We start from the raw sequence: 1,153,433 nt of genomic DNA on the forward strand, positions 1-1,153,433 counted from the left end.
CCAACTCTGTCCACATATCTACTCAAGGGACACCATCATAGGACCTAATCACATCAGCCACACCATAAGAGGCTCGGTCACCTGCACATCTACCAATGTGATATATGCCATCATATGCCAACAATGCCCCTCTGCCATGTACATTGGTCAAACTGGCCAATCTCTATGCAAAAGAATAAATGGACACAAATCAGACATCAAGAATTATAACATTCAAAAACCAGTCAGAGAACACTTCAACCTCCCTGGTCACTCAATTTCAGACCTGAAAGTCGCAGTTCTCCCACAAAAAAACTTCAAAAACAGACTCCAAGGAGAAACTGCAGAATTGGAATTAATTTTCAAACTGGACACCATTAAATTAGGCTTGAATAAAGACTGGGAGTGGATGGGTCATTACGCAAAGTAAAAACTATTTCTCCATGCTAATTTTTCCCCTACTGTTACTCACACCTTCTTGTCAACTGTTTGAAATGGGCCATCCTGATTACCATTACAAAAGGGTTTTTTTCTCCTGCTGATAATAGCGCTTAATTAATTGGTCTCATTACAGTTGGTATGGGAACACCCATTTTTTCATGTTCTCTGTGTATATATATCGTCCTACTGTATTTTCCACTCCATGCATCCGATGAAGTGGGTTTTAGGCCACGAAAGCTTATGCCCAAATGAATTTGTTAGTTTCTAAGGTGCCACAAGTCCTCCTCATTTCATTTTTTTTTTTTTTTGCTGATACAAGACTAACACGGCTGCTACTCTAGAACCTTTATTTTTCTTGGCATGCGAGCACTATTCAGTCTTTGAAGAAATATTGCATTTTTATTAGTTTTGGAATGAAGCTTCTTTTTGGGGGAGCTGTTGTAGTCAGCAGGAGAATTTGCTCCTTAATCTTTCTATCTAGAGTTTATTCCAGTATTGTCAACCCCAACTGTTTAAAAATCATGAGTCAAGCCCCACAAAATCAGGAGATTTAAAAAATAAAATATTGGGGGTTCTTTTTATTTTTCATCTAGCTTTGGAGCCTTTAGGGTACAGTCAGTTCAGGCTCTTCTCCATGTCAAGAAGGCTAGAAGTTTACTTTAATAAGTGAAAGCTGAAATTCTTACATAATCTCTGGCCTCTAGAAGCTTTAATTAAATCACCAAAAATCATTAGACTCACCATAAAAATCACAGGAACTGACAACACTGCAATTCTTGAGGTGGTGTTGCTGTTTGGGAGATTCCTGAATTAGGGGAATACCCATGTGCTATTTGACCACCTCTGTTCAAAGACCAGCACATATAATGTAAATAAAACAAGCTGCAATAAGAATAAGACTCTGGGCTACATTCACAAAGTGACTTAAATGCCTAACTGCCCTTTGGCCCTTACATTTCTACCTTTGGGCACACGTACTGCTGCCTCCTTCTAGCCCTCTGAACATCTATCTCCCTTCTAAACTCCAGAGCAAGCCAAAAAGCAGGGTAAAACAGATGGAGAAGCACCTATCTTGCCTGTGAGGCCCAACCTGGTAAATGTGCTCAGAGAATGTCTAACACCCAATACACGTCCTCCTCCAATGTGGGAGGGCTAGATGCAGGCCACAGTTGGGTGGAGGGGCATTTGAGTAGCCACAAGAAAATGCAGCCAGTGCCACAGGTCAGCATAAGAAGAGCATGTGTATGTGTGTGAGAGAGAGAAAGAAAAAACCTGTTGGGAACCAGGATTTGGTGTGGAGAAAGTCAGAACTAGTGGCGGGAGCTGAGGAGCCAGGAAATAAAGACAGGGGTCAGAGCCAGTGTCAGGATCAAGAGCCAAAAGAGTTAAGCTGAGGGTTAAACCGGGCTGAGAATCAGGAGTCAAGATGAGGGTTAGAGAGAGACAGAGTCAGGAATCAGGCCTAGGGTCAATATCAGATATCAGGGTCCGTGTTGCGGTTCTGGGGGCTGATTGGCAGAAAGAATCCAAATCAGAACCAAGATCAATACCAAGAGTTCAGATGCAGGACAGTCATGGTTGCTAGCCAGGAATCCACATTGTTGCCTGGACACTTCTAGGTACACCCCATGGGCTTATCTAGGATCAAGGAGCCAATCAGGGATAACTAAGCCCACTGTCAGCCAGATCACTCAAGGTGGAACTTTCTGTGGTGTTCAGTCTCTGCAGATTGAGTCACAGGGAGCAGCCAGGATATAGCTGCTGCTGGGTGGCAGCATGGAGATGTTGGTTGCTTGGGAGCCCTCCAGGCCTGGGTTGAATTCCCATCAATCCTTACAGGTAGCTGATCAGGAATGAGGGACGGGTTATCTGTGCAGGGGGTTAGGTAGTAGGTCAAATTCAGGGGTGAAGGTGAGGAATATCTGGGGTAGCCAGATGGGGTGGGGCAGGGAAGGGGAACCTCAGTTCTGGAGAGAGAGAGAGTCTGGAGAGAGAGAGAGAGAGCTGGGACAGGTCTAGGGAGTGGGCTTGGATGCCTGGGGACAGAAGGGGGAAGGGATCATGTGCTGGGAAGGCTGGAGAGTTGGATGTACTAATAATGATCAATAGCAGTGTAGTGCTGCAGCACAGGCCAGATCTCACCATCTGCAAGGAAATATCTGCATCATCTGACCTCCCTGCAGTTTTATAGGGGTCTCAGACTGGGCCTGCATAGGGCACGACAACTTCAACCCAGACACTACGTACCACCTGTGTGACATCCTTCAGGAGGACCTAGCCACTGCTACCCACAGGAGTCACGCAGTCCCAGTCCCATAAAGGTAAGCACTGCTGTTGCCTTAGTGGGGACTGGGTCACTGCTCAGACCACCGGAATCAGTGACTCAAGCACTTCAAGGGTACCTGATCACTTTCTGGTCACTTTCCTACAGTCAGCCATGCAGGTTAATACAATACACTCAGTTCCCTGCAGAGCCACCCGCCTGGAGGAGAACCATGACAGAATTCTACCAAAACACATACTTCCCTTCAGTTCAGAGCGGTCAATGACACATACGTGAACCTCAGGAAGCCACAACAGGGTGCCCAGATGTGTATGAACAGACACAGGGATTATGCAATGAACATGATGGCAGCATGCAATGTCAGAATGGAATTTCTAGATGTCATAGCCAAATACCTTGCATGCTGTTCATTTGGTCTCAGGCACCAAGGAGAGTTTCCCTATGGGTGTCTGTTAGGTCTATGACACTGTCGCTCTTTACAGAGCACGGTGTGTATGCCTTCGAGTTATCTGATGACTGCGGAGTCTGATGCATGTGTGACAGTTCCATCTACCCACACCCTAGCAATGCCCTGAATCCCAGCCATAGATTCTTTCCTCCTCTGACGCCGGTCACCACAAAGCTTGAGCCAGTTGGCCTCGCAACGCCTCGCTCCATCGACAAGCTGACCCTGCCAACCATCCACAGAGATTCCAAAGGATATTAAGTCATCCTTGCAGGAATTCCAAAATCTGTACTGTGGACTGTCTCTCTTTTTAGACCCTTTGTGAGCTTCAGAGTACCGCGCACTCTTCACTATCTTGTAATCCAGCATCCGCTTGACACGTCCAAGCCAACTGAGACTTTTCTTACTAATCAATATTCCCATGAATGACATACCAGCACAATTTAAAACACTTCCATATTTGTCATTCTGTCATTTGTCATTCAAAATTATTTGAATAAGATGGCAAGATAATCTTATTCAAATAATTTTACGCAAGCATCTGATTTAAAATCTGTTTAGTCTTTTGGTATGTTAGCCATAAGTTGTCCATGTTTCTGAGCCATATAGAAGAGTGGATAAAACACATATAATAAATATGTTTTTTTCACTTTAGTTAACAATTTGTTATTGTTCCAAGCTCTGTCTTGCACAAGACCAGAGTTCCTGGCTGCTTGGCCAATTCTACAGTCAAGTTAAGCATCAAGATCTACGTTGCTGGTAACAGTAGAGCCAAGGTAGCAAAAGTGGTCAACAACATCCAGACAAATGCCATCAAAGGTGATATCTTGAGCTGGTTCTGAAGAGCCTTGGTGCATGATAACAGTCCTCTTCAAGCTTATTGCTAGCCCAAAGATTTTGTATGAGTCAGATAACTTGGTCATAAGATGTTGTAAAGTGTTAACATTGTGAGCCACAAGGAGTGCATCATCTGTAAACAATAGGTCCCGTATGATGATCTCCTTCACCTTCACCTTAACTCTGAACCTTGCAATATCTTTAAACAAACCTCCATCATGTCTAGTGCTAAGACACATCCTCTCAAACATCGTGGAACACATGTTGAAGCAGGAATGAGAAATAAATATTAAACAATGTAGGAGCCAGTATCCAACCCTGCTTTACTCAATTGTTGATGTTAAATGAGTCAGACCCTTGGTTTTCCTATATTACAGTTGCCTTCATGCCATTTTGTAAGGATTTCACAAGGTTTAGCAATATAGGTGGACAACCAGGCTTCTTCAAAACAACATAAAGTCCTGATGACTAACTCTATCAAAGGCTTTTATTAAATCTATAAAAGCCATGTACAGTGGAATACACTTCTCTCTGCACTTTTCTTGCAATCGTCTTACAGAGAAGACCCTGTCTATGGTGGACCTTCCTTAGAGAAAGCCACACTGGTAAGGTAAGACATGGGGAACTCACCTCCCCCACGCATCACCAATCACGCCACATGCATCAACCACACAAGCCCAATCCACAGCATGTTCTGGCTGCAATACTGGACTGCGCTACTGGACACTACCACCTTAACACACTGCCACCCTACCATGGGGACAGATGCCTTAATCCTAATGTATATGTGCCCCTGTTAGGAGGGCAGTGTGGCCCAATGACCAGAGTCAATACATTAGCCCCAGTTAGCAGGGAAGTAAGACCCAGCAGCCAAAGTCACTAGATTTACGTGATTCAGCAGGGCAGTAAGGCCTAACGGCCAAAGTCCATAGATTCGCCTCTGTTAGCGGGGTAGTAAGGCATAGTGGCCAATACATCCACATCTGTTAGCAGGGCAGTAAGGCATAGTGGCCTCAGTTGGGGAAGGGGGCCGCCATGCACAAAATGGGGGTGGTGGCATCCCGGGGAAGCTCCAGCCCCTGATAGTGGCAAGAACGCATGCCACTGAGTCAGCGGGGAGGAGGGGTTTGACCAAAACACACTGACTCAAAGTTCCGGTTCACTAGCTGGGCTACGATCTAATTCCCTTGTGCTGTTTCCTACCATGGTTCACGCTGCTGCGGTCTGGGCATCTTCTCTGTCTCTGGGTTCCCTGGTCTGCACTGTCCCCAGCAACTCTGGACTCTGCAGGGCCTCTGTGGGTAACCTGGCATCTGCATGGGTTGCGGCATCTCTGGTTCCCACGGCCTGATCCTTGGCTGGAGCCTGTGGCGTCCATCCTTCCTCTCCAGCGGTCAGCCCCCCCACTAAGCTAAGCTGCTCCCTTTTATACTAGTGCATTTGAAGTATTCCCAGTAGAGTTGAGGGGGTGTGGCTGTCTCAGCCCACAATATAGGGTTAACCCTTCCCCATCCAATGCGGGGTGAGTGGGCCCCATCACAGACCCTTAGAGGTGACAGAGGATCCTCCTTCCAGCCCTGGCGCCTCACTCATAGGAAACCCAACAACTGAGGTTTAAGAGCGATACAGTTGTGTCCACAAACACACTCAGTTAGTGATAGAGAGAACCTTTGGCATCTTGAAGATGCAGTGGAGGGATTTCCCTCTGTCCAGTGTGGGGCCACTAAAGTACAGCCCCATGAAGGTCATTAGGCTACTCCTAGTATGTTGTATCCTGCATGAAATAACCACTTTACCTGAGGGACTAGACATAGCTGGAAGGGGTGAGGAGGAGATAAGGCTGAAGAGAAGGAAGCAGAGGAGGAGAGACGGTTGAAGAGACAGGAACTTCCAGGCGTCCATCCACTGTTGCACGGGGAAGGAGAATCCACAAATGACTTTGAGCAGGGGGTTGGACTAGACAACCTACTGAGATCCCCTCCAACCCTGATATTCTATGATTCTAGGACTTCTTCAAAGGCATTCTAAAGCACAGCAGGTACCTGCTTACGTCAAGGGTGGTTAATGATGAAGGAAAATAGATTCCAAAGTATGTGCATATTACGATGTGTCAGAGGTAGGAAGAAAAAGAAAAGGTGCTCAAAATCAGTGCTGCCATAACATAATGGTTTGGCAAAAATAGAAAGTCAATGTATCAATTTGGAACTATTCTGTGGATTTTACGGTATTCCTGGCCCTGCTGCTGCTACACAGAGGAATTAGGTGGCTAACTGCCACTTTTGGTGCCTAAATTCAAATAGAGATTCTCAAAGCACCCATTCAGCTGCCACTTATCCCTGTGGGCACCCAAATTTCCTAGGCACCTAAGTGTGTTATGATAAAGTGACCTATGTGCCTACATGTCTTCTGCTTGGCATGGTCTGATTGATTGGGTATGGACTGGAAAGCAGACCCGAGCTCTGCCACTGGCTCTGTGTAACACACAATGAGACTGGAGGAAGTCACCTGATCTGCTTACTCACTTTGTTCCCACATGCAAGTCTATGAATGAAAAATGCTTGCTAAATGTTATGATAAACTTCCTTGTGCTTTGGTAGCTATTGAAAATTTAACAGGCTGCACTGACAGTAATTCTCTTGAATATTACTAGGATGCAGCCAGTTCTGTTCTTTCCCAGGCCATGCCTCCAAATTATCTGCTTTATTAGCTTCTCCTCAGTCCCTTCCACCAACAGAATTTAGTTCAATAAAAGATAGTACCGCTCATATCAGGTCTCTTACATATCCTGGGGCCAGCATGGCTACTACAACACAGCACCTTATAAACATCATGACAGATTAAAGCCATAAGGTTTTCCGTTCCCTTATACTTTGCCATTTCTGGATGCATTTATCTCGAAGCAGGTCTGGAAACTGCAGTTTGCAAAAATTTTCTGTAAAAAACATCTGAACAATTCATGTGGCTTGGAAAAGGAATTCTGTATTCCACACACTTCTTGCTGATTTATTCTTTTTATATGTCATAATTCATATGATCTTGATTCTCCTTTGTAGCAAATAATTTGTGTTCAATTCCCATTTCGAGCAGGACTTAAAATCTTTGTGTATTAACAGTGTATTTTGTCACTTTCTGATGTGGAGTGAGAATTGTGGATGTTATTACAGATTTAACTTTTTAGGATTAGCAGCCAATGTTTTTTCAAAATCCTCTGTGAATCCAGAAAATCCTCAGTTTAATTAATTTGTTCATGTTCTCGTAATGAATTTGATCATGGGATTCATTAAATCATGCTGCCACTACTTCTTTATTTCCAAACAGACTCAAGAGCTGAAAAATCAGAAATAATTTTAATAATTTATTATAATAGTTTTATAAATTGTAAGAATAGTTAATAGAGGCTTGCTATGGGGGTAGCACAATAGTCCAGGAACAGGGTACCAGAAGGGGAGTCATTTCTCTCTTTTTCTATTGGAGTTGGCCAGAATCCCATTGGAAGGTGGGGAGGGAATATTGTCTCTGTGTGTTCCTAGTGCTGTCATGGGTGATAGATCCCTAGTAGTGGATAGTACAGCACTAGGGCATGTCTCCATCTCATCTTTATACCAGAGTTAGCCAGGTGTGGAGGAGGCAATATGCTGCACGTGCTTCCAGGGTGCTGCTAGAATCACACTGATGTGTGCTGTCTGGGAGATGCCAGGAGGAATACAGGCAAGGCATCGAGATTCCTCTTGGGGAATGCGGGTGCTAATCTGTCTGAGGGACCCTAGGGCAAAGCAAGCCCTATATAACACTGAAAATGTGGGAAAATGGCGGAATTGCAAACACCTTGGGAGGGGGTGCCCATGTAGGGTTCGGAATGGTAGCTTCACTAGGTAGGTGTTGGGTACAGCATCACAGCTGGGCTAAATTCAACCCTACTGTAAGCCCACTAAAGTCAATGTGGAGGATGAATTAAGGCCGGCAAAATTCCTATGTGTATAGATTTATGCATTCAATGGGGAAAAAAAAGCCAAAGTGGATATTTTAAATATTTATTAGTCAGACTGGGGTAACAGCCTTTATACAGCACAATTTGCATAAGTTCTCAAGATACATCCTGTATACAACCACAAAACCATAACATGGATTTATACATAAAGTGGAAACCGAGACAGATTTACAAGCATTTTCTGTATACAGTTCTCATACTGCTTTTGTCTCAATTTATACAATTTTTAGAACAAGTTTGTTTTGTTTTGCTGAGAGAATTCAGAAGCAAAATAAATAAAACAAAACAAAACAAAATTAACAAACCACCATCAATGCATGCAACATTCATTGAAGAAACATTACATTTCTCCAAGGACTACTCTTCTTGTTGTTTGGGTTTTTTTAAGGTATTTTTGTAGATTTTTTTTAAACATTGGATACGCTGTACACATAGTCTGCTAGCATGACAGCACACACGCTAGTCAGCTATCGCTGAGCACCTGAGCACGTCACTGAACATCTATACAAGATACAGTCAAATAATACTCACATTCACATGCTTGGACACCAGATGGAATTCATAATTCAAACTTGATTTGTTATACAAAAATGTATACTTATTTACAGGGTAACAAATTAAGAAAACTGCTTTCTCTCAAATCACGTAGTCTGAGTTATGGAGATATATATATATATATATATATAATATATATTATAATTTTGAGCTCATCAGTATATCTATTAATCTTCTTTTAAAAAAGGATAAACCAGAAAACGTCAAAATGCATCTTATGATTTAAAAAGAGAGTATCCAGATTTTGCTTATTCTTTCTACTTTCTTACCAAAGGCAACTAGCAATTCAAAAAGAAGGCCCAATCCTTCAGCCCGGGTGCAACCAGGAATGCAGGATTGGGCCCCAAATGTGATGTAGGTGGATACTTACACTGAACTACCTCTCTGTTCCATTATTACTTCAAGTTTCAGTTACACAGATGCAATTTTTCTCTTATACATATATGTATGTACATATCTAGATAGATACTTAGTGGAATCTGGGATACAGACACTGTAGCAATGAAAATAAAGTACTTAAAAATATTGTCAGTTATGATTCAAATAATAAGATTAAAAAAATACTATTAACATCTTTATGATATTTCCATGAAACTAAATACTAATTAAATCATTTCTATAGGGTACACTAGCTTCTTCTTCCCCAGCAGTCCTCCTCCTCCTCATTCCTAGAGTCAGAATCAATATCAGCTGGTTACCAGCTACAGTATCCCCCACAATCTAACCATTGGAACACCTATGTATCCAGAAAATTAACTCTATCAATTCCTAGGTCTTGATCCAAAACCACACTGAAGTGAATGGAAAGATTACCATTGACTTCGATAGGCGTTGGATCAGGCCCTTATTACTTCCGCTGAGATATGATGTAAAAAACGTGGGTAATAATAAAGCAGCAGCACTCATATTTCCCCTGGATACTATCCCTTTAAAGTGTAATGATAATGTACTAGCTTAACAGTCATCATAGAAACTCTCATGTTCAGTGTGAACTAGGAAAAAAGAAAATGGTTTGTTGCTCATTGTATGCATAATAGTAATGACCACATTAGAAATCCCTGTTATTTGTAAACACATACACTGTGCTTTTTCTTGTAATTCAGCTTGTTTCCACTGTACAAGGCCTTGAACAAAGAAGCAACTTCAATCTCTGTTGACTCAGCAGACGTATGAATAAAACAAATTAAAATGCTTCTGCCATTGCCTAGCCACAATATGCATCTTCAAAGAAACGTGTGAATTCACTAATAATCAATCATTTAGAGAGGATAAGATCTGCTGCCACATCTAAGGACTTTCAGCTAATACTTTCATACTAATAGTCCTTGTTTGGTGGGTTGTTGTTTTTTTTTTAAATGTCACAAGAAGGATTTTTTTTCCTGACTTCATTCACCCAAAAAAGAAAAATGCATTCAAACACGAAACAGTGTTGCATAGAATGATTCCAGTACAACCTAGAGATCTGATCAAAAAAGGAACTTGGCACACTTTGGAAGCATCTTGCGAACTCTGAATTGATGGTAATCTCACAAAAGGGAAAGTGTATGGACCCAGCTCTGTCACTATCTCTTTGCACAGGAGAACAACTATGAAATTAAAAGAGTCCTCTCACTACTGCTGTTGGTCACGCCATTGCTAATAGTGACCAGTTTTCCTGACAGCCACTACCCTTTGTATTTCTCTGTGGGATTCCAACAGACAAGTCACACTTGAATTTCAATATATAAAGATGCATGAATTAAACCCATTTCAGAGAGCTAATTCCAAAGTAACTGTGGCTTTCCTGGACAACCCCAGCCACACCAAACAAGCAATCCCGTTTCATAAAAATACCAGAAACATTTGTGAATGCATGTAAAAGCAAAGTATGCCAGCCCACTTTCATCAATTAAGAATAATGATTATAGGCTTCCTAGTAAGCCATCCAGTCAGTGCTAGCACCTGCTGGAAATCTCCATAGCAACCATCAGCATGACTCGCGGTCTTCATAATAAATCTGAGCAAGAACAAAATTACCAGCAGTTTGCACAAAATTGCACATCTCACTGCTTTTACTTCATGCAGTAATTGAAATTGGACATTTCAGAAAAGAAAGGACTTACTGTAGACATCAGGCATTTAAAATAACTCAACAAAGGAGCAATACTTACATGAAAGATTTTTTTTTTAAAAAAATCCCACTTAGGGATTTTTGGTTTGGTTGGGGATTTTGGTTTTTAAGAATCTTACTCTCCATATAAATCACAATATTTAGGATATTTTATATGATCACCAACAGACTGTGATTACATAAGATCGAAGTTGGGTAAAACACTGACAAAAGCACAACACTAAAAGTCAAAGCACACGCCATGCTGCCACTGACAGTGCTGTTGTGTCTTTATGATAACTTATGGCATTTTGGTAGGAATGCATTGTGTTGCAAGTAAAATGTGGTACACCAAAGCCTTAACTTGGACTTACTTGTCTTTCTTTGGTTTGTGTATCCCTAACATTTTCCCGTTGCTCTATATTGCACTCATTTCCCATGGTGTTATTTTTAATTTTGAATAAATAAATGGAAAAAAATATGTAGAAAAGTGTCATCAAGTTAAACAACTGCAATAGCTCTTTCAGAGTCAATCTGGTTTCTCATCTATCCCTATTTTATTTAAAGCATATAATTCTTATCCCAAGGAATAATTTGAATTGACCATGTAAGTCATGTTTTTACCCTAGTAAAAAAAAACAACATGGGTACTTAAAATGGTGTATGAAAAGTTCCTGTTGGGTAAACACAGTAAACACTTGCCAGCATTTTACATTTGGTCACTTTCTTTTTAAATACAAAAAAGCAATGGTCTTTCAGGGTAATCCCCTGCCAAATCGCTTCAAAATATGAAGGTATAAAATATGAAGCCATTTTTGAACGGTAAGGGAATTAATCCCATGCCAATTTATTTTAAATATTTCTACAATTTTAAGAATGATGAAAGTACTTTCCTTTTTCTTTTAATCTGAGTTAGAAGAAAATTATCACACCCAGTTTAAGATCCCCTATGCAAAGTTTCAGTCAAAAGGAAATTGTTACCGCTGAGTTATAAACACCTGAAAATAGAACTTTTATTGTGGAATCTCCGACACAACCTTAAGCTATAGTGTTGCCAGTGACCTTCATTTAATTACATATTTCATAACTGTCAAGCCACATTTGAATGGACTAGTTTCAGTCATTCACCTGAGATTCTCAAAGGAAATTCTTGACACGCATTAATGTTTCAATCCCCAGATGGTAAACATTTTGTTATTCCTTCTCGTTAGCTGTCAAGAAGGAGTGTGTGTGTTGCTGAGGTTGTTGTTGATCCAGAGCTCCACAAACAGCAGGGTAGCATTAGCACAATGGGTCTAATGTTTCAGAGTACATACTATATATTTTAAACTTTTACTGCCTTTAAACAGTCTAAGGGTAAGGCTGATGGTTGGAGACAAAAAGGGAATAGTTGAAATTATAGCATTGATCTCAATGCTTAAACTGTAAAGAGACAAACCCATTTTTGTAAACCGCTGACCCAAAGGGAAGGATGAATTGCAGTTTCATTCGCACAGAAAACATTCTCTCCCACCCCCATCCTTATTTAGTGCAATTTCCATTTGATCCTTTCTCTTTCCAACCACCCTCCAAAAACAAAAAATAGCCACGGGTGTGCTTTTATTCTTTACATTCCAGGACCGAGACCTACACCCATTGTTAATGCATGGAAACAAAAATGAAATAATTTTGATCTGATTCTCTATATAGTGTAACTTCTTTACATAAAGGGAAAAAAAACCCATGTAAAATAATGTTCCCACCACTACAAACAGCCTGCAGTTTGTGTCCTGTGGCATAATCTCACAACAACAAATTATCAGAGATTTTAAGGTGCAGAGGAACAAGTTTTACACTTCTGATAAGTGAGATTTGAAAAACCAGTCATCCTAGGTGCTTTTGCATAAAATGATCTCCTTCTGGTTGCACAGAAAAGCAGATTGCTCTCTCAGACACATTACTTCCAGCCGCAGCCAAACTCTGCATTAACAGCTGCCTTCAAGCCTTCATTATTTCTTTCTGAGTTACTCTCCTGACAGCCACAAAGAGTCCAACGTCAAGGAGCCCTCATATTCATCTTCTTTTCAAACTTCCTCGCTTTTAGTTCTGGGCTCACTTTTTTTCTTTGCTATCTTTTACAGCAAAACAAGTTGACTAGCCCTCATTTAAGTGTGCTATGTAGCCCAGAGCTCACTCTTCCCTACTTGGTATTCTGAAAGCCTAGCTAAACACAATATTAAACTATAGTCTTGGAGTAATGCCATTTACAGCAGACGCTGCAAGGTTTAGTGCCCTAAGCAGACTTGTCTGCTCAATGTGTTTGTGTAGAGCTGACCATCAGTTTGTGCCAGTTTACTATTCTTTTCCTTAGATCCACTTTGTCAAGCCAGATATAAGCTTCACCAATCAGTGTCTTTTTCATAAACTTCCCTCCATTGGAGACAAGCAGAATCTGGGAAGAAAAAAAAACATGGTTAAAATTGTCTTATTTGCTTAATTACACATACCACTTGCTGGTGTACAATAAAGATTCAGAAATGTTGACATCTAGGTTTGCACCTGTAGAACAGTAAGGAAACATCAACGCACAGCCTACTACACAAGGATATTACCCCATTTGAGAGGAAATGCAGTGAACGCAGAGCTTCTCCCCTATTCCACTTCCTTGTTCTGTGATCTACTGGCTAGAGCAGATGAATGGAATTCAGCAGTCCTGGAGTCTATCCTCAGTTCAAACGCAAAATGTGGCCAATTTTTTGACAATGGCCTATAATTTTGGGAGCCCAGTTTTAGACATCTAGGTGTGTGCATTTGGGACTTAATCTCTATGTACCTTTGTGATGTTGCACCCCCATAATGCTTTATGGAAATATGCTTATGAATGTAAATATAACATAACTGGAATATGTTTTATGCTACATATGCCATATAACATATCTCCGGAAAGGTTATGATCTACTGAATATATTCATCCCATTTGTAGGCATGTATCATTTTTGTACTCGAAGTTATGAATATTGGCTGTGTACTTGCTTGATTTTAAATAGCCTTAGTGAAGCATTTGGTTAGCTTCTTGAGAAAGGAATGTGCAAATTAAGTGCCCAGTCAAGAAACACTTAATGAACAATGGATCTTGGAAGACTCCAATCCACATAAGAAGTCTTCCTGGAAACATTCAAGATAGAATGTGGTCAATGGCTGCTGCCTGTAAAAACTGAGTCATGCATGGACATGTGACTTGCCCATGTGACTCCAAAACTCCATCTTGGAGTTGGACTTTGCATAGGAGAGAGGAGGCAGTCTCCACCCACGAGAGAAAGTCTATTTAAGCCCCTGGGAGACCCCTCCATTTTGTCTTCGGCTGGCTCAAGAGGTAGCCTCTCCACCCCTGAAGGTTACCTAAAAGAGACTGGAACAAAGGACAGTAGCCACAAGGATGGGAGTGATTGCTGGACCCAGACTAGAAGGAGGTTAGTCTGTAAAAAAAGCTTACTGGAACACCTCTAAGGGTGAGGTTTCATCTGTAATCACTTTCTTACTGTATTAGGCATAGGCTTGCATGTTTTATTTTATTTTTCTTGGTAATTCACTTTGTTCTGTCTGGTATTACTTGGAACCACTTAAATCCTACTTCCTGTATTTAATAAAATCAATTTTTACTTATTAATTAACCTAGAGTATGTATTAATACCTGGGGTGGGGGGGCAAGCAGCTGTGCATATCTCTCTATCAGTGTTATAGAGGGAAAAAAATTTATGAGTTTACCCTGTATAAGCTTCATAGAGGGTAAAACGGATTTATTTGGGGTTTGGACCCCATTGGGAGTTGGGCATCTGAGTGTTAAAGACAGGAACACTTCTTAGGCTGCTTTCAGTTAAGCCTGCAGTTTGTGGGATGTGCTTCAGACCTAGGTCTGTGTTTGTAACCAGGAAGCGTGTCTGGCACAACCAGGCAGGGTTCCAGAGTCCCAAGCTGGCAGGGAAAGCAGGGGCAGAAGTAGTCTTGGCACATCAGCTGGCAGTCCCAAGGGGGTTTCTGTGATCCAACCCATCACAACCTTATTTTCCTCATGTGTAAAATGGGTACAATAATACTTCATAAAGGTGTTGAGAGGCTGTCTTCATGAGTGTCAGTCATGCATTTTTAAAGTCTCAGGTGAAAGGCACTATATAAATATTATACACAGGAAAACTATGTCAAAACAACACGATGAACGTTGCAAAATCAAGCACTCAAAAGTTAAGAAATGCCAGAATTAAGGTTGCTTGTCCCAGTCACCTCCTCACCCCAACTCCCAGGCTCCTTCTCCCCACCTCCTAGCCTCTGGTCCCAGTCTATTCCTTCAAGCTCCTTGCCTTCGTCTACTGCCCCATCCGTGAAGATTCAGCTCTTATCCCCTCTGCAGCTTCAGACAGCTTCTACCTCCACATTGCCTGGGTCCAGCAGGAGGGGCATTTAGAGCACAGGAATGACTGTTCTCAGTTCCAGTATGCTCAGTCTCAAACCCAGGCCCAGACCCCAGCATTGCCCACAGAAGCCCTGAGCTGCAATTGCAAGAGAAGTGCTGCTCAGCCTTGAGCTGGAGCATGCCCAGAGTAGATAGAATGTTTTGAGATTTTAGCTGCTCAAAATTGAAAAAAAACCAAACAACCTTTTGAGCATGTGTGAGCTGCAATTTTTCAAAGGCAAGATTTGAGCAGATTTTCATAGGTGTGATAGCATGTCCCTTTAAAGGTTTGAACAGTCCCCCCCACTCCCTAATGCAAAGCCTCTCTTTCATGTTGGTTTCTGATTTGCAGCTAGGACAAAAAAGCCACCACACAGCAGAGGGCTGTGTTTCTATTAGCTCCCTCTGTGCCTATTTACTTCTCTGCTGGGTCCAAACAGAACAATGGGGATGGCAAAAAATACATCCTGAAACAAAAACAATATCCCCTGCCAAATTTCAAGTCCCTGCTGCAAAGCACAGGGGCACTAGATCTTTTCAAAGGAAAGGTCATCGGAAATTTTTAACATGGGCAAAACAATAAATTTTCTGTAGCCTCTTTCTTTGAAAGAGCTCAGCTGTGTGGGCCGACATTTTTCAAACCAATTCAGCCTGAAGCAGACACCCTGTATGGAAAATTGTAGCCCAAAATGGTTAAAGTTTGGCCGTTATAAGTAACTATATGTTGGGCAACCATAATAATAGTAGGTGGTACCATCAGTCCTGCCTATAATAAAGAGACATTGTTATGTTTAAATGAAGTGAGCTGTAGGTCACGAAAGCTTATGCTCAAATAAATGTGTTAGTCTCTAAGGTGCCACAAGTACTCCTGTTCTTTTTATTAGGGTTAACAGGTAATGAAAATTAAGAAGAGACGTAGGCTGTCGCCTACCTTTGCACCAACCCAAGCAGCCAGCTGGACACACCGAGGAAAGCAGGGTGCACCAGTGAGAGCTGGGGCAATGTGCACAGCCCACTGACAGGCTGAACAGCAGGAAGAGGGATTTTGCCTCCTGGTGCAGCTCCACTCAAGCTTTGATGTGTGCCAGATTGTAAATTAAACAAGCTGGCTCCAGTGCGCTATGCTTCACATCTATCTCTTTGAGCTTCAGTAAATTATTTCTAATAAATGATAACAACACCTGGCTGTTAAGTAGCATTTTGCATCTGAAGATCTCAAAGTTCTCCGCAGAGCTGAGTAAATATCATTATCCCCTTTTAGCGATGGGGAAATAGAGACTATGCAACTTGCAGAATCTGTGTTCATGAGTCAGAGGCATAGCTGTGACTAGTACCCAAATCTTCTGACTCTTAGGGCATGGCCACACTTGTAGTTGTAGAGCGCTGGGAGTTAAAGCAGCCTTCGAAGACCACAGCAGGGAAAACGCTGCCGAGTGTTTACACTCTCAGCTGGAAGCGCACTGGCGTGCAGTGCATTGTGATAGCTATCCCAGCATGCAACTGGCTGCAACGTGCTTTTCAAATGCAGGGGGGTGGGGTGTGACAGGGAGTGCGTTGTGTGTATGTGGAGGGAGAGAGAGTGGGTTTTGGGGGGCTGAGAGCGTGTCAGCATGCTGTCTTGTAAGTTCAGACAGCAGCAGACCTCCCTCTCCCCCTGCCTGCCTCTCTCTCACTCACTCAAAGCAAGCAGCATTCCTCAGTAATGGTTCCTTTGTCCCGGAGCAGATAAGCAGCCAGCTGTCAGAAACAGAGCTTTGAAAGGGCATATCCGCATTCCTACAGTGAGTTCAAAACAATGACAAGAGTGGCCACTTGACCTAAGAGGATTATGGGACATTTCCGGAGGTCAATCAGAGAGCAGTAATGCAACACCTCATGCACAGTGGCGCAGCAGTGCTCCAGCGGGGGCACAGCAAACGTTATTCCACTCGCCGAGGTGGAGTACCAGCAGTGTTATAGCCACGGAGTCAGAGCGCTCTACGTGCCAGTGTGGATGGGTAGTGAGCTAGTGCGTATGGGGCTCCTTTATTATGCTGTAAGTCACAAGTGTAGCCAAGCCCTTAGTCTTGTGATTAATTCACCTACAAGACCATCCTTCCCCTAAAGACATGACATTAGGTACACTGCATTCAACCTACTAAAAGAAAGCAAGAGAGTGGAGATAACGGTGCTATTTCCTTTGCAATCTTATTTTTTAAGTAACCTGTTAGGCAAGTCACTGGGAATGGGAGTTTGATCTCTAATTCCCAAAGCACAGCATGGAAGACATATAAAATTATGTTGTAATAAGATGCAGAATTACCTGAAGAGAATGCCCAGCAGGACTCAAACTAAATCTAAACGTCTCGTTAAATGAAGGCTCTCGGTCGTGCCTGCACACTCTGGTTTTCTTCTTAATTACTCTCTTCTGGGTAGAGATATTGACAACATACAGCTTCACATACAGATCTGTGGAAGAAAGATTCAACCTATGATACAGGCGCTCTTAAGGTGTCATTGTCACTACAGATTTCAATGGATGAGAAGTACGGAGACAAAATACACCTCTGTATACCGTGGAGCCATATCCTGCTGTCATTTACACCGGAGTGAAACTAGAGTCACTCCACTGAAGCCAAGGAAGTTACTCTGGATTTGCACTGGTGTCACTGACAGCAAAACCAGTCTTGATGTCTTTATGGCTCTGTCAAAATATTACTGCTGGTAGGAAATTTTCATCTGAAATATTTTTTCAATGAAAAGTACCTTTTTTTGACAAAACAGAAATTTTCACCAGAAATGTCTATTTTTTGTGAAAACACAAAACTGACAAATGTTCATTTTTAATGCAACAATAAATTGAAACATTTTGAATTTGACATAAATGCAAAAAACATTTCAAGAAAAATTTCAAAAAACACATTTTCATCAAAAATGTTCACAGGAACAAAAAAAAACATACGTCATTTTGCTTAACAAACAAAATGATTTTTCTATGGCAATAATATCATTAAATGTGTGAGTCAGTGTCCTGCTTGTTACTCATTACTGTATCATAAAGCTGTTTCTGACTGGTACCTGGTAAGTGATCTGGAGATTTAAACTTGTAGGTGATATTTCTGCACTGAAGGATTTCAACTATTAGCTGTTCTCCATCAGTCTTCATTTCCTTCTTCAATGCAATCTTGATTTCACCTATCACCTGGGTTTTACCTGGAAAGCAGAAAAACAAAACCCATTATAGTGAAGGGAAATGGAGGGGGGCTCTAAGTACTGTATTTAGGAAGGAGATTGTGTTATACTTTTCTCATTTGTTACAATGAGAGGTGCTGTATAAAAACAATGACTAGATAAAAGCAAACAGGGTAGACATATGCAGTCAACAGTAGCACATACAGTCACAGACATCAGAACTTATTTAATTCAAGAAGCAAATAAGGGAATATTTTCTAAAGTGAGTTAGGAGCCTAATCCCATTTTCCAAAGCGACAGTTATTTTGGGCCAGATTTTCAAATGTGTTGAAGTAGCTAATACTGCAGATAGGCGCCTAATGGGCCTTCCAAAAGCACATAGGTACCTAATTCACATGAGCGTTACGCTTCTAGGAGTTTTAAAGATTCTGTTGGGTGCCTATCTGCATTTTAGGCATCTAAATACTTTTGAAAATCGGGCCCGATCTGTCTAAGTATCACTGAAAGTAAATGGGTTTAAGTTCCTAAGCCACTGAGATGCTATTGAAAGTTTTAGGTCAGGACTCTGAAATTACTCCATTCAAAAAGAATAAGGGATATTATTCAATGTACAATAAAGATTTATAAAAATCAAATTCATCCAATAAACATGTAAGTGCAATTATTTTGAACGGTCATGAATTCCCTAATAGCTCTCTGGACAGGACTACTCTATGTCAAACCATTACATTTGTATGTGAAGCTATGCAATTATATTCCCTTTAGACGATATACGATATTTTCCCCAGCCATTATGTGCATGTACAGTGCAGGGAAGGGGGCAGAAGAAAAGAGCCTTCCTCCACCTTTGTGCAGCCTGCACATGGACTAGGCAGAGTGGCAGGCCCACAGCCCAGGCATTGCTCTTGGCTAGATGCCCAGAGTGGAGGGTGATATGCTGCATTGTTTAAATGGGCAGAGATGTATGAGCACTCCCCGGTGCTCCTGGCAGAACATGTCCTGGCTCTGCAATAACCCCAAAGAGGGGCTGTGCCTAGATTACCTCTACCTGCCACTTTGCTGGTGTAACGTAATGTTTCACCTTCTTCTTCACTTGGGGCCTGATCCAAAGCCCAGTGAAGTCTGTGAGAGTCTTTGGTGTCTAACTCTTTGGTGCCAGCAGTCTGGAGTTTAATGCATTACCAGGAAATCCTTGCAGATGGTGCCAAGGAGTTATCATAAAAAGTGATCTTGATGAACGGAAACAATTAAACATGTGCCTTTCAAATTGCTACAAAATCTTGCTTTTCTTAAAGCATCAAAACTCCCAAAGTGACTTTTAGATGCTACTTCCATGTCCCATGAATATATTACAGCACTTGAATAGTTCCCATTACACAGCACCAGCTGCTGGAGCACAGATTTCCATGAGAAAATCCTCACACACTATATTGTTTTCTCCATTTAAATAAATTTGTATTGAGTCATGGAAAGCAGTCATGGAAAGCTCATTACAGAATGACCACAAACTGGAACCTGGTAGCATCAGAGGATGAAATCCTCACTCAGCTGAAGTCTTCCCATTGACTTTAGTGGAGTCAGGATTTCACCCCTAGAGGGACAGAAGGGGCTCTTATGTGGGCAGGTGAAATTACTGTCAAGCCTGGCAATCAGAAAACCTTCCCTTGAGGGTCTGCTCCTGCTCTTAATCCATTCATGAGAGTTTTGCTTTGACTTACATTCCATCAATCAGAGCACTCATTTTTTTTGCCAGACCCACTAACACAATGGATAGAGCTTGACTCTCTTCTCATGCAAAATAGGTCTAACCCCCTGAGTGTAATTACACCAATGTAAAGCACATATGTGTGAAAGGGCAATGACACCCATGGTGTTAGGATCTGTGACTGTGGCAGAAATGGTTTACCAATAGCCAAGACTGGTGAAGAGGATGGTCAGATACGTTATTACCATTACCCATAAATCGGTTCTATCTGATGTGCCTCAGTGAGATTGTTAAGATGGCAATGGTATTAACCTGCAAAGTGCTGAGCAACCAATAGAAACTGACAGTATTCAGCACATTGAGGGCTTGGACCCCAAGTACTGAAAGACTCAGAAATAGAGACGGGGGTAGAGCTGTGTTTTGCTCTGTAGACAGACTAGCAAAGGTGTTTATGAAGGCAGCACACATTTCAAAGCTACAGTGGCAAATATACCACTTGCTGTTGCTAGTGCTTTGGTCAGTGTTGTTTTTGCATTGAATCCCATAATAATTAACTACGTGAAGCCAGTATAAACAGTTGTAGCAGAAACGTGTGATTAGTTTCAGGCAATCTTCACTTAACCACCAGCCTTTCCTAGAACAGCTGCCAAGCTTTTTATTTTATTGTCTCTTCCATCCCCACCCCTTTTACATTCATTTGCAACATTTGTTGAGGCAACAGCTTTCCTGGCAGAGTCTGCTTCCTTTTTTATTTTTTCTTCCCTTCACTTACATGTCTTTCCAAAATAACACAAAATCAGTCAGCATGGAGAAATGTTACATGGGATTCAGTGGACTAGAGAGAGAGAGAGAGAGAGATATGCTTACAATATCTTACAGTGTGCCTGAAAATGTCAGTCCCATTTTATGATGCAGCACTTCAGTGTCTCAATATCTAGCATTTTACTGTAGATCAGTGTGTATCTCCACAGATACTTTTCTGCTATAACAGCTACACAGGGAAAACATATTTCCTTGGGGAGGATACTTGAAACCTGATAGCACTCCTGTATCTCCTAACTCATTTTCACTTCTCCCATTGTGTGAGATTGAAGATGTTCAACCTGACTCTTTGAGCCCTTGCACCAGCCTCATGAAACAGGGGACTGAATCACATTGTTGATTTAAAGAACCAAAACTGTTTTAAAGACTCAGAATTTACCTCACTTCCTTCCAACTCTTTGGCTTCCTCTTTCCATTCTCTCCTTTCACCCACCCTGGCATAATCACTCTGAATGGGATATAAGACGTATCCCATATCCGCATTGGTTTGGGGTTTTGGTTCGCAGCATACAAACACATTTAAAGAAGGGCTACATTGATGGGGTAGTCACTATATAACTGTCTAGAACTGTTCATGAGGGTTCACGGTCAGTGAAGACTGAGCATTTCTTTAAAAATGGGCTTGGCTTTACCTATTTTGAGATAGTTTAAAATTTATTCTCCTGCATCTTTGTGGCTAATCTTGGAGTTCAAGGTGCTCAATACCTTATAGGATTGGACCTTCATTGCACAGTTGATGATACATTGATGGTTTATCCAGAAAAAATCCAAACCTTGTGCACTCACCCTCTCCTGAAATAAGACAGTTTTTGTACATTATTAAAATCTTACCTCGTTGTCAAAAACATATTTACTCAAGTGCAGGGTAACGGGCACGTCTAGCTGAATTAAAACCACCTTAGAACTGTGTTAGCAAGAACTATGTAATTAGAGTCTTTAAAAAAATATAGCTATGATTAAGTATTTAATGAGTTTCTGCAAGACAGGATAATTATTGCTTATTATTAGGCCATCAGATTTATTAAGCATCCGTTAGCAATTAAGAACTAATTGATTCAATAATTTGCTGAAAACTATTTTGTTAAATGGTAACCTTAAGAAGTTGAGGGGTGTTATAAACTTAATTTGCTCTAGTGCCCATGATATAAACCCTTATTCATATATAACTATGAGCCTCCATATTGCTAGGACATTGGATGACTAGAGAATTTATTAATTAATTCATTTATCTGCAGTTATTGTACCAATTTACTGCATTTATAAATCATGGGGCTTTGTTTCAGCTCTGCAAAGTTGGAAGTATTTGTAATGTCATTTTGCAGTGTTGTTTAAGTTAATTATTAGTACCAGAACCTCCAGCTACCCTCTTTTGAAAGTTATGTCTATTCATAAGGCATGGATTTCACCCTTTATCTTAATTTATTTTTAATCAGATACCTGCTATCAGCCAGAGCTTGTCCTAGGAAGGAATGAACAGTGATGTTACCCTTTGGTTGAAGCACCATTTGAGTAGTGAAACCATTGACTATGGGATCAGTGACAAAGTCTTTGGAGCAAAACTGGATGAATAGTTTATTCACTGAAAATGCTGTTTCAGTCGACCTGAAAATATTTGGAGGAGATGGTGGGGTGATGCTGCTTGCCCCACCCTCTGACCTATATCCCAGTACTTCGGGCACTCCTCTGGGATGTGGGAGACCTAGGTTTGAATTCCCAATCTGGAACAGACCTGAAATGGACTTTTTCAATTCACAGAAAATGCTAACAATTTTTAGTTAGTTTTGACCAAAATATCTTTATTTTTTTTGTAACTACCACTGAACGAAACAGTCAGTTATTAGCTCAGCTCTGGTCATTCTTCTTCTTCTTCCAGCCCAGTTCAGCAAAACTGTTGAGAATGCACAGAATTTGTAGTCTCGTTAGGGCAGAGCCCATTTTTTTGTTCTGTGTTTGTACAGCACCGAGCACAATGGTCCATGCCTGGGGCTCCTAGGTGCTGCTACAATGCAAATAAATAAATAAAACAAACAAACGAGAGATAGAAGACTCCTGCTAGAAAAGAAGCAAAATGACAACCCCTCCCCAGTGTTTCTATATTAGCTTGTAAGACAGACACTACTTCCAGTGTACACAGGAAATACACAGCTCACAGGGGCTATGTTCCTCAACATGAGAGAGGTAGAACCACAGACTATCTCCCTTCTGCCCACTTCCCAAATGGACCAGCCTCTTGAATTGGTGCTTTCTGCCACATTATACTTTATAGCCCAAATCCTCTACCTAACATCCAAACCAAGTAACTCATCTGGGTGCTGGAAAATTAGGCAGAATGAATGAGGGGCCCTTGCCAGGCACATGGTGGCAACAGAATTTCTCTCTGACTGCAGTGCTCCCTACTCTACTGTATGTGTTGGTGGGGAGGAGCCATGTAGCAGTGAATTATTTAAACCACACCCCCCCGTTTCTCCCACTGAGCATGTGCAGGGAGATGGCACCTGCACTGCACAAAGAATATATATACCCCCTTGAATCCTGCCAACAAATTGCATTGTTCCAATACAATGAAGCCTTCCAAACTTACAGAGGAATGGGCAGGATTTATCTCCTTAATGAACATTCTGAATGCCAAACCCAAGATCAGATTATCCTACATGGAAGTAGATATACATAAGGGAAGAGACAGCTGGCTAAATAACGAGGAAGCCTTTCAGATTTTACTTTAGATGGTGTGCAAGGCTTCTGGTATACATGTTCTGTTTTGGAAGAATATTCTGCATTAAGTTTAAGTTAATTCCTTATCTTCTAATTGGTCCTAAAAGCTATTTTTAAGTATGCTCTGAAGACTTGCTATTTTTGACTGTAAATGTTACATCGCTCATCCTAAAATAATAAATGACACTTCATACAATTTCCATAATCTTGCAATGTACAGCATAAGATGAAGAGATGTGGGGTAATCAGAGTGTCATTACAGGCATAAGAACTGAAATAAAGACTTCCTTTGTTGGAATCTAATTCCATTTCTTTAGTTCTTTATGTTTTAATACCCAAAAGGAATTGAATTAATGAGCTGTGGGAACCGCACAATATTCATTGATGGAATATTGGCATTTCTTTTTTGATATTTCCTTTACTTTTGTCACACGGATATCTAGTCATGTGGACATGGAACAGTTATAATGATTTCTAGCATGGTATAATGAGACAGGATGTATTCTGCGATTAAGCATTGTGCGTGCAGTTAGGCATTTGTATCACTTAACCTAGCATGCTCTTTGGTTCAGCTAAATTAGAAGAATAAAAATCCAACTTTCTCCCTCCACAGTACTTAGAAAAAAAGCTAGAATTGGTAGCATTATGGTATTACAGCATTAACATTGCAAAAGGGTATTAAAGTCTGGGTGCATGAATGAGTACCTAGAACTCCTGAAGTCTGTCCCCAGATCCCAGCCCCAAATTGACTTTGTGGCCTTGGAAAAGCCAGTTTAGCTCTCTACCTCACCTCTAATATAGGGATAATACTTACCTACCTAACCATGAATCCTATCCTTTTGGATTCATTATATAGCACCAGATACACAGCAAAGAAAGGTACTTCTCTCCCCCTTCTGTATTCCATGGGAGGAACAGCAGAATTGCAGCCTTTGTGCCCTCTTGGGAATGCATGATAACCTAAAGAGGGTGGAGAGAGGAGCTAGTGCCATGCCTGTGTCCTCCTCCACCATGCACTGACCAGTGGAGCTAGCTGGCCACACATGGGGCTATAAGCTTCTCTCCACCAAAGGATGCAGTAGCAGTTGTGTAGCCTCTGCTGAATGCCTTCTGTGTCTCTGGAGCACTGTGGTTTCATCCTGCCTTCTTGCCCCAAAAGACAGGGGTATCACAATGGTCCATCATGGTAAATCAGTCTGAAAATAAATAGTGCTGTAAATGCTAACTATTATTTAAATTCCAGCTGACTGATATTACCTCATCCATCATGATATTAACTGGCATTTTGAAAATCATACCAGCCTATAATTCCAATCATATGAGAAAAACCCTGCAGCCCTTACTCGGGCAAAACTACCAGTCAATGGGGAGCGTTCCCTGCATACAAACAGCAGAAGTTAGCTCAACAATTTACGCTTTTTATTAAAAAAAATCATTCCATTTATTTGCAATGGTCTCAGTTCATGTCATAATGCATTTCATCCTGTCATGGTGACATGAGCCAGCAGCAGAGCTATTCTGAAGTAATGATGGATGAACATTATAAGGAATGTCTCAAATCCTTCATATGCCAGAGGTTTTCTATTCTATTCTCACCGCTTTGAGATCTTCCCCTTCCCCTCTGTTCTTTGGGTCCTATCTATCTCCCAAATGAGTCACATCTTTCTCCTTTAGCCTCATAAGTACATTCCCTGAAAACTCCTACAGTCAGTTTGCAGCCTGGTTCCATCCCTTCACTCTCCCTTTCTGAAAGTAACCAGTTGTTTGATCGACCCACCTACCACATCCTTGATGTCACTAACATTTTCCACCACCACTCTCCAAATCCAAATTAGTGGAAGGCCTATGTAGCTCTCAGCTCTGCCCTCCCTCCTCCATTGGCTGATATTCCAGGTAGTCCAGCAGACCACAGCAGGTCTGGTGGTCTCTGCTTCTTTAGCTGCTGCCTTCAAATCTTGCATGATCCCTAAGGTCAGAGGTAGAATCAGAAAAATGCAGGCTGGAAGGGACCTCGACAGGTCATCTAGTCCAACCCCCTGCACTGAAGTAGGGCCAAGTAAATCTATATCACCCCGGACAGCTGTTTGTTTAACCTGTTCTTAAAAACCTACAAAAACGGGGACTCCAGAGTCTCCCTCGGAAGCTTATTTCAGTGTTTAACTGTCTTTAGAAGGAGATAGTTTTCCCTCATACCTAACCTAAATCTCCCTTGCTACAAATAAACCCCATTACTTCTTGTAATACCTTCAGTGGACATGTAAATAATCGATCACTGTCCTCTTTATACAGTTCTTAACTTCAACATCCAACCACTGGATCATGTTGTACCTTTCTCTACTATACTGAAGAGCCCATTATATATTTGTTCCACATGTAGGTACTTACACACCATAACTAAACAACACCTTGCTCTTCTCTCTGTTAAACTAACTAGATTGAACTCATTGAGTGTCACTGTAAGGCATGTTTTCTGGTCCTTTTTCCATGGCTCTTCTCTGAATTTGCTCCAATTTATCAACATTCTTCTTGAATTATGGACACCAGAATTGGTTACAGTATTCCAGTAGCAGCACCAGTGCCAAATACAGACATAATGTAACCTTTCTGCTCCTACTTGAGAGCCCCCTGTTTATGCATCTGAGGATTGCATTAGCCCTTTTGGCCACAGCATCACACTGGGAGTTCATGTTCAACTGATTATCCACCATGACACAGCTCCTTTTCAAAAAGAAAAGGAGTACTTGTGGCACCTTAGAGATTAAAATTTATTTGAGCAAAAGCTTTCGTGAGCTACAGCTCTAAGATGCCACAAGTCCTCCTTTTCTTTTTGTGGATACAGACTAACACGGCTTACTCTGAAGCCTACTGTACAGTTCATTCAAATTTCAAGCTTAGGTTTAGAGTCTCAATGAATTTCTTAAAATAGCATTATAACTCTCCATATCTTTAATCACAGCAAGATAAATGGCGATGAATATTCCACTGTGATATTCTGATTAAGCTTGGTTCAACCTTATATAAAGGGTGATATCAGAGTCTCCAGATACAGACCCATTGTCTGCATCAGCACAGCTAAAATGAATTCTGATTATGGAAGGCACACATAGCCCTTGTTTTTGTACGGGCAGTAGCTCAAATAAGGAGAAGGAAACAATTTATGTCACATATACACTGCTACCCAAACCCTGATTAATATAATACACATTAAGCCTTAGGAGGATCCCATTCTATTAGAGTTTTGCTAAAGCTATGAACACACTACAGATTACGTCAGTATAAGTTATGTCGCTCGGGGTGTGAATAAGGCTATGGCTACAATTCAGAGCTTACATCTGCTAGTGCAGATGCTCTAAGCTAACGGGAGAGAGCTCTCCTCTCGGCTTAAATACTCCAGCCCCATGAGCGGTGGTAGCTAGGTCAGTGGGAGAAGCTCTCCTGCCAACATAGTGCTGTCTATACTGGCACCCAGGTTGGTGTAACTTAGGTCGCTCAGGGGTGTGGCTTATTCAGTATGGGTGTAGCTCTGCCGCTGTAAGCTCTGTAGTATAGCCGTAGCCTAAGAAAACACGTTTTTGCTAGAGAAAGAGTAAATCTGCAAGCTCCCATTAAAAACCTGCATTTAATATAACCTCACTACAAGAGGACAATCATCTTGGTCTAATATACTATAAGTGTTCTGTGAAAGTAGGACAAGTGAATCTGCAAGCTTTTTTCCATTCTGTTATATAATACACAAAGTGTTTCTTACTTATACAATAGGAAGACGACAGCTAGAGAGAAACTGCTTAGGTTCTTGCTCAGTTTATGATAATTTCAAAATCTGTTTTCCTCCCTTCTCCAACCAAGCAAATTTATCATTCCTTTTCATCTTGATTGCAAGGTTTATCCATAACTGTAACGGCAGTTCTGACTGTCAACCCCTTCCTGAGTCAGATTTTGCTGTCTTGGCCAAAATAATGCCAGATACTTACATACTCTGATCTCAGTGGACAAGGAAAGGCAAGAACAAAGATTTTAATTTCTTGAGCACTGTCACCGAGTGCAGACTCACCGGCAGTGCCTCCTACTGGTCGTCTCAGGGAATTAGCTCACCAGCCTCCGGAGCTCCCTCCTCAGGCCGGTGTCTCGCTTTGCTGCTGGCCACCATGTCTCTCCCAGGACCCCTGTACCCCTTTCCTCTGGGTGCTGTCCCCTGGCAGTACCCAACAATTCTGGGTCTCCCCCTCCCAGGGGAACCCCCCACGCACTATCCCTACCTCATCTCAGTCGTAGGCTCCTGCCAGTCACCAGCTAGTCCCTGTGCCCTGGGGCAGACTGCAGTATGAGCCACACATCACAGGCAAAGTTGGGTTTGGACCTGCTGCCTCTGTCTAACCTTGGGCTGTCCCCTGCAACCCCAGTACCTGCTGGGCCTAATGGTAGGCCGCAGCCTGGGGCTTTCCTGGCTGGAGCCCCGCAGCTCCTCCGGTCCTCCCCCGGCCCTGCTCCAATCTAGGTACTCTGCTTTGGTCCCTCTCTCTCAGAAGCTAGAGAGTCTCCCTGGGCCTCTGGCTCACAGCCTTTATAGACCCAGCTGAGCCCTGATTGGGGCATGGCCCCCAGCTGAGGCTGCTTCCCCAGTCATCCCCACTGCCTTCCTTCTACAAGAGCCCTCTCTCAGGGCTGTTCTAAACCCCTCTGGGCCTGAGCGGGTGTCCACCCCGCTACACCCCACCCCCCTCAAAACCCCCACACCTGGGGGAAGAGGGGCCTCTCAGCCAGGGCTCCCTGGGACTAGCCCTCCAGGCTTGCACACGTCTTCTCCCCGGCCTCCCAGGGTCGGGACATCTCCTGGACCTGGGTCTCCGCCCTCCGGTCGGCCCGTTCTGCGGCCTCCAGCCACGCCCGTATGTCTGGGTTTTCCAGACCCTCTTCCCCCAGGTCTGCATTCCCACTGTTACGTGGGCTCCCCGAACCTGAGTCCTGGCCTCCCGCTGGGCCCACATGGTCTGGGTCTCATCCTCAGCAACTAGCCCTTTGATGGTCTGGGTTCCCACCTCCTGCAGGGTTCCCTCCATTCGGGAGGTTGCCTCCTTCAGGTTTGGTCCTTCTGGGCCCACAGGCACCTCCTCCTGCCAGTTCCCCTCCTCCTTATGGCCCAGTGCCCGGCAGCCCCAACAAGCCCTCCACCTCCTCCCTGACCTGGACCTTTCTGTGTCCCTCTGTCCTGGGCATGCCCACCACAAGTGGCCCTTCTGCCCGCAGGACCAACAGGTTGGCAGCCACCCGGGTTCCCTCACCTGGTGGACTGTCTGCAGGAATTGTCCCCGTCTCTCCTCCAGGCGAGGTGCCCTGCCCCGGTCCCAGTAGGGACAATCCCTTTTTAAATGTCCCTGCCTTCTGCAGGCATAACATGTCCGCTGTTCGGCCACTCTCCACTGTTTCCTCCGCAACTCCTCCCAGAGGATCTTTGTCAGAGCCCACTGCTCCTCTACCAGCTGGCCTATGCTCTTATGGAGGGCCCATTGCGTCTCCCATATGGCCCGTTGGGCCCCTCGGATCCCCTGCAGGTGGTCAGCCCCTTCCTCTAGGGCGCTGACCCTGTGGTCCAACCAGGGACTGCATCCAGGGCCTCCCCATAGAAGACCCCCATGTACCCAGGATCTATCATCCCCTGGGTCACTCCTGTTGGGTAATAGTCCTGCTGTCCATGCCCTTACCCCTTGTATCAGGGGCAGACCACCTATGCCTACATTTGCCACCACTTGTCACAGGGCACAGACTCACTGGCAGCACCTCTTGCTGGTCATCTCAGGGAATTAATTCACCAGCCCCCAGAGCACCATCCTCAAACCGCTGTCTTGCCCTACTGCTGGCTCCCGTGTCCCTCCCAGGACCCCTGCGCCCCTTTCCTCTGGGTGCTGCCCCCACAGTTCTGGGTCTCCCCCTCCCAGGGGAACCCCCCCACCCACTATCCCTACCTCACCTCAGTCATAGGCTCCTGCCAGTTACCAGCTAGCCCCCACAGCCTGGGGCAGACTGCAGTATGAGCAACTCATCACAGGCAAGGTTGGGTTTGGACCTGCTGCCTCTGTCTAACCTTGGGCTGTCCCCTGCAACCCCAGAACCTATTGGGTCTAATGCTAGGCTGCAGCCTGGGGCTTTCCTGACTGGAGCTCCCCAGCTCCTCCAGCCCTGCTCCAATCTAGGTACTCTGCTTAGGTCCCTCCCTCTCAGAAGCTAGAGAGAGTCTCTCTGGGCCTCTGGCTCACAACCTTTATAGAGCCAGCTGGGCCCTGATTGGGGCATGGCCCCCAGCTGAGGCTGCTTCCCCAATCAGCCCCGCTGCCTTCCTTCTACAACAGCCATCTCTCAGGGCTGTTCTAAACCCCTCTGGGCCTGAGTGGGTGTCCTCCCCGCTACAAGCATCCTATAGCAAATTTGGTTACCCTCTTTGCTCATATCAACTACTGAAGTCCCAGGAATTTACACATTCTGGTTTAACTGCTGGAAAGCTGAACAAATGAATTAATATCAATCTGGATTACATTATAGGACAATGAGAGCATAATGGACCTGAACCTAAGATGACTGAAGTCAATGCAAAGACTTTTATTAAATTCAGTGAGCTTTGGATCAGGGCCAATATTACCACTTTAGTCTAAGGTAGAAAATAGATAGTAGACATTGGGATAATCTGCCAAGGAAACTGGTAGAAAGCCCATTGCTTCAGACACTTAAGACTAGAGTAGAAAAAGCACTAGATAATAAGTTGTAGGAAAGTGATCTGGCAAATCGGGTTTATCCATCCCACAACTCTGTGGATCCAAATAGAATATTAGAATATAATTCATTGGATAGAATATTCTGTAGCTGACACAGCTGGGAGCCTGGACACCTAAATTCATGTAATGTGGAATGCACTGTTACATGATGAGAGCAACATAAGTGTTATAGTCTAAAACATGGGGGGGAATGAAAGATACCAAGCAAATTTCCTTAACATTAGATTGAAAACTCAATTCCTGTGATCACTACTGCCATTAGAAATTCCGGTTTAGGAAATTTCACACTTTATCCACTTGGGGGAGCAACATGAGAAAAAGACAAAATGTCTGCCTGTCCACAAAAACAAAAGCAGGTGTAACATACTGACATTCACAAAGAGCTCCCCCCAACCCCTTTTCTTCAGCATAGAGATGATTTTAAAGTGACATCAGCATTGTGTGCTCAAATTTCATTTGTCTCCAATCATGTGTAGGTATGAACTGAAGAAAATACCTAGGCCATAGATCTTAAAAAGTGAATGCTTAAAGTTAGACATCTAAATCCTTATTTAATTTATTAAATAAGTTATTTAGGTAACTAGATAAATGGCCTGATTTTCAAAAGTGGTGACTTCAGTGGGAGCTGCTGGAAGCGCAGCACTTTTGAAAGTCAGGCTTCTTATTTCGCCTCCTAAATATGGACTTAAGTGTCCAACTTTAAGCATCCACTTTTGAAAATCTTTACAAATAAAACTATGTTAGAAAAACACTGAGGTTTTCTGGCTTAGCCGTTTGAAGGCAAGGGAAGTCAGTATTTTTGACGCTCTCCCTCTGTCCTAGAATGCCCCATACTGGGCCTGAGCATTTCAGGGATTTGCCTAAAGTGTATGCAAATTTGTATATGTGCGATCTGGGATAGGATTTCATTTCAGTTAAGCTGAATAATGCCAGACTGTGCATGTACTGCACAGAGAACACAGCACAGCATTGCTTGTATTCTGTATGCAGTGGAACAGGTTGTTTCCTTTCACATGTTATTCACAGCTTGAGTTGCTACAGTCATTTAAAAAAACCCATAAAAATGCACCTTACACACATTTACATACAGAGCTGTTTACAGCTTTTTGTTGTGAGAGGGTGAGGGGAAGAGAAAAGGATGTATCTATAGGCATACACAAGCTAATGCAGTACTTTAGTATTGTTAAATGACACGCACTAGGCACAGTTTCATTTCTTGTTAACCCCTGGGGGCCATAAGTTAAAGTTTTAAGAAGGAGACCATAATTTCCCAGCCTACTCTCAACTCCAAGAGGCTCATCATCTAAGGGCATAAAGTGGCCCTCAGATCTCTATAGGAGTTGCCAGCCTATTCAATCAAATGGAGGTGCTCTCTTGAAGTTGTGCCGATGCACCTCCGGACTCCCTTTTGGAATACATACGACAAAGTGTAGGGCACCGGAGCAGTTGCTGCCGCATGGATCCTTCAAGTGAAAAGCAGATTATGCTGTTAGAGTAACAGCTGTGTATAGCACTTTTTGAGTAGTCCCACTGACTTCAGTGTGACTTTCGGTGTTTGTACAGTACCTAGCACAAGGATCCTAGACTAGGGCTCCTAGGCACTACTGTAATACAAACAAGTAAATAAATATTAGTCGGTGTAAGTAAGATCATGGAATCTGGTCCACAGAATAGCCAGTTTAATGTATTGGTAAGAGCAGTAATAGCTATGCATGAGTCTAGCAAAACTCTTTGTATTAGAATAACGTAATAGACTTCAAGAAATCTAAGTCTACCTTCCAGTGTTGTCGGTGTCATATTGGGGCTGGCTGTGGGACTTGTGGCAACATTCTGCCCTAGGGTGACCAGATGAAATGGACAAAATATCGGGACACATGGGGGAAGCAAAAAAAAAAAAAAAAAAAAAGCGGCCAGAGTTGCGGAAGTAAAAAAAGAACAAAAAAAAACTCTCTGGGGCAGCCAAAGCCGCAATATTTGGAACATGGCATCGGTTGGGACGCGGGACAAAGAACTAAAGATCAGGACAGTCCCAATTTTATCGGGATGTCTGGTCACCCTATTCTGCCCTCAGATGCACACATGCAATTACTAATAAGGTGCGCTTACATAAGAGCATAATTTGGGCTGTAGTACAGGGAAGGAGGATCATGTTCCATTCATCACAATGAATGTGGAACCAACTCATCCCAAACTGTAATTCTGTTACTTCAAATTCTTCTTGGAAGGGATGAGACTGAATAGAGTCAGTGGAGAATAGTCAATTTCTAGCAGAATACAGTAATGTCCACACTTTGTGATGATACACAGGAGAGGTTATTCAAAGTTGTTGTGGTTGTTTCCATCTCTGCCCTGTTAATTCTTCATTTTCTATATAGCTCTTTGTAAAAACTATTGAAGTTAGTTACCCTTCTGTCTGAAGTCTTCATGTTTTTAAATCTGTGCTTTTGATCAACACATAATTTACATTTTGGCTCTCATTCGGCACTTACCAGCACCGTTATTTTTCATCTATGCACCATTGGTGCCATGTAGCTGCTATAATAGGTGCATTCTAAATCTCTGATTTCATTGCACTTTTGAATTCATTTATACGTATAAAGTCTACAGGGATATACTTGAACAAAAACATCTTGCATAACAATTTAGACCATCAAGAAATAATAAGGGGTCGGGGAATAAAGAAAAAAACAAAAAACCCCAACAACAACGCTCCATCTTACCTGTGCTGAAGACCTATGTATGAAAGAAAAATCTGAAGGGAAAAAAAACAGTGGGTCTACATCTGATCTCACTTACACTGGTATAAATCTGGAGGGACTCCACTGAAGCGAAACGAGTTATATCAGTGGACACATGTGTGATATCAGAATCAGGCCTAATATTGCAGATTGTAACATTTTGGTAGGTAGATAAAAAGAACCATACACCTCATTTCTACATCTCTAAAATTTCTATAAGCAAGATCACTTGATGCTGCAGAGAAACTGTAGGAGGGGAGCACAGAAGCAGAAACATTCCTCAAGGATGACAGATTTGTAAATCATGGATTTTAGTGGGGCACAGGACTCCCGATTATTTGGATCCAGATCCAATAGGCTGGGATCTCTCAGAGCCATGGTGGTAAAGACCTTCTGTAAGGACAGCTCTAGCTTCTGCAACTGATCTAAAAGTCCCTCATTGCCCCTTGGCAGCATAGGCCTAGTAGATGCCATGATGAATGCATCCGACGAAGTGAGCTGTAGCTCATGAAAGCTTATGCTCAAATAAATTGGTTAGTCTCTAAGGTGCCACAAGTACTCCTTTTCTTTTTGCGAATACAGACTAACACGGCTGTTACTCTGAAACCTGTCATGATATTATTGACTGTGTTGGGAGGAAAGTCATATTTAGGCCTGCAGAAGCTCATGAGTAATTGATCACTACTCTGAGTGTTTTGCCTTAATAAATATTTGTTAGACCCATCTGCTGAGTAAGTGAACCTCAATCCAGTAGACTGGGTCCCCATGCAGCTGCTCAGTAGTAACCGCAAAATGACTTAGGCTATGTCTACACTACCGCGGTAAGTCGACCTACACTACCCAACTCCAGCTACGTGAATAACGTAGCTGGAATTGACATACCTTAGGTCGAGGTACTGCGGGGTCTACACCGGGGGGGGAGGGGCAGTCGATGGGAGAAACTCTCCCATCAACTTACCTTACTCTTCTCATCGGGGGTAGAGCACTAGGGTTGACTGGAGAGAGATCTGCTATCGATTTGGTGGATCTTCACTAGACCCGCTAAATTAATCGCCGGTGGATTGATCTCAGACCATTGATCCCGGCTGCAATGTAGACATAGCCTTAGAAAGAGTTAGGCTGTATCAACCTCAGCAAATCTATCTGCTGGGAATAGTGCTGGTTGGAGGAGTGAATTCATTGTCACAACATCACAAGACTTCTCCAAGGTCTTGGAATCCAAATTTCAGTGTTGCCAACTTTTGTGATTTATTCATGAGTCTGTGATATTTGCTGTTTTACTTAAAGCCCCAGTCCTGGAGGCATGAGAATCTCAGCTTTCATTCAAAAAAGTAAGTTTTTAGTTGTGAAAAGCATGAAAATGTGAACTAAGTGTACCCTAAAACCCTCAGAAACCAGACAAAAATAAAAGTTCTATCTCATGATTTTTAAGCCAGTCTCATGATTCTTGAACATTTGGGGCTCGAATATTGGTTTTCTTTCTTTCTTTCTTTCTTTCTTTCTTTCTTTCTTTCTTTCTTTCTTTCTTTCTTTCTTTCTTTCTTTCTTTCTTTCTTCTGTTTAATGAAAGTTATTAATAAGCTACCGTACTTTACACCACAAAAAATCCCAAAGTATTGATGAAATGTGACAAACTGTTATAGGGATCACTATCATTCCCCAGTATGGTTCAGCCATAGCTGTGGTTGATGTAACCATTGTTTAACAGTGTCCAGCTACGAAGGGCAGGAAGTGAGAGAGAAGACTGTTTACAGAAAAATGCAGAGGAAATTTAGGGAGGCCAAATTAATTGCCTGATTTGGAATTTGGCCAGGATAGAGATTATGCCTTCTGAAATGGGGCATGAAACCTCTAATGACCACAAGTATCAGGACCTCTGTTCTATATCTCCAGCTTCACCAGAACAATCACAAAGACTCCTAAAGGGCCTGTCATTGGGTACTCTGCTTACCAGCGGGAAACCTCCTTGCAGTTGCCTCTGGGGAATAGCTCCTTCCAATCTCATGCCTGCCTCTTCTATTGCTCGTGCTGTGTCCCCTTTTACCCTTCAGGAGCCGAGTGCTTCCTCTGTATGAATCAGGATGCTCCCTCTTCATGGCTTGGCTCTCTGGCCAGGATACTATAGTTTTCCAGGGGTTCAAAGTCCCACTGGACGATCTGTCTCAGACAGTCTTCTGTTCTATTGACCAGACTGTGCCACTTCCCCAGTGGCTGGTAGGGGGATGTGGGCCCAGGAACCCTACAATCAGCAGCCAACATCTGCTCCATCCCAAAACTTGCTGCTATTTCCCTTGGCTGCTTCCTTCCCTGTGTCTGTCAGGCTTCCTTATCCATCACTTTTCTGCGTAAACCCTTTCCTCAGAACCAGGATCCCAGGGCTTCTGCTTTCCTCTTTTCCCTCTCTAAGCCCAAAGACTGACTGCAGACTTCCACACTGCAGCCTCCTTCTGGCCTCACTGCCTGACTTTATGCCCCATTTTCAGAAGGTGCTGAGAGCCTGTTTTCTGTGCACTTTAATGTTGGTATTCAAAATTATTACAACTTCTAAACGATACTCTCGGGGCGACACACACACACAAGCCTAAGGATCTGGGAGGGAGTTTGGGTGTGGAAGGGGTGCAGTCTCTGGGAGGGAGTTTGGGTGCGGACTGGGGCAGGGGGGTGGAGTGCAGGAGGAGGTGTGGCGGGCAGGCTCTGGGAGGGAGTTTGGGTGCATGGTGTAAGCTCTGGGCTGGGGCAAGGGGTTGGGGTGTGGGAGAGGGTGGAGGGTGTGGCTCTTACCTTGGGTGGCTCCCAAAAGCGACCCACACATCCCTCTGGCAGCGGCTCCTATGCGGGATGTCTGGGGGGGGGTCTCTGCACGCTGTTGCCCGCAAGCACCGCCCCCACAGCTCCCATTGTCTGCAGTTCTCGGCCAATGGGAGCTGTGGAATCAGTGCTCAGGGCAGGGGCACCATGCAGAGACACCCCGCTGCCTGGGGCTGCAGGAATGTGCCGGCCGCTTCTGGGAGCGGTGCAGAGCGAGGGCGGAAGCTGTCTTAGCCCCACTGTGCTGCCAGTGGTGGCGGTGGCGGCCAGGGGCCCTCGGGTCCTTTTAAATTGTCCGGGGGCGGCAGGCGGGGCCGGGAGATACTCTGGGGGAGGCATGCGGGGGCAGCAGGCAGGGCCAGGGGAGAGACCCGGCCCGAACATTGGTGGAGTAGGACCCCCAGGCCCTGAATATTCCTGAAGCACAGGCACCATGGGCCATATAACTCACCACCTGTGGATACTCTGTAATATAAGTAATTTACTGTTAGTCAGGGCAAGCTAGACTCTAATTCCAAAGAAACGGAAGATTTGCGCTAGATGCTTCTGTTGAATTTAGAATCATAGAACCATAGAATCATAGAAGATTAGGGTTAGAAGAGACCTCAAAAGGTCATCTAGTCCAACCCTCTGCTCAAAGTAGGACCAACACCAACTAAATCATCCCAGCCAGGGCTTTGTCAAGCCGGGGCCTTAAAAACCTCTAAGAATGGAGATTCCACCACCTCCCTAGGGAACCCGTTCCAGTGCTTCACCACCTTCCTAGTGAAACAGTTTTTCCTAATATCCAACCTAGACCTCCCACTTGAGACCGTTGCTCCTTGTTCTGTCATCTGCCACCACTGAAAACAGCCTAGCTCCATCCTCTTTGGAACCCATCTTCAGGTAGTTGAAGGCTGCTATCAAATCCCTCCTCACTCTTCTCTTCTGCAGACTAAATAAGCCCAGTTCCTTCAGCCTCTCCTCATAAGTCATGTGCCCCAGCCCCCTAATCATTTTTGTTGCCCTCCGCTGGACTCTCTCCAATTTGTCCACATCCTTTTTGTAGTGGGGGGCCCAAAACTGGACGCAGTATTCCAGGCGTGGCCTCACCAGTGGCGAATAGAGGGGAATAATCACTTCCCTCGATCTGCTGGCAATGCTCCTACTAATGCAGCCCAATATGCTGTTAACCTTCTTGGCAACAAGGGCACATTGTTGACTTACACCCAGCTTCTCGTCCACTATAATCCCCAGGTCCTTTTCTGCAGAACTGCTGTTCAGTCAGTCTGTCCCAAGCCTGTAGCAGTGCATGGGATTCTTCCATCTTAAGTGCAGGACTGTGCACTTGACCTTGTTGACCCATGGACTTGTGCATGTCCAGTTTTTCTAAATAGTCCTTAACCTGTTGTTTCACCACTGAGGGCTGCTCACCTCCTCCCCATACTATGCTGACCACTGCTGCAGGGGAGCTGACCTTGTCTGTGAAGACCAGGGCAAAAAAAGTATTGAGTACTTTTAGCTTTTTCCACATAATCTGTTACTAGGCTGCCTCCTGCATTCAGTGCTAACATACCTGTAGAAACCCTTCTTGTTACCCTTCACATCCCTTGCTAACTGCAACTCCAATTTCGGCCTTCCTGATTACACCCCTACATGCTCGAGCAATATTTTTATACTCCTCCCTAGTCATCTGTCCAAGTTTCCACTTCTTGTAAACTTCCTTTTTGTGTTTAAGCCCACTGAAGATTTCTCTCTTAAGCCAAGCTGGTCGCCTGCCATATTTACTATTCTTTCCACACATTGGAATGGTTATTTTTCCTGTGCCCTCAATAAGGCTTCTTTAAAATGCAGCCAGCTCTCCTGGACTTCTTTCTCCCTCATATTAACCTCCCAGGGGATCCTGGCCATCAGTTCCTTACTTCACAGGGCCACCTTTATGGCTAACTATGAAAATAAAACAGATGAAAACTATCTGAAGAACGTCAAACAATGATATCAAGTTTAGATCAATCAGTTATAGTTTGACCTAAATTTAGACTTTTCCACCCTATCAGCACACAGGAAGTGCACAAAAAACATTCAGATAAGAATAAATGCTTAAAGAAATAAAAATGCGATATTCGATGAGATGAAATGGTATTTTATTCCAAATGTATTTCACAATCCCTGTACTTTACGATAGCCTCAACCATTTCAATTCTTTTTGTTACAAGATAGTTACTCTGAGAATGACTTTCAAAATGTATTTCTAACATAAATTTTCAGTATTGTTTTATGTCTATCATATCACATGCAAAACAAAAACATTCAATTGTCTCTATGCAATTATGACTTCAGCTAAAGCAGATTTCTTTTCTAGTAGTGTTGACTGCCTGTGACAGTATCATGACATGTATGTTAGTCATGTGGAATAACATGTTAAAAATGCATAGACAAAAGGCACTGTCCATCCAACATGACCTGTCCTCAGATCTTTTCTGTAATATTTTGGTTTAAAACATAAGTGAAGGTGGTCTTTCAAATGGCATGAATTCTCCAAAAGATACCTGAGCTAAGTACTCTCATTTGTCCACTTCTAATCTCATCTGAATCTGATCAGTTTGTAATAATACATAATGAGGAGATTCAACTGTGGAGTGAACAGCCAGGAGAAGAGTGTAAATTACAGTCTGACCTCTTTCAGGACATGTTGCAAGACCATCCTCTTTGACAAATAATTCCCCACTGTAACTGGCACAATGAAAATAGAATCATATCCAAGCAGAAACTTCTCATCCAAAAATGGGAGACAAGAGCAGAAAATTCCCCCACCTGGAAGCTCTTAGGTCCATTTTAAAGGTATTTAGATGCCTAAGAATGCACAGACAGGTGAGTATCTGTACCTTTAGGCAACTAAATATCTTTAATAATCTGGTCCTTAGATACTATGGTCATAGGTGCTGTAGAAAGCCGCAAAATAGGTTGTTTCACGTGTGTGCAATCAAGAGTCCACGTAGAAATGCCACTTCAAGCCTGGCTCAGCTTATGAGACTCATTACTGTTAGGAGTAGACATGAACCATCTGGGCAGTAATTTATGTTGCTGTGGCAGCTCAGCAAATGCTGTAAACCTGTGACCTTCATCTCCAGCCTATGGGCCCAATCCTGTGAGCTGGTGTCTGCCTGCTGCAAGATGCTGAACATTTAACTTGCCCATTTTAGTCACTAGAAGTGATATACATACAGCATCTTGTACAGGAGATGCTTAGCAACATGCCAAAGTAAAGGCACAGTACTTGAACCCCATGCCCTATCAGAGCATTTATCTGCTGAAATCAAAGAGCAGATTGAAACAGGAGTGCCTGAGAGGACCAAAGTCTTTGAATTAGTCCTCTTAATTTTCATCAGGGCCACACATAGCCAGCAATCACAATTTTCAGTTAATATTGAACGAAAGTGTCAGAGACACTTCTGATCATTATAAAATTGGTTTCTGACCAGCAAACACACACTTGACCTTAGAAAGTAGTGCCGGCATTTATCCGTCATATAAATTATAGTAGAGGCATCAGTATGCATTTCAGCTCCTTCCCCAGCATCCCTGGTTAATTCTTCATTTCATATACTGCCCTTTGTAAAAATTATTCAACAGTTGTTAACCTTCTGTCTGAAGCCTTCACTTTTTAATCTGCGCTTTTGATTGAGAATGCATCATTTACACTCTGTCACCCATTTGCCACTTAGCAAGGTCATTATTTTTCATCTGTGGAATACAGTACCCCATTAATGCTCTAATAGCTACTCTGAACATCTAATTCATTTCACAGTGGACGTAAATAAATTGTTTCTAGCTTAGTCAGAAGTTCACTTGAAAGTCTTTGTAATAGTACTGGGATCCTTGAAAGGTTTACATCCACCCTGCTGGCACCCAGGTTATCTAGGAATGGCTATATCTTGCTTTAAACGTAAGGATGAGCAAAGTGGTTTGGGAAAAGGTGGACACTCCCCCAAGTCCACTCCCATCTTTATTTAGTACAAATGAGAATCTGCCCCCTGATCATTTTGCTTTTTATGCAAACTTGCATGGAGATGGAGAGCTAAGAAGGGTAGATGAATGAAGAGACCAATTGGGTTTTTGTTTTTACATCATTAAATTTTTACTAGCTAAGGGCTCCGACCTGTTTCAAGATGCAGCACATGAGCTGGAATTTCCCCAGTTGGCTGCAACAGATAAACAATGTTACAGCTAGAGCTGGATGGAACTATTTTGTGAATTCAGGTTAAACTCGTGAATGGTTTCAGATTGACCAAAATTGCATTTTTTTCCCGCAAATAAACTATTTGTCCCAATATTTTTGCCCATCTCTAACTGTAACATTGTGTAGCTTCACTGTGTGAAGCCAGTAGGATGTGTTCTATATCTAGATAATCTTTTACACATCTTTCAACTAAGGAAGAATCCAAATACAGAAGCTGGCAGTCAAGGACATCACCTAGATCTGCGAGACTATGGCCTTGATCTTGAAACTGCTTGCAGAGTTGCAGTGAAATATTGTGCAACTTATTTGGCACTTTAAGTCTTGGGGGAAGTAAGATTAAGCAATGGTGCAATCCTCTGCATTGAGCAGAGATAAGTCTCAAGTGCCCTGTATGCTGATGCCCCAACCTTCAAGAGGACAGGATCAAATAGGAGTGGGATGTGGAATAGGAATTCTGTGTCCAAGGAGCTAATGATCAGCATCACATCCCCTTAGGCTTAACTCCACCTAGTGAGCAGGAGCAACTGGGTACATCTCCAACAGCTGTCATTACAGGCTGGATCCTGCAAGGTGCTGAGTGTTCTGGGCCTGATCTAGCAAAGGCACTTAACTGTAAGGATGTGAAATCAATGGGATGACTCATGCTTAGAGTTAGTCATATGCTCAGGTGCTTTGCTGGACTGGGGTCAGAGTGTTCAGTGCCTGTAGGATCAAGATTGAATGCAGGAGCATGGACATCTTTACTCCCAATACTGCCCAACACACCTGATCTAGGAATCTAGAAATCAACTGAAGGATTTCACTGGTAATCCATAACTTGAGTTCTTCTGCAACATGTAACATTAATTATGCTAAAAACTCCTCTGTCCTAAATTAGGAAATGCCAGCATTAAGATTGCCTGTGCAACCTTAATTTGCCTCCCTTGGGGATATTCATTATAATTAATTACATGATCACATCCTATTTTTTCCACAAAGCTATAAGCAGCTGTAAACAGGGTCTTATAAAAGAAAGTATCAGGCAACCTCAACGATGGACAAGGCTACCAGCTCGATCTATGGCAACAGAGTCCATTTTTCTTAACTATTTCAGAACACCAGACAGACAGAACACACTATGGGTAGGTCTAATCTGAAATAAAAAACCCTGTGGCTGGCCCATGCCAGCTGACTTGGGCTTGTGGGTTGACTTGGGCTTAATTGCAGTGTAGATGTTCGGGCTTGAGGTGGAGCCTGGGCTGTAGCACCCTGCGCGGTGGGGAGGTCCCAGAGCTTGGGCTGCAACTCGAGCCTGAATGTCTACACTGCAATTAAGGGTATGTCTACACAGTAATTAGACACTGACCTAGGGCTTGCGGGGCGTGGGCTAATGGGCTGTTCAATTGCAATGTAGATGTTCTGGCTCAGGCTGTAGCCTGAGTTCTGGGAACTTCCCACCAGGCAGGGTCCTAGAATCAGGGCTCCAGTCTAGAGCCCGGACATCTACACGGCAATTAAACAGCCTTGCAGCCCAAGCCCTGACAGCCTGAGTCATCTGGTATGGGCCAACTGCAGGTTTTTAAATGCAGTGCAGACATACCGTATGAGGCTTCTCAGCTGTGCGTGAAATACCTTTCATTTCACTAAAGGACAGTTCACATGCTGCAAAATTCTGTGTCTCTTCTTGATAATGCTGCCAGACACAGTAAACAAGTACATTGAATTGCTGGGCATGTGTGTACTATTAGATGTAAACACCATGTATTGGGATACAAAATCTGGGCACATTAACAGTAGAGCTTCCACAAGACCATCCTCCTTCTTTTCTAGCAAAGAGCAGGATCTAGTAAATTGTCTCTGCTTTTATAGCACATTGACATTTTCTACAATACCTCATTTATAAAGCCTGTGATGAGACTGACCATATCTGTATAAGTGCTGTGTGCTGTAGACAGACACAGCAAAAAGAGAAGAAAAAAATACTAGTATATTTGAAACTGCTGTGGGGAATTTTAGGTAGCAGAATGTAATTATTTGAGTGGGAATCTGGCCAAGACACAATAATTATGAAAAGTTCTATGAGATGTTGAATAACCAGCAGTGGGCAGGACCTCGCTTTAAATCTTACCTTCAAGATGGCACCTCCAGCAAAAGAGCTGGAGTTAGGCCTTCCCTAACACCATCCTGGGCATCAGTCTGACTATGAGGGATATCTATGGCCTATTAAATCACCTCTTGGGATGTGCTAGTGCTTGTGATGCTCCTAGGTTTGACCTTGTTAACTAGTGATATCTCCCAAGATCATAGCCCAAGATGATGCTGCCTGAAGACACTATATTGAAATCATTACAGAGGTGTCCATCTGGGAGAAAGCAGAGTGGAGAGGACACAAAATAGGCCTTACTGGTTAGTTCTAAAGTCCTAAACAAACTCTGTTTAGAATGATTGAATAAGCACCACATAGTCTGAGATGAACTCCGATAAAATGTGATTACTTGCGGGGAAAAGTGCATTGTCTCCAACTGACAGAACCAGCACTTTCAGAATATTTTTCTGTTACTGCTTTAGGCTTTGATTGTACATTTTTAGCTCCAATCTTCTAGAGAGGTTGAAAGGATATTAAATCTCCTTTGCAGTCCTTGCATTATCCCCCAATTGTTTGCAGCCAAACACTGGCACAAAAGGCTCCTTTCAGAGACCATCCATTTTATTGTCAACAATAGAGAAAGGCTGCCTTAGGGAAAGAGCTTTAAATACAACAGTGGTGCAATCAACAAGTTAGCACTACTGCAGGAAAGCAAGCCCTGTTTGTTCACTGGTGAGTTTTGCTGCAGGGGGGCAGAGGAAAGCAGATTACTATATCTTTATAGAGAATGGTTAGTCATGTTTGTGTATTTCTTAGATAACCATTAGCTTTGGTCTTGATTCCCAGAGGGCTTCTAATATTGTGTTAGGGTGAGTAGGATGGGATGATATGTTAACCCTGATGAGCTTATGCAAAAATGATAATGGCAATACTGTGCCACACAGCTAAGACAAGCACATGTTCTGCTTCACTGTTTTTAGCCTTGTAACAGAAAAGCAAAATAAGCTTCTTCTTCTCTTGCCTCTTCTCATGGACCATGGACCATAGCAACTAGTGACTAGAAATCGGCCTGTGCCATAGATTTTGGGCACAAATTCAGAGGTATTTGTATTCAGCGTTCCACTTTGGGGCTATTCTACAGTAAGGCAGAGGTTCCCATGTTGGGGAAGGAGTCCCTGAGTCTATCCGACAGATATGGTTAAGTAGGGAAGTTTAGATTTTCCTCAAAATTAAAGAAGGGATCAACCCTGGTATTCATTCATACTACTGACACTAGCAAATCTACATTCCTTTTCAGAAGGCCATTACACTATGGCAGACTATCAGAGAAGAAAAGATGGTCTTGTGGTCAGGCCACTAGTCTAGGACTTGGGTTCTCCACAGATGTCTTGTGTGACTTTGACCAAGCTCCTTTATGTATCAGTTGCCCATCTGTAAAATGGGGTTAACAGCACTTCCCTATCTCACAGAGGTGTTGTGAGGATAAATACATTGATGACTGAGATACTACAGTAATGAGGGCCATATAAGTACCATAGACAGATAATGCCTGTTGACATAATCCTGTAGATACTGTAATAACACAAGGGGCCTTTTCCACAGTAAACGTGCACAGTAATGGAGATTTCACTCCACTGTGCCATGGTAACTATAGCAGAGCATCTCATTTTATCAGCCTTAATGATATATGCTTTTATATGTCTTGAAAAAACAGCTGTTTTCATGAGACGTGAGCACAATATAGTGGGAATCCGAGGAGAACAGTTGATCTTCTAAGATTAATATAAACTTCACCCCACATATCATAATTCTTGTGAGTTCATCTGTTCCCTTAAACTTTCTGCAATTTGAGACCAATATCTCACCTGAATAGTGTGTCCAAAAAATATCCTACGAAACATAGGACTTTGCCATGGCAAATCAAACCAATCATCCATTTTGTCCAGTAAACTGGCAAGTGGCCAATAATAGAAACAAACCTTGTATAGATGCTGCAGACGAAGGTTCAAGAAGCCCTTTATTGGGCAACTATAGAATAACTTGTTCTTATGGGTGTTTAGTATTTGGTTTATGCCATTCTCCAAGGGGAGCTGCATTGGTGCTAAGCAGCTCTGAACATGACACTGTAAATAGTTAAGTTAAGCAAGACACAATTAGGGCTAAATTAGCCCATCTCCTTGAGTTCATAAATCTGTACAAAAGTGTTCAGACCAATCCCAACTGAGACAGGCAACACATGGGGCGCATGTAGGGTCAAATGCCCCACCCAATTTCTGCTTGGCCTGTTGCACTCTCCCCACTCGACCAGAGTTACCTATGGTGGGGAGAGGGCTCTGTATTTCTCCTGCTGCGCTTGCCCCCCAGTGCACTCGGCCCTTGTCCCTGGCAGCTGGGCCCAGGCAGGGAGTGGAAGGGGCCAGACCAGCCACTTCTCATGCTGGCTGCTCCAGTCGCTGTTCTGTGCAGCGCAGTAGCTGCTTGAGAGAGAGCCCGGCTGTCTCCTCTCCCCCGCAGCATGTGTCTGGCTCACTCAGCACCTGTCCCTGGCACTGACAGCCAGGCCCAGGCGGTGTGAGAAGTGGCTCCCTCCCACTCCCCATCCAGACCCGCTTGCCACTCCTGCCAAGCAACAGCAGGAAAGTCACTGGTAGCAAACTGGAACAACTGTCCCAAGTCAGACCTATCTTCCCTGAGGGAGGCTCTGGCAGGCATAGTCTCTAATCAATTCCTGACCCAGCCAGGCTTCTCTCACAGCATAAGAGGTGGAAGTCTCCACTCCCTCCCAGCCAGCTCCCAACTGAGCTGGGCTCTCCTCTCCCCTTTTAACTCCTTTCCCGAAGCCTGACACCTATTGCACATGTGATCATAGGCGCAGACTCGTGGGACACCAGCAGTCCGCCATAAGCTCCCCCATTGCCCCCCAGTGTTTGCCACCCACCGGTGGCCCTGCTGATGAGCACCTCCCCCTCCCTCTCCGTGCCTCCTGCCTGCCGCAAACAGCTGTTTCGCGGCATGCAGGAGGCTTTGGGAGGGAGCGGGAAGAGCGAGGGCGCGGCACGCTGGGGGCAGAATGGGGTGGGAAGAAGTGGAACGAGGATGGAGTGGGGGCGGGAAGAGGTGGGGCAGGGCCTTGGAGGAAGGGGTGGAGTGGGACCTGGTGGAGAGCTGGGGGTCGAGCACCGACCCCAGCACATTGGAAAGTCAGCGCCTGTGCATGTGATAGAGCCCAGAGCAGTTCGTTGACTCTCTCCTGGCCGGTGTGGGATGTCTGTGCTCCACCACATCCATATTCAAGCCCGTTCCCCTCAAAAACTTTGGAGGTTTAGATAAACTCCCGCTAGATTTGCCATTATACCCCTGTAACTGTCCTTTTAACTTCAGCTATTGGAAATGAAAGGCAAGATCTTGAGTTATATCATGTAAGGCAATCAGGCTATACAAGTGTAATGGAAGTAGAATTTGGACTAGTATTCGTACCGTATTCTCAAGCTCCTAATATGAAACATAAATTGGTGAGTCTCCAAGGTGCCACAAGTCCTCCTTTTCTTTTTGCGAATACAGACTCACACGGCTGCTACTCTGAAACCTGTCATATGAAATTGATCCTAACATTGAGTTTTGATCCTTAAACTGTGTTTGTGACCAACTATAATTTTCATCACTGATGAGATAAAACTTGCTCTCTGCTACACAGTTGCACCCATATTGACTTCAATAGAGCTGTACTGTATGTAACGGAGAGTAAAGTGTTGACCTCAAATTCCTCCCAAAGTACATTTTTCACGAAATATTCATTCTGGCCTGTCCAGTTTATGCTTTTCCTAACAAAAAATATATTGACACTATCTTGTGGTTCTTATTAGTACAAAATAATTTCAGAATTTAACACCTCAATTGGCAATTGCACTGGCTGTTGAGCACAGCAGTTGTTTTAGTACTGCACACTGAATCAGATTAGCATTTTTTGTCAACTAAAGGAAATGTGCTTAAAAGTTACTTTCTGCCAAATTTATATTAACTTTCTATAATGTCTATCATGTAAACAAAGCTTTTTGAGATAGAAACTGTCTTTATTTCAGTGTCTTGTGCAGCACTGAGTGTATTGTCACAGCTAATGAAATAACACATACAAATATTAATTAATAATATGGTGAGGACGAGACAGAGCATGAAACCAGCTGTTGGATTGTTAAATGCTTTTCCATGTGACTCTGTGAATACATAAGGCCTGATTCTGATCTCAGACTGAATACACACCTATCTATGCATCTTTAGGCATCTAAATACACTGAAATTCACATAATTCAACAATGGAACTCATTGCCACAGGATGTTCTTGAGTTCAAGAACTTTGAAGGGTTCAAAGGGCTAGTAGAAAATTATACACATTATAAGAATTATAACTGGAAATACTCAAAAAAGGGTTTTTTGGGGGGGGGGGAATATAAATGCTCATGCTTCAGGATTTATACTGATCTCTAAATATTGTGTCCAGTTCTCGGCACCACACTTCAGGAAAGGTGTGGACAAAGTGGAGAAAATCCAGAGGAGAGGAACAAAAATGATGAAAGGTCTAGAAAACATGACCTATGAAGGAAGATTGAAAAAAAAAAAACCCTGGTATGGATAAGAGAAGACTGACGGGGGACAAGATAACAGTGTTCTAGTAGTAGAAGGCTGTTATAGAGAAGGGTGATACATTGTTCTCCTTAACAACTAAGGACAGGAGAAGAAGTAATTGGCTTAAATTGCAGTAAGAGAAATTTAGGTTAGACATTAAGAAAAACTTCCTAACTGTAAGGGTAGTTAAGCACTATAACAAATTACCCAGGGAGGTTGTGGATTCTCTGTCATGGAGGCTTTTAAGAACAGGTTAGACAAACATCTGTTAGGGATGTTCAAGATAATACTTAGTCCTGCCTCAATGCATGGGACTAAACTAGGTGACTTACTGAGGTCCCTTCCTACATTTCAATGATTCTATCATTCTACTATGGGGTACAAGAAGACTTCCCAGTGGCAGATTACCCCATAACTGACTACTCCAGTTTTTCCTTGCGGCTTCTTCTTCTACGGGCTACCATTGGAGGCAAGATACTGGACTAGATGGACCATGAGTTTGATCTGGTATAGCATTCTCAATGCTTTAAAATTAATGGATTGACACTGGCATAAAACCAGTGTAAGATCCTTATTATGCAGAGGGATTATTAGAGTGGATGAGCAAATTAGATTTACAAACTCTGAAAGAATGAATGGCCAAATCCTTCACTTCCTACACAGGCAAAACTCCCAGTGAAATCACTAACCACTACAACCTACCGCCTTACAACTCTTCCCCATTGTACATATACAGATACTCTGGAGCAGCTATTGTGGATTAGCACAAATGAAAAGTCACTGGGATTTCTGATGGAGAACTAAGGGATTTGCTCCCTCCTACATGCGAGACCAGCAATGACACATAAGTTCCAGGGGTGAGACCAAATTTGGCTGAAGAGCTCTGGAATCCACTGCCCAGCAGTCACAAGACTGAAATTTACTCTGCAGACTACAAAAGCTCATGGAACTAAAATGTGCTCTTGATGAATGGAGAATCCCACACACACAGCTGGGGCCAGTTCAGTTTAACCATGTTTAAACTTGTTTAAAACAAGTTTTTATTTTTTTAACTGTTACCCACAACACCAGAGAACTGTTTATAGCACTGGGAATGCCCGATATAAATAGATCTCTTGGAGCCAATCTAATTCCAGGAGCCTGAACATTCCGAACATGACATAACTCAGCACAAAGGATTGGCCTGTGAAGTTAGCTAATCAAGGTTGACTTCTTAACTCAAATCTAAGTTTCTGAGGTTACAGCTACCTAAATTAAATTTGAATTGTTGCCTTTGCTTCTGCTGCTAACTTGCTGCTCTATACAAATTCTCAGTTCAAATTGTTAATAAATCTTGGCCTTTATTTCGCTCTCACTAGAATTCTAAGAGAACTAGTGATGGCAGAATTGAAATCAGCCCAGGGGCGAGAAATTACACAGTAAATGGTATATCTCAGAGAACTCTGTCGGACAAGATGGGTGATCAGAATTCCAATGGTAATGTGCTGCAGAGGATGACAGAACGAGGAGTAATGGTCTCAAGTTGCAGTGGGGGAGGTTTAGGCTGGATATTAGGAAAAATTTTTCACTAGGAGGGTGGTGAAGCAACTGGAATGCATTACCTAGGGAGGTGGTGGAATCTCCTTCCTTAGAAGTTTTTAAGGTCAGGCTTGACAAAGCCCTGGCTGGGATGATTTAGTTGAAGATTGGTACTGCTTTGAGCAGGGGGTTGGACTAGATGACCTCCTGAGGTTCCTTCCAACCCTGATATTCTATAATCTATGATTCTATGTTTTCTTGCATTTGTATAAACAACTGTCAAGAGCTAAAGGAAACTTGCTTATTTAAGTGAAGTACACTGAAGCTCTGAAAACCACAAATCAATGAGAACCTGGGGAATGAGAGATCACAGGGAAGGCAAGACAAAAATGCTGTTTCATGAAATAAAACAGTTACTGTAAATGCTATGGAGTCTGATCTCCTGGTTGTTCAATAACCCAGATCTTCCACCTTGCAGCATTATTTGTAGCCACTTAGTTGCTCAACTGGCCAACTGTTTTTAACTTAATTTTCCTGGTTTCTCCAATGTTACTTTATGTGTATAGTTCTGTGTTGGTCACAATATCTGAGAGCGTCTCTTTTGGTGATCACTTCAGGCCTGATTTTCCTCTCATGACAGTTTTAGGCTGATGTAACTCCACTGACTGAGGTGGAGTTAATTCTGATTTACACTGGGATGAGGGGAGAAGCTAGCCCACTGTCCATTTCTCTTTTACTGTGCATATTGTGGAAAGGTGGTACTGCCCCAACAAAACGCAAAAAAGCACATGATAATAAATAACATCATTCATAGATTACTGAGAATTCTCAGAACCCTTTGGGTGAAATTTGTGACCTACTGAAACTCTGAAAAATCCCCTTGATTTCAGTGAGGTCAGGATTTCACCCTTCATAAACACTAGTTATGTTTAGACAACTGTTTGAAGAAGTAGGTGTAATTTCAGTTACATAAAGGGGTAGACTGACACACTGACATACCACAGCATCTATTGAAATCGAAGTTGGACCTAAAGCTAATTAAGTTTGTTAATAAAAAATGTATAGATTTGATATATCAGAAGAAAGAAAGAAAGAAAGAAAGAAAGAAAGAAAGAAAGAAAGAAAGAAAGAAAGAAAGAAAGAAAGAAAGAAAGAAAATCTGGTATTTCAAATTAAAGGGAAAAAGGTCTTGCAAAAAGTAGTTTTGTTGGTAACTTTAAAAATCTGTTTACTGATATCTTATCTTTAAAAGAGGAAAAAGGAATACTGGTTCTCTTTATACAGATATTATTTCCATTTTCTGCTAGAGACAGCAATTTTCCCCCAAAAAACCCTAGATTTGATTTACAGAGCTGTATTTTATTTAATCAATCATTTAGTATAACTTACCAAATGTAAGAAAACTTTAACCAAAGGAAAGATAGCACAAGCTGCTGTAAGATCATCATACCTCCATTGAGTTGAATTTACAGCAGCTGGCCCCAAGTAGACAAAGGATCTGGCCCACTGACAACGCTTTCATATTTTGCACTTTTTCAGTCCACACATGGAATGCATGTTTTTTGCATGGAAACTCACGCAACCTCAGCATATGATTTTACTTTATATTTAATCTTAACTGAATTTTCTTTTGGAATAATGGGCAAACATTAACTGGCAACACTTCATATTAACCTTGCCATTTCTAACTACTTTATTGCTTATTAAACTTTATGATACTCTACAGCACACTTGATCATCTAAATTAATGCCTTGTCATGACACTAAGCAGTTAGCCTACTCTGATCATGGTAATTTCTTATAGGAAAGAAAGTGAGCTATTAGAATATATAGGAATAGTAATGTAACCCTTCTGGTCATGTGCTATTGGCAGTAACAAGGGCTGGGTTCAAACAGCTGGGTGCCAAAACTAACAAACACCCCCAGCTCGAGCCCCCTCCCAGAATTTCTGGGATCACTAAATACCTTCCATGGGCACCCTTAATAGGCACTACTTCCCCACTTGCAGATATTCAGTTTGTGTATGAAATAAGGAAAACTTTATTAGGGGGAAAGGGAACACACAATCACCTTGAGAAAACACAGCGATAATATATTTATATGAATGATAAATAAAACACTCCCTCACAGTAACTTTGGCAATAGTCTGTTAACTCAGATCCACATCTGTCCAATAGGCAAATTTCCCTTTATCATGTCATTTCCAGCTTCCCCATGCTCTAAACTACACTCAGTTTGATGTCAGTGAGGAGCATAGTCCCAGAGTTAAACTAATCTACCTTTTACTCAAAATGTGTAACTCCTTCAAATAGACTTTGAGCAAAATGGGCTTTAGGGATAGTTGAGCATTTTACTCTCTGGGTCACACTGGGCAACATTTACAAGTGTTGATGAACACTTACTAACACAAGTAGCTCAGTTGATTTACTGTGAGTAAGTACCAACCATTACGAAAAAGGGTTGCACAACTGGGGCCCACAGAAAGTAGCTACAAGGACTTCTTTCTCCAGGTACTTTGGCCTGTCCTCTATATCTCTTTCCAACATAGTTCAGATTCCTCTCTCCTTATAGTCTCTGCCCTCAGGTCCAAATTCACCCTTAGTGTAAATTCCATTTGTTACTATAAATAGCTTCACAATAGAAGAAAATGCAGTATGATGAAGTCTAGACTCTTAGAGAACTCTACATTCAGGAAGTTCCTGATGAGGGAGCAGAGTGTATATGGAGGATGGAATAAAGGTTGAATGTTACACTGTAGTGTCTCTTTCCCTTTTAATGCTTGACTATTAAACATGGTGACAGAAGTGAGGCAGCGGCAGCAGGTACATGAAATCAGAAACTAAGACTATTGCATAAGAAAAAAACCCAACAAACTATACAGGACAAGATTTACAAGTGCTGGCATCTGTCATTCCGTCAGGATGGCCAGACACCAAGGGAGAAGCCCCACCTGCCTCCCAAGCATACTGAAACTATCAAGATGAGCTGAGAGTCCAATATAGCAGCCTACATAAAGGCGGTAGAATCATAATAACTGGATCACTGAGAGTAGAAACTCAGGAATACACCAGAGAGATCCTGTAAATAACAAACACTGAATACTAGCCAAACATGACCCAGGGTATCAGACACCTGATGAGCATGGGGGGCAATGCAGGTCAAGCAGCAAAAAGACAATTAAAATATACAGTGTTCTCAAGAGACCTTGAAGCAAAGTAGGAATGGATTTTTTCATTGCAAACCACACAAACTACCTCATTGTGGAAGATTATTATTCAGACTTCTAGGAACTACACGAACTGTCAGACACTACTTCAATAATAATCACAAAGAAAGCAATTAAACATTTCAGCATGAATGGTATCCACGAATCTTTGGTTTCAGACAATGAACCCCAATTTACTTGCTGTGAATTTTGGAATTTATCTCAGAATTTGAATATTACATCAGCACTGTAACATAGCCAATCAAATTAATCATACCACATCATAATCATACCATAGCCGATCAAATGGCAAAGCCAAATCAGCAGTTAAAATTGCTAAGACTCTATTAACAAAGGCTGCAGAAAAAAAGAAGAAATATATAGCAAGCCATTCGTGAACAGAGAAAGACATCCATAGAATGCATTAGTAGTAGCCCAGTACATCTTTGTCTCTCACAGTTCACCATGGCCTCCTCTCTTGGAGTCATGCATCATGGATGTCCCAAGCCATGGTGCATCATGGGAGATGTAGTCCAACTGGAGAGCCAGGCCAATAGAGCAGAATGGGAACATGAGGCAACTGAACTGCAACTCCCATGAGGCACTGTGGCAGCATATCCAAATCAAAGTATTTTGATTTTTGACTGAATATTTCAGGCATTCTTTTTTTGATTAATTAAAAAAACATTTTTCCATGGAAAGCAGAAATGAACGTTTTTATTTAGTTGAAAACCCAAGTTTTCACTGACAAACAATTTTTATTGCAAATATGTGGTCATCGTTAGTGGATAAGGAACTGGCTCAAGTCCACATAGCCGTAAAATGACATTCAGCAGTGCCTCTTAGACTTCCTAGATCCTAGTCCTGTACACTAATAACATTTCCTCTTAATCACCCATTATTTAAAAATATATCTGATTCCTTTAACTTGTGTAATGAAAAGCAGAATTTCAGAGAGCAAAGGAGGAGCGCTACATCAGTCAACACAAGGTAGACAAATTGCAGACAAACACTTTCTTTCCCTGCTTATTTTCCATTCCTCTGTGCCAATTTCTCCCAGCACTGAAGCAATTTTTCAGTGCCAGAGATCATCCTTGCTGATATTTTCTCCTTTAAATATTTCTGGCATTGATTAATCTTATGCTGTGGGGAGCCCTAGATGGTAGATGTGAGTTAGGACTTGATGGCACAAAGCACGATAGGGATTTTATATCAAAAGGCAGTTGAGAAAAAAACACGTAAGGCTGAAAAATTCTCAGCATACCAGCAGCTTTTTTTTTAAAGCTTTTAATGCAGAAAACAGGAAGTGCCTCATTTCATATAGCTCTCTTGCTCATTCAGCACCAAATTCTGGCATCTTTACTCACTCTGAGTAGTGTTTTATTCCACAAATAATCCCATTGACTCAGTGTAAGTAAGGACGGCACAATAAGCCCACAAAGCCCGTAGCCTACTACTATTAAAAAGAACACTGTCTCTTGACTCATCGGGCTCTTGAAGCAAGATCTTAAAAGGGTTTGGCAATTTTCTCTTGCACGGCACTCCTGGAGATGAATTTAAAAACTAAAAATATCTATTCAATCACAGCTAGATAGTATCGATAACACTTCAGGTTGGCTCGTTTTCTCTGTAACGTCTTGAATCAATATCCATTATGGTCAAATCAATTGTCATATGGACAGTAACTATAAACTTCTATTGATTAAAGAAAAATACTTGCAAGACCAGACCATGATTTTAAAAAAAAAAAGGCATGAGCAATGGTTTGACATACCTGTGATTCTTGAAACATTTTGGAAGGCAGCAAATAATGCAGGTATTATATCACCATCAGACAAGCTCACAATAGCTGCTGCTAATAGCATAGATAGTTGTGAATACTAGTCTAAAATTGCCATGGAGAAGTTAGACAGAACTTCAGTGCTTATGTACAAAACCATTCCAGCCATAGCTTAAGTTCTCTGCCACTGGACCTTCTTCTGAAAGTGCTTTATATATTGAAACTCTCATTACCGTCAAAAGGAGTTCCATACAGGCTGGGTATTACAGAGTCAATTTATAAGAGGTACATTTTAGAAACTGCTGGAATCAGCTGTCACAGCATAATCGGCCAGTGAGCTTTCTGAACTAATACTTCTCTTTTGGTGTTTCACTGGCTGAGTGTGTTGCCAGGCAATGTGCTACTAAAGAGATATGGAGATGGCATTAAGTTGTAGCAAACAATAGATAAAGTTCTGTTAAACTAAAATAAACACAACCTTAATTCAGGACACATGGGATCATTGGGGATCATTCTTGCTAGTAAGGGGGGTTATGCATTCTCCTTCTCTCATCTCCTTATATATACCGAACAATTCAGTATTTACACAATGAATCTGGCTATTTCCAAACTCCCAGTGGAGATAAAACTTTTCAGAATCACAGGAACCCACTGGCATGGATATGAAACTCTTGTCTTGCCTCTATAGATAAATACCAAGCAAGAGAAAAGCTGAAAGGAGAGTGGAATTTTCCAGCCTCAGACATAATAAATAGGTTTGCTCAAGACAAAAAAATTAGGTGGAGCAAGATGACATGCATGGCTAATGCTGAAGAAAAGTGTAACATCCTGAAGAAAATGTGGGCCAAAAACATGTTTGTAAAATATTACCACTTAAAGGGCTACCAAGATCTTTGCCTGCATGGACTGTTCGTTCCAGACATGCCAGTCACACACAGGCAAAGTGTCTGTAGCTGCCCAATTGAACCCGACAGTTTAATCATTATCAAATCTTTGATTAATGGTAACAAAACACCTTCAGCTCTAATGTAAGCTCACTCCTTTTCACACTATCAGTTGATGTCTGAAGTCTGCTTCCTCAACCGCTCTCTAATGAATTAGTGGTCTCTTTTGCGGAGATTATCTACACATTTGTTTCAATTTACCCTGACAAATAAAAGCAGCTGCTTAGGTCACTATAAATGAGTGGCAAAGGGCCAACAGAGAATGCTCCCAGTGCAGGATCGGCTTAGTGCCAACTTAAACTCCTCTACACTACCTCTTCTCACAAGTCCGGCCATAATGGATGTGGTCATAGTACCCTGTGCTACAAGGATTCTGAAATGCCGCAGAGCCTATAGACAACTCAGGACAGACTGCCATGAGTTACAGCAGCTCCCAGGCCTGCCCTAACTTTTGCCAGGAACTGTTTTGTTCTCTATGGCAGCCTAGAAATCAAGTGGTGCAAAGGTGGATAAAGCTATCTTTGGCTCCTCCTCTTATCTTCGGGTTATGTCACTCAGGAGGCGTAGCACAGCATCTAGTCCCCTGAGACTGCTACAGTGGCATCAGTGTATTCTTGCTGCCTATTTAATTTAGGGGAATTCACAAATGTGTCAGAGAAAAAACCTATTCAATGTGTTGCTCCTATTCAAAAAAAACCTATTCAATGTGCAGCTTTTTTATATCCTGCTCCTTAAGCTACAGTTGTTCCTCTTTAAAAGTCTAGATGTATCAAATATCAAATTGCATTCTATGCAGACAGTAGTAAAAATTTAAGCAAGTGCACTATCATCTAGTACTGTTTATTTGTATATGCACATACATTAAAATATACATCACCCATTATGTAAGACATCCATAGATAATTTTCTATTAAAGTCCTGTGTTTCCTTCCTAATATTTTTATTGGATGAAATTTAAATAGAGAGAGAGCAAGCAAGATGAACATAGACATTATGAATGACAACTTAGTCTATTTTAAATGTTTGTTTCCTTCTGAGCAGTGTTTAATTTGTAATGAAAGAGGTGCCAGGGCTCAAGCAATTATTTTTACTTTCATAATTACTGGTAAATACTGCTTCTGAGCATTGGTATTATTGGATATTAGAAACAGATCTAAATCACAAAATTTGGATCAAAATCTGGATCTAGATTTCAAACATTCTAAAGGTAGAGGATGTAAAGACCTGAGCGTTTTTTTCAAGGCATCTGTTACTGTATATAAACATAGAATGTGAATTCAATGTGAAGGAGGAAATATCTCAGGTGAGCCCAAATGTATATAGCTTTACTATTTATTTGATTCCTGTCCTATACTATACTTTGGCTCACTGAGCTCACTCAAAGGCATCATTAATTCCATGAAGGTAAAATAAATCAAACTCGCCTTAAGTATAATTCAGGGAATCATATTTCTTAGAATTATACTTATAACCCTACTCCTGCAATGGACATTAAGGATCACATTTTAATCTTAAAGTTTCTTCTCTTCTTTTTTTTCTCTTTTGTCTGCAAAATTAGAGGTGCAGATAACTGCACAATTTCTCCTGTGCAGTGATATACACACCTTTAATTTTGGTCATTTAGACATCTAAGTACAGATCTGTAAATAATCTGTAAATACTTGCACATCTTAATGACCTACAAAGAATGTGCAAAATTTGAGAGGAGCCTTGCAAAACCTATTCCTCTCTTCTCTGTATTTTTTTAAATACCCTGCCTCCCATCTGTGACTTTAAACTTATGGGGGGTGGGAGGGCGGGAGGAGGGATTTCCTGGCCTTCTTGTCCAAACATGAGACCTCTTTTCTCAGTTTAAATCCCTATATTCATTTAAAGATATTTAAATGTGAAATGCCGATTTTGATACAGCTGCCTTTGGAACTGTTGAACCAAACTGCTGAACTACTCTGAGTACTAGTAGATGGAACTCATCAGTTTGGCTCCAGCCCCATCTAAGGGCCTGATTCTTCTCTCACACCAGTATAACTCTTTTGGCTTCAATGGAGTTACTCCATACTGAGGCGTTGTCTACACTAGCAGTTTTGTCAGCAAAACTTTTGTTGGTCAAGGATGACGTAAGTTTCACAAACAAAAGCACCAGTGTGGACAGAGACTCCCTCCCGCCAACAAAGCTACCGCCACTCATTTTATTATGCCAGTGGGAGAGCTCTCTTCCATCAGCACAGAGTGGCTACACGGGAAACCTTACAACGGTGCAGCTGCAGCAGTACAGCCGTGCTGCGGTAAGGTCCGTAGTGTAGACACAGCCTTAGTCTAGTGTAAGTGAAAGGAGACTCAAATTCTGAGTTTTAATCACCACGTAGAGTGAAACAGTGCACAGGATGACTAAAAACCAACAATGCAGGAATTAAAAAATGGAAAACTTCAATGTCTAAAGGGCAAACATCTTTTGCGTGGGAATCTCTTGACAGAATAGCCTAGCAGGCTGTGTAGCACCAGTTACAATCATAGTAATATAATCACTTCTAAAAATATTGTTTAGAGAATAAAAAATATGCATAACACACTGAAACATTACTTTCCAGATTTTGGTGTTTATCCTAGGTGGCACCTGGGATCAGGGTACTAATCTTTCAGGCCCAGATTCAAGTAGGGACTTAATACTCACAAGTGAAAATGAGTTTCATGGACTCACTTTAGTTAGGGCTGGTCAAAAATTTTCCACTGAAACTGTCTTACAATGAAAAATTGGGGCTTTGACTTAAATTTTTTTCACAAAAACTTTCTTCACCCATTCTCCTACACAGGCCATGCTCCCCAGGTAGATGTCATGTCCCATGATGCACTATGACTGCCATGATGGGTGCAACTCCTCTTCTCACCCAGAAGGGAGATGTTTATGCATCATGTAGTCTGCCCAGGGTGCCTGGCCTAGAGGGGAGAATGGGAGCACGATACAACCAAACTACAATTCCTATAAGGCACTGCAGAAGTATTTCAAAACTGCAATATATGTTTTTAGAGGAAATATTTGTGATTTTCATTTTTCACCAGAAACATGATTTTTCCACAGAAAAAAGCCTCATCTTCCAACCAGCTCTAATTCTAATCACCCCCTTTTATGGACCTTGGCTTTATCTTGCTAATTCCCACTAATACTGTTCTTTGATAGTTCATTCTGTTGGTGTACCCATGACCCATTTTAGATATTACTGTCGGTATCTGCTGAAGAGATGCCCATGCAGGATTAGCAGGGGTGTTATATTTGTGGTCTGAGCAACTTTGGGACAGCTGTGCGGGAAACCTCACAGGCCACAGATAGACACATTGTCCTCACTGTCATGGACACTAACTTTCCTCATAGATTTAAATAAAAAGATCCAAGATCTTCCCCATCAAACGAATATTCTGAAGGAGCTTCATCTGGGTACAAGACCAGCAGTCAGGCTGCAGGTTAAGATAGCCTCTTTATTTTAAAAGCGGCAAAGATCCTGTGGCACCTTATAGACTAACAGACGTATTGGAGCATAAGCTTTCGTGGGTGAATACCCACTTCGTCAGATGCATGTAGTGGAAATTTCCAGAGGCAGGTATATACATGCAAGCAAGAATCAGGCTAGGGATAACGAGGTTATTTTAACTTAATGTTGGATAGAGCCTCCTCATATTACATTTCATATAATAAGTGGGTAGCCTGAAATGTACTAAGAAGAGCCTGATTCAGTGTCCACTGAAGTCTTTCTATTGAATTCTGTGGGGGCATGGAATCAGTTCTATAGACTATATTAAGCATTTGTTTTCACTCCAGTAGCATGAAAGGCAATGAGAACTGCTGGGTGGGAATTCTTATTCATTGCAATGTGGCTCCTGAATGACCTTAAATTAACAGGTACAGTCTGATTCTCATTTACACTAAAGCCCCTTGACACTACTAGGGTGTAGCAAGGGCCCTCAGAGTCAGGCCTTAAGACTGTAATACAAAAACAGATTTAGCTAATACTTCATAACGTGAAAAGTTGAAAGAATAATTACTCTTTTGTATAAACTGTCAGGCACCACTGTGTAATGTTGTTTGTATTTCATTTTACCTTCTGCATCAGTTAATCCCACTCCTGACTGCTTTACTGATTCTTGTCCATTCTGGCCCATCTTCCCTCTGTCGAAAAAAGCAGTTTTGTAACTGTCAATGAAGTCTTGAACAGAAGATACCAAAGCACAAAAGGAATCCTCAAACAGAAAGAGTATTGGTACAGTCCAAAAAAAGAAGAAACAATCACTTCCTGACATCCTTCAAGGGTGCCAAATATTTTTCATAAATAACAGAAAAGGCAATAACTTTTCAGAGATTCTGATTGGACATGCAGAAATTCTTGTGTCTGTAAACAGCAAGTCTCCCATTGTCAACTGGAAGAGACTTCAGAGAAGCTACATTCTTTTTGCAGAAGCTTGTAATCACATAATCGGAAACCTTGTTACTTGATCAAATTCTACTCTCCCCACAGTCTATTATGGTTAAGGGGAAAGGTGAAATAAATAACACGGGTCCAGAAACTGATCTCAGTTACACAAGCATTATCCCATGTACATTCTAGTACACCAGACCGTCGCTAGAATGTGGGATTTGAGATGTGGTACTGCATTAACACGGGGACCGCGTTATAGCGGGGACTGTGTTAAAATGAATTGCAATTAAAGTAATTAAATTTGGGATCCATGGCCGTGACTGCGTTATATGCGAATTCGCACTATATAAACACGCGTTCTAGCGAGGGTCCAGTGTATATCACAGCTTTTGGCCATATGCAGTGTTGTTGCAGTCATGTTGCTTGCAGGATATCAGGGAAACAAGGTGGGTGAGGTAATATCTTTTATTGGACCAACTTCTGTTGCAGAGAGACAGAAGCTTGCAAGTTTACACAGAGCTCTTCTTCGGGTCTGGGAAATGTACTGAGTGTCACAGCTAAATACAGGGTGGAACAGATTGTTTAGCATAATTAGTTAACATGTATTTCAAGGGACCATTCAAGGTGAAGTAGCCCCTTAACACCTCTCCAGTCAGAGGGAAGAAAGGAGGGGAAAAATGCCCCAATAACAACTATGAAGGTGAAACCAGTCAATCACTACGCTTTCCAATGAACGCACACAGAAAAATATAAAAGACAAAAACACAGTATCAGCCATGAGTGAACACTTTTCACAAAATAATCACTTCACATCTGACCTCTATTTATGGTTTATTACAATAATCTATAACACACAACCCCCCTCTTCCCCAGCTTCCCCCCCGCCCCTTTCCCCCACTATGACTGGCGAGGTGTTAGCAGGCCTCTGCACCTTGCATGAGATATATTAACTACTTATGCTAAACAATCTGTTTCACCTTGTATTTAGCTATATTTCCCAGATCTGCAGTAGAGCTCTGTGTAAGCTTGAAAACTTGTTTCTCTCACTAACAGAAGTGGGTCCAGTAAAAAATATTACCTCACCCACCTTGTTTCTTTAAGTTTTTGGTCCCATCATTCATGTGTCAGTGCTCTTATACCATAAGAGGTCTCCTCAGCAAGATATTTAAATTAGATTACTATGATTTGTACAGTAAGATAAATTTTTGCTCAATCACAGTATTTCTTTAATAACTGTTGTGACACTATAGTTCAGGCTCGGAAGGGAAGGTTCTTTCATACTCATTGAGCATGATAAACAACTCATCATTGGGACACTGTAACCCTGATCTCATCAATTAGGTCTGATCTTGACAGCTAACCAGTGTGATAAAATTCCTTTGATTTAGAAGAAGAGTTATTTCTACTATTCACTTGGTTAATATGGGCAGGTTTTTATCTGTGTTACATAGATGTAACAGAGATCAGTATCTGGTCCTGTTTTGTTTATTTCAATTTACTCCTTATCTATTCTAGCAAGGTGCAACTAGCTTTGAGGCATGATTACAATCCTCCAGAAAATAAACTTTGCAATTTTGAATGGACTCTTCCCATTTACAATGGGTAACCTTACAATATACCGTGAGAGAGAGATATGGTGCCAGATCCTCAACTGGTGCAAATCGGCATTGTTCCATTGTAGTCAAATGGAGCAGTGTTGAGCTACACCAGCTGAGGCTCAGGCTCTTAAATTTCACATTACAGTAGGAAGTTGTCCTTCTCTGTGATAAAATAAAAAAAAATGAAGGGAAAAAGTAAATACAAAAAAGATTTTTGAGTTCAGTTTAATTGCCTAGCAAAGTATTTCTTTTTTTCATACTTTATGAAGTATGGCAAATATGCTGTAGAGAATTATTAGTGCCCAGGGTCAGATTCCCTGCAAATTGTGTAGTCATTTATCATTCTAGTTTAGTAGCATTTCACACCTGCCACTTTGCACTGGTGTAAAAGTCTACACAATGGACTGGGCAATGAAGAATCTGGCCCCTATTCTCCAGCAGGGTTTGGTATGAGTGACATTGGTAATTTTCAGAAGTTTCATACAAGCTCTGGCATTTTGATAATGAGAGATGCAAAAAATGACCCACCAAATGTGGTGATTTTATAAAATGCTTTCTTCTATTGTTATATAATTATTAATTTCCCTTGACGTTTGTAACAATGTCTAACATCTGCAATGACATGCTTCTAATTACCTACCTCATCAAATAATCCCCATAGTATCACTGTTAATTTTTTTTTCTTAGCTAGATATTCAAATGGGCACCACCACTAGGCCCAAAATAAGAGTGGTTTAAAACTCAGGCTTCCCTAACACGCCATGAACTTATATTTTATCTTTAGGAATCATTATAAACTAATTATGCATCTAGATTGTAAAATACAATTAAAAATAATTTTTGTTCCTCTGAAGTACAATTTGTTTTAATCTACAGCAAGGGTGAGTGAAAGATTCAATAAAAAATTAATCAGATGGAACTTTACAGCCTGAGCTCATTTCTCCCCTCCCCTAAGTTGCTGAAGGGGAAACTTAAAAGTAAGATTGATAGCTCTTTTCCTTTTTAGCATCTAATAAGTTACAGTCATTTGCTATTCCACTACATTTCAACAAGGGATAAGCACTTTGGAATGTCACAAACTCGAGAGAATAAATTGGTTTTGTTTCATTTATAAATTCAAGAACCTTTAAAAAAGTTGCTTTCATCTCCTGTGCATCAGATTTCAGGACTGCAGAGCAAGAACTGATAATAGTGTGCTCAGAAAAGGCACAGGAAAGGAAGATTTACTTGAAAAAGTTCATTAAACATTAGTGTGGTTCCGGGCCAGTATTGGGCTGATAGCCCTGGCACTGGCAAAATGTGGGTCTGGTTTAGAAATATGGGGTCAGAGTCACAGCTGGAGGAAATCAGAGTTTCTCTACTGAAGAGAGGTGCTCAGCGTCCACACACCTCTCTAGCAATGGCGATCATGTTGCTGTTAGGTCTCAGACAGCCCATGTTTTATACTCCCCTCTGCAGAGGGCCAAAGGATGCTAAGCCATAGACAGTACTCTTCCTAGCAGCATTAACTGACTCTTAGTACCACACAGTGGTGGAATTGGGTGCTGCAGGGAATAGGGTAAATATGCATAGCCAGCAAGGGTGTGACCAGCTAGCTCTTCAAAGACCATTGGCAAATGTTTCATGGACCAGACAGAGTCTGAAAACAATTGATCTATTTCCTTCTGAAGAGTGTTAACATCAGAAGGGGAGAGGAATTATCTAGCATGATACAAGGGGTATAATTAGAAGTAATGGATAAGGTTAACAATAATAAAGCTTAGTGTTGTAAAATAAGGATAAACTTGCTGATGGTGAAACTTGTTAAACTGTGGAGAATACCCCTATATTGGCAAGAGAAGGGATATGATGAAGAAGTCTTCCTCAAACTACTACGATAATGCAGACATGGGGCTGCACCAAAAATCTCCATTCAAATTCCTAAATTTTGGGGAGTTTGGATCCAGATCTGGATCTGAATTTTGCTGTTAGCACCTGTGTCTAGAATGGGGCCAAACTAAAAACCCAAATTGAACATCCCCAAATTTAGCAGAAGTTCTGCTCTCCATCAGCGCTTTGTGACTCAAGCCCATCTCTACAAATGTGCACAAAAAGGGATGAGGATGAGGTTGCTCCTGGATTATTGCAATTAGTTTTTTCTGTAGAATCATGGGTGTAGTGGGCTTGAACGTTTCTAATTGTGCAACATTGGAAAATGCAATTACGGACTCTGACAAGAGTCCTATCCAGTTAAATGCTATTAGCTGTTAGATTGTATAACAAGTCTTGGGAAGAAATGACATATGAGGAAGCCTGAGGCCTCCAAGTGATGTACATAGTACTGTCAGGACAATACAGTGTATTAAAGATAAAGCCTTACATCCTTGGAATAGGAAACAGATTGTTCTCCCCTGTGGTGCTGCTGCTTCCTTCGCTATCCATGCTATATCCACTGCCAAAACTACTGGCTGACGAGCCAGTGGAGACAGAACTTTCTGTAGGTCGGTGGTTGGTAGACCTTGCTGTACAGAGCAGGAATAATGGGTTACAAAAAACCTTGTAAGGTATAAATGTAATCAATGTTAAGAATGAGCTATTCATCACAATTAAATGCTGCAAACACCTTTACGCTCTACTTTACTTCATATTCATTTGACAAAGTGAGTAGGATAGTCCTACAATGAGAATCCCAATGTACCTTCCTGTTATTCTTTATGAAACATTCCTTCATTGAATTTGATGACTTTTGATATAGTACAGGGAATCCAAAGGAAGTACCATCGATACACCATCTAGTCCCACACAAATTGTGTACGGAAACATCCTCCTCTTCAGACATCATATCATTACATTTCTCAACTGCTCATGAATATCTTTGGTATGCCTTGAGTTTTTAAGCACAGCACTTAGCAATTTAGTAAACTGGTGCTAAACCTCTATTTCTTAGGCTAATTTCATGTGGTGACTGTATGTCAACTCTAAAGAAATTATTTTTGCTTTAGATGCTTTATTCTGGTTTACTATTTTTGATACTCCAAACTAATTAATTGTCCTGCATTTGGCCCTCGGCAAGTTGAGAAATATACACAGATGACACACTGTGACATTACACTTAATAAAAGAACAATGAACAATATCTGTTCACACATTGAATAACACAATTGCCCAGGAAAATAAATATAGGGGTTTTTTTCTTGAAAAGATAGCTATGGATGGCACTTTTCACTTATTTTAGTAGAATGGATATAATGCTGAGGATAGAAATATTTGTACTAGAAGCTCTCACTTTAGTAAAGTTTTGCTGTCATCTTGGTCAGCCTTAAAACTTGAAGACAAAGAATTCAAAGGGATTACATTTATACATGAAATGTGTCAAAAATCTAAAAACAAATAATTTCAAATACAGCCCAGAACCCATATAAGTTAATGATATTTATGTTTGACTTCGTGTGTGTTCTTTCCGGTGCAGGCTTCTGCAAACTGCCTTGCAATGTGACCCAAAGTTAAATAAGACACCCTAAATATATTTTGAAAATGGATTAATAATTAACATTGGAAAATAGGAATAAAAGAAAACAGTGCACCATGAATCATTGGTCTGTCCTAACCCTGAGTTCATATTCCCACAATGATTCTTCCCTTGTAAATTCAGTAACTCTTTAAAACACTATTACCATCATCTGCTTTCATTCACTCAGTCCATCTATTTGAATACTACTAGGTTCCTTTAAGACCCCACTGGTTTTCAGCTGTATTTCATGACCCTTTGCACTTAAATTATAATCACTCTTAAGAGACGATTAGCAGGTAACTTTCAAAATCAAGCCTGGCTCAGTGAGATACCCACCAAAGCCTCTGTTTTTCCAGAGAAGACAGATACAGCACTATAACATACTCTGCCAAAGAAGACCCCATCGGATAGGTGAAATTACACTAGGAACTCTGCCATTTGTGGTACTTCTGATAACTCATGTGAGTAGGGAGCTGGATTGTGTAGGGAGTAGAAGGCCTGCCAAAAGCATATATTTCCAGAGATTCGTGGGGCAACTGAAGAAATCTCAGGCCAAGCCCCCCACTGTACACCATGGCCTCCTACTTCTGGCAATCTGGATTCCTCCTTGCTCACGTCTGAACCAGAGCCACCCTTAATCTAATTTCTGAGACTGTTTGCAGGATCAACACTAATCCCAGTGGTTGTTTCGGCATAGGTGTGCCATAGGATGATGTCACATAAACTGGCTCCCTCCTCACACCATCACATCTGAGCAGCCGTACCCCCACAAAACCCATAAAAACCCAAAATGGTGACTGTGCAGAGGGATGGTGTTGATGCTTCTTCATTACGGAGTTACTTGCCAGTTAGGGTCATTAGTCCACATCTCAGCTTGTCCATTGTTAAATCAGAGGGGAATGATATGGCCCAGTTTCCTTGTTTAGTCTGTAAAGACTAGTTCCTGGAGTCCCCAAGTCATGAAATTTGTCCTCCAGTGGACCTCCTCTTCCTCTATATCCTTATGGGTAGTAGTAGGAATACAGAATTCAGCACAGCATTCCAAACAAGACCTCACCTAACTTTAGACCTAACCTCACCTAACCTTAGAATCATAGAAATATAGGGCTGGAAGAGACCTTAAGAGGTCATCTAGTCCATACCTTGTGCTGAGGCAGGACCAAGAACATATAGACCATTCTGATAGGTGTTTGTCTAATCTATTCTTCTTCCAGTGAGGGGGATTCCACAACCTCCCTTGGAAGCCTATTCCAGTGCTTAACTATCCTTATAGTTAGAAAGTTTTTCCCAATGTCTAGCCTAAATCTCCCTTGCTGCAGATTGACCCCATTACTTTGCATCCTACCTTCAGTGGACATGAAGAACAATTGCTCACCATCCTCTTTAAAACAGTCTTAATGTACATGAATACTATCAGTTCCCTCCCTCCTCAGTCTTTTTTTCTCAAGTCTGAATATGCCCAGGTTTTTTAACCTTTCTTCACAGGTCAGGTTTTCTTTTGTGATTTGTGTAGCTTTCTTCTAAACTCTCTCCAACTTGTCCACATCTTTCCTAAAGGCTGGCACCCAAAACTTGGCATAATACTCCAGCTGAGGCCTTACCAATGCCAAGTAGAGTGGGCCAATTAATTCCTCTGTCTTATATACAACATTCCTGTTAATACATCTTGGAATGATATTAGGCTTTTTTGCAACTGCATCACATTGTTAGCTCACATTCAATTTATGATCCATTATAAGCCTCCAGAATCTTTTCAGCATGATTACCACCTAGACAGTTATTCCCCATTTTGTAGTTGTGCTTTGATTTTTCCTTTATGAAGTACTTAAATGCTGTCATAAGACTATTTGTACTCAATAGCTGAATTTATCTCCTGGATTTTACTTACATTTTGAAGGTGTTAGAGTTTTATTCTCTGGGAACACCAAACTTCTTTCCTGGTGCTCGTTTGAAATAAAATGTCCTTTGAGGGTGTATTTTGCATTCAGTATTTTTAGTTTCTATTCTTTACTCTACCCTACTTTACATTTTTCCACACTGATTTCCTTTCCCATCAACTCTGTTACTGGAATTGAATATTAGATGTGGTGAGCCCAAGTTTAGGTTTATATCTGGATTTTGTGTCTGATCCACAAAGGGAATAAGTCTGCCACTGTTGCCAGCATGGTGACCTAGTGCTGTAGAGTAGATCTGTTTTTTCCCCACAAAAAGTTTTGACTTTTAATTGAAAAACCAAAAACCAGAAAGTTTGCAGCCATAATGTTTTCAGTTTTTGGCCGAAAACATTTAGTTATTCAACAAAATCTTGAATCTTTCCACAGAAAGCAGACACTTTTTTGTGAACATTTTCATTTCATCAAAAACCCATGGAAAAACAGTTTTGATGGAAAACTTTCAATCTGCTCTACTGGCTGTGCTCATGTGTTAACTCTAGAGATCTTGGGTTCAACTCCTGGTGACAACAATGTCAAGATTATATGATGGGGTTGCCTGCAATAGCAGGATAGTGGACTTCATGACCCAAAATATCCCTTCCATTTCTGTGTCCTTTGACATTCTAAACTCCTGTGAGGCAACGTGTGAGAAAATGGTACTTAGACTGGAGCACTGGGTAGAAACAGTAGTCTAAGAAGTGCAACCAAGACACTGCCAACAGCCATAAGGGGCACTGGAAAAATTGTCCAACTGCATGGGGTGATCGAAGTAGGGGCTGAGGATTAGAGGATGTAATATTAGTCTCCTCCTTGGTAGTGGTTTGGATTTCTGCTATTGGCCATTCGTTTTGGGGTCCATTCCGATCAGATGGTTGATAAACTTCTACTGTTAACTTATCATCTTGTTCTTTATCTAATTTTGAGCTGCAGTGGCTAATGGTGTCTCAGTATATATTTAATTGCCAACAATACGATGATTCGTTAACACTAGCATCATGGGTCTAATGGTACCAGTGACTGATATTCGTCATGAGATTAATGGCACCAGAACTGCTACCAGTTTGCTCTTTTTCATTTGAGTTTATATAAAGAAAATGTCCAGATTTTATTTTTAATAGAAAGGCTTCTATTGAATTGTGCATGAATGGGATTGGAATAACTATTGATTGCCTTCTAGGCTGAAATGTTATTCTTTCCTCTGCATCTGCTTCTGTCCATGCTGTACCCAAAAAAATCCTAAGACTAAGAAAGTGGAAAGTAATCGAGTATTTAGGCATGTGAACCTTCGCATCCATCACACGCTTTTTAAAAAATCTTTCTAGTCCTCCATGAAAAAGGATTAGACATATACAGGTGCCACCAATATGTCTTCTGCATTCAGTGCCATTAATGGATCCCAGTGAAGACTTTCCTGCCAACAGCAAATTATTCATGCAGCTATCTCTATATACCTACCTTAGAAAACAATGGCAGGATAAAGAAAATTGAATATTCCTCACTTCTCCAAAATAAAAAAAAACAACTTAACACAATACTAGTTGTCTCCACATAGGATAGGGTGGGGTGGGGTGGGGTTAAACTTGTATTTATGGAGCCAGTTAGAGAATCAGACTCCATAACTGGAGAAACATGAGTTCCAGGCCTCAAACGTACTAAAGGATAATGTAATTTTAAAATCAATGAGAAGGGGAAAAAAGAAGCCAAATACTACTACTAAATCTCCCAGTGAAGGGGGCTTGAGACTACAGAAAAGAAATGTGCATGTGTTTTTTTTTAAAGCTAAGTATAAGGGAGATAATTCACACAGTACCTACAGCCCTGTGCTGTCAAATCAATCAACAGTGAAATGGAAACTACTAAGCACCACCAGACTTCCCAGCCATTCATCTAGACTGGATAAGCAGTTTGTTTCAAGAGGGGAACTTGAGATTAAATGTGGGGCCAACTGATTCAGAAAAAATAATAGCTATCTCAAAAAGAACCTTCTTCTGAGTTCTAAACTGCAGAAAGTATCTTTTCCTCCATCCCAACTGTTATTCCTTTTTACAGGACTGGCAGGACCAGAAGCTGAAGTGCCAAAATGCCACCAGAAAGCCTGTACAAGTTGCAACCCAAATAGTAAGCACCAGAAACCTCATGAGAGAATCCATTCTTGCTAGATTTTTCAGCCCAGTTTGGCAGAATAAAGACAGAAGTATGGGCAGCTTCTATAATTATTTAGGATTTTCAGGGTGTGTGGGCGTGGGAGGACGGAATATCAAAGAAGTCACCACAATAGTATTTAACGTCAGAGATGGGAACTACACAAAAATGAGGAAGCTAATTAAACATAAATTAAAAGATATAGTCACAAAAGTGAAATGCCTGCAAGCTGCATGGAAACATTTTTAAAATACCACAGCAGAGGCTCCAATTAAATGTATACCCCAAATAAAAAAAAAAAAAGTAAGAGGACCAAAAAAGTACCACCATGGCTAAACAAGAAGTAAAAGAAATAATTAGATGCAAAAAGGGATCCTTTAAAAATTGGAAGCTAAATCCTACTGAGGAAAATAGAAAGAAGCATAAACTTTGGCATCTCAAGTATAAAAGTATAATTAGGCAGGCCAAAAAAGAATTGAAAGAGTAACTAGCCAAAAACTCAAAAACTAACAATATTTTTTTAAGTACATCAGAAGTATGAAGCCTGCCAAACAACCAGTGGGGCCACTGGACGATCAAGGTGCTAAAGGAGCACTTAAGGAAGGCCACTGTAGTGAAGCTACATGAATTCTTTGCATTGGTCTTCACTGTAGAAGATGTGAAGGAAGTTCCCACACCTGAGCCATTCTTTTTAGGTGACCAATCTGAGGAACTGTCCCAGATTGAGGTGTCAGTTAGAGGAGGTTTTTGTACAAATTGATAAATTAAACAGTAATAAGTCACCAGGACCAGATGGTATTCATCCAAGAGTTCTGAAGAAACTCAAATATGAAATTACAGAACTACTCTCTGGGGCATGTAAAACATAATTTAAATCAGATGTTAAATCATTTACTAGATGACTGGAGGATAGCTAATGTGATGCCAATTTTTAAAAAAGGCTACAGAGGCAATAATGGCAAGTACAGGCTGGTAAGCCTAACTTCAGTACCAGGTAAATTGGCTGAAACCATAGTAAAGAACAGAATTATCAGATAAAGAGATGAACATGATTTGTTGGAGAAGAGTCAACATGGAATTTGTAATGGGAAATCATGGCTCACCAATCCGCTAGAATACTTTGAGGGGGGTCAACAAACATCTGGACAAGGGAGATCCAGTGGATAGAGTGTACTTGGACTTTTAGAAAGCCTTTGACAATGTCCCTCATGAAAGGCTCTTAAGCTGTCATGGTATAAGAGGGAAGGTCCTCTAATGGACTGGTAACTGGTTAAGAGACAGAAAACAAAGGTAGGAATAAATGGTCAGTTTTCACAATGGAGGGAGGTAAATAGTGGTGTGCAGGGGTCTGTACTGGGACCAGTGCTGTTCAACATATTCATAAATGAGCTGGATAAATAGTGAGGTGGGAAAATTTGTAAACAATACAACATTACTCAAGATAATTAAGTCCAGAGCGGACTATGACGAGTTACAAAGGGATCAAACAAAACTGGGTGACTGGACAGCAAAATGGCAGATGAAATTCAGTGTTGATAAATGCAAAGTAATGCACATTGGAATACATAATTCCAACTGTACATAAAATGATGGGATCTAAATTAGATGTTACCAAGAAAGATTTTTGAGTCATTGTGGATAGTTTTCTGAAAACAACCACTCAAAGTGCAGTGGCAGTCAAAAGAGCTAACAGAACATTAGGAATCATTAGGAAAGGGATCGATAATAAGACAGAAAATATGATAGTGCCTCTATATAAATCTGTGGTACACCCACACTTTAAATACTGTTTACTGTTCTGGGTACCCCATCTAATATATATATAATTTTGATGCCCTTCTCTGCACCTTTTCAAATTCTTTATATTATATAGAATATATATATATATATATATATATAAGAATTCTTTATAATATATATTATATTATATTTGTTTTAAACCTGCTGCCTATTAACTTCATTGGTCTTGTGTTATTAGAAGGAGTGAATAACACTTCCTTATTCACTTTCTCTACACCATTTCATGATTTTATAGACCTATTTTATATCCCCCTTAGTCATCTCTTTTCCAAGCTGGATAGTCCCAGTTTTATTAATCTCTCCTCATATGGAAACTATTCCAGATCCTTAATAATTTTTGATGCCCTTCTCTGTACCTTTTCAAATAGAATTTGAAATAGAAAAGACTTCAGGCACATAAATAATTGATTCCATAGTCCTGCTTACCTCCCCTCTCCACCAAGTTTGGATTCAACCAATTGCCTTTGACAAGAGACAATCCAACTGAATGGTAAAGACACATTCCAAAGAATTTCGGTAATAAAACCTAGCCTCTTAAAAAGGAGTACAATGTGTCCAAATCAGGAGTGCATCACAAGATTTGGAGCTTTGGAGGACCTGGTGGTTCTATCAACTTGCTCCTTCAGCAAGCAACCAAAGAAAGAGCAGGTAGGAATTAAGTGGAGCCACATTTCTGCCTCCCATCCTAAATGTGCCAACTAGGTGATCAAGCTGGTGGAATGTGTTACTTCCTCCAATGTAACCAGAGAGCTTTAGGAGAAAGAATGCCAGCTGGTTGTCCTTCTGCAGCAATGCATCACCAAGTATCCTCAACCCAGAGCTGTGGCAAAATTACATAATCTTGGCCAACACCAAAGACAGAACCAGGGCCTGCCAGAGCAAAAAGCATGAATTACTACAAGCTCTGTATCTGTAACTCTCACATTCTTTGTGAACTGAGTATGGGGGTGGGTGGGTACAACAAACACTGATCAGTGGGATATACCATAATTTAGCCCTAAGAGTTCCATTCTGCCATCCTTCCTCACTCTGGATAATACTTTACTCCATGAGTACTCCCACATATCTGCCCTTTTATATTGATTTTTACATTATGTGTTGATTTGACCATATGTTTTATATGTATAATTTTGTGAAATTTTAGTGGGACTTCCCACAATGTGAGTAATGGTGGCAGGATAGCGTCCTACTAAAAGTGCTGCAATGTTGTTTCTTTACTCAACAAAGCAATCTTAACAATCTAGTTCTAGCACAGATGCTCCCTGGGGCTCAGGCCACTGTCTAACAGACTTTTGAAATAGGAGTTATTGGACAAAGACTCTGAGCAATTTCCTGAAATTACATGTCATTTTAAAATGGTGGAAGAAAAAAGAGCAAGACTAGCAACAGCAAAAGGTGCCAGTACTCAGGCTGGAACCAAAGACAGCCTAAGATTATTGCTGTCTGCACAGAACAGGGACAAACTGTTCTTGTTTTGACAATGACAGAAGGAGTCTGGAAAACTAGTTGTTTGTCACAATAAGAAAGCTTATTTAATTTACCCTGATATTAGGAGCCCAGAGAAGCTTGGCATAAAGCAGCTTTATTGGGCAGTAAATTATTTAAAGTGTGAAGGAGTTATCCCAAACTATGGCAAGAAATGAAAACCTGTTATTGCCTGTTAGAAACATTCAATGCTTCTGTATATGAAGGACCCTTAAGCTGGTATTTAAATTGCTACACAATTCTATCCAGTCCAAGCAATATGAAGTACCCAGAAAATCAGTTGCATTTCCATTCCAAATTAGTCAAAGCCAGTAAAATAAAAGCTACTGAGAGGAACTGCAGAATATTGCATTTCTTCTGGTAAATGGCTCAAAATTACACTGTGCTGACTAACTTATATCTAACCAAGTTTACAATGCAGTAGCATATATATCTGCTTAGTACACAACACTTCTACCTTGTTTTATATCCCTAAACTACTTACGTTTTTTTTTTCCACAGCAGTTTCTTATTTGTGTCAGGTAAAAGAAATTGAGCATAAGCAAGAAGGCAAACTCAATTAAAACCAGTCTTATCTCACTTCATGTCCATATTGCCCTTTTGACACTAAACTCCACTAGTATGCCATTCTCTCATAAGAACAAGTACACTAATGTACCATTCTCTCATGGGATACACAGTAGTGTCTCCTTGGAAGCACATAGACAATACGCAGCTGGCTATTATGAAGTTTATAGCTTGAATCCTCTACTCAGCTTCTGCAACTTTTACTTTCAATGCAGGCACCTTTGAAAGATATAAAAGAGTCTTCCTGAGCCTACAAAACGTCCTCCTCTGCGTCTTTAACACCGATCAGTCAGCTAACTGTGCAACATTTTTATGCAATGACAGAATCAAGATGAAGCCTGTTGCATTTCAGGGCAAAGCCAATCACCTTCTCTGCAGTTGCCCAAAACCATTGGCAGCAGAATTGTTGTGTAAAGAAGTGAGCTACATGCAGAGAGGCCACTGTTCTGCTTGAGCTCCCTGTACAACAGCATGTGAACTGAGAAGTGACCAACTATCTTGTATCACCTATGAAGTTAGGTAACCGCTATGAGTTTATTTTCTGGGTTCTGTACTTCTAACTTCATAGGAGTCTGCTGTCTGTATGAGCTGCTGCCATTTTTGTGTGGCAGAACTGATACGGCATCTCACATGTAAAGCTCATACTGTGTTCTTCCATCGTGTCATGCAGACTTTGCTGTTGTTCTTCCTTACTTTGTTGTTTCCGTTAATCTAAAGTAAAAGTCATTGAGACTGAAAGTGCATGGGTTGCTCTTTGGACCAAGAAAAACATATTCTATACTTTGAAAAGGCTATTTATATCAAGTCAACAGAGTAATTTATTTTGTGCATATCTCTATAACTTCATTTTATTTTTGCTATATAAGTCATTCACATTCCAGAGCTTGGTAAAAGGTCAATCAAAACAGCTTGAAGATCAAATATTCAAAATTATCTGCCATGAATGAGTTGCAGAAGAGTGACTGGCAAATAATTTTGATCAAACAAATTTGAGGACAGGGAATGATCTGGAGAACACGACAATGATGCAAAAATTTGTTGAATAAATTATACAGTTAATGCTAATTCTGAATAAAAAAACAGTTAGAACTCATGAGTTCCTGCATCCTAGCTCAGTTCACACATCTCTTAGGAAGTGCTAGACCTATCAAGAGAGAATATATTCTGATGAGATTTCCCAATCAAGGAAGGTTGGCTAAATATTGAAGCTGTTCAGAAAATCTTCAATGGGACCATTTTCCATGAGAAATTGTAGTTCCATCAAAAACCAAAAGACTTAATAAAATTATGTTGATTTTGCCAAAATTGTGTTTTAGACGGGAAAAAGTTGAGCTGATGCTTAAAGCATCTTGTCTCAACATTTTAGAAACAAAAGGTTTTGATTTTTCATATTAAAATGCCTTTTCATTTCAATTTCTTTCAGTAGAATATATAATATAATATAAAAATTTAAAAAGTCCAAACAACCCCAAACAAAATGTTTTTGGGACTTTTCCTTTGCAGAGAATTTTGAAATTTTCAGGTTTTATTCCAAATTGGAATGAAAATAAATTTCTAAATCCCAAAAGCCTCCACAAAATGGAATCTCCATTCTCTGGATAGTGCTACTAAATATGTTCTTATGCCCCATATAAACATTCCATTTGGTTGACGAACCTTCATATGTTTTGGGTTTTGCTTGCTATTAGTATTAATAATAATAATTGTTCAATAGTCTCTTTCCATTCTAGGGAGCCATGGAAAATTTGAGATAAAAACAGAAGGGTAATAAATGGGGGACTAGAAACAAAATAAGAGTTTTTGGTTTTGTTATCTTTTGCACTGGGGTAAAATAATAAAGCTGTCCTACCCATCTACTTTCGCTCAGACACCACATAGTTTAAGACTCAAGCAGTATAATCTGGACCAATTCCACAGCAGATGTAAACCAGAGAAGTGCTCCAAAAGACAATGGATTTAGCTGATTTGCATCAGATGAAGTTCTGGTTAGGAAGCAGTGGTAGATAGGTGGATGATGGCACACCTAACATGTAGGTTTGGTAGCACAATTGCCCACAACAGAGAGGAACATATTTCTACTTTAGATATTGCTAGGATACTATTCCTTTATTCCTTTCCTTTCCACTGGTATTTGCAAAACTCTGCATTTGAAGTAATGCATTGGCACTTACAACAACATGGGGTCGGGGGAGGAGAATGGCTCTGTGTCCTAGCTGGAATTCCAGCAGCAGAAGTGTGCAATTAGTATTTTATCATAACACAAGAATTGTTAAAGCATGCTTAAGCAGACCTGGTTAAAGGCATGCATTGTATTAGGCAGTGTGAACACAGTTAATCCATTTTTCAACAGAAGAGCAGGTCCCCCAGTGGCATGGAAGTGCACAAATCACGGTTCTATCATGTTATTTAGCACATTGTTTTGTTAGGAACTTACACAATTATGGTAAGATCAAGTAAAGATCTTAATTTGCTTTGACATTTACAGCAGTTTACAGAGGGTAAATAAATAATTAAACTCTGCAATGAATCAGTAGACATGGCAAGAAGGATTTTGGCTTCGGTTGGTTTCTTGGCCATGTCTTTCTGCTCACCTCCTTCGGGCTTGACTGGTCCATCAGACATCACTTTTCTGAGGGCTAGTTGGCTTTGGTCTTTGTTGTCATTGGCTGGTGGAGGCAGATTGTCAGACTGAGTTCTTTGAATTGGGAGGACTCCTGCTATGCTGTGTCTGTGCTGCTTCCTGGCATGATTAGACTGACCGCTTTTATGTGCTGCTGTGGCAGTGTGGGTGAAATGGAAACCCAGAGTATGTATCCTCAGATGGAACCAGCTTAAATGTTATTCATGCAGACAGAAGTGTTTTGTTCTGTACTTAAATAAGTAGGGTTTTCAAACACCAAAGAGACACCACATGCACAGCATTAAAGGGTGTTAAAACTGGCTGTTTCTTTATTAATAATGGTGGGACAAAGAAAATAGTTTTTCCCCCCTTTGTGTTTTATACCACAATGAGTTTATGGCACACCAACAAACTCTGAAGACAAACACCGGGAGTCCACAGTTGGAAGGTTTTAATTTGCAGAAACTAAATCCTCAACCAGTAATAACGTGCAGGTCTGAACTGTACTCTGTAGTCCTAGAATTCTGAATGGAAGGTTTGTCATTTGTGAATCTATTTCCAGCTACCAGATAAATCCTGTTCTAGCCCTAAATCAATCTGTGCATAAAGCAGCTAATGAAATTGAATCCACTACTACAGCAATTGGCTTAGAAAAGCCCAAGGAGAGTGGAATGATAAGATTATTAATTCTATTCAGTACCTAAGTTCCTTGTTAATAGTCTGGTGTATTTATTGTCGTCCCACTGTTCACGAATACGAATTTATCTGAAACGTTGTACGGAGCAGGTTGCCTTTAATAAGCCTTTCAAAAGAGTGGAATGTTAGAGACTTATAAGCAGCCATGCTTCAAATATAGGAAATTGAGTCACGTTGTTAAGTAACAACTGTTTTTTCAACCTGAAATCCTCCCCACCATTGTCCTCCAGTGTAGATGCACTGATTGTTTTCTGATGTTAATATCATGCTGTTAATGTGCTCTCAATGCATATTGGATGTGATTCTTTGAAAGCTGGAAGCCACCTATCTGAGGGTTTGATTATTTCTGTGGTTGAGATATTTAGCAACACCAAAACAACAACACACAGTGGAAGATTCCATGAGTCATGCACAGCTCTGGAATGTCATGGGCCACGAATGGAGGGAGTGATGGTGAAACAGCCAGTTTTACTGCAATCTATATAAATTTAAAAAAAAAAGACTTCTAAACAGGAGGAGTATATTGTACGTATATGTGTTCACACACACACACACACACACACACACACAAAGAAATACATTGAACAGAGTGAGCAGAGTGTTCCAAGAACGGAAACAAACAAAAAGCAAACCGGGAAGGACAGCAGGGGAAAAAGGCAACAGATGAACATTAAGCTGCCATGCTGAGGAATTTATTTGCGTCTTTTACTTGGTTGAAGGCGAAGCTGTTGGACAGCTGCTTCAGCAGCAGCGATGGCTGCCCCAGCGTCTTCAAGGTGGGTTTGAGTGACGCTGGTTTTGCTTTGGCTGCGAGATGGTCCATGAGAGCGCAGATGTCCTTCTGAAGAAGATTTAGAGCTCCCTGGACTGCTGTGAGATTTCTCAATGGTGGGCATCTGCATGTCTGATGGGGAAAAGGATAAATGGGAGTGTTACTTCTATTAAATAAATAATCTCTCTCTCTCACAAAATTGTGTTTCCAGGCACAGTTCTGAAGTGCATCACTCCAGCAGTAGCCCTAGCATGCACTGAGGCACAATTCCCTCCCTGCTTTCCTGTTGCTCTGTGGTCCAAGGTATAGTTTGCTGCTGACCTATACAAGCAGCAAATTTGGACACCTCCCATGCTGACCCAGCTTTGCTCGCTGGTGAGCTGGTGGGTGGAGCCAAAGCTTATCACATTTCCAGTTCTTCCTTACCCACCTGTGCTACAAGAAGGAAGCAGGCAAGCAGCACCATTTACCCCTGAGTGTCCAGACTCAAGTCCAAGGTAGGCCGAGCAAGTTTAGGATCTCCCTGTAGTGGTGTGCAGTTCAAGTCACAATCTAGCCCTTATATAATTATATCCACAGCCATCTCTGATTTAGACAAGAGAGGATATTGTCGTTGCAAGTACACGGTGCTTTACAGAATTGTCATCAAAGCAAACTTACACCAAAAAGAAATAAGACAGACCGTGTGTTATTACCAGAACACTATCCTCTTAGTTCGCTGCTGTCATCTGGCCTCCATTTGTACTGGTTTATCAGATGGACATTGCTCTGGTACTACATGTGTTGCAGATACACAATGTTTGCCAGCTGAGATATTGGGAAGCTGCTATATTTAGTTTGAAAAAAATATTCTGAAGAATTATACACATTGACGGTCGGTTTTGGAGACATTGAGCCTGATTCTTCACTCACTCACAGTAGTGTAACTCCACTGAATTCCACTACCTCTACTGATTTCAATGGAGTTACTCCCGATTTACACCAGTGTAAACCAGATTCTACTCAGGCCCATAATGAAGGTGAAATGAACTTACACTCATTATGATTCTTTACAAACATGTCAGTTTGACAATGTCAGACGACAACAGTTTAAATATTAGCACACATGCTCAAAACACAGTGCCATAAAATACAAAATGAAATGAAAAATAAAGCCTAATCCAAAGCAGTATATGTTTTGAATTTTGGCCAAAGACATAGGCAAATGAAAAGTACCATAAGATCTCTAATACCTATGCAGAACACATAGGATCTCACTTTATAATATACTGTTTGAAAGACGAGGAGTACTTGTGGCACCTTAGAGACTAACCAATTTATTTGAGCATGAGCTTTCGTGAGCTACAGCTCACTTCGTCGGATGCATGCCGTGGAAACTGCAGCAGACTTTATATACACAGAAAATATGAAAAAATACCTCCTCCCACCCCACTGTCCTGCTGGTAATAGCTTATCTAAAGTGATTATCAGGTGGGCCATTTCCAGCACAAATCCAGGTTTTCTCACCCTCCACCCCCCCACACAAATTCACTCTCCTGCTGGTGATAGCCCATCCAAAGTGACAACTCTTTACACAATGTGCATGATAATAAAGTTGGGCCATTTCCTGCACAAATCCAGGTTCTCTCACCCCCTCACCCCCCTCTCTCTTGTGTGGATCTCTTGTGTGATCTCTTGTGTGGACTGGACCAGGCTGAGGTTGGTGGTGGGATGGAAATTGTTGAAATCATGGTGGAATTCCTCAAGGGCTTCTTTTCCATGGGTCCAGATGATGAAGATGTCATCAATATAGCGCAAGTAGAGTAGGGGCTTTAGGGGACGAGAGCTGAGGAAGCGTTGTTCTAAATCAGCCATAAAAATGTTGGCATACTGTGGGGCCATGCGGGTACGCATAGCAGTGCCGCTGATCTCAGCCTGGTCCAGTCCACACAAGAGATCCACTTCCTGGACACTACAGTGCTAATAAACAATGGTCACATAAACACCACCCTATACCGGAAACCTACTGACCACTATTCCTACCTGCATGCCTCCAGCTTTCACCCTGACCACACCACACGATCCATCGTCTACAGCCAAGCTCTGCGATACAACCGCATCTGCTCCAACCCCTCAGACAGAGACAAACACCTACAAGATCTCTGTCAAGCTTTCTTACAACTACAATACCCACCTGCAGAAGTAAAGAAACAGATTGATAGAGCCAGAAGAGTTCCCAGAAGTTACCTACTACAGGACAGGCCTAACAAAGAAAATAACAGAACGCCACTAGCCGTCACCTTCAGCCCCCAACTAAAACCCCTCCAACGCATTATTAAGGATCTACAACCTATCCTAAAGGATGACCCAACACTCTCACAAATCTTGGGAGACAGGCCAGTCCTTGCCTACAGACAGCCCCGCAACCTGAAGCAAATACTCACCAACAACCACATACCACACAGCAGAACCACTAACCCAGGAACTTATCCTTGCAACAAAGCCCATTGCCAATTGTGCCCACATATCTATTCAGGGGACACCATCACAGGGCCTAATAACATCAGCCACACTATCAGAGGCTCGTATACCTGCACATCCACCAATGTGATATATGCCATCATGTGCCAGCAATGCCCCTCTGCCATGTACATTGGTCAAACTGGACAGTCTCTACGTAAAAGAATAAATGGACACAAATCAGATGTCAAGAATTATAACATTCATAAACCAGTCGGAGAACACTTCAATCTCTCTGGTCACGCAATCACAGACATGAAGGTCGCTATCTTAAAACAAAAAAACTTCAAATCCAGACTCCAGCGAGAAACTGCTGAATTGGAATTCATTTGCAAATTGGATACTATTAATTTAGGCTTAAATAGAGACTGGGAGTGGCTAAGTCATTATGCAAGGTAGCCTATTTCCTCTTGTTTTTTCCTACCCCCCCCCCCCAATGTTCTGGTTTAACTTGGATTTAAACTTAGAGAGTGGTCAGTTTGGATGAGCTATTACCAGCAGGAGAGTGAGTTTGTGTGTGTATGGGGGTGGGGAGGGATGTGAGAAAACCTGGATTTGTGCTGGAAATGGCCCACCTTAATTATGCACATTGTAGGGAGAATGGTCACTTTGGATGAGCTATTACCAGCAGGAGAGTGAGTTTGTGTGTGTGGTTTTTGGGAGGGGGGTGAGGGGGTGAGAGAACCTAGATTTGTGCAGAAAATGGCCCAACTTTATTATCATGCACATTGTGTAAAGAGTTGTCACTTTGGATGGGCTATCACCAGCAGGAGAGTGAATTTGTGTGGGGGGGTGGAGGGTGAGAAAACCTGGATTTGTGCTGGAAATGGCCCACCTGATAATCACTTTAGATAAGCTATTACCAGCAGGACAGTGGGGTGGGAGGAGGTATTTTTTCATATTTTCGGTGTATATAAAGTCTGCTGCAGTTTCCACGGCATGCATCCGATGAAGTGAGCTGTTGCTCACGAAAGCTCATGCTCAAATAAATTGGTTAGTCTCTAAGGTGCCACAAGTACTCCTTTTCTTTTTGCGAATACAGACTAACATGGCTGTTACTCTGAAACCTGTTTGAAAGACGCAATTTCTTAATAAAGTGGTACTGAAAAGGCCAAATTCAGCTTTGGTGTAAGCAGTTTAACTCTACTGAAATCACTGTGAGGCTGGATTTAGCTTTTAATAAAAGTATGTAGAAAATATATGCGAGTCACTCTGTTTTTCCATGGGACCCTGAAAATCACAAAAGGTTCTGTTACATCATAGATTTCTGATGACTTGTTAGGGAAATTTTTCATAGCTTTTACCCTTGGATGGGTCAGGGAAGATTCCATGACTTCTGCTCTTGATGACAGATGGCTTTGGTGATTGCTGGCTGCTCTGCCCAGAATGAGATTTTCCATGGTCAATACTTTCAGTCTGCTCCTTCAGAGGATACCACCTTGGGGTGTTGTCAAGCTGAGAGGTGCTGGATAGCTCAATCAATATCTGCACAATGACATATGATATATCTGATTAAGATATAACATGAGACACAAAGTGGACTGAATCTAATCTCAATGATGCTGGTGTAAGTCAAAAGTACCTCACAAAAATTAATAGAATCATACCAATGTAAAACCTATAAGGGGAAGATGAGATGTTAATGAATATTTGTTACTAAAGAGATCTTATATAATGTAAGAATGATGGTGAAAGGTTCTTTAAGTATTTATATGTGCTTAGTGATTATATTCAAATGTTAATATCTATTATTTTTTACCCCACAAAGGAAAGAGATAGCTATAACTTTAAATATTAAGGGAACAATTATTTTCTATTGCTTAAAAATACTGTACTCAATAATGCCTTTTAGGAATCAGAGCTGCATTGGGGAGGGGAAGACAATGCCTTGAGAGCATTGCCATGAGAGGAACAACTGTGCAGACCTTTAAATGATGTAGCCTGTGCTCCTCTGACTTTACTTTGCTGAGACCCACTGCTCTGGGCAACTAGTGCTGCTGGCAGGAGTCTTGGATGCCTTTCGAAAGATCTGTCCAGAAAGGGGAGGTTCTCTTTAGGACTCAGTCAGTGCAAAGGAGGTAGAATAGGCAATTGATTACAAACATCTTCTGACCTTAGGAAGCAGAGCTCTTTGGGGAGAGATTGAGTTCATAAAGGGGAGCAGGGAGCACAGAATAAGTTGAAGACAACTTCCAGTGACCAAAGCAAGAGTTGCCGAGGGGATGAACAATCCTCTAGACCCACTCTTTAAGGCATGAAAGAACAGCTGAGTGCTCCACCATAAACAAACAAACAAACAAACAAACAAACAAACACCTTATATATTTGGAACAGAAAAGAGGCTGTGGGGGTAAAACTTTGGGCCATATTGTAGTCTAGAAGCATCTTAAAGGAGCAGCTACTTAAGGATTCAGAGATTCTAAGGCCAGAAGGGACCACTGTGATCATTTAGTCTGACTTTCTGTGCAGCACAGGCCCTAGAACTCCCTCCAGATAATTTCTAGAGCATTACATTTGAAAAACATTCAAGCTTGATTTAAAAATTGTCAGTGATGGAGAACATTTGTTCCCCATGTAGGTACTTATAGAATTTCATGTTTTTTTTTCATGTCACTGATAAAAATATTAAATAGAATAGGGCAAAGAACAGATCCCTGCAGGATCCCACTGGAAACACGCCAGCTCAATTATGATCCCCCATTTACAGTTACATTTTGAGACCTATCAGTCAGCCAGTTTTTCATTTATTTATTATGTGCCATGTTAATTTTCTATCATTCTAGTTTCTTAATCAAAATGTTGTGTGGTATCAAGTCAAAGGCTTTATAGAAGCCTAAGTATATTACCAAAAAAAAGAGATACCAAGTTAGTTTGACAGATCTAGTTTCCATAAAACCCATGGTGATTGGCATTAATCACATTACCCTCTTTTAATTCACTATTAATTGAGTCTCTTATAAGCTGCTCCACTATCTTTCCCAGGATCAATGTCAGGCTGACAGGCCTATAATGATCTGCGGTCATCCTATTTACCCTTTTTAAAAATTGGCACATTCGCTCTCTTCCACTTTTCTAGAACTTCTCCAGTGCTCCGGAGAAGGCCTCTAATTATTGCGGAGACTAAGGGTACGTCTACACTACCCACCAGATTGGTGAGCAGCCATCGATCCAGTGGTGGTCGATCTATCATGTCTAGTCTAGGTATGATAAATTGATCCCCACGTGCTCTCCCATCGACTCTTGTACTCCACCGCCGTGAGAGGCGCAGGCAGAGTCGACGAGGGAGTGGCAGCAGTCGACTCACCGCAGCGAAGACACCGTGGTGAGTAGATCTAAGAATGTCAACTTCAGCTACATTATTCACGTAGCTGAAGTTGCGTAACTTAGATCGATCCCTCCCAGTGTAGACCAGGGCTAAAGGAGAACAGTTCCCAGCCTAAATAGCAGACAGGTATACATCAGGCCCACTGTCTGAAGCTACCAAAGGTTAACTAAGGACTGGAGGAACTCTCTCCAAGGGATACAGCTTGGAGAGTTGTCATTGATAGCTGTCCCATAAGCAGGCTACCACAGACTCACCAAAGAGGCTGGTCAGGGTGAGGCAAAGGCAAAGAGACCACTCATAGATGGAGCAGTAAGTAGAGATGAATAGTTTAGGGTGTTTAAAAAGGAATTTAGCAAAGAGTAGTGTCATGGAAATTAGGCTGAATAATGGCAGAAAATATTTCCTGATGCTGAGTTCTTGGCAAGTTGTCCTTTGGAAATGGTAGGAGCACCAAAGCACAAGAATGTTAGAATTAGACTGATCTACATACAGACCAATATTCTGTGTGGAACAGCTCTTGGTACCTGACCCCAGGATGAGGTCACTGTGTGACTGTCCTGTAGACCAAATGCTTGGATACTTAGCAGCAAGCCAGCTGGACAACAGGCAGAAGCTGTAGATAATTAAAACAGAAGCCCCTACAGGTTGTAACCCTTGCAGGCTCCCAATAAACTCATACATGTAATAGTAAGGGAATCTTCTCTAGTGCTGGCAGAAGGAAAGGGTGCAAATACTTTAGGAACCAAGCCTTTGTCATCTGATTAGAAAAAAAAATACAGACTGATTCAGCAGTCCAATGAATTTATGAAAGACTCCTCAGCTCTACCTGGGAAGTCTCCTCAAGTCTGTCTCTTTCCAGGGGGGCAGAAAAGACATTTGTCTTTAGCTCTCATATGCTGGGCAAGACCCAAGCTCTGGCTTGGTTTCTTTGGGGGGCTTTTAGTTGCTTCATCAGTGGTGCCCTTAGAGACAACAGTCATTGACAAGTTATATTTTTGGATGCACCCCACATCCACTGTCACTTGTTAGGTTTCCTTCTGATTTAATCCTTGACAGCCCCTAAATAATGGGCCTGAAATATACTTGTTTGCGCTCTCTCTCACTCTCTCACTTTCCCAACGAGGAACTGCATTCACATTTAAATAAAAATGAAGTTATAAATTAGATTAAATACTTGCAGATGGTGCTCATATTTCAAGTCAAAAGTTTTAATCATGCCAGAGAAGCAGTCATTAAAACACCAATTTAATCTACAGGTCATAAATAATAATGATGTAGATACTCGCTAAAGTCATGCATTTTGGGGTATGATAAGTATGCTGAAGACAGCAACAATGTGATGTGGTAGGTAGGATGTAAGTAATCATGTAATTGCTTTTTAAACTCATCCTTACATTTGTTCTAGAGATTATATAAGTGCTGACATAACTTGCCTGGTACTATGGTCACAATAAAGCATATCTGGTGCTAAACTGAATAACATTTCATTGCATATGCTGTATAATACACCTTAAATGGAGGGTAAGCAATTTTTTTCACATTAGTATCACTTGATCCAAATGGTAATTTTAGTAATTGATTTTTCTGGGTAATTGTTTCTAATTGTTATCCTCTGTGGTAATAACAATTTTAATTACTGATTTGACATGGTTATTGCTGGTAATTCATATTACATATGCTTTAAAACAAAAAGGGAAAGCAGGTTGTATCCAAGCTTTTCATCATTGCTGACCTGGAGCAGTGTTATTGAGACATTAGGAATAAACTATGCAAGACTGTGCTTTCAGTTACAGCTGCGTCATGCAACTGACTTCTTTGCAATTGCGTGTGCTTAAGTGCCTTGCAAAACCCTGGCCTCCAGGCAGAATTTGGTCCTTTTCTCATTGGCACGGCCGCTCTTCTCCCCACACTATAGAAAACTCGTCAGTCCTGAGACAAAGACAGACTCTATTTGTCAGAGCTGAAATCCCTCGTCAAGTTACTTTTGAAACACTGAGCTAAATTAGTGCAACTATTCAGCAGAATCACTTAATCCTAAATGCACAAAATTAGCCCTACTACGATATAACAAGAGACAGAAAAGTTTGGTGCCCTTTGTGGGTGAATGAAGGAAATCTCACACATTTCTTATGAAGTCAGGCAGTAGTATAGTTATGGCCTAGCAGCTAAGCCTAAAGAAAAATGTTTCTATGAGTCCCACAACCACCAAACAAACAATCTCTTATTATCAATGTGCATTTAATCAAGTGTCTCCCAAGAGGTGGGGAGGGAGTTTGCAGGAAGAGAGGAAATTAGATACTCACTTCACCCAGAAAGTCATTGGAGGAGAATCTATCATAATCCCAGACAGTCACTTCCAGTGTTTTCTTCTTCAGCTACAGTTTAAATCAAAAGATGATTAATCCCAATTGCCATCATAAACCTCATGTCGCATCCATACAATAGCTTCTATTTTTATTAATTGCCTGCATTGTTTTTCAATGTGATAGCCAGACAATTTTTTATCCCCACATCAACCTTGATCTCAGAAAATTAATTTTGGGCAAAGCTGGAGTTTGTTGTCAAGACGGATGGGCTTGTACAAGGCACTGCTGAGACTCTGAGAAGTTGCTTTTGAAAGCCCGACAGTGTGTCCAGCACAAGGCCCATACTGTGACTTTTTAAACGTTGATAGTGACTACACATCTGTACAAACAATGGGTGTTACCATACACACTGTAACAAGAGTGATAAGGTAAGGTGAGCTATTACCAGCAGGAGAATGGGGATGGGGAAAAACCTTTTTGTAGTGATAACCAAGGTGGGCCATTTCCAGCAGTTGACAAGAACGTCTGAGGAACAGCGGGGGGGGGGGGGGGGAGGGAAATAGTTTTACTTTGTGTAATGACCCATCCACTCCCAGTCTTTATTCAAGCCTAAGTTAATTGTATCCAGTTTCCAAATTAAATCCAATTCAGCAGTCTCTCCTTGGAGTCTGTTTTTGAAGTTTTTTTGTTGAAGAATTGCCACTTTTAGGTCTGTAATCGAGTGACCAAAGAGATTGAAGTGTTCTCCGACTGGTTTTTGAATGTTACAATTCTTGACGTCTGATTTGTGTCCATTTATTCTTTTGCATAGACACTGTCCAGTTTGGCCAATGTACATGGCAGAGGGCACTGCTGGCACATAATGGCATATATCACATAGGTAGATGTGCAGGTGAATGAGCCTCTGATAGTGTGGCTGATGTGATTAGGCCCTATGATGGTGTCCCCTGAATAGATATGTGGACACAGTTGGCAACGGGCTTTGTTGCAAGGCTGTCTCCCAAGATCTGTGAGAGTGATGGGTCGTCCTTCAGGATAGGTTGTAGATCCTTGATGATGCGTTGGAGAGGTTTTAGTTGGGGGCTGAAGGTGATGGCTAGTGGCGTTCTGTTATTTTCTTTGTTGGGCCTGTCCTGTAGTAGGTAACTTCTGGGTACTCTTCTGGCTCTGTCAATCTGTTTCTTCACTTCAGCAGGTGGGTATTGTAGTTGTAAGAATGTTTGATAGAGATCTTGTAGGTGTTTGTCCCTGTCTGAGGGGTTGGAGCAAATGCGGTGGTATCGTAGAGCTTGGCTGTAGACATGGATCGTGTGGTGTGGTCTGGATGAAAGCTGGAGGCATGTAGTTACGTATAGCGGTCAGTAGGTTTCTGGTATAGGGTGGTGTTTATGTGACCATCACTTATTTGCACCGTAGTGTCCAGGAAGTGATCTCTTGTGTGGACTGGTCCAGGCTGAGGTTGATGGTGGGATGGAAATTGTGGAAATCATGGTGGAATTCCTCAAGGGCTTCTTTTCCATGGGTCCAGATGATGAAGATGTCATCAATGTAGCGCAATGTATACCTTCAAATCAGCGGCACAGCTATGGGTACCCGCATGGCCCCACAGTATGCCAACATTTTTATGGCTGACTTAGAACAAAGCTTCCTCAGCTCTCATCACCTAAAGCCCCTACTCTACTTACTCTATTCAGGGGACACCATCATAGGGCCTAAGCACATCAACCCCCCTCCGCTGTTCGCCAGATGTTCTTGTCAACTGCTGGAAATGGCCCACCTTGATTATCACTACAAAAGTCCTCTCTGCTCCTTCTGGTAATAGCTCACCTTAAGTGATCACTCTCGCTACAGTGTGTATGGTAACACCCATTGTTTCATGTTCTCTGTGTATATAAATCTCCCCACTGTATTTTCCATTGAATGCATCCAATGAAGTGAGCTGCAGCTCACAAAAGCTTATGCTCAAATAAATTTGTTAGTCTCTAAGGTGCCACAACTACTCCTTTTCTTTTTGTGGACACAGACTAACAGGGCTGCTACTCTGAAACCAGTTTAATACAGATATTCTTAATGATGTAGAAGACCTTCACAATAAAAAGTGGATTTATAGTAATTGTTGTTACAAAATATCTTCTGGTCTCACTTAGTCTTAGTAAAACGAACAGTTATGCAGTGCCAGTTTCTTTGAAAATTATGTTAAAATAAGTATATCCTACCCCCCCCCCCCAAGGAGATTTTTAAATATTTTTTGGGGGAATACATAATGCACTTGCTAATAGGGCAACAATAAAAATATGGTTTGAAAGCAAAGATTTAAAAAGTGCTCTTAACTAAGTGAAATTCTGTTCTCTCTCTTTTTTTATATCCTATCCACTCGGGCAACATAGAACACGTTTTTATTGGAAATATCCTGTGAAAAATTAAACAGAAGTTTGAACAAGAGACTATATAAAGTGGCAAGATAGCAGGGAAAGCTTAGCATATCATTTGTGAATGCCCTTTACAAATTATAGGCAAAGATATTTAAACATTTAGAGAGATGTTCTAAAGAGTGCCTCTTCTCTACAAGTTATGAATGTGCTGGACTGGCACAGAAGGAATTATAGAATCATAGAATATCAGAGTTGGAAGGGACCTCAGGAGGTCATCTAGTCCAAGCCCCTGCTCAAAGCAGGACCAATCCCCAATTAAATCATCCCAGCCAGGGCTTTGTCAAGCCTGACCTTAAAAACTTCTAAGGAAGGAGATTCTACCACCTCCCTAGGTAACGCATTCCAGTGTTTCACCACACTCCTAGTGAAAAAGTTTTTCCTAATATCCAACCTAAACATCCCCCACTGCAACTTGAGACCATTACTCCTTGTCCTGTCCTCTTCTACCACTGAGAATAGTCTAGAACCATCCTCTCTGGAACCACCTCTCAGGTAGTTGAAAGCAGCTATCAAATCCCCCCTCATTCTTCTCTTCTGCAGACTAAACAATCCCAGTTCCCGCAGCCTCTCCTCATAAGTCATGTGTTCCAGACCCCTAATCATTTTTGTTGCCCTTCGCTGGACTCTCTCCAATTTATCCACATCCTTCTTGTAGTGTGGGGCCCAAAACTGGACACAGTACTCCAGATGAGGCCTCACCAATGTCAAATAGAGGATAGATGGATCTAGGAGGGGAAAAAGTATGGATCTGATTGAATTTTTGTGTGGGAACTGATACATATTTTATTGTGTGGGAAGAGTATTTGACACAGACAGCACTGCCGAGTGAGGCAGAATGTTTTTGAGGGAGCCATTTATTAAAATGTCGCCAGCACATTTGTCTCTCTCTTCTTCACTCTCTTATCATTTCTCTTAAGTCTAAATCTGAAAAAAAAGTTTCATTGTGTATTTAACCTGCATAATTTATGTTTGCGCCACTGAACAAGAATCACACCCCTCTTCAGATGGAGCTATCTTATCCAGCAGACCAGGATTTCAAGCAACTGGCCCTATGCTGGAACTGCATTTTTGTATTAGCAAGATAATAAAACAGAGCTGGAAATTTATAGTACTCCACATTTTTTGTAGTGTCTGTTTTAATCCTCTTAACTTAATAAAGCTTTTATAAAATACCAGGATAATGGACAATCATCAGAGGAACTCTGCTAAGCAGGGTGCATGAGATAAGTTTCAAATATGAGTTGAGGGGAAGTATTTGTCTGAAGACATATGTACCACAATTAAGGAATCAAGAGCATTTTGTGATTAGAGATTTTACAAGTAGCCCTTGTGTGTGACTCTATCTGAGCAAAGTGAGGTGCTGTTTTACATAATCCAATTTTAGCTGCTGAAGCCAGTGATTTAAGGTCCCCTCAGGAAGTTAACGGGTGATGTGATTGCAAGTAATTTTTCTAAACCTGGGCAGGTGTGTCTGTGTAGGTGGGAGTGCAGTCATCGGGAAAAGAACAAGTGTTCCCAGGCGAAGGACAGCTAGATGGCCATGATCACGCTTTGATCAGGAAGCAACTTTGGCTAGGCGCCAGTCATGGTGAGACAAAGGCATTGCTGAGCCTGAATCAGTTAGTGGGTGTTTCTTGTGTGGGAAGTTGCTAGATAAAAGTGAGCATTGTGACACATCATGTGGCAATTTGGATGAAATTCTGGGCCCACTCAAGCTAATAATGGCAATTTTACCATTGACTTCAGTGGGACCAGGATTTCATCCTTACGGTCCTTAGAGATGATAGTCTCTGCATAAACCAGGTGTTTTCTAGTTCTAGTTCTGTCAGTCCATCCATTCAGTACCCATCATCATGATTTCTTTTAGTGCCTATTAAGGCAAGTCACCTAACATTGACTGCTCAGAGAGGAGTGATGCTAGGTAGAAAAGAAAGGAACGGTTTGTTGTGTCTGAATCATAAACCAATTTTTTTATGAGGGTACTTTAAACTAAGCAGTCATTTGACTACAGGTTTCATTTTGTCTCATGTCTGTTAGTTTTGCAATATAGAATGTAAAAGCACATAACATGTTAAGGTTACTGCACTGTATCAAATATAATACATTTATAATATATTGAAAAGGGGAATAGAGAGGAAAAAATTATGACAAAAATAGATACAGGATCTTTACTATATACAGGCCACCACTTAGTGCAGTTTAACTTTAGAGGAATGTTTTTTTTATTTCTGATGTATAGCAGAGCACAAGCTTCTTTTGAGCTAGACAAAACACTTTTAATTGACTCGCTCAAAATAAATCTGGGTATAAATTATAGGGCAAAAAAGTTTTACCACCACAAACTTAGTTTAGTGAGAATTCCAAGCTATCCTCTCCAGACCCCCTAAAAGCATGTCAAGTTTACAAAATCTAAAACCCTGCAAGGTTTGCCCATTCCTAGTATTCATAAAATTGAGTGCTGTGTACAGGACTTTGTGACACTAACGTAAATTTACTGAAATGTATTGAGTAATATGTGTATGTATAACACAGCCTACATGGTGGAATGTTCGTCTTGCTCAGATTATGATTATGTTGCCTTTTGTTGGTATCTGGATGAAATTCACTGTAATACTGTTACAACTAATAACAATTCTCCTTTAGCTCAAGTGTTAGGAACATGTATTACTGGAGCGGAAGATACTGAAATGTAGCCCTGCTGATGACAGGTGACAGTTGCCTAGTGATTGGCACTAGACTCCACATAAAGTATCTATGTCACCAGAGATAGAGTGATAAATGTTGCCATGTTCTTGGATCTGAACTCCTGTGAACCTCAGATTCCAGAGAACAGCCTGGGGGGACATGCGGAGTAACAGCTAATGTCTGCCATTTCCCCATATACTGCCTAGAATGTCAGACCCTTCTCCCCTGCTTATGTGATTAATGTCTCCTCTAGTAACTGGCTCAGACACAACTAACAGCTAACTACTATATTAATAGTTCACATGGCAGAGGTCTCCATTTGAAGGTCTGGAGATCACTGCCTGCGTGATATTGCTGATGACTATGATATTTGTGTTCGTGTAGCTATGGTACATACCATTGGGAATATTTTCTATATTCTCCCCTGGGAAAATTCACACAACTCACTGAATGGAGCAAGCAGAATATTTTTATGCAGGCCCTGACTCCTACGCCAGATGTAGAGCCTTCTCTTATTCCTTTTCTTCAAAGCCGCTTTGGAAGAGCATAGTACTAATTTATGCCAAGACGCATGGTGCAGAATAATTAATACTGAATAATAATTTTATAATTATTTGTACTTATTTAGTTTTATATTAATATTCTATGAGGTTTTTAAATGCATTGCCTTTTACATTGTTATAAAGGACTCGGTACACAGGGGCAGAAAGGGAATGTGGATATAATTTTCAAAAGAGCCTAAATGATTTAGGAACCTACACTGCATTTTCAAAAGTGACTATGGCATTCAGGAACCTAAGTGACTTTCAATGAGACTTAGGCTCCAACGTGCCTGAGTCACTTTTGAAAATTATCTCAGGTTCCTAAGTCACTTAAATGCCTTTGAAAACTATATCCTTTCTAAATAAATCTATTATATATTAATTTCATTCAAGGAAGTGTAAATGTTTTACAAACATTAAAGAACTGAGCCTCACAATACTCCTGTAATGTATTGCTACCCACTTTAGACTGATCAGAAAACTGTGGCAGACTTTTTTTTTTTTAATTTGTCCAATGTCATGTACGGTGTCAATGGCAAAGGTAGGAATAAAACTCAGTACTTTTAATGCCAAATCATCTGCTCTCATCACTCCATCTTACACCTATCCAAAGAAAGGGGACTTGCACTGAGTATACATACCAATGTTTGTAATATATGTCTAGAACCCCTCCCTAAATTAAAATATCTCCATCATTCTCCCCTTCCAAAAAAATTAATTATGAAATAAATACTCAGTTTTACTTATTTTTTCCATTTAACTGTCTAACTGGAACTTGCTACATTGCAAAATTAATCATTATGGTCTTGAAAAAGTCTGTTTCATTCAAAAGTCTTTCTCATAATTATTTTCAGTTTAATTTCTGCTATGTTATGAAAGAGAAAACGAAAATGAAAAATTGTATAACCAGCCAATGTCTAGACAGTGACGTTAAAAAGACTATTATTAACAAACATTTAATAATACTTATTTGCTGTCAGCAGGCGAGCATGCCTTTGATCATAGAATCAAACGGCCTTGAGAGGTCATCAAGTCCAGTGCCCTGTGCTGAGGAAGGACCAAATAAACCTAGACCATCCATCACAGGTGTTTGTACATCCTGCTTTTAAAACCCTCCAGTGATGGGAATTCCACTATCTCCCATGGAAGCCCATTCCAGAATCTAACTACCCTTATAATTAGAAAGCTTTTCCTAATGTCTAAGTCTCCCTTGCCATAGATTAAGCACATTACTTCTTGTCCTACCTTCAGTGGATATGGAGAACAATTGATTATTGTCCTTTTTATAACAGCCCTCAAAATATTTGAAGACTGTTATCGGTTCCCCGTATCAGTCTTTTTTTCTCAAGACTAAATCTGCCCAGTTTTTTGTTAACCTTTCCTCAGAGTTCAGGTTTCTAAACTTTTATCATTTTTGTTGCTCTCCTCTGGACTCATTCCAATTTTATCTTTCCTAATGTGTCCTGCCCAGAACTGGACAAATTACTCCAGCTGAGGCCCCATCAGTGTTGGGTAGATCAGGACAATTACCTCCTGTTAATACGCTCCAGAATGATATTAGCCTTATTTGCAATTGTATCACATTATTGACTCAGTTCAATTTGTGATCCAGTATGACCCTCTGAAACTTTTCAGCAGTAACCTCACCAATTATTCCCCATTTTGTAAGTTGTGCATTTGATTTTTTCTTCCTAAGTGCAAGACTTTGTTCTTATCTTTAATTAATTTCATCTTATGGATTTCAGACCAACTCTCCAAACTGATGGAGGAGTGGAAAATGCTTCTCTGAAAGAATAGTTGTATCAAGTTTTTGAGCCAACACTAGCAAGGAAATGATTGCTGACAGTATATGGCTAATTCACAATCCGATGTAGCTTAAGTAGTTTGCTGATCAGAACATCTGTTCTGCAACCAGCATTGTTATTCTCTTAAACTCCTATTTATAGTCATTATCAAACTGTTGTGAAATATCAATCCATGTTGGCTATGCGTCCAGACACTATGAACAGCTTGACATGGAGACAATTCTCCAAGCTGTAGTATATGTTTATTTATATGTGCATTTGCAGCCATCATATACTCTAGGAACAACTGGAATCACAAAAATCAGGAAATATCCAATGCTGGGAGGGACTATGGTGCTATTTGCTATCTTGGCAAGGTATTTAACCTTGCTGCTCTGTGGAACTCTTGCTAATTCATGGAATAGCACTGAATTTTCCTAAGAGAAGAATCATCCACCTACACAACCATCTCATTCTCTCTAGCCAACAGATACATGCCAGGAGAGGTGTGAAAAGAAAAGTCCCTACCAAAAAAAGACACTATGTTGCACACAGTTCTCCCCTGGCGGAGACGACGAAAGAACAAACAACATGTGACAGATGTTAGTCACATCTCTTAATATACTTCTCTTTGATGTATTACTGGAAGGCACTCAGATACCAACGTGATGAGTGCTGTATTAACATAGAGCAAGGTGAATAACTGATTTTTTGGTTGGGTGACGTGGTCTTTCTGAAAAATTAAAAACAAAATGCAGTTTGGATCAAACAGAATCTGATTTTTTTTGGAATTTTTGTTGAATCAAGAAAGTCCAGTGCCTGAACCACTGGGCTAAAGGTTGTAAATGGGAAGGATACCAGCATCAACACCATTTCTTTCTCCAACCATTCTGAAACTATTTGTCAAATTTGCTGAAAGTTCGAATAAAACTGCATTTTTCCTTGAATAAACTATTCATTCTGAAAATTTTGCCCAGAACCTCCATGGAAGAGAACAGAATACGATTGTAGTGACAGTAGAAGCAAAGGTTAAAAAAATTTAAAATTCTTTTTTGTCACATTTTAAATTCTTTGATCCTAGCTCAGTGAGCAGGTGTCAGTATTTCAGCCACTCTTAGCACAGGCCCTAGCTGGCATCCTGAACGGCAAACTTTTGACTGTTACTTTGCTAATTAGGGCCTGTGGTAAGAGTGGCTGAGATACAGACAACTTTCTACTAAGCTCTGGCTGAGAACATCAGCTCATTTAAGGTCACCAAATAAATTTTTGATGTTCAGTCCCTGCTAACTAGACCTGTGACATGTTCACAGCAGACCCTGAAACCAAACCATTTTAAACTTGAAAATCAGCCTGGATTATTTGGAAAGTTTGCTAAGATTTACAAACCTCTTTAGTGAACCTGGGAGGTTTAGGGGCTGCATTGCAGTCATACCATTTTCATTTCGCATACCTTCACTGTGAAAACAGGCAGGGATTTGGCTGAATTTCACTTTGAACTTTTGGATTAGTTTGAAATGCTATGTATGCAAACCCCCAAGGTGTGATACCAAAATACAAGTTTACACAAACCCTGGAAGCCATAACTGAGCTGGATTTCAGCCCATGACCTTAGCAGTAAAAGACTCCATAGCCCATTATTAAGGCTACGATTTAGTCATGAGTATTTTTAGTAAAAGTCATAGACAGGTCACAAAAATTCATGGCCATGATCTGTCCATGACTTATACTAAAAATACCTGTGACTAAAACTTGGGCGGGGGAGTGTGGGGAGGGATATTTTGTGGGGGACGCTGCTGGGGTGGTCATTGCTGGGGGCAGAGGTGGCTCCTGAGGCTGGAGGCACCCGGGGCCAGCGGCTCCTGCTGCCAGGGGCCGTGGACTGGGGCTGCTCCTGCCAGCTGCCTGGGGACCACTGTCTGGGGCCAGAGACCACAGCTGCTCTGGCCGGCCACCCAGGGAATGCTGCCTGGACCACAGACTGCAGCTGCTCCGGCTGCCCTGGAACGGCTGGTGTGGCTGTCCCCAGGGCTTGGCTGTCCCTGGGGCCACCTGAGCAGCTGGCCCGGGAGCCAGCTGTTTGGGCGGCCCTGAGGTCATCCACACTGACTGCTGCAGAAGTCATGGACACTGTGGAAAGTCACGGAATCTGTGACTTCTGTGACCTCCATGACTGACATGCAGCCCTACCCATTATCAATCCTGTGAACCACATTAGTCCCCTCTCCAGCCTTCTTAGTGTTGCTTCATGCAAAAATGAATTCACTAATCCACACTGTCATCACTGAAAGAGAAGAATAAATAATCAAGTTTGAAATTGGGAGGCTAATTTTAAGGGCTGTGTGTCAGGATGAAGCATCAGATCAAGGCAGCTGAAAAAATCTGGACATTCTGCAGTAGCAAGCTTGGCATGCTGAAGTCATTTATAAAGTACTGAGAGATTGGATGGCTGTGAAAAATCAAATCTGAAAGTGTCAAGAACTTAAATGCTAAGAAATACAGGAACATTCGGGAAATGCAACTGGATCTAGGTGCTGGAAACAAATAATCTGTCTAGGTCCATTACTCCATAATTTTTGGATTTAAACCAGGAGGGAGACCCTCGTTTTGTCAGAATTTTTTAAAAAGGACAAAACTTCTCTTTCTCACACTCAGAGCACTGCCATGCTAAAGGCTACCACAGCTGATTTCGGAACTCAAGATTAGATTTAGAAAACTAACAATAGTAAGCAGGAGAAAGCTTTTGAGAACATGAAGGACTCCCCTCCTCAACTGTGACTGAAGCTGGTCTACTCTTGGAAAATAAAAACCCTAAAATGTTCCTCTCAGGGGACTAAGCCCATCCTTAAGCCCCTCACTATTATGTGTGAAAACAGCAACATTCCATATGTATTTTATTTAAATATAGAAAACAACAGAACCCCTAATATAAGTGAATCTGGATGACTGTAAGGAGCAAGACTTCTTGTTTCTCCGTCTTAGACATGCCCTATGTCTTGACTCACTCTCTCTAGTTAATTCAGCATCACATTCAGAGTTGCCATGCCTGTAGCTGTGGCATTGCTGAAAGTGTGGGATCCTGGAGGCAGCCTCACAGACCTGGAAAACACATAGAGCCTGAGTCTCTAGTTACAATCCTGAGACTCAGCAGGTGCATCTTAAACATGCTAGATGCCAGGAAGGAAGATCTCTGATGGTCATCAGCTAACTAGGCTGTCTCAAAAGAAGATGGTGACATCACCAGACCAAATGCAAACGAATGCCAAAGCCTTTAGGCCTCACTGAACACTGACAAATGCATAACAGTAAACCAGTCAGTATTACCTCTGGAGTATTATTAAGATAGGTACTGAATTTATATCTATATGTCTAGTGTTTAGACTTTATGAAATGCCTGTAAATTGCTGCATGCATAATCTCACTTAAAACCATGCTATAAGGTAATACTGAAGTGTATGTTCTATAACTGTAAAATGTTTGCTTTGAAACTATGTAGCTCACCAAACAATAAAGAAGACTTCACCTAATGCAAAATGCTGGATTCCTACAGATTCCTGCCCATGAGGAAAGACTATTGAATCCAAATGGGCCATCATGGAACAAAGACTTTGTTGATTTTGTCTCCCACAGCCCTGAAGAGATTACGTGCCCAACCCCTCATTTTATCACTGGGATGTTGGGGGAAGGGAATAAAAATGCCTGTTAAGGAGAATTTATTATTCTTTTGCTGCTTGAACTCTGAGGGTGAGGCTTTCTAAGCATGTTTTGCCTGGGTTAGCCCTAAAGGATACATAGAGTCTGCTTACTACAGAAGTTTCTATTACTTTTTGAAAGCTGACTGTAACTCATGTGTGTGTGTGTGTGTGTGTGTTTACCTGCTTTACTCTTGTAAAGAACTCTTATTTCTTTTTCCTAGTTACTAAACCTGTGGCTGGTTTGTTACAGGATTAGCTACAAGTACTGTCTTTGGTTTCAGATCTGAGTACAACTGGCCTGAAGTAAGTGACTGGTCCTTCAGGACTGGGACTAACCTGAATATTGTTGTGATTTTTGGTGTAAAGCAACCATCTGTTATAATGTCCATCTTGCCCGGGTGGCAGTGGGACTCTCTGTGACTCCATGGTAAGACTGGTATAGTGCTTTAGGAGATCACACTTGTTACTAGGTTGGTGAAATCTCATTATAGAACATACAACCAGGTTGGAGTTTTTCCCCTGCTTCTTGACAGTCTGCCCCAAGGTTGGCACTCAGGGTCGTGAGCCACTCCAGACAGTGAGACAAAGACAACAACACTTGGCATAGGCGCTAACTCTGTGGATGCTCCAGAGCTAGAGCAACCACGGGGAAAATTGGTGGGTGCTCTGCACCCACCAGCAGCCAAGCTCCGCTCCCCTCCCTGCTCTGCCCCCCCCGCCCCACCGCACCTCCGACTCCTCTTCTGAGCGCGCCATTTCCCGCTTCTCCTCCCAGCACTTGCCGCCGCAATACAGCTGTTTCATGGCGTAACAAGCTCTGGAGGGATGGGGAGGAGTGGCACTGTGGCGTGCTCAGGGGAGGAGGTGGGGAAGAGGCAGGGCCGGGGCCAGGATTTGGGGAAGGGATTGGAATAGGGGCAGGGAGGGGGCAGAGTTGGGGCAGGGACTTTGGGGAAGGGGTTGGAATGGGGGCAGGGCAGGGGCAGAAAGGGGTCAGGATGGGGTAAAGTCAGGGAGGGGCCGGGGCAGAGGGGGATCGAGCACCGACCAGTGCCAGCAGAAGTTGACGCCTATGCCACTTGGTGAACAAATCTATGTTAAATGTGCTTGAACTTACTTATCCCTGGAAAATACACTAAGTATATTGATAGTCCAGCATAGTAATGTTGACCTGGTGTGACTTTAAATGATGTGTATGTGCGTATAGAACTAATAGAGGGATCAAGGGTATTTGCCTCCAAACGCTTTTTTAAATAACTGATAGTAGGTGCAATACGGTGAATTCCAAAGTAAAAAAACCAAAACTATTGGGAAGTATTTTTACGAGTTGAAGGGGCAACTAAATCTCTGGCAGAGATGCTCAAACTGTATCTGTAGAGAGAGTGAACTCTATCAGAGGCAAGGAAATCATTCAAGCTTCCCTTCAATTTGATAGCAGGATTTCTCAGGGGGATGAACTCCCTCCAATATCACCCCTGATTCCACAATGACAGTTACTGGCCATACAAATAATAGAACAGAAAATCACAGTGGATAGTGCTAATAGTCATGTACCTGCTCCATGGAGATACTTTTATAAATGACCGTCTGATTCCACTCGGGATTCAAGCTTTTCTGCACGTATTTAGTCCTCCGCTTGTACTCAGCACTGAATTTGAACAAAGGAAGGGAACATTACATTAGTCCTCTTTTGTTTCCTTCTGTTCTTGTACAGAATATATTTTATGGAAATAGAAAAAAACCTGCAACAACTCAGGGCTATAAGAATACAATGAGCGCCTACCTTCTTTATCTGCATTGCCCAAGCTGCTGTACCATGGTTTCATGATGCTATCTTTAAAAAGCTGACGTTATGAGCCTTCTGAAAACTCAGCCTGCCTACAAGAAAACTGTTCAACCTCCAGCATCAGGAAACACAAGCCTTTTTTTTTTTTTTTTTTTACTGTAGTTATACATACCTCCTGCCTCTTTAGTGCAGGGCTTTAATTACAACTGTAAATGATAATGTGTTTCTTTCCCAAAGAACATCTTTCTGTTATCACATTTAGGTAGGCTTAATCCATTTTATTTTTATTTTGTATTCTTTAATCACAGGAGTCTCATCTTATAGGAACATTAAATGAAAGCAATGGTACACTGATATACTGTTAATGAAAGAAACAGTAATTTCATACTGATCCTGTTCTCTGGCTTCGCCTCTGACTGTAGTGAGACCAAGCATAAAAGTGCATCAAGCTCGTTTTTATCAATAGGCAAGTATAAGAAGTTTGGCTGAATTAGCTGCATTAAAAATGAGCTGAAATATACTCTGCATTTCCTGGGTGAAGAGCAAGTAATGCACTCACCTTTCATACATTATGGATTCCTTGGGCACTATAAGCCCTTTTGCTAGATCCACTTGTATACCAATTTTAATTTAATATAAAATGTTAATGGAAAAGATGTCATAGGGTTACCTAAGAAAATACCAAGAACTTCTAGGATTCTGAGCACCCAAATAGATTTAAAGTGCAGAACCATTTTGATAAATTAAAGTTAACTGCTCTTTTATTTACATTTAAACATGGCCCTAATGTAAAGGAACAATCAAAGACTTGAAGATTGGTTTATTTTATTTTTGATTATTCTTCCTTGTTTTAAGACCACTCTGAAAGCGTATAAGTAATATTTCCCAGCTTGATTTGTCCCTGTTCTTTTGGCAAATATGATTTCCTCCCTCTGCTATGGTTCTAATGGAGTAAACACCAGTACAGATTGCCTCATTTTGAGTACTTGCATAATTACAGCTTTGGACACAGTGGTCGTAGTCGATACTCTTACTCATGTCAAACAGTACATTATACTATACAAGTGGCTCCACTGAAATAAATTGTGCAAACAGTTGTGAAAAGTTCTTTCCAATTTTTTTCCACAGAAAATACTTACCATTTTCTGACAGGCTCTACTCTATTGTCTCATATCTGTTTTTCTATCTATACACATATTTTTCAGAAAGGCCCAAAGGCCCACATTCTCCTCTCTCTCACACTATATTACATCACAGGCCCTGAGGAACATACAGCACATCTGAGGTCTGCTCCGTAATAACGAGGCATTTGTGAGCACAGTGACATGAAATCCCTCTCCTGCCTCTTTTCCTCAGACATTCAGTTCTGAGTGACACTCTGTAAAGACAAAAAGAAAAGGAGGACTTGTAGCACCTTAGAGACGAACAAATTTATTTGAGCATAAGCTTTTGTGAGCTACAGCTCAAATAAATGTGTTAGTCTCTAAGGTGCCACAAGTACTCCTTTTCTTTTTGCGAATACAGACTAACACGGCTGCTACTCTGAAATCTGTAAAGACAGTGACTTGCAGCTCTTCTGCATCCCACACCTAGCCCATTTCACACAGCCCCATTCATTTTCTTTCAAAACATGATGTACTACTGTCCTCCAATTTACTAAAAAATGTGTAGGGCACTGTGGTTTGTAAAGCAGAGTATCTTCCCATGTCCACTTAAGAGAGGAAAGCAGAACATGTCCATAATGCAATTGGGTCTGACAACCTCAGAGTGTAATGATATCTGTTAAAAAAGGAGCTCTTTTTCTTTTTCTTTTTTATCATGCATCAGTAAGAAAGATGGATGGGATTTCAGGGGGAATGAATGCATGTTAAAAAGAAATTCACCCTATAATCTTATTACTCTGCATTCTTTGCAAAGAAGGCAAAAACAACCACCCCACTACCACCAACACCACCAAACCGTAAACCTCTCTGGGAAGCAGAAAGACTATGATGACTAATCCTATTTCATGGTCCACTTAAATATTTATGCCTATTAAGAAAACCAGACAAACTCAGTGGCATGTTCCCCCCATTCTCCTGCTCCCAAGCCCCTCCTTAGGCCTTTCTGAAGCTGTCTCTGCACATCTGGAGATGGGGTAAGCTGAGAAGGGCAGGACTGGGGTGAGCATCTCTCTGTCCTCACACTACTTTTCTGATCAGCTAATGCCGACTTGTAAAGATTAACTCACCCAGACTCCCCTTGCACAAGTTGGAATCCATTTCCCTCCTACCCAGGGGCAGGAGAAAGGGGGCAGGGACAGTGGGGAACATAGGAGCTTGAAGACAGTTCAGAGGCACTGGAACTTGGTCTGGATGATTCTGGTACTCAAGGGATATACTGGTTTCAGGGGAGGAGATCTTGGGTTTTGAAAGTGGGTAGGGGATTGGACCCCCCTGCTGGTCTCCTTGATACCACTGTAAATCTTGAGTAATTCCCATGAACTCCGGGCAGTTACTCCTGGGTTAGCCTTAGGGGTGGGCAACATGGGTGACTGTCCAAGGTGCCATGGTCGGGGTCGTGGGGGGGCACCACCTGAGTGTTGCAAGCTGGTGGGCCTGGGCTGCCAGAGGGGGTGGGGGTTGTGTGGGCAAGTCTGGGGCTGGAGCCACTGGCAAGCCAGGCAGGGGGGAAGGTGATGGCACCTGGAGCTGCCAGCTGGCGGGGAGACACAGGCAACAGTCTCGCCCCTGCGGAGCCAGTGGGCCAACTCCTGGTATCCCCTTCCCACGGGCGCAGTGGTCAGGAGGTATACGGCTGGGGAAGGCCCTGGGCTCAGAAACTCCCTCTCTGTGTAGCCCGGCCTAGACGGCCAGTCACTCATGGCAGTGGCTCTGCCTTCAGAGCTGGGCACCTGGCCATCCACTACTGCTCTCCGGCCATCCAGACCAGGCTGCACAGAGAGGGAATTTCTGAGCCACCCAACCAGTGCTTAATTTGTGCCAAGGGTTACTGGGCCTGAGCTCTGGCAGGTCTCTCATTATAAATTAAGCACTGTGGGGAGGAAGTGGGGCTTGGGCGCAATGAGGGTGGGGAGCCTGGAGAGCCTGCGGGGGTCAGGGGCAATAGTGGGGAGACTGTGGGGGCCAGGGGTCATGGGCGGGTGCCTCTGCCAGGGGTGCCAAAATATAAGTTCATCCAGGGCATCCTTTTCCCTAAGGCTAACCCTGAGTTACTCCAGTTTTATATCTGTGAGAGCAGAATTTGGCCTGAAATGCTATTGCAAAAGGGACTGAGTCTGTTGCACAGCAAGAAATTAAAAAACAACAACACTGACTAAATCTAGAAAAGCCCACACAAAGCAGAATGCCACTTGAAGGACTGTGCAATTTTAAGAAGAAAGACCTGGCAAATACATTGGCTCTGTCCCACTAGATTACCACTTTTCCCTTTGCCTGTGATTAACAGATGGTGATGCTTTGATACAACACCTTCATTAAAACTAGTCAACTCCCAATGGAGTTCATACTTGAAACTCATAAGACATGCCATATGTGGAAAGAACACAAACAGAGGCTCTTCCTTTTCTTTATCATTTCTCTGGGTTTCCCTTTTTATACCCTGTTGCTATATGCATTAACACAATACATTACTTATAGAATAAAGAAAGTATTAGACTACTCTTACATGGAAAAATTAACGTTTGAATACATGAATTATATAATTATATTAATTATGAAATAACCGTGATTTGAGGCAGAGCAGAATTTGTTTATTAAAAAAGCCACCTATTAGCCTGCTTAAATTTTCCTTTTTAAATAAATGTGAGATTAGAGCGCTGAATTGTATCTGGTATTACTCTGGGTTGGAGCTGGTCAGAAATTTTTAGTCAAAACAAGTTTTTTTTGACAAATAGGCCATTTTCCTCTGAATTGACAGGTTTTGTAAAATGTGTCAATTTCAATAAAATTTTCTTTAGGACCCTCTTCCACCCTTCTCACCCTCGCGCCCCCCACTCCTTACCCCTCCCATCAAAATCTCAGACAAAGTGCTTTGACATTTTTTGAAGGGAACATTCCAATTTTTCATTTACAAATGACTTTTCAGAACAAAATTAATTGTTTTTCCACAAAAACATAGTGGAAAATGTTTTTAACTTCAAAATTGCAATGAAATGTTTATATTTTATCCAAATGAAATATTTTGATTGACCTGAAATGAATTTTGTTTTGGTATTTGGTTTCATAGGAAAATTTCATTTTTGTTTAGTTTTGTTTTCATTCTGTTTTGGAATAGAAAAAAAATCAAAATCATGGAATTTCCAACAAAACAGAAAATCTGGTTCTGTACCCACTCTGCTGTGGGTTGACACTGGTGTATTTAAGAGCAGAATTTTGTCATTTAATCTGTTTTATGCCTGTACTCCAAAACCCAGCACAGGTAAATCTAACTAATATTTCAGTTCTGCTTACTTCAGACTGCCATTTATATGTGGACTTTTGCTAGAAAGCTATAAATCCATCTAGTACAATAATCTATAATATAATTCTAGGCAAAGGTTTTGTATAAGGTGTACAATAGTTCTCTAAAGAAAGGTAGAATTGGGTCACTTCCAAATAATGTCAGCATCTCTGATTGTCTCTCAGCAGTAACCTCTGCTGAAAATTATGTGACAAGTTCACAGTTAATCACAAGCATCAAAGAGTAAGGACCAATTTACGCAGTATTTGATTGAACAAAATTCCCATTCACTTCAGTGGAAGTTTTAAATAATTAAGAACTACAGAGTTTGATCCTAAAACGTTACTGCATCAGGAACCACAACAATTCCCCCCCTCCTCTACCAATTTCTTTCCCTTCTGGAAATCAGATTAATTAGACAGTGAACAGCAAAGCCAGTCTTGGTTCCTGGATTTATAGGTCACCAGAACTCAATGAAAATCTACAGGTACATGCATAAGGTAATCACAGCTTGATGCATGCATGCTTCAAAGAATAAAATTGAAAGATAAGTCACTCTACCTTGCATTCTGGACAACCATGACTTGTCTGCATGGACCCAGTGAGGAGACAGTGTAATAAATGGAGATAGGAAAGTGGAGGAAGCAGCATGAGAGAAAATGGGAATAGACAGAAACGAAAGAGAGAACATGTGAATAATAAATGAGCAGTTTCTAGTTTCAGAATCACAGGAAACAGACATTAACAAGAATACATATTTTGATGTGGATTGAACTACATCAAAAAGAAAGATATGTATTAGCAATCAGTGAATGCATTTGTATTCAGATAAAAGTAATGAAATTACTGAGCATCTCTCCACTTTAATTGTCAGTGGTATGTACAAAGAATCCCCAAAGCAATATGTCCCATTGTGAATGATAACATTAATCATAGTTTGAACTAGAAATGGGCCCAAACCACAATGGAAATTTAAATGCCCCAGAACTTTGTCCCCGTTTGGAGCTGGATTTGAATTCAGGTCAGAACTTTGTAGCTTGGACCTATCTCTAACTTAAAGTCTTATTTCTACAAAATCAGGGCAATAACTCCCCTCCCCCTCCCTCCAACTTCTCATATGACAATCGGCACAAGTAATTAAAACTCAGTTTTTACATAAAATGGAACTGTAGATGTCACAATACGTAAGGATTTACTATGTATCCATCATAAATGGTCTTTTTTAGCCATTTTGGACCTACTGATTTCAATGGGAATTTCATGACCAATTTCTCTAGGAGCAAGACTGAGCCCTTTATAGCCTGAATCAACCATGTTTTCAATGGGACAATTCATGTGCTTTTAGCTATATGTGTGGTTAAGTACCTTGCTGAATTGGGACCATAGTTCAGAAATTCATCCTAAGCTGAACATTTGGGTAATAAGTGTCAAATTTTCAAGAGAGCCTCATTAGCTACACTTACCAAAATTGCAGGCAAATCCATTTGCAGGTGTAAAACAAATAGTTGTGTGTGCAATTCAGCATATCTGCACATATTTACACAGTTTGCTTATATGATGCAACTATGGAGTTTAGTATATTATTTATTTATATATATATATATAAATTATAGGAGGCCAAAACCAAAAGGAAACTACTAATTTCAGAAGCATCATGCTACTATGGCATAGCTCAAAAATAGGTTCACTTTTAAAGTGCAGGCCAATATTCCATTATATGGACTAATGATGATGGGTATTGTGCAAAGAAAAAATATATTTTTAAATATATATAAATAAATTTAATGGTTATGTGAGTTACTTGTTCATCTGTATAAATGTTTGCAAGATTGAGTAATTGAAATGAATGGGACTGCTTATGGGAATAACTTACATGTGTGAAGCTGAATCTGTCCATATGTTCTTGCAGAGTTGGAGCCTATTAAAGTCCATATGCATTATTTTAACATAGGTAAGTAAGAGTTTGCAGAATTGGGCCACCAATCCATACCTACGGATTGCTTGAGACAGCAGATTGATAGCCTGAATGACTGTCACAGATCCTCTGGAGCGATTGCCATCAATTATGTCCAAGAGAATTTAAGTTCTTGAAGTAATGTATTATGTGGTGGCCAAATATGTGCAGTAAGTCATATTCTAAGACTCTTAAGGAACTACTGTTTTAAAATACTAGTGTACACACTCAAGAGCTGACTGTTGTGCTGCATTGTTGGAAAAAGTCATTTATATAAAATAGTTAATTTTAAAATTTAATTTACAAGCAGCTGAAAGGCATGAACCCACTTGATGGGACAATAGCTGATAAAGGTTTGATTCAAAAAATAAATCTAGCTATACTAGAGGGGCATAATGCCTCTGAAACAAATATTCTCCAACAGCTTTCACCTCTCCTAAGTACAAAGGTCAGACATACATTTTTAACTAATGTGGTCGAGGCCTAAGACTCTGTTAGGGCTAATGGGATTATTCACATGCATGAACATTTACAGGATTGTATGAAGGATTACAGGCCTCAAACCCGGGCCTGTGGGTTGCGAGACATTGGCAGCTCACCTGAACCAGTTGAGAAAGGGGTTAGTAAAGATATAGTTCACCTAGGACCCCGTCCACAAAATTCCTGTTTGGGGGAAATGTCCAGCCTTACTGATTGGCTGGGATGCACTATACAAACCAGAAAGAGGCAGAGGAAGGTGTCTGAGCAGCTAGTTGAATCTTTGGTTGGCTGTTACTATGGACCCTGCCTGCTTGCGTAACTCCTGAGCCCTCCCTTCTCATTTGTTCATGCTCTCCTTAACTCAGACCCCCATCCATTCCCAGTTCCTGTTTTCCTGCTTCGCTCTAGGTCTGTGATCTTGCGCCCTAACCCGATGCTGACTACAGCTTTGATGCCTGCCTTGACTCCTGACTCTGACCACTGGCTTGGCACCAGACTCAGGCACTGACTTTTGGCTTGGAACCAGACTCTGGCTCTGGGCTTGGCCTCACTTACATTTTATAGTGCTCTAACCAGCCGGCTCAGGGGTGTGAAAAATCAGCCCCTGTGCACAGCAAGTCAGAGCGCTTTAAAGCGCTACTGTAAACAGGGAGCCGTGCTCCCAGCGCTCAGAGCTAATCCCCTCATGGAGGTGGATTACCAGTAGTGCTTCAAAGTGCTGCCATGGGAGCGCTCTTGCGACCGCGCTTTGAAGTTTCCAGAGTAGCCATGCTCTCTGATCTTTGACTCAGATTCTGACTCTGGCTTTGGTTCCAGGCTCCTGACACTAACCATTAGATTGATTGCCCAAACCCAGGTCCCTGCAGATTGTGCCACTGCAAAATAAGGCGCTGGTCCTGCAAGTTATTATGCATGTTACATAAACTGAATAAACCTACATAAAGTTAAATGTAGTTCCACTATTTAAGTCAGTGGGACTGTTTGTTCTGCACATGTGTAACTGCTTGCAAGATCAGGACCTAAAACCAAAGTTATTACAGTTTATCAGACAGCAGTATGCATTAGAAAGGAGCACTGATTATAGATTTGCTATTATACTAATGGTTCAAAGGAGTCATTATGATCTGTGAAAAAAATTATAAAACACTACACAAACACTTCAGTGGGGAACCCCACATAACAACCTATCAAATATTTTAACTCTCATATGCTCCCTGAAAGGGATGTTTTCTAATAGCTCTCCTTTTTAAATTTACACTGTACCTTTAAAACCAATCATAGAGAGATTACTGAACATGGAATTAACATGGCAAATCTTGGTCTTAAATTCACAAAAACTAGAAAAAAAGATGAGCCAAAGATGAAATTCCACCCTAGTCTCACCTTGCAGTGTCCTTCATTACAGTCTCCCAAAAACATAAGAACCAGAAAAAACAGGCAGAGCAGAGTAAAAGACAGATTCCTAAGGAAAACTCTGAACTCCATGGATCTGGTGGGTTTCACCAGACCACAATGTTATTTTAACATAATTTGTGCATGTGTGTGACTTTTATTCTGTAAAAATTCAAAATAAAGATGAAATCTACAGGCCTGCTTCAGATCCCACTGAAATCAATGACAAAACTCACATGGATTTCACAGGAAATAGGATTGGGCCCTTTATTTGCACTGTCTTGTTAAAAAAAAGAACAAAGAGATGTTCAGTGCTGCTTGATACTAACCAGATTTTCTGAAGTTTTAATCTAAGTTCTGTTTTTCAGGACTGGCATCAAAGACAAATGAAAAGCAACAGAGTTCAATCTGAAATTTCCCCTCTACTTACCCTCTCCCTGGAAGTAGATAGACTTTAACGAAAGGGTCAGAATAGCCATTGTTGTCTCGTGGAGCTAGGTTTCTTGCTTGAAGAATGTGGATGATGAGGTTGCCAAGGTGCTTGTCATAGTTGATTTGAAGCTAGAGTGGGCATTAAAATACTTGAGAATTATTTTTTCCTTTGCTTACTTAAGAATTCAGTTTTCCCCTGAAACCCTTTGCATAAATGTTTATTAAATGCAGCAACACCTATTCACATCTATTTGACAAGTGACTCATTTCAGCAGATGATTTAATCTTTCAGTGACCTGGGAGCACAGAAACAGATTCTGCTTCCTGCTAAAATGATTGTTCGCACCTCCACAAAAAAAGAGAATGACCTGGTCAACAGCCTTAGCTCTTACACTAGAGATCTCAGGTAGAGATTCTAAAACCAGCATGGTAGTGTGCGCTCCATCAGTCAGTCTTATGCACTCACAACCATAAGCCATCTCAGTCTATCCCATTGACAGTACAGGATTGTTCCCAGTCAGGGGAGTAGCCAATATTCACTCACACAGCTTCAAAGTGCACCCTCCCCATAATTTGAAATGGGCTTTTTCCCACACACCCTAAATGACCATCCTAACTTGTATCATCTTCTCTTGACTCTCAAGACTCTCTTGGCTCCTTTCTTCATTTCCCCATGTCTCTGGTGGTACTGTCCTTTTCTTCACTCTGCACCTATGGTATAGCTGTCCCATATCCCACAAACCATCAGTGTCTCTGCTCCTTATACCATATCTGCTAAAAGTTAACAAAAGAGGCTGCCAGAACCAGTTATTCCCTTAGGCTGTCTTGCTTTAAACCATGGACACTTGGCTCTCTGAGCCACTATTGAAAGTGGACTAAGGGGACAGATGTAGACAGAGGAGGAAAGGTGCTACCAGCTGCTTTCCCCAGCTCCCTAGCAGCAGCAGAAAGGGCTTCCAGCCAGGAGGTTGGGAGCTTACCCACTCTGTGGGGGCCCACCTGCACTTTGAAGTCAGTGGGACTCCCTTTTGAGTAAGGTGACCCTGAAATGGGAGCTCACATGGAATTGGGAGGCAATCCCAGCAGCAGCAGTTTCTATGCCCACCAAATTTTCATTTGCAGAGGTTAGTGAACTTTTTATTTTTAAACCACCACTGAGGTCAATTCAATTCAGATATATTCAGCTACTCAGCACTGCATGGAAAAAATGTAACTGCTTCTTGGAAAATCCACAACTTTGCTTGCATATATGTTCAGTGAATCACAGCGAGTGTCCAAGGATTGCAGATTGGAATCAAGTTCAATTTATTTTTTAGACCTTTTGAGAGCAGTAGGAATTCCCATGCCACTGTTGAATTGATCTTGTATTCCACACACTGATAATAAAGTCAGAGGTCCAAATCCGGCACTGCTTAAACCCCATGTCATCCCAATGGCTTTAGTGACATTTCAAGGGTCCAAATTACCTCAGAATCAGCCCAAATCACACAGCACAGGTTCCCTTCTGAAAACTCATTCTAAACCTAAACACGTTCAGCTGCAATAAATTCTGTATGTATTTACCTGAATTTCTCCAGTGATTGGATGGGATGTGGACTTTGTGGCTTCAGTGGGCTACCGGATGAAAAAATATAGCGAGACACATAGGTTAAACATAACAGTCTTTCAATGGTAACATTTTTACAAAGCTCGGTTTACACTGCTCTACCTACCACTTACCTTAGAAAGCCACTTTTCTGCTGACTTAATCGATTACTAATTAATTATTATTATAGTATTTTCATTGGCACCTAGTGACCTCACCTGAAATCTTTAGGGTAGGTATTGTACAAACACTGAGAAAGAAACAGTTTCAGTCCCAAATTGTTTACAGTCTAAATCAGGGATCGGCAACCTTTGGCACGCAGCCTGTCAGGGAAATCTGCTGGTGGGCCGGGACGGTTTGTTTACCTACAGCATCTGCAGGTTCGGCCGATCGCAGCTCCCACTGGCCGCGGTTCACCATTCCAGGCCAATGGGGGCTGCGGGAAGCGGTGCCGGCCAAGGGATGTGCTGACCGCCACTTCCTGCAGCCCCCATTGGCCTGGAATGGTGAACCGCGGCCAGTGAGAGCTGCGATCGCCCGAACCTGCAGATGCTGCAGGTAAACAAACCGGCCCAGCCCACCAGCGGATTTCCCTGACAAGCCGCATGCCAAAGGCTGCCGATCCTGGGTCTAAACAGATAAGACAGACAACATCCGGGAGGAAAAGAAGTAGCATCATTCTCATTTGACAGAGAGGGAACTGGAGCACAGAGATTAAGGGTAAGTCTACACTACAGCAGCAGAGCTACAGCGCTGCAGCTGTGCCACTGTAGTGTAGATGCTTCTGACATTGGCAGAAGAGGCAGAGGTAGAGGCAGTTAATTCCCCTCTCCGAAAGATGGTAGCTACAGTAGGGGGTGGATTGACCTAACTATCTCACACAGGGTGTGACATTTTTCATAGCTCTGAGTGAGGTAGTTGTGTCAATCTAATTTTTAGGTGTAGACCAGACCTAATTGACTTTCCAGAGATGGCACAGCTGGATTTCGGTAGAGATGCATGGATTAAACTACTTTAGGTCAAGGCCAATTATTTTCCCATCAACCTCTTGGATGATCACAGAGAAGAGGATGAAAGTGAGTGAATTTTCAAGTGGACGTGACAATTCCAAATCAGTTTCTGTTGATAGTCATTCATTGATTCTTAAGTATCATCTTCCATGCCCATCAATTTGTTCATGTCACTGCACTCTTTGAATCTTTCCACTGGCTCCCCATCTACTATGATATCAAATTTAAGCTTCTGGTCCCCTTCTTCAAATCTCTGTATATCCCTGCCTCTTCCTATTTATTCTCCTTTATTGAGGTCCATGAATTGCTGACAAGGACAAAAGCATTCCTAGATAATTATGTTTCTTCAATTTAAGACAAATTTCACCATTTGTTTGATATCCTCTTTCATTATATGATGGTGTCCTTGAGCCAGCCTGGAGCTGCTTCCATTCTTCCAATGACTGGTCATGCAACCTGGGTCTATCAGGTTCTACAGCAAAGGTTTCAATACTTTTATATTCTCTCCATACCTGATTCCTTGGTTGATGCAGCAGACAATGAGAGTTCTAAACAAAGACAAACTCACTATTCTTACAGCCAGTAAACAAATGCTCAGAAGACTGACCTCCTTCTAACTTGCAGATGTGAATTGCAACCTGCCAGGCATTCTAGGTCCATACGACACCTCTCGCTGTGCTAAGGTCATGCTGTAAAATATGTGTCACAGCTACTGCCGTCCTCAAGAGGTCAAAGAGAATGTGTCAATGCATTGAAAAGCAACAGTTCAAGATGAGACAGGGGCTCATCTTGAGCAGGGGCTGGAGCCCTCTGGGTTGTGCATATGTTGAACCATGACTAAGGGCAGTGCAGTGTCCTTTCCTGCCTGGGTGCATGAAATGGGAGCAGTTCCCTAGTCTCCTTGTGTGTAGGAATTAGCGCTGGTTTGAAAAATTCAGATGCAATACAGTTTTGTTGGAATTTGCAATTTGTCAAAATCAAAAGGTTGTGCAGAAAGTACGGTTCAATTTCAGTGGAAACTCCACTGGCAACCAGACAGGATTCTGACTAAACCCTGCCATGTTTCCTGCCAGCTCTCACACTCAGATCCTCAGCAGCACTTCTGTCAGGGAGCCAAGATCCTGGAAGGCCCAGCTCCCAAGCTCAAGGCTCCTTGGTAGCCTGGGCTCCTAAGATCCCTGGTATCCAGTCAGCCCACCAGGCAGACTGCCTCCCAGTCAGGGACCCCTGGCTTCTGGAGTCCATAGCTTTAGGGCAACCAGGCAGGCAGACTGCCCTGGAGCCAGGGCTTTGCTCCCTTTTGCAGAAAATCTTGAATCGGAATGAAACCAAATTTTGAAATATCAAAATCCTCCAAAAAACGGAACTACATTTCCCCCCCAGCTCTAGTAAGGACTGCAATTGCTGCTGGACCTCGCTCAGGGTGACTCACATAGGGAGGGGGATGAAGGAAATCCTCTTTGTGTTCTTCCCCCACCTCTGCGCAAGAGATAGGCACAAACTGGCCCAATGTATTCTATCGAATAAATATCGTAAAATTCTGCAGGAACTGGAAATGAACCTAACCCCTATATTCAAATGTTGTAGTTAAAGGCAATCTCTAATAGGAACATAGAAATTCTTTTTTGACACTGGCTTCTACACAGTGTTTGGAGGAATACCCCACCCTCTCCTGCCACATTAATGTCACATGAATAAGTGCCATGGGGAAACACATGTTCCTGCCCCCAGATGGTTGTGCGTTAGGAGAGTACTGAGAATTGGTGACCCTGGTAATTTTTCTCCTACGGCTAGTGCAGCAGCAGAGACTACTGTCACGCATCTGGTCTGTGTCTGATCTTTTTTAGAATCTTACAAAGCAATTGGACTCATTACCCTGGAGGACAATTATAAAATTAATGCTACGTTACATAACAAATTCCTGTTATGTTTAAGTTTATTGTCTACACATTTCATCGAGTTTCTCCTTGTTATTTTATTAGGAGACTAGTTAAATAAGACTGTTAAATATGACTCTAGAGACCTGAGTTCTGGCCTCAGCTCTCTCACTGGAATACTGGATGACCTTGGGCAACTTACTTCACCTGCTTGTGCCACAGTTTCCCCCTATGTAAAATGCCTCCTTTGTAAAGGGCTCTGAGATCTGGAAAGGTATTTTTTATGATAATAAATGGGCTTCTCAACTTTTTTTTAATGATATACTTGTATAATATCTTCTCTTACTCGTCTTCTTTACATGCTAAACAGTCCAAGGGCCAAATTTGCTGATGACATAAGTGGGCCTAACTCCACTGATTTCTGTAGGGTTACACCTGCTTATACTGCCAGTTAAATGAATCCTAATCTGTTCTGAAGAATCTCTTTGTCTCTAGTTGCTTGGCCTTTTTTATTTCTGCGGTGCTCTTTTTGAGATGAGGTTACCAAAAGTAAATGAAATATTCAGGCTAAGGACAAACCATCAATTTATATAAAGACATAATCATATTTTCTACATTGTTCTCTGTGTTCTTAATGCAACCTAATCTCTTACTTGATCTGTGGACTGCCAGTGCATATTAAGCTGTCTTCTTTGTTATACTATCTATCTTGACTCCTAGATCTTTATCTTTAAATGTTGCAGCTGTTTCAGAATCCATGAGTGAGTACAAACTATTATGAAGTTTTCTTTCACTGTGCCTCGGCCTTGAATTTGCTTACATTGAATTTAATCCATGGCCATAGTGCCTCATTATGCAGAACTCTGCTCCCCTGTGCTGCATGGTGATGATGGAAACAAAGGGGCTAGAAGATGGGTAGGAAGCAGACATGACATGAAGAAGTAGGAGAGTAATGCATACATGTCACAATCCATATGGATGGCAGAGAATGGGAGCTTATGCTCTTTGAGGCATGGTCCCCACAGAAAAAAACCAACAGTAGATTCCTAGCAGAAATGTGCGTGGGAGTTACTGACGAAGTGGGTATTCACCCACGAAAGCTTATGCTCCAATACGTCTGTTAGTCTATAAGGTGCCACAGGACTCTTTGGTGCTCCTTGTTGCACTAACTTCTCAGAGAAGTGATTAAAGGGCAATGGAAGAGCTAAAGGCATCACAGCTTCTGAGTAAGACCTAATACCTGGTAGAGATTGACCCAAGAAGCAGACTTGGAGGACTAGCTCGCTGTGTGGATACACCCGAGATACATAGGGATGAATCCATTTTTAAATGGACCATGTCATTTCTATGGCAATTTGCTCTGTCTCCTCCAGAAGGCCACAAAACCCTCCTCCCCAACCAGGAGAATTGGTAAGTTCCCATTATCCTACCTATCTGTGCTCAACAGAGGTGTGTACAGGCTTTCCTTACCAGACTCCTGGCCCAACTGTCAAAAATCTGCTTTTCTTACCAGACTCCTCCTAACATCCCCCCACATCCACTACATCTCCCATGATGCACTGCAGTGATGGGACTCCCACAATGCCCCACACAACACAGTCAGAGGGAGGGAGGAGTGCATCATGGGAAGTGTAGTCCAGCCAAGAAGCCTAGTCCATAGGAGAGAACAGGACATGAAGCACCTGAACTACAATTCCCAGGGGGCACCACAGCCCCATGGGCAGATGCAGTTTAACAACTCCTAAAATTAGCCACTTAACCTTTGAAAAAAACATTCAAAGACACTATTGACTAAAATTTACTTCTTAATTCATAGCCTATGCATCATTTAAATCCTATTTAAGCTCTCACAACAGGGCTTAAATGGTTCATAAGAATGTAAGAACAGCCATACTGAGCAGACTAATGGTCCATCTAGCCAAGTATCCTGTCTCCAACTGTGTCCAGTGCTAGATGCTTCAGAGGGAATGAGCAGAAAGAGGCAATTATTGAGAGATCCATCCCCTGTCATTCAATCCCAGCTTCTGTCAGTTCACAGGCCTTGTCCTGGCCCCCAGCAAAGGAATGAATGTTACTTGTTGATAGCTCAGGGCAGATTTTCATTAGGTGAGCTTAAAAATGCTGAAGTCTGTCTACACTATAGCTGACAAGACTGGTATCATTGGTTAACTGGACTACAGATACAAGCTATTCTAGGGTGGATGCAGCCTTATTTTTCAAAACTTAGAAACTCACAAATGCTACAGCTGATTCATCACAAATATTGGGTAAAAAAAAAATCTTCTGCCAGGAAACACCATCTGATAAACTTTAGTCTGAAAGCAGGGGTTGTGTGGTTTTCCAAACTGAACTTATAATGCAAAGCTATTTACACCTTTTAACTAAGATGTCACTGGGGCTCCATAGTGTGTATCTGCAAAAACACACATACACTATATAGAACATTGTAAATTCCTCTGTTAAGCTTTAACAACTTTACAGCCTTTTAAAATGATCCTTATTCATTCTTTATGCTCCAATTCAGCAAAACACTTAAGCACACACTTCAATTTAAATATTCAAGTAGAGTTTTTTTAAGTCAGTTGATTGAAATGTCACTCTGTGGGACTGACCACATGCTTAAAGTGAGGCACATGATTAAGTATCTTGCTGAATCAGGGCATTATTAAAGATTAATTTGGCAGAAGGAAAAGCAACTCACTGCTGTTTCAGAAAGGACTTAGAAAGGCAGCCTATTCTTCTTTAAGAGGCAAAGAAAATTGTTCCTGATGGACATTTTATAGCCAGATGCCTAGTATCCAGCATGTAATCTGAACTGCAACACGATTGTGCATCAGTTTAGAAAAAGAAATAGACTTGTACAAGACATAACCCATTCATGGCTCAAAATGTTAACTCCCTTCTCTGCCTCATCATTCAATTTCTTTTGTTACATTTCTTTTTCCATAGAAGAACTGGTGCTTTGTAATGCTGTGAAACTTCCTAGGGAAGGCTGTCATTATTGTGATGGGGAGCTCTTGTAATGCCAGGCTCTGATGTTATGCTCTATCACTCTCTATGGTAATGGGACAAATTATTAAATATGATGGAATCTGCATTACAGGATATCAAAGAGACTCCTACATCATTTTTGAAGTACATCAAATGTGCTATACAAAAACCTTTAAGCAGAAGATTTTATTGACTACCAAAAGGAAGACCTAGACACTTTGAAACATTTAGGCCATCATGAAACTTTTGCAAATGTGATGGATCAAGGTTGTATTCTGACTGCCAATGTCGTAAATCAAAAGTAGAAGGGAGCTCCAAATTGAATAAGTTATAATACTGCGATCTAATAGATCTCAGTAGAGTTATGAACTTGTTGTGTAGATCAAGAAACAGAATCATAGAATCATAGAATATCAGGGTTGGAAGGGACGTCAGGATGTCATCTAGTCCAACCCCCTGCTCAAAGCAGGACCAATCCCCAACTAAATCATCCCAGCCAGGGCTTTGTCAAGCCTGACCTTAAAAACTTCTAAGGAAGGAGATTCCACCACCTCCCTAGGTAACACATTCCAGTGTTTCACCACCCTCCTAGTGAAAAAGTTTTTCCTAATATCCAACCTAAATCTCCCCCACTGCAACTTGAGACCATTACTCCTTGTTCTGTCATCTGCTACCACTGAGAACAGTCTAGAGCTATCCTCTTTGGAACCCCCTTTCAGGTAGCTGAAAGCAGCTATCAAATCCCCCCTCATTCTTCTCTTCCGTAGACTAAACATCCCCAGTTCCCTCAGCCTCTCCTCATAACTCATGTGTTCCAGTCCCCTAATCATTTTTGTTGCCCTCCGCTGGACTCTTTCCAATTTTTCCACATCCTTCTTGTAGTGAGGGGCCCAAAACTGGACACAGTCCTCCAGATGAGGCCTCCCCAGTGTCGAATAGAGGGGAACGATTACGTCCCTCGATCTGCTGGCAATGCCTCTACTTATACATCCCAAAATGCCATTGCCTTCTTCGCAACAAGGGCACACTGTTGACTCGTATCCAGCTTCTCGTCCACTGTAACCCCTAGGTCCTTTTCTGCAGAACTGCTGCCAAGCCATTTGGTCCCTAGTCTGTAGCGGTGTATGGGATTCTTCCATCCTAAGTGCAGGACTCTGCACTTGTCCTTGTTGAACCTCATCAGATTTCTTTTGGCCCAATCCTCCAATTTGTCTAGGTCCCTCTGTATCCTATCCCTACCCTCCAGCGTATCTACCTTTCCTCCCAGTTTAGTGTCATCTGCAAACTTGCTGAGGGTGCAATCCACACCATCCTCCAGATCATTTATGAAGATATTGAACAAAACCGGCCCCAGGACCGACCCTTGGGGAACTCTACTTGATACCGGCTGCCAACTAGACATGGAGCCATTGATCACTACCCGTTGAGCCCGACAATCTAGCCAGCTTTCTATCCATCTTATAGTCCAGAAGCCATGATATGTCAGTGATAGGAATGATTATTATATAGGGAATATATACTTTTGATATGATTTATAGAAAAAAGAGTTTTTAATTACTTAATCTTCTTAATGTGAATGCCAAGACCCATTTTACTTCATTTTTAAGAAGTACATTTATAAAACAAGAATGCATATTGGATTGCTTTTCCTCTGTGAAACATTATGGGTTTAATATGTACCTTTCTGGCATGAAGTAGCTTGTGTTTAACCCATCTATGGGATTTCTGTCCAGTCCCCTCAGTAAAAGTTTGCCCTCCTGCTATATTTATTCCTCTTCCCTTAAGGACAATAATTTACCCTCAAACTAAAGTGGCCAACAAACAGAGGAAGGCTCTTATCTAAAAGGCACACAGTTTTCTCAGGATCTGGACCAAGACTGCGGAACTCATGTAAAGGATCATCATTAAAAGCATAACCTATCTCACTGATGCAGCTTTCCCACAGCAACTCTCTAAAAAACTCCTGATTATAAGTCTGAGCTTGTTCCTGCTGGGTCAGCAGAAGGAGATACAGAGAGATTCTTGTGTTTACCTCTCACAGAAGGTACTTAGATCCACAATTTACTTAAATTGTAAGCTCTTTGGGGAAGGGACCATCTTTTTTCTGTGTTTGTACGGCACCTAGCACAATGGGGTCCTGGCTCATGCCTGGTGTTCCTAGGTGCTACCACAGTACAAATAAATAAATAAAGAATGACAAAAATAATGTGAGACCTTATAAAATCCTATACAGAGCTCTAAATATAGATAATTAAGTAGCTAGGAAGTGCATTACTTTCACATTTGGAACTATTCTTAATGTTCAGCTTTTCACTTGTCCTAATAGCTTCCTTTAGAAAAGATTTCAGCACTCTTCCTTACAAATTGCACAAGGAGTGCAATCCTTCCAACGTTGATTTCTACTGCAGGCAACAAGTCTTTTGATGAAAATGTAGCAAAGTCATGCATAACTTTATAGCCCTTTTTCCCCCAACTTCCCATATGAAAAATATTGCTAATGCCTTTTGAATGTGTGTTTGGTATCTCAGGCATAAAGCAGTTCAGCTGAGAAATGAACAATATTTGTCAAAGAAGATCTGAGGGTACAATTAATAACTAACTCATACTGTTGTTTAGTGAGAAAGGCAGAGCTTGATGTTAACGTTGTTGTTAACTCTCTTCCTGGTACTCAAAGCAATTATTATCAGTACTGCAACTATGATTATTTATCCTTTATAACACTTCAGTATTTGGCTCAGCACTGTGCACGTCATAGATAGTCTCCCCCTGTGTTTTTCTGGGTGAAGTCCTGGCCCCAATGAATACGTCTACACTGCAGTTAGATACCTGTTGCTGGCCCCTGCCAGATGACTCAGGCTTGTAGGGCTCAGGCCAAGGGGCAGTTCACCTGCAGTGTAGACATTCAGGCTTGGGCTGCACCTCACCCATCTTGCAGGGTCTTCGAACCTGGGCCCCAGCCCAAGCCTGAACATCTACACTGAAGTTAAACAGCCTTTAGACCAGCCACGGGTTTTTAATTGCAGTGTAGACCAGATGTGGTCAATGGAGTTCTGGCTTCACTAAAGCTGGTATTTCACCACAGAGTAGACAGGATGCACATGAAAGACCAGAGAAAGGATGAGCAGGACAATCTTTTTGCTAAAGCACTCAAATTGGACTAAAGATATCTTGGTTCAATTCCTGGCTGTCACACACTTCCTCTGTGATCTTGGGTAAGTCACATCATCTTTGTACCTCAGTTCCCCACCTATAAAATAGGAACAATAATATTCTTCTCTGTCAGGAGGGTGTGGTGAGGGTAAATTAATTTACATGTGTGAGTCACTCTGTTGCTACAGTGGAGAGGTCATGTAGGTAGATAATTACTCACTTCTTGTGACCACGTTTTACTCACTGGACAACTGAGAAGCGTATCAAAAGTGGAAGCATCTTACCTTGCTGCTGTGTCGTTTTTTGCTCACTGAGGGTGAACCAGGCTGGCCGGGACTGGGAACAGCACTGGAGGAGGCAGAGGGAGTGCCAGAATGGACATGAGATCCCTTCTCCACTGCTGAGGAAGCAACCAAAGGGGACTGCTGTAGGGAAACCTTTTGGAGCTCCGCAGCCAGCTGCTTAGGATCGACCCCTGGGGACTTCGCCTTGTCTACTGGATTGAGGTAAAAGAGCTTTACATTGATAATTGCTAAACCATTCAGTCCTCCGGCTATTCCAGCAGTGGGTCAACACACTAAATAAATAAACAACGTTGTCAGATTGCCTGCTTTTATTTCCACTAATTGAAGATCTGACTCCACATTTCAGTGCAAAAAGAACTTGAAAACAACAGGTCCCCTTCTCCACCCACTCAACACCAAGTCATCAAACCCCAGCTATCACATAAACCGTTTAGGAGAAATCTTCCTTAGGCAGCAAGGGAAGTTTGCCTTTGTTACAGTAAGATTAGAGATGATTGGCCAGATCCTCGGCTGATAATTAGCCAGAGCCTCAGCTGCTGATTTACACCAGCTGAAGACCTGGCCCCATGCCTATAGCTTCTAGAACTCTTCCAGTTTTGTTAAGAACCCGTACTTTGGTATGACAACAGTTCATCCAAAATCTTTTGTTTAAATAACTGAGTAATAAAGTCAAGTCACTGCTGAGCAAATTCATGCAAAAAGAAAAGGACTAAGAAAGGATCTGAGCACGAAAGAGACTCTGAAGTCTGGAATGGAAGACTTCATAAGCTAATCAGAGCAGAGAACATTTATTTTAAAGAAATTTAGGAAATAAAGTCACATACCAGACATTTCATGAGTTTCTGCTATGTGCTTAAAGTGCAAACAAAACTTTGTCTATACCATTCACAATTTTCAGCTGTGGTGCTTATGGCCATCCAGTACATACATTTGAAAGCAATCTGCTTTCACCTACCAGCCTTTACTGGGTCATGCAGTTCCAAATGCTGGGGATTCTCAGAATCTGAGAGCATGTTGAGGTCCCTAAAGAAAGCAATGAGAAGCCTGAGACAAAAGAAACTCTTTCCTTATACCCTCATTATTTTATTAAGTCGATAAATGAGACGTGATTAATGACAGAAAGCAGCTCCCAAGCATGGCCCCTTCTTAGCTGATACAGATTTGCAATGCTGTTAAAGTCAAATGTGCTGAGAAAAATTATTCTTTTAAGGTGAAATCTTTAATGGATTGAATGTAAGATTATATTGAAATACATACATGTCTCATGGTGTTTAGATGAGTTACAGCTTCCATCCTAATATAACATGTTTCAAAAGAAGTCATGGGAGGACTAAATTCTTATCTGCTTACACTGGCCAACCCCACTGAATTCAATGGGATTGTACCTGTGCAATGAGAGGAGAATTTGTCCTAGAGAGGGAGACATCATTCTGGATAAAAACATAATTAGCTAAAATCTCTTTTAACTCATCCCTTTGTTGTATTTTAATTATTTATTATGGAACAAATAAACCTCCAAAAGTCACACTGAACCCTTTTTCTAGTTATTTATAAATGTACAAATCCTCAAGGCTAGCAAAGGTTCCACCTTAACAATTGTAAATCAAAAAAAGCAATGAAAAGCCAAAAAAAATGGAAACAGAAAGATGGGGAAAAACTCACAGTCTTACACATATTTCTGCTTCCCCACTTTGTTGACTAATGATACTCTGGACTTCTTCGTAAGTTCTTGCAGTCAAGGGGATGCCATTCCATTCCAACACCTGCATTCCTAGGACAGCAGAATAGCAAAGAGTGAAATACTGTTGCTATGTGACCCAGCCGTTAACTTAAAGTGCATGATTTGATGTGACATTCAGAAAATCTGTTGTACATGGTCTTTGGTACATTACATTACCAAACAACTTTCACTGCACACTGATAAGATTAATGAATGTTATGATGCCATCAGCTTACCTATATGACTCAGTTGGCAGCTGAACATCCTTCTGGCTGTTCATGCACATTGCATAAAATGCTTTGTCTGGGTTGCATGATAGTGAAAGATTTTTAGAACATCAAAATACAGGCACACTGGCCAATGTATTAAAGAAATCACCATTCTATGAATCAGACATTTCCTAACGAACTAACATCTGTGAATTAGGCTAAGCTGACATTCCCAGCTTGCTGGCAAACAGCTGCTGAGTGTCTGTGGTAAGAAATGCAACAGCAATGGCCTAACTTTGTGGGAGAGGTGTGTAAATGCTGGGCCATTGTTTGTATTCTGACATTAAAAAATAAAATAAGAGAGGACCATATCAATGAAGTTAGGCCAATTTACACCAAGTGAAGACATTTCAAAATGTCTGAAATCAGCCTTGATAAATTGTCTTGGAAATGTACAAGCTCGGGCATGGATTCTGCTTACCCACCTTTCACCAGGAGGGGAGTGATGATGCGTGTGCATTGGGTGAAGATAAGTAACTTACTATCGGGGTGGAGGAAATCTGAGTCTGGGGTGAACGGAATTGCATAGGGCTCTTCTAAATGTATGCATTATTATATGTGTCTGTTCTAATTGTCCTAAGGCCTGATCCTGCAAAGACTTACTATAGAACGTAATGCCATGAGCTGGCCCATTCAATTTACAGTAGTAAGCACTATGCAGGATTAAGCCCCCCCCCAATTAATTATTTGGAGACCATAACCTAATCAGATGAGAAATCTTATTTGGTTACAATGAGCTCTTTCAGGTCAGAATGTTTACACTGAACATACCATTGAGTTAAACAGGGGAGCTCAGAGCACAGAGCAGTAGCCAGCTCACCAATTAGGGCCAGATTATGAACTCAGCATTTACACTGATGAGCAGTCACTCACATGAGTAACTCCAATTAGGTCAACTTCTCACCAGTGTACGGGTTTCAAAATCCAGCCCTTGAACTATGGAAGGAAAAGGTTCTTAACAGATCAAGTTCCAGAATACTTAATATCACACGTAAAATCAATAAGTTAAAATCTTAAAACCACATCATTTTCACAGCAAGAAAACCACAATTGTTTGGCTTGTTGCCACTTACACAGATAAAATTGAGTCATCACATGGGTCTTATGTTATTTGGAGAATCCTGTGCTGTTGTATACAACAAATGGGAAAAATAATAAAGTAAAACACAGCGACAAACTCATAAACAAAGGAAAAGATTAAGTAAAATATAATGTTAATTGCTTTTGGAGGAGAAGGAATGAATTTATACAGTGCTGAAAGAGTGAGAAAAGATATAGGCTATCATACTACATTGTGCCACATTTCCCCAGGATACTGCTAGAATATGAAATACTCATGCATTTGTCAGCAAGAATTTTTAGTGTAATTTAGTGTCACAGCATTGAAAATACAAACAATGTGAGGAATGAATATGAAGTGATGCTCAGAAGGGAGTGAAGCACATTTTGTAATAGATTTACCAAAATAGATTCACCTTTCTTTAAAATTAAACCCCCTTTCATTTACAAATCATTGTTCAAGAGGACGATCTAGCTTTTGAAGAATCGCAAATAATTGTTTTGCTGTTTAGGATGTAGATTTGTAGAGTCTGATTCTAATCTCACTTACCCTGAAGTATATCAGGAGTAATTCTGATTGGAGTGATTGTAGCAACTCCTGATTTACTGCAGTGTAAGTGCACAGTAGCAAACACAGTGGTTTATTGGGGTTTCTGGAGGGGTAGGGGCTAGAGTTATTTCCATTTACATGCCAACCTCTGGCTATATGCCATTTTTTAAAGGAAGAACACAGAGGAAAATTGGGTGCCCTGCTGTGATAGTACATTGTTTAATTAAATACAGTACAAAGAGCTAAAACCAGCACTTCCATACAGCAGCAAAGAGATAAAAGGGAAGAGGAAGGTGTTGGATGGTTGGGAAGAGGGGTGGCATCCTGTTATGATGCATGACATTTTACTAACAAATGACATCTGCCTTGCATGCTGGAGAAAACACCATGTATCTGGTTCAGCACCAAGTGCTACTCACCAGAAAATGAGACAGCAAGTTGCTCCAGCTTAGAGGATCAGCAAGAGGATCACCTGCAGCCTAACACGATCAATTCTACCTTATTATGGCAGATGTATCCTGTGCTGGGCATGTGTCTGTCGGTATATCAGTATCCCAACTGGGCCACCTACTGCCTTTAGGTGTGGCAAACCTGGTCTAATTTTAGTCAATGAGAATTTTGCCATTGATTTTAATGAGACCAAGATATGGCACAATGACTTAGAAGAATGTTTTTTAGCTAGGAAAATGTTTATCTGACAAGTTTCTACTCTCTAAATTATTTTCTAACTATTGTCCTTTTCCCTTGAGAAACCGGTACTATCCAATATCCTTCAAGCTAATGCAGCCTCCTCAATGCAAAAAAAAAAAAAAAAGAGATTGATGAGGATTAAATGACTCCTCAGCCATAGTCGGTATCCAGCCACAGTTTCTGCCCATGTCATCTTTGGTTCCCAAAACCCCTAAAAAGTGTGAACATCAAACATGGTTCACAGGCTCCGGATACAAGAAAATACATCATGCAGTAGCTTGTATTGCCAGTGTCCTCCACACTATGGCCTCGATCCAAAGCCTGCTGAAATCTTTGAGGGTCTTCAGATCAAGACATATATCTATTTTCTTAATAACCATAGTCTTCTCTCTTCAGGGCTAGGACTCCAGTACTAAATTCATGACAACAAAGACCTGGCTTTGACAACTTATTTTTAAAAAAATAACAAAACCTCAGCAGACCACCTTGAAACAGCTTTGATCTAGATCTAAGCTAAACAACCTCCGCTCCTTTTTTCTACAAAGGTGTTTGAAACATTAACTGCTGCCAGATATATCTTTTTTTTATTTAGATGAGGTTTTGATATCAAATGTCTAATCTGCTTCAGGTACAATCATTATACAACAAACTTAATTATATTTTAAAATTCACAGAGAGTAGATATGAAAATATCATTTAATTCTGTGCATTTGAAACCCTCAGAAGAAAACTCAGCAAGGACTTTCCTCTCAGCAGTTCATATTTTCAGTACTATGTGAGCACAAAGTGCATCCTTTTCTTCCATTCAAAGGACAGCAGAAGAGTTCAAATCTTTGGGCCCCAGAGTGAACAGAGTGAAGCCAACCTGCTCTACAGTGTGTCTCAGATGGGCACTGGGATATATGTAACTAGCTCTTATATAGCACTTTTCATCCATAGATCTCAAAGAACTTTTCAAAGGAGGTCAGCACTATCATCCCCATTACATAGATGGGAAAACTGAGGCACAGAAAGGTGAAGTGACTTGCCCAAGTTCACCCAGCAATCTAGCAACAGAGATTTCATAGATTCATAAATTCTAAGATCAGAAGGGACCATTATGATAATCTAAACCGACCTCCTGTATAACACAAGACATACAGCATCCCCAAAATAATTCCTAGAGCAGATATTTAGAAAAACATCCAATCTTGATTTTAAAATAGTCAGGGATGGAGAATCCACCATAACCCTTGGTAAATTGTTCCAGTGGTTAATTGCTCTCACTGTTAAAAATGTACATCTTATTTTCAGTCTGAATTTGTCCAGCTCAACTTCAAGACATGTTACATGTTTCTGTGCTAGACTGAAGTGTCCATTATTACATATTTGTTTCCCACATAGGTAATTATAAACGGTCATCAAAGACACCCCTTAACCTTCTCTTTGTTAAGGTAAATAAATTGAGCTCCATGAGTCTATCGCAGGAAGGAATATTTTCTAATCCTTTAATCATTCCCGTGGCTCTTCTATGAACCCTCTCCAATTTATCAACATCCTTCTTGAATTGTGGGCACCAGAACTGGGCACAGTATTCCAGCAGATTCACATCAGTGAAAAAAATACAGAGGTGAAATAACCTCTCTACTCCTATGCAACAAGATTCCCCTGTTTATGCATCCCAGGATCACATTAGCTCTTTTGGCCAGAGAGTCACATTGGGAGCTCATGTTTCACTGATTATTCACCACAACCCCCAAGTCTTTTTCAGAGCCACTGCTTCCAAGGATAGAGTCCCTATCCTGTAAGTACAGCCTACATTCTTTGTTCCCAGATATATGCATTTACTTTTAGACATATTAAAATGCCTATTGTTTGCTTGTGCCCAGTTTACCAATCAATCCAGATCACTCTGAATCAGTGACCTTTCCTCTTCATTATTTACCACTCCTCCAATTTTTGTATCCTCTGCAAACCTTTATCAGGGAAGATCTAAAGTTTTTCTACATTGACAAAAATGTTAAATAGCATGGGGTCAAAAACAAAACTCTGTGGTACACCAATAAAAATGGACTTGCCCAATGATGATTCCCTATTTACAGTTACACTTTGAGACCTATCAGTTATCCAGTTGTTAATCCATTTAATGTGTGCTATATTAATTTAATTTTGTTCTAGTTTTTTAAACAAAATGTTGTACAGTACCAAGTCAAATACCTTACAAAAGTCTAAGTATAATGGTCCCAGTGGGTCTATCCATTAGGCTGTGCTACCGCCATACACCTTACCTCCATCACTAAATTGTGACTTTGCCACAAACCCTAAGCAAGGGGCAATGTGTAGTGGTGCAGCCCAAGGAGCAGACGAGGAACCAGATCGTAATACTCAGTGCCATAATGTGTGTCCTGATTTCCTCATCCTTCCGGGGGAGGTAATCTGTGCCAGCCAGATATCTAGTGAAGATATCCCTGGCATGCTGACTCAGCTGTGCTGGCCAGTGCATTGTCCTAACTCACCTCTGCCACCATACACCTCTGGTATGCTGAGGCATAAGGAACCCCTATGGATCTACACTTCACATCACACCGGGGTGCATATCCCCTACACCTCTGCCATCACCCCTTGAGATTTACTATAAAGACTGAGCAGCTCTAAGTCATGGCCAGAGTTTCAGGATAGCTGTACTGATGGAGGTTGAACTAACAAATACCATGGTCATCCAGGCCATACCTCCTTCCCTGCTAGCATCACTCACTTTTTGACTGGCATTGGTGGATCCTCCACTGGTGAGGAGATTGCACTTTCTTTTCCATCACCACAACTTCCCCATCTGGCAAAGGCTCCAATACAGTGCCTGTGCAGACACTAGACTGAATCCTAGCTCCAAATATGGGGCGATGGTGTAACCAATCCTGCTTGGGTTTTCAGCAGAAGTGGAACATGGGATCTTCAGCACTAAGAACATGATCTGCTACTTCTTGAGCAAAATGACTATGTCCCCAATCATCAGCTATTGAAAACTCATACGCCTTGTACACAGACCAGACATCGGGGGAAAGGACCCATGTTGTAACAGCATGGAGTACACTGGCACTGCCAGCCTATTCAATCATGTGCCATCTCCTACAAGCCAATATTTTCTCTGCTTTAACACTGCCAAAAAGGTCAAAGCGTGACTCACCACTGATGTTCAATGTGTATATGTGGACAGACACTAATTGGAAATGGTTCCATTTGTTATACATTTCTTTTGAATTAATCCACAAAAATGTTGTAAAACTATGTGTACTGTAACATATGAAATTTCCGATTCTGGACTGTGTTGATATTTTATAGCTCTACCATAGCTCTACCTCTCAAGAGCCTAGAGCAAGGCTACCATAAAAGTGTCTGAATAGTAATGCAATATTCTTCAAGAGCTTGGAGGTGCTATTCTATGAATCATTTAAATTGGTCTATTTTGACACGAATATGTACTTGTGACTGATTCATTTGAGCTCATCTGTGTGTATGCCCTCAACTTGCTTTCTAGTGCTTCTAGAAGTAAGAGGAGAAATATTTGCACTGATAAAAAAAATGCAAATCTTCTAGGGGTTGAGTTTTCCAAAGCTATCTAAAATTAGCCAATACTGTTTTTAATGGAACTTGGGTGTCTAAATCCCTTAGCCAGCTTTGAAAATATCTATCTAGCTTTTTGTCCTCCAGTCACCTTAAAAACATAGCGTTAACTGAACATTTGTTGTGTCCCGAATCATGACACACACACAATGGACTAAAATTTAACTGGTCCTGCTATAGGCTGCTATTGGCCCTGGACACAAGCTCCATCAACCTTCTGGGCCTGGGCCTTATTTCTCCACTGTCCTACACCTTGTGCCATCATTGACACCTGCATATGTATTAGCATTGTGACCTGGCCTCTTTTGGACAGGTGTCAATCACTACATAAGTCAGTGGATAATCAGCCTCTCTGTGACAGAGGTTGCTGATCAATAAAATGGGGACAGTAATATTTACCTACCTCATGGGGATGCTATAAGGATTAACCTTTGTAAAAGGTACTTTGAGAAGTTCAGAAAGTGCTATATAAGTTAAAGGTAATCTTATATTATGGCATGCACTCTGAATGATGAAAAATGGAATTAGCTGCCAAAGTTTGACATTCACCACTAAATTATTTTATGGTCTATTTTCTCTAGTTATTTTTCTTTAATTCTAAAAGTTCCTGATGGTTAAAAATAGGCTGACGAAAGTCAATGTGCTAATTTGCTTCTCTCTACTGCTGGGCATGAATCACACAAAAACTCATTATTTGTAGTAGACACCTTCACTTCCTCGCCCATTCATCACTCATGCCCAGGTTGAATGTTTTGCATTATTATAATAATTAATATAACGACAGCGCTCATGGTTGCTAAAAATGGACAATCTGTTCTGCATGGTAGAATGACAGTGCTAGATCCAGCCCTGCAACATGACCACTTTGTGCTGCCTCACCAATGTGAAGCCGCCCTAGAGATGGCCTAGTTAGCCAAGGGAGGGTCAACCTAATATAAGCGGAATCCTCTGATGGTTCAGAATTGTAGGAGCTCCTGCAGCACTGACAGTTACCAGCACAGTGGGCACAGCTGAAGAAAGGGGGTATGGCTGGGACTTCCTTCAGCTCTGGTCACTTGGGGCTTTTGGCAGCTGTTGTGGCTCAGACCAGACTTAAGACTGTTAGGCTTTTCTAAATTAGGCCAGGGGTGTGGTGTGGCACAAAGCTGGCCCAGGATTGGTGGATTGTAAAGGCCAACCTTACCTCCTCCCTCCTGGGCCATGCTGTGGGTTGACTGGTCACAGTTGAGGGTAGGCTGGGCCTAATCTTCCTTCTGACTATTTTGCAGCATAATAGAAGCAGATTTTAAATTTGGGGGTCATCTTAGTTATCTGGATGACGATTAAAATTTCTCCTTGTGAAAATGATCGTATCAATATAAGTAGTTTGTATTTCTTTCCTCACCAGCCCTCCTCAACAAATAATATATTGGATAAGAAAATACTGCAGAAAGAATGATCATTTATGCCATGTTGACTGTGACAAACTGTAATTTATGCCATTCACTGTCTCAGTGCTCCCATTTTGATGTGTTAAAAACAAAAAAAATGGCATACTGTTCACAAAAAGAGAAATTTGGAGAGTATTTGCTCAGTTTCTTGGAATGTCGTTTGAAAAAAACAGATATACGTTATAGAAACCTCTGGAGGAATAATCTCCCTGTTGAGTGCTCTAATTTAATTGAAAATCCAAACATTAAAAAATTAGGATGTTCTCATAGACAAAATCCCCATTGGAAACTAGTACATCGTCTTTGTGCCAGCAGTAAAAGATTTCTCATTTACTAGTATGTGCGTGGTGGACTGGCAGAATCTTCTGAGCTCAAGGTCACCATCTCCAGAGATGTGCAAAAAAAAATCAAGAGTGGCAATTTGCCTCCATTATACTGTGTCCCCTTAATGAGATACAGATACATAATACTCAACTTATCTCTGGCATAGCACCATTGGCTTCAGGGGCAGATGGTACTGCAAAGATGAATTTGAGTTGGTTATATAAATTTTTACACTCTGTGGCTATCAATATCAATGCTTTCAGAGTTCAAGTTTTAATTTTGTTTTCCATTTCCATTCTTAAGGCCAAAATGTGGTTTCATTTACATAGATGCAATTCTCATTGATTTCAACTTCCATTAATTGCAACTGAGACCAGAATTTGCTCCCATGACATTTGTAAAAGGTTTTTTTAAGCACCAGAAGGGACATGCTAACAGAGGCATACAGCTTTTGTGAAAGTTTATGTATGTTTCTGATAGAATGATCTGGCCCTCAGTTATTTAGCTGGTATCCTACCTGAGAATATAAATTACTAAATAAAATATGCTATACAAGGCCTGTGTAAAACATCATGTTACTGTTAATATAAATAGGACTATAAGCTGATCTCTTTGCATTCAAATTAAAATGCACTGGCTTAAAGAGAAAGCTATGAACAAAATGTCTCTGTTAATGATATTCCTACAACTCATGAATTTACTAGTCTGTTACCACTTCTATATAAAAACCATTAGAATTACATACAGTTCATTTGCAGGCAGGTCCAGAGGCCTACTGTTCATACTGACTAGTCTGGTGGTTGAGACACTGAAGGCCTCATTCTCTCTTGTGCCGAGATTTACTCACTGCAGGAGACAGAGGAGCCACAGTAGCTCTGCACCCTGTTTAAGGCCCCTAACAGACCACATTCCAGCTGAAAATTTGTATATACTGCATCTCATAGATTCATAGATTCCAAGGCCAGAAGGGACCATTGTGATCATCGAGTCTGACCTTGTGTATAATACAAGCCACAGCATTTCCCTAAAATTATTCTTAGAGCGTATCTTTTAGAAAACATCCAACTTTGATTTAAAAATGGCCAGAGAGGAAGAATCCACCATGGTTTCGGTAAATGGTTCCCATGGTTAATTACCCTCACAACTACAAATATACACCCTCTCCATTCTGAATTTGTGGAGCTTCAGCTTCTAGACATTAGATCATGTTATGCCTTTCTGTGCTAGATTGAAGAGCCCAATGTCAAATATTTGTTCTCAATGTAGGTACCCGTAGACTGTAACCAAGTTACCACTTACCCTTCTCTTTATAAAACTAAACAGTGAGCTTGTTTTCTACTCCTGATTCTTCTCTGAATCCCTTCTAATTTATCAACCTCCTTCTTGAATTGTGCGCACCAGAATTGGACACAGCACTCTAGCAGCAGTCACACCAATGCCAAATACAGAGGGGAAATTACCTCACTGCTCCTACTCAAGATTACTTGGTTTATGCATCCACGGATTGCATTAGCCCTTCCGTCCACAGCATCACCCTGGGAGCTTACCAGCCTTTTACTCAGCAAACTCAGAAGCAACTGTGTTTTCTAGTATTGCTTCTAACAAACGTGCAATGACTAACAATCGGTAAGGATACAATTTAGTCACAGAGGTCACTTTACTGTTTATCATGACTTTACTGGACCTCCATGACTTCTTTGGCTTCAGCAGTCAGTGGCTGTGGCCCGGCCTGGAGCTGGGGCTGTACATCCATGCCCTATGGGTGGGGCTGTGCTCCCCACCATGGCTGCAGCCAAGGCTGGAGTTGGGGCTGTGCCTCCTCCCCGACTCCGCGATGGTGCCCCCCTCGTGCGGTGGGGCTCGGACTGTCAGTTCCCCCCCCCCATGGGGCTCCAGCTGTCATTCCTCCCTCCTCTGAGCCCCCCACCCCGGTTATTTTTAGTAAAAGTCACAGACAGGTCACAGGCTTCCATGAATTTTTGTTTATTGCCTGCAACCTGTCCATTACTTTTACTAAAAATAACCATGACAAAATATTTAACCTTAACACTTGGGAATAATGTGACTTGCGGAGAGATACACACATTCCCATGGATTTCCAATATTTGAGAACCCAAGAGATGTTGGTAACAGCAGCCTTTTAGAGTTATTTGATTTCAATGAACATTTTCTCACATAGCTCCAATGGGTTCAGCTGTAGAGGTTGAACCTGCTGAGTTTACACAGTGCTGCTGCACAAAATGTCCTGGATTAGCATGGAGGAGCATGGGGTGGCCAGGGCAGATCAATTTGGTTAACAGCCTAGTCCTCCTAATAAAAAATATTGATCTACATCCCAGGTTTGTTGACATTTTGAAGACTTTTCTCACCAAAATTTGAAATTTTGACCCCAGAAAAAAGAGGAAGGGAGTGTATGGGGGTGGGTGGGTAGAGAGGGAACTTACATGAAAAAATTGCTCCCATTTTTCAACCAGCTCTAATGGCTCAAGTTAGAAGAGAGTAAATCCCAAGAGATTTTGCCCCCATGTTAGTGTCTATGAATGGGAAAGCAGAAATTTCCTGTAACGGGTAATGCACTAACAACAGCACCTTGTCTACAATGCAGATAGGGGGCTAAGAGCACTTCCCTAACTTCAGTGAGGAGAGGTGCATTGGTCAGTGGCTGTAAAGTATCTCATGTGGTGGCTGAGTGTTAGCATTTTAGCCCCAGGGCCCTCTGTGGGTTAGTGCACCTACCTGATCTGTATGTGTACTCCATCACCAAAGGCTATAAGTGAGAGAGGCTCAGGCTCTAAGTGCTCTAAGGCCTGGCCTATACTACAGAGTTAGGTCGATGCAAGGTGGCTTACATCATCCTAATTATGTCATTGTCTACACTAGAATGCTGCTTCTGCCAAAGTAAATCCCCCACTACGCCAACATAATAATTCCACCTCCACTAGAGGCATAGTGCTTATGTCAATGTAGTCAGGGCAATGCAGTGTCCATGTAGACCTTGCCATTACTTACATCATCTGTTGGCTGTCAGTCTCATGCAGGGCTGACAGATGGGGCTCTACCCCGCATCCCAATATTTGATAGCGAAGTGGTCAGCCGGTGCGGGCTCACAGTTGGGGTCCCCCCTCCACCACTGCACTGACAACTCGGGCTGTCAGCACTGGGATGGGAAGGGCACCCAGCTCTGAGCCCAAGCCCCGCTGACTGATTGGGCTGTCAGTGTTGGGCTGTCTGTCAGCAGTGAGGAGGGAAGGGCAAGCTGTGAACCCCATGTGGGGTTGACAGCTGAGACTATCAGCCCCAGGGCTCCTGGGCTTCAGCTGTTGGTGTCCCACAATGCCCCACTTCAATGGGTGGAAATGCTCCTGGTGAGGACGTGCACCGCCAATGGAAGGAGCAAGTGGGGACGTGAACCACCACTTTAAGTACTGCGGTGGCTGTGCATTGACTTAACTTAAGAGGACTTAATTTTGTAGTGTAGACAAGCCCTAAGCCTACAGAGGTGCCTGGTGCTGGCCAAATGTCTTCTGGAGGGATGTGTGAGTCTAAGTTTCTAAGAGCCTAGTGTGGAACTGAGCAGGATCAGTGAGGAAAACTGTTAAGAATGCCCCATTCCAGAACCAAACCCTTATGTGGAGCACAGGAAGTACCTCCATAGTAATTGAACTTCATGAACTAATGCCCAAGTGAATCTGGTAGCTTCCTACTAATGATTTATTTAGTTTAATATGAGGGCTAACAGGTGCTGGGGATCATTAGTTGTCATACAAATTGCAGAGTATATTTCAACATGAGTAAAAACAAAAAAAGAGGGGTCTGAGTGATAGTTCTGTAATGCATATGGCTAATCGATCTAACCGTCTAACAGATTTTACCATCTGAAATTTTTCACGATATTTGGCCTAAGTTTTCTTTTTCAAAATTTCATTCTTTTACTTGGTGTTCTGCTTGCATGTACCTTAAATGTAATGCACCTTAAAAATGTAACCCCCCCCACTCTGATATTTACACCTCTCATATATACTTTTGTACACATCACATGCTATTTTAGTCAAAATTTTATCAAACAAGATTTATATGAATCTGATGCTACAATCCTTGCTCAAGCAAGGAGTACATTTTCTTGAAAACAGTTCAATTTAAAATTATGTAGCTATCTGCATAGGTAAGAAATAATCATGTGAGTAAATATTGCAGGATTAGGTCCATGATTAGTTCATTCTCTGACGAAACATACAATCCTAATTTGGATGTGCAATTACTGCAGCTGTACTTACCAATCAGGCACATACAAGTGACTGTAACTATCCAGGGTGCGTGCACCTACCTGATTTGCATGTGTACTCTCAGTAACTGCAATTTAAAAATCATGGTCTATTATTATTTATGTTATGATAGCACTTAGGAACCTCAGTCAAGAATCAGGGCCCCATTAAGCTAGGCACTGTATAAACAACTAGCTAAGAAGACTAGCCTTGCTTCAGAGAGTTTATGATCTTCATGTCAGACACAATGTGACAGGTAGACAAAACAGACAAATGGGATGGGGATGGGTGAAAGGTTCAACTACCAAAATGGTAACTTCAGTGTTTTCCCCTCTGACTATCCTATGCTGGTCACCCTTTTTTAATCTCTTTGTGTCAAATTTCAATTCAAATGTTTGGGTCCCACTATTCCCAAGAGACCAGAGAGTCACCTTTTTGGCATAAGCATGAACATCCTCAGGGCAGCACCGTAATAATCATTTTAACAGCAAATCATTTGCAGCTGCTGGTACTCGGAGGATAATTTACAAGATAAATGTAATGTTGCTTTGCTTTTTTTAAAACAGAATAAGAAACATTAGACAGTACATTGGAACTGCAGATAAACATGTCAGAATGATCAATCACACTTAATTTATTCTGTTTACTTACTGTCTTTGGCAAGCCACGTTATTTTATTTTTCTTAATGCATAAAGATAAGGGTGAATTCATGTTAGCTTTGGCATACATATTAATCAGCAGCAACTTCAATTTCTTCTTATTATCTTCACCAAAACAAATAATCTCTTATCAGCAAGTCCCCATGTTTCTATATGATGCCTTACAACAACATATTGTATTGACTGTATGTACACCAGGAAGGAGGCAGACATAAAACAAGTGTCTAGCGGCATCTGCACACTGTCTATCTGATACTTGTAGCTCGGGAAGAATAATTCATAACAGCCTAAGCTGTAGAGTAGAAGGTTCCCTAGAAAAAGCTTGCAGTTACACTGAGAATGACAAGACCCTACAAGAGTGCCCCAGTTCTTTTGTAAATCATAAAATCATAGAATATTAGGGTTGAAAGAGACCTCCGGAGGTCATCTAGTCCAACCCTGCTCAAAGCAGGATAAACACCAACTAAATCATTCCAGCTATGGCTTTGTCTAGCCGGCCCTTAAGAACCTCTATGGATGGAGATTCCACCGCCTCCCTAGGTAACCCATTCCAGTGTGTCACCACCCTCCTAGTGAAATAGTGTTTCCTAATATCCAACCTACACCTCCCCCACTGAAACTTGAGACCATTGCTTCTTGTTCTGTCATCTGCCACCACTGAGAACAGCCGAGCTCCATCCTCTTTGGAACCCCCCTTCGGGTAGTTGAAGGCTGCTATCAAATCCCCCCTCACTCTTCTCTTCTGCAGACTAAATAAATTCAGTTCCCTCAGCCTCTCCTCATAAGTCATGTGCCCCAGCCCCCTAATCATTTTTGTTGCCCTCCGCTGGACTCTCTCCAATTTGTCCACATCCCTTCCGTAGTGGGGGGACCAAAACTGGACACAATACTCTAGGTGTGGCCTCACCAGTGCTGAATAGGGGGGAATAATCACTTATCTCAATCTGCTGGCAATGCTCCTACTAATACAGCCCAATATGCCGTTGGCCTTCTTGGCAACAAGGGCACGACTGCTGACTCATATCCAGCTTCTCATCCACTGTAATCCCCAGGTCCTCTTCTGCAGAACTGCTGCTTAGCCAGTCGGTCCCCAGCCTGTAGCGATGCCTGGGATTCTTCCTTCCTAAGTGCAGGACTCTGCACTTGTCCTTGTTGAACCTCATCAGATTTCTTTTGGCCCAATCCTCCATATTGTCTAGGTCACTCTGGACCCTATCCCTACCCTCCAGCATATCTACCTCTCTTCCCAGCTTAGTGTCATCTATGAACTTGCTGAGGGTGTAACTCATCCCATCACCCAGATCATTAATAAAGATGTTGAACAAAAATGCAGCCCTGGAAAACGAGGAACGAGCCTGAGTTAATGGCCTGCTCCAGTGCCTGCTGAATCCAACTGAAGCCTTGCCATTGACATAATGGACAACAGATCAGGTCCAAACACAACTCCTATGTTTTCAAACAAGGGTGCTTATCACTAGACACTAAATCCACAGATAGTCACCTAAACTGTGGCCTGAGTTTCAGGGGATCTGCCGCTCCCATTGATTTCACTGGGTGTTACACCTACTTAGCACCTCTGAAAATCAGTCCATTTGCTTATGTGCCTCAGTATGGATTTTGGTGGTTAACATTTAAACTCCCAAATTTGAAAGCATTGGACCAATATTTCACCTTTGTAGATTCAAGCTCAAACGTGAATTTTGGGTCACAAGGGGAAACCAGACTGATTCTCTCTCAACCGAAGCTTCAGGGGTATTTGACCACATGTCAGAGCTTCTGTATGATTTAGCACAGTTCAGAGTCTCTACTCAGGAGAGATGAAAGTCAGGGTCTGTAAGAAAGTGAAATAATCAGGCCTAAGTCACTCCTTACATAAAACCACTAACCTATTCCTTTTTCATTCAAAAGTAGCTGAGGTATCAAATTGTACTGAACTAAAATGAAAATTTTACATTTTCTAACCTCTAGAGAAAATTTAAGCAATAAAAACATTAATAACACAGGACTGAACAGAATCTCAATGGTGCTATGAATCATTAATAAAATAAATTAATAAAGGGTGGGGGGGTAGGACATAGAACAGCAGGAAAAAAATGCCAATAGAGACGGTAAACTTCCAAAAACATATTGAAGATAATAAAGGAATAATATTGCAAATAATATTTATCTAAAGAGAAAATGAGTTTTGGTAATTCCTAGAAATTGCTAAATTGTCTAACATTTATCATCAAAATAATTATCTCTAAAAATAAAGTGCCAGATATATTTGGATTTTTACTAACTATAATAATCGATGCGCTGGGTGCCCTTGACAATGTTTTTTAAAAACACACTAATTGAACAGACCAGTCAATTCTCCCAGTTAATTCAAATAACTCAGCGACAACATGACAAGAACTGAAATTAACCAACCCCGCCACACACAATCTCCAGAGTTCCAGAGCACCACTACCAAGTTCTACCCAAAACTCATCTCCTCATGTGCAAAGGAAGAAAGCTGGGTCTACAGTGCATCTTGAAGAATTATAAACTCAGGTTGTAATGGATTCTGTCTTCATTTACACTCATACAATTTCACAAAAGCCAGTAGTTTGCACGTGTTTCTTTACAGACTAACAGTCATCATCAAGGGCTTGATCCAGCTCACATTGAATTCAGCGCCAGTTTTACAGATAGGGAGTATGTGCTGACCCTATTTTAGGTTGTGGCTTGAGTACCTGTCCTGTTGAGTGCAGTATCTAGTGCTTTGTGTATGGCCAGGTCTATTCTAGGAACTTTTGCCACTATAATAATTAGGGTTAGGGGTGTAATTCTTTACAACATTTTAATACCAGCAAAAAAACCCAGTGTAGATGCAGTTATACTGGCAAAAATGTCCTTTTGCTGGTATAGCTAATGTCATTCAGAGAACTGGTACAAGCCAGGCTGGCACAAGCATGCTTTCACTGATAAAAGCTGTGTCTCCACTAGGAATCTTTGCCGCTACAGTTATACCAAGATTGCTTCACCACTAAGCCCTTTCTTGAGTAGACTGGACCTGTCTCACTTTGAAACAGCATCTGGTTAAGCATAATTTGCAAACACTTCACAGCAGTCGGGCCCGATTATTCTGTTAGTTACGTCTGATCGGAACTGTTACATTGAAACCAGCATGTTCATAGACAATTTCATCCTTTCCCAGTTTTGCTAACATCTGACCTCCATTCTTTCTTAATGCTGGAGGGGACTACTTAAGTCAGTAGTAAATCTTCCTGAAATATAACTGATAACTACTACCCTTTACAATATAATTAAATATAACCATTTAGAAATGCTTAATTTAAAATACTTGAAACAAACACAGATAACGTGCCATTGGCTTCCTTAAACAAGTACAGTAAGACCCCGTTTATCCGATCCTCCATTATCCAGCTCTCTGTATTAACCGAGTAACCAGCGCACACAGATTCAGAAGCGGGTGATCTCTTCTGTCGCCGCTAGGTGGTGCGGCAGCCTCGTACTTTCCCATTCTCCAGATTATCTGAATTTTAGATTATCCGATTTAGCCCCAGTCCAATTAGATCAGACAAACGGGGTTCTGCTGTATATACATATTGAATTTAATATGCACTTTTGTCTATTATTTATCTCCACTAGGTGGCACCAAAATTTTCTACATGTGCTAAAATACAAATGTTTTTCTGTCTGTTTGTTGTATCCATTGTTTCTTTCCATCATATCTGTCCATCTACTGTATCTGTTCATTTGTCTGCATTTTTACACAGCACCCATTGCTGTAGCAGCTGAGTGTTTCCATGGTTCTTCCTTTAGAGACCTGTCTCCCCCTAAGATTACTGTGAAGTATTTTCTTTGCTTTTCTATTCTATTCTATTCTATTCTATTCTATTCTATTCTATATAGGCATTTACACCACGTTCATCATCGTAGTATCTGAGCACCTTCTAATAGTGCATTAAGGAACATAATTACACATCTGTAACATGTTGGTTGCTCTCTCATCCTCTTCCCAGAGAGAAAAGCACGTGGAGTGGAGGGTCTTGTTACAGTAGGGTGGTGTTGGGTTATTTTTTGTTTTGTTTGTTGTTGTTGTTGTTGTTAAATATACCTGTTGCTGTATGTTTATATTAGAGAAGTGAAGCTCAAAGAAATGTGCCTTGCACTTGGAGTAGAAAGTAGTGAGGTTTGTTATAGTCCTTGACCACCCCAGAGCAGGTTCTGTCTCCCAACCTTTACTCTTACTGTTCAGAGTTCAATTATGCCAAAGGACCAAAGTTGTTGACCACAGTCTTCATCCTCGAGCTTTAAGTAGTGTTTGAGGTATCCTGGGCCCAGGCCATGGAGTGCTTTGAAGATAAGGACCAAAATCATAAACTTGATTAGAAATTCAGGGGGAAGCCAGTATAGAGAGCAGAGGACACCTGTGATGTGCTCATGGCAGTCTGCATTGCTGAGGAGACATGGTGCCCTGTTTTGTACTAGTTGGGAGTTTTCTAGATGCTGAAGGTTTCATCCCCAGGTATATCTCATTGCGGTAGAGCAGCTGAGAGTGAAGAAAGTATGAATAACTGAGGCTAGTTCTTCATGTACCAGGATGGGATGGAGTCTCCTAGCCAGCTGGAGATAGTAGAAAGCATTATGTACAGCCACTGACAGGAGAACTCAGCATCAGTGAGGAATTCAAGACCACTCCAAGACTACAGACAGAATTGACCAATTGTGCCTTCAGTTAAAGGAGATAGCACTGTGGCTGCAAACTCCTCAACGTTCTTCCGTCTGCCCACCAGCATCACCTCTGTGTTGCTCTGGTGCAGCTTCAGACAGCTGTTCTTCATCCATGAGCTAATCACACCCAAGCTCAGGGCCATCTTGATGGTAGTGGTGTGGTTGTATGTGGTGAAGGACAGGTAGAGCTGTGTCTCATCTGAATATCGTTGACATTTGAGTTCGTGGTGTCTGATCAGTTCATCTAGTGGTTGCAGGTAGATGTGGAAAACGATCAGAGAAACAATTGAGCCTTGGGGATCCCCACAAGCAAGGGGTCTAATGGTGGAGGAGTAATCTTAGGTATGATTTTAATATTTGTAATATTACAAAAGAGATGCAGTTTCCCATCACTATGCTTTGGGTGTGTCCCTTCAGAAAGGGCTCAAACCATTTTAGTGCATTTCCCTGGACTTCTGTTACTTCTCTCAGGTGAGAGAGCAGTATCTCATGGTCAACAGTGTCAAACGCTAAGGAGAGGTCCAGGAGGATGAGAATAAATGTCTGTCCTCTACCCACTGACAGGTGGAGATCATCCATCAGTGCCACCAAAGCTGTTTCCGTTCCATGTCGTGGCCTAAATCCAGATTGTGCTGGTTCTAGAATGTTGGCTTCAGCTAGACGAGCTTGTGGTTGACCTTTGGCTAGCTTGTCTGTGTGTTTGCTCAGAAATGACAGGTTTGACACCTGGCGAAGTTGACAAGGGCTGAATTATCCAGGGGGGTTTCTTCAGTGTAGATCAGACTATTGCATGTTTGAAGGAAGAAAGGAAGAGTCTCTCTGAATGAAATGTTGGTTATTTTGGTCAGGCATGGCACCAGTTGTTCATGATGCTCTTTCACAAGCCAGGAAGGGCACATGTCGATTCACAAGTCTGGGGTCAAAGTGTCCGGAATGTCTTACTGAGTACTAAATTCTGGAAATGCAGGTGGGCTGTTGATTGGTTGGTTGCTGGGTGCAGGTGGAGCAGAGTTGATCCATGCTGTTTGAGAAGGTTTCCCAAATGTGCATGATCTTTTTGGTGAAGTAGGATGATAGTTCTTCACATCATTTGGTGTTCAGCTCAGAGGCAGGTCATAAGCACTCAGGATTAGAGAAACAATTTAGCTCCCTGGATAGCTCATTGGGGTGGGATTTGGCAGCCCCAATGAAGCTAAGTACTTTCAGCTATTTCTATTATAATTAGAGGGGTCCCCTGCTTTGTAACTGATCACACAGCCTCTACAGTACCAAAGCTAGAGCCATCATTTCAGTAGAGCTAGCAGGCTGCTTGCAAGAATTGGAGATTAAATGAAAGGGGAGAAAAAGCCTCTTTCCTTCCTTTTATATTGTCTAAGAATAAAACGGATCCACCTGAACAACTGTCCTATTAGCATCAATCATGAAAGTGCCTCCCTGAGAGGTTTTCTGAGTCCATGGAGCCTTTTCATTCTTGCAATTTGTCTTTTCACAGCCATCCCAGTCTATCTGCTACTGCCAATCAGCCCCCACAGCTCCAGATTCAGACAATATCACCAGTAAGCTTGACATGGACTTTTCCTATAGTTAGACCCAAACCAATCCTTACTTCCACTTAACAATATGATCAGCAAATATATGAAGGATATGAAGCCATTGGACTGACTCATTTCACCCACTCTATGACATGACTAATTTAGCAAGCTAGATGCTGATGTACTGATTAATATTGCCTTCAATGACTCATTTCCTTTCACTGTGTATTTTTAAAGGTTAATTTCATGCCTTTCTGTTCAGCATATTATGTAGTAATGAAGAAATAAACACACTTGCTACACACTTAGATGATTGGTCAATGTTGCTAAATATAACTGTCACTGCACTTGGGATGATAAATACTACACCTCTAATTCTCCAGTGCAAGTAGATTCCAGCACACAGCAGAGACACTCTCTACATGTGGATATTATTGCTTTCCACCACCTTTCCGGGGCCAATTTGCTCCCACCACTAGTCTCCCATCAGCCTCCCAGCTGTTCCAATTTTTGCCTGCTGTGGTCAATTCCACCAGCCCAAGTTCAGGACAGTGGAGTATGTTCCAGTCACACTCCTTCCTGCCCCTGATATGCTCTAGGAATACCAGGGAGTGCAAGAACAGAGTAAGTAAGATAAATTTGGCACAAAAAGCAGCAAGGTCAAGGATCTCACCCTTTGGTTTTTATCATCAAACTAGGCATATTATGCAGGTCACCCTACACACATATTATCTCACCCTACACACTACTCTTGCTGACCTTTTAAAGTTAGATAAGACTTTTTTTGTGAGTGAAATGTATGAAAAGCTGCTTTAAGTTCTGGTAAATTATGTACACAGGATTCTTCCATCCATTCTTTATATTATTTCCTCAATAAAGCATTGTTAGACATGGCCAGCCTTTGGTGAATCTACATTATCTTTAAATAAACTCTCTGCCACTTTCAGTACTCTTGTGTCCTTTTAATGATGAGGGTTCCCAGAATGTTTCCCAAGCAATGGTGATACATTCATATTTACTGACATTTTAGATCAAGATGTTACAAGAATTTGGAAGAGATTCAAGAGATTACAATCCTCGGGCTATCCATGTACAAAGGGACTATTGTTTTCTATGCCTCCTAGAAGACTCACTACTTTATTTCTTGCTGAACATGCCTTTTTCATGTCCCTTTACACTCCTTTGAAAATAAAAATAACAAATATAATGAGAGAGACAAGGTACACAGGGTAATATCTTTTATTGGACCAACTTATTGGTCCTTAGACCTGAAGAAGAACTCTGTATAGTTTTAAAATGTGTACCTTCCACCAACAGAAGCTGTTTCAATAAAAGATATTACCTCACCTACTTTGTTACAACACTGCAAACAAAAATAAACATAATGCTCATGAAAGCTCCCAGATTGACCACTCTAGAGAGGAAAGTCCTTTGTGTACCCACACATTAGAGTAGTAGGTTTCAGAGTAACAGCCATGTTAGTCTGTCTTCGCAAAAAGAAAAGGAGTACTTGTGGCACCTTAGAGACTAACCAATTTATTTGAGTATGAGCTTTCGTGAGCTACAGCTCACTTCATCGGATGAGTAGTAGTAGTTCTGGAAGATCACCCAACCCTCCCCTCTATTGTTCATCCAGCTCTGGCAGAATCACTTTAAGGACTACATAAGAACATAAGAATGGCCATACTGGGTCAGACCAAAGATCCATCTAGCCCAGTATCTTGCCTTCTGACAGTGGCCAATGCCAGGTTCCCCAGGGGGAATGAACAGAACATCAAATAATCATCAAACCAACCCCTGTTGCCCATTCCCAACTTCTGGAAAACAGAGGCTAGGGACACAGAGGCAGTAAATACGTGCCATTTCAAGACTCAGTACTTAGTCGGATATTGGTATCTCCATTTGTATTGCCAACAAGAATGCTCTCTATTGCAAACTGCAAAGGTGGTTTCCATAAGATGGATGCAAGTCCACCAGGGTGGCTTCTGTGAGGTGGATACCAGTCCACCAGGGACTGGATGATAGATAGATAGATAGATAGAATTAGATATATTATTAATTATTAATAAAATAATATGTATTTTAATCAGTGTTTTCTTGGTATTAGATACAAACTATATATTAGATTACTGAATTGCAGATTCACAGCACAATGATATGTGTGTTTGATTAGCGGACTACATTACCAACAAAAAAGAAGGATTTTTTTGGGGGGTGTATAAGGTTAGAAACTTTTTTTTCTCCACACCCACTCATCTCTTATCTAACTGTTATTTAAACTAGAATAGTCAGAAATCAAATGTTACACTCATTTTGCATTCTTGTTTCTTTGCTGACATCACCCTCATCCACAGCTGATTCCCACTGATTAAAACATATTATAATCAAATGTGAATAGTCAAACTCCTTACATTTCAAATATCTGCCATAGAGCAGCAATTTAAGAATTGACACTAGCGTGAAATACACAAAATGGTAAATATAGATTAATATGCTGTATTAATCAACATAGAAAATGTGCATTTGAAGTTAGGTGGTCCAAATTGAAAAGCTCTAAGGACAAATGTTCAAAATTGGTTTCCTAAATTCACCTAATTCCATATTTAGACACTTAAATAAATAGCCATACATTTTGACCAAAATGCACATCTAAAAACTCTTGCACCTGACCTAGCACAACAACTGACTATGTTGTACGATTTTTTTCCAGATTCTAAGATTGCTCAATCTTTAGTGCAGCCTCACAGATTACAGCAGGTTTGTTCACATTACAACTTCAATAGCATTTGAATGGCCACATTGCAATTTACCCAGTGCTATATTTGTCACACAACTTTCATTTAAAGAAAACAAACTGAATTAGCATTGCTGCCCCAGTGTGACTAATGTCTTCCACTTTAACTGGAAACAACTTTTTAAATTACAGCTTCATAATCAGCATTTGTGGCAATAATAGATGAAGATGGTGGATTTACATTAGTATAAGCAAGGGCAGAACTTGGCCTTTAGATAAAAAGAAACCAATACACATGGAGGGGCCCAAACATGAAAAGTGCTGAGAACCCTCAATTGCCACTCACTTCTATTTGGCATTGAAAATGCTCAGTGTGGCATTACACCCCATATTCTTCATAGAGATAGTGTTATGATATGATTGTGCCATAACTATGATGTATTTTGTGCAAGATGGGTCATGTGAGATATAGTTGGAAAGGTTATGATTTACTGAATATGTTTATCCTAGTTGTATGCATGTTTCATTTTTGTATCTAAAGTTAGGAATATTGGCTATGCATTTATTACAAATGTGTTTACACATGGGGAATGCCCACTAGGCAGAATGTAATCAGTCTAGATGTCTTGCTGGGAAGAGCCATTAGGGAAAACAACACGTCTTTGAAGATGCTAATCACCCACTGAGAAGTGTTCCTGGGGACACTACAAACAGCCTCTGAGTTATGACTGCAGGGTCAGGTGCCCAAGTCACCTGATACTGGACTCCATGATAATACTAGTATTTTTCCACTGACTGGGGTAGGAATCACACTGGGAGACAAAGGATTCCCACCATACGCAAAAACTATTTATGGCAGGGGAGTGACATCATTGTAGTTTGTTCTTCAATTTGTTCTTTAACTCCCCGCCTAAGAAAGAAGGCTTCTGGAAACACCTGAGAAACAAAGAGACTGAACTGTAGGAGAAGGGCTGAGCCGAGGCTAGAGGGTGTCTGGCCTTGGCTGGTGAAAGGAATATCTGGAGTTTTAAGCTGCAAGCAAGTCTCTGCAATCTGCCTAAAACATCATGTAGGGTGAGAATTTGCTACTTATAACCAATTTCTTTAGTATACAAATCTTAGATTGTGTTTTATTTGCTGGGTAATCTGCTTTGATCTGTTTGCTATCCCTTATAATCACTTAAAATCGATCATTTTTAGTTAATAAACTTGTTTTTGTTTTGTCTAAAACCCAGTGTGTGAAATTCATAACTGGAGGGCAAAAACATGTTGCATAACTCTCTCCACATTGAGGGAAGGGGTGAATTTCATGACTTACCCTGTACAATTTTCTGTGCAGCACAGGATAGTATAATTTTGGGTCTACCCTCTAGCGTGGGGGCATGCACTTGAGTACTGGAAATTCCTTAGCTGAGCCTTCCCGTACAGAGCTGATCGCTACCTGTATGTGTGCTGGTGAAGTGCAGTCTGAAGCCTGAGGGGGGGTTGGCTGGCTTGCCTCCACAATACCACGTAAAGGGAGTCCAGGCTGGTGGGTCAGGTGAGCTCAGTGGTACCCCAGTCCCAGGTGGCACCACGAAGAAGGGGGCAGAATCCATCACAATCATAGAATCATAGAATATTAGGGTTGAAATAGACCTCAGGAGGTCATCTAGTCCAATCCCCTGCTCAAACCAACACCAATTAAATCATCCCAGCCAGGGCTTTGTCAAGCTGGGCCTTAAAAACCTCTAAGAATGGAGATTCCACCACCTCCCTAGGTATCCCATTCCAGTGCTTCACCACCCTCCTAGTGAAATAGTGTTTCCTAATATCCAACCTAGACCTCTTCCACTGCAACTTGAGACCATTGTTTTTGTTCTGTCATCTGCCACCACTGAGAACAGCCGAGCTCCATCCTCTTTGGAACCCCCCTTCAGGTAGCTGAAGGTTGCTATCAAATCCCCCCCTCACTCTTCTCTTCTGCAGATTAAATAAGCCCAGTTCCCTCAGCCTCTCCTCATCAGTCATGTGCCCCAGCCCCCTGATCATTTTCGTTTCCCGCTGCTGGACTCTCTCGAATTGTCCACATCTCTTCTGTAGCGGGGGGACCAAATCTTGATGCAATACTCTAGGTGCAGCCTCACCAGTGCCAAATAGAGGGGAATAATCACTTCCCTTGATCTGCTGGCAATGCTCCTACTAATACAGCCCAATATGCCGTTGGCCTTCTTGGCAATGAGGGCACACTGCTGACTCATATCCAGCTTCTCATCGACTGTAATCCCCAGGTCCTTTTCTGCTGCTTAGCCAGTCGGTCCCCAGCCTGGAGCAGTGCATGGGATTCTTGGCACAGTGAGCAGGGTCATGTGCACAGCTTGTTGCTCTGAGATACTGGTGGTGATTTTAAGTGGGTTTTAAGTGTGTTGTCTAGAGAACAGTCAAAGTGATTACCAGTTTGTTATTTTCTGTTTGATTATTTTGGGCAAGGGGAGTAGGGACAGAACCCATCACATTCAGCAACTTCAGGTGTTACGCAGCATATTGCAGGTCAACCCCAAAGGGTCATACGTGAAGTGTTTCCTGTGACAACTGTGTTTTAAGAACAGTCTGGGCTTCAGTTATTGCACAGCAGGAGAGACACTATGCAAAGCATAAAGGGATGCACAGAAGAAGGTGGATGGAAGACTGCAAAGATGATCAAGATTCTGTATCCCTGTAGCAGGATCTAATTCCAAAATAGAGATGGAACTAAGTCATAATGATCATCTCTGGCCTTTCTCAAAGTTCTCTTTAATGTTGGTTTGGCCTATTACAGAGATAGGGACCAGAGGCCGAATTCCAATATGGTTCAGAATTTCCATAAAGTTCAGATGTAGGGTTCCTAGTTCAAGCTGTGATGGGACATTGGCCACTGACTGGCCTCTAAGGGGTTAACAGAGCCCTTGAGAAGCTGTGCAAGTGGCAACCAATAGGAGAAGGGCTATGAGGGACAGCCAGTAAGGATCTGGCAGGCCCATATAAGAAGAGCTGCAGGGCAGAGCCAGGCCAGTTACTCCCTGGAGCTGAAGGAGAGAGGACTGGCTGCCTGCCAAGAAGAACAAAGCTAGCACCCTGGACAGAGCATTGACAATAGCAAGGAGAGCTAGAGACAGCATCCGGCCAGCTACTGGGATTTGCAGGTTGAGGCCCTGAAGCAAGGAAGAAGAGGGTGCTGGTGCTGTGGAGAAGTGGCTGGACCATTGGCTGCAGTAGCCACTGGGAAAGTGGTGGGTCAGTTGGACTGCAGCACTTGCCCCCGGAAGACGGGAAGCACAGATCATGACATGGCCAGAGGGCTGTGTCATGAAAAGAATGAGGTGGTCCTTGGAGTGATGTGGCTCCAGGAGCAGAAGTGACAGCAGAGGCAAGGCACCATCCAGAGAGGGCATATCGACCTGCGGAGCTAATCCCCAGGACAGCCAGCAGGATGCCCCGTTACAAAGCCGATCTCTATACCCAGCAATATATAGTGGACAGTTTCAGAGTAGGAGTCGTGTTAGTCTGTATTCGCAAAAAGAAAAGGAGGATTTGTGGCACCTTAGAGACTAACTAATTTATTTGAGCATAAGCTTTCGTGAGCTACAGCTCACTTCATAAAATGCTCTATGTTTTTCAGCTATAGTTGTGCATTTCTTCAACATGTTGCTAACAAACAGGCCTATAGAGACTGTCCTTGTACTGCAGAAGCAGCATTATTTCAGTTTCATGCTCGTACTGCTATCAGTCTTGCTTTTGTCTGGGCGCATATTAACTGACTGTGTTGCTCTAGAGGCAATTGGTAAGCAGAGCAATGCCATTTAGGCACCAGTCCTTTCCAGGGAAATATATCATGAAAAGCCAGGCATGTTTCTCTGAGCTAACAAACAGGATCATCTACACATTGGCCTCCAAATGCCAACTCCCTTTTGCCCAGCACTCTTGGCTCTTGTAAACCTCAAGCAGATCTTGTTGTCTGGTCAACAGGAATTTGCTTTCCCAACACTTCTATGTGATCTCACAGTTAGGGGTTTTGTCCCTCGCTTCTCTTGGCAGTTGGAAGTCTTGTCCTAAACTATTCCCACTGTATCTGACAGACCAACAGACCAGGATTACCCAATGATTTGGAAATGTATTAACACAAAATATTTTTTCAACACAATGACCTATTAGCCTATGGAACCTATTCCCACAAGAAGTCATGGAGGCCAAGAATGTAGCAGGATTCAAAAAGGGATTATGCATTGATAACAAGAATAGCAGAGTTATAATAGTCATTATAAATAATTAAACAAGAATTTTGGAAGGGATATAAACCTGCAAGTTGGGGGATTAAGCCAACCTCTAAATGAGGGGTGGGCAAACTACGGCCAGCAGGCCACATCTGGCCCTCCAGCTGATTTAATCTGGCCTTCGAGCTCCTGCTGGGGAGCAAGGTCTGGGCCTTGCCCCGCTCCAGCTGGGGAGCGGGGTCGGGGTCCACTCCGTGCATGCGTGCTGCAGCTCCCAGAAACAGCGGAATGTCCCCCCTCCGGTTCCTATGTTTAGGGGCAGCCAGGGGGCTCTGCATGCTGCCCCCACTCCAAGCGCCACCCGCACAACTCCCATTGGCTGGGAACTGCAGAAAATGGGAGCTGTGGGGGTGGCACCTGCGGACGGGGGAGCTGCCTGACCATGCCTCTGCATAGAAGCCGGAGGGGAGACATGCTGCTGCTTCCGGGAACTGCTTGAGGTAAGCCGCCTGGAGCCTGCACCCCTGAGCCCCAACCCCCTGCCCCAACCCTGATCCCCATCCCACTCTCCGAATCCCTCGATCCCAGTCCAGAGCACCCTCCTTCATCCCAAACCCCTCATCCCCAGCCCCACCCCAGAGCCTACACCCCCAGCTGGAACCCTCACCCCGCCCCCCCCCCCGCACCTCAACCCCCTATCCCAGCCTGGAGCCCCCAGCCAGAGGCCTCATTTCTGGTCTACCCCAGATCCTGCACCCCCAGCCAGAGCCCTCACTCCCTTCTGCACCCCAACCCCAATTTTGTGAGCATTCATGGCCCGCCATACAATTTCATACCCAGATGTGGCCCTCAGGCCAAAAACTTTGCCCACTCCTGCGCTAAATAAACTCATCCTATGAAGCTGGTGGTATCTATCACTAGGGTGACCAGATAGCAAGTGTGAAAAATTGGGTCAGGGTGGAGGGTAATAGGCAGCTGTATAAAAAGCCCTGAATATTGGGTCTGTCCCTATAAAATCAGGACATCTGGTCACCCTACCTATCACTGCCAGAGATGGGATACTACACTAGATGGACGTCTGGTCTGACCTAGTCAGGAAATGCTATGTTTCAAAATTCATAATCATAATCATTACATTAAAAGCGGAGAGGCAATTTAGGTGTTGTAAAAAAAAATAAAGTATCTGCTCATAGGCAATGGTACTTTTAGAACCCAAGGAATATTTTTCACACTTCTCTTTGATATTTACTGGGACTTCTATCAATTATACCCACACAAATTACACCAGAATTTTCCCCTTGCATTATTAACATGTTGAAAATAAGAACATAAGAATGGCTATATTGGTCCATCTTGCCCAGTACAATAGAACCTCAGAATTACGAACACCAGAGTTATGAACTGACCAGTCAACCACACATCTCACTTGGAACTGGAAGTATACAATCAGGCAGCAGCGGGGACACACACACACACACAGAGCAAATACAATACAGTACTGTGTTAAATGTAAACTACTAAAAAATTAAAGGGAATTTTTTTTAAATTTGACAAGGTAAAGAAATTGTTTCTGTGCTCGTTCCATTAAGATGGTAAAAAGCAGCATTTTTCTTCTGCACAATAAAATTTCAAAGCTGTATTAAGTCAATGTTCAGTTGTAAACTTTTGAAAGAACAACCATGACGTTTTGTTCAGAATTACAAACATTTCAGAGTTATGAACAAACTCCATTCCTGAGGTGTTCATAACTCTGAAGTTTTACTGTATCCTGTTTGCCAACAGTGGCCAGTGCCAAATGTTTCAGAGGGAATGAACGGAACAGGACAATTATCGAGTGATCCATCCCTTCTCATCCAGTTCCAGCTTCTGGTACTCAGAGCATGGTGTTGCGTCCCTGACCATCTTGACTAATAGCCCTTGATGGACCTATCCTCTGTGAACTTATCTAATTCTTTTTTGAACCCTGTTATACTTTTGGCCTTCCCAGCATTCCCTGGCAACGAGTTCCAAACCATTCATGATTTTATATACATCTATCTAACTCCCCTTACTCATCTGTTTTTGAAGATGAACTGTCCCAGTCTTTAATTTTGATTTTTGCCTCCTTTGATTTTTGGTAAACAGGTAAAAGCAAATATTTCAACTGCTTCTTTTTCATAAACAATTTTTTTTAAAAAACTGGTTTAATAAAAATGATGGTGTCAACCATGGAAAGAGGTTTTCTACTATACAAATACTGGAGGGGGGTGGTTAGCTATATTTTTTATTAGTCAATGACAAATTATTATTAAAAACAAAATTAGGTTAATAAAACAAATTGTCAGAGTAAATATGAGCCAAGTTCTTTATTTACCTTGAGCAAATTAAATACTCCAGATTTGATGTCCTCTGTATTGTGCTTTAGGAATAGAAATTTCTAAATTTCACACCATAGTATACATTTTGCAAATTGTTTCTCCAGATAAATAAATACTGCATTCCAGGAAGCAAGTTGCCTTTGCCCATCATGGACAAGATTCTGATCTCAGTTAGGCTGCTGTAAATCCAGGGTGACTTCATTTACTTTAGTGGACGGTTTCAGAGTAGCAGTCATGTTAGTCTGTATTCGCAAAAAGAAAAGACGTACTAGTGGCACCTTAGAGACTAACCAATTTATTTGAGCATAAGCTTTCGTGAGCTACAGCTCGCTTCATCGGATTTAGAGACTAACCAATTTATCTGAGCATAAGCTTTCATGAGCTTTCATCGGATGCATCCAATAAAGTGAGCTGTATCTCACGAAAGCTTATGCTCAAATAAATTGGTTAGTCTCTAAAGTGCCACTAGTACTCCTTTTCTTTTTACTTTAGTGGAGTTATTCTGGATTTACACTCGTATAATTACCATCAAAATCTGGCCATTATACAGCAATGGAGGTGGAGTACATGTCTTGCAGCAATTTGCTGCATCAATAACTCTCATAGTAGGAGTAAGTGTAAGAAGCCTACATCCTAGTAGCTGGTGGTGTGAAACATGTTGGCAAAAAAGAAAACTATAGGAATGACAAAATATCATCCTCCAAGGGACAGTTACAGGGGAAGAGAAGAAGAGGTAAATAAAGAAGAGGATACAATAAATATCTCCATAGAAAACAGATGTGCTGTTTTACACTGGAACACCATAACTCCAGACTTCTCTGTGGATCTTTCAAGAACTATTGAATAAAGTGGCTACATGCTGTTTGTTGGCCAGAAAACCATAAAATTGTCTACAGTTATAAATCTTAGGGATACTGTGCCTTTGAGAAGCCTAGAGTAATAACTAAAATGAAATGAACAACTATTCACTCTAGGCCACCCTTTCAATCAGCACTTTAATGCATTATCCCCCTCATTTTAAAGTTTAAATGTCTTCTACCATGTATGATATGCTATCTCAGATGAATTATTAATCTCATCCAGAAACTGCCTGGGGTTCCATACATATTACAATTAGTTTGCAATAAAATATGATAATCCAGCTCTGAGGTGGCATTTGGCATTCTTATCCTGGCATTTTTTTAAAATCCAAAGCAGTTATTTGTTCAGTAAAGGTAAAGATGTTGTGGGCATTCCTTGGAAATAGTAGAAGGCCCACACATTGCTGCTCTTGTCTTTAAACACTAGTTGATCACTTCAATTGTTTTCTATCTTCCCTTCTTATGTGTCATGATAATTGAAAGGAATGTGCTTAATTGTTGTGGCTGTCCATATGTTCATGTAAACTTTCTGGGCAAGAATTTGTGTATGAACAACTTTACTAGTTTTTCTGAATCATTTCCTGGGATGATTAAATTTTTAATAAACTTTGAAGCAGTAAAATTGCTTCTAACATTTCAAATTATACTAGCTGCCTTATTAGGCTAGAAATTATTAAAGAAAGCATTTGGGTATTAGCAAATGTTGAAGCTAATATTGTATCAGGATTTAATATAGTTGGATGCTAAATTCTGCTCTTGCATACATACATGTGGCTCCCATGGACTATCATGGGATTTACCTAAGAGTCTATGGGGTCAGAATTTGGCATCATAACCATATATCACTCAATGTAGTATAACAGAGAGCTTTTTACTAACACTGGAATATATTGTCTGATTGCAAGCTGACAGCTCAGACAGTAAAAGATCACCATACATTACTTTGTATTAATGGGATCAGAGTGAGTACTGGAGTTCTCTTTTTCATATTATTATAAAGTGTTCAGGAAGAGCATCAGTCCAAAGACTTCTCTGCATGGAAAGTTGGTGTGTGGCAGGTTGGGCTGTAAAATCTACAGTGCTCTTGCCTGCTACACACCAACTGTTTTGTGGACCCTGCGACTGCTCACTAAAAGTGCTGTAGTGCGCTTTGATGTACTGCTGTTTCAACAAGCTGTTTCAAGCAGCAGTAGATCAGAGCACACTTTGAAACTTGTAGTGAGCAGCAGTCAGTTAGTGTGAGGCAGGTTAGCACGCTATAGGTTTACATCTCACTTTGCTGCACACTAGCTCTCTATGTAGATAAGCGTTAACACAGCTTGATGTCTCAGTACATCAATTTGTTGCTCGTTTGAGACCTCTATTTCCCCCCTGCTGGGTATTATTTACTTTATTAAACACTCACTATTCATGGCTTCATAAGCAAAAGATGGAGCTCCTGCCTGGAAGAGTCAGATCCTGCAACCAATATGCATGGATGGATACACCATCCATCCAGAGTCATATTAAAGTCACCTATGTACATACAAGTGAATGGGCCTCTGTAGAGATATATACATGGAGTCAATTGCAGGACCGGGGCCTAAACTAAGATATTCCTAGTGATTATTGCAAACTATAGTTTAATAAGTCCCTGAAATGCAATGAAAATAAGAACTGGGCTCAAAGGGAAATGGAAGTTCTCAGAACCTACCAGGATTTGGCCCTTACACTTTTTTATACTCTTCTTGTATTCTCTTCTTTTGATTTAAATATAATTATATTATCCTATACCACTGGTCTATAGAGTTCCTGTCTCTTACCCTCCACCCACACCTCGTGTAAACTTTATAAAGGATATAACACATGCAGAGTTAAAGCATGCATCACATCATGTATCCATTAGAAAGTGTGCACCCTGATATCAATTGATAAGGCCAAATTTTTCAAATGAGTTTGTTAATGTATCTTATACTCTAGTCTTTATTTATCTGTCAGGAAGGAATTACATTTTACAATCACACTGTTTTTAGCCTCCCACCGAAAACCAGGCTATGAGTACAATTTCAAAAGAGTATCAATGTTAAGCATTGATAATTTGAAGCAGTTTGAAGCTTATGCTCAAATAAATTTGTTAGTCTCTAAGGCGCCACAAGTACTCCATATCTTCTTTAAGTATAGCCAATACACTACACCAGTAGTCAAAATGATCTAACTATGTGTAAGCGGACTGTTGCCCCCTTACTAACATTCAGTGGGGGTGTTTTAGTTGCTAGCTCCCAGTACTAAAAAGGGGGAAGGGTTGATGGGGAATCAGGACCCTGAGACTGACGGTCCCCAGGAACAATGGGGAGAGGCCAATGCTCCAGGTCAGCCTGAATGACAGGGCAGGCAGGCTAATCAGGGAGTCAGGAAGCCAGGGAGGTACTGTCCTCCATGTCAGACAAAGTGGGGCCGAGCTAAGGAGAAAGCAGGGGCCCAAGCTGAGCTGGGGAGCAGAGCTGTGCCAGTTCCAGAGGGATCAGAAAAGCAGCCCAGAGAGAGCAGACCCTGTCCTGGGAGCAGAGCTGCAGCCCCAAAGCTAGAGGCACAGTCCAGAGAGAACAGACTTGACCTGGGAGCAGAGCTGCAGCAACCAGAGCCAGAGGGGCCAGAAAAGCAGCCGAGGAAGCAGGTCAATGCTGGGAGCAGAGTCACAGAAGCAGCCTGCAGAGCAGACCTGTCCTGGGAGCAGAGCTGTAGCAACCAGAGGCAGTGGGGCCAAAAAAGTAGCCCAGGGAGCTGGAGGCAGAGCAGCAGCAGCAGCAGCCGTGCAGAGACAGAGTGGTGGACCTGGGGCTGGAGCAGTCCGGAGCTGGCTGCGGTGAGCAGCTGTGGAGAGCGAGGGGGAGCCTGGGCAGTGGGCCCAGCAGAGGGAGATGCTTCAGCCAAGAGGCTCTGCAGGCCAGGCGTGGATTGTAACCCTGACAGGGTGGGGGCGACACTGGAAAGAAGGGTCCTACCACTTAGAGCCTGAGAGTGTGTGGCTACCACCAGAGCAAGTGTCCAACCCACAGCATCCCTACAGCACAGCCAGGGCCGGAGAAGGAGGCCTGGGACTTACAAGGAACAGACTGTGAACTGCCCTGACATTCCAGAGATGCTGTTTGTGATGTTCCCTGCCACAGAGCAGGGTGATGTGTTTCCTTTAACCTTTCCCATTTTGCCTTATTCTTTTAAAAATTAATTGTTGATTAAATAACTTGCATTTGCTTTAACTTGTATGTAATGGTCAGTGGGTCAGAGAAGTGCCCAGGGCAGAGAGAGTACCCCAGAGTGGGGACACCCTAGCCCCTGTCCTAGGTGACCACAGCAGGGTTGGGGGTTGAGCCCCCCAGGAATCCTGGGCCTAGACTTGTTGGGGTTATGAGGACTCTGGAAGACAGGAGAGTGGAAGGGGAGGCCACTGGGTAAAAGAAGTGGGAGCAAGGACTCAGATCCTTTCGCTAGCCCACTTCACCAGGGTAGTGCAGAAGCCAGGAAAGTTCCCCACAATAGCAGGACTATTCCCCTGCTTACATAAGCAGAAAGTTTGAAGTGGCAGTATCTATCCAGTTTTAAGATACCAGGCTTTAAAGTTAGACACTAATCAGAATGACGAGTCAGGGTAATGTGGTGACTTTTAACTTAAAAACAGTTTGTACATTTTTTCATCTAACTGTTTAGAAATATTCTCTTTTGCCTTCAAATAAACCTAGTGATTTTCATGCCAAAACCAACCTTCCTAGCCAAAATTGCAAGGGTGATAAATGTAGGCCTGATCATAGAACATGCTTGAAGCAATTTAAAGGAAATTCCTAATGCGGTTTTCTGAAAGTATTTATATGACTTTTCCCCTTTAATCTGTCTTTTAAGACATTCATTTTATATATTAATTTACATAATTTTACATAATTTTATAATATACTGTAACAACTGATAATGGAACTGGAAATATGAAAAAGTAATTTTATAATTACAGCAACATAAAATTAAGAAAAGAGGAATTGTCATGCCAGATCAGACCATTGTTTCATGTAGTTCAGCATCTTCTCTTGGTCAGTGGCATGTAGCAGATGTTTCAGAAGAAGGTGCAAGAAACCCTGAAATGGGCAATTATGGAATAACTAGCTCATGGAAGAAGTTTCTTCCTAAGTCCTCTCAGTGAGTGATTGCCTTAAGTTGAGCCATTTTAGAAATGTCTTTGTTTTTCTCCACTTCCTATCTCTCTGATCTTGAGATACATAGGAAACATAAAAAGAACAGGAGTACTTGTGGCACCTTAGAGACAAACAAATTAATTACACATATTGAATCTATTTCCTTACGTTAAGTATCCTCACACCTTCTTGTCAACTGTCTAAATGGGCCATCTTGATTATCACTACAAATATTTTTTTCTCCTGCTGATAATAGCTCATCTTTACTAATTAGCTTCTCACAGTTTGTATGGTAACTTCCAACTTATCTGTATGTGTGTATATATATATCTTACTATATGTTCCATTCTCTGCATCCGATGAAGTGAGCTGTAGCTCACGAAAGCTTATGCTCTAATACATTTGTTAGTCGCTAAGGTGCCACAAGTACTCCTGTTCTTTTTCGGATACAGACTAACACGGCTGCTACTCTGAAACCTGTCATAGGAAACATATTTGACCTGGACTCCAAATTAGTCTTTGGGAAAGATGGATCTCAGCAAAATTGTTCTATAAATTGCACAAATACATGGCTTGCTGCTTCTCAGCCTATTAATAGCAGCAGTTTGTATTACCTTCTATCACAGGGCGTGCTACAGAAAGCAAAACAATGGCACTTCAGTTTCATAGTTAAACTCACTCTGTAAAAGCTTTTGGAAAAAATGACTGTGTCCATAACCCAGAAAGATGCTTTTTTAAAAAAAAGATGCTTTTTTGCCCTGCATTTTATAATTAAGAATACACCAGGGTGATTTTAATGTAGATTTTCCTCTTTAAAAAAAAAAAAAACTTTGTTGTACAGTGACTCTGGAATGATCCTGCTCTCAATTCACTCAAGTAAGGCTATTCAGAGGTAGTAACTGATTGTGTATTCCTCGTTTTCTGGGTGCCTGACCTGAGACCATGGCATATGATTTGCAGAAGCTTTGAGCACTCACAGCTGCCACTGAAGTCAATGAGAACTATTCTTTGAAAATATGAAGTGCTATAAAATGCTAAGGACTCTGAAAAATTCCTAAGTGTCTCAAATTGGACACCCAAAATTAGAAAACACTACTGATGTAAATATGTGTGCCTCAGTTCCCCATCTGTAAAATGGGGACAATACCACCCTATGAAGAACAGGGTATTCTCAATATAAATTAATTAATGTTTGTGAAGCACTCAGACACTAGAGTGATAAGCACCACAGAAAAGACCAGGAGGACATTAATAATTCTATCTCCATAGCAGGGTTTGAACTGTTTACAGTAAACAAAGCCTAAGGTCACACCTTGCACAATAAGGATAAAACAAAATATTGAATTAATTAACTGAGCACTGTCTATTATGTGCATGGAATGAAACTGGGGTCCTGTGGAAAAAATATTATGGGATCATGTAATTAAAGACTGTATCACAATACATATGCATGAGAGATGCTCAGGCAATCTTTGTTGGGCATTTCCTAATTTTTGAATGTTTGACTTTGCAATTTTAATAATTTTTGTGTTTGTAATATAGATATACATACATATAAATTGTAATTCTTTTTGTAAATCTTGTGACTGATCACTTTTCTCTCTTTCTTTTTTTATAATTAATACATTCAATAAGTATTATATGCACCCCTCAAAACAATAACAGGTGGAAGATTACTGAACTGTCTCTATCAACATGAAAGTGAGTTCAGACATGTGTCTATCAAACTGTGACAGTAGCCGCACTTGAAGGTTCAGTGGAATCAGCTTTCCACTTCCAGTTTCTGTGACACCAATGAATGATGAATCAGAGCTATTTTTGAACTCCTGGAGCAATTCAAGATGAGAGAACCCAGAAAGACTGGCGTTTCCTAATCACTACTGCAGATACACCTAATAACATTAACAGATTCAAAAAGAACATACAAGCAAGATGCATTGTAATATACTGACTTGTGCATATATTCATCACTTTCTTCCACTGGAGGGAATTTCAGACCTGTTCCAGTACTTTCAGGTTCCTGCACCACAAGAGCTTATGGAAATATTGCTCTTTTGTAATGAGTGGAGGCCACATTCCTGGAAAGGCTGGTGAGTCATGATTTCTGTTCCTGATGACATTTGTGTATGCTTAATTGATGACTATGGAGTATGTACAATAATAGGCAGCCACGAATCATTACAGCACCAAAGTGAATCATGATTGCTATACAAATAGATTGCTGATCAAAGAGCATTAACATTTGCAAATAACCATATGCGTAAGATGTGCACCTCCCTTCTCATATGTGATGAGACAGAGAGACTGAAAAACATACAAGGCTAAGTTCTACTCTCAGGCACCAGTACCAGTAACTTTGTTGGACTAATTCTGGATCCACACTGTTCTACCAGCAAGCAGACGGTGACCCACAGACCTTACTACAAATCAAATACATATTAGCAGATTTAGAAGTTCAGAAAACAAAATCAGCATTAGCCACATGTACACCTGACCAAGAAATGCAATCGTAGCAGAGCCAGATAGTCTCTGCAGATGAACAATAACCTTTTAAAACAACATAAAAAGTCACTTGGCAGTAATTGTAAGATGGAGCAAGATATATTTTCAGCAAGTTACGATGAATGGGAGGTGTATCGAGTGGGTGGGCATACCCTACTAGAATGCTCATTTTGACCCTGATAGGGAATAGATTACTCAGTAGCAGTGAAACTATATTTCCGTGCTGTTCCAAGGGCTGCATTCTGTTCTCAGCAATAGTGACACAAATGCAGTGTAACTCCATTGATTCTGAGGGAGTTATGTCTGAGTTATGCTGCTATAACTGAGTCCAGAACTGAGCTATTAAGGTCAATTTAAAATATGGCTGTTCCGATGATGCAGAGGGAAAGGGAAAAGAGGAGATAACTATTTCATTAATCTGTTCATCTAGCCATGGCAATGACACACAGTGGTAATGACAGGAGAATTCAGATGAACAGTCACTTGGTTGGACACTGTCTGCTGGACATAGTAAATTCAAACTTCTCCCTAACACAGCTGAAAACATCAATTAATGATATGTCAGGAGCTATTTTAGAACTCTATTCCAATAGCTGTTCACAGCAAAAGAGCCCAGAAGGCTAGTTTTCTGCTCAGCACAGTGAGTGGATTTTCACTCATTAAGTGCCTCTCCTGATTCCCAAAACACTCCATATTGTGGGCAATATTGCATTGTTGCTTCCTAATCATCCTCTGGATTTCCAAAACCCATTTAGTTAAGGAAATAGGCACTTCAGTCATATCTATGAAAGACCATTTTTTATGGGTGGAAGGTGTAAATATTTGTGGGGAAACATGAACAAAGGTAGGGCCAGATACTTTAACATATATTCAGACTCAGGACTTGTCTACACAGCTGTACAGTTTGGACTACAGGGATCTGAGTAGCAGCACACATCAAAGTATTGCACTGTAACTCCGCATGCGGATGCTGTGGACATGAACTAAGAGGTTCCTAGTTCATATTAATGTAATCCTCTTCAACCAGTAGTCCGATCTGTAGACATGTACCTTATTCCATGACTAAGCCATTGAATGCAATGGAACCACATGCTGAATCAGGCACTAATTCAATATATCAATGGCAGAATCAGGCCCTTAGTAAAAACAAAGAGAACATTTTTTTGTCACTGAGCAATTCCCTCATTAATCTTTAAATTTACTTTGAAAATAGAACCTTTGCCTTATTTACGGCCTACAAAGTATTATTGACAAAGAAAATAACAAGCATTTTAAAACCAAAAGGTACAACAACAAATTTGGGTTAAATTCTATTCTTGGTTATTCCCAGAGCGTATTGAGATGATTCTTTTTGTAAATACATTCTCTGCTCAGTTTACATGTTTGCAAAATGATTGTGAATCAATCCTGATTCCTGCAAATATATTTGTTGTTCATGTACCAAAAAGTTTATGTGAACAAATTTCAATCTGTTGGGAAAGGAGGGTGTCGAGAAGGGCTCACTTTGACTATTCAGTCTTCTTTATTTGTGGTCCTTTTTCTGCTCTGGATGACTGATTTTATTTTAAACAGAACAACAACAAATGATGATGAATTCAGAGAAGGGAACTCTTGTCCAAACATGAACATTGTTTGCAGATGAATTCAGGTACTCATATGAAGAACAGCCATTCCTCAATTGTTTGTAAGAAGAAACGCCCATTTATGGGAATGTTCAAAGAGAGTGTAATAAGCGGTAAGAACATTGTCAAACTAAACACAGAATTCAAACAAATATTTGCAAGTACTGTTTTGAACTCCTGAAACTATATCAGTATATTATGTACAGGATGTACTGGCAGTGGCGGGGGTGTCAAAATCAAGGCCAAATCTTTCTCCATTCTGTCGTATACATTCTCCACTGGTGTAGGGGACATTAAAGGATCTTCCACCAGGATCTGATCATTGAACAGTCCAAATGCTGCTTTAAGTCTCATTGGAGAGGGGTTTGGGCCTAGAACTGGGGAGCTGTAATTGACTCCCTGATGCCTTCCACCCTGCCTTTGCACTGAATGCTGCCCTGGAGAAAGAATGAATGTAGCCCACAAATCATGCAATAGAACATTCCTTGGGTGCCAGTTTTTGATGAGACCTTTATCTTACCTTCCATCAGCTTCCCTGTCTGCTCTGCATTGCCCCCGGGAAGGATCTTGGCAATGTAGGCTCCAATTTCTCCATTGTTCCCTGGAATTTCTTTCCCACCTACAACTCGGATTCCCAGTCCATTGCCTGCAATCAAAAGAAAGAAACAACTGGGTATGGGCAGAGACAGAAATATTGGATATTTGTCTGAAGAGAAGTGAGGACAGAAGACACATCACAAGCTACGTAAAGGAAAACAAACACCTACAGCAGCTTCTGAACTTGAGCATGGAGATTAATTTTACTATCAAAACCACACTGCCCTTGCCAATAGAGAATTCCTCTAGTGGAAAGGGAACATGGGCCTGCTGAATTCACAAAAGGAGAGGCTCCCAACTCCCAAGGTGTTGGAGATACAGAGAAGGGCATCTCTAGCTCTGCGGAAATGGAAGCCATCTGCATGGGTGTCTCCTGTCTCCCTGGTGGATTCCCTCCCCATAACAGTATGGTTCAGTCACTTTGTAACTTAGGAAAAATGTTAGAGCATTATGGAAAAGTTCCCCAAGTTCCCCAGATGTAATTGCTGTATCACTGAAGCCACAGACCCAACCTCTCTCATAACACTAAAAATATACTCTAAAACCTACTCTGTGTACTTCTAATAACCACAACGTACTGCAAAATTGTTAATTAGGATGGCAGATATACGTACAACAATCCTTAATTTGAGACAGCAAATGCACTTAGTTTTATTACATATCTAAAAAAAATACATATAATTTAGATGAACACATGATAGCGGATCTTGCAAGAGTTTGTAAAGAGTGAGTGTGAGAGAACTGTGAACTGCAAATATACTGTCTTTGGAAGGTACTCTCACTTTTCTTACACATTTGCTTTTACATCAAAGAATATTATCAGAATATAAGAAATCTACAGTCATATGGTGTTGACTTTGGTGGTGATGTTAAGTAGAGTTGGGTGGGAAGTGGTTTTCCTGCCAAGTGACAGTTTTTAAGATTTCAAATATTTTTCTAGTCCTGAATCAGGATGGAAAGGTCAGGAAGGTCAAATTCTCAAAAATTTTGGCTAACTGATTGCCTGAAAGAAAAAAATAACCAGATTGGGTCAATCAAAACATTCTGATTATTTCAAAATGTTTCATTTCAATTTTGACCTTTTTAAATAAAATTAAATTTGTTTGAATTTTGAAACAAAAAGGCATTTCAACCTGGAACATGAAACTTTTTGTTTCCAAAATATCGAAACCTGATATTTTGACTATTTCTTCTTCTTCTTTTTCTTCCTTCTTCCTTTTTTTTTTTTTTCCAAATCGGGATGTTCTGACCTTTTCCCACAAACAGTTTCAGTTCTGATGAATCTACATATTCTAACTAAACAAGCATTTCAACCCTTGGTAATTAATTCAGATAAAAATAGGATATTGTAGTAGATTGATGAATCTCTGCATCTAATGTTAAAATAATACTTGCTAACGTCTTAAAAGTTATTAAGTTGAACATAGTGGAATAGAATTTGATTATTTTCAGTAAGCAATAAACAAATCACAAAATCATCATTTTCAGAAAGTTGATAATACTCTGTAAAAACATTTAGGAGTTTGATGGAATTTAGCACCATTCTGGATTAGGTAGTATATTATTATTTTCTTTCTTTATATGAATGTATAGTAAAATAAAATGCATCAATCCCGTGCTCCTCTGTGAGTTTTACAGAAATTAAAGATTCAATCCTTAAAACAGATGAGTACTTCACATCAGGCAGGTTATGGGAACCATCTGTAACTTAATCAAGTGAAAATACACCACCCTTAAAGTCCACAGAAGCAAACAGATGGGCTTTGCAATGTGCCCTGAAGGGTCAATAGAGATGATCCCTTTCAGACCCTAACTGGGAGTAACTTCCAAAGCTGAAGGCCCTTACAGAGAACATCATGCCGGCAGCTCCCTCTCTTAAATCAAAGCTGTGGCAGCATAGCACAGGGAGAGAGGTCCTATCTCAAATAAACAGGCCTCAATCCATTTAAGCCATCTCAAATAAACAGGCCTCAAGCCATGTTATTTATTGCCCAGTGAATTCATGAGGGGTCACTCCACTGATGTCTATCAGCACTGGATCAGGACCATAGAGTTTTATGCATCAAAATCAACACCTTACATTTCACCCAGAAACATGCAGCCAGTGAAGATCCTCAAGTGCTGTTGTAAGGTGCTAGGGGTGGGACATCCACACTTAACCAGGGTTGTGAGGAAACTGGAATTTCCTTCCCGTGGAAAATTTTGGAATTCTGAAAATATTTTCATTCTGAACTGGAAAAAAAATTGGAAATGTGAAATTTTCTGCAGGAAGGAAATGTTTGAAAAATTCTTGGCTGGCCATGTAGCAAGCCAGTCTAGGTAGACTGGGAGCTGGGCACCCTGACAGGCAATTCCAAAAACTGATCAACTGGAAATTTTTCTACCAGCTTTACACTTTACACAGGCTGCCCCATACCATACCAGATGCATTTTCTGAACAGATTTAAGGTGGGATTTTCAAGAACACCCACCACTGGCCTAACATTGTCCCCCCGGGAGTCAGTGATAAAATCGCATTGCTAAGCACTGTTGAAAACCTCACCCTGTAAATCCAAGTAGAGTTAAGTGCAGTGGTCTAGTCTAAAGGTGACAGAGATTTGGATCATGATAACAAAGTCCACTACCAAGAGAAACTGTTGTAACCTTAAAAGCTAGATATAGCTAGCAATCATCATCTTGGTCACAGCTGCTACCCAAGCAGACTCCCAGATTGCACAGTCAAAAAATTTATTATTAATCAGTATGATAGCCAATGGTTGTATATAATAATTGAGTTCAGTGCGAGTAGTGTGGCGAAATCCCCTAGTCAACTTTGAAAATTAGCACCTATACATACAGTGTAGAATTTTGCTTTTATATTCTACTTTGCTGGAATCAGAACTATGAGTCATATTACAGAATAAGCAGAAATACACTGATGGCCACCCATATGAATTTACAATTAAATGCCTGTTTCAATCAAAGATACATGTTTCTTGCCCCCTCCCAAAGTAAGCATCTTACTGAATGCACCCCTTTGTTTGAGAAAAGTGCATTTTATTTTTTATAATTGTACTGTGAAAATATTTCTAAAAGAAATATCTGAGAAAAGATCAGCATGTGGGTTAAACTAATTGAACTAACTTGGAAAATTCTGATTTGTTGGGTTTAAATCATCATAACAGGAGTTAAATTTTCACTCTTTGGGTTTTGTGAAAACAGACTTTCAAACCTGTTTTGTATACTGTGCCTATTGAAGATACTGATCTCATTACTTTTGTCTGCAATGGCATTGCCCAAATTATCACTCCAAATGTGGGTAGCTTAAAAAATATCATCCATAATATAAAGAAAAGGAGTACTTGTGGCACCTTAGAGACTAACCAATTTATTAGAGCATAAGCTTTCGTGAGCTACAGCTCACTTCATCAGATGCATATCGTGGAAACTGCAGCAGACTTTATATATACACAGAGAATATGAACCAATACCTCCTCCCACCCCACTGTCCTGCTGGTAACCATAATATAGTTTCTCAGATCTCTTTTTTCCTCTTGGTCTTTTATTTCTTCTTTTAAATCTTTAAGTCTTAATTTCCATCTTTCAAACCATTTTGATATTCATCTTTCAACTTTTGGTTTTCTGATTTATGACCTCCAAGTTTCTTTTTTCTAAAACAGAGGTCCAGTTAGCCATCAAAAATTGAATCGCTGTGTTTTGAATGAGAGAGGGCACCTTGTTTACCTTTGGCTATGGATTTTCAACTGTCAACTGTGTTTGAGAAAACATCTTTTCAAAGGGAATGTTATACATTTAGATGCAATCCTTTTAAGATACTTGAAAGCTAGAAGCACTCCTAATTAATTGCAACTGTTTTTTACTGATCTCCCGAGTCTGTGAAACTCTCTTGCTATCTAACCTAAACTCAAGCTTTAAGATTTATCACCCTCAGCAAAACATTCACAGAAGGACAGAAATTGATGCTCAACTCTAAAGAAATGTATCACGTGAAAATGAATTTGTAGCATGGTTCAATACACAGCCAGCTACCAGTTTGGCTTATGAGCAACTACTTATTTCTGAGGAGTACTTGTGGCACCTTAGAGATTTACAAATTTATTTGAGCATAAGCTTTCGTGGGCTAAAGCCTACTTCATCAGATGCATGCAAAGGAAAAATGCCTTGCAACAAAGCCCGTTGCCAACTCTGTCCACATATTTATTCAAGGGACACCATCATAGGACCTAATCACATCAGCCACACTATCAGAGGCTTGTTCACCTGCACATCTACCAATGTGATATATGCCATCTTGTGCCAACAATGCCCCTCTGCCATGTACATTGGCCAAACCAGACAGTCTCTACAGAAAAGAATAAATGGACAGAAATCAGAAGTCAAGAATTATAACATTCAAAAACCAGTCGGAGACCACTTCAACCTCCCTGGACACACAGCTACAGACCTAAAAGTGGCAATTCTTCAACAAAAAAACTTCAAAAACAGACTCCAACGAGAAACTGCAGAACTGGAATTAATTTGCAAACTGGACACCATTCAATTAGGCTTGAATAAAGACTGGGAGTGAATGAGTCATTACACAAACTAAAAACTATTTCGCCATGCTAATTTTCCCCCATTGTTGCTCACACCTTCTTGTCAACTGTTTGAAATGGGCCATCCTGATTATCACTACAAAAGTTTTTTTTCCTCCTACTGATAATAGCCCACCTTAATTGACTGGTCTCATTAACAATTGGTATGGCAACCCTCATTTTTTAATGTTCTCCATATATATATATATCTTCCTACTGTATTTTCCACTGCATGCATCTGATGAAGTGGGCTTTAGCCCACAAAAGCTTATGCTCAAATAAATTTGTTAGGCTCTAAGGTGGCACAAGTCCTCCTCATTCTTTTTGCTGATACAGACTAACACGGCTACCACTCTGATACTTATTTCTGAAAACAGATACTCACAAAAGTCTGAGAAAAGATTTCAAAAGTCTAATAAACGAAAGGACTTTTATTTTAGCATGAATTCAAAGCTATGGAAAAAATACAAAAAATGTTGGATTGAGTCACCAGTAGTTAGGATCAAACTGCACAATTGGTTCTGTAAAGTAACTAGATGCCCACAATTTCGGTATGGCACCAAGGAACTCATGTCACTGGTGTCATGATGAGCACTAGCACCTCAATGTGAAAATAAATTGCCGCTCTCCTTTTTCCTCATTTACACTACCGGTGAAACAGACTACGGACCAGATCTTCAAATGTATTTAGGCTCCTAATCTCCACTGATTTCAAAGATTTCACTGGAAGTTAGGAGCCTAACTACTTTTTTGAGGATCTGGGCCTATTTGCCAAACGCTGCTCTCAGTTACACTATACTCCTGGAGTAATTCCACTTTCAGTCAATAGATTTACAACAGTGTAAATGAGACCAGAATTTGGCTCACCATTTTAAAGATTGCCTGTAGCTGGCGATATGTAGCAAATTTCAAGCATTCTTGCCTCAAAGGATGTAGTAATTGACTGTCCACTTCTTTGAAGACTCCACAGAATCTCTGATTTCAATTAGAAGAGCCAACCCCTCTCTTGAAACAGGGTTTGATACACTAGACTGCAGCAGCATTGACAGTCCCAAAGCAAGAACATAAAAAGACTGCAAAATGGTAAAATCAATGGCGTTTTCACACTGCTGATCAATGGCATTTTCCTATTTTCCAGTTCTTGGAGTCTTGTATTACTTTCTAAAACATACACTTTAGTTCAACCACAAATTATTGGGCTAGATGCAGGAATCATTGGGTGATTGTATAAACTATGTTATGTAGGTCAGATAAGATGGTCATAATGGCCCCTTCTGCATTAAAATGTATTAGTTTATCCTCATCAAGAGCCAGATTCTCCCACACTCAGACACATTGAGAAGACACAATTCAAGGAATTGTTTTCATGTTGGCCCTATGCTCTGAGTTGTTCAAGCTCCTCTCTTAATTTCTCATTGACTTCATGGTATGATCAGAACCTTTACACCTTGCCATTGGGTGGCTCGACCTTTAAGAGAGGTCCAGGCCCAGCTCTCACCTGTGTCTGGTTTATTCCCAGATCATATGACTGTAGGCTACAGCAAGGCCAGCTGGGGAGGAAGAACCAGGATATAAAAGGGAGGTCCAGTCACCCAGTGTGAAGAGAGAGAGAAGGAATCTTTCTACTGGGAGACTTGAAGGGAAGGAGTAGAGGATGTTTGGTCTCTCCAGGCAAGGGCTCAAAGGTAAAGACTACACAGAATGCCTCTACCAAGAGGTGAACCCCTGTAATCTAGGAAAAAGACTTGTGAATGATGATACAAGGGGAGAAGCTTGCCACAGTCCTAGTGAGAGGGCTGTAGAGGCTGAAGGAGATGCTTCATAGAATTTGGAAAAGATGGATGAATCAAGCCTGGGTAGAAGAGGTTTCCTGCATGCTTATAATGTCTGTGTTAATGTGATTTTTATCAAACCAGACCCCAAGAGGGGAGATTTTCTTCCAGAGCTTTAATCGTTTTTGTGTGATTAAATCAAACCTAGAAGAGAAATTGGAGTGACCATGCCTGGTAACCCGAGTACACACACTTTATTAAATCTGCTATATTCCACAATAATGATCCAAAGCAGCAGGGCATGCAGCAACAGTTCAATGTTTGTAGCAATTACTGAAGAATCTTGCAACGGTTTATTCTTGCTCTGTACCACCGATAGTTGCAGTCCAGGCCCAATACTGATCAGCAGAAGCTGAAGCAGTTGTACTGCTGCTAAAATCAACCAAGAGATTACTTTTCTTTTTCCCTTTAAAAAAATCCTGTGCAATGAAAAATTTATAGATGTTTTTTCTCTCTCTTCCGCAATCTAACATTAGCTTTGTTTGACTCTAGAAGTCTCATTACAAGGAACAGGAAAAGCTTACAATATCATTTTATGGGACTCCTTGTGCCTATCAGAAATAAAAATAAGATCTTTGCCAGTCAATGTTGCACTGTCTGTAGGGAGGTTCATGAAATCATATAATCTCTTTAGCATTTAGTAGAGAAACACACAGCTCCAGAATATCCATTAGAAAATAAGCAACCCAGAGTTATGGGAAGAATTTCAATGAATAAATGGCGAGGATACTTGTTCTTCCAAATACATATCAATAACCCATTACATAAATTAAAGCTGGATGCATTACAGCAGAGAAATACTTACTACTTTAATCCAGTGTGTGTGTGTGTGTGAGACAGAGAGACAGAGACAGAGAGAGAGAGAGACAGAGAGTTTTCCTACATCTAGACATGACTTAGGATAAAGTTTGCAGGGATTTTTCTCTTAGAAGCAACAAACATTACAGGGCTGCAAACATCCTTGTGTGACTGGTGTGAACACTATCTGATGGGTGGGTGGGGAAAAGGAAAGCCCTATATTTTAGCTATGACTTGTTTACTAACTCATGAATGACAGGTTCTTGATGCAGAAGCTGTGTGCAAATATTGGTCAACTGCTAAACCAAGCAAATCTTTTCTCTGGGCTAAATTTTACAAAAATAAAACCATTTGTCTGTCTAATTAGGTGTGCAAAGGCAGGCAAGAAGCAATTAATACGGACAATTGATTTTCAGTGAACACACAGTGGGTGTAGGCAAAACATTGGCGGAAAGGGGTATATACGTGGAGAGCAGTAATCTACACTGTGTCAGTAGTAGGTAGATATCTATAGATATCTATGGGATCTGTTTTCCCTGACTTCAGGATGTTTGATCCTTAGGTCAAGATTTTCAAATGCAATTAGTGATCTTGGGCACACAGCTTGAGAAAGGACCTGATTTTCATAAGTGGGTGGACTGCTCAGCAGGTTAGGCAGGATCCTGGTAACCCTTTACATGCTGAAGCAATTTTACATCATGACACAGGGCACCTTTCTGAATTAAACTAAGTGATCAGCCACAGAAAACATTACAACTTCTCTGCTACGAAGTGTTCAGACTAGTTTTCCTTGCAAAGAATCTTTCTAGATTTCTGCATTTGATAACACAATAGCGATAAAACAACATGACAGTGACATGATGAGTATTTCTGGATAACAGGTCAGGATAAAGTGAAGACAGCTCGCACAAGGAAAAAAAAATAAATCAGTACCAGTGCTGCAAATGTAATATAAACAAGCGATGTGCAATTTTTTTTTAACGTACAGTCTGTGGTATGCTCTAGGTAATGTGACTTTTAAAACCAATGCTGGATTGCAAGGATTGGTAAAAATGTTTTCAGGTTTGTGCTCAGGAGAATTAGTTTGAAGCTTTTTATAAACTAAATTAGCTACATGAAGATCTTTCCTCAAAACCAGATTAAATCTATTCAGTTCTCCCATTGTTCTGGCCACAGGCAATTAAACCATAAGATCAGGGTTATATCCTCAGCTGGTGTATATCATAATAAGGTCCATTGACTTCAATGAAGCAACATCAATTTACACGAGCTGTGGCTATGGCCCATGCTCTTTTGATTAGTACTTGGAAGGATCACAGAGTACTTCTACATGGGGCTACACATTAGAAACTATTAAAAAACTGTCACAGTTTAAAATTTAGCAGCCTGCTTATTAAGCTTTTTTTTTTCTTTTTTGAAGCACATTACACCTGACTTGAAGAATTTCATTGGCTGATAACCAATTTTCAAGTAAAGTTTAATGTTTTGGCTTTGACCTGTGGAATCCCTAAAAGGTTTGGATTCTGTCTATTTAAGAGACATTGAGATAGCCCATGTGACTTTTAAAACCCCCACATATCGGGAGTTATATTATTGCCTTGTTTAACACAGCCATACTGAGGAGAAGGGAGTTAGAAACATGCCCCTCTCCATTTCATACAGAATCCTGAGTCACAACCATGATGTTTGGGGAAGTGCCAGGGCAATGCCGAAGATGCCTCCCCCTTGGTGAAACTGGACAGAGAATTGGGGGGGAGAGGTAGAGGGTAGATGGAGCCATGGCTCAGTCCAACCATATGCCAGTGCTGGCTGGCTGTATAGAGTAGGGTGTGGCTGCACTGGAGGAAGACATGCCATGAATTACTCTACTATCTCAGTGCAAACACAGTGACACAGTGCCTCCTAGTGTTCCCATTTTAGCAGTGCACCTTTGCTCCACCCCTTACTATTGTCTGCATGATACAACCCAAACTAGCCTTTTGTTAGCACCTAGAGATTGTTAATAGGTTCAGTAAATATCTATAGACAACAAGTATTTTTGTTGTTTGTATGCCTAAAGGTAGGCTCTTATATTCATATCTATGTAAAGCACTCTTAGCCCCTGCTCCAATCAAGAATATTTGGTCCTCTGTGTTGCCTTTAGTGCAACCTGCAGCAATTAATCTTTATCCTTCTCCATTCATGTTCACTTTTCTCTGCTTGTTCTGTTCTCTCCTCTTCCCCTTCCCTTTCTTTGTTAAGGGGAATATCTAACCCTAATATGTTACAGCCCAATATCTAACCACATTTAAAATATACTCTGTCTCCAGCTTCTAAAACAGTTTAGTCACAAGTCACAAAAATATCTTTAGATTTACACTTTTCAGCAGAGTGGAGTTTAGGTTCCATCAAATGAGGTAATAAAATCACATCTCCATTTGTTCAGTGCCCTCTGTCTATATTGCAAAACTCCTTTGCAACCTAATATGGGAACCATCTCAGCTCACTCCAAGACCAAAATATTAATCAAGCACCATAGAACATTCAGGATTCTTAGGTAAGATAAATCTGCTATTAAAGACAGACATTAATCTGCTCAACCAAAACATCAGCCACATTCATGGCATCACTATAAAATTCAATCTTTATGACACATTTAATGCTATAGCAGTTACTTTAACTCAAGCTTTTTTACAAATGTACTTCCCATAGGGGGGAAAACGTAGAATATTTTTTATTGGTGTTTTCTGTGAGTCATGGATGAAAATCATGATTACAAGAAAGATTTATATAACTGACAGCATTTTGGCCTATCAAGGCATATCCAGTGTATTCTATCAATACCTGCATGTTTATATCAGGCATATTTTGTGATGCTCCAGTACAGTGCATCTTAATCATAGAATCATAGAATATCAGGGTTGGAAGGGACCCCAGAAGGTCATCTAGTCCAACCCCCTGCTCGAAGCAGGACCAATTCCCAGTTAAATCATCCCAGCCAGGGCTTTGTCAAGCCTGACCTTAAAAACCTCTAAGGAAGGAGATTCTACCACCTCCCTAGGTAACGCATTCCAGTGTTTCACCACCCTCATAGTGAAAAAGTTTTTCCTAATATTCAATCTAACCCCCCCCCCCACTGCAACTTGAGACCATTACTCCTCGTTCTGTCATCTGCTACCATTGAGAACAGTCTAGAGCCATCCTCTTTGGAACCCCCTTTCAGGTAGTTGAAAGCAGCTATCAAATCCCCCCTCATTCTTCTCTTCTGCAGACTAAACAATCCCAGCTCCCTCAGCCTCTCCTCATAAGTCATGTGTTCTAGACCCCTAATCATTTTTGTTGCCCTTTGCTGGACTCTCTCCAATTTATCCACATCCTTCTTGTAGTGTGGGGCCCAAAACTGGACACAGTACTCCAGATGAGACCTCACCAATGTCGAATAGAGGGGAACGATCACGTCCCTCGATCTGCTCGCTATGCCCCTACTTATACATCCCAAAATGCCATTGGACTTCTTGGCAACAAGGGCACACTGCTGACTCATATCCAGCTTCTCGTCCACTGTCACCCCTAGGTCCTTTTCCGCAGAACTGCTGCCTAGCCATTCGGTCCCTAGTCTGTAGCTGTGCATTGGATTCTTCCGTCCTAAGTGCAGGACCCTGCACTTATCCTTATTGAACCTCATCAGATTTCTTTTGGCCCAATCCTCCAATTTGTCTAGGTCCTTCTGTATCCTATCCCTCCCCTCCAGCATATCTACCACTCCTCCCAGTTTAGTATCATCCGCAAATTTGCTGAGAGTGCAATCTACACCATCCTCCAGATCATTTATGAAGATATTGAACAAAACCGGCCCCAGGACCGACCCCTGGGGCACTCCACTTGACACCAGCTGCCAACTAGACATGGAGCCATTGATCACTACCCGTTGAGCCCGACAATCTAGCCAGCTTTCTACCCACCTTATAGTGCATTCATCCAGCCCATACTTCCTTAACTTGCTGACAAGAATACTGTGGGAGACCGTGTCAAAAGCTTTGCTAAAGTCAAGAAACAATACATCCACTGCTTTCCCTTCATCCACAGAACCAGTAATCTCATCATAAAAGGCGATTAGATTAGTCAGGCATGACCTTCCCTTGGTGAATCCATGCTGGCTGTTCCTGATCACTTTTCTCTCATGCAAGTGCTTCAGGATTGATTCTTTGAGGACCTGCTCCATGATTTTTCCAGGGACCGAGGTGAGGCTGACTGGCCTGTAGTTCCCAGGATCCTCCTTCTTCCCTTTTTTAAAGATTGGCACTACATTAGCCTTTTTCCAGTCATCCGGGACTTCCCCCGTTCGCCATTACATTCTAATGTAAGGGGACTGTTGCCCCCTTACTAACATTCAGTGGGGGTGTTTTAGTTGCTAGCGCCCAATACTAAAAAGGGGAAGGGTCGATGGGGAATCAGGACCCTGAGACTGACAGCCCCCAGGAACAATGGGGAGAGGCCAATGCTCCAGGTCAGCCTGAATGACAGGGCGGGTAGGCTAATCAGGGAGTCAGGAGGCCAGGGATGTCCCATTCTCCGTGTAAGCTGGAATTACCTGGGTCAGTCAGAGTGGGGCCGAGCTAAGGAGAAAGCAGGGTCCTAGCTGAGCTGGGGAGCAGAGCTGTGCCAGATCCAGAGGGACCAGAAAAGCAGCCCAGAGAGAGCAGACCCTGTCCTGGGAGCAGAGCTGCAGCTCCAAAGCCAGAGGCACAGCCCAGAGAGAGCAGACTTGCCCTGGGAGGAGAGCTGCAGCAACCAGAGCCAGAGGGACCAGAGAAGCAGCCCACGAAGCAGGTCAGTGCTGGGAGCAGCGTCACAGAAGCAGCCTGCAGAGCAGACCCTGTCCTGGGAGCAGAGCTGTAGCAACCAGAGCCAGAGGGGCCAGAGAAGCAGCCCAGAGAGCTGGAGGCAGAGCAGCAGCCGTGCTGAGGCAGAGTGGGGCTGGAGCTGAGGCAGAGTGGAGCTGGAACTGGGTCTGGAGCAGTCTGGAACCGGGTGTCGCGAGCAGCTGGGGAGAGCGAGGGGGACCCTGGGCAGTGGGCCCAGCACAGGGAGACACCTCAGCCAGGAGGCTCTGCGGGCCAGACACGGAGGGGGATTGGTAACCCCGACAGGGCGGGGGCAACGCTGGGAAGAAGGGCCTTGCCACCTAGAGCCTGAGAGCGTGTGGCCACCACCAGATCAAGTGTCCAACCCACAGCATCCCTGCAGCACAGCCAGGGCTGGAGAAGGAGGCCTTGGACCTACAAGGAACAGACTGTGAACTGCCCTGACATTCCAGAGACACTGTTTGTGATGTTCCCTGCCACAGAGCGGGTTGATGTGTTTCCCATTTTTTCTTATTCTTTTTAAAATTAATTGTTGATTAAATAACTTGCATTTGCTTTAACTTGTATGTAATGGTCAGTGGGTCAGAGAAGTGCCCAGGGCAGAGAGAGTACCCCAGAGTGGGGACACCCTAGCCCCTGTCCTAGGTGACCACAGCAGGGTTGGGGGTCGAGCCCCCCAGGAATAGTGGGCCCAGCCTTGTTGGGTTATGAGGACTCTGTCAGACAGAAGGGGAGTCCTCAAGGGCAGGGAGGCCACTGGGTAAAGGAAGTGAGAGCGAGAACTCAGATCCTTTCGCTAGCCCACTTCACCAGGGTAGTGCAGAAGCCAGGAAAGTTCCCCACAATAGCGGGACTGTTCCCCCACTTACACTAAGCTGTGCTGAATGGTAAAGAACCACCATGTAATTTACAAAATCTTGCTGCATATTGGACCAAATCCTGAGATCTTCCCTCAGTTTTTATTCAGTTATTTCTCAGGCAAAACTTTGACTTGTGAACTCAGTGGGATTTTGCCTGAGAAAGTACTGAGTACAGACTTGAAATTTTGGCCCATGGTGCAATATAGCCCTTTTAACTAAGGCCATGTCAACTCTAGCACTTATATTGGCAAATAATTTGCCACTCAGGGGTATAAAAATCCCACCCCCCTGAGCAACGTAAGTTTTGCTGGCATAAGCATTCGTGTGCACAGACTCTCTCCCGCCACTTGTTAACCTGACTCCTGCAGAAGAAAAACATAATATAAATTACATGCATGCTAATTTGCTATTGGGTTTGCTGTTTGGCAAAATGAGCCCCCAATGTACAATTTTTTCTGACAAGGAAGAAAGTCAATTATTTTCCCCACACAATTTGGTTCATTTAAACATGGTACCCTTTGCTAGCCAAATAACTGTCATAGTATTGTTCTTCTACACAGAGAAAAATTGACAAAAATGCCAGTCCTTTCTCTAAAGATGACTTATATTAAACCTACTTCTAATTGCCTCCCCAGCCATCACCCAGCTGGACTTCTAGTAAGTAGCAAAATAAGAACTTTTAGGAAGAGCAAAAGAGCCCAACATGCCAGTCATTGTTCTGTTTTGCTTATCTTAATCTCCTGGCTTTTTCACTAGACTTCTCAATCCATACCACCTCTAGGAAAATTATTTATGCATCTTCCAAACTTTGTATAATACTAATACCTAGCTATTGTACATGGCTTTTCAACTGTACATTTCAAAGCACCTTACAAAGGTGATCAGTATCATTATCCCAACTTTACAGATAGGGGAACTGAGGCACAGAGTGGGATTAAAATGATTTGCCAAAGGTCACACAACTGGCCATCAGCAGAGCTATGAACAGAGCCCAGTTCCAGTCCAGGGCTCTATCTACTAGACCACATTTTACCCATGCAGCTTTAGAGAAGAGGAAGACAAGTTCTTTGAAACAGGGACAGTCCTTTTGTTCTGTGCTTGTACAGCCCCTAGCACAATGGGGTCCCGGTCCATGAATGGGGCTGCTAGGTGCTACTACATACAAATAATCAATAACAGTTCTTTTCAGAAGTGGCCACTGATTTGGGGCATCTCAGTTTTTGCATGTCCAGTCTGAGCCCTCAGGCTTGATTTTCCCCACTTTGAACTTCATTTGGGTGATCCATGTTCCAGGGAGAGCTGATGGTAGAAGAACATGAGGCAAAACAAGAAAATCTTGGATGGATGATGTGGTATCCTGGGTGGATGAAGAGGACTATTCCTTCACAATGAGATTAGCAGAGGATCATACAGAATGGGCTACCATGGCTGCAAATCTCCAGGAATGGAGATGCCACATAAAAAGAACTTCCTAAAGTCAGCTTGACCTCCCTTCTTGTGGATCTCTTAACGTTTGCAGTAAAATAAATTGTCTCCAGCAGATCATACAACTGTATTTTTTGAAGGCTAAGGAAATTTCCACAGAAAAACCTTAGCTGAAGTGCCATTAAGGTGACAAGAGTGCATGGGTGAGTTGAGTGCATATTACCTGTCAAGAATATTAGAGTTTAAAAACACAGGAGCTCAGGAAAGGCAGAATTGGCACTGCACATGTCAAATGAGGCACCCAAGCTACCGCGACTACCTTATCCATCCACAGACAAACACTAAAGGCAACTGTTCTTAAATCATTATAAAGGGCTCAATCCTGGAAGGTTCACCCAGTAGTAATAGGTGTTCAGCACCTCAAAGTAAAGAGCTCTGTGATCTCATGTGACAGCCAGTTCTTTAAATATCATTTGACTGTGCTAGCATGTCTGCATACATACATTTCAGACCCCCAGCACATGCTCTTAGAGCACTTCCATGAATTATACTTAGATTCATAGATTCATAGATATTTAGGTCAGAAGGGACCATTATGATCATCTAGTCTGACCTCCTGCACAATGCAGGCCACAGAATTTCACCCACCACTCCTAAAAAAGACCTCACACCTATATCTGTGCTATTGAAGTCCTCAAATTGTAGTTTGAAGACCTCAAGGAGCAGAGAATCCTCCAGCAAGTGACCCGTGCCCCATGCTACAGAGGAAGGCGAAAAACCTCCAGGGCCTTCCAATCTGCCCTGGAGGAAAATTCCTTCCCGACCCCAAATATGGCGATCAGCTAAACCCTGAGCATATGGGCAAGATTCATCAGCCAGATACTACAGAAAATTCTTTCCCGGGTAACTTAGTAACTGGAGACATGAATGGATGAGACAAATTAAACAAATGCTGCATGCTGTACATTTTTGATAGTCTCTGTATAAGGAAGGGAAGATGGCATGCTGCCGCAACTTGGGGTAGTTATGATAGTTTGAGTGTTTATCTGAGAAGTGCAACCTTACCTCAGTGTTTCCTGGATTTCTAATTTTCCCTAATGTTCTTGACAAGCTTTATGTACTCATATCACTCATATGTGCCTAAAATTTTAACTTCACTTTCTTCTCTGTGGGAATCTGCATTCTACCCTCCTGCTTTATTTTTCCAATGTCTTCTCCCATCCAGTCTGTAAGATACCAGGCATAAACCTTCCAGGGTAAAGGGTATATTCTCTTCTCAAAAAATCCCCACACACTATGACACACACTCAATAGAGTATCATGTTCTAAAAGAGGAAAGTACACAGGCTATTAAGCTGCTGAATGTCAGTGGAACTTATTTTTTAAAACACTTTTTAGGGCATTCAGAATAAAGAGCTATTTAGAGGGGCAATCACAGACATGGAATAAAAGCCTATAAAATATTTCTAGGTAAACACATACATGCATAAACATGTTGCTTGTTTACCCAGAAAGGTGACATCGAGATATAGGTATATAGTCCCCCGGCCCCTCCAATTCAGCCCTCAATTACACCTATGCAATTTAATTTAACTCACTGAGGTTGCATGGGCATAAATGAGGGCTGTCTTTGTCCTAGTGTCCTTAACAATTCAGGACTAGTTTTAGGACTGGGAATCTATTTTTCTTTTACTTGTGCCTAAGGATTTCACAGTAAGTATTGATCTGTGATCTGTTGCACAAGAACCCCACTCACTGGCTATTCCTCAACTGCTATTCACCAGTGCTAAAAATACAGTGTCATGCTAATGGAGTGTTAGAAACAGCTACATTTGGGGTTCTCCCCACTAGCCTTTAGTGAATCTTGAAAAAAAACCCTACAGTTATTCCAGATTGGCCTGATTTTCATAAGTGCCGAGCAGTGAGCACAACTCAGCCTGACTGCCACAGGAATTGTGGACCCTCAGCTTATTTAATCAAATAAGCTTCATGCTCATTCATTTACAAATAAATTTAGAAGCCCAGTAAACAGCTAGATACATTTCATATGCTCTAGTTCAAACAGGAATCAACTCAAAAAAAGATCTATGGCCTGTATTATACAGGGGATCAGACTAGATGGTCACAGTAGTCCCTTATGGCTTGGCATCTATGATGCAGGACAATCATATTTTCTTGATGGACAACACAGTTTGAAGACTTAGCTGCGTGGACTTGTAATCAGATTTGTTTTCTGTTCTATTCTATTCTATATAGTTCTTATGCTGCCCTATCACTATAGTATATGAGCACTTTCTAGCAGTGCATTAAGTAATATAACAAACATCTACTTACGTTCATTAAGTGACCTAGCCCCACCTTCCCTCACCACTTGCAATGGTGAATCCCACAGGATGATCCCGGCCACGTAAATCTGTATTCCTTTCCATTCCCCTCATGTTTACTTGCTTTTCATTTTGCTCAGAAGGGGAAGAGGTCCATGAGCTGGGATCATCATTGTTTAGGGGTAAACCCTTCCCCTCACCTGTGTGTGTCTTTGTGCATGATCAGGGAGAGCTTGTGTGCTGGTCTCTGGGGAAGGGTAGGATCATCTCCGGTCCGCAGGGTATTGGGCCCATGGAAGCAGGGGCACCCCACATACACTCCAGATGGAGGCAGCTGTCCCTATGTGAAGGGTGAACTCAAAGCCAGCACTAGGCATCAGCAGACTCAGCAATTGCTTAGGGCTTCGAGCAGCTCAAGTGGGCCCCCATTCACTTTTTTAGTATGGGGGGGGAGAAAAATATTCCTGCTTAGGGCCCCCAATAGGCTAGCACCAGCTCTAGGTGAAGCATCGGGAACAAGTTATATCCCATTCCCTTATCTTCATGGCCACCACCCCAGCTAAACCTGGACTGTACCTGTGTTCCATGCACTCGTTATCTGCCTGGTAATAATTCCTTATGTTCACTGCACATCTGCATTTTAATCTATGGTTTTGTTGTCAGAATGGACTTGAAGCTGAAATAACCCAAAATATATACACTAGGAAGAAAGTCCAGCAATGTAGGCTTGATATATGAAAATTGTGTTAAATCCACCCCCATCTCCCTGAATAAATACCCAGTAAATTTGCTCTGCTTAGGGTATTAGATCTGATTTTTATGGCGGGAGAGGGAAAGGAGCGAGAAACTAACCCCTCAAACTATAAGTAGGGTTCAAAGCACCTCTGAAGCCTCTTTGCAGCCATGTCCAGCCCAGTCCCTCCTGCATGTGGTTTCTTGAACAGTAGATCTGCAGAAGTCACGATCCAGAGGCCTACCCTCTGCCCAGAACTAATTAGCATATTCAGTGCAGACTCCTCCCTGTACCGCTGCTCTGCCTGCACACAAAGGGGCATCAGGGAGAGTGTCCTGCAGCACAGACAGCCTTGCAACTAACAGGTGCTTTTTGCCCTGCAGGGACAGAACTGGAAAGATGACAGCTTGACATCATACATTTGGGAAAGGAGCATTGCCTCTGGCACTGTAATTCAGTCCCACATGATGATATGCTGCAGCCATGGGCTACCCCATACTTGGGTGTAGCCAGACGTGCAGAGCTATTGAGATTTCCTGCCATGCTGAGCCTTCACCCTACATGAGAAAGGGTCTTGTGACCAGGAGGAGGAAGACAATGTGTGTGTGTCGCTCTTGCAATGTTTGCAGCAGCTACTGTCAGCGCCCTTATTGTCTCATGCAGCCACCTCTTCCCTCTTTTATTCCAGCTGTAACCACTCCACTTTAAACACCAGAAGGGAAAATGCGACCATGCTAAAATGAACTCTCTTGCTGGCTGTGGCCAAGGACCCATAAGAGACAGGTAGACTTTGAGTGAAAACAAGCAGTGTGTTTCTGGATCATTAAATGCTCCTACATTATCATTCTCTGATCACTGCCATCATTGCTTTGGCATCTGAGCTGCACAACGATGCCAATTCCTTCCAAATGTATTGAAAACTATTAATGAATCTTTGGAGACAAAACCCTTCGGCAATTTATTCAGGCCTAGCAGTAAAAGGCCGGTAGCATTTACATTTGGCAAATGTGTTGAGGACATTTTGTACTATAAACCTTCCTGCAGTACAGAGAAGAGCTGAGAGCTCTAGGGGACGGTGAGTGATGCAGAAAAAGAGGGGCAGTTAGGAAAGATCCATTCAGTTTTCCCACAGAGCAGTCGCACTTGGATCTTAGTAGCCTCTCACAGGACTGAAAACTAATTGATCGTTAGGGGTCCAGTCTTTCATTCCATCAGCCAATAGCAAGCTGGGCCAGTTTTAGTAAGGCATGCAACAACTCCCATGTATGTTTTAGGCAGTCCAAAATGGCATCCTCTGTGCAGGAGTAGCTTGCACATATGGCGGGTACAGGATCACGCTCTGTGGAGGATGCCACTGCCACAGGAATTGTGGACCGTTGGCTTAATTCATCAAAAAAAGCTTCATGCTCAGTCATTTACAAATAAATTTAGAAGCCCAGTAAACGGCTAGATACATTCCATATGCTCTAGTTCAAACAGGAATCAACTCAGAAAAGATCTATGGCCTGTGTTATACAGGGGACCAGACTAGATGGTCCCAATAGTCCCTTATGGCTTGGAATCTATGATGCAGGATAGTCATATTTTCTTGATGGACAACACAATTTGAAGACTTAGCTGCATGGACTTGTAATAAGATTTGCATTCTATTCCATTCCATATAGTTCTCATGCTGCCCTATCACTGTAGTATCTGAGCACTTTTTTGAAGGCCAGACGGAACCATCCTGGGAGCTGGATCCCAGTCCACAGCCCTCCAGTTGGACAGCACATAACCGATCAGGCACAGAGTCCATGAAGTTCATGCCTTGCATACAGAGATGGCATGCCCCTGCCTTTAGCACCTCACTCTCCTGGCGAAATCTGTGGGAAACTTTTGTGCATCGAGACAGCCTAAGGCATAGGCTCGACAGGCCCTCAACTCTGGAAGTAATGTGAGTGTTGTATTTTCTGCTTTCATTTTAAAAAAGACTCTGTGCTAGGTATGCAGCATCACTTCAGACTGTTTGAAATGGATTTAAACGATCTGAGACTATTAATATTTAACATTTATAGCCTCTATTTATTAGCTTCAACTGAGTCACTGCTCCGTTGTGCTAGGCACTGTACAAATGTACAATAACTGAACATCTCTGCCCCAAATAGCTTACAAATTTAGCTGATCGCATCATCTGACTGGCTGAATATTCTGACACCTCTGCTTTTTTTTGTTTTTAAATGAGGAGATGCCATGTTATATAGAGGATCATCCAATTATCTTGCTGCTGCGCCACCTCTGCTGTGGTGGGGCTGGTGGGCTTTCTAAGATATGTATTAATCAATTATTACACTTTTAAATGACCTGGAACTGTATAAAAGATTTCTAAGGTCTCCTCTGCCTCTGGTATTATAAAAACAGTTTCATTCACTGTTTGGATGATAACTAGAACTGGTCACCAGTTTGTTGGTACTGGTTGGTCAAACGATTTATTTTTATAATAGCAAATACAAGCAGGGCAATGTGGCTTCTGGGAGAGACCACCCAAGATCATAAAACCCCAGCAGAAAACTCTGCATGTTTAAATTTGCAGCATATCTACCAGTTTTCCTCCTCAGAAGAGCAGGGCGAGGCAAGGCTGGCATGCAAAGGAGGCCCAAAATTCCATTCACCTCAAAGATATGTGAGGAATGAAATATGCAAATCCCAAGCCTTCAACTGTTTTCCTGCCTACCTCCTCCCGGACAGCAGCGGTCCTGCCTTTGACTAACCACCATCCTCCTCCATTTGCAACCTACCTGATGTGCAAGAGAGACAGAAGTCACCGGGAGTGGGAGGGAGGGGAATATCTTCTGCTCCAAGCAGCAATAAGTAAATTTCCACTGTGAAGCCCACCATTTAACAAGTCAGCAGGCTCCCTGCCTCCATGCCATCCTGTCCTAAACACTGTGGAGTGGCAGTGCCCCAGACATCTCTGGGGGTAGGAGGGAATCTAATCAAGAGTCACTCCTCTCCCCTTTTCTCTGTTTGGGAACTTAGCCTTTCTACCACATTATGCTCTGTTTCCCAGTAGATGTAACTCAGGGACAGCAATCCTTCATAGGGCTGGATTCTCAAGGGGGCTCAGGAGCCAGCTGCTCCCAGCGTAACACCGATGGACAGATGTTCAAAGGGCATGAAGCGTTCACCTAACATACTGAACTGTTCTGAAAATCTGGTCGCAGTTTTGGTGGCTAGGTCTCTGTGTGACACATCTACAGACAATAGCTTCTCCCAGAGGGGAAGGGCCCCATGTCAGGAAGTGACTGGGGGGGAACTTTAGGGTGTGTTCTTCCAACCTGAGGGAGAAAGTGAAGCTCTCATGTACCAGTAGACACCATCAGCACCAGGAGATGTACCTCTGAATTCTCTTCCAGTAATACATTCTTATGTCGCTCTGTTGTTTACTGAGCTCATGCCTGTATCACCATTCTGGGGACTCTGTCTGCTTGTGCTAACCCACCAATAAGGGGCCATGAGACCTTGTACAATACGCACAAATATTTTTAAATACTGATTCCCATAGGCAAGTTGTACCATTCTTAATGGTGATTTCTCTTGTGACTGGCAAGTGCACACTATTTGGCACATTATCACAGTGGCTGAAGGGGAGCCTGAGAAAAATAACCCTATACACTGAGAGTATCAGAAGGTGAAGAGGAATTAAATATACAGGGCTTGATTTTCCATCACTTCTCATCCTGCATGGTGATTTACATTTGTGCAGAGTGGATGTGAAATGCTGCCATTGGTGTGAGCCAGTGGAGGACTCAGGTTAGGCAGCAGTTTACACTCTGTAAATAACAGCACACAACAGTGGTGAGAGAATCAGGTCCTCTTCAAAACAAAACCATGAGGTAACTAGTTTCATGCGGCTATAATTCCACCTGTTCTTCAGAAAGAGAACAGCTTGGATCTCAGCATTATTCATTTCCCTGCAGGGCAAGAAATCCCGAGGAGGATTACAAGTAACTCCAATTGACTTCAGGAGCCCAGGGCTGTACAAAGGGTATGAACTGTCTTTTTAAACTCTACAGTCTGGGATAGTGGGAGAGCTAGTATTTTAAATTAATTAGTGGGTGCGATATCTGTTTTGTAGAAATTAATGCCAAGGGAGTACATAGAGAGAAAACTGCTTGAATGCCTTGTGAGAGAGCAAAGGGAGGGAAAGAGCTGCTTGAAGGAGACTTGAACTTACTAAATGACTCAACCAGAAATACCTGGACCAGGGAGGGAACTTCGAGCAGCTGGTTCCTTATAAAAGCCCTGAAGCAGTTCTCGAAGCGGGAGCTGATTCTGGGACGTCTGTAAGAGAGTCAGCTCTGAGCAAGGCAGAGGCAAGCCAAACCCCAGAATGGGGCACCTTCTAAGAACTGATAAAAGGACCCTGTGAACACCAGGCTCTGAGGTAAAAGCTGTGCCCTGGGATGGACTTTGGGGACTTTGAGTGATTGGATAAGCAAATGTGTAGGAGTCTGTTTAAAAGAGCCTGGAAGAGGGAGGATAAAAATCAGGGCACTACAGAGGCACCCCAGCCAGAAGGGGGCACATGAGAGTGCCCCTCTTGTTTACATGCCTGAAAGACAGGGGGAGGATGTGAGAAAATAATTGAGATTTTCAGCAAAAAATGCTGGGAAAGCAATATATAGAAATGCAACGAAACATGATGCTACTTCCCATTAAATGCTGGAGGGAAACCAGTGGTTGGCAACAAGTAATTACTTCCAGACAGAAGTGGATTTTGACATATGCTATTTGAATTTTCAATAGTAGTTAAAAGAAAGTCTGATTGTTGTGCAAGAAAACCACAAAAGGCTAAATTACACACCACTGGCAGAATATAAATAGCATGTATCTCCACAGAAAAACACTTACTTCCTAATCAATACACTCTCTTATTAAAAAAACGTACAATTCTGAAAAACAACAAACAGACCTAGCACCTATTAGCTCTTGATATAGAAGGTGTTTTACACTCTGACATAGAAGAATTGTACTGCAGCACTGGTCCTGATTCACCCGCTGTAGCCCGTGTAATAGGATACAAAATAACACATATCCACTCTCAGCCGATCTCTTTCACTCTCTATACACACACACACACACATTATGAAGGGATGACGAGGGAGAAAAGTTTCTGTAGAATATAACAGAAAGCAATAACTTTCCTATAGGTTTTTTAACAATCTGATATAATTTAAACTCTACAGAAAGGGCAGAATTCTTCATAAACTTCTGCAAGTTTTGAATTTTTACATAAGCCTATTCAATTTCTTTAGATCTTTAGTGGCTTCATCCCTATTAAATTCTATATGAGATTGTCATATGAAGAGGACAGACATATAGAGAGTGACAGACATACAGCCTCCTGATATATCTCACTAATACAGCCAACTTGCTATGTGTTTTCAGTATCAAATTGTTTACAGTAATTTGTCTATTTTTAACAAAGTCTCATGACCACTTCTGTAGGTCACTGTTTTCTGTTATCACTAAAAACATGTAAGATGAGCAGTACATTTCCTGCCACACAGGACTGAGCAACCATCATTAGCATTGCAAACCATGTGCATGCTACTTAATAAGCATTCTAATAAAACCAGGTGTACATTTTGTTTGGGTTTTATTATTTTTACCTGATACAGTGTGATCCTTTGGGTCTCTCAGTAGTTTGAGTCTTGCATGCGGGAAAATGTACTGAAGAGGCTTCCCATTTATCTGAGGAACATAAAACATGCATGTCATAAAAAAATGTAAAGCATGTCCATTTTAATAACTTAAAAAAAGCCAGTCATACAAACAACGCTCCTACGAAACATATATCTGGTTGGGGGATATTTGACAATCATATCTCATCCTTGTTCAATCATTCCCCAGAGTTTTAACCCACAAATTGGGACATTTGTTAACAGGCACATGAGTGTTTGTGCATTACTTCCATATTACTAGAGTAATTTTAAGGCCAGCTTTAGTTTTTGTTTAATTTCCTAGGGACTTGAAATTGTCTACTTTGTTCTATCGCATCCACTAATGGAAGCCATAAAGCAGCGTGACCGTTGATCCTTTGACCATGGGATTTGTGTAATGCATAAGGAGAGAGTTAGAATGCAAACAGGCCTAAGATGAAGGTGTGGATATATGTATAAAGCTCCATGAAGTATTGCTTTGGTCTCACCAAAAATACACATTCTGAATGAATCTCTCCCCATCTTAGGCATTGCTAACATACCCCTCACCATAGCACAATAAACAAAGCACAAGTTATATACTCAGATAGGGGCTCTTACTCTTTTTCAATCTCATCTATAAGCACATATTTTATTTCCTCTCTTGCCTGAACCTCAGACTTCTTTTTTAATTCCATTCGTTAATCCTTTAAGGTTGGTGTTTTCAAAGAAAGATGCCCAACTCCCATTGACTGTCAAGATTTAAAGTTCCTTTGAAAATCCCAGCCTAAAACTTTTAGGAATATCATTTATATGAAGATGTGTGACAGCCGCCATTTTGGCAGACAGCATGGATCTCTGGAGCTGAAAGCATGAGTCTCTACAACTTGTGCTACAGTGCTATACAGCCCCTCTGGACAAGGCATTGGGAGGGACATGAAACATACGCTGACCAGAGGGTTACAGATGCTTTCTGTCTGTCCCTGCAGAAAGGGCCTATGTGGAAAGACTGATGCACAACTATGCCTATGAAACTTTCACCCCAATTTGTCCCCCACTTTCATCTTTCAGTGTTAGAACAGAATCCACAATCTCCCTGCCTTTTATTTTCTATGATCACCAATTGCACATGTGGAGTTTAAGACACTTCCTTGTGAGCTTAGGTATAAAAGATAGAGTTAGGAAACTATTTTGCAGCTGTCTCTCAAAATGACAAATCTGTTTGCAATGAATTTCCTGCCGGCCTCACATATTCTTCTGTTAGACAAGACTTTTAAAAAGAAGATGATCCTATCACAATGGGTCAGCATACAAGCAGTAATGCAGTTTTCAGTAGTTTATTTAATAACAATAAACTATTGGTGCCTTCTCCACGGGACCTCACTGCCTCTGATTTAATTTGCTGGTCAAGTCACAACAATCCTCTTTTGTCTTGCTTCAGTTAGTGATTATGATCAAACTGAAATTATGTGCAATGGGAGTTCATCTTGATTTCTTTTGAAGATTTCTGAGGTAAATTGCTATTCTATTTTCATATTTACTCATTTATTATATCCATCTACAGCGGTCACCCTTCAGAAGTGTCTTCTGCCTTGAGGATATTATTGGTTCTGTTAGTATACCTCATATTAAGTATAAAGAATCTCTCTCAAATTAGTAGAATCATTTAAACTAGAAGACATTTTAAATGTGAGCCTTGTTCGTACAAATTGGAAAGAGCAAGTTTTATAACCTACACAAATGAGTACTAGAAAGGTCCTTGATTGAAGTAGCATGTAGAGGCTTCAACAGCCATTGTATTAGATACTTTACCAACGCAGTCCCTGCCCCAAAGAGTTTATAATATAAATACACAACACACACAAGGTGGGGGGCGAAACAGAGAGGTGATGTTACATGCCTAAATTCACACAGGTCAGTAGCAGAGGTAAGAAGGAAAACTAGATCATACCTCCTATCCTAGTTTAGACTATGCTAGCTCTACAGAATTGAACTACTGTCCCCATTGAAGTCAGTAACCAAATTACCTGTGATTTCAGTGGGTACAGTCTTGCACAAGTTACTTTATCCTGTTTTGCCTCATGAAATCAGCTGTGAAACTGCAGTTTTAAATAAAAGCTAATTAAGGGGTATCCCATGAGTTTAACAATGCACATGAGCACTACAGAACAAGTCAAAACTGACTGCAGGGACTGTATGCAGAATCTACTTACTTAAATTGTCTACTGTTGTTCAAAGTAGTATGGGATTTTAATGAACACAAGTGATCCGAATCTTGGTTCTAATTAACATTATTAGCAAAATATAGCAAGTAACATTATTATTAAAATAATCTATTTGAAATCTTACAGAAGTTGGTTAACTGCAATTATATTGTCTGAATGCTACACTGAATCATTTTTATAGGTATATATCTACTGGAGTATTAAAAAAAATTAAGGTAAAATAATTGTCAAAGAAGTTCTATAAGCACATTGCGCCAGATCTTTAGATGGGATAAATCAACATAGCTCCATTTTTATCAACAGAAGTGAGCTGTAGCTCACGAAAGCTCATGATCAAATAAATTGGTTAGTCTCTAAGGTGCCACAAGTACTCCTTTTCTTTTTGCGAATACAGACTAACACAGCTGTTACTCTGAAACAGAGTTATGTCAATTTATCACAGGTGAAGTTCTGGCCTATAAATTGCAAATTCCAATGTATTATTTTTTATCTTCATTTTTTGGATATATAATAATCCCAAAAATATACACCACCGTATTTCATGTTTCACTGACTGGCATATCAGAGAAAATAGATCGGCACTCGCTTTAGTCTGTTGTTCTCTCATTACTTCCATTTCCAGACTTTTATGATCAGTGTAAAGCTTGGTAATAAATACGCTTATGAATAAAAGTATCAGAGTTTATTGGCATCCACGTCTTCATAGTCTCCTTTATTGTTGGTGGGAAAGAGTGCTTAAACTGAAGATTATATTAGGCTGTTAGCTGCAGAACAGTGTGTCAGAGCTGAGAGGAAAGAGGCAGAAAAATGAATGGCAAAAGATGCTGCTGAAAATAAGTAATGCTAGTGGGAATGGTTATGTCATCTCTGATCATTGGGGGTGTTTTTACATCAATCAGTCGTTCATGTGCATTTCTATAAAGTATATTCATCTATTACAAACAGACAATGTAGAACGCAAGCATGGTAAGATTGCCATTTGTTCACACATTCTGTTCCTGGTAATTCATTTAGGGTGAACTCCATTCCACCTGCATAAAGCCTGAATATTGGGGCTTCAGATCTGATTTGCCTCTCAGTTACTCTGGCATAAACAAGGCATGACTCCACATGCCAGTGTAAATCTGGCCAATGTGAGAGGAGAAGCTGGATGTTTATACGAACGGAGTGCATGTGTGGAGAAAATCTGCATCCTCCAAACCTAGAACTAGGTCACAGGGCTGAACCTGCAGCCCCCCTGTGCCAGCCAGATGGGGTATTGTTACCAATGGATCAACACAACAGCTACAAAGACCCTTTTCACAGCATTCAAGGAGGTGCAGTCCACTCCACTCAAAATCCTCCCAGTTCACAGCTGACACTGCAGTGGCCTCCACAGTTTAATTTCACCCTTACAGTGTGCACTCCAATGCACAACCCTCATATTTTAAGCAGACATTGAACTCGGGTCACATTTTTCAGCAGATTACTCAGCAGGCCCCCATGGTTTGTAACCCAGTGAGTTAAATACAAAACTAAGTGAGAGTGATGTGTTCCCTCCAGACCCCGTGGCACTGGTCACACATTTCATGTTATTAGTCAGCTGAAGTCTCTCTGAAGAGTGAATCATCTTTATGTTGTTAAACAGCTGGGAATGGTGGATAAATTTGCTGGGGCTCTTTTGAATTGTGACATGGGAAATCATTTTAGTTATGACCTCTTTTTTTTCCACAGTGACATATTATGCCCAGGCACTTCTCTGTATGAAAATTAGGTTTAGTGGGAGACACAAGAATCCTGAGATTCTATAGTGCAGAGGACAGGACAGTCAACTGGAGTTTCTCTCCTTAGTGCTGCATATCCAGTAATTCTGCCCTGGGGGCCTCATCTAAAGTCTTTGAGAGTCTTTCCATTGAAATCAATGGGCTTTAGATCAGTCCTGTAAAGCTTCGGTGAGCTCACTTTTTAATGACATCACACCTCTTCCCTAACCTGAAAGTTAGGGCCAGATCCTGCTGCCATGATTCCCAAAGCCTGACAGTGATACATAAGCCAATGGTCTTCTTTGATGCAGTGCAGAGGTAGGAGCTCACAGTAGGAATGCTGCCATTGCAACCGTCTTTGAAAGGGCACAAGTGCCATTCTCTGCAGAGCCATCTCCATTGGATAATGCAGAATGGGACCAGGATCATGGCCCCTATTTTGCTCCATCCACTTCAGGAAGGCCAGCAGCTCTAAGCTTGCATAGTCTTTGTGCTCAGTGAGTATAATTGTGATTAGTTCTGTTGACCCCCTCCTCTATTAAGAACCATTGCCTTCAACAGAAGTTCTGTCTGAGTCACGTGTACAGGATCAGGCCAACGGCAAACTAAAGGTCACATCAGCTTCATCTCACCGGTCAGATGTGGGAGAAGTAGCTCAGGCAGCATGCCATTTCTAGAACACCTCTTACTCCTAAGTAGAACACTAGAACATTCGGGAATGGAGATTGTTCGTAACTCTGAAGTGTTCGTATCTCTGAACAAAACATTATGGTTGTTCTTTCAAAAGTTTACAACTGAACATTGACTTAGTATAACCTTTAAACTTTTCTATGCAGAAGGAGAATGAGTCTTGTAGCCATCTTACTTTAAATGAAACAAGCACAAAAACAGTTTCTTTACCTTGTCAAATATTTTTTTAAACTTTGTCTTTATTTTTTTTGGTAGTTTATGTTTAACACAGTTCTGTATTTTATTTGCTTTTTTTTTTTTTTGTCTCCGCTGTGCCTGATTGTGTACTTCCGGTTCCAAATGAGGTGTGTGTTTGACCAATCATTCGTAATTCTGGTGTTGTAACCCTGAGGTTTTACTGTACCTTAGGGTTTTGTCTAACCCTGCAAAAGCATCTGTCTGGGACTTTAACAGGTAAGTTAACTCTGGCCCTATCTACATTATTTTACTCTCTTTTCCCCCTCTGTGATGTGAAACCTCTGAGTGGGGATTCAGGGGCTTTATATGGCAGAAGCCACAATATCAAGAGACTACAGAAGACCAGTCATAGGTTTTCCATGCAAACAGCCATGTGCCTCCTTTGACTTCAATAGATTTCAGAAAAGGCCTTAAACTGCTATTGTCACTTTACGAGGACCTGCCTGATGTGAAAGTTTTACAAAGGCAGAATTGGAAAGAACTCCAAGAATACAAGCTCACAAAGTCTCCTGTCCCATTCATGAGAGCAGCCCAGGTAAGGGTAAAAATATCACTAAGTAGTCATCAGTGAGGAAATGTCAACATGTTATTATTCTCCATCCTTTCAGCATATACAATAGAGCTGGGTGATGGAAAAGATCAGTAATTGTTTGCCAAATAACGTAAAGGAAATATCTTGACCTGTAATGAAGTGGTTGCTGATGATTCATCTAATGGTGGGTTGATGATGAGATTTTAAAATTTATTGTGGTAAATTTGTCATCAGATTTCCAGGCAATTTTAAAAGAAAGAAATTCAAGGGCAATTTACCTCCAAAAAGGTGACATTTCTTGAGTCTAAATTAAGGAGTAGCTATCACTGTGGAACAAGCATTGCCTATTTTGTGTGTCTCATGGAGCCTGCTATCACCAATATCATAATCCCTTCACACTTGAGGGCCCATGTCAGAGCCACCATTCTTTCAGGTGAAGAAGGCTGGACATCTCTGAGCCCAGCAATTCTGCTCCAAAAGCATTTGATCCAACAGTCATTTAAATCAAGATGTTTATTTCATTGTCTTCTAAGGGAGCTTGAGTAGCCCATGGAGCAACATACAACAGATATTCCCCAGGGGGCTGAACTAATGGTCTTTGAAGTGCTGGTATCACATGGGAAGTGGGAGGTCAACATTTGAAATGTCTTTTGCATAGTACTACAGAGCACTGCCTCCCTTCTAATGTGACTTTGAGTGCTTAGATAACTGATTTCTCATTACTTTCTCAGATGCATTTAACATATTTATCATTTTAAGGGATTTCAATAAATAGATGTACTAGAAATGGGGGATCAGCTCAAACAAAATAATTTACCTGAAACATCACTCTAACCTTTAACTGAACTCCAACACCACAGCCATTCTGCATTTTACATACAACTAAGCACAAAATGTTGGGGTCTAAATTAGCTGTTACCAATCAAAGAAATCTTGGAGTAATCATGTATGGCTCTCTGGAAACATCTGCTCAATATTCACCACTATCAGGAATCATTAGAAAAGGGATAGACAAAAAATATCACAATGCCACTGTATAAATCCATGGCATGCCACACTTTGAATACTGCATGCCGTTCAGGTGGCCCCATCTCAAAAAACTATATTAGAATCGGAAAAGGTACAGAGAAGGGCAACAAAAATGATTAGGGACATGGAACAGCTTCCACATAAGAAGAGATTAAACACTGGGACTGGCCAGTTTAGAAAAGAGATGACTAAGGGGAGATATGACGGAGGTCTATAAAATCATGAAGGATGAGGAGTAAGTGAATAAGGAAATGTTATTTACCCTTCATGTAACACAAGAACCAGGGTTCACATAATGAAATTAAGAGGCAGCAGCTTAAAAATAAACATAATGAAGCACTTCTTCACACAACGCACAATCTACTTGTGGAACTTGTTGACAGGGGGATGTTGTGAAGGCCCAAACTATAACTTCATTCAAAAAAAAAAAAGAGAGAGAATTTCATAGATGATAGGTCCAACAATGGCTATTAATCAAGACAGTCAGGGATGCAATCCTATGCTCTGTGTGTCCCTAAACCTCTGACTGCCGGAAGGTGGGACTGGATGAGAGGTGATGGATCACTTGACACTTGCTCTGTTCTGTTCCTTCCCTCTGAAACATCTTGTACTGGCCACTGTTGGAAGACAGGATACTGGGCTAAAAGGACCATTGGTCTGATACAGTATGGCCATGCTTATGTTTTTATTCCAGCATGAGTGAAATGCCAAAATGCAGTGAGGAAAACCATCCTCATCTTTCTGACCTGACCAGAAAGTATATGAGGAGAAAAGCCTATCCCCAAGTGATTATCACGGCAATTTTGGAGACTGGAACTTTTTATTACCGTTTGACTATCACTGATATATTAGGAGTGGGGCGGGTGGAATGTGTTTGCACATGTTTATGTTTTTATGTGTGTGCAAAATGAAAATCTGACTGCATCATTCTTTTCCTGTATCAGCCTTCGTAGCTGTGGAAAGACTTGCTGACAGAAACCATGATGGCACAAACTTTTGCTGTTGTTTCATTGTTGTTTTGGGCTTCATTTTGGGTTTACAAAGACCAGATCTGGAATGGGAAAGTTCTATTCTCAAATTCTCCATCCTTTACCTACTTTTCTTGCCTTAACCCATCCTTTTTCGTCTTCTCCAGTCATTATTCTGTGGCTTTTTACAGGCTGCCTACTCTTTTACTCCCCTCTCTCTCCTCCCTGCCCCCACACTCTTTAGCTGGTCCTCCCTCTCCCAGAGTACAAAGTAACCTCCCCCTTCAAATTGCTTCTTCAAAACTCATTGCATTTGCCTTGCTGTGCACCCATAAGCAACGCTGGTGCTATTAGTGCCAGCTTTGGCAACCTAATAATTAAAACAGAGAGAGAGAGAGAGAGAACTAACAACAAATACAGGAAACAATAGGACTTTCTCCAGGACAACAGTTCTTTCCATTGCTGTGGCTGTATTCCCTTCCCATATTTTCCTATTGTTTCTACCTCCTCCTTTTCCTATCTTCTCAACCTTCATGATCTGTTCTCTTGCCTATGTGCTTTTCTAAATTATCTATGTGCTAAACTCCATGATGTATCCAAAGCCCATTGAAGTTAATGGGAGGATTTCTTTTGAATTCAACAGGCTTTGGATCAGGAATTAACCTGCTATCATCACTTTAAGAGCAGCTGCCTGCTAGGGGCTTGTCTTCTTACACCTAGCACACTTTTTGGAGCTATATAAATAATGCATGATAAACAATAGTAAGAGGAGCTTGGACCTTGTGTTTGGCTGAAGTTTCTAGTCCACTGGCAGAGACTCAGCAGGCTGCTGCTGCAGAGAGTGGGACTGGAGGGATCAATGAGAGAAATCAAGGTGATGCTGTCGGTCAAATACTCAGTGGATTTAAATAGTACATTTGCCATCGTCAGGTAAGCAGCCCAGATTTCTGTACTGGGAGACACTAGCTGTTATGATCCTAAGCTGCACTGTAATTTCATTATGTTTAAGAATGTTAAGTAACACCAGGAATGTTGCTGTGGAAACTGATGTACTGTAATATTACTAGAATAGTATCAGATTAATCCACTGTGCCATATCATAACAAATCCATGGCAACTGATGACTTTTAGGATGACACTAGACTGCACAAAATTCCTGCTCCAAAAGCACCGGGCCGTGCTAAAGGGGAATCTCTGTTAGCTGTTAGTTATGTGATTCCATGTAGTAAAAGTCACACATAGACACAAAGCAGGACACTTACAGTATTTTAGTATGGTAGGTGGGATTGTAAAATATTTGCATTTTTTTTAAGATAGAAAGAAGAGAATGAGGATTTGTACTGGATGAGTGAAGCCAGAAGTTTCTCACTCATTGACTTGGGTACAAGCAGGCTACCACAGCTTTTGCAAACATCCATACTGCCAGTTTGAGATCAGTGCGAAATCTTTAAAGGGCCTGATTTTCAGAGGGTGGGTGTTCAGCTCTTTGTGAAAATCAGACTCTTAAAAATGTCAAGTTAGGCAGCTGAAGTCACTAGCCATTTTTTGAAAATCTTGGCCTGAATTTAAATTGATAAAAGAGAGAAATGGTAACCAAATGTAACCAAAGCAAACAAATAATCTACCTAGCACTTATTGTAAAAAAGAGAGTTCCACAAACATTCACACCAATTTAAAACTGAATTCTCTTCAGCTGTGGTTGCACTTTTCTTCCTTTTCTCTTCCCATGAATATTTGTCCAATGAGATTCTATTTGTGTGACTGCTTGCAGAAGGCATCTGAGACCGAAGATCTCTGAGAAACACTTCACCTGCTACAGGATGCAGAGTTGTAGAGGCAACAGGTGATCCCCTCCTGCATCAGTACTGAAACAATGTCCCAGCAGGGGATAATGGGTAAAGGAGATTGAAACAGGAGGAGGAGGTCTCTCCACACACCAGCCTAGATGGAGAGAGGGTCAGGGGTGATGGAACCAGGGGCCAGGTGTGAGGGGGGAAGGACTAGTGTCCATGCAATACATATATTGTGGGGGCTCTGCCCCCAAGTAAACTTGCACATGCTCAGGGTGGGCAGTGGGGTGGCAGAGGTGAGAGTGGGACCCAGAGGAGCTGGAGTGCACTGTGGGGGTAGGGATGTGGCTGGGGAGCAGGATCCCCAAATGGCTGGAATAGACTGGAGGGGAGGAGATAGGAACCCCTGGCTCCTTTTTTCCCAGACTGGAGCCAGCGGCTTCCCTACCAGCCAAGTCTCAGTGCCTCCACTCACGCCCCACATCCTATCCCTCTGCTCCCCACATTTGCAGGGAGCTTTCACTCCCTCTGTAGAGAGCTGTGGGAGTGCTTTCCTCCTGTAAATCAGTGAGAGGAGGGGGTACTCTCCTTGTGCTTTAGCTCCCTATTGCATCATAGAATCATAGAAGTATAGCACTGGAAGGGACCTCAATTGGTCACCTAGTCCAGTCCTGTGCATTTAAGGCAGGATGATGTAATAACTAGACCATTTATGACAGGTGTTTGTCTAATCTGTTCTTAAAAATCTCCAATGATGGAGATTCCACAACCTCCCTAGGCAATTTGTTATGGTTCTTAATTAGCCTGACAGGAAGTTTTTCCTAATGTCCAACCTAAACCACCCTTTATTTAAGACCATTGCTTCTTGTCCTATCCTCAGAGATTAAGTAGGACAAAGGTTTCACACTCCCCTTGTAACAGCCTTTTATGTACTTGAAAACTGTTATGTCCCCCCTCTGTCTTCTCTTCTTCAGACTAAACAAACCCAATTTTTTCAATCTTCCCTCACAGATCCTGTGTTCTAGACCTTTCATCATTTTTGTGGCTCTCCTCTGGATTGTCTCCACATTTATCCACATCTTTCCTAAAATGTGGCACCCAGAACTGGATCCAGTACTCAAACTGAGGACTTATCAGTGCAGAGTAGAGTGGAAGAATTACTACTCATTTCTTGCTTACAACACTCTCGCATACAACCCAGAATGATGTTTGCTTTTGTGTGTGTGTGTGGCAACAGTGTCACACTGTTGACTCATATTTAGCTTGTGATCCACTATAACTTCAAGATCCCTTTTTGCAGTACTCCTTCCTAGGCAGTCATTTTCATTTTTCTATGTATGAAAGTGATTGATCCTTCCTAAGTGGGCTACTTTGCATTTGTCCTTATTGAATTTTATCCTGTTTACTTCAGACCATTTCTCCAGGTTGCCCAGATCATTTTGAATTTTAATCCTATCCTCCAAAGCACTTGCAACCCCTCCCAGTTTGGTATCACCCGCAAAGTTTAAAAGTGTACTTTCTATGCCATTATCTAGATCATTGATGAAGATGTTGAACAGAACCAGATCCAGGACCAATCCCTGCAGAATCTGACTTGATAATTATCCTTCCTTTAATCTCTGGTTAAGGGACAGCATGTTGATGAAGGTGCCTTGTAGAGCTGGTCAGAATTTTGGGGGGAAGAAGAGGTACATAGCTCTACAGAAAATTATGACAGAAACTAAAATCTCATTTTCATCTAAATTTTTAGCAGAAAATTTCAATTTTCCATTATAAACTGAAAACACAAATATTTTTCAGAGTAGCAGCCATGTTAGTCTGTATTCGTAAAAAGAAAAGGAGTACTTGTGGCACCTTAGAGACTAACAAATTTATTTGAGCATAAGCTTTCGTGAGCTACAGCTCAAAAGTGAGCTGTAGCTCACGAAAGCTTATGCTCAAATAAATTTGTTAGTCTCTAAGGTGCCACAAGTACTCCTTTTCTTTTTACGAATATTTTTGGCCATTTTTTTTTCTTTTTACTTTTTTTTAAAGGCATTTTCCACCAAAAAATTCCAAAATAAAATTTTGACAATTTTTGGACCAGCTCTAGTATCCTGTATCTTATATGAGATGAAAAACCAAGGATAAGATTATGGAGGGGGTGGTATGATGAGATTGCTTACAATGGGATATGGCCCATCCACAACTCCTATTAGCTAATATTTCCAACAACTGGAGATGGGACACTAGATCGGAGGACTTAGAGTTATTTCAGATAATTGTTTCCCAAGTGTCTGGCTGTGGCTCTCACCCACCTGCTCAGGGTCTAACTGATCACCATTTTGGAGATTGGGACAGAATTTTCCCCCAGGTCAGACTGGCAGAGACCCTGGGTTTTTTTCATCCTCCTCAGCAGTGTAGAGAGTGGATCACTTGCTGGTTTGAACTACAGTAAACAGTGGATTCTCTGTAATTAAAGTCTTTTAAATCAAGATTTGAAAACTTCAGTAACTCAGCCAGAGGTTATGGGTCTATTACAGGAGTCGGTGGGTGAGATTCTGTGGCCTGTGATGTGCAGGAGGTCAGACTAGATGATCATAGAATCATAGAATCATAAAATATCAGGGTTGGAAGGGACCCCAGAAGGTCATCTAGTCCAACCCCCTGCTCGAAGCAGGACCAAATCCCAGTTAAATCATCCCAGCCAGAGCTTTGTCAAGCCTGACCTTAAAAACCTCTAAGGAAGGAGATTCTACCACCTCCCTAGGTAACGCATTCCAGTATTTCACCACCCTCTTAGTGAAAAAGTTTTTCCTAATATCCAATCTAAACCTCCCCCACTGCAACTTGAGACCATTACTCCTTGTTCTGTCATCTGCTACCATTGAGAACAGTCTAGAGCCATCCTCTTTGGAACCCCCTTTCAGGTAGTTGAAAGCAGCTATCAAATCCCCCCTCATTCTTCTCTTCTGCAGGCTAAACAATCCCAGCTCCCTCAGCCTCTCCTCATAACTCATGTGTTCCAGTCCCCTAATCATTTTTGTTGCCCTTCGCTGGACTCTCTCCAATTTATCCACATCCTTCTTGAAGTGTGGGGCCCCAAACTCGACACAGTACTCCAGATGAGGCCTCACCAATGTCGAATAGAGGGGAACGATCACGTCCCTCGATCTGCTCGCTATGCCCCTACTTATACATCCCAAAATGCCATTGGACTTCTTGGCAACAAGGGCACACTGCTGACTCATATCCAGCTTCTCGTCCACTGTCACCCCTAGGTCCTTTTCCGCAGAACTGCTGCCTAGCCATTCGGTCCCTAGTCTGTAGCTGTGCATTGGATTCTTCCATCCTAAGTGCAGGACCCTGCACTTATCCTTATTGAACCTCATCAGATTTCTTTTGGCCCAATCCTCCAATTTGTCTAGGTCCTTCTGTATCCTATCCCTCCCCTCCAGCGTATCTACCACTCCTCCCAATTTAGTATCATCCGCAAATTTGCTGAGAGTGCAATCCACACCATCCTCCAGATCATCTATGAAGATATTGAACAAAACCGGCCCCAGGACCGACCCCTGGTGCACTCCACTTGACACCGGCTGCCAACTAGACATGGAGCCATTGATCACTACCCGTTGAGCCCGACAATCTAGCCAGCTTTCTACCCACCTTATAGTGCATTCAGCCAGCCCATACTTCCTTAACTTGCTGACAAGAATACTGTGGGAGACCGTGTCAAAAGCTTTGCTAAAGTCAAGAAACAATACATCCACTGCTTTCCCTTCATCCACAGAACCAGTAATCTCATCATAAAAGGCGATTAGATTAGTCAGGCATGACCTTCCCTTGGTGAATCCATGCTGGCTGTTCCTGATCACTTTCCTCTCATGCAAGTGCTTCAGGATTGATTCTTTGAGGACCTGCTCCATGATTTTTCCAGGGACTGAGGTGATGGTCCCATCTGGCTTTAGACTTTATGAGACCTGGCCACTGTTGCGATTAACAACCCTATGGGTCTTCTGAAAAGTATAAACGCTATAGGATTTTAAACATTAGGCATATCTTCCGCCCTTGCCTATGAAGGAGAGTCCAAAATAATGTTAACTCTTGTCCTGGACAGAAACAATTCTACAAATGTGTGTGTGTGTGTGCGTGACAGAGGAAATCTAAATTGACATTGGGATGCTGCAATCGCCAAACACAGTCATATATATTCCAAAATAACCCATGTTTCTCAATGGGATTATAGGAGATAGGTATATATTTTGGTCAATGCTATTTACAGATCTGGAGCCTCTAAAATTCCAATTGTCCTGCAGCAGATCTGGCCTGCAGAGTGAATTCTACTGAATAACATTAATGTCCTATAAAAAAAAGACCCTTTCTTCCAGCAGAACAGGTGAAATTTTAAGGCTTCAGCAAAATGTAGTCTGGACTGGGCAAACTCTGGGCTGGAGAATAGGCAAAAGAGAAAAACATATGTAGTGTCCTTTATTTATATGAAGTGATTGAATTAATACCTAAATTTACTCATGAAGAGCCATTCTGCCATCAAACTGCATCTAAAACTCTCACTGACCTAGACAGGAGTTCTGTAAGTGGGAGGATAGCAGAACATGCCCTTTAAATATTATCTAACGAATTAACAGTGGCATATTAACTCATGTGTTAATTTGTATGTGGCTAGTTTGTTTGTAATTCTGCCTTCATCTGCACCCATGTCACACCACTGGAGCCAGGATAGAATCTGAATAAGTGTGTATGATAGTCAAAGTAGCAAGTGAAACATATAGGGATCTACTGATGACATGTTTAAACCTCAGTGATGCTAATGGGATATATGAAGGCGAACTAGACCGCAAAGTGAGCAAGTTTAAAACACTTTGATCAATGTGTTTTTCTTATATAATAATGAACAGGCCAAATTCTTACTTGTTACCTGTGTGCAATCCCATTGATTTGTTCAGTGATTCATCATTGATCTACAGGGATTACACACATGTAACATAACAGAATTCAGTTCCATTCATAACAACACCTCAAAGTAAATCCAGCCCTGTTCCTAAGAACATTAAAAAGCAGACTCTTAAATCAGGTTGGATTAATGTCAATGTCCAAAGTAAAACTGGACTAGACTGAATCATTCTGTGTGGGTGTATCCGCTGCCTATGTAATTCCAGGTGAGCAGGTTAATTCTACCCAAAAACTGTTTAAGGACAAAACTAATCCTAAAGAATAGGGATCATAAATAATACTGATGGTCTCCTAAGCTGCTTAAAATGTTGCTGGATTTTGATAAATCTAGTGGTCCACATGTTACAGGATAGTATGATTTAACAAGCTTTCTACAGAATATCCACAAAACTATAGACACATCTTACTTGATCTTGATGTTGACTTGGTGGTCTGGAGTGGGACAACTTCTCTTGCAGTTTTCTGTCAAAGCCATGTCCATTCTCCAGACGAGACTCCCTGGGCTTGTCAAACCAATCTGTCTCTTCACGGCGGAGGTGATAGGCTTTGAAAACCAAGGACATGTCAAATGTTCTGACTCAGAGCGGAGAGAAGGGCAACAGTTTGGCACACACAGCAAACATGCACAGTGGTTATTAATTGGCCATGCAGCTCAAGCGAATTTACAGGCAAAGCTGAAGACAGACTAACTCAAGTAAAATTAAGTAGTAAGTGGCAGAAGAGACAAGAATGAGATCCCATCTGTGTTATAACTGACTATGGATATTTACTATCAAGAAAAAAACAAACAGGTATTGAGTGCCATAACCATTTCCTCTCTCTGGGTGCTTAGAAATATACTGCAGATTTCACACATTTCTGAGGGTTTGTCAACACTTAAAATGCTACAAAGGCACAACTGCGCTGTTGCAGCTGCCCCACTGTAGTGCTTCAGTGTAGACACTACCTACGCTGAAAGGAGGGGTTCTCCCATTGGAGTAGATAATCCATTTCCCTGAGAGGCGGTAGCTAGGTCGAAAGAAGAATTGCTCTGTCAATTTAGCGCTGTCTACACAGGGATTTTACATAGTTAAACCAATCTAATTTTCTAATGTATATCAGGCCTGAGATGTAGCTGAACTTTTATGAATCAGTAGTTATAGCAGTGACTCCTTAACAGACTCCGCGTCAAAGGACATCTGTATGTTCAAGTTTCTTCGGAGAGCCTCTGCAAACTGTTCTATGAAAATGAAGTCTGCTTAACTAAAGCATTGTTCATCCCAAAACACAGACTGAAGAAGAAGAAAAGCTCACTTTATAACATGGTGGAGAAATGCTGCAGGAATTCTCCTTTTAAATCCCATTGACAGGGTCTTGCTGTACATCTTCGTTTATACATTATGAACGTTTCTTGTACACAGAATTCCAATCAGGTTTTATAGTGTGCAAGGAAAGCAGATGGAACCCTACTGGCCTGATTCTCCTCCCATTTAAACCAGTTTTACACTGGTGTAAACCCATTAGGCAAGAATCTCAGCCAGTGTAAATGAGCATTGCCTCACTGAAGTCAAATGAGCTATGATGACTGATTTCGCCAGTTCCTTCTGATTTGCACCAGTGTGAGATCACAAGCTATAAAGTTAAATACTATTTTTATTATACAACATACAGATTTTCTTCTGAATGCACATATATCAATACAAAACAAGATAAACTGTAGCTAAGTAGAATCCCATGGAACATCTGAATTTCATGTTATAATAATCATTATAAATTTAGCATTGGAAAAAGACATTATTATTTTAGCAAAATCACCAGGAAATTACAAAACTAAAATAAGGTCAGCTGTCGCTATAGTAACAAGAGTAAATGCAGTTGTTCAATCCCACAAAAAGAAATTAAAAATGCAAAACACTAGTGTGTTTTTTTCTGTTTCTAATTCTTTAGTAAATATGACCTGAATGGCTCACGGAAGTTTGAAAAAAAACAAAAAAAAATGCAACATTTTAGTATAACAGAAAGTTATAAAGGTGTGTTATTTTCCAAACACAAAAGCGAAAGGCTAGCTATATAGAAATGGCTCTTTTAAGGCACATTATATATGAAGTTAAAAACAATATAAACACATTTTGAAATACTTTTGCCATTAAGGTCTTTAGGACAAATGTATTTTGGGACAAATATTACGAGGTCAATTTTTATCCTGTATGTGCACAGATCCCTATTGTTAAACAGTTTGACAACATTATTTATCCAGTAGACCAGCATGGATACAATAAAATGAGATATCAAATGTTGATGTTTGTCCAGATAGTGATTAACTGCTTCTAATAAGCCATTGTCATCTATTATGTAAATATTCCATAGTTTGCAGATTTGCTGCAAATGACTGATTGACTGCATTTACCAGGCTGCCCTATAACTCAGCTCATAATGAAACTCCCAATCAAATTTTCTGCTTAAAAACCAAAGGCCCTGTTCTGATCCAAGATATTCTGAATACCACCATCTGTTTCATCATCTAATCAGGAGAAACCCTGAAACAGAGTCTCTCTCACACAGTTAAAATAATCTTTGCTGGCCTTTTCCCTTCAGAGAGTTAGTGTGCTTGTGGAAATTCCCTATGAAGGCTTATGGATCAAGCTGTGTTTCTGTCAAAGGTGTCATGAATTCTATGATTTTTTTCAAGTTTAAAGGAAACTATTGTGAATTTTTTGTTTGATTATTGGGTATTTTGCATGCGGTTGGGTGGGTTGACTGGAGTTGGGAATTTCACTGACAATCTTGAGAGCAGCCATTTTAAACCCTCGGCTGCATAAGAAGTTATGGCCCTGATCCTGTGACAGAGAGCACGTAGGCGGACTACTGCACCTGTACAGAGTCCAATTGAAGTCAATGGGGCCCTATGCTGGTAAAGCAGCCCCTCTCCCACACTGCTAATTGCACGATCAGACCTTATATAAGAGTGACCTCAGTAAAACCAACGTGGCATCAAAAATATTAGAACACCTAATGGTTAGTAACTACTTAACTTCTGCAGTTTCTTCCTCTCCCAGGATATTTTCTGTTAGTGGCTTGAAAAAATAAAAAAATTGAGATTCATGATGGGCTTATAAAAAACAGCAGTGGCAGCATGGCGGTGTCTACAGAGAGAAGGCGTTTTATGGCCTATGTGTAACAAAGCATGTCAGCTTGCGTCCACCTACACAAACCCAGAACCTTCAGGACCACAAGCCTCCTGTATTTGTAGCCGCTAAGCAGAAGACCTTTATCCTCAGTGGGGAAAATGAGTAGGAAGAGACAAGATGATATGCTTTAAACCAGGGGGCATGGTAAAGACTCAGTGTTCATCTCAGACTTCTGGAATTTCCTCATATCTGAGTGGTAGGTCTTCCAAATTTACCATAGGATTAACACTAATAGCCTCACATTTAAATGGGGGGAAATCTCGCTGAGAAGGGAACCATTGGGATTTAAATTCTCAGAGGTAACCAATAGGGACTATTCATGTTAATAAAATTAAACAATGTTTGCAGGATTGGGGCCTTAATATTTTCATACATATTTAATAATCAATGGGATATAATCAATGTCTGGCAGCTTTGGGCCAAAAAAGATAAAATCTAAGGTTTTACAGAGGTCAGGACAATGACTTTATGTTTTATGGAGGTCAGGATGTAACATTTCTTGGCTACTCATTGTAAATTAACTTTACCTGATCAAAACATTTGCAATTATACTACAAATTAGGAAACTTCCATGAGCTCTTTAACAAGAACACAAATGCTCTATGACACAAGCATATATAGATGGTCTGTTTAGATGTAACATAGTTAGTTCATGGTCTACAAAGCAGTGTAGGAATTATTCATAATTTAAAAATTTATAAAGAAGGGAGTTTCCAACACATTATGGGGTATGTGAGAGGAAATAATTTGATCACAATAATGCAGTTTTAGCTAACTTAGGGCCAAGATTTGAAAAAAAAAAGTTTAAAATTAGACTTCTAAATTCATAGCTAGGCACCTGAAGAAGTAACCTGATTTTTGGAAGTTCTAAGCACCCACTGATTTCAATGCCAGCTGTTGGGTGCTTTGCACTTTTGAAAACTATTATACTTATTTAGCTGCCTAAGTATGAAGTCTGGAGTTCCACTTTATGTGCCCAATTATTTTTTTTAAATATTGACCTTGTGGTTTATGATTTATTTCAATGTGTAAAAATAGCATAACTTTTGAATATGTTTGCATATATTACTCATACAAATGGTCTGGGCTCAGAAATTGCATTTCTACTCCTATCTGCTACTTGCTATTGTACAGGCATTCCAGAAGACTAACAGAACCTCAAACAGACCTCTCTCTTTTTATTTTAAAATCCATATTCCATATTACTTGTACTGAAAAATTGCCTCTAGCAGAAGAAATGGCAGCTTTCTTTGACTAAAAAAAAAAAAAGTCATTTTTACAACTCTGATTAGGACTGACTGACGAATTGAAATCACATCCATGCAAAGAGACAGATTTAAAAAAAATACAAAGTGAGTTCTTTTATATTGGAACTGGTTTCCCTCAGAAGATATGTTGTAATACTCCGAAGTAACTGTCCAAAACACCACACTCTGGGCTTGTTTAGATGAACACTTCGGGTATGCCTACACAACCCTGAGCCAAATAGGTAGGTAGACCTATATTTTAGGTGTAGACAAGGGTTAAGTGAGCAGCAACCTGGGTGTAAATCTACAGTGCATTAACATGCTGCACACTAGCTGGCAGTGTGGACTCTGCTACCGCACACTAAAAGTTCCACACTGAAAGTTCCCTCATACACATTGACCAGCTTTCATTTCAAAGTGAAGTAGATCAAAGCGCACTAGCAAACTGTTAGTGAATAACAGAAGGGTCCACGTGGACAGTTAGTGTGCGGCGTACTCATTGCATTGTTGATTTACAGCAGAGCTTGCTACACAATAACTCTTCTCTGACAACCCTTCTGACTGCACCACAGAGTGTGCTTGTATGGGGTTTTAGACATTCCTATACAACAGTGTTTCCCAAACTTGGGATGCTGCTTGTTCAGGGAAAGCCCCTGGTGGGCCGGGCCGGTTTGTTTACCTGCCGCGTCCGCAGGTTCGGCCCATCGTGGCTCCCACTGGCCGCAGTTCACTGTGCCCGGCCAATATGTCCCCTCGGCCCGTGCCGCTTCCCGCAGCCCCCATTGGCCAGGCACAGCGAACTGTGGCCCGTGGGAGCCGCAATCGGCCGAACCTGCGGACACGGCAGGTAAACAAACTGGCCTGGCCCACCAAGGGCTTACCCTGAACAAGGGGCGACCCAAGTTTGGGAAACACTGCTATACAACACTGCATCACTGTTCAAAGGAAAGAGTCTCCTTCCACTCTTTACTTTATGTCCAAGTTGTATGGATTTCCCCACGTCCACCAAGTCATTTGGTTCTCGTTGGTACCCCATATGTCCCATTCATATTTTCACCTAATATCACACGCAGGCTTATTCCTATATTTTCCACATCCAATCAGAGCATCTGCCCGTTTCTTCACTAGCTTCCTCTCAAGTCCCATATAAAGTTTGTGCTTCACCACCACTGTGGCCCTCAGACAACTCTGTCATTACCAGCATCTTTGTCCTCACCTCCTCCTATTACTCTTCGTGGTGCCTAGGCTGTACCTTCCCTCAATGCCCTCTGTGTCCTTCTGAAATTCTCTTCTTTATGTATTCTCTCCTCGGTGTCCCTTAGACTCAGAACTCCCATCTCCTCCTCCAACACCAGCTTCCAACACATTTCTTCCACAGAGAGGACAATCCACCAAAGAGAAGAACTTTGCCACTGACTTTGAGGGGTGTGGGATTGGGTTGGTCCATCTGCTTTGGAACTCCTTCAAGCCATGTGCAACACCAAGCACTCAAAAATAAAATCATCATTAATACTCCTGCCTGTGAATGTGTTCCCTTACTGTGCAGGAATAATACATAAGCTGCACAGGAAGTCTGATGGCTACACATGATTCCAGAGGGCAACAGATCCAGGAGTGTCAAGCACCAGTAAGCTAGAAAGTGTCTTCAATAAAAAGAATGGTAGAGAGCCACCTGTTTAACAAGACTTATTTTTTGATTGCCTCCAGAGTGGGGTAACCACATCTTGAATGTGAAAAGCCAAGGCACCTCTCATGGGGGAGAAAATGGTTGTACAGGGGATGGGTTTGGTGAGAATTAAATAGAAGCCCACTACTTCCTTTCCTCTGCCAGAACACTGCTCCTGTTCCTTCCCAGCCACCTTATGGTTTTGACTCTTTGGGCCAAGAAGGCTGGGTCAAGGACTTGAGTGACAGGGCTACTGGACAGCTTTAGGAATAGGAGAAGAGGAGCAGCTGGGTATCATCATGTGGCAGGCTGGTTGGGGGTGGGGTGGTCCTGGTGGTGCACATGCACTTGAGCCAGCCGGCTTTCTATTTAATAATAATTTCTCCAGCTCCATTGTCTGACAGCTCCTAGTGCTGGCCAATCTGCAAGGCTTTATGAGAATTGGGACAAAGCAAAGTTATTTGTAAAAATGACACAGCCACTGGGATAAGCTCAGAAAAAAGGGGCAGCAATTGTTCCCAGGGACATGTGGTCAACCTAATAATGAACAAGTTGTGAACTGAGTTAGAATAGATCTAAAAATATATATCAGATTCAGAATCAGATCAAAACCAGCCCTTACATCCTAAGTATTTGTCACAAATAAATAATGTAACTGTAGAGCAGTATTATAAACTACTGTGGTTTTATCCATGATCAGTTTATGTATTACATAACAATAGAGGGAAGGCCAACTTTTTATATGGATTTGGGGCCCAATCCCACTCACTTTAGCTCCAGTGCAACTTCAATTAACTTCAATGGAAGATGCTGAGGTCCCATACAGCCTTGTCCTCCATTATGCAGCACTCATCCTTTGCTGGGCTGAGTGCCTTCAATTCCCATCTTCCTTCATCGGGAATTGATAGCACGGAGAACAGTACAGAGATACTCAGCACCTTGCAGAATCAGACCCTTAATAATGAAAAACCTACCTGCTGTGAAATAAAGCTTCAGGGTCAGACCCCAAAATGCACAGAAACTTACAGAACAATGACTTGCAGCTTATCAGTTTACAATAGTGTGAGATCAAATTCAGGGAAAGCAAACGTTATTCATCTTCTAAACCAAGATTTCCCCTTTGAATTCAAAATGATATAGTTTATGAACCAAGGGAAGCAATGCTTTTTCAAAATAGTAAATGTGGGTTATGTATAAGTACAGGAAGCAACCATCTCTACTTCACAATCATGCAAATTATTCTTTTGCAGTAATTATTGTCACTTACAAACAATATAGTGCATGCAAAATTTTGGGGGTTTTTTATTGTGCAGTAAATATACACAAGAAAAGTTAATGGAGCACATACAATGAAAAGCAGATGATAACTTAAACATGTGCGTTTCATTCTCTTTCAGAGTGACTATGATTTTTAAACAGTTTTAAAATGTATTAAATTTGACTAGAGTCAAACCAAGTGGATGCATAATTTGCAGTTATTTAGTACTTAACACCAGCTTAACATTCTGCTGTATTTATTTAAATTAAACACTTTTTAATTACACCATTTATAATACATCAGAGAGGTTCCTTCTCATGAACTTAAGTGAGATAAGCTCTTGTGCTTATCTGGCAGAAGTATTGAATGGGGTCTGCATAAAACCAGTTAAGCTGGATAATCCATCAATGGAAGTGAAATATTTTAAGCAAGTTTATTGATGAATGAGGTTACCTTGTGCCATCTAAACAATAAATTTTCTTACATCATCACAATTCTGAATGCACAGAAGTCCACATGACAAGATATATTTTAACAAACCAGATTTAGAATGTTCATTTGCTCTCACATTAAACTCTCTACGGTTCTAATACACAGTACCGACTTTTAGCACATAATATGCTCATAAGGTGTAATTATAATTCTGTGTGCCTCAGGAAGTTGAATTACTGATTCTTGAAACCCATAATGAAACTTTATGCATCCAGTTTTTCTTACGAGATTCAACTGTTTTTAAAGATTTGGGGGTTTTCAAGAGAAACTGTGTAAAAAAAATTCAACGATTGAATTTCAAAGGATGAAGCCCCATGTAAGGACTGAAGAAAAGAGTAAATGGGGCACACTTTATATACATATTATTCTATTTATATAATGCAGTTAGAAAAGTAGACACCGACAAATAAAAAGGAAAATGCACAAGCAAACCAAAAGGAAACCAAAACAGCAACAAATGACTTGAGCATACTATTGTATCTAAGCACCATCCAGAATTTGCTTTTGCAGTAAAACTAAAACAAAATTAGAAAAGAGAGATACACAAAAGATGCACAAAGGAACAAAAAGAAGAACAAGTCCTTGTAGGATGAAAAAATCAGATGCATGCATAGAAATGAGGATTTGTGTTGTGAGAGTAACATAGCAGTCTGAGGCCTAGTTTACCTTCACTGTCTGACATGGCATGCTGGAAGTCATCCATGATGAAGGCTATATCCCGGTCATACCCACGAGTCCGTGATTCTTCCCTCATATGTTGCTGGACCTCAGGTAGTGAATGGCTTGATCCAAACTGCTCCCGGGTATCTGCAGATATTGGTGGCAAGGGTCCAGCTGCAGCTCTTGCCATTCCCATTGGCTGACCAACAGGACTTAAAGGGCTCTCTTCCTCTGAGTTCTGTGCTACTATTGGGATTCTTCCCCTGCTTTGGCTAATAGGTAGACTTGTAGGTTTAGTTCTTCCAGAGGGAGCTGCATGACTAAAAGAAATATCTAATGGTTCAGACTCCTGGGCTTTCAGCCTTAAAGAAGAGCTAGAGGAATCTCTTTTTAATGATAAATCAAGACCATAGACTGAAGAAGGTCTAGATGAAGGCCTTGATCTACTGCCACTACTATAGGACTTGTCAGCTTCATCTTGTAATGTGGATCTCATTGTTGTGCCTAGTGTGGTCCCAAGGCTGGCTCCAAGGGATGATGTCAGTGTTGGCCCCATAAATTTCTGTTGGTCCGTGATATTTTTTCTTAGGCCAAAAGTGATATCATCCTGAAGAAGCCTTGCCCTGGAGGAGATGCCCCCAAGCGATAAAGTACTGGAAGTCATATAGTTTGAATAATCAGGCTCGAGGTCTCGACTTTCCTGGATAGGTGAAAATTTTGACAGTTTGGGGTCTATCAAAGCTTTCTTGTGCTTTGACTGCTTTTGGTAGAGGAGGGCTGCTGGGAGCTGCTTGGCTGCTTGTTTCTCAAGTGTGAGCCTGCTTATGCTGTATTTCTCAGATTTGGGGAAATGCCTGTAGCTGGTATCTGCATGGTAATACTGAGAAAGGCCAGCAAGGTGATCGAGGCTTTCTGCACCCCTGCGGAACTCCTGCTTGATCTGATGTTTCAGAAGCTTTAGCTCATAAGGATCTTCCATTGGATCTTCATCTGCTTTCACGTAAGTATGCAATCTAGAAGAAGTTTGCAGTGGTGCTAGGAAGTCCGACACTTCCTGTGCTCTCCGGGCCTCGGTGGTTCGAAGAAGCCGATCGGTTTTTGTCAGATCCTTCTCGTGGAGGCTAAAAGCAGAGCTCAGTGCTGCTGTTCCCTTTGTAAGCTCTCCTATATCATCCAGCAGCACATAATTTCGGGGTGTGTGATGATGGTCTATGTCTGCATAGAATGAATCTGCAGATATACTTGATATGGGGCTGCTCGCCATGTTGCTTCTCTCGTCCAGCCCTATCCTTAAATCCAAGGTATTGTATTTGCTGCCAAGATGGGAAACAGCATAAGTAGTATCACTGGAAACAGGTGCTATCATGAGAGGCTGATTACGAATCACATCATAGTCTGATGTTATCTTAGGCTCCAAATATAATGTAGTTTGCCTTGGCTTTTGCTGTATCACCATCATTTGTGACGGGAGTTGGTATGATGACTGTTGGGTTGGTGGAGGCTGAGCTTGGGGAGTAAAGGATATGGTTGCCACAGGCTGGAAGGCTGATTGGGTTTGATAGGGTGAAACCTGTTGATGATATAAAGTCTGCTGCTGTTGGTAATGTGACTGTTGTGTATACTGAGTTGGTGCTTGAGTAGGGAGAGCAGGAGAAGAATATTGATATTGTGTATAAGGGCTTGTAGGGGGAGCAAACTGAGTTTCTGGCTGGGTCTGTGGTGGCATGAATTGATTAAATTCTGTCTGTGGTGCAGTTCGTGGTCTTTCCAAGCCATGCTGGGCTTCCATTCTAGTAGGCCTGGTATTATTAACTTCACTGTCTGACATGTAATCACGTTCTTCTGCTACTCCTTGGAGGTAGGCACGCTCTCTCTTTTCTCTTTCCTTTAACAAGGCTTCTTTCCGCCTATTGATGCCCATTTCCAAGTATCGCAGTTTGGCATCTATTTCTTTTTCTTCCTCATCTAGCTCTGCTTGCTTCTTCCTAAGCTTGGCTGACTCTCGTTCTACCAGATCCAATTCCCTGTCTATATCCTGGAGAATTTTAGCTCTGGCCATGGTGTTGGTTCTACAGATCCTTCTGCGTGAAACTGACCCCACAGTAGTGAATGCTGACTGGGTCCCTGTGGTCGCATCTTCTGGAGGTGGGTTGGGTAGAGTCCTCTTTACTTTCTTCTGGGTGCCCGATGTTATACCTGTAGAACCTTTAGCCTACAATAAAAGAAACAAAACTGAGTCACTATTATAGAAACTTAAATTCTAATACACTGCAGGCTGGTAATAAAACTTTTAAGCATTGTTTCATATCTTAAACATATGCTATACCCGCTGTAGTGGAGTCTGTGACATCTGAAAATACGCAACAGAAAAAGGCATACAAGGGTGCATTCAGAGCCTGTTTAGATAAGTCATCTAATTCAAAACAGGGCAGGCACCAAAGAATTGCCACTGATACCTTAAACAGTATACCAGCCTAGGACTTTTTCTTTATTAGTCTAAGGTTCAGAATTGTTCTGTCAATTCTACTGCAGTTCTACTGGAGTTTTTGATTTGCCATTTTATTCTTAAATCTGAATAGTTATATACTCTGACACACAGTTAGTACCTACATACACACATACATATAAACACACTCCCTCCATACAATATTCTCATGATGACTCTGGGCCAGCTCCTGAGCACATGCTAAGCATCCACAACTCTTACTGAAAGTCAGTGGCTGAAGCAGCTCTTTATGTTGCCAACACACCCCGTTGTCTGGTGGAGAACTGGAGAAGCTGTGACTGATCCTCTGGACAGTGGCTGATACTCGGTCCCCATCACTATTGCCTGCCTTATCCCCACTGCCATGAAGGAGTCCCTGCAGGCCAGAGCTCTGTTCTGCACAAGAGGTGAGCAACCTCTTCTTGGCTCCCCTCAAATGTGGCTGTCTTTGCAGAAGGGAACTATATTAGTTCCAAAACTAGGGAACTCTCCATGGCATTAGTGGCAGGGGCAGGATGTGATACCAAGAGAGGTCACAGAAGGACTTATATAAATAGAAGTTGTGAACTTTAGGTAATTTTTTCAAAAGCTCCCAAGTCACATTCAAGTGAAGCAGGCATTTTTTGCAAATAAGTCTACTAAGTTACATAGATCCACTGGAAATTTTACTCTGTCTCCCTAGCATCTCTGCGTAAGCTTTGCCTTAGTAAAGACCAGAGCTCATGGCCTTAAGTATACATGTAGAACAATCACTTCAGTCCCCACAGAAATGGAGTCACCATGATGGTAGAACATGAAAGCTAGTAACAGCCTATGTAAACATTACAAAGCAGATTAAGACAGGAACTGAAGAATTTTATATGCCAACTAGATACCTGCTTCTACCTCTGCATGTGCAAGAGAAGTGTAGCACTCTAGCAATTGTTGTCAATTTAAAATGTACTTTTTGCTGACGTAAATGTTACTTCAACGAGATAAGAAGTCAACAAATTCATTTTAATTACTATAGGAGGTATTTATTTCCAAGCTACAATGTGTTATCAACTAATAGTTGAAAAGGTTTGAAAAAAAGAAGAAGTACTAACAACCTTCTATGCCGGCCACCTGTTAACCTTAACCTTACCAATTCAAAATAATCAACCCAATGTCATTTGTCATGGGTCTTTAAACAAACTTTCACCATCTTATGAAGTGCCATTTAAAGCTTTTTTCTTCCTCATCATCTAACTTCCATCAATTTTTGCATGCTTTGCATTTCAAGAAATGTAATTTAGTTTTGGTTTCAACTTCCTGTGGCCATTTCCCAAACCCATATTCTGCCAACAAATCAAAGAAGCTAATTTTCTCTCACTCGGTGTGCAGTTATAATCAAAGACAAATTAATCATCTACAGTAGGTCTAGTTGACTGTTAATTTATATTGTAAATTCAGCCTCTATCTATGCTTCCCCCACTCCCTCTCAATCTGAAATAGCAATCACAGAAGGTGACTGATATTGGGGAAGAGCCATTAACCGCAAACTCATTAAAGGCATATGATACTTTGAAGAATGATTATGCTGTGATGATGGCAATGCTAGTGAGTAAACCTGTACATCAGTTTATACCACATTTTATTAACATAATGTGTCTTATTTTCAGTTAAAACACCGAAAAGTCAAAACGGATAGATTGCTCATGAAGAAAAAGAACAAATTAAGAGCCTGATCCTGTGAGGTATAGAGTACTTCTAAAGAAACATCTATACTGCACACTTCTTATGAAGGTGTATAGCCCCAAAACCATGAGTCTAAATAACAGTGTAGATGGTAAGGCATAGCTTAAACAAGTAAAGACATGCCTGAAACCCATAGACATGTACCCATGTATGTATCCACAAGGTTCTCAACTTGCACCAGCAGTGTCTCCCTATCAGGGTAGTATCCTCTTGCCACCCCACTGCTGGAGCCTTTCCCCACGGAAAGAAAAGATTCTGGCAGTGGGGACAGGCTCTGGCAGGGAAACACTTTGGTAGTAGGGAGTCAGCAGGGAAAGGTTCTGCCAGCTCGCCACTCTAAAGCTTCTGCTGGCACAGGGAGAGACTCTGGAAGTGGGGAAAGACTATGGTTGGGGGAGATAGAGGGGAAAGGCTTCAGCAGCTGGGAGCTGCACCACCACCAGAGCTTTTCACTGACACATGTAGCTACACACTGCCATGTGAACACAGCTTTCTTTTCTCTGCAGCATGTAGCTACATGCCACTGTCACTAATGTACAGTACAGATGTATCCTTAAAAGAACTGAACACCTCCAATTCCTATTTGATGTTCTCAAATGATTTAGTTGGGGATTGGTCCTGCTTTGATCAGGGGGTTGGACTAGATGACCTCCTGAGGTCCCTTCCAACCCTGATATTCTATGAACACCTCATGGGATAGGACCCCAAATGTCCCAGTATGTGTAAATTAATATTTTTTTTATTTTTAGCTTTACATATTATTTCCTAGCTGGACAGGGCAGGCACAGTGAGCTTGGTTATTTTCCTGTTCAGTTTACATTTGGATGGGGGGAAAGATACTTTGCTGCAGTGTAGTGCTGCAATATTCAAAACATCTGCTGGTTTTTCTAGTTCTTTATTTTGGGTAACATCATCATCAATGATGTTAGCAACATTATACGAAGTTCTCGTAATGGCGCTGGTAGTTTCTAGCTATGATCAAGAGAAATTCAAACACAGTGACTGGTTGTATAACACAAAAGGGTGACAAATACTTTTTTGTATTTTTTTAAATTTGTGCACAACCAAGGAAACAGATATACACCCAGAAGCTGTTCCTCACCAAACTGCAATCTTGGTATCATAGAACCATAGAAATTAGAAATGGAAAGGACCTATTAGGGCATCTATAGTCCACCTCCCTGCCAAGGCAGTTTTGTTCCCTATAGTACCTGATCTAGAGGTATGTCCAGTCTAGTTTTAATATGTGCCGGGGGAAGGGGCTTCCACTACTTCTCTTGGAAATCTGTTCCACAGCCAGGAATCACTGGCTAAAGGTTATGTTGGAGCCAAACTAGATGATCATAATGGTCCCTTCTGGCCTTAAAGACTGACGTCATTCTTTATATTTCACCTAATTTTCCATGTTCTTAATTTCATCCTCCCACTCCTTTGTTCCACCCTAAATGCCTTTTGACCTAAGGTCCAAACTGTGGTATTTAAACACCAGTCCAAGTAGAGGATAGTTTAGACTACATAAGACCCCAGGAAGGGACTGTGTCTCAAGGAGTAGTAATAGTTTGCTCTGTTTCTTGTTTCAGCATCATAACATGAAGAATTCACCATTTTTGCTATAGTCCCTTGTGGATTGGAGTCAAGTTCAAGGTCTGCCTTGAAAATGATGATTAATTCAACGGCGTGGGCCCAGGATATCTAAAAGAACCTAAAGCCCGGGAATGAAGAACGAGATGGACAACTGTGGCACAATGGAGCTTTCTACCATAAGGATAAAGCCTGTGTGTGCGGGAGAAACTAACCCCACTGCCTTCCATACTAAATGCAAAGTGCATTTCTTTGATTTCCCTTGTCTAATATAAATACAGAGCAATATGTACATAACCCCCCAAAACAAACAAACAAAAAGAAACCTACCAGAACAAAACACTGCACTGAACACACAATTCTCCCCCTGGGAAGAGGATGAGAGAACAAACATGTGACAGATGTTAGTCATGTTGTTGCTTAATATTCTACTGGAAAGTGCTCAGATACTACAGTGATGAGAGCAGTATAAGAACCTGAACATAATACAACAGAATAGAATAGATCATGGTGGTTAGCAAATAGAGTAATAGAATTTAAGGCTAGTAGGCCCACCAAATCATCTAGTCTGATGTCCTGTATATCATGGGCCACCAACGTCACACTAAAACCCAATAACCAATTGTAGACCAAAGTAAATGAGACCCATGGGAGACGAGACTAATATGTGTAGGATGACCAGACAGCAAATGTGAAAAATTGGGACAGGAGGGTGGGGGTGTAATAGGAGCCTATATAAGAAAAAGACCCAAAAATCGGGACTGTCCCTATAAAATTGGGACATCTGGTCACCCTAAATATGTGTCACAGGCATAGAACAGGAGGGATCAATGTGCCTCTGTTTGGGGCCCCTGCAATAGAAGAGAAATGATGACTTGAGATATACCCAGATAATCCTTGCAAGTAACCACACACACACGCTGCGAAGAAGGGGGGGGGGGGAAGATCCCCAAGGCCATTGCCATTCTGACCCAGGAAAATATTCCTTCCCAAGACCACCTATGGCCATCAGTTAAACCCTGAGCATGTGAGCAAGAACCAGCCAGCAAACACCCAAAAAAGAGAATGTTCAGCACCAACTCAGAGCCCTGGCCCACCCCGCCCAATGTCCCATCTCCAGCGGTGGCCATCCCTGATGCTTCAGAGGAAGAAGAAGATTAAAGAAAAAAAACCTTGCAGAATGGGGGAAAAATACCTTTCTGACCCCTGCAGGTTGCCAGCTGTTGAGCCCTGCCCCCCGCCATCACAACCAACCCTGTCATATACATAAATTATTTCCATTAGCATTTTTATTATTACTTTTATTAGTGTCATAATTAACAATTGTCCATTTATTCCCTATATATCACTGTAACATTTATTGTCCTCCCTTTTTAGTGTATATACAACCCTGCATTTTTGCTCTGCTTTCTTACTGTGTTGGTCCCTTCTGTCCTACCCCGATGTTCGCTTCATCTCATTCTTCCACTCTCATCCCCCTGCCCAACCCTTTGCATGGAAAGCTCACCGCATCTTGAACTGCCAAATCACCAATCTTCTGTTTCAAGTTTCCACCGAAGGCTCATATTTTTCAGTCCACAATAAGAGAAATGAATCAAGCAATTACACACAAACCGACCCCCATCCCCCCAAAATGAACCTTCAAGTTACTCTTTCCTTGAACTTCCCAAATAATAAACAAACAAATAATGATAAATAATCCTGGGAAGCAGTGACTCTGAAAAGAGATTTGGGGGTTATGCTGGATAATTGGGTGAACATGCGCTTGCAATGCAATGCTGTGGCCAAAAGAGTTAACATGATATTTGGATTCATAAACAGGGTAATCTCGAGTAGGAACAGGAAGTCATATTACCTCTGTATTTGGCACTGATGCAACCACTGCTGGAATACTGTGTCCAGTTCTGGTGCCACGAGAATGATTAAGGGATAGGAAAACATGCCTTATAGTGAAAGACTCAAGGAGTTCAATTCATTTATCTTAACAAAGCAAAGATTAGTGGATGACTTGATCACAGTCTATAAGTATCTATATAGGGAACAAATATTTGATAATGGGCTCTTCAGTCAAGCAGATAATCCATTATCCCTGGGCTGGAAGTTGCAGCTAGACAAGTTCCAAATGGAAATGAGGCATAGATTTTTGATAGTGGGGATGATTAACCATTGGAACAATTTACTAAGGGCTGTGGTGAATTCTCCATTACTAGCAGTTTTTAAAACCTAGCCTGGACATTTTTCTGAAAGATCTGCTCTAGTTCAAAGAGGAATTGTTTAAGGGAAGTTCTATGGCCTGTGTTATACAAGAGCTGCTGAAGAGATGCTTACAAGTGGTCCCTTCTGATCTTGGCATCTATGAACCTATACATCATTTACTCAAACAGCTAATTTATAAACATTAATTATGCCTCATAACAGCCCTGTGAGTTACTAAAATATTGGATACTCTAAGACTGGAACTCTACCTGAAGGATATACTCTAGGTGCAAGAATCATGAATACAATTCTATGGTGTGCACAGGGATATCTTAGTGCCAACTGGCATACAGGTTACAGGGATCCTTGGCTCTGGTATCTACATACTAGTTTGCCAAAGGGTATCATGTAAAGTCTTTACTGAAAGCTTGTGTCACACTGATCATCAATCATTGCAAAACGTATGGATGGATAATATGTAAGGGGTTATGTACAGATAATGTGAAAGGAGTTATGTATAGATACTGAAAATTATGCTCTTAAGGTCTGTGAGTTGGGGCTGGTCACCTGAAGATGAAAAACAGGTTTCTTCCAGGCAGGAGACACTTATCGACACCTGTCTGCTTATATGTAGATTGAGAACTGTATGCTTCACAATGAACACCTATTTACAGTCTAAGCACAATACTAATCAAGTGATTGCAAGGCCTCCAGGGGAGATTCAAGAAAGGAAAAAAAACAAGCGGTGGGGGAGTTTCCCTGTTTACAAGTGAAGAAAATGGGTCGCTGGAATTATATGTGGGATACAGAGGTGTAACGGGGTCGGCACCCACCTCTCGTGATCGCTCCCTGTGGTTGGGTGTGTCTGTGGTCTGTAAACCAGTCCCAGTCCTGCCATCGGGCCGTACTCCCAGGGCTTCCTCCCTGGAGGCAATGGTTTTGCCCTCTTAGTCTGTGTTGGCCCCAGTCTTCAGCTGAGCCTTCTGACAGTTCAGTCCCTTTCGGGGGGGCGGGGGGGATTCACTGATGTCCAATTGTAGACCCTTCCCCAGGGGCCTATGGGAAGGTGGGGGGAGGACCCAGGCCCACCCACTACTTTGGGCCCAGTCTTCACCGATGCCTTACCCTTAGCTCAGGGCTCTTCTAAGCTCAGGCCCAGTAGCTGGCCAGGAGCTCTTCCTTGCTCCCCTTGTGCCTACTAGCACTGGGCTGTCCATTGTTCTGCAGTTCCCTCAACCAGCTGCAACATCCATGCTCCTCCAGCTCTAATGAGGAACTGCCCAGTCTCTGGCTCTGTAGCTCCCTTTTATAGGGCCCTCCTGAGCCCTGATTTGATGCTTCTCCTACAACCACTCTAATCTGCTTGGAAGATCTCTCCACTGCTCCTTACTTGGGACAAGTGTGGCAGGACCCTGAGGCCTCCATCAGGAGGCTTTTCGGCCTAGTCCACCCCATCACAAGAGGTTCACCCAGTTATCCTTCACCGAGGGAACAAGCTGCCAGCTGGTTTGTTTTATGAATGGAGGATTACAGCCAGTCTGGCAGTTTGAAGCTGGGAAAGAACCATTGGCTGAGCTAACCTTTGTGAGGCAAGGGAATGTTTTGAGAGTTTTTATCTTAGGCTCTAGAAAGTGTGTTATGATTTTACTTTATATGTAACCATTTGTTTCCATTAATTCTACTTGCTTCTTCTCTAATCTCAGTTCTTTGTTAAATAATTTTCTTGTTTTAGTGGGTTACAGACAACAGTGGGTCATTACAACAATCTGTAATCCACTAGTCCCTGATTGCAGAGGTGTTAATGGGCCGCTCTTCCTTGAATGGAGTACTTGTGGCACCAAATTTATTTGAGCATAAGCTTTCGTGAGCTACAGCTCACTTCATCGGATGCATGCAGTGGAAAATACAGCGGCGAGATTTTATATGCACAGAGAACATGAAACAATGGGTGTTACCATATACATTGTGTAAAGAGTTGTCACTTTGGATGGGCTATCACCAGCAGGAGAGTGAATTTGTGTGGGGGGGGTGGAGGGTGAGAAAACCTGGATTTGTGCTGGAAATGGCCCAACCTGATGCTCACTTTAGATAAGCTATTACCAGCAGGACAGTGGGGTGGGAGGAGGTATTGTTTCATATTCTCTGTGTGTATATAAAGTCTGCTGCAGTTTCCACTGTATGCATCCGATGAAGTGAGCTGTAGCTCACGAAAGCTCATGCTCAAATAAATTGGTTAGTCTCTAAGGTGCCAAAAGTACTCCTTTTCTTCTTACTGTAACAAGAGTGATCAGGTAACGTGAGCTATTCACTTCAATCTCTTCGGTCACTTGATTACAGACCTAAAAGTGGCGATTCTTCAACAAAAAAATTTCAAAAACAGACTCCAACGAGAGACTGCTGAAATGGAATTAATTTGCAAAGTGGATACAATTAACTTAGGCTTGAATAAAGACTGGGAGTGAATGTGTCATTACACAAAGTAAAACTATTTCCCCTTGTTTATTCCCCCCACACACACACACTGCTCCTCACAAGTTCTTGTCAACTACCGGAAATGGCCCACCTTGATTATCACTATAAAAGGTTCCCCCCTTTCCTCACCCCCCCCCCCCCGCTGGTAATAGCTCACCTTACCACCTGATCACTCTTCTTACAGTGTGTATGGTAACACCCATTGTTTCATGTTCTCTGTGTATATAAAATTTCCCCACTGTATTTTCCACTGCATGCATCCGATGAAGTGAGCTGTAGCTCATGAAAGCTCATGCTCAAATAAATTTGTTAGTCTCTAAGGTGCCACAAGTCCTCCTGTTCTTTTTACTAATGCTAAACAATCTGTTCCACCTTGCATTTAGCTGCTGTGCTCAGAGTACCTTCCCCAGACCTGAAGAAAAGCTCTGTGTGCCTGGAAAACTTCTCTCTTTCACCAACAGAAGTTGGGCCAGTAAAAGATATTACTTCACCCGCCTTGTCTCTCTACTATCCAGTGATGCTACAACTATAGTGCTTACAACTGTGTAAAGGTTGTCAGTCCTATTATATTTTTTGCTGGCTTTCGTATATGGATTTTTCCTTTGAGATCAGCATCTCTCTCTCTCGCTCTTGTTTTAAGAGAGAGAAAGAGTCTTTAAAAGTAGAATATTTTCTAATGATTTGTGTCTTCTCCAATTCGATAGCACTGTTGATGAGGGCAGTAGAAATCTGCCCCATTACAGGAACCAGCCATGCACTAGGAAATGCTCCATTGCTTCTCATTTGTGTAAAAGCAACACTTTATTTTGTGGGATTGACTGGTTTAGAATAATTGCTAATTGCTAATAGGATTTAACCTCTGCAGTTGTTTGTTGGATTCTAGACCACTCTTTCACCATCTCTTCTTGATGCTCTACCTCTTCTTCCTTCCCACATTGTGGCTCTTGGTCCCCTCCTCTGCTCCCTATACTTTCCCCCATCATTGGGTGACCTCATTTGTTCACAAGAACTCAGCTATCATCTTTATATTTATGACTCTGAAATGTACATTTCATACTCCGACCTCTTTCTTTTAAATTCAATTTCCAATCCCTCACTGTCTTTGCCATATCCCAACTTTGAGAGCTCACTGTCATCTCAAGATCAACAAAAGCCAGCTCAATCTTTCCACCCAAAGCTCCCTCTCTTTTCTCCTTTATAGGTGACAAAACTAACATCCTCCCTAGCACCCATGCCAAGAACCTATCATCTTTGCTTTAATCAGGGACAAATCAGCATGTACAAGCATGTACATTGATGACATCTTCATCATAAGGACCCACGGGAAGGAGGCCCTTGAAGAATTCCACAGGGATTTCAACAATTTCCACCCCACCATCAACCACAGCCTGAACTAGTCCACACAAGATATCCACTTCCAGGACACTACAGTACAAATAAGTGATGGCCACATTAACACCACCCTATACTGGAAACCAACTGACCACAATACTTACCTACATGCCTCCAGCTTCCATCCAGGAAACATCACATGATCCACTGTCTACAGCCAAGCCCTAAGATACAACCAAATTTGCTCCAATCCCTCAGACAAACACCTACAAGATCTTTATCAAGCATCCTTAAAACTACAATACCCACCTGGGGAAGCAAGGAAACAGATTGACAGAGCGAGATGGGTACCCAGAAGTCGCCTACTACAGGACAGGCCCAACAAAGAAAATAACAGAACACCACTGGCCATCATATACAGCCCCCAGCTAAAATCTCTTCAGCACATCATCAGCGATCTACAACCTAACCTGGAAAATGATCCCTCACACTCACAGATCTTGGGAGACAGGCCAGTCCTTGCTTACAGACAGCTCCTCAACCTGAAGAAAATACTCACCAGCAACTACACACCACACCATAAAAACAGTAACCCAGGAACCAATCCCTGTAACAAACCCTGTTGCCTACTCTGTCCCCATATCTACTCTAGCAACACCATCAGAGGACTCAACAACATGAGCCACACTATCAGGGGCTCATTCACCTGCACATCTGCTACTGTGATATATGCTATCATGTGCCAGCAATACCCTTCTGCCATGTACACTGGCCAAAACGATAGTCTCTACGTAAAAGAATCATAGAATATCAGGGTTGGAAGGGACTTTAGGGTTGTGTCCAACCCCCTGCTCAAAGCAGGACCAATCCCCAATTTCTGCCCCAGATCCGTAAATGGCCCCCTCAGGGATTGAACTCACAACCCTGGGTTTAGCAGGCCAATGAGCTATCCCTCCCCCTAAATAAACGGACACAAATCAGACATCAGGAATGGTAACAAACAAAAGCCAATAGGAGAACACATCAATCTCCCTGGACATTCTATAACAGATTTAAAAGTAGCCACATTTCAACAAAAAAACTTCAAAAACAGACTTCAAAGAGAAATTGCAGAGGTACAATTCATTTGAAAATTTAACACCATTAATTTGGGCTTGAATAGGGACTGGGAGTGGCTGGCTCACTACAAAAGCAATTTTCCCTCTCTTGGTATCACCTCCTCATCAATTATTGTGAGTGGACCACATCCACCCTAATTGAATTGGCCCTGACAACACTGGCTCTCCACTTTTAAGATAACTCCCTTCTCTTCATGTGTCAGTATATTTATGCCTGCATCTGCAATTTTCACTCCATGCATCTGAAGAAGTGGGTTTTTTACCCACGAAAGCTTATACCCAAATAAATCTGTTAGTTTTTAAGGTGCCACCAGACTCCTCGTTGTTTTTGTGGATACAGACTAACACGGCTACCCCTCTGATACTTGAAGCCAGGATCTGTGCATGCATATCAAGCACAATTGCAGTTTCACCTTCCTTATTTGTGTATGCAAATGTTGTACTGCATGTTCAGTTTCAGGGCTTTGCCTATATAATGGGTGCTGATGCAGGGGAAGGTTGTAAAATAGGGCCAAGTCAGTGCCACCCCTCCTCCCAGCACCCCTGGATCCAGAACAGTGCATGAGAGATCCTGCCCCCCACATACACTGAGACAACAGGACCCAGGTGATGCCCCCTCACCCACCCACCATGTGGTCTTGGCGAGGAGCAGCTAAAGTAGGGACTGCTACACTGAGGGCGGGGAGGGAATAAAATGGGGTATAGCCATGGTCACTTGTTCCTCAGCAGACCCTTCCTGGACCCAGAAGTGTGCAGGGGAGACCCCAGCTCTCTGGGAAAATTAAATACCAGATGGTGTCTCACCTTCCCTCCACTACGTGCCTTGGGGGAAAACTACAGAAAGAAACCAGCCAGAAACTCCAGCCAGTAGGGGCAGCTGCAGAAACAGCCAAAGCAGGGAGATTCAGAGGCCTTTCTGCAGTTTGGACTGGACTTTCTCTGCTCTGTGCTGACTGGCTGTTTGTTCCAATCCTCTCCTTCCCCCTTCCTCATAGTGTCTTCATCTGAGCTTCACCCCGCACTTGCCTGCTTACCCTCTTCTCCCGTCTCACCCCCACTTCACTTGTCTTGCCATTTAGCAGATCCTCTCCTCGCTAAACCCACTCCCCCAGAATTGTGGAACATCATGTTTGCTGCCATCACATTGGTCACTCTGCTTGTCTGTTCTATCCCTTTCCCCCATCCTGTCTATCGATCTAGTTAGATTGTTAACTCTTTGAGGCAGGGGCCATCTACCATCCTGTGTCATACAGCGCCTTGCACAATGGGGCCCCCATTCTTGGTTGGTCCTTGGGCATTACTGTAATAAACAGGGTTAATAATAATTTAACCACCACAGAAGTTTGGGCTCCTTGCTCTGAAGCCAATAGAGGGAGGTGTATAAGATGAAGTGTACAAGGGAGGAACAGATATTAAAACTGGGATTTTGAAAAAAAGCCAACCTCACAGTCAATATGGAGAGCAGAATACTAAACACTGTGCACACATGCAAACCATAGGCCACATTCTGCTCCCCTTACTCATGTGCCATTGACATCAATGGGAATATCTGCATGAGTTAGATGAGCTGAATTTGGCCTTTGATGTTGAAGGAAACTCACTATTTCACTTGTGGTATCTCAGATCTTTTCTTTAATGCATGTCTTGTCTGTTTCTTCTCTGCGAGTAGTTTGCTCAGGGGTCTGAGCAGTCAGGCAAAAAACTAGTTTCTACATCACTAGACAGCAGCATTGAGATGCCAGTCACTCTGATTCCTCCCATAGTTCTTCATTCTCTGGGAAGCCCTGCAGAGATTAATTTCTCTTTGGTACTAAAATCTGTGTGAAGTTTTTTTGTTTGTTTTTAGTAAATAGTCCCCCAGAACCTGAAAAATAATAAGCATCTTTCATGCTGTTTTTATTTTATTTTTTGCTTTCATTCATGTCAATCAGATAGTTAGTCTTCTTCAGTTGAACAGTTCTGTACTTTCCATTCCATTAATCTTTTCATTTCCTCTGTGAAATTGCTCAAAATTGCCAGTTTCACTTCAAATGCAAAGGGGACAGTACAGTGCACTTCCTAACTGTTGAAGTGACACAAGGCATTGGCTTCCTTCTGAGTTAAATACCTTAAGGGCCACATACTTCCTTTGATATTTCGGGGGGGGGGGGGGGGAGAAGCAAATGCTGTCGACATTCAATATGGGAACTAGAGAAGTATGTGGCCCTTATATGTGGCTTTTTAAAGGAGGCCTCCACCTGCCTTTCTTTTATGCATGTACAACTTTGTGTGTGTAATAATTTACAGGTAGTTTTTGTGCACTATCCCTTGTGCATGAAACCAAAAGATTTCCATGTGAAGCAAACCCATTTGAGAGCCAATTGAAAATGGGGTTTACAACACAGTGCATGTGCACAAATAGAGGCCAGGGGCTTGATTTTCCTCTCCCTTACACCTGTGTAAATCAGGAGTAACTCAATTTAAGTTTCAGAGTAACAGCCGTGTTAGTCTGTATTCGCAAAAAGAAAAGGAGTACTTGTGGCACCTTAGAGACTAACCAATTTATTTGAGCATAAGCTTTCGTGAGCTACAGCTCACTTCATCGGATGCCACAGTATGCGTCCGATGAAGTGAGCTGTAGCTCACGAAAGCTTATGCTCAAATAAATTGGTTAGTCTCTAAGGTGCCACAAGTACTCCTTTTCTTTTTTTCAATTTAAGTTAGTTGTTACACTGGTGTAAAACCAGGATGAGAGAAGAATCAAACCCAATGTTCTGAAAAACTCTGACTCCCAATATTTTGCCTTGGAAAAAGCCTCATGTCCATACGTTTACCTGGAGTTAGAGATTGGTATAGGAAATATTTACAATGGAACGTTCTTTACTAAAATATTCCTCATTCCAAAGAACTATCAGGCTCTTTCTTCCCAGAGATGTACATCCATATTTATTCATTTCCTCTGCTCCCTGTGTACATCTAGCATTAGCCTCCTCTCTATCCATTCCCACTATTTGTACACTGTTTTGTGAAAGCTTTCTCTTCTGAAGCTTTAATCTTGAATCCTACTTGGGCAGCTTTACTTTCTTTCTCTCATCCACTGTCCAGCTCTCCCCAGCTCTGATTTGCAAACGTGTATTTTCTCCTTTATTCTTCATTTCTCTCTTCCTCTGCTATTATTTATTATTTAACTTGGCAATTACATTATATAGCACTTTGAAGTGGTCTGAGATACAGTTTGAATGAGAGATGCTCTATTCCATCATGTTGTATTGTAAATGTACTGTGTTTACTGTACAATGGGGAAAGAATCCTCCTGCAGACTGATTCAGACAGCACATTAAACGTCTGCCAAGCCAAAAGAAAGGGTCAGACAGTCAGAGGTGAGGACTGTCACCATCAGAAACTTTGTATCAAAAGGGTAAGGTAATCTTTTTGTTACATTCAATCATTCCAAAAAAAGCATAGTCCAGCTGGAAAAATCTCAAGTCCCCAAAATAGAGTAAATCATGATCAGAATCTCTGCTCCTAATAACCGAGTGACAGATTTGAAAACTTGATGTAAAAAGGCTTTGACTTCTGCTATATTGTATGGCATGCCTGGTATGGCAAGGACAGATCCCACATTCTATTCAAATAGCCTCAAAACTTTCCATTCCTCCTACAAAACACAAACACACACAGAATATTAGATGTGGACAGTGGGGTTCAGCATGCACTTAAATACATTTTATGTTTTAATTTACTGGGAAGAAGGCATTATTGTCTGACGAAAGACAGGAAATACTATGAGGATGTGAGCAAGCAAGCAAGAAACCTACTGAGCATATTATGTAAATAAACAAACATCTATAACACATAAATAAGGCTGCAAGTCTGGCACATGACTTGCCGGGACCTCCATGATTTCTGCAGCAGCTGGTATGACTGACCCCAGGGCCGCCTGAGCAGCTAGGACGGCCTGGGGCCAGCCGCATCGGCCACTGCTTGGGTGGCCCTGGGGCCAGCTCCATTAGCCGCTGATCGGGCAGCTCTGGGCAGCTGGTCCCAGGGGCTGCCGGAGCAGCAGCAGTCCTGGGCACAGCTCCAGAGCAGTGGTCCCAGAGAAACAGCAGCACCTCAGAGCACCTGTGGCACCCAGTAAGGCTCCCCCCAGAGCAGCTGTGGCACCTCGGAGGGCTCCCCCCAGAGCAGCAGCAGTGCCCTAGGGCCTCCCAGAGCAGCAGCAGTGCCCCGGGGCCCCCCAGACCAGCAGCAGTGCCCCAGGGCCCCCAGCACACCTAAGATTTAGTCATGGGTATTTTAGTACAAGTCATGGACAGGTCAAGGGCAATAAACAAAAATTCACGGCCCGTTACCTGTCCATGACTTGTACTAAAAGTACCCATGACTAAATCATAGTCTTACACATAAACTTCATAGTAAAGACCTAGAAGAGGTCTGCAGGTAGCAGCAGAGCTGAAGGGGCTGACCATCTTACAGAACTGGTCTCCTGACCTTCTTCAGGTTTCAGAGGAACAGCCGTGTTAGTCTGTATTCGCAAAAAGAAAAGGAGTACTTGTGGCACCTTAGAGACTAACCAATTTATTTGAGCATGAGCTTTCGTGAGCTACAGCTCACTTCATCAGATGTTTACCGTGGAAACTGCAGCAGACTTTATATACACACAGAAATCATGAAACAATACCTCCTCCCACCCCACTGTCCAACCGGGGTGGGAGGAGGTATTGTTTCATGATTTCTGTGTGTATATAAAGTCTGCTGCAGTTTCCACGGTAAACATCTGATGAAGTGAGCTGTAGCTCACGAAAGCTCATGCTCAAATAAATTGGTTAGTCTCTAAGGTGCCACAAGTACTCCTTTTCTTTTGACCTTCTTCAGTGATTTTTTGAAGTTAAATATCCTGAAGCATTTTATTTTATTTATCAATAGCTAGATATTTATTAACTACCAAGAAACCTTCATGTAAAGCCACAGAAAGACTACTCTTCCATTGCTGAAGTATTCCCTCCAGATGATGAAGGTGGGAAAACAAGTCACTAAATAAATACATCTATGTATGGATTTAGCTCCTTTTCCCATTTGCAAATTATTGATGAATGGGTTGTGAAATTTACAAAGGCTCTTTGTGGCTAGTTGAATTTTTGTGTGGATAATGTCTGACCAATGGATTGTTCACAAACAGTTCAGTGTGAGGATTCACATGAATGGATTCGTGACACCGTCGACCTTGCTCGTGAAGGTGAAGAAAGACTATTCTACCAAAGGAGTACAACAGATTCTGAGATACAAGAGGCGATGGAGGACAACACAGGGGGAAGGCAGCGTCAACCATCTACGAGTGAATCAGAGACCAGAAATGATCTGGACAATCCAACCTCGAGAGAGAGACTAATGGTACAACTAGACCTAGCTTGCCTTAGCTACTGCCTTAGCTGCTACAATGCAGAGACATAGGCTCCAAAATTACATGGACTTTGCACTAGAAGATATTAATTTAAATAGTGTTCTTTAAATACTTTACATTGTTTTACTGTTATTCATTCAAATTCAAAGAGACATTTTAACTGGGGAAGAATCTATCTTGGAGGTGGTGCCAGGAAGTTTTGAGAAGCAGCCTGGGCAGTTGGTGTCTGTGCTGGGTCAGGGTGTCTGTGCCCTGAGAGCTATGGCCATCTTTGTCTCCAGTACAGTATCTCTTCTGTTTAATTAACAATGACTGTGACTCATACTTCTGTAGCAGATTTTATATTAGGTAATGCTCATGCAGAGTCTATGCGGTGCTGACACTGGGAGGTTCAAAAGCAGACATTCCAGAAATAGTAGCATTTCCCTCAAATTCCCTCACATTATGCAGCACTTAAAGAATTAACAGTTATGCTGTGGCTAAGAGGGGCCTGTAGCTACTTGCAACATTAGACAAGGGCATCAGCCTTGTTCCGCACCATCATTCCTGGAGAACAGTCCTTCCTTTTGCAAATAACGCAAGAGCTTCAGGATGGATTCTTGTGCTGTCATAATAACTAGCACTTATACAGCACTTCTTATCGGCTAAGCCAAACTTCATCATGTGACATTCCTCTGGATTAGAATAATGAACATTAATTACAATCGAGCTTTCATCAGTGGTACATTTTGCTGGATCTTAAATAGAAATTTTTAACAGGTGAGAGCACACTGAGTGCTCACTCTTTTGCAAACAACTTCCAGAATCCGGACTAGCACCACTGAAGGCAGGTCAGAAAAGCCTCTATCTGTGGATAGAATGACCCAGAATTTACACAGTCCTTTTTACTGATGCATATCAAAGCACTTTGCAGACTTCACCTAAATCACAAAATAACCCTATGTGGAAGATAAAGTAAGTTCTTAACTCTATTTTACAGAAGAAAAACCAGGTACAAAATATTCTTATCGACTTGGCTCCTCTTCTCCCCTCTCCTTGGCCACTTGCCACAAAATTGCCTAGCTTTGACTTCTTCCCCTGGCATCATGTGTAGGGTTACCATATGTCCATATTTTCCTGGACATGACCGGTTTTTTGGTTCTTAAATTGCCATCCGGGAGGAACCTTTAAATATCTAAAAACGTCCGGGATTTTGACATTTTTATTTTTCCCCAAAGAAGAGTTGATCATTCAAGACTGAATGTTGACCACTCGAGAAAGAAAGTGAATGTTGATCATTCGAGAGAGTGCCCGCTTTCCCCCCCTAGCTCCCAGTGCTTGGGCCGCAAAACAGCTGCTTCGCATGGCTGGGAGGGAGGGGGGAAGAGGGGGAACGTGGCGCACTCAGGGGAGGAGGTGAGGCCAGGGCGGAGATTTGGGGAAGGGATCCAATGGGGCGGGGGGGCGGAGTTGGGGTGGGCACTTTGGGGAAGAGGTTGGAATCAGGGCGGGGAAGGGGTGGAGTTGGGGCAGGGCCGGGGGGGCACGAGCACCCACTGGCGCCAGGGAAAGTTGGCGCCTAGCCCTATGCTTCCAGACAGGTATGATCATTTTTCCATTGTAGCGATAGTGCAACATCGACAAATTCAGTGTCTTTTCTGAGTTCGTACCATGCACGGTAGTGTTTCCTCAAGAGCTCTTTATTTTATGTTTTATTTTACTACCCCCAAACACAATGCCAAAACGAAAGTGTAAATTCACTTCAGAACTAAAGACGAAATTCCCGTGTTTTCGAAGTGGAAGAGAAGAATGGGAAGCTGAGTGCTTGGTATGTAGACCTCGTACTTACGTCTCTGTGAAAAATAAAGGTGCTAATGATTTACAAACTCATGTAGACTCAGGCAAGCACAAAAAAGCGGTTCGAGGAGTGAGCTCATCAACAAAATTGACAGATTATTTTGTAAAACCAGGCAGCGAATAAGAGGATGCTGTTACTGCAGCAGAGGCTGCTTTTGAAATTCACACCATTAAGCATCATAATAGCTTTAAGTCAATGGATTGCACATCTGTCTTGTTGAAGAAGACATTCCCTGATTCTGAAGGAGCATGGAAATTTTCAAGTGCCAGAACCAAGACAGAAGCAATTGTTATCTCTGTGTTTGCACCACATTCTGCTGATGTTGTTCTGAAAACATTTGAAGAAAATGACATAGCTTACTGTGGAGTTGCTACAGATGGAAGCAATCACGGTTCAGTGAAAATATTTCCAGTAATTATTCAGTATTTCGACTGGAAGAATGGCGGTTTGCAGTGAAAATTCATTGAGGTTCAGAACACACCTAATGAGACTGCTGACACGATTGCTCATTACGTAAAAGAAACACGTGAAAAAAATTGTTTTTTCGAGAAGTGTATTGCATTTACAGGTGACAACTGCAATATAATGTTTGGAGGACTCTGGTATGATGAAGATGGAAAGAATGTGTTTGCAAACTTAAAGAAGTTGTTGCAGAAGAGAACATGAATTGGTGTGGGTTGCCCAGCACACGTTGAACAACTGTGTTCACCATGCAGAAGAAAGAATGAACGTTGACATTGAGAACATTATTTTTAAAATTTACCAGTACTTTCATATCTACACTGTCTGAACTGAGGGGCTGAAGGAGTACTGTGCATTTGTTGATGTTGAATACAGAAAGCTGCTTTCTCATAGCAAGACACGATGGCTGTCATTATTTCCAGGCATTACAAGGCTGATACAGATGTTTCCAGCCTTGAAGTCATTCTTTCTGTCACAGGACAAACCACAGTGCTTAAGATTTTTTTGAGTATGAATTAAGTGAGATTTACCTCTGGCACATGCATTCAATCATGAGTGTATTCCAAACTTACATCCAAGAAATCAAAAGGGAAAGCAATTCTGTCGTGGAAGTGCTGAAAAGTTTGAACTCAGTTCACACTATACTTCTTGAATGCAAGACTCACAACTTTATGTCCCTGAAAGTTAAGGGACTACTGGCACAAAAGCGCATGGAAGGAATTGATGAAGAGTGTGACAAATTCTGTGCTGAAGCAGATAATATGTACAGCAGATGCTTAGAATATCTGGAGAAGTGGCTTAGACCCCTGGAAGAAGACTCCTCTTGTTTCAGGTGGATTACCCTGAGTGAGATACTGAATTGGAGTGATGTGGAACCTTGTATCAAGTACCTGATCGATAAGGGGGTGCAAATTGATGACGTGAAGTGTTTTGATCAGGTCAGCAACCTGAAGTTGTTTATGGAAAGTTGCAATAGTGATGAAGAGTTCAGTAATTATTTGCTAGCACACCAGAAGTGGACCAGATATTTTGAGAAATCCAAAAACACTGAGTGTCATTCAGAACTGTTAAAGACTGCACAGTTCTTCTTTGCTATTCCTTCTCACAATACAAATATAGAGTGATTTTTTTCACTGATGCAAAGGAGTGGACAAAGGAAAGGAACAACTTGAATGCTGAGTCGCTGAAAGGAATTCTACTTGTACAGTACAACTTCAGACAAACTTCTTGTAAAGACTTTCATGCCTTCTTAAAGAGCAATCAACCACGGCTGAGAAAAATGCAATCTACAGAGAAGTATGTGTGGGCACATGAGGAGAAAGAAAACTGAAGAACTGGTGAAAGGAAAGGACTCACTACATATAAAGAAGTATACTAAACTTTAAATAAACTTCACTTTTGAGGCCGTATCACTTTTTCTTATATATACTCAATATAGACAACATGTAGCGCACAGCATATATAACAGCATAACAACACATTAATACAACCCGAGTTGGTAGATACTGGTGCAAATACCTCCCCACCCCGTGAAGTGTCCTCTTTTTTGAATGTTGAAATATGGTAACCCTAGTCATGTGGTGCTCCAACAACAGCCTTGATTTGCGTGCTAGTAACTGCAGCCATTTCTATTCCTGGCTCCTCACACAGCAATTCTTCCAGGGCCCTTTCTGAGGTGATGGCAGCAGAGTATGTTTTCCCCCCCTCAATTCCATTCAGGGCCACAAATTCTCGCATCTCTCCATTCCCAGCATGCAGGGAGGGAACACCTATCTCTTTCCCACAACTAAGGAGAGAATTTCTCTGAGGTCAGCCCAACCTGACAGCTCAGGCTGCTGGATCATGACCAGGAGAGACATCATCTGCAGTCTGCCTCCCTCATATAAGATTAATGTGTATTTTATTCTTGAAAGAGTATTCTCTTCACTACATGGTATTATGACTCAATATAGAAAAGAGATGTACCTGTAGTATTACCCAGTCACAAATATATATTAATGTTTTGACTAGTACAATAAGAATGTGTTTTAAAAAACAAACCTCCTAATTCATTATTTCATATCCAGATGTTTCCTGTACATCTGCAGTTGTCTCAGAATTCATGAGCTACGGTATCTTAGCAACCTCTCGTCTGTTGGTTTCAGGATTTTCTTTTCACTCATGTTTACCACCCAACCTGGAGCAAGACCAAAGAAACTCTATCTAAGGTCCTTGCATGTGCTTAGCATTTGGAAAAGTTCATCTTTACTTCTGGCAAAACATAACCATATTTCTTGGCGAGTTCAAGCCTGGCTTCTGGAATCTTTGATGAATCTGCTAGATATAAGATTAAAGCAGGCAGGCAGAGTATGCTGAGCACAGTGTAGACACTTTCCCTAGATCAGGGCTGGAGATCTAAGGGAGAGTGGCCAGCTGATCAGTAAAAAACAGATTGGACAAACTCACTGAGCAGGCAAATTCCTGGCTTCAGTCCTGGGCTGCATGTAAGCGACACCTCTAACTGCTCCCATTGTTATCTTTGCTTGTCTTAAATTCGTTCACATCACTCCAAACATGTGAAACAGCCTCCTAATTAGCCTGCATAAAAGTTCCCTCACTTTCCTTCCAAAAGCACCTTAAAATTCTGCCTCATGTGCAATTCATTCTATTGAAAACAATCACCTCCTGCTCCATCTTTGTACCCTATTCTACCATCCTGTTGCGCTCTCCATCTGTATCTAAACCAAGAGCCCTCTGAGGCAGGGCTACAGTGGCAGGAAATCAGACCCAGATGTCTTAAGAGGGCATAATTTATTATCATGATATTATGGGCATCATTTGCCTCTCACTGACCCCACTTGTTTGTCAGAATAATTCCGATGAAGTCATTGAAGTTAGTAGTGTTTTACCTCAGTGTAAGTGAAAACAGGAGCAGGTCCCATGATTCTAAGTTTAACTTACTTTATATGTAGTAAAATAAATGAATATAAATGATAGCTAGCTCAGAAAGAACAGTTTTATAAATTGACAGCATGTCTGAAGTCAATGGAGACAGGCCCACAGTGACATGTACTGAAAATGTAGTGCGTACATACTTTCCATTAAGCTTGTCTGCATGGATAAGTTCACGTTATATCAATATATAAGTGGCAGGTTTCAGAGTAGCAGCTGTGTTAGTCTGTATTCGCAAAACGAAAAGGAGTACTTGTGGCACCTTAGAGACTAACAAATTTATTTGACCATAAACTTTCGTGAGCTACAGCTCTCTTCATCAGATGCATTCAGTGGGTGCATCCGATGAAGTGAGCTGTAGCTCATGAAAGCTTATGCTCAAATAAATTTGTTAGTCTCTAAGGTGCCACAAGTACTCCTTTCCTAATATATAAGTAGGATATATAAGAATCCATTCTGTATATATAAGTATCCATTCTGTAGAAGAGTGGAATTTTTCAGTTTAGCTTAAATGACTTCCCAAGCTACAAACACACACATATATGAAATGGAGTACTTGTGGCACCTTAGAGACTAACAAATTTGTTAGTCTCTAAGGTGCCACAAGTACTCCTTTTCTTTTTATGAATACAGACTAACACGGCTCCTACTCTGAAACAACACATATATGAGGTACTCATGAGTAAAAGTGTCTACATAAGGGATTATACCACTCTAATTATAACTGTTCAGATTCAAACCTTCACTTATACCAAAAACGGAAAGCAAAAAACACTCTGATGCAGCCAAGGTCTCAGATGTGCAGCTAGCCTTTTCCTGTTTTGTTTGTGTGTGGATGGGTATGCTGTCACCAGCCGGTATCAGTATGGCACTCCATTTTGCAGACGTTCAGCAAAGAGCAACACAGGTGGTTAGCAAAAAGAAAAGGAGGACTTGTGGCACCTTAGAGACTAACCAATTTATTAGAGCATAAGCTCTAATAAATTGGTTAGTCTCTAAGGTGCCACAAGTCCTCCTTTTCTTTTTGCGAATACAGACTAACACGGCTGTTACTCTGAAACAGGTGGTTAGGAGACTTGGAGAGACTGACTTACTAGGAATGGTTAAAAGTGTGAAACATGTATAGCATGGCTAAGAGAGAACTGAGAGGACACATAATAGCAGCCCATATATATTTAAAGGTGTATAAACACCAGGAAGGGGAGAGGAATTGGTTAGCATATAAAAGAGGTAACATATAGGAATTGGTTAGCATATAAAAGAGGTAAGGAGTAATGGGATGAAATTAGGAAGGGGTAAACTTGCTTTGTCAAAGTCACTAGCACATTTTTGGGTATTGTAAAAATAAATAACCATAATAATGGCTTCCTGACAGGGTGATACATTAGGCTGTGGAAAAGTCTTCCAAGGGAAGTGGTGGAAACCCCAACATCTGATTAGTTAAAGCTAGACTGGATGAAACACTAGTCAATGTACTCTTGCAGTTGCAGGAAAGCAGACCAGAGGGCATTTTTCATCATCATGATATTATGGGCCCAGTTCTCCTCTCACTCATCCCACTTGTTCATCAGAGTAACTCCAATGGTCCTGATTTACACCAGCGTAAGTGAAATCAGGAGCAGGTCCAATGATTCTAAGTTTAACTTCCTTATTTTGTTTCAAAATAAAAGAATATAATTGTGTATCTGCTTGTTTTCACCATTTTTGAGTTAGTTCCTGAATTATATGACTGACAAAATCAAAATTAATTTTCATATGAGTAAGCATTACGTCTATGCCCATATTCCATCGGACTATGTCCCTACTGTCAATGTAATATTTAGTCAAACTGTGTAGGGTTGGAGAAGGAGAAATCAGTAACCTTAAACAGTAAGATCATCTCCAATTTTAATACCAATAAGTTAGAGCCAGGATTTTCTACTTCTGCTTGCTGTGAGAAGCATAACATGAAGGTAGAAGTACAGCAAGCTCATTTTTACACATCAGTGAAACAGAAAAGTACAGAAAAGGCAGTGGAAAAAGAGAGAGCAATGTGGAAGAAGTGCCATTTGCAATCTCCATACTTACTTTTATAAGAGTAACTAGTTCTAGCACTTAAAAACAATTGTGGCTCATATTAGAGCAGCATCAAGAGAGTGCTGACCTTGCATCCAGGATGCCGTTTCACTGGTGAGGGAGAAGGCAGGAACCTTCCATCTTACTGTCATGGCCCTTTTCCTCCCCCTTTTAGCCACTCTCTTTACCCACAATCTCCAAGGTCCAGTCAAATGGTCACACCATCCTTTCACTCAAGGAGGACTGGACAAGACTGTCTTTGGAAATTGAGCCTGGCCATTCCACTTTGAGCACATTGTCACTCTATAGAGAGATCAGGTTAGGCAACAGAAGACAATATCAGGTAAGCTGTCAACTGTGTATTTACAGAGATCTAAGTGAGAAATCTGTGTAATTGGCCAGGTCTACATAGACAGCCCCATTCAGCATAAAATATGTGGCACAAAATGGAGTTTATTCCATCACCATATGAAATTAACAGCAAAGCATGTCCTGACCTAATCCCCTTCTGTCATATAGTTACACTTCTTTTAACCTGGGGGAAAAAAGAAAAGGAAGCTATTTAGTTTTACAGCTGGCTTTTGTTGGTTGTTAAATGTTTTAGATCAGCTATCCAGTAAGGTTTGTTTGTGGCACATATGTCTGGGTAACTCTCTGCTTTTCTTTGTCTATTTTTTGTATATTTATGCAGACAAGCCAACTCTTGTGAACTGATCATGAGAATCATGATTTCTGAATAAAATTAAGCCTCACTCATTTGAGAATTCTCAAATGTCAGGACTTTTTTTCCAGCTGCAGCACAAATTATGTGTTTCCAGTCAAACAGGAGTTACCCTACCCTAAACAAAGGAATTTGGCTTTTCCAACCAGCAGTTAATTCCAAAGAACTTTAAAAGGCAATGAAAATTAATTTACATATCAAATAAACAAAACTACCACGATAACAAGAGACAGCAGGCTACACCCCAGCTTGGAAGACAAACTTCGTCTGAGGGTATGTCTACACTGGCAGAGTTACAGCGCTGGCAGTTACAGCGCCGCTCAGAGAGCGCTGAAGGGAAACCGATGTTGTGTGTTCACACTGTCAGCTGCCTGCGCAATAGTGTGTTCATACTTGTGGCACTTGCAGCGGTATTTGGAGCGGTGCACTCTGGGCAGCCATCCCACAGAGAATCTCTTCCTCTTCTGCTGCTAAGTGTTGTGGGAAAGCGGAGGGGGTTGCGGGGACATCCTGGGTCCTGTCCCAATGCCCCATGATGCATTGCTTCGCACCCCAGCAATCCCTGTGCTTCCGTCTGCATTTGGCACCATCTTTCAGTGGTTTATGTACTGCATGCTCTGCCTCTTCAGTCTGCAGGAATGGATCCTGCACTGTTGACCAATACGCTGCTCGCTCTGACTAACACATTACGAGTGGCAGTGGAGTTATTCCTTAAACTACAAAGGCAAGAGGAGTGTGGCATGGATTTTGCCACGCATAGTAGCTATGACACGAGATTGCTTGTGGCATTCACAGAGGTGCTGACCACAGACGAACGTTGCTTTTGGGCTCAGGAAACAAGCACTGAGTGGTGGGATCACATCATGATGCACATCTGGGATGACAAGCAGAGGCTGCAGAATTTTCGGATGAGGAAAGCCACATTCATGAGCTCACCCCAGTCCTGTGGCACAAGGACATGAGAATAAGAGCTGCCTTGTCGTTGGAGAAGCACGTAGCGATTGCACTGTGGAAGTTGGCTACTCCAGACTGCTACTCATCAGTCGCTAACCAGTTTGGAATGGGAAATTCGACCGTTGGACTTGTGTTGATGGAAGTGTGCAGGGCCATTAATCGCATTCTGCTTCAAAAGACCGTGACTTTGGGCAACGTGCGTGACATTGTGGATGGCTTTGCACAAATGGGCTTCCCTAACTGTGGAGGGGCGATAGATGGCACGCATATTCCAATTCTGGCACAAGATCACCTAGTCAGTGAGTACATTAATCAGAAGGGGTATTTCTCAATGGTTCTCCAGGTGCTTGTGGATCACTGTGGGCGTTTCATGGACATTAACACAGGTTGGTCTGGACATTAACACAGGTTGGTCTGCATGATGCACGCATCTTTTGGAACACCGGCCTGTTCAGGAAGCTGCAAGCAGGGACTTCCCAGACCAGAAGAGCACCGTAGGTGAAGCTGAAATGCCCATTGTGATCCTGGGAGACCCCTTAATGCCGTGGCTTATGAAGTCATACACAGGGCATCTTGACAGCAGCAAGGAGAAGGTCAACAACAGGACGAGCAAGTGCAGAATGGCTTTTGAGTGTGCTTTTGGCCATTTAAAGGCCCGCTGGCACTGCCTATATGGGAGGGTGGACCTGGCAGGTGACAATATTCCTATGCTTATAGCCGCATGCTGTACGCTCCATCATATTTGTGAAGGGAAGGGTGAAAGCGTAACTCAGGGCTGGATTGCTGAGGCTCAGCGCCTCGAGGCTGAATTTGAACAGCCAGAGACCAGGGCTATTAGAGGGGCGCAGTGCAGGTCCTATAATTGACTAGGGTGTCTAGACTGGCACCATGGCGCTGCAGCCCCGGCACAGAAAGCTGTACACCTCTCGTCAGGGTGGCTTTTTTACAGCACTGCAACAGCGCAGTTTCTGCGCACTAAGCATCAACTGAAAAAGGGAGCCTGAATTTTCCTTAGAAATCCTGTCAGCCGCCCCAGGCGCAGCCGTGGATCCAGCTGTCAGCCCCAGGCAGCTGCTCCCCTGCCAGCCTGGGAAGTGGGAGAAGGGACCTCACTGCATCTCCCCAAGCCTAAGGAGAAGAGGTGAGGCTGGGGGGAGGGCTGCAGGGGGGCTGAAGTAAGGATGGTGAGAGCTGAGGGGGTGGGGGGCTGTACTGATGGTGGGTTCTGAGCAGATGGGGTGAGTGCTGAGAGGGTGAACTAAGGGTGGTGGGGGGCAGGGGGGCTGAACTGATAGGGTGGTGATGATGGGGGCTGGGGGACTGAATGGAGGGGAGTTGGGTGGGGACGGAATTGATGGGGGATTAGAGGACAAGATTAATTGCTGGGCAGCAGATGGGCAGATGTGGGTGTGAACGCTCCTGCAGCAGGGGCCAAAAATCCCCTTATCCAGTGGGAGAGTGGGCAGCACTAATTGTCACATGCACACACCCTGGGGATGGGAGGGGGAGTTCAAAAATCAAGAGACTGACCTAAAAACACAATATAATATTTTTTTAAATGTCATGATTTTTGGGCTAATCTTATTACTTTGGGCGGGCCGACTCACAAGGGCAATACTGCTTATGTTTCACGGCTTAAAGACAAGGGGCAGTCCTTACCCTGACCACACTTCCTCTGGAGCTAATGGGCCAGATCTCTTTTAATTTACAACAGAGTAAAGCCAGATTAACTGTTAAAACAATGAAACAAACCCCCACCCACAACCTCAGTGGGTGTCAAAGCTGCTTGGCTTAATGAGAATATTGCCAGAGTAAAGACCGTAGGGTTTATGCCAATTTGAAGAGAACTAATGAAAATACTGGAGTTACGGCTTCACATACTGTAGTCATTTGCATTCATACTGGACGGAACTGCAAATGTCCAGAAGCATTCATACAAATCCAAAAGATCAGTAAAGAGCTTTAAATATTTCCTATACTGGATATGCCCCACAGTAGCCCAGTGTATGGTATTGTTGTACATTTCCTCGCACATTTCTTTCCTGGCTAAAACTCAACTTTTTAAAGCAGCTAATTAGCATCAGCAAGATCTAAGTGATGATCTGTATATTATTACTTTAACTATTGTAAAATTGTTGTTAACAAAAAGAAGCGTGCTTTGTACTCATGCAAGGTTCAAGAATGATAGTACAAGATTCCCTAACACTGCCTTGCCAAAGTGGTTTGACCCTAACCTGGAGATAAAGCTGTCAGAGGTTCAGTCTCAATAACTGTTCATTACTTTGACTCATCTGAAATTGCCAAACGATTGACATTTAGTATCAGTTATGATTGTGGTTTTAGAGATATGGACACAGAATTGACAAGGATCTTGCCTCTATAATCTCTGCACTGTATCCCATGCTGCTCTTCCCATGCAGGGGAAAATCTCCCTGTCAAATTTCAGAAAGCCTTATCCTCTATTAAATCCCTCCTTAAAACCTACCTCATGATACCTACAAATGGCTCCCAGCTGGCATGGGTTAGGCAAGTAGTGTGTTAAACTGCATTTGCTTTACAACTATCACATCCTCCCAAGTTATCCGCACGCAGTTTGCCTGCAACTTGCGCCTGTTGCACCTTGTCTGACATGTGGATTGTGATCACACTGGGGTAGGGACCATCTTCTTTGTTACATGTCTGTGCAGGGCCTAGCACAATGGGGCCCTGATCCTTGATTGGGGTTCCTAGGCGCTACTCTGTAATACAAATTATAAAAAAGATTTCATACAGGGCAGGGTGTTTCTTGGTAGTAGTCATAATAAATTCAGTAATGTATGGAAAGGGGAAATGCATATCAGATGCAGAAGAAAAACATGCTTGCACTGAATATATTCAATCTTTGTTCAAGTAGGGTTAATCCAAGTGAAAAATATGACCTCTACATTTGCTGACAAAGTCAGAAGGACCTTTGCAGTTCTGCTAAACAGTTGTTGGTCAGCAAGTTAAAACTGTTGTGGAGACGCATTAACTTGTGGATCTAATTTTTACAAGATTTAAAAGTATGTTGGAGGAGAATATGTTCAGTGTGACGAGAGTGATCGTCTAGTGACAGAATTCACTTTCATGGGTCAGTAAATTGTCCTCTGTATTGTTTGCTGCCTCTAGAACTTGTACAGTTCTTCTGCCTCACGTCAACACTTGGCAAGTGTCCTGACAGAACGGTGCAAAACTGTTCCTTACTTTGTCAGTACAGCTTTAAATTACTCGGGTGAAGGGGTTTTACCACCTTCTAGGATCCCAGAGCGAACAGGGTGAGGCAGCAGTGGGGCAGGAATGAGGCATACAAGGGTCCCCCTGCCCTCCCATTCTTAGACCTGAAGAGCAGGCCTCTGAAAGCAAGCTATCTTCTATGGCATGAGGCCCTGAGAACCACCCCCTTTCCTCTCCCTGCCCCGGCCAAAGCCATAGGAGTGCAGAGAAGGAAGAGCTGAAACAGCTGGATGCAGCCAGCAGATAGGAGCAAAGAGAATTCCCTGGCAAAAGCTCAGAGCAACAGCAGTGGTGAGAGGGGGAGAGGGAGAGAGAAATGAGCCGAGCCAGGTCCTGTCTGCTCCTCAAGCCCTAACTTGAACAGGGGGACCCAATGAACCAACCAACCAAAAGTGGAGCCAACATGGCAAAAATGACATCTTGTCTCATAACCTCCTCAGGGCAGAGACTGTATTTTGCGTGTGTTAGTAGCACCTGGCACAGCAGGGCCCAATCCTGGTTGGGGCCTTTGGGCTTTATAGCAATAATAAATAACAGGGGTGATAATAATACTAATTAATGAAAAACAAGACTCAGTGAATCCCCAGTCATGAGTTACAATCTACGTAAATGTAATAATAATAATAGGACAAGACTGTTTCACAATCTAACAGATCTCAATTAAAAAAAAAAATGCTGACAAACTGAAGGGAGTGGGGAAAAAAATCAGAGAATTGGAGGGATTGACTTAGGAGCATGATTTTATGAGTCCAAAATGTATTGTTTGGCTTAACAACGACTAAGTCCTGGACAGAACAACATCCTACAACTATTGAGGGCTGTAAGCAACAAATAGTGAAACAGCAAGTTTGGGCCTGGATTAAAACTTGCCTTCAATTTGGGAGAGTTTGGATTCAGGTTTTTGGTTTAGGCCTATGTCCTGAGAAAACACCATGGAGACAGAGAGCAGAGCTGTTCAGAAAAAGGGGGTATCATTAGAACAGTACAAATTAAGAAAGACAAAAATAAGGCTCAGTATTGGTAAAATTACCTGTTAGAAAGATCTCTTAGGCTGTACAATAGCCTCCTAGGGGAGAGAGGTGCATTTTTAAAACGAGACTAGACAAAACCCTAATAAATGTAGAACAACAAACAATGTTGCATTGATCAGGGGGATCAAACCGTTGACAAGGTCTTGTCCCTCTGTCTACACTGCAGCAGGGAGGTCTGAGCTCTGGGGTGCATTGTCAGACTTGTGCTAGCACTGTTGCAGCTAGTGTGCTAATGATAACAATGTGGACATTGCGGCATGGGCAACAGCGTGGACTAGCCACTCGAGTCCAAGCCTGCGCAAATCCCTGGGTCCGAGCTCAGGTGAATAAACCGCGCCACCTCGCAGTCTCCACGCTGCTATTTTTAGCATGCTAGCTAGAGCAAAGTTAGCAAGAGTCTGTTTACCCAGGTGGGGAATCACACCTCCCATCTGCTGCTTACACATACGCTAAAGTCTATGATTGAGGATGTTTCCTTGATACTGTATTTTTCATTTTATTTAAATTTCTCCCATTAATTCCTAGCTATACCCCCATGGGCTATCCTATATAAAAATGTCCTCCTTCCTTGACATTTACAAAACTCCAAGACTCTTCAAAGATTCTCATAGCTTTCTCGTTCACCACTTTGGTTGCTGACACTAGGCCAGGCTACAGATTATTATTAAAAAGTCTTTCTTCATTAAATTAATTAATCACTCCGCACCCGTAATCATTCAAAACCTAGAGAACAATTATCTGTTTCATACACAGAGCTTCAAGAGGGAGCCAAGTAACACCTTTCACTCAGATCTAAAACACGTGGCATACAGATAGGAAAAAGAAAGATTTTTACTTTAACTCACTGGGACAAGGGAGTTCGTTTTTTTGTGTTTTGTTTCCCTTCAGCAGATTAATCGAAAATATGTAGTTTCTGGTTTTTCTTCTTCAGTACTTTTTGCAACAGTTCTTCCAGGTTATAGGAAGGTTATGCAGCTCAGACTGTGCCTTTAAGATGACTCCTGCCATGTTTCTAATTTAATTCCCCCACCTCCAAGATAATTACTACTGGTAACTTAATGAACTGGAGCATTCATTGACAAGCAACATGAGATACACTTTCCTGCAACTCCTCATGCTTCAGCCACCAAATTCAGAGCTGACATCAGCCCAAGCAAAGAGACACAGGGTATGAAAACCATGTTCCCTACAGTGCAGATACATGCAAAGCAGGACATTAAGTGATTGGGCCAGCCCATTAATCTTTCGACCACCAATTGTTCCACATTTAATTAAATGCAGTCAATAGGGAAGTTAAGAATAAAGTTAGTCATGTGCAAGTACATAAAAATCCTGCTTGAGTAAATTCATTAGGGTTTATTAATAATGACATTTGGCTTCTCAAACCATGTATATATTATATTTTCAAACAAAATGGCATGGACCATGACACTGGCTTTCAGGTTTTCTTTAAGGAGATGGCCTTAGACACACTAAAGTGCATTTTCAAACTACAGATGGAGAACCTATTTAAAGTACATAGAACGGATCACAGCTTAGCTGTCATTGTCATTCTGCCAAGACTTAAATGTAGGGCACAGCATGAGATACAGACACAGAACGAGGGAGAAAAGATAAAATAGTAAGGTTACCTTTAAATGATGTATAATTGATCAACTGAACACATGTAACACTTTCCAGGACTTTAATCATGAAATAGGCCATATTTTATACTAAATTACACTCTGCAGCCACATTTGACTTTATGCTTGTTTGAGACAGAAGCAAGTTCACAGTCAATCTGCATTCTCCCTACCATCTCTCATTCAACATTGAGCTGTTGATGTTTGCCTCCTGTCGGCCCAATTTGCCAGCCTCCACTGCCCACTTGTTCAATTTTCAAACAAACAAGATTGTGCTTTCTCTCATGCTGCTCCCTGCAAATAAAGAATCATAAAAGGGGCTGGAAGGGACCTCAAGAAGTCATCAAGTCCATCCCTCTGCAGGGAGGCAGGGTCTAGTAAACCTAGATCCTCTCTGACAGGTGTTTGTACACGCTGTTCTTAAAAACCTCAAATGATGGGGATTCAACAAATTGCTATCTGCAAAGCTACCTTATAATCCACCTTTAGGTACCTCCTCAAGATGCTCTTTTGCTTTGATACCCATAAAATCTTGACAATAATGAAACTTGACAATAATGAAACTTGACAATAATTGTGTTGAGACCACAACCCATCATGCTGAACAATACTGTCTCATTGTCTAGGTGTACTCCCCCCTCTTCCTATATCTCTTGACTACATCTGTCTCTTCTCTTGAATCTCTATAGATAGAAATCAATGCTTGAATAAAAAGAGTATAGCAGTGGGAATATACTACCGACCATCTGAGCAGGATGGTGATGGTGACTGTGAAATGCTCAGGGAGATTACAGAGACTCTAAAAATAGAAAACTCAATAATAATGGAGGATTTGAACTATCCCCACATTGACTGGGTACATGTCACCTCAGAACGGGATGCAGAGATAAAGTTTCTGGACACCACTAATGACTGCTTCTTGGAGCACCTAGTCCTGGAACCCACAAGGGGGGGACACAATTATTGGTTTAATACTAAGTGGAGCACAGGGTCTGGTCCAAGAGGTGAGTATAGAGGAACCGCTCAGTAATAATGACCATAATATCATTACATTTAACATTCTTGGGAGGGGGGATTTCAAAGAAACCCACCCCAGTAGTTTTTAACTTTAGAAAGGGGAACTATACAAAATTAGGAAGCTAGGTAAATGGAAATTAAAAGAAACAGTCACAAGAGTGAAATGCCTGCATGGGGTCTTTTAAAAAGCACTACAACAGAGACTCAAGTTAAATGTATATTCCAAATTTTAAAACTGTAAGAGGACCAAAAAAAAATACCATCATGGTTAGCCAGCACAGTAAAAGAGATGGTTAGAAGCAAAAAGGCATCCTTTAAAAATTGAAAATCAAATCCTACTGAGTAAACAGAAAGGAGCATAAGCTCTGACAAGTCAAGTGTAAAAGTATAATTAGGTAGGCCAAAAACATTTGAAGAGCAATTTAGCAAAAGACAGAAAAACTAACAGCAAAACAAGTTCAGCAGCAGCACGAAGCCTGCCAAACAGTCAGTAGGGCCACTGGAAGATTTAGGTACTAAAGGGGCACTCAAGGAAGACAAGGCCACTGCCAAGAAGCTAAATGAATTATTTGCATTGGTCTTCACTTGCAGAGGATGTAAAGGAGGATCCCACACTTAAGACCTTCTTTTTTCGTGACAGATCTGAAGAACTGTCCCAGACTGAGGTGGAGGAGCTTTTGGAACAAACTGATAAATTAAACAGTAATAAGTCACCAGGACCAGATGGTATTCACCCAAGAGTTCGAAACAAACTCAAAAGTGAAACTGCAGAACTAGTCAACATTATTTTTGTACAGGGAAATCATGCCTCGCCAATCTACTACAATTCTTTGAGAGAATCAACAAACATGTAGGCAAGGGTGTTCCAGTGGATATAGCATACCTGGACTTTCAGATAGCCTTTGACAAGGTCCCTCACCAAAGGCTCTTAAGCAAACTAAACAGTCATGGGATAAGAGGGAAGGTCCTCTCATGGATCAGTAACTGGTTAAAAGACAGGTAGCAAAGGGTAGGAATAAATGGTCAGTTTTCAAAATTGTAAATAGGCTGACCCCTAGGCATCTGTTGGGACCAGGGCTGTTGAACATATTCATAAATGATCTGGTAAAAGGGGTAAACAGTGAGATGGCAAAGTCTGCAGATGATAGAAAGGGTATGTCTATACTAGAAAAGTAAGTCGACTTATATTAGGTTGACGTACAGCCACCGCAGTGCATGTCTACCGCAGTGCTACCCTTCTTGCATTGGTGGTGTGCGGCGCCCTCACCAGGAGCGATCCCACCATCCTAAGACTGGCAGTGTGGGGAGCTGAGAGTCCGGTCTCTCAGCTCTGCTGGCAGCTTCCTGCTGGGATCCCCCCCTGCTCCCCGTTCCCTGCCCCTGCTCTGCTGCCCATTCCCTGCAGGGAGTGGGGTCCAGCTGTCCCAGCTTCTCACCCCCCCCACCCCCACAAGCTGTGAAATTGAGAAGACAGCCAATGTTAACAGCTGGGAGCAGGGTGGGAGGGAAGCCACCCAGGCTTCTCACCCTGGCTCCCAGCTGGGAGTAGGGTCCAACTGCCCAGATCTCCAGGGGAGATGGGGGCAGCGGGGCTCTAGCTGCCCAGCTTTCTTTTCAATTTCACAGCTCCTGCCATGAAATTGAGAAGACAGCCAACAGTGGATGTAAATAACACAGTGTCTACACAGACACTGTGTAGCCCTAACTACACTGACATAAGTCCTATGCCTCTTGTGGAGGTGGAGTTATTATGTCCATGTAGTAGGGCACTTACATCAGCAGTGGCAAGGCTGTAGTGTAGAGACTGACCTAATTAGGTTGGTGTAAGTTGCCTTACTTCAATTTAACTGTGTAGTGTAGACCAGCCCCAAATTACTCAAGATAGTTAAATCCAAAGCAGACTGTAAAGAGTTATAAAGGGATCTCACAAAACTGGGTGACTGGGCAACCCAATGGCAGATGAAATTCAGTGTTGCAAAGTATCACTTATTGGAAAACATAATCACAACTGTACATACAAAATGATGGGGTCTAAATTAGCTGTTTCCATTCAAGAAAGAGATCTTGGAGTCACTGTGGATAGTTTTCTGAAAACATCAACTTGAAGTGCAACAGCAGTCAAAAAAGCTAACAGAATGTTAGGAACTATTAGGAAAGGGATAGTTAATAAGACAGAAAATGTTGTAATGTCACTATATAAATCCCTGGTGTGTCCACACCTTGAATACTGCATGCACTTCTGGTTGCCCCATTTCAAAAAACATATATTAGAATTGGAAAAGGTACATAGAAGAGTAACAGAAATGATTAAAGGTATGGAACAGCCCATATTTGAGAAGAGATTAAACAAACTGGGACTGTTCAGCTTGGAAAAAGAGATGATGAAGGGGAGATATGATAGGTTTATAAAATCATGAATGCTGTGGAGAAAGTGAATAAGAAAGTGTCATTTACTCCTTCACATAACACAAGAATCAGGGGTCACCCAATGAAATTAATAGGTGGCAGGTTTAAAACAAACATAAGGAAGTACTTCACGCAACATACAGTCAACCTATGAAACTCATTGCCAGGGGATGTTGTGATGGCCAAAACTGTAACACGGTTCAAAAAAGATTTAGATAAATTCATGGGGGAGAGGTCCATCAATGGTTATTAGCCAAGATGGTCAGAGATGCAACCCTAGGCTCTGAGTGTCCCTAAGCCTCTGACTGCCCGTTGGTGGGACTAAATGACATGGGATAGATCACTTGACAAGTGACCTGTTTTGATCATTTCCTTTGAAGTACCTACTACTGATTGCTGTCAGAAGACAGGATACTGGGCTAGATGGACCATTGGTCTGACAGAGTATGGCCATTCTTATGTTCTTATGTCATATGCATAGATTATAAGACCACTGGGGAAGGGAGTCTCTTTTTGTTCTGTGTTTATATAGAACCTAGTATAATGGGGTCCTGGTCCATGACTAGGGATTTTAGATGTTGTGGTAATACAAATAAATCATCATCATCATCATCAAACATAACAAGGAAGTCTCATGTAATGAGGGAAAACTGAGAGTAGAGCTGGTTGAAAATTTGCTGAATTTGAAATTTTGATTAAATTTTTCATCAAGATTTTGAATTTTGAGGAAAAAATTGGTATTTTAACCTGTTTTCCAACCAGCTTTAGTTCAGAGGTGTGGAAATAATGCATAAGTATCCATTTCCAGTGGACTCCCCATTAGGAGTGAGTGAACTTGTTCAGATAAAACAAGAACCTGTTCTAAACCTTTGCCTAAAATGCAAACCAAAACCAGATCTTTTCTGAGATTCAAACAAAAAAACAAACACCTTTTACATTTTTCTTTTTTTTTTAGTCTCAAAAAGAAATTGGACATATATATGAATAACAAAAATATCCAGAGTTTGAACAGTTAGTAGTAACAAAATTTTTGGAATTAATATTACACCAAAAGCTTCAAGTCTTAAGCCAGTCTCTGCCTATTAATGACCAGAATGACACCTAATGTGTGTATATATATATATATATATATATATATATATATATATATATATATATGTGTGTGTGTGTGTGTATGCGAAGTGTGACTATCTCACATTTGCCTAGAGTGTGGTTCTTACACCTTCTTCTTAAGCCACTGTTGGAGATAGAATACTGGACTAGATAGACCTTTTGTCTGTTCTAGTCTGGCAATTCCTATATTCATGTAGCTGCACTTCACGGCTTTCCTGACCAAATCTGAAAATAAAAATGAATTGCTCTTCAGGCTATTCTTGCTGTATTTCGTAATCAAGGTAAACTAGGAAGAACTGAAAATCTCCCAAGAAAGTCAGTTCTTGCTCACTTCTCCACCTGATTTCCAAAGCAACCTCAACCCCTGAACATTTGAATGTCATACACAACTAGTTCCATTATATTCCCTTCAAAATACTGTGCAGTATTTAGCAGTAATTATTTAAGTAGCTTGTCACCCCTGATATTGTACATTTCAGTGGAAACCTCCCAAATGGTGCCTAAAGCTTTTCGGTGGAGAATCAGACATACCCCTGTATTTTAAAGTGTCCAAACACATCCCCCCCCATTAAATAATTACCAGTTGTCGAGCATAGTGAATTCAGTGCATGCTTTCTTTCAAAATGCTATACTTTGTGAACAAGAGATCCTTTTTGTTCCATTCTGTGCCTCATAATTTATTGTTCTCTGAGTAACATTACACATCAGTATGGATAAGATCGTTGTTTAAAATAAGTCCCTGGAGACCAATAGAAACAGAATCATGAGGATAGGCCTAAAAGCTTATGGAGCCTCATGAAGTCTGAACTGAAGCTATTCTATTACCATCTCTACACTTTGGTATGAAACATTCAGATGCATTCCACATACTGGGCCAAATTCCCTTCTGAGGTGTAAATGGGCTAAACACCATCAAAGTTAATGGCACTGACAATGACTGACTGTCAGCTGATCCATTATTTGTGTTACTGCTTTTACTGACATTATTTGTGTGCAAAAATTGTCCTTTTAAATAGATAAATCATATTCTGGCACATGCATTGTACTTTTTTGTGTCAATTCTACTTATTGTTAAATGAATAACAATTAAAAAGCTCCATTATGAATATTAACCAGATAGTCATTTGCAACTAAAGCTCTAATTGTTACCAAGGGATTATGATCGCTGAACACTCTTCCTTTCAAAAAAATATTTCCCTTATTTTAAAAATGATGCAATAATGGAAACAGCTCTTATGGCTGAGTTCAGAACAAACTTTATACACAAGAAATTCCCTTCCAGATTGGTGGAACGTATAGTCTTTGATAGTGGATCTTGTCTTTTATAGTGGCCAGAACACAATGCTTCAGAGAAAGGGCAAAAAACCTCTATGGTGGACAATTGTGGAATAACCAGCTCAGAGGGGACAGTTCTTTCTAACTTCCTTTGTTAGTGCCTAATCCAAAACCCATTGAAATCAATGGAAAGACATTCATGAGTTTTGATGAGGTACCTAGAGGTTGGGCTCTGGCTTTAAGCATCATTCCCTACAGAGTATTTGCTAGCTAGCTTGAAGTGCATCAAGTTGATGGTTATTCCACCAGTTCTTTGGAATAAATTAGATAAGAAGTTTCACAGATCTATACATTTTAAAATACTTAGCAGCCAGTGTTGGCAACCATCCTAACTCATGCAGCCCATCCACAGGCAGCATGCCGTTTCTCTAGCTCTTGTTATGCAAAATAAGGACACTAAAATGTTCAAGGCTCATTTCCTTTTGCCTCTTTCAATATTAAGTTTTCACCATGTTTAACATTATCTTTCTGGAGCTGCTGAGGTTAATTTAATACTCCCCCTGAACTGCTGACTTGGCCCCCTCACTTGTCTACCCTGATTGGAAAGGCTGCAGCTTGGCACAGCTGGTGTAGGAGTCCTGAAGAACACCAGCATGAGTGCTAATGAAATAACAGTTATTTAAAACTAGTGAAAATATTTAAAAGCGATAAGGACAGGAGGAAGAGAAGAGACTGGATGAGCACAGATAAAAGAAAATTGGGAGCGAAAAAGATAATGAGAAAATACATGGAAGAGAGAGGGACAAAAGAGAGAGAGCACAAAGAAAAGAGGCAAAGGTTGGTGGGGAATGTAAAATAGTGAAAGGACGTGAAGGGCAGAACATCTAATAAGAATCTAATGAAAATGACTGTGGAAGTAACAAGAGCTGTAATGAAATGGAGACAGAAGAGAAGTGTTAATTTTCGTCTTTCTATTTACCTTGCAACCTATCATTTCTTCTCCTGTATTTGCTTCTTTTTCACCTCCATCATCACTTACCATCTACTTCTAAGTCAACATCAGATCTTCTCAAATGGGACACCTTCCTACTACCATTTCAACAGATGCATCAATCTCTTAATTTCACTGTTTTACAAGAGGTCAAAGGAAGAAGACAATTTTTGCACTGCTTATTAATTACTCAAACAAGCTTACCCACGGTAATGGATATACGTAAGTGTGGGGTTCATCTGCTCAGCTGGGGGATTCAGTGATAACTGATCATGAAAACCATCTGAAAATTTACAACAGCATCTGTACCTCTAAAAATCAAGAATCCCATACATGAAAATATTCAAATCAAATATTCAAATGAATGTACAATCAGCTGATTAAATTAATCAGGACTGGAACACATGCTTGATGTCAATGGAATGTAAGCACATTTAAGTGCTTTGCTGAATTGGGGTTTTAATGCTTCACCTAACTATCCCTTCTAACCTATACCTTTGCTCTCCATGTAGATATAAGTTGTAATACTGTGTCACTGCACATGGGGTATTAAGTAAGCTTATTGGCTGCTCTCTCACTCGCTCGCTTGTCGGCCGCTCACTTGCTCGCTGCTCGTTGGCCACTCGCTCATTGGATGGAATTTCTGGTCAAAACCAGAGAGTGAGAGAGACCCACCACAGAACAGCCCAGTGGGTAGGGTACTCACTTGGGATCTGGGACACCCAAAGTCCTTGCACTGCCTGATTCAGAGCAGGGATTTGAATGAAAACAAAGATCAAAACTGCAAAATATTTTGTAAAACAGAATTCTTGTTCTCCAGCCATTCCTAATTGGGATGAGTTTGGAATAGTAGTTGTCACAGACATTGCGAACACATGCAGTAACTTTGGGGACCTTATTGTATTTTACCCTGAAAACCTCAAAAAGCCATTACATTGAGATGGGTCCGATATAGAATATCAAAAGCCCTTCGTATCCATGCAAGTGATGTGCATTTGTGTATTCCTAATTCTCCAGGGACCGGGGGGAAAGAGCGGGGTTTCTGACAATCTGAAATCACTAGGGAATGATTAGTGCAAAATCCCAAGGCTGGTTATGCGATGCCCAGCCTTTGAAGCTTGCCCTTGCCTGGCAGGTTTAAAACACTGATCAGATACAGGTACCTGCCCAGATACGGGTGATGGCTGGAGGCCTGAGACCTCATTGGATACTCCTAGAGCAGACAATGAATAGGGGATATAAAGTGTAGTTACCCTGAAATTGTGACAATAGTTCTGAAGTGGTAGATAGTGATTTATGTAGGTTATGCCAGTAAAACATTATTCTTACACCCACCATCTTTGAATTGGAGTCCTTTTTTACTTTTGTTATCAATCCAGGGGAATAACAATGCTATTTATGTCACATTTTAAGGAGAGAGTTTTCAAAAATGTTATTGCAACTGTTTTTTGTATCCCTCTGCCAGTAAAGTCATATATAACTATCCACATACTGGGAAAGACAGACATTTTCTCTCATGCATCAGTTATAATCTCTATAGTGGATTTAAAATAGCTTTTCTGTCCATATTCACATCAAAATTTTAAGGTTCAGTATTTCATGTTCTAAGCAGGCCTATAAAGAAGTACTATGTCCCACTGGAAAGATAGGTTCCCACCACTCCAGTGGTATAAACAGAGGCTGTCTATTTTGGAGATCTAGAATGGGAAGGAGAAGTTGTCATTAAACACACTGCTCCCCTTTTCCCAAACTAAACCTATATAAACTATTCACTAGAACGGAGAGTTTTATCATTTTATTGGCTTCATTTTATAGGTTACAATCTCACTCCTCATCTCCATCCACCCATGTGCAGAGAGCTCTTGATTTTGGGGAATAACCCCGATCATTTCATAGAATCATAGAATATCAGGGTTGGAAGGGACCTCAGGAGGTCATCTAGTCCAACCCCCTGCTCAAAGCAGGACCAATCCCCAATTTTTGCCCCAGATCCCTAAATAGCTCCCTCAAGGATTCAACTCATAACCCTGGGTTTAGCAGGCCAATGCTCAAACCAGTGAGCTATCCCTCCCGCAACTGTAGGAGGCAGGGCCACCGAAGCTGTCACGGTTGCTTTAAGGTTTCCCCCAGATGGCTGAATCAGCTCCTCTGTTCAACAGCCAATGAAGCCTTCTGAATACAAGTAGCAGTTCTACAGCATAAAAAGTAGCATGGTCTACGGGACACAGCATGAGACCAAGAACGGACGATGTCCTAATCCAGTTTTGGCACTGTGGGTTTGGTCAAGTTACTCAACATTTCTGTCTGAGTTTCCCCATTTGTAAAAGTGGCCATACTACTACTAATCAATCTCACTGTAGGCTGAGAAGATTAATTAATTAATGTTTGAAAAGCACAATACATGTGCTAAAATTCACCAGATCATGCACAACCTCCCCCCCACCCCCCGCCCCAGTGGCAGGTGTGCAATATGATACTGCAGGAGGGACTCCCGTGGGACTCCAGTGTTTATTTTCATATCATATTGGTTTCATCGAAGCAACAGTGTTATAGATCGTGCTAGGCAGAGAGTGGGGAGAAAATCCCACCAGTCATGGCTCTGAAGGACACCCTGGAGATTATTCATTTGGGTCTTGTTTAGAATAGAAAAAAGATGAAGTTATTGTGGCTAATGAATGAGGATCTGGTAACCAGTTCCATACTTCATACTATAGCAATTATTTGTATAATTGTATAACTATATACTATTTCTTCAGCAAGGTAGCAGTCTATTTCTTTGCACTAAGAAGATCAGGGAGATGGAAATAACAGTGAGACCTCCACCTGAGCTACATTTCTCTCATCTAAAATATGTTCACAGAGGCTGCAGGAACAGAAGGAATCAATGACACAGCACAACCTCCACAATCACTGACAAATCAAGTGTTTTCATTGCCTAAACACATACCTTCAGGCATTACTGACTCTTTTCCACAGCCAAAAACTTCTCTTTGCACAAATATACCACAAAACAAACAACAAACATCTCCCTTCCTAGAAATCCATGATGTTTTCACTCTGCTTGCAATAATATCAGAGGGATATAACTGATAAACTCAGAAAATACCAGTATCTTATCCACTGAACAGCATTTGGCTGTTTCTTTTTGGTTAGATCTGTCAGTGGGGCGGCGATTTGGCTGTAGTGTGGTACAAATCGTCTGTAATAACCGGGTGTCCCTCCTTATTTCAGACCCAAATTTAACTCTGTCTATTACAAGACAATTTCCACTTCTTACGCTGTTACTACTTCATTTAAATGCATCAGAAATGCTGAATTATAAAAACCGGTGATAGAAAACGTGGTTAAGGAAGATAGTGAACCAAGTTTTACCTACCTGCATATGTTAATTTTTTTCTAAGACATCTGCAACCATGGTACTTAAATGTCATACAACAACTCAAGATACCACTCAGTGACTTTCATTTACACTTCAGAACCTAAGTGCCTAAATCCCTTTTGAAAATGGGACTTAGGCTTTGAATTCTTTCCTGGGTATCTGGCTGGTGAATCTTGCCCATATACTCAGGGTTCAGCTGATCGCCATATTTGGGGTCGGGAAGGAATTTTCTTCCAGGGCAGATTAGAAGAGGCCCTGGGGGTTTTTCGCCTTCCTCTGTAGCATGGGGCACAGGTCACTTGCTGGAAGATTCTCTGCTCCTTGAAGTCTTTAAACCATGATTTGAGGACTTCAATAGCTCAGACATAGGTGAGAGGTTTCTTGCAGGAGTGGGTGGGTGAGATTCTGTTGCCTGCTGATCTAGGAGGTCAGACTAGATGATCATAATCGTCCCTTCTGACCGTAATATCTATGAATCTGTAAAAGTCACTTAAGTATTTCTGAAAATGTTACATGGGGTCTGTTCAAGTTGTCAAGTGACTACCAGTGCCACCAAAATTGGCATTAGTTGAAATGATTTTGACAACCTGTGCAGAGGTGACAAAGATTAAATGGGTTTGGACTTAATAGTGCTCTCTCCACGTCAGGCTACATTGACAGGTCACTCTGGGAAAGTCTGAATTGGTGTTACCTGTGCTTTTCTTGTTCTGTAAATAGAAGGTTTGCCTGTACTGTGCTATCCATCTACCAGCAATCTATTCACTTTACAAAAACACTGTTGAGAGAAACTGGAGCCCCAATGCTTTTTGCACTATTTTTTTCTTGTGTCCTTTCAATAAAATTGGTGAAAAATCAAGGCACTTGCTGAAGCACCAACTTGGAACTTAAAGGCCTCATTTTTGGTACCCAATTTTGTTGTGCTAAGTTTATTAAAGCATAAAAATGTGTCTGCAGTGAATCTGCTACACAGAATCAAATTGACAAAAAGAATGATTGTCCAGTCATTAAGGAATGAGTGATTGGACGATCAAGTTTCTGCTCCATCGCAAACTTCCTGTGTGACCTCGAGCAGGTCAGTTAGAGTATGTCTACACTGAAATTGGAGATATGCCGGAGGCTTTAATCTAGCGAGTGTGCATACCAGCCACCTACGTAAATACCCAGGGGCTTGTACAGCCTGCATTGAAGCCCATAATGCCATGACTTTACTGCTACTGGTATTCTCCCTATCTGGATAAAAAACTAGCTTGGGTATGTCTACACATACTGCAATCACATCTCCAATTGCCAGGTAGTTTAAGTTTCTGTGTGCCTCAGTTCCAAATCTGTAAAATGGGAATGGGAATGATAATAGTGAGGTCAAATTAGATGATCATAAAGGTCTGGCATGAAAATCTATGATTATTTGTGAACAAAATAGCAATTGTTCTGCTTTAAACAAAACAAACAAACAAACAAGCAAAACACAGCTAGAAGCATGAATGATATTTTTTTCTTAACTGTAAACTTTTGACTTTCTAAGCAGAACCTATTACACATATGCAAAAGTTGCACATATTTACTTTAGCACGTTCCTATTGGAAGATGGAAGTCCCATTGATGTTTTGAAAAGAAAAAAGATCAATGTCAAGTAAAACATAAAAAGATAACTGAGAAAAATATTGGTTTAGCAAGAAAAGATGTACAGTAGGCTTATGCAACACTTTTAAAGAGAAGAACTGCACTACAACAGAAATTTTTGTCAATGTTATGTAACACTTACACTGGGCTACTCATTTTAAACATACACATGTATACTTCAAATCCCAGCTTGGTTCACAAATGAAAATGTGTGTTTGTCTCATTAAATTCAATTAAACACACCGGACCAAATCATAAAAGCCAAGATACAGTTCCGCAAAAGAGAATCCAAGGACTAAATGGAGGCGTGTGGTAGGAGTCCAGATTGTGGTAGGCTATTGGGCATTTCCATGCCTCATAAAAAGTAACTCTGTCATTTCAGAGGACACTGTGAGGTACTGCTTGCCTACAGCATAAACTGAAACAGCTGTGCAAAGAGAGAATCTGGCACAAAGCGCACCCTTTGGACAGGAAGTAGAACTTTCAGAGCCCCAGAGGATGACTTACGAAGCTAATAACTGAATGAAGGTTATTAATAACACAGATCCAGCCCAAGGATTCAAGATTAATTGCCCCCCTCCCTTATTCTCTCTTTTTTGGGGAGTGGGGTGGAGGGTTTCTCTGAATTTGCAGATACCCTTGTTATGAGAAAAGCTACAGTGGATGAAAAATTCCACTCTCTCATACACTAAGCCTCTACTTAACTGGACAACGCTGCTGAGAAATACAGTAGCAAGCAGGAAGATGGGTGTGTGTCACATGGACACACTACCAAATGCACCTTGGTTATAAGTGTGCACATGTTGGCTTCAATATAGTTGCACCCACTTCAGCCTATGGTAAATGTGGCCCGAAAATAAAGGTCTCATCAATAACATACTCCAAGCAATTTAAAAAAATGAAGACTGATCTGCTTTAAAGGAACCCTATGGGAATCTATCAGTCTTATTATAGGGAGGCAAGATTTACACAGAAGATCTTGTCACTGTATTTCTTTCATATTTTAGTCATGTAGGAATATAAACTGTGGAAACACTTAGATCTTTCTTGTGACCTCCATACGGGATTAATAAGGTATCAGATTTTTTTTCCAATCTTAAATTATTTTCAAGTAATATTACATTTTGATCATCGAGCAAATGTATGAGGAACTCTGTTAAATGTTTGGGTTTTCAATAGGTTGACCACGGGTCCCGTTTTGGCCAGGAGAGTCCCTTTTTAAGCCCCGTCCCAGCTGTCCCAACTTTTTTGGCAAAAGTGGGCATTTGTCCTGTTTGCTGTTGCCAACTGATCAAGTTGGCAAGAGCAAATTGGTTAGTCTCTAAGGTGCCACAAGTCCTCCTTTTCTTTTTGTCAAGAATAGAACTGAATGGAACATTTTTGACAAAAATTGTCATCAAAATATGTTATTTTGTGAAGGTCGAAACATGTCACAGAGACTTTCTTTTTGATAAAGTTTTTGATAGGGAAGTCTTTGAGGTACTGAGAGGACTTTTCTGACAAGAGAGAGACCTGAATCAAAAACATGATCTTTTTAAGTGGAAAACAGCTATTTGAACACAATTTGTTTTGTACCAATGCAGAACAAACACAGATTTTGAAACCTCGAAAATTTTTGCAAAATAGAATTTTCATTCTCTGGCCATCTCTAGTCAAGAACAGAGTTTGCATAAAGAGTTTGAGGGCTAATAACTGATCAAATGGTGGGGAAAATGGTAAATAACATGTTCACTAAACCCACCTTGTTACTCATTTTGACCACAGGAATGAGCTTTTCTTCATATAGCTACTTGGGTGTCAAAGTATTGATGACAGGTTTCAGAGTAACAGCCGTGTTAGTCTGTATTCGCAAAAAGAAAAGGAGTACTTGTGGCACCTTAGAGACTAACCAATTTATTTGAGCATAAGCTTTCATGAGCTACAGCTCACTTCATCAGATATTGAATCTATTTCCCCATGTTAAGTATCCTCACACCTTCTTGTCAACTGTCTAAATGGGCCATCTTGATCATCACTACAAAAGTTTTTTTCTCCTGCTGATAATAGCTTATCTTAATTAATTAGCCTCTTACAGTTTATATGGCAACTTCCACCTTCTCTGTATGTATATATATATATATATATATCTTCTTACTATATGTTCCATTCTATGCATCCAATGAAGTGGGCTGCAGCCTACGAAAGCTTATGCTCTAATAAATTTGTTAAGTCTCTAAGGTGCCACAAGTACTCCTGTTCTTTTTGCGGATACAGACTAACACAGCTGCTACTCTGAAACCATCAAAAGCTAGTTTCAATTGAAAATTTTTGACCAGCTTAAATATATACTTACAGCCTCTCTCTTTCCCCGTGTGTGTCTATATAGATACACACGCAAACCCATAATCATTGGTTGAAAAGCAGCTTAGAGTATGTTGATATAAGGGTGGTTGTGCCAAACTTTAATTGTCTTTGATCTTTTCATGTTCTTTAAAGAAGACCTGAAATGGCCTTGTTGGCTAAAATAGGTGAGAAAGGAATACTGAAGTTGGGAGCATAAAAAGGCCATAAGCATTTTTGGTGGACTTAGTCTGGAATGTTTTATTTTGCATTTTGTGTTGTGGGTTTGGACACATAAAATTCCATGGAAAGTGCTTCTAGTAGTTGCAATGAGAATTTTAAGCTACAGGAGCCTGTGTACAGGGACTGCAATTAAACAAATGAAACATGGAGCAAAGTGAGTGAAGTCGCAAACTGGGTGATAGAAAAGGAAGGTTTGAGACATTATAATGGGTTTTGACTTTTGTCTCTCTCCTTTTTAGACTTCTCCATATTGGGGTGTGGGCACTGCCTCAATCCAACAGGACTGGTGCTTCATCTCCCTTCAGCCCAGCTGTCTCAGTGTGCAATCCATGCCCCGCTGTGTCCTCCAAATATCTGGTATATGATACAAATATGTCTTGATATACTTTTGAGGGAGCATGTATGGATGGAAATGTATGGATCTACAATGCAATGCATATAGATATTGTGGGTCTAGGGACATGGTTTAATGAATATACTGGTCTTGTGAATAAAATGGTTCCAAAATGACTGTGTGGGAGGGAAGTGTAAAGAGATGTCACTGAAACAAATGTATGTATATGCAATGGATACAGAAGTGCTCTGACAAAAATACATAGATGTCTGTAATTTATATATAAATGCAATAGGTATGCAATGCCATGTCAGGTTTGTGTCACTTTCTCTTTGCTATTTTGTCAATAATAATCCACAGTCTACCAAATCAGTGTTTTCCCCCACCTCAGTTAAATAGATTTTACCCAGAGATAACAGTAAGGAGGATTTTGCAAGTGACAGCCTTCTGCTGCACCGTCCCGCTGCAAAACATGCTAATGCAGTTTTGTTTTCCTGCATTTTTTTTCACAGATGCTCATAAACTAGCTTAGCCAGTAGAGTGCATTGGGCCAAATTCACTATCAGTGTAATCAAAAGAGTCTCTCTGGACTTCAGTTGGTCCAGAAACTATGGGTGCCGAGGATGTACACAGTATGTACACAGATACACCAATAGTAAAGATGGCTTAAGGATCATCATTTTTTCTGACCTCCCTCTCCCATTTCCCTACACAAGAATGTTCTAAAGGCTTCCAGTAAGCAAACATAACACAAGTGTTGAAGTAACAGACATTACTCCTTGCTGGTTGGTGGGTACTCACTCCTTCCATCCTTCCCTGCACACACATCAAGCTCAGCTTGATGCTTGAAGGTGTCACTATAAGATACTGTGGTAGGTGCCACCATAGAATCTTGAAGGGGCTCTTCCACTAAAGAATGTTTGAGTGAGTGGAGTCTGGCTGTGCTGCAGTGCAGGTAGGATGGAGGTGGAATGATACGGGGGGTCAGAGCAGAAACGGATTAGCAGTAAAAAGGAGTGTGCAGGGGGTGAGCTACTGTCATCCTCTAGGCAATGTGTGTTATGTGTCCTCTTCTGTGCCTGATCTACACAGGATGTGAGTCTGTCTCAACTTGGAGACTGGCTCTTAAGCTAAAGTTTCTAGTGGTCCTGGTTTAAATCCATACTGCCAGTCATAACACTCCTCTTATGCTCCCTGGCTCCTGCTTGGTTCTAGTACACATAGTAATGCTGCATTTCTTTGTTTCTCAGTCCATGGATTAGCCAGTCCCCAAGTTAGCCAGTCCCCAACTTAGTGCTCAAATAACGCTGAGACGGAATTGTGTGTGTTGTTACGCATGTGTGTTGGATCTGAGCAGGGAGGGACTCCTTATACCTTCTTCCCTGTCTATCCCACATGCAGAGCAGAGTGTGGAATTTTGGCCTGAATGTGAGATGGCCATTGCAGAACATGTGAGCAGGAAAGGGGAGAAAAAAAACAGACCTTTTGTTAACCCCATGCCAGGTGACCATGCTTTTTGAAAGACTGAGAAGGACCCACTTTGAAAAGCAAAAGACATCATTAGGCTAATTTCCCCTAATGGTGATGTGTCTGTTCATTGAACAGGGAATAGGTGTGAAATGAAATGTAAAAGTAATAGGCACTACACACTGACCCAGTTAAATACCCTGTATAAAATCCCATTTATGTGACATGCTTATCAAATGTTGGATACCCCTTCTCTTTGGAAGATCTGACTGATGGAAATAGGATGCCTCATTTGAGTCACAAAGAGATTATTCCGGGAGTTCGATAATGCAGGGTTTCTAATGCATCAGAGGAAGAAAGGGTTCTAAATGTTAGTGAATCTAAATGTTAACCAGCTTCTAAAAGTTAACCCTTTTGTTTGAAAAATCTTTACACTCTCTAAAAATATATAATTTATAGATGAGATGGCTCTTTCTGTGTTGTTTTTATAACTTATTTACCTAGGAAAGCTCAGCTCAGAGCCAGTCTCTAGTTTTCAGTGGGTTTTCAAGCCAGTTTCATAGCTGGGCTTGACTAAAACAAAAACAAATCAAGGAATTTGCTCAAGGTCTCCCAAGAAATCAGTAATTTTTGGATCTTGATCCTTTGCTCTAAGGATAAGGGGAAGATCCTCTCATGGATCAGTAACGGGTTAAAAGACAGGACACAAAGGGTAGCAATAAATGGTCAGTTTTCAGAATGGAAGGAGATGAATAGTGGTGTTCCCCAGAGATCTGTACTCGGACCAGTACTGTTCAACATATTCATAAATTATCTGAAAAAAAGAGGTGAACAGTGAGGTGGTGAAATTTGCAAACAATACAAAATTACTCAAGATAGTTAAGTCTAAAGCAGGCTGTGAAGGGTTACAAAGGCATCTGACAAAACTGGATGACTGGGCAACAAAATGGCAGATTAAATTCAATACTGATAAATGTGAAGTAATGCACATTGGAAAACATAATCCCAACTATACAAATAAAATGATGGGGTCTGTGACAAAGTTCCTCTTCTACCTTGGTGGGTCTTGCACTTATTGGTGGATTTGCTTGCCTTGGAGCTTCACGGCAGCCCTCAGTTTGGCTGTTTTCGTGAACCCACAGTCCAGGTCAACTCCTCCTGTGGATGACCAGGAGTTGGGAGGTTTGGGGGGAACCTGGGCCCGCCCTCTACTCCAGGTTCCAGCCCAGGGCCCTGTGGAATGCAGCTGTCTAGAGTGCCACCTGGAACAGCTGTGCGACAGCTACAACTCCCTGGGCTACTTCCCCATGTCCTCCTCCTCCCAACACCTTCTTTATCCTCACCATAGGACCTTCCTCCTGGTGTCTGATAATACTTGTACTCCTCAGTCCTCCAACAGTCCACGTTCTCACTCTCCCAGCTCCTAGCACCTCTTGCTCCCAGCTCCTTACATGCACACTACAAACTGAAGTGAGCTCCTTTTTAAACAAACCCAGGTGCCCTGATTAGCCAGCCTTAATTGATTCTAGCAGCTTCTTGATTTGAACACCTGCAGCCAATCAGCCTGTCTGTCTTAATTGTCTCCAGAAGGTTCCTGATTGTTCTGGAACCTTCCGTGTTACCTTACCCAGGGAAAAGGGACCTACTTAACCTGGGGCTAATATATCTGCCTTCTATTACTCTCCTGTAGCCATCTGGCCCGACCCTGTCACAGGTCTAAATTAGCTGTTAGCACTCAAGAAAGAGATCTTGAAGTCATTGTGGATAGTTCTCTGAAAACATCCACCAATGTGCAGTGGCAGTCAAAAATAATACTGGGAATCATTAGGAAAGGGATAAATAATAAGACAGAAAATATTGTAATGCCTTTATATAAATCCATGGTATGCCCACATCTTGAATACTGCCTGCAGATGTGGCCACCCCATCTCAGAAAAGATATATTGGAATTGAAAAAAGCTACAGAAAAGGCAACACAATGATTAGGGGTATGGAACAGGTTCCATATGAGGAGAGATTAAAAAGACTGAGACTTTTCAGCTTGGAAAAGAGATGACTAAGGGGGGAAAATGATAGAGGTCTATAAAATCATGAATAGTGTGGAAAAATTGAATAAGAAAACATTATTTAGTCCTTCACATAACACAAGAACTACAGGTTACCCAATTAAATTAAGAGGCAACAGATTTAAAACAAACAAAAGAAAGTATTTCTTCACAGTCAACCTGTGGAACTCTTTGCCAGGGGATGTTGTGAAGGCCAAAACTATAACAGGGTTCCAATAAGAACTAGATGAGTTCATGGAGGTTAGGGCAATCAATGGCTATTAGCCAGAGTGAGTAGGGATCCAACACCATGGTCTGCGTGTCCCTAGCCTCTGTTTGCCAGAGGCTTGGTGTGGGTGAGAGGGGATGAATCACTTGATGATTGTCTGTTCTGTTCATTCCCTCTGAAGCACCTGGTATTGGCCACTGTTGAAAGACAGGATACTGGGCTAGATGGACCATTGGTGTTACCCAGGATGGCCATTCTGATGTTCTTATATAGACCCAGATGTATTTCCCCCTACTGTAACCCAGTAGACCCCATTCCCCTCCCAGAGCTGAGATAGAAGACAGGAGCCCTGATGGGGGTCTCTCTCTCCCCAGACCTAGTAACAAAGTAAGAATATACATTAAAATTTTGAACCTAATCAGTGTCCCTTAAGTGACCTACCACAAGATGTCAGAACATGTTAGTATTAGAGCTGAGTGGGTCTAATTTATTTAATTTTCTTTCTTTTATATAAGAATTAGAAACAGTGCTCTTGTCAGCTAATTGCTAAGTTATCTGTCAAAAAACTAGAGTTTTCAAGTGCCTAAGTAGCCCCTGGAATCACGGTTAAAGTTGCCCCCCCTCCAACCTGAAATGGCACCCAAGGGTGTAAAGCAACAGTACACTCGTGTGTTGTGCACTAACTATCTAAGTGCACCCTGCTATCACATACTAAAATTTCCCTGGACTGCTTTGATCTACTATGCTTTGAAACAAAAGTAGGTCAATGTGCACTAGGGAAAAACTTAGTGCATGGTAGTAGGGTACACACAGGCAGTATGCATCATACTGTTGACTCCAGCTTGCCACACAGTAAATGTTTGTGTGTAGACAAACCCTTTGTCCCATTTTGAAAAGTGACATGCTCTTAGGACCCCAACTCCCATAGAAAGGCAATGAGACTTAGAGTGCTAAGCACCTAAGTCACATTTGAAAATGGTACCTTGGCTCCTAAGGGTTATACACTTTTGAAAATGTTACCCTTAGACTAAATGTTCATGCAAAGAATTGAGGGAGAGTAAAAACTCTCCTTATGCCCCTGTAGGGTTACTTGAATCTCTGCTGGAACTTGCATGCCTGTTTAATCCAACTAGAGCAGGTAGGAAAGGTGCACGTTGCAGGCAGGACCTTTGATCTATCTCCCTACTCTCTGGCCTACACAGGTGAGCCAACACAAAGGGTATAGGCTAACAGCAAATTACCAGCCTCTATCCCATCTTGAGCAAGGAGGAAGAAGAGGGAAAATGGTGTTTTAGGGGATATTTTGAGGTATGTCACCAGGGGCTACTTCTGTTGTAGCTTACACACCATCCGTTGATCAGGATTGTGCCTAAAATTTGAATCTTGCAATTTACTAATTGCAAAGTACACAGGAGTATCACTTTGTTCACCACTGCAGCTCAGCCATCTGCCTTGGATAAAAGAAATGGCTTAACAGCATACAGCAATGCCACACAGCTGTTCCCTTACACAACAGTCTAAAATCCAATTGAGGTTGTTGTTAAAATTCCCCAGATGCAAAGAGCAAAACTTGCTGTTTCAATTTAGATTACTTTTATTCTAGATTAAGGAAAATAACAAAGAAAGAACAAATATAAAATCCCACTTTCATCTAAAGTGAAACACAAAATGGCAGCTGCCTCTGCAGCAAGTAGGCCCTTTCATCTATGCTTAATGGTGAATTACACAGAACACAGAATACTATCTTCCTTTCAACTATGTACAATACTGTTGTCTGGACTAGTCCATTTAGAACTGGACAGAGAACCCCAACTGAATTTATAAAGGACACCAAATAGCATTATTCTTTTGGTTATTACTGACCTGAAATAAATCTGAACCAAAGATTAAGAACTAGGGGGCTGTAGATGGCCCTATGCTTGGGTTGGCCAAGTTTTCATACATATTTTATCGATAGATAAATACAGATATAGTAGAATGGTTTCCTGAAAAATACGAGTGCCGGACCCTGTAGTCTCAATCAGTTCCCGCTGATTTTAGTGGGCTTTTTCTTAATGGAGGATTAAAGGCCTGAATTGCTGTGTGCCCTCAACTCACATTGACTTCACTGAGAATGGAGAGACCTCTGCTCACATTTTGAAGGGCTGGTTCCAAAGAAAGGACTGGAGGATTTGGTCTAATTAAAGTTTTTCCAAGCATTTCCATAAACCTCTGATTCATCAGAAATGTTAGAAATTATTGTGCTAGCTGTTCTTTTCCTATCTAAAGAAATACTTGTTTGTTTTTTTTAAATATCAGCTCATTCTTATTAGTCAGGCATCTCTGTTTGAAAGCCCTCAGCACAACTTAACTCCTGCAAAAGCTCTCACTTTCCTATGAGAGTGCTCACCCTGTGCTAACCCTGCCTGAGAGATCACATCACCAATACTCAGATTTCAGCATACAGGGCCCAGTTTTACAGAGTGTTATATGACTCCTGATAAGTGCCAAAAATTTGCACTGACTTCTATAGGAATTGAGGGTGCTTAGCACCTCTCAGGAGGCAATGCACATGTTTCAAAATCAGGCCCAAAATGTGGTTGTACTTTGATAAGTGATGGTATTAAAACAGCATCTCCTTACTCAACAGATCTGTCCTTTTGTGCATCCTCAAAAATGATATGTGTCTACTTTAACAACAGAATAAATTGTACTGTTTTTCTACTCCTGGCCATGCTGCAGAGTTAACACAGCAAAGAGAATGACCTGGATTCTATTCCTTCTTGTGCATGCCTCAATAGAATTGTTTATTAAAATGCAATCAGTTACACATGTGAAGGCAATGTGCTTACATGTGTATAACTGAAGTTGTAATTTAGCCTATAGAACCTTTATTATTGATAGTGATGTGTGAAAAATAAAGAACCGAGCTTGACCCTCAGATCCGAGGTTGAGCTTGATGGGCTGCTAGTTCGGGGGGGGGGGGGGGGGGAGAAAAATCACATAACTTCAGTTTACAAGTAAAAAGTATCTTACCAAGAAATCATTGAGAAACAATAAAAGAGTGAATCTCACAGATGCACTTTCACAAAGTCACTTTTCCGAGTAGAACTACTACCCAGTCTCCATTAAGCTTTAATCATGATTGCAGAGTATAAAAAAAAAATAAAAATTAAGTATAGAAAAGACCTGTACAACCAGCTAGCCTTTGCTCTACTAGTTTAGGAGTCTTTATTAACATTTCCTACTGCTTAGTCATGTTCCAACTAAAGAGGCTTCCACCATTTCCTCTGGGAAAATACTCCACAATTAGGTGGGTGTTGCAGTTTCTTTTACAACACTGCAGGAGAATGTGTCGGTCTTTGTTGTACTCTTGCCCTTTCATTAACTGAGAACCTCCTTATCGGAAAACACAGACTTGGAATGATTTGTTTTACACCAATGATAGTTATGTAAATTATGACATTTAATATGTCAGGAAACATACCATGAACTAAATCTATCCCTGGTATAATTCTATTGGAGTCAGCAGGTCAGATCATATTTATGTAAATAGGAGAAACTCCACTGAACTCAATGGATTTGTGCCTGTTACGTGTACAGACATTTGGCCCAGATTCTGTCTACAGAAACCACACATACACAAAAGGCATGTTCATATATATATATGTCATAATATTTACATATTATTGTCTAATACACTAGGAAAGCTATATTTCTGGGAATGTAATCCGAGCATCCGCTGTTAAGCCTTTATCTATCCCTAAGAGTACAGACATTCATATAGCTGGGAATAACAACTAGAGTTTAGGTCTCAGTTGAAATTGGTAAAAATGTGTCTACAAAAATCCACAAAAGGACCCCCATTTCCCAGTAATTTAGCACAGGTTTTGAATATTCAGATTAGAAATATAAATAATATATAGATATAGGCAATGTTGTATAGGTGGTCACTTGATACTGAAAATGCAGATTTTTAAATCATAAAAATCCTATGGATATTTTGGAGTTACTAAGGGAAGATGGTTGCCTCACTCAAGGTTACACTAAATCTAAATTTTGGCTTCTATTTACTTTTTCGTTGATTCGTTGATTTCCAAAAAAATATTTCCAATTTTATGATTTGCAACCAATTCAGATTTCAGAGTCTTATTTAGACACATATACATAAAATCCGAAAAAACTATGTTGAAAGTACATTAAGCTGGAAAAGTCAAGCACTCAGAAGTTAGAAAATACCCAAGGTAAGGTTGCCTGTGCAGCTTTAGTTTGCCCCATTCTTGTTCTACCTTTAATTACATGATCACCTACTGTATTTTCCACAGCACTGTATTTTCCACAGCACCTCTACATCATTCAGTACACAGGATGAATGGTGGTCAGAGAATGGTGGACACAGCTATTCAATATTTCTTTTTATCCTCATCATTCAATGTGTGGTCCCATGCATTATTTGTTCCACACCACCCACACAACCACCTTGTACTGCACACAGAATTATTAATGTCCTCCTGGGCTTTTCTATTGCACTCACCTCAAACTAGCATCATTCTTTATGAACATTAATGAATTTATCTTCACAATACCCCTGAGAGGTGAGATGGTATTATTATTCATTTTACTCATGGGGAATGAAGGCACAACATTTAAAGACAAAATTGTTAAAAAATGTCAACTAATTTTGGGTGTCCAATATGAGAAACCAAGCCCCTGATTTCCCAGAGAGTCTAGCATTTGGTAGCACTTTATTTGTTCAATGCTCAGCTCCCATTGGCCTCATTTGCAGTTGTGAGGGCTCAGCACATCTGCAAATCAAACCCCAAATGTCTCAGTTTGGGTACTCAGAAAAAAGATACATGAAATTAGTGGCAACCAGTGAAATCTTTAACTTATGTGACTTGCCCAGCATCACACAGGAACTTTGTGGCAGTAGAAGGGATAAAATCCAATTATCCAGAGCAGCCTTCAGCATCCTTGAGGGTGAGACTATCCTGTTTCTTCCAGTAGTGCCAGCTTCATTCAGCACATACCTTCCAACTTCTGCCACAGATGAAGCAAGGGTCCTGAAGATTCCAGCCTCATTCACTGCACAACCCTATTCATCCCCAGAGCACAGTCCATCCTGTGCACTGAGGCAGAAGTCCTATGTAAAAATAGTATGTAATCATTTAACACTATATCATAATGCATATATGCAAGGTGTTGAATTAAGGTAGGGATTTTTAGTATAATTTCCTATTTTTTTTAAAAAAAGAAACTTTACATTTGAAAAAACAAAACAAAACAAAAAAACCTCAAATATCTCAACAGGTGGAACCATATTGACCACCTACATGGATTATCAGTAGGATTGGGATCATCCACCAGGCAGGCTCTTCCACTTGAACTAATAAGCAATTGAATGTGGATGTGCCTAGTGGGGGGATGGAGACACAAATGTTGCCAGTGTGTTTCTCAGCTATTTTTTAGAAAACAAAGGACTTTGAAGACCCAGGAATAATGGGTTAAATTCCAGGTTCTCTAATGGTTACAGCATGTAAAGGGGTGGTTTCCCTGTGGGCCGGACAGCTGCGGGCTAAGCCAACCCTGATTACATGAGGAGTCCCACCTGACATGATCCCAGAGTAAAAGGTAGCAGGCAGCTGCAGGAAGCTGCAGAATATGTCAAGGGTAAGTGGGTGGTTGAGTGTAACTGAGACTGTCAGGCTTCCTGCCTCTAACAGGAAGCAGGAGAAAGCTCTCCACAGAGGGAGGCCTGGGAGAGACCCTACCCAAGAAGCAGGAGGGAGACTGACAGACAGAACCTCAGGGAGGAGGGGGCTGTGCACAGATGAAACTGGGTTGAAGACTGTATAAGTCTGTGTTTTACTTTGAAGGACTTTGTGTTGGATTACTGGGAGAGGGACACTGAACTAGGGGTGTACACCTGAGGACTAATTAAATGGAAGGCTTTCTGGGGATTGTCTGAAGTACTTTGAACTATGACTTCTTAAAAGGGCCCCTGATGAGACGGGACGGCCACAGAAACAAGATGCCATAAAGCGAAACTCTGTCATCAAGGGATGCTCGAGAGGCCATATGCAGCCACACCCCTACTCAGAGTCTTCTGGTCCTGTGTCCTTAACCTGAGGCAGACACCCAAAATGGAAAATATCAGACCAAACGGTTATGTTTAGCAAGTTACAAGAAACTGAAAACGGTATTATAGTGGGAAGTGTCGGGCAACCTTATTTATAGGCAGCACTACCTCTGCTGCCTATAATATATATAAGAATATATTTCACAATATAAGCTCTTGTGAATGTTACCTAGGGTTGACATTTACCCAATCCATAAACAAGAATGCTATTACTGCAAATGGGAAAGAATTATGTTATATAATTACAGTAACAAAGGTCAAGAGGAAATTTCAAAATATGGAACAAGGAAAAAAATCCTATAAACCAATAGAGCAAATTCCCTCCACATGAATTTAGAGTCAGGATGTCAGTTGACTAAAATTTACAACCTTTGCAATATTTTGTAATTTACTTAGCTGTCAGTAGATATTTGAGATGTAAGCCAACATTTTCAAAGATAGATGCCGAGAGTTAAGCACCTAAAACTTATTTTAGACACTTTTGAAATATCAGGGCACTTATTTAGGTTTCAAAATGTAAATTTAGGAGCCTAACTGGGCGCTCGAGTATGAAAATAAATATAAAAAATAATGATTTGGGATTCACCAACTTGCGTTCTTTTTAAGAGCATAGACAGCTTAGAAAAATCATGATTTCCAATCTTATTGCAACTGCAAGCAAACTCCTGTGACTTTTACCTGTTTTAGGACAGAGAAAGGCTATTATCTGTTTTGCTGCAGTATACAGATTGAAATAAAATTCCCACTATAAATGCAGTGATGTCACATTTTTGTATCAGACGGAAAATTGCAATAAAGCTTCCATTAATTCTCCTAAAACATAGACTGATAGAATTTGTTTAGAATGTTGAAGTTTAAATACGCATGTGCTAAAGCTGGCAAGTTGATCCTAGCTGCTTTTCCTAACTGTATTTCAAAACCCACCAATTTACTACGCCTCCAATTCCTGGGTTCAAAAAATGACTAAACTTTTACTTAATCAGAGTAAACATAACAAACAGAACGGTAGCTTTCAGTATCCCTTCTACTTCTTACTCTGCTAGGGAAAGCCTAGTCTCATAAGTGCCCACCAGTGCATTCCTTCCTGATCACAGTGTAGTTCTCTGATTCCCTCTGACCCTGCTCCCTCTCCCCTCAGGAGCCAGCTGATGACCCTTCAAATTCAACACCCCCAACCCTCCAAATGACAGGTTTCAGAGTAGCAGCTGTGTTAGTCTGTATCTGCAAAAAGAAAAGGGGTACTTGTGGCACCTTCTCGAAGGTGCCACAAGTAACCCTCCAAATGAGCAGTCCAGGTGGAGGTAACATCCAGCAGTCCAAGCCTCTGTGTACCCTGCAGCATGTGTTCTTTTGGGCTTCAGCCAACATTATACCCTATCATACAACTTCACTAAACACACTTATTCTAGAACGACTCATATCACAGCATTTCAAGTTAACATAGTCACTTCTCCTTAGGGCCAAATGTATTATTTCAAAGGAGTTAAGGGGCCACAATCAATTTTTTGGGGGCAGATACTCTGTTCTATTCTGCATTGCAAAGGGAACAGTTATGGAAATGATGTAGGAATCACTTGCTAATTTCTGTGGCTTCTGTTATGCAAGAGGTCAAATTAATGACAATAATGGTCCCTTCTGACCTTAAAATCTGTACTTAGGCAATGTAGACACAAGAACAAATGGATATAAATTGGCCATCAACAAGTTTAGGCTTGAACTTAGATGAAAGTTTCTAATCATCAGAGGAGTGAAGTTCTGGAACAGTCTTCCAAGGGGAGCAGTGGTGTCAAAAAACCTAACTGGTTTCAAGACTGAGCTTGATAAGTTTATCAAGTTATGATGAGATTGCCTACAATGGCATGTAGCCGATATGCAACTGCTAGCAGCAAATATTTCCAACAGCTGGTAATGGGACACCAGATGCGGAGGCCTCTGAGTTATTACTGAGAATTCTTTCCTGGATGTCTGGCTGGTGGGTCTTGCCCACAGGTCAGATTGGCAGAGACCAATGCAATGAGAGAGGTGGCCAGCAAAGGTGCTGCTGAGCCTATGCAGCAGGGAAATGACAACAGATGTCCAGCGTGTCTCCATTTTACATCTGGGACTCCTGGGGAAACGAGGAGGCAGTCAGAGATGCTGTGTGATTCAAACACTACAATTTAAATATTGCTCAGGAATCATGTTTTATTTATAATGAAATACAGATTTCCTTCTTCAGCCTTGAGGGCCAAATTTTAGAGCTTCAAGGACCACACGTGGCTCTTGGATCACAGGTTTGACAGCACTGCCTTACTTTAACATATTTTTTTCCAGCAGGTGAAAAAAAATATTTGCAAAAACAAGATCATATTCTATTAGGAAACATGTTCTGATAAAGCTAAATGTGAGGAAGTAAACTGCTGCAAAACCTAAATGGTGGAGAGACTCATTTTTGCTTGCTTCAGATTGGGTGTAAAAGCCTTTTGCATGGGATAGTCTGTTCCCACTACTGATCACATCTCAGTCTGAAACACACATCATGTGGCCTACAGAGAGACAGCTCTGGCAAAACAGACTTTAAAGAGAGCATGCATATAAACCTGGTCAATGACTAGACACAGGGTATGTCTACACTACAAAAAACCCTGTGGCAGTGACTCTCTGACTCAGGCTCATGCTATGGGCCTAAAAATAGCAGTGTGAATGTTCCTGATCAGGCTGAAGCTGGAGCTCTGAGACCCACCCCCCTCACCAGGTCTCAGAACTCGAGCTCCAGTCTGAGTGGAACATCTACACTGCTGTTTTGAGCCATGTAACATAAGCCCGAGTCAGTGGATCCAGACTCTGAGACTCACTGCCAAGGGGTTTTTTTTGCAGTGGACAGACATGCACGTACACACATGTAGCTTGCAGAATGCAATGAAAGATCACTTCTAATTTACCGTCTCCTGATTTTGCTTTTAGCTCTGCCATTTTCCCTGCTGCACATCAGGACTTGGACCGAGTTTTGTTGTGCATATAAATTCTTTGAACTAAGATGTTTTGAGAGATGACTCTGACTCCCTTCTCCTGTACCCTGTTTTAAATAAGAGCATTCTCTGAGTGCCCCTCACATAACACAATCCTTTGTGTATTTATTATTTATTACTATTATTGGACAGGGACCCCATTGTGCTAGGTGCTGTACAAACACAGAACAAAAAGATAGCCCGGGTTCCAAAAAAGCTTCTGCTACAAGCAAAATAAGTCAGCGTGCATGTTTAAATTAGAATAAAATTGAAGTGTGGCAGTACTTAAATCCAAGTGCAGAGGGGTCCATGATATGTTGGCATAACATAACACAAACCTGCAGCTAAGGAAGGAATGCCAACACCACTTACCCCTCATTAATTGTGGCAATATGTGTATGCTAACTTGCAGGAGGGCCCTTTGAGTATGAAAGATAACTAGTTTTTACACCAATGAAAGAAGAATTGGAAAAACAATAATTCCTCCCTGTGCTTCCGAGATGTTAGAGCCCTAGGGCTAGATCCTCAGCTGGTATCAATCAGCTTAGCTCCTCTGGAGTTTGTATTTGTCTAGACCTTCTTGAACCAAATTCTGCCTAGTGTATCACTTATATCATAGGTTTCAGAGTAACAGCCGTGTTAGTCTGTATTTGCAAAAAGAAAAGGAGTACTTGTGGCACCTTAGAGACTAACCAATTTATTTGAGCATGAGCTTTCGTGAGCTCATGAAAGCTCATGCTCAAATAAATTGGTTAGTCTCTAAGGTGCCACAAGTACTCCTTTTCTTTTTACTTATATCATAAACAGCCAGGGCCACTCCTCCTCCCCAGCACCCCCTGGATCCAAAACTGTGCAAGGAAGATGCCCTCTCTGGGGTACCAGCACCTAAACCCCTACTTCCCACCACATGGGCTTGGGAAAACAAACTGCCGGGAGGAGCCAGCCAAAGACCGAAGCTGAAAGAGTAGCTGCAGGAGCTGCTTAAGCAGGACATTCAGATGCTGATGCTGTCAGGTCACTTTCTGTAGTTTTCACTCCGGACATTCTCTCCCCTCTGATTGATTGGCTGCTGCTCCAACTCTGTTACCCCATCCATCTAGTTAATCTCCACCTAACATAACCCCACCAAAGGAATTTAAGTAACAAAATAAAATAAAAAAACATTATGGAACCATCATCACATTGTTCACTCAGCTGGTGTGTTCTACCCTTCTCTCACCCTGTGTATGCCGGCTCTGTTTAGACTGTAAAGCTCTTTGGGGCAGGGACTGTCTACTATTATATGGCTGCCTATGTATATTGCCTAGCACAATGGGGCTCCATTCTCAGTTGGCCTCTCAGCACTAGAGTAATAGATATGGTAAATACTAATTAAAAATAACATACTCTATATCCTTTAATTCGCACTGTATATTTTCAAACTCTAATATTTAAGATCTCTTTAGAGACAAACTGCATTATTCAGGTTGCACACAACTTTTTATGAAGTGTATAAGATGCACATTCCTCTTTATACAAATTGGTAAATCAATGCCAATTGTACCTATTTATAGAAATAAGTGTGCCTAGTTCCACATACTCAAAAATAGTTCCCTGTATTCCCTATGAGCTTAATCTAATCATTCCCATTGAGGACGCTATCCAAAGCCCGCTGTGATTAGATATGCAACATTCTGCTGTGAAGCCTCTGTTAATAATACAATGTTAGTTCTACAGCTTCCCACTCTGTGGAGGTGCTTGGAGAGCTGCACAACAGCAACATTCATGCCAACTTCAGGAGATGATGTGGGGGTGGGGGGTTGGGTAGGTGGATGAAAGGGGAGGCAGTGCCATGAGCACACCGCTTTTCTTCCCCCTTTTAAGAGTCCTTCAGGGAGTGCACAGGTCCTTCAGGGAGTGCACATTTTTTATTGTGCATGGCCTCTGCACACCTGCATGGAAACATGGTTAAGTGACCACCCTGGCTTACCCAGGAGACCTTCAATGACCTGAAATTCAAAAAAACAGCCATACAAAAGGAGAAATTAGGTCAAATTATGAAGGACGAATATATAAAAACAACAACAACAAAAGCACATAGGGACAAAATTAGGAAGGCCAAGGCAAGAAATGAGATTAAACTGGCTAGGGACATAAAGGGGAACACGGAAACATTTTACAAATACAGAAGCAAGAGGAAGACCAAGGACATGGTAGGCCCATTACTCAGTGGGGATGGCAAGACAATAACAGAAAATGTAGCAACGGCCGAAGTGTTAAATGCCTTCTTTGTTTCAGGTTTCACCAAAAAAGTTAGCAGTGATTGTACAACTAACATAGTGAACATCTGTGTAAATGGGGTAGGTTCCAAGGCTAAAATAGGGAAAAGAACAAGTTAGGAATTACACCCAAGTTCAATTATTCAAGTGGGTAGGATGTGGTGAAATATATCCTAGAATACTTAAGGAACTGGCAGAAGAGTTCTCTGAGACATTAGTGGTTATCTCTGAGAATCCGTGGAGGACAAGAAAGATCCAAGAGGACTGGAAAAGTGATAATATAGTACCTATCCATAAAAAAGGGGAATGAGGACAACCCAAGGAATTATAGACCGGTCAGCTTAACCTTGGCACCTGGAAACATAACAGAACAAATCATTGGACAATCCATTTGTAAGTATCTAGAAGAAAATAAGGTGGTAAATAAAAGTCAACATGGATGTGATTTAAGTAGATGTGATATATCTCAACTTCAGTAAGGCTTTTGATACTGTCTCACATGACCGTCTCATAACAAACTAGAGAAATATAGCCTAGAGGAGCCTATAAGGTGGGTGCACAACTGGTTAGAAAAGCAAACTTAGACAGTTATCAGTGATTCACAGTCAAGATGGAAAGGTATATTGAGCTGGATCCCATAGGATCTATCCTGGTTGCAGTTCTATTCAATATCTTCATGAATGATTTGGATAATGGCACAGAGCAGGGGTCTCAAACACGCAGCCTGCAGGGTTATTTCCTGCAGCCTGCCAAGCTCCCCGCACCCCCTCCCCGGAGTTATTTCCTGCGAGCCGCCAAGCTCCCCTTCCCCCCATTCCCCCTCCCCTCAGCGTGCTGCATCCCCGCTCCTGTGCCTACCTCCAGGCGCTTCCCACTGCCAAACAGCTGTTTGGCGGTCCTTAGCGCTTTCCAGGAGGGAGGGCGGAGGGGTGGGGAGCCGTGCGCTCAAGGGAAGAGGTGGAGAAGATGCGGGGCCGGGGTGGGGATTTGGGAAAGGGGGTGAAATGGGTCAGGGAGGGTGCGGAGTTGGGGTGGGGACTTTGGAGAAGGGGTTGGAATGTGGGTGGGAAGGGGTGGGAAGAGGCAGGGCAGTGGCGGGGCCTCAAGGAAGGGGTGGAGTGAGGGTGGGGCCAGGGGCAGCGGGGGTGTGTGTATCAGTGATGCATCCCTCGGGCGAATACACTAGTCCTCATGTGGCCCTCGTGGTGATTCGAGTTTGAGATCCTTGGCGTACAGAGTACACTTATAAAGTTTGCGGATGATACCAAGATGGGAGCGGTTGCAAGTGCTTTGGAGGATAGGATTAGAATTCAAACTGATCTGGACAAACTGGGGAAATGGTCTGAAATAAATAGGATGAAATTCACTCAGGACAAATGCAAAGTACTACACTTAGAAAGGAATAATCAACTGCACAAATACAAAATGGGAAATGACTGCCTAGAAAGCAGTACTACAGAAAAGGATCTGGGGATTATAGTGGATCACAAACTAAATATGAGTCAACAATGTAATATTGGGCAAAGGGCAAACTTCTTTCTGGGATGAATTAGCGCAAGTGTGGTAAGCAATACATGATAAGTAATTCTTCCACTCTACTCAGCACTGATAAAGCCTCAACTGGAGTAAGGTGTCCAGTTCTGGGTACCACACTTCGGGAAAGATGTTGACAAATTGGAGGTAGTCCAGAGGAGAGCAACAAAAATGTTTAAAGGTCTAGAAAATAGGACCTATAAGGAAAGATTGAAAAAGAAATGGATTTGTTTAGTCTGGAGAAGGAGGGACATGATAACAGTCTTCAAGTATGTGAAAGGGTGATAAATTGTCCTCCTTAATCACAGAGGACAGGACAAGAAGTAATGGGCTTAAATTGCAGCAATGGAGAGTTAGGTTAGACATTAGGCAAAACTTCCTAACTGTAAGGGTAGTTAAGCACTGGAACAAATTACTTAGGGAGGTTTGGATTTGCTGTCATTGGAGGTTTTTAAGAACAGGTTAGACGAACACCTGTCAGGGATGATCTAGATTATACTCAGTCCTGCCTCAGTGCAGGGGACTGGACTAGATGCCCCGTCAAAGTCCCTTCCAGTCCTACATTTCTATGATTCTGTGTTGGTGCAGGAGTCACATACAATCTGGACCCTTGAGGGTGGGAATAGCTAGCCTGAAACTGGAAAACATGACACACATGCAAACATAGAGGCAAGACAGAAACACTCATTATTCCACCCCATGCCATATCCTGGAACCAAACATAGCTAAATGTCCAAACACAGCTAAACACAGAAGAAAACACAAAAAATTAATAGAGAAACCAGAGTGAGGACTCCCACTGGCCTTTTATAACTAAACAACAGCACATTCAAATGAACAAAGGTAACACACACACAAATGGAACAATTGTAATATACTAAATAATGAATATCTCCTCCTTGATTCTCAGCCAGTGGCAGGTTTCATTTCCCAGGTAATGCTTCACAAATTATACACTGATTTCCTGAGGTGGGAATGTCTCTTGTTATTTCAAATTCACCCCCCTGGCCAATAAGAAGCAGCACTGAACACACAGGTGACTCCCACCTACTTCTCCTTATCCAGAAAGATGATAGCTGTGATATGAGACTTCCAGGAATGGGGAGTGGTCAAACAAGTACAAATTGAGAGAACAAGGAGAATCCTTACTTAATTGAGAACTGTAGGGAGAAATTCTCCTTCCCTTTTCCAATGGGGACAAAAAGGATAGTTCAACCAGCCAGAAGCAAGTCTGGGATTACTGGTACCTTGAAAGGCACATGCATTCAGCACCTTAGTGTATCTACATTCCACACTATAGCATAGGAACTTGGTGGGGGAAAAATTCCTTGTTAGAATGAATGTGAATGTAGTTCACTGAAAAAAATGTTGGTGGTAACCTTAGCATCCAAAATTGTAAGTACTCTGCTAGTTTTAGATGATACCATGGTGTGTCTTTTAATCCCCCATTGAGAAAATAATTTGAGGCTCTCTTCATTTTCCAAAACAAGCAACGAAACAAATAATCACTGCAACAAGCTTCTGACATATCACGGTATTTTTTCAGCATGGTGTATAAACAATTTTTGGGAACAGATCCTGTTAATGAGTGCAACATCCCTCATGCTGCATAAAAAGTCAACCTCACAGTTTTGATGTTAAAGAAAGAAAAAACAAACAATTCTTACCACAAATCCCTCAGCGTACTGAAACGGAGGTCTGGAAGTGTCTTCTGCTGTTGGACTCAAGGGCTTAGGATCCGACATAGAGCGCTGCATCGTCTTTGCAGATTTTGGGCTCGGTGGAGGACCCTTGGCAATATCAGCATGCAGCATCTTCTGAGGGCTGATGTCATCAGTGATGGATTTTTCATAGGGTATAAAGGCAGACTCTATAACTTTGCTTGGTGAAACAGGTGAAATGGGTGAATATAGAACTTTGGGAGATTTAGGAGGGGAAGGGACTACCTGTAATGTGGCATCTGCACGGAGATGGGATGAATAGCCTATTTCTAATGGTGTTGGACGCTTTTTATCTTTCTGTGGAGACGTGGCTGTCAAGTACTGGGGACTCTGATCTGAGTCTGTTTCTGTTTGACATCCCAAACTTTCTCCTTTGTATGTCTTCTCTGGAGCTGAAATATGTTTAATGATTTCAACCTTAGCATCCAGCCTGGCCCTTATTGAAGGTGTTCGTATCGTCCCTACAGGTTCTGTCTGTACAGAGATCTCTGCCACTGTCTGAACTGCAATGCTAGACACTTTGGAAAATGGCTTAGCTTTGTCTACCTCAGTGGTACCCTCGTTATATTTCCCAACACGAGACTTTCTTCTTGATCTGTTAGAAAGATCCCATTCATCTTGATCTTCATCATCCGTCTGAACACTTGTGTCAACGCTTTTCTTAGTTCTCCTTCTCCTGTTTGCGTAACTTCTGTCTGCACCATCTTCATCATCAGTTTGTACTCCACTGTCCACTATTTTTTTAATACAACTGGGCTCTTCTTCCAGAGTCTCATCAAGCTTGTCATACTGACCACGCAATTTTGGCATGGAGCTCCTCTTTTTCAGTTGTTTCTCTTCTCTCACATCAATGTCCTTAAGAGACATTTCTGAAACAGAGCTTAGCATACCAGGCCTAGATATATATTGGGTAATGCCATCTGACTGAACTGTGTACCATGTTTGGCTTTGTGGAATTTCAATGCCCAACACAGTGGAAGCTGTGGTGTTTGGGTCATCGCTAGTCCAAAATGGGCCATTTTCTGTAGCAGCATACTGCCCTTCCAGAAGGGCTTGGTCTGTGCTTGTTTGTGGAGAGACAGTTCCAGAAGGGTCATAATTATACTGATATATCTGGCGAATTTTTTGCTCTTCCAGCTGCTGATGAAGCTGCTGTTGAAGTTGTTGAAATTGTTCAAGCTGTAACTGCTGCTGGGCTAAGGTTTCCTGCCTCATCATGAATTGAGCTTGTCGCTCCTCTTCTTGCTGAAATAAGAGATGGTGCTTCATGGATTGCAACTCCTCAAGTTTTTTTTGGACCATTAACTTTTCTTGTTCTCTAAACCTTTGGATTTCCTGACGTTCCCACTCTAGTTCCTCTGCAAAGCGCTGCTGCTTAAGTTTCTCAAGCTCAAGCAGTTCACGCTGCAAGTCAAGCTGCTGCTGTTTGTCTTCTTCAGGGGCAACGAGAAGTGCAACTTCATCTTCAATTATATCTGCAAAAGCTTCAGAAGCTGTAGTTAAAGCAGGCATCAAGTTAGTTGGCTCAGTGGTAATAGTTTCTATAGTGCCAGGTTGCAACCCTGTGTCAATATCAATGCCAGTAATTGCATTGTCTTTTTCAGCTGCCACTGTTGTCAAGAAACTGTATGATCTTGGAAGAGGCTGATTCTGTTGCAAGGTTGACAATGAGGACACCGAATCAATCGTTTGGACAGCAGATAAATCTCTGACAGTTGTACTGAAAATAGAACCAGGCTGTGTGGTTATGGCAAATGTGGCTGGGATTGGAGTTGCAACTGAGGAATAAACAACACCATTAGAGGATCGTAACACACTTCCAACACCATACTGGGATCCCAGAGACGGTACTATTCTTGCTTGGGAATACTGTGGTGCACTAATCCCGATGCCTGAAATCACTTGCCGAGTCTCTGGATAAGGACCAGTGGTCTTGCTTGAGTAATCCATTACCTCACCTGAAATTACAGGGCAGAGTTATAGTCCAGTCCCCCAAAAGAAGGCTGCTTTGTGGATTCTGAAAGCCATCCCATCTTGATGAATTAAACAGGGGTGGGGAACTGCATGCAAATCTTCAGGTTAATGATTTACTTTAGACGTGAAGAAAAAAGCATTGCTGAACATGCAGGCACATGCAGGACCTCTGTGCAAAACACATATGTAAAATGAAGAAATAAAATACATGTATAATCCAGAATAATGTGTCACACTGTCCAACAGAAAACATAATTACAGTAGGAAAAATTTGAAAAAAAAATTATCCTGATATGAGATGAGGAACACCACAATTATATTTCAAAGAAAGATCTGCTGCTGTTTCATACTGACCTGAAGTGACTCTTCCAGAAGTTAGATCTACTGCTGCATCTGTTGCCCCAACTCGATAATCAAAGCTATTCTTGCTTTTGTATACAAAAAGACCAGCTTCTGATAAATTAGTGTCAGACATGGATGGTTTCATACCTCCAAATCCTCTGTACCCATATGGCCCTGAGCGATCATACTGATAATGGTCATCTCTGTAACCAAACCGATCTTCAGGCAGTGTGGTTGGAGGCTGCTGTGCTGTACAGCTACTGCCAAATGGCAATTTATAAACCACATCACAACAAACAGCTCTTCTCCCTGCAGTCAGATCAACGGGCTTTTCATCTTCTTCTATTACACTGGTGACAACTCCTGAGGTAACTTCATCCACTGTCACCACTGTTCTGTGGGATTTTGTGGTGCTAAGGTCAACTGCTCCACTCTCCATTAGCTCCTGGGATGTGGAGACATCAGTCCACCCATTTGTCATACCAACAGGAGGTACAGTAACAGGTATTGCATTAGCCCATGATACTGCATGTGTTGAGGTACCCAGGGATAAGTTTATTGGCACTTCATCTCTACCTGTAGAGAATGCCTGGCTGCCTGTTACTCTGTATGCAGGCTCAAAATGTTTTGACGTTGTCAGCTGCAGTGGTGTTGTCATTGCATGCCCCAGATCTACAAGGCTCTCTGTACTTGATGTGTAACTTACAGCAGCTGTGCAGGTCATTATCGTTACCGTTTCTGAGACTAGTGCTAGAGAGGGTTCTGCAGCTGACACAGTGCTAAGATTTATGATAGCTGGTTGGACTGCACTTACTGGCCGCCCACATATATCACTTGACATAGTTTGTCTTCTCACATCCATGGGAGCAGCAGACAGATCCATACAGCTGTCTGTCATTTCAATATCCATTTTAGTTAAAGTACGAAGGTCAATAACATCACCAAAGAGATGGAATCTTCCATTCTCTCTACACCTAGGAGGCTCACCTATATGTGTTGGCTCTGGAGGTATAGTAATGGAGACACTACCTAAACCAACAGTGGGAACTGAGCTTTTAACCACAGACACTGTGGTTTTGGTCACCTCTGTTGTTATTAACTGTGTTACCGAACTGGGGACTGTTTCAAAAGTTGATTGTGCTGTGACAGGAACAGTGGAAAGTGTCTGCAAAGAACCTGAAACATACATGCTGTGATCTGCCATACTTTGAATCTCCATAGCTTTCATAGATGGAGTAAACAGAGGCTGCATATTTTGGGGGAGCTGTTCCTTAGAGGATGATCCAAAAGGCCAACTGGTAATAGCTTGACTAGTTATAGACTCTGTGGGAGTTCCAGGTTCAGATGGCAATGTGATAACAACATAGGTTTCCTGCGAGGGTTTGGTCAGCCTTGGTGAAGATTTGCTAGAGTGTGGAGACAAAGGGGACGTAGGGGATGTGAACTTGCACTCTGCTGAAGAGACCAAATTCAAAGTCATACTTGTCAATGACAAACCTGTTGGTTTTGGCTGTTTCTCTGCTGGCTGATGAGCAGCTGTTGGGAGCTGAGGAACTGCTGGCTTAGGAGCAATGGGAGGCTTAGTTACCTCAAGGGGCCTGTGACTGAACACAAGCCCTGCTGGAATTAAGGATGGCTTGGGTGGCACAGGAGGTGGTGTCGGGGTGTATATTTTTGGGGCAGATGTCACGTTGTTCTTTAACACCTCTGTGGCCTCTCTGGCTATACTAGTAACTGAAGGTGGCACTGCAGGAGCTGTTGTCACTGGAACCTTAACCTGTGGCTTCTTTTTGGGATAAATAGCTGGCTTTGGTGGAGGAGGCGGAGGTAATGGTAGGGGAGGCGGAGGTGGTGGAGGAGGAGGAGGGGGTGGAGGTGGTGGAGATGGTTGGGCTGAAGAATCCAAAGAAGAGCTTCTAAAAAATGAGAATACTTTGGATGTTACAGTAGGAACTGAAGAAGCAATAGATGGTAATGCAGATACTGTGTTGGTCTTAGTTGTAGCATGGGTAGCAGATACAGAGGATGTGACTGGGGCTTGCTCTGAAGTTATACACACAGGAGGTTGGTCAGATGCTGCCTCAGCCAAGTTAATCCTTGTCATGTCAAACACAGCTCCTTTGTGTACATCCTCAGAAAGTACTTTATCAATACCAGCATCAGCTGTACCTTTAATTTTTCTGGCTGTGTCTTTTTCTGGTTTGAGTGAATCAAAGGTAGTGGTGTCAGAAGCATATTGCTTGGGTTTTATAGCCATAGTTGTGATGACAGAAGGTGCATCTTCAGGCAAAGAAATTACACCATGATCCACACTTGCCATATCTGTGGATACAACTGTCTTTTTAGGAGGCACGGTAACAGGTTCATAAGGTGTGCTTATTTCAGAATATTCTTTTGTGAAACTTAAGGGAACTTGAGCTATTGCACTGATACCTTCAGAATGTACTAATTTACCTACAACATCTGCTATGTCTACATAACCTGCAGTTGTGCTATCTATTCCAGTAATAGGTGATGAGCTCTCAGTGGTACAAACTGAAGATGTAGATGATGTTAGAGAAGGTGTATCATAAGGTAAAACTGATGTCGCACTTTCTGATGCCTCAGAGTATGTCAACATTGACGTTTCGTGTGAAATGATTTCCTGAACTTCTCTGGCATAATCTGTTAGGTATTCATCTTCTATTTTTTCTGTAGTAAAGTGCTGAGTTATTTTAACATCTGGAATAGAAAGCACTGTGCTGCTGACTGAAGCTGTATCTGAAACTGTCATAGGAGCACTTGACGCTAAAGATTCACCATCCACTATATCTCTAACTATAAATACGGTTGTATCTGGTGCAGGAATTAAATCAGATGTCGGCTGAGTTGGACTGGAGCCTGGCGTTAGCTGCATTCTTTGTCGTTTCATAAGCTCCTCATAAGCAGCATCTGCATCTAACAACTGCTTTTCCTCAGTGGTGGAAATTACTACACTGTCAAGTACAACTATCTCATGACTTTCTGGTATAATGTAAGAACTAGACACAATGTCTTCTTGAGGCACAATTGAATGCAAAGGCTCTACACTGTAATAGTCTCTCTGTCGATCTACAATTTTCTGCATCGTTTCTTCATAAATCTGATCTGGAGGTTTTATTTTTTTTTCTCTCCCTCTCTGCTGAATAAATTCACTACTTTCATCTTGTCTCATTACAAGATTAGCATCAATAGTTCCATTATATGTGTCCTCTACTAAAGATTCATAAATATAATCCTCTATTAACATGCCACCATATAAAGAGTCTTTTTCAAACACTTCTTTTTCATTTGTACTTTGAAATAGTTTGGATTTATGGGATTTGTGCATCATTTCCTCATATACCTCTTCAGCACTTTTTAATGTTTTTTGGCTACTTTCTTCTTTTAGGACCCCAATAGGTTGATCATCTGTTGGAGAATATAAAGAGACAGCTGTAGGCAACTTATAAACCTTTTGCACTTCTATTATTTTTTCTGGGCTGATTTCAAATCCTTCAGGATCTGACTCAATACTTGGTGAATATTCAGAACAAGAAGATCGGTGCAGCTCCTCCATTTCTGCTGCCTGTCGTAACTCTTCTGTTGGAGATGCATCTTCAATAGGAGAAAGATTACTTGGTGGGGTCTTTGGACGTTCCCGTCTTCTCTGTGCTCTTAGTTCATCTTTGTCTTTCTTAGATTTTTTGCTAGAACTCTTTCTTTGCTGCTGTTCTAATTCACGTTGTTTCTCTTGTTCCTTTAGCAGCTCTTCTTCCTCCCTTAGCTCCTCTTCTTCTGAAGAGTCTTCAATGGTAGGAAGAAGAGGACCATGTGACCGGTGTCTGGCTTTGCGCTGCTGTTTGCTTTCTCCTCCCATTTTTTTGTGACTAGGACTGCTGTCACTATCTTCATCAAGAGATGACACAGATGTGGGAGATGTACCTGGAGTAAAACTGGAGGCGTGCAAACTAGAAGACCCTTCTCCCCTGGATCTGTCTTCTGGTGAATCTGTAAGACTCTCCATCTCTAGCTCTGGCTCTTCATCAAAATATAAGCTACCCTTCTGTGGTTCAGATTCCTCAGAATATGTATTTGTTATTGTGCTGTTGAGTTCTATTGTTTTGAAACGTCTAAGGCCTCCACCTCCTCCGGTTACAGTGAGTTCTTCACTGTCTTGACTTTTGGTTTCCCTATATTTTGGTTCAGGGCTTTCATCAAAAGTTTCATCATCATCGTCATCATCATCATCATGCCACGAGTGACGCCTTCCAGCATCCTCATCATAGGTTGTGCTACTTTTTCGCATCATCCTTCTATGTTTTCCAGCTGTCCCTTTAGCTTTGACTTTCACTTCTTCCTTCTTTTGGCTTTCAGTTACACTGATTTCTTTAAGCTGGTTCCTAATGAATTCATCATCTTCAGAACCTGAGGCATCTTCATCAGCACTCATTTCTATAATCTGTTTTCTAATGAAGTCTTCATCATCACCTGATCCTAGACTGTCTTCTCGTTTGTACTCATCACTACTTGAAGAGCCAACACTAGTTCGTCTTTTTCTCCTTGGGACAGGTGAGTTTTCACTCTCACTGCTGTCTTCTACAGAATCATAGCGTTGCCTTCTTGTTGATATATCATCTACTGCATCCGTCTTTTCCTTATAGTCTTTCTGAGTTGGAACACTTTGTTTTCCATCTTCTTCAAGACCTTCTTCATCTTCTTCTTGAATGTCTTCCAGATCCTCCTCATCTGAACTGTAAGGTTCTGGAGTCATTGGCAAAGGCTTTGTTCTATGAGGATCCTTTGTTTGTTCACCATATATACCGTAAAGGTCTTTGGTCTTCCCAGACTCTTCCTCAGCAAGTGTACTTGCCTGAGCTTCCAAAATTGATAGAACTGTACTTTCCAACTTGGCAAGATCTGAGGGGCTTGAAGGACTGCCTTCTTGCGAAAAAGTATCTTTTTTAGAAAGTTCCTTGAGTAAATCTTTTTCATCACTGGGGATAAGACTTGGAATTTCACCAAGTGAACTCGATATCCCATCAGAAGAATACCCAGTGTCACTCAGACCTTGTGGACTTCTCTGTTGCTGAGAGATTGATGTGTCTGATTTGTCAACCTCCTGCTCCTAGAAAATAAATATGTATATATATATATCAATTCTTAATGTTGCCAGGCAATTACATAAAAAGCTTTTTCTCAAAGAAGAGTTAATGTCCCCATTATGATAAGAAGTATTTTAAACCAGAAGAAGAATAAACCATAAATTAATGAAACACTAATTTTGGTACGCAAAGCCTTAAAACATTTTAAAAAAATCCTCAAATTATGAGGTTTTTTTTCAATTTAATCTAATTATGCTTTGCATGACAGTTCACACAGGCAACTGATTTAATCATGTTAGGTGCTTAAGGATGATCTTTTATTTTTAAACATAAATAAATACTGTAGTCCTCTATCTTTCAGAACACTTTCTAATTATAGTCTGTTGCATAGTAGTAGATGATCATTGCAAGGTTTTGATGTGTGTTTTTTATCACATTTAGTTTAAATGTGGTTTTTTATCACCTAGGATACAAAGCTGACTAAGTAGTTGTAGATATAGTAGAACAGGGATTCCTATATCTCAGCCTGCAGCATTTCTGGCATGTATCACCTTCTTTCCCGATGTAATCTCCCATTCCCAAGAATAACCTCACCTGCCAGGACGATGGGCCTTTGGTTTCTGCCTCACACTGCTGAACTCTCTAGCATGAAGCAGAATGCATGAGATATTGAAGTGAGTGAATGGGATCTGGAACACCACAGAATCTACTGCCTGGCAGAGTGCACAAAAATTCCACTGGTAGGAATTTTCCCAGTACAGAAGCCGATGTGCTCTAGGTTCCTTTGTAATGTAGGTAGGTGCTGCTGCTAAAAGAGTCATAAGGAGAAAAACAGGAAGGCCAGCCAGTGATCTGAAGAGAAGAGAAAAAAGCCTACGGGGCAGACACACCTAACTCAAAACCAAAAACAACCCAATCTTCCCAGTTGTAATAGCTTTCCTTATCGCTAGTTAAAAGTCCCTGACTACCATCCTAACTTCCAGAACTTTCCATACATGACCAAGTGCTTCTAGCCCCCTTTCAAGGTGACAAAACCACCCATCTATCCCTTGTGGCAATATCTTCACCCCAAGGATCCCCCTGTTTCTGAATGAGACTTATCCCCCAAACTCTCTCCCCAAACATTCCTACACCTCTTAGTGACAAGGGCCCCCAAGCCACCTCTCCATCCAGCCCTAAATGACAGGCACCCATCCTGCCTCCTAGCTGACAACATATCCCACTTTTCACTGACAAGTGTCCCTGCCTCCACTGGCATCTTGAAAGCCACTGTCCAAAAGCCTCCTGCCCCCCATGCCAAGACAAGTTCATTACGCAGGTTTATGCCTTCAGTAAATAACTAAGCAATATTCGTCGCCTGTGCTGACCAATATTGGCCATCCCTGGACTACAGCAAATGACTGATTTGAAGGTTTGTTTTGTCTACTTATTTTTTCAGAAAAAAGTTGTTTTTAATTGAAACTTATTGTGAAGCAAATCTGTTATTGAAATGGGGTAAATGGTTACTTTTACTATTACACTTACATTTACCTTCAGATCTTTTTAATTATACAGAGTTTATTTGCAATTCCATTAAAAAACCGCTTGTAGAAAAATAATTCTTATTGCCAATTATTACAGTTTTGATTATTAATCAGGGTGAGATTTTTAAAATTATTATGATTTATATTCAAGGCACGTTATCACTGTGCTGGATGTGTTGTGTGTGTATAGATACTCTGTGCTAAAACAACTACACTATTCATCCTGTATATTAATTAATGTTATATTAATACATTGATATCAGTCTCAGCTACATTGGAATGCTTTATTGTACACTTTGCAAAGTTAGGTATTAACCTTTAAATTAATCTCTTTTTACCAATAGCGTGTGCCCAAATATCTGATATCAGGACCGATGCCATTGTATTTTCTAAGGTATGTGCCACAAGAAGTACTCACTTCTTTTGGTTTCAGAGTAGCAGCCATGTTAGTCTGTATCCGCAAAAAGAAAAGGAGTACTTGTGGCACCTCAGAGACCAACAAATTTATTTGAGCATAAGCTTTTGTGAGCTACAGCTCACTTCATCGGATGCATTCCACTTCTTTTGACAATTCTGGTGATAACCCTGACACTAAAATGCTATTGAGAATTTATCTATTGGACTCCAAACATTTTTTGTTCAGTAACAATTGGGAAATCAGTATGACCCAGGACACCATTTATCTCTCCTTACTCAGGGAAAACTACCCTGGAAATCAACAGGCCCTTAATGACAGCATCACATCTAATCTTCGTATAAGGTCCACACTAAAGTATAACTTTTAAAAAAAAAACAGGTTTGCCTGTTTTCTTTCCTTTTTCCAACAAAGCAAGCATTTATGGGAAATTTTTCAGAGCATGTCTCTGTCCTATTTTAGCCACCTGAACTTTTCCATGAGGTTCTCACACCTAAGGTATATCTGCACTTGGAGATCGGGGTGTGAGTCCCACCTCAAGGAGACACACTCGTCAGGGCGCTGATTGAGCATCCATGCTAAAAATAGAGTGTAGCTGCAGCAGTATGAGCTGCAGGATGGGCCAGCCACCCTCAGTACGTGCTTAGGGTCTCCCATGGGCTTGTACTCGGGGCAGCTATGCCTCCTGCCACTCGCACTACTGCAGCTAGATTCTGTTTTTAGCTCTCTAATGCAATGAGAACTAGCATGACTATACCTCCTTGACACCCCCAGCTCAAAGTGTAGACATACCCCTGAAACTTTATACCTCCTCATTCAAAATCTACCTGTAATGATTTATTTATTTTAGCTTTTATAAGATAGAGGCTTACATGGATAAATTTTATGAGATATTAAATTAACACATTGATCATGATCAAACAGACTCCTAGGGCTTGACTGCCTCACTGGGTCTCATTGGTGAAAGCCAGTGGAACCTGGGCTGTAGGTTCCTGGCTGTGGAAAGTCCTCCCAGAAGGGACAGTCGCCTCTGTTTTGCTGTGATCTGGAGCCAGTAGGCATAGACCAGAAAGGATGAGTGGTCAGGGCAGCCAGGAGATGGATTGATTCAAGCCCATCCCCTTGTAGCTGCTGTTGTCAGGGCTATCTATGGAGTCCAAACTGTAATTTTGGACTCCATAGATAGCCCTGACAGCAGCAGCTATCCCCTGACAGAGCAAGCTAAGAGAGCTAGAGGTATTTTTACTGCCTGTCATTCCAGGGTTGAACACCGCCAGTCCAAGCTCTGCTGTGCCCTTTGGTCCCTTGCCTAGAAACAGCCTCTCTTATAATCACTGTATAACAAATGAGATGACAGCTTATAAACATTTAGTCTCTAATCCGCAATAAGCGTTCTTACTGCATTCTCTGCACAGAGCTCACCTTGCTACCAGTGGGAGCTCTGCTCATGGAATTGTGCAGTCTGTAATATGGTCCTGCATTGTGCAGAGGAGTTCCACATTGCACAACCAGGGAGCAGAATTTGCGCTAAAATATTAAGGTGCTTCTATTAGTGATAAGACTATATGTAATGAGATTTTTAAAAATCTACTATGGGAGGAGCACAATTTACAAGAATTTATTTTATGCCTTACGCCCATGTGTATAGTTGCGTGTCTGGTGATACACATCATGCAAATATAATAAGACACATCATAGAGTTTTGAGGCAACATACATCTAATTCACCTGTGATGTATCATTGCATGCCTCATATCACTTCTTACATTCAAGGACATTATAATTGTAGAACAACTGTTTTAGATGAATGATGATATTTGAAGGAAAATACCGTGCGCGCGAGGGCTATGTAGGTGCGATGGTGAAATTACTGTTACCACTGTCAGAGAACAACATTAGGTGCCTGAAGTTGATGGCAAACGTATAACTGCTTCACTGTCACAACTAGGAGGGACTCAGGTTCATACAATCAAGCTCAGCAGGCCTTCCGGAATGGTGTACAAAGCTACAGGGCCTTCTTTCCGTAAGCTTGCCAATTTAAACCCTGCTTAAATTGCCAATTTAAACCATAACTCAATGGTAACGTCTTTCTATTGGCATAGGACAAGATTATTTTTCCATGGAATTGGAGGCTACATTTTCAGTTTTCATTTTCATTCTTATGAAAATTAAAGATGTGTAGGAGGTACCTATATTACAGCAACGAAACCCTCTGTTTACAACTCTAAACCACTACAGCCTCAGAGGCAGGTATGGCCGAACAGCTGGAGCAGTTAACTGAGACTCAGGAGACTTGGGTTCTCTCCTTGGTTCTGCCACTCACCTGCTGGACAGTCTTGAGGAAGTCACTTTACCTGTGTGTTAACTAGAAGTGGTGTGTCTGTTACCCAGTCTGTTAAAGGGGGATGGTGATACTGCCGTCCTTTGACAAGCACTGTATAAGAGCTAGGTATTATTAACTATTTCCTGCGAGTTTTTCATTTTCAAAATCCCCCTTATTCTTACATATTTATCCATCACTCAGATTCTGACAATGTTGTTCAAGGTAACTCTTTATAATATTCCCTGGTATGGTAGGAATGATATTTCTAAGTAGAGAGGGTAATATTTAAATGTTTTGTGGCTAAATTGCTTACAGATGTCAAATTATTTAGATTGAATTAGAATATTGTTCAAAAGAAAATGAATGTTTAAAAAGGTATGCTATATAAATTTTCTAAGACTGAGTCATTCTTACAAGGATTAAGAACAGACCTGTGGAGAGAATGGAAACTCTATTTTGTTAAAGAGTTGGAGATTTAAAAATCTATTTTCGTTCTGATTAGGAATTAAACCCGAAAATTTTGATATTCTCTGAGAAATAATTTTTTTAGAAGTAGTAGTTTTGGATTGGTAAAAACCTTTTTTTTTTAAAATAAAATATAATATAGTACAAATAAAAAATAAATCATAACAAAAAGACATTTTGAAAGGAAAAAATTGTGACATTTCGTTATAACTTCAAAACAGGATGTTTCAATATTGTTGGAACTTTTATTCAATTAAATGAAATTCTGGCAAAATTGATGCAATTTTTAAATTGTTTAAATGTCAATAGAACTGAATTCTCCAATGGAAAATGTTCTGGTCAAACTTTTTCTGAATCAGGTCTAATTAAGAAACAATGAATTACTAGCAAAACCAGTGGTTGTGTAAGATTTTAACCAATGAGAAGAACATACACATTTTGGCACCTGTATATTTGTTAAAAGAAAAGGAGTACTTGTGGCACTTTAGAGACTAACTCACGAAAGCTTATGCTCAAATAAATTTGTTAGTCTCTAAGGTGCCACAAGTACTCCAGTTCTTATTACTGACTCAGTGGCTTTGGGCAAGTCCTTCAGAATCTGATCCAAAGCCCAGGGAAGCATTGCCATTGATGTTACTGGGCTGTGGATGAGGACCTCTGTATGGGTATGTATATGTTGCAGTTGGAGGGGTGGTGACAGCACGTGTAAACACACCCAATATAGCTTTAATCTAGCTCGTGCAAGTACCAACCGCAGTGAAGCTGTAGCACACAGGTGTCAGCATGGGCTAGCCACCCGTGTAAGTACCCAGGGTTCCAGCTGGGCTTGTACAGACTGTGCTGAAGCCTGCTGTTGTGACTTCACTAATGGTACTCATGCTAGCTTGATTAAAGCTAACTCTGATCACGTGCTGAAACCACGCACCTCGGCTGCAATGTGTGTTTTAGTTTCACTCTCTGTTAAATGGGAATACTAATATTGATCTATCTCATGGGAATACTGTGAGAATTAATTAATGTTTGCATAGAGATAGCAAACTGCATATAGCAACTGTAAGTGCTAAAATTTATTACCTTTTCACTCAAATCCCTAGTTTAAAAATACCTCTTACAGAAATCCTTTAAACTATTCCTCTCCAAAATTCATTTTAAAAAATATTCTGCACTGCCTGGAGATTGACCTGCACCAAATCAAGAGGTGTAAATGTGCAATCTACTCAAATTGTTATATTCTGTTTTACTTAGATTACAAGAGCCCTGGGGCAAGATTGTATCTCCTGCCGTTTGTTGTACTTCAGAGAAAACATTAATGGTGTTCAATAAATAACAATAAATTATCATAATTGCTTTTAGGAAACAAAATAACAGATGTACAATTTATTTCCTCATTGGTAGAAACTAAGAAGGATTTCCCCGGTGACCAAAGAAAGAAGGAAAGGAAAAAAATAATGTAATCCTTGCTTTTAAAAATTGGTATTCTTTATAAAAATGTGTGCTGTTTCAAAGAGTTCTGGTTTTAATAAATAAAATTATAATAATAAATATTATATATATATATATATATATATATATATATATATATATATATATATATATATATATATATATATATATATAAGTAGCTCCTATCATGTGTGCAACTCCAAATGCTTTATAAATATTACCTAAGTAAAGGCCAAAGCTTAACTCTGGTAATGTAGAGTACATATTTATCATCATATTCATTTTATAGATCAGTAAAGTGAGGTACAGAAGGCTAAATCACATTCATCATATTCATTCCAGTAGTCTCCTTGATTGTAATAAGTATTCAATGGTATTATCACAAGAATAAAGTGAGCAAGTTTACTATATAGAAATCAGGTGAAACACCATGATTACAGTATGAGTGTGAGAACTAGAAACCCTGGAATCTCAGACCTATGCCCTAAACACTAGGCAACATTTTTTAGCGTTTGCATACAAAATACAAAATGAAATTATAGAAATTGAAGAATCAGGCTGGTTGAAAATTATCCATCAAAAATGTTGTTTGACAGAAAATTAGATTTTTTATAAAACAAAATATTTTGTGAAAAAGCATCTCTTGTCCATGGAAAATTCAGATTTTGTTGAAAAATCAAATGCCCCCAAAATGAAATCTTTCAGCCAAAAATTAAAATTTGTTGTTTTGGATATGCTGCCACTGTGCCTCATGAGAGTTGTAGTCCCATTTCCTTACAGCCCCAACCTTCTCTGTAGACTGACTGGGCTCCCATTTTTAAAATGCATCTTCTCATCTCCCATGATGCATCATGGCTAGGACTCCCATGGTTCAATTACATCTCCTCACCACAAGGGGAGACCATGGTGTATCATGTTAGCTGTAGTCCAGCCAGGGAGTCTGTATGACAGAAGAGAATGGGAGTATGAGGCACCCAAATTGCAACTCCCACTACAACTACATTTCCAAATCAAGCTCTCTCAGTTTTCAGCCAAAATATTTTGGTAGGTTTTGTTGTTGAAAAATAGACCAGCTCTATTTGGAAGCTTTATAGCATACTTGGAAGACATGAAAGAATTTCCTTTCACCCACCCCAATACTTTTGCAATGAATGATCATTCACTAGTTCAAGGTTAATTAAAAAGAGCACAATTTTTCATCTCCCACAAAATATGTATAAATCATTTCTTTAGCCACATTTAGTTGATGAATGGCTTAACAATTACTGTACATACAGCAAATGTATCTGTACAGTGCAGCCAGGTATATCAGTTCGTACATGCTAACATTCATTGATTTATGTGAATGGACAGTCCATATATAACTTGTACTTGAAGACATGTAATTTTCCACAAGAGAAGGAAATAAGTTATACAATGTGGCTGAGTTATATATTATGTATGTAAATTTACTACAAAACATAGCAATAATCCTGTACTGGGATCTAGTATTGCAGACTCCTGTATTATGCAAATCCCATTTGCCTTTGGTGGGCCAATGCAATCCTGCATGGACATAAAATCTGTATTAGCAGATCCCAAAGTAGGATGAAGGCCCATGAAATCAGCACGTTTGCCCACCATTTCTGGACTAAGAAATATAGCTATTTTATAATTTATACTGGTCACTTCCTCCAAATCAAAATCTCTATAGCAAAAAATAATCAAGAGAGATGAGTGAAAACAGTCATTAACAGAGTGAAACATTGTTGCAGCTTGGTTCCTCCAGGGATTGAGATCTATGAAAAGTGTGTATCAGCTTCAATGATTAAAACTGAACAAAAGCCTAAAGGAATTTATAACCGCCATTAAAAAAAGACAAAGGTTTGAATCTGACTTCAAAAAAGCAATTTTGGTTTAGTGTTTGTTCTGAACTGTAGAGATTGAAAATTATGCAAACTCAAATGAAAAACCACACACAAGGGCACTATGCACCTGTTGCGCAAATCCTTACTGACAGGAGTCTTCACCCTTACCAGTGAGAGTCATCCCATGTCATTGCAATGGCTTTGAGAATAAGGACCACTCACATAAGTAAGGGTTTGCAGTAGCAGGTCCTTTATTGCCTTCTGTAGCAAATGGAAAAGAAAAAAAATCTTACCGTTTTTTCTTTCACTGTTTCCACACGATCAGGTCTTGGCAAAGGTGCCACTTGAGCTAGGGTTTCTTCTTTCTGAATTTTTTCATGTTTGGATGCCATTTGTGGAATCCCAGTGGTCAAATCTTCCTTCTTAATCTCCTCTTGTTTTTTAACCTGCAATTCCTCAGGAGGTACTTTGGTTTCTAACTTCAGTTTGATATCTTGTCCTTTAGTCTCAACTCTGAAGTCTTCTTTTTTGTCCTCTGGGAGGGATGGTTTCTCTTCTGGGAGTACACCTTTTTTGTCTTCTTCCAATTTGCTTATAAGTTGCTTTGCATCTGAACTTATCTCCAGAGGAATTTTATCCACTGACGATGTCTTTGCCAGTTTCCCCTGTTGTTGTTTTGGATCCTCCTTCTGTATTCCCTGGTGAATTTTATCAACTGAGGGTTTCCTTGCCAGTTTACCCTGCTGAAGTTTTGGACCTTCCTTCTGAATTGCTTGCTGGATTTTATCAGCTGATGGTATCTTAACCAGTTTCCCCAGCTGGAATTTTGGATCTTCCTTCTGAATCCCCTGCTGGATTTTATCAGCTGAAAGCGTCTTTGCCAATTTCCCCTGTTGAAGTTTTGGATCTTCCTTCTGAATCCCCTGCTGGATTTTATCAGCTGAAAGCGTCTTTGCCAATTTCCCCTGTTGAAGTTTTGGATCTTCCTTCTGAATCCCCTGCTGGATTTTATCAGATGAAAGCGTCTTTGCCAATTTCCCCAGCGGAAGCTTTGGAACTTTTTTCTGAATTCCTGGTTCTTCTTTTGATTTTTCAACTATTTGGGTAGGCAGTGCTGCAGTTTTCTGAGGGTGATCTGACTTGGTTGGCGTAGGCTGGCTCTGAGGGACAACAGATGGTTTGGATGTCAACTGTGAAGGGGCAGCCATTGGAGGTGGCATTTTGCCCATATCCCCAAGTTGTCCCGATATTGCTCTTTGTCTCTGGCAGTTTAAGCACAGCCATTCTTGTACCTATAACATAACAAACAACATTAAATAAAATAAATATTTTTGAAAGTAAAATCATATTGTGCTTTTGGCTGTTACTGTTGTCACTACAGTACGTGTAATCCAAATCCTATGCACATCATACACAATTATTTTCCTGGTTCCCTTGCTGGAAGACTCACACCATTCATCTAAACCACACAGAATGCAACAATTTAATGTATCCAAAGTAACAGGAGGGTATAAATACACTTGCAAATTTTATCTTTCATCCAAAATATTGCTGTCCTTTTCTAGAAAGCTTGCCCATATATGCCCAACATCTAAAACCTATCAAAGCCTCTTATACAAATTGAGACAATGCCTTCCTCTGTGGTTGTTCATCATTGTAATAGGATGGTCTGTCTGTTTAATGGACTGCTTTGGACTTTTGTTTATCTGTTTTTCCCATAGAGATTAGTTCTTTTTCTCTATTCTGGATTTTCTAGTTTTGGGTGGTAAAAGTGTGTGTGTGTGTGTGTGTGAGACAATGGGATATGAATGAAAGATAGGTCATCCTTCTTTTGTTTTCTTCTTCCTTTGGTAAATCGTTGCTGCATTCTGTCTCTCTTTCTACCTACCTTTCTCAGAAAACTAGGAAAAGGACAAATGGCAAATGGGCACCCGTGTATAAACTCATGTTGATGGTTGCCTGGTTACAGAAGAGTCAGACTGCTTTCAGCAGCACTTGGCTATAGTTGCAGCAGGTTTGAAATGGGAACCTGAGACATAGTAAACAGTATAAAAAAAACCCCAGAAACCTCTGGAGAAGGGGTTAGCCTTGAAGCTTTAATTCAGAGCCAGCTAATGAGCCCCATTATTGGACCAAGATCCTGACGCTGTAAATTACAGAAACCTTTGTTGTGTGTTTCTTTTTGTTCTTTTCAGCAAGATGGGGGAAGGCCTAATAGATTCAATTTCTTTTACCACATTTGGACTGGAGCTCCTATTTTCTTCATAGTGCCAACCCAGCGGCTTCATGTCTGTTCAAACACCTATCACTTGGACAGTGTTTTTTGGAAACATATAATATAATAAACAGAGAAATAACAGTGATAGTAATAATATATTAGAAAACTGTGGCTGAAGAAAACTATCAGTGGCTGAAGAACAGAGACCCCTTAAATTTCTACATCAAAGATATGCTTCAGATAATTTTAGAATGGAAGGATTCTTGTAAAAAAAAGGGGGGGGTCTTTAAAAGCTAATCATACAGTCACAGAGGTAGAGCTGGAAGGGATTATGTTACTGACCTGTGAAGAAAAAAGAAAAAGGTGCATCCAATTCTGAAAGGTGTCCAGGGTCAGATTTACAAAGGTATTGAGGCACCCAAAGATCTAGATTGGTGCCTAATGGCTAGGAGTCTAACTGTCACTGACAGCCAATGAGACATAGGTGTCTATTTCACTCTGGTACTTTTGTAAATACCACTAAGTGCCTATCTGCATGTTTTGGCACCTAAATCCCTTTGTAAATCTGGGTCTCAGCTACCAAGCACCTCACATGAGGTGCTCAACCTTGTATTCTTCTTCTCGTCCCACAATACAGTTTATATTTTGCTCTATCATACTCAAGAATGGTCGCAACTGAACATCAAACAGATTAAAATTAGCAATTGCCATGTCATTTTGTTTCTGTTCTTACAGGCCGTTTATGAAGTCTTACAAGGCTCAGAATAATAACTGGAATTCTGTTAAGCATTCCACCAATATCTTGCTGGCTCTAGGCCAAAACAGAGTTAGAAAATATGTGAAATAATAAGAATTGTAAATTATTTATTAGAATTGCATATGAAAAGAGTGTTACGTGTGAATCACACGCTCTTATAAAAGCTAAACTGCAAGCACAATTACAAGGTATGAAGAAGTGATTGTTTAATATTTAAAATAGAAGTAGCTTTCTTTGTCAGCAAATAGATCATTATGTTCCTAGCACTCAACATGAGGGAATAATATATCTGCACTTCAGCAGGGTTCACATATTTTGTCTAAAAATTGCATTTACCTACCTATTCTTTTACTTTTCATTACAATGCCCCATACACATGAGTATTAGTAATTGTCACTGACACAGAAGCACATAAAGCATTTGAAATAATTGGTAATTTTTCCCCAATAAAGACTGAAATATCTAACGCTTTACTGAGTCATCTGTAGCTTCTTATATTGATTTCTATAAGGAGCTAAAAAGGACACTCACATAAAAGCCTGATCCAACTCCCACTGAAAGTAAAAGAAAGGCTCCCATTGACTTCAGTGGACACAGGATCAGGCCCTTAGCTCAAAATGAGAGAATGTGTGTACACGTGCATGTGAGAGTTTATGGTCGGGTCTCCACTACAGACTTATATCGGTATAGCTACTTTGCTCTGGGGTGTGTATCGTCGTCATACCAACCTAACCCCCTCTGTAGACAGCAATATGTCAGCGGGAGAGCTTCTCCCATCAACACAGCTATTGCCTTTCGGAGAGGTGGATTAATTATGCTCTCCCGTTAGCATAGGAGCATCTTCACTAAAGCGCTTCAGCAACATTTTAAGTGTAGACCTGCCCTCACTATAAAAAAAAATTTGGCCCAGTGCCAATGCAGACTCCAACACTTTCTCCTTAAATAAAAAACAACCAGAGAATGCTCTCCACTAACCCCTCAGGCAACAAGCTGTACAAATAGGTTATTTTGCCTGAATGAACTTGGGTCAATGGCCCCCACCACTTCAGCCTCCTCCATTTTAAATGCTAACCCAAGCCCATCAACAGCCATGGTCTTACACAATAAGAAAAACCATCTCCAAAGTAATGCGGGCTACCTAGAGTCATAAAGTTATAGAGTTTAAGGTAAGAAGGGACCACAAGATCATTCAGTCTGACCTCCTATACATCACAGGCTATCAGTGCCACCCAGCACCCACCACAAACCCAACAACTGAAATTAGACTAAAGTACTAGAGCCCTCAGAAAACTAAACTATTGTATGTCACAGGCAGAGAATAGGAGGCACTGCGGTGCACCAATGCCCGAGGCCCCCATACAGCAGGGGATTGTTTACATGAGATATACCGAGATGATCCTGGCAAATGATCTAACTATCAGGTTAGCGGAACAAACCTTAGTCTCTAATGCCATCTTTCAAGATTTTAATCCAGAGATTTGCAATAATTCGTGTTTTTCTTAAAGACTCAGATTCTACAGTCATGTGAATATGTGAGACTCTCAGATGTATTTTTATTTTTAAGGTACATTTTTAGCTTGCATGGTTGGGGAGAAAAGCATGATAATGTGACCCCAGTGTAGCATAAGGGGGCTCAAAACCAGAATACAAATAAAAGGAACCAAAATGTATTTTTGTAATTGGTCTCATGATTCAGAAGCCAATCTAATGATTTTTAGGGCCTGTAGTGAGGCAGGGTGGCCTCCCTCTGAGCTAGAGGGGGACAACCCACCCTCCCTGCCCACGTGGATAGAGACAGGACTCCCTTACCCCTCCCACCGGAAGTACGACACCAGAACAGGAAATATAAAGGGTGGGGCCTCCTGCTCAGCTGAGGCTGAGACACCAGGGGAGACAGACATTCCTGGCTGCTGAGCTCAATGATGCCCTGCCATGGGACACCTACCCAGAAGAGGCAGAGGACGCCCCGCTAATCCAGGTATACCTCGAGGGGAGGGGAGGAAGTGGCCCAGGGGCAGCCAACCTTAGTCTGGCTGCAGCTTTGCCTCAGGCACAGCCACTGTGTTGTGGTTGGGATCCCTGCTGACCCAGTGGCAGACCACTCCGACACTGTTAGGGCTCTGGGTCAGGGTCCGGTGGAATAGGGTTGGTCCAGACCTCTCCTGCCACCACCAGGGCCTGGGTTTGTTGGTTGTCCACCGAAGCTAGGAAGTCTGATCCGTGGGCTTGCCCTGTCTCTGAACCATGAGGCCAGGCTAATTGACTCCTGGGTTTGCTCTGGCTCTCCAACAAGAGCACAGAGCTCATTGACTCCTGGGCTTGCCCTGTCTCTGAATCAAGAGACCAGGGCTAACTGGCTACTGGGTTTTTCCCCAACTCTGCTGCAAGAGTCCAGAGCAAGTCAACTGATGGTTTCCTCTGGCTCTGCTGCAAGAGCCCAGAGCTGAGTGATTACTGGGTGTGCCCTGCCTCTGCAGCAAGAGACTAGGGCCAGTTGGCTATGGCATTTGCCCAGTCCCTGCTTAAAGAGCTCTAGGGCTACAGCCTATTGACTGTCCAGCCCAGCCTCGGGGTGAGGTGTGCTGGCTCCAGAGAGAACCTGCTCCTGCATAATCGGCCAAAGCTAGGTGCCTATTTGGGAACTCAACCTCATTAGGCCCATCGGGACACTAATGCCAGACTGCTAGGTCCCCAAAACTAGGCCGAGATTCCAATGATGGAGTGAGGCAGGGTGGCCTCACTCTGACCCAGAGGGGGAGGACTGACCACCACTGACTACACTGCCAGACTCATGAGTTTGGAACATTTGGGGCTGGAGGTCCTAAATGAGCTATATCCTCTGCTTGTGTAAATCAGTGTTGTTCCACTGAAGTCAATAGACCTATGTGATTTATACCAGCTGAGAATTTGGCCTCACATTATGCTTGATGTGTACTAAATTTATTTTATGCTCAGACTCCTTATGAATGAGTTTACTGTATTCCACCTCAAGGTAGCAAGCTGTTGTTGCTAATATCCCATATGATTAACATATGAGTTGTTTTTATATATGGAGTATAATCCAATATGTTGCTGATGTAGTATAAAAGTTTTTAATGATTATTGCTCTGTGGAGATAATTCCATTTGCTGAAATTTGCTTTCATTCCAATTTGGTTTTGAAATCTACCTGGTTTCCTGCCAGCTCATCTGGAGCATGGACCCTGGAAGGCCTAAGGTCCTTGACTCTGGGATACTCTGCCTGGCAGGCTGCCCTAGAGACAGGCAGGATAGCTGGCAGGAAACTATCAGACCCTTATGTGGTTTCTGGAGGAACTCTGTCAAAATCTAACCATCTCTGCAAAACATTTTGCTTTCAGTGAATCGGCAAATTCTAAAGCTCTATTAATAATCCATTGGCACTTTTTGTTGCATATGCCTGAGCTTAGTGCAGTCCTAGTTTTTACAGAATTTATATCTTCAGCATCTCACACCATAATGTTGGGTATGATTCTGAAACACCTATGCTCATTGAGCAGTCATTGACTTCAGGGGTTGTGCCATGTGCGGACGGCGTTGCAGGACTGAGCCTTGAGAAAGACTGTCAAGTTTGTTCATTCTATGTGGAGATGCAGAACTATTCTGCTGACTCACACAAGAAACCAGCTCAGTGGGATTACTCTAGGTTAGCAATGGTGTAAGTGAGAGCAGAATCTGGTCCTGAGCATCTCTCTGAGGTAGGCTGAACAGTTAAAAACCCTGGGAACAGCCAAGTCATGAGGAAAATGGCTGATGAACTGCTTGTAAGTACAGTCCTGATCAAAGATAATAAAGAGCCTGATCCAAAGTCCATTCAAAATTATGGAAAGACTCTTACAGACTACAGTGGGCATTGAACCATGCTCATCAGCTCTTTTTTAATCAATTCTTTTTCCGGTCCAAGGCCACTGCTGCTCAGCACTCAAAGCACATTAACTACCCTCCTTTCTCCCCCCAATAATTTGTTCTGAAAGAAATTTGATCTTTCAATAAATGGCCAAATTATATTACAATTTTCTTTTTTATCTTGGATTCATGCTGGCATTTTTAAACCTTAATCAATTATCCTAGATTTCAATTTTAAACCTTAATCAATTATCTAGATTTACAACTCGGAAAAAGTAGATTCCTAGATTCCAAGATCAGAAGGGACCTTTCTGATCATATAGTCAGACCTCCTGTATAACACAGGCCAGAGAACTTCCCCCAAAATAATTCCTAGTGCATAGCTTTTAGAAAAACATCGACTCTATAGCTTCAACTTCCAGCCATTGGATAATGTTATAGCTTTCTCTGCTAGATTAAATAGCCTGGTCCTGGTTCTCTCTTTGGAAGGTATTAGTTACAAAGAATGAAGAACACAAATAAGATAGAACCAAGTTTTCCTGAAAATATTTTCACTATTGGTTTCATAAAGTCTCTGTCCAGTCTAGTTATTTCATGTTGCCAAAATTATGTGAGTAACATTAGAAACACTAAAAAACTGTGCACTGATTTTTATAATCCCAGATGAAAGTAGCACAGCCAGAAACAAATTTGGGCATAAAACCGATGCAAAAATAATCATTTGACCATTAATACCATTATGGTTTTACAAGTAACTAAATATAACACATCCTGCTAAAGTATGACTCAGATACAGCAAATGGAGAACAGTCTCCCATAATATCATTGATGCTTGCTCTTTCTAATGAGTTTTGTAAAGGTTCTCTCTTCCAAAATAACTTGATCAAATGTAATAGATTTTAATTTAAAACTGCTAAATGGCAACACTGGAGAAATACAGGTCAGATTTTAATATCTTTAGTCACAATGAGTTGCATTCATTCCACAAGTAATTCAGTTGTTTCACTGGGACTGGTCATGATGTATGGTGCGACTGAAACATGAGTAAGGCTATCACAATCTAACCTTAACTGTATACTAAGAATACTAAGAATCTATTTGGCCTATTTTTGCAGGGTGACCCAGTAGAAAATACTGGGAGTTGCAAATGTCTATCTGAAAATATGCACAATGGTCACACACTTATATTTTGGATTAAACTGAAGAGACTCAACGTAAAAACAAAACACTTGACCAGTTGCACTCCATACCCTCCTAATTGCTTCTGATGTTTTCCCTCTTACTAACCAAAGATACCCCTATGTCCTCAACCCTCCACAATTCCAATCCCATCTATATCTCTGTGTTAATATCTTATCATGTCACTTCCCCTCCTTGCTTTGCCAATTATGCCAGTCCCTCTTATCTGCTTCCTCTCCAACCGTCATCATGCTGCCCCTATGTCTTCCCAATTCTGAGTCATCAACCCACTATCCTCTCTCCACTTCAATCCTTCATCAAGACACTTCTTGTGCAGTGCCTACATGAAATGAGTCAGGAATTTCAATAATGTTACTGATATATTCAAAATCAGAATACAAAACAACCCAGTCACTCCCTCCTCTGGGCTTCCCTGTGCATACTGTCTATTCTGTGTCTGTTTTGCTTACATTATAAACTCTCGAAGGCAGGGACTGTCTGCATTTTTTGCCTCATTTTGTCAAGCCCATAAGAAGAAAAAAAATAAGCTGATGAGATAAACTGCTGATTTTTTTAACTGTCTGTCTTTAGGATAAAAAGGTAAATTCGTGACACATGTAATTCCACTAGAGCAAATTGAACTGCTCATGTGAGTATGGATTAAAGACTCCTCATCTTTCTCCTCGCAGTCTCTGGTTATGTTTGCACCAAGTATCAGTTCTCAGATTTTGGGTTTATCTAATGAACAAGCAGGGTAACATTCTTTTTCTAAATTGTGCAATTTTTAATAGCCTCTGAAATGCAAACTGCATTTTCAGAACCATGTGTATATCTCATCACAATAAAGTTTATAAATCCTTTTATGTCAGATCTTGATTCCCTGTCAGAACCTGTAAAATCACATTCTGTACCATAAAGTCATATGCCTGAATTTTAGCCTTGTCTTTTCCTCAGTTAACCTCATGCCATGAATACAAGCTTTTCCCCAGGGCTATATTTTCAGTTTGACTGTCAACCCACATTTATTATGACTTGGGAAATGGACATCATCTTCCTTCAGCAGTCTTCACTGGATAATTCCTCTTGCTTCCTTTCGAATCCTTAAAGACTTTACACCGTTTTATCACCGAGTTGGGTATACTAGTTATCAGTATTATAAACAACGCTAGTGTGCCTCAAAGTTCCGACTCCACAGCTCTTTCCTGTTTTATTGGGAATTCAACCCCGTCCTGCTGGACATAGTAAAAGCAGCTGTTATACCTATTCAGCTTTCTTATATACAAATACCACCATGAAAAGGGCACACATCTAGCCATTCAATACTAATGTATTTTCTCTGTTTTTCAAGTCACGCAAGAGTTTAGGTACTGCAGTTCCTAGGCTCATATATTCACATATCACAGTGTCAGAAAAGTTAAAGTTGAAAATGTTGATCAGGTCAACTAATCCATCTCCCTGCCAGTGTAGGATTTTTATTAGAGTCTATACAGTGATCCTTTATCCAGTCTAGTTTTAAATGCCTGGGATACAACTATACTAAAGTTTTTACATGGAGTTAACTGATTGTCAGTTCGTTCTGGTCTACAAATATCTGTAGTTTAACCTAGAGATCATCCTAGAAAGTTTCCTTGGAATGTCTGAAACAAATGTTTATTCCTCCTGCTAGAAAAAAAAAGTATTACCATGAAGAGGAGCAAAATAGAGAAATCATAGCAGCACCACTGAAAAATCACTGCTCCAAATCACTGACTTTAAAACATAAGATACAATGAACGCATTTGCGGAGACAAGCTACTTCTTATATAACCAAGCAACACACATTTATTGCAGGAAGACAAAAAATATCCATAATACATGAAAAGTGAGGAAAAAAATTAGCCCTTTATTTTAGTTAATAAAAGAAGAATGAGGTCTCAGATGCTCTGCAAAATATTTTCATTGCTATCAAAATATGCTTGCTTTTCTTTTGCGTTTGTAGCATACAGATTCTGAAGATTGTTTTTTTTTAGAAAGTACAGGTAACAAGTCAATTGCATTTAAAAATATAACATTAATATTGCACAGTCATATGATTCAAAGCGACATTAACCAGTGCACTTTTTTGGAGGTAGTTTTTCTACTGTTTTAACGTGATTAATAATACTGAAGAAATTCACATCTTTGAATTGTACTGACTACCAAGCCCCCCTGTTTCCGCTTCCAAATAAACACACTTACTGGTTTGACTACACTTGAAAGTTTGTATTAAAATAGGGTTGGAGGAGTTTAAAGTGCAATAGATTTCAAACAAGGTATTCTTATTCCAAAATAAGAGTGTTCACACATGGGGTTAATCGGGAACAATACCATGTCTAAATAAGCCCTTCGTTTTAAAATGAAACATTTTTTTTCTATTTAAAGTTGCTGTTAAGCTGTGGTTTTACTCTGAAAAATGACTATGAAAAATTCCATCTTCCTTTACAGCTTTGTTCCCTATGAATATTCAGTCATATCTACTGCCTTTAGTAATAAAAATATCTTGTCATACTTTTTACTCCTCTTACCATTGCAAACAGCTAAAATAGAGTGAGGTGGATTCTCTTTTTTCTTGGGTATCAGCAGAATTGTTTGCTATACCCTGACCAGATGCACACTCCCTGAGGACAATGGGTTGGCATAGTTGTTAAGCCTCCAGTTCAGCTAAGGGCTTATCAATACATTTAAGTCTCGTTGGCTTCAGTCAATGCAGTAAACATATCTGCTGAAGCCCAAGAAAAACCAGAATCCAGCTCACTCTCTTTTGGCTGTGTTGGCTCTACAGTGGTTTTAAACAGAAGTAAACAGCAATGAAAAGTTTCAGTGTTACCTGAGTAATACAAAACCGTTTGCCTAGTTAAGTCTACTGTCCCTAACAATGATGCTATTTGAACAGAAATGTAATGTTACCACAACATGCAGTCTGCTTGATTTTGCTATTCAGTGTATAAACTGTCTTTCCGCACTGTGCTGTAATGGGATTTACCATCCAATGGGATAGTAAATTGGATTTCTTGCCATCCAATAAGCAGTAATAAAAGTAGAAGCTATTGTACGATATGGCTAGCATCCAGACTCCCGTCTTAGATTATGAGAATGCTATTCAATCTGTGTTTTGCTGAAGGAAAGGCAGCCTTCCAACCCCCCCCCCCCCGATTTTTGTTAATGTATTAAGGCTTTGTTTAGCTTGACATTTTTAGAGACGCTTTTTCTTGATTTACTTTATTTGCCTTCAGTTTCTCTAGGTATTTTGGATTACTCTTTCTCTCATTAAAAAAATCATTTTAATTAATAAAGTGCGTCTATAATCCTGTAGGTTAAGTGCAGACTAGCTAGAATTACTTTACTATTACTCGATGGGATAAAATTGAACAAATCTATTTAGACGGCTTTGTATTATTTGTAACTGGGTGTTGCTCACAAGCCCCAGTCCAGGCTCCAATGGCCAAGGCACTACACAAACAGGTAAGGAAAAATGGTCTCTTTCACCAAAGAATTTACTATTGAATTTGAAAGAAGATTAAACAAGTGTGTAGCAAACAACAGGAGGAAAGGGAATGAAAATAATGACCAAATGATTGCAGTTACATAGAGCACACAACTTGATTGTTCCAGATCATTTAAAATAATTATTTTTTAAAAATATAAACATCAGCTAATCTAACTGCAGCTCAATCTAGCCAACATTAGTTGATCAATATGTTATAGGTGTGACAGGAGGAATGCATCTTGAGGAGGAATTTGAAGTGGAAATTAGCAGATTAGTTCAGGGATTAATTAGTTCCAAGTATAAAGGTCAGTTTGGAATTTTGTACAGAGATTTTCCACCACACCCAATCTAACTGCTATGTACAATCCTCCTGATCAGGACCCACCTTTTTTTTCTAAATTCTTAATGGTTATTATAAAGTTTTCATCCAAATTTGTACATAGCACACATTTTTCAGCCTTTTAGCTTGCTACTTGGATACCACAGTAGTGGGCATAGTATAAGAACCTGGACAGATGAACAAGTAATACCATTATGTTTCCAAAGAATATGAAATGGCCCAGTAAGACTTTGTTCTACTACTTAGTACTGCCTTAAAAGGACCTTGCTAAAGGATAATGCCATGGCTCCACGAACCAAAGCCTTTTATCCAGCGAGAACACTCCAAGGACTTACTATTAAGATTTAAACGCTTAAATAGTATGCCACCATTTTATAGAGTGCCAGGGCAGCCAAGAAGTTGGTTATAGTTTCTTGACTCTTTACCCAGCTCTGGCTCCAACAGAGGTTAGAGCAGTCTGGGGGCTGCTCTAGTCGGTGCCAGCTGCTTATGGTCCCCTTGGAAAGTCTCTGTTCTCCACCCCGAGCCAGGGGCTGTAGGTAAAGAGGTATAGGTGCCTGCAGGTGACTCCCCTACCACAAGACATGCCTAAGAAGGGCAGAGGGAGCAGACTGGGGCAAAAAGAATCTGCCCCTGTATGACGGATTGTCTGCTACTTTAACCCATCACAACAGTTTTAAGATTGACAAGGTTAGAATTGCTGACAATCCCACAGGATCATATAATGAGTGGGCTACAGAATAAAGCAAGATGACAGCAAGGCAGGCCTACCCCACTGAGGGACCTCAACTCTGGAATGTCATTTCCCGCCATGTATTCCAAAGGTACATCGGTGACACCTTCAGAGCAAAGCTCAAATCTTGTTTCACGTCTGCAGTAGTTATGTGGTCTGTGGGGTTTATGGTGTTACAATTTAGTTTGCTGGTTCTTGGACATTTTTACAGGCATCATGTCTGCATATACTGTAATTTGTTTTGTAGTTATTTCAATTAAGGATCCCAGAGGCCTTCAGATGTGGAGGTTATATGCTGAAAATATATTATTAATGTTGTTCTCAACCACATCATGAATAAACTAAAGGAAGTATTTTTTCACACAATGCACACTCAACCTGTGGAACTCCTTGCCAGAGGATGTTGTGAAGGCCAAGATTATAATAAAAAAGAAGTAGATAAATTCATGGAGGATATGTACATCATTGGCTATTAGCCAGGAAGGGCAGGGTTGCTGTCCCTAGCCTCTGTTTGCCCAGAAGCTGGGAATGGGCGACAGGACATGGATCACTTGCTGATTACCTGTTCTGTTCATTCCCTCTGGGGCACCTGGCATTGGCCACTGTCGGAAGACAGGATACTGGGCTAGATGGACCTTATGTTATAATGTTATCAACTGCATCATGAACAACAGTTGAAACTAAACTGTGCAGAAATAAGTTGTTGCTTTTTCCCCCTCCTGTATGGAACATTATAAGAAACTTGCCGTTATCCCTGCCCTAACTGCAGTGCTCTTTGTTTAAATGGTCCATCCTGAAACACAGGCTTTTCATTTTCAAATTATTTCAACTGGAAATGATAGGTTCAGTACTTTAGCATACATTGTTTTAACAGGTGAACACTGCTGCAGTTTGATATGGGCAGGGCTGGCTTTAGGGGTCCTGCTGTCTTAGATAAAGCAGCAGATTGCTTCCCCCATCAGCTCGCATTCACTCACACAAATGGTTATTGAATGTTTTGTTGCTTCATGTGACTATCTATTTGCTACTGTGGTAGAACACACCATGGGGAAGGGACAGGCCCAGCTGGGTATAATGTGTTAAGGGCCTGATCCAAAGCCCAGTGAGAAGGCTCCTACTGATTTCAGTGGGTTTTGGATCAAACCCTATACGCAGTCCTGGAAATTCTGAATGTAAAAATGTCTATAGGTCATTACCTTAAAATGTAACTGAGATATGTCATTGAAATGATCACTTAATCACATGACTCCAGCAGGTGGAATTTTAAGACACACACAAAAAGAAGCACATCTTTGCTATCAGTGTGAGGATTCTTAGACTACAAACTCCTTAAGGCAGGGAACATGTCTCGGTATGTATTTGTGGTGCCAGGCCTTGACTTTGGCCTCTGGTTGCTATTGCAGTGTACAATTATTATTATTAATAATACTGAACTCCAAACACCTACATTCAGATTACGTATTAGACAGTACATTCTATGGGCTGTAAGTTCTGAATGAAATAAAAATAAATCATTTTGTAGCACATTAGAGGGGAGCCTTTCAACAGACAACCTTCTAGTGAGGATATGGTTAAAACAATATATTCACATATTTAAACAAATCTCTCTAATTTCCCAACCACTGCAAAGGTTAATGGAATAAGTACATGTTTTATTTGATAGCCCACTCATTTCATGAAAATCATGGCAACAGGAGAGGATTTTGGGACCTTACTTTAACATATACGAAGTGTAAATAAATAGCCTTTACATACAAATGTTAAAGCTTCTGTATGATGACATATTATTGACAAAGGTTACAGTATTTGTCTAGCTGTTTATTTTAATGATTCCACTGTTTTTTTAGTGTTTCCAGTTATGAGGGTTTGAATGAGAGATATTTGAGCTTTTGATCAAGTGCATTCCTCTTGGTTGTTGTCAAACTGCTCTTTGCAGCTAAATCCGGTCCCTCAAGCCAACCATCAATAAGGAATCCTCCAATACCTGAGAATCTGCAGTCACTCCTTCAGCCCCGAAGCTAGGGCAGATTCTGTGACCTACTACAGAAAACACAGTGGCCTAGGGAACCACAGGGATAATGGATCCATCTCCACTCATCCCAGTGTCTCCCACTCTGCCACTATTAACACAACCAGTATTGCCAACCTCAGACAGTCAAAATTCATGAAATTGACATAAAAATCATGAACTTTTTAAAAATAAACCATTTGAGCCCCTTTTTATTTGCCTGTGGTTTTTGGAGTCTTTCAATCTTTTCTTTGCAACAAGGAGGGCTAGACACTTTTTTTTTTTTTAAACAAAAGCTGAGATAATCACTCAATCACATGACTGGAGGAGCTGGATCATTACACAAAAAATATCAGGAGACGCGTGATAACATTGAAAAGTTGGCAACACTGTTCTCCCTGAATGTGACGATGCAGAGGGGGCAGAGTTTGCCACATAATACACAAAAAGATTATACAGTAGTATACTGTATGCCTGAAAATCAGATGTTCAGGTTTTAATGTTCTTGCACTTCATCAGACAGGTATCCTGAATGCCAAGCTATGTCTTTCAGCCCATAAGGTTTTTCCCAGTACACTCTGTCAAAATTGTCTTGTTACATCAGTTGCCCGGCTCAGTAAAAAAGGTCCATCATTCAGTATTTGCTTCCAGACTAAGCAGATATTAAACCTGGTAAAAATCATATTTATGCACATATCTGACAGCCACATGGTCACATGACCAGCAGTTGCTATGGTATTACCCTTCCCAGGTTCCTTCAAACAGTTTCCCAATTAGCTGACTGAAACAATTAGCGTTTGCATTTCTTCCATCTGTGACAAATGAACATGCCACACTAGGTTAATTAAATGGCAGTATATGACCTCCAATTGCATTATCTTTTACTTGCTTTGGTAGGATTTTTCTGATTAATTGTATCATAGGTTGTGTTCATTTTCTAGGTCATAATTGTATAGTGAATTATTTCCAACTGGAAAAACTACACTAAGTCCAAGACAAAGTCAGTTGCCTTCATCTTTTTTCAACTAGTCACTTGCTATTTTGTAGACATTTCATAGCCACACACCTTCCATGTTTACTCTTCATTACAACAAAAAGATTTAAAAGAATCGTTTTTGTGGCAGCGATAGTGGAAACCCCAGCACCCAGTAACAACTGGCCAGAGCAGTGCTTTGATAGTAACAGTCCTAGGCATCATTACTATTTATTATTTGTTTTGAGCTGACACAGTATCCAGTGACTTTATAATAATGACATAAAAATACCAAAGACAGTTGCCCTGCTCTGAAGAGCTCACAATCTGCATAACATTTTGGTTCAGTGCTTGACCACTTATGGGGAGTCTAAAAGAACCTTTCTTATTCACTCGTCTCCTCTAACCTCTCCACCTGCCCCATTGACCCCATCCTATCCCATCTCCTGATCTCCCTTGAGACCAATCTCATCCTTTCCCTCACTCTTCCCCTTAACTTCTCACTGGTCGTTAGCTCTTTCCCCTCAAAATACAATCATGCTTTACTCTCTTCCATCTTAAAAAAAAATCCACCCTACTTGCCTCTTACCTACTGCCACCTTTCCTTTTCATCTCTAAGCTCATTGAATGTGCTAGCTACAATTGGTATCTAGTGTTCCTCCCCTCCAATTCCATACTAGACCCTCTGCAATCTGGCTTCCACCCCTTGCACTCTGCTGAAAGTACTCTCGTCAAAGTCCTCTTCCTAGAAAAAGCTTAGAACCAGGTCTCCATCCTTATCCTCCTTTTTGACCTGTCAGCCACCTTCAACACACTGACCATGCTTCTGTTCTTGAAATCTTGTCCTCTATTGGTTTCTGTGATTCCTTCCTCTCCTGGTTCTCTTCCTACCTCTCTAATCAGTCCTTCAGCATCTCTTCTGGAGGATCCTCTTCATTACATCCTCCAACTTTCGACAGTTCTTGGTCATTGGTCCACCTTCTCTTCCATCTCTACACCTTATCTCTGACAATCTCATCTGCAAACACAAAATCACCTACCGTCTCTATGCTGATGATTTACAGAGATACCTCTGTACTCCACACCTGCCTCCCTCTGTCCAAATTAAAACCTCAGCCTGTCTCTCTGACATCTTCTTGACCACAGTTGGGCTACTTTAGTGCTGAGACCACTGCCTATCATGATGACCATTATTTACATGTACTCCATCATCACTTATCTGTATCCATCTGCTATCTCTTGTAACCTCTTTGGGGCAAGGACCACTTTTTGTTCTGTGTTTGTACAGCACCTAGCACAATGAAATCCTGATTCATAAGTAGGGCTTCTTGGCATTATAGTAATACAAATACATTAGTAGATAATACTAATAATTAATAAAGTTCTCAAACTGGAGTGCAATTGTAGAGCTGTCCCTTTTAATAATCCAGGGACCACAACAATTAACGGATAATTGTCACATCTCAGAATCTGAAATTTAAGGACAGATCACAACCAGATCTTTTTATCTGAAACTTGGTAGATCAGATTAATGGGAACCTGGATCTGAACCATCGTTAGAAAGCCCAAACCTGGTTTCCTTGGGAAATCCCTACTCAAATTACAGAGATCACTACTACATATCACTACTCCACAAAGTCACTGTTTTTGTACCAATTAAATATTCCAACTGATTGTCCTCAAATTGACAAATAGAGTTAATTTCAATCATATGTTTTGCATAAATTAGAACCAATGCTAAAACTGCTTCAGGGCCCATTTTTGTGGCACTTGCTCATGCTGAGTAGTACCTTACTGCATGAGTAATCCTTCTGAATCCACAAGGATTTACTTGGGCAGTAAGATACTACTTCATGTAAGTGAGGGTGCCAAACCCAGACCCAAAATGAGTTGTTATAATGGAGGACTGAAATATCTGTTAAATAACTTATTTGTTCTGCATCACAAGTAACTGGTTTAAGGCCCAACTGAATGTTTAAAGCATGACCCTGCATTGGGAATGGTGTGGAGTCCCACCTTACCAGAAGACATTTTACATCTCCCCCGCCCTCCTCTTTTCCCACCCACTTTGAAACTCTGTATCTGCTCTGGGCAGTTGGGAGGGAGCTCTTTTTGCCCCAAAATAGTGCTAGATGAGGGTTGTGCATCTTGTTCATGGTGTCTATGGGTCGTATGGACTCAAGACCAAAGACAAGATTTTTAAAAATGAGGGTCTGAAGTTAAGTCTTAATCCCATAGTTTGACACCTAAATAAGTGGTCTAATTTTCAAAAGCATGGAGCTCATCCACTGACTTCAGTTTCCCAATTCAAGTTCTTTAATTTGGGACTCATGCTAATCAGGGTCACTGTAGATTATCCCGTTTTGTACTTGGGTTACCAACGAAATGTCAGACACTTAGTATTATTTTGTATTTCATTTTTGTTCTTGTTTTACATGATTGGTATCTGATCTGGAATTTCCCAGGAGATAAGTTTTTATAAGGAAAGGGATGGGATCAGGGATTAGCAGTGTAAAGGGTAGTTTTTTTTCCCAGCAGACATACCTCATTATCTAGTAACCAGGTGAAAATGGAGGAAAATCACTTAGGAGCTCTGGAAAAAGTTACTTATTAACTAGAATTATAATAAGACTTGTCACAGGTCACCACTTCCTGATGTGCTTGCAGCTGCCATGGCAATAGACAGGTTATAAAATTAATAAAGTAAATAAATACAGTGCTGTTACTCCAGGCTGGAGTGAGCCAGACTTTGTACACAATACACTTTCCCGCCTGCCTCCCCTCCAGTAGTTCTGGATGACGCCATCCTTCCTTCAGCTGCTGCAGTGAGAAAGAGGTATGTTCACTTCTTTAGGCTACAGCTTTTGGGCCTTGAAGGGGGTGGGGGAGGGAGACAGTGGTTGCAGTTGACAGGGGTAGAATAATGGCTGCCACCCACTTTCTCAGCTCAGGGCTAGTCTCACCCAAACAATGGCTGGTTTTGAGAAATGCAGGCCCAGAGTCAGAGTTAAGCACTAGGCACCTTGCTACACATTTTGCAAGGACTTGGTGGATCAATACATACGTGTTAGTAATAGTTGGACACACATTTACACCGAATACCTGTGCTTTATACTGGAATGTCTATCTTTTCCTCAAATTAAAACAATGGGAGCTGCTAATATGAATCCAGAAACAGAATCTGGCTATATGGCTGCATTTTTATCTCAGTGTTCCTATGACAGGAACAAACTAAGATGTGTGAGAGGGTCAGGCCAGATGGCTACAGGAGAGTAATAGACAGCAGATATATTAGCCCCAGGTTAAGTAGGTCCCTTTTCCCTGGGTAAGGTAACACGGAAGTTCCAGAACAATCAGGAACCTTCTGGAGACAATTAAGACAGACAGGCTGATTGGCTACAGGTGTTCTAATCAAGAAGCTGCTAGAATCAATTAAGGCTGGCTAATCAGGGCACCTGGGTTTGTTTAAAAAGGAGCTCACTTCAGTTTGTGATGTGTGTGTAAGGAGCTGGGAGCAAGAGGCGCCAGGAGCTGAGAGTGAGAACGAGAACGTGGACTGTTGGAGGACTGAGGAGTACAAGTATTATCAGACACCAGGAGGAAGGTCCTATGGTGAGGATAAAGAAGATGTTGGGAGGAGGCCATGGGGAAGTAGCCCAGGGAGTAGTAGTTGTTGCACAGCTGTTCCAGGAGGCACTCTAGACAGCTGCATTCCACAGGGCCCTGGGCTGGAACCTGGAGTAGAGGGTGGGCCTGGGTTCCCCCCAAACCTCCCAACTCCTGGTCATCCACAGGAGGAGCTGACTTGGACTGTGGGTTCATGAAAACGGACAAACTGAGGGCTGCTGTGAAGCTCCAAGGTGAGCAAATCCGCCAATAAGTGCAAGACCCACCAAGGTAGAGGAGGAATTTTGTCACAGATGCTATTACTGGATGCTGCTATAATTTAGCAATTTATATGACTGAACCATTTACGTGAACAGATTAAAATGAAACTTTTTCTTGTGAAAACTTCAAGCCAGCAATCATTGAAATTCCCTTCCAGTTTCTCTTGTTGAAATGTGTTTGTAATCTGTTTAAAGGCAGACCATACTGTAATGCTACAGCTTGGTGAAAAGCAGATGTTTTCTTGATGTCTAATGTGAAAATAAATCTTATAGACTCTGACAATCATCTGCAATAAACTACGAGTTGATTTTCAGCAGGTATCATGAGTATAACCATGCACACACTGAAGTAATTGCCTAGACTATTGGAGTGCACATGAAACAAATATACCTTTGTCATAAATATAAAGGGAAGGGTAAACACCTTTAAATCCCTCCTGGACAGAGGAAAAACCCTTTCACCTGTAAAGGGTTAAGAAGCTAAGACAACCTCGCTGGCACCTGACCAAAATGACCAATGAGGAGAAAAGATACTTTCAAAGCTGGAGTGGGGGGGATGGACAAAGGGTTCTCTCTGTCTGTGTGTTGCTTCTGCTGGGACCAGAGCAGGAATGCAGGTCAGAACTCCTGTAAAAAGTCAGTAAGCAAGCTAGTTAGATATGCGTTCGATTCTGTTTTGTTTAAATGGCTGATAAAATGAGTTGTGCTGAATGGAATGTACATTCCTGTTTTTGTGTCTTTTTGTAACTTAAGCTTTAGCCTAAAGGGATTCTCTATGTTTTCAATCTGATTACGCTGTAAGGTATTTACCATCCTGATTTTACAGAGGTGATTCTTTAACTTTTTCTTTAATTCAAATTCTTCTTTTAAGAACCTGATTGCTTTTTCCTTGTTCTTAAGATCCAAGGGTTTGGGTCTGTGTTCACCTATGCAAATTGGTGAGGATTTTTATCAAGCCTTCCCCAGGAAAGGGGGTGTAGGGTTTGGGGAGATTTTGGGGGGAAAGACTTTCAAGCGGGCTCTTTCCCTGTTTTATTTGTTAGACACTTGGCAGAAATAAAGTCCAGGGGCAAAAGGTAAAATAGTTTGTACCTTGGGGAAGTTTTAACCTAAGCTGGTAAAAATAAGCTTAGGGGGGTTTTCATGCAGGTCCTCACATCTGTACCCTAGCGTTCAGAGTGGGGAAGGAACCTTGACAACCTTCAACTAGGAATATTAAGGTCAAATCTATAAATGAATGGCCTGATTCAGATCTCACTTATTTGACTTCTCAGTCAAATCACTCCCAATTTCTTGGAATTTGTGCATGTCTAATATTCTGGCCAAATCTTACTTTTAGATCATATTAATTTTTTAAAAGTATTTTTAGTTTTTATAAAATTCACCCTCCTACATGACTTAAAGCACCTGTACAGTGTTGACTTTACCAAATATAATCTTCCTATTTTCAAAGGTAGAAAATAATAATCCCCCCAGAAATAATCAGTCTCTTCTCATTTTCCTACAACACTTCTGTGACACTCTGTACCTCAAAGTAAGCACCCTGGAATCCCAATATTCACCACTGCTATATTATTATGATATGTTTTGTACAAACTATACCTTGTCAGATATAATTTTAAAAGTCTTGATCTGCTGTACAATAACCTGTACAATAACCTGTTGGATTGTATGTGTTGTCATTAGGTGTGAAGTTATGAAGCATTGCTATCTATGTGTGTTACTGAAATATGTTGTGAGGTTGGGAAACACCCACAACCAACCTTTCAGTTACAATGAGAGATCAGCCAGACATGTGCTGATGGTCCATTAAAGGGAATCCGCTCTCCCAGTGGCCATCCCAGAGACTTCTCAGAGAGAGAACATATGCAATGGACACTGCTTGACCAATAGGGACTGCCTGATCCCCACAACACAGCAAGGAACTTTCTAGCAAAGTTGGAAAAAAGTATAAAGAGAGAGACAGTGACATCACCACTTAGCCTCTCTTTCCCTCCATCTCAACATCCCAGCCAGGGCTTTGTCAAGCCTGACCATATTTCTAGTCTGAATTTGTCTAGCTTTAGTTGCAATCCATTGGATCTTGTTATGCCTCTCTCTGCTGGGTTAAAGAGCTGCCAACTATCAGAATCTTCCTTCTTTGTAGTTACTTACAGACTTTTATTAAGTTACTATTTAGCTTTCTTTGTTAAACTATGTAGATTGAACTTCTTTAGTCTCTGACTGTAAGACAAGTTCCAAATCACAAATCATTCTTGTAACTCTTATCTGAACCTTTTCCAATTGCCAATACCTTTTTAATTGTGGGCATCAGACTGTATTTTTGGGGTAGATCCTCAGCTGATATAAATCGACTTAGCTCTAGCAAAGTCAATGGAGCTAAGCTGATTAACATTAGCTGAGGTTCTGGTCCCTTGTTTCTTGCCACATCTATTGGTCTATGCCTACACACCCAATCAACTTTTCAAAAATGAAATCCTCTGTAACTTTATTTTTATGGCCTGTCTTCTGGTCTTCAATTTTAAAGGCCAACATCACCATTTTCTCAATTCAAGCTGTGTTAATTTCTTCTTAGGTTATTTACAGTAGAACTGGACAGAACACCAGAAAATAATAAAATGGTGAACTTTTCCACAAAGATGCAGAATGGACTAGACAACCTAACAGGACTCCTCCAACTCTCGTTCCAATGATTTTTGTTAATCATTGAGAATCAAGGGGAAATGATTTAAAAAGATAAACAGAAGAGTTTCTACAAATAAATCAAAATGAGGCTGGCTTTGTAGTCAAAGCACTGAATGAGACACCGGAGAATGGGTTCAATTCCTGTTTCTTCCTTGACTTCCTGTGTGACGTTGGGTATTCTCTGTCTCAGATCCCTATCCATGAAATAGGGATAAGAATATTTCCTTTTTTCTGACTTCTTAAATTTAGAATGGAAAGTCTTCAGGGTAGGTACATTCCTACTGGAATGATACCAGCTGGGGTCTCTAGATACTATCAGAATACAAACAGTAAACATGTTCAAATTCACCTCCTAGGTAATTTAAAATAAAAATAAATTATTTTTGTCTTTATAATTATTTGATTCTGAAAAAAGCATCGACTTGGGTAAGAATTCAATAAATATATCAACCAACAGCTGCTAAAAATGATAAATCAATAACCACAGACTGCAGATGACTTGGTAAATGACTTTTTTTTTTTTTAGAGTGGCAGACATAGATACTTCAAAACAGAATACTATGAAGATCATAATTGCAGATATGAGGAAGAGAGGATTAAAAGTTAATTCCAAAACATAACAAGAATCATCATATCCACACCGAAGTTTGTATAACCAATTCCCAAACTTTCAACACTAAGATAATATACATGCCTATAAATGAACCATTTATGTGGCTGTCTTGGAAAGCACATTTCTAGGCAATGGAGTGGAAAGTTCACATCTGTGTTCAAGGGCAGAATTGGAAGCAGTTTCCATGGTAGGCAAGTAAATGTTTGTACATTAAAGCAGTTTGCATTATGTTTCAGAAGAATCTGTATTTGAAAGAATCTGGATGCACGGCTACTGTTACGCTAACTTGTACTGAAGGACAGTGCTCTGCTGCAGTCATTCCCTAACAATATCTAAAAGGACAAATGAAGAGGCACAGACTGGATTTTTACTGCACTGTTTTCAGATTATTTGCAGGATGAATATACCATCTCTACTTCAAATGCAATTGAAATACCTCGGAAATAATCACTCAAGGGCTTGAACCTACAATCCTCCACATAGGAAGTAATCAGTGTTTTGTACCTCTCAAAATTGAGGTCTTAGAGCAGTATTTCCAGAACCCAGGTACCCAAATCGTGTCTACACATAGAAAAAGGTAATTCCATCCATCCCATTGCCCATATGTGGGTGGGGTGCACAGAAATAAGTGGGACTACACATCCTCTTACCTTCTCCCAAGAGCACATGGGCATGGAAGAGTGAGCATTTGGCAGGAAGGAGCACGGAATGGCCAGATCACTGGATCTGTCTTCCCTATTCATTGGCCAGCATAGCTGAGCCAGTGCAGGGAGTGTCACAGTTTGGTGCTGTTATGGGCCGACAGCAAATTACTACAATTTTCCTCTCCCTTCAGTATAAAGAGGTGTTTCATATATTGCATGTTGGGTAATATCATGAGAAGACTCCATGCTTGTAAAACTGGCTCTTTATTAAGAAATCTATTTACAGAAGTGCTGCAACTGCACTTAGCATTCATGCCACATGCAGGCAGACTAACCTCCTGGTACTTCCTCTAAACTCTTCCCTCCTTCAACCTGTGCTCCTTTCTCCAAGTACCATGCAGATTGCTACAGGGGGAGCAGAGAGGGAACTGTGATTCAGAGGGCTGCCTCTCTCTCATTCACAGTACTGTTTGGGGGTACCCTGGGGTGGTGCAGACTATGCACCACCCATTGCTCAAAGCTATACCTGAAGTCAAAATGTAGCCCAAAATGGTAATTGGATTCACAAACGGCACTGTTACTTTCACTAGTCTCTTTAGAAATGTGTAGAAACTTGTTGTTCAGGGGAGGACCCTTAAGTAAAAATCAGAAGAATAAAAAAATGTAAACATGAAATAAAAATCATAGTAATCCCCTCTCTCTTGGTATTCCAAGTGCATCCTGTCTATTCTACATCTGTGTTGTTTAGACAGTACACTCTTCAGGGAACAGACTGCTTGCATTGTGAGCTTTGGATATCCCTGATTATAATGCTGTAGCTTAACAATGAATAAAGAGCTATAAAGTCAAATGGAATTTTAGGAGTGTGCACAATTGTACTTTATCAAATTGAAGTGCACCTAAACTACCTGCAACCCATTTTACTACATTTCTTCAGTGCCCATTTCAAGGCATGGAAAACAATAATAAATATGGAGCAAAAGAACCTAATTCATAGCCAGTGTATTTAAATAAGTTAAATTATGTAAAAGAAGAGAGGGGAAAAAAGGAAAGTTTTGTTAAATCTTGTTAGGCAACGCACTGAAGAAATACTGACCTAAAGTGAAATAGTGTTATAGGAACAGTGGGTTCATCATCATTAAGACTTTATACTAGATGCATATGTACAGCTAACATGATGTGATCATACACCAAAACCTGTGCATGTTGAGTGTGAGCATGAGAGAGAGAGGAACTGACTCCAGCCCTGAGATCTGCAGCCCGGAAAGTTTCAAACTTCATGTGAATTTAGGAACTCAGCATTTTGTTATTACAAATCTTTAAAGTACATCTGTAAAGGTTCCTTAATGAGATGAACTAGACAATGTAGAAGATATCCACTACTCCAGTATGTATGTCTTATTAGCAATGTTTGAGTCATACTTTAAAAAAATGCACATCTACAATACTCTGTGTTACACCTAGACGGCAGATAGCCCATAAATGGATGTATATGTCACATGGGGTATTTTCCTGATCATTCTGCATCATGCACGGCATCTTGTACTGCCGATGTACTTTTGTTTAGGTTTATAAATAACTACTAAGTGTAATTTTAACAAATCATTGCTCAGAAGTTATCTTAACAGTACACTATTGCTATCAGTTTTCATAACTGTTTAAAGATGAGAATTGTCTTAGTGTGTAAGACCCAGGGTGAGATAATTAATCTAAGCCCTACCAGAATGAGGGCAATCCTCCAGTGCTCAAAGCCAGACACTAATGGGCATAACAGGAAATAGAACTGCCTAAAAATTGATCATGGCAAAACCTAACCGACCACTAAAATACTCAACTGACAGATCTCCAGTCTAAAAAAAGGCAGCCTTTTAAAATCAGTGGTGAACTTGCTGAGAGAAATGCTGAGATTTTTTCTTTAAATGATACTGCTGCTCTGCCAGGCCTTTATGCATCAATAAGCAATTTATTTTATATAACATGTCAGCAGTAACTATGGCAATAATACAGTTTAAGAAAAACACACATCTGTGCGACTGGCTAATCTGCTTTGAGAGTTTCCCCTTTGAAACCTGATGAAAGCCTTAGAAGTTGCATGTTTGCTTGACAGATCTGATAAGCATGCCATTGTGAATATATTATAAAACCTGAATGTCTGACAAAACAAGGAGCTGAGAATTGATGTTTTAAAATAAATATTTAAGATCTTCATCTGAAAGTGAATCAGTATTAATCACTGTGTTAGAACAGTGAGTCCACTACACCCAAAGTGTGCATTTAGTCCAGTTTTCTTTCTTCTAATCCATCAGCAAATAAACTCAAATTTATACTCAGAATTACTGGAGTAGAAACACTGACATATTGGCCTAGGTATTTTAAAATTGTATCAGAGACTTGATGGATGGTCTTGAAAGTACTCCCAGCACTACTAAATATCAGATATTTACTATAGATCGAGGCTTACTTTGTCATCTTTAAATGCTACACAGAAGTTTGCAGATAGTTCAGTATGTCAGCTACAGTCACCCAGAACCCTGTCCCCAAGCTGATACAGTATATTGCAGAGTGCTTCCATTTTCAGGGGTAGTCAATTATTTTTTGTCAAGGTCCAAATTTCTTGGTCAAGGTATAGTCAAGGTTCAAGACTTCAGAGAAAATAATAAAAAAAATAATAACATGATCATAATAAGTAAATAAAAAGATTTCCCAGTATGTTCAAAAGCCTCTGGTGGTCTGGATCTGTCCTGTGGTTTCCTATCAACTACCCCAGTATATAGTCTCTATAATTAGTTTGGATGCCTTGTCGTGCATTTTTCTACAATGGATTGTATAAAATATTTGTCAAAAATATGCTTTCTTGTGAAAAAATAATCAAATTACATTATTAAAAAGTGGGCATATGTGTAATGAGGCACAAGAGGATGGTTGAGTGGAGTTGCAGGAATTCACTGTACTGTGTTAAAAGATGCAATCTAGAGAACCTGGAAAACAGCATCTGAGGATAACAGCGAGATTGCATTTTAGAAAGCTCACAGAATTTATGCGGTCTTCTGTTCTCATTACTGTCTTACAATTGTCACTGTAGTGAATAAAATTTGTGCCATTTTCTATTCTCATTACAATCTGTGACAAGAATGCATTATAATTTTGCCATTTTCATTCCTATAACAATCATTGCCATAAGAATGAGTTACTCCTGCATTTCTTGCCTGATTGATTATCATTCCATGCACACCAGGAAGAGAGAGAGAGAGATACAATATCTGATTTAGTAGCTGACTTTAATTTTGCATGTGCCTTTTTAACGAGTGACGAGTCAAGCTTTCAAGTGGCATATGTAGAAAATTAGTCCTTTATGGGTACAGGTCATAAGAACATAAAAATGGCCTGTCAAGGTTCCTTCCCCACTCTGAACTCTAGGGTACAGATGTGAGGACCTGCATGAAAAACCCCCTAAGCTTATTTTTAGCAGCTTAGGTTAAAACTTCCCCAAGGTACAAACTATTTTACCTTTTGCCCCTGGACTTTATTGCTGCCACCACCAAGCGTCTAACAAAATATAACCGGGAAAGAGCCTGCTTCCCCACAAAATCCTCCCAAGCCCTACACCCCCTTTCCTGGGGAAGGCTTGATAAAAATCCTCACCAATTTGCATAGGTGAACACAGACCCAAACCCTTGGATCTTAAGAACAAGAAAAAAGCAATCAGGTTCTTAAAAGAAGAATTTTAACTGAAGAAAAAGTAAAAGAATCATCTCTGTAAAATCAGGATGGTAAATACCTTACAGGGTAATCAGATTTAAAACATAGAGAATCCCTCTAGGCAAAACCTTAAATTACAAAAAGACACAAAAACAGGAATATACATTCCATTCAGCACAACTTATTTTATCAGCCATTTAAACAAAACAGAATCTAACGCATATCTAGCTAGATTGCTTATTAAGTTCTAAGACTCCATTCCTTTTTCTGTTCCCGGCAAAAGCATCACACAGAAAGAGAGAACCTTTGTTTCCCCCCCCCTCCAGCTTTGAAAGTATCTTGTCACCTCATTGGTCATTTTGGTCAGGTGCCAGCGAGGTTATCCTAGCTTCTTAACCCTTTACAGGTGAAAGGGTTTTTCCTCTGGCCAGGAGGGATTTAAAGGTGTTTACTCTTCCCTTTATATTTATGACATGGCCATACTGGATCATACCAAAGATCCATTGAACCCAGTATCCTGTTTTCCAACAGCGGCCAATGTCAGGTGCCCCAGCGGAATGAACAGAACAGGCAATCACTAAGTGATCCATCCCCTGCTGCCCACTCCCAGACCCTGGCAAACAGAGGCTAGAGACACCATCCTTGCCCATCTTGGCTAATAGATCCATGGAAGATAGGTCCATCAATGGCTATCAACTTCTTTTTTGAACCCTGTTATAGTCTTGGCCTTACCAACATCTTCCGGCAAAGAGCTCCACAGGTTGACTATGTGTTGTGTAAAGTGAAGAAATACTTTCTTTTGTTTGTTTTAAACCTGCTGCCATTAATTTCATTTGGTGACCCTTAGTTCTTGTGTTATGAGAAAGAGTCAGTAACCCTTCTTTATTTACGTTCTCCACACCAGTCGTGATTTTATAGACCTCTATCGTATCCCTTGGGGTAGAAGAGATGGGGCAGGGGAGGCTCCAGCACTCCTGCTGGAGTGTCTGGTTTTTAAAGATTACGAAGTTGGCAACCCTATCCAGTTGCTTTTGGAAGAATAATTTAAGGCAACATTATGCTTGCAAATAAATCTCTAGATGTAAACAAATCTTGAATTTTGAATGAGGAACTTTTATTTGGTAAAGGGTGGTGACTTTCTCTGACCGAATACCTACACCATTCATCTCAAGCACAGACAACACAGTGATGGGTGTAGTTGCTGGGTCAGAGAAGAGAAGTGTTTCTCTTCATATCAGCAATTATGGAATAAGTGGAAAGAGTGTAATTTGTATTGTATGATAGGCATCATGAGATTGTCTGTCTCCCATAAAAAAGCATCTGACTTGTTATTCAGTGAATCATTGTGATCTGAAATTTGTCTGTTCAAGACCATTCTTAACAGGCCACATGCAATTAAAATTCACTGAGGATACTACAAAGTAATGAAGCAGATCCCTATGCAGAATTTATGATCTCTTAGATTATTTAAATTGCAGAAAGGTCAATAACTGTCACTTGGTTAGAAGAGTTAACAGTGAAAATCAATTCGATTTGTTGAGTCCCCAAAGGTTGATAATAATAGAACAACACTTGAAATGGTTGCTAGCTTGGTGTGAGCAAGTGATTATTAGCAAGTGATTGCAGGGTTCAGCCAAATGAATGGCGAGAAGAACAAAATATAATACATGATAAAATACTTTATTTGTGTATTTTGAAAACTGTAGTTAAATTTTATTAGATATGCTGTAATTCAGGATGTACTACTTAATGCATGGCATTCCAGTAGTTAAAAATAACAAAGCTTTAGTTCTATGAGACCTCACTAGACTAACCTACTATTAAATGTCTTGCATAGAGGTAGTGCAGGCAGGATATTTTTTCTGCAGATTACAAAACAAATAAAACATAACAAATGTATATACACATTGTATGTGACGCATTGACTTCCACTCCCTTCCTTTTTATATTGCTTATTGCCATAGACAATAGGCTCATTGGAGCAGTGTCTCTGTCTATTAAAGCTCGGCAGGAAATGGTTTTCCGGTCATGGGAAATTTTTCTCAAAACAGGACGAAAGTCAAAACCTCAAAAATACTTGCAAAAAAAAAGATTTTTGTTTTCATTTTAGGTTTCATATCAATATTTCTAAGGTGTTTCAATCTTTTTCTTTTTTTTCCCTGTCTCGTTAGCTTAAATTTCACAACAGAAAGTCAATTCAAACCAGAAACTGGACATTTTTTTTGAAATGTTTAAATTAAATATTTCAACCATTTCAGAACTATGTCAACTTTTTTTTTTTTTTTTGAGTCAGGAAACCTCGAACATGAACTTGTTTCTGGAACAGTTTCAGTTTTAACAGAGTGGAATTTTTCATGAAAAATTGCCTCCCAGCTCCACTGTCTACTTTTTTGAATGTACCATGTAGCATGACAGGGCCATAATCCTGATTGGGGATGTTTGTGAACTGCTGTCATAAAAATATCAAATCATTAATGTGTATATTAGCAAAATGGAAACTAGCCATATTCTGCTCTTCCTCATTGTCTTTACTACAAACTCAGAGACATACCATGATCACTGGGATACTGCTTTATGCATTCCATATACAAAATATCCACATACACAGAGCCACATTCTGAACACAGTTATACCAGTATAAATCTAGTTTATATCCATTAACTGTAGCTGAAGTTTCTCCAAATTAGGAAGAGAATATGGCTCACAGATTATAATAAATCTGTAGAATTTTCCCTTTTAGGCCACCATCAAATCAAAAGAGCCATAATCAAATTTTAAAAGTGTATGGATTTTAAAAGGTCTGTATAATTTCATAACCTATAAAACCTGAAAATACAAATGCTAAATTAAAGGTAATTATATTTCATTTATAAATATAAATGGGTATAAAATAACTGAAGGAGTCAATGATCCCAATCTTAACATCTACTATACAGTTGTATATAATATATAATTTGCTAACAGATTTACAGATTCTGTTATACTCTGGAGAAACCTCCTCACCTGTATGTTAGTTAATATTAGAGCTGGTTAGGAATTTTTTGTTTAAAAATTATTTATTTATTTATTTATTTTTACATACAATGCAGTTTTGACAAAATCAAAATTTCTCACTGTATAATTTTGATTTTGCTGATTTTTTCTTTGATTCTCTGTTGGGACAATCAAAAAGAAATATTTTGGTTTGGGTGGAGTTGACCAGAGTCAAAATACATCAGTTTTTCTGAACTTAAATGTTTCATTTTGGGTCACTTACACGTGAAATCTGTATCCTCACAAATCACCAGGGGTTGTAATTCAGGTGCCCCATGCTCCCATTTTCCTCTATAGCTGGACTCCCTGGATGCACTATGTCTCTCATGATGCACCATAATTTGCCTTCTGGTTGAACCATCACCGTGCATCCTGGATGTCAAATGATCACATTGCATCAAAGAAGATGCAGTCTGGCCAGGAAGCCCTGCCCATAGGATCAGATAACTTGAACTACAACTTCCTTTAGCAACCACAGCAGCTCAGGCAAACCTAGTTTTATGTCAAACTGACCCAAAACAAAATGTTTCAATTCATTTTAATAACCAGAACAAAGAGTATTTCTGAATCTAAACTATTCTGTTTTATGGAAAATCTCAGTATTTTTACTTTTTGTCCTGTATGAGGACAAAAGCAAATTTCAAAACATTTACATTTCAGTTTACTGCTGCACCATCAAACAATGCTTGGTAGAGAAAAGGTGAGATAAACAGCCAATTCAAGTTCTCAGACTACTCTGGGATGCTCTGCACTACTGCATTTGGAGTTTCTGGTGGCTGGTAAGCTAGAACTGTAGCTTGCTCGTTAAACACAGTTTGCAAATTGCATAGAATAGAAATCTAATAATGGAGAAAAGTTACAGGATCTATATAAGCATAGAAATAAAGAAGATTTCCTCACCACTCTACCTAGATTTGCTTTGAAAAAGCAGTTCCTAATTAATGACACAAAATCTTTTATCACTTTACTAAGTAAACTAACTAATGAGTCCCTGTGGAAAAGTTTATATATAGATATAAAATGGCATTCTTTGCTGATACTCTCAACAGAGAGCCCAAGTGGATCCAAGGCCAGAGCCCCAGTTGGCATGAACAGATTAACTCCCTTGACTTCAGAGGAGTCACCACTGATTTATACCAGCAGAGAATCTGGCCAGAGAGTGAACTACCCTTTTATCTGTAAACACAGCTCCTCAAGAACAGTGTGGAGAGATACTGGTGAGGAAGAACAGTGAAGACTGCGCTATGGATGCCCATGCTATACCAATTTTCTGGCTATAAAGAACACTTTATTCCACGGGGGTTCAATTCAGCAACGTTCAGGAGCATTATAGTCCATTTCACAGAATTTTCTAAAAAGATACATGGATAGAAAGAAAAGAAGCAAATAGGCTCACATCTACATTGGGAAGAATATGTGAACTTTATCTATTGATTGGTTGACTGACAGACAGATGTACTGCCTTACCTTTTTTTGTAATTGTTCCACCAATGCTCCCAGAGTTTTGGTACAAAGTAGCATGAGAAATGGTTTTCTGTAAAAGGTATTTTATGCTATTTAAAAGGAGGACAGAAATAGCAATGAATTTCCACAGCTCTAGACAACTTCAGTGAACAAGTTTCAAAGTATCATTGTATGTGTTCTATGGAACTCAGTGTTTATGCAGAAAGTTTTAATTCCTCTGTGGAAGACAATTTCTGCCTATTAGGATACCAAATAACCAACAGTATCCTTTCCCAAGTCTTGCATTTTCACATTACTAATTCATGCCAACCAGTCTTGTACAGGCTCTTATTTCATTATATGCAGGTTCCAGCTGCTATCAATATATTCTGGATTTGTGAAGAACGGTTTACGTCAAGATTCTGCAATGCTTTCAAAGAAAAACTTCATCAACAGTCTGCAGTTCCATCAGTGAGCTACCTCACTTAAAATCATAAGTTTACTTTGCATGTGCACCTACTTTCCCTCCCCATCCCCACCCCCCAAGTAAAAGTGATTCAGATTTTTAGGATGCTGACTAGGGCCTATCCAGAGGCGCGCTGAGCTCCTTCAAAGGTGCCCTGACTATCATCCACTTCCACTGAAAACATCTGACAAAAAGTCCACCCTCCAGATGTTCTCAGCATTGGACTGAATCAAGGCCTATTGTATACTGGAGCTGTGTTCATGCATTGTTTTTTTTTTTTCAGTCTCTTGCCAAAAGTCATTGAACAAGCATCAAATAGAAATACACGTAAGAACTTCTGAAAACAGTAATGTGTTGGTGCACCTCTGCTCCCTTTGTGGTCTGTCAGAGTGCACCCCCTCAGGTGTCAGGCCTCATGCCTTTGCCTATTCTTGGATGGAATTCAACAATTCCCCAACTCTTATACTGGGGTCCTTTAGCTACAATACCATGTATATCCACCATTCTTACCCTGCGGGTCCAACTGAGTTTGCACCCCTGTGGTTCTTCCCTTCCAGAGTCTGTGATCAGAGGTGAATGTAGTGATCAGACAATCTGTTTAAAATACTGTTTATTTTAGCAATAGGAACAAAGCATTAGAGAAGGATTTTTAATCAATACTCTACACTCATGTCTATCTTACCTAAAGTACTACTATCCTGCGATGTAACCTAACCAGGCCTAGCTTCTCTAGACATCGCAACAGGATTGTGTCTCACCCTGGTTCCTCTGAATAATTACTACCTCTCTCTTGAGAGAGGGTCCCTTTTAATCCTGTCAGAGTTCTTTAGTTCTTCTGTGTTTTCAGGACTTTTCCAGTTTGGGTTCAAACGAGATTTGTAGGTAGTCTGGTGATGGAGATAAATAAGTACCACTATAGTTTTGGGATTGTCTTTTACCAGTCTAAAGGCTTGCTGAGAGGTGGTTATATTAAGCCATTATTTTCCTTCCTGCCAGCGTGCTCTGGCAAAGTACTATTGAACTAAAATGAATATAGTAAATATTCATACAGTAAATATCCCAAATATCCAAAATTTCATACAGTAAAAATCCCAATAACCAGGCCAACACAGAGTATTCATAAGTTATTACAGAGCAGCTCCGTATCCATCATACCTGTATTATGTGTAATGATATGCAAGAAGGAAGGAAACCAGGCTGATCTGACAGTTAGAAAAAACAACCTTTTACATGTGAACTGATGGGCATTGATACAAATGTCCGTTTGATAAGGAAGTTATTGAGAAACAAACAGCGAACTCATGAAGCCTTTTTCACAGTCACTTTTCACAGTGCTGTAGATCTGTCCTTTTTATTTTGTACCTTAGCAACAGATGTTAACAGAATAAACACTCAGGTAATCAATACATAAACCAATTTGGCTAAAAGAAAAATCTCTTGCCCCTCCTTGAACTTTCCCTAAACTTTAAAGTAATCCCAAGCATTTCAGAATACCTTAATTCTCACCATAATTCTAAACAGTTTTTTTAAATACGATTACTATTGAATGGGAATTCTGCATGCACAGGCCAGGGCAGAAGTTGGCATTATTCCAGTGTTTTCAAATGTTTGTATAGAATTTAGAAACAGGGATTAGCATACCAAAATCCAATATCTTGTCTCCAACAGTAGCCAGAACCATAGGCTTCAGAGGAAGATGCAATAAACCTCCTAATCCCTACTAGTTAGAGATCAGTTTAACCCCTAAGCATGAGGTTTAATATCTCATCTATTATTTTTATCATTAACTAAAACACCTCTAAAAAAATTGGACATTTATATGGATAAATAGAATATTAATTCTTGCTACAACTTTGGCCTCATCAACATCCTGTGACTACGAGTTCCTGATCATATGTTGTGTGAAAAAACATTTCCTTTTATTGATTTTGAATTTTCCACCTTTTAATATATTATAGTTTTTTCAAAACTCTCTACATCGTTGTTGCACCTGGAATGTTGATGTGGGAATCTTGATTAAGAGGTCCAATATTTTGAATAATGAATTGCACTGAACTAGATCAGAATTTCGTAATTGGGCCTTATCTTTGTAACAGGCTGAAGCAAATCCTTGGATATAAGTACAACTCAACTTTTCAGTGTTTCACATCTGGATTTTGATTTTATGGCTTTAATCCATCCTTAAAATTCACACTTCCTACTAAAAAGTAGACCCATTATATATAACAAAATGTATATACCATATTCTGAGCTAGCTGTCTGAATGAAAAATGCAATACATAAGGAATGCCATCAGTGATGTGTACACAAACTGGAAATCCCAGATCAATTATCCCTACTAAAACAATTAATAAACCAAGTGCCTAAATGCTTTACAGTGACAAACACAGTCTATCAGATTTGAAAAAGTCCTAAACTGAAAAAGAATTAAGACCTGAACCAGTAGATACAAGAGAAAAACATCTGGATATTGTGCAATATCTTAAATCATGGATTCCTACTAAACAGATATTATGATCTCAAATTATTTTATAAAGATTAAGGGTAAACAAATTTTAAGTGCCTAAGTTCCATTTTCAAAAGAGACCTAGGCACTTAGCCCACAGCCCACATTACCACCTTGGTGCTAAAATCACAGGCGCTCCATCACCGGGGGTTAGGGCTAGGAAACGCCTCTGTTGGTGATGACAGCAAAGTATCTGTTCCCTGGACCGCATGCCCAGTAACTTCTCTAATTTGCCTCTGTTGATAAGAGGGGTAAGGTCTCTGCATTGGACTCCTAATGGGGCCCACCACCATCCACCTACTGTGGATGACTGTGTCTTTCCACTGAACCCCAGTCCCAGTGCAAGTGTGATGGTTCTGCTAAGCAAGGACTATGTTTCCCATCAGCCCCCCATTGGCCAGGTAAGGTGAAGAGTTCTGAACCAGGAAGTATTCGGGCTCCTTTAGTGAATCAGTGGCTGGCCACAGCTAGCCAGGAGCTGCAGAGAAGCTGTATGCAGAGAGGAAAAATCCCAGGAACTGTTTGCAAAACCATGTGTGGAATAGGCTGGACGTTTCAGCTGAATGCAGGTCTGTATGGTAGAGTTGCAGCTGGGCAGGGAGCCAGTGAAGAGGAGCCCCAAGGAGACACACTAACTGAGCATGGCCTGGAAACCTGCTCCTATTTGCCTGGATAGAGACTGAACTGAAGAGAGCTACCCAGGTACTAGGCCCAAGGACCCTGACTCTCAATTTGACTGCCCCAGGGGCTCAAACAGGAAATGCTATTGCTCACTTTGAACTGTAACTGTTTAAGCCTCTGCCCCTAGGGTATTTGCAACCTTTTCCTTTCCTGCTAGCCCTAGTAAAATTCCCTTTTCACTTAGCCCTGTGTCTGAGTGGCTAATGGGACCCACTAGGGCTAGCACCTAAAAGGCCAAGCTGCTGAAGCACTTCAGTACTTGCCTCTGATTCATGGTACATCTGGCATGCTGCTGGCACCTTAGGTATACTCTAGCACTGAGCAACCCCAATAATCACACTGGCAACGGTGGCTTAAATTTAAAGAAAGAACAGATTTCACACAAGTGAGGGCATAATTGTGGGCCTTTTTCATATGAAACTTTGAATTACTAACACCAGCTGGAAGTTATATAGCACCTTTCACCCAAAGATATGATTGGCTTTAGGAAACTGTGAGTATTATCATTTAACAAGTGGGGAAAATTGAGACCCAGGTTTTAAGATTGGGATTTTCAAAGGAGCCTAAGTGCCCAAATCCTGTGAGTTTCAATGCTTGGGTGTCTAATGCCTCTACACAGATTTGAAGATCTTAGCCTAAATGTTTTGCTCAAGACCACATAGCAAATCAGTGGCACAGTCAGAGTCAGAATGATAGGTTTTTGCTCCCAGTTTTATGCTCAGTCAATTAGATCAGGAAGGTTTGTCAAATGACTGTAGGCTCACATAAGTGTGATTATGTTCAGAAGAACAACTTGATGAAAAACTTCCACTATCAAAATTACCTCTGATTTAGGGTGAGAATCAAATCAGGATTTGTCAAACAGTTGGCACTCAAGGTATAATCAAATATCAATATTAAATTGCATTCTATCTGCTTACTACATGATCCGCAACCACAACCAAATGTAAACCTCCAGAACTTAGCTCAGAAATATGTTAACAAACTATGCCAAATAGAATCCACTTTTCTATAGTAGCCCGCTCCCTTCTATTTATATAAAAATTTCAAATGTGGCAAATTTTTTTTTCTGTATAAAATAATGCACACAAAATCAATCGGACACATACTTTTTTTTCACCATCTCTTGTGCATGTGCAAACAACAATGTGCATGTGCAAACCCCGTTTACAACCAGGCCTAAATTAGTCATGCACATGTATATTTATATAACACAAAAACTGTACACACAGGTAACCTATATAAACAAGCCTGCACAGGCACCAATTGAGACTGGACTGAGGCCCCTTTGAAAATATGGTCATTGAGTCCAAACTGTATAGCATCTCTCTGATGGAGTGTATTGGAATTCTCTATGCCAGTGGTTTTCATACTTTTTAAACTGCGTACCCCGTTTCAAATAATTTGAGATAGGGTTATAATATACCTTTGAAAACAGAAAAAAAAAAAAGGTCTGTAAGGGATAACACGATGCATTTGTCTGCCATTACAGGATTTTTCACATGTACCCTGATGAGAGCTCATCTACCCTTAGGGGTATGTATACCCCAGTTTGAAAACCACGGCTTTCTGCAAAAAAAAGGATGCAAAACACAATTTACAAGTAATTAATGAGAACAGAACACTTTGCTTCAATAAGCAATGCTCCAAAGAATCAAATAAATTCACAGGAGATATTAATGTTTATCACCTCCCTTGTAATCTTTCAGACAGCTGCAAAGTCCTTGCCTTTTCTTAGCCTTATGGGATGTAACTGACAAACTGTTTCAGTGTCTATTTCAGCCACATGCATGTTTTTAATCATGGGCGTAGTTTGTGTGTGGGTGGGTGGGAGGGGAGGGTTGCCCCACCTAAACTGCAAGCCTCGGGCAGAGGAAGATTGCCCCCCAACCCCCCCGGCCCATGCAGCCACACTGGCCTGACAAGAGCTGCCACCTCAAGTCAAGCTACGCCTATGTTTTTAATGAAGACAGAGTAATTCACACTTTTTTCTTCCTACTGAGCTAAGGTCAGAGAAGACAACTTTGGATTTAATGGAGAACATTTTCACTACTCAATCTCCCATGACCTTCACTGGACATGGCTAATTTTTCTTTATGATAGGTAAGAATTGGAACCACTGCCATTTCTAAAGGGATGCTCACTGAGGGCTTGTCTACACAGGGACATTGAGGAACGTTAAGACAAATCAAATACAGTTGTGAAGTCAAAATCCATTAATTAAGAAAGTTTAATCCCCCTGAGGAAACATTCATTCAGGACTAACATGGCCTTAGTTTCTCTGTAGTTTAATCCTCCTTGGATTAGATTACGTTGGAGGAGGCTTAAGCTACAGTGCACCAAGGACACTTATTCCTTAATGAGAATATCCACATGGGAGTTTGATTTTCTTCAATTTCTGCACATTAACTTCATGCTTTTAGTTGATTCATCTTCACTTTCCAGACTGTTCTCATGTAGACGAGCCTTGAGTCATTTTACTGGTGCACTATCACTTGAGATGCTTAAAAACTACATCATAAACCAACTGAGAATATACACTGTAACAGGGCTTTTTCTCTGCCTCAGAGGGTAACTTCCTTCTAGCGGTGGGTCAGGATAGCGTCTCGTCTCTCCTCTCAGAATTTCCCCCCTCTATTTATATTGGGTGGGGAAATTCTGTTTCCAAGCAGCCTTTCCATTTCTGGGCCTGCTAGGCCCTCACTGCTTCACTGGGGCTTCTGGCCTCCTTGGTGGACATCCAGTGAGAGGAAAATGGGGTGGGGGTGGCTGGTCCCACCCTCTACTCCAGGCCCCAACCATGTATGTAGGGGCACTGTATGTACGTAGGGGCACTGCCAGCAGATTGAGGGACGTGATCATTCCCCTCTATTCGACACTGGTGAGGCCTCATCTGGAGTACTGTGTCCAGTTTTGGCCCCATACTACAAGAAGGATGTGGAAAAATTGGAAAGAGTCCAGCGGATGGCAACAAAAATGATTAGGGGACTGGAACACATGACTTATGAGGAGAGGCTGAGGGAACTGGGATTGTTTAGTCTGTGGAAGAGAAGAATGAGGGGGGATTTGATAGCTGCTTTCAACTACCTGAAAGGGGGTTCCAAAGAGGATGGATCTAGATTGTTCTCAGTGGTAGCAGATGACAGAACGAGGAGTAATGGTCTCAGGCTGCAGTGGGGGAGTTTTCGGTTGGATATTAGGAAAAACTTTTTCACTAGGAGAGTAGTGAAGCACTGGAATGCGTTACCTAGGGAGGTGGTGGAATCTCCTTCCTTAGAAGTTTTTACGGTCAGGCTTGATAAAGCCCTGGCTGGGATGATTTAGTTGGGGATTGGTCCTGCTTTGAGCAGGGGGTTGGACTAGATGACCTCCTGAGGTCCCTTCCAACCCTGATATTCTATGATTCTATGACACTACAAGTAGCAGCTTCACACTGCCAGTTCCCAGGAAAGCTGCTAGCTTCCCTGGGTTACTTCCCCACGGCCCTTGGCTTATTGTCCCCACTTTGCTTGGGCAGGGTTCCTCCTGATCCTCCTGAACAGGGAGGGAGCATCCCTAGTCTCTGGTAGCCCTTCCAGGCATGGCAGCACCACACCAAATGCATGGCTCAGTCTCTCCCCTCTGGCAGGGTCCTTTTCTTCAGATCTTTACACCTGGAAGGGTCCTTAACTCCTGTTTAGGGTAGGGTTTCTCCCCAGTCTCTATACCTGCGGGGTTCTCCCCGGACCTTGTCAGCTTCCACACCGCTCAGCTCTCCAACAGCTCGCCTCTACTTTCACAGCACCAACCACCCACCCTGACTGGCTGGGGAGAAGTTTTTGAACCCCTTCTGGCAAGTTCTTAATTGGCTCCAGGTGTCTTAATTAACCTGGAGTAACCCCTGCTCATGTTACCAGGGGAAGAGGGACCTGGTTATCCTGAGGCTAATATACCTTCCATCCTGCACTCTCCTGTAGCTGTCTGGCCTGACCCTGTCACAACACGGAATGTGAACTGGGAAAAGGAGAGGGGCTGCATGGAATTAGCATATATTTATCCAGGCTTAATTTTTAGGATTCAAAGGAGAGATACTCAAATGGGTAATACAGTTTCCACCCACAAGTTCTAAACAGCAGTGCTCACTGCAACCTGGAGAGGGAAACTATGCATTGAAATCACGTCAGCGGGTTATGAAGATGTATTATGATTATTATTTCTCTGTATTGTAGTAGCACTTTGGGGCCTCAGTCTTAGACCAGAACCCTATCGTGCTAGGTGCTGTACAAACAAAGAGAAAAAAAGATTGTCCCACCCCCAAAGAGTTCACAATCCAGCTTCCAAGACAGTATTTTGGTGAACGACCCTATCTGAAAAGTTAGGATCCCCCCATGTTCAAAGGCGATTGAGAAGAAGAGAAGATCTCACCAGCTGTGGCTTTCACATATTGCGGTGTTGGGAGGTATCAGACTTTCTCTAAAATTTGTAGTCACCTCTTTAGTCAGAATGATTTGTTCCTATGGAATAGTTATTATAATTATTACCAAGACAATCTTACTTTCCTGTTCAGCCATTAACTCACTTCCACTAAGCGAACTTATCTGATGTTTATTTAAGCAGATAATTTAATTCGGTAACATTTCCATTCAAAATAAAGTCCTGAGACATTCCCTCACTCACACACACAGAGAAAGCGAGTGAGTGAGTGAGAGAGAGAGACAGACGTGAGAGCAAGACATAAGTACACTAAGAATTTCCAGTTCTAGATGATGGTTATGAAACGACACACATTAATCTCACGTGTCTGCAGTGACAGTCAATGTGCAAAGGCATGACTGCATAACACTGACTGAAACTGTCACCCAACTGGATAGGCAGAGAAATGTGGCATTTGGAAAGCTAAGCAGGCAAAATGCTGCAGCGTGGATGGAAAATTTGTCTGATCATGTATAATAATTCAGTTCCATCTATGTGTATCATTCTGTCTGAGTAAAAATTCCTCTGTAGTAAATAATAATATTAATAAATTTTTGAGTGTCAAGACTGGGCATAACACCATGAGACTAATATTTTAAATGATACTTTGCATTTCTAGCTTATTTCATCCAGCAACACCATGTTTTTAATGTTTTAATGTTTTTAAAAACATTAAGCGAACCACACAATACTCCAAATATTAGATAGGTATTAATCTACTCGTTTTACAAAAGGGTAAACAGAAACATGGCGACTAAAAGGGGTTTACAAATGATGAAACAAAAAATAAGTGCTAGATCTAAAAACATGGCAGGTCACATCCCAATCACATCCCACTTTCTGCTCTAAGCATTAGATGCAATTCCTCTTTCATTTCTACCAGCTTAAGATGAGAAAGATGAACAGTAGAAAAAAATCTGTTAGAAATATCACAAATGATAGGAGGAAATAAACACTCCCACATACATATATATTCCAAAATAAGTGAATCTTTTTTCAAATGAACAATTTTAAAGAAAGAAGACTGATTTAGGTTTTTTTAAATAAAACACTAAGTGCACCAACAGATAAAATTATGTTGACAGCATTATTTTGTGATAAATTTATAACCAAATGGTGGCACATCTGTCTTTTGTAATCAACAAAAGATTCCTTCATAGATTTAACTATAAAGCCCCAAAGGCATCTGTAGCTCAACTGTAATGGAGTCAAAGTGATTGAGTAACAACAGATATTTTTGCATCAATGGAGCTTGAATTACAGATATTGATAATGTCTATTAGAACCAGTGTAGTGCCTGAAATCCTGTCACCATACAGGAGAAGGTTCCCTAATGATGAATGACAGCATTCCTGCAACACATTCGCTGTTGTAGGAGCACATACGTGTATATTGCATAGATACATACAAACATGCATGTACATGGAATTTGCATTGTAGCAATCACTGCATGAACATTGCTTGAGACTAGTTGTTTTCCAAAATGAGTGTTTTTTAAAGCACAGAGTATATTCAGATACACATATTTACACTGTATTTTGCCAAGAACTACATGCAGTGTGCTAAATTACTGTGGTACATCAAGCTCTAATAGTTCTAGCCAAGTGCTGATAGTGATAAGGAGTGAGATTACCTATCTTTTGTGCTTTAATCTTCACTTATACCATGTAGATACTGGAATGATTCAGGAATTTTAAAAAATTGATTTTTTAAAAATTTTAATAGGGTTTTTTATTTTATTATTTAAATTATAAGAAGTTTCTCTTTTTAATAAATAAACCTGTTTAAAATGAAATCTGAATTTAATACAAAATATGTTAAGGCCTAAACTTCTTATAATCTCTTAAAACATTGGAACAAAAAAAAATAATCTGCTGAATTCATTACTGACCCTCAATCACACACTTTGAGTAAAAGGCTGCTTTTCTGTACAAGAAAGAATCTTGAGGGAAACATTTAACTTTTTAGATCAAGCTTTAGAAATATGGCATAACAGGTTGTGTACTGTATTAAGGGCTTGATCTACTGGGTACTAGAGACTGGCAAAGTCAACACAGGTTGGAACTAGAGTTGCCAGTTCTGGCTGGATGTATTTTTGGAGGTTTCATCACATGACATAATATTTAATTGAATATAGATCTTTAGGATAATCCTGAAGAGTTGGCAACGCTAGTGGGAACTAGGCTCTGACTCCAGGAGACACCATAATGGAGCTCATCAGGATCATCCATTGAGCCCACCTGAGTGGTCTCATATTGCTATTTTATAACTTCCCTAGCTGAGCTCTGATTAGCTCAGTTCTCAAATTATGAATATTTATGATTCCACCTACTATGGAAACTTACTCTCCAGCTCATGGAAAACCACTAATCTGCTCAGTAACTACAAGCCCTTGCTTCTAGATGGTTCTGAACATGTCAATTAAATGGTCTTGCTCTGTCTCCTTGCATGTGTACATAGACAGAGAGATAAGCAGAAATCCATTAATTTCTCAACTGTCTCCTCTCTCTCTAAAGAAATAAAATACTGCAGTGCAACAGGCAGGTTGCAACTGGTTACATGAGCAGAAGTCTTGGATTGTTGTTAGCTCTTTTGTTTTCCTGTGGGAAGGGGTGGGGTGGGGAGTTACATCCTGAGGGAGAAGGAGCAGACTGTATAAGCATAAAGGAGCAACACTGGGATCAAAGCAGGACACCTTGGGAAGACGGGACAACATTCTTCAGAGTACAGCCTCTAATGGTGATTTCAACACCTAGGAATGGGAGAAAATAAAAAACTACCATGTCTGTAGATCATAAAAGACTCTATTTGAGAATATTTTCAAGAACTTTCTGTAGCTCTGGGTAAAAAAGGAACACATGCCAAACGTAAAACAGTGCAACAAAGAGCGGAGACAACCAGAGGTGCAAGGCTGTTGTCCGAATGAAGCAACATTATGAAAAATGCTCCTTAGAAGGCAATGGTTTTCAAGTTGAGGTGGACGTATCTGAACAATTGGGATCAACTGGTTTGTAAACTTATTTTTGCACCATTCTTGTGCACTACCGAGTATGGCTTATTATGCTAGTAAATAACTTTTATTGTGATTATAAATTTGTGTTTTGGATGGGTTACTTAACTTATGAATTTCAAAATGTTTGAGATCACAATATAATTGGTATGTTAGTTTGTTGTGCGAATGTTTTATCAATTACCGTTCTAGCTGGACATCCAAAATGATGTTTTTTGCTCAATATAACCACACATCTTAGGAGAAAATTTCCTGTCCAGTCAAGTTTTATTAGACATTTATGAATTTTAACATCTAAAACTATTTTTCATGTTATTTGGTATGTTGCTACACATAAAAGTTATAATAGATTTAGATAATCTGTACAATTTATTTATTATTTCCTCTATAAAAGTGCATTTAGAGTAAACTGTATAATTTAAGCAGTGGTACAAACAGTTGCAGACGGAGGAATCTTTCATTAACAATCTCAATTTTAAAAGTAGTGCACTGAGTAATACCCAGTGAATGAAAATGACTTTTTTTGTCATTTTGTTTCATGGTCCAGCTTAGACATGATGGGTATGAACATCCATCATCTGCAATGGCTACCAGCAGCAGTGCTGCAACTAAACATATGTCAGACAGTAAATTACCTTGTATTATATATATGTATATATGACTTTTCCTCATCATTCAGTAAAATCAGGGATGAGTTTGTAGTCAGGAACAGCTGATTCCTGCAAGATTCCACAGATGGAAAGATTGCTCGGTTCATTTATGTAACAAATTCTCCATTTATGCAACAAATTCCGTCTCATTCACAACAAATATTTCATTCACGTGGTTCAATTGTTATGATTAGGCTACATTCCACCTGGCAGATCAGAAGTTGCTGTAAGGTTAATGGATACAGTTTATGAGAAAGAAACTGAATGGTGTGCAATAAACATTGATGGGAAATTCATTAATTTGAGTCTTGATGTGTGAAGCAATGTACACACAGTAATCCACAATAATATGTGCTTGTGCGACAACTGAAGATGGGGTTGGTTGTCACAGAACCACAGAACCATACCGTAGAATACTTTAAAAAAGTAGCAGGGAAAGCTATAACAAACTGAACAAAAATTCAAGTTTCAATGCACAGCTTGGTCACAGACAATGCTGCAAATGTAGCAAAGATTAAAAGAAATCTAGAAGCAGATATGGAAACTGTAATTTATAACATATATGTGCAGTGCTCATTTGATGCTTCTTTTCACCAAAGACTTAAGTACAACCCCAGGAATAAAGGAAAATGTTGCTCAAATTGCAAAATACTCCCAAAACAACCACTTTGTTTCAGCTTCACCAAAGACAGCAGTAGGATCCAAACTAATTCTTCCCCAACGTCTACAATGGAATTCAATCACTGACTCTTTTGAACTATTTATTAAGAACTGGCCTATTCTGATGACAATTTGTGAAGAAAATCATGACAAAACATATGGAACTATCACAGCCAAAGTAGTCAACATGGGACTAAAGAGAAATGTAAAAGATATGCTGACTATATTAAAACCTATTTCCATAGCTTTGGACAAACTTCAGAAAGATTGCTGCTGTATTGCTAATATTTTTGAAATTTGGAAAGAACTTCCAAAGAACTTGGAAGAGAGGCTGAAGAAAGAAATACCTAACAACAAAGTTAAACTGCAGGCAATAAAGAAAAAGATGGATCAAACACTTACTCCATCTCATTTTCTTGCCAATATTCTCAATCCAAAGTACCTGGGTAGATGCTTAACTGCTGAAGAAGATGCTGTCATGGCATGGGCTGCAGGCGAACCATTCAGGCAGGATGTTTTAAAGAAAGTCACATGACTGAGCTGGTGGAAACCACTAGCTAAGTACCTGAAACCAGTGTTTGTTGAAGTGATAAACCAGCTTTTGACAGCAGTAGCCTCTTCTGCAGGCACTGAAAGAATATTTTCTTCACTTGACTAATTCACTCAAAGTTCAGAAATCAATTGGGAGCTGAAAAAGCACAGACATTTTGTCTTTCTTTTTGTCTGTGAATAAAAACAAGAAGGGTGGGGATGAGATCTACTAGTTTTAAAAGTTTGAAAGAGAGCCTAACTAACTAAAGAGAATGCTGTCTAATTTTCAAGAGACTTAGACAAGTAGGAATTTAAGTTCCAGTCACTTTCACTTAGGCATATTTGAAAATTTTCCAAGGCTAACCTGAAATAATCAGTTCAATTCCCTGACTATAGTTAATCCTTCTGCTCCTTTAATAAATCACGTAGCTGAAAATGTGAACCATGTTTTGCTAAAGAGAAATTTATGTAGCCAAAACATTAAGGTTGTTTTCTTTAATAAAAATAAATTTTATATGCTGTTTTGTGTGTTTAATTAAATTCCAGTTTCCATCCTTATGCAGCTGGACACAAATCATGAGCAAAAAAATAGTTATCTAGTAAATAAGCAATCTATCATTCACCATTGTCTAAAATACTAAAATGTATAATTAATAAGAATGTGAAAATATTAAGCTATATAATTGCTTAAATAAATGTACATAGGTATAGTTTACCCTGCTATATATATAAAAAACATGTACCAAATCTAATGTAAAGGCTGTATTTAATTGTAAATAAATGTTTTAATGGTTATATCAATCCATGAGAATGGACGATAACTGAAGTACAAATGGAGAAGTTGATTAAAATCGATTTAAATTCTTGCCTTTCCATTTGGTGATTTACATCAATCCACTCAGGAATGATTCCACTCAGCCGTTACCCAATAATCTATTAAACTGCCTCATATTGTGTTCTTCACTTATCAAGAAGAGCAAAATTCACCAAAAGTAAGGACACAGCTTTTGAACTGAGCTGTGAGTGATTGGTTTGGCACTGATGATGTTCCCTGGTGCCGTTCTCTGCAATAAAACTGGTTTAAAAACAGTAACAAAAATAATGTGAAAATAATATGTTCCTATGCAATTTCAGCGTAGAGATAAGACAGCGCTGCTTGTGTTGTCAGCATGCATGAGCAGTAGCTGACTCCATCTTTAACATGCACAGGTATTTTGTTGGCACATTTGCATGAACAGATGTCATCAAGTAAGAAACATGTGGCACCAATGTGGCCCTGCTGTTTCAGAGCAGAGACTTCCTGCAGAAGAGATTGCATTTGGCTTTTGGAGCTGTCCATCTAAACCCACATTCACTTGGCACCAATGTGTGAGATGGTCTGACCAACTTGTAAGTGGGAACAACGCCATTGGACCAGATGGGTAAAAGCATAGACAACAAAGGGAGCATGTACTAGCATCCAGTGTATTTGCTATGAATTGAGAAACCTCGCCAGGGACGATCCAGGTGGCTGCCTACCCTGAATGTACAAGCTCATAGCCAAAACAATATGCCAATGTTAATTCAGCTGTTGCCTCAATTAGCATTTGAGAGTACATATTAAAATATAGCTTCTGCTGCTGCTAGGTAAGGAATGTATGGGTTGGAATCGTGCTGTGTAAGAAGTGGAGGAAATCAATATGGAGTCTCTACTCACTTTAAATTCTCAGCTTACGAGTGCACAGGCACTGCCAACTTTCTGCTGACTGGGCCAGCAGGATCTGGAACTATTTCTATGGCTATATGCATATGAAACTGCAACAGGCTTGTGGGTCTTTGTTTTAAATACTCCTTCAGGGAAATTGTGTGGTTCAATCAGGACTCAGTTATCAGCACAATTGCAGACTGCAACCATAGGGCTACAGAGTAGGAAGACAGGTTACTATTTTCAGCATGCAGCTTTGTGTAAAGATTCTGCAGCCTAGCAGGATGTAGCCTGTGACAGCTCTGATGAACCATGGCTGGATGGGGCATCAATGTGCTAAAGGATTTTGAATTGGGCTTTCCATAACCTTCTGATATTAAAATGACATAAAAGGGCTCCCTGGTTCTTGCATCCGAGGTGTCAACCTTAAATCAGACAGGACAACGTTCATTCAATTAATTTAAGAGGATTTTTTTTAACAGGTTTTCCTCTTCTTCATGTGTGGTCCAGTCTAGGCCAGACTGAGAGCACATTCCTCGTATAGTTTGCTTTGGGATTCAGAAATTCACTGCAACTGCACCCAACCATATTTTCCCTATGGCTGGGCTTCTCAGCAATGCCTGCACTGAGTGCAAGCGGGTGTGATGTTTGCTCTGCACAGGGACTGTGTGCGAGCCTTCTCCCCACCAAATGCAGAAAGTGGGTTTATATATGGCACCTATAAGGGAGTCAGGAATCTGGAACACCAGACTTTCAGCCAGGGTGCATCCATTTAAATCAGCCATTTAAACATGATTTAAATCACCAAGTGGAAAGCTGCAATTTAAATCACCAATTTTAAACAACTTTTCCATTTGCATTTCCATTACTTTCTGCAAACTTGAATTTTTGTTCACAGTTTGTTACAGCTTTTACAGTTACTTCTTTTTAGTGTTCTGCTGTGTGGGCATTTCCTGATATATCACTTGTTGCTGTAAGATAGACAACCCCTTCTTCTGTTGTCACGCAAGCACACATTAAGGGATCATTGAGTACATTGTTCCACCAATATTGAGTCAGAGTAACAAATCTTCTGTTAATGTTTTTTGCCCACTGTTCAATTTCCTTCTCATACACTGTGTCCAGCAACCTTTCCACAACTTCTGCTCTGCTGGCTGGAGCGTAGCCTGGTCCTATGGTTGAACATGTCAATTAAATGTTTGTTCTAAACAAGAGAAAGGAAGAATTTGTTGCATAAATGAAATGAGCAATCTTTTCATCTATGGAGTCATGCTGGAATTGGCTTGTCCTAATTACAAACTCATCCCCGGTTTGACTCGATGATGAAGAAAGTGTTTTTTTTATTTTATACAGGTAAGTTACTGTCTCTCATATGTGTGGTTGCAGCATTACTGGGGGTATCAGCAGATGACTCTGAAGTTATAGACATTGCAGAGGATGGATGTTCATACCCCTTATATGTTTAAGCTGGAATATGAAACAAAATGATGAAAAAGTCACGCTCACTCACTGAGTATTACTCAATGCACTGCTTTAAAAAATTGATATTGTTAATGAAAGGTTCCTCCAGTAATACTGCAGCTGCTTTACCACTGGTTAAATGATATAATTTATTCTAAATCCAGTTTTATAGGGGAAATAATAAATAAATCAATAAATAAGAATTATCTAAATCTCTTTAAGTGTTTAGGTCTAGCAACATACCAAATAACATGAAAAAATGTTTTAAATGTTAAATGTTCATAAATGCATAATAAAACTTGACTTGTAGAAGGAAATTTTCACCTAAGATGTTTGGTTATATTGAGCAAAAAATCATCATTTTGGATGTCCAGCAGGAACGGTAAAAATATAATTGATAAATGCTGCAAAAACAAACTTAACATACCAATTACATTTTGATCTCAAACATTTTGAAATTCGTAAGTAACCCACCCAAAGCACAAATATATGACAATAATCTAAATTATCACTTACTAGCATAGCAAAACATTGCAGGTGGTGCCCAAGAATGGTGCAAAAAATCAGTTAATGAACCCATTGATCCAGATTGTTCACACATGTCCACATCACCATTTTCAAACTCACTGCCTTCCGAAGAGAATTTTTCATAATGTTTCATTCTGACTGTTTTATTCTTGCATCTCTGTTGCAATGTTTACATAGGCATGTGTTCCTTTTTTACTCAAAGGTACAGGAATTTCTTGAAAATATTCCCAAATAGTCTTTTTTATGATTTGCAGTTCTTTTTTCTCCCATTGCTAACTATTGAAATCAACATTAGAGGCTGTACTCTGAAGAATGTTGTCCCGCCTTCACACAGTGTCCTGCTGTGATACCAGGGTTGTTCCTTTCTGGTTGACACTCTGCTCCTTCTCTCCTGTTATGTAACTCCCCACCCCACCCCTACCCCCAGAAAAAACAAAAAAGCTAACAACAATCCAAGACTTCTGCCCATACACATACCTGTTGCACTGAAGTGTTTTATTTGTTTAGAGACAGAGAGGGAGGAAGTTGAGAAATTAATGGATATATAGGAAAGTAGCCTTTAACTCAAAGGTTTTGATAAAGGCTCAGTCATGAATAAAGTATACTGATTTTTTATTTCAATGTTTTAAGAGATTATAATAAATTTAGGCCTTAACTTATTTTGTACTAAATTTAGATTTCATTTTAAACAGGTTTATTTTTAAGAAAAAAATATTATAATTTAAATAACAAAATAAAAACATCCAATTTCAATTAAAACGATTTTTTAATTTTTTTTTAAATATTGATTTTTATCAGCCATGCTCTCAGCTGTCTGACTAGAGACAGGGATGAACTCTGCTCTGGAAGAGTGGGCTTGCAGCAGGTAAGCTCTGTACGTGTGAAGCTAAAGGTACAAAGCAGTAGGAAACAAGGTGGCAGCCTACCAGAATGAGCGCACTGGAACACAGTGTTGCAATGAATACAACATTAGAAGTGCTGTTAATGTGTCCCACAGGGTAGTGTTCCCAAGAAGCACACAGTGCAATTTACTAAACAAGCTGCCACTCTGGAGACCCTCTAATCTGGAGCATAACAAACGCAAGAAAGATATGACCGAATGCCAAATATTTTATGTGTGTCACATCTTAAAAATGCCCTGCTTGGAATTAGAAAAAAGCTCCTCAGCTCTAGTAGCATACAGAAAGCTCTTTATAAAACCACCACTAGGGACCAGTACCTAGACTGTTACAAAGAAATGCTTTACCTTTACTGAGCTGGTATGTACATTTTTATCCCTTTTGGCCCAAGCGGCTAGCCAGAAATTTGGGGTCTTGTAGGTTTTTCTAGTTAAAAGAAGAAACTGATGTTGAAGTCAGGCCACTTGATGCAATCTTTTCTATTTACAAAGAATGTGTAAATTCCTGCTTCCCTGAGCACAGCAGGAACCAAACCACAGGAGATAGTTTCCTTGCTCATAGCCCCAAATCTCTTTTAGCCAGCACCTGACCCAGAAGCTCTCTCCTTCAGCTTTTCCAGGACCACACACTCAGTGCTTGTTCAGGCAGTCGCTGGTGCTTTCTTATTGCCTTTTCTCTCAGTTTCTCTGGTATTTTTCTATGCCCCCCTCTGCTCTTCCCTTCCCCCCTCACAACACTCTGGCCCAAAACAATATCCAGCTATGCCACTTCGCCCCACCTTTCTAATTCCTGAGCAGCCTGGGAATGGGATGAGCCTTTCTTTTGGGTGGTGACATGTACTTTTTTTTTGGTTTGGAAACTGCTATTCTTTCATATACAAGCTCAACCGTTTCTACTCTTAAATGAAGGGTGACAGTGATACCCACCAGCATCAACTGATAATACTCCAATAAATGGTTTCAGAGTAGCAGCCATGTTAGTCTGTATTCGCAAAAAGAAAAGGAGTACTTGTGGCACCTTAGAGACTAACCAATTTATCTGAGCATGAGCTTTCGTGAGCTACAGCTCACTTCATCGGATGCATACCATGGAAACTGCAGAAGACATTATATACACACAGAGACCATGAAACAATACCTCCTCCCACCCCACTGTCCTGCTGGTAATAGCTTATCTAAAGTGATCATCAAGTTGGGCCATTTCCAGCACAAATCCAGGTTTTCTCACCCTCTGCCCCCCCCCCCCCACACACAAATTCACTCTCCTGCTGGTAATAGCCCATCCAAAGTGACCACTCTCTTCACAATGTGTATGATAATCAAGTTGGGCCATTTCCTGCACAAATCCAGGTTCTCTCACCCCCTCACCCCCCTCCAAAAACCACACACACAAACTCACTCTCCTGCTGGTAATAGCTCATCCAAAGTGACCACACTCCCTACAATGTGCATGGTAATCAAGGTGGGCCATTTCCAGCACAAATCCAGGCTTTCTCATCCCTCCCCCACCCCGCCCCCGGGAACACACACACACACACAAACTCACTCTCCTGCTGGCAATAGCTCATCCAAACTGACCACTCTCCAAGTTTAAATCGAAGTTTAACCAGAACGTCTGGGGGGGGGGGGTAGGAAAAAACAAGGGGAAATAGGCTACCTTGCATAATGACTTAGCCACTCCCAGTCTCTATTTAAGCCTAAATTAATAGTATCCAATTTGCAAATGAATTCCAATTCAGCAGTTTCTCGCTGGAGTCTGGATTTGAAGTTTTTTTGTTGTAAGATAGCGACCTTCATGTCTGTGATTGCGTGACCAGAGAGATTGAAGTGTTCTCCGACTGGTTTATGAATGTTATAATTCTTGACATCTGGATTTATGCAGGAAATGGCCCACCTTGATTATCATACACATTGTGAAGAGCGTGGTCACTTTGGATGGGCTATTACCAGCAGGAGAGTGAGTTTGTGGGGGGGGTGGGGCGGAGGGTGAGAAAACCTAGATTTGTGCTGGAAATGGCCCAACTTGATGATCACTTTAGATAAGCTATTACCAGCAGGACAGTGGGGTGGGAGGAGGTATTGTTTCATGGTCTCTGTGGGTATATAATGTCTCTGCAGTTTCCACGGTATGCATCCGATGAAGTAAGCTGTAGCTCACGAAAGCTCATGCTCAAATAAATTGGTTAGTCTCTAAGGTGCCACAAGTACTCCTTTTCTTTTTACTCTAATAAATATAATATTTGCATAGCTTTTATCAGTTGTACAGGCTGAGGAGAAAACTGTGCATAAATAACATCATGCTCATCCCTTGGGTGATGTACAAACTAATTGGCTGATTTTGGTGCAGTATTAATGAGGTGGAGTCAATGGTGATTATTTCCCATTTCAAACAATTTGCTGCATTATTCTTGGTAGAAAGGTTCAATAAGATTCTAATGTTTTATTGAACAGTATTTAGACTGTAAAAGGTTAGAATAGGCTTGGCTGCCTTCTTATGAATGAGTATTGTGCACAAAAGCAAACAACCTAGCCAGGGCGTACAGAAAAGTCAGCAGAGGAAAAAGCACTAGCCCTTAAATTTGATGGGAAAGGTCTGGCTGTTCGGAACTTTTGAATCAGTGATAAAGGTTTACATTTAAGTGAGGAAGGTTATATTGGCTACCTTTTCATGTTTATCTCCATTCATTTGCAAACAAATTGGGAGTTAAAAGAATAATGTAAACCAGACCTTTCTTCTTGGTATTTAATGCTGACGCTTTCATCAACGTGTTCCAGATTATTTTGTGAGACCAGAAGGCTTATTTTACTGAGACCAGAAGGATTATTTTGTGAGACCAGTTTTTCAGTTTTAACCTGCTAATCACTTCATGAACTGGGATGACTGAGCACCTTAAATGGAAATTATTTTGCTGCTAGTAACCATCTGCTATCAAATATGAGGTTGTTATTGGCTGCAACACGTTTCAAACTGTGGACTATGAACACTTACATTCTTCACTCCTTGTTTCCTTGTAGCTTTCTGTCTCCCATCACTGAGAATATGACAAATCCTGAGCGGTCCCTCTCACTGTGTAAAGTTTTCTACTTGGCAAGCAACTGAGTGAATGTGTGAAGCCCTGATTTCAGCCATCCTTAATGAGGCCTCTCTGTCCAGCTACTGTTAACTGGCTTTGTCACTTTGATCTAAGTATAACAGCCAAACTACACATGAACACATACTATTAACATCATAAGCTCAGTACTTTTCTATACAGTAATTGGGCAGATGTTAAATGTTCACTGCCTGCAGTGTGGTCCAGGAAATGGACAGACACCCCAAATACAATTTATGTAGTAGTTCTAAGGGGGAGAAAGAGTATTTAGTTTGGAGAGGAGAATAGTAGGAGGAAATAGGATAGAGGTAAATAAAACAGATACTATGACGATGAGCATGGTGTAAGAACTTGACTAGACTAGAATGACCATCAGAGTACAGACCAGTTGGGTCCCTCTTTGTTACTGTCAAGAGGATACTAAATGAAATTTTAAAAAGATATAATTACAATAAAATTCACTGGTAGAGAGTCAGTTGAATAGCTAACAGATTCAAGACAAGATTAGATAATTATATTAATAAATAACAGTATCTGCGGTTACACTAGCTATGATACCTCTCACTAGGGCTATTAATCCTCCTCAGGCATCAAGACAAAAAAATACAATGTTAATCGATCAGGAAGAAATGTCCTCCAGTTATAGAACACTGCAGGTTGTTTTTGGTACTGTCCTGCAAAGCAGGTAGATTGGGCCACTGGTATGCCAGATGGATACGACTGTTCAGTTGCTGTGGCATTGATTTGTTTTAAAATAGCAGTTTCTGTGTATATCAGAAGGGCATGCAGCGCTCTCCACAAGGCCAAAGTAGTCTAAAATATATACAGCCCCGAATCTTCCCTGTCCTCACTTGCTTTTCTAGTAGACAAAATGATTACAACACATTCCCCAATAGGCAGATGCGTGCAAAACACTCTTGCTGGGGCAGCATAACATTTTCTTCTCTAGAGCTATTGCTTCAATTTAACTGGCTATAAAGGTTGCAGGCATTATAGCACATGTATTAAGACTGAGCTAAATGCTGTGCTCTCTCCATGAATCCCTAAACACAGAAGAAATATGTCACTTCAGCATCATATGGGGGAGAACGAAATTTCCTTGTGCCCTCCCCAGACACCTAAGTAAGAGCCAGGCAATATGTCTACCTCTGGGCCCAGTTCTGTTCTCACATCAATTTTACACCAGCGTAACTCCATTTACTTTAATCAACTTTTACTCCTATTTAACACAGTGCAAGGGAGAGCAGAATCAGGCTGTCTCTGATCACTCCTGTCAAGGTTCCTTCCCCACTCTGAACTCTAGGGTACAGATGTGGGGACCTGCATGAAAAACCCCCTAAGCTTATTTTTACCAGCTTAGGTTAAAACTTCCCCAAGGTACAAACTATTTTACGTTTTGTCCCTGGACTTTATTGGTGCCACCACCAAGCGTCTAACAAAATCTAACTGGGAAAGAGCCCGCTTGGAAACGTATTCCAGACCAAAATTAATAACTATCCTTATAGGATAGTCTATCTAAATTATAGCCACATCCTCTCAGAATCTGCAGATCTATCACCAGGTTAATCATTATAGATATTTACTTAGCAAGAAAAGCCAGCTCTACTGCAACAACAAATAAATAAATATACATTTTTGTTGGATCAAGCCAGCTATATTATTACTCACTATTTTACATAGTAACAAGATGCTTTCAAGCACAGCTTGTGACCCCATTAAAATACAGGTACTCAAGACACCCAATTCTCAGTCTCAGGCAGATCCACACACCAGTTCAGCTTTTTTAAACAACTGCATAAATCCATTCCAATTTTCTTTTTATTTCTGTAGTAACATAAGGCATCAAGGGAGCTATGAGCACACAAATCAGATGGGTTTATATCGCAGTTTAAATCAAAATAATTACTTACTTTGCAAGATAATTTCTCACACACTTTTGAACGTGAGAGTTGGGGGCATTATTTTTCTATCAAATAATCTGCGGTCAAATATATCAATGGGGATTAAACATGTGACTTCTGTGCACCTGTCCTACACATTAATAGCTCTATCAGCTAAAAAGTGTTTGAACATCTGCTGTGTTGTTTGCAGCATTTTTTGGATGTGATAGCGATGGCCTTCTATAGAAAGAGAGGTTTTGCTTAGAATCTGTGCTAGCTGGGTGTGCAGTGGATGTACTTACATGCCGCTATACGTGGAGGAGTACCCGAAGTGTGGAGAATGGCGGGGGGGGGGGGGGGGGGGGGTTATGTCATAAGCCTACAGCATGGACACATGTATAGTCACTAGTGTAGACATATTTTAGACTAACTTAAAATCCCTTGCAACCTCAACTACTTACAGATATGCAATTTATATAGGTTATGCATCACTACAAAGTGTACCCTACTGAGTCTAATGGCATATATGGGTGTAATTCACACACTTAGAAATTGAAAGAAAAGAGTGTAACAAGAAAATGAACTAATAGGAGTATAGGGGTATGTCTACACTACGAAATCAGGTCGAATTTATAGAAGTCGGTTTTTTAGAAATCGGTTTTATATATTCGAGTGTGTGTGTCCCCACAGAAAATGCTCTAAGTGCATTAAGTGCATTAACTCGGCGGAGTGCTTCCACATTACCGAGGCTAGAGTCGACTTCCGGAGTGTTGCACTGTGGGTAGCTATCCCACAGTTCCCGCAGTCTCCGCTGCCCATTGGAATTCTGGGTTGAGATCCCAATGCCTGATGGGGCTAAAACATTGTCGCGGGTGGTTCTGGGTACATATCATCAGGCCCCTGTTCCCTCCCTCTCTCCGTGAAAGCAAGGGCAGACAATCGTTTCGCGCCTTTTTTCCTGAGTTACCTGTGCAGACGTCATACCACGGCAAGCATGGAGCCTGCTCAGGTAACCGTCACCCTGTGTCTCCTGGGTGCTGGCAGACGTGGTATTGCATTGCTACACAGTAGCAGCAACCCATTGCCTTGTGGCAGCAGACGGTACAGTACGACTGGTAGCCGTCCTAGTCATGTCCGAGGTGCTCCTGGCCATGTCGGCCAGGAACGCCTGGGCAGACATGGGCGCAGGGACTAAATTTGGAGTGACTCGACCAGGTCATTCTCTTTAGTCCTGCAGTCAGTCCTATTGAACCGTCTTATGGTGAGCAGGCAGGCGATATGGATTGCTAGCAGTCCTATTGCATCATCTTCTGCCGGGCAGCCATGAGATGTGGATAGCATGCAGTCCTTCTGCACCGTCTGCTGCCAGCCAAAGATGTAAAAGATAGATGGAGTGGATCAAAACAAGAAATAAACCAGATTTGTTTTGTACTCATTTGCTTCCCCCCTCCCCCGTCTAGGGGACTCATTCCTCTAGGTCACACTGCAGTCACTCACAGAGAAGGTTCAGCAAGATAAATCTAGCCATGTATCAATCAGAGGCCAGACTAACCTCATTGTTCCAATAAGAACAATAACTTAGGTGCACCATTTCTTATTGGAACCCTCCATGAAGTCCTGCCTGAAATACTCCTTGATGTAAAGCCACCCCCTTTGTTGATTTTAGCTCCCTGAAGCCAACCCTGTAAGCCGTGTGGTCAGTCGCCCCTCCCTCCATCAGAGCAACGGCAGACAATCGTTCCACGCCTTTTTTATGTGCGGATGCCATACCAAGGCAAGCATGGAGGCTGCTCAGCTCACTTTGGCAATTAGGAGCACATTAAACACCACATGCATTATCCAGCAGTATATGCAGCACGAGAACCTGGCAAAGCAATACCGGGCGAGGAGGCGACGTCAGCGCGGTCACGTGAGTGATCAGGACATGGACACATATTTCTCTGAAAGCATGGGCCCTGCCAATGCATGCATCATGGTGCTAATGGGGCAGGTTCATGCTGTGGAACGCCGATTCTGGGCTCGGGAAACAAGCACAGACTGGTGGGACCACATAGTGTTGCAGGTCTGGGACGATTCCCAGTGGCTGCGAAACTTTCGCATGCGTAAGGGCACTTTCATGGAACTTTGTGACTTGCTTTCCCCTGCCCTGAGGCGCATGAATACCAAGATGAGAGCAGCCCTCACAGTTGAGAAGCGAGTGGCGATAGCCCTGTGGAAGCTTGCAACGCCAGACAGCTACCGGTCAGTTGGGAATCAATTTGGAGTGGGCAAAACTACTGTGGGGGCTGCTGTGATGCAAGTAGCCCACGCAATCAAAGATCTGCTGATATCAAGGGTAGTGACCCTGGGAAATGTGCAGGTCATAGTGGATGGCTTTGCTGCAATGGGATTCCCTAAGTGTGGTGGGGCCATAGACGGAACCCATATCCCTATCTTGACACCGGAGCACCAAGCCGGCAAGTACATAAACCGCAAGGGGTACTTTTCAAGAGTGCTGCAAGCTCTGGTGGATCACAAGGGACGTTTCACCAACATCAACGTGGGATGGCCGGGAAAGGTACATGACGCTCGCATCTTCAGGAACTCTGGTCTGTTTCAAAAGCTGCAGGAAGGGACTTTATTCCCAGACCAGAAAATAACTGTTGGGGACGTTGAAATGCCTATATGTATCCTTGGGGACCCAGCCTACCCCTTAAAGCCATGGCTCATGAAGCCGTACACAGGCAGCCTGGGCAGTAGTCAGGAGCTGTTCAACTACAGGCTGAGCAAGTGCAGAATGGTGGTAGAATGTGCATTTGGACATTTAAAGGCGCGCTGGCGCAGTTTACTGACTCGCTTAGACCTCAGCGAAACCAATATTCCCACTGTTATTACTGCTTGCTGTGTGCTCCACAATATCTGTGAGAGTAAGGGGGAGACGTTTATGTCGGGGTGGGAGGTTGAGGCAAATCACCTGGCTGCTGGTTACGCGCAGCCAGACACCAGGGCGGTTAGAAGAGCACAGGAGGGCGCGGTACGCATCAGAGAAGCTTTGAAACCAGTTTCATGACTGGCCAGGCTACGGTGTGAAAGTTCTCTTTGTTTCTCCTCAATGAAACCCCCCGCCCCTTGGTTCACTCTACTTCCCTGCAAGCTAACCACCCTCCCCTCCTCCCTTTAATCATTGCTTGCAGAGGCAATAAAGTCATTGTTGCTTCACATTCATGCATTCTTTATTCATTCATCACACAAATAGGGGGATGACTACTAAGGTAGCCCAGGAGGGGTGGTGGAGGAGGAAAGGAAAATGCCACACAGCACTTTAAAAGTTTACAACTTTAAAATTTATTGAATGCCAGCCTTCTTTTTGTGGGGCAATCCTCTGTGGCGGAGTGGCTGGTTGGCCGGTGGCCCCCCCACCGCGTTCTTGGGCGTCTGGGTGTGGAGGCTATGGAACTTGGGGAGGAGGGCGGTTGGTTACACAGGGGCTATAGTGGCAGTCTGTGCTCCAGCTGCCTTTGCTGCAGCTCAACCATACACTGGAGCATACTGGTTTGGTCCTCCAGCAGCCTCAGCATTGAATCCTGCCTCCTCTCATCACGCTGCCGCCACATTTGAGCTTCAGCCCTGTCTTCAGCCCACCACTTACTCTCTTCAGCCCGCCACTTCTCCTCCCGGTCATTTTGTGCTTTCCTGCACTCTAACATTATTTGCCTCCACGCATTCGTCTGTGCTCTGTCAGTGTGGGAGGACAGCATGAGCTCAGAGAACATTTCATCACGAGTGTGTTTTTTTTTCTTTCTAAGCTTCACTAGCCTCTGGGAAGGAGAAGAGCCTGTGATAATTGAAACACATGCAGCTGGTGGAGAAAAAAAAAGGGACAGCGGTATTTAAAAAGACACATTTTATAAAACAGTGGCTACACTCTTTCAGGGTAAACCTTGCTGTTAACATTACATACATAGCACATGTGCTTTCGTTACAAGGTCACATTTTGCCTCCCCCTACCGCGTGGCTACCCCATCAACCCTCCCCCCTCCCCGTGACTAACAGCAAGGAACATTTCTGTTCAGCCACAGGTAAACAGCCCAGCAGGAACGGGCTCCTCTGAGTGTCCCCTGAAGAAAAGCACCCTATTTCAACCAGGTGACCATGAATGATATCTCACTCTTCTGAGGATAACACAGAGAGATAAAGAACAGATGTTGTTTGAACGCCAGCAAACATACACTGCAATGCTTTGTTGTACAATGATTCCCGAGTACGTGTTACTGGCCTGGAGTGGTAAAGTGTCCTACCATGGAGGACGCAATAAGGCTGCCCTCCCCAGAAACCTTTTGCAAAGGCTTTGGGAGTACATCCAGGAGAGCCGCTAATGCCAGGGCAAAGTAATCCTTTCACATGCTTGCTTTTAAACCATGTATAGTATTTTAAAATGTACACTCACCGGAGGTCCGTTCTCCGCCTGCCGGGTCCAGGAAGCAGCCTTGGGTAGGTTCGGGGGGTACTGGCTCTTTGAGATGGTTGTTTCACTTATTTATGTCTGTATTCAGTTATTAACCTTGTTTTACCTGAAGAATTTTGCCGTTTATATGATCAATTTGTGACAAACTACTGTACATCAATGTAAGACATTTAATATTGTTGCACTCTAAGCATTCAGTAAATTATACTATACCTCAATAGCCTTTCAAATAATGCAACTCAGAAACTTATGAGAATAAAAAACAAATGCCAAGTTAGTTAACTTTTATGGCAATGGTTTTCAAAGTTGTATTTACTGCTATATACCTATAGATCTTGCTTTGTCTATAGAACTCCCTTTATCTCTTCAGAACCATATTTGAGGGGAGGAGAGGTGTGGGCAGGAAGCGAGAGATGAAAACAGGATTGTTGTTAGTTCAGCCCTTTATTTTTTAGCACAGGTATAGGAGTAAATTTTGCAACCATCATTCCTATACAGCCTTTAAAAAGTCAAGCATAGTGACAAGTAGAGCTGGTTGTGAATTTTCCATCAAATTGATTTTGATGAGATTTCCTGAAAGTTGAAATTTTATAGAGGAAATCTTTGATTTTGCCAATTTCTGTTTATTTTTCACTGGGAAAATCCAAATTAAGTATTTTGCTTCAGGTCTGATCGACCCAAATCAAAATGTCTTGTTTTCAAGTCACTTTGGTATTAATCTGTGACCATGTGAGTTATCCATGATGACTCATGGAAGCTGTAATTACAATTTTCAGCCAGCTCTGATGGCAAGCTGTGTATGAAATGAGACCAGAGAACAATTTCAGCCCCATTTTTGGAACATTGAAAATAAGACTGGTGAAGCACTAAGCATTTAGGGATATGGACTAGATGACTCAATAGATTTTTTCCATCTCCTATTTCTTCAATTCTATTTTAGGTGTGTGAGTTTCTCTTTGTTTCTATTCTATAATACACTTATTCTTTGCTCTAAATAACACTGGTATCAGTTTCTCCCGTACTTAGGCGCACTTTATTATGGGAAACCCGAGGTCCCCTGAGAATTCCAGTTAGCAGGTAGCATAAATAGCCCAGCACATAAAATAGCTTTTTAGCATATGTTCTCAGAGTCATTCTTGTACCATATATTTGAATTATTTGCACCTAATATAAACCCTTTGTTATGTTCAGTAATTCATGACTTTTATTACATTGCCCATCTGTTTCAGTATAATGCACAATATGAAGGAGATTGGAGCTTACTAAATGATACATGTATATGCAGGCTGATTAATGTCCAGTTTTACAACTGCCTGTTATTCTTCTATTAAGTATTTAAAGTCCAAACAAACATTCAGTGAAAAAAATTCTCATGGTTCCTCAGTACATTCTCAAGCTCCTACTGCAATAAAAAAGAAGCTTCCAAAAATGATAAACAAAAAGGCTTGGTTGTGTCTGTTCTTTTTCACCTATCAGTCAATTTTTATGTAGCAAGCACCTTGGATACCAAGATGGAACAGTCATAACTGGGTTTAAAAATGACTTTTAATGCTGTGTGACATTGTTTAGTAATTATCAGGCATCACTAACTATTTGTGGCAGGAGCAACCTAGTCAACATTTGCATCTTTCTACTGCCATCCTGTTATTCAGTTAAAAAAAAAAGTGTTGAATACTTCATTGTATAGACTCTATAGCAGTCATTCCCAACCATTCGCATGGGGCAGCAACCTGAGGCTACCCACAATTTATTTCAGGCTCAGTCATGCCTTTACGCACAGCACCACATTAGGTTTGGTGCAGAGCTGCATCAGGCCAAGGGGAGTTTTCCCATTGTGTAGCAAGCTACTGTACGGGCAAGTGCCTTGAACGGTCAGGCTATGGCTCTACCTCCTCTTGTCACCCACTTTGAGGTCGAGAAGGTGCGTGAAGGTGCTTCAGGGAAAGCAGGGACTACAATGACAGGTTTCAGAGTAACAGCCATGTTAGTCTGTATTCGCAAAAAGAAAAGGAGTACTTGTGGCACCTTAGAGACTAGCCAATTTATTTGAGCATAAGCTTTCGTGAGCTACAGCTCACTTCATCGGATGCATACCGTGGAAACTGCAGCAGACTTTATATATACACAGAGAATATGAAACAATACCTCCTCCCACCCCACTGTCCTGCTGGTAATAGCTTATCTAAAGTGATCATCAGGTGGGCCATTTCCAGCACAAATCCAGGTTTTCTCACCCTCCCCCCCCCACACAAATTCACTCTCCTGCTGGTGATAGCCCATCCAAAGTGACAACTCTTTACACAATGTGCATGACAATCAAGTTGGGCTCCTTGTGTCCCCTCCCACTCTTACACACTTCTGGAGCAGCCCGGCAAAAACAAGGCCTTAACAACAAGTCCCTATGAGACAATGACAACTCACATTCCATTATGTTGTGCACTCTCTAATCTACAGTGGAGTGAAAGCTACTCCCAAACCCTAATTGTGCAACTGAGAGAGTGCACAGATTTCATAGGAGGCAGTGGACACTCGTTGGTACAGTTGAGAAAACAAACTGGTAAAAAGACACTGATGGCCAAAAAGGTTGGGAATCATTGTCATACAGCAACTAGACAAATTCACTTGGGTCACTTTTTGGATACCCCATATTTCTCGAAACTATGAAAGCCACTGGAATACCGGGCTGTTTAAATGCCAACACAATTTAATCATCTGCAACTTCAGGAACTGTTAACATTCTGCCATAACAAGGTGCAATTTTAAGCAATGCTAAGCAGTGCCATCAGCTTTCAAGCCAACAGAAGAGCTTAATGGTATTCTAACTAAGCTAAGACAGAAAATCAGCTGTTGAAAGAAAGAGTTCCTCCCCCTTTTAATCACAGGATAATTTTGAGAATGTTTTTACATGTATCAAATTTAAATCTCTGTCCTCAAACAAATGAGCTATGGAGGAGAGGCTTTACAGATGTCCAATATAAATATGGAACATTATTTTTCCTCCAGTGCTAGTAAATGAAGAAGAAAGCAGAAAAAGAAGGACGCTTTGTAATTGTGGCATCAGACAGGAAACTGAATCACAGATTGAAGTAGAAATACTGTGAAGTATGACATGAATAGACAACTGGGTAGACATGAATAGATAACGTACAGCACTTACAAGCTGGAAAGTACTGCAATCCAGTTGATCTCCTGCCTCTCTACATACTACAAAGCCTACTGTTTTGCACCTCTCAGAATTTAACTTGTTTGACTTGTTCGCAGTAACAAGTTCTATGAACAGCAGGCTGCTCTCTGTAAATGTTAGGTGAGAATATATGACAATGCAATGTATAAATACAAGGAAAATGAGTATCATAACATAAACATTTCATTAACTATGATAAATAAATATCCTAACAAAAGATACATAGGTAATTTTGCAATTCCCTGGCAAGACACCATTGAGAATATTCGTTACTTTATAAAAAAAAAAATCTCTCCCTCTCATTTGAAATGATACAGTGAAAGTGAAGATACTGAATGAAAGGCTCACAAGGCTAAGAGATGTGATCTGTGATGATACATTAAAGAAATAAATATTTATTAGCTAAAAAAATATCAGATGATGAATTGCTCAAATGTCAATATTAAAATACCAAATATTATAAACAAAGTCCAGCTGAGTTACTACACTGTATCTGGCTCATGAGACAAACATGAAGGCCAAGGATAAAACTTTCAAGAGCACCTAAGTGACTTAGGAGCCTAGTCCCATTTTCAGTCATTTAGGCAGTTCGGCCCAGATCCTCAAAAGTGTTTAGGCTCCTAATTCTTAGATTCATAGATACTAAGGTCAGAAGGGAGCATTATGATCATCTAGTCTGACCTCCTGCACAACACAGGCCACAGAATTTCACCCACCCACTCCTGCGAAAAACCTCTCACCTATGTCTGAGCTACTGAAGTCCTCAAATTGTGGTTTAAAGACTTCAAGGAGCAGAGAATCCTCTAGCAAGTGACCTGTGCCCCATGCTACAGAGGAAGGCAAAAAACCTCCAGGGCCTCTTCCAATCTGCCCTGGAGGAAAATTCCTTCCCGACCCCAAAGGATCAGCTAAGGGTGATCAGCTAAACCCTGAGCATATGCGCAATATTCACCAGCCAGATACTACAGAAAATTCTTTCCTGGGTAACTCAGATCCCACCCCATCTAACATCCCATCACAGGCCATTAGGCCTATTTACCATGAATATTTAATTACCAAAACCATGTTATCCCATCATACCATCTCCTCCATAAACTTATCGAGTTTAATCTTAAAGCCAGATAGATCTTTTGCACCCACTGCTTCCCTTGGAAGGCTATTCCAAAACTTCACTCCTCTGATGGTTAGAAACCTTCATCTAATTTCAAGTCTAAATTTCCCGGTGGCCAGTTTATATCCATTTGTTCTTGTGTCCACATTGGTACTGAGCTTAAATAATTCCTCTCCCTCTCCAGTATTTATCCCTCTGATATATTTATAGAGAGCAATCATATCTCCCCATAACCTTCTTTTAGTTAGGCTAAGCAAGCCAAGCTCTTTGAGTCTCCTTTCATAAGACAAGTTTTCCATTCCTCGGATCATCCTATTAGCCCTTCTCTGTACCTGTTCCAGTTTGAATTCACCCTTCTTAAACGTGGGAGACCAGAACTGCACACAGTATTCCAGGTGAGGTCTCACCAGTGCCTTGTATAATGGTACTAAAACCTCCTTATCCCTACTGGAAATAACTGTCCTGATGCATCCCAACACCGCATTAGCTTTTTTCACAACCATATCACATTGGCGGCTCATAGTCACCCTATGATCAACCAATACTCCAAGGTCCTTCTCCTCCTCCGTTACTTCTAATTGATGCGTCCCCAGCTTATAACTAAAATTATTGTTATTAATCCCTAAATGCATTACCTTACACTTCTCACTTTTAAATTTCATCCCATTACTATTCCTCCAGTTTACAAGGTCATCCAGATCCTCCTGTATGATATCCCTGTCCTTCTCTAAATTGGCAATACCTCCCAGCTTTGTATCATCCACAAATTTTATTAGCACACTCCCACTTTTCGTGCCGAGGTCAGTAATAAAAAGATTAAATAAGATTGGTCCCAAAACCGATCCTTGAGGACCTCCACTGGTAACCTCCCTCCAGCCTGACAGTTCACCTTTCAGTAGGTCCCGCTGTAATCTCCCCGTTAACCAATTCCTTATCCACCTTTCAATTTTCATATTGATGCCCATCTTTTCCAATTTAGCTAATAATTCCTCATGTGGCACGGTATCAAACGCCTTATTGAAATCTAGGTAAATTACATCCACTGAGTTTCCTTTGTCTAAAAAATCTGTTACTTTCTCAAAGAAGGAGATCAGGTTGGTTTGGCACGATCTACCTTTTGTAAAACCATGCTGTATTTTGTCCCATTTACCATTGACTTCAATGTCCTTAACTACCTTCTCCTTCAAAAATTTTCCAAGACCTTGCATACTACAGATGTCAAACTAACAGGCCTATAATTAACCGGATCACTTTTTTTTCCTTTCTTAAAAATAGGAACTATGTTAGCAATTCTCCAGTCATACAGTACAATCCCTGAGTTTACAGATTCATTAAAAATTCTTGCTAATGGGCTTGCAATTTCACATGCCAGTTCCTTTAATATTCTTGGATGAAGATTATCTGGGTCCCCCGATTTAGTCCCATTAAGCTGTTTGAGTTTCGCTTCTACCTCAGATATGGTAATATCTACCTCCATATCCTCATTCTCATTTGTCATGTTACCATTATCCCTAAGAGCCTCATTGGCCTCATTAAAGACTGAAGCAAAGTATTAATTTAGATATTGGGCCGTGCCTAGATTATCCTTAACCTCCACTCCATCCTCAGTGTTTAGCAGTCCTACTTCTTCTTTGTTTGTTTTCTTCTTATTTATATGACAAAAGAACCTTTTACTATTGGTTTTCATTCCCTTTTCAAGATCCAACTCTACTTGACTTTTAGCCTGTCTCACTTTATCCCTACATGGTCTGACCTCAATAAGGTAGCTTTCATTGCTGATCCCTCCCATCTTCCACTCTCTGTATGCTTTCTGCTTTTTCTTAATCACCTCTCTGAGATGCTTGCTCATCCAGCTTGGTCTACAACTCCTGCCTATGAATTTTTCCCCTTTCTTGGGATGCAGTCTTCCTATAGCTTCTGCAGCTTTGATTTAAAATAATCCCAGGCCTCCTCTACCTTTAGATCCATAAATTCTTCAGTCCAATCCACTTCCCTAACTAATTTCCTTAATTTTTGAAAGTCAGCCCTTTTGAAATCAAAAACCCTAGTCGCAGATTTTTGTTTATCCTTCCATTTAGTTTGAACTGAATTAGCTCATGATCACTTGAACCAAGATTATCCCCTACAACCATTTCTTCTATGAGGTCCTTACTACTCACCAAAACCAAATCTAAAATGGCATCTACTCTAGTCGGTTCAGCAACTACTTGATGAAGGAATCCATCAGCTATCGCATCTAGGAAAATCTGAGCCCTATTATTATTACTCAGTGGGAATTAGGCACCTCAATACCTTTGAGATCTGGGCCTTAAGAACCTATGCCTCAATGAAACTTAGGCTCTGAAGGACCTGAGTAACTTTTGAAAATGGGTCTTAAGTGTCTTTGAAAATTACACCCCAAATCTTGAGCTCATTGAAATCAATGGGAATTAGCTAAGACCTCAAGAGGTATCTAGATTTGGTCCTAAACACAGTCAAAACTGGGAACAGAAAAGAGATATTTCATGGAAGAAGCACTAGAAAAATGTGACAACAACAAAAATGTGACAACAACAATCTATCCAGCCATTTTTTTAAAGTATGCACACTACTTGAGAACAATAACGTTACATGTCTTCACAAAGAAAATGATTGAGGAAAGCAAATCGGAATGGAAAAAATGCTTAATTAATCTATTTACACTTTGTGTTTGCCTTTTTAATGAGAACAGCAACAATTGGCAGGCAGAACATCACAATCAAACAAAATACAGTGTAATCCTCTTTTGTAAACTGCGGTCAGTGCAAACAGCATTTGTACAGACACAAAGTTACTACCACCCTCCTATCTTTAGGATTTACCCTAAGAAAAGATTTCCTAGTTGCTGACATTTGATGGAGCTCTTGGAGTGAGACTCAAAAGTCAAGACTCCTATTCCCATGAGTGAACCAGCTGAGGAAATTTGGCTTTTTAGAGACGGGGCATGAATTCCCCAAAGCACAAGAATGGAGTAGATTTCTTATATATATTTAAACACTCCATAATGAAAAATAAGGAACACATTGCTGACAGCTGTGAAGACAGATAGCTGCATGCGCCGGCTGGCAGAAAAGGTGGCAAACTACAGCCCTAGGAGAAAAGAGCACTAATTGCTTGAACAAGGTAAGAGGCAAAACAGTAAATAATATGGGGTCTTCTATGAAGAAGATAATATATAATTTCCCAAATATTTATTGTAGAAAAGTGGTTATAAATGCATTAACAAACACTAATGCAAAAACACAAGAAAAAACATTCTTACACGACTGAAAGGATATGAAAGATCAAATTCATAAAATCAACAAAAGTTTAAAATAGCATTCGATAAACAGGATGTTGTAAGACACAGTTGTCCCTGTGCTTTATTAGCTACTATTCTGTGAGTTACTGAAATAGATACTTCAAGATAAATGTAAAAATTACGAGACAGAAGAGGGAAAAAAAAAAGACAATTCCACCTGTTTGATGTTTTGTTTTTATGTTGTGTGTTAACTGAAGTCACCAATGGGATTTAGTTTTTCTCTGAATCTGAGTAGTTGTTCACTCTCCGCCAGCCTGTTCTGATTCCTGATGAACAGAGATAGCAAAGGCAGGTCCCGGCCTCTTGCCAGCCCTCTTTAGAACACGCTCACTCTCAAGGATGAAGGGATGAAGTCACCCTGCATCAGGGGTGAAAGTAACTTAAAGGACTTACCGGTATGCCGGAGTCCTGAGTGGGGGTGTGGCCTCAACCAGAAGAGGCAGGGCCTCAACCAGAAGAGGTGGGGCCTTTAAATCAAGATTTAAAGGCCTCAGGGCTCCGGCTGCAGCTGGGAGCCCCAGGGCCTTTAAATCACCCCCGGAGCTCCCTGCTGCAGAGGTGGCTCCAGGGGTCAGGAGCAATTTAAAGGGCCTGGGGCTTCAGCCGCTGCTACCACAGCAGAGCTCCGGGCCCTTTAACTCACCGCTGAAGCCCTGCCGCCGCTACCCCGGGGCTCCAGCAACCCAGCTCAGGCAGCAATTTAAAGGACCCGGGTCTCCCTCTACTGCGGGGTGCCCTGGGCCCTTTAAATTGCCAGCCTGCGGAAGCTGGTCCAGTCCAGCACGGCGTATCGGCTTTTGCCGGTACGCCATACCAGACCAGACCGACTTACTTTCACCTCTGCCCTGCATTCTCCAGAGCACAGAGGAGCTGTGATTCTGCTTTACCCCTCTGTGAGCCACAGGAGAGGTAAGGGGAAGGTATTTCCACCATGTTACCCCACTGCCCAAACTGCATACCAATATAAGGCCTAGGTGGAATCCTGAGAGTAGACCTTAGGATTTGGCCTGTACAGTCTGCTTGTTCATTTTCCATTCCCTAATAATTTTGCTTGCTGCCTTTTTGTAAAACGGACAGTGTTGATATCACAAATGACCTGTGTTATGAATCACAGATGTGTATATCAGCACTCTATCTTTCCCCTCTGTGCCTGTCTTTTCCATTTTGTGAATAGAAAGTGTAATGAAATTTACAAGAATCCCATTCCTCTGTAGAATAAAGGGCATAATAGGGGAAAGTGATGTGTGCATGGGCTCATCCTAGGAGGTTTATTATTACTGGGTTGCAGCCAGTTTATCATACACTTGGCTTTACATCTCCCTTTTGATATATAAATATTATATATATATATATATATATATATATATATATATATATATATATATATATATAAACTAACAAAACCCTAATCTTATCAGCAAGACACATGGAACAACTAATACAGTTTTTAAGGTGTCACTTGTTTGACCTATTGACTTTATCATTGTTTCTTGAAAACCTTTGTATGTATGGGGTGTACCTGTATACACGTGGAGACAGAGAAGTGTATTGCTTCAGTTTTCCATGCAAAACTCTCAAATATCTAATACATTATTGTGAAGGACCTGGAAGATGCCACTAATATTTTATTAATATTCTATGTTCGGTCTCTCTGCCCGATTGTTATTTGTTGTTTTCTACAGAATTTACAAGGGGTTAATTCCAATGGGAAAGAAGACAAACATTTCCCGTAGCACTCCAATTAAAAGGATAATTCTCATGTCAATTCCTTTGAAGTTTACTCTTGACCCTGCAGAGGTTAATCTGTCCAGTTTGCCCTACTGGGGAAAGGTCCAGATTTCCATGAGATTGTGATGGGGTGTGCTCCCCACACTAGCCCTGCAAGAGCTGAATTAGGTCAAATGGGCCCAATCAGCTAATTAGTCTGCAAACAGGGGAGCTTTAAGCAGCTAGAGAGACACTCACCCGTGAGGGACAGTCAAGGCTTCTACAAAAGACAGGAAATTGGAAGTTGGGAGGGCTGCAGGGAAGGAACCAGCAGTCACTCCCTGGGAAAAGGAAGGTGTGTCTAAGGGGCTGCAGAGATTATTTGCATTACTGAAAAGTCTGGCAAACCCAGAGAAGTGGGGAAGGCCAGCAGGTATGGAAGTGGCTCAGGGAAAGGCAACAAGGTCCAGGGAATGGACCTTGGCCGTTGTGTAGAGGGTCCCTAAGCTGGAACCCAGAGTAGAGGGAGGGCCCAAGTTCCCCTGCCAGCCAACCACTGTGGGAGTGGCACTGTGAGGCACTGAAATGGAAGACTGCTTGATACACCTCTTCCCCCGCCCCCTCAGAAGGGGAAACCACAATAGTGACCTGGCTGGAGGGCTGAGTCACAAAGAGGATATTGTGGTTCCTGGAGCCAGAGAAGGGCTGCAGAGGAGAAATTGATGGGGTATAACCACTAGAAGTGGTGTCAGCCTGACCAAGCTAATCCCCAGAGTTGCCAGGAGGTGGTGCCATCCAGCGGTGAGTTGAGCAACCCGTCACAGGGATCGTCAAGCGAGGAAACTTAAAGAGCTTAGAAACAGTTTAAAAACCTGAGCCCCTGAGCTTGGGAAGGTACATGGAAACAGACTGAATCCCAGTTCTAGAAGTGAGGGTGGTCTGGATAAGCTAAGCCTACCTAAATTGTGGATAGACTGTTTGTCATGTTAAAAGGCCCTTTCTTGTTATTCTGCATTCCTTCTGATGAGGTTAAACAACTTTGTTCTATAAAGGTTGTTTTATGTTACTATGTCACAGCTCCCCAAGGGAAGTCTTGCAGGCCAACTGAATTTAGTTGGGCCTCCTGAGCAATCACAGCTAGTAAGATGACTCCTCCATGGCCAAGGACCCAATCTAAAGAGGAAGGGAATCACAGGATTCCATCCTAGAGAAGTAAAGGCTCAGGGTCTGTCACCTGGAGACGCTGCCCTCAGAGGGGGCAAAGGAGCAGAGAGTCTTACACTGTGATGATTACATCCCCAGTCTAAGGGCTAGTTTACACTAGAATCACTACAGTGGCACACCTGTACCAGAGTAGCTAGGCCAGTTTAGCGCTGCTTGTGCAGATGCTGTATGCTGACAGGAGAGAGCTCTCCTGTTGGCATAATTACTCCACCTCTCCGAGCAGTGGTAGCTATGTTGGCGGGAGAGCTTCTCCCAAGGACATAGCGCTGTCCATACCAGCAGTGTGCTTTTTCACACCCCTGAGCGACTTAAGTGATGCCGATGTAAGCACTAGTGTGTACAAAGCCATAAGGCTTCCATTCTTGTGCAGTGATAAGCACTAACTCATACTTACACAGTAAAAGATCTCACCAGTCATCTCTGGGATAGATTTATGTCCCCTGGATTTTTTCCTACCAGTCTCCCTTCTCTCCTACAGCATTAGTGGTTACTATTTGAAAGCCACATTTTACAATGTACTCCTAATTTATTATCCCAGAAAGGGTAACTAATCTGAACCAGGCAGTCTCCCCACAATGCCCTCACGCACTGGAAAAGATTTGCACTTCATCCTGGCCTAAGGTCTGAGGATGTACTTTGGTATGTACAGTAGTTTGAAAATAGTAGCTACTGTACCATGCTTGCAGATACTAGTGTGGTAATTGATTTTACAAGACATGTAAAATGAATGCCAAGATAGCTGAGGCCAGGATGGATTCCACTATTTGTTCATTTTAAGTCCCAAGGAAAGTGATTTACTTCCAGGGTTTGGAACTTGTCACATTTTACAGAAAGACAGGTAAATATTCAAAAGTGGCCATTCATTTTCAGTGCCCAACTTTAATCACTCAGCTTGATGAGTAGGAGCCTAAATGCCAATTTAGGAGCAAACCTTATGGACCCAGTTTGAAAAATGTTGGCCACTGTCTCATACCCTTCATTAATATTATTATTTGCAGTGTGGCTGGAGAGAATAATAAAAAAATCAGAAAAAACGCTTGCTTGTCATCATAAATACTAAGACCTTATAAAGCACTTTTAATCCATAGATCTCTAAGCCACGTCATTATCCCCACTGTACAGATGGGCAAGCTGAGGCACAGAAAGGTAAAGTGACTTACCCAAGGCCATGCAGCAGGTCAGTGCTAGACCTGGGAACAGAACTCTTGTAGCGCAACTCACCAGCCAGTTCCCTATCCAACAGACCATTCTGCTTCCTTGAACAAACTCCACTGACACTAAAACCCATTCAACCTGAAGGTGATGAATGTGTAATTAACTTTTACAAAATTATTGAGCAAGAAGAATGGGCACTAGCTGAAAATGGACGATGCCATTTCTCACCATTGCTGCTAAATGTATGTCTAGGAGCAGGATCCTTGCAACTGAGAACCATCCTTGATTTTTCAGCTGGAAGATGCCCTCAGCAGAGGGAGAAGGTCATAATTCCATCCAGCTTCACAACAGATTTCCTTCTCCTGCCAACATCAATTCAGTCCCACTAAGGAATCCAAAGTATGTTCAAAGCTATTAGGAAAGTTACAGGAGCCAGTGGAATTCACAATATTTTTACTTGAACCCAAGAGACATTTCCATCTGTCCATAAAAATAGCATGTTAACAGTGCTAAAATTAGAAAGTCATTATAATTGTAACAAAAAGTCCTCTAAAGTGGGAATAAAACAGTAAAATTTTGCACAATATATGTATAACAATTATACTCAGAAGCACTTAAACAGCACTTCTCATCCTCAAAGTGCTTTACAAATAGTAACTAATTAATCAACGACAGAGAACATAATTTTACTTGGCTGTCAGGAAGTGAGATGAAAATAAGACAAAAGGAAATTAATCATCATTCTCGGCAGTCATAACATATAAACAGTGAGTAGGTAATTTTAACCACCAGTGCTGCCCCGTGGTTCTAAATCAGAGTGTTCCACTGAGCAGGCATCTTTCTCAAGAGAAAAATGGAGTAATTTCAATTATTTGGGATGGGGCGGAGGGCCGCCTTTGCAGATCCAGCACACCCTTTCCCTCTTAAATTTTCATTTGTTCCTTTCCCCACTTCTTTAGCAACAATTAGTCACAGTTTGGAATTATCATGTAATCAGGTTGTTGCTGATTTTCAGCTTCTGGGAGGCAGCAACTCTTTTGCAGATGGCTGTAGGGGCATTTCAAATGATATAAAATCAAAGGTATTTAGAGATAGCACAGATCAAAACTGGGAGCTTCCAAAAATGGTGAGGTGAAAACATATTTTAAGGAAGATTATACTCCAGTGTATCTTGGCCTTAAGACATGCAGCATGTGTCCAACAAATGGAGAGCTATGGCTTATGGGTATAATCTTATATCTCTCCTCTCTGCCAAGGGGTAGCTAATGGAAACTGTTGTTCACAGATACAGTCCTGAATGATAGGTTGTGGCATGGCAGAGACTAACACATATATTTGAAACAATTTTTAAATGAAATATTGTAGTAATCTTTTTAAAAGGTTCTTGTACCAATTTATTTTTCCTATCATGTCTCTGTCAAAACCCTGTGTGATCAACTTACTTTTCCTAGGTCAAACCTTTTTACCAAGCTCCAGATCCCACATTAGCCACCTTCAATCACCAGACTTCCTTGATTATCTGAAAGGATAGTTACTGACAGACAACAAAGAGTTTTCACGGTCTCTGTCAGCTCTGAGGGAAACCAGGACTGGTTATTGAAACCAAGTCCTCCATCTAGCATTGACAAAGAATGTGAGGATATTGAACTGGTGCTATCTAAATAATTTTGAAGTTGGTACCGCTGGCTTGAGTTTGGAAACCCCATCCTTCAAGGCATCCATAAAGGGTGTATTTCTACATCACCTTCTGCTCCACTTCATACAAGACACTTCTGAATTCCCTGCAGGCCTGCTGACTTCTGCCTGAGCATATTGTTCTCTCATTTTAAACACCAACTTTAGACCACAAACCAAAATTACTTATAAGAGTGGTGGAACCCATGACCCAGATTTGGGTCAGAGCTTCATGACTTAGCCCTATCTCCAGCTGCACTGAGCTGAGTCTAAATCCAAAAATGTTCATTTCCATTTCCCACAAGAAGAGCTGGGCAAAAAAATTTTTGGACAAAGAGTTTATTAGGTGAAAACTGCAATTTCTGGTGACTCAAAACTATTTGTAAATTTGACACAAATTCATCAAATAGTTTTATCCAAAATTATTTTTTTAGGCTAGAGTCACAAAGGAACTTTGGTGCCATTCACAAAATGGCTGGAGGAGGAGTTCCCCTGTATAACCTTTAGCCCACCTGTTAAAGCATTCACCCCCTCACTGCCCGATGTGAAGCAGTCATTTGAACATTCAGTCTCCTATCTCTCAAGAGAGTGCCTAACCATTGGCCTTTGGGGTATTCTGTGGCAGATCTTTCTCAGCCTATCCTATTGAAGGTGTTCCACTTTGTGTAAAATACTTGGACAGTCACAGGCCAGAAAGAGAGAGATCCAAGTGCAAGTCCTGGATCCTGAATTTGTATTTATACAATGTGGAAGAGCTTCAATAGCCGAGACTGAGAGAGCCATAGCCCAGTGGCTAGAACACTCCTTGTGAGAAGCAGGAGATCCAAATTTTGATCCCTGCTCCACATGAAACAGAGGAAGAAGCAGAACATGGGTCTCCCACATCCTGGGCAAGTGCTCTAACCTCTGGGCTAAAAGTTATTGGGGGGCTTACCCCCTCCCTGTTTTATAAATCTAACCCTTTAAAATCCCGAAAAACCAAATATTTTTGATTGAAGAAACAGTTTTGTTAGATACAAAACAGACTTTTTTGATTTGCTGAACATTCCAATAAATTTCAGATTCTTTTCAGGTTGAACCAATTTTTTTAAAAAAATTTCAGAGCTGCTAGTGAACCAAAAAATCAGTTATGCACCACCTCTACTCCTGGTTTGTCACTTTGGCTATGTCTCCCACCATCTTTAAGTTCTTCCATTGGTTCCCCCTTTTCACCACAAACACAAATTTCTTGTCCTCACTTTCAAACTTCATGTCCTCAGTAAGTAAAATAAAATCTTAAGTTCTAAAATGACACAAAAACTATCATGATTTTTCAATCAGTTTGGTAAAGGAAAAAAAAATTGTACACTGCAATTGATTTCCCTTTAGAGAGCAGCCTGCAAGCTAGAACCCTCTGGAGCGGATGTAGGATAACAGAGATTATGAAATTTATGGTACTTCACTTCAGTACATTACTGTAGGGTCAAAAGAGGAAAGCAGCACATGGAGTTGATATATTATTAATTACTTTAGCACAGGTATAGCACAGCTACAACACACCTTGGTATAGTTTATGGTAGCTGTGCAGCATCTGAATTAGAAATTATAGCAGATATATGTTAACACCTTGACTGATCATACTCCCATCAAAATCCATGGTAAACCTTGCAACGACTTCAGTGGTGTAGGATCACGCTCTACTGCATAGTTCCACATGGCCCAATCCCAGACGGTTCTGCCCATTCTCAACTCCTAATGATTTATTTGTTACTCCTGTGAAATCAGACCCCAGAGTTGTACTAGATGCATGATTGTAGCATATTTGTAGTATCAGACACAATAATGAAAAACTTGGAAGTATATTTTGTTCTTGTGACGTTACATTAGAAGCTAAGTTTCAGAGTAGCAGCCGTGTTAGTCTGTATCCGCAAAATGAAAAGGAGGACTTGTGGCACCTTAGAGACTAACAAATTTATTTGAGCATAAGCTTTCGTGAGCTGAGCTGTAGCTCACAAAAGCTTATGCTCAAATAAATTTGTTAGTCTCTAAGGTGACACAAGTCTTTCTTTTATTAGAAGCTAAACAACTGATAAGATCAAGAAAACAATGGTATATATTACAGGTGATTATTTGTTTCACTACACAAGTTATAGGAAAAAAAGCAATGCCAATGCTGAGTCAGTCTCAAAACACAGAATATATTAGTTTGATATTACTTGCCGCATATAATTCCCATTACATAACTGCTTGTCATCAGCTGGCAGGATTGCCCCTTAAAATACAAACTGCAAAACTAAAGTAGCTGCCCCAGAAACCTCAAACTTACAGTCTTCTAGTTTTCAAAAGGAAACCACAAAAATACTGGATTTAATCCACAAAAGCCAGACTCAGCCCAGGATTCAGCTCAATATCTATTTAAAGCTGCATTTCTGCACAGCTCATGTAACAAGAATCTGCAGCAGCAAATGGAAACAGAACACACGTGCATTTCACCAGTAATTTTATTTACAAAAGGGGGCCAGTGCCTTCATTTTATAATTTCCCTGCATTTATAACAGCTCTAAAATAATCAGTATGAAAGGCATATTATACAGCGAGCAGGACAATGCAGTGAAATTATTGTAGCATTAGCATTATTAGAAGGAAAGAGGAGAGACCACAGTGTGAAAAAAAATCCAGCCAATTTTCATGCAGTTAGAGCACTCAGACAGCAACACTTACCACCCCTAAAGCTGGCAACAGGCAGCTTCACTTCCTGAAAGAATGCTTTGTTATCTTGTTAAAATATGGTATTAGCTATTCTAGACATACATAAAATACAGTATTCTATACCTATTTCTGCTCCTCATCCATACCTAATGTTATAGCCATACATAATTCATTATATTACTGTCGTGCATGCATGATTCTGAGCAAGAAAGAGATGCCAAATCTTGCTGATTTGGGCTTTTTTTCTGGATGATCTTACATTTATTATATTAAATTTTAGTTAAAATAATAAAAATACATATAATGATCCTTTAATATGGGGGGGGATCTGAAAATTTATTTTTGTTCACTAAGGGGCACATAGACTGAAAATACAATTATTTGGATATTTCAAAAAAACGTTATTTGTATATTACAAATATAAACATGTGCTGCCATTCAGCAGGTCTGCTAATTGCAAAGAACATTCAAGAATATTCTGCTAAAAGGAAATACAGGAAAATCCAGCAATTAATGGAAAACACTGGAAAGGCTACGCAGTCCCTGTGGTTTTGGTGATACCATCGGGGATGGAATCCTGGACTCATTTTAATCAGTGAGAGCTTTGACTTCAATGGGGCCAGGATTTCAACCTGTGAAACCCCCTTTGGGACTGCCACCTGATGTGCTTTGACTATCTCTGAATCTGTTTTCCCTGCCAGCTTAGGACTTGAGTGCCCTGCCTGGTTTGAGCCAGACACACTCGCCTGCTACAAATGCAGACCCAGGTCTGAAACACGTCCCCAGCAGCTGCAGGCTTAACTGAAAACAACTTAAGAAGTGTTCCTGTCTCCAACACCCAGATACCCAGTTCCCAATGGGATCCAAACCCCAAATAAATCAGTTTTACCCTGTATAAAGCATATACAGGGTAAACTCATAAATTGTTCACCCTCTATAACACTGATAGAGAGGTATGCACAGCTGTTTGCCCCGCAGAGCATTAAATGTACTAATGTATTAATACATACTCTGGGTCAATTAATAAGTAAAAAGTGATTTTATTAAATACAAAAAGTAGGATTTAAGTGGTTCCAAGTAATAACAGACAGAAAGTGAATTACCAAGCAAAATAAAATAAAACACGCAAGTCTAAGTCTAGTACAGTAAGAAAACTGAATACAGATAAAACCTTACCTTCAGATGTTTCAATAAGCCTTCTATCACACACTGGATGCCTTCCTAGTCTGGGCACAATCCTTTCCCCTGGTACAGCCCTTGTTCCAGCTCAGGTGGTAGCTAGGGGATTTCTCATGATTGCAGCCCCCTTTGATCTGTTCCACCCCTTTATATATCTTTTGCAGAAGGCGGGAATCCTTTGTCCCTCTCTGGGTTCCCACCCCTCCTTCTAAATGGAAAAGCACCAGGTTTAAGATGGATTCCAGTACCAGGTAACATGATAACATGTCCTGTGAGACTCCAAGCCCTCATTCCTCCCAGCCTGACTCACAGGAAGGCCTTCAAGCAAAGAGATCTATCCACAGTCAATTGTCGTGGTTGATGGGAACCATCAAGATTCCAAACCACCATTAATGGTTTGTATAATTACAATAGGCCCTCAAAGTTATATTTCTTATTTCTAGTTTCAGATACAAGAATGATACATACATACAAATAGGATGACCACACTCAGTAGATTATAAGCTTTGTAATGATACCTTACAAGAGACCTTTTCATGAAGCATATTACAGTTAAGTCATTAGCATATTTTCATAAAAATCACATAGAGTGCAACATCACACTACAGTAGAGTCAAATTAAATTGCAATGAAAGTGTTGCAGCCATTTAGTGTATAGGTACAATTACTAACTCAGAGCTGTCTGGATATTTGTAGAACTGATCCAACTATTCCTTCTGAATGGTAAATAGTTATTAAAAATGTAGACTTTTTTGTTACTGGAACCTGGTCCATGACTAGGGTTCCTAGGCACTACAGTAACACAAATAATAATAATTAAGTGTATGATTATGTCACGGAGGTCACGGAATCCATGACGTCCATTGACCTTTGTGACATTTTCTGCCCAGGGGCTGGAGCTTCCAGCCAGCCCTGCCCCTGCAGCTTCCAGCCCCCGCCCTGGTGGGGGGACCTCGTAGCTGCCCAGATGCAGCAGGTGGCTGGCAGACCCTGCAGCTGTCCAGCTGCTGCGGGCGGAAGTGGGTGGGGGAGACTCCCTGCAGCTACCCAGCCACGGCAGATGGTGGGGGACTACATTCTCACAATGCACCACAGACTCTGCTCCTGGTTAGGGGAGATGGTGCATAAGGGAGGTGAACTCCATTTTTTGATTGAAATAAATCAAAATTTTTTCACAAGAAAAAATTTATTCAGTTGATTATTTCTTGGGGGGCAAGGAGTTGGGGAGATCAGGCAAAACTGGAACTCCTAATCAAAAACTTCCTGCCGCTGCCAATTTTGTTTGGGTGTGTTTGTGCGTGTGCATTTGAAGCCCCAATCCCAACTGGATTCTATTGTTCTGGCTCCAGTTTTGTTTCCTAAACTTGTTTTCTGGTTTGGACATGGCTGAATTCCCTAGAGACAAGAGCTATTCTTCAATGGCCGTGGCTCATGACAGTGAAATTTCCTGAGAACTGTCACCCTGTGAAACTCCCACCGGCCAAAATGGTGACAATCCCACCAGATAAGCCACCTGACCCTGTGAGAACCACGTATGAGACTACAGGCTGATAGATTCAAACTTCCATCTGTCACAGAACCTAAACCTTAGCCCTAAACTATTTCAGATCTCAACTCTGCCTCCTTGGACCATATCTCATTTAAAGCTCTTGGTGTTTCCCTCTACTCACCCCCTTAAACCTTCAAAAACAATCATTTATTTTCAGCTGAAATGTACAGCTCCAAGGCACTGCCAACTGGTTTAGAGAGGAAAAAGCACTGTGTTTTTAGCATTTCAGCTGGAATGAGCCTCTGAGCAATGTTTCACATGCACCCTGGCTCACCTCCCTCTTCTCTCTTTTCAGCAGAATTGTTAAATCATAGGCAGTTTTAAATACAACTTTATGAAAAAGTTATGGCGTTGGGAGCTTTAAAATAATGTAATGTGGGGGAATCAAATTACTAGCAAATAAATAACACCGCCCTGTTGGCGGTTCCTGGTAAGTCAGTAAAAGTAATCCTAGGTTAATAAACACTGTGGCCTTCAGCTTCAGATTTTATATAGCCAGTATATGGTTATTACGTCGTAAACAAGAAGCACCGTCAAGTTATCTCCTATATAATCCAACATTTATGACTTCACAAACTGCTGTCAACAAAGGGATTGAACATCCCAATTTCAGGATTAATGACTCCACCAGAGAAGAGCTGATAGGCAGCAGGACAGAAAACTCTTGTTTATCCAACAAATGGCTTTAATAATGCAGCAAAAGTGATGTTAGAATATTAAAAACAAAGGAAGTCCTCTCTTACTTAAGCAGCAGCCTATGTGAGACTGGTGTCCAGGCTACAAAATAAGAATTCATTCTGGCAAACTTTTACACATTTGGGTCATTTTTCATCTGTGAGTAGCTGCACTGAGTTCAAAGAGAGAACTCATAATTGTAAACTCCTTCATTAGTGTTTGCTGACTCCCGGCCTTCACCTAGCACAGGGATCGGCAACTCTGGCCCACAGCCCGCCAGGGTAAGCCCACTGCTGGGCTAGACCGGTTTGTTTACCTGCCGCGTCTGCAGGTTCAGCCAATCACAGCTCTCACTGGCCGCAGTTCACCGTTCCAGGCCAATGGGGGCTGCAGGAAGCGGTGGCCAGCACATCTCTCGGCCCGCGCTGCTTCCCGCAGCCCACATTGGCCTGGAGCAACAAACCACGGCCAGTGGGACCTGCGATCGACCGAACCTGTGGACGCAGCAGGTAAACAAACCAGTCCAGCCTGCCAGAGGGCTTACCCTGGCGGCCCGCGTGCCAAAGGTTGCCAATCCCTGACCTAGCACTTGTAAGGATGCATGGGATAGCAAAAGTTTATTGACTACATCAGTAAGGCTTAAAACCAAGAATTTCTCTTAATATGACATTAAGGTTCCAAAAGTTGAACAAACTCAATGAATAACTATTACTACACGTGATATTCTCCTGTAGTTTTCAACAGTATTAGTTGGGACTAACTCCACTAAAGGCAGTAAGTTACACCACTGTAAAATCAGCTTACCTCTGAGTGCTTTTCTGCAATGAGCAAACTGACTACCTGTTTCCCAGTCTGATAAACAGAAGTGCCAACCTCTCCCCAGAACCACCAACTGCTGGCTGATCCTGCTAACTCCTATCAACAGGAACTCTGGAAGAATGGTCACTCTGCTTATCTGTAACTCCCCTTTCTGCTCTTTGTCCATCTTTATTAGTGTAGAGGGTATGAGCTGCATGTACCTAAATGTTAATGTACACCAAGAGCATAGGACATTTTTGGTATTCAAATGTAATATATAATAATTCAGCTTCTAGTGCAGGTGTTCATACCTGAGTGGGTGGGGATGGAATGGAACATACTATATACAGAAGTGAGGCATTTTGAAGATGAAAGCTGATGCTAAATGTGTTAGGCCAGTGAGCACAGAGAAATACCACTAGTACAAGAGATCAGAACCCCTCTCTGATACAAAAAAGTCATGAGGAGGTCAAAAGTCCAAACATTAAAAGAAATGAGGATAATTTTAAGAAAATATGGGAAGATAAAATGATTCTTGTTCCTCTTTGGCAATACCCCCTCCTCATATTGTGAGTTAGGAATGTGACAGTGTGAAAACATCTTTATTGTAGTCTGTGATGCTCTGGCCCACATCTCAAAAATCAGCAGCCTGGTAAGACCCAGGTAGCTAAAATATCACACTCCCCAAAAAACCATGGGTTGGCAAAACACACTATAGCTGATATTTTTATTGTAAACCTTGCAGATAACTGGACTGGATACAGTAATACCACTAACCTTCATTCATTCCCATTACCTAAGACCAACTCAAGGTTTCCATTGAGGCAATAGCATTAGATTTGATTTCCTGGTGGGAAAAATAAAAATAAAAAAAGATTGTCCTCCTCTATCTATGATAAAGAGTTGAAAGGGTGCTTATTGTGTTTACAATCTCAAAACAAAATACAAAATCAATGCCATGAAAACAATTTTTTACAAACACATTTTCTCCAGCTATGTCTCTAATCCGGCAAGCAATTTGCATATATACTACAAGTTATTTATCTGTCTAATACTAAGTCATGGCAGGATTCAGACAGCCTCATGACATGAATAAGAATGATGGACACTTTGTTCAATAAGGCCTCCTCTACCACCAGTTTGCTAGGGGGGATGATCTGGACAAGATTAAAGCAACAAAAATCAGATTTCGTAAAACACCTGACTGAGAAAAAAAAGAGAATTTAGCTGTAAAACCTATACAAGGTATTAACTGTTTCTGTACAGATTTCAGTTCAGTTCACAGTTGCTTTAACATAGAGGAGTCTAATATATAAGGGTTAGTGGTGGCTGACGGACAGTAGAAAGCTTGGAGCTATGTTGGATTAGAATTGGATATAGTATAAGACAGCAGTGCTTGCTGTCCCTATGGTATTTTTTTCTATGTGGCTGTCATTTGAGATCTCCAAACATCTGGATTCTCTATCAGCTCTAGGTAGTAAGAGAGATCTGAATTATACAGAGCGTATAATTTCTTGTGAATCAGACTGTGGTACATCAGCAAGAGAACATCAAATTGGGTACCCATAACTGAGAGAATGCATGTACCAACAGGTAAATTGTCTCTTGTTCTCTCTTACAATAAACAAACCCAAACCTTCAGGAAGAACCTGTCACAAATTTGTGCCAATTCAGTTTCTGTTTTAGATTATGTCATTGACCCAAAGGCTATCATCAATTAGCTTTAGCAAATACAGCAATTTGGAACAACAAGCCCTATAGTTTGATTTTCAAGAGTCTTGCTGACATCAGTGGATGCAGGATTGTACACTAAAGTGTACAAGTCACATGTGAAACATCTTACTTGTTCCTAGCACTCGACGTGCAGGTAAGACACAGGAGCATGATGAACAGCCATCTACTGCAAAAACATAAAATATCTTGAGGGAACTGACTGGTTCCATGCCAAGAATCTGTAATTTAATAAAAAAACCTTCCACTTCCCTGTAATTAATGCTCAAAGGGGAATACAGTACTGTAATCTAAACACATTTTTCAGATAACCAACATATCTCTCTGCCAAGCACGTTTTTCTCTTCAGCTCAACATTTTCTTTTTCTTGAGAACATCAAGAGGAGAGCACAAAGCATTTGCAGGTGTCTATCTAAATCACAACAGTAGTGAGTAAGGAAAAATCACTTTTGATTGAAGCAAATGGCCTAGTTTACAACAGTAACACTGACTTGTAAAGTTTGTGACACGCTCCAATTGAGATTCAAAATTGACATCAGTGGGAACCGCATGTACGCTATGAACATCCATAAATTCAAGAGACAGTTCTTTCCTTTTTTTACTGCTGCAAAGCTAAACAACCCTCTTCACTCCAAATCTTTCAGCAAGATTGACTACAAAAAAAATTTATGATTTGGATAATAAACTCTTTGGGGGCAGAGACTGTCTTTTTGTTCAATGTTTGTACAGCTCCTAGCACAGTGTGATCCTGAGTCATGACTGTGCTCCTAGGCATGACTGCAAATCAAATACATAATAATCAAATACAAATGTAATGTTATTAATGGAACAGTGAATTCATATGTACAGATTTTTTTAAATCAAACAAGAAATGTGATCTTGTGATTAAGACACTGGACCTGAAACCAAGAGATCTGGATTCTACAGTTTTGGCACAGATTTCCTGTGTAACCTCAAGTAAGTGACCAAGATCTCACCGGGCCTATTAGGATGAAATCCTGGCTGCACTGAAGTCAATGAGAGCTTGAGTCATTGACTTCAATAGGGCCAATGGTCTCGCTCCCTTCCCCCCACTCAGCCACATTTAAGTCTATACAGGATCGGATCTTAACCTCTCTGTACTCCAGTTTCCCAATCTATAAGAAAGATGATAATCCTTCTGAACTTCATTGATGAACTGTGATTCTAAATTCGAAACGTTTGCAAGACTCTCGGATACCATACCACAGAAAAGTCTAGACATACGTAAGAGTAATAAATAAACAGCTCTCCAATATGGTAGAATTCAGCTACTTAGGACTAAAGTCTGTGAAACCTGTTGTGAATGACTAAATTTTGCAAATTAGAGAGTAATAAACTCACTAAAAAAGGACTATATCACAAAACGTACTTTATTCATTAATTTTGTCAGTAGTAGCTGCTTAACCTAGTAGACATGCTATAGTATAGTTTGTGAAATACATCGAGTCTTAATAATATAAAACCTCACTACATCCCCTGTTATTAATTTCCACTAAAGTTTGTGGAGAGACAAATTTTGTTTTTTTCCTCCTTCACCCACTTTTTTTTTTGTTGGCAGATTATAAAGTATGTAGTTTAATGAAGTGCAGATTATCATGGTTCTACTAAACATGAGTGTGACACAATATTTACACATGATTAATTCATCTCTGAAGATCCTGGCTGAAAAGCAGCTTGGGAAAAATGGGAAAAAAAGAGAACTATAGTTACTAATGCCAGTTGCTGGGGCAAAGAGGAGACAACATGGCACCATAGGGAGCAGCCGTGAAGCCAGGGGCAGTTCCTGCCAGTAGTCAGAGCGGGCAGAACTGGGCAACAGATCAGTACAATTACACAAGAGGAAGAAATCAGCTAGTAAGGAAGCAACACAAACGCTAAGGATTCACACAGCCAGGTCTGTGCCTAGGACAACTGCCCCAGTTGTCAAGCTCCCCAGTTTTCCAAGGTGTTCAAAGTAATGGAATGCTAAACTGTATTATACTGTTCAGACACTATGTGGCATCATGTGTAACATATCTTACTTAAGCTCGCAACCAGCCATTTCTGGCAGTGCATTAAAGGATCTTATAGTGAACACATCTGGTGTATCTCCAGACATGCCAACTCTTGCGAATTTATCACAAGAGATGCACTTTCTAAGTGAAATTAAACCTCACTCATGATCTTGTGAGAGAACTATGTATTTTCAGGATTTTTTTCAGCCCCAGGAGGTGGGGCTCTCACAGTCATCCTGGGAAGTGGGAGATGGGACCCCACTGCAGTCCCCCCCCAGGCCTGGAGAGGGTGAAGAACCCTCAGAGGACAGAGGTGAGGCTGGAAGGGATAAACTCTGGCCTGAGGACTGCAGGAGGGGCTGAAGTAAGCTGAGGACTGCAGAGGGGCTGTATTGATGGTGGGTTCTGAGCAGATAGGGTGAGTGCTGGGAGGGTGAACTGAGGGTGGCAGGGGTCGATGGAGTTGTGATAATGGAGACTGGGGGACTGAGTTGAGGGGGCACTGGAGGACAGGATTAATGCAGCAGGGGCCAAAATCTCTAGAACATGCAGAAGAGTGGGCAACGCTAATTGCCACATGCCCACCCCCGGGAATGGGCACGGGGAATTAAAAAATCAAGAGACTGACCTAAAAAACACAATATAACCTTTTTTAAAATGTCATGATTTTGGGGAGTCCAACTCAAGATTTTTGATATCTTGAGGTTGGAAATACTATATCTCTCTGCAAAGGAAGCTCTATGGCCAGTCCATATCTGATAAAGAACCCTGACGTGCTTATAGCAGCCCTGCCACCTACTGTGTAGAAAGAGGGAGTCTGCAGCATGGGCCTGGTGCAAGACCTGAGGCCTGAACCAAAGTCAGCAAAAGTTATGCTATGAGGAAAACTCAGGCCATGACAAAAGGCTCTCTTTCAACTACACCTACTATGTATAAGGAGTACAAGACATGGTGTAAGAAGCAAAGGCAGTAAACTAGTGCCAGAGGAGAACAAAAACAAATGGAAAACAGCAACAAAGGTTACAGACAGAAAAAAAGGTAACAAAGGTGGCACAATCTCATCAATGTGACACTCTTCAATGCACTGGAGAATTTCAGTTTTGATAGACCTTCAGTATGGACAGACTGGAAGCAGTATTTTGAAAGATTTCATATTGCTTCAAAACTCCAGAATGAAGATATTCAGGTATCATCTTTAATTTATATGATGGGAAAGCAGGCAGAAGATTTATATCTTTCAGTCCTTTGACTTTACTAAAGACAGTCAGAAATATGGCTATGAAAGGGTTCTGGCTATGACTGATGCATACCTTTATACCTTAGAGAAATGTGGTTTATGAAAGAGCATATTTTCACATGAAAGTATCAGAGAAATGCTGGTTATTGGGATAACAGACAAAAGTTTCTCTTAGCAACTACAATTCAAAACAGATTTAAATCTACGCACAGCTATGCAGACAGCAAAGAAATATGAACTAGTCAAAGAACAGAACAAAAGGCAGGAGCAACTAGAAAAACCTGAAGCTAGCTAAGAAGCTGAAAACAATGTTAAAAGTCATTACCATGAAAGACCTGAGGCTACGAGGGAGTCCCAGGTTAACTACAAAATCTTTTGGACCAAATGTATAAGATCTGGAAAATGTCACAGCTCAAGAGATGTGTGTCCAGCTAAAGGTGAAATATGTAATAAATGCATAAAATATGGACATTTTGCTTTTTGCAGTACTAAGCAGTCAGAGTGCTGACTCTGATTACAGACTATCAAGAGTCATTGTCTCTGGGATCTGCACATATGATGACAGAGCCTACCTGGAAAGTGAAACTGAATATTCATGGAATGATAGTGACTTTAAAATTGACTCAGGAGCTGAAATCACCTAACACAGCCTTGACTATCCCTGGAGGCATTCTGAACTGCATGGGCCAGTTGGCCATAGAAACAACTAACAAAGACAAACACTATGCATTCAGAGTGCATGCAATCAAAGGATTAAAGACTAAAAACCTTCTCTATTGCAGTGTGGTGCCATGATGGGCCTAGTGGGAAAGGTGCAAGAACTCAATTTAGGATTTGACGATATTGGAATTTTGAAAGGAGATCCAGTACAAATCAACTGAAGTGACAATGATGACCAACACAGTGTGCAAACACCTCTACCAGAAGAGGTGGAAGAGACTAGTTGTAGATTTATGTGAATTTCAGAGGACCTCATTACCTGATCGTAGTGGACTTTGTTTTCATATATATAAAAATGTACTTAAAAAACATAACATGTTGCAGTGTTATCAAGAAACTGAAGTGTACTTTTGCTCATTTTGGTTTTCCTGAATAACTAGTGACAGACAATGGACCACAATTCACTGCAGTGGAATATAAGTCTGTCATAAATATAAAGAGAAGGGTAATCACCTTTCTGTCCACAGTGCTTTAAAATCCCTCCTGGCCAGAGGCAAAACCCTTTCACCTGTAAAGGGTTAAGAAGCTAAGATAACCTCTCTGGCACCTGACCAAAATGACCAATGAGGAGACAAGATACTTTCAAAGCTGGAGGGGGTGGGGCGGAACAAAGGGTCTGTCTGTTTGTGTGATGCTTTTACCGGGAACAGATCAGGAATGCAGCTCAGAACTCCTGTAAAAAGTTAGTAAGTAATCTAGCTAGAAATGCGTTAGATTTTCTTTTGTTCAATGGCTGGTAAAATAGGCTGTGCTGAATGGAATGTATATTCCTGTTTTTAGAGTAACAGCCGTGTTAGTCTGTATTCGCAAAAAGAAAAGGAGTACTTGTGGCACCTTAGAGACTAACCAATTTATTTGAGCATGAGCTTTTGTGAGCTACAGCTCACTTCATCGGATGCATACTGTGGAAACTGCAGAAGACATTATATACACAGAGACCATGAAACAATACCTCCTCCCACCCCACTCTCCTGCTGGTAATAGCTTATCTAAAGTGATCATCAAGTTGGGCCATTTCCAGCACAAATCCAGGTTTTCTCACCCTCCGCCCCCCCACCACACACAAACTCACTCTCCTGCTGGTAATAGTCCATCCAAAGTGACCACTCTCTTTAAAATGTGTATGATAATCAAGGTGGGCCATTTCCAGCACAAATCTAGGTTTTCTCACCCCTCCACGCCCCTCCAAAAACCACACACACAAACTCACTCTCCTGCTGGTAATAGCTTATCCAAAGTGACCACTCTCCTCACAATGTGTATGAAAATCAAGGTGGGCCATTTCCAGCACAAATACAGGTTTTCTCACCCCCCCACCCCCTTTTTTTTAAAAAAAACCTGTCTTTTTGTAACTTAAGGTTTTGCCAAGAGGGATTCTCTCTGGGTTGAATCTGATTACCCTGTAAGTATTTACCATCCTGACTTTACAGAGGTGATTCTTTTACCTTTTCTTTAATTAAAATTATTTTTTTAAGAACCTGATTGATTTTTCATTGTTCTTAAGATCCAAGGGTTTGGGTCTGTATTCACCTATGCAAATTGGTGAGGATTTTTATCAAGCCTTCCCCAGGAAAGAGGGTGTAGGGCTTGGGGGGATATTTTGGGGGGAAGACGTCTTTCCCTGTTCTTTGTTTAACACGCTTGGTGGTGGCAGCATAGGGTTCAAGGACAAGGCAAAGTTTGTACCTTGGGGAAGTTTTTAACCTGGTAAGAATAAGCTTAAGGGGTCTTTCATGCAGGTCCCCACATCTGTACCCTAGAGTTCAGAGTGGGGAAGGAACCTTGACAAAGTCACTCCAAGCTAAATATGATTTTGATCATATTGTTAGCCACCCGTATTACCCACCAGTGAATGGAGAGGCCATGAGTGCTATACAGACAGCCAAGAAAACTCTACAACAAGAACTTCCTATCTGGCTCTTCTGAGTTACAGATTGACACCAATATCAGCTACTGGATATAGTACAGCATACTCCTGATAGGAGGACAACTCAGAACTACTGTTCCAACTATGGAAAAGAACCTATCTCCAAAGAAGCCAGACATGAAAAGTGTAACCTAATTGGATAAAAAGTCAAAGAGAGCTTACAAACACAAAGAGAACTGCTGGGTGACCATGTTTATGTCAAACTGGTGAGAGAAAAAAGACAGACAACTCCAGCTGTTGCAAAGAAAAAGAATTCATCACCATCATATGTGCTCAAGACCGACAGTGAAGATGTTCAACAGAAACCAGTGACCTCTACAGTTTATTCCTCAGAAAGAACAATCAACAGAATAGATTCTACATATGGAAGATGCAAAACAAAAAGAAGACAACTCAAAGATTCCAAACCAACCACAGCCAGTCATTGCAACTAATGGACAGCCAGATGGCCAAGTTATTACAAGTTTGGGTCATGTAATTAGAAAACCAGTATGATTCAGAGACATTTAACAGACTGATCCGTACTTAACTTTAAAGATAGCATGATCATTTAAATTTTGTAAATAGTAGAAATGTAAAAATTAAAAGGGGAGAGGTAATGGATGCTAAACTGTATTATACTTTTCAGCCACTAGGTGGCGCCATGGATAACATATCTAACTTAGAAGCGGCAAAGAGTCCTGTGGCACCTTATAGACTAACAGAGGTATTGGAGCATAAGCTTTCACTCACGAAAGCTAATGCTCCAATACGTCTGCTAGTCTATAAGGTGCCACAGGACTCAGATCCACACAGATCCAGACTATCATGGCTACCCCTCTGATACTTGATATCTATCTCAGGTTTCAGAGTGGTAGCCGTGTTAGTCTGTATCAGCAAAAAGAATGAGGAGTACTTGTGGCACCTTAGAGACTAACAAATTTATTTGGGCATAAGCTTTCGTGGGCTAGAACCCACTTCATCAGATGCATGGAGTGAAAATACAGGAGCAGATATAAATACATGAAAGGATGGGGGGGGGGTGCTTTACCAAGTGTGAAGTCAGTCTAACGAGATAAATCAATTAACAGCAGGATACCAAGGGAGGAAAAATAACTTTTGAAGTGGTAAAAGAGTGGCCCATTACAGACAGTTGACAAGAAGGGAGAAATTAGTATTGGGGAAGTTAAGTTTAGGTTTTGTAATGACCTAACCACTCCCAGACGCTGTTCAGGCCTACCCTGATTTGCAAATTAATTCCAGTTCTGCAGCTTCACGTTGGAGTCTGTTTTTGAAGTTTTTTGTTGTTGAAGAATTGTCACTTTTAGGTCTGTTATTGAGTGACCAGAGAGATTGAAGTGTTCTCCTACTGGTTTTTGAATGTTAAGATTCCTGATGTCAGATTTCTATCTTAAGCTCACAATAGCCATTCCTGGCAGTTCATTAAAGGATCTTATAGTGAACACGTCTGGTGTATCTCTCTGAGAAGGAAGCTCTGTAGCCAGTAGGTATCTGGTACAGAAGCCTGACCTGTTACTAGCAGCCCTGCAGCCGAACATGTAAAAGGGGTATATGACAGTCACAGGATGAACAACTAATTAAAGTCTCATAAATAGATATTGTATGACACCAGTGTCCCACATGAAGCAATTCTTCTGCAGAAAGCCTCCATCAGCTGTTGAGGCGTGGCAAGTTTTGTATATTCACAGATAAACTATCTTCACATGTATTTCAGAGATTATGTATGTTCAGATGTAGTTCTCACCATGTAAAATCTTTAGATTGTTCTGCTGATAATGACTGGAAGAAGTTCTATTTCAAGCCACATAAAATGAAAGGTCAGCACATCCAGAATAAGCAGAATACTTCACAGAGACCACAGTACAAAGGGAAGGTAGAGAGGGAAGGATGGGGAAAAATTTTGAACACAACTCTCCTCCCTTAATAATATCAATAAAATACTGTGGGCTATACGCTGGAAGGATTCGGAGCTCTATCTGTATCCCTGAATTCTGAAAGCATAAGCAGTAAGAAAAAAAAGTCAGCATTTTTATACATACAAACTAATTTTGTCAGCATTTTTTCAGCTTTCAAAACCCACTTTGTTCCATGTTGTTTCCTTGATTTATGCAGAAACCTAAATATAATAATATATGGATTCCCTTAATTGTAATTAAAAGGAGAGGTTATGATTCATAAGGGTATAATTACAGAATTCTTTCAGCAGCACACACTCCAGGATAATTTAGAACAAAAAGGAAAAAGAAACAGAGAGCGCTATAACAGACAAAACTAAATGGAAAGAGAGACAGAATATTTTTTATAAAGCTGAAAATGAGCATGCTAATTATAAATCAATCAGTTGCACAGGGAAGGATCAGCAAAGTCCAGTTAAGGGTCAGATTAATTAAAGATGTTTTACTGAACAGCACAAAAGTAAACTGCAATGAACTTTTCTTAAAGGATTAAAGCTGCTAAAACAATGAAAACACTTAGAGCATAACAGCAAACTGCCAAAGGCACACACTGTTCCAGAGCAAGGCAGAAAATAGAGAAACATGTCAAAGACACTTATTTTTGAATTCCTTGTAAACAAGCCAAACTGGAATGTAGGATGCTTCCAGTAATCACAATGCATGCTGTCCATAAATCTTCTCTTCCTTCAATAAGCTAAACTCATCAGTATGGCATTGGAGTGCATCAGATTAGTAAACTACAAAGCCATAGCATTGGTGTTAAAATATCAAAGTAGCTAACACACACTATGGCCCTGAGTCAGTTTTAAATCAGGAATAAATCCAGTGAGGTCAGTGCAGTTACTCCTGTGGGTATTGATAGTGTGGACTGATAAAGAATCAGGCCCAAAGGGGAGAAGTAAGTCTTGTGATGGTGTTGAGCCCAGTCCAGGGAATGAGAGAGGAAGCAATACATCTCTCTGTGGCTACTGGGGGTGAAAGTGGCCCCAGGCAGAGGTTAGAGGAGCCTCATGCACTGTCTTAACTTGTGTCCTGGCCACAAAGGCTCCTAGGGGCCATTCTGGCAGCTGGGATGTAATAATGAGTTGACCAGACTCGGGGGGGGGGGGGGGGCAGAAGCTCCCTCCAAATGGGGGAGTAGAGAGATAAGAGGGGAATGATGGGAGGTACTGAGACTTGGTGGGGGACCAGGAAAAGGGGTGGGAAGTTGGCTCCAGGCTATGAACGAGGGGGTTTCTACCTGCTCCTGGGCCCATTCCAGTCCCTCTAGGTCTCACTCCCTGCTCCCTGGCCTTGTTATGCTTAAACAGTGCACACAAGATCTTTTTTTAGGGGAAAAGGCAACACGTCACATTTATTGAGAATACAGCAATTAGTGTATGCTTTTTAGTCACTCACTCACACACACACACACATATCCCATGCACACAGTCGATGTTTATAGTTACCAATGCAGAGTCTGGATCAACCTAGTGGCCAGCCAGATTGGTCACAAAGGGGAGCCGGGCTCTGTTGGTCACGATCCGATGCTTCTGGAGTAGTGGCAAGACAAACCCAAACTCCCATGGCAAACCACCCTGTTCTTACAGTCTTTTTTTGTTGTTGAAGTCTGTGGATTTTGCTGTGTCAGTTTGTGACCAGTTACTCCTTAATTGGTGTTATTTTTTGATGGCCCAAAACATTCTGTCTGGTTTTGATTTAATTAATTATTTTGTGTTTTAAGGGTGCCAGCCTTCACCTCAGGGTCGTTAGTCTGCCCCTCCTCAACCATGGATGCACGTTGATGGTTCTTTGGTGTTTCTGAGTCTCTTCAGTCTTTTTATTTTTTTTTACTTTTCCTCCCTTGGCCATCTGGCTTCAAAAATGGCCTTCACACTGTATTTTTCCCTGATGCATACATTCCTCATTTACACAAACAGTTCTTTGCAAAGACCTTCAAAAGGTAACAAATAGCAGTGTTTTATGTTGAACAAGAAAGGCATCATAAATTAGACCATACTAAATTTTGTAACTGTTCTTTCCCACATTGGGGTCTGGGCCTCTGAAATTTCTGTAATGTAATTAACATAGACACAGACAAAATACTGTCTGTTACTTACAAGGCATAAAATAAAAGGGCTATTACTAGTATCTACTATTTATTTAATACCTTAATTTTTACTATAAAACATACACTGTATATAGCCAAAACATAACCAATTATATAGCACAGTACCCATGATACAACAGCTCGGCACTGTGGTGGCTGCACCAGGCCCCAATCTGTGTTCCCTGTGTATAAATATACACATTTATAAAGGGGTGGAGCCCCCTCCCCACAATATTTCTACTGTGTGCATGGCTAGTCTCCTCCATCATCCCCAAGTGGTTTTGTTTCCCCTGGACCAGACCATACTCCTCTTTTACCTGGTCCATCCAGGGCAAGTGTCCCACACCAACGGTGCCATTGAACCAGATAGGCCTGCATTCTGTGTGCCAAGAAGGCCCTCTACATTGAGAGTAATCCCCAGAGAAATCTTACAGCTGCTTTGTAGCCTCATGGCTCCAGGGTAGCTGCTACAAAGTGACCATCATACAGAGATGAATTCCTGTGTTAGAACAAGAAGGATTTAAATGGCAGTTTTAATGGCTTTTAGAGTGGTTTTTGTTTGTTTTTAGAAACATAATTCCTACACATAAACATAATTCATTCCCTTATAGTTAATTTGACCCATAATAAAGATGAAAATCCAAACACAGGAATTTCCCATAACTTGAGAGATCCTCATTTTTTAAATCTTATTTATTTACCTTCTGGCCTAAAAGCTGCTTGGAGCTGTGACACTATTGCTCTATGCTAATGATGGAGGTCAGTCCTGGGCCAGGCTGCATCAGGCTTATCTCACCTGATGTTATTCTATTTTATTCTACATAGATGCTTATACTGCTCTCATCACCCTAGTATCTGAGAACTTCCCAATAGTACATTAAGCATAGCTGTGTATCTGACATGTCTGTTCTCTCATCCTCTCCCTGTTAGGAAAAGCATGTGCAGAGAAGTGCTTTATTTTGGAATTCACACAAAGACACTATGTTTATGTTAGACAAGGCAAAGTCAGAGAAATGCATCTTGCACTTGGAGCAGGAAGTGGTGAGGTTTGTGATGGTCCTTAGTTCCTCTGGAAGTCTGCTCCCCAGTCTTGGGCTGCCCCTCAAGAAAAGTGTCTCCTGCACACATGGGCTTTACCCTTTCTGTAGAAAGTCCTGTTGTGCCAGAATAGCAAAGTTGTCAACCTAAGGGTCTTTAAACAATTTCCAGATTCAAATGTAAAACAAGCTCTTTTTAAAAAACAAACACAAAATCTCTACTCGTTATAGGACTGGTGACCCATCATGTTCTATGAAACCCTTGGGAGTCTGATTTCACAGGGTTTCTAAGGATTTTCCAGCATGACGTTAGTAGTGTTTCTGACAAGGGCAACAAAGCACGCAGAGGTTCGGTGTGTCCCAACTTCAACATAATGTACCCTGACTTGTACCAGCACTGATTCAGGGAAATCATTTCCACTTCACTGGCATTTTACATTTGGTTGTAAGTCAACTCTGACATACATGGTGTGTGTGGCTTTTTCCATATGTTAAATCGATGTTATTACTAGTCAAAATATATTGTTTAAAGTAGTTCCTCTGCATTTTGGCTTATAATTGATTGGAGACAACTTAAAAGGAAACTACTGCTCCACATGCAGCATTTCTAACTATTTGCATCTTATTATTATTTACATTAGCAGTGCCTAGTGGCCTGAGTCATAGCGAGGACCCCCCTGTGCAAGGTACTGTACAAACATAGAACAAAAAGACTGTCCATGTCCCAAGGAGCTTATCAATCTATGTTTTTGTTTGCAAGCTATTGACTTTTGACTTGTAACTATTTTAAATTCACCAGTAACTTATAACTATTAGAGCTGGGAAGTGAAATATCGACAGTTTTTCTAGGCACTCTAATTTAAAGTTACTGATGTCATTAGAGGCCAAATATTGCTCTCAGTTACTCTGCTGCAAACCCAGAGTCTCAACACACGGTGGGTCAAGTTCTGTTTTCGGACATATGGTTGTAAATCTGGAGGAACTGCACTGACAACAAATTGACAGTGGTGTAATGGAGAACAGAACTGGTTCTCTAGGAGATGAGACTGGGGGTTGGCAGCAGCATAACAGAATAGAATTTGGCTCTCTGTACTTACATGTTCAGAAAAATGAGTGAACTATATTATTAAAAAACAAAACAAAACACCCTACACCAATCCCCCTCACTCCCCTCTTTGTCACACAGAAATGCACTCAAAAATACTTCCCCCATGTTGGCTGCCACCATCAGTAAAAGGAAACACAAGCCCATCTAATTTTTCCCTGTTTTCTTCATCTTGGGAAAAATCCAAATAATTTCTGTCTATAAGCCACATGTTCCAGAATGCAGTTCTCTCCACAATAATGAAAACCCAGGAAGTATTTGGAAAATTATCTTAATTTTAAAATGTCACACTAAATCTTAGTGATTAAAGCTATTAACTTCTAGGAGTTAACATAGGTGCTGGAGGATTTTCAGCTGTTTGCAAAATTGAGGGCAAATGGGGGAGATGACAAATTCTCCCCACTGACAGTTAGCCAGATGGCTGATTACTGCCATACTCCATCAACTGGCATTAACATACATCAAAGAGGCTAAGAAATCTCTCCTTGCTCAGCAGAGGCATTTGGGAAAGGACTTTCCAAAGGTTACAAGAAGAGAACCCCATGATCTCAGAGATCTCCAATAAATGGTTCATACTTTGTTAATATTCTAGCATATCAGTTAACTTCAGTGTTCAACAAAGTCAAAGGAACTAGCCCAGGTTCTCTCTTCTTTTTAACAGATGGATATGAGAAAATATTACACATATTGGATTTTATAATGATTTTACAATAGATTCATCCATAGAATCTTAGCATTTAACACAATAGGCATTGTTGGCTTTGTTAGCAGGCTAAAAGGGTAGACAAATACTGATATTCTATTCTAATACTAATTAGAATGTTCCAAGATAGGGACTCAATCCCACTGTGTTTATTCAAATGAGTAAAGGGTTACAAGAATCAAGCACTAGAGCTGTACAACATTTTCTCAACAAAATGGAAAACCCTAATAAACTGAGTCCTTTCACATTTTGTTGTGATTTCAAACACTGATACAGTTTTGGATTTTTTAAAAAAATCATGAACATTTAATTCAATTTTCACTCCAAAAAGGACTTTTTTGAGCAGAAAAATCGCAAAACTTTACTAAAAATGGACAAAACTTCTATTATGCTGATCTCCATATGTTTTCACTGCAAAACAAATTTGCAAAACTTGTGCATGCCTAACTATACATAATTTCATTGATTTCAAAGTTAAGCACACTCATAAATCATTGCAGGAGCCAAGCCTAAGGTTACAATCCTGCTAACACTTACTACCAGGGAGTGTGTTTAATACCTGGACTAGTCTGTGAGAAGCAAGCAATAGCGCATCTGACACATTTTGTATTAGTATGAAGATCTTCATGGGAAAATATTAGGGAGTTTCGACATTCATCTTTGCTGTTTGCTGCTTTAAATTTAACAATGACCTCTATCTTTCTGTTTTGCTTTTCTGTGGTCACTGCTTGGGTATCCTTGAGAGGCACTGTCCACACATGCTGCAAGGCTGACGTTGGAGGAAAAAAAACCCCACTAAGAGGGGACGTATTCTCTGAACTGCTTCGGAACTCCAAGTCTGGTTCCTGCGACTCTGGTGATTGGACAGAACGCATGCTTGAGGAGACACAGAAAGACCTAGATGGGCATAAGGAAGTGCACCACGACATGCTGCAGCTCCTCAGACAACAAACTCAGATGCTATAAAGGCTATACTCCAAAGATCTACACTCCAGCAGCTCTTGTACTGCATTGGCAATTCCTTCTTACTTACCTCCCTCACACACACACATTCTCCCCAAAGTGCCAACATATCCTGCCACTATATCCTTTCCACTCCACCCCAATAAGAAGAACTGCTACGATTACATCTATACCCATCTGGTTGGCACCTTGCACTTTGCATTTAGTAGTTTTAAAATTGTTTTTAGAAGACTATTTGTTGTTTATTGCACAATAACTAACAACAGCTTTGTGAAAACCATTATTTGTTTACTTTATGTTCCAACCAGATGTGAAACCCCCAGATCAATAGTCCCTGACCAGAGTAATAAAAATTGTCAACAACTCATGGTAAAATTCACATGCAGGCCAAGCACTGTTTATTTGTGATCCAGTACACAATTACACAAAGCAAGACACACTTGGGCCTGCACAATGTCAAAGTGTGCTTTTAAGGCCTCCCTCAGCCATACAGCACATTTATGTACCCTGGTAACTGCCCTGGTCTCAGGCTGTTCAAAATCACCAGTCTTCCCACTGACTCCTTGGCTTCGCAAGTACCATGTGAAACACAACATGCAACAATAACAACAGGAATATTTTTTGTCTCACTGAGTTTTCTGACAACAACAATGTGTCTTTAATCTGCCAAATGCACACATCATAGTCATCCTGCATAAACTCAGGCAACAGGTAAATGCAGTGATGAGCTGCCAAAATCTTAACAACCGGTTCCCTCCTCACCCCACGAGGGAGTCGTGGCCCGCCCCGCCCCCTGGGACTCCTGCCCCATCCAACCCCCTGTGTTCCTTGACACCCCTCCCCTGACCCCTGACTGCCCCCAGAACCGGGCAGGAGGGTCTCATGGGCCACTGTAGAGGGTGCCCACCCCACCATGCCCCCTAAGAACCAGAGGGACCTGCCAGGGGGTGAGGTGGGGAGTCACCTGGGCGGCTCCCAGGAAGCATCCAGCAGGTCCCTCTGGCTCCTAGGGGCGGGGTAGCTAGCGGGGGAGCAGGGGGAGCGGCCGCTTCCCCCACTGATCACATCAAAACTGGTGCCTTAGGCACCGACTCCATGGGAGCTCCGGGGCTGGAGCCCCCATGAGGAGAATTTGGTGGGTGCAGACTCTGCAGAGCACCCACCGGCAGCTCCCCACGCCAGGCCCAGCCCCAGCTCACCTCCGCTCCACCTCCTCCCCTGAATGCACCGCCCCGCTCTGCTTCTCCACTCCCGCCCCTCCCCGCAAATCAGCTGTTCATGCAGGAAGCCTGGGAGGGCAAAGAAGCAAGCAGCAGCTTCGCGCTCAGGCCCAAGGAGGCGGAGGCGGAGGGGAGCTGGGGCAGGGGGGTGCGAGAAGGGACGCCCGTGCCACAGCAGGTAACCGGGGAGGGCGCAGGGGAACCACTCCCCGCCCCAGCTTGCCTCCGCCTCCCTGGGCCTGAGCGCGAAGCCGCTGCCTGCTTCTCAGCCCTCCCAGGCTTCCCATGCGAACAGCTGATTCACGGGAAGCCAGGGGGTGGGGGCCAGAAAAGCAGAGCGGGGAGCTGCTGGTTTGGGGCTCTGCAACCACCAAATTTTCCCCGTGGGTGCTCCAGCCCCGGAGCACCAGCCCCGGAGCACCCACAGAGTCGGCGCCTAAGGCGCCACTTTTGGCCAGTTGTTAGATTTAGAAGCCCTTTTAGAACCGGTTGTCCCACAAGGGCTTCTAAATTTAACAACCGGTTCCAGCGAACCGGTGCAAACCAGCTCCAGCTCACCACTGGGTAAATGTTTCCCTGTTGCTGACCACGTGCTTTAGTTTATGGCAAAGGGAAGGCGAGGCCCCCAGGAACACTCAGGACCCAATATCCAGGGATGTTTCCTTCCCAGACAGCCTAACTTTCCTGATGCTTTTCCACAGCTTCATCTCAGGAAAGGATCCCAAGGCTTACTTTCTTCCTGGGCCTCCTTTTCTCTAGCCAGAAGCCCTACTTTTACAGTAGCCACCCAGTTCCTGTCCAGCTGGGTTACATCCCAAATTGGGCATGGTCCCTCCACCAAGTGCAACTGGATTCTTACTTATTGAGCTCTCCAGTTCCTCTTAGCTCCTTAAGTGCTGGTGTGGGGTTTACATCCCATCACAGTACCCTTTTCTGTTTACGTACTGAGAAGCAAGGGGCGTGAAGAGGGGCTGGAATCAGGCTATGCATCTCTATTATCACCACACCACAGTTTAGGAAACCTATTGTCCTGAATCCCTCTATTATTTCCTGCACATTCACCAAAGTCACAATCCTGTGCAGCAGGACACAATGGCCCTGCGCACATGGATGATGACAGCCCCCACCACAGACTTTCCAACACCAAACTGATGTCTGCCAAACAATAGCAATCTGGGGCTGCAAGTTTCCACAGCTTAATTGCCTTATGTTTTTTCATTGTCCAACAGCTCTCATTTTGCTGTCTTTGAGCAGAAGGGCTGGGGTGGTTCTGAGACAAAGCTCCAGGAATCTGACCTTCCATGTCTGAAAGTTGTGCAGCCACTAATGATTGTCCCAGATTTCCATCATGATCCAATCCCTCCATTCCGCTCTTGTTTCATGGGCCCAGTGCCTGTTTGCAGCCCCTGCTAACTTTCATTTACTGTCTGCATCACTCGCTCCTCCCCAGTTTTCTCATTTTCGCTGCTACATGAGTGTCCGCCATCGTAATCATTGAAAATTTGACAAACACAGAAAAATCAGTCACCCTTTTCTCTAAACCAGGCACAAACTCCATTGACCTGTTCAGCATCCATGGTTCTGTCAGCAAGAGGGAAGAGAGATTGAAAGCCAGAGTGAGGAAGGATTATGGGCTATAGGGGAAGAACTATGGGAATTCAGAGAAACAGCAAAAAAGAAAATTATGGGCTGGAGCACAGAGCATTGTGTGGGAACTTGACCCCAAGCTCCCACAATTCCCTGAGAGGAGTGCTGGTATCCCACAATGTATGGGAAACTTTTCCCACCCGGTAGCACATCGAATGTTGGCACAAAGACACGGGGATACCTACCCACACTGCAGCACGTCTTTTGCCAATAACAATCCCCCTCTGCGAGAATGTGCTGCACCAGCAAAAACTTGCAACATGGGCAGACGTATGTTGGCACAAATACCACCTGGAAAACTTTCTAGTGTAGACGTGGCCAAACAAGTGAATCTTTAGGAGTGAACAGAATGGAGGAAGGATAATAACCTGGTCAGAGGGTAGATGGAGGGTGCCCTATGAATAAGGGAAGGCAATGAAAAAGATATACAGGCAGGAGTGGGAAAATGAGCTGATCAGGCACAGTATCTCGTACACTTCATCTTACTGTACTGTACTGTATCAGCACGTCAAAAAATGGCTAGAACACAGGAAAGAGGCCCTAACAATGATATTCATGGATAGTTAGGATTTAGTATAGTTTTCACAGAGCTGTTTTGTTTGTTTGTTTTCTCTAATATTTTACTGCCTGCAGTGGGGATGTGAATGGTCCAAATGGTACGTACAATATGGATCTTCATAATTTCTTATGTGCTATGTGAATATATAACAGGTGCTGAAGAAGTCTGTGTAAGCACAACACCAGGGTCTCTACTAATATAAACTGGCACAGCTCCATTAACACCAGCAGAGAAATTGGCTCTCAATCTCCACAGCACAATAAACACATCCTTACACTGTAGTGTAAGGATTGAACTTGATGTTATTGTTAACTGAAGTTTTATTTCCATTGCTCTAAGGGGGAATAGATTTTCTTTTCAGCCCTGAAGTCAAAATAATAAACCCTTTTCAACGTAACATGGAAAATTACACAACTAAAGTCAAACCATGAAACCAATTTTGGACACCCCCCCCGATATTAGATTTAAAAAAAATAAATAACAGTTGCAAACTCTACTGACAAGCACTTCATTTAATATAACACATCATATACTGCAAATATCATTATCTTTTAAAATAAATACTATTGCCTTTCTTTGGACTCCCTTAAAGAGATCCATGCTAGGAAGTCTTTAGAAATTTTTTCCTGCTAATTATAATATTTGTAAGACCTGATAAATACACAAGTTAAATTCACTAAAACCCACCAAAAATTGACAGAGCATGCCATCAGATTACAGTAAACATATCTTGTAACGTGTTGTGACTTTTTCTCCTCCCTTTGTCTTTTTGTCCCAATCTTGCAAATATGCACGTGTACCTTAATCCAGTGGTTCTCAAATTTATCTGATTGTGCCTCCCTTCTTTGTGTCTGTAGTAGTTCACATCTTCTTGGCACACAAATACACACACCAATAAAAAATAATCAACATGCAACTCTCACTAAATATTAAAAACAGCAAGGCATTGTTTCAAACAGAGCCAATGATCCATTGTGACCAGAGCAAAAGCAAAACTGTGATTGTGGTTGATGATTACATTTAAATGGCACACTGCATGTTAGCAAACAGATTAACATACAGATGGCAACGACTTTGTAGAATGCTTTTGCAAGCTTAACAGAAATCCCTCGAAATCCAGAGCAGCATCTAGAATCAAATCCACACCATCTGAGGACCTGATATGTCTGGAGGAATCAGCTTTGCTAATTGTTCATTGCTGAAGGTAAAACGTGTGCAGTAAGTTATTTTTCTGCTAAAGCTTCTCACATTCCGAGAATACATTTCACATCCCTACGGGGAAAGCATCCCCCCAGTTTGAGAACCTCCGCCTTTACCCATGTTAAGTAGTCCTATTGACGTCAATGACACTAGTTATGTGAGTAAAGTTAATACACTGTATATACACGTTTGCAGGATCAGATCTTATACTTCAAATTTTTTTGGTGAGGCAGATGCCTCATCATGGTTTATGTCTGTAAAGTGCTTAAAACACATTCTGGGGTGTTTTGGGCCTAGACCTATACAAATTTAAGGTCCCTATCCAAAGCACACTGAAGACTCTCACTGATTTTAACAGGCTATGGGTCTGGCCTTAAATCAATGGTAAAACTCTCACTGACTTCAATGAGCGCATGACTGAGGCCTATATAAGTAATGAGTGAGAGTGTGCCTGATTTGGTGAGGCACTGAAGCTTTCTTCAACTCTTCTTTGAAAAGCTTTCAGCTCCTTTTGAAAGTTGTCATTACGTTTGCTACAAACTGCCTGTGAAACCCTACATCTGACCTGAGAAATGCGAGCAAACACAAAAATGATCTATGAGAATTGTCTGGATTTGACAGGTTTGCCTAGAAATTTCTTCCCAGGCATCAGAAGTTGTGGCAGAGAATTATAAAACATCTCAAGAAGGAAAACTAGAATTTACCCGTAAAATGATGTGTCAACTTGGCACATTCATTTTCTCAATGATTCAGCAGTGTAATCACTCGGAGGAGGCAAGACATCTAACAGGGCTTAATATGAGCTTGCTGACCTGACCTGAAAAAACAACCTAAATTCAAATATGAAACTTTACAAAATGGCTTAGTGTCAGGGAATGTGTGTTATGTATTGTGTGTATTTAGACCATTTTCAGGTGGCTTTTTCCCCTCTCTCACCATTCCAGTTTGCTAGTAGAAATATTAGGCTTTCATGGTGTCATTCTGAGTGGTGCTGAGAACCTACAACTCCCATGGCTACCAAAGAGCTGTAGCTGTCCATTGCCACAAAATGCATGGAGAGGACTAAAAACAGAGCCATCCATTGGTCGTCCCTTGTCATTCCCTGTGATCTCCATCTGCTACATTTCTCCCTCTTACTGTGATCTCGCTCATTTTTCTCATTCTCTTTATCTATGGTAAGTCTGTTCCTGCACCCTTCTCCATTCTTATCAACCTTTGGCACCTTTTTAAAATGAGTGTGCATTTTCTCTTTGGCCTGCATAACATTTTGTTTCTCTATTTTAGTTCCATGGAGTCATTTCCTGTCTGTCTCCCTCCCTGCGCAGCTATTTCTGTTGAACATAAGATACTGAAGCCTGGTTCTCTTCCTCTTTACACCTTTTATACAGGTTTAACTCCTCTAACTTCAGTGGAGATACTCTTCATTCACACCAGCATTAGTGAGAGCAGAATCAGGCCCCAGATTGAGATGAAAACCTTTGAGGTGAAATGAAAATAATTTGTTAGTAGAACTCTCCTGCTTTACACACAGAGCAGTAAATACTTCCCTATTTCCACTCTACACTAAAGAGGAAAACAATATATAAAAACTCACCCTTACAGACTTGTATAACTATATCCAGTACTACACAGGAAAGCACACTGGAAAGATTAGAAATAGAACAGTTCATTTCTCAGCTATCAGTCAGCAAATTGTCTCAGGCGATCAGTTAAATGTATTTTATAACCGTTCTGCCATCTGAAACAAAATCAGAAAGAGCCATCCAAAATGATCATGGGGCTTTTCCAGGCCCAGTCTTGCTCTCTTTCATCACATGAGGAGTCCCACTGAAGTCAATGCTAGTCTGTAGGTAAGATGAGCAGGATTTGATTCTCCAAGGTAGGTGCTAATTTTGTGTTTGTATCAAAACTTGGTTGCAAAAGTAACAATAAATAAATAAAAACAAAATAAAAGGCACATTGCTGGATAAAGCCCTAAATACTTAAGAAAAGTGGGACAATATATCCTCTCTTCCTCCCTCTAAAAAAAAATCACTAATCGCAGATAGGCAAATTCATCTAATTTTGATTAATTTTGAAAACAGCCAAACTTGTTGAGTTTGGAAGTGCATCTTGAATGCTAATATTATTGCTTTTATATTGCACTTCGGAAAAATGGGGGGGGGAATCGAGCACAGGGAAAAAAAGAGGAGGAAATGGAACAGCTCAAAAACAACTAGAAAAAAAGGAGCAGAGAGGGAAGTGAGGAAAAAATGCAATGATAATACAGTACTGTACATCTATTGTACACAGGCCACCAATATGCACAACCTACGCCATCTTGCAGAAGGGGTCCACATGAGGAGAACTTTAGGTCTTAGTCTTGTCCCACTGAAGTATCTGAGTCTCCACCAGGAATCTGAATCCCTTTGCAGGTTGAGGACTGTAGGGTAGTGGTTGGGTTAGAGGTTGTTAAATTACTATTCCATAACACATTTCCTTTAGCATGAATGTTTATTTTGTCTCAATTGACTAACCATTGGTGGAAAGGAATTCCAAGAAAAAATTCCAAAACTCAAACTGGATGTTTAACAGCATGAACAGTTTGAGAGTTTTGCAAAACTTATGAGCTTCAACCAAATGCCCATACTAAGTAAATGTTAATGTAAAGCATGCACTGAGGGTGAAAAGAGCTTTCCACGTATCCAGGTATTCTCTATACAACTATAACTCATCAGGTGACCTGGATCAAATTTTTATTTTCACATGCATTAAAACCTGATTTATATGAATAATATCAAGACAAACTGAAATGACAGGACATCGGGTATGTTACAGTATATTGCTCTCAAGTCCTTTTAAGATGCTGTGGATAAGGTGCTAACCACAGGCCGTTCATTATTACTGGCACAAAGCAGCAGCTCTTATCCCGTGCTGCATTAAACAGCAGCAGCTTCCCCATTCTGACATTAGGCTATTATTGCTTCAATACTGATTTCTTTTTTAGTAAGTGTTCTTTCTGGATTATAGCCATTTCATACACTACAGGCAGGTGTCTGTTGCAATGAGCTTTTCAGAATGGCCAAGAGCCAAAGTGAAACACAGCTATGTCACAGATTTTGCTTCTTAGCAGTTTCAGTTCTTACTAAAATTGTGTGTGATCTTGTATCTTATGTATAAGCATGTTTCCCGTAACTCAAAGCTCTGGATGAGTACCTAACTCATGAACCATCAGATAACATGGTGGGGGAAGCTATTCTCCCCTTCTGTACAAGTGATAAGGCAGTCCAATAAGATAAACAAGAGTTATACACACCAAATGTGTGTGGGGGGATTAGCTCCATTGTTTTGTTCTTGTTTGTTTTTGTCAGTGGTTAATTTGCAATCAAAGAAGTGCCGGGGCTCAAACATTTTTTTTTTACTTTCATAACTCATGCAGGAAGTCCAGAGGTCCCTGGGCTATGAACTACCAAGCACAGAGGTGCCAGGGCTCAGCCCTGGCAAGCTCTGGAACAAATTAAGCGCTGTTTTTTTGTTAAAATGGGTCTGAATGGGTCAATGACTGAAAGGAGTAAGTGACCTGGTTTCCCTTTTCTCACTAAGACCAAGGGAGGGAAAAAAAAACCAAATTATTGGGCAGGACAGATGTTTACAGAAGGACACAAACCACTAGGAATATATTGATTAACTATGAATACTAAAGACTGTGGAGTGCAAACTGAGGTTGTTTGTGCAAACATCTACTCCTAGGCACAGTGCTTATTACAGTGATTCAGTGGGACTACTCCTGGTGCAAGGACTATGTAACTGGAGAAAGAAAACACCCTAATGACTAGGGCTCTACCAAATTCTCGGCCATGAAAAACGCATCACGAACCATGACATCTGCTCTCCTCCCGTGAAATCTGTTCTTTTGTGTGCTTTTACCGATACTACACAGATTTCACGGTGGGAGACCAGCATTTCTCAAATTGGGGATCCTGACCCAAAAGGGAGTTGCACGGGGGGTGACACAAGGTTATTTTACTTGGATGGGGGTATTGCCAGCCTTCTGTGCTGCCCTCAGAGTTGGGCGGCCGAGAGTGGCGGTTGTTGGCCAGGCACCCAGCTCTGAAGGCAGCGCCCCATCAGCTGCAGTAGAGAAGTAAGGGTGGCAATACCACACCATGTCATCCTTACTTCTGCGCTGCTGGTGGTGGCGGCTCTGCCTTCAGAGCTGGGATCCCAGTCAGCAGCCGCCGTTCTCCAGCTGCCCAGCTCTGAAAGCAGCACCATCACCAGCAGCAGTGCAGAAGTAAGGGTAGCAGTACCGCAACCCCCTCTACAGTAACCTTGAGACACACGCCCCCACCCCTGCACAACTCCTTTTTGTGTCAGGACCCCTACAATTACACCACCATGAAATTTCAGATTTAAAGAGCTGAAAGCATGAAATTCATTACTTTTATAATTTTATGATTGTGAAATTGACCAAAATGAACCATGAATTTGGTAGGGCCCTACTAATGATCAACACAATACAGTAATCCTAGGGAGGCTTTGGCTTCATAATGGATTGGGAAAAATGTGAAAAATAAAGATGATGATGACAAAAAATGAACCTACAAGACTTGTATGTAACAACATGAAAGAAATGTTGATACAACTGAGCCAAATAGTAATACAATTAGCCACAATACAGTCTGGTACAGTTACTTTGTTTCACAGTAAAAGCTAGTATAGATTCTGGGGAGTTTTTCATGAAAACTCCACATTTAAGACACTAACTATAGGTAACACATCCAAGCAAGAAGTCCTGTTAGCAAGATAATGCCAGTTGCTCAGAGAATCCTGCAGTCCCTGCCATTCTCTAAAGACACTCACCATCTGCACATACACCACCATTGGATTCCAATCCTTATAATAAATGTTCACAGGCAAACTCCTCAGAGTAAGTACTGTTGAAACAACTCAGCTACAAAAAGATTCAGCAACCTGATTCTTATTAGCATTAGGCCCAGTAGACCTTTCAGATGCTTAATGTGGAATAGCAAAAGTAGTATGTCACTTTGGAAGAGGAAAATAATCAATACTACTGCAATTTCCTTTTAAAATACAATTTTCTGTGAAAAGCCAGCAAAGCCTCATGGTACAATATAACATCCCTACCTATATAGTTGAGTATCTGCCAGATTTTCCATTATAAATACATCTTATCAGGGATTCACACATTCATTTCAGGGATTAAAATTTGCAGAAGAAAAGTGTTTCAATGGGACAAGAAACACACCTACAGATCTTCCCATGTGGATCTCTTCGCAAGATGGAGGTCACTGTTTGGTGTGGCATGTGTATAGAAATGTAGAGTACTGCATCTAGTTTATCCTTACATTTTTCCTCAATTTCCCAATCCCCATAATAAAATATCTTAAAATATGCTTCGCTGTTTCTCAACTATGAGAGAATAATAAAATACTATTTTTAGATGTTGTTTTACCCTCCAGCAAACTCAAAACACCTCAGTTAAAACAGTCACAGCCTACTTTCCCTCTTATATCGAGTCATTATTTTGGCAGGTAAAACAAAATGACCATGCACTTGATCCTAAGAGGTGCCTAGTCCTATAACTCTCACTACATACAACTAGAGATGAATGTGTTCACCATCTCTTGGGATCAGACCCAATGATATTTAACTTCAAGAATAAATTATTGTATACCACTTGCGTGCTTTATGATATTTTTTCCATGGAGTCTCAGCACAATAACTTCAAATATGATGATTCCTCACTTACCAGATGTATCATTCCAGGTTTGTTGTGACCACTGGGATCTGCAGAGCCAATGATGCACACAATTTTAAAGTGTAAGTAGAATACACTATTAAATAAATTAAATATTGTTAGAAAAGGCCTTTACAGTGGGAGTAGTAGGGGCACTACCTTGTCTCTTCCCCACAAGTTTTGAGGCTCTCCATACTCTACAGGTAGCGTTGCCAGGTGTCCGGTTTTCAACACAACACCTGGTCGAAAAGGGATCCTGGCAGTTCCGGCCAGCACTGCTGACCGAGCCATGAAAACTCAAGTTGGCATGGGGTTGGCAGGCTCCCTGCCCTGCTCTGTGTGGCTCCCAGAAGCGGGTGGTATCTCCCTCCAGCTCCTAGGTGCAGGAGCAGCCAGCGGGTCTTAGAGCACTGCCCCCACCCTGAGCACCAGCTCCACAGCTCCCATTGGCTGGGAACCATGGTGCCTACAGGTTGAGGCAGCATGCAGAGACGCCTCTGCCTGGGAGGCAAGAAACATGTTGCCTGAGGTCAGCGTAACCCGTAGCCCACACCCCCAGCCCTGAGCCCCCTCCCACACCCAAATTTCCTCCCGGAGCCCACACCCCTCATGCACCCCAACCCCCAGCCACCTCCTGCACCCAAACTCCCTCCTGGAGCCAACACACCATACCCCCTCTCACACCCCAACCCTCTGCGCCATCCTTCAGCCCCTTTCCCAACCCAAACTCCCTCCTGGAACCCACACCCCGAACCCCCTGCCCCATCTCGGAACCTCCTCCCACACTCTGAACCCCTCAGCTCTATCCCGGAGCTGCCTCTTACACCCCAAATCCCTCATCCCCGGCCCCACCGCAGAACTTGCACCCCCAGCCGGAGTCCTCACCCACACACACATGCCAAACGCCTCAGCCCCAGCCCAGAGCCTTCTCACAAACGCAGAACCACTCATTTTTGTCCCCACTCCAGAGCCTGTGCCCCCAGCCCACAGCCCGTACCCCCTCCCATGCCCCAACAGCCTGCCTCAGCCTGGAGCCCTCTCCCACATTCCAAACCTCTCGGCCCCAACCCACGACCCAGATCCCCCTCCTGCACCCCAAATCCTTCATCCCCACCCCATCCCAGAGTCTGCACACCCCTGCTGGAGCCCTCACCCCATTCCACACCCCAACTCCCTGCCCCAGCCCGGTAAAAATGAGTGAGTGAGGGTGGGGAAAAGTGAGCAACAGAGGGAGGAGGGATGGAGTGAGCACGGGGTGGGGCCTTGGAGAAGGGGAGGGGCAAGTGGTGGGAAAAGAGTGTTTGGTTTTGTGCGATTAGAAAGTTGGCAACCCTATCTACAGGGCACATGGAAGAACTTTAACTCCGCCCTCTACTGAGTGACACGGAGAAATATATACATGCTAGTGCTTGTGGTCCGAAGTCAGATCAAAAGCGATTTTTTAAGACACATATAAAATCAGTTTAATCTATGATCACAAGTACTACCATGCATGGCATCACTACAGGGAAAAGTTACATTGTTTGGGTGCCTTAATGGAGAATTTCCTGGCTTCGGGGATATTACAATGTACCTGTAATGTATTGTATTTAAATTACTTATATGTATTCTCACCCTTAATTCTATTGTAACTTAGTTTTTTGTGTCTGGAAATTTAGAGAGCTCTAACTGTACATAGCACTTTACAAGCAGTAAAACAAACAGCTAAAACGAAGTCCCTGCCCTGGAGAGCTTACAGTATAAAGCTGTAATACTTTAGTTAGTAACTGTAAAAGTTATATTGTTTTTCTTTACGCCCTCTCCCTGAAGCATTTTTATTATTTTATATTTATGCTTTGAAATCAACCTGAAGACTTTGTGAGGAGAAAAAAAGCAAGAACTATTTCACTTTGTGCAGTGTTCTGGTCCCTATAGTCCCTCCTAGCTGGGTTTATTTTGGGTAGCTCAACAAAGCCTCCCACAGAAATCAAAGACTTGCCGATAGAACAAAAGTCTCTGCATTGGGCTTTAGCTCTAGAAATCGCAGGACAAGTCAGTGTATTTAATTTTTTATTCTTACAGCTCATCACATAAAGTAAATGACCTAAATCCTCTGCCAGGCATTCATTTTCTTTTATCAATATTGAAAATATAGGAAGTGGCTACTTTCTTTTTCTTTTTAAGACTCTGCTGCTTCACATGATCCATTACAGAGAAATCATTCAATGTAAAATTCACTCAGGTTGTGGTTATCTTGATAAATGCCATTCCACTAGTGGATGGAACAGCAATGCAGGAGAAGCCAATGTTTTCTTTTATGTGCATGGAACAGCAGACTCATAATTGCCACTGGAAGGACACTATTATGAGGAAACAGAAGGAATTTTAATTCAATCATTTTATCATTTGGGTTTTACTGATGCTGAAATATATTATCCTTTACTACAGACAAATGTTAGTTATCGACACTAATCGATAACAGCTGTGATTTTAAAAAGTCCATCAAAGCAGTAGTAATTCAAGATATAAGAAAGAAAACCCATTAGAGCATTTGATATTTAAAGAAAATCCTTTACAAATGGCTAAGCTGAAATTAGTTACATAATAAACATCTATTTATCTCATAGGCCTTTTTAATATTTCCGTATCATTGGGCATAATTCTGCACTCCATGGACCAAACATTATATTAACTTCATTCATAAAGTTCTATAACTTTGCCACCTGTACTTATATGCTAATATTTTCCAAAGCAGTCATTGATTTTGGGTGTCTCCATTTTAAGTGCCAAACTTGTGTTCCTAAAGGATCTTAAGAATTGCCACAGCAGATCAGATCAATGGAACTCTGCCCTGGTATCCTGTCTATGGCAGTGAACAGTATCAAATACTTTAGAGCCGTGGTCTCTAAACGTTTTGGCTCACGCACCCTCAGGGTGAAGACCAGAAGACCTGCCACAGACGTGCCGCTGACGGAAGAAGACCGGAAGACCAGCTGCAGGCACGCCGCCAACAGAAGAAGACTGGAAGACCTACCGCAGACGTGCTTCCGATGGAAGAAGAACAGAAGACTTACCACAGGCGGGCCCCCAGAGGGGAACACCAGCCGTGGACGTGCAGAGCTGCCACTGAAGAAAAAAAACGGCAGAGTGCTGTCTGGCGGCGCTCCTGGTGCCGCGCACCCCCTGGGATCATCTCGCGCACCCCAGTTTGGAGACCACTGCTTTAGAGGAAGGTGCAAGAAAAGCAGTAGTGGGGATTATGGAACAACCACCCATATGAGAAGTTTCTTCCTAATGCTATCAGTACTGTAGTACTTACACTGAACCATGTAGGTTTATAACCCTTCTTATGTGTGTACGTACAAGCAAATTGTAGATGTTTTCATTATCAATAACAGTAAATAAATGTTCAATCACACTAAGATTTTGCCCTCAGTGACATAGTGTTTCAATGAGATTCACAGGCTAATATGTTCTGTAAAACATATTTCCTAGTATCAATTTTAATTTTTGTCTTTCAATTTCATTTAATTTTCCCCTATTCTTGTATGATGGGAAAGGATAAATATAGGTGCATTCAATTTTCTCTCTTCTCTAGGTTAAGCCATCCCAACTTTTCAATCTTTCTTCTAATGGAAGTCTTTATATGCTTCTAATTATTTTCATCACCATCTCTGAAGAGCCTTCTATTTTCTTAATAACTCTGTTGAGATACGGCAACTGGAACCCACCACAGCCCTCCAGGTGATGGCATGTCATTGATTTATATAATGGCATTACAATAGTCATAGTATTCTTTTCAGTTCCATTCCTTATACATCCCTCCTTTTGTTTGCACAGTGAGCAGATGTTTTCATTGAGCTTTCCACAATGACAGCTAGGTCTTTTGCTTGAGTTACAGTTCATTTAGAATCCAGCAATATATATGAGTATTTCTTATTACTCCCACCAATGTGCATTACCCTTTCATTTGTCAACATCAAATTTTATCTGCTATATGTTTTTTCACAAACCTATCTCAGTCACTTAGCCCATGAAAATATCCAAATCAATTTCAATTGATGTTGAGAACAAGAGTTGCTGAGACTCTATCCAACTACTTTACAAAAATCCAATTAGCTGGTGTCTACTGTGCTTCTTTCATCTACTATTTTAGATAGGTTTCAGAGGAACAGCCGTGTTAGTCTGTATTCGCAAAAAGAAAAGGAGTACTTGTGGCACCTTAGAGACTAACCAATTTATTTGAGCATGAGCTTTCGTGAGCTACAGCTCACTTCATCCAAACTTTCTTTCCATTAATGGATTCCACAGAAAAACTATATGAAATCCAAAACTCATATGCAGTTTATTTAAGAAATAATGTGGACAAGAGTAAATCAAAGGATCCAAGAAATTAGAGATGGAAAGAACCTAGCTGGTTACCTAATATATACCTCACCTCTCTTCTTATATTGCTATCTTGGTGCATGGTAAGCTACACATATAAATAAATCTCTTTCCACAGAGATGAGACTATCCCACTAAATTGCAAATCTGGGTTAATGAAATTTTACAGTTTGTGAGCATCTACTCAGAACTGATGATTCAGGCAAAGAAGTAGGATTTGGTCCTGTCCCAAACTGTCTGAACATGTAATACTGATGAGCTCTTGGATGAATGCAAATCAGCTTCAACAAGCTGGTTTAATGCAGAAACACCACGTGCATGTAGTTTCATCCTGCATCTGTTTTATAAAAGTCAGCATTCATTATGCAGCAAATTATACACAATTGGTCTATGCCATTGCGCAGCCCCAGATTACTGAGAAAAAACAGCATCTTCAAAAGCAAATTCTTCATCCTTCATGTTATATAAAAAACCTCTGTGGACAAAAGTGAGTTATGAGTTTATTTCACATATTATAGAGCGCTCAAATGAGTCATTTATCCTGGAAGCACCTGGGAGCTATTGTAGGACTCTTGTATAAGTAAGAGAAATGCTCCATAATTCTTTCCAGGGCATGTAATATTCCACAACTTGGCAACAAGGATCTGCAGCTAAAACATTTTCTTGATCTACACATCTAAGCAACAGGCAAAGATTCCTGTATAGCAGTGGAAAAGTAGCACAGTAGAGGCTTTTGTAAGGGAAGAGTGTCACATATAACACAAATCTCAAAAATGCAGTGGCAATCCCCACAATGCAATTTACAATCCTGCCATTTGAATAGATGCAGATACTCTCTCTACTGTATCTTGGAGGGGTCCTACAGTTGAATAGCACAGGAAATTGAGAGTGTGGATTAAAGGGTTCTATTCCTAGCTCTGCAACTGATTCACTGTCCGACATATTTGCAACTGAAGTTGAAAAAGTCATGTAATCTTGCTTTGCCTCAATGTATCCATCTGTAAACTGAGTAAAATCTGCAAGATTATAAGTGTACTATTGTGGGGGTTTTCCATACACAACTCATATATGAGGAACAACACACCAAAAGAGAACAAAAGCCAAGTCACCACGAGGGAGCACAGTATTTCTGCTTGCTACCCGTCTGCACCACTCTGCTTCATCAAACAGCACCTCTCTTCTGCAGACTCCTAGAAACCTAATGGCACGCTACACAGAATTGAATCAGAATGGTTACGGAACTACATATAATACATGCCATCAAAAGATTTGCAGCCCAGTATAAAATAAACAAAAGGGGATAGGGTGGGTGAGTGCTTGTTTTGAACTTCCAATACCATTAACCAAAAAATTAAACACCAAAATTATGTTACTACAATGTTTATGGTCAATGGGTCAAATTCTTTCTAGTGTAAATCCACTCATGTCAGTTGAGTTACACTGCAGCTGAATCTGAGCCAGTGCCAAGTGCTGAATGCATGATTAACTCTGAGTTGAATCCCATTCCATACTTCCATTCATTCCTGCTGTGACATTTACTGCCCTTGTGAGAGACCCAGGCATTTACCCAGGTACAATGTGTTGAGTTTTACCTTTGAATTGTCTGTTTTTTTCAGTTTAAGTCAGACCTTAATATCATTCTAGTGCAAGTTTTCCACTTCATACTCTATTAGGCTTAGATCCTGGAAGAACTTCCTGAAGAAAAGGGTCTTCAGACAACCAAGCTCCTCACACAGATAGTTTTCATACAGTTTCTCCTTGAGCACACTGGCAGCTACCATGTATTCACTTTTTCTCTAGCCGGGGGAACCCAAGACCCAGAGTTCTTTGAACCAGCAATCAGTGCAGCTCCATTACTCATCTGGGAGAGGGTGTAAGGAACTATGTGATGGACACAAACATCAGTGTCTCGCTCCAAATTATATCTACTTTTCTCTTGTTTCCTTAGACACTTACCACAGGAATTTAAAAATGTTCATTCACTTACTTTTCCAATACAGTAGCATGCATTTTGTTAGTAGTAATGTCATTGTTACTTTTTGGGATAAGTTAATCACATCTGCAAATTAGACTGTATTTGCCTTGAATTATGTACCTGTACAGCAAATATGTAATTGCCTAGATTGGCAGACTGGGAGGAATGAATTGCAAATTATTTATATTGTACCTTAATTTAGCATCTAACCTACTTAAAAGCAAAGTTTGCTTTCCAAGCAATCTAAATTCTGGGAATGAGCAAGTGTATCAAGTTTTCATCAAACAGGACTGGATATCTGAAAAGTGTTCGTTCACAGAAAGTAATTGTGGGATATCAAAGCCTGCAATCCAAACAGTGCCTGGGGTGTTCCAACTTGGACTACCAGGAGCATTTACATTTTCCAAATTCCCTCTTGATTCGCCTACCTATACCATTATTAAGGGAAGACCTAGAATACAAAGAACAATCACTCCCATTCATCCACACATGGACACCTATCAGTAGCGTATCAATTAGAGTATTCAGCTGCTCTACTGATAGCAACAGGAGTGCGGTGCATGTAGCCACATAAAACAAGAGATGCTAAAATGAAACAAATGGTTTTAAACTTTTAAAATTATTCATTTAAAGTCTTTGCTGAAAACGCTAAAGACACTGTGGTAATATTAAAAAACAAACAACCAGCTTTTTCTGTTCCATTTTTTCCCTGCACATTTCTCAAATCCATAACAACACCTTCATAAAGCATACCAGAGCAAATTGTTCATCTTGCTAAGCTAACATATAGAGTCACACAGGTGAAAGACCCTTTACCAGCAAACATACTGTTAGTGTTCTCTCAGAAGGCCAACCTCCCAAGGTGTGATGGGACTGAATTTGTTGGGCAGGCCAAGAAAGAGAAGTTATCTAATAAACTGAATAACTATATATGCAGAAGTAAATAACTGAATATCTACACATGTTGACAACCTTTATATTAATGTTCTCATTAACGCAGTGAGAAAAAAAAATCCAGCTACAGTTGTGTTGCAAAGTTAAACCAAAGTACTCAACTCAATGGTTATGCACAAGACAGAACAGAAGCTTAACGAGAGGCTTTAAATTTTCTCCTAGAGTGAGACTTCTCCAGCAAAGTCTATTTCCATGTTCACTTGCAATTGCACCCCCTTGTGCTATAACAACAAAGACATTGTATCGTTCTCTATCAAAGCTCCCTCTCCTACCCAGCTTTGCAGGTTTTCCCTGCACTTCCTTAATTTAAAGTAGCAACTTTATGGCGTCTTAATGGCACCTACTCTAAGTCCATTTTATTCCAGAGGAGTTCAGCCTGCTCACCCTTGTGTGTTTGCTAAAATGTGCAGGCAAGCTAGAAGTTCAGGTCTCTGTCTCAAAAAGTGTAACATTTCTTTCTTTGAAAGAGACCAAGTTTGAGGCATCTCTAGCCTAAGGGGCAAGGCAAGGAAAGGAACACTTCTGCAGCTTCTAGTATTGCTAGGGTTGCCAACCCTCTGGGATTGGCCTGGAGTCTCCCGGAGTTGGCATTGATCTCCCGGTGACTACTGAAAGCAATCTGGGAGAGTTTAACAGGATATTTTAAGAAAATGACATTACATCATGTTGGGGAAAAAAATCTCCCAAAATAGCTTCAGTCAGAGCTGGCAACCATAAGTATTGCTTACCATTTTTTTAGTATGTTCTTTTTCAGCATTAGATGTAAGGCAAGAATAACCAGCAGAGATACTCAAAGTTTTCCTTATGCAAGCCAAGCCCACGGGAAACTTGCCTTGTTTTGGGTTTCACTGAAAACTTTACACTCAGTTCCAGTTTCCACAAATGGTTTGTGAAAATTGCTGAGCTACCTTGGGCCCATTTTCGAGCAATCGCAGATTGATTTATGGTTTTGAGTCAAAATCATGCAACACTGGAGGATTCAATGCAAAATATTGTGAAGCCCAGTGGTGTGGCATTTAGAGTTCATTCAAACTCAGAGGGTAACTCAGGTGGGATGGATTCTGCAAGGTCTTTGCATGCAGAACTCCCATAAAATCAGTAGGAATTCTGCCCATAGAGAATGATTTGTGGGATCAGGCTACTGAACTTTCATGTTCAAACCTTAAGGGAAAAGGTCTGTGTGAACCCTCTGAAGCAAAGTAACAGGATTTCTCAGAGCTGTACTAGTGGGGGAAAAAACCCTTTCTTCAGAGACTAAGGAAAATCAGTCTTTTTCAGGAGTCAAACAACCCCACTCTTAGATCCTATTCAATGCAAAAAAAATGACTGTACAGATGCTGTGAGCCATTATTTGGTGGATTAGCATCTTCCTTCTCTCAGCAATTGCATTTCTGTGGAATAAATTTCACTAGGCTAATCTGATTGCTGTGATCTTGAAAGTGTTTGCATCAACACCAATACCCAACCCAACATGGAATGCGTCTCGTGAGCAGTGGTCCAAGTAGGGCGATATGGTCCAGTACGCTGTATCAGGAAGCTATTTATACCAGAAAGACACAGGAGGAGCAGAATGTGGAGCCGCCGGGTGACCCCACGCTGGCAGCTCCCCCCAGCCCTTCCACGCAGCTGCCTGCCTGCGTCTCCTGTCTGGAGTCTGTACAACTGCCCCGCCGGAGGACAGGGCTGGGGACAGTACAGCTGCACCGGAAGAGCTGCCGGTGTGGGGTGGCCCGGCAGTCCCACGTTCTGCTCCTTTCACCACCGGGCTTCCCGGGAGAGCCCTGCAGTTCAGGGCTCTCTCAGGAACCCGCAGCAGTGAAAGGAGCAGAACTCCATGCCGGCAGCTCCACTTGCATGGCTGTACCACTCCAGCCTCGCCCCCTCAGCCCCATCCGCCGGCAGGGCTTCTGTACAGACCCCGGACAGGACTCAGGAGACGCAGCTGGGTGGAAGGGCCGGGGGCAGGGCTTGGGGCAGTGCAGCTGCGCCAGAGGAGCTTCCGCCGTGGGGCTCGGTTGCCAGCACACCTGAAAAAAATATTCTCTGTTGTCAGAGGGTTGAAGCTCTTCTGCTGGCAATTCCCAAAGCAGGTGTGACTCTGTGAGCCAGCTACTGTTCCAGAGAAAAGAAAAGGAGTACTTGTGGCACCTTAGAGACTAACCAATTTATTTGAGCATGAGCTTTCGTGAGCTACAGCTCACTTCATCGGATGCATACCAGAGAGCAAGCCCTCCTCTTCTCTTAGCAGCCCACACAACAGCTGTGCCGTTTCCACCCACTGGGAGTGCTCCCCTCCAGGTAATGTGGGACAGATCATAGGGAGGGGAAGGGGAGAGCGCCCCAGACTGGGACGGGGTCATGTGAGGAAGTCACATGCCTCCCCCACCCCTTTAGCTGGTACAGCGTACCAGTAAGAAATGAATTCTACTTGCACCACTGCTTGTGAGCTGTAATTGAGGAACTCCTGCCACTGCTGTAAGTTGTGTTAACCCTGTAATTCTTCATATTGCAAGGATAAGGATACAGAGATCAGTGGTTCAGCCTGAGCAACAGGCTCACTAGTTCAAATGGACAGCAAGTCTCTCTGATGAAAGGAAAAGGGATTTGCAAAGTTTCAATATCATCTTGGGTACTTGAAGCTTGTTTCCCCATTTCTTCTAGGAATCTAGTTCTCATGCTGAATTGGTGACCTTGAGATCTTGTCACAACTTAGAGGTAAAATTTTCTCTAACTTATACCCCCACCAGTAACCCTGTAACACAAGATGTAAATTCAGGCAGAATTTGATCCATAACTGTAAAACAAAGCATTACAAGCATGAGAGGTTATTGTGAAGGCACATTTTACCCTATACTGCAATTTTAGCATCTTGAAAATGCCATCTAAGCAAAGAGGGGAAAAAAGATGCATAACTAAATACATTTTCCAACATCATGTTGAAAATTCTCCCAATGCTGTCAGAAGAAAACAGAGGCAGAAATCAGAGAAAAAAATGTTATGGTATATACACAATGTTGTCCCTTTGGTCTGAGGGTTAGTCAATATTCAGGGCCTTGCCAGGTAATTTCCATTAGGAGGAGAGACTGGTGATACAAGTCAGGGATTTCTTTGGTGTAGTCCTGATTATTCAGAAAGAAAGTACTCCAAGTCCTGTTTCCCTGAATACAGAAGCTGCAAATAATTAGTAGGCCGTTTCCTTGCTCAGAAATCCAAGTCTGCCTTTCAGCAAGTACTGTGACCAAAATAATCTGTTTCTCAGTTTCCTCTGAGGGCCACATTCATTTCTTCTTCTCTTACTTCCTGATGCATTTTTATTGCTTTCTGCCTCTCACACATATGGATAAACACTGCTGCAACCAATCAACATCAGAGACCTTGTCCCAAGGAAACCCCTTCACCCACATAGTTTAGGTTCTGGTTGGCCTTGCCATATGTCCCACTGTCTTGGGCAGTGGCTTTTATTCTCCCAACTATCATAACATAAAAAGGCATTTAACTGCTTCTTCCATTTACCTCAAAAAGAGTGCTTAGCACACCCTTCAGCTTTAATCAGGTCTGTGATTGTCTGTAGGTCAAAGACACAGTTGATGACCATTATCAACAGCTTGCAGTAATATACTCTTCTTCACTGTGGACTCTATTGTGCTGTTAAGGCACAGTCCCACACTAAGAGTTCTTCAGAGGCACACCACATCAATAGGAGCTCATTGAGGCTTTTACCTGAGGCAAGCACATCACCTGGAGCTCCAGGGAGTGCTGTCACTGTGCAACTCTTAAAGAGACGGCAACATTTGCCAGTAGTACTGAAAGAGGCATTGCCCTATAGTCCTTGCATTCAGAGGAAAGTACAGATTGCATAAAGCCTGGCACTTGTGCTAGGCACAGGAAGGGAAAGGCCCTTTGACCACCAAGAAGGGTGGGACATAATCTTGTCCTTAATATCTGTTAAACAAACTTGCTCTCTGATCAGACTAAAACAGGAGGAGGGCAGCCTAGCAACCTAATGCACCAATATTGACAGAGACTTGATTTTCAAATAGGTATGACAGACAATTAGCCGCTTTATACTAGGCCTGGTGCCCACTTGGCTGTTACTGCTCAAGAAGTTAGTATTTTAAAGTCAAAAAGAGTGCCTAGATAATTTACTACTCTGGGAGACCTAACTGATGATTCTGAGCCAGAGGCCTTGTATTAAAGGGCCTGTAATCTAGATCTGAGCAAAATGTTAATTAAAAACAAACAGTTTCACTCTCATGGTTTTGTTACCGAAGCAGCCAAAACCTCACCAATAGGCTTCAACTACTCTGTTATCTAATGGTGTCTTCTAGCGGGAAAGGGTCTTCAGACCCCCACTTCTAGCCTGCAGAGGGTAGCCCACAGGCCATCTCCCAGATCTGCAGAAGGCAACCTATTCGCCTGCTCTCCTCATTCCTAGTCTTGAACTGGAGGACATCCACTTCCCCAAACCATTAGTTTCTTCTTAGATGACATATGTAGCATTAGACTTTTCTGACAGGAAGGTACTGAAGCAGCACAACATGCATCTGTAAATTAAACAGCAATTTATTCTCTCTGTACATTTTTAGATTGGCTAAGACTGTAAATTAGGAGGAATTCTATTAATTCTGGTGATGGAGGAGAATCTGGTGCTAAGTGCCTTAAAAGAATATTACCCCAAATAATAGCCCCAATAAATCCTCCAATCCACATTAAAATAGAATTCTCCCTCTCAATCCATTCCACAAATCAGTCTAACCAATCAACCCAGGGAATGTCTGGGGCAGCAGAGAGGCTTTGCAAGATGCCCACAGAGCCAACGTACTGAAAAGCATTAGAAGAGAAGTGGGATGTGAACTAGCATTGGACTGAATTATTTTTTTTTAACAAAAATGAAAAATACAGATTTGTCATAGAATATCAGGGTTGGAAGGGACCTCAGGAGGTCATCTAGTCCAACACCCTGCTCAAAGCAGGACCAATCCCCAATTTTTGCCCCAGATCCCTAAATGGCCCCCTCAAAGATTGAACTCACAACCCTGGGTTTAGCAGGCCAATGCTCAAACCACTGAGCTATCCCTCCCCCCGACTGAACACTGAAACCATTCCATAAATTCACATTGATTCTGCTGAACTAGTTGGCAGCCGGTAACAAGTGGAGTGCCCCAGGGGTCGGTCCTGGAGCCGGTTTTGTTCAACATCTTTATTGATGATATGGATGATGGGATGGATTGCACCCTCAGCAAGTTCACAGATGACACTAAGCTGGGGAGAAGGGTAGATATACTGGATAGTAGGGATAGGGTCCAGAGTGACCTAGACAAATTGGAGGATTGGGCCAAAAGAAATCTGATGAGGTTCAACAAGGACAAGTGCAGAGTCCTGCAGTTAGGACTAAAGTATCCCACGTACCCGCTACAGGCTGGGGACCAACTGGCTAAGCAGCAGTTCTGCATATTAAAACCCCAGGATTACAGTTGACGAGAAACTAGATATGAGTCAGCAGTGTGCCCTTGTTGCCAAGAAGGCTAACGGCATATTGAGCTGCATTAGTAGAAGCATTGCCAGCAGATCGAGGGAAGTGATTATTTCCCTCTATTCCGCACTGGTGAGGCCACATCTGGAGTACTGCCCACTTTTAGGCCCCCCACTAGAGAAATAATGTGGACAAATTGGAGAGAGTCCAGCAGAGGGCAACAAAAATGATCAGGGGGCTGGGGCACATGACTTATGAGGAGAGTCTGGGGGAACTGGCCTTATTTAGTCTGCAAAAGAGAAGTGTGAGGGGGGATTTGATAGCAGCCTTCAACTACCTGAAAGGGGGTTCCAAAGAGGATGGAGCTTGGCTGTTCTCAGTGGTGGCAGATGACAGAACAAGAAGCAACGGTCTCAAGTTGCTGTGTGCATGGGGCGGGGGTGTAGATTGGATATTAGGAAAAACTATTTCACTAGGAGGGTGATGAAGCACTAGAATGGGTTCCCTGGGAGGTAGTGGACTCTCCATCCTTAGAGGTTTTTAAGGCCTGGCTAGACAAAGCCCTGGCTGGGATGATTTAGTTGGTGTTGGTCCTGCTTTGAGCAGGGGGTTGGACTAGATGACCTCCTGAGGTCTCTTCCAACCCTAATCTTCTATGATTCTATGAACTATTTTGGTCAAAAAAAAGTTTAAAGAATTCTAAAAAATATTGAATCACTTCAATTTTTTGATTCAATACAACTTTTCTTTTAGAAATGTCCTTTAATTTTAGTTTTTAAAATTATAAAAAAGCTCAAAATCTAAATGAAATGTTTATTTAGGGTTGAATGAAAAACATTTTTTAAACTTTTTGATTCACTGAAAATGTTGGCAAATTGCATTCTCAGTTTGACCCCAATTTTTTTCCCAATTTTTCAGAATTGCTGGTGAACAGAAAACATCTGTTATTTGCCCAGCTCTCATGTGAAATTTATCATTTACTTAATCATATAATTGCAACTTCTGGGGTCTCAAGTGAGGTGGGAGGAGACTAAGGTAAACAGGACTAAACCCATGAGAGCTTAAAAAGGTCAAAGCCAATGCTTTACAGAACACCTGGGAATAAGCTGGAAGCCCACGCAGACCACAGAGCACTGGCTGAAAGACACAGTACCTAACTGACAGGCTGCATACCAGATGCAAGGTGTAGCCCCTAGTAGAGCACAATGAAGTAATCCGCTCTGAAGTAATTAAGGCATGAATCACAGTGGTGAAGTCTACATTGCAAACATGGGTACAAACCAGTGAGCAAACTCCCTAAATTATGGGATATCATAGAATCATAGAAGATTAGGGTTGGAAGAGACCTCCAGAGGTCATCTAGTCCAAAAGGAGGGAGGAAAAGAGCAGGAGAAAAGTAATTATTTCTTCATTAATGAACCTGGTGCCCTTTCTATCCCCCACTGGACCTTGTGAGTCAAGAAGAACCTGGATCCCTTTGACAGTTTGCAGCCTGATGCTTGATACACCATTCTCAGTGAATATATATTCTCTCCATCCAGACTCTGAGTTTGACCATCAAGCAAGCAAGATGGATAGTGCCAAGCAATCTAATAGAAAAAGTAACAAACTATCCTCATGCTGTGAAATACTCAGTTCTTTTGCCAAGTGGACAAGATCATATTAACCGGGCTATTCTCTCAGAAGAGCTCTGCTGATCCAAACTACCTGAATGGGTGTGATGAAGTGTATGACAGATATTGCAACCACATGCAATATGTTTGGGAACTATAATTGTGTGAAATGTATGAATGGTTTCTGTAACACTGTGGGCCAGGGAGTGTATATAACGCCAGATACAAGGATTGCCACAGCTCTTCCAGGATCTAAAAACAGTGGTGGTGGTGGTGGTGGGGAGGTGATTAAGGTGAATCACTTAGGCTGTAAACAACTCCAGAGTAGCACCATCCACATATACTAGCTGAAACTGGTTTCTCCAGAAACCATCAGACAAAGAAAGGGCTTTTGATATGAAAAGGTTGGGTTTAAAATGACTCAAGGCCTTCTTTCTGATCTAACAAACGGACAGGATCTTCTGTCCAATGGGGGGGAGGGAGGAGGGCAACCCTTGAAGAATCGTTGGAAAGACTTTGGCCTACTAGTGCTCCATAAGACTGATGGGTATGTATGTTTAATGTGTGTGTTAAATCTGTTTATTGTTTGTATATGTTTGCTCCATAATGCTTTTACCTTAAGAATAAATGTGCTTACTTAGAAAGGGCGGGGTGGTATCTTGTAACTGCTGGCAATACACTGTTCATAGAAAGCAAAGCATAGGTGCAGGCCTTTAGGCAAACTGGCTTGCTGGGGATATTACAGTATAAGGCAGGGAGTTGTGCCTCCTTAATCCTTCCGGTCAGAAGGGAGTGAGACAAGGATCCCTGACCAGAGACAGGTGACAGCTGGAGATCTGAGACCTGACTGGGAATTCCTGGAGTGGACCCTAGAGGGGAATACAGGTACATTGCAATGATGGAGAACTCCCTTCTGCATTCTATGTATTCATAATCTAAGACACCAAAAATTCCTTGTGACATAATTGGATAGACTCAGCACAGTGCTCTCGCTGTCTTTCATTGAATTAGCAATGACAGGTCATCTTTTTACCAGTGTTATGTGAGGATGAGAGAGCACATGGCCAGAACCTCATCTGATGTAAACTAGCAGATCTCCACTAATGTCCACGGAAATACATCCTGCCTATGGTACTGATAGTAGAGGATAAAAAATCATTGTTTTCTCCTACCAAGTCATCTGCAGAACTGTGCATCAAGCCGGGGGACTGAGTCATCTATCTGCCGCCCTGACCAGGAAAACTGAGAAGTCTGCTGCTTGCTGGGGGCTAAGATTCGCGATGTGACGGAGAGACTGCCGAGACTCATCAAGCCCTCAGATCGCTACCCCATCCTGCTTCTCCACATGGGCACCAATGATACTGCCAAGAATGATCTTGAGCGGATCACTGCGGACCACTGCAGACTATGTGACTCTGGGAAGAAGGATAAAGGAGTTTGAGGCGCAAGTGGTGTTCTCATCCATCCTCCCCGTGGAAGGAAAGGGCCTAGGTAGGGACCGTCGAATCGTGGAAGTCAACGAATGGCTACGCAGGTGGTGTCGGAGAGAAGGCTTTGGATTCTTTGACCATGGGATGGTCTTCCATGAAGGAGGAGTGTTGGGCAGAGACGGGCTCCACCTTATGAAGAGAGGGAAGAGCATGTTTGCGAGCAGGCTGGCTAACCTAGTGAGGAGGGCTTTAAACTAGGTTCACCGGGGGAAGGAGACCAAAGCCCTGAGGTAAGTGGCAAAGCGGGATACTGGGAGGAAGCACAGGCAGGAATGTCTGTGAGGGGAGGGCTCCTGCCTCATACTGAGAATGAGGGGCGATCAGCAGGTTATCTCAAGTGCTTATATACGAATGCACAAAGCCTTGGAAACAAGCAGGGAGAACTGGAGGTCCTGGTGATGTCAAGGAATTATGACGTGATTGGAATAACAGAGACTTGGTGGGATAACTCACATGACTGGAGTACTATCATGGATGGTTATAAACTGTTCAGGAAGGACAGGCAGGGCAGAAAAGGTGGGGGAGTAGCACTGTATGTAAGGGAGCAGTATGACTGCTCAGAGCTCCGGTACGAAACTGCAGAAAAACCTGAGTGTCTCTGGATTAAGTTTAGAAGTGTGAGCAACAAGAGTGATGTAGTGGTGGGAGTCTGCAATAGACCACCGGACCAGGGGGATGAGGTGGATGAGGCTTTCTTCCGGCAGCTCGCAGAAGCTACTAGATCGCACGCCCTGGTTCTCATGGGTGACTTTAATTTTCCTGATATCTGCTGGGAGAGCAATACAGCGGTGCATAGACAATCCAGGAAGTTTTTGGAAAGCGTAGGGGACAATTTCCTGGTGCAAGTGCTAGAGGAGCCAACTAGGGGGAGAGCTTTTCTTGACCAGCTGCTCACAAACCGGGAAGAATTAGTGGGGGAAGCAAAAGTGGATGGGAATCTGGGAGGCAGTGACCATGAGTTGGTTGAGTTCAGGATCCTGACACAGAGAATAAAGGTAAGCAGCAGGATACAGACCCTGGACTTCAGGAAAGCAGACTTCGACTCCCTCAGGGAACGGATGGCCAGGATCCCCTAGGGGACTAACATGAAGGGGAAAGGAGTCCAGGAGAGATGGCTGTATTTCAAGGAATCCCTGTTGAGGTTACAGGGACAAACCATCCCGATGGGTCGAAAGAACAGTAAATATGGCAGGCGACCAGCTTGGCTTAACGGTGAAATCCTAGCAGATCTTAAACATAAAAAAGAAGCTTACAAGAAGTGGAAGGTTGGACATATGACCAGGGAAGAGTATAAAAATATTTCTTGGGCATGTAGGAATACAATCAGGAGGGCCAAATCACACCTGGAGCTGCAGCTAGTGAGAGATGTCAAGAGTAACAAGAAGGGTTTCTTCAGGTATGTTGGCAACAAGAAGAAAGCCAAGGAAAGTGTGGGCCCCTTAATGAATGAGGGAGGCAACCTAGTGACAGAGGATGTGGAAAAAGCTAATGTACTCAATATTTTTTTTCCTCTGTCTTCACGAACAAGGTCAGCTCCCAGACTGCTGCGCTTGGCATCACAACATGGGGCCAGCCCTCTGTGGAGAAAGAGGTGGTTAGGCACTATTTAGAAAAGCTGGACGTTCACAAGTCCATGGGGCCGGACGAGTTGCATCCGAGAGTGCTAAAGGAATTGGCAGCTGTGATTGCAGAGCCATTGGCCATTATCTTTGAAAACTCGTGGCGAACCGGGGAAGTCCCGGATGACTGGAAAAAGGCTAATGTAGTGCCAATCTTTAAAAAAGGGAAGGAGGAGGATCCTGGGAACTACAGGCCAGTAAGCCTCACTTCAGTCCCCAGAAAAATCATGGAGCAGGTCCTCAAAGAATCAATCCTGAAGCACTTACATGAGAGGAAAGTGATCAGGAACAGTCAGCATGGATTCACCAAGGGAAGGTCATGCCTGACTAATCTAATCGCCTTCTATGATGAGATTACTGGTTCTGTGGATGAAGGGAAAGCAGTGGATGTATTGTTTCTTGACTTTAGCAAAGCTTTTGACACTGTCTCCCACAGTATTCTTGTCAGCAAGTTAAGGAAGTATGGGCTGGATGAATGCACTATAAGGTGGGTAGAAAGTTGGGCAGGTTGTCGGGCTCCATGTCTAGTTGGCAGCCGGTGTCAAGTGGAGTGCCCCAGGGGTAGGTCCTGGGGCTGGTTTTGTTCAATATCTTCATAAATGATCTGGAGGATGGTGTGGATTGCACTCTCAGCAAATTTGCGGATGATACTAAACTGGGAGGAGTGGTAGATATGCTGGAGGGCAGGGATAGGATACAGTGGGACCTAGACAAATTGGACGATTGGGCCAAAAGAAATCTGATGAGGTTCAATAAGGATAAGTGCAGGGTCCTGCACTTAGGACGGAAGAACCCAATGCACAGCTACAGACTAGGGACCGAATGGCTAGGCAGCAGTTCTGCGGAAAAGGACCTAGGGGTGACAGTGGACGAGAAGCTGGATATGAGTCAGCAGTGTGCCCTTGTTGCCAAGAAGGCTGTCAAGGTTCCTCCTCCACTCTGAACTCTAGGGTACAGATGTGGGGACCTGCATGAAAAACCTCCTAAGCTTATCTTTACCAGCTTAGGTCAAAACTTCCCCAAGGTACAAAATATTCCACCCGTTGTCCTTGCACTGGCCGCTACCACCACCAAACTAATACTGGTTACTGGGGAAGAGCTGTTTGGACGCGTCCTTCCCCCCAAAATACTTCCCAAAACCTTGCACCCCACTTCCTGGACAAGGTTTGGTAAAAAGCCTCACCAATTTGCCTAGGTGACTACAGACCCAGACCCTTGGATCTTAAGAACAATGAACAATCCTCCCAACACTTGCACCCCCCCTTTCCTGGGAAATGTTGGATAAAAAGCCTCACCAATTTGCATAGGTGACCACAGACCCAAACCCTTGGATCTGAGAACAATGAAAAAGCATTCAGTTTCTTACAAGAAGACTTTTAATAAAAATAGAAGTGAATAGAAATAAAGAAATCCCCCCCCTGTAAAATCAGGATGGTAGATATCTTACAGGGTAATTAGATTCAAAAACATAGAGAACCCCTCTAGGCAAAACCTTAAGTTACAAAAAAGATACACAGACAGAAATAGTTATTCTATTCAGCACAATTCTTTTCTCAGCCATTTAAAGAAATCATAATCTAACACATACCTAGCTAGATTACTTACTAAAAGTTCTAGGACTCCATTTCTGGTCTATCCCCGACAAAGAAGAGACTATAGACAGACACACAGACCCTTTGTTTCTCTCCCTCCTCCCAGCTTTTGAAAGTATCTTGTCTCCTCATTGGTCATTTTGGTCAGGTGCCAGCGAGGTTACCTTTAGCTTCTTAACCCTTTACAGGTGAGAGGAGCTTTCCCCTGGCCAGGAAGGATTTCAAAGGGGTTTACCCTTCCCTTTATATTTATGACAAAGGCCAATGGCATTTTGGGATGTATAAGTAGGGGCATTGCCAGCAGATCGAGGGATCGTCCCCCTCTATTCGACATTGGTGAGGCCTCATCTGGAGTACTGTGTCCAGTTTTGGGCCCCACACTACAAGAAGGATGTGGAAAAATTGGAGAGAGTCCAGCGAAGGGCAACAAAAATGATTAGGGGTCTGGAACACATGACTTATGAGGAGAGGCTGAGGGAACTGGGATTGTTTAGTCTGCAGAAGAGAAGAATGAGGGGGGATTTGATAGCTGCTTTCAACTACCTGAGAGGTGGTTCCAAAGAGGATGGTTCTAGACTATTCTCAGTGGTAGAAGAGGACAGGACAAGGAGTAATGGTCTCAAGTTGCAGTGGGGGTGGTTTAGGTTGGATATTAGGAAAAACTTTTTCACTAGTAGGGTGGTGAAACACTGGAATGCGTTACCTAGGGAGGTGGTAGAATCTCCTTCCTTAGAAGTTTTTAAGGTCAGCCTTGACAAAGCCCTGGCTGGGATGATTTAATTGGGGAAGGTCCTGCTTTGAGCAGGGGGTTGGACTAGATGACCTCCTGAGGTCCCTTCCAACCCTGATATTCTATGATTCTATGATTCTAAGCAGCCTGATTATTCAGCACAACTGAAACCTGGTCCTATGGATTGAACATACCTTCCTTTTATACTTCTGATTGATATACTTCTGCAATGCTTCAATAACTATACGGTAATTGCCTACTAATAGCTGTAACAATAGAAAAGATTTATTTTTAAAGCTGAGTGAACTGTGCTTTATATAGTACAACCTATCCTTCCTCATTGAAACTCATTTTAAAGGGCACCACTGAACTATTTATGTCCATATTAAAATGTCATTTAATTGAGGATGTTTTACGACTGAAGGAAACAGAATGATCGTTCTGAACTTAACGCTTGTCGCCAAATTTATGAAGGCAGTTCAGCTGATGTTTCTGTTCTTTTTAAGCACACCCACCCCCCATGAAAAGCCAACACCATTTCTACTACTTACACATATATATTACAAGTGCCTTGCAGCTGTTGAATATAGCTTAAAACAGTGATGAAAAAGTAATGGTGTGTTCTTCATCAGTATGAAGTGACCTGCACTATCATGAGGGCAAAATGAATTCTCTGTGAAAATGTATATTGAAGTAAATAAAATTGAATGGAAACTGAGTGAATGCTCATCAAATACAGATGTGAAAATTTGGGGGTCAAATTCATCCTAGGATACCTCTACTGTCTTCAGGGATGCATTTGAGTCTTTTAAGCCTGAATATGGTCTAATCAACATGCATAGTAACTACTCCTTATAATGTGTTCCCATATCTAGTGTCTCTATTGAATTTAGAGGTTTGAAATCATAAATTAATATATCAATCAGTTGGGTAAACATTTCAAGAGTATTGAATTATGAGCATTTAACATGAGGTTTTTTTCTAGTAACAGAGTGAGTATTTTCCTCAAAGGAAATCTTTATTGTTATGGAAATCTTTGTAAGATGGGATATATGCTACTATAGCAATTCCTGCCATGGGCACTGTAGAGATATACCCTTTACCCTGGTTAGGTTAAGTCGAAGTTTCTTTTCAGGGCTTATTCAGGCAATGATGCCATAGGGGGTCCAAAAGTCATCTGAATTCAAATCCAGCCAGGAAAAAGTTAAAATGGTGCTATGCTATTTACTGCTTATGCCCGAGTACTAGGGGGCTCTCAATCAGCAAGGGGAGGGGGACTGCGAATGACAACTTGAGCCCCATGGAGGAATCAGATGTCACCCCCTTTATCGTAGTTCTGTCAGGGACATAGTAAAGGTTCCCCTATTTCCTCCCCTTTCTTATTTCAGAGGAAACCTCCATCTATTACTCTCTGAATTTCCTCCAAACACACACATACTAGTTCAGATAAGACCTATTCCTCCTGAATAGCTGAACCCACTGCAGTTTGCAAGGCATAGGAATTTGGGGAAGGTGGTAGGGAGCAAGTTAAACACTGAAGCTTGGATCTTCCAGTCTAGGGCCCAAACTGAATGATTGCACAAGAGAGACCCAGATTGGCTTGAACCAGACTTGGTTCTCTTCATTCATCTAAGGGCACAGGGAGAGGGAATCAGGGGAGAGAGATTAAACAGCCACTATGAATTATAAAATAACACAACCAGATTCATAGAGCAGCTATAGTGAAAAATGTTATTGTGCTATTTGATATTTTGGGCTTGATACAGGAATTACCGGGTGAAGTTCCATGGCCAGTATTATGCAGGAAATCAGATAAGATTTCATAATATTCCCTTCTATTTTATGATGTGACATTGCAATATTTTTCCTGTTAGAAACAATGATGAGGCAGAAGGCATAGCAAACCTATTGTATAACACATCTGCTTTTTAAGATGCATCACCAGACTTCTCCAGCTTTATGGGCATAAGACACGATTTATACCTTCAAGCAGACTGTAGCCACCTCATATAAACCTCTCTAATAATATTGTGGCAAAGTGCTGGGTAACGTGAATGGAGTAGGTTTTGATATTCAGAATTAACTGTGAACACTACTCCTTTGACACTTGTATTCATTTTAAAGGACACATTTTGTTGTACTCTTTTGGACTTTAGTATTATAAATATAGGCACACACCAACCACTAAAAATGTCTATAATTAATAGTTAGTTATTAAAAGCAGTTCTGCCTGAAGCAAAACCAAAAATGTTAAAATATGGATTCAGTGGTTCTGTTAATTCTACTGTTAATGAAAATATTTTATTACAAATAAGTTTTTTTCTAAAACTTCAAATAAAATTAGTTTGTTCTAATGCTTCTTGTCATTTTTACATCAGGACTTGCGCAAACAAGAGTGCAGTGAAATACCAACAGCATTGTACAGTATGCAATACGTTACAGCCACAGTTCTAATAGGCTAATAAAATGATGATTCCCTGTTGTTGAAAGCAGAGTATCCTCTGTGGGAGTTTTCCATGGAACACACAAAACAGCTGAAAGAGACGAGATTGCTAAAATTTCTTATATTCTTGCCAGGGCTGGCTTTACAGGTTTTGCTGCCCAAAGCAGTGAAGAAAACTGCCGCCACGGCTGGCAAAAGGAAGAAGCTGCCGCCGAATTGCCACCGCGGCTGGAGGAACTGCCGCCTCTTTCTAACTGCTGCCCCAAGCACCTGCTTGGAACGCTGGGGCCTGGAGCCGGCCCTGATTCTTGCTCTGATTTAAAAAAAAAAAAAAAAAAAAACAGAGATGCTTTTCAGAAACTATTTACAACATGTGAAGAAAGACAAAATTCTTAAATTGAGGTCACCAGAGAAAATCTGCAAAATTCCAGTCTCCCTCATTTTGAAGTTTGTCAGCTGTTGTCACTCTTCTGCGCTCGAATTTAGTAAGAATTGTTATCACAGGGCCTCCTGATTGCTATAAAGTGGGCTGTTATTTAAATCACTATAGATTTTGAATAAAATAGTCAAAATCTGGAGACAGCATATAAACAGGAATCCCATATGGTTCCACAGATGTTTCCAAATAAACAAAAAACAAAAAACAAGCAACACTGAGCATGCAGCTACTGACACTGATTTATGAACACATCTGTGTGTTGCACATGAGTTGTTCATCCAAGAAGACACGCTGAAATCTGGATTGACAGCCTGTGTGCCCCCATTTCTGTAAAAGTGCTCCTAAGTTTTCACGATAACAGATACCTTTATATTTATCACACAAGAGAATACGGACAGCACTGCCCTGACCCCCCCTTGTTCCTTCACGTTGAACATCAAAAGTACAGATTCCAATGCAGAAGGGTTGTGGAATACTCACCTGCATCACATCTCAAGAACAACAATTACAGTACAGGTTTCAGAGTAGCAGCCGTGTTAATGTGGTCGTTCGCTCCGGGAGTGCAACTAAAGATGGCTTGTATCCAGTATATCTTGGATTACCTGTTATACCTTCAGTCTTCTGGTACAATTTCAGCATTTCATCCCCCAATCTATGGGAAGTCAATGTTTTTGAACTCCATGGTAGTGTGGTTTTTGAAAGCAGTCACTTGTCTCTCCCGCTCCAGTTAAAGACCCGGTTCCTTGTGGGACCTTAATACTGTCTTACTGGTTCTTATAGGACCTCTGTTTGAACCTCTGGCAACATCTTTTTCCCTTCTGTGTCTGAAAACTGCTTTCTTTGTGGCAAAGAGAGTGTGTGATTTGCAACCTTAGGCAGCAGAGCCTTATTACATGCAATTTTCCAAAGACAAAGTTACCTTGGTCCTCACCTTACGTTTTCTTTTTTTATTTAAATTGGTTTCTCAGTTTCCCAAGTTATAGATCTACCAGTGGTTTTCTCCAGATGAGCAGCATCTTCACACGTTGGATGTCAGGTGATATTTAGTTTTTTTACCTGGATAGGACTAAACCCTTCTGTTCTTCATCTAGTCTGTTTCAAATGCAGACCAAATGAAGGGGCAAGCAGTCTTTTCACAGACAGACAATCTCCAGGTGGGTGTCTCCTGTATCATGACAGCATAGGAACTAGCTCACTCTGCATCTTCTCAAAGGGTGCGAGATCATTGCACGAGGGCCCAGCCAGTGTCAATGGCATTTCTAAGTGACATTCGTGTAGTGGACATTTGTGTACATACGTCCTCTGTATGTATGTTTATAAACCACTGTCTCATTACTACTGCATCCAGATCAGATGTAAACTTTGGGAAAGCAATCCTGCACTCCTTGTTTGAATGGTCTCAGAGCCCCACTTCCTGCACTTACTACTTGAGGAATACATAGCCACATCTACTCAAAGAAGAAAAAAACGGTTGCTTACCTATACTGTAATTGACAGATTGACAGAGCCAGAAGAGTACCCAGAAGTCACCTCACTGATCTTGGGAGACAGGACAGGCCTTGCTTACAGACAGCCCCCCAACCTGAAGCAAATACTCACCACCAACCACACACCACTCAACAGAACCACTAACCCAGGAACCTAAGCTTGCAACAAAGCCCATTGCCAACTGTGTCCACATATCTATTCAGGGGACACCATCACAGGGCCTAATAACATCAGCCACACTATCAGAGGCTCGTTCACCTGCACATCCATCAATGTGATATATGCCATCATGTGCCAGCAATGCCCCTCTGCCATGTACATTGGCCAAACTGGACAGTCTCTACGTAAAAGAATAAATGGACACAAATCAGATGTAAAGAATTATAACATTCATAAACCAGTAGGAGAACACTTCAATCTCTCTGGTCACTCGATTACAAACCTAAAAGTGACAATTCTTCAACAAAAATCTTCAGAAACAGACTCCAACAAGAGACTGCTGAATTGGAATTAATTTGCAAACTGGATACAATTAACTTAGGCTTGAATAGAGACTGGGAGTGGATGGGTCATTACACAAAGTAAAACTATTTCCCCATGTTTATTTCCCCTTCTCTTCCCTCCCCCCGCCCAACTGTTCCTCAGACGTTCTTGTCAACTGATGGAAATGGCCCACCTTGATTATCACTACAAAAGGTTTCCCCCTCCTCCCCTCGCTCTCCTGCTGGTATTAGCTCATCTTAAGTGATCACTCTCCTTACAGTGTGTATGGTAACACTCATTGTTTCATGTTCTCTGTGTATATAAATCTCCCCACTTATTTTCCACTGAATGCATCCGATGAAGTGAGCTGTAGCTCACCAAAGCTTATGCTCAAATAAATCTGTTAGTCTCTAAGGTGCCACAAGTCCTCCTTTTCTTTTTGTGGATACAGACTAACATGGCTGCTACTCTGAAACTGGATCACTGGGAAGGTTTCTGGGGTTCCAGGTAGACTCTGTGGTGAATTCCCCAGAAAAAGAAAAAGAGAAATTGAAAACTTGAACTTTTTGAGTAGAAAATTGACATTTTGATGCTATTCTGTTTCATGAAAATATTCAAAATATTTTGTTTTCATTCCAATGAGGAACTAAAACATTTTTAAACCTCAAAAGTGATCACAAAATGGAATTGTGGATCTTGGCCAGCTCTACTAATGACACCGGCCTATGTCGCAAACGAGCTAAAACATGGCTTCTGGATGCAAACAACTGCCCTTTGGGGGGGTCTATACTACGTTTCATAATTAAGAAGCAGCAGCCCTGCCTATTGTTTTCTCTTCATCCACCCAATAAAAAAATTTGTTTCCTAGGACACAAACTAGATCTTCCTCTTCTTCTCTTCATATTAATAGCAGGATTTTTACTGCAATTAGAGAAATTTCGTACAATATAGTTGCAATACAGAACAAAGGAGAATGCAGCTGGCTAGCCAACTGAATATTACAAGCCCGAGTGAGTATCATTTCCAGCTTTTTGAACAGTGTTAGCATGCACACTCTATAATTTCTGGCTGTGAACATCACCTTTTATAAAATTAACAGCTTACTGGTAAATCACATGGTGTGGGCAGGTGGAGGTCATTCACCTATCCAAATTTCCTTCACCCTAGCAGCTCTTTAATTTAATTTCCCAAAATTAGGAGGATTAAAGAATAGCTTCATTCTATGTCAGCAATCAAAATGCTACTCCTGTCCTCTAAATTCAGCCCTGAAAAACTGCCTGTAAGAAAACTGCGAAGTGGATTTCACATACTCTTAATCATTTCCCTGGACCATTTACAGATTGGACTGAGTCAAATACCTGATTGCTTCCTCCATCCCCTGTGATGAATTTGAAAACATGTGTTTGGGTTATACTTTTATGAAATGCACTTCCACTGAGTCAATTTTGCACAATTTGTAAAATGATAAACCTTTCTGCAGAAATACTTCAAACACATGGAATGGCCATAGTTGCCTGTTCTTCCAAATGAAAATGATGTGATTATTTGTATTTCTGTCAAGCAAATTTAGCTGGCTGCTGTCTAGTGCCCACTTTCTAATTTCTTATGGAATAGTCAAGCCCATGTTCAAAGAAACAAAGAAAATGAGGAACTGACAAAATGCTTTATAACTATCTGCATTATGCTGGAACAAAGAAGGAAAGCAATGAGTGATGAAGGCATTAGTTTGTGAAGGGTAAATCCATTGATCACTTGGAACATGATTTAATAAGTTTTCAGAGTCTGATGATAATATAATGCAAAAGTGTCGCACTGAGTTACCAGTGTAGAGCAAGATGAAGCTCACCGACGTGTTGTTCAGACTACTATTTTTGGTTGAAAACATTTAGTTTTTGAAGTACATTGCCAGTTTCCTTTAAAAGAAAATAAGTATTCCAAAGAAAAAAAATCTTCTGTGGAACCTCAAACACTGAGATTTTTTTTCTCGAATTGCATGGAAATACCAGCAGGTAATTTGTAAAGGATGTGCATGAAGAGCATGCACTTAGGTACAACAGCAAAACCAAACAAATAGAAATATTTTCATAACTGTAGTGTGAACAACGACTGAAAATGGGGATGGGAAAAGCCTGCATGTCTAAATGAACTGACAAGTGCACATTGAGCTTTTCAAACTCAATCGGCACATGCAAACTATTAGCTCAGCCATGAAAAATTCTGTGACACGCAAATAAATATATTGGGGGAGGTCTGTAAGGGGTTCCATTGAGCAATATGATCATGGCAGTAATAGGAAGTAAATCTTTGTGACTAGGTTGGGAAATTTTCAGGACAATTTTTTCAGTTTGTACTAGATTTTTAAAAATACATGGGGAAAAACTTGTATATATTATGCACTCATTTGCTATATTTCATATATGCATAAATTCCAAGGCCAGAAGGGACCATTATGGTTATCTAGTCTGACCTCCTGTATAACACAGGCCAGAGAATTTCCCCAAAATAATTCCTAGACCAGATTTTTTAGGAAAAAATCCCATTTCGAATTTAAAATAGTCAGCAATGAAGAATCTACCACAATCCTTGATAAACTGTTCCAATGGTTAATTATTCTTACTGTTAAAAAATGTCCAGGAGTCTTATTTATCTAGCTTCAGCTTCCAGCAATGGTATTGTATTATACCTTTCTTGGTTAGAATGAAGAGCTCATGATTAAATATTTGTTCACTATGTAGACATTTATAGATTGTAATTAAGCCACTCCTTAACCCTCTCTTTGTTAAGATAAATAACTTGATCTCTAAAAGGCACATTTCCTGATTCTTTAATAATTTTTATGGCTCTTCTCTGAGCAGACAGCTGCAGCGGCACAGGAGCCAGCAAACAGAGCTGTAAACAGGGGAGTTAGAGTGGGAGTTTGCAAGGGGAGCTCGTTTGGGGTTTGTTTTTGCTGTGGGTGGTGGTGTTTTGGTGTTGTTTGTTTCCCAGACTGACAGGATTTAGGTGGGAAGGCAATGACAGATACAGAGGCAGCGGTGGTAATGACCCAAGTAGTGGAAGACACAATGAAGATGACTGGATGTGGAAGCTACGATATGTACATGATCCTGGAGGGGGTACCTGGAAAGAGTTCTGTGTGCATGAAGTGCCTCCTGATAGAGCTGATGGAATAAAAGATCCAAGGAGTGGAGATGGAGGTGGAAAGTCTGGTTGAGTTTAGAAGGGGGTTCAAGCAGATTATGTAGCAAAGACACCAGGCGGCTGAAGAGAAAAGCTCAGACTTGCAGATGGAAGCAGGACCGACAAACTCTGAGGGGAGACTGCTGGATGAAGAAAATGGACAGTGGAAGCATGTGACTAAGAGAACCAGGCGGAGGAAAAGATGGGCTAATGAAGGAGAAATAGAGCTCAAGAACAGGTTTGCAGAGTTGGAACATGAAGACGAGGCACAGCAGATGGTCACTCAAGATGGAAGGGCAAGGAAAAAGAGAAGAGCAGCTAGTCCTATAGGAAGAGGGGAAGAGTCAATGGAGACAACACCAAATATGAGCCCCAGGAGGATATAGGATGGGTTGAAGAGCATTACAAGGGAGAATAGGAATGGAAAGGACTTGCAGCCAGAGGGAACTGGGGATAGACCAGAGAATCACACCATCACCAGGAAACGGCAGGTCTACATGACCGGGGACTCCTTACTAGGAAGAATGGACAGGCCTGTAACCAGAGCTGATCCAGAGAATAGAAGGGTTTGCTGTCTACCTGGTGCTAAGATACGGGATGTGGACCTGAGGCTGAAGATCCTAAAGGAGCGGGAAAGAATCCACTGATCATCATTCATGTGGGAACAAATGATACCAATAGATTCTCGCTGGAACGTATCAAGGGCGACTATGCCAGGCTGGGGAAGACACTTAAGGAAATTGAGGCTCAGGTGATCTTCAGTGGGATTCTGCCTGTTCCTAGAGAAAGGCAACAAAGTGTGATAAGATTATGATGATCAACAGATGGCTTAGGCAGTGGTGCTATAAGGAGGGCTTTGGGATGTATGGCCACTGGGAGGCATTCATGGACAGAAGACTGTTCTCTCAGGATGGACTTCATCTGAGTAGGGAAGGAAATAGACTTCTAGGATGGAGGCTGGCACAACTGATCAAAAGACCTTTTAAACTAGGAAACTGGGGGAAATGGTTGGGAGATGTCCAGGTAATCTCCACAGCAGATTTTAACATTGAGAGGGAAGAAAACAAAGTAAGAAGGGATACAGACGTGGATAGGAGAATGGACATAAGGAGGAAGGGCAGCGTGGATACCAATTTAATAGGTCATACTGGTGGTAGAATGTCTGTGCCTAATCTGGTAAAGAATGTGAGAGAAGCCAAACAGCAAAAATTAAGATGTTTGTACACTAATGCAAGGAGCCTAGGTAACAAAATGGAAGAACTAGAGCTACTGGTGCAGGAAGTGAAACCAGATATTATAGGGATAACAGAAACATGGTGGAATAATAGTCATGACTGGACTACGGGTATTGAAGGGTATGTGCTGTGTAGGAAAGACAGAAAAAAAGGTAAAGGTGGTGGAGCAGCTTTGTATATCAATGATGAGGTAGAATGTTGTCATAAATATAAAGGGAAGGGTAAACCGCTTTGAAATCCCTCCTGGCCAGGGGAAAGCTCCTCTCACCTGTAAAGGGTTAAGAAGCTAAAGGTAACCTCGCTGGCACCTGACCAAAACGACCAATGAGGAGACAAGATACTTTCAAAAGCTGGGAGGAGAGAGAGAAACAAAGGGTCTGTGTGTCTGTCTATAGTCTGTCTTTGTCGGGGATAGACCAGGAATGGAGTCTTAGAACTTTTAGTAAGTAATCTAGCTAGGTAGGTGTTAGATTATGATTTCTTTAAATGGCTGAGAAAAGAATTGTGCTCTATAGAATACCTATTTCTGTCTGTGTATCTTTTTTGTAACTTAAGGTTTTGCCTAGAGGGGTTCTCTATGTTTTTGAATCTAATTACCCTGTAAGATATCTACCATCCTGATTTTACAGGGGGGATTTCTTCATTTCTATTTACTTCTATTTTTATTAAAAGTCTTCTTGTAAGAAACTGAATGCTTTTTCATTGTTCTCAGATCCAAGGGTCTGGGTCTGTAGTCACCTAGGCAAATTGGTGAGGCTTTTTAACAAACCTTGTCCAGGAAGTGGGGTGCAAGGTTTTGGGAAGTATTTTGGGGGGAAGGACGCGTCCAAACAGCTCTTCCCCAGTAACCAGTATTAGTTTGGTGGTGGTAGCGGCCAGTCCAAGAACAATGGGTGGAATATTTTGTACCTTGGGGAAGTTTTGACCTAAGCTGGTAAAGATAAGCTTAGGAGGTTTTTCATGCAGGTCCCCACATCTGTACCCTAGAGTTCAGAGTGGGGGAGGAACCTTGACAAATGTAAAGAAATAAGAAGTGATGGAATGGATAAGACAGAGTCCGTCTGGGCAAAAATCACACTGGGGAAGAAAACTACTAGAGCCTCCTCTGTGATAGTACTTGGGGTGTGCTATAGACCACTGGGATCCAGTTTGGGTATGGATAGAGCCCTCTTTAATGTTTTTAATGAAGTAAATACTAATGGAAACTGAGTGATCATGGGAGACTTTAAGTTCCCAGATATAGACTGGAGTGCTAGTAATAATAATAGGGCTCAGATTTTCCTAGATGCGATAGCTGATGGATTCCTTCATCAAGTAGTTGCTGAACAACAAGAGGGGATGCCATTTTAGATTTGGCTTTGGTGAGTAGTGAAGACCTCATAGAAGAAATTGTTGTAGGGGACAACCTTGGTTCAAGTGATCATGAGCTAATTCAGTTCAAACTAAATGGAAGGATAAACAAAAATCTGCGACTAGGGTTTTTGATTTCAAAAGGGCTGACTTTCAAAAATTAAGGAAATTAGTTAAGGAAGTGGATTGGACTGAAGAATTTATGGATCTAAAGGCAGAGGAGGCCTGGGATTACTTCAAGTCAAAGGTGCAGAAGCTATCGGAAGCCTGCATTCCAAGAAAGGGGAAAAAATTCATAGGCAGGAGTTGTAGACCAAGCTGGATGAGCAAGCATCTCAGAGAGGTGATTAAGAAAAAGCAGAAAGCATACAGGGAGTGGAAGATGGGAGGGATCAGCAAGGAAAGGTACCTTATTGAGGTCACAACATGTAGGGATAAAGTGAGAAAGGCTAAAAGTCAAGTAGAGTTGGAGCTTGCAAAGGGAATTAAAACCAATGGTAAAAGGTTCTTTTGTCATATAAATAAGAAGAAAACAAACAAAGAAGAAGTAGGACTGCTAAACACCGAGGATGGAGTGGAGGTTAAGGATAATCTAGGCATGGCCCAATATCTAAACAAATACTTTGCGTCAGTCTTTAATGAGGCCAATGAGGCTCTTAGGGATAATGGTAGCATGACAAATGGGAATGAGGATATGGAGGTAGATATTACCATATCCGAGGTAGAAGCGAAACTCGAACAGCTTAATGGGACTAAATTGCGAGGCCCAGATAATCTTCATCCAAAAATATTAAAGGAATTGGCACATGAAATTGCAAGCCCATTAGCAAGAATTTTTAATGAATCTGTAAACTCAGGGGTTGTAACGTATGACTGGAGAATTGCTAACATAGTTCCTATTTTTAAGAAAGGAAAAAAAGGTGATCCGGGTAACTACAGGCCTGTTAGTTTGACATCTGTAGTATGCAAGGTCTTAGAAAAAATTTTGAAGGAGAAAGTAGTTAAGGACATTGAGGTCAATGGTAAATGGGACAAAATACACCATGGTTTTACAAAAGGTAGATCGTGCCAAACCAACCTGATCTCCTTCTTTGAGAAAATAACAGATTTTTAGACAAAGGAAACGCAGTGGATCTAATTTACCTAGATTTCAGTAAGGCGTTTGATACTGTGCCACATGGGGAATTATTAGCTAAATTGGAAAAGATGGGCATCAATATGAAAATTGAAAGGTGGATAAGGAATTGGTTAAAGGGGAGACTACAGCGGGTCATACTGAAAGGTGAACTGTCAGGCTGGAGGGAGGTTACCAGCGGAGTTCCTCAGGGATCGGTTTTGGGACCAATCTTATTTAATCTTTTTATTACTGACCTCGGCACAAAAAGTGGGAGTGAGCTAATCAAGTTTGCAGATGACACAAAGCTGGGAGGTATTGCCAATTCAGAGAAGGCCCGGGATATCATACAGGAAGATATGGATGACCTTGTAAACTGGAGTAATAGCAATAGGATGAAATTTAATAGTGAGAAGTGTAAGGTCATGCATTTAGGGATTAATAACAATAATTTTAGTTATAAGCTGGGAACGCATCAATTGGAAGTAACGGAGGAGGAGAAGAACCTTGGAGTATTGGTTGACCACAGGATGACTATGCACCACCAATGTGATATGACCATGAAAGAAGCTAATGTGGTCTTGGGATGCATCAGGCGAGGTATTTCCAGTAGGGATAAGGAGGTGTTAGTACCGTTATACAAGGCACTGGTGAGACCTCACCTGGAATACTGTGTGCAGTTCTGGTCTCCCATGTTTAAGAAGGATGAATTCAAACTGGAACAGGTACAGAGAAGGGCTACTAGGATGATCCGAGGAATGGAAAACCTGTCTTATGAAAGGAGACTCAAGGAGCTTGGCTTGTTTAGCTTAACCAAAAGAAGGCTGAGGGGAGAGATGATTGCTCTCTATAAATATATCAGAGGGCTAAATACCAGGGAGGGAGAGGAATTATTTAAGCTCAGTACCAATGTGGACACAAGAACAAATGGATATAAATTGGCCATCAGGAAGTTTGGACGTGAAATTAGACTAAGGTTTCTAACCATCAGAGGAGTGAAGTTCTGGAACAGCTTTCCAAAGGAAGCAGTGGGGACAAAAGACCTATCTGGCTTCAAGATTAAGCTTGATAAGTTTATGGAGGAGATGGTATGATGGGATAACATGATTTTGGCAATTAACTGATCTTTAACTATTCATGGTAAATAGGCCCAGTGGCCTGTGATAGGATGTTAGATGGCCTGAGTTACTACAAAGAATTCTTTCCTGGGTATTTGGCTGGTGAATGTTGAGCACATGCTCATGCTTCATCTGATCACCATATCTGGCGTTGGAAAGGAATTTTCCTTCAGGGCAGATTGTAAGAGGTCCTGGGAGTTTTTTGCCTTCCGCTGCAGCATGGGGCATGGGTCACTTGCTGGAGGATTATCTGCACCTTGAAGTCTTTAAACCATGATTTGAGGACATCAATAGCTCAGACATAGGTGAGAGGTTTATTGCAGGAGTGGGTGGGTGAGATTCTGTGGCCTGCAGTGTGCAGGAGGTCAGACTAGATGATCATAATGGTCCCTTCTGACCTTAATGTCTATGAGTCTATGAACTCTCTCCAATTTATCAACATCCTTCTTGAACGGTGGCCATCAGAACTGGACAGAGTATTCCTACAGCAATTCCACCAGTGCCAAATACAGAGGTAGAATAACCTCTCTACTCATACTCGAGATTCTCCTGTTTATGCATCCCAGGATTGCATTAGCTCTTTTGGTCACCATGTCACACTGGGAGCTCATGTTCATCTGATTATCCACCATGATCCCCAGATCTTTTTTAGAACCACTTCTTCCCAAACTAGACTCCCCCATCCTGTATGTAGGGCCTACATTCTGTCACCCTAGATATATACATTTATATTTAGCCATATTAAAACATATATTGTTTGCTTGTGCCCAGTTTACCAACCGATCCAAATCTCTTTGGTTTACAAAGACAAGTTTCTAGGCTTAACCTGTTGATTTAAAAGATAAAGAAACAACTGTGGGGGAAAAAATAAAAACAAAACAGCCTAGAATCAGGTCTCTGACCCTTATGCAAAGCAAGACAAAAATGTCAAATATATTGTGTAGAATTTGCAGAAGCATTCAGGCATAGTTTAAACAAGTATTTAGGTATGTACAAAAATACTGCAAAAATTACCCCATTTACCATATGGTGGCTTTTCAAAGTCAGAACTTTCTTCTTTAAAACCAGATACAATTAAATAATTAAACACAAGTTTACTCTATTGTTTTGCTTCAACCACATTTAACAGATTATGTTTACAACAGTATGGCCAAAATCTAATTAGCTGTAGACCTAGGATGCTACAAGTTACCTACGGTGCCAGCTGTTCTTAAATTGCTTAATCTCTCAGGGGAAAAAAAAGTGGTAAAATTACATGATCTGCAGCCAAATTCAGTTATAGTTAAGTGATCTGTGTAAAGGCAGATGCATTTTATGCAGGAAGTTGGCTGGATGCAGCTTTTGCCCAATACTGTGATGACTGCTTATATAACCCACACACCTTCTGGATGTGGTGTTCTGTCCCATCTAGTGGCACCGAGACCACTTGAAGAGAGAGATAAAATGAGTCTTCTCTACAGCCTTAGCTAACAGGCAGTTGGCTTTTAGCTCATGTGGTAGAGGCTCATGCATTAAGCTCCAGAGGTCCCAAGTTTGATCTCGCCTGCCGACGACCAGAGTCTGTCAGCGTTACACTTACACAGGCAGTAGGGTAGAAGACAAGGATAGAGTGGGAGACGGGGTGCTGGAGCAATTTGTATAGTGAGGATGCAGAAAACCATTGAACCAAACTGTAAACCCTGTATATGATGGAAAGCACTTCAAACCAGGGGGTGCAGCACCACCCCTAGCACCCCTAGTTTCAGCACCTATGGGTGAGAGGGTCTAAAAAGAGAGGCCAATTTACAAGACAAGCTAGATTTATGGATCACCTATTTTCCGCTCCTTCAAAAAGTCCCTGTCCTTCATCAACCTATTCTTTTCTACTGTCTGGCTTTTTGGACTGATGCATTCAAATTTCCATGGTCAAACATGCTTCTCCCCATCTCCTTAACATTGTGTTGTTCTTACCAGGGATGCCAGAGCACACTGTCTCCGTTGATTCAGCTGGTCCCTCACAACCACCCCCAAACAAAGATAGGAAGAAAGATGAACTAACAAATCAGGGATCTGATCTAGCAGGGTATTTCAGCATATGCTTAACTTTAAGCATGTGATTAGTCCTTCTGAAGCCAATGGGATTATTCGTGTGCTTAAAGGCAAGCACGTGTTTAAGGGCCTTGCTGCATCAGGGCATAAGTAATTTCCTTCTTTGATTTATCTACATTTGAAATGCTAGAGTGGCACAGCTATAGCACTTCAGCGGAGACACTCACTACACCAATGGGAGGCGTACTCCCATCGGCATAGATTATCGACCTCCCTGAGAAGCGGTAGCTAGACTTCTGGAAGAATTCTTCCGTCAATCTAGCGCTGTCTATACCGGGAGTTAGGTTGGCTTAACTACATCGCTCAAGGGAGTGGATTATTCACACCCAACGTGGCTGGGCCAACTTAATAACGGAGTGTAGACCTGGCCTCTATCCCTCTAAGAAAAAGTAATGGGCTGGATTCTTCAATGCCTTTCACACTGCATAATCATTTATCTGTGCAAGTCAGAGGAGTGATGTTTATATCCATCCACTTTGCACATGCGAATGACTTCAAAAAGCACAATTCAGTAGAGAATTGGGCCCAACGTTTTGTCACATATTCTACTTTAATGACTTACTCATATTTTTCTCTCCCAGCTTGATTATAATATTCAGTGCTTTTTTATATTTTCTTACAATGTCCAGAGGAAATTTATAATGATAACATCTAGTTAGTGTTTATGAGCTGAGCAGTATTAGCAGCTTAAATCAATCCCCAATCTACCTGAGGCCCAAAGAGGTAATGTCAATAACCCTGTGAAGGCCAGTGTAGCCCATCCACATTAGTTAGAGACTAATGGAAAGGACAGCGGATACCCAAGGAATTTGTTTGCTGGTCCATCAAATGGTATGAAGAGTTATCAGCCATGTGGCTCAAATTCTCAATGTCAGCCTAAGGCTGTCATCATCTGTGGAAGCTTTCACTCTCTGTGCCCTAGACTTTGTATGATTCATTTTAAAAAGGGACAGCAAACCAAAAGTCCCTATGTTGCTTGAAGAGTTTAAAGCATTTATCTTTAATGCAATGCTTTGCTGCCAGACATCCAAAGCACCAGGATATGGCTATGCTAAAAAAACCGTGAGATACAAGAAGCTGTTTGGTGACAGAATGAAATTCAGGAGTCCCTGTAATGGGCCAGCACCTTTCCCTCAAGTCACTAATCAACTGGGCTAACCCCAGGTAATGAAAAATCTTACAGATAAACAGAGCTTATCAAATGCATGACCCTGATGTTCTCTTAAAAAAACAGCCTTTGATTGCCTATTGCCATTCAAGTTTTATGAAGCAGGCTGTTTTTTCTACGTAGTCACATTGATACCATCCTCCACAACACGTAACTGAACTACAATGATTTTTGGCCTTAATCACAACAAAGAAATAAGCAGCTCTCTGCCTCCACACAACAGACTAAACAAAGCTCTGCACGTTTTTCAGCCGGGCAACCTGTATATTTTCAATGGTAATCAGAGATTGCACTTTCCTTCCACTCAACGGGGGGCAACTCCTCCTCTGCAAATAGGAATCTTAAGTCCTTCCATATTACCCTGAAACTGAAAGCCAGCTTTTGGAGCTGGAATACATAAAAGTGATGTTGTACAAGAGAAAAGGAAAACTAATCCATAGCTTCCATCTTAGGTACTTGAATGGCTCCTATTATCATAATATCTGAGTGTGTCACAATCATTAATATATTTATTCTCACAATACACTTATGAAGTAGGAAAGTACTATTATCCCCATTTCATTGATTGATGACTTGGGGCACGGAGATAAGAGACTTGACCAAGATCACACAGGAAGTCTGTGGCAGAGCAGGGACTTGAACCCAGATCACCCCAGTCTTGGGCGAAGGCTATAACCAATGAACCAGCCTTCCTCGCTACTCAAATGTGAAACAAGTGTTACTGGGATGGGTGGAGGGAAAAAGAGATGATGGATTTCAGTAATTTTATATGAACGAGTTTGGGGGGGTTTCAGTCTTTTCTATACCATGGCCCATTTTCAATATTGGGAGCACCCCAAGACTCCCCTCCCATCAAGCCGTGACCCTTCTCCCATTTAACGCCCTGATACTTGTTCATGACCCCAAGATGAAAACCATGATCTCTAGAAATCCTTTTTTAAAAACAATTTCCCCCTATCATTAACTTACAATATCTGCAAATGAAAGACTTAAAGAGCCTGGTTCTGCTCTCGTGCTGGCTTTATACTGATATAATTCACTTCACTTCAGTGGCGTTACCCCTGGCTGATGTACAGTATTGGGAGAGAAGAGCAAAAATAGATGTGAGACCTAAGATACTGTAAGATAGATCCCACCACTTACACTAACCTAGGATCTTTCACTCTGCTAGTGCACAGCGAGCACTAGAGTTTGGACCTCAAACTCTAAGGGTTAAAATGATGACATAAGAAGGGGGAATTAATTTAGCTCAACTGTGATGTTCCGGGGATCATCCCAGACCAGTAAGGGGTTCTGCCTTGTAACTGTGGATGCCTTAATGCTCTGCTGCCATTCCTCAAACACCAGTAGCCAGCCCATAATCATAAAGGTCTCGCCCTGGCTTCCACAGCCTAGTTACTGCTTTCATGGTGAACCCAACTACGCTTCCAATCCAGAGTCTCCCCAACTCAATCTACCCAAGTTCTTAATTATCAGACACTCCAGTGTCTGTCCAGTGCCAGCATCTGGCAGTCAGAGGCTTCGGGAAATCCAGAGCATGGGGTTGCATCCCTGACCTTCTTGTCTAATAGCCACTGATGGACCTATCCTCCAGGAATTTATCTAATTCTTTTTTATACTTTCAGCCTTCACAATAGCTCTTGGCAATGAGTTTCACAGGTTGACTGTGCAATGTGTGAAGAAATACTTCCTTCAGTTCATTTTAAACCTGCTGCCTATTAATTTAATTGGGTAACACCTGGATCTCATGTTACATGAAGGGATAAATAACACTTCCTTATTTACTTTCTCCACACCATTCATGATTTTATAGACCTTTGTCAGACCTTCCTTAGACATTTATTTTTTAAGATGAACAGTCACACTCTATTTAATCTCTCCTCATATGTTTCATACCCCGAATCATTTTTGTTGTCCTCTGTACTTTTTTCCAATTCTAATGTATCTTTTTTTGAAATGGGGGAACCAGAATTGCACACAATATTTAAGATGTGGCATACCATGGCTTTTTACAGTGGTATAATGATATTATCTAACTTATTATCTATCCCTTTTCCAATGGTTCCTAATACTCTGTTAGCTTTTTTGACTGCTGCTGCACACTGAGTGGGTGTTTTCAGAAAACTATCCACAATGACTCCAGGATTCCTTTCCTGAGTGGTAACAGCTAATTTAGACCCCATCATTTTGTATGTATAGTTAGGATTTTTTTTTTCCAATGCGCATTACTTTGCATTTAACAACACTGAATTTCATCTGCCATTTTGTTGCTCAGTCACCATAGTTTTGTGAGATCCCTTTGTAGCTCTGCTTTGGACTTAACTACCCTGAGTAATTTTGTATCATCTGCACACTTTGCCACCTCACTGTTTACTACTTTTCCAGATCATTTATAAATATGTTGAACAGCCCTGGTTCCAGTACAGATGCTTGGGGAATCCTGATATTTACCTCTCTCCACTGTGAAAACTGACCGTTTATTCCTACCTTTTGTTACCTGACTTTTAACCAGTTACTGATCCACGAAAGGACCTGCCCTCTTATCCCAAGACTGCTTAGTTTGCTTAAGAGCCTTTGGTCAGGAACCTTGACAAAGGCTTTCTGAAAGTCCAAGTACATTATATCCATTGGTTTACCCTTGTCCACATTTGTCGACCCCCTCAAAGAATTCTAATGGACTGCTGAGGCATGATTTCCCTTTACAAAAGCCAAGTAGACTCTTCTCCCAACAAATCACGTTCATATATATACACATTAGCTATCCTCTAGTCATCTGGTACAGAGGCTGATTTAAGTGATAAGTTACATATCACAGTTAGTAGTTCTGTAATTTCGTATTTGAGTTCCTTCAGAACTCTTGGGTGAATACCATCTGGTCTGGGTGACTTATTACTTTATCAATTTGTTCCAAAATCTCCTCTGATGACACCTCAATCTGGGACAGTTCCTCAGATTTGTCACTTAAAAAGAATGGCTCAGGTTTGAGAATCTCCTTCACATCCTTGGCCATGAACACCAATGCAAATAATTCATTTAGTTTCTCCGCAATTGCCTTATCATGCTTGAGTGCTCCTTTAGCACCTCGATTGTCCTGTGGCCTCACTGATTGGAAGCAGGACACCTGACAAACAATGTGCTTGCAAAAATTAACAGCAAAATTTTTGTCGTCTTTTGCTAGTTGCTTTTCACATTCTTTTTTGGCCTGTCTAATTATACTTTTACACTTGACTTGCCAGGGTTTATGCTCCTTTCTATTTTCCTCAGTAGGATTTCACTTCTATTTTTAAAGGATGCTTTTTTGCCTCTAATCCCCTCTTTTACTCTTACTATTTTATTATTTGTGTTATACATTCTATTACGGTGTTTTTAGAAAGTTTTCATGCAACTGGTTCACTCTTGTTACTGGTCCTTTTAATTTCAGTTTAACTAGCTTCCTTATTTTTGTGTAGTTCCCCTTTTTGAAGTTAAATGCTACCATGGTGGGCTTCTTTGGTATTCCCCCTCCCCCAAGATGTTAAATTTAATTATATTATGGTCACTATTGCTGAATGGTTCAACTATATTCACCTCTTGGACCAGATCCTGTGCTCCACTTAGGACTGAATCTAGAATTACCTCTCCCCTTGTGGGTTCCAGGATTAGCTGCTCCAAAAAGCAGTCATTAATGGTGTCTAGAAATTTTATCTTTGCATCCTGTTCTGAGGTGACACGTACCCAGTCAATATGGGGATAGTTCAAATCCCGCATTATTATTGAGTTTTCTATCTTTATAGCCTCTCTAATCTCACTGAGTATTTCACAATCACCATCACCATCCTGGTCAGGTGGTCAGTAGTATATGCTTACTGCTATACTCTTATTATTCAAGCATGGAATATCTATTCAAAGAAATTCTATGGTACTTTAATTCATTTAAGATTTTTACTATATTTCACTCTATGTTTTTTTTCACATAGAGTGCCAGTCCCCCACCAGCACAACCTACTCTGTCATTCCTACATATTTTATACCATGTCCTATTGATTATCATTCTAATAAGTTTCTGTGATGCATATTATATCAATATCCTAATTTAATACCAGACACTCAAGTTCACCCATCTTAGTATTTAGACTTTTCATTTGTGTACAAGCATTTATAAAATTTGTGAATATTTGTCTGCCTTCATGTGATGTAACTGAATGGGACTCTTTCATTTGACTGTTTCTCTTCAGCTCCTACCTGTACTTTATCATATTCTATCTTCTCCTCTTTACTACTCCTCTTTATAGAGACTCCCCATTAATAGATCCTCCTCTAACAGATGGTTGCATCAAATCGTGTGCTTCTCCGCACCTGTCAACTTTCCTCCAGCCCATAGTTTAAAAACTCCTCTTTAATTTTACATGGCAGCAATCTGGTTCCATTTTGGTTTAGGAGAAGCCCATCCTTCCTGTATAGGCTCCTCCTTTTCCAAAAGGTTCCCCACTTCCTAATAAACCTAAATCTCTCCGCCCTACTGTACAAGCCCAGGCAGAGACAGGTGCACCCGGGAGGTGGAATGCCTGACTTGATGGGATAATAAACATGACTAGAATATTGGTATAGAAGGGTACAGCTTGCTCAGGAAGGACAGATATGGAAAAAAGGGATGAGGTGTTGCCTTATATATTAAAGATTTATTCACTTGGACTGATGTTGAGATGGAAATAGGAGTCAGACTTTCTGAAAGTCTCTGGGTAAGTATAAGAAGCATAGAAAACAAGGGTGATATCATGGTGGGGGTCTACTACAGATCACCTAAAATCCAGAGTTGTGAGTTCAATCCTTGAGGGGGCCATTTAGAGATCTGGGGCAAAAATTGGGGATTGGTCCAGCTTTGAGCAGTTTCCATCCAACCCTGATACTCTATTCTATGAAGAACAGGTGTCTGAGGCATTTTTAAACAACTAACAGAAGCATCCAAAGCACAGGACTTGGTTGTGATAGGGGACTTCAACTACCCAGACATCTATTGGAAAAATAAAAGAGCATGGAAATGATTATCCAACGAATTGGAGACAATTTATTTCAAAAGGTGGAGAAAGCTACTAGGGGAGATTTGATTTTGACAAATAGGGAGGAACTGGGTGAGAATTTGAAATTGGAAGGCAGTTTGGGTGAAAGTGATCATGAAATGCTAATTACATGATTCTAAGAAATGGTTGGAGGAGAAATGACACAATAAAGACAATGGATTTAAAGAAGGCAGACGTTCGCAAACTCAGGGAGTTGGTAGATAAAATCCCATGGGAAGTAAGTCTCAAGGGAGTTGACAATTTTTCTGGGAGACGTTAAGGGCACAAGAGAAAATTATTCCACTGCATAGGAAAGATGGGCAAGAGCCCACCCTGGCTTAACCGGGAAAGCTTCAGTGACCTGAAACTCAAAAAACAGTCCTACAAAAAGTGGAAACTAGGTCAAATTACAAAGGATGAATTTAAACAAACACCACAAGCATGTAGGAATACAATTAGAAAGGCCAAGGCACAAAACAAGATTAAACTAGCTAGAGACAGAAAGGATAACAAGAAAACATTCTACAAATACATCAGAAGTAACAGGAAAACCAAGGAAAGGGGAGGCTCATTACTCAGAGTGGCAGGGGGGAGCGAGGGGAAATAACAGAAAATGTGAAAATGGCAAAGTGCTACACCAGTGGTTCTCAATGTTTCCAGACTACTGCTCCCCCTTCAGGAGGCTGATTGGTCTTGTGTACCCCAAGTTTCACCTCACTTAAAAACTACTTGCTTACAAAATCAGACATAAAAATATATGTGTCACAGCACACTATTACTGAAAAATTGCTTACTTTTTCATTTATACCATATAATTATAAAATAAATCACGACCCTCAAGTTGAGAAACACTGATATAGTATATAGAGCAGTATAAACAAGTCATTGCCCTTATGAAATTTTAGTTTGTACTGACTTCACTGGTGCTTTTATGTATCCTGTTCTAAAAGTGGGTAATAATCTAGATGAGTTGACGCACCCCCTGGAAGCCCTCTGCGTACCCCCATGGGTACATGTACCCCTGGTTGAGAACCACACTGTACTAACCAACTTTTTTTGTTTCCGTTTTTACCAAAAAGTTTTAACAGAGACTGGAAATCTAACATAGTGAACACCAGTGAAAATGACGTAGGATCTGAGACTAAAATAGAGAAAGAACAAGTTAAAAATTACTTAGACAAATTAGATGTCTTCAAGTCACCAGAGGCTGATGAAATACATCCTAGAATATTCAAGGAGCTGACTCAGGAGATATTTCAGCCATTAGCGATTATCTTTGAAAAGTCATGGAAGATGGGAGAGAGTCCAGAGGATTGGAAAAGGGCAAATATAGTGTCAATCTATAAAAAGGGGAATAAAGGCAACCGGGGAATTACATTTTAACTTCAGTACCCAGAAAGATAATGGAGCAAATAATCAAGCAATCAATTTGCAAACACTAGAAGATAATAAGGGGATAAGTAACAGTCAGTATGGATTTGCAAGAACAAATCATGTCAAACCAACCTGATAGCTTTCGTTGACAGAGCAACAAGCCTTGTGGATGTGGGGGAAGTGGTAAACTTGGTATATGACTTGACTTTAGTGAAGCTTTTGACACTGTCTCACATGACCCTCTCATAAACAAAGTAGGGAAATGCAACCAAGATGGAGCTACTGTAAGGTGGGCGCAAAACTGGTTGGAAAACCTGTCCCAGAGAGTAGTTATCAGTGGTTCACAGTCATGCTGGAAGGACATAATGAGAGGGGTCCCACAGGGATCAGTTCTGGGTCTGGTTCTGTTCAATACCTTCATCAGTGATTTAGATAATGGCACACAGAGTACATTATAAAGTTTGCGGACAATACCAAGCTGGGAGGGTTTGCAAGTGCTTTGGAGGATAGGATTAAAATTCAAAATGAGCTGGACAAACTGGAGAAATTGTCTGAAGTAAACAGGATGAAATTCAATAAAGGCAAATGCAAAGTACTCCACTCAGGAAGGAACAAACAGTTGCACACATACAAAATGGGAAATGACTGCCTAGGAAGGAGTACTGCAGAAAGGGATCTGGGGGTCATAGTGGATCACAAGCTAAATATGAGTAAACAGTGTACCACTTTTGCAAAAAAAGCAGACATCATTCTGGGATGTATTATCAGGAGTGTTGTAAGCAAGACATGAGAAGTAATTCTTCTGCTCTACTCTACACTAATTAGGCCTGAACTGGAGTATTGTGTCCAGTTCTGGGCGCCAGATTTCAGGAAAGATGTGGACAAATTGGAGGAAGTCCAGAGGAGAGCAACAAAAATAATTCACGGTCTAGCAAACATGACCTATGAGAAAAGATTGAAAAGAATGGGTTTGTTTAGTCTGGAGAAGAAAAGACTGAGAGAGGACTTGATAACAATTTTCAAGTACTCAAAAGATTGTTACAAGGAGGAGGGAGAAAAATTGTTGTCATTAACATCTGAGGATAGGACAAGAAGCAATGGGTTTAACTTGCAGCAAGGGAGATTTAGGTTGGACATTAAGAAAAACTTCCTAACTATCAGGGTAGATTAAGCACCAGAATAAATTGCCTAGAGAGGCTGTGGAATCTCTGTCATTGGAGATTTTTAAGAGCAGGTTGGACAAACACCTGTCAGGGGTGGCCTAGATAACACTGAGTCCTGCCATGAGTGCAGGGGACTGGACTAGATGACCTCCTGAGGTCCCTTGCAGTCCTATTATTCTATGATTCACTGCAGTTCTAATATGTCTGCTTTGGAAAAGCTCTAAGAGGTTGTTTTTGTCTCTTCTAGAAAAATGCTGTATTCATTCCTGCTGAGTAGGCCAGCGAGCTATTTACTGAAATTAATTTTACTATAAAAACAAATTTTGATTTTGTTACCTCTACCTTAAACATGACAATCTCTTTCCATTATGCTTGCCAAAGAACCATTACCTGACTAGTGTGTGTGTTAAAAACAGTACTTGCCACCTGGGTGAAAGATACAGCAGTGTTAAAAAAACAAAATGAACCCTTTGTTCACTAAAAGGAAGACTTTATGGAAACTCAAAAGCATGTTATACTATGAAAAAATCCTTTGTGAAAACAGCATCGTGGGGTTCCATGTTATGGTCTTTCAGTGACTCCAGGTGAACACTGTTTAGTTTTCAAGCAAATGGAGTTTTCCCCCCAGTGGACAGCTCTGGAAATCACCAAGGATCTGAGGATCTGATTCTTCTCTTACACTTAACTATTTTACACCAATGTAACCCCAAGGACAACAGTGGAATTACTCCAGGTTTACACCAACATAATCAGAATCAGGCTCTGAGAGTCAAGATTTCCAGCTTGTGCAGTAAAGTAAAAGGTAGTGCAATCTTTCAGCCTTTCTGCTGCTTGTTTAAAGAGGAAATGCATATCACATTGGAACTCTGAAGACTTTAGACCTTTTCTGGGGTAGGAAGAAATAGGTGTACGCTATATTCAATTTGTATCCAATCCAGGATGGCAAGTGATGAGGATGGAATCCCCTTAACTTCTCTATCTTGCCCATGAGCACTCTGGTGTCTCAGTCATCCTCAGATACTCTCTACTTCAAGAAGGCCCTTTTCTCCATCTCTGCTGAGCTATCTTTGGAGCAGAACTTTCTGGGCATAGGATCCATAGTGCATTTGCTGGGATTCTCACCACATAATACGCTCAACCTCAACTGAGCTCCAAGGAAGTGCAAAGGATGACCACTTACAGAAATCAGGACCTAAGTCATTCCATTCTTTGCAGCCAATAAATATAATCCTTTTCTTGCCTTCAGCTAGATTTTGGACATTTAGAAGGAGCAAACAAAGACACAGAAAATAACTCCCTCTCTTCACTACTGTAAGGATCTGTTCTGAAAATATCTTGGAGGATGGATCACTAATCCCTCCTCAGTGGTTGCTGTAATATGGGTATTTGTTGTCAAAAGTTGACTTTTTAATAGATACCATTGCACCCTGGCATAAAGTATTGAGTTAGAGAACTTAATTTTGATTGGTTACATCTTTGTGTGTGTACTTGCTTTGGGGATTATCTTTTAAAATGATCAGGTGCATTTTAATATTATGAAAGGAAAGGAAATGGAAGGTGAGCTAAGCACTCCCTATGCAGGATTCTTCAGGCAGGTCTGTCAACGAGTCTCTATCCACACCACTTTAGCTATAAATTTTAGTACCTGTGGTTCTCTGAGCACATTAGAAGTCATGCCAGTATGAGTGATCGTTTTGTGAGGTGTGTCCATTACCAGTTCCTTTAAGACTAATACACTAAATGTCACCTCTTGACCTAATCCATATTTGAAAGTGCTGTACCATGACTCCCTGCTGCAGCAGGAAAGAGTGAATTCCATATACTTCTCTCCTTGTGAAGAGGAGTTTACTGTTTTATATTTTATTTGAAATATTTTATTTTATATTATATTTGTTTTATATTTTATTTGAAATATAAAATGCAAAAATAGAAAAAAAGCTCTCAAAAACCCTGGCCTTAAAATGTTCAAGAGTGACTAGTAATAGTGAGTATTCAATATGCAATGCAAAAAAAGCAGAGACTAATTCTAAAGCCCTAAAATGGGGACACCCCTAGCATGGGAGTGCTCTCAGCAGGTTTACAGCCAAAACAGAGAGCTCCTATGCCTCCCACCTTGTAGCTTCCAACACAGAGGACATGATGATGAGTTTGGAATGGGGAGGAGGAGTGATTAAATCATGATCAACCCTGACAATCTCCAGCTGGCATGTGATCCCTTAGGGACCATAGCTAGCAGTCACAAGTTAGAGCAACCCCTCGATGCTCTAACCTGTGCCGGAGACTCGGGGAGCCATAAACAGCTCCCTGAAAGCCACCACTCCCTCTCACTGCGCAGACTCTGGCCCTGAGTGCCTGCCTCCCTTTTCCCAAATAGCAGTAATGGTCCCCTACAGTGTCATGCCCTTCTCTCCTCATCAGGAGTGTCCCCTCTATTTCCCACACCCCATTGCCTCAGCAATAGTGCCTTCTGTATTTCCCTCCGATTCCCTTGGCAACAGTGACTCCCACATCTCAGCTCGTGTGCCTCTGGGGTTAGTACCTAGGGTTGCCAATTTTGGTTGGACATATCCCTGGGGGGTTTCATCACAAGATATAATCTTTAATTAAAGATTAATGTTCAATTCCAGGAGACTCCTGGGCAATCCTGGAGGGTTGGCAACCCTACTAGTACCGTATCTAAGTAAAATGTTTAATTTCTATAAACCAGTTCCTTTTTACTTTCCTTTAGGAAGCAGAAGAGGTTGCCTTACCATTGATAGAGCATATATTCAAAATATTTCATCCCTTCCTGCAGGAGTTCCACATATCATGCCCTTGTCCAATTATACTTGCAAAGTATTTTTGGTCTTATTGGTGAGGAAAATAAGAGCAGAGCAAAGAACAATATGAACTCTAGGGACATGTGCAGTGCCTAATTTCACAAAATACGATGTGCTGATCTGTGAGCCAGCCTGCACAGCCACACAAAGGAGTATGGAGGTGTACGGTGCTCCCCTGCATGAGCTACCCACATCACAGTTCACAATGCAAAGGTCAGACCATTCCCCAAGGCTGCTCCTCCTCCTGCCACTCCACACAAGGCATGAGGCTCTGCCCCTCAATGCAGGTAGCAGAGCTGAGTTAGCATGGAGAAGGAACTAATCTGTTCCACGAAAAGGCTGGTGCATTTTACTTCCCCCATTAAGCAAGGGGGAAGCAGCAACAAAACTGTGACTCCCGGCTCTGGTCCTGAGACAGCACAGCCATGTACTACCCCTTACCTGGGGTAGATTGCAAAGAGGCCAATCTATCCCTATGTAAGCATGTGTATGAGATCAGAATTAGCCATGCCAGAAAAAGCTGGGAATGCCTCTGACCTAAAAGGGTTCCTGACTTCTCTCTGGTTTTATTGGCTGCCTGTTATTATTTATGTATTGTATTTATTTTAAGGATCTCTTTTGTCCCCTTGTTTGACATGCTTCACTGTAAGTAAGGAGCATCCTCTTGTCATCTGTAGCACTGGTCTGGGGCTATTCTGTTCAAGCAATCCATCACAGGTCATTATATTAGAGTCACAAGACACCGCCAGGGCAAAGAAAGGTCACACATCATCATGAAAGATTCATAAGAAACATATCTGGCATGCAATTCTAATAGGCATTCTAAAAATTGGATTTGGCTTTCTCTCACATGCTTCCAGTGTAGTTACTGTACTTTTCCCCATACAAGGTGCTTATTTAAGTATTCATTTGCTGTTGTAACTGCTTTAAATGAATACTATCATCACACAGGATGCCCCTCAACACCTAGGATTGAATAACTATCCATTTAGTGAGCTCCATTCATACTGTGCACTAAATATAGCAGGGGAAAACGGAACACAATATGTAATTAAAAACTATTACAATGTATACACACAAGGGGGCCAAATTTGGCAATCTTAATTCTGACATTTCCTAACTTTTTCAGTGCTCAACTTTGCAACCTTAACATTCTTTTAATGTAGTTTTGTTTGTTTTCTTTTTTAATGTAATAAAAAAAGGCTGCTGAAGAGACAGGGATTCTAGATATAAATTATTTTAAAAAACAGTAATTTTGAATGGACAAGGTTCTTTTAAATGGAAAAATACCCATCAAATAGACAAAGTAAGATTCTTGGTAGGCTTTGAATGTGGAAAGGATAGAGGGCTTAGCATACTGGTATTGAAAAGATGATCCATGCAAAAGGAATAGCTTGGATATAGGAACGGGAGAGGATAAAGGACACAAATACGGCATCAAGACAGGCATCACTGGCAGGTAGCCAAGTGCAAAGTTCAATCTGAGACTACAGTGAAAATGTTTACTGGGGGTGCAGGACTTCAAAGATGAGGATGAGAACTTTAAACTCAGTACCATGGAAAACCAGGATCCAGTGGAACGATTCTTTGTAAGGGGGGAGGAATGCAATCAGACTGAAAATATAAAGGAGATCATTGCGGTGGCAGCATTTTGTATAGACGACTGGATGATGGAATGACCTTATGTTTTGCCTCTGAAACTGCAACCCTCCAATCTAAGGTTTCCCTTGCATGTTTTTCTATCTCAATTATTGGAGCTCTGTGAAATTTATCTACATGATAAATATGCAGTATACAGACCCACACTCACATAAACACATATTATATGAGTAGAAAGCAAGCTAAGTGTTTTCAGGTTGAGTTACCGAATACAGATCTTTCTAAAAACCATGAAAGTATTTTTCATAGCACTGCACCTACCTTCTAAGAGTCCATTTAGCATAACTCATTGGATCTTTTTCTTTAATTTTAAATAAATTTGATTATTTTAAAAAGTTAGAAAAACAGCTTAAAACATATGTGGGTGGGGTTACATTTTTGTGTCAACTGGTACCCGCTGTTGGTGGAATCGGACACTTCCAACAGCAGTAGAGTGAGTGTTGTTAAAGTTTGCTGGTTGACTGGTAGGTGGCACTTATGTGGTTTTAGCTGTTTGTATTAATTAACAGGTGCGGGGTTACTATTCTGAATGACAGTTTATTCCATTGTTCCACTACTCAATGATAAGTTGTTTAAAGGGTGTTTTTCCCCTGTTCCTGTCCATTTCTTCCCGAAAATAAATTATACCAGTTTGTAGACACACTGCATAGCATTGTGGAGTTTTTTGTTTTGTTTGTTTAATTTGTTTTTAATCCAGATTTTTTTTAAAGGGCCTGTTCAGTGACGTTTTAGAACATCTTTAACAGTATTTTCTATGCTGTCTTGATTAACTTTTGGGTTGGATTCCTCTGGTTTGAATTGTTTTCATGGGTTAGTGGTTGGGTCTAGGGTGCCATGAGGGGTAGAGTGGGTTCCCATTGCTTTCTCTTCAGTTGTGTGCTGCAGCTGCTGCCCTGCTTATCCAGGTGAAAAGGTTCTGCTATTCTACTACCTTCTTGCACAAAAATCATTTATATGTATTGAGAATTTGTTATGATTGATTACTTACTTCTTGGCTTCTCTTTGTACATTATTGGACTTTATAGTGTTCACTTATATAGTAAGGGACACTAATTCCATCCACTGCAGGAATTACTGGGTGAGGTTTTTGGCCTGTGTTATACTGGAGGCCTGACAAAGGGTACATTTACACTGCAGCATGCTTCCCAGCATGAGTAGACAGACACTATGCTAATTCTGCTCAAGCAGCCTAAAATAGCCATGTAGTCAGCTGTAGCCTGGGTGGAGGCACAGAGCAGCAGCTCAAGTATGGACCCAAAGGATCTGGGAGGATTTGCACTCAGATGGTGAGCCTGAGCTGCCACTCATGCTCCCCAGGCTACATTTAGCAAGCTGAAGCAGAAGCTAATGAGTGTCTATTTACACACACTGGAAAGCAGGCTCCCAGCTGTAGATGCACCCTTTCTGATCATAGTGGTTCATTCTGGCCTGAAAATAAATCTATAATCTGTAATATAGTCATTTAAAAATGAATGAGGGTGGAGGGAGCTCTGACTGAGCCAAGAGCTAATGCACAGAATGCTTGATGAGGGGATGAAAAGGTTCTCTCAGGAAAGAATATTTTTTCAGCCACTCTTATTTCTAATACATCTACCTAGTGCACAATATTTCAATAACAATCCACTGATATCAGAGAAATTCCCCAGACTCCATTTTGCATTCCTGACCCCCATTTTGAATAAGCAAGAGTCACTCCACCATTAGAAGCTGCAGGTCACATATTACTGAGCCTCTGCAGTATAAAAGTAGGCTAAAGGTCACATAGCCACTGAATGTAGACTAAAGGTCACAGTGGTACATGGGTCATAACACTGTGAGGTAAACAAGGATTGGAAGCTGCAGGTCACATGATACTTCAAAAGTAGGAGAAAGGTTACAGAGATGGTAAACAACAATGATTGACAGATAACTGTCAACGATTATGACTGGAGGCTAAAAATAGAACTGACAGGTAGCCTATGGAATGTTTGGTAGTGAGCATTTGCAGTAGACACAAGTGTCTAGAAGGTTCTGACAGGACACTATAAAAGCCAGACAGTAAGTGGGCAGCTGAGAGGTTAGGAGTGGAGCAGCTGAAGAAGTAGGAGCTGAGGAGAGTGGAGTGGAGAAAAGTGTACAAGAGTGAAGCAAGGAGACCTAAAGAAACAGGCAAGAAGACAGCAGCAGTACCAGAAAGAGTCCTGTGTCAGCAGACAGAGTAAGCTTGTCAGTTAGTGTTATCATACAGCATAGCATATCATAGTATACTATTAGTGTGTATATGTGGACTAATAAGGATGTATGTATGTGTGTTGATGATTAAAGAAATGTATACAATTTAAAGTGTTTAAGAACTGCTGTCAGCAGCCTGTGACAGACTGACCATCTGTGACAGGGTGCAACTGCTTAAAATCATCTCAGTTGTATGATATTACAGTTGGGGTGCAACTTGAAGGGATGTGTTTTAGATTATTATGGTGTTGGGAATTATTATTTGCACCAATAAAGAGATGTCTTGTTTTGGAAAGAACTCTCTCTTTGTGTCAATCATTTACTGGAAGGCTGTATTCGTGTCCTCCAGGTATTTCCTTAGCCACCCTGGAGACCCATACCTTAGAAAAACAGATTGGTTAGCAGGTAAACTATTCTGGGGGTACCCTAAATCTGTTTTTGGGCTAGCACCACTACTCAGAACAGTTCTGCTGGATAAGATTTTGCAGATGTGATTGAGGAAGAAAGGACTTATTTCCCTCCATAATGGCCACAGCACAAAATTTCAAACACTCTGCATGCTGCAGTTGATGAACCTAGTGACACAGGACACTTGCACCTAGAAATGATCTTCCAGGAAGACATACAAACAGAGAACTTTTAGGAGATATCGATACTCCTGGACAGCAGACAATTATGACTCATTAGCCTATCAACAGGGTGACTCATCTTCTATGGAAAGTTAAACATAGGGGTACCTGAGACCAAATTAGGTCCATCAGTCTCTACAAAAACAACAACAACAACACGGAAGAGGTAATGGCCAGATCATGGCCTAATTAAAAAAAAAAATACAAAGTTTCTCCAAATGTGCTGAATTTGAAACCACCCTCTCAAGACTGGCCCAGTCTTATCCTGAGGTTGTAAGCTCAAACCAATGAGGAAAAACACTTAATCCACATGGACAATGAAATCAAATACAAGTACTATTATATCTCATCATTTACATAAGCACTAAGTATCGTCATCATGTGTTAAGATGTTTTCCCTAGAGTATCTAATAAATAGATTCCATTTAAAGTACATATCTGGGTCAGTAGAAGACCATTTCAGAAAAAAGGCTGGTTCTTTTCTGAAAGGATGCAGGTTTGTATATCTGTCTAATAAATTAAATTCCTTAGACTGGTAATTAGCTATCTCTAAAAGAAGTAGTATTTACATTTACAGTGTAATCTGCGTTGAGGAAGAACCAAAAATATGTATGCTGTACAAAGTATTTCAGCAGAGTTGTGTTTGAGAGAGAGTCAGGATTATTTTTTTTTAAATATCTATTCAATTGTAGTAGCCTGAATGAGGGAATGTGAAAAACACCAGTACTTAAAAGCCATCCAGCAATTTGATCAGTGGAGAAGAGGAGGAAGAAAGGACTCATGTGGTAAACTCAGGACAAACAGCTACAAAAAAGGGAGGGGTAGTAATTAGTCCCAGGGGATTAAAAGGCCTCTCCCTGTCCACTGAGGATATAACCAGGGGGAAATAAGGTTCAGCTGGAAAAGGGGTTGCTAGGGAGCTAATTAGGTTCAGCTGGCTCCAACTGGTGGAGACCTTTTTAAACCCTCTGCCGGTATGGAAGGAGAGGGAGAAGAGAGTGAGAGAAGCTGCTAGTAGGCTAAGGACAGCAAGATACCGAACCCTTCAAGTAAGGGAAGCTACACTCCCCCGCCCCAGAACGGAAAGAAAACAAACACAAGGGACTGATCAGGGAAAGGAATAACTGGACCCTGTGCTACCTGTAAGGATTTGCCTTGCCCAAGCCGGTGACTCCAATGTTAAAAAGGACTGAGTCTGCTGAGAAGAACAAGGTACTTTGCCACACAGCCTAAAGTACATTTGTTTTAAAAGTCAGTACTTACAATAAAAAAGATTATCCACCTTTGAAAAGGTGAGAGATTTATTCTAAAACATGGGTAATTGGCATTAAAAATAAGTTATCAAACCTCATACTTCAGGGCGAAAATAACATTTCCCTATATGGTGTGCAATTTACATTTATGTACATTAAGGCAGTGGTTCTCAACCAAGGGTCTGGGGTCCCCTGGGTGGGCCTGCAAGCAGGTTTTGGGGGGCCACCAAACAGGGCCGGCATTAGACTTGCTGCGGCCCAGGGCAGAAAACTGAAGCCCCGCATCATAAGGCTGAAGTCTGGGGCCCAGAGACCTGCCACCCAGGACTGAAGCCGAAGTCTGAGCAACTTAGCTTTGCGGGGGCCCCTGTGGCATGGGGCTCCAGGTAATTGCTCTGCTTGCTACCTCATAATGCTAGTTCTGGCTTTTATTTGCAGAAAAACAGTTGTTGTAGCAGAGGTGGGCCTTAGAGTCTTTATAGCATGTTGAGGGGAGAGGGGAGGGTCAGAAAGAAAAAGGGTGAGAATTCCTGCATAAAGTGTGGGGGTTCCCTCTTCTTCTGATTGGCATTGACCGGTGTTGGAAATAGGTTATCAGACTAGAAGAACAACTGGTTTGTTCCTGCTTGGAAATTCTAGTGTTCTTATGAAACTAGTATCCATGATTAGAATGGGTTTTTAGATATAAGCTATTGAGGGTAAATTCTGATGTGAAACAGCAACTGATATCAGTGGAATATCTAAACTGGGAGGAGTGGTAGATACGCTGGAGGGGAGGGATAGGATACAGAAGGACCTAGACAAATTGGAGGATTGGGCCAAAAGAAATCTGACGAGGTTCAATAAGGATAAGTGCAGGGTCCTGCACTTAGGACGGAAGAACCCAATGTACAGCTACAGACTAGGGACCGAATGGCTAGGCAGCAGTTCTGCGGAAAAGGACCTAGGGGTGACAGTGGACGAGAAGCTGGATATGAGTCAGCAGTGTGCCCTTGTTGCCAAGAAGGCCAATGGCATTTTGGGATGTATAAGTAGGGGCATAGCGAGCAGATCGAGGGACGTGATCGTTCCCCTCTATTCGACATTGGTGAGGCCCCATCTGGAGTACTGTGTCCAGTTTTGGGCCCCACACTACAAGAAGGATGTGGATAAATTGGAGAGAGTCCAGCGAAGGGCAACAAAAATGATTAGGGGTCTGGAACACATGACTTATGAGAGGCTGAGGGAGCTGGGATTGTTTAGCCTGCAGAAGAGAAGAATGAGGGGGGATTTGATAGCTGCTTTCAACTACCTGAAAGGGGGTTCCAAAGAGGATGGCTCTAGACTGTTCTCAATGGTAGCAGATGACAGAACGAGGCGTAATGGTCTCAAGTTGCAGTGGGGGAGGTTTAGATTGGATATTAGGAAAAACTTTTTAACTAAGAGGGTGGTGAAACACTGGAATGCGTTACCTAGGGAGGTGGTAGAATCTCCTTCCTTAGAGGTTTTTAAGGTCAGGCTTGACAAAGCCCTGGCTGGGATGATTTAACTGGGAATTGGTCCTGCTTCGATCAGGGGGTTGGACTAGATGACCTTCTGAGGTCCCTTCCAACCCTGATATTCTATGATTCTATGGAATGAAACAGCTAAATTCCCATATGCCATTTGAAAATCTGCCCAGTTTACTACTTGAACTCCTCTCCTGTTAATACAGCACTGCGTGTCAGCTCTTCTTTTTGATTTAAAATTCTTTCTTATGTGACTTCACATCTCAGTCTATTCTAATCATTTCAAGCTGTCTCCATTCATACAGATACAGTGCAGACATTTGGGGCAGATAGGAGATGAATACCAGTTTTCCTTAGGAGCTGCCCTTAATGGGAAGTAGATTACTCAAACCACCCTGGTGCTCGAAAACTGTGTTAATGTCTCCAGAATCGCAAACAGATACCTACAGGGAAAAAAATGACAAACACAAATTCTCATTACAATGGAGGTAACCTGTCTTTTCATTGATAACTGGGACCAGCTAGTCTACTGGTCTTCAGGAGATCCAGTGATTTACGCTTCCTATGATGTCTTTGCACAGTAAATCCTGACTTTCTAAATTGCTGACTGCCATAGGAGAGAAGCTGAGTCCTCCCGTCGAATGATGTCATGGGAGTTGAGGGCACTTAGCACTTTGCAGGATGAGGCTCAATATTTATTCCAACGTTGTTGAATGAGAATGGCATCCAAAGAAAATCCAGCTGCCAAAGAAATCCATCAAAAATTCCTGTACACTTCTTTGGGAGCAAGGTCAGTTCCAAATATGTTTCACCATTAAAAGTTGCACTTTTAAAATTAAGGTTGCAAATTTTGTTGCAAGCCTGAAAAAGACATATTAATTTCATCTCTGTTGAAAACACACACCAAAATCAATATTGTTTCCTGAACAGAAAAGGATACTCTAAGGGGAAAACATTTTACGCTTTGTTTAAAAAATTTAGCACTGTGCAAAGTGACAATGCAGGAGACTGAGTTTAAGAGTCACAGACATAGGTGTTTGAAAAAGACCAGATAAGTCATCTAGAGAGCATGGTCCTACTTTCCCCTACAATGTTTTGTCAAGTCCAATCTTAAATGTGTCTATCAATGTGACTTCCTTTGGGAGACTCTTCCAAAATCATATAGCTCTCATTCCTGATATTCACCATGAATTTTCCATGCCTTCACTCCATCCTCTTACTCCTGTTTATATCATCCTTAAATATTTTTTTCTCCGCTTCTGAGGCTCACAGCTCTACAATATATGTAAATATAACATTGGTCCTTCTAGCTGCCTCAGTTTTTGTTAATTTGCAGAGAGTTTAGAGAAGAGTATCTACATTTTGGGGTCAGTGAGATATCTGTAACTGTTCTCAGTACTCCAGTAGTTGTCCCACCAGAACTGCATACAAAGGGACTCACCTTCCTGCACCATTGTGTGTCTCTGTACATGTATTTCCCTTTTCCTGCTGCCATATAACAAGGAGGAGTCCGGTGGCACCTTAAAGATTAATATATTTAATTGGACATTAGCTTTTGTGGATAACAAACCCACTGCAGCTGAAGAAGTGGGTTTTCTACCCACAAAAGCTAATGCCCAAATAAATCTGTTAGTCTTTAAGGTGCCACTGGACTCCTCATTGTTTTTGTGGATACAGACTAACACGGCTACCCCTCTGATGCATATAACAAGGCAAACGCATTTGTAGTTTGCCATTCATCATCCCAGGTTTTGTTTGACTTTATAACTGTTTCTTCCCCATCTCTTTTTTTTTTTTCCCCAGATGCATTCACTTCCATTTTTCCAGTCTCATTATGTTAATTTCCCAGGTCCACTTTTATAAGTTCTTTCCTCAGTGGCTATACAATAGCTTCCAATTTGGTATCATCTGTGAATGTTTTGTGTACCATTTACACACACACACTCTCTCTCTCTCTCTCTCTCTCTCTCTGGCTTACTAATGATTATATGAAGACCAGTCCTAATAACAAACCCATACATTACTGCTCCACTAGACACAACCCAAAACTTGACATAATGGATTCCATTAACAAAAAAAATCAACATTTGTCAACAGTTGCCACACAATGACATGAGAGAGAGCACAGTTTTATCATGAAAAGTAATGAAGGTTTCGGTTGATAAAGTGACATATGCCAAAAGCAATTTAACGTTCCTTTCTTTGTGGTCTCAACCCATGTGACAGTGCTATACTCAAACCTATTGGAATGCTTTTGGTAACATTTTGTGAAATCATGTGTCTTGTCTGCTAAAATCAATATGCATTATATATGTATGCACTAATTTTGCATTTTTGATTAAATATTTAATCCAAAATTTAAATCAATGAAAAATCCCCCCAGAAAGATTGAACACATTGATTTTGGTTTTTCACCAGTTGCAAAGGTGGTCAGGATTTTTCAATTAAAGTAATACAACAGTAAAAAATGGAAAATTGTTCTGTTTAAAATTTTCAGTAATAGGTTGGTTTTTTTTTTGTTTGGTTGGTTGGTTTTTAAAACCAGCTCCACTAATTTTCTGTTTCTACTTACTCCCCATCCACCCTCTTACTCCCACCCACCCACAGAGATCTGGCAAGATCAGTTCTTTATAAACACACAACCAATCCTCTAGATTTTTCCATTTTGTTTTTCACTCTTAATTTTGGTTTCATTAGGATCTGAATTTATAAGGCAGCTGTTGTCAGGATAACTCTGTTTTGACTAAATCACTACCACATTTGCTCTTTCCAGTTGTCTGGAATCTCAGTTTATTGTGACTTTTCAAAAACACTTGGGTGTTTCAGGAAATGAGTTTGTTAACTCTCCACATAACTGTATATTATATATTCCTTACATAAAATATTTTCAGTAGTCAATTGAAAAAGGTCATGATTATTTCCAAGTGGTACACATTGTTTCTTTATATCTTTTCTTCATTCTCTATAGGCCATGTATTTTATATAAAATCAGATTAATAATTCCAAGCCAACAACCATGTCATAATGTTCATTTCTGCTAGAATGTTGTTTTTAGGAATCCCCAATACAGGCAACTTATTGGTCTCACCAAGGCACTTCAGTTAACATTATCACTCACACAGGATGGAATTCAGCCCTGTTCTGGGAGTTCACAAATGGTTCTCTGTACCACTTCAGCCACTTTATGCTTACAGGAGCATCAATGGTACATAGGGCCTTATATGAATTTCATCTCTAGGAAATGAAGTTGTTGAATCTGTTAGCTTGCTTGCTAAAAAAGCTAGATTTAAACTTTATTAGAAAATCAGGCAGAATATGGCCATTTGGAAAGACAGACATAATTAAAAGTAAGATAATTTCTATTTTCTTTGTATTCCTAGGGCACAATCCTGATTCTACTTTCTTTGAAATAAATAGGAAAGTCACCATTTACTTCAGTGGTTTCAGGATCAGATTCATAGTCCATTTATTTCCAGTAAACAAGCAAATGTCAAGTAATGCTCCCTCATTTGTTGTGCCACTCTGTGATGGGGTACACCTACCCCATACTGGTTCAGCAGTGGTTAATCACACCAGGAGGCCGCACTCCCTCATCTCTGCTGGGCAGGCTCAAGCTGGAATCAGGATATAAAAGGGAGCAGCTCAGTTCAGTCTAGGCTGCTTGCTGAAGGGAGCAGAGGTGTGTTGCAGGCTCCTGGGGAGAGACTGCTGGAGCTCCAGGACACAGAGGCCAGCTGGGCTGTGGCTCCAACTGACCCCCAGCCACAAGAGAGACCATGGATCCCCTAAGACTACCAGCTGCGGAAGAATGGGTAGGAAGTAGCCCAGGGGGATGAAGCATTGATCTTGTTGAGGTCCTGGGCTTTGACTCAGCGTGTTTCGGAAGGATCCCCGCTGAGTTGGTGGTGGATACCCACACCACAGACAGGGCCCTGGGCTGGGACCTGGTGAAGTAGGGAGGGCCTGGGGACCCCCTACCCTGCCTACTGCCCACCCCTGGGTGGCAGCTCACTCTACTACAGCCACTAGGCAATGCTGCCCTCCCACAAAGGTGGGGTTCCATCGACTTCAGCCATTAGGCTGCACTGCCCTGCCAGAGTAGTCCTACTGGCCCCAGGCATTAGGCTGCACTGCCCTACCTAAAAGGGTAACCCTAGTGACTCAGGCCATCAGGGCATGGACCCTCACCAATGGGCTGCTGCACTGACCCCAACCATTAGGCTATGCTGCCCTGACAGCCAGGGTTGCTGGGGAGATTAGGCCACTTTGGCTGCCCCAGTTCTACTTCAATTCCACCACAACCTGACATCCCTCTGACGGGGTGGACCTACCTCATGACTCACCCAATTTATAATCTTGTATATATTTGGCAATTGGTCTGTCAGCACCATCATTCACATGGGTAAAGGGTGAGCTAAAGTTTGAATACTGATATTTTTGCATTGTAGGATGTGCACTGGACTCTAGCCCTGATAGTTAACAAGGGTTTGAGGCCAGTTAGGTCACCTGGTATCACCTAACAGAATGTGGGGTAGGATTAATTCACAGTGAATCCCAACTAGGGAAGGACTAGGACAATCTACACTGCTAAGAAACTGAGAGCAGAAAGGGGAAGGAGTCTGCAGGCACACCCTGAGAGGAGGGAGACTATCAGGGACATGGAGGAAGTGCGGGGTAAAGTAATGGGATCCTGCACTGGAATAAGGATTTTGGCAAGAGGCTAGGAGCGGTGAAGTAGCCATGGGAAATAGATTAAGGTCCAGTGGTAAACCCAGAAATGGACAAGAAGATAGAGAGGCTGGGTAGGAAGGAGAAACAACAACAAGGACTGGGACTAAGCAGACTACACTGCTGGTTGTAGGTCCCTGGCTGGAACCTGCTGTAGAGGATGCGTCTGGGTTCCCTGCCAGCCACTGTCAGAGAGCCCAGGATGGGGTTGAACACAGTCTGGAGATAACATTTGGAGAGTGGAACGGGTGGACTAAATGATGACCTGGCCAGAGGGCCAAGTTACCAGAAAAGAAACTATCACAGAACAAGTAGCCCAGCAGCAGGGAGCACCTGATGCAGTGAGACCTACAATCCAAGACCTAGATGCAAGGAGGCGCACTTGCAGCAAATGGCAACCCTGTAATACAAACAGCATGAGAAAGGTCTCATTAATCCCTTCCATTGTGATTACAGCCCTTCAGCCAATTTTCATTCCACAGTGAGACATATCTTCCTACTTCATAACTCCTCAGTCAGTGGGTAATATATCATATATAATTGATCCAGTGTGCCAAATTTATATTTGCCACTCCAGTTCAATCTGATTGGCTTCATATATTTTCACCAATAGGCAATAATCCTTGCTATATTCTCTTGCCAACAGAAGCTGGTCCAATAAAAGATATTACCTCACCCACCTTGTCTCTCTAATATTGGCTACAGCAATGCTGCATATAACGATTCAGAGATATTCAGGGCAGACTATGCCATACTGAGACCTTTCTTCAGAAGATGGAAAAGGATAAAGTATCATCTTGCAAAATCTCTTCAGCTTTAGGCAAATGGAAATGTCTTGCATGAAAAGCAGAGAAAACGTCTCTAGAAAAAAATATTGTTCTATGTAGATATAAAGCCTATTCACCTGATTCTCCCATCTATCTTAGTTATTTATCTGATGCCTATTATCACAATATCTGTGTGTTTCACAACCCCCTTTGTTAAATAAAAAGGGAAGCACAGTTTATCCCCAACTGTAAGATGGGGAACAGAGGCACAGGGAGGCTAAGTGACTCGCTCAGGGTCACATAGGAAGGAGGTGGTGGAAAGGAGATGTGAACTAAGGTCTCCTTGTGTCATAGGTTAGTGTTCTAACCACTAGACATCCTTTTTCTTGCATGCAACAGTTTTAACACCAGTGTAACTCCTTTGATGTCAGTGGCAGTTACCACTATTTTACACTTGTGCAAGTGAGAGGAAAATCAAGATCTGTGTCTTGAATTTTTGAAAGGAGAAATTCAGACACAGAATTAAATAGTTATTCTATATCATAGCATCATAAACATCGCCTACAGGATATTAAACTTGTAATAATCTCATGATAACCTTGTTTAATTCACCTTTGATTATAACAACAGCAAATATATTTGCACAGGATTCATGAAACAATACATTGTGCTTGTTCTTCTAATTCTACAGCAACATTTCAGGAATAAATATCAATCCTCAAACTGTGATGACTTTATTGATGAGGCTTGCAAACCAGCACATACATTTTAGCTTAAGAGGTGCTCTGGAAACAGAAAAGGAACCACTGATAATAAAAAATAGATAGGGACTGCTACACGACCTGAGCTACTGATTGGACACTTTATACTTTGGCCCAGCCCACCTCTCTCAGGCCCCAACACAAAGGGACAGAGTGGGTGGCATATGCCTCAATACACTGGTTTCACGCCATTCCTCTACAATGCGGAATCTTCAGCTGTTTCTTTAAGGAAGCTTTCCAGCCACTTCCTGCTACCTATGCACTAAAGGGTCAAGGAATGAGTCATATATTTTCCTGAAATGTCTTGTCTATTATCTATTTGGCAAGCGGCCTTTTCTGATGGCCAGTTAGCTAGGATCTAAATACCACTTAGTCATATTAGTAATATCCAATCCAATTTCTAACTCTGCCTCCTAGCAAACACTCAAAAACATTGTATCACTTTTTATCTAACTGCTTACCAGCTCACTAGAGAGAAAGGTGGGTGAGGTAATATCTTTTATTGGATCAACTTCTGAGCTTACACCGAGATCTTCTTCAGGTCTGGGAAACTTACTCAGGGTTTATCTACAGTACAACCAAAAACCTGCATCTGGCCCATGCCAGCTGACTCAAACCTGTGGGGCTTGGGCCAAGGGACTGTCCAACTGCAGTGCAGATATTCACAGTAAGTATCCCAGACCAGAAGAAGAGTTCTGTTGTAAGCTCATCCACCTTGTCTCTTTAGTATCCTGAGACTAACACAGCTACACCACTGCAAAGCAGTTCACTAGATATTTTGTCAACAAACAAGCCTTAACCTTTTTAAACTGCGTGCCTACGACAACTTCAAGCTGACAATCTGCACTCTTACTTTGTATACTTTCATTGCTATTCTTGAACCTAGGGGGATATGCAAAAAAAAAAAAGTATCGGCATACATATAATCATAAAACAAGCTAAACTTTAATGAGAGAAAAATGCCTTTTACAGTAACCTACTAAAGAGAGGTTTCAGAGTAGCAGCCGTGTTAGTCTGTATCCGCAAAAAGAACAGGAGTACTTGTGGCACCTTAGAGACTAACACATTTATTATTTATTTATTTATTTATTTAAAGAGAGTATCCAAATACCTACATGAAAGTCTCGGACCAGATTTACTCTAGCCCAGAATTGTCAAGTAGTATAAAACAATTACTTCTTTTTCCTTTGAAATGGACACCTAGTCTTCTAAATTAGCCTTCTAATAATCAGGATGCATTGTAGGTCAATAAAACATTGCCTATCTTTGTCCTGAAATTCTAAGACACACTAGCAAATGAAGAGAAAACAGATGGTGTCATTGTGTGTATCACAAATTTAAAATCCAGCTTGTGAAAAGTAGTTATTGAAACACAAAGAAGAAATGCTTGTTCTGGAGAAGAAGCAAAAAGCAGTCTGAGCATTCTCTTGCTGTACCTCAGCCAATTTCACCATTTAAGCATATTGTTCAAGGGACTGTGCAGGGTAATCTAAAGCTACATGGAATAACTCTGAACTCAGATAGGAAAGGGGCTAACACAAAATGTAGAAAAAATACTTTTGATGTGACCAGCATCTGAAAAGTATTCCTCTCAATTCTATTCAATGCACAAAACCCCTCAAAGCAGCCTTGCTAATAATCACTAGACATTTTGAACGTTAATGGTTTGTTTCTTGTACCTGGATTTGGATACTGTAGATTTGAAATCAGTCTTGATCCCTCTCACACCTGATTTTTTTTTTTTGTCACTGCACTTGTACATAAAAGCTCATTATACCGTATAATGCCTGGTCTTGCATTTACACTGGGGGACAAGAGGTGCTGAAGGTGGCTCTGCAACGTTCAGCAACTCGTATCATCCAATCCTTATTGAAGCGTTACATTGCAGTATGTGACAGTAGAGACTTGAGTATTTGAACAATAAACTTGCTCACACCAGTGTTTTATTTTGACTTCAATAAGCAAAATTAAACTTGATTCTTTATTCAAATGAACTCACTGCAAGTCACAGCTCTTCCATCTCATACTTCTTACATCTATTTACATATCATGACCCTGGTAAATGAGTGCCTACCCTAAGCTCCATTGATAGCACTCACAATTGTGTACTATATTTGTACTCCTATTTCATTTCATTAGCATTATTATACAGTAGTTCCACTTAAAGTGTTTCTAACCAGTTTTAAAGTTTTTACTAGCTTAAAAGATATTTCACACAGGGAGAATACTAGTATCTTGTGGCGAGTTGGGTAAATATGTAATGCTTAGTAAGAAAGTACTTTCCACAATACTTCTAGTCCAGTGGTCCCCAAACTTTTCCATCACCCCCCCCTTACCCGTAAAGGAAACTGTCCGTGTCCCCCACCTCCCAGGGCTGCAGTTGGGAGCTGGGGCCAGCAGTGGGGCTGCAGTCAGGAGCCAGGCCCATGATCGGGAGCCAAAGCTGGGGCTGCAGCAGGGGCGGTGCCAAAACGGAACTGGGAGCAGAGAGGCTTGAGTAGCACTCCTTCCCCACCCCTCCATGGGTGCTGGCCCGGGCCCTGTCATGTGCCTCGAATGTTCCTCCGTGCCCCTCCCCACAGTTTGCGAACCACTATTATAGCCAATGGTACAATGCCTTACATAGGAGAACAAGCCTTTCCTGAACTCAATCAAATTAAGCCCTGAAGCATGGAATTTGATTATCTTTACAGTATACTGCATAACTATAAATTATTGATCATACAATTATCCAGTCTTTTCATAAATCTATCTATATCCATCCATTGGATGCCAATGCCACTTGTAGTAGAGCATCTAATACTTTATCGGCAGTGATTTGTTTTCCAAATAAGCAATGTTGCCTTAAAGTGAAAGACTAAAGGAGCCAAATCTGTTTAGTATATCAAAAAGAAGATTGAAAGAGGGCTGATTATGGTGTATAAGCTCCTTTCACACGGAAACTAAAGGTATCTTCACGAGTCCTAACAGGCTCTTTAATCTATCAGAGAAAGGCATAACAAGGACGAATGGTTGGAAGTTTAAGACAAACAAATTCAATTTAGAAATAAATCCCAATTTTTTAATAGTAAGGGTGATTATACCACTTCCCTTGGTAGTTTGTTTCAGTCATTATTCTCCATCTCTTGAAGTCTTCAGAACAAAACTGGAAACTCTTCTGGAAGATATGCTTTAGTCAAACACAAGTAATTGCTCTCAATATAGGGGTAACCAGCTGAAACTGTGAGGAGGTCAGATTTGAATGATCTAATGGATCCTTCTGTCTTAAAATCACAAATCAGCTGAACAGATTTCAGTCCATTCTATGAACTCATGTGAATACAAATGCTTTGGGGGAAATGAGTCTAGACTAGTAAACTGTCTGCAGTGACATGATATGACCAAAATAATACCCATGACTCCCATGAAGAAAGCCAAGCACCCACCATGACAGCTTCATAGTACCAGACAAATGCCAGTTCAATTCAGGTTGTACAATTTGCAGGTATTCCTGTGCTGCTTCTTGGGTAAATCAGCAGCCAACTGAACCGTTTAAAAACTGCATAAGCTAGAGAAGTACATAAACTTGGATGGAAGAAACTGACTGGAACCTCATTTTTAAATTTGCAGAGGAACGCTCTTTCTTAATTAAAACCCTAAAATGTTCTGAATTTTATCAGCCTCACTCTTAGATATGCAATTGTAACTTTATTAGTACCGTGGACGTTGAAAGGGAGGGAAAAGATCCTGATCAGCGTCCTTGCTAGATATTTTCTCCTCCCTCAAGACACATATTCCTAAGACCCAGAGCCACTGTCACGCCAAAGCTGCTTCCTGTACAGGAGACTAGGCAGCACAACCCATTCAATTCCTCACAGCATTGGAACCACTGTCATTTGAGGTAAGAGAGGCAAGGGAGACTGAGAAAGACAGGGATTATACAACTGGAGGTACCACTGAAAATTCCAATAGTCTTTGATGTGATGCCGAAGTCCAACTAATTCTCTAGTAGGCACAATTAAAAGCAGTAATATTCTCTGCTACAACCTTCCCTACCGGACCGTGTTAACTCTCCTTTATCAAGATGTGTGTTTCATTAGTTTCCCAATGTAATCTCACCCAACCATGGTCATTGCACACCACTAATGACAAACTGATATTTGCCGATATGACTTCTGATCTGTTTTTTTCAGTCAACACAAAGTCTGTCTACAGGGGGCACTGTAATAAATCAATTACCACTGAATAAAATCTACTGATGGCCAAAACAATCTATGTAATTTGCTACATAGATTGCTGTAGCCAATCTTGGGACAGAAACTGTTCCTCTCATCACATTGCTACCAAGGCCAACACCAAGCAGGCATCAAGTTAGGCCCTGGGTCCCACAGTCCCCTGGGTCTCACAATGCTTTCCAACTTGTGCTCCACTGTATTGCTTCAGACTTTTAATTTTCTAATTGCCTTCTCCATTTTCTGCTGAGATTTTTGCCCTTCCACTTCATGAGCCAGCAATGAAGCCAAATTACCAGAGCCTGAGAAGCCTCATAAACACAGACAGGTGGATATGTGTGGCGGTTTGCTGGCAGATTTGGGGCTTGATCAAATGATTGGTGGCTTGCCTGTTTCCTAGAGACTTGTCTGTTTCCTCTTGAAAGTCTGGACTGGAAATTAGGGACCTGGTTCTATTCCCGCCTCTGCCACTGACCTGCTCTGTGGTGTTGGGCAAGTCACTTCACCTCTGTCTCTTGCTGCTTCTTCCATCCTTTGTCTGTATTTAGATGAACATTCAGCAAAGCATTTAGGCACAAGGATAAATCCAATTGGAATATATGGGAAATAAGTAAGTACTAAAAGATATGGAGCTTTGCTGCACTGTAATTTTAGATTGTAAGATCTTCAAGGCAGAAAACACCTATTATATGTTTGTACAGTGTCTAGTACAGTGGTTCTGAACCTATTTACCACTGTGGGCTGCATATGCAGATCTCTGTGTGTCACATGGGCTGCATCACATAATATATATAGTACCTGCATGACCCTGAGAATGTCACATCGGCCGCAGCTCTGCGCTGATAGGGCTGCAAGTGGCCCGCAGGTTGAGAACTACTGGTGTAGTGCAACAGAGACCCAACCTTGTTTGGAGATGCTAGGTGCTAGTGTAATATAAACTGATAAAAACAACTAAGTACCAGAGTAACAGCCGTGTTAGTCTGTATTCGCAAAAAGAAAAGGAGTACTTGTGGCACCTTAGAGACTAACAAATTTATTTGAGCATAAGCTTTCGTGAGCTACAGCTCTCTTCATCCGATGAAGTGAGCTGTAGCTCATGAAAGCTTATGCTCAAATAAATTGGTTAGTCTCTAAGGTGCCACAAGTACTCCTTTTCTTTTAACTAAGTACCAGTATTTGTCTGAATGGACCACATGCTGGCCTGCCCTGCAGAGCTGCTGACAGCACAGTTTTAAGATTCGTGCTAAGCTGCTATCACCTGATGGGTTTCACAGTAAATTTTTCAAATTTCAGTTAAGTAGTAAGTATTGTCACAAATCAAAGCACCAGAGTAAGACATGGGGGTAGCGGAGCAAGGAGCAATTAACAGTTGCATCCTAATTTTGAGTGTCGTGTTAACCTGGTCAGTAATCCTCCAATGCTTTCTATTAGCTCTTCAGTCTACATCCAACTATTTGTCCCCATTAATCTTTACTAACACTACTGCTATTTTGCTTTTGTAAAAAAACCTGTGACTAATTTTTTTCCAGTGTGTGTGTATGTATGTATGTATTTATATTTGGTCGGGAATGTAAATTTATTTTCACTGTTAAAATACTGCAGTGGCCATTAAAAAGTCATCAGACCCATCATTACCATGCAGCATAAGAAATAAGTTTAGAAAATTAACAGCAGTATCCCAGACAGCACTGTGTGGTAACTGTCACTAGAGCTTAATGGCAAGTAGTATAAGCCATTAAAATTCTTAAATTACAAATTCATACATGTATAACAGATTTCAGTTGGTCCTCTGTGGAACTGGAACTTGGATGGAGCTGCATTCCATGCATTTGAAATCAGTTCACATCGACTTGTTAAATGATCTCTACCACATTTCACACGTAAATATAACAGAATTGAATAACAGTTACACTGGGTAGGTTGAACAACAATAGTATCAATATACAATGATAGGCAATAGAATCATGGTCTCCTCTGTCAACACCATATGGGAAAATGCCAGATCTTTAAAGTTTTGAGAGGTTATATTGCTCTTAAATGGAATACCACTTGTTCTTTACTCCTTATCTAATACCACATATCTCAGTAGACAGTGATGAAAATAACTCTATTCAGTATCAAATGTAAAGCCTGTATCTCTAAAGTAAAATATTATAAAAAGATCAAAGATTAGGAAGAAGTTCCAAGAGGAAATTTACACATTTAAAAAAAGACAGGCATGGCATAATAAAGTACTGAAAAGTCAAAAAGCTTTTTAAAAGAGCCCCAATGGCATATTATATCCAAGTCTATAGTTACTATATAGTCATGATTTCTGTGCTTTGCTGAACTATTACATCCCTTAAGTGTATAAAACTTCAGGCACTGCCACCTAAATCTTGGCTCAGTGTATGTCATTTCCCTTCCATAATATATTACTTTCGCATAACTACTGATATATCTGAAGAATCCTTCAAATGAGTGGTAGTAAAATATGTTTCCATTTAGGTAGCTCATGGGAAAACCTCTACGTTCCATTGTATGGTTCACAGATTCCTAGAAATTAGGAAAGGGGAAAAAATGCCATTATGACATCTTGGCTATCTTCCTGCCAATAAAAAATGTTCCCTACAGTATATTCACAAGTACTGTGTCCTCCTTTTAATTGATAGATGTTACACTGCTCAATAATCAATCATCCACAGTGGATAGTTTAATATATCACTCAATTTCAAAATGCCAAACTTCTGTTACTAAATGTCAAGTCATAAATGTTAAACACAAGTAGCAGACAGACCCAAAATTTATCGGTTTAAAACTGCTATAATCTGCTGTGGAATGTGTTTTCTGGATTGTAATTATTTTTTAAAAAAATTCACTGCTCAATTGCCAAGAAGTTTAATAGAAAACACCTGCATGTTCTCAAAGACTAATATTTTGTGATGTTGTGTTTGCCCAGTAATGCCTTCATTATATTCAAGATAATCTACAGAGAATAGAGGTTCATAGGAGTTCAGGTGCTTCTGTATACGACACTAAAGTACCCCTAACTTCTTCTTTTGAAGTGAAGTCAATAAAAGACTGCAAGGAACCTCAGAGGGACCTATCAAAAGTAAGTGACTGGAGAACACAAATAGATGAAAATCATAACCAACAAGATAATACAGTATAGAACGAATACATACTGCTGGCTTCTAAATTAATTTTAGGCACTCAGGAAAGGAACCTCAGTGCCACTACAGACCAATGAACCCCCTCTTATCCATGTGCAGAGTTAATCAATTAAAACAAAAGTTAGCATGTAGAAAAAATGGTCTAAAAATGGTATAATGCCTGCAAATACAATGCTATTATATAAATCAACAATATTCCATCACCAGAATACTGTGCTCAGTTCTCCTCATTCAAACAAAAGTGGCCCAGAAGTAAGTGATAAAAATGTATCCTCCCATACAGAAAGCCTTGGAAGAGGCTGGGACGTTTAGAGAGGAGGTGCTCATGCACAAGAGAAATGTGCACAATAAGGGATGGTACATCAGGCATTCTAATTTGCACTCTCTCAAAATGCAACCAGCAATAAAGGGAAGTTCCATGAAAATGAAAGGAAACAAATCTGAAGGTGATACAAGGATATATTTTTAAACAGAAATGTAATTACTGAGTAACTCATTGCTACAAGAAACCGCTGCGATTTTCAAAAAGGCTCAGAAGCTGCATGAATATGAATACATTCAAAGTTGCACTGGATGGAATGGAAGAAAGTAAAATAAAATATGGGGGTATAAACCCTTATGCATCAGACACACACCCTCTACTAATTAGCAGGGATTAGGAAGAATCATCTCCCTTGTGCAGGTGATTCCATACTTGCCTGCTGCAGAATTTCTCAACCTTCCTCTGAAGCATCTGGAATTGGCCACTGTCAGAGAAGGAATATGGGACTCGATCCACCACTAGGCTGAGGCAGCATTTTAATTTCTGTATTCATCTGTTTTTCTCCAAACTCTCTCCTATTATGCCTACTGTGACCGCGGTCCCAGGGAAGCCAGCGGAGGTCACTCAATTAGGGTGAACTGCAAACCCCAAAACTGGTGGATATTCCAATACTTAGATTTACCAAACCAGCACAAAACAGCTTCTGTTAGATCTCACTGGTTACTCAGAAGTCAACAACACAGATCCCTTAAAGAAATCCAGCCGCAGGCACCCATGTAGGCACCCAAGTGAGGTATGATGAGGATGTCTGAAAATCTTATTTCATCATATTAAAAAGGTTCTACCAATCCCAAAGGATTGGACACATTACCTCCCAGGTTAATGGATATTCCAGATCTTACCCAAATACATGCTTACAGCCAATTCCTATTAACTAAAATTTGTTAAAAAATAAAAGAGAGTGAGTATGGTTAAAAAATTAATATACATACAGACATGAGTTCAATTCTTGAAGCTCAGATTCATAGCAGAAATGGTGAGCTTTGTAGTTGCAAAGAGCTATTTTAGAATTTAGTCCATAGGTTACAGTCCAATGTCTGATATCAAATTCAGGGTGTTCCAGCTTAACTGGGATCTCAATCTTGTGATTCAAACTTCCCCTGATGAAGCTTAAGCGAATCTAAGATGACAGGATCAGGACCCTGGAGTCTCGTATACAGTGTTCTAGCAGCCACTTGACCACACAGTCCTGCGTTAACAATAGGCTTTTGATGTAACCTTCTCCTTTCTAAGCACCACCAGTAATTAGTTACACAAATTAACATAGGGCAATTTATCCATTAGGCAGTCTATCACAAACTTCAAAGAGACATATAGACAATGACATTATTTCACCCATGATTCATTTAAGTGGTAATATTCCTTTTTGATCTCTGAATTACTAGCTATAGTGACAGACAGGAACTGTCTGTTTACATGGCTAACATTTATGAATACACATATACAATTAGTATCACTGCTAACTTCTAACAACATAGGTTTGCATTTCGAAGTTTTAGCCTATCTAGCATTGAATGGCCCTCATTACCATTTGCATACTTTCTACCATGACTTTAAAGGTTGGCTTTGGGGCAGTCAGTCTGCAAGCTGTTTAATCCTTTTCTGTCCATTTATATAAGATTTGTTACAATTATGTAACAGTGGTAGCAATAACGATTTGCATGGTTATATTTTAATTAGACAACATCACACCTACCATATCTTCTCTTTCCTGCCCTATTATCTTTCACCCTTTCTTCTCTCTCCCTATCTACTGCTTCCCTTCCCTTTCCATTGATTCTAGTCCTCTCATTTGCATTGTCATTCCCCCCCTCAGTCCCTTCATCCACATCTTTGCCTTCTTGATACTACCTTATCTGTTACAAGAGACACAGCCGGATATCATGCCAAAAAGGGGAAAGGAAATACTGCATCTTCACTTACTAGAGTTCTTTCTTCTCCGATGCAAGAAGTGTTAACTATTGACAGAAGGAAAGTGTGTTATGGTCAGAAGGTAGGTTTGCAAAGGAGACAGCCCATATGTTGTCATTGACCCACAGTTCACTCAAGTGTAAGAGAAAGTTCACCCTGAGTGTAAGAGAAATCTGGTTAGCAAGAAATGTTATTTCTAGAGCTGGTTTGATATCAGCTACAGTGCTTTAGACACCATTGAAGAATAAAACAAGGCAAATAAGTTTCAACTCTGTCTGGAGCTCAGAAATCAAACTGACACTTGCAACCTGGACTGTACCAGGGCATATAAGATAAGGAAGAGGTGAAAACAACATAAAAAACTGTGAAGGCACTTTCATATACCCTGCAAAAGCTAAATGTTAATCAAGGAGGAGACAGTACTAATGAGTAAATCAGTTACCAAAGCAATAACACACTCTTCTACAATATCCAGTACTCCATGCTCTCTAGACCTAACCTTCGTGATTTATAACAGTATAGTCTGTAAATTGCTATGAGAAAGAACTGGACAATAGCTAGACACTGCCTCCCCACATACCAGCAAAAGAGCATCCAGAATGAGAATTGACTGCCTTACTTAGTAACTCAGGAGAAGCCTCCAGAGTAGGATAGAAATCCATTGCAGCAGTCAGAGAACAACAGAGGCATCTATCCATCTGTAAGAGGATGAAAGGGGAGAAGGCAGGGATTCTAGCCAAAGCAACTAAGACAAGTGTATGGTAAATTTAAACTGTAAATGTATGTGCATACAGCCACTTTTGGTATAGGCCTGTACACGTCAGTTTATTAACAATTAAAACTGGGCAAACACTGAAGAAAAAAAGTACAAACGTCCTTGCAGATCCATAGACTCTTAAGGCAAAAATATGTGCTCAAATAATACTTCTGACATTCCTTTGAGAAAGTGCAATGAAGGAAACCATTCTAATTAGAGCCCTCTAAACCAAGCAGAACAAAAGAGTCAAGGGACAGTCAAAGAAACAAGAAAACTAGAGTACAACCATCAAACATCATTGTTTTGAATTAACGGTTGACTCTCCAGTGCTGTCTCCCAGGGAGTAAGATAACATGCTACAGCAGACAGCTTTGAGCTGCTGGCATCTTAATTTCATTGCAATTACGTTACAAAGATACATTTTTTGGTTGTAACCCACACACATTCTGGGTGTGGTGTTCTGTCCCATCTAGTGGCATTGAGACCACTTAGAGAGAGAGAGAAAATGAGTCTGCTCTACAGCCTTAGCTAACAGCCTGTTGGCTTTTATCTCATGCACTGAGCTCCAGAGGCCCCAGGTTCGATCCCGCCGCCACACAGGGTCTGTCGGCGTTACACTCTGACACCACAAAAATGAATAAATAAAACCCCAAACAATATTATCTGTGTTACTGAAACATGCTAGCTGCAAAGCTTTATATTTTTTGCTTGTTTAGCTCCCTATATTCTCCCTGTTGGTCTCATTTGTATTAAATCAACAGTCTTTTCTTTGCATTTTATCAGCCATAGCATTGTCCATCTCAAACGCTCCATAGATGCAGCAGAATACCATGCCTCCAGACTTTCCTTCCACAGCCTTTTTAGCCCATTCTAAAATATATCTCTTTTACCAATTTTAAATGGAGAACTTCATCTCTCCCATGTGACAATTTCTGTATCAACCTCAGAAATCAATCTGGATGGCATTAGACATTTGCTGAAGTTTACACAGGCAGAGGATGACTTCCTGAGAAATGCATATCTATGATCTCTGGGAAGGTACTGTGACTCAGACAATACCTGAATTTTGAACAGTTGCTGTAATACAGATCTCTGTTTAATCAGGGACTACTGAATCTAATAGGAAGGTTTTTCCTGCAATGCACTGCCTGAGGAAAAATAAGGCACATTATTTTCTATTATGAAGGGATAAACCTGATGAAATACCTAGAGCCTGACTTTAGAGACACACAAAAACAGAATAAAAGAAAGCTGCAGTTAACTTGACACACCCTCTTGAGTTAATTGAAAAAAAATAGTTTCATAAGACTAAAATACATTCCCATTACACTGTACAGATGGAAGGGGATGTTTCTTCTTGCATTTCAGATGCTAGGTCAATTACTAACCTTGGAAAAGTCACTCAGGATCTATGTACCACAATTTATGCATCTGTAAAATTATTAACATAATACTAAATGCATGGTGTTTTACAGACAAGTAAGAGATATGTCCCTGGCATGAGAATATAATCATGAATATGAATATAAAATTGATATAATGCTACTTCCCTACCTCACAAAGTGTTGTGAACTATAATTCATTAATGCATGTAAAGAAGAAATCCTCATCCTAAAGTCCAATGTTAAAGTCAGCCTTTACCAAGAGTTACAGCACAATGATATCTGAGACAAATTATTTTCTAGTGTCATGTCATGGAATAGATTGGTGAATATGACATTTTAATAGGGACTACTTAAGCACATTTTATTAATTTGATTTGCAAAGCTGGAACACCCACAATTCCAGCTAAGTCAATGGAAGCTGCAAATGGCCTAAACATCTGAAAATGAGGCCTCACACACTTCAAAGAGTGCAATATATAAAACTTCAGCTATGTGGACATCTTCTTTGGGAAGATATGTTTAGCTTATATATTGCCTTCCAACTATGTATCTCCAAGCACCATATAGGTATCAATCTCACAACTGTGATATTATTATCCCAAATTTACTGATGGGAGAACTGAGACATAAAGCATGTAGAAAGTTTGCCCAAGGTCACTCTGAAGTCTGTGGTAGAACCCAGATCTCTGAGTTTCGATTCCCATCTCATAACCACCTACACTGGAATTTCCTCTAAGCAAACTTGGTTGCATATACTGCAGAAGTTGAAGGCAGGATACACCATATTAAATGGATCCAACAAAACTAAAACCGCTTTGTTCACCTTCTCAAAGATGTCACAAAACACATTCTGCACTGCTACTGCAAGGTCTGTACTCCTTGCTGGCAGTCAGAGACAGAAGCACTCTTCAAATAGTATGACAGAGCAATGATCCAGACACAGAAAAAAAAAAAAAACACTGGAGTCACTGAATAATTCCCACCTAAGAGATGGAACTAGACAGTGGACAGTCCTGAGCTCACTCATTCCAGTCATGAAGCCTGGCACTCCATAAGGTTGGAGCTGCTGACCTAGTAAAACACCACTAACCAAAAGTGATGGCCAGTGCTGTCGTCTCACACCTTCTCCATAATTTGAAGAAGAAAACTGAGAAGCTGACTAGATAGAAGGTTCAGAAAGAGCTCTTTTTAAATGTCCCACAAAGCCCTGACACCTCAATGCTATCATTCCCATATATTAAAGAAGAAATAAACAAGGCCTTCATGGCCATTAGAAGTGGAAAAGCTGCTGGGAAGGGCCACATTTTGGGACCAAACGGACAAGCATGGTTCACAGATCTATTCCCTGCCTTACATTCAAGGGAAAGAGCCCAAAAAACTGCTTTAAGGCTGTAGTTATTACCCTCCTCAAACATGGGAAACCAACAGATGATGCCACCAGCCATCACCCAATAGCACTCCTGTCCACAGTTTGCAAGTTAATGGAGAGGGTCTTACTGGTCCATCTCATCCCATCTGTGAGGCCATCCTGCCAAAAGAACAGCCTGGTTTCAGATCAGGACGGAGTTGCTACAACCAGGATCTTGCCATTACTAGTCACACAGAGGCTGGCTTCCAGTGGAATCTAAAAACTGAAACAGTGGTGATAGATTTATCCGCCACCTATGGCATGCTATGGTGATATGGACATCAGGAGTCATCAAATGCCGTAGCACTATGCAACTCCTGGCACAATGTTGAGCAACTGTAGAGAACATTTCCTTTTGAATGGGCAGATCAGCAAAGCATGCATCCTCAAGGACTTGTGCTGACTCCTTCACTATTTAACACTTACATTAGTGACTTACCCGATACATAAGTTCACGTAAGTTCATTTGTGCTGACATCACTCGAGGTACCAGGCAAAGACCTCACCACTGTCAATGACAACTTCTCCACCAACCACAAGATAATGGCAGAATACTTTCAGTACTAGAAACTCTGCTCTAATGCCTCAAAAGCCTTGGTAATAGCCTTTCAAGTAAACAACAAAGCCACCAAGAAACCACCCAATGTCACCTTCTGCAGGCAACAGGTCCAAAATTAGCCCTATCTGAAGTACTTGAATGCAACAGAAAAGCTTCAAAAAACAGACTCCAACAAGAAACTGCTGAGCTTGAATTAATATGCAAACTAGATGCCATTAACTTGGGTTTGAATAGAGACTGGGAGAGGCTGGGTCATTACACATATTGAATCTATTTCCCCATGTTAAGTATCCGCACACCTTCTTGTCAACTGTCTAAATGGGCCATCTTGATTATCACTACAAAAGTTTTTTTCTCCTGCTGATAATAGCTCATTCTAATTAATTAGCCTCTTAGTCCACTTTTTCATGTTCTCTGTATGTGTATATATATATATATATATTATATATATCTTCTTACTATATGTTCCATTCTATGCATCCGATGAAGTGGGCTATAGCCCATAAAAGCTTATGCTCAAATAAATTTGTTAGTCTCTAAGGTGCCGCAAGTACTCCTGTTCTTTTTGCGGATACAGACTAACACGGCTCCTACTCTGAAACTTGGACAAAAGCTTGACTTTTAAGGCTCATCTGGAAAAGATGTGAAAAGATACAAGTAAAAACTAGGCCCATCCGAAAACTTGCAGGCACACGTTTCAAACGCCAAGGCTAATACTGGTATACTTAATGCTGAATATTGTGCACCAGTCTGGGTGGGAAACTCACTTACCAAATCTCTGGATCTTCAACTTAATGTTGTCATGCGAATCACAACTGGAACATTAAAATTAAGACCCCTTCAATGGTTGCACATTCTGGCACACATACCCGGACCCAAAATTGAGAGAGATAGAGAGAGTGAGAGAGTGAGAGAGACACCCATATACTGCTAGTGAGCACAATCAAATCATGGCCAACCTGAATTTACCAGTTTATGAGGATATCCAGAACCTTCCAAAGACACTCCTGAAATCTCACAAGCCTTTTTGAGATCAGGCTAAAGCTCTTAAACATCCTCATTCAATCTTGAGGCATTCAGGAAAGAATTATGTCATAATACTAATGTTCCAAACACACACTTGCCTACTGACCCCACAAAAGAATATCCAGGCTTCAACGTACCCTGAAACAATGGTCTATATTGAACCATTTCAGAATATCACATGGCCGATGCTGTCATCTCTTATATCTCTGGAAGATGAGAGACAATTCACAATATGACTGGACACCAGTTGCCAACTATGGACCACTTATTAAATCAGTGCGAGCTTTGATCCTTTGCAGTGGCATCTCAGACTTGCACCAATCCACTTCCAAAGCTACTCACTGGCTCATAAATCTGGACTTGATTATTTAAACACTTCTAATCACCTCTCTTGCCATTCAAAAGAAGACAACCACACAATCATCCTTCCTTTCACAGTAATATACTGCAACAGGAAAACAAAGTGTTGATGAGGAACATAAGAGCATTTTGGCTTTGCTTGATTGTTTACTTGGTCCAAACTTTCTAATGAGACCTGAGGTGCCACAACAGAGGATTTGGCAGGGAAGTCACAAGGCCTTTGCAGTTGGTCATGACCAGGAAAGGGGTATATTGACTCACAGCTTAATTGAGTGAGAAAGGCTGGTGATTGCCTATCATGGTATTACATATCCAATATCTGAGTTATTCAAGAGAGAGGTGGTACACATCTCTGACTGGGGATTAGATATGATTCTAGTTGCTATTAGCAAAGGACTCAATCTGGGAATAAACGGGATGGCGGGAGGCAGCCAAGAAAATTATGGGTGCCTCCTACTGGCAGGTGCCAAGTACAGGTAATCGTTTACTAGGGGGTCTGGTTCCCTGACATATGAGACAGATCAGAAGAAAGCAACCCCTAAAGAAGTTAAGAAATGAGATTGGAGTTCCTGTCAAGGTTCCTCCCCCACTCTGAACGCTAGGGTACAGATGTGGGGACCTGCATGAAAACCTCCTAAGCTTATCTTTACCAGCTTAGGTCAAAAACTTCCCCAAGGTACAAAATATTCCACCCTTTGTCCTTGGATTGGCCGCTACCACCACCAAACAAATACTGGTTACTGGGGAAGAGCTGTTTGGAAACGTCTTTCCCCCCAAAATACTTCCCCAAACCTTGCACCCCACTTCCTGGACAAGGTTTGGTAAAAAGCCTCACCAATTTGCCTAGGTGACTACAGACCCAAACCCTTGGACCTGAGAACAATGAAAAAGCATTCAGTTTTCTTACAAGAAGACTTTTAATAGAAATAGGAGTAAATAGAAGTAAAGAAATCCCCTCTGTAAAATCAGGATGGTAGATACCTTACAGGGTAATTAGATTCAAAACATAGAGAATCCCTCTAGGCAAAACCTTAAGTTACAAAAAAGATACACAGACAGAAATAGTTATTCTATTCAGCACAATTCTTTTCTCAGCCATTTAAAGAAATCATAATCTAACACATACCTAGCTAGATTACTTACTAAAAGTTCTAAGACTCCATTCCTGGTCTATCCCCGACAAAAGCAGCATATAGACAGACAGAGATCCTTTGTTTCTCTCCCTCCTCCCAGCTTTTGAAAGTATCTTGTCTCCTCATTGGTCATTTTGGTCAGGTGCCAGCGAGGTTACCTTCAGCTTCTTAACCCTTTACAGGTGAGAGGATTTTTCCTCTGGCCAGGAGGGATTTTAAAGGGGTTTACTCTTCCCTTTATATTTATGACAGTTCCCAATGCCTGATACAGCAAGGAGAAAACCCTCTTTTCCTATTCAGATGAGGGAGGGTAGTGGGGTCTCAGCAGCAGAGCTGGGACCAGGTTAACAGGGTGGGAGGCTGATTGCAGCCGTCTACCACGTGGAACAGATTATTCTAGGAAGGATGGCCTTCACTGGTCAAAGCCATTGCTAGATAGTTCCCAGATTTGTTACTTAATAAAGTTGCAGGCTAGCATAGTTAATCCACAATCCTGCTGTCTTGTCTTACTTCCTGCGATGACTGGGACAAACATTTTGGTTTTGCTTGACTATTTCTTTGGTCCAAACCCTAATGGATTCTAAATGTGTCTGTGACTGTTCCCCTGTCAATAATTTATAATTATCATTGAAACAGCTGGATGCTACAATAAACAGGTGGAGAATTAGTCCATCTGCTACTTATTAATAACCATAAATAGGATGGTGCAAGAGCAATTATGTTTCCTAAGTCTTTGCTGCTTTTCATTTCTAAGTACATGAAGTGCTCTATGAAATAATAAAGTCCCCAAAAAGAAAAACCCAACTTGGCACGGGTTCATGGGGATACAGAGCTTGACAGCATGACAAATTCAGTGAGAAAAGGAATTGACGTATTATCAAATTTTGAGGTGTGAAGATGTGAGTGTGTTCAACAGGAGACTAAAATAGCTGCAAAGAAATTAGGAAAAAAATATGGGAAGCTCTATTTATAAGGTGTTAGTGTTAACAACTACACATGGTTTGAGAAGATGGCAAAAAAATTGAAGCTTGCCAAATTAAAAGCTTAAGTAGAATAATTCATTCAAGTTTTTATTATCAGTTAGCAATACAGGGGTCAAATTCCTTCAGATATTTAAATGATTAGGGAGCATCTTACATACCAAAAAATAACTGAAGCCTCTAACATCTGTGAAATTCCTCTGAACCCTTCTGTTTTCCTGAATGCAATTGTGGTTATACTAACAGTACACTGGAAATTATGGTAAAAGAGGATACTACATATTGAAAATGGGGAATTGACAGCCTTTGAATGTGACTTCACACAGGGTAAGATCTAAAATTGAGTTACCCTGGTGTAACACTGGGTTAAGCAAGGTGAGACTCAGACTTTTAGTCTGTGACATGGAGTTCAGGAGAGTTTACACTTAGGATTTTTCCCTGATCAATGTTGCATTGGCACTATGGGTCTAGAAAGTTGGTCGATTTTGAAAGTTCAACATCTGCAAGGTTAAAGCCAGGTTTTAAACCTCGGGATGAAATTTTAATTATTTTTTTTAATCACAAAAGGTAAAAATCCTCAATGCCCCACCCAAGCAATGTGCACTGCAAAGAGACAAGATGGATATTAGGAGGAAGGTCTCTCTGGTCTTTATCAACAAGTTCACAGTAATGTGCATGCCTCAGAATATTCTTTATGGGTTGTGGGCTAGTATAGAGCGAAGGCAATGGATAAAAAACCTTTCCTCACTGCTGGTTCAAATGCAGCCCACATTGGTAGAACTGAAAAGACATTATCAACTAGTGGCTCTTCGGGAGTTGTGTGAAATGTGTGTAGTGTTCTCAGTCTCAGTGCATAGTTACCTCACCCCTGAAAATATCAAAAGTGACAGTAGTTTAGAGACTGCTGAAAAGCCAAGGAATAAATAGGAATATATATTGAAGTATGTGCTCAGTCCTTGTGGTGTACTTTACAAGGTAGGAGCAGAGGCACACTAGCAGGGCAGTATGTGGAGTGGAAGTTACCATTGTACCTGTTCAATTTACAGTGTGCTTAATCTAGCATTCTTCATAAGTATTGAAAGTCCGTGCAACTGTTTTTATGGAAGAATAGTCCTTGTAAAATACCATTTGAGAAAGCTATGAAGGGGAAGAATAAACTGATTGTTAATGGGAGAAAAAAATCTCTATGCCACATCTTCAGAACAATGCTCAAGTTATATTTACAGTAAATAGGATGTATTTGCAACATTTGCAACATTCTACAAAGAGATTTGACACAAAGAACAAACCACTGATAGCAATGTTGCACTACTTTCCTTGGTTATACTAAAAGATATTATATAGATTTTACAAATACACAATACATTGTTTAGAAGAAGAGGTTATCATCAAAGCCTTCTTCTGACAGTGAAAAGTCTCTTCTTTGACTTCTGGTCCCAAAGCATAATCTCACGATTCAGAAAGGGAAATTGGCAACCAAAAGCAATTAGTAGACCTGAGAGCGAGAAGGTTTAAAGTGGGTATGTAATTATCAAAAACCTCAATTCACCTCTAAACATTAATATAAATTAAACTAGACAAGTGGAAAAGAGACGGTGCCTACTTGTAGCTGATTATTACTGGCTAATGGAAATAAAAGCATAATAAAGGTAAATTTCTGGCATAGGCATATTTTATTCAGTTATACTCCGTTTGTTGAACTAAAAGAAAAAGTGCTAAACCTAAATACAATCTCTTTCCATAGGATACACAATATGTAAGAATTTATAGACCATCTCTGAAAACAGAAGGCTCTGTAACAAGAGAATCATAGAAAAGAACACGTTTTTCAGTCTAATATCCTAAATACCCCCCACTAAAGAACAGAAATGATGCTAAGCCACAAAGTTTAGATCCAGATCTATAGCTGAACTTTTCCAAGATGCAGAGGTGCTCAGGTCCAGTGACTTCAAGCCCATTTCTAGTAGTGACTCATCTGACCTGATCTTAAATATTGGCAGTTCTGAGCACCACCCTTGTTACCCAGTCATGTGATATTGTGAGCAAGAGATACCCTCGAATCCCAGTGAAGTCTACAAAAGGTGAACGTGGAAAATAACACGTTTAAAAAAAATTCTCTCCCTTGCCTGGTTGCAAAATACTCCAGTTCTGTTTCCTATATTGTTTTACTGCTTTTTAGTTTGTTCAGTGTTCGAATGAGTGGTAGACATGCTGTTAAACATCTTATTTGACTAACTGCAGAAATTCTACTTTTTGTTTTGCAGAGTTAATATTGTTTTATCTGCTTCTCAGCTCACCTTCAAGTGATTGAGAAGCCAACCCAACCTTGGGTAAGTTGTTCCAATTGTTAATTATCCCCACCATTAAAAATTTGCACTTTATTTCTTGTCTAGGTCTAGATTCATCTTCCAACCACTGGAATCATTATGGGCTTTTCTACTAGATTTAAGAGCTGTCTATTATCAGAAATCTCTTCCCGATGAAGGTACTTGTAAACCTTGATCAAGGAAACTCTTAATCTTCTCTCAATAAAACTAAATGCATTGAACTTTCTATGTCTCTCAATAAAAGGAATGTTTTCCAGACCTTGAATTATTATGGTTTTTCTGAACCCTTGCCAATATTTCAATATCTTTTTTGAACTGTGGACACCAGAACAAGTTTATTATAAAATAATAATTTGCACTTGAGTAGCATCTTCCATCCAAGAACACAGAGTGTTTTACAAGATTTAATTAAGTCCACAAAACCTCCCTGAGCTAGTTAGCATAATTATCTTCATTTTAAAGAATGGGAAGTCGAGGCACAGAAAAGTTGCCCAATGTCGCACAGAAAGCCTGTGGCTGAGCCAGGCATAGAATCTAGGTCTTATCTTTATCAAGTGGCCACCAAGCAGCATCTCTCTCCATAGAATGTATTAATGAAACACCCTACAGTCAAACATACAGCTTTGTAGGTTCAATTTGGATAAACACACAGCAGTTGAAGCACTTATCTGAACCCTATTCAAACTCTACAGATCTCTTTTGCCTTCAAAACTGGGCATAATCTCACAAGAATAGGCTTCCTTACAAGAGTTCTGCGGTTTTGTATTTTTAGTTGGGCCAGAGAGCAGAATCTCTTGAGGCATTAAAACCCCTCTGTATTTCCATATGCAAGACAATGCCAAAAGGGAAAGAAATGTTATGGTCAAGTAAAGGGAGAGGGACAAAAAAGCACTCCCCATTACGTAAAACAATATACCCATTACTTGAAAATAAACATTCATCATGCTGATAGATTTTTTTAAAAAAAGAGAAAAATAATTCCCATCTTAAAGTCTGTTGTCATTTATATTTCAGTGACACTGAGTCTATGTCTACACAGCCAACCACAATGAGCTTCACAGTCCAAGTCAACAGAGCTTCAGAGCCCAAGGATCCAGCCTAAGCTACAGCTTCAAAGCAATGTATACACAGCTATTTTTAGAGCACTAATGCAAGCCCTACTAGCCCATCTGGACTAGGGATGGGAGGCTTGCCACTGTGGGCTGTGTAGATGTACCCCTTGAGGCTCCAACTGAGATTGTGCTGGTGGCAGACCTCAAGGGACTTGAAGCGAGGTCTGTGGAGCACCTGGGAGTCATCATGCTCTATCCCTCCATTGTGTGTAAAGGACCATCACAATTTACACTAACTGGCAGTCTCAGCAGGCAGGTAAAATGATTGAGTGAACATGGATTCTGAGCTACCCTGTCATTCTTAATGGTGACTTCTCCAGAAGAGAAGTGGTCTCTCTAAATCCCTACAGTTGCTCTCTTTTAAGCACTAAGCAAAATATAGGTCTTTATAGGGAAGCTGCAATATCTCTAGATGCAGCTGAAATCTCATGAGAATACCTGATCTGTTTTAGACTTCCACCTTCTGGAGTCAGCATTGAGAGTAGTATACAAGATGTAATGCCTCTGATCCTTATCTCCAGTGCATATCTCAAATCTGATTTCTAACTCCTGATTCAAGTCTTGAAACTGAACTGGAGCCCAAACTTGATCCAGATGGGAATAGCACCTCCTCATCATAGCTGTAACTATATGTAACTAGGTACATTAAATTATCCTTATTCTGTTAGTGGTGATTAAATCCCCACTGATTTCCTAAGTATTGGTTTTAGGTAAGAAATAGTTAATTCACAAATTTGTCATAGTTGACCAATAAAATCTATTCACAGTTCAAAATCATCATGCCTATCTTAATTATTGGCCTGTCTTAATTATTGGGATCATTTTGCATTTAGAGCACTAAAAGAGGATACATCTCAGTCTCTTTGCCAGTCTAGTTAAACCTGAGATTTTCCCCATTATACTGTGTCAGCTTTGGTTAAAGATAATGAAAGAACAGATACAAATAGTCACTTTAGACTATAACGTGTAGTAATACATTTCTCAGGCAACCGCAGAACATTTGACAGAAATTTCAATTAGATATTATTAACACTATAATACATATTGCCAGGAGTAATGATAAACACATTGACTAGAGTTTTACAGCTCGAAGGACAAACACCTTGCATGGTAAATCAACATGGTCTCAAATAAACAATGATGCTACTTGATGTGAAGATATGCTAAATTTGACAATTTCTACATATCAATAAAGCTGGGGAGGCGTGTATTTTTATCGAATATGACAGATATAATAGTGTCAAATAGTTCCATGAAGAAAAACAAGTCATCATCATAACGCTTACAGGGACAACTGCATTAATGTTCAAGGAAGTTTGACTCAGAGTGGTAATAGCTTGCTGAGCTCTGGGGAACTGAAATGGATTCTTAGGGCTATCTAAAATAAAAAGCACCATCATCTTTGCAACCTATATTTACACTAGAAGATTATCAAAAGAGGTTGATATTAAATGTTTCAGCTGCGAAAATCAAATGATAGGAAAAATCATATTTGTATATCTTTACACACTTATTAATGTACGTCCAAGAGGTTTCTGTTATCTAATAGCAATCTAATTGGACAAGACAGACAAAGGATTTGAGAAAAAAGTGTTATTACCCCCACTGTAAAGATGAGAAACTGAGGAAGAGAAATGAAGTGATTTGGGCTCAAAGTCACACACAAAGTCTGGCAGAGCCACAAATTGAAACCAGATCCCCTGGTTCAGCCCATTACACTGAGCACAATACCTCCCTGCCCTTTTAATAATGGGCCCAGAAAGACTCACTGCAAGAAATGCATGGAATTTGTGGAACTTTCTATTATTATTTTGTGCATGGTTTTTAACATTTGTTTACATTAACAATATCACATATTTCATATTGTGCTGTTATGAACCACTTCAGGATGTAATACAAGTTAAAAAAAACCTTATTACTTTTAATACATCTGTTAGGAAAGGAAGCTAAATGAAATGTATTGAAATAGTCCCTGCTATGTTCTTCAATTAACACAGTCAGTTTCTCTACTCCTTCACCATCTTGCGTTGTTTTTGTCTATGTTTTTTTTGCTTCATTTATGCCAGATAGTGGAATAGAATGTACTACAAATGTTCAAAGTACTTTTATAGATGAAATAAACGGAGGTTTGCCAATCGCCAATTCAATCGACAACTGTGATTGCAAAGTATCAGGTAATTTCACTTTTCTTCCTCTGGGACAGAGCAAGCAGCAAAGAAACATCTTCATACACTTATCAATACAATGACCTGTCTGAGCAAAATCTCTTTGATTCACAAAACAGAACACTGGCTTTTTTGCTATACATAGTTTGACACTGTAGATGGGACTCATTTGACAATCTATATTTTCTGCAACCAGCAAATGAAAATCCATATTTCCACCAGAGTCATTTTCATGATAGGCTAGACAGGCAAAAGAGACCCACGTCTTATTTTAGAGCCACTGAATGAGAACAGTGTAATCTTAAAAGTAAAGGTTGCTGTGATTACAAAAACTAAAAATATAGTCAGTTGTAGACTTTTATGTATTAACAGGAGTGTCATATTTAAGATGGGGGGAGGAAGGATAATTGTTCTTCTCTGCCCACCCCTGGTGAGGCCTCTGTTGTGTCCAGTTTTGGGCACCATATATTAAGACAGATGTGAACAAGCTGAAGGGAGTCCAGTGGAGAGCAACTAAAAAAATAAGACACAATCTATGAGGAAAGATTGAAAGAACTAGAAATGTTTAGTCTAGAGAAGAGAAGGCTGAGGGGAGACATAATGGTCTTTGAATATGTGAAAGGTTGTTCTCCACATCCACTGAAGGTAGGACAAGTAGTAATTGGCTTAGTTTGCATCAAGGGAGATTTAGGTTAGATATTAAAAAAAACTTTCTAACTATAAGGACAGTTAAGCACTGGAACAGGTTACGTAAGAAGGTGCTAGAATCAGAAACAGTTTTTAAGAACAGGTTAGACAGAGACCTGTCAGAGATGATCTAGGTACACTATGCACAGTGAGGTGGACTAGATAACAGCTTGAGATCATTTTGACCTACAGTTCTATGATTCCATGTATTTCAATAAACACATTCAGAAAAGAACTGTTCTGGAATTTTCTGAATTTATTTTCATTTCTTCTCTAAATGAATGTTGTGCCATCTAATAAATGTCCAGTTGATTGTGCATTTAAAGAAAAATGAGAGTTTAAGAGAATTTTGAGTTAATATAATCTTCAAAACTCTTCACTCTGCTTCAGCTGCATATCCACTTGCCTTATTATGTCCTTAACAAGAACTGTTTATTGCAGGGGTGCTGGAACAATCAGTATAGTGGGGGTGGTGAGAGCAGTTGAACCAAACCATAAACCCTGTCTATGATGGAAACCACTTCAAGCCAGAGGTCAGAACCCCTAGTTCCAGCACCTGTGGTCTACTGTAAAGGTGTCATTTAAACTTGCCAGATTAAAATGGATATTTGCCTCTTGACTGGGAAGATGAACTGAATGCCAGAGTCATCTAACAGCACCTTCATATAACCTGATTTACTTTAAGTTAGGAGAAAGGTATCAGAAAAGTGTTAGATTTCCAAGAAGGATGGCTAAGAAACTGCAATACTTCACTAAGCCCTGCTACTGTAAACTGCAGAAATTATCTGATCTTAAAAAATGATGCTTCTTACTTAGGAACCTCATTAATTGTGAAATCTTTGAATAAGATCTCAACCAGTTCTGTATGTGGGTTATTCACAGTTTATTGTTCTGTGTGGCCCTCACCTCAAGCAGCACAGAGGTGAACTTGGATTTTGTTTTACTTTCATGATCTTGCATCACCAAACATAACACCTTCCTCTTGGCTTCCCACCCGGCCTCTATCTATAAGTGTTCAAGTTGGCTTGGCCTAAGTTACAGCCAAAAAACTAAAGGCTGTATAGTTGTAGTTGACAGGATAAAATGTAAAAATGATATAAACCTCCCTGCCATAAACCAACCAGAATGACAAAGAAACTTCCTCTATGCATACATTATTTCATAATTTTCTGTGATGAGTTATGAAGCACTTTCCTTGAAAACATCTGGAACCAACCACTGCTGAAGATGGGATACCAGACCACCTGGACAACTGGTCAGAGGAGACAATTACTGTGTTTCTCCTCAGAAATCTATTTTTGCTCCTGTGACAGAATTGGAGTTCCTATGTAATAATTTACGAATATTGTATGTTTATCTGATTTATTGGAATCTTTACTGTATGACCATATTTTTATGGTAGTAGAGGACCTTAAGGTAAAGCAATCAAAAAGCAAAAGAATGGCTCAAGATAAGCTACCCCTCAGGGAACACTTGAGAATTGTTATGGGACAATGCCTGAACTATTTACCTTTGAAGATTTTTACTTCGCCCCCAGCCAACCTGCAAAACTAGTTCTGTCCAGAAGGGCCAAAACCTGGGAACAGAGAAGAAAAAAGTAACTCTGGCAGTTTAAAAAGGGCTTTTCTCTCAAGAGAGGGAGGTAATTGTTCAGAGGAGTTGTTTGGGGGAATACAGACTGAGACATGCACTTACTGGGGGTGTCTTAAGAAGTTAGGCCTGTCTAGGTCAACATTAGGGATGATAAGTTTTTAGGTCAGAGACACATGCTTGTAAACTATTTGTTGTTTTAAACCCCTTCTCTCTCTCTATTATGCTTCATTCCTGCTGCAAAACAAACAATATTTTGGTCTCAAGAAGGCTGTTTCAACACTGAGTGCCACTGGTCACAGACTCCAAAGAGAAGAACTGCAGGTGCCGAACCCCATTCGGACCAGCCAAGTAATTATAGTTGATACACTGGGTACTTGAGCCCTGGCCCAGTCTATGAGTATGTCTATATTTGGAGCTGGGGTATGTGTGATTCCTAGCACCAGGAAACATACTTGCACAATCTCTAATTGAGCTAGCTTGCTAAAAATAGAGTGTAGAGAAAGCAGCACAAGCCACCCAACTATGTGTCTATAGTCTTGGATGTAGCCTGTCCCACCATAGTTGCACTCTATTTTTAACATGCTACCTTGATTAGAGCTAGTGTAAGTATGTCTCCTCGAACTGGGAATTACACTCCAGCTCCACGTGTAGACATACCCTAAAAGTTGGAGAATTGTGGAATTCTACTGCAGGAAAGGTAAAAATCATGAGGTCTGGCACCTTAGGCGGTGCACTCAGACAGACCAGGAACAGAGGTGCTGCTAGCTCTGTAACCATGACAGCTTCTTTTCAACAAAGGGGAAAAAATATTGCATCTTATTTACCCAGCCTTGCAACACTTGTCTGCCTTATGCTATCAAAGTTTTTTGCAATACTTTTTTTCCTTTTGGTCCTTATGCATCTGCATATAGATTCTTACTTCACATTGTAGACCCTGACCCAAAGGCATTACAGAAGTATTCACTAGTTGTGGTTCTAGGACAGTGGTGGCCAACCTGCAGCCCACAGGCCGCACGCAGCTCATCAGGGTAATCTGCTGGCGGGCCGCAAGACAGTTTGTTTACATTGGCACGGCAGCCCACAGCTCCCAGTGACTGCGGTTCTCCATTCCCAGCCAATGGGAGCTGCGGGAAGTGGTGCAGGCCTCAGGGATGTGCTGGCCGCCGTTTCCCACAGCTCCCATTGGCTGGGCTTGGCGAACTGCGGCAACTGGGAGCTGCGCCCATGCCAATGTAAACAAACTGTTTTGCAGCCTGCCAGTAGATTATCCCAACAGGCTGCATGTAGCCTGTGGGCCGCAGGTTGCCACCACAGTTCTAAGAGACGATTTCTCCATTCAATTTTTTGGGGACAAACTCCTTTCCCATTTACGCTGTTAACTCTTCCCATTCCTCACAGAGAACTATCCTAAGCATGCTCATAACCTCCAATCAGGATCAACTACTACTAATCCTATTAACCATATTCTATGGTTCTGTGCACCTTCAACTACCACTGAAGCCAATGGGAGGTAACAGTTCTCAACACCTCGCAGGAACATTAAAAAAAAAAAAAAGAACAAAGAGCCATCGCCTTTCCAACAAAATGCTTTGCAATCTGGGTGACGACCTGAACTTCAGCAGTTCTGGGGCTGCCTCCAATTTTGTGTCCTCAGCACAGTATTCATTAGCACTGCACATTTCTGCTGCCAACCCTCCAAATCGTTTCTCAAAAGTCTAAATTCTTCCCCTTGCCATAATATTGGCAGATACATTAAAAATTTAACATTTTCTAATAATAAAAGCATTTGCTTATATGAAACATGCTGTGACATCTTTCCAACAAGAGCCAAAATACATTAAACTGCAGTTCAGGTTTGAGAGATGATCAAAACAATATGAAGCAGTCATCCAAAAGATCCTTTGGCATTGTATATTTTTCCTAATTATGCCTGTGTGAATACAATCTCTATATTTTAATTGGATATATTTTCAAGAGTTTGCTCTGTATGCACCAAGTAGTTGTATGTAGAAATACAACAATGCATTAAAAAGCATTATTTAGAGTAATTGTCTAGCATTACTCACCATCCTACAAACCCTTACTAATGCCTTTATTCTTTACTCACATAAAAAGAAAAGGAGGACTTGTGGCACTTTAGAGACTAACAAATTTATTTGAGCATAAGCTTTGGTGAGCTACAGCTCACTTCATCAGATGCATGCCTCTGATGAAGTGAGCTGTAGCTCACAAAAGCTTATGCTCAAATAAATTTGTTAGTCTCTAAGGTGCCACAAGTCCTCCTTTTCATTTTCCAGATACAGACTAACACGGCTGCTACTCTGAAACCTTTACTCACATAGGACCACATTTTGTCACACTTATAATGAATATCACTTTACTTAGTGACTGGCCCCATTCCCACCCATTGGGCCACTTGCAGAAAAAGGTGCTACTCAGTGTGGCAGAATTTAGGATAGTGGGATCTAGCCCCCAAGCAGCCCCAATGACTGCTCACAGGAGTGAAGACTGCTCATATGAATATTTACAAGGTGGAGCCCTGAGTTGTTAGCCCTCCAAATGAAATCTATTTTGAAAACTCTCATATATTAGAAGTTTACCCTTAAGGATTCTAGCAATATATCTTTGTACACAGTTATAGAGCTGGAAATTTCAAGTGGGCAACTAATGTTAGTCAAGTTATTCACATATATAATCCTTTTGGAAGATCAAAACCTAAATCTCCCAAACTTCACTGTAAAACTGTATCCTAGTAGGCATATGGCAAATACTTTGATGTGGGTTTCAAAGTTTTGACCACTTTTACTCACATTCAGATTCCACTAAATTCAGTAGGAATCTTTTCATTGACCTGAATAGAAACTGTAAAGGAGAATGCAAGACTGTCATAAATATAAAGGGAAGGGTAAACGCCTTTGAAATCCCTCCTGGCCAGGGGAAAGCTCCTCTCACCTGTAAAGGGTTAAGAAGCTAAAGGTAACCTCGCTGGCACCTGACCAAAATGACAAATGAGGAGACAAGATACTTTCAAAAGCTGGGAGGAGGGAGAGAAACAAAGGGTCTGTGTGTCTGTCTATATGCTGGTTTCTGCCGGGGATAGACCAGGAATGGAGTCTTAGAACTTTTAGTAAGTAATCTAGCTAGGTATGTGTTAGATTATGATTTCTTTAAATGGCTGAGAAAAGAATTGTGCTGAATAGAATAACTATTTCTGTCTGTGTATCTTTTTTGTAACTTAAGGTTTTGCCTAGAGGGGTTCTCTATGTTTTGAATCTAATTACCCTGTAAGATATCTACCATCCTGATTTTACAGGGGGGATTTCTTTATTTCTATTTACTTCTATTTTTATTAAAAGTCTTCTTGTAAGAAAACTGAATGCTTTTTCATTGTTCTCAGATCCAAGGGTTTGGGTCTGTGGTCACCTATGCAAATTGGTGAGGCTTTTTATCCAACATTTCCCAGGAAAGGGGGGGTGCAAGTGTTGGGAGGATTGTTCATTGTTCTTAAGATCCAAGGGTCTGGGTCTGTAGTCACCTACGCAAATTGGTGAGGCTTTTTACCAAACCTTGTCCAGGAAGTAGGGTGCAAGGTTTTGGGAAGTATTTTGGGGGGAAAGACGCATCCAAACTGCTCTTCCCCAGTAACCAGTATTAGTTTGGTGGTGGTAGTGGCCAATCCAAGGACAAAGGGTGGAATATTTTGTACCTTGGGGAAGTTTTGACCTAAGCTGGTAAAGATAAGCTTAGGAGGTTTTTCATGCAGGTCCCCACATCTGTACCCTAGAGTTCAGAGTGGGGGAGGAACCTTGACAAAGACCATCTTTATTTCTTGTTTACAAAGATGCTTACACCCTTGCTACATGCCCCCTATTGGCCACTGTGAATAATGGCTCTAAACATCCACAATTAACACCACAAAGCTAAGCTAGGCTCCTTGAGAAGTACTTTACTACACAAATAGTCTCACTGAAATCAATGGTCTTTCCAACAATTCTTGGCAAGTTAACGAGTAAATGGATTTATGCATCACTTGCTGAATTTTGTCTGAAAATCCTTCATTTTGAAGCACATAGTGGAGATTCCAAAAATATCATTTAAGCTTCCTCCAAAATGGAATGTGCTAAGAGAGAGAGGTTTTTGAAGTGTTCTGAGGAGTTTAAGGTAGCTGACTGCTATTTAGGGCCTGATCCTTCAAACACATATGCACATGAATAACTTTACTGAGTGGCCCAGTTCACCTGACTTAAATGTTTTTGAGTACCTCTTTTTCTTAAAAACACATGCAATATTATTTATAGTTTTAATCACAAAAAGGATTTTAACTCGTTAAAGTCAGCAGCAGAAGCTTATTACAAATCAGAACTAAATGTAAGAATTAAATGGTAGCTGAAGCGATAGAAATGTGTTCCTATTTTTTTTTCTTTTGAAGCCATATTTACTTTCAGTAGCACTTTACTATTCAATTTCAGTGAGATACTGAAGATACTTGTTTACTAAGATACTACTTAACAAGTAAGCATGGGCGGAACATCTGTAATCAAGAAAATTCTTCATATTTTCCATTTTTAGTACCAAAATATCCAGTCCACATTATTTTTGCCATTAAGAATTTTAACCCAATTTGTCATATTTTTAAAAACCATCTCCCGATTGATACATCGTCCTTACTCATAGTTCATACATTATATTCTGTAGAATATATACACTAATTGTTTTAAACAAACAAAATTACCCTCCCCCCACTTAAAAATTATATTAAATTACACTGTATCTCCAGCTATAGGGCCTGATCCAAAGACCATTGAAGTCAATGGAGCTATATCCATGGACTTTACTGGGCTATGGATCTATTTTTCCAGGTAGATATATGGCCCTCAAGACTGCAGTATCTGAGTGCCTAAGAGATCCGGCCCATGGAGCTTTTGATTGAACAAATCAGGGAAGGATAGCAAAAGGAGAGAACAACTAAACAAAAAATAAGAAGAATCAGCAATAAACAATCCAACAACTCATGGTCTGTAATGAAAATAAAATATTAGGATTACAAAATGTACATAAAATCCCGAGAAGTAGCAGCAGCAGGCCTGATTCTGCAAATCACTCATACCAAGTACAGATGCCTAAAATCTCATGCTACCCCAGCTGAACGCCGATGAACTTTGGGAAAGTTCATATCTGTACAATGTAACTTGGCATCATGTCTATCCATTCAGGATGCTGATGTAGGATGTAGACCTGCAAACTTGAAACCCAAGCAGTCTTTAATCTGATCCTTTCGGGCAGAGTTTCTCAAACTGTGGTCCGCAGACCACCAGTGGTCCATGAGCTCCATTCAGGTGATGCGCGGATAGTTCCCTTTAAGTTGCACACCTGGGTGGCTGCACGCAAGAGAATGAAGGGCCACCCACCTTATTGGCATGGCATGGCTCCACTAATTAGGTGCCTTGACCCTGGAGAAGAGGCACATGTAAGGTGAGGTGGTGGCCTTAGGAGGAATAGGGGGTTGCTGGGAGGGGGCAGTGGGGTGAGAAGAGGGAGTGGGGGGAATTTGGGATGTGCAGAGCTGTGGCGGCCAGAGAAAGAGGCGACTTTTCCCAGCTCCAGGGCTGCAGCTGGTGGGGAGAGATGGCCCTCCTTCCCAGCCCCAGCTCGGGGGCTGCTGTGGTGGGGAAGAGAGGGCACATCCATTGCATTAGAAAGGTAAGACTACTGATATTACAATATGAGTTGTGTGCTTTTTATTTGTAGAACAAAAAAATGTTATTATTGATTTTGTTATATAGCGCTTTTATCCAAAGCACTCTACAACAGTTAGCTAACGGTACACACATTTGGAAAGATCATTAAAGTGGTCCACCGAGACTCTCAGCAATTTTCAAGTCGTCCACAAAAGAAAAAGTTTGAGAACCACTGCTGTAGGGACTTTAATACTACAGTGATGGAAGCCACATAAATAGATGACTACATAGATAACAGAATCCTCAAACTCCAATGATGGTCTAGAAATTACTCCATGTACTGGGCTGGGCTGAAAGGCTGGCTTCAAGTTTGGTATATCCTCTTTTAGTTCAATATGTGAACAGAATATAATTGAATAGAAACACACTTATGTTAACAATTGGTCTTATTACTTTTTTATTTCAGTAACCTGAAAACAATCAGCCTCACATCTGCACCTTCTCTTTTCCACATGTCTAATTTCTAGTAATGTTTAAAAAATGGGCCTTAGTTTTCAATAATTAAATAAAGTGAAAAGAAAAGGAGTACTTGTGGCACCTTAGAAACTAATCAATTTATTTGAGCATAAGCTTTCGTGAGCTACAGCTCACTTCATCGGATGCATAAAGTGGAAAATACAGTGAGGAGATTTATATACACACAGACCTTGAAAAAATGGGTGTTTATCATACACATTGTAATTATTCTTATGAAGTGTATGATAAACACCCATTTTTTCATGGTCTGTGTGTATATAAATCTCCTCACTGTATTTTCCACGTTATGCATCTGATGAAGTGAGCTGTAGCTCACAAAAGCTGATGCTCAAATAAATGTGTTAGTCTCTAAGGTGCCACAAGTACTCCTTTTCTTTTTGCGAATACAGACTAACACGGCTGCTACCCTGAAACCTAAATAAAGTGAGATGTTCACACATTTAACTTTTTTATGAGGTGGAAAATAGGCAATAAGAATAACTGCTACGGTATGGCTGAAAATAAGAGAAGAGAAAATGATGCAGAGTAGCAGGAAAGAGGTTTTTATGTCAGTTTTGCTTTTATACAAAATGCACAGATACATCTCATTCCAGAGTGTCTTAGTGTGCCAGACGTCATAAAAAGGTCAATCAGAGAGAAACAAGCAACAAAGGCAACAGCAGGATAGATATGTCAACAACAGGTAAGAGTTTTTATCTGAATGTAAACAGTACATGAAAAATACATTTAAAGATGTGACAAAACAGGAAAAATGCACTAGTGGAAAGATTGTTTTTAGCTTTCTGTATCCCTCTATGCTTAACCACGAGGAACATGATATATTTAAAATCCGTATTTCTGAAATTAGAGCTAAATCCTCCTGTTCCACTTCCTCGGTATACAGGGAATTTCCTAAATACCACAATTCTGCTGTATGGAAAGAGGGGGCTAGATAGAGGAACTCTGCATGCCACGTAAGTAGAAGCATTTTACAGGTTGTATTCTCAGGTTCCAAATGGAAATCACTCTGAACGCTCCTTCTTGAGGCCACAGGTGGATACCAGAAGCAATTATTAAACTACAGATATGTAAATATAAATGGAGGATAAGCAGCACAGAATTAAGGAGTAGGTAAAGAACTTAGGAATTTAGGATAGCACATTGGATAGTCCACTCTGTAAATAGTCACCATCCGTGAGATTATGCTTTTGTAATAACTTATCTCCCCACAGATGAAAAAAATGTGCCAGGAAGAACCCATATGAGTCTGCATATCAGAGAGAAATAAACATTGTTAATTTAAAACACAACATAGTTGCAAGATTTCACAAAGATAGCAGTAGAGAACCAGATCTAAATTAATAAATGACCATCTGAATATCCATGTATGTGCAAAGATATTATATTTTCATCATATGGATTACTGACAGGGTAGATTACATAATGAGGCTATAGCAGAAGTCTAATGAAACTCTCTAGTAAATACATCTCAACAATATTCCAGTCTCATTGCAAATGTCACTGTAGAGGTTGCCAGGTGTCTGGTTTTCGACTGGAATGCCCAGAATGACCAGAAGATCCACGAGGGTCATTTAGGAATTGAGAAGTGCAAACAACAAGCACAAGAGGTGCTATTTTGGTCAATCACGACATTACTAACTGCTTTTCAAGTTTGAAATACAAGCCATGCAACAGGCAGAGCTACTGAGACCTCATCAAGTTCCACAAAAGCCTTATAAGAAGGTAGACACTGACTTATTAACCTGGCAATCAAAGGATTATTTAATAGTCACAAATTATTATTCTCTGTATCCAGAAATTTGCAAACTGCACAGTATTAATAGTAAGTCAGTGATAGCTGGCATGAAGGGAATCCTTCTCCAGACATGGAATTCCAGATGAAGGCTTTAGAAATAATGGACTGCAATTCTCCAGTACAGATTTTAGGCAATTTGCAATATATTGGGATTTTCATCTCTACCTCAGCTGTTAATGGGAAGAAGGATCAGATCTAATTTACCAATTTCTCGATTCTCGTAACAGTGAAACCATACGGAAGATGAAACAAAATCAGAAGTGGATGCAGAATTATTATTTTGACAAGAGGGCCCGTGATCTCAAAGGTGATAGGGTGTGCCTGAGGAATCACACCTCTAATACTTGGGCTAAAAGGGTACCATTAAAGAACAGCTGCATCTAAGGTTTTATGTAGTCCAGACAGACTGGGGGACACATTTTGATGTAATCGAAGAGATCTATAAGTAATCCCAGAAAGCTCCAACACATTGACATTAGATGTGGACTCTGGCATTTCCCATCTGACTGATCCTTTATTGTCAACACATTAAGGAGAAACTGTCAAGGAACAAGAGAACAACACAGTCTCTAATTGAAGGCTGATACAGAGAAGATCAGAGCAGGAGATTAAACATCCTGAAAGACTCATCGAGATTTGCTAATCTGTCTGGAGAAGGTGTATTTGAGGAAAGTGAGTGGTAAAGACTCACTTGAGACCGATGTGCTGGTAACCTCTCCGCCCTAGGTAGTTTATACATTGGGTTTACAGAAATGTACTATATAAGTTGAGAATTTATTCCATGTTTTATTACATAGTTATTAGCTGCACACACACACACACACATACAACTTCGTTTTTCTTTAAGAGGGAAGATGTAGAGATACGTTTTGTAGAAGATTATAATTTAAAGATGCTCCCTCATAAGGGAAAATATTATGAACACAGGAATTTGGAGAGGTGCCCTGGAGATGTGAGGTGGGAACACCACATGGCTGCGTGCAGCAGTTCACAGAGATGTTCTCCAGTTTGTTTTATTATTTATTATTTATTTATTCATTCATTCATTCATTTCTCATTCACTGGTTGATTTAATGAACCCCAAGATGATTACAGGCACAGCAAGCCAGAAACTTCCAACCAAAATTATTTTTAGACTGTATTGATCTCTGTATACATTTTGAGCACCAGTCGCCATAAAAACCTAAACCCAAACAAACAATTCCACAATGACTCCTTCTAGATGATAGACCCACTCTGCCCACTGAAAAGCTAAATGAGGCATTACACGCAACACCGAACTAACCATACACACAGAAATAATCTAAGTATTACAATTACACACAGAGACAGAAATACTTTGCAGTCAATTGAGTTTCTTCAATAGGTTAGAAAGAAAAAAAACAAAGTTTTCCCAGATCTGCTATAAAAATATATATCTTGCATACTGATGAAAGCCCCCAACAATTCATCCTGATTCCTCCTATTATAAGGATAATAATTAATAATTACTTTCTGCTGAGCATGAAGTAAAATGCTGTATCAGCTCTAGTAGGATTTCACTTGAGTAAGAATGCGTCATCTCTCCCTACATATGTCTTGATAAGTAAAAGCAAGGGATCTCTTTTCTGTGAATAACACATTTCATACCTCCAAACAGTCCTGGGTTTTGCAGGACTGTCCCATTTTGAGCCCCCAAATCTCCTATTTAGTTGAAGCAGGAAATTTCCTGCAATCTGGGCTGCCCAGAAGTTTGGCCTATCCACCCTTCCATCTCCATTTAGGGAAGGACAGCAGGGCAAAACCTGAGTGTCACTGTTTCTGCTTTAGCCAATTAAAACACTGGGAGGTATGAAATTTAGATCCAAAAATTCAGAATATGTGCACAGGAAAAATGACTTAATTATTCACAACAAAGTTATCCAAGCAAAACATGTTATTTAAAAGCATGAAATGCCCTGTAAATCCTATTAACTGGGGATTTAACTGGAGAGTTTGGGGAATGGATCACTGTGGAGTAATTTTACGTTTCAGTATACTTATAGTGTCCTACGAATAGCTGGAAAGTCCTCAAAACCTCACATTCTACAGTATGTATGTATTGTGCACGGTGCTAAAGCAAATGTTTTGTGAGACGTTCTATAATGGGAAGACGATTAACCACTATAGCAAAATATCCGGATTTGGGGCTTGATGTAAACCTGACCTCCTTTCTTCCCCACTGCCCTTGTGGAAGAAAAAAAATCTGATTAAAATTTTAAATTACTCAAAACAAAGCAATGTGAGGAAGCAAATCCATATAGAGAAACAGAGGCTTAAGCTGTAAAGTTCAAGTATCCCAAAGTTTGGGGATGTTTAGAGCTAAAGATTTGGATCTGACAAGTTCAGACAAAAGGACCAGATGCAAAATTCAAATCCAGTCCACAACTTCCTCAAAGCTCATGGGTACTGTAATTCAATCAGGGCTGGAATCAAAACTTCGAAGAAAAATCCGTGGCTTTGCTGGTTAAACCTACTAATGGACCTTGGAGAAATCAGTATAAGAGGCTGCTCTTTATGGGGTCTGCCAGATCTTACAGTTTGTAGCAAAAAGCTTGCAATATATTTGCAATAGGAATCTGCACTCTGTAACCAAGTCAAAGTTGAGCCCCACTCAACTTTACTGATTACCTACGGCAGGCCCTTTACAACACATAGCGTCAGGATCCCCACAAGGGCAGTCCGGGCCAAGGGTCAGAACAGGTGCCAACGTGAGGCTGGGAGTAACCAAGGAGTTCGTAGTTAGATTCCACGCCAGGTTTGGTACTAAGAATCAGAGTCCAAGTCAGGTATCAGGGTACAAATCCAAATCAAGCCAAGGTCAAGCCAGGAATTCAGGAGCAGGAACAGTCATGTGCTGCAAAGGCCTGGCATTTGGTGGACTCCAGAGGACTGGTATCTTTCATACAAGTTTGAGAAAACAGTATTAATTATAGTTTCACTCTAGAGCAAAACATTAAAAAGGATTCCCACACATACGAGAAATTACATTTTGATTAGGAGACACCCCCCTAGTGGTTCTCAAATTTTTGAACTGGTGATCCCATTTCACAAAGCAAATCTCTGAGTGCAAGCCCCTTATAAATTAAAAACACTTTTTAATATATTTAACACCATTATAAATGCTGAAAGCAAAGCAGGGTTTTGGGTGGAGGCTGACAGCTCATGACCCCCTATGTAATAATCTTGTGACCCCTCAGGAGTCCTGACCTCCAGTTTGAGAACCCCTGCGCTAGATGATATAGAAGATAAATGCCAGGGCTCCACCTCTTTAGATAGCTGGGTTAAATCTCAATCGAGTCACAAGTATGCTGGCCTCATAGGAATCTAAAAATCCACTACACAGAATACAATAAATATGCTCTGCTCAAATGTGGTTCAGGACCGGAACAACAATATGCTGTAGGTCAGAACCAAAGTGCATTAGCAGAAGTTTGTAAAGTAACTGCCAGGACTCAATAGTGCTGTTCAGCCTTTTCTGTGATGCACAAAAAGTCCAACATTTTCAAAATTAGTAGTGATTTTGGATGCCCAGAATTGACAGTCGTAAACAGGCTTATTAGAAAGACAAGGTGGGTGAGATAATATCTTTTATTGGACCAATTTCGGTTGGTGGGAGAGACAAGCTTTCAAGCTTACACAGAGCTCTTCTTCAGGTCTGGGGAAAAGACCAACAGAAGTTGGTCCAATGAAAGATAATACTTCACCCACCTTGTTGGGACCAATACCATTACAACAATGCCTTAAAACAGGGTGACCAGACAGCAAGTATGAAAAATCGGGACGGGGTTGGGGGTAATAGGAGCCTATATAAGAAAAAGATCCAAAAATTGGGACTGTCCCTATAAAATCAGGACATCTAGTCACCCGAAAAAGGATGGTTTTTCAGGGGTAGGATGTCAAGTTGTACAGCTAAAAACTGATGCATCAAAAATCACCAGTCACTTTTTCTATGGACATTTAGGCCAAAATCTTTAACTCCCTTCAGTTACGTTCAAAACAAAACAAAAACCCCTGAAAAATCTTTTTTTTTTTTTTTTTTTTTTGCAGAAGTGCCACAGAGTAATAGCTTAACTTAATCTACATTGTGTTCTTGCTTAGAGGACCGGTACCCAAATTAGACACCGTGAAATTAATATACTGACAGATAAGTATAATGACAAGATCTTGTAATAAGAAGTAATAACTTTGTATATCAAATCTGCGATAAGTATGATGAAAGAATTACAAATACTAACTTTTTGTATGTGTGTGTTCCGAAAGACCCTGTTAATTTTTTACCCTCTATTTATACTTGCTAGATATATGGTATGTCCTTTAGACTATTTCTCTTTAACATTTCTCCTTCCACTCTTAACCTGTTTCTTCCATAATATAAGGAAAAAACACTCGGACTCACTGTAATCTCTGAAGTCCTGAACCAAAGCTCACTGAAGTCAATGTAAGCAACAGAAGATGACCAATAACAAGGAGAAGGGCAGATCAAAATGTCCCCATCTAAACTAATTCTCAAAGTTCAATGACATTTTTGTCTACAAAAAATTCTTAAAAAGTGACTCATTTCTGCAGAAATCTTCTATTTATTATCAAAAAACTGAATAGCTAAAAACTGGGGGGGGGGGAATGGTAGTTGTCTGAATCCCAAAATATTTTGATTATGAAATGCCTCTGTAGTGCTTCAAATGAATTGTGGCTTGGATGCATCATGCTCCTGTTTTCCTCCATTGAACAGCCTCCACAACCAGATTTCATTTTCCATGAAGCACGGCCTCTCACCACAAACTGAGGAGACTGTGAGGCATCAGGCAAAATGTTATTTTCACCATTTTTGGCTGAAATATTTCAGATTTTGATTTTTCACCAAGACCCCAAATTTTCCATGGAAAATTTTGACAAAACTTCTTTAGTTTTTGTTGAAATTTTCCATGGGTGTGGGGCGGGGAGAACATTTTCCAATAACTCTACCTGGGAGTCTCTGTTGATTCCAATGAGCTTCATTTGTGCTCTAAATATGAGAAGTGATCATTCCCATTAAATAGACTGAAAATGCCAGTCACTGCAGAATATTTATCAGCATTTTAGAAAAGAATACATGCCGCAACATTGTAACGCATTTCATATAAACAAAAATATTCCACTGCATTAAAAAGATTAATCTCAAGGCTACCTACAAAAAGTAACATTTTTTCTTAACTTTACAGAGTTTTACAGAGGCTCAGACAGTTTAAGTTAAATCAGAAAGTTGATTATAGGCTTTGTCATTAACTTCAATGAAATTGTATTGGTGGAAATATATACTTATTTCTACAATAAAAGATCAATTTGTTTAAACTCAATCATCTATAGATAGGAGTGGAGTTCCAAAGCAGAAAATCAGCCTGAAAATGTACTCAATTATTTTTTTAAAAAATTAAGAACTGAAAAAAAAATATTTACAGTTTTCTGACTAGCTGGAATTGTTTAGTAACTGTGTCCATCTGCTAGGACACAAATCTCCCAAAATCATTGTATTGGTTGAGGATATAAATTAGAAGACAAGTTTCTTATGTTCAGTTTAATATTTCCTTACATGAAAACTAGACTATTTCCAATTGTAAGTCCATCTGATAAAAACCCAACAAGATATTAATCTAGGAGAGCTCTAAAAACAGAAGACCACCATATGGTCTACTGGGCCCTGTCCTCAGAAGCCTAGGCTATCTCACTGTCTCAGCATCTGGCTTTACCCCCAAAATGCAATTAGTGACTAGTATCTCTTTGTTGTTCCACCCAAACACATGCCCTGGACCCTCAAAAATGGATGCACATTACCTTATTTCCTTTTGTTGATGATTGTAACAAAATATGACACTCTCTTTCTACTCCAACCATCCTTTGTGTAAAGACATTCTGCCTGAATGCCTAAATGTTGCTAATCCTTTCTTCAGCATTAGTCCATGACATCTTGTTTTCAAATACTATAAGACAGCATCTCAAACAGCTTTCTGGCATGAATCTAATCCTCTCTTTTCCACTCCACTTTAATGACATAAGAATTCCCTGTCCCCAAATATATTGGCCAAATCAATTTTATTCATAAGTAACATTCTCCCAAAGTCCTGAATCATCTTGGTTTTTGTCCACAGAACCGTCTCAATTTCCACAAAATCCTTCCAGAAATAACGGTCACAGTTACACAGGCAATTTCAAATAAGGTTCTTATGCTTTATGTAATGTTGTGTCAGAATATCTCCTCTGTATTCATGTGTGGGCCTCTCTCTTTACACCTTAAGATCCCCTCATATTTTTACTGTTGTTATTCATCATCCAGATGGTTCTAATGCATTGAAATACTGCTGTTGATTACACGCGTACAACCTTACTGGGTGTAAAAGGGTGCAGTACTGGTTCCCAAGTGCATTTCTGGATTTATACTGCATCACAGCACTAACATTTCTTTATTAATTTATCATAGTATTTTGATGAGCACTATCCACTTGGTTGGCACAGTATAATATGAAATTTTAACTGCATGTGCTAACTGGGACTTATTAACTCCCCTGACAACATGTACAGATCGTCTTGTGGGAAATAAGATATGTCCCCAGTGAATGCACATACATGTTACAGTAGAACTTCTTGCCAGAGTGTTACTAGATATACATAGCCATCTTATTGGTCCCAGTAATTTGACTATAAAGCATGGATACCAGTCGTCCTTTATGAGTTAGATAGAAAAAGAGCATGTATGCTTACAATGCATAAAGAGGTGACTATGTGAGTCCCTGAGAGCTGGCAATTGTCAAGAAGTCTCGCTGTAGGTTTCAGACACATTGAAGTCTCACCACAGATATCATGCCCCAGTCATGTCCTTTGTACTTCTTCCCAAGAAGAGATCAGGCTGTTCATTTTGCTTATGGGTAGGTTACAACATCAATAAGACACTCCATGATGTGTCTATGGCAAAGACCAGCAGTAACCAAATCTCTCTCAGTACCGAAAAAGATTTTGTGCTATTTATTTTTCTGGTCATGTAAGAAAGATAACCTGGGACTTTGCATGTATATATTAACAACACAATTGTATGTTTAAAGGTGTTCAGAACCTTTGAAAAATAAAGCCTCTTAAAAGTATCTCAATTCAGACACCCAAAAATTGGGGCACCCAAAATCACAAATCATTTTTGAAAAAATGTATCAGTGTCTTACTGAGTCTCCTCTGTTTTGGTCATCAAGGTGCATGAAGCCTAGACCAGTTCTTAAAATGCCTAAAATCAGCATTTTTGTTTCTTTCTCAAGACAATATGAACTAAAATTATGCATTTACTTGAGGTGAAAGACAAGAAGGATCCTGTGACTAAAGAAACACTGTAGAGAAAAAACACCTTAAAATGTTAATATAAATATAAAAAGTTCCTTGGGTGATGTCAAGCTTAGATACAACCAAGCTAAGCTAAGACTTTAGAAAATTTCTTTGATAATGTCAGCATGATGCAAATTCCTGATGAAATAAAATAGGAGAAAATCTCCTGTCTTAAGGCCAAGTCAGTAATTCTTCAGATTATCTACTTTAGGTTTCAGACTTCATGTTGACCCTCACTAATGCTCTAGTCCAGTGGTTCCCAAACTTTTTCTGCCGCTTGTGCAGGGAAAGCCCCTGGCGGGCCTGGCTGTTTACCTGTTGCGTCCGCAGGTTCAGCCGATTGCGGCTCCCAGTGGCCGCGGTTCACTACTCCAGGCCAATGGGAGCTGCTGGAAGCGGCATGGGCTGAGGGATGTACTGGCCGCCACTTCCAGCAGCCCCCAGTGGCCTGGAGTAGTGAATCGTGGCCACTGGGAGCCGCGATCAGCCGAACCTGCGAACGCAGCACGTAAACAAACCAGCCCAGCCCGCCAGGGGCTTTCCCTGCACAAGCAGCGGAACAAGTTTGGGAACCACTGCTCTAGTCTATAGGCTGTCTGATGTCCTAATAGCAGAGGAAAAACTAGACTGCAAGATCAGCATTTAAAGCCTTATGCCAATCATGATGATCAAGCATTTTTCATCCTGAAAGGTGCTAAGAAATAGACAAGATCTACAGGTGAAGAATTCAGAGTATTCCTTCTGGATATGGAGAATTGGCAGTGAGACAGGAGCAGGTCATGTATGAAATGTATTGCTACAGCAGTCAGCTCTTTGGAGCTCATACTAACACCCACCATTAGAATACTAATAAAAGCCAGCTGGCCTTGTGTAGCTTTACATCTCCACCCCACTGTCTGTATCTACAATGTTTAGTTACCCCTGCCGTTCTGGGTTCGGGAGGGCAAAATGGAAACTTTTATAAGCAGAGGAAACAGAAGCAAAAGAATTAAGAGACTAACACTAGCAAAAGAACAAATACCTACTTCGAGAGGCACTGTCAGTCTCTCTCAGACTCTAGAGTTAGTCCCTGATTTCCTCCTTATGCGGAAAATCTAAACGAGATGCGAGGGAGAAGGATATTTTTTTTTTTTTGCAAGAGGAGAGCAGATGCCCTTGTGATGAAGGCACTGAAATAGAACTCAGAATATCTGGGTTCAATTCCAAACTGTGTCACACGCTGCAATCCACAATCTGTGCCTGCTTCAGTTTACCTTCTGTTAAATGAGGTAAATGTTTCCCTACTTCAAAGAGGTTTCTGAGGGGTGTCAAAGGTGGGTGACTGCATGGTGCTCAGATACTACCGGAGGCCAAAAAAGAACTGAGATAGCAATCGTTCTTAATTTTTTTTTCCATTGAGGCTTGCTGTATGCCCTCCCAGCACAGAGTTCCCCAGACCTACACTCCTCATCCTAATGGATTTTGGTGCCCTAGTGCCTCCACATTGTCTCTTCCCGTGGCCCATGGGGCCCTGCTTACAAGAGCCCATAGGCTGTAGCCCTTAGAATCACCATTAAAGGAGAGAATTCTCATCAGAAGTTTATCCACACTTACGCCGCATTAATTTATGAGTGGATTCCCAGTAGTGGTACAATCATGATACAGGCAGAATCGCCCTAATGGAGGTTGGGGATGGTCCAGACACTTTTTTCCACCATGACATTTCATTCCTGGTAGGAGGATTAGCCCAGTGTGTCAGCAACAGGAGGGCCTTGCTTTTGGCCTTTAGACCAGCCATATCCTCCAAAGATTCTGCCAGTGCCCGGAAGCTTCTCTCTTACCTAAGCCCCAGCAGGATTCTTAAACAAGGCATTGCTACATCTATCTTGCCTGCCTTATTCCACACAAAACTGAGGGAGGCCTCCATTATAACACTGAGTTCACTCACCCAGGATATGAGAATACCTCATTTAATTCCACCCCTCTACCTGATGAGGAGAAAGCAGTTGAACATGGGTCTCCCACCACTCATGTGAATGCCCTAACCACTGAGCTATGGGGAATTCTGGTGTGGGTTTCTCAATCCCTCCTGTTGAAGCTGTTCCATGGTGTATACATAATTAAGTATGCATTGGGCCAGAGAAAGATCAAATTAATTTAGAGTCCAGTGGTTTGGGCACTCACGTGAGAGGAAGAGGGAGGAATTGAATGAGGTTCTCCCACATCCTGGGGGAATACCGGTCATCTGAGCTGAAAGTTATAAGGGAGGCCTCATGATCCCCTTCCCTCATACCCTGTCATTTTGTGTGGAGTTAGGCATGAGCCTCCATCTTTCTACCCAGAAACAGCGTCAGTAGCCAAGTGTGAATCCCAAGCAGAGATAGATGCTTCCTTGCAGCCCAGAATTAGGCACCTAACTCTCTTTGAGGGCTGGGGATAAGATACACCCCGCTCATCAGCATCTCCTATTGACTAGCTTAAGCAGCTTGCTGCCTAGCGTGCTGGCTTTTGGGAATACCATTCTTAGGTGCCTGACTCTCACCATGCATTGTATTGGGAGCCTGCGCACCTAACTCAGTGTTGTGAATTGCACGCACAGCACTGCAAGTCCTAAGTCACCTTTGTGACTCTAGCCCTATGTGTCTATGTCACTTTTGAAACACGGATGTTAGGTGCGTTTGAAAATTTTACCCATGGTCAGTTTTTATTATATCATCTGAAGGCGCATCCCACATTAGGGATCCATGTCCTAACAGATAAAGCACAAGATGGGGGCGTTAGACAACCAAATCACACTAGGGAACAAGATGAATGGCTCCTTATGCACCTTATCTACAATGTATAGGGGGAAAAAACTGTGATCATGGGGGACTTCAATTTGAGAGACATACGCTGGAGGTCTCACGCTGCCAGTACTAAAACATCCTTGGAATTTTCGAATATTATAGATTACAATTCCCTAACTCAAAAGGTGTTGCATCCAACAAAGGGGAATTCTATGTTAGACCACATCTTGACAGATAGAGGAACTGATCAGAGAACTAAAGACTAATTGGTAAGTCAGGTAAAAGTGATCATGACTTGATCACATTTATAATGGACAAACAGTAGGTGTTTTAAAAAGCCCAGTTTCAGAAAGCTAAAAACGATTATGAGCCAAATCAGCTGGGAAGAAGAACGTAATCAGAAAAATGTGAATGATAAGTGGGAATTGTTTAAGAACTCTCTACTAGATGCCCAAAAAGCTACAAATGAGGAAGAAAGCCATATTCATTAAAAATCCAACCTGGTTTAAAGGCGAAGTGAAGGCCTGATGTGAGACTTCTATATATATAAAACAAATGGAAGTAAATGGAAATTGATAGTAACGAATATAAATTGATAGTAATGCATATAAAGCTATGAATTGTAGAAAATGGATAAGGGAAGCAAAGGGACACAAGAAGAGATTTATGGCTAGCAGAGTTAAGGACATAAGTATATTAGGAACAAAAAAAACTATATCAATGGTATTGATCCATTACTAGATGAAAATGATAGAATTATCCATCACAATGCAGAAAAGACAGAAGTGTTCAATAAATATTTCTGTTCTGTATTTCGGAAAAAATAGATCATGTAGTCATATCATATGATAACACTCTTTCCATTCCACCAGAATCTCAGGAGGATGTTAAACAGCAGCTACTAAAGTTAGACATTTTTAAATCAGCATGTCTGGATTACTTGCATTATTTGCAGATGTCACAAATTGGGGGAGAGGTAAATAATGAACAGAACAGGCTGCTGAGTGATCTCGATCACTATGTAAAATGGGCTCAAGCAAACAGTATGAATTTTAATATGGCTAAATGTAAATGTATACATCTAGGAACAAAGAATGTAGGTCATACATACAGGATGGGGGACTCTATCCTGGAAAGCAGTGTCTCTGAAAAAAGATTTGGGGTCATGGTGGAAAACCAACTGACCATAAGCTCCCAGTGCAACACTGTGTCCAAAAGAGATAACGTGATCCTGAGATGCATAAACAGGGAAATCTCAAATAGGAGTAGAGATTATATTTTACCTCTGTATTTGACAATGGTATGACTGTTGCTGGAATACTCTGTCCAGCTCTGGTGTCCACAACTCAAGAAGGATGTGAGAAATTGGAAACAGTTCAGAGAAGAGCCACAAGAATGATTATAGGATTAGAAAGCATGCCGTACAGTGAAACACTTCAGGAGCTCAATCTATTCATCTTGACAAAGAGAAGGTTAATGTGTGACTTGATTACAGTCCATAAGTACCTGCTTCAATCTAGCACAGAAAGGTATGATGCAGTAGCTAGAATCTGAAGCTCGACAAATTCAGACTGGAAATAAGATACACATTTTTAACAATGAAAGTAATTAACTATTGGAACAACTTAACATGGGACATGGTGGATTCTCTATTACTGACAATTTTTAAATCAAAATTGGATGTTTTGCCTAATAAATATGTTCCAGGAATTTATTTTAAGGAAGTTCTATGGCCTGTGTTATAAAGGAAGTCAGACAAGATGTTCATAATGGTCCTTTCTGGCCTTGGAATCTATGAATTATTTCTTTCAATTGTATATATGTTTTATAAAAATATGGACAAACATCAATTGCTCAGTTATGAGGGTATTTTTAACACAAACTACACAATCAAAGTTCATTATGAAATGTGGAATGCTTGATTTGGTGTAAAATTAATTTCATTTTGTGCTGATAATGAAGAAACTTTTTCTTCATTAATTCTGCATATTGTGTGATTGGTTATTTTGTGTCTGGCTCAAATGCAAGATACAGTCTTCTGTAAAAGGAATTTTACAAATCCCTTGATTATAAGTGGTTGTTATCAATTAATGGATACAACTTCTATGAACCATGGTGAATTCATATACATTGCATTTTCCTGTCCATTTTTGCATAATAAAGACACTGTTATGGAGCAAAGCATTCCTAGCATGCACCTGTTTATAATAATAATTTAGAGAAAGGCTTTAAATGTCATAAGTAAAAAATATTGCTGCTGAAAATGGATAGCTGTGAGGGACAATAGGGATTCCTCATAGTCCAACCAGCAGATTTTTCTCGATTGTGTTCTAGGTTTTCTGGATACCCGCTATTCTATAAACAAACCCCAACACAATACAACAAAAAAGTTCTATAAAACTCTCGCAGGAGTTCAACTAGCAGAATGTCCAGGTTTTCTCTAAAGGGCAGACAATGTAGTGCACAGTTGTTACTAAATGAGAAGTAATGGATATCATCGCAGATGATACAGTACAGCTTTCTGGACCTTTTCATGACAATCTTGGATGGACATTTTCATTACACACTCTTGGATGGCTCATTACTTTAAAGTGTTCCAGAGACTTGCTTTAAAGAACCCCTGCCACATTTGGATATTTAATTACAGGGACTCATTTCAATTGGGCTGGATTTCCATTATTTTTAAAGGCTAGTGTTTGGGCCTGAATAAACTCCTGAAGCATTTAAACAAAATGGGTCACCTGCTGATGTCGATGCTCCATTTTCCCCTCAGACTTCAGTGGGAGTTTGGAAAATAGGAATTACCATATTGGGTTAGATCAGGGGCCATCTACACCAGTGCCAACTGCTTCAGAGAAAAGTGTAAGAGACCCTGAAGTAGGCGGTTATGGGATCATGGAAAATGTCCTGCTAGCTCCAAAAGTTAGAAGTTTGTTTATGTCTTGAAGCATGAAGGTTTATATTCATTGCAAAACTTTATTTTGTTCATATTTTGTATTATAACTCTGCCCAAATAAATGGCTGATCTTTGAATGCTGCTAAACTCTTTGCTTTTATGATACCACCAAGTCTGCCTGGGGAAGGACTTCACAATGTAGCCACTTTCCCCACTCCCTTCACCATTGTTTTATTTTGGGGAAGATCATCATTTATGTATTAATGTTAATAAAGTCTAGTAAATACAAGTGGGGGCCCAAAATAGCAAAAACTTTAACATTCCATTTCGAAGTCAAATTGTAGAATTTTGCACAGAAGACAACCCCATCAAATAAGCCTAATAATAAATATTACTTTCCCCTATTTAAGATTGTCATGTGCAAGCTATGTCTTCACACACACATCCCTTTCTTAGAATTATAGTTCCTTCCTTCACAGGTCAGAAATTACATCCATTTTCCCCCCAAATTCTCCCAACTTATTTTCCATTCCAAAAACACTCCTCTTACCATGTCCATAATAAATTCTTTCACAGATAGAACCATTTTTTCCTTCCAATACCTATGGATAATTTTACAGCTATCCATAGACTAAAGAACTCTAGGTCTGTTGTTCCCTTGGCATTTCTATAAGATTAGACATACTGCATATTCTACCATTATATACGTACCTCATATATCATTTTGCTTCCTTTTTTTGTTCATAGACTATGTGATTATATAAAGATGTTATACTTATGGAGCATCCATCCTGATTCCATGATTTTAATTTCCTAGCTTTTCCCTCTGGATGTTTCTAACTCATCTTTCTTTTTTGAAAATCCTCCTTGTAGTTTATTGCCACACTATTTCATGGCACGATGCCTCCCTCCTGCCATCCCCCCGACCTGCAGCATGTCCAACAATTATATTAGCCACCCAGTTCTGATCCTGTTCAGTATTCACTCAAAAGCCACACTGAGCTTTAAATGCACAAAATGGTCGTTGCCACAGTCTTCATTTCTGAGCTTCGACAGTTGCAATTTTCTTATATTCTGTTACTAAAAATAGAACTGCTTCCAACTACCCGAGCTGGAAACCCACAGAAAAGCTAATTAAACAGTTGGTAAACAATGCTCCTCCCCATTGTGTAAATGGTAGGATAAGAACAGTGGCTCAGCTCTGTGCTAATGCACCAGGTTTACGTGCCCCTGTAAGTCTTTGAAATCTATCAAGTGTCATTTATTTAATTATTCTTCGCAGTTTACTTCACAGATAAATTACCATTTAGGTAAATAAATATTTGTCTGCTAGATCAACAAATGAGAAAAAAAGAGCAATTGCTTCTTTTTTAAAAAAGGCAATATGAGCCATACTCTCAGTTTGTGAAAATCAGTGCAGCTACATCGATATCCATGGGACTTTGCTGATTTACACCACTGAGAGACTGGCCCTGTAGGTTTAACTGGAGCTCATCAGCACAGGGATTGTTTTCAATGGATTCAGAGAAGGAAATACGCTTCAAAAGGTGAGGTGCTGTCACATAACGACAGGAACAAATATCTTTTATTATAAATAGGCATCTTGTTCCCTCTTAAGCATCAGCCACCCTTGTCCACAGCATGATACCAGGCTGCATGCTGGATATTCCATGTTAAAAGTACTCAAAGATTGAAAAGCACTGGGGGGGTTAGATTTTCCTGAATATTTATCAACTCAGCATATGTTTTCTTGTTCTTTGAGCCTCACTGTGCGCCCCTTAAATGGGGCAGGATCAGAATCATTCAAACACATTTGCTTAGATGCTGCCTCCATTCCTGTGTCAAGGTCCTCCAGGCCCTTATCTATTACCTATACCACATGCTTTCCCTCTGGTTTCCCAAGTAATGAAGGACACATCTCATGTTTTGGCAGGTACCAGGTAACAGTTCATAGACTGATATACAAACAACAGTAAGAACTGCCCTTGTGCATTAGCAACTGCAAAATAAAGCTCAGTTTAGGACTGATGTTGCATTGTTTTCTGACCCCAAACCCATCCTGACTTCAGTATAAAGAGACAGAAGGATTTTTTTTAAAAAAGGAAAGATATAGCCTTTAAAACAGCCGAATTTGGTCTTTCCAGATTAGAACTCAGAGAGTAAGGATAAAAAGAGAGAGTGTATGTTAAACAGAGGGAGTGAATTTCCCTCCTGATCTCATTCTAACAGCTATGAGCATTCCTTCCTTTGATCCCCATATAAATCAGCCCACCCCACCTTCAAAAACAGTTGTTGGAGAGTGTGAAGTTTGGTAATAAACACAGTCTGACTAGCTGCTTGTCCTTTGACAGACCACATCACACTCCAGCTATATTGAGCACTACAGTTACAGAGTCAATAAAATGCTAACTCCCATTATATTACTTGCAATTTTCATAATTTCAGGTGGTTTTTATGTCTGGATTACTTGGTCTTCCTCATGATTTTTTGCCCTTTGGAAAAAGGTTACCACCTCCCATTCTTCTCAAGGGGACTGAAGCTTGCATCCTCTTCACAATGTGTGGCCAGGGAGGAGACAAAGACATTTAGCTAGAGTGGCTTGCTAAATGAGGGAAGTAGAGGAAAGAAGCAAATAAGATGGAAACCATAGGGTATGGGTAACAGAAAAGGGCTTGGGGGGGGGGGTAACATAGAAATGGGACAGCAGCTAAGGAAATTTATATTGCAGGAAGAAAAACAGACCAAGGACTGTGGGAAAGAGGAAGACAACTAGGTGGGAAGGAGAGACATGGGGGCAGACAGACTACAGGGGAAGGAAATTAGAATGTGAGGTACTGGATATTGTGAGGGGGAAAGAGAGATTATAACGGGCAGGAAACTGAGCAGAAATGGAGGGAGACTTTGAAGGGAAGAGAATGTGGTGGTGAATATTAAGGGGAGCAGAAAGGGAGATGGGGTGAGAGGAATACTAGGAGACTGAGAGAAGGAGTCCAGGCAGGAAGGTTGGACAGTGATGAGGGAGGAAAAAAGGAAATAGCATGCCAGTTTCCAACTTTAGGTGTTAGGAGAAGGTACATGGAACCAGCAGGGAAGTCAGGGGGAAGCCTCACATTTTTGTGAATGCATTTATTTAACAGCCAAGTGTGGGGCTTTCAAAAGTGATGATGGGATTTAGTAGTGTAAGCTGCATTAAAAGTCATGGGACTTTTGCAACTGAATCCCTCCGTCACTTTTGAAAAATCTCTACCTGAATTTTAAACCCAAATGATCTCACATTCTAGAGGTGCAGGATTTCTGCCCTAAAGACTGAAAAATTCAGAAGACAGACACAAGAACGTGAGAATTTGTTGTTTGGTTTAGTTTGGTGTTTTTTGAAGGGCAAGGGGCTCTGATTCCAGTTTTTCACACTCTCAAGGGTTGGCAATACCGTGGTTAGGAAGAGAATCCAAGAGATAAAGTCCACACACATTGAATGTTCTTTTCTTGTCACTATTCTTCCTATGCTTCTACTCTGCTATGGCAGTGATGTCACAATGATCTAACCCAGATAGATATTTCTAGTTTATTTACTTGGATACCAAACACCCTTAACTAATAGTTTCTTTTCTCAGGTACTAAGTAGATTGAATTACACACTTGAATTACCTGCAAGTATTTGGCTGGTGGTCTATTTTTACCAAGTCAGGTCTTGCTAACTCAATAAGGAAAGTATGGTATTTTCCTGCCCTGCTCAAAAACTGACATAAAGTGCCTCACCACTTCCCTCTTTTTCAAAATTCTTGCAAGAAAGAACAATAAATAAATAAATGTTGCCTTTTTGGAAAGAATGGTGGTTACAAGAGTTAAACAGAGTCTGTTCCAATAATTGTCTTTTGTGGAAACATTTTGCTACATAGCTACATGGGAAAGACATATTGTCGTATTTTAACAATAAACAGCCCCACTCAAACTCTAGCCCTTTTATCAGTTAAATGGCTTTCTGATCGTTGCCTGTTTAAATCCTGGCCCACTTTGCACACATATATCCCTCAAACTTCAGGGGTTTGGGCACATCAGAATGAGTCTGCCTCCCACATACAGTAAAGAGTCAGAATGTGATTAATGGAACCTGAAAGAACAGGTACAACTCTGTCTAACAGATTTAGGGAGAAGTTAAAAGACTGTGCCGGGGAAAAGTGACTAACAATTAATAAATCCTTTCATTCAATAATGCTCACTGATCAAGAGGAGGAGGAGAGGGAAATAAACCATGTTAATGTTGCTATACTGACAGACATGAAAGAGAACTTTTACCCCAGGGTGAGCTCTAAAGAATGAGTACAATAATCTACCATGCTATAATACCACTAATTTCAAAGGGTTCAGTAATCATCATTATTATTAGTCTGCCTTTGCCTCAAAACCTAGGAGATCTACTAAAGTATCTGCCTTTAAAATACAGGAAATTCATCTAAAGTAGCTTTTGATTACCCTCCAAGTTTCAGAAATATTTAATTAAAAAAAATACAAGCTCTCAAATGAAGCATTAGAATTGTTCAGCACCACTTGCTAATTAAAAATATGCTTTGACATTCACAATCTAGAAAACCAGTTGCTAACGTATATAGAGTAAATATAAATGCCACTGCCTACCTCAACTATGTGCGGCATCGGATTAAATCCACAGAGATTGCACACGATATTCTTGCATTCTGTACATGTATTAAAGTTGGGAGGATCCTTAGAACCAATGTTTAGTCCAGTTTTACAAAGAGTACAAGTTGATTTAGGTAGGGTAATTTTTTCCAGTCCTGGTGGCCCAGCAGATTTTTTAGATTCAGCAATTTGAGGCTTGCTGTCTTTTGCAGCAATAGGTTTCTTTTCTAATTCAGATCCTTTAACGGTTACAATGTTATCTGTCTTGGGTGGCTGTGACTTTTCTGCCACAGGAGGCTTGGCTTCTTTTTTCACAGGTGCTGCTTTTAGAGATGGCTGAGCCTGACTGGCCTCTTTGGATGGTACCTGAGATGGTGGAGGGGGTTGCTTTGTAGCAGGCCCCAGTAGAGGGCCTGAGGATTGAGCTCCTTGTTGGCCTGATGTGGAGATTAAATTTGAAGCCTGGCTAAAGATTGACGCGCCAAATCCAAAGAGTTTCCCAGTAACTGTTTCTTGTGGAGTTGTAGGCTGTGGTTTAGGGGTGTCAGTAATACCTCCCAGATTTAGACTGAAACGCCTTGGTTGCTCTTGGGCTCTCTGAGGCTGTTGAGGCTGAGGTGTTGGCTGCACGGGGGTAGGCTTGGGGCCTACAGCTGCTTGTTGTCCTTTTGGAACCTGCTTGGCATCAGGTTTTGGGGTTACTTTTATTTGTGTCTTCTTAAGGTCTTCTTTCATTTGTGTTGGCTCAACAGTGTCTGGTCCAGGCTGAGAAACAAATTTAGGATCTGACTTTTGCCGTGACACTTGTGGTAAGGTTTTGGAATCTGGCAGGACCGCTTTATCCCCAGCCAGATGGGTGTCCAGCAACAGCTTGGCATGTTCTGATCTCTGAGATTCCATTGCTTTCTGTTGAGTTGACGGAGCTTTGGGACCTTGTGAATCCCGTTTCAGACCAGACGCTGAAGAGGCGGGCACACTGTCAGTTGTAGGCTTCTTTTGCTTATCTTCGACCAATGTTGGCTTGACCTGGCCAAATTTTGGAGTGGGTTCAATTTGCTGAGAGATGTGTGGGGTAACAGGCACAGTGGGTGGCTGCTTTGATTTCACAGGGGGAGAGCCAGGCATGGATGGTTGCTTTGTCAGTGGCGGGGGCTTTTTAGGTTCTAGGGACTGGGAAGAAGCCGGTGTTTGAGAAATATCTTTCTTTTGAGCAGGCTGCTGGGGCTGGGAGGGCGCTTTGGTTGTTAGAGGTGGAAAGGTTGCCTTCTGTTTGGATGGAAGAGGCTGTGGCACAGGACCATGAACAGAAGCTAAATCACCACCTAGTGCTCTTTGCATCTGGCAGTTTAAACAGAGCCATTCTTTAACCTGCAGGAAAAGATTTAAAATTAGGGTCATGTTATGTTAACATTAGTAAATCAACTTTTGGCAGATAAAAGTTCACCAAAAGAGGGGGAAATATTACCACTGAATATTGCTTTATGGTTAAAAAAATACAACTGAATTTTTCATTTCACTTCTGATTCCTGCAGTCCGGGCCATCAGAACAAGTCCACACTTCAAGCACTGTGGAAATTCATGGGGGCAGCACTGATTTGCCAGCATTGAGTCATCAGCAATACTGATTTGCCAAAAAAAGTTTTAAAAAAAGAAAATGGTAATAATGAAATAATAATAATACTCAAAAATAGTTTGGCAAATTAATGCTGCCAATGAAAGCCATAATTATAATAATCAGAACAAAAATGAATGCATAATTACCTTTAACTGTGCAATTATCAAGTTCCTGGACTAGTTTATAGTTTTGGTTATGTTTTATATAATAGGAGCAAAAAAGTCATAGTGGTGCTCTATATGCACATATTGAACTAACAATAGAGGTGTGCTAATGAATTCCATATATTTATGTAGACCCATTTCATATAATCAACTTCTGAGCACAAGTCATCATCTGAAATAAATGAGGAGCTCTGCTTAAAAAATTATGGCCCTACATGAACCATAATTATGTGTTCCTGCAATCATATCATTATTAGGCTTAGTAGATCCAAAAATAATTACCATAAGCCCCATTGTACTCTTCATTATTCAACACAAAGGGAAAGAATAAGGCAAATAATTCATCTATTTTCTGTACCTCTAGGCCTCTATTACTGTAGTATCCAAGAACCTCACAATTTGTAATGAGAGGTTTCAGAGTAGCAGCCATGTTAGTTTGAATCCTCAAAAAGAAAAGGAGTACTCGTGGCACCTTAGAGACGAACAAATTTATTTGTTCGTCTCTAAGGTGTCACGAGTACTCCTTTACAATTTGTAATGTATTTCTCCTCACAACAGCCCTGTGAGGGAAAGAAATGCTATTTTACAGGTGGGGAACTGACTGCATGACTTGCTCAAAGCCTCACAGGAAGTATGGCAGAGAAAAGAATTGAACTGAGCTCTTCTGAGTCCCAGGCTACGACCCTAATCTCAGGACCATTCTTGCTCTCTTCTTATGCCCCCATAACTGTTTTAAGAGAGGAGAGCAGAACAAATACACCATTGTTTTCTCCTGAAGGCTATCTGCACAGTTGCAGTTGGGGCTCCAGAGGATTTCAGAAAGGACATGTCAGGCCAGAGGAAGAGGAAGATGAAGCCAGGAAAACATCTGTTCCACATGGCATTCCCCATGCTTTTCATTACTACTCAGTTTGGCATGGTATCCTGCACGGCAACAATTTCCAGCAGGAGAGTTAGTTCTGCTCATTACAGCATTATCTCCTACTCCTCCCTCCACACTCTCTATTCTAGGGGTGGCCAACCTGAGGCTCCGGAGCCATATGCGGCTCTTCAGAAGTTAAGTATGCGGCTCCTTGTATAGGCACCGACTCCAGGGCTGGAGCTACAGGTGCCAACTTTCCAATGTGCTAGGGGGGTGCTCACTGCTCAACCTCTGGCTCTGCCACAGGCCCTGCCCCCACTCCACCCCTTCCCACCTCCTCCGGTGTGGCTGCCGGTGGGCGGAAGACACTGGGAGCGGGGTGCGGGGGAGCTGATGGTGGGCTGCGGACATATTACTGTGGCTCTTTGGCAATGTACACTGGTAAATTCTGGCTCCTTCTCAAGCTCAGGTTGGCCACCGCTGCTCTATTCCCTTTGGAGGGGAAGGCAGGGCACACATGCAGCCACAAAGCCAGTGATATCATATATCCTGAGTGAGCCACATTGCCAAGGGACAAAGGGAGCTGCACAGAGGAGCAGACCACAGGGGTAGTACAAAATTCCCTATAGGCTCTTGGCTGCCTCAGGTGAGGGGAGATTCATTCATCCTGCTCCCTCCACAGACTTGCAAAACCTCATCCCTATCACCAACCAAGATGAAAACGAGGACATTTTATGTGGTGAACGTTTTGGTATTCAAGGGGATGAGTCAAGCTTACAGGACAAAATAATTAAGAAACAACTTCAGCTCCCATTTCAAGTGTGTGTAACTCCCATTGAATTTACTGCAAGTTGCACCCATGGAAATGAAAACTGAATTGGCCCAGACTGCTTTTTAATTATTATGTTTCCCTCTGTACTTACCCAGCAATACATTTTTAACAATGACCATAAAAGAGATTTTATGATCGCACCCATCTTCATAGATCCAGTAACCACCCCAAACACACCAAGAAATCTGTTATCTGCAGCAGTGGTTCTCAAAGCCGGTCCACCGCTTGTTCAGGGCCGGTTTGTTTACCTTCCGCGTCCGCAGGTTCTACCGATCGCGGCTCCCACTGGCAGCGGTTCACCGCTCCAGGCCTGTGGGGGCTGCAGAAAGCGGCACGGGCCAAGGGACATGCTGGCTGCCCTTCCCGCAGCCAGGGGTTTTCCCTGAACAAGCGGCAGACCGGCTTTGAGAACTACTGATCTACAGGCACTCAGATACCACAGAATATGCTCTGAGGAGAAAGTCCAGGATATACACCTTAAGATGCTCAAAAACACCTTCACTAAACAAGGACACTCCACCAGAGAAGTAGATTACATCATGGAACAGGTCACCCAAATATCCCGAGAGAACCTGTTTCAATACAGAAATAAAACCCCCTTCGACTGCACACCCTTAGTTGTCACCTACCACCCCACACGGAACTCATATAGGGTAGCATCAAACAACTACAACCCATAGTTGATGGGGACCCCATCCTGAAAGAAAGCTTTCCTGAACCCCCTCTTCTGGCCTTCAGACAACCCCTCAATCCCTCCAAGCTCATCTTCAGAAGCTAGCTCCTAACAAACCAGGACGCACAAACTCAAAGCAGCACCATATCCTGACAGAACAACAGATACAAAACCTGCAGACTGCTACAATGATCAACACCCCACACAACATACCTGTAGGGACACATTCCAGTCACAACATGTGGTGTACCTCATCCAGTGCACTAAATGCCTCAATAGCAACTATGTGGGTGAAACTAGACAATCACTACACTCTCAAATGAACTCACACAGGAAAACGATAAAAGACAAAAACACCCTAGCACCTGTGGGCGAACACTTTTCACAAAGTCATCACTCAATATCTGACCTATCAGTCCTCATCATAAAAGGAAACCTGCACAACACTTTCAAAAGACAAGCCTGGGAGTTTAAATTCATAACTTTACGAGACACTAAAAATCAGGTTCTGAACAGATGGATTTATGACTCATTACAACAGTCTGTAACCCATTAATAATCCCATCCAGCTGTTTCTCCCCCCCTCCCCCCCTTCATTTCCTTCCTATGACGCGAGGGGTGTTAATGGGTCACTTCACCTTATATGGTCCCTTGAAATATGCATTAATTACTTTTGGTAAACAATCTGTTCCACCTTGTATTTAGCAGTGACACTGAGTTAGCTTCTGAGACCTAAGAAGAGCACTGTGTAAGTTTGATAGCCTGTCTCTCTCACCAACAGAAGTTGATCCAATAAAAAATATTACCTCACACACCTTGTCTCTCTTACCACCAATAAAGACATTTAAAAAAATAATGATGGCCTTTTAATTTTATCAAATGCTTTCTTCACCATGTGATATAATTAATGGTAAACACAGCACCTGGTTAAGTCCAGCCTGATTATAGTGTCCAATTAGAGTCTAAATAAATAAATATGAGTCCGCTCTGTACTGCAGTTTGCAATATATTAACTTGAGCACCAACAATGTTAAGTGCCTTTATATCCTGTGTTTTCATTTTTTACTTTCTGAATCAAAATAAAGCTTTTAAAATAAAAGTTAATGGGTAACTCCTACAACTGAAATGAAGAAGGAAAAACATAGGGATTTTACCTTTTTTTTTAAAAAATCCCTCTGTTTTAGCCATAATTCCTTCCACTGAAATGCCTGGGAGGAATTTAAGTGCCAAAACTCCAAAGCCATTATAACCAATATATTTCATTTTAAACTCAGAGAACTGTAGTTTGCATGTGTTTTAACTGGAGGAGTTGTAAATAAATTACGTTAAGAGCTGCATTTTATCAACTAAAACATATTGAAGAATGGGCCTGATCATGTGTCTGCTGCCATCAAAGAGTTTGCTACTGACTTCACCGGGAGTAGGCTTGGGCTGTATCCAGGGCTGCTCTTCCATATTTTTACAGACAATGTAAAAGTTGTGGGAGGGTGAGCACCTCTTCCCCTCTATTCAATGACCATCATCATAAAAGGAGAAAGAGCGAGCAGTCAGAGCAATGTGTCATGGGCAGCAATGCCCTGGCCCAAATCCCAAATTCTTTCTTCGTTATATTTATTTCTTCCCAGAGCCAAAAAGGGCAAAATCCTCTAGTGCAGTGTGGCCTCCCCACTGGTCTGATGTAAACAGGCACTAAAGCTAGTGTAATTGGCCAAGGAACAATCACCCCAGTGGATTCTTTGGTGGAGTAGAGGTTTCTATGTTACACCTCTTCCTCTTTACGGAGGAGATGGTATGATGGGATAACATGATTTTGGCAATTAATTGATCTTTAAATATTCATGGTAAATAGGCCCAATGGCCTGTGGTGGGATGTTAGATGGGGTGGGATCTGAGTTACTACAGAGAATTCTTTCCTGGGTATCTGGCTGGTGAATCTTGCCCATATGCTCAGGGTTCAGCTGATCGCCATATTTGGGGTCAGGAAGGAATTTTCCTCCAGGGCAGATTGGAAGAGGCCCCTGGGGTTTTTCGCCTTCCTCTGTAGCATGGGGCCTGGGTCACTTGCTGGATGATTCTCTGCATCTTGAAGTCTTTAAACCATGATTTGAGGACTTCAATAGCTCAGACATAGGTGAGAAGTTTATTGTAGGAGTGGGTCGGTGAGATTCTGTGGCCTGCATTGTGCAGGAGGTCAGACTAGATGATCATAATGGTTCCTTATGACCTTAATACCTATGAATCTATGAATCCTCATCGCCTAGCTCTCTGATGTGATATTATGTAATTTCAAAATAATAAGCAAACACTAAAATATATTTCACAGCCCTGCCATATGTTCAGAGAAATAATAACAGCTTTCTAATGACTGTACTAGTTAAAAACGGGAGCTCCAAAGTAAGTTTATTCTCTATTTTCTAGCAATACCATCTATGAAGAGTGACCATGAAAGACAAACCTGTACCATCTTATTCAACAGCTCTTCTTTCTCTGTGCATTCAGAGTCAGAACTGCTGACTCCAGTGACAAAAATACATATTTATTGCTTTCATGTTTAACTTTCCTTAGCCATACAGAGACAACACAGCTCAGGAAGACCTGGATTCTACTCCTTCTTGTGTGTTATCAATAGAATTGTTACACCTGTGCAAACCCATTGAAGGCAACGGACTTGCACGGGTGTCACAGAATGCTTTGGCTGACTTGCAGGGTTTTTATTTCTGTGGAAGACCCTGCATGATTTTAACTAAAACATATTGTTTTCCAGTATGGCTGCAAGGAAAAAAAAACACATCTTCTTTACATTTCAAATTGAGCACATTTGAAACAACATTCACTGAGACAATAAAAATGTAGCTATTCTAACAGCCAATTCTCAGAGCAAAGCTATGTTTTAAGATAATTAAACAAATTGTCATTTACATTAAATCTCCTGGCAGTGTAAAGGAGCCTTAAAATGTGTATACAACATAAGCATATGTTCCCAGCTCAGTGTAAAATTTATGAACGCTTTACAATGCAGGGGATTGTAAAGTAGCCTCAGTGTAAATGAGAATCAGGTCCAATGTATTTAAAAGGCCCAACTCTGCACCAAAGCGTGACCTAGAAGTCAATTCCCAGCATGGGAACAAACACGTGTTTATGGCTCCCAAAGCCTCCAACAGGAGCCAGAGACAGGAATCTGAATTTGATTTATAGAATACATTTCTACCTAGATAAAATTAGGCCCTTAAAAATGCAAGTCAGTTATAATTCTATGCAGTATCATGTACGCTGGTAAAGCATCATAACAGAAAAGGCTCTAAGACTCAGAATCCTGGTGTGGGCAAAGAAGCAATAGGTTCAGCTCCAGCCCAAATACAACAGGGATGACATGGCCATTCTAAACTCAGGTATGTAATGTATCAGTTAAATAAGACTTTGCATCAGATGACTGGAGGGTAGCTAAATGTAATGCCAATTTAAAAAAAAAAATGTTTCAGAGGTGACCCTGGCAATTACAGGCCAGTAAGCCTAACTTCAGTTTGGGCAAGTTGGCTTAAATCATTTTAAAAAACAGAATTATCAGAAAGATAGTTAAACACAATACATTGGGGAAGAGTCAGCACAGCTTTTGTAAAGGGAAATCATGCCTTTACAAACCTATTAGAATTCTTTGAGGGGGTCATTCAACAACCATGTGGACGAGAGTGATCCAGTTGATATTGTGTACTTGGACTTTCAGAAAAACCTTGACAAGATCCCTCACCATAGGCTCTTAAACAAACTAAGAAGTCACGAGAAAAGAGGGAACATCCTCACATGGATCAGTAACTGATTAAAAGATAGGAAACAAAAGGTAGGAGTAAATGGTCAGTTTTCACAATGGAGAGAGGTAAATAGCATGGTCCTCTAAGGCTATGTACTGGGACAACATATTCATTAATTATCTGGAGGTGGCAAAATTTGCAGACGACACAAAATTACTCAAGACAGTTAGGTCCAAAGCAGACCAAAGTTACAAAGGGATCTCACTAAACTGGGTGACTGAGCAAACAAAAAAGCAGATGAAATGTAATGTTGACAAATGCAAAAAAATGCCAACTCTACATACAAAATGACAGGCTCTAAATTAGCTGTTACCACTAACAGTATAGAACACAAATGGTTAACAAGTAAAAGTTCATCTGTTCTACATAAAAAGCATCCAACCAAGTGAATATTACTGGGATTTGACAACAGATTATCCCTTTTGTTCAAAGAAGGAATCATCCACACTTCCTGCCCAGTGATTACCCAGAAAACAGCATCCCATATCACATGACCTGATGCAGTAGTAAATTACAGTTGCTGGGCAACAGTAATACCAGTGCAGATGGCTCACTGCAGTTGATACCTTTAGCTTTGCAGATTAATTCATAATTTACTTGTGTTAAAAACTGGACGGAAGAGTTTCCTGGGCTAGTGGTAACTTGTTTAAAAGCCTTTTAGCGTATTTTCTATTTAAAATGATTAGCCTACATGTTGGAAGGTCAGGCATTTCTTGCCGTACACTAACGATCGTTCAGCTTCTCTTAGCTCTTTTTTTTTTTTTTTTTTTTGCATTAAAGAAACTAGAAGCTACAGGACAATAATGTTTTTAATACGAATCTGCCCTGAATTAAAGAGTACTAATGTAGACATGTAAACTTCCTCTGATAAAGAATAATGGAAAGTGTATTGCATTCTTAAACAGGAATACTTCAGAACAGAACAATACTATTGTGTACGTACTTAGCACTTTTCATTTGAGGAGCTCATCAATTCTTCCAACAAATTCCACTTAGTGTAAACATATACACTATATTCTACTTTAAGTGTATCTTTTTTATAGCAAAGTAGAATTAAAGAAATTACACTAGAGATTAATTTAATCCAAAGTACCCAATTATTTCAGTACACAGCAATGTGTAAACTGCAATTTAGTAACAGTGAAACTCCAATCATTCTGTGGAGGATTTAACTGCAGATATTTCATTTAACACAAGGAGATAAGAAACGTTTTAGATAAGTGACTGAATATTTTTTGGGTCAGATCCTGATCTCTACTACCGTGGTGTAACTCCAGAGTAACTCCACCCACTTTAATGGAGTAGCTCTGGCTTCACACCAGTATATCTAAGAGTTGAATCTGATATGATATATTTAGATACTAATAAATAAAATAAATACATAATCTTGATCTGATTTTTTTTAAACTTTCATTTTGTCTGCACCTCATACTTATAATAGTTTATGAAAGGATTCAAACATTTACTACTTTTCTATTTTGCACTGCCTTCTTCATGTTGCCATCAGTAATAAATACTTTTCAGGACTAAGAGTATTTTACAGAGGGCTTGCCATGTCAAAGCTATTTCTACTACTATAATAAAGCCTAGACTTGGAGTCTAGGATTGAAGCCTTATTTTTGTTTACAGTAAGTTTCTAGTCCAGGTCACTTTCTGGTTCTCATGCACTAGCACAATGCTGCAGTTTTTGAACTGTAAGCATTGCAGAGAATACTTAGATCTAATAAAAGGCTGTCTTCATTAGCATTTGTCAAAAAAGAAAATAATGAAAACACTTCTAGCAATACTGTATTAGGTTTATCCAAAATGATGTGCTTTTAATGCAAAATTATGCTTGTGAATTCAAATTCACAAAAGTCATAATGAAGGTTCCCCCAGGAATGGAATGTACTTATCTGGGTGGGGCTCGATAAATTCATGAATGGGACTATATAATGAGGTTCCCTAGGACAGCAGGGGACTAGATTAGATGACCCAAGAAGCTCCTTACAGTCCTATTTTCCTCTGAATAACAAGATACTCCCTTGTGTAAGAACAGTATTTTGAACTATTGTATGTACTTTTAAATGAGTTTCTTAATATAGATGTGCAAAGCAGTTTAGTTATAATTGCAGTGGATATCATCAGTGAGTTTCCTCAATTTCTCTGTTTAAATTCTTAATAACATGTATTTAACATGCACCTTACCAAACCATTCCCTCACCAAAGACATGGCACAATGACAAGTATTGGTAAATAACTATTATTTATCATGAAGAACATTCCAATTCTGTAACAAAATGGAAGGAGAAGGTAACAGGAAAGTAGAAGGGAAGAGCAGCCATATTACACCACTGAAAACATGTGGAATGGGTTATTGAAGGTCAGAAGAGATGACTGAGATAGATTAAAGGTGGAATGAATTGTTTGAAAGTAGCGGGATCTCTAAAGGCATGTGGTATCAAAGAGAAGCCCATGGAGGAGATCTGAAAAATATAACTAGGGTGTACAACATTAAGAGCTCTAGAACTTGAGTCCATCTGCCCCTTTATGGACATCCAGTGTAATGAACATACAGGTGCATTATCTCAGCACAATCCCTGGCTGAGTATGTGTTATGCATCTTCTTTAGTGGCTGGTTCACAGAGGATGACAGTCTGCTACAACTACCAGCCAAAGGAAACAACGTATAGAAGTTCATGCACTTTGGCAAAGCAAGTATTTAAAGATATGAGTAGTGCTTAACGGATCTGGAGGTGCTGGGATCAGTCCTCACTGATGACCTGTGTTGTTGGTTTTTACAATAGGGAATGTAAGAAGGAAAATAAAATGAAGGGGAAAAAATTCCAAATGATTACACAATAAAACACATAGTTAGGAGGCTGGTTATTTGAGGGACATTCTCATTATCTTTTATATGAGATTCAAAAGTGTGTATATGAGAAATAGAACGGAGGACCAAACATCAACTGTGTTTAGATGGGTTTTTTTACCTTATGTAATTGTTTCTAGGCACTCATATAACACAGTGATGAACTGAATATAAATACCTAGACAGATTAGAGAGACATACGTTGCCAGACACTATTTATGGTGTGTTTTCTGTCTAGAATATGCTGCACAAAACTGAAGACAGACAATACCTTGTCCAAAGATATTTGCAATGTAAGTTAGTTCAGTCACCTGGTGCAAATGATGATCTGATCTCCTAGCAGTACAGTATCACTTTTGGGTCTTGGTTACAAAGTTCTCTATCGCGAATTGAGGTGGATAGGCTTCATATAGAATGTGAATTTTAAGTAGGGATTTAAATGAAGAGAGGGTGAACCTCTGATGTTATTTTGTACTTTCTTCTGTGCTGTGCTGTCCTGATGCATTGAATACACTTCTGGAGCTAGTCTGCCTGGAGCTTCTGGAACTAGTCCTTATTCAACCCTCCTCTTCAAGAGCCACTTCTGTTGTGATGCCTGCAAGAAATCTGCCAACTAGTAATATAGAAATGTAGGAATTGACATACTGGACCAGACTAGTGGTTCAATCGCCCATCACTGACAGTGCCCAGAACCTGATGCTCCAGAGGAAGATGCAAGAACCCCTGCAGAAGGCAGTTATAGTAGTTTACAAAGGAATAGTCGGGGAACTAAACAATGAAAATCCTCTGTTACATGCTGTAGCTCTTCCCCCTACCTTTTGTTCATCCGTTTATTTTTCATTTAGAATTGTCATTTTTTGGGAGAGAGACTGTGCCTGAATAAGAGAGAGTTCCAAATGAAAGAGGTATGAATGGAAAACACGAAGGGGAGCACGAGAAGCTTAAATATTACGCAGCAGGTGAGAAGAAGTCAAAGAAGGGATTTCATTAGGTAAATGGTAAGATCTGAGTGGTGAGAGGGAAGATTATTTTAACAGATGGACTGGAGAGTAATAAGGACAAACCAGGAACATAAAGTTTTCACAGTAGTCACAGTGACATACAACTAAGGAACAAAGTATTGTTTTCAAGCAGTATGGTGAAAAGAATGTATGAGATGTGGTATAGGAAGAAGCAGCAAGATTTGGCAACAGCCTGGGCATTGGATGAAAAGAGGGATAAGATTTTGAGCTTAATAAAGGAGGGGAGAAGGGCTCAGAGGGGAAAGATCAGGAGTTCAGGTTTTGTTATATTCCATTTCAGATGGTCACAGAACATCCAAAATGAGATTTCAGCAAGATTGGAGATGAGAGGCTGAGCAGAAGGGGAATGGTAGATATGGGAGTCATCAGCATAGAGCTAGTAGCTGACTAGATTAGAAGCACTTCTTCATTTATTGAAATGATTGCACTGTGAAATAAATGCCTTACCCATGTTTATTTCAAAGTATGATATGAAATTCAAATGTCCTTTTACATATGTATGCAATCAGGTGGTCTTAAAGGCAGCTGTATTTATTGTCTCAACATATTGAATTTCATACCCAGGCATAATGCCTACTTAAAAAGTTAGTGGAAAATCGAAGATTTTTCAAATACTTACAGCTCTCTCTAAACCAGTTTGGTTCAAATACATTGAAGGCTCTTGACTATCTTCATGGAAATCTGATATTTTAAACATACACCAACTTTTGAACTATCAGAATCCCACTAAGGAGAATGAAAGAAAGAGAGAGAGAGAGAGAGAGAGAGAGAGAGAGAAAGACAGAAGGAAAGCCTTTGAACCATGCTCCAATAACTGAATATAAAATGGGTCAAATAAAATTTTATCAATTGGGCATGCCAAACAAGCAGGAGAAATTTCAACTAAAGTAGTTTTTCTCTTTCTCCCTGTACCAGAAAGCTGCAAAGGCTTGAAAATAAAGGTTTATAAGAATTTGATCTTTGAATATGGCTAACATCACTACTACAGAGACAAGGTGGGTGAGGTAATATCTTATATTGGACCAACTTCTGTTAGTGAGAGAGATGAACTTTTGACCTTACACAGAGCTCTTCTTCAGGTCTGGGAAACTTGCTCAGAGTGTCACAGCCAAATACAAGATGGAACAGTTTGTTTAGCATAAGTAGTTAACACATACTTCAAGGGACCATTAAAGGTGAAGTGGCCGATTAAAAGGTGAAGTTGGTCCAATAAATATATTACCTCACCCACTTTATCTAATACCCTGGGACCAACAAGGCTAAAACAACACCGCAAATAACATCACTACTGTCATACTATAATATTTCCAGTGGCTGCTTAATGATTTTTGTTTCTAAACAATCTTTCTAGATTATTCTCGAGATCAATTATTCCAAACCTAGACAATCATCCAATTATTTTTCTGTAATTTGATGCAGCACCACAGTCCCACCCAACTAGCTAGACTTAGGTGTGGGAGTGTGGCAGTAGAGGTTCAGGGTACCAGTGTTTCTCCTTTGACCCCACTAAAGAACACTCCTGTCTAAAACGTCCCATAAAACATTCTCCAGCAGCAGTATTCTCTGGTCACTCCTCTTGAACACGTCCTGCAAATGGCCCCAGAACCCACAGGCAGTAAAGCACAATTCACACTTCTGCTAATCTAAGGGCATGGCTACACTTGCAGATGTAGAGCACTTTGAGTTAAACCAGCCTTCGTAGAGCGCAGTAAGGAAAGCGCTGCAGTCTGTCCACACTGACAGCTTCAAGTGTGCTGGCATGGCCACATTTGCGGCACTTGCAGCGGCATTGGGCATGCTGCATTATGGGCAGCTATCCCAGCATGCAAGTGACTGCAATGTGCTTTTCAAATGGGGGTGGGGTGGGATGGAGTGTGACAGGGAATGTGTTGTGTGTATGTGGGGGAAGAGAGAGTGGGTTTTTGGGGGGCTGAGAGCCTGTCAGCATGCTGTCTTGTAAGTTCAGACAGCAGCAGACCCCCCCCACCTGCCTCTCTCTCTCACACACAGAATTCCACACTAATGGTTGCTTTGTCTCGGAGGAGATAGGCAGCTGGGTTTCAGAAATGTAGCTTTCAAAGGCCATATCTGCATTCCTACAGTGATTCAAAAACAATGACAAGAGTGGCCACTTGACTTAAGGGGATTATGGGATGTTTCTGGAGGCTGATCAGAGAACAGTAATGCAACACCTCATCCACACTGGCACCGCAGCGCTCCAGCGGGAGCGCAGCAAACGTTATTCCACTCGCCAAGGTGGAGTATCAGCAGCGCTGTAACCGCGGAGTCAGAGCGCTCTACGTGCCTTGCCAGTGTGGACAGGTAGTGAGCTAGTGCGCCCGGGGCTCCTTTATTGTGCTGTAACTTGCAAGTGTAGCCAAGCCCTGAGAATTTCCGAACATCAACTCCAGGGCATCCTTTGATATCCCAGGGGTGGACTCAAACGGGCTCTGAACTCAAGTTTGTATCCTCTGCATAGAGGTGCAGAGAGTTACCACTGTAAACCTTTTTTATTTTATTTCTTTATTAAAAAGACTGCAAACCAATAAATAACCAAGGTTGACAAATGTGAACTACATGCCATTTGTCACCAGGTACCATCCAAAAATGCCACTAGTACAAGATGACAGGTTTCAGAGTAGCAGCCGTGTTAGTCTGTATTCGCAAAAAGAAAAGGAGGACTTGTGGCACCTTAGAGACTAACTAATTTTTTTGAGCATAAGCTTTCATGAGCTACAGCTCTCTTCATTGGATGCTGTAGCTCACAAAAGCTTATGCTCAAATAAATTGGTTAGTCTCTAAGGTGCCACTAGTACTCCTTTTCTTTTTACTGGTACAAGATGTGCATGTGAATGAGATGTATCAATTATCAATGTTCTTTCTGGTTGTCGATTGTAGTCTTTATATACCAGACCAAAGCTAAGCACAACTGATTACTTTTTCTCCAAATTCATGTTGAAATTCTAGTTGTTGCCCAGTTCAGGCTTCTTTCCATTAGCTTTCCTTCCCATCTAAAACAAACAATCAAACAAAAAAAAAAACCAACAACAAACCAACAGTCCTCTCTAACATCCTCTCTGATTGCTTCATGACTGGTTTGTTGGGTTTTTCTTTGATACCAGTTCTACTGTGCTCAAATTTCTAGGTGATGCCAAAAACGCAGGCACTGAAAACATACACACGCAAACTACAAAGCATCTTTGGGAAATTAGAGTAATGGGGGTTTAAAAGCAACAAGAGGAGTCCAGATATTAATGTGAATTCCCATGGAGAGGATGCACACAACACAAATGTAGTATAGAGGTTGTTAATCAAGCCACCACACACATCAAATTAAAACAAGTTCATTTTAAAAATACTGTCCTAATATTACTTTTATTACAGGAGTGGAGATCAGGGTTGGGAGTGGAGATAGTCCACAGAAGGATTATTCAGTCTTAAGTAATGGTCCACCTTATTGAAAACAAATTGAAAACCATCAAATTACAAATCATCAGCCAGATTCTTAACTGGTCTACACACCTGTGGAGCTCCAAAACTGCCAATCTAGACCACCTGAGGATCTGACCCTGTATCCATTTCAAGCACAAATTTCCACGTGTGACTAATTGCTCCAGATATTAAAAAAGAAAGATTTTTTTAAAAATTCTCATTTATTTTTTCAACATCTGGACTGCTTGTTTACTTTTGCACCTTGCTCAGCACAGATATTGAATATAAGCTAGTCAGTGTCACTTTTATTGCTTAGTCATTTCCTATATCAGTTTATCTTTCTGGTTCACAGACATCAGCAGGAGACTATGGTATCTGAACTACAAACACAGAAGGGGAGTGTTTAAATCAAAACAAAAGCAATTGTTTTAAAGGAAGGTTCATATTAGGTTCTCTCTTATTATTTCTATGTCAGTCATGCTTAGGAACCCCAGTCACAGCCCAGGACCCCATTGTGTTAGACACTAGAAACACAGAACTGTCATTCCCCTCCAAATGAAATGTGAATTGTTTGCCTAAACAACCTCACCTTCTCCTCTTAACTTGCTATAACCGGCCTATGTGATGTATTACAAACCATAATAGCTTCTGGACTTAGCCATAGTGAATTTTTACCCAATTTTGGGGCCTAGAATGAAAATCAATGTTAGAGGCTACTCACCTCTGTTATATGCGGGTTGGGATTAAAGCCACACAGGCTGCAGACCACGGTTTGACACTGTGTGCATGTATTGTAATTGGCTTGTTCTGGAGTGTGCAGCAGCAGTTCAGTGCTAGTGCAAAGAGGACAGAAAGTTTTCTTTGGGGCTGATTCAGCAGGTGTGGCTGCAGTTACTTGTTGTTGCTGTGAAGCTTTACCAGGCCCTGGTTGCTGGCCTGATAGTTTTGTAGGTCCTGGTTGTTTTGATGGTAGCTTTGCAGGTCCTGCTGGCTGAGGGGATGGCTTCCCAGGCCCTGGCTGCTGAGATGGTTGTTTAGCAGGTCCTGCTGGCTGAGGGGATGGCTTCCCAGGCCCAAGCTGCTGAGATGGTTGTTTAGCAGGTCCTGCGGGCTGTGGGGATGGCTTCCCAGGCCCAAGCTGCTGAGATGGTTGTTTGGCAGGCCCTGCTTGTTGAGGCGATGGCTTTGCAGGACCTGCTTGCTGTCCTGGTTGCTGAGATGGTTGTTTTGTAGGACCTGGCTGCTGTGCTGATGGCTTTCCGGGAGCTGGTGTGTGGGATGGTGCTCTAGCAACATCTGGCAGCTGTGGTAATGTTTTGGTCTGGCCTGGTTGCAGTGTTGAAGGTTTTGCAGGACTCTGTTGTTGAGGTACCTGCTTTGTGGATTCTGATTGCTGGGGCTGAGTTCTCTGTGGCCCTCGTTGTTGAGATGGTTGTTTTGCTTGTTCTGATGGAGGGCCTGTTGGCTGACTAGGCCCTGGTTTCGGAGCTTGCTTAGCTGCCCCTGGTTGCTGCTGTTGGGGTGGCAGTTTGGAAGGCCCTGGTTGCTGGGGTGCAGATTTCACAGGCTCTTTTTGCTGAACTGTTGGCTTTGGAGATTGTTGCTGAGTTGGATGCTTTGCATGTCCCTTTTGCTCCTCAGGCTTTCCCTGGTCCTTCTGAACTGCTTTTTGTTTCCTGTTGGCTTCTTCCTGGGCTGCATCAGAGTCCGATATCAAATCGAAAGGATTGAACTTGTTTACGACTGAAGTGACTGCACTTAATGGATTGGCCTCAGAGAGGAAGCTAGGCATCATACTTGGCTTCTGATCTTCTTTAAAATCAGTCCTGGATTTAGATTCTCTCAGACTAGTGGAAGAAGGGCTCCTTCCAGGCGACCGTTGTTCTGTCTTCAACACATCTACCGTTCTGCTTTTGCTTAAACTGGATGGAGACTTACCTGGCTGTCTTGCATAGTGGTTTATATCAAGCTCAGGATGTCTGTGGGGAGATAAATACAGTAAAATAAAAATAGTGAAAAAACTAACTATAAATTAGTTGTAATTATTGAACTCTTTGGAAGAAAATATATTTTTTTTAAAATGTAAAGAAAAATAAGGTAGGAAAAGTTAAAGATTATGGCCACTGAATCTTCAACTACTTAACTTCAAGCATGTGAGTAGTCCTCAATGGGACTATTCATATGAGTAAAATTACTCATGTGCTTTAGTGTTTGTGGGATCAGGGCTTATTACTAGAAGGATTATCATATTTTTTTTGTTCCAGAAACATTTATCTGAATATTTAGTTGATGTCTGATTTAGTATTTAGGAACTAATCTAACAGAAGTACCATCCTTATCCAGAGAATTTTCTTTCAGAAGTCTGAAGCACTACAAAATTAAGCTGTGATTTGCCATTTCATCTAAACCCAGATGATTAACTCTTCACAGTATCTCTTGGGGTGTACAATTCAAACATGGAGACAAAAAGAACAGTAAAAGAGAGAGGTGTTCCATGATCAGCAGATCAAAGCATGGCCATCCAGGAAAAATACTCACATGTTACAAAATATTTATATGTAATTGTGGTCTAGCTATTTGTACCTACTTTTAATGGTGTATTTACAACTGAATATGCAGCAGTGATTCAGGCACCTAAAATCCCAATAGATCCAAATGTAGAGATATCTTTTATTATAGTATTTACACTGACATTCATTAATAATAAAGAAAAAGTATCTTCATTCAGATGAAGCACAAGCTAGCTAAGAGAATCACTTCTTTTTAGCTTTTTCATTAATAGCACTGAAACTATCCTTCTGCCCCCCCACCTAAAAAAACCAACAACATAATTCATCTGACAACAAAAATATCTATCTTATTCTGCAGGGTTTTTTCCTTCTACAGGTCTCATTTTCCTTTGTTTTATAATAGAATATAGAAGGTTAAGCTAGGGAAAGAAGGGAGCCAAATCCAGAAAATACCTAGAGGTGTAGTATGGTGTTTTAATTGTTACTCTGTTGGTTTGTACCTGGAGGGGATGATATTCTATTCAGTGCTATTGTATTTTAGCTAAAGGGTGACAGGTGATGTTCTGTTTTGTGCTATCATTTAGTCTTTCCTGGAGGATATGATATTCTCTCCTGTGCCATCATTGTGATCAGTTTTCAGACATCTCAAGTTAAATATAGTCCCACATTTCCAAACATGTTATTTCTTACTGTACATCATGAAAATCAGGCAGTCATTCATTACAGTTAGCCTATTACAGAATCTGAGGTCCATGACTACAATAAAAACAAACTAGCAGTACGATAATTTTTAATTAAGAGTTACATCAGAACACTGCCATAGTTATAAATAGTAGTAACATGCTACACTGGATTTCAAACAGCTAATGTTACTAGAAACACACTACTTTAATTCGTGACTATTTTGAGCTTTAATGAATCCCTGATGACAATGAACAACCCTAAGAAAATCTATATGGTAGGCATTTTGGTTCTCAAGATTCTAGCAATTTGCAATTTCACATCAATCCTGACTTGCTTTTTAAAAAGTTATCCAAAACAAGGGTGTAGGGAACAGGATTCCTATGGATGGCTAATTGCTTTTATTGTCATCACATTAACTAGGGTTGCCAGTTTTGGTTGGATATATTCCTGGAGATTTCATCACGACATAATATTTAATTAAAGATTAATGTAACTCCTGGAGACTCCAGGCCTATCTTGGAAGGTTGGTAACCCTAACATTAACTCTGACTAGAAAGCTGCTTTCAGTGCTACACATTTTGGTTTTTTTCCCCAGGATAGCCACATGGATTATTGGGAGTTTTATTATATTAATGCATGACCCATTGAAGTCAATGAGAGTTGTTTCATTGACTTCAATGAGTACTTGATGGGGCCCCTGCTTACCAGGAAGAAAGGTATATCCAGAATGGCCCAACCATAAACGGAATCTATACAATGTTTGCAAATTTACTATAAAGCTTTTGCTAGCTGCCAGTCAGGCCTATCTGGTTTTAGTTCCATGCCACTTTGTGGTACATATTGCATTCATCCAAAGATGTAGTGCTTGCTTAGTGAAAATGTACAGGCTTTTAGACTAGTAAAGGCTGAGTATGGTTCTGGTATTAATGCTTGCAACTGTTCAAGAAGTTTGAAAGCTTAGGTTCAAAACAGCAAGACCCTAAGAAAAAAAATGGAGGTATGACCATTAACAACTTATGGACATAAATACTGCCTAATGGCTGAGAATATTGAATACCAATGTTTTGAGAAGCAGAATTTGAAGTTTAGGTCAGGAAATATGAGGTAATTACAATTTCTCATGCATGAAATCGGAAGAAATTAATATTTTAAAAAAAATCAACTAACGATGATGTTTCCAGGGCTAACTAATTGTGAACTTTTTAAAGTGGTGTACTCATGGGAGAAGCAGTCAGCCTCTGCCACTCTTATCTGTAGAACACGGATCTCTTAGAACAAGGAACACTGTAACAAAATTGGTTAATAAGACTAAAAAAGCATGAATTGAAAAATTACTGCCTGATGATGCCAGATCTCATGTTTACTGTGCAGACCAGATTTGTTTTGCAATTCTCCATAAATGAATGCTTCTATATGAAGGAAACAGACTGTACCTAAACTGTGGAAGAAAATGACTTCAGAGGACAAATTTATTGAAGACTTTTACCTCTGTAATAATAAACCTGGATTTAGGCCTTTTAGTTTTGGGCACATGAGTGTGGGAGCACAGTTTTTCTAATATTTTCTACACCCATGTAAGAACTGAGTTTTAAGAACAATCAGTTATTGTAGTCACATATTGCCTTTATAGTTGTTGATACTTCTGTAAATCTCAGAACTTAATTTTCATTTTTGTCTGGTAGGGAATTTCCTGTTGCCAAACATTTTTAAATGGGGAGAGGAACTCCATAATTTTTAAAGGGAGGCCGTTTTTGAATTCTCAGGCCCAAATCAAAACTTTCTTCACTCCCCAATGCCCTGATTCTTTTGTTTCTCTTCCTCGTTTAGGCCGTGATTCAACAAAGCACTCAGTTTCAGTTATGTAATTATTAGGGCCTGATCCAAAACCCATGGAAATCAATTGGAGTTTTACTATTGATATCAGCAGGCTTTGGATCAGGTCTTTAATAGCCTGAAAACCTTCATGATAAAATTAAACCAAACTATTTATACCATCAATTAAAATTAATTATTTTGAAGCCAAAAATAAATTAACAATGAACACTCATTAAATAATCCTTCATATTTACAGAAAATATATGTATACAAAAACATGTTTCCTGCTGGGCGGCGTTGACTTTCTTAGAGTCAGTATAATCATGCTACTGACAAAAGACTGTATTTATTCTGGAAGAATAAATGCAATACTTAGGAAGCATGGTTCTCAGGCTGGGCTACTTTCACAGCATATACTCTCAAAATACAACAGCAATTTTTTTTGCCAGTGACAGGCGGTTGCTAAACTATTTAATCACATACATAAAAATTAAGTTTACCTAAAAATGAAGTGGCTGTGCTAGAAAGAGATTTGATCATCTAATCCTTTCTGATGATACGGAACAGATCCTCTGCTAGTGTAAACTGGCATAGTGCCACTAACATTCTATGGAGCTAAACTGATTTCCACTAGCTGAGGATATAGCTCATTGTGATTCAGTCACAGTTTGCAGACTACGAACTAAAAGTTGTCTGATTTTCTTCAAAAGTGCTGAGCACCCGAATCTCCCACTGAAGCTAACCGGTGCTACAGTTGTTCAACACTGAAAAATCAAGTCAATTTTATTTAGGTGGTTCATTTTAAGTGCTCAGGTTTGGAAAAAAAAATGGTTTTAGTGCTTATAATAAAATGGTTAAAGTGTCACAATATGCATTACTTGCTCTTATACTAGCTGCTGCATTTCCAGTGACTTGAAAGCATGAAGCCTCAAAAAATACATATAACTACAGGTGTATTTTGTGCAGGTGAAGGGGAAACCCTGTATACTACTACTTATATTGCGTGCTATTACAAAGTCAGTAGTTGCCAAGATGTGTAACACAATGGTATACGGAAGATCAGTTCCCTGTTATAGAGGAAATAATGGTGGTAGCTCAGAATCTCAGATGCACTGTATAACAGTTGGTATATGTTGTCCTTAGTATGGCAAGCACTGCACACTAAAAACAAAACTCCATTTGTATAAAACAAAAATCTAAAAACCAGTGCAGTAAGGGCACCATAGCAATGTGATACTGTGCAGATACTGAGCCTAAATTTCAGCATCACCACCTGAATCATTTCAAAATGAAACTGGAATAAGCCGGTTATGAATGTATTGTTGGGAACAATCCTGCATTGGAAAATAGATGGACTAGATGACTTAAAAGCTCTTTCCCATCTCTAATTTCTTTGCTCACATAGGATTACTCTTCAAAGCAACAGCCTCTGGAAGACCAAAAAAGTTTGAAGCTAAGGAATCTCAGCATCACTAAACTAGTCAGTTGCTTAAGTCAAAGTCATTGTGTGCCTGATCCAAAGACCATAGTAGTCAACTGAAGGACTTCCATTGAAATTCATGGATTTTGCATTAGGCTCTCAAAAGTCAGGCTTCCCACCTTTGTCAGAGAATCCCAACAGCAGCAAAGAGCAAGTAAAACCACGGAGCAAAGAATGGATACTTGGTAATACAGATAGGCATGCAGATACTGTGGTGATGAGCACCAGTACAAAACTCTGAGATATGTTATCATCTACCCTAACAAATCATCTTTTTACTCAGCATAGTGAAGCACACCTGATTATTAAAATGTCCAATTTACCAAATACAGACAGGTTTTATTTTAATGAAAAGTGAAATTAAGTTATACAGCTATAACAATCATCTAAGGGTTTCCAGTTAGCCCAGAACATAATTTAAGGGTAACAACTGTCGGCAGATATAAAGATGTGGCCAAGTAAAATCATTTTAGCCACCCCTAACAATGTAATGGGAATGTTTATCTTCCTTTGTACTGGCAGGTTAACTTGAAAACAATAAACTTTTAAAACCTGTGTGTCTTTGTGGTATCCCAAACTGCTACACAAAAGGGAATTTTGAGCTTGATTATGCACCCCTGGAGGAGTCCTCATTGGATTCAGTGGGGGCCAGGGCAGGCCCTAAATTAGCTATAGAATTATATTCCACACAAACTGTCATTTTATGTCCATTCTTAACAAACATGCAAGAGATATAGGATGAAACCTCAGTTTCAAGCAAATCGGAGACAAATTCATCCCAGGTGTAATTCCACTGACCTCTGTGGAGTTCCTCTAAGGGTGGATTTGGTCCAATCCTCCTTTTTTGTGTTCTCTTAGCATTCACTTATACAAGCCTGATATTATATAAACTGACCTGGCATTTATCTGGCGTGAGGTCAGTACACCACAAGAACCTGTGGAACAGGCAGTCAAAGGAGGTTCCTTTTTGTAGCCTGCTTCAAGACAAACAACACACCCAGCCCTTGAAATTGTAGGCTCCAAACTAGCTATACCTGGATTGTGGTCCTGAGAAAAGGGCAACTTCAGCACCATGGACAAGGGAAAGGGAAACCTCTATCTTCCCTGACCATAATGTGAGTTAACACTACTACTGAATTACAAGCACATAAAGATAAGTAGTATTCCCTTTTGGGGCAAGCAACGGATTTGGGGTAGGAGGGAGAATAAGGAAGTAAATTGTTTTAGCTTTTAGATATACATGAAGAGGTGAAGTCAAGCCCACACAAGACACGGAATCACTATTTGACAATACAGTCCATGCTCCCTATTTGTCTTTCCCCCGTCCCCCACACAAAAAAATGAGAAAAGACATAAGGGAGGACTATATAGGCGTAAATAGAGAGCCTTTGGTCTTTGACTATTTATATAAATCAATTGTTACTAGCAGAGGCAGATTAAGACTTTCAAATATAATAATGCCCTAGAGTTTAGGAAGATTCGGTGAGACTCCATCGGTCCAGTAGCAGCCGCTACAGAACTGCTCGGTGTGGGCAAAGCTCTCCTGGCTCCTAAGCTAGCTCGGGGGAGCGCATCCCAAGCCTTTATACCCCAACCCCCCCAATTGTTCTTATCTGCAAACCTCCGGCTCCCTTGCCACCGAAGCTAACCAGCCCCTGGGTCTGCTCCAGGAAGGGGGGTGGGGTGAGGCGGTTTATTCCTGATGATTAGAAACCCTCGGAGTGGGGGGAGCAGAGGCTCCACCCCAGGGTCCGTACCCACGCTGCCTCCCCATCGACTCCCCGCCTGCACCATGCACCGCCCGCTCCTGATGCAATGCACCGGGCTCGCAGGGCTGCGGCCGCGGCAGCAGCCCCCCACCCCGCCGGGAAGAGGGAGCGGGGTCTCGGCGTGCCTTTGCATGGGAGGCGGCTCCGCGCTGGCCGTGCCGGGGAGGCTCCCTTTGGGCAGCCCCTGCGCCCTTGACATGACAGCGGCGATCTGTCTCCTCTCCTCCTCGCTGAGCTGGCTCAGGTCCGCCTCCACGCCGGCTGCCAGCCCTTGCCCGCCGCCGTCCCCGGCCGCCGCCGGCCCGGCGGGGAGCCCGGCCAGCGCTTCTCCCCCCTCCAGGCTCGCCTCGTTGCCCATGGCTGGCGGGCTCGGCTCCCGACAGGCGAGCTCTCGCCGCTCCTCGGCGCAGGCTGGGCGGCTCCGGCCCCGGCTGGGCTCGCCCCTGCCCCGGTGGGGAGCGGGGCAGTCAGTCCTGGGCGGCGGGCGCCGCTGCCTGCATGGCTCCGGGGCGCTGGCTGCGGCTGCCGGGGCGAGAGAGCGCGAGCGGGCACCCGGGCGATGCCAGCCTAGCTCTGCCGCCGCCGCCGCCTCCCCGCCGAGCGCATGCTCCGTGCCGAGTGCAGGTGGCTCCCCCCCCCCCCCCTCCCCTCCCCTCCTCTCCCCTCCGCGCGCACACAGCGGCGGCCCCCGCCTTACCCGGGCAGTTAAAGGAGACGCGGAGTCCCAGTGCGCCGCCCCCCCCCCCCCCCCAGCCACACACCCACACCCAGCCACACACACACACGGGACCCCCGCCCCCAACTCATCACCTGGCGTAAGTGCCGCAAAAAAGCTGCATCTGGCACGGGGATCCAGACAGTGTGGGGCTCCCCCCCCCCACACACACACACAAACCACCCTGATTCATAGGCAGCCAAGTGTAGCTGCTCCAAATACATCCCCAGACCCGGAGATATACCCGTGCCGGAACTAGCGGTGCGGCCACACCCCCTGGCTTGAAGAGGTTTCCATCCCACTCAGAGTTTACCGTTTGGTTCAATGGCTCTTAGCAGCCCACTGTAATAATTGTTCCAGCGCCCTTGAGGGCAGAAGCAGCCGCTCAAAAATCCCAGATCCACCCTTCTGGGTTCTGCGAAATTTTTGGCCCCATCTTACAAATTCCACAGCTGAGAAAGGGATCACAGCTCCTACTGCAGTGCAGGGGGAGGCTCAGCTCAGTGGTTTGAGCATTGGCCTGCTAAACCCAGGGTTGTGAATTTAATCCTTGAGGGGGCCATTTAGGGAATCTGGGGCAAAAAATTGGGCATTGGTCCTTTTTTGAGCAGGGGGTTGGACCAGATGACCTCTTGAGGTCCCTTCCAACCCTGATATTCTATGATTCTACCTTCAACACCTGGACCCTATATCACCCCACTTTGTTGTTGGTGTTGTTTTGGAAGCTGTTGCAGTGGGTTATGTCAGGGCTACTCTCTTTATGTTGAAGAATTTAGAGGGGAGGGGCTAAAAATTGGCTGAATCCACCTGCTGGATCCATATTGTCATGGCACTTTTGCGTGATGAATTAGTCTGGGTTTATTTTACTTTATTTTGATGCACTGGGGCATTTAGACTTGCTCACCCTTATGGCATTTTAGGGTGTTAGGAGTTGAGTTACTGTGTGTCATAAAGCAGCATCACGAGTGGCTAAAATGTCCAATGCTCAAACAATAGTTCTTGCCACGGATGATGCAGGAGTCAAGTGCAGGGCCAGAGGATGAAGCCAGAACATTACTCGTGCCTGACACCTGCTGTACTTTCCTCTTCATACTCTTCACTTTCTTCTTTCTCAACCACCTCTCTTCAGGGTCTTTGACTCCTTTGTGCCACACAGCCCTCCATTGCAACCTATTGTTCGCCATATCTTCCCAGCTTGCGGAGTTGATGTTGAAAGTTTTCATGTCCTTTTTTGCAAATGTCCTTAAACCTGAGCCAAGGTTGTCCCCGTGGTCTTAGAGCATCCACAAGTTCTCTGTATGGAAGAGCCTTTGGAATGTATCCATCTTCCATCTGGTACAGATGACTAACCCAGTGGAGACATTTGTGTCTGAGAATAGAGATTAGACTGGGTAATTTCACTTTCTCAAGTACTTTGGTGTCAGGGCCTTTGTCTTCCACCTGATATTTAGAATATGGCAGAGACAATGTGTGTTGAAGGTATTTAGCCTTCTTTCATGCCTGTTGTAGATAGTCCAGGTCTTGCTACTGTACATCAACATGTTCAAAACACATGTCTGGTAGACCCATATCTTGGTGTTCAGTATCAGTTTTCTGTTATCTCACACACACTTGGTCAATTATGGTAATTGCCTTTCCAATGCAAGAATTAAGTTCATCATAAGAGAGGTTATCTGATACATCTGATCCTAGATAACAGAACTTGTGCACAACTTTTAATGTGATGCTAGCTATTAAACTTCGGGTGCAGCCAACACACCTTGTACCATAATCATTGTCTTCTTCAAAAGTTCTTCTTCTTAGAATCACAGAATATCAAGGTTGGAAGGGACCTCAGGAGGTCATCTAGTCCAACCCCCTGCTCAAAGCAGGACCAATTCCCAACTAAATCATCCCAGCCAGGGCTTTGTCAAGCCTGACCTTAAAAACCTCTAAGGAAGGAGATTCCACCACCTCCCTCTGTAACACATACCAGTGCTTCACCACCCTCCTAGTGAACATTTTTTTCCTAATATCCAACCAAAACCTCCCCCACTGCAACTTGAGACCTTCACTCCTTGGTCTTTTATGTGGTTAATTTTAATGTGTTGGCAACAACTTTGTTTAGTACTGTCATAAATATAAAGGGAAGGGTAAACCCCTTTGAAATCCCTCCTGGCCAGGGGAAAGCTCCTCTCACCTGTAAAGGGTTAAGAAGCTAAAGATAACCTCGCTGGCACCTGACCAAAATGACCAATGAGGAGACAAGATACTTTCAAAAGCTGGGAGGAGGGAGAGAAACAAAGGGTCTGTGTCTGTCTGTATGCTGCTCTTGCCAGGGACAGAACAGGAATGGAGTCTTAGAACTTTTAGTAAGTAATCTAGCTAGGTATGCATTAGATTATGTTTTCTTTAAATGGCTGAGAAAAGAATTGTGCTGAATAGAATAACTATTTCTGTCTGTGTATCTTTTTTGTAACTTAAGGTTTTGCCTAGAGGGGTTCTCTATGTTTTTGAATCTAATTACCCTGTAAGATATCTACCATCCTGATTTTACAGGGGGGATTTCTTTATTTCTATTTACTTCTATTTTTTATTAAAAGTCTTCTTGTAAAACACTGAATGCTTTTTCATTGTTCTCAGATCCAAGGGTTTGGGTCTGTGGTCACCTATGCAAATTGGTGAGGCTTTTTATCCAACATTTCCCAGGAAAGGGGGGGTGCAAGTGTTGGGAGGATTGTTCATTGTTCTTAAGATCCAAGGGTCTGGGTCTGTAGTCACCTAGGCAAATTGGTGAGGCTTTTTACCAAACCTTGTCCAGGAAGTGGGGTGCAAGGTTTTGGGAAGTATTTTGGGGGGAAGGACGCGTCCAAACAGCTCTTCCCCAGTAACCAGTATTAGTTTGGTGGTGGTAGCGGCCAGTCCAAGGACAACGGGTGTAATATTTTGTACCTTGGGGAAGTTTTGACCTAAGCTGGTAAAGATAAGCTTAGGAGGTTTTTCATGCAGGTCCCCACATCTGTACCCTAGAGTTCAGAGTGGGGGAGGAACCTTGACAAGTACAATGGAATTTCCATAGTGAAAGTCTTATTTGGCAGCATACAAGCACATGGTCTGTGTCACGTCTACACTGAGAAAACAGCAAGTATGGAGAACATCCTGTAGGTGTTTTCCACAGGTTACAATTAAATCTGGTGCCAGATCTTGAGTGTCTCCACAAAACCATGTGGCAGTGACTGCCTTGGAAGTAGGTGTTGGTAATGCACAGCCCTTGGTGGGTGCAGAACTTCAGTAATCTTTGCCCATTGTCATTAATTTTTCCTTCTCCATGGTGGCCAATGCATAGTGGCTAGGTCTTGTAATCTGAGCCAACTTTAGCTTGCCGTCTTCCAGTAGCAGTGGTAGCTTACTACTGACACTGCCGAGTTGCTGAAAAAGACCTTCTCTTCAGAGATAGAACGATGTGTTGGGGTGTATATAGCGATGTTAGCAAAGTCTCCTGTGGTAGATAGTCTTAGTAATATAATATGTTCTGATGTTGCAATGGGACATTTAACCATGTGTACTCGTGAGTTTTTGATTGGGAAACCATCTGATGTTCACGGTGGTCTTGTTTCCTTTTTCCAGTTCCAGAGAAAGGTGTAATGCACCTCATAGAAAGAGCCCACACCAGTTGGACTGGTTTCAGAGACAGTGGCTACATCAATGTCAGCTCCCTTCTCAACAATGATGGTGGACTTTCTAGGGTGGTTGATCTCCTCTAGATCATTTGACCCACCAGTGCACATTGTCCATCCTTTCCAACAAGCAAGTTTGAAGAGGGCAACCACTGTACCTGAATGTTCAGTGTGTACACCTAGACAGAAAAAAGATAAAGAGGCTTGCCTCAGGACCAAAGCCCACCCTCTTGGCAGTACTGACTAGGCCCTAGGGCTTGGAGACCAACATGTTCAGAAGCCAGAACAGCTGCAGGAGATACAGGAGGGCAAAGCTGAGTTGCTATGCCAACCACATAACATTTTCTCCACCACAAGTTTAATTCAGTGTTTTCTCCCCTAGCCTTTGTCTACCCAAGAATTAGCTGCAAGGCAGCAGTGCCAGATGGAGTTATTCCTTTATGGATATTATTTTTTTCAATCCTATGGGTATCTGGCATATATCCCACTCATTCTACATGGTGGGGTTCCTGGTTTAGCTGCCTAGCACTCAACCTGTGGCAGATTGTACTGCGTTACATGGTGGTACCAGTAGCAGGTCTTATGTGCCTTCCCTGACTTTCCTTTCCTTATGAACCATAAATCAACAGAAATCTGTCCTAGAAGTCCCATGGTATGTCTTTCCCCTACACTTTGCCCCATAATTTCCACACATCTTTTTTGCTCTAACAGCTTCTTATGCTATCTGAAAGTGACACTAACTCACTGGTTTTGCTCTTATTGACAATATCACAAGATAATGAGGGACAGTATTCTGTTGTTGCAAATACATAACAGCTATTAAATGAATCAGCTTTTTTATCAAAAATTATCATTTCCATCATTGTTATTCAGTGACTGGTATGAAACAAGTGGGCGGTCCTCGGCTAAATACCATTCTTGTCAAAGGCAAAAGGGGCCTTGTCACTGACATGAATGAGTGTTTGATTGAGCCCCTGCTGGACACATAGCCACATCCTGAAAAACTCCATTATGGTTGAATGCTAATTGGCACCTTTACCCGTCAACAGAAAAACTAGGATTTAAATAGACTTTATTACTATTATTTATTTGTTGATATGGTTCTATAAGTGAGCATGGCAATTTAAAGGCAGAAATATAAAAACAAGTTGCCAGCTCCAAGGTGCTATCTAAAGAGTAGTTATGAATAAAGATTGTACCCTGAGTGCCAACACTGACATTCAAAATTAATTTACTTATTAGTAACATCGGGACATTCCAGAGGCCTAGTTAATATAAAAGTACCCTACTAATTTTAAGTAAAAACAATAGCATAAATGCTTGATGGAGTGGGAAGGGGTAACATTAAGATTATCACAAAAAAGGGAGGAAGGAGCAAAGGGAGAGCACAGCAGAACCAGGGCATGTGGTGGAGAGAAAAACATTCCTGAGGCTTGGTAATATGCCTGGCTATATGCAAAAATAAAAAGCAAAGGAGAAGAAAAGCCAGTATATTAATCAGTTGGACTCCTGGAGGCTGTGCTAGGCAACAGAAGTGAAGGCTAAGTTAAAGGAAGAAGAAGCAGAAAAAACGTACCCAAAATACTTCATACATAGCACTCATATTATTTGTATCTTCAAAATGCTGTACAAATACCAATTAAAATTCACAAAAGCTTTATCAGTATTTCTATGCCCATTTTGCAGATACAGAAACTGTGACAAAAAAATTAAGTGACTGTCCCAATGCCACTGTTGGTGACGCTGGGCACTACTCTAGGTAACTCGGGAGGGTGGAAGACCACGAGTGTCGAAGAAGCCCTCTTGCTCTAGGCCCAGACAAACTGAAGCCCCTCTGCTCCTTGAACTTTCTGTGACCCTGCACAACTATGAGGAAGCTAGCACATAAACAGACAGGTTTGCACACGGCTCGCCAGCCAAGGCCAGCTTCGGCCTGGGAAACGTATAGATAAGGCAGAAATGTTTAGCAAAAACCAGTGACAAATAGACCCAAATAAGGCAAGGCTCAGGCAATGCTACTGAGGAAAAACACAACTGGCTGCTTTAGCTGATTGGCTACAGTATTGTACGGGGCAACAGGTAATTGGTTGCATAAGCTTGTGTAGTGAAGTAGGAGAAGGTATAAAATGTATACTGGAATCTGCATGCGCTGCTGCAGGATTTGAGACAGCTCAGTCTCCCTGCACCCTATTTGAAGCTTCAAATAAATCTCTCTGCTTCTCCACCCTGTTGTGGTCACTGGCGCGATGCACACCAGGCAACGAACCCAGCTGTTGCTTGCCTCGGGCACTCTGTGCCGGCAACACCACTCAGTAAGTCTGAGTGTCTAGATGAAAACTCAGGAACTTCTGGCTTCTGTTCCATGTCCTAAGCCATGTTGCCTACATATATTTTGTTTCTCAGAACTGTTATCTTCTGTTTTGTTGCTGTTGCATACTATTCTCAAAGTGACAAAGGAAGAATCAGAATTGTGGAAGGAAGATGTAATGTGCAAACTGGTTGCAATTAATGACTGGATGAAATACCAACACTGAATTTTCTATTTAGACCAGGAACCTGATCAAAACCAATGGAATCAAGGCACCTTACTCCCAACAGAAGCCTTTGACTTACTTCAGAAACCTATGTTAGCATAAAATCAGAGGGTACACAAGAGATAACTATTAGGATAACTATAAGCTATGATTCAAAGAAGTCATTGACACATTTAATAGAAATCAGCAATACGTGCTACCATATGCAAGATTTTTAGGGGAAGACTTGCAGTCACAAAAGAATGCCAGGGAGTTGAAGAGCCAGAGAACCACTAAGGTGCCATGGGAAAGACAGTGCAGAACCATGAACTTGCGAGAACAAAACTTTTGAGGAATGAATCTAGGTAAGTAGAAGTTGAAAACTTGGGAGCAATGAAGCCAGACAGGTCACTTTGGAAGCAGGTTAAGGCGGTGAGAATGCCAGACTGGAAGGCTGAAGAAGAAGAAAGAAAACTGAGTTAATCATATTTGTCTTATATATTTTTTTAAAATAGCATATAAGCCCACTCTTCTACATAGCTGGGAAAATAAATTAAGGGATGTCACAAAAATGAGGAGCATTGAATAAATGAGGGATAAAAAAATGAAAATATGTAATGTTTGGTAAATGCTTTACTGAATACAGAACTGGTGATGGGATTGTGGCTTGTGTTATAAGCTTGTGAAGTATATTTAGATAGAAAAGGAAAAGGGAATGTTTTAGGACCTGATACTACAGTTTGTATTCAGGCAAAATTCCCATTCATCTCTACAGGAGTGACAGGCTTGTAATGGCTTCAGGACTGAGCCCTTGATTTGTGCATGCTGTAAGCTCTTACTAAAGAGAACTTTTTTGAGTTATCTGTGTAGAGATGTGGAAAGATGGCATGGAAAAGTTTAGAAAGAGAAAGACTACAGATTTCAACATTTTGACTGCTTCTAAAGAAACAATGACTTGCATGCTTACCTATGTTAGCGTGGAACTTCTGAACCTGGAGGAACAAGAAAAAAAGGAAGGCTTTAAAGTATCATTTACACTACAATTACTATATGCTGTGTTATTTAACATAGGATACAATTAAGCAGTTGTCACTCAGGCCAATCTGCAAGACTGAATCCATGAGTAGTGAAATAAAAACACTTACCTGTCATTGCTGTAAAGAGTATGCTTCATTTCCCTGGGATAATCCAAATGTTCACATTGATCCAAACAGACATTAGTTCCACATCTCAGTAAGTCAGTAAGCTATTCACACGATGGTGCTTTTTTCAGCTGGCAGTTGCATCCAGGACAAGCTAAAAAGTTGATGGTCACCACCCATGCAGAGAATCTGGAGTCTGAAAGGTGAAGCTAAGAAATCTGTGTCCATCTGAGTTGTTTCTTATAGCACGTTGCAAAATAGTTCTTGGGACTAACATGCTGGAGTATTTTCCAGACACGGATCAAAGTGCTTTTCAAAAGTGGGTTTGTTTTATTGTCCCAGTTTTTCCAAATTGGGAAAATAAGAAACAGGGAGGTTAAGTCAATTGCCCAAGTATTCCAAGTGTCTCAATGGCACATCAGGAAATAGGACTGCCTCCCTGTTTTATGAACAATTCACTGAACCACACAAAATAAAATGGAGAATGCTGTATCAAACATATTAGTTTTAACATAACTGGGAAAACGTCAAAACCTATTTAACCAAAGGATACTGAACAGAGTCCATCCAATATTATGAACTGATGTAATTTTTAATGGATGAAATAAAATAACGCTGATTCCATCATCTGGAAAAATGATATGTGACACCTTAGAAGGAGACATTTTCAAACCTGCCACATAAACTGTAGCTATAAAATATGTTGAAGCACCTCATATACTTATAAACCAGAGGCTTGTATGTGCATACATAGATAGGTCACTTATGTATCCAAGTCCTTGGCAAAGTACTTGGCAAATGCCCAAACCACAGGGACACACTTGCTTGGCACTACAAATGAATATACGCACATATTTTGAGCTAAATTATTGCTTGCTCTAAAACAGGCTCATAGGGGAGTTTGTGGGAGTTAGAATTCCTCCCATGGGTACTAGTTCTGTGTTAAGGATACTCAGATCTCAGCTCCAGGTGAACATAGGGGATAAACAAAGTGTGTCCTCCATAAGCAGAGTGAGCTATGGTTACCTCCTACACACTGGCTAGCCATGTGATGGGAGTAAGTTGCAACCTCTAGAGGGCTGAAGTAAATTACAGATCCCCAGTATAAAATAACTGGGGCAAAACAGCTATGTATCATCCTTTACTCAGGGCTGTGTATAATATACATGTTCTATCTCTTTGTGAGTACAGGTTGAGAAGCTAAAGGGATGCTAAGCCATTGCTCCTCTGTCTGGAGGTTCCTGCAAAGTTCTATTCTACCTCAATTTAGGCAAAATGGCTTGAAAAGTTAGCACAGTAAGAGTAAGACCTTGAGATATCTATGCCAGTTTTAATATAAATTCAAAAAGTGAGCAGAGACTGTTTTCTGTGGCCAGATCCAGTGACATGAGGACCGGACAAAAATACTCGGGAGCAGAGAACCTACCACAACACTATTCACATCACTGCACCCTATGTTTTATTTTTAGCTAACTCATTGTTTTGCACAGCCAGAGCAGCTATGTAAATCCAATTTCCAACAATCCAATCACAATGGCCTGTCAGCGGCCGACAACATAGCAGCAACATTGTACCTGCTCACAGTATGACAGGTTTCAGAGTAACAGCCGTGTTAGTCTACATTCGCAAAAAGAAAAGGAGTACTTGTGGCACCTTAGAGACTAACCAATTTATTTGAGCATAAGCTTTCGTGAGCTACAGCTCACTTCATCGGATGCATACTGTGGAAAGTTTAGAAGATCTTATTATATACACACAAAATATACTTTGTGTGTATATAATAAGATCTTCTAAACTTTTCACAGTGTGTGTATATAATAAGATCTTCTAAACTTTCCACAGTGTGTGTATATAATAAGATCGTCTAAACTTTCCACAGTATGCATCCGATGAAGTGAGCTGTAGCTCACGAAAGCTTATGCTCAAATAAATTGGTTAGTCTCTAAGGTGCCACAAGTACTCCTTTTCTTTTTGCTCACAGTATGGACACCCTTATTGGAGGAGTCATATGCTTATTTGTGGTCAATGGATTTAATACACTAATAATGATCTTTTCCTATTCTTCCACTCAGGATGCAAAATCCCGCATCTTCCAACATCCATTCTGAGCCTCTGTCAATGAAAATACTGTATGTAGTATCTCCCTGCTTTGCTCCTATTGCTTGAGCTTATCCAATTGTCTCCACTGGGTACTATCCAGAGCCTGCTGCTGACATCATCACCGAGTGCTCTCTGCTGATTTGCTTCTCTGCTAAGCACTCACAGTTGAAATCACTGCAAAACAGCAACAACTGCAATCACTTAGGAAGAAGCTGGGGGAAGGCTGGACTGTCTGTTAATATTTCAGAGTGCCAGATCTGACAGATCACAACAAAACAAACAGGCCAAACCTTGATGCCCTTTGTTTCACCTAAATCAATAGGAGTTTGCCTCAGTAGAAAAAAATCGAGGACCTAAGGATGTGTCTCTAAGGATGGTTATTATTCCTTACATGGTAGGATTTTCAACCCTCCTATTTCCCCATTGGGTGCTTTTGAAATCCACCTCAGTGTCCAGAATGTATTAGGGGCTTTACAGATAAATGAAAACATGAAATATCCTCGATGAGAATATATATAGTATGAGTGTATAATGTAAATAGAGGAAACAGGAAGATGGGTCTTGTGGTTACAGCACAGAATTGGCATTCAGGAGATCTGTGTGTTATAGCTGGATTTTCAAAAGAGCTCAGTCCCCTCTATCAGGGCCAGATGTTCAAGAGTGCCCAGGTCCCTTCGAATAAATGGCAAGAGTTTGGGAAGTGTTCAGTATGTGGGGTGATGGGGAGCACTTTTAAAAAACTGGCCATAAGCAAGAAAATGGGGACTGCTGAGCACTCTTGAAAATCTGGTCACATATTTAGGTCACTAAATGTGAGTAGTGATCTTAAAAATCTTACCTCCACTGTGGATGCTAAGCTCTTCTAGGAAATTTGATCCTAGATGTCTCTGTGTTCCATTTTCCCATTTGAACAATGGGGATATTTTTTCTTCCTCCCACCCTTTGTCTGTCTTTTCTACTTAGGTTTGGCAGAGATCAATGCACAATGGGGTCCCAGTCCTGGTTGGGATTTTAAGTGCTATTTTAGCAACACTTTTTATTTACATTACATATTATATTAATTATTACAGAAAAATAGGGTAAGACAACGTGACAGTATTTCTGCCGAAAAGCTTCCTTCAAGCTTATTTGGAGATCCTGGTAGGGAACATAACAGGACTGTACAAAACTGAGAGGTTTCTCTGCATTGGGGGTTGGTGTAATCCATAATTACAGTTAGGGTTATATAGGTTCACATGCCTCTGATCTTTTACTTTAAGTTTTAGAGTTTGAACACAAAAACTCATCCAGGAGTTGCCTGTTTTTTAGTGGAAGCCATGTGAAACCAACAGTTTTCACAGGCGGTCCCATCAAAACAATGTGCTGAGCCAAATTCACTTGAAACATGGCCAGTCCACCTGAAAAGAGCACCAACATCAGTTGGCCTTTAGGTACATCTACAGTGCATGCTCCTTTCAGTTGCGTGTAGCTGTCAAGGTTCCTCCCCCACTCTGAACTCTAGGGTACAGATGTGGGGACCTGCATGAAAAACCTCCTAAGCTTATCTTTACCAGCTTAGGTCAAAACTTCCCCAAGGTACAAAATATTCCACCCGTTGTCCTTGGACTGACCGCTACCACCACCAAACTAATACTGGTTACTGGAGAAGAGCTGTTTGGACGCGTCCTTCCCCCCAAAATACTTCCCAAAACCTTGCACCCCACTTCAAGGACAAGGTTTAGTAAAAAGCCTCACCAATTTGCCTAGGTGACTACAGACCCAGACCCTTGGATCTTAAGAACAATGAACAATCCTCCCAACACTTGCACCCCCCCTTTCCTGGGAAATGTTGGATAAAAAGCCTCACCAATTTGCATAGGTGACCACAGACCCAAACCCTTGGATCTGAGAACAATGAAAAAGCATTCAGTTTCTTACAAGAAGACTTTTAATAAAAATAGAAGTAAATAGAAATGAAGAAATCCCCCCTGTAAAATCAGGATGGTAGATATCTTACAGGGTAATTAGATTCAAAAACATAGAGAACCCCTCTAGGCAAAACCTTAAGTTACAAAAAAGATACACAGACAGAAATAGTTATTCTATTCAGCACAATTCTTTTCTCAGCCATTTAAAGAAATCATAATCTAACACATACCTAGCTAGATTACTTACTAAAAGTTCTAAGACTCCATTTCTGGTCTATCCCCGACAAAGACAGACTAAAGACAGACACACAGACCCTTTGTTTCTCTCCCTCCTCCCAGCTTTTGAAAGTATCTTGTCTCCTCATTGGTCATTTTGGTCAGGTGCCAGCGAGGTTACCTTTAGCTTCTTAACCCTTTACAGGTGAGAGGAGCTTTCCCCTGGCCAGGAGGGATTTCAAAGGGGTTTACCCTTCCCTTTATATTTATGACAGTAGCGTACATACTTGCATAGTCCCTCAGCATGGGTATAAATAGTAGGCTTATACGAGTAGAATAAAGACACACCAGAAGGGTATGGGTACGTACTCATGCACGTATTCTACGCAGCTCTCTGCTCTCCCAGGCCATGTAGGGTGCTATTTTTATCTGTGTAACATCTCACTGCCTCACCTCTGCTGGCGCCTTTGGAGGACTCCGGCAGCAGGGAATGGCTCCAGCTGCCTCCCTCCCCCGGTTCCAGAGCTTTCCTCATTGGAGTGAAAGGCTTCAGCAACAGGGAGCTGATGAAACCTTTCCCTGCTGCCACCCCTCTGCCAGAGCCTCTCACTTCTTCTTCGCATATGCACAACGTCCATCAGGTGGCGCGTGACCAGGATTCATCATCAAATTTGGGCTGCTGTTTGGATCATTAGTTTCCCCAGTTTGGGAAATACTCCCTGGGTATTGACAGGGAGTGCAACGTGAATGCTGATCCATGCTGCCCAGCCTTTCACTGACACACACAGCTACTCACCGCAGTGTGGATGCAACCTGCTTTTCATTGTGGCGTGTAGCTACATTACCCTATATGCCGCCATCAACTGTGTGTAGTATAGATGTAGCCTTAGTTAAACTTGGTCCAAATCATTCAGAAAGTTTTTAACAGAACATTTTTTTGCAAAGCTCTTAGCTAGTGACAGATCTGAACGTCCAATTCTGGATGCAAACTTATGGGCTGTTTGGATACAAGATTTTGGCTCAGGCCCCCATTTCTACACTAAACACAACATTATATTCCCTCCTCCTCAATTGGCCAAGCCACTGTTATGTGCAGTCCATTCCATTTAAGTTCGCTGCTCCAGGCCAGTGGGAGCTGCTGGAAGCAGCATGGGCCTAGGGACGTACTGGCCAGCTCTTCCAGCAGCTCCCATTGTCCTGGAGCAGCGAACCGTGGCCACTGGGAGCCACGATTGGCTGAACCTGCAGACGCGGCAGGTAAACATACCGGCCCGGCCCGCCAGGGGCTTTCCCTGCACAAGCAGCGGAACAAGTTTGGGAACCGCTATTCTAGGTCATTTCATAATTTTATAGATTTCAAGGTCAGATGGGACCATTGTGACCATCTAGTCTGACTTCTTGTATAACAAAAATCATAGAACTTTCCCCAAATAATTCCTATAGCATATCATTTAGAAAAACATCCAGTCTTGATTTAAATATTGTCAGTGATGGAGAATCCACCACAAAGCTTGGTTAATTGCTAATTACCCTCACTGTTAAAAATCTACACCTTATTTCCACTCTGTATTTTCTAGCTTCAGCTTCCACCCATTGGATCCTCGGGATTGAAGATCCTGCTATTAAACATTTGTTCTCCATGTAGATACTTATAGACTGAAAACAAGTCACCACTTAACCTTCTCTTTGTTAAGATAAATAGATTGAACTCCTTGAGGCATATAAGGCATGTTGTCAAATTCTTTAATGATTCTTGTGGTTCTTCTCTGAATCCTCTCCAATTTATCAATATTGTTTTTGAATAGTGGGCTCCAGAACTGGACACAGTATTTCAGGAGTGTTCACCTCTTTGCCAAACACAAAAGTAAAATAACCTCTCTACTCCTTCTTGAGATTCCCCTGTTTATGCATCCAGAAATCACATTAGCTCTTTGGCCACAGTGTCACACTGGCAGTGCATGTTCAGCTGACTATCCACCATGACCCCCAAATCTTTTTCAGAGTCACTGCTTCCCTGAACAGAGCCCCCCCTCATGTAAGCATGGCCTACATTCATTGTTTCTGGATGTATACTGTTACATTTAGCAATATTAAAATGCATATTGATTGCTGGTGCCCAGTTTACCAAGCAATCTCGATTGCCCTGAATCAGTGACCTGTCCTCTTCATTATTTACCTCCCCCCAGTTTTTGCATCATCTGCAAACTTGATCAGCAATGATTTTGTTTTTTTCTTTCAGGTCATTAATAAAAATGTTAAATAGCATACGGCCAAGAACAAAATACCTCATTGGAAAAACATGCGCTCGATGACAATTCCCCATTTACAAATACATTTGAGACCTATCAGTTAGCCAGTTTTTAATCCATTTAATGTGTGCCGTGTTAATTTTACATTGTTTTAGTTATTTTAATCAATGTATCATGCAGTATCAAGTCAAACGCCTTACAAAAGTCAAAGTATATTAGCACAATTACAATTATCAACCAACTTTGTAAAATCATAAAAAATATATATATAAAGCTTGTTTGACCAGATCTATTTTCCATAAAACTACAGTAACTCCTCACTTAACATTGTAGTTATGTTCCTGAAAAATGCGACTTTAAGCAAAATGATGTTAAGCAAATCCAATTTCCCCATAAGAATTAATGTAAATAGGGGAGTTAGGTTTCAGGAATTTTTTTTTTGGTCAGAAATTTCCCTGGAACCTAACCTCCCCTACACACACACACACACACACACACACACACTCAGTATAAGTTTTAAACAAACAATTTAATAGTGTACACAGCGATGATAATTGTGAAGCTTGATTGAGATGGTGAAGTCAGAGGGTGGGATATTTCCCAGGGAATGCCTTACTGCTAAATGATGAACTAGCAGTTGGCTGAGCCCTCAAGGGTTAACTCATTGCTGTTAATGTAGCCTCACACTCTACAAGGCAGCATGAATGGAGGGAGAGGAAGATAGCATGGCAGACAGAGACAGAGACACACACACTGTGTGTGAGAGAGAGTGAAGCACATTTCCCCTTTAAGTACACAGACACCACTCTTAAGTACACTACTTCCTTAAGTTAATCAGCAAGCTGAGACTGCAGCTGCTGCCTGGAAGCTCCCTCCATCCTGAGCCCTGTCATGTGTTTCCCCCCCTTCCCCGCTCTATGGAGATGGCGTAAGCGGGGTGTAGGAGCAGGGGGGAGGGGGACACCCTGACATTAGCTCCCCTCTCCTCCCCCCCAGCAAGTAGGAGGCTCTGGAGAACAGCTTCAAGGCAGAGGGCAGGAGCAGCACATGGCAGTGGGGGAAAGGAACGGCTGAACTGCCTCCAATTGATAGCCTGCTGGGTGGCTGCTGCACAGGGAACTTGGGGGAGATGGGAGCTGATGGGGGGGCTGCCAGTCCACCCTGGTTCCAAGCCCCCACAAGCTCGCTGCAACGGGCTGCTCTTCCTGCAAGCAGTGGACAAAGCAGGTGGCTGCCAAATGACATTATAAGGGAGCATTGCACAACTTTAAACGAGCATGTTCCCTAATTGATCAGCAACGTAACAATGAAACAACGTTAACGGGGACAACTTTAAGTGAGGAGTTACTGTGTGTTGATTCATTAATTATATTTACCCTGTTTTAGTTCTTTATGAATCAAGTCCCCTACCAGTCACTTCATTATCTTGCCAGGAATCAATGTCAGATTGACAGGCCTACAGTTATCCAGATCATTTTGTTTACCCTTTTGAAAAAAGTGGCACAACATTAGCTTTCTTCCACTTTTCTGGAACTTTGCTAGCACTCCAAGGTGTATTGAAAATCAACATTAAAAGTTCATTGAGCTCCTCAGCCAACTTTTTAAAACTCTTGGATGCTAGTTATCCAGACATGCTGATTTAAAAATGTCTGACTTTAATAGCTACCCCAGAGATTCTAGTGGGATGCAAAGTGAATGGGAGTTGGGTGCGTACATCCCATTTGTGCCTTAGAAAATCTTCCCCTGAGAAAATAATTGAATGAAATATTGTAAGTAGCTTAAGATTTGAAGCGTGGGGGTAGGTTATGAACTCTGACCAATTTTTAGTTTGTAGAAGAACCTCATTACTTAATTGACACACCTGCGGCTAAATGAAGTGCTTATTTACTAGACATTTTTGAAGTCTCCAGCAATGGTTTTACATCAGTTTAATAAATAACTTCTAGCAATGACACATGCTGTACTTCCCACGCCTCACAGTGCTGTACACAACAGCTCACTTGGTTATTTTTTAACAGCATCTTTTAAAAAAGATTTTATGATCTTTCCCAGCTGCGCCATATTGGCACTGTAAAATTGTGCTGCTTGCTGATCTGCCTACTGAGATGTTGTCCTTCACTGAGCCACTTGCATAGTGCATCGCACAACACTTACAGGCTCAGCAACACATTTGTATTACCACCTCTCCTGACAATGGTGATGAGATTTTGAAAAGTATTTAGTAGTTTTTGGGTGCTTTGGGTGCTTACAGGGCCAGATTTTCAGAAAGTGGGAGCTCAGCACTGTCTCAAAATCAGGCCCATTTCAGGGGTCTCAGGTTGGGCACCCAAAAATCACACTTGCACTCTGGTTTCCCTTAACCAGAATGCATTGTTTCTACACATAGCAAAGATACCCTGAACTAATCTCTTCATAGTGCAAAACTGTATGTCATTACTATGTACTTGTGGGTACCCACGTAGGTCTGCTGCTCTCCAACTCGCCACTTAAATTTGAAATGATCCCAGAAACTCATCATGCAGTTAAATTCCTTGAATTCTAGCTACTCATTTGCTTGTCTTTGGGTACTAGGCAGATGAGGTTATCCATGTATTTATTCACTCGTGTTTTGAACAGGCACTAATTAAAAATGCTGAATAAGTGAAATGTTTAATTATGAATTACTATTACCTATTATTAATTATTTATTGTTGTTATTATTATTAACTTAGTTTATAAGCCACCATCTATAAAGAGAGAATATATAGTACATCCACTTATGCTTACTTTAGTGAATTAGATATTGTTACGGAAAAGAAAAGGATCCAAAATACTTATAATCTCTATTGCCACATATTAGTTGTCTGATACTCTTCCTATCATAGTTTATGTTTTCAAGGAATAAGCTCTTGCTAATGGTACATTATTTTCAGTGTGTTATTTGGTAAAAACATTTTTAATAGTTCTTCTTACTATGGCTGGGAAATCTTACAGGATCAAAAATACTGCTATTGCAGAACGCAGTTAAAATTACTAGAATTAAGAATTCATTATTTACTAACAAACGGACTAGTGAGATTTAATATTTCTAATACATTTTGTCTGCATTCATAATTTCAAATGGGAAAGGTACAATTTAACATATAAAGTTGTGACTAATAAAACAGAAATGCATACCTTAGACTTCAGCTATCCTTGCAATTGTTATGTTTTTGTCAGGATAGCTAGCTGCTCCCAGTAGCAGTAGGAAGAATAAGAAGTGCCTGTCTTGCTGTGAATGTCCAGCACAGAGAGGTTAGTCTGAGATATATTGGGCTCTCTAATCTCTTCATATCCTCCTTGGAACAACTGAGTGCTTTGTGTAACTCTTAATACTGAACAGGGATTGCGACATCAGTGATCCCAATTCAATGTAGCAAGAAAAAAAATATTGAATCCACACAGTTCTTTATAATGTAACCCTCTTATGTAAGGTTCATGCAATTCAAGCTATATTTTACAAAAGCAAGCAACTATTTTAGTGCAAGTGTGCACTGTAGATTTATTCACTCTGATGGTTTTCTTGGTTGCTTTATTATCTAAAGCTCCCCAAAATCCATTTTAGTTTAATCTGGAAAAGCATCAGTAACACACTTATATGCACATATATGTACACAGGCAAACACAGAGATTAAGACCGTATTTGACCCAGATCCAGAAAACTTTGGCACATGACCTACCCTCACACACACAAGCACAGCTCTGGATGGCTGCCAGCACCAACCATCCTTACCGCCTGAGTTGGAGTCACACACTTTCCTCTCCCCACTTACTGTCACATCACTCAAGTGAACTAAGGGATATGGGGCCTGCAAGCTTTATTTAAGCTAATTTTTTTCTAACAATTGGTTAAAAAAATTATTCACACACAATTTTTGTCCCCTATCTTGCCAGCTCCATACATAGACAGTATCTCTTTATCAAGTGAGTTTGCAAATCTTATTTGGCAATGAGCAAACTAATTTGTTGACAATATTTTCCCATGTTATGGTTGCTGATTTCTGCACGTTTTGAAATTCACTTAGGAGGGAGACATTTTATTAGGGCATTAATTGTCCTGGGGTTTTTTTGCACACCATGGAAAGCAAACAAAGGAATGAAATCTAAGGGCAGATCCTCAACTGATGTAAATTGACATCACTCCATTAACTTCACCAGAGCCAGGCTTATTTATTTCCACTGAGGATTGTACCCTATGTATATGTCTAGGCCTCATTGCAGTATCTAAAGCATCTTACTGATTTTGAAAGAATCAGTAAGGATCTCAGATTCTCTCTCTCTCCTCCTCCCCCCCCCCTTCTTTTTCTCCTTCCCGTTATAGGTAACACTTTTTAGAGGTTTCAGAGTAGCAGCCGTATTAGTCTGTATTCGCAAAAGAAAAGAGTACTTGTGGCACCTTAGAGACTAACAAATTTATTTGAGGCTTACTAATAATTTGTTTCAATGTTTATTTTGCTCTGTCCATTTTTCAAGTACTGAAGTTATCCTGTGTTTTCAGCAGAGCAGAATTAAATGTGTCTGTTTGTATTTTAATGACTCATATTGAACCTCCTCCTGCAAAGCCATAATGGGCATCATGATTTCTGAACGGAGTCCAAAGCAAAACCTTGGAGTTGGTTATCACCTCCTGCTACAAATCTTTGAAGTCCCCCTTCTGTGTGCCAAAACCATATCCAAAATAAGATAAACCAAGAGGCAGATAAACAAAAAAAAATTGCCATCATTGTGACACTGTAATCAAGTACCATCTCCAGCCAAGGCCATAGGTGTTAGCTAAGAACTGACAAACTCATAGCTGAAAACCAAATCAGTTCACCTGTATGTTAGTTTTGTTCAAAGTAGGTATTATTCTTATAAGACTGTACTGAGTGTTCAGACTCTATGAAATGCTTGTAAGTTGCTACCCACATTAATCTTGCATGTAATGTGTGTATTCAATGTTACAAGGTAAAATATAAGTTTGTTTTGTCATTGTAAAAATGCCTGCTCTTAACTTGTGAACTCAGAACATAAGAACAGCCATACTGGGTCAGACCAAAGGCCCATCAAGCCCAGAATCCTGTCCTCTGACAGTGGCCAATGGCAGGTGCCCCAAAGGGAATGAACAGACAGGTTATCATCAAGTGATCAATGCCCTGTCACCGAATCCCAGCTTCTGGCAAACAGAGGTTAGGGACACGATTCCTGCCCATCCTGGCTAATGGCCATTGATGGATTTATTTTCCTTGAATCTATCTAGCTCCCTTTTGAACCCAGTTATAGTACTGGCCTTCACAACACCCTCTGGCAAGGAGTTCCAGAGGTTGACAGTGCGTTGTGTGAAAAAATACTTTATGTTTGTTTTAAACCTGTTACCTATTAATTTCATTTGGTGGCCCCTTGTTCTTGTATTATGAGAAGGGGTAAATAACACTTCCTTATTTACTTTCTCTATACCACTCATGATTTTATAGATCTCTACCATATCCTCCCTATTCGCCTCTTTCCCAAGCTGAAAAATCCAAGTCTTATTAATCTCTCCTCATACAGAAGCCGTTCTATACCCCTAATCATTTTTGTTGTCCTTTTCTGAACCTTTTCCAATTCCAATATATCTTTTTTGAGATGGGGCGACCACATCTGCATGCAGTATTCAAAGTGTGAGTGTACCCTGGATTTATATAGAGGCAATATGATATTTTCTTTCTTAATGATTCTCAACACTCTGTTCGCTTTTTTGACTGCTGCTGCACATTGAGTGGATGTTTTCGGAGAACTATCCACAGTGACTCCAAGATCTCTTTCCTGAGTGGTAACAGCTAATTTAGACCCCATCATTGTATATGTATAGCCAGGATTACTTTTTCCAATGTGCATTACTTTGCATCTATCAACATTGAATTTCATCTGCTATTTTGTTGCCCAGTCACCCAGTTTTGTGAGATCCTTTTGTACCTCTTCGCAGGCTGCTTGGGACTTAACTATCTCAAGTAGTTTTGTATCATCTGCAAATTTTGCCACCTCACTGTTTGCCCCCTTTTCCGGATCATTTATGAATATGTTAAATAGGACTGGGCCTAGTACAGACCCCTGGGGGACAACACTATTTACCTCTCTCCATTCTGAAAACTGACCATTTATTCCTACCCTTTGTTTCCTATCTTTTACCAGTTACCAATCCATGAGAGAACCTTCCCTTTTATCCCATGACTGCTTATTTTGCTTAAGAGCGTTTGGTGAGGGACCTTGTCAAATGCTTTCTGAAAATCTAAATACACCATATCCACTGGATCTCCTTTGTCTCAAGTTGCAATGGGGAAGTTTAGGTTGGATATTAGGAAAAACTTTTTCACTAGGAGGGTGGTGAAACACTGGAATGCATTGCCTAGGGAGGTGGTGGAATCTCCTTCCTTAGAAGTTTTTAAGGTCAGGCTTGACAAAGCCCTGGCTGGGATGATTTAATTGGATATGGGTCCTGCTTTTGAGCAGGGGGTTGGACTAGATGACCTTCTGAGGTCCCTTCCAACCCTGATATTCTATGATTCTATGTCCGCATGTTTGTTGACCCCCTCAAAGAATTCTAGTAGATTGGTGAGATGAGAAGAGCAGCTCCTCTCGCCCTTAACCCCCTCCCACAGCCCATCCAGGAGTACAATCAAAAAGAGGTCCATTGTGGGACAACTGCTTTGTTGATTGCCCCATCCACCCATGGAGAAATATGTGCAGAAGGCCTCATCCCATCGGTCTGAATGCTGGAAAAGGAAAATAAAAATAGCTAGCATGCAGATTTTTCAGCTCTTTGTACTCTCACAGGACTAGAGATTCTGAGCTAAAGAAGAGATCCCCAGGGTTATCCTGGGTCCACTCTGAAAGACATTTTGAATTGACAGAATGCTACAGTTCTGAGCCTTTTAGGATACACACAAATGAGTTATAATCTGTATGTGTTTACTCTCTTTAACCTGTAAATAATTCTTATTTTTCCTAGTTAATAAACATTTACTTAGTTTATTACAGGATTGGCTAGAGGTGTTGTCTCTGGTGTGAGATGTAAGGTACAAATTGATCTGGGGTAAGTGACTGCTCTCCTCAGACTGGGAGCAACCTGAATATTTTGCGAGATTTTTGGTGTAATTTTTTTAATCACTAAATCCAGTTTCTCTGGGTGACAAGATAGACTGGAAAGCCTAAGGGGACTTGTGACTCCATGATAAGATTGTTATAGTGATCCAGGACTTCACATTTGTTACTGGGTTGGTGAAATCTAATTGTAGAGCATACCCACCAGTTTAGGGTGTCTGCCCTTGTTTTCTGATAGTCTGCCCTGAGGTAGGCACTCATGGTTTTGAGCCACTCCAGACAGAGTGACAATCTCCATATCCAGAGAAGGATGGTATAGATAAGGCCCTGGACTAGGAGTCAGATGAGGCAGTTTCTAATCTTGGCTCTGCCCCAGACTTCCTATATGACCTTAGGCCAGTCATTTAGCACCAGATTTTTAAACATATTTAGGCATCTATTTGGATTTTCAGAAGTACCAAGGCACCTGACTGAACCTCCAGGTAACCAAATGCTATTAAAAATCTAGCCCTTAGTCTTCCTATGCCTCAGTTCTTTATTTGTAAAAATTGAAATAATAAGAATTTACACACGTGTTGCAAAGATAATATTCACGAATGTAAATGAGTCACTTAAATACCATGATGATGAAGCCTATAAATAAATTTAGTAGGTTATCTTCTTTTCTATGCTCACATGCATGTCTAGTCAATATGCTAGGTCCTTGGAGGCTATTTGGTCCATTGTACCATGAAAATAGCATTTTATCATTTTAAATTTTGACAATGATCTTTCAGCACTTGCTATGGTCACAGAGAGGGCTGGGAATATTAATACAGCTGTACACACATCTGAAACACTAGGAGTAATGGCATTGTTCTCTAGAAGCTGCAGTGCGGCAAAGTCCTTCCCTCTAGGTTTCTTAGCAATACCATGTCTCAACGCACTTCAGAAACAGAGCAATTGTTTGGGAAATGTTGTGGAAAGATCATTATACTGGGTAGGTGACTAATTAGCTGCGAGTATAGGTCAGCATCAGTTGGTGTAATCAGCACCGTTTGAGTTAGAAAGCAGAATCTTTGTACCACACTTTTCAGTCCCACCAATCAGTTTGTTACATACAAGTTTATGTTGGAAATGGTAACTTGGAATTGTTTTTCCAGACCTGCTGCTCACAAACCGGGTAGAATTAGTGGGGGAAGCAAAAGTGGATGGGAATCGGGGAGGCAGTGACCATGAGTTGGTTGAGTTCAGGATCCTGACGCAGGGAAGAAAGGTAAGCAGCAGGATACAGACCCTGGACTTCAGGAAAGCAGACTTCGACTCCCTCAGGGAACGGATGGCCAGGATCCCCTGGGGCACTAACTTGAAGGGGAAAGGAGTCCAGGAGAGCTGGCTGTATTTCAAGGAATCCCTGTTGAGGTTACAGGGACAAACCATCCCGATGAGTCGAAAGAATAGTAAATATGGCAGGCGACCAGCTTGGCTTAATGGTGAAATCCTAGCAGATCTTAAACATAAAAAAGAAGCTTACAAGAAGTGGAAGGTTGGACATATGACCAGGGAAGAGTATAAAAATATTGCTTGGGCATGTAGGAATGATATCAGGAGGGCCAAATCGCACCTTGAGCTGCAGCTAGCCAGAGATGTCAAGAGTAACAAGAAGGGTTTCTTCAGGTATGTTGGCAACAAGAAGAAAGCCAAGGAAAGTGTGGGCCCCTTACTGAATGAGGAAGGCAACCTAGTGACGGAGGATGTGGAAAAAGCTAATGTACTCAATGCTTTTTTTGCCTCTGTTTTCACTAACAAGGTCAGCTCCCAGACTGCTGCGCTGGGCATCACAAAATGGGGAAGAGATGGCCAGCCCTCTGTGGAGATAGAGGTGGTTAGGGACTATTTAGAAAAGCTGGATGTGCACAAGTCCATGGGGCCGGACGAGTTGCATCCGAGAGTGCTGAAGGAATTGGCAGCTGTGATTGCAGAGCCATTGGCCATTATCTTTGAAAACTCGTGGCGAACCGGGGAAGTCCCAGATGACTGGAAAAAGGCTAATGTAGTGCCAATCTTTAAAAAAGGGAAGAAGGAGGATCCTGGGAACTACAGGCCAGTCAGCCTCACCTCAGTCCCTGGAAAAATCATGGAGCAGGTCCTCAAAGAATCAATCCTGAAGCACTTGCATGAGAGGAAAGTGATCAGGAACAGCCAGCATGGATTCACCAAGGGAAGGTCATGCCTGACTAATCTAATCGCCTTTTATGATGAGATTACTGGTTCTGTGGATGAAGGGAAAGCAGTGGATGTATTGTTTCTTGACTTTAGCAAAGCTTTTGACACGGTCTCCCACAGTATTCTTGTCAGCAAGTTAAGGAAGTATGGGCTGGATGAATGCACTATAAGGTGGGTAGAAAGCTGGCTAGATTGTCGGGCTCAACGGGTAGTGATCAATGGCTCCATGTCTAGTTGGCAGCCGGTATCAAGTGGAGTGCCCCAAGGGTCGGTCCTGGGGCCGGTTTTGTTCAATATCTTCATAAATGATCTGGAGGATGGTGTGGATTGCACTCTCAGCAAATTTGCGGATGATACTAAACTGGGAGGAGTGGTAGATATGCTGGAGGGGAGGGATAGAATACAGAAGGACCTAGACAAATTGGACGATTGGGCCAAAAGAAATCTGATGAGGTTCAATAAGGATAAGTGCAGGGTCCTGCACTTAGGACGGAAGAACCCAATGCACCGCTACAGACTAGGGACCGAATGGTAGGCAGCAGTTCTGTGGAAAAGGACCTAGGGGTGACAGTGGACGAGAAGCTGGATATGAGTCAGCAGTGTGCCCTTGTTGCCAAGAAGGCCAATGGCATTTTGGGATGTATAAGTAGGGGCATAGCGAGCAGATCGAGGGACGTGATCGTTCCCCTCTATTCGACATTGGTGAGGCCTCATCTGGAGTACTGTGTCCAGTTTTGGGCCCCACACTACAAGAAGGATGTGGATAAATTGGAGAGAGTCCAGCGAAGGGCAACAAAAATGATTAGGGGTCTGGAACACATGACTTATGAGGAGAGGCTGAGGGAGCTGGGATTGTTTAGCCTGCAGAAGAGAAGAATGAGGGGGGATTTGATAGCTGCTTTCAACTACCTGAAAGGGGGTTCCAAAGAGGATGGCTCTAGACTGTTCTCAATGGTAGCAGATGACAGAACGAGGAGTAATGGTCTCAAGTTGCAGTGGGGGAGGTTTAGATTGGATATTAGGAAAAACTTTTTCACTAAGAGGGTGGTGAAACACTGGAATGCGTTACCTAGGGAGGTGGTAGAATCTCCTTCCTTAGAGGTTTTTAAGGTCAGGCTTGACAAAGCCCTGGCTGGGATGATTTAACTGGGAATTGGTCCTGCTTCAAGCAGGATGACCTTCTGGGGTCCCTTCCAACCCTGATATTCTATGATTCTATGATTCCAGGAATTGTTCTGCAATTTTTACAGTGTGTTGAAGAGTCTTTGTCTATGTATTTTCCTGGCTTCAGATTTTGGATCAATACTGTAGCTCAAGAGTAAAATGGCAGTCACCTTGGCATGTTCAAATTGGTTTTGGTAAGCTATCGTGTCTACTGTCACAATTTGCAGAGTATAGGCAGTTTCCCTTAGGTCTATATCTTCTGACTGCAACAGCAGAGACAGTACATTTAGATGACTAAGGCTCTTTGACTGCAAGAACACCAAAAAAACCCAACCACCACCACCACAGGGAAGCATTTTCCATTTTCAGACCAAGAAGCTTCTTTATTAACTTCAGTATTTTTAGTTTCAAGAATGATCTGGGTTTGTGCTTTCAGCATGTGCACATAATAGAAGCAGCTGGCCATCATACTGAGATAATAGGCATAGTGGACACCAATTTTTCAAGCTCAGGTAGAATAGATAATAAATGTAGATGAAAGTCCCCACTCTGTGACTGTACCCAAAAAAGCGTAGAGTTGTTTTTTTAAATAGCCTTGCATACTTAACTGTACCGTTTCATGCTAGGTATATGTAGATCAGTATATAAATACAGAAAGATTGGCACCTGTTCTATCAGCCTAATTTAGACACCTGAGTAAACAAACACCATCATATGCCTGACCTCAACCTTTTAACTCTTTCAAACTCTTAATAAAATTAGCTTCAAAATTTCAGCCTCTCTCCCAGCAGCATTTTGGTCCTTAATTTCATAGAAAGCTAAAATCCTTTAATTTATTCTCACTTTTGTAGGTCGTGCACTGGACCTCTCTGACATTACCCAGGGTACAATCTGGATTGATGGATAGCTATGTGCCCTCAATTCACCAGCTTGGGGTGCCTCTTACACTACTTCGCTGTGACAGCAACCATGCTTGGTCTGCTCACACATAGCCTCGAGCATGTAAATCATTCCCATTTATATTCTATGAGTACTATAGCCACCCACTCAAGAACTACATTGCAGGGTAACACCAGCAAACTCCCAGTCCCAGACTTTCCCCAGAAATGTGCGTCTTGTGCTGTCCAGCACCCTCCTGGACAATACAAGCTCATATAAAGTCCGTCATTTCATTAATAGAAAATGATATGCACAAACTTTATCTCAAATGGAGTTTCTGACACTTCAATCCAAACACAAACTGGTTTAGATAAAACAATAAAGCAAGTTTATTAACAGAAAGATAGATTTTAATTGTTTACAGGTAATCACGCATAAAAGTCAGAATTGGTTACAAAGTAAATAAAAGGTAAAATGCATCCTATAGCTAACTTAGGTTGTTAAGAGAATTCAAAGCAAAGGTTTCTCTCACCACATGTTCTAGCAGTCTGTTCAGTGTTAATTTCTTGTTCTTCAGGTGTTGTTGATGCCGTGAGTAGAGATGAAGGGAGAGATGATTTGGGGCATCTGTTCCCCATTTTTATATCTTTTCCTCACTCACACCATTTTTTCTGCCCAAGAATGGCTGCTTAACCAGCTGATATTCCATTTGTTTTTGTTGACACCTGGTTGAGGTGTCAGTTTACCTTTTGTCTTTGAGGAACTAGTTTTTACTCACTTTTCTAAACTTGGAATATATCTCAGTAATGTTGTACAGTAGAATCCTGTAACTTTACATAAAGTGTTGCCACACATATTTTACCAGGACAGTAATGATCAGCACATTAGGAGTTTTCAAATGATACCTCACAATTGTCAATTTAAAAAAAGTAAGTAATTTTTTCCCATTATTTAAAATCTTTGTTCAACAAGATCTAATGATTAACATTAGTATGAATCAGCAAGAGAGCACATGCACCACTCTGTTCTACCGGATAGAGTCAGAAATGCTCAGCTGTGTGTCACACACACCATACTACTTCATAACTCATCAGTTATATGGTATTTAAAAGCTCACTGGCATAGGGACTCTACATTCATATTTGTTTTGTACAGTGTCTCTTAAATTTATGAGATTATATAGATTAGATAATGAGTGAGATCCTGGTCTTATTGACATTAAGTGTAATTTTGCCATTTACTTCCTTGGGACCAGAATTAAATCCAATAACTCTGTGCACTTAAGTGAAGCAAGAGGCAGGGCTGCATTATGTCTTGAGAACATGTAAAGCATACATGTGTGGCATGCAAAAGTGAGACTGTCTTTCACAGCAGCATGCTGTGTACCCTTCACACCACAAGCGTAGACAAGGTCTCAATGATTGATCTCTAATGGTAAACAAAGTGCTGTAGTCTCCACTATATGAATCTGCTCTTCCTGCATCACGATTATCCATCTCAGTGTGTATATTTACTGGCAAATATTTTTTCCTGCTTTAAGGGGGAGTGATGTGGGGGAGGTGGCAGAGTGGAGTGAGCGGCAGGTGGAGCCTCGGGGAAGATATGGTGCAGGAAGAGGTGGAGCAAGAGCAGGCAGAAGCAGGAAGAGGCAGAAGGGGGCGGGAAGAGGTGGCGCAAGGGCAGGGCTTCAGAGCAGAGCGGGGGTGGAGTCTGGGCTGGGCCTCGGGGGAGGGGAGAACTGGGCACGAGGCCACGGTGCCCCCCACTTCTAGGGTGCTTCCGGTGCTCCTGAATAGGTGGAGTGTTTGTATGTACACACACACACACCCCCTACTCCCTACCTTTAAGAAGGTTCCCAATTAACTATGAAAAAGGAATACTTAGCAAGGTGATCTGCAGTAACATAACAAGTTTTACTAAACATACTCACACCCTCAGTATAAGTGGTGAGCTTCTTACCTGCTAACTGAATTGACAGAGTTTTAAAAAGATACATTGGTAGGGAGCACCTGACAGCCTATTCATCTTAAGCCTGACCCAATGCTGATTGAAATCAATGGCAAGACTCCCAGGCCATACATTATCAAATTAATATCATAATGTTTAGTCAGCTATCACATACAGCTACCTTGGTTTCCATGCAGTTCCCAATGCAGCAATACAATAAGTCATAGTAATAGTAATAAATTACAGTGTCACCATCAAATCATTCCAGGTAAGAAAAAAAAAATCAAAACTCTATTGCCTCAAACAAAGGCCCAGAGCCTGCTAGTTGCTCCATACCCTCAGCTCCCATTGGAATTCAGCAACTCTCAGTATCGAGATGCTCAGCACCTTGCAGTATCGAGCTGTGGATCAACTTCTGCCTTCACTTACGGCCATGCAACCCCACTGAAGCCAATGGAGTTGCATAGGTGGAAATGAGTACCAGTCCCATTACTATTTGCTACCCTCAAGCTTGGTCTTTACTTTTTACATCTACTGATTGATAAATCATGGAGCTTCTGCACTGCCTCGTCGCATACCACATATAAACTAGAGGTTTCCAGAAACATGAGCAGAGTCAGACTGAGAAGAGTGCTCATGCAGTTAGTACAAATGTTGTTCCTTCTCTCCAACTATGTGCTTACTGAGCTTCACAAAAGGATTTCTTCCTTTCCCCTACTTCCCAATTCCCTGGACATAAATACAACTTACTATGACACAGATATGAATAAAGACTTTCTCTGATGTTTAAATCTGTCCTGTAATAGCAAATAATGTATTTCCACTCCCTGCTTTGGGCAGACCCTGTTGTCACTGGCTGCCACATTCAATAATCTTTCCTGAACATTTTAAGCAGATCAGTGGGAAATTATCATTCTGATATACAAATCAAGGTAAGATCTGTTAATTGCATGGTTTTCCCCATTTTACGGTAAAATCAGGCTGCAAGGAGTCAAAGGGTTTATTCACCCAAAACAGAGAAAGATTAACTTAGGGAAAAAAAGAATGAATGCCAGCACTGGATGGCAAATGCTCCAGAAAATATATTACTCCCTCTGCATACAGAGACATGGCTATTTCCAAACTCAAAGCAATTAATTGGCTTATGGTTCCAAATGACAGGAAAAGCAATTCCATTTCTAGGGCAGTAGGGTCACTCTCTAGAACAGTGTGTTCAGTTCCTTAGCACAAATCAGAGGAACTTTCATTTAGAGAAAACCTAGAGAAACAGACATAACTATACTCTGAAGAAAACAGTGGTGTGGATCTGAGGCACTGTCTGGAGGTTTGTCTGTATTGCTAGAATTTTTATTTTTGTTCTCATTTCTCTGCGTGCACTTTGTAGTATTTTGTTACCTTCCATCAAATTAAACTGTAATCACTGGATGCAATACACTGGCAGCGAGATTGCTGATAGTTATGCAGTGCTGTAGAAAGCCACCTAATGTGCTCTTACTTCTGCAAGAATCAAGGCACAATACCATGAAAAATATTATAGTGTTCTAGACAGAGAAAATGAGGTCCACAGGAAGCACTGAAAAATGAAGGTTATTCTGAAAGGAGACAATCTTTCTATTCCAAGCACCATTTAAAGGTCATATCCATTTAGCTAAATTAATCTCTATGGTCTTAAAGGCACAAGTATGAAATGAACATAGAGAAGAAGCAGCAATTTAATAAATATGAACTACAGAAGTAACAGGAGTTTTTCATCTTTATAAAGGAACAGGGCCAAACAGAGGAGGGGTCAGGAGGGCCATTTGGCCTTGGCCTCAAGCTCAAAGCGGGGCTCAAATTTAGACACTTGTTAATTTTTTGGCATTTGAGAAGTTTCGCAACTGGTTTTTATGCGCATCCCTGTCAGACCAAAATGCGACACACACTCTCAGCTTAGAGATGCAAATTTAAGCAAATAAGAGATGTGATTTGGTAAAAGACAATTTTTTGGTTAACTGATATAGATTTTGTCATATTCAAGAGTTTAAAATGTTCATAAATATTCATAAAAATATGTTGGTTCTAATGGCACAAGATTAGACAGTGATGAATGTATCTGCTCAGATTAGCTGATTATATAAATAAACCACTACTAGTGGCTGGTGCTGGATCAACTGCATGCTGAAAGGTAGAGAATTGTTACATTTTAGTGTCTTTATAGTTTTATGTCTAGTTGACTAAGGAATTATTTATGTGTGAGAATTCCTCATTATTATTATCTTCATATGGTAGCTAAAAGAGGTGACTGGTTGGTTGGCCACCATCATAGGCTTTCGTAGTCTATAGGTCCAGATTCAAGGTGAAAATTTGTGAGGACAATCTTGTACAGTGAGTTTCATAAGAGGACACATTTGAAATGTTTGGACATTATCTCTCTGTTTGTATCCACGTCTGTATTTATATATATATATATATACACACACACACACACACACACATATATGTATTATATGTGTATATGTCATCACTTTGTCTTCAGCTCAGCCAGTTATATTATACCTTGCATGCTTGAGTTCTGATTCAGTGACAAGGATAGTAACTTGTCTGACTGTTTCATTTTGTGTTCTTAATTAGTATTCCTTCATTTTAAGTCTTTTCAGCATTTGTGTATATGTTTACAGTAGAAGATTTCAAGTGTAGATAACCTACTTATTTACAGCAGAATATTTCAAGTGTGGATAGGCTACATATTGACCAGATAGATCACTGTGAAGAGAAGATTTGAAAGCAGTGCAAGCAAGAGACTGCAAAAATACTGAGCAAAGCAGCAGCTAAGAGCTTAAAGCCAATAACATAATTTCTCGAACCACTGGAAAACACACATTACCCAACAAACAATGCTACAGATAATGAAAACCCCGCAACTGCAACAGGTGATATTTCAATGCCAATACCTGAACATGGGGACAATAGTCAAAAAGGAGATGTGCCAACAGTAACAGGTGCAGCAGAAGATCCGGTGTATGATCAAGAAACTCAGTAGCAACAGGAAGATGTAGATCTTACGCAGCAAGAGCAATTCATGAGTACTACAGGTTTGACTGTGAATGACATTGAAATTATTGACAAGAGCAATGCTGCCCAAATGCAATCTTTTCTTCAAATTAGTTTTGAAATTCCAAGTAACGTTCCATGAGATGGGGATAATCATGCTTTCTCTACTTGTCTGCTGACCAAAACTCTTCCAAATGGTGAGACCTGCTCAAGAGACTGGTTATGGTGGAGCACAGAAATACAATATCTGTACAGTGCACTCTGCTTCATTTTGAACAAAAGTGCTGCAAATGCATCAGTTCTCTCTGATCAGTCAGGATGGAGCATCAACAGAAGTTGGAGGGAGTTGAAAGACCGAATACCATCACATGAGAGTTCAACGTCACACAAAGAAAACGATGTTGCATGGAAATCAGCTTGTGGAGCAGCACCGGCTGAAAGTTCAGTTGAGCATTTACTCTTGACTGAACTCTCTACACAAACTAATAACTGGGGAAAAAACTTCCTGAGCGCACCCTGAATATCATCCTTTTTCTTTCTGAGCAGGGATGGGCTTTCTTTGGTTCCAGTCACCATATCGTGATCGTGCAAATGGAAAACTTTCTCGGCATAGTTGAGCTCCTCAGGAAACATGACCCACTTTTATCACAGCATGTTAAAGATGTTCAAGAATTGCAAGAGAGAGTCAAAAGCGCATGCAAGTCCATTGTCTCTCCACACGCCTACAAAACAAGTTTATTGAGCTATGTGGGTCATTCATACAAACAATTCTTGAGGAGATTCGAAATGCCAAGTATTTTCCAATCTTTGTTGATGCCACTCCAGATTGTTCTCACAAGGAACTGACTACTATGGTTATTCAATATGTTAAGATTGTAGACAGGTTTATTTTGTTTGATAATTTCACGAGAAAAACTGGAAAAGAAATCGCTACTTGAGTACTATCAATTCTAGAAGGTTTTAAGTTAGATTTTCAAGTCTGCATTGGTCAAGCCTATGACAATGGATCTAATATGACTGAGATGTACAAAGGTGTACAAGCAGTTCTGCTTGAACATAATTCAAACTGTATTTTCTCCAGCTGCGGAAACCACACATGAAACCTTGTAGATGTTGGCTATGCTGAACCATGCAAGGAGGCAATTACTTGCTTATTATGGTTGGGGCCTCAAAAGTTGGAAGTGGCCTGGGTCTCTCTGGATCTCTGAGAGGGCCTGTAAAGGAGATTTTTGAAGCTACATTCCAGCCACAGCAAACTATGTATCTGCTATTTCAGATAAATAGAAAAATAGGTCTATCAAGATTTTCATCATCCAGGGAAAGATTATTTCAATCATACATTTATTTTTGCCTGGAGTATCTCTTCTTCTTCGGAAGTCAATTCTGACACATTTGATGCACTTTTTCCTATGAGTTTAGTGTACAAAAGAATATAGGCATACCATCCCCTTTACAGTTATTGTGAAATCGTTTGAGCAATAAGGCAGGATATAGATACTGAACGTGGCTAAATTAGGTACACATACACACACATACATATATCCTTGAATGATCTGGCCACGTTATCTGTTTCTGCGTTGCTGTATTATTTCTCTCAGGTTGATTCCTCACAGCATCTTATCCTTGTAAAATGAAATATTTGCATGCTGCACTTCCCAACCTGGTAGACTAGTGACTCAACAAGGTCCAAATTTTGTTCTGATTGGGAAAAAAAGAATACATAAATGTTTGATTTATTTAATTTAACTATCACACGATCCACTATTTCAAGTTACGTCAATGTGATGTCCTGTTCCTTTAAATATTTAGGGAGCTCTGTATTCTTCCCCATCCCTAGTGCAAAGTCTCACTTTCCTGTTAGTTTCACTTTCGGAGCCAGAACAATAAAATGAGCAAATCAGACAGCTGTGGGTCCATCAGCTCCCACTGTGTATTTCTGTCTGTCTCCTTCTCTGCTAGCTCCAGAAATATAACATTTGACGATGAGGAATTTCCATCCCACAGATGTCCAGGGCTCTCACTGCCTGACCAAGAAAAAAAAAGTAAGCAAATAATACTATTAAAAAGGGATTAAGCTTGCCTTGAGGCACTGGGTGACAGACTGCTGTTTTTGCTCTTGGGGCAGCATGAACCAGCCAGCTGGAGAGGAGCAAGTTGTCACAACCTCAGGGGTTCCCCTGGGGAAGGCAGATCAGCACTGCATGTTGCTAACGCTGTTGCAAGCATCGCAAAGCATTTTGGGGAGGGTCAAAGGTGTGAGTGAAGAGTGAAAGATTCTTTTTCAGGCTGCAAGGGGCCAAAGAGGGAAGGAGAAAGAGAGCAGAGAACGGGTTAACTCAACACTGCAGTTAGCAAGCTCAGTCCAATTATAAGAAGCTGGCCCCAGTCCAACATTATGGCACTAGATGAGAAGTTTCTCTCTCTCCCAGCCACAGCCAGACATGAAAAAACCAGGGCTGCAGAGATGAAAAACACGGGCAAGATTACGAGTGGGGGGAGCAGAGCTTTGCGTTCCTGCAACTGTTGTGTTTTGGAAAAGCGAAGGCAACCACAGAAAGCCAGTTTGGACTGAAAAAAGAGCACCAGAAACAGAGGTCGCAGAATGGAACACCCAGAAAGGAAGCCAGGACTTAAAGCCCTGCTGAAAGTTGGAGTAATTCGGAGATTGGCAGCGGACCCTGAACGACCCATGCACGGGAAAAAAAACTCCCGTCCACTCCTCCCCCTCTTCTTCTTATGTTACACTGGACAGCCTACGGTAGCGTGTGTGTGAGTATGAAAGTGAATTAGGGCTTGAGGCACTAACGCTTTCTTCCTTCTCTGAGTGACGTGGGGAGCATCCATCACTCTCCGCTGTTATTTTATTATTTTATCAATAAAGCTTTAAAACTTAGACACTTAGTTTGTGGGGAGAGATGATGAAACACACCATCCTGGGGCCTCAGCCTGATCACCTGACACTTCAGGCAGATTACGTTTTGACAGATTTCAGTTACCAGACAAATAAAGATAGAGCAAAGGAATAGGCTGCAGCTCAGAGCTTGTCCAAACAAAGAAGCAGTGAGTGTAAGTAGGCAGCCATTCTGACTGACCACATACAAACAGATGGAAACAGCCTTAGCCTGCAGTGAAGGTCTGCAGCTAGCAGAAGTGAGTCCAAGTACAGACAAAGGTGTATGTAAGCTGCCAAGGTTCCTTCCCCACTCTGAACTCTACGGTACAGACGTGGGAACTTGCATGAAAGACCCCCTAAGCTTATTCTTACAAGCTTAGGTTAAAAACTTCCTCAAGGTACAAACTTTGCCTTGGCCTTGAACCCCATGCTGCCACCACCAAGCGTGTTAAACAAAGAACAGGGAAAGAGCCCACTTGGAGACATCTTCCCCTGAAAATATCCCCCTCAAGCCCTACACCCCCTTTCCAGGGGAAGGCTTGATAAAAATCCTCACCAATTTGCATAGGTGAACACAGACCAAACCCTTGGATCTTAAGAACAATGAAAAAGCAATCAGGTTCTTAAAAGAAGAATTGTAATTAAAGAAAAAGTAAAAGAATCACCTCTGTAAAATCAGGATGGTAAATACCTTACAGGGTAATCAGATTCAAAACATAGAGAATCCCTCTAGGCAAAAGCTTAAGTTACAAAAAGACACAAAAACAGGAATATACATTCCATTCAGCACAGCTATTTTACCAGCCATTAAACAAAAGAAATCTAATGCATTTCTAGCTAGATTACTTACTAACTTTTTACAGAAGTTCTGAGCTGCATTCCAGTCTGTTCCCAACAAAAGCATCCCACAGCCAGACAGAACCTTTGTTTCCCCCCACTCCAGCTTTGAAAGTATCTTGTCTCCTCATTGGTCATTTTGGTCAGGTGCCAGCGAGGTTATCTTAGCTTCTTAACCCTTTACAGATGAAAGGGTTTTGCCTCTGGCCAGGAGGGATTTCATAGTTCTGTATACAGAAAGGTGGTTACCCTTCCCTTGATATTTATGACATAAGCACACAGCCAGCAGAGGGTGATAGAGTGCAGATAGCACATAGTTTAAAAAAAAATTCCAGGTGGAACAGGTGTCCAGGAGGCATGAAGTCCAAAAGGAAAAGAGAAACGACACCTTTTGTGGGTTACATTGGTGTGTTTGACGAAAACCGTGAATCATGGGTAGTGTTACTCAAAAGTTTTTAGTAATTTGTAACCATTCCACATGGACAAAGATTTTCAACCTTGCTGACAGTGATGGCTCCAAAGGCATGTGGACTGTTGTGTGACCTACTGTCTCCAAATGTGCCTGAATCTGTGATGTAAGCCACAAATACTGCAGGAGTGCAGGAACATTTTTCTCCTATCTCAGCGATCATAGCAAAATGATATCTGTTCCATCAATGACATCAGGGAGGTGGAGAATCAGTAGCACAATTTGCTGCTGTTTTAAGGAAGCTGTCAGAGCACTGTCAGTTTGGATAACCATTAAGTGATGCCTGTGTGGCCAATTAGTCTCTGGATTACACAATGTCCAGATCTGGAAGAAGTTATTAATTATATCAGGACTTACATTCAAAAAGACTGTTGAAGCAGGTTTTGCAGCGGAGACCGCAGAGAAAGATTCTCTGGAATTTAGCATGAGCTGAGCTTACCTCCTACATCAGTGAGACAGAGGACCACAGGAAGGTAAGGGATTTCCGCATGGTGGTTGTGTGCAAACTATGCACTCTCAGTAGGACTGCTGGGCAAGTTAGATTATTTGCAGAAAATGCCAGAAAAAAAAAAAGGACACATTGCCATGAACTGTCACACAGTTCAATGATCAGCAACACAGAGTAACCATACATCCAAGAAGGCACCTATCCAGACTGAACTAAGAAAAGACAGAAGACAGGAATTCATAATATGGAAAAAGACAAGCGCTCTAGTGACATTGATCAAGATCTAGCACTACACATGTTATCAGAGACAGCACCTGGGATACACCCTTTATTAAAATAGTTCCTACAAGAATGGAGCTTGATGCTGGAGCTGCAGTTTCACTGATTTCTGTATCTACCTATCACCAGACCCCCTGGAAGAAACCTCCATAGTTTTAACGACTTAGATACATTTTCACTGATGTATCTATCTATCTATCTTCCTACTGTATTTTCCACTGCATGCATCCGATGAAGTGGGTTTTAGCCCACAAAAGCTTATGCTCAAATAAATTTGTTAGTCTTTAAGGTGCCACAAGTACTCCTCGTTCTTTTTACTGATACAGACTAACACGGCTACCACTCTGAAACCCATCCCAAAAGTGACACTCTAGGTGAAAGTTCAACTAGATGGACAATCAATTTTTACCATTGTATGTGATTGAAGGGAAGTATCTACGATTATCTGGCAGATCTTGGCTTGAGAAACTCAAGGTGAATTGGACTGACATGAAGGCAATCACAAAAGCACCTTGAAATCTTCAACAAATACTGGACTGGCACTCCAAAGTTTCTGAACAAGAGGTTAGACAGATGAGCAACGTATCAGTGAAGCTCACTGTTAAGCCTGACAGTCAGCTGAAATTTTGCAAGCTCAGAGTTGTGCCTTATGTACAGAAGCCTCTGGTAGAAGTTGATTTGGATCATTTAGTGAACATTGGAATCTTGTCATCAGTTTCACACAGTGAGGGCATTATATCCATAATATCAGTGATCAAGAAGGATGACTCAGTCTGAATTTGTGGAGATTTCAAAGTGACACTGAATCCAGCTTTATGTGCGTATCAGTATCCACTACTGCGTATCGAAAATTTGTTTGCTACTCTTAGTGATGCATAGTGTTTCAGTATATTGGATTTGCTCAATGCATACCTACAAATGGAGATTGATCCGTCATCTTGCAAATATCTCAAACACCACAAAAGGCTCATTTTGTTACAACTGGTTGCCTTTTGATACCACACTGGCACCTGCTCTGTTCAAAAAAGCCACGGATGAGATTCTGAAGGGACTGATTGGAGTTCAAAGCTATTTGGATGGCATCGGTATTACAGAAAAGGATCAAGAGTGCCATCTTTGAAATTTGGACCATCTCCAAAATTTGAGATTACATGGAGACAAATGTGAACTTTTCAAACTTTCAGCTGAATACCTTGGACATGTACCACAGGCTTAAGGAAATCACCAGAGAAAGAAGGTGGCTCTGCAAGAGCCACTCCCTGAGAAAGTGTCACAGTTATATTCATTCTTAGGACATCTTAATCCCTAAAGTAAATTTCTGCCTAATCTGGTGATAGTCTTGGCACCTTTACATAAACTATTACTAGCAAAGACAAAATGAAAATGGCCTAAAGAGTGTGAGTGTGCATTTAGGAAGCAAAGAACCTGTTAACATCAGCTCAAGTTCTTACACATTTTGATGCTTCACTACCATTGAAATGGCTTGTGATGCTTCACCATGTGTGCAGTTCTTTCTCAAGTTTTTCCTAATGGCATGGTGAAAACAAACTGTCTTTGCATCACTACTCCTGAGAAAAACTAAGCACAAATAGAGCGAGAAGTTCTCAAAATTATCTTTGGAATGAGGAAGTTCCATACCTATTTGGATGGTACACATTTTTACCGTGCTGATGGATCATCGCCCATTAATTTCAGTTTTTGGACAAAAACCATGGAATTCCATCATTAGCTGCTGCTTCTCTGCAACAATAAGCAGGGCTGGTGCAACCACTAGGTGAACTAGGCGGGTCACCTAGGGCGCCAAGTGGTTGGGGGTGGTGGTGGAGCAGAGGTAAGCTGGGGAAGGGGGGCACGGGGAGGGCGTCTTGCAGCAAGTAACGGGGGGGGGGTGCACAGGGGAACCGCTCCCCCCCAGCTCACCACTGCTCTGCCTCCTCCCCTGAGCACCGCCCCGCTCTGCTTCTCTCCCTCCCAGGCTTGCGCATCAAACAGCTGATTGGCGCCGCAAGCCTGGGAGGTGGGAGAAGCGGCGGCATGCTCAGGGAGGAGGCAGAGCAGAGGTGAGCTGGGGAGCTGCTGCACATGGCTCCCGGGGCCAAGGGGGAGGAGGGCGACAGGGAGCTGCCACAGGATGGTGGTGGGGAGGGTGGGACAAGGTGGAAGTTTTGCCTAGGGCGTGAAACCTCCATGCACTGACCCTGACAATAAGCATTGCTACTTTCAGCTCATTCCTATACTATTCAGTTCTGTAAAGGGACTCAGCATGGCAATGATGATGGGCCAACACACCTGCCATGCCCAAGTTCTTGTCAACCCAAAGAAATTTCAAATGAAGAGTTCTCTCTCAATTTGATGGATAGATTACCCACCACTAGCACAGACATCATCCAAAAAAACTGCTAAGGACGATGTGTTCTCTTTTGTGAAGGGGATGGTACTACAAGGTACAGTGTCAGATCAAAAGAATATCCAGTTTATACAATTTGTGTCACATCAATATGGATTATCTGAGAATCACGGTTGCATCTTATGGGGAATGTGAGCTATTCTGAAATCACTCCAATCTCAGGTTTTGGAAGCTCTTCATGAAGGTCATTTTGGCATTGCACAGATGAAGGCTATAGGCCAAAGTCACGTTTGATAGTCTGATTGAAGGCAAAGTGCTGTACTATGCATCAGCAAATGTGACATAATCCTGGCCCAATTCATCTACGCCCTTGTACACACATTCATGTGGATTTTGCTGGACCTTTAGAAGGTTATATGTTTTTGGTCGTAGTCAACGCCCATTCAAAATGGCCAAAAGTTTTCAGAATGAGTTCTACTGCAGCTACTAAGACCACTGGACATCTTCATACTTTGTTTAGTCAATTTGGTTTACTGTTACAGTTGGTGAGTGAAAATGGACCTCAGTTCTGTTCTGAAGAATTTCAGAAACTCCTTGCTTCAAATGGAATTCAGCACATATGCTCAGCTCCTATCATTCTGCAACAAACATTAGAACATAAGAATGGCCACACTGGATCAGACCAAAAGTCCAGCCCAGCATCCTGTCTTCTGACAGTGGTCAATACCAGGTGCCCCAGAGGGAATGAACAGAACAGGTAATCCTCAAGTGTTCCATTCCCTGTCACCGAGTCCCAGCTTCTGGCAAACAGAGGTTAGGGATAGCATCTCTGCCCATCCTGGCTAACAGCCATTGATGGACCTAGCCTCCATGAATTTATCTAGTTCTTTTTTGAACCTTGTTATAGTCTTGGCCTTCACACCATCCTCTGGCAAAGCATTCCACAGGTTGACTGTATGTTGTGTGAGGACATACTTCCTTTTGTTTGTTTTAAACCTGGTGCCTTCTAATTTCATTTGGTGACCCCCTAGTTCTTGTGTTATGAGAAAGAGTAAATAACATTTCCTTATTTACCTTCTCCATACCAGTCAGTCAACAGTGAGGTGATTTTATATACCTCATTCATATCCCCCTTAGTTGTCTCTTTTCCAAGCTGAAAAGTCCCAGTCTTATTAATCTCTCCTCATACTGAAGCCATTCCATACCCCAATCATTTTTGTTGCCCTTTTCTGAACCTTTTCCAGTTCCAATATATCTTTTTTGAGATAGGGTGACTACATCTGGACGCAGTATTCAAGATATGGGCATACCATGGATATAGAGAGAGGCAATATGGTATTTTCTATCTTATTATCTATCCCTTTCTTAATGGATTCCCAACATTTGTTTGCTTTTTTGACTATCGCTGAACATTGAGTGGATGTTTTCAGAAAGCTTCCATAATGACTCCAAGATTTCTTTCTTGAGTGGTAACAGATAATTTAGACCCCACCATTTTATAGGTATAGTTGGGATTATGTTTTCCAATATGCATTACTTTGCATTTAGCGACACTGAATTTCATCTGCCATTTTATTGCCCAGTCACCCAGTTTTGAGAGATCCTTTTGTAGCTCATACAATCATACAATATCAGGGTTGGAAGGGACCTCAGGAGGTCATCTCGTCCAACCCCCTGCTCAAAGCAGGACCAATCCCCAATTTTTTTGCCCCAGATCCCTAAAAGACCCCTCAAGGATTGAACTCACAACCCTGGGTTTAGCAGGCCAATGCTCAAACCACTGAGCTATCCCTCCCCACAAGAGACCCAAATATGAATATGTTGAATAGGACTAGTCCCAGTACAGACTCCTGGGGGACACCACTATTTACCTCTCTCCATTCTGAAAACTACCATTTATTCCTACCTTTTTTCCTATCTTTTAACCAGTTACCAATCCATAAGAGGACCTTCTCTGTTATCCCATGACAGGCTTACTTTGCTTAAGAGCCCTTGGTGAGGGACCTCGTCAAAGGCTTTCTGAAAATCTAAGTACATTACATCCACTGGATTCCCCTTGTCCACATGCTTGTTGACCACCCCCCCAGAGAATTCTAGTAGATTGGTGAGGCATGATTTCCCTTTATAAAAACCATGTTGACTCTTCCCCAACAAGTTATGTTCACCTATGTATCTGACATTTTTATTCTTTACTATAATTTCAACCAGTTTGCCCCGTACTGAAGTCAAGTTTACAGGTCTGTAATTGCCGGGATCATCTCTGGAGTCCTTTTAAAAAATTGGCATCACATTAGCTATCCTCCAGTCATTTTGGAGGAACACATAAGGGAACACTTTGTACAAACAAGCACTTAAGCACCACTTAAAAAATAACAAGTCTATTTGAAGTCATCAGCAGAAATTGGACAATTTCTTGCTAATCTACAGGAATACACCACATGTCACTACCCAGGAGTCACCTGCAACTAATTTCTTGAAGTGATCTTTGCATTTCTGTTTGGGCCCGCTACATCCTGATATTGCCTCACATGCAGCTAAATGGCAAGCCTATGCAAACTGATCAATGACATGAGACTCATCATCATACTTCTCAAGTCAGAGACTTAGTCTTTGGACTTGCAACTATAGTTCTGGAGTGAAATTGGTAGCTTCAGAACATATAAAATGCATGGGACTTGTTTTGTTTGCGGTAAAATGATCCCATGGTATTTTATGGAAACAACAATTGGACCAGTTGAAGCCTCGACTAGTACTCGAGTTAGGGATATTCAAGTAGGACTTTCTGTTCCTCCAGTGTAACCTCCTTTTGATGATTTGGTGGCGGAATCTTTAGTAACAGATCCAACTGATTCCTTACCACTAAGTGTTCCTGTTGTTCAGGACATTGTTGAACTACCATTATCACATTATCCCAAGAGAGTGCAAAAACCAGTTGTGCATCTAAACTTATAAATTGTCCAGTTAGAGAGTTGCTATTCCAGGGCAGAATAATCCACTGCAACTGAAAAGTCTGCAGTAGAACACCCACAACTTTTAGTTATATAGTTTTTCATGTTAACCATGTAAATGATAATGTATGTGTGTTTGGAAAGTATTTTAAAGTAAGGTGGTGGAATGTGAAGTCCTCTCAATTTAAATGTTCAGCAGGCTCTGTACTCTCTTCCCTTCCCATTGCAAAGCATCAGTTTTGTGTTAGTTTCAGTTTTGAAGCCAGAACAATAAAATGAGCATGCAGACAGCTGTGTATCCATTAGCTCTCTCTGCATCTGTCTGTCTCCTCTGCGGGCTCCAGAATAGTATAGTCAAGATTTTCATTGTAAGGGGGTAAGAACGTCTCTATAAAATCCCCCATAATATACATTTTCATTTATGAAGTATCCATAAAACTAACCTGCAACTATTTCACAAGACAGATATTCATGCAACATCCAGTGGCTACTGAGGAGAATACCATATTAGTCACAATACAACTTTTCCCAGTACAACATATACCACATGAGAAAGGCATTCTGTCTCCTGGTGTTCTGAAACTGTGCTCATCACAGCAATGTCTGAATGCCTTAGAGAGGTATCAATCATCAAACTGTCTGATTTGTCTTCACTTCTCTCTTTCAAGCAGTTAGCTAAAATGAAGATTTAATAAATGTGTCAACTTTCTACTGGCAAAATTAATATTTTGCTCATCATATATTTTGTAGGATAAATGAAGTATAGTACCCAACAGGGCTCTGTGAGGGCTTTAATTTAGAAATTACTGCTACTGTTCGCTTGAATTGTGTTACATGTGTATATCTCCCATAGGTCCTATTTCTATCACAGGAGGCACCTTAGCCATATAGGTACAACAAGAAAATGGTCTCACTTTCTGCAGTAGCAAATATGAGGTTTTGACAGGAGCCAGAGAGGTAAAAGCAACACCCAGCTAAATATCCAGCCAGTCCCTGTCCCCATCCCCAAAAGCAGCTGGCAATGAGAAACATCTGGAGTTGCACCCAACAGTGGGTTTGGTGAAAGAAGAGGATTTATTTTTATTAACACTATTCACACTGCCTAAACCTACTCCACTCCAGCTTTCCCACCTTTGTCCACTCTTTTGTTAGTCTCTTGAACAACTCGCCTTTGCACCTTGTTCCATGAGGCCCGCTCTTCATGGACTGACCTTACTTGGTCGATCCACAAGCTCATCCTTCTCCATTTCTAAGACTTGCCTTAAAAACCCACTTTTGCTGTGCTGCCCATAGTGAATCTCATTGATTTGTCCATAAAATTCTCTTTTGTGGGTCCCCTATCCTGAAGGCTATCTGCCTATCCTCTGAGCTCCTCAGGGCAGGGACTGTCCATTCTTGTATGCCTGCAAAGTGCTTAGCCCTTCCATCTTTACTGTGAATCTTATCACAGTGAAGCATCAATCTGAACTGGTAATTTTCATTGTAAAGCTGAGTTGCAGACGTGAGGAAACTGGAGGGTAGGAAAAACACATACCTAATGCTGTTCTTAGATACATAAGCACATAGTACCAACCAAGTGCAGTCTTCATTATTAAAATGTCAGCATTTGCCAACATTTAGCACTTCTGAAAGGTGTTATATGGATAGCAGTGGAGAACAAAATTCTCTCTTTGGGATAGAAATGATCCAGTCTGGCCAGAGCCACGTCAGTTGTCTCTACACTGTCCCACCAACATGCCTCAACTCTGAGCTGAAGAGATCTCAAACAGGGAAGTTGTTTCCACATTGGATGCAATTCTCTATTGCCCAGATACAACTACACTTGTCTACACTGGCACTTTACAGCGCTGCAACTTTCTCTGTGAAAAAACAACCCCATGAGTGCTGCCGGTTTCAGCGCTGTAACATGTCAGTATAGACAGTGCACGAGCCCTGAGATCCGCACTCCCAGAGCCGGAAGCTACACCCCTCATGGAGGTGGTTTTTTTAGAGCGCTGGGAGAGCTCTCTCCTCATGCTGTGCCATGACTACACAAGCCAGTGAAGACGTGCCCTAACAATGCAGACACCAGTTACAGCAGTGGAAAAAATATCGGTAACTGGTTACCTGCCAGCTAGGAAACTGACTGAGAACTGCAGACTCAACTACCATAGTGATAGATTTGGTAAATGAGACCCTGAATGGAACAGAAAGCCGTTTCACATAGACAGCAAAAAGATGGCAGATGACAATTACTTTTGGTCACTGCCTTCCTGGGCCAGATTTGAACAAGCAACCCAAGAGCGAAAATATTCATATCCTTCTTCTTTGAGCAAACTAGGCCCTCTGCAATGTATGTATTTAAAACAGTGCCTAATGCTTGAAGAAGCCAATATCAATAGAGGAACTGATCTTGAGTGAAATCCTTGTCCCAATGAAGTCAATGGGAGCTTTTCCATTGACTTTAGTGGGACCAGGATTTCACCCTGTGATTTAGGTGACAAAACTCATACAAATAATAATGAATAGCAGATAACTAATGTAACTGAACTATTTACCAATGCAATTTACTTTAATCTACAGATTAAACTAAGTTATCTACTAACAATTGCTAGTAATCTATTTGCAGAAATTGTGATTCCAGATCAGTTTGCAAACAGGGATTGGTTCACAAATGATTCGTGAACCAGGAAAAGAGCTAAATTCACAGTGAATGTTATTTGCACATTTTGACCAGGTCTACTTAGGGATAAGATCTGTTTTGCACACTGCTTTTGGCTCACAGAATTTTAGCTCTGGGCACACAGCTTTGGAAAGTACTTTAGAGGCAATTCTTGTATCAGTACTTCATAACAATCAGTCTGAGTGAAGTTGCTCAGCATTCTTCAGAACTATACAATCTGACACTTTGCTTCAGAAGCTTTACACACTTTTGTGTTGAGGAAATAATTACATAGCTGAAATAGCTAACCTTTTATGTGCAACAGACATAAGTATTCACTAGGGGATGTCAGTTATTCATATAAGTAAATCCTTGATTTATTGGACTTGGTAAGAAACCTGAAAAGAGGATGGAATAATAGAATCTTCAGCTTGATTTTGTATTTGTAATGGACTGGCCAGGTACTATGTCACTGACAAAGACATGGGATTTTTGTGTGTAAAGCAATCCTCTTTTTTTGCACCTAAGCTTTAATCCTAGATAGTTTCTTGCTGAGAGTTTTCCGTTAGGAAATATCAAACAACAGTGAAACATCAATTATCCCAATGGGCAGAACTTGAACACAGATGTCAGAATCTGCTGAGCCAGATCCCCCAATTACTGACAAATTAGAGGGGTGGGGAAGTTTACATTGTTATTTAAAAAACAGGTTTGGCTTCCATATGGAAACTGAAAACTGTGAGTAGCCAGACAGCTGGAGTTCAGAACAGAAAGACTTCTACACAGCAGTCTATGTACATTGAGTCTTTTTCTAAAGGAGAATGTTTCATTGTTCAAGCAATGGGGGGGAGGGCACGAGGGGGGAGTTAGGATTTCAGTTTTAACCAAAGTTAGTAGAAAGGCTCAATTAATCAGAACACCATAAGGGTATCACAGGGAACCAGGAGGATGAGTGGGGTGAGGACCTAACATAACTTTCACAAACTTTTGATTATTTTTTTTACAAACCTGGGGTGAAATCCTGGCCCAGCTGAAGTCAATGGCAAAAATTCCCACTCCCTTAATAGGGCCAGGGTTTTACCACTATGCTTTTTACTATGGCTGTGGCACTAGAGGAAGCTATGAGACAAAAAGCAAATACAGCTTTTGTATAAGGCCTGTTCAGTGCAACAAAAATAAGTCTACTTAGAGGACTGCAGGCTAGGAACTTGCTGCTTTATTTAACTGTGTCACAACAGGGGAGGAAAAACTCCCACTCACTAAACAGGAAGTAAGGGAAGGATGGAGTGCATGGCTCCAACCCATAATACTCTGAATATCCCAGTTAACCCCTTGATAATCACTTAAGTGGAGGAAAGGAATAGCAAGAAAACATGTTATGGAACAAAGTTTAAGATAAAGTTTGAAAAAGACACACCCAATGCAGCAAGATATTCAGTCAGACAAGATGAACCATGACTACCTTCAGAGGAACAGCCGTGTTAGTCTGTATTCGCAAAAAGAAAAGGAGGACTTGTGGCACCTTAGAGACTAACCAATTTATTTGAGCATGAGCTTTCGTGAGCTACAGCTCACTTCATCAGATGTTTACCGTGGAAACTGCAGCAGACTTTATATACACACAGAAATCATGAAACAATACCTCCTCCCACCCCACTGTCCTGCTGGTAATAGCTTATCTAAAGTGATCAACAGGTGGGCCATTTCCAGGATTTGTGCTGGAAATGGCCCACCTGTTGATCACTTTAGATAAGCTATTACCAGCAGGACAGTGGGGTGGGAGGAGGTATTGTTTCATGATTTCTGTGTGTATATAAAGTCTGCTGCAGTTTCCACGGTAAACATCTGATGAAGTGAGCTGTAGCTCACGAAAGCTCATGCTCAAATAAATTGGTTAGTCTCTAAGGTGCCACAAGTCCTCCTTTTCTTTTCATGACTACCTTGTAGGTTGAAGAGTGCAACAAAAATTGCAGGCAATGTATGAAGCAGCCAATACAGACAGTTCACCCAACAATCTGTGAATTTTTCCAGGTGTATAGTCACCCTGCAGAATAGGAAATGAGGCCTGTTCTTAAAAACAGGTCTCCTAACTTCCAGTGTTCTGCATTACGTAAAAGCTAAAAGGAATTTTTTGCAAACTAGCCATTCAAATAAGACTGCAGTATTTTCCTTGCATGAAAATAAAGTGTTATTGTTAATTGATTTTTAAATATATTTATGCAGTGCATTCTGGTTTACCGTATGAGCGGGGAAACTAATGAGTTCTGAACCACTGAAACTAAACTCTGACTGGTATTGGAATAATTTCACCATGTATTTTTCTTCATTATAATTTTAAAGAAGGAATGGAAACAAAAAGCTTTTAAATTATTACTGCCTCAAGACTGAAAGAGATTCCAATTTCCATAGCTCCTGAGAAACTGATGCCAAAGTACTATGAATTAAAGGACAATGTGGCAAGAATTTCAGACAGTATTAAAAAAAATTAATGGGATGCAGACTTGGGGAGGTACAAGAGTGGGAACTGTGGTGAAGCTCTGAATGAAACTTGTAGTTAAAATGACACTCAATTTTGATCGATCCATTGGATGTACTTTTTAGCAAAGCATCCTCCAAAGAATGGAACAGAGGTGCTTCCTATAAACACGATAGAAAAAGGAAAAAATTAAACACTTCTTCACATGCCATTCCGTCCGCTCCAGCAATTCCCTGACACAAGTGTCAGAGAGTCAAATACTATACTGGGATTTTAAGAGGGCTGGATCATTAAATGCAACACTTTGTGCCTGGAAATGTAGACCTGGAAGAAACCTCTAGAGGTCATCAAGCCCCTGCACTGAGGTAGGACCCAGTAAACCTAGGCCACCCAACAGGTGTTCGTCCAACCTATTCCGAAAAAACCTCCACTGATGGGGATTCCACAACTTTCCTTGGAAGCCTATTCCAGAGTTTAATTATCCTTATAGTTAGAAAGCTTTTCCTAGTATCTAATTTAGATAACCCTGGTGGCAGATTACGTCTATTACTTCTTGTCCTAGCTTCAGTGCACCTTCACTGTCCTCTTTGTAACAGTTCTTAACACACTTTAAGACTATTAGCCCACCCCACAGTCTTCTTTTCTCAAGACTGTGTTTAGGTCAGGTTTTCTAAACCTCTTATTTTTGTTCATCTCCTGTAAAGTGTGGCACCCAGAATTGGATACAGACCTCCAGCTGAGCCATCAGCAGCTCCGAGTAGAGTGAGACAATTGCCTCCCTTGTGTTACATATGATAGTCCTGTTAATACATCCCAGAATATTAGCCGTTTTTTGCAACTGCATAGCAAAGTTTATAAGCATACTCTCTACTCCCTTATCCAAGCCATTAATGAAGATATTGAATAGTACTGGACCCTAGCCAGACCCCTGTGGTACTCCACTAGATATGTCTGGGGTACCACCGGATGTACTGGGGTTCCACTGTGACTACCTGTTCCACCAGCCTGGGCTCCCTCACCCTGTCCTGCTGCGCGCACACACACACACCCACACCCACACACCCCTGTAGAAAGACACACTGAGCTTCAGAAAAAGACACACTGACTCTGATATCAGCTCTGTGTGGGAAGACTCAGCTCGGGGATTGCCCAGCACTTAAATGCACACACCATCTGGTGTGTAAACATAGACTTATATTGTCTTGAGCTGTATAGAGATCTATACAGCGTAAACTCATGACATTCGCTCCCTCCCTCAACATGGAGAAAGATATGCACAGCTTTTTGCCCCCTCCCCCTGTTCTGAATTACACAAACTGGTTTTAGAATAAACAAAAAACAAGCTCATTAACTACAAAGGATAGATTTTAACTGATTATAAGGGACATCAAATGGATTAAAACAGATTACTGAGCAAATAAAACAAAACATGCAAACTAAGCTTAATACTCTAAATTAACTGGTTAATATTTGCAAATTCTCACCCTAAGTGTTGTTTTATGCAGGTTTCAGAATTTCTTGAAGGTAAACTGCACTGCTTGCAGCTTAAATCTCTATGTATTCCTTTCACAGGCTAGACCTTTCTCACCTGGGCTCTTTGAGTATGGACTTTTAAACAGTTGTGCAACTATCTTACAGTCATTTCATCCTGACCACATTTCCCTAGTTTACTGGTTTATATGAGAAGGTGTCAAAATGATTAACCTTTTCTGATAGTAGTAGAAGATCAGCATGTCTGAAAATTGGGCCACTATTAGACAGGTGTCTAACTATGCATTTAGGAGGCTCACTTCAGTTTGAAAATAATGGCCCTACCGTGTTATTGCAGGCTTTGACTTCTTTTGAAGCATTGGGTAAATGTGAATACCAAACAATGGGAAACTACTTAATAGACCAATGGTCTAATCTGGTGTCAAAACCCCTTTGTAACTCCTAATGAATTTGGGGAGGCAGCGGGGAAGAAAGGGCATTTTTGGTAGATGAACATGCAATGACAGATTACTGTAATGTACAGATGAAGAATGGTCGAGGCCTCAAATGATATTAGAGGCCTATGGTGCTAGGCGCTGTTCAAACAGATAGAAAGACCTGGTCTTTGTCTCAAAGATATTACAAATATAACTACCATAGGTAAGACAGATAGAAGGTGTCAAGGTTCCTCCCCCACTCTGAACTCTAGGTTACAGATGTGGGGACCTGCATGAAAACCTCCTAAGCTGGTAAAAGTAAGCTTAGGTTAAAACTTCCCCAAGGTACAAATTAATTTTATCCTTTGTCCTTGGAATATCCACTGCCACCACCAAACTCTAACTGGGTTTGCTGGGAAACATAGTTTGGACACGTCTTTCCCCCCAAAATCCTCCCAACCCTTGCACCCCACTTCCTGGGAAAGGTTTAGTAAAAATCCTCACCAATTTGCATAGGTGACCACAGACCCAAACCCTTGGATCTGAGGACAATGAAAAAGCATTCAGTTTTCTTACAAGAAGACTTTTAATAGAAATAAAAGTAAATAGAGGTAAAGGAATCACCTCTGTAAAATCAGGATGGTAGATACCTTACAGGGTAATTAGATTCAAAACATAGAGAATCCCTCTAGGCAAAACCTTAAGTTACAAAAAAGACACACAGACAGAAATAGTCATTCTATTCAGCACAATTCTTTTCTCAGCCATTTAAAGAAATCATAATCTAATGCATACCTAGCTAGATTACTTACTAAAAGTTCTAAGACTCCATTCCTGTTCTATCCCCAGCAAAAGCAGCATACCAACAGACACAGACCCTTTGTTTTTCTCCCTCCTCCCAGCTTTTGCAAGTATCTTGTCTCCTCATTGGTCATTTTGGTCAGGTGCCAGCGAGGTTACCTTTAGCTTCTTAACCCTTTACAGGTGAGAGGAGTTTTCCTCTGGCCAGGAGGGATTTTAAAGGGTTTTACCTTTATATTTATGACAGAAGGGAAACACAAAGGTGAAGTGACTTGCCACAGGAGCTGAGTGGCAGAGCCAGAAGCAGAACCAACGTCTTATAGTTCCCACCACAACACCCTATCTATTGGGCCACCACTGCTTCAGATAATGCAAGATGGAGTAGAACTTCTCTCAGTTGTCTTATGGGCTCAGTTACTAACTAAGCCTGGGGTTACTATACGTTTGTTACTTGATTGTAGGAATTCAGAAAACACTGACAAACGCAAAGGCATTCAGTATGGACAATAATAACCAGAACAGCAAATGGCTATTGTTTGCTTGTGGGTTTTTAGTGTTCCTCTTATGCAATGGCTTTTGGTTTTTAAACAAATCAATATTTGTAAAAGGATAATAAATATGATAATTTTAGCTGATATTCCTCTGTAATGTCTTACAAATATGGGTAATTGATCTTGATAGCAATTGTAATAATAAGGGAAGGCTATATTTCAAATGCATGGAAAGTTATAATATAGTAATTTTGAATTATTAGAACTGGTGATGAGATACTCGGCTTGCTACTAGAGGAAGTCTTGTGTCTCCAGTTTGTCTGCCTGATCTTTATTCTGAATAAGCAAAAAAGTCACTCCACCCTGAGAGCATACTCAGTTGAAAGCCCAGAACTTCTAAAATGGTGCCCTGGGAAATAGCAAGGTGTGTGGGAAAGTGGGGGGGGAAGGGGGAAATCAGCAGAATCACAGCTCTGAGGTAAATGACAACAGTGATCATGGGCTATAAAGAGTGACACAGAGGTCAGTTAACTGAGCAGCCAACTGGTCAGAGACCACTCATATTAGTAACAACTTGTTTCAATGGTCACAGCTGTCAATCATTACTCTGAAGTAATGGTTGATATTGGGCATGTATGAATGAGGTAATTGCTTCTAAGAACAGAAAGGTATACTAGGAAAGAGCCACAATGCAGCTTAAAAAGCCATCCTGCTGTGGGCAGTTTCAGAGTTGAAGTCTGAGTCACAAAAAGAGAGCGCGCAAGAGAGAGAGAGTGAAAAAGAGAGAGAGAGATTGATTCAGTCAGGAAGAGACTGTGGAATTGAAAGCCAGTGAGGAAAGCCAAAGAAAAGCTACTGGAAAGATATCAGAAAAGCTGCTGGTGAGAGACAGAGAGAGAGAGAGAGAGAAGAAAACTGGAGTGGAGCAAAGCTGACTGACCAGGAGCAAAACAGCAATAGTGATTAAAGATTTACAAAGCAGCAACCGTGATTTTAAAGGGATACCAATGAATGTATAAAGCTTGCCAGTTTTTAAAATAATTTTAGTCTAGTATAATTTAGCATAAGTATTTAATGTGTATGCTTGAAGTGTGTGTACGCATTTTAATTTTATCTTACTTATGTAAAACTTAAAAGCAAACTTAAGATCTGCTGTCAGCGATTTGTTGCAAACTGGCCATTTGTAACACAATCGCTTCGCTCAGAATCATTTGAACTATATGCCATTGTAGTTTGAATGCTCTTTAGCTTGCAATAAGGGATTTATGTCAGGAAGTGTGTTTAGTTTAGGATTTTAGGATCCTGTGTTAGGAATTATTACTTACAATAATAAAACAGTGTTTTGGAAAGAATGCTGCCTGTGTCAATTACCTTATTATAAGGTATCATAAATATAAAGGGAAGGGTAACCACCTTTCTGTATACAGTGCTATAAAATCCCTCCTGGCCAGAGGCAAGACCCTTTCACCTGTAAAGGGTTAAGAAGCTAAAGGTAACCTCGCTGGCACCTGACCCAAAATGACCAATGAGGGGACAAGATACTTTCAAAGCTGGAGGCGGGGAACAAGGGGTTGTCTGTCTGTGGGATGCTTTTGCCAGGAACAGATCAGAAATGCAAGCCTTCCAACTCCTGTTAAGTTAGTAAGTAATCTGACTAGAAAATGTGTTAGATTTTCTTTTGTTTAATGGCTGATAAAATAAGCTGTGCTGGAGGGAACGTACATTCCTGTTTTTGTGTCTTTTTGTAACTTAAGGTTTTGCCTAGAGGGATTCTCTATGGGTTGAATCTGATTACCCTGTAAGGTATTTACCATCCTGATTTTACAGAGGTGATTTTTTTACCTTTTCTTTAATTAAAATTCTTCTTTTAAGAACCTGATTGCTTTTTCATTGTTGTTAAGATCCAAGGGTTTGGGTATGTGTTCACCTGTACCAATTGGTGAGGATTATTATCAAGCCTTCTCCAGGAAAGGGGGTTGGGGGCTTGAGGGGTTATTTTGGGGGAAGATGTCTCCAAGCGGGCTCTTTCCCTGTTGTTTGTTTATAACGCTTGGTGGTTGCAGCATACTGTTCAAGGCAAAGTTTGTACCTTGGGGAAGTTTTTAACCTAAGCTGGTAAAAACAAGTTTAGGGGAGTCTTTCATGCAAGTCCCCATATCTGTACCCTAGAGTTCAGAGTGGGGAAGGAACCTTGACAGAAGGTTATATCCGTGTCCTTTAGTGTTTCCTTAACTACCTTAGAAACTTATACCTCAGGAAGAATAGATGTGGGGGGAGGGAGGAGAGGAATAAGCAGGCTATTATAGCAGCATCCCAAAATCCATTTTTCGGAGTAACAAGCTGACCGAGTAAGAACGAATCAAAATCTTCACTCAGAAATCGAGACATTTAAGTAAAATTCTACTTATTTAATAAATTTTAAAACCCTGAACCTCAATTTTTTGGTAAATTAAATTGTTTTTGTTATTTACTTTTTATTGAGTTATTTTCTTTTTCACATCTCTGAAATTTCTGCTTACAGATGGGAATGGATACAATAGTCATGATATTCAGATTTACAGCTCGATTTGCAGAGCAAGGAATGTCTGCATATTTGGAATGAGGTTCAGATAAGCATCTCAGACCTACCTCCCAGTCCCTAGATAACTTTGAAGTCAACGGGAGTTCTTATTTAAGGGTTTCAGGGTTGATTTACTTCTTACTGCATTCTTCAGAATAATATGGTGCACCTGCACAGTTTTATATTATATTTATAATTTATATTAAATTAATGGCCAAATTCTGTATTCAGTTGCCTATATGCATCCAGACTCTGCTGGCTCACGAGAGCTGGCTAGATGGTTGACTAGGAAGAGCATTTTGTGTTGCACCTACTTAAGGCCTGGGGCAGTGGCTGACATCCCCAGGTGCTCTGGGATATGTGTCTGAAGCACAATGTTTCTCAGAGACAAATGCTCCTTCACATCACACTATGATAGGTCTGTGCCTAATATATATATAATCTGCTCCACCTTAAGCAGCTTTAAATGGCAGAGGAGAACAATGGATGCAACTCTGAGAAAAGTACCCTTATTTTTTGAAAGTAAATTCTACAGAGATGTTGACTGTAATTCAGGAACCATCATTATGATGTTTGGGTATATTTTCAATATAGCTCCAAAATTAATGTGATATTCATGGGAGAAGAATTCCTGAGGCTGTGACTAATGGCATGGCTGAGTTAGCAGATATAGAGAGGAAGTGTTTGCGCAGAGTAAGAGGAGGAATAGAGCTAACAGAAATTAGCAGTATAGCTATCGTGATGAAGCCCTTTACCAATAAGTGTAATTTATTGCTACATTCACCATTTGAGCATTTATCAGAACATGTCTTGCATTCACTTCACAATCAAATGTCAGCTTTCAGGGAAAGCCGGTTTTTTAGGGCAGCTGCTCAAATATCAAGGATTATCCACTATTTTTAATCACTCTTTTTTACAGAAACTATTATAGTACTGTGAAATGGTTTGCAATTGAAAGAAACCATTAAAAGAATCAGATTATGCTACAGCAAATGAATGGTTTGTAGGACAGAAACAACAGTCAAATACTGTTTAATGATCAGTTAATACCTTCTTATTTTCCAAAATGGCATACCTACATTGGTGTCTATGTAGAAGTGAGGCTGCACCATTATTCAGTTGCTTTGATGCTCTCCCTTTTTTCTTCTCATTGGTGTTGGCCCCTTCTAACAAACTGAAACGGGCCTGGAGAGTTTGTATAATAAGTTAGGCCCCAGGCCTGCAACAGGATCCATACAAGAAGACCCCTAGCTTCAGTGAGCTAGGAACTGTTGCTTTGCACGTATTTATACAGGATCGAACTTAGTGTCAAACATTGGCTCATACGACAAATCTCTCCCACTTAACTATTTTGGTAGCCAGCTTTAGACATTCAAGATGTGCTTCTAGGTTCCAGGGTCACAAAGACACCCTTCCAAAATTGAACTAAGTGTAAATGGATGCTGTGATGTTGTCCTGAGTCTGCAGGGAGCTTAGAGACATGTTAATACCCCTCCATAATTACTCTTATTGGAGTATAACTCAAAAGCCTAACACTTTTATGCAAGTTATAGTTCATCACTTATTATTTCAGCAGACAGAATAGGGAAAGGGATGGGAGTGTAGCCCACCAATGGCTGGAAATTATTAGTTGTTGCATGGGATGAAATGCAGGGGGAAGAACAGAAGAGACACAGACAAGGAAGTTGCAGAGAAACAGGGAAATACAGATGTGCAAGAGAGATACACAGGTGGTCCAAAAGGCACTAAGTGATGCTGAGTGTGATAAGGCACTGAACAAGTAATCGATAATAACTAACAGTTTAGTTACGAACAAGTAAGTAAAGTTCCTACCCTTGGTCTTTGTGTAAACATCCCTTTACTATTATCAGGAAACGAATGATGGCTTGAAGGAAGATGGAGTCCTAAAATATATAGGTTTCAGTGTAACAGCCGTGTTAGTCTGTATTCGCAAAAAGAAAAGGAGTACTTGTGGCACCTTAGAGACTAACCAATTTATTAGAGCATAAGCTTTCGTGAGCATAAGCTTTCCTGTGAGGAAGTGAGCTGTAGCTCACGAAAGCTTATGCTCTAATAAATTGGTTAGTCTCTAAGGTGCCACAAGTACTCCTTTTCTTTCTAAAATATATAAACACAGTCCACTGATCATAATTAGAAACTGAGTGACTGACACCCCTGGCCTGGTTCAATGAGGTCTGGATACTGATTCAGGCTTTGGGAGCTTCCAAATACAAATATATAACAACAAAGTGAAAGCTTGGAACTTTACACTTATGATACTCCATACTCCCACTTACGAAAGAGGCAAAAGATGACTGTTCAGAAGGAACTGTACCTTTTTTCAGAAACTGTGCCCCATCAATTCAGTGGTACAAATCCCCAGGTTAAAAGGCAAAGTACCACTGCCAACAATAGCAGGTAAGTAGCACACAATCTTATGTACATTTTGGAAGTTTCGTTTACGTTTCATATCAGCCTTCCAATCCTTACTTTGGGCCAAATTTAATGGGAATTTTGTCTGCGTAAAGACGAAAGGAAAGGAAGATCAACCTCAAGATTTGGCCTAGTATTTAATATATGAATCAGATCTCAACTGTAAGTGGGACTTGCAGGCTGTATCATTGGCCTTTTTTCCTATTTAACCTATAGCATTGCACCCCAGTTTTTACTACACTACAATAAATATCTTGCATTCACTTCAAGGGGTGGAGGTCATAAAGAAACAGAGCAGAGTATATTTGCCATCTCAGTCTGGTCCAGACATTCCTTCTACAATGAATCTGCTGAGCTGTGCCTTGTCAAGGTACTGACAAAGAGACTTGAACCTTAAAGGGGTGGCAGTAGTTTGGCTAACGTATACTAAGCATATTGATCTGTGCTTCTGTCTGAAATCCTTGGGACCTTTTGAACCTGCCTTTGAAAGCTTGGCTGTACAGAGTGCATTAGATGCCAAAGATCAATCAAATGTTGCACTTGCTCAGGGATCTAAATGAATTACAAAATTTAAAAGATTGGATTGTTTTGTTCCTTTAACACCAAACTATAAATAGGCTGCATTTTCCAGATAGATGACTGAAGCCAGGAGTTTACTGTGAGAAATAACTTCCATATATATGTATTTACAGACATTTATATGCTAAAGTACATGCACAGGTGTGTACTAAGAGCTACCCTAGAAGCTGGGCTTCTAAACATCACTTGCCATATATACACATGGAAAATTTTCAAAGGCACAAGAGCAACTTAGGCACCCAGCTCCCATAAAAGTCAATGCTAATCTCCCATATATGTACTATATGAGATAAATAAGACTGTTGAGAAAATGAAATTATGATGAATGTATTATATATACACACACTATTTTATGCTCCTTTCTATGCGCAGTTTCACCAGTTTTGCATAGGTTTGTTTATCCCATATTTTTGTGTGCTTAGTTCTCTCTCTCATGTTCTTTATGTGCTTGTCTTCTGTATTGCCTTTATTCTCTCCTCTCATATCACTGTGGACCATGGCTGTTGTGGATCACAGCTGAGAATGCCAAATTCAGGACAGCCTGATGAAAACCAAGGCAGTTACCCCACCCAAACTGGTGGCTATTCTAACATTAGAGTTCCCCTAGTCAGTAACAAAAGTGACTCCTGTATCACCACACTGGTTAACAAGAAGCCAAAACACAGTCTCCTTAGGCAATCCAGCCCTTAACACCACCCGACATCTGGTCTTTATGATGAGAAGTTAATGAAACCAGATTCATCATATGCAAAGTTCTTCCAATCCCAAAGGATCAGCCACCTTCCCAGGTCAATATATAATTCAGATTTTAACCCCAAAATTACATTTGTAGCCAATCCTTTACTAACTAAAGACTAAAGATTTATTAATTTAAAAGGAAAATATGAGAATTATTAATTGATTAAAGGAATAATATACATTACAATTGATTTCAGAGTTTGCAGATCAGAATAATAGCAGTGATGTTAAATGTGCTAGGTTGTAAAAAGTCTCTCTGGTTTGCTCATTAGATTCGGGGTCATCAGTCCATTGTTCAAAGCTCATGTCCAGAGATGTAGCGCAGGAATGAAGACAAATATATGATGTAACAGTGTGCTTTTATACTTACAGCCCAAGTATTTGGAAAGTTACTGGCAACAGATGGAGTCTTAGATCACATGTCCTTAAATTTCTTGCTAAATCCTGGGGCAGCCATTGTCTCAGTATTCTTTGAAATGTCTCCGGGAGGGGCTCACTGTGTGATCTGAATTTCTTCAGTGGCCCATCAATGCAGGGATGGCGATGTAGATGTAAATTTGTCTTGTGGGTGTCACCCAAGAACAAAACATGTTTGAGATACAAACAAAGACTATATTCATAACTTCAGATACAATGACAATACATGGATTTAAACAGCAAAATGATACACAACATATTATAGCTTTTCCATTGATACCTTACATCAGTGGTATTCAAACTTTTTTCTGGGAACCCAGTTGAAGAAAATTGTTGATGCCTGCAACCCAAAGAGCTGGGGATGAGGGGTTTGGGGTGAGAGAAGGGCTCAGGGCTGGGGCAGGGGATGAAGGGTTTGAGATGCAGGAAGGATCTGGGTTTTGGGGGAGCGCTCAGGGCTGGGGCAGGGGGTGAGGATGAGGGTTTGGGGTGCAGGAGGGGCTCGGGGTGTGGGAGAGGGATAGGGTTTGGGCTGGGGGTGCAGGCTCTGGTGTGGGGCTGGGGATGAGGGGTTTGGGGTGCAGGAGGGGGTTCTGGGTTTGGGGGGGCTCAGGGCTGGGGGTGCAGGCTCTGGTGTGGGGCTGGGGATGAGGCATTTGGTGTGCAGGAGGGCATTCCAGATTTGGGGGCTCAGGGTTGGGGATTAGGGCACAGACTTACCTCCGTCGGCTCCCGGTCAGCAGTGCAGCTGGGGTGCAGAGGCAGGCTTCCTGCCTGTCCTGGCCCCATGGACTGCGCTGTACCTGAAGTGGCCAGCAGCAGGTCTGGCTCCTAGGTGGAAGCATGCAAGTGGCTCTGCATGGATCTCACCCACAAGCACCTCCCCCTAGAGTGTGGAGCTGGTGCGCGGGGCGGGGACAGCACGTGGAGCCCCATAGCACCCCTGCCTAGAAGCTGGACCCACTGCTGGCCATTTCTGGGATGCATTGTGGGTCAGAATAGGTAGGCATTAGCCTGCCTTAGCTGGGTAGCACCGCTGACAGGACTTTTAACGTCCCAGTCAGAGGTGCAGACCAGAGCAACCCAGTCCCTTACATGCCATGACCCAGTACTGGGTTGCGATCCAAACTTTGAAAAACACTGCCTTACATGACATTTTGTACAAGATTTATTGCAATTTTGTAACAGTGGTGACTATTGGTGTAACTAGCTATCTTCCTTTTTGTACAGTATCACAATTATTTCAGATGATTAATATCAGATGTGTATGTCTTACACATACATATACACAGATGATTCTGCTAACTAAACATTGTTTAGGCAGTGAAGTAGCTTCTACTGAAAATGTCAGCATTTATTCAGCTATTACAATGGAGTTCTCTCTCAGACACGAGACCAATATGGTATTTTAAATGCCACTGTGTAATAAGTGTAGGCAAATATTGATTTTTAATTATGACCACTACAGACATTATATTTTGTACTGATACATTGGTGTTCTGTATATAGATTTTTCATTTATTTATACATGTGGCATAGTTTTAATAAGTTTTAAAACTTTTTATTCTAAGAACACTTCAGGCTACAAATTGGGTTTTCTGAAATTTTTTTTTTTTTTTTTTTTACAAAAATAAAATGAAACAGTATGATCTGGAATAAGAGTCTGGAAATATCTGTTTTGGCTTTCACACTGACTTACTTTATGGCCTTAGACAAGCTATTCATCCTCTCCATATATCAATATGACCAACTGTATAATAAGCATAACACTCACCTACCTCAGGGGCATGGGAATAGGAGTGGATTCAGGTAAAACTGTTGAAGGGCCTGATCCAAAGCCACATGCTGAGCATTACGTTTTCATTACATAATAAATAAAAGGGAAAGATTTATTTGATTTTTACCATTCCCTGATAATGTCTGTATCCTAAACATTACAATATTGTGCTGTGTGGCAATCAGAAGGTGAAACAGCTGAGAAACAAAAATGACTAATTTTCAGTGTATAAGCATGAAGGAAGGAAGTATGAAGCACAGAGAAAGCAAGCAAGCAAATAAACAAATTGCAAAAAGCACACTGAAATTTTTAAATCATTTTGTGTAATCAATGCTATTATTAATGGAGGTAAGTAATTTTATTTTCTAAAGAGAAGAGTTCCAACCTGATAGTGTCTCTAAGTTCAATAATATTCAATAATATTTAACTTTAAAAAAGAAAAACAAAATGTTCTCACCATTCACAGATGCTTATAACTACTGGCTTAAAGACTGGTGGTAAATGTGGACAAATAAGTAAATGAAAACCAGATATACTGAACAAATTGCAATCTGAGCTTATGATGCTTGATTACACTCCATCCTCAATTATCCAAGAGTCTGGAGGGACGCTGAATAAGTTTAGATAATCAATGTTTTCAATAACAAAAGGGAATTTTCAATATGATTAATAAGATGTCTGGAAACATGACTTTGGTTACAAGAGAATTTCAGATAACTGAGGTTCAGACAATCAAGGTTGAGAAATGCATGCCAGTTAATATTAAAAATACACATTTCTTCCATATTTCTTTATTAAACTGAATTACCTTTGTGGAAATAAGTATGATCCTTGTGGGAAAAGGATTTAAAAACCAAAATGAAAGTTGATGGGCTCTAGGTTGGTAAAATAGACTAAAAAATGCCAGCAACAGTGAAGCACTGAGCAGATCTACAATACAAAATAGACTGGACTGGAGGACCCAGTTGTCTTTTTGTCCTGATTATGTATTGTCCAATTTCTGTAGCTATTCAAGGGGCAATTACTTTGCCTGTAGTCAAGCTTTTAGAAAAAACAGAGCTTCCAAACTTCTCCTGGTCCCAAAATAATCTTTTCAGCTAAATTAGTCTTTTCAGTTAATAAAACATTAAGTCTTTTGCTCCAGAACATTTTTCTTAAAGGCATCCTATTTAAAGTTCCCAACGAAATCCGACTTTTCAAAGTTACGATATTGATGCAGACAGTAAAGGCAAACTGCCTGCTCAGCTATTGTTGATTCCATGTACTGAGGAACTGTGATCAGTGATGACTCTTAACTGAAAAATGCCTTTGTGTAACGATGTTTCCAGCAAGAAGAAATAATATCTTGTTAAGCTCTCAAACATTTCACCAGCTTTGGGAATGACTCACTGACACATCTGGCACGAATTTAAGCACCTTTGAACCTTTTATACACTGAGAATGTTGACACAGGCTTCATTGTTTCTGGAGATGAAGACTTGAATACCATTCATTAGGGATCATGATGAGGAAGAGGAGATGCAGCTACCAGAAAATGTAAACACGTGAAATTCATCAGGCATAATGCAAGCAAATGCAGTATTTTGAAACATAACATCTGAACAAATTTGCCGACATGATACGTTTTGTCAAAAAGGATGATGTTTGGAGGGACTGGATAGTTCTAGGAATTATATATATGGTAGATGATATCATCTTTATGTCACCAATTCAAAACTATACCAAGTTGTGAGTAACTAAATTTATTGCTATCTCATGGCTGTTTATTAGCCTATGTTAAGTGCAGCTCCCACTGCAGTGGTTTTCAAAGTACAGGTCATGACCCGGTACTGGATCCTGGAATATTAGGCACTGGGATGCTTGCAAATTTAAAATATCATGATCTCTTGGAATGTCTTTCATTAGAGTTTTAAAATAACATAACAATCATTTAAATATTGGATGTTTTATTTATTTCTGGTAAGACTATTTGTTTACAGAGAGTTGGCACTATACACAACATGTGTACACAACATAGCTGTTTTGAATGTAATCATCGTGCTTTCCACATACTGTCAATGCTGTGGAGATTCAAGTTGTAAGGCTTAATCAACAAACCTTTATCCTGAAAAAATAAATCATTCCGTAATAAGAAAAAGTTCAGAAACAATCAAATCATCTACATCTAAAAATGAAAATACAAGTGTAAGTACTTCATTTGCAAAAGAAAGTTCTAGTAATAATGGACAGACTTCTACCATGTCAACCTCATGTCAACCAACTACTAAAAAGAAAACCAAATAATTGATGAGGCAGTATAGTGATGCTTTTAAAATATATATATGGTTTCATCAATTGTGCTAACGCAAACAAATATCCAAATCCCCAGTGTGTTATTTGCAGTGAGGTGCTTGCAAACACGGGTTTAAAACAGTCAAAGTTAAAAAAAAAAAAGACATCTAGAAACAAAACATGGGGATCTCATTGATAAGCCTTTTTGAATATTTTCAAAGGAAGCAATGGAAATTAAAGTTATCAGCGTGAGTTCTTAGCTCGTCAATTACTTTGAATGATAAGGCACAACAGGCAACATATTTTGTAACATAACATACCATGTGGCAAAACAGAAAATGGACCATACAGTTGACGAAAAACTTATTCTTCCAGCATCTCTGGATAGGGTCTGAACAATTTTCAACAAAAGGTCTGCTGAAAAATTGAGAAGTATACCTCTGAGTGATAACACAATGTCTCGGCAAATATGTGATATTGCAGAGCATTTGGGAACCCAGCTTATTACATGGTTACAGTCAGCCAGGGATTTTGCTACCCAACTTGAGGAGAGTACATTTCAGATTGTGCAACACTATTAACTTTATGTAAGGTATGTATGGCAAGATTTGCTGTGTTGTCCGACTTTACCAACAAAATACAAGAGGAGCACAGATCATCAAAGTATTGCATGACTGCATAGTTGGAAAATACAAATTAGACTGGGCTAACTGCAAAGAAATTACATGTGATGGTGCAGCATATGTGAAACAATGAGGAGCTGATGGCACCCTACAGACTAAACAGATTTATTTGGGTTTAAGCTTTTGTGGATAAAAACCCACTTCTTATATGCGACAGGTAAAAATAGCAAAGTTATGAAAAAAATATCTGAGGCAGCTGGAAATCACTATTTCATTTGCTGTGAAGTTTTGGCATCCAAGGGTATTTCCCCTGATCTTATGGAAATACTGAAGGAAGTAATGAAAATTGTTAATTTCATTAAAAGAAGTTCATTGAACAGCAGGATTTTGAAGTGGAGCATACTCATTTCACAATGAAGTATGGTGGCTGTCATGGGGCAGGGTGCTTACAAAGGTGTACAAACTCCAGAATGAGTTTCATGTTTTTCTGGTAGAGAAAAAGTCTAATTTGGCAAATTTGTTTGAAGAGGACAGTTGGTTAATAAAGTTGTCGTATCTAGCTGACGTTTTCTCAATTTTAAACAAAATGAATTTGAAATTACAAGGAAGAGACATTGATTTGTTTCGACACCGTGAGCAGATACAAGCATTCCAAAAGTCATTAGCACTGTGGCAAGCACAACTGAAAAGTAATCGTCTGAGCTACATGTTCCCAACACTGTTACAACACAGTGAGGAGAATAGCATCAGTGAAGAAAAAGTGAATGAAATGGAAAGTGTCATGCAGTTACATCTTGCTGCTCTGTCTGACAATTTTAGTCACTACTTCCCTGCAGATGGGTTTTAAAATTTGAAGGAAAAATGTTGGTAAAGATCCTTTAACTTTCAAAAATTCTGAATCAATAATGGAGCCAAACTTGATGTCTGAAGAAGAAAAAACTGCTGCAACTCACCTGTGATAGCACACTCAAAACATACAAGTCATTACATTTATCATCATTTTGGATAAGTGTTTTCAAACAATATCCACTATTAAGTAAGATTAGTGTTCTGTTGTTGCTATGGTTCACAACAACCTACATGTCAAAGTCGAAAACCCAATTCGCACATGGTTAAAAACAAAAGAAAGTGCTGCTCTCTGATGGCCCAGCTCTGAAGGCAATGCTGCCGTGAAAAGCAGTGGAGAGCTGCTGCTGGTGACTGCACTGCCTTCAGGGCTGGGCACTGGGCCAGCAGCCACTGTTCTCCTATCTGCCTTCAGAGCCGGGTAGCCAGAGAGCAGCAACTGCTGGCCGGGGAGGGCATAAACTACCGCAGACACAAAGAAGGGGGGTGTGATCAAATAAGTTTGAGAATCACTGCTAGTGGATGAGTGCCCACATTAGAAACAATACCCTAGTTGACCGTGTCAGCAGAAAGACAAATGATTGAATGGATCTGGAAATGAAACATATTGGTAAGGGTCTGTGTGACAAGACTGCACTTCCTATACTGTACATGTACTATGGATAAACAGTGAACTTAAGTTCCCAGCATTATCAGAATGAAACTTCTCATGAACATTAAGATAATTAGCACTCTGGAATAATGATAATCAAAAATATTGCTAGAAGTAACATTTTTCTTGCATCCAAAAACCCCTTAATGCCTGTAAAACCAAACATGACTTAGATTTGTTATAAATAATTGTGTATACATTGATAGAATCTATTCTCGCAGGTAATAAAAATGCATTGGTCAATATGGAAAAGGTCTGTGACAGGAAAAGAAGCTAAATGAACCCCAAAAGTCAGAGAGATAGCGTATGCCTATTTTCCTCACATGTGGTTATATTATTTGTTATGTGAAAATACCATGCTTTTATAGATTCCAAGGTTGGAAGGAACCATTGTGATCATCTAGTCTGACCTCCTGTATAATGCAGGCCATAAAACTTCCTCAAAATAATTCCTTTTAAACTACATCATGTGTTAAGAAAAAAAAGCCAATCTTGATTTAAATATTACCAGTGATGGAGATTCCATCTTCACCTTTGGTAAACTGTTCGAATATTTATCCTATTAAAACTTTACACCTTATTTCCAGTCTGAAATTGTCTACCTTCAACTTTCAGGCACTGGATCCTCTTATATATTTCTCTACTAGATTGAAAAGCCCATTATTAATTATTTTTTCCAGTGTAGGTACTGATAGACTGTAATCAAGTCACCCTTTGAGCGTCTCTTTTTTAAGCTAAATAGATTGAGTAGCTTGAGTCTATCATCATAGAATCATAGATTATCAGGGTTAGAAGGGACCTCAGGAGGTCATCTAGTCCAACCCCCTGCTCAAAGCAGGACCAACACCAACTAAATCATCCCAGCCAGGGGTTTGTCAAGCCTGACCTTAAAAACCTCAAAGGAAGGAGATTCCACCACCTCCCTAGGTTACGCATTCCAGTGCTTCACCACCCTCTTAGTGAAAAAGATTTTCCTAATATCCAACCTAAACCTCCCCCACTGCAACTTGAGACCATTACTCCTCGTCCTGTCCTCTTCTACCACTGAGAATAGTCTAGAACCATCCTCTTTGGAACCTCCTTTCAGGTAGCTGAAAGCAGCTATCAAATCCCACCTCATTCTTCTCTTCTGCTGACTAAACCATCCCAGTCCCCTCAGCCTCTCCTCATAAGTCATGTGTTCCAGTTCCCTAATCATTTTTGTTGCCCTCCGCTGGACTCTTTCCAATTTTTCCACATCCTTCTTGTAGTGTGGGGCCCAAAACTGGACACAGTACTCCAGATGAGGCCTCACCAATGTCGAATAGAGGGGATCAATCATGTCCCTTGATCTGCTGGCAATGCCCCTACTTATACAGCCCAAAATGCCATTAGCCTTCTTGGCAACGAAGGCACACTGTTGACTCATACCCCTATGAGGCATGCTTTCTAATCCTTTAGTCATTCTTATGGTTCTCCTCTGAACTCTCTCCAATTAATCAAAATCCTTCTGAATTGTCAACACCAGAAATAGACATCATATTCGAGCAGCAGTTGCACCAGTGCCAAATGCAGAAGTAAAATAACTTCTCTACTCCTATTCAAGATTCCCCTGTTTATGCATCCCAGGATCACATTAGCACCAGAGTTAATGTTCAGTTTATTATCCACCATGACCCCTGAATCTTTCAGAGTTACTGTTTCCCAGGATACAGCGTTCCTATATGGCCTACATTATTTGTTCCCAGATGTATACATTTACATTTAGTGTATTAAAAACACAAATTGTTTGCTTGCTCGCAGTTTGTCAAGCAATCCAAATTGCTCTAAATAATTTACTTGTCCTCATCATATTTAACACTCGCCCAATTTGTGTGTCATCTGCCAACTTCATCAGTGATTATTTTTGTGTTTTCTCCCAGGTCATCAATGAAATTATTAAATAGCGTATGGTCAGGAACCAATGACTGCAGTACTCCACTGGATGACAATTCCCTGTTTACAGTTATATATTTACACCTTATCAATTCACCAGTTTTTAATTCATTTAATGTGTACCATGTTAATTTTAAATCATTCTAGTATTTTAATCAAAATATCATGCGACATGAAGTCAAGTGCCTTAGAAAACTCTGTATATAACATCAACGTTATTATCTTTATCAACCAAACTTATACCATAAAAAGACATCAAGTTAGCTTGTGAAGATTCATTTTCCATAAACACATGTTGATTTTAATTAATTACACTGTCCTCCTTTAGTTCTTTATTAATTGACTCCCATATCAGTCGCTTCATTATCTTATCCAGGATGACAGCCCTATAATTACCTGGATCATCCCATTTACTCTTTTAAAAAACTGGCACCACATTAGCTTTCTTCCAGTCTTCTAGAACTGTCTTAGCACCCCAAAACTTATTGAAAATCAACTGTGACAGGGTCAGGACAGATGGCTACAGGAAAATGATAGAAAGTAGATATATTAGCCCCAGATTAAGCAGATCCCTTTTTCCTGAGTAAGATAATGAGCTGTTCCAGAACAATCAGGAAGTTGCTGGAACCAATTAAGGTGGGCTAATTAGGACACCTGGAGCCAATTAAGAAGCTACCAGAATCAATTGGGATAGGCAGGCTAATCAGGGCACCTGGTTTTAAAAAGGACCTCACTTCAGTTAGTGAGGTGCGTGCGAGGAGCTGGGTGTAAGAGGCGTGCAAGAAGCTGAGAGTGAGTAGGCATACTGCTGGAGGACATAAGTACAAGCATTATCAGACATCAGGACGAAGGTCCGGTGGTGAGGACAAAGAAGGTGTTGGGAGGAGGCCAGGGGGAAGTAGCCCAGGGAGTTGTAGCTGTCATGCAGCTGTTACAGGAGACACTATAGACAGCTGAAATCACCTGGGTTGGAACCCGGAGTAGAGGAGTTCCCGCCCCCCCCCCCAACTCCCTATTTGATATAAGAGGAGTTGATCTGGACTGTGGGTCCCACCAGAGAGGAAGGTCCCTGGCCTGTCCCCTGACCCATTAGGTGGGCCAACAGAGACTGCGGGGATTGTTCTCCTCCTTTTCCCCATGCTGGCCAGTGATGAGGTTAGCCGAGTGAATGGCAGGTTTGTGCCACTAACAAAAGGAGCCAAACTGAGGACTGCCGTAAACCTCTGAGGCTAGCAAATCCGCCAGAAAGCATAGAACTCACCAAGGCAGAGGAGGAACTTTTCCACACAACATTAACAGTCTACTGAGCTCCCCACCCAGCCTTTTAAAAAAATTCTTGGATGTAAGTTATCTGGACCTGCTGACTTAAAATATCTAACTTTAGTAGCTTCAACAACCATCAGAAATACTAGTGGAATGGAAAGAGCATCACCACCATATGATGAGACTAATTCATCTGTTTTTCCCACAAATACAAATGCCTTTTCTGCATTATTATTGATAATTCTGCCATTTTTGTCCAGTAATGGACCAATAGCATTGTCAGGATTCTTTTTGTTCCTAAGTTGTTTTTTTTTAACTCCTTATTGTGCTTAACTCTGCTGGCCATAGACTTCTCCTTGTGTCCCTTGGCTTCCCTTATGAATTTTCTACAATTCTTAACTCCTGATTTATATTCATTGCTATCAACTTCTGCTTTCTTCCATTTTTTGTTGTTATTTTTTACAGCTACCTTTGCTCCCCCTCTAACCAGGATCAGTATTTTAACTGGCATAGCCTTCTTTTTCTATCATGGCTTTTAGGGTATAAGATGTTCTTAAATTATTCCCAATTAGCATTCACCTTTTTTGATTGAATTCTTCCTTCCAATTGATTTGGCCCATACTTGTTTTCAGCCCTGTGAAGCTGGCCCCATTAAAGCAGAAGCATATATATTACAGTTTGGACTTTATCCTGCTTGCATATTATAAATGTGATCAAATCATGATCACTTGTACCTAAGCTACCATTAATGTTTAGTTCTTTGATCAGTTCCTCTTTATATATTAGAATAATGTCCACCACAGAATTCCCCTATGTTGATTATAACAAATGATTGTCTATTACAGGGATCAGCAACCTTTGGCATGCGACCTGTCAGGGTTCCTTCCCCACTCTGAACTCTGGGGTACAGATGTGAGGACCCACATGAAAGACCCCCTAAGCTTATATTCCACCAGTTTAGATTAAAAACTTCCAAGGCACAAATTCCTTTCCTAGTCCTTGGATGGTATTGCTGCCACCACCACATGATTTGAAACAAACAAACAATCAGGGCGGGGTCACTTAGAGCCCTATCCCCCCAAAATATCCCCCAAGCCCAAATTCCTGGTTTTTGGGACATTGAAAATCAGTCTGGTTCTTAAAAGAAGAATTTTATTTAAAAAAAGTAAAAATCACACCTGCAAAATCAGGATGGAAGATAACTTTACAGGGTAAATAAAAAGATTTAAAACCCAGAGGATTCCCCTTTGATTCTGCTTCCCAGTTACAGAACAGGAATAAAATTACCTCTTAGCATGGGGAAAATTCACAAGCTAAAACAAAAGATAATCTAATGCATTTACTTGCTGTTACTTACAATTTCTGTAATTTTATATGCATCATTTCAGGATCTTGTTAGATGTTTTTTCCTGCCCTGGTCCCCCTCTCTGTCCGAGAGGGCACACACAAAGAGAGCACAAAAAACCTCCTCCCCTCCACCCCCCCGCCGCAGATTTGAAAGTATCTTCTTTCCCCATTTGTCCTTCTAGTCAGGTTAATTGACCTAATTAACCCCTTACAGGTAAGTGATTCTGTACCCCTGGCCAAGAAGGATTTTATATTACTGCATAAATATAAAGGGGAGGGTAACAACTTTTATGTATGACACGGCCCATCAGGGCAATCTGCTGGTGGGGCGGGATTGTTTGTTTACCTGCAGTGTCCGCAGGTTCAGCCAATCACAGTTCCCACTGGCTGCAGTTCACCATTCCAGGCCAATGGGGGTTCGGGGAAGTGGCAGCCAGCACATCGCTCAGCCCATGCTACTTCCCGCAGCCCCCATTCACCTGGAACTGCAAACCACAGCCAGTGGGAGCTGTGATTGGCCAAACCTGCAGATGCTGCAGGTAAACAAACCGTCCAGTGGATTTCTGTGATGGGCCACATGCCAAAGGTTGCCAATCCCTGGTCTATTATGTTAAGAAATGCCAAAGTCAATGGACCTAATTCTGATCTCATTTACATCAGGAATAACTTCGTCACAAATATAGATCAAATCTGCAGAGACGGACCCCTGGAACCCCGACCCGGGATATTCTATCTACTAGCCAAGATCCATAAACCTGGAAATTCTGGGTGCCCCATCATCTCAGGCATTGGCACCCTGACAGCAGGATTGTCTGGATATGTAGATTCCCTCCTCAGGCCCTACGCTACCAGCACTCCCAGCTACCTTCGAGACACCACTGACTTCCTGAGGAAACTACAATCTATCGGTGATCTTCCTGTTAACACCATCCTGGCCACTATGGATGTAGAAGCCCTCTACACCAACATTCCACACAAAGATGGACTACAAGCCATCAAGAACACTATCCCCGATAACGTCACGGCTAACCTGGTGGCTGAACTTTGTGACTTTGTCCTTACCCATAACTATTTTACATTTGGGGACAATGGATACCTTCAAATCAGCGGCACTGCTACGAGTACTTGCATGGCCCCACAGTATGCCAACATTTTTATGGCTGACTTAGAACAACGTTTCCTCAGCTCTCGTCCCCTAACGCCCCTACTCTACTTGCGCTATATTGATGACATCTTCATCATCTGGATCCATGGAAAAGAAGCCCTTGAGGAATTCCACCATGATTTCCACAATTTCCATCCCACCATCAACCTCAGCCTGGACCAGTCCACACAAGAGATCCACTTCCTGGACACTACATTGCTAATAAACAATGGTCACATAAACACCACCCTATACCGGAAACCTACTGACCGCTATTCCTACCTACATGCCTCCAGCTTTCACCCTGACCACACCACATGATCCATTGTCTACAGCCAAGCTCTGCGATACAACCACATTTGCTCCAACCCCTCAGACAGAGACAAACACCTACAAGATCTCTATCAAGCATTCTTACAACTACAGTACCCATCTGCGGAAGTGAAGAAACAGATTGATAAAGCCAGAAGAGTTCCCAGAAGTCACCTACTACAGGACAGGCCCAACAAAGAAAATAACAGAACGTCACTAGCCGTCACCTTCAGGCCCCAACTAAAACCCCTCCAACACATTATCAAGGATCTACAACGTATCCTGAAGGATGACCCAACACTCTCACAAATCTTGGGAGACAGGCCAGTCCTTGCCTACAGACAGCCCCCCAACCTGAAGCAAATACTCACCAGCAACCACATACCACACAATAGAACCACTAACCCAGGAACCTATCCTTGCAACAAAGCCCGTTGCCAACTATGTCCACATATCTATTCAGGGGACACCATCACAGGGCCTAATAACATAGCCACACTATCAGAGGCTCGTTCACCTGCACATCTACCAATGTGATATATGCCATCATATGCCAGTAATGCCCCTCTGCCATGTACATTGGTCAAAGTGGACAGTCTCTACGTAAAAGAATAAATGGACACAAATCAGATGTCAAGAATTATAACATTCATAAACCAGTCGGAGAACATTTCAATCTCTCTGGTCACTCAATTTCTGATTGCAAAGTCACTATCCTTCAACAAAAAAAAGAGTCCAACGAGAGACTGCTGAATTGGAATTAATTTGCAAATTGAATACAATTAACTTAAGCTTGAATAGAGACTGGGAATGGTTGATTCATTATAAAAAGTAACCTATTTCCCCTTGTTTATTCCTCCCCCCCCCCCACTGTTCCTCAGACGTTCTTTTTAAACCCTGGATTTTTGCTGGAAATGGCCCACCTTGATTATCACACACATTGTAAGGAGAGTGATCACTTTAGATAAGCTATTACCAGCAGGAGAGTGGGGTGGGGGGAGAGAAAACCTTTTGTAGTGAGAAACGCCCATTTTTTTCATCGTCTGTGTGTATAAAAACATCTTTTGTATTTTCCACAGTATGCATCCGATGAAGTGAGCTGTAGCTCACGAAAGCTTATGCTCTAATAAATTGGTTAATCTCTAAGGTGCCACAAGTACTCCTTTTCTTTTTGTAAAATCACAAAGCTTTCCTTATTCATGGTATTGAAGCCGACAAAGAAAGCAGCAGCCAAAGAGAGGAAAATGCCAGTAACTGACATGGAACATTATTTTGTAAGGGGAGAAAAAAAAACCACATTACTGAAAAGACATTCCACCAGTGAAAACAAAATCAAATACATTCCTACTAATCTTTAAAGGCCTGCAATTTTGTATCTTTCTTTCTTTCCCTTTGGCAAGGCAGCACATCTGTGAAGGAGGGAAAGTTTTAGTGACTCAAACTATTTTTTAATTGAGTATTATATGTCTTTTGCTCCAAGGGAATCTAGCAGTAGTTAGATGATTCTTTATTCAAAAAATTCATATCCTATCACAGACCCTGGGCTGTAGAAGTACAACAATGCCTCTCTCACTGATCAATGTGTGCATTCAAAAAGCATTTGCTATATCAAAAAATGGCTAAAGCCATTAGCACTCTTCTGTTAGATACAGTCCCAGAGCAATGGTCTTCCAAAGAATGGCAATGCTCTCACTACAGGAAAAATAATGCCAATGTCCCAAAGTACTTGGTACACTCTCTACTATTTTTGAGATCACTCTTGCTGAGGAGAATAGTAGATAACTGAGTTGAAATGAAGAGAGTGCGCTAAGCATCAACGTTAGGGAAAAGAAAGATCAGAAGCCAGGTAGTACATATGTAGAGTGGAGTGAAGCGGAAAGAAAGAGCCAGATGCAGCAGACTTCGAAGTTAGAATCACTGGGAACATTCAAGGGCCTGATTCTCACTGACAAGGCCACTTTACACACCTCTGATGGCATAAAGGGGCATCAATGTAAATGAAAGTCAGAAGCTAAATTCTTAAGCAGAGGTAGTAGGAGATAAAGAGCTTGTGGTTCATGGTAAATTTCTTAGAGAGGGAATAGGGATTTTAGTGAAAGGAGGGCAGGAGCAAAACAGGAATATAGAGAACAGATCCAGTTTAAGAATTGTTGGGCAGGCCACAAAACAATTATTTTACTTCACCGCTACCTAAACATAATCTAGGATCCACAACCCATTAACTCACACATTAACGTAATTTTAAAAGTGTTAAACTGTGCCTACAAGAGGACTAAGTGGTGTTTTAAACCAGGTTCCCAACCTCAGTTTAAAAAAAGCATTATTCTTCCTAGTCTAGACAGACCCAGAGAGTAGGGTGACCACCTGACCCAAATTGGGTGCGACAGTCCCGAAATGCAGAGTTCAAGCCCCAGTCCTGGAATGAATGACTCCAGGACAGCATTTGTCCCGGATTCCATGCGATGCCTCTCCGTACTTGATCAAGGCTCAGGAGAGGTGCCAGCCTCTTCCTGGTGGGGGGAGGGAAGATGGGCCTTAGCTCCCCCTTCCCATGAGGCCCTGCCCCTGCTTCTCCTCTTCCCTCCCAAGAGCCTCCCCCCTCCCCGTCTGCCTTGGGCGGTGCTCTCTCGGAGGCGGGGACACAGGCCACGGGCTGCTCTCTGGCACCTCAGCCCATTGCACAAGGCAGATGGAGGATCCGGGATTCCCCACAGTGGTCCGGGCTCCCTGGCTAGCTCTTACCTTGGCCTGGCTCTGACTTCCAGCCTGGCCAGGGTATGGGGCCTCAGGGGAAGAGGAGGGGAAGGGCTCCTACATATGTCCTGCTTCTGCCTTTTGAAAAGGTGGCCATCCTACCAGAGAGGGTAATCCATTTGCTCAGGATAAGAGAAAAATTAGTCTCAGAAGCAAGATTAGAACTCAAAGGCTCCTGGTCCTGTAATTAGTAGTCTCTACACCATGCTCTTTCCCAATTATTTGAATTCGATCTTTGAATATTTGATTTTTGCTTTAATCAGACTCTAGTTACAAAACCAACCACCACAACCAGCTGCCAAATAAAATCTGAAAGATGAGTCATTTAGATACTGAATAAACAGAACAGTCTCAATGTAAACAGCCTTTTCATTCACCTAGGTAGAAATATAGCCTGATACACTAAACATGGAGGTTTCAAAACAATAACTATCATATAAACTAATGCATCCCATTAATAGGACCTGTTGAGCTTGTAAATCTCATTCTTCTTGAACAGCAATAGCATAGTTTCTTCCAGGAAAGAAGATCAGCTTCAGTGCAATGAGCTGACATGCCTTTAGTCATATTGGACCAAATCCTACCATCATCATTCAGGAGCTAAGCATGCCTGACCAGTAGTGCTGGATTTGCCAACTTAGACCCAAACACTTTGACACTCCTGCTATAGATCAAGTTGTAGTTAGGGAGGAAAGATGGTTCAGTGGTTAGGGTACCAGCTAGGTATTCTTAAGATCCAAGTTCAATTTCCTGTTCTGCTGTGATCTTGGACAAGTCACTTCACCATGTTGTTGTTCCCCATCTGTAAAATAGGGATAATAGCACTGCCCTACCTCACAGGGGTATTGTGAAAATTGGTACATTAAAGATTATGAGCACAGGCGCTGGCTTCCTCTTCTAGAGGAGCCCCTCTCTTACTCTCCTTGTGTATAAAAATAGCCATAATGGATTTTATTTCAGCTTACACAGAGTAGGATACAGCAGAAGAAGATACTACTTTGTGTGTCTTAGAAAAATTCATATGAAGTTCTATCATATTGTTTGAGAAATAGTAAGTGGACATGTAACTAGACTGCATTGCACTGCATAAGGACGGAGTGATGAGTGAACATTAACTTTCTCATCTCATTATTTAATTCTAATAGGTGGCTTCTGTTTTTCTGTTTAATAGAATTAAATAACTGTCCTGTTGAGTCTGTTTTCCAGAGTCTGCTCTAAACCAAGCTTAAGTGTCTGGCTTGTGTGCTGTTATCCAATCCCTCTGTCACAAACCCTCAGAAGTTTGGAGAGAGTCTGGCAATACGCAAAAGCAGTATAAATTCATCCAAGATGTATTTTGTTCTTCCACTCAGATGGCAATACGAACCCTGGGCAAACAGATGGCTGAGGATTTCTCAGAGATTAAATGCTTCAATCTGAATGTTTCTAAAGCTCTAATTTAACATGCTACTTAGAGCCAGTTTTTGTGAACACTGAAGTGTAAGGGGACAGAAGCCATATCATTGTGCTGTTGTATTAAAGCCCAATTCATTAATATTTCAAATGCAAACTATTTACCCTGAAAATGGTTTTAAATTTAGTTAGGTATTATACCGGCCAGTTACAAAGTTTCATGAGAAGTGTACTGCCTGCTTCTTGACAGCTATCAAAAGGAAATGGCTCAATTTGGTAGTGTAGTTTCTTTTTAAAATTAGATATGTACCAAACATACAAATGCAAATATAAAATGTTTATTCTCCATAGCAGGTGAATAGCAAGGTACCTAACTCCCATGAACAGTAACATGGACATTTTCCACACATTATCGGACAATAGACCTAAATTGAGATGGCTACATGAAACTGAATATATTTGCCTCTCTCTGAATCTTGTTATCTCTCAGGGTTTCAGTTATTTAGTCAGGTGGCCTGTGGGACAAAAATAGGATTTACTGCCTTAGGTATTTATGACCTCCATTACTGAGTGTCTCACAATCACAGTCGCTGACTCCGTGGGTGGCTGGAGCACCAATGGAAAAAAACTTAGTGGGTGCTTAGCGACCATGTGCAGCCAGCTCCCTCCCATCCCCCGCAATGCCTCCCATCCACCCACTCAACTCCTCCCCGTCCCCCCCAGCACCTCTTGCATGCTGCAAAACAGCTGATCACAGCATGCAGGAGATGCTGGGGGGGAGGGAGAAGAGCAGGGAAGGGGTGAAAAGAGGTAGGGCCTTGGGAGAAGGGGTGGGGTGGAGGCAGGGCCTGGGACGGAACGGGTCAGTTATAATCCTCTCATTCAAAAACTGCTAATCAAATTTGCCAGACGAGTTCACCTTCAATTGTGGAAAAAATTTAGCCTTATAGGAAACATTTCAGAAAGTTATTATAGACTTTAACAGGTTTACCATAGGCACACTGAGGCAACTGCCTCGAAAATATCACTACCACACCAGCTATAATATATGCAATAAATAAGCTCAAATAGCATGGAAACATAATGAACAAATGGGCCTTATTAAAATTAATGGGAAAATGAATGGTGTCATAAATATAAAGGGAAGGGTAAACACCTTTAAAATCCCTCCTGACCAGAGGAAAAATCCTTTCACCTGTAAAGGATTAAGAAGCTAGGATAACCTCGCTGGCACCTGACCAAAATGACCAATGAGGAGACAAGATACTTTCAAAAGCTGGGAGGAGGGAGAAAAACAAAGGGTCTGTGTCTGTCTGTGTGATGCTTTTGGCAGGGACAGAACAGGAATGGAGTCTTAGAACTTAGTAAGTAATCTAGCTAGATATGCATTAGGTTATGATTTCTTTAAATGGCTGAGAAATTAAGTTGTGCTGAATAGAATGAATATTCCTGTCTGTGTGTCTTTTTGTAACTTAAGGTTTTGCCTAGAGGGATTCTCTATGTTGTGAATCTAATTACCCTGTAAGGTATTTACCATCCTGATTTTACAGAGGTGATTCTTTTTACTGTTTCTTCTATTAAAATGTTTCTTTTCAAGAACTGAATGTTTTTTTCATTGTTCTAAGATCCAAGGGTTTGGGTCTGTGTTCACCTATGCAAATTGGTGAGGATTTTTATCAAGCCTTCCCCAGGAAGTGGGGTGCAAGGGTTGGGAGGATTTTGGGGGGAAAGAAGTTTCCAAACAATGTTTTCCCAATAAACCCAGATAAACGTTTGGTGGTGGCAGTGGAAATCCAAGGGCAAAGGGTAAAATAGTTTGTACCTTGGGGAAGTTTTAACCTAAGCTGGTAAAAGTAAGCTTGGGGGGTTTTCATGCAGGTCCCCATATCTGTACCCTAGATTTCAGAGTGGGGAAGGAATCTTGACATTCTCAAAGAAGGAGATCAGGTTGGTTCGGCACGATCTACCTTTTGTAAAATCATGTTGTATTTTGTCTCAATTACCTGTGACCTTAATGTCCTTAACTACTTTCTCCTTCAAAATTTTTTCCAAGACCTTGCATACTACAGATGTCAAACTAACAGGCCTGTAGTTACCCAGATCACTTTTTTTTCCTTTCTTAAAAATAGGAACTATGTTAGCAATTCTCCAGTCATATGGTACAACCCCTGAGTTTACAGATTTATTAAAAATTCTTGCTAATGGGCTTGTAATTTCATGTGCCAATTCCTTTAATATTCTGGGATGAAGATTATCTGGGGCCCCTGATTTATTCCCATTAAACTATTTGAGTTTGGCTTCTACCTCAGATGTGGTAATATCAACCTCCATATCTTCATTCCCATTTGTCATCCTACCATTATCCCTAAGCTCCCCATTAGCCTCATTAAACACTGAGGCAAAGTATTTGTTTAGATATTGGGCCATGCCTAGATTATTCTTAACCTCCACTCCATTCTCAGTGTTTAGCTGTCTCACTTCTTCCTTCTTTGTTTTCTTATTTATATGACAAAAGAACGTTTTACTATTGGTTTCAATTCCCTTTGCAAGGTCCAACTCTACATGGCTTTTGGCCTCTCTCACTTTATCCCTACATGTTCTGACCTCAATAAGGAAGCTTTCCTTGCTGATCCCTCTCATCTTCCACTCCTTGTAGGCTTTCTGCTTTTTCTTAATCACCTCTCTGAGATGCTTGCTCATCCAGCTTGGTCTACAACTCCTGCCTATGAGGTTTTTTTTCCATTTCTTGGGATGCAGGCTTCTGATAGTTTCTGCAACCTTGACTTGAAGTAACTCCAGGCCTCCTCTGCCTTTAGATCCGTAAATTCTTCAGTCCAACCCACGTCCCTAACTAATCTCTGTAATTTTTTAAAGTTAGCCCTTTGGGAATCAAAAACCCTAGTCACAGATCTATTTTTGTTTATCCTTCCATTTAGTTTGAACTGAATTAGCTCATGATCACTCGAACCAAGGTTGTCCCCTACAACCATTTCTTCTGAGGTCCTCACTACTTACTAAAACCAGATCTAAAATGGCATCCCCTCTTGTTGGTTCAGCAACTACTTGGTTAAGGAATCCATCAGCTATTGTATCCAGGAAAATCTGAGCCCTCTTATTATTACTAGCACTTGTCCTCCAGGCTATATCTGGGAAGTTAAAGTCTCCCATGATCACACAATTCCCATTAGTATTTACTTCACTAAAAATATTAAAGAGGTCTCCATTCATATCCAAATTGGATCCCGGCGGTCTATAGCACACCCCAAGCACTATCCCAGGGCAAGCTCTAGTAGCTTTCTTCCCCAATGTGATTTTTGCCCAGACAGACTGTCTTATCCATTCAGTCACTTCTTATTTCTTTACAGTCTACCTCATCATTGATATACAAAGCTACTCCACCACCTTTGCCTTTATTTCTGTCCTTCCTAAACAGCACAGACCCTTCAATACCTGTAGTCCAGTCACGACTATTATTCCACCATGTTTCTGTTATCCCTATAGTATCTGGTTTCACTTCCTGCACCAGTAGCTCTAGTTCTTCCATTTTGTTACCTAGGCTCCTCGCATTAGTGTACAAACATCTTAATTTTTGCTGTTTGGCTTCTCTCACATTCTTTACCCGATTAGGCACAGACATTCTACCACCAGTATCACCTATTAGACTGGTATCCACGCTGCCCTTCCTCCTTATGTCCGTTCTCCTACCCATGTCTATATCCTTTCTTACTTCTTTTTCCTTGTTAAATGAATGTTAAAAATCCGGTGTGGAGATTACCTGGACATCTCCCAACCATCTCCCCCAGATTCCTAGTTTAAAGCTCTCTTGATCAGTTGTGCCAGCCTCCATCTTAGAAGTCTATTTCCCTCCCTACTCAGGTGAAGTCCATCTCAAGAGAACATGAATGCTTCCCAGTGGGCATACATCCCAAAGCCCTCCTTATAGCACCTCTGCCTGAGCCATCTGTTGATCATCATAATCTTGCACACCTTTGTTGGCCTTCTCACAGAAGAGGCAGAATCCCACTGAAGATCACCTTAGCCTCAATTTCTTTAAGCGTCATCCCCAGCCTGGCATTGTCTCCCTTGATACGTTCCAGTGGGAATCTAGCCGTATCATTTGTTCCCACATGTAGGACAATCCGTGGATTCTTTCCCACTCCCTTTAGGGTCCTCTTTAGCCTCAGGTCCACATCCTGTATCTTAGCACCTCATAGACAGCACAGCCTTCTGTCCTCTGGATCAGCTCTGGTTACTGGACTGTCTATTCTTCTCAGTAAGGAGTCCCCAATCACGTAGACCTGCCTTTTCCTGGTGATGGTGCAATTCTCATGTCTATCCCCGTTCCCTCTGGCTGCAAGTCCTCTCGATTCCTATTGTCCCTTTCAATCCTCTGCAACCCATCCCGTATCCTCCTGGGGCTCATATTTGATGTTATCTCCATTGACTCTTCCCCTCTTCCGAAAGGACTGCTGCTCTTCTCTTCTTCCTTGACCTCTCACCTTCAGTGACCACCTGATGTGCCCCTTCTTCATTTTCCAACTCTGCAAACCTGTTCCTGAGCTCTATTTGTCCTTCACTAGCCCGTCTGTTCCTCTGCCTGGCTCTCAATCTTCTCCCCAAACTCCCCTTGCAAACTCCCACTCAAACTCCCCTGTTTACAGCTCTGTTTGCTGGCTCCTGTGCCGCTGCAGCTGTCTTTGCTGCTCAATTGCTGTACAAGGGTTTAAGTGACATGAATGGGTGTTTAACCTATTACCTCACAGAGGGCTCCATCGTAAAAACGCTGTCATGACTGGTGCCCTTCTTGTTAGCCTCAGAAGAGAAGCCCAGAACTAAATGAGTGATAGAGAATGAACCACCTTCAAAATGGTATCTCCAGTTCTGGGATGATGTACATTGGTTGGGTGTGATAGGGAAGGTTGCATTCCTATTGCCCAGGCAACACCTGCTCTCCCCATAGATTAGGTTGAACTTGGTTTCCTTTTGAGCTGAATTTAACCTACTTTCCTATTCTTTAATGGACTCATTTGTGTCAAAACACAATTTCTATAATTAGATCTAAAAAGAAATCTCCAAAGCTTTATTAATTATAATTAGTATATTTCACTGATTTAATGCCCTTAAGAGCTTGTATAGAATTATATATCAATGTAGAAAAAAAGCCTTGGTATAATAATAGTTCAGAAGCAAAAGAAGTCAAGTAATAAAACATTCTCGTTTCTATGAAAAAACCCCAGTTATTCTGAACTATTCTGAGAGGGGACAGGGTAAATCAGAGCCAAACAAATTAAAGTCTAAGGCTAGAGCAATTGGCATGAGTGTGCATTACTGCAAAGCAGGCAAATAGACAAGGGGTCTGAAGTGTCATGCACATCAATAGAGGTATCTAAACATATAATATAAATATAATGAAGACAAAATGGAAATATTTTCCAAATTAAAAAATATACACAAGTATAAAACTCACATCATTGTGGGTCAAATCCTGAACAGCTATCTGCTTTAATCCTTACTTTGGAATTACTCTAAATTTACACAAATTATAAGAGAACAGAAGTTCACCTTTTTATGTAAATTACATCAATAGCACATTTGGCTGGGAAACTAAAATAGTAAAAAGAACATTAGTCCTTAGACACAAGCAGTGTCAGTTATGCGTTATAATACCGTGTGTCATTAAATTGTAGTTACATTCCCATTACAATGTAACTGCACTATTGTTATCCTTTTTAAACTAGTGATCGCTTACTCATAGCTGGAAGGTTTGGAGAGGAAGATTTGTTCAAAAAGGCACTTGTCTGGGAATCTGGAGATGTGAGTTCTGCTCTCAGCTTCCCATTTCTTGACAGAATTTCCCCTCCCTGCCACCTAGGGTGACCAGACAGCAAGTGTGAAAAATTACCCCCGTCCCAACAGGACCTATACAAGGCAAAGCCCCAAATATCGGAACATCTGGTCACCCTACTGCTGCCTTTGTCTTGTTGATTTACATTGTAAATAGGGGCAGGGACTCACTGTATGTTTTGTCTAGTATAATGGGGCTCCAATTTCTGTTGAGAGCTAAAAACCCTACTGTAATACAAATTGTAAATACTAACGCTAAGTTAAATGGCATCAGAGAACAACTTTTTGCCCTCCTTTAAGTTTCATACCCAACACAGATATTTTTACAATTCAGCTATTAGGCTAATTAGGAAAAGGCTAAGACAGAACATGTGTTTCACCTAGCAAGGGACATAAAAGGTAGTAAGAAGAGGTTCTTTAAACACATTGGAGGAAGAGAAAGACAAAGGAAACTTTAGGTCCTCTACTTAGCAGGGAAGGAGTGCTAATAACTGATGACATCAAGACGACTGAAGTGTTTAATACCTATTTTCTTCAGCCATCACTAAAAAGTTTAATGGTGACCAGGTACTCAAAACAATTAATATTAACAAGGTGGAGGGAATCCAAGCCAAAATAGGGAAAGAACCAGTTAAAGAATATTTAGGTATGTTGATGAAATGCATCCTAGGTTCCTTAAGGAACTAGCTGAAGCAGTCTCAGAACTGTTAGCAATTATCTTCCAGAACTCATGGAGTCAGGGGTGGTTGGGGAGGTCCCAGAGGAGCAGAGAAGAACAAACACAGTAGCTATCTTTAAAAAGGGAACAAAGAGGACCCCGGGAATTATAGACCGGTCAGCCTAGTTTCGATACCTGGAAAGATAAAAATGATTAAACAATTAAGTATCTACAGGACAATAGGGTTATAAGGAATAGACAATATGGATTGGTCAAAAAATGAGTCATGCCATACCAACCTAATTTTCTTCTTTGACAGGGTTACTGGCCTCATAGATGGGGGAAAGGAGGAGACATGATATATATTGATTTTTAGTAAGGCTTTTGATACAGTCCCATATGATACTCTCATAAGCAAGGTAGGGAAACGTGGTCTAGATGAAATTACTGTAGGGTTGGTGCTAAACTGTTCAAAGGACCACACTCAAAAAGAGCAGATATCAATGGTTAACTGGCAAACTGGTAGGGAATGTATCTAGTGGGGCCCCACAGGGGTCAGTTCTAGGTCTGGTACTACTCAATAGAGTCAACATGTTTTTTGTAAAGGAAAATTATGTCTCACCAACCTATTAGAATTATTTGAGGGGGGTCAACAAGCATGTGGACAAGGGAGAAATCCAATGGATATAGCGTACTTAGATTTTCAGAAAGCCTTTGACAAGGTCCCTCACCAAAGGCTCTTAAGCAAAGTAAGCTGCATTGGGATAAGATGGATGCTCCTCTCATGGATTGGTAACTGGGTAAAAGAAAGGAAACAAAGGGTAGGAATAAATGGTCATAGAATCATAGAATATCAGGGTTGGAAGGGACCCCGAAGGTCATCTAGTCCAACCCCCTGCTCGAAGCACGGCCAATTCCCAGTTAAATCATCCCAGCCAGGGCTTTGTCAAGCCTGACCTTAAAAACCTCTAAGGAAGGAGATTCTACCACCTCCCTAGGTAACACATTCCAGTGTTTCACCACCCTCTTAGTGAAAAAGTTTTTCCTAATATCCAATCTAAACCTCCCCCACTGCAACTTGAGACCATTACTCCTCGTTCTGTCATCTGCTACCATTGAGAACAGTCTAGAGCCATCCTCTTTGGAACCCCCTTTCAGGTAGTTGAAAGCAGCTATCAAATCCCCCCTCATTCTTCTCTTCTGCAGGCTAAACAATCCCAGCTCCCTCAGCCTCTCCTCATAAGTCATGTGTTCTAGACCCCTAATCATTTTTGTTGCCCTTCGCTGGACTCTCTCCAATTTATCCACATCCTTCTTGAAGTGTGGGGCCCAAAACTGGACACAGTACTCCACATGAGGCCTCACCAATGTCGAATAGAGGGGAACGATCACGTCCCTCGATCTGCTCGCTATGCCCCTACTTATACATCCCAAAATGCCATTGGCCTTCTTGGCAACAAGGGCACACTGCTGACTCATATCCAGCTTCTCGTCCACTGTCACCCCTAGGTCCTTTTCCGCAGAACTGCTGCCTAGCCATTCGGTCCCTAGTCTGTAGCGGTGCATTGGATTCTTCCATCCTAAGTGCAGGACCCTTATCCTTATTGAACCTCATCAGATTTCTTTTGGCCCAATCCTCCAATTTGTCTAGATCCTTCTGTATCCTATCCCTCCCCTCCAGCGTATCCACCACTCCTCCCAGTTCAGTATCATCCGCAAATTTGCTGAGAGTGCAATCCACACCATCCTCCAGATCATTTATGAAGATATTGAACAAAACCGGCCCCAGGACCGACCCTTGGGGCACTCCACTTGATACCGGCTGGTCAGTTTTCAGAATGGAGAGAGGTAAATAATGGTATCCCCCAGTACTGTACTGGGTCCAGTCCTATTCAACATATTCATAAATGATCTGGAAGAAGGGGTAAACAGTGAGGTGGCAAAATTTGCAGATAATACAAAACTACTCGAGATAGTTAAGTCCCAGGCAGACTGCGAAGAGCTACAAAAGAATCTCTCAAAACTGAGTGACTGGGCAACAAAATGGCAGATGAAATTCAATGTTGATAAATGTAAAGTAATGCACATTGGAAAACATAATCCTAACTATACATATAAAATGATGGGGTGTAAATTAGCTGTTACCACTCAAGAAAGATCTTGGAGTCACTGTGGATAGTTCTCTGAAAACATCCACTCAATGTGCAGCAGCAGCCAAAAAAGCTAACAGAGTGCTGGGAATCGTTAAGAAAGGGATATATAGTAAGATAGAAAATATCATATTGCCTCTATATAAATCCAGGGTACACTCATCTTGAATACTGCATGCAGATGTGGTAGCCCATCTCAAAAAAAGATATATTGGAATTGGAAAAGGTTCAGAAAAGGGCAATCAGCATGATGTTAGCTCCAAGATTATCCTTTAGTCAAGCTGGTTTGTATGGAAGGCTACTGTTGCTCAGTGTGTGCTATTAAGAAGAATGGGAAAAGAAGTCAAAGCAAAATCAAGGTGATGATTGGGGAGGAACATGCCCTTTAGCAATGACATGAGTCTCCCCATTCTGGGTTGACATAGCCAAATGTGTCTAAGTAAGTTACATGGCCCCATTATCACAGTATCTGAACACCTCACAGTCTCACATTTCTCCTCACAACACTCATGAGGAGGGAAGTACTATTTATCCCCATTTTATAGATGGGGACCTGAGGCAGAAAGACTAAGGGACTTGCTCAAGGCCCCCCAGGAACTCTGTGGCAGAATAGGGAATTGAAATTGGGTGTTCAAGTCCAACATTAGCACCCAAACCACTTAACTATCTTTGCTTATCTGCACATTACTGAAAACAAGACTCAATCTGGGAGCTTTGGGGTCTGTATACAACAGGAACACTAGTACTTAAGGCAGTGGTTCTCAACCTATTTACCACTGTAGGCTGCATATGGAACTCTCTGTGTTATGTGGCCAACATCCACACAATATATACACTACCTGTATAGTCCTGAGGATATCACATGGGCTGCAGCTATGTGCTGATTAGGCCACAAGCTGTCTGCGAGCCACAGATGGAGAACCATTGACTTTAGGTGAAAAAGAGCCATCCCCCAGACAGACAGGAGGAACTGTGTGTGAGGGTTCTCAGGGTACCCAGAACTGAAAGTCACTTTGTTAACCCTCTGCCTCCAGCATGCGGGAGACTTCCTTGTCTTAACTGAGTGTCAGCTCCCTGACACCACCAGCCTGTTAGCGACCCAAGCACTCTCCCTTGGGTTATGCCAGCCCTCACTTTGCCTTGCAGTTTAACAATTGGTGCACTCCAGTCCCCAAAATCATTTGAAGAGTTCCCCTATAGAACAGACCCTTATCCACTGAACACTCAGAGAAAACCTGGTCTGCTGTCCCCACAGGAACTGAATACACACTAACTTGTATGATTCAGCTCAGGCTCAGCACTTAGTTTAACATCACAGCACTTAGCTATATTTATAGTGAAAACATGGATAAGTTTATTACCAATATTCAAGTGATAGTGAGTAAGCATATTGGAAACAAATGGTTACATATTAAACATATTCATAACATGTCTAGAGACTAAAGTTAACTGACAGGTTAACCTCCTGTCTAAAGAAGTTTATCTTGCTCCCAAAGTCCTCTGCAGCTTTTCCAACCAAGGTCGGCTGAGACCCCGTTTTCATGAATTTAAAACACTTCCCATTTACATCTTGGGGAGCATGGGGGAGGCGTGTCCTTTGCCTTCTACTTATGTCCTCAAAGTTCATTGTCTGCACTCAGACACAATACCCTCATGTGAATTGTTTTTCCTACGTGCTGCTGCCCTGTTGACTTCGCATTTCTTCACTGACTTTGTAGGCAAATGGATATCCATTGTGTTAGCTTACAGTGCTGAATTGACATGCCAACAGAGAGACAGGTGAATCAACATCTTTTGTGTGATTCAACCTGTTTCTTCACCTCTATTGGTGACTCATACTTTATATCTCAGTATATACACACACAATTCCTTACAACAGTGGTTTTCAACCTGTAGTCCGCAGACCTTGTCTAAGAGGTCTGCAAAAGGTTGTTGTTACCATAGAATAGTGGTTTTCAACCTGTGGTCCATGGACCCCTAGGAATACACAGACTATCTCTAAGATTTCCAAAAGGATCCGCACTTCCATTCAAAAGTTTGTATGGGTCAGCAAATGAAAAAAGGTTGAAAACCACGGCCTTACACATATCTGCACATATGTTTTACAATGATATTTATGACCAGTGTGGCCCCGGCTTTCATTTAAAAGCTCAGAGGATATTCTTTGGTGAATCACAATGCACATATCAGAATCAGGATGTTCTTGTAAGCCAGTTGGCATAAGGGGTTTTTGGGTTGCACCACACTCAGATTAAGTCTCCTTACATAGCTAGCTAAATCCTCCCAATTCACACCTGATTTTTATTATGTGTAAGGCTACGTTTGTGTCACGGAGGAATCTCTGACTTTCAGAGACCTCCATGACATTCTCTACTTCAGCCCCAGGGGCTGCAGGACTCTGGAGCCGACAGCCAGTGGGGCCCGGGTAGGGTTCCAGTGACAGACAAGAGAAGCGACAAGTGACGGGGGCCCCCTGCAAAGTTCCACCCACAGGTGACAGACTCCTGAGGGGGCCCTCCTTAGGGTTCCAGTGACAGGCAACAGCCTTAAGCTGCGGGAGGGGGACACGCTGGACAAGCGGCTGGAGTGTCCCGTTTTCTCTTTGGGAATTATGGCCACCCTGCAGCTCCCACCATGGAGCCGCAGCAGCAAAAGTCACAGACAAGTCACAGCTTCCGTGCATTAGTGTATATTGCCTGTGACCTGTCCGTGACTTTTACTAAAAATAACCATGACAAAATCTTAATTATGTGTAGCACACTGTGCTTGAAGTTGATAGATAGCATTCAATATCTGTAGATTATATACAGATTTTATGGCACTGCACTCTGGTTTCATTGTAATATCAACACAAGAAAGCAATTTAAATTTTGGATTGCACAAAATGGAGAATTGATGGTAACCTGTTTCATCAATGGTTGCTGTGCCATTATGATGTTCATTCCCTACCTTGGTTAACTAGGGATTTAAGCACTAAACAAAGTAGAAGATTCTGTAATGGGCTTCAGGACAAGGAATTGCAAGGACACCCCCCTGCAAGGATTACACTGCATGCCTATTACATTCCTCATGCCTAACCCCCCTGCAGTTTCAACAGGATACAGAATTAACTTTACATTCTAAACTGCTGCATGATATAAATAGATGCTGTTTTCTATTCCATGGAGTAAATGCATTTTAGCGGTAGATGAATTGATGAGTGTGTATGTGCAAAAGATAGAGAGAATATTATGATCTGCTTTGTGAACCTCCAAGTTGCTTTGTCATGAAAATCACTATGCAATTACTTAGATTGTAAGCTCTTAAAGACAGTGGCTGTCTTTTTATGGTGTGTCTACAGGATCTAGCAAAATGGGGCCTGAGTGCCTGCTTGGATCATCTAGTGGCTACTACAATTCAAATGCTAATAACTAAATAAATAATTATGCAAGCTATAATTATTACTAGGCTGCAAGATCTAAAAGACTTATGGCGATGCTAAAAGGGCTACATTTTTCATTAAATTACATGGCTGTAACTGAGGGCAGAATGTGACTTTAAGGTACAGGCCAAGATCTCAGGAACAGTTATGAGTTAATGAGGGACACCAAAGCTCTTTAGCATCACGTAACTAGGCTTTGCATTGGGCTGACCTGCCCTGAGGCTTCTAAAGCCTGGCATAGAAAGTGAGAAGGATTCTGAGCGGCTGCAGTGGGAACAGGTGCCCTATGTACATGAATTGCAATGCAATTCAATTTTGGGTTCCATTAGTGGAGGCTCAGCATGAGGGTCATGGGAGGTGATAGTACTGCTCTACTCAGTTAATTACTCAATTAGAGTACTATGTCCAATTTTGGTCACCAATGTATAGAAAGAATGTAGAGAAACCGGAAAGGATCCAGAGGCGACCGACAAAGATGACAAATGGGATGGAATGCAAGCCATACGAGCAAAAGCTGAAGGAACTGGATACATTTAGTTTGAAAAAAAGAGGAGATAAAGGCGGGGACATGATAGCAGTCTTCAAATACTTGAAATGCTGCCAGAAAAAAGATGGGGAAAAGTTGTTGTCTCTTGTCACAAAAGGCAGGATAAGAGGCAATGTGTTCAAATTACAGCAGAGCAGATTTAGATTAAATCTCAGGAAAAACGTCCTAACTGTACGAACAGAAGGACAATGGAACAGACTGCCTAGGGAGGTTATGGAAACGCCTTCACTGGAGGTTTTCAAAAAGAGGCTGGGGATGGCTGTGTGTCTTGGATGGTTTAGATACAACAGATCCTGCATCTTGGCAAGGGTTAGACTACATGACGACACCTGTGGTCCCTTCTAATCCTATAGTTCTATGATGCTATGAAATCTCTGTTCCACAAGAAGCCCTCCACAGATTCTGGCTCCCCTCTTTCCACATGCTTAGGACACAGAGGTAAACACAGCTTAGGGGCTGCAGTAACTGGGTTGGAGGAGGAAAAAGTGAACAAGGACTAGAATCCTGAACACTTACCTTTCAAAGAGATATTTGAAGAGTAGAAAGAGTGGTTCTGCCTGCTTGTCCCATTGCTTCATTTATCCTGGGGGCAAGAAATCGCCATTTCAGAGCTGTCAGCTCGGGACACCTGCACGTACAGTTTATCCACATGATTTTACTCAGTTGAATATTGGAGTGTGACTACCTCATCCATCCATCATCCTCCACAGTACCCATCATCATCTCCACCACCCCATTCCTGAGGTTGAGGCAAGCTTTGCTACCTGCATAGTATAATACAAGGCCAGCCCTCAGAGTCTGTAGCTTGTTGAGCCATGTAGTTCTGGCCCACTATCACACCCCTAGAAGGGTCAGGACTGGGATGTTAAAGATATGTTACACCCCATAACCCTAAAGCCTTACCCCGTACCCTGGATAAGGCAATCTCACACTGACGGTAAATTCGAAAAAGCTTCCCATCATAAGAATGAAACTCACAACACTGACACCCCCTTTTATCACTAAGCCCCTACCAACCAAAAACAAACAAACAAACCCTATCCCAAGCAGTGTTTTGACCCTGAAAAGGCTGATGTCCTAAGGACTTCACTATTGCTATTTCATTTGTCTGCAAGGCACTCTGCCACTATGGTGATGGACAGCAGTATAAAACACTAAGGCAGATTCAACACAGAATAATTTCATTTGTAATGTATACAAATCCTACCTAGGTTTGGGTTTACATTCTCAGCAGAAAACATATTGCTCAGTCTTTATTTAAACATTATTCCCCTTCCCTTTTACATTAGTTTCACAGTAGTTTTAAATAAGACAGTATTGCAGGTTTTATGTTTCCACAGGGATTTTCCACCTCAGTATATACTTAATTAAATTATCACCTTATTTAGGCAGTTTTATCGTTTACCATTATGGATCCTGAGAAATAGCTTTCTAGGGTGTTTTTCTGTGCTATTTATAATTCTTTATTTTCATTTTGCTCCAAAACATGGTTTAGTTAGTTAATCTTTAATTAAAATACTTTGGTGCGTGGGGGGGGGGAGCGGGGGAAGGAGAAGGGAGAGAGAGAGAGAGAGAGAAGAGCTAGTATGTTGCCAGAAGGTATAAACCTAGAGAACTAAAACATAATAGGAGAATACAGAGCACTACATAAGGCAAATAGTTATTATAATAATAAAGGGAATAATCCTCAGCAGTGTATATGTGCAATTTCCATCAAAATCAATGGAGCTACACCAATTTATACCAGTTGAGGAAGCAGCCAGGTTTTTATAGTACCTTCCAGATTTATAGATCTGCCCTTTACTCAGTGTTCAGTTTATCTGTCCAATGTGAAGGAGACAGCAGTAATGGAAACCACTCCAATGTGTATTGGAAGAAACAGTGTTACCTTTGGTCCAGACAGCATAAATATAAAGTGTATTATTACAGAATAGATGGCTATGGCTACATTTTAGTGGTAAATAAAGGGATATTTGTATGTGTGTCTGTGTATATCTAGAGAGAATTCTGGGCTTGCTGGTGCACACTGAAAATTCACCAGTGGAAGATGCTGCATAGTGATTACACACCAAGCAATCAGCATGCCTCCAAATCTGCCAGTTGAATGAACATTATGTATATATGTATGAGAGAGGATACAGAGTAAGAGAGAAGCTTGGGTTTGGTGGGTAGCTTACTAACAGATGGGCAAAATGACTGCTACCAAACCCAGAGCAGTGCTGTGGTTTGCTATCCCCAAAGTCAGATAGGACCATGGACAGAAAATCAAGGTGCATGTGAGGTCAAACCTAAATTATCCATCTCCCAACAAGTACAGCTTTCAGTTATCTGAAGGACAGATATACCTGAATGCAAATTTGGGGCACTTTAAACTCTGTGGGAATAGAATTAGAGATGAAGAGAGTTGTGAACTGCTCATGCTATTGCAGAAATGGAATTTTTAAGCTATGCAGGACAGACGCTGCGCAGAGCTGGTCAACTTTGCACCCCACCGCTACCACGACCTATGGATCTGGCCAGCTGACACTGAAGTCCGTCACTAGACAAAGGGGATCTAGTGAGTGGGGACACCATGATGAAGTCTTGATATTTAATCATGTCCAAAGAAGAGAGCCTAACACCTTGAAATCAGTAGAGTTGGACCTTGAGCCGCAAAGCTCACAGACTTAAAGCTGTATTTTACCAAAGTTTACAGGAATTCAGACACAGAGTTTTAGTTAATGCCAATTTCCTGAAAGAGGAGGTTGTTCTAGCAGAAAGCAGAGGCTTTTCTAGCAGAAAGCAAACAAATCAGATCACTACTGGAAGATTCTCATACAAATTATAGTACCATCAGGCAAAATGAGATCTGGATTCACGTTAATGGCTATTTTTTCCTCTTTCCTTCCTTGTATTCTTAGTCTCTTCTGCCTTTATTTTTTCTCTTTTCTGTTTTCCTATCTTCTAACCCATTTTTATTTTATTAAAATAGGCTAATATTCTAACCAGCAACATATATAAAGAAAACCATGTTATTAATAAGACAGGTGAGAGGGAAAACAACACTAGAGACTGTGATCCATTTCACCTTGTGCTGCGAAGCTGTCAAATCACGCAAACCGGGCTGTGTGGGTATCTGGATAGCAGATCTCCATGGGAAGCTCAGAGTGCTTCAGGAAGGAATGTTGATGATTCCATAAGTAGCACTTTGCCTTCCCAAGTCAGTGCCGGAGCTACCATCTTTCAGGTGACTCGTCAAACCAAGATACTGACCACCTGTGGTCACTACAGACCTCACAATAATTCTTGTAAGAATAGTTCTATTAACCCCAGTACTCAATTAATCCCAGCTCTGATGCTTGCATTCTGTCTACCCAAACAGCTTCTGCAGCGTCAGTTGGGTATGCTCTTCAGTTCTATTCCTACACTTTTGCATGTCACCATGTGCTGATAAAAGGTTGTTGTGTTTCGCAGGCGGCCAAGGAGATCTCTGTCATCCCTTCTTTGCCTAACAGAAGTGTTGGAAGACTGTTTTAGCTCTTTGTAAAGTGGTTTGAAAGACTTGCATTTAAGGATCCGTATAAGTGCAGAGCATTGTTATTAATTAGACTAGAGGGGATGCCATTTTAGATTTGGTCTTGGTGAGTAATGAGGATCTCATAGAGGAAATGGTTGTAGGGGATAATCTTGGCTCAAGTGATCATGAGCTAATTCAGTTCAAATTGAATGGAAGGATTAACAAAAATAAATCTGCAACTAGGGTTTTTGATTTCAAAAGGGCTGACTTTCAAAAATTAAGGAAATTAGTTTGGGAAGTGGATTGGACTGAAGAATTTATGGGTTTAAAGGTAGAGGAGGCCTGGGATTATTTTAAATTAAAGCTGCAGAAGCTATTGGAAGCCTGCATCCCAAGAAAGGGGAAAAAATTCATAGGCAGGAGTTGTAGACCAAGCTGGATGAGCAAGCATCTTAGAGAGGTAATTAAGAAAAAGCAGAAAGCATATAGGGAGTGGAAGAAGGGAGGGATCAGTAAGGAAAGCTACCTTATTGAGGTCAGAATATGTAGGGATAAAGTGAGACAGGCTAAAAGTCAAGTAGAGTTGGACCTTGCAAAGGGAATTAAAACCAATAGTAAAAGGTTCTATAGTCATATAAATAGGAAGAAAACAAAGAAAGAAGAAGTGGGACCGCTAAAAACTGAGGATGGAGTGGAGGTCAAGGATAATCTAGGCATGGCCCAATATCTAAACAAATACTTTGCCTCAGTCTTTAATAAGACTAAAGAGGATCTTAGGGATAATGGTAGCATGATAAATGGGAATGAGGATATGGAGGTAGACATCACCATATCTGAGGTAGAAGCGAAACTCAAACAGCTTAATGGGACTAAATCGGGGGGCCCAGATAATCTTCATCCAAGAATATTAAAAGAATTGGCACAAGAAATTGCAAGCCCATTAGCAAGAATTTTTAATGAATCTGTAAACTCAGGGGTTGTACCGTATGATTGGAGAATTGCTAACATAGTTCCCATTTTTAAGAAAGGGAAAAAAAGTGATCCAAGTAATTATAGGCCTGTTAGTTTGACATCTGTAGTATGCAGGGTCTTGGAAAAAATTTTGAAGGAGAAGGTAGTTAAGGACATTGAAGTCAATGGTAAATGGGACAAAATACAACATGGTTTTACAAAAGGTAGATCGTGCCAAACCAACCTGATCTCCTTCTTTGAGAGAGTAACAGATTTTTTAGATAAAGGAAACGCAGTGGATCTAATTTACTTAGATTTTAGTAAGGCGTTTGATACTGTGCCACATGGGGAATTATTAGTTAAATTGGATAAGATGGGCATCAATAGGAAAATTGAAAGGTGGATAGGGAATTGGTTAAAGGGGAGACTATAACGGGTCCTACTGAAAGGTGAACTGTCAAGTTGGAGGGAGGTTACCAGTGGAGTTCCTCAAGGATCAGTTTTGGGACCAATCTTATTTAATCTTTTTATTACTGACCTGGGCACAAAAAGTGGGAGTGTGCTAATAAAGTTTGCAGATGATACAAAGCTGGGAGGTATTGCTAATTTAGAGAAGGACAGGGATACCCTACAGGAGGATCTGGATGACCTTGTAAACTGGAGTAATAGGAATAGGATGAAATTTAATAGTGAGAAGTGTAAGGTCATGCATTTAGGGATTAATAACAAGAATTTTAGTTATAAGCTAGGGACGCATCAACTAGAAGTAACGGAGGAGGAAAAGGACCTTGGAGTATTGGTTGATCATAGGATGACTATGAGTTGCCAATGTGATATGGCTGTGAAAAAAGCTAATGTCGTCTTGGGATGCATCAGGAGAGGTATTTCCAGTAGGGATAAGGAGGTTTTAGTACCGTTATATAAGGCACTGGTGAGACCTCACCTGGAATACTGTGTGCAGTTCTGGTCTCCCATGTTTAAGAAGGATGAATTCAAACTGGAACAGGTACAGAGAAGGGCTACTAGGATGATCCGAGGAATGGAAAACTTGTCTTATGAAAGGAGACTCAGGGAGCTTGGCTTGTTTAGCCTAACTAAAAGAAGGTTGAGGGGAGATATGATTACTCTCTATAAATATATCAGAGGGATAAATACCAGAGAGGGAGAGGAATTATTTAAACTCAGTACCAATGTGGACACAAGAACAAATGGATATAAACTGGCCACTAGGAAATTTAGATTAGAAATTAGACGAAGGTTTCTAACCATCAGAGGAGTGAAGTTTTGGAATAGCCTTCCGAGGGAAGTAGTGGGGGCAAAAGATCTATCTTGCTTTAAGATTAAACTCGATAAGTTTATGGAGGAGATGGTATGATGGGATAACATGGTTTTGGTAATTAAATATTCATGGTAAATAGGCCCAATAGACTGTGATGGGTTTTTAGATGGGGTAAGATCCAAGTTACCCGGGAAAGAATTTTCTGTAGTATCTGGCTGATGAATCTTGCCCATATGCTCAGGGTTTAGCTGATCGCCATATTTGGGGTCGGGAAGGAATTTTCCTCCAGGGCAGATTGGAAGGCCCTGGAGGTTTTTCGCCTTCCTCTGTAGCATGGGGCACGGGTCACTTGCTGGAGGATTCTCTGCTCCTTGAGGTCTTCAAACTACAATTTGAGGACTTCAATAGCACAGAGATAGGTGTGAGGTCTTTTTTAGGAGTGGTGGGTGAAATTCTGTGGCCTGCATTGTGCAGGAGGTCAGACTAGATGATCATAATGGTCCCTTCTGACCTAAATATCTATGAATCTATGAATCTATAATTATTATTATTACACAATATGTTATTCTGTGAGGTTGTTTTATATGGTTATTTACATGGAGAAATCTGTGTGTCTTTGAGGATCTATCCGATAATGTGTATCAAACAGGGAATCACTGTTTGCACAGACTGATGCGTATACATCGTATACTGTACACGCTGCAAATCATCAGTGCTAGCCTTAGGGGATCCACAGAGAGGTCAGTTTTAAGGGAATTATTACATACACTTCGGACTCCATCGTGCTAGGCACTGTTCAAACATGCAGTAAGAGAGTTCCTGCCCCCAAAGTTCTTACAGTTTAGGCTGACAAGACAGACAGGAAATGGGAGGGGAACCGGGCAGTAGGAGAGAGTGACTTGCCCAGGCTAGCAAAGTCAAGAATAGAGCCCAAATCTGAGAGTTCCAATCCACTGTCTTATCCACCAGACCACACCACCTCTCAGTGCTCTCCTTCTCCTTGCTAACCAATACACTCGAGCAGGACCAGGCTGTTCAGTACATCTTTCTGTATGAATTGTCCCTGACTCCATCAGGGATTTTCCTGCAGCCTGTGGTTTTGCAGGTTCCATGACTCAGTGATCCAAATGGATTGGCTGCAAGCAGGGAGGAGAAATCCTGTCCTGACAGGAGAATCCATTTCTTCAGACATGCAGAGATGATACTGGCAGCATCAGGCTCTTTGAAGGTGGGACATTGGTTTCCTTTTGCAAAAGGAAGAAGATATGCTGATGAGACTAAGGAGATCATTTATCCAAAGATTAGTTAGGAAATATAACATAGAAATGATGGAAGTGAACAGGAATTATGGAGTGAGAAGAGACTAAAACAGCATGAGACAGAATATAAAAATAAGACTGCAAAGGAAGAGACAGAATGAAATGGGTAGACACGCCCAATTACTGGGGTCAAAAGCTTTTTAATTAATCAAAACTGATCAGAGAGGCACAGGTTGACTATTTGTCCTGGAAGGGGCATAGAATTGATTAAATAGGACTTCTTAACCCATCCTTTCAACATCCCCTGCTGGGAAGCTGAAACTGAAAAGGTACCTCTTGTGTTCTGCTAGAGATGCTTCTTGCAGAAAGACGGCCAATTATAGACCTGTACACAGCACCATCTAGTGAGTATGGAAGGAACTGCTATCAGTGTCCCCAGACATGGCATATGCACATTCCAATATGCTGTACAGAACCCACGCTCCCCCCCGCACCCCATTCCCCCAGGATGGAGAAGGTAAGGGAAAGAGGAGTGAGCTAAAAATAACATTTGCTATCTTCAACCCACAAGCACATTTTGGAGATAGCCCAAGTCCCACTGAAGTATGAATTTAAGAGCATTTAAAAGATTATGACTCTACTATGACTCTACTATGAGTAGTTATCTTGTTCCATGTCACTTCTCTGAGGATGTGGGTCTTCCCTCCTGTCAGCCATATGTTCTTGTTTGGGATAAGGAGCAAGACAACATGTGTTCTGACAGCAATGTGGCCCTCAAGGTATTTACAGGCTATATCTAAGTAGTCTATCTTGATCTAACATGGGCAAACTGCTACTGTGATTCCCTTTCATTATTGTTATGGCTTAATTACACCTATAGGTATTGATGAGGAGATATAAATCCAGAAAATGGATGATAATATTTTGCTGTTTAATGTAGTTGTATTTAGGAAAAGCCACATTACTTACCCGTTTGTGTGTGTGTCCTGGTACCATGTGTGTCATCTTTGTATTAATATAGTGCTAACATTTTATTATAAAACTTGTAATAGTAAAATAATAAATACATGTTTAGAAGAAATGTTTCATTAATCTAAGGTAATGCCTAAAGAGCAACCAAGAATTGCCCATTGTGCTAGGTGCTGTCCAAACACGGTAGTAGGCAGTCCTTGCCCCAAAGAAAACACTGAAATTCTTACTCTTTAATACCTAAAATTGGTTCTCAACCCAGACGAGGACTGGCTTACAAGACTTTTAAAACTGGACTGCTATTCCATGAATGACATAAATGATTCTATTTTTCAGCCAGATAGCTACTGCCAGCAGCAGACTCGGAAAAACCAGTTTACTAGTAAATAAATAGTACTCTACGTTTATATTTCACTTTTGATCCCAAAATGGCAGATCCCCACTTTACTGAGTAGTGAATGGATTTGCCCCCAAAGCTACACAACAAATCAATAGCACACCAGGGAACAGAACCTAAGATGTTTCCTAGCACATTAATCAGAAACTCAAATATATATTTCATTCTCTGTACATCTTGAGAAGCCTCTCTCAAGAAAGCCTTGCACAAATTACATTGCAAATAGAACTGTGCAAAATGACTGTTTCATCCCTATGGGTCTCTCAAGGCTGGGCCAAACACCTTGATGAATGCTAGAGTGCCCTGCAAATCTGTACATCTGGCATTCTATCAAGCACAGCACCACAGCCACCTTCAGAAACATTCTACTATTCACCTGCTGTTCACTTGATTTATATAGACATGGGTTTAAATAAAAAAATTAAAAAGCTGAAAGGGTTCAATCTAGAGCCTAGATTAAAATAATTATACCCATCTATATGACTGATTACATACCAAAGGAGGCAGGATTTATATACTAGTCAAACAAAAACAGATCACACTTTACAATAAGATTCAAGTTATTATTTATGAAGGGTTAATAAATGTGTGATGTTGTACTCCATATGTTTTATGAAAATTTGTTTATAAGTGTGAATATAATGTAACTGGAATACGGTTTATGCAAAGGGTCTCTTGTAAGGTATCATTACAAAGCTTATGTTCTCCTGAGTGTGTTCATCTATTTGTATGTATGTATCATTCTAGTATTAAACTAGAAATATGAAGTATTACTCTGAAGTCCTATTGTAATTATGCAAAGAGTGGGCCATTAATAGTGGCTTAGGCTTGGAATCTTGATGGCTCCCATTAACTAGGACAATTGGTTGTGAATGGCTTTGTTTACTTGAAAAACTTCTTGGGTATAAAGAAAAGGAGTATTTGTGTGCTGGCCAGCCTTGGAAGAATGGGGACTAGGGGGTCTCACAGGACATGTGACCATGTCACATGATACTGGCATCCATCTTAAACCTGGCGCTTTTCCATTTAGAAGGAGGGGTGGGAACCCAGAGAGACAAAGGATTCCCGCCTCGGGCCAAAGCTATAAAAGGGGGTAGAACAGAACAAAGGGGTCGCAGTTATGTGGAACCCCCTGCTTTTCACCCAAGATGCCTGCTGGAACTAACAAGGATTGTACCAGGGGAAAGTATTGGGCCTAGACTAGGAAGAAGTTTAGTCTGCAAAAGAGGCTTATTGGAACATCTCCAAGGGTGGGATGTACTTGTATTCAGGTTCTTAATGTATTAGGCTTAGACTTGTGTGTTTTCTTTTATTTTTCTTGGTAACTTATTTTGTTCTGTCTGTTATTACTTGGAACCACTTAAGTCCTACTTTTTATATTTAATACAATCACTTTTGTTTATTATTAACCCAGAGTGATTAATACCCGGGGAGCAAACAGCTGTGCATATCTCTCTGTCAGAGTTATAGAGGGCAGACAGAAAAGGAGTACTTGTGGCACCTTAGAGACTAACCAATTTATTTGAGCATGAGCTTTCGTGAGCTACAGCAGACAATTTATGAGTTTACCCTGTATATGCTATATACAGAGTAAAACAGATTTACTTGGGGTTAGGATCCCATTGGAAACTGGGTGTCTGGAGATAGGTGACCTACTGAGCAGTTTTTGGTTAAAGTCTGCAGCTTTGGGGGCGTGGACCAGACCTGGGTCTGTGTTTGCAGCTGGCTAGCATGTCTGGCTCAACAAGGCAGGGTTCTGGAGTCCCAAGCTGGCAGGGAAAATGGGCTCAGAGGCAAATTCAGCATATCTGGTGATAGTCCCAAGGGGGTCTCTGTGACCAAAACCATCACAAAATGATCAATAAATATTTTAATAAATGGTTAATCAGTTGTTGATGTCCAGCATAATTCAGTAGGCTGTTTGCATCCATGATTTATAACTATATTACTGATGGCTGTAAATGCTTATCACATGTATTAATCCGTTACTAACTTATTAACTATAAGTGTACTTTAATGCAAAGTGTGACCCAAAAGTAGAAAAACACTAGGGATAAACACAGTAATATATAGGAAAAGGCAAGGGTTATTTTTCAAGTGGGTTAAACATAAAAAATTAAAAGAAAAAAATTGAACAAAAGTATACAAATAAAAACCCTGACCCCTTTGTGTGTGTGTGTGTGTGTGTGTGTCATATTTCATTCCACCTATTGAAACATTGTATAATCAACTAACCACACTGGTTCATTATGAAATATACTCCAGAGACCAAATAACCAATATTAGTCAGGTTCATTGCTAAAACTAAATAGTACTATAGTACAGGAAATAGTTTCAACACAATAGCAGTTTTTGGGAAGCCGTCTCATGCAGTGTTGCTAAATTCACCTTACAAAGAAGGTGTGCTTCCAAAGTTTTAAGCTAGGAATATTTACAGGATGATTTTAAAGTTACAAAACTTTGCATGTGTCACTAAAATCAACCCATCAGTTGGTACCATTTCTTAACTTCTTGTTCTGAACCTTCTTTATCTTTGTTTTTCATACAAGCATTCCAAGTACTAGTCCATGAAGGTACCTCCCCAGCTTGTATTGTGGAAGAACATTAATATATTTTACTTTTGACAAGTTTCCCATTTGTTAATGCCAAAGCTGATCTCAGCTTTGCAAAGTATGATGGGACACTTAAAAGTGAACAGGATTATAGAAAGACATAGGCAATTTAGATCCTGAAACTGATAGAAATACACACACACACCATATAATGTTCTGTTGGTATTGTGTGCTTAATTAATATTAATATATGTGATGTGGTTTAATACATTATATATACATATATTACCCCAGCATGTATTGGTCAACATCCTCACTGTGTTTTGTCTTTTTAGATTATAAACTATTTGGGGTCAAGGTCTCTCTCCCTCTCCCCCTTCCCCACACTAGGCCCTCAGCTGATTTTTATTTTGAGTGATACACCAATATAAGTGATAATTAACTTTTCATTAACAAAGTAAAAAAAGTTTCTTAAATTCAACCATTATTGCATTTTGTTATTTCAATGGCTTAATGGAAATTGGGGAAGAAAATTCAGATAAACTGACCTGTCATTTTAACACAGTAGCAGACATATAAACTGGCCACGTCTCTGTATTAGTCTGCACTGCAGTTCTTAATCACTACAACTTTCTTCACATAGCTTGTTTATGCATTCCCAGTCATGACGATCACCATACCTTCTGATATCAATGTAACAAACCCATGGCCACCTTGGACTTCACATTTGCTACTATGCTGCACACTCAAGACTGGAGACAGAACTCAGATTCCCCAACTCCAGAAGGGCAGGTGCTGGTTAAACAAACAAGGACTCAAGTTCTATCACAATAGGGCCTATGACACACAGTCCAGCAGTTCTTAGTCTGTCCAGTAGAGGACAGAAAGATACATACACAGCCAGTTCATTACAGTATTAATGGTTTTTAATTAACTTTGATAAATCACTCATTTTTAAAACCGTAAATGGTCTTATATATCCAACCTTTATACTGTAAGCTCCCCACTTCACTCCATCTCCGTTGGCCCTGAGTTCTCTCTCATTCCTCTCTTTCAACCTAGCATCCACTAACAACTCATAATGCACTCCTCTTCCCATTCTGAATCAATCCCCTGACTTCTAAAGAGTTAGTCAAAGTGCATACCCTGTGCTGGGCAACTATGTCTTCTCCACTTTCCCTACTGCCCCTCCATTCTACAGCACTGACTGAGAGCAGAGAGGGAATGCATCCAGAAGGGAAGAGAGGCACAAAGAAATCAGTGGATTGCTGCAGACAAAATGTGGCACTGGCTTCAAGCATTCTGCTGGTGGGAAGAAGAAAAGGGGCCGGAAGGCTGTATTGTTGTGGGTGTTTTTACCCAGCTCAGTGCTGACAGTCTGGCACCCCCTGTTCTGCTTCCCTCTGCTGGTGAGCATGGTGGAAGAACAAATTTTCTCATAGGTGAATCTTTCACTCCTTTCTAACACTCTGGGATTGTCTTCACTACTGGGGTAAGTCAACCTAAATTATGCTACTCCAGCTACGTGAATAACGTAACAGGAGTCGACATAACCTAGGTAGACTTACCCCGGTGTCTTCACTGTGCTGCGTTGATGGGAGACGCTCCCCAGTGGACTTCCCTTACTCTTCTTGGGGAGCTGGGGTCAACCAGAGAGTGCTCTGCTATTTCTTTAGTGGGTCCTCACTAGACCCTTGCCAAGTAGGCTTAGAACAAGCCAATTTCTGCTTGTGTTAAGCGGACTTGGCTTGTAATTTTTTTGAGTTGTTTGTTGCTTCTTTTGGGGCTTTCAAAGGAGTGGCTGCTGCCTTTTTTTTTTCTTCTTCATTTCCCGCCGGCAACTGTGATTGGCTCCCAGTTGCACAATCCCTCTAACCAAAAGAAAGGATCTGGAGGAAACTGACTGTCCCCAGGGCCAATGGGGAGAGGCCAACACTCCAGGTCAGCCCCATTAGCCTGTAGTACCCTGTCAATGAGGGAAGGGATTCAGGAACCAAGAGCCTGGGGAGTGGGAGCACCAACTCCTCTTACTCCATGCACTTTGGATGATCTCCCTCACACCACCAAGCTGCCATGTACCCACTCTCTCCTCCATGCCCTTATGACTCCATATGCATGTCTTCCTTCAAACCCAGATCTTCCCACCATTCCTCTGACTTCCCTCCCAACACATGCTTCAAAAAAATTTGGGAACTAACCAGACACTGCACCTTACTTTGATGTTCAGGTATGTGGTTTTCGATTGCTTTCTTTCGATCTCCCTGCATTGGTATGTTGCCTACCTACTGTAAACTCTTTGGGCTTGGGGGCAGGGACCGGGTCTTATTACCCTTCTAAAGAGCCTGGCATGTTGTTGATGCTGTACTGACAACTTTCATGTGCCTTAGCATCTGTGAGGGGAGGAAGGCTCAGAGTTCCCTTTCTGCTGTACTATAGGAGGTTTAGTCCTTTCATAACCATGTGTTTCAAAGGAACCTAATCTGTGGGAAATTCTGATTAGGGCCTTTGGTGGGTTTCTAAATACAACTAGAAGGGGCCAGTTTACTTCTCCCCCCACACCTTTTAAATTAAAACCATAGAGCTTTATCTGCAGGCTCTGTTTACTTAGCGCTCCTAGATTGGCGGGGTGGGGGGGGTGTGGAAGCAGAGAGAGGAGTGAGCCCGTGGTTGGGAGCCTGTGCGGAAGGGCTGGAGAGGCATGACGTGAGCGGTGGGGAACCTGTGGGGAGGGGGCAGAGTGGAGACAAGAAGAGGGAGGGGGAAGTGGAACCAGGAGCCTGGGGGCAGCCGGCCAGCCCGGGGGGAGCTCAAGTCACCTCTTACTGAGCTGCTTGTTTTGGGGCGCCTTGGGATTGTTTTTGAAAGGCAAGGTCGCATATTTATCTAGTGTGACTTGGCAACTCTTAGTGAAGACAAGCCCTGTGTGTGTGTGACTAGCTTACTATATTTCTGAAAGATGCCATGTTCAATAGGAGGCAACAGGGCTGAGGAAGCTGGAATTTTTTGTGAATAATTTGTGCAGTCAAAAGAAAATGAATAATCAGGAAATCACCGCCTCCCCCACAGTTTCTAATTCCACACACATTCATGCCAAGGTGATTATCCATAGATTCCTCAGCCCTCTTCAGAGTAGACTGTCAAGAACCAACAACAAGACTTCTTTAAGATAATTTATGTCAGTCCTCCTCAGCCATTCAAGAGGAATTTCTAGATAGGATTGTCAGTTTAAGAAGAAAACAAATCTGCCTGGATATTTTTCACATATTAGTGCGATTTAGTGGGAGCCAGGCTTTCATGAAAGAGAGCGTAAGCTGTGTCTAAGGCAAGTACAGTAGAGGTTATGTTTAATCTCCAGTTCTACTGTGTAATATTTATCCTATTTAAATAGTAACTTCATACATTTGCTGTAAAGAGAGAGTTTTCAATAGAGAGAAAAGGATAGTGGCAAATTAGTGACGTATTAAAACAACAGATCTAGGGCTGACTTAAAATTAGGTATTTGTACTAAAATAAAAGTAGTGGAGTATAGTTGTGTGTGCAGGGAAGGAAGCGTTTCACTTTAATTGAATGAATTTGGTAGTTAAGAAATCAAGAGATTTATAACATTAGCTAAGCCATCGCGCAAAGAGTGCTGCATCAGTACTCTTACATAGTTCTGGTTACCAGTGGCCCATTAATCATGACTAGAGGTGGGTGAATGGGGGCGGGGGGAAGGGAGGAAGGAAGCATCTGCACTTGTCTTTGGGACTTCTGACTCAGATTTATATTTGCCCATTTTCACAACCTTGTGTGCTATCTTTTCATGAACATTCAGACGAGCAATGCTGGTTCATAGCAATGTCAACTGAAAGCAAATTGAGAATACAGCAGCCATCCATTTAACCAAGAAAAAAAAAGAAATTCATTTTGTGATGAAACATTAATTTCAGGATAATGACATTCATTCTATTTAGGTTTAGTTCTGTGCTCATAACCACGGTATCTGACTGTTTTTAGCTTATGTCTTCCAATCAGAGAAGTAGAAGAACAATGTGACTGATGACCAATCACAGCTCAAATAGCAAACATTTGCAGTAATGCTAACTACGAACAGCTCATGAACAATTCCTAGGCTGAAGTTTACCCACATAAATTATTCCAATAATTGTGAATTAAGATCAAGACCAGGGCTCCAATGCACTATGGTAATAGAAAAAATAAATTATGTAACTGTTATCTGTTCACAGAATTCACTAATTATGTCTAACAATTTTTTCCTCAAATAATTCCATCAGTTCTAAAGACGACTAAGGCCGGGTCCACGCTACACTTTGGTATAATTACATCACTCAGGGGTGTGAAAAATGCATATCCTGGGCAATGTAGTTATACCAACCTTAATCACCCCACGCAGACAGTGCTGTTTCAGCGGGAGAGCTTCTGCCCCTGACACAGCTACCGCCTCTCGTGGAGGTGGAGTTATTAAGCCAATGGGAGAGCTCTCTCCTGTCAACTTAGAGCATCTTCACCAGAAGTGCTACAGCAGCAAACCTACACCAGTGTAATGTTGACCTACTCAAACATTAGGACTGAACTTCTATTCAGTCGTAGGTCAGCAGGCTCTGAGCACACATTCATAACAAATAGTGGGGTGGATTCCAGTAAAGATCAGGTGTAAAACCCTGGCCTGGTTGAAGTTGAAAGGAGTTTTAATGGGGCCAGGGTTTTACTCTGGTTGTCAGACCACAAAATGCAGAAATTAAACTTGCCTCTGTAAAGATGAAAGGCTAGTGCATGACATCATACCGACCCTCCTGCCCCGTTTTCACTTGCAAACGGTGCTAAATTCACAGACGTTGGTTTAGAGGAGGAAGACCAATGCACTTCATAGTACTACCCAGTCCTCCATGTATTTTCACTACCATAAACAGGAAACAAGTGGGTGTTCTTTATGTTACAATAACTGTTCTTTTTAGAAGCGGCATTCTTTCATAAGAAGGATTACCATATTTCAGGTTTCCAAAAGGACACTGCTGGGGTGAGGGGGACCTGGGACGAGAGGAGGTACAGTTGGGAGTGCTGGAGAGGGTACCTGCAGCCGGGGCACTTACTGGAGATGAGGGAGCCTGTCACAGTGGCAGGACGTTACACAAGCCCAGGATGCATTGACAGCCATCAATCAGCACTTCCCAGAAGGACCCTGTTCCCCAGGGCTGAGAGCTGGGGCCTGGGTGGGTGGTAGCTGACAGCTGTGGCTTGCAGGGGAAGGATCAATCAAGAAAGGGACCAGTCACGACTCTAAGCTGCAGCTTGTCTGCTCAGCAAAAACCTGGACATTTCCTGTTATTTGAATAATCCACTCAGACAGAAAAAGGAAGTTCAAAAAAGATGCAATGGACATGGAAAACTGTCATAAATATAAAGGGAAGGGTAAACCCCTTTGAAATCCCTCCTGGCCAGGGGAAAGCTCCTCTCACCTGTAAAGGGTTAAGAAGCTAAAGGTAACCTCGCTGGCACCTGACCAAAATGACCAATGAGGAGACAAGATACTTTCAAAAGCTGGGAGGAGGGAGAGAAACAAAGGGTCTGTGTCTGTCTGTATGCTGGTTTCTGCCAGGGATAGACCAGGAATGGAGCCTTAGAACTTTTAGTAAGTAATCTAGCTAGGTATGTGTTAGATTATGATTTCTTTAAATGGCTGAGAAAAGAATTGTGCTGAATAGAATAACTATTTCTGTCTGTGTATCTTTTTCGTAACTTAAGGTTTTGCCTAGAGGGGTTCTCTATGTTTTTGAATCTAATTACCCTGTAAGATATCTACCATCCTGATTTTACAGGGGAGATTTCTTTATTTCTATTTACTTCTATTTTTTATTAAAAGTCTTCTTGTAAAACACTGAATGCTTTTTCATTGTTCTCCGATCCAAGGGTTTGGGTCTGTGGTCACCTATGCAAATTGGTGAGGCTTTTTATCCAACATTTCCCAGGAAAGGGGGGGTGCAAATGTTGGGAGGATTGTTCATTGTTCTTAAGATCCAAGGGTCTGGGTCTGTAGTCACCTAGGCAAATTGGTGAGGCTTTTTACCAAACCTTGTCCAGGAAGTGGGGTGCTAGGTTTTGGGAAGTATTTTGGGGGGAAGGACGCGTCCAAACAGCTCTTCCCCAGTAACCAGTATTAGTTTGGTGGTGGTAGGGGCCAGTCCAAGGATAACGGGTGTAATATTTTGTACCTTGGGGAAGTTTTGACCTAAGCTGGTAAAGATAATCTTAGGAGGTTTTTCATGCAGGTCCCCACATCTGTACCCTAGAGTTCAGAGTGGGGGAGGAACCTTGACAAAAACGGACAATGGAAAACCCAGATGAATGGTAACCCTATACATAAAAATACAAGAGGGAACAGATTGTTAAGCATAAGGAGTTCAAACACATTGCAAGAAACTGTTCAAAATGAAGTGGGTAATTAACACTTCTGCAGTCATGGGACAAAGTTAGGGCTTGTCTACACTGGCATTTTATAGCGCTGCAACTTTCTCACTGAGGGGTGTGAAAAAACACCCCCCTGAGCGCAGCAAGTTTCAGTGCTGTAAAGCACCAGTGTAGACAGTGTCCCAGCGCAGGGAGCTACGCCCCCCATGGAGCTGTGCTCCTTTTTTTTTTTTTTTTTATTATTATTATATTAAAAGAGTGCTGGGAGAGCTCTCTCCCAGCGCTCTGCTATGACCACACAAGCCACATTAAAGAGCTTAACATTGCCAGTGTAGACTAGCCCTTAGTGGATTACAAATTGTTATAGTGAGACATAAAACCCATGTCTTCTATGGAGTCCATGATTTATGGTATTTAGTAGAGTTATGAATTTAAGCTCCCAGACTCACCTTTTGAAGGTGTTATGCAGATTTCCTTTGAGGACAAGGACTGAGAGGTCAGATATGGAGTGATCGTTTTGCAAAAAGGGTTCACCCATGGGTGTGATAGGGCATTCTGGTTTTTTATCATTTTTCTGTGTGAGTTCATTCAAGAGTGTGGGGATTGTCTAGTTTCACCCACTTAGTTGTTGTTGGAGCATTTGATGAGTGGGATGTGCACGCTGTGCTAGGCACGTGTAGGACCCATGGATTCTGAAAGCTGTGTTGTGGGAAGTACCCATCATTGTAGCAGTGGAGATATGGCTGCAGGTTTTCTATCTGTTGTCCTGGCAAGGTGTTGTTTTGCTTTGAGTTGGTGTCCTGGAGCTTGCTTCTGATGATGAGCTTGACGAGGTTAGGGGGTTGTTTGACAACCGGAAGATGGGACGCAGGAAAGATTTCTTTCAGGATGAGGTCCCCATCAACTATGACTGTTTGAGGATACCCCATATGTGTTCCAGTGTGGGATGGTAGGTAACAACTAGAGGTGTGCAGTCAGTGATTCTTTTCTCCGCCCTGAAAAAGAGCTTGAAATCTTGTCTTTTTCCACCTACAGAAGTTGGTCCAATAAAATATATTAACTCACCCACTTTGTTTCTAATATCCTGGGCCCAGCACTGCTACAACACCACAAAGTACATGAGCAGTCATTCTTTTAGGGCCAAAGCGCTCAGCCACCATAACAACTAGGAGCTGCAAAGGTAAAGCCTGATTCTCTAAGAATGAAGTTAATGGAGATATTGCTTATTTTGTAGGATGTGCAGGAGAATATCTAGCATCAGTGAACAGGGTAGAGAAGTCAAATTGCTATATTGCAATAAAAGCATTAGACTCTATAGCCATCTGTCTTTATTTTGCTAACCCACTCAGACATCCCACCTTATTTCTCATTTTAGGTTTGACTAACGGGCAAACTCTCCAGATTCACTTCCTCGCTCCTCTTTGTATTGAATTCAATCAGGACTATTTCACAAATAAATGTAGGCACTGTCTACATATGTTAGGGACAAGAAAATTGACTGACTAATAGGCCAATCCAACAGATATATGATAGCTATAAACATCTTCATGTAGAAATATATCACAGCTGAAGTTCACATATATACAAATAAAGCTATACTCTACTGCCATATCTCAGGTCCAGGTTCAGGAACTTCAAGTTACATTTTGTATGTTCTCTCATGGTTTGAACGGTATGGATATGAACAGCACAAACAATATAGGGAAATGTAACCAAGCAGCCCCTGCAACTGCAGTAAAGGAAGTTTATTTTCAGAACACTGTCCTAGTTTTCACATAACCAATAGCTACAGATGGGAAGATGGTCCATAAAAATATCTCCATTTCGAGAAGTACTCAACCACATGGGAAAAGTCGAGAACTGTTGACCTAAATAAAGTCTTTGTTGCCAACTACAGTGAGTTGAAATATTCCAAAATTTATCAAAATGTAAGTCAATTTTTAAATTTCAATAAACAAGCAAAATTGTGCAATTCCCTCCCCCCTGCTACCATGACCCTTTTTTTTTTTCCAGTGACCAGCTCTAATAATGCAAACTTTGTCTCAATAAATTTGGTCCTTAAAGGCAAATTTCTTCAATCACATACCCCTACCCCACGCAGCCCCTTGGAACCACTGCCATCTCTGGCACTGTCTCAGTTCACCTACAAGGGTGAATTTTGAAAACTGTTCCAAACATGCCATGTAAAAATCTTTAAAAAGCAACAGCTCCTGTGCCAAAGCCACAAACTGTGTACTTAGAAATGGCATTTCAAAAAAGAGGCAACAGGGTCAAGTGAAATGCTGTTGAACTTACCTAAATAACCTACAATTTTTAAACTAAAAATATTTCCTAAGCTTTCCTTACGACACACATTTAGATGTTTTTAACTTTTTCTTCATTTCCACTGGGAGTATAAAAGCACTTCGATTGTTGGAGGAGTGGTACAGATAATGGTATGAAGGCTATTTTAGTTTCTTTCAAAAATATAATCAAGTAATCCCATGCATAAAACCGCTTTTGCACGGTTTACTTCTAACTGGATGAAATATCTGCTGGTGCTAGTATTATATTGTATATTACTGCCTACAAGCCATGTAGGAAGCAAAAAGTATGGAGTAAAAATGTAGGATCTTCATATACCAGCAGTAATGTGGGGGAAGGAAGCCATCTTTATTAAAACCATGAGACATGAGCAACAGAGATGCACCCAAACCAAAACCTCAGATCTAGATTTCGGGAGTGTTCTGATGTGAACTTGCTGGACTCACCCAAAACCCTGGATGCAACCACCACCCAAACTTGGTAGAAGGTGAAGATCCAGCTCAAGATGCAAACTTTGAGCCGGATACTGCAAAAGCACATTGAGTAAGGTGCCCTGGGGAAAAAATAATATGTGATCATGGAATTAAAAACTGAATCATAATACAGTATTCAAAATAGGAAGAAAACAAATCAAGCATTTCCTAAATGCTGTGTGCTTTGCAACCTAATTAACATCTAATATTGGGTTTTATTTAACAAATATATGTTTTTTTCTGTTATATGCCATCCAGAAGTGCACACATGAATAATGATAACAGATGGCAGTTATTTGCCTGGCGCATTATGACGTGCAAGTTTGCATGCAATTAGGGCCTGAGCCAGAGTCCTGTGAAGTCAAAGAAAAGACCGATATCAACTTCATTGGGCTTTGGACTCATTGGGTGTTGGAGTTGTTCATAGTACCTAGCAATATTTCCTCATAGAGCACCATTTCCACTGGCATTTAGGAACAGAAGAACGGCTATACTGGGGTCAGACCAAAGATCCATTAGTTTCATTTGGTGACCCCTAGTTCTTGTGTTATGAGGAGTAAATAACACTTCCTTATTTACTTTCCCACACCAGTCATGATTTTATAGACCTCAGTCATATCCCCCCCTTCGTTGTCTCTTTTCCAAGCTGAAAAGTCCCAGTCATATTAATCTCTCCTCATAGAATCATAGAATACCAGGGTTGGAAGGGACCTCAGCAGGTCATCTAGTATAACCCCCTTCTCAAAGCAGGGCCAATCCCCAATTTTTGCCCCAGATCCCAAATGGCCCCCTCAAGGATTGAACTCACAACCCTGGGTTTAGCAGGCCAATGCTCAAACCACTGAGCTAACCCTCCCCCTCATACGAAAACCATTCCATACCCCTATTCATTTTTGTTGAGAGGAACCAGAAAAAAGAACAGTGGGAAAGAAAATGTGCCAGGGAATTATTTAATCACGTACAACAAGCTCAAATTGGGACATTTTCCCAAATTACATTCTCATAAGCAAAATGGGGAAATATCGTCTACATGAAATTACTATAAGGTGAGTGAAAAACTGGTTGAAAAAAACATATTCAAAGAGTAAATTATCAATGGTTCACGGTCAAACTGGGAGGACATATCAAGTGGAGGATTTTATAGAGGGTCTATCTAGGGTCTAGTATGATGCAATAATTTTCATTAATGACTTGGATGATGGAGTAGAGAGTCTGCTTCTAAAATATGCAGACAAAATAAAACAAGGGGTGGTTGCAAGAACTGTGGTGGATAGGATTAGAATTCAGAATGATCTTGATAAACTAGAAAACTGGTCTGAAATCAACTATATTAAATTGAATAAAGACAAGTACAAAGTACTACATTTAGAAAGGGAAATCAAATGCACAACTACAAAATGGGGAAAAACTGGCTAGGTAGTAGTACTGCTGAAAGAGATCCTGGGGTTACAGTGGATGGCAAATTGAATGAGTCAACAGTGTGACGTTGCAGCGCAAAAGGCAAATTACAGACTAGATGACCATGATGGTCCCTTCTGGCCTTAAACTCGAGGAGCCATTCTAGGATGTATTAACAGAAGTGTTGTATGTAAGACACTGGAGGCAACTGTTCCACTTTACTTGATACTTGTAAGGCCTCACCTGCAGTATTATCTCCAGGTTTAGGCACTAGACTTCAAAAATCAGAATAAATTGGCAAGAGTCCAGAAGAGATCAACAACAATGTTTAAAGGTTTAGAAAACATGACCTATGAGGAAAGGCTGAAAGAATTGGGCAAGTTTAGTCTAGAGAAGAGAAGGCTGAGGGGAGACATAAAATAACAATGTTCAAAAATGTAAACAGTTATAAAGAGGTTGGTGATCAATTGTTCTCCATGTCAACTGAGAGGAGGATAAGAAGTAATCAGCCTAGATTGAAGCAAGGGAGATTCAGGTTAGCTATTAGGAAAAGTCTTGTCAGGATAGTTAAGCACTGGAACAGGTTACCTAGGGAAGTTGTGAAATCCCTGGCAGTTTTTAAGAACAGGTTGGACAAACATACTTGGTCCTGCCACAGTGCAGGGGGATGGACTGGATGACTGCTTGAGGTCTCTTCCAGCCCTACATTTCCATGATTCTATGTTGGTATTGGACAAGTCCGCACAAGTCTGAGTCTTCTTGACCCCAGGTTCTCTTGTTGAAATGCCTCTCAGTGACGTTCATGCAGACCCTCCCCGCTCCCATATCATCCAATAACATCCCTGTGGCAATTACAGCAATTGCTTGTGCTGAAAAACATTACCAAAGTATTTAATGTGTTGTTAACTTCCTTAATGCAATTTAGCAGCTAGAAACCAGGAGGGGGAGCCAGTCAGCAATGACCAACCAGCTCTGTGCAGAAAAACAGAAGGGCTGCACAGACCACAGCATGAGAACTTGTTTCCTAAGCAAATTCATTTGCTGAATTTTATGACTTTGAGGTCTGTTGTATGACTCACATCCTAGTTCTTGAACCGTAAGGATACAATATTCATATTTGATTAGAAATTTCATTGGGAGTACAAAAAGAAAAGGAGTTCTTGTGGCACCTTAGAGACTAACCAATTTATTTGAGCATAAGCTTTCGTGAGCTACAGCTCACTTCATCGGATGCATACTGTGGAAAGTGTAGAAGATCTTTTTATATACACACAAAGCATGAAAAAATACCTCCTCCCACCCCACTCTCCTGCTGGTAATAGCTTATCTAAAGTGATCACTCACCTTACAATGTGTATGATAATCAAGTTGGGCCATTTCCAGCACAAATCCAGGGTTTAACAAGAACGTCTGGGGGGGGGGGGTAGAAAAAAACAAGGGGAAATAGGCTACCTTGCATAATGACTTAGCCACTCCCAGTCTCTATTCAAGCCTAAGTTAATTGTATCCAATTTGCAAATGAATTCCAATTCAACAGTTTCTCGCTGGAGTCTGGATTTGAAGTTTTTTTGTTGTAATATCACAACTTTCATGACTGTAATCGCGTGACCAAAGAGATTGAAGTGTTTTCTGACTGGTTTATGAATGTTATAATTCTTGACATCTGATTTGTGTCCATTTATTCTTTTACGTAGAGACTGTCCAGTTTGACCAATGTACATGGCAGAGGGGCATTGCTGGCACATGATGGCATATATCACATTGGTGGATGTGCAGGTGAACGAGCCTCTGATAGTGTGGCTGATGTTATTAGGCCCTGTGATGGTGTCCCCTGAATAGATATGTGGGCACAGTTGGCAACGGGCTTTGTTGCAAGGATAGGTTCCTGGGTTAGTGGTTCTGTTGTGTGGTATGTGGTTGCTGGTGAGTATTTGCTTCAGGTTGGGGGGCTGTCTGTAGGCAAGGACTGGCCTGTCTCCCAAGATTTGTGAGAGTGTTGGGTCATTCTTCAGGATAGGTTGTAGATCCTTAATAATGCGTTGGAGGAGTTTTAGTTGGGGGCTGAAGGTGACGGCTAGTGGCGTTCTGTTATTTTCTTTGTTAGGCCTGTCCTGTAGTAGGTGACTTCTGGGAATTCTTCTGGCTCTATCAATCTGTTTCTTCACTTCTGCAGGTGGGTATTGTAGTTGTAAGAATGCTTGATAGAGATCTTGTAGGTGTTTGTCTCTGTCTGAGGGGTTGGAGCAAATGCGGTTTATCGCAGAGCTTGGCTGTAGACGATGGATCGTGTGGTATGGTCAGGGTGAAAGCTGGAGGCATGTAGGTAGGAATAGCGATCAGTAGGTTTTCGGTATAGGGTGTGTTTATGTGACCATTGTTTATTAGCAATGTAGTGTCCAGGGAGTGGATCTCTTGTGTGGACTGGACCAGGCTGAGGTTGATGGTGGGATGGAAATTGTTGAAATCATGGTGGAATTCCTCAAGGGCTATTTCCCCTTGTTTTTTCCTTCCCCCCCCCCCCCCCCCAGACGTTCTTGTTAAACCTTGGATTTGTGCTGGAAATGGCTCAACTTGATTATCATACACATTGTAAGAAGAGTGATCACTTTAGATAAGCTATTACCAGCAGGAGAGTGGGGTGGGAGGAGGTATTTTTTCATGCTTTGTGTGTATATAAAAAGATCTTCTACACTTTCCACAGTATGCATCCGATGAAGTGAGCTGTAGCTCACGGAAGCTCATGCTCAAATAAATTGGTTAGTCTCTAAGGTGCCACAAGTACTCCTTTTCTTTTTGCAAATACAGACTAAATAATACGGCGGTTACTCTGAAACCTGTCATTGGGAGTACAATCTCCCTACTTAAAAAAATTGGCCTGTGTTCTTGGCATTGACCTCTTGATGGCCAAATTAGAGTTGTTTCTTTGCCAGCTGCCAAGAAATAACATAGCTGCCATATTTTCCCCAGTTCCACAATCATGGGATATTGTGTGCACTAAACTGCGTCTGCAAAGCAGCGGGTACAGATATTCTGTGCCAGTATAGTATATTTAAATCCTAAATGCAAATGTAAATCATCTTCATACAAGTGCACTTAATTGCTTTAAAATCCCCAGTGACATCTGAGCAGGATTCATTAAAAAAAAAAAACCAAACCCTGTTTAATTTCTGCAAAATGAAAATGCTTATACAGATTTTATCTAGTAGTTGTAAGCTGGTCACAAAGCAAAGACAGGAAAGTGGATATACCCTCTAGTGCAGAGGTTCTCAAACTGTGGTCCACAGACTCTGCAGATAGTTCCCTCTAATTTGCACACCTGGGCGGCTGCACACAAGAGAATGAAGGGCCACCCACCTAATTAGTGAAGCCACGCAGGCGTGGCTCCACTAATTAGGTGCCTGGACCATGGAGAAGACGCACATGTAAGGTGAGGTGGTGATCTTGGGGAGGAATATGGGGCAGTGGGGTGAGAAGGGAGGGTGGAATTTGGGACGTGAAGGGCTGCAGCAGCCAGAGAAAGAGGCGACTTTTCCCAGCTATAGGGCTGCAGCTGCCAGGGAGAAGCCTGCCCCCCCTCCTTCCCAGCTCAGGAGCTGACGCGGAGGGGGCTAAGGAGAGAGATCCCCCTCCTTCCCAGCCCCAGCTCGTGGGCTGCTGTGGCAGGGGAGAGAGGGAACATCCATCACATTAGAAAGGTAAGACTACTGATATTAAAATATGAGTTGTGTTCTTTTATTTGTAGAACAAAAAAGGGTTTTTTTTAGTATAGTGCTTTTATCCAAAGCGCTTTACAATAGTTAGCTAATGGTACAAACATTTAGAAATATTAAGTGATCTGCCGAAACCCACAGCAATTTTCAAGTGGTCCACACCAAAAAAAAAAAAAAGTTTGAGAACCGCTACTCTAGCGGATAAAATTCATATGAGCCCTGTTCCTTTGGAGAGAACTAATTTATCACAATGCAGTAGTGCCCAGTGGCAACTCAAGTCTAACAATTGATTCACTTTCTATTATAAAATGTCAAATGCTGAGTTATATGTTTTTAATTGTGCTTATTTTTTTTTTTTTAAGATGCTGCCTACCCTGGCAGATAGCCAGATGTGTCAATATTTATTGATTCCCCATTCAGTGTATTCATACTACTATAATTAATATTAGATATTTGGAGAACTGGGAACAAATAGGCTGTGTATGTTATTACAAAAGGCATCCTTCCTACACCTTTAGGAAGTATGTTATTAAAATTAAAAACACATTTTAAGAATAAATCTGTTTGTTTTAAACCTTTCACAAACTCATCTTATTTTCTAGAGCAAACCAATTGGATTTTTGTTCAGCTAAATTGATCCAACCAGAGTTTCTACATAGCTATAGCTCAAGGAATATTGCAAACAAGTTTTGTATTTTCTATTGATCTCAACAGGAAGATGAAATATTACGATGAAACAATATTTCACTTTTTATGTCCAAGCTTCTAATAAAATTTTCAAATTCTTTCCCCAGGGCTTTATGACTGTGAGTTTAAGGAACATTACTATAAACCTCACATTATAAACACAAGGGATGAAGGTCCAATGAGGCCATGTCTGTCATGTCCTTCCTGACACAAGGAAGAAAGATAAGCAGCTGAATAAAGACCCTGGACTTTAGAAAAGCAGACTTTGACTCCCTCAGGGAACTGATGGGCAGGATCCCCTAGGAGAATAACATGAGGGGGAAAGGAGTCCAGGAGAGCTGGCTGTATTTTAAAGAATTCTTATTGAGGTTACAGGGACAAACCATCCCAATGTGTAGAAAGAATAGTAAATATGGCAGGCGACCAGCTCGGCTTAACAGGGAAATCCTTGCTGATCTTAAATACAAAAAAGCAGCTTACAAGAAGTGGAAGATTGGACAAATGACCAGGGCTGAGTATAAAAATATTGCTTGGGCATGCAGGAGTGAAATCAGGAAGGCCAAATAACACCTGGAGTTGCAGCTAGCAAGAGATGTTAAGAGTAACAAGAAGGGTTTCTTCAGGTATGTTAGCAACAAGAAGAAAGTCATGGAAAGTGTGGGCCCCTCACTGAATGAGGATGTGACAGGATCCTAGTGACAGACGATGTACTCAATGCTTTTTTTGCCTCTGTCTTCACGAACAAGGTCAGCTCCCAGACTGCTGCATTGGGCAGCACAGCATGGGGAGGAGGTGACCAGTCCTCTGTGGAGAAAGAAGTGGTTCGGGACTATTTAGAAAAGCTGGACATGCACAAGTCCATGGGGCCGGACGCGTTGCATCCGAGAATGCTAAAGGAGTTGGCGGATGTAGCCAGACAGTCAGCCCCCCCCCCCCCCCCTCAGACCAGCATTGCTGGAAACACAGGAGGAAGCAGGAACAGGGCACTTAACATATATTCCAGCACAGCCTTTGAAGCTGTGAAAGCACAGGTGTGCTGCTACAATGTGCCTCTGGGAACAGATACAAGGATTAAGCTCACAGCAGGCAGAGGCCCTGTGACAGACATGGCTCTTAGCCCCAACTAAATAGCGTGATGCACACACACCAACATCCTAGGTGGGAAAATATTTACCCTGATAAAAGAAATGTCCAGTAGTCGAAACTTATTGTTTCTCTCCTTTGCAAGTGTAAACTACTCTTGTGAAAGCTGGCGTCACCCCGACAGACCAGCCTCAATTTGGCATAAGAAAGGAGAAAGAGAATAAAGGAGTACAGAGGTATAAGTAGGGGACCTACAGCACCATGATTTTTGAGTGCTTTTCACTATCTATCTGCTGGTCAGATAAGTGACAGCCTCCCAAGGCTTCTGCAGCTAAGAGGGTCCCTACGCCTTGTCCCTTATTCGTCTTTCCGTGGAATTGAGTGACCGATCCTGGCTTGGCACCGCTGGAATCGAGAGATGCAAGGAGGGTAAGAAGCACCCACACCTGATCTCCTATCTTTAGTGTACACATATTTTGAAATAGAGCTCTATACTTTGTTTTTCTTTCTTTGGGATTGTGGCTTCAGTTTTGTAACTTTTTTGTGTGTGTAACATCTCTACATTTAAATAAGTAGGCACTAGCAATTTTGTAACCACATGATTAGAATCTAGCTTAATAATTTTTTGGTAACCATTTATGCATAAGCCTGACTTGTTTTCTCTGGTTTACTGTAAAGCAGCCAACACAATTAAAGAACCTCAGCCGTTTTGGCTCTAAAGCCTGGCCATTAGGTGAGAGTACTAAGAGCCTAGCGTTGAGTTGTGCCGCCTCCACGGGGCAAACTCTTGGGGCACCTGTCAGTCAATCCTGGCTGCCCGCTGCGAAGGAGCTCTGAGCTCTAGCAGTTAAAGTCACGGGTGTGGAGAGGCTCTTAGTGCTGCCATTGGGGCACCTGTCAGTCAGTATTGACTGCCCGCTGCGAAGGAGCTCTGAGCTCTAGCAGTTAAAATCACGGGTGGTTAGGACCTTGGGGCATCCGTCAGCCTAGCCCGGGCTGCCCGCCGCGAAGGGACAGTGCGTCCTAGCGGTTAAAGTCACGGATGGTATAAACGGGCATAGCTGGCACCTCACCAAACATCCTTGGCCGTCGGCTAACAGCGGATGTGATTGCGGGGCCATTGGCCATTATCTTTGAAAACTTATGGCGATCCGGGGAAGTCCCGGACGACTGGAAAAAGGCTAATGTAGTGCCCATCTTTAAAAAAAGGGAAGAAGGAGGATCCTGGGAACTACAGGCCTGTCAGCCTCACCTCAGTCCCTGGAAAAATCATGGAGCAGGTCTTCAAGGAATCAATTCTGAAGCACTTACAGGAGGGGAAAGTGATCAGGAACAGTCAGCATGGATTCATCAAGGGCAAGTCATGCCTGACTAATCTAATTGCCTTCTATCATGAGATAACTGCCTCTGTGGATGAAGGGAAAGCAGTGGATGTGTTGTTCTTTGACTTTAGCAAAGCTTTTGATACTGTCTCCCACAGTATTCTTGCCAGCAAGTTAAAGTAGTATGGGCTGGATGAATGGACTATAAGGTGGATAGAAAGCTGGCTAGCTTGTCAGGCTCAACGGTAGTGATCAATGGCTCCATGTCTAGTTGGCAGCCGGTATCAAGTGGACTGCCCCAAGGGTCGGTCCTGGGGCCGGTTTTGTTCAATATCTTCATAAATGATCTGGAGGATGGTGTGGATTGCACCCTCAGCAAGTTTGCAGATGACACTAAACTGGGAGGAGAGGTAGATATGCTGGAGGGTAGGGATAGGATACAGAGGGACCTAGACAAATTGGAGGATTGGGCCAAAAGAAATCTGATGGGGTTCAACAAGGACAAGTGCAGAGTCCTGCACTTAGGACGAAAGAATCCCAGGCACCGCTTCAGACTAGGCTAGGCAGCAGTTCTGCAGAAAAGGACCTAGGGATTACAGTGGACGAGAAGCTGGATATGAGTCAACGGTTGTGCCCTTGTTGCGAAGAAGGCCAATGGCATTTTGGGATGTATAAGTAGGGGCATTGCCAGCAGATCGAGGGACGTGATCGTTCCCCTCTATTCGACACTGGTGAGGCCTCATCTGGGAGTTCTGTGTCCAGTTTGGGGCCCCACACTACAAGAAGGATGTGGAAAAATTGGAAAGAGTCCAGCGGAGGGCAACAAAAATGATTAGGGGACTGGAGCACATGACTTATGAGGAGAGGCTGAGGGAACTGGGGATGTTTAGTCTATGGAAGAGAAGATTGAGGGGGGATTTGATAGCTGCCTTCAACTACCTGAAGGGGGGTTCCAAAGAGGATGGCTCTAGACTGTTCTCAGTGGTAGCTGATGACAGAACAAGGAGTAATGGTCTCAAGTTGCAGTGGGTGAGTTTTCGGTTGGATATTAGGAAAAACTTTTTCACTAGGGAGGTGGTGGAATCTCCTTCCTTAGAAGTTTTTAAGGTCAGGCTTGACAAAGCCCTGGCTGGGATGATTTAATTGGGGATTGGTCCTGCTTTGAGCAGGGGATTGGACTAGATGACCTCCTGAGGTCCCTTCCAACCCTGATATTCTACGATTCTATGAGTTGTCTTTCTGGATAATCGCTCATTTGCCTGAAAAGTCATGGTGATGGTGGAGCTCACGGACTGGCCCTCTCAGAAGTCCAGAGAGGTCCAGGCCACTTCCAGCTTTTGAGGTCCCTAGCCATAAGAAAAATAAAAAAAATGATACATGAAAACAAAATAAGGCACCAAAAAAGCGTGAGACATCATTTGAATATTTTTTTATTTACAAATTCTTTTCTAGTCTTTTTCTGTGCAATGCACTAATTGAGGGGGAAAATCTAGCTTTCGTGCAATGTCACAGTTGATATTAAGCATAGCGAGCCCATTAAAATGCTCTTGTCCCATAGCTGAATGGTGATAGTTCTTTAACTGCTTCAATACGTTGAAGGTGCATTCACCTGAAGTCACTGGTGCAGGCAAACTGACAAAAATACGCAATGCAATTGCGATAATAGGAAACACCCCAGAGCGTCCAAGTTCCAGTATTTCTTGAAGCAATCCCTTTGGCTTGCAATCCAATTTAAAGTTTGTGGAATATATTCATTTGTCTGCTTAAATTTGCAGCTCTAAGCTGAGAGAGAGTCACATTTTGGTCCGATAGGGGTGCACATAAAAACAAGTTGCAAAACTTAAATGACAAAAAAGTGTCTAACTTTGTGCCCCTTTGAGCTTGAGGCCCAGGCCAAATGGCCATCCTGGCCCACCCCCAATTGGCCGTGCTCATGAAAGGAAGAAGACAGTAAATCCCAACTTTTTGAAAAACTGAAACATCTTCTTGAGTCAAATGCAGCTTGTTGTCAGCTCTGTGCTCATTAGTGATAATTCAGTAGTCCAGGAGAGCTACCCTAACAGAGTTTTAATAGAAACTATCTTATATCACTAACATTTTATACCCACATATATTACTCTAAGGCCCTGAAAACATCCTGTACATGCTTAACTTCAGGCATTCTACTGAAGTCATGCTCTTAAAGTTAAGCACACACATTAGTGTTTGTAGGACAACAGCCAAAACATGTCAATCATTCATTTGACGATATGGGCAAAAAAGTCATAATTATTTTTTAATAAACAAAATTAGCATCTTATTCTGCTTGTGGATTGTCTAATGATCATGGTTTTCTCAACATTTATTCATCACTCAATTATTTGCCAAATACTTCTAAGAATAATTGTTTGCCTGTAGATGAAATACTCATAACTAACCACTGGGAATAATCTGTTTCAATTCTCAAGCTGTGTTGATTGGACACAGGCCACAAGGTACATCTTCCTCTGATTGGCTTATGACTAAGGCTGTGATGATGTCACGGAGGTCATGGAATCAGGGATGTCCATTGAGCTCTGAGACATTTTTGCCCTGCTGCTCCTAGCCCTGGCGGGGGGACCCTGTATCTGCCCAGCCATGGCGGGCAGTGGGGGGACCCTGTGAAACTGTCCAGCCATGGCAGGGGGCGAGGGGGTGCAACTGTCCAGCCACGGCAAGCTGTGGGGGAACTCCGCAGCTACCAGCTGCTGGGGGAGACGGGATGCGTAGCAGCGGTGGGAGCCTCAGCAGCGGTGGCTGCTGAACCCGCCTACACCTTTTGTCAGGGATATTTTTAGTGGAAGTCATGGACAGACCAGGGGCTTCTGTGAATGTTTGTTTATTGCCCCTGTCATGTCCATGACTTTTACTAAAATATCTGTGACAAAAATCTTAGCCTTACTTATGACTATAGTGTGATTACTTGCAACTGTGGAATTTGAAATTCACTTTTCACAAATATTCTACAATAAAAATTGGATGGTGACACAAACATGCCAGCTAATGAAATCAGAATATAAATACACAAAGGGTCATGAAATTAGCTGAAGCAAATAATTTCAAAGTAACAGAGTGAATATTTGTAAAAATGAGTGTTTTGCTTACCTACTTCTAGCAGCAGAACTCTCTTCTGTTCAGGATTGTATCCTAAGTCCACAAGTGTGGTATCAGAGCACCTAACAGAACGTGGTAGGCAATTATTTGAAAAGAAGGACTAAATAATTCATTATCTGATTATGCTCTAATAAACAGCCACTTCTGGGTACATAATTTAATTGTACATGTTTTTGTTAAAGAAAAAGAAATACTTCCAAAGTGAAGAAAACAAACAGTTTAGACCAAAAGCATAACACAAAATTCAAATGACAGAAAATTGACACAAATATATCTTCAAATGTATTTTCATACTCCCCTGTGAGGCAGAATGACTAACTTTTATAACAATCCACTTAGAATCAGTAAGGAAGTCCAAAAATTGTATCAGAAGCAAGAGAAAATGGACTTAAAGTGTGCAGCAGCTGGTGATTCAGAGGCAACATGAATCATGCTTTGAGATAGCCAAAAACTGGAGATGAACCCAAACTGCAAAATTTAGTTCTAGATTTTGAAAAACCTCAGGGTCCATGGATGCTCTACAGCTTTACTTTGGTCCCTTCTCTATCAGAAACCAAACAGTCAGATATTTGGTTATAAACTTAGGTCAGGAGGCTTTCCTGTAACACTGGAAAACCCATGGCAAATACAGAGAAAAGCTGCTACTCCACTGTTTCCTGCCAATCCAGTCTAACCCAGACACAGCACAGAAGTTATCTTTAATGCAGGGATGAAGTCAGTGAGAGAAACAACACAGAAAACTAAGTCCAATACACCAGGGAGAGAATACCATTAATTTCTTTCCCTGTTATCTTAATTTCTCTTCTTTCCCTGATGTTGTTTCCTAATCTCCACATATAAATCCTCAGCACCTTCCTATGAGGCAAAACATTCCTAAATTGAACACAGCCTTTCCCTTTGCACATCAGAAGAAACTCCAGAAGTGAGTTAAAGGGGGAAATCTATTCATTCTTCGGTGTCTACCTGCCCTTTGGAATGCTACACACTTAGTGGTGTATATTTCATCTTTTTTGTATGACAGAAAGTAAACTGTGTTACAAATGATTATCCTGCTTCAGTTCACCCCTTAAGGGAAGGACAAATTCAGAGGTAAATTGGTGCAACTTATACTTACTTCCAAACCTGTACGTTAGACTCCTTCTAGACTTACCCCCACTTAATACGGTGTAACGTAAACTTCACTTTATACATGACTTCTGAATTTTATGCCACGAGCCCAATTCTCTTTTCACGGAGTCCAGCATAAATCCTTTGATTTAACTGGAATTACCACGATATGCATCAGTGTATCAGAGCAGGATCAAGTGCAACAAATCTGCACAGGAGTCCAAATTGGTATAACTGACATATCAAGAAGCCAAATTCAGAGATGAGTCTGGTTATAGCTACTCTAGAGTTTTGTACTGAGTTAATCAATTAACTCCAGGCACTTAACTAAATGCTAGTGTGGAACCTCGTAGATGTTTGATCCAGGCTACAAACATTTGTTCTTTTACCCTAGCGTAAAAAAGTCTCATGAAGGTAAGCCTTAAAAGAAGGAGTCTAAATTAGGGTAACACCCCTCAGCATGTCCATTACACCTATCTTGACACCCTCATTAGCCTCCTTTAGACTTTCACCAAAATAGGCCACTCTTACACTTCACTTCCTGAATTTTTCCCACTAAGCCTAAGGAAGTCTAAAACTCCCTACAATGACACCCACTTCTTCCACCTTGCCAACAAGAAAGGAGTTCACAATTTAGAACAACTGCAAAACAAAATCATTTTAAGTCACCCCTCCATCTGGTTGTGGATGTGTCTGTTTTGCCGATCACAAGCTCTTTGGGGCAAGGACTTGTTCTTTGGTATACTGAACAGCACCAAGCATACTGTTCATGTTAAAAAAAAAAAAGACAACTATAAATGTATGATGGGTCTAAGCTAGTGTAACTCATACGCTGAGTGGCCATAACAGACAAGTCTGACAAAAATGCAATTAACTTGAGACCCTAAGGACTGGTCTACACAAGGAACTTACATCAGTATAGCTACATCTCTCAAGGGTGTGAAAAATCTATAGCTGTACCAACCTAACTCCCAGTGTAGACACCGCTAGGTCAACAGAAGACTTCTTCTGCCAACCTAGCTACTACCTCGCGGGGAGGTGGATTACTTACACTGACAGGAGAACTCTTCCAGTTGTCATAGGCAGTGTCTACACTGAAGCACAACATTGGCGCAGCTGCAGCTTTTTAAGTGTAGGTATATCCTAAAATTGTGTAAATAGATGCCCTTCTTTAACTGACATTATTCTAAGTCCACAAGAGCCATGGAAGTTGGTATTCAGTTGGAAATGCTGTCCTTAAGTCACCAGGCATTGCTTCTCAGTGATTTAAGAACAGATGGCAAGTGTCAACTCTGCATTTTTTCTTTGTGTTTGTGGGTTTGCATCAGACTCTGTAATATGCAAGTAATTTTTTATGACTAGTTTTAAACATTTTTCAATCCAAGAGTGAGCTTTGATCTGCTTTCAGGACATTTTCATGTTTTGAATGGTAGCACTTATACAAAATGTAAATTGATGTTACGTAAGGTCAGATATGGTAACAGTGATTACTGTAGACAGTTATGAAATGTGAACAAAGGAAAGTGGAAGTGTGGATTAGAAACTAAGGCTGGATGGGACACCTCAGGCTCTAACACTAGAGAATGGCAAATTTGTGTTTGGCTTGTACAAGCATCCAAAACTGCAGGCTCTTACCCAAGGCATGTGAAAATGGAGAAGAGGAAAAGAAAGGTGGCCTAAAGTAAAGCCCTTACTGATTTTAGACGCCTCAATTTTTAGATGGATGGGACGATGTGACGCAGCAGGGAGGGGGGAGTGTTGACCTGGGAATGTTCCCTGGGGATGGGAGACCTGAGAGCCTGTCACCTGAGCCAGGAGGGGGCGGGGGAGGTAACACCTCTGCCCAGGAATGTGGACAGAGGCTGCAGCAGGGAACCCGCTGGGTGGGTTTATTTTCAGTTTGGGGCTGGGTGGAGGAACACAGGGAACCCCAGGGCTGGGGTCTAAGCTCCCTGCTCCCCCAGAAGGACTTGACTGAGAGGTCCTGGGTGTACCTACAAGCTCTGTTTTGGACTGTGTTCCTGTTGTCCAATAAACCTTCTGTTTTACTGGCTGGCTGAGAGTCTCAGTGAATCCCAGGAAGAGGGGTGCAGGGCCTGGACTCCCCCACACTCCGTGACAATGACCAATTTGATACAACTTAAAAGGGCCCTATTTTCAGAAAGTGGGTGCTCAGGGCTTTCTGAAAATCAGGTCCTTTGAGGTGTCTCAAGTTAGGCACCCAACAACAGAAGCACCCAGACTCACTAGTCATTTTGGAACTGTAGGCCAACATATCCAAACACCTTAAGGCAGAGTCTGTGGTGATTAGCACCCTAGAAATAAGAGCTAGAGAGAGATTTCAGAACCTTTAACAAAAATGTTTGCACCTGGATCTCAGGGTGGTAGGGTTGCCAACTTTCTAATGGCAGAAAACTGAACACCCTTGCCCTGCTCCCTGCCTCAACCTCCCTGAGGCCCCGCCTATGCTCTGCAGCTCGGCTCCCTCCCTCCATCACTTGGAGTGTGGGAGGGGGCTCCATGCTGAGACAGGTGGTTGGTGTGTGGGAGGGGGGACAGGCTCTGGGCTGGGACCAGGCACGAAGGAAGGGGCTCTGGGTTGGGGCTGAGGGGTTTAGAGTGCGGGATGGGGCTCCGAGCTGGGAAAGGAAGTTGGGGTGCGGGCTCCGGGATGTAATTTGGGTGCACTAGGGGGCTCAGGGCTTGCCATAAATATAAAGGGAAGGGTAAACCCCTTTAAAATCCCTCCTGGCCAGAGGAAAAATCCTCTCACCTGTAAAGGGTTAAGAAGCTAAAGGTAACCTCGCTGGCACCTGACCAAAATGACCAATGAGGAGACAAGATACGTTCAAAAGCTGGGAGGAGGGAGAAAAACAAAGGGGCTCTCTCTGTTGGTATTCTGCTTTGCCAGGGATAGAACAGGAATGGAGTCTTAGAACTTTTAGTAAGTAATCTAGCTAGATATGCGTTAGATTATGATTTCTTTAAATGGCTGAGAAAAGAATTGTGCTGAATAGAATGACTATTTCTGTCTGGGTGTCTTTTTTGTAACTTAAGGTTTTGCCTAGAGGGATTCTCTATGTTTTTTGAATCTAATTACCCTGTAAGGTACCTACCATCCTGATTTTACAGGGGTGATTCCTTTACTCCTATTTACTTCTATTTCTATTAAAAGTCTTCTTGTAAGAAAACTGAATGCTTTCTTTTTCATTGTTCTCAGATCCAAGGGTTTGGGTCTGTCGTCACCTATGCAAATTGGTGAGGATTTTTACCAAACCTTTCCCAGGAAGTGGGGTGCAAGGGTTGGGAGGATTTTGGGGGGAAAGACGTGTCCAAACTACGTTTCCTAGTAAACCCAGTTAGAGTGTGGTGGTGGCAGTGGTTATTCCAAGGACAAAAGATAAAATTAATTTGTACCTTGGGGAAGTTTTAACCTAAGGTGGTAAAAGTAAGCTTAGGAGGTTTTCATGCAGGTCCCCACATCTGTACCCTAGAGTTCAGAGTGGGGGGAGGAACCTTGACAGGGCTGAGGAAGGGGGTTGGTGTGTGGGAGGGGGTGAGGGCCAGTGGGAGCTGCAGAGCCAGTGCTCAGGGTGGGGGCAGTGCATGGATCCCCTGTGGCTGCCCCTCTGCCTAGGAGCCGGACATGCTGGCTGCATCCCAGGAGCTGCATGAAGCCAGGCAGGGAGCCTGCCAGCCCTGCTGCACCACCAACCAGACTTTTAATGGCCTGGTCAGCAGTGCTGACCGGTGCTGCCAGTGTCCCTTTTGACTGGGTATTCCAGTCAAAAATTGGATACCTAACAACCCTACAGGGTGGTCAAATGTTCAGGGAAGACTCCCCCATATCTCCAAACACCTTTAATAGTTAGATTTTAAGGTCAGAGGCACATGAGTGGTGCTGGGGGCGGGAAGGGAAGATGCAGGGGCTACAGTAACGCCAAAATTTCTTTTGACTTCTCCTCCCCGTAGCCACCTCTTCCAGAGCTTGGTGTCCGGCCAGGCACCACCAATCTCTGGCCACCCAGCTCCCACCACCATGGCAGTCTCCCAGTCTTTGGGAAGCCAATCCAGGCCTGGCAGGGTGCTGCAGGAGCTTGCCCGATACTAGAGGTAGCCGTGTCCAAGCGAGACTCCACTGTGCTGGTTTGTGGGGGGAGGGGGGGCATGGAGTATGTCTGTGCTGGTACCTCTCCTCAGAAGTCAGAGCTGCGGCGGCTGCTGCTGCACTGAACAAGCATTGAGGCGGAGTGCTCGGTTTAAAGAGACAAAGACTGGAACACTGAGGAACAGTTTCCCACACATGCTTCCCCCCCGCCCCTCGACACACACGTATTATTGTTTTTATCTTGCTACTTCCTGTTGAAATGCACAGGCACATATATTCTCTATAATTATGATTCTTTCAAAGTTCGATAAGGATTACAGTGCTATTATACTGGTTTTTTGACTGTTTTTTTTTCATACTTCTATTTCTCTCTTATGCTTAAAATTTAATTCTTTGAGTAGTGAGTTCTAAAATGCGTAGGCTGTCCTGGCCTGAGTAATTATCATTACTTTTATTACCATATTGTGCTTTGTCATTCATTATTTAAAGTGGTACAATCAAATAATAGTATCCTTCTAGAATGTAAATTCAATGCTTGTACTCATTTTAGCAGTGCCAGTTTAAAAAACCACTAGCTAAACACTCAACTTTAGATACTGCGTAGATGAAGGTTGCTTATTTTCAAATTGTATTTTAATTATATATGTAAAATAACTTAAAATTAATACAAAAATAAAATGTGCTTCCAAGTCTGATACTAACAGTAGTGATGTAGTCAAATGTTAATGAGTCACGTACATGATTGTGATCAGTAAACATAAATGCCAAAAGAAGAAAAATAAATCACCATTCTTAATAAAAAACCTTAATTATGTATGTTAAAATTACGTAAATGCAGTTTTAGTATTTGTGGAGTATTCACTTTAGCGGAGTGAAAAACAATTGGCTAAAATACAGTAGATAATGAAAGTAACAGAGTTTATCTGCAGATTTTATTTATCTCTACTAAAGATAGTGTACAAAGTATCAAACTTGTGTTTCTGATATCTGTGTTAAGGTTCCAAAACTGATACCTCAAGGATTGGGATTGGAAATATTTTGCTGTATTATCTCCTGATTGTTCTAAATTTAAAATATTACTTTAATTGGTGTTGGTATTTTTTTTCCTTTCCTTATACAGACTGTCCTCGACTTTACGACATTCGACTTACGATGAACAGCACTTACTACATTTCTGAATTTACCCGGATTCGACTTATGACGCTCGGTCCCGCAATGGAATGTATTGCAATTCCAAATTACGAGGTTTCGACTTGCGACACATTTTTCAGGAACCAGTTGTGTCGTAAGTCTGAGGACTGCCTGTATAGGAATTAAATACAGTGCTCCTGTCAGCTAATTTATAAGTTACCTACTGGTGCCTAAGTAGCCCCTGGAATCAGGGTTAAAGTTGCTCCCCTTACCAAAATCTGAAATGGCGCCCCTGCTTCCTCCGTGCCTGCTTCTCATCCCCCAGCATGCGGCTCCCTGCCATGTGCCTGCTGCAGCTGTACATGTTCTGGCTCTGGCTTAGGTCTGCAAACTGGCTAGATAGATCTATTGACACTGCCGCTTTGGCATCTCAGATAACTATGGTGTGGAAGGTAGCTAGGGTGACCAGATGTCCCGATTTTATAGGGACAGTCCCGATTTTTGGGTCTTTTTCGTATATAGGCTCCTATTACCTCCCCACCCCCATCCCGATTATTCACATTTGCTGTCTGGTCACCCTAAAGATAGCAACCACCATGAAGTTCCTAAGATGGCCTGCATTTGTTATAATATCATGCCCATATACTATGTTACCTTTAACATTTGGGTAATTTTGGATAACTCATGGATTTTGGATAACTTATTTTCCAGAAGGACACACAAAAATCTCCATATCCAACCTTACCAAAATGATGATTATCATGATGAAGAAAATAAAGATGTATGCTAAAACTCACTGAAAAAAGTAAAAAATAGATCTCAGATAAGAAAAAACATTACAAAGATAAAGTAAAGAACATCATACATCTTTATGAGATTTTTACAGCCACTTAGACAGATGAACTAGTTAAAGGTGAAGACCTCAGAATTTCTTTTGCTTTTGTCATCTTCAATTAAGTTTTTACCCCTATGTTTTTCATGTGTTTGTCAAGGTTCCTTCCCTACTCTGAACTCCAGGGTACAGATGTGGGGACCTGCATGAAAGACCCCCTAATCTTATTTTTACCAGCTTAGGTTAAAAACTTCCCTAAGATACAAACTTTGCCTTGTCCTTGAACAGTATGCTGCCACCACCAAGGGGTTTAAACAAAGTACAGGGAAAGAGACCACTTGGAGACATCTTCCCTCAAAATATCCCCCCCCCTCAAGCCCTACACCCCCTTTCCTGGGGAAGGCTTTATAAAAATCCTCACCAATTGGTACAGGTGAACACAGACCCAAACCCTTGGATCTTAAGAACAATGAAAAAGCAATCAGGTTCTTAAAAGAAGAATTTTAATTAAAGAAAAGGTAGAAGAATCACCTCTGTAAAATCAGGATGATAAATACCCTACAGGGTAATCAGATTCAACCCATAGAGAATCCCTCTAGGCAAAACCTTAAGTTTCAAAGAGACACAAAAACAGGAATATACATTCCCTCCAGTACATCTTATTTTACCAGCCATTAAACAAAAGAAAATCTAATGCATTTTCTAGCTAGATTACTTACTAACTTAACAGGAGTTGGAAGGCTTGCATTTCTGATCTGTTCCTGGAAAAAGCATCACACAGACAGCCAGACCCCTTTGTTCTCCCCCCCCCCCCAGCTTTGAAAGTATCTTGTCCCCTCATTGGTCATTTTGGTCAGGTGCCAGCGAGGTTACCTTAGCTTCTTAACCCTTTACAGGTGAAAGGGTTTTGCCTCTGGCCAGGAAGGATTTTATAGCACTGTATACAGAAAGGTGGTTACCCTTCCCTTTATATTTATGACAGTGTTGCATAGGGATTTTGCTGTGCAACTATCAATAAAGCCCAAATGATCATCTCACTCACGTGACTTCAACATAGCTCCTTCGGCCATGAGTCAGGAAAGCACTTGAGAACATACAGTAACTCCTCACTTAAAGTTGTCCCCGTTAACGTTGTTTCATTGTTACATTGCTGATCAATTAGGGAACATGCTCCTTTAAAGTTGTGCAATGCTCCCTTACAACGTCTTTTGGCAGCTGCCTGTTTTGTCCACTGCTTGCAGGAAGAGCAGCCCGTTGCTGCTAGCTGGTGGGGACTTGGAACCAGGGTGAACTGGCAGCCCCCCCCCCCCCCAACAGCTCCCCGCTCCCCTAAGTTTCCCTGTGCGGCAGCCACCCAGCAGGCTATCAATTGCGAACAGTTCAGCTGTCTCTCCCCCCATTGCCATGTGCTGCTCCTGCTCTCAGCCTTAGAGCTGCTCCCTGAGCCTCCTGCTTGCTGTGCGGGGGGGGGGGGGGGGGGGAGGGGCATAAGGTAAGTCTCCGTCAACCCAACACAGTGTAGACACTGCAGAAAGTTGACCTAAGCTACGTTGACTCCAGCTATGTTATTCACGTAACTTAGGTTGACTTACCTGCCGTAGTGCAGACAGGGGCTATGAGTCATAAGCCTGTGCTTAAATGCTTTTTTCTGACTACAGGTGCTTTCCTGAAGAAGGACCTTCATGAGTAAGGTAAGTACAATTTGACCCTCTACCTTTAAGGACAGCTGGTTGGGAAGGGCAAAAATCTCCCTGCACTGCCTTAAAAAATGAGTCTGTTAGGGATGGACTCAATCAAAAGCGTGTGACACACAGCAATTGATCATCTGCCAGGAGTGCATTAGTAGGATTTTGAGTTATGTTGTGATGTCTGTGTAAGCGGGGGAATAGTCTCGCTATTGTGGGGAACTTTTCTGGCTTCTGCACTACCCCGGTGAAGTGGGCTAGTGAAAGGATCTGAGCCCTCGCTCCCACTTCCTTTACCCAGTGGCCTCCCTGCCCTTGAGGACTCCCCTTTCATTCTCCTGTCTGGCAGAGTCCTCGTAACCCCAACAAGGCTAGGCCCAGGATTCCTGGGGGCTCGACCCCCAACCCTGCCGTGGTCACCTAGGACAGGGGCTAGGGTGTCCCCACTCCGGGTTACTCTCTCTGCCCTGGGCACTTCTCTGACCCACTGACCATTACATACAAGTTAAAGCAAATGCAAGTTGATTAATCAACAATTAATTTTAAAAAGAATAAGGAAAAATGGGAAAGGTTAAAGGAAACACATCAACCCGCTCTGTGGCAGGGAACATCACAAACAGCGTCTCTGGAATGTCAGGGCAGTTCACAGTCTGTTCCTTGTAAGTCCCAGGCCTCCTTCTCCGGCCCTGGCTGTGCTGTAGGGATGCTGTGGGTTGGACACTTGCTCTGGCTCAGGCTCTAAGTGGTAGGACCCTTCTTCCCAGTGTCGCCCTCACCCTGTCGGGGTTACGATCCAAGCCTGGCCTGCAGAGCCTCTTGGCTGAGGTGTCTCCCTGTGCTGGGCCCGCTGCCCAGGGTCCCCCTCGCTCTTCCCAGCTGCTCACCGCACCCAGCTCTGGACTGCTCCAGCCCCAGATCCACCACTCTGTCTCTGCACTGCTGCTGCTGCTCTGCTTCCAGCTCCCTGGGCTGCTTCTTTGGCCCCTCTGCGTCTGGTTGCTACAGCTTTGCTCCCAGGACAGAGTCTACTCTCTCTGGATCTGGCACAGCTCTGCTCCCCAGCTCAGCTCAGGCCGCTGCTTTCTCCTTAGCTCGGCCCCACTCTGGCTGACCCACGCAATTCCAGCTCACACGGAGGACAGGACTCCCTCGCCTCCCGACTCCCTGATTAGCCTGCCAGCCCTGTCATTCAGGATGACCTGCAGCACTGGCCTCTCCCCATTGTTCCTGGGGGCTATCAGTGTCAGGGTCCTGATTCCCCATCGACCCTTCCCCCTTTTTAGTACTGGGAGCTAGCAACTAAAACACCCCCACTGAATGTTTGTAAGGGGGCAACAGTCCCCTTACATCTGCAATACAACTGAGGTTATAATCTAGTCCTTACTCTTAATTCAATATAGTTTTTAGTAACAAACATGAAGGACAGTTCTTCCCCTGAAGAGCTAATAGACTAAAATGACAAGAGAGAAAGAATGGAGGGGGGGGGGGGAAATGGTCTTGACCAAAATCACAGTACTCCTTTTTTTTAGTAAAAGTCAGTGGGCAGAACCTGGATTAGAACCCTGGCTCTTGACTTTCAAGGTCACTGTTTTATGCATTAAACCTCATGAATAAACCCTCCCATTAACTGTGACACATAACCAGTAATAAATTGTTTTGACTCCTTAGCACAGGCAGCTTGGGTGCTTTCACTGCTGGGAATAGATGTCACCTGAAATAATCCAGCTGTCCATGTCAGATCACTGGTACCGCCCTCACACTCCTCCTGCTGCAGCCCCCATTTTACAGCCAGTGGGTAAATTCAAATGCAACAGTGAACAATTTATACAGAAACCCTCCACTGTCAGTTGGAGTTCCAATTCTCTTAGCTCTGGTGACACGAACACCACATCAGTTTTCTTTGTCGTTATCCCACACAGACGCCCATCTTCTGGAGATTTTAAAAAAAATCTCCATGCTGCTCCTGAGTCACTGTTAGTGTAACTCTTGCCTACGTACTTCACGAGTTACAGGAACACAGCACGAAAGCAAGAGAGCAGAGTACTCTGGGGATAGTGGAAGTGTGTGAGAATGTGCAAGGGAAATAATGACTCTCCAAGCAGATTCTTGATGTGAAAGTATTCCTGCACAGGTACCTACTTCAGGATAGCCTATCTGTGCCAAGAAAAACCTCCGTGCATTCATCTGGTGAGGGAGGGGAAATTCAGAAATGCATTAGGATTAAATGTGTTCCAGACTGATCAAAATCACTGGCACAACTACCCTCTGGAATGTACAGCAGGAAAACAAACAAGTATGATGAAGTGATGCTACTGAATTAGACAGCATAGGAGAGTATACCACAAAACAGTCAGTCATTGATGGGGATAGAACAAATAATCTAACTGTTCAACTGTGCGTCATGCACCTTACATTGCAAAACAGCTAAATGAGACTCTCCATGAGCATATTTCTTAGGCTTTTTGAGCAGGAGGACCTGAATTCTATCCTTCCTGCCACCACACACACCCCGAGTTTCTAATGTGCCGGAGGGCCCCCCTGTCCCTGCCCCCACTCCACCCCTTCCCCCAAGGCCCTACCCCCACATTGTCTCTTCCTGCCCCCCGCTCCATCCCCACCCTGCCTCTTCCCGACCCATTCTGCCCCCTCCCCTGAGCACACCCAGCCCTCACTCCTCCCCTCTCTCCCTCAGTGCCTCCTGCATGCCATGGAACAGCTGATCCACAGCAGGTGGGAGGCACTAGGAGGGGAAGGGGAGTTGCTGACTGGCGGGGCCGCTGGCGGGTGGGAGGCACGGGGGGGAGGGGAAGGAGCTGATGGGGAGGCTGCCGGTGGATGCTAAGCACCCACCATTTTTTTCCATTGGTGCTCCAGGGCTGGAACATCAATAGAGTCAGCACCTATGGCTGCCACAATGATGTCCCAGGTAGTCATGGATTGACAATACATTTGGCTTGTATTGGTAAAATGTGGCAGCTTTTCTTGCAGCCTCAAAAGCTACATGATTAACTTTGCAATGCAAATGAGATGGGAGAAATTGACCTCACTGACCAGGTTCTCAGTGGAAAACGTATTCACATTTTACTCATTACGGATTTCTTCCCACCTCTGCCAACTTCACTGCAAGTTGTGCATAACTATACAGACAGGACAATGGAATATCTTAAAGTCATAGACTCATAGATATTAAGGTCAGAAGGAACCATTATCATCTAGTCTAACCTCCCACACAATGCAGGCCACCGAATCTCACCCACCCACTCCTGCAATAAACCTCTCACCTATGTCTGAGCTATTGAAGTCCTCAAATTGTGTTTTAGAGACTTCAAGATGTAGAGAATCCTCCAGCAAGTGACCCGTGCCCCATGCTACCGAGGAAGGCGAAAACCCCCCAGGGCCTCTTCCAATCTGCCCTGGAGGAAAATTCCTTCCTGACCCCAAATATGGCAATCAGCTGAACCCTGAGCATGGGGGCAGGATTCGCCAGCCAGATACCCTGGAAAGAATTATCTGTAGTAACTCAGATCCCACCCCATCTAACATTCCATCAAAGGCCATTGGGCCTATTTACCATGAATATTTAAAGATCAATTAATTGCCAAAATCACGTTATCCCATCATACCATCTCCTCCATAAACTTAGAGAGTTTAATCTTGAAGCCAGATAGGTCTTTTGCCCGCACTGCTTCCCTTGGAAGGCTGGAAGTCACTTAATCAGTGCTGCCAAGTCTTGCAGTTTTATCACAAGAGTCATAATATTTCTTAAAGACCCAGCAACTAGAGTCAAGTGATTATGTGAGACTCTTAACTGTCCTTTTAAAAAAATATTTCTAGTACTCATGTAATAAAGAAAAGCTTGCAAATTTGAAACTAATGGCTAAAAAACGACAAGGCCAATTAAAAAATCCCAATGGTTACTTTTTGTTTTTAAATCTCATTATTTTGGGGGGGGGGGAGGAAGATAGATTAAAGGTTTTTTGAAAACTTTGCATTGGCAATACTGTAAAAGATTAACTTTGCAAACCTTGGCTTCATCTCACCAGACTATTTCTGAGCATCCAGAACTGTCTACAATATTTCACTGCAGCACATAGGGCTAAATTATACAGACAAGAAAAACGCACCATCAGTCTTCCCTCAAGGGACTGTCTCAAAGTATCAAAAGCAGCAAAATCATCAACTAGTTAGGGAACATCTCACAGTTATAGCGTGAAAACTACTTCATAATAATACAAACACAAAGTTAAATCAGAAAAAATCCTACTTCAGCTTTAGCTTTAAAATACTCAGACTTTTTTTGTACCTACTGGATCTTTTCAAAGAGGATTGTGTAAACTGTGTGTCTGGGTGACATTAATCTGTAAAGTGGATTTTCTGTGACAGCATGCAGTAAAATTCAAAAGGTATCATTTTTATTGAATCAAGCTGATCATTTTTATTATAAGTATAAATTGTGAAAACTAATATACTCTGTCCATATATTCCCACCACCCACTAATAAATGTTCACTGGTGGAATGATAAACAAAAGAGACATAAATATTTCCGAATATAAACTTCCTGGGCTGATTATTTACAGTTTTGCTTTGATCATCAGAATAATGCAGCCCAGATTCTGCAATTGGCATCGTTCAGACTACCTGGGATTTAAGAAGTAGGCAGGCAGAATTTAAAGGGACCAAACAAGTTGAGGCAATTTTTGTGCCGTAGAATAAAATGAATGCTAAAGAGACGTATTTCCCACTTATAGGCTGCTTTTTCCTCAGTGTGTCTATAATAACCGGTAGGATATAACGGCTTTATTAAGATCTAGAGACATTTTATAATTATACAAGAATTGTGAGAGAACTGCTTCGGGAGATGCCTATTCCTTCAATCACTTCCCCCAAAAGCACAGCCAACCCTATCCATTCTCACTTTTTTTACCCTCATCATTTTTATATTTAATAAAAGAAAAATAGGTGCTTCATTGCTACTGCTCCCAGTCTCAGGATTGTGCATTATGAGAAGGCACTATATGCAAAGGCAAGACTTGGGTGTCCCAGGACCAGGTCTTTCTCAGGACGAGGTTTAACTTGGGAGGCCTAATTGCATTCACCTTTGAGACAAAAGATGCTGAGAAGGCTAGTCTCAGAGTAGGTCACAGGAAGCGTTTGACAGGGCAACCGGCACAAAGGCTGTAACAACATCAAAAGCATTTCATGCACTTATGAATTTGCATTAGCGATGGTTCCTGCTGTGAGAGTCACACATGAATATCCCTTATCTACCTGAATAGAGTCTAAACTAAGCATTTGTTGTACAGCCTAAAAACCCCAAAAGCGTAGTTTGGCTTAACTGCGGTTCTATACCCATTAACTTTAGTTTGATGTGTGCTAATCACAAAGCTATATACACACACGGTTTTTGTTTTTTTTTAACTGTTTTTGGCTCTCCTAATTGGCAGCCCTCTCAAACAAACACTTTACATGATTTACTCAGAGACTAAACATCTCGGCAGCTTATGCCTTCTAAATTCTGCAGTCTTAATTGCATATTCTACCAAGACTTTCAAGGTCATCTCTGTCCCACAGAGTTGGCCCTGGAGTGACGCAAGTCTTGCATTCACACTTTCCCTTGCCTTCTCACAGTCCAAAGCCTGAGTCTGAGAGTAGTAGCAACACAATACAGATTTTTTTAAAAAACAAATAAACAGAACACTGGTGTTGAGAATGTCTATTGATAAAGGGTAAAATCTCCAGTGGCATGCGTAATTAAAATATGTAATTTATTATTTTGTTTTGTGTTTACTTTGGACTTCTCTAGAAGCCTGCTGTCTGCAAAGCCAGCTGCCTTTTTGCCAGGTAGAGTTGCTGAAGCATTTTATTAAGGAGACACACACACTTTGCTTTCTCCTAGAGATCTTTTTTTTTTTTTTTTGGGTATTCCTTCTCGCTTTGTTGTTTTTCTTATTCTAGAACGAAGGTCACTGCTTTTCTGTATGGAAAAGAGTAACTGATTATTGGATTTGCCAGGAACACAGACTTTAGAGAGGAAACTGAGGACCTTTACGAAGATGACATTTTACAACATTACTTGCTAGAGGACTGCAGAATGATTAATAGCAGAAAAGACTTCTATCCTTTAAAATAAAACCGGCTTCCTGTCACAATGTATAAGGAGCTGCTGGAGAGAGAGAGAGAGAGAAGCTGTGTAACCGCTGAAGAGTATTTACTGAAAATCTTACTGTATACTGATTCTAAGAAGATTCTGCCTCCATTCATTTGGAATGAGATTTGGAACTATTTCTGGAAGTTCAACACACCCAAGGAAAATGCCTCTCTTTTTCCCTGACATTTATTTATGAGTATTGAGGACATTTTTAAATAAAATGGTTTCTGCTTAACTGGTTTTCATGAACAAATATATGCAGACACAGCTACCAACACAAAAACAACAAACAAAAAACAGACAAGTAGTAGTAAAGTAGGGTGAATGCCTATATTTTAAAGGAATAAAGATTAATGTGAAATTGTGGAACTATTAACTATGATTTGTAACCTGTCCTTTAAATCAGTTTCTGTATCGAATGACTGGAAGATAGCCAATGTAACATCAATATTTAAAAAGGGCTCTAGAGGTGATCCCGGCAATTACAGACTGGTATGTCTAACATCAGGTAAATTATTTGAAACAATCAAAGAATAAAATTGTCAGACATGTAGAAGAACAAATTGTTGCACAAAAATCAACATGGTTTCTGTAAAGGTAACATCATGTCTTACTAATCTATTAGAGTTCTTTGAGGGGGGAGTCAACAAACACGTGGACAAGGGGATACAGTGGACATAGTGTACTTAGATTTCCAGAAAGCCTTTGACAAGGTCCCTCACCAAAGGCTCTTACATAAATTAAGTTGTCATGGGATAAGAAGGAAGATCCTTTCATGGATTGAGAACTGGTTAAAAGACAAGGAACAAAGGGTAGGAATAAATGGTAAATTTTCAGAATGGAGAGGGTAACTAGTGGTGTTCCCCAAGGGTCAGTCCTAGGGCCAATCATATTCAACTTATTCATGAATGATCTGGAGAAAGGGGTAAACAGTGAGGATTGCAGATGATACTAAACTGCTCAAGATAGTTAAGACCAAAGGAGACTGTGAAGAACTTCAAAAAGATCTCACAAAACTATGTGATTGGTCAACAAAATGGCAAATGAAATGTAATGTGGATCAATGTAAAGTAATGCACATTGGAAAAAATAACCCCAATAACGTACAATATGATGGGGGCTAATTTAGCTACAGCTAATCAGGAGAAAGATCTTGGAGTCATCGTGGATAGTTCCACGCAATGCGCAGCGGCAGTCAAAAAAGCAAACGGGATGTTAGGAATAATTAAAAAAGGGATCGAGAATAAGACAGAGAATATCTTATTGCACCTATTTCAATCCATGGTATGCCCACATCTTGAATACTGCATACAGATGTGGTCCCCTGATCTAAAAAAAGATACACTGGCATTAGAAAAGGTTCAGAGAAGGGCAACTAAAATGATTAGGGGTTTGGAACGGGTCCCATAAGAGGAGAGATTAAAGAGGCTAGGACTTTTCAGCTTGGAAAAGAGGAGACTAAGGGGGGGGGGGAAGAGATATGATAGAGGTATATAAAATCATGAGTGGTGTGGAGAAAGTGAATAAGGAACAGTTATTTACTTGTTCCCATAATATAAGAACTAGGGGCCACCAAATGAAATTAATGGGTAGCAGGTTTAAAACAAATAAAAGGAAGTTTTTCTTCACTCAGCGCACAACATGTGGAACTCGTTGCCTGAGGAGGTTGTGAAAACTAGGACTATAACAGGGTTTAAAAGAGAATTAGATAAATTCATGGAGGTTAAGTCCATTAATGGCTATTAGCCAGGATGGGTAAGGAATAGTGTCTCTAGCCTCTGTTTGTCAGAGGGTGGAGATGGATGGCAGGAGAGAGATCACTTGATCATTACCTGTTAAATTCACTCACTCTGGGGCACCTGGCATTGTCCGCTGTCAGCAGAGAGGATACTGGGCTGGATGGACCTTTGGTCTGACCCAGTAGGGCCATTCTTATGTTCTTATTAGTGGATTGTCAGCACAAAACTTACTTTTAAAGGGACACTACCCTATCATATCTTATTGTGGTGAAGTGTTATACATTTGATTTACAGTGTATAATCCTTTGTACAGCTAATACTGTAATGTTTGAAAACATTTTCTGATCGAGTGGTTCTGAATAATTCAGCATTGGAAACATATCACAGGACATTTTAGGCACCACATAAGGGACAGTCATAGTGAGTCAGAAAAATAACCCAAGAAACCACAGATCAGCCAGAAACCTTGGCTGAACTAAAATAGAGAGAGTACTTTGTTCTCCGGTGTGCACTTGGGTTGTTTTTATTGAATGGGCTGCCAGCTTGATGCACGGTTGTCTGAAGGAGTTCCAGCCATTAGTACAGCTCTATGGGCATTAGGTAAACACCTCCTCCTGAAGGTCAAAACAACAGACTGGACTTCTACATAGAGTGCTTCCACGACGTGCACGGGCTGAAATTGTGGAAAAAGCAGCATCACTTGCCCCATAACCTCAGCCGTGCGGAACACAATGCTATCCACAGCCTCAGAAGCAATTCTGACATCATAATCAAAAAGGCTGACAAAGGAGGTGCTGTCGTCATCATGAATAGGTTGGAATATGAACAAGAGGCTGCTCGGCAGCTCTCCAACACCACTTTCTACAAGCCATTACCCTCTCATCCCACTGAGGGTTACCAAAAGAAACTACACCATCTGCTCAAGAAACTCCCTGAAAAAGCACAAGAACAAATCCGCAAAGACACACCCCTGGGACCCCGACCTGGGGTATTCTATCTGCTACCCAAGATCCATAAACCTGGAAATCCTGGATGCCCCATCATCTCAGGCTTTGGCACCCTGACAGCAGGATTGTCTGGCTATGTAGACTCCCTCCTCAGGCCCAATGCTACCAGCACTCCCAGCTATCTTCGAGACCCCCTTTGAGCAGGGGGTTGGACTAGATGACCTCCTGAGGTCCCTTCCAACCCTGATATTCTATGACACCACTGACTTTCTGAGGAAATTACAATCCATCGGTGATCTTCCTGAAAACACCATCCTGGCCACTATGGATGTAGAAGCCCTCTACACCAACATTCCACACAAAGATGGACTACAAGCCGTCAGGAACAGTATCCCCGATAATGTCACGGCAAACCTGGTGGCTGAACTTTGTGACTTTGTCCTCACCCATAACTATTTCACATTTGGGGACAATGGATACCTTCAAATCAGCGGCACTGCTATGGGTACCTGCATGGCCCCACAGTATGCCAACATTTTTATGGCTGACTTAGAACAACGCTTCCTTAGCTCTCGTCCCCTAATGCCCCTACTCTACTTGCGCTATATTGATGACATCTTCATCATCTGGACCCATGGAAAAGAAGCTCTTGAGGAATTCCACCATGGTTTCAACAATTTCCATCCCACCATCAACCTCAGCCTGGACCAGTCCACACAAGAGATCCACTTCCTGGACACTATGGTGCTAATAAGCGATGGTCACATAAACACCACCCTATACCGGAAACCTACTGACCGCTATGCCTATCTACATGCCTCCAGCTTTCATCCAGACCACACCACACGATCCATTATCTACAGCCAAGCTCTACGATACAACCACATTTGTTCCAACCCTTCCGACAGAGACAAACACCTACAAGATCTCTATCAAGCATTCTTACAACTACAATACCCACCTGCGGAAGAGAAGAAACAGATTGACAGAGCCAGAAGAGTACACAGAAGTCACCTACTACAGGACAGGCCTAACAAAGAAAATAACAGAACGCCACTAGCCATCACCTTCAGCCCCCAACTAAAACCTCTCCAACGCATCATCAAGGATCTACAGCCTATCCTGAAGGATGACCCAACACTCTCACAGATCTTGGGAGACAGGCCAGTCCTTGCTCACAGACAGCCCCCCAACCTGAAGCAAATACTCACCAGCAACCACACAACACACAAGAAAAACACTAACCCAGGAACCTATCCTTGCAACAAAGCCTGTTGCCAACTGTGACCACACATCTATTCAGGGGACACCATCATAGGGCCTAATCACATCAGCCACACTATCAGAAGCGCGTTCACCTGCACATCTACCAATGTGGTATATGCCATCACGTGCCAGCAATGCCCCTCTGCCATGTACATTGGCCAAACTGGACAGTCTCTACATAAAAGAATAAATGGACACAAATCAGACGTCAAGAATTATAACATTCAAAAACCAGTCGGAGAACACTTCAATCTCTTTGGTCACTCGCTTACAGACCTAAAAGTGGCAATTCTTCAACAAAAAAACTTCAAAACCAGACTCCAATGAGAAACTGCTGAATTGGAATTAATTTGCAAATTGGATACAATTAACTTAGGCTTGAATAAAGACTGGGAGTGGATGTGTCGTTACACAAAGTCAAACTATTTCCCCATGTTTATTCCACTCTCCACCGTTCCTCAGACGTTCTTGTCAACTGCTGGAAATGGCCCACCCTGATTATCACTGTCAAGGTTCCTCCCCCACTCTGAACTCTAGGGTACAGATGTGGGGACCTGCATGAAAAACCTCCTAAGCTTACCTTTACCGCTTAGGTCAAAACTTCCCCAAGGTACAAAATATTCCACCCGTTGTCCTTGGATTGACCGCTACCACCACCAAACTAATACTGGTTACTGGGGAAGAGCTGTTTGGACGCATCTTTCCCCCCAAAATACTTCCCAAAACCTTGCACCCCACTTCCTGGACAAGGTTTGGTAAAAAGCCTCACCAATTTGCCTAGGTGACTACAGACCCAGACCCTTGGATCTTAAAAACAATGAACAATCCTCCCAACACTTGCACCCCCCCTTTCCTGGGAAATGTTGGATAAAAAGCCTCACCAATTTCCATAGGTGACCACAGACCCAAACCCTTGGATCGGAGAACAATGAAAAAGCATTCAGTTTCTTACAAGAAGACTTTTAATAAAAATAGAAGTAAATAGAAATAAAGAAATCCCCCCTGTAAAATCAGGATGGTAGATATCTTACAGGGTAATTAGATTCAAAAACATAGAGAACCCCTCTAGGCAAAACCTTAAGTTACAAAAAAGATACACAGACAGAAACAGTTATTCTATTCAGCACAATTCTTTTCTCAGCCATTTAAAGAAATCATAATCTGACACATACCTAGCTAGATTACTTACTAAATGTTCTAAGACTCCATTCCTGGTCTATCCCCGGCAGAAACCAGCATACAGACAGACACACAGACCCTTTGTTTCTCTCCCTCCTCCCAGCTTTTGAAAGTATCTTGTCTCCTCATTGGTCATTTTGGTCAGGTGCCAGCGAGGTTACCTTTAGCTTCTTAACCCTTTACAGGTGAGAGGAGCTTTCCCCTGGCCAGGAGGGATTTCAAAGGGGTTTACCCTTCCCTTTATATTTATGACAATCACTACAAAAGGTTCCCCCCTCCCCACTCTCCTGCTGGTAATAGCTCACTTTAAGTGATCACTCTCGTTACAGTGTGTATGGTAACACCCATTGTTTCATGTTCTCTATGTATATAAATCTCCCCACTGTATTTTCCACTGAATGCATCCGATGAAGTGAGCTGTACATGAAAGCTTATGCTCAAATAAATTTGTTAATCTCTAAGGTGCCACAAGTACTCCTTTTCTTTTTGTGAATACAGACTAACACAGTTGCTACTCTGGAACCACCCACATTAGGACGGCTCAACCAGCAGTACAGGGTTAGGCGCATTATAGCAAATTCATCCTGGGGACACATTGGTCAGATTCAAAGCCCACTGAAATCAGTAGAAAGATTTCTACTGACTCCAGTGAGGTGTGGATCAGACTTACGATTCAAACATTGGACTGGATTTGGTAATTGAGCGGATACAGCATCAGAACCGTATAATATAATTTGAGTAGGCAAGGCTAAACAATGTATATTTACTTAGTTATAGCTTTCACTTTAAAAAGGAGAATTTACAGTTTGTACCAAAATACCCAGTGAAAGGTGCATTAAGAACACTTAGAGATATTAAAACACAAACACCTAAGTTGGATAAAAGGATATTTAAGTAGAATAGACAGCACTAACTTTACCTAACTCCACTCATCTCAGGACAGAGGACTCCATTTGAAGACTGAAATATATTGTTCTAATTCATCACCCAAGTTAAGTGCACCAGGCCCCATCAGACTGGTGCTTGACTGCCTCTAGAAACGGAGGACAGAATCTGTGCATCATCCAAGTGTTATCATAATTCAAGATTAGATGTGCATCTGGTCTTCATTTTGCAGGGTTTGCAGGTCTAGCCTGGTCATTCCTGATGGGCAACAATTAGTGCAGTTGACCATCAACAGCTGTGCTAATGTTCTGTCACTCATACCAATAATAAGCTTCTTAGCTCAAATCCATGTTGATAACTGTAGCAACATACATGATGATGATTTGAGAGAAATGCCAGGGAAAGAAACACTGACCTCAGAAAGTTTTGTCCCTGACGGTTCTTTGTATTCAGTAATCATTAACTGATACACATCTTCTTACTATATGTTCCATTGTATGCATCTGATGAAGTGGGCTGTAGCCCATGAAAGCTTATCCTCTAATAAATTTGTTTGTCTCTAAAGGTGCCACAAGTACTCCTGTTATTTTTGCGGACACATACTAACACGGCTGCTACTTTGAAACCTGTCATTAGCTGAGTGTTTAGGGTGGTTGTTGTCCTCCCTCCCCCCCCCTTATCTGTTCTATTCAACTTTTTGGAAAATCTTTCATTACTTATATAAAATGTGGTTCCATTTCAACCTTCACTGCTTTCCCTCAACACAGAGGAAGGCTTGTCATTTTAAAATACAGCACTTCAGTCCAGCAGCTGTCTGATAAGAACTGATAAGATCTGTTTGTTTATTGCTTGTCCAGAGTGGCTCTAATCCAGTTGCTGCTTCTGCAACCCTAGGAAAGACCCTGAATGTTTATTTGTAAGGATTTTGTCCTACCACTATCTGCATGGAGAACAAATTCCTGCTGATGCATAGAATCAATGTGGGAAGATAACACAAATGAGGGGCAAACACAGCCTAAGCAAATTCGGTTTTCAGTTGGTCTGAATATTCATGCAGTATTCTGGACGTTTTTGATCAACTCTAGTGATTAATATTTGAAATGAATCTTTGTCACATTAACACAGTACATTTAAATTCTGCTCTTGTATAAATGTGTGTGTACTTATATGAGGGGAGAATTTGCCTAATTTCTGCTGTCTGGTAAGTCAGTGTAAATGAACTAACTCCACTGACGCTGACGAAATACCTCTGCATTTACAGCAGTCAGAGCAAAATTTGCCCTTAGTTTTTCGTTGTAAGGCACCACATAGCATTTGGATCAGTAACAGAGATCAGCATAATCTGCAAGCCTGAGCCCAGAAACCAGAAATTCCTGAATTCCAGTCTTGGTTTTGACTCCAAATGGACAAATCATTTAGGTCCCAACTTTTAAAAATAGCCACTAATTAAAAAGTGCTGAACATTCACATCACCAGTTAAAGTCAATTGAGAACTGTGAAGGTTAATTATTTACAAATTAATCTGCAAAGGGCTTTGAACATGAAAAGTATTCAATAAATGCAGAGGTTATTTGATATGTATGCGATTCACTAACAGATTTGGATAAAATATAAATCAGCCTGAATATTCAGCTAAATGTTGCACTGAGCTTGATTTTCAAAAATGTAAAGTTTATTTAATTTTAAAAGAAAAAGTTATTTTGGTATCTCTACAATTCCAACCAGGATAATGGGTGATTGATGCTGGCTGACCAGGTCATGCGAGTCCAGAAACACAGGTCAGTCTACTTGCTATTAGGTTAGATCAAAGTAGTTGTCAAATGTAGAAGAATATTAGGTGTTTAAATTTCATGAAAACTAATGGATGTTACTTGTATTGTTCTCAATTACCTGTATAATGCAATAGCAAACATTTACATTGTGTATTCTCCTGTAACCAAATTACCTATCAAAGAAATCTTGTGAAATGCTAATGAAGGACTTAAGGACTTTAACAGAAAATGCTAATTTCAAAGCAAGTGACCATTATGTATATGATCGGAGGTCAAAAGTCTAAGTGCCTTCCTTACCCATAATCATCAAAGGAAAAACCCACGTGGATAAAGAGATTCTCAGCTTGTCTTCTGTGAGACAAGATATAAATATGAATTCAAAGAAAGGTCCTTCGTTTCTGGACTGTTTGAGTTCTAACAGGGCATAAAAACTGACAGAGTAGATGGAGATCCCCAAAGTTATTCTGGATAGCCCTCAAAGACTTCTGTGAAACTGACAGTTTACTATATCACTGCCAAAATTTTGAGTTACAAACTGATTTATTTATTAATATATGTTATCTTCGTTAATCTCTCAGTAACTAATTTCTTTTTCTTAGCTCATAAACCTATAGTTAGTTTACTACAGAATTGGCTTCCAGCATTGTCTTTGGTGTACGATCTGGAGTACCAGTTGATCTGGGAGTAAGTGGCTAGTCCTTTTGGACCGGGAGCAGCCTGATGTGATGTGATTTTTGGTTTATGTGACCATTGTCACTAAATCCAGTTTGTCTGGGTGGCAAGATAGGCTGGAGAGCCTAAGGGTACATGGTAAGACTGGTACAGTGATCCAGGAGTTCACATTTATTACTGGCTTGGTGAAATCTAATTATAGTTACACCAATTTGGAGTGTCTGCCCTTGTTTTCTGACAGTCTATCCTGAGGTAGGCACTTACAGTCGTGAGCCAATCCCAATAGCGTGACAGGTGGAAATACTGAAAACTGAAAGAATCTGTTTTTTCATTATTTTCAATCAAATAAAAATCAAGTAGGACTAGAAATAATGGAGTGTCTGCCTAAATGAGACTGCCTATCTGAATTCAAGACCAAACCAGTGTGGATAAATCTGGAGATGCTGTGACGTTTGGATGATTATCCATAATGACATGATTCATCACCATTAAAAAATAATGAAGTTGTGAAGAGACTATCAGGTTGTGGATATCCCCTGCACCCAAATAACTTTTTGATATGTACATTACTTTGTGTACATTACTGAAAACTCCTCAACATATTAAAACAAAGGATTGGGGTTTGTTTGTTTGTTTTGAGGGAGTGGGGATAGGAGCAAGAGCGGATTCTGCAAGTGGATCCATGTTATGGCACCAAAATTCAATGAAGTCAATTGGACTTTCAGGGCACAAGGGTCTGTCCATATAGATGGAGCCCTGCATGAATACAAAATCTGTATCTGCATCCATCCGCGATCTGCAAAAATGGTCCGTGGACGTGGATATCTGTGGATATAAAGTGGATGTCCACAGATTTGCAGGGCTGTAAATATAAAACCAATTGTAGGATTTGGGCTTTACTTTTCTATTTATGCTCTTTACTTTTTGCCTTTCTCTCAGTTGAGAATAGTCTAGTCAGTTTCTAGTTAATTTCACTTTCCATTTCCCTTGCACTATTCAAATTGATGCAATTTGTGGGTTGCAAAAACTGCAATGAAGTATTACATTTTAAGATATACTGTAGAATATTCATAGAAAGCACATTTTGAATAAATAATTAGTAGTATTCAAACCAGAAACTAGATCCTCAAAGTTACTCTCATCCAATCAGGGAATAGAAATATATTATCTAGGGCGTAGCCAACCCCAAACATTGAAAAATCATTAGTTAAGTCCCCCTTCCCCCCGAAAATCATGAGGTGTTTCAAAAACCACAGGGTACCTAAAATAACTATTGTTAGGATATAGATATTCAGGCCTGTCTGCAAAGGCCTGTCCTTTAAGAATTTAGGGGTATTCTTATCACTTGGCTAGTTCTAGAGGTATAAAAGAAAGAATCAAAATCACTGTCTGCTGGTGTAAGGGCCTTCTCTTACTGTGACAGTTTGAGGCCCTGTTCTTAGGCTAAGGCCTTTGGCTAAGCAGCAGAGGCAGCCATAAGCTGGGAAGTGAACAGTCACATCCTCACATTCCAAACTAGTCACATTGAAATAAGGTGCTATTGGCTGTCAGGCACTATCAGGAAAGGATTGTATTCCTATCACCTCCAGAGAAAGGGAAGTGCCTAGAAAATGTAAAAGGAAACTTAGTTTGATAGCATCCTGTCTGGCAAGAACTCACTTATCAATAGCTGGGATGTGAAATCCTCACTTCTGTATTGTTTTGTCATTATAGTTCCCACTTTGCTATTGTTTGTCTGTATAATCTCTGTCTGGTTCTGTGATTGTTTTTGTCTGCTGTATAATTAATTTTGCTGGGTGTAATCTAATTAAGGTGGTGGGATATAATTGGTTAGCTAATCATGTTACAATATGTTAGGATTGGTTAGTTAAATTTCAGTAGAATGATTGGTTAAGGTATAGCTAAGAATACTACTATATAAATTAGGGGCAAACAGGAAGTAAGTTGGGATTCGAAAATAAGGAAAAAGGAACTTGTATTTAAGCTTGCTGGAAGTTCACCCCAATAAACATTGAATTGTTTGCACCTTTGGACTTCGGGTATTGTTGCTCTCTGTTCATGCGAGAAGGACCAGGGAAGTGGGAGAGTGAAGGAATAACCTCTCTAACAACTATTTTTATTCTTAAGGTTCACACTTCAAGTTTCTCCAAAACCATAAAGGTGAGAAACTTTAACACAACAAAAGCTAAGACGCTTATATAATCACACATCACCTCAGGAGCTGGGATTTTAAGAAAAACACCAAATATTGTGAGAGTTAGCATCACTGCATTCTATCTATGTATATACTATGACCGTGAAATACTCTCAATGAACTTCTCACAAATAAATTCTACACACAGGAATTAGTCACCAAATAATTCAGAAAAATGACTAAATTCAAAATAGTGATCTGTTCATGAACAGAACATAGGTAAACTTCAAAGACTTTCTTGCTACAAATTATTCATACAGCTGTGAATAGATTCACAGTGCAACCTTACCAAGAGTTTTCAGGTCTGTGCCTGTGTTTTAAAATGCTGCTGAGCTACTGGTAAAGAAATATATCTAATTCTCTCGTGACTTGAGAATTATTGCAGACTCTCTCTCACTAGTGGGATCAGTATATCTCAATCTCAGCCATAAGCTATCATCTATATAAGTATATATTACATAATAGTTTATTCTAAATATGACACTTATTCTACACAGTGAACTACAGCCTCCTAGCTCAGCCAGAACAAATGCTGGAGCAAGTCAGATGATTACAAAATACCCCCAACTCAGTATTCCAGATGAAATCTCATATTATCTCTGCCTCAATGCAATATTTTCTCTCTAGTTACTTTTCAGCCAATGTTGTCTGTATTTTGTGCTGGAAAAAGAAGAAAGCACGAATGACTGCCCTGGAAAGAGAGATCAAGAAAGGGCAGGGGCACAGAAACAAATAAGAAGAATGAGGGTCACAGAGTTAAATGCCCTGGGCACCCACCTTACCCATCCTCCCTTTACCTGATGCAGTAAGAACAAGAATGGGAAGCCTAGAGCCCCCATCTTCCCCCCTTATGTCCTGTTGGTGACAACTGTTATATTATTAAACCAAATATGTTCTCCAAATCTCAGCACCACCTCCTCCCAAATGCCTGAGAAAAAGAAGGGGACTTATAATAAACCCAAAATGCCAAGTTTCAGGGGTAACAACCCTTCAGAGTGACCAAATCAAAACAAGAGGTTTCCATTTTAAGCATCCTCCTCTAATTGCAACTACATCAGTGTTGTCCAGGGAGTGAGATGACCCCTTATAGAAATCAGTCCCAAACCATTTAGGATTTTATAAATTAAAACCATCACCTCCAACTCCACCCCTAGACCTACTGATAGCCAATACAAATCACAGGCCAATTGTGTCATATGTTCTCTAAACAGGCAGCTGGTCACATGCAGCAGTAACTTCCAGGCAGACTCAATGTGTAGGACAATAGCAAAGGATTCCTCTGAGAAAAAAGGTCTCACTCTTCTAACCAGCACAGGGGAAGAAAGCACTCTTGGCCACAGCTACTGCCTAAACTTCCACAAATTACTCAGGATCTAATAAAACTTCTGTATGGCAAACTCATGGCTATGTCACCTCAATTGTTCCTCAATCTAGTCCTTCCAATTTAGAGAGGCTCTGAAATGCACCAAATACCTTTGGCTCGCAAATACCCTACTGCACAAGAGATCTGAAGATGGCAGCTGGCCCAAGAGACACTACTTCAGCACCTGGGATTGTGCTTTGGATTATGAGAGAGAAAACTATGGAGACTTTTGGAGGCAAAAGAAACCTAGAATGTGTTGTGCCAGGACACAGTAGTTATCAATGCCTTTTAAGCAGTCTGTGTTTGTACAATGGATCACTCCTGCACTCAGGGAAAGAAGGATCAAGCAGAGCCACTGAAATAAAGGGTTAGCTCAAAGAAGCCCAAGATTTATAATGCCAATTCTCTGCATTCTAATATGCTTAAAGACATAATGTTGCACCCTGTATTAAATAAGTAGGAAAAATTCAAATCTCTCTCTTACCTATGGAAAGTAGCTCCTCTATTAGGGAATTGCTGCCAATATGAAGGATCCTTAGTCTCACCAGAGAACAAGCCAAGGTTCAGTTAGAGCTAAGAGAAGCCATCTTAAATCCTGTGAGCGCTCTGGCCGCATTCCTGATTTATAGCCTCACCTGGCCCCACACAGTGGTAGAAATGCAGTTCTGCAGGCTCATGTATGCAACTGCCTCAGCTGGAACAATCTTTCAACTACAGCTGTGTCACTGTAGTGCTTCTGGTGAAGATATTCTAAGCCAACAGGAGAGAGCTCTCACATCAGTTCAATTACTCCATCTCCTGGAGAGGTAGTAGCTGTGTCAGCAGGAGAAGCTCTCCCATTGACATAGGGCTGTCTATACCAGCACTTAGGTTAGTATAACTTATGTTGTTCAGGGGTGTGAATTATTCACACCCCTGAGCGACATAGATTATACCGGGGTGGGCAAACGTTTTAGCCTGAGGGCCACATCGGGGTATGGAAATTGCCTGGCAGGCCATGAATGCTCATGAAATTGGGGATGGGGTGTGGGAGGGGGTGAGGGCTCCAGCTGGGGGTGTGGGCTCTGGGATGGGGCCAGAAATGAGGAGTTCAGGGTGCATGAGGGGGCTCTGGATTGGGGTGCAGGGGGTGAGGGCTCAGAGGGGCTGGGAATGAGAGGTTTGGGGTGCAGGAGGGGGCTCCAGGCTGGGACTGAGGGGTTTGGAAGGTGGGAGGGGGATCAGGGCTGGGACAGAGGGTTGGGATACGGGGGAGGGATGTGAGGGCTCTGGCTGGGAGTATGGGCTCTGGGGTGGGGCTGGGGATGAAAGGTTTGGGGTACAGGAGGGTGCTCTGGGCTGGGATCAATGGATTCGGAGGGTGGGAGGGAGATCAGGGATGGGGCAGGCTGTTGGGGCATGGTGGGTGAGGGCTCTGGCTGGGGGTGCAGGCTCGGGAGTGGGGCTGGGGATGAGGGGCTTGGGGTACATGAACGGGCTCTGAGCCGGGATCCAGGGCTTCGGAGGGTGGAAGGGGGATCAGGGCTGTGGCAGGGAGTTGGGGTGCAGGGGGTGCACAGGGGTGCAGGCTCTGGGTGGCACTTACTGCAAGCAGCTCCTGGAAGCATGTCCCCTTTCTGGCTCCGAGGCATGGCCAGGCGGTTCTGCGTGCTGCCCCATCCGCAGGCACCACCCCTGAAACTCCCATTGGTCAGGAACCACGACCAATGGGAGCTGCGGGGACGGTGCCTGCGAACCAGGCAGCTTGCAGAGCCGCCTGGCCAAACCTCTATGTACTACGTAGGAGCCAGAGATGGGTTATGCCATCTGCTTCCTGGGAGCCTCGTTGAGTGGGGCAAGCCCCCAACCCCGCTCTCTGGAGGGAGCTGAGGGCCACATTAAATGGTCTGACAGGCCGGATGTGGCTCGCGGACCGTAGTTTGCCCATCCCTGGATTATACCAAAGTAAGTTCTAGTGTAGACAAGGTCTCAGTAATTATTTTGCCTTCCTCCTCACAGAAATCTCTCCACATTCTTCCATTCCTGATTCATTGCTCCAGGACTTGTTTTGCTTTTGTCTTGTCTCTCTCAGATTATGGCCTCTTTAAACAAGGGAACTGTGTCTGTTTACATTTGTAAAATGTGGTTTAAAGGATTTTGAATAATTATATCCTCAGAGTTCAGAGGCAAGAACTAGAGCAGCCAGCTCTTATTCAGGCTGCTCAACCATCGTCAAAGTTCCAGGGCTCCTTATTGACTTACCATGGCTTACCCCTAGCTGGCCCTCATACAGTTCTAACATGCACCAGAGAACACAAATCAAATGTACATTTTTAACGCATAGACACTATCTTCCCTTGGTTTATTGGTGCATTGGCTTCATTTGCAATCTCTCTTCTCTGGACTGGCACACAGAAGACATAGGGATAGATCCATAAAGGGTTTCAGGCTCTAATCTAAGTGCCACGTTAGATTCCCAAACCCAAAATGTAGACCCTTAAAAATGCACTCAGCTGCCGCCTAATCCTGTAGGCACCAAAATTTCTGCTAGTGGGAAATGAAAAGCTGCCTAAATCCTGATACCACCAAGCTGTTCAGCATCTAGTCCCCAAACTGGGCATTCCCCATGTCTACTGTGCCTGCAAGGTTCAATCCAGTAGGCGTGTTTTTAGATAGCCTCAGAGCACACTTACAGGATTCCCCCCCCCCAAATAAACCAGTGGTGCTACCCCTACTATTCTCTTATACCCCACAAGATGGGAAACCCAGGTTCCAATCCCCACATTTCCTGGTTCAGAGCAGGGACTTGAATCCAAGTCTCCCACCTCTGAGGTGACTGCCCTAACTTCTAAGCTAGTTGGCAATAGCCAGTCCCTTTCAATCTCTCTTGTTGATGCTGGTCCACTTTGAATCAACAAATAATATTAATTGGGTCAGAGACAGTTAATGAGGGGTGTGTGACAGTCAGGCTCCAGTTGCTGCTCTGATGAATATTTATTTATCTACAAACACTAGAACAACTTCAAAAGGAGAGATTCTCACCCTAGAATACCCTACAACCCAGGGATTAGGGCATTGACCTGGGGGAGAAGCCATGGAATATGAACCTAGGTCTTCCACAGCCTAAGTGGGTCATCTAACTACTGGTCTACTTGGGGTGGGGAAACCTCTTCCTTCTCCTTTTTTGCAGGGATCCCCAGAAGAGGGAGGTGCCTAACGCCCTACAGTTTGGGCCACACCATCTCATTGTTTCATATTGACTAGCTTAGGCAGCTCCTTGCTCAGCTTGCTGGCTACTGTGAATTCCATTCTTAGGTGTCTTACTTTCCCCATGCATTGTATAAGGAGCCTGGGTGGCAGGACCCTAACTCAGGGCTGTGGATTTCACTAGGCAGCCCGACACCCAAAATTAGGCATTGCAACATAAGACTAAGGGCTTGTGTACAAGAACAATTGGACCATGGCAAAGACCGTGTTGTCAGGAACTAAGACCTGCAGCTCAGCCTGGGACTAGATAGCTCAAACTCCAGGCAGACTAATGAACACAGGGGAGCTACAGCAGAACCGACTGCTGGCCAATCCACCTGACGGGCTGAGGGGAACCAGCCGGCATGCTCTTAAGCCAAGCAGCAGGTTTAATGCTTATGCCTGAAGCTGCAATTGCTCCTGTGACTGCCTCATTTGCAGTCTTCTCTAGCCCTGCTCCCTAGCCTGGTTCTTGACTGTGGCTCTAATCTCACTAGGCTCCAACTCCTGGTTCCTGACTGCCACAGCTCTGACCACTAGGCATTGTTAGGGGGCTTATTCCTTCACCCACTTACTTCCCTGGTCCTTCTCGCATGAATAGAGAGCAACAATACCTGAAGTCCAAAGGTGCAGATAATTCAATTTTTATTGGGGTGAACTTCCAGCAAGCATGATTCCAGTTTCCTTCCTTAATGTCCCCCTTCCCAGCTCTGACACCATAGAGCCTTACCTGTGTTCCTGTTCCCATTCCCCCCATTAGCAAAACATGGTTCCAATTTCCCACCCCCATTCCTTGTTCTCATTCCCCCTCTTAGCAAAACGTGATTCCAATTTCCCCACCCCCATTCCCTGTACCCATTTCCTCTCTTAGCAAAACATGATTCCAATTTCCCATTCCCTGTTCCCATTTCCCCCCCTTACTTCCTGATTGACTGCAGATTATATAGTAAAACTTGAGTTCTGCTTAGCTATACCTTAACCTATCATTTTATTGAAATTTAACTAACCAATCCTAACATATTGTAACATGAAGAAAAGGAGTACTTGTGGCACCTTAGAGACTAACCAATTTATTAGAGCATAAGCTTTCGTGAGCTTATGCTCTAATAAATTGGTTAGTCTCTAAGGTGCCACAAGTACTCCTTTTCTTTTTGCGAATACAGACTAACACGGCTGTTACTCTGAATATTGTAACATGATTATTTAACCAATTATATCCCACCACCTTAATTAGTTTACACCCAGCAAAATTAATTATACTGCAGACAGAAACAATCACAGAACCAGACAGAGACCATGCAAATAAACAATAGCAAGGTGGGAACTATACTGACAAAACAATACAGAAGTGAGGATTTCACAACTACATCTATTGATAAGTGAGTTCTTGCCAGACAGGAAGAATCATAGAATCATAGAATATCAGGGATGGAAGGGACCTCAGGAGGTCATCTAGTCCAACCCCCTGCTCAAAGCAGGACCAATCCCCAATTAAATCATCCCAGCCAGGGCTTTGTCAAGCCTGACCTTAAAAACTTCTAAGGAAGGAGATTCTACCACCTCCCTAGGTAACACATTCCAGTGTTTCACCACCCTCCTAGTGAAAAAGTTTTTCCTAATATCCAACCTAAACCTCCCCCACTGCAACTTGAGACCATTACTCCTTGTCCTGTCCTCTTCTACCACTGAGAATAGTCTGGAACCACCTCTCAGGTAGTTGAAAGCAGCTATCAAATCCCCCCTCATTCTTCTCTTCTGCAGACTAAACAATCCCAGTTCCCTCAGCCTCTCCTCATAAGTCATGTGTTCCAGACCCCTAATCATTTTTGTTGCCCTTCGCTGGACTCTCTCCAATTTATCCACATCCTTCTTGTAGTGTGGGGCCCAAAACTGGACACAGTACTCCAGATGAGGCCTCACCAATGTCGAATAGAGGGGAACGATCACGTCCCTCGATCTGCTCGCTATGCCCCTACTTATACATCCCAAAATGCCATTGGCCTTCTTGGCAACAAGGGCACACTGCTGACTCATATCCAGCTTCTCGTCCACTGTCACCCCTAGGTCCTTTTCCGCAGAACTCAAACTAAGTTTCCTTTTACATCTTCTTGGCACTTCCCTTTCTCTGGAAGCGATAGGCATTATCAGGACAGGAGTATATTCCTAACAGCCCAATAGCACCTTATTTCAATGCGACTAGTTTCGAATGTGAGGAGGTGACCATTCGCTTCCCAGCTTATGGCTGCCTCTGCTGCTTAGCCAAAGGCCTTAGCGTAAGAACAGGGCCTCAGACTGTCACAGTAAGACAAGGCCCTTACATCAGCGGACAATGATTTTGATTCTTTCTTTTATACCTCTATAACTACCTAAGTGATAAGAATACACCTAAATTCTTAGATTATAGGCCTTTACAGACAGGCCTGAATATCTATATCCTAACAGGCATGACCACCCACACCCCAGTCTGTGACAGATGTAAAGCTAACCCGCAATAACCTACCATGGTCTAACTCTCTGGGTGCACCCTGCTGATGCACGTTAACAGTTTGTTAATAGGCTTTGAAGGAGTCGTGTTTCAAAGATGACTCTAGAGCAGGGGCGGGCAAACTTTTTGGCCTGAGGGCCGCATCAGGTTTCAGAAATTGTATGGAGGGCTGGTTAGGGGAGACTGTGCCTCCCCAAACAGCCAGGTGTGACGTGGCCCTCGCCCCCTATTCCCTGCTTATCACCCCCTGACGGCCCCTGGGGACCCCTGCCCCGACTGCCCCCTGCTGCCCCATCCAACCCTTCCTCTCATTCCTGACTGCCCCCCAGAACCCCTGCCCCATCCAACCACCCCTTCTCCCTGTCCGCTGACCGCCCCCCGGAACCCCTGCCCCTATTCAACCCCCCTGTTCCCTGCCCTCTGACTGCCCCGACCCCATCCACACCCCCATCCCCTGACTACCACCCCAAACTCCCCTGCCCTCTATTAACCTCCCCCTCTTCTCCCCCCCCCGCCCCCTTACGGCGCTGCCTGGAGCACCAGTGGCTGGCGGCACAGCTGCACCAGAGCTGGCAGCCGCCCAGGTGCAGCCAGCCACACACCACGCAGGGCAGAGCACCGAGTCAGGCCGGGCTGTGCAGCTGCGCTGCCCCAGGAGCTCACAGCCCCACCACCCCAATCATTGTGCCAGCAGTGCAGTGAGCTAAGGCTGCAGGGGAGGGGCCGGGGGTGAGCCTCCCGGGCCAGGAGCTCAGGGGCCGGCAGGAGGGTCCTGGGGGCCGGATGTAGCCTGCGGGGCATAGTTTGCCCACTGCTGCTCTAGAGCAAAGTGCTCTACCACACTGTTAAGGCACATCATCAGCGTGTACGTGGACAGTTAGACCATGGAAGGTTAGAGCAGGGAAGAGTCACTGCCCAGCTTGCTGTTGTCTAACTGCATGTGTAGACAACCCCCAAGTCCCCTTTGCAGATCTAGCCATACTCTATAATGTGAAAGTGCACATACTTTTTCATATTCAGGCAAAGGCATGCACAGTACATTTTATAGCGTGCATATATGCAAGCAAAACCGGACAGGACTCCCATCTCCTTCTTCCAAGCTTTCTGGCAGTGGAAAGAGAGGCTACCCTCCAGGATATTGTTGCTGTACGTACAGTTAGAGGCATTAAATGCTGAAAGCAATTACTACCCATATAACCAATAGGTTTTACAGTATTCTCTTAAGAAATCTCTTCTGTTATCAAATCTCCCTCTAATGACCAAACAATGCATAATCCTAATTACTTCTCTTTTGCTGTTGTTTTTATTTATAATTTAGAAAGGAATAGGTAAAACTAAAATATATAGTCATGCAGCTGGAATGCAGTTTTCCTGTTACCATGGGCAACAAGACTTCATCTATCTAATGGGTTGTTTTGTTGCAAAAAAATAAAAATCTCTTGCTGATCTATACAGTTTCTGCCCTCCCCCATCACTTATCTTCTGACTATGAGAGAAGAAGACTGTGAGAATGGGGAATCTCAGGGCTGTTACAGAAAGGATTATTCAATATGTATTCCCTCCAATTCTTGGCATCATCCCTTTTCCCAAAAATGGATGCCTGTATTCTTCTTCTTGTATTTTAGCACCTTTCCCCACTACAGTGAATTGTCACAGACTGTTTAAATGGCTGGTATATTTTCCCATTATACTGTTTCTCCAAGAGAGACCATAATGGGAGCAGAGGATGGCATAATATTAATCCCTTTGCATTACAAGCATGTGAACAAGAACAAAAAAGCATATAATACCTTCCAATTGTCTTGATAATGTGAAGGGTAGAATGAGCTACATATAGCATGAAATGTCCATGACAGTTTGAGGAGTAGAATGAAAATGGAAAATTATACATTATATTTCATGCCCCTCTCCAAGGCCAGCACACTATTTTTTGTGAGGAGGAGATATAGACATGAAGGATCAGTTGAAAACTCATTTGCACTTACTTTCTGTTCCTCTGATTGTGCACTAGTGTGGGCTACCAATAAAATCCCCATGTGATGTTACACTCCATATTCTTTATGGAAATATGCTTATGATATGGATATGACATAACTGAGATGTACTTTATGCAAGAGGGCTCATGTAAGGTATCATGGGAAAGGCTACGATTTATTGAATGTGTTTATCCAATTTGTATGCATGTATCGTTTTTGTACCTGAAGCTGGGAAAATTGACCAAGTCTCTGTATTTCAAATGTGCTACATTGGATGAAGCCAAACAATGTTAGTGACTTATTGAAGAAATGCACAGAAGTGTAAGGATTACCCCAGGAACTGTGTGCAATAGAAACCTCTCAGAGATAGCTCTACACAATGGGAACTGTTTGACCCAGATCAGATAATTCTATACAATGGGAAGTGCTTGACCCAGGTCATAGTGTTACCCCAAGGGGAGTAAGGTAATGCTTCAGAGAGAAAATACTCGAGAAATGGTAGGGGGAAAGATAGAAAAGGAAAGCCCCTTTTCTCAGAAGAGCAGACTCGGTTCCCTTCCGTGTCTGTCACCAGTGGATTTAGCTTACAATAAGGGTGTCCCTTCCTCCCTGTGTGATGTAATAAAAATGAAGGAAAGACTAGGTGATATGGTGCAAACAAAGGTAAGTATATTAAGGGTAAAGGTACAGAGAACTGGAAAAACATAGGGAAGAAACTCAAACTTAACCATGCAGTGATTCAGTGACTGGCTTTAGAAGCTTGAAGCTCAGACCCACAAAACCTCCCTTGTTATTCAGAAAAACAATAAATAAAACCGCAATACAGAAACCTTTTCCTACGATTTAGGCGCAGTGGACACAGCATACTGGGGCGAAGCCCAGGACCTTCTACTCTCCGGCTGATGTGGAGTCCACTAGGAGGAAGACTGGGGCGTCCCGACGACTGTTGGATTTCATTGCAGGCAGGGATATCTTCCAGGATGATGGACACCAGGAAAGCAGGACCCTCCAGAATGGTAAAATGGATTCAGTTCGCTGTGGTGGGGATAGTGAGGACAGGCCTCTCCTTCCTCAACCTCACTGTGGGATAGATGGTACTCTTCTCTCTAGCTCTGGAGCGTTAGGAAGACCCGACTGTGAACATGCTGATGCTGGAATGGACAGCCCTGCACAGGTGCTGAGCAAGTTCTTATATAGCCTTTTTGGTGGGAAAAACTGGTTCAGTCCGGTCTGAGTCAGGGAAATCCAGGGTCTTTACAGTAAACAAATCTGCTTACAAAGATGGAGTCCGAGAGTCACAGATGATATATTTCATATTGGATTTCGTTAAAGCCAGTGATTTACATAACCTTTACCTTATACATACTATTAAAACAGCTAATTAAACACATTTAAACAATAACAACACAACATTTCTTACTAACAGCAGCAAAAAAGCTTTCCAACAAGTGACGGGAAAATATAAAAGAGGGACAGTGACATTAGGGGACCTCACTCTCCCTACAACAACACACCTGAAATCACCTGAGGAACAAAGCCTGAACTGTGGGAAGTGATAGTCCCAGGCTGGAAGGATTTTTACCCTCTGTAAGAAAATCTGAAAAAGTCAAGGCAACTTGTATTTTAAGAATCTGTCAACTGGTTTATAACTCAGGGTGAGAATTTGCTAATTTGTATGCTACCTATCTAGTGTGTTAAGCTCAGTTTGCAGCTTTTGTTTATTTACTAAGGTAATCTGCTTTATTCTGTTTGCTATCCCTTTAACCACTTAAAATCTATTTTGTAGTTAATAAACTTATTTTGTTTATTATTAAACCCAGTTTATGTAATTTCTAATGGGTGGGGGGAAGAAGTCATGTACATCTCTCTTCACATTGAAGAAGAGGGCGAATTTTTATGAGCTTGCTCTGTACAGATTTTTCTATACAGTGCAAGACAGTATTATTTTGGGTTTCTCTCTCGAAAGGGGTGTGCACATGAGTGCTGGGGGAGTCCTCTCACACAGAGCTGACTTCAGTCTGTGTCTGCAGTGGGGTGCGGCCCTACCTGTGTGTGTGTGCGTTGCAAGAGGCTGGAGAGCCCAATTCAGCAAAGTGGGGAGGGGAAATCCAGACTGGTCAAGCAGGAGAGGCTCACTGAAATCCCAGTACACCAGGTAGAATTCCAGAAGGCCCACCTGTCAGACCCCACTAATATTTATTGCATTGCTTTTCTCTTCTATAATAAAAAACACGTAAACAGCCATACAAGTATGAATGCCATCACATTCTCCACCAGGGATGATGAAGGTGGGGCTCTTACAAAGTCTTAGGGTATGCCCACACTGGAGCCGGAGGGATAGTTTCCAGCTTAGAGAGACATACCTGCACTAGCTCTAATTAGGTGAACACACCAAACATAGAAGTGTAGCTGTGGCAGCGTGAGTAGTGGGGAGGAGCTAGTTGCCCCAGATGTGATCCCGCCCAAGACCCTAGGTACATACTTGCACAGGAATGTCTACTCAAGCTGGAAATTACAGCTCCAGCTTTAGAACAGACACACCCAAAGAGAAAGTTTGTAGTGAACATCATACACACCAACACTTTTAGGCCCTGATTCAGGAAAGCACTAAGCAGTGCTTGAGTCCCATTGACTTCAAAGTTAAGCATATGCTTAAGTGGTTTCCTGAAATAGGACTCTCATAATCTCACAAGATACCTAGAAAAATGGAACATCAATAATTTTCTCAGCCCTACACTTTTTGGTAATATTATTTTGCAATTCTGTAATACCTACTGCTTTATGTCCTTAAAGTGCTTTACAAATATTAATTAATCCTGTGAAGAAGGTATTACTAATTATTTGTATTAAAAAGCATGTAGGAGCCCCAATCATGAATCTGGGCCCTTGAGCTAGGCACTGTATAAACACATAAGAAAAAAAGAACCAGATTGCAATCTAAATAAGGAAGATATACCTATTTTCAAATGCAAAACTGAAGCATAAAATTAGATAATTTGCTCAATTTCAGAAGATGAATCAGAAAGAGATACCAATAGAACCCAAGATATTCTTAGGATAAACAGTTTTAAGTCAGAAGTACCATACAAATTGTACCCAAGAGTCCTAAAAGAGTTGGCGGAGGAAATCTCTGGCCGTTGATGTTCATTTTTAATAAATCTTGCCATACTTGGAAAATTCCAGAAGATTAATGCTAATGTTGTGTGCCAATATTCAAAGGGCAATTAGTATGACCTAGATAAATATATGCCAGTTAGCCTATAATCCTTGGCAAAATAATGGAAAAGCTGATATGGGATGCAACTGATAAAGAATTAAAGGATAGAAATATAATTAATGGCAGTCAACACAGTTTTGTGGAAAATAGATCTTTTCAAACAAACCTGATTTCATTCTTTGATGAGATTACAAATGTGGTTGATAAAGGTAATTGCATAGATGTAGTACACTGAGGCTATGTCCGCACTACACTTTTGTCATTAAACCTTTTGTCAGTCAGGAGTGTGAGGAAAAACACACCCCTGACTGACAAAAGTTTTAATGACAAAAAGCACCAGTGTGGATAGTAATTTGCTAGTGGGAGACACTCTCCCACCACCAAAGCTACCACCCCTCACTGTGCTGCTGGAAGATATGCAGTGTAGACACAGCCTTAGGATTTTGTAAGGCATTCAACTTAGTTAAACATGACATTCTGATTCAAAAATTAGCACTATACAATCTCAATAAAGCACAAGTTAGATGGATTAAGAACTGGCTAACTGACATCTGAAAAAGTAGTTGTCAACGAGGAACCATCATCAAATGGGTGAGTTTCTAGTGGGGTTCCACAAGGATCGGGATTAGACCTGATGCTATTCAACATTTCCATCAGTGATTTGGATGTAAATATTTTTATGAGCTGAGTGAAATCATGTTGTAGGTTGGGTTAAAACCCTGTTGAGGTAGACAGATGTGAACGCTCCCTTCAGTTAACATCACGGTGAACAGAAGCCCCATCTAAGACAAAAGACAAAAGCCCCATCTAAGACATGTGTGAAACCACCCAGGAGCTTTTGGGCTGAGTACTGTTTTGGATAGGTGTGTGTGGGAGACCCCCTTCTGACAATAAAAATTACTACACGACCCCAGCAGGGGGAATGAAGCTTGATCCCTGCCACTGCAGGTGGGGGAGACAAAACAGAAGCCCAAGGGCTTCAGTCTCAGGCAGGGGGCCTGTAATCTGAATCCCACTGCCCAAGGCTTTTTGGGTTTTGGCCTCAGGCAGTGGGGCTCGGGCTTTAGCTATGGCCCTGGGCTGTGGGGCTCAGGCTTCAGCCCCAGGAAGTCTAAGCCAGCCCTGGCAACCCCACTTTGGGGTCCCAACCCACAGTGTGAGAACAGCTGGGCGAGATAATCTAATGGTCCCTTCTGGCCTTAAACATTATGAATTTATGACAGAACACTGCTTCTCTTTTCTCTGCTCCAACCAATAGACAACAGGGTCATGCAAACAGGTGTGTGATGTGGTGTACCAGCCTGCACTGGGCCGCCAGGGCAGCCCAATCATTGTGGGCCCTAGGAGGCCACACCCCCTCTTCCCTGCTGCACATGCTCCAAGTGGAGAACTCAGATAAAAGGAGGCAGCCCAGGCCAGTTGTGTGGGAGGAAGGGAGTATAGTGGTGGTTCTTGCAGAGGTACTTGTAGTACCCCTGGTGGTAAATCCTGGGGGTCTGGACTACCTGCTAGATGATCTGCCGGCTGTGGAAGCTTAACCACTGCCTATTGAGGAAGCTGCCTAAACTATGCCCCAGCCCCAAGGAATGTGAGCTCTATAGACTGATTGTTTGCTTACCTTGCCCTGCTCAGAGGCTGCAGCTTGCTTGCTGCTTTGCCCTGGCTGGGGGCTAATCCTACAGACTGTTTGATTGTTTTGCTGCTTAGAATCCATGAACCACCCATTTAGGTGGCTCTGTCTGGGGGCTGGGCCACGCTTGGCAGAGATCACCTGCTTAATGGAGAGGCCCATGACTGAGCAGTGGAGTGGACCATCCCCATACTGGATGGATGGGGACACCCCAGCTTGACCAGCAAGGTCCTGCCTGTCACAAGGTGCTTTTATTATTTTGATGAATATATTGTATCTGACAACCATTTAAAAAGAGGGCACAGTAAGGGAGAAGATATATTGATATTTGTTTTGGTTTTTCACTGGATTTTATTATTTGCATTCTTTTGTGTATATATATATAATTTATTCTAGTGCTGATGTATTTCTGATATAGTTCACTTTTCTGAAAGGATGCCCATTTCCATTTCTTCTACCAACACTGCTCATTTGGCAGGACTCCCTGATGTTTGTATGTGTTCTCATACCTTATTGAAGGCATCCAGACATTCCATTTACTCCATCTTGCAGTCCTGTGAATGAGTTCCAGGTTATGCTCGGTGTCTTCATAAACTGTTGATGCTTCTCTAGGTAGAGTCAGTGATTGACTGGCTGCTACAGGAAACCGAGTGAAGGAAAGAATAGTAAATCAAAGAACTCTTAAGATAAACTGAAGAGACCAACAAAAACCTATAAAGGAATGCAAAGAAATTTTAAATTCCACCCTCAAGTTAAATGAGAGTAAAACTCCTTTCATCTTAAGTTGAAATTCCCTTATTCACTCAGGCATCATGAAGATGACTGCAGTATAATAACAGAGAATGAAGGCAATGGACTGAAGCTTCTAAGATTTCTGTTTGTTTAACATTTGTAGCATAAAAAAGCTTTTTTGCCTGCTGAAACCAAAAGATGCTATGGTACAAAGCATGGTGTACCTAGTGTTACACTGACACCATTACATGTCAGCAGCTAAACAGCTCAAAAACAACCAGCTTAGCTGATCCCATCAAAAACAAAAGGAAGATTTAAATACTCGTGGCCCTCGAATTCTGGAGCAGTCTGTGGACCAGCCTGGTTTCCAGCATAAGTTACAGCAGCTCAAACTCTGGCACCCCTAGGCCCTTGAGGAGCTACTCCAGAAATTGGGAAGATCTGGGTGCAGACACACCATAGCCCACACCTCTGTTTTTTCCTTCCCACAAATCCTAAATCAGTTTAATTTCTAGACCCTATTAGCTTGCTACCCATGCTCCTCCCTGTGCAATGGGAATTCACAGGCAACAGTTAAAGCTGGCTTTCCAGTTGTTTTTTAGAGAGCAGGGACTGGAACAGGATTAATGATTAATTAAAAGATAGCACCATACTCATTCGCTAAATCTAAAAATGCAACAATTCACACACACAAATTAGCACCTGCCACTTATAAATATAAAAACATGTTGTGGTATTATAATTAGAACTATTTTAATATAATTAGCAAGGCTGAATGATCCGCAGTTTGTATGTGTGAAGTTACTTTTTTTTTGGTCAACTTTTCAGTGCAGATGAAAGCAGCCAGGAAAGGACAAAAGTCTCCAGCAAAATCAACTAAACCATTCCCACAAGTATATCCCAAACTGTGACAAAATACTACTTGATGGCTTTCAAGTCACTTTCTCAGCACCTCAGTATTTATTTATTTTTATAAAGCAGGGACAGACACAGAGACCACAATTCTTTAGGCTTCAAGTGAACATGTGCAGGGCACTACTGTTTAAAATACAGGGCTGCAAACATGGGAGTTCCATTAACAATGAAACCGAAAGCTGTTTGCTGCCATTTTACAGGGTTCACAAATTGTTTCCCAGTGGATTTCTCCCTTTAGAAGTTACACAAAGCAACGCTCATTTATCTGCGCTGATAATATTAGCCTATGCTCATGTATAAAATTTAAAGCCATCAGCAACTACTTACATGTTACACTTTCTTCCAAGGACTAGAGATCCAGCCCTAGCTATCCATCTCCTATCAGTGCCATCAAGATACCAATATCTATTGGGAATGGATTTCCCCTTAGAATTGTGCATGTGGGGGAGACAGTGAGCAGAAATCAAACCAATATTTGGCTTCCTTAAAACCTCCTCAAATTCTCCTGGATCAATTTTGGCATTCCTGAAACACGTTTCAACTTTTCATTTTGGAAGATTTGTTTTATAATTTCTCTCAATTTCATTTTAAAAAAATGTAAAATCTTGAATTCAAAATGAACTTTATTTTTTACTATTTTCCTTTTTCATTTCACCAAAGAATTAAAAAAATCTCATTCTGGATCAACCCAAAATGATTTTTTTAAAAAACCATCATTTCGGTGGTCAAAGCAAAAAAATTAGTTATTTCCACAGCTTAAGTTTATAAATTAGCAACTTTCAAGAGTATGGAAGAGGTGAAAGGCTCATTCATTGTGAAGAGATGATATAGACATCCCAGCTTGCAAAGACCCATAGTAGAACTGGTCACAGAGGCCCCAATTTTTCCCTGTCTCTGTAGCACTGAGACAGAGGCAAAGCACAATCCATTTCCCCTTATCCTGGGGCTGCTAGGCTCTGGTCCTACTCCTGACACAGGAGAGTTCTGAAGAATGCACTAGCTTGTGCCTAGAAGCCAGAGAATAGCTGGGGTACAGGACCAGCACATCCACACTCACTTCCCTAGCCTTGTCCCTACATGCCCCTAAATCAGCCTGGCACAAACTCTTATGGAGTCTGGAAAGATGCAGAGCCATTGATTATTCCCCAGGGAGCCCCTGGGCCCTGACTACCTAATGCCTAGAGGTTCTGAACACTCCCAGATCCCATTGACTTCAATAGGATCTGCAGGCACTCAGCACTATAGGCCAGTGGAGCTGCACCAACAACAGATTAGGCCAATTCCAAGAAGAAGTTTGGTAAATTTTTCAGAAGTTCCTAAATGGCTTAGGAGCCTAGGTCCTGTTGACTTTCAGTGATTCTTAGGCTCCTAAGTGCCCAAGTCACATTTGAAAATGGAACTTTAACCACTTTAAAATTTTTTTGAAAATTTTACCAATGGTAGCATCAGCTCTTGAGTTAATTATTTTGTTATGCATTCTAGGCTCTAGATATTCCCCATGTATTTTTGGCTTAATTTTTTTTAAAGAACTTTCTCTGCTTTAAGGAGAAAAAAATTAAGAGCTTTTACAGTATGCAGAAACAGAAGCTATTCATGAACATTTTAGTAATGCCAACCTATGCTTGGTTCTTGCAGCCATTTCAGTGGAATACCTATTCAAATAATCGATCTTATGCCTTTGAAGTAAAGCATATAGATAGAACTGCAAATTACATTATATATATACCTAAATTTTCAGAATGACTAGAAATTTTGGTGCCCAGACTAAGAAGCCTAGGGTCTGCTTAGTCTGCGCTCACTGCTGCCTACTTTATGGTCTCAGAGCACAGCAACCGGTGATGGCAATTTCCTGTGAGTCAAGCATGACTCATGGAGCTTAGATGACCACTCTGCTCTTGTAGAAGCAGTGATAACAGAGTGATAGATCACTCACAGCTCATTTGGCTCTGCCTGACTCAGACTTGAGCTAAGAGCATTCAGAGAAGCTGGAAATTTCAGATGCATGTAACTGAAAGCACCCCTGTATTCACACTCTACACATTATTGTAATAATCTTTGTACAAAACATGCCTCGTGAAGTATCATTTGAAAACTAATTACTCGCTGGTTGATAATATCATGATAAAATGTAGGTAGCAATTGTACCAACTCTGCACTGGGCCAATAGGGATGGTCCAGTCACCATGGTCCCAGTTAAAAGGGGGTGGGGGGGCTACAGGCAGGAGCATTGCGCAGAGCCCCCCCACCATCCCAGGCTGCTTCGGGGAGTGGCACAATGTCAGAGCAGGCAGGCAGGGAGCCTGCCTTAGCCCTGCTGCGCCACTGACCGGGAGCCACCCATGGTAAGTGCCGCCCAGCCGGAGCCTGCACCCCTCACCCCTTCCCACACCCCATCTCCCTGCCCCAGCCCTGAGCTCCCTCCTGCACCCAAACTCCCTCCCAGAGCTCACACCCTTCACCCCCTCCTGCACCCCAACCCCGCACCCCAGGCTCAGCCCGGAGCCCGCTCCAGCACTCTGAACCCTTCAGCCCCAGCCCAGAGCCTGTACCCACTCCCACACCTGAACCCCCTGCCCCAGCCTAGTTAAAGTGAGTGAGGCTGAGGGAGAGCAAGTGACAGAGGGAGAGGGGGCAAAATGGGGGGGGGGGGGCAAAGGGGTGGGGCAGAGCCTTGCAGAAGGGGGAGAGCAGAGGGCAGGGCAAGGCTGTTTGGGTTTGTGTAATTAGACAGTTGGCAACCGTACCGGACAGGAAGCCACAGCAGCAGCCTGGGCCAAAACTGAGCATGAAGCGAGCTAAACTCCAATCCCTACTATGGGCCAGGCTGGGCCATCCAGCCAGTGCCATGGGTGAGATACCCCCTCTCGCTTGCTGGCCCCCCAATTCCCCAATGAGCTGCTGAATTAGCCGAATGCCATGTTTTTTCAAGATGTACTTTGGCCTCCCTGCTGTTGGAAAGATCACTGTAGTGGGCTAATTTCATGATTTTTGTGAAATTGTGATTTACACAGGGCCTCAACCATGAGACCATCCTTTCTTTTCCTTCAAACTTCTGCCTCATGCAGTTCACACCTTCTAATTTCTGCAACAAATGAAGCCGAGGCCTACAAACAGTCTATTTCACTATACAACCCTGATTCCTCCTCAGAGCTAGTTTATCCTTTGCACTGAATAAAGCAGAGGTCCTATGGAAAAAATAGGTTGTGATCATGTAATTTAAGACTATCGTAATCCATATTCATAAAATAGCAAAATTAAGGCTGCACAGGCCACCTGAATTCTGGTATTTTCTAACTTCTGGAGTGCAACTGACTTTGCAATTTTAATAGTGGTCTGTTAATGTAGTTGTCTGTGCTTAATAATATATTGCTTGTTTTATACTGTTACGGCATGGCAGTGGCTTTTCATAGGATTAGTTTTGTAGTGTTGATCGATGGTGGCTTTAATAAGCTTTGGTTTTTCTTTCTGAAATGTGAGTTTTTCTTTTTTTTTTATAGACATTGGTAGCCAATCCATTGTTTTAATAGGTGTCTAGGCTGGTGGGCAGATTTCACCAGCCAGGGAAGGGAAGCAAAACTTTAACAATTAGCCCTTTTTAATTAAGGCGTTTCCTCAGGGCTTGTTTTTTCATCCACAAAACAAAAGCAAATCACCCATAAAAACCCTAAGCAGTAATCACAAGCGATTCTACCTATTTCAGCCAGCCAGGAACTGAGAGGACACACACACACCTTTCTCCTCAGCTCCCCAGATTCCTTTTATTCTCTGCTCCAAGCTACCATATGACCAACTTGGACCCGTTAACTCTTTACTGGCTGCAGCACCATTACCTTATTACAAGTTGATACATAAGGAGCAAAGTAAGCTGCTCCGTCACCATCTACTCTAAAGGGGAGGAGGGACAGTGTAAGGAGCACTAACACAGGCAGGGCTACCAGTTATCACAACAGTTTAGTTTGAATGTTGTGACAGACTTTGCATTATGATTAGAGCTGGTCAAATTACTTTCATCAAACTTTTTTCAGTAAAGAATGGCTTTTTCCACTGAATTTTCACAGATTATTTTTGATTCAATCCTGGAGCTGTGACCTGGTGCACAGGGTCACAGTGATGCTCAGGTTTGGCCTATCCACCTGTCAAGGTTCCTTCCCCACTCTGAACTCTAGGGTACAGATGAGGGGACCTGCATGAAAGACCCCCTAAGCTTATTCTTACCAGCTTAGCTTAAAAACTTCCTCAAGGTACAAACTTTGCCTTGGCCTTGAACCCTATGCTGCCACTACCAAGCATGTTAAACATAGATCAGGGAAAGAGCCCACTTGTAGACATCTTCCTCCCAAGCCCTATACCCCCTTTCCTGGGGAAGGCTTGATAAAAATCCTCACCAATTTGCATAGGTGAGCACAGACCCAAACCCTTGAATCTTAAGAACAATGAAAAATCAATCAGGTTCTCAAAAGAAGACTTTTAATTAAAGTAAAAGTAAAAGAATCACCTCTGTAAAATAAGGATGGTAAATACCTTACAAGGTAATCAGATTCAAAGCATAGAGAATCCCTCTAGGCAAAACCTTAAGTTACAAAAAGACACAAAAACAGGAACATACACTCCATTCAGCACAGCTATTTTACCAGCCATTTAAACTAAAGGAAATCTAATGCATTTCTAGCTAGATTACTTACTAACTTAAGGAGTTATGAACAACATTCCTGATCTGTTCCTGGCAAAAGCATCCCACAGACAGACCCTTTGTTCCCCTCCCCCCTTCCAGCTTTGAAAGTATCTTGTCTCCTCATTGGTCATTTTGGTCAAGTGCCAGTGAGGTTATCTTAGCTTCTTAATGCTTTACAGGTGAAAGGGTTTTGCCTCTGGCCAGGAGGGATATTATAGTTCTGTATACAGAAAGGTGGTTACCCTTCCCTTTATATGTATGACACCACCCATCTGTAGATTGAGACGGGCCAAATTTGTTCTGCGTTGTGACCAAACGCGCCCCCTTTCAACACTCCCACTACAAAAATTGTTCCAGTGCACCTGGCCTGAAGTGCTCCTTACATTTTAACATGAGGCCAGTATATAAATGTGTAAATAAGGCTTAAATTGGGTTTTCATAAAATGGTTTTCTGAATCTTCAGTATAACAGACAAGCTTCTTGACCCACCTATTCCCAGATGCAAAACCCTTTTCCATTTCCCTAATGAGACTTGGTCATGTACCAGTTAGACCTCCCAGGCCAGCCCAACAACTGCTAGATATTTCCACTCCACTACATAAACTACAAATATTTAATATAGTGTGCCTGAGGTGTCATAGGGCCTACTTTGTACAGTGCCTCACAGAACCCAATGCTGGTCCCGCATATGGGGACCAAACGGGTATGGATTCCCCACTGTTTTGCACCCCATGAAATCATGTAGATCTCTGCAAAGTGGATGTAATACACTGCCATTCTGTATTGGTAGCATAGTACACCTATGCACAGAAACACATAATTGCAAAGCAGAGGAGAATCATGCCCAGATCATCTGGTATCACAAAGTAGCTAGTACATATGATGAGTGCAAAATGTTGATGGTTAAACTATTTATAGAATTTTGGAAAAGAAAATGAAATGATGCAGAAAAGGAAAATCCATGCAATAGATGCATTTTCAAATATAATAAAGGGGGGGAATTTAGTTCTAGGCTAACACAGCGCTTTGGAATTCATGCTCTGAGGCTCCCACAAGAGCTGGGTGCACGCCTTGCTGAAGTAGGTGATCAGAACCCTGGGCTCATTGTCTGCAATGTGTACCCAATACCACACATACAAAATTAGACATGTATTAGTTATTATGAGTAGGTAGGACATATGGTGCTCATCCACTGAGCAGCATTAATGCTTCTGTAGTACAAGATCATAAATATCCCAAAGAATTAAACTGCATTTCAGAAATGAAACTCAAAAGAAGTTAGGCAGTAAATGAATTCTTCCCCATATCGGGATTTTTGAATTTTTTCAAGAGATGCCTAAAAGACAACCATTCTATGCCCAGAAATCCAGTTAAATACAAAATGGTGTATTAATGTATTCTGTTATCATGTGGTGTATTTTAAAAAGGGACAAGGCTTAGATCTATGATTTAGCCTTGATAATCCCCAACATCGGCTTTTCTGGAACTGGTTCACAGTTTGAGTTTGTGTAAAAGTACATTTTCAGCCACCTTGCTGCTTATATTTAATCAAATGCAGATATGTCTCTAAGAATATTAAGCTCTGTAGTGTACTAAAGGATTGTTTCAGGTTGCTAGTGCTTTACCCCTGATCTGAAGAAGAGTTAGTAGGCTGTGCTAAGAAGCAAAGGCCCCAGTCTGTTTCAAGGTAGCGTGTGTGTGTGTTTTCCCCTTAATGTTATTTTTAAATACAATCCCTTCAAATAACCTGACTTTATACTAGAAATGAAGGGAATCTAGGAATTCTGCAACTGCTAGAAAAAAACCCTCATTAGACTAGTAAGACATTTTGGGGTGTTAAAATACTAAAGGTGGGACATGCAAAAAACAAAACAAAAAACTCAAACCCAAAAATATAAAAACACCTAGGGTGAATTCCTGGCCCATTTCAAGCCAATGGGAGCTTTGTCATTGACTTTCATGGGGCCAGGATTTCATTCTTAGGGTCCAAAATAGAGATTTGTTTTGATGGTACAGTTAAGAGCTACAAATTATTAATATAGATAGAAATTGTAGAAGACTATGAACCTAAAGGTAGTATAGTAATGCAAATCCCAGAAGGCAGCCACTGGGGGGCATAGAGCCTAGTATAAGTACTGCATGATGCTGTGCTCTGGGAGTCCATGTAATTGGCACTAACTGGTCCATTCAAAAGTATATCCATAGAGACCTCCATTATGGGTTGTCACCAGAGATTTAACCCAGGACCTCCAGTACTAAAAACATGAGTCAGCACCATCTGAGTTTATAGCTGTAGCAGATTTATGAGCTCTGTGGATGAGACACTAGAAAAGTAGCATGTAATATACACTGGACAGTGGGTTACATATATATAATGGCCAATCAGCCTCCAGTAATGGGAGGAAACTGAGGATAACACCATGGGCATAGAAAACTCAGACAGTTGTTAATTTACATGCCATAAAATGCATTGGCTGAACAGACTAACCATCTCAATGTTGGCACAAGAACCAAACACATAAACAGAGCAGGGCTAAGTTTAGATCTCAGTTGTCTATTTAAGAAGAACTTTTAGTACTGGAGTGTGTGTTCCATTCCATGGGAGATGGTGAGTCTGCAGGATATCACAGAGGGATCAGCTAGCCTAGATCAAAAGGCCACCTGTTATGAATTACAGTAATTCTTTTTAAGGCTGTGATTCTGTCACAGAGGTTGCTGGAAAATCCTCTGTTGCATGGATCCTCCCCACTACAGAAGGTTGTTGAGCAGTTTTACAACCTTCTTCCTGGGCATTACCAGTTACCTGGGCTGGAAATGGAGCTGCCCCTTCCTGCCCCTCTCTAAACGCTGACTGTTATAGGTAGTGAAACCGTCACCTCCTATTATAAGAACATGAGCATAAAGAGGATTTGTTTCAGTTTTTACAGCACTCAGGCGATATACCAGAAAACAGCACAATGGCTCAGAGATCAGCCTCCCATTCTTCACAATGCTACGATCCACACCAGTGTCTGTTATTGTGTGTTTTCAGCACATTCATGTAGGCAGACAGCCAACTCTCAGCTTGAAAGCATCAGGAGTTTGTGTCAACAGGAGTGAAAACAGAGACATCGGGCCGCTGCTTTTGCAGTCCATGGTGAAATGCTATTGATTTTAAATTGAGCAGGCCCTGGCTCACTTGCCACACTTCTCCTGATGAGGTAAAAGTCCCTCATACACCAAAAGAAAACCCCCTGCACGCCAAACTTCACTGCCAGACACAAAGTCTGTCACTAATCAGACCTGAAGCCAGTTTACTGTCTGTGTAACCTGAGCAGACTTCACTGCCCGGCTTATAAGAGAGTTCAGTTCTAGTTTGCACATAAAATAACTGTCATCTATGGGTATAGCACAGGGAAGGGTACATTCACGCACTCTTTTTTTATGCTGAATAAACGAGGAAGCTCTTTGGGGGGCAGCATGTGGGGAGGGGGTCTGAGTGGGGGGGCCTGGTATAGAGGCTCTGTGATCCCAAAACAAGTTAAGCTTCTCTGAAATTGAAAGATCCCCTGGCGTATAAGACATCTGCTGGCCAAGTGGTGCAATCGGCTCCACTTTTATTTCTCTCTCAGCATGCTCTCTAGCATGCAAATCTCCATTGAACTCAGTGAGGCTCTGTAGTAAGGAGTTCACATGTCCTCGCAACAATTCAGCCAGAGACCTCTTCTGAGTGCAATCACCAATGCCTTTTAGATACAGTGTCAGCTCCCACCACCTTCTATTTACAGACCGCAACCTGGACAACAGCTAGCTTCTCCGGCCAGCAGGGCTGCACAGCCCTTAGCTCCTCTCTTGCTGTTGTTGTTTGTTGCTGCTACCCCTTCATTTACTGCCTTCCTATCAGCCCTATATAGCCCCCTGGCTAATGAGGCCTGCAGGTGTGTCTCTTCTATCCAATTAGGTGTGGCATACTCAACCAGCTGCAATCAATGCTTCTTAACTGGAGCTGGGCTAACAGAGGGCTGGCTCAGGACCTCATGGCAAGCACCCTGTTACAGGATCCCTGTAGGTAAAAGGGAGCCCTGCTTGCAATACTAGTGCCTACTGGGGCCTTAAACCACTGGCCTTTAAGGTCCCAATCCTGCAGCTGGGTTCATGTTGGCTGACCTCTGCACCCATGAACAGCCCCACTGACTTTAGAGACCTCTGAGCACAAGGCAATAGCGGGTTAATGTTCTGTACATCCTTGTATAACAGAGTGTTTTGCAATCTAAGCTATAGTATTATACTCTGCATTGGTCTGGAGGGGCAATAATGTCTTCGCAGGCCAGACTGCAACAGTGGTCTGTCTGGACACCAGGGTTTGTGGGTGTGGGTTTAGTTGGAGGACTGGGGCCTGAGACACTATGAAACACTGATTAACTCCTTGTTTTAAATAATGATAGCTGGTAGTATTCGTACTTGATGCATCATGAGCCTGTCAGACGTTCCAGTTTTGCAACATTACAGTATTATTCAGGCAAAGTATTTCATCAAAGGAAAAAAAATCACTTAAAAAACAAGACTTGCCAATCACAGCTTGATTTGCACCAACTACTGGTGGTAAATGAACAGGAATCCTCCCTCTGGCTCTTTAAAATCTCGAAAGAAAACAGCAGTTTGGTGAACAGAAATGGACTCACAGGGGTGATGGGAATAACAAACATCCTGCTAGGTCACAAATGTAAAAAAGCTCACTTACAGTGCCTCTTATCTGGACAGGGCAGCTTTGAAGAGTATGTGTAACTTCTGGACCTAGAGACATGAGGCGGCATAAATAACGCCAACTTCACTGCTCTTGGGTTGAATGAGGATATTCATGGATTTGTTTTTCCCCAAAGGAAATGAGTTCACTACTTTTTCAAGGACAGAAAATTGATTTTTTTCTCCAAAATAATACTAATAAAAATACAGCTCCCCCAGTATATTAATTACCCTGGAAGATAATCTGTGTGGCATTTCAAAATGACTCATCTGTTCAACCAAATGAAGGTCCACACATTTCTATGTATGTGTGTGTATTGTTTCTTTCACAAATTTGGACTACATAAAAGAAACATTTCTTTACTACAGAAAAGTTAGGGAGTCTTAAGGCCTATGTTGAGGTATACAAGACAGAGGTCCCATATATGCCCGCAAGGGCTGCAGGGGGGAGATACCAGTGAAAGGAGGACACTCAGGCCTAAGAATAGTAAACTACACTTTATTGAAGGAAGGAAGGAAGAACTTGTGCTCCAATCTGCACGGGGAGCCCCTAGGATGCGTGGGAGGGGCTGCAGGGGACTCTGGCCGTTGGGGACAGCTGACCAGGCAGGACTCCGCTGAGGGGGAGTCCTCTGCGGCACTATAATCTCTGCGCTTATCTCGGGATTACATGGGGTCAATAGCTGGTTACATTCTTATATGTATGATTTATGTTTATTACATAAACTAACTTGTTTACAGGCAAAAATATGCTGAGCTATGCTACAATGTCTTTTGGCAGGGTCTGTCGGACAAAGTTCATTGAAACAGCCTGCATCGTCCGCTTACATCCAGTCACGTACGCAGTCCACCACTTAGCTCCTCGCCAATCTTCTGCACCCTTGCCCCTTCACCATAACAAAAAGTTTTAGAGCAATAATAATAATTATTATTTGTATTGGAGTGGTGCCTTGAAGCCCTAAGATCAGGGCCACATCATACTAGGAGCTGTACATACATATAGCGGGAGACAGCTCCTGTCCCAAAGAGATTACTCTCTAAGTGCCTCTTGCAACAAACTGCCGGACCAGGGACTAAGATGACAAGAGAGAAAACCAGCAGGAGGGGAAACAGAGACACAGAGCTGTGAAGTGACCTGTCAAGGTAACACAGTAGGTCAGCGTCAGAGCCCAGGCCTACTGAGTCCTCACGGCTTGAACATACTAGCGCTTACTTTGGTATAACTTAATTTGCTCAGGGGGGTGGAAAAGCCACCCCTCTACCCCGAGCGATGTAAATTACACCAACCTAAGCGCCGGTGTGGACAGTGCTATGTCGGCGGGAGACACTCTCTTGCCAACACAGCTACCGCCGCTCGGGGAGCTGGAGTAATTAGGCCAATGGGAGAGCTCTCTTCAGTCAGCATAGAGCATCTTCACTAGCAGCACTATAGCGGCACAGCGATAGCAATTCTAGTGTAGACGAGCCCTCTAGTTCCTTGTCCACTAACTCATGTTACCTCTCAGTGAACGGCTACAGATTATAATCCTCCCGTCTGTTGTTTACGAAATTCTGCCCTCAGAAATGTGCGATCCACACTAGAAATTGATGGGAGATAATATATCCACTGGGTGATCAGTGAAAATAAATACTGCTCCACATACTCCGAAATAAATAACAGGAAGCCATACAGATTATATCACCCAAATATTGTACTGTACTTCATGATATAATTAAGCCACTTCATGCACATACAAAATACATCAAATCCATAATGAAAAGATACACACAATGCCACCCCGTATATACACAAAGAAGCATTTTAAATAACATTGCCTACTATAAAAGCACCTCTGTGCAGAAAAATGCATATCTGACTCAAATGCACTATTGTCACACGTGCTCTTCTTCTGCAGTCGTCATAATAATTTTAAAGGTGATCTTATGTTTAACCAAGTTTTAGGAGTTGTTACAGTCACTACTAATGATGAAGGTTGAAAGATCCTCAAACTGGCCCTGAACAAGCTAAGAATTTAAGATGATTCTCAACATTTAACTAACATTGGGAAAGGAAACTATCAAAAATATATTGTGTTGAAACACAAATTCTGGTTTGTGGATCACCTGGTTTCCATCTATAATCTCAGAGAATTATATATACACATAATTGAGTTAGTTTCCTCAGAGTGACAGAGAATCTGTTATTTCTGTCACTATGAGGTACTGTATCTGGCATAAGCCTTTAGCACTGAGATGGTTGACAACAAATTAATGAAAATGCCAACATCACCCTTAAAGGGCTGTAGATTCTATGGATACCCCAGTAGTGGAGCAAACATGTTCTATGATGATTCAGTTTAGACCAAGACTTGGGGAGATGTGGTGTCACTGGACAGGCTCTGTTTAGTTCTTCTGAGAGCTAGAGAGCTTGGGATAACTCCAAAGGCTGTTCAAGTCCAGTGGCCTGAATAAAGAACCCTCATTATATGCCTATAACACAAATGTATCTCTGCCGTGACAGACACCATGCATCTTCCCCAACCCCCAATCTATGAATTGCTTGAGATTATTTTTCACTTGGAAGACCCGAATGCCTTTATGTCCAGTAATACCTGGGGTGAGGAGGAGGGAATTTATATTTCCTGCTAGCCTAGGGGATCTCTCCTATTAGTATTTTTCATTTCTTTACTCACTACTCTTAAATGTCGAGCAACCTACTACCAGCCTGCCGCTGGAGAACTTCAGTGGGGTTCTAATAATTTACCCCGAGCGGGAGTCAGATGGTATGTGTATGCCAGTCAGATTTTGCTGAGCTAATTAAGAGGAGGTAAGTAATAGGTAGGGATGCCTATGGGTATATATGTTCTCCTCCCCTACTTTGTAGACTTCAGTGCTAAACCTGTAGCAATATATATGATCCTAACTGGAGTAAAGCCTCTTCAGGCCCAAACTGGCATTGCTGAAGGAGTTCATCTGATGCTTCCTGCACTGGGTGTTCACACCATACACAGCATCAGCAAAAGGGTGTGGCTACAAGATGTTCCCTCTCCCAAAGCAGCTGTACATAACGTTCTCTGCTTCTCCTGGTCAAGGGAGCAGAAAGCTCTGATCTCCTCATTGCCTTTGCCACTGGATCACTGAGCCAGCCCCTCTAGCTATGTGCCATGCGAACTCTTAGATAAACTACAGCCTACTTAAAATAACTAGAAGCTAGAGAGGTTTATCTATCTGTGTGATTGATACAATATGAAATCCTGCTTCTCCTTTTGCTTCTGTTGACTGGCAAGTTGCAAACAGCATCCCTCTGAGTACCAAGACACTCTCTGCTCCGAGCAAATGATGCTTTTGAAGAGATAAGATCCAAGTTGAGCTCACTCCAATGCTAGCTTAGACTCTGATCCCAGCAACTGCCTTCTCTCAGACACACTGTTTTGTTTGTTCAACATACAGTGTGTCTTAGAGACACTGGAGTGCACAGCAATGACCTCCATTCCAGTGTTAGGTTCATAACAGGACTGCTAGGTTAATAACAAATCTGTGTGTCCCAGAACGTTAATCCCAGACACCGTTTCTTGATTAAAAGTTGAAGGTGGAATGAGAGTTGTATATGAACCTGTTAAGTGGAACAGCCCTGAAATATATGTTTGGTTACCTCAAAATTATGAGACAGCCCAATTTTACAGACTTGGGGCTATTCATTACGGTTGGGGTCATGTACTGACTGAAGCACTTGATTTATCTAGTGGTGCCACACAATTGGGATGTAATCATTCACACACTAGAACCCATCTCAGCCGACGGGAAAGGATCCTGCAGAACTCACACTCAGCTAGAGTTTTCCAACTGTGCTATTTGTGATTCATATTTTTATATCACAACAGTAGCGCTTTTTATTTCCAATCTTTTTTAGTTCTAATTCACATGTTCACATCCGAGTTCTCCTGTGACTCTTCGTGCTAAAATGTGCTACACTTTTAAGAAAAATATGAAAATCAAAAATAAAATGAAAGCTTTGTATTTTTTTTCAGTGATACTCTGAAAATTCTAGGTGGTAAGTGATTTCTTATTCTTTTGATCCCACATCCCTAGAATTCACAAGTTCAGCAAAATAGCTGTGCTAAGAAGAGATTCCATATCAGGTAAATCCGACCATGTGACTATACAAATAAAGTTGTTTTCACGATCTGCCTCTTTCACCAGTATTTGCTGCACCAAAAACATATTACATTGAATACCTTAATATGTTGCTTATTTCTTTAAACTCTATTCCCCAGTACAAGTAATTTCTAACCCTGTGTTTGAAATAGTTGAGATTTCAGCACATGCAGTAGAAAGGCTGTGGCACTAACAGCTAGGCTGCAAATCAGGAGACTGTGGATAACACTCAAGTATATAAATTTCTGGAGAAAACGTAACAGCAATGTAAGGAAATATTCTCTTTTGCCACAAGAGGGCATTCTTATAAATCTTATATCTACTGAGCCAACAGTCCATTACTATAACCATGATTTACACTCTCACTAACCTATTACTCCAAGGTCTTACAGAAAGTTACACTGAAGAACTTCATTCTGTTTTTGTTCTCCGCATGCATTTGACTTACATCAAGTTACAAGGCAGTACTATTTAGTTGTGATAGTAGTACACTGTGCTTCATAAATTACTGGTAAAGACAAGCAATGATGGGAAGTAAATAAGATTCCTCTTCAACATCTTTAGAAATAAGAGTACACCACACTAACAAAACTTGTGGCTCTTACGAATACAAGCAAACAGGCCACAAGTGAAAGCTAAGATCTTGCAATGTGCTGCTTTTAGAAGCAATAGGACATTTGTGAAACCAAAGGAAATTATACATCAAATTTTTCTTCTGCTTGTCAATGCTTAACTATATGAGTTTACTTTAAAATTTCCTTAATATGCAAGAATATACAGCAGAAGCATGCTCCACATGGGAAATTGACTAAAGCACAATGATTGTCATGTTCTCCTTAAATGGAAAACTCTGAATGCAATGACCTATTTAGAAACAGCTAATTAAGTAGATTTTTTTTAAATTACCTCTAGACAGTCATCATGAGTATAAGCTATAACTTAACAGAACACTTTTCTGTTTTCAGTCCCATTATTTTATATATATGTATATATATATATATATATATATATATATATATATATATATAAAAAACCTGTGTCAGTTACCAAACCCAAGACTGATTTCTCCCTATTCCTTAGGTCCAAATAAAAATTCTCCCAAAAATAATGGATCCATTTTGTCCATCAAGAGCCAACTACATTCCTGGGGTGGCGGTAATGCTCCGGCCTAATGCGTGCCTTCTTCTCTTGTGGGTTGGCGTACTTCCACTTGGACGGGGACATTTTCAGCTTTTTCCTCCTCTTATCCGTGCACCACACCTTTTCGCAATACTCCTCGACCCTCTGGAAGTTGCTGTACCCTATTAGCTGCAGAAATTCCTTGTACCACGGCTTCGATCCCTGAGGAATGCTGCTCTGCACTGGGCATGGCATTTTGTGAGGTATGTCCTCCTCATAGTCTTTATTGAACATTTCATCTATACGCTCTTCCTCCACTACCTCCAGCGTGATTTTTCTGACTGTATGAACAATGCTGTGTTCCACAGTCTGACAAAAATAGGTCCCGGCATCCAGCCTGTGCAGCCTTAAGAATAAGAGGCCAAGGTCCATTTTGACAATTCTGTCATCTGTCTTCACCTGAGAAATGAGCCAATGACACTGTATTATCAATGCAGTCACAGTAAGTACAAGATTAGTACTGCATTAGAAACAGCAGTGCAATCATTTTAAAATGTACTGTAGGGACTTGGCTACAAATTCAGCAGTGAGTATTTACAGGACATAAATCTAAGATGCTGTAACATGCCTTTTCCAAGCACATACAGGGTTACGTTTATTGCAGGAGGGAGGAGGTTATGTGGTGACAGTGCTGGCATAGGACATTAGGAACCTGGGTTCAATTTACTGGCCCGCTATAGGCCTTTTATGTGAGAACTGGCAAGTCACTTCGTCTCTCTGTGCCTCGTTTCCCTCTGGGAAAAATGGCACTTCCCTACACTACAGAGGTCTCGTGAGGATCAATACACTGAAAATTTTAACAGGGACCGTATAAGTAACTAAGATCGATAGCACTGATCACAACCTGTAAGGCCGATATCTGATGGTGGAATAAAGTTTTAAACTAGTATACAAAAGAATAATAAGAACTAATAGTTGGAAGTTGAAGCTAGACAATTCAAACTGGAAATAAGGTGCAAATTGATAACAGTGATAGACAGTCGTCATTGGAATCATTTGCAAAGGGATGTGGTAGATTCTCCATTACTCTGAAATTTTAAAAGAAGATTGAAACGGACTCATGGGTGGTGCGTATAAGAAGCTGAGGGAGGCTAAGACTCTCCAAAAAAGGCTGGCCATGCAGGAGGGCAAATGCTGTGGATGTGGCATGGGTCACCTCCCTTTGGAGGCACGCTGGCCCACCACCTTCGGAGTGCTGGAGGCAAAGGTCCCCAGAAGCGTGCGGGGGGGGGAGTCACTGTTACCCCAACTATTCTCTGCCCCAGGGCCCCGCTCCCACTCAGCCTCTTCCCTGAAGCCTACCCCACCCCCTGCTCGCTCCTCTCTGGCATGGAGAGGAGCGAGTGGCCAGTGGGCGGGGGAGGACCTTGGGGGGAGAGGAGCAAGCTGTGGGTGGGTGGGGGACCTTGGGGGAAGAAGCGGAGAGGAGTGAGCGAGCGGGCAGGTGGGTGGGCCTCAGCAGAAGAGGCAAAGAGGAGACGTGGGTGGGGGGGCCTTAGGGGAGGAGGTGAAGAGGAGTGGGGGGGCTCAAGGGAGGAGATGGGGCCTCGGGGGGTGGGGCGACTGTCTGGGGACTGGTGGTCCCTCCACTTCTAGGGAGCTTCTGGCATGTGCATATAAGTCTCCCCAAATGAAAGACTTGCGAGCCACTGGTGGATGCACTTCTAAAACCTATTCTCTCATTCAACAAACTGGTATTGATGCAGGAATCACTGAGTAAAATGCCATGGCCTGTTTATGCAGGAAGTCAGACTAGATAATCATAGTGTTCCCAATTGCCCTTAAAAATCTATGAATCTTTGTAAATTCCACCAACTGGTACCAGCTGTTTCACTGACGGCTCATTTACCTGTAAGATCCCTAATATGACCGACCCTTTTTATAAACATGGTATAACTAGAATTATATGGGAAATTACCTCCTCCTTCCTGGCTTCGTGGGCTCGCTGCACAAACCAGATCACTTTCGCTTGTAAAGTTCTGGGGGTACACTCCAGAAGAGTGCTGTTGTACTCTATTCCATATACTATCTGTTCTTCAGTCTTCTCCAGGGCTTCTCCTGTGAAGGAAAGTAAGATTCTTATTTATTTGCCAGTTGTGTAACTAAAATAAATGCTACCCTTTTCGTTAAGCACGTTTCCTTTGGGCTTTTTAAGGACTCTTTTGATGTTCACCTTTAGAATGGAATTTGACCCATAGCCCTCCAGGTAGTGATTTTGAAATTTTGGCCTTATCCTGGGAACTGTGGAGCACCCTCTGCTCCCACTCTCTCGAGGAGGAATGGAAGGCCTGGCTCACCTCAGGATCTCACAGGATCCAGCCCTAAGGTGAAGTAGCCTACCAAAGTACTGCATGTCAGGTGGTTGTGATTGTGCTTGTGTCTGTAGGGCTTGACCCTGCAAAGTGCTAAGCACTCTGGCATCCATCCAGCAAAGTACATATGCACGTGTTTAATTTTAAGTCAATGACACCAATAAGACTACTTACATGCTTGACAGCAAGCATGGGATAAATTATTTTGCAGGATTGGGATCAGATTTCTTAGTATGTTACATGATCAAACGCTCAAAACCTATGAACATCTAAACTGTTTTGTATGGCGTGCCCAGAATTTGTACAGCTTAGAGCTGGTTGGGAATTTTTTGATGATAGGCTTTTTTTTCTTTTTAACTAAAAATGTTGATTCATCGAAACCAAACTGTCCACGAAACCATGTCAGGTTTGATTAATTTTCTGTCAAGGAAAAAGATCCCAATTGTCAAAATGTTTCATTTCAACATTTTCAAAACAAAAAATTCTGGTTCAAAGCAATGTTGTGTTTCAAAATACAGGCTAATTAGACTGTAAGAAAGTTTGGGGGTGTGGGGTGAGAGATCAAAATCAAAACAAAACATTCCAAAATTATCAAAACAAACTGTTTCAATTGATCCAAAATACAAAAGAAAAACATAATTTTTCAGACTGCAAGTATTTTTGAGATGTCAATTTTTTTCTTTACTTCAAGATAAGAAAACATTTTGAACTCGCAAAAATATTCATGGGATGGAAAAACCATTCCCAGGTCAGCTCTACAGCAGATCTCTACAACACATGCACAGAAAGTACAAGTGTATAGCTTTGCCATCCAAATGTTACTAAAAATTTCATTTGAATGTGACTAACCAAGAGTCAGTTGCAGGCTCCTATGTATAACAAAATCCATGGTGGAACAGACAAAGGAGGTGCTATAGTGGAACAGGGCAGCAGTCTTTCTAGTTCATTTTCTTATAGCACTATGAGAGGAGTGGAGTATAGGGCAATTATTTTCCTGATACCAACTCATGATCAGTTTCTGGTCCAGAAGCCTGGGAATTAATAACCATTATGATTTCTCTCTCTCTCTTTATTTACATTTGCTGTGCTCTATTGTGAGGTTCCTAGTGTAGTTCTCAATCAAATCTACAATCTTCATTGCATGCAGTTTTGCAGTTAAGCGTCACAGTGGGCCATAGATGTCCTTTATTTTTTTCCAGCAGAAATGCATTAAGCTATCCTGCTGAAAATGGATGGTATGAAATGTCCAAGGGCAAACTTAACAAATATTTCATCTTTGAAATATTTCCCTTTCAAATTCTAATCCATCCTGCGGAAAAATACATTTCAGCAAAAAATTCTCTGGAGAAACATCTGTCACAGAGAAACCCCTGATCTTTGATTTTTTTTCTTTAGATTTATTGGGCCTAATCTGGCGAGAATCTCAGCACACCCTGGCAGCTGCTACCTATCTACGTTTTTACACTGCCCACAGTAGCAGTAGTTGAAATTAATGGGATGTGAGAGCACTGAGCATGTTGCATGATTTGAGCTGCGGTTCAGAAGAGCATTTAAGCATGCATGCAAGTCCATCCCTATTTAGGACAGCACTTTAGCATGCTCTTAAGTCTCATTGAATCCAATGGGACTTAAGCACAGTACATGGTTAAGCACCATCTTGAATAGGAAAGCTTTCCTGCTTTGGGATCTTGGTCCTTACAGTGTGCTTCTAATGTCAAGGGTGTAAATCAGGAGTAATTCCACTGAAATCATGAGAGTTACATCAGTATAAAAACTGTGTAACTGAGGTCAGACTCAGCCCTTGATGTTTCTCCTGTGTAAAAGCCATACTGTTTGCTCTAGGCATTCACTAGCATTCTGCTGCACTGTGTGCGGATTACCAATGAACTGCTGGCCAAAGCACTGCTGAGCTGCATTTCCATGTCGAACGTCTTGTCTGCGGAAACGTCTGGGGGAAAAAAATGGAATTGTTTTAAGAAATATGCTTAACTTGTGGACTGTTGACCTTTTACACAAAAGTTGGAATCATTAGAAATTCAGGGAACTAGATCTTCCTGCTGAAATATTGGCCAGCACTATCACTGTGTGGAGTTAAGTTCATACACCAGTATTGTTTTCCTCCACTTAAACTGAAGGTGCTCAGATGCCTGCAGGAGGAGACTTTCTGTAGAAATCTGATGTGTCTAAAAGAAAGTCTCAGACATGTACATTTGACTCAATCCATAGATACTGAAACCAGATACTTTGGACCAATACGGCGCTAGTTTAGGGGAAAGGAGACCGGGGCAGCTGTAAGCTTTCTTTGTGTTCGCCATTCTGGTCCCTGGCAAAATCTGGAGCAGCATGAAAGCTGCTGTATCTTGTAAACATTCTCTTCCTTTAACTATGCCCTGTATCCCAGAGCCCTAGAGACCCTGTGATAGAAGCTGTTATAGCAACTCAACAGTAACTGGGTATTCCCATAGGCAGGGGAATTCCTAAGTGGTTGAATTTACTGGCCGCACACACACGCACACACGACAATATTTAGCAGAAAAGTTGTTTTGAGTCTTTCACAGTTTACAGTCTGTGTGGAGGGGTATTTTTATTAGCTCTCTTATAACTCCTTTCACTTGAGGAACTTAAAATACTCTACAAACATCACTTTAGCCTCCCAATGCTTCTACATAATTGGTATTATAATTCCCATTTTACCAAAGGGGAAATTGAGGCACAGGAGGTGACTTGCCCTAGGCTATCTATTGAGTCACTGGCAGAGCTGAGACAAGAACCCAGGAATCCTGGCTCCAACCACTAGACAATACTCTCTCAGTTTTTGAAAACAAGGTATTTACAAAACTATGGAAAATAAATGCAAATGCCTAACTCTCCGATGGATACCAACAAGAAGGATGTTATTATTTTAAACATTTTGTTCTCTGACCATAACGATAAATAAGATTAAAGCTAGTTGCTAAGAAAGAAAGTATCAGGAAGCTGAGTTTACCACCTTGTCAGATGCAGAATTTTGAGTCCTAAAATTTATAGTTGGAACTCAGGATAATTTTCCTATGGTTGCATAAATTATACAGAACTATCAGTCTTGCATATGCAAGGCTGAACAGCTGATTAAAAGGAACAGACAACATGGCGAACCTCCTAGAGCACAATTATTTTCGTATTCATGTGTGTACCTACTCTATACAATGTATAGCAGAAATAAGCCAAACCTAATGACTTTTTTCTTATTTAAATAATATCAGTAATTAACACAGTTCTTCCTGCCACCAGGACACAGGGGACCAAACCCTCAGTGGGTGTCAATCAGCACAGCTGCACTGACTTCATTAGAGCTCGACTGCTATACACCAGCTGAGGAGCTGGCCAATGGAATACCATACGTGTTGAATTTTTAAGCTGGGGATGGGGAGGTGTTAGGGAAGTTGCTTTATGATGATGGAATCTAGGTAGGAGTTCTGATCCTATCATCACACATGGAGGAACCTGCTCTTGGTAGGTCTCAGAATTATATGGGGCAGATCAACTATTGTTCCAGGCTCTCTGCGGACTCCTGGAAGACATCTCACCGCTAATTATGCTGGGTTTATATTTTCAAGTTTTTCTTCACAGTCATGAGGACTAGAACCTTACGTTGTTTTTATTAAATGAAATCTGGAATTTTGTCATAATCATGTGACCTTTTTTATCTTGCCATGGTGGTTCTTACTTGGACATTAAGATGGCAGCTGCGCCTCTCGATACCCACAATTAAGAGTCTGAGAAGGGTGAATAAAGTATCCTCTAGCAAGGCATATTTAGGACTCCGGGCAGCGGGGGGCATTTTTAAGGACTTGGATTCTCTAGTCCTAGGTGTGAATACATAAAGTGTTTCAGACATTGGCCTTGACTGTAAACTCTGTTATGAGCTCCATCAGTCTTTTCTGAGGCCTCTTTTTGGGTGAATAGGATATCAGAAGACATGAATTGTGCTCTGGCTCATGATAATCAGTGCATGGGCTAATGGCTAATGAAAGTCATGACCCTGCAGCACTTTCCTCTATTCACTGCCCCATTCAAGAGGCAAATCCATCTGTTTGGTGACATTTTGCTATTGTGAGTGACAGCTGTGGTAAGAGAAGCCTGACTGCAAGGCTAGGACAATGGTTCAGAAAAAATATGAACATGTTAAAAGAAGAATAATTTGAAACTGATGAAATAAAACACTTGTTTTAGTTCATCAGACCAATTGTTACAACATAAGAACATAAGAATGGCCACACTGGGTCAGACCAATCATCCATCTACCCCAGTATCTTGTCTTCTGATGGTGACAAATGTGAGATGCTTCAAAGGAAATGAACAGAACAGGGCAATCATCAAGTGATCCATCCTGTCATCCAGTCACAGCATTTGACAGTCAGAGGCTTAGGGACACTCGAAGCATGGGGTTGCATCCCTGACCATCTTGGCTAATAGCCATTGATGGATCTATCCTCCATGAACTTACCTAATTCTTTTTTGAATTACAGTTTTGGCCTTCACAATATCCCTGTCAATGAGTTCCACAGGTTGACTATGCGTTGTGTGAAGAAGTACTTCCTTTTGTTTGTTTTAACCTGAGGCCTATTCATTTCATTGGGTGACCCTGGTTCTTGTGTTATGTGGAAGAGTAAATAACATTTCACTATTCACTTTCTCCACACCATTCATGATTTTGTAGACTTCTGGCATATCCCTCCTTAGATGCCTCCTTTCCAAGCTGAATAGTCCCTGTATTTCCTCATGTGGAAGCTGTTCCACAGCAGTAATAATTTTAATTACCCTTCTCTGCACCTTTTCCAATTATAATATATCTTTTTTGAGATGGGGCAACCAGAACTGCACACAGGATTGAAGGTGTAGGTGTACCATGGATTTATACAGTGGCATTTTGATATTTTCTGTCTTATTATCTATCCATTTCCTCGTGGTTCCAAACATTCTGTTAGCTTTTTTGACGGCCATTGCACACTGAGCAGATGTTTTCAGAAAACTATCCATGATGACTCCAAAGTCTCTTTCTTGAGTGGTAACAGCTACTTTAGAACCCATCATTTTGTATGTATAACTGGGATTATGTTTCCAATGTGCATTAATCTGAATTTATCAACAATGAATTTTGTGGCCCAGTCCCCTAGTTTTGTGGTATCCCTATGTAACTCTTTGCAGTCTACTTTGGACTTAACTATCTTGAGTAATTTTGCATCATCTGCAAACTTTGCCACCTCACTGCTTACCTCTTTTTCCAGATCATTTATGAATATGTTGAACAACAGTGGTCCCAGTATAAATCCCTCAGGACATCACTATTTAGCTTTCCATTGTGAAAACTGAGCATTCATTCCTACTCTTTGTTTGCTGTCTTTTTACCAATTATTGATCCATGAGAAGATCTCCCCTTTTATCCCATGACTGCTTAGTTTGCTTAAGAGCCTTTGGTGATGGACCTTGTCAAAAGCTGTCTGAAAGTCCAAGTACACTATCCATGGGATAACACTTGTCCACATGCTTGTTGACCTCTTCAAAGAATTCTAATAGATTGGTGAGGCATGATTTCCCTTTACAAAAGTTGTGTTGACCCTTTCCCAACAAATCATGTTCTTCTATGTGTTTGATAATTATGTTCTTTACTATAGTTTCAACCAATTTGCCTGGTATTGAAATTAGGCTTACTGGTCTGTAATTGCCAGGATCACCTCTGGAGCCTTTTTTAAAAATTGGCATTTGGTAGCTATTCTCCAGCCATCTGGTACAGAAGCTGTTTTAAGTAATAGGTGACTGAGACAGGGCACTCTCCTCTCGGCAGTGCCTTCTGTCAGCTGGGTGTGGTGCTGCATCCTTTTCTCATCCTGGAACTCCTGTATGTTATTGGCCTCATTAGGTGGGTCTTCAGTAGCTCAGTCCTCTGGCCAAGTCACATTGTTGTAAAATGGATAAACTGCTTCTTGGGCATTCAAGTCCAAAATGAATATGAAGTAAAGTCATTCAATTCCCTGGCTCAAGATGGACTCAGCCTCTCCTTCCTGAGGATGCCTTCTCTCTTCTGCCCCTTTTGGGCTCCTTTAAGTTCAGACCTCTGCTCTCGCTTCTATAGGAAACTTATCCCCTTCTTCGGGATTAGTAAAGAGTCCCACCAGAACTGTAAGTCTATCCTCACCAGGGTCTTCAGTCATGTCTCTGGGTACCTTTAAATCCCTTTTATTGGACTTTTATACTAGTCATATCCCATTTTTGGGGCTTAAGCCACTCCAGCATTGGCTGGTGGGGGGACCTGGACCTGCCCACTACTCTGGGTCCCAGCCCAGGGACCTCATATACAGCAGCCCCATACTGCTTCCTTCACTTTCATTCTGTTATTCCCTGGGCCTTTTCCCACATAGCCCCCTTCTCTTCACCCTGACCTCATGACTGAAGTTCTCAAATCCTCTTCCTTCTCACTTCATGCAAGTCCCACCAGAGCCCTTCTTCTGATTCTCTTCTTGATTGCCTGTGACCAATAACAAATACTGTTCCTTGCCCCTCTGGTCCCAGCCAGGACCTGACTTGCTCAGGCCTTGAAACTCCTTTTATATAAGCCTGCTGCATGCCGATTGGCTGCTTCCCTTAAGCCTTTCTAGTCTAGCCTGGAACACCCAGGCGGTGTGGTACGACCATGAGGCCTCCAGCAGGGGGCCTCAAAAGGCTTGGTACACACCGTCATAATTACATACCATAGTTAGTAGTTCTTCAATTTCATATTTGAATTCCTTCAGAACTCTTGGGTGAATACCATCTAGTCCTCATGACTTATTACTGTTTAATTTTTCAATTTGTTCCAAAACCTCCTTTACAGACATCTCAATCTGGGACAGTTCCTTAGATTTGTCACCTAAAAAGAATGGTTCAGGTGTGGGAATCTCCCTCACATCCTTTGGGCCGGCCTAATTATACTCTTATACTTGACATCCCAGAGTTTATGCTCTTTTCTATTTTCCTCAGTTGGATTTTACTTCCAATTTTTAAAGGATGCCTTGGGTATACATTTAATTTGAGCCCCTATTATCGTGTTTTTAAAAAATGTCCATGCAGCTTGCAGGCATTTCACTCTTGTGACTGTTCCTTTTAATTTCCATTTAATTAGCTTCCTCATTTTTTTGTTGTTTCCCCTTTCTGAAGTTAAATATTACTGTGGTGGGTTTCTTTGGTGTCCTTTTCACCCACCACCACAAGGATGTTAAATTTAAGTATATTATGGTCACTATGACTGAGCAGGTCAGCTATAATCACCTCTTGGACCAGATCCTTTGCTCTGTTTAGGACTAAATCAAGAATCGCCTTTCCCCTCGTGGGTTCCAGGACTAGCTGCTCTAAGAAGCAGACATTAATGGTGTCTAGAAATTTTATTTGTACATCCTGTCCTGAAGTGACATGTACCCAGTCAATATGGGGATAGTTGAAATCCCCCATTATTACTGAGATTTTTTATTTTTATAGCCTGTCTAATCTCCCTGAGCATTTCACAATCACCATCACCATCCTGGTCATGGAATTTATATCCATAGAGATTACATTGTACAGTTTGATTCATGTAAGATTGGTACAAATTTGACTCCATGTTTTCTTTCACATATAGTGCCACTCCCCCATCAGCATGATCTATTCTGTCATTACTATTTATTTTGTACCCTTGAGTGTCATCATTCCATCAAGTTTCTGTGATTACTATTATAGCAATATCCTTCTTTACCAGCCACTCATGTTCACTCATTTTAGTTTTTAATACCATGTTGACTTTGGGGTTAGCATTTAGGTCCTTATTCTACAAATCACTTAAACATCAATTTAACTTTAAACATATGTTTAATCCCATTTTAGGACTTAAATACATGCTTACAGTTAATCGCATGCTTAAGTGTTTTCTATAGGCATAGACTTACACATGTGCTTAAAAACAACAATGCACTCTAGTGCAATGTTGAATTGGAGTTACCATGTAGTTATCATGGTTGTGGGATTAGAAACCAGGACCTTTAGCTCTATAAACCTGGCTGAGTGCCTTTGTCACCAAACAATGCCTATGGTCATTCTTTCTTTATAACACTGAGGTCTGCTGAATTAGCAGGCTGCACTCTCTTCTAGTGCTGATAGCACCGGAGCTCCAAGAACAGAAGTACTGAGCAGCCAGAACAATCTGGCAGCAGTAACAACATTCTTTAGCAACATACTTAACAACATGTAGTAGCCTGCAGGTTTTCTATTTCATGTTTGTCTAAACACACTTCATGCCTTACACTCATTAAGTTTTAAAGGAGGGGTGGAATTAACTACCCAGACGTATTTCTGCTTGAGTTTGCACTATTAATTATGACTGATTTTAAGATTCCAAACCCAACCCAAATATATGGTGTTCACTTCCATTCAATCAGGGCCAAATTCAAGCTGCTAGGCTAGCATTAGGACCAAATCAAGGAAGGGGAGGGCTGCATGAAAATGGCAGAGAGAGGCATGATGTCATTGGGGCTGCCAGAAACAAACACAATCATTCCACATGTGTAAGGGCATGAGTGTTTACTGATGTTTTTTGCTGTGCCTTTGGTTACTCCCTAAGGCAGCCCTCCACCCACAAGGCAGGGGGAAGTTGGAGAACAGAGACATGGCTAACCCTAACTCAAACACACATCTTCTGGGGTGCTGAGTGCTGAGCTGGTCAACATCTCTGCACGATTCCAGAATGCAGGCAGCCACCACAGACCCGCATCTTACCCAGAAGCGTTGAAAGGTGGTGGTGGTGCAGGGTGAAGGGCTCCATACTCTCTACCGAGACCTACTTTTTCCAGCAGCCCAGTCTCTCCACCCTGAACCAGCTGGATAGTGAAGCAAAGTTGTTACTATCTGTTCAGTGACCTCCCACATGTGAAGTAAGTTTGTGGTCTCAAGTCCAGTTAATAGTGGACATCACAAAGCCTCCATTACCATAGCTAGCACTTAACAGCAGTGAATGGAGAGATTGAACTACTCTCTCGTCTCCAGAGACAGACCCTCCAGAATCTTGTTGAGGTGCATTAGCAAGACAGCATGAGGCTATCTGCACCACACAAGTTCCTAGTTAAATAGATTAATCAGGAATCTCCAGGGCATTTACGTGATTAGATGAGTATCTAATTTGCAATATAATTATGATCATCCAATTCCTGCTTATACAGTAGGGAACAATGCTCACTGGCCCAGAATATAACGGATGATGTATGTGTTCCATCAATACTTTCCAGGACTGTATCAATCTGAGCCAGATTCTTCTCGTTTTAGGCAAGTGCGTGGTCTCCATTTACTCCATTGGGACTGCTTCCATGAGTTATGCAAGGAGGATCTGATACAATGTGTAGACATGTCATGGAATTCCTACTTAGCTTAACTTGGATCTTGCAAAGACAGAATGCTCTGATAGGTTCTTTCTTTAGCTGAATCTTTTATGGCTATGAGGTATTCTATCCAAAAGACTGCGCTATCCAATTCTCTTCCCATACTTTTTCAAAAATCACAGAAGCATTCATTTTGCCTAGCGACAGTTAGCAATGGGTTTGAGACTACCAAGCTTCCAGAGTCATGGGAGGACAAGCATGAGATATCGTGGATGAAGAAAAACCATAGGCCTGTGTTTTGTTTTGTTTTTAAGAGAGCACTGGTGGATTTGGAGAGATCATGGACTGCGTCATCCTCACTGTTTTTTCAGCAGCCTCTCAGTACAAAAGGAACACATCTTTGCATTAATTCAAAGTAACCCTGTTGAAAATAGAAAAGGAGTACTTGTGGTGCCTTAGAGACTAACCAATTTATTTGAGCATGAGCTTTCGTGAGCTACAGCTCACTTCATCGGATGCATGCCGTGGAAACTGTAGCAGACTTTATTTATACACAGAGAATATGAAAAAATACCTCCTCCCACCCCACTGTCCTGCTGGTAATAGCTTATCTAAAGTGATCATCAGGTGGGCCATTTCCAGCACAAATCCAGGTTTTCTCACCCTCCACCCCCCCACACAAATTCACTCTCCTGCCGGTGATAGCCCATCCAAAGTGACAACTCTTTACACAATGTGCATGATAATAAAGTTGGGCCATTTCCTGCACAAATCCAGGAGAACCTGGATTTGTGCAGGAAATGGACATTGTGTAAAGAGTTGTCACTTTGGATGGGCTATCACCAGCAGGAGAGTGAATTTGTGTGGGGGGTGGAGGGTGAGAAAACCTGGATTTGTGCTGGAAATGGCCCACCTGATGATCACTTTAGATAAGTTATTACCAGCAGGACAGTGGGGTGGGAGGAGGTATTTTTTCATATTCTCTGTGTATAAATAAAGTCTGCTGCAGTTTCCACGGCATGCATCTGATGAAGTGAGCTGTAGCTCACGAAAGCTCATGCTCAAATAAATTGGTTAGTCTCTAAGGTGCCACAAGTACTCCTTTTCTTTTTGCGGATACAGACTAACACGGCTGTTACTCTGAAACCTGTTGAAAATGGCCAAGTTGTAGTTCTAATAAATATGAGCATGTTTTTGCAGAAGTAGCAATTAAAAGTAAATCAAGGAAAGGACTGTATCATAAATAATATGCCCTTTTGCCGACTTATGTAATAATCATTACAATATATTGATAGAGATCTAGGCACTGTTTGAATATGTCTTACAATGATATTTGGCTGTTAATATATTTGCTTGCTTTCTTTCTTTTTATAGGCTGTTGCATTATATAGTTCACCATCAAATACAATCCAAATAAATTATTGCACATTGTAGAGAATGAAGTCGTGTCTTCAAGCTGTAGCATTGGGAACATCAGACATTTGTTTAACACTCAGTGTGTCTAGCTCCTAAGAAGTGTGTGCACTTAACATCTGTGCATGTCAGCATGTTCATTTATCCTTCTGTATTCCCTAAGGCTGGGTTAATAAATCATTAGCTAAAGTATATCATTGTTCAGTTATTTATATGAGGGGGAGAAAGGAAACCATTTCTGTTGCAATAGGAACTCTTTAAATAATTATTATGCAAAGAGGATTTTGTAGCAAAATACAGTTCTCACCTCTTTGCCTGCATTCCTGTGGGATAGTATCTAGAACAGGATATCCCATCCCAAGCACAGTAAGGATCTCTTGCTAGGCAGCAGTCAGTGCAGGCTGTGCCATACATATCACACTGATGGAACTTCACTTGTGCTACGGCAGACTCAGATCCAACATACAGTTGTTGCTGTAGAAAATGTAGCACACACTGTTATGGACAGAGCATCTACTAGGAAAAGACAAGATCATTTGCCACTTGAACTTTAGAAAATGCCAGCTTTACAGTTGCCCATGCACGCTTAATTCCCTTCTGCCCTCTTGGAGAGCTACCCTGTGCACTGTATGAGGCAGGTCATATAATTGTATGTGGTCATATAATTAAAGGACGCACATAATGCATATGCAGAAAAGGGCAGAATTAAGATTGCACAGGCAAGCTCAATTCTGGTATTTCCTAACTTTTGAGTGCTTGACTTTGAAAGTGCTTGACCTTAACATTCTTTTAATGTAGTTTTTCTGGATGTAATTTTCTAAGTGTTTAAAAAAGCAAACTGAAAAAACAGAAATTCCATCATGTGGAACCATAATAATCCCCTTTGTGGGTTATCAGCAGGATGTGGACCTATAGAGTCCCAGCACAGAGCTCTGGCACTCGAGCCAATTGAAAAACTGGCAGCAGATTTACGCTCTTATTATCTCTGTGGGCCAGCACAAGATGGGGATGAGACAAACTTTGCCAGAGGGTTTCACAGCTGTTTGAGAGACAGCAAAGGAACGCTGAGAGTCCGGACTCCTGGGTTCAATTCTAGGCTCCGTAGGGGAGTGTGTTCTAGTGGTTATAAACCCTTCTCTCTCTCTCTCCTCACTATACCTGTCTAACTCTGTTTCTACCCACTTCCTCCCTCTTCAGTTCCTGCTCCTATCCCCCCACTCCACTCCATTCCCCCCACCTCTGTTCCTATATTTTCTCTTCCCCCTAGCACAGGGCCCTCTCCCACCTCCTCTTGCCTCTCTCCCCCATCTGGTCCAAGCTCTTGCCTCAGTCCCACTCCTCTGCTCCTATCCCCTGCCCAGCTCTTAACCTTTTTGCCTCATGTGCCTATCCCCTCCTCCCCTCTGCTCCTGCACCTGCCCCCATGTATGCTGCTATCCCCTCACCCTCCTCTGTTCTTGTCCATTCCTTTCCCCAGATCTCTGCTCCTGATGAGATCACAGCTACCTTCATCTGCTCCTATCTCCCCTCCCCACAACCCTTACTCCTGCTCTTCTCCTTGCACCTCACCTCTCTGCACTCAAGTCAGGCTGCTTCCTCCTCCTTCTCCTTGCTGAGGGGTGCCAGAAAGGTATGTGTCGGGAGTGTCATTGAGAGCACACACACACTCACAAACAATCTTCCTGCTTTAAGTTCCGGTGCCAGGCATGACAGTGGACCATAGTCACTGGAAGGAGCAATAGCAGGGAAAGACCTGCTCAGCTCCTGCAGCTCTGGTGGAACAAGTTCTCTTGCTCTGAGGGGTGGGGCATTGTATGGGGCTGAAGCATGCTCAGTGCAGTGGAATTTTCTGAGAATTACCAGCCAAACTCTAACAAGTCACTACTGAGCATGTGTGAACTGAGATTTTTTTCAAAGGCTCATAACTTGGCCATTTTGGGGTGTTTTTCATGGGATCTGCAAAAGGCACATCCCTGATGCCAGGGTGACCTCTGTGCCCAATTTTATGTCCCTGCTCCAAAACATGGAGACACTAGAGCTTCTAAAAAAGAATTTCAAACCAATTTGTTACCATGGGTGAAACAATGTATTTTCCTCTTATTTCACACTCAGAAATGGCTGAACCATTTTTGCTGAAACTTTAAAGTCAGCCCGAGGCAAACACCCTGGCATGAAAAATTTCAGCCAAAGCAGGTAAAGTTTGGCAAAACTATAAGCAACTGAAAACAGGGTATTACACTGGGAATTACTGGGCAACCGTAGGTGTTGCTACCTGCACCACCTATAACATATACACACGTGAGTGTATACAATGTGACAAAAATGTGAAATGCATATAAGTGCATATAAGAGCGAGATCATCTAATAGTGTGTGATATTTAAATGTGAACTCATTCACATTAGTTAATCACGCTCTGTTTCATTATGAAACACTCAGGTTTTCACTGCGATCTGTGGGGTTCATATTATCAAAGCAAGTGGAAGATCAATCTGACTCATGAATTGCTGGCACAATAATCACAGCAGGGAATAACTTGAGGGAAACAGGGACTAAGGAAAAATCTGTTGCTGATCAATGTAAAGTGATTGGCCACCAGAGCATGCAGATTTCCGGGCCAGGAGAGCCTCCTTTGTGCTGCCCACGTTCACGTTCAGTAGCCCCATGAGAGGGAGGGTTGGTCCTGATCTTGTTCAAACCAACCAGATTTCTGTTTATCAGGGAGAGAGGGGTCTCCCCCAACAGCCCTTTGTGGTGCTCAGCCCTTTCTGCCCCAGAAAGCCATGGACTCAGTTTAGAATTCCTCCCCCTAACCAGACTGACACCAATCATTTGAACTGATATTCAGCCATCCTCTGTTAAAATGAAGATCTGGGGCCAGCTTGGACTGATATGGAGATTCCCAGCTGGGTCTTTTGTGCCCAATGAGAGAAAGAGCTAGGAGCATCATGAAGATCACTTGAATCATACCCTCTCTGGCAGACACTCAGAAACTGTGATTTAAATCATGCCCAACACTCTCTGGGGCCACTGAATATGAAGGTGCGGAGTACAAAGGAGGCTTCCTTACACTGAAATCCCCATGCTCCCTTGCTAAATCACTTCAAATTTATCAGCAACAAAGTCCCTGTCTCTCAAGCGATTCCTTCTGCGATTACTATGCCAGCAACTCTTGAATTAGATTGCTTTTCACTTGCTTTAAAATGGATGCTAATGTGAATGCCGCAGATTTATTCAGCAATGAAAAACCTAAATGTTTCATAAAAAGTAGAGCATGATTAACTATGAGTTTATATTAAAATATTAGCATATATTACTCGACCTGATCTCTTTATATACAGTGCCCAGCTATATACAGTTTAGATCTTTGCCACATTTCAGTTACAGAGTCATGTTATTTTAAACACAGAAAAATACTTGCCCTCTTTGACGATATTTCCATAGAAATAACAGGAACTGGCACCTGAAAAAAAATAAGAGATTAGTCCTTTGCTTTACATGGAAATCAAAAGAAATGCCTTGTTTATGATGACTGTACATTTAACAGAAAGAGTATTAGTATTTACTCAAGATATGAGGCTCTCCTCTCTATACCATGTGAAGTACCCTCATTTTCTCTAGGACTCTTTGTCAGAGTAGAGTAAATGAAGGAAATTGAGAACTATTATTTTTATAAAAAGTGATTTTTAAAAACCATACGTTTTTAATTCAGAGAACAATATCAAATCTAATGGGAGCACGGCAGTCATGTCAAGTCCTGGTTTCACCGATCCCATTTGTCTCACTTCAATATGACAAGCGGAGTGTTCTTTATACATGGCAGGCTGACTATAGATAAGATTAAATTATCAGGCATTCCAACTCGTGGCATTGCCCCTTTGTCTTTTTCTCAGACTTCCTGTGACACTGGCAGAACAGAATTCTCATCGACTATACTGAGAACTTACACTGGGTCCCACTTATTGGTCCAAGCCCTGTAGTGCCTCTGTGGGTAGGATTTCATTATATCTAGTTTGCTACACACCAAAAACTGTGATTTTTAATCAGGCAAAATTCTTATTGAATGCAAGAGGAAATTTTTCTAAGCAGGGACTCAAGATTTGGCCCACAGCATAGACTGAATTTCTCTTTCTGGGCCCTGGTTTTTAGCTGGACCTTCACTAAATCTCCAGTAACCTGGGTGCAATTTTATGCTTGCAATTTAACCCATTTAGATGCTTAATTGACTATTTTTTAGGGAGGGATAAAATCAAGTAGTTAGTCTTCTTCCTATAAAATAGCCTAAAATCTTACAGGCTCTGTCTGAACATAAGACATTCTCATAAGCAAATTAGGGAAATATGGTCTAGATTAAACTGCACAACTAGTTGGAAAACCATGCTCAAATAGTTTGCTGTCAAACTGGGAGGACTTATTGCTTAGGGTCCCGCAGAGATCTGTCCTGGGTCCAGAACGATTCAACATTTTCATGAATGGTTTGAATAATGGCATTGGGCGTATGCTCATAAAATTTGTGGATGGCACCAAACTGGGAGGGGTTACAAGTACTTTGGAGGGCTGGATTAGAATTTTAAATGACCTTTACAATTTGGAGTTGATGAAATTCAATAAAGACAAGTTAAAAGTACTACACTTAGGAAGGAAAAATCAAAAGTACAAATATAAAATGAGTAATAACTGGCTAGGCAGTAGTACTGCAGAAAAAGATCTGGGGGTTATAGAGGATCACAAATTGAATATGAGCCAACAATGTGATGCAGCTGTGAAAAAGGCTAATATAATTCTGCAGTGTATTAACAGAAGTATCATTATGTAAGATATAGGAGGTAATTGCCCTTCTACTTTGCTTTGGTGATGCCTCAGCTGGAGTACTGAGTCCAGTTTCGGGCATCACATTTTAAGAAAGATGTGGACAAATAGGAGAGTCCATAGGAGAGCAACAAAGATGTTTAGAAAACCTGATATATGAGGAAAGAGTTAAAAAAATTAGTATGTTTAGTCTTGAGAAAAGAAGACTGAAGTGGGATCTGATAACAATCTTCAAATATGTTAAGGGCTATTATAAAGAGCCCTTTATCAATTGTTCTTCATGTCCACTGAAGATAGGACAAGAAGCAATTGACTTAATCTGCACCAAGGGAGATTTAGGGTAGATATTAGGAAAAACTCTCTAACTATAAGGGCAGTTAGATGCTGGAATAGGTACCAAGGGAGGCGGTGGAATCCAATCAATCAATAGAGGTTTTTAAGAACAGGTTGGACGAACACCTCTCAGGGATCGTCTAGTTTTACTTGGGCCTGCCGGACTACACGACTTCTCGAGAACATTGCAGCTCTGCATTTCTGTGATTTAAACCATAGAGTGAAATTCCTGACTTGTTTCAGTTCTTTCAGTATTCAGTGTGCAACTCTGGTTCAATTAAACCTCTGTTTATAATGAAGATTTCCTGTGAAAAAACTAGAGTCTCATCAGAGGGTTTCACTGCACACAGATATTGTATTTTCACTCATATTGATACACTGTAGGCATTTTAATTTAGATTTGTGACAGTTGGATATATGTTTCTTACACAGGGCATTGTACCTTGAATACTTGCATTTCTTCAAGAATCACTTCTTCCATTGATTCTGTGTCCTGGTTGTAAATTGTAATGACTTTCAACACAATCCCATTATCTGGAAGCAAATAGAAAACACCCTATAATTCATAACTGGTAGTAATATTAATTTGTCAGTTGACGAAGATCAAAATAACTTCTTTAAACTGATAAAACCTAAATAATAAAAACCTACCAAACTTGGAAATATATTTCATATTATTAGTTCTTTTATTATCCACTTTGCTTTTGAATCTTGAACATAAAAATACATGTGACATCAAATTAGGAAATGGAGGCCTAAATCTTCAAAGGTAGTCAGGTTCCTAACTCCCACTTAGTTCAATGGGAGCTAGGTGCCTAAATGTCTTTAAGGATCTGGGCCTGAGATCTTTAAGGGTTAAGTCATTGGATCAAGACCACCCAGCAAGTAAGTAGTAGAGTCAGGAACACAGTTGAGGTTGCCCTGTCTCTCGGTTCCGTGGTCAATCCACTCACTATATGATACTGCCTCCCACTGCAGTTGTGTTACAATAAATTAACACATTGGAATAGCTGTTGGTCTCCCTCTGCTTCATTTTGTCTTGCTGCCTGTTATTAAATATCCCTTATTTTTCCGAGGCTGCGAGTTTGTCATCAGCAGCAGCAATTGCTGCTTCCTGGTCTCCTGTTATTCTCACTCATCTCTGATTTACAGGAGAAAGAAATTAACCAGAGAGGCACCAGGGGGAAAAAAAAAGTTCAGGGAGAGATAAAGGAGATGCACATAAAAAGGAGCCATTCAAGTAGGCTCCAACACCTCTCCTCAAAGCAAAAATGGATCAAAGAGGTCCATTTTTTGAGGGAACAGTCAAAAGGAATTACTGCCCGGAGCTCAGATTTTCATAACTAAGTTCCTCTGTGAATCCAGCTGACAAGCATGTTGTGGAATGTTAACCCTGAAGTTTAGACTTCCTCTTTGATAAGCCATTCAAACAACTCAATTCATAGTTAGACCACATGAACACTTCATGTGTTAGATCTAGATAGAGGAAGATTGACCCTTTCCTGCAAAATAATACCCAGGGCACCCCTGAATTTTTTGCCAGAGTAAACACTGCATGATTGGGCTCAAAGTTGCCGAACCCAAGATTGCTGTGCTGGAAATTCTTTTCGCCAAAGAACAAATTATAAAGAGAAGAATAAGCTGCAGTTAGGCGCCAGTCCAGCAGAGTACTTAAGCACCTACTTAACTATGGTGAGTGGCTCTGCTGGCTACAGTTTTTCTTTTGCTTGATCAGAGACCTATTTGCTTTTCTGAACATGCAAGTTTTACTATATATACAAGTGTAAAGCATAAAATATACAGTCAATGTTATGAAATCCAGCACAGACACATACATGACAAGGAACATGGCATGTGATTAATTTCACCACATACTGGAACCAAAATGTAAAAGTTTAGAAAACAGTATTAATGTAAAGCACACCCTGCTATTCTACAAGCACACTTCTTTTGTATCCTTTGAACAGTGAAATATGGTTTCCATCTAAATTTAATTAGTTAAAAGATAGCTTGCACTAAATGCTTTTTGTTTGGCAAACTGGCCATTAGTGCCTGTGGCAAGTAATCCCTGTTGCTATGATAAAATTTAGAAGTATGAATCTTTCAATTATTTCCAGATAAGTTCGATATTGCAAAGATTCAAGTCTATTTCCAGGCCTTATTTACGTTTTCTTAAGTTCCGAAGAACAGTTAGGCATTAAAGGATGTTGACATTCTGTGTGCCTGCCCAGACGTCAAAATATGAAAGTTTGTGACATATTTGACCTTTTCCAAAGTTGTTTTATGGGTGCTAAAAAAAAGGTATTTTGAGAAATCAAAATGTATTAGGGATGTCTGAAAACATGGCAGAACTCAAACTTTTTGCAGCTTATTTTTGAATTGCACGATGGGGCAATCCCTTCTTCCAATGACCAGTTCCTGGTACTGCATCACAGTGTAGGTCTAAAAACTGACTGCTTCTATTTAACACCAGCCTCTAGACGTGTGGTCCCCAGAGTAAGTAATAAAGCCAGCAGCTTGCACTGACTTTTTTAAAAATCAGACAACTTATTTTAATATCTTCTGAATCTGGGTCTCAGGTGTGGCACTGAACTGTGATCACTGGGAATTGCACTTTTGAAAAATCAGCTCCCTTTGCAGGAACTGTATTTTAGGCTCCCATTCTTAAAAACCTAGGCTCCAGTTTTTAATCCTTTTTTTCCAGCCCTTGTTATTTTTATTTCTGCCACAGGTCTGCTCAATGACCTTAGATAAATTGCTGCCTCAGATTCTCCAGTGGTGAAACAGGGACTTGTAATCTCTCCTTGCATTTGGTGCTCTACAGATAAAACGTGCTATGGAAATGTTGAGTATGATTATTTATTAGGATTAGACTTGACGCCTGTCAAACAGAAACAGCTTAATCTTGGAGAGGTGTCATAGGTTTGTTGAAAGTGGGAGGAAAAAAGATAAGATACCATCTTTTTTATTTACCTGTGCCAATAAACAAGACATCGTATTGCCCATCTTCAGCTTCCACTCTATCCACCGATATTTGTTTTAGGTTGTACTTGCCATCGGTTTTCACAAGTATTGGCCTTTTATGAACAGGTTTGATGGGCTGATACATCAGTGGGTGGCTCCTTGCAAAACGGACAGCTTCGTCAGGATAGTCTTTGGTGGTACCATACAGCCCGCCATTGACTTTGCTGGCACACTGTAAAAACATGTGATAGGCTGGTTATATACATGGATTTTTTTTTAATGCTGGCATAGATGATATATGGTATAGGCCTCATTCTCAAGGATGCTGACTCTCCACAGCTCCCAGGAGAAGAGAAGGCATGGGCGTTTGAGGGATTAGGGAATAAAGGGGGCATGAAAGAAGATGAAACTGCTGGAAGGCAAAGTCCGAGCAGCAGACAGTGGGTGACTAGCAATGAGAAGGAAGCAGGGGCAAAGATCTGCTAATGAGCTGAGTCTTCGCTCAAACAGAACTCTGGCTGAAGTCAACAGGAGTTTATTTAGTTCTTATTAAGGAAAAGACATTTCTGGTTTGGTCCCAAATGTATACCGAGGGCCAGATTCTGCTTTTAATTACAATGAGAGCTTGAATTTGACCACAGTATGTATCTATCTACATATGTATCTGTCTACACACATGCAGGTGTGTGTATATATAAATATGTGTGCATGCATGCATGCACACATATACTTACGCAAAGGCAGTTCTCCAACCAGTGTTAAGGCTTCTCATAACGTATTACAGAAATAAATTAGCTCCATGTCTCTAATATGTTAGCAGTAGAGCGGATCAGGTGTTTTTCAGACATGGGCTATGTCTATGCAGCAAAAGCTGAGCGCAGGCTAGCCTCCTTGGGCTAGCTTGAATCCAGCTAACATGGGTAACAACAGCAGAAACAATGCAGCACAGGCTTCAGACTCTGCAGGCTAGTGAGCCGAAGATACACCCAGGATTCATGCTGGGCTTCTACTGACTGTGCTGAGCTGTCTTCAATGCAGTTGTTACTGAGTTAGCTGGATTCAAACTAGCTCGGGTAGGCTAGCCCATTTTCAGGCATACCCAGAGAGGTTTATTTTATTGGAAAAATGGCTTTTTTTGTAAAAAGATTTTTTTGATGAAAAATTTACATGATCAACATTTTTAGTTTTTCACAAAAAGTGTAGTGCCTCTTTTCCCCTCAAATTTTGATTGAAAATGTTATCAGAATGGTTCTCGGCTTTTTTTCATTAATCGTAAGACAGTAGGAAGAAAGAAGTTTTCTACTCAGTACAGCCAGCCATGTAAAATGAGCAAAACAGCAACATTTGGTATCAATCTATAGTTTAATTTTGATTGCAAAACATACCATAATAGGAAATTAAGCACATTTAAAAATGAATCCCACAGCACCAGCAGTAATTCTTCATCTCAAGATGCTTAGTGGTATTGCATTTAATTCTCATTTCTACTTCACAATGACAATATTATATATCACAGGTTAGCCTGAAATGCCAATGTTTGCTTTGATCAGTCTACCATTTGGCAAAGCACACTATAAGTCAGTGATTGAATTGAATTTACTGATTAGGTTAAATTTATTTGTAGGGCTAAACTGTGGCATTATCCATAAAAGTTAATTTTTAAATATTATGTAAAAAAACAGGATAATGTCCCCTGACTTAACATAGATTCTTCATTTCAAATTTGCCTCATGATCTCTAATTGAAACCATTTATGAGCAAGCTGGAAATATTTCAGTAACGTTCACTTCCTCCCAATCTCCACATGACAGTGTGGTTTTCAGAAGCATTTCAAGAAAAGCCACAGTAGCAGGCTCTCCCTATTTAAATTGTATTTTCAATCAATAAAATGAAATAAAACCCTCTTAATGTTTACTGGAAATGGTCATTTTAAACTTGCAGCCAACTATAATTGACAATAACAAGCTCCTGCACTTGTCAAAGCGGGAGCTGTTTGTTTCCACTTATGGGGGTTGGCTCCATGAATGCTCAGTGTTGACTTTGAAGTAATTGTCTAATCAGCCTAGGGATGGCGTTTCACCAGCTGTTTGTAATAAAGGGAAAGGTTTGGGGTTTTTCAGACAAGCTGAACCTCCGCTTTCCCTAGATTGAACAGCACATCGAGTAGCATTGCCAAGTTCCGTTGCAAAGTTCCAACTCGAGAGATTTGATCAAAACGATCCTTTGCAGGCTTTTATTTTTGAATTAAAAACAATAAAAAAACTCTAGAAAGGAATTGGTAGATGCAGCTGCCTCTAAAGTTTCCCTTCAACATCATTTCTGAGGAAGCTGGTCTTGTTTTCAGAAGCACCACAGTAAAAATACACTAGATGTGACAAAGGAGTAGTAGCCTGATTACTCACATGACCAAAGCAATACTTCCAGCAGACATTACAGACTCTAGAGTCTGCCAGAACCAGTCTAGCTCTACCAAATATGTGAGCTCTGGGTTTGTGTGATTTAAAACTGCTCTTCTCCCCCAATTTATAGGCTCCACCTAGTCTCATCCAACAGCCAACATCGATAGACGTTGATTCATAGAGGTGAGCAAGATTTGTCACTTTCTTTTAAAAAGAAAAGGAGTACTTGTGGCACCTTAGAGACTAAGAAATTTATTAGAGCATAAACCTTCGTGAGCTACGAAAGCTTATGCTCAAATAAATTTGTTAGTCTCTAAGGTGCCACAAGTACTCCTTTTCTTTTTACGGATTCAGACAAACACAGCTGCTGCTCTGTAACCTGTCACTTTCTTCTGTCACTATTGCTCTCAGAATTAACTAAACATGGAGAAGGCACTGGGATCATTGCAACCAACATCTTTCCAAGAAGTGGCACCACCAACACGGCACTCCTGAAAGTCGGGTCCCCACACCCAAACTCAGAGGGCCGGTGCCTGGTCCATGCAAAGTCCCTTTGTTCTACTGAAGCAACACCAGATGACTCTAAAGCTGCCCTAAATCTCAGTCAAAAATGGCTGAATCTTCAGCTAGCATAAAGCTAGCATAGCCAGCTGATCCAGGTCCCATAACACCCTCAAGATTAGGAAGGCAACACGATTCAGTGAACTGGGACTCAGGGTTCAGGCTCTGTCACTCACATGCTTCACCTTGACCTCTATCCCTCTCTTTCTGCTCCCACCTTTTGTTTATCTTCTCTATTTAAACTGTTAGCCCTTAAGGTCCAGGGACTGACCTTACTCTCTGTTTGCATAGTTTCTAGCACAATGGAGCGATTCAGAGTCCCGAGGAAGACAGTGTAATTGACAGAAGAACTCTAATGGAATTGAACTCTGTGCCTGAGTCAATCACAGATACATGGCATTGTTTCCTGTCTCTATGGGAGTTCAGCAAGGCTTCATTATGTCACCATTGTTCAACATCCATATTGACTGGTTGCTGGATAAGCTTGAGGAAGCAGCCACTAGTGGCATTCACCTGAAGATCATTCTATTTTGAGATCTCAAATACACCAATGCCACTGTCTTGTTCGCTCAGTTTGGTGAATTGCTGCAGCTGGTGTCCAATCTGGTAGAGCAAAAAGTAGCTGGAAGCAGTCAAATACATGGGCAGAGTCACAGACAGGGCTGGAGGATGCTCAAAAGCATGCACAGAACAGCAGTTGCTGCCTTGTTTCAGGGCCTTCAGGTTACTTTGCTTGCCGTGAAGCTGAGGATTTATGGAACCACAATTATACCAACTTTATCATATGGCAATGAAACACGGGCACTGGGGAAGGCTGAAGAACCCCAGACTGATATTTTTGATTCCCATCATCTTCGTCAGCTGCTCCATATCAAGTGGCAAGAGAAGATTAGAAATATTCAGGATATTCAAAGTCAAACCCCTCCATCAGCACTGATTTGGTTTGGACGACTTTCTTAATATAGACATATTATTGGAATGGAAGACCAACAAATTCTGAAGCATGCATACCAAGGAATGCTGCTACGTGTCCAACAATCACATGGTTGCCAAAAGCTTGAGTGGTGCGATAAGATTGCCAGTGATGGACACAAACTGAATATACCATTAGACTAGTGTAAGCACCTTGCCAGAGACTGATCCAGGTGCCACTGAATTTGCAAGTTGGCAATGTCCCTTTCGTGATGATGATAGCACAATGGGGTCCTGGTCTTGGTTGGGGCCTCTAGATGCTATGAAGAATAGGGGCATGATATGGGTGTCAAGTTGGAATAGCACACAGCTCCTTTACCGGTCTCCCCATCAACTGGGATGAATTTGGTTCCTGTGTAGCAGAGGATTTAGCACAGTGTTTTGTCCTTCTTACCAGAAAGTTCCATTTAATGGCTCAGTGCTAGTGACTTGCTCAGAAAAAAAGAAAACTCAAACATTCAGATTTGTTTAAAAAGATTTCCTAACAGAAATGTAGAGACTAATGTGGAAATCCTCATTCAGTTTTACTCAGTCCTTGCTCTGGGATAGGGGGGATTTGCTTCCTGAAAAAGGAATGAATACAGACTTGCAGAATAGTTGAGAAGAATCTAATCTTTGTAAAATAATCAACCATTCTGCAATCTGTTTCTGGTGCATCCTCACTTCTCTCATTTTGTCAGATCCAATAACTGGCATAGCAGTCTCATAGAAAGTATTACATTGGGAGATGATTACTTCAGTTTCCTTCCACCTCCTAGCTGAAAATTAGGCATTTTACTTGCCAGTCGTTTTATCCTGATTCAGCACCAATAGCTGAAGTTTGTCTCCAGCTTGTCCCCACATCCACAAAGGAACAAAAAGCCCTGTGACATCAAGATGGTATAAATCTCATTTACACTGTTCAAATCCCAGATAATCTCTTTAGGGGAATATATTCTATTGTATTTTGGTTTGTGACTCCTACCCCAAAAGAAGCTGCAGAAGCCAACAGTCATTTTAAATGAGACCGGATGGTGAATTTGAGATTACACAGTAGGGAATGAAGCTGCATTGGTATGGACTAGATAAGCTAATTGGCCTTTCTACCTCTCATTTCTGTGATTCTGTGATAAACGGATTGCACACAAAGTTTATTTTTGAATATGATTGTTTTTAGTATAAAATTTAATACTGACTCAGATAGCAAAGCAAAAGCAATACCATGAGTAATGAACCAGCAAACTGTTTACTCCACTGGTAAACTCAGGAGAACAAACCCTTAGCCAATTAAAAGATAAAGGGGTGACATTTCAAAGCAGCATGTGTGTAGCATGTGCGTAGCATGCTGTAGCTCACGAAAGCTTATGCTCAAATAAATTTGTTACTCTCTAAGGTGCCACAAGTCCTCCTTTTCTTTTAGCTAAACATGTTACATATGTAAATGGGTCTCACACAGCCAAAAATCTGCATGAGGCTGACATTTTACAGGAAAGGCTTGTTGAGCCTAACAAAATTGCAGCTGGTAATAATACCTTGTACAGCTAATTAGTTACACAGAAGATGACTGTGGGGAAGGAGCTGTATGGGGAGAGGAAAAAATCTGGGGTCTGACTCTCCTCTCATTCACAACAGCTTTACGTGGTTCAATTCCTTTGACTTCAACACAGTTACTCCTGATTTACATCAGAGGAAGTGAGAGGAGAATCAGGCCTTTTTGACCCTGGGCCTGATCCTGTGAGGTGCTAACAAACTCTTGAGAGGTACTGTGCACCCTTGGCTACCATTGATATCCATGGAATGTGAATGTGCTGAGAACTTTTTTAAAAGCATTGAAGCCCATGTGGCAAGTAAGAATAGTTGTGTTTAGATCCCATGGTGATGGGAGCCTTAGAGACATCGAAAATAAGAGACAGACATTCAGAGGGAGCCTGAGAGAGGGATGCTGGTTCATGCCTATGAAGAAGCACCATCATAGAAATTCTTCCCCTCTTTCTATGCAAGGAATGTGTAAGTGATCCCTGTCAGAAATCTGGCAATACACCAAATAAAAACTCATATGCCAGGCACAAACAACTGTGCAGATGCCAGCTCCTGTATACTGGCAAAATATGCCATGGGAAAAAGGCCAGCTCTATTATGTTTGCAGAGTATGCCCCAGGGTTTCCTTTTCACTTAGTGTGCATTGGTACTAAGATCCAGTTCTGGGAAAAGTCATAACAAAGTCGAGAAAGAAGCACATTCATGTTCTTGTTGCAACTCTGTTCTTCGCAAATTTGTAAAAAAAAAAATCTTTATTTACTTTCTCCATGTTGGCAAAATTGGCAAATTGTTGGAATCGTTTGGCAAATGGAAGGAAAGCAGGATGCTCAGAAGAAGGTATAGAAAGTGGGAACTGGTTCAGATCAAATCTATCCATCCATCTGTAGGGTCCTGGCAGACATACATATTAAGGCCAGAAGGGACCATTGTGATAGTCTGGTTTGACCTTCTGCATAACAGAGGCAATGGGATTTCACCCCAATAATTTCTGCATCAAAAATAAATTCTGGTTGAGCTACAACAAATCTTTTGGAAAGACACCCAATCCTGATTTAAAGACTTAAATTGATGGAGAATCCTCCACATCCCTAGGTAAATGGTTCCAATGATTAATTACCCTCACTGTTAAAAATCTGCACCTTATTCCTAGTTTGAGCATTTACCTATATTATTGAAATTAAGAACCATTTGATCCTTTGAGCAAAACCTGCATCAAATTGAATGAGAACTTTGAAGTAAGATTCAAAACAGTGGATTAACTTTTTTGGTTTAACATTTTATATAGCCTAGATGATTCTACTGTAAGGTGGGTGCACAACTGGTTGGAAAACTATACTCAGAGAGTAGTTATCAGTGGTTCACAGTTAAGATGGAAGGGCATATCGAGTGGGGTCACTCAGGGATCTGACCTGCCTCTGGTTCTATTCAATATCTTCATAAATGATTTGGACAATGGCATAGAGAGTCACTTATAAGTTTGCGGATGGTACCAAGGAGGGATTTCAAGTGGTTTGGAAAACAAGATTAGAATTCAAAATGATCTTGACAAAGTGGAGAAATGGTCTAAATTAAATAGGATGAAATTCAATAAGAACAAATGCAAAGTACACTTAGGAAGGAATAATCAATTGTACAAATACAAAATCGGAAATGACTACCTTGGAAGGAATTGCAGAAAAGGATTTGAGGGTTATAGTGGATCACAAACTATATATGAGTCAACAATGTAAATCTGTTGCAAAAAAAGCAGACATAATTCTGGGATGTAGTAGCAGGTAAGTTTTAATCAAGAAACAAGAAATAATTCTTCCATTCTACTCAGAATTGATAAGGCCTCAGCTGGAGTACTGTGTCCAGTTCTGAGCATTACACTTCAGGAAAGATGTGGACAAACTGGAGAGAGTCCAGAGGACAGCAACAAAAATGATTAAAGGTCTAGAAAACATGTGAGGAAAGATTGAAACAACTGGGTTTGTTTAATCTGGAGAAGTGAAGACTGAACGGGACGTGATATTAATGGGCTAAAACTGCAGCAAGAGAGATTTAGGTTTGAAATAAGGGAAAACTTCTTAATTTTTAGGGTAGTTAAGCACTGGAACAAATTACTTGGGAGGCTGAGGAATATCCATCATTGGAGATTTTTAAGAGCAGGTTAGACAAACAGCTCTCAGGGACTGTCTAGATAATACTTAGTCCTGCCTCAGTGCAGGAGACTGGACTAGATGACCTATGAAGGTCCCTTTCAGTCCTATGTTTCTATAATTTTTTTGCTCTTAACATTTTCCTGTTCCATTGCATATCCTGGTCCTGGCAGGGGCCAGAAAAGAGATAGTGAAATACCTTGAGAAAGCATGGTTTCATGCTATTCCCAGATGACTAAAACCAGAAATCATTGGAGATATTGCAAAAAAGTCAATTACCACTTCAATTTATTTTTTGCCCCCCAAAACCACCAAAACATGCAATCTTTGTAGACAGAGTCATGAGGTGATAACTAGGGTCTAATCCAAAGCCCCTGAGCCCCTAGGGATCTAACTCTCATTGTTTTACTTTGGTTAAAATATATTGTTGATAGCCTTAATAGTTTACTGCTAGAGTCATTCCATCCGTTTTCAATAGCATCATATTGATATCAAATACTCATTATCACAATTCTGGACATTATGATATTTGTCCATCATGACCTGTTTATTTTATTTTCTTCCCAACTTGAATTAGACTGACATCACAACAGAAAATAGGGTTTCTCGTGTACCTACCGAGCCAGGCCTGGGGTAAGGTACTTTTCCTTCATACAGAGACCAATGGTATTCAGGTCCTTCTTTATGAGCGTACGGTCCATTGAAGGCTGCTCGGATGCTAGCTATATGATAGACACATATAGCATATCCTCTAAAAATATTGCTATAAAATAAAAATGAAAGATGTTAAAGCAAAGATTGTAGCTGTAGTGTACAGTTTGGTGGTTGAATTAATCATACTAATAGAACTTATTACATAAATGTCATACCCTGTGAATGTATTAATAATGAGTACTCATGAAATCTAGATTCAGGAAGATATTTTAAAAATATGTCTATGTTTAAACATGTGATTGGTCCCATTGAGTTTAATGGGACTGATTACGTTATCTCAGGTACTAACATGGCCTCCATCGTTACCATAGTATCTGAATTCTTCATAATTTTTAATGTATTTAGTCTCCCAACACCTCTTTGAGGTAGAGAAATGCTATCGTCTCTATTTTACAGATGCAAAATTAAGTCACAGAGATAAGTGACTTGCTCAAAGTCACACAAGAAGTCCATGGAAGAACAGGGAACTGAACCTCAGTCTCCCACCTTCTAGACGAGGGTCCCTAAGCTCTAGACCATCCTTCTACTCATAGTCTTTCTGTATTCATTTGTATAATTTCTTGCTGAGTCAGGACCTATGGGAATGATACAACACCACCTAAAGTCAATCTGAGTCCTTCTATTGACTTCAGTGGACAATAGATTAGGCCACGGGTTGGCAACCTTCGGCATGCAGCCCATCAGGGTAATCTGCTGGCGGGCTGCGAGACATCTTGTTTAAATTGACCGTCTGCAGGAACGGCCCCCCGCAGCTCCCATTGGCCGGGAACGGTGAACTGCGGCCACTGGGAGCTGCAGGGAGGAGGGGCATGCCTGCAGATGGTCAACATAAAATGTCTTGTGGCCCGCCAGTGGACTACCCTGATGGGCCGCATGCTGAAGGTTGCCGACCCCTCGATTAGGCTCTAAATGAAGCTATGTATTTTCACTTTATATACTAAATTCACTACCCTAAGAAGCAGGGCTGGCCTACAACATTTTGCCATTTTGCCATTTGAGGCGGGGAGCTCAAATGATGCCCTCATGCCCCCTCGCTTGGCCAAAACTTTGAAACTCTGAGTCCTAGTGGTGCCGCCCCCTCCCCGAACACAGTCTGGCACCTGAGGCGGCCGCCTCAGTTCACCTCATGGTAAGGGCAGCCCTGCTCAGCAGCTGCATTATTGAGGGTGAGGGGAAAGGGCATGTATAGCATCAGAATTAAATTGATCAGTTATGCAATGTGTATCAGCTATATGATATTTATTACACAACTGACATCTTCCTTAATTGTAGACTGGTCAAATATGCCTCTATTACTGTCATCTTTCCTAGCTAGTTACCTTGTCGTGTTAAAGAGTCCAAATATCACTGGATTTTTGTTATCCCGAGTTTGTAGTAAAAACACATCCTCTGTAAAAATGAAAACACAATGTTATTTATAGCTCACCTACTTTTCCGAGTCCCAAAGGAGATACAGTTGACTGCTTGTTAACAGTGTAAAGTTATTTCTTGATACACACTACTTAATTTAACACAGCTTTTAAAAACATGATATAAATAAATACAAGTGTAATGGAAGTTAGCCTAGTCCGTAAATATACTTTATATATTATAATATATTTTGAAATATAAAATACATGTGTATTGGAAATATATATATATATTTGATGTAATCCAAATAATAGTAGTCTCTTCCTGTTAATGGTACATGTCCTATACTGAGGTAAAAAAGGGATTAGCAGAGAAGTTCAGATTTTGTACAGTGTGGTGTAACTTTATTTCTGTCCAAGATATTTACCTAATTCATCAAAATATGTATCAATTCCATTCATTCCTGGCACAGAGCAGATCAGTCTGGTTTTGAGGAAAGTGCTCCATTTATTCACCAACATTCGCTGTCCTCCCATATCATTCTGTGTGGAGAGAGAAACAAATAATAAATGTAATTTAGAGGAATGCATCTAGATGAACAATACTCAATGTTGAATTGCGCTCTCATTGTGCCTTTCAATGTCTGAAGCATACAATTTCAAACCACATTTCTATTATTCCACTTGTGTTATTATGTTGGAGTCAGTCTCTAGTAAAACTGTAGAGATTTATCCAATTTCTCATTAAAAGCTGTGGGTTTGTAAGAATTTTTAATTAAATACTAGGGCTGCAACTAGTTTTACCTGTCCAGCTGTTGTAAACCCTTCTCATTTATTTCTACAGTCGATTAACTCAATAGTCCAAACATTTTAGCTGACTGTATATTTCTATATGAACTGAGTGCATCGCTGGATCAATAGACTTGGAGACAGAAGCCCCAAATCTGTTTCTGGAACAGGTTCAGACAGGGCTAATTCACGGCAACCTTCCACAGTGTCCTGCAAATATGTCCCAAGACTGATATCAATTCCTCCAGGAATTTCTCATCAATCCCAGTCGAACTATATTCACTGAGGCTGCTGACCCAAGCATTGGTGATGTTGAGAATCTGTTTTTCAGTTTGATAACATCCCTATTTAGGATGTTTCATATACGTGACTCTCTTTTAATTAGGTGCTGCATAAGAAATTTTAACAAGCCGTTTGCTGGAGGCTAAGTGTAACATCCTGTGTCTCCTGCTAATAAAGTAGTTTTGCATGTTGTTCCATTTGTATACTGCTCTCTGTACATCCATCAGTCTTCCTTTAGTTATGAAGAATGAATGTGGCTGCCTTCAAAGGCAGATTAGACACTGGGAAATCTGCAGTCTATTCCTGGCTCTGCTACTGACTTGGTGTGTGATCTTCGCAAATCATTTCACCTCTTTTCCTCATTTTCCTCATCTGTGAAATGGGGATTATGCTGTTTACTAGCTCACAGAGGTATTGCAAGGATTAATTAGTTCATATTTAAAAGGCGCTCTCCACATGAAAGACTGGATCTATTGTGATCTGGCTCGTTTTTGCTATTCATGCAAAGAGGCTAGAAACCGGCTGCAAATGAGCAGCAGAATATTCCAATCCAAGGAGAGCTCCCTGCTGGTAACCCTGGAAATACTGTTCCTCCAATCCCTGATATAGGGGGCACATTAGGGGCAGGAAGATATGTGCTGACAGCATGTGGCTGAGCTCCCATATCCTCCCATGTCTGTAGGGACCATAAAGCATGGTGTTACTTAGAATGGCCTGGCAGCAGCTGTAAGTGGCTTTGGGGCTGGAGCCAACCCCTTATACAGGCAGTTATTCATCCTCCACCCCTTGTTCCGAGGAGAGCTCTGATGCAGGAGAGAATCTGGCTGGGGAAATGCTGTGTGAACATTGAGTGCTAAGTATCATCATTATTATTACCAAACTGTGTCACTTAACTGCAAAAGAACTAGAGATGGGCTTAAACCACAAAACGTGGATCCATGTCTGGATTTTGAACCTCCTCACTCAAGAGTTCAATAGTGTTTGGATGTGGAGGTTCAGCTTCCAGCCCAAAAGTGGGTTAGGATTTTGAACTTCCCAAAACTGGAGGATGGTTAGATGTGGGATTTTTGTTCAGACCCATCTGACGCCCTTCCTCCTCCCCAAATACTAACTGATGGTACATTTGAAGGTAGGAGAATGTATGAAAAAGTGAACACACAGTAAGTTGTTCTACTAGAGGATCAGGACAAAAGAATCTCACCGCACACACTCGTCCAACTCTGGCATAAATGGCATGAGTGTCTGTCTCTGCCTCTAACGCTTTTTCAGTAAAGAAGAAATAGACTTTGTTATCATCCCGGTCTTCATTGTCAGGAATCATGTATGAGCCAACAAACTTTGGTTCTTTAAAAAGGAAGAAAAAGAAAAAGAGTTGGCTCAAGTTTATTAAAACATCATAAATATTTTAAAAATCAATTAACCATTTTAATAGAGAACAGGAAAATATAATGAACGAAGCAGAGATTTTTCCAGGGAAAGATCTACCATTTTGGGAGAGGAAATAGAGTAGAAACCTATTTTATTTGGGTGGGTATCTACAGAACATGTGGAAAACATTAGCTTCAAAAATATTTTTATAGCTCCAATTCGCATATCAATACTCTTTTGTATATGTTCAAGGAAAAGATCTCTTTCCCGCCCTGTTCTCTGGGGCTTTTACATTTTAGTTTAAATTAGGCTGAAACTTGGCACTGAGTTTATGTAGCAATCTCTGGCTACATACAAAACAAGCCCAGGAATACCAATTTTGGCTTCAGACAAAGTGCCTTTTACCCAGTGAGATAAAGGTCCAGCTCTGTTCAGCAAACAGAGGTGTGCCTGTAGTTAGAAGGCGCTGAGTGCACCTTTGTTAGGAAACGGTAACCACGTGAAACTTTTCTGGTTTGGGTTTTCATTACTAAGCTGAAATTTGGGTTTGCCCATGTTGTGAACCTTTAACACAAACCTGGGCAGAGTGATTCCTTGTCATCCTAAGGAGCTATCCTAAGGAGCTATCCCTCCTTTAGGGGGGAGGGATAGCTCAGTGGTTTGAGCATTGGCCTGCTAAATCCAGGGTTGTGAGTTCAATCCTTGAGGGGGCCATTTAGGGACCTGGGGCAAAAATTGGGGATTGGTCCTGCTTTGAGCAGGGGGTTAGACTAGATGACCTCCTGAGGTCCCTTCCAACCCTGATATTCTATGATTCTAAGTCATTTTGAGAAAGCATTTACAGTTTTCTTCAAAAGCAGGAACAGCATTCATTCCCTTGACATGACCTCTTAAGAAGCTTAGGACCTGACATGATATCATTATAAGATGCTTTTGTAAATATTTCATAAACTTCTGCTCTGATATTGGAGCCATAATGCTGTTTTAAGATGTTGCTGTCATTGAGGACTAAGTTGGGGATTTTATTCTAGTTGATTAAAATATAAATATATTAAATATATATTTTAAAATATTTCCCCTTTTCATAATCACAGTGTAAAAATAGAGGAAATTAAAAAACAAAACTATAACCATACCACCATGAAACCTAATTTTAAACAAACAGAGACCATCTCTTAGAGATAAGATCAATTTTGCCTATGTATTGAGTACATCTATCTACCTTTTTAATGATCTCCGACATCATTTATATAGTACTTGCCATTGTAGTACCCAAGTCCGCGATTCAGCAAACTACTCAAGCATGTATTTAATCTCACTGGAGTCAAGAGGTTGAAACACATGCTCAAAGTTAAGTACCGGTGCATATTTAAGTGGTTTGGTCAAATGAGGCCTTGTATCTAGGATGAAAGCACAACTCAGTAATTCAGTGGCAAAACTCCCATTGATTTCAGTGGGACCAGGATTCACCCCTAGCATCTGAACAAATCACTGCTCTTTTGAGATGCCTCCAATCTACAACCACATTTTAGAGCCAATGAGCCAAATTCACTTGCACTGGCACAAACAGATCCAAATTTCACTTCCTTGCCTCAGCCTGCCTCTTTGTTCCCCAGCTCTGATGCCCTCTGGAAAAGGCAGGCAACAGGGCTGTCATCTCCGTCTTCTCTTGGGCTTAAGGTGGAGGCTCCTTAGCTGATGCACTGAATCAGCACATCTAGCCTCCCTAAGCATGCACTCTCCATAGATGACCTGCTGGTTGTGGAATCACATTGTCCACTGTTGGCTGCAAGCCTGTGCTGGTGCACTCTTTCAACCTCTTGGGAAGACCTTGTTCTGAAAGGAGCCCTCTCTAAAATTCTGTGCTGGATGCAGTGCGAATCCGGCTCATGACACTGTAGTTCTCATTTCTGATAAACAACAGAGCTCCAAAGATTTCCCTAAGTTTATGAACTGTATTCTTTCACTTCCTGTACCTTTCAATAAACGCTCATCGTCAGGTTCAGTTCGAATATGTGGTATACGACCCATAGTACGCAAGACAGCAGCATCTCTCCCCCAGTAGTCATTGTAGAGCCCAGCAAATAGCTCACCCCCTGCAGACCAGACATATTAGTAAACAAGTTAGGGCAATACTGTACTTACTAGATACTCTGGAAGTGGTGATGAAAAAAAAAACCCATGAGAGACACAACTTGTTAAAATTCTCTACAACTTTAGCCAAGAGATTGAGTCAGCCACTGAGTATGTGAGGTTGTGTACGAACTGAGAACATTAGGAAAAAAGCCAACCCATGGGAATGTTTAACGGATGCTGGCCCGTGGCACAATTTTACCCCACAGCCCATAATTGCAAGACATAGGAAAGTTGTAGTTAATACTTTGGACAAGATGGTGGTGTTAGAAGCTTGCTGGAAGCCAGCCCAGCTTTTGGAAGGTAGCGAGGAATTCTGCTTTCTCCAACATAGTGCAGGCTTCTCTTTTGTGAGAAAAACATTTTGTTAAAAACTGAAACAACCTCAGGATTAAAAATACCTGATGGGTTTAAATTACAGGAGAAAAAGTTCCCATGCTGTATATGTCTATACTGAGAGTCCAATATATTCATTAGTAAGATTACCAAAACCAAAGGTTCCACCAGATTCACCATTCCTCATTATATAGAACTCTTAGCTACAGTAAATAAGGAAGAGAAACTGGGTAAGCTATTTGGGATAGGGACTACTGTTTGCTTCTGTGTTTGTACAGCACCTAGCACCATGGGGTCCTGGTCTGTGACTGGAGCTCTAAGGTAGTATTGTAATACAAATGATAAATAATAAGAGAGAATAGCATGCTATAGATGCAACTTTTTTTATAAGGTGAAGTTTACTGTCTAAAAACAAATTGTGCTCCTCAAAAGGTGCCTACACTTAATGGATCTATGGCCTGATTCATGTCTTATTGAAGTTGATGAAAAGAGTCTTATTGACTTCAGGCCCTTAGAAAAGAAGGACATTGTTGCGATTATGACACTGGACTAAGATCAGGAGATCTGGGTTTAATTCATGGTTCTACTACAGTCTTCCTGTGTGACCTTTGGCATTCACTTAATGTGCCTCTGCCTCAGCGCCCCATCTGTACAATGGAGGTAGTCATGTTTCTTTCTCCCACCCACTGTCTGTCTTGTCAATGTAGACCAGTGGCGGGAGTCCCTGTGGCCCGCTGCTTCCCGCAGCTCTCATTGGCTGGGAAAGGCAAACTGCGGCCACTGGGAGTTGCAGGGGGCCGAGCCTGCGGACGGTCAACGTCAGCAAAATGTCTCACAGCCTGTAATCAGATTACCCTGATGGGCCTCATGTGGCCTGTGGGCCATAGGTTGCCCACCACTGATTTAGACTGAAAGGTCTACAAAGCAGGGTCTTACTCTGTGTTGTATAGTGCTTAGAAGAATGGGACAGATTTCAGATGGTGCCTCTAAGTATTACATAATACACAGATAATATATAAATAAAATAAATAATAATAATAATAATTATTATTAATAATAAAACTGATTCTGTGACATACTGTGACTTCACTGGGAGCTGAGGCTTCAGTATCAGAGACTAACAAAATGCTTTACCTTATTGTAATCCTATTTCTTGTTCATAGTTGTTTACACCAACTATATTTCTAAGGAAAATGGCGTTAATCTTTTCATTTGCATTCAGAATGTTATTTTAGAACATTATAACCCAATGGAAAGATTGAGGTGGGGGAGTCTGGTGGTAGGACATTTGCTGAAAGACAGCTGTGAACAGAAACGGGGCCAGATTTTTCAGCAAGAGCTCAGTTCAGGTACCAAAATGAAGTGACCAGATTTTCAGAAGTGCCCAGCATGTTGAGTGCTGATCACTTTTGAAAATCTATCCGTAAGAGACTTAATGAGAACAGCTAGGTTCTGCTCACTTTGAAGAATCCAGCCGTTCTCTAGGTGCCTACATGGAAGCTAAGCTGTTTTGAAAACTTTGCCCCTTATGTTCTTAGCTCATAGATTTCTACTTAATAACTATATTAAAATGTAGCACATTTGTCTTTTTCTAAAACAAAACATATCCAAACATAAATTTTATTTCAAAGTTTTATAAGAGGACGATATCCACCTCTTAATAAATAAATAATACTCATAGTAGACATAAGAGAGTCAAGTTGTTTCAGTGTATTTTCTTGGGCAAATGTAAATCAATGAGGGATCCGCAGATGCATCCACATGTTGGGCAGATATGGCCACGTGCTTTTGCCACAGCCTGCTTCTCTTTGGCTTTTTCTGTTCAGATGTTCTCAATGGCTTTAACTTCAGACCAACAGGTCTGCCGCAATCCTAATCTACCACCAGCCAGCAGCAGCTTCCCATGTGTTTGGGTCGGCATGGCCAGCTTTTAGGTGGGCTTTGAGAGTGTTCTTGTATTGTTTTCATTGGCCTCCTAGCATATGTACTCCCATTTTCAACTGTCCATAAAATATGGCTTTGGGGAGTCACATAGCATCCATATGTATGAGGTGACCAGTCCAGTGAAGCTGCAAGGATTAGGGATTCAACATTAGCCATACAGCACTGGACCGGACTTCAGTGTTTGATATCCTGTCCGACCACTTGCTGTTCCAAGTGAGATGCAAACAGCGCATATGAAAATGCTCAAGTTACATCAAGTGCCTGTTTTAGGGTGTTTCAATAATATACCATTTATGAATCTGAGATTACATTAGCATTTGGTTAGGTTTCATTAAAAAAGTAGCTTGTTAAAACCAGTAGATGGCAGCCTTACATTATAAAATAAAACTGCTGCCACAAACTGTGCAAACAGACGGAAGTAAATTATTTCCAGTTCCAAGCTAATCTGTGTGGAGATTTCAGTAACACCATTTCTCGCTCCCTAATCAAAATAAACGTACTGATCAATAACATTTGCTAGTGATTATGGACTTTAATGAAAGCACAAATTTTGCGTGCACATCCCCCTATAGGTGGGGATTTTGTTTCTGTTAAGAGTTATATGAGAACTTAATGGCACCATAAGTCGAAATAATTATTCTGAAAAGTTTACAGAAGTCTGGCAGCTGGGGCTGGTTCAGAGACCTCAGCTGATTCAGAACTGAGGGAAGTTTTCCCCTCGGCTTCTCTTCTTGAAGAATGGATATTACCTTATAACAAAAACTGAGTCACCACCATGTAACATATCAGTAAGTGAAATTAAAAAAAACCAAAGCAGCACCCCAGTGGTGCTAAGACAAGAGAGCTTGCCAGTATCTGAATAATATTCAAAACATTCTTTGCAACATTGATTAATGAACTACACAACCCATATATCGCCTTTCAAAAATTCCATCTGACAAATCACAGGCTGTTTCATAGCAGTAAAACTGTGGAAATTTATAATTCAAAACATGATGCTTCTCTGCTTTGAACAAGTTGATTAGCAGGACACTCAAAACATGGAAAATACCATCAGCTGGATGAGGGATTTAAATAACCATTTACTGTACTTCTTTTTACCATTTTATTATTTGTATTGCAATAGCACCTACAAGTCCCATGGACCAAACCCCCACTATACTAGGTGCTAGACACACACAGAAATGATATACAGTCCCCGGCCTAAAAAGCTAACAATCTAAGTATAAGACAGTAGCTAACAGGGGAAGTACAAGGAAACAATGAGATTATGCTACAGTCAGCATGACAGGAAGTGATCTCAGCATAAGAACTTTAACTTGATTCTGCAAACTTTTACCTTTTGGTATTCATGGATTTTCTGTTTTCTCTCTTGTCCCACTGACATCAATAGGCTTTGTATCAAGCCTTTAAAATCATATTATGGCACCAAAATAAATGGCCAGGTTTTCATATGTACAAAGCACCCTCAAAAATAGATGTAGGTACTGACCTGATGCCTCCAAGTTTGAAATTCTGGCTCAAATTTCTACTTTTTTATCCCCCTGTTGTGAAGATTCCGCTATCACAGTGCATATTAATGTAGTGCTCTCCTATCTCTATCTCAGGGTTTTATACTGCCGCCCAACTGCATAGTATGTCAGCACCTTCCATGTAAAATCAATAGCAAAGTCTCTACTGGACTTAGAATCATAGATTCCAAGGCCAGAAGGGATCATAATCTAGTCTGACCTCTTGGATAACACGGGCCATAGAACTTCCCAAAATAATTCCCAGATCATATCTTTTAGAAAAACATCCAATCTTGATTTAAAAACTGTCAATTATGAAAAATCCACCATTACCTTTGGTAAATTATTCCAATAGTTAATTGCCCTCAGTGTTAAAAATTTACTCCCTATTTCCCATCTCAATTTGTCTAGCTTCAACTTCCAGACACTGAATCACGTTATACCTCTCTCTGCTAGCCTGAAGAGCCCGCTATGATATATTTGTTCCTCATGCAGCTACTTATAGACTGTGATCAAGTCACCCCTTAACCTTCGCTTTGTTACGCTAAATAGATTGAGCTTCTAGATTCTATTCCTCTAACACATGGGGCTCTTCTCTGAAACCTCTCCAATTTATCAACATCCTTCTTGAATTGTGGACACCAGAACTGGACACAGCAGTGATCGCACCAGTGCCAAATATGGAAGTAAAATAATCTCTCTAGTCCTACTCAAGATTCCCCTGTTTATGTATCCTAAGATCCACATTAGCCCCTTTGGCCACAGCGTTGCACTGGGAGCTCATGTGCAGCTGATTATCCATCATGACCCCCACATCTTTTTCAGAGTCACTGCATCCCAGGATAGAGTCCCCCATCCTGTAAGTATGGCCTACATTCTTTGTTCCTACATGTATCCATTTACATTTAGCTGTATTAAAACACTTCTTGTTTTCTTGCACCCAGCTTACCAAGTGATCCAGATCTCTCAATACCAGTGACTTGTCCTCTTCATTACTTACCATTCCCCCAATTTTTATGTCATCTGCAAACTTTATCAGTGATGATTTTATTTTTTCTTCTAGGTCATAAATATAAATGTAAAATAGCATAGGGCCAAGAACTAATTCTTGCGGTATCCCACTAGAAACACATCTGCTTGATGATGATTCTCCATTAACAATTACATTTTGAGGCCTGTCAGTTGGTCAGCTTGTAATCGATTTAATTGTGCCATGTTAATTTTATACAGTTCTACTCTTTTAATCAAAACGTTGTGCCGTACCAAGTCAAACTTTGTGCAGTGTCTGTCACTGTTCCCTTTTCAGGGTAAAATTTATGCTTGGGGCAGGATTTGTGTTTTGAGAAAGAGAGAGAGAGAGAGAGAGAGAGAGAGAGAGAGAGAGAGATTTTATTAATTTTATTAATTAAAGAACTGTTAACACTGCCTGCCTTCTCCAGACAAAAATATGTATCCAAGCCTGAAGCCTTTACTTTGCTGAAGTCAATTTGGCAGATTTTGCTTATTAGGTTACAGCATTCCTTCTACATCCCATTAAGTTCAAAGAAAGGTGATCATCAAAGTGTAAATGGGAGCACAAAAGACAATTCCATGTTTCTTTTTTCTAGAAAAAAAGAATTCAAGAAAATTAAATACAAACTGCGCCTCCAAAAACAAACAAAAACAAAAAAAAAAATCCACAAAAAACAAAACTTACCTGAATTCAACTTTAAGGTTATATAGAATGAATCACAAATGTCTCAAAATGCTGATAAATTTCCATAATTAATCATCCCTGCTGTCATTTTGCACTTATAATAAGTAGTAGTTTCCATTCTTATTTTTTAGTTAAGAATGTAAGTTAATATATTCCCTGTTTATGTTACAGGATTTATATAATTAAAAAAATACAGGACATGCAGGATGGTTGTTCCTTCTGTAACCTTAATTTATAAGTTTCTTATGTTTTTTCTAATTTTGCTCTCCACTTTCCTTAATAACAACATTCAGCTCTTTTAGGACCTGATGCAAAGGCCACTGAAGTCAATGACAGATTTTTGCATTGTCTTTGAATAAGGCTTATACAGAATTCTTCTTTTGTAGATCTCAAAGCATTTTACAAAGGAAGGTAAATATCATCAGGCATCTCATTTCAAACTGGAGGACAGAGTTACTTGCTTGTACTTGCCACTAAATCAGGGCAGAACCCAAAATAGAACTTCTGACTCCCAGCTTAGTGCCACATCTACTGTCTTTCTGTAAATTTGCACAAACACAGTGTTTTTGTAAGCACAGTAATTATATAAAGTAGGGAACAGATTAACCAAATAAATATCTTCTCTCTTTTTTCTTGACTATTTGCTTGTCTAATAGCTCAAACTATTGATTCCATATCAAGAAGATTCATCAGGAAAATCAGGGGAAAGCAATAGGAGCTTGGATTAGTGGGCTGTGATAGCTGACTTCACAGGGAAAACATTTCAGAACATGTTAACAATGACACAACTCACAGATTCATAGATTATAATGCCAGAAGAACCATTGTGGAATCTAGTCTGATCTCCCATAAAAAAGCAGGACCCCCTAAATTATTTACAGTTTGAACTAGAGCGGGGGTCGGCAACCTTCAGCACGCAGCCCATTAGGGTAATCTACTGGAAGGCCACAAGACATTTTGTTTACGTTGACCGTCCGCAGGCCTGGTCCCTGCAGCTCCCATTGATCGGGAATGGTGAACCTCGGCCACTGGGAGCTGCGGAGGGCTGTGCCTGTGGATGGTCAACGTAAACCAAATGTCTCGTGGCCCGCCAGTGGATTACCCTGATGTGCCACGTGCCGAAGGTTACCGATCCCTGAACTAGAGCATATCTTTTAGAAAAAAAAATCCAGTGTGGATTTAAAAATTGTCTGTGGTGGAGAATCTACAAACCTTGGTAAGTTGCTCCAATGGTTAGGTTAAAAATAATTTTTGATGAAGAGTTTCATACATGGAAAGGAAATTCTGCTATTTGAAAAAAGAGGGCTGAATTCTGCATTCCTAGTACATTCAAAATTCCCTAGGAATTTTAGGTGCAGATGGAATCCAGGGTAAAGCCAACATTGCCCGCTTCTCTAATGTACATTTTCTGAATGAGGAATAAACAGATGCAGCATTAGGATTCTTTAAACTTCAATAATGAGATTCTCATTGCTTTAAGATCACATATACATTACGGTCCATTACTGTAAACTTTTTAGGATGTGCCAAAACAATTTATTCACAAGATTAACATAACTACCTGTAAAATGTTATAATGTGTATAGGGAAATGATGCATTTTCTTGCTTGACTTTCTAAAATATTCACACTAATCTGCTTCTAATCAGCAAACAAGGCTTTGATAACATATAGACTTTAGGTAGACTGTGTAACAAATGTTTGAATCTGATTTTGGTGTGGTCCCAGTTGAGTGGGTGTAGTTTATCTCTCTAGAGAAGATACATGCATTGTACACTATCTAATGTGTCTAATGGTATCTTCTGTTTTTTATCTCGTTAATATCAAGTCAGGCTTTGCTCTGGAGTGCTTTTAATTAGAAATAACAAATTAAGGGACAATTTCTGTAGTCCTAGAAAGCAACTGGAATTTTGTCTGACAACTCAGGACAACAGGATTTTGTGCTTCTAAGCAAAAAAGTGTAAAAGTTTCAAAAATGTGCAGAAAAGAGGATAATGCAGAACTGATTTTATTTCAAGTGACAATGGTAAAGAAGCACAAAATCCTTTTCTTCTAACACTGAACAAGAAACATTTTTAGATATCAGGAGTGCTGTCTCCAAAGCTACTCTCTCTCTCTGATCCCTTACGGAGATGTTACCTGGCAACTTCACCAATCTCCCTCTTGCCTGGCTTTCTGCTACATTTTAAAAGAAACAACCCAGGTATCCTCACAGTTATCAATAATGCAATATCCCAGCAAATTGATAGAGGGCAGTGTCGTGATGAAGATCTCATCTTTGATGTGACACAAAACACATGACCATATCCCAAGACAATTTTCCTAAGAGTACAGGTATAACCCAAGGTTAAAAGGGTGCCAAATTCCAGCACAAGATTGCAACATTCCTTTTAGTTGAACCCTTCATGTAATATCAAACGAATATTATTTTCCAATTCTCTTAAAATTACTGCAAGTTTAGAATAGATAGGCTATTTCTACCTCAGAAATGGCTGTGCTTCCGTTGTTGGTGATGTTTTTGGTATGAGTAATTTGAAGTGAAAGTAGTAAAACAACGGAAATATTAAGAGTTACCATTAGTAGTACTCCTTTTTATGGAGCCGCTAAGCTATAACTTTTGCATTTGAAGTGATCTGACTCTCTTTTGAATAAAAAGGCAAAGCACCCCAATGGCAAGTATTCTACAGTTTAGAAATGGTTAAATCTGGAAGATAATTTGCAATATGTATGACTAAAATCAGATTTAAATAGGTTTACTTAGGTCAAAAGAAAAGTTTGTGTATTTCAGCCCTTCAATTAAAAATCCTGGTTCAACAAAATGATAGTTCCTGACTTGGCTTTAAAACTGAATATCCCACATTTTATTGAGTTTTATGACAGGTCATCTAACCAGATGGTAAAGTAGCTTGTGATGAAAATTCTATTCTGAATGATTAAACTTGTCACATATTGTCCGCATAAGGAAACAGAATAGATGTTCAGCTGCAGAGAAGTGGCATAAAATGTAAATGGTTAGAAAAATTCCATACAAAACTCTTGGACCGATTTTCTAAAAAACAAAACAAAACAAAAATCCCCCTATCATCCCATATGCTTTCAATAGTCAAAGCAGCTCTGTAATAAATCACTCAGGCTGATTGACTAAGACCACAGTGGCTGATAAAACAGTTTAGGCCTATAATTTTTGATATATATCTAATACTTTATGAGCAAGCTGTGATAAATTTACACTAGATTTTAATGTCTATTTTCTATCTAGGAAAATCCATTCTGATAATGATCCCTCTGGTTTTTTATGCCTGTTCTTGGAATGGGAAAGAGAACAACTGAGTGAAAGAGACCAATAGAAGGATAGAATAAAGAAGTGACAATTTAGCTCAACCTTAGACTATGGGAGAGAAAAGAAAATGCAGGTCTTTATTCAGAACAATAATATGGACTTAAATTTATAAAGCATTCAGATACCACTGTGATGGGCACAAAATAAATGGTCAGATACCATGGTGATGGGTTTGAGTAGGACAGAACAGAAAATGCACACTTAGAGAGGTAGGTACATAAAACTTTAAAGTCATTTTGTTCAGCCCATTGGGAAGGATGCTGGATTCCTGCTTAAAAACAAATTATAATAAACCAAAATGGGAGTAATATGAAATTTAGACGGAGGTCTCAAAAGAATGGAGGGGTTGGTGGTGGCAGGAAGCCCGCAGGCTACAAAGATGGAAACAGATTTCAAAGCCTTCAAAAGAGATTTAAAATAAAAAAAGGAATTGGGTTAAGCTTATGGTTTGTTAAAAGCCTTTGGGTAAATGTTCAAAAGCACCTAAGTCCCATTTTTAAAAGTGACTTATGTCTATCTTCTCCATGGTATTAGGTGCCTAACTCCCATTAAAATCAGTAGGAGTTAGATTCCTAAATATCTTTCAGAGTAACAGCTGTGTTAGTCTGTATTCACAAAAAGAAAAGGAGTACTTGTGGCACCTTAGAGACTAACCAATTTATTTGAGCATGAGCTTTCGTGAGCTACAGCTCACTTCATCGGATGCATACCGTGGAAACTGCAGCAGACATTATATACACACAGAGATCATGAAACAAGATCATGAAACTTGATGATCACTTTAGATAAGCTATTACCAGCAGGACAGTGGGGTGGGAGGAGGTATTGTTTCATGATCTCTGTGTGTATATAATGTCTGCTGCAGTTTCCACGGTATGCATCCGATGAAGTGAGCTGTAGCTCACGAAAGCTCATGCTCAAATAAATTGGTTAGTCTCTAAGGTGCCACAAGTACTCCTTTTCTTTTTGCTAAATATCTTTGAAGATCTCGGCCCTAGTTAATTAGGAGCCGAACTCCCACTGACTTTTAATGAGACTTAGGCACCTAAGTCATTTAGGTGCTTTTGAAAATTTTACTTATTTCTCTATTTACTACTTCCTTTTCCCTTGTTACAAAGCCATATAACAATATATTCGTTCTTCATCTGGGATGAATAAAAAAAAACCCTGGGTTTACACTCTTGCCAGCCAGTGTTGGTGTTGAGGACCAGCCCTTCTGCTGGGCAGATGGTTCTTCACTAGCTTGTCTAGTGAGGTGCCAAATCCAGTACTAGATAAAGGGGGCAAGAAAGAAGGAATGGACAAGAAAAGCCCCTACTCTCACGTGAAATGAGCCAGAATCCCTTGGTCATGGTGCTCAGGTGCACAAGCCTCTTTGGCATATGTTTGGTCAAAGATGGGTGCCAGCACACAAATATGGTACTCAAGTGCTTGTGGCTAGGCCCTCATTCATCCTCTTATTTTCTTTATCTTGTATCTCCTTTTATGGCTGAATGCTCCATGTACAGCTAAATGGCTAAAGTCTTCTTAGGCTGAGTAAGTCTTAGCCTGTTTTCTCATACAATACTAATCTTCCTGTTGCCTTATCTGATCCAAAGATTACCCTTTATTTGTTCTACTTGGACAGAGCAATAGTCCAGCCTTTCACTCTTGCTGCTTTGGTGCCATCCACACAAATGGTTATCTATTAATGGCTACAATGCTTGTTTCTACACTTCTCATTGTCCTCCAGACAAATCCCCCCCAAACTATCAACCGTGTGCCACAAATCCAAACAGCTACAATACATAATCTCATGAGATGCCCTAAGAATTCATTCTGTTCATTTGCCAAGTGTTATGTCTTCTGTGGTTGCTCCACTGTAGGCGTCAAAGAGGTAAAAAAAAAAATCACATTAAAACATAGTCTTCTAGTGTTTCCCGTTTCCCTTCACTATGAATACGAGAGCCCCTTAAATAACAGGAAAATATATAAATATGTATACCTTTAAGAACTTTATACCCTCAGATAAGTATTTATTTTTAAATAACATCAAGGATAGGTTCCTTGAGCTGCTGTATGACCCTTTAAGAATACAGCATTTCCTCACAAAGATTTGTAAGAATGTAGACAATCTGGCTATATTTGCATTGAAAGGAAGACTTTCTCCTAGAAAAGTTAATCTGATTCTTAACATAAAACAAATTCCTGGTGAACCTAAAGTTTTTAGGAAACTTTCATACTGCTTAGTAGAAAACGGTGAGATCATTTCTCCACTGATACAAAAACGTTACAGGCTCTTAGGAGTCAGATCCTACAAACCATGCATTTGTGGAATATCAATTGACTTCAAGGAAAATTTGGCACATGAAGAGCTTCTAGAATGGGACCTATAAGAATACGGCCCACTGCATTTCAGAATCCACAGCAGCCAGTCTCAGAGCCCAGGTCTACAGACTCAGGCTTACGGGACTTGTGCTACAGTGCTAAAAACAGCAGTGTAAAGGTGGTCACTTGGGCTGGAGCTCAGGTTCTGAAACCCACCCCTCTCTTCAGGTTTCAGAGCTAAGCTCAAGCCTGTTTACACAGCTGCTGTCGTGGGAGCCCTTGTCTGCGGACCCAGGCTCTGAGACTCCTGGGTTTTAAAATGCTGTGTAGATGTACCCCAAACTGCTTTTTTCCAAGATCCAGGCATGAAGGCTAAGTACCTTATGCCCCGGCATGAGGTGCTCAATCAGGACACAATCTGACTTCCATTTCAGACAATAATAAAACTCACATTGATCTCGCAGTTCGAGCAGAATCAAATCTAATTTATTTTCTTAGTTTTGCCTGAGTAAAGACTGAGAACTGCAGAATCTGACTGCAAAGCTCCAATCCTACAGTTACGCTCTGTGCAGGTGGACCCCCTATACCTATGCAGAGCTCACTGTGTGATCATTAAATGGTTATTAAATGGTTGAAACATAGACAGAAGAAGAGTGTGTGAAAGATCCATACTCAGCCGTACTTCATGGGGCATGGGGAAGTCAGTCAAAATATTTTTTTCTGGATCTTCCATGTCTATATAATCCACTCATGGTAAGTACCTTTGCGATACTAGGGATCAGCTTTCTTATTTTAGTTCAAGATGGTACAGTCTATTAACACCCCTCCTTCTCTGGACAAACTGAGATTTGGTGTTTGAGGTAAACAACAAAAGAACATTAAAATCCACAAATTTTATGCCACTGAAATGTAAACTGAAAACATCAAGAAAAACAAGACAACACAAAACTATCTCCAGAATGACAGGTTTCAGAGTAGCAGCCGTGTTAGTCTGTATCCATAAAAAGAAAAGAAGTACTTGTGGCACCTTAGAGACTAACAAATTTATTAGAGCATAAGCTTTCGTGAGCTACAGCTCACTTCATCGGATGCATACAGTGGAAAATATAGTGGGGAGATTTTATATACACAGAGAACATGAAACAATGGGTGTTACCATACAGACTGTAACAAGAGTGATCAGGAAAGGTGAGCTATTACCAGAAGGAAAGCGCGGGGGGGGGGGGGGCGGTGAGGGAGGGGAACATTTTGTAGTGATAAACAAGGTGGGCCATTTCCAGCACTTTACAAGAACAGTGGGGGGGGGGGGAATAAACAAGCGGAAATAGTTTTACTTTGTGTAATGACACATCCACTCCCAGTCTTTATTCAAGCCTAAGTTAATTGTATCCAGCTTGCAAATTAATTCCAATTCAGCAGTCTCTCCTTGGAGTCTGTTTCTGAAGTTTTTTTGTTGAAGAATTGCCACTTTTAGGTCTGTAATCGAGTGAGCAAAGAGACTGAAGTGTTCTCCGACTGGTTTTTGAATGTTATAATTCTTGACGTCTGATTTGTGTCCATTTATTCTTTTATGTAGAGACTGTCTAGTTTGGCCAATGTACATGGCAGAGGGGCATTGCTGGCACATGATGGCATATATCACATTGGTGGATGTGCAGGTGAATGAACTTCTGATAGTGTGGCTGATGTGATTAGGCCCTGTGATGGTGTCCCCTGAATAGATATGTGGTCACAGTTGGCAACGGGCTTTGTTGCAAGGATAGGTTCCTGGGTTAGTGTTTTTGTTGTGTGGTGTGTGGTTGCTGGTGAGTATTTGCTTCAGGTTGGGGGGCTGTCTGTAAGCAAGGACTGCCCTGTCTCCCAAGTTCTGTGAGAGTGATGGGTCATCCTTCAGGATAGGTTGCAGATCTTTGATGATGCATTGGAGAGGTTTTAGTTGGGGGCTGAAGGTGACGGCTAGTGGCGTTCTGTTCTTTTCTTTGTTGGGCCTGTCCTGTTAACTTCTGGGTACTATTCTGGCTCTGTCAATCTGTTTCTTCACTTCAGCAGGTGTGTATTGTAGTTGTAAGAATGCTTGATAGAGATCTTGTAGGTGTTTGTCTCTGTCTGAGGGGTTGGAGCACATGCGGTTCTATCATAGAGGTTGGCTGTAGACAATGGATCCTGTGGTGTGGTCTGGGTGAAAGCTGGAGGCATGTAGGTAAGTATAGCAGTCAGTAGGTTTCCGGTATAGGGTGGTGTTTATGTGACCATCGCTTATTAGCACCGTCATGTCCAGGAAGTGGATCTCTTGTGTGGACTGGTCCAGGCTGAGGTTGATGAGGTCGAGGCTGAGCAGACTCCATTAAGAGACTGCTGAATTGGAATTAATTTGCAAACTGGATACAATTAACTTAGGCTTGAATAAAGATTGGGAGTAGATGTGTCATTACACAAAGTAAAACTATTTCGCCTTGTTTATTTCCCCTCCTACTGTTCTTGTAAAATGCTGGAAATGGCCCATCTTGATTATTACTACAAAAGGTACCCCCCCGCCCCAGCTCTCCTGCTGGTAATAGCTCATCTTTCCTGATCACTCTTGTTACAGTCTGTATGGTAACACCCATTGTTTCATGTTCTCTGTGTATATAAAATCTTTGTACTAGAAAGTTTTAGGAATGAATCTTTGACAATAAGTGACAATCAATTATGTTTGTAGAACAGCACATGAAATAGAACATCTGCTCACTCGTCTGAGATACACTTGCTCAAATTAACACTGTCTGGAATGTAATATTAATGTGGGCACCACTGATAGAAGTAAGTCTGACATGCCATAGGCTGTAGAGAAATACTGATAACACCTAGGAGAGCTGACGAAAGAGACTCAGAAAGACAGTTTGACAGCACCTTGAAGATTGAGACATAAAGTTCATTACCAATTAAAGTTGAGATGAAGGAGGAGCTGGGATCAAAAGGGCACCTGCCTCGTCCTCTCTCAAATTTGTGCCAGTCCAGTTGAAATAGGTGATCCTTTAAAGAAAGTCACAGAAAACAGCATAAATACTACATTAAAATAAAAGATTAGCTTTAATGTGTTTGATATCTCTGAACTGAATTGACTTTTTCTGTGTGGAGAAAATAAGGTTACCATTTCAGAGTAACAGCCGTGTTAGTCTGTATTCGCAAAAAGAAAAGGAGGACTTGTGGCACCTTAGAGACTAACCAATTTATTTGAGCATGAGCTTTCGTGAGCTACAGCTACAGCATCCGATGAAGTGAGCTGTAGCTCACGAAAGCTCATGCTCAAATAAATTGGTTAGTCTCTAAGGTGCCACAAGGTTACCATTGTTCACTAATAAATTCGTTATAAAGATTCTTTGATTTCCACAAAACACCCTTGCATGCATACTACACTGCAACATTTACTGAAATATGCATGTATTAGAATCAGTGATTCATTTGTATGGGCATAGTGAGGGGAAATTTCCCTCTCTCCTCTAAAATTATCTAAATATTCAATAACTATCTAGCAAAGAAATGCATTTGTCCTCTCTAGATAGGATGGCATAATAAATGGAGCATAAATGTGAGGCTACTGTGTTTCTTCTTTGTACTAGAAAGTTTTAGGAATGAATCTTTGATTAAAACATTCAGAACATGTGATGTGATTTATGTTGCAGACGTACTCCAAAATTAGTCTTGGAAAAGAAGAAAATATTTTTAAAACTATTTATTTATTTATGAAGTTTTAACAAATCTTTGCCATGTAAATATCAGAGCCAAAACAATGTTCATTACAACAGTGAGCTTTTGCTTAGAGAAACATTAAACAGTAATATAATCCTCAGCTCATTTAATAGGGTGTTATCTTTATTTCAGAGTGAGCACCTTTACGTTACCCAAGACATGCTGTTTTTGGTGATTTTATAAATTGAGTGAAATCTCTGTTTACATATATTTAACTAGGCATGTCTATCAAATGTTAATATTGAAAATAATTGGACAGGTGTGCTGGTTTTTGGCGAATGAGTGTATTTTGTCTGAGTGTTGAACAAATGGTAGAGAAATATCGAAGTATCTAGTTGTCCTCTGTCTCTTTTGCGGGGTACGTGATTATCGGGTGAATTGGAAACTAATTTTAAAATTTATGTATTATTAAAATTTTCCCCTCCAAAAATAAGCGGGGAGAGGAGGAGAAAGTATAGTTATGACAATTAGATTGCCAAAATATACATAGTACAATCATCAAGAATTTGTATTATAAATATATATGATACCATATATTCCAGCAATGCCAGTTCTGTGTTACAGATTCACTCATCAAACAAGTATATGAAACCATATTATTTATTTCAGCATACTGTATAAATTCAGGTTTCAGAGTAGCAGCCGTGTTAGTCTGTATCCGCAAAAAGAAAAGGAGGACTTGTGGCACCTTAGAGACTAACAAATTTATTTGAGCATAAGCTTTTGTGAGCTACAGCTCACAATGCGTCCGATGAAGTGAGCTGTAGCTCACGAAAGCTTATGCTCAAATAAATTTGTTAGTCTCTAAGGTGCCACAAGTCCTCCTGTTCTTTTTGTATAAATTCAATCCTTCTGCTTGGTGAACTGATCTCAGTTTTAGGTTGGTGGTACACATGTATGTCAGCTGTTTGGGTAGATGTAAAACCACCCAAAAAAGGGAGCTAAAGAAATAAAGGTTTTTAAAAGGGACAGCAAGATAAAAGAATGGGAGGGCAGAAAACAGAGCGGTGGGGGGAAGAGAGGGAAGAGAGAGGGTAATGAGAGCGACATTTCGGTTCTCATCCTCTAGAGATTAATGAAGGCCTGTACAAAGTTAGACTGAATCTTTTCAAATTTGTCTAAGGCCCATCTTCTTTGAAATGTTACTCACTCTGTAGTTGCCAGCCAGCCAGGCTTCTATCCCTGGAAGCAATCTGCTCTTCCATCAAAGCAATATAAGCCATTTGTCTACAAGCAGTGCACTATGGAAACAAGCTTCCCAAGAGCTAGAGAGTTTCCAAGATGTTGGGATATATTCCAAAACACAGTTCTGGAAAGTAATTTCTAAGACTGTACCCATCATCATATTAATCCTCCTATCTACTTCTAGCCTGAAAGACTGGATCCTGAGACCATCGCAAAGCACATGAGCCAGCAGGGCTCCAGGAGACCCACATCTCCAGAAGCAGTCTGTGTTGGGAAAACCCAAGCACTGTAACTTATGTGGAGACCAGTGTGAATGAAATATAATTTTCTGCTGGATCAGCCTTAATCATATATCAACAAAAGAATTTTTAATGCAAGGCATTTCCCCATTGGCTAGGGCTCAGGTTTATATACATTTTTTTGTTCCAGGCCCAGCACAGATAATCTAAATTAGGGAGAGTCACTTGGACCAGGAACTCTTAAGAGGCTACAACTGGTCTGGAAAACCAAGGGAGCTCTCTTCAGAGCAACAGAAACTCTGGATTTCTGGCAGTTCCACTGCCTGTGGATTGAATATGTCCTTCAAAAGATGTTTAAGCTTCAGGAAATACCATTTGCACCAGGTAGATTATACAGTTGTTGAAGTGTTTGCAATGGAATGAATAGATCCTCTGTGGTCAATTGAGACCCCTAACATTTTCCCTTATCCAGCTATTTTCTCCGCATTAGTCATTTATTGTCCATTTTCAATTAGTTGCCCCAGAAGAAAGTATTTTTTTACATTGAACATAGCCCATCCAACTAGGTTTATTTTAGGGCTGTTGCTTAATCGCACTTAACTCGTGATTAACTCAAAAAAATTAATCACAATTACAAAAATTAATCATGATTAATCACAGTTTTAATCACACTGTTAAACAATAGACTACCAATTGAAATTTATTAAAAATGTTTGGATGTTTTTCTACATTTTCAGATATATTGATTTGAATTACAACACAGAATATAAAGTGTACAGTCCTCACTTTATATTATTATTCTTATTGCAAATATTATCACTGTAAAAAAAGAAACAAAAGAAATAGCATTTTTCAGTTCACCTCGTACAAGTACTGTAGTGCAATCTCTTTATCATGAAAGTGCAACTTCTAAATGCAGAATTATTTTGTTACATAACTGCACTCAAAAACAAAACAATGTAAAACTTTAGAGCCCACTAGTCCACTCAGTCCTAGTTCTTGTTCAGCCAATCGCTAAGACACAAACGAGTTTGTTTACATTTACGGGAGATAATGCTACCAGCTCCTTATTTACAATGTCAGCTGAAAGTGAGAACAGGCATTTGCATGGCATTTTTGAAGCTGGAATTGCAAGGTATTTACATGCCAGATATGCTAAACATGTATATGCCCCTTCATGCTTCAGCCACCATTCCAGAGGACATGCTTCCATGCTGATGAAGCTTGTTAAAAACATAATGTGTTAATTAAATTTGCAAAAAGAAAAGGAGTACTTGTGGCACCTTAGAGACTAACCAATTTATTTGAGCATAAGCTTCTACATAGAGTGCTTCCGCCGACGTGCACGGGCTGAAATTTTGGAAAAGCAGCATCACTTGCCCCATAACCTCAGCCGTACGGAACACAATGCTATCCACAGCCTCAGAAACAACTCTGACATCATAATCAAAAAGGCTGACAAAGGAGGTGCTGTCACCTGCACATCCACCAATGTGATATATGCCATCATGTGCCAGCAATGCCCCTCTGCCATGTACATTGGTCAAACTGGACAGTCTCTACGTAAAAGAATAAATGGACACAAATCAGATGTCAAGAATTATAACATTCATAAACCAGTCGGAAAACACTTCAATCTCTCTGGTCACGCGATTACAGACATGAAAGTTGCGATATTACAACAAAAAAACTTCAAATCCAGACTCCAGCGAGAAACTGTTGAATTGGAATTCATTTGCAAATTGGATACAATTAACTTAGGCTTGAATAGAGACTGGGAGTGGCTACGTCATTATGCAAGGTAACCTATTTCCCCTTGTTTTTTCCTACCCCACGCCCCCCAGACGTTCTTGTTAAACCCTGGATTTGTGCTGGAAATGGCCCACCTTGATTATCATACACATTGTAAGGAGAGTGATCACTTTAGATAAGCTATTACCAGCAGGAGAGTCGGGGGGGGGGGTATTTTTTCAAGCTTTGTGTGTATAAAAAGATCTTCTACACTTTCCACAGTATGCATCCGATGAAGTGAGCTGTAGCTCACGAAAGCTTATGCTCAAATAAATTGGTTAGTCTCTAAGGTGCCACAAGTACTCCTTTTCTTTTTGCGAATACGGACTAACACGGCTGTTACTCTGAAACCTTAATTAAATTTGTGACTGAACTCCTTGAGGGAGAATTGTATGTCTCCTGCTCTGTGTTTTTCCTTCATTCTGCCATATATTTCATGTTGTAGCAGTTTCGGATGATGACCCAGCACGTTATTTATTTTATGAACACTTTCACTGCAGATTTGACAAAATGCAAAGAAGGTACCTGTGACGGTGCCCCCCATAAGGCTTTATGGAACTATGCTTATGAATATATATATGACATAACTAGAATATGTTTTATGCTACATATGCCATGTAACATATCTCTGTAAAGGTTATGATCTACTGAATCTATTAATCCTATTTGTATGCATGTATCATTTTTGTATTCGAAGTTATGAATATTGGCTGTGTACTGGCTTGATTTTTAAGTAGTCTTTGTAAAGCATTTGGTCAGCTTCTTGAGAAAGGTTTCAGAGTAGCAGCCGTGTTAGTCTGTATCCGCAAAAAGAACAGGAGTACTTGTGGCACCTTAGAGACTAACACATTTATTTGAGCATCAGCTTTCGTGGGCTACAGCCCACTTTATCAGATGCATAGAATGGAACATATAATAAGAAGATATATATACGGACAGAGAACATGAAAAGGTGGAAGTTACAATACCGGCTCTAAGAGATGAGCTATTATCAGCATGAGAAAAAAAACTTTTGTAGTGATAATCAAGATGGCCCATTTCAGACAGCTGACAAAAAGGTGTGAGGATACTTAACATGGGGAAATAGATTCAATTTGTGTAATGATCCAGCCACTCCCAATCTCTATTCAAGCCCAGGTTAATGGTATCTAGTTTGCAAATTAATTCCAGTTCAGCAGTTTCTCACTGGAGTCTGTTTTTTAAGCTTTTCTGTTCCAAAATTGCCACCTTTAAGTCTGTTACTGAGTGGCCAGAGAGGTTGAAGTGTTCTCCTACTGCGTTTTTGAATGTTATGATTCCTGATGTCAGATTTGTGTCCATTTATTCTTTTGTGTAGAGACTGTCTGGCTTGGCCAATGTACATGGCAGAGGGGCAATGCTGGCACATGATGGCATATATCACATTGGTAGATGTGTAGGTGAATGACCCCTGATGGTGTGGCTGATGTGATTAGGTCCTATGATTCTGTCACTTGAATAGATATGTGGACTGAGTTGGCATCGGGCTTTGTTGCAAGGATAGGTTACTGGGTTAGTGTTTTTGTTGTGTGGTTGCTGGTGAGTATTTGCTTCAGGTTGGGGAGCTGTCTGTAAGCGAGGACTGGTCTGTCACCCAAGATCTGTGAGAGTGAGGGATCGTCTTTCAGGATAGCTCTTTGATGATGCGCTGGAGAGGTGTTAGTTGTGGGCTGAAGGTGACGGTTAGTGGCGTTCTGTTATTTTCTTTGTTGGGCCTCTCCTGTAGTAGGTGACTTCTGGGTACTCTTCTGGCTCTGTCAATCTGTTTTTTTCACTTCAGCAGGTGGGTATCGTAGTTTTAAGAATGCTTGATCGAGATCTTGTCAGTGTTTGTCTCTCTCTGAGGGATTAGAGCAAATGCAGTTGTATCGAAGAGTTTGGCTGTATACAATGGATCGTGTGGTGTGGTCTGGATGGAAGCTGGAGGCATGTAGGTAAGTATAGCAGTCAGTTGGTTTCTGGTATAGGGTGGTGTTTATGTCACCATCGCTTATTAGCACAGTAGTTTTTCTTGTCAACTGTCTGAAATGGGCCATCTTGATTATCACTACAAAAGTTTTTTTCTCCTGCTTATAATAGCTCATCTTAATTAACTAGCCTCTTAGAGTTGGTATGGCAACTTCCGCCTTTTCATGTATCTTCTTACTATATGTTCCATTCTATGCATCTGATGAAGTGGGCTGTAGCCCACGAAAGCTTATGCTCAAATAAATTTGTTAGTCTCTAAGGTGCCACTAGTACCCCTGTTCTTCTTGAGAAAGTAATGTGCAAATTAAGTGTCCAATCAAGAAGCTCTTAAGAGACAATGGATCTTGGAATGCTCCAATCCACATAAGAAGTCTATTTGAGGACGTTCAAGGTAGCATGTGACCCATGGCTGCTACCTGTAAATTCTGAGTCATGCATGGACATGGGACTGGGCCGTGTGACTCCAAAACTCCATATTGTAGCTGGGATTCTACACAGGGGGAGTGAGGGATGTCCACCCACCAGAAAAAGTCTATTTAAACCCTGGGGAGACCCCTCTATTTTGTCTTCAGCTGGCTAAGGAGATAGCCTCTCCACCCCCAAGGATACCTGAAAGAAACTGGAACAAAGGACAGTAACTACAGGGGCTGTGAGTGATTGCTGGACCCAGACTAGAAGGAGACTATTCTGTAAAAGGAAGCTTACTGGAATTCCTCTAAGGGTGTTGTTTTTATCTGTATTCAGTTTTCTTAGACATAGACTTGCGTGTTCTATTTTATTTTGCTTGGTAATTCACTTTTTTCTGTCTGTTACTATTTGGAACCACTTAAATCCTACTTTCTGTATTTCATAAAATCACTTTTTACTTATTAATTAACCCAGAGTATGTATTAATACCTGGGGGCGGGGGGGGGGGAGGGGGCAGAAACAGCTGTGCATATCGCTCTATCAGTGTTATAGAGGGCGGACAATGTATGAGTTTACCCTGTATAAACTTTATACAGGGTAAAACGGATTTATTTGGGGTTTGGACCCCATTGGGAGTTGGGCATCTGAGCGTTAAAGACAGGAACATTTCTTAAGCTGCTTTCAGTTAAGTCTGCAGCTTTTGGGCCCGTGGTTCAGACCCTGGGTCTGTGTTGGAGTAGACTGGCGTGTCTGGCTCAACAAGACAGGGCGCTGGAGTCCCAAGCTGGCAGGGAAAGCAGAGGAAGAAGTAGTCATAGAGTCATAGAATATCAGGGTTGGAAGGGACCTCAGGAGGTCATCTAGTCCAACCCCCTGCTCAAAGCAGGACTAATCCCCAGTTTTTGCCCTAGATCCTAAACGGCCCCTTCAAGGATTGAACTCACAACCCTGGGTTTAGCAGGCCAATGCTCACACCACTGAGCTATCCCTCCCCCTGCTCTTGGGACATCAGTTGGCAGTCCCAAGGGGGTTTCTGTGATCCAACCCGTCACAGTACCAATGTGAGATTTCTAAAAATAGCTACAGCACTCGACCCAAAGTTTAAGAATCTAAAGTGTCTTCCAAAATCTGAAAGGAATGAGATGCGGAGCATGTTTTCAAGAGTCTTAAAAGAGCAACACTCCGACATGGAAACTACAGAACCCGAACCACCAAAAAAGAAAATCAACCTTCTGCTGATGGCATTTGACTCAGATGATGAAAATGAACATGTGTCGGTCCGCTCTGCTTTGTATCATTATCTAGCAGAACCCTTCATCAACATGGACACATGTCCTCTGGAATGGTGGTTGAAGCATGAAGGGACATATGCATCTTTAGCACATCTGGCATGTACATATCTTGCAACACCGGCTACAACAGTGCCATGTGAACACCTCTTCTCACTTTCAGGTGACATTGTAAACAAGAAGCGGCAGCATTATCTCCTGCAAATGTAACCAAACTTGTTTGTCTCATCGATTGGCTGAAGTAGGACTGAGTGGACTTGTAGGCTCTGAAGTTTTACACTGTTTTATTTTTGAATGCAGTTATTTTTTGTACATAATTCTACATGTGTAAGTTCAACTTTCATGACAAAGAGATTGCACTACAGTACTTGTATTAGGTGAACTGAAAAATACTATTTCTTCTGTTTTTTTACAGTGCAAATATTTGTAATAAAAATTAATAGAAAGTGACCATGGTACACTTTGTATTCTGTGTTGTAACTGAAATTAATATATTTGAAAATGTAGAAAACATCCAAAAATATGTAAATAAATGGTATCCTATTATTGTTTAACAGCACGATTAATCACGATTAACTTTTTTAATCGCTTGACAGTCTTAGTTCATTTAGATGATGGGAAAAATAATTACAAACCTGCCCATCTAAGGATACTTTAAAGTTGAGATTCACCCAGTGACTAGTACACCAGTGTGACCTCCGCTGAGGACCCCTAGAATTATGAGTCACTGTTACCTACTCTGCCTCAACAAGTGAGAGTGCTGCTGCTGAGCTGTGTGTCAGCTCCCTGACACACCATCTTGTCTGCTTTGTCAGCAAACTCTTCAGTCCAAAACCTTACTGTGCAGGTAACAATCAGCGAACCCTAATTCCCAAGCTCCCCAGAGACATCTCTCTGCAGTGTCCAGCCCTCTAATTGAACTCAGAGAAATTAAGTTTGCTGCTCCTTTAAAGAGACAATACACAAAAGCTTATTAACTTAACTGGGGTTGACAAACCCTCCACTTCAACCAAAGTGCTGAGATGGTTTGTGTTAAAAGCAAAACAAATTTATTAACAAAGAACCTAGGTTTCAGTGATAACAGGCATAAGGAATAAAGATAGAAATGGCTATATATAAGAAAAAGTAAAAATATGCTTCTAAACCTAAAACTTAACAAACCAGAGTCTTTTGTTCAGAGAAGTTTACTTATCATAGACTTTTTTTCAGCATGGCTGACTGGACATTTAGCCAGGACCCAACACACAGAGTTCAAAGTGTGGGGCTTCTTTGACTCCTCAGGAGAAGTTAGAGATTTTTCCCCCTTTCTTTTTAGTCCAGTAAACCTTTGAAATGTATTCTTTGAAAAATAAGCCCAAAGTTTCTCCCTTCTTCTAGGGTGCAGACACCATGCTGTCTTCTCTCCCACTTGCTAGCTTGATAACTTTGTTTCTCTTACATGTACATGTTCCTTTATTGTCTCTGCCTGATGACCAGCCTGGTCAGACAAGCAAATATACATTCCTTTGTCTAGGCAGATTGGGTTTGTGCATTGCTTGCCAAACACATTTAAAGAACATAATTCTAGCACATATTTATAATTCTTTGAACACACCCAGTACTTCCACTACTCAATGATTTTCGGGACTAGCGTGTTATCAGTTTGTATATGATACCTTACATGACACCTTTTAGATACAGATTATGACAACAGTGTGTTAGGTGTGGTGAGTATGTCAGGCGTGACAAAACGTGTTGACACAGAGTGGTGAACCATCAATGGGCCTCTGTATCACACCTCTCCCCCTGCCATTTATGCAGTAGGATTAGCCTCTGGCTACTCTCCAGGCATCACTGCTCAGTCCCCCTGAATCCATAGACTAAGGGGCACCTTTCCTCCTCTTTAACATCCATACTTCACCAGGTGGTTGCGTCACACCCATATGGATCACCCTAGTCAGTAAAGGAATCTGTCGCCCCGGAAGGTGTGAAACCAGATCTCTTTTCCAGAGTCTCCTCTGCTCCCAGTAGTTTTTCCTGATCTCAGTGGAGTACTGGCCCATGGCTATTTACCTAGCTGTATCAATGACTCACTACACCCCGCAGGTTTTGGCCGCAGAACCATCCAGCTGTGCTTCAATTTCCCTGATCTCAGTGGAAGTGGTGGCCCCTAACTTTCCTAGCTGTGCCAGAGTCTAACGACTCCCAGCAGATCCTGGATATGTTTTACCCATGCCACAGGCACACTCAGCACTGACTCAGTTTCTCCAGTGAGGGTTTACCCCCTCGACTACTGAGTCTGGCCATGGCAGGTCTCCCATCTGCCTATGTTTATTTAGGTGTAGGTAAAAAAAATGACAAACCTGCTCATTTACGGATATTTTAAAATTGAGATTCATCTAATGACTGGTAAACCAGTAAAGCTGGCGTCCTTGAAACGAACAACTTTCAATATAACTATTGATGAGTGCTTGCTTTCTTTACTGGTGTGTTTTAGTTAGATAAGAGACTGAACAAAAACCTATACACTATTTAATTATCCCTCCAGATAGGCACACACCACTGACACTTGGAGGGAAGATAAAGACTTTCTGCTTTGAAACATGAGCTCTTATTGGTTCCTTCCTGGTGCTGTTTTGAAATGTCCCCTTGCTGCTGGATGTGGTTTGAAGTTAACGGTAACTTGGCACCTCTTTAGTCCCCATCTCCTGCTGCCTGCTCTGTCACCAGTTTTGAAGAGTGTTGTTTTTCCAAATCTTCAGTGACACTGGCTCTTTGAAGCTCTAATTATATTTTGCTGCTCTGTGTATTTTTCTTGTGCATCTTCCACACTTGTATATGCTAAAGCTATTTGGGTTGACATGTGCATGTGGAAGGTGGGGAGTGAGAACTCTGTTAGCCTACAGTAATGCTCTCAATCAATTTATAATACTGATAGTCCAATGTTAACATAGAAAAAGAGAGGGAAAGAGAGGAAGGACGAGGTGTGAGGAAAAGACAGAGGGAGACTTTACCACCTCATCCTGTGGCTTGGGTTACTCCATCCTGCTGCTGGTCAATTTTCAAGCCACAAAGGGATAGGATTCTTGTGGAAACTTGAATTTCATTCCAAATTTCTTAAACATCACACACCAGTTTGGGTTAAAGAAAAATCAGGATGTTTTGGGTTAACAGTGGACAAGAACAATAAAGAGAACAAAACAAAGGGAAAAAATACTCCTGAAAACCATGAAGAATGCACTAGAGAGTCATTACTGTCCAAAAATGTAATGCAAAGGAAATTCTTCTTTAGAGAATGTGCCTACCTGCTGTTATCTCTGTCTTAACCAGCTACTAAAAATAATGGTACTCATTAAAAATATCGCCCCTCTCCCCACCTGAGTTGCCTCCCTGGAGCATTTGTCAGTAAATCAGTTAAATAAAAACCAAAGAATGTGAACAATTTTCAAAGGTGAAGGTGAAAAGTAATTAGAGAAATAACTTGTGAGTTCAAAGATTTAACATGATATCCTAATACTTGTGCTGTCCATTTACCCACTCATGATAAAAGAACAATGAGATATTCAGTGAAATCAACAACTGCAAATTTAAAACTGATAAAAGAAACATTCTTCGGTAAATAAGGTGAACAGAAAACAGGGGTGGACAGAGAGTTGAAGCAAATTAACATAAACATTTCACACCAACAGTTGCAGAAATGGTGTTTACGCCATTTACACAGCACTACTGTTTTCTGCAATTGATATGGTAGGGTCCATATCTCCTGTTGTGTGTTATTTTGCACACAGATCTGCAACTTAAACAAACTGGGTGGGGGGAGGGGGTGTCCATGACAAGACATGTCCCTATTTAAGAACCATAAACTGTCATTCTTGCTCAAATTTTACTTAGGAAAAGTCCATTAAAAGCAATAGCTTTTGATCAACTTGGGACAGTGAAACCTGGCAGAGAAAAATCTTATGTCATGCAAGGACAGAATGTAGGCCACTGCTCTATAGTTAGGGATATGTAAAATTTCATAAGTAAACCCAAAGCAGGCTAGTCTTATGGGACCATCTTATAGACCGGGGCCACTCTTAACGATTGGTGAATTAGGCAGCTCACTAAGGCAGTGGATTTTGGGGCAGCTGCCTAAAGTGGCAGCTTGACAGAAGGGTGACTGGGCCAAATTTGAGTGATGTTGTAAGCCAGCAGGCCAGACCACAATGCCTCTCACTCAAATTTGGCCCGGCTACCCCTCTATCAGGACAAATCAATGGCAACCAGGCCAAATCTGCCAGCCTAGACCTATAGGAGGGGGAAGTGTATTGAAGTTTTGTCTAAGGTGGCAGATTGTCTTAAGCACCCTCTGCCTACAGAATTTGATAAAGACAAACCCAATGGAGTCCCATAGAAATTGAAAAGGGTTCTATAGAAATTATTCATAAAATCTATAGATATTAATAGAAAATTATCTCCTTTTATATAATTTTTCAAGCAGCCAATAGAAAGGAAGAAAGAATTATATATCTGCTATATAATTCCATTGGATGGTATAAATATTCTATTCAAACATTCACAGTTTCCATCAGGGAAAATTCACCTGCTATTGCAAACCTTAAATTTGAGCCACATTCTTCAAAAAGAAAAGAAAAGGAGTACTTGTGGTGCCACAAGTACTCCTTTTCTTTTTGCGAATACAGACTAACACGGCTGTTACTCTGAAACCATTCTTCAAAAAGTTGCCTTGGGTTTACAACCCTTCTAGCAATTGTGGAGGGATTCTGAGTGAACCTGAGACAAATTATTGTTTCATGGTAAAATGAGACAAAACTCAGTGGTTTCTTCTACATTTCATTGTGCTGGTTCACTGGACTCGTTTAAACCCGAACCTCAATGTGAAACTCATGTGACACAAACCAACAAAACAGGTTCATGCAAAACACTGTAAACTGAAACCATCCATTTCTCCTCAGCACTTTCTACAGTCATTTAGGCCTGGATCCTGCAATGAGACCTATGCAGACAGACCCCAGTGCCTGCACAGATCTCATTGCAGAAATAAGGCCATAATATGCATGGTGCACATTAGGCCGTTTAACTTAAAATCAATGAGTGGTTTTAAGGGAGCGCAGTGAAACTTGCATATGGTGAAGCTCTTTTTGCACACAGGACAACTTAGCTCACTGGGTTCTTATTATTATCACAGCCAACCAATAAAAAAAAAACCCAACACAAAGATAAACTGACCCATTGAGCCATGATGACAAAATCTGTAAACCAAAAACATCTATTTTATGGTTCATGGAATGTGCAGTGTGCAGGTTTAACTGTAGTGAGAATGGTAGGCAGCATTTATACTGTCCTGTCATTATCTGTGTTTTAACAGCTGGAATTTTTGACTAGGCAATATGGTTTAAATTTACAAGCCATCACTATCAATCAAGGTAGGCAAAAATTTGGATTTCAGTGTAACATGGAGACTTTTTCAGTGGGCCTTACTAGTTTTGATAGAAAGCAGGACTCGTACCACATTAAATGCTAGCAGATGCATGAGCTCATCACAAAAAAGGTCTGCAAAATGTAGACGATAACTTTTTCCAAGGGAGATTTTCCACCTTAGCTTTCCGGGACAGCACAACAGATACAGCATTTCTAATTGTGGAGGTTAGTCATTGGAGATGACTATGTGTCTGCTTCCATATGATGCCAATTTAAATGAAATAAGTGTGACACATTAATAACGTCCAGGGCTGATATTAACATTCTAGCCCTCCTTGCTGTGTGTGTGACACTGGAATCCTTTGAGACTGTCAGATGAAAACTCACACCCTACAGGATAGTACATAGCAATTCAACATTGTCATTTATTTTACAGGCATTTTCCAGTGGTTAGGCTAAAAGTCATGCACCAACACAGATGGGTGGGTGGAGTTACTAATTTCTAAGCATAGATCAAAAACCAGAGTTTCATGTATGGTTCCTCTGACTAAAGAAACCCAATGCACACTTGGCTATTAATAAAATAATCATCTTTTACAAAAATATACTTAGTTTCCAAGAGTTACAGCCATTTTATATTTAACTAACTCAATGGGAATTAATGTTAGAGAATAAAAATTGTGGCAGGGTCAGGCCAGATGGCTACAGGAGAGTGACAGAAGGCAGATATATTAGCCCCAGGTTAAGTAGGTCCCTTTTCCCTGGGTAAGGTAACAGGGAAGGTTCCACAACAATCAGGAACTTTCTGGAAACAATTAAGGCAGACAGGCTGATTAGAACACCTGCAGCCAATCAAGAAGCTGCTAGAATCAATTAAGGCAGGCTAATCAGGGCACCTGGGTTTTAAAAAGGAGCTCACTTCAGTTTGTGGTGGGCGTGGGAGGAGCTGGGAGCAAACGGTGCAAGAAGATGAGAGTGAGAAGATGTACTACTGGAAGACTGAGAAATACAAGCATTATCAGACATCAAGAGGAAGGTCCTGTGGTGAGAATAAAGAAGGTGTTGGGAGGAGGACATGGGGAAGTAGCCCAGGGAGTTGTAGCTGTCACATAGCTGTTACAGGAGCCACTGTAGACAGCTGCAATCCACAGGGCCCTGGGCTGGAACCCGAAGTAGAGGGCGGGCCCGGGTTCCCCCCATCCCTCCATTCCCCCAAGTCCCTACTTGATACTGGAGGAGTTGACCTGGACTGTGGGTTCCACCAGAGAGGAAGGTCTCTGGCCTGTTCCCCGATCCACTAGGACTGCGGGGATTTTTCTTCCTTTTCCCCTTGCTGGCCAGTGATGAGGCTAACTGAGTGAACGGCAGATTTGAGCCACGAAAGTGGCCAAACTGAGAGCTGTCGTGAACCTCTGAGGCAAGCAAATCCAATAAGCACAGGACTCACCAAGGCAGAGGAGGTACTTTGTCACAAAATATAATGTAAATTATAAATAATAATGTAAGAAAAAGAAAATCAGAACTATTAAAGTTGAAGGGCTACACTGAATTGTAGAGTAGAGATTTGCTTTTTCACTTGCCTTTGGTTCTGATTCAACAAAGAATCTGAGTTTGTGCTTAATGTAAAGCATGTGCTTAAATCCAGTCCCATTCAGCAAAGCACTTATGCACGTGGTCAGCTTTAAACTCTGGCTTAATAAAGGGGCGATGTATAGATGTCCCTATGAAAGTATATGAATGAGGCAAAATAATTTGATTTTCCTTGTTTGTTTGTTTTTCAGTTTTAAGACTCCGCAAGTGTTTTCCATATAAGGAAAAAAATAGCAATGCCCCCCACCCCCGAGATATTGATATGTGTGTTCCTTTCAGATACAGTAAAATGACTCAAACTATATCTCACAGAAGTCAATGGAGAGACTCTTACTGATTCCACTGGGAATGGGAATGGGCCTAAAATGAGTAACTTGATCTATTAATGGTAATTATCAGCAAACTTTGGGGTAGGGTAGTCTCCCATATAATACAGGACCTACAAAATGTTCATGAAAAAGAATGGGAAAGGGTTGCCATTCCTCTGAAAAGAAGTTTCAGCTATTAGACAGATTGGGAAAGATACAGATTTTAGCACTTTTAGTTAAAAATATATGTATAAGTATGGATCAAACAGTACAGCTGAAGTCACTTAACAAGTTAGTAATTTGCAAGGGAATTATGCCTCTGTTTGAAAAAGAACTCAAGGTAATTTGTATTGCAGACCAATAATTCCTCCTTGGGGAAAGTTACACTTTTAGGACACCATGACTGTAGGTAGAAATCTGTAACTATGGTTCTTGGCACTTGCTGAATCATTTCATGCACCAAGGAACTTCTGTTGACATATATTATTTATACTTCATCAAACATGGCAATTGGAAAGACCTTTTCCTTGTTGCAAATAGATATTTTTATGTGATAGGAAAAGTTAAAAGCAGGAGGGATCCAAAGAAAACTGGTGACCACAACAGACAACTGGGGTGTTTTTGATAGAACCCATCTCCTCTGTGTTTTCTTTTTGTTTTATCTCTGGGACTACAACAAAGTTATTAGTGTTAATTGCCTGCACCCACATGCCATGCTGATCCCTAAACCCTCCTTCTTGCAAATATGTATCCTTTATATTGGCAAAATGTTCTTCCCTGCTTTTTTTAAATCCTACATCCTAATATATACAGATGTTAAGTACACTATGCAGAGGCTTCTTTCAGGATGGGGGTATTAAACACACTTTGACTCCCACATTTTCTAAAAAAAAAAAAATGAAAAATCACAGAGCATGTCTGTATATCAGCAGAACACCTAGTCAGTGTTTTAATTCAAATACAAATCTCTGAAATGAACCCGCAACTCTATGACCTTTCATAAGCTGAACAGTCCACCTCATCAAGAAAGTACGTGGGGAAAGAGATATACTGTACTGGATGTAGGGAGAAAGAGGTTTATATTTTAGGTAGCATAACTGAAAGCTGACAATACGATCAGGCCTGAAAAGACATTTCAAATCATTTAGCCTTCAGTAATGTGTAGAACAATTTAGATTAAACAGTTTCCATATATACAACTATTATATTATACCCTAGAGAATTAGATAAGTATCCCTGTTGTATAAACAAATGACTACATCTGTACAATGGGTTAGAATATTAAAATAAGTTTTCAGACACTGTCAATGCCTTTAATTAGGAAACCAAAGAACCAAATCATTTAAGATGCTGAAACCAACAGAGAATGAACTGATGCTAAAAGAAAACCAGGCACACAGGAAGCTCGTACAGAGGGCACTTAGGTCCTCATCCTGCAGGCACTTACGCATGTGCACAATTTCACTCACTCCCATTGAAGCCTACAGAATTACTACTCTCTTGAGCAAAACGATAACCTAAAATGTAGCAAGCAATGCAAGTGCTCAGACAGCATGGTGTTGAGCAACTTTACGTACACCTAGATACATGGAAAGCCTCAATAGTTTTAGTAGCAGAAATGTTCTAGTTTCAAAATGTATCATCCTCTTATTGAGGGGGGGAAATACCCTGCTGACCGCCATTGCCAGGTGTCAATGGAATGGCAAGTTCTGAAATTCAAAATTATTTTTACTGCCACCCAAGCAGATAACAATGTGAACTCACCATCTAACTTATGGCAAGAAACTTCCATAGAATCATAGGACTGGAAGGGACCTCAAGAGATCATCTAGTCCAGTCCCCTGCACTCATGGTAGGACTATGTATTATCGAGACCTTTCCTGACAGGTGTTTGTCTAACCTGCTCTTAAAAATCTCCAATGATGGCGATTTCACAACCTTCCTAGGCAATTTAGTCCAGTACTTAACCACCCTGACAGGAAGTTTTTCCTAATGTTCAACATAAACCTCCCTTGCTGCAATTTAAGCACATAGCTTCTTGTCCTATCCTCAGAGGTTAAGAAGAATAATTTTTCCCCTCCTCCTTGTAAAAACCTTTTATGTACTTGTAAACTGTTATCATATCCCCTCTCAGTCTTCTCTTTCCCAGACTAAAGAAACTCATTTTTCCCATCTTCCCTCATAGGTCATGTTTTCTAGACCTTTTATGGTTTTTGTTGTTCTTCTCTGGGCTTTCTCCAGTTTGTCCACATCTTTCCTGAAATGTGATGCCAAGAACTGGACGCAATACTCTGGTTGAGGCCTAATCAGCGTGGAATAGAGCGAAAGAATTACTTCTCGTGTCTTGCTTACAACCCTCCTGCTAATACATCCCAGAAGGATGTTCGCTATTTTTCCAACATTGTTACACTGTTGACTCATATTTAGCTTATGGTCCACTATGACCCCCAGATCCCTTTCCGCAGTACTCCTTCCTAGGCTGTCATTTCCATTGTGTATGTGTGCAACTGATTGTTCTTTCCTAAATAGAGTACTTTGCATTTGCCCTTATTGAATTTCATCCTATTTACTTTAGACCATTTCTCCAGTTTGTCCAGATCATTTTGAATTTTAATCCTATCCTCCAAAGTACTTGCAACCCCTCCCAGCTTGGTATTTCCTGCAAACTTTATAAGTGTACTCCGTATACCATTATCTAAATCATTGATGAAGATATTGAATAGAACCAGGCCCAGAACTGTTCCCTGCAAGAGCCCACTAATTATGCCCTTCCAGCATGACTATGAACCACTGATAACTACTCTCTGGGAACGGATTTCAACCAGTTTTGCACCCACCTTACAGTAACTCCATCTAGGTTGCACTTCCCTAGTTTGTTTGTGAAAGTCATGCGAGACAGTATCAAAAGCTTTACTAAAGTCAAAATATACCACATCTAGCGCTTCCTCCCCATCCACAAGGCTTGTTACCCTGTCAAAGAAATCTATCAGGTTGGTTTAACACAATTTGTTCTTGACAAATCCATGCTGACTGTTACTTATCACCTTATTATCTTCTAGATGTTTGCATATTGATTGCTTAATTATTTTCTCCATTATCTGTCCAGGTACAGAAGTTAAGCTAACTCTTCTGTAATTCCCTGGGTTGTCCTTATTTCCCTTTTTTATAGATTGGAACTATATTTGCCCTTTTCCAATCTTCTGGAATCTCTCCCGTCTTCCATGACTTTTCAAAGATAATCGCTAATGGCTCAGATATCTGCTCAGTCAGCTCCTTGAATATTCATCAGGCCCTGGTGACGAAGACATCTAACTTGTCTAAGTAATTTTTAACTTGTTCTGCCATAATGCTCTCTGCAGAGCTCCAGTCAGGAAGAAAGAACCTCTGGAGATGATGAGGTCAGAGGCCACACAACTCCCCAAGCCCTGACTTATTTGTTTGACAGTAAATTTACTTCCCATCTACAATAAAAGGAAATCATTCTGTTAAGGCAGGTGTGGGTCCAAGAACTCTCCTTCTGCTACTAGCCTCATTGTGTTGCCAAGCTCTCTCTCTTGTTCTTCTTTAAGGACTTGGGCCCCATTTTTCTGCTTTCCAGCATCCACTTTAATGCTTCCGATTTAAAGAAGACTTGGAGTAATAGGAAAACACTTCTGGTGAAATTAATCCCTATGAAGAGGCCTGTGCACCACCTAAGTGCTAATTACGACTTGTACTGACTTTCTGAACTGCTGTTAATTACTTCTCGGTAACTTAATAAGAGCATTCCTGATAAATCATGGCTTTCTATAGAAAATGCCCAAAGAATATTAGCTCTAAACATATTATGTTTCAAAAGAGCTAAACGCTGGCCAAACTCTACTCCCACTGAGAGCAGTGGGAGATTTACCATGAACTTCACTGGCTGCAAAGTTGGCCCAATGCTGAGCACTTTGGAAAATCCTACCTTCCATGTTCATCTAACTTTATTTTCTCAGAGCAGAGATAGATTTAGAATAAGAAGTAAAGTCCACATAAAGCTAGCTGAAATTTTCTATTCCTCCTCTATCCAGCATGATGAAGATTATTTTGGGGCTAGTATTTGTTTCTGAGATCTGTTTTCAATCATCTTTGCTATTCAGTGACAGTGAAAAGATCAATGAGAGTGCATTAAATATTATAGACCTTAAATCCTCCCTGAATGCTCAGGTGTAATTTTCAGGTCCATGCATTTTATTCTATATTTAAATTATGAAGACATATTGGGCTTCAATGTAAAAACATGTTTAAAATCTGGAACTGAGTCAGGCTGCTGGCTGGCTTTGCTAAAGGATTAGAAATGCATGACTTCTGCCGAAATGTGTGCCCTAAAGTAGCTGGAAAAAATGCTCTATGATTTAATAAATGTGGAAAACTATGGCAATAGTAACAATTACACACAGAGAGAGCACAGACATCATTTGAGGATTTCAAAGCTGTTCATTACATAGTGGTGGCTCCAGGCTAGACTTTAGGAGGGACACGGGTGTGGCCAATAGCTGTATATATCCTCTGTAGTGAGCAAGGGTGTGGAGGGGCCCTGGTAACGGAAATTGTGCACTTAAAGAGCACAAATGGGATGGCTGCTATTTTGGCCAATACCGGAGACCTCCAGAGCTAACAGGTCTTTACAGCTTGAGCTACAGAGCCAGGTTCTCTAGCTGTAACAGACTCATATCTTCTGTGGACCAGGCCTTGATGGGGAAAACTAAATACACAGTAATCAGTGGTTACACAAGGAGGGGAAGAATTTGAAGGGGAAGTGCAAATCTGCTCCATGGAGCAGGACCCAGACACCTGAGGGCTCCCTTTGGAGTTGCAGCAACACACAGGGGGCACTCGGAAGTGGGTAAGTCTGGAGAAAGAATGTGGAGTGGATCTAATGTCACATGGATCCTCCAATAATTTCCCCTTTGTGAGGTGAGATGTGAGGGCTGCAGAAACTACTTCACTCATTAAGCTTGAGTAGCCTCCTTGGAGGGATCTGCTATCACAAAGAAAATTACCAACAGCAAAAGAAATATAGGAAAACACAACTTGAGTCCATAGAAAGAACAATGGCATCAGGTGAATCGGGAGAGGGCTATCAAACGAGATCAGTAACTGGGACATAATTACCACAGTATTATTGGAAATAAGTTCTAAGGTTGAAATTTGCCAGGGGCGGAGATCCAGCACAAGGCCCTATTGCATCACTTTTAGAGCCTGCTTTTAGAACTTAAGTGGGACTTCAGGTATAGGCCTTGTGTGGGTCCTCTACATAAGAGAGAATGTCAATCTAAGTGACCAAGGTATCCATTCCTGTTTCCACTGAAGTCAATGACAAAGCTCCCAAGATGAGACCCTCCGATAACATGAACCATTTCCACCAAACAAAATCACATTTTAAGTGCGATGGTTGCAGAGAATGAGAATCTCAGAGCCCCATCACTCTTGTTCTTGTTACTGAGGGCTGCATCTGAAGCAGGTGCTATATCTGGAGAAAGGTAACAAACCATGGACTTAGGGTTGGGCGGGGGAGGGGGAAGGTCCGTTTGTGTGAAATGAAAAGTAATTTTCCAGGAGCACTCAGGATTAAAATGGTCTAGTCGATCTTTTGAACCAGTGGCTGCTGAATGAATATGAGCAGAATGAGGAGCTTATACACTTGAAGATTGATAACTTCTGTGGGGAAAAAGAGGTACTTTATAAAATTGCAAAAAGATCACCTAAAATCAATGATGCTTCCATACTTGCTGTTTTTAATTATTACAGCTGAGATTCTGCCACTCTTATGTCTGTTGTGTACCAACTTTACTCCACAACCTGTCCCATTGATTTTAATGCGAGTCCTCTCAGGGAAAGGCACTATTCATCTTAAGTGATGGTGGCAGAATCCAGCCATACATATAATAAATTCTGTACATTGTAGAGTGTTTTACTTGTGTCTGTCAAATTACAACACGGGTGGAATCTTCCTTACTCTTTTTGAAAGCAACATTGTTTCTCTGTATTGGTTTGTCCCCTTCTGACCACCCGTCTTTAATCATGCAAAGGGTAAACCTAATGTGATGGAAAATTGAGTACATACGGCCGATCAATTCATACTCCTCACCTAAACGGTTTGATTAACTTTAAACTTAGAACGTGGCCGAATTTAAACAATGCACAATGATGATGCTTACCTGGTATCACTTTACATACATGAACCCATGACATCAGATTAAAACATCCATAAATTTAATGACTAGGTTTACATGAACTGTGGATGGGAATGACTGGAGAAAATAAACAATTTCATAGTATTTAGTGGTTTCAGAGTAGCAGCCGTGTTAGTCTGTATTCGCAAAAAGAAAAGGAGTACTTGTGGCACCTTAGAGACTAACAAATTTATTTGAACGTATGCTTTCGTGAGCTACAGCTGCAAATTTGAGTCCATAACTGAATTTGCTTGATAAACACTCAGAGCCTTAATTGATGGCTTTCTGACTGGCTGGCTCCTTATCCAGGCAACGAGAGAGAGACGCTGTGTCTCTGAGCAAATATTTTCAGGGTAAGAATTTGTCACACATTCTATCTAGTGAAGGGCTGACCACCACCCACTTCTGTTTGATCAGTGAAACCAGATGTTCCAGCTCCTTAATCCCCTGCATGTTGAGAGTGGAGATGAGGTAAGGGGAAAAAGGTATACAGAAGAAATAACTGAGCAGAGCTATGTTTGTTTACATTGCAAAATGATATGTCAGAAATGCTGTCTGAATAATAAAAATGAATATTAATACAATTTTATTTTTTTAAACGAATAGATCAAGTTGAAAGGACGATGACAACAATCTGAAATACTGATCAGGAAGGCAAAGACAATCCATTTAACATTAAAACTGACACATGTTTTAAACATGCTTTCATGACTCACATGTCAGATCAATTCAGTTCGTTCCAATGGGAAGAGGTGAACTCGTTTTGCCTAATTCTGAAACCATGCTAACAATGTTGGCTCAAAAGCACAGTACATGGTTGAATGTTACTGTGTTCATGCTCCACTTAGGAGAAAATGTGAACAAAGGAAAAAGAGAGAACAGAGAAAGAAATCCAGTGAAAACATTAGGTGAAATATGGAGCAAAAGTGGGCAAATACACATTCAGAGAGACTCCCAGCTGGCTTCACCAACCCCCTTTCTCTCCTGAGCCCACCCACATTTCTTGCTTATGTAATGCTCGTTCCTTTCCAACAGGCTCCAAAGATTCATAATTTGGAATGGTTCTTCCTCCCCTAGAACTCTGACATGCAGAGTCCCTCAAAGCTAATTGTAGAGGCAATGGCTTAGTAACCTATGCATCAGATTTGAAGTACCTACCGTAGACTCCCTAGAACCACAGTTCATACCCTGGAAGGAAGTACTTAGCCTTTCAGTCCTCTGAGGCTGATACATGCAGTTCTGTGTGGTTTACTGTGTTGGGGCTTTTTTACAGGAGGCATTTAAAAGTGAGGTTCTGTCTGCTCAGTGGAGACATAAAAGATTTTTCTTACAGAAAATGCCACAAAGGGTTTAACCCATTGTCCCTGACCATAATTTCCATTCTCCCTACATGCTTTGACACCCAGCTGTTTGTCTGGCTGATGCTCTCTGCTCCAGATGTTGGCTGCCTCTCACTGTGGCTATATGTATATAATGTAAAGGGTCTGAGAGTAAGATTATGGCCCAGATTGTTTTCCCTTCTGTGTTTCCCCTTACGCTGGTGATCATATGATGCCTTAGTAATTTACTACACCCCTATATGGCAATGGACAGATTTAAAATAAAAATGAATACATATATTCTGACCAAGGACAACACGTAGGGAGGCCAATCTGGGCACATCTATGCTACTTATTCAATAAGCCAGTAGAGGTGTCGTGGAACAATGCAAAACCTCTTCCGCCCTCCCCACATTTGCTGGTCCTGTGAATAGACCACTTATGAGGAACAAAAATCATTGTTTCACTTTCCCTTAACCAAATTATTAGGTTATCCCCTAATCAAATTATGAGCTCATACAATGAACCTAAAATATTCTGCATATATATATGGAGTGGTTGTTCACCTGTGGGTGGTATGGTGTTTTTGTCTTTTATCATTTTTCTGTGCGAGTTCATTCGGGAGTGTAGTGATTGTCTACTTTCACCCACAGAGTTGTTATTGGGGCATTTAGTGCACAGGATGAGACATGACATATGTTGTGATAGGCATGTATAGGACCTATGGATTGTGAAAGGTGTACCGTGGAGGGTGTTGATCATCCTAGCCGTGAAGATATGTTTGCAGGTTTTGCATCTGTTGTTTCGGCAGGTTCTGGTGCCACTTTGAGTTGGTGGGGAGCTGGTTTCGGATGACGAGCTTGGAGGCATCCAAAAGCAGAAGGCTTGAATGCAGAAAAGGGTGTGTGGGAAAGATTTATTCAGAATGTGGTCCCCATCAAGTATGGATTGTAATTGTTTAATGATACCCTGTATGGGTTCCAGTGTGGGGTGGTAGATGAAAACTAAGAGTGTGTGGTTGGAGGTTTTTTAGTTCTATATTGAAGCAGGTTCTTTCAGGGTACTTGGGTGCACTGTTCCATGATGCAATCTACTTCTCTGGTGGAATGCCCTTGTTTGATACAGGTGGTTTAAAGTCTGTTAAGGTATGTATCCTGGACTTTCTCCTCAGAGCATATTCTATGGTATCTGGGTGCCTGGCTGTAGATAACAGATTTCTTGGTTACTGGACCTGTGAAGGTAAGTGTGGTGATCCGTGGGTTTCTTGTAGGTAGTTGTCTGTAGAGTTCCATTGCTGAAGTTGATCATGGTGTCCAGGAAGTCGATACTGCTATGGGAGTGTTCTAGAGAGAATCTGATGGATGGGCAGTGGTTGTTGAAGTTGTGGTGGAAATCTATGAAGCAGTTTAGGTCGTCTGTCCACAAAGATGAAAATATCATTGATGTATCTCAGGTATATCATTGGCTTTGTAGTGTATTTGTCCAGAAATTCTTCCTCAAGGTGGCCCATGAAGAGGTTGGAATATTGGAGAGACATCCTAGAACCCAGGGTTTGGACAAAATGTTTGTTGTTGAATATAAAATTGTTATAGGTGAGGATGAAATGGATGAGTTTGGCAATGTGTTTGGGTTGGATATCTGAGTGTTGTCCATTGTCTTGTAGATAATTGAGGCAGGCACCTATGACATAATTATATGCTGGTGTATAGGGAAATGACATCCAAGGAAATTTTCTTCTTCTTCCCTCACCTTTTGAACCTGGTATTGAGGGCTTCTCCCAGGCTAATTATTGGAGAGTGGTGTCTGGTAGGTATGCCTGTTCAACTTTTCACAGAACCCTAGGGGAGCAGGGGACTTCTCTGATTGCTCTTTCCTTGGAAGGAAAGAATTGATTTTAGGCACAATGGATTCCTGTTCTTTTCTCTCCAGCAGCCAAGTACAAATCTTCTTTGACTTGTTAGTCCCTTTTGAAATTCAGAAGTGTTTAGCAAAGCCTGAAATAATTAGCTTTCTTATTATGTAACATATTTGTTGGAAGAGAGTGAGTCAGATCTTCTTTTGCAGACATCATCTCATCCATTGTATCTCTTGAAAGGGACAGCTAAATCAGTATTCTAGCTTTTCTTTTCCTAATCCAGTAATTTGTTTTTAAAAAAGCAGTTAATTTTAAGGCAATTTGTCTAAACATTTATATTTGGGAAACCAACATGCATCAGAGCCAAAGTAATAAAGATATTCTAAAAAGGAAATAAAGCTGTATGTTCCTATTAATGAATGTAATTCTATGTTTTTGGAAAGGTAATTGCTGGTACCAGTTTTGCTAAGCAGCCTGGAATTATAAAGCACTGGCAATTAAACCAATATTATAATTAGATCACTACATTCATCTGTTATGTATTTCATATTTGAACTGGGAATATGGCTTATCCTTGAATTTATAATTAATTTGATTTAGAAATAAACGCAATTGGTTTGACTTTGATGGTATAACCCAAGCTAGAGACAGAGTCTAATAAATGTTGCCTATTACCTAATATGTTTCAGTGTGTTTAAAGATAATTATTTTATATTAAAACCAACATAGCAGTATCATGATATACTATTTTTATAAAATTCACAAAACTTTGATGAAAGAAACACTAGAACATATGTATAACGTCACTGTAGATTTCCTCCTGAAGGATTCCAAAGCATCTTGCAATTATTATCTTTCCTGGGTTTCAGAATTCTTTCCTGGGTGTCTGGCTGGTGAGCCTTGCCCACATTCTCAGGGTCTAGCTGATCGCCATATTTGGGGTCGGGAAGGAATTTTCCTCAAGGGCAGATTGGAAAGGCCCTGGGTTTTTTTTGCCTTCCTCTGCAGCGTGGGGCATTGGTCACTTGCTGGAGGATTCTCTGCACCTTGAAGCTTTAAACCACTATTTGAGGACTTCAATAGCTCAGACATAGGTTAGGGGTTTGTTACAGGAGTTGGTGGGTGAGATTCTGTGGCCTGCGTTGTGCAGGAGGTCAGACTAGACGATCACACTGGTCCCTTCTGACCTTAAAGTCTATGATTCTATGATTACATATTTCAGAGTAGCAGCCGTGTTAGTCTGTATCCGCAAAAAGAAAAGGAGGACTTGTGGCACCTTAGAGACTAACAAATTTATCTGAGCATAAGCTTTTGTGAGCTACAGCTCACTTCATCGGATGCATTCAGTGGAATGCATCCGATGAAGTGAGCTGAAGCTCACGAAAGCTTATGCTCAAATAAATTTGTTAGTCTCTAAGGTGCCACAAGTCCTCCTTTTCTTTTTACGATTACATAAGAAGTTATGACCAAGATTTTCCAAAGTGCATGACGTTTTTAAACAAACCAAACAAAAAACACCCACAAACCTAGACAGAGGAAGATTTTCCCCGAATGTTTACAGTTCATTCTGAGATTTCTGCATGGGGTCAGTTTCAAACTTCAAAGTTGCTAGAATCTGTGACCTTAATAAAATACTGTTTTTTCTTGGGGGCTTTATCTTGGCTCCCTCCCACTCAAGTGATCCCACATTTGAATCACTAACCCTACCCTACACTCCCATAATGAGGCATAGCAAATTTCAAGACAAACGATGTAAGATTGCAGATTTTAGAGCACTGAAGAGTCATCCTTTATACAGAAAGCAGCTTTTAACCTTAACCATGGGGAGATGCCCTACACCGCCATCACCAGAATAGGTTGGCATCCTTTCCTCTGTGATAGATGGTGGAAATTGCAGGCTATGATGTAGATGGTTTGCAATATCTCACATGACTGAATAGTCCAATCTGAGAGTTGCATGATCTTTGGCAGTTATTGCAAATGTATGTACCTTGGTTGGGAGCTCCTTGCTTCCTACCAGCTCTTTTCTCTTCAAGCTGGAGGAGCCAGCTCCTGTCATGGACTTTTAATGGCTGATGGAGACAATGGTGCCACTTGTTACGATCACCTTCCAAGATTTCAAATCCATCAGGATCAATTCCAGTTCCTTCATATCTTGCTCGCATGTGTCTTTATAGCAAAGTTTGGGATGTCCTGTTGTTCTTGTTCCCTCTGAAAGCTCCCTGTATAGCATGTCCTTGGGTGTATGTCCATCTTCCAACCTACTCAGCTGGCCTAGCCAGCACAGTCATCTTTGCTTGAGCAGGGCTGTCACACTTAATACATTTACCCTTTGAAGAACCTCTGCGTTGGTGACTTTATCTTGCCATTTGGCATAAACAGCGTAGGTGGAAACTGTTCAACCTTTTCTCCTGATGAGCATAAGTTGTCCATGTTTCCCCACCATACATGAGAGTGCTGAGCATGCAAGCTTGGTACACTAGCATACACAGCCATCACCGGAACAGCAGGCTCAGAAAAGTGAGAAGTGGCCCATTTATCTCAATGAGATGCTCTCAGCTAGATGAAAGTGAATATTCAGTGGAGATGCATATAGCCTGAACAATAGCTCTGAGATGTATAAATGGCTCCATTCATGTCAGTGGGTGTTCCTTTACCTTAATTCCCCAGGATCAAAGTTAGTTGGATGCCAATTATAATACCCATCCCACCCACAGGGGATAGTCTCTGCACCTCAGTGGGGGAAATTCATCAGGGGGATCTACAGAGAATAAATAATAATAATCACTGATCCTAACTGTCTATTATAAAAGAAATTCTGACTCTTTTAGTGAATGAAACTTCCATGGATCTTTGAAAAACGACTGGGCTGGCTAACATTCTCTGTAATTGCTGAGTGCAAAGGTTGCAGCTAAATGTTACATTCCAAGGCGTATCCAACTGCCTTGCTGTTATTGGATGCTTCAGTTGCACGTAATCATGGTGTTAAATTCTCTTATAGCTCAGAAATTCCTGTTGAGTGTTTGTGTACTTTTTGCCCTCAGAGAATATGCAAATATTCACAAATAAAAGGATAGTTCAAATCCCGTAGCTTAAGGTTTATGCAAAGTTAAGTTGAGAAGTTGAGTTTGGGGAGTGCAGTTGACTCAATGACTGAGCCTATCGTGGTGATGCGATGGGTGATTTATGGGGTGTGTGTGTGTGTGTGTGTAAGACACAACAGTAGGAAATAAGCAGAAGGAATAGATGAATTTTTTAAGAAACACAGACCCTGATTTCATACAAATATCCCTAGTAAATAATAAGGAGATAATAAAAATACAGAGAACATAGTCTGGTCACTGGGCTTACTCGTGAGCCTGAGTCTGAGCCAGCTGAAAGGTAAAAGAAGTCACCATGCTCTCCTGCTATTTTCTTTGCCAGACCCTATGCAATGGGGAGAGCAGTTGCCAGTGGGCTGGTACTCTTTCTCCCACACAGATAAGCAGAGATGGGGGATTGGAGGAGGGAAGAAAGCTATTCCAGGTACAAGGCTGGTGCATTCCCAAAGAGGAAAGCAATACGCTGGGTTCAACTTGCGACTTTTAGAGCGATAATTTGGTCCCCACCCTGCTTCTTGGGCAGTGCAGTTATAACAACCTAGCCTCTTCAATAATGTATTATTTCTACCATACCATAGGTATGGCACTCAACACCTTTTGAGACTGAGGGCCAGATCCTCAGCTGGTGGACATTGGGGTAACTGCACTGAGCTATGCAGATTTACACTAGCTGGATCAGAATGTAGCCATGCATCCTTGGGACTTTATTTCGCCTCCCTGGAGTTCATTGGCTTCAACCGGTGTAACTTTAGGACCAAAATTTGGCATATTACAGCAAGGGACAATAAACAAGGGGAGAGAAGGAGGGATGGACGAATAAGGTGACAGCGGTGCAATAGTGAAGGATTATGAGCTGTGCTTATTGTCATGAACACCTCTTTTCTTATTTTCTTGTTTATTTTGTTTTCTGTTTTTATCAGCTGATTGTTTATTTTTTCCTAAACAGGTCTGCTGAGGAGATGGTCACTGATTTTTTGCATCTGTAGCAGGTAGTTTGCAAAGAGAAGGTTTGAAAGGTTTGCAAGAGAAGCAATGAGGCAATGAGAGGTATACAGAATGGTTTTAGAAACAACACCATTTTCCTCTTTCTAATGAAATTCCCTTCTCAGTGTTAGAAGACAGTGACTCTCTATGATTCACATTACCTTAACTTAGGGCCTTAACTTCTTTGGTGCTCAGAACCCTCACTGTCATTGTCTTCAGGGTAGGAATGGGTCCTTGAAAATAGTTCCTTGCTGTGTGGTTCTAGTAAGAACATTGATTACATCAAAGTAATGCCTCCTTTCTCAACACAGGCCTGATTCCACAAAATCTCATGCAGGTGAGTAACTTCTGGGAGTAAACTTTGTAGAACTTGGCTCTAGGTCTGCTGTTTATGTTTATGTGAGCCAATTGCTTAATTTAAAGATTAAACAAAAATATCCATCAATTTTGCTACTGTTCCCATCATGGAGTCAATGGGTGAGGAATTCTCACCGCCTCAGTCATCATGAGCAAAACTGTCAGCTAAATTTTGACTGAAAAATCTTAATCATTGGTGCTGATGTAAGACGCAGAAAAAAAAAAACAGCTGAATGTTGCAGCTCCTAAATTGAAACTGTAAGGTAAGGAGTTAGAAAAAAAATAATCTTTTTCTGCCTGGTAAACTGAGAAAATGTGACATTGAGTAGTTGAGAGAGAATAAATATGGATGTTATTTTTGTAGTCACATTCCTAACTAAAACCAAACTTTCAAAACAAGAATAATATATGCAATGTGAACAATGTTTCTTTCATTAATGTAAATATCCCCCCCCACAATTGTGTTTCAAATAATTAGAAAAGCTAATTTCAATTTTGTAGTGTAACCAATGTGCCTACTAGAGAGATATCTCTTTAAGAGATCTACAGTAGAACCTAAGAGTTACAAACTGACAAGTCTACAACACATATCATTTGGAACCAGAAATACAAAATCAGAAAGCAACAGAAACAAAAAACCAAAAACAAACAAAAGCAAATACAATACAGTACTGTGTTAAATGTAAACTACTGAAAAAAAGGGGGAAAGCAGCAATTTTCTTCTGCATAGTAAAGTTTGAAAACTGTGGTAAGTCAATGTTAAGTTTTAAACTTTTGAAGGAACAACCACAACGGTTTGGTCAGAGTTACGAACAACCTTCATTCCTGAGGTGTTTGTAACTCTGAGGTTCTACTGTATGGAGAAGCAGAGGGGGAGGAAGGAAACAGGAGTGAGTTGTGTCTGACTCATTGTTGCTAGACGCACAGACACACAATTAGCACTCCACACCCAGAAATTTCTCAAATTGGTGTGGTAGTTTTGGACATGCTCAATAGGTTCCCTGTAGCTGAACTTCATGAGGGCAGCTAATGAGGGCAGTTGCTTTACAAACGGCCATGTGGTTGAGTGGGCTGCGAGAAGCTGAGCCATAGAAGCAGAAAGCAGGCTGTTTTCCCCTAACTCTGAAGCATTTTGCAGCAGGACTTTTAAAATCTATATACTTAACTGAGTGGTGGTTAGTTAATTAGTTAGCTGACTAGCTAACTGTGTGAACTCAACAGAAGAGGAGGAAGAGTCTGCATGGATTCCAGCTGAAGATTTCTACAAGCAAGTGGAGGGAAGATGGGGTTGCAATGCTTTTGACTCAGCAAATCGACTGTGTGAACTCAACAGAAGAGGAGGAAGAGTCTGCATGGATTCCAGCTGAAGATTTCTACAAGCAAGTGGAGGGAAGATGGGGTTGCAATGCTTTTGACTCAGCAAATTGGTCACCAACATCTATATAAAGGCTGTAAATGAGACTTAGCTTTTGAAACTTGTGAGCTTCTTCTCACTAAGTTTCTGTGGAGACTGACCTGTTTAGATTTGTTTTCTTTCTTTCTTTGTTTATAACTGTGAAGATAATGTATGCGGATTATAAAGTAACTGTGTTATGTTAAAGACATTTGTTATTTATCATAAGATTTTATAAAACTGGAATTTAAGAATTACGTTAATTCCTTTTGTTCTTTTCGGACTTGATTGTGGGGAGGTTGACCCTGTGCAATCCTTGCTGAAAATCATACGCAGCATACGGGCTGCATGGGGCACCTGAAAATTGGGGCATCACCAGGCTGCGGGGCCCGGGCTGTTCTGCTTGTGCTGTGCTCTGACTCTGCTGTCCCTACCCATAGGCAGGCTGGCCGTGGTTGTGTGAAGTTTGCACCTGGCGTCTTCCTCGCTGCACATGTGCAGAGTGAATCAGGACAACCAATCTGCAACATGGGTGGGAAATTTTTAAAGAAAGGTGGGAAGTGGTAGAAGCCCCCTGGCCCCTCACCCTCATCCACTGCTCACTCCCTTCAGCCCACCCACTGGCCGGAGGGCTTCTCTCCACCCCCTGAACAAGGTAGGAGCTGGCGTGGGGCTGTGGGTGCTGGGAGGGAGCCGTGTGCACTGGAGAGTGGAATCTCCGCTCAAAGCTGGGTGCATGGCAAGGGCCCCTGGCCAGAGTTTCCATCACCCCCACCCCATGTGTGCGGGCAGGCGGTGGAGGGAAGCCTCGAGCTGTGTCAGAAGTCGCGTCGGGCAGCTGGGCGGTGGAGGGAAGCCCCAAGTCCCGGCAGAAGCCACGCCAGGCGGGTGGCAGAGGGAAGGGCAGCGCCAGGCAGGGGGTAGTGGCTGGGCTCCCTCCACACACTGGTATCAGCAGCACTGGCTGGGAACCGCCTTCCCCTTCCCCTTCCCTCAATATCTCCCCTCAGGAGACCCCACCTTCCCTGCCCCCATCCCTTAATATTCCCCTTAGATAACTTGCGTAGGACAGCCCTGATTCTGGGTCTCCTTGTGCTTTTATACAGGAGCTGTTCTTCGGCACTAGGAGAAGGGTGATGTTGTAAACTCTAGCCCACCCAACAGTTACACTAGGAAACAGCAGTGCTTTTTCAGTTTCTTTGACTCCAACCACAGAAAAACATTCAATAATTCTTTTTATTTTTTGCTTGGAATTACGGTTACAATCTTGAAATATAAACACTGATTGTTTATAGCAGAGCTTGAGTCATTTTGGCAAACAGTCTGAAGTGTTTGGACAGCATATGGAAATGAAAAGAAAAGCACTTGTAACTTCATTTCTAAGCTTTTTCTCCCCTATGGGGGATACTGCAGGTAAACAAACTGTCCCGGCCCGCCAGCAGCTTTCCCTGACAGGCTGTGTGCCAAAGGTTGCCGATCCCTAGGTTAGCCTAAGCTTATATTGCTGGGTAGACATACCCCGAGAGTCTGGCTTTGTCTGGTTGCTTATTCCCAGCCCTCCCACTAACCAGGGCTCTAGGAGCAGGGCCTCCTTTCACAGCACTGCTGCTGATCTGTGGAGTGGTGGCTCCATGTGAGCTTTTTAATGTGGGCCCTTTCCTTTCAGCTCTTCTCAACAGGTTTGGAATGATTAGATCTGTGCAGAACTTTCATAAAGAGGGTTAAAATAAAACTCAACTGGTTTTGTTTCTCATCACATACTCAAAACTCCTCCCAGCTTTGCTGGAAAGTTTGAGATACGGTTCCTTCTCAGTGATTTATGGATTTACACAAAAAGAAACATGGTTCAAGTTTTCACATGAAAACCTAGAGGAACTTGGTGATTTTGACACAGCTTGCTGGCCAAGAGCCTAATTCTGCAATATGCTGAACACCCTGAGCATCCAGTTGAAGGCATCCAGGTCCTCAAAGAGCGGTTCAGGTTTAGGGGATTTCAAAAACTATGCTTGAGGTCAGTGGTTAATTTAGGTGGGCAGTGAATGCAGGATCAGTCCTCATGTGGGTAAATCAAGCCACCCAACTCAGTGGGGCCACATGTCGCTGCAGATAAGTTGCACACAGATACTTAGAACCAGATCCAAAACCCATTGAGGTCAACATGTTCTGAATTCAGCTGTAAAATACTACATAAAAGGGATAGTTAGCAGTCCTCGTCCATTCCTTAGGCTGATTTTAACTCTGAGCTAAAAAACTTGAAATTGCAGGGTTCTAGATTCCTGCAAATTACAGAAAATCCTTGTTCTTGCATGAGAATTATGTTGACGTTATAGACTTAGGATCAACCTCTGCATCGACTGACACCCTCTGCAATCCCATTAGCCCTGACTATATCCTCACTCATACCAGTGTAAACCATGGGTAGCTCCAATGAACTCCTTGAAGATATGCTGGTGTAAGAGAGATCAGAATCAGTGCTACTGCCTTTAAGGTGGTAGCAAAGGCTGGAAGTCAGCAGAGAGTACAGCCACAGAATTCTGTGGAAAGATGAAATCTTACAAAAGGCATGAAGATGTTTAAGTGCACCAGCTGTGTTTGATCAAAACTAAAACACTGAAAAAGAAACAAAAAAATATATCAATCCTGGGATGAGAGCTTGCATCTCCTGGCACATCAAAAAGCATATATTATTCAGTTTATAAATGCCCAGGGGGGAAAGACTTAGGATGCAAACTCTGATACACCTTTATCTCAAAAAGTGCTATATAATTCAGCTAAAACAAATTCCAAGATGACAGTAATGTGTGAGCTTATATGTAATTTTCCAAATGTGTTTTCAGTTAGATTAGCTATTTACACAACTACATAAGGCTGGAAATCACTCACCAATTCATCACTCATTCATGACATCAGGATGACACTTTGTCAGTGAGGCATTTGGCTGCAATTACTTAATTAAATGGTCATTTTGTAACTGCTTAATAACGGTGATGTCTGGTGACCAAATCTTGCTCACTTTACTCACATGAGCAGTCCCACAGAAATCAATGTGTGCTCCCCTCTGTGGCCTGCTAGGTCTCATAGTTCCCCAACCAACTTTTATGTAAGGGTCTTATAGAATTTAACAGGGTTCTATAGAAATCAATATGATTCTATAATAATTGCTCTCAAGCCCTATCAAATACAACAGAGAACTTTCTACAGGTTTTTGAACTACCCTATAGAAAGATCATTCTCTAATTCAAGAGGATGGTTTAAAAAAGAAACCTATAGCAAGGTTATTACTCTTACTAAATTCTATAGGACTTCTTAAAATTCTGTAGGACTTCTTCCTTTAGGGGTGGCTACCTATGGAGACATTATTAGGGACCAGTCCTTGCACTTAAAAGAGTGCAAGGACTGCAATTGTGAGTGGTCTTTGCATGTGGAGTGGTATATAGGAAACGTCACTTCTCTTGCACAGACTGCAGTGTGACCTGGGATCCCTCCATTTCAACAACCTCAGTGTTCCACTGTGCTTTAATTTGTGTGCTTATATATAACCATAGGAGGGGTTTGCTACAGCTCAGAATAGTGTCCTGGCTCTAGAATATACTTCTTACCTCTGAGGGATGTCCGACTCTGATAAAAGTGCAGAGGGGATCAAAAGCCCCTGTACCACAGGCCAGGAGGTGTGTTCTGTTGTACCGGTGAAGGACGCGGATGTAGTTTGCACATTCGTCCTATTTTTAAAAGAAGAGGAGAAACTTAGTATTCAGGATAATTTAAAAACAACCCCACTTCCTCTGAGCCTTGGGAATCTCTCTACTTCCCTTGTCTAAGTACTTATGTGGATCGTCTAGGTATACTTAATCCTTCCTATGCGCAGGGAGGATGGATTACAAGAGCTCTTCAAGTTCCTTCCAGCCCTGCATTTGTATGGTTCTATAGCTCTTATCACTGCAATACTTGAGCACAAATCACAAGCATTAATGAATACCTGTGAGATAGGGTATCCCCTTCTTACAGACAGAGAAACAAGGAGATTAAGTGATTTGCCCAATGTTACACGATGAATCTGCAACCCCCATGGAATAGAATCCAGCTCTGCTCATTCCCAGGGTCCTAACGACGAACCCATCCTTCCTTCCTCTAATATATATGGTCCAAAATGTATACTTATTTACATCTGTGTAATTCCAATCATTTTATTGACTTTTGTGGAGTTACTCTGTATTTATATTGGTGTAGCAGAGACCAGAATCTGGCTCAGGATATATGGTAGATGGGCCAGAGGGAAATGTCAGATCCAGCAAATTAGAAAAATAAACTTCGGTATATATACTTCTAAGTAAACCTATTAAACCATATTTGTTATGTTCTTGTGAAAGGGTGTTTAGAGATATCACACACACAAACACATTATATAGTCTGTCTTCAGAGAAGGTTATCTTTAACATGCCCACTAGATCTATTAACAGATCTGTAGATGTTTTACTCATTTTACTCAACTGTATTAAGGAGCTGGAGTCACTGTTACAGAATATATTTCTTACCTCTGACTAATGTCTGACTGATAAAAATGCAGAGGGGAACTAAACACCCTCTATCACAGGCCAGCCAAGTCCACAGTTGCCAACTTTCACACGGTAAATAAGCACCCGACTTTCACAGTAAGCCAAAAATCAAGCTATTTCCTTTTCAAAGCAAGGCTAAAACAAGCCAATCCCTAAGAACCCCAACACTCTATGTGACTAGATCCCCCCCGGCGTGCAGTCTGGGACTGTGGTGGACCCGCTGTGCACCCCTGACTCTCTCCCCCCTATGCCCCTTGTTGCCCCCCTTACCCCTGCTTGCCAGGAGCCAATCAAAAAAAGAAGCAACAGGCTACGAGCCAAACAAGCAATAAGCCAAAAACTAGCCAACAAGCAACTCACAAGCCAATTAAGCCAAAAACAAGCCCAATTTCTGCATTTGGCATGTCTGCAGCGGACACAGGATTTAAAGCAATAGAGTTTTATTTTGGTTTAAGCCAAATCAGTAAAGCCTAGCCCAAGTTTAAGGTTGTGCACATGTTGTCAAGAACAAGGTTTCCCAATTCTATTGTCCTATTTAGTTTCTTACAAGCTGTCTGCAATAGTGTTTATGACTACAATACTTAAAGTTTTACTGCTACAAGATGAACTTATAACCTCTTAAGAGCTTGTAAAAGGGGCCTGTAGTGTCACAGAGTAAGAGGTGGTGAAGAAAAGTGTGGAATACCTAAATACTGAGATGGCTATTAAAACTTTTTACACATCTTATCATGTATAATATGCTTTGTTCAGAGCAAAGTGGGAAAGGCGGCAGCAAAGACAAAAAACAGAGGCAGTGAAAGGTAAGGGGCCTAAGAATGTGTCACATCCACCCTGACTGAATTGGCCTTGTCAACACTGGTTCTCCACTTGTAAGGTAGGTAACTCCTTTCTCTTCATGTGTCGGTATATTTATGCCTGCATCTGTAATTTTCACTTCATGCATCTGAAGAAGTGGGTTTTTTTACCCACGAAAGCTTATGCCCAAATAAATCTGTTAGTCTTTATGGTGCCACCGGACTCCTCATTGTTTTTGTAAATTTCTAGCCCTCATGGTTGCAAAGAAGAGCTGGAAAACAGAAACACTAAAGACTCAGACACCACAGTCAAAGAAAAAGACCCATAATTTACTTAAAAAAAATCTTATGGAGTTTGAAGTCAATCCCATAATTTTGGAGGGGCGTGACTCCTGGTTTTTGACTGTTTGGAGTTGGCAATACTGATGATTGAGCATTTCATAATCAATCATGGATTCCCGTGAGAAAAAACACTGCAGTGTTCCACGGTAATGGCCTCAGGGATTGTAATAATATTATTGTAAACTTCAAGGGGTTTGAACTATTATAGCAGAAGAACATTGTATATTTCTATAAGAGAATGAGTATTTAACTTCCCTAGAAACTTGTAAGACTGCGGCTGGGGACAAAACATCATAAACTGTAAAAGCACTGTGAGCAAAGGGAAATGAGGCTTTGATTGTAATACCATCCTCTCCTGAGAGGGAATAATAGATAAACCTCAAGTGCTTCAACAATCAGACTCAGTTAGATAAATTCCACAAGTCTGGGTAATATTGAAATAATATTGAATATTATTAATAATAAATATTGGGTAATATTGAAAAATATTGAATAATCTTGATTCTGTCCAGTCAGAAGACACTTAACATTAAATCTGTCCAAATCTGAAGACACTTAACACTAAAAAGGTTGCAGAGCAGTTTTTAAACTAAGATATGGGGGAAAGCCGATTGCTGCAGAGGCGCACGTGGATCGGACAAAGACTTCTCTTAGAGGAGAGTCAACTGATAGAGATTCTCTAGGTTTTAGTCAGGAGGAGAGGATGAAAGAGGATAAGGTATGGGCCAGATCAGATGAGAAACATTCAGATAAAGAATCTGACACATCAGAAAAGGGCAGACAAATAAACAGTGACAAGTTTTTTAAGTGCTTGTACACAAATACTAGATGTCTAAATAATAAGATGGGTGAACTAGAGTGCCTCGTGTTAAAGGAGGATATTGATATAATAGGCGTCATAGAAACCTGGTGGAGTGAGGACAATCAATGGGACACAATCATTCCGGGGTACAAAATATATCGGAAGGACAGAACAGGTTGGGGTGGGGGGAAGAGAGGGGAAGTGGCACTATATGTGAAAGAAAATGTAGAATCAAATGAAATAAAAATCTTAAATGAATCCACATGTTCCATAGAATATGTATGGATAGTAATTCCATGCTCTAATAAGAATATAAGAGTCGGGATCTATTATCTCAGTGGTAGCTTATGACAGAACAAGGAGTAATGGTCTCAAGTTGCAGTGGGGGAGGTTTAGGTTGGATATTAGGAAAACCTTTTTCACTAGCAAGGTGGTGAAACACTGGAATGCGTTACCTAGGGAGGTGGTGGAATCTCCTTCCTTAGATATTTTTAAGGTCAGGCTTGACAAAGTCCTGGCTGGGATGACTTAGTTGGGGATTGGTCCTGCTTTGAGCAGGGGGTTGGACTAGATGATCTCCTGAGGTCCCTTCCAACCCTGATATTCTATGATTCTATGATTCTATCCACCACCTGACCAGGACAGTGATAGTGATGATGAAATGCTAAGGGAGATTAGAGAGGTTATCAAAATAAAATACTCAATAATAGTGGGGGATTTCAATTATCCCCATATTGGCTGGGTACATGTCACCTCAGGACAAAATGCAGAGACAAAGTTTCTCGATACTTCAAATGACTGCTTCTTGGAGCAGCTGGAACAGGAACCCACAAGGGGAGAGGCAACTCTTGATCTAGTCCTGAGTGGAGGGCAGGATCTGGTCCAAGAGGTAACTATAACAGGACTGCTTGGAAATAGTGACCATAATATAATAACATTTAACATTCCTGTGGTGGGAAGAACACCTCAACAGCCCAACACTATGGCATTTAATTTCAGAAAGGAGAACTATGCAAAAATGAGGAGATTAGTTAAACATAAATTAAAAGGTACAGTGACTAGAGTGAAATCCCTGCAAGCTGCATGGACACTTTTCAAAGACACCATAACAGAGGCTCAACTTAAATGTATGCCCCAAATTAAAAAAACACAGTAAAAGAACTAAGAAAGAGCCACTGTGGCTTAACAACCATGTAAAAGAAGCAGTGAGAGATAAAAAAGCATCTTTTAAAAAGTGGAAGTCAAATCCTAGTGAGGTAAATAGAAAGGAGCATAAACACTGCCAAATTAAATGTAAAAATGTAATAAGAAAAGCCAAAAAGGAGTTTGAAGAACAGCTAGCCAAAAACTCGAAAAGGTAATAACAAAATGTTTTTAAGTACATCAGAAGCAGGAAGCCTGCTGAACAACAGGTGGGACCCCTGGACGATCGAGATACAAAAGTACCACTTAAAAACAATGAAGTCATCTCAGAGAAACTAAATGAATTCTTTGCTTTAGTCTTCATGGCTGAGGATGTTTAGGAGATTCCCAAATCTGAGCCGTCTTTTGTAGGTGACAAATCTGAGGAATTGTCACAGATTCAAATATCACTAGAGGAGGTATTGGAATTAATTGAGAAACTTAACACTAACAAGTCACCGGACCAGATGGCATTCACCCAAGAGCAAAGAAACAAAAGTAAAGAATAGAATTGTCAGACACATAGAAGAGCATAAATTGTTGCATAAAAGTCAACATGGTTTCTATAAAGGGAGATCGTGTCTTACTAATCTTTTAGAGAAAAAAGAAAAGGAGTACTTGTGGCACCTTAGAGACTAACCAATTTATTTGAGCATAAGCTTTCGTGAGCTTATGTTAGTCTCTAAGGTGTCACAAGTACTCCTTTTCTTTTTGCGAATACAGACTAACATGGCTGTTACTCTGTAATCTAATAGTTTTCTGAGGGGGTCAACAAGCATGTGGACAAGGGGGATCCAGTGGACATAGTGTACTTAGATTTCCAGAAAGCCTTTGACAAGATCCCTCACCAAAGGCTCTTACATAAATTAAGTTGTCATGGGATAAGAGGGAAGATCCTTTCATGGATTGAGAACTGGTTAAAAGACAGGGAACAAAGCGTAGGAATAAATGGTAATTTTTCAGAATGGAGAGGGGTAACTAGTGGTGTTCCCCAAGGGTCAGTCCTAGGACCAATCATATTCAACTTATTCATAAATGATCTGGAGAAAGGGGTAAACAGTGAGGTGGCAAAGTTTGCAGACAATTCTAAACTGCTCAAGATAGTTAAGACCAAAGCAGACTGTGAAGAACTTCAAAAAGACCTCACAAAACTAAGTGATTGAGCAACAAAATTGCAAATGAAATTTAATGTGGATCAATGTAAAGTAATGCACATTGGAAAAAATAACCCCAATTATACATACAATATGATGGGGGCTAATTTAGCCACAGCTAATCAGGAGAAAGATCTTGGAGTCATCGTGGATAGTTCTCTGAAGACTTCCACGCAGTGTGCAGCGGCAGTCAAAAAAGCAAACGGGTTGTTAGGAATCATTAAAAAAGGGATAGAGAATAAGACGGAGAATATCTTATTGCCCTTATATAAATCCATGGTACGCCCACATCTTGAATACTGCGTACAGATGTGGTCCCCTCATCTCAAAAAAGATCTACTGGCATTAGAAAAGGTTCAGAAAAGGGCAACTAAAATTATTAGGGGATTGGAATGGGTCCCATATGAGGAAAGATTAAAGAGGGTAGGACTTTTCAGCTTGGAAAAGAGGAGACTAAGGGGGGATATGATCGAGGTATATAAAATCATGAGTGGTGTAGAGAAAGTGAATAAGGAAAAGTTATTTACTTGTTCCCATAATATAAGAACTAGGGGACACCAAATGAAATTAATGGGTAGCAGGTTTAAAACAAATAAAAGGAAGTTCTTCTTCACTCAGCGCACAGTCAAACTGTGGAACTCCTTGCCTGAGGAGGTTGTGAAGGCTAGAACTATACGGTTTAAAAGAGAACTGGATAAATTCATGGAGGTTAAGTCCATTAATGGTTATTAGCCAGGGTGGGTAAGGAATGGTGTCCTTAGCCTCTGTTTGTCAGAGGGTGGAGATGGATGGCAGGAGAGAGATCACTAGATCATTACCTGTTAAGTTCACTCCCTGTGGGGCACCTGGTATTGGCCACTGTCGGCAGATAGGATCCTGGGCTGTATGGACCTTTGGTCTGACCCAGTATGGCCATTCTTATGTTCTTATGACAATATGCCTTATCCTATGATTTCACGGTACATGCTGCTTCTTATTGGGAAGAAATCACCACAAGAAAGGTCCTTCTCATGTTTTTCCCCTTCCCCTTCTGCTTCCAGATTGATTTCAAAAGCACAAAAACATGAAAATAAGAATGGCCACACTGGATCAGACTAAAGGTCCATCCAGGCCAGTATCCCATCCTCCGACAGTGGCCAATGCCAGGTGCTCCAGAAAGAATGAACAGAACAGGTAATCATCAAGAGATCCATTCCCTGTCGCCCATTCCCAGCTTCCAGCAAACAGAGGCTAGGGACACCATCCCTGCCCATTCTAGCTAATAGCCATTGATGGACCTATTCTCCATGAACTTATCTAGTTCTTTTTTGAACCATGTTATAGTCTTGGCCTTCACAACACCCTCTGGCAAGGATTTCCACAAGTTGACTGTGCGTTGTGTGAAAAAATACTTCCTTCTGTTTGTTTTAAACCTGCTGCCTATTAATTTCATTTGGTGACCCCTAGTTTTTGTGTTATGAGAAGGAGTAAATAACACTTCCTTATTTATTTTCTCCACACCAGTCATGACTTTATAGACCTCTATCATATCACCCCTTAGTCGTCTTTTTTTCCAAGTTGAAAAGTCCCAGACATTAATCTATCTATCTATCTATCTATCTATCTATCTATCTATCTATCTATCTATCTATCTATCTATCTATATCCTCATAATCAAATGAACATAGGATATAGAACTGGAGGAGATATCCTGGGTCATCAAGTCCAGTCTCCTGCTATTGCAGGTACCCTCAGTGAAATGAGGGCTGAAAAAAGTTTACTGAACATTTAAGCCACTTCAGCAAGGTTCACTTCAGCTTCAGGTGTGTAAGGAGTGAGGTAGCTTGGTTGTTAATTTCTCAAAACTGGTGCTCCCATGCCCCCCAGGTGGATGAGTAGTATGTTTTTCATGCTAGTGTTGACCATTGATGTTTACAGCTTCCTAGGTGTCACCGACAATATTTGTTGTGGCTGTGTTTGCGCTTGACTGTTTGCTGTATTTTCACACTTCAAAAGTATCTCTGGCCTTTTGAAATCCTCTCGTCCAGTGTTAGCTACCTCAGTGGCGAGTGCATTCATTAGGTTCTGACAATGAACTTGATGCTGTACAAAAATATACATCATTTATGCCCCTAAGAATTTTCAGTCTCTGATGCCAAATGGGAGCTCTGCATAGGTGTGAGCCCCGACATCCTTGCACTGCTCCCTAGTAAAGTCCCACAGGCTTTGTGTGGGGATAGCAGACCACAGGGGTGGATGTAACTTACGGTGTATTTTATATATTACTATTAATTTAACTTGCTTCTTGTGGGTATGCTGTAATAAGTAGTCTTTAGGAAAGATTAGAATCAAGAGAGGCTGCAGCGTGGTGAATCAAGATACAATGATATTCCATGCACATAGCAATATGGACAAAGGCAGGGAGATAGGCATGGAAGAAGAAAAATCAATCGGGTGTCTAGACTGGCATTACTGGCAATCAACAGTGGATGAAGAGGGAAGATGTGATAGGAGACAAGGCCATTATTCAAGCCAGTGCAGAACTTGAAGGGAAGGCTAGAGGTGATATGTTCAGAATGACAGAGGAGATGAGGGAGATAATTTTAGCAGTCACATTGTGGAGGGGGTGGCGATGGCTAAGTTAGTATCAGAGAGGCCTAAAGTTAAGAGGTTGTAGTATTTAAAATAGATCTTAATAAGGAATCAGATGAGAGTTTCAGCATGTGGGTCAGAAAGTAAGGAATGGATTGCTGTGGTGGGAAAATAGCGAGATTTGGTTGAAATGGATTTGTGGGGATAAGAAAGTTCTGATTTCCTCAATCTTCCTTATTAAATGAGATCTTTCATGAGAAAAAGAAGAAACAGAACTATTAATGTCCGCTAGAAAATGGCTTTCACTCTGATGCCAATCTTATTACATCTCATGAACTAAGCAGTGCCAGGCCTGTCCATTACCAGGTGTGAAACCTCCAAAGAAAACCCATGTGTGCTGGTAGCAGCCAGTGTGTTCACTGCTCAGTTACTGCTTAGTCTTGAAAGCAATTAAACCAGTGACTTAATGTGCTAACAATAGTCATGCTAGGTTTCAGAGTAGCAGCCGTGTTAGTCTGTATCTGCAAAAAGAAAAGGAGGACTTGTGGCACCTTAGAGACTAACAAATTTATTTGAGCATAAGCTTTCATGAGCTACAGCTCACTTCAATGGATCTGAGCTGTAAATCTACACAGCAACATTCAGAATTGGATCAGGATTTTGAACACTCGAAAATTAAAGGATGCTTTGATCCAAGTTACTGGTTCAACCCCATCTGTAACTAAAAGGTAATTAATTTGCAATTAATTATACTTACAGCATCTCTTCCTTTAATTGTGCATTCTTCTGCCTGCTGGGGTGTACTGGGCCAATGTATCTGAAATAACACAAGATCATTCAAGTGTGGATATAAAAGTGTATAATTCACAGCCAATCCAGCTTTTCCTCTTTGGATTGGGTTGAAGAGTCATCACTTTCAATGTACAGTTTTTGTTGCTACACTCTATACAGTAATATTTTATAATGTTTTGTAATAGTCCGATTTTCAGAAGTTATTAAGCTAAATATTCCAATTTTTGCCAAAAGATTTCTGACTATACAAGTTAACTATACAGGTGTATAAGGAGGCATTTAATTTCTCCTGCATTACAGCTGGCAGTCTTCTCCATCAGATAGTGGAGGAAACTCAATATACGTTCTCTGATTTGAAGGGAAATCCATGCACCAAAGCATTTTGTACTAATTCAGTACAACTGTGCCCACTTAATATCCAAAGACTTTAAACACTTTTCCATTGAACACTAATTTGAAAATCACTTGTTTCCTGCTCTAAACATCACTTAGGATAGAATTCAGCTCCCACTGAGGTAAATGAGAATTTAGCTATTAACCTCACTGAAGGCAGGATCAGCCGCTTAGTGTCAATTATTGCAAGGAAGGCCAAATGTCACAAGTGGCTTTTCAGTTAACCTATGCTATAGAATTTTGTTTCATTCCACTTTGTATGGATGAAAAATATGTGAAACAATGACCTGGGTAGACTAGCCTGATGATTTCACTTCCTAGCACTTTAAGAACTGGAAACAAAAATGTCTCCACTTCGGGTGATACCATTTTCAGATCAACGAAAATAAGATTTCTGCTTGGAAATTCACAGGTAACATTTTAAAAAAAAACAGTGGGAAGTGACTGTTGACATTAAGGTTTGTCAGTATTCCACTCACAGATTATTATTTTATCTGCTAATAGTGAGATGAAAAGATAGGAAAAGGCTACTTTAAAAATATACTTTTCAAAGGAATAAGCACTTGGAATGGTAAGATTGCACTGATACCCAGGCTATACTCACACCTGGTTTAACTCCACATAAAGCAACCACTCTGAGCAAATTCAGGCAGAGGAAATATTTTAATCAGAGATGGAACCATGCCTAGTATCTCAGAACAACTCCCTCACTTCTTCCAAAGTCTAGGTCAGTTTGGGGAAGTGTTATGATCTACAGATTCATTTAGTTTAAGGTCAGAAGATCATATAGTCTGATCTCCTGTATATCACAAGCCAATTAAGTTTCACCCAGTTACCTCTGTATTGAACCCAATAACTGGTGTTTGTCTAAAACATACCTTCCAGAAAGGCAACCAGTCATTAAACCTTGATTTGAAGACTTCAAGAGATGGAAACTCCACCACAGTAATACAAATAATACATTACACCACACAGGCCTCCTCTCCTAAGATTTGTTAGAAAATGATAGGCCTTGTGGGCTTTGTCTCAGACCCCAAATATGTGCAGAGCTGGATGCAAAAAGTGGTATCAAGGGGAATAAGAAATCCCGGGACAGTGAGGGTCATACGAGGGAGGCCTCACAAGGTATACAGAAGCATCTGAACATTTGTACGGTTTTGTGAACTAGTCCTGTGAACCTATTGACATGCACCTTCCACTTCTCAGATCACTGCTTCTCTTCCCCCTGTCCCCCCCATCACTCCCCAACCTCTGCAGAATACCACGGCATTCTCCAGACAAGGTCCAGAACACTACAGTATCACCACTGGAAGCTGTAGTGTTCAGAATTATTTCTGTAGAATACACTAACAATTTTAACATTTTTTTATAAATGACAAAAAACAGCTCTGTGTTACCTGTAGGTAGAACTCACTCCTGAAACTAGGGCCTCTTTATGCTAGGTGTTGTACATACCCATAAAAAGAGAAACACCTGGTCCAGTGAGTTTACAATCCAAATAGGTAAGACAGTCACAGGTAAGAGAAAGGAAGTATCATTATCCCCATTTCATAGATGGAGAACTGAGGCACAGAGAGATTAAATGACTTGCCTAAGGTCACATGGGAAGTCTACAGCCTGCTGCAGTTGAACCAAGGTCTCCTAAAGAGACCTCCTGAGAGCTTGTTGTTGGTTTTAATTGTATTGATTCTTAAAATGATGTAAAAGGTGCCCAAGACAATAAATGAAGATGTTTTTAATGTGGTTAGAAACAGAAATACATTCATACGTGGTCACTGACAGATACAAATGTACTCTACACTGCAGGCTTTTATTTGAAATTTGGTGGTGTGAGGAAATCAAACTCTGGGAAACAGAATAGATGTCTTTAAAATGTAGGCTCCACAGAATGCACACCCCAAATTCTCCACCAATTAAATTATTTTAGATTTGCTGGATTATTTTGGCAGTCAATAAACAAAAAAATTACTTTACATCCACCCAGTACTTTATTGCTTTTCTCAGAGGAGCTCCTTATGGACTCATCATAGCTGAATATTCTAAGGAATTCTTGGCTTGTTTTCTGACAGAGGGGATACATCTGTGATGCAAAGGGGTTTTGTTTTGTTTTGTTTTTCTAGATAATCCACAAGTCTCATGGATCTGTAGATTTAAGGCCAGAGGTAATAAAAACTCTCTTCATATTCCATGGTATAACACTACATGGGGAACACAACAACAAAATTCTTTCACAGTTTTTTAAGGATATCAAAGACAAAAGGAGATTTATGAAATGTGGTCCAGAGTCACTAGCTTTAAAACATTTCCCTGCTGCTTCTGGAAACTTGTCCCTGTTACAAGAGATAGGACTGAAATAGATAAATTTGCCTTTCCTCTTTTTTTTTTCTCTTCATAGTATCAGTTTGGAATGCTAATTATACTCTCTTTGGTTTATAACTATGTCTTAGATTACTTCAATGAGTGTTTGCAACATGAAAGAAAAGTTCAATGGCTAATTAATATGCCTTAATTACAGCTTGATGAGGTCCTTAGGTAGAAATGCATGGACCGGATCACTCAAACTTCACTCTAAATTTCTAATGTGAAAAAGTCTGATGAAGTTCCTTTCACCTACATCTTTGCTGATAAAATTGTTGGACCTAGCAGCAGTCAAAGTCTCTCTACTCTGCCCTCTCGACTTTGGAGTGAATATCATAGAATCATAGAATATCAGGGATGGAAGGGACCTCAGGAGGTCATCTAGTCCAACCCCCTGCTCAAAGCAGAACCAATCCCCAATTAAATCATCCTAGCCAGGGCTTTGTCAAGCCTGACCTTAAAAACTTCTAAGGAAGGAGATTCTACCACCTCCCTAGGTAACGCATTCCAGTGTTTCACCACCCTCCTAGTGAAAAAGTTTTTCCTAATATCCAACCTAAACCTCCCCCACTGCAACTTGAGACCATTACTCCTTGTTCTGTCATCAGCTACCACTGAGAACAGTCTAGAGCCATCCTCTTTGGAACCCCCTTTCAGGTAGTTGAAAGCAGCTATCAAATCCCCCCTCATTCTTCTCTTCTGCAGACTAAACAATCCCAGTTCCCTCAGCCTCTCCCCATAAGTCATGTGTTCCAGACCCCTAATCATTTTTGTTGCCTTTCGCTGGACTCTCTCCAATTTATCCACATCCTTCTTGTAGTGTGGGGCCCAAAACTGGACACAGTACTCCAGATGAGGCCTCACCAATGTCGAACAGAGGGGGACGATCACGTCCCTCTATCTGCTCGCTATGCCCCTACTTATACAATATCTGCAATGCACTCTAGGATAACCGACAGGAAAAGCCAAAGAGCTCATGAAAGTTGAATTCTGAGGAGCCGAGCCCAGTGAGGTCATGTTTCCAAATATGTTCAGTCAGGCTGAACATTTATTCCCGGTTCTGATTTTTCGCATATCATTAAAAACAAATTGCCACTAATCTGATATACCGTGTGCACAGGCCTCCAGACAAAGGGTGGAGTTTCAGAGTAAATGGCTAAACTTTCTTTTAATGTCACTGGAATGAGAGCCCGAAGAGTGTGTCCAGATGGGACAAGATGGTTAAGATGGTTGGACAGAAGCACAAAATGTTCTATGCTGTCATTGTTTCTTATGCTGATTTACTCTTAATTGAAAGATTGGTTATTTTATAGAAACAGACACTTCTTAAATGTTTTAGTATCCCTGGACGCTACTCTCATTACAGGATATGAGCAATTTCTACCAAATGCAAGGGCAGTTAACGCCCATCTTACAGTGGAAGAGTAAGGTCCTGTGTGTATTACTGTGCTTTGTGGAGTCCTAGCATTTAATTTCCTACATAGCCGAGTTAATACACTTGTCTCCTGAGTATTTGCATCAGCTGCTCATTGTCTAAGGGTTGGTACACAATGGAAATCAGTTAAAGATATTTTTCTAATGGTGTTGTATTTATTTATTTTGAAGTGAATTTGATGCTGTTGAAAGGGGCCAGATTTTAAAATCCTTTATCCACAGAGCAGCCAAGTGCAGTGTGGACTGTGGACCTGTCCTTACACTGCTCTGTCAATGTGCTTCCAATCTGAGCCTCAGCGGACAGAAAGGAGTTCAGTCTCCATCCCCATTCATTGGAGGCCTCTCCACTTAGACTGCCACTTAGACTATAAGCAATGTTTTTGTAACGTGCAAACCTTTCCAGTAGAAACCACCAAGTCTTCTCCCATAAACCACTGAACAGGCTACAAATGATACTAACTTTCAGCCACTGCTCACCTGGATTGGCTTTGAGCCAGTGACTTAAAGGGACACAGTCAACTTGAAATCTAGGCCCCTTCCAATTTGTGTATTTCTGTGGTTTTTGAAATGCTTTCCCTTCCCCCCATTGCTGTGGGAAAGACTACATGAGGGAAACAGTTAACTCAACTGTAAACAAAATGCTGTCGAATGCACAAAATAAACAAGCTGAAATAGTGTGAGAAATATTTATTTCCACCAATCTCTTGCAGGTCAAGTGATCGTGGGTATTAATTTAGTTTAAAAACAAATAAGAGAAATTTCAATTTTAACTTGGTGTCCCTTTAAATGTGAAAACATCCACTATCCCATTTCCAGTCACCTGAGCCATCCAAGGCCCCCAGCCCTGGGAAGTTATTCTCATGCAGAATCACATGCCATGCACTATTTTATGTTTCCGCACCTCTCTGTAGTTCTCGCTGACTCGGTCCAAGCTGAGAGAATACACAAGATCCCTTCCTCCCACAAACAGTCGCTCTTGATATTCATCCAGCAGCATTGTGTGAAGACCAAGGTATCCAGATGGGCTATGAAAGACTGATGTCCTGTTTAAATCCCAGAGCTCTGAAATACAACCAGTTGGCATGATCAATACCCAACAACTTAGTTTCACGACTTCGTTTTCATGTTTTTCCAGGGAAAGAGGTAAAAGGTTTTGGGGACATTAAGATATTCTGAATCTTAAAAACGCCTAGTAAGAAAGAGACACAGAACACTTGGGAACTATTTTCAAAACTGTCCAAATGTCCTGGAGATCTGAAAGTGGATTTGTACATTGTAATCTTTGTGCTCAATCTACCATGTGACAGAAAAAAAAATGTTTCCTCTTTAGCATTTTAGAAAAGGGAATCAACTCTTTAAAACATTAACTGCAAATGAGAAAAGGGGGATGAATCAATAGAAAGTCATTTGCCAGAAATTCAGACTCTGGTGGATAAATTATCCCAGCCTTCACTTCCCCCCACCAAGCTGCATGTCTGTTAAGCCCTCAATGATAAGTAAGTATATTCTTAGTCAGTTCACAATAACATTGCTTCCTTTCATCCCTTTCATGTTTTTTTTCTACTGAAGGCCCAACTCAGCTCCCATTGAATTCAATGTAAATTTTGCCACTGAAATCAATGAGAGTAGCAGACATCCTGTACCCTATATGTCCACAATTTCAAAGGCAACTATGGATTTTGGGTAGCTGCCACATGGTGAGTTGACCTTTCAGGAGGGCTGGGGCTAACCTACTCCCTCTCCCAGGCTCATGCTCCCTCTCTCCTGCTGAAGGGAATAAGTCCTGGGGTCAGATGATAGAAGATTGGTGATTCACGGTACGTATAAATTGCACAAAATAAAAATATCAAAAAACCCACCCATGGCCATGAGTCCCAGAGCCCAGGTCAACTGACTCGAGGCTCAAGGGTCACAGGCTATGAGGTTAAAAATAGCAGGGTAGACATTCCCACTTGGGCTACAGCCAGGGCTCTGAAACCCAGTGAAGGGAGAGGGTTTCAGATCCCAGGTTCCAGCCCAAGCAGGAACATCACGGCTATTTTTAGCCCCATAGCATGAACCTGAGTCAGTTGACTCAGGCTCTGAGACTTTCTGCTGCAGGGCTTTTTGTTTGCCTGTTCTTTCAGTATAGACGTACCTTCAGTACCAGGTCTGCTGGGTTAAAGAGCAGCCTGAATTCAGGGAGAGAAGGGAGCAGAGAGGCCCTCCTTAGATCCCAGGTAGATGGCCTGGGGAGTGTAATCCTGCAAGGAGCACACCAGGAAGGCTGAAAGCCAGACTGCTTGAGGAAAGGCTCAGCAAAAGGGAGCAGAGAGACCTGTTTTAATGCCTAGAAAGAGGGCCTTGGAATTGACACCTTTAGAGAGCAGATCAGGCTCTTGTTGGGGAAAGGGACCTGTTTATAGGTGAAAATTGTGCTGAATTGGTTTATTCTGAAGAAGTAAAACTCAAGCCTGAAAAAAGGGACTAAAATACTGATGTTGGACAGTCTCATGTGGAGAATTAAGCTACAGTAAACAAAAGCCACATTACTTCTGAATGAGAGCATCCACATGGGGGTGAACATACTTTAACTTAGGTGCATTAACTTAACATCTTTAGTTAATTCGTTGTAACTTTCCTGAATGTCCCTGTGTAGAAGAGCCTTTTTATCACGGCTAGTGTTATATTATGATTAGAAGTGGGATATTTTGGTGGTGAAATGTCGGAAACCCTGTGCTGCATTGTACCTGATCTGCTCTCTAAAGGTGGACAGAAAATTTCTCTCTCCAAATGAAATCTCTCAGAAACATTCAATCTATATATAAGTCTGTATTTATATAAGAAACGGGATCAAACCAGAACTGCAAATACAATTTTTGTCTCAAACAACCACTTCCTGCTTTTCCTTTTCAGTGATAAAAACCCTATATATTCTTTTTTTGACTCAGCCTTGGGGTGAGAGAAATGGAATTTTAACGTTCTGGTTATACACTGGTCAGAAGAAGATCCAGAGATATCTTTGTAACACTCTCCTGGTTTACCTGCACCTTGTCCTGGGAGCAAAATTCTCATAACAGAGACATTATTTCACTTGACAGATATGCCTCTTGGTTAGGTCTGCACAAGAAATCAGAGTGGACTGGTTTTCAAATGTGAGCGACAAAATAGGATGAGCTATCTACATTTGGGCATTTAAATTGACAGACTGGTACATAAAACTCAGTCATGCCAGGTGCATCCTCATCTCCCATTGAGATGTTGAGAGAGTTTAGCATCTTTCAAGATCAGGCTGGGGAAGAGGGAAATATATGCACCTCCTATACAACTAATCTGGACGTCTAATTACGAGAGGTTTGTCCTATATGTCCTATAGACATCCATATTTAAAAATTGGTAGCCATGGGCCAAATTCATCCCTGGTGTAACTTTATTGACTTGAACAGCACTAGGAAAATTTGTCCCCTGTGTCTAAATGTGTTTATAGTGGACATCCAGAAGACACATATGCTCCTCCAGGTCCCATTCTCACTGATTAAAACAGCCATAAAACAATAATGGACTCCAAAAAGCAAAAGGTGAGAGTGCAAAAACTTTGTGAAACAAGCTAGAGGAAACCGGTGTGAAGTCAATAGGGACTGCATGCATGTAAATGATGGCAAAAATTTCATCCATAACCTTGCAATGTAGATGGACCATAGACTAGGTAACAGTCAATTAGCTGAGCTTCCCATTTAGTGGCTGGACCTGCTCTATATGAAAATTCAATCAGGCTCCTTGTGTTGTATATGGAGAAGCTACTACGTACCATGTGAGCTAAAGAGGAGCTTCCCCCCTTGATAAGCCAGTATAGATGACAGAGCTAAAAGGCTTTTTTCCATGAACCTACACCTCACATGGATCTATAGACATTTAAAAGATACTCCATTTGGAGAGGAAGGACTATTTCAGGAGGCTGTATTGTTTAGTGTTTAGCACAGAGGACTGGAAATAAAGCCAGTTAGCTTCCATTCCCATCCTTAGGCAAGTCACAACCTCAATGTGTCTCAGTTTAACTATCTGTAAGATTAGTAGAATGCAACTTAGTTATTTCAAGGAGTGTAATTAGCTCATTGAAATCTTTAGATAAAAAGTATCATATAAATGCAAAGCATCATTACTGCAGGAACAATATTTCTCTGCTTCCTCTGGGCACACAAAGAAATGGTTGTTTCAATATTTACACATTCCTAAATTGACTCTGTCAGTTCACTTACCAACAAAAGGCTTAGAGCAACTATGGGCTCGTAGACTATATTTCATAAAAGAACTACAGTATCTGAAATTGAACAAAGCTTGCCAGTTCCGTGCTCACTGTTTTCCATGCCCATTCAATTCTGCAGGTCTGTCCTCTGCCTTCCAGACACAAATTGGCAGATAGTCAAGGCAATCTCACTTGCCAAGTTCTTTCTTATAACAAACACACTTTTTATGAACTGATTCCGATTATTCTCCCTTCTATGTGAGGATAATGATAAACGATGAGATGTGTTGGGCCTCCAGCAGCTCTCTTCTTTCGTGGACAGGACACTGTTGGCTATTTGCAGAGCCATACCAGGCTGTATTCACTATGGCTAATTTCTGCTCTGTTTTAATGCTCATTTCCCAAATAGTGTCTATCCTTCCAAACTTCCAAGGATTGTGCTAGAGCAAATATTTCTCCTACTAGAAGAATGAACTTGGGAACTGTTTGATTTTGACATCTCCAGTTTTTAAATTAAAACACTTTTTTTTTCTTTCAGCAAAATATGCTTGGTGTTCTAAATACAAAAAGCTTCTTAAAGGTGGTGATTTTTGAGTGCATAGCCAAAGCATGCTGCCCCCTAGACTAATCATTTACCCTGATACCCAACCCTCAAAACCCAATCCCCTGGTGCAGACCTCTATATAGGCTTCTGTTGTTAACCATAAATACTGATTGTTCCTTGTTCCAGTTTGTACTTTGTTAAGGAGGGTGACAGAGCTACAGAAGCACACGGCTTTGTGTAGCATTACATCACAACCACACAAGTCTATCGCTCACCTCTTTTGCCTTCTCAAAAAAATCTTCGGTTCCCTCTTTACATTTTTTGCAGAAATACAATCTTACCTCCCACATTACTTAATTCTGCCGCACATTCTTCCAGTGAAGATGCCTTCCAGATGTGGGACATTGACAAATGATTCTGACATGCTGAACAAGCTGAGTATGCAAGGTGAACCTCTTAGGCCTGCTTCATAACAAGAGGCAGCACTTAGGGTTGCCATGTGTCTCAAACAATAATGTAATAGATTCTCTAATGTAATCTATGATGTCCATGTAATGTGAGCAGACAATCTGAATGACATTTTATTTCTTTAACTATCAGTTTAGCTGTGGATTACAAATATTACAGCTAGCCAGCTTTGGCAAGAACCTGGCAAAACACAAAGGAGTATGAATTAATTCAGATTTTTGCTACAGGTGAATTCCAAAATTTGCTCACTCCTCTTGCCAAAACGAGATGTATGAAAAGGAGAGAAACCAAGACAGAGAGATAGAGAAAGATCCTGAGAGACTTGTAACACAATGATTACCGGATGAATCAAAAAGTCCTTCTGGATAAGACTCATTAGACAACCTTAAAATTTGAGGACAACCACCTACTAGTGGTTTTAAGAAAAAAGTTCAGCCAGTCCTCAAGTCTATAAAAGTCAGTTAGTTTCTCTGGACATGCCATTCTTTCTGATTGGATGGTAACAGTAAAATCAGCCTTCATCCTCAACCCATCAGTACTTTAGAGCAGATGATTATACACAGGAACCACAACTAGTAATCCATCACCAAAATAAAAATATCATCTTACAAGTGCTTGGATCAGTCTGACAAGGTTGGGACCCTTAACTGGCAATATTCCATATAAAATTGATAACAGGAGGCACAGTTCTTTCTCCCTGGGAAACAAGGAATCTTGGCCACTGAACATGAGCTAGTACATTAGTAATGTCATTCTGCCTCCCTGACCTACCCATAATCTTCAAAGCAATCCTGCTTTTAAACACTGCAGATGAACACTTGAAGCTGCATCTCAATGATATTTATTGGGCTCGGAATAGCTGTACTGTTGCCTAAATAGCATATCAAACGGGGAAAAGATCCTTCATTTCTTACCCACTAACCTCTACGCTTTCACCTCAACCAGAGTTGAATCAGAATGAATCACACCAAAAAAAGAGATAACTTATGAAGTCGCAGATAATGGTAATGCTGAAAGTTACCACGTGTTTTTCCATACACAAAAATAATCTGTACACTTTTTAGTCTGCAATACTTAAATTTTCAGTTAATGTGCAAAATAGAAGTAAAAGTCATTGTGAGAGAGTGCAGTGTGGAACTCTGCTATAGTATGCAGCCACTTTAACCCACAATATGGCAGTCAGGCAGACTCCTCAGAAATTGGATAGAGCAATAAACAGAAAGCAACATCCTAATAGCTGCAAGAAACATCCTCTTCAGTTATACTCCATAACTGGGATAATATAAGCTCACTTGCATAGCATCAAGGATTTAACTCTTCCTATTTATGAATGCTAAACAGGAATTAATAATCAGCTAATATGCACAATGGGGAAGATATTTCACCTTTCAGCTACCTTTTATAAACACGGGGGTGTGTGGGTGTGCATGTGTGTGAAAGCCTGGCCCCACTGAAGTCAGTGTGTTTTTTGCCTATGATTTCCATGGAGCTAGGATTTCCCCTAGATCTGTTATGACCAATACAGCTAAGGACAGTAACAAACTAAGGGACTTGAGTCAGTAGTGGACATTCACAATTTGTCACTCTTCCCGGTTATCACAGCGCTACAATATTCAAATGTCCTAGCAGAAAAAGGTACTACATTGGTTGCCTCATCAGATACTTCTAAACCTACAGTCCTAATGTAGACTAAAAGGAGGCCCATGACTCAATCTCTTCTTTTTAACAGCAGATGATCCTGGCTAAGAAGCTCCATTTGGAGAATACATTTGTCTTAGTCAAAAGGGATAGATCATTGATGTCCATGGATGATTCTTCCCAGGGAGGAATCAACTTTCTTCTAGATACTTCTTTGGAATTTGTGGATTTGAACATGAAGCCTGCAGTCAGAGTACAGCAAACATCAGAGGGAAAAATAAATCCCACAAACACAACTCAAATACAGACCTTCCCTTATCTGTAAAAACCACATTTCATAAAAATCTCTGAAATTAAATAAGGTGATTATTGTACTTTTAGATGGTCTAAGTGCTTTACGGAGCACAGAACTTTCTCCTTATCTTTTTACAATATTGGACAAGATTATTACTGGTGTGATCCTATTCATGTAACAGATTGCTGGGTACAGTTTGGGTTTTTCCCCTTCCTAATTTGGTTTGGTTGCAAATATTCAATAGAAATAGAAATCAAACTTTTAAAAACATGAGATGCATTTACATAGTTAAGCTTGTTAGATTGTGCTCTGATCTCATTAAGTAGCTGTTCGTGCTTAAAATTAATCTTTCACTTTTTTCTCTGTCTTCTATTTAGTTTATCTTTCTTAGTGATTGTAGTTCATATTCAGCAGATGGCACTGTAACTGATCTATTTTTATGTCTTATGCAATGGAAATATAAAACATTATAAACCTGCCAAGATATATAGTATGGATACTACATCCACTCCTATAGAAACCAAAGTGTACGCTCATGTAGAATTCTGGAGTAAAGTTCCCTTTCATAGCTTTCCATAGTGAAGCTATAGCTCCCATTAAAATTAACAATATAAAACCGTTAAATGGGCTGTAAACATAGAGATTTTAAAATTTAATCAAATGAATATATGCCAGTCCAATAAAATATTCTCTAGTCGTCAATTTTATTTCATTCTTTTTGAAGAGAAATTCAGTGTTGATATTTTGCTACGAAACATCAACTCACTGTAATGATGGAAACTTAATTTTAAAAAGGGGGTGAGGGGTTCTTTTCAAACTAGTGGAAAACATTTTCAGTATCTGATTTTTCAATGGATTATAATGAAACTGAAGTAATGCATGTTTTAAACAAGTGACAGTATAACACATTTGGGATAAATTTTTGACATGCACCCATGTTCCTCCTCACTTTATTAATGATTAAAGTTAGTTTGTCTTGTGTGACCATACTGATGTTTTAGAATGATAGAACAGTATGCTGGAAAAAAGATCAAATATGCTCTCTTTCAATGCACTTAATGGAAGGCATTGGTCTGATTCTGATCGCCTTGGTTCTGGTGCAAATCAGGAGTAATTACACTGAAGTAAACTGAGTTACACTGGTGCAGAACTGGTGTAAATGGGGCTAGAGCCACACTGTGATCTTAACAAAAAATAAGGAAAACAAGGCACGAAGGTATGTTTTGTCAGACTATTCGTACAACATGCAAATCACATTGTTCCAATTTGATACTGTCAGTGAAAGGTTTGTGAAAGAGCAAAAATTTGGAAATTGGGTAACTGAGTAGGTGGATAGATACAGCTGGTGAAAAGATGTAATATGAAACAAAAATATAGTCATCATGGGGAAAATTGTGGCCCACAGAATTAAGAGTTTTGCCATTGGTTTCAGTGGGACTAGAATTTCCCCTCCGCTTACCCCCCGATCTTGGTAATTTAAGAGAAATGACAACCGTGTATATAGTAACAAGATAAACCACCATTATATATGCAACTGGTTGGGCATAGGGCCAAATCCTTAGCTAGTGCAAATGTACAAGTCCATTGAGCTCACCAGCTCTTAAGCTTTCCCTATAGCTTTATATTTCATTGTACAGAGCAGTGGTTCTCAAGTAGGGTTGCCAACTTTCTACTCACATAAAACTGAACACTGTTGCCCCACCCCTCCTCTGAGGCCCCGCCAATGCCCTGCCCCTTCTCTGAGGCCCTGCCCCCACTCACTCCATTCCCCACTTCCTTTGCTGGTTGCTCCCCCCACCCTCACTCACTGGCTCATTTTCACCAGGCTGGCTCAGGGAGCTGGAGTACATGAGGGAGTGAGGGTGAGGGCTCCGGCTGGGGATGCGGGCTCTGGGGTGGGGCCAGAAATTAGGAGTTCAGAGTGTGGGAGGGGGCTCCAGGCTGAGGCAGTGGGTTGGGATGTGAGAGGGGGTGAGGGCTCTGGCTGCGGGTGCGGGCTCTGGGGTGGGACCAGGGATGAGGGATTTGGGGTGCAGGGCAGGGCTCCGGGCTGGGACTGAGAGGTTTGGAGGGTGGGAGGGGGATCAGGGCTGGAGCAGTGGCTTGGGGGGCTGGAGCAGGGCGTTTGGGCACTGGAGGAGGGTCTCATGGGTGCAGGCTCTGGGCGGCGCTTACCTCAAGCAGCTCCTGGAAGCAGCAACATGTTCCCTGTGCAGCTCCTATGTGGAGGTGCAGCCAGGAGGCTCTGTGTGCTGCCCCGTCTGCAGACGCCGTCCCTGCAGCTCCCCTTGGCAGTGGTTCCCGGCCAATGGAAGCTGCGGGGGCAGCGCTTAGGGTGGGGGCAGCGTGCGGAGCCCTCTTCTGCTCCTACGTGTAGGAGCCAGAGGGGGGACATGCCAGCTGCTTCCTGGGAGCCTGAACACCGCTGCCAACCACACAGTCAATCGCCTGGTCAGTGGTGCTGACCGGAGCCTCCAGGATCCCTTTTTAACGAGGTGTTCTGGTCGAAAACTGGACACCTGGTCACCCTATTCTCAACCAGGGGTCGGGGGCCCCCTTGGGGGGGCCACGAGCAGGTTTCTGGAGGTCCGCCAAGCAGGGCTGGCATTAGATTTGCTGGGGCCCAGAGCAGAAAGTTGAAGCCCCACCACATGGGGCTGAAACCCAGAGCCCTGAGACCCACCACCCAGGGCTGAAGCCAAAACCTAAGCAACTTACCTTTGTGGGGCCCTGGGAAATTGCCCTGCTTGCTACTCCCTAATGCCGGCTCTGGCTTTTATATGCAGAGAAGCAGTTATTGTGGCACAGGTGGGCCGTGGAGTTTTAATAGTATGTTGGGGGGGGGGAGCTCAGAAAGAAAAAGGTTGAGACCCCCTGGTCCAGAGTTCATTGCTTATTTGTGGTTGAGCTAAAATCCTCTGCTCAGCAGCCAGCCTGAGGATCTAGGCTGGATACTTTTGAACTATCCAGGAATCCTCATCCCCAGGCTGCAAAGAAGGAGATAAATCTCGCTGCAACTGCTATTGCACCTCTCATCGCACGCGCTCAGCTGCCCCACACGCTCCCTGCACACCAGTGTGCAGAGTCCCCGCACTGCTGGCCTCTATGCCACAAAGCTGTGTGCACCCATTGTGCAATCGCCTCAAATGCTGCTGCACTGTGACTCAGGGATTCCTTGTTTGTAGACTGTGATCTCTTTGGGGCATCCGCCTGTCTTCCTACATGCCAGAGAAGTGCCTAGCAGGCTTTTGGATGCTGTTTCTGACCTTGCTTTTATTGGTATTAAACCACTGTAACTTGCAATTAACTTCTCCCTTAGGGCTTGATCCAAAGCCCAAGGGGAGTCTTTCCATTGACTTCAGCGGGTTTTGGAATTGACCCATGAATCAATGCAGAGGGGAGAGGAATCAGACCAACTATAAATAAGAATAGTAATAGCATCTTATTTTTTTCCTGTGACTCCTGTGTTTTTAAAGTGCAATTTTTTTCCCAGAACATGCTTGTAATGAATTGGCATTCACAGCCAGCATCGGGTTGCCCAGCCAGCTTTACTTGTTTGTTGTTGGAGTTTTCAAATCAAGCTTCCTGCAGCGATTCCACGCTTATTTCCAATTAGCTGGCTGTTTCCTGTGCAGTAACAGATTGTTAGCCCACAACATCTTGCTCCGTTTTTGGACTCATTTCAGTGCTGGACAGTAAATGCTGGCAAGCGATAAAACCAAGGCTCCATAACCACAACATCTGCACTGATCATCCAAGACTCCAAAGATTTTGTTGAGCTGCAAAATGTGCCTCTTCCCACAAAACATGCACCAACATCCCTCAGTGTTTGTCATCAATAACCGTGGAATGAAATATAAGAGTATTGCAGGAGAATGTGGACCAGAGTCTTAACTGGTGTAAATCTGCATACAGACATTTACCCTACACCAGCAGAGATCCTGGTCCATGGTATCTGAATCTTGGTCCCGGCTCCAGCAGTTCTTATGTGAGCAATCCTTAACTTCAATGGGACTGCTGGCTTGGGCATGGTATACTCACATGAGATTGAGAATTTTGAAGTTGGTCTCCTATTAAGCAGGGCTGCAGGGTTTTTGGGGGCCTGGAGAAAAATCTGAAATTGAGATCACTCCCCACCCTTCCAAAAGGAATCCCGCCAAGGGGAGGCTGGGCAGATGAGTTTGGTGAGTGAGCCTGTACTTCACCCACCCCACAGAAGTAGTTCATCTGCTATCCCATGGCACTGGGCCCTGCTCCGAGCAATGCTACCTGGTGTGTGGGGTTGCAGTACCACTCAGGTTTGGCCTGGTCACCCCTCTGTCATGGAGGAGGGGCCACCAAACCAAACCAAACCTGAGTGGCACTGTGACCCCGCGTGCCAGGTTAAAGCTTGATTTGAGTGCCCTCTCAAACAGTGGCCAAGGGCAAACAGTCCCTCCCTCACCTCCTTTCTCCTTACTCAGGACAATTCCACACTGACTTCAGTATTTAATGATACTTACTTCTTTTGTAAAGCACTTTCAGATGGATGGATGATATATAATATATAAGATCTAGGTATTTATTTATTTATTTGTAGTAGTAATAGTAGGATTTTTCCAGAGCAAAAAGTGCAAAATAGGGAGTTTCATACCATTAGTTCCTCCATGGTTATTCCTAAAAAGAGTTTCAATACAAACATAAAAGTGAAAATATTCATATTTTATTGTTACACCCTGGTGGAGTACAACCTGAAATAGTCCTGGAGAACATTATCTAACTGTCCTATCAAAGCAAAGCCAATGTTTTTATTTATAAATATTATATGGCACTGTTTCTACTGAGCGAATCTACTAAAAATAAGTTAAAATGTCTTAAATTATATTTAATTTCTTAACAGTTTAACAGTTGAAAGAGAAGATTTATAAATCTCTGTGTTTTAGAAGGTACACATGGTTCAAATAAGTACAGCACTTTTCTGATCAAACACAGACAGATCGACCTCTTGAAGTCTTGATTTATTAAGGTGTACCACTCACTACATGCTTATTACCAACCAAGCACTGGTAGAATTCTTCCTATGGAGAAATCCAGTGTTTTGACAGGAAGAGAATCCGGTGCTTTCATTTAAAATAAAGATGCCAAATAAGTTAGCGTTTTAGGCTATTCAAAATGACTGTTAAATTGAATTTCCTTTGAAAGGATGGATAAAAATAATCTATCTCAAGTGATTTTCATGGGGCATACACTCTTGAACAGGATGGCATGTGATTGACAGCATAAGCAAGGGTATCTGGAACCATCAACATGATAAAAAACAGAAGGAAAGAGAAAAGAGGCATTGTAGGGAAAGCAAAAAAAGAGGAAAACTGAGAAGTAAAGAAATAAAAGATGAAAGGAAATTTTCAGCTTAGCTTCTCTGCCAAATCAATTACTCACAGCAGATGCAGTCTGATATAATATTCCATAGGTGAGTTAAAAAAATCCTTCTACACCACAGACCCCAGAGTAAGTCTGAGTGCTCATAAGGCTGAGCACAATATCTGTAAATATAAGGTAAATAAATGGCAGCATGTGCAACCAATATTTTGTTGCCCCTGGAATCTGCTCTTCCTAATACAACAAAATAACTGTGTTCGAATGCTCCGGTTTAGAGTAACATGAAATAGGCCAGAACCTCAGCTGCTGCAAATAATTGACTTCAATGGAGCTACATTGATTTTTACCAACTGCGGTTTGGCCCCACGTTTTCATCCCTTTGGCTACCCTTTCTGGCTTGATCCTGCTTTCCTGACACACCCAGAACTCCTATGCCTTTTAATAGGAAATCTAGGTGCCTAAGAAATACATAAATCAAGGCTTGTTTGTTAGGTCCAATTTAATCAGATAGTTTTCCATGTTAAATAAAGCCAGATGAAGGTGTTTACATCATGCACTATTTTTAAGGAAGAATCTATATTAAGGTACATTTAAATACAGGCTAAAGATATATTCCTATATAGGACAAGTGTTTGTAATCATGAAGCTCTTTTTTTAAGCCATCATAAGAAAAGTATTATATAGCAAAAACCTTCTTTAAGAAACCATTTCTTGTCTGATTTGTTTTCCCAGATTTTCCCCATATATACATAATTATCTGCAAAGTATTAGGAAAGTTAAATATTTTCAGAGAGAGAAAAAAAAAAACCTTTTTGTGAATAACTAGGGACAACTTTGAAGCCTTTCAAAATGTCGATAATGCTACGCAAATATTAGCAGTCAAGTGAATGGAGACATTTAAAATACTTCTGCCATTTGACTTGGACTCTGCAGATCTTGACAATGTTAATGTTAGCTAAAGTAACTGGAGAAGGTATGTCAACATTAGGCAGCTATTACTGGTCATATAACAATTGTGAATTATATAAAGCACTGCACAGGTACCCTAAGCCTTCACAGATGATTACACACATTTTTATTCACACATTTTCTATTCCTCTGTTTCTGGTATGCACGGAAAAATAGGGAACAAAGGCTACAATATGTTCAAAATATGCCTCGCCATGCTTTAGTTGCTGAAGAGTCAAATACAATTAAAAACAGTTTGGGCTCCCTTACAATTTTTAAGAGTTCATCCCGAAGCTGGGCTTCCACTCCTAGCTTGCAGTGTAATCATCATAATAAATTTGGGGTCAGATTTTTCTAAAACATCTAAGAGATTTAATACAAGTCCCATTGCATTTCAATGGAATTTGTGTTCCTAAATCCCTTAAATGCTTTTGAACTCACCCCTGCCCCAAAACCAATACAATGAAAGGCCCTCTAGTCTGCACAGAAACATGTAATCTAAATTACAAGTACATGTTTGTTTGCCCTCATCCCACCTGATAGTAACCATAAAGAAAGAAAGAGAAACACAGTTTAAGAATTACCCTGTCCTGTTTAATTTCACAGTCTGTGTATAAACACTGTGCACTTTCAGTGTTCCTTCAATACATCCCTCTTTATTGTATCTGTATACAAAGGCATCTTTGTTTTAAAATATTTGTGTTTTATTTTAACAGCAGAGATGCAATGATTTTCTTGGGTCACTATGCCTTCTGTTGTTACAGATGACTTTATGCTAGGTAGAGCATGAAATATTTACCTGGGTGGCCTTTAAAATAATCATTTCTCATAAGGACTCTTGTTTTACATCCCACAGTATCTACAGAAACAGAGCAGCAGCATTGCAGCTTCGTTATTATCATTTATATTGCAGTAGTGCCTAGAGGCCCTCAACTAAGGTCTGGTCAGATTCCACTGCGCCAGGTGCTGCACAAATATAGTAAGGGTCAGTCCCTGCCTTGGAGAGTTTACAATCTGAATACAGGAGATGGAAAGAAAGTGGGGGAAAGGAAGTGTCATCTCCATTGTATAGATGGGGCAGTGAGGCACAGAGAGAAAAAGGGTCTGATCTCACTAAATCTCACTAAAGTAAATGGAATCTTTCCATTATCTTCAATGGGTGATGGATCAGGTCAAAAGTAACTTGCCCAAGATCACTCTGGAAATCTGTGGAAGGGCAGGGAATTGGAACCCACCCCAAGTTTCTGTTCAGTGTCTTAACAACAAGACCAACTACTTGCTATCAGAACTTGGTTTTCAGCAAACACTCACAGCTTGATATGCAGTCAGTACATTCAAAACATTCTTTGAAGTTCTAGAGATCTTACTGGTTGTAGTGCTATTCTCCCATGTTAAAAACAGGGAATATGTCTGAAAGCATAACTGTCTTTAAAATCAGAATCAACTTTTGAAGCGTGCCCACTGTATCACTACATTTAGCTAATATATATGTGTTTGATAAAAGTAGTATGCTAAGATGGGGGGAAAATGAGACACACTATGAAAGAACAACTTGTACAAACGAGTGTTTTTTCTCATTATTATAAATTGGTTGGACTACATGATGCCTTCCAAGCATACTCACTGAAACTGACAAAGTGCCTGAGTCTGTCCCCACTAGCTTCATGGTTAATAGGAAACAGTTCCACAGTGAAATTAGTGTTAATTGTATTAGGCTTATATTTGCCAAAAGCTGTTATACACCAATCTTCTAGCAACATTTGACACAGGAGGTAAACTGAAACTCATATTTTGCACAGATTTATAACCACTGTATTATTTGAGGGTCTATTAAGTTTATAATTCATGATGCATATTGCTCCAGTATTTATACTGCGAGATGCAATTATTCATCCATTATGTTATGAAACAGATGTAAACTATACATCATGTATTGTATGAAATAACTTGACATTGAATAATATATTTATCCAAACTGTCACAAGTAAGAATCCTTAACTCGGGGATGAACAGTTCATATGCATGCATTATTTAACTGAAAGCTATTTAATTGTTTATGTTGTACTCCATTAATATTTTAGAGGAAAATGTTAAATTCAAGTAGTTCTGCCCTTTGTTAGGGGAGATCTTCCCCTTATTTCAGGAGTTAGGAATTGGGAACATTATTCTGTTTTTGGGTGTGAGGTTGCTGGTAACATTCTGCACACTGAAGTATGGTGTGAAGGAGGCTAGAAACAATTTCACTACAGAGACAAATTTAAAAAAGCAATAAAAGCAGAGGCTAAATGTCCATTTTTGTGAATTTAAATAATTTCCTCCATTGCAGTAGGTCCTATTTGTGAAACCCTTATTAACACTGGTGAGTATGTACTCATGGAAACAGTTGCTGACTTCAATGAGATCATTTGCCTGAGTATGTTCTTCTGCAGGAGGCAAGCAGAATTTGGTTTTAACTGCTAAGAACTAGAAGGGGCGGAATAGTTAGTGCTGTTATCTGTGCTTCATCTCCCCTTGACAGGGTGAGACCATGGCCTCCCACTTGATATGTTAGTGAGTGCTGGCAAGGTAGTGCCAGAGTGGGGGAAGTACATCATACCTTTCTAAAGCAAAAGAGTTACCTTCTGTTCTGGTAAAATCAAGGTTTAGCAACCTAGGTACAGTCATCAGCTATATGACCACTATTACTTGTCATATAAGGACTATAGGATGAGGGTCTATATCATTTTAGCTAATGGGAGAGGTTGAAACACTATCTCTACAAAGTCAAAGTTCCCCTGAGCCAATGACTTTTCGGGCCATTTCAGTTTCAGTTTCAGAACCAACAGTACACAAGGGAGTGATGTGGCCAGCATCACATCTAACTGCCTTTGATGGCCCTAGTCCATTGGATCAGGTACCCATTTTTCAGTTAGGTCAACTGGAGGGAACTTTTCAGTGTGAGACTGAGCAAAATGCAAACCCACAACCTTCCCTGCACCACAGCCATCTCTACAACCTCACCGTTTCTGTGTCTCTTAAGACACCTGCGGACTATTAGTGCTTCATGCATTTCTCCCTCTTTCTACTCCACTCGAGTCCTTTACCATGGCCACAAGCCCCTCTATCTATTAGATGGCCCGCTCTTGAGCAATCTGAAAGACAGATTCTGGAGCTGGACATTCAATATAAATATAGTAGTTCATCCTTAATGTATAGCGTGAGCCTGGAGATCATTTTTGAAAAAGGGGTACCCACTTAGGGAAGAAGTTTTTGCCTGTTCTCATTTATACCACTGTAAGAGTCTCTTCGCATTGCTTTGGTATAGCCAGCCTTTTTCACAAGTTCCTATGCTCAGCTTTCCTGCTCCACTTTAATTTAAATAACATCACTGTGGATGGACTGCCCAAGCATTGCAACCATTGATATAAGCTGATTATTCTGGGCTTCCCAATACAGTTTCCTGGGTGAACAGATGCCTATTTCCCCAGAGAGAGGCACTGTGCATTGTTAAGTCTGTCAATGGACTTATCCTTCTGGACAGTCCCCACCAACTTTTCCTGACTCATGTTGCTGCTTAAAACCCGCATGCTGCTGCTGCTCAGAAGATGGCATTCCTGCTCAGAGGCAGGAGGGTGCTGTCCCCATGAGGGAACATTTACAGTTGTAAAATAAATGTACTGTTCCACTGCAGCGCACAGTGGCCACAGTTCTGACTTGGCATGTTCTGCACCTGCTTTGCACTGGTGAAGTCAATGGAGAATCAGGCCCGATGTAACATTAAGAGTGGCCATGATAGCCCTCTACAAGTATCTGCAGAAGGCAAATGATGCATCAAGGAATGAGAGGAACTGTTTAGGGTGGTCTAAGGCAGGATAATTAGAAATAAAGACAAGGAATAATTGTCCTGGAGGGTCAGACCTATTAGTTGTGATGCCTTTGTAGGAGAGGTTTCAGAGTAACAGCCGTGTTAGTCTGTATTCGCAAAAAGAAAAGGAGTACTTGTGGCACCTTAGAGACTAACCAATTGTTAGTCTCTAAGGTGCCACAAGTACTCCTTTTCTCTTTGTAGGAGAGAGAATTAAAACTGGATGAGATGAAGCACAAGAAAACATGATGTAGGCGACAGCCATGCACTGGCAGGGAAAGGATCAGATGACCTAGCAGGCCATTTCCAGCTATAATTTCTGTGATATAATTTACTCTTTACACACTAATGCGGATATCTGAAAGTGGTGTTCAGGGTATTGATCTTGCATTACTGGCTGGATTTATCACCTCTACGACAAACAGCGATGAGGCCAGAGTGACACTTACACACCGCACACAGTCCATTTCCCAAGGCAGTTCAAACGGAGATCTGAGGAAAACACCCTGGATCCCACAGAATGTGTAGGTTTATATTATAATTTGTGTATGTATATTATAATAACTGATGTCAGCTATTTTAAAATAAGGCTCTGTTTTTCAAACAGGGCTACTTGCCATCTCAATCAACACTCTCAAAAACCAAAAACAAATTAACAATGAGAATGTAAATATAGTCCCTGTAGTAAGGGTCTAGTTCTTCAAAGGATCATGGGCCAAATTTCCATCTGGGGTAAGCGAGTGCTGCTCGATTGACTCTAACCACCCCAGAGTGGAGTTTTGTCCTAGATGCACCCCCAATGTCCCTATATTGCAGAAAAGAAAAATCTTTTTTAAAAGTTGTCACATTTTCTGTGTGACTCCAGCCCCAGTGCAGGTGTTACCACAAATATGGCCACAATCAATTGTGCTATATAGTTACCACCTCTTCTGTTCCTGACAGAGTCACATATTCACTCCACCCATGGCAACGACCAACTATCTAGGTTCTTACATGAACTTCATTACTATCTGAACATCTCTCAAGAATTAAAAATTGTCAGTTATATCCATATCTCTCTCTCTTCCGTAGCAGCAGGTAGGGCTATGCTAAGTGATTCAGTGACAGATATTAGTATCTTCTACATCAATAATGCACCTTACAATATCTAACAGTTTGAAATGTACATCTCAATTGGTCTGAAATAACCAGAATCTGTCATTGTCCTGGACAAGCTGCAAAATTGCTTCTATCCTGCACTTTCGGGGAGAGTGAAAAGGTTGGGGGAGTGCGGGGAGAGATGTCCTTTGGGAGAACAGCATATTTCTTTTCTGGTGGGTTCATATTATCTTGAAGGTGGGTTTCCAGCAGGAGAGCAATGTTATGGATTGGTTTGTTGTTGTATTGTCTTGGATTATAGCACCTAGAGTGTTGGATAGTGCTCTGAAATAATCAATGCAGCTAAAGTTTCAAGTAATTCTACCTGCCTCTGTGCCATTTCCCACCCCTCCTCCTCTCCTGTATCACATTCCAATTATAAGCATTTATACATCCACATACTGCAATATAAGCAACAGCCCTTTAAAGCAAATTGTGCTTCTTGAAATACCAGTCCTCTATGTCAAGCGAGTTCCAGCAAAGACATGCAAGGAACCTCTTTTTGTTAAATATTTACTTTATCTCCCTTTTTACATTCTTATGTCACAGGTTTTTTTAAGTAGCATTCAAAAAATAAGAGGATCATATATCCAGATTATCGCTGTAAAGAAGTCAAAAGCTTTACCACACAAGTGTTCTTGTGAATATTTCCTTTAAGGGTGATTCTTGTGGACTCATCCTCATCCATCTCCCATCACCACAATTTCTACAATCAATTTTGGCTTTGCGTTTGAATCCCAGAACTCCAAGTGAAACACAGTTGAAATCACTGAATTTCACCATCATGCCACACATTTTGCAAGATTTCATTTCTGACGCAAAACAGTCCATTAATCCAGGTATACTTTAATCTTTATCTGCGTACTCTTGAACCTCAATGGGTCTTTACGGGAAGAAAAAAACACATGATCAAGTTTTAGTGTCTATACCAAATCCAGAAAACAGGAGACCTTGGCAGCGTGGTGTCTATGGTTCATTGTGAACTTTTCATACAGTTCTACTCCCACCTCAGTAGGGAAGAGATTACACTTGCTGTGGATGGTGGCAGGGAAACTGTATAGCAGCAATAAATAGCATAAATTGCATCTCACTGTAATCTGCTGAATTAAAAAAAAAGGCCAGATCTTCAGCTGGTATAAACTGGCACAGCTCTATTGGCATAAATGCAGTTACACTGACTTCCACCAGCTGAGAATCTGACCCCCATGCGCAATCTATTTCTGTTCTGTTTTTATGATCTTCTGAGCATAAATTACATAAAGTGTTCTCCAGCTTCAGGAACCAGAGGATGCATGCAATGCCAACAGCCATTCCAGCCTCTTGTGCAGCCATTACAGCTAATCAAACAATTTTGTAATGAATTAAAATATTGTAATCCAGCCTTACCCACTTTGGCATGAGCAAAATGGGAATTACAAGTGTGCTAAAGCCTTTTTTTTTTTTTTTGTATAATTACAGAGCACGGTGAAGGGGATCATATGTTAAACAAAAGATCCCAGGTTCAAACCCTACTGCATTACATAGTATTAAGGCCCCAAACCTACAAAAAAACATCAGTACAGGCAGACCTGGACTTGTGTTAAACGCCACCGAAGTTAATGTGCTCCAGGCAAGCGCAGGAGTTTGCCCGTATGGATGCTGGAGCACAGTAAGAACTTTAAAGCAATAACACTACCAAAATCACAAAACGATTAAAGAAAGGGAAAATATGTGAGGAAATCAAGGTTGTTTTTTTCATGTCACATTAAAAAAAAGTCAAATATGCACCTGGCACATGGGCATTTGAAAGAATAAAGTATTCTAAGAAAGAATTTTTAACAGCATTATTTCTGCAGGAATATTTCTGCTGGGACTACAGAAATCATCAAATGTGCCTCAGTTTTAAATCTTGCACAGATGTAAACTGTGCTGGCTTCTAATGTCCATAATTTAATTTAATTCTTGGAATGTTGCAGTTGTGTAGAGTAACTGATATACCCTTTGACTGAGAAATAACCAGGCCAAGTAGCTAATAAAATTTTCTTTCCTTCATAGTCTTCTTATTGTAAAAAAGAATCAGTCTCTTGTATGAGGCTTTATTACTGTATCTTTATAAGAAATGGTATACAGAAAGAAAAGGTCTGCCTTTTGTCTTTCCTTGTTAAGTGGAAGTTCCCTTCCAGTAGACTTACAGGCTTTACTTATTATAAATTATGAACAATACCTTGCAAACGTACATTCAGTTTCAATGTGGGCTGAAAGAAAAGCTTATGGCACTTTGGTCATTTTTTCCTTCAATTTTTATCACAATATTTAATTCTATTACTATTATTCTGAGTAGGATATTGATGTGAAATTTGAATAAATTGCACATGAGGTACTTTTTTGCTATCAATAATATTTATGCAGGAAATAAAGTAGTGCTTTGTTTAAAAAATAGCACGTACCATGCTATGCAATGGCAGCAAAGTTTTGCAGAGTGTCTCATCCTTGTTCACATTAAGTAGTATTTTTCTTCTTGAGTAGTTCCATTGGCTCTAATTGGACTACTTGAGGAATAAGGCTGTATTTGGTACAAGTAAGAGTGACACAAGCTAGCTTATTATTGGCTGGTTGAAAAATTTTTGACTGAACAATTTCCCATCTGAAATTGTAACTTTGTCAAAATCTACGTGTATTGTGGGAATGCATCTATTCTGATGACTTTCAACAGAAAAAAAAGTCAAAATGAATTGTTTTGACTTGCCTATGTCATTTTGATAATGTTGAAATATTTCATTTCAATAATGTCTAAAAGGTTTAGCTTCAATAAGCTAAAATATTTCATTTTGACTTTATTATTTTGATTCATTTAACCTTGTATATAATATTAATTTTAATATTATATACATTTCAAAATGAAATGGTTCCTTAATTACATTATTTTTAATATTATATATAATAAGGGCAAAAAGTGAACATCTGACATTGTCAAAAATGAAACATTTTGATGGTTCTGAATCAAAATTTTTCAGAATTTTTGTTCCATAGGAAATTTCAGCTTCTCCTTCTGATTCAAAATAATTTTTTCTCCTGAGATGTTGGAATTTCCTGGGGAATAAAAATTTCTCATTTCCAACCAGTTCTAGCCATTACCATTAGCATTTTTCTGTGCATTTTCTGTGCAGTTCCTGGAGTTATGTGATTGTTAGACTCTGTACTTTCATTAAAAAAGTAACTTTCTATCCCTCATAACTGCCGACCAAAGCTTGAAAAATTTTAGCCAAGTGAATCCTAAAGGCTTAAATGCCAGAAAACAAATAAAAAGAACTCCAATTATTTTTTTTTAAATCTCATGATTTTTAGAGCCTGATCCATGATTTCTTTTAATATGTGGAGTTGGCAAATTTTGAGGATATAAACTGTGCATTTGCCTTGTGCTGGTCCTCTTCCAATCAGAGGCGCTGTATTCAGCAAAATATGACTGTGAGGGTATTTTTAGAGTCTGTTTAAAACTGTAGCTGGAAGGCAGGTTGGGAGGGGCTGGAAAAGGCTGCAGGCAGAAGCTCTAGGGTGAAGCAACTCTAGGAGTAATATTGCTTTCCCCATTCTGCTAAAGTTCCTTGTTCAGTCTTAGAAGAAAATATCTCTTTCTATGGTTCTTTCTACTGCTCTCCTATGACAGTTGCTAGTCAACATTGGGGCTTGTTTTTATGTATTTTAATTAATAAACTACATTCCTGTTTGTTAAATTCTGGGCCGTAGAGAACCACAGTGTTCCCAGAGCTTAGTTTTGCAGCCAAACCAGCAAATATGAAATTCAGAGCTAAGTCCAACATATTTATAAATATCTGTTTAATGCTATTTGGTACAATATCAACAATTAATTCCAGAAATTATTAGTTATTTATTGACTTAAAATTTTAATCAATAGGAATGGAATGCTATTTATTCATTAACATTTGAATATACAGTAACTCCTCACTTAACGTCGCCCCAGTTAATGGTGTTTTGTTGTTATGTCGCTCATCTATTAGGCAACATACTCCTTGAAAGTTGTGTAATGTTCGCTTATAACGTTGTTTTGCAGGTGGGGGCTTGGAACTATGGTGGGCCAGCAGCCCCCCAAATAGCTCCCCTCCACACACACCCGAGCACCTCCCACCTGCAGGCTCTGCTGATCAGCGCCTCCCCTCTCCTGAACACGGCAAAGGAGCTCAGGAAGCTGAGAGAGGGAGGGGGGAGGTGCTGATCCGCGGGGCCCACCAGCAGGCAAGAGGTGTTGGGGAGTGTGTAGAGGGGAGCTGATAGGGGGGCTGCTGGCCCACCCTCATTCCCAGCCCCCACCTGCTAGCTCCAATGGGCTGCTCTTCCAGAGAATCCCGCAAATAGTTGACAAAGTACTGTTCTAGCAGGCAGTGAAAAAAAATTCCCTGGAACCTAGCCCTCCCTATTTACATTAATTCTTATGGGGAAATTGGATTCGCTTAATATCGTTTTGCTTAAAGTCGAATTTTTCAAGAACATAACTACAATGTTAAGCAAGGAGCTACTGTAATCTGCCTCCTCCCTGTGAATAATTCAAGACTGATATATGTTCAAACACTTGTTCTTTGTGATACATTTTAAATATGTTTGCCTTCCTGGGAGAAGATTGCTCTCCTCGGGAGCATGGGGTGACTTGACCTTAGGCTTCATGACTTCCCATATACTTATGATGTGTAGTTATCTCAAAACAGCCACACACTCTGTACTACTTCTAGGTTATGTGTGTGTGAATGGTTGTGTAGGGCTGAGTGTGCAGGGAAGCCTAGTTTCACTAAGGAAATACAATATGATATTAAAAGAATGTACCACTGTAACTTCTGTAATGTCGCTTAAATGTGTACTGCAAGCTGCCCTGAGTATGATTGCATCCTATACATTAGGTGTGTACTCAGGGCGGCCAGCCCATCCTGCTGCTTGCACAGCAGTGGCTACACTTCTATTTTCAGTAGGCTAGTTCAATCAGAGCTACAGCACGTATGTGTACTCATGCTGGAAATTCTACCTTCTATCTCCATTGCAGACATACCCTGAATTAGCTCTACTGCATTACCTGTTAAATGCATAGACAATGATTTAATTACTACCATTGTTGGTAGTGGCCCTTGAACAACATCCTCTGATTAATTACGTAAAGTTCAACCTCTTAGTGTGCCAGGCAATGAAGTTACAGTGTTCACATCTGGGCACTTCAACCCATAATTTGTACCTAATAAAATGCCTCATTTTTAGAGGTGCTGAGAACTCACAATTCCCACTGGTTTCATTGAGGGGAGAGCAGAGATAGCAAGAAAAGTCACTGAATGCTGTTTATTCTTAAAATAGTATTTAGATGAAATTGGCTAAAAAGTTGCCTGCAGCAGCATTGCAGAGAAGTTCATTGAATTATATGGCAATGGAGGACAGCTACGGTGAATGCACAGGACAATTTGTATATAGCTGCTTAAGTTTCCACCACTTACGTACATAGGGCCCATATCCGGGGTGTTGAAAAGCATAGCAATTTGCTGAAAATCTGCTGTGAAATCAAAAGCACAAACCAAGAGCGATTTTTGGTAGATTGGCAGATTATTTTTCTCTCACCTAGAAGATCTGCAAAAGATAAGAATTTGATAATTTATATGCTCCAGTGGGGGTGTGGCCTACGGAAATGCAGGAGGAATAAGAGAAGAAGAACTGGACTAAAACGTATGAGACGTGTCTTACTATAGCCGAAACAGAAATTATTACTGCTCTGAGCATCAATTACTTACTATTGGCAGACATCCACACTTCTGTAGAAGATGACATATGCTTTAAGGGATTCCTAAGCAATACAGGGGCCCATCTGCAAATGAGCTTCATCTCAGGCTGCAAGGGGCTTGAATGAACTCATTCCATATTTACAGACACCCTGTCATCCCCTAATACCATATATGCAGCAGTGTGGTGCTTGACATTTTCCTCTGGCAACATGTTCAAACATTTTAGTTCTTTTCAGTTTCTGCTCACAGCCATGCCCTTTGCTATACATTTGGTTTCAGATCCCCTCCTCCTCTCAGGACTAGAGAATGAGCTATGTATTAATCTGTGGAGCTCAGTTCTGTAGTAGACTTCTAGACATCTTAGCTCTGACTACTCATAGTACAACAAAGGAGAGCATGGCTCTCTGCTAGGGCAGCCTGCTGTGCCATGCAGATCTTGATTGCTTACTACTGGCCACCCATGGCTGCCCCTTCACATTATGTCAAAGCCAGGAGAGTTACTGCAGTCAAGGAAAACAGTAACTGCACTATAAATTACGCTGCCCCTAGAGAGGACTACATACGTGTAATGCTCCCTCCCCTAAAAATCATAGTTCTGAAGAGTCCTACAGATAGGTAAAGGCTTTACTGATGACCATTGACACTCCTGTGTGATTGTATTGGACAGTCTAGTCCCCCCTGTAAGAATTGTTCTTCCTGTGTATGTTAGCCACAAATCATTATGAAGGAATAAATTAACAGCTTTTTGGAGGACACCTTGATGGATTCTCCATAATTATGTATGGCCTGATAGTGCTCCCCCTTCACCAATGTAACTCGTTTGATTTTTTTCCTGACTTACTCCAGAAATATAATCAAGGCCACATATTCTGGTACTGAGCACAGAATGCATTTGCAAGCAAAACTGCAGGCTTCCAGCTACTGCCTCAGCTTGTTTCTTTCTACAGAAGTTCCAGTGGTACGTGTGTGTCAACTCAAAGGCAATGAAGTTTTATTTTTGAGGTGTAAAATGTGTTATTAATGCCTTTTTATATTTTAATAATGTGCTAAACACTGCACCTCTTGAAGCTGTGGAATGTGAAATCATTTCCCCAACAGAGAAAGAGAGAGATAAAGACTGATTGAATGTGTGGTGAGGTAATCACGTGTTATGGCTGGGATGCCAAATCCCTGTGGAGGGTAAGTGACAAAAAGATGACTAAGTTGAAGTATGATTAACTTCCTTTTGTACATAAGTGAAATAAAAAGAATGCTCATAAAAGAAGCAGCTCACTACAAATGTCAAGTATGAGATATTAAGAATGTGCAAAGATTAATAAAGCTAAGTTGCATCCCATTCATCACATATCTCAGACTGGCATAAAAATTTGGCTTTAGTTTACACCTTCATCTACACTATTGATGGACTCTGTACATTTTTGTGTGGTAGCCAATATGTTAGCTTGATAAATGGGCTCACTTGGTCAAAAAGTTCAACTAGTGTTATTTTTTCTATATGCTGACAAATGTAGGAAACAAAAGTTTAATCCATTACAAAGGCAGGAATCAAATATGACTTTGATCATCTTGGCAAAAGATTCTATGATGTTTAATAAGTATTCATAGACAAGAAAGTTACTTTGAATGATATCCCTTATCTATGTGTTCTATTGTATTATGAAACTTTAAAGGAACAAACTAAGGACTTGTCTGCACACAAATTTGCACCAAAATAACAAAAATGTATGATTTCAATCATTTTAAGTTACTCTGGGGCAAGTTTGTGTGTGGACAATTATTTTGGAATAAAAGATGCAAAACTGATGTAAATTAAAAGTTGATAAACCAATTTTAGCTAAATCAATTTAAGGCACTTTTATTCCAAAATAAGATTATTTGCACAGAGATTTGCAGCCAAATAACTGAATCTGTTTTAATTCACACCTTTTGTTATTTGGGTGCAACTCTGCATGTAGACCAGCCCTAAGACTCGGTATCAGGGTAACATTAGTATTTACCTTTTGAATTACAGCAGCAACTAGTGGCCCCAACCAAAATTAGGGCCCCACTGTGTTTGGCATTGGGCATATCTATAATTAGAGACAGTCCCTTTTCTGTGGAGCTTAAAGTCCAAGTAGAAAAGACAGACAAAGAGTGGGAGAAAGTAAGAAAAGGATTATTTTCCACATTTTTCATGTGAGGTACGGATGCATAGTTGCTTTCCTAAGGCCACACAAGAAGACTATGGCATAGCTGAGAACTGAACAAAGAACTCTTAAGTCTCAGTCTAGTGCCTTAACCACAAAATCACCCATTCCTCGAGGATATTTACCCTGATAGGAGGTCTTAGCCTGTTAATTAAAACCCAACTGGATGTAGTTTTTTTTAATGTGTCCAATGGGGAACTGATCTATGCAGTACTAAGACCTAGTTCCACAAGCACCGAAATGCTACAGAAACATGGGACGGATTCTTCAGAAGCTTTTTCTACTTTGACTGTTCCAAAATCCTAGTCCAATCACAGGTCCAACTCCCAAGAGGTATTTTGCAATCCTCAAGACTTCATCCACAGTAATGTCCCTTCCAGGACATTACACAGAGAGCCTTGGACTACTTTAAATATATCAGGTTAAGTTCTTCTTTCAATTGCTTCTGTACAACCCCATTGATCAATGGCCTAACAGTGATGAATTTCGTCTATGTCTCCTCTATAAAGGGATCAATGTGTTCTCCTCAGCACAAACACGTTTGTCCCACCTGTGGGAGATAAATATGCACAAAGAGTCAAATTTCGCACAGACTCACACTCTATGGATCCCTACTAATTTAAGTGGAGTTTCAAGAGAAGTATCGTATATTAATCGCATGCAGAATTTGGTCATTGTGACATGCCCAAGATCACAAAGAAAGCCTGAGAATAGGCAGGAATGAAATCTAAGTGTGCTATCTCACAGTTCTGTGCCTTAAATACTTCACTGTGTTCCTTTACACAGTGCTACACAGCAACTGAATCCATAAGGGGTTATGGGTTTTTTAATACACAGGTTCAGTGTGGAATTAGTACCAATACTGATTGTCCAGCTGTTTTAAAAGGAAAACTTTTGCTGTTTGATAATTCAACAAATACACCCCAAATGACTGATAAGATCACAACAGACCTTATATTTTCTTCACTTTTTTGTTTTTCCCCTCACCTTTTCAATGGAAAAAAAGAAGAAAAATGAAAACTGTGAGTAAAGTGTGTGTGTGTGTGGGGGGGGGGGGAATTCTCTCTCCTATTCCCTCCTCCTTTTTTTTTCTAGTGGGAAAAAAGCTTCAAGTTTTCCTTTTGTTTGAATTTTTTTTTTTTTCAAAAAAAGGAGGAGAAAAAATCACGAAAAGCTTCAAATGAAACAAAACTCTTTTTTTCACAAATAATATTTGGGAAACCTCTGCTCCAAAACATTTTGACCCACCTTAGTTTCCAATTAAATTGATGTATCAGCTTTTTCTATAAGATGCAAGTGACATATCAGTGGGAGTATCACTGCTCTGATCTGTTACTGACTTGTCACATGAGAAGTTATTACTCACATACATGAACCGTCATTCTGAAGTCAATGGGACTATTTACTCTGATGGCTGAATCAGGATCTGGTCCTGGGACCCTAAGAGCATCTTGCATAATCATATTACACATGAGAGATCCTATTTAAATGTATGTTATGTAGAAATTATAACAGTATATATATATATAACATCATATAACATAATCTCTGCCAAGCTGTTATTCAAATGTAATATGAAGAAATTCAGTAGCCATGTGTTCCTGCTAAACTTTATCTACTTAATGCTAGATTATTGCAAAGTATCATTAATACAACTGCCTGTTAAGTCGGCATCTTGTGTGCAGGTTATTCAAAATCAAAGAGCCTTTTTAGTTTTCAAAATGAATAAACTTGACTGCATTACAGTATCAGCCATGGCATGCCAGCACAACCTCACCCCATCAAAATGTAGGTTTTACTCTGAAAATTTAGGCCACACTTCAAGCTGCATAATCCAAAATTAAATAAGCTAAACCACAAAAACATGTCAAAATAATGCTAAGGGGCTAATTAGCTACTTACAAGAAAATCAGAGGTAAGGTTTACACTGCCTCAACTTTGCTCAGTTCATTGGTCCCAAGAGTTATGGCACAGACTAAACAGGAACATAAGATTAGCCTTAACTACTCCGATCATTAGTTCTTCTTGTTTAGTATCTTTCCTCTGACGTTCATCCATCCTTGATGCTTCAGAGGAAGTTGAAAAATCCCCAAAAAACTGCAATGTTATACATGTGGTGAAAAACTGTGTTGTGAACCTTGTGGTCATCACTACACACCCTGAAGCATGAGAATGCACTATTCTGATCTTACATAAATACGTACAATGGTCCATAAAATTAATTATTCTGAGTCAATTCCATTAGTAAGTAAAATACTCCTTCCTGTGTGTCATAAAATCAACCAACCCCTTTTAATGTGCAGCCACATTATTTACCGTAGGGCCAACCTGGTGTGTGGACACCACCATAATTTTAAGCACTTGTGAGTTAAGGGACTGAAGTTCAACTTCACCCTGATTGAATTTTCTTGCTGTTGTAAATTTGTTGGACAGCAAATTATTACATTAACATGGTAGTACATCTTACTGATATATATGATGTATCTCTCTCTATATATATCTATACATAAACCGCCCTACAATATTTCAGCTCATAGAACACAAACTCCCAATGGTCAGTGTTAAAATACTGCTCTGTACAGAATGAATCTTCTCTCTTTTTTCCCATTTATATATTGGAAAAGTTTCCTCATTTCCTGCATATATATTTGTCCAGGGTAACTCCATCAAAAAATGCATCTGCAATGTCTAAGGTTAAAAGCGATACAGAAAAAGTGGACCTAATGATATTTTAGATAGATGGATAGATAGATCTCATAAATCCATCTAAGTTAACAAAGTATTATATCTGTGTTATCTGACTAACAGACCTTTTGGGAAACCCCAGGACCTGGGGCCAGGTTTTCAATGGAAATTAGGCACCTAATGATGCAGATAGGCACCTAGTGACATTTTCAAAAGTGCATAACTCCCATTGATTTCAACAAGACTTAGATGTCTAACCTGCTTAAGTACTTTTGGAAATCTCATTGGGAACCTATTAGCATCTTTAGGCACCTATATTCCTTTTAAAATCTAGCCCTTGGTGATATAAGCAGCAATCCTGACTGAGCTCAGTACACACAGACCCCTATGCCCTCATGAAGCCTACACCCAAGCGCAGGGTGGACAAAGATGATTTAAATAAAATAAATACATAAATAAATAAGATTACTAAAATGTAAAATTAAATATGAAATTATGACAACCTATGCTAAGGCCTAAATGTGTATCTTTTATTTAAATTAAATAAAAATAATAATATTTAGCATTACCTATTTGCTGCCCAGTTTTAAAGACAATCAAATCACTGAAATGGTGGAAGTCACTGGTTAAGCACCTGGCACTTTTTTGACAACAGTAGCCACTTCTGCACAAGCAAAGAGGATATTTTCTTCATTTTAGTTTATTCGAGTAGCAGTTCAATGACTAGTTCCTTCAGACTTAGGAAACCAGTTGGAGATAACAAAACAAGAAATCTTGCTTTCTTTTTTCCAACCTATGTATGTAATCCAGCTGTGAGGGGAAGGACATCTAGTTCTAAAACCCTGAAAGATCAGAAACAATTAGCTGTGTTCTCTAACTACAGATAATGCTGCTTGTTTAATAAATCAATTAATTTTGCAAAATGTTTTGATAAACTTTTTTTCTTGAGTATCCAGTCCGTCCAAGGAAATTTTATTTAACAAATGAAATGTTGTGGGGTTTTTAAAATTCTATTTGAAATCATGATTAACATTGAGGATTCAAATCAAAGAGATCCACTCTGTCCAAGTGCATGCACCCAAGAGCATTGTTTGGCCACAATAAATGGAGAGGTCTCCTTTTCTGCTATCCTTTGCAGTAGCATTGCACAGGATCCCCAGCCTTTGCATAGTCAAAATGCAGAACTTCTTGTGACTTTTAAAGATTTTAATGCTATTTATTGATGGGATTTTCAATAAATATTTTCAGAATTGCTCCTTTTTTGCTTTGTCCTCTCAGGCTGTGTCTACAGTACCCACCCCTTTTGGTGGTGCGTAGTGTATGTGTAGCTACAGGCTGCCATTGGAGTTGTATCCAGCTGGATCCACACTGCGGTATAAACTACATATGTCAACGAACGCCTCTGGTGGTGGGAGGCAGCTCCTACTGGAGCCCTTCCTTGCTGCCTCCCACTTCCAGAGCCTTTCCCCGCTGTCGGAGTCTTTTCCTGTGGTCAGGAATGGGTCCAGCAGCTGGGAGGTAGAGGGGCCCAGTATGGCTAAAAATAGCAGTGTAGGCAGGAAGGCAGGGGTTGGGTGAGTAGAGAGACATGTAGGGAATGTACTCAGGTACGTACCCACACCTTTCAGACATATCTGTACTCTAGTCACCTAAGCTGTGCTTCACTGTCTACACTGCTACCTAAACCCGTGCTTTTGGGGCTACCCGAGTACATACTTTACATGCTGCTGAAAGAAGTGTGCAGTGTAGACATGACCTATGTTGCTCTGGGTATTTGCTTTAGTACAGTATAAAATTAAATACATTTCTTGGTGGCTAATAATTTAAAATGTCTGCACATGTTTCAATAGCTCTATCTTGGCAATGAAGTTACTTTGCTTAGTAAAACTTAGCTTTACCTCTTAGTGAAATGTACAGATATTCTGGAAACTTTGAACTGATATTATTCTCATTTACTTTCATGTCTTTGAACACTATTTTCTCAGGAAATATTATAAGTGAAATTCAATACAGTAATAGTACATTGCAAATGAAAATCACATGGCTCTGTTGCAGTCTACTGTCCACCATTTGTCTTCTTCTGAGACTTTTCTTTGTATTAATTTCCAAGCCTGTTCCAAGTGCTACAGAATGAGGCAAAATGAAATACATCATGTCTAACAGTGTAACACATATTCTTCTATAGCATATTATTTCTTCCCCAGAGACCATATATGATTCCATGAGTCAGAAGGGAAAAACATGTAGTCATTTCAAAAAAGCACCTCCTATGGAACCTGTTATATTTAACATCAGTCAGACACTAGGAAAATATCTCTAGGGGTTAAGGATACTAAATATGAAGATACAAAGAAAAATAAACATAGGATCTAACGCCTCTGCTCAATAGCGTGTATTAAAACACAACTTACAGCCTAGATAAACATATAAATGGGCTCCCTACTGTTTATGACTAACCATTATTTACATGAAAATGTGACATACCAGCATGAACACTGCTCTAGTTCATTTCGGTCACACCATAGTGGTATGCTCACTCTGCTACAGTTTCAAGACCTGCTGATCCTGCATGCGTGACTGTGAAAAATGGCCTATTTAAAGCAATCTCTGCTGCTATAGCACATAGGTCCTGTTTTATTTTTCTTCCATTTTTATGACTGAAAACATTCGTATGAAAATAGGCTTTTTGTTTCCTAACAGTTCATCCACTCTGGCTGCTTATTCCACAGCTGAAGTCATATTTCTTTGTTTATGACTAAGGTTAAGATTTTATCAGGGTTATTTTTAGTAAAAGTCAGGACGCGGGCAATAAACAAAAATTCATGAAAGCCGGTGACCTGTCTGTGATTTTTACTAAAAATAATGGAGTGGGGAGGGGAGACTGTCAGGAGAGAGGCTGACGGGGGGATAGACTCACAGTTCCGGGGCCCCCAGTATGCACGCAGCGGCTCAAAGCTTCGAGGCCCCTAGTACGCAGCAGCTCATAGCTTCGAGGCCCCCGGTATGCAGTGGCTCAGAGTCCGGGGCTCCCACTACCTGTGGTGGCTCAGAGCTCTGGGGCCCGTGCCTCAGCGCTCCAGGGCACCCCCAGCCCACAGTGGCAGACAGCTGTGGAGCCTACACTGCCTGTGGCGGCTGACAGCTCCGACCCCACCACCCTGGAGTGTGGGGCTGAAGCTGAAGCTGAACCCGTGACCTCTCTGAGCTCCATGACAAAATCTTATCTTATGACTTCTCAGTTGGTTACTGATGAGGTGATCATGTTGGCTTCCATACAACAGAGCTCAGGCTGTCATATCTCCACAATGTGGGCTGTGGCAGGGAGCGGACAACTTGTCTGGGAGGGAAGAGGAAGTACTGGGAGAACATTCTGTCCCACACTGGAACAAGAATCTATGGAGCCTTCGTTATTGCTAACCTAAGTTGCATTTCAGACCACATGGCCCCTTTTTTTTTTTTCTCCTGGCTGACACAGACATCAATAGAATAGCAGAATAGAACCTGCTCCCTGTATTAGGATGCTGTTGGATAGGTGAGCATCCTTCCTATTCACAAAAATGCCAGAAATATGGGGGTCTGTGGATCCATCTTAAAGAAGGGAGAGGCTTTGGCAGCTTTTCATTGCTGGTTTATCTGTAAAAGACTAGATAAAGAGTCCACAGAGGTCAATGGAAATACAATCATCGATTTCAACGTGCTGTGGATCGGGCCTTTACAAACCACTTTGGGGAGGGAGGGATGAGGAGGGACAATGGAAGAGCAGCAGCTGTGGAGTTTAATTTGGGATACTTTATGCCAAAAAATTAATCTATCCTTAACCATGGAAATTCCCTTTACACAATATACTCCTTAATATAGAGCACAAATTCTACAAGTTCTCACTTTGCCATTGGATACTTAAGGGCCTTCATAAAACTAACTAAAACTATTTGTCAAGTATCAGGGGGTAGCCATGTTAGTCTGTATCCACAAAAACAACAAGGAGTCCTGTGGCACCTTAAAGACTAACAGCTTTATTTGGGCATAACCTTTCGTGGGTAAAAACCCCCTTCTTCAGATGCATCGAAAACTTATGCCCAAATAAATCTGTTAGTCCTAAAGGTGCCACTGGACTCCTTGTTGTTAAAACTATTTGGTTATCACACTCGTCTACAGGATACCAAATAATTTGGGAAATGTTTCCTTAAAAAGATACATTTGGCATGATCCAATGCCCACTAAAGTTGATGGAAAGACTCCCATTGACTTTAATGGACATTAGGATCATGCCCTTAGAGAGTGAAGTCTTGACGCAGCCATTAGAACTATGGTCCCCTGGCATATCTGGGGGAAATCTCCTAATGCCTGATCGCACAGTCCTCTCACATGGAAACCTCCCATTGGGATCAGTGGAAGTTCCTCATTCAGAGTACTACAAGGATTGCAAAACTGACCACTTTCTCATTTTGTAGGCCTGTGCGAGCGCACTTCCGCATGCCTACTTCTGGTATTTTTGTTCCATAAGCCAATAACATGTGCCAGTCCAAAGGATGCTACTTTGAAAATAAAAGAAAAATCCGCTTCTATAAGGATAAACATAACTATATCCTTGAGTCAATGTTATTTTTTGTGCATGCTTTTCAATGTCATATTGGAGAGCAGTGACATAAATCCCATGATATGAGAAGAAATTAATTCCAGATGGGTTGCCGCGGGTAGTTATTTCAATGGTGTGCGGAATATGTTATTTTTATTAAAAATTGTGGTTTAGAAACAAGGCTTCAAATGAAAAATACTCACCTTTTTAAAAGGAAAAGCTCTAAACTTTAATTTTCAAAGGTTTTAATAATGACAGACATTCTAATATTCTACCACACACATGACTTGGCAGCCTTAGTTGTGGCCTTCACCAGATTTTTATTTTAATTAAAAATTAAGGTCAAGTATCACACAGTACATTCTAACAAAATAACCTATACTCACCCCCAATTTTCCCTTATTCTGATAAGGCACTTTAACTAACCTTTAATTAGAAGAGTAAGAGATGAGGAGGAACACGAGTGACTGCCCTTAAGGGCCTGCTTTTAAGGACCTACACTCAAAACTATTCTCTACCATCTTCCCCCACTGGCTTCAGTGTAACCTACTGTCTATACTCACCTGTCTTCCTCCCTGTCTAGTGATGCTTCTATTTTCATTGATTAGCTGAGTCCTTTTGTAATCAGAAAGAAGGGAAGGAAGGCAGGTAGAAGATGGGTCGGGAGTGGGATATTCCTAGGGATTAAAGCTGTGGATTATTCCACATCTGGCCCCATAAACCAGAGGGCTGGCTGAGCACTAAAGATGCAACCATTGTAGTTCACCACAAAGTTAATGGAACAACTCAAGCACTTAAAGTTAAGCATGGGTTTATGTAGTTTACCAGATTTGGGCTAGTTTTTTGAATTGCAAGATCTCATAACAATTTCAAATTTTTGAAAGGCAAGGAGGAGTGGGGTGGGAATTGCTAGTCCCTTTTTCTGACCAACTCTCTTCAGTAACTTGTACGATCAAGCCCTACTTCAACAGTAAGCACCTTGATTATTTTTGTTGTTTTCCTTTGAAATCCCATCAATAATTTTCTGCTAATGTGGTACCCAAAATGTAATGCAATGACCTACATGTAGTTATGATCTTACATGATATATTTCCATATGCAGCCTGAAAACTGCACTGGCCTTTTTGTTCTTTTTTTGAAACCATCTCTCAATATTTGTGTGAAACAGGCTGGTGCCAAAGTCTTGGAGACAGAAAACTTCTACTTAACCAGAAAACAGGCACAAATATGGATAGCAGCAATGAACATTTCCCCTGCCATCCCCACCAGTTTGCCACAGACCTGGCCTGGAGAAACCCCACATAGAGCTGCAAGAATAGTCGAGTCCCTGTGCCATCCAAATGTCTCTGCAAATGCTGAAATCACCAAGAAGGATCCAGACATCTGAGCTGCTGATTGTTTATCTCCACTAATCTCCAAATGCTAATTACAAGCTAACCAAATATTTGGATGCTCCAGTGGTTGTGTTAATAGAGCTATGCAACCGTATTTAATTCAGTTAAAAAAATTAAAGCTCTTGTACTTAACTTTCTAATTTATATGGCAATCAATATATTTAAGACTGTTTGGTTATGGGCCTAAGGAGGTTACAAACACCCCCATTATTTCTACTAATTGCAGGAAAAGTTCTTTTCAAAACTTTACTGAGTGCCAAAGAAATCACAAAAGCAGAATTTGCTCTGTTAGACAGATACTTCGTTTACTTTGAGCTTCTAGCAGGCACAGAAAGTCTCCGCCATCACTTGCGTTAGAGTTTGGTGAAAAAGTGGCAATATTTATCGCATACATACATTGCAAAGTATTTCATCATTTTGTTTGCCATCAATTTGCAGCCCTGAAATTCCAGTTATTCTCAACAAAGGAAAACTGATAAACCACTCTTGCAGAAAAATATGCTCCTGCAAATGAGGTTGGTGGCGCAGTGGCCGTTCAGTAGTGTTAGCAAAGCAATAGGAACCTACGTGGCCTGAATTCTACTCCCATTTCTGAAACAGACCAGCCTCATAATACGTTTGCATGCATGTTGCACTTTACAACCATTATTTAACTGGACCTCATAACCCTGCTAATGGGTATGTAAAGGTCTTTGTCCTCACTTTAGAATTAGGGCAAATAAAGCTTAAGACAATAAGGGCCAGCCCCACCCCAGAGCCCTCACTCACAGCCAGAGCCCTCACCCCCCACCATTGTGCAATATAGGGAAACTGTTAAATGTGTACTGTTTCCAGTCCATTTTTACATTATTTTACAAATATATATATCAGCTTACAAGGCAGGTATGTGTTTGTGTGGGGGGCAGAACTTGGACCTGTTCTGGGCACCACCAAAAATTATACAAACCTGCCACCTCTGCTGACAATCTGCCCCTAAGGATTGAAATGGCAGATACGGCTGCTGCAAGGACATTCTTCCCGTACCAAAACCTATTTGCCCTGTTTTCAATTAGGAATCTGTGTGGTCTGAATACTAATTTTACAGATAGTGAATATTCATTAATTGGATTCTCACATCTGTCACTTCATACAGTCAAGGCTTACTGGCCATGGTGTTTGCAAACTGACTTCATGTTGGATCACTGGAAGACAGGTAACCATTTGGAAATGCACCATTAGCAAATAAAACTTGACTTGGTCTCTGGTGGGGACGGTATTCATTAACACTGCAAATGTGCATACTTTTAACTGTCTTAATTCTTTTCTCTTTCAACACTTCACTTTCTTAACTAAGTGCCCTGGAGATTAATAATTTTATTTTCTAAAACATCCTGGCATTGCTTTCAAATACTTCTAGCTCCTATTTCAACTGCAAACCATCCTCCGATGAGAGTTTTGTTTTCCAGAGGGCAGCCTGGAAGGATATATTTAATGCTTGTCAGAACTTTCGCTAGCCTGAAGTTAGGTAGCTTTACATCAACACCAGGGGATTTGCGGGGAAGCCTTGTTATTCAGGTGCAGCCAAAAGAAGCAAGTGAGAGCAGGAGAGTTTTTGCATATTTTCCTGTGACCTTGCATTGTAATCTTAAATCTAAAATCTTTGCTGGCTCTTCAGCTCCACTTTAGCTTCTCAGATACAACCATAGTAAGTAAGAAAAAATTCTGTTTGTTTAACATGTACTAGGAGAAATTTTGCCACAGAAAAGTTATAGCCATGCAGTTCCATCAGTCTGAAAGCTGAAATTCTGTCGATATCAATGGGAGTTCCATAGCTAAATGAAGAGCAGTACATAGTTTGAATGTTGACCCTCGACTAACAGGCCTGGGGTCCCCTGGGTGTGGATTGCTTTATGACAGAGCACCTAACAGGCTATAAAGGTATGTAAGTTATTACCGTACACATCATTCTGAAAAACATCCCATTTCAGCCAGCACACACTGCTGGCTTCACAAGCACAAGCGTCAAGTAGTATAACTAAACCCTCTATAAAACCGAGAAGGAAATGTGTCCAGATTATTATCTTATGTTCCATACAGTTGGACTGTATGCACCTGTGTACATTTTAAAATAGTGATGTATCGGATGAAGAAAATTAATGCATGTAGAATCTTAAAAAAATTAATTGCAATTAGCAATGCCATGACCTCTGTAATATCAGCTTCTTGAAAACCCACCTGAACTGTACACGGAACATTAAAACATCAGCTTGCAGCAATTCCTACTATCAAACAGGATCTCTTAGCAGTGTCCCAATAAAACAGATTTTATTTTGTATTAACTACCATGAAACTACCATAGCAACCTGATAACCCTACTGCAGCTTGCATTAGCAGCCAGAAAAAATCTCATTCTCCAAACAGATTCCCTCTGTGCACTAGCACTGGATCCTAATGCTCCTCACCTCACATTCACCCAAACACAATACCACTAGAACTGTACTACTAGGGACTCCAGCTGTCTGCACCTGCCCTGGAACTATCAGGGCAAATGGGGCATATTTGTGGTGGAAGAGTGGCATAAATTTTGAGGGATTGGGGAAACAATGTATATCCCCTTTGCCTGCCAGCTACTCTTGTGGTTGGTCCAGTCTCCCAGCCTCTCCCACCCTAAATTCTGGAACCATGGAGTGCTCTCCAGAGGGTCTGTGGGAAGAATGGGTCTGGAGTCCGCTGAACAGCAATCTTCGATGCTTAAGCGTGGAGAAGATGTGGAAATGGAGGGTCCTCCTTGGGCAGATCTTGAAGAGCTGGTATAGACTCCAGTAGGTACATTCTGCCTCCCTAAATTTCCCCCTCCCAATTTCAATTGTACACATTAGTGTTCTTCCCATTTAAAAATGTTTGCATAGAATGCTATTGAAGCAAGGGCTGCATCCCACTCTTGAGAGGACTTCCTTAGGGCTGGTCTACACACAGATTTTATTTCAACCATAGCTACATCCATTTAGACACCAATTGTATTAAAGTGGTGTAATCCCCTAGTGTGGATGCAGTTATATGAGCATAAAGATGCTTACATCGGTCAAGCAACAGAATTATCATGGTACAAATACTGTATGTAGAGAAGATGTTACATGCTATGTCTTCACTGCAAAAATTAGGTGTGTTCTTACACTGAGATAGCTAACACAATGTAAAATCCTATTGGGCACAAGGCACACGTGATTTTTAGGTCAACTTAGAGCATTTAGGTCAAAGCCAGGTGGGGATATAGTGCTGATCTCAAATAGCTAAATTGAGATAAAACCCATGTGTGCCTGGTCTCCACTTGGATTTTACATTAAGATAGCTATCTTGAGTCAGTTACCTCAGTATAAAAATACACCTGTTTTTGCAGTGAAGCCACAGTGGTTGTGTTGAAGTTATCCCCATGTATCCCTTACCTAGCTCACATTAGCTAGTGGGAGACTTAATCAGTTAATGATTGCCAAGTGCTTTTGAGATCCTTGGATGAGAGGGAGGAAGACATGATAAGCAGTAGTGTACATTTAAATTATTTTTCCTTACTTTTATTTAAGGAAAGTGTCAAAAACATGGCATTTTACTGAAGTGTATCATTTCTGAGCAACACCGAATAAACTACATAATTCCCAGTTAAAATGATATCTAAATATTATTACGTGAAGTGACTACAGTCTAGATGAGCAAGTTCTCTCCGTTTTTCTTGGAAGACTTTATAATTGTGAATGCTTTTAACAGAAGCATCTAGCACTATCCCTCCCGGGAGTAGCTGAACCGGTGGGAGAGATGTATTTCACTGAAATATTATAATATTTTCTTCTTTGCCCCGAGGCAATTTCTTCCCTTCCTGTCATATATCTCAGATTTAAAATGCCTGCTTTGTGCTAAAACTGCCATGACATTAAATCAATCTTTTTCTTGACTGTTCAAGTTATTAAAAGATATAATCAACACCTTTGATGGATTAAGTAACAGCTCAATAAAAATGTGTACTCAACCAGAAGACATATCGGTGGAATCATCGTTCCTAACTTGAAGAGTTACTTTTTGGTTAAATAAATAAATAAATAAATAAATAAACAAACAAACAAATAGCCTCTCCCATTGGTTCCAATTATTCTGTATCTGTTCCAAAGTGCAGAGTGAAATAATTTCTCTTTATTAATAGATGATGCCTATTCAGCTTTGAAAACCCCTACACTTGTAGGCAAATGTAGGTATCATAATAAAAAACAGATGGCTATTGGGGGAAAAATCATATTCCCAAATTTAATTAAATATAGACATAACAAAGGAGAGTTTATAAAAAATATTTGCTTTCTTTTGACAGAAGCAGTTAAATTGGATATACAGTAATTCTTTGCTACTCTAAATTGGATTTGTGAGGAAAATTGTGAGTTATGCAACAAGTGCCATATTTAAAATCTCTGCACACCTACAGGAGTGTGTGGGCTAACTGAGCTATGATGATATAAAAGAATTCTCTGAAATAAATCTAACAATTTTCCATCTTTTCTAATATAATTTAGCAAAATGTTATCTTTTTTAAGTGTACTTATCCACACATAAGCCACCACAATTAAGAAAAATAGGTTATTTAGTATGCAGTAGTGCAAAGTCTAATTGTGACAGAACCTTATTGGAAATGTTCATGGAATAAAAAGAAAATTGTACTAAAGATTATTTAAATTCCATGTGAACATAGTCCTTGTTAGTTTCTACTAGCCACTGTTAAATTCTCTTTATATGCTTGTATTTGAAAATAATGAAGGTCCTAGTAAAATAACCATGGAAGAGCTTAATTTGGGAGTGGGCAGAGAATAGCCATACATATTATACCTGATCTAATCACATACCAGCACAGAAGTTTGGGTGCAAATTCAGCTGGAACAACAGTATTTTGCTTGTTTATTGGTGAAAAACAAGCCTGACTTGGGAGTTTCTAATGTTTACTACCCAAGCCGCTCCATCTTCCAGAGCCCAAAAGATTCCCAGCACATTCTCATTCTCATCACACATTAACTTTACCTGAAGTCCACAAGGAATGGTGACTTGCAACCTCATCTCTCACCTCCTACTTCTTTGGGGGTAGGCAGCTGTCCCCTCTTGTTCCTTAGGGAGTGATCAATTGATCTTCTCCTAGTCCAAGAGTTTCAGTGTAGGGGATACATGGGCCCATGAACTTCTTTCAACATCCCATCCCAGGAGAACTTATGCTGAATCAGTCAAAGGGTATGTCCACCCTGTGCAAAAGCTAACCTACCTGAGCTAGCTTGCATCCAGCTGGTGTTGGTAACAGTTAGAGTGACCAGACAGCAAGTGTGGAAAATCGGGACTGGGGGTGGGGCGCAATAAGGGCCTATGTAAGAAAAAGACCCAAAAATCGGGACTGTCCCTATAAAATCGGGACATCTGGTCACCCTAGTAATAGGAGTGAAGAAGACACCACAGTGTGGTAGTACACACTCATCATGGACCTTGGGTACATACTCTGTCTGCTACCTCAGGTAAAATGGCTAAATGCTCTGCTCTTGTAAAAAAACAGCCCAAAGTCTGGTGGGAACATTTTTTATCAGCTACTCATTCAAACACAACCATCTTCTTAGGTAAGAGAGCCCTTTTATTGGCTTGCAAACTTCTAGGTGCCATAGGCTGGACATTTCTCTAGTGAGATGAAAATGTATAATTAAAGAGAAGAGAATTAAAAGAAATCTCTTTGCTCACAGCCTTGATAGCTTTAGGTCTATTCAACCTGTTTAGTATCTTCAGACTCCTATTAGGCTTCATACTGATCTACACCTTTTTTTGGCCCTCTGTAAGTCTTAGACACATTTCTAGCACCCACTCCTCATCTCTGCATTATGGATTTCCAACTAGGGTTCATCTAGTTGTCTGAAAAAAACACCTAACCAGGATTAATCATATGCATGCTGGACCAATAGCCATGCTTCCCCAGATTCTGCCTCTCTCTCTCCTACAAGGTCTATACACTCATCATTATACTGTAATATCATCTCTTAGTCAGCTTTTCACTGAGATGTTTTTCTTAGGGGTGTTTCATAGCTGTCACTGACATGCTCTACTTTTCAAAGTCAAATCCTTTCCTATTATGCTATTACAAAATTCTTACGATTTGCTTGAAATATGATTAATAAAACACATCCTGTGTTTTGTGGGTGGAAAATTATGGTATTCAACATCCAGGCAAAGATCCATTTTTCCAGTAAAGTTTCACTCTTTTTTCCTTATTTCTGAACTATTTTAAATGTGTAGGGCCAAGTTCTCGGACTACTGTGTTGTTGTATAAGGATGTAAATAAAAAAAAAGAATTTGGTCTATCATATTTAACGACTACTGTGGTTTAGGATGACAAATACTATAACTTTTGCTATCCACCACAAGAGCAGATTCTAACTGCTCTCTGCTTTGACTGAGATTATTATCTAACAAACTGGACATTAATTACTGTTGAAAATCAATTAACTGGAATAATGGTTTAAATGTTTTGCTGAATGGTTTGTCGCAAAAGATATGTAGCAAGTAATGATAAAATGCTTTAATTTTAGCTGCAGTTCAGCAGTTATGTCTGGGCTGCCAATCACACCTAATAATCAAGACCCTTTTGCAGTGATAGGAAATCCTGTCAACATTTTCACAAGTGGAAAGTAATTGAATTAACTGCAAAATGCTAACATTATCCCTTTTCATGTGCCTTGAAAAGAAACAGAATTACACATCTTAGAAGTACTGAAATCTTTTAAGACAGGAGCAATTAGGGGTCATAACAGCAGACCTTTCGTATCTAAATCGCATAAGACTCAATACTTCATTATCGGAAGCAGCTGAAAATGTAGACAATACCTGTATGCAAAATAAAGTAACAGGGACAAAACCTTGGTCCCCCTGAAATCAATAGGAAGCTTGCCATTGACCTTAAGACGATCAAGATCTGGTCCTCAATGCGTATCAATGTAGCCTGCACTGCAGCTATTATTGATAACAATGAGCATTGCAACCCCATATGACTCTCACTGGAGTCAATAAAGAGACTCAAATCGATTTCTTTTGGAGTAGGGTTGGGTTCTTCATGAGACGTCAAAAGCACAGATAGGAAAAAGTTAAGCTTCCATGTGGATTAATGCTACAAATGGGATATTTAGATTTCTGCTGTCTCTGTGACCTGAGTCATAGGGTATGTCTATGCGGCAAAGAAAAAGAAGGCAGGTCTACACTACAAAATTAAATTGACCTAAGTTATGTCAACGTACAGCCACCGAAGTAATTAATCACTTTTGCATGTCCACACTATGCTCTTTGTGTCAGCAGTGCATGTCCTCACTAGGAGCGCTTGCACCTATTTAACTGTCATTGTGGGGCTTCTGAAAGGCAGCAACAGGTGATGTAAGTAACACAACGTCTACACTGACACTGCATCGACCTAACTACATCAACCTAAGTGCTATGCCTCTCACGGAAGTGGAGTTATTAAGTCGGTGTCATGGGTGAGTTACATCGGTGGGAGCTAAATTTTACACTATGTCCACACTATGAAATGAGGTCGAATTTATAGAAGTCGATTTTTTAGAAATCGATTTTATACAGTCGATTGTGTGTGTCCCCACTTAAGACCATTAAGTCGGCGGAATGCGTCCACAGTACCGAGGCTAGCGTCAACTTCCAGAGCATTGCACTGTGGGTAGTTATCCCACAGTTCCCACAGTCTCCGCTGCCCATTGGAATTCTGGGTTGAGATCCCAATGCCTGATGGGGCATAAAACATTGTCCCTAGTGGTTCTGGGTACATGTCGTCAGGCCCCCCGTCCCTCCTTCCCTCCCTCCGTGAAAGCAACGGCACACAATCGTTTTGTGCCTTTTTTCCTGGGTTACCCGTGCAGACCCCATACAATGGTAAGCATGGAGCCCACTCAGCTCACTGTCACCATATGTCTCCTGGGTGCTGGCAGACGCAGGACTGCATTGCTACACAGCAGCAGCTCATTGCCTTGTGGCAGCAGATGGTGCATTAAGACTGATAGCCATCCTCGTCATCTCCTGGGTGCTCTTGGCTGGACTCGGTGAGGTCGGTCGGGGCGCCTGGGCAGAGATGAGTGCTCCTGGCAGACCTCAGTGAGTGTCAGGGGCACATGGACATAAATGGGAGAGACTCAGATCATTCTCTTCTTTAGGTTTTGTCTAATGGAGATTCAGTCCTGCATGGTATATTGGCAGAGGCATAGCTCAGTGTTTTGAGCATTGGCCTGCTAAACCCAGGGTTGTGAGTTCAATCCTTGAGGAGGCCATTCTGCCTCAGGCTGCTCTCCCAGCCAGCAGCACCACGAGCACCCAGGAGATGACGACGGCTAGCAGTCGGACTTCACTGTCTGCTGCCAGCCTACCCCTTGCTCCTCCCTCCATGAAAGCAACAGCCGACAATCGTTTTGCGCCTTTTTCCGTGCAGGCACCATATTGCTGTCAGCATCGTCATCCACCCGCCGCTTCCGCTGCCACTCTGCTCTCCTGCAGACGCCATACCATGGCAAGTATGGAGCCTGTTCAGATCTCCGCGGCGATTATGAGCATTGTAAACACCTTACGCATTATCATGCAGTATATGCAGAACCAGAACCTGCAAAAGCAGGCGAGGAGGCGACAGCAGCATGGTGACGAGAGCGATGAGGACATGGACACAGACTTCTCTCAAAGTACGGGCCCCGGCAATGTGGACATCACGGTGGTAATGCAGCAGGTTCATGCCATGGAACGCCGACTCTGGGCCCGGAAAACAAGCACAGACTGGTGGGACCGCATAGTGTTGCACATCTGGGACTATTCCCAATGCCTGTGAAACTTTTGCATACATAAGGGCACTTTCATGGAACTTTGTGACTTGCTTTCCCCTGTCCTGAAGCGCCAGAATACCAAGATGAGAGCAACCCCCATAGTTCAGAAGCGAGTGGCGATAGCCTGTGGAAGCTTGCAACACCAAACAGCTACCAGTCAGTCGGGAATCAATTTGGAGTGTGCAAATCTTCTGTGGGGGCTGCTGTGATGCAAGTAGCCAAAGCAATCACTGAGCTGCTGATATCAAGGGTAGTGACTCTGGGAAATTTGCAGGTCATAGTGGATGGCTTTGCTGCAATGGGATTCCCTAACTGTAGTGGGGCCATAGACGGAACCCATATCCCTATCTTGGCACCGGAGCACCAAGGCAGCGAGTACATAAACCAAAAGGGGTACTTTTCAATGGTGCTGCAAGCACTGGTGGATCACAAGGGACATTTCACCAACATCAATGTGGGATGGCCAGGAAAAGTACATGATGCTCGCATCTTCAGGAACTCTGGCCTGTTTCAACAGCTGCAGCAAGGGACTTTCTTTCCAGACCAGAAAATAACCATTGGAGATGTTGAAATGCCTATAGTTATCCTTGGGGAGCCAGCCTACCCCTTAATGCCGTGGCTCATGAAGCCATAAACAGGCACCCTGGACAGTAGTCAGGAGCTGTTCAGCTATAGGCTGAGGAAGTGCAGAATGGTGGTGGAATGTGCATTTGGACATTTAAAAGCGCGCTGGCGCAGTTTACTGACTCGGTTAGACCTCAGCTAAACCAATATTCCCATTGTTATTACTGCTTGCTGTGCACTTTAGAATATCTGTGAGAGTAAGGGGGAGATGTTTATGGCGGGGTGGGAGGTTGAGGCAAATCGCCTGGTCGCTGATTACACGCGGCCAGACACCAGGGCAGTTAGAAGAGTACAGCAAGGCGCGCTGCGCATCAGAGAAGCTTTGAAAACCAGTTTCATGACTGGCCAGGCTATGGGTGTGAAAGTTCTGTTTGTTTCTCCTTGATGAAAACCCCCGCCCCTTGGTTCACTCTGCTTCCCTGTAAGCTAACCACCCTACCCTCCCCCCTTTGATCACCGCATGCAGAGGCAATAAAGTCATTGTTGCTTCAAATTCATGCATTTTTTATTAATTCATCACACAAATAGGGGCATAACTGCCAAGGTAGCCCGGGAGGGGTGGGGGAAGAGGGAAGGACAAGGCCACACTGCACTTTAAAACATATTGAATGCCATCTTTCTATTGCTTGGGCAGTCCTCTGGGATGGAGTGGTTGGGTGCCCAGAGGCCCCCACACTGCATTCTTGGGCGTCTGGGTGAGGAGGCTGTGGAACTTGGGGAGGAGGGCAGTTGGTTACACAGGGGCTGTAGCGGCGATCTGTGCTCATGCTGCCTTTCCTGCACCTCAACTATACGCCGGTGCATATCAGTTTGATCCTCCAGTAGCCTCAGCATTGACTCCTGCCATCTGTCAGCAAGCTGACGCCACCTATCATCTTCTACCTGCCACTTATTATCTTCAACCCACCACCTGTCCTCACATTCATATTGTGCTTTCCTGAACTGTAACATTGTCTGCCTCCACGCATTCTGCTGGGCTCTTTCAGTGTGAGAGGATTGCATGAGCTCAGAGAACATTTCATTGTGAGTGCATTTTTTCGACTTCTAATCTTCGCTAGCCTCTGGGAGGTGATGGTAGGGGGAGTGTTGAAACATTTGCAGCTGTGGGAGGGAAAAAAAGGGAGAGTAGTAGTTAAAAAGAAACATTTTAGAGAACAATGGATAGACTCTTTCAGGGTGAACCTTGCTGTTAACATTACATAGCACATGTGCATTTGGTACAAGGTCGCATTTTGCCTCTTATATTGAGGGTCTGCCGGTTTGGTGGCGGGCAAAAGAATTTGGCTCGCAGGCAGCCATGGTAAGCCACAGTCTTTTGGTTTCTTTAACCTCCATAACATGTGGAAATGGTTTCAAACAACAGCGCCCTCATTTCCCATACCAAACAGCTGTTGGGTTGGCCATTTAAAATGCGTTGGCAATTTAAAAGGAGGGGCTGTGGTTTTCGGGTTAATGTGCAGCACAAACCCAATTACCCCCCCCACACACACACCCAATTCTCTGGGATGGTCACTTCACTCCTCCCCCCACCGCATGGCTAACAGCGGGGAAGATTTCTGTTCAGCGACAGGCAAACAGCCCAGCAGGAACAGCCACCTCTAAATATCCCCTTAATAAAATTACCCTATTTCAACCAGGTGACCATGAATGATATCACTCTCCTGAGGATAACACAGAAAGATAAAGAACGGATGATGCTTGAATACCAGCAAACACCAGGACCATACGCTGCCATGCTTTGTTCTGCAATGATTCCCGACTACGTGCTACTGGCCTGGAGTGGTAAAGTGTCCTACCATGGAGGACGGAATAAGGCTGCCCTCCCCAGAAACCTTTTGCAAAGGCTCTGGGAGTACATCCAGGAGAGCTTTATGGAGCTGTCCCTGGAGGATTTCTGCGCCATCCCCAGACACGTCAGCAGACTTTTCCAGTAGCTGTACTGGCCACAAATTAATCATTAAACATGCTTGCTTTTATATCATGTATTATATTTACAAAGGTACACTCACCAGAGGTCCCTTCTCTGCCTGGCGGATCCGGGAGCCCGCCTTGGGTGGGTTCTGGCTCCAGGTCCAAGGTGAGAAACAGTTCCTGGCTCTCGGGGAAAACGGTTTCTCCGCTTGCTTGCTGTGCGCTATCATCTTCCTCAGGGCTTTGAGTAGATGCTTACCTTACATCGACCTAACTCTGTAGTGTAGACCAGGCCAAAAACACCAGAGCAGCAAGTCTCAGAACCTGGGGCTACAGACGCGGACTCACAAGACTTGCTCTATGGCACTAAAAATAGCTATGTAGAAGTTCAGGCTCGAGCTGGAGGTTGGACTTTGTAACTCACCTCCTTTCCTTGGCTTCAGAGCCTGCACCTAAACATCTACATGGCTATTTTTAGGGCCAGAGTGATTACTAGTCTGTAGACTTGCGCTCCGAGACTTACTAACACAAGGTTTCTTGTTTCCGTGTACTCATACCCATTGAAGCTAGAGATGGAAAAGATTTTTTAGAAATTTTTTTATTTCTGAAGATAGTTATAATGTATATTGTGTCAATGTATAATGTATAATGTATATTGTGTATATAGCTGTTACACAACTAACACATTCAGCATCAGTGAAATTAACAATTCAGCTTCAGATTACCCTTAAATATATCGTAATTATGGAACTTGTTTCTGTATAGTCTTTAATCTTTCTAGCCAAATCTTAGTCACGATGGCTTACATTTTCAAAAACGTCTAGTAATTTTGAATGCCCAACTTGAGAAGACTTGAAATGGTGAACACTGGCCCTCTAAAAATCAGACTGCCCTCAGCATGCCTCATGTTGGGCACCCAAAAACTGAGGCATCCAAAATTCAATAATTACCATTGAAAATTTAATTCAATAGTGCTTTAGGTAACTAGAAATAGAATACTTACTGGAAAACATGACAGCACAGCACTTTTATTATCTACTTCACACAGAGGCTTAGAAGTTTAATACAGGCATTGGAATAGTAACTTCCATACTAATATTACGTCATCTCAGTTGCATGACTGCTCTTATACTAGGAATTTAACGCCTACTTTACAGGACTAGAAGATGAAAGTACAAGAAAGATGCTTGCAGATATTCCAGCTCAGTTGGGTTCTGGATGAAATATATTTTTTCCTTTAAACTAGGGAACACATTTTCAAATAGAAATTCAGCTGTAGAACTGTTGCTAAAGGTAATAGAGCATCAGAAGGCACACTCTGAATATTACACAAAGAAAAGGAGTACTTGTGGCACCTTAGAGACTAACCAATTTATTTGAGCATAAGCTTTCGTGAGCTACAGCTTCATCGGATGAAGTGAGCTGTAGCTCACGAAAGCTTATGCTCAAATAAATTGGTTAGTCTCTAAGGTGCCACAAGTACTCCTTTTCTTTTTGCGAATACAGACTAACATGGCTGCTACTCTGAAATCTGAATATTACACGTAATGCTGGACTTTTCTGAGGTGTTTCATAGTTGTTGCTGACATGCTCCGCTTTTTATACTGAAAGGTTCTCATACTATTGCCAAATTCTTATCATTCACTTTTAAATTAGTTAATCAAATACATCCTGTACTTTTATGGATAGAAATTACTTTTTTTTCAACATCCAGGTAACGATCCACTTTCCAATTATTCTTCACACACAAGCCTACGCATACAGTAAAAAAGGCAATGTACAAATCTAGTAGAATCAAAACAGCTTCCCCCCAGTGGCAGTTTATTTCAGTGGTGAATGAAATGATCCACTTTGATTATCAGTTTGTAAAGCTCTTTGCAATCCCTTGGGATGAAGGGATTGAAAAGGAAGGTAAGTAATTATTGCTACAGTACAAGAACAGAGTGTAAACTCTACACCAATATATTCAGATCTTGTATTCATTTTGTAACAAATACTTACAAGAGACCTAAAATAAATGTACCAAAAGTGTTTCCATTGTTTTCCTCTAACATGACTAGAAAATTTGTTCATAGATTTATAGAATGGAATTCTGTCCCGATTTAAATCAATGAGAGTTTTGCAACTGACTTAAAGTGGTCATGAATTAACCCACAGATATTAAGGCCAAAAAGGACCATTATGATCCTCTTGTCTGACCTGTTGCATATTACAGGCTGTAGAATTTTACCCAGTAATTCCTGTGTCAAGGTCACTCCTGTTGAGCTAGAGTATGTATTAATTAGAAAGCTATCCAACCTTGATTTAAAGACTTATTGGAGATTTTTCCATTTCCCTTGGTTAGCTGTTCCAAAGATTAATTACCCTCTTTGATAAAAATCTGCACCCATTTCCATTCTGAATTTTTCTATCTTTCCCTTCCCTCCATTCAATCTTACTGTGCTTTAGTCTGCTGGATTATTGGTGGCTAAAAGATGAATTAAGAAATGCTAATATTTTGGAAGGATAATATGAGGAATTCAAAAGAGGCAGCCTTGTTAGATTCTTTTTTAAACTTCTTTGCATGTACACTCAAGCAAAATGATGGGCATAATGCCATTAGATATTTTACTGATTAACACAATTTATTCTCAGTGACGCACAGGTGTTCTATGAAGTGGAGATACTAGAAGTCTGGAGCAAATTAATTCTTTGCTTTCACGTAGAGTATTCTCAGAGTGCTACGTTTCAACTAAGAGGACCCCCAAATACATTTATTTGCCCATGCTGCATCTACCAAGCAGAGTTTGGCTGAGTCTGTTCTTAGATGTCTTAAATACATCATGGGTAGATATAAAAGTTGAGTTTGGAAATGTGTGTTCTTAAAAACAGGATTAATAAATTAATAATCGGAAACTTTAAACACTGAGTCAAAATATCATTTTAGGGATTATCTTCAAAGGTGTCAGAATTCATCTCTAAATAGAGTGGAAATTCTTCACTGATTTACATCCCCAAATGATGTTGCACACAGTGTATATCAATGAAGCAAGAACCCACATGTGGTATCGTCAGCTCAAGTCAGCTCTGTGAAAAGAGGAGAAAAATCATAAAGAAAAGTTGAAGAGGGGACTTATCCTACTCCCAGTTTATTCAATTGGAGTAATGCCATTGACTTCCATGGTAGCAGAACTGGGAAATGGTCTATACCTATACTCAGTATAGAATAAAGATGTCAAACATTTCTAACGAGTGTTACTATTAACATCTCACTAATATCTTGTTAAATTATAAAGTAGACTTTTAGAACTATGCTCACATATATTTCATGGCAATTTGTCCTTGTCATCTATTCTAATTTTGCTCAAAATAACTCTTTATAAAGCTGTTTTAGAAAGAAGCAACGAGAGCTCCATTTGCAGATTTATAATCAGCAGCATATGAACTTTACAATGGGGATGAAGTTTCACATCGTAACCTCTTGCCTCATTCACTAAGATCTGAAGTTTATGCCCATGATTAAAAACTTTCAACATGAATGGCCCTGGCTGTCAGAATTAAAATTCCTAGCAACAAAGGTTTTTGAAATCTTTAATAGCTTGCAGCACTGGAATAGGAAATCTAGCACGTGCTGTTAGGCTGCAGTGCTGTTTAACAATGCAAATTTTCTCATAATAAGATGAGAATCAGATGAAGAGATTGTGCAGCAGTTTACTAGGGCCTTGTCTACCCTACAAATTGTGGTTGACACAAGTTACATCAGCATACAGCCACTGAAGTTTGCACGTTGCTCAGATGAGTGCACACGTGGCTGCTTGTATCAGTACTGTGTGTATTTACTAGGAGTGCTTGTGTTGATGTAAAGTGTGGTGTACCATAGGTAGGTATACCAGTATGCCACATGACACCATCTGGTGAAATGCCTTTTCCCTAAATTTTCACAATGTGTTGTGGGATAGAAACGACTCACCCAGGGACTTCTAAGAGCTAGGGATCAAGTTCCCCATATGCAACTTTCTCCATCGCATAATGTCACCTGTATCCAATAATTTTTGCATCTTTTTTATTTGAACCCACAAACTTGCACAGCACTTTCAGGGTCTGCCAGCTCTGACAGAAGCCTGGAATCCGCAGAGATCTGCACTGTTATTATGAAGTTTACAAATACATTACACACAATTCTCCTGTATTTGTAGACCTTCACGAAGTACCACAACAGCAGGGGACATGACAATGTCTTCGAGGACAGTTTGCTGAGCGACATAATGAAAATAGGTTGTTGGTGGCATTCACGGAGCAGCTTCAGATGGTGGAGTCTGCTTCTGGGCCTGAGAAAGAAGCACCAACTGGCAGGATCACATTGTAATGCAAGTTTGGGATGATGGGCTGTGTCTGCAGAGCTGTGAGATGTGAAAGACTACATTCCTGGATCTGTATGCCGGACTCGCCTCAGCTCTCCAGATCATGGACACCAGAATTGGAGCTGCATTGACAGTGGAGAAGCAAGTGGCAACCACACTCTGGACGCTTGCAATGCTGGATTGCTACAGGTCGGTGGGAAATCATTTTGGAGTTGGAAAATCCACAGTGGAAGCCATTGTCATTCAAGTGCACAGGGCCAGTAATCATCTCCTGCTACTTAGGACTGTGACTCTCGGTAACATGCAGGAAATAGCAGATAGATTTGCACAAATGGGGTTGCACCAGCCCACATTGTCACAAAGTAAATCAACAGAAAGGGCTACTTTTCTATGGTTGGTATGCTGGGGATATCAGTGTGGGCTGGTCAGGGAAGGTGCATGATGCTTGCATCTTTAAGAACCCAGGATTGTTCTGAGAGCTGCAAGCAAAGGCATTCTTCCCTGCCCAGCAATATTGAAATGTCAGTAGTAATTCAGGGGGACTCAGCCTACCCCATTGTCCCTTGGCTCATGAACCCATACACTGGCCACATGGACAACACCAAGGAATGATTCACCTACTAGCTCAGCATGTGCAGAATGACTGCTGAATATGCTTTTGGTAGGTTGAAGGGATGCTGGCAGTGCTTACTCACTAGACTAGATCTTAGTGAGAAAAATATCCAAATGGTTATACCTGTCTGTTGTGTTCTGAATAATATCTGTGAGACAAAGGGAGAAAAGCTGATTCCAGGGTGGAGGAGGGAGATGGAGCTCCGCTGACTTTGAGCATCCAGACACAAGGGCTGTTACAAGAGCCCAACACTGCAATTGCTGTTGTGAAATAAAAGATAATTTGCTTCTCCAAAACCAGAACTTTATTGAGTGGGGAAAAACCAGTACAGAAAATCAATGTGCAAAAATACCCTCAGCCTATGTCATACAAACCCACAGGCAATGTTATACAAATCTTTAACATAATGGGGTGATAATTTTAAATTAGGAAGTAAACATTTATGTCCATTTGAGTGCACAAAAATAGTCTGTTGTGGCTACACATACAGAAACTCTGCTTCTCATAGATCTGTGTATCTGAAGCTGTCTCCCAGCATGGACTGGTCGGGGTCCTGATGAGCCCCACAATGCTATGTGGTATGTTGGGGGGTGTAGGAAGCAGCAACCATGGAGTTCTCCAAGGACTGCTAAGGGTGGAAAATTCAGGATTTTGAGACCTGTAAGTCAAGCAGAGCCTGCAGCACTTGGGTTTCTGGCCTAAGGAGAACCATTATGTCCTGGTATATCTCCCTATCCTTGTCCTGCTGGGATTCCCGGGCCTGCTTCCTGCTCTCTGCTTTTCTCCATGCTGTCATTCATATTGCACCCCAAGCACTTTGTCCACCATTTCATGCAGCACTGGGTTTCAGGATCTCACAGAACATACCCTCCCTATTCTTCTTCTTTCTCATCCTTATCAGGGCCAGGCATGCTGTGGGTGTGGAGGGGGCATCCTTCAGGGCCACCACACCAGAAGCTGCTGATAACAGATGTACCACTGGATTTACAGACGTTTAATACAACATGCTTATTGACATGTCAGCTTTGGAGTGCTTCTACATTGTACAGCTCTCCAGCCCCAGCCATAGTGAGTATGGCCCACCAGGGATGGGAGGAGGAGGGATATTCTGTGGTAGGAAGCTATGAAGTTTCTGTCCCTATTCCGTCAGTACGAGTATAAGGCAATGGCACTGAATCGTGGCACTATTTTCCACAGGTGATGGTGGTTTTAGCTGATATTTCACTCCTGAGGGTCACAAAGACACAGAGAACACAGCTACTACTGGCATCTAGGCCTGTAAGACGCTAGACTGTTTACTGCAATGGTGCCAGCAGAACTCATCACAGAGTGGCAAAGGAAAGCATCCTACTGCGGCGGAAGAAATAGAGCTGTCATTCTGTGATGGGATTCACTCACCACTGCGGCACCTCCTGCTGGCTATCCAGGATTAGCCAGTGCGCCCTCTTCTGGTGGTGTCTCCCCACCATCACTTCTGCTTCTGGATCTGTGTTCTTACAAGGACCATGGTGTCCTCTTCAGGACACAGCCCTCCAGCCATGTCCCACTCTGTTCTCCCCTGTTCTGGGGGAATGTACCACAGTCTGATGGTCCAGTTACTTCCTCAGCAGTGCGTGCAGGTGTGTGTGTGTGTATGTGGGGGGAACGACCTGGGCCCACCCACTACTCTGGGTCTCAGCCCAGGGATTCTGTAGATGACAGCCACATAGTGCGTCCCCTCCAACATCCCAGTACCTTTCTCTGGGCCACTTCCCCGTGACCCTTATTTCAGGGCCTCAGCATGCCAGCAGTCAGCCAGGAGCTCACTCTCACTCCCCTGATCCTGCCCAGCACTGCTTTGTCCAAGATGCTAGCTTCCTTCCTCCTGCAAGGCAGCCAATTCTCCCTCCTTGAGCTCCAGGGAGCAACTGCCCCTGCTCTGCCCTGCAGCTTTTCTTATATGGGCCTGCCCGGCCCTGGTTGGCTCACAGCCCCTTTCCTATTGGCTGCTTTTCGCACAGCCTCGCTAGGGCTCCATTAATCCTTTATAGGCCAGTGTGGGGTGGGTAAAGGATCACACATCCCTGGAAGTCTGTGGGAGAGGACTGCAGAGTATTTCCATGAAAGTTTCATCAAGGTCTCTCAGAAAGATAAACAGCATATCACTATGCACATAAACAAGGTGCTCCACATGGCCCCTTGTCTATCCCAAAAGGAGAATGAAAAGCAGATGACAACTCTACCTCTGTTTGTTGTACCTCTACCTCTTCTCATACAAGTAAAACAGTAAAAAGTTGATAACTTTTTCTTGTTAGCTTGGAGATGGGGCCACATGCTATATTTAAATGTAAGCACTGTAAGAAAACATGCATGCACACACATTTACCCGAATACCCTTCCTCCTCATCTATATGTGCCTGGCAGGACTGGATAGAGCATGAGGAGTCTCAAACAGGTTCTGGCTCGTGGCATGGCTGGAGTCCCCCCGCTCTCTTTCACTGTTCATGGTAGGGGTCTGTCTCAGGCTCCTTGGAGGTATCCATAGTAGTCTGCAGGGTGCTGTTGGGGTCTGCACCATGAATGGCATGCATCAACTTGTAGAAGTGGCAGGTCTGTGGTGCAACACTGGATCTATTGCTGTGCTCCCTGGCCTTGTGATATCCCTGCCTGCATCCCCCATGCAATTTGCTCATACATATCCACATTTCTATGGCTGGATCATACATGTGCTTGTATAGCCTCTTCTCCCCACAGGCCCAGGAGATCCACTACTTCCAGTCTACTCTGGCGGAAGTGTGTCTACTGTGTGGACATGATCAGTCAGGCAGCTGCGCACAAAGAAGATGCTAAGTGTACTCACCAAAGTGGCCAATCAGGAAAAGGCATATTAAAAAACTCCAAGGGTCTAATGGATGTGTGGGTCTAATGGAAGGTGTGGCTTCCACTGTCTCTGACCCCTGGGCAACAGAGTTTAAAATAGTGACCACAATGGTCACTGTCGCAGGGAATAGACATTGTGGACAGCTGCTAGAGGATTGTTTGGGCTGACACAGGTCATGCAGTGTCTACACTCACACCTTGTTAATCTCAGTAGCTCCATCATGGCTCTTTGGGCTGAGGGGTGTGCTGGCCGCTGCTTCCTCCAGCCCCGACTGGCCTGGAACAGTGAACTGTGGCCAGTGGGAGCTGCAATCGGCCGAACCTGCGGACGCTGCAGGGAAAAAAAAACCTTCCCGGCCCGCCAGTGGATATCCCTGATGGGCCGCGTGCCAAAGGTTGCCGATCCCTGCTTCATGCCATTCAGGGAGGTGGTTTTACTGTGTTGCTGTAACGGGATGCTTAAGTCAGCCAGAGACAAATTTAAGTGTAGAAATGTGAACACATAGGTCGATGCAAGGCAACTTACATCAACCTAACTTTGTAGCGTAGACCACGCCTGAGAGACAAAACCTGCTGTCCTTACTCGTATGGCCCATACTCCTAATTTACGGTAAGGCCGACTTATACCACGCAGTGCAAAGAGCAGTAAAGTGGGATGTAAATATAATTCCACTTTAAGACCCTTTACACTAACTAGGAAGGGATACAGTTGCCGAAGTATAACTGAGAATTGGGCCCAGGAAATTTTGCCTAGCAAACAAGAAATTATGAAACCGCAGGAATTAATCCTAAAAGGTGGAGGCAATGCCTGAAACAATTTCAGGTAAGATGAAAAGCCCTGTTTGTCTGGAACTATTTTGTATACTTAAACCACAGATTCAAAGGGACTTCTTGTGTTTTGGGCAAGTTGCATTTTGAAATTGACTGATAGCCCATGCACAAAACTCTGAAAAAAGGAAAAGAAATGATAATCTGTATTTCAAGCTGCAATATTTCACACACACAGTATCTATCTATCTGTATAAAACTGTGTGTACGTGTGTGTGAGAGAGGTTAAGGTACTGAGCTGGGATCCAGGAAATCTCGTGTTCCAGCCCCAGCTCTACCCCCAATTTAACGTTTGAGGAATTCACCTCATTTTTGTGCCTCCATATGTAAGATAGAGATGATACTTCTTTTGTAAATTTAAACTATTTAATGAGCCTAGACATTTGCAAATAGTAAACAAAATTAGTTTATATATGGTTCTGTGTTGTTGTTTTTTACTGTTAGTAATATAGCTGATCAGGAACTGGAAAATATCTTTCATGACTATATTTTTCCTGGGTTTTGTCAAAATGTGGTTTCAACAGAAATTCTCCAACCAGCTCTAGTTAGCAACACACACATTTGACAATAGACTGACTTGTTCAAGCATTCTTATAGTTATGAGAGTATTCAGAGAGGGGATATGTAGGAGGTAGGGAAAGTTACATACATTAGAGCTTTCCTTCCTGATTAGAGTGGGGCAAAATTTTTCAGACAAGTAATTTATTTGAGGAAAAAATGAAGTTTGGCTGACCCAAACCTATTTGCGAATTTGACATGAATAGTTTCGGCCCTTCACAAAAAGGCCAGAAGAGAAGGTGCGGGAGTGGTGGGATTGCTGGCTCCTCTTCTTCTCCTCCAGACCTTTCGCTCGGCAATTAAAGTGTGGAAAACCCAAGTTTGAATCCCCTCTCTCAAACAGACTCTTTCAAGTCACCAACATTTTTTAAAAAAATTCAGATTTGGTTCAACCTGAACTGAATTTTTTATTTATTTTGAAGACCTGCCATTGAACTAAAAAAGAAAATCAATTATTTACCCAGCTCCATTTTTGACTCAGGACTCCTGAATCATTTTCTCCAGTTGAAAACTTTGTGGCAATAATTACTTATCTGTTTTGGTACAGACATGCCACCAATTAAACTACCTTTATTATTAAAAAAAAAGCATCCGCCTCCAAAAAACCACAACAAGAGAAGAGAGACCGCTGAAAGTGTAACACTTGTTATGTACTGTCCCATTGGTAGAAAAGTCCCTGAGGCTGTGTGCATAAGAGTATGATGATATGCTACATGCAGTATACAGCATGCATTCTGCACATAAGCAACTACGGCAAGTGATGCTATGGAAGAATAGGTTTCAGAGTGAGCTGTAGCTCACGAAAGCTTATGCTCAAATAAATTGGTTAGTCTCTAAGGTGCCATAAGTACTCCTTTTCTTTATGGAAGAATGATATTTAAAAGTTATTAGAGCTGAATATACTAAATCTAGGGCTTCGGGGGATGTGTTTCTGGGTTTGTTTTATTTTATTTACACACACACACTTTTATCTGCACGCTAAGTAATAAAACACACCTTGGGCCAACGGCTAGTCCATTACTAGCAAAGCTCCATTTGATGGGCACAAGATTGTCACCTAATGCTGGACTGTAGAAATTAGTTGATATTGTAAGATTACCTCCTTAACATAGTCTCATTGTTTAGTGGAAAGACAAAAGCTAACTGAAAGCTGAGGAAACTTTGCAAAGTTTATCCAATTTAATGCTCAATGGCCACAACCCTTACTCTGCCTGCTCAGATTGTGACTAGCCCTGGGGAAGAGAGCCAGGGCTATTTTCCCCACCATGCCTTTTCCCCATCATGTTGGCCAGAGTAGGTGACCACGCATGCAGGGGCAGGGTGGAGCAACTTACTCCCCTCCCAGAGTAAGAATGAAACAGGGGAAGAATTTTGATGTAACATCACAATTTGTTCCCTGTGCTCCCGGGGTGGAGGTGCTCCACACCATACTAAGGGCAGACTGTAAGGTTAGAATATCTTCCTTAAAACATAGGCTTTGATTCATATGCCTCTCTACATAGAACAGTATTTGGGCACATGCTTAAGTGCTCTCCTGAGCAGTGATGGACTTTATGATGTGTTTAATTTTTTTTCTACAGAGCTACTCTTGATTTATGCCAGTGGACTGCAGTTAAGAAAGAGAAAAAACCTGAGGACAAACTCCATTCTCAAGTCGCTCTCTGCAAACATACAATTTTCAACAAAAAAAAGTTTTCATTATTTATTTTTGGTCAGAACAGATTGTGCTTTTGGAGGCACCTTTCAGCAAGAGCTGATGTGTAAATTGCACCACCCCAGGAACAGCCCACAGAAACACTAACTGAGCTGTAGCTCGCGAAACCTTATGCTCAAATAAATTTGCTAGTCTCTAAGGTGCCACAAGTCCTCCTGTTCTTAGAGCCATCTGAGTCACCATTCCTCCCTCCTTGCTCCCAGGGGGGAAATAATTTACCAAACAGCTTACACCAGACACAGATTACTTACCCACCTCCATGCCAGCTCAGCTACTCCAGCCAGCAAGTGGGGAAGTGGCACCAAGACTCTCATTCTGCTCATTTCTTGCCCCTTCCTGGCCACGTGCTTTGGGCAGGCAAGCGACCCTGCAATGCTTACTCCTATGTGTGGACCCAAGGTCTGAGTAACCCCAGGAAGGGAAGGTATAAGGGTGGTGTTAGGGTTCTTACTCCCTTGTGTGGGCATGTAGCCCAAGCCAGAACCTAGTTTTTTTAGCTGAAACCCTGTCTTAAGAACTAGGGCTAACTTTTAAGTTTTCAATGAACATCGGTTTCAATGATTCAAAAAGAAAAATATTACTGCATTATATACATAAATGAGAATAATTAGCTACTTGCAGTAAGTCTTCCAGGGTCTGTTATAAGCCAATGGAAATATGGATGAAAGAAAAACAAAAATAAAAACTCCAGACCTTTTGTTATGCTGCTATCTACACAGTGTTGAATTTTCCTTCTTGCCAGCAAAAGCAAACATTTCAGAAAGGCCTCGGAGAGTTGACGTGTTTTCAAAGCAATTAAAACTGACCTTATGAAGTGTGAATCTCTGATTTGAATCAATTAGCAGGCAATTCATTACTTCCCCTGGATTTGTTATTTCCTCTTTTCCTTATTAATATAGATTTATTTATTTATTGAGGCCCATGGGAGTGACCTGCACAATTTGTAAATGTTCTTGTTTGTGTGACAGATTCCTAATATATATTTAAGCAATGAGGCTCTTGATCAGAATTTAAACAAAGGCTCATACAGAAAGCAAAGAATGAACACAGCTGTCTTAAAGTAAGTTAAATTAAATGCTCCACCTTAGGCTATGTCTACACTGAAGAGTTTTGTTGCCAAAAGTTCTGCCACTTTAATTAAAGCGTTTTAATTAACCCGCTGTTGCATGTCCTATGCTCCTAGTTTCGGCAGAGCGCATCCACACTAGCAGCTCTTGCATCGACACAGAGAACAATGCACTGTGGGTAGCTATCCCACTGTGTAAGTGGCTGCAGGGCGCTTTGGGAAGGGTTTGCAATGCCTCATGGGGCAGGTACAGCTTCACATGATGCAGGTTTCTCAATCCCATCATTCCATGGGCATCCTACTAGATTGTCAGTCACTTTTCAACTGGTGTTTGTGGCGGGAAGGGGGGAGAGCGGGTGACAGGGAATGTCTGTGTGTTGGGGGGAGAAACAAAGTCAGAGAGTGTGTTGGGGGACAATGTATGTTGCGGGAGGGTGAGTGTGTCAGCATGCTCTCTCTAAGTTCAGACAACCACCGACAGCAACCAGTCCTCAGGCAGGGACACCCCCGATATCAGCCCTGTCTCCTTCGCTGGCTCTGCACAGCACAGCAGTGTTTGTAGTACAGGAGACAACAGCATCCCACGTTAATGATTTGTTCTTTGTTCCCAGAGACTTCACGAAGCTTTGAAAGAGGAGGGATGCATGTCTGCAGAGCAGCCAAGTTCAAAACGGTGAGCAGAGCAGTCATGGTGGGCATTGTGGGATACTGGGGGAGGCCAGTTCTGTTGATATAATGAATGGCAGCGTCTACACTGATGCGTTGTTATTTTAACTTTGCCACAAAAAGTTCTGTGTCTCTTGTTGAGGTGGTTTTATTTTGTTGCCAAAACTCAAGTGTTTTGTCGCTAAAAGTGGCATTGCAGTGCTCACACCTCCAATGTTTTGCCACCAAAAGCTGCCTTTTGCCAACAAAACTCTGCAGTGTAGACAAGGCCTTAGATTACTCTGTGCAGCTTTTGCTAGCTGCGCAATAACATTCAATAAAGGCGATGCTACTCAAAACACTTCTTTACATTTGAACTGATTATTGTTGAAATTTTTCAAGAACGACTAGTGATTTGGAGGGCATCAGTTTCTGGGATTCCACTGTTGGACATTTTAAAAGGGGGTTGATTTTCAGGAGGTGAGTGCTCAACATTTGCTTAAAATCAGGCTGCTTTAAGATGTCCCAGCGATGAACACCTAACATTTGAGGCACAAAAAATCACTAGTCATCTCTGAAAACTCTGGTCCTACAGTTATGTGTTTGAAGTTAAGGACCTTGGGCCAGACCTTTAGGCACCTAAAGATGCAGAGAGTTGCCTACTGGGATTGTTGAAAGTGCTTAGGTGTCTATCTGCCATTGATTTCACATATCCACATTGACCGATTGATCTGAATGGGAGTTAGACATCTAGATGCTTTTGAAAATCCCACTACGTGGCTATGTGCATCTTTACGCACCTAAATACCTTTAAGAATCTGCCCACTAGTTACTGGAGGCAAGATAAAAGCCAGTATTGTTAATCTGTCTAGTCAACAGGCAGAGAAAAGATTTACAAAAGTGAAAATTAATCTGCTACTTATTATAGTGTGCATGTGTATTGCTTGCCCTCGTTAAGGTTAACTACCAGTGTAATCTCTTTGGACCAGTTGCTCAATAGCTTTGTCAGAATAATTCCTTTGAATTACATTTTCTACATTTGATCTCACCCCAACTGTGAATTGTTTTTGAAAGTTTGCGCAAAATTGATGGGGTGGGAAGTGGGGGGTAGGGGAATACATTCTCCCCATCTGTTCCAGCCAGCAATTTCACACTAAAAAACATCTGATGTGATAAACTTCAAAAGAGATTTTTATTTGTTTTTATAAATTACATTGAGATTTAAGAAGCAAAATAAATAAAAGGATTGAAAAATGGAGCCTGTTTTAAGCTTTAAAAAGTCATAATGCTAGAGACTGTGTATTTCATGGCTATATTAGTTAACATGGGTGGCATCTTTGACTCAGATCTCTTGTCTGTCTCTCTCTGTTGTCGCTGTCTGTAAACTCTTTGGGGTATACATCATCTTCTTGTTCTTTATTTGTGCAGCGCCTAGCACAATGAAGTTTTGATTCATGACTCGGGCTCCCAGGTACTGTGATAATCCAATAATTAATACTATTGATCATAGGCAATGACTCCATGGGTGCTCCGGGGCCCAAGCACCCACAGGAAAAAACAGTGGGTGCTCAGCAATGACCAGCCACAGCTGTTCTGACATGCCATCAATCAGCTATTGGGCGGCCAGCTGTTTGGTGGCTGGGGAAGGGATTTGGGAGAGGCTGAAAAGTAGTGAGGAGCGGGCGGGCAGGGGCCTTTGGGGTGGGGCTGGAGCAGGGGCAGGAAGAGCCAGAGCGATGGCAGGGCCTCAGGAGAGGGGGCGGAGTGGGGCAGGAAGAGGCAGAGTAAGGGCAGGGCCTTGGAGAGGGGCAGAGTGGGGGTGGGAATAGGTGGAGCGAGGGTAGGGCCTTGACAGATGGGGCAGAGTGGTGGGCAGAGTGGTGGCGGGGCCTTGGGGTGAAGCGGGGGTGAAGCACCCTCAGGGAAAACTACAAGTCAGTGCCTATGCTACTAATCCTGGTATTAGGTGAGCTATCATATTTATTTCACTGGCAGCTCCAGTCAGACTGTTAAATGTCCGGTCAGTGGTGCAGTGGGGTAAGGCAGCTAAAGCCGTGGCTCCCTGCAGCTCCTGGAAGCAGTAGGCATGTTCCCCCTGCAGCTCCTACGTATAGGGGCAACCAGGGGCTCTGTGCGCTGCCTCACCCCACGAGCCAGCTGTGCAGCTCCCATTGGCCACATTTCCCAGCCAATGGGAGCTGCAGGGGCGGCGCCTGCGGATGGAGCAGCGTGCAGATCTGCCTGGCCGCGCCTGTGCCTTGCAACTGGAGTGGAAACATGCCACTGCTTCCGGGAGCTACCACAGGAAAGCACCGCTCATAGCCTGCAGCCCTTACCCACTCCCATGCCCCAACCCCCTACCCCAGTCCTGATCTCTCTTCTGCCCTCCGAACCCCTTGGCCACAACCCAGAGCCCCCTCCTGCACACCAAACTCCTCATCCCTGGCCACACACAATAGCCCACACCCCCAGACGGAGTCCTCACCCCCCCTTCCACACTCCGAACCCCTCAGCCCCAGTCTGGAGCCCCCTGCAACATCCCAAATCCCTCATTCTCAGCCCCACACCAGAACCGGCACCCCACAGCCAGAGTCTTCAACCTCCCTGCACCCCCAATCCTTGGTCCCAGCTGAGAGTCCCCTCCTGCACCCCAAACCCCTCATCTCCAGCGCCAACCCAGAGCCTGCACCCCTAGACAGAGCCCTCAACCCCTCCCACACCCCAAACCCTTGCCCCAGCCCAGTGAAAATGAATGAGTGAGGGTGGGGGAGAACAACTGAGGAAGGGGGGATGGAGTAAGTGGGGGTGGTGCCTTGGAGAAGAGGCGAGACAGGGGAGTGGCCTAGGGGTGGGGCGGGGGGGGGCAAGAGTGTTCTGTTTTCTGCAATCAGAAAGTTGACAACCCTATGGCAAAGCTAAGCAGCGCTGTAGCTCACGAAAGCTTATGCTCAAATAAATTGGTTAGTCTCTAAGGCGCCACAAGTACTCCTTTTCTTTTTGCGAATACAGACTAACACGGCTGTTACTCTGAAACCTGTCATAAACTCTGATGTTCATTCACTGCCAGAAAACACCCAGCTCAGAGTTTTAACAATCATGAATAGAGTATACAGATCATCTAAGAAAAAAACCAGAAATTACACATTTCTGTATGGGAAGGTTACAGAAGGGGCTGCAGTTTGCCATGCATATGGTATGCTGGTTATAAATTAATACTGGTCTTTCCTTAGCAAATACCACACAGTAATCAATACTTAAGAACTTCATTCTCAGCTAATCATTTAGGCTAAGATTTCCAAAAATTGGTACCCAAATCCATATTGAGGCAGATAAATAATTGGCCTGATTTTCACATGGTTGAGCACCCAGCTGACCCCAGGGGGAGTCACTGCAAGCAGCTGGGTGAACAAGTAGTTCTGGGTATGTATGGAAGACAGTGCTGACAAAAAGTGGAACCTAAAAGTCTGAGGTCTTGAGTAGCTCTACACTTGGCATGTGTCTTAAGGCTGGCCCTCAAGGTAAATTAATTTGAGATGTCGGTGTTGTGTTGTTGATGAAAAAAAAAAAGCAGCCAACGCAGGCCAATAGAAAGTGTAAAAAAAATAGAAACGTTCACATGAATTCCTTCATTTGTATGAACAACGCACCAAGTCTATTAACATCTTGTTAAGGGCCCTAGGTTGTTATCACAAAACCTCAGGGGAAGTTTAGGATTGAGCCAACATGCAGACCAAATTCTCTCTTTCCCCAGCAGAGTTGAGTGGATGTTTCTGTTTACATAAATGTCTAAGAAACTGAGTAAGAAAAAAAGCAGATGAAACAAACAAACATAAATGGACAGTATGCAGATGGATTCTTTCTTCCCCTCTGCAGAATAAGTTCAATCTGTTTTATTTTTCCTCCCCTTTGAACAGACATGCATATCCATTCCTTTCCTGGGGTGGCTTTTACATGGGTTTATGGATTCAGATGTACCCACAGAAATCATGAAACGGAGGGTCCAAAACCAGGCATATATATACCTGGCCCAGTGCAGAGGGGAGACTGGTTGGAGAGTGAGCCTGCCCCGCTCTCAGCCTGGAGCAGCGGCTCCTGTCTCATGGGGCTGGGCCTGGATCCCCACTTGGGTTTGGCCTTTCTGCCCCTCATGACAGAGGGATGGTCGGACCAAACCTGAGTGATATTGCGACCCCATGGGCCAGGTCGCAAGGTCCGAAGCAAGAAGCCAGGCCCAGCCCCACATTGTGGGATAAGTGCAGCTCTCTGACCCCTGATGGGATTAGGGTTGGGTGCTAGCGTGGAGGGTGCTGCTTCAGTTGGTTGGTGCCCCCTGGCGGTTTAATATAGTACACCCATTGAATTGGGAGGCTACATCTGCCCGTGCTTTCCTTCATTAAGTGGCTACTTAAATACTACCTCAACGGGTGCTGTATAAGGACAAAGTTTTAACAGATAAATACACAGAAAAATAGTCTTCTGTGTGAGAAAGGGGAAGGGACCTCGCATTCTCATCTGCTTCTAATGCACCATGAACATCTAATACTGGTAAAAACAAAATAAGTGATAAAAACAAGCGCTTCCTATTAACGCAAATGGGAGTCCGTTGTGAACATAATGAGAACAGACAGCTTTTATTAAAGTTATCAGAGGTACAGTGCCACGCAGATGGCAACACAGTGCATCACTTGTTAGCGTTGCTTCCATACCACTCCAGTTCAACAGAAATATAGCCAATTAAATACCAATCCATTAGGAACTTAGCCACCTAACCCTAACCATGTTTAGGCATATCTAATACTAGATTATGTTCCTTGGTAGCCAAAGAAGTCTAAAGGGAAATTTGCCCTTGGTTGAGTATGGTGCTCTTAGTCAGTTTCTAATCAAATAAAAAAGTAATTTTAATAAGAGCCTCAAAGAATTTTGGCCCCGAGACTGAAAACAACATGATTTATCCTTTTTAAAAATAAATGGTTTGCCTGCCTAATGACAGGTTTCAGAGTAGCAGCCATGTTAGTCTGTATTAGCAAAAAGAAAAGAAGTACTTGTGGCACCTTAGAGACTAACCAATTTGATGATGATGTCAACTGTTTGTCTGCTTCCAGTAACTCCAGCGTGCCAATTATTGTACCTGATATTCTGTAATTTTAAAATAATGGACCAGATTTTGATCTCTGTTACACCTGTGTAAATCCAAAGTAACACTATTGATGCCACTGTATATCCAGAGTATCTCCACTGACTTCAGTGGAGAGTCTGAATTTACACTGGTATAAATGAGATCAGAAAATTGGTTTAAGGACACGTGTCAGAACATTTTTATATATATATTTTATATTATATTTTATATTTATAAATATATATTTATATTTTACATTTAATTATAAATATAATTATTTATTATATGTTTGTTCAGCACCTAGGACAATGGGGCCTCAATCTTGATTTGGGGCCTTTAGGTGCTAACATAATACTCATAAATAATTATAATGATTTTTATTATCATTACAACACAAGGAATTAAGCACATATGGGTTAATACAAATCCTATGAACCGTCTGTGAGCTTGCCATGCTGCAATATTTGAATGAAACATCTGATAACGACTCTTAACAATCCTAACTGTGAAAAGTAGTTTCAATACCGGATAATTTGCTGTCATTATGAAAAGCTGCATGTGGCTATGATAACCACGTGGTGACAGGGGACTCAGAGTGCCAGGAGGCCCAGTCGTTAGCACACCCAACTTCCAGCCCCTTGCCCCTCTGTCAGGGAGGTAGAGATATCTGTTCCTAACCTTAAGCCAGGAATCTTCACCTTTCCACCCACATCCGGGCCTTGGCCCTTAAGAGGGTGTGGGAGGTGGACCTGGGCCATCCCGCACCACTGGGTTCCCGCCTGCCCAGGTCCTATGGGAAGCAACACCAGTAGGGTGCTCCCTGCAGTAAGTCCAACATCACTTCCCTGGGCTACTTCCTACCAGTAGGTCCCTTTAGTGGTCCCTATAGTCCAAACAGTGAGTCTCTCTCTTTCTAAGAAAAAAATAAAGAAAAGTCCACAGGAGCAGGGTGCTGCAGGAACTGCTGGCTCTCAAATGGGGGAAAGGGTGGTGGTTAGCGAAGCCTCTACCTGTGGGCCTTACCAGCTCTGTGGTCCCCTCTCAAGCTCAACTTTCCCTCTGGCTCCCTGGAGATTGGATTCCGCTTTCCTGCAGCCTGTCCACCACCCTTTGCCTGCACTCCCTTTTAACCCGCTCTTCCAGTCAGAGCATGCACAGCAGATTCAGTGGGGCAGGCCAACCCAAGCCCAGCAAAAACCGGGAGAAAAATAGGTGGATATACACTGGTGTATAATATACTGGAGTGAGAGTGACTGAAGTTTTCCCCCATATGTGAGGACAGACTCAGTAAAACCTTCTTGCAAGTAACCTAATCTGAATAAGCAGCAAAGAGTCCTGTGGCACCTTAAAGACTAACAGACATATTGGAGCATAAGCTGCATCTGACAAAGTGGGTATTCACCCACGAAAGCTTATGCTCCAATACGTCTGTTAGTCTATAAGGTGCCACAGGACTCTTTGCCGCTTTTACAGATCCAGACTAACACGGCTAACCCTCTGATACTAATCTGAATAGACACCATAATGTAAATTCTGTGCTTGGATATTCACATCTGGATGAATAGGGCCTTTGTAATAGACTCGTCTATTCATTTGTGCTTTGCCAACTTGTGATTATTTAAATATATTTTCTTTGTCCTCCTTCTTCATGGAGTATTTTTGCCTTGATCTTTCAAAGAGAGCTCTTAGTGTACTTGCTAAATGCCTTTTTTTTTGCATGTGTGGATAATTTTGATTTTGCAGAACTGCATTTTCCATCAAAATATAATGTTGACATATAATTCCCAACCGGCTCTAATTAGTATACATTCAATTATTACAAAGCAATGTTTAAATAGGCACAAGTGTCCTAATGCATTAACCATTTAGTTCTAGGCAGTGCAAAGATATGTATTGACATGTCTGTGGGATTCCAGACACGTCACAACACCATTTTGGCTATATTTTAAACACTCCAGCTGCACTTATGTTTCCATATACGTTGAGTGTAACTTAAGAGTATATTTTCAAAGGATGATAAAAATGCTTAGTTGTTATATGCAATATCAAGCCATACTGGTGTTTTTATGAAAGTTGAATGCATGCAGAATCTTCGTAGGCATCCAAAATATTAAACTGACAACTGTCCCTTTAAGTTGCAGAGTAGTCACCCATTGCTGAAAATATGCAGTCATTGGGCATCTGTATTTATTTCATTTCTTACAAAGAATTTATCCTTTTAAATTATCTTTTTTAAAACTGAAGATGTTGAAACTATTTGCCACTTTGATCACTGCTTCTCTTTTCCTAAGGGTTAAAGGTAGCATTGAATGAAAGCAACGTGATGTCATTTTTGTCGCTAGTGTTTAAAATTTTCCATTACCAGCCTTTAATATTTTAGAAAAGTCCATTAAAATGAGAGAAAACTTTAGGTTACACATAACACGGTATCCCTTTCAATCAAAATTATGTTTTCCCTAAAGGATGGAAAAATATGCTGTGGTTAAGCAGTATAAAACTTGCTATGAGATTTTTTTTTCTGATTCAGGGAGGCAGTAGTGACCAAAAACACACTAAAGTCACACATTTCATGGGTTTGCTCAAATTCAAGCAAACCAAACTTTGTTTGATATGTGTGTTGAACTTTAATCATAAAAGGATTTCAGAATATCCTTTATAACTTAGGTATCCTCTGACACTGAAATTGGCACAATTCCATAGATTACTTAGTCAAGATTTGAAGATGGTGTACACTGCTACAGGTTCACAGGCTTCAGTCAAACTTGAGGATTTACACCAGCTTTCAATAACTTTCACAATTACCTACAGCCAAACTATCAGCATGAAAATTAAAAGTTCAATATCCTATTGACAGACCCTTGAGTCATGCAGTTATCCCAATAAATATTAATATTTAATATATTGCTTAGCTGTCTGCATATAGGTACAACAAGGAGTCCATTGCAGACATCAGATTTATTTGGGCATAAGGTTTTGTGGGTAAAAAACCCACAATCTTCAGATGCATGGAGTGAAAATTACAGATACAGGGAATATCCAGGGAGATTGAAGTGCTCTCCTACTGGCTTTTGTATGTTGCCATTCCTGATGTCTGATTTGTGTCCATTTATTCTTTTACGTAGACACTATCTGGTTTGGCCAATGTACATGGCAGAGGGCATTGCTGGCACATGATGGCATATATCACATTGGTAGATGTGCAGGTTAATGAGCCCCTGATGGTGTGGCTGATGTGGTTGGGTCCTGTGATGGTGTCGCTAGAGTAGATATGGGGACAGAGTAGGCAACGGGGTTTGTAACAGGGATTGGTTCCTGGGTTAGTGTTTCTGTGGTGTGGTGTGTAGTTGCCGGTGAGTATTTGCTTCAGGTTGGTGGGGCTGTCTGTAAGTGAGGACTGGCCTGTCTCCCAAGGTCTGAGAGAATGAGGGATCATTTTCCAGAATAGGTTGTAGATCGTTGATGATGTGCTGGAGAGGTTTTAGCTGGGGGCTGTACGTGATGCCCAGTGGTGTTCTGTTATTTTCCTTGTTGGGCCTGTCCTGTAGCAGGTGACTTCTGGGAACCCGTCTCGCTCTGTCAATCTGTTTGCTCACTTCCCCAGGTGGGTACTGTAGTTTTAAGAATGCTTGATAAAGATCTTGTAGTTGCTTGTCTCTGTCTGAGGGAATGGAGCAAATGTGGTTGTATCTTAGGGCTTGGCTGTAGACAATGGATCATGTGATGTGCTTTGGATGAAAGCTGGAGGCATGTAGGTAAGTATAGCAGTCAGTAGGTATCCAGTATAGGGTGGTGTTTATGTGAGCATCACTAGCAATTTTCCCTCTCTTAGTATTGACACTGCCTCATCAGTTATTGGGAGTTGACCACATACACCTTGACTGAACTGGCCTTTAACACTGGTTCTCCACTTGTAAGGTAACTCCTTTCTCTTCATGTGCCAATATATTTATGCCTGTATCTGTAATTTCCACTCCATGCATCTGAAGAAGTGGGTTTTTTACCCACGAAAGCTTATGCCCAAATAAATCTGTTAGTCTTTAAGGTGCCACCGGACTCCTCGTTGTTTTTGTGGATACAGACTAACACGGCTACCTCTCTGATACGCTGCATATAGGCAGACTCTCAAAGTCAGTCATACCAATAGGTATGTTTTATAAGCAGAGGCCTACTAGGCTGTTGCATTACTGTGGTAGAGAAGGCAATTTCTATGCCATATATCCCATTATTATCCAGTCCCATAAGATGGACCTCGGCCATCATTCTGTTCTATCTATCTTGGGGTTCCCATAGGGTACCTATTTCAGTGGCATGCAGTGACCTCCTTCATGTTAAAGTTGTCTACATACATGAACATCTAAACATCCATGTTTCTAGAGACATCTTTAGCATAGAATTTCCATTCAGCCCGTCTCTGACACAAATAAGGATCCTTTTGCATCTGTGACAGTATTGCCCTATGGTATGCAACATTACATTATCATAAAATCCCTTCTGTTTAAAACCTCTGGGCTAAGTTACCACCCTACGTAAAATAAGTTGGTAATATTAGTCCCACCTGCGGGCTTGTCTACACTTGAAATGCTACAGCAGAACAACTGCAGAACTGCAGCTGCACTGTTGTAAAGCTTCAGTGTAGACACTACCTAGGCAGACAGATGAATTCTTCCCACAGCGCAGGTAATCCACCTCCTCCAGAGGGGTAGCTACGTCGATGGAAGTGCTGTCTACATGGGGACTTAGGTCCACTTAACTACATCACTCAGGGGTATGGATTTTTCACACTCCTGGGTGACGTAGCTGGATTGATCCAATTGTGTAGATCAGCCCTTCGACTGAAGGATCAGCATCTGCATCCCAAATGACACTATTCTGAACTGTGAGCTCTTTGGGAGAAGAACTCTTTTGACTACAGGTGTATACATCACCTTACACAATGGAGCCCTGATCGCTGCCCCAAACTACTACAGCAATACAATTATAATGGCAATTACAGTTAGTACCTTTTCAACCTAATCAGACAGGGAAAAGATGGAATGGGGATGGAGATATCATTAACCTCTACAGCAAGGTTTATGATGGACAGTGGCAGAATTGTGTGGGGAAACTTGATTTCCTACAGACCAGCTTTCTTATTCCCGCTCAGAGGTTAAACAGACTCTTCAAGGATATCAATCAGGCATTTTTCTTGAGCTCTACATTTTCTTTGGAAGAGAAAAATACCTACCATGCTAATTCAAAAATGGATACGGATTGAAGACTTTTTTTTTTTAAAATTAAACAATTTGGAACTTGTCTAGATCAGGGAAATTTGGAACAATCTAATTAATATTTTTGTAGCCATTCTTATGCAAATCACTAGAGTCCACAATTAATACCAGTTCAAAATGGGCCTAGCCTGATAGCTTAGCTACACTGATGCAAAGAAACTCTGCATAGAAAAGACTATGGAAGCAGCAGCTCTAAAGATCCCAAGCCTCAGCTGGTGTAAATCAGGGTATCTCTGCACTCGAACTGGAATTTCCAATTTGGGTAGAAATACCCATACTAGGTTTGCTTAAGCTAGTGTGCAAAAAATTACAGCATAGCCGCAGCTCCATTGGTGGCAGGAAGGGCTAGCTGCTCTCAGTACATACCCTAGGGTTCCAGATGGTACTGTACTGGGGGAAGCTAGTCCCTCCCATCACCTGTGAAGCTGGGGCTACACTGCTATTTTTAGCCTGCTGGCTTTATCACAGCTAGCATGGGTAACTGGAAATTACACCTCTACCTCCTGCGAAGAGATACCCTCAGTGATGTCACTGGAACTACACCAACTCACACTGAGTGAAGATCTGTCCCTGACTCTAACCTTCAGTCTGTTTTACATCAGTTCTGAGATCTGGGAAACCTGGCATTCACAGAGGAGGTAGCAGTTGTTTTCTGTGCTGTGCCCATGTAGCCGGAGTAGAAAGGGTTTAATCCAATAGATCACTTTGCATTGCAAATAGAGAGAGATTCCTTTAAAAAAAATGTAGGTAAAATCTGCTACGCTTTACATGTTTGCTTTGCCAACAGGTAAGCTGGCACTCCACGTATAAAGCTGGGGGAATTTTGATGACTGAAATACCAAATGTAAGTTGGACACTTATTTAAAATGTGCATGAAAGAATAAAAGAAGACAACATGCTTCTAAACAAAAGCCTGCACTGCTTCCTATTTCCACAGGTTTCTGCTAGAATGCTATAATCTCTATATTCTCCTACTTCACAGAAGCCCTCTGAGTTGTACATGAATGTTGTCTACTCATATGCACCAGTTCTTAAAACAAGTAGTTAAGCCAACTCACATAAATTGCCTCAGATTCCTCAGGTTTCTCTTGTGTAGGCAGGTTATAAAAGTAGCCAGGTGCAAGCAAAATTTGCTAAAGGCTTTATAAGGCTCACCTGCCAACCGCTCTCCTGATAGACAATCACTTCAAGATCCACAGGTTCAGAGCAGACATATTACTAGTGAAACAATTCCCATAACAATGCTAAATTATGTAGCGTCCTGAGCAGACAGCTGAGAGGTGTTATTCAACTCCTCCCTAGACAGCAGCTAAATGAACTTTCACCCCAGATCCACAAAGGGACTTAGGCATTGCAATGCTGAGATAACTTTTAGGCACCTAGAAAATCACTGTGATCCACAAAGCCTAAGTTAGGTGCCTAGGCTACCTGTGCAATGACTGGGGAGAGATAGACACTTTGAGTGTAACCCACAAAAGCCCGCATGTTAGGTGAGGGCCACCTAAACTGGTCAATGGCAGATGCTGAGGAGAGGGGTGTGTGCTAAAACCCCACTCCTCTCACAGAGATAGGTGCCTAAGTCCAGGTTGCAGGGAGGCACCTATTTCTGCTTAGTGATCCATGAATGGGGACGAGCTGCCAGGAGTCAGGCAGCATAGGCACCTTAGGCATGTGTTGCAGGCATGAGGTAGGCACCTTTCTTGACCCACACAAAACATCTGTAAAGGTGGCGGCAGTGCTGCCTACCTTATAACTTTTAGCCCATCAGTTAAGCACTCACCTGGGATGTGGGAGACCAGGTTCAATTCCCCCTACACCACCAGAAGGAGAGAAAGGATTTAAACAGAGATCTCCCATCTTTCAGGAGAGTGCTCTAATCATTCAGTTTTGGGGTATCCTGATGTGGTGTCTCTCCCGTTAAAGCTCTTTCACTGTCGATAAATAATGAACATGATTGGAGCAGAGGGACTGGACCTTGGGTTTCCTACCTCCCATGTGGGTGCCCTAACCACTGGGCTCTCTCTCACTCTCTCTCCTCCCCCGCCCCCGTAAATACTTAGTCATTTAGAGAATATAACAAGTAGGAAAGAGGGAGAGCAGGTCTCCTCTTCTTAACTTATTTTCTACATGAGCATGTTTTCCCATTCAAACTGCCTATCACTGCAAATGAATTGGTCACAGACACACTTTGTTACATACAGATTGATCTATTATTACACTTGTCCCAGAGATGTAGACAAATGATCTCTTGACATATGGAAGAAATGAGAATTCTCTAACTAGCCTATAATGAAATAAAGAGCACAATCCTTGACTTAATTAATAGGCCAGGAAACTGGTGTGTACTGCACAGTACTACTCCCTTGTAAGCTGAAACACTGGGAATCCCGGCTTCTCAATTACCCCACAGCGAACAGCAATTGTTACACAATGTGCAAGCCTTCAGTGTCCTGCAGGCAACTAACTCAGAGATGAAGTCTTGATGAGAAAATTGAAAACATGAAACCTGCTGGTTGGGCTGCAGTGTAGGTTACACCATCTTTTGAAAGTTTAGATTTACTGAGGGGGGAGTACAAAGTGGTTAATGACTCTTCCTGTCATGGTAAACTACAAAGGATATTCAAATGAAGATTTGTTAGCCTAAATATTATCGCAGTTCATCCATTTTCTGGGCAGTCCCCTAGGATTAAAGCAACAGGCTTTGAGAACTTCAAGTGCTATTAAAACAATTAAGAAGCCGTCTTTAAATAACAAGGTCTGCTGTTGAAATATTGAATTTGGAGGGGTTTGGCCAAAGTAAGGATTACAGCACAAAGGAGGCAATATAACAACACTGAAGGAAAAATATGAGGGATACGTATCAGCTAACACACTTGTGAATTCAACAAGCTGTATCTACATTTGATGCAACTATTCTTTTGGTGGGGTTAGGAAAACTATTAGTGCCCTTTCTGATTTTATACAAAACACTTGTAACATACACTCTATTCTCTTTGCTCCCCTTCTTACTGCATGTTGTAGGTTAAACAATAATTAAATATTTAGAAATAATAAAATTATAAAATTAAATTAAATTAAACCAAAAATAATACATGGCATTAATAAAATAAAAAAATAAATAACTGAATTATAATAGTTAATAATTGCATAATTCTAGTTGGGACTTACATGATGGGTAAACTTTGGCTCTAGTCCTGCAGAAGTTCGAACACGTAACTTGAAATATGCTAGTAGTCCCATTGAAAACATCATATTGTGCCTATATGCCCCATCGTTACATTTTACAAAGACGTATGGGTTTTCTACATAAAAAAATGGTTACCTACCTTTCATAACTGTTGTTCTTCGAGATGTGTTGCTCATGTCCATTCCATTCTAAGTGTGTGCGTGCCCAAGTGTGTGGTTGTCAGAGATTTTTGCTTTAGCGGTATCCGTAGGGCCGGCTGAGACGCCCCTAGAGTGCTGCGCTCATGCCGTGTATATCAGGTACCGCTGGCCCTGCGCAAGTTTCTTCTTGCCAACAACTCCAACAGAGGGGTAGGAGGGTGGGTAATGGAATGGACAGAGCAACACGTCTAGAAGAACAACAGTTACGAAAGGTAGGTAACCGTGTTTTCCTCTTCGAGTGCTTGCTCATATCGATTCCATTCTAGGTGACTCACAAGCAGAATCCACAGAGATGGGCTCAGAGTTCACAGACTTGCAGGTTGGAGCACTGCTCTGCCAAAACCAGGGTCATCTCAAGCTTGCTGGGTCAGCACACACTGTGAAGCGAATGTGTGGACGGAGGACCAGGTCATGGCCTGACAGATTTCCTGGATCGGCACCTGAGCAAGGAAGGCTGCCGAGGATGCCTGTGTCTAGTCGAGTGAACCATCATTATTGGCAGCAGCGGCACCTTCACTAGCTCATAAGAGTAGTGAATGCAGGCCGTGATCCATGATGATATTCTTTGGGCAGACATTGGACATCCTGTCTGCGACCACAATGAACAACTTTGTTGACTTATGGAATGGCCTTGTTCTATCTATGTATAAAGCCAGAGCCCGTCTGATATCCAGGGTATGCAACCTGCATTCCTCATCCGTCACGTGGGTCTTAGGACAAAAGACCGGCAAGTATTTGTCTTGACCAGTATGGAACTGGGAGGTGACTTTGGGCAGCTGGACCTTGTCCTTATAGAAGACTGTGTAAGGCAGTTCGGATGTTAGTGCTCTGATTTCGGACACTCAACAGGCCGAAGTTATAGCGACTAGGAAGGAGACCAGGAGAGACACAGGAGAGAGCAGGAGGCAAGGGGCTCGAAGGGGGGAACCATGAGCCTTGAGAGCACAAGATTCAGTTCACAAGGGGGTACCGGGTCTTGAACATACGGGAAAAGGCATTGCTGGCCTTTCAGAAACCACGCTGTTATAGGGTGGGCGAAGAGTGACCTGCTTTGAAACGGAGGATGGAACACCAAAATGGCCTCCAGGTGCATCTTACCCAAAGACAGTGATAGGCCTGGAGCTTAAGGTGCAGCAAATAGTCCAAGACATCCTGCAGCGGGGCCTCTTCCATACGGATGTGACGATCAGAGGCCCAACATGTAAATCGCTTCCACTGAGCCACATAGGTAGCTCTGGTGGAGGGCTTCCTGCTGCCCAGCAGGACTTGCTGGACACTGGCGGAACACTGTTGTTCATCTCCCCTCAGCCACGCAGCAGTCAGGCTGTCAAGTGGAGTGCCACCAGGTTCGGGTGCAGCAGATTGCCATGGTTCTGGGACAGCAGATCCAGCCGAAGAGGCAGCAGCAGGGCGGGTGGCTGCCAACACACTGGGCAGCATGCCGACCTAGTGTTGACAGGGCCAGGCTGAGGCCACAAGGATGACCATGGCTTTGCCTTGCCTCACCTTTAGCAGTGACCTGTGGACCAAGGGCACCAGCAGGAAGGCATACCTCAGTTCTCCCAACCACAAAATCAGGAAGGCATCCAACAGGGAGCCCTTGTCCTTGCCCTGCAGAAAGCAGAACACGTGGCACTTCCCGTTCTGCCAGGACGTGAACAGGTCTACCTGGGGATCCCCCCGCCTGTGGAAGATTAGGCTGACCACCTCCGGATGGAGCGACCATTCGTGGCAAGATGAGAAGGTCCTGCTGAGGCGATTTGCTAGGACGTTCTTGGTTCCCGGCAGGTGGGTGGCCACCAGGTGAATGTTGTGTCACACACAAAAGTTCCAGAGGCTGAGTGTTTCCCGACAATGGGCTGAAGACCTGGCGCCACTCTGCCTGTTGATGTAATACATTGCAGAGGTAGGACTTGCACCACCTTGCCCTTCAGGTTGGGCAAGAAAGCCTGACATGCCAGGCGAACCACCCTGAACTCCCTGAAATTGATGTGAAGGGCCAGGTTGGGTTGTAGCCAATGGCCTTGGGTGTTGAGCTCGCCCAGGTGGGCTCCCCAGCCCAGATCCAAAGCGTCCAAGACAAGGGTGAGCGATGAGGTCGAGGACACAAAAGGAACTCCTTGGAACTCCACTACCAGTCAAATGACCGTAGGATATGGCTTGGAACCGTGACTGCTCGGTCTGGGGGTGGCTACTGGGAATGTAAACCGAGGCCATCTACATTTGCAAAGGCCGCAGATGAAGTCGGGCATGCCTGACCACGTACGTTCACGCGGCCATATGACCCAACAGCTGCAGACACGTGTGGGCCATGGTGAGCAGGTGGGCATTTATGTGGGAGATTACGTCTGCCATGGCCTGGAAACTCGCTTCAGGAAGGAAGGCCCTGGCCCGCGGGGAGTCGAGAACCGCCCCAATAAACTTTATGCATTGGACTGGTATTAGCGTGGACTTTGCTGTGTTTATTAACAGGCTCAGGTTGCTGCAGGTGGAACGCACCAAATTGAGGCTCCTTTGCACCTGCTCCGGAGACCTGCCCTTGATAAGCCAGTCATCAAGGTACGGAAATATCTGTACCCCCCGACATTTGAAGTAAGTCGCCACGGGCACCATTCATTTGGTGAACACCCTGGGGCTGAGGACAGGCCAAAGGGTAGCACCATGAACTGTAAGTGGCGCCCGACCACTATGAAGTGCAGGAACTGTCTGTGTTCCGGGAATATGGTGACATGGAAGTAACCATCCTTTAAGTCGAGAGTGGCGTACCAGTCCCCCCAGATCCAGGGAAGGGATGATGGAGGCCAGGGAGACCATGCGGAACTTCAACTTCTTGAGAGACTTGTTAAGGCCACACAGGTCCAGAATGGGTCTGAGGCCCCCTTTTGCCTTCAGGATTAGGAAGAAGTGGGAATAGAATCCTCTTCCTTCCATATCCCGAGGAACCTCCTCCACAGCCCCCAAGCTGAGGAGCTTCTCAACCTCCTGGACAAGGAGTTGCTCGTGAGAAGGATCCTGTAACCGTGCCTCAGTGGGTCACAAATGAGGATGCAAAATTCAGGACAGACTGCTGAAAAACAAGGCCATCACAACCCAAAACTGGTGGTTATTCTTCTGTAAGATATATCAAACCAGCAACAAAAGTAAACTTTTGTTTCACCACACTGGCTAACAAGAAGTCATAAAATTAGTTTCCTTAGGCATTCCAGTTCTTATGTCACCACCAAAAACACTGGATTTAGAGATGAGTGGTTCTTTACAACCAGTCTCATCAAATAAAAGGTTCCTCTGATCCCAAAGGACCAGCCACACACCCAGGTCAATATATAAGTCAGATCTTACCCATGTACGAGGTAAGTGCGACATGGGCTGGGGTGGATGCCGCGGGTACATTAAATAATGTGTATGCTCCTACATCTCCTCTGCCTTGAGGCCCAAATTCAAAGCCACCCTACAGAGCAGCGTCTGATGCTCCTTGAAATCATCCAGTGGGCTAGCTCTGGAGGGGCCCACCCCCGCCTCGTCTGGAGAGGAGGAGGATGATTGGACCACCGTGGGAGGTCCGACGGTGTCCTCATTGGCTGGGGAGGATGGCCTTGGGGTGGGTACCAGCTCCTCACCCGCGACGGCCATTGGAGCATCCTGCACCAAACCTGGTGCCGACGGTGCAGCTGGTGTCAAATTCGGCCTGTCTGATGCGGTGACTGAGGGCTGGCGGGAGTGGGGTAATGGTATGACAGGAACCCCCCAGGCTGGCCACTGGCCCTGCTGCTAGGCTGTCACCAATGCCGCAGATGCGCTCTCTGGAGCCCAGACCCATTGCTGTCTTTGCAAGGGGCTGAACTCTGCCTCTGATCCGGAAAGGTCGTCACCCTCCGGTGACCATGGTGGGATCGTCGAGGCCTGGGTCTGGCGGCAAACCATTGCCACCGGTGACAGGTGTTGGGAGTGTCCCAACCAGTGCCAGGAGTAGGGAGAACAGTGCCGTGTCGGGGAGTGGCCTCAAGGTCTCGGCGTCGGCAACCGACGTGACAGGGAGATCGTCTATGCCTGGGAGAGCTTTGGCCCAAAGACTGGGACCAGGAGCACCATACCGACGCCTGGTAACAATGGGCCGGAGACCTGGGCTAACGCAGAGACCAAGAGCGTGGAGAGCCAGGCTTTGTCTTGGCTCCAGAGACCGGTAGCACTCGCTCATCTTGTGTGAGGCCCTACCGGTGGGCTTGCCCTTGCAGGGAGCCTTAACCAGTTCCATTGCCGAATGCAGTGCCGGCTGTCATGGGAGCTCTCTTGGTTCTGCAGGTGCTGAAGGCTGAAAGGGTATCGGCTGCACCATTGGCTTGGACCCTGTACTGCTGCCCGGAGTCAGTGTAGGGTCTTTTCAGGGGGAGGAACTCCCCATGGCGGAGCCCTTGTGTGGGTCCAGAGTGGCGTAAGGCCCGAACGGAGACCTTTGCCCAGAGTGCCTTTATCGGGCTTGCTCGGTGCCGTCTTCTTTGCCTTCTTCTTCAGCACCAGTGACAGGGATCGGTGCCAGAGGAGCCCTGTGCCAGGGATGCGCTATGCATCAAAGTTGAATCGCTGAGTGCCGTTTTGTGCCAAGCCGGCTCTGAAGTTGAGCGCAGGGCAGCCTGCATCAGGAGGGCCCTGAGTCATATGTCACGTTCTCTCTACGTCCGAGGATGAAAGTTCTGACAGATGCAACAACGCTCCTTCAAGTGGGAGCACTGCAGACAACTATCGTATGGGTCGCTAATGGGCATAGGCCTGTTACATGTGGAGTAGGGCTTAGAACCCAGAAGCTGAGGTATGCCCTGCCAGGGACAAAGGCCCTTCTGGGACCCTAACTAACTGAACACTTAATGGCTACTTAACTGCTAACTAACAAACAAAAGAACTATTTACAACTACAAGCACAAGGCTGAGAAAAGGAACCTCTGGCCCCTTGGGAAGCAAGGGGTAGAGACGCTCCGACTGACCACCACGAGCAGTCAGAAGGAACTGAGAAGGCACAGGGCCGGCAGCGCCAGATACACCGTGGCATGAGCGGGGCACTCTAGGGGGCACCACAGCAGGTCCTATGGATACCGCTGAGGCAAAAATCTCTGACGACCGTGCACGTGAGCGCGTGCACACCTAGAATGGAACTGATGTGAGCAAGCATTTGAAGAAGAACACTTAGTTCATGGAAAGCTGTGGTGTAAATCTACCCTGCACTGGCCTGCCATGCACTCAGTGTCTGCGTGGACCCTGATGCCGAGAATAAAAATTCTGTACCACACTTCAATCTATTCTGCTTTAAACAGGAGTAACATTTGGTGTGTTGCAGCAGGGTCCAGATGGGCACTTAGGGCATGCTGGCTAGTGTGGGGTAGGTTTATACCCTAACTTGCCACAAACTAAGTGTTGGTGGAGACAAGCCAATATACATATTTTTAAATTTAAGCACATAAACTGAGTAAAATAGGACTCTTCACATGCTTAAAGTTGAGCACATGCGTGACTGTTTGCAGGATTGTTGGTAGAAAAGGGATGAAGTTGAAATGCTTGTGGTTGCTAGGCCAAGTTGCCCATTAATTTTATGTTATATATACAAAATCCGCTTCACTTACATTATGACATTTCTGTATTTCCAACAAAATGAGACCAGACTAGAAGGTTTCTATGGATATTCTTTCCACTTGAGATAGTATAGTCTTCTATTACTAGAAGAATACTTTCAGGAAAAAAGAAATCCACAACAGCTTCTTTTCCAAATATAATATGTAGTAAAAAGAAGTCATTTTGAAATTTTTGAAATATCACTTTAGTCATCTATTAGAAATTATAACTTGTCATTTGTAGTATTTGGGAATGGCTGCTTATGAGGTATTGCTCCTTTAAGAAACCAGGAAGTGAAGCCAGGAGGAGGAGGCCCCCACAGAAAAGGATCATAGAATCATAGAAGTGGAAGGGACCTCAAGAGGTCATCTAGTCCAGTCCCCTGCACTCAAGGCAGGCATAAGTATTATCTAGACCATCCCTGACAGGTGTTTGTCCAACCTGCTCTTAAAAATCCCCAGTGATGGAGATCCCCCTAGGAAATTTGTTCCAGTGCTTAACCACTCTGACAGTTAGGAAGTTTTTCCTAATGCCCAACCTAAACCTCCCTTGCTGCAATTTAAGCACATTGTAGTAATACTAGAGGCCAGGAGGACAGAGGTGCTGTCCACTGTCCAAGAAGGGCACCTTGGAGTGGTATGTATGAAGCAGAGGTGTCACACAGTGGTATGGTGGCCAGGAATTGATAGTCATATTGAAGAGTTGATCAGAAATTGTGAACCATGTTTTCTTAGTGGTAAATCCTATAAGACAACCAGCTTACGCATGATCCCTATCCTGCTGTGGTCTGGGCTGTGGCAGTCCCTACAGCTAGACATATGTGAAGATATAACCTCTGCCCCACAGCATCAGCAGTTTCTGTTAATAGCCTATGACCTTTTTTTCCAAATGGCCAGAGGTTGCAGCTAGCATCTTAATAACAGTACAAGTCATCTATGATCAGCTGAAGGAGTGGTTCTCTAGGTGGGGTTATCCCCCCACAATAATTAGTGATAATGGACTCCAGTTAGTTCCTACTTGTTTTACCCAATTCCTAGCAGATAAAGGTATCTGGCCTGTCTGTACTCTGAGATAACACCCTCAGGCTAAGGGGAGTGTAGAGAGATTTAATCTCACATTGAAGAACAGGCTTCAGGCTCACCTGTCCCATGGGTTTATCTGTTCTGTAAGCTCTTCACTCAGTACTACATCATTACCGGGCTGTTCCCCAGAGAGGTACAGGTCATTCACAAGCTTTGCTGCTGCTGGGACAAGAATTGTGCTTATCATTACACTTATGGCACCCCTTTTTTAAAGATCGCAGGAATATAGATCTGCAAGAGGTTCACAACCATGTACAGAAGTATCAGGCTTACTCCAAAGCTTACACCAATGACAAACAGAGGGCTAGGTGAAGACTCTGGTGTTGGAGCAGTGGGTACATATATGCATATCATGGAGGGGGTCCAAGTTTGGGTCACAGCTTTCATTTCCAGCATCTAGGAGCGATAACATATGAATTGCACGATGGGTCCCATTGGCATATCAGTAATTTAGTCCAGGTACGGTCTGGAAATTTCCACTGCACCATCAGCAGCTGGAGGGGTAGTGCCTGCCACGACAGAGGTTTCTGTGTGTGTATATCTTTTAATAGGGTTATTAAAACCCTTTATGTTCCAGGAGACACATTTAATTATTGCAGACATCATTGTTAAAATATACTGTATAAAATATAAAGTTGCTTTGCGAATAAAGGAGAAATTGCAATTTTTCCTGAGCAGCATACAGTTCTTGCATATTTAAGCAGCAAAAGTTATATAAACCAGAGGTAGGCTGTTGCTTCCCGGTACATATTCTACGTGAGTGGGAAGGAAACTCCTGGTGTTGGATGCTATTGAAAGGGAGGCAGAAAGAGGAATTAAATACATGAAAAAACAAAACAGAAAAGATAGCAGAGAGAGAAATACACATTGATACCATACAAACAATAAGAAGAATCTGTTTAAATAGTCCCAAAATACACACTTGACACCCGGGAACACGAGGTGAAACTTAGAGACTCTCACAGTCGCTGGGGCCCCAAACATTACAACTACAGAAATCACCTATTACCAGTAAAGCCTTAAAATTCTCAGAGGTTTTCCTGGTCCTGCTTGCAGCCATGGGACTCTGTAGGGAAGCTCATGATCTGGGCTTAGGAGCCGTCAATTTGCACTAAGACAGCCTACAGTTAGGTTGTGTGAGTTGTCTCTGTTTTAGGGAGCACCTGCTTTGCTTCTCTTTGTTATCATTCTGACTTTTAAAAAATAAAGTACTGTTATTTTTCTACCTTTCAGCAAGAGTATTTTATGTTTGTATCTAACTTCTCAGTGTGTATGCTATGAACGTAACAGTCACAGTGGTGGATGAGGTGATCCCTGTATATAGCTTGTATATGAGTTTCTCAAGAGTTCAGTTGTCATCTGGATGAAAGGCATTATATAAGCATAAAAACATTATCTCATTTGGTTTTACAAATCCTATACAGGATGAAATACAGCTCGGGTGCATATGTGACCTACTGGCTTTAATACATTGGAGACAGTTTTTTTTTTTCTTCCCCCATCACTGAGTATAATTCAAAAACTCTCTCTTGAAGAACGGGAGGGGGGAAGAATGCATTCAACTTTCCATATATACATATCTAAAATCTTTAGGCTCATATCACCTTATAAACATATCTGTCCTTTATTCATATGTGTATTCTGAACACCCTTACAAAGGGCAGACAGCTGTCACAGAAACAATTTTTTTCTTTGGATGATAATACTTTCTGGAACGAGACCATTCTTTGCTTCTAGAGAAGATACGAATTGATAACAACCGTATCTGAACGGTCTTGGATCCAGACATTGTTGGGGTTGGAATCCTTACCAAGATTATAATTTTGCAATTGTTTCTTACCTCTATAATATGACAAACCTTGCACTTGAAAATCTCAAAACTTTGGGCTTTTAAAAATCCAAATCCAGATCTGAATGTAGATCAGAATTTTGCAGCTTAATCTCATCTCTACTTTTGAGTCAGCAAAATTGTAAAGGGAAATCTAATCAAAACAGTATTTCTAATGAATGCTTTGGTTCTTCATACACTTCAGCTGAAGGAGTTCTGTTTCTTTTCAGAACCCACAAGGGCAGAACATCCCAGAAAAAGACAGCAATGGGAAAAAAAAAGGTTAGCCAAACATTTCATTAGAACTGAACTAATGATTTATTTTAATGGTTCACTGGCCGAACCAAAAAGTTGCCCCCCACAATTTTTGTTAGTTTTGAAACGAAACTGAATTTTTCTGGTGTTTCATGAAGAAACAAAAAATGGAAAAAAAATTTATATGGGTCAAACACAACATTTCAAATGCCAACTCCAATTGACTTTTTCTAAACAAAATGCCAATTTGAATCTATTTTTAAACAAAATTTTGATTCAAATTGACATTTCTGAATTTTTTTTTCAGTTTAACAAGGAGAAGGTTAACAGCCCAGGAAGGCAAACTGGGATTAGGCAATTTGCACATAAACTCAGGGGTCCAAATTTTCCAATTAAGTTACTAAGCATACGTCTACTTTGAGCTGGGAGGTCTGATTGCCGGCTCACATAGATGTACCCACACTAGCTCTGTTCAAGCTAACACCTAAAAATAGCAGTGTGTCTGTAGCACCACAGGTAACCAGCCAGGCTAGCCCAGTGGTTCTCAAACTTTTATACTGGTGACCCCTTTCAAACAGCAAGACTATGAGTGCGAACCCCTCCCCTTATAAATTAAAAATACTTTATATTTAATACTATAAATGCTGGAGGTGAAATGGGATTTGGGGTGTAGGCTGACAGCTTGCGACCCCCCAAGTAATAACCTTGTGACCCTCTAAGGGGTCACGACCCCCAGTTAGCTGTCCCAAGAACAGTTCTTCCTGATCCTGGGCTACTTACTTGGGCGGTTAGACCAAGCTGCTGCCCATGCCTCTGCAGGCACACTGCTATTTTTAAGCATTAGGTTGAACAGAGCTAGCGTGGGTACCTCTGTGTGAGCTGAAAATCACAGATTTGGGCTGCAGGGCTATAAAATTGCAGTATGGATGTTTGTATTTGGACTGGAGCCTGCACTATGGGACCGTCCTCCCTCATGGGGTCCAAGAGCTTGGGCTCCAGCCCCAGCCTGAATATTACTCTGCAGTTTTATAGATTCTCAATAATATTCAAGACATCCCTAAGATAAATATAAAACCAATGGCCAATGATTTGGGGAAATGGAGTTAGTTAAATCTCAGTTTGTGGGTAAAATTAATATACTGAAAATAAATGTCCTTCCAAGAATTTGTTCTGTCCTGAGGGAGTTTCTCTAGTTCTATTCCACAGACTTATTTTAAGAAATTCAGTAATATTTTCAGAATGTTCCTTTGGCCGTGCAAGTAAGAAAACTAGTCTGGCTCTGAACAAAGTACAGCTCCCTTTGTCTCTGAAGGGATTTTGTTTCCCAACTTGAAAAATTATCATATTTCCTTTTTGTTAAGCCAGGCATCTTCGTGGCTCTTAGATATGACTGCATTGATCCCACCTTGAGTTCAGACAGAACAACAATTAATATACCCTCTTCTCTTTTCACGCATTGTAGGATCAAATTGTTATAGATTTGATGGCTCCAGAGAGTCCACAATAACGGCTGGGAGGGCAAGCTTGGTCAAATTTGGCTAGAAAATTCTGCTTCCATCCATTCTTCCATGTGGAGGCAGTCCTATGGAGCAACCTATCCTTAAAATTGGTGGTAAAACTTTGATGTGGAGAGATTAGATGGAGAAAGCAATTATGACTGTGTCACAACTAATTGACAATGATACATTTAAATCATTTGTCGATCTTCAGCAACAATTTGCTCTGATTCAGAGCATGGAAATATCTGCAGTTAAAGCATTTTGCTTATCAATGTGCTAGATGCATTGGAAGCTCCAGATCCTCCAGAACTTTTATTATTTTGAGGAAACTTTCTGGATTTATTTGGCCAGGGGTATCCTTTTATGATTTTCTGACCCAAAAAACTCTGCCAAAGATTGATAATTCGAGAGGTACTTGAAACAGTGAACTGGATACTCAACTATCTTCTACCCAAATGAATAAAACTGTATCAAATGTTTAAAAAGCAACTATAAACCTGGGACTAAGGCTTATGCAACAAAAGATACTTTTTTGAATATAGTGGTCCCCACATATGTAAATAGTAATGGGCCTCAAATGTTGATCACTGTTGGAAATGTAACTTTTGGTCCTGCATTAGCTCATATGTTTTCAGAGTGCCCATGTATCAAGAATTTTTGAATTTGTCTAGCTTCAACTTCCAGCCACTGGATTTTGTTATATCTTTCTCCGCTAGATTGAAGATCCATTATTAAGTATTTGTTCCCCATGTGCATACTTATAGACTGTAACCAAGTCAGACCTTAACCTTCTCCTTGTTAAGTTAACTAGATCGAGCTCCTTGTGCCCATCGTTATAAGGCCTGTTTTCCAATCCTTTAATCATTCTCCTGGCTCTCCTATGTACCCCCTCCAATTTATGTACATCCCTCTCCCAATTAGCTGTAACACAGTCATAATTCCTCTCCCAATTGAATCTCTCCATATCAAGGCAGCTACAAAGCAAGAGAGGAATAAAGAAAATAATTTGGAAGCAAAAATAACAAGAAGATCAGAGATAGAAAAGGAGAGGAGAGAGAAAATGGATAAAATCCTGGCTCAGTGTGCCAGGCATGACAATGAGAGGACCTGGGGTGAAGACATAAAATCAGCCTTTTCGCGTTCTGCAACATTTGGAATTTCCTTTCAAGGTCTCCCTTCCATGTACTAACCTGGGCCAACCATATTTAGCTTGTTTATTTTGACAAAAATCAAAGCAAAGGATAAATACATTAATAAAACACTTAACTATTATAATGTATTTGCTAGTAAGGAAATGGCTGTATTTTCAGTGTAATCTGTTCTTCTAAAGTTATCTAGCCACAGTCTGGAGGATTAACAATGAGTTAAACTTCTTGACGCAAATCCTGAAAATATAGAGAGCATTATGCATTATTCAGCAGATATTTACCAAATTAATTATTCACGTTATTTAAGAACTCAGAACATATTCCACATAATCATATGCCATCTATGATTTTTATTAACTCTTGAACCCACAGTAATGTGGCTAACATGGAGGATATTATTTTAAGTAATGCTTTGCTCTGGAAAAAGAGAAACATAGCACAGACACCACTTATCACTTTGTGGCCACGATTTCATTATTGTTCTATCTGTTATGATGTCATTCTAAGTTTTCATAGGGAAAAAAAGTTTTATCTGCTGCAATATGCAGAATGGTATAGACAATAAATCAGAGACCACTGACCTTTTATGGTGTCAGATTCAACCACATAAGTTCATCTACGGACCTTTTGCAGGTTGAAAGTCCCTAATTGTTTTAGGTCATAAGTTTAGTGGGGTTAACCTAGGCTCCAGTAGACATTTACTGACATCACAGAATTACCACCCAACTTGCTGCAGCTGGAAATTCTTTAACTTTAACTAAATTTTCTGGAATGTAAAGGACTTGAGAGAAAATAAAGCTGACGCTCAGTAAGACTGAAACCAGCTATAGGACCAGATTGAAAGATCAACTTTTCCTCTATTTCAGAACATGGTTTCTTATTGGATTTGATGGTTCAAAAGACAGGTAGGGGACCAGAGTGCCTTTTCCCATTTAGGTCATTTCTATTTTGAAGCTGGACCAGTTAAGTATTGATTAGAAGTTGCTACCATCTGATGGCTGTTTGTTGGCTTCTGTCTAGCTGCCTAAGGACAAACTTTTACAATTAACACTACTTCAGTAGACTTGTTGGCACTTACTGCAGGTAGACAAATAATTTAATGGGTGTAGAGAATGATAAATCTAGGGGTCCTTCTAAGTCAGGGTTAAGGTATAGTGATGTAATACTTTCCACTACTCCATTATCCCGGTCCTGTAGATGAATAAAGAACTTCAGTCTGCAGCGTGGTCAATATCCAACATCTTCCATGGACACTAAGGTCAACATTTTTCCAAACTAGCTGCCTAAAACTAGACTTCTAATGTACTGAGCATCTAAAACATTGTCATGGAAAGCAATGATTATATTGACATTAAACCAATATAACAAGGTAAGGTGGAGAAGCAAACCTAAAGCCGGGTCTACACTAAAAAGTTAGGCTGATCCAACTCCATCGCTCAGAGGTGTGAAAAATCCTCACTTGAGTGACTTAGCTGAACTGACTTAATCCCCAGTGTAGAAAGCACAAGGGCGATGGAAGAATTCCTCTGTTGATCTAGCTACTGCCTCTTGGAGAGGTGGATTCACTGCAGTGATGGGACCCCTCCTATTACTGTAGTGAGTGTCTATACTGAAGCAGTAGAGCGTGTAATCTGAATTTGGGTAGTCTCTAGTCCAAATTCAGATACAATGGAGGAGAGATCTAATTAAGACCATTAGAAATAAGAGGCCTTTCCTAGGTGGTTCTCTTTCTGAAACGGGAGAGAGAGAGAGAGAGAGATGTACGCTTATCTTCAACCAGACCAAAAAATAAAGGGATGAGATAGGTACAACAAATTGGTGGGTTAAAAATCAACGCATCATGATCCCCCACAGATAACAATATATGTTTAATAAATAGAATTCCCTGTACTTAAAATCAAAGATATTTTAAACCATTCAGGGATTTATTTATATTTTCAACTGTGGAGGTTATCACAAACTCACAGCTGCTAAGATTTTCTTGTTCACTTGAATGGTCTCCAGTAATGTTTAAACAATTGTCTTGTAGTATGTAGTGATATAACTGTCACAATTCAGGACAACTACACTTGTATTTCCCTGTTGTGGTCCAACAAAGGAACCCACTCTCAGGCTTCTGACTCCCCAGCAACCACCTCTCTTGGGTGGAGACCTGCATCTCTCTTTCTTCTGACTGGGACTTTCCCAGGCTGCAAAATTCCCAGACTACACTGAGAATTCCCCAGCAAGACAGATAGCCTGATAAGGCTTGCTTTGCCTTCTCCTTGGAGGCTATAAACAACGTAACTACTGTCAGTGAAGTTGCCACGCAGCTCTTTCTAAGCAAGCACCTTTATTCCTAAGGTAAAAGCATTATACAGAAAATATATTAAAACAATAAAAGACCCTACACATATGTTAATAAGCTTACTAGAGATCACCCCTTGATTCCAACCAGGGCTCTGGCAAGGGATCAGTCCTTCAAACCCCACAAACGAGGTTTTCTGTGGTCACAAGTTCATAACACTTGTTAGCTCAGAACAAACATGGCCATGAATCTGTGAGTCCCTCTTTTGTCCAGTTGTGTGTCTGATCTGCAGAGACTGTGAACACGTAATTAGCCAGGCAATGGGTTTCTCCTCAAGGTGTAGCTTCAGAAGTTCAAACTTGTCTGGCCCATTGTTTTAAAAGAGTCCTTTGAAGCTCATTACGCTCCTCTGGGTTTACGTTAGCCTTCTCTTCCCCTTAAAGAAGTTACATACAATTCCACAATAATACATAAACATCTGCATTTTTAAATACAATGAACTCCTAAGCTACTTAAACTTAGTTCAGCAAGGTTTATCCATGATATTGCAATAAGTAGTCACTGTGTCATAACAACATTTTGTACTGACATGTCACATGCATTCAAAATTCTCTGGATACAAATTCCAAGCCATATATAAGTAGGCTTCGTACCACTGCTACTGGAAAAGGATACTGAGTGCGTAATGGTGAGAGATCAAAGAGGCACCAAATCTAAAAAAACTGTAATAGGTAACTTTAACAACCCATATTTCAACTGATCGTATGTCATAACGCGGGCCAGTGTTGAGGGAAGCAATTTCTTGACACCTCAAATGATTCCTTCTGGAACACATAAGAGGGAATACTACGCTTGACCTAGTCATAAGTTACACACTGGAGTTGATTCAAGAAGTAGCTATACTTGAGTCACTAACTAATAGTGGCTACAATATAATTAAGTTTAACACTGTTGGGGGAGGAATCATACCAAAAATATAGTACTGTGATGTGAAACTTTAGAAAGAGGGCTTTAAAAACAAAGACAAAATCAACGAAAAAGCTAGTAAAAAAAAGACCCTACAGCCAAAAGTGAGGAAATTAAAATCCTTAGACTCAGCATGGAGGCCGCTTAAGAATAGCGGAACAGAGTCAGAAGAGGCCCAAACTAAAAGGAATATGGAAAGTAAGTAAAACTAAACAATATGGTCAAATAGCAAGCTTCAAGATACTACTTGAGCTAAACAGGTATCCTTCCAAAAACTGAAATCCAGCCCAATTAAACTCAACAGAAAGAAACAAAATATGACAAAAATTGCAACTGGTCATTAGGAAAGCTAGAAAGGAATCTGAAGTGCAAATAGAAATAAAAGCAAATAGATTATTTACGGAGCCTATAAAAGGATTGGTGGATACACCGGGCTCAAAAGGAGTAAATAATTTCTTTGCATTCTTCTTCCTCATAGACAAAATTGGGCAAACATCTATCCCAGACCTATATTTTTCAAGTAATACACATGAGGCCCAGTCAGAAAATAGGATGACAAAAGTAGGAGTACTGGACCTAATTAATATATTAAGTAAGAACTCACTAGAACTTTTTGGCACTCATCTAAGTGTTGCTGACTCCACACATTTGGAAGTCATGGCTCAGGCTCCCATGTTTAAAGCATCTGATGCTGTTTTAAAAGTCATGAGATGCAGGGTTCTTTTTATTTTCCTTCTGGTTTTTGACCCTTATTTACATTTTCAAGTTTTTCTCTGCAACTGTGAGGGCTACAAACTTTTTTCTTTTTAAACTAAAACTGAGATTCTCAAGATGAGATTCTCTTTCGCTCTGATAGTTAGGGCTTTAAGAAAATACTCCAAATATCACTAGGTTCTAAATAAAATACAAGTCCGTGGCAACTGAAAAGTTCTGAAGACACTTTAGAATTAAATGCCTAAGCTGCTGACAAAAATAAGCAATCTCTCATGAAAATCAGGATCGGAAGGTAGCACAATATTGTACCATCTAAAAAGAGATGGTAAAGGTCATCCTGGGAATTACAGAAAAATAAGCCTTATTTCAATATCTAGCTAGTGTTTCAGCTAATCTATCGAAGACAGAATTATAAAATACCTAGATGAACATGACATAATAATAGAGATGTTGTGTTTCTCCAATCTATTAGAATTTTTTGAAAATATTAATGAATTCCAACATCTATAGTCATCAGAGAAAAATCAACAGAAGGAAACAACTGACACGCATGGATCATACTGTGAATTACTGGCAAGTCCTAATTTTTCATTCTCCAGTGAGTCAGTTTCAGAAGAGAGTGAAAATTGTCACATATGAAAGCAATAATATAGTGGATATTAAAACTGATCCATTTGTCACCAATACTGTACTCTGGGCTCCAGCAACTGAGACCCTGCTATCTTCCTAGATTACGAAAGGACCTCAATTGTGTCAAAATAAAAATTGAGATTTTTCAGCATTTAAAAAAGTTACAAGAAATCAGAAGTGGTGCTTATCAAAAACGCTGTTCACATACTTTCTGAAAAATGGAGAATCTGTGCCTCTTGAGTGGCTTCCTTATCAATCATTGACACGGAGAGTTTTTGTTCTGTATGCTGATTATTTGGAGATTCTTGCATACCCGCACTTAGTGTTTCTGGATTTAATGACTGGAAACATGCTGCAGTTCCCATTTTAGAGCATGAGAGCAGAGTTTATCATCAAAACACAATGCCTCCTTGGATTTCCCAGACACAAGTCCAAGGCCAGGTACACAATGAGCTGAAAAACAGCTTGAAAATAAGTGAAAGTATTGGAGAGATGTCCTTAGACATGGTTGTTGCAGATGTAAAGTTTCTTGTTGAGAGTGGTGTTCACTTTAGAGGAGATAATGAAATTGTGGGCTTCCCTAATAACAGTAAATATTTGGGAATCTTGGCATTGTTGAGTCAGTTCATTTCTTTCCTTTATGAACGTATACAAATATGGAGATGCTGGTAAAGGAAAGCCTTCATACCTATCATTGTAAAGGTCTCTAACATGGGCTGCCTGACCTAGTGGTTGGAACCAGGAGTAGTGTCAGGGTCATGGTCATGTCAAGGATCAAAGCCAGGGTTAGAGGCAGAGGTCACACCAAGGATCAAAGTCAATGTCAGCAATTGGGGTCAAGGTAAGGAAGTAGGAACAAGCTGTGGTAGCAGAAACAGGGATGATGCCTGTTAGGTAGCAGTAACAGGGACAATGCAAGGAAGCAGGGACTTGTTCTCATCAGTCTGTGCAACAACAGGCCTACAACAACAGTCGGCTGTTAGTCAACTAACCCTGCTGAATCAGTGGGTGTAGCTTCTGGTGATGGGGTCTGAGAAGCAGTTCCCTCATCAGGCCTTGCAGCTCAGTGGTGCAGCAGATAACGCTCAGACTCCCAGGCCTGGGTTTGAGATCTGTAGCACCTGAGAATCATCGACCATTTGCAAAGAATTTATGTATTTAAAGGGGAAAAAGTAGTTTTGAAATAATCAGTCAGTTGCAGATAGCAAAAGTACATTTCAATTATTAGATTCCACTCCAGACATATTCCATGTTGATCAGCTTACAGTCACTGTGTGCTATGTATCACAAGGCAGACAGATTCAAGAGCGTTTTCTGAAATTTCTACCTATCATGAGTCGTCTTGGAGAACTGCCTTTCCATTCTGTTCATACAGTTTTCCAGAAGATGAACATTGGCATATCTAATTGCAGAGGTCAGTGTTATGATAATGCCAGGAACATGTCCGGAACATATAAAGGTTTCCAAATATGAATTCAGGAGACTAATCATAGAATATCAGAGTTGGAAGGGACCTCAGAGGTCATCTAGTCCAACCCCCTGCTCAAAGCAGGACCAATTCCCAATTTTTGCCCTGATCCCTAAATGGCCCCCTCAAGGATTGAACTAGCAACCCTGGGTTTAGCAGGCCAGTGCTCAAACCACTGAACTATCCCTCCCCCCACTAGTAGCACTAGTAATCCACTAGTAGTGGGTTCTGAGCTCAGCTCATTTGAGGTTACTAGCATAGTTACTAGCATAAACTGCTGCTTGGAGGTAAACATTTTTGTTTGTTTGTTTCTTCAGTCTCTTTTTAATTTCTGCTCCATTGGAACAATTTACCAAAAGTCATGGCTGATTCTCCATCACTGACAATTTTAAAATCAAGATTGGATTAGTTTTTTTTTAAGATATGCCCTAAGAATTATTTTGGTGAAGTTCCAAGGCATCTGTTATACAGGAAGTCAGACTGGATGATCACTGGGGTCACTTCTGGCCTTGGAATCTATGAATCAACCCATTGCTGGCATGTTGTTTCAGCAGCATTAGATCCAAGCGACAATAAAAGAACTAAAACTCTGAAGGATTGGCTGGTATTAGATGGTCTGCCCACGGCCAGGCTACAAAAGCACTTTGTCTTAATTATGGCAATAACCAGGATTCTCTGAAAAGTGTAGCTGATGATTTAAAACAGAAACCAAGCACGCACAGTGATGCTCAATCTCTGCAAAGCAAAATGGACAAGCTGGGAGCTGCTTTTTTTTACAGCTCTTGAAAAAGACGGTCACTCACCTTTGTAACTGTTGTTCTTCAAGATGTGTTGCTCATATCCATTCCAATTGGGTGTGTGCGCGCCGCGTGCATGATCGTCGGAAGATTTTTACCCCAGCAACACTCGATGGGTCGGCTGAGGCACCCCCTGGAGTGGCGCCTTCATGGCACTGGATATATGCCCCAGCCGATCCAGCACCCCCTCAGTCCTTCTTGCCGGCTACTCCGACAGATGGGAAGGAGGGTGGGTTTGGAATGGATGTGAGCAACACATCTCGAAAAGAACAACAGTTACAAAGGTGAGTAATCATCTTTTCTTCTTTGAGCGCTTGCTCATATCGATTCCAATTAGGTGACTCCCAAACCTTACCTAGGCGGTGGAGTCATAGTGAAATGTCGCGGAGTGAAGGACCGCTGAACCAAATGCGGCATCACCCCTGGGCTGCTGAAATATCGCATAGTGGACGGCGAAGGTATGCACCGATGACCAAGTCGCTGCTCTACATATGTCCTGTATGGGTACGTGTGCCAGGAAAGCAGAAGATGAAGCCTGAGCCCGTGTGGAGTGGGCGGTAAGGTGTGCAGTTGGGACACCAGCCAAGTCATAGCACGCACGGGTGTATGATGTGATCCAAGACAAGATGCGCTGGGAGGAGACTGGAAGGCCCTTCATCCGGTTTGCCACAGCAACAAACAGCTGCGACGTTTTCCTGAAAGGTGTCATTCGCTCTATGTATAGAATCATAGAATCATAGAATATCAGGGTTGGAAGAGACCTCAGGAGGTCATCTAGTCCAACCCTCTGCTCAAAGCAGGACCAATCCTCAACTAAATCATCCCAGCCAGGGCTTTGTCAAGCCTGACCTTAAAAATATCTAAGGAACGAGATTCCACCATCTCCCTAGGTAACGTAATGTAGAAGGTGAGGGCCCTGCGAACATCCAGGGAGTGCAGCTGTTGTTCCCATCGAGAGGCGTGCAGCTTCCGGTAGAAGATAGGAAGGAAGATGTCCTGGTTGAGATGGAAGCAGACACCACCTTAGGGAGGAAGGCCGGGTGGGGTTGCAGCTGTACCTTGTCCTTATGGAACACCTTAGACAGCAGTTCCGATGTGAGTGCCCTGAGGTCAGACACACGCCTCGCCCAAGTGATAGCTATGAGGAAGGCTGTCTTCCAGGAAAGGTACAGGAGCAAGCAGGTGGCCATCGGCTCTAACGGGGCAGTCATGAGTTTGAGGAGGACCAGGTTAAGATCTCACGTAGAGACCGGTTGTCGAATTCGTGGGAACAGGCGCTCCAACCCCTTGAGAAATCTTCTGACCATGGGATTGGAGAGGACCGAACGCCCATTTTCGCCTGGGTGGAAAGCCGAAATAGGTGCCAGGTGCACTCTGATTATGATATTGCCAAGCCCTGCTGTTTTAAGGACAGGAGGTAGTCCAAGATGATAGGTACTGACGCCTGTAGCGGGGCCGTATGACTCTCAGAGCACCAGCAGGAAAAACGCTTCCACTTGGCTAAGTATGTGGACCTGGTAGAGGGCTTCCTGCTACCCAAAAGGACCTGCTGTACCAAGTGAGAGCAGCACAGCTCAGATTGAGTTAGCCATGCAGCGTCCACGCTGTGAAGTGGAGAGATTGCAGGTCAGGATGACAGAGATGCCCGTGATCCTGAGTGATCAGGTCTGGCCACAGCGCGAGTGGAATTGGAGTGTCCACCAACAGCTCTAGGAGAGTGGTATACCAGTGCTGTCTGGGCCACGCCAGGGCGACCAAAATCAAGACAGGCTCTGTCCCTGTGCAGCTTGAGCAGGACCCTGTGGACTAGCGGGAATGGAGGGAAGGCGTAGCACAGGTGATCCTTCCACTGCACTAGGAAGGCGTCTGACAGGGAACCCGGAGAGCGTACTTGTAGAGAACAGAACACTTGGCATTTCCGATTCTCACGAGAGGCGAATAAGTCTATCGGGGAAAGCCCCACTTCAAGAAGACAGAGTGGATGACGTCCAGACAAACTGATCACTCGTGAGTCTGAAATGATCTGCTGAGGTGGTCCGCTAAGGTGTTCTGGACTCCTGGGAGAAACGACACCACCAGATGGATCGAGTGGGCTATACAGAATTCCCACAGACGAGTGGCCTCTGGACAGAGGGGGAATGACCGGGCTCCCCCTTGCTTGTTGATGTAAAACATGGCCATTGTGTTGTCTTGAATGCGCTCTCGGAATGCCTGACACGCCAGGTGCACAGCTCTGAGTTCCCGTATGTTGATGTGCAGGGATAACTCTCCTGCCGACCATAGCCCCTGTGTACGGATGACCCCAAGATGGGCTCCCCATCCCAGGGATGACGCATCCGTGACTAGGGACATGGAGGGCTGCAGGACGTGAAATGGCACCCCTTCGCACACTGATTTGGGGTCCAGCCACCAGTCTAGAGAGGCTAATATCCCTGGCGGGACGATAACCACTGTGCTCAAGCTGTCCCAACCTGGGCGGTATACTGTTGATAGCCAGGCTTGGAGTGGACGTAGCCGCAGCCTGGCATGCATGGTCACATATGTGCAAGAGGCCATATGTCCCAGGAGGCATAGGCATGTTTTCACGGTCGAGGTTGGGAAGTTTTGCAGGCTGTGGATGATGTTCACCAGGGATTGGAAGCGTGCTTCCGGCAGAAGTGCTTGGGCTAGGCCTGAGTCTAAGACTGCTCCTATGAATTCTATCCTCTGGGTTGGTACCAGAGTAGATTTCGCGACATTGAGCAGGAGGCCCAGTCGATTGAACATGTTCATGGTGAGCTGGACATGAGACTGCACCTGATCCCTGGAGCGGCCCCGAATAAGCCAGTCATCGAGGTATGGGAACACTTAGATCCATTGTCGACGAAAAAAGAAAAGTTGTACTTGTGGCACCTTAGAGACTAACCAATTTATCTGAGCAAAAGCATTCGTGAGCTACAGCTCACTTCATCGGATGCATACCGATGAAGTGAGCTGTAGCTCACGAAAGCTTATGCTCAAATAAATTGGTTAGTCTCTAAGGTGCCACAAGTACTCCTTTTCTTTTTGCGAATACAGACTAACATGGCTGTTACTCTGAAAATTGTCGACGAAGGCAGGCAGCCACAACAGCCATGCACTTGGCAAATGTCCTGGGGGCCACAGATAGGCCAAAAGGAAGGACGGTGAATTGGAAGTGCTGTTGATTGACCATAAAGCGAAGGAAGCGTCTGTGCGCTGGGTAGATCGCAATGTGGAAGTACGCGTTCTTCATGTCGAGGGGGGCGTACCAGTCTCCAGGATCTAAGGAAGGAATAATGGTCCTTAGAGGGACCATGCGGAACTTCAACTTTACCATGAATTTGTTGAGTCCGCATAGGTCCAGGATGGGCCGAAGTCCACCCTTGGCCTTGGGGATTAGGAAGTGGCAGGAGTAAAAACCCCTGCCCCTTGACTCTCTTGGAACCTCCTCTATCACCCCCCACAGCTAGGAGTGATTGGACCTCCTGTAGAAGGAGGTGCTCGTGAGAAGGGTCCATGAGGAGGGACGGGGTAGGAGGGTGGCGGGGGGGGGGAAGCAAATTGAAGGGAGTCCTTTCCACCGTGTGAAGGACCCAACGGTCTGATATTAAGTGAGACCACACACGGAGGAAATGGGAAAGACAATCTTGGAAAGGTGGGGAAGGATCCTGAATGGAGACTGGTGCTCCATCCTCAGGCGTACCTTCAAAAGTTCTGCTTAGGACTCAGCCGATGACTTGGGAGGGCCCTGGCCGTGGCTGGCTTGGTGGCCAGTTTGTCTTCTTCTACCACCTCGGCCCCGTCTTCTAAAGAAGTCCTGTCTTGGCTGAGGGGGAGGGTAGGACCTCTGAGGCTGCGGTCTGAAGGCCTTCTCTGCGTTACTGGGGTATGCATTCCCAAAGAGCGCATAATAGTTCTCGAGTCCTTCAGACTCTGCAGCCTTGAGTCTGTTTTGTCTGAGAATAGGCCCTGGACATTAAAGGGTAGGTCCTGGAGGGTCTGCTGCAACTCTGGCAGTAAGCCAGAGACCTGCAGCCATGAAATACAGTGCATGGCTATGCCTGAGGCCAGGGTCCTAGCTGCCAAGTCTGCTGCATCCAGAGAGGCTTGCAGGGAGGTTCTGGCCACCTTCTTGCCCTCCTCCACTAGAGCCCCAAATTCCTCTCTGGACTCCTGTGGAACCAGCTCTTTGAATTTCTCCATAGAGTGCCACAAATTATAACCGTATCTGCTCAGGAGTGCCTGCTGGTTGGCCACCCTGAGCTGCAAGCCTCCGGCCGACTCCATCTTGTGCCCAAACAAGTCTAGGAGTCTAGCGTCCTTTGATTTGGGTGCCAGGGCCTACTGACCATGCTGTTCCTTCTTGTTGACCAAAGCCACAACAAGGGAACACGGTTGGGGGTGTGTGTAGAAGTACTCGTACTCCTTTGAGGGGACAAAGTACTTCCTTTCCACCCCCTTGGCCATAGGTGGAATAGAGGCTGGTGACTGCCAGATTGTCTTGGCATTGGCCTGTATAGTCCGTATGATTGGGAGGGCCACCCTGGATGGTGCCTCTGCAGACAGAATGTTGACCACAAGGTCCTCTACCTCCACCACCTCCTCTTCCTGGAGGTTCATATTGCATGCCACCCTGCGGAGCAGCTCCTGGTGGGCGCAGAGGTCCATAGGAGGAGGGCCCGAAACCATAAGTCCTGCCACTGCCTCATCAGGTGAGGACGAAGAAGATACCCCCGGGACAAAGGGTTCCTGCAAGGGGTCCTTATGTGGAGGAACTTGTTGCCCAAGGTCCACCACACTAGGGGCGTGGGCCTGTGTTGGTGCTGGAGCAGTCCCCTCAGACCCCCCTGGTGGGGGCGAGACACAATGGCCTCTGGTACTTGGGGCTCCGAAGGGGTGGAATGGGAAGCCCCCTAAGGAACCCATTGGGTCTGATGGTGTGCCCAGGGGGTCCAAAAAGACCACTGTGGAGATCCTTGGCCCAGGTTCTGGCCTTCGTCCAGCCACTGTCCCGCACCGTCCTCGCCCTAGTCCTGGGCGTGGTGGCTACCTCATGAGCGTGACGACGTGGAGGCGGAGCAAGATGACCAAGGCGGTGCCGAACATATCGGTGCAGAGTCCCCTGGTGCTGTACAGTGCCGTGGTGCTGGGGACCGGTGGCGAGATGTAGAACGGTACCGAGATGTCAGTCGGTGCCTGCGGTCGTATCGGTACCGGGAGCCTGATCTGGATCTCGACGGTGACCTTCGACGAGACCGGCACCGGGATCAGCTCCAGGTCGAGCACTGCTCTGACCAGTACCAGGAGTAGTGCTAAGAGTCTGATCGGTACCAGCCGTACCACGATTCAGATCTTCGCAAGCCAGAGCGGCGTCACGAGTATGACCGGCGCCGAGAACGGGATCGGTGCCAGGACTGCAAGCAACGCTGTGAAAGGTGCCGGGACCAAGATTGGGACCGGGACCGGTGCTGCCCTGCTTCACTCGGCGAAGGTGGTTGTATCAGGGATGGTTTTCCCTTCGACAGCACCACCCACACTAGAGGTGCCGCTGGCTGCAGGGGAGTTGGGTCTGTGAGTGCGATCAAGTCCCACGCTGCAGAGAAGGTCTCCGGCGTGGAGGGCAGCCTTAGCTCGACTGTGGTGTGCACCGGGGAGCTAACATGCACCGGATTCGACAGCCCTTGCGGCGCCGGAGTTGACAGTGCAGGAGCCGTTACTTGTCCTGTGCGCTCCAGCAATGGACGCGGCTCCGGCTGTGGTGTGGGAAGTGTCGGTGGCTGTCAAACCGACAAAGAAGAAGCAGTCGGCACCTGCTTGGGCTGCTTCTTCTTCTGGCCCGGAGACAGGGACCAGCGCTGCTGTGGTGGAGGTGCCGGTGGGGCCTGACACCGCGAGTCTTTAGCAGAGTCTGAACGTGGTGCCGGACCATTTGGTGCCGCAGGGGCAGTCCGCACCGAAGACGACGCCAAGTCCCGGTGCACAGAGGAAGGGACCGGGCTAAATGCCGCCCCATAAGGAGCTGCTTGAGTCTAAAGTCCCGCTCCTTTTTGGTCCTCGGCTTGAAGGCTTTGCAAATGCGGCACTTGTCCGCTTGGTGGGATTCCCCAGACACCTTAGGCAAGAGTTGTGGGGGTCTCCCGTTGGCATCGGCTTCAGGCAAGCCAAGCAGGGTTTGAAGCCTGGAGACCCCGGCATGGGCCCTGCGGTACCGGGACCCCACTCCACCCTACTAAGTACACTAATCTAACTACACTATCTATTAACACATACTAACAACTATTAACAGGTACTAAGAGAGAAAGTTAGGGAGAGTGGAGATCATAGAATATCAGGATTGGAAGGGACCTCAGGAGGTCATCTAGTCCAACCCCCTGCTCAAAGCAGGACAAATCCCCAATTTTTGCTGCACATCCCTAAATGGCCCCCTCAAGGATTGAACGCACAACTCTGGGTTTAGCAGGCCAATGCTCAAACCACTGAGCTATCCCTCCCCCCCTCAGCTACGCTGCGCTCCACAGTTCCAACGACCGACCATCATGGGCGGTAAGAAGGAACTGAGGGGGCGCTGGGTCGGCTGGGGCATATATCCGGTGCCATGAAGGCGCCACGCCGGGGGACACCTCAGCCGACCCACCGAGTGTTGCTGGGGTAAAAATCTTCTGACGATCGTGCATGCGGTGTGCACACACCTAATTGGAATTGATATGAGCAAGCACTCGAAGAAGAACACAGTTCTACAGAGGTTTCAATCAACAGGTAAAGCTCTTTAGGCTGCTGAGCTAGAACTCATTACTGCTGTAAAATTGGTGGGCTTGCTGACGGAATTTGTGGCAGACCTACAGGAACAATTTGACAGCTGTGAAACAGCAGCTAAAATAATACAAATGTGAGTTTCTCAATAATGTAAGAGTAAAAAGGGCTAAAGCATAAAAAGACCTCAGTGAAGCTGAGGAGCTGAACTACATGTTGGCAGGGCAAGATAAATTTTGAATGGAGGTTTTCAACATTATGATTGAAAAACTTGTCACAAAGCTGCAACATAGGGCTGATCTACACTACCACTTAGGTCGTTGTAATTTATGTCACTCATGGGTGTGAATAAGATACCTTCTGTGCAATGTAAGTTATCACAACTTAAACATTGTCCATACCACGCTGTCAGTGGGTGATGCTCTCCTGCTGACATAGCTTCGGCCTATCATGGAGGTAGAATTATTATATCGATGGAAGAGCGCTCGCCTGTCGACCTAGCATGTCTTCACCAGACACACTACAGCAGTGCAGCTGCATCGGTATAACTGTGCCAATGCGGCACAGTAGCGTAGACTTGCCCATAGTTATGAAACATATAATGAAGTGTGTGCCCACTTTGGATTTTTTTACTAATTTTAGTGGGCTGTCTGCATGCAAGATACGTGCTTTTGCTGCTAACAGAACTGCAGATGAATTGGTCCAAGTTAGACTGTATGTAAGAGATAAGAACAGCAAATCTCCAAATAACTTGCTTCAACTTTTATGACAAAAGATTGTACAGTCTGCATTTCCCAAAGTAGATATTGCATTATGAATTTTTTAGACACTGCCAGTAACTAGCGCTGGAGGTGAATGCCCATTTACAAAATTGGCCCTAATCAAACATTGATTCAGGTCAAGTATGGATCAGATAAGATTGAATAATTTGACATCAATGTCAATTGAGTGTGATTTGTTTCACCAGCTGGATTTCAGTGACCTCACTGAAGACTTTTCAGCCACAAAGAATAGGAAGAAAATTATTTAACAGCTATTCTAAGGTAATAATTAGGGCTGTTGATTAATCGCAGTTAACTCACACGATTAACTCAAAAAATTAATCGCAATTAATCACAGTTTTAATCGCAATGTTAACCAGTATCTCTCTGTGATTGAAATGGAAAGTGCCAAAATGCTGTAGGAAAGGCTGGAAAGGTAATTCCACACCATCTAAAAACAGCAAGCGTATGGTGGGGAAAATCTGTTTGCAGGGGAAAATCCCTCTCTGCAGGGTTTTATTCATTTGCTATACTGTCCATGACCATTGCATTATTATAAAGGTAGGACAAGAAATCCATAGATACTCATTTTTAGTTTTCACAAAATAGGCCTGATGCTTAAAACTAATATATAAGAAAATATCTTCAGCCTAATGCATATTAGTCAGTGATAAACTGGATTCACTAAGTATGTCTGCTGCACTATGCCCTACCTATGAAACAGATTATATAGTTTGTGATTTACATGGGAACTTGGGCAGAGGTGAAAGCTCTGTTAGATCACTGATAACAGATCATCTATCTGGCTCCTACCAAGGCAGTTAAACCTTGGATGAAATGTATTCACCAGAGCAAGTTTCACAGCAGTGCACAGGGGAGAAGTGAGGACAGGAATAGAGAGGATGAATAGCTGCCAAAAGTAAAGGTGGCTTGGTTCTTTTGTGAGCCAAAACAAGCTCTGCTCTCATTTATTTAATTTTTATTGACTGTCTCCTATTGGTGCCTTGGTAATCTCTCTTGAAGCCTATTTGTTCCATTTGCTGTGCCTCAATGAATCAGGGTGACTTTTAGCAGCACCTTCTGTTTAAATTTGTAAACTGCTTTGACATCCTTGGCTGAAAGAAGTGGTGAAAGGGTGTTACAGGGTTTTCCCATGCCTTTTTGCAACTGCTATCATCCCAGATAAGAGGGTAGATGTGTAAATAACAACACTTTACACTTAATATGGCTTCTTTCAGCCAAGGATGTCAAAGCACTTGACAAGTTTAAGCCATGTGAGATATTACACCTATTTTACAAATGAATAAATGAAACCACTCATGCTATGTTTCTACAGTTAAACTGGGGCCCAGGGTGGGGGTTGAGGGGGAGAGTGTTCACCCATCACTAATTCACGTCCCCAAGAGGCAGTAGCTAATTCTTCCACTGACCTAGTGCAGTCTACATTGGGGATTAGATCAGTTTAACTATGTTGCTCAGGGGCGTGGGTTAACCTAACTTTTTAGTATAGACTTGGCCTAAGGCAATAATTTTGAGTCAGTCTTAACAGCTAGTTTGTAGAGCTGAGACTGGAACACCAAGGAAGTTTCTGACAATCTATCTAAGGTACTTCAATAGCCTCCATTATCATAGTATCTGAACACCACACAATTTTTAAATGTATTTAACCTCGGAATGCCCCCTGTGGAGTAGGGAAGTTCTGCGAGCTAGTCTACACTTGAAACACTACAGCTGCAGCACTACAGCTACGGTAGTAGACATTCACTACAGTGTAGACATTCACTACAGTGATGGGAGAGGTTCTTCCATCGGTCTAGTTAATCCACCCCCGGAGAGGCGGTAGCTAGGTCCACAGAAGAATTCTTCCATCAACCTAGTGCTGTATACACCAGCAGTTTGGTCGGCTTAGCTGTCTTGCTCCGGGTGTGTGGATGTTTCACATGGCTGAGCAACATAGCTGGGTTGACTTAATTTTTCAGTGTAAGTCTGGCCTGAGTAACTTTCCCACTGTCACACACAGGAAGCCTGAGGCACAGCAAGGAAATGAACCCAGGTCTCGCAAGTTCCAGGGTAGCACCCTAACCACTGGACCATCCCAACTCCCAGGTCCCTGCTCCAATCTCTAGACTACACTGCTTCATCTGTACAAGCAGGATGGGGTCATAGAGTCATAGAATCATAGAATATCAGGGTTGGAAGGGACCCCAGAAGGTCATCTAGTCCAACCCCCTGCTCAAAGCAGGACCAATTCCCAGTTAAATCATCCCAGCCAGGGCTTTGTCAAGCCTGACCTTAAAAACCTCTAAGGAAGGAGATTCTACCACCTCCCTAGGTAACGCATTCCAGTGTTTCACCACCCTCTTAGTGAAAAAGTTTTTCCTAATATCCAATCTAAACCTCCCCCACTGCAACTTGAATGGGTCAATCGTGCACAATAGTGTAGAGGTACTGAGTATATTTGGTCAAATTCCAGTAGTGGCTCAGCTGGCTGTACATCCGGCTGTACGCTACTGAATAGGGCTTGCTGTTGCTTAGTATTCTACCTAAAGCCATAGGACTGATTAGCACCCAAATGGACATTCCTGTGGTAGAGCTGGGAAGAGTGTGAGAAGTTGGATAAGCATGAAGTCATATTGGTCTAAAAAGAGCCCACTCTCGCTCCCACTGAGCTCAATGGAAGTTTTTGTCTCTGAAAGCAGTGGTGGTAGGCCTAAAATTCAAAGGGTCCTCGTAAAATTTTCATGGCTTTCAGTGGCTGTAAAATGCAGACCAGAGATACTACAGGTCCCGCAGTCAGTGATTCCTTCAGTAAGCATGGTAAGCAGGAGGAAGATACAGCCATCCTGGAGCTGCAAATGTTTGATAATTCCTTATACTGCTCTATATTCATAAATGTTACCAATAAATACATTGATATTTGACTTGCCACTTAACTACATAGTTTTGATAGCAATTAATTAAGCAAGCTGCCCCTCTGAAAATCCCAACCCAAAATCATACTGGAAATTTATTGTAAAACCAGGAATCAAACCTAGATTTCCCAAATTCTAGTCTAGTCTCTATATACGGGAAAACTTTCTGGGTGAAATCCTGGCCCTACTGAAATCAGTGGCAAAAGTCCCACTGATTTCAATAAGACCAGGATTTCACCCCTTGCAAGTAATATCTTGATGTAAGTAATTTGCTTATAATTGCACTCAGCAGTGTTACAGCAATATCCCAACTTCAGGGACTGTCAGTTCAGTTCTCTGGTGTTCATCCCCACCCCCAACATAGATATACATCACTACAAGGTGTTGCTCTTCAAAAGCAAAACAGAGAGGTGTTCAAATTAGGACTTAAACAGTCTTGTACAAGTGATGTTCAATCAACAATGCTGAAGCAAAGGTCAGCACTTGCCATGCCATCTTCCCAACTCCTACTTTCCCCTTACTGCACTCTGTGGTTTTCTCTATTCATACAGAGAAATCCATATCAAATGAGTAGAACAAAGAGTTACAGGCCTGACTATATCTCCAGTGAAAGCAACTGCAAAACTCTGAGATGCCAACAGAAACAGGTTGTTATCCCATGTTGTTGTAATGCAGTTACTACCAATGTTCCCTCTAATTTTTGACAGGCTGGGTGCGCAAAAAAAATTTTCTGTGCAAATTTTTGGCAGGCCGTTCGTGCAAAAATTTTCTTCTATGCAACTTGTGTTTCTGTGCAAATTTTTGTGTGTGCAGTGTTTCGCCATGTGCACAGGGTTTAGGATCTGTGTGTACTTGCACACGTGCACAGCTTAGAGGGAACAGTGGTTACAATGACAAGTATGGAACCTCCTCTAAATATGGTAACAACTAATCTCTGTCATCCAAATCATAATGCCTCGTGACACCAGACCTTACAGACTTAAGAGCCATATCCTAATAAAAACAAAACCTCTGGGACAAAGTGCATATGAGAATCTAAGCCCTGGTCTACACTACAGAGTTAGGTCGATGTAAGGTAGCTTACATCGACCTAACTCTGAAAGTATCTACATTAAAATGCAGCTCCGACCGATGTAACTCACCCATTACACTGATTTAATAACTGTGAGAGGCGTAGCACTTAAGTCGATGTAGTTTGGTCAACGCAGTGTCAGTGTACATCCACTGTTGCTGTCTTTCAGAAGCCATCCCAAAATGCCCCACTCTGACCATTAATTTGGTGCAAACACTCCTGGTGAGAACACGCACCACCGACACAAAGAGTGTAGTGTGGACTTGCAAAAGCAATTTAATCACTGCTGTGGCTGTAAGTTGACATAACTTAGGTAGACTTAATTTTGTAGTGTAGATTTGCCCAAAGTCTGCAGAAACTTGCCATCATTTTGCAAACTAAATAGTCACACACCTCAGGAAAATACCTCGACCAAGCCATAGGACTACAGCCATCAATATAATGTGTGACTAACTTGGAAAACAAACTCCAAACAAACTTTCACCACAGGCTTCATATCTGCTTTCTCCAAGTTACTTTATAGCTGTGTTTATGCCAACCTAAACACAAGAAGAATGAGGAGTACTTGTGGCACCTTAGACACACGATATGCTGAGACATGATGTCTTCAAACAAATCCTTCGGCATTCCCTTTGGATCCTGCAACATACCCAGTCATCATTGTGGGGCACCAATGTATGCCAATTGGCTCACTATCCCATAACAGTTCTAATTTACACAATATTTCCATATCATTACAAAATTCTTGGCACACTCTATGAACAGGTTTGCAAGCATGTATACACACTATCAGTTATTACTTTCAAATCCTCATTAGGCCTCAGACATGCTTTCAGGTAAATATCTGTCATTAACCAGGTATATGCTACACTTCTAAGAGCACAGAGGCTTGATCTGACAGCTTACATGTTATCCCACAGTATGTACCCTCCAGCAGTGAGCAAAAAGCCCAGTGTTTCTTTTGTAAAGTTATTTGCTGCATTTTTGTAACATTGAAAAGAGCCATTCCAATGTAGTTGAAAGGAGCTCTTCCAGTGTCAGAAAAGTAAAGGGCACATGTTTAAACAGCACAATAATAAAATAATTCAAAATAATAAATCACAGGTATACCTCCTTGCACCCATAGACCTCGGAACACTCTATAAAGTAATCTAAGAAGCATGTTCAGTGAGGTCTGCCTTTCATATGATATAGAGGCATGGGGGGCACGGAGAAATGTTGCTCTTATGGCCTTTCTGTAGTTGAGTTTTAGCCAAAAAGCACAATAAAAAAGTACCTTTATAGTACCATATGGAATCCTTCACAAGAACCCATGGTGCTTTGTGAAGACTATTAATTGGGCTTTGCCAAAATAAAAATTCTGTTCAACAACTTTACTTGTGTTACTATTTTGATTTTTAAAATATTGAAAAATGGATGGGTCATTCTGAGACAATCACCCTTGTGCCTTAGGCTCAGATCCTGCAAACACATGCTTTACTTTAAGTCAATAGAACAGCTCACATGACTAAAATTAAGCATGTGACTTAGTCGTTGTAGGATCAGAGTCTCAGCCTGATCTGTAAGGCCACCAACAGATCAGGAACCCACAACATCAGTGACAGCATTTCCATGACAACCAAGACAGTTGTGCTTCCCTGGGACTATCCACTTTGTAAATCCCAGGACTAGTTAGTGCCTTGCATGATCAGACTCTAAATCAGTAAGCTAGGTTTATATTCAGGGAAGGATAGATGCAAGGGAACCTGTTGGCTGCTCCTCCTTTCATGGAAACTCACAAGAATGTTGCCATTGCCATTAATGACGGCAGAATGAGACCTCAGCACTATTTCTAAATTAAATGTTTGACATATCACATGGCTAGACTGTAAAAAGGTAAGCTCTGTACTCAAAGCCACTTTTAGAGAAACAATCACCCTTTTCTGCAATTGTTTATTTGTTATTCTCAACAACATAAACCATTTTAACCCACAAGAATGCAAGTATTTAAGAAATGCAATACAAAATCGTCAGGGTGTAGCATTGTTCCAGTACAACTGCAAACGTTCACTTACTGGGAACCACTTTTAAAAAAATTGTACTTTGGAATGAGTAAAACACTCTCCGCATTGCAATGTGTCACTGTGCAAAATAATAGACTAATCAACAGGTTGATGCAACCTATCACCCTGTGATGGGGTGTTCACCCCACACCACCACTGCAGGGGTTATGTAGGACAAGAGTGATAGGAAGAGGTGGAGGTCTGCAGACACTCTCTGGGCATAGTGAGGAGAGAAGGAAAAAAACCCGGTGGAGGGCTCGCAGAAGCCCTGGGATCCTAAGCCCGAAGGAAGGGGTTCACACAGGTAGGTGGTGGAGAAGAAAGCCTGAAGAGGGCAAAGTAGGAAGAAGCTCATGGAAATGGTAGACTTTGGCTGCTGATTTTAGGATCTCTGGGCAGAAACCTGGAGTAGCAGGTGGGTCTCAGGTCCCCTACCGGTCACTGGGGAAGTGCTATTGACTTGAATCAGAAGACTGCCAGAAACCGCAGATAGACAGTTTGTCCAGTGGAACTTTGATGCCCAAGAAGGGAAGGACTATAGTAACCTGGCCAAGGGGGCCAAGCCAGGAAGAAGGAGAACCCAGAGTCCAGGGATACCATGGGGTGAGCAACCGAAGGAGGGAGTGCCAGCTCATCCCTCCAACCAGGAGCGAGCCTGTTACACACCCTCTTTACGTATGTAGTGTTTCCTGAAAGTGGCTGCTCTCCCAGACTTCTGTGTAACCTGAAAATATGAAGAAGGACTTTGTAAGGCCTGAGATGAGGAAGCAGAGAAAGAGAAGACAGTGACAGACTGAACAACACACACATACACACACACACACAACATCTCTGCAACAAGGACTTTTAATAGGAATGAGAGCCCTAAAAGGCAAGCAAATTGCTTACCAGCTTCATCTTTCTGTGCTCAGAGAGAACAGATAGTTCCAAGCTTTGCATCATAACATTCTCAATCAGCTGAGCTGAATCATTTAATACACAAATGAGCAAGCTTATTTTCTTTTACTCTTGCTTATGCCACACACACACCCACAGTAAAATACTTGGCTTAGTCACAAATAGGAGTTGCAGGAGTTCTTGGCAACACTCACTAGCCTTTAGCTTTCCAGCTGCAAAATGACGATTTATCTTCAAGATAAGTACAGCATGGCCAGAAAGAGTACTGATATTAAATTTTGGTAACACTGTGTTGAGGACTAATAGCTGGGAAAAAACCTCAATTTATTGATACTGAAGTTTTGAGGATAACACTATTCTGCATTCATTTTAAATCATTCTCTTCAGCGAAGGTCAACAAGATCAGAGCAAGAAATGGTGAGATTTTCTGTGGCATTTATTGCATGTCAACAAGTAAAATATGTTTACAGCTGCTCTCGCTTTTTTATCAAGCCTATTAAACAAATCATTTGTATGTTACAAGCTACAGGCTATATCTCCCCCCCTTCCCTCCCACCATAAAACAAATTTAGCATCTGTAAGAAGCTCATTGTTCAACTTCCTAGGGAAGCTTAAATCCCTACACCGTTTGAAGTCAACAGCCCTTTAAATAAAAATAAACACAAAAGAGGTAAGTACAGAGTAGGTACATACAGAATTCTGAGTCTTCCGACACTTATATGACTTTCTTCCAAACATTAATTCTTTGGCTTACAGAATTGTTTTATTAGCAGCTTGCCAAAAAAATCATTAGCATACCAGAGAGTTCCAATTAAGCCCCTCCTAAATCTGTTAGCAAATATTCTATTTGAGGATAAAGAAGCAGAGACAAAGGATGAGACTCAGATGCTTCACTGAAGGAGTATACTGCCTGAAAACTGAAACATTTCAGTGCTGATGAAATTGAAATGTCAGCAACTTAATTTCATAAGCATCATATGCTGTATACTATTTTTCTTAACAGCAGCAGCCAGATCAGACTCCAAAGTGAACTATATATTGCCCTGCTCAGGATACTGGCATAATCAACATATTATTACAGTTGAGTGAATAAGTCCCATCAAATAGTTCATTTCATTACATTTTCCCTGTTGTCTGCTGACAGATCAGGATTTTCTTGAATATATCAGTTTTCTGATCTTGTATTTACTCCATGGTTTGCTGTTAAATACTCAATCCAATAATTCAAACTATGCTGAGTTACAACTGGTCACATAAATCATATGATATTGTTTCAAGTGCCCTGATTGAAAGTGTGTAACTCATAATTAGGTTTCTGGTATGAATGTTAACATAAAATAAATTTACAATGTGAGTTAAAACCTGTCCTACCATAAGGTGCCTATGAAAAATAGGGCTTTTTGCACTTAGAAAACTCCAGAGTTTCCATCGAGTTGAATGGTTAATAGGCTGATTCAGGCTTTATCTCATATGTTTTCTTACCAGTTGTCTTCCAGAAGCATTTGAAAGTAGTTTCCCAACTAACACACGCAGCCTGTGATAACTATCTTGAATATTCTTCTTTATATTGGAGATCCAAGTGTCACCTTGAAATCTATCCATACCCAATGGTGGTCCCATGTGTTAATCATGCAGTTCTTCAGAGATAAATAATAACGCCACTTTAGTAACTCAAAAGAGGGTTTTTTAATCATATAGCATGATGTAAGGTTTTGTTTCATACTGACAGTCTTCCCGGATAGGTTTAAAACATATGGAAAATAAGCAGGCGACATTCCGACATACTGACTGACATTTCAGTTTGAAAAACAGCTCCACTGCACTCAAGGCCTAATCCAAAATCCATTAATGTCAACACAAAGACTCCCATTGACTTTAAATGGTCTTTAGATCAGAGTCCTAACTGACTTAATAGGTAGCAAAGCATGTCGCATGTTGTATCTGTTCAGACAGGCAGCAAGGTGGATGAAGTATCTATTTTCACCTGAGCCTAATAAAGAGTAATTTAAGGATGAGTAAAAGTTTTCAGTCTATTTAGATTTCTCTTTTAGCTGTATGAGCCATGCAAACTTTACAGCTACTGGCTCCTATTCACAGTGAGTGCATCATACCAGCACTGGGAGAGGTTTGGCAGGAATTCGATGTTGTCATGTCTGAGGTTACAGACCACCTGCATATACTTGTACAGAAACCGTAAACAGATCTTTCAAATCTAATCATATTTGTGAGGACCTACAAATAGCCCATTCATAAAAAAAAAAAATACAAAGCTCTGGTAGATTGTAAAAGAAACAACAGGATGGGCGAAACATGTTGAGGTGATTTGCTCACTCAGTGTACTGAGGTTAAACATAGTGCCAGATGCCCCACTGATATGGTGTACTTTAAATGACTTCTGAAAAGATCTAGTGGCGAAGGATCTTAGGGCAGAAGGATTCCTGAAGTGCACAAAGAGAGAACTTCCTTCATGGCAACTATTTTTGTTCAGATTTTTGATGATGAAAACAAAGATCATCAAAGATTTTCCTGAAAAGTTTCAGAGTAGCAGCTGTGTTAGTCTGTATTCGCAAAAAGAAAAGGAGTACTTGTGGCACCTTAGAGACTAACCAATTTATTTGAGCATAAGCAATGAAGTGAGCTGTAGCTCACGAAAGCTTATGCTCAAATAAACTGGTTAGTCTCTAAGGTGCCACAAGTACTCCTTTTTCTTTTTCCTGAAAAGCAATCATCTGGTGGTAGGTATATTTCTGTGATACTTTTTTCTGTAAGGGCAAAATTCACTGTGAGTACAACAGAGCTGCTGGACAGAGAGATCCATCATGGTGAAATCTAATCACGTTATAGCTTCATTTTAACTACAGAAGATCCTGAGGGGAAAAAAATTCAATTATGTAAGCCCACAGCTGACTTGGTTCACAAGGTGAACTGCTCATAACTTTCCTCCTCCACAGTGAGAATTTGTAACACCGAGGCAGATTGAAACAAGTCAGAGAGAGAGAGGAGAAAGGCATTTTCCAGAGTTAAATGCCAAAGCCATGGACACGATAGGCTGCTAACATTTCTGTTACTGAAATTCTGCATTAAATGAATTATTAATTTTCAGAAAAGAGAATAATATTTTAATAAGTCGGCGCATATAGAAGATCTGCTTAGTTCCCAAAACTCAATATTTATGCTGGTAACCTAAATTTCCATTTCTTTAAAACAAACACAGATCCATTTACTTCATTTTACAGAAGCTTTGAACTGAAACCAAGCTCATAATGTAGTTAGTGTTTTTTTTTTGCGGCATAATATATTCACCAGCTTTCTTTCTTAACTTTTTCTTTCATGTTGCCATCTTGAATCCTCAACTGGCTATTTAAGTGCAGAACACATTATCTAATAAACACAACATTAAGAATAATGTATTCAAGTTGAATGGGTTTCAGCTGTAAAATAAAGATTTGCACCTTTTTCCTTGCAGGGTCTGTGTTTTTTAAAAAATGAATATTTTCTAATTAATGATGGCTGCACTTTGTGGTTTCATGATCTTTGACTGACTACATGAAGAAAACCAGGACACCAGATTTAATAATATTTAGTATTCCCATTGCACAGTTTTACAATATTTATTGACCCAAAAGTTTCTCAAAAGGTTTGAAACAGATGCGTGGCCCTGCACAGCATACTGTAAATCACATAAATAATATTAATCCTGCATGTATTAAACTAAAATACAGCTTTCATTTCCAGAGGAATAATAACTCACGCAATGTGTTTAAAAAAGTTTACAACAACAGATGGTGGTGGCTCTTTGAAAGCAGCGAGATAACTGATTAGAAACTTCAGATGACACTCAGTTCTCTAAAACAAAATCAACAAGCCAACTGAAGTTACACTGCAAGCTGTCTGCTTCAAGACAAACACCAATACAGTGTATCCCTTCAGAATTTTGCTGCAACAAAACCCTCAAAAGCCTTTGTTAATAGGATGTAGTTATGAGAGGAACTGGTGGATTCTTTGCCAGAAATTCCAGCTCTGGTGAACAAGCCCCTTTAGGGTCAGTTGGAAAAGCCTAAAAATCGCCATAGTTTCAGTGTAAGGAATCAGTTGTCTGATCAGTGGGAGACAGCAAAAAAAGGAGAGAAAAAAAAGAAAAGAAAAAAGAAGTGAGCGTAAGACAAAAGAGCTCCTATCTGTATTTTTCCCCCCCTAGGTCATTTCTGCATTGACACTGCGTTCTGTCTCGCCTCAAGAATTTGGGTAAAGAGAAAGATAGAGAAAGACACAGATTGTTTCCACTAAACACTCATAATTCTGGTTAGTAGTCTTTATTTGCAACCACATTCCATCGAACTACAACCATAATATAGTTCTTAATTTCCCAAACACTCAGAAGTGCAGTGCCCTACATACACCACGTGTGGCGAAGAATCCAAGTTCAAAAAAGTCATGTATACCAATTCACTTTGTATCTGTGTCTCTGGACTATATCTATACATACCCCGAAAGAACCAGATCCTCATCCAGTTGTAGCTCAGATCTGACCCAGAGCCTGAATAGGTAACTCTCTCATTGAGCCCGCTGAGTAATTTCCATTTACTGTGATATTGGAGAATAGGCCTCAATAGCCTAATAGCTGTAGGGTCCCCGTAGCCAAGGATGGCAGGGGACCTGGGAACGCCGATCGGCCACAGGCGGCAGGGATATCCCAAAGCTCCCAGCAGCCACGGGCGGTGGGGGCACCACAGAGCTCTGAGCTGCTGAGGGCAGCAAGGTCCCAGAGTTCCGAGGTGCGAAGGGCTCCCGGAGTCTTTCAAAGCTCCCGGCCGCCATGGATGGCGGGATACCCCGGAGCTCTGAGCCAGGAGACCCTGGAGCTCCAAGTCCCCGTAGGCAGTGGGGGCTCCCAGACCTCTCAGCAGCCCAACCTCTGCAGGCAGCATGGGGACCTTGCAGCTGGGCTCCCCATTTTGTCAGGGATATTTTTAGTAAAAGTCAGGGACTGGTCATAGGCTTCCATGAATTTTTCTTTGTTGCCCATGACCTGTCCGTGACTTTTACTAGAAATGTCTGTGACAAAATCTTAGCCTTAATTAGGATTCATGTGGCTCTACAATCATTTATTTGGAGTATTGAGATGACCACTGTGCATTCATAAAGCAATTGGCATACTTACCATCATGAATGTTCATTTATTTAAAAATTCTCTCCCAGAATTTTGCTCTTTATTATGCTGTATTCATTATTCTGCAGCTAAAAAGTTGCATCCATCCAGTCAGGAATCAGAAACAATACCATGTGATTCAGGTGTTCAGTCGCACACATACAACACGAGTGGTCAACAGTGAACAGCAAAGAGCCAACATGAGCAGTTTATGAGCAACCTATTCATCAAAACCATTGGGTGAATGCTTGCGAATCCATTCTCAGAAATCAGGATTGTTTTTTTTTCATGTGACAGGTTTCAGAGTAGCAGCCGTGTTAGTCTGTATTTGCAAAAAGAAAAGGAGTACTTGTGGCACCTCAGATCCGATGAAGTGAGCTGCAGCTCACGAAAGCTTATGCTCAAATAAATTGGTTAGTCTCTAAGGTGCCACAAGTCCTCCTTTTCGTTTTTTCAAGTGAATCTCTGATAAAAGAAAGCAATACATTCTTTCAGGCAGCAGCAGCAGTCATTTTGTCCCGTGTTTGTACAGAACCTAGCAAAACGGTGTCTGGGTCCATGACTAGGGCTCCTAGACAAGTCCTAGATAATTCAAATAAGAGCCACAACAACAACTAACAAGATTTGAAATGAACAGCTTGAATTGTCCTAGCTTAGTGCAGTGCTCAAGTGAATAGTTTGATCTCACTTCGTAAAAAAAAAAACATTCAAAGCTGAGATCACCTAGGAAGTTATAACTGAAAATTGTTGCAGTGGCGATGCTGCCTCAGTCTTAACTACAATGACAATGAACCAAATTTGTTAACAAATTACAACAGCCCTCAATGGTGATTACACAGATTGAAACCCCAGAAATTAATCACATATATTAAAATTCACATGCACATATGGGTGTCATTCTTGTTTTCTGCCTCTCTGAGGAGGAGGATGCCTTCTGATGCACATATCCCTCCACAGATATGATTTATCAGAAGGGTAAAACCCACATATTGGATGAGTTCAGAGAAAAGCAAGAAAAAGATCTGGGGATTGAGAGCATGATTATGAGGAAAGATTGAAGGGGTAAATTTGTACAGCTTGGCTAAGGAGTGGCAAAGGAGCAACATAAATACAAATATCTGAGAGGAGTTAGGTGATATGAGTAGGTGTAATAAGATGAAACTGAGAAGGAAATTTGGATGAACAACTGGCTGAATATCAGCAAAGTTTCCCAACAGAGATGCAGTAGGTAGTCAAACAGTTTCCCAAGGGAACAGATGAAAGGTTCACCTCTTGGCACGTTTAATACCCAACCTGACAATCTGTAAATAATGTAAGGAGGAAACCTACATTTGCAGGGAAATGAACTAATGAAATAATATCTTTTTTATCTGCTCAGCTCTAATTTCTGTGATTTCTTGAATTAGCTAATGAAAATAAGTGATGGGATGGATTCATGCACTGAACATAGTCAGATACAAAAACAATCCTTTTATTAATTATTATTATTATACCAAAGCCTCCCTTTAGCCTCCTTTGTTTTTTTTATTGGGTGAACTTCTGTACTTTTTTCCTCTTTCCCAGACACAAAAACGCACTACCACAAAGCATAGTTTAAAATGCATTGTAAACTGAATTTGTACACGGGTATCAAACATTTTCATGAAAGCTTTTGATCCAGATCAGGTTAACATGGCTGTGCTAACTTTTAAATATAGACCTACTGTCCTCTGCAAAACCAGTCCTACTTCAACCTGTAATGTAAATAGTTTCTGTTTAACATACAGCTTCTATTGATTCCACCTCAATTATGTGTTTCCCAGAGAATGCTAACTGTGGAATATTGGGAAAGAATTTTAGCATCAGCCTATAAAGACTATTAGTTGAAACTTGGCTTCCATTAGCACCTCATTAGGCAGAGTCTATTGTATATAAAATGAGCTAATGATTTTTATATCATTTTAAATGTAGCTGTCAACCTGTAACATACTAATGTAGAAACATTATGTCTCTGTAATAGTGAACACAGCAGTAATATATTTGTAACTCTACAAATCAGCATGAGTCAATAGTTTGATGTAATAATGCACCCTAAGATGTTTATTGTTCATCATCAGACACTGACCTTTAGGCAAAACTGTAGCACTAAATAAACATGAAACCAAGAACATTTTTCTAAATCCTGGTATAAACCTCCTGATAACTGAAAAGTGAATGGATGGCTCAGGGAAATCATAATGGAAGAGGGAACACACTGTCACTGGTTCAAATTGGTTCAGACAATTAGCAACCAAAAGCTGCAACCATCCGATGGCTGTTGAGTTAACTATAACGCTGATTCTGTTCCTGCTTAAGTCAGTAGTGAAACTCTCATTGACTTTAGTGGGAGCAAGAGCAGGTTCTGGGTAAGCTGAACTGGTAGCCCCAGTTTCTTGCAGACAGGTGTCCACCTTACTAAAAATCACCAATACAGTTTATGTTAGGCTTGACAAATTTATTGAGGGTTCAAGAATGTACTGTTACTGATGAACTGCCATGGAAGCTAATTAAGTGAGTAGGTGCTGATACACATGAGTAAGGGTTGCACAATCTGTCCCTTAATTAGCATGGCGACTGTGTTATTCTCATCCACAAAGGTTACCCTACCGCATCAGGAATCTGATATTGTTCCTCAGGGATGTGAAAAGTTTGCACTGCCATTGGCCAGTCCTTGCCTGCTCTGTAGATAAAGGATCTCCTGCCTCACAGCTATTTCAAATGTGCCATTTTTGAAATTAAACTAGATAATAATAAATTAATCTCCTTCCTTAATTTCTAGCTCATGGAAAATGTTTAGATGTTTTGAAGTAAAAATCTTTTTAAACAGATAAATTAAAAATGTTTGTTTGACTCTTGGGCATATACCTCACTGTACTACCTATCATACAATCCTCCAAACAATCTATCATATAATCTTCCAAGTGCTGATTAGCCACTAACATACACAGTCACAAACAGGAGGAGTGTGAATAGCAAACTCAGTTCCACTAATCAGTGTCTGTTATAAATTTGTCTCTGCTCAGATGTTATGGCTATTCCATACTATAACTACCCCTATGAACTTTGTCGCCTATCTCAAAATGGCAACTTACTTCAAAGCATAGGTTGGCTTTGTAAAGAGGACAAGTTACAATTTAATTATAATTACCCTCTTGCCTGTTTGGTACACAGAGCAACAGCCCTCTGGAACTACAAAATTAGGATGGCAGACCCTCCTGCTATTCATACTTGGTTAGTGAATAGGGCAAGGACATTTAGTCATTGTCTTGCTGTTGAATGCTACATTCTTTTGGCTGGGAGAATTACAATAGCTGTTCCCAGGATGCAAACAGGTATGCCAGTTCTAACCTTTGACTTTGAATATGCACTCAGGAACCCAGCACAGTGTAACTGGTAAAGTCAGTTGCAGTACATATATGAGCCAAGTATAAGGTGGTGATAAGTGTGCTCATATCAGGGAGCAGAGTCAATATATTAGGGCCAAATCTTTGTCACAGTAAAGTCATTGGAATCAGTGACAGCTGGCTTCAGTGGGGTTAAAATTTGGCCCTGAGTGAGAAACTGGTATTTTATAATCTATTTAAAAACATCACAGAATTATGATGTGTTATGACCAAATTATTAGCTCTCTGAAAATGAAAGCAGTAGGCAGGGAAATAAATGCACATTGATTCTAACCAGTGGAAAAACAATTTACCACACTAAGTGAGAGTAGAAACATTTAATACCTACAGAACCATCATGGGAAGCTTGCCAAAATTGGCAGCTAATCCAGTGCCCTACATTAGCACAACAGTAGGACTATTTATCTCATTCACTGTGTCTTTTTCCTCGCCTCCACCCCATCACCACCAAATAATATCTATAATACTTATAGTATTTCTAATTACACCTAACAAGAAACTGACACTCAAATATGTTGCTTCCAGAGGGGAGGGATTCCATAAAGCAGGATAAAGTCAACACTTATCAATAGTTGCTACTGTATTTTGAAAACCATATGTCAAAAAAATAAGGTTTCCTGTATAAAACTAGGATCAATTCATTTCATTCATTGATGCTAATCACTGGTTCAATTACAAAACAGCTCTTTAAGACAAATCTTTCTTCCACTAAAAAGTGTTCCAAATGGTCTATAAAAGCAAAACCCACTTCTATTAGCCCTCTAACAAGACATTCAGACCAATTATCCTATTCAGCTTTTCCTTTCTTTCTCCCATAACTGGTAATTCAGCTTGCTATATAAAAGACAATTAAATCCTGTTTAGTCTCATGCTAGTTTAGACTCTGTACAATGTGTACTCGTAGTCTGATGCGAATACATTTTTTAAAAATTGCTATTATAACATATTTCATACTGATGAAACTTGTCTGTTTTAATAACTACAGTAATATTTCTCTAGTGTATTTCTCTCTTCCTTCCCTCCTGCTTTCTCATCCTTGTTAGATCAGCAAAGGAGAGAGTCACTTTCTTTTAATCTTTGTACAATAGGTTACATAAAAACATTTCTTAGTGACAGATTATGGGCATATGATGCACACTCTGTCCTTTTAATTTCTTCTGCAACAACAATCTGCTGCATATTTTCTAGTTACGTCATCTGTTAATGTGTGTGCTGCTGCAGAGAACTACAATTGCATGGAACTGCACAAGCATTTATGTAAAAAAGGCTCAAGCTGAAATAAAGAAACCTGGGAATGAATTTAAACCTATGCAACCCTATTACCCAGGTGCAAATGAGGGCATACTTTGGCTCATAGGATTTTATTTGGAATTAAGGAGGAGGGATTCAAACTTCAGGTAAACTGCAACTAAAATAAAGAGTCAAGAGTTTTATATCCACCCACCTATTTCATAGCAAAATGACATTTATCTTTGGGCAATTCAGTCAAACTGAAAGCAGACTTATATTGGCAGTTAGTCATTTTAATTATAGTGTGATGACATTTGCTAGTTTAGAAGATGATTCATCAAGCTGCACAGGAATTCACCCACTATATACATAAGTTGGAGCCACAGCAAAATGTGTAACACAGGCATCTAACTGCTTAGGACTTACCTGGTGGAAGACAGCAGATCATAAACTATTCAGTGATCACATGTGTTATCTATTGCATTTCATCCTTGTTAAAGAACAATCTTCACAGAACATGGAGAATAATGCCAGAGTGACTAGCTAGTTTAATGCACTCTCAGGTGTAAAAGGCTATTGTAGTAGCCGCTATGAATCAGTAGAAGTGCTTTAAAGTAAATATTGCTGTCTACAGCAAACTAAATTGCACCGTTTATTCAGCACAGGAAAAATCATTCATAAATTTCTGAATAGGAATATTTCATTCTGTCAAGGGTCCAAATTCATCCGTGGTGTAGTAATTCCACTGAAGCGGTGGAGTTACAGCAAGGTTGAATTTGTCACAAAAAACTAGCTGACATACTGACCTACCTTTATGTGACAGACGTAACCTTGGCAGCCTTGTATCTGTTGTATGACATCTGGTCGGTAACTCTAGTAACAAGCCATATAGTGCCAGGATTAAAAGGTCCTTAGTAGATGCCATGCTGCCCAAGATCAAATTCTTGTGCTTCTTCACTTAGTTGTTCTGTTTTTAAAAGCTTCAAGTTCCACTCTTGACTTTCCCAATGCAGCTAAATCTTTTCCTGTTCGGTTTGTGGGGATCTCTATGGGAAATTCAGTTCTCATCAGAACAGCACACAGCCCCACATTGTCAGGCTGTGCAAACGTCATGTAAAAATATTCTCTCCCTGCAACAACTGTTTATAAACTGAGAGGACATTCCAAGGAGTTACTCTGCACTGTTGTGTCTTGAGCTCTCTTCAGTAACTCTGCCAGTGGATTCAGGAAGAAGCTGTATTTTCAGTCCCTCCTGCTCGGCAATTCATTCAGGAGGGGAAAAAAAAAAAAAAAAAAAAACCTCCTCCTTGGTGCTCTTCAGAACACAGTCCCTTGCTCTGACTTGCCAAACAGCTAGTTTTAATTCACCTTTCACCTTTGCTAATTAAAAACAAGAAGTGCCATTCCCTCCTGGAGCTGCAGGATCCACCCAGCAGGGATGCCAGGCTGTCAGCATGCTGTATTTACTGGGAAAGTTCAGCAAAGGTTGAGGCAATATACAATACTTGCTGCTTCTATGAATGTTTCTGATCCATGTGCTGTGCACTGATCCTTCCAGTTGCTTAACGATCTCACATTCTCAGGCACCAGGATGGGGTCCAGGATTCCCTCTTCCCCTCCCTTTGGAAAAATATGTTTAGAAAGTCATTTTAGTTGTTGTTCCCAGAACAATTAAAGAGCAGGATTCACCCTATCATTAACTGTTCAAATTTATCATAATTTAGACTCATTAAACAGCATGTTAACGCATAGATCAGAATACAAATAAATATCAGTTTTGCATACTACCTTTTTATTTATTGTATTACCTCGCTTTTAAAGATACCTTGGTGAGTTCAGTTTCCCTTCAGATTATAATTTCTGTACCATATAATCCCTCCGTTATACTTACTTTACATATGATCTGTGGATCTGATCCCAAAGACATGAAATTTATATACATGAATAAAGCTGCTTATGCAAATAAGTGTTGACAGGGTCAGACACATATATTGCATGTATAAACAAACGGAATGTATTGTTTGGACGGTATGATAAAGCAATATCAGGTCTTCAAATGCCCATCAACCACTTCTTAAACTGTAACTGAGAAAGCATAGAAAACTTTCACAATCTATAATTAGAAAATATACCTGTGTCAAAAACAAAGCTTTGATAACTAACAGGTGTCAGTTTACATCTGGAATACATTTATGATGGAGTGTGCCTAGAGTGTGCCTTAGAGCAGAACAGTGACCACAGTGTGCATGAGTTTACCATTTGCAAGATGGGTATTAGAATACCTACCTCACAGAAGTATTAGGAGGCTCAGTCAATGGGCTGTGTACTTTAACTAACAAGGTGTTGTATATGGCCTGATCCAATGACCACTGAGGTTAACAGAGAGACTCCAGTTAATTTCAATGGGCTTTGGCTGAGGTTCTGTACGTTTGTATTAACTGTATTTGCATATTTCATCATTAAAATAATATCCTTAACTGAGTTTAAAATACTACATGACTCATTTTTCTCTCAAGTATAAAGTTAAGCCTAAAATTGCTGAAACATTGCATATTTGGGATGATCAAAACAGCATTTTTACTCCGAGGCTTTTGAGGATCCCTATATGGACAATAGAGCAGTCTTTAATTTAATGTATTATGATACATGCCCATCCAAAGTTCTGGGTGCAAGTGTTCAATACAAAAAACAAATCCATATACTATGAGCCTCAAAACCTCAAAATTCTCTTGCCATACTCTGTTCTGTTCTTCAGATACTTATACCACACCCACTACGGTAGATACTCAGCACTTCTGAAAAACTCAGGCCTTGGGAGTCCCAGGTAGTACAGCCAAAAGTTAATGCACCAAATTAGGAACACTGTTGAAAATTTTATGGCTATGCTTCTTTTTGCTTCCATTGCTTTAAACCTTAGTTGCTAGAAACTGTGGGCCAGATTCTGCATTAGCCCCAAATGGAGGGAGATGCACATTTGTGCAAAGATAAGATGTGTACCTCAGCAAGTGGCAATTCCCCTGCCACCCAAAACTGTTTGTACTGTACACCTATATCTATAGTGTACAAGAGTAGCATTTGTTTTTAAACATAAATTAGCAGTTATCAGTTTTGGCTCCAATAGAATCAGCAAGACCTTCCCAGCCGAATTTTTACCTTTTGGCCAGAGGATGAGGCTTTTTGATCTGAAGTGTGACTCTCTAGCCTCTCATTGCTCGAGGCCCTGCCCCTGTTCCCTTCCTGTCACTGCCCTCAGAGCCTTTCATGAGAAACTCTGAGGGAGCTGTGGAAGGTGTCAGGCAAGGGGAGCTGTGAGAAGATTAAGCCCCTAGCCAGGGAAGGAGTCACAGCATAGGCTCCTCAGCACCAAAAGCGATGGCTGCTGCTGAGGATGAAAAGCTCAGCCTCAAGGTGGGGAACTGAGGCAGGAACGGGGATAATTGAGGGCAGGCTGGATTTGATTTAAATCAAATTGATTTTATTTAAAAATTGATTTAAATCACTAGTCAGGAAGACTCAATTTAAACATGCTTTTCTACATAAAAGTGAATTCTTGTTGGTGGTTATAACCTTGCTGCATATTCGTCACAACTCAGAGACAGATGTAGGTTTCGTTTTTAGAAGGTACAGACAATGCATTTTTAAACAGTGATTTATTTTGAAAACATTTCAGATTAATTTTACAGCTATATCAGAAAATGAATAATTGTTTGGTTATATCATTTACCAACGGTAATTGAAGCAGATATTTATGAAGTCATTGGGAGGTGAACAATCTCCAGTTCAACAGATTAATCATTACTATTTGGAGGATTTTCTTGCCATGCTGTATTAGGAGGAGAACATCACCAGACAGACATTTAAATTGTTTTATTTAACTAAAACAACAACATTAAGTATTCTGGATTTTTTTCTTCAACAGCAAACATATAATATTTTAACAAAACAAGCATATGTCCCTTGCTTTTCACATTTATCTCTAGACTTCTTCTCCTTGTCCAAATCTATTCCACTCCCAACTTTTTGAAACTTTGCACTTTTAGAGAGAGGTGAGGGATTAACTCTGTACACAAATTTACAGAGGGACAATAGAGTTGACATCTCTTATTTTTCACCTCTCTATATTTACTTATTTAAAAACATTTTTGCTGTTACAAACATGTTACCTCTGGAGACACAAATCTACAGTCTAAGAACTGCAAAACTAAGCATCTCTGATGGTATCTTCGAGACTGAGTGCTGAGTCCCATTGGGTAGATAGAAAGATTAACCTAAATAATCTATACAGAAGCCCCTGAAACCCCATAAAATTGGAACTCATTTACAAAACTTTTCTTAAATATTACATACATATATTGCCTCATACTATAAAATTAGAATTTAAAATCACTATTCCATGATGAGATATCTTTGAGCTATAATAGGTTTTTTCCTCAAAAAGCATTTTATCAAAAAAATCTGATTTAAATAAAAAAAATCTGTCTTTTTATTTTTTAAAAAAATATCATTGATTTTTATCCACTCTGACTGAGGAACTGGTGTGGGGGATGAATGGATTGGAAGGGGGACTAATGGACCACGAGAAAAGGGGAAATTGCGTATTTGTATGTGGCAATTGATTAATTTATAGGGTGTCGGTGGGGACTGAGGTGGCGGGGTTGTGGGGAGGAATTCCTATTCTGGACCTTTTCTCTGGCTTTTTTCTACATCAGTGTAGGAAGGTCGTCTTTGTTACACTGGATCTGTTTTTCTCTTTCATGCCATTGCCCAAACTTGAAATGCAGAATGTGCAATGCAAGTCATGGAGGGACAGCTACAGGTCTGGAAGTCTGGCCACCTGAGGCAAGACAGATAACCTTTCTGTGCCCCTGTGTCCCCTCAGTTAAATGGGCATACTAACATACCTACCGCACGGGGGTGTTCTAAGGAATGTCTGAAAAGGATTTGGAACTCTTTGGATAGAAGAAAAAACTATGTAAACATTCAAATATTAGGATTTAATCTCAGATGAGTATGAGTACCTGACTGGGATCCTGAGAAACTGCTACATATAACCAAGACAAGTTTAACTCTTATATTTGAGTTAATAAACTAAATGCAATGGTTCATCTCAATCAACTTTGAATCAGTCTCAGAAACGTAATTCCAATATGCTGGCAGGGGAATAAGTGATTTCATGTTTGGAAAGTGCAGAGTCTTTAAGAATATAGGGACAAACACTGCATTCAGTGACACTGGTACAAATCCAGAATAACCACCATTGTCTTGCTGTGGATTTACACTGGTGTAATATAGAAGGTATATACTCCAGACGGCAGAACAGTTCTGTGATTACATCCTCCTAAAGAACAAGACTACACATTTTATTTAGTAAGTCTAAGAAAAGGAAAGCACAACAAATTGTTACATAAAGTCCGAGTTATATTTCTGTAGGTATAATTTAAAACTGCATATATTGGACTATGAATTATATTGTGCATTGCATACTTAAATACTGTAGCCAGGCTTTGTTCTCAATGCATGACTGTAAATCCAGAGCAACTCCAATGAAATCACCAAGCCTGTAAATCTAAACATTCCTATCAAAACACTTCTAACATATTATGCAAACTGATTTAAGTGCAGTGTGTACAGTGAAATGTAAACATGGAATGATATAAATAAGTAGACTCTCAGCTACTAGCAACAGTAACAAATTCTAAATGTTATAACAATAAAACAAAATGAAGTGTTTAGACCTTTTAAACGGGGGTGGTCCAAGTATAGCCTTAACATATTTTAAAAATGAGCCTGGAGTTCTGGCTTATAGTCCTATTTTGAACATGATACACTTTAATGTTTCAGGAATCTTCTCTCTCTTTCTTAAATGATACAGTGAGAATAAAAAGCACATAACTTTTATATTTACTGGATCAGATTCTCAGCTGGTGTACATCAGCAAGCTCATATCCGTCAGGTGCTGTTGTTATTTCTGCCATTTCAGCTTTTAGATACTACTATAAAGAAATATCTACAATAGGCAGATAAAATCAAGAGGAAATCTACCTAATCTATGATCATTCTCTCTCTTATCTCAGTCAGTTAGCATTCATATACATGCCTCAATCCCATATCCTGTTAAGCACTGGTAAATGGCTCCACTTCATTGGTAGGGTCAGAAAAGATAGCAATATAAATCTGTATTTCATTAATATATTGGAGGCACCACAACCCAAAATTCCTCACTGATCCTATAACAACCCCCACATGCACATTAAACCAGAGGGTTGACAAGATAGAACATGCAGATGACAGAGCGCTAGTAGCTGGTAAGCAATTGCCCAATACTACCCTCTGGGATGTCTCAGAAAGAAAGGCACAGATCCACTTGGATGACCCCATTGACCCTGCTATGATGTGTTAACTGATGGTGAAACAGTATTCCCAGAGATTGTCAATACAGAGGAACAACAGAGTAATAATACCTAGCTCTTATATAACTCTTTTCATCCGGATATCAAGTAAAGGATGGTGCAGGAGGTCTTCGCTTTTGTCTGCTGAAGTCAGACCCTAATGTTATGTGAATGTATTTAATGTTCTTAAGATTGTGGAGCATTACGTCTATATTGTGATAGAGATGGTGCATTCTTGCTTTGATTCAGGATCTACTTTGGACAACAGGCAATAAACATAAGCGTTTGATTATCAGGAAACTCTACTTTAAACTGACCACAACATTTTATTTAAAGTTAATGCTATGGAGAAAAAAGAATTCTCAGTTAAATTACACTCCTTTTAATTCCAAAAAGATTAGGTTTTGAGAAGTAAATATTGGACTTTATTGTCCTTTGAACATTGCTGTTTGCAGTAATATAATTTCAAAACTGAATTACAGGTGAATGTCAATAAGATGCCTAATATTCTTGAAGTAGATCACTTACTCTAGTTAACAGGAGGTGGCGGAGGGGAGGAGAGGGCAAGGTAAAATAAATGAGCACCCTTCAAATATTGTTGTTTCCACAGATATTTTAACAGTTTACAATAAAAGAAAGGCAAATCAGAATATCTTATTCCTGAAATCAGCTGTATATGCCCGGTTCATGATTAGCACATGGGTCACAGAATTGTGTGGCTAGTCTTGGATGAAAATCAAATTACTGATTTTTCTACTGGAATGTGGGGTTTGATGATTTTTGTTGTTGTTGTTAACAAATTCTGTGGTCTCTAAATAGGAAAAAAATGGTCACTTATTTGTTGAAGATCAAGGAAAACTGAAATGTCATATTTTTCTTCTGATCACAGGGCAGCAAATAATAGCAGGGTGGTTACAAGTTCAGTACTAAGTGTTTATGTGTACCAGCTATTTCCCATTAACTCAGCAGGAAGAATATATATTAAAAAAAAACCCAGTCAAAGCTAATGATGCCTTTTTTTTCGGCCTGAACGAGCAATCAAATTGATATGTGGTGGTCCCTTTAAACTCTCTAATGATCTTACTGCCAGTTGATTGTTCCTTGGTTCTTCAATAGCACTGTATTTAGGAAATAATTGGTTATATGTAGATAATATTATTTACCTCAAAAGGTAATGTGTAGTCATTTGATTCCAGTTATTAGCCTCTCTCTGCACATGAATGCAGAGACACTTGTCAACAAAGTTAGCATTGGTTGTTTAGACACAAAACAACCGTAACATACAACTTTTCTGTCTGAAACTTTAGGCCATGTTTTATTTTGATAATCATATTAATGGTGAAATTAAAAAGCAGTTATAAATAATAAACTGATTTAACCACAAATCAGCTGGAGGCTTTAAAATTGCATATGCATTCTAATACAAAATATTTGAAAATCAATTCCAGTTTTATTGCCAGGTAATGGACTCCACATTCCCATTGCAACAAACTGATGGCATCGCATCCCTGGCTACACTCCGGGTTTGTCCGATTTATAGTTGTTGGTGGCCCGCTTCCAATGCAACTGCACCAGCACAAATCCCCAGTGCAGACACAGTAAGCTGCTATATGCTGCAATTTGCACAAGTGCAACCAACCCTGACTTCAAACATAGGTGAGGTTTGCCAGTTAGTACTAGAGCTTTTGCATTAGTGCAGCGAGACTGGTGGCTGGCCAGTGTTGGCTGCAATCTCAGCAAATCCTCTGTGTAGCCAAGTCCTCAAACAGTTTCAGGCAGTACATGGAGATATAGAACTTTAGGGGAGTTAGTCACCAAAATCCCATAAGCTCTTCTGAAATCCCAGCCTTAACGATGTCGTCACTCTTTCAGGAAAAACCCAGAAGATCCAATCCACATTTTTCTCTGTATTGGAAAAGGATTAAAAAACTACTATGTCAGCCACATCACAAACAAAATAACAATTGTTTTAAAAAAATAGAACATCTCATCACTGCTCTTTATCATGTGCAACTTGAAACAAAGCAAGTTCCAGATTTACACTCTGAATCTGGGTTTTTCTTACGCCATGAATAGTAAATTATTGGGTTTTTTACCATCTGCCCTGTAATCACAATGAAGGCACTTATTACCATTCCATTACATGTTGGACATCAGTCTAGACACATATTTATTTGGGCCATCAGCAATCAGACTGGACCACTTGAAATTCTGTGTTTCTAGTGCACTCTCATTATTGAAGATCCAGCAACTTCATATTTTAACAAGATGGGTGACCAGGCATCAACAAGTATTAAGGTAATCATTTAAATTACGACCCTGTGGAGATGCAATTGGAGTGTCAGTCCTGAGTTAGTGCTAGATATTTGATCACTTTTATCCCAAATAAATCTGTTGCCTCCCTGCTGAGATCACACACATCAATAGTAAGGATGGATGGGTATTGTGTTACCCCATACCTACACCTACTCAAATACCCAAATCTCTCCAGTCATTTCACTGCATTTCAGTAATAAAATCGGTGATTGTGGTAATTAAACTTAAGGAATCTAATTTTACAGCTCTCCAATGCCAAAATTCAGTCGTATTTTCAGGTATAATTGATTTGCAGATATTTAATCCTACTGTTTGGGCTGGTGCAGATGTACTGACTTGCTGTGGTACTCATCCCCAAAGTATTGACTCATTTTGGGCGCCTTAATTTTTCAGTGGGCAGCTTGAGACAATTGTACTTAGAAGCCTGGTTTTCAGTGGTACTGAGCACCTATAGCTCAATAAAAGTCAATAAGAACATGAGGTTCTCAGCACCTCTGAAAATTATGGGTTTAGCGGTCTTAAATTAGACACCCAAGAACGGAAGCATCTTAAATCAGTGGCAGCTTTTGAAAAGTTTGCCCCAAACCTACACGTATCACTGTTTCCCCATATCTACAACGGGTATAATAAAGTTGTATTCCTTTGTAAAGTCTGTTGGAATCTTTGGATAAAAAGAACCTTGTAAGCGGTAGGTATAAAATTGTTTTAATTAATTATAACAATACAATGATACATTTCTGTCCTGTTAAGAATCAGAGGACTTTTTGTCACTGGTAACATCACATACTTTTAGTAGGACTGCATTTAGTAGGAGAGAAAATGTCTGTCTGTGTGCGAAATAAGCCCAAATATCAGTAAGACTGTTACCCTTCTATACGGATAGGTTTCTATTTTATGAGAAATACATTCAAAACACCCTGGATATAGTATTTGGAATCCAGCCTTGAATCCAAATCTGATTTTTGCAGCTGGTCTTCCCAATTATGAAAAAAAAATCAAGTGCCTGATCGAAAACACCTTTGACTTTTGAAATCGGGATCCAAAATTATGTGCTAATAATACTATGGGCCAAATCCTGAAAGTTACTCCATGCCATTTGCACTCCTATGCCCACACAGAGTAACTTGTGGAATCTGGGGCTAAGAGTGGATACCTCAACCATCTACACAAATCCAAAACCCACAAGGGAGTGGGCTTATTTCAGTGTAATACACAGAGATAAAATTTGAAGAAACAGGATAAAACTAAGAAAGGGAATATTTAGGCTGAATGTTGGGAAAAAACCTCTTGGCAGTGAGATGCATTAGGATGTGGAATAGTCTTCCAAGGGATGTGTGGAAACCCCATCATTTATATATAGACAACCATGCCCTGGAAGACACATGTACTGGATGACATACTAGGTCTTTTCCTAACTTCTATGATCTTATAAAATTTGTGGTTCAGACTCGTGTCTATTTTGGATTGAACAAAACCATTGTGTATGCAATGGGGAAGCCAGCAATTAAAAGTTTGATCAATTAGACAAACCCAAAACTCTTTATATAGGAGCTTTGTGTACTTTGTGAGGAGCCAGGGAAAACCACACTTCTCTGCAGGGATTCTCTTAAATAAGATTTGTTTTTGTATAAGTGACCATCTTCCTCCAACACCAAAGGAGGGCATGACCCCCCCCAAAAAGCAGCCTAGTCTACAGTTTAGTCTGCTACAATTTCCCCACTCTAACAAAAAGCACATGTGTATTCACTAAAATAGAAACATTAAAGTACGCAAAACCAGAGGGACGCACAAATTATGGCTGCCAAAGGAAACCCTGATTTACACTACAATAAATAGTGTGGTTTTGCTTCAAACTACACTTTAATACTAGTGTAATTACCAGAACAGTTGTTATGATAAAAGTTTAAAAGAGTAATAATTAAAATGTTCACTAGATGTTAACTCATTTTATGATACCTATTGAGGCAGGTTGGAAAATATCCATACCCTCATGTTTTGGTTGCTGTATAGCACATTAGCAGTCTGTGCAACTCTCACTCCTTAAGTTTTGTTTTTCTAATGTGTTAGACCCAAAACACTTAATTATTATATAGTACAGAAGCAAAAGGCAAAGGGCCAGATACTCTGCTGATGTAGGTTGCCACAACTCCATTGAAGTTAGCAGAACTGTGCCAATTTATACAGTAAAAGCGGCAAATAATACTGTGGCACCTTATAGACTAACAGATGTAAAGTTTCGTGGGTGAATAGCCACTTCTTCAGATGCATGTCACCCACAAAAACTTATGCTCCAATACGTCTGTTAGTCTATAAATTGCCACAGGACTCTTAGTCTGGATCTGTAGAAGTGGCAAACACGGCCACCCCTCTGATAATTTATACCGGGAATGCAGTGTTGTTGTAGCTATGTTGGTCCCAGGATATTAGAAAGAGAAGGTGAGTGAGGTAATATCTTTTACTGGACCAACTTCTGTTGGTGGGAGAGACAAGCTTTCAAGCTTACACAGAGCTCTTCTTCAGAACTGGGAAACGTACTCAGTGTCACTGGTCTCTCTCACCAACAAAAGTTGGTCCAATGAAGATATTACCTGACCAACCTTGTCTCTCCAATTTATACCTGCATATCATTTGGCCCATAGAGCTCACTTCAGCGACACTGAATTTTACCCTCTATTAAAATACTGACAATAAATCTGAATAGATTAAATCTATATATTCAATACAAGTTATTTTCTAGGTGAGGTACAATCCCTATATTAAACATAAATTGAGTTGTATGTGGTTTTACAAACATTAAAAAACATAATCCACCATATAAACAGCATCTGCATTACACTTCCTTTGTTAGTACCAACAGTCTGACCCAGAAAGCACTTAAGCATATGCTTATCTTTAAGCATTCAAGTAATCCCATTGATGTCAAGTGTTTAACTTTAAACATATGCTGAAGTGTTTTGCTGGATTGGAGCTAAAGTCTGAATTCTAATCACTAAAAACTAAGAAACAGTCTTTACTTCCTGACCACGCAATTCACGATGAACAGTTTATTATCCTAATCTATCACATTTTTCCTTCTCACAAATTGTCCATAAATGGACTGAAATTTCTACTACTCTATTTACAATTAAAAAATGTTTAATTATTTGGTGAGAGCAAATTCTGGTTGATCGCTTAGCCGCAAACTGTTTGCCGTGCTACTAATGTATCAAGTATTCAATATACAAGAGGTTTGATGAGTCATTCATGTCACATCTTGGTACCGTTTCTGTTCCCTGACTGGACTTAATGGACCACTGGTCTGTTGCTATATGACAATTTCTATGTTTCAATGTTCATTAGAACTCAGGAGTTCCTGGCTCAATCCTGCACTCAGACCATTTTACGAAAGTGCTCAGCAGAGCGGATGGCCATTTGTGAAAGATGAATATTTCTTGTCATACTCACTGAAATTTGGAATGTCCTTGCAAGACAACGGATATTGTTCATGGTGAACCTAATGCTCCCATAAGCATTTTTGTATATATGTACACACAAAACTTGATCACCAGTACTTGATAACGTCTATCATTATGAGCTGAACAGCCAGCAGCCAACCAACAGCCGTTACTGCATTAACAACCTTTAGTGCTTAAATAGCTATGGGCTGGGAGGAATTATATCTTACTGAAGATTATTTTTTTCCAGATCAAGAAACAGTGATTTGCCACAGTTAATATCTTGGTTGGTTTAAAACATTTCTTTAAAAGGTTCTCCTACAAATAAAATTAAATAATCACACCTGGAGTGGCAAATATTAATTTTTAAAATCCTTGCAGGCCCCCACTTTTGCACTCGGAGTGACAGAGTGGGAATTCAGCCTTGACATGGTGGCAGAGGTGGAATCCCCAATCTGTGACTCCAAGTGCAGAAGTGGGGTCCCGCAAGGATTTAAAAATTAATACTTGCCACTCCAGGCTTGTATTACACATGTCCTTCCTTCACATTTAATTTTCGGAAAAACTGCTGATTATGTTAACTTCACTGAACTTATTCCTTCCACAGATACTCTTAGAGGTTAGTCTTCTGATGACGATCTCTCTGTTCTATATATTCAGGCTTGGAAGGACAGAGTTTTATTAGTAAACATCAGCAAACATCAATTTCACTATACACACATAAACAGGTGAAAAAACTGTTTTCATCTGTAATAATCTTCGAAATTTACAGATATGAAAAGTAAAAGAAAATGCTGCTTGAGGACTTCTTAGAGTTTGATTTAAGGATATTTCCTGTGTTATTTTGACATGTGATGCCAACAATTTGTATTTTAACTGTTATAAAGCTTTAACTTTTTGAATCTCAATGTCTTCTGTCTTTAAACAGCTATTGTCTGACCCCTCCATAATTTCCTGCAACTTTGAAAATTCAAATTGATAATTAAAAATGCTTAAAAACAAACATCTGTCAACATTATAAAAAATAAAAATGGAATTCTGCCAAGCCTATATATATATATATATATAATATATTAATAAGGTTTTTAAGCTGTCAGGATCTTATGATGATAAATATCAGGTCAACACAGCAGACGATCTACCACTTTGCAGGTGAATTCCTCTCACATGGGAGGTGAAGGAGCCAGAGAGGATGTTTTCATTTGCTAGTTTCAGAGTCTAAGTAGGAAATTAATTTTTTTTCTTATTTGTGTGTGAATTTAATGCTCATGAAAGGTGCTAGAACTCAGAACTCACGAGACAACAGATTGCTTGAGATAACAAATGGTAAAACAGGAATAGGAGTGAGAGTCAACAATGCAATAGGAGGGAACACTGAGCAGAAAACACTGGATAGCTCCCACTACTCTGTGAAGAAGTCCAAGGAGTCAGTAGACACTGCCCAGGGTAATTGCTTCCATATGTGAGATAATTAGGGAATGGAAATAGGACCCACAGTGGCAGAGAAACTCTCTATCAGGCCTCCTTCTCCTAGACTGATAGATGGCCATTTTGGCTAGTGCTAGGAGGAGGCTGACTTTGTGGGTCCAAGGTACAGTTGCCAACTTTCTAATCACAGAAAACAGAACACCCTTGTCCTGCTCCTGCCACACCCTTTTCCCTAGGCCCACTCCTTCCCCACCCCTTCTCCAAGGCTCCACCCCCACTCTCTCCATCCTCCCTCCCTCCATTGCTCGCTTTCCCCAACGCTCACTCATTTTCACTGGGCTGGGACAGGGGGTTGAGGTGTGGGCTCTGGCTGGGGGTGCGGGCTCTGGGGTGGGGCCAGAGATTAGGGGTTTGGGGTGCAGGAGGAGGCTCCAGGTTGGGGCAGGGGCTTCGGATGTGGGAGGGTGTTTGGGGTGCAGGCTCTGGCTGGGTGGTCTTTCCCTCCAGAACTCCTGGAAGCGGCCTGCATGTCCAACTCCTTGGCAGAGGGGTCAGGGGGCTCTGCCCGCACTCACAGGCACCACCTCCACAGTTCCCATTGGCCACAGTTCCCGGCCATTTATTCATAAAACAGCTATAGCACAAGCATGAACAGTACAGCCTTCCACCTTCAAGTATGCCTTAACCCTGTTCTAGAGATAACACCTCTAGTGGTGAGACAACAAGTTCACTCTACGTGGCCTATTCTGTCCTTGGCCACTCTGCTGAGGCTACCAAGAAGTGTCAGTTGTGGTTATTAAATGACCTGTGCTTAGTGGCAAATGGACTGAGATCACATAGTTTTCAAAGGCCATTGAAAGGTCATCAAATGGTAACAACATTCAGTCACTAATGACCGGGACTGGATTTGAATTGGAACCAATCCATGAGCCACCTGGTAACCCAGAAGTTGTAAATTTTATTCAAAGCTTTATTCTGTACACTATTAATTTTAGAACTGTATTCTCCATAAAACATTAATATGTATTGCTCAGGATATACAAAATAAAGAAATTTTAAAAATCTGAAATCAGAAAGAGATTTGAGTCCTAGTTTTAAATTTGGATCTGCACACTATCACATACTGCCCTCAATCATTTCCAAAGTTCACACAGCCATGTCACACTGAATTGTGTAAGAAGACCCCTTGATGGCAGAGATCTCACCTGAGTCTCCTGGTCTTGATCCTATTGTACAGAAATGTTCAGAGTAATAAATGATTAATCATGAGACACCATTAGTCTTACTTTAAATGAAGTGTCTCTAGGATGCTAACCTTGCTATCACATTTTAGGACTGAAACTCTATTGATCTCTCCCACTTTATAAATAATGTGTAATGCCTGGTTCAAAACATCTTCAATTACTAATAATACTTCTTTTACCACTGGACACTGAAACATGATCCTGTCTCTCCAGCACTTTGCTGGATATTCCAGATTAAATTTCCTTATTTTTTAAAAAAAGAAGAAAAGCTAAAATGTGCAATATACGCTGTCAAGGTTCCTCCCCCACTCTGAACTCTAGGGTACAGATGTGGGGACCTGCATGGAAAACCTCCTAAGCTTATCTTTACCAGCTTAGGTCAAAACTTCCCCAAGGTACAAAATATTACATCCGTTATCCTTGGACTGGCCGCTACCACCACCAAACTAATACTGGTTACTGGGGAAGAGCTGTTTGGACGCGTCCTTCCCCCCAAAATACTTCCCAAAACCTTGCACCCCACTTCCTGGACAAGGTTTGGTAAAAAGCCTCACCAATTTGCCTAGGTGACTACAGACCCAGACCCTTGGATCTTAAGAACAATGAACAATCCTCCCAACACTTGCACCCCCCCTTTCCTGGGAAATGTTGGATAAAAAGCCTCACCAACTTGCATAGGTGACCACAGACCCAAACCCTTGGATCTGAGAACAATGAAAAAGCATTCAGTGTTTTACAAGAAGACTTTTAATAAAAAATAGAAGTAAATAGAAATAAAGAAATCCCCCCTGTAAAATCAGGATGGTAGATATCTTACAGGGTAATTAGATTCAAAAACATAGAGAACCCCTCTAGGCAAAACCTTAAGTTACAAAAAAGATACACAGACAGAAATAGTTATTCTATTCAGCACAATTCTTTTCTCAGCCATTTAAAGAAATCATAATCTAACACATACCTAGCTAGATTACTTACTAAAAGTTCTAAGACTCCATTCCTGTTCTGTCCCTGGCCAAGACGACTACAGACAGACACAGACCCTTTGTTTCTCTCCCTCCTCCCAGCTTTTGAAAGTATCTTGTCTCCTCATTGGTCATTTTGGTCAGGTGCCAGCGAGGTTACCTTTAGCTTCTTAACCCTTTACAGGTGAGAGGAGCTTTCCCCTGGCCAGGAGGGATTTCAAAGGGGTTTACCCTTCCCTTTATATTTATGACATAAGCTTAATTAATTATTCCTTTACTTTTACAGCAAATCAACATTTCCTAAGTATCCATCCCTCTCTTGTCCAGTCCTCCTCTCTTCATTCTCCTAATTCCTGACCCTTTCTCAGTGTACAATTCCCCACCCTGCTCCACATCACTAAATTCCAGTAGGGTTTACGAACCTTTTGTTTAATTTGTCAAGGTAGTTTCTGTTTTGAAATGGGGCACCTAAGACCTGCAGTGGCTATTAATGTTCTGGCATAAAGATGCTGAAATACTGGGATGGGATGAAATCTAAATGTGTTATTCCAGATTGTTTACCCTACGACTTCTACAATCTGTCCATGGACAATTTTGAGCAGAAAAAGAGGCAAAATTTTGCAAATGATTATTATTTGTATTACAGTCATCAAGTTTGAGGCCCTTGTGTGCTCAGCTCTGAGCAAATACATAGTAATCTTACTCATCTCTACAAAAGAATATGAACTTCCTTCCCTAAAATATGGATAACAAATATGGATAAAATATGGATAATTCTTTCTTTAAGAATTATCTTCTTGTGCCTCCTAAATACAAATCTATTTGGCAGACACTGTGGCATATTATTCTACATCTGATGGAGGAGGAAATATATGGCAGAAATTTTAAGGGCATCTCTGAACATGCCTGAGATACCATCCTAAATCAAGCAACTCCCTTCTCTGGTCTCCACCACCTGTCTGGTCTCCACCAATGCAGCTGCACTGCTATTGCACGTCTGATGAAGACACACTATGTCACTGGCATAATTACTCCATCTCAAGATGTGGAAGCTATGTTGTCAGGAAAGCATCTCCCATCAACATAGCGTGGTGTGGACAGTGTTTAAGTGATGTAAGTTACATTGACTTAGCAGTAGTGTAGACCTGCCCTGAGTCATCACCAGCAGGTGTAATTTGCTTTTATAGTAGCTACTCCACCTGATTCTTTTCATAACAAGATCTCCTTGAGATGAATATGCAGTCTTTTTCATGACCATATAAACCTCAAGAATGCTCCACGAAGAGCCACGAAAATGACAGCAAAGATGTCAAATGAAATATGCGGATCAAAGATGCAGACATCTGGGGAAGGAAGGGTGGTCTTAGAGGTGAAACACTAGACTAAGATTCAGAAGATCTGGATTCAATTCCAGCTTCTGCCACAGACTTCTGTGGTCCTGGATAAGTTGCTCCACTATGTGCCTCAGATTCTCCATCTATAAAATGAAAATAATACTCTTCTATGTCAGAAAGGCATACCAAGGATATGTTTCTGAGGTGCTCAAATATTGAGGTATTGGGAGTGGCACATAAGTACCTATTAGATAGAAAATCATCCTGCAAACACTTACAAGCATACTTAACTTCAATCACTTGACTAATCCCATTGACAGTTTGAGGATCCCTTCTATTTTAATCAAACTAATTCTTCCTTTCCAAGTACTAATTGGTTAATGACATCGATGATGTCAGGATATGCTTCAGACAGACAACAGCACTGTAGATCCAACAGTCGCAAGGCAGTCTTAATCCCCAGATATTTGAACTCATTCATGGTGCTGCAAAAACCAAGGTATTCTTTAGCATTACCTTAACAGTCCCATATAAAAACTATGGAAATGATCTACTTTTATGCAGAAGACATCTCTTGCCATTTAAGGGAGTCAGATGTTATGGATTAGGAAAATACATAGTATGTTTATACCACATGAAAGCACAAAAAGAAGTTGAATAGTAGCATTTTTAAGTGACCCATAAAATTATAGTGTGTTATTTTTGTAAGAGGTGGTAAAACTACAGTGATATTCTAGAATGAGGAATGTTTCCATCTAATTTAAAACAGATGTTACAGGAAGAAATCTGCATATATTTCTACATCTATCAATATTGTTAATCTTCAAGAGTTTTCTTTTGCATTGTTTTGTATTGCACTTTGCAGTGGTACAAAGAGTGTGCAATCTATCCTAGAGCTAACTGGATAAATCGTAATGAATCATTAACAGAGTGGTGCATTCAGAGAGCACTGGACTGTAGCTCAGGAAACCTGGGTTCTGTTCCTTCTGCTTGGCCTGCTGTGTAACCCTAGGCAAGTGACTTTATTTCTCTGTCCATCTGTCTTGTCTATTTATAGTGTAAGCTTGTCGGGGCCGGACTCATCTTACTATGTATTTGCACAGAGCTGAGCACACAAGGGTCTCAAACTTGACTACCATAATAAAATAATAATCATTTCACAAATGTTGCCTCTTTTTCTGTTCAAAATTGTCCATGGACAGATTGTAAAAGTTGTAGGGTAAACAAAATGGAATAACACATTTATTTGAGAACTTCAGGCACCTGTGATGGCAGTAAGTTTGTGGCTCTGTAGTCAAAGGAATTGCACCCCTTTGTACGAGTGGTGAATTACAGCTGTCACCTAGCATAAAGGAAATTCACACCTGTGCAGAGGAGCAGCACAGCGGCTGCACACCATTGAAATCCTCAAATTACACAGGTGTGAAATTCACCTGTAAAGAGTAATAGTTATAGTATTACATTGGTATATAATTATTTATATTTCCAAACTTCCGTACAGAAAGGTATGGGCCTTTGCAAGTACAAAAGTACGGTGTGGAAAAAGCAAAATATTAAAGAGTCAAGCTGGTGTTAACTTTTTGGCTACTGGACTTGCTTCTGAAGTGTCACCGAATGCACACCCCAGAACTGGAGACCCTGGTACTACAGCCAAAAGCTATTATTTTTATTTCGAGTAAATTATATCACCATATGTTTTAATTATTCTTAATGCTTCCCCCATCATTGTATTCTACCAGAGCATTCAGTTTCTAAGTTGATCTTCATGATTTGATATTTTAGACTCCCCAAACTTGCAGTCCCAGTGAGCTGTAGCTCACGAAAGCTTATGCACAAATAAATTGGTTAAAGTCTCTAAGGTGCCACAAGTACTCCTTTTCTTTTTGCGAATACAGACTAACACGGCTGTTACTCTGAAACCTTACTAACATGAGTAATTCACATGGATAGACTCACTTCATTAGGGTTACTCACCTGTATTAGCATTACTTATATAAGTGAAGGTATGCAGGTCTTCGTGTTGCATCCTTTGCTAAATGCTAATTCTGTTTAGTATTTTCAATTATTTTATAGGGGGGTAAGAAGCTAAGAATTAATGTAAATGAGCTATTTGTTGCATTCAAAAAGGAAGTATGAAAATTTAATCTTATGAAAATTCCAACAACTCAATTACTTAACTCAAATTATACCACTGATAGTAGGTACAAGCAGCTTAAACAAGAGATGGCCAAAAGCAGCACCCTTTATCTAAGTAATCCAACAATCTTTGGTGGGTTCAGATGAAAGGCTTCAGGTCTCAGTCAACCCTGGTTTGGTTTTACAAACCTAATACATGGTCTTTCCAATCTTCCTCTATTCCTGTACAGGCTTAAGGTCCACCCCTTACTGGTTACTCATAACAGCCCATCTGCTCAGATAAACAAATACAAGTGGCTAAACTAGAAACAATTCCTAAATGTATCTTTAATGTTAGCTGAGATCCTTAACAAAACTGACTCCAGAAATGCCCTACTCCATATCCTTAAAAGTCTCTATTTATAAAAATAAGTGGTAAGCTGCGAAGAAAGATAAATCTTTCGCTTGAACTGAACCATCTGTTCTCGTATGGTCAGTTTCCTCAAATAAAAACATCTTGGGGATCCCACTGTCTAGAAAGATCAGCCTGGAATGGTCCATGACTCTCAATAATACCCCTAATCCAGTGGTTCTCAAACTGTGGGTCGGGTGCCCAAAGTGGGTCGTGACCCTGTTTTAATGGGATCACCAGGGCTGGCATTAGACTTTCTGGGCCCTGGGGCAAAGCCCGAACTGCACTGCCCAGGGCCAAAGTCGAAGCCTGAGGGTGTCAGCTCTGGGTGGCAGGGCTCAGGTTACAGGCCCCCTGCCTGAGGCTGAAGCCCTTGGGCTTTGCCCCCTCCCCCCCGCCCAGGGCAGCAGGGCTCGGGTGGGCTCAGGCTTCAGTCCCCCCTCCTGGTGTCATATTGTAATTTTTGTTGTCAGAAGGGGGGAACAGTGCAATGAAATTTGAGAACCCCTGCCCTGTTAAAGCTGTTAGTGGGGACATTGTTTAATTAGATCAGTGCCAATCCAGTATGTGTTTCAAAATACAAACACTTCATTTTATTTTAAAGATACACTGTTCTCAAGGGAAGATTACCATTACCAGGTACCTTTATCTTTGGGAGGCTACCTTACCATAGGAGCAGGTATGTGGGGCCACCCACCCATACCACCTCCTATTCAATAAGTGCAGCGAGTTTGCCCTCTGCACTCAGCACACTGATCGGTGCTGGATACTGAATCTCACCAGGAGGGGGTGGCAGTAGGACTCCCCTGCAGAGGCTTTCCTCACAGAGGGGTTCCTACCAGTTATCTGACAGGTTATAATGAGAAGGCGGAGGAAGGTGCGGGTGTTAGGGAACTGTGCAGACTCGACTAGGCTTTTGCCTTGGCTCCATGCACCAATTACCCAGTACCTGCCCTCTTGTGGGGCATCTATATGGAGGCTGCAACTCACACAGTCATCCAGACCTGGCAACTGAATAGGGTCCAGAGGCGCATTTGTGACCTTTTATGGCATCGCCCTGTGTGGTGGCATGGAGGCAAAATGCCTGCTAGTGCTCCAAGGAACAGGACTTTTGTGCTACTCTTTCAAAAGGTGCTATCAGATTTCCTGCTTGTGGGGACAGCTCTACAGACTGGTAAAAAGGGGAGGTAGGACCATGGCCCCTCTCCTCCTACTTTGGAAAGGCAAATGGCATATTGAGCTGAATTAGTAGGAGCATTGGCAGCAGACCAAGGGAAGTGATTATTCCCCTCTATTCGGCACTGGTGAGGCCACATCTGGATTATTGCATCCAGTTTTGGGCCCCCCACTACAGAAAGGATGTGAACAAATTGGAGACAGTCCAGCAGAGGGCAGTGAAAATGATTAGGGGGCTGGGGCACATGACTTATGAGGAGAGGCTGAAAGAACGGGGCTTATTTAGTCTGCAGAAGAGAAGAGTGAGGTGGGATTTGATAGCAGCCTTCAACTACCTGAAGAGGGGTTCCAAAGAAGATGGAGTTCGGCTGTTCTCAGTGATGGCAGATGACAGAACAAGCATCAATGATCTCAAGTTGCAGTGGGGGAGGTCTAGGTTGGATATTAGGAAGAACTATTTCACTAGGAGAGTGGTGAAGAACTCGAATGGGTTACCTAGGGAGGTGTTGGAATCTCCATCCTTAGAGATTTTTAAGACCCGGCTTGACAAAGCCCTGGCTGGGATGATTTAATTGGTGTTGGTCCTGCTTTGAGCAGGGGGCTGGACTAGATGATCTCCTGAAGTCTCTTCCAAATCTTCTATGATTCTATGATAATACTACCCCAGGCCTTACTAGCTTTGCAGAGTCCTCCTGCTAAAAGAGCAGAACCAGCAATCCCTACTCAAGGGAGTGGAGATTCTTCGAACTCTTTGTTCTCTTCCCCTAAACAGAGCTGGACATAGTCCAGCATTCACTATCAGTCTATTTGCTTTGGTGAGTTTTAGACAGATGTTATGGTTTAAATTAACAGCATCTTCAGAAACAAGGAATTAAAAGAAATTTAATTTTAAAATTTAAAAAAAAATTCTAGGGCTGTGATAATGTTTGGATTTTACTGATGTCATATTAAGTGTTATTTACTTGTATATTTCCCCATATTTAAAACTCTGTGTGAAGCAGGATGAGAATAAATTATCGTGAATATACATCAGGTGAAGTGTTGGAATTTTAACCTGGAGGTTAGACAACTCTGTGCTAATTAGTCCCACAGAAATCAATGGCAAACCCACACAAGTGTATGATCACCACCATTAATAATCTATTGTTTATAACCAAAACAAGGATTTCTTTAGAATATAAAAAATTATTACCTTTTGCCCTTACATCTTTAATAGTAGCCTAGTCTTTGAAATCAGAACCTTCAATAGAAAAGAAACACCCAGAGAAGGAGATACATTAATATCTGCAGTAGAAATGTGAAGTCAAATAGAAAAATCTAAGAACGAACACCCCACTATGAAAGATGTTCCAAAATACATTATTCTTATTTATGAACTATTGGTAATTATGGTAGCAAACCAGTGAGTCGGTAGTAATTCTGAATAATTTCCACACTGAAGAAGCTGAAAAAACAGTTTCCAGGCATCCAGTACATTTCCACATAGTCAATCAAATTTCTCATTCTTTTCCAGGCCCAAGAACATGATACAGTTCTGTGGTGACCTAGATTCCTACTTTCGACGTCTCAGACTCAAAGAATATTTCCAACACGCCTTTAAACAACATACTGACCCACAGAATCCTTCCTACCAGCACTACAAAAAGAAGGATTCTAGGTGGACTCCTCCTGAAGGTCGAAACAACAGACTGGACTTCTACATATATTGCTTCTGTCGACGTGCACGGACTGAAATTGTGGAAAAGCAGTATCACTTGCCCCATAACCTTAGTCATGCTGAACACAACGCCATCAACAGCCTCAGGAACAACTCGGACACCATAATCAAAAAGGCTGACAAAGGAGGTGCTGTCGTCATCATGAATAAGTTGGAACATGAACAAGAGGCTGCTAGGCAGCTCTCTAACTTCACATTCTACAGGTCATTATTCTCTGATCCCACTGATGATTACCAAAAGAAACTACACCATCTGCTCAGGAAACTCCCTGAAAAAGCACAAGAACAATTCCGCACAGACACACCCCTAGAATCCCAACCAGGGGTATTCTATTTGCTACCCAAGATCCATAAACCTGGAAATCCTGGATGCCCCAACATCTCAGGCATTGGCACCCTAACAGCAGGATTGTCTGGCTATGTGGACTCTCTCCTCAGGCCCTACGCTACCAGCACTCCCAGCTATCTTTTAGACACCACTGACTTCCTGAGGATACTACAATACATTGGTGATCTTCCTGAAAACACCATCCTGGCCACTATGGATGTAGAAGCCCTCTACACCAACATTACACACAAAGATGGACTACAAGCCGTCAGGAACAGTATCCCCGATAATGTCACAGCAAACCTGGTGGCTGAAGTTTGTGACTTTGTCCTCACCCATAATGATTTCACATTTGGGGACAATGTATACCTTCAAGTCAGTGGCACTGCTATGGCTACCCGCATGGCCCTGCAGTATGCCAACATTTTTATGGCTGACGTAGAACAACGCTTCCTTAGCTCTCGTCCCCTAAAGCCCCTACTCTACTTGCGCTACATTGATGACATCTTCATCATCTGGACCCATGGAAAAGAAGCCCTTGAGGAATTCCACCATGATTTCAACAATTTCCATCCCACCATCAACCTCAGCCTGGACCAGTCCACACAAGAGATCCACTTCCTGGACACTACATTGCTAATAAACAATGGTCACATAAACACCACCCTATACCAGAAACCTACTGACCGCTATACTTACCCACATGCCTCCACCTTCCATCCAAGACATACCACGTGATCCATTGTCTACAGCCAAGCTCTATGATACAACCGGATTTGCTCTAATCCCTCAGACAGAAACAAACACCTACAAGATCTCTATCAAGCGTTCTTAAAACTACAATACCCACCTGCTGAAGTGAAAAAAACAGATTGACAGAGCCAGAAGAGTACCCAGAAGTCACCTACTACAGGACAGGCCTAACAAAGAAAATAACAGAATGCCATTAGCCATCACCTTCAGCCCCCAACTAAAACCTCTCCAACGCATTGTCACAGATCTATAACCTATCCTGAAAGATGATCCCTCACTCTCACAGATCTTGGGAGACAGGCCAGTCCTCACTTACAGACAGCCGCCCAACCTGAAGCAAATACTCACCAGCAACCACACACACCACATAACAGAACCACTAACCCAGGAACCTATCCTTGCAACAAAGCTCGATGCCAACTCTGTCCACATATCTATTCAAGTGACACCATCACAGGACCTAATCGCATCAGCCATGCCATCAGGGGCTCATTCACCTGCACATCTACCAATATGATATATGCCATCATGGGCCAGCAATGCCCCTCTGCCATGTACATTGGCCAAACCGGACAGTCTCTACGCAAAAGAATAAACGGACAAAAATCTGACATCAGGAATCATAACATTCAAAAACCAGTAGGAGAACACATCAACCTCTCCGGTCACTCAGGAACAGATGTAAAGGTGGCAATTTTGCAACAGAAAAGCTTCAAAAACAGTCTCCAACAAGAAACTGCTGAACTGGAATTAATTTGCAAACTAGATACCATTAACTTGGGCTTGATTAGAGACTGGGTGTGGCTGGGTCATTACACAAATTGAATCTATTTCCCCATGTTAAGTATCCTCACGCCTTCTTGTCAACTGTCTGAAATGGGCCATCTTGATTATCACTCGGAATGATTTTTTTCTCCTGATGAGAATAGCTCATCTTAATTAATTAGCCTCTTAGAGTTGGTATAGCAACTTCCACCCTTTCATGTTCTCTGTATGTGTGTGTATATATATATATATATATATATATATATTCTTACTATATTTTCCATTCTATGCATCTTATGAAGTGGGCTGTAGCCCATGCAAGCTTATGTTCAAATAAATTTGTTAGTCTAAGGTGCCACAAGTACTCCTGTTCTTTTTGCGGATACAGACTAACACAGCTGCTACTCTGAAACCATAAAACCAGAATCTCCAGCTTCATTTCTAGTCTTGCTGCACTGTCTCTTTGGAGTCCAGGTTTCTGTTCTTCATATCTTTAAATTAATGTGAATCTGTAGCCCTACATTTTAGTATGTGATTGGAATATATTGTCAAATAATTATTTACAGCTCTATGGAATATGTAATCATTCTTGCTATACATAACTGGTAATGGGTTACTTATTCAAAGATTATAAACTCTCAGCTAGAGGTCCTGCCTGTTTAGTAGAATTTAATTTTACTGTGATTCATCTCTCATTTTGTATATGGAATACAAAGCCCAACCAGTAATGCCCATTCCCCTACCCTCTCTCATCTTGGGGTGGAGATTTAATCAGACAGGAAAAGGGATAGCCACCTCTTGGGATCTATTATGTCAGAGGGAAGGGGGCTTCCTTCTGAGGTCTGGTTGCCTCCCAACTTCTCCCCCACCTCGTCTGGAATCCACATGGAGAAGCAGAAGAGGTCAGGGGTAGGTTCCACTTCCTGTGGTTACCTATTGGCCAATTCATGGGAGGCAGGGGAGCTGACTGTCTCCCGTGGGCCTTCCTTACCATCACTTAAGGCCCCCTGAGCCTGGAACATCATCTTAAATCTTTGGTTCACATTCTAATCTAGGATGCATGGTTTCTCAAAAATAGGGTAACTCTGCTTTGCACAAAGGAAGGCCTCAGTTTTACACAGTGATCTGCTAATGTCTCATTAGCAGACCATGATGTAGGATCAGATCAGTTAAGGTCATGAACAAGTACCAATATCCCAAAATCTACTGAGGAATAATAAATTTTTACACTCATGCACAAAAAAAGTGTGGAGCTTCCCTAGAACTAGTTCATAGCCCAATCCAAATGAATGGTATTCATTGCTCTTGCTTTTACCTGACTGAAGGCTGGCCACTTCCACTTCTTAAATTCTCTCCCATGTTTGAACAACGTTGGCTTTCCCTTGCAGAGAATACATTTGCATGAGTATCTTCAGCTTTTAGGGGCTTCCCAACTGAAGCAGGAGTTAAAAGGACATAATTTCACCATGTTATTATGGAAGGACTGTTGGTAACTGTATGAAGGGGACCTCACACGTGTTCTTCTTGAAGCATGGGCATCTTGGACCTGATTCTCCACTCACATAATTCAGTTTAACACTGGTGAAATTGCACTGACTTCAGATGATTTATTTCCAATTTATACTGGAGTAAGTAAGAGGAGAATCCATCTGAGACACCTTAAGTTCAACCTCTTATTCCTAAACCATATGCATTTAAAATAAACATGTCAGGAGCTGCAGGGTTTCAGGTAAAGTGTGGGTGTGTCTACACTAATGGAGAGTGAGTTTTGATCTCTGTAGCAAACGCTTGCATGCTTATCTGGTAATACTCAGTGAGCCACCTGACTGCAGACCAGCCCTGCCTGGAAAACTCCAAGTATGTCCAATGCAGGATACTACTGTCTAAACAGTAAACTGTATTTGTATCCCTGGTGCGGTGCTTTTAATGGTCATGTTATATCAGGCTAGAGCACAGAAGCTTTAGAAAGAGGTGAAAATTGACATTATGGAGTAAATTGGTAAGTAACACCATCAAATGACATTTGTTTGACTTTTTGACTGAGGATTGAAAAATTGGTGTTCGATATGATCAGATTTATGATGAGCCATAAATATGGTGAAAGCACTATTTAAACTAGGCTATTGCTGAACAGCCTGTACATATAAGACAACACAATCTTTTGCTTCAGAGAGAGAAGTGGAGAAACTCTTAAAGAATAAATGGTCAGACACACCTGTGCCCCTTGCACACACAGCCTCAGTGTTGTGATGTTGGTGCTTCAGGATGACAGAGGGTTCCTCATAACCCTTTGATAGAGGGAATTATCTCACCATTTTATCTGGGAATGAATAGAACTTGCAAAGGGAGAGTGCCCCCCTAGTATAAGCCACTGTCTGGGGAAAAATTAAGCCCCATCCTTCCACAAAGACTACCATGTTTCCAAACACAATAAAATACATATGGTATAGGAATGGCCATACTCAATTAAACCATCCAGTCTAGTTGCTATTCTCTAATAGTCATAATACCAAATGCATCAAAGGAAAGTGCAAGAAAACTCTTAGAGGACAATTATGGAATATTCTTCCCACAGGAAAAATATCTTCCTAACCCCTATCAGTTAGTATCAAATTCTGATCACAGTTACTTTAGAGAGGATAAAAACTTACAAGGGATATAAACCCTTTTGCAGATTTCAGAGTAGCAGCCGTGTTAGTCTGTATCCGCAAAAAGAAAAGGAGGACTTGTGGCACCTTAGAGACTAACCAATTTACAAAAGTCAACTCCACTAATTGATGGTCCTTTATAAAGATAAAAGATGGTAAAATAGGGATGACATAATGTTAGGGGTCTACAATAGACCACCAAATCAGGAAGAGGAGGTGGATGAAGCATTTCTAAAAACAAATAACAAAAATATCCAAAACACAAGACCTGGTAGTAATGGGGGACTTTAACTACCCAGACTTCTGTAGTAAAATATGGCAAAACACTACATTTCCAATAAGCTCTTTAATATACTTGGGACAACTTTTTGCTTCTGAAAGCGCAGGAAGTTACCCCAGAGACAGCTGTTTTAGAATTGATTCTGACTAACAGGGAGGAATTCAGAAATTCTGAATCTGAAGGTAGAAGGCAATTTGAGTGAAAGTGATCACTAAATGACAGATTTCATTATTCTAAGGAAAAGAAGAAGTGAGAGCATTAGAATAAAGACAGCGAGACTTTGACAAACTCAGAGAATTTATAAGTAAGGAAGAAAATCTAAGAGATAAAGGAGTTCAGAAGAGCTGGAAGTTTCTCGAGGAGACAATATTAAAGGTACAATTGAAAACTATCCCCATGTGAAGAGAAGATAGGAAGAACAGAAAGAGGCTATCAGGAGCTCTTTAATGACCTGAAAATCAAAAAAGGAATCCTACAAAAAGATGAATCATGGATGAATTTCTAAAGAGGAATTCAAAAGAATAGCACAAGCACATAAGGACAAAATCAGAAAGGTTAAGGCACAAAATGAGTTACACTGACCAAGGAACATAAAAGGCAATATGAAGATACTCTTTAAATACATTAGGAACAAGAGAAAGATGAAGGAAAAAGTATAGGTCCTCTACTTAGTGGGGAAGGAGATCTAACAATTGATGACATCAAGAAGACTGAGTTGTTTAATACCAATTTTGCTTCAGTCACCACTAAAAAAGTTAATGGTGACTGGACAACCCGGACAATTAATATTAACAACAAAGGAAAAGGAATGCAAGCCAAAATAGGGAACACACAGGTAAATGAATATTTAGATACATTACATGGATTCAAATCAGCAAGGCCTGTTGAAATTCATCCTAGGATACTTAAGGAATTAGCTGAAGCAAACTTGGAACTACATCAGAACCCCATTTATGCGATCTAATTGGGACCAGGACCAGATCGGTCAATGAAAAATTTGAATAAGCTGGAGAATGGGAACATGCTAGTCTACAGGGCCATCTAACGGCCACAGGAAAGATTGCCGCTTCTGGACCTGTGTGCGCTGGTTGTTTGGCTAATATGGAGAACAGAATAATGGAGGGTCAGATAAACAGGGTTCTCCCATATTAGTAATTATCTTTGAGAACTCATGGGGGACGGTAAAGGGCAAACATAGTACCTATTTTTAAAAAGAGGAACAAAGAGGACCCAGGGAATTATAGACCAGTCAACTTAGCTTCGATACCTGGAAAGATACTAGAACAAATTATTAAATAATCAATTTGTAAGCACCTAGAGGATAACAGGCTTATAAGGAATAGCAAGCATGGATTTGTCAAGAACAAATCATGCCAAACCAACCTAATTTCCTTCTTTGACACGGTTACTGGTCTAGTGTATGGGGGGAAGCTGTAGATATTATATATCTTGATTTTAGAAAGGTTTTGACACAGTTCCACATGACATTCTCATAAACAAACTAGGGAAATATGGTCTAGATGATATTACTATAAGGTGAGTTCACTACTGGTTGAAAGAATATTCAAAGCAAAGTTAACAATGGTTCACTGTCAAACTGGGATATGTAGTAGGGTCCCACAGCAGTCAGTCCTGGCTCTGGTGCTATTCAATACTTTCATTAATGACCTGGATGATGGAGTGAAGTCATGGACAGGTCACGGGCCCGTGAATTTTTGTTTACTGCCTGTGACCTGTCCATGACTTTTACTAAAAATACCCATGACTAAAAAGTAGCCTTAGTTACAGTGGATCTCAAATTGAATATGAGTCAACAATGTGATGCTGTAAAAAAAGGCTAATGTTATTCCGGAACATATGAACAGGACTGTTGTATGTAAGATACGGGAGGTAATTTTCCCTGCTCTACTAGGCACCGTTAAAGCCTCACCTGTAATACTATGTCCACTTCTGGGTGCCACACTATAGGGAAAATGTGAACAAACTGGAGAGACTCCAGAGGAAAGCAGCAAAAAATGATAAACAGTTTAAAAAACCTGACCTATGAGGAAAGATTTAAAAAAAAAACCCTGGTCATGTTTGGTCTTGAAAAAGAGGACCAACGGGAGACCTGATAACAGTTTTCAAATATGTTAATGTCTACTATAAAGGAGACGGTGATCAGTTGTTCTCCATGTCCACTGAAGGTTGGACAAGTAGTAACAGGCTTAATCTGCAACTAGGGATATTTAGGTTAGATACTAGGAAAAACTCTCACTATAAGGGTAGTTAAGCTCTGGAATAGGCTGTCAAGGGAGGTTGTGGAATTGAGATTTTTTAAGAACAGATTGGACAAATGTGTCAGAATTGGTCTAGGTTTACTCAGTCCTGCCTCAATGCAAATGATTGGACTAGATAACCTCTCAAAATCACTTTCAGCCCTACACATCTATGATTCCATAACTGAGATCAGAATCCAAGGCTACTTCCTTAAGGTTTGGTATTGCATTATAGTGCTATTCAACTGTTAGCTCAAACATACCACATCTCCTTATTCTGTTATTAGTTGGCAAGAGATGTTAGAGGAAGTGGGAAGGAGGGAAAAGCCAAATTAATCACTTCCACAAAATTATTTTCTTGTATATATGAGTGATTCCACCACACCATGAGACCAGATCGCTTCTCAGAAATGTTGATCAGACTGTGCAGTTTTTAGAAATCAGATAGAAATAAAAGCTTTTAAACCTTCCAAACAGTTCCAAGTATGCTATCTGCTACAACTGACAAAGTAAAGCTAAGATTCTGTCACCCATACTCACATAAAACGGTACCTCACTCAACAAGCAGTCACACTGATTTCACTCTGACTATTCATGGAGCAAGGTGCTATCCAGTGAGAGTAAGTGTATCAGAATGTGGCCCTAAGAAAATAAAAAATGGCAAACACATCCACAAAACAAGAGCTTCAGAGAGGCATACAATGAGCAGCTACACCTTATTCCAGAGCAGATATATCTTATTAAGACGATTCCTATTAGATGAAGACTCTTTTCAATTTAAATTATTAGCACCTGCTAGAACACCTGATTTAAAGCCCATTGAAGTTAGTGGAAATACTTTGACTGGCTTCCATGATCTTTCCCAAATTATCGTGTCAATCAAGCAGCACATCAAATGAGATAGGAAGTTTTATTGCCTCTTCTCTAACAGGGATTCTTGGTTGTTTCCAATGAAATGCCCAACAGTGCTAGTAACCATTTGTAACAAGGGGAGAAAATACCAAGTACTAAAGGGCTCCGGGCTCTTTAGTCTACCAGCAAAAGGCATAACAAGAACCAGTAGCTGTAAGCTGAAGCCAGACAAATTCAAATTAGAAACAAAGCTCAGATTTTTAACAGTGACAGTGATTAGCCATCAGAATAAACTACCAAGGGCTATTCAAATCCTTGAAATCTTCAAATGAAGACTGGATGCTGTTCTAGAAGATGTGCTTTAGTCAAACACAAGTTATTGGGCTCAATACAAGAGTACCTGGATGGAATTCTGAATTCTGTGTTACACAGGAAGTCAGAGTAGATGATCTAATGATCCTTTCTGGTCTGAAAATCTATGAATAACAGGCACATAAAAATGGTATTTGGATAGCAAAGTACAACTAATTTTGTTCCTTCTTTCAGCTATATCTCCATATTACCCAAATTGGAAATAAAATATTACCCACGTAAGTTGATCACACGCCCTCTATCCCTGGTCATTTCCAGGATGCAAAATGTACGTACTGAGAATAATAGGTGGAGAAGCAACCAGTTCATACATACTTGCTGCTATTTTTTCATAATTGTCACCAGATGAGGTCAAATTGTATACAGCTTTTCCACAGATGCTGCACAGTATCCACAGCCTCTAAAGTTCCTGGTGTTTGTATGGATCGATATTAACTTAGTAGATTCCTGCCCCCATTGCTGTAGCTAATTCTCAAAAAATGTGGGTGCACTTGGCAAGCATCCTATATTGAATTATGTGACCCACCCACAGACAGTTGCCAAGGCACTAAAGAACATGCTGACACTTTCTTGTAGATGGTGAGCAGGAATAAAATAAGAATCTCTGGTAACAGTCATTTGTTGTCAACATCAGACCTCAAACAAAACTGGAATTATAACAGTTCCCTTCAATATTCCCATCACATACTAACAAAATCTGATTTTCATAACAGTCTCCCTTCTTAAAAGCTTAGCTTCCAAAGGGATTGTGGGACTCCACAAAGCCATTCTTTGGCTTCAAGGTTGCTACCAGCAACATGAAATACATTAAGTCATAAAGAAAAATCAATGATTTGAGTACACACCTAGGCACTTGTCTGCTCTGGACCTATATGCTAAGGCAAATCGTTTCAGAACAAAGATCCTCAGTCAGCACTAAATCTGCTGGCACTAAATCTGCTGACAATGTCCGTAATAATCCCTGTACTGTTAAAATAAAAAAAAAATGAGACCACCCTTCCGGGCCTAAAAAATGAGCATGGATAAACATTGGCACAGTGAATGTTTCAAGACTGATTTATTTTTAGGACTATGCAAATTGAATGTTAAACAAGTTCCAAAGTTACCAGTTCTGCTGCTGCTGCTGAGAACCAGTAGTTCACTCCCTATTAAATGCAGTGACATGTGACATTTCAGATTTTTCATGGCCCCTGCCGCTCCCCCACATTTTAAAAACTCTTTAGCTGCTTGCTCCTTTAGTCAAAACAACAATCATGGGGGAAAATATGTAGGAATTTAAGATTCCTTGTGACACTCAGCTTGCCACAATTCTCATCAACCTGGTACATAACCAGATCTCTATTAAAAGGTCCCTGACGTCTCTGTTCAGCATCGTTAGATTACATTAGAGATGAGGGGAGGTTCTAGCAGAACAGTGGTATAGCAGAGAAACAGTTCTATTTATTTTTTATTTAAGTGTCCTGTTTCCCTCCTGAAATAATTTATATTACATGTATAGATAAACTGTCTTTTCTTCAAAGCTGTTGCTAAAATGCTGATCTGTGGCTCACAGACCAAGGCCAAACTACTGATTAAATGGCTGTAGATGTTTCAGCATGATATTCATACCCAAAGCTACCTGTGCTAGCAGACAGCCAAGGACATTCAGCTCATCTGCAAGGACTGTGAGTCTTCAGGCCCTCAGATTCAGCTTAGTGCTTAAAATGTATATTACTGATTGGGTCAGGTCCACTAGTTATCCTTGTCCAAGAGAACTCAGATTTCACTAGTAGTGAGCCAAAGATTTTGGCGTGTGAAGATATTTATTTGGTCAAGAAAGCGAAAATCCTCTCAATGAATAAAATCTGAAATGAGAGTAGATAGCCAAGACCTATAAAAAGTCCTGTTCATTTATGTTCTCTAAAACTATTACAAAAATTAATCCTTGGATCTGGGGAGGAAATGCTGCATTATATCAGAAAGGAAAACATGCCCCTTTGTTTCTACATAATCTTGACTCCCTTCATGATTTTAGGCAATGATTCTTGCTTGTCAGTGTTAATCCGTAATTGTTCCTACCTTAAAAGCCATTTGATTAAACTTCTTCCTCGGCTGCCATCAAACAATTGGATTGATTCAATGTATTCATTCAAAGAAGATAAGAAGAAACATGCTTAGAGGAGGAATAACAGATGTTCTTTCTTATAAGCATTTCAGAGCAATGCAGCAAGTCATTTCAGAGATTAAATTTAAAGGGCTCTGTTCTGTCATCTTTGGCATGCCATGCAACACCAATTTTCACACACTTTAATGAGAGGGTGTGCAAAGTGTCTCCTGTCTAAATGCAGAGTAATGGCTTCCATGCTCATATTTGTTACAGACCCAGCTATAGAGCTTGTATTTTCATAGCTTAAGCTTTAGCTACAGAGATCCCTGCTTCAATTCCCAGTGTGTCAGCCAAGATGGTCACTGTCATATAAGCAATGTCATTCTGCCTGGCCTCATGCTGGGGAACAAGCAGGAAAGACCTTGTGCCTTTTCCAGCTGGTGCAGTTGAACCCTTAGTTTTTCAAAAACAAGAAGGGAAGCTCTAACTAACGTTCCAGAAGTGGGCCTCACAATTTTATTATAAATTCATGCCTCAGATTTTCAACTAATACTAGCAAAGTTTCTGTACGTGAAAATAAATTTTCACTGTTAATTAAGTAAAATCATGGTAATTTGAGTGGAGAAAAGCACAACTTTTGTGCAGAAACTCAACATAACTGGAGGCAATTTCTTCTGCAGGCCAGTGACACCCCTCATATATGTAGATGATTCTGATTAAAGATAAGATCATTCAAAAGTGAACTCGAATTCTTTAGCTGACTATCTTGCTGTTAATTCAGAGTCAGTTTTCCTCCGCAAAATTTTTTTCAGACGTTTAATGATTTACAACAACATTATCTAATGTACATATAATTTAATAGAGGCAAAATTCTTTAGAAATTCTCCAACCTCAGAAAAGAAATAAGATTCTGAAGAAATTATTGTACACATGTATAAAAGTTTAGAGAATGGTTCAAAGAGACCCTAGAAAGGAAATCAAGCCATAAAGTTCTATGGGCTATGGATGAGGTCCCTAATTCTATATTATATACATTCTATACTCTATTATTATAAATTATTATTATTATTGGGCCTAGAAGCCCCCAACCCAGATGTGGGGCTCATTGTGTCTTGTGCTCTACAAATACTTATGGAGAACAGTCCCTGCTGTGAAAAATTAACAATCTAAGGCTGGGATTTTCTAAGCTAGATTTACCTCACTGCACCTTCTCTGTGAGTGACTGCAGTGTGACCTAGAGGAATGAGTCCCCTAGACGGGGGGGGGGGGGATTTGCAAATGAGTACAAAACAAAGCTGGTCTATTTCTTGTTTTGATACACTCCATCTATCTTTTACATCTTTGGCTGGCAGCAGACGGTGCAGAAAGACTGCATGCCATCCACATCTCATGGCTGCTCGGCAGAAGATGGTACAATAGGACTGCTAGCCAACCTCATCTCTTGCCTGCCCAGCAGAAGATGATGCAATAGGACTGCTAGCAATCCGTATCACCTGCCTGCTCACCATAAGATGGTTCAATAGGACTGACTGCAGGACTAAAGAGAATGACTTGATCAAGTCACTCCAAATTTAGTCCCTGCGCCCATGTCTGCCTAGGCACTCCTGATCAACCTCACACAGGCGACCAGGAGCACCTCGGACATGACGATGACGGCTACCAGTCTATTGTACTGTCTGCTGCCACAAGGCAATGGGTTGCTGCTGCTGTGTAGCAATGCAGTACCGCGTCTGCCAGCACTCAGGAGACATACGGTGACAGTGAGCTGAGCGGGCTCCATGCTTGCCGTGGTATGGCATCTGCACAGGTAACTCAGAAAAAAAGGTGCGAAACGATTGTCTGCCCTTGCTTTCACGGAGGGAGGGAGGGAATGGGGGCCTGACAATATGTACCCAGAACCACCCGCGACAATGTTTTAGCCCCATCAGGCATTGGGATCTCAACCCAGAATTCCAATGGGCAGCGGAGACTGCGGGAACTGTGGGATAGCTACCCACAGTGCAATGCTCCGGAAGTCGACTCTAGCCTCGGTACTGTGGAAGCACTCCGCCGAGTTAATGCACTTAGAGCATTTTCTGTGGGGACACACACACTCGAATACATAAAACCAATTTCTAAAAAAAACGACTTCTATAAATTCGACCTAATTTCGTAGTGTAGACATACCCTAAGGAACGTCCAACCATTTGGAATTAGGCCTCCAAATACCAATGAAATTCACATTCAATTTCCTTAGGCTCCTTTGAAAATCCCACCCTACTAAGGCAAGGAAAGACAAAGTTTGGGAACTGAGGACAGAGGCACAGAGACTTAGCACACAGTAATACAGCTGGGACTAGATCCCAGGTCTCCAGAGTCCCAGTCCACTGCTCTAACCATTGGATCCCATTGCTGAAGTTCAAAAAGGATAGCTAAACACTTATAAGATTATTATACTATTCCATTAAATTTTGAAGGACTTTTCCTGAAGAATCAATATTGTTAGACCTGGAAAATTATATTTGTATTATCTAGCAGTTTAAATACCAGTAAACCAGAAATTTTATAGCATACTGTATGATCATTCTAAATCTGATATTGTTATAGACAGCTATGTGTGAGCCACATTTTGAAAGTTATTTCTTAGGACTAACTTTTAAAGGGGCCCAATTCAACCTTCAGTTTGGGCAATAAAGCAATACCATTTATATATACGATTTGCAGGAACGAGATAGTTATGCCATCTAAATACTATGGTTGTGCCCCCAGTTAAGTGCAACTGAAAAATTAGAGGCTGTTTAAAAAAAACACAAAATACAAAAAGCTTAACAACTTAATGTTTTAACGTGTTAAAGAAGACATGTAGGCATGCTTCTTAAATATTAAACTGAGTTGGACCATACTCCATGAGTAATCCTACAGCCCATAACAGGACTACATGCAGATTAGGGGACAGTAAGGTCCTATTCAACATGGTAAAGCCTCCAGTATATGGCCATTAATATACAAAAAAAATACATACACAACAACAACATTTCAGCTTCATGATTTTAAATACTAAACTTTCTAAGCCATATACTTTATGATATCAGAGAAACCCACAGTGAAATTAGAGCCTTGTAATAATATACATGGTACACTTTAGTCTCTATGTCCTAAATCAAAAACACTATTTCTACATCTTAGGGACCAAAGCAGTTCCCATGAAACAGTAAGTGTTAAAACAAAAGCTACATTAACAGCTTAAACTGTATCGCTGATTAAATTAATTTCTTTCATGATAAAAACTATCAGGAAACTAAGACAGTACACTATGTCACAACCCCACAGCTACAAATATTGTACTCTTAACACTGCAACAAAGCTAAGCATTTGTTGCCCTGAAAAGCTTGATTTGATGAACAGCCAGTAAAAGTTCAAAGAACTTTCTTTTTGCAGCTGAACAGGGCTGGCTATACTGAGCTATGTGTTTCTTCCAGACTCCCTTCACTTTTGCCAATTAGCACCTGCCAGCCACACAAAGACAGATGGTGATTGCCAATGAAGGCTTTGTGTCAAGAATTTTCCCTAAGCACTCAAGGAAAAAAAAAAGTTGTATAAATCCCACTTTGTGTTTTATAGAAAACAACTCAACAAGAAACTTTATGATTTTATGTTATAACAGCTATTTCAGAATTAAGAATTAAGAATCCTGTTTAAACAGAGTAAGAGTCTCATTCGACTCCTTTTTAAATACTGTATATTATAGGAGCCTAAATGGAATCACCCCGAATGATTGGAAAATGAAGAGATCTACCTCAATGCTTCTGAACATGTTACCAAACCAAAAATGAAAAACAAACAAAAATGAGAAAGTTGTCAACCTTGCAAAAAAAACAAAACAAAAAAAACACTTCCCAAATCCATACAGGTGGGATAAAATCCTGGTCAAGTCACCAGAGAATAATGGGCAGGAATTCACCCCCAGTGTTTCCTTCAAGGAAAGGCGCTATATGAATCAGAAGCATTTTATAATAAAAAAGTTACATATAATGTATTATTATAGGAGCCAGCATACTCATAGGGGTGCTATCCTTCAGATGAGATATACAGCTGTGGTCCTGACCTAATGGCATTTCTTACAAGAACCTTATTCCCTGTATCCTGACTAAAGGCTTATTCCTTTCTGCTCTGCCTGCATTTCTCATGTAGTATCCATTCATTCAAATATTTCTCACTTTCTGTCCTGAGCTCTTGCATAATCTTGATTTACACTCTAAATCTGCAATCCTCCTTACCCAGAGGTGACTAGATTTCAGTGATCTCTTTAAAGCGCTCAGTAGGCTGCTGCGCGGCCGAGTAGCTTGGAGGGAATTTAGCTCTCTACCTTTGTCTTACCTGTGACACACAGTTAGTTTGCCAGGTAATATTTAGTGAGAATTAAAATCTGAGTGTTGTGGGATCATCATAGATAAGAGGTGCTGTGCCTGTCATCATTATAACACATCTCCCACAGCACTTACCATTTTTACTCCTGAACAGCAAGTCTCTCTTCAGTGTTGCCTCTAATTTTTACCACACCTGTGCGGAATGAGTTTTGTTATGTGCACCAATATGGAGGTGATGGTGTGACACATCACTCCCATACTGGTGCACATAAAAAATTCATGTGGTGGGGATGGGACTGAGGGGTTTGGAGTGAGTGTGGAGGGGGCTCAGGACTGGGGCAGAGGGTTGGGGTGTGGGGGGTGAGTGCTCCAGCTGGGGGTGTGGGATCTGGAGTGGGGCTGGGAGAGGGTTTGAGGGCTCCATATAGGGTGGAGGCTCTGGGGTGGGGCTGGGGATGAAGGGTTTCGGGTGCAGGCTGCCCTGGGGCTACGTCGGGGAGAGAGGACTCGGACTCCCACAAGCTCTCTCTCCCCGCAGCAGCACCTGGGCTATGCGGAAGGGGTGCCTCTCCCCCAGCCACGGCAGGTCTGGGCCGGGGCTGGGTTGGGGCCGTGGGAGGGGCGCGTCTCCCCCAGATGCAGCAGTTCCAGGAGGGGCTGGGTTGGGGAGCCTCTCTCCTGGCTGCGGTAGGTCTGGGCTGGGCTGGGCTGGGGACAGAGGAGGGGCACCTCTCTCCCGGCTGCAGCAGGTCCAGGGCTGGGGGAGAGGCATCTCTCCCCACCACAGCCCTGAGTGCTTGTGCAGCACTTAATAGCCTGCTATGCGGCCGCGCAGCTTAGAGGGAACTTAGCTCTCTACCTTTGTCTTACCTGTGACACGCAGTTAGTTTGCCAGGTAATATTTAGTGAGAATTAAAAGCTTGCTATAGTGAAGGTGCGCAATCCACCACTTAGGTAAGGTGGCAGAGATGTATAGGACTGGAAACACAGGTCAGTGGCCGTGTGTCTGGGGGATGTATCAGGTTGAATGGGTGTGTATGTTTTTAGTCTCTCTTCTTTTGCTAGTTAGAAAACTCCTTTGCTTTGAAGTGACCAGAATCACCTGGGGGTTAAGCTGATGAGGAAGTATATTAGGGAAAAGAGGGATGATTGCAAAGGGCTACACTGTTATGGTCATTGAAGTATTTTAGAGTTAGATGGCTCATGCCATACTCTGGTATTTCAGCTTTTATGCTCATTTGAAATGCAACTGACAGAAAACTCCTTATACTGGTTTGTGATTTTGTTTGGTTTTTTTTCCTTTTGTTGTCTTTCCTCTTTGTATTTTACTCATCCTACCCACTTATTTTTTTTTGAAAGTTGCCATGGTTCTCCACTGAAAGATTCCAACCTTGAAAATTTGATCTCTTATGTGTGTATCTAAGAGGGGAAGTGGATTCATATACTTCAAGCCCAAATGGGTCCATTAGAGCACCAAATATGACCTCCTGTAAAACACAGGCCAAACAATTCCATCCCTGTATTGACCCCAATAACTTATGTGTAAAACATTCAGTAAGACAATTCACTAAGTTATATTTTAAGAACGCATTTTACTTTTTCACCAGTAGTTTTGGTTTGTTAAAGGAAAACTAACAATTATAATAGAGAATATCTAAGTGACTATTTCTAAGACTAGGAATATTGCTAGAATACTGACTGCATACAACCATAAGACTGAGTTTAATTTATAAGACTTCTCAATATTGAAGCATCTGTTACTTTAAATTTCAGTGGTTAGAAACATGAGACTTAAAGTCGTCTAGTTCATGAGTTGTAGAGTCATTAAACTAAATCATTTCATCTCGCTTACAGGCATCTACTTGTACCCACATGGATTATTAAGTCTAAATTTAAGGCTGATTTGTTAGTTGTGAACACTGCATACTTTCTGCCAGACTCCATGCTCGAAGTCCCACACATTTATGGAAAATGAAAGGGTAATACTGTATTGCCAAGTCACACATATTTATATCACATACAGTAACCTTCATCTCAGCTTGACTCAATTCTGACTTCTCAGACAGCGGGTTTACAGGCTGACGGAATGCAGAAACTGAGACACATACTCAGGAAACATAAGCACAACAAAGATCAGGAAAAAGAACTGTGTTCATCTTGTAAAATACAAAACAATACACACAAATTGGTACATTGCATTGCAGCGCAAACTGGCCTCCTGGAGAAGAGCAAGGTAAAATGTTCTCACTGAGTCCCTCAGCCTGACTCACTACCTCTCCAAACAAATCCCACCCAGGGACATGAAAGAAGTGTGGGCCTACCCACACATGACCTCTATGAGGCAGATAAACTTTTCTGTTCCCAGACTTGCAGACTGATAGCTGCAATCATTGAGGGCATAGAGTGAACTTTCAGAGCATAAGGGAAAGGGGACATATAGCCCTATACCACTAGTTTCCTATTGACAGGTTTCAGAGTAGCAGCCATGTTAGTCTGTATCTGCATAAAAGAAAAGGAAGACTTGTGCCACCTTAGAGACTAAGAAATTTATTTGAGCATAATCTTTCGTGAGCTACAGCTCACTTCATTGGATCCTAATGGTACTCTACCCTACATTTAGAAATGATCTCACCAAGTGACTTTGTATGTATGTTGAACAACACGGGAGACAGAAGGGATGCCAGAGGGATGGAATATCAACCCTGTCAGAGGTGACACACAATTAACCATCACCACTAACAGACTGCTGTCTTCTGAGTATGACTGGAACCAGGGCAGGTTAGTTCCAGACACACTTACAGCATCCCTTAGTCAGCAAAGAACAACTCACTATCATCTCGGAAGCTGCTGAGAGGCTCATTGTATTCATTAGAAGATAATAAGGTGATAAGTAACAGTCAGCCTGGATTTGTCAAAAACAAATCGTGTCAAAGGAACCTGCTAGCTTTCTTTGACAGGGTAACAAGCCTTGTGGATAAGGGGGAAGCACTGGACGTGGTATATCTTGACTTTAGTAAAGCCTTTGATACTGTCTTCTCATAAACAAACTAGCAAAATGCAACCTAGATGGAGTTACTATAAGGTGGGTGCAACACTGGTTGGAAAACCGTTCCCAGAGAGTCATAATAAGTGGTTCACAGTCAAGCTGGAAGGGCATAACGAGTGGGGTCCCACAGGGATCAGTTCTGGGTCCGGTTCTGTTCAATATCTTCATCAATGATATAGATAATGGCATACAGAGTACTCTTATAAAGTTTGCAGACTATACCAAGCTGAGAGGGGTAACAAGTGCTTTGAAGGATAGGATTAAAATTCAAAAAATGAAGAAACAATCAGTTGCAAACATACAAAATGGGAAATGACTGCCCAGGAAGGAGTACTGCGGAAAGGGATCTGGGGGTCATAGTGGACCACAAACTAAATATGAATCAAAAGTGTAACACTGTTGCAAAAAAAAGTGAACATCCTTCTGGGATGTTGTAGCAGGGTGGTCACCTGCTCCTGCCCTGAAGGGCTTAAAACAGCCCTGGGAGAGGGCTGCGGCAGGCGAAAAGCTGGGCTGATTGGGAAGGCAACCGCAGCTGGGGCCATGCCCCAATCAGGCCATAGCTGGCCCTATAAAGATGCTGGGAGCCAGGAGCTCAGGCAATCTCCCTCTGGCAATAGAGAGATGGGCCTGGCTGCTTGGGAGCAGAGCAAAGTACCTAGGGTGGAGGAGGGCTGGGGGAAGGCTAGAGGAGATGGGGGGAGCTCCAGCCTGGAAACCCCCCAGGCTGCAGGCCTTTGATGAAAGGCCAGGAAGGGTACTAGGATTGCAGAGGTGCAGCCCAGGGTAGGCCAAGGCAGCAGGTCCAACCCCCACTTTGTCTATGATGAATGGCTTGTACACTGCAGTCTGCCCCAGTGAACAGGGGCTAGATCGTACGGGACTGGTAGTAGCCATAGACTGAGGCGAGGTGGGGATAGAAGTTTGGGGGTTCCCTGGGGTGGGGAGACCCAGAGAGCGGGTATACAGCCAGGGGGCAGCACCCAAGGTAAAGGGGCACTGGGGTCCGGGAGGGACACAGAGGCCTGAGTCATATGGGACACTGGCCTGCAGAGGGCGCTCCAAGGCTGAAAAAAGAGCTAATTCCCAGGACGACAGCATGAGGCGCTGCAGGGGTGAGTCTCGCGGTGCTACAGATGTATTAGCAGGAGTGTTCTAAGCAAGACACAAGAAGTAATTCTTCCACTCTACTCTGCACTGATTAGGCCTCAGTTCTGGGCGCCACATTTCAGGAAGGATGTGGACAAATTGGAGAGAGTCCAGAGAAGAGTGACAAAAATGATTTAAGGTCTAGAAAATATGACTTATGAGGGAAGATTGAAAAAATTGGGTTTCTTTAGTGTGGAAAAGAGAAAACTGAGAGGGGACATGATAACAGTTTTCAAGTATGTAAAAGGTTGTAAGGAGGAGGAAGAAAAATTGTTTTTCTTAACCTTTGAGGATAGGACAAGAAGCAATGGGCTTAAATTGCAGCAAGGTTGGACATTAGGAAAAACTTCCTAACTGCCAGGGTCGTTAAGCATTGGAATAAATTGTCTAGGGAGGTTGTGGAATCTCCATCACTGGAGATTTTTAAGAACAGGTTAGACAAACACCTGTCAGGAATGGTCTATATAATACTTAGACCTGCCAAAAGTGCAGGGGACTGGACTAGATGACCTCTCCAGGTCCCTTCCAGTTCTGTGATTTCTATGATTATTTGATAGTGACTGAGAAAATGACCAAAGCACCAGGTGACTCCAAACTGAAATCTACAGGGTATATTCATGTGACCCTTAAAAGCATGATCTAAATTTAGAGGAAGGCTGGAATCTTTCATGATGTTACTGGTGTCCAAACATAAGTGTAACTGAATAGCCACCATTTTCCTAACTATAATCTCCAAGAAGAAGTATTTTCAGCCTTGCAAGATCACCAACATTAAGAGAAGATTTTCTGAGGATGGTAGGGATCTCTGCATGTTTAAAAGTGATCATTATCTTACCTTTGTTAAGTGAGCAACAAGTAATGCCTGATTATGTCATCACAGCATCACTGTTAACTGAACGCACGCATGATGGACAAGGACCAGAACAGCAGGTAGCCGAGCACAACGAATTCTGAAGGCCACAGAAATCCTTACCAGAAGCCAAGTTGAATCCAATCAATGAGCAAGACCCATCTGAAATCACACAGTCGAAAGGGAGACCAGCTCAGAGATGGTCTGCCTTCTCCACGAGCAATATAAACCTCTGACATTGATCAAAGTAACCACTAATGGGGGGAAAGGAATCTGGATTAACCAGACTATGCCCTACCCAAAGGAGTACAACTAAACAGATCCTCATGGTATCAACGTCCATTGACAAGTTGCATTTCTTGTCGTCAGTCATAGCTCTTCTGTATGCCAGCAGAGAAACATTGTACAAACACCAAGACTACCTGGCATCAAGATTTCTCCTATCCAGCATTGGATGTAGCCTCGTAACTCAATGGGTGCATTATACTAAACTCTAGTATAATTACAGTAAATCAGATAACATCTTTGTGACAGACATTGCAATCCCATACAATATCTTTGGGGATCATACTGTATTGCAGTTATGAATGGTTTCTATATGACTGCATTCTACTCTACAGGGGGAGGTTATCACAGCTCCTGCAGGAACTAAAATACAGTGGGGAGTGATTAAGGTGAAGTACTTAGATTGTAAATGCTTCCAGAGAAGTACCACCACCTGGGGAATCTAGCTGCTCATACAAGTTCAACATCTGTTTCTTCCATGGTTCCTAATTCCTACTCCTGTCTCTCTTTTTGCTATTCTTCCCCACAAAAGAATGATACACTTTTCTCTGTGCTTTTTCCTTCTACAATACTTGATTTTCCTGTTGTTAGTAATTTACTGGTAATTCCTAAGTGTCATAGAGCCCATTCACACAGCCACCATATTGTCACCATTTCTGGGTAACTGCACATGTTCCCCTCTCTCTGGGCTCTTGAGGGCACCCACTTAAGTTTTCCAGCTCCCAGCTCTTGAGTGGAGACCCATATCTCTCTCCCTCCTGACCGAGGCTGTAAGGTTGCACAGCTCCCTGTCTTACACTGATATCCAGCGTAAGACAGGGACACTAACGTCCACCACCTGAGCTTATCTTTTCCCTCCAGTACTGAATGTTATCAGGAGGGCCAAATCGCACCTGGAGCTGCAGCTAGCGAGAGATGTCAAGAGTAACAAGAAGGGTTTCTTCAGGTATGTTGGCAACAAGAAGAAAGCCAAGGAATGTGTGGGCCCCTTACTGAATGAGGGAGGCAACCTAGTGACAGAGGATGTGGAAAAAGCTAATGTACTCAATGCTTTTTTTGCCTCTGTTTTCACTAACAAGGTCAGCTCCCAGACTGCTGCGCTGGGCATCACAAAATGGGGAAGAGATGGCCAGCCCTCTGTGGAGATAGAGGTGGTTAGGGACTATTTAGAAAAGCTGGACGTGCACAAGTCCATGGGGCCGGACGAGTTGCATCCGAGAGTGCTGAAGGAATTGGCGGCTGTGATTGCAGAGCCATTGGCCATTATCTTTGAAAACTCGTGGCGAACCGGGGAAGTCCCGGATGACTGGAAAAAGGCTAATGTAGTGCCAATCTTTAAAAAAGGGAAGAAGGAGGATCCTGGGAACTACAGGCCAGTCAGCCTCACTTCAGTCCCTGGAAAAATCATGGAGCAGGTCCTCAAAGAATCAATCCTGAAGCACTTGCATGAGAGGAAAGTGATCAGGAACAGCCAGCATGGATTCACCAAGGGAAGGTCATGCCTGACAAATCTAATTGCCTTTTATGATGAGATTACTGGTTCTGTGGATGAAGGGAAAGCAGTGGATGTATTGTTTCTTGACTTTAGCAAAGTTTTTGACATGGTCTCCCACAGTATTCTTGTCAGCAAGTTAAGGAAGTATGGGCTGGATGAATGCACTACAAGGTGGGTAGAAAGCTGGCTAGATTGTCGGGCTCAACGGGTAGTGATCAATGGCTCCATATCTAGTTGGCAGCCGGTATCAAGTGGAGTACCCCAAGGGTCGGTCCTGGGGCCGGTTTTGTTCAATATCTTCATAAATGATCTGGAGGATGGTGTGGATTGCACTCTCAGCAAATTTGCGGATGATATTAAACTGGGAGGAGTGGTAGATATGCTGGAGGGGAGGGATAGGATACAGAAAGACCTAGACAAATTGGAGGATTGGGCCAAAAGAAATCTGATGAGGTTCAATAAGGATAAGTGCAGGGTCCTGCACTTAGGACGGAAGAACCCAATGCACAGCTACAGACTAGGGACCGAATGGCTAGGCAGCAGTTCTGCGGAAAAGGACCTAGGGGTGACAGTGGACGAGAAGCTGGATATGAGTCAGCAGTGTGCCCTTGTTGCCAAGAAGGCCAATGGCATTTTGGGATATATAAGTAGGGGCATAGCGAGCAGATCGAGGGACGTGATCGTTCCCCTCTATTCGACATTGGTGAGGCCTCATCTGGAGTACTGTGTCCCCACACTTCAAGAAGGATGTGGATAAATTGGAGAGAGTCCAGCGAAGGGCAACAAAAATGATTAGGGGACTGGAACACATGAGTTATGAGGAGAGGCTGAGGGAGCTGGGATTGTTTAGCCTGCAGAAGAGAAGAATGAGGGGGGATTTGATAGCTGCTTTCAACTACCTTAAAGGGGGTTCCAAAGAGGATGGCTCTAGACTGTTCTCAATGGTAGCAGATGACAGAACGAGAAGTAATGGTCTCAAGTTGCAGTGGGGAAGGTTTAGATTGGATATTAGGAAAAACTTTTTCACTAAGAGGGTGGTGAAACACTGGAATGCGTTACCTAGGGAGGTGGTAGAATCTCCTTCCTTAGAGGTTTTTAAGGTCAGGCTTGACAAAGCCCTGGCTGGGATGATTTAACTGGGAATTGGTCCTGCTTTGAGCAGGGGGTTGGACTAGATGACCTTCTGGGGTCCCTTCCAACCCTGATATTCTATGATTCTATGATTCCAAGGGCTATGAACGGTGTATCACCAGCAGTTACAAGTTACTACACAGCTCTTTTAAAGCAAATATATGGAGTATATGCAAGCAAATACATAACTAGTATATACAAGCCTTCCAGGGAGTGGTATCCAAATGAAAGCTGGGGAGGAGGATATACCATATATTGACAGGTTTCAGAGTAAATGCGGTTGTATCGCAGAGCTTGGCTGTAGACAATGGATCGTGTGGTCTGGTCGTGTGGACTGGACCAGGCTAAGGTTGATGGTGGGATGATCCAGTCCACACAAAAGGTCCACTTCCTGGACACCACAGTGCTAATAAACGATGGTCACATAAACACCACCCTATACCGGAAACCTACTGACCGCTATTCCTACCTACATGCCTCTAGCTTTCACCCTGACCACACCACAGGATCCATTGTCTACAGCCAAGCTCTGCGATACAACCACATTTGCTCCAACCCCTCAGACAGAGAAAAACACCTACAAGATCTCTATCAAGCATTCTTACAACTACAATACCCACCTGCGGAAGTGAAGAAACAGATTGATAGAGCCAGAAGAGATCCCAGAAGTCACCTACTACAGGACAGGCCTAACAAAGAAAATAACAGAACGCCACCAGCCGTCACTTTCAGCCCCCAACTAAAAACCCTCCAACGCATTATCAAGGATCTACAACCTATCCTGAAGGATGACCCAACACTCTCACAAATCTTGGGAGACAGGCCAGTCCTTGCCTACAGACAGCTCCCCAACCTGAAGCAAATACTCACCAGCAACCACATACCACACAACAGAACCACTAACCCAGGAACCTATCCTTGCAACAAAGCCCGTTGCCAACTGTGCCCACATATCTATTCAGGGGACACCATCACAGGGCCTAATAACATCAGCCACACTATCAGAGGCTCGTTCACCTGCACATCTACCAATGTGATACATGCCATCATGTGCCAGCAATGCCCCTCTGCCATGTACATTGGTCAAACTGGACAGTCTCTACATAAAAGAATAAATGGACACAAATCAGATGTCAAGAATTATAACATTCATAAACCAGTCGGAGAACACTTCAGTCTCTCTGGTCACGCGATTACAGACATGAAAGTTGAGATATTACAACAGAAAAACTTCAAAACCAGACTCCAGCGAGAGACTGTTGAATTGGAATTAATTTGCAAACTGGATACAATTAACTTAGGCTTGAATAGAGATTCGGAGTGGCTAAGTTATTATGCAAGGTAACCTATTTCCCCTTGTTTTTTCCTACACCCCCCACCCTCTTCCTCAGACGTTCTTGTTAAACCCTGGATTTGTGCTGGAAATGGCCCACCTTGATTATCACACACATTGTAAGGAGAGCGATCACTTTACATAAGCTATTACCAGCAGGAGAGTGGGGTGGGGGGGAGAGAAAACCTTTTGTAGTGATAAACACCCATTTTTTCATGGTTTGTGTGTATAAAAACATCTTCTGCGGTTTCCACGGTATGCATCCGATGAAGTGAGCTGTAGCTCACGAAAGCTTATGCTCAAATAAATTGGTTAGTCTCCAAGGTGCCACAAGTACTCCTTTTTTTTTTTTTTTGCGTATACCATATATTAACTCAAAGTACAATATGGAAATAGGAAGTGAACAAATATAGGGATGTATATAGTAAGAAATAGAGCACCAATTAGAATAGATTGTTAAGAATACTGAGCAAAGGTCTAATGGACCACTGTTCTAGTATTACAGTGCAATAATACTAATTCACACGAAATATTACTAAATTGCTGAAAATACAACAAAGAACTAGAATAGATACAAAGGGGGCATCAGTGACAGAACTATGGAAAAAGCAACTTTATGTTTTCTACGATTATAAACCCCTTCTTAGCTTGTAAAGTCTTTGGGGGCGGGAACTACCTATGTCTATGTAGATTCAGAATGTAGCACAACCCCTCTGGGTGTTACCGTAAAGGAGGTTACATAAAACTCTGAGGGGCATAGAAGACATGAAGAGAAATTAACAAGGTCAAAAAAGAAAATTCCAGGCTCTATGGCAATCAGGAGAATGGGAGGGGATAATTAACATGTAGAATGGATCAACGGTGATGGCACCGGAAACCACAGCTGTGATCATTCAAAAGTGTTAGAGAAGCACTCTGAAGCAGACAAAAAAAAAAAAAATTCAGGGTATAAGTACTACAGGGAAAGATTGCATCAAGCCACACAGCCTCTTTCTGTCCTGAAACATTACTGTAAGTCTGCTAGTATAATGTGGGGAGGGGAGAACAAAGTTGGTGATGTTAGCACCACAGACACTTAATCCTAGAGAAAATACACTAAATGGAAGAACAGTTAAACTCATGGGGCCATACAATTCATATTTTTTTTATTAGTTAACTAAGTGGCAGAATGGCCTGGGGAACTGAGCACAGGTCTGGAAGCCAGGAAATCCTCAGTGCTAACCCTGGCTTTGCCATGGATTTATTTTCTGTGTGGCCTTGGGAAAAATCACAACTTCTCTGACTCAGTTTTCTTCTTCTGTAAAATGCAGGAAATAATATTACCCACCTTGAAGGGTTGCTATGGGGATAAGTTAGGTAATGCTTTGTGTTTAAAAAATGTGAGGTGCTCTATAAGTACTAGATATTATTATTGGACCTAATGCATAGGTAAAACTTCCACAGAATTCTGTACAGGAGTCTTGCACTGAATTGACTTAATTGAGCATGATCAAGGTTTATCATTATCATTTGCTCAGTTACTCCTACTGAGTCTCATATTGCTATAGGATTATAACTTTTAGTATTAGTTACCATACTGGTATTATGGTAGCGCCAAGAGGCAATTTTACTGGTACTGTAGTATGGTAGTGCCAAGAGACACTATACTGGGATTGGGACTTCTTTGTGCTTCCCTAGCCTCTGTTTGCCACGAGCTGGGAATGGGTGACAAGGGATGAAACATTTGATGATTACCTGTTCTGTTCATTCCCTCTGGGGCACCACTTTCGGAAGACAGGATACTGGGCTAGATGGACCTTTGGTCTGACCTGGTATGGCCGTTCTTATGTGCTAGGCACTTTACAAACATATAGTAAAAGGCAGTCTCTGACCCTAAGATTTTTACCATCTAGAGAAACAAACCAAGTATGTAATACTAGTATCTCTTCTTTACAGATGGGGATCTGAGACAAAGATTAAGTGGCTTGCTCATGATCAAACAGTAAAGTTTGTTGTAGAACTGAATGCAGGTCTTTTGATTCTCAGTCCAATTCTTAACCATAAGATCGATCTTTTCATCTACTAGGAAAATGAATAGGAAATGGAATAAGAAACTAGTATGAACATTATACTCGTATTAATAAAGAGGAATGAAAAGTCAGTAGGGAAATAATCCTGAAATAAATGCAATCCGCATGTGTAAGGGTGATAAGAAATGAACTCGAGACCAGTAAGTTCTTTTTATCATTTACTATTTGTATTACCATAAGCCCAAAACCTCAATGTATTCAGGCTCCTAGTGTCCACTGAAATCAAAGGGAATTTGGTGCCTAAATACCTTTGAGGATCAGAGCTGTAGTTCCTAAGAACCCTAGTCATGGATCATAACCCCATTGTGCCAGACACTGTACCAACAGTGAACAAGAAGACAGTCCCCAGCCCCAAAACCTTACAGTCTAAGAGATAACAGATGAATATAAGCAGATGGGGAAGTACAAAGAACCAATGAGACAATATCGGTCTGCACGATAGGCAATAGTTTGAAAATTACATAGCTAAAATCAAAATATTAAAAGATTGAGCTAGTATGCTATCAAAAAAGAGAAGGTAAAACTAGCAGGAGACGATTCTCCTGGTACTGCAGGAAAACAGGGCCTGATCCAACTCCCATTTAAACAGTGGAGAGACACACCATTGATTTTAATGGAAGCTGGACTGGGTTCATATTAAACAAATGGAGCACAAGTACAAACCTAGTTTACAGCACATTAGAAATGCCTTTAATAACATTGTAGGCTGGGACTCATACTCACAATATTTATTTGTACAATTATATACAGAAATATGCACTGCAAATATTAAATGTCTGGGGTTCCCTTTACAGAATACATCTTTGGGCTCTGCTTGGGGAAAAATGATGTATGGAATGTCATTTTAATCAATAAACAAGTAAGTTTAAGATTTGTTTCAAAGAGATTTATTCCCCCTTATTTGAATTTTTTGGCATTTATGAGTTTCAATGTTCCACATTAGTCTGTTCTGTATTTGTACAGTTTCTAGCACAATTGGATGCTGGTCATTACTGGTTCCACTGGGCACTGCTGTGATATAAATAATGATTTACAGTAGGCTATATACCTTATTCACCTGGGAGATACTGTTTTGAGAGGCAGTAGGGACTAGTGGATAGAACACTGAACTCAGGGGATCTGGGTTCTATTCCCAACTCTACTACTGGCCTGATGGGTGACCTTGGGCAGGTCACTTCACTTCTCTATGCCTCAGTTTCTCCATCTGTAAAATGGAGATAATACTGAACTCCTTTGTACAGCATTTTGACACCCATGGATGAAAAGTCCTATATTAGAGCTTGGTGTTATTTATTATTATTATTACATCCAAATCTCTAGATATTTAGAGAGCTGATCTAATTATTGACTTCCAATCATTTTAACTGCACAAGTATTGATTTGACCATTAACGTCAAAAGCCAGCTAGGTTTTAGAAGTGTTTAAATTCTGGTACTTTTGCTACATAAACACTCTACAACCCATCAATAACAGACTTTGTGTGCAGAACAGCAATTGTGTGTCTAAAGTATTTTCCTCAATAACACACTTAAAGAAGGTTTCAGAGTAACAGCCGTGTTAGTCTGTATTCGCAAAAAGAAAAGGAGTACTTGTGGCACCTTAGAGACTAACCAATTTATTTGAGCATGAGCTTTCGTGAGCTACAGCTCATCATGCATCCGATGAAGTGAGCTGTAGCTCACGAAAGCTCATGCTCAAATAAATTGGTTAGTCTCTAAGGTGCCACAAGTACTCCTTTTCTTTTTACATTTAAAGAAGATAGCCTGAAAGGAGAACAAACACAGTTTTTATATTATCAGTGTCTACATAAAGAAAGTGGACTAATATATTTTCAGGGGGAATATTCAGTGCAAAAATCACCCCAATGATGCATTTAAAAGAAAAATTGGGAAACTGTTCATTTGAAATTATATACTATATGAGAAAAAAACTGCAGATGTGCAAGCCTGTATGTAATGAGGATTCAGTAGGTGGCACTCTTCCTTCTAGTATTATTATTATATTTTTCATATTGTGCCAATAGTGTGCTTCAACCCTGTGATTAGAATGTCCACACATTCCTGAAAAGGGAGATGAGCTTTGGCAGACATAGTGTGGAAAGGAATTATACTGTCATGGTAGGAGCAAGAAGAAGTTCTACAAGTGGTAGGTTTGGCAGGGATTTTCTCACCCCAAGCCATAATAGTAGGCTTGAATCCACCCCACTGCCTCTCCCCCATTTTGTGTATCCGTTAAGAGCCAAATTCTATGAAATCATTGGGAGTCTACATTTGTAAAGCACTTTGATCCACGAAATGGAGGATGCTACTTAAAAATGTAAGATGTTATTATACCTTTCATATGTTTTAAGATTTTGACCTGCTTAATAGTTTTTCCTTTGTAACTGTTCCAACAAATTTATTTTTTATAGCAGGGCATTGTAGAAAAATTGCAATATAATAAGACTCAATTGATGGAACTGTAAGGATTTTGTTGAATAAGGACAGCTAATAGGTGCCTGAGAGTTTGGAAGTCACTCATAAAGAGGATTTGGGGAACTCAGTTCCATTTGACACTCTCATGCAAAGTAAATGTAACCTGCTATACAATTACCAGTGACTTATTCCAAGTAATTCCTTTTAAAACAAATGAATTAGTAACAAGGCATTGGATAATGATATCTTGTCAACAGCACATTCTATTTTTACATATTGCTAAGTACAGTTCAATCTTTGGCTTTGTAATTAAAAAGAAAGGGTGACATTTTAGAATTAGTTTGCCTGGAGTTTAGCTTTTGTGGAATCAGAAGGTTATGTGCAGTCTCTGTAACAAGGAAAAGTTCTTTAACCTATAACTGCAGTGGGGGAGGATTAGGTTGGATATTAGGAAAAACTTTTTCAGTAGGAGGGTGGTGAAGCACTGGAATGCGTTACCTAGGGAATCTCCTTCCTTTGAGGTTTTTAAGGTCAGGCTTGACAAAGCCCTGGTTGGGATGATTTAGTTGGAGACTGGTCCTGCTTTGAGCAGGGGGTTGGACTAGATGATCTCCTGAGGTCCCTTCCAACCCTGATAGTCTATGATTCTATGATAACCTCAATCCTGGCGTTTGCTCTGTGCAGTCCAGACCTCTTCACTCACATGAAGTAAATAAGGCTACATACAGAGTTGTGGCAAGACTGAGGCCTGTACTTGTTAGTGTTGTTGCATACAAGTAACTCAAAGGACATGTGGCTGAACGTTATACCAGATGACTGGTTTCTCCTCTTCTGGAGCACCTGGCATAGGCTGGAGTATATTCCAAGGCCTACATAATGCACCACTCTCCCCACAATTAGGGATGGAATCTCCATCCTGTTGTAGCTGCTACTGCAATAATGGGTGCAAATGCTGGACAGCAGCTACCTAATGGAGATCTAGCTAGTTCATTCCCAGCCTCTGGGAGGGCTACAAATGTTAACAAGCAGAGATGGGGATGTTTTTTTCTCCTGCCACATCCTTTCCTCCCAACTCAGTTTTTGTCCACTATGCTCACGCTCTTACATGTAGGCCAGCATATGGATTTGAGGGAAAAGCACTAAGATTATTCTATGAGATACAGCCCAAGTATAACCAATTATTTTTACATAAAATATGAGTATGTCTCCTTATATCTCTCTGCCACATTTTCTGCTTCAGAAAGAGAACCCAGCTGAATATTGCTTTTAACTCTAATGGTAGCTTACATTCATTTGTATCAATTTACATTTTCAAGGCATCTCTGCAAGGAAACAAGCTAAAAGACATACCTGCTACGTTCAGTTTCTTTTAACTGAAAGGTGCGATTCTCCCTTGCGAGCCCCAAAAGCTAGCCCCGCTATCCAGAGGCTCAGAAAGCATCTTTCCAACTCAATAGCGGCGCAGTGTGATCAGTGATGAGTCACTCAGCACAGATCAGGTATCTAATGAGCTCCACTGTAGGAGCATACGGGGGTTGGAGTCACTCTTTCACAGGCTGAGGGATCGAGAAGAAAAATAGGTAAGCCCTAGGAAAAGCTAACCCGAGGGAGAAAGCACAGGCTGAGTTACACAGACTGAGACTGTTATCTGGGTTACCCCTAAAGGCAAAATAGAGGAGGGGGACACATTTGGATTTTACAAACCTGGTTCTTCACTGCCTTGCATCTTGTCCATTAATTTCTATCAGTGCAGAGTAGGAGTAAAATGCTACCAACTCTGATAGAATAGTAACATTTTACAGTCAGTTTGCATTAGTACAAGTTACTACGCATGGTGCAAGCAGTGAAGAATTAGACTTTAAGTATGGCTCAGTCCTACTCGCAATGAAGTCAATTGCAAAACTCCCATTAACTTTAATGGAGCAGGATCAGACCCACAGTGCATGTATGCTCAGCTCAGAGCAGGGTAGAACTCCACCTACTTATGTATACTCTTCCATGCAAATCCATATATTCTACCCTGTAAATCCAATGGATTTGCTCTATTTTTATACCACTGTAAGTGAGAGCAGAAGTTGGTCCCTTGTATTTATAGTTTGACTGTCATAATATTACTGGGTGCATAGCTCAGCACCTTAAGAACCTCTAGCTTTTGTTTGGCTTTTGCATAATTCTGAGCTGAAAGCTTAACTATCACAAGTGAAAATTGGGACTATTCCTAAAATAGAGAATGAGTCACTGGGTCATGCAGATGTAATTGAAGGCATTTCAGCCTCTTCCTTTACACAGCGAAATACACCGTATTTTTTGCTGACAGCAAAACATACAAACTGCAATCAAGACCCATATACTCTGGAGTCAGTGGGAAGAGCACATATGTGTACTGAAAACAAATGTGAACTGATTTTAGAGGGGTTTGCTACTGAATATAAAGTTTGCCCGCTTGTGTAATTCTCATAGAATATAATCCATGTCTCATAAATACTGTATTTGCAGGATCTTATGTGCTTATGTATGGGTGCAAGGTGAAAAACACAACGGACCTGATTCTCCTTTCTCTTACACCAGCTCCACTCAAATGGAGTTATACCAGATTTGCACCAGTGTTATGCAGCCCCTGCTTTGGTGTTGGCCGTGGAAGCAACTACCACCAGTGTCCCTGGCCCAAAGTGCTTACAATCTAAGTATAAGACAAGACACAACTCATAAACTGACACACAGATAGAAGGAGCACAAGGAAACAATGAGACTATATTAGTCAGCATGATCAGCAGTAGTATTAGCACACCAGCAGCCTAACCTTTATCAAGTATTTTGTAAGCACCCTGGCAAAGGAGTATTTTTAAGGAGCGTTTTGAAAGAGGATAATGAGATAGTTTTGAGGGTGTTTATGGGAAATGCCTCCCAAGCATGAGAGCCTGGATGGGAAAAGGAATTAATGTGATGTTTGGACATTTAACAAGTGGGAGCTGAAGGCTGGTGTCATGGGCTGATCAGAGGCAGGAGTCGACATTTTGATAGTCTATGAGATTTGATAGCTAAGGTAAGAATAGGCTGTGAAGAGCCTTGAAAATGAAGAGTAATACTCTTATTCAGACTGGTCCAAATTCTGCTTTTGGACACACTGATATAAGCCAGTCAGAAGGGGACATGACTCTATCATAAGACAGAAGACAGGGTGTGCAGGTAGCAAGATGCACCTTTTGAAACCACCAGTATGTATGCTTCTGAGTGGGCTTTTTCTACACGCTGGAGGCATTGTTCTGCTGTAGCTTCATACATCCCTAGTGCCACATCCAGTGGAAAATGGCCCAGAGATTTTAGCAGTATGAAATGTAATGCTTTTTATTTTATTTTATTGTTACACAAGCAGGACCTGACTGCAGTGTTTTTAGTGAGTGGCACTGAGCCATGTGTCGGGAAAGAATGATAACCGCTGATGTTATAAACCTGCTTTCATCAAAATTAGGCTTGTTATATTTTGATAATAAAAAAACCTTCTGAAACTCACAAATACGCTTCTTACAGAAAATAACGACTATCAACAGTCACTGACCTGCCCTTTTAGAATCCCCACAACTGGATTACAAGTTTTAAAGAGGAGGAGATTTATAAATGATTATGCTGGTGTCATGACCCGACTCTAGTGATGGACTTTGAAACATCCCAGTTTCTGCTCCTTCTCTGCCTCGCCCCATTCTGATGGGTGATTTAGAAAGCCTAGCTCCCCACAAATCAAAAAACACAAGACAGGTGGGAGTAGCAATTTAAAAACCACAGCAACCATATTAAAGGAGAGCAGCTGCTTTAATGAAAGATGCTGATGCATTGCTGACATTTTTTTCCCCTGTCCACAAGTTAGTTTATTAGGTGTAATTATACTCTCTTCAAAAAGCATTGCCCCAAATGTTGTCTGCAATAGCACCATGTTAACAATAATGAATAGTGATGGCTAATTGACAGACCTCCAAAGGCTTGCACTTTACATTCAGAGTGAATAAATACCCCAAAACCTGGACGCTTATCTGAACTAGCCAAATACCTTGAGTCTGCAAAATTTGTCAGGAAATCAGGATCTTCCACAAGACTTTTGTTCCTGTTTGTTCCAATCACAATGAAAATACTTTGGCTGCACCCTTCAGCATGTTATTCTGGTTTTTTTGGGTTCCAGGCCCAGTTGGCAATCAGATGTACAGATGTAACATTGATGTATTATGGTTAAAGAACTAAACTAGGACTCAGGACTCCATTTTTTGACTCTGCTGTGTTCTTCCTGTAAGACCTCAAGCATGTCACTTAATCTATGTGTAAAATGGGGACTGTAATACTTCTTTCCTGCCATCCTTAGACTTGTCTACTTACATTGTAAATTCTTCAGGTCTGGGATGGTGTTCACTATGTCTTTTCACAACACCTAGCACTGCGTTTCTCAAACTCAGGGTCCCAACATGGAAGAGGGGTCACAAGACAATTGTGGGGGGTGCGGGGGGGTCGTGAAAGTGGTGGCTGGTCGCCCAGTCCTGAAGGTAGTGTTGCCACCACCAGTAGTGCAGAAGTAAGGGTGGTATGGTATGGAGGGGGGTTGTCACAGCCTGACATATTTTCAAAGAGGGTCCCAGCAGAAAAAGATTGAGAACCCCATGCCTAACACAATGGAGCCCTGATTTTGTCTGGGAGCATCACTGTAACACAAATAAAAGAAAAATAATAATAAAAACTCTTCCTCTCTTGGGTCACTCACATGGATAAAAGCCTTGTATTGCTGCCAGCTAAAGGAATATCAATACTCAAATATTATGAAGTATTCACATGGAGTATCCAGCCAATCGATGTGGTAGAGGCCTGTGATTTTGATACTGATAGTCCTATGTTCTACTCCTGCAGACAGCTTGCCATATTAAAAAGTGGTGATCTCTCTGTGGATCTAATGTATGCCATGAAATCATCAGCACTTGAAGCACAGGCCTCTACCACTGACCTAAAGGAAAATATCCAGAGCATTTGAAAAGTTTTAAATTTTCACTTACAGCCCCAAAATTTCTCTAGGTTGATCCTTCTTACAACATGGTAACTTGTTAATACTAATACCTAGCTCTTATATAGTATTTTTCATTTGTAGAATTCTACGTGCTTTACAAAGCATCATAATAACCAGTGTACAGCTGGGGAAACAGAGGCACGGGGCTGTGACAAGAATTTGCAAGGTCACTCAACAACCCATCAGCAGAGCTGGGCACCGAGCCTGTCTCTTGCACCATTCCAGTGCTCTATCCATTATGACACACTCTCACTATATGTGGAGACACATGAAAATGAACGCCTACAGTAACTTCTGCGGGGAGGAATCTGTTCTCCCGTAAAGTGGCTCATGGAGATGTCATGTAAAAAGCGTAAGACGGCTCCTTATGTAAATGAAGCATGCATTACAATATGCACAGTTTCACAATCAGTGTATTTACTTACACAGTGTATCACAAACCATTGACGGACGGTATGTTTTCCTAGAGCAAAAAATAGCCTCTTTATAGTATTTTTGTAAGCCCAGATTTCTAATACAGCATCCAAAAAGGATTAAATTTCTCAGATTCAAAAGCAAGTAAAAGGCAAATGGCACCAGGAGAGAGGACAACTCATGAGCAAAGCCCTCCTACGGCAGCCTCTCAAACCATTCCAAGATGACCAAAGCAGTGAGACCAGACAGGAAGCCCGTCGCATACCAAGATGCTGTTGCTTGTGGAAAAATACATTCCAGAATTTGGCATCAAATTCTTGCAGCTGCAAATCTCAACTCTTTTGTGTGGTCATAAGGCACTGGCAGTGACATCAGTCTGCTTTGGGAAGGCAGGTGAAAGAGAAGCATGCACAGTAGAACTCTATCAAGAATAAGAAGGGCCAATGTCAGAACTGGACTGAGCTGAAATGAGCTGGATGGCATAAAGTTAATTAGTGAAACCGCAATTCAAGCAGAGCATACCACCAAATTATGTATGTTCCTTATAGATGGGGGCTGGTAGCACTGCCTATTATTAAGGGTGCCCAACGCTTCCCATTTTAAGACCCTGTCCTCAGTTGCTTATAACTTTGACAGACTTTACCCATTTGTGCTGAAGGTTTCCATGCCAGGTGTGTGCCTCAGGCTGATTTTTTTTTTGGACAACTTCAGCCATTTCCAAGAATGAGGCTAGAGGAAAAATATGGGTTTTTTTTTGCCCAGGTTAAAATAGTTCTGGTGCCCCTTTTTATTTATTTATTTATTTATGTTAAAAAAGGCTCTAGACGCATGCTGTGGAGAAGGAATTTGAAATTTGGCAGGGGAGTGGTGTTTATGTCAGGGATATGCCTTTCACTGCCTCTGTAAAAATCCATCCAAATTTGGTCAAGTTATCAGCCTCAGAAAAATCGCAGTTTGCACATGCTCAGTAAAGTACTGAATGAGGCAGGAGTCCTATGGGAAAAAAAAGTATGTGATCAGATAATTAAAAACTGTGTCATAATGCATATGCATCAGGGGCCCAAATTAAGCTTGTTCTGGCAACCTTCGTTTTGGTACTTCCTAACTTTTGCAACCTTTATAAAGTTCTTTTAACATAGGGATTTTGTGTGTTTCACACACACACACTAATCATATGAGTTTTTTCATGTTTTTAATTTGTAAAATAACCAGACATGGCTTCTTTGTGCATTGAAAGCAGACCCTCCAGCTGAAGGTGGTACTGAGTCACACTGTACCTGTGAACACTCCAGGAGGCCTCAGGCAGGCAAAATGCCTCTCAGAGCTTCCCAGGAGTGGCAGGGCAACTGTGCCATCCTGTTAGAAGGTGCAAAAGCCCAGTAAACTTTGTGCCCTACTCAAGCTAAGAGCTGTTCTTACAATCAGAAAAGTGTAAAGCCCACAACTGTGTGAACCCTGTGTGGGGGTAAGCTTCCTTGCTCCTTCCCCAGCACCCTACATAAAGCATGGGATACAAAAATTAGAAGTGCCTAAATGGCTTAGGAGCCTTAAAAGCTTACATCTCTTTTGAAGATAGGACTTAGGGGCTTTTGAAAATGTTATCCTTGGGCACAATCTAGCCAAAAGAAACAATTCTGATACCAAGCATTCAACCAAAACTTTTCTGAGTAGTACTCCTCCTCATAGCCACATATTTTCTGCACATGCAGTTTGACCTCTACTATAGTAATTATGTCTTTGTAAAAAGGGATAAATGAGAATGTGTCGGCCACTAGGAAAGGCCTGTTCTTTGATCATCACATTCTTCAAACATGTATGTCCTGTAGGATTCTTATTTTGGAAACCATCCATGATTACTAGGGATGGGAGAAACTGCTCAGCAAGATTAAGATCCCTTCCTCCTCAAACCTTTGCCCTTTCCTATAACTGCATATGAAAGGAAACCTTTTGAATATTCCCTCTGCAATATGGATCCAGTCTCCACTCCCCAACAAACCTTGCAGAAGTCTGCATCTAGATCCAAACTTCATGACTCCAGTTCGTAGCTAGTTTTGAACTCTTTGGGTAACTTTATTTTTAATATATTTAAATATATATTTTAATATCTTTAATATATTTAATAAGTGGAAATCCATCAACTTTATTTTTAATATATTCTCTCAGTGTTTTTTTTTGGGGGGGGGATTTGCACACTTCTGTGCAATACCATGGCTAAGCCTGTGTGAACATGTTTCCTTCTAAGTAATAAGGGCAACCAGTTCTTTCAGCAAAAAATAACCAAGAATATAATAATGAACATATTTTTCCTAAATAAAGAGACTCTACAGAGGGGCCCAAACTTTAAAGTTCACATTCACATTCAAACATTTCCAGAGTCTGATGCATATGGATCAGTCTCATGTGGAGATAAGGGGGCTATTGCTAAATTTAGACCTGTATCCTGATTCGAACTTTCCCAGATTTCATGAGTGTTCAAATTTCAGCTGCAGATCTTGGTTAAAGACCTTTCACATTTGTTGGTATCTTTTGAGATACATGAAAACCATACACGGTATCAAACTTTGTTTAGCTGAACAGCTCCCAGGGGATTTTTGTTTCTTCACAATATACTTTGGTCTTTGATGTCTATTCCAGGGATTCTCCGATTGCCAAGACCAATTACTATCTTTTCTAGGTCTGCTTACTCCCCCAAATTATTTGAGCATCTAGGCCTTTACCATTTAGTGTTGCTGCTCACCCATTCTCCATCATGTATTTCTCTACTCCAGTAAACACGTTTTTGTCCACGACATTCTAAGCATATCTGTCTCCTCTCCTCCCTTTGAGGCCTCTCTAGTCCTCTTCTTTGTCCATCCTTTGTGTTCTCCAAAATTATTTAGTTCTCTGTGCACCAAGCCCATATTTCACAAGATGCCTTTCTTTATCTTATTCAAGCCCTATAGTTTATAGTTCCAAACGGTCCCGAATCCTTTCTCTGACTATGTTATCTGCCTCTCTTCTCCAAGACAAAGGCCTTTTGCCTCCCTCTCAGCGTCTTCATGTACCACAAACCCATCTTTTTCCCTTTGCATATTTCTGTGTCCATCTCTAAAATAATTTCTCTTCCTTCGCCATGTCTGTCTGAATGTAGTGGCCAGCACTATGAACTTACATTTTTCAACAATGGTTTCATAATTCGGGCCAAATCTTGCAATTGGCAGTACTTTCATAAGTAATGTGAGAAAGATTTGCAACACAGGTACCTGCTACATAGATGGATCCCTCGCCATCAGTATCATTGAGATATTTGTGATATGGATTTCATGTTATTGTTATTGGTCAAAGGCCATCTGTGTTGTCAATGCAGTACATAACAGACTAGAAGTGGACCAGATGTCTACCCTAAAAAGCTTAGCAACTTAGGGATTGTGCAACCCTTACTCACTTCTGGTGAGTACTTATTCATGCAGCTTGTCTGATTGGCCTCAGCAGCATCGCTCACATTAATCCTACACAACATAAAGTCTGCAGAATTGTGATCTAAATTAGACAGAGAGTATAGTTCCAGCAATAACATAACAATTAACAGTAAATGATGGTCAAGTCAGAGGTCCTGCCATTTTCTTTTCTTTCTATATTAGGTCAGCAGTGAAAGACTTCCTGGAAAGAGTGTTTCATAAGGAAAAATTTCGATAAGAAGAAAATGGTTATTTGGCACACAAGAGATGGGATTGTAAAACCACAAATTCTGGAATGAACCCTGGATTTAATATCAAAATTCTATATCATCTATGAAGACACTTATCTTCTGTCACATAAAATAAGGCTGTCTCAAGGAGGCCTGAGGACTCAGTACTTTTTCTAGGAAAATATCAAATAGTACATACTTGAAAATACTTCATCACTTCAACAGTCTAATTACATCCATCTCTGTCTTTGCTCAAGATCAGATTGTAGGCCTCAAAATCAAATTACATCAGTCAATGGCATTTTTAATAGAGATCAGTGTCCTAACGTATTTCCTTTGTTAGCGGCTTATGAATTTAAATCTAACTTAACCTTCAACCACTTTCTGCTGTTGTTCATTTGTGAGAAGGTGCAGCGTATTGTTTCTAGCACTGAGATTAATCCAGAGATGCTACTACCCCTGCTCACTTGCGTAACCCACACACCTTCTGGGTGTGGTGTTCTGTCCCATCGAGTGGCACCGAGACCACTTAAAGAGAGAGATAAAATAAGTCTGCTCTACAGCCTTAGCTAAGAGGAACTTGGCTTTTAACTCATGCAGTAGAGGCTCATGCACTAAGCTCCAGAGGTCCCTGATTTGATCACGCCCACCAACGACCGGGCTCTGTCAGCGTTACACTTGCACACTCATTCTCACTAATTCTTTAGTCTCTGAACACACATTAGATCACATTCTCTCCTAAACCAAGATAAACTCTGGGCAGGAGAGGGGCATTCAGGGAGCCAGTTTTTGATTCACCAATTCTCAGTCTGCAACAGCCCCACTTATCACAGTCTAAGGGATTTATACCAATAGAGAATTTTGTTAATGAAGTTCTTATATTCTCCCAAAAAGCATCTGGGTTGTGTAACAATTTCTGGTTCCCAAAGTTATGAGGTGCTCTTAGGGATATAATTTGTGTTCTGGCACACAAAGTACTGAAATCATATACATTTTGAATGAAACACATGCATTATATAATGTAATACATAGACTGTACATTGTATAGTGAAAATAGTCAATGCCCAAATCATGAATTATTTACAGTATATTTAAATTATTACAGTATTTTGTGATGTGCTGTTTACTTCTATCTATACACTACTGAATACTAAAATTGCTAATATTCCACATTAGCCTCTGACATACATTAGAAACTATTCTCCACGTAAATATGTAGTGGGCACAGAAATACATAAGACTATGTTGAAAAGTAAGTGGATACTGTCAAATCAATTTAGAACCACATTTCAGGTTTGGTGAAATGAGTTTTATAAGATATAAGCTCAAAAATGTGTATATGACTTTTTAAAGACTTTTTCAACTTAAGTTCCATAGAAAGTAGCAAAGGAGGAAGGAGATTAGTAGAGCTGGCCAGAAAACAGTAATTCTGTTTCCTGAAAAATTTGGGTGGAAAAATTTTCATGAAAACTAGAAAGAGATAGCCATCACTTTGGGACAGCCAATAGCCTGCTGGTTAGGGCACTAGGATGGGGTATGAGAACTCTGGCTTTTCAGCCTCCTACATTATTAGCCATTCTGGGTTCTCTCTTTCTCATATACTCTATCCTGAAACTGACAAATCTTCCCAATGGAATTTTCATTAAAACCAACACATTTTTGCAAAAACAAAAGAGCTTTATCCAAAATGGCATTTCCCTACAGAAAAAGGTTTTGCTTAAAATGTTTTGCTGGGCTCTAAAGATTAACTTTGATCCTCCCACTCCCACAAAGGAAACTCTTCTGAGCAGTCAGCATGCTTGCACTAAAACACTCTGCAAAGCCAACCTGTAACTATCATAGGGAACTGAGAGGAAAATTTGTGTGTGGGAGGATAGCCCAAAGATGTCTACCATAGGTTTTCTTTTGTTGAAGCACTTGGTAATGGTCCCTGATGAAGACAGGATACTGGTGTCAACAGAACATTGTTCTGATCCAATATGGCAGTTACTGTGGTCCCAAATTCCATTTTATCTTGAATGAGATAGCAAGTTTATAAGTAGAATAAGTCACATTGTACTCAAATGGGTTACTAGAGATGGGCCTAAATCAGAAATTCTGCTCTGAACCCCCAGATACAAAGCCACTCTGGATCTACACTTTGTGACTAAAGTCCATCTGTGTTCATTATTCAAGGTAGATAGGGTGGAAATTAGGGTTGAACAAACCCAGGGATGTTCAGATTCTGATTCTAATCATAAAGATTGGTACACAATTAAAATGAGAGACTCCTCTACTCTCAAGGGAAAGAACCCCCAGAGGACAAGACATTTTTGATCAGATATCACAATATGATATTTGCATCACAATGGACATGATACAAATGTCAACTAGACATAAAGCCCTCAGCCCATAGGAAATTTCAGATAGAATTCAATGCCACAGCGCATCTCCTCAGCAACATGAGTTACCATGAGCACATCAAGCCTGTCCTCTACTTTCTACACTGGCTTCCCAGAGAACATTGAATCAAGTTTAAGGTCTTAGTCCCTATCTTCAAGATGCTCAATGACCTGAGACAAGCACCAAATGGTAGAGGATAAAGACTGATCAATCACTCCACTCATCAGACAGAATGGAACTTTTTACCACAAGGGCAAAGCTCATGTTCTTCAGGGGAAAGAGGTTTCTCTGGGGCTGGTCTGAGACTTTCGGACAAGCCAGGAATTAAGGGCCATCACAAAGCCTCTTCTCCAAGCTCAAGGCACACTTTTCAACCTGCGTTCTCTAAAATGAACACTGAGGATCTTGTACATAAAAAGTAACATAAAATAAAAATCCCTGTCAAACCAAAAAACATTTCTTCCACAGGAAGAGGAGGGAAGAAAGAACAAACCACACATGACATCTTAATCATGTTGTTTAATGCACTTCTGGAAGGTGCTCAGATACTACAGTGACTACTGAAGCATATAAACCTATATAAAACTGAACAGAATTGATCAGTGTTGGTCAATTATATATATTTGCCAAAGTTTCACTGTATAGGCAAAGTTACGGTTTAATACATCCAAACCATCTCAACCCCAAGTGAAATGTCTGTAACAAACAATTAGGATTAAATTCTGTGAATAAACACCCTCTTGGTTTTGGAATTTCTATTAATTGTGATGCCAGGAACAGAAGACGAAGCTATGTTTAAATCACAATAAAATATTTTCCAATAATGTTAGCATAAAGCAATGCATGTTTGGTGGCACTATATTTATGGTAAGTTCACATAAAGAATCATATACCTTAGAGACTAAAAGAGCCCATTAAGTCACAAACCCCCTGCTCCCTTGACAGAGAAGGATTGATCCCAACAGAACAATTTAATTTTAAATGCCCCTCTCCCAGAAGCACAGGGGGACTCCTGTCTCTTCCTTTGGGAGACTGTTCCATAGCCTAACATGGCAGATCTTCCTGTCAGGATGGGTGAGTTTGATTTTCCCGCATTGTACTAAAAGGGATAATAGGAGAGAAGTCTGGTCTGTTGTGGTGGTAGTAGTTTGAAGTGGATATTCCTACTGAGGCAAAGTCAAGGTTGTGGTGTATGATCTGTAGGATATGGTGGTTGTACTAGTGATGAGGGGTGCCTTGCTGAATGGAAGAGAGATGGTATGTACTTGTAGAAACCTTAATTTTTCATTTCTTTGCTTTTGTGGTTTAGGGTAGGTGTATAATCTACAAACCTTGTAACACTTACACACAATATAGTGTGTTTTATATTAATGTCATAGAAAGTATTTTTCAGCTTCTATTGATAAATGTGAGTGCCCTGATATCATAAAAATGTTCAATTTTTGTCTGTTTGTTTGTTTTAAATTTCCTAAGACTTAAACCTAAAATGCCAAGTTTCAAATCAGGGTGATCACATATTTGCCAAATGAATACTCCTTCAATAGAGAGGTTAGCAAAACCCTTAACTATAGTCATTAGATAGCTCCACTATTGCTTGCAAAATTGTGACTAATATTTTGAAAGAGGAGTAGATCAGAGCACACTAGGGAACTTATAGTGAGCACTAGTAGAGTCCACACGAACAATTAGTGTGCAGCACACTAGTGTGCTGTAGATTTACACCCCAGCTTGCCACAAACTGTTTGTCTAGATAAGCCCTTATCCTGGCTTGTAGGAGCTTCCGAAACATCTGGGAATTTCCAAAACATAACAGTGGTCATCCCCTATCCTACCAAGGAGGGTAATGACAGAGTTGACTCAAATAATTTTACTACACTCAGAGATTTCTCCATGCCAAGGGATCCAAAGCTGCCAGGTAGGATAGTTAAACAGCCACTTTGTGTTGCCAGATCCAGAAAAAGAGGTCATATTAAAGGCTAGGTTCTACTTCTATGTGCATGATAATCAATTAAAGATCAGCCTAACAGAACATTATCACCAGTGTCAAGAAGGTGCCAATTAGTCTTAACCCACATGTTTCTGGGAACTAGATATTTTTTAAAATAAAAAGATGAAATAATCATAGAATTGGAAGGGACCTCGAGAGGTCATCTAGTCCAGACCCCTGCACTTAAGGCAGGACTAAGTATTATCTAGACCATCCCTGACAGGTGTTTGTCTAACCTGCTCTTAAAAATCTTCAACGATGGAGATTCCACCACCTCCCTAGGCAATTTATTCCAGTGCTTAACCACTCTGACAGTTAGGAAGTTTTTCATAATGTCCAACCTAAACCACCCATGCTTTAAGCCCATTGCTTCTTGTCCTATCCTTAGAGGTTAAGAAGAACAATTTTTCTCCCTCCTCCTTGTAACAACTTTTATGTACTTCAAAACTGTTATTGTGCCCCCTTCTCAGTCTTCTCCTCTCTAGACTAAACAAACCCAATTTTTTCAATCTTCCCTCATAAGTCATGTTTTCTAGGCCTTTAATCATTTTTATCGCTCGTCTCTGGACTTTCTCCAGTTTGTCCACATCTTTCCTGAAATGTGGAGCCCAGAACTGGACACAATACTCCAGTTGAGGCCTAATCAACGCGGAGTAGAGCAGACAAATTACTTCTTGTGTCTTGCTTACAACACTCCTGCTAATACATCCCAGAATGACGATTGCTTTTTTTGCAACAGCATTATGCTGTTGACTCATATTTAGCTTGTGATCCACTATGAGCCCCAGATCCCTTTCCGCAGTACTCCTTCCTAGGTGGTCATTTCCCATTTTGTATGTGTACAACTGATTGTTCCTTCCTAAGTGGAGTACTTTGTATTTGTCCTTATTGATTTCATCCTATTTACTTCAGACCATTTCTCCAGTTTTGTCCAGATCATTTTGAATTTTAATCCTATCCTCCAAAGCACTTGCAAACCCTCCCAGCTTGGAACAGTCCGCAAACTTTATAAGTGTACTCTGTATGCTATTATCTGAATCATTGATGAAGATATTGAAGAGAACTGGACCCAGAACCGATCCCTGCAGGACCCCACTCATTATGCCCTTCCAGCATGACTGTGAACTACTGTTACTCTCTGGGAACAATTTTCCAACCAGTTATGTACCTACCTTATAGTAGCTCCATCTAGATTGTATTTCCCTAGTTTGTTTATGAGAAGGTCATGCAAGACAGTATCAAAAGCCTTACTAAAGTCAAGATATACCAGATCTACCGCTTCCCCCTATCCACAAAGTTTGTTACCCCGTCAAAGAAAGACTACTGTGCTATAATTTCACTATGAATAATACTCTAGAGCTGAAATATTACTGCTGAGGAATCCATTGGGGCTTGCACACTACAATAGGAAAGGCACATATCATGGAATTAATGTAGGCCAAACTGCAGATTACAAGGTAGACAGCATGATGCTGTCTCATTTTTATTATGGAGGCACTTTCTGTGACTCCATAGTTAAAATTAAGATGAGTTTTGCACTTAAAGCAGGGATTAAACAGTTTCCTATGTACTAATAACAGTGTATCCTCTCCAATTTAAAACACTTAATGTGAATTTACAAAAAATGTAAGAAAAAAACATTTTTTCAACAAACCACCTCTTAGTTGAAAACATCAAGTCTTACAGAGTTCTAGACAAAGACTTGTGAATGCAACTTTTTAAAGCAAAAAGTTTCTATACATCAACAGAAACAACCAGACTGCAATAAATACAGAATCCAAGTGATATTTCTTACTGAATTATTTTTCACCTTTTGCAAATAACACAATGTAAAGAAAGAGAAAAGAGACAATTTCTGCTGAGCCAAATCCAAATGCACAGATCTGAACACCTTTGAAAGTTTGGAAGGGGTTGGGGAGTCTGAAGGCAGAGTTATAGCTGAACTTTGCAGGCCATGTCCGTTTCTAATCATGTATTGAGGCTTATATAATACGGTGTCTCAAATTGCATGTAATCATGTCTCCCCACTAGCAATTTGCCCCCATAACTTACTCACATTACAGCTAGTAAAATTCTTTCTTCGGCTCAAATGGTAGGGCCTTCTGCTTTTTTGGCCCCGAAGGTCCCAGGTTCAATCCCTGCTGACAACCATGGTTTCTCTATGCAGCCACAGTTCATTAAACTTTGTGAGAAAACTATGAAATCCATTAGGGATTTTGCTAGTGTTACTGAGTTTATGTGGAAGGCACTTAGGTACTACACTAATGAGTGGAAACACGAAACCCTAAGATAGACAATGGTAGATAGATATTGTACAATATTGTAATGCTAGTATCAATTTATTTTCTAGTCAGGTATGTAATAATTATTAACAACAATCAGAAAAAAGTCAGTGAAATATGATTAAATCCAGGTCCTCTTCTTAGCCCTTCTACATTTCAAAACCAGAGTAGCCATTTCGCTATTTGAGTGAGTTATGTTAGCTGCCAAAAAAAAAGATAAGTTCAACAAGCGATGGAATAGCATCAAAAGGAAAATCGTTCCCAAGGCAAAAAATAAACTACTTGAAAACACATTACAGTAATGTTGGGTTGGCAAAAAATCATGTATAGTCTATGTGTAAAGAGATTTCTTTATTTTTATAATAACTCAAATATGATTGAAAGCAGAAACTTATTGAGAAACGGATATACACTGAAATAAGTACAGAACCTCCCACAAAAAGGTGTAGCAACATTTATCCAGATCAGGTGGATTGTTCCAGGTCCATATCATAAACTATTTAAAATATTGCTCGCATTAAAATATCAAGAAGCTTAAAGAAAAGATATAATTCATTCAACTAAAGTATTTTGGTGGGGAGGTTTAATAAAGCAACAGCTCAGATTGTGGAACTGCAAAACAGGAAAAAAATTCAGAGAAGTGATTAAATAGAAAATTATTGGCTTTCAGAAACAGAAAACACTAGGGCTGAGACAGGTTATTTTATGCAGTGTAGTTATCGCCTTGTCTGTCCCAGGATATTAGAGAGACAAGGTGGGTAGTGTATATCTTTTATTGGACCAACTTCTGTTGGTGAGAGAGACAAGTTTTCAAGCCACACAGAGCGCTTCTTCAGGTTCCAGAAAGCTTCTTTCTCTCACCAACAGAAGCTGGTCCAATGAAAGACATTACCTCATCCACCTTCTCCGTCTAATAGGTTATTCAAGTAATTATGGGGATTTAGCCTAAGGAAAAGTGTGGGAATGGACCCATAACGTATCATGTTCCTAGATTATTTAGCCCAGATCCTTGGCTGCAGCTAAGAAGCATACAGCTCAAATGGTGGGGAGCAAAGGAGATGTAAAGATTGAGGGGCCAGTGAAGCATAGGGGTTCATGTCAGTCTCACTCCTTTGTCCACAGCTACTGGTGCAATAGGAGCCGAAACACCAGCACAGGATCCCCTTGAACTGGGTTGATTCTCCCAGAGCTGGTTCTGCTGGCTTTGTGACCAGAATCTGCAGGTGATACAGCCACAAGACTCTGAAGGATCTGGCCATTTATCTTTCCAGCTTTCTGTCTGTGTAAACTATACTATCCTCTTTGTTTTACCCTTTTTTGATGTCTGTCATCATCTCAAGAGAGAACATTGCATTTTCAGGGTGAGAGAGTTTCCACTGTTACAATTCTAATCCAATATCCTTGCTATTAGAATTCATAAGTCCCATCCAACCAACATATAGACATTTACTGTTTTGAGGGATAAATTCTTATATCAAATATTCTGGTGTAAATGTCCTAAAATTTGTGGCCACATCCTGCTTCAGAATTTTATATAATATGAGCAAATTTCAGCCTCATAATTTTGGTACAATCTTGGAGTTATTCCAATGTTTAATTAGGACTGTGGTAAAGAGGAAAAATTAAAATAAAATGGAAGATGGCTACTGATCCATCCATAGAGGTTTTTAAGGCCCGTCTTGACAAAGCCCTGGCTGGGATAATTTAGTTGGCATTGGTCCTGCTTTGAGCAGGGGATTGGACTAGAGGTCTCTTCCAACCCTAATATTCTATGATTCTATGATCCATGTTGGCTAAACACATCGAGTGAAATACTGACCCTAATGAAGGCAATGACAAATCTCCCATTAATGTCAATGGAGCCAGGATTTCAGCTACTAGCAGTTGGAAGAAGTGTATTATGATAAAATATATTGGCCTCCACACCCACCAGGAATAAAGATTGTGTGTCCCCCTTAATGCTTTTGAGTAAGAGAATCTTCTATCAAGCACAACTCAAAGTTAATGAACTAATCTTCTCTCTCTTTAATATCATTTGTTACCATCAAGTGCAATTATTTGATACTTGATTTTACTTTCCTCCTCCACTCAGAAAAATGAACATAAATGTTTGCATGCGGCATGTGATATGTACCTAGTTGGTACGATAATACAAATAAATACAGAATACCTTTCAATGTATAACCATGAGCAAAAGTACAGCCGTTGCACATAACATGACAGCATCTGTCAAGAACATTACTGGGAAGACCATTCCAATATTAATTTTGAAATATAATTGTGTTAAAAAAACCTATTGAATTAACAGTTGCTCAACACCAGGTATGTGTAATACAGCCTAAACATTTTATTTCAGATTACTGCAATATGGGAGATTACTCTCTTCATTTACCAGCAAACATTCCACAAAACAACTGATTTGTACCAGATTTCAGTTTTTATATATAATAAAACAAAGGCAACTGGGAAATTCCACTGCTAAATGGAACATGACTGAAATGAAGAGTCAAGCTGATTTTTATTTTTTCTGGAAGACAGAAAAAAAAATCTGACATGTGTGCAGCTGCAATAGCTAAGGGTTTGTACATCACCTACCTCAATAATGATAATACTTTGTACTTAAATAGCAGCTTTTCACCTCAGGGTCAAAAAGGGATTAAAAAAACAAAACAAAAAACTATGCACACACAGGCCGAAACTTGAGAAGTACAGAAAACATCCAAAACATACTGAGATCCCTAAACTCCCACTGAAGCCAATATCCTCCATGAAGTACCTATCACATATTTCACAGTGCTATGAAATAACTAGGGTGAAATCCTGGCCTCATTGAAGCCAAAGGGAGTTTTGCCACTGACTTCAGAGGATCCTGGATTTCCATCATAAGAAGCACTACAACAACCCTTTAAATGGTCAGGTAAGCTGAAGCATAGAAAAGTTAAATAACTTGACTAACATCGCACAGTGAGACAGTTCTAGAATGAGGAATAATAGCCAGATGGTCTGATTCACCAGTCCATTGCAGTATCAGGCACTAGGAGTCAACTCTCTGGCTCACCAGACCACACACTATAGACTACAAACCAAGGAAATTTAGTAAATTACAGCAGAAGCTTATCTCTGAAGGAATTAAGAGAACTCCAGGTGCAACTATTATCTGTAAAACTATGAAAATAAAACAAAAGGGGGTGCCATACTCTGTCAAAAGTTTGATATACCTAACGATCCTGTATTCACACTCTACACACCACTGTAATAATCTTTGTACAAAATATGCCTTATAAGGTATCATTTGAAAACTAATAACTTGCTGGTTAATAACATAATGGTGAAATGCACGTAGCAATATTCTATTAAAGTTATGAACGTAAGCTGAAATCATAACTGAAGTGTGCTTACCAGACAAGTCTGGGGAGTGGGTAAACCTGTTTCTCAAAGACAAAAGACAAGTTGACGCCGCACCCAGATGTCATCAAAGCTGATAGTCAATCAAGTGGCCATTCCTTGGCAAGGAAGCGGGACGGGACAGGAACAAACAGAACTGTGTCTTAGCAGAGGTGAGAAGATATAGGATGGAATTTCTTTCACCTCCAGACACCATGTTGGCTTCTTTACTGTTTGAATAAACTTTAACTAGGAGTAACCCTCAGGCAAATGCATTTCATAGGGGGAATGAACTATAATAGTGGGGGCCAAAAATACCACAAGTTCTATTTTTCCTTGTCCAAGTGTTTTTTTTTAATCCCTCTTTGCACCTAAGAAGACAAAAGAAACAGCCGTTGGACATTGGAGAAGGGGTCCTGTCCTGGAGATTTTGGTCAGTAATGCCATTGGAAGGATGTGGTAAGAATTTTACCTTGAATCAAATACAGTTTAAGTTAGGCACTAGGAAGCGTTTTATCTTTATTTTTCTTGTAACTATTTCTGATTTTTATGCCTCATTGCTTGTACTCACTTAAAATCCTATCTTCTTTTGTTAATAAAACTTGTTTTCTTGTTTAATTCAATCAGTATATTTCAGTTAAAACATCCAGGTAACTCCATTTAAGGTGGCAAGTTATTATGCATTGTTCCTTTAGAGGGACAACAGATCAAATATTTCTGGACTGTCCACGAGAGGACTGGACAGTACAGAACATACATATTTGGGGAGGGGAATCTGGGACTGGGAGCATATTGGGGTCACCCTTCAAATAGTAACCAAGGCTAGTGAAAGCCAGAGTGTGGCTGGTGTATTCTGACAGGCTGCTGGAATCAGCATCGTTGGACCAGAACTGTGGTTTTACAAGACACTCAGGATGTGACCTGCACACTGGCTGCCTGTTTGTGAGTGGCCCAGGTGGGAGCTACAGCAGCAAGTCACTGTGAGGTTCCAAGGTTGCAGGGCAAGCAGTGACCCCTCATCGGTCTGGATAACATCCCAGAATGTCATAGGCATCATACTATGTCAGAAGTCTGATATAGCTGACGCCAATTTCTCCTTTTAGCATATAAAGTGGTAAATAGTACAGGATCTGTTTCACTGAGGGACTGACTAACTGTCATCTCTTTTGGGCATCTCAGATCAGCAGGATTGGAACATGTGACTTTTTAGTGAACTAACTATTTATGTGTTAATCAATAATATAATTATTATTCCCAATAGGCAGCATCTTTGCTGTTGTAGATCTTTGTCTCTGGCAATCTCTTCTCCTGGATGTCTGCCACAGTGCAGCTATGGCGCCTTCCATGCACGACTGAAGACTTTTTGATCTTTGATCTTATTTTGGAGTTGTTTCATACACTGACAAATGTTTTCATGTTTTGGGGGGTGGAGAGGGACATAGTTGAAGAGTAGTTGTTTGGGCAATTTTATCGCTATTTTCTGTTTCAGATTTATCAGTTATTTATGTGGGCATGTTGCCCTATTTAAACACTCTTTTTTTGAGTTTTTGATGCTGCAGTGGACTTCGAATATATAACACCAAGATATATACAGAGAGGAGGATGCAGGTGACAAACTGCAGGATTTTGTTGGGTCTAGGCCACCAGTTTTGCATTGTCTTTTTGAAAGGAGAAAATCCCCACAACTGCTTTATCAGCTTTGTCATAGTTTCAGCATGCCCAGTAACTACAACTGCACAAACAGGCATGCTGAAACTTGAACGAAGCATTTTTGCTGCCTGAAAAGCAGGACCAGGAACATTCCTCAGAGAGAGAGAATATTAGGTGACAGTCACAAGGCAAGGAATGCAACAGGGCCGTTGTAACATTATGGCAATGTGAGATAGTAGTTCCCCATACTTTTAAGGTGCTAAGTTGGGATCAGCAAACTATTTACAGCCAATAATTTATTAGAATTAATTAACTGGTGAACAGGAAATGAGCTATATGTGCACAGCATTCAATTTTTATGAAATTGTTCATTAATCACAATGATTACACCGATGGTTTATCCAAGTATATTTTAGCCTCACGGTGGCTTGTGATCCATTTGTTGTGGATAGACTGCGTCAACTTAGGCCACCATTTTCCATGGAGAATTACTAGGGCAGACCCCTGCATATGCATGAAACCCCAGCTTCAATGGGGCTCTGTACATGTTCAGGGGTTAGACTTGCCAATTTTCTGATTGCAGAAAACCGAACATCCTTGCCCTGCCCCCTGCCCCTTCCCTGAGGCCCCGCCCCCATTCACTCCATTCCCCCTCTCTCCATCACTCGCTCTCCCCCACCCTCACTCATTTTCACCGGGCTGGGGCAGGTGGTTGGGGTGCAGGGGGATAAGGGTAGGTGCGGGCTCTGAGGTGGGACTAGAAATGAAGGGTTCCGGGTGCAAGAAGGGGCTTCAGGCTAGGGCAAGGGGCTGGTGTGCAGGAGAGGGTGTGGTGTTTGGGCTCTGGGAGGGAATTTGGGTGCGGGAGGGGACTCAGGGCTGGGGCAGGGGTTGGGCTATGGGAGGGGGTGTGGGAACCGGGGGGGAGTTTGAGTGTGGAAGAGAGCTCAGAGCTGGGGCAGGGGATTGGGGTTCAGCTCTGGGAGGGAGTTAGGGTGCGGGAGGGGTCTCTGACTTGGGGCAAGGGGTTGGGGCATGGGAGGGGGTGTGGGGTGCAGGAGGGGGTTCCAAACTGGGACAAGAGAGTGGGAGGAAATGAGGGACGAGGTCTCCGGCCAGGCAGCACTTACCTCAGCTGGCACATGGAAGTGGTCAGTATGTCTGGCCCCTACGCAGAGGGGCCATGGAGCTCCGGGTGCTGCCCTCACCCGCAGCCTCTGCCCCCGCAGTTCCCACTGGCTGCAGCTCGGCGCCTCCCTGGCTGCCCCTGAGCCTAGGGGCTTCAGGGAGATGCCAGCCCCTTCTGGGAGCCACGCTGAGCCAGGACACACCCCTCCTGCCTTAGCGCCGCCAACTACCGGACTTTTAATGACCCAGCCACCAGGATCCCTTTTCAAAAGGGCATTCCAGTCGAAAACCAGACGCCTGGCAACCCTAGGGTTGGGCACTGCAGCTCTCAGTGCAGGGCCAATCTTCTGTTAGTGAAATCTCACTAATTTTACTGTGTGCTTCTAGTCAATTTCACTTCCTGGTTTCATGCAGCAGCACGCAGCTGTCCTGGTTCTGTTCACAATTCGGAAAGAAAATGTTGAATTTGTTTGGTTTTTTTTGAAAACTAAGGCCAGGTCAACATTATAAACTTACATCAGTATAACTATGTTGCTCCTGTAACCCTTCTGCCCGTCAGAGTTGGCAGCAACAAGGGCCGGGTTCAATATCTAGGGGATCCATTCCAATAACACAATGCAAACCGGCTCGAGCCCCCACCCAGTGACCTGGGACAAATATATACCACCCCCGCTGGGCGCCTCCAAGAGGCAATACTTCCCCTCTCGCAAGCACATAGTCTGAGTGTAGCAAAAAGCCTTTTAATAACAGAGAGAAACAATGTGGCATTATGTTGGGGAAACACCACCAACAGGATTCATAACACAACCCATGAGAAAAAAAAACCACCATAAGCAAATTGGGGCATGCCCTTTTCCCTTTGGTTCTTGAGTCCAGCAACCCCAAATCACCCAAAGTCTCAAAAGTCCAATGACCCAAAAGTCTCTGTCCCTGGTCAGGGCAGCCCCAGAGTTCAAAAGTTTATCTGCGGAGCTTTACCTCCCAACCTGGGTGGAGATGGGACGGGGGTAAGAGGCACCTTACATGATCTGAAGCTGACCGCCCCACAGCCCCATAGGCCTTCGCTCTGCTCCGCCAGCCGCCCCACAAACTCCTCCACCAGCCGGTCCACAAACTGCTCCGTGTCCCACCAGCAGCTCCCGCCGTCCTACGAACTGCTCCACCAGCCTGTCCACAAGGCACTCCAGCCGTCCCGCAAACTGCTCCACAATATATCTTCAGGCTCCCCCACTACTTAACACAACGCTCAGTGATTTCAGCTCTTAGGTGAATTCAGCTTGTAGTAGGGGAGCCCCAGTGCTGGTGCACTGTCAGCCCAAAGTGAGCTCAGCAGCCTGTAACTAGACTCCTAACAGAATCAAAATTAGCACTGATATTCCACAGTGGAGAGAGGAGAAAGTGCAATTAGCATGTAAGGCTCTCACCAAGGGGCCTATGCCACCAAGTATTAATACTTGTCCCCAGCCTCTCTCTCCATTCACAGAGTTTTAAAACCCATGACCCTTGCCTAGCAAGTGCTACTTAGTTGATGGTGAGTCCCTCCATCATAACAAAAGGCCACGTACAGTTCCAAGCACAGTTCCCATAATCAGCGTAATAACAATTTATTCTTCCTGCCCCAATAACAGAGACACTGGGGATCCCACAGCAGCCAAAGTGACCATTTGGGCAGCTATGGCCACATTCTAGGCGGGGTGGGTGTGCCTATGCAAATGAGATCGGCCCCTGAAGTTCTTTTCCACAACTTGCCACACCTCACCACCAGATGTCAGGGGGGAGCTCATCCTGACACTGCTTACACTCCTGTGTGTGAAAAATCCACACCACTGAGCAACACAGTTATACCGAATTAGCCCCCGGTGTAGACAGCGCTATGTCAGCAGGAGAGCTTCTCCCGCTGACATAGCTACCACCTCTTGCAGAGGTGGACTGACTACACCGACGGGAGAAGCTCTCTCATTGGCATAGGAGCGTCTTCACAGGAGTGTGACAGCAGCGCATCATTACTGGTGCAGCTACAGTTTTGTAAACAGGGGCCGCTAACAGGGATTTTTGAGAGGGAGTTCTCCAGGTGAAGGAGGAGCAAATACGGGACCCTTGGGGTACGTGGCTGTCTGTAGTGTGTGTTTGTGTTTGGGGGTTACGTGCTGTGTGCTGAGCTTGTGTTTGTCTGTCTGTCTGGCTGTCTGTTTGAAGGACCCTGTGCTGTGGCTGGCAGTTGGAAGCTGTGAGCTTCTAAACAAGGTTTGAAATCTAGAAGCCTCTGTTCATTGGCTGAGCCTTAGGCAGGGAGCGGGGCTATCAAGGAGGCCAGGGCTTTATAAAGCAGTAAGCAAGCAACCAGGGAGCTTTGCGAACAGGGGCCACTAACAGGGAGTTTTGAGAGGGAGCTGGGAAGGGGAGTGGGAAGGAGGCAAGGTACACTTGCCATTCTTTAAAACCTTTACACTAAACTATAATCAAAACTTCTTGATTTAAACAAAAACCCTATCATTTACCTAGGTAACAGTAGGAGAAAATGCAGGCAGAAGCCCAGCAGCAGAGTGGGGGCTATCCTGTTTATTGTACTCAGTGTAGCATGTATGATTACCTGCCCTGTGGGCGGGTGGCATAGGTGTGCATTCTGTGCAAGGAGCTCCTGGCCCTCAGAGACTGGGCTTTGGAGGCCAGGATGACGGAACTGGAGGAGCTAAGGGACGCAGAGAGGTATGTTGATGAGGCTTTCCAGGACACAGTAGATTTGTCCCACCTTCGGTCAGACAGCCCCTGCGCTATTATGGAGGATGAAAGGCCCAGAGAAGGAGAGCAGTCAATGGGAACAGAGGGAAACCTTCCCATAGTTGGGGCCCTCCTTCCAGATGATGTTGGGGTATCCTCTTGCACTGAGGTTACCTCTCCGGGGGAGGGAACTCCAGTCATTAGGAAAAGGCAGGTGTTAGTTATGGGAGACTCGATCATTAGAAACATAGACAGCTGGGTTTGTGATGACTGGGAGAACCTTATTGTGACTTGCCTGCCTGGTGCGAAGGTTGCGGATCTCTCGAGGCATCTAGATAGACTTATGTGTAGTGCTGGGGAGGAGCCGGTGGTCGTGGTACATGGAGGTACCAATGACATAGGGAAGGGTAGGAGAGACGTCCTGGAGGCCAAATTTAGGCTGCAAGGAAAGAGACTGAAATCCAGGACCTCTATTATGGCATTCTCAGAAATGCTTCCAGTTCCACGCGCAGGGCCAGATAGGCAGGCAGAGCTTCAGAGTCTCAATGCGTGGATGAGACGATGGTGTAAAGAGGAGGGGTTTAGATTCATTAGGAACTGGGGAATCTTTGGGGATAGGGGGAGCCTATACATGAAGGATGGGCTCCACGTTAACCAAAGTGGATCCAGACTGCTGGCACTTAACATTAAAAAGGTTGCAGAGCAGTTTTTAAACTAAGAGATGGGGGAAAGCCAATTGCTGTAGAGGTGCACGTGGATCAGACAAAGACTTCTCTTAGAGGAGAGTCAACTGATAGAGATTCTCTAGGTTTTAGTCAGGAGGAGAGGATGAAAGAGGATAAAGTATGGGCCAGATCAGACGAGAAACATTCACATAAAGAATCTGACACATCAGAAAAGGGCAGACAAATAAACAGTGACAAGTTTTTAAAGGGCTTGTACGCAAATGCTAGAAGTCTAAATAATAAGATGGGAGAACTAGAGTGCCTCGTGTTAAAGGAGGATATTGATATAATAGGCATCATAGAAACCTGGTGGAGTGAGGACAATCAATGGGACACAATCATTCCGGAGTACAAAATATATCGGAAGGACGGAACAGGTCATGCGTGGGTGGGGGGGGAGTGGCACTATATGTGAAAGAAAATGTAGAATCAAATGAAATAAAAATCTTAAATGAATTCATAGTGTGGGACCATGCGGGTACCCATAGCAGTGCCGCTGATCTGAAGGTATACATTGTCCCCAAATGTAAAATAAGTTATGGGTAAGGAAAAAGTCACAAAGTTCAGCCACCAGGTTAGCCGTGACATTATCGGGGATAGGGTTCTTGACGGCTTGTAGAGAACACTATCCTCCTTGTCCTTACCCATAACTATTTTACATTTGGGGACAATGTATACGTTCAGATCAGCGGCACTGCTATGGGTACCCGCATGGCCGCACAGTATGCCAACATTTTTATGGCTGATTTAGAACAACGCTTCCTCAGCTCTCGTCCCCTAATGCCCCTACTCTACTTGCGCTACATTGATGACATCTTCATCATCTGGACCCATGGAAAAGAAGCCCTTGAGGAATTCCACCATGATTTCAACAATTTCCATCCCACCATCAACCTCAGCCTGGTCCAGTCCACACAAGAGATCCACTTCCTGGACACTACAGTGCTAATAAACGATGGTCACATAAACACCACCCTATACCGGAAACCTACTGACCGCTATTCCTACCTACACGCCTCTAGCTTTCACCCTGACCACACCACACGATCCATCGTCTACAGCCAAGCTCTGCAATACAACCGCATTTGCTCCAACCCCTCAGACAGAGACAGACACCTGCAAGATCTCTATCAAGCATTCTTACAACTACAATACTCATCTGCGGAAGTGAAGAAACAGATTGATAGAGCCAGAAGAGTTCCCAGAAGTCAACTACTACAGGACAGGCCTAACAAAGAAAATAACAGAACGCCACCAGCCGTCACCTTCAGCCCCCAACTAAAACCCCTCCAACGCATTATTAAGGATCTACAACCTATCCTGATGGATGACCCAACACTCTCACAAATCTTGGGAGACAGGCCAGTCCTTGCCTACAGACAGCCCCCCAACCTGAAGCAAATACTCACCAGCAACCACATACCACACAACAGAACCACTAACCCAGGAACCTATCCTTGCAACAAAGCCCGTTGCCAACTGTGCCCACATATCTATTCAGGGGACACCATCACAGGGCCTAATAACATCAGCCACACTATCAGAGGCTTGTTCACGTGCACATCCACCAATGTGATATATGCCATCATGTGCCAGCAATGCCCCTCTGCCATGTACATTGGTCAAACTGGACAGTCTCTACGTAAAAGAGTAAATAGACACAAATCAGATGTCAAGAATTATAACATTCATAAACCAGTCGGAGAACACTTCAATCTCTCTGGTCACGCGATTACAGACATGAAAGTCGCTATTTTACAACAAAAAAACTTCAAATCCAGACTCCAGCGAGAAACTGCTGAATTGGAATTCATTTGCAAATTGGATACAATTAACTTAGGCTTGAATAGAGACTGGGAGTGGCTTAGTCATGCAAGGTAGCCTATTTCCCCTTGTTTTTTCCAACCCCCACCCCCTCCGACGTTCTTGTTGAACCCTGGATTTGTGCTGGAAATGGCCCACCTTGATTATCATACACATTGTAAGGAGAGTGATCACTTTAGATAAGGTATTACCAGCAGGAGAGTGGGGTGGGAGGAGGTATTTTTTCATGCTTTGTGTGTATATAAGATCTTCTAAACTTTCCAAAGTATGTATCCGATGAAGTGAGCTGTAGCTCACGAAAGCTTATGCTCAAATAGATTGGTTAGTCTCTAAGGTGCCACAAGTACTCCTTTTCTTTTTGCGAATACAGACTAACATGGCTGTTACTCTGAAACCTGTCAATAGTAAAGAATAAAATTGTCAGACACATAGACGAACATAAATTGTTGCGCAAAAGTCAACATGGTTTCTATAATGTCAATTTAATGTGTGACGTTATTGACACTAGCTGGGACCATATAGATCATTGTTGCAACCAAACTCCTGTAGCGAGGGACCAAATCTTGTATAAAGGAGTCAAATAAGGTGTCTAAGACATGGATATGGTTTGCTGGTTATGATTATGCTGTCTATATGTGTGTATCATTTTTGTAGTTGCAGTTATGAATATTGGCTCTATACTGTCTCTATTTCAAACTTATGCTGTGCTTCTGGGTGACACCCCAGACAAGTTGGTGTCAACTCTGCCTAGCCTGCTTGATGGCCCATTAAGGACCATCAGCTATACAACTGACCCATTGAGAGAAGGCAGACACGCCTTGAAACTCAGCAAGGTATGCAGGGACATGCCTTTGGATAGAATTCTGAGGTTTTTCCATGCCATGTGATGGACAGCTTGTCTTTGGAACAAAGAAAGAAAGACCACATGGCATGAGAATATAAAAAGCTGCTGCAGCTCCTCCATCTTGTCTTCATACCTCTGGAGGAACTTTGCTACACTGAAGCTTTGAACCAAGGTCTGAAAGACCCATCCCAGCTGTGGAAAGTCAACAGTATGCATCCAATGAAGTGAGCTGTAGCTCACGAAAGCTTATGCTCAAATAAATTGGTTAGTCTCTAAGGTGCCACAAGTACTCCTTTTCTTATCTGGAATACTGCGTACAGATGTGGTCCCCTCATCTCAAAAAAGATCTACTGGCATTAGAAAAGGTTCAGAAAAGAGCAACTAAAATTATTAGGGGGTTGGAATGGGTCCCATATGAGGAGAGATTAAAGAGGCTAGGACTTTTCAGCTTGGAAAAGAGGAGACTCAGGGGGATATGATAGAGGTATATAAAATCATGAGTGGTATGGAGAAAGTGAATAAGGAAAAGTTATTTACTTGTTCCCATAATATAAGAACTAGGGGCCATCAAACAAAATTAATGGGTAGCAGGTTTAAAACAAATAAAAGGAAGTTCTTCTTCACTCACTCAGAACTATAACCGGGTTTAAAAGAGAACTGGATAAATTCATGGAGGTTAAGTCCATTAATGGCTATTAGCCAGGATGGGTAAGGAATGGTGTCCCTAGCCTCTATTTGTCAGAGGGTGGAGATGGATGGCAGGAGAGAAATCACTATGTCATTACCTGGTAAGTTCACTCCCTCTGGGGCACCTGGCATTCGCCACTGTTGGTAGACAGGATACTGGGCTGTATGGACCTTTGGTCTGACCTAGTATGGCCATTCTTATGTTCTTATGTATGCCAATGCAGCATCTTAAGTGTAGACTTGCCTTAAAACATTCTTGGATTTTCAGGTGTTGTGTAGATGTTTTGGTTATACTGGAACATCACAAGAGAGACCATGCAAAAAATGTCAAGCAATTTTATAGAGAGAAAAATGATGGAAAGTTTATTCTTTTTGTCTGTTGAAGCTTGTTTATCCACTACTAAAACTAACCCTGACAAAATGGGGAAGGGGGGAGGAGGGGTCCAGCACCCACCTGTCATAAATATAAAGGGAAGGGTAAACCCCTTTGAAATCCCTCCTGGCCGGGGAAAGCTCCTCTCACCTGTAAAGGGTTAAGAAGCTAAAGGTAACCTCGCTGGCACCTGACCAAAATGACCAATGAGGAGACAAGATACTTTCAAAAGCTGGGAGGAGGGAGAGAAACAAAGGGTCTGTGTGTTTGTCTATATGCTGGTCTTTACCGGGGATAGACCAGGAATGGAGTCTTAGAACTTTTAGTATGTAATCTAGCTAGGTATGTGTTAGATTATGATTTCTTTAAATGGCTGAGAAAAGAATTGTGCTAAATAGAATAACTATTTCTGTCTGTGTATCTTTTTTGTAACTTAAGGTTTTGCCTAGAGGGGTTCTCTATGTTTTTGAATCTAATTACCCTGCAAGATATCTACCATCCTGATTTTACAGGGGGGATTTCTTTATTTCTATTTACTTCTATTTTTATTAAAAGTCTTCTTGTAAGAAAACTGAATGCTTTTTCATTGTTCTCAGATCCAAGGATTTGGGTCTGTGGTCACCTATGCAAATTGGTGAGGCTTTTTATCCAACATTTCCCAGGAAAGGGGGGGTGCAAGTGTTGGGAGGATTGTTCATTGTTCTTAAGATCCAAGGGTCTGGGTCTGTAGTCACCTAGGCAAATTGGTGAGGCTTTTTACCAAACCTTGTCCAGGAAGTGGGGTGCAAGGTTTTGGGAAGTATTTTGGGGGGAAGGACACGTCCAAACAGCTCTTCCCCAGTAACCAGTATTAGTTTGGTGGTGGTAGCGGCCAGTCCAAGGACAACGGGTGGAATATTTTGTACCTTGGGGAAGTTTTGACCTAAGCTGGTAAAGATAAGCTTAGGAGGTTTTTCATGCAGGTCCCCACATCTGTACCCTAGAGTTCAGAGTGGGGGAGGAACCTTGACATGGTGGCATAGTGGTGGGATTAACCTGAAATCATTTTGAGATCCAGTTGAGATTTTTTGAACTAGAAATACAGATTTTAAAAAGGAATTTTTTTTTTCCTTTCGAAAGGAAGTCCAGAAAGCAGCTGAAACTGAAAGCTGAAACTGTGGCCAAGCAGAGACAAAAGGGGATTATCTTTGTGAATTGCAGGTTTTCTTTACCTGGAGGCAGGGTACTTAACTCCTGCAGGGAAATTCACAGTCTTCCAACCCAGAGTTTTTTTTTTCTTTTCTTCCTAAAAGTAAATAGGGGTTGTGTGTTCTACCCATTTGCTTTTTCTTTGGGCTGGGTAAGCAGGTTTCTAAGTAGTTGGAGGTTTTTTGCTTTAATTTGGGCCCAGAGCAGAGACAAGGGAATTGTCTTTTTCTGTAGGCTGACAGTCACTATCAGAGAATAGGTATTCTATTCCAGCACAGCAAAATTTTACAGCCAAGTTTTGTTTGTTTATTTCTAAACCTCGGGTGTAAAGTTAGTTAAAAACAGAGAGGTTAGAATGGCAAAATCCGCGGCTCGACTACAGCTCGAATTAGCCAAATTTCAGGCTGAGGAAAGGCAAAGGGAACATGAAAGACAGATAGAACTCATGCGGCTGAAGAAGGAACAAGAAAGGGAGGCAGCGAGAGAAGCAGAACAACACCAAGCAGCTGCTCACAGGAGAGCTATGGAAGCAAGGGACAAAGAACTGAAGGAGAAGGAAAAAGAGAGGAAGTATGTGGAGGAGATGGAGAGGATAAAGGCCCAGCAGAATATACCAACAAACCCTAGCAATCCTTCTCCAAGTACCACTTCCCATCCCAGAAAGTTCCCCACCTACAAGGCAGGTGATGATACTGAGGCCTTCTTAGAAAACTTCGAAAGGGCCTGCCTTGGGTACAACATCTCTACTGACCAATACATGGTAGAGCTGAGGCCGCAGCTCAGTGGACCCTTAGCTGAGGTGGCAGCTGAAATGCCTAAAGAACATATGAACAAGTATGAACTGTTTAAATCCAAGGCGAGAGTCAGAATGGGGATAACACCTGAGCAGTCTCGTCGGAGGTTCCGAGCCCTAAGGTGGAAACCAGACATGTCATTTACCCGACATGCCTACCACATTGTGAAACATTGGGATGCCTGGATATCAGGAGCAAGTGTTGAATCTCCAGTAAATTTGCCCTTCCTAATGCAAATGGAACAATTCTTAGAGGGTGTTCCTGAGGAAATAGAAAGATACATCCTAGATGGGAAACCCAAAACTGTAATCGAGGCAGGAGAGATTGGAGCCAGATGGGTGGAGGTGGCAGAGAAGAAGAAAACTGGTCGCAGTTGGAGCGGAGACCAGAAGGGACCACCCCAGACCACACCCTATTACCGGGGGACGCCCAAGGCCCCACCTACCTCCCAAAGAACCCTCCAGACCCCTTATCGTCCCACCACCCCATTCTCCAGCAACCCACCTCGCCCCAGTAACCCGTCAGCTGGACGATGTTTTAAATGTAACGAGCTGGGGCATGTAAAGGCCAACTGCCCCAAGAACCCCAACAGATTACAGTTCATTGCACCGGAATCACCCCAGAGGTCTGCAGGCCCAGATACCTCCCAAATACCCTTGGAGCGGAGGGAAGCTGTGAGTGTGGGCGGGAAGAAGGTCACCGCGTGGAGGGACACCGGAGCACAAGTGTCAGCTATCCATGCTTCCTTAGTGGACCCCAATTTAATCAACACAGAGATCCAAGTGACGATTCAACCCTTCAAGTCCAACTCTTTCAATTTGCCTACAGCCAAGTTGCCTGTCCAGTACAAGGGCTGGTCAGGAATGTGGACTTTTGCAGTCTATGATAATTATCCCATCCCCATGCTGTTGGGGGAAGACTTGGCCAATCATGTGAAGCGGGCCAAGAGGGTGGGAACGGTCACCCGCAGCCAGGCTAAACAAGCCGTGAGGCCTAGCTCTGTTCCGGAAACTTCTATCAGGACCCGGTCAGAGGTGATGGACCCGGACCCCAGGCCAATGTCTGCAACAGCAGTAGTGGATCCAGTCCCAGAGACCCAGACGGAACCAGTCCCAGAACCGGAACCAGCCGAACAACCAACACCAGACCCCGTGTCAGCACTGAATCCAGTACTTGCAACCTCAACACCAGAGGGCCCCACCGAACCTGAACTGGCAGCAGCCGATAACCCGACCCAAGAGGCTCAGCCGGAGCCTGAATCCCAACATAGTGCACCAGCGGAGAGTGGTTCACAGTCAACAGAAACAGCTCCATCCCCTATATCGCTTCCAGAGGGACCAAGCCTAGGTCCACAATCCAATGAGGAACTGATGTCTCCACCATCAAGGGAACAGTTCCAGACCGAACAGGAAGCAGATGAAAGCCTCCAGAGAGCTTGGACGGCGGCACGGAGCAACCCACCGCCTCTCAGCTCTTCTAATCGATCCAGGTTTGTTGTAGAAAGAGGACTTTTATACAAGGAAACTCTTTCTGGGGGACACCAGAAAGACTGGCATCCTCAGAGACAGTTGGTAGTTCCAACTAAATACCGGGCCAAGCTCTTGAGCTTAGCCCATGATCACCCTAGTGGCCATGCTGGGGTGAACAGGACCAAAGACCGTTTGGGGGGGTCATTCCACTGGGAGGGAATGGGCAAGGATGTTTCTACCTATGTCCAGTCTTGTGAGGTGTGCCAAAGAGTGGGAAAACCCCAAGACCAGGTCAAAGCCCCTCTCCAGCCACTCCCCATCATTGAAGTTCCATTTCAGTGAGTAGCTGTGGATATTCTGGGTCCTTTTCTGAAAAAGACACCCAGAGGAAAGCAGTACATACTGACTTTCATGGATTTTGCCACCCGATGGCCGGAAGCAGTAGCTCTAAGCAACACCAGGGCTAAAAGTGTGTGCCAGGCACTAGCAGACATTTTTGCCAGGGTAGGTTGGCCCTCCGACATCCTCACAGATGCAGGGACTAATTTCCTGGCAGGAACTATGAAAAACCTTTGGGAAGCTCATGGGGTAAATCACTTGGTTGCCACTCCTTACCACCATCAAACAAATGGCATGGTGGAGAAGTTTAATGGAACTTTGGGGGCCATGATACGTAAATTCGTAAATGAGCACTCCAATGATTGGGACCTAGTGTTGCAGCAGTTGCTCTTTGCCTACAGAGCTGTACCACATCCCAGTTTAGGGTTTTCCCCACTTGAACTTGTATATGGCCGTGAGGTTAAGGGGCCATTGCAGTTGGTGAAGCAGCAATGGGAGGGATTTACACCTTCTCCAGGAACTAACATTCTGGACTTTGTAACCAACCTACAAAACACCCTCCGAACCTCTTTAGCCCTTGCTAGAGAAAACTTACAGGATGCTCAAAAAGAGCAAAAAGCCTGGTATGATAAACATGCCAGAGAGCGTTCCTTCAAAGTAGGAGACCAGGTCATGGTCTTAAAGGCGCTCCAGGCCCATAAAATGGAAGCATCGTGGGAAGGGCCATTCACGGTCCAGGAGTGCCTGGGAGCTGTTAATTATCTCATAGCATTCCCCACCTCCAACCAAAAGCTTAAGGTGTACCATATTAATTCTCTAAAGCCCTTTTATTCTAGAGAATTAAAGGTTTGTCAGTTTACAGCCCAGGGAAGAGACGATGCTGAGTGGCCTGAAGGTGTCTACTACGAAGGGAAATGTGCTGGTGGTGTGGAAGAGGTGAACCTCTCCATGACCCTTGGGCGTATGCAGCGACAGCAGATCCAGGAGCTGTGCACTAGCTACGCGCCAACGTTCTCAGCCACCCCAGGACTGACTGAACGGGCATACCACTCCATTGACACAGGTAATGCTCACCCAATTATGGTCCAACCTTACTGGGTGTCTCCTCAAGCTAAAGCTGCTATAGAACGGGAGATCCAAGATACGTTACAGATGGGTGTAATCTGCCCCTCTGAAAGTGCATGGGCATCTCCAGTGGTTCTAGTTCCCAAACCAGATGGGGAAATACGTTTTTGCGTGGACTACCGTAAGCTAAATGCTGTAACTCGCCCAGACAACTATCCAATGCCACGCACTGATGAACTATTAGAGAAACTGGGACGGGCCCAGTTCATCTCTACCTTGCACTTAACCAAGGGGTACTGGCAGGTACCGCTAGATGAATCTGCCAAGGAAAGGTCAGCCTTCATCACACATCTCGGGCTGTATGAATTTAATGTACTCCCTTTCGGGCTGCGAAATGCACCCGCCACTTTCCAAAGACTTGTAGATGGTCTCCTAGCGGGATTAGGAGAATATGCAGTCGCCTACCTTGTAGATGTGGCCATATTTTCGGATTCCTGGGCAGACCACCTGGAACATCTACAAAAAGTCCTTGAGCGCATAAGGGAGGCAGGACTAACTGTTAAGGCTAAGAAGTGTCAAATAGGCCTAAACAGAGTGACTTACCTTGGACACCAGGTGGGTCAAGGAACTATCAGCCCCCTACAGGTCAAAGTGGATGCTATCCAAAAGTGGCCTGTCCCAAAGTAAAAGACACAGGTTCAATCCTTCTTAGGCTTGGCCGGTTATTACAGACGATTTGTACCGCACTACAGCCAAATCGCTGCCCCACTGACAGACCTAACCAAAAAGAAACAGCCAAATGCTGTTCAGTGGACCGAAAAGTGTCAGAAGGCCTTTAACAAGCTTAAAGCGACACTCATGTCTGACCCTGTACTAAGGGCCCCAGACTTTGACAAACCGTTCCTAGTAACCACAGATGCGTCCGAGCGTGGTGTGGGAGCAGTTTTAATGCAGAAAGGACCTGATCAAGAATTCCACCCTGTAGTGTTTCTCAGAAAAAAACTGTCTGAGAGGGAAAGCAACTGGTCAGTCACTGAAAAAGAATGTTACGCCATTGTCTACGCTCTGGAAAAGCTACGCCCATATGTTTGGGGACGGCGTTTCCACCTGCAAACCGACCATGCTGCACTGAAGTGGCTTCACACCATCAAGGAAACTAACAAAAAACTTCTTCGGTGGAGTTTAGCTCTCCAAGATTTTGATTTCGACATCCAACACATCTCAGGAGCTTCTAACAAAGTGGCTGATGCACTCACCCGTGAAAGTTTCCCAGAATCAACTGGTTAAAATCGTCCTTGAGATGTGGAAAATATTGTTAGTCTTTATGTACTCGGTAGTATATTTAGAGATGCATGTGTCTTATTAACTCTGTTTTTCCTAGAGCTCCAGGAAGAAATCCCAGCCAGTGTTTCACCCTAGCTGAGATTTGGGGGGCGTGTCATAAATATAAAGGGAAGGGTAAAGCCCTTTGAAATCCCTCCTGGCCGGGGAAAGCTCCTCTCACCTGTAAAGGGTTAAGAAGCTAAAGGTAACCTCGCTGGCACCTGACCAAAATGACCAATGAGGAGACAAGATACTTTCAAAAGCTGGGAGGAGGGAGAGAAACAAAGGGTCTGTGTGTTTGTCTATATGCTGGTCTTTACCGAGGATAGACCAGGAATGGAGTCTTAGAACTTTTAGTGAGTAATCTAGCTAGGTATGTGTTAGATTATGATTTCTTTAAATGGCTGAGAAAAGAATTGTGCTAAATAGAATAACTATTTCTGTCTGTGTATCTTTTTTGTAACTTAAGGTTTTGCCTAGAGGGGTTCTCTATGTTTTTGAATCTAATTACCCTGCAAGATATCTACCATCCTGATTTTACAGGGGGGATTTCTTTATTTCTATTTACTTCTATTTTTATTAAAAGTCTTCTTGTAAGAAAACTGAATGCTTTTTCATTGTTCTCAGATCCAAGGATTTGGGTCTGTGGTCACCTATGCAAATTGGTGAGGCTTTTTATCCAACATTTCCCAGGAAAGGGGGGGTGCAAGTGTTGGGAGGATTGTTCATTGTTCTTAAGATCCAAGGGTCTGGGTCTGTAGTCACCTAGGCAAATTGGTGAGGCTTTTTACCAAACCTTGTCCAGGAAGTGGGGTGCAAGGTTTTGGGAAGTATTTTGGGGGGAAGGACACGTCCAAACAGCTCTTCCCCAGTAACCAGTATTAGTTTGGTGGTGGTAGCGGCCAGTCCAAGGACAACGGGTGGAATATTTTGTACCTTGGGGAAGTTTTGACCTAAGCTGGTAAAGATAAGCTTAGGAGGTTTTTCATGCAGGTCCCCACATCTGTACCCTAGAGTTCAGAGTGGGGGAGGAACCTTGACACCACCTCTGGTGCCACTCACAGTGGCTGGGAGCTGCAGGTCTCTGCTGCCCGTGGAGGCTCAGAGCTCCAGGCCCATGGTGGCCAGGAGCTGTGGAGTGCCCCCACCACAGTGGCTAGGAGCTCTGGGGGCCACCCGCTGTGGCTGGGAGCTCTGTGGGCACTGCAGGGCCCCTGCTGTGGCTCAGAGCTCCAGGGCTTGCAGCTGGGACATAATCATAACCTTACTTATGACAATGAATTCATGAAGAGTGGTGAATATTCTTCAGAGGAATTGGCTTGATTCACACAAAAAGGGCTTCAGGACTGGGCCTACAAAACCATAGGTTTATCTTAAACATCACTTTTGTTATTGCAACTCATCTGCTTTGTTACCTGCTAGGAAGCAGTTTATTTCCTAATCCTGTCCAGTACCATATCATTGTTTCTACTTGTTGTAAAGTAAAATATAAAAGCTTGCCTCACCCTGTTGGATCCATTTCCAGGGGTCGCTGTTTCCTGTGCGGGCAGAGTTTGCTTCAAGTGAAAAGGTAGCAAATTTGCATTCCTGATTTCTGTTGGCATTTCTGCCAGACGAGTTCTGCTTTAGATTGCACTATGCACTGATAGACACTGCCAGGAACATCTTCCTGTGGTGTGAGCATGCCCTTTTTGCAAAGGCTATGCTGACCAGCTGTTCACCCTGTGCAAGAGAAGAAGTTGTGGATGTCTCATGAGGCCTCATCCCTCTACTGGACAGCTATTTTGTAGCCTGCCTATAGTACATATTCACCATTCTACCTCCACTTGGCAATATGGCTCCAGTTCAACAACACACTAAAGCATGGGCTGATCTTCAAGCATACAGTATATAAAGTTCCACTGACTTGTGCTTAAGTCTCACGCTTGTGCTAAGTTTAAACATGTGATTAAGTGCTTTGCTGGATCAGTCTAAACAAAGAATAAGCATAAACGATAAAGTGCAAAAGCTAAAACAATTCTCGTTAATTTAAAATATTCAGGGAGATAAGAATGTCTCAAGATTTTATGATACCAGGTTATACTGTAGAAAGTCAAAAGGTGAACTTTTCACGTCATGTATCACCCTCACTTGGATTTTCATTAGCTCCTTAATACTGAATTAGCCATTACCGACTGTGTCAACAGATGTTAAGAATCACCATTAAATGACTTTTTATTTATTTTACTCACAGTTCTGAGGAGTCATGCTTTACTGAAGGGTTTCTCATTAAGAATGTTAGAGACCATTTTAAAAAGTTACACCTGCTGCAGGGCAAAACATGTGGTCTGTGCCCGGTATACAAACAAAAATATTTCCCTCTAGTGAATGTATGCAAAATTCCAATTATTTAGCTAATACAGATAATTAGCCATGTTCTATTTTATCTCAGTTTCTGCCCTGTACTCCACAACCCTAAGTGGAGTACTCTAAAATTGCTCATTTTTTTTCTGAATTACTTTAAACAAGATAGGACCGAATCTGAAAGAATTTAAAACAATATATACGTATAATGAGACACACCTACTAGACTCTGTTTCAGCTGGAAACAGTATCATTTTGTGTACACAGTCCTTGAACTGAATTCTAGTTCTAGCGTGCCACAAACTTTCAGGGTCACCCTGGGAAAATCACTTGAAGCATAATTTTACTCTGACATCTATTGAATTAAAACACATCTTCTTTGGCTATGTCTACACTTACATGTAAAGTACAGGCACTACACGTGTAGCTGTACACACAGCAGTGACAGGCTCCAGCAACAGTGAGGAAAGGCTCTGGCAGGGGGGAGGCAGTGAGGAAAGGCTCTGGCAGGGGGGAGGCAGTGAGGAAAGGCTCTGGCAGAAGGGTGCCGCTGGAGCCCTTCCTTGCTGCCTCCTTGCATCAGAGCCTTCCCCCACTGCTGGAGCTTTTCACTGTGGTGAGGAAAGGCTCTGGCAGCAGGAAGGCAGAAGGACACTACACTGCTATTTTTAGCAGTGTAGATGTGGGAGACACTGCTTTGGCATGCAGACAGATTATGTAGGGCAGTGGTTCTCAAACTAGGGCCGCCGCTTGTTCAGGGAAAGCCCCTCGTGGGCCGAGCCAGTTTGTTTATCTGCCGCGTCCGCAGGTTCGGCCAATCGCGGCTCCCACTGGCCGCAGTTCGCCGCTCCAGGCCAACGGGGGCTGCGGGAAGCGGCGTGGACCGAGGGATGCGCTGGCTGCCCTTCCTGCAGCCCCCATTGGCCTGGAGTGGCGAACCGCAGCCAGTGGGAGCTACGATCGGCTGAACCTGTGGACGTGGCAGATAAACAAACCGGCCCGGCCCGCCAGGGGCTTTCCCTGAACAAGCAGCGGCCCTAGTTTGAGAACCACTGATGCAGGGTATATCCCATGGGAGGTTCAGTACTCTATTGAACTTGCCTCAGCCATGTCTCCCCATCTACACTGCTATTTATAGCCAGGCTAGCTGAGCCTGTAGCATCTGTACTCTGCACACTGCCATAAGTTTAGAAGTAGCCTTATTCAACAGATCTGCTCATCGGGCTGGATCATGAGAACGGTTAAATAAACAAGCTGGATTTGAAGGCATTGTGCTTTTTTAATTACTAATAATGGTACATGCCTGAGAAATAACTTGTCCTGATTTTGATCTCAGGCTAAGTGTGCAGGGCTGGCAACGAGGTGGATGACAAGGATGTGATCCTTTTTACTCTTAAATAACCTTTTTAATATGGAAGTCCTTAAGAGGTTATAGATGTAGAACACATATTTTTAGAGTCACTTTTTAGGTAGAAGCACTCACCTCTCTGATCCCTCTTTTACCTAGCTATAAAATAGGATTATTATTACTTTTCTATTGCCAAGGATGTTGCATGAATTAATTCATTAATGGTGTACAGTACTGCAAGGTACTGGTGTGAAAGATGCTCTTTTGCAAATGTTTAATCCCCCCCCGCCCCTGTTCCTCACAAGTTCCTGTCAATTGCTGAAATGGACCACCTCGATTATCACCACAAAAAGTCCTCCCCCTCCCCCCTGCTCTCCTGCAGGTAATAGCTCACCTTACCTGATTGCTCTTGTTACAGTGTGTATGGTAACACCCGTTGTTTCATGTTCTCTGTGTATATAAAATCTCCCCCCTGTATTTTCCACTGCATGCATCCGATGAAGTGAGCTGTAGCTCACAAAAGCTTATGCTCAAATAAATTGGTTAGTCTCTAAGGTGCCACAAGTCCTCCTTTTCTTTTTGCGGATACAGACTAACATGGCTGCTACTCTGAAACCTGTCATTTTGCAAATGAATAATTTGAAAACAGATTGCACAGCAGTGCACTGAAATAAACCAGTGCAGCAATTAATGCTACTTTACTAAAATATACACTTTACTCAGAGCTTAGTCTGAGCACTCTTGCCCCAGTCCTGCAAAGCTCTTAAGCATGTGAAAAGTCCTTTGAAGTCAACAAGATGGCTCATTTGCTAATAGTTAAGCAGGTACTTAAGCACTTGCTATTCTGGGGCCAAACTGCTCAATACCTCTGAGGATCAAGCCATAACTCCTGAAGCAAGGTCAGCAAAGCTGTGTTATTCGGTGTGCACCAGACCCTGCAGTCAGCCTGAATAATTTCACCTTGCAGGAATTATCTCCACCCAACAGAATCCAATCTATAGCATGTTCAAATAAGGATTTCAAGAGGAGAGCCGACTGCACTGGGATTTGAAGCCACTGAGCACACTATTGGATAAACTTCGCACCTCTCAAGATCAGGCTGCAATTGGCACAAATCTATCAGTGCTTACACAATACATGTATTATTTTAAAGATGGCTGTCCGCAGCCTTCCATAACCAGGGGGTCAAGCACTTCATTGCTTCTGTAGGCCACGCTGTACACCCAATGAGAGAACTGCACATTAAGCTGCTGCTTGAGATGTGTGGGAGGCAGCGGCAGGGGTTCCAGAAAGATGACTCTGCCTGCAGCAATTTGGGGGGCGCGGGGGAGGGAGAAGAAGGGGACATGTAGGAACTGGGGGAGCACTGCAGGGGAAAGGTGTGGAGGATTACAGACCTCACACAAGCTGCCTGCAGAGCTGCTTTGTCTTTTACCTTCCAATTACTCATCACAACCACTTCCCCACTCCTCCTCCAGATCCCTGCTTTCCCACCCCACATGGCTCCCCCACTCCTCTCTGGGTCCCTGCTTCCCCTTGACCTTTCTCCCCAGTCCCCTTCCCCACCACACACATTCCTGTGGGTCCCTGATGTTTCTTCTCCCCACCCACCGTCCCCAGCCATGCTTCTCTGTACTCCAGATTGCTGCTTCCCCCATCACGACCCTGCTCTCCAGGTCCCTGTTCCCCACACTAGCAGTGCCCCATCCCTCCCATCCCTGCTGCTTCCCTCCCATCCCCATTCTTCCCCCTCCAGGTCCCCTCAATAACCCTCCCTATACGGCTTTCTTAGTTTTCTTAGACTCCAGGCTACAGACAGCCTTACCGCACAGCAAGTTAAGCTGCTGCCTCTGATGGCTGTAGGCAGCAGCAAGGGGTGCCAGAGAGATTCCACAGCCTGCAGCATTAGGCAGCCCATGGGCCTATTTTCCTCTAAATGAGGCTTTTCAATCAATAGGGTTCTGCCCACTAATGCCTAGAAACACCCCTGACATTTTGGAATGGATGAGATGCAATGTTCAAAAGTTATCATGTTACAGACAAGGAGGGTGAGGTAATATCATTTAGTGGACCAACTTCTGTTGTTACGTCACAGAGAGATAAATGCCATGAAGTTGATTGTAGGGCTTTGCTTACTCAGTCAATAATTAGCATTGCAGTCAGGCTCTACTTACAGCATAGGTCTTGATCCAGAAAGATGCTTTAGCATGTGCCAAACTTCAATCACATGAGTAGTTCCACTGATGTCACGAGAAGTCCTATGGCAGTCACTGGGACTACACATGCGCTTAAAGTTAGGTATTTAAGCATGTGCCTTTCTGAATCACAGCCAAACTCTGGCAGAAAGCTTCACTAGTAGAAAGGCTTTCTGAACTATCATGAAGTGTTATAGCTACAACATGCATCTGCTCAGGCTTCAGCTAGCTGTTCCCTCTACATTTTTTTACCACCTGACTAAACTTTGGCATAACTCAAAAAAAAAGGAAAGAAAGAAAAGTCTGCTTGTACTTGACAATACTCAAGGGAAACTTAATCTCTCTATCAACACTGGCATGTGCATTTGGACTGAATGTTATCATGCCTGTTCTAAAGTAGCACTCTCTTCCACCAGGACAGCTTCTTTACGAGCGTCTGAGTATTGAATGGAGCACATATAACCTGACTGGCAGATGTTTTAGATGTTTTAGTAAATCATTGAGATGTCAGCATTAAAAATTAGCCACCTGAGTATTTGTCTGTTCCTTTTTGAGTACCAATAAATTATTTAGAGCAGTGAAATGTCTGTTTTAATTTATCAGTTATTTTGTTTGAAGCCATCTCTCCTCGACTTTCCCAGGAATCAAAAAAATATGTGCATCCTCCTAACCTGATTGCTAATTAATTAAATCTACATTAAATCTAATTAAATCTACATTGCCAAAAGGCATTTTAAACCCAAAAAAGATGTTCAGCATCTCATAAGATTATACAGCTGATCAGTGTCTTCATTCAAAATAACAGATGCCATTTGTCAAACATAAAGTCCAAAGTACTAATCCTAATACATTTTTGTGGGGGTGGGGGGAGGGAAGAGAGGTAGCGGATAACATTACCTATGACGCCTCATAAATTCATTTATGCTTAAAAATAGACAGTATATTGATAATATTGGTCCCATTCCTCATTTGTGCCAAACTTCAGTGGGAGCTTTACATGATCTAATACTGAAGAATTTCCTCTATCGTTAGTATAGCTGAAATTCATTAGAGACTATATTCTACAATCCCTTCTTTGTAGTTCCAATTCTTGTGTTACCAGCAGAGTTCAGCTGCATTAGAGTGCATCTCTTATGTAACATAACTGAAAATGGTTTTCTGCTGTCAAAGAAATAGGGCATATATTGGACAGCTATCCAGTTAGATAAAGGAAAACATGCATGCACACATGCACCTCCAAGAGGCTGGGAAGTAGATGGAAGTGGCAAAATAAGCAACTTTTGAATATTTGGCTCATCTGAAAAGCAAACAAACCGCCACAATTCCAGCATTATGGTCAAAGCTCACATTTAGTAATTACAACATGGCTGGCCCTTTACGAGATGTTGGGCCTGCCCCACCTGTGATTAATCAGCTGCCTCCCAGCTGAGGTTAAGGCCAAGGATCAGGTGATAGCTTGAAATTCACCTGGTCCTCATAAAAGCCATCAAGAGCCGAGCTGAGGGAGAAATGAAGGGAGTAGATAGGCTCTGGCAGAAACCCTAGGGTCTGGGGGAAAGGATGTGACTGATATGTTAAAGTTAAACAGTTTTATTATGAAGAATGAAAAATGAGTTCCTGAAGCAAAGGAACTGGAATCTTGTGGCTGGAGAGTGTTCTTTGGTACATGGGCCAATGAGTTAGCCCACTGGCTTATAAAAAGGTTTAATTCATCTTGTTGGATCTTGATTCCCTCATGCACTGGTTCCCATCTAAGTCACAATCTCCACGATAAATGCATGCACCTGGTTCTTTATACTGTCAATAAGATTTTTAAAAATATATAGGTTTCCAATACATCTGCCAAATTGACAGTAGGAGAGAGAATTGCCCTCTAGGGACAAAATAGGATGCTGGAGGGGAGGAATCAAATACATCTTTATAAATTAGTTTAATCTAATCTGGACCCACAAATATTAAAATGTCTTAAATATGATTGTTATCAAATTGTGTCACAAAGGCTGGTTGTGTGTCCTAACTGAGCATTTCCATACCTTAACATGTTTGAATTCCTTTCAGATTTAATGTGAACTCTGAATTTCCTGGGTTTATAATGCTTTGTTTGGGGGATAGCTGCAACATTTTTAATGTAATTTATTCTAAATTGCCGATTATTTTTTATCCCAGCCTTAACTCCATGTTAACAGTTTTTGTCTGAGAATATTTCTACAAAGGTAAGACTAACTGGAGAAGACTGGGCAACAGTAAATAGACCCTAGGATGAGTCTAGGGTCAAATGTGAAATAAGACAGCTAATCTATATTGTGTGAACTCCAACTAGTTACTCTCTAGTGCCCTGGTCAGACCAGCACTAACAGTGTTTAAAGCAGAAAATCAATGAATACCAGATGTTATATCAGGGTTTTACTACCTTGATCATATTTGGAATCTACTAAAAATGACAGGTTCAGAGTAGCAGCCGTGTTAGTCAGTACTCGCAAAAAGAAAAGGAGTACTTGTGGCACTTGATGCATCCGATGAAGTGAGCTGTAGCTTATGCTCAAATAAATTGGTTAGTCTCTAAGGTGCCACAAGTACTCCTTTTCTTTTTACTAAAAATGAATCGCGTAGCATGGCATTGCATCCTATACAGAGCAGAAAACATGATGTGCATAGTATAATTTTTAATGAGTCTAAAATGAGACAGCAACAGCACTGAGTTTTCATAATTCAGCTGTTTAGCTGTTTCACATGCAATGCTTAAATCCAGTTGCCAATAGCAGATCGGTTACTAAACTTAGAGCTATATGACCTGTAAATAGGACCATTTATTGAAGAATGCGAAGTGTTATTGCCCAGAAAATCTGAGAGCTCATCTTTTCTCCATGCTGAATACAAGAAAAAAGCCCTAAAAGAAATGTACAGCTGAGTCCCCAGTCTTTAAAAAGGCACACTCAACGAAGTAAACAAATGATCGCAGTGTTACTTCCCCTTCTGATACTTCGTGTATGCTCCTGCTCCATTAATATCAAGGCAGCATTGCATTTCTATGCTGCCTCCCACACTAGAGCCCCCAAAGAATCCCAGGAGCTGCTGTTAGCTGAGGAATCCTTGACATCACGGCTACAAGGAAGCAACTGTTCGAGAGCTGGTGGCCCCTTCACTTTTATGGAGCTTCTGCCGCTCCTGAGTCAGGTGATGGAACTTAGGGGTGCTCCAGCTGACCCAGAGTTGGCAAAGAGGCACATACTCACCACAATGGTAGAGATAATTTTGTCTATTGAGATTTATTAAAGGCTCAGTGCAGCAATGGTAGTTTTAGAGCCTTATCTGGGCTAGAATGTGCCTCAGGGCAGACAGTCCTCAGGTATGGTGCAGAAGATATAACACTGCAGGTGTAGCACCAGAAAGCACTGTTGGCTGAGATGCCTCTATCTGCTCCCTGCTCCTCTCCCTTGTGGGGAGACGGAAGGTGGTGATTTGCTATAGAGCATATACTGGCAAAAAATCAGAAGGCCTCTGCTATGTGGCTCAGCCAAGACTGCCTGCTCCCCTGCTCTCCTTTTCCATCTGCTCTGAGGTACATCCACTTACTCCTGGGCACCTGGACCCAAGGTCCATGTTGCTGCTCTCCATTTTACATACATCTTGTAAGCATGAGGGACCCTTAAACCTGACTGAAAGCTGGGAGGTTCAAGGTTGAAGCTAGAGGTCATCCACTATTACCTCAATTGTGATAGCGCCCAGAAGCCTCAGTCAAAGACCAGGACGGTGCTTGGCGCTGTACAAACATGACAAAAAGACAGTCCCTGCCCGCAAAGAACTTTAGTTTCTCAGTATGAGACATGTAGAAACAAAGAGAGGAGTACAAGGAAACAATCAGACAACACAGGTCAGCATGGAAGACAGCAGGCTCAGCATATTGTATCAAGTTTGTTACCCATATTACAGTAACACTTGAAAGCCCCAATCAGGGTCTGTGTGCTTATTATGCTAGACCTAAACACACATAACAAAAACATGGTCTCTGTCCCAAAGAGTTCACAATCTATGAGTCAGCATGAAGGTAGTAGATTAGTCTTTTCCTCTTAGTTGGGAACTGAGTTCTGTTTAATTGCAATGAAATGTCTGTTAGATGAAGAACAATTATACTCAATAACAATATTGCCAATTCCAAATGTGAATTAGACCTACAAATTATGAGATTAGATTAAAAAATTAGATTTTTGAAAAAATCACAAATTGTGGGGTACTTTTTAATGCGCCTTTTGTTTTTTGAGACTTTAGGATTCACTCAGGTCAAGGTTTCAAGATTTTTAATGAGGGTTAGAAACTTTTTAAAAGAATGAAAGCTCGTGTAATTACTGACGCCAGGAGCTGATGTTTTAAGGAAAATAGCTATCGAAAGACTCATGATAAAGTCATGATAGTTGGTAAGGTGGCGCTCTAGTATCCTGGGGCCCACATGGCTATAACGCTGCTTATGATAGTGGGCAAGATCACTGCAGCATCTAGCAAAATGTAGACGGTTTCTGAGAATTTTTTTTCAGTTCCAAATAAGTGTGCAGGCCTGCCTTTCATGCAAAGTTATGGCCTTCCTGAAAGGTAGCTGTAGCTTAGTCAGTTGCATTGTTTCAAGTAACCTATCAAACACTGGCCTCCTTCAAACCTTTGTTCATTCAAAAAAAAAAAAACCCACAACCCAAAACAAACAAAAACAAATAGCTGCCATTGCACACACATTCCAGTCAGTGTATTTCTCTTTCTGGCTCTTAACCTAAGAGCCTAATGGCAATAACCATAACAGGGTAAATCTCTCCTTTAATTACTGCCAGGGCCGGCTCAACCGTTTTTGCCGCCCCAAGTAGTGAAAAAAACTGCCGCCGCCAAATTGCCACCGTGGGTGACAGAAGAGAGAAGCTACCGCCAAATGACCGCCGCGGATGGCAAAAGGAAGAAGCTGCTGCTGCATTGCTGCGGCCACGGAAACACTGCCTCCCGAAGCACCGGCTTGGAATGCTGGTGCCTGGAGCCGGCCCTGATTACCACACAACTGGGGAACTCTGGAGACATTTCTGAAAACACATACTGGGACCATCAGGCATCCACATCTATCTGTCGAGCTAATTAGTCTTAATGTAAAACAATTAACTGGGAGCTCTGTATTTTGGGAGAGTTTAGATTAGATCCAACATTTTCCAGTGTTTTTAAAATTAAGTCTTTGTTATGCACACACTGTTTACAAGGTCCACTCTTCTCCATAAAGTGCATATGAATGGGCTTTACATAGGGGAGGTCTGCAGGGATCATGAGGAAAATGAAATCCTCTCAGACTCTAAGTGGGCTATTAAATGGCAGCCCGAAACCTCTGCTCCCACAACTGCCCATGAGTACACAGGCGAGTGGGCTGACTTAATATATGTAATCACAAATCAACTAGCTATATTCTACACCCCTCCCAGTTCACCCCCAGAATGTCAACTTTTCCATTTATGCAGGTGTTTGACACCTCGTGCATTAGTCCACTGCAACCTAAATTTGAATAGGGTATTATCTGCTGGTCATAATCAGGGTGGATTTGATTTAAATCAAATTGATTTAAATCATGATTTAAAACGCTACTCAGGAAGACTCAATTTAATCATGGATTTCTACATAAAAGTGCATTCTTGTTGGTTGTTATAACCTTAATACATATTCTTCATAGGTAGAGGAACTTCATAAAAATATCCCCAAACTGGGTCTCTTTTACGGCCTGCTGACATTATAGGTTTTCCCTTCTAGTGAGAGAATGGTATGGTAAATCTCAAATCAGTGAAGACTACACTCAGAAAGACCTCAAGACTTCTGGAATATGCTGCTCAAACAGTTTCATTTCTGTTTCTACTGACTGTCCCTCCCTTCTCACATTTATCTCCAGACTTCTTCTCCTTGTCCAGATCTATTCCACCCCCAGCAATCTTCCATTCATTGAACTTTCTGAAACTTTGCACTTTTAGAGAGAGGTAAAGGATTGACTCTGTGTACACAAATCGGCAGAGGGACAATAGGGTTGAGGTCTGTTATTTCTCACTTCTATATATTATTTATTTATTTTAAAACATTTTTTGCTGTTAACAAGCATGTTATCTCTCTAAGCAATTCTGATGGTATCTTCTAGACTGAGCACTAAGTCCCACTGGGTAGATAGAAAGATTAATGTAAATAATCTATACAGACGCCCCTGGAACCCCATAATATTGGGTCCCTAATCCATGAACTATTAGGACACATTTACAAAACTTTTCTTAAACATTACATGAATATATTGTCTCATACTATAGAATTAGAATTTATAATCCCTATTCCATGATGAGGTATCTTTGAGCTATAATGTATCTTAATTAAAACTATCTTTAGATTTAAATAAAAAAAAATCCGATTCAAATGAAACAATCTGATTTAAATAAAAAAAATCAGATTTTGGGTTTTGTTTTTTTAAATCATTGATTTTTATCCACCCTGGTCATAATCTAGTTTGGATAACGACATTCTATCCACTGAGACTTCAACGTGAGCATGCACAAGTGAGGTTGGAACTTGGCCCTGAAATAGTTTGCTATGTTACCACTGTGTGTTACAACATCTTAGCCACAAAAATAAATGCTGGATTTCTTTCAAACCCAGTAGCAGCTGAATTTCATTACACTTTTGTCAACTCTTTATTTAGTTTGATCCTATGGCTGTTTCCATTAAAAATAAACAACCTATAATTTTAAAGTATATTTTCCATTCTTATCATATTTTCCCCAGTATGGAAACACGCATAACATTATCAAAGAAATTCATGGTTGTAAGCAGAATAGAGTGGATTTCATACTTCTAGGAAGAGTTCATTCAACCAATTCCTGCAACTACCTTCCATACATTACACATTTTAATGTGGTCTCTTTATTCATGGGGAAAAAATTGTTTGTAGAATGATTAAGTGAATTGAAAAATTGGTTGTTTCTTTGTGATTAATTAACTGCTTCCTAGCCAAGAAAAAAGGACTTTGTTTTGTTAAAATCCAATTGTTTTCTTTAAAAAAAAACAACTAGCATAAGTAGTTTTATTCTAGAGAAGGTTCTTTCAGCATCTTAGGCACTAGCAAGATAATGGCGAACGTCTCCCTACAATGCGTAGCTGTCACGCATATCAGGATAGAGAGATTTCGTTGTGTGATGGAATATAACTTTTTTAAAAGTGTCTGAAGCTATTTAAATATGATTCATGAATGACTTCTGAGTGGATTACCCCCAACCTTTAACTTCTGTGACATTATTCACATCTAGTCTTGACATCTATAACTGAATATTGTCCTATTCAGATGGCTTTAAAATGTCCAATTGTCCTGTTCAGTTGTCCATTTTGACTTCTTATTGACATCTGATGAGAACTGATTTATCGAAACAGGATTCACAATTATAGATTGATGCTACAGAAGGCTCCAAGGAAACTAATAGATGGAAGTAATTATTACAAAGGAGGAAAAAACACAACAGAAGATATCTCCCAAAAGGTGACAAATAATAAAAGACAAATGTGATAGAAATGCTTATTTTCCCTTGACACCTATGAAAGTATTTCATCCCAAACCTCTAAAGGAAACCATTCACTACTAAAAAAAATCTAAAAATGAAGTTGTAATATCAAAGACTCGGGGATTAAAGTAGTCTCAGACTGAACGTGAGAGTCAGGACTAAGATGATGCAGGGGTATTTTATTTCTCAGTGATGAACTATGAGAATTTGGTAAAATGCCCTTGCTATAGGACTATCTGTGCAGTTTCTGTAAACAAAATAATGAGAATGATGGTTTTAGACATCTTAGACAAGGATATAATTAGCAAATGAAGGGTAGTATCCTTCAGTCTGCTCAAGGCCCAAATGCATAAGTTGGCTATTGACTTCAAAGGGATCAAGATTGAGCTCAAAATTCCTATTTAAGTTTATGGGCCAAGTTTATCTTCCCACTGAACTCTGTATTTCACTGAAAAGAGATCAGAAACCGTAGCCTGAGGATTTTATTTTATTGACTACTGAGCAAGGAATAAAAGATTTGACCCAAAATTACCATATATTCTATACTTAGGGATATATATTTCTCTTACCCTCCTTCACAGAAAAGAATATGTTATTAAATCTATTATTAAGTCTGAATGCATCCGATGAAGTGAGCTGTAGCTCACGAAAGCTTATGCTCAGATAAATTGGTTAGTCTCTAAGGTGCCACAAGTCCTCCTGTTCTTATTATTAAATCTAGTGGCTTGCCTGTAGCACAGGTTTCATTCAGACTAAAACGTTGCAGCATTACACTATGAGTTCTTGGTCTATCCTAAGCAAGGTCACAACCACCACCAAACACCTTTTTATTTCAGTAGTTTAAAAAACTCTGCTAACGGATTATAGGAAAACACTACAAAGAGAACACACTGGCCAAATATCCAGTTTATCTGCAGAGGAGGGGGTAATGTAAGCCCACTATCACCGCGTTCTAAAGCCCAACAGGCGTCCTGAAAGCAAAGCACTGCCAGCCCATTCAACTTCTGAGGACTGAAACCCAGACCAGTTTTGTGGTTAGGGCATGGGATTCATTGAACTGGACAGAACTTGAGGCTTTGCTTCTGACTTTCTGCGTTAATTTCAGCATGTTAGACCAAAATTTTTGAGAGCATTCATTGATTTTGAATGCCTGCATTTTTTTGTTGTTCACTAACAATTATTTAACTGTAAACCCTGTGGCCTTAAGCCTACAAGAAAAGATAGGAATCTGAGAGCAAAGATAGGCTCTCTGCTGGCATCTGCTGGAGAGCAAGGGGAGTTGATTGAGCAAGGCCGTGCCCCATTTATATATGAACTGTGGATAGTTTGGGGGCAATAGGGTATACATTGGCTTAGTTTTGTACTTGGGGACACTATTTTGGGGATTACCCTGCTGGGACCATCTGAACAAAGCCTGCACAATGACTCAGTATGGGGTCACCCTAACAAAACTGATATTTTATAAGGTTGGGTAAGAAGCCTTGGACAGAACCAACATTCAAGAGGAAGATGACTACACATTCATGACTTATTCCTGGGAATACCTCTCTGAGTTGTAGGGACTGTGGTGGATCCCTCAGACCACTAATCCTCTGATCCCTGAAAGAGCTGAGTTGAGAGCCATGGTGGCCTTGCGTGAAAAGAGCTCTCGGAAATGATTAAAAGTCATCTGGTCAGTAGCAAACAAAGAACAGAGCCCAGCAGCAGGCAGGGCAAAGCGGCAGCTGGGCCCACCCCAGCACCCAGCAGGAGAGCAGCAGACTGAAAGCAGTTGTGTGTGCTACGGTAAGAGCAGAGGAGTATGCAGCATCCATCTACATCAGCTTAAAGACTTTGGTAAGTCCTCCCTGTCCTAGCTGCTAAAATCATTATAGCAGCACAGGAGGTAGAGTCACAGAGCTGCCTCAGAAACAAGAGACCCTGATTTTACCTGGGGCACCTGCACCTACTAACCGTGAGTGCGGGGCAGGGAGGTGACAAAACTGCATCAACCACTCAAGCCCATTTGTTTGGATTGTGACTCATGCATCCTGAGGCAAATGGCTCTAGAAAGTGTTATCTAGAAAGTGTTAAATTGCAAAGTTTGTTCAAGTTCACCCTGTCCTTTCCCCTTCCCTCCCCCAATAAAATTATTTAACCCCCCTGTTGAGTGTGCTTGCAAGTGGGTACAGATTTGCCTGCATAAAGATATTTAGAATGGATACAGATTCCCAGATTACTGGGTGGGGACCTCAGCCAAAATTAAGCAAATTGTAGAGACTTCCCTAAAAATATATGGACCTGACCCTTGTTGCTGTTGTTGCTGTTTGCAAAAAGTTACATGACTAATATGTATGGAAACTCTAAAGCATTTTATACAGTTTTTATATATAAAGGACCTGATTCTCTGCTGCCTTACACTTGTGTAACAACTGTCACTAGGGTGACCAGATGTCCCGCTATTAACAGGACCATCCCGATATTAGGGGCTTTGTCTAAAATACACAACTATGTTCTCTGCCCCAGAAAAAAGTGTCTTGTTTTTCACACTTGCTATACGGTCAACCTAAATGCCACCTGTGCAGAATTGGTGCAAAACACTATCATGCTGCTTTGGTATTGGGGCACTCTTGTCCATAACTATTCTAAGATGTAAAATTAACAATCAAGAGGAAAAATCCACAGGATATGAAAGATTTTTCAAGACTGAACTTGTTGAATAAAAGAGGAGACACTGTGGTTATAATCAGAATCAATTACTGTCCATCAATATCACTGTAAGGAAGTAAGTGACCCTGTAGTATTGAAAATTTATTCCAGAAGCCTACAATGGTGGTAGATTTCATTACTAATGAAATGTGAAAACAATGGACAAGTAAAATATGTTCCTATCTGTATTATATTAGAAAGTCATATTTCTTCAATACAATATTTTAAAATACTGAATACATATGGTATTTCACCAGTGCCATATCAACATTTTTAATATACACCAAGATGAAACTAATATTCACTCTGCATACAAACCACTGTACTTCATCTAGCAGGGTATGAAAACTGACTTCAGCAATATGTTACAGTGTTTAGTTAATAGGACACAGAAACCACCAATATGTTAAGAAATGAATGTCTGCATGAAATTGGGCCAATAAATACAGAACATGCCAAATCTGTTCACTGTTACGTGCTAGGATCTACATTCTAACTAGATTCTAGACCTTTCATTGTTTATAAAAAGGTAAGTAAAAACCACAAAAAAAGAAGTGCATGGATGAGGGAATAAAAATTGAGATAAGGTTTAAGGACTCTCAGTATAGATGAACAGACAGATAGTTTTACAACAGTTTTCAAAGCTACCTAAGACACATTTTCAAAAGCATTTGGCGCTTCAGATCAAAGTCAATGGTTCTCTTTAAATGCACATCTTCATGGCAAAAAAAAGACCCACAGCAGCGAGTCTCAGAGCCCCAGTCAGAAGACTTTGGGCTCATGCTATGAGGCTAAAAATAGCACTGTACTCCTTTGGGCTGAAGCCCAGGTTCTGCAACTTGACACAGTGGTTGAGTCTTCGAGCCAGGCTCCAGCCTAAGCAAGAACATCTACCCTGATATTTTTAGCCCCATAGCGTGAGCTGAGTCATTTGACTTGGACTCTGAGACTCATTATTGCAAGGCTGTTTCTCCCCTTCTCTCCCACCCCCCGTGTAGATGTACCCTCAGTCATTTTAAGGATAACATTTTCAAAAGGACCCTGATTGGTTTAGGAGCTTATTTCTCATTGACGTAGACTCTCAAGTAACTTAGAGTCTTTGGAAAAAGAGGTCTTAGGAGTATTTAGGCATTTTTTGAAAATGTTACCTTTAGGGCCAGATTCAGAGAAGTCAATGAGGAGTATGCCTGAATAAGGCATGACTGAAAACTGAGGGCTAATGGGAGACTCTCCTCAATCATTCTGTCAGGAGAGAAAGTGGAAAGAAAAAAGTGTGACCTGCCTTAGGACGTCTCCATATGCATGAAAGCTGTCTGCTTCTACAACACCTATGTGCCCCCATTTTCCACTCTGCTCAGCTGCACTGCTCCAATGAAGCCACTTAACTGGAGATTCCCCACTGGTTGTGGGTGCCCTGGAGACTGCCTTTAAAAAAGTGTTTCCTGCCCTGGAAAGGTCTCTGCAGAACAAGGAACATTGCCCGAAACAATTCTTTCCTGGGAAATCTCCAGACAAGGATGATGCATCATCCTGGCCCCATCCAATGCAGGGCCACCCACGCCCTGCCCCAGATCCGTCTGCAGCTGGATCCTGACTGGGGTTCTAAGAAGGGTGATACTTCTGTAAAGGTGGTTGAGTTCCCTTTCCCCACTCTACACACAATTACATTTGCATGGAAAGGTTAAGTACAAAAAAGATCCCTGCTACATGCAGATATTTGGGGGTATGATCTAACCCGCAGTAAAGACCTTAGTATTTGGGTACTACTAATTTACATGTTTTAATCTGTGTTTATTTACTGAAAGAGAATGTAATTTCACCTGTGTGGGAGTTAGGTAGCTAGAGCTCTACCCCAAAACCTCTCTGACCCTGTCCTCTGCAAATTCCACTTCCATTCACAACTTTTTTTATCCTTATCCCAAAAATACCTCCACTGTGGAGCCAATTGCATTTGTGTGATCTGAGATGGGCAGATTGGGGAGGAGGTATTCTTATCTTACCTGTTTTCTTATTGGGAGTTAGGGGAGTCTGCTGTTGCTGCTTTTATTACAGTATTCTTGTTTATTTGAATTATGGTAGTTCCTAAGGGATACAAGTTGCTTTTGTTTGTTTTAATTGATGGATTTTCATTATCCATCAAGGTTTTAGATGTCATTGCATCTAGAACCTTTGGTTTGGCCTCTTCTCTTTTGTGTTCAGATCAAATATAAATATAAATATGAGTAAAGAGGAATGCAAAGTACTTCACTTAGGGAGGAAAAATCAAATACACAACTACAGAATGGGGAATAACTGGCTAGGTGGTAGTACCGCTGACAAGGATTGGGGGTTATAGTGCATCATAAATTGAATACGTGTCAACAGTGTGATGCAGTAGCAAAAATGGCTAATACTGTTCTGGAATGTTTTTAAAGGAGTGTTGTATATAAGACATGGCCCACTCTACTCAGCACTGGTGAGGCCTTAGCTGGAGTTCTGTGTCTAGTTCTGCTGCCACAATTAAGGAAAAATGTGGACAAACTGGAGCATCCAGAGAAGAGCAACAAAAATGATAAAAAGGTTTAGAAAACATGAACTATGAGGAAAGGTTGAAAATACTGGGTATGTTTAGTCTTGAGAAAAGAAGACCAAGTGGGGTCTTGAAAAATAGTCTTCAAATATACTAAGGACTGTTATAAAGAGGACAGTTATCAATTGTTCCCCATGTCGACTGAAAGTGGGACAAGAAGTAATGGGCTTAATCTGCAGCAAGGGAGATTTAGGTTAGATATTAGGAAAAACTTTCTAACTATAAGGATAGTTGAACTTTGGAATAGGCTTCCAAGAGAGGTTGTAGAATCCCCATCAATGTCCAATCTGTTTTTAAAAACCTCCAAAACACCTCTCAGGGGTGGTCTAGGTTTACCTGGTCCTGCCTCAGCTCTGGTGGCTAGACTTGATGGCTTTTCAAGGTCCCGTCCAGCCCTACATTTCTAGGATTCTCTGAGTCTATAAATAGCACTTGCTTTCTCAAAGATGTCAACAAAGAATGTCTCAGTCACTGCAACAGAAAAAAGAAAATATCTTAAAGTTCATTGCCATTTCCTGGTGGAGGAGCTGTCTACAGCATCGTAAAGCAGCGTTTATGTACACTGTGCTGCTGAATACAATTGCCACTGATTTCTTGTGTTACCGTTGCAGGATTCAAACCCCCAAAACCACAACATGATCAATATGACAGGCTGATACATGCTGAAACTCTTGAATCTCATTAGCCTCTTACCTACAATGACGGTACTTGTCTTCAGGATCATTACACAGCTGCTTTCCCCTGCTTAGCCGCTTACATGATTGTTAAGATAGAGACTGCAGCACAGGTGCTCAACTGATCTTCTTTTATTGACTGTACCTGCCAGTCCCCATCTTCTCAAAACCATTGTCTGACAGTTGAAGACACGCTAGAGCTACCATGCTTAATCCTCAGATGTACTAAAGCTGTGATTATCTAAGATGGGTAGAGAGAGATGGAAAATAAATGTGGGTATATGACAATTTCTCACACCCCAATCCTGGGGAGTGCAAGAGGCTGCTTCAGACAAATATCCCATATCCGATAGAAGTGTATCCATCCAGGACAAGAGTCTACTTCTGCAACAAAGAAAGACAGGTAGCATGGTCCTTTGGACAGGGCACTGGTTTGGGCCTCAGGAGAGCTGTGGGTCTATTCCCTGCTCTGCCAGTAGCTTCCTGTGTGACCTTTGGCAAGCCACCTCAGCTATCTATCCCTCAGTACTGTATTCTCCTTGTGCGAAATGAAGATAATGATACTTATGTCTTTGCTCTGAGATTTACAGATGAAAATTCCTATATAAAACTAAGTATTATTACTGAACTCCAGTAGAAGCAGCCCATGCTCTTCAATCAGAAGGTTCCAGATTCAGTCCTCACTGACAACACACTACACACAGAGATGACCCGGAACTGCTGATAGCGGTGGGGCAGATGTTACTGGGCATGTTCAGTCTGTGTGACCATGCTCACTACAAGCACCAAATCGGGGGGAGGGAAGGGGCCATGCATGACCCTCTGCCATGCGTCACCTCTGACTACACGATACCATTTCTGTTTCCCAGCAAGAGAAAAATCATAGTATAATGCTTAAGTTACAAACAGAGAAAAAGAAGGACTTCCTGATGACATAGGTTGGTCCAAAAGTTCCCTGTTACCTAAATTGTGCTTAGGCTCCCTGGCTGTGAGGTGTTGTACCACAGATATAAACTAAATCAGAAAGCAACTTCTGTTTGTTTGGAAAGAAGAAACAATGATGAAATGAAGTCACCAGAAAGAGAAAATGATTGATTTAATGACAAAAGAATGATTTAATGACAAAAATTAGAAATGAAGTTTTCTACATCTATGAATGCTAATATTATAATTAAAATATTGGAAAGAGGTAGACAAAACTCTTTGGAACTTAAATTGTTTTATGCACTCAAAATATGGTGTCATATTTTATAGTTTTCATATGTATTTATTTCATTGAAATATTACAGATTAAATTATTTCATAAAAGCAAAAAGGCAAAACTTTTTTTCTTGCACAGGAACCTATAAAGTTACTTATTCAAAAAGATGCTTTGATCTACTTAAGGATCTCTTGACCAGCTGTTCTAATCCCCTGTCAAGTCCTAGTATCACATTTTTGGTCATTTCACAAACCCGTTCAAACTAACAAAATAAAATGGGCCTCTCAGCTCAGGTCCAAAGAAATACCGGCTCAGATCTTGACAATGAATTGTGGACAAATTGAAATGAGGATGAGAGAAAGCCAAAGTTGTCACTGCAGTGGTAATTCATTGATGTGACCTCTGCACTTGTTTGTTTAACTCAAAACTTCAAAGCAAGGCATAACATGGGAGGATACAGCACAAAAGACGTGAAACACCAAATACCACTATCCTACTATGAAAGACTGGACATATCTTGCTGCTAAAACAATCTCTCCATCATACTTCAGTTTTTAATCCCTGCATTTCCCAGATTTTGTCACATTCTCAAGAGAGTTTGTAGCTTTTACAAGTTTAATTAAGTGGGCAAGGAGTCAGCTTCATATCAGCATCTCGGAGGGTTTTTTCCCCTCCATGTAAACAAGACTTTTTGGCATATTTTTCATTTGCTGTCTGAATCAGGCTTTTTACTTGATAGCTTTTAGGAAAGAGTAATCACTAAAATACTGGAATAAATATTATTGGAAAGGGTTACATGTAAAAGTCTGATTGGAATATTTCCCAGTCATCAACACTTATTTTCAATAATCAAATTTAATATTTTTCTAGGGATTTCTATATTCTCCTTTTTAAAAGTTGACAGAACCTATTGCCTAGGCAGCTCTATTGCACATTGGGCTTGTTATTCACAAATTAATATTATTTATAGCATTGCTAATACCTTTTGTTCTAGCCCTATATTAGAATCTGTCCTTGCAATGACGTATGCACAGTGTTAGCACCAGGACATAATGATGAGAACGTGCTTAGTCTTTGAAAATTGTGTTTCAGAATCAATAAATACAAGAGCTGTGCTAATAACTGATTTTTCAGTTTGATGGCTGTTCTCCCCTTCCAGCGGAGTGCCCTAACTACTAGGCTATCGTGACTCATTCACTCTCTCTCTCTCTAGTCCAGTGATTATTCAAGTATTTTATATAAAGGGGAATAGCGTCAACAGGAAAGAATGAAACAGCTACACCACTATCCCCATGGTTAGGGACCCCTCCGGGAGGGGGAAGACCAGCATTCAAGTGCCAGCACCAGAGTGGAGCTTTGAACCTGGTTTTCACACATTTCAGGTGAGTGAACTCCTAACCACTACGGTTTTGGGTGTAAAGGAGGGGATAGTGGCCCCACCTTCTAGTCAGTTTTGTGAATAGCATCTAAATTCCCTTGTGAATCTAGCCCCCACAAAATCAAAGCATTGCATTTTGATAAAGTTGAAATTATTTGTTTAGACACTTCCAAAAATTTACTGTTTCCTGTCAGCTGAAACAATTTGCCAAAATCAACATGAATTTGTGAAATATTTCATCAACCCGAATCTGCATTTTTTTGGCAAACAAAAAGTTTTGCCTGCCAAATTTCAGCCAGCTCTAATGATGACTAAGACTGGACTTGCCTTTCATCCTTACAAAGACAAAACTCCCATTGCACTGATAAGTGCTTTGCCTGAGTACAGATGACAGGATTTGGCCCCTAAACACTTGAAGTTTCCTAAATTCCTTAAGAAACTATGAAAAGTGGATGTTCCATCTTGTGATGTAACCAAAACTGGATTTTTGTTGACAGAAAAAGCCTCAAGTCAAAACTATGCTGACTCCCGTTAGGGGAGGTGGGGAAGGATAAGTGATAAGATGCACATGGTTACTCCTGTTTTCTGGTGTATAATACACATTAGATCCGAGGTTCTCAAACTGTGGTCCGTGGACCACCAGTGGTCTGTGAGCTCCATTCACGTGGTCCACAGATAGTTCCCTCTAAGGTGCACATCTGGGCAGCTGCACACGAGAGAATGAAGGGCCGCCCACCTAATTAGTGGAGCTGCTAATTAGATGCCTGGACCCTGGAGAAGACACACATGTAAGGTGAGGTGGTGGCCTTGGGGAAATAAGGGGTAGGTGGGAGGGAGCAATGGGGTGAGAAGAGGAGGTGAGGGGAATTTGGGATGTGCAGGGCTGCGGCGCTCAGAGAGAGAGGTGACTTTCCCCAGCTCCAGGGCTGTGGCTGCTGGGGAGAGACCCCCCTCCTTCCCAGGCCCAGCTCGAGGGCTGCCGCAGCGGGGGAGAGAGGGGACATCCATCGCATTAGAAAGGTAAGACTACTGATATTAAAATGAGTTGTGCGCTTTTATTTCTAGAACAAAAAAAGTTCATTATTATGATGGAGTTTTTTATATAGTGCTTTTATCAAAGTGCTTTACAATAGTTAGCTAATGGTACAACAACATTTGGAAAGATCACCAAGACCCTCAGCAATTTTCAAGTGGTCTGCAAAAAAAAAGTTTGAACACCACTGCATTAGAGCAGTGGTTCTTAACCTGGGGTGCACGCACCCCCTGGGGGTGCAAGATGCCCTCTCTGGGAGTGTAAGACATGCCAGATTTTTTTAAAAGGTAAATCATTGAAAACACAAATTAAGCACAGGCACCTAAGTACAACTACTTTGTTTCATCAAACCTATGTATTTATTAACATTATACATTTTTTAACAATTACTGTAATATACAAACAAAAATATATCTAGGTTTAAAGAACTGACCTACTTCAACGATTTTTGATAAGGGGTGCGAGAATATATTTTGATTTTTGATAAGGTGTGTGAGAACATATTTTGAGAACCAAAGGGGTGCAGGTGCAATAAAGGTTAAGAACCACTGCATTAGAGCATAAGTGCCATCCAGCTGGAGGCCTGTCCACACAATGCTCCCTTCAAGAGGGGGAGCAATGATACCTGCAGTAGCTGGGTTGCCCTCAACCACCCAGTACGAGTACTAAATGAGTGCACTAATGAGGTGGGGAACAGACGCTCCATATACCCTTCCTGAAGTCCCCACCATTCAGAGTCAGATATGGTCCAGAATGACACCGGGAAAACAAAGCAAAACCACAGATTAATCTTCTGCAAATTAAGAAACAACCTTCCCAGCTGTTCCCCTCCCACATTTTTCTGGTCAAGGATTTTTTTTTTTTTAAAAGGCACATGAAAAGTAGGCTATGTTTTCACCTCTTTCCCTCTGGCTATAATTAAATTCGTTGTCACTTCAGTTTTTACACTTTGACATTTCATGTATATTATATTTCTACTTTTTAAAGAGTTCATCTTATTTCCAATAAAGACTGGCAACTTTAAAACAGCTCTAAAGGCAGGACAAGATGATTTATGGTCACAGTCACAAACCTATAATTTGGACTTAAATCCATTCATCTTTAAATGGTCAAGTTGGTATATGGCTGGCTTTAGTTTTATCCCTAATAAGTGAGGCTTAGAGGGCAAATAAAGACTAGCTTACAAAAATGTACGTAACAAAGCTACTGTTTTATGGAATAATTTATTAGCTAAGGAGATAAGATTTCTTCATATTTAAATGCTTAAAAGGGATTATTCTATGTGCAGTTAGTGACATTATAGGTTTAAATAACTTACCCAGCATTATTTTCAGTGGTAATGTAATTCCCCCATGCCTTTTAGTTAATTACATTTTTAATAATCCCTTTGCTTTCCTAGGCTTTCCCCAATTCAGCATGTGCTGTCATTAGCTGCTCACCATTATATCTGCAACAGAATTATTGCATTTGATGTTCCTGGACTAAAGTCATTTGTTATGTAAAAATCCAGGAGTACAGGGTTACTCACTTTGCATGTAACCTCTGGACAAGGTAGTGAGATACTTTATGGCCAGGGCCTCAGATATAGACTGGAAGGACAGAAGTGAAAAGGACAGAAGTGAAGAGTTTTGCTGAGCACCAGTTACAGGGGAAAAGGCTGCATCCTAGAAGTAGCAATAGGAACAGCATCTGAAAGAATCCATGAGACACTTCTTAAGTGAGAACGCAGTTCAACATATGGAATAGTCTGCAGAAACCAAGGAGATACAGATCCAAGACAGAACCCAGATCTACACGTCCCCTAAGTTTGGGTAAATTCAGATAAGAGCCAAGATTATTCAGATAAGATGCAGCTCATACCCCTCTCTACTATTAAGTCACCAGAAACCTGATGCAAAGCCACTGAAGTCAATGACCACAGTGAGTTTTGCATCAGGCCAAATGACAGAGGATCACATCTACCAGCCTAATCCATCTGTGTTGTAACACAAGAAAAGAATGTACAGAAGTATTATTGCAGTTATCCAGTGTTATTCGCTTACACAGGAAATATTTTTTGCATGTTAGAGCATAAATTTAAAAGTCTAAGAATTCCAGCTATGCCATCCCCCTCAAATATTATCTTTATAAAAAATTACCTGTTCAAGTACGTCAAACCACAACTGAATCAGAATCCTATTTCTAACATGCCTTGACATTGTCTCCCATGTCAATCTAATCATGCCATTCCCTCCACTGGCCTTCTGTCTCTTTCCACATCAAGATACAAATTCTCATCCTTACATTCAAGGCCACTGAGAGACTATTACATCAACAAGTGCCAACCCAAATCAGTAAAGGGCATTCAATTTTATAAATTAATACAATTAATAGGCCTTTACTCAGGCAAAATTCGCAAGGAATTCTTTGGGACTTTTGCCTGAGTAAGGACTGCAGTGAAATCATGCCCAGTGAAATTCATAAGAGATGTCATGAATCATACACATACAGTTGCCTGCCATCTGACAATTCCTGGTCCCTTTACCTCAGATTCATCCCCTCTCAATTAAGTTTCTTCTTCATATTAGAAGATTGCTTGCAGGAATCATAAAAACAGGATGGATGGAGGGAAATGAAGAGGCTACACAGAGGCTTTTCTGCTAAACACAAAATCATTGATATGGAAAAAATCCCCAAACAACGACAAGTTTCTCAGTCCATTGATTAGGAAGGAAGGAGACCAGATACAGTTTAAAAAAATCAGGCAAGACTGTCCATATGAACATTTCTGAAATACTTAAAAAATGCCATATGTTGCATCTAACATATTCCAAATTTCTGAAGTAAAAGAGGTCAACTTAAATGCTATCCTGAATAAGGACATTTTCCTAAACTGGGACCATGTAGACCTCAACTGCACACCTTACATATTTCTCTAACCTTCCCTACACTGATTTCTCTACATAGCTTCCCATCTTGAACCTTTATGGAAGAAAGGTCATATAGAATTTAATTTTACTGAAGCCAATATGCTTCTTTGCTAATTTAAAAAAATACAGAATTTAATAGACAAGGAGATCAATTCATAGGTATTTTGTAACCATCCTGTAGAATTTTGTATCAGGGACAGACTTCTCTATAAAAGTCTATAGGATAGTTCAAAATTCTATAGAAAAATTAACAATTATTAGTTGTTAATAGAACATTTTCTATTAAATGCTATGGGACTTTCCATAAGGAATATATACTGAACCTTAACACTTCCCACAGTGAAGAAACAATTGCTACCAATTCTGTTGTTTAAGAGTATGGGGAAATGAATATGCAGATACTTAGTGCTCACCATATGCCTGTACCCCTATATTTGACAGCGTATATCCAATGCCATGTCTACAAGATTTTTAGCGGCCTCCAATAGGCAGCATGTACTATTGGTAACTCTAGACACTTCTTTGCCCAGCAGCATGGTGCTGTCATCTCTACTCCCTTTTCCCTGATCATAGAAAAGACTCTGCTGTCCAGTCCTACCCTATGTATGCAAAGGGTATCCATATTACATCATGTGCCTGCTATTGCTTCAGCTTGTTGCCTCAGGTTGTTAAGGTAGTGAACCAAAATTTACAGGGGATTGATTCTAGAGAGAATATTAAGATGTTAAAGGGAATGTTTTCTCAAATGGCTTCTGCTGGCTCAGAGACCAGATGTTTATTTGTTGTACCAACTGTAAAAATGCTTCCTTGTAGGATTAAGTCCATGAATATTTGCAGAGCTAACTAATAATTATGTGGTCATATGGTGCTTGTTCCACTCTATATAAAAACAGATAGAGGAAGTTCTTTCAGTATGGTTTTGCAACCCACATCCTTTGGTTTATACACGGAATAGTTAATACAGTTCAAAAAAAAAAAGGCACTTCAGTGAGTCTTGTCTTCATTTAGGTGGTAAATTTAGCTGCAAGAACTACCTGTCTCTCAAATTATTAGCTACTAAGAGATTTAAAAATCAAATTGTACTGTAAAACTCAATTTTTTATGGTTTGCATGCTATTTCTATTTTCCCAAAAATGTGATTCTGAAATAAATGGTCACTTAATTGCAACACTGAATTTGAATTTGATTTTGATCAAACATCTTAGAATCGCAAACACAAGTTTTCCTTTACAATCAATCATTCAAATCAAAGATTTTTAGTATGGTTCTAAACTCTCATACTTCAGGCCATATGCCAATCCATTAACTGACGGGGTAGTTTCCTAAAGGGTAGTTTATTCCACAACTATCTACTGAAGAGTTTCTTGCCACTGGGCACTGTCACAAACAGGATACTGGACTAGAGGGAACATTGGTATCAGTGGTATGACAACTTCTATATTTCCTGTTTAATTGGTCAGAACACTGAGTTCTCAGGTAATAACATGCCATTTCATGGCATGTTGCATCGTATTTCCAATATGTAAAGATGTGTTGTTTCGGATACCTTCTGATATACCAGAAGGGTAACCCTGACATGACTCACATCACCATTATACTCAATGACATTTTAACATTTTTCATTAAATTTTGTTATCACTTTTCTAACAGATAGAGCCCTGAATGAAAAAAATTGATTAAAACAAAGTTGATGAAAATATAAAACATTATTATGGGGGGGGGGGATTGGAAAATACCTCACTGAAGCTGATGGGTGTAACAGCTGCCTTTCAAGCGGACTAAATGAGGGAACAGTTAAATGCTCCTTTATTTAGATATAGCAAAAATGATAGGCGCCACCACACAAAACACAGGCTACACAGATGTAAGACTGCTTAGCAATCTGAACTATGCAGGCTGAACATAAACCACCAGCTTCAACATTCAGCACTAGAGCGGTTATCATTTTTCTAACAAAATATCATGACAAATGTTTGAGAAGTCATAGACTTCTCATGGTGACCTGAGTCACTTTGAAGTTACTCTTCTGGTATATTAGAAAGTACCCCACACAACACATTTTTACATATTGGAAATACCATGCAACGTGCTAATTTGCGGATGATACTAAACTGGGAGGAGTGGTAGATACGCTGGAGGGGAGGGATAGGATACAGAAGGACCTAGACCAATTGGAAGATTGGGCCAAAAGGAATCTGATGAGGTTCAATAAGGATAAGTGCAGGGTCCTGCACTTAGGACGGAAGAACCCAATGCACAGCTACAGACTAGGGACCGAATGGCTAGGCAGCAGTTCTGCAGAAAAGGACCTAGGGGTGACAGTGGACGAGAAGCTGGATATGAGTCAGCAGTGTGCCCTTGTTGCCAAGAAGGCCAATGGCATTTTGGGATGTATAAGTAGGGGCATAGCGAGCAGATCGAGGGACGTGATCGTTCCCCTCTATTCGACATTGGTGAGGCCTCATCTGGAGTACTGTGTCCAGTTTTGGGCCCCACACTTCAAGAAGGATGTGGATAAATTGGAGAGAGTCCAGCGAAGGGCAACAAAAATGATTAGGGGACTGGAACACATGAGTTATGAGGAGAGGCTGAGGGAGCTGGGATTGTTTAGCCTGCAGAAGAGAAGAATGAGGGGGGATTTGATAGCTGCTTTCAACTACCTGAAAGGGGGTTCCAAAGAGGATGGCTCTAGACTGTTCTCAATGGTAGCAGATGACAGAACGAGGAGTAATGGTCTCAAGTTGCAGTGGGGGAGGTTTAGATTGGATATTAGGAAAAACTTTTTCACTAAGAGGGTGGTGAAACACTGGAATGCGTTACCTAGGGAGGTGGTAGAATCTCCTTCCTTAGAGGTTTTTAAGGTCAGGCTTGACAAAGCCCTGGCTGGGATGATTTAACTGGGAATTGGTCCTGCTTTGAGCAGGGGGTTGGACTGGATGACCTTCTGGGGTCCCTTCCAACCCTGATATTCTATGATTCTATGATTCTATGTGTGGGTGTGTGTATTTTTATAATATAAAAATAGAATGAGAATTATTACATCTCCCCACCCCCAACTTCCAACTAGCTGTTCTAACCACAGGCCACAAGCAGCACATATTCAAAGTCAACTGTTCATAATCATCTTGCAAGATGAAAACTGTTCATCCAAACTATTATACTATTGAAACACTCTCAGAACTCAGGATCACTTTGTGAACAATGTAAATGCAGACAGACATTCACTCTAAATATTATATGTAATGAATAATGAGACTGGTTCTAATCAGAAATTACTCCCCAGTTCTTAGAGATCTGATCTGACATACTTGCAGCTAGGACATCTAAACACACATGGTTAAGTAAACTGGTATCCTGCCTGGCTCAGGTCAGAACAGTAGGATACATTTCTCTGTCGCTTTCTCCCTGTGGAAGTTAACCTCTGGAGAACCACCACTATTAATGTTATTTATCATATCAGTGACCCAGGAATTGACACCTGGTAAGCTGTACACACCACCTTCTTCAACATGTCATTTATGTAAAGTAATGCAAAGACTAAAACCATTAGTAATAAATATTAGCAGCCACAGGTTATCTGTAATTACTAATTCTCTTGATCAAGGCTTATTGCATTAATTACCATTCATAGCTATTTCTTCTGACAGTTGCCAGCACTGAAGTACAAATCTCATGCCCAGTGACCAGCTGAATTAACTGAGCTAAGTAATGGAGATCACTGCAGGTAGAAGAATTCTCGAATTCTCTCCTTGGGCATGGAGTAGAAGCAGACACGCTATGGAGTCTCTCCCAGTATATTTTCTGGAGTAGTCTCAGTGTTCTTTGCACTCACCAACTCTGCAGGAAGAGAGTGGAGAAATGGCCACAGATGTAAACAGTGTAGGATTCTCCAAGCCCCGTCCGTCCACATGCCATCCCTCTGGAACCTCAACACACATTCACAAAGGGTGCTGCACTGCCAAAATTTACAGTTCATTACATCCGGCCAAGTGACTATCACGATCTTGCACAGGTATACCTCAGAGCACAATTTCAATCTTTGTGTTTTTTATTTATTATACTGATTAGTCAATGTCTTTAAAATCATGTTTCACAACAACTACATTTTAAGTATGCAGTCCTACAAGTACTTTTGTGGAGAAGTGTACACTTTATTAACAATGGGCCGATTCTCCACTCCATTACACCAGGTAACCATTCAAGCTGAGCCAGAGTAAATCCATGTTCTCCAACAGAACGGAGAATCAGGCTTAACAACTTCAAATGCAAGTATCAACAACCATTTCAAGAAACAGAAACATATGAGTAGTTGACGGCACATTTAAACTGATTTTTTCATTTTGATACCGTACTGTTTTAGAGGCATATGGCTAAATGACTATGTCTATAAAAGTGTCATATTCACTTAAAAATGCATAAAGCACAGAGTTAATTCCTCAGATGGTGTAAATCACTCTGCCTCTCCTGATATCAATGGAAAGTCATTGATCTACACCTGTTCTGGATCTGGTACAGTGTCTTGTTGCTTACAACCAAAACCAGAGAAAACAAGCAGATCTGTGCATCTCCTGAGAAGAGAATACAGTAAGCTGATTAATTCCTGCTAAGGTAATGTATAGGGCATGGGGTTAGGGATAAGGGAATGTTGGTTCTGGATCTGGGTTTCCACTGACTTTCTGTGTTTCCTTGGGAAAGCCATTTCATTTCTCTGTTCCTCTGTTTCTCCTCTTGCCTTTTGTCTGTCTATATAGAAAGAAGGCTCTTTAGAGCAGAGACTGTCTTACTATGTGTCTGTACAGCGCCCAACACAATGGGTGCCCAAATTTCAGCTGGAGGTTCTAAGTGATATTGGAACACAAAATAATAATAAATAAAGTGCAAGTTTGAATTTTTTTTTTTATCCAGCAGCCTTTTCATATTTTATCACTGGGAAAAGATTTAGATAAAGTCTATATGAGAAGAGGCTTTTCCTTGAGACAATGTCCATAGTACATGATTAAAGGGTTGCCACAGAAATGATTTTATATTAATGTTTACTCTGATTCAGTAAATACTCATGTGTAAACACTAAACAGCAAATTCCAAATATGAATTGGTCCATGCAGGTTTGGATTATTCATTAATGATTCAGAGCGAATGTATATTGATAAAGGTGCCAATTTTGCTCAGGCTGAAGAGGTTATTATAATTAATGTTTAAAAGAGTTTTAATTACTCAGATGTTGCACTTTGCACACTTGTACTAAACAAACTCCATCGAAAGCCCTTGTGAAGTGTGGAATGTTTTTGTGAATATAGCCTGAATGTATGTTAAGTACTCTTATCTAGTTTTGTCTTCTATGCTATGGATTGCTTTCCTAATTTCATTATGTAATGCTCCAATCTTGCAAATATTTATGTGTATGCTTAGTTTTATTCATATGAGTAGTCCCATTGACTTCAATGGGACTACTAATATGAGTAAAATTTAGCAGGTGCCTAAGTGTATGAAGGAAAGGGACCTGAATAACTTACTGAAAAACTTTTATTCTTCCGGTACTCCAAAACTTCTCTCACATTTTGTATTTCATCATTAGAAATTTATTAAAGTAATATTTCACCTAAATGCTACTTACCTAGAGTACAACAATTGCCATTGCTGTAATTCATTATTACTTTGTATTGTTAGAGGAAATGGACTTGCACAAAGTAAAAGCTATGATATTCAGGTCCAAAGGTTCTCCAAATCTGGAGGTGTTCAGGTTTGGGCTATCAGTTCAGGCCCATTTCTAAAACAGTAAACAAATTAAAAGGGTTTTGGCCTGTGTTGGACTAAATGTTGATATCACAGGAAACTTGATACATGACTAAACAATATCTATTCATTGGCCACCGCAGGAGACAGGGTAAAAGTCTTCTGGATGATGGCATTTGCTAGCTAGGACATTGTTAAATTATAATGCACAAAAGAAAGTATATAGTATGTAATGGTATGGTATAATCCATTTGTAGACACTAGGCAAGAAATGTATGTGTATCAAAAATTATTTTTATCAAATAGACATTTCCAAAAGAGCACAAATCAATAGAGGCCTCAATATTTTGTGCTGTAAAATATACTCCATGCAGAAGCTATTACTTCTCCCATATTTCATTATGCTCTTAGTCTTCAGAGTTATTCAGCCAACTTGTCCTTAAATTACTACAGCCTAAGCCACAGAAAGCTAAAAGTCTATTCTGTATTTCCTGTCTCTTCAATGTAATTAACAACTGTTTGCCAAATTGTGGGAAATTGTTCCCATTTGTTCTTCTAACGGCAAATACAATTCTTTCTAATGGTTTGCAGGTTATTAGATCACATTACCAATTCCGTCAGAAAGCACTTTTTAATCTATTCCAACTCTCCACTCTTTGCTATTGCTTGGCCAACATTCAAGACTTTTGTTTTAATAACAGTCCTGTTATCTTTCTAACCTCTAAATTATTCCGCAAGCTAATTAATGGGCCCTAGGGAATAGTATATATTCCACAACCATAACTATTGCTTGGGACAAACATGAGTAAGAGCATTTGACTATATGACTATATGAGTAAGAGCATTTCCCAACCAGATGGTAAACACATTATTCTTTTGTTTTACATTTTGACAGTCTATCTCAGTTTATCACTATGATTAATCAAATCTCACCACAGCCAGGCTACTTGTATTATTCTTTACATTTTGAACAGAACAGATGTTTTACACTAATAACAATATCTGGATATTAAACTTCTCTTTTGTTTGCTTTAAGGACAAAAAGTTTCCATCTTTATAGAAGTCTGCAGTGTAATATATCCCCATTCTCTGTAGCAAATTCTTCATCTTTCAGCCAGCCTGGTGGGTTTGGATGCGTCTATAGAGACGATGCTGGTGGGAGAGACATTATTTCACACATGCATTCTTCTGTAAAGTCCTTGAACATTAAAACACTGTAGTTAGTATGACTTTGGAGTCTGTTTGGATACATACATACATTTAGTATGGTAAGTTACTTATTGCTATGAGAAGGTAATTCAGGAAGAAAAAGGAGACAGAGAGGGACTAATAACATTCCAGACCAAATGGGCCAAATCCAGCCTTTTAAGCAAGGATTGAAGTGGGACCCAGGACTCTCTTGGGAGGAGGGAAGGTGCAAAGAAGACTGGAGAGAAAAACAACTGGCAGGCAGGCTTGTCTGCACAACCGGGAGCAATAATGTCACACTTACAGATAAATCCCCTTTCACGAGCTTTGTAGTATGGATTGCTTCTGTTCACCTTAATATTTATTGGTAGCAAATATGTTTTTCAGATAGAAGATAACTGATAGCATCCACATTTTCCTCACCCCGCCCCCACCCAAAACCTCCAAACATGGGAATCAGATGTAATAAGGGCTGCTGGTTAGCACTTTTGAAAAATCAGGACTCTTCTTTTAGAACCTAAATAAGAGCTCAGAAGCCCAACTCTAGGCTCCCAATTTTTTCAGATCTTGGCCCAAAAGCCAATATGAGCTAATGGTTGCTCAGTGGCCTGTGTCAAAGGAGTTTGGTGGTCTCCATATGGAAAAGAATCCATTTCATAAAGCCACCATCAGTCACCACTGGCACTAACTGTATGTTTCAGCAGATGAGCCAATGTCTGACGAGGCATAGACACTGAACTCTCTTTCATCCCAGTTGCTACAGGTCAGGCTTACTGTACAGCACTGTGAAGTAGCTAGCACTGCTGATGTTGTTATACTGAGCCAGTTCTGTAAATGAACGGGGGGCATCAGCCTCCAGAGCTGCCTACCAGCTTCCTTCACAGTTGCTAAACTCCGTAAAAAAGTTAATTGAAAAGGAGCGTTTGCTCTTTCCTGTCAATGAGAGTTAACTAGAGTGACCTACAAGCTCATGTCTACACAAAGGAGACAGAGCCCATGACACCGCACTTTCGTTTTTTTCGTTTTTTTCCCAGGAAAGTCGGAGGAGAGTGAAAATGGAGAGTGTGCTCCTACTTTGGTGGTGCAGTAACATAGCTTAGTCAGCCCTGTCTGTAATAACTAAAAGCCTGTGCTCCATCTACATTGAGAGTATAGTATTTGTCATTAACATAAACCATTTTAAGAACCTTGCACAGTCACTGGACACTGGTTTTCACATCCAAACACAGGGTGAATTCATTTTTCTCATAATGCCTCACAAGCACCTAGAAGTAGTCATGGAAGAGTTCTGTTCAGTAACTGCAGTCTTTAATTCCATCAATGTTGTTTCACTATACAAATGTCCCTATTGACGCCCACCCCTGAGAAGGAAGGAATATGGAATTCAATCCTGTAGCCAAAAAACAGGCCCAATGTCAAATCTGTGTTCTAATCTGGGATCAGATTCTGATCCCTTCTCCCAAAGATTGGGGATGTTTGGATCTTAGGTTTAAACCTGTTCATATGCAAAACCCCAAACACCACAATTTTTGCCTAACATTCAACTATTCTCAAAAATAGAGTCTCAAAGGCAGTTTAAAGTTCAAAAACCTTCATTTTTAATTTTCTATCCTCACAAGAAGCCTGTGCTGTGTATCAGGAGAGTAACAGCTTTCTCCCACTGCCATAAGGCATCCCGATCTACATAAGTCAGTTGTGCACCTATACAGTACATGCAGTATTTACTGCATATATTTTTCTTTATATTGTTTTTCTTTCCCCTCCTGCTTTGCTCCTCTCTCTCTCTCTGTCTGTTTGATTCTGTAACAGCTCTCTTCTTTTGTCCCAGTCTCGCCTTGAATATGAATCAAACTTTCCAGCCCACAATGTAGGTTTACTCCTCCTTCATACTAAACAAATAATCACCAATGCGGGGTGATCTGGCCATGATACATACATTTTTTCCACAGCTCCACCCTGGTCCATTTCCCACCCACAAAATCAAAACAAAACAAAAACCACTGTTTACGGGGGCAGCACGTTTTCATATATGGTCCCTCTGTTTTGCATTCTCCCCCTTCCTCCCCAGGCTAATTTCCTACCTTTTCCTGGACCATCACATACACACTATCCCCACCAGGCACTGTTTAAATCTCCCTTAAGTATGTTGATTGATTATACTTTTAATATGACTTACAGTGGCTATTGAGGCCATTTATTTCTCCAAATTTTGCCCAAGTCAGCCTTCCAGTACGTGAGGAAAGCACCTTTAGCTGTGACACATTTGTCATTTGGAAGCTTTTTTAAATTAGATATGTATTGTGTTCTGTGAGATATGAAGGCAAATGCCTGCTTTTATTTCAACACTTGTTAGCCACCTAGTGGACCCAAAAGAGAACTCTCACGACATGAGTGAACAAAGCTATTGTAAGTAATTTCCATTACGATTCTGGAATATTGAGAAGTTGTTAGATACTATGTGGAGAGCTTTTGAAGATCTGGCTTTATGTGACAAATTTAAAGAACTGTTACATTTAAGTTCACCAGCCCTATCTTATGTCCAGGAAGATACAGTTCCCCAGAGAAGCTTGTTTAAGCATAGGGAGGTAAAAGAAAACCAGGATCCACCATATAGTTCAGGGGTGGGCAAACTACGGCCCACAGGCCATTTTAAGCCGGCCTGCGAGCTCCCGCTGGGGGGTGGGGTCTGACGCTTGCCCTACTCTGGAGCTTCAGCCGGGGCCCAGGGTCACGGGGCTGTACCATGCGGCTCCCGGAAGCCATGGCATGGGCCCACTCCAGCTCCTACGCATTCCGATGACCCAATGGGAGCTGCAGGGGCGGTGCCTATGGACGGGCCAGCATGCAGAACCGCCTGGCCGCACCTCCATATAGGAGACAGAGGAGGGACATGCCTCTGTTTCCAGGAACCGTTTGAGGTAAGTGCACCCCTGAGCCTCTCCCCATGCCCCAACCCCCTGCCCCAGCCCTGATCCTCCTCCCTCCCTCCGAACCCCTCAGTCCCAGCCCAGAGCACCCTCTTGCACCCCAAACTCCTTATCCCCAGCCCCACCCGAGAGCTCGCACTCCCCAGCCGGAGCCCTCACCCCGCCCACACACACACACTCCACTCCCCCACCTCAGCCCTGATTCCCCTCCCACCCTCCAAACCCCTCGGTCCCAGCCCAGAGCACCCTCCTACACCCCAAACTCCTCATCCCCAGCCCCACCCCAGAGCCCGCACTCCCAGCCAGAGCTCTCACCTCCTACCACACCCCAACCCCAATTTTGTAAGCATCCATGGCCCGCTATACTATTTCTATTCCCAGATGTGGCCCTCGGGCCAAAACGTTTGCCCACCCCTGATATAGTTGTTAGAAACAGCGGGTGGTATTTCCTGTGCATATTCACATCATGCTATTTCTTATCAACAGCTGTCAGCAAATAAACCTTATTACTGATGGAAGCACAGTACAGAAAAAACAATCACAGAAGGACTGCAGTCAGGGCAAAGCTGAAAAACAAAAAGAATTGGTTACACATTCCCAAACGATTGAGCTTTTCCACGAAGAACAAACAGTTCCTCTAATTTGATTTAATCATTTTGCCACTGCTTCACTTTTACAACAAAATCTGACAAAGCATAGTATTATACTCAGCAAGCATGATCGAGGAAGCCCTCCAAAGCAGAAAGCAACAAGCCAAACACAACACCACACACACACGCACACTCACACACCTACTTTCTGATGGAAGGCACTGGAGAAATGCAAAGTGCTTTACAATCATTAATAAATTAGCCCTCGCAGCATCCCAAAATAAATATTTTCCCTGTTTTATAAATATGGATATGTGACACCCCAAGGTCACAAAGGAAATCTGTGAAAGAGTCAGTAAAAGAACCCAGATCCCTTATGTCCCAGATCAGTGTTTTAAGAACATTATTCTCCATTTTTTGCCCAAAGTTTTGATATCATGTGTGAACAACCAGCAGCGTCAATCACAGGGCCTTACTCTGGCTGTGAAGAGGTGGCAGAAGGTCAGAACCATGCTGTCCATCCCACGTTGCTAAATGAGAGGTGGTGATTCCCAGTATAAAGTTGAGACCCACTGATTGATATGAAAATAAAAGGTTGTGTTTGTTTGTTTGTTTTAAATAATGAGAACTAAAAGCCAGAAACTCAGAAATGGCCACCAAAACCCAACTGGCTTCATGCAGAAATCCAAAGGTCTCTGGCAAGGAAATGAACCTGGCACTACCAGACGTCCATATTTAAAACAATGCATGACAATCTTCAGTTATAAACCTCTAAGGTTCACTGAGAAGCGGAGCTAATGTCTCAAAAATTGAGGGTATTTTAATCTAGGGGTTTGGTTCAGCACTTTAGGGTGTATGTACAGTGTATAAAAAGATCTGCAGCAGCGAACCTGAGAGCCCAAGTCTACAAACTTGGGCTCGTGGGGCTGACATTATGGTGCTAAAAATAGCGGTCGGGGTGGAACTTGGACTGAAGTTCAGGCTGTGAAACCAGCAAGAGGGGGTGAGTCTCAGTGAGCAGGGACATCTACACAGCTATTTGTAGTGCTGTAGTGCAAGCCCCCACAACCCCTGCATGTAGACTTGGGCTCTGAGACTCGCTGCCAACAGGGCTTTTTTTGTTTGTTTTTCCAGTGTAGACGTACCCTTACAGACATAAAGGCAGGTAATAAAATTAATTTGGATCCGAATTCCCTCGAAGTTCAAAGGTGTTCAGATCTGGTTGGCTTCATTTCTAACTGAAAGTATATGAATTTAGCTACTTAGTAACCTTGGGCAAGTCACTTGCCCCTCTCTGTACTTCAGTTTCCCAATCTATAAAATGGGGATGATTGAGATCTATGTATAAAAAGCATTATGTTGGCGCTAAATATTATTATTAATCAACTGTAGTTCTTCTTTCTAATCATGGTAATACAGTACCATTGTATTCTGAGTCTTCCGATCCAGGAAATATTATTATCAGAAACTGTGTTATAATCATTGCAAATTCCCCTATTTATATAAAAAAATTCTATGTTCTGTACTCTGTATGCATACACAAGATCTTGCTCTATTTATAAGTATTATAGAATCCACCTCTTGCAGAATAATTGTGGTACAAAATCTAAGCCTTCATTTTTAAATTTACATTTTGTAACACCTTTCAAAAACAAACAAAGCGTAAATAATGAAATGATGTAAGTACCTGAAACAATAGCTCTGAAAGACTTTTGAACACCTCCCCTGCCATTGGTTGTTAAGCCTGATCATGATAATTTTGGCGCTAATATTAACTATTTTGCTAACACGATAATGCCAGCTAATGTGTTTGCCCCTCCACTCCTCAATCACCTCCAAAGTCTTCCCCGGTGCCAAATTAAAAGCACCAATTATATCCCTATCCAGCTACCAAAAACGTCCCACTCCTCCCTGACATGCCCAATGTATATTGCATTCAATTGTGTGTGGATATACCAATTTTAGCACCTTGAAAATAAAAAATTTAAAGGACAAAATATAACATTGACTTTAATATAAAAATGAAGACCACAAGGTCTGTTGTACTGACTGGATTGTTTATGATCCTATTTAACTGAATAAAAATCTAAAGCTGTCACGGAACATCCGATATGGTCAACCAGAGTGCCTGAGAACCCTGGGGCCCTTGCTACAGAACCTACATAAAGCTTGCTGCAGAGTTCATGTAACCTTGATTTAAGATCCCAGATGCCAAATGGTAAAAAATTCTACCAGTGATGCAAAGTTTTTATTCTTCTTTGGCGCACACCATTGACTGCTTGGAAGTTATTGCCTCTGGGTCTTCTATGGGACATTTGACTAGTTATAACATCTCTTCTGGATGCTGTTTTCTTATATTAACCTTTGGTTCCCAAAAGATCATGTTGTTATTCATTTTCTGACTCAACCCCCCATTTCATTCTCTTAGCAAATCCCAGAAAGCCCTTAGTATTAAACAAAGGAAATTGTTCACATGTCTTCTGCATGAGCTTTCCTTTCCGAATATATGAGCTGACCTCATAGCACAATCTGGCCTGAACACAGTTTTCATTGAGAAGTACATCTGAAAGGCAAGAGGTCCTCTTCAGTGGTAAATCAAAAAATTAAGAGCCTCATGAGCTCTCTTAGTCAGCAGGGCTGCATTTTCAGTTAATTTATAACAGATATGGCTTTCAGTTATAGGATCATGCATCTGGAATTTGCATGTTAGTGAAAATGACCATGCAGTAAACATCAAATGATTTCTATTTTATTTTATTTTTTATTCCCCAGAGAGGAATTCTTTCCAATCTGTCCAGAAGGTCTCAAACTAGAAATCCTCTTGCTATCCAGTCCAGAGTAAATTAATAGGAAGATAACAAGTATGGGTCACTAAGAAAGACTAGAGACTCTTTGCTCTTATACAGACGCCAGTCATTTCTCAGGAGGTTTGGATTTGAACATGTCATGGAGAAATGCTCCCTCCTCTCTCTTTTCTTAGAGGGAAGAGTCTTTTGAAGGGGATTAGCTGCCCTGATTTACTCAGAATTCCAAGTTAAATCAGTTTTAAACAAACAGAAACCTCAATAAGTTTTACTATTAAACCAACAGGAAAGCAAAAAGGACCTGCTCATCATTCAACAAAAACAATCTTCTGATGTGAAAATCTACCTTCTGGTTTAACCTGCTCACTTCTATTCTATCTTTTGCAATGAGGGTTGAACTGTTGTAATAAAGCTTTGGTGCTGATCCTCATAGGTTTTCTGCACACAAATCTGCAGAAGTTGAAGAGGAAGCGTGGCCTAGGGTTGCCAACTTTCTAATTGCACAAAACCAAACACTCTAGCCCCGGCTCTTCCTCAAGGCCCCGTCCTTGCCCCACTCCTGCTCCGAGGCCCCACTTGCTGCTCATTACATGCCCCCTACCTCGGTGGCTCGCTCTCCCCCACTCTCACTCACTTTCACTGGGCTGGGGCAGGGGGTTGGGGTGCGGGAGGGAGTGAGGGCTGTAACTGGGGGTGTGGGCTCCGGGATGGGGCCAGAAATGAGGAGTTCAGGGTGCAGGAGGGGGCTCCAGGCTGGGGCAGGGAGTTGGTGTGTGGGAGGGGATGAGGGCTCTGACTGGGGATGCGGGCTCTGGGGTGGGGCTGGGGATGAGGAATTTGGGCTGCAGGAGGGGGCTCCAGACTGGGGATGGGGTTGAGGGATTCGGAGTACAGGAGGGGGCTGCGTGTTGAGGCACGGGGTTGGGGTGTAGAAGGGGGTATGGGCTCTGGGTCGGGGGTGCGGGCTCTGGGGTGGGGCCAGGGATGAGGGGTTCAGGGTGTGGGAGGGGGCTCTGGGCTGGGGCATGGGGTTGAGGTGAGGGGGGTGAGGGCTCTGACTGGGGGTGAAGGCTCTGGGGTGGGCCCAGGGATGAGGGATTTGGGGTGCAGGAGGGGACGCTGGGTTTGGGGGGGCTGCTCAGGACTGGGGTAGGGGGTTGGGGCTCTGGGTTTGGACACTGGCTTATCTCAGGCGGCTCCCAGTCAGCGGTGCTAAGGCAGGCTCCCTGCCCGTCCTGGCTCTGCGCTGCGCCCTGGAAGTAGCCAGCAGGTCCAGCTCCGAGGCGGGGCGGGGGGGGGAGAGAAGACTCCACGCATTGCTCTTGCACGCAGGCACCGCCCCCCCGGCTCCCATTGGCTGCAGCTCCTGGCCAATGGGAGTGCGGAGCCAGTGCTCAGGGACGGGACAGCGTGCAGAGCCCCATGGCTCCCCCGTCTAGCAGCCGGACCTGCTGGCCACTTCCGGGGTGCAGCGCAGTCCCAGGACAGGTAGGGACTAGCCTGCCTTAGCTCTACAGCACTGCCACCCGGACTTTTAATGGCCTGGTCGGCGGTGCTGACCAGAGCCTCCAGGGTCTCTTGTCGACCGAGTGTTCCAGTCGAAAATCAGACAGCTGGCAACCCTAGTGTGGCCCAGTGGATAAAATTCTGGCCTGGGATTTGGAAGGCCTAGGATCTATTTCCAGTTCTGGCCCTGGCCTCCTGTGTGACCTTGGACAGTTCATCTCAATTCTCTTTGCCTCAGTTTCCCCATCTGTAAAATGGAGATTATGATATTGACATACTTTGGACAGCACTTTGAGATCTACTGATGTTGAAAAGCATATAAGAGCTTGGCTATGTATTATTATTATTTAGTTAAATGGTGCAAACCACGGTTTGGACACCCTTATTTTGATTTGAATGGCTTATATTGGTTTAGCTCAGAGGTCCCCAAACTGTGGGAGGTGTCCCCTTAGGGGAGCATGGAGGACTGTTCGGGGTGGGAGGGCGCTGCTGGGTCCTGGGCAAACCCCCATGGGGAGCTGGAAGGAAGCATCACCCAGCTCTGCTCCTGGCCCCAGATGCCAGCCCTGCACCTGGGACCGCAGCTGCTGGCCCTCCGCCCAGGGCTGTGCTCCCAGCCCTGCACCCAGAGCCCTAGCTCCCCTCCTCCCAGCTATGCCTCCAGCCTCTTTACCTCTGTCCATGTTTCCCCACTACTCCCAGCTCCAGCTCAAGGGCAGTGGGGTGGACAGGAGTAAGGGGGGCATGACCCTGAAAAGTTTGGGGATCACTGGTTTAGCTTAAGCCTGTTCCTAATTAACTTAAACTAAACTGATAGCAGCTTGGTTTAAACCAAAATAAGAGAGGCCACACAGTCTTTTGCACTTGTTTAACTCAATCTGTTTGAAATCACAGTTACAGTTAAAGCAGTGCAACTCCTTGTCTAGACCAGCCCCGAGACTCCTAATGCCTTCATTCAGGAGCCTTGACTCATTAACTCCTCCCTCTTTCACCTTATGTGGCTATGGGCTACCAGAAATTACCATAAGGGAGTTAACTCCCTGTATGTCACATGGAGTGTAAAATCTCTGCACCCTGTCATGGGAACATGCCAAAGCTGCAATGTATGTTTTTTTTTAAAGAACAGTTTTGAAGGAAACAGAAAAACTGAGCTTAGCACAGAATAACCAGGAAGCTGTTCCAGACATGGGGGAATGGCATCATAAAAAGGTGCAAAATTTGCAGTGGATTAAGGAGACAAAGGGAGCAGTCAGAAGAGAAGCACTGGCAGCCTTCAGAAAGCATAAAGAGGTGACCAAGACAGAACTGTAACTGGGATGGACTTGTGAAATGATTTGAAAGTGAGGAGGAGAAGCTTGAAGCTAATGTGGAAGCAGATAGGAACAAGCAAGACAGGAAGAAAATCTTTGCAGCTGCATTAGGGATGGATTGAAAGGAAGCAAGAACAGAGAACAGCTGTTGGATAATGCTCAAGTGGATTAGGAATTTTAGCTGAATTGTTCCCCAGTCATAGTCCAAGGTCCTTTGATCTTTATCTTTTTAAAGTCTTCTCCTTTGGTCAAGCCTCCTAGAAGCAGCACTGGTGTTGAAATGACATTCCATTCCATTCTGAAATATTACAAGTAACTTTCTTTCACTTGGCCTAGTGATTTTGTCATATCCATGTTTGAAACATCAACGTAAACTATTCTCCTTCAGCATATGCAATCGAGTAAATCTGTTTTGAATCTGTATGCCCTGCTGGGGGTTCTTTCACTATTAATGACACAGTGTAAAGTGATATAGTCATGGCACAGGGCTACACAATTTCTGTATACTCTACGTTAAGTCTAAGGACATTCTCTTTGCCCCTTTCTGTGTTATGTGTCCAATTAGTGAGACCCATCCCAACCCACTAAACTGTTTTTCTATTTGGGAATTTCCTGCTGATGTGTACTGTGCCGATATCACCCCACATATCCCCTGCTACACAGAATAACTATGTAAGTGAAATACTCATGACAGAGGACCCAATCCTGCAATCCAGTAAGTGCTTTCTACAAGACATGAAAGAATCCCATTGAAGTCAATGACTTTCCTGGGACTTTGCCTGAGTTAGAACTAAGTAAAATATGAATAGAGGCTTCAGGATTTGACCCTGTATATATGTTAATATTTCTCCTTACCTGCATTACTACCAACCTAGCCCCTGATCCTGCAAACATATATGCATGGAATACTCTAATTGAAGTTAATAGGACTACTCATGTATGTAAAAGTTACGCACATGTATAAATGTTTGCAAGCTTACACATTAATAAATGTGAAAATTTTAAAAAATTAATTTTACGTTTTCACCATTTATGTTGGGCATTCATTAAAGAAACTTTGAGTAAAAATTATTTACTATACAATCTAATCTATTAAACATTGAGACTCTGGTGCAAAGAGAAACACAGAGAAATGAATGCCTTTTTTAACCAGAGTCTCAAAAGATCACATTGTGCTGGCATATACCAGTGGATTCCCCTTTCTATTAACTACATGCATTAAAACAATTTCTTAAAAAAAAAAAAAGAAAAGAAAACTTTTAAGGTGTGTGTGACTCTTCCAGATGCGCTAATAGAGGAAGGAAGTAGGATGAAATGAAGACAAGGACATACACTGCACCACTTGCACTGGCAAACATCAGCTCACAACTATGAACTCCTGTGAATGGGAACAGCTTTGCAGATAACACCAAGTGAAGGACTGAAACAGAACAGGGTGTCAGTTATCACTGAAAAGTATTGCACTGAATTTGTTCCCTGCAGTTCAGGGGAAGAGATTACTTGAAATCTGCGGGGAAAGGGGAGCTTGCACTTCCATTTCCCCATCGTCCCCTACACACGCTCACTAATTATTTCATACTGCAGCCAAAGGGCTGACATCAGCTTCTCTTCACCTCAAATCCTAGCCTTACCATAGGCCCCAGATGAGTTTCCTGCAGAGAAGCACATCAGTGGAGTCCTCAGTCGGTCTGCTAAGACCATAGCAGTGACTCCTTTCCTGCCATGCCTTTCCTCCAAACAGCAGCAGTGCAGCCTCTCCCTGGTGGTTCCCTTTTGTGCTACAATGAATGGGGCAATAGTGAGAAGGAGGATGGGAGGCAACTGCTGAAACCAACACAAGAATGACATCTAGTGGCTGGAGGGCAAAACAGCAACAACAAATTCCCCCTCCCACCCCTCAACCCCCGCTTCCTCCAGGTCTCAAAGAGTGGCGAAGCATAGCAGGGGTTAATTTCTCTGTCCCCCTCTTTTCATACATCCCCAGTGCAGGGGACAAGGAATTCAACAGGAGAGAGTGTTCCAAACACTAACATCCCAGGAGAAAAGGGATGGCAAAGCGTGGCTTTAGCACTCAAACAAGTGCAAGTCCACAGACTGTGTCTGAGGGGTCTGCGAAACGTTGTTGTTACCACAGAACAGTGGTCAGTAGAACTCTGGGGGTCCACAGACTATGTCTAAGGTTTCCAAAGGGGTCTGCACCTCCATTCAAAATCTTTTAGGAGCCTGCAAATGAAAAAAAGGTTGAAAACCACTAGCTTAGATAGATAACAGTATAAACACAGATAAAACAGACTACTTCTGCGGCTTAGATAGACAAGCACATGTTGTATTGCACTGCAGGAGTTTGTTTTAAGGTTGATGTAGATTCCTAAATTGTTAAAGTATATTAAAATATAACAAGCTTAAAGAAGTTAAACTCCAGAATGCACTATATAAATATCTGAAAGTACTAAAGGGGCATTTGGAGTCTGGGCAAGAGGAATATCTTTGGACATGTCATCAATAAGCTGCCTCAGTGAAAATGAATTTCTAATGACAGCTATATCACACAACTCCTGTGAGCAAAATATTCTCCAAATTTCATTCTTCTTTCTTGATCATTTAAAGACACAATATTTATCCCCTTAGCCTCCATCATAGACATATAGACACAGTAAATATATGGTGCACATCTGCTATTGCTTCACATTCCTCAAACAAATAGCAAAACATTGGCAATCCCTACCCCATGCCAAAAGCAAAACATACTGCTCTTCTGTCAAAATTGGTAGAGCTTCCATCGATAGTGAGGGGATTTTGCACAGAGATTGAGGGCAGTATGTGTTACATGTGTTGAGAGGGGCCTATAACTCGGCCCCTTTTAATTCTCTACGCACTGACATGGGGCAGACACAAGTGTTCTTCTTAAGAATGATCATTTAAAAATGTTTTTCAAACTTTCCTTCAAAAGATTCATCATCCTTTAAAATTGAAATACACAGTTCTTGAGCTGTTAAGTCCAAAACCTTGGAGTCCAGTAAATTCAGAATACTGATGTAAGTTTTGATTACTTTGCCAGGTAGTCTTTTAAGTTTATTGCCACTATATACCACACAACTCACCTAGGTTGGTGCATTTTAGATATGTTATTTGAATCAAATCATCTTATTCTTTTAACAAGAGCAATTATTCTTCTGTTTGTGAAAGAGCATAATTTGCACTTCTCTTGTTTACCTCTTCATTAAATATTCATTTTGTGAACTTCATTCTAGCTAAAATGAACTTCTCTCTCTCTTTTCCTCTTTGAACAGTGCCAATTAAAACCAACACTTGGTTCAGTGCATTATGTTGCTTTGTATCTATGCCTGCGCATATAATATCAGGTAAAAAAAAAAACCCAACCTCCCCCCCCCCCCCTCCTCCCCGAATGTAGCCTACCTAAAGCATCAGATTCTGATTTGTGGTATAATGGGTACTGATTGGTATAGTATTATAGTAACTCAAACCAACCATATTGTTGGGATGTGGTTGCTACAGTGGGTAGTAAAGCAGTTGGGCCATACATTTAATTTATAAAACAGCAAGTGCATTACTTGAGAACACATTCAGTATATGTTTTAAATAAATCATACACATGAATATAATTTGATGTATGTGTGAAAAGTTACAGTTACCATGTTAAGCCTCTGGTGTATTGTCAATCCGATGTGCTAGGATGTGTGCACACGATTTACATTAGCCTCTCAAGAAGTAATCAGGTCCAGCCCACCGCGCTGAGGCAGGACCAGGAAAAGCTTGACCATCCCTGACAGGTCTTTGTCCCACCTGTTCTTAAAAACCTCCAGTGATAGCGATTCCATAACCCCCCTTGGAAGCCTTTTCCAGAGATTAACTATTCTTATAGTTAGAAAGATTTTCCTTACATCTAACCTAAATCTCCATTACTGCAGATTAAGCCAATTGCTTCTTGTCCTACCTTCTGTGGACATGGAGCACAATTGATCACCATCCTCTTTACATCTTTACAGCCCTTAACATATTTGAAGACTTTTATCAGGTCCTCCCTCAGTTTTCTTTTCTCAGGACTAACTCACCCAGATTTTTTAACCTTTTAGGTTTTCTAAATCTGTTATCATTTTTGTTGCTGTCCTTTGGATTCTCCATCTTTCGCAAAGTGTAGCACCCAGAGCTGAACACAGTATTCCCACTGAAGCTTCCCCAGGACTGAGTAGAGCGAGACAGTTACCTCACATGTTTGACATTCAACACTCCTGTTAATACACCCCAGAATTATATTAGCATTTTTTGCAACTGCATCACACTGTTGACTCATATTCAATTTGTGATCCACTATAACCCCTAGATCCTCTTCAACAGTACTACCACCTTGCCAGTTATTCCCCTTTTTATAGTTGTGCCCGGAGCGGCTGCCCCGATTCGCTTTACCCAAGGGACGGCTATGGCTGGGGCTACAGAAAACTCAGCATAGGATAGAGCAGCCTTATGGCTGTGCTAACCTATGATGGAAACTGAACTTGTCCCAGAATCAGGGGAATGCTAACATTGTGTAAAACCACATTTCTCCCTCCCGTTGTTTTGGGTCCTGTGCTGTGCATAGCTTGGCAAGAGACAAGAATTGGGGAAATTTTCGGTGAGGTTGTTAGGTGAGGGGAAATAATACAACCAATTAGCCATGTTTTCCCCTCAAGGGTGTGTGTAGAGCAACAAAATAGCCATAAAAACAAAAGGAGGACTTGTGGCATGTTAGAGACTAACAAATTTATTTGAGCATAAGCTTTCGTGAGCTACAGCTCACTTCATCAGATGCATTCAGTGGAAAATACAGTGGGGAGATTTTTATACACAGAGAACATGAAAAAATGCGTGTTAACATACACACTGTAACAAGAGTGATCAGGTAAGGTGAGCTATTACCAGCAGGAGAGCGGGCGGGGAGGACCTTTTGTAGTGATAATCAAGGTGGGCCATTTCCAGCAGTTGACAAGAACGTCTGAGGAACAGAGGAGGGGAGGAGGAATAAACATGAGGAAATAGTTTTACTTTGTGTAATGACACATCCACTCCCAGCCTTTATTCAAGCCTAAGTTAATTGTATCCAGTTTGCAAATTAATTCCAGTTCAGCAGTCTCTCCTTGGAGTCTGTTTTTGAAGTTTTTTTTGTTGAATAATTGCCACTTTTAGGTCTGTAATCGAGTGACCAAAGAGATTGAAGTGTTCTCCGACTGGTTTTTGAATGTTATAATTCTTGACGACTGATTTGTATCCATTTATTCTTTTATGTAGAGATTGTCCATTTTGGCCAATGTACATGGCAGAGGGGCATTGCTGGCATATATCACATTGGTAGATGTGCAGGTGAACGAGCCTCTGATAGTGTGGCTGATGTGATTAGGCCCTATGATGATGTCCCCTGAATAGATATGTAGACACAGTTGGCAGCAAGCTTTGTTGCAAGAATAGGTTCCTGGGTTAGTGGTTCTGTTGTGTGGTGTGTGGTTGCTGGTGAGTATTTGCTTCAGGATGGGGGGCTGTCTGTAAGCAAGGACTGGCCTGTTTCCCAAGATCTGTGAGAGCGATGGGTTGTCAGTATTCTTGTCAGCAAGTTAAAGAAGTATGGGCTGGATGAATGCACTATAAGATGGGTAGAAAGTTGGCTAGATTGTCGGGCTCAACGGGTAGTGATCAATGGCTCCATGTCTAGTTGGCAGCCGGTGTCAAGTGGAGTGCTCCAGGGGTCGGTCCTGGGGCCGGTTTTGTTCAATATCTTCATAAATGATCTGGAAGATGGTGTGGATTGCACTCTCAGCAAATTTGTGGATGATACTAAACTGGGAGGAGTGGTAGATACACTGGAGGGCAGGGATAGGATACAGAGTGACCTAGACAAATTGGAGGATTGGGCCAAAAGAAATCTGATGAGGTTCAATAAGGATAAGTGCAGGGTCCTGCACTTAGGACGGAAGAACCCAATGCACAGCTACAGACTAGGGACCGAATGGCTAGGCAGCAGTTCTGCGGAAAAGGACCTAGGGGTGACAGTGGACGAGAAGCTGGATATGAGTCAGCAGTGTGCCCTTGTTGCCAAGAAGGCAAATGGCATTTTGGGATGTATAAGTAGGGGCATAGCGAGCAGATCGAGGGACGTGATCGTCCCCCTCTATTCGACATTGGTGAGGCCTCATCTGGAGTACTGTGTCCAGTTTTGGGCCCCACACTACAAGAAGGATGTGGATAAATTGGAGAGAGTCCAGCGAAGGGCAACAAAAATGATTAGGGGTCTGGAACACATGACTTATGAGGAGAGGCTGAGGGAACTGGGATTGTTTAGTCTGTAGAAGAGAAGAATGAGGGGGGATTTGATAGCTGCTTTCAACTACCTGAAAGGTGGTTCCAGAGAGGATGGTTCTAGACTATTCTCAGTGGTAGAAGAGGACAGGACAAGGAGTAATGGTCTCAAGTTGCAGTGGCAGAGGTTTAGGTTGGATATTAGGAAAAACTTTTTCGCTAGGAGGGTGGTGAAACACTGGAATGCGTTACCTAGGGAGGTGGTAGAATCTCCTTCCTTAGAAGTTTTTAAGGTCAGGCTTGACAAAGCCCTGGCTGGGATGATTTAATTGGGGATTGGTCCTGCTTTGAGCTGGGGGTTGGACTAGATGACCTCCTGAGGTCCCTTCCAACCCCGATATTCTATGATTCTATTCTATGATAGGTTGGAGATCCTTGATGAGGCATTGGAGAGTTTTTAGTTGGGGGTTCAAGGTGATGGCTAGTGGCATTCTGTTATTTTCTTTGTTGGGCCTGTCCTGTAGTAGGTGACTTCTGGGTACTCTTCTGGGTCTGTCAATCTGTTTCTTCACTTCCGCAGGTGGGTATTGTAGTTGTAAGAGCTCTTGATAGAGATCTTGTAGGTGTTTGTCTCTGTCTGAAGGGTTGGAGCAAATGTGGTTGTATTGTAGAGCTTGGCTGTAGACAGTGGATCGTGTGGTGTGGTCTGGATGAAAGCTGGAGGCATGTAGGTAGGAATAGCAGTCAGTAGGTTTTCGGTATAGGGTGGTGTTTATGTGACCATCGCTTATTAGCACCGTAGTGTCCAGGAAGTGGATCTCTTGTGTGGACTGGTCTAGGCTGAGGTTGATGGTGGGATGGAAACTGTTGAAATCATGGTGGAATTCCTCAAGGGTTTCTTTTCCATGGGTCCAGATGATGAAGATGTCATCAATGTAGCGCAAGTAGAGTAGGGGCAATAGGGGACAAGAGCTGAGGAAGCGTTGTTCTATGTCAGCCATAAAAATGTTCGCATACTGTGGGGCCATGCGGGTACCCATAGCAGTGCCGCTGATTTGAAGGTATCCATTGTCCCCGAATGTGAAATAGTTATGGGTGAGGACAAAGTCACAAAGTTCAGCCACCAGGTTTGCCGTGACATTATCGGGGATACTGTTCCTGACAGCTTGTAGTTCATCTTTGTGTGGAATGTTGGTGTAGAGGGCTTCTACATCCATAGCGTTATGTGTTATATTTTCAAACAAGCAATTTGATCATGACAAATGCTTAAGGAACAGAATATCAAGACATCTACTCTTATCATTCTCATAGTGTTCTTTTTGACCACGCCTCCTTTATTCATAGATTCCAAGGCCAGAAGGGACCATGGTGATCATTTAGTCTGACCTCCAGTATAACACAGACAATAGAACTTCCCCAAAATAATTCCAAGAGCATATCCTTTAGAAAAACATCCAATCTTGATTTAAAAATTGACAGTGACAGAGAATCCACCATGGGCCTTGATAAATTGTTCCAATGGTTAATTATTCTGACTATTAAAAATTTACCCTTATTTCCAGTCTGAATTTATCTAGCTTGAGCTTCCAGCCATTGGATCATCTTACATTTCTCTGCCAGACTGAAGAGCCCATTATTAGGTATTTGTCCACATGTACATACTGATACACTGCAATCAGTCACCCCTTAGCCTTCTACATGAAATTCCTATAAGATGGGAGCACAACTCTTTGAAAGATCATATTCAAAGAGTTCTTATCAATGGTTCTCTGTCAAACCAGTAGGGTGCATCTAGTGAGGATCTGTAGGGGTCAGTCCTGAGTCTGGTAGTATTCAATATTTTTATTAATGACTTGGATATTGGAGTGGAGAATATGCTTGTAACATTTGCAAATTACACCAAGATAAGAGGGCTTGCAAGAATTTTGGATGACAGGAATTAGAATTCAAAGCAACCTTAACAAAAGGGAGAATTGGACTGGACTGATTCAACAAAATGAAATTCAATACAGATAAGTGCAAAAGACACTATACATAATGCAAAGAAAAAAATCAAATGTGCAGCGCAGCAAGTGCCTGAGAGAGAGCCCGGCTGGGGAGATGGTGGCAGTGGCCCGTTCCCCACCCAGGCCCAGCTGCCAGGGACAGGGGCCGAGTGAGCCAGAAACATTCCAGCGGGGAGAGGGGACTCCGGATCACTCAGCCCCTGTCCTTGGGCCCAGGCACAGCTGGGCCCAGACAGGAGGATGGCCCACTGCCACCACCTCCCCAGCTGGGCTCTCTCTCAGGCAGCTGTTATGCAGCACAGAACAGTGACCCCCAGTGGCTGGCATTAGAAATGGCTGGTCCTGTCCCTTCTGCTCCCCACGACCGGGAAGTCATGCGGGAGAAGGACAGAGCCCCTCTCTCTCCCCACAACCGGCAAGTCAAGCAGAAATATGAGGGGGCACTTGACCCCGTACGTCCCCCCTACACATTGCCTATGCACACTGCCTAGTATGGGTCACAACTGTGCCAAATTCAGGACAAACTGCTAGGAACAGGGCAGACACACCCCCAAACTGGTAGTATATTCTATAACTAGATTTCCCCAAGCCAGAAATAAAAGTGAGCTCTTGTATCACCACACTGGTTAACAAGAAGCCAAAACACAGTCCCCTTAGGCAATCCAGCCCCTGGCTTACCACCCAGACAACTGGACTATTGTGATAACTTATTATTAAAGCCAGAAATCACATATAATAGGTTCCTGCAACTCCAAGAAGCTGGCCACTCACCCCAGGTTAAAATATGCCTTAGATCTTACCCCACAACCATGCTGCAGTCAATTCCTTTAGTAACTAAATTAAAGGTTTATTAATAAAAAAGAAAATAAAAGAAGAGAGTTATGAAATAGTTAAAGGAATCAGATACATTACAATCGATTTTCAGAGTCAGTAGGTCAGGATAATAGCAGTGGTAGTAAGTCTGCTAGCTTGCAATAACTCTCTCTGGGTCACCCAAAATATTGGGGTTCATCAGTTCTTTGTTCAAAGCGTCCCTGTTGTTGGAAATCACAGTCCAGAGAAGTAGAGCAGGACTGAAGACAAAGAATGATATCACAGTGTGCAATTTATATCTCTAAGTCCAGGTGCATGGAAAGTCACAGGCACCAAAATGGAGTCCTGGGTCATATGTGCACTGCTGAGTCCTGAGGCATTCACTGCCTACCTGGTGCCTGAAGAGACCTTGGGAGAGGTCCCTGGAAGAGCTGATTGTCCTTAAGGGACCATCAAGCAGGCTGGCTAGCCTTGATGCAAATCTCTTTTTGGGGCATCAGCCAAGAAAACAACATATTTAAGATACAAACACATAGCAAATATTCATAACTTCATATACAAAGATGACACATGGATTTAAACAGGATAATAATACTGAGAAGTCTATAGCTTTTCCATTGATACCTTACAAGGCATACTTTATACAAGATTTATCACAGTTGTACAACAGTGGTGATACATGAGTGATGATACATTAGTGTAAACACTGTCACCTTTCTTTTATACAACATCACACCAGGGACTGTGGGTCAGGGTACTATAGGGCCAAAATGCTATCTCTAGACCACATAGTAATTCCCACTATGTAAGGGGAATTGCCAGCTGGCCAAATGTGCTAGCTTTACAGACCGTTTGCGTAGCAGAAGAGTGCAAGGAAGCTATATTGGAATAGATAATAGGGCCCACATAATTTTATAGTTAAAAGATCAGGAAGCAATCAACCTTATAGTATTCTTTCATGGTATAGCCTAGATGTCCAGCCAGTATCTCAGATTAAGAAATTAGTAGCATGAAACTATGAAATGTATTTATCCAACAGTATTTTCATACCACTTTCTACGGAGCTTAGCAGTCAACACTCAGATAAAAGCATTAGCGCATCCACAGATCAGGCATTATTGGGTCAGATATTAGGGATATTTAACAGTGTGTAAATGTGTTAAGTCTTGACATAGAACAACCTTTGCGACTGTAGTTTTGGTTCTCCTGGACCAGGACAGAGAAAGAGCACTTAGTTCTTTTAGGGCCTGATTCAAAGCCCATTACTCCCATTGACTTCAATTGTTTAGTACTAGACCCTTCATACTTTATGCCCTGCTTCCTGCCCCCCTATTGTCATTCGAAGCCAGATTACATCAAATATAGAAATGAAAAAAACACATACAAATATAGTGTAATTAAATCTCATTAGTGTTTTGTCTATGAAAAATGTCCCCAAATCTATCTTGGGAAGACCATTTAGACTGCAAACCTCCTGGATATGCAAAAAAAATCTTACATAATTTTGGACTTTGTTGTGAATAATGTAAAAAACTACATTAAGCAGAATGCAAAGCTACAATGAAATCTTTCAAAACTTCATTAGGAAAGACTCAGCTAAATCAAGGCATAACCACATTGAAGCCAGGAAAGATCATTCTTAATGTGGGATGCCAAAAAAAGGCTTCCCATCATCACAATCACAGCTTATGTGTTGCTTTTGATCTTGAAGTAATCTTCACTTTGCAGGGGAAAGGATAGAGGAAGAAAAGCCTAAAGCAACAAACTATGCCCTCAGCTAAAGCAACTTCTTCCACTTCTGGCACAGTAGCATTCTAAATGTCTAGAACTATTTTTTTAAAGTGCTAGTAAATGAGATTTCTCTCTTTCCCCCAGACAACTTTTGTAACTCATTCCTTTCCATGGATATACACAGCTCCTAGTACTCTGAGGGGAGGGATGGGAAGAGCATGACAGAATGTTTTTTTAAATGGATTTGTCATGACTGAGTGCTAGATGAAATAGCACTGAACAGTATGAAACAAATAAAACCTGGAACCAAACTCAAATCCTTTTTAAAGGGGTTCAGATTAGGAGCTGGAAATTGCATTGGCTGAGCTGAATTTGGGTGGTTATGTGAACTGAACTGATGAAATATTTGAAGTCCCCATCTGCAGCTGAGATCAGTTCATAAAATTACCTTTACCACAAACACATACACAACCCTGACCAAATGACTAATCCCAACAGGACACACACAGTACATTAGCTATTATCCCTCCTGGCATTTAAACAGGTTTGGCATGGATGGTTATTATCTTAAGGCTTTATGAATCAGATCCTCACATAGTGTAAACTGAGGTGGCTCCTTTGAACTGAGTGGAGCTACACCAGTTTATGCCAGCTGAGGCTCTGGCCCTCTGAGTTAGAAGGTGGATGTGGCTGGCTTATGCCTCCAGGGGCCTGGATATTTGTATATCTGTATAGTACAGTAAATCGCTAACCATCAAACAGATTTTACATTGATGATAATCAAAGACCAAGCTTAAGGATGTTGTAATAGGCCTGCAGATTATTTCACTTTCCTTGAATTGGCTCTGATGGGCTACAAAGAAGCAGAAAACTGAAGCCCCCAGAAGTATTTAAATATAACTATATGAAAAAATGCTTCTCTTTGTAGAGTGATAATTTTTTCATGGTATCCTGGTATAACTCCATTTCTGCTCAGTGCAGATTGTGATCTCTACCAGTTATGACCATGAAAGAAATATTACAGCCTAAGGCAACCTTAAAAAGTTAAATAGAGAGCTTGAGGTTCCAAACTCTTTGAATGCTATGACAGAACAGGAATATTTTCTCTTCTGCTGTAGTCTATATTTGGTGCCTTAATTATGTAATGAGCAACCTGCCATGTATATTCTATTAGTGCTGTAACAGGAAGATACTAACATGCACAGTGAGCCTGGTGTATAACTGAATGTCAGTCTTTCCATTGATTTCAGTGGGCTTTGGATCAGGCCCAGCATACACACATACAAGTACAGGAAGAAGAATCCTTGTGTAGACTATAAACCAGTTGGACTCTGGGGAGAGAAAGTGAGCAGGGATACAGCAGTCTGCAGAAAAGATGTACACAAGGCCTATGAAATATGAGTGGCTAAATTCCCATTTGTCAGAAGGGAAAAGCCCTTTGGTCAGACAGTGAATGCTCTGCCTCTCTCAGGATCAGGCCCTCTGTGAGCATTGCTGGTTTGAATCATTTTTTTTTCTTTTCCTAACTTATTAGAAGGCATTAAAGTTAAGATATATCACTCCAAAGCATTTTTTTTCTTCCCTTTCTCCATAGATATAAACATCAGCTCAACAAAATAGATTGATGTTTGCCAGGCTACAGGTCAAACTGCACTTTAGAACCTTTCAGTCCCTCTCTAAAGCAATTTTCAGGTGAAAATGTACAGGTGGCCTGTGAAAAACACAATTGCTAAGGTTTTAGAATGTCTAATGCAAAGTTTTCAATACAGCACTAGTTGTTAGATTTCCTCTCTCCTGTCTACATGTGACACAGTCTTACTTTCCCACTTCTATGTTTCATTAGACACAAAGTGGGAGAGATCCCTTTATACTTTCTATCTTCCTAGCAGTGCGTATATCTCAATGGGCTCATTTTCTTTCCATTGCTCTGAAACAGACATTTGGAAGGAGCTCCGATTCAGTATTTCTGATTAAAGGTGATTCCTTGTGTGCACCACTGTCCATGCAGGATGTAGTATATGATTGAAACCAAATGGGTGCTTGTGATAATGAGGTGTAAGTGCAAAAAGATTATTTCAACCATTAACACAGTAGCCAGAAGCTTTTGATACAAATACTGTCCTGTAATTAGAGCCAACACGGCACATTTTTGTGTCAGGAGTTTTGTCTCAAGATTTTCACTGGAGCATAATTAATCGACATTCCAATGTAACATCTTGGCAACCATCATCTAAAGTAACAGAAGAATTGGAGCCACGAGGTAGCCTGGTGCTCAGGAGGGCCTGATTAAACTCAGTGTGAGTAATTACAGGAGGCAGTTAATACAGGAAAACAGAAGTGTGCACCGGTTGGGACTGAAAACAAATGTCTGCTGTCCATTAAACATAACTGCTGTTCAGTCCATTTTATTGACCAAGAGATCATTGCTCTGGGTTAGGAGAACAGAGAAAGGAGTTTTCAGAGGACACACTGCAGAAGGAAATCCGCCTTGAAAGAACTCCCTGTGAATTAACAGAACTGCAGGGGGATAGAGCAGCAAGGGAGGGGTATGTTTCCTTCCCTCAGAAACTATTCTGAAGCCCTGCCATGAATTTATGTACAGAACAAATTAGTTTGGTTTTAATATGTTAGCCAAAAAGTGTGTTTTGAGACTGACATTGCCTGAAATAGTTAAAAATAATGTAGTTTCTAGGATCTTGAAGGGTTTCCCCACAAAATGTGCAGCATTTTCAACAAAGTGTTGAGACTAGTTTTCTAAATGAAATGTGAGCTGAGTTTGCTTTTAGCTAACTTCCAGGACCCCCATAGCTTCTGAGCCATTATAACGCTGTAAGAACAGAATAAACTTTCAGCCTAATGAATGCTCACATTGTGGGGGACCAAATGTTCCTACGTTTCACATGTGCGGGGAAAAAAACCTTCAACTGAAACATGGCATCTAAATTTTAAACCACAACGAAGTGAGTCAGGACTGTGAGTGGCAGTCAGAATACAGCCAATTTAGAGGTGACTGGTCACTTCATAGGCTTTAGCCACAATGAAACAACATAAGCAGCACCAGGCAATATTTTTCTCTCTCTGAAGATGATATTGAGTCACATACTGGATTTAGGCTTTGTGGAAAGCTTTTTTCCTCAACATCAAGGAATGACAATATTTTGTTATAGCTAAATGAGTGCATGGAATTTATAACTAAGGCTTATTTTAGAGATGGGCACGAACAAGAGAACTCTGGTCCAACTCCCATTCCAAATGTCAGTGTCTCATCTGTTAGAAAGGGAGCATCATTTCAGCCTTGACAGTGTTCTGCATAGAGCATTTACAATAGCTAATCACTTCAAGGCAAAGAAACTGGTATTATTGCTTATGAAACAAAATATCTGTCTTTGTGCTACATTAAATGTTTTAGTCCAGGTAGAGCAGAAGCTGGAGCCAATCTTTTAAGGTTAACGAAAGCTGATTTATTTCTGAGGACAGAGGAACAGTGTTCCCTGGAACAGCAAACACTAGCAATTATAAGGATGATAAAGATTTTGTGGAAAATGTTACCGAGACAAGGCCCATTTTGGCAGCAGATATTCTGAGACATTTACTTATAGCTTTTGTAAACAAGACTAGGCTCACGTTGCTTTCTCATGGGATGGGGATATAATTGTTATTCATTATTTGTACTGTAGTAGCATCTAGAGGCTTCAGCAGTGGCGTGCTGGCACATGCCCAAGCACCTGTGCATTGTCCAACTGGCGTCCTGTGGGCCAGATCTGCCCCATGGGCCGAGTCCGTCCAGCCCCCGTGGAGGTCACAGTATGACCCCTGTGTGCACTATATGTGTGAGGTCACACCATGGAGGATGCCATTTTTGGACTGCCTAAGGCATACAAGTGAGTTGTTGTATGCCTTATTAAAACTGTCACCGTACACCACTGCACTTCAGAGAAGGATCAGGGTGCTGTTTCACTGACCACACATAATAAATACACAGCTCCAGCGAGTTTACAATCTGAACATCAGAAAGGACCGAGTTTTCTTTCAGCTTGGGGAAGCATCCAAAAGCTCAGATTCTTAGCAAAATGGTCTTGAAATCTTTTGATAATAGGCGCTTAGGAGAGTTCTGGAATTCCTTGTGTTTGGACTGGTTTCAAGTATCAGAAAAACAATTTTTCTCATTATGTTTCTGCTTCTTCTCAGACCCAGGGGAGGCAAAAGCAAATAGATGTTGAGAAATAATATTTTGTTGTTCCTCTGCCAGGTGGTAGTGTACTCCAGATACCTCTTTTAGAGGTCTATAGTGAAGCAGGGGGAGGAATGAGTTGTGTCTGGACCACTTTTGCTAGGCAAATGCACAATTAGTACGCCATGCCCAGAAGTTTCTAGAATTGGGTGTGGTAGTTTTGGGCATGCTCAATAGGTTCCCTGTTGCTGGACTCAGATTTCATTGAGGGCAACTAGTCAGGGCAGATGCTTTACAAAATGACGTGTGACCTGGGTGGGTTGGGAGAAGCTGAACCACAGGAGCAGAAAGCAGGATGCTGTTTTGCCCCTAATGGTAAAGCATTTTGCAGCAGGTTAGCACTATTGTTAACCTTCCAATGGTTTGCATTGTTAATGATAGAAATGGTAAATTGGAAGGAAAAACTATTTTTTCATTTTAATTGTATAGTCTGAATGTTATTTGATTTTAGCCAAACTGTTTTATTTGAATTGTCTCAACCAGTCTGGTTCAACAGCTCTTTTCATATTTACATGTGATGATGGGGAAAGAGTCAGATATTTTGCTAGTCTCCGTTTTGTATTTTTATTGCATCAGGATTTTTTATTGGTTATCTGATTAGCTGAGTGGTTTCAGTAGAGGATCCCAAAGAGAACCTTTATCACAGGAGGAACAATACAAAGTTTCTTCAAAGAGTGAACAGTGATCCCACACTAAAAAATAATCATCATAAAAAATTGTAAGATAACTGAAATTTTAATTAACTTTCTGCTTATTTTTGACTATTAAACACAGAATACTCATTCAATGACAGTCACAAACTCTAATAGCAATTAGCTATCTTTACCTATTTTGTAGTCTCATTACATGAAGATGAAGCTCCTGTCTATAGAACTCAAACACTGTCATGAAACTTGAAGGCTGATGGGAGAACTTTCAATGTTCCCCTCTATTCTTGCCATAATCTGGTCAAGTTGCAGGCAGAAGTGTTTGTGGGGTTACGTGAAGAAGTGACGCCCCCACTTCCTTCATGTAAGTAGATGGGACCAAAAGAGGATGTAACAGGGGAGGGAGTCATGGAAGGAGACAGCAGGAACTCTGTAGCATGCTGTTCTATTCTTTGGAGGCTACAGAAGACCTTCTAGAGCAAATACATACAGTCGGGTCTCTGTAGAACATAAAGGGTATGTTGGAATGGAAGCAAGTGCGTAAAAATGCTATTCTCTGCATCCTGCTTTCCTCCTAACCTGGGCACTGATCCTGTTCTCCCTAAAGTCAAGTGGAGTTTATACATTGTGTCCAATGGGAGCAGGATCAAGCCCTTGGAGAATTCTTACTGGAAGACCCATGTGGAGTTAATGCTCCTAGAACAAGCACTTACTCCCTTCTATGGTTTCTACCATAGTGAATGTGAGCAGTCTGGGTTGTAGCTGTGAAGGGTTCTTCTAATGATAGTGGAGCTAGTAAAGCTGTTGGAGGACGTCCCTGCACCCTCTATGCAAATATTACAACTGTTCCAGCCTGCACCAGTATAGTTCCCTTGCAGCCATTTTAGTGCTAGTGTTAACTAGAAATATAAGGTTCAATTAGTCTTCACTGTTTCTGCAGCAATGCTGACAGGTCACAGAGACAATACTTTAAACCCAATGATACCCCGACCTCATTGAATCAGGAGCCAAATTAGCAATCAGCATTACCCAAAAGAGCCACTGTAGTGTGAATTCATTGTTTCATTTACTATAGTGCTGTATATTCATATTTAAACAGTATGGCAGGGGAAATATTTTGTATATATATATATATAATTATTAACTAATCTAAGTTAATAACCAATCAGGATGTTTTTAGTATGTTATTAACCAGTTGTAGTTGATGAAATAGCACTTGGTCAGTCATTTTGCTGTAAGAATAACATATAAGAATGTTACGATAATGTCACCGCAAACCTGGTGGCTGAACTTTGTGACTTTGTCCTCACCCATAACTATTTCACATTCGGGGACAATGGATACCTTCAAATCAGCGGCACTGCAATGGGTACCCGCGTGGCCCCACAGTATGCCAACATTTTAATGGCTGACTTAGAACAATGCTTCCTCATCTCTCGTCCCCTAATGCCCCTACTCTACTTGCGCTACATTGATGACATCTTCATCATCTGGACCCATGGAAAAGAAGCCCTTGAGGAATTCCACCATGATTTCAACAATTTCCATCCCACCATCAACCTCAGCCTAGACCAGTCCACACAAGAGATCCACTTCCTGGACACAACGGTGCTAATAAGCGATAGTCACATAAATACCACCCTATACCGGAAACCTACGGACCGCTATTCCTACCTACATGCCTCCAGCTTTCATCCAGACCACACCACACAATCCACTGTCTACAGCCAAGCTCTACGATACAACTGCATTTGCTCCAACCCCTCAGACAGAGACAAACACCTACAAGATCTCTATCAAGCGTTCTTACAACTACAATACCCACCTGCGGAAGTGAAGAAACAGATTGACAGAGCCAGAAGAGTACCCAGAAGTCACCTACTACAGGACAGACCTAACAAAGAAAATAACAGAACGCCACTAGCCATCACCTTCAGCCACCAACTAAAACCTCTCCAATGCCTCATCAAGGATCAACAACCCATCCTGAAGGACGAACCATCACTCTCACAGACCTTGGGAGTCCTTGCTTACAGACAGCTCCCCAACCTGAAGCAAATACTCACCAGCAACCACACACCACACAACAGAACCACTAACCCAGGAACCTATCCTTGCAACAAAGTCCGTTGCCAACTGTGTCCACATATCTATTCAGGGGACATCATCATAGGGCCTAATCACATCAGCCACACTATCAGAGGCTCATTCACCTGCACATCTACCAATGTGATATATGCCATCATGTGCCAGCAATGCCCCTCTGCCATGTACATTGGTCAAACTGGACAGTCTCTATGCAAAAGAATAAATGGATACAAATCAGACGTCAAGAATTATAACATTCAAAAACCAGTCGGAGGACACTTCAATCTCTTAGGTCACTCAATTACAGACCTAAAAGTGGCAATTATTCAACAAAAAAAACCTTCAAAAACAGACTCCAAGGAGAGACTGCTGAATTGGAATTATTTGCAAACTGGATACAATTAACTTAGGCTTGAATAAAGATTGGGAGTGGATGGGTCATTACACAAAGTCAAACTATTTCCCCATGTTTATTCTCCCCTTCCCCCACCCCTCACTCTTCCTCAGACATTCTTGTCAACTGCTGGAAATGGCCCACCTTGATTATCACTACAAAAGGTTCCTTCCCACCCCCCCCGCTCTCCTACTGGTAATAGCTCACCTTACGTGATCACTCTCGTTATAGCGTGTATGGTAACACCAATTGTTTCATGTTCTCTATGTATATAAATCTCCCCACTGTATATTCCACTGAATGCATCTGATGAAGTGAGCTGTAGCTCACGAAAGCTTATGCTCAAATAAATTGGTTAGTCTCTAAGGTGCCACTAGTACTCCTTTTCTTTTTGCGAATACAGACTAACACGGCTGCTATAACATATATATATGTTATTCTCACAGCAAAATGTTATTCTCACAGCAAAATGACTGACCAAGTGCTATTTCATCAACTACAACTGGTTAATAACATACTAAAAACATCCTGATTGGTTATTAACTTAGATTAGTTAATAATTAAACCACACGGTCTTTTAATTTCATGTGCTGCAAAGAGCCGCAGGACACACATTAAAGAGTCACTTGCGGCTCGCAAGCCTCAATCTGAGTATCACTGCTTTAACCTATCTGCCCCCCTCCCGTCGCCGCCCCTCATTCATTGCTGTTCCAGCAGCATTGTGTGTGATGTTCAGCTGCTCTTGACTCTCACAAGCATCTCTCCACCCCACCTTATTAAAGATAGAGTGCATCCTAACACTATTAGTTTTTTTCTGTGTTGCAGGATTGCTTAGAGGCACTAATAGGGGATTGGAGTGCCATGGTGCGAGGCATTGTACAGTCTTGTGAAAAAGGCAGTTCTTGGCCCATAATAGCTTCTTATCTTCATTGATGACAAGATGCAATAGCGAGGTGAAATAAATGGTTTTGGGGGAGGAGAATATCATCTGTATTATGTACTTATGATGCTCATTAATACAATATCTGAGCACTTCACTGTCTTTCGTGTATTTATTTTCGACACCACTGGAAGGTAGGTAAATGCTATCTCTCTATAATACTTATATAGTCCTCATCACCATAGTATCTGATGTGGTTAGATGTTCGGCTGCATGTGTGTTTTTCCTGTGTGCTCCCCTGGCTCCCAGGCTTGGGGGGAGGGGGGAACCAGCAGAGCCGGGGGAACCAGCGGAGCCAGCGGGAGCCAGCGGAGCAGAGTAGGCTGGGGCCGGGTCACTCATCGGTGAGTACAGGGTTGGGCCCGGCTGCAATCTTCAGGGGTATGGGGGCGGGGGTGGAGCAGGGGTGGGAAGGGGCTGGGGCAGGACTGGGGCAGGGTGGAGCAGGCCTGCAGAAGAGCCAAAGCAGGGGCTGGACCAGCATGTAGCTGCGCAGGGCACCAGGAAGTTTGGTGCCCCAAATTTCCTGGTGCCCTATGCAGCTGCGTGCTTTGCGTATGGGTAAGGATGGCCCTGAGCTCAATGAATTGCGGGACTTTCCATTTCCCCCCTCAGTTGGACCAGTGCACTCTCTCAGAGACACTTCTTTATACCCTGATACAAACAAGTTATGTACTGCCCCTCTCACAGAGTTAGCTACTGCCCCCTGACATGGCTAGTTATTACCCATCTCCTTGTACATGTTGCTTCGATTAAAACATCTCTATTCATCACACTGTCATCCTGATTTTTTCTTTTAGGAGGGGTCAGTGTGTTCCTGTTATCCTTGGGGAATGTTTCTGTACCATCCTTGATATTGGGATGTTCTGGTACCACTTGATATTGGGAGGTGTTTGCATGAGTGCTCTGTGCCTAGCGCTTCTGAGGAATGTGCATGTCTGCAATATCTGCCCTGTTCTCGCCAGATTCTGTGAGCTTGCATGCAGGCAGAGCCTGCTGTTTGCTCACAGCCTGGTGTTTGCTAACTTTTCTTTATATCAGCAAAGCTTGGCCACTACTTTACCTCAGGCCCCACACCAGGCCTCTAATGCAAGGGCTTATCTCTCAAGCTCTCTTCCTACTACATCTGAGTGCCTCAGTCTTTAATGTACCTGTCATCACAGCATTCTTTTAGGATAGGGAAGTGTATTCTCACCATTCTACAGGTGGGGAGCAGAGGCACTGAGAGTCACTAATGGACTTGCCCACCATCAAACAGGAAGTCTCTGGCAGAGTAGGAAATTCCGCCTGGCTCTCCCAAGTCCTAGGCTAGTGCCCCTAAACATTGGACCATCCTTCCTCTTTAAGAAAACAGTAAAAAGAACATGCTTTGGCACAGAGTAGCTGTTTCGAAACTATTAAAACCATTATTCAAGTAAAACTGTATTAAGGATAATTTAGGTTTTTATATATAATCTTATTGTTTTCTTTTGAAATGTAATTCAATGACATTTATAATGTCGTTCTACAATAAGCCATAAAAAGTGTCATCTCCTGAAAAATGCAAGTACAGTACAGAAAGCAAAGAACAGTGCCTGGAATTGGCATGTGTGGGTATTTATATTAGCGAGCGTTGGTTAATGTGAATGGAACCGAACCATTTCAAGAACAGAAGGTTCAATGACTACTCTGTTAAGCTGTAGTGTAGGCCAGCCAACAACTACATGCCCCCATCCCGTGTTCTTGGCAATCTAATTGATGTGTTCCTGCATGTAAAATAATAAACATAGAATGCATTCACTAAAAATTAGTTGAAGTTTCTTGAAAATTCAAAAAGGCTTGGATTTGGGTCTAGTCTAAAGGAAAGGTTCAAGTCATATTTCCTGCTTTATCCAAACCATTCTCCTGCCCTCCCACCCCACTTAAAAGAAAGTTATTGATGCTAGTGATACTGACTCATAGGAAGTGCCCCATTGTGCGAGGCACAGTCCGAACACATGTAAGAGAGAGTCTCTGCTCTGGTAAGCTTAACATCTAAATAGGCAAGTGTAACGAGGAGGTGTGGCCTCCCACAGAGACCACAACACGCCCCCTGGTGGGCCAAACTAGGACAGCCACGTCCACCCCACCAGAAGCAGAAGGGTGGGATAGGAAGGGGAAGTACAAAAGGTGGGCCCTGCAGTTCAGCTGAAGTGGAGCCACCAAAGGAGATGGATGCATTCCACCTGCTGCTGGAGCCTGCAGAGGAGCTGCCAGGGCTGCCTCCTGAGGATTGGCGAGAACTCCCAAGATCGCTGGCTGACCAAGATGCTGAGGAGTTGCTGGAGCTGCCGCCTGAGGACTGGTCCAAGCTCCCTGGGTTGCTGGCCAAGCAAGACGCCAAAGAGCTGCTACAGCTGCCGCCTGTGGACTGGCCAGAGCCCCCCCACTCCTGAGATGACAGACGCAGGTACACGTGAGGGGAAGAGTAGGAAGCAGCCCAGGGAAACAGGCAACAGCCTGGCTGAGAGCTGGCCTGATCCAAGGTCAGCGTGTTGCAGGTGGATCCCCACTGACCCAGTGGTGGACCACTCTGCCACTGTTAGGGCACGGTGGAGTTGAGCGGCCCTCCCTGCAACCCCACCTCTGGGGTGGCAGTACTCTTCTTCCTTAGACCAGGAGGCCTGCACTGCTCGGGCACCCCTGCCTGAGCCCCACAGATTGTGTTTGGTGCTCACCCCTACCTGAGTCCCACAGACTGTGTTTGGTGCTCACCCCTGCCTGAGCCTCACAGACTGTGTTTGGTGCTCACCTTTCCTGAGCCTCTAGACTTTATTGGTGCTCACCCTTACCTGGGGCTCAAAGACTGCTCAGCTGCTCTGCCCTGATTGCAGGCCAAAGCCTACTAACTGTTTGCTGCCCTGCTCTGATAGAGGGCCCAGGGCTCACAGACTGCATTACTGTTCTGCCCGGCTGGAAGACCAGAGCACTAGGTGTAGCTGATTCCCCGCTTTGAGCTCACTGTTCCAGGTACGCGACAGCGAGGAGATGTGGCCTCCCTCAGAGGCTGACAGGGAGGGACAGCCACGCAGCTTACAGCAAGACATACAACAAGTGAGAAAACAAAAGGAATGAAATGACTAGCCTAAAGTCATGCAGCAGGTCAGTGCCAGAGCTAGGAATAGCATATCCAGATCTCCTGACTCCCAGACCAGTGTCCTATTTACTTTACTTTTCCAACTTTGTAGGAAGTAAGAAAAATATTAGGTTGGAATAGATTTGCAAGGCAAGGCTCTGATTTTCTATATAATGGCAGTAACTCTGGAACCAACAGAAAAAAACTCAGTACTTCCCTTCTTGTTTAGCATAACTGTTGGTTAATTGGCTATTTGCAAGTCAACCATCACCACATGGATCAGGCAGGGCTTGTGAGCTAATTCCGATCCATCACTTCTCTGTAGCTTTATTGGAAGAGTAAAATTATATTAGACCTGCATGATGACAAACTCTTTGACAGAGGTGTTGAAATCTGAGACAGATAAAAATCAATGAAGTGTTAGATTTTAAAAAAGGGAATAAATCGGACAGACATCAGGGCTATCGTTCTGGAGACTTTGTTCTGTCGAACTCCACATTGATTATGGTAAATTATACAACATCTGATATGCGCACAAATTACATTTTATGGGAAGATTAAATCCATATGTAGTTATTTCTCTACCACACAAGCAATGCAGAGAGCTGCCTAAATTGGTCCATACCAATGAGAAGGCTTCCCTTCCCTCTGACTGCATTAAAGCTAATTATACCCACTCGTAAGGGGTTGCCCCCACTAAAAAGTAACTGATCTCTTGGGAGGTCAACTATGAACTACTCTCTGCCCTGCTCCTGCAAGAGCTACCACTGGATATTGTTTCATTTCTGGCCTCTGTGCTATTCTGATCTGACATGCAATTCCTTGTAAATTTATTTCTATTTTAAAAATAAGGATTTATATTTTCCAAAGTGCCTAGCCATTTTGGGTCCCAATTTTTAGCTGCCCAACTTGAGGCATTTTAACGGGGGTTTGATGCTGAAAGGGTAGATACTCAGGCCTTTCTGAAAATCAGGCCCATTCAAGGACTCTCAACTTGGGCACCTTAAAATGGAGGCAATAAAAAAACATTAGTCACTCTGGGAAATTTAGGCCCAATCACAGGAGCAATAGGAGCCTAATCCCTGTTGCAGAAATTAGCCAGGAAGGCAAGAAAGCTGATTTCTTGCAGGATTTTGATTTTCATACTTACTTGAAACCCTTGAATGTGCTCATAGGCTCTCCGGCCCAGATCTTCAAGGTATCTCGGTCTCACTGTTTACAAACTATTCATCATTATGAAATATACAAACGAACAAGAATGTGACCTGACTGCTTTCAATTTGTTTATAGCTGGAGTTCAGGACTTCAGTTTTCCAGAAAGAAATTTTTCTTTACATATTTTTATCACTGTTGAGGGAAGGCTGGCCCCAAGTGTTTTTCCATCCAAGGCAGAAAATGTTTTCAGTGCCTCCCACCCCCATCACGCAAAACCCCCCAGGGATTTGGCACTCCCAAATGGAAAGATTTGGTGCCCCCAGATGTTGGCACCCAGGGTGGCTGCTCTGATTGTCTACCCTATGGCTGGCCCTGATTGTGAATAAATCCATCTTTTAGCTACTTCCCACAGGTCTCTAAACACCTGCAAGGCCCCAACCTACCCCACTTTAGATCACTCTTTAAACCCACTCTTGATGTGCTGCTTCTCATCAATCTTGTGTTATTAGTATAGAAAATTTGTGTAGTTACTCAGTATAAATTCTCAACAACCAGTATCACATCCAAGTCTGTTTAGGCCCGTCTCAGGGCACAGTTTATTGTTCAAGCTCAAAATAAGGCATTTCCCCTAATTGCAGCCCCAAGAGACTTTTCTCTTTCTTCCCTCAGCCCCCAGAAAGAGGACTCACCCTTCCCTTTAAACCCCTTGCTGACTCACATGATAGGCAAGTATCCCTTAAGCCGTTCCTTGCTGTCACACTCAGTTATCCTGACTGATGCATGGTGGAAGGCAGACAGATCGAATAGTCTGCCGATCCATGCCCTGGTGGTCCATTCATTGCCCACCTGCACAAGAAGGAAACCCCTGGAGGCTGATTTGCCTCAGCACAACTACCTGTGCTATGAGTAGTAGTCTGATAGCCAAATGCAAGTTTTTGGTACTACCTTGTTTTAGTGTCCATACAATGTGTGTTTTTTGTGGAGTCTGAATTTCAAGACCCGAAGTTCAAAGAAAATGCTTGATGACAACTTGCCACTGCTGAACATTTTGAATGATAAGCAAGCACATTCTCAAGCAGTTGACATCAAGAATATTTTGTCACATCAGCTGGCTCCTGTACCCCTGTCAATGTTCACTGACTCTGGTGACATGTGGATTGCCAAGGCTATGTCTAACCTAAAGAAGCAGCTGCAGACAGAGGAGCCAACTAGATATATGCTTCACAAGAAGTCATCTGTGCAGTTGCTAATGGTTCCACAGTTCTTTGTGTAGTACACTGGCCAGGAAGTGATAGCACCAAAGACTCTGTGACCAGCTTCAGAGTCTACACTGAACACAGGCTAGCAGGAGGTGATGCATACCTTGTCTTTGACAGGTACAAAGACTTCAAAACAAAGAATAGCGTGAGATCTAGCAGAGCTACTGAAACAGAGTATATCAGTTGAGTACAAGTACATAGCTACCTCTATAGAAAGTTTTCTTGATGTTTACTGAAAATAAGAAATCATTGTCTGACATCATTTGTACAGAATTCATTCAAGACAAGAAGTTTCATAAATGACACACGCTAAAGCACAAGCCATTCCTCACAGGCAGAGACAACATCCCAGATGAAATAAATCAGGGAGGTGTGGTGATCAACAGAGAAGACGTGGCCACCTCACATGAGTAAGCTGACAAATCCTCGTACAACAAATGGAGATGGTTGTATAAGAGGAAACTGGTGGGAAAATCAGCATTATCAGATGACACCGATGTATTTATTTTACTCTTGCACCATTATCTTAGACAGATCCTAACATCTTCAGTAATTATGGAACCCACAGTTCAAGAGAGATCTGTATTAGACCTGCATGCTCTGCAGAACAACACTGGACCATTGCAGCAGGGCTGCTAGCTGCCTGTGCACTCTCAGGCTGGGTTATAGTAGCTTCCTATTTTAGCCTTGGCAAAGATTCTGTGAGCTGGATTCTCCCGCTCTCTGCTGGGTGACGTCAGTGCAGCAATGACCGATGTCATTGACCAGACAACCAAATTCATGGCTGCAATTCTATTCTTGCACCATTACCTTGAATAGGACCTATACATTCTATGGACAATCAAACTGTGCCAGCAGTTCGGAAGCACAGCAGAAATCATGGACAGCAAAAATTGGCAAAGGCATCACACCAACACCAAAACCCACCTCCTTACCACCACCAACTGAAGCATCTGTAGAAAACATAACATGAGCACATTTTCCAGTATGTGTGTAGAAAAGTGCTTTGGATCCAGGTGCACCACCACTTGATCCACTGCAGTATTTGATTAAAATTATTATTTATTAGTATTCCGTTGAATATGTATATAATTTATTTACTTATAATTTGTTGAATATTTTTCACATTAAAAAGAGTATTCACTGTATCAAATGAAATTGAGGTCCCCCAATATATTTCTATTATTCAGATATGTATTGTTGGATTGATATGGGATTCATTAAATGCATGGATTTATTGAAATCAATATCTTGATTATGTATGACCCAAATCATGTAAACTCTTACTGATTATGGAGTGTGCAGGGTGAGGGTGGGATGAAATGTTGATACTTCAGAATGCTCAAAAGTGATAGTGTCATCCGACAGCTTCTTAAAATATATGGTCTTCAGATATAGAATCCAAAAGAAGAGAATACCTGTGACACTTTCTCAGGGTGCCCAGGACTGTAAGTCACCTTGTTATCCTCCAACCTCCACCGAGAGGAATTGCTCGTGTTTAAGTGGGTGTTAGCTCTCTGACACCTCCATTCTATTAGCCACCCAGACAATATCCTCAGGGCAATACCAACTCTCTCTGTCCTTTGAAGGTTAACAATTGGTGCACCTGAGTCCTAGAGTCTCTTTGAAACATTCACCTGTGGTATCCAGCCCCTGTCACTGGCTACTCACAGAAATACCAGGTTTGCTATCCTGAAGGGGACAGTAGCTTGTCTGAGTCAAATGGAGATCAGCTCCTCTACAAGATCACAGCACTATGATATATTTATAGTGAAAGCAATAATAAGTTTGTTATGAAAGGCCAAGATTTAAGAGATACTGAGCAAGGATGATAATAGAAACAGAAAGGTTACATATAAAACAAAATCAATACCCTGCCTTCTACAGACTAAACTTAACATTAAGAGGCTAACCATCTGTCTAAATGCAGTCTTAGCTCACCAAAATGTCCTTCACAGTGATCCAACCAGGGTAGGTTAGGATCCTGTTTTCACTAACATAATTGCACTGCCTGATTACTTCCTGAGGTGCTTTTACCTTCTCCTTTATATCACCCAGTGTTCACTGCTGGTCTCCAGAGTCAGTATGACACCTGGGGGTTTTGTTTTCTGGTGTGTTTACTTCATGTTGTTTTCACATCCTCATGTTGACTTTGTATGCAAACAAAGCTTTGATTGTGTTGGCTTACAAAGCTTAAATTACAAGTGAACTGACAACCTGATTGTCAACCCTGGCTTGATTCAGATGTTGTTAGGATCATATTTTCAGTATAACTTCTTACACTGTACTTATTCATACATTTCACTACAGTATTAATGGACAGTATGACCCTGGCTTTTACTGAAGACCTCACATGACATTCTTTAATGGATAAATACTATGAAAGCAGTATGCTAAATGTAGTGAGTTTGTCAAGCGAGTCAGGAATTACTGTGACAGAACAATGTACAATCTGTCAACTGGCATTGAGAGGTTCTTAGGAGCACAGCCCCTAAACCAGTGTGGCTGCCGGATTATATTGAGTACAGGTAATTAAGGGGGAGTGCTTAGAGCCCCTGGCTTTGCTTGAGTGCACAGCAAGGGTCATTATGTGACTCCACGTGAGTAAGGCTCCCACTGGAAGAAGGAGGGAGTTAATAACAGACCAGAAGCTAAAGGTTCTGAAGCAGTACCCATCATACGGTGTTGTCCATGAACCCGTCCTCATGCTGCGAATTCCTCATAAAGTTGTCTTATATTAATAATAATACAAACCCCTTATCCTTTTTTAATATAGCAGAGCAATATGAATCTTCCAAAGCAAATAGAAAAAAAAACCCCTTCTTCAAATGTGAATGAAAAATGTTTTCTAATAAAAATAAGGCCTCCAGGTAGTGAACAGTACTTCCCAGATACCTCTACAGAAATCTGAGCATTTGCATTGTTTCACCTATGTTATGGAAAAAAATCCAACTCATATAGTGAAACCATACCATGCAAGTAACTTCATTTTGTTAGCAGAGAGAATTTGGAAGTCAGGTGAAGGAAGGAGCTGAGTAATGAATTGGGTCATCTGGTTCAAAGTTCCATTAAAGAGCTATCAACCCTCATTCCTTCCTGAGCATCAATAAATCTCTAATTGATGAGAATTAGAAAGAAGCTTGCACCTTCATCTGAAGTAACTGGTTGTGGTCACTGTCAGAGACAGGACACTGGATTAGGTGGACCACTGGTCTAACCCAACATTACTATTATTGTTTATTTGTTGTATTGTGGTACCCCGAGGAGCCCTAGTTATGGACCAGGACCCTCACTGTGCTAGGTACAAACACAAACACAGAGCAATGACGACAGATAATATGCAAATGTCTATGCTCCTTATTAATGAACCAGAAAACCCAATTCAGAACTCATGTTGCATGTGAACAGCTCTGCTTTTCAGTGCTGCCATTGTGACACCAACAACATAATATAATTCTGAACACAAACGAAAAAACAAAAGGTTTTGCCCTCATAATTATACAAAGGGAAAAGTACAGAAATAACAGAACATACTGATGAGGAAAAAAAGAGCAGTATGCCACAATATTTTGCAGAAGATATGCTGGGGATTATACAGAACTAATTACTTTACCATTAAGGCTGAGAACACTGCTAAATTATTTTTAGTCTTTAATGGAAGCATTGCTTTGTGATTTCTGGAGACGATATTATCAGTTCATGGCCACCTGGCTAATGATATGACATCATTCCTAGAAGTTACATCTCGTGAGAATCTCATCAAAACATAATATCTTATTTTTTAAAAAGCACCCTGCAGGATCACAAAGCACTTTACCAATTATTTTATATATATTGAATGCATCATCTCTTCTCTGCCATCAATATTACACAACTATGTTTAGGAGATGAAACTAAAGGTACATCTAAGCAGCGAGCAGCAGTCTGTAGCAGTGAGTTTCAGAGCCTCGGTCAACAGACTTGGGCTTGTGGAGCTCAGCTGCCACACTAATGTGACAGCTTGTACCCCTACATTCACCCCTTTTACAAGACTATGAGACACTGAATACAAAACATGCCTTGGGAAGTATCATTTGAAAACACATACTTTACTGATCATTATTGTCCATTTAAAATATGTGCAGCAACATGTGTGTCAAGTTATAAGATTCTACCATATGACATTACTAAAAGCAGCCACAAACTGAGACAAAAGGCTAGCCAATACTTCAGCCGGGTGTCAGTAAAATCAAATGGACTATCACCTGGTTATTCTTTGGCAGGAAAAAGGATATGGGTGAAGATTTACATTTTGACAAAAAAACAGCTGGGTGTTCCCACCCACACCCTGAAACTCAGCTGGAGATGGTACTCAAAGAAGAGAGAAACCATATAAGAAGGGAGGGCAAATACCCCAACAGATCTCTCCCTTCATCTCTACTCATGACATCAAAACATTTGAAGGGCAAAGGAAGCATGACTGGACTGGGACGAGATGCTGACTAAAAGAGTTTCAGCCAGAAAGACTTTTGGAACTTGTGGTGAAAGAAACTTTTGCTTTGAACTCACTTAGCTTGTTAAGTTAGGTATTAGTTGCATTTACTTTTACTTTCTTGTAACCAATTCTGACTTTTATGCCTCATTACTTCTAGCCGCTTAACATCTATCTTTCTGTAGTTAATAGACTTGTTTTATTGTTTTATCTAGACCAGTGTTTTGGATTGAAGTGTTTGGGAAACTCAATTTGAGATAACAGGATTTGTGCATATCATTTTCTATTAATAAAATGACAGACTTTATATGAGCTTGTGTTGTCCAGAGCTGGGCTGTACAAGACCCACATTTGTGGGGGAAAGTCTGGGACTGGGAATCTGATGGCATTGCGCTGCAGTGTAATTCAAGGTTGCCAGGCTGTAGCACTCTTGCAGTGTAACTGGGAGTAATTTACAGCTGGAGGCTGTGTGAGAGCAGACCAGGAGCAGTAGCTCTCACAGCAAAGTAGTGTAAAAGGCACCATGGTTGGAAAACTGAGAGGACACAGCTGTTCCTCAGTCCAGGCTGTGCCCTGGGTATTGTCACAACTGAAAATAGCTGTATAGATGTTGCAGCTCAGTTTGGAGCTTAGGCTCTGAAGTCTAGAGAGGGGTGTAGATCCCATGCGTTTGAGTCTGTCAGTCCTGCCTCTGAAACTCACTGCCACTCTCTGTGTTGACATACCCCAAGATTAGTTTAAGCAGATGTAATTACAGGATAATTTTTGTAGGCAGAATATAATTACCCAAAGGAAATTTAGCCAGAGATTCTTCCAAAATTGCCATGGGATCTTTTAGGATGGCATGCAGTCAAAATCTTGACTTACATGTATTCTGAGAGCTGACATCCCAGATGCAGTGCCCCCTTCCATCGTGTTGTGGCATTGGCTCAGTGCTGACTCAAAAGGAAAAGTGTTACCTACCTACCTTGCACACCTGGGTTTTACATAGAGATCTCTTGTCAAAGTTTTGACCAGGCCATAACCCATGCTTATTTTAACGTATCTGCCCTCATGACAACTCCAAGTGGCATGGCTGCAAAGTGTGCCTGTGCTTTGCAGTACAGAGTCTCTAGCCACATATTCAAGCTGCTCTGTGCTGTTCAGAGGCACAATGGTTCCAATACCCCCTCACTGCCTAACTACCGGCCCATGTCCGGGGAAAGGGAGGTGGCTAAAGTATTCATGTGCCCAGACAATCACTGTGTCTCAAAAAGGCTCCTTTTGGGCTTTGGGTAACTGACATAAACTAGAGGAGCCTTCAGGTTACTCTAATTTGGGACTCTGGCCCAAAGGTCTCAGTCACCTTTTCACCTTCATCCCTGAACTGCCTTGGATGCATCACACATGGACCAGAGGATCTGGCTCTCTGTGTGTAGCCTCCTGCAGCAGTCAGTCAACGTGGGCATTTCCATCTCACGTGGGAACGCATTTAGACAATTAAGACACCATCATATAGCTTTAATTAGCTCTCCTACATCACATTACGATATAGCATGGTTTCTAGCTCTCACATTAACCCTGCCTGATGTAATTAAGGTAGAAGATGAAATTTTAATCAAATCAGAACTAGATTTTATACACTTTATAAACACGAGCCTGACCTCTGAAGAACAGGCAGTGACAGGGAGCTATAATTATAGCTTAGCGTTGAGTTTGGAGATGACTAGCTCATTAGTTATAGTGATGGTAATCATTTTCATTTTAAATTATTCATACAAAATTAAGTCTTTTCAGCTCTTAAATCTTTTGAAAATCTTGGCCAATGTTTTGATATACAACATGCTGAGTACATAGACGCATAGAAATATAGGGCTGGAAAGCACCTTCAGAAGTCATTAAGACAAGACCAAGTATAGATAGACCATCCCAAACAGGTGTTTGTCTAACTTATTCTCAAAAACTTCCAATGAAGCGGATTCCATAAACTCCTTTGGAATCCTTTTCCAGTGCTTAACTACTCTGATTGTTACAAAGTTTTTCCTAATTCTAACCTAAATCTCCCTTGCTGCAGCCAATTACTTCTTGTCCTACCTTCAGTGGACCTGGAGAACAATTAAAGAGACAAGGTGGATGAGGTAATAGCTTTTATTGGACCAACTTCTGTTGATGAGAGAGACAAGGGACAAATATCCTGGGACCAACATGGCAACAACAACACTGCATACATGGAGAACAAGTTATCATTGTACTCATTATAACAACCATTAACATATCTGAGGACTGTTATCAGAAACCTGTCCAACCTCTTTTCTCAAGATTAAACATGCCCAGTATTTTTAACCTTTCCTCATAGGTCAGCTTTTCTAAACCTTTTGTCATTTTTGTTGCTCGTCTCTTGATTTGCTCCAATTTGTCCAGATCTTTCTTCAAGTATGAGGCTCAGAACTGGACACAGTACTCCAGATATGGCTTAACCAGTTCCGAATAGAGTGGGACAGTTACCACCTGTGTTCGATATACAACCATCCTGTCAATGCATCCCTGAATGTTAGCCTTTTTTGCAACTACATCATATTGTTGGTTCATATTCAGTGTGTACTCCACTGTAATCCCCAGATTCTTTTCAGCAATATTCACTATCGCCTGGCCAGTTTTTCTCCATTTTGTAGTTGTGCATTTAAGTTTTCTTTCCTAAGTGTATTATTTTGCATTTGCCTTTTTTGAATGTCATCTTGTTGAATTCAGACCAGTTCTTCAATTTGTCAAAGTTGTTTTAAAATCCTGCCCTCCAAAGTGCTTGCAACCCCTCCCAGTTTGGTGTCATCTGCAAATTTTATGAGCACAGTTTTCACTCCATTATCCAAGTATATAATTAAAATATTGAATACTACCGGATCCAGGACTCAACCCTGTGGAATCCCACTAGATTTTTCCTCCTTGTTTGACTGGAAACCCATGATAATTACTCTTAGAATATGGTCTTTCAACAAGTTTCCCACCCATCTTATAGCAATTTAATCTAGATCATATTTCCCTAGGTTGCTTATGAGAATGTTATGTGGATCTGTGTCAAAAGCCATATACTATCAAGTTATAGCGCATATATATGATATGACAATGATATGGTACAATTCCCGTGATTTAGACACATAGTCTTTAAAATGAAAAAGGATCAATCATTATGATCATCCAGTCCAGAGGTCCCCAATCTGTGGGGCATGTCCCCCTTGGCGCGTGGGGAGGAACATTGGAGGGGGGGCAGGGGCCAGCCCCCATGAAGGTGGGGAGGGAGTGCCACCCACATTTGCTCCTGGCCCCAGACCTCGCTCTCAGACACATGCCCAGGGTTCCAGCTGCTGCTGGCCCCATTCCTGGTGCTCTGCTCCTGGCTGTGGCTTTTGGCCTTGCACCCGGGGATCTGACTGACGGCCCTGTTCCCCGAGGCTCCACTTCCGGCCATGGCTGCTGGCCCCACACCTGGGACACTAGCTACCAGCCTCGGCCCCTGGCTGAGGCTCCACTCCCATGCCTGTCCCCAGCTATGGTCCTAACCTTGGCCCACTTACATCTGTCCACGTCCCCCACTCCCAGAGCGATGGCCCTGGCTCCAGGGGTTGGGGGGACATGGACAGCGATAAGGGGGGTGTGCGAGGTAAAAAGTTTGGGGAACACTGATCTAGTCTGATCTCCTGCACACTGCAGGCCGCAGAACCTCACCCACCCACTCCTGTAATAGACCCGTAACCTTTGGCTGAGTTACTGAAGTTCTCATATAATTTAAAGACTTCAAGTTACAGAGAATCCATCATCTACACTAGTTAAAATCTGTAAGTAACCCAGGCCCCATGCTGCAGACTTAACTGGAAATGCCAGCTACATTCTGAATGCAGGTTTGAAGTCTATGCACTGGAATCCCTGATTGGCTAATGCCGCTTTGTGCTGCATAATCTATTTTAGGTATTTGTATGGCCCCCATTGCCATAGTATCTAAGCACTTTGCAATATTTTTCTCCTCCCAACACCCCTGTGAGGTAGAGAAGTGCTACTGTCCCCATTTTAGAGATGGGGAACAGAGTTACTGAAAAGATCAAGGGCACACCAGAAGCCTGTGACAGATCAAGGGATTGAACACTGTTCTCTCAAGTCCTAGGCTAATGTCCTAACCATGGGCCCATCCCCACTCATTATGTGCTACAAAACAGCTTTAAACCAGCTGGAGATAGACAGTGGAGAATTCTTCCTGCACAGGGGAACCCTCCACCAGCAGGAAGTTGGTGAATGTGGCTCTGTTCCTTCCTGTGCCAGCTGGCCTAAGGTGAAGGAGTGGGACTGTTGCAAGCAGGTTGCCTGTGCAGTTTTAATTTTGCTAGGGCCAGGTTGCCCTCAATTGGAGCCCCAATTTGTCTGAGTGGCGAATCAGGGCCTATATGTCTCGAAATACGAATGACCGAAAACCCTCACTAACTTTCACTGAGTTGCTTTCACAAGGTTTTATTTCTTAAATGTTTCATGCTGCCCGCTGAGCTGGCTATAAATCTTTGGGATAAAAATGTTTATCTTTCTGAGCGGCATGGAGAAGTAATGATATATAGAATGCTATGGACATACAGCCTTTTGTGCTCACTAAGGTGAATGGAATGTAGCAGCTGAAAACCCCAGGTCAAACTGTACGTGAGCTGCTCAGGTATGCATGGGTCAGTGACAAGAACAAAACTTCACATTGCATCAGTCTCCCTCCAATGTTTAAAGGAGAACCAAGACTCCCTGTGTGCCCAGAAGTGTTTATATTAATTTCTGTTTCATCAGCTTTCATATCATGTAGATAAGTATTTCAGCTTGCTTTATAAACTTTAACAAGCCGTGTCCTCCATTCTCAGTGGAAAATGACTGGCTTTCCATCACAGAATCTGAGACATTAAAGAGAGGAAGGCCCTAAGAAATTATCCAGTCCATTTCCCAGGATTGCTCCCTAGAGTGTATTTTCTAATGCTTATTTTAAAAGTGGTGGCATTTCCACCACTTCCCTTGGGAGACTATACTTCATGTTAATTCATTGTGCTGCCAGGAGGTTTTTCCTGATATTCAGCCTACATTTTCCTTTTCTTAATTTAATCCCATTACTCATTTGACTCAACCTTGAGTTTTATTGGGGAGATAACAGTGTAAAAGGGAGCAGAAAGGAGGCTGAGTAAAAATGTTCAGTGGAAAAAAATAGATACTGTATAAAGACACATGCAGCTAGAGATGGACGGGAAACAGTTTTCCTGTCCTGAGAAACACTGAAATTTCAAAAAATGTCCTGTTCTGCCTTGGGATGAAAGTGAGACCTTTCAGAGATCTTCATGAAAAAGCAAACCCAACTGTCTTGGGAATAGCCAATAGAGTGGTGGGTAGGACACTTGCCTGGGATATAGGGACCCAACTTCAAGTCCCTCCTTTGGAAGAGGAACTTGAACCTGGATCTTCTGCATCCTAGTTGAGGGCCCTAACCACCAGGCTTAGACAGTCAGTCTTGCTGTGGTCCAGTAAATGTTTATTTGTACAAATTGGAACAGCTCCAACAGGAGAGATTGAGAGCCCCTCTGAATAACCTCTCTTGCCCACCGATTTGGGGACTTACCTGGGACATGGGAGATCTAGGTTCACATCCATACTCTGAATCCGCCAGTGCTTGTGCATGCTTTCATTTTGACCAGAAGTTTCATACTACGCGGAAATCTGTTTTAACAAAAGTTTCATTTAAACTGGTACATTTTCATAAAAAGATTTTAATTTGATTATTTTTCTGATTGAAAAAAATGTTTGTCAAAAAATTCCTGACCACCTCTATTTGCAGGATAATCTCTAAATCTATTCAGGTACTTCTATGGCCCTCATCTGGATCGTAGGTACAAGCATATTCCTGTTCAGGAGTAGCTTTATTTAGGAGATGGGGAGATTTCAAACCCTACATTCCTACCTCAAGATGTTTGGCTAGCTCGGATACCTCTCCAAACTTTTGGATTCATACCTAAATCAAATCCAAACTCCAGAACCTTTTGAGATTCATCCTCTCCTGGTGCAACTCCAGGATTGATGGGAACATCTCATGCTCTTTTTTTCAGTGAAAGCACAGACAGATTTTTCCAGTCTATAAAGCTCACTTATCATTTGAATGTAGGATGTTGCAAGCAGATACATCATAGCCTGTGAAAGAAAGCATCATATAATGCAAAGTGAGAGGTATAATGCAAAGGGTTATGTATGAAGAAAGGTCTCTGTGAAGCAGGAAGGCTGTTTATACACCATGAAGATTATATCCTCTATCATCAACAAAACAACTGGACAATACATTGGAATCGATAGATGTCTTGGAAATACAATCTAAAAACGCTTTGGAAGTCAGTGACATGCAATGCACATTTCTTGCAGAATGACTTAATCTGACTTATATCAAATGGTTGTCACCAGAGATGTACATCAGTGTCAGGCGATATGCAATAATGATTAGGAAAAGGGCCATTAAGTAGGACAACAAGCATTTCTAAATCCTCATGATCACTGTCCTAGAGACTTTCACATCTCCCCAGACCACTGAGGTCTCATTGGGTGAAGTTTCCCCAACAAAACTGAAAAATGCCAAAGCATTCTGTGACCATATACCCCTAAAAATAGTCCAGTACAACCCCAAATTCCAGCCAATAAGGGCTTGTCTACACTTACCAGGGATCAACGTGTGGCGATTGATGCATCAGCGGTCGATGACCCACTAAATCAACTGCAGATCGCTCTCCTGTCGACTCCTGTATTCCACCAGAATGAGAAGAGTAAGGGGAGTTGACAGGAGAGCATCTCCCTTTGACATAGCATAGTGTGGACCCTGCGGTAAGTAGACCTAAGCTATGTCGACTTGAATTATGCTACTAATGTAACTCAAATTGTGTAGCTTAGATCAATTTACTCCTGTACTGTAGACAAGGCTTAAGTCAATTTTACTATACTTTAGTGAAAATTCCAAATCTATATATTAGTATGGTTGGGAGAGCAAGCTGAATGTTTCAAAGGTGTTACCCAAACTGGCCTCCCCCTAACCTCTGTTATAGCTTTGTGCCTCTCCATCTGTAAAATGGAAAGAGGAAAGCAGGGTAAGAACTGAATGATGCTCACTGCATTCCAACTGTGACAGTACTTTTAAGCACCCCTACTTAGGTGGCTCCGTTTCTTGAGTTTTTGGAGGCATCTTATCCTCCTGGCGCTCTCTTTTGACCTTGCTTACTCCTTTCTTGATATTCTTTCTTTCTTTCCAAAACGACAACAAAACTAGAATTTTCTCCCCAAACAAAACACGGAAATAGAATTTAAAGTCCTGCCCCTGCTTCTTAACCAAGGGCCTAAACTAAACAAATATTAATATAACAGAGTTGGTTTCTCTTCCACTGTGGCTTTAAGAGAAAGCTGGATTTTATTACAAGTTTTGGCTCAGAGGCAAATTCGTTTCTCCAGCTAGTTTAATACCCAGTGGCTGTGAGGAAACCTTGAGAGAAGGATTTGGCTTCTCCAGCTAGTTTAAACCTAAAGGAAAGAATTTCCACAGGATGGAGGAGGAGGGAAGAGGGCAGATGGGAGAGGGTTGGAATAAAGATATCCGATAATTAGAGTAAATTATTATTACCATAATTAATACAGCCCTGTGATTTGCTCTTAGCATGGACTTTGCAGCATACCATGTAAAATGGGACAATAGCAGCAGAATCTTGGAGTCAGCAGAGGCCTCTTTAGACTCTCTCTGTACTAGGAAAATGATCCCTGCCAGACATAACTGTCAGCAGTGGGCCATTTTCCAAGTGGAGACAGGGGGCTGGATTCTCTGGTCCACAAAGTTTACTTTGTACTGTGTGATCCAGGTGGAAATTTCCCATGAAGAATTACAGCCATGTAGAAGGATTTCCCCAGCCAATGTAAAGCTATGGAGGCAGCTCTGCCATCTACTTCTGCTGCAAGGGGACGGACTGTAGAAAACACTGCCAGCAGGGATCAGAAAGAGCCTGAGACTGTCTGTTTTGGGATGCCTGAGCCAACTCCACCATTTCACAGAAACCCCTTTGTAGTAAAGTGATCTTCAAGGAGTTAATTGGGATAGTCAGAGTATTACAGATCAGAGCCATGCTTAGGGTGACCATATTTCCTGTTTTGGCCAGAACATCCCTTTTTTAAGCCCTGTCCTGGCCGTCCCGACTTTTTTGGCAAAACTAGTCATTTGTCTAGTTTGCTCTTGCCAATGGATCATCAGCTGGCAAGAGCAAACTGGACAAATGCAGAGTTTTGCCAAAAAAGTGGGGTGAGACCCCTAGTGGGGCACAGAGGAATGTGTGGGGAGGCGGGGGAGACAAGCTTCAAGGTCAGCCCTGTGTGGGAGGGAGGGCTTGGGAGAGTGGCTCAGGCTGGACCAGCTGGCCTCATGTGCAGTGGGTAGAGGGGGACCTCAGGCTGGCCCTGTGTGGGTGGGTGGCAAGGGGGCTCGGGCTGGCCCCGCAGTCGGTGGGGAGATGGAGGCTTTGAGCCAGCCCCGCGGGTGGGCAGTAGGGGGGTTCAGGCTGGCCTTGCACATGGGCAGGGGCCTCAGGCCAACCTCGTGCGGTGTCCATTTTCCCTTTGGAAAAATATGCTCACCTTATGCTCCACCCCTTCCTTACTCCTGTTTATATAGTGGGCATTTCCACCCACTCTGGAAGTGATTCTGTAATAAAGCAGCATGTTCCCAGCCTATGGCCCTGTAAGTGGAGTGTGTTTCTTGTGCATTAAGTGGTCCCTTTATAAAACTGGCAATGAGGAAAATATAGGAATGGCCATTTGTGGGAAAACTGAGGAGTTTAATGCAGAAAATGAGCATTGGTACCAATACACTGAAAGATTGGGCCACTGTTTTCTGGTTCTTGAGATTATAGATATGAACAAACAGAAATCAATCATCTTGGGTGTCCCTGGCAGTAAAAATTACTCCTATAAAGGATTTTGTTACGTCCACAAAACCCAGGAGATAGAATTATCTGCAGTAGACTGGGAGAGGACAGAAGGAAGGCACAGAAGGAAGGTAAAACACAATCTAGTTCAGTGGTCTGCATATAATGATATTTGTGCTAATTTCATTCCACATGTAGATGCCATAGTGACTGGTGCTTTATAGTTGTCTCTGAGCTTTATGTACATTCTTATATGGTCCCCATCATCTGAGTAACTGAGATCCTCAGAAACAATAATAAATGTATTCTCATAATACGCCTGCAGGGTACAACCAAGCCCATTTTACAGATAGGTAATTGAGGCCCAGAAAGATTATGGTGGAGATTTTCAAAGGTACAGAGAGCAGATACGCACTGAGACCCACTGAAAGTCAGTGGTCATTGGGCATCCAATTCTCATTTGTGTCTTTGAAAATATTCCCCCAAAGTGACTTGCACAAGGTCACACAGAAAGTCTGTGGCAAAACTAGATCTTTTGAGTCCCACTTCACAAGACCATTACTGCCTAAAACAGATTAATAGATTCTAAGGCCAGAAGGGACTATTATGAGCATTTAGTCTGACCTCTTGTATAACACGGGTTATAGAACTTCCCCCAAATAATTCTTAGAGCAGATCTTTTAGAAAAAAACATCCAATCTTGATTTAAAATTTGTCAGTGATGGAGAATCTGGGTAAATGGTTCCAATGGCTAATTACTCTCACAGTTAAAAAATTACACCTTTATTTCCTATTTGAATTTGTCTAGATTCAACTTCCAGCCATTAGATTGTGTTATATAGTTCCCTGCTCATACATAGGTAGTTTCAATAGAAAGATAGGGAAGCACAAATCTAGGATTATACCTTTGTTCATAAAAAAGGTATTTTCTGGATACAATATACCGAGTATAACTGCCTTAGGGACTTCTGCATAATCAGTGAGGTAGAACATGAAAACTGATCTTTCCTAGCTACTTGTTTTTATTGAGCATTTGGTTATAAATTGCCCTTCTTTCCACATGTGGTTTCTATTAGTCTCTGATTATTATTGTTTGGTGCAAGTAGACCTCAGAGCCTCCTGCAAGCAGGTAGATTCAAGTTTGCTAATGTTTCTCTTTTTCAGTAATAGATAAATACAACCTGCGAACAGCTATTTAGAGCCAAATTTCGAGATATACGGTTTCTGAGGGGAAATGGCCCATCATTCTTTTGACTTGTGCCTTCTCAGTTTATGTTCCATTTCATTTAAAGCACTAATTGAACTGTAAAAGAATACGTCTCATAAAAAGCTTTCAGTGGATTAAGAAATAATGCCCCCATGATGCCATATGCGCTGTGTTAGTAGTCTTACACTAGGAGTCAGTCAGTCCGTTATTTAGAAAGGAGGCCAGCCCAGCTGAAGAAAAAGAAAAGCACCTTTAATAGACAAGAAAACAGAAATGTAAGCTGTGAAAACTTCAGATAGCTAAACTTCTTCGTTGTATTGAATGGAACAGTCCAACAGACCAAAGTCTTTTTTTAATGTCATGAAAATGATGCGAAGGTGCAAGTCATTAAATGTCATGCTTTATTGTCTTTTGCCAAGTGGCTGAGTGATACTTATCATGTAACATATAACCAGGAAAACGGACTAGCGATGTAAGTGGGGGCAGGTGATTTTCTGAATGCCCCCAGCATAATTGAGCCAGGGCAGCCCATGATCTGGCTTTAAGTCTGTACCTGCAAACAACTGGAACTCCCCTGTCTGTCTGCATCCCACTCTCATCTGTTATACTTAGACTGAAAACTCTTTGAGGGCAGGGACTGACTTTTTGTTCTGTGTGTGTACAGCACCTAGCACCCCGGGGTCCTAGGCCATGACTAGAGCTCCCAGGCATGATGACAATGTGAAAACCAATAACAGTTGTAGATAAATGATGGCTGTCACTAGCCTTGTGAAGTGAAAAGCTGTCTCCATTTTCCTAGCTGACTTTTACAAATGTAACTCTGAGATGACACAAAAAACATCTGCAAATTCAACAGCTGTAATACTGCTCTCAAAAGCTTTTGATATTAAAAAGAGCAAGGGATGTTCTGTCGGAACAATTGCAGCAGTGAATCTGAAAGGCTAACTTATCAATAAGGTGCACAGACACATTTAATAACTGCTAAATACAGCTGCTGATGGTCTGTTGAAGGGAACTCCATTTGTGCTATTTGTTTTTCTCACTCTTCTCAGTGACACTGGGATTTCATTTCTCAACTTTATAAGCTGTTAAGTCATAAAGATGTTATTGCCTTCCTGGTGAAATGAAAGATATCCAAATCACTATAATGTCACTAAGTGCTCCACATAGATTCTATTTACTTACTCCTGTTGGAAAAATCAATCACTTATTTTTTTCCTTCCATAAAAATTAGTGTCGGGAAGCCCAATGTCTGACTATGAATCAGTGGGAAAATCTCTGATCCATGGAATGCTGTTAACCCCCTTCCCCACATTGATTAGTGTCAGAATCTTAACAATGGAATACAGGGCCGCTGGAACATTTTTATGGTGGGGGTGCTGAGAGCCATTGAACCAAACTGCAAACCCTGCACATAATGGAAACCACTTCAAGTCAGGAGGTGTTGCAGCATCCCCAGCATCCCTACTTCCAGCACCTATGATGGAATATGCATTTTGGAAGTGCATTATTGGAAGGCTCTGTAAAATTTAATTTAAAACCAATATCATCTTTCAAGATTTTTGAACACAGAGGACTGAATCGTCACAGCCTGCAATTTTTGCAATCATTTGCACCTATGCAAAATGCTCCCAAATCAGCATGATGGCACATGATGGCATATATCACATTGGTAGATGTGCAGGTGAATGAGCTTCTGATAGTGGGGCTGATGTGATTAGGCCCTATGATGTATCTATTCAGGGGACACCATGAGAGGGCCTAATCACATCAGCCGCGCTATCAGAAGCTCGTTCACCTGCACATCTACCAATGTGATATATGCCATCATGTGCCAGCAATGCCCCTCTGCCATGTACATTGGTCAAACTAGACAGTCTCTACGTAAAAGAATAAATGAACACAAATTAGACGTCAAGAATTATAACATTCAAAAACCAGTTGGAGAACACTTCGATCTCTTTGGTTGCTCGATTTCTGACCTAAAAGTGGCAATTCTTCAACAAAAAGACTTCAGAAACAGACTCCAACGAGAGACTGCTGAATTGGAATTAATTTGCAAATTGGATACAATTAACTTAGGCTTGAATAGAGACTGGGAGTGGTTGAGTCATTACACAAAGTAAAACTATTTCCCCTTGTTTATTCCCCCCCCTCCAATGTTCCTCAGACGTTCTTGTCAACTGCTGGAAAGTGCCCACCTTGATTATCACTACAAAGGGTTTTCTCCCCCCCACCCCCCCACTCTCCTGCTGGTAATAGCTCATCTTAAGTGATCACTCTCCTTACAGTGTGCATGATAAACACCTATTTTTTCATGTTCTGTGTGTATATAAATCTCCTCACTGTATTTTCCACTGAATGCATCGGATGAAGTGAGCTGTAGCTCACGAAAGCTTATGCTCAAATAAATTGGTTAGTCTTTAAGGTGCCACAAGTACTCCTTTTCTTTTTGACCATGGAACTGTACATTTTATGGAGCCAGCACCTTAGCTGGTGCAGCGCCATTGACTTCAGTGGACTTGTGCTGATTTGCATAAGTTGACACTCTGAGCTGTCATTCTAATTCAATATCATTTTACACTCACTTTGCATAAGTATAAATGACTGCATCAGGTCCAGCATGGGAAAATGGGCCCCACTATTATTATCAATAATCCATGCAAATGCATTGTTTTAATTCAAGGGGACAAATTGAGCCCTGGTGTAAACGAATATGCTTTCCAATGACTTCAGTGGGAGTTGCTTGTTCCAGGACTTCATTTTGTCAGTTTTTTTAAACACAGACCCTTCCCCCCCCCATATTTTTAACCTTCTATTTTCTGTTTTCCACAAAATGTTCTTGAAATGTTATCCAAATAGCCATGGGAATTATTTGTTTACCAAAAAAATCCAATTTTCAGTAAGCAAATTCTGTAAGCAAAAGCATTTGGATAACATTATTTAAAAAATCTAAAAGTTAATGAAAAACAAAATATTTTGGCAATTTGACGATTGTTCACAATTTTGTTTGAAATGGTCATTTTCCAATTAATAGGCTTTTCAGCTGAAAAATGCTGACCAGTTCTAGAAATGCTTTCAAAGTTATCATAAGAAATACTCTAATTCAGGTATTAAAGCTTTCACATTCTTATCTGAACTGATTAAGAATGTGCACTCTAAGCCAGTCACAATGTTAGCACCTTCTAAATCTCATCTTCCAAAGAATTGCTGGCTTTCTTGACTTCAGTTGATAGAAGGGAAATAAGTAAAATAAACTTCCCCAAGTAGTGGTAGGTATTTATTTAAATTAAGATGCCAAAGAAGCCACAATAAATTTCCCAATGCAACTATTCAAGGAAGGATCTAAATATATTTCTTGGGATAGATTTATAATTTTTATAGTAGATTCATCTTTGGGTTCTGAAGCATTCTCAGAAGCAGCATTTGGGGAGTTGATACAAAGTTAATTTGACTACCTACTCATATTCAACATTAATTTTAAACTGCCTATGAACTTTCACTGATGAAAGCATGTGCGTCTTCCTTCTCCACATATTTTGCAAGAGAGTTTGTTTTTTAAACTGACTGGGCCTCCATCAAGGGATGATCATTATCGGCTACTCTAGTCTACTTATATGGTAAGCTCTTTGAGGCAGGGACTCTCTTTCTGTGTTAGAACAATGGTGTCTTGATCCCTGACTGGAGCCTCCACAGGCTACAGAAACACAAATATTAAACAACAACAACCTGGGTTCTGTAAACTGCTTTGCTCTTGGCATACAAAATGAATGTAAAATACAACCATTCCAATCCTCACTTTGAACTCACATAAATGACTATACGAGGTGCAGGACAATAATGAATAAGGTCCAATATGAAAAGGAGTACTTGTGGCACCTTAGAGACTAACCAATTTATTAGAGCATGAGCTTTCGTGCTCAAAATAAATGAATAAATAAATTCATGCTCAAATAAATTGGTTAGTCTCTAAGGTGCCACAAGTACTCCTTTTCTTTTTGCGAATACAGACTAACACGGCTGTTACTCTGAGATAAGGTCCAATATGTCACTGCTATCTCTATCGTGTTGAATTAAAATAGCTGATCTACCTCCTTGAAAATCTAGTGATGCTGATTCCCTGCTCCTGCCAGTTTTACACCAATATAACTCAGTTGATGTCAGTTATTTCAGTGTTTTACACCAATATAACTCAGTTGATGTCAGTTTTATGGGAGCGTGAGGGCTTGTCTCGATAGAGACTTAATGCACAGCAAGATAGGATCTAAATCTCTAGTACGCTAATTTGCCGCATACTACCTAGCTGTGTGGATCGTGCTACCTTGCACTAAAAGGAAGTTGCTTGCCCTATTTATTAATGTAAGCTGCCTCTAGCTTTCAGGATCCCTATGAAATATACAGCATGTTTACTGCAGATTGATGTTTGATGTTCAAACCAGGATTCTGCACAGCCATATTTAAAATTAATATTCCATCCAATCATTATCACAGGCATTCAGTATCTGGTTGTACTTTACATAAATTAAAGACAAAAACGTTTCCAAAGTACAGTAATAAAATATCCCACAAATCTCTGTAGCACCAAAACTTTAAAGCAGGTTCTACTTTGAAAAGTATGTCTGTAAAAATGGCATAATGGGATTCCATATATAATGTCTCCCAATGTTTTCCACATTGAATGCAGACAGTTTACATTTTAAACAGTTCTTTCCAAATGCTCATCCTGTTTTCTCAATCTGGAATCTGAAAGTCAAGATGGTTCTTTCTTTCTCAGATATGATCACCAACTATAAAGGGTCTCTGGGGGCAGATTCTACCCTTAGGTACACCTCTGCCATCTCATTGTCTTTACATTCTATCCTTAGTTTCAATCATGCACTTTGAAGCGAGCAGATGAGGAGACTGCCAGTTGTCATGCAGTCTTTTATGATGTGGCCTCCTGCCATGTAAGAAGTAAACTGAAACCACTGACTGTTGATTTTAAGAATCAGATGTTAAACAGCAATGGTCAGAATACACATCCATTAGGTGGCAGAGAAGATACAGTTTTGTAACTATAAAAAAAAGAGAGAAACATAATGAAGCTATTTTTATCAGAACTCATTTATTTTGCTCATAGGAAGCTTAATAAGGTTATTTTTTGCAACATTAATAAAGCTTAATAAGGTTATTTTTTGCAACATTAATAGTAACATCAGTCTTTGTGCAATTATAAGGAAGAGATTCTGCTTATTAAATTATTAGAAATCCTGGTTTTTAATTTAGTTGTCATTAGGAAATGTTTTTTCTCCTCTGATAAATTGTTTCAAAGACATCGGTGAATTATCATTAGGTCAGCTGATCAATTTGGAGTATATCATAACAACAAAAATGTATTTATAATTGATAGCTCTATCAAGTATAAGCCAAAAATCAACTGTGTATTTCTAACATTCTTCTAGTACGCATCCCTAACTTTAAAATGGCCCTTTTTATTTCACCTGCATCTACTGCTCAAATCCAATATGTCATATGTCCTAAAACAATAGTGCTGCAACACAGCTACATACTTTCAAATATAATTTATTAGGCTAATCCATCCATGCATGTGGAATTGATCAGTATTCCATCTTCTCCCATCCCTGTGAGCCCCCAGCACCTCCTTTCCAGGTTTGGTACAGGGAATGAATTTGCATAGTCTAGAATTCACTAGCCACAATAACACTTCTCTTCTTTTTATCACCCTTCAGACCCAAACTTGTGGCCCAAATAATTTGGTTTAACTGGGCAGAGGTGCAAGATGCAAAGAGTCTGTGCAGGGGGTTCATACCTCCTGAAAAACATATAGCTGCACACTCCAGTGACTCAGTGCAAACGGCCATGTAGAGCATATTTCCACAACTCACAGTAAGCAAATTAACCCCTGCATAGTTTTGTGCGTCCTGCATCCTCATTCAGCAGAACTGCACCCACATACTATGTGAGCCATAAGCACCCACAGGTCTGCAAGATTGTGTTGATTACAATATGACTCAAATTAGGAACAGTTTAGAACCATTGGGCAGACCTCTGGAAAGAGTTATGCATCTAAAGGAAAAAATTCTCCCCCAATTCTCTAGTGTACAGGAGAAACGCATGTGCTGCATCTCATCTCAAATGGTGCATTCTTTCCTTTCTCAGTGGACAGCCAGTTTCCTGGGCTGCTACTCAGGACATGAACCACTCTCTCCCCATTTCCTCTCGTAGGGGGTGCACGGAACATTTTGTCCCTTCACTCCCATGAGTGCAGGGTCTGCCAGCAGTTCTCTTGGGCTGTTTTCACCCTTCCCTTTGTGCACCCACACTAACATGAGGGACAATTTGGCCCTAAAGGAACAATATCATATCCCTGGTTTTGCTCTAATGTATGTCTGGGGAGTCTAGGCTATGCAAGGTGATAAATCTGCAAATGCCACTTCAGCCTACAAAACAGTATTCATGGCTGCAGAAATAGCTTTCCTACAGCTACTGCTATCTGAAGGCAGTATTTTGGTGGATGATATGATCATGTGGTAGGTGAGCAGATATCCAGCTACTGAAGATGGTCATGGGAGAGTGTGCTCCCAAAACTAGAGCTGAAACAAAATGATAATACTGATAATCACATACAGTGCTTTGCATTTGCACAGCTAATCAACTCACTAATCAAACCTCAGCTTCACTGTGTCGTATTATGATTATCCCTATTTTACAGATTGAGAGGCACTTTTTACACACGGAGACTAAGGCCCAGATCCTCATATGTAGCTCCCAGTGCCTTGAAATCAATGGGAGTTAGGTGCCTAAATACCTTTGAGGATCTGGACCTAAGTGGCTTGCCCAAGGCCATACAGCCAGTGAATGATAGATCAAAGATGAGAACTTAAGAGCTCCTGGGTTCCACTCATGTGCTCAGTCCATTAGATCACTCTGCCTCTCATATTGTAACATAGTCTGCTCTCTGTTGCCAGTGATTACGCATATCCTTGAGTGGTGGCTATGTCTGTGTGAAGCCTCTATAATCTCCCTATCTGACGGTGTTGCTGGGATCCGTTGTGTTTTTGAACAGAAGCTTTACATGTTTGGTCCCGAATGAAAAAGGATGTACTCATGTTTCCCTTTACAATCCAATCCCCACACCACCTGAGTTTACTTTACGAGCTGTGCTGGCCCTTTGTGTTGGCAGCAATATTAAATACTGGTTACTTGTTTCCCCTCTGAGTGGGAATTTCCCCACTTCAGTTGGCTATTTTCCATTCTACATTGATAACATCCATATGTTGATTTTTTCCACTTTATTTAATATTTTCTTTACTCTGGGATCTCTTCCAAATTTAGCTGTATGTAATACAGCCCTTCTTATTCAATTATATGGCCCACACACAATCTAAAATCTCAGCTAAGAAACATTTTCCATAGCAATATTTGAAAAGGTATAGTTTGGACCAGTGAATGAAGAAAAGAGATCTTAGGTTCTCATAGGAAATCCACCATGAAACGCCAACATCAAAGTGAACACATACAAAGACACACAAGACAAATCACTAGAATAGAAAAATCATACAGTTCAGCAACAGCAGATATAGAATAATCACACTCACTAGTTAATTTCTTTTGGGACTCTAGTTATGTTACATTAACCTTTATTCACCCAGTATTCCAGGAGCATCCACTGGCCCCACTTGAGACTGGGTCCATGCTAAGCACTGTACAAACCAAGTAAGAGACAGTCCCTGTCCTGAAGAGCTTATAATTTAAAAAGATAAGACAAGCAAGTGGTGGTTGTAAAATATTATCCCCATTTTACAAAATGGAAAACTGAGGCATGAGGGGATCGAGAGATCCATCCAAGTTCACACAGGGAGTCCGTGTATAGCTGGGAACTGATCCAGATCATCTGAGTCTCAATGCAAATGGTTTAACCACAAGACAATCCTTCTTGTCTATGTCAGATGTCTTATACTTTTTTCTGCTACTCCTAAACATGTCTGCTTTAGTGATACATAGTATGCTCTATGCTACAGGCCTCGGTAAACAGGGGAAGGAAAAAAGAATTCTGATGGATTTTTGTTAAAGACGTCATTGGCTTTATATATTAATAGCTGAACAAGAAGAAACTCTGTTGACTAAAGGAGGCAGGATTCCTGTTAAAAGTTACATGCACCCATGTTGAGTAACCAAGTAGAAGTCACGCTAGGTTGTGAGTGAACAATGACCGTTCTCTCCAGGTGCTTACCTGATTTCTTTAACAGAAGTTACAGAGCAATGGATTATAGACTCAATACAATGCCTAACAACACTATATGAGATAGTATAACCTCATAATCTCCTACACAATGCAGACTTCACATCATTAATGAGAGAATCTCTTCCAGGGGAAATCAGAGGAATGACCCTTAACACAGCAGTCCAGGGAGCTTGATCACCTCCTGCCTGTTCCATGGACGAAAGCCTAGTGAACTCACCAGGATCTTCTTTACATTCGCTTCAATGGACTTTGGAATCAGGGCCTATGCTTGGCTCCAGCCATGCCATTTATCATTCACTTTTATGAACAATAATTTCATTCTTCAGTGCTGGGTACCCTTTCTACAATAACCGCTTGTTGTGACACCCTCTGTCCTTGCAGGGAACTAGAAAACAGGCACTATATCAACCGCAGAGACCCTAACCCATTTAATAACACTGTGTCCATGTGATTGTTCTCGGGGAACCCAGGACTGTGAGTCACCTTATTACCCTCCAGTGTGAGGGAGACTTGCTTCTGCTTAACTGAGTGTCAACTCCCTGACACCACCAGCTTGTTAGCCACCCGAGCTCTATCACCCCTTACTTTGTTTTGCAGGTGAACAACATGTGCACCCCAGTCCCCAGCCTCTTTGAAGACTTCCCTGTAGTGTCCAGCCCCTAATCCACTGAACACTCCCAGAAATATCAGCTCCGCTGACTCCAAGGAAAGAGTGCACACACCAGCTTCTGTGATTCAACTCAGGATCAGCACTTTGTTTAATATCATAATACTGAGATATATTTATAATAAGAATAAGTTTGTTACCAAAGATTTAAGAGATAGTGAGTAAGGCTAATAGAAATATAAGGTTACATATACAAAAAATCAAAACATGTTTTCTAGAGATTAAACTTAACAGACTAACCTCCTGTCTAAAGAAATTTACTTTGCCCCCAAAGTACTCGGCAGAGTTTCAACCAAAGTTGGTTGTGATCCCATTTTCATGAATATAAACACACTGCCAGTTTACTTCCTAGGTTCAGGATAAATAGGTATCTTCTTTGCCTTCTACTTATATCCCCAAAGTTCACTACCTGTACTCAGACACAGGATAACCACCTGCCTTATGTTCCTGTGTGCTTGCTTCCCTGTTGATTTCACATTTCTTTATTGACTCCCTGTGTAAATGAGAATCCATTGTATTAGCTTACAATGCTTAACTTACATTCCGTAAGAGAGACTGCGGAACAAGCATTTCCTTACTGACAGAAAACCTGTTTCTTCCGCTCTGCTGTGGTATAGAATCTAAGAACATATTTTCAGTATACATATTCAACTCCTTACATAGTATCTGTGCATATATTTCACAATGCTATCAATGACCAGTTTGACCCTTGGCTTTCATTTAAGACCCCCCATGACATTCTTTGGTGAACCAGAATGAACATGCCAGAATCTGGATATTCTTGTAACCCTCTTTCTAGTTGGCTTTAAGGGGTTATTGGATCACAGTCCACTACTGGTAGCCAAACTAGTTAACCATCAGGTCTGAGATGTTCTCCATTATGTCTCTCCTTTCTAACTATTATACCTACATCCTCACTGTCCCTGACAGCCCAGGCAGAGAAAATAAAAATCTTATGCCTTGCCTAAGGCCCAAAATAATCCATTCCCCTCAAGTTAAAGTCCACCTGGCTCAGTACAGGCCTGTAGGGAGATGTACTCCAGCCAGGGAGACTGGCTTATGGAGGAGACTGGGGCATGAAGCATCTGAACTTCAATTCACATGAGGCACCATGACAGCTCACACCAAGAAAGATTAATTTTGAACTGATCCAAAATTACATATTTTGATTTATGCTGATGAACTGAAAGTTTCCTTTCAGGTCAGTGCTATCTGAAACAAAATATGGGGGAAAGGGCAGGAATCAAATATTTCCCATGAAAAATTTTTATTTTGCAGAAACAGTGTTTTCTGCCCAAAAACATTTTATGGGAAATTTCCTGACCAGCTTCAAGAGATTCACCACCTCTAATAATAATTAGGGCCAAATTTTAGTGTCTTTTACATAGGTGTAAATTGGTCTATGGAGTTATCCTTCATTTATACCAGTGTCCCAATAGCAAAATGTTTATATTCGTAGAAAAACCAATCTGTAAATAATAGCAAAATATAGATATTGTATCAGGTACTGTTAATTTTTCTAAAATGTTGTACTTTACTGCTAGAATTTTTAGTAGCAAAATAATAAGAAGGAAAACATGTCCAATGAAAGTGGATGTAATATAAAATAAACCAACATGCTTTTCTAATATTATTCTCTGTTAGACTATAGCATTGGGAGTTGTAGCCTGGTCTATAGATTATGAATAAAAATTCCCAGTTATCACTTTGAGGGTTGACAGGTTCTTGTCCCAAGATCAGGACCAGTATTATTAAAGTTATTATAAAGTTGGGAACCCCAATGTGCACAGGTGCAACACTCACACTACAGGAACTCTTTTATATTTACAAATAAATAATTTATTAATACATTTAGCAAAGTCACACACTCTAATTCAGTAAGGTAAATAGAGATAATATAGAAAGTACATCTGAACATCCATACTCACACCATCCCTTGCAGAACAATCTGAAATCTTAGTCATTATGTTCCTCATCACTGTAACCTTCCACATCCTCACCAGTGGCCATCATTCTGGTCCCTCCCAATGGCTACATCTCTCTCTCCTACTGCCCCAGGTTAGTATGCCACTTTTAGAATATGTTACGCGGACATTATCATGTCTAATGCTTAATCAATAGTGGGTTCTCCCCTCTCCCTTATTTGTATTTCCTCCCCTTATCAATGTTAAGGTGTCCTTCTATAGGTTACTGTATTTATGATTTCACCCTATTACCATATACATCAATTCGTTGCCATGGCATTCTTGTGGGCGGATGTTCCGTTCAGAAGCTGGTGCCCATTCATGTTCTGTGGCTGGCTGATGTCATTATGGACAAAATTCCCTCCCTACACTCTACTTCCAGTTCCTCAAAATATATAGTTACCTAAGTTTATCGATGCCAAAGTTCATAGATCTCAAGCCTCATGCTAGCTGCTGAAGCCAGTGTCTTACAGGATACAAGCCTGCAGGTTCCTTGCATTACTGCTGAATACAAAAAGCAGAATACAATGCAAAGCAGTGAATATAATAGGTAAGCTGGCCCACTGCTTATTGCTTCCTGTATTTGATATAACATCTGCTGTTGAATTTGTGCTTTTTTTTATGAAAGTTAAAATAATTAGTTTCACCATGAAACACCATAAGCTAATTGAAGCAGCCACAAAAATTGTCAATGCAAATCGAACCATCTGGATTAACAGATAAAAGCTTGGGAGAAATTCAAAAGACAGGTGGCATTCCAATGCTTTGCCGTTATCACCTTACAATATGGATATAAAACAGGAATGGGGCACAGAAACAAAAATAAAACTCTCATGGACTCCAAGATAAAATCTAATGTCAAAAGGATATTTCTGAAAGCACGGCTATGATTAGACGTCAGTACTGAGAACAGTTTTATTTATTAGTACACCAAATTTAATTATTAATTAAAATTAGTACACCAACACCTAAATCAATGGAACAGTAACCATGTACCATATCAAGAGGTGGTCCACAACAAAGCCAACCATTGGGGTAAAACCATTATCATTTCAGAGGAACAATGGCCTTTTCATTAAGGGACCAGACTGGAACTCAGAAAATAAGGCTTTGATTTCCAGCCCTGCCACACACTTTCTATGTGAACTTGGGCAGGTCTGCTTGCTGTACACCCACTGCTCAAATAGATATCACTGAGATTTGCGGGTGCTCAAAACTTCTAAAAAATCAGGCCTCATCCCTCTCTGAACCTCAGTTTCCCACCTGTAAAGTGGGAACAGTATTTATTTCCCCCACACACTTTGTCTGTCTTGTCTATTTAGACTGTAAGCTTTTCAAAGCAGGTACTTTCACTTACTATGTCTTTGAACAATGTATAGCACAATGGGGTCCTGGTCTCAGTTGAGGCCACCAGGTGACAGTCTGCTGGAAATAATTAAGGACATTCAAATTCTTAAAACACATTTTTTTTCCCATCTAAAAAGGGTCTTTTTTTTTCAAAAATGAAAAATGTTGCCCCCACACTGACATTTTTAAAATGTTTATTTTTTTTTTAAATTAAATTTGCAACTTGTTTTGAATCTAGAATGGTTTTGAAATGTTTCATTTACCAAAATGTCAGTGAATGAACGAAGAGTTCGATAATTTTTATAACATTTCCAATACAAATATTTTACAGATTTTTATTAAAATCCTCTTCAGTGCCTTTGAAATGGGGAAAAATGTAATTTTGAAGGCTTTTTAAATATTTTTTTAAAGAAAAGTTTCAACCATGTCTAGAAATAATACATGACGACTATAGGAATGCATAACAGCAAAAGATAGGCTGGGAAAATCTCTAAAAACAAATGACCAAATCTGCCATGCTGGTGGATGATATTTGAGTCCACCTGTAAGAAGCCCCTATGAGGTAAAGGTTGGTGTTTTTACAGCTGCTCTTTTCATCCCCAGATAAATAGTTCTTTTATTGTCACTTAAGTGTATTTGAATGACTTTTCATGTCAAACACACACCTGAATTATTTCATATATGCTACCCCAAAGTGGGTTTTCCCATGCACTGGTTCTTAGTGGAACTTCCTCCCAGTTTGCCATGGAATCCATATGCTACAGTAACGAGGGCTGTGTAAGTACAGCAGAACCCCTTAATCCGATCTAACTGGGACTGGGGCCAGATCAGATCATCAAAAATTCGGATAATTTGGAAAATGGGAAAGTGTGAGGCTACATCGCCATCTAGTGGCCACAGGAGTGATCACCCACTTCTGGACCTATGTGCACTGGTTGTTCGGTTAATACAGAGAGCCCGATAATAATTGGATAAACGGAGTATTACTAAACCTAGACAGATGTAGCAATTGGATTGGCAGGGAGGTGGTGTTTAGCTGCTGTAGAAATGGCAGGGAAGTCACTTCCTAAATCCACAAAAATCCCATAGGGAAGGAGCATCTGCACAGGTTCCGTGGCTCCCTCTCCCTCAGGCGGTATGTCTCTTACAGGAATCCAGGGGTAGCACATGAGCCACATGGCCCCGCCTCTTCTGCCCAAGGCCCTGCCCCTAGCCCCCATCTGCTGGAGTCCTGAGCACTCTCTCTCCGACCTGCGGCCAGAGGAGCTGCAGCCGAACCGCCCCGGGCCCCCAGCTGGCACCACCACTGGGCTGCCCCCAGCACTGGCCTCTGGCAGAGCTGAGCTCCCGCCATCTTGGGCACTGGCTTGGGGGAGAGGGCAGAGCATGGGCGGGGCCCGGGCTTGGCTTAGTCTCTCCTGGCCTATTATACCCACTGCCCATGCAGGATGCATATTGCTTCACTGCTCTCTGCTGGGGCCGAAGTAGCCCCTGGACCTCACAAAGAAATGGCAGCCAGGTAAAGGGATTTTTATTGCAGATCTGCACAGCACTAATCTGCCTCTTTTAAAAGCCACCCACACCTAAAGCATGATCGCATGGTTACAGGGCTAGCTGCCCTGTCCCCTTCCTAATTTACATGTCTACACTGCATCTGGGCACGAGCCTCCCAACCCAACCGTACTGGCTTGCGTGAGCACGCTAAAAATAACTGCATAGATATTGCTTTGAGCCTGAGGCTTGGGCTGGAGCTTGAGTTCTCAAACCTGAGGATGGGTGAACTCAAAACCCCCACGCTGCAACCTCAAAGTAACATCTACACAGCTATTTTTAGCATGCTACCATGAGCTCATAAGCTGGACAGCTTGCTCCCACATACAGTGTGGACATACCCTCTGAATGCACCTCCTCAAGCATCAGGCCTCATGCCATTACTTCTCCTGGGGTGGAATCACACAATTCTCCCACTCTTAGACTGGGCCCACGGCTACATCATCCTCTGTATCAACCGTGCTTACTGAGCAGATTCGAGTGGATTTGGCACCTGTGGTTCTTCCCTTTGCAAGTCGGTGAACAGTGGTGAATATAGTGATCAGACAGTTGTCTGAGTGTTGTTTAATCTTAACAGTAGGAAGAAATGATAATACAAGAGAAAAAGGATTTCAAAACAACAGTCTATACACGTCTGTCTTATCTAATGGCTTCCCATTGCCCTAGGAAGGACTAACTTCTTCAGACTATCTTTGTATTCTAGAACAGAAGTTATGGGATAATAGGCAAAGCTCAGGTACAGAAGGTTCCTACGAGCATAGAAGTGTCTGACAATTCTGCTCACTGGACAGATTTACAAACCTCAGCTTCCTTCCCCAGACCAGAAGAAAAGCTCTGAGTAGCTCAAAAGCTTATACATTCTACCAACAGAACTTGGTCCAATAAAAGATATTATCTTACCCACCTTGTCTCTTTCATGTTCTGGGATGAACATGCTTCAACTAGACTGAAAACTTTTGGAAGTGAGATACCTAGAAGCCAATAAACACAGAACATTCAAGTAATCAATTAATCCAGAGGCTATTGGATAGTATTTAGAGGTATACATTTAGGGCTAATAGGGCAACTTAATTTCTTGCAATGGTGCTACCCTGATTTACTCCAGCTGAAGAACTTGGCCCCTTGTTTTGTTTTTCTTTCTCTTTTGCTTTATGTTTCTATATAGCATGGGTATTAATGGGGTTATTTGGAGAAACCAGTATAGACTTCCTGATATTTTAAAAAATGATACATTTAATTTTACACCTCTACCCCGATATAACTCTGTCCTCGGGAGCTAAAAAGTCTTACCACATTATGGGTGAAACTGCATTATACTGAACTTGCTTTGATCCATGGGAGCGCACAGTCCCGCCCCCCCCGGAACACTGCTTTACCACGTTATATCCCAATTCATGTTATATCGGGTCACGTTATATCGGGGCAGAGGTGTATTTCCTAATTTTAGGGTACTATATCCCTCAAAACACAATGATATGTAAGTAACATAACCAGTGTAAAAGCTGCATGACAATATTGCTGAGCTCCAGAACCGCAAGTGGAACAGCACTGATTTCCTATGGGAGAACCAAAATACATACTCCACGCCTGCACTGCAGTCCAGGAGCAAGAGTTTCTAACGGCGCATTGCTCAGACAAGGCTTTAATACACCGCACCTGAGAAGTTATACAAAGAACACAATTTCCTTCGAATTTTTTTCAGAGATCTTTTCATTTGGGGCCAGATTGTGATCCTTTTACTCAATCTATTGAATTTAATAAAAAAAAAATCCTCAAGATGTAAAACGTCTCTCTTTCCTAAACTGCTAAAAGGTTGCATAAAAAAGGAATAACAATTAGGAATGGAAAAAACTGATTTGGATAAAAGAATAATAGCTTGGAAGCTGCACCTATCAATTCAAAATAGACCTGAATCTTTTCGAGGTTGGGTAAATGTAAGAAAAATCAGTCACACTTTTCTGTGGTTCCAAGCTGGCTCTAGTCTTCTTTAGGGACCAAAACACTGCAAAAGAACCTGTAGTAGTGACACAGAAGCTTCTTAGCAAAGAAGCAAAGAAAGGTCCCCTATTCTGTGCAGACAACTCTCCTCTCAGACCTGACAAACTCACTGCACCAAACAGATATCTTACAGGATATTTATTCATAAAGAGTAACGTGAGGTATCCACTGAAAGCTTGTAACTTGTCAAGATTCATAATCGTCACACATTGTGAAGTGTACATACAGATAATATTTAAGGAATAATATATTTATATTGAAAGTCTGCTTTATAGACCTGGAGTAGAATTTAGTCAGCAGGGGAAAACCTGTCTTGGTGACGGCCCATTTGGGCCAGGGGGAGTTGTCACCCTCCCTTGTTTAGCCAGAGATGCAATGCAAGGCTCAGTTGTTTAGCCTTGCATAATACTAAGACTTTCAACTGAAAATCATCACAGGCAACTGCAAACAATCAAAATAATTTAAAGGTAAAAAAGTAACATTACAACAGGATGGGGTCAAAACAAAAGACTGTTTCAATATAACACAGAGGTGGGAGAGCTCCTGAGGATCCATTCACTGAGGGAACCCCTTGTGGAACAGGGGTATTTTCATGAACATTTGGATCCTGGTTCTTATGAAACCAGCCAGCTTTGCAACAGACTGAACTTTGGGGGTAGGAGATTCATTAGATGGAAAAGGTGACTATTAATAAGTGCAGGCCCTAGTTTGCATTTTCTGATTTTTGTTTTGTGTTCTAACCAGTTGTTTCCATCACTTTCTGTAATTTCTAGTTCAATCTTTACCCTTTCTTAAATAAACCTACTTGTGTTTTATTGTAAGTGCTCACAAGTGCTGTGTGGTTTACAAGAGCAGTGGTTTAAGGTCAAACTGGCAAAGTGGGGTACCTGGCACCTTTGGGTGCAAAGGATCTGGAATTTCTGTGAGTAGCCAGGGTCAGAATCACAGGGGAATGATTCAAAGGGACTTGGGGACTGGGATGCACCTATTGTTAAACTGCAAAGACAGGGCTGGCACAGTGCAGAGGAGAGCGCAGGGGTGTAACAAGGTGACTCACAGTCCTGGGTGCCCTGAGACCCATCACAGCAGTCAGAAACATTGATGGCTGTAGGGTGGCTCTGCAAGGGACATTTCCTATTAACACTACTTATGGATCAGTTTGTCCCCGGGGGATTAATGGCATGTAATACACACAATTTTCATATGTTGTATAACTTCAAATGCCCTTCTTATTAATTCAGGACCTGATCTGAAACCCAGTAAAGACAATGGGAAGACTCCCATTGACTTCAGTGATCACTGGATCAGGTGCATAGATGTCTACTCCTTTTTTCAATAAGGTATGCACCTTAACATAGCACTGTAGTTTCACTGTTAATCATTCATTCTGTTATACTTTAAAGATAAGTTTGCGCTTAATTACATGCATTGAGAATGAAATGATTAGCAGGAAATAACAGCTGCATTAGTTCACACAAAAACTGGAGCACTGAACAAAGTTTAAGTTTTATGCATTTTTCTCCAATAATGAAACAACTGTTAAAAATTGCTGATAGTGATAATTTTGCTGAACTTTTTTCTCTCAGATCTGTGTGCAGAACACAATATGAAAGGTAAGAAAAGCACCAACCCTCCCCCCCCCCGAATCAACAATCAAAATGAAGAGAAATGCAAGTTTCCTATTGAACATTTTCTCTGCCATAGCATCCAAAGAAATGTTTTGTGTCCCATCCACATTTGAGTCTCACCACTAGGGGGCAGTCTTGCACCTCACAAGTTGTAGGTTCTGTCATTTGTTAAACTACTTTGCTATAAACCAGTGCAGTGAAATGTCTCCTTTGAATGTGCTCTAATAAAGAAGGTGTCTTTGCCTGCTTACCTGGACTGAGGAGGATTCTTCATAGGCAGGTGCAGTTAATCTTTTCAAGATGTAATAAAGCCCAATAAAGCTGCACTCTATTGTGTAAAATGTAATAAGTCCATAGGTCTTTCATGTTTATTTACCTTTTTTGTGTCATGAAAAGAGAGGTAGGGTAAAAAATGTTAAGCTTGTATGTTTAAGCAATAATGAGATTGCTCCATTGTCTAGTGTAAACCCTGCTAGTGTGCAATTTCCCTTTTCCTGTTCTCCAAATTAGTTAGCGGGAGCAAGTTCCCACGGGTGAGAATAAGTTCTCCAGACTTCTTGGAGGGGTCTGACCAGTGGTGAGCTGGAGCCGGTTCCCACCGGTTCGCTAGAACCGGCTGTTAAATTTAGAAGTCCTTTTGGAACTGGTTGTTCTGCGAGGGACAACCGGTTCTAAAAGGGCTCCTAAATTTAACCGGCCAAAAGTGGCACCAGCCAAAAGTGGCTCCAGCCCTGGAGCACCCAAGGGGAAAATTTGGTGGGTGCAGAGCACTCACCGGCAGGTCCGTTCCTCGGCCCAGCCCCGGCCCCAGCCCCAGCTCACCTCCGCTCCGCCTCCACCTCCTCCCCTGAAAGTGCCACCCCGTTCTGCTTCTCTGCCCCCCACCCCAGGCTTCCCACGAATCAGCTGTTCACGCAGGAAGCTGGGGCAGGCTGAGAAGCAGGCCGCAGCTTCCCGCTCAAGCCCAGGAAGGCGAAGGTGAGTGGAGGGGGGCGGGGGGGCAAGGAGGGCCGCCCGCACCACAGCAGGTAACCGGGGGGGGACATGCAGGGGAACCTCTCCCCACTCCTCACCTCCGCCACCCTCGGCCTGAGCGGGAAGCGGCTGCTTGCTTCTCAGCCCTCCCCAGCTTCCCGCTGAACAGCTGATTCACGGGAAGCCAGGGGGGTGGAGAAGCAGAGTGGGGCGGTGCGTTCAGGGGAGGAGGCGGAGCGGAGGTGAGGTGAACTGGGGCCGGGTGCGGGGCAGGGAGCTGCCAGTGGGTGCTCTGCATCCACCAAATTCTCTCCATGGGTGCTCCAGCCCCGGAGCACCCAGGGAGTCGGCGCCTAAGGCGCCACTTTTGATGTGATCTGTGGGGGAGCGGCCGCCCACCTTGTTCCCCCCCAGCTAAGCTCTTATGCTCCTAGGAGCCAGAGGGACCTTCCGGATGCTTCCTGGGAGCTGCCCCAGGTAAGCACCTCCGAGACTCCCCACCTCGCCCCCCGGCACATGCCTCTGGCTCTTATGGGTGGGGTGGGCACCCACTACGGTGGCCCACGAGACCCTCCTGCCCAGTTCTGGGGGCAGTCAGGGGACAGTGGATGGGGCTGGGAGTAGGCGGGGGGGTTGGATGGGGCAGGAGTCCCGGGGCGTGGGGGTGGACAACAACCCCCTTGTGGGGTGAGGAGGGAACCCGTTGTTAAGATTGTGGCAGCTCATCACTGGGTCTGACCAAAAGGAAAACTTCCTTACACAATCTGACTTCCCTCTTAAATCAGTTGGGAAGTCTTGCTAAAGTAGCCCGTATTCTATTTAGAGCCTGATTCACAGCCCATTGAGTCAGTGGAAGTCCTTACAAAGACTTCAGTGGGCTTTGAATCAGATACTTTGCCCTCAGACCCACCTAGCAGACCATGTTCATAGTTTTCTTTCTCATAGGCTTTCTTGATTCAGATTTTAAAAGTAATAGTAATGTGTTGATGTACACAGCAGCACTCAAAATGCTTTACCAACATTAATTAGTTAAGCTGGTCAGCAGTTCCATAAGAGAAGTATCTAAATGTTGTAAAATGGGGCAGGAGGGTTAAGTCAAAGATGATTTTCTCAAGATCATATACAGCAAGGCAATGCATTGTCAGAAACAGAACTCCACATCCATCCCATTCTCTGATTTATCCTCTCGGAGGCTAACATCTTCTTCACCAAAAATGCTAGGTGTTCTCCTGGACAGGACTAGTCATGTATGGCTCCTAGTCATGTATGGCATGGTAGAGATTGGAGTCATTAACGTGCATGTTGAGTCATCAACCTTAATGTGTGAGACACATGTAGCTCTTTTGCGAGGTCTCCAGTGTGCTGTGGTACCAAACCTTGACCTGACACAGTCCCTTGTCAATGTGCTAGTTTTAACACAGCTGAGACAAGTACTGTAGGCATTTCAGCTACTAATACCTGTAACATCTGGTTGATTCCAGTACCATTTCCCACCTGCCTTCAAATGCTTTGTTCCTCCCAGGGCCCCAAACATCCTGCTTCTGTGACCTTCTCTTCCCAACTGCCCTGGAATCTTCCCTTCCTGGCCCTACAGCCCCTTGAGCAGCTGCAGCATCACCATTAACAGATGAGGTGAGCTATTACCAGCAGGAGAGCGGGGGGAAAAAGCCTTTTGTAGTGATAATCAAGGTGGGCCATTTCCAGCAGTTGACAAGAACGTCTGAGGAACTGCGGGGTGGGTGGGGGCGGATAAACATGGGGAAATACTTTTCATTTGTGTAATGACCCATCCACTCCCAGGCTTTATTCAAGCCTAAGTTAATTGTATGCAGTTTGCAAATTAATTCCAATTCAGCAGTCTCTCATTGGAGTCTGTTTTTGAAGTTTTTTTGTTGAAGAATTGCCACTTCTAGGTCTGTAATCGAGTGACCAAAGAGATTGAAGTGTTCTCCGATTGGTTTTTGAATGTTATAATTCTTGATGTCTGATTTGTGTCCATTTATTCTTTTACACAGAGACTGACAAAGAAAATAACAGAACGCCACTAGCCATCACCTTCAGCCACCAACTAAAACCTCTCCAATGCATCATCAAGGATCTACAACCTATCCTGAAGGACGACCCATCACTCTCACAGATCTTGGAAGACAGGACAGGCCTTGCTTACAGACAGCCCCCCAACCTGGAGCAAATAATCACCAGCAACCACACACCACACAACAGAACCACTAACCCAGGAACCTATCCTTGCAACAAAGCCCGTTGCCAACTGTGTCCACATATCTATTCAGGGGACACCATCATAGGGCCTAATCACATCAGCCACACTATCAGAGGTTTGTTCACCTGCACATCTACCAATGTGATATATGCCATCATGTGCCAGCAATGCCCCTCTGTCATGTACATTGGTCAAACTGGACAGTCTCTACGTAAAAGAATAAATGGACACAAATCAGACGTCAAGAATTATAACATTCAAAAACCAGTCGGAGAACACTTCAATCTCTTTGCTCACTCTATTACAGACCTAAAAGTGGCTCAGTCTGCAAACGGCATACATTGTGAGGCATACAATACACAGATGACCAGACAGAGAGATAATTGTCTGTTACCTACTGCCTGAAAGGAACATTACAGAGGTATGTCACCCCAGGTGACGTGCCACAACTCCAAGGCCTTAAGAATATATTTTTTGTAGCCACACAAATCCTTAAATAATACCTGTACCCATATTTAACAATGGTTATGATGACCCGTGTGCTACTGGCTCTCAGTAGTGATCTCAAATGCCATCCTTGGATGAACTCCTATGCATGTATCTGACCCAAGGGATACTTGTAAAACCTTATGCACCCCCTGTGCTATTGGCCAATTGGAGTCAGTAATGCTGACCTGCAAAATTTCCAGCATTTAAACTACTTTGTCAATCCTAATTGCAATCCACCCTATAAACCAACTCAGCACTATATGAGGTACTGGTAATATACTTCTTTAAAAAGGTAGAGCACATCTGAGACATCTCCAGACAGCAGCAACCCTACACCAAGCCCTAGGCAAAATACATACCTGCTCACTTCACAGAATTTGGCACATTCACAGAGCAAGATGTTCTAGATGAAGCAAAGGAAATGTAAGTCACCACCTGTGTTTCAAGCCCCTGCCTATCTTGGCCAGTGAAAGATGCCCAGGTTCTTTAATGACAGAGATGGTCAATGGTGTATTTGAAGAGGAAAATCTACCATCCCATGTCACCGACTGACAATAGAGCAGAGGGTGGTTAGTGTAGTGGGGAGGGGAGGAATAACTTTATGCAGATTTGGGAATCTCTGAGATCTCATCACTATCAGTGACCTTGAAGACATTCCTATGTGAAAATCCAGTTGAACACCTGCCTGTCCCACGCTGTGGCTTTCAGTTTTTTACCTAATATAATTAGCTTTGTGTATTATGTTCTCCATAGAAACACACGACTCCCGTATGTCAAAACCAAGCCATATGGATAAATCATATCTCCCCTATATTTGATCAAAGATATTTCATATGTACATAGAATACATGTAGTATATACAAACTTGGCCTTTAGCACACAACATAAGTAATCCCTGCTATGGAACTAGATATATTTGAGAGTAAATATATTAACGATTTTAAAGCTATTTTACTTATGTATTTAAAATTAATTTGGTTTCATGTCAGATGGCCTGTGAGATGAAACTAAGTTAGGTAACACATATTTTATATATAGTTTATATGCAATATGTGTGGAGAAATATATGGGCGAAGATATAGCAACGTAGGAAGGATGGTCTGGTGGATATGGCAGTGGATGAGGCTTTGGGAAACCTGGGTTCAACTCATGGGTCAGACAGAGATAGCCTGTGTGGCATTGACCAAAATCATTTAATTTATCCTTAGAAGTGCTGTTCATTCACAACTGAGGTCAATGGGAATTCAGCTCTGGGCATATAATGAGCTATACACGACTAAGTACTCTGAAAAATTGGGCTTAGGTATCTTGAATTGGACATCCAAAGTTAGTGGAAATGTCTGATCTTAATCTCTCTGTGCTTCTGTAACCCACTGATGAGCATGTGTTGCAGGTGCCCTTCTGTGCCAATCTACAGAGTACATAAGTTGTTACACACCCCATCTACTTACCCTCTCTTCTTAGTTCAAAGTGTAGCAGTTCATGCTTGTGGCTCTGAAGATCCCTGGTGTGCTGGCCAAGTTGGCAGCTGCCACACTTCAGTTCCCCAGCTGTAAAATAGAATTAATACTTCTCTGGGTCACATGAGAGAAGAGAGGAAGAAATCCATTAATAATAGCAAGGTACTCAGATTCCATGATATATAAATTACCAGACAGAGTCACATTTTGGTCATATGGTAACCTGAAAGCTTGCAATGAATGTTTATTTGCTTTCATTCATAATACTTCAAACTGCGATGTCTTCCGACCCCATGCAAACCACGGTCAAGCTAGGTTATGTTCACATGAGAGATTTCTAAGGAAAACCAAAGTGGTGTTTCTGTGCATGCATCTTTTCCCTATGAGTCATTACAGCCCTTCATGATGGTAAGGAGCACTACTCTGCACTTTGAGGTGTGGGTTGGGATGTTCAAAAGAATCCTGCTGAATGAGAGTCCAATTGTAGCCATGAAAAATACGATAGTTAGAGCTGCTTGGGGGGGGGGGGGGGAAGAGGAATACATTTCTTTTTACAGAATTCAAAATTTGAACATTTTTAAAGTGAGAGTAATTAGCCATTGGAACACTTTACTGGGGGTCATGGTGCATTCTCCATCACTGACAATTTTTAAATCAAGATTGGATGTTTTTCCTAAAAAATATGCCCTAGCGATTAGTTTGGGGAAGTTCTATGGCCTGTGTTATACAGGCCAGACTAGATGATCGCAATTGTCCCCTCTGGCCTTGAAACCTATGAATCTTACACTGTATTCGGTTTTAGGAAGAATGACAGGAGAGAAAAGATAAAGCTAGCATTTTGGAATGAATAAAAACCCTTGTAATTCCAAGCTTACCCTGATCTCTAATTATTAGGGGTTAGGATGGGACCCTTCATGGGGGCAGATTATCCTATATCTGCCTAATGTGGGGTTCTTGCACCTTTCTCTGGGCATCTAGTGCTGGTCATTGCTGGAGACATGATACAGGAGTAGACAGACCTTGGGTCTGATGTATTATTTATCATAGCATCTAGAAGCCTCAGTTATGGGCCAGCACCCCATTGTCAGAGGCACTTGACAGAGGTGTTGTACAAACACAGAAGAAAAAGTCACTGCACCAAGGAGCTTATACTCTAAGACAAGAAGCAACAGATGGACATAGACAGACCAACAGGGAAGTACAAGCAAACAATGAGAGAACACTAGTCAGCTGTGGTTTCAGCACATCAGTAGCTAACCATTCTACCTGGTGGCTGAACTTTGTGACTTTGTCCTTACCCATAACTATTTTACATTTGGGGACAATGTATAACTTCAAATCAGTGGCACTGCTATGGGTACCCGCATGACCCCAGAGTATGCCAACATTTTTATGGCTGACTTAGAACAACGCTTCCTCAGCTCTCGTCCCCTAACGCCCCTACTCTACTTGCGCTATATTGATGACATCTTTATCATCTGGACCCATGGAAAAGAAGCCCTTGAGGAATTCCACCATGATTTCAACAATTTCCATCCCACCATCAACCTCAGCCTGGTCCAGTCCACACAAGAGATCCACTTCCTGGACACTACAGTGCTAATAAACAATGGTCACATAAACACCACCCTATACCGGAAACCTACTGACCGCTATTCCTACCTACATGCCTCCAGCTTTCACCCTGACCACACCACACGATCCATTGTCTTCAGCCAAGCTCTGCGATACAACCGCATTTGCTCCAACCCCTCAGACAGAGACAAACACCTACAAGATCTCTATCAAGCATTCTTACAACTACAATACCCAGCTGTGGAAGTGAAGAAACAGATTGATAGAGCCAGAAGAGTTCCCAGAAGTCACCTACTACAGGACAGGCCTAACAAAGAAAATAACAGAACGTCACTAGCCGTCACCTTCAGCCCCCAATATAAAACCCCTCCAACGCATTATTAAGGATCTACAACCTATCCTGAAGGATGACCCAACACTCTCACAAACCTTGGGAGACAGGCCAGTCCTTGCCTACAGACAGCCCCCCAACCTGAAGCAAATACTCACCAGCAACCACATACCACACAACAGAACCACTAACCCAGGAACCTATCCTTGCAACAAAGCCCGTTGCCAACTGTGCCCACATATCTATTCAGGGGACACCATCACAGGGCCTAATAACATCAGCCACACTATCAGAGGCTTGTTCACCTGCACATCCACCAATGTGATATATGCCATCATGTGCCAGCAATGCCCCTCTGCCATGTACATTGGTCAAACTGGACAGTCTCTATGTAAAAGAATAAATGGACACAAATCAGATATCAAGAATTATAACATTCAAAAACCAGTCGGAGAACACTTCAATCTCTCTGGTCACGTGATTACAGACATGAAAGTTGCGATATTGCAACAAAAAAACTTCAAATCCAGACTCCAGCGAGAGATTGTTGAATTGGAATTCATTTGCAAATTGGATACAATTAACTTAGGCTTGAATAGAGACTGGGAGTTGCTAAGTCATTATGCAAGGTAACCTATTTCCCCTCTTTTTTTCCTATCCCCCCCCCCCAAGACGTTCTTGTTAAACCCTGGATTTGTGCTGGAAATGGCCCACCTTGATTATCATACACATTGTAAGGAGAGTGGTCACTTTAGATAAGCTATTACCAGCAGGAGAGTGAGGTGGGGGGAGGTATTTTTTCATGCTTTGTGTGTATAAAAAAATCTTCTACACTTTCCACAGTATGCATCCGATGAAGTGAGCTGTAGCTTATGCTCAAATAAATTGGTTAGTCTCTAAGGTGCCACAAGTACTCCTTTTCTTTTTGCGAATACAGACTAACACGTCTGTTACTCTGAAACAAGTTTATTGTATGCTTCTTGGCAATGGAGAGTTTTAAGGAGGGTTTTGGCAATTGCTATTTTCCTATGAAGTATTTCTTTGTACCATTATCTTCCAAATGGATTCATGTCTTAAGTCCTTATCATAATCTTTTGCCACAAGTCATGTTATTTTCATTGTGTTGAATACTTTGACACCACTTATTAAGGACTGTAGGTTGTTGCTGAGGGCTCTTGAAGGCTAGCACACTAGACAAGGACAATTTGACAAATGAGCAATCCATGCTGGCACCATACACCATCACCCTTTAAATCTCTTCCTAAAAATCTATTTGTGCCACAATACTTGCAAACCACTTGACAATGGTTTGGGAGCAGCGTGCTGGGATTGCTGCTTATTACACTAATCACTAGTGTCTCACTAGTGCACTAACTTGTTCTGAAAACTTAAAACAGAAACCAACCTGTAACTAGTGGGGGGTAAGAAGTAACTTCCCCTGTGAACGGGTTCTCCTATCATTGCCTAATGCAAGATTACTTGCACCTTCCTATGAGGCAACTGGTACTGTCTATTAACAGAGGCAGGATCCCGGACTAGACCTGGTCAGATCTACGTTCATCTGTTCCTATAAAATAAAATTTTAGGAAAGAATTTAAAAAAAATAAAGGGTTGGCTTAAAATTGAGACTGAGCTCTTTTTATGGTATGAAAATATCCTTCTCAGTAATTCTAGAAGCTCATACTCCTGGAGGTGTTAAAATGAAAAACTGATAGTTCCAGATAGATTTCCACTGCAAACCTATTTCAAACTGCAAGTTCTGCAGTAGAATTCCAGAATGATATACCCTTTTGACAGGTTTCAGAGTAACAGCCGTGTTAGTCTGTCTTCGCAAAAAGAAAAGGAGGACTTGTGGCACCTTAGAGACTAACCAATTTATTTGAGCATGAGCTTTCGTGAGCTACAGCTCACTTCATCGGATGCATACTGTGGAAAGTACAGAAGACATTATATACACACAGAGACCATGAAACAATACCTCCTCCCACCACACTGTCCTGCTGGTAATAGCTTATCTAAAGTGATCATGAAGTTGGGCCATTTCCAGCACAAATCCAGGTTTTCTCCCCCTCCCCCACAAACTCACTCTCCTGCTGGTAATAGCCCATCCAAAGTGACCACTCTCCCTACAATGTGCATGATAATCAAGGTGGGCCATTTCCAGCACAAATCCAGGTTTTCTCACCCCGCCACCCCCATACACACACAAACTCACTCTCCTGCTGGTAATAGCTCATCCAAAGTGACCACTCTCCCTACAATGTGCATGGTAATCAAGGTGGGCCATTTGTGCTGGCAATGGCCCACCTTGATTATCATGCACATTGTAGGGAGAGTGGTCACTTTGGAGAGTGAGTTTGTGTGTGTGGTTTTTGGAGCGGGGTGAGGGAGTGAGAGAACCTGGATTTGTGCTGGAAATGGCCCACCTTGATTATCATACACACTGTGAAGAGAGTGGTCACTTTGGATGGGCTATTACCAGCAGGAGAGTGAGTTTGTGTGGGGGGAGGCGGAGGGTGAGAAAACCTGGATTTGTGCTGGAAACGGCCCAACTTGATGATCACTTTAGATAAGCTATTACCAGCAGGACAGTGGGGTGGGAGGAGGTATTGTTTCATGGTCTCTGTGTGTATATAATGTCTTCTGCAGTTTCCACGGCATGCATCCGATGAAGTGAGCTGTAGCTCACGAAAGCTCATGCTCAAATAAATTGGTTAGTCTCTAAGGTGCCACAAGTCCTCCTTTTCTTTATACCCTTTTGAGTGACAACGGATTGTCACACAATTCCAGGGATAGGGAAGAAACAGGAATATGCATGCATTTCAGCTGGTAAATCTGCATCAGAACTTATTATTGGAGCGCTAAAAAGGCAACTGCTAAATCTGGGCCAAAATATTCAATGAGTGTAATTAGCCTCATGATATTATTATGATTTCCCTTTTGTGAGTCCCCTACTCTTGACCCCCACACAAATATTCATATTGAGCCAAGCTGTGCCTGGCTGCTCAGACCCCTCCTGCCCCACATCTCTATGCAATAATCAGGCCCAGTTGCAGTCCCTCACTTTCAGCATGGCCTTGCACCATTAAACTTGATAGTATTTTTTTCATGGACTTTAACGGGAGCAGGATTAAGCCCTTTCCGAGCACAGTTCCCTGGCATACCCAGTCCCCTAAAACTGTAGTATCCAAACGAACTGAGTATGCTGCATGTATGTGTAATATGTTTCCAGAAGGCCATATGCTAATACTGGATATAATATTTCTTTCTACGTTCTGTATCTCAGCTTACTTTTCTGCTGGGGACCAGACCAGAGTTTAGTCTTTTCAGGACTTTATATATCTAGCTAAATAATATAGAGTTATGCTTCTTATAGAAAGAGACAAAATCTCTAAAGGAAAATGTATACTAAATCTATCTGTATGACTACAAGACAGTTTACTTATAACCTTGAAACAATTGTGAATATTGTCAATAGCAGCTATTTTAAAGACAACTCTTGGGGAAGGGTGTGTGTGTCACCCAAGTTCTAGTACTTGTTACCAGAGTCACCCTTGGGTAGGCCGTATCAGGGAGACCGTCCCAGGGCCCTCGCTTTGGGGGGCCCCGCGCTTCGATAAAATTGGGTCTGTCCCGATATTTAGCTCTTTGTCCGGCGCCCTGACCAATGCACGATTTGGATGCCATTTGTCCCAATAGTCAGGTGAAGAGGCAGGTGGGGAGGTGAGGTGGGAGGCGAGTGGGGTGAGGAAGCAAACAGGGAGGTGAGCGGCAGGCTGGCAGGAGGGATGGAGGTCAGGAGGCGGGCAGGTGGATGGCGAGGAGGAGGGCTGATGGGAGGGGGCCACCCTGGATGGACGGTGATGAGGAGGGCGGGTGGGGGGCATGCCGGATGGATGGCAAGGAGACTAGCGGGGAGGCGAGCGACGGGCAGGCGGGTGATGAGGCGAGCGGCAGATGGGCATGCAGATGGTGAGGAGGAGAGCGGCGAGTGTGCTGGGGGGGGACTGAAGAGGCGAGTGGCGGTCAGGCAGGTGGGAATGTCTTGTGGATGGCAAGGAGACTAGGGGGAAGGCTGATTTGTCCAGGGCCCCACACCCTGGTAGGGACGGCCTTGGTTGTTACTATCAAAAATTCAAATGAAAAACATAATTATGCACATACATACACACTCACCCCCTAGGGCTCTTCTCTGGGAGGATTTACCTTTCTCAGACTCTATGAAATGTTGTCCAAACCCTGTGTAGGCACACCAGCTTCTTAAAGTCTGGGAAACAAGCGATAGGCCCACAGTCTCATTGCAACTTCCTTTGAGTCTCTGCAAAAGACAGTGTACAATTTGCACAGCCTGCAGCAGTTCTAGTCCTTCTCCTCTTCGCCACAGGGGGGTGGGAGCCTGCAATCTAAATCCAACAAAAGACTACAGTCCTTGAAACACAATCCTTACAGATGACCCTTCTGATCCTTATGTTGCTGCACCGCTAAGTCTCACAGTCTGGTTCCCACTTCTAAAATCCTTACCCTCCCCTAGCGTTCTATTGGTTCCACTGTCAGAAAGAGTGACTCTGGGTGTATACTGTCAAGCTGCTTGCCCACAATGGAAATCACCCAAGTACCTTCAGACAGCTAGCGAGCACTTTATGCTTACCACACGCAATATCTGGATGATTCTAGCCCAGTGGTTCTCAACCCACAGCCTGCGGGCCACTTGCAGCCCAATTAGCACATAGCTGTAGCCTAGCTGTGTGCTAAAAAAAATTCAAAGATTACTGCACCGATTGCTGCCTCACTCCCAGGTCCCAGCAGGAGCGGCGCCTGCTAAGATCACAAAAATGATTAGGGGACTGGAACACATGACTTATGAGGAGAGGCTGAGGGAGCTGGGATTGTTTAGTCTGCGGAAGAGAAGAACGAGGGGGGATTTGATAGCTGCTTTCAACTACCTGAAAGGGGGGTCCAAAGAGGATGGCTCTAGACTGTTCTCAGTGGTAGCTGATGACAGAACAAGGAATAATGGTCTCAAGTTGCAGTGGGGGAGATTTAGGTTGGATATTAGGAAAAACGTTTTCACTAGGAGGGTGGTGAAGCACTGGAATGCGTTACCTAGGGAGGTGGTGGAGTCTCCTTCCTTAGAAGTTTTTAAGGTCAGGCTTGACAGAGCCCTGGCTGGGATGATTTAGTTGCGGATGGGTCCTGCTTTGAGCAGGGGGCTGGACTAGATGACCTCCTGAGGTCCCTTCCAACCCTGAGATTCTACGATTCTATGATTCTATGGCACCACGGAGCCCTGCTGGAGCCAACAGGAAAGGCAAAGCAGCCCCCTTTGGTGGAGGAGGAGCTCAGCTGGCCATCAGCCGGCAGCCTGCTGCTTCCTCCCTCCCCATGCTGCAGGGACACCCTGGGAGTGCTGCTGCCAAGAGGAGCACAGCCTCCTCGCTTCTGGGCATCCATACCTGGAGAAATGGGGAGCCACATGCTCCCCCACTAGCCACAGCTACGTGTCGTCTCTTGGGGAAATGAGCATGCTCTGGGCTGCAGCTTGCCCTGGGTTGCCTGCAGCAGACAGCGCCCGTCTGCCTCCCCCCTGCTGGCCATGTTCAGTGCTCACAGCCAGAGCATGAGGCTGCCCTGTAAGTCGCCTCCTCTGTGGGGAGAGCTGGTAGGTGGTAGAAATTTGTCCCGTGAGTGGCTTCCCAGCAAGGGTCCTCCATGGCTTGGTTGGTGGGATACCTCCTGCTCCTGACTGTCTGGGAGAAGACATGGAGGGACATGCGCCCGAATGGGCTGCCACAGCAGGTGGGGGTGGGGGAAGAAGTGCCCTCTCCCCCCCTCCTGTGTAATCGCTGCTACAGAGCTCTAATGCACTCTGCAGCAGTGACCCTCTCTGGCCTGGACAACGCCCCAGTGCTGAGGCCCACAGGGGTTGAGGGCATGCTCCTGGTGTCCGGTGCACGGATCTGCACTTGGAGCAACCCCCTCTGTCACAGCTGCACCCCCTCCATAGTGACTATCGCAAGCCAGAGGTCAGTGCCAGTAGGTGGCAGCATCCAGCAGGGCTCTGTCCCCACCTCAGACAAGCTCCCGGTAGGGTTGCCAAATTTCTACTTGCACAAAACTGAACACCCTTGCCCTGTCCCCTGCCCCGCCCCTCCTCCAAGGCCCTGCTCCTTGTTCACTCCATCCCCCTTCCCTCTGTCGCTTGCTTTCCCCACCCTCACTCACTCACTCACTCACTCATTTTCACTGGGGTGGGACAGAGGGTTGGGGTGCGGGGGGGTGAGGGCTCCGATTGGAGGTGTGGGCTCTGCTGAGGGATTGGGGATGAAGGATTTGGGGTGCAGGAAGGGGCTCCAGGCTGGGGATGAGGGGTTTGAACTGCAGGAAGAGGCTCTGGACTGGGGTTGGAGTACAGGGGTGTGTGAGGACGCTGGCTGGGGGTGCAGACTCTGGGGTGGGGCTGGGGATGAGGGGTTTAGGGTGTACAAGGGTGCTCCAGGCTCAGTCCGAGGGGTTCGGAGGGCGGAAGGGGGATCAGGCCTGGGGCAGGGGGTTGGAGTGCAGGGCGGGGGCAGAGTGGTGCAGGATCTGGGCAGCACTTACCTCAAGCTCCCGGAAGCAATGGCATGTCCCCACTCTGGCTCCTATGTGGATGTGTGGACAGGCGGCTCTGCATGCTGCCCCGTTCACAGGTGCCACCCATGCAGCTCCCATTGGCCGCAGTTTCCAGTCAATGGGAGCTGCAGAAGCGGCGCTTGGGGCAGGGGCAACATGCAGAGCCCCCTGGCTGCCCCATGCCTAGGAGCCGAAGGAAGAACATGCCACTGCTTCCAGGAGCCACGTGGAACCAGGGCAGACAGGGAGCTTGCCTTAGCCCTGCTGCGCCACCAACTGAACTTTTAACGGCCCGGTCAGCAGTGCTGACTGGAGCCACCAGGGTCCCTTTTTGACCAGGCGTTCTGGTTGAAAACCAGACACCTGGCAACCCTAGCCAGGTAAGAGGTGCCCAGGGCACAGAGCTACAGTGCTGACAATGCAGCTGTTTTGTGGGCCCAGGTCAGGCAAGGCTTAAAGTGGCCAGAGTCGCAAGGGGTCACAGTCCTGGCAAAAAAAAACTTAAAATTCGAGTTGGGTCACTGACCGGTTCACTTTAAGACCTGCCCTGCCAAGAATCATAGAATCATAGATATTAAGGTCAGAAGGGACCATCAGGATCATCTAGTCTGACCTCCTGCACAATGCAGGCCACAGAATCTCACCCACCCGCTCCTGTGATAAACCTCTCACCTATGTTTGAGCTATTGAAGTCCTCAAATCATGGTTTAAAGACTTCAAGGTGCAGAGAATCCTCCAGCAAGTGACCCAAGCCCCATGCTGCAGAGGAAGGCGAAAAAACCCCATGGCCTCTGCCAATCTGCCCTGGAGGAAAATTCCTTCCCAACCCCAAATATGGCGATCAGCTAAACCCTGAGCATGTGGGCAAGATTCACCAGGCAGATACCCAGGAAAGAATTCTCTGTAGTAACTCAGATCCCACCCCATCTAACATCCCATCACAGGCCATTGGGCATATCTACCGCTAATAGTCGAAGATTAATTAATTGTTAAAATTGGGCTATCCCATCATATCATCTCCTCCATAAACTTATCAAGCTTAGTCTTGAAGCCAGATATGTCTTTTGCCTCCACTGCTTCCGTTGGAAGGCTGTTCCAGAACTTCACCCCTCTGATGGTTAGAAACCTTCATCTAATTTCAAGTCTAAACTCCCTGAGGGCCAGTTTATATCCAAGTGCATGAATATTTATTTCAGATGGGATTATCATCAACGATTTTCCCCTCCCCCTCCCCCACATGCTTTTTCCAGTCCACTTTAAGCACTGAGCTCAGGGATTCACAATTATCCTGCAGTGATCAACAACCCAGAACAATCCTGACTATTGTACAGAACCCGGTTGATTCACCTACCCGCCAGTATTATATATTATGGTCACTGGTATTATGTATTGTGTGGGTGCGGCCCACATAACACATAGAGAGCTGCATACCTGGCCCACAGTGGTAAATAGATTGAGCACCACTGTAACCATGAGTCATCCCACCCGGCTCCAGCAGGTCTGCAGGCACACAGACTCCCAGTCACCAGCTTGCCTGAACTAGTAGGCATCTCCTAAAGTGAGCACACTTAATTTTCTGGAGTCCAATTAATGTCTAATTTGGGATGGGCCACTTGGACCCCAAAATAAATCAAAAGTTTCTCATTGATGAAAATACAAAGTGCAGTCAGAAATAGGCTCTAGCCAAGCCTGGCTTCTTGGGTTAAGGCAGAGGAAAGATTTTTTTCTTCCCTCTCCTAGCTTCACCCAGAACTACCATTTGATAGAAGCCGTGAGCACTTTTTATCTGGCCAGCTGGGCCCTGACTGGCCTCTGCCTGCTCCCAGCCTTTCTAACTGCTGGAGGTCCAAGCCTTGTTGGTTCCACCGCAACTGACCTGAGGAGGCCTTTCTAGGCAACGCCTAAAGGTCCAAACTCACTGCAATCTTCTTCTTATAGGACCACTCTAGTATGGGGAGAATTATTAGGGCCGAGTCAATGACAAAGGAATTGGCTGCTTCTGTGTGATGTATTATCATCGCTATAATGTAAACCCAGTGGCCCCAACCAGTCTGGTAACTGGAATAGTTAAAGGTCAGAGAATAGAATTTATGGCCCTGATTCACCTCTCAAAGGTGTTGAGTAGCTGCAGTTGTCATTGACGTCAGTAGCACTGGGGAGTGCTCTGGAAGTCTGAAAATCAGCTCACTTTCATGTAGGTGCTTACTCACAGATTTAGGAGCCTAACTTTAGGAACCCAGGTTTTTAAAAAAAATGTTATAAGTCTGTGTGCCTTAAATGAAGAATAAGAAACTAGCGTAGATTTAACGATGTTGACTGTTTTGAATGATCTGACTGCCATGCCGAGATCTTATTTCATATGCTCTTTAAAATGATTTTATGCTTGTTTTCTCAATAAAAACCAGCCAAATGCCATGTCCCCGTGCTCCTCATATTTGTCCTTTCCCCTCCCCTAACCTTTTAGTGGTCTGCATTGCATATTAGTGTATCAGTAGGAAGGTTTAAAATGATTTACACAGAGATTATGTGCAAACTGCAATTCAAAAACACCAGACCTGTGAATATCCCTAGAGTCTTACTTCAAGTTCCAGCTTCTTACAAATACAGTTAATACAAAACGGCTGCAGGGTTAATTGTAGTTCTAAATATTTTCAAAAAAGTGCTTTTCTATAGGAAGCAATGCTTGCCATTGCCAGTACATTGTAGTAAAATAATGAATGCTGAGCAGGAGAACTTCTAAGAGAGACAAAGAGCCTTTATTTGTGGAGCATTTATGTATTTCACTCAATGTTCAAACAAGCTGCTTAGAGACTGCTAGTATCTGCTATTTTGACATGTGACAGTGAACTTAACAATTAATAGTTTAATTCTTTTACATCCCGCCATTTTGCTGCTTCTAGCCAATAAAAAATACAGGCCTGTCCAGGACAATATGAAAATATTTATTATAGTACCAAGCCATGTAATAGAAGGTTGCTTTTCACTGGCATTGAATTGTTGATCTTTCATAAATATTGTTTTGCGTTTTAGTGAACCACACGGGGTCGGCATCACAATATTTTTCAATAACCCTGAATTTTTGAATTAGTAGGTTACAGTCAACAAAAGTGGCAGTGGACCACACAGCAAGATTTATTTGGCCAAGGATATTGTTAACTTTCCTTTTTTTTAAAACCAACCTGTTATTTTCAGCAAGGAATTGACATGTTTATAAGAGCTGGCTGCACACATTGGTCAATTAATAAAGAGGTGTGAGAACAAATTATGCAATGGGGTCCAGCTGAGTTAGGTCAAGTCGCATCCTTGACATTTCAATTAATTAATTAATTAATTAGACAAAAAAGTCAATTTTGCTTAAACTACGCAACATGAAAAAGAACATTTACAACTCTGATTATTTTTCTTCCTTTCCTCAGCCTGTCCTGTTCGAAAAACCAGAAAATTTTTAACTTAGGGCTGGGATTCACAAAAGGACTTAGGTGCCTAACTGCCACTTTAGGCACCTAAATCCCAGAATCAGGCCCCTCTAAGATTCACAAAGCCCCCTCTCAGCTGTTCCTGTATACTGTAGGTGCCTAAAATCACTCAGCATCTAAAATTTTGCAATAACAGTTGCTTAGGCACCTATATTTCCACCTCTGAGCATGTGCACTGCAGCCCCATGCCAGGCATCTGGGCACCTAAACCTCAGAGCAATGCGTGAACTGAAGGAAGATAAGCAATTCTCTTCCTAACTCATCTGCAGGGCCTGATCAGCTAAATGTGCTCAGAGAGCTTGCCCACTGGATTGGGCCCCAATAGCAAAAGTTACACAAAACAGTGGGGAGGGGTGGGCAAAGGCCCTTCCTCATAACATTTAGCTTAGTGGTTCATAGATTCATAGACATTAAGGTCAGAAGGGACCATTATGATCATCTACTCTGACTTCCTGCGCAATGCAGGCCACAGAATCTCACCCACCCACTCCTGCGATAAACCTCTCATCTATTTCTGAGCTATTGAAGTCCTCAAATCATGGTTTTAAGACTTCAAGGAGCAGAGAATCCTCCAGCAAGTGACCCACGCCCCATGCTACAGAGGAAGGCGAAAAATCTCTAGGGCCTCTTCCAATCTGCCCTGGAGGAAAATTCCTTCCCAACCCCAAATATGGCAATCAGCTGAACCCTGAGCATATGGGCAAGATTCACCAGCCAGATACCCAGGAAAGAATTCTCTGTACAAACTCAGATCCCACCCCATCTAACATCCCATCACAGGCCATTGAGCCTATTTACCATGAATATTTAAAGATCAAGTAATTGCCAAAATCATGTTATTTCATCATACCATCTCCTCCATAAACTTATCTAAACATAATCTTAAAGCTAGATAGGTCTTTTGCTCCCACTGCTTCCCTTGGTAGGCTATTCCAAAACTTCACTCTTCTGATGGTTAAGGTGGTCATCTGGGAATCACTCCCAGTTCAAGTCTCCTGAGGGGGAAATAGGGATTTGAACTGAGCTCTGCTACCTTTTAGCAGGCAGCCCTAACCACTGGGCTAAGGGCTATTCTGACAGTGGGCTTTCTCAAGCTCTCCTGTTAAAGCTGTTCCACTGTGGCTAAATAATGAAAAAGGGGTATTGGAGCAGGGGGACTGGTACCTCCCAGATGACAGCTCCCACCACCAGGCTACAGAGTAATTCCCAGGCTTGTACCACACCTAAGTTTCTTTGTGAATTTAGCCCTTAGTGACCGATCCTATGTTCACAGGGTTATACACTCTAATTGTATACACATTAATGTTAAGCATGTGCCTTTCTCATTGAACACAATGGGCATGGGCGGTGGGTCACACAGTTTGGGGGAGGCTGTGCCTCTCCAAACAGCCAAGCATGGCCCTGTCCCCTGCTTACCACTGCTCCCTGGCCTGCGTGCGGCTCCAGTCCCCAGTGTGGCCCGCCTTCCTGGCACTATGGACTGGGGGGCTGCGTCTGCCCACCCTCCTGATGCTCAGAGTTGGGGTGAGGGGGTTGGGGCTGTGGTCACATGCTGCCCACCTTCCAGGAGCTCCGGGCCTGGGGAGACTGGGGCCGCATGCCATCCACCCTCCTGGTGCTCCTTTGGGGCTGGGGGGCTAGCCTGGGGCGGGACTGGGATGGTGGCCATGGTGGTGGGTGCTCTTGGCTCTGGCGGCCAGGTGGAAGTGGTGGGGCTGGGGCCTAGCCTCCCTCAGCTGGCGGTTCACACGCTGCCTATGGCAATGGGATTTAATCACCTACTTTTCTGAATTGGAGCCTATGGCCTGCATGGAAATCATTTTAATAGATGTTCTAAATCCCACTGAAGGCTCATTATCTTCAATGATAAGGTCCTAACTGGTTTATAGTACAGCAGCAAAACAGAATAATCTGAACAGAAAAGATGAGGGTTTTTTTTCTTTTTTTAATTGTTGGACTATTTGATTTTGGATTAAAGGCTCAAACATTTAAAGTTTAAACCTGTAATGAACTACTGTAGTCAAAACTATAAATCCCTAAAAATGAGGCTTTATAATAGAAGTGCTGACAAAACCTTAACTAAAAGAGCACCAGTGGCCCTACTAGGATAATAAAATAACAAACAGAGGAGGGAAGTTAAGCCTGTTTCGGAGGAACTTGCACAGTCTGGCTGTTTGTTCTGGTTTATTGAACTATTCACTGTGGTGTTTTTCAGTGAATGTACAGTTTATAGGAATGCATTATTCTGTGTAGGTTTTTAAACCAAGAAAACATGACATGTGAGACTGGAGGGCATAAGAGACTGGTTTGTTGTAAAGAGTAGCTGAAGTGTCTGTATTTTGTTTCTTTATTCCCATTTCTATTGCTGCTTTGGAAAGAGAATAGAAGTTAAAATCCGTACATGTTTGATAATTACATACTGTACTGTAATACCTACAGGAACTACTTAAGCAACCATATCCTGTCTCCATGCAGGTTTGCGTCTGCCGAAGTAATCAACCTAACACAGTATTCATAGTAACTCACTCCATCAGAGAAAAGGAGGAGAATTAATGCATGGTGAAATTTACCAGAGATGGATGGGATGGGAAGCTCTGGGATGCCAACATGCTGGCTCAGAATGCTGGCGTCAAGGGGAGTTTTGCGTATGACTAGGGGCAGAACCAAAGATCCAGGCTTACTTGGATCCAGAAGGTGGAAAGTGCTTCAGGAGAGGCATGGAGTGTCTGCACTTGGAGAAGGACATCTCCCCACAACCCTGCTTAGTTCCCCCACACAAAGCCCAGGTTTCATTTGTGTGTGTGTGCATGTGGGAGTGTGGGTGTTGGGGACAGATTTAGACAGGGAGTGAAGTTTATCCATAATGCCAGTTACATTTTGATTTCTTTCATGGGTGCAGCTCTGCTCAAAGCTTCATGAAGCATGTACACTTTGAGCCTCTGTTCCTTTTTTATACTCAGCGTTCTTCTTTGCCTGGATGCACCCACTTCATGCTGATTTGGGGTTTACAAGGCCACCTAAACCTGCCCCCACCTTCTCTCACCATTTGTGCCTGTTCACTTTAGGTTATGGTAGGATGTTGCGGGTTTTGCTAAGACAGAGTTCAGGTTCTTCCCTGCCTATGTTAGGCAGATAATCCAGGATATATGACAACATATCAATGTGACATTCTGCAAAGAAACACTGAGTTTCAACCCCCAAACCATGAATCCCATCTTTACAACTCCCTGCCACAGAAACATTGATCTCAATTGATCTCAATGTGACAAAGAGGTTATGGTGAGACCCTACTGCTTCCCTGAAAACTGCCTAGGTTTCCCACATACATACTGCCATTGCCTTAGTGGTGGCCTGGTATCTCCTCATCCCTCACAGAGGTATCTGTCTGTACACTCCTCCATTCCTTGGCTCTTCAGAGCATGTCTCCACTATTTCAGGGCATGAGCCTCCCAGCCCCGCTCCACAGACCTGTGGTAGCAGGGCTCATGCTTGAACCCTAAAAATAGCTCTGTAGACATTGTGGCTCTGGCTCTTAAGCTCCATCCCCACTCCTCCTGCTTCAGAGCTCAAGCTTCAGCCTCCATAGCAATTTTTAGAGCAGTAGCATGAGCCCCACTAACACAAGTCTGTAGTCCCAAGTTGGAAGGCTTGTTCCTTAGCAAGACAGCTGAGTGACCAACTGTGGCTGTAGCGGGGGTGGGGCCAGGGGCAGGGGCAGGGGCAGGCAGGCTGGAGTTGGGGAAGTCTGTCAAAACTATCAGGCAGCTGTGGGTATCCCCAACAAGCTAGTGACCAGGGCTGGATTTACACTTTATGCACCCCTAGCCACAGCATCTTCAGTGCCCTCCCACCCCTCATGTGGCCCTGCCTCGAGCCCCGCACCAGCATCCTCATGTGGCCCTGCCTGCAACCCGCTCCCCATGTGGCCCTGCCTGGAGCCCCCTTCCCATGTCACCATGTGGCCCTGCCTGGAGCCCCCTACTGCCTCCCCATGTGGCCCTGCCTGGAGCCCCTTCCCACATCCCCATGTGGCCCTGCCTGGAGCCCCCTCCCACATCCCCATGTGGCCCTGCCTGGAGCCCCCTCCCACATCCCCATGTGGCCCTGCCTGGAGCCCCCTTCCCGTGTCACCATGTGGCCCTGCCTGTAGCCCCCTACTGCCTCCCCATGTGGCCCTGCCTGGAGCCCCTTCCCACATCCCCATGTAGCCCTGCCTGGAGTCCCTTCCCACATCCCCATGTGGCCATGCCTGGAGCCCCCTCCCCATGTGGCCCCGTGACCCCCCAGCAGCCCTGTGTGGCCCGCTCTGCCTCCTAATCTGGATCCAAGAAGGCTGCAGTGAATTTTCACTTGAGGAAAAAATGCACTCGCCACCCACCTGCCAGCTGTTTCCCCCCCGCCCACCAGACCAGCCAGCTCAGGCTGTTCTTGCACCACAGTGACCTCTGGTGGAAGAAACGTGAAACTGCAGCACATTTTCTGCAGGGGGCTAGAAAGTCTCATAACTTGGCAACATCCCTAGAACGCCGGTGCCCCTAGGCATGTGCCCAGTGTGCCTAATTGGAAATCCGGGCTTGGTAGGGACCTTGAGCATACTGGAGTTTCTGCTTTAATTAGGAGCCTACATACCTGCCTTGGGGTCCCCTGGTTAGACCCTTGCTTGTGGCTTGGCTGGACCCTTAGGACCCTGACAGGCTCAGAACAAGGATGACTCATCGGGTCAGAACACTTGTCATACTCCCAAACGCAGAGTAGACATGCTCTCAGAGGGCAGTCAGGGTGGCCTGTAAAGCGGGCCTATTCACCTTCCACCTTGCTGAAGCATCTTCACGAGCTTGCTGGCTCCCAGAGTGTGAGATGGACCGAGAGTGAGATGGACTGGGATTTTAGCACAAGGAAGAACTTCAGGGTGGCTTGGGTGTCACAACACAGTTGGCTGTCCAGGAGCAAGCACTGCCCCGATCACGGAGAACCTTCATTGCTTTGCACCTCTGAATGAAGTGTTTCTGACAGCAATCAAAGGAGGAAAGTAATCATGCACTTTCAAATATGGTGAAACCCCTACAATTCAAATATAAAAGATACATCTGAAGCATACACACACACACACATAATCATTCACGTTACACATGCTGAAAAGTTATGAAAAAATGTTGCCTAACACATAGAATATTGTTTTGGCGTAATCTAGAATTTGCATTCAGTTTTGTGCTATCCTCTTCTGCCATAGGTTTTCATATAGAATGAACTTATATTAGATCAATAACCTCCTGTTGGGTTAGCTACTGATAGATAGCACTGAAATCTAATTCTTCAATGTAATTCTTCTTTAGATATTTGGAATTGGCTAGGTACCATGTAGTCACTAGGTGGTGCTCCATAATTTGAATAGAGAGAAAATTATTAGCTACAGCACCTGTTAGTTAAAAAGTGAGCTCTTCTTTTTTTAGAAATACGTGGTTTTATTTCATTTTATATTTTACATTTATCCTGTGGAAATTCAGGCTGACAGATAATATTTCAAAGATTATATAATGAGTGCATAAAAATACACCAAATAACTTGGGAGGTTTAGGTCACCACAAGAACAGAAGCTTAAAATATGTTTGAATGTGTTCAACGAATCCTACTGGATAATTTAGAAAGGCTGCCTGTTATGTATAGATATTCCAGCAGCAGCCCTTTGTATCTGTGCAAGCCTAGATAAGAGTGTGGACATTACTGACACAGAAGGCAGCTAGTGACATTTTCTAACTTCTACTTTAAGTGCTAGGGATGTCATCAGCTGTAGTCTCCTACTTTGCTTTAAAATGTATTTTTGTCATTTTAATACTACTTGTTTTATTTGTTGATTTAATACTACATATAGCATTTAGTACTGAATGGGCTTGATTCAGTCCTGCCTTGCATCTTCCAGACAGCCAGGCCATGCCCCTTCATCAGCCTGTGGTGTTTTGGGGCAGGGCTGGCTAGCTCCCTTGCAATGCTGGGACTCCACCAACTGGAATTTACAGCACTGGGGAATCCCAGGAGATGATCAAGCCTGATATCTTTAATAGGGATTCACAAATGTCAATGAATTTCATCTTTCCTTTGAGATAGGGAGGTGGTGTAATTCCTGCTGAGGTCGGAAAACTGAGGCACAGAGTTTCTGAAAGCCACGAAGTGCGTCAATGCCAGAGGTGGGGTTAGAACTCCAGAACGCCTAACACTCAGCCCAATACTCAGTTCACTAGACTTCCAGCCTGCCTCCCTGTGTGCACTGTATTATGTCAGGAAAACGTGCAACCCACGCCCAAGGCTTTATGAAGCTCATGAGTCCCCTGTTAGGGCCAAGTGGGGTGTGAGTGTTACAAAGGGCCTTGTTCAGGCACAACTCTTAACTGGGCTAAATTTTCAGGGCTGTCACTCATTGCAAGCCCAATACGTAAATGCCACACAGCTTTTGTGCCCCTTCACTACTATTGCTGGAATTTATTTACATCAGAAATGCAGAATCTTAGAGTTGAGGTGATCCAAAGAGTTATTTAAACTAAAATAAAGGATCCCATTGCAATTTAAATCTCTTGCATGAGTAACATTTCTGTATCCCTGACTTTGGGTCACCACTGGCACATGACATGTCCCACATTTGGGCCTCAGCAGGTGTGAGGTTCCACCCTTAATTCTTTGAGATTTTAAACAACTGTTTGGTTTGATTTTAAAAGCACTTCAATTCAGTTTTAAGTCTGATCACACCATGCTACATAGGAAGTCACTAACACCCCTATTCAACAAAGGACTTTAGGCCCTTTGTGGCACCTAAAACTGATTAAATAGATAAATTCTTACTGAAAAAGAAGGATGATCCAGTAGCTAAAGCACTAGAGTGGGACTCATTAGACTTTAGTTCAATTCCTTGCTCCCCCCCCACATTTCTCGTGTGAGATTGGGCAAGCCTTGCTGTGCTTCAGTTCCCCATCTGTAAAACGGGGATAATAGCTCTGTCTCACAGAGTATTCTGAGGTTAAGAAAAAAACAGTTGTTTAAGATCCATTAAAAATTGTGAGTTGCGCAGACACTATAGTGATGGGGGCCATACAAGTACCTGGGATGGACAGACGTATTTAGAAAGGACATTCCTGGCTACATTAAGCAGGATCTCTGATGTCTAGTTTCCTTTATTATCTTCTTTATAACTGCAGTTTAGAGCATCACTTAGAAAAAGAATGGGAAGGGGAGTCAATATGAAGTCAGTTAGCAACAGAACTGTACGTAAACGCTGAAACACAACTACTGCTTTGTATACTACATCCCTTTGTTTCAGACACGGGAACGGTACTGAAAGTTGTGAGTATTACAAAGGAGAAGTGGACTATAGAGGAGGTAGTACTGGAAGAGCTGCAGATTTTCAAGGTAAGCTTTACCAGCCACTGAATGTTTAAACAGCATCAGAGAATAGTTTAGGGGAGTTTTAAGCCTTGAGGAGTTTAACCTCTGAAGCAATTCATTTCTCGGAACTAGTGCAAGTTCCCAGACTTATTTTATTTTTAGCATTGAGATCCTTTGCTTTTCCAAAGGTGATTGAATCAAAAAGAACATGAATTTTCAAGCTCCTAGGAAACTCCTGCCAACTCTTGCAGTTTTATCACCCATTTCACCAACACTGCTTGATTTTTAGTGTTTTTCCTAAAGCTTCAGCTTCTGGAGTCCTGCGATCCCCATTATCATTTAAAAAAAGTTTTCAAGCCTCATGGTAGTGGAGAAAACCTTGAAAACACGAACAATCAAGTTTAAAAACAAAACTTCTTCAAGTAAAGAAACAAAAACCACAAGGCAAATAAAATTAACCAAATATCTATTATTTTTAAAGTCTAATGATTTTTAAATCAACCTCTTGATTTGTTTTGTTTTGGGGTGGGTTTTTTGGGAGCCTGATTCAAGGTTTTGTGTGCTTGGGGTTGGCAAAGCCAGTAGAATGTCAGAGAGAGAAGAAATTCACTAAGTCAGGCCAACACCAGTGAGTTGCCCATAAATGGTATCTATGCTGGGCCAAATTCTGCTCTCTATTACACTGACATAAATCCTGATTAACTCTGTTGATGGCAGTGGAGTTGATTTGGATTTACACCAGAGTAATGGAAAATAGAAAGTGCCTGCTGATTTATTTTTGCATTCAAGTGTTTCTCTCCTCCTTTTTGGCAGCCTCTCGCTGTTCCCTTTTCATTGTATCCAGCTCTACTTCATTTTTCACCTTACTGTTTCGTTAGTGTTTTCCTTTCTCCCCATCTTCTGCCCTTTTTTCATAGACTCTCTCCTAAATGCAATGCAAGCCCAAGAACAGTGGGGTTGTAGTCAAACTTTCTAACCCAAAATGATCAAGTCAGTTTGAATTCAGACACAATGAGTTCACCCAGCACTAGTTCGGACTCTGTAAAACTGATATTACTCAGTTAATCCCTCTATGTGCCTTTTGATACATCATCTATAGAATGAGAATCCTAAAGGCTCTCAATGTCCTCTTTCCACTGCCGTGAACACCAATTATAAATATTACTTTGAAAATACCAAGTTTGCTCGACAGCCTGCCAAGTAATCAGGAGTTTCAGTATGAACACCAATTTGCTGCATTCTTATAACATAACGTCAAGGGAAAACATGCCATATCATATTTAACACTAAAAGGGTTGGGGTTTGCTCAGCAGACATTCCTCCACTTTATAAATTTTACCTCTACATATTTTTAATACAGAAAATTGAAGAGGAAAGAGCAGCTGCAAACCGTTCCTTGTTCTTAAAGCCACATCAACATTAAACAATAGGCTTAGATGTTGCATTATGTGATAGAGCATAAATAATATACCAGGACCATCCTGTTTATACTACAGACATTGGCCCAACACCCATTGACTTCCCTGGAGGTAAAATTCAGCCTTGGTGCAGAGGAGCAACCTATGCATACCTTCCATCCTATTTAAGTCTTCAGAATAGTGCTTAAATGGAGTTTTTAGACTTGGTGGTGGCCCTCTGTGCAGGGTAAATTACCATCTTCCTGGATAGAAATCATCTACTGGCAAGCAGCAGAGAATATTTGCTCATGTGTTTCTGGAAGCAGGTATTTGGTAATTTCTGATCTTTTTTCACGTCTGCATAAACCAATTAAATTGATCTGTACTTTTATTTATTTTGTTGTTAGGCAGGTAAGATATGTCATCTTTTCTATTAAAGACATAAGCAAATGTCAATGAATAGTTACACTGACATTCACTCATTAATTTTTCAGTATCCATCATTTATCTCAACTATGGAGATGTCCCTGAAGCAGGTAATTCACACACTTGTTTAATTCACATGAATAGTTTGGTATTTTGATCATTTAGCTCGTTGCTTTGCTGGTGACATCTGTTGCTTATTGGCCAAACTTTCAAAGGCTGCCACTTAAGCTGCATCTGGAAAGTATAGTGTGAACTAGTTTGCCTGGAAAATTGACATTTGCTCACAAATAGTAGTTTGAATGCACAAACTGGTAAATTACTCATGGATACAAATCCTTAGTCATGTGGATGTGGGATTTGTTAATGAAGTTAGTACACACCGTACATATTTTCCAGACACAACAAAAATTGGACTCTGTGCAATCTATCAATTCAACAAGACATTATTATTATTATTTTATTATTGGTTATAGTAGCGGTATTACAAACAGCACTGCTAGGGATCCCAAATAGGGATCAGGGCTCCACAGTGCCAGGCATTGTATGTACACATAGTACGAGGCGGTCCTCAATCTAGGAGTTTACAGTCTAACTACACAAGTCACAAAAGGTGGGAGAAAGGAAGTATTATTATTCCCCTTTTTAAATAAGGAACTGAGGCACAGAGTGGTAAAGTTATTTGCCGGAGGTCATTCAGATATCACGAATTCCAGGTCAGTGTCTCACCTTAAAGCCAGAAGGGACCATCAAACCATCTAGTCTGACCTCCTGTATGTTACAGGCCACCAACACCACCCAGTACCCGCACACTAAACCCAACAATTGAAATTAGAACAAAGTATTACAGCCCACAGGAAACTGAACTGTTATGTGCTACAGGCAGAGAATAGGTGAGAGACTGAGGTGCACACTACTTGAGGTCCCTGCAATGGCAGGGAAATAACTAGGTGAGATATACCCAGGTAATCCTAGCAAGTGACCTTCACCCAGATGCTGCAGAAAAAGACAAAAATCCCCCAGGTCACTGCAAATCTGACCTGGGGGAAAATGCTTTTGCAACCTTGCATGTGACAATCAGTTAGACCCTTTGAGCAAGAATCAGCCAGCCAAGCCCCTGGGAGAGAGAATACTCAATGTCACCTCAGAGCCCTGGCTCACCTTATCCCATCTCCCATCTCCAGCCAGGGCCATCCCTGATGTTTCAGAGGAAGGTGATAAAAATACATTGGAGGGGAAAAAAATCCCTTCCTGACCTGTGCAGGTGACCATCTGAAACCCTGAAGCATGAGCTTTTAGGAACATAAGACATAAACCAGAAATGAGCCCCATGGCTGTTGAGCTTAACATCAAGATCTATCTTCCTCTATCAAATTATTAGTAAAATTACTTTTGCTGTGGGGGATTGCTGCTGATTTTTGATACTGTAAATTCATGCCAACATCCTACCCGTGTTTTAGATCCTTGTCCTTCCAGTTACATAGCCCCTTTCCACCATCATGTCATTTGCAATGGATGGAGACTAGCCAGCGCACACAGTGCCCTGAGAAACATTTTATAACAAATGTGAAATTCTCTCCCGTTCAATACAATCTGGGCCAAGGTTGAATGATTGCGAGGGTGGTATTGAGAAAGAGAACATTTAAAATAATTGCTTGAAGAATGCTTCTAATTCATTCGCCTTGCCTGATTTGCAGCAACAATTGTGCATTGGTTCCAGAGATGGATTGGTTCAGCTCTCTCTGCACAGATGTCACACGTATGGGAAGGCTTGTGCAGACTGCTGCCTTGCCAGAGACCCATACTGCGCTTGGGATGGAAACTCATGTTCCAGATATGCACCAACTTCTAAAAGGTAAGAATACGTATAGAGTTCCTATGGAAAATCCACCCACTCATATTCTCTACATTAAGGGCTTCAGAGGTTCCCATTGAGTTTCTAGGCCAGTGAAAACAAGTTGCACTTTTTCAGCATGTTGTTTAGGTAAATTATGGACATAACTTTGTCCATGTTTTGGTGGGAGTGCTATGAAAACAGTGCAGCACTTTAATATAAATAGCAATAACTGCGCTAGGGCATCTAACATAACAAGATCACCGTACTTATTGTTATGCTATGGACTTTAAGATACCAAGTTATGAGGCTAAGGGCTAGATTGTGTCTGGCTCTGCATGAGTATGCAAAAGAGGGATGTGATTCAAGGAGTCTCCCTGTACTTGTGCCCCTGCATGGGAGCCAGGCACAATCACAATCGGGAGTGTGACTCTCACGATACCCCTGGGTGGGTCATCGGCAGCAGGAACTGAAAGGATGAGCTGAGCTAAAAGACAAGTGTCTCATGGCTCAATTTTTTTAGAGTTTACAAACCTTTATCCATGGACTAGCGAAGAACAAAGAGCCATAGTGTACTGGTATAGGTTACACAAGTGCTGTGCTGGGCTTATACCAGCTGCAGCAACAACCTTCCTAAAGAGAAAGGACCATGGGAGCCATATCTGAACTCTCCCTGAGCCAGATGGAGGGAGTATATGCTGTACTCTAAAAGGCTAATAGAGTTACTGAGTAGGCATTAGCTCCCCCTACTACCATTCTGACTGGGTCAGCCAGAATTTCTCAGGTCACAGCCATTATTACAAGGCTTTTCCTCAGCCTCCTTTTCCCCCCCCTTCGATGAAACCGTCCTGTGGGCAGTCCTCACAATTCTTGCTCATAGGGTTTAACTGATTGTCACCTGTGAGGTTGCAAAGGCATTTTCCCCCAGGTCAGATTGCTGGCAGTTCCAAAAAATTGAAACAAAATTTGGTTTGAATCAGAAAATTACAAAATGTTCTCCCCCCTCCCTCCCCCCCCCCCCCGCCCGCCCACACATACAAAGATTTTTTGGCTGAAACTACATTTTTTGGCATATAAACTAATCATCTGAAAAATGTTGCCCAGCTTACAATAAGGGCCCATGGTTGCTGATCTGTGATGAGAGTTTTGCTTCCTTAAGGACTGCAGTACTGGGCCTAAACGATGAAATGAACTATTGTAGTTAATGAGTTGCGGGTTATTGTGTCATTCATTGTGCAACCATGTACATTTTCCCCTAAGCCATAGCGAGCTAGAATAAATTCAGAGAAATGTAAATGAGAAGAGAAATATAAAAGCTAAGATTCAATGAACAAGTTATGCACCCATGGGGGTTGCTGAAGGCTGCAGTGCTTTCTTTCCACTGCATGCGGAGACAGAGAATGAGAGTTCATTTATTTATAGAGCTCCCTGGCTTGGTGGATAGGTCAAAGCTCCAGAAGAAGGGGTTGATGTTTTGCTTTGTGCATCTTCCATAGGTCAGTTACTTGGGTATTTTCCTTTAGCTCAATCTAGCTATCTAGCACAGTGTGCTCCCAGCATATTTAAGTCTCTTCCCCAAATGGACACATCAGCACCAGGAACCAGCTCTTCCACTTAGACATTGCTGTGCTTTGCACTTGTAAGGTCCTATTGCCATCTCTGACACTGGCTTGCAGTGTGTCCTTGAGGAAGTCACTTTGCCTCTCCTAGCCTCAGTTTCCCCATCTGAAGAATGAAAATAATTAGATTTATCCTCTTGAGATCTATGGATGAAAGTTCTTAAGAGCTAAGTATTATCAATACTATTTTAATGAAACCTAAAAACAGTCACAGACAGGTTAAGTAATCCACTCAAAGATCACTAAACAAGTTAAATAGCGGAACTGGGAAAAAAATCCAGGAATCTTGACTCCCAGGCCCCCACTCTGTTCATCTCTACATAAAGTTCCCCAAACCGTACTCTGTAGCTGCTGTTCTCAAAACTGTTCCATCTGAAGCAGCACCTATGCTTTTCCAGCATTGCTTGTTTTAGAAAATTCAGTCGTTGACATTACACTGTGTTGGCCTTGAATTGGGTCAGGAATGTGGTCTGTTGAACCTCGTAGGTTTACATGACGTAGGGTGTTGAGGGTTCTGTTGGTTTCCAAGATGATCTGGCCCACCAGTTCACGGCATCTGTTCTGCCTTTGGATCTGGCAGAGCTCCGAAACCTGATTTGGCAGCTGTCTCTGCCACTAGGTTGCACTCACCCTCTTCTAGGCAGATTTCTCTCCCCACAGTGATTTTCTTAAATCATTGGCCTGTCTCTTTGTGACATTTGTACAAATCTCTCTGTGTCACATACCGCTTGAGAGCGAGGCTGGATTTACTTAGGGCTGTAATTGCCAACGATAGGGCAGGAGTGCTGCGGTCCCACATCGGCGGAGCTGCTCTGCATTTTGTTACTGAATTCCAGCAATTATGCCTCAAGTGTTACGAATTGTATTGCTCTTGTTATAGGCGAGCCAGGAGACAATATGTCAAATATGGAGACCCATTCGCTCAGTGCTGGGATGTGGAAGAAAGTAAGTATTTGCGCCTCTTTCTCTAACGAGAAGTGTACGGTCAGTGTGTCTGTCTGTTTATTACGCTGTTTGGAACTAGGCCTCTGGAGATATCCGGGCAGCTAATGCCCAGGCAGCTAGAATCCCCAAATACTCTCCATTCAGGCCTCAGTCAGCCGTTAGACTCACTGCGTGATGGGAACTTAAAAGAAGTAAATGGTGAAAACAACTCCCCATCCCCACTCCAAGGGGGAGAGACACCAGCAGAAACCTGCATGCAGGAAGAAATAAGACAATTGACGTGAATACCCCATACCTGACCAGGAGTGAGATGCCAGGACCTCCACTCCCTTGCAGAGTATCCGGAGAGAGATCCAAGTACGAAAACCTCTGAGGAAGCAGGAAATGCTCCTTCTTCCTCCCCTAATACATACACACATTTGACAAAAGTCCCAACCCCTGTTCCAGCTGCCAAACCGTCCAGTTCCCCCTCCCTGCAGCTACTTAAACACCCCCCTTATTACAAGAGCCTTCCCCTTCCCTCAACAAGAAATCCCTCTCTCCCAGCTGCCAAACAGTCTGGCTCACTCCCTTGGCAACTGCTGCAGTTCACTTACAGTGTGTACTGTCAATGCTAAATCCTGCGGTTATGCTACAATTTCTGTGGCAGCGTAAAATAAATGAAAAACTTTCAAAAATGAAGTTTGAGTTAGTCTGGGGGTTTTACGTTCAGTTATTAAAATGAACAGCCCAGTTGAAACTAGATGTGGAAAAGGTTAACCGGTTAACCAGTTAGCATTAGGCTTACTGTTAACAGATCTTAACCGTTAACCTCAGCGGCCCTGAACCAGTGGGAGGGACCCCAGCCCTGGCTACATGGGACCGGCAGGAGCAACCCTGGCTGAGTCGGGCCGGCTGGCCAGAGGGACCACAGACTTGGCCATGCCGCACTGGCCGGGCCAGCAGAACCCCAGCTCTGGCCAAGCTGGCTGGACCCCATCTGGGTCGGAGCAGCCCCAGACCCCGCCATGCCAGGCCAGCCGGAGTGACCTCGGTTAACAGTTAACCAGTCAACAATATAATTTTAATTGTTTAACTGGTTAACTTTATTAACCGATATTTACATCCCTAGTCACAACAGTACTGATAGTATTGCTGAGTTTAATTTTTGAGCTAGGAGAAGTTGCTCCCTTTGATCGATCTCTGATTATTTTCATGTCACTGTGGTGCTGGAAGCCTGCTGGAGAACTCAGCGAATGTCATGGCAAAAATTAGGCTGTCTGCCATGAGATCAAACACCAGTCTGGTGCACGGTATACTGGGCTCTCACTGTGCATATATACCGCAGGGATCATTAAAAAGTCAGGGTAAAATCCTGGTTCCATTGAAGTTAATGGCCAAACTCCCATTGGTTTCAATGGAGCTGGGATTGCACGCTCACGATTCACCCACAATGACTACATAGTGGTATCTGAGATATGCCACAGAGCTTAGGGTTACTGTAGGGTTGCCAGCCCGACTGCTGCTGTCAGGTATCTCTTTGTAGAGAAATAGTTATTGAAGTTATTGTCTTTGCTGAACAAAATACAAAATTACTAAAATGTTGCACTAATATGGACTCAACACTAAGCCCCAATATGGAGGCAAAAATGGAATGTATGGCTAGTTTAAGCCCCTAGAATAAATTCAGAGAAATGTAAATTTACCCTGGTGCTTAAAACAGATTCAGATGGCCTTATGCCACCCCACTTCCAGCCCATAATAACTACTAATAATAGATAATAATTATATGATGACAGCACCTTCCAGCTCCAATTGTGTCTGGGGCCCTGTTGTGCTAGACACTGCACCAACAGAGTACAAAAGGCAATCCCTGCTCTGAAGATCTTGCAATCTAAATACACAAGATAGGCAAAGGCTTGGAGGAGAATCAAAGGCACAGAGAGGTGGAGTGACTTTTCCAAGCTCATTGGCAGAGCCAAGAGAAGACTTTCTTCTTTCTTCTAGTTCAGTGCCCTATCTGGAATGCACTGAGCTCCAGCAGTAACTGCCTAATAGATGGCTACTGAAAGGGAGTGATTTAAAGTCGCCTTGAGGCTGCTCTAAAGTATGCAGGGTGCTAAAGCGGTCCCCGGTGGCTCTCAGAATTGGTGGAACTACAACCAGCACTTATGGCTACCCCACCTCTACTCTGCTCAGTCTTCACTGGGTGCACAGAGGATGGAGCAGAGGAAAAATGCAGGTAAAATATTGAATTCACCAGCAGTGGCTGTATCACTTTAAATTTAAGTAAGTCAGTGGTACAGATTTTATTAACTGCTCTAAAAAACGGTTGCACTGGAGGAAAGCTAGCAGCCGCCTCTAAATCCGAGCTGTTAGATTTTAAGCTAAAAGTTAACTTTCCTTTGGCTTTTTTTTTTTTATAATTCACTTGCTCCTATAGCATCTGTTCTGAATCAGTCTATTCTCCCATTGCTTTAAAAATCAGGTCAGGGTTAATCTTCTGTACCATGTTTGCTTTCCAGGCATTAGTCATGAAACTGCTGATGAAAAGGTGATTTTTGGCATTGAGTTTAATCCAACTTTTTCTGGAATGCATTCCTAAATCCCAGCAAGCCTTGATTAGGTGGTATATTCAACGCTCTGGAGAAGAACATCTAGAAGAGGTAAGTTATAGGGATCAAGGCAAGCTTCCTCAGTGGAGAATTCAGCTGAGTATTCAAAGGCAGGAGTTACTGGGATTAGTAGATGTTTTCCTTTTCCTTGCTTCACTTTAGGGATCACACAGTGTTCTGGTATCACCATTTGGGGCATAGAGAAGGTGGGAGAGAGGCCATTTGCACTGTACTACAGGCAGATTTATTTTATTTATTCTGATTTATAAACTAATTAAAAAAGAGAGAGAGAGAGAACCTAACCTTTGCTCTAAGCACTACTGGGTGCATTTTGAAAAGACAGACTACTCCAGTAACATCCTTTCCCCCCAATAATTAACACATGGAATAACTCAGCAGCCGAAACCACATTCAGAATCTTCTGCTCTCTGTAAGTTTCCATACCACCCTCATCATGCTAGTATCTCAGAACCTTTCAATTAAGTGTGGTGATGAACATCTCTCATGTGAAGTTGATTCTTTCTCTCCTCCTGCCCCTAAGAGGAGAATTGTTTGTACAGTGGAGTGTTCTTTATTTTGATTGTGTTGGGTTTGTTTGTTTTTTAAACATTTGTGCTCCTCTGTGTTGAAGCTGGAGAAGGCAGGTGGAAAAAGTGCCCTTGCACTTGAAGTGGAAGGTGAGGCGGTTTCCAATGATTCTTAGTTCTTGGGGGAGTTAGTTCCACAGTCTAGGACAAGCACCCAAGATGTCTCCTGCCTTACAATCTTCATAATTTCCTGTGGAGTCTTCACACAGCTAGTGAAAAACCAATGGGCATTAGAGTATGTCCTGAAGGTCAACAAACTGGGACTGGTTTGGACTGACTTTCAAACCTGAGAAACCCTCACAGAGAATGCCTTTTGCCCTCATACAAGTATTTTCCATCTCAGGCCACTCCCTATCACCTGTGTAGTCATCACAACTGTTGTGGTAGTGAAAAGGGGGAGATAAGTTGGTCGATGGCTTTAGATGTGCTTTATTGTTCAATGTTCATCCCAGTTTTTAGTTAGTTATGCCTTTGGATCTGAACCAGATTGAATTGGGGTTTTTTTCAAGCTCAAGCAGAGTTTCAATATCAGAGTCCTACAGGAACTATTAAATATGCACCATCGTTTATGGTTCAGCCTTCCATTGATTGTGCGCGCTAGCAACTCTCCCATTGACTGTGATGGCAAGATTTCTCTCTTTCTTCCTGAGGGCCAAGAAAGTCTAGCCATGGCTGATTCTTGTGAGGTTATAGTCCTGTATCGGGTTACAGTGTCTATTGCAGAGGACCCTGAGCACCATCTGGAGTCTTTGGGGAAAGTCGCCATGTGGGAGACCACATGAGGGCTATGACACCAGCAGTGGGCCAAGGAGAGTAGTGACAGGTGCTAACCTTGGGAATCAGATAATCTATTTTATGTGCAAGTAGCTCAGGCTGCAGCTGCTTTTCCACCACATGAGCTGGAGGAACAGGACTGTCTGCAGGCCCTGGCTTTGGGGTACTTTTGTTGTACCAATTCCTACATACTCAAGCTTGGCAAAGTGAACTTCACCACTGATCATGAGCACGTAACAAATGTATTTATATATCTAGCACATCTCATGCCCCAGGCTTAATGCCTTCGGTAAAGGTTGTGACGAGTTCCCCGGGGTGCAATGTGGAACTGGGGTATTGCTGAGCCATTCTTACCAACCTGGGCTCCCTCTCACACTGTGATGCTGTGACAAGCTGCAAACCCCTCTCACACTGTGATGCTGTGACAAGCTGCAAGGTCCTGCACTCACACAGCCATACACAGGCAGGGACACACTCAGCTGAGTTACACGAGTGCTTTCGCCATCCACTCATGAACCAACAATACAGAGACTCCAGCCAATGCCTCTTGGCTCCCCAGCCTAGAACCTCAGAGCTTACTGTCTTGCCCTGGTCAGAAGCCTGACCAGTGTAAGTTTATTACCCAGTCTGCCCCTCCCTCAATGTGGAGAAGACATGCACCGGCCCTTGTTCCTGAGCAGATTTTCCTTGCACTTCAAGAAACACACTGTTTTAGATAAAAAATATAAAACGGATTTATTAACTACAGAAAGATTTTAAGTGAATATAAGTACATATCAAAGTTGGTTACTTTAGAAATAACAAGTAAAAAAGCAATCTGAGTTCCATAAACTAGACAGGATTTAAAACAAACAGTGTTTCACTCTGATGGTATAGTTCCTTTATATAGTAGCTGGGATTCTCCTTTCCAGTCTGGGACCACCTCCCCAGTTCAGTCTTTGTTTTCTAGACATGTTTCCAGGTGTTGAGTTGTGGGGGGAGTGAAGTCAAATGATGATGTTACTTCCTCCTTTTATAGCTTCTTCCAGCTTGCTGGAAAGATCCTTTGCTATGATGTGAGTCAAGCAGCCTCCATTGTGTACATGCTATCTCTGGGAGGTTTCCCTTACATACAGTTCCTGGGGTAATCCTTGTGTATTCCTTTTAATGGGCCATCATCAGTTTCTGGCTGCCCCATTGTTGTACCTCAAAGGCCGGTTGTGGGTGTTTCCAACTTCACAACATATTTCAGTAACACACACATAGCAAAACTTCATAACTTCAATGACTGCATATGCAATCCAATAGGATATTAATGTTCAACAGATTAAGGCTTTTAGAATGATACCTCACAAGGCATACTTTGCACAAAACATAACATAATCATATGGGAGTGCCAGAGTGTTGCTTTGAGGTGCAGAGTGTCACAAAGGAATAGTGATTTAAAACTCTGTCTTTGACATCCATCAGTACTTGAAAAAGTATATTGTATTCTGATCTGCCGGCCTGCTGGTATGTCTTGAGAAATGCCAAAGAACACCAACAGACACAGGTGGCTAAACTGAGAACTGTGCTATGCACAGCTTGGAAGACCTAAATTTATCACTCCAGAAATATTGTAATTCTTGCCCTAATTGTTTTATCTTTGACTATCTTGTGCAAGAAGTTGTATTCCTTATCTTACTAGTGGCCCTCTTCAGAAAAGCACTTAAGTATATGATTACATCCAACCCAATTTATGAAAACAATTGAGCAATTATTTAAGTCCCATTCTTTTCAAAGGGATTTATGCACATGCTTAACTGTGTTCCAGAACAGGGAACAGGAATTGGGGCTTAGATGAGCTACAGTCATTACAAAAACAACCTTTCACCTCAGTAATACCTAACCAAGGTTCTCGAAAGGATTTACAAATGTTAATTTACCAAATGTTACATCTGAAGAGGTTATATTTAATAATGATAATGTGTAACATCTCTTAGATCTGAAAATGCTTTGCAAAGTTGGTTAAGCATTATCATCTTTATTTTCCATGTTGGGAAACTGAGATAAAAAGGGGTTGCTGGGTTCCTAATGTCCATGCCTGTAGCCAAATCAGGAACTGAAACTCCTTGCTCTCTGTCTGATGCTTTAACTAGGCTAGTTTTCCTCCCTGGATTTTGTTCAATCCAGTTTGGAAAAACTCAGATTTTGTTAAAAATTGAAGACTCAGTCGGTGCAACTGATGGTGGGCAAAACAAAGATGGCTTTAAAGGACCTTTCCATCTCACTTGTTCTTGGAGCTGGCTTTAGGCCAAACTGGCCTTTGGTTACATGAGAGCAGGCTAAGGGCTGGGCAAACTTTCACCAACTTGTAATAGCCCCAAATTGCCAATATGCCAGCATGATCCGGCCCCACTCCCTAAGCCAGGCGACAAGAACAGGTAGTGTAGAGTGAGCCATATAGGATTTATGCCACCAGGGACTCGCCTACACCACAGGATTCCACAGCTGGTTCAAAAAGTAGAGCAAGGATCTGGCATGAAAGGCATAAGAGTGTGTGTGCGTATGTTTTATGGCACTTGCATCTCTAATATGCACCCAGCACACATTTGCAGCCTTTCAAGGCAATGTTTACTAGGCTCGCACTATGTAAACAATCTGACATGTTTATATCACAAAAGTCAAGTTTTGATAAAATGCAACATTAACCATTGGGCACATTTAAGAAGAAAATTCTCCAGATTGTTTTTCTGTGTTATGAATGTTAACTGCAAGCAAATAATTTCTTATCACATGCTGCCACTATATCCATGGGAGTGTACACATGATGTTTTATCTTTGAGAAAATAGATGCTGGAGCTCATGTTCTGGATTCTTTTTTCTTATACTTTTTTCCCCCACCAAAGTCCCCAGCCAGAATCCTTTTTACTTACAAGATCATAGCAATTAGAGATGAGATAGACCTATTAGCTCATATCCATCTTTGCTGGTGAATGTTTGTACCTATGTTCCATCTGCTAGTATTTGGACCCAGTCTAGTTTTTCTTGTCGTAAGCAATGGGGCACCCATTTCCCCCCTTTTCAGATTCATCCTGATGGTGTGTTTCAATACGAAAACAAAACAAAACCAAAACATGTTCTTTCTTTTAGAGAAACAAGGTGGATGAGGATAGCTTTTATTGAACCAACTTCTGTTGGCAAGAGCTCTGTATAAGTTTGAAAGCTTGTCTCGAACCAACCGAAGTTGGTCCAATAAAAGATATTACCTTATCCACCTTGTCTCTCTAATATCATGGGACCAATACAACTACAAAGCTGTTCTTTCTTTTGTTATTCTTAAAGATAAAGAAAAAATTAAAAAAGCAGCATTTTCAAATTGGGTGACTAAAGTTAAATCTGTAAATGTGCAGCCACCTAAATAAATCAGCCTGATTTTAAGAGATGCTGAGCACTCACTGCTCTTGTTGGTGTTTGGCATTTCTGAACCATAGGCTCTTTTTATTGAGATGGTCTAGCTTTGGGCACCCATGTTTGAAAATTTGCCCTCAGTGTTGGATACCACACAGATGGCCTCTATAGAAAATCCAAAGATAGAGAGATATTAACTTGAGGTTTTTTTAATGCACTTTACTTACCAAAACACCATATGTAACAGAAATAAGGTAGTTGTATTTAACATGTAGCCTGATCTTTGCTCAGTCAATACCTTACCATAACTTTTCCCATTACAACTCTATATTCTACTCTCTCTTCCTGCATTATATTTCTCTAATAACACTGTATGTTATTTTAGTGCATGTCTTAAAGGTATAACTTATTGTGATGACGATACCATGCTTTGCGAATGACTCAGTGCACCTGGAACTTAAGTTACAGACTTGTAGTTAGAGTGGTGTAGCTGGAATGTTTCAGCAGATCTTTAAACCTCACTTTACGAATAGATGGTTACGCTTTGTCCATGACATGCAATACAGCTTCCTGAGGGGAGAGAAAGGGCAAAATCCAGACTAGATTGGGAGCCTTTGGCCCAGCAGGATGTCTCCTGCATTTCACCTTTGAGGTCATGGTTCAGAATCCTACTTTCAGTCAGAATGGCCTATGGGAGGGGACAGGATCTCCTGTGGTACAGGAGCTGTCACCAGGTCATTCTGCTGCCAGGGGGAGTGCGTTTCCCTGCGGTTTGGTGGGTCATGAGTCAATTATCTGGTGCTTTTGTATTTAGTGTTGCTCACGCAATTGATCATGTTTATTCCCATATTTGGAAGGTTAGTCACTGACTTGTGGGAGAACAGTTTTGTGACTTGGATTAATAAAAAATCCTGTATATCATTTGTTCGTAAAGCTTTAACGTGCTGAATTTCCTGCAGCTTAAGCTCGGCTGTTTGTTTATTCCTTTTTAAATTCCTATGTGTTGTGTTATGTACATAATAGGTGTCAGGGCCAGAAAAAGCAAATCCAGGGTTCCCTGCAAAGCTATTAACATTGGCCTCCTATGGTTTTTAAAAATATTCATCTGTCTCTAACCCAGAGTCTCCTGTGGCCGCAGGTTTGCCAGTCTGTCATGTACCCTTCCATGGGACATAGCAAGCCATATGGTTTGAAACAACGGCCTATGCATTGATTTAACTCCTTGCATGGTGTGGGGGATGGAAGATAACACACTGGGGAGCCTCAGCATATTTCAATTTCTTCACCAGCAGCTCACTCTTTCGCACTGTCCCACCCCATGTTCGCTGGCTGATGTTGGCCATGGATTGGGAGCCTGGTTGGTAATTCTCTTTGAAAGGTATGTGTTTGGTAGGACACTGAACTCTATTGCTGTGGTCACCATATTGGAGATAGGGAGGCATTTTTTCCCATGGTGCATTTTACCCTGGATTAAGAGATTAGGCTTTAGTTGCATCTGGCACTTATCTCTGTTTTTTGGTGTTGATAGTTTTGGTGGTGAATTGGTGAGTGAGGCATTGGTCTCTGTTGGTTTAGTCAGTGGCTGATGATTTTTGTGTGATTACAGTCTATTTTCCTTGGCCAAAACCTCATGGGCATGAGTTTCTGGTGGTGATTGTAGATAGATTATCAAAAAGAAAAGGAGGACTTGTGGCACCTTAGAGACTAACAAATTTATCTGAGGTAAGCTTTCGTGAGCTACAGCTCACTTCATCAGATGCATTCAGATAGATTCTGTGACTATTCAACCCCAAACCCAAGAATCAGATGAAAGCAGAGTGGAGAAGAAGGCTACGTTTGGCAGAGAATAGCAGTTATGGGCATAGACCTTATTATCAAGTAAAGATTTAAGAATACACCATCCTGTATCAGGCCCAATTCTTTGAGAAGAGAATTTTGTCTTGGGGGCCCAGTGAACGGTGAGTAGTGGGAACCCTGGGCCAGATTGAAATACACATTGCATGGCAGGACTGAAATGTCATATTAGGTAGTTATTGACTAATTTGCTGTTGAATTTAATTATAGGTGCAGCCACTTTGCTTTTTACTGTAAGTTGGTGATGTGATGTGCTTTCTTGGGGAAATCTCCTGGTGTCAGCAGTAGTATCAACTTACGCTTTAAAGGTTTAAACTGTTTCATTTTGTTGACCAATGATTCTTTCACACATCTAATTTACTTTAAACAATTGGGTGGTGGTGGTGGATTGTTGTTGTTGGTTGTTCTTTGTTTGTTTTTTAAGTCTTTGAAGTCCTTAAATCAGACCATTATTTTTTCCACAATTTCCAAGAAAAAAATTATATCCTGAACTGAGATATGCCACATAGAATTTCAGGGAGATTGATTTGATTTGGGTAAATGTAGGGTGGGAGTTTAAAAACTATCCTTCTAATGGGAAGTTAGCTTCAACCTTACCTATAGTGGAACTAATGTCTCCCCATACATAATGACATTATGTCCCGAAAACCGAAGAAGAGCTCTGTGTAAACTCAAAAGCTTGTCTCTCTCACTTACCAAAGTTGGTCCAATAAAAGATATTATCTCACCCACCTTGTCTCTCTATTATGTCCCCAACACATTCTTCATTTTTCCTTTAGATTTTTAAGTACAAATAGATGTTGTAAAAAGGAGTTCTCTCTACAGCAGTGTTTGAATATTTTTCTCAATATAACTTTATATATTGAATATATATAAATATATAATAAAATATATAATATATATATTTTGAGAATATATTTTTCTCAATATAACTGTAACAACATGGCACATAATAAAAAGATCCACCTTCTCAATGGAACGATGATATAGGCTACTGATAATGAAGACCAAGGAGAATTCTCAGTAAACGCTCCTTATTTTTGTTTCTTCCACCCTTTCTTTGTTCAGCGGTTACATTTAACCCATGGTTAGCTCAGCTTTACCTCTAGTGCTTTGTCACATGTTGATTAATGAGGGAAGGCAGGGTTTGAAGCCATTATCTTCTCACAGACAGGTTCAATGTTTTAACTGTGAAAGAGTTGACGTGAATTATGTGTAATGAGGGAGCCATTTAAACACACCATTAATAAAGGACAAAAGACGTTGACCTAACCTGATGCCATGCCACTTTTAAATCCTTAGTTGTTTTCCGTCTGACTGTTTCAAGATTTGCCATCCTTATGGCAATGCGTGTTTTCCCCCATTGCTAAATTCATGCTGTAAAAATCGAGCAATAAAATAAATGAACCTCTTATTCCTTTGTCAGGCATCTTCTGTATCTGTGCTCTCCACATTTTATTTAATATGTTATATCAAGGATCAAAAATTATTTAAAAGTTGCCGAAAGAACACACAGAATGCTGTTAAACTCTGCTTCCTTGTCATTGAGAAGATATAGCATGCACACTGTAACCTATTTGCAAGCTGAATCAAAGCAACTACATGACACCAGAAAAGTTACGTGGACAAATGTTGATAATCAACTGCTTAATTTCAGTGGCTCATAGTTTTGGCCCTGTTTCAACAAAACACTTAATCATATGTTCAGCTTAAAATACCTGCTTAAAGTTAATCACATTATTGAATTGGGATCTCTGGTCTTCTGAATTGCTCAAAAAACTAGTTATAGCTCCAGCAGAATTATTGGTTATGATACGCTGAAAAATAATGAAACCACATATGACAGAAATAAAATGATATCTCGTACGTAACCAGGCTTTTCACTATACTCAAAATTTAATAAAACATGTTTTACGTCTGCAGGTCAGAAACTAAAGAACAAATTAAGTATTCAAGTGAAAGGTTAAAGATCTACTACCAAGTAATGAAATGCCAGGTGTTTATGAAACTCCAGAGTCCTGTGGGGGAAAAGTAGAGAGGAAAGACAGGAAGAGTTCTGAACCTATGGGTAAAACAACATAAACAGGATACCAAAAAAGAGAAGTGGGAGGGAAAACAATAATGAAGTGTGGCTCAATATGTGTGAAATCAGAGCCATAATTTTATCCTGTCACAGAATAAGAAAGGAATGAACAATGAATCCACAGAAAAGGAGGAGGTGACAGTCACCATAAATCAATAATCAACATATAAATGGGATGTTGAATAAGAACTTTATTCATTAAAAGTAGAAGTGGAGATGGATGTGGATTAAGAGGCACAACCATTTTAGCGTCAGTTAGCCTGTGGTGTGGGCTCCCAAGGAGAGTGATGGGAACCTCAATGTTTAGCACATTTATAACTATACTGTGTCAAACTGCACATGAAGGCTACTGTATTACACATAATGCATGGTAATAATTAGTGCGGAGACCGACTAAGTGACCCAACAGCTCTTTTCCAATTCTAGGTTCTTCAAGAGCCTCCATAGCTCTGCCCTTCCTTTTACCTGACAACAGGCTGAGCCCCACTGTGGTGTCTTTAAACCAGTGTACAGCCAGCTTAGCCAGCCAGCTGGAGATTTCCTTACTGTAGGAGGTCTGACGTGTAGCTGATATAGAGTGACCATATAGCAAGTGTGAAAAATCAAGACAGGAAGGTATAGTTTTTTGCAGGGAGGTATAGTTGCATATATAAGACAAAGCCCCTAATATTGGGATGGTCCCAATAATATCAGGATGTCTGGTCACCCTAAACCAATGTAGCCGGCCCTCTACCTCCAGAATCAGAGATGTGGCCAGAGTAAGCTGTGCTCTGGTGATCCCCAGCTGACAAACAGCTCTTTGGAGGACATTGCAGCTGGGATATAGTGTAGAACAGCCCTTAATTTGCTCTAAACTATGCTGCCAGGGAGCCACAGGATGCCTCTTTGAAACTCCCTTACCTGGGCTCAGCAGTGGTTTGAGCCTCTTGTCTCTTGCATCATCTCTTCTGCTCCTTCAGTGACACCAGCTTTTTTGCCCTGCTCATCAGCTTTACCCACAGCCCTCTTTGCACTTTCTTGCACACTAGTCTCTGCTCCTGGCATGAGCTGCTTGAGCTGCTATGAAAAGTCAACACCCTCAACTCATTCAAGGCCCTTTTTAAGATACACCTTTTTCATTATGCCTACATGAAATTAACCAGGGTAAGACATATTTTTCCAGAATAATTTATAAAAACCTTTCCTCATACTGCCATGCCCATGCTGATTAAATGCTTAATCTTGGCTTCTAAGCACCTTGGAGAAGGCATTCTGTTTTCTTTCTGTTTTGGAAGACACTCAATAATACATCTTTGGGTGGCCTTAGAAATAATCAAAGGGAAAAGTGAGGGAAACTTTACCCTTAAAATAGGCCTTTTCAAAAACTTAAAACATCTCCTTTGTATTCTATTTTTGCAGGATACCAAATGTTATGGTATCACTTGACACAATACAATGCCATGTCTAGGTGAAATTTTCAAGAAAGCTCACTTGGTCTAACTCTGCTCCTGTTGAAATCCATACGGGTTCTAATGGCAACAGAGTAAAGGCCAGTGCTGAGCAGTTTTGAAAATCCCACTCTATATTTCTCTGTCTTCCTCAGACATCCAGAAGTTGTCCATGTCAATGTTTCTTAATTGGTGGGTCGCAATCCTTACAGGGGAAGAAAGGGTGGATCATGAAAGGCAACTGGGAAGATGGGGGATGTTTGCGAGGCACTGGAAATGTTGTTATAATCTAAATCAAAGAAAATCTCTCTCCACCACTGCCTACCCAGCCTTACTCTTCAGGGTCAAGTATTGTCTCTCAACCGCACAACACACACACACAAATAAATTATATAGGCGTATCGTTGTTATCATTGATACATTGTTATTGTTACTTTACAATAAATGCAAGGGGGTTGCAAAATTTTTTTACTTCAAATAAGGGGATGCCATCCTGAAAAGTTTGGGAAACACTGCCCTATGTGATAGAATCTGGTGAAAGAAAAGACTTATTACGTTACCTAGTCCATCTCCCCGCTATTGCAGGACCCTTAGCTGCTGTAAATGTGCTTGTATTTTGAGCATGACCAATTTAGTTTAATTCAGACAAACTTTGGGGTTGTATCGTGCCTGGTATCAAAAGATCACAAAGCACTTGCCAGACACTTATTAAATAAGCCCGACTTCCCCCTTGTGACGCAGTAAGTATTACTGTCGCCAATTTCTGAATGAGGAAACTGAAGCCCAGAGCTGCCTTGCCTCAGGCCATGTTGTGTGGCCATGACAGAACCAAACAGAACCCACCAGTAAGCCCCAGCTGAGCCAAGCTCTGTTCAGTAGACCACCCCGCCTTTCTAGTAGCTGACGTGTGCTCTCTGAGCGGGTCATCAAGTGGCACACAGGCAGCTGCACATCTCTGGCTGAAGAGTGGCTCAGCTAGCATGGTAGCAAGCCAGGCTAGCAGAAGCAGGACTTATATATTATTTAGGGACGAAGAATTGCATACAGATTGTTCACATAAAAACAGTGTGTAGTCTACCCACTGTGAATACAGTTAATTTACTCATCTTTATGCTTCCCTGATCTTCTTCCTCTGAAATATGCTGGAAGGGCAGATGTGTAGTCTGGGACATTTTCCAGATTTCTTTCTTCTTTTCCTTTTTTCCAGTGAGGCACTCAGCACAATAGTGAATTAAACAGGGTCCTTGCGTATTATAACAATACCCTAGTGCCGCTGAAGATGCGTTCAATGTGCATGCTGCATTGTGGGCTAATCAAGCTGAACTACAATCCCTTCGCTGTTGTGCTCCCCTGCAGCCTCTGTGCGGCAGCAGAACACTGCGCACTCTGTGAAGTACCAGCTGCCTTTCCCAACATCCGTGCTTCAGAGGGAACGTACCCTGGGGTATGGAATTAGAACAAGGGACTGGGAGTCAGGGCTCTACTCACAATTCTGCCACTGAGTCTTTGTGTGGCCTTGGGCAAATCACTTAGCATCCATGTTTCTCCATCTGCAAGGGTCCTAACATATCAGTGCCTCAGAGAGGGGTTGTGAGGCTTAATTAATTTTGTAAATCACTTGTAGGTTACCAGATTTGCAAAGTAGCTGGCAGCATGGATGGCTATGTTTGCCTCAGGTACCAATTGCATTGAGCCAGCACACCAGTGGCTAACATGTCCTATTGTGCTAGATATAGCAAGTATTTCCACAGCCTTCACAATCTCAAGTACAATTCCACAAATGTTGCAGTGAATAGGGTACATAATGCACAGAAATTCAGCCTTAGCTTTAAATCTCTGTTTTTTCCAGGTTTTCTCATTCACGGATTGTAAACCCTACATGATAAAAGAATTGCATTGGGTTTTAGCTCCCTGAGGTTTAGCATTGACGTTTTTCTGATCTCACTGACAATGGTGTAAATGAAGAGTAACCACACTGAAGTTAAGAGAGTTTACACTGTTGTAAACCCAGTGTCAGATCAGAAGCAGATTCATTGTCTTAATAGTTATTACTATTGATTTATTATATGTATTGCGGTCATGGCTAGGCACCCCAGTCATGGACCAGGACCCCATTGTGCTATGTGTTCTACAAACAGAATAAAATGATAAGCCCTGCCCCAAACAGCTTGCAATCTAATGGGATTTGTCCAGCTAACTATCCAACTCTTGCTTCGAGAAAGTCAGCTACCTTGCCGTTGTTTTGGTCTGTTTAATTGTATTATTTCTTGGTGACTCTATCCTCTCAGACTGTATGTACATTTAACTAATGCATGCTGATGAGATTACAGTTATCAATTGAAGAGTAGAACTCTGAAATTCAAATGGTTCCATACGTATCTCTTTATCTAAGGTACTTATGTGCCAGTGACCTAGAGGTAAAAGGCTGCATTTCTCATGGTCAGTCCCTGAGCCAATCATCCCCTCTGTCTCCTCTACTCCCCACCTAACACGTACTCAAATTTTATTTTTCCTGTGCTTTTAATGCATTGTTTTCTGCTTTGTCCAACCTCACAGCTGAAGGCTGATGAGAGGATCATCAAAACGGAATACGGACTGCTGATCCGCAGCCTGCAGAGAAAGGACACAGGGGCATATTACTGCAAAGCACAGGAGCACACGTTCGTTCACACCATCGTGAAGTTAAATTTGAACATCATAGGGAATGGGCACATGGAAAGCACTCAGAAAACGGAGGATGAAGAGGGACGAGGGAGAGATTTGCTTACTGAGTCGTGGCTGAGGTACAAGGATTACATTCAACTTGTCAGCAGCCCCAGCTTCAGCCTGGAGGAGTGGTGTGAACAGATGTGGCACCGGGAGAAGCGGTGGCAGCGGAACAAAGGTGGGGCAAAATGGAAGCACATGCAGGAGATGAAGAAAAAACGAAATCGAAGGCACCATGAACCTGTCAGCAGCCCAGATGCCAGACCAACATCTACATAGCTTTTATATTCTATTTAAAGAAAGGACATTTAACATGCAAAAATACTGTGTTCTGTTTTGTGCATCCTTCCTATTAATTAATGTTGCTTCTCACTGAGATTAGATAATGCACAGTCATTACTGGTCTGTACAGGACTGCACTGGAATACTGGAATACGATAGCAAATGACAAATTCCTTATTTGAGCACCGCACTCAAGGCAATAATTCCAAATCCGGGATTTTTTCCCCAGAAATTCAGGTTTTTTTAGATAACACTTAGATAGCAAGAAGCTGATTCATGAACATGTGGGTGTTCCATGGCTTCCCTAGCAAAATGCTTATATGAGATTTAAAGTCTATGTTATAGTACATTATTAATCATTCCACCCCAGAGATGGCTGCAGTTCAGGGGTAGGTGGATGTATTTGTAAAAGTGCTTTGGGATCTTCTAAGGATGGGAGATGCCATATAGATACAGGCCATTTAGTGACAGATCTTCAAAACTATGCTTAATTACCCATTGGGCATATATTTAGGTACATGGGTGGCATTTGCTGGCACATAGAAGCAAAGCAAAAAGTCCAATTAAATATCAGTTTAGCAGTAACGTTCATTTTCCCCATGAAAAATGTAATCACATTTTAAGAGAAGGAAATTTAGAGCTTTATTCGTTAGGGCGTAAGCAGCCTCTAATTTGCAGTCCATCTGCTGAAATGAACTGTTGACTCAAATTGAACTTGCCAGCAAGATACTCGGGAGTAACTGTCCTAAGCAGCGCATGGGAGGTACGTGCACAAACCCTATTAACAAATAATGGGACTTCTGCATTCACCTCTATTGTCTCTTCTGAAGATTTTACCCCGATTGTCTCCACTCACTTCTACAAGTCTAACCCCTAGCTGGCTTCATTTTCTGGAGTATGGTTAGTTTGTTGTGGAAAAAAAGAGGAGAGGAGAACACACACACACAAAAACCCTCCCGAACTTGATGACAAAAGACAATGAGGGAAACATATTTGGTGACAGACAGAAACTGACAGTGCTCTTACACCAGGTATAACAATGGGGAAAATTCCTCAGACTTGTGTATTTGTTTTATAAAAGCTCTTGTGTATTTCAAACAAGACATTGTGTTGTTGGAATTAATACTATTTTATTAGAATTAAATAAAAACAAAAAAAGCCCACATGTAAATAAACAGAAGTAGAAGTTAGAGATGAGCAGCTTTGAGATTTACAGTTACATCATTTGTAAAAAGAAAAGGAGTACTTGTGGCACCCTAGAGACTAACAAATTTATTTGGGAATAAGCTTTCGAAAGCTTATGCTCAAATAAATTGGTTAGTCTCTAAGGTGTCACAAGTACTCCTTTTCTTTTTGCGAATACAGACTAACACGGCTGCTACTCTGAAACCTATCATTTGTAAAGTGTTCCTAGTTTTACTTTCTCTCTTTAATAAAAGAAATCTTCTTGTATGAGCAAGAGACACTGTGCCGCCTTCAGATGTGATTTACACCAGTGTAACTCCATTGGCTTCATTGGACTTTCTCCCAATTTACGCTAGTGTAAGCAGGATCAAAATCAGGCCTATTGCCTCTTCTCATGCTTTGCAGCCCCTCTCCCGCACTCTACCAAACCTCCCCCTTTTTGCCTTTCACGCCTCTTTGAGTGTGAAATGACAAATTAGCCACTTCCTCACATGGAAGAAAGCTTTGATGGATACTAAACCGACAGACTTTACTTGTTTCTCATGCATTCTACATGTCTGGAGAGCAAAGTCTGTGGGAACGCCATGTAATTGGTGTGCAATTCATTAAGGAACTGAGAACTTTGGCTCTGAATGCTGGAGATTATCCCTATCTGCTACCCAATGTGTGTGTGCTTTCAGTTCTGATCAATAATTGTGTCCATACAATCTATGCCATTGTATATTTCCTTTCTGATAAATGATACAAATATGGTGATGTGTTTTTCAAATTGTAGAAAGGAACTGCAGCTAACTCAAGTTTATTGTAAAAAAAACTAAAACAGAATGTGCATGTATTGTATAAAGCCAGGGATACTGTGTCATTAATTTTAGATTTTTTTTTTTGTTAAGAGATACATTAGTTAATTAGAAGGTATTACATAGTTTGTGTACTGTACTTCAGTAGTGTACTCTGCATGTGTTAAATATTATAAAAGATGAGAGGGGAGTTCATTGTATAGGACCTTTAATCAAAGACACTGATGTCCTAGGCTCTTATTAGTAAGCTTAGTCCTTACTACTCTGAGTAGCCTACTAATGTCTGTAGAACTTTTCACAGTAGTAAGCATTATGCTCAGAAATCAGCTTGTACAGTAATAGGACCTTAGGCCAAGATTTTCAAAAGTGACTAGTGATTTTGGCTTCCCCAATGTTTGGTGCCCAATTTGAGACTCTGTAAGGGGTGTTATCCTGTAAATATGAGGCCCCTTTAAGAAATCTCAAGTTGGGCACCCCAAAAAATTATTGAACCACTTTTGAAAATTTTTGCCTAAGGATGTCTGCAGTCACCATACAGAACCCACCGATGTATTCCGTGTTGTATTTTGTCAGTCCAGAGAGTACCATCTCTCACACTTGGTCCTTCTGGGAATGAGTGGTGCCACGCCATGACTAAGCTAATGTGCTATCATCAAATAATCCATCTTGGGCCCATGCTTACATGTACTGTCAAGGGGTCTGCTCCTGCTCCCACTGAAGTCATTGGGAGCAAGACTGGACTCAGTACTGTAATTATTGATTACAGCACAAACCCTACTTACCTTATTCATGCAAGTAGAACCATTGGACTTTTTTAGGACTGCCAACACTCCCTGATTGTCCTGGGGGTCTCTGGGAATTAAAGATTAATCTTTAATTAAAGATTATGTCATGTGATGAAATCTCCAGGAATTTGTCCAACCAAAGTTGGCAACCCTAGACTTCAGTGGCCCTACTCAATGAGATAAGGTGCACAGGACTTGGTCCTAAATAAGCTGTTTGTTGTTTTCTCCATCTTCCTGGAGAGCTGAACAGAACTGGTTTCCTTTAGGTTTAAACAGTTTTGCAGAGCCTAGTGATACAATCTTCGCACAAAATTTCCAGTCAACTTCAACAGGAGTCTTGTGGGGCTAAAGGCTGCATCACTGGGACCGTGAGCATTAAAAGATTGAATTGATCTGTGAGAGTGATGGGTCATCCTTCAGGATAGGTTGTAGATCCTTGATGATGCGTTGGAGAGGTTTTAGTTGGGGGCTGAAGGTGACGGCTAGTGGTGTTCTGTTATTTTCTTTGTTGGGCCTGTCCTGTAGTAGGTAACTTCTGGCTACTCTTCTGGCTCTGTCAATCTGTTTCTTCACTTCAGCAGATGGGTATTGTAGTTGTAAGAATGCTTGATAGAGATCCTGTAGGTGTTTGTCTCTGTCTGAGGGGTTGGAGCAAATGCGGTTGTATCGTAGAGCTTGGCTGAAGACAATGGATCGTGCGGTGTGATCTGGGTGAAAGCTGTAGGCATGTAGATAGGAATAGCAGTCAGTAGGTTTCTGGTATAGGGTGATGTTTATGTGACCATTGCTTATTAGCACTGTAGTGTCCAGGAAGTGGATCTCTTGTGTGGACTGGACCAGGCTGAGGTTGATGGTGGGAATGAAATTGTTGAACTCATTGTGGAATTCCTCAAGGGCTTCTTTTCCATGGGTCCAGATGATGAAGATGTCATCAATATAGCACAAGTAGAGTAGGGGCATTAGGGGACGAGAGCTGAGGAAGCGTTGTTCTAAGTCAGCCATAAAAATGTTGGCATACTGTGGGGCCATGCGGGTACCCATAGCAGTGCCACTGATTTGAAGGTATACATTGTCCCCAAATGTGAAATAGTTATGGGTGAGGACAAAGTCACAAAGTTCAGCCACCAGGTTTGCTGTGACATTATCGGGGATACTGTTCCTGACGGCTTGTAGTCCATCTTTGTGTGGAATGTTGGTGTAGAGGGCTTCTACATCCATAGTGGCCAGGATGGTGTTTTCAGGAAGATCACTGATGGATTGTAGTTTCCTCAGGAAGTCAGTGGTGTCTCGAAGATAGCTGGGAGTGCTGGTAGCGTAGGGCCTGAGGAGGGAGTCTACATAGCCAGACAATCCTGCTGTCAGGGTGCCAATGCCTGAGATGATGGGGCGTCCAGGATTTCCAGGTTTATGGATCTTGGATAGCAGATAGAATACCCCAGGTTGGGGTTCCAGGGGTGTGTCTGTGTAGATTTGTTCTTGTGCTTTTTCAGGGAGTTTCTTGAGCAAATGGAGTAGTTTCTTTTGGTAACCCTCAGTGGGATCAGAGGGTAATGCTAACCAAAGTTTGGATTAAGCCTGGAAAAAGTTACATCCACATTAATAACTAAAGGTTTTAAACAGATCTCCTAGTGCAGACTTTAAAAAAATACTTTGTTCTGATCAGTAATAAATGCTCGTCTCCCACTCCAACACCCCCCGTAAAAGTCACCCCCCCAAAACAAACAAACAAACAAACAAAATCCCAAACTTCCCTCTCACCCCACTTCAGAACATAACTGGTGTTTGCCTGAGTTTCATGAGTTTGAAACAGGCTGTCAGAACAGTCAGTGCAGCTTGGATAGTAATTAGAATGCTGAAAACTGATACAAGCTTTAAGGTCCAACAAGTTCCTATATACAGTAGTAGTCCAGAAGTCAGTTAAAATAAATCTGACAGTGGGATTAGCAGACAAAGGAATAAAGCATTTAACACTTATTCTGATAAACTGGTTCCTTTGCTGGAAAACATTTTAGGGCCATGTGTGAATATGTATTCATACCATAGGCAAATGGTTTTCTGTGCAAGCAGTTAAATTTACACACATACTGAGGAGCCAAGATCCTTGATTTTGCCAGTCCTCAACTAGACATTGGGCCCTGATTCTTATCTCAATCATACTGATGTACACAATTAAACTTAATGGAATTACTCTTGGTTTACATTCATGTGAGATCAGAATTGGGCCCATAGTCTAAAACACTCTGAAATTTTAATCAAATCTATGTAAGTCTTGATATGCACCTACCATTTACAAATCCCTTATTGAAAATTAATACATGATTATTGGAACATGATTTTCCTACTAAACTGCTGTTATGTGTATGACTGTTTTGTAGGGACCTACATAAGTAATTGGATGCATTTTATTTTATGTGTAACACAAGGTTATTGCAACTGATTAGTATGAGTTAAAAATACTTACAGAGCCAGCTCAGCCATTGATGTCAGTGACCAAAATCCCATTGGCTTCAGTAGAATATAGATCTGAATCTAACCAAAGTAATCATAGCAAGTTATTTCAAGACGCAGCCTAAAGTGTAGATAACTATGTAGAGATTCATTATACAGAGGAGAATCAGGAGTTAACTGCATGGAAGGCAGTGGAATTACACCTGCGTGACAGGAAAATAAAGTCCACATGTCTCTCCAATATATTCTGTTACAATTTATGAAAATTTAAGTGGTCCTTTATTATATTTTACCTTAGTGTCACAAATATTACTCAGAATTAGGCTTCTGTGATTAGCTAATCTGTGAAATCCTTTGTAATTGTAATCCAACTTTTGTGGTTTATAAAACAAGTTCTTTACAGAAAGAAAAAAGGAAGGATAAAAGAACAGCTAGTGAGAGAATTTTAAGGCTGTGAAAAATTATCTTGTTATTTACTTTCATATAGTATTTCAAATGATGATAATCCTAAAAGTGTCCTAGCCAGGCACACATTTTCACAGTGCTGAATATTTAAATAAATTATAACACTGGGACAACAGATCATCACCAGTGTTCACCTGAACCTGCTCACGTTGAAATTTATGGGAGTTTTGCCACAGACTTCAACAGACGCAGGATTGGGCTCTTAATTGGTCAGGTTTGTTTTTATAAGCTACAATCCAAGTCTGTTGTCTCCAGTTATTGGGCCAAATCCCTCCTTGGTTTTCACTTAGTCCTCACTCAGGCAAACTCTTGCTGACATTAAGAAAAAGACTAGGAAAATCAGTGAAGATTTCAGGATTTGGCTCATTGCTTGATCTATAAAGTTAAACACAATAGAAGGTCCCTTAACATATTCTCATCTCAGACAATGTTTTCTCTTAAGCACTTGTGTTTGTATAGATTAGTGTCTACCACAAACTTTCCTAATGTTTTGACACAAAACTATTCAGTGACTGACAGATGTAAACCAGATCTGGAAAGACAAATCACAGATCGGAAGGTGAAATTTGCCTCAATAATGAGATTTTGAAACTCCTGTTTAAAGTTGGTGTTTTCTCTCTTTATTGTATTGTCATTGTGTACAATTCCCCAGTTTAAAATCAATGTCTGTTGTGCTTTAAAACAAAAACCTTTCTGGGTGATGTAAGAATCAGAAAAACGTTTCCAGGTGATTTTTATTACTGCTATGGACTGCTAGTTAATGGTTTCAAATAGTCCATGCCAAGAAAGTCATCTGTCCACTCATAGGCAGTCATGATATTTTTAATGGACCCAGACATGCCTCGATTTTGGTGGTGTTTCATATTCTTCCCTATTACTCTTATTATATGTAAGTGCCTTTCGCTGCTTTTTGTGTTCTATCATTTTATTCTTGCTACTCCTGCTGTTAAAAGGAACCATGTCCAAACCAGCCATTTTCTGAAGATTCAACATACATGGTAATAGTGACTGGAACAGAAGGCTTAGGCAGATAACTTGTCTGCTAAGGTGTGTCATGGATGCCCTGGGCAAAGCCTTGTGGGCTTCACAACTTTAATGAGTTTTGAAAGCACTTAGCATTTCATAGGACAGTACCCTATATCTGCCTATAGGCTGAAAGCCAGGATCAGTTTACAAAACTTGCATTTACTATACTTCAAAGCACCACCTAAAGTTATATAATTTGTCATTGAAAGTTCCAAAAATCTGATAGCTAGAAATGGTCAAATTTTAAAAGGAAAAAAAATACTTTATCAAAATGTGGCCATTTTCCAAAAACAAAATATTTTTGGAAAAAGTTTTCATATTTTTGAAGTTTTCCATTTTGTAAAAAAAAAAAATCAATAGAAATTTGTAAAGAAAGGATTTGCCTGCTTGTTGCTTTTCAAAATGTATATTTTTTGGGGGGGGGAGGGGGGGCTTGCATAGCCAATTTTGATTGGTCATCTTAGGACTTGTTTTCATGGGGAAAAAGCCCAGAGTAGCCAGTGCACACTAGATACTTCACATTAACTCTCTGTGTGGACATACTTACTTTGCACTACGAGCGCCTTTGTGTGCTTTAAAGCATAACAGTATCCACACGGGTAGCTAGTGCATTTTAAATTCACACCCTAGCTTATTACTCCATACAAACTTCCACACGCAGACAAGCCCTTAGTCACAAGGGAGTTTTTAGACAATGTTTTTGAAAATGTCAGTTTGAAAATGAATGTTGTGCAAGAAAATTCAGGAAAAATGGAAATATCACAAATGATGACAGACTACAAATTGCTCTCAAATTTTCCAAAACTCATCTAACTTAAAAAAAAATTCGACCAGCTCTAAAGGATTCATTAAGTACTGTTTTTATGATGTCTTCGTGACCTAAATGGAAGAGATTTCTTCGTAAATTAAATGTAAAAAAGTTATTTTAAGGTTGCTTGTCAACATGTTGACGTAAAAACTAGAATACATTACTATTGGATAAGAAACAGAGAAATCTATTAAACATAAAATCAAGAGAGATTGATCTATAATCTTTTCAATCACTTGTATGAAGATGCATGGTTTTTCCCCCCCAATTAAAGAGAGAACATTTTAAATATCTTAGCCCTGGTCTACACTAGGATTTTAGGTCGAATTTAGCAGCATTAAATTGATGTAAACCTGCACCCATCCACACGATGAAGCCCTTTATTTCGACTTAAAGGGCTCTTAAAATCGATTTCCTTACTCCACCCCTGACAAGTGGATTAGCGCTTAAATCGGCCTTGCCGGCTCGAATTTGGAGTACTGTGGACACAATTTGACGGTATTGGCCTCGGGGAGCTATCCCAGAGTGCTCCATTGTGACCGCTCTGGACAGCACTCTCAACTCAGATGCACTGGCCAGGTAGCCAGGAAAAGAACCGCGAACTTTTGAATCTCATTTCCTGTTTGGCCTGCGTGGCAAGCTGCAGGTGACCATGGTGACCATGATGGAGTCCCAGAATCGCAAAAGAGCTCCAGCATGGACCAAACGGGAGGTACGGGATCTGATCGCTGTATGGGGAAAGGAATCCGTGCTATCAGAACTCCGTTCCAGTTTTCAAAATGCCAAAACCTTTGTCAAAATCTCCCAGGGCATGAAGGACAGAGGCCATAACAGGGACCAGAAGCAGTGCTGCGTGAAACTGAAGGAGCTGAGGCAAGCCTACCAGAAAACCAGAGAGGCGAACGGCCGCTCCGGGTCAGAGCCCCAAACATGCCGCTTCTATGTTGAGCTGCATGCCATTTTAGGGGGTTCAGCCACCACTACCCCAGCCGTGTTGTTTGACTCCTTCAATGGAGATGGAGGCAATACGGAAGCAGGTTTTGGGGACGAAGAAGATGATGATGATGAGGAGGAGGTTGTAGATAGCTCACAGCAAGCAAGCGGAGAAACCGGTTTTCCCGACAGCCAGGAACTGTTTCTCACCCTGGACCTGGAGCCAGTACCCCCCAAACCCACCCAAGGCTGCCTCCTGGACCCATCAGGCAGAGAAGGGACCTCCGGTGAGTGTTCCTTTTAAAATACTATACATGGTTTAAAAGCAAGCATGTGAAAGGATTACTTTGCCCTGGCATTCGCGGCTCTCCTGGATGTACTCCCAAAGCCTTTGCAAAAGGTTTCTGGGGAGGGCAGCCTTATTGCGTCCTTCATGGTAGGACACGTTACCACTCAAGGCCAGTAACACATACTCGGCAATCATTGTACAACAAAGCATTGCAGTGTATGTTTGCTGGCGTTCAAACAACATCCGTTCTTTATCTCTCTGTGTTATCCTCAGGAGAGTGATATAATTCATGGTCACCTGGTTGAAATAGAGTGCTTTTCTTCAGGGGACACTCAGAGGAGCCCATTCCTGCTGGGCTGTTTGCCTGTGGCTAAACAGAAATGTTCCCTGCTGTTAGCCACAGGGAGGGGGGAGGGTTGAGGGGGTAGCCACGTGGTGGGGGGAGGCGAAATACGACCTTGTAACGAAAGCACATGTGCTATGTATGTAATGTTAACAGCAAGGTTTACCCTGAAAGAGTGTAGCCACTGTTTTATAAAATGTGTCTTTTTAAATACCGCTGTCCCTTTTTTTTTCTCCACCAGCTGCATGTGTTTCAATGATCACAGGATCTTCTCCTTCCCAGAGGCTAGTGAAGCTTAGAAAGAAAAAAAAAACGCACTCAAGATTAAATGTTCTCCGAGCTCATGCTGTCCTCCCACACTGACAGAGCACAGACGAAGCGTGGAGGCAAATAATGTCAGAGTGCAGGAAAGCACAAAATGACCGGGAGGAGAGGTGGCGGGCTGAAGAGAGTAAGTGGCAGGCTGAAGACAGGGCTGAAGCTCAAATGTGGCGGCAGCATGATGAGAGGAGGCAGGATTCAATGCTGAGGCTGCTGGAGGACCAAACCAGTATGCCCCAGTGTATGGCTGAGCTGCAGCAAAGGCAGCTGGAGCACAGACTGCCACTACAGCCCCTGTGTAACCAACCACCCTCCTCCCTAAGTCCCATAGCCTCCACACCCAGACGCCCAAGAACGCGGTGGGGGGGCCACCGGCCAACCAGCCACTCAGCCACAGAGGATTGCCCTTAAAAAAGAAGGCTGGCATTCAATAAATTTTAAAGTTGTAAACTTTTAAAGTGCTGTATGGCATTTTCCTTCCCTTCTTCACCACCCCTCCTGGGCTACCTTGGCAGTCATCCCCCTATTTGTGTGATGAATGAATAAAGAATGCATGAATGTGAAGCAGCAATGACTTTATTGCCTCTGCAAGCGGTGATCGAAGGGAGGAGGGGAGGGTGGTTAGCTTACAGGGAAGTAGAGAGAACCAAGGGGCAAGGGGTTTCATCAAGGAGAAACAAACAGAACTTTCACACCGTAGCCTGGCCAGTCATGAAACTGGTTCTCAAAGCTTCTCTGATGCATACTGCGCCCTCCTGTGCTCTTCTAACCACCCTGCTGTCTGGCTGTGCGTAACCAGCAGCCAGGCGATTTGCCTCAACCTCCCACCCCACCATAAACGTCTCCCCCTTACTCTCACAGATATTGTGGAGCACACAGCAAGCAGTAATAACAGTGGGAATATTGGTTTCGCTGAGGTCTAAGCGAGTCAGTAAACTGCGCCAGCGCGCCTTTAAACGTCCAAATGCACATTCTACCACCATTCTGCACTTGCTCAGCCTGTAGTTGAACAGCTCCTGACTACTGTCCAGGCTGCCTGTGTACGGCTTCATGAGCCATGGCATTAAGGGGTAGGCTGGGTCCCCAAGGATACATATAGGCATTTCAACATCCCCAACAGTTATTTTCTGGTCTGGGAATAAAGTCCCTTCCTGCAGCTGTTGAAACAGACCAGAGTTCCTGAAGATGCGAGCGTCATGTACTTTTCCCCGCCATCCCACGTTGATGTTGGTGAAATGTCCCTTGCGATCCACCAGAGCTTGTAGCACTATTGAAAAGTACCCCTTGCGGTTTATGTACTCGCCGGCTTGGTGCTCCGGTGCCAAGATAAGGATATGGGTTCCGTCTATGGCCCCACCACACTTAGGGAATCCCATTGCAGCAAAGCCATCCACTATGACCTGCACATTTCCCAGGGTCACTACCCTTGATATCAGCAGATCTTTGATTGCATGGGCTACTTGCATCACAGCAGCCCCCACAGTAGATTTGCCCACTCCAAATTGATTCCCAACTGACCAGTAGCTGTCTGGCGTTGCAAGCTTCCACAGGTCTATCGCCACTCGCTTCTCAACTGTGAGAGCTGCTCTCATCTTGGTATTCATGCGCCTCAGGGCAGGGGAAAGCAAGTCACAAAGTTCCATGAAAGTGCCCTTACGCATGTGAAAGTTTCGCAGCCACTGGGAATCGTCCCAGACCTGCAACACTATGCGGTCCCACCAGTCTGTGCTTGTTTCCCGAGCCCAGAATCGGCGTTCCACAGCATGAACCTGCCCCATTAGCACCATGATGCATGCATTGTCAGGGCCCATGCTTTCAGAGAAATCTGTGTCCATGTCCTGATCACTCACGTGATCGCGCTGACGTCACCTCCTCGCCCCGTATTGCTTTGCCAGGTTCTGGTGCTGCATATACTGCTGGATAATGCGTGTGGTGTTTAATGTGCTCCTAATTGCCAAAGTGAGCTGAGCGGCCTCCATGCTTGCCTTGGTATGGTGTCCGCACAGAAAAAAGGCGCGGAACGATTGTCTGCCGTTGCTCTGACGGAGGGAGGGGCGACTGACGACACGGCTTACAGGGTTGGCTTCAGGGAGCTAAAATCAACAAAGGGGGTGGCTTTACATCAAGGAGTATTTCAGGCAGGACTTCACGGAGGGTTCCAATAAGAAATGGTGCACCTAAGTTATTGTTCTTATTGGAACAAGGAGGTTAGCCTGGCCTCTGATTGATACATGGCTAGATTTACCTTGCTGCACCTTCTCTGTGAGTGACTGCAGTGTGACCTAGAGGAATGAGTCCCCTAGACAGGGGAGGGGGGGAAGCAAATGAGTACAAAACAAATCTGGTCTATTTCTTGTTTTGATCCACTCCATCTATCTTTTACATCTTTGGCTGGCAGCAGATGGTGCAGAAGGACTGCATGCCATCCACATCTCATGGCTGCTCGGCAGAAGATGGTACAGTACGACTGCTAGCCATCCTCATCTCTTGCCTGCCCGGCAGAAGATGATGCAATAGGACTGCTAGCAATCCGTATCGCCTGCCTGCTCACCATAAGACAGTTCCATAGGACTGACTGCAGGACTAAAGAGAATGACCTGGTCAAGTCACTCCAAATTTAGTCTCTGCGCCCATGTCTGCCCAGGCGCTCCCAGCCGACGTGGCCAGGAGCACCTTGGACACGACGAGGACAGCTACCAGTCGTACTGCACCGTCTGCTGCCAGAAGGCAATGGGTTGCTGCTACTGTGTAGCAATGCCATACCGCATCTGCCAGCACCCAGGAGACATATGGTGACGGTTACCTGAGCGGGCTCCATGCTTGCCGTGGTATGGCGTCTGCACAGGTAACTCAGGAAAAAAGGCACGAAACGATTGTCTGCCCTTGCTTTCACGGAGGGAGGGAGGGAACGGGGCCTGACGATATGTACCCAGAACCACCAGCGACAGTGTTTTAGCCCCATCAGGAATTGGGATCTCAACCCAGAATTCCAATGGGCAGCGGAGACTGCGGGAACTGTGGGATAGCTATCCACAGTGCAACACTCCGGAAGTCGACTCTAGCCTCGGTACTGTGGAAGCACTCCGCCGAGTTAATGTACTTAATGCACTTAGAGCATTTTCTGTGGGGACACACACACTGGAATATATAAAACCGATTTCTAAAAAACTGACTTCTATAAATTCAACCTTATTCCATAGTGTAGACATACCCTTAGGATAACTTTGGCTGGGAAGAAAGGAAACTGCTCTAAAGCTCTCCAAATGCTCTCAAGAGAAAAGTCACAGCCAAACAGACTGACCAAAAGGAATTTGGTTAATGCCCCACATTCTGTCAGTAAGGCTAATATTCTCACTTCAGGCAAAATTCACACTATTTTAGAAGTCCAGCACAAGAACTATGCACCATTTAAGGCCATGTTATAGGGCTTAAGTGGTGCATAGTCTGACTCTCTGTGCAGGAATCAATCTAACCTTTATAGTATCATTATTTATAGAGTAATATGGGGAAAAAATTGGTGGAAAGGGCCATTTGTAAATTATCATAGCTAATTATAGAGACATGGTGGGTAAGGTAGTATCTTCTTTTGGTGAAAGAGACAAGCTTTTGAGCTTACACAGAACTCTTCAGTCTGGGTAAACCTGAAAGCTTTTCTCTTTCCCTCCCAGAAGCTGGTTCAGTAAAACATATTAGCTCACTCACCTTCTCTCTTTAATATCCTGAGACTGACACGGCTACAATACTACAAACAATATAGCTAATTATGTAACATTATAACTAAAGCATTGTACATGGTCAGTAATTAACTTTGAATTTGTCAATCCTGCTGTTTTAACAGGAATTCCAATCTCATAATCCAAAGGTATCTGAAACTGCTAAATGTGTGCTTGGGTTTTATTATAATAAATAGCAAATTCTGACAGAACTTTTGTTGTCTATGTTTCCCCCTAATCAGACCAAATAGTAAAATGTGGGCTTCCAAAGAAAAAAAATTGCAACACGAGACGGAATTGGCAAGACATAGGCCATGTTTGCCGTAGGAGTGCTTTACTGGTGTAGGAATACATTTATACTATACCAACAAAGCAATCCTAGTGTAGACGCTGCTACTCCAGCAAGTCTGTACTTTTGTATTAGTGTAGTGAAACTGCCTGTTGCACAAAACAAGCTACTGCAGCTTTGCCAGCTGCATCTACACTAGGGATTTCTGCCAGCACAGCTATGTCAATCAGGGATCATGTCTCTTTTCACAGTTGACCAAGACTTCTGTAGTATGGACCTGGCCTAAGGAACTAATACAAGGTCAACAGGGCAAATCTTACTCAAATGCATATCTTGTTGACTTCAACTGAACTTTCACTTGAATAAGGACTGTCGGTGAGATTCATCCCTGTGCATACAGCCTGCTCAAGGCCTATGCACTTAGTCTCTGGATAGGGCTTAAGTAGTTCCTAAGGGATACATAGACCTTGTGCATGTTTCATATACCACATGCTGGGTAATAACATGAGAGGACTCCATGTTTCAAAAAACTAAATTGGCTCTTGTGATAGCAACTATTCACAGAGAAGGTACAACCGCTAACATTCTAGCCATGTACACACAGACTGGTTCCTTGGTGTCGTCCCTCCTGCAACCTGGGCTCCTCCCTTCAAGGTCCATGTAGATTGTTACAGTGCACACCCTCTGCAGTGAGGTAAATTTCACCCCCTCATGAAGAAGGGCCTTCATGAACCAATAAGGACTTAAGTCCTACAGAGGGCTTGACAGCGCTCTAGTTGGATGTAAGTCTTGTATGCACCAAGCAAGATTTGGCCCAATAGGTGCTGAACTGTCACCCTAAAAACCATGCACAAAATTGGCTCTGTATGTGGAACACGATTCAATTGCATGCTCATTGAAATACAAATTGTAATTGCTTTTGGAATGGACCAGTCTGCACTAAATGGCAATGGGTCCTTAACACCAGAGTTTGGGGAATTTTGTTGCTAGGTTGTGTTGCCTCCCTCTTTGATGATGGTTATGAGGGTGATATATTTTCATTTGAATGGGAAACAAATTGCTTCCCCAGTCCTTTTCTATCTGCCAGCACAGGCACTCATGGCTCACAGGGTTTATGAAAGACTAAGGTGGAATATTTTGTAAACATACTGCCAACACATCATTACCAGATCCATAGACCAAGTCAGTGGCACTGTCAGGAGGGTCTGGTTCCCAGCCCCACGCTGTATCCAATAGACCACACTGCTTCTGACCTCTGGACACAAGAGCTCCCATGGTATTTTATGCTTGAGACTCAAAGCCTAATTCCAACTGTGGTAATAACATTCTGCCTACCTAAATTGCACCTGTAGTTGCAATTTGATATGGTGTTCTTCATTCCGAGCCTAAACCATTGCTCTGTATTACTGTGCACTGTTAAACAGCTGCTGTGCCCCCCTTCTCCCCACCCCACAGGTGGCCGTACTTCAGTAGTGGATGATGTGATCCCTGTGTGGGATCAATCTTGGTTCCATTGAAGTCACTTGCCATTTGATTTCAGTATGACCAGGCTTTGGCCCTGTGTGCAGCTGGTAAAGCAATCTGAACTCCGGCAGGATGAGATGCTTTGTTATTTATCCACTGCAATGTACAGGCTGCTCAACAGAGCAGAGTGAAAGAGGAAAAAAATTAAATCCTCAGCTTGCTTTCTGCAGCCACGTATTTAGTTGGTAGAGTCTAAAGCACAGCACTATTTCATGGGTACCCGTAGACAGGAAAGGTAATTCAGTTGAAATATTTCATTTTATCTGAAAAGGTTTAACGGGTCAAACTTGAAGACAATTAGTGAACTACACGGTTTGCCATGTCCTTTTAATTATGAGCCCCTTGAACAACCAAGGAGCTCTTTGAAGCTCACACGACAGCATTTATGAAATGGATTAGCTTTCTAAACTTTCTGCATGCCGTTGCTCACAGCGAGTAGTACATTACTCCACGTCTAGTCTCTGTGAAATCCGTGGGGCTGCTGACTAAATATGGCACTACTCAGAGAGAGAAAAGGAGGGAGAGGGTGAACTCTGGGGCCTATTCACACACAATGAGATTTATAATGTTAATGACAAGAGATTCAAAGTTTACTTGACGCTGGTAGTAGTTTAGGTTTCTATGAAGTAACATATTGGATCCAATTTTAGAGTGAGGGAAAGAACAGCTCGTTGCCCACAGGGGCTGCCTGTCGCCACATTTTCTCCCGTATTGTTATTGCTGTCAGCTAATGCACTGTCTGGAAATGGCGGGAGAAAGTGGAGTTCCTAACCCAGTACAAACAACAAGGAGTCCGAAACCTGTAACCCAGTAAAGTTGTTGCCCACTGGTGAGTGTGTGAGTTTCAGGACCTTCTCTGTGCTGATCCACAGAGGGTAAGATGTTACATCACCTTGGTTACCACATAAAGGATTGAATGGGGGACCATCAGGGCTAAAAGTATGGGCTGCTACAGCTTGAACTAAAGCACCAAGTATCTACAACTACAAGCGGTAACTATTCCTATCCTCTGTGGATGGGCACAGAGGGGAGACCCGAAAACACATTCACCAGAGCGTGATACAGTGACACCGTAGCAATGCCTTTCAAAACCGGCTGAGGGTATTCAACAAGTTCAATTATATTTAGCATTATTCTAGTTTAAGCTCCCTCCTTTGCTCTCCTACACTGATGTATCAAATCCACATTTCTGACTCCGAGTTCATTCTTAAAATTGTGAAAAAAAAATAATGACAACTAAGCATGTTTTGGAACAGTTGACATGCATCTTTAAAAGAAAAGGAGTACTTGTGGCACCTTAGAGACTAACCAATTTATTTGAGCATAAGCTTTCGTGAGCTACAGCT

At 41.6% G+C, this 1,153,433-nt stretch overlaps 2 protein-coding genes across 9 annotated transcripts; both read right to left on the reverse strand.

Moving 5' to 3' along the window:
• Positions 1-8,728: 8,728 nt before the first annotated feature.
• PCLO (piccolo presynaptic cytomatrix protein) lies at positions 8,729-523,091 on the reverse strand. 8 transcript variants are annotated; one of them, XM_073328639.1, is made up of 26 exons: positions 523,042-523,091; positions 514,695-515,952; positions 498,714-500,084; positions 283,819-284,817; positions 270,421-275,533; positions 268,039-270,050; positions 201,896-204,101; positions 193,807-193,943; positions 179,204-179,285; positions 156,086-156,211; positions 117,952-118,060; positions 117,245-117,312; positions 116,269-116,480; positions 106,935-106,985; positions 105,370-105,500; positions 101,675-101,701; positions 96,442-96,535; positions 83,750-83,821; positions 79,426-79,606; positions 75,560-75,754; positions 74,126-74,308; positions 62,476-62,617; positions 58,204-58,271; positions 18,102-18,236; positions 17,347-17,492; positions 8,729-13,049 (listed from the first exon to the last, which is right to left on the reverse strand). In XM_073328639.1, exons 1-26 carry the CDS (start codon positions 523,068-523,070, stop codon positions 12,909-12,911), a joined length of 15,288 nt encoding a protein of 5,095 aa, XP_073184740.1. In that variant the 5' UTR covers positions 523,071-523,091; the 3' UTR covers positions 8,729-12,908. The 8 variants fall into 8 exon arrangements, with proteins under 8 accessions (XP_073184740.1, XP_073184738.1, XP_073184737.1 ...); XM_073328637.1 differs by lacking the exon at positions 523,042-523,091 and adding an exon at positions 522,357-522,816 and having other exon boundaries at positions 116,269-116,477; XM_073328636.1 differs by lacking the exon at positions 523,042-523,091 and adding an exon at positions 522,357-522,816 and having other exon boundaries at positions 74,126-74,305.
• A 171,267-nt stretch (positions 523,092-694,358) lies between these two features.
• On the reverse strand, positions 694,359-906,994 carry SEMA3E (semaphorin 3E). Its single transcript, XM_073331893.1, has 17 exons — positions 906,721-906,994; positions 791,495-791,655; positions 786,374-786,433; positions 777,818-777,937; positions 744,006-744,099; positions 729,798-729,917; positions 727,655-727,797; positions 725,811-725,925; positions 725,353-725,422; positions 723,938-724,082; positions 715,738-715,960; positions 713,207-713,298; positions 711,044-711,085; positions 707,932-708,098; positions 698,736-698,803; positions 696,462-696,601; positions 694,359-694,942 (listed from the first exon to the last, which is right to left on the reverse strand). The coding sequence occupies exons 1-17, from the start codon at positions 906,833-906,835 to the stop codon at positions 694,490-694,492; spliced, it is 2,328 nt and encodes a 775-aa protein (XP_073187994.1). The 5' UTR covers positions 906,836-906,994; the 3' UTR covers positions 694,359-694,489.
• Between the last annotated feature and the right edge of the window lie 246,439 nt (positions 906,995-1,153,433).

Source organism: Lepidochelys kempii, chromosome 1 (assembly GCF_965140265.1).
Source record: "Lepidochelys kempii isolate rLepKem1 chromosome 1, rLepKem1.hap2, whole genome shotgun sequence".
In the NCBI taxonomy this organism is placed as follows: Eukaryota; Metazoa; Chordata; order Testudines; family Cheloniidae; genus Lepidochelys; species Lepidochelys kempii.

What these genes read in the sequence shown, in the direction of transcription:
- PCLO (XM_073328635.1), bottom strand. Translation starts at nt 522,589, where the DNA reads ATGGGCAACGAGGCGAGCCTGGAGGGGGGAGAAGCGCTGGCCGGGCTC. An exon ending in CGATGCCGCACATAGTTGAG is followed by an intron (nt 284,818 to 498,713) that starts GTAGGCAGTGGC and finishes GTTATGTTATAG; the next exon opens with GTACAAGAATGGCTGTGCTT. An exon ending in AAAAACGACACAGCAGCAAG is followed by an intron (nt 106,986 to 116,268) that starts GTAAGATGCTTC and finishes TTCATCCGGTAG; the next exon opens with CCCACTGAAGCCACAAAGTC.
- SEMA3E (XM_073331893.1), bottom strand. Translation starts at nt 906,835, where the DNA reads ATGGCATCTACTAAGGACCTTTTAATCCTGGCACTATATGGCTTGTTA. An exon ending in GGACTCTTTAACACGACAAG is followed by an intron (nt 724,083 to 725,352) that starts GTAACTAGCTAG and finishes TTTATTTTATAG; the next exon opens with CAATATTTTTAGAGGATATG. An exon ending in TGTCTTGTTTATTGGCACAG is followed by an intron (nt 713,299 to 715,737) that starts GTAAATAAAAAA and finishes ATTTGCTTCCAG; the next exon opens with ATAATGGGATTGTGTTGAAA.